Raw genomic sequence first — 1,000,000 nt, forward strand, 5'->3', positions numbered from 1 at the left:
TGCCGCTTTGTTTCGCGTCACGCGGGTGACAGCCAAACGTCGCAAATGAGGAGAAGAGAGGAGAGAAACGATCGGGTCTGATTGGTGAATGAATAGGGTTTGGTTTTGCACTGTGTGAGTGTAAGCAAGTTTGACAACATAACATCTGGATTGTTTTAATGTAAATACGTGAACACGTGCATCTGAATGCAGGGTATGAATCGAGATCGTGATTCCTTTTTCGATAGACACAAGCAATAATACATACCCAGATCATCCGATCTGGAGATGTTCTTTTCACGATACCACTGTACCGCGAGGGCGACTGAGGTACACTGCAGGACCCCTCGCAGGGAGCTTTATTGATCTGACCAATACAATCATACTTCGCCATCCGCCATTTGCGAACGGTTGGAAACACGTCCTTGTTGATACTTGGAAAGGAAGGAAAATGCATCTCTTTGTCATCTAACGTGCCGCCCGGTGTGGCCCTGTTGCGCGGGGACGGCGATTGTGGTTCCGTCCCGGGTTACCATGGTGACGGCTGTGAGATACCCCCTCCCCCCTATTTTTTTACGTATCTGCATGATTCACGTAGGTCACATTTTCAGGTCGGATAATCCGGAATTCCGGATTAATCCGGAAGAATCACATCCCTGATTTTTGTAATACGAGATAGTATGTTAAATGCATTTCAGTTCATATTCATGACATCTCAAAATAACACAGATAAGGACACCTATGTTTTTAAGATTATCTTAAGTACTAAAAAAATTGCCTTCTGCATTTTTGTTTTGCTTTTCCCTCCATTGTACCGAAATTTAATCGAACCGTGACGCCTGAACCGAGGTACGAACCGAACCGTGACTTCTGTGTACCGTTCCACCCCTACTAGGAAAGCACTGTAACTAACTGTGACTTCTAGTTAAACACTCTCACCGCACTGTGACTGCTACTTAAACACTTTCACCACACTTGACTGCTAGTAAAACACTGTCACTGACTCTGACTGCTAGTAAAACTCACTAACTGTGACTTCTTGTTAAACACTGTCACCGCACTGTGCAGCTAATTAAACAATCTCTTCGCACTGTGCTGCTAATTAAACAATCTCACCGCATTGTGACTGATAGTAAAACACTGTGACTAACTCTGACTTCTAGTTAAACACTGTCACCTTACTGTGTCTGATAGTTGAACACCGTCACTGTACTGTGTCTGATAGTAAAACACTGTCACCATACTGTGTCTGCTATTTGAACACTGTTACCACACTGTGTCTGCTAGTTGAACAGTGTCACTGCACTGTGACCTCTAATTAAATACTGTCACTAACTGTGACTACTAGTTAAACACTTTGACTGCAATATGTCTGCTAGTTTATCACTGTCACCGCACTGTGACTGCTAATAAAACACTGTCATTAACTGTGACTACTAGTTAAACACTGTCACCATACTGTGCCTGCTAGTTAAACACTGTCACCATACTGTGTCTGCTAATAAAACACTGTCACTAACTGTGACTTCTAGTTAAACACTGTCACCATACTGTGACTGCTAATTAAACACTGTCACTAACTGTGACTGCGAGTAAAACACTTTGACTGCAATATGTCTGCTAGTAAAACACTGTCACCACACTGTGACTGCTAATTAAATACTGTCACTAACTGTGACTGTTAGTAAAACACTTTGACTGCAATATGTCTGCTAGTTTAACACTGTCACCGCACTGTGACTGCTAATAAAACACTGTCATTAACTCTTTCCCCGCCATTGACGAGATATCTCGTCAATTAAGAGAAAACGCTTCCCCGCCAATGACGAGATTTTCCGTCTTTCCGCAATACCGCTATTATCCACCAGGTGGCGCCCTTCCGCAACTTTTTAAAACCGGAAGTATTGCCCTATGGCAAGCAGCTGCATGTCCGTGTCGGTTTTAAAGATCGCGCTGAATGGGATCTCTATGAAAAGTCTGTCATAAAAATGGAATTATATCAGCTTTTTGCTCATAATATGGTGTTTTTGCAAAAACCTACCCATATTCAAATGCTGATTGCAAAAGAACCACTAAAGGTAGGATGAAACGTTTTTTTTTGTTTGAAAGCAGAGGGTCTGTTCTTTCATTTGGTATATTGTATGTTTATATATTTAAAGAAGAACATTTTCTGGAAGGCATTAAACTTTGGTGAAAATCATGAAAAATGCTGGCGCTGGCTGGCAACTTTTTTTTAAAAACGCTGGCGGTGAAAGAGTTAACTATGACTTCTAGTTTAACACTGTCACCATACTGTGACTGCTAGTTAAACACTGTCACTATACTGTGTCTGCTAGGTAAACACTGTCCCGCACTGTGACTACTAGGAAAGCACTGTAACTAACTGTGACTACTACTTAAACACTGACACCATACTGTGTCTTCTAGTTTAACACTGTCACCGTACTGTGTCTGCTAGTTTAACACTGTCACTGTACTGTGTCTGATAGTTAAACACTGTCACCGCACTGTGACTGCTAATTAAACACTTTCACCGCACTGTGTCTGCTAGTTAAACACTGTCACTGCAATGTGTCTGCTAGTTGAACACTGTCACCGCACTGTGTCTGCTAGTTGAACACTGTCACCGCACTGTGTCTGCTAGTTGAACACTGTCACCGCACTGTGTCTGCTAGTTGAACACTGTCACCGCACTGTGTCTGCTAGTTGAACACTGTCACCGCACTGTGTCTGCTAGTTGAACACTGTCACCACACTGTGTCTGCTAGTTGAACACTGTCACCACACTGTGTCTGCTAATTAAACACTGTCACTAACTGTGACTGCGAGTAAAACACTTTGACTGCAATATGTCTGCTAGTTAAACACTGTCACCACACTGTGACTGCTTTTAAACACTGTCACTTACTGTGACTGCTAGTAAAACACTTTAACTGCAATATGTCTGCTAGTTAAACAATCTCACTGCATTGTGACTGATAGTAAAACACTGTGACTAACTATGACTTCTAGTTAAACACTGTCACCTTACTGTGTCTGATAGTTGAACACCATCACCGTACTGTGTCTGATAGTTAAACACTGTCACCATACTGTGTCTGCTAATAAAACACTGTCACTAACTGTGACTTCTAGTTAAACACTGTCACCATACTGTGACTGCTAATTAAACACTGTCACTAACTGTGACTGCTAGTAAAACACTTTGACTGCAATATGTCTGCTAGTTATACACTGTCACCACACTGTGACTGCTAATTAAATACTGTCACTAACTGTGACTGCTAGTAAAACACTTTGACTGCAATATGTCTTCTAGTTTATCACTGTCACCGCACTGTGACTGCTAATAAAACACTGTTATTAACTGTGACTACTAGTTAAACACTGTCACCATACTGTGCCTGCTAGTTAAACACTGTCACCATACTGTGTCTGCTATTTAAACACTGTCACCACACTGTGACTGCTAATAAAACACTGTCACTAACTGTGACTTCTAGTTAAACACTGTCACCATACTGTGACTGCTAATTAAACACTGTCACTAACTGTGACTGCTAGTAAAACACTTTGACTGCAATATGTCTGCTAGTAAAACACTGTCACCACACTGTGACTGCTAATTAAATACTGTCACTAACTGTGACTGTTAGTAAAACACTTTGACTGCAATATGTCTGCTAGTTTAACACTGTCACCGCACTGTGACTGCTAATAAAACACTGTCATTAACTATGACTTCTAGTTAAACACTGTCACTATACTTTGACTTGTAGTTAAACACTGTCACCATACTGTGTCTGCTAGTTTAACACTGTCACCACGCTAGTCTGTGACTGCTAATAAAACACTTTGACTGCAATATGTCTGCTAGTTAAACACTGTCACCGCACTGTGACTGCTAATAAAACACTGTCATTAACTATGACTTCTAGTTAAACACTGTCACCATACTTTGACTTCTAGTTAAACACTGTCACTCTACTGTGTCTGCTAGGTAAACATTGTCCCGCACCTTGACTACTAGGAAAGCACTGTAACTAACTGTGACTACTACTTAAACACTGACACCATACTGTGTCTTTTAGTTAAACACTGTCACCATACTGTGTCTGCTAGTTGAACACTGTCACCGCACTGTGTCTGCTAGTTGAACACTGTCACCGCACTGTGTCTGCTAGTTGAACACTGTCACCGCACTTTGTCTGCTAGTTGAACACTGTCACCGCACTGTGTCTGCTAGTTGAACACTGTCACCGCACTGTGTCTGCTAGTTGAACACTGTCACCGCACTGTGTCTGCTAGTTGAACAGTGTCACCACACTGTGTCTGCTAGTTGAACACTCACTATATTGTGACTGCAGTGCTGACTAAACACTGGCAGGCTAAAGTTCAGTGTTGAGTTCAGTGTTTCTCTAACTACATTCAGAATGGACCAGGGTTTTGTGCTCATACGTCCTCAAAATTACTGATTGTGTCTTACTTTTCACCGTGGGGGATTGGCAGCAGTTCAGAGTTTCTCTAACTACATTCAGAATGTACCATGGTTTTGTGTTTGTATGTCCATGTATTTACTGATGATGTCTTACTGTACACTCTGGGGGATGGGCAGCAGTTCAGTGTTTCTCTAACTACACTCAGAATAGACCATGGTTTTGTGTTTGTACGTCCTCGTAATTACTCATGGTGTCTTACTGTACACTCTGGGGGATGTTCAGCAGTTCAGTGTTTCTCTAACTACACTCAGAATGGACCAGGGTTTTGTGTTTGTACGTCCTCGTAATTACTAATGGTGTCTTACTGTACACTCCGGGGGATGTTCAGCAGTTCAGTGTTTCTCTAACTACATTGAGAATGGACCAGAGTTTTGTGCTCATACGTCCTCATAATTACTGATTGTGTTTTACTTTTCACCGTGGAGGATTGGCAGCAGTTCAGAGTTTCTCTAACTACATTCAGAATGTACCATGGTTTTGTGTTTGAACGTCCTCGTAATTACTGATGGTGTCTTACTGTACACTCTGGGGGATAGGTAGCAGTACACTTAGAATAGATCATGGTTTTGTGTTTGTATGTCCATGTAATTACTTATGGTGTCTTACTGTACACTCTGAGGGAAGGGCAGCAGTTCAGTGTTTCTCTAACTACACTCAGAATCGACCATGGTTTTGTGTTTGTACGTCCTCGTATTTACTGATGGTGTCTTACTGTACACTCTGGGGGATGGGTAACAGTACACTTAGAATAAATCATGATTTTGTGTTTGTATGTCCTCGTAATTACTGATGGTGTATTACTGTACAATCTGGGGGACAGGCAGCAGTTCAGTGTTTCTCTAACTACACTCAGAATAGACCATGGTTTTGTGTTTGTATGTCCTCGTAATTACTCATGGTGTCTTACTGTACACTCTGGGGGATGTTCAGCAGTTCAGTGTTTCTCTAACTACATTCAGAATGGACCAGGTTTTTGTGCTCATACGTCCTCATAATTACTGATTGTGTTTTACTTTTCACCGTGGGGGATTGGCAGCAGTTCAGAGTTTCTCTAACTACATTCAGAATGTACCATGGTTTTGTGTTTGTACGTCCTCGTAATTACTGATGGTGTCTTACTGTACACTCTGGGGGATAGGTAGCAGTACACTTAGAATAGATCATGGTTTTGTGTTTGTATGTCCATGTAATTACTGATGGTGTCTTACTGTACACTCTGGGAGATGGGCAGCAGTTCAGTGTTTCTCTAACTACACTCAGAATAGACCATGGTTTTGTGTTGGTACGTCCTTGTAATTACTCATGGTGTCTTACTGTACACTCTGGGGGATGTTCAGCAGTTCAGTGTTTCTCTAACTACACTCAGAATGGACCATGGTTTTGTGTTTGTACGTCCTCGTAATTACTGATGGTGTCTTACTGTACACTCTGGGGGATGGGTAGCAGTACACTTAGAATAGATCATGGTTTTGTGTTTGTATGTCAATGTAATTACTGATGGTGTCTTACTGTACACTCTGGGGGATGTTCAGCAGTTCAGTGTTTCTCTAACTACATTCAGAATGGACCAGGTTTTTGTGCTCATACGTCCTCATAATTACTGATTGTGTCTTACTTTTCACCGTGGGGGATTGGCAGCAGTTCAGAGTTTCTCTAACTACATTCAGAATGTACCATGGTTTTGTGTTTGTACGTCCTCGTAATTACTGATGGTGTCTTACTGTACACTCTGGGGGATGGGTAGCAGTACACTCAGAATAGACCATGGTTTTGTGTTTGTACGTCCTTGTAATTACTGATGGTGTATTACTGTACACTCCGGGGGATGTTCAGCAGTTCAGTGTTTCTCTAACTACACTCAGAATGGACCATGGTTTTGTGTTTGTACGTCCTCGTAATTACTAATGGTGTCTTACTGTACACTCTGGGGGATGGGTAGCAGTACACTCAGAATGAACCATGGTTTTGTGTTTGTAATTCTTTGTATGCAACAACTTTGTAATGTTTTATTGTTTAAATGCTATTTGATACGTACAGAGTGAATTACATCCATATGTTTATTATATAGACCCCTTAATCGCCCACGTCACTGTAACGTCACCGCTCTAGCTGGAGGCAAAAAATAAGTAGGAACTCATAGCCGGCGCGCTAAAAGTTTGAGTTTTTGACTTTAAAATGTCATCTTGTTGTGTTTTTTGCTGCCAGATTAAAAGGAACAGCACTTTTGGTTCAAAAATAAAGTTTTACCGGATCCCAGCAGACATTGCTTCACAGAAATCAAGAAGACAATTGTGGTTGAATGCAATACGGCGTACAGACTAGACGGAGACTATCATAAATAATGCTTGTGTTTGCAGTGCACACTTCATATCAGGTAAAATAATCTATGCATATTTACTGTTGTGTTGGTTTTATCTATTACAAATCAGCAAGTTTCTGTTTTATAGGTGAAAAGTCGCCAACCGCGCTATTGTTTAGCTTAAATGTTAAACAAACATACAGCGATAGATGTGTATGCCATCGTTTGAATAGTCTCATAAAATAATCAATAGTTAGCCCAGCGATAGGTAACATAAGACAGTAAGCCTAGACAAAATTACCCAAACCACCTGAAAGTAATTCATATGTTGTCTAGGAAATATCTAAAACCTTAAAATCGCAAGAGTTAATTTACAAAAATACGTGTCACGGTCCCGCGGTCCTGACAGTGTTTGCATCCATGTTTAATAAATCCCTCCTAAAACGTGCTATCTTAAGCTTGTCAGCATTGCCTCTGCGGCTCTTTTTGCCTCCAGCTAAGCCCCGCCCACACAAATACGTCACAATGTTTACCAACTGTAAAAGGGTCTATACCCTGGCTGCGTCTGAAACCGCATACTGTACAGCACGTACTGAATGAGAGTACCTACTTACAGTATGAATCCTGGTAATATAAATACCATTCAGACATACTACATCCGCCATGTTGATACGTCACATATGTCGTCATTACATCATGTCATACCAGTGCGAATACAGCCTCATTGTCGTTTCTGACATTTCCTAATATGACGACGCCTCTTCTTCAGTGGATAACTCCACTCCCGGGGCATCATGGGATAGAGAAGTGTCAGTCATATGCACACTGAAAAATCTAACCGGAAGTTGTAGGTCATCCAGGTACATTTCGCATACTGTTTTTTTAATACTATGTATTCGGACATACTACTCACCTCGCCTACTGTTTTTTGCCCAAAATATGGTATGGAAGAAGGCAGTTTCGGACGCAGCACCTGTATAGTGTGTCATGGCCCTACCTTCCTGTAATAGTCTTTGTCCTTTGTGGCAGGATTATAACAGGAAAAAAACAGAAAAAGATCTGCATACTGTAAAAAGTCCCTTTTATTTCAAAAGTTAAAAAAGCTAAGTTTTGGTCGAAGACCTTCGTCTGGCAAACCAGTGTTTCCCAGACGAAGGTCTTCGACTGAAACTTTGCTTTCTTAACTTTTGAAATAAAAGGGACTTTTTACAGTGTGCAGAACTTTTTCTGTTTTTTTTATTTATCTTTTGATCTTGCACCTGGTCAAGACTTTTTTGGATGTGCGTATCCTGTTTTCTCTTCAGGATTATAACAGGCCCAAATCTTTTTTGAGGTAGCACAAGGCCTTTGTTTATACTGTAGCTGTTTCTCAATGTCAAGGATACTTCCTTGGCAGGACTGGTCCTTACAAGTCACTTCCTTCAGAGGCCATGCGATGCTCCTCTTTAGCATTCAGTGTTTCCCACAGAATTTTGAGAGACTGTGGCGGTGATGACGTGACACGCCTATTAGCATATATGTGACGTCATATATTAAATTTAGAAAAATTAGAGAATACACTGTTGCTATGTTACGACTATAGAACACGTGCACAAGCATACTGTATCATAGGGGAGGGAGAGAGCTTGCACACAGACTCAGACCAAGAAAACGGGTATGTGTGGGAAACACTACTGCTAACCTTTCGTTAAGTCATGATGAACTCGATCAGGTGTCTTCTCTGTCAGTAACAGCCGTGACTGTTGACGTTTGCGCAAAAAAGAAAGTACACGGAGGAACGCGGAGTTAAACATTGAGAATCACCTCCTGTGTGCTTCCTTGTCTTATTTCCTTACCCTGACCCCCGTCTCCTCGTTAATTATCTTATTATTGTTTCATGATTGCCCTCTTGATTTGCTCATTATTTAATGCCCTTTTGTTTGCTTGTGCCGGTTAGTTTTGTACTCTGTGCCAAGTAAGTCCTAGTGTTTAAGTCTAATCTAAGTCTAGTTAAGTCATTGTCAAGTTTATTGTTTGTTTTACCTAGTCTGTTTATTGTTGTTTACTGGTTCCGTGTTGTTTTTACTTCTTGCGGGTCTTTTTTCTTTTACATGTTTTTCTATTTAAATAGTGTTGTGTTTCATCAGTCTGGTCCTGTATTCTGTGTTCCCTGAGAATCATGACATAGTGTGCTTCTACTTGTGCCACACACACACGCTATGATTAAATTGTGAAGTCTAGTGCTGTCGCACTAGTGCCCGTGCACGTGTTCTGAAGTCTGTGTAACAACAACAACAGTGTATTCTCTTATATTTCTGAATTTGCACCGAATTATCTGCGCTATATCACTCGCATTTAAAATAAAAAAATGGCTCAAAACACAACAACAATTATGATTATTAATTATAATTAAGAGCAACAGCAGTAAAGCTACAATGTGAATGTATGGTGATTTTGTCAGACAATGTTGCATATCTAAATCAGGATTTTAGCAGCAGTTAAAGGAACAGCTGGTTGGATTAAACACGAGGTGTAATGGGTCGTGTTTAGTCACTATTTTATAGGCTACTCGTTTTATGTCTGACAACAGAACAGATAATATGTAAAATAGCATTGAGTTGTGTTAAAATGCAATATAATGTGATAGATCAAAGAGTAGAAGTGAAACTGTTCATTTTTCTGTTAAGCCACTACTTTGCACTGGAATTTTACATTGTAATTGGGACAGGATTTGAAAAACTTTTTAAAAAGCGGCTGTTATCTGGGGGTAAGATGGGAGAGTAGAGCATGGAGAAAAGGTGGCAATTGCATCAAGGGGAGTTACATTAAGTAAATAAGTACAACACACACACACAGATTGGCAAGTTGGATAGTGATGCCAAGAGTAGCAGCTAAAGTGGCACCAGAATTCCCTGAATCACAGTATGATCCGATAGATGACAGTGCAGGTTAACTTCCTTATAAGTTTGAGCCGTTAGACCATCATGTGCATACAGGAGAACGTGAATATGAACCTAATGAAGCGTATATAGAAGTAATAACTATAAAAAATAACTATTCAAAGTTTATCTTGCATATAAATGCTGACGTATTGAAAACACTTATAATACTAAACAGTGTATTAATACAAACTAACCTGTATGGTGTCTTTAAAAGATGAAGATAAGTGGAACTGGATTGCACTCAATACCAATTAGGGATGCACCGAATATTCGGCCACCGAAAATTTTCGGCCGAAAATAGCCCAAAAGAGCATTTTCGGCTTTCGGCCGAAAGACTTTTATCACCGAAACAATACGGCCGAAATGTTGTGATGACGCAAACAGAAACCGCGCCCTGCACGTGCTTGTCTGAAGCAACATGTATGCGGCGTGGATGTATTTAACCGCAAAAAGGCGCTAAAGTACGCACAGAGGCACATGCGGTTGTGTCCGGTCCAGACGTGATCATCACAGTGAGTACGCCCTTCATAGATCAGAACTCTTGATGTGTAAACTTTAGAGAGAGTCGCGCAAATGTGTCTCATACTGTATAGTCCATTAACATACATGTGCCGAATAAAGCAATGAAAAACGTAACGTTTTTATGCTGCGCTGTTTGGGATTCGCCTTCGTTCTCTGTGTGCGCGCGCGCTTTTAAGTGCCCTCAATAGTGCACACACGAGTGAGACGCAAACAAGCGAACGTAAAATCTTTCTGTTATTGACAGGGCACATATAAACAAAATTGTCTCCAAAGTATTCTTTTTCTAATAAAAACATTTGTTTATGTCTTAAGTGTATGTATAGATTACAGTCATAAACCAGTCTCTGCTTATTTAAAGAGACACCTCAATTACTTAAGTCTAACAAAGAGACAAATAGCTCTAAAAATAATAATATATTTAATTTATACAATAAAGACAGTGTTATGACTCATTTAATTCGATTTCTGTACCTAATGTTAATGTTAGCCCTTATTAATGTGCAGCTTTGTTCTTTTTTATAAATGTTTGTAATTTCTTTATTTGTTATTAGATTTTCCCCACCCTCTTTTTGCTGATCTGAAAAATAATCCGATCCGTGCCTCAAAAACTGTAATGTGATCTGAACCGTGAGTTCTGTGATCTGTCACACACCCCTAGTAAAGGTAGTACACAGTGATAGCCATAAATGCATTTGTACTAATAATTGGCATAATAATTTATTTCGGTGTTTCGGTTTCGGTTTTTCGGCCTTGGTTTCCTCATTTTCGGTTTTCGGTTTCGGCCAAGAATTTTCATTTCGGTGCATCCCTAATACCAATTCACAAAACTGTCTGGTAAAGAAATGTTCCTTACAAGCATATTTTCTGTGTATGTTTGTAGGCCACCACAAACCAGCAGCATGCACCCAAACTTCACGTTGTGACATGGCTTTAACTTAACTTTTCAAACAGGATAAACAATATGGCCTCAATAAATGCAAAAATAACTAGTTTCCACTTTGTAATATCATTTGTGACAGCTATTATTGTTTTAAGTGATTTGCAACACATATACAACTTTTAGCGCATCATAACATCATTAATGACCTTCATCACCCTTTAAGAAGTTTCTTGCAATACAGTCCATTTTAAATCCCCCCACAGGACCTCAATAGGTTTTAGGATCTGGGATTTTCACTTTGCCAGTTTGCAGCCAGTCCTTGGTGGATTTGTTATGTTTTGGGTCATTGTCATGTTCCAAGGTCCAGTTCCACTTCAGGTAAAACATTTTTGACAGGTGGTCTCACTTGTTCTTCAAGCAACTTCTGATACAATGTAGAATTTACTTTAGATTTTATCGTGTTAAAGGGCAGCTCATCTAAAGACGTTCAGTGTCATCGCTTATTTTGTGTCGCTTACTGGAGTGAAACTCGATGAATTTTTCTAACAGTATGATTCCAGACACACCAGACAGGATACTTTTTTTCCCAGTACAAATGTCACATGTTTCGGATCCAGCATATTCAGCTTGTGGTTTAGTCCTCAGTTTCTCCACCACTTCACTCAGCACCGCGTTTTTACCTAAAACAGGTCTTGTGGTGAAGGTCTGTCTGCATTGAGGGAACCTGTAGACTTTAATGTCATCATTCTGATCCCAGCAGCCTGTAATACAGCTCGTACAATAAGTTCTTTATGAGCTTTGAACCTAATAGTTGTGTTACATATCTTCATTTGTGTTCTGAAGATGAATGAAGGTGTTATGGGTGTGGAATGGTATGAGGGAGAGTAATTAATGACAACATTTACATTTTGTAGTGAACTAACTCTTTAAAAGATGTAGTCTGTCAATCAGACTGATCCTGTCAAACACCTGAAGTGGGTGGTTACACTGAAGTCTTAAGGTGAAAACAGAAATACCCTTTCCAGTGGCGGCTTTTCCATCATATATGTGGCTTGTCATGTCAAAATACGTGTTCTGTGCGTCATGTGAACCTATGTGCATCGCATCACATAAGGGTTTATGATAAAAGAGACACTTGCGTTTACTAAATACTCACTTAATATAATTTGTAATCAGAGTTAAGTGTGTTACAGTCCCGTTTTGTCAGCCTGCCTGTTTTCCTTTGTTTTCCCAGTTATCTCTCTAAGAACTCAATTTCCCATCATCCTCCACTCTCCCTCACTTGATCATCATCTTCAATCCTCTTCACCTGACCAGTCATCACACTCATCACTCCATTGTGTATATATACCCTGTTGTTTTTTAGTCATTGTCCTTTCTCGTTTAAGTTGCGTTATTGTGATGTAGATTTATTGTTTATTTCATAGGGAATGTATATTGAAGTTCTTGTTTATATTTATCCTCATCTTCTTCGTCATCATCCACCACTAAACCGTAACAGAACAGACCTTATAAAATTGATTCTCCAGAGGACTACTTGCTTCTTCACCTTCAGCAAAATGGATTGCCTCTGGAGGAATATGTAGCTGAGATCATGGAGTTGGCTCATCTGGAAAGCTGGGGTGATGCCATCCCTAATGCGTGTTTTAAGGTGGGGCTGGATGATCATATATTCATGATGATTTCTCCCCATCTATGCAATTTATCTCTTAAGCGCTCATTCTCCTGGCTTCCCTGAACTCAGCCCAGCACTCACTGTCTACCCCAAACTTAGCCCAGCACCCTCAGAACTGGATCCTGAAGTCGTTGTGGCAGCTGTGATGACGCTGGCCACGGTATATATCTTCTTCACCTGACAGTCATCACCCTCATCACTCCATTGTATATATATTGTATATGAGGAAAATAAGTATTTATGGAGTAAATCATGGAGGGGTCTGAAATTGTCCAAAAGCATGATAATACCACCCCCGTGCTTCACAGTAGGGATGGTGTTCTTGGGATGGTACTCATCATTCTTCTTCCTTCAAACACGTTTAGTGGAATTATGACCAAAAAGTTCTATTTTGGTCTCATCTGACCACATGACTTTCTCCCATGTCTCCTCTGGATCATCCAAATGGTCATTGGCAAACTTAAGACGGGCCTTTGACATATGCTGGTTTAAGCAGGGGAACCTTCCGTGCCATGCATGATTTCAAACCATGATGTCTTAGTGTATTACCAACAGTAACCTTGGAAATGGTGGTCTCAGCTCTTTTCAGGTCATTGACCAGCTCCTCCCATGTAGTTCTGGGCTGATTTCTCACCTTAGGATCATTGAGACCCCACAAGGTGAGATCTTGCATGGAGCCCCAGTCCGAGGGAGATTAACAGTCATGTTTAGCTTCTTCCATTTTCTAATGATTGCTCCAACAGTGGACCTTTTTTTACCAAGCAGCTTGGCAATTTCCCCGTTGCCCTTTCCAGTACAATTTTGTCTCTGTCTTTGGAAAGCTCTTTGGTCTTGGCCATGTTAGTAGTTGGATTCTTACTGATTGTATGGGGTGGACAGGTGTCTTTATGCAGCTAACAGGTGCATCTAATTTAGGATAATAAATGGAGTGGAGGTGGACATTTTAAAGCCAGACTAACAGGTCTTTGAGGGTCAGAATTCTTGTTTAAATAAGCCCAAAAGACATAAAACAAAATAGCTAACGGAATAAAATAGAATAAATGAAAACATGTAAAACCTATTAAAACTCAAATATACATAAAATCACAATATACTGTATAAGATGAGCGGTACAACATGTTTCTTGTGTGACATTGTCACACTTGAACACATATTTTGCCATTTCTATCACTAGAAACAGGGTGCAAAAGGTCATAAATTACTTAATTTTGCACGTTTTCTATGCAAAAACTGTAGTAACATAAAAACTTGGTGAACATAAAAAATTAAAAGCCCATATGTCATGAACCTTTTATTGTGGTTTTAACAGTGTTTACTGCTGTTTTTTACTGTATGTTTATGAAAGGTTATAATGTTAATGTTACTGTGTGCTGAGTCTAATGTCCTTATAGATCAGTTGTGTCCCTTTAATACACACTGCTATCACTTTTGTGTTTGTGTTTAATCGATTGTCCTTATAACTCAGTTGTGTCCCTTTAATACACACTGCCATCACTTTTGTGTTTGTGTTTAATCGATTGTCCTTATAACTCAGTTGTGTCCCTTTAATACACACTGCCATCACTTTTGTGTTTGTGTTTAATCGATTGTCCTTATAACTTAGTTGTGTCCCTTTAATACACACTGCCATCACTTTTGTGTTTGTGTTTAATCTATTGTCCTTATAACTCAGTTGTGTCCCTTTAATACACACTGCCATCACTTTTGTGTTTGTGTTTAATCGATTGTCCTTATAACTCAGTTGTGTCCCTTTAATACACACTGCCATCACTTTTGTGTTTGTGTTTAATCATTTGTCCTTATAAATCAGTTGTGTCCCTTTAATGCACACTCCCATCACTTTTGTGTTTGTGTTTAATCATTTGTCCTTGTAAATCAGTTGTGTCCCTTTAATGCACACTGCCATCACTTTTGTGTTTGTGTTAAGCTATGTCCCATTAATTCACGTTGGACCCTGTAATACACTTTAAAGTCATGTGTGTGTGTGTTCATAATCACTGTCCTCATAATAACGTTTGTCATGGGTGGGGCTTCCATCTAATTATCAAATGTCCTCATAAATTAGTATTTTGTCTGGTTGCTATATTATACATTGTGTTGTGTGTAAACAAACTTTGAAGTGAAATCTGTGTTGTATGGCTCAAAATAAAATTTTTGATATCCTCCACATCACTGTAGAGCAAGTGGAAAGGGGTGTCCCCCTAATTCAGCAAAAAACTGGTTTGGGCTGAAGTGTCCTTGTAAATCACAAAAACCAGTATGTGTGTGTGTGTGTGTGTGTGTGTGTGTGTGTTCATGACTTGCAGTGTGTGTGTTCACTACTCACTAGGACGGGTTAAATGCAGAGGTCGCATTTCAAATATGTGCTGCATAGTTGACAAACATGTCACACTTTCACTCTGTTAGGGGATTTGTGTACACTTGAAAATTAAAAAACTAAAACAACCTTGAGATCAAAAAGTATTTGCAAAAATAACCAAGAAATGGGAAGTTTGATCAAGCCGCATTGGTTTGCACATGCCATTTGTTTGATATATTGTTGTCCAAGGCAATTGACATTCATACATATTTAAGTGTGACCAAGCATTCAAATACTGGCACCACTGGCCGCGTATTTTTTATTTATGAGCGCTGGAAGGGTTTGCCGTTCTGGCGGGTTTACATCTTGAGCTCCGAGTACAGCTGAATGCGACCTGATTGGGCAATTTAAATAACACCTGTGACATTTAACACCTTTATTGAGTAAAGTGTGGTTGAAATGTGTTAGGCATTTAATGATGACATTTCCAGCAATCAAATTAAGAAAAATTAGGAAGAAGCAAAGCTGTTTTCTCAGGATGGTGAGAGGACTTGTTGCTACGCAGAAAAGGTTTAAATCTTTCAGATCTGGGTCATTGGGTCCTGAGAAAGAGCTGTGAGCATCCTTCATCTCCAGGGGTTTGGCTTTCCCTCCCTCCTTCCTCCCTTTTAAGTGTTTACCATCATCATAGCATCAATGCATTTCTGAAGAATTGATATTTGCTCTACTTTAGTATATTGTTTGAGTTCATCTGCCTGTTGCCTCATGTTTACCGCATTTCTAATAGAGTCTTCGGAGAATAACATCCATGTTTTTCTGTGTTTCCGAGTGAATTCACACCGAGCATGTTATAATGCCATTGGAGTGCAATTATTCAGTCTTCCAAAACCTTAATTAGTTTAGATCTACATTAAAATTCATGTATTTCGTAATATACTGCATTTCAATGTGGCATAAATCATCAGACTTATTTTTCTTCTCTCCAAGATGTTAATAAGCTTATTAGGCGATGTTTTACAGGCAAATGCGAGCCATCAAAAGAGACATCTTTTCCTCTCTCATGCGTATCTCCTGACTTTGCCCTGAATTTTGGGTCTCGAGAGACAATGCAATACGGGTCATTAGGTAGTCTGCACATTTTTATGAACATCAGTTAATCATACGAGTCTACAAATTCCAACAAAACATTTAAAAGATTTCCAGAGGTTTTAGTAACCTAAGACAGGCAGGTTTCGTGGTGGGTAACTTTGACAATTTTTGTAAAAATTATTACATTTTAGGAATACCAACATATGAAGAGTTTGGTTGCAAAACGCAATAAATCCATTTGGATTAATTTCTATTAAAATGTGTTTTCTATACCAAGAAAGTGACAAGATGAAAACCACTATTTTCTGTTACAAACGTTCACATAGCATCTTTAGGTTATAATTACATAAAAAATTCAAATCCATAATTTGATTTTCAAAGATTTATTATAAAAACTGATTATTTGTCCGCAAAATGCAATAATTAATTGAATTAATATATAAATGTGCATTCATCTTTGCCATGTTATATTCATTTAGTTGACTAGTGGTATAATAAAAAATAAACATTAATGTCATTAATCAAAACACTCACTTTGTCATATTAAGAACACTGTCATTGCTGCTGTTATCCTTGGGACGTCGACGCTGAACTTTTTTTCACAACGATCAGCTGTAAAATGTTATGGTCCTCCTCGATTTTCATTGACTTCATGTAAAATAATGGAAAGTTTTTCAAAAGACCCCTGGGGTCAATGTGTTAGCATGACAGAAGCTTGATGTTGCCGTGTGAGAACAAGCAACAGCTGGCGTTTTTTCTTCACCCATAATGTAAATTATTTGATTTTGATGGCTTACGTTTCTTCTCCGCCACAGAAATTCTGTGTATATTTAAAGGGCCGCCCTTATTGTTTACAGTGTGTGAAATGGTGCGCTGTGATTTGTTGAGCAGATTTATTGCATTCTGCAGAGAAGGAGGACTGCCGTTTGTCACAGTTTGGAAAAAAGGGAGAAAAGATGACAGAATATATCCGGATATCGGATTTTGCATAAAATTAAGAATTTACTTTTTAGTACTGAACAGATACAATGCTGATTTTGGTGGTAGGGCTGCACGATTAATCGAAAAAGAATCACAATCTCGGTTCATACATAAATGCGATCTTCATTTTAAATGACGGCGATTCACTTGCATATACAGTATTTCCATGTATTCAGATGCTGCATTCACGTGTTCACGTATTTACATTTCAATCCAAGATGCTATAATATCAGTCAAACTTGCTAACACACACTCATACAGGGTAAAACCAAACCCTATTCATTCACCAATCAGACCCGATGGTTTCTCTCCTCTTTCGTCTGATTTGCGGCATTCCGCTGTCATAGGTGTAACAAGGCGGCAGACTAAAACACAGTCCTTTACTTGGTGGATTTGGAGCGGCAGTTTTCACAAAAAAGAGGATAAACGTGCATCATTGTGGAAAAACCTGGTGGCGATGGAGAAAGTGACGATGCAACAACATTTGTTCCGAAAGAAGACAAGGAAATTAGTTACCTTCGTACGTTTCTAAATCGTAAGGCTGCAGCCTCCGGAGGTCGCATATGCAGGCTGCATAAGCCTGGTTCCCTTTCAGTCGGTCACTACGACGTCACGTCGTGACCGACGAATTGGGAACCGCTTCGCGGGTGACCTATCTGCTTCGAGAAACCTTTAAAACGCCAATGAACTTGGCATGCAGATAATTGCATCTGCCGGCGCCGCCCCGCCGCGCAGGTATTTAATGAGCGGCAGGTGCAGTTATCAAATCAGCTTTTTTAGCTTCGAAAGCTGGCAGTGACACTGCTCACGAGAAGCTGCTCTCTCTGAAGGAATAGATCTCGGCGTGCTAGTTGGTTGGGCGAAGGCACCACAGCGGGGCTCGCGAGTGTTTCCACCTCTCTATCTTTTTGTGATCTCTTTCACATTTTTTAGTTGAGTGTGTGCGTTCTCCTCCCTGTGTGCTTCATCAACTACACAGCTAAAAGAGTGATTTCCCCTAAAAGAGCTGCAGTTGAACTTGCGTCTTTTTAAAGACAGCCGTTCACTGCTCACGGGCGTTAAGCGTCTTTTTAAAGATGTCTTTTCGTCCGTGTTCGACTCCTGGATGCGATAAATATATGATTCCTCGTGATGGACACGATCGCTGTCTCTCGTGTTTGGGTCTCCAGCACGCTGAGGCGGCTTTCGTGGGAGGGACATGCTCCGCTTGCGAGAGCTTGACTCTTGCGGATCTGCGGGGTCGTGTGGCGTTTCTCCGGGAACGCCGCCCTCCGTTGCTGATCGCCCCTAAGAAGGCGGCTGTGAAGCTACGGAGAGACGACCTCCGCCTCACGGTGCTGAATCAGCGAGCTGGTCCGTCCAGCAGCCCTCAGCCACCGGATCCGCAACCATCCGAGGTCCCGATGGAGACGGAGAGCGCGCGTTCTGCGTCGCTTTCTACCTCTGCCGGGCCTCCCGAGGATTCGATATCTATCGTAGCATCGGAGGGGGGGCCGTCATTTTCGGACGTTGATCCGGATCCTCTCCCTCCTTCGGGAAGGGTTGCGGTTCCCGATCTCGATCCGGAGATGACTGCCATGCTCGCTCGGGCCGCGGAGACGGTCGGGTTGGAGTGGAGAGCTCCTCCCCCTCCCGTACCCTCCCGCCTAGATGATTGGTACTTTGGGGCTGCACGGGCTTCACAGTCTTCCCCTCCAGTACCTTTCTTTCCCGAGGTGCATGATGAGCTGACTCGGTCGTGGAAAACCCCGTTTTCCTCCCGGAACCGGCCGCATCAGCCATCACCCCTCACCTCCCTCGATGGCGGGGCTGCTAAAGGGTATGCCGGTATCCCGACAGTGGAGCGTTCGGTAGCGATGCAGTTGTGTCCTGCCGGCGTTTCCTACTGGAAGGACCGTCCGACCCTTCCCTCACAGGCCTGCAGACATTCGTCAGCTCTGACGGAGTCTGCATACCGGGCTTGTGGGGAGGCAGCCTCAGCCATACATGCCATGGCTTTGTTGCAGGTTCATCAGGCTAAGGCTCTGAAGGACCTGCACGAGGGAGGTCACGATTCGGCGGTCTTTAAAGACCTACGTGCGGCTACGGATCTGGCGCTACGTGCGACTAAGACCACCGCACAGGCTGTCGGTCGTGCTATGTCCACTTTGGTGGTCCAGGAGCGCCACCTCTGGCTGTGTCTGGCGGACATGAGAGACGCCGATAAAACCCGGCTCTTGAATGCTCCGGTGTCCCAGACCGGCCTGTTCGGCGAGGCAGTAGAAGACTTCGCACAACAAGTCTCAGCCACCCAGAAGCAGACTGAGGCCCTTGCCAACATCATGCCGCGTCGGAAGAGACCAACACCTGCCCCGTCGACGTCGGCACCTCAGTCTGCCCCTCGCCGAGGGCGTCCTGCAGCGGCGGCCGCCTCCGTTCCTCATCGGGGCCCTCCTAGGAAGCGAGGAACCGGCCGTCAGCAGCCCGCCCCGCCCTCTCAGCCCGCTAAGCCTGGTGGAAAGCGTAAATCCAAGCGGCCCTGAGACGGGCGACCTGGAGGGGGAGGGGATCGCTCTTCGGGAGATGGTGAACGCACCACTCCCCCCCCCGGAGGAGGACCGGGTGGGGAATCCTTGGTTTTCTTTAATTTCCGTTCCGCCGGCTTTTCAGCCGGCACCCACAAAACCACAAAAAGAGCGAATTCCTCTTCCTCCTCCAGGTCTTCAGAGGCAGCCGGGGGTGACGGATGGGCTCATAACCCTACGTCCTCCCTCTCCTCTTTCGCCAGCGGATGTGTCGAGTGCACCGAGACATCTTCATCAGGGTCTTCTCCGCGCAGCCATCCATCAGCGGAGTCTGGTGAGTGCTCATTTACACAATATACATATCAACGCAGCCCAAGAGAGCGCGTCATCGAGCACCCCTGTTCCGCTCGCCGCGGGTACTACGATCGTGCCGTTAATTCCCCTTGCTCGGTATCTGGAAGCTTGGCAACAACTTCCCAGCCCGTCGCGTTGGCTTTTACGCACGATCCGTCTCGGCTATGCAGTACAATTCGCCCGGCGACCTCCCAAATTTACGAGCATTCGTTTCACTTTAGTGAAACCCGCCGATGCGCACGTACTACGTGCAGAGATTGCCGTCCTATTGGCGAAGGATGCGATCGAGCCGGTTCCTCCAGCCGAGATGAGGTCAGGGTTTTACAGCCCTTACTTTATTGTACCCAAGAAAAGCGGCGGGTTGCGACCGATCCTGGATCTGCGCGTTCTGAATCGAGCACTTCACAAGATGCCGTTCAAAATGCTTACGCAGAAAAACATATTTCAATGCATTCGCCCACAGGATTGGTTTGCAGCCATCGACCTGAAGGACGCGTACTTTCATGTCTCAATACTTCCCCGACACAGGCCGTTTCTTCGCTTTGCGTTCGAGGGTCAGGCATACCAGTACAAAGTCTTACCGTTCGGGCTCTCTCTCTCTCCCCGCGTCTTCACGAAAGTCGCAGAGGGGGCTTTAAAGCCCCTCAGAGAGAGCGGTGTTCGCATCCTGGCATACCTCGACGATTGGCTTATTATAGCACAGTCGCGTCAGATGCTTTGCACCCATCTGGATCGGGTGCTCAAACACCTCGCCCGTCTCGGTCTTCAGGTCAACCGAGAAAAGAGCAAACTGTGTCCTACACAGAAGATCTCTTTTCTCGGCATGGAGTTGGATTCGGTCAATCTTACAGCACGTCTCACGGAGGCGCGCGTTCAGTCGATTCTGGCTTGCTTGAATACATTTTCGGGCAGGACTGCGGTCCCTCTGAAACAATTTCAGAAACTCCTGGGGCATATGGCAGCAGCCGCAGCTGTTACACCGCTCGGTTTGCTACATATGAGACCGCTTCAGCATTGGCTTCACGACCGAGTCCCGAGGAGAGCGTGGCTCACCGGCTTTCACCGTGTCACGATCACACCGAAATGCCGTCTCACTTTCACCCCGTGGCCAGACCCAGCCTTTCTCAGGGCGGGGGTGCCACTGAGGCAGGTCTCCAGACATGCAATAGTATGCACAGATGCCTCCAACACGGGGTGGGGAGCCACGTACGGCGAGCTTGCAGCTTCAGGAGTGTGGACATCACCCCAGCTGCATTGGCACATAAATTGCAGAGAACTGTGGGCTGTATATCTTGCGCTCGTCCGCTTCAGCAGCGAGTTGAGAGGCAAAGATGTATTAGTTCGCACAGACAACATTGCGACTGTTGCGTATATCAATCGCCAAGGCGGAGTGCGCTCTCGTCACATGTCGCATCTCGCCCGCCATCTCCTCTTTTGGAGTCAGAAGAATCTGAGGTCTCTTCGTGCCATTCACATCCCGGGGTCGCTCAACGCAGCGGCAGACGCGCTTTCTCGAGCAGCGCGCCCCGGCGAGTGGCGACTCCACCCTCAGTCGGTCCAGCTGATTTGGAGACGTTTCGGCAGAGCGCAGATAGATCTGTTTGCATCTCCAGAAACAACCCACTGTCGCCTATTCTATTCACTGAACGAGGGAACACTCGGCGTGGATGCATTGGCACACAGCTGGCCGAGAGGTCTTCGCAAATACGCATTTCCCCCAGTGAGCCTCATTGCGCAAACATTGTGCAAAGTCAGGGAGGACGAGGAGAAAATTATTTTAGTTGCTCCATATTGGGCCACCAGGAGTTGGTTTCCAGAGCTCACTCTCCTCGCGACAGCCCCTCCCTGGAGGATTCCCCTGAAGAGGGACCTTCTGTCTCAAGAAGGGGGCACATTATGGCACCCCCGTCCCGATCTGTGGAACCTCCATGTGTGGTCTCTGGACGGGGCGCGGAGGTTCTAGGTGATTTACCCCAGGCGGTATCTAACACCATAGCTGCAGCGCGAGCGCCGTCTACGAGACAGGCGTATACGCTGAAATGGAACCTGTTTGTTGTGTGGTGTACTTCTCAACGAGAGGACCCCCGAGAATGCTCGATCAGTATTGTGCTTTCATATCTCCAGCACCGCTTGGAGAAGAGGCTGTCACCATCTACTATTAAAGTAGATATCGCGGCAATATCCGCGCATCACGCACCCATAGACGGTAGATCTGTAGGTCAGCACGATCTGGTCATTAGGTTTTTAAGAGGTGCGCGGAGGCTGAATCCTTCACGCCCTCCCTCTATTCCTCCGTGGGACTTGTCCATGGTGCTGAAAGCCCTTCAGCACTGCCCTTTCGAGCCTCTGCTCACGGTGAGCGTCAAGTTTCTCACTATGAAGACTTTGACGCTCCTCGCATTGGCTTCTATTAAAAGGATAGGGGATCTTCATGCATTTTCGGTCAACGATTCGTGCCTTCAGTTCGGGCCGGCTGAATCCAGCGTTACACTGAGACCCCGGCCGGGCTACGTGCCTAAAATTCCCACCACTCCCTTTAGAGATCAGGTGGTGAATTTACAAGCGCTGCCTTTGGAGCAGGCAGACCCAGCCATGGCTTTGTTATGTCCTGTTCGTGCACTACGTGTGTATGTGTATCGTACTCAAAGCTTTCGGACCTCAGAACAGCTCTTTGTCTGCTACGGTGGTCAGCAGAAAGGGAAAGCTGTCACTAAACAGAGGATGTCTCATTGGATTGTAGACACAATCGCCCTGGCGTATGAGAAACAGGGCATTCCTTGCCCCTTTGGTTTGAGAGCCCATTCAACTAGAAGCGTGGCTTCATCTTGGGCTTTGGCTCGTGGTTCCTCACTTGCAGATATTTGTAGAGCTGCTGGCTGGGCGACACCTAATACGTTCACTAGATTTTACAGTGTTCGTGTTGAGCCGGTATCCTCTCGAGTTCTCTCGTCAGATCAGTGAGAGCATCGAGGGACGGCTCCTGTGTCGGCTTGGTGCCTTTCTTTTCGGTGCTGCACGACCGCACCATTATGGAAGGCAGTTAAGGCAAAAACGTTACAAAAAACTGTTTTTTGTCTCCTCCACCGCTTGGTGGCCGATGTTGCGGAGCATCGGCTGCCAGCCTCTCACTGGATGTATCCTTAAGAACCTGGGTGAGGCTAGCGTCCACAATGCGCCCCCTAGTGGTTTCTTTGTGAGTATTCCGTGGAAACTTCTGATTTACCACGTTTCCCTTAGTGGAGTTCATTCCACGCCTCTCTAGTGTACTAAGAGAGAGTATTTTTTATAGACCTCGTGTCTTTTTTTATCCATCACCTTAGTGGTAGACCCCTAGAGGGTTTTCTTTCCGCAGCGATCTTAGTCCCGCCTGACGAGTTCGCTTCCCAGTTCGCCTAGTCACTATCGTGGGTTAAGGAACAAGTAGTGACCAGCCTCTGCTTCAACCCCATTTCCGTTCCCTGAATAGGGAGAGTCGGAGGGTTTACGCAGGCACTGGAAGGGTCAGCTTCAGTGGCGCTTTGGTAGGGATTCCCAATTCGTCGGTCACGACGTGACGTCGTAGTGACCGACTGAAAGGGAACGTCTCGGTTACATATGTAACCCTCGTTCCCTGAAGGAAGGGAACGGAGACGTCACGTCCCGTCGCCACAGTTTGCTGTTCCACTGCTGATATCGGCCGGACCCTTTCCTTCTGTCCAGCTTTCTCAGCAAAAAAATAGCTGATTTGATAACTGCACCTGCCGCTCATTAAATACCTGCGCGGCGGGGCGGCGCCGGCAGATGCAATTATCTGCATGCCAAGTTCATTGGCGTTTTAAAGGTTTCTCGAAGCAGATAGGTCACCCGAGAAGCGGTTCCCAATTCGTCGGTCACGACGTGACGTCTCCGTTCCCTTCCTTCAGGGAACGAGGGTTACATATGTAACCGAGACGTTCATTTGAGTTAAAGGAGCATTATATTCGCAAGTCATTAACATACTACAACGATTTATGATGAACTAAAAATAGTAGTCAACTTTATAATGTTAATTGTTAATATTTTGAAATTAGACAGTCTTTATGATGCGCAGCTTAGAAATGCGACATCCAGAGGTTGCAGCCTTCAGATTGAGAAACGGCCTCTGTGTCACCGCCATAAGTTCCCCATTAGAAAAGTTTTTTAGCACAAGGGGAACATTATAACATGTCTGCGTTTCTCTCTGATGCCTCAAAATGTTGATCGTTTAGTATTTTAAAGGTTTAGTGTTTTTAAGGTTGGCCAGTTTGATAGTACAAAAAGCACATGTGCTATTTAACTCTTTCCCCGCCATTGACGAGTTATCTCGTCAATCTGCAATACCGCTATTATCAATTATAGGCTCTTCCGCAACTTATAAAAAACGGAAGTATTGCCCTAGGGCAAACAGCTGTATGTCCGTGTATGTTTTAAAGATCGCTCTGCATCTGATCTCTTTCAAAAGTCCTTCACAAAAATGGAATTATCTCAGCTTTTTGCTCCAAAATTTCAGCTTTTTGCTCCAATTTGGTGTTTTTGATGAAACCTACAAATATTTGAGAGGTGATAAAAACAGAACACATGAAGGTAGGATGAAACAGATTTTTTTGTTTGAAAGCAGAGGGTCTGTTCTTTTATTTCATATATTGTATGTTTATATATTTAAAAAGGAGCATTTTCTGGAAGGCATTAAACTTTTGTGAAAATCATGAAAAATTCTGGCGTTGAAAGAGTTAACAGCTAACAAATTTTAAATTACTCTAAATTTTAATGGGTCTAAAATAAGGAAAATAGACTTTTAAGACACGTTATTATAACTAAAAGTCATGTAGCACATTTTTTTAAGTGCATAATAAATGTTTTTGTAAAAAAATAAAAAATCGGGTGAGAGAATTGGGATCTCAATTCCCATGGATTCACATTTTATGAATCGTGTAGCCCTATTTGGTGTTAACAATTAAAAAAAGGCATTTATCGCGTTTTAGAACCAAACGTTTCATATTCACATACAGTTCCCAATTGTGATTAATGATCAAATAATGTATTTAATGTGTAATTTACGCAAACAATTTTATACATTTGTGAATGACACTTTTAGCAAAATAATATAGACTGTAAAATTAGTTATAGAAACACATTTTGGGTGTGATATCAGTGATGTACCGTACCTCTTGATGTTTAGCGATGTTGCTGTAGCAGTATTATAGAAAAAAGTTTGTGAATACTGAATTAAACACTGAATCACTGCTTCTCATCATCATCTCCTCATTCATTTAACACTTGTTTGAAGCTGTCTATATGCATACAGGTGTTAAAATATGATCAGCAAATTGCTCAGAGGATAACAAGAGAGCCTGTGTTTCTTTATGCTGACAGCACTGTGATTGTTTGCTTGTGTTAGAAGAGGTGTCACAGGTAGAAAGTTCTGTAATCTGCCCAACTCACCGCTACACTCCTAAAAATAAAGGTGCTGCATGATGGCATAGAAGAAACATTTTTGGCTTTATGCTTTTCACAAAAGACTTTTTGTTATTCAAAATGACTGTGAAAAGAAACAACATTTTAACTGTATGGTTAAGTGGGGAACTAAAAATGGTCCTCCTATGGTATTCCTATGAAGAGCCTTTTTGTTTTGTAGCACCTTTATTTTTAGGAGTGTAAGTCAGCTAAACTATCTCTGCAGCTGTGCGACATTCTCAGTCCTGGCAGGACATCTCGTCGGTCACAGCTGGACCGCATTGCCTCTCTCTCTCTCTCTCTCTCTCTCTCTCTCTCTCTCTCTCTCTCTCTCTGTTGCAGCCTGTGCATCTCACTTCTTCGTTTTATGGGACAACTAAATGACACTCCACACGTGTGATTAATTGGTTCCACTGGAGCAGAGTAATTATTCACATTTCCACCCTCTGCATATCTGAGGACTTAATAATCAAAATCAAAGCATCGACCTTTTCCCCATATGCCCATATCGTGTCTCCATAGTCTTTTCAGTAAAGTTGTTTAAAGAGTTTAATTGTACAGCAGAATAAATTCTTGTTATTATCTTTGTGCCACAACAGCGTCTGTTTCTATCCTGAGTCACTCGCACACACCGCCACCTGGCTCTCTTACTATGAACGTGTGTGCCGAATGTGACATTGATTGCAGATGTGCCACATTTAAAAACCGATAAAAGATTTATCCTTCTGCTTTATGTAGCTTAACATGGTTTAAATCAGTTTCACATTGCAAGACTTCTCCTAAATTACGTTCTGCACAGCTTTGTGAAATCTGTCACATCAATCATTTGTGTGTGTTCCACATTCAGATTTGCCGACGACTGGAATGAAAGTGTAAAAATGTGATCTTTTCAAGATCTCAGTTGTTTCTCATAGGCACCAATCACATTACATTTGGAGACCCAACAATAAAAATGACTAAATGAACAATGTGGTGGCAAGAGTAATACGTCCAATGTTTTCTGCATGAATAAAAAAGCCAAATTACCATTTGAATTTGAGGTTCACTTCTGAATATGCCCCCTATTTATTCATAAAAGGTTGAGAACATTGAAATGCTGAAGGACCACATTACTACAATGCTGATATGCAGCTGCGGATGGTGATAGTGTCATTTGCTGCAACGTTCAGCCAGCTCTTCGTGGCCAAGCGTGTAATTAAACCCCTAAAAATGTCAAACGTTCAAAGCGACAGGTAATATGAGCCTTATCTGTGTACCTCCAGGGGTGCGTGTTTGCGCTTGCCTGGGCGTTAGGTGGCAAACGATGGGTTAAAAAGAACTGCATGCCTTTCAATAGGAGTTTTATGTCAGGTTAAGCACATATGGCGCAATTCACAACAATTGGGCACTTGAGTTCAGTCAGTCAATATGTGTGTTTCCATGCATGATTTATAGAATTGTACAACCAAAAATAATGTTTGACTTTTCTTGTTATCTTCTTGTCTGAGAGCTTGTGAAGGTTTACCTCTTAAAAGGATTCTTAGATGTGGGGGATAGCCCACCGCTTATGTCAGGGTTTGGCATTTAAATGTCTCAGCAACCAAAGCTTTTTAGACCTTTTGGATTAAATCTGAACTCTGTCAAGTAAAAAATGATTCGGTTTATGAGTCCGATTTGATATGGCTTTCTCAGAGAAATCCATTTTTGGAATTAAGTCAGAAGACTTAAACGTTCTCACACTGTCATAAAAAATGGTCAATAAATGGTCCCTTGCACTCACCTTTTCAAAAAGTACCTCTTTGGACCTATAGAGTTATTACCTGGTACCAAATATATACATAGATCTGTTCCTAAATGGTACATATTAGGAGCTTTTTAAAGGGTCCTGCACAGGCCCGTAATGGCTATAGGGAGGACCGGGACAATTCCCGGTGGGCCGGTCTGTTTTTTGGCTACGGGGGCTGGTGTTGAAGGTTGCTGTCCCTAGACTGCCAGTACTTATTAAGCCCCACTCGCGTAATTTGTGGGTGATATATGATAATGATATTATTTTAATATAGTCAGTCATAAACTCATAAGCTGTAAATGAGTCCCACTCCGGCCCTGGTACTGCCCCAATGACAGCTTGGGACCATTTTTTTTCTGACAGTGCAGTTATATTTCTTTAAAATATTAATTGAAGCCTCATGTTGTGTTTTTCCTACAATTGCTTACATGTAGGTAAAATAAAAATAGGCAAATATGAGACATAGAAGTGTTGACCCACACATTACAGCTATTAAGTTTGCCTTATTTGCATACTGTAGCTCAGGTAAATATTGTAGGTCTTTATTGACTTTTGGTAGTTTGGTATGTGTGATATCTTCGCAAAATCGAATAAAACTCTAGAGGAGAGACACATGATGTTACTATGGTCTGTTTCACATGGGAAAAATCAGACAAGCAGAAGACTTTAGCACAAGTCTGTGATTTCTGTTACCTTTCTGTGTGTTGAACCAAACAGAGAAATGTCTGAAATCTCTTGAGCTATGAAGGGAAACCTATTGAGCAATAAAATGTTCTTATAGGTAGCATCACTTTAAAGAGATTATATTACATGCCGGTAAAAGAAGCAAAAGGTTCATATAATTTTAAAGATGTGCATGATTATTGTTATTTAGCTTCTGTGACTAAAGGATAGGGTGCTGTTAAAGCAAATTTAGAGATTAAGCACCCCACCCAATAACAGTATTTTCTCATCCAGCATGATCTCACAAAGTGAGAAATTATTTTGGGTTAAGTCATCATTTTGTGCTGCTGTTACACCCCAGAAGAGACAACCTGATCTGACGAATTTCCGTGGTATAGTCACGGAATATTTTGCTAATTTATCTGTCTTTGTCACCGATCTCTGCATTTTTCCGTGGCCATACCACAGACTTTCTTTTCCGTGTCATTTTCACGGATTGGTTACTCAACTTCTTTTTCCAACTTTCAAACCATTGTCGCTTCGGTTTAGGGTTAGATTTGGTGTTTGCGTTAGGATGTCACTTTAAGTATTGGTTTCTACAAGTTTTTTTTTCTTCAGATTTTTAAACCATTGTGGCCTGGCATGAGGGTTAGGCTATGTTTACACGTGGGCGGTTATTTTCATAAACGGACATTTCAACCTCTCCGGTTTCAAAAATAATCTCCACTCTGGCCGGAGTTCTTAGAAACAATCGGTTTCAGAGGCGAGTTCTCCGTTTGCGTGTAAACGAGGGGCACAAACGAAGGTAAATCTCTCAGTTAAAATAACCATGTATGTGTAAACAGAGCCTTAAGGCCGCGGTATACTTTTTTTCCGCGTCCGCGTCCGGCTCGCGCGCGCACGCGTCCGCGCAGCTTTTCGAGTATACTCCCCGCGGCTACACGCGGATGGCCGCGTTCGACACTATACGCAATACAAATGATTTCTTATTCAAATTATTAGTCTAACTGGCTGTCAGGGCAGCACTGATTTGGCGACATTTACAGTACATTAAAACATTAGGATAGGAGAAGAAAAGTAACTCATCCACCATTGCAAACACAGTTTAGAACAAACAAGAAGACAACAAAGAACAGGAATCAAACAAACATGCTCCAGAGCTTTCTGTTCTTGGAAGAAGTAAAAGTTAAAGAAGAAAAACGATAGTGTGTGTGCAAATGCTGTCTATTTCCTTTGTATAATTGTTTATAGTGGAGTGCACTGTCTAAATATTTTCACGCGCATGCGCTGTTGTACGCGGACTGTACGCGCACTGTCCGCGCGGTCTCAAATTTTGGGCTGCACGCGGACGGTCCGCGCGGCCGGCCGCGGACCCTCTTGATGACGAAAATGACGTCATGCGGACGGCGCGCATACGCGGACGTCCCTAGTATACTTTCGGCTTTAGAGTTGGGTTTGGGTAAGGACAGTGGTGTAGTGCAGGGTATACGCAGGTATACGGAGTATACCCACCTCTTTATTTGATGGCAGGGGGTATACCCACTTCTACTGGGGGCATACATTAAGAGTATACCCACTTCTACTGGGGCATAAATTAAGAGTATACCCACTTCTCCAGACACCACTACACCACTGGGTAAGGATGTCATTTTATGTAAATCTAACCCTAAACTGAAGCGACAATGGTTTGAAAATAGGAAAAAGCAGATAAGTAACCAATCCGTGACAATGACACAGAAAAGAAAGTCTGTGGTACGGCCACGGAAAAATGCGGAGATCCGTGACAATGACACGGATAAATTAGCAAAATATTCTGTGACTATACCACGGAAATTCGTGAGATCAGGTTGTCTCATCTGGGGCGAAACAGCAGCACAAAATGACGACATAACCCAACAATGATACATTTTCAGAGAAAAATGTATAAAACTGTATGTTTTGTGCCTTTACAGGTATACTTACCATAAAACAATGTTGTACCTTTTTGAGAGCATTACTGTACCTTAAGGATCTTTAAAATTTAACTGGTACAAAATTGTTCCTTAAGGTACACAATAGGTTCCTAGGGTATAATATTGCCCCCCCCCCAAATGTACAACATTTCAATGTTGTTTACCCATAAAGGTACAAAAATTAACCTTTGACGGTACCACCCCAGCTACAGAAAGGTACCATTGTGTACCTTTTTCTGTGTACTTTCATGAGGACATAAACCGTCCGTAGCAGGTGAACCTGGATCTTGGGTGTTGATATATTTTTAAAGTTTGAAGAATAAAATTATAGATGATAATGGTCAGAAATAGCTGTGCAGTGGTGACTCCAAAGGACATCAACCGTGACCTAAAGTTGTTGTTGTTTTGAGATAAAGTTTAAACCCACCTTAACAAATGCACTTTGAATGTTTAAGAGCCTGAGGGTCTTTTGTGAAAGTGCTTTCGTGACGGATCACTCCCGTGATCTTGCGTTTAGTGATTACCGGCTACACTTGACAGAGCCGCATAACTATAGTGCCAAAGCGTCCTTTCAACATCGGGAAAGCTATGTGTCAGTCTGTTAAATATCAAAGCATAGTCAGCGTTGGTTTCATCAAAGAGGCTAGAAGAGAAACAGACGGTTAAAAATAAAGCCCGGATACCTTAGGATAGTTAGGGTGTGACGGTTTGAAATTGCTGGGTTTGCTGTCCCAAATTTAAATCTGACTTTGTCTGTGGCCATCCAGCCCAAACTACTCTTTAACAGCTCCATAGCTTTTGCACTGAACATAACCCTCAATGTCAGCTTTTAAGTAGTATTGTTTTCGTAACTAGCCTGCAATTGTGGCTGCCTAACCTAAACAAGTTTAATACACTTCAAGCCAAGCCCTCCATCAATTTTGTCCAGTTGGGTTGGCTGGCAAAGCGTGGGAGAAATGAAGGTTTTGTATTCTTATTTTCTTCTCTTTTTGATGAATATCAACTTGTGCAAACAGATATGCATTTAAGAGTTTAAGATCAGCGACGGGCTGTCCGGTTGACTGATGTTGTTCATTCAGATGAGCAGTCTATTCGAATGGTATTGGGTTAACCGTTTGAGAGAGCGTTGGACCTGAAAACAGCATTAGATTTGAGATGGAAATGGTTCTGTCTGGCTGAGAAAAATATCTGTAGATGATAAGGAGGCTGTTAGCGGAAAATTTCAGTTTCGCCTTGAGAAACAGTTAATGTTTACAGACTGACATAGTGAACTGTTTTGTGTTAGTTATTTGCTCAAAGCTTCGAATCACTTCACTTTTATGCTTTTTTGATGCTCAGTCTTGCCTCTGGTGACGGTTCAGAGTTGTAAGGAAACATCAAAGTGGGATTCAATAGTGGGAAAATGGGAACACAAAGTATTAAATGGAAATGTTTGTATTTGTTGTAGTATACTGCCTGGCTCGGAAAACATTTATGACAGTATTGACTTGCATACCGGTACTCTCTAAAATACAAAACAGATTTCAGTTATCTTTTTAATCACTCCTGATTCACATTATTTGCATAGTATTCAAATGGCATGCCATCTAACCACAAACTATATATGAACTGTTTCTTAAAGTTGCTAGGATCAATCTGATTGGCTGTCTTGGATTCAGTTTTTCAGGCGTCAGGGCGGTTCTACATGTATTAGTTCACTTCGAAACAATGTGATCTTGACAAGTTTTGTTTGAAAAATTAGCTACAATAAGTGTCACCAGTGAAGAAACATTCACTGGAATTGGAAATTTGTGAGGTGATTGAAATAAAATATACAAAATATTCAAAATTGTGTTTTCTGTGATAAAGTAGCAGGATGTCCTTGAGCACACTATGTTCTGTGTTGTTCTTAGGGTTACACTATTATAGGAAACCAGGAATAGTTGTCACATTTCAGTGATTGTCACCCACGTGAAAAACATGAAAACACGGCTTAAATCTTTTTTGTTGTTGTTGTTTTACTATTTTCCGCATAATAATGTAAAGAACATTATGTGAAAATATAGCCTTCTTATCTTTAATATTGACTGAGTAAGACCATGTCAAAGATTGAAATAAATATAAAATCAAATCTTTGATGACTTAAAGGTGCAGTGTGTAAATTTTAAAAGTTTTATTTTGACAGCAATGCAATAAAATATAAATAACTATGGTGTAAAAATACCTTATATAATGAACTTTATTGTTTTTATCACCTTAGAATAAGCTGTTTTTATCTACATACACTGTGGGTCCCCTTACATAGAAGCCGCCATTTTGCACCATTATGTTTCTACAGTAGCCTTAAAGGACAAACTGTTATACAGAGGCTTTTGCCTCTACATTGTCTCAGACGATGACATGTTTTTCTGTGACAGCTACCGAAGCTTCTCTATGTGCTCCGAAAGGGAGGGGTGCATTTCGCAAATGTACCACTAGATGCCGCCAGAATCTACACACTGCGCCTTTAAAGAGCACCAATTATCTGATTCACAATTTTACATTTCCTTTGGTGTGTAAGTGTGTATTAGTACATGTTAACGATATGCAAAAGGTACAAACCCTAAAGTAAACAATGGCGCAAATTATCGTCTCCAACGTAAATCTCTTTTCTTGGACTACAACAAAAACACGGATTGTAGGCAACAGTTTACTTCCTGGAATTGGTGATGTAGACAAGAACGACATTATCATAATTCCTCCCGCTTCGGACTCACAGCCTATAAGTTAACTCCTGTTTGCATTGCATTGTGAGCGAATCTTTCAAACATGGTAAGGAGCGTCACATTTCCGGCCGATGTCAGGGGTAATTCAGGCCAATCACGACGTACAGATTAGCTGGCCAATCAGGGACACAGCGCTTTTCAAATTCAATGAGTTTTGTACAAAATCTGTGCATTTCAGTAACCGTACATTCACACGGGGCGTAAGCGTTAACGCTTAATGGAAGGCTTGTCTGAAGCGTGGCCAACAGCCAATCACTGTGGCCGCAACACAAGCTCCGGTCTTCCATAAACGTAATTGGATGGCTCTGCCTAGGTTATTTGCATAAGGCGATATGATTGGCTGACGCACGCGTTGCCGCTTGAAAAGTTGAGAAATGTTCAACTTCTGCCGCGAGCAACGGAATTCAGTTCGCCAACGCTTGACGTCACCCATTAAAAGTGAATGGGAAGCATCAACGTTTACGCCCCGTGTGAATGCGGCGTAAGAGAGTAAAATCTGGAGCTACAGAAATGTACAGTATGTGGACAATAATGTGTTTTAACCATAAACAATGCGAACACATTGTATTATACCAAATACACAAAATAACGTTGTTTTTTAGCAATGAAATGGGTGCACTTTAATGTCATAAATGATTCGCTTATAAGATTTCAGTGTGGATTTCACAAAAAAGTTCACTATTATAATCGGTTATAGTTAATTTTATTGTGTCCAGTGATTTTATATATTTAAATACTGAGTGATATTAATTATCACATTGCACCAGACAAAAACAGGAGCCACTGGTTTTTATAAGACAAAACATGCAGCAAGTGCCACGTAAGAATGAACTTCACTTTTATAATCACTTTAAAAATCTATCTGAATTTATTATAGTAAAAGTGAGGTGACCATGTTTTTTGACCTATTACCATTTGAATAACCATAGTTTTACTAAAGATACCATGGTTATTATGGTGAGACCATAGTGAATTTTTGAATATGGTTTAAATACAAAAGACTGTGATAACTAGTCAAACCAAAGTTCAGTTTTGTATGGATTGCACATATCAAGTCTTCTTAAGTAATATCTGAAAGGTAAACTTTGTGAAATGCCAGCTGTTCCCAGGCTGTGTTGAACTTTATTTTAACTCCTTCCATTCTTTAACATCACACAGTTTGCATTCACAACATTTTCTAAAAAATTTTTTTTTGATTAACTCCCTTTTCAACACTGAAACCCTTTTTTTCTCTGTTAGTTTAAAAAATGTCACCAAACATTTTCTGGGTATCATGATCATACCTCAGCCATATATATAGATATATTAATATATGTGTATACTGTAGTAACAACATAAACAAACGGCTTTCGTAAGGGCAACAACACAGATGCACCCAATGAAACTGTTTATATGTAGGTGCATATGTATATATGATTGGGGGTGGGCTCAGGTAGGTTTATTTTATATTCTGTGTAAAATTATAGTAAATGTACATATATATATATATACATTAACTGTATGATTTATGTGACAACTTTTACACATAGCCGGGTATTTAGAGAAACAAATATTTCCCCGTCTCCGTTTTCAATAATAACAACCCGCATAAATACGCCGTTGAGTGTCATTATAACTATGCCAAACCTATGGGCGGCAGTGTAGTGATAGGAATACAGCCATGCAAGCCAATCAAAATCCTCAGAATCGACACCAACGAATAACACGAGAGACTTCCTGTTCCTTTCATAGGGCGCTCACATGACGTTAAGCATTTTCTGGCGCATAATGTGACGTTTCAGAACCTAAAACCTCGTTTCTCCCAGCTGACATGTCAACATATATCCGGGGTTATCAGACATCTCCGCTTTGGCCGGAGGTTTTAGAAATAATCTTTTTCTGTGAAAAAAAACGGGGTTTTCATGATAATGAGAGCCCAAACTGCAGGTATATATATGCGTCTTTCCTTTGTGTAAACGGGGCATAAGCCTATTCTCCCCTATAGTATGTACAGCGTATAAAAAAAGCAAACCTGTGGTTGGTCATGCTGGTAGTATGGCCCCTTTCTGTCTGAATCGATGGTTCATGGCAAAAATAGGCGATGTGAAACATGCTTTTAGACCAAAGTCTGGCTACATGAGTACATTCTTAGTAATAAGTAACTTGTCTGGATGTCCACTGTAAAAAATTTGTTTTTTGGCAAATAGACATATATTTATGTAACAAATTAAGTTGTTTTTCTAAGTTATATCAACGTATCACAGGTCAAAACTTTTTGCTGAATTTTTTTTACAGTAGTGGTACAAGCCACATCAACCAGTGTGATAATGAAAATCCTAACACTGCTGGGCCAATTGAGATATTTTTGCAGTTGGAGAACAATGATTCAGACAGCACAACCGAGCCTTATTCAGTCCTCCAGAGCTTATATAAACATGTCCTTTAATTATGCATTATGTGTATTAATGCCTGGAGTCTTCCTGAACCAGACAACCTGTGCTTTTTGTTCTCTGGACTTGACCAGATGTTGCTAATGCTTTCTCAGTCCACTTGCCTCAAGGGTTTTGGTGGAAATATCCATATTAGTGGAGACATCAAGAACAGCAGAGTTAAAAGCAGAGACTGGAAGGACTGAAATTGATCTACAGGAAACAAAAACGCTCTCTGTGACTGTCTGCGCTGGTTTGTGTTTCTTTCCTGTCAATCTCTGGTAAACCTACCTTCCTCATCTCGTACCGTTATTGGTTTTTCTCTGGATGAAGTCTGGGGTTTTACAGCATGTGTCTTATCTGGTATGAAAGAGGAAGATGTATCCTCAGTATGAGGTTTTGAAAGCTGTCTGTGCAAACTTGGAAGGATTTGACACAAGCAGATAAAATACATGGGCTGTAGTACCATACAGTTTCATTTCAAGTGTATTAGATGAGCTCTTATACGACAGCTGTATTGCTAAATGACCTTAACATTGTTTTGTTGACCGGCCTTTAAAGCGTTTTGAAATATCTCGTCCTGTTTTCTTTTTAGCTATGACCATATTTTCTGGTTTGTATATGCATCCCGACATAAGCAGAATTATTTATACGGTATATTGCTATAGAGCGCAGTTCAACGCTGAATGTTTTTTCAATATTTTACTAATGTAAAGACTGCAGTGGGAGAATGTAATATGGGATGGATCTGATGTTATTGCCGAAATAATTAGATCATATTGACCAATGTACTCGCCCATTACTTTTCCTATATTAGGAGAGGACAGTTTAACAGGCTGAGGCAGGAAGAAGCCACTCAGTCTGCACTGTATGCATTGAGAGAGAGAGAAATTGGGTGGCAATGGGTTTCTGCATGTAGCCTGTAGTACTGTTAAAATGCTTCATCACTGTCATATACATCATTATTTCCTCTTTGACAGACACCGAACCATAGCAGCAATATTTCATTTAGTCATATGTGCAACTATGATTAAATGAAAACTCCCGGCTTGTGTCCTCTGTTTGTATGAAACACTAATGACCAGACACTCTGTTGTTCTTGTGATAATTGGTTAAGCTTGGGGGGGGGGTATATCCTTAATTTGGTAGATATGAATTTCAGGAAATCACTAAATGCAAGCCAGATTCGAAAATGCGTGGTCCACGTGAGCACAACAACTCAATGTGTTAGGCCAGCTTATATTTCCTGAGGCCTGTTAGACAACAGCTGACTCTCATGAGACCAGAAACATATCAGTTAACACAAAACAATGCTAAGAGATACGTGTTTAGAGCTCTAGCTACGATACAAAATGTTTTATGGATAACTACTATTTAATTTTAAAAAAGGGTCCCTATTTACTTACTGTACTCTAGCTGTTGTTTCAACCTTACATGCTTTTTTAACTGTGCTTGTTAAAATAACAGCATATAGGTTTGGATCAACTATATAAAGGCACATTTTTCTTTTCTTTTTTCAAAATAGTATATTAAAGGGACATTCCACTTAAAAAAAATATGCACATTTTCCAGCTCCCCTAGAGTGAAACATTTGATTCTTACTGTTTTGGAATCCATAAAGATGATCTCCGGGTCTGGCGCTAGCACTTTTAGCATAGCTTAGCACAATCCATTAAATCTGTTTAGACCATTAGCATCACGGTAAAAAATAACCAAAGAGTTTCGATATTTTTCCTATTTAAAACTTGACTCTTCTGTAGTTACATCGTGTACCAAGACTGACGGAAAATTAAAAGTTGCGATTTTCTAGGCAGATATGGCTAGGAACTATACTCTCAAACTGGAGTAATAATCAAGGACTTTGCTGCTGTAACATGGCTGCAGCAGGCGTAGTGATATTACGCAGTGCCTGAAAATAGTCCCATTGGTTACTTTCAACTTTTAACTTTAGTTTGTAAATATTCAGACAGTACATGACTAAATGTACTTTTTGGTAAACAAGAAGGTTGTATTTATTAACATTAGTAAATACATTAACTAACATAAATTAACAATGGCCGAAAAAGTTTTTTAGTTTTTATTAATCTTTTTTTATATATTAGTTAAAGCTAACACAATTTTTCATGTTGGTGCATGATGTTAACAGTTAATCTAGGGCTGTCAAGCGATGCATTGGGATTAATCGCATACAAAATAAAAGTTTGTGTTGACTTAATTTATAGGACGGTATGAAAATTTCATATCATGATTATAGTGACCAGTTATCACGGTTTCAATATTATCATGGTTTTGTTAAAATGAGATGGAAATGTTCAAAAAGAACTGATACATACACTGAAAACATTTGAGCAAGTTTTTTTTTTGAAAATCACAATTTAATATTTCATGTCCCTGAAATGATTTCTGTGATAAAAAAAACATTATATGTTTATATATTAGGGGTCTCAAAAGATTAATCGTGATTAATCGAATACAAAATAAATGTTTGTGTTTGCATAATATATTTGCCCTTGTATTGTGTGTAATTATTATGTATCTAGGAACACACACATACATTTAAGAAATTTAAGAAACATGCTATTTATGTATATATTTTAAAATTTATAGATAAAATAAAATAAATCAAAATCTAAATAAATATATACAGTATATATAAATGTAAATGTTTCTCAAATACATACATGCATGTGTGTGTATTTATATATACAAAATAATTACACACAGTGCACACACATATATTATGCCAAAAAAATGTATTTTGTATGCAATTAATTGCGATTTATTATATGTCGCCTCAAGCGTGTCTTTGCCCAAGTTAAAAATATTCAACTCGAGCGAAAAATTCGTATGAAACGACGTTAAATCACGCAAGTAATCTAGAGCGAGGAATGCGATGCTCCGCGTTTGGTGTGTACGTAGCATTAGGCCACCATCACCAGCTTTGTTGTTTTAGCAAAGTTTTAATGTCCATCCATATTTATTTTTCAATGACGCGAATGGGTGGCACGTTTTTCCCGAAAACACGTGCTATTCGCCTCAAACTTGTCTTCGCCCAAGTTGAAAATATTCAACTCGAGCGAAAAAATTCGCATGAAACGAAGTTAAATCCCGCGAGTAATCTAGAGCGAGGAATGCGATGCTCCGCGTTTGGTGTGTACGTAGCATTAGGCCACCATCACCAGCTTTGTTGTTTTAGCAAAGTTTTAATGTCCATCCATATTTATTTTTGAATGACGCGAATGGGTGGCACGTTTTCTCCGAAAACACGCGCTATTCACCTCAAACGCGTCTTCGCCCAAGTTGAAAATATTCAACTCGAGCGAAAAATCCGCATGAAACGAAGTTAAATCCCGCGAGTAATCTAGAGCGAGGAACGCAATGCCCCGTGTTTGGTGTGTACGTAGCATTAGGCCACCATCACCAGCTTTGTTGTTTTAGCAAAGTTTTAATGTCCAGCCATATTTATTATTCATTTTTTTCACAAACAGAAAATACAGGAAATATGTACACAAAATTAAGAACAAAACAATTTTAGAACTAAAAGTCTTCTTCAGGCATCAGTCAGTATTTAGTGTGACCTCGCTTGGCACAAAATCCATTTTTTGAGGAGACTGAAGTCCTGAAGTCATTCGATTAGAATTAGAAATTAGGATTTAATTTCATTTAGGTTTAAGAGATCCTGCAGTTTCCTGCTATTGCTCAAGTGGAAGTGGAGTTTACCCTAAATATTTGACACGTCAGCTTATACTTTTATACTGTTTTTAATACTACATACACATTTCCTGTTTTTGTCTGGTTGTATTCTAATAAAGAGACTGATAATTAATTATGTATGATCACTATACAATTGCAAAAACAACAAATCTAATGGTAGCATGATGGCCTAAGGACTTTTGCAGAGTACTGTATACATGATTTTTTCATTTATACATTATAATTGCATAATAAATGCAAAAAAAAAATTGTGATTAATCACTTGACAGCCCTAGTTACAAATTTTAATTTACAAAATCTATTAGTAAGTTCTGAAATAATCATAAACTAAGATGTATAAATGCTGCAGAAGTATTGTTCAGTGTTAGTTTGTTAACTAATGCATTATCTAATGTTAACAAGTACAACCTTATTGTAAAGTGATACCAGTCATTTTTGGAAATTTGATATTTATTTTGCATTAATATTTGCATGGGGGTTTACAGGTGTAGAAAGACAGTAAGTGGGTTTTGACTCTATTCCATGCCCGCCATGTGCTAACAAAACGCTACACATAAATTCAGCGAGACTAATGCATGATCCGGCCTACAGACGTGCATCTCCAAAAGCATCAGCACCATCAGGCAATTCAAACCAGCGCTGTCATTTACTGAAAGTCCCTGTGGTATCTGCTGATGAGGGCAACTTAGGCGTAATCGAGTTCTGTACCGGCCTTTTAGACCCTGACTCAATTCTATCTCTCATACTGTTGAGTGGCTATCCTAAGAAAGAACAAGATAGAGAGATATTGCGATTGACAGGCTCTAGTAAACCAGTGATACAGGTGCTTGGCATGAACATGGTGAGATCGTGCTTAAAAATCCATCAGGTAGACCTGCAATCAGATGCTGAAGAGTTCATGCGCATCAGGCCATTATAAACTTAATCTATAACCACAATTTAAGTATCTCATGAGAGCAAAGCTTCACTGGAGTTTTACTACATGTGAATGCAGTGTGAAGGGCGCTTGCGGTATGCTCTCTGATGGTGTATGCCATTTCAGAAGTGCAAGAGGACCGCATCTGTGCTGATTCATGGAAGAAAGGTCAAAGATGAGAAAATGTGAAGACCTCAACAGCTGCATTTTCTTTATCGGGCTACACGCTGCGCTTGACACTCATTTACTCATGTCTTATTCTGTATGGTGACCCCTCTCGCCCTTCACTCCTTTCATAACATGAAAAAAAATTCTGGGTGGAAACAATAATAAAAACCTCTTGCTTACCTCAATAACGATATGTTATCAATGTACATGCATACTATAGGACATAAGCAATTACTGAAGTCACATGACAGACATGGGTATGGTATTTGGAGCTAAGATTTCCAATTGCATTTATATTTGTCTGGTATGTGGCTGTGTGATCTCTTTTAATAGCTTGTTGACTTATATGCATGTCACTCTTTTCATGTGAATGAATATCAATCATTTTACACATACTTGCTCATTTTGTATCTTTTCAAGCATAACATAACACGTAATACTGCTGTATAATGAATTTACTCTTAAAAAATTATGCTGGGATATTTCAACCCAAGGTTGGGTCAAATATTTACAAACCCAATTGTTGGGTTAAAATCTATATTTTGTGTATATATTTTGTTAGTATTGTATTAATTGCCTTGCCCTTACTCTATGCCGTCTTTGTCAATACTCGTAAAAGCTGCTTAACAGTCTTTCTTTCAGGGTTCCCGCGGGGTCTTAAAAAGCCTTAAAAGCATTGAATTTATGAATTTGGAAATAATACCTTAAAAAGACTTAAAAAAGTCTTAAATTTTGATGTCTGGGTCTTAAAAATTGTGCTGTATGTAACTTCTCCATATTGTATTTTTCCTTAAAAGTTTCTTTGTCAACCACATTTTGATTAAATCAGGGATGCAAACACATCGCTTTTCAGCGCCTGCGCCCTTTTTATTATTAATGGCATTTTGGTTGCGAGCACATCGTGTCTCTCCCGATGAGTCTGCTGTACGTTCACATGCTCTCTGTTTCTCGATGAATTGGGTGCGACATGAAGCGAGTTCAGCGTAACATGTTTCTGAACTTGAGCAGAGTTGTATGCATAGAGGTTTTCACGGAGGACCGGGTCCGATTAACATTATGTGTAAAACCCGAGTCGATAGGAAAACGGCCGTGATCAGAGTCAGTCAGCGCTAATGTTCACGTGCAGTTTCAAGCTGCGTGCCTCCGTTTCTATTGCGATAACAACTGGCTTGGTTTGAAAGTCACGACCACGAGCTGCACTTTCTTTCTCCGTCCCTTTGTTTAATAATATTCTTATTAATGAACCATCTTTTTATATCTAAAAAGTTTGCTCAAAGATCACAAAGATGGTAGCAAAAAAGCAATGTGAATGTTAATTAAGCCCATTGCACGAGCAAAGCTCAAGCTGACTCTAGATATAAAAAACGCAAAGCTCTAATATAAAGTCACCAGTCACTGGGACAGCAAGTAGACTTTTGAATCTAAAATAATAAGTGGATTAAGCTCTTTTAATCTGCAAGAGAGGAATTAATACAGAATCAGAATCAGAATGAGTTTTATTTGCCAGGTGTGCACAAGCACACAAGGAATTTGTTGTGGTTTTCAGGAGCTCTTGGTACATAAAAGAGGCACTTTTACTGCTTCTGCTCTATCTAAAAAAGGAAAGAAAACTACATAAACCATAACACACCGATTACATTTATAATCTCTAGACCTGCACTTTCTATCATTAATATACTATACATATTATTGTATTCAAAAGAGCTTGATAAAAGGGGTCATCTACACAAGTATTGCTTCATATGTCAGTGCAAAAACAGTAAAGTGTTTTGTGATGCTTTGACAAACATTGTCAGCTTTGTTCATTTATGGTTGGATTTATGAAATATAATGTGAAATTAATATAAATGAATGCAGCCAGATGGAAGGCCCTGGATATGTTGCAGGAGGTGGCCAGGAAGAAGAGGAAGAAGGAGTAAAGCAAGAAGAAGTGCTAGATAGTTCAATAAGAGTTTTGGTTTAACATAAAAAATGAAATTGAATATTCCAAATTAATGTCGGCGTCTTTTGATTTTCGAATTTCATTTTTCTCTATATACCTAGGTTGGTAGGGATGGCAGGGGTCTGTGGCAATGTAGCCTAAGTATCTGGATATTTGCCTGGGTGTGAGGGCTTAGATTACCTTTCTCTTTTTTGAACATACATGTGTTTGCATCTCTGTTTGTTTAATAAAGTAGTATAAATAAAGAGTGGCGGATCCAATAATTGAGAACGCAACACAGTCCCGGGTCACAGTACAAAATACTGCGAACACGTGATACCTTCAGTAAATGAAGATCACCACAATCATAGACTGCAACACAACACAGCAACAGGCAAAGGAGAAGCGGGAAAAATCAAAGAAAATCTCAGAAATTCCTTAACAACTTAACATTGTTTGGCAAACTTTCTTGTGGCCTACTGAAAAAAAATTTTCACACTTGCTTGGCTTATAATCTTTTTACCCATTTCACATCGGAAAAATAAATGAACACAAGTTTAAGTATTTTAGTTTTTCTTTGCTGGTAGGGACGTGAAATGGGTATTAATTTTTTATATAAATGGTCTTAAAAAGGTCTTAAAAAGACTTGAATTTAACTTGAAGAAACCTGTAGGAACCCTGTTCTTTGTTTTTGTGTTTTGTCAAAAGATTAATCGGGATTAATCGCCAGAGATGGGGGACTCGAGTCATATGACTTGACTCGAGTCAGACTTAAGTCGCAAATTTGAGACTTGAGACTTGCTTGACAAATATTAAAAAAAGACTCGACTTGACTTTGACTTGACATTCATGACTCGAGACTTGACTCGGACTTGAGTTAAATGACTCGAAATAACTTGTTTTTTTACCGAAAAAATCTGTTTTGAATGCACGCAAGAGCGTAATCTAACCACGTGACGCAGCAGGCAAGCAGAGGGAGAGCGCGCAATATATCCGATACAACCAGCACCACATCGAATTTCATTCGACACTACAAATCACACAAAACACTGTAAGTAACAAAGTCTGTTCAATTGTTTTCAGCTAACGTCTTAGCCATGTTAAAAGTCGATAAAAATAATCCAATAATCCAAGGCACTCAAATGTTATTGAGAAAAAAATGTATGTATTCTACCGGTAGGTATGATAAGCTGGTAGAAATGTGTCAACCAGCAGAGATTTTGGACTATAGTCTCTATCGAGATTAAGCGCCTACGTCACTTGCTGTGCGCATGCATTAAAACTTAACATTTGTTCACATATTTAAGCACCGCACGCTGTTTCTGTGTGAAAGGAGCGTGCAAGTCGCGCATCCGCTGCTCATTAAGCTCGTGAGTATTTTTTGCCGCTTATTGGCCCTATATACACATATGCATCAAAATTCCCACCTTTGCAAGTATCCTCATAAATATGGCCATTTAGGTCTTAAGAGAAAGTAAACCGCTAAAAGAGAAAATGCATGTGTAACAGTAGCTGTGTCCCAATTCAAGGGCTGCGACCTTCTAAGCATTAGACCTTGAAAGTTGAGCACTCTGTCTTTCAAGGTGGCAGCCTGAGAAGTTCGCGAAGAGATAATGGACACTGTCTAACCTTCGGAGGACCCATAATTGGCGTCACCTGCTGCACGTGCCCAACGCGCCTGTCAGCAGGACACAGCGGAGACGTTTCTGACTTATTCAAATAAATATGGAATCAGAAAAATATCAATTTATTTAAAAAAATATATGACACTTTGATGTAGATTTAACTATTTAACAGTATATCAAATTAATCAACCTTAGAAATATACGCAACATAAACAGAATAATATTAACATAAAACATAACTTATAGTACTAAAACAGTGACAAGAAAAAAAATTTTTCTGATAAATTGACACTTTTATTTAATAAAGGTTTTTATTGCTTATTTTAGAATATTCAGCCATTATACAGTCGTTGCAGGCGTGCACCTTTTAATATTTTTTTGTTGCAAATAAAACTCTCATAGTCCATAATTACTGTAGATTTAACTTTGTTTAATATATACATGTAGTTAAATCATCAAACATCTGTATGACTTGTCAGTGACTTGCTTGACTCAAGCTACAACTTGACTTGAATTGCTTGACATAAAGCAGTGACTTGACTTGACTTGACTCGACTCTCACAAAAAATGACTCGGACTTGCTTGAGACTTGAAGGTTAAGACTTGAGACTTACTTGTGACTTGCACATGTGTGACTTACTCCCACCTCTGTTAATCGCATACAAAATAAAAGTTTGTGTTTGCATAATATATTTGCGTGTGTATTGTGTGTAATTATTATGTGTACATATAAACACACACATACATTTAAGACATTTAAGAAACATGTTATTTATGTATATATTTTTTAATTTATATATATAAAATAAAATATATAAAAATCTAAATAAATAAATATAAAATAATGTTTCTTAATTACATACATGCATGTGTGTGTATTAGTATATACAAAATAATTAAACACAGTGCACACAAACTTTTATTTTGTATGCGATTAATCGCGATTAATCTTTTGACAGCCCTAAACCCATATCTGTGTCAAATATGAATATTCTCTGTCTAGGTCACTTTTTCCCAACACTTTTTTTTGGGTTGGTCCATATTTTACCCAATCATAGGTTGAAATTACCCAGCATTTTTGGTTTTGAAGTTAAATACAGTGCCACCACTGAAATCTACAAACCTTGTCATACTCATTCAGTCATTCTCTCTCACTTTCTCTCCCCTTGTAGTGTCCAGTGACAGATACCCAGTGCCCTATGCCCCTACAGTATTGAGCAGAGTCCCGGACCCCCATGGCTCCCCCTGCAGAGGGAACACCCCTGGCCCGCTGCCTCGTCCTGGTCCACAGCCTTCTGCTGCTGTTCCCCAGAGGAGTGCCCTGCCGGGGGGCCACACGGGCCCCTGAGTCCCCCTGCCACAAAGCGGAACACCCACTCATCTCACACACAGGTCAGCATCTCTCTCTCTCTCTCTCTCTCTCTCTTATGCAAATTTGTTAGCACAGACCAAACTGCCCAAGAGCTTTAAGTCAGCAACGCCAGCTTTTAAACTGGGTAACGCACATCATGTAATTGATATTTGTCTGACACTGTGTGAATAGGCCATTATAGTTTTTTGAATGACAACAGCTATATATTTCTGCTGAATATTGTTTTTGGCACAAAATCAAAGAGGTGCAATTGCACTGATAAACTCAGTCACCTTCCCCGTAGCTTAAATGACGAAACTCCCTTGCCTGGAGAATGTGCATTGTAATCGATGTAAATTTAGGAGGCGGATTTCAATAAGCAATTGTGCAGCTGTATGTCAAAGCCAAAGGGGTTCTGTCAGGGCTAATGGAGTGGAATGGCAAGGTAATTGTTTTTGCCAAGTGATCAAGTTCGACTGTAACTAAACTCAAGGAGAATTAAGCTGTCCATAATCGTGGTCCAGTGAATAGTAACACGGACTTGTAGCTAATTAAGTCATTGATTTTTAAAATGGAGTGACAGAGTCCATGTTCATGTGCCAAACACAGGTCTATGCTTTGAAACAGGAGGTACACAAAAAAAAATGCTGGGTTATATTCAACCCACCATTAGGGGCAAAAAGGGACAACCCTAGCCCATTGGGTTGTAATTGAACTTATTCTGGGTTGTTTTAACATAATGTTGGGTCAAATATAAACATTTTCCGGGTTAATTTAACCCAATAACTAGGCTTGTCCCTTTTTGAACCAATTCTGGGTTTTAAATAACAGTCAAGCTACACATTTTATCAGTATGTATTTTCATTGGAAACAAACCCATGAGCATTGTTCTTCTAATGCATGCTTTAGCCATTGAGCTACATGAACACTATAAATGCATTTAAGCATATTTACACTTTTAGGATTTTGTGTCCTCTTTAGGGAGGACACACCACTAGACAGCCATGTTTGCAAAGCCTCCAAGCAGTTATCTTAGTCATGCAAGACTAAAGTCCTATCTACTTGAATGGGGAATATACAGATATCATTATTAAATGTACCTAAGCTTTTTTTTTCTTAAGCTCAAATGGGGGGGGCTGATTTTTCGACATTGTTTAAGCTATTTCGCATGTGCACTGGTTTGCCCGTCCCCCTGGGGATTGTCAGTCTTTATTGATTGATGATTGGTTCTTTTAACTGGAAGGCGGGACTTCCATCACCAGAATGGCCATATTGAGTGTTGCATTTTCCCCTATTCATCATAGTAATAGCGGTGATAAATCTTATTATATCCAATAATCTTTGTTAAAACAAGAAACATTATTGACATGGGACAATTCAAATCCACTAAGTTGACAAGTCTTTAACAATCTTATTATTTATTCTTGTAAGAAAACTTTGTAGAGTTTGCAAAATTGTAAATGTAGCCTTATTGTACTGTGTTTATTGTTGGCTCATAAGGTAAAAGGCAAAATGTTTTAACACAAACCTTTTAATTAGCACCACATTTATCATATATTTACACTACCCAGTGAGGGTAGTGTTAATGGTATGCATGCAGTGACTTGAAGGTCTGCCACACATAGACAAACACTCACACCTTCTGATATCTTTTCTTTACAAACCTATGCAGCTCATTGGGTACGATATTAAAGGAAAATATTTTACTATGTTCTTACCTCAACTTAGATGAATTAATACATACCTATCTTTTTTCAATGCATGAATTATTAATCTTTGTAAAGTGCTTCTTAAATGTGTTAGCATTTAGCCTAGCCCCATTCATTCCTATGGCTCCAAACTAGTGCTGGGCAAAGATTAATCGCGATTAATCGCATACAAAATAAAAGTGATTTTTGGCATAATATATGAGTATGTGCTGTGTGTAATTATTATGTATAAATAAATACACACACATTCATGTATGTATTAAAGAAACATTTACATGTTTATATATATTTATTGATATTTTTATATATTCTATATTAAAAATAAATTTAAAAAAATTATATAAGTAAAACAATTCTGAAATGAATATATGAATGTGTGTGTGTGGTTAAATATACACAATAATTAGACACAGTACACACACATATATTATGCAAAAAATCACTTTTATTTTGTATGCGATTAATCGCGATTAATCTTTGCCCAGCACTACTCCAAACAAAAGTTTTATTTTGTGCCACCATACTTACTCGTGTAACTACTCATATAATGGTCTTTAAAAAGCGAAAACATGAAAGTGTTTGGTGGCTTCTAAATTTATCCCTGTTTGGAGCCATAGTAATGTATGGGGCTAGGCTAAATGCTAACACATTCACAACGCACTGTACAAAGATTAAAAGTGCACGCATTGAAAAATGATAGTTATGTATTAATTCATCTAAGATCATGTAAGAACATAGTAAAATATTGAAAAAATGTGGTGTGTTCCTTTAAAAATGCTATTTATACCTGCACACATCAGCACTGTGATCAGTTGATTTGATGCACGCCTATTTGGGTTTTCTTGTATGCATTGGTTAAACTACTCTGTTAAGACATGTAAAATAAATTTTAAATTCCTACTGCCTTCATGTCCCCACTTTTCATCTGGAGTTGAGATAATGCTATGTATGTGTAAGACATTGATGTCCATTGCAAAGCCCAACCATAAGGACAAACAGTCTTCATATAGTACAGTTACTTTTTATACAGCTGTTGCCACTGGGACATTTTCATACATTCCACAAGTTTTTTTTTTATTTGTTTTATTGTCTGAAAATGTATTTATAGTTTATAGTTATTTGTATTAATAGTGTATTAACAATACAAACTCAATGGAAGAGCATTTTTAAAAGAAAAAAATTGGCAGTGTCTGCCATCATCATCTTGGCAGCGGGTCACCGCTCGTCACTCACACATGCTGACCTAGCTCGACTTTAGTGACAGCAGAAGCAGTTTACCTGTCACTCAAGTGGCCAGGCCACGCCCCTAATTATGCACAACTTTAAGGCTTAATATGATTTAAACGGATGAGTTAAAAAAATATTCACCCCTCCCACAGTTGAACCCAATTACAGATAAACGAAATTTCATTTTGGATTATAGTTTCTTCCAAATGCATGAAGTAAATACTTGCCTGTCGCAAACACATCGAAAGGGTTTATGACAAAAGAGACGCTCACGTTTACAAAATACTTGCAAGACACTAACTTAACACTACTAAACTCTGATAACACATGAGATCTGGCAAACGTAAGCGTCTCTTTTATCATAAACCCTTTCGAAGCGTCTGCAGCATGCTGGTATTTTGACATGATGATCGTGTGATGCACATAGGTTAACATGATGCGGCAAACGCATATTTTGACATGACAAGCCACACACATGACGGGCTAAATACATGTTGTGACAAGCTTCTCATCGTGCGCCCTCGAAAAAAGAAATCCCTGGGCGCCACTGAAGCACCAATGCATTAGGTTCTGTCATCTGGTCTGAAACTCTCAAACTAACGCACAGAATGCAATTATCAAATCTTGTTACAAAATCACTCCAGTTCACCATTCAGGATTTCCTGAACCTTTTTAAACCTAAAATTAATACAGTACTGCCTTAATAAATACCCTTGCACAATCTGCTCACTGAATTTTTTACTTTGCGCCACAGCTTCCTCTGTAATTATAGCCGACTACACAGTTAGTGTCGAGTTTATCCTGACAAAGGCTAGGAGTGATTGAGGGTCCAGCTTTTTTATCTAAACCTTTCAGACCACCTAGCAAGCCAAGTGGACCGGATTGAAGGATGAGAGAATCATTTTGCTCTTTAAATGTACTGAATTAAGCCTGCAGTCTGCATAGTTGAGAATGTTCCTAGCAGAGCCTGAAAAAATCAATAAAAAGGTCGAGGCGCAGAGATGCGTGTGTTGATCCTGACCAAAAGAGACATTGGCAGTGAGACAAAGGTTTCCTAAATGGAACACCTCGAGAGTTGTGCTGACATATTTCTCCATGGACCACATAATCCTTGTCTATATGGGATCAAAACGTGGGAAGGGCACAATTGACGGCCGGCTTTCTGCTGCAAATACTATAAAGAAGATAAACACACGTCCCCACAGCCACGCTAGAAACCCAGCTGTGCTCCAATGGTAGATCTCTGTTATAAAGACTGACATTGGTTGACTGTAAAAAAGTAAATGCTAATCTGAGTCATGGAGCCATAGTGCTCCACACAGCTCATAAGTGGGTGTTTGTACTATAATGTTCTAGACAGATCATGTAAATCTAGATTGATGTTGTACGTTCATGTGAGTGAGTGAGCTTCGCGTGTTGTTTTGGTCAGACTCCAGAGAGTTATATATCTTTCTGTGTGAAGGAGGGAAAACACAAGGCTTTTCTTTTGTTGTAAATGACAGGCTTTAAGAACCAGATGGTTCCCTACAGGTATATATTTTATGATTGGTACGAGTTTCTGTACAGGCTTGCCGCTGAGGGAATAAAGCTTTCGACATCATTTGGTTTTAAATCTGAACTTTTCAAAGTTCTGATCAGTGAACAATAAGTAAGCTGTCCTTAGTTAAGTTTATATTGATTTACGTATACAGATCAATCAAAGACTACTATTGTAAGTGTCTGTTGACCTACAGTAGTTCATTGCTGTACCTACTGTAGGTTTTGGGATTATGCTGTTTGTTGGCTTATAATGTTGAATGTTCCCTCATTTGTCAAAGTCACTAAAAGTAAAATTAGAGCAAAAGTTATTAGTGGTAAATAAATGTATTTTAAATTGTATTTTAAGTTGCAAATTGTGCACAAACATATTCTTACATAATAACTGTCTTTATTTAAAACATGGTAATGTATTTTTCAGTCACAGACTTTTAAACTGCATCATCTAATGTGATGCACGATTCCATCTGGATTTATAAATGTAATTTTGTTTTCTTAACACTGAATATATTTACACTCTGTCAAACATATTTGTGTATTTGAGTGTTTAATGCATATGAGAAAAAATGTTCTTCGTATGCTATAAAAATAAATTTTCTCAGCATTTAAATATAAACACTTTCTATGTAAAGTAGTTTTGTCTCATTTTATTTACAAGCATGCTTTGGGCTCCACCTCTGTAATTTGGGTTAGTATAATTTTAGATCAAACTAGTACAAAGACCCCAGCTGTATTGTGCGGATATTCCTTCCTATACTCAAAAATCTTTCAAATGGCGAAGACGTATTAATGTTTATTGAAAGAAATAAGCGCAGATTGTTCAATGACTCCAATATACATTTTATGACTTCTAAAACTTGAGTCATTATTTAAACAAATATTTTGCACTTAACCTGACAGTAGCAAATGGTAGAAAACATAGTAAAGTTAAGAATAAGTCCTTTGTATATTCTTTATGAAGATGGCTAAGACTTTCTGGCAAAAAGTTGCTTCCTAATCGGTCAAAGCTTAAAGGCCGAAGTATGATCCATTTTTTACATGTACCCGATGGTCCACATACACAATTTTTGTCATCAAAAGAGTGTGTGCATATAGTACTATGATTTTTGAAACCCGGCGTACATTGTATCCATAAGTCGCACATACAGGGGAATGTATGATTTAGCCCAGGAGATGCATTGCATTGCATTTTGGTGCATGTCTCTGCATACAAGTATGAGTCAAATAAACTATACTTTGCAAAGTTGTGTATTTGACCTTGCGCGTGCGGTCATATACACGTAAAAATAGACTCTAGTCTTTAAGGCAAACCAACATTAATGCCCATTAAGCCTGAAGTATATTTCCGTTTTATACGTGCGCGAGGATACATTTCGTCCTCAGAATAGAAAGCGGCTACGCGCGTTCTGTTCGCATACCGCCTGCTTTTTGTAACCGTGCGTACTTTGTACGTGTAGGTCACGCATGCTCGTACAGGAGCATGTAGTATGTAGCCCAGGAGAGGTATTGCAATTTGTCGCATTGCGCATGCATCAAACGTCTTTCCCGCATACAGTACGAGTCAAATAAACTATGCTTTGCAAAGTTGTGCATTCGACCGTGTGGCTGCGTTCATGTACACGTAAAAATACACTCTGGGCTTAAAGGCCAACCAACATGAATGCCCATTAAGCCTGTTTCCATTTTTATATGTACGCGAGGGTCAGCATACAATGCCTGAGATGTAAATTCGTCTTCAGAATAGTAAGCGACTACGCGCATACTGCTCGCACACCGTCTGATTTTTGTAACCGTGCGTACTTTGTACGCGTAGGCCACGCATGCTCGTACAGGAGCATGTAGTATGTAGCCCAGGGGAGGTATTGCAATTTGTTGCAATGCGCATGCGTCAAACGTCTGTGTCCGCATACAAGTCAAATAAACTATACTTTGCAAAGTTGTGCATTCGACCGTGTGCGTGCGTTCATGTACACGTAAAAATACACTCTGGGCTTAAAGGCCAACCAACATGAATGCCCATTAAGCCTGTTTCCGTTTTTATATGTACGCGAGGGTCAGCATACAATGTCTGTGACGTAAATTCGTCTTCACAATAGTAAGCGGCTACGCGCGTACTACTCGCATACCGCCTGATTTTTGTAACCGTGTGTACTTTGTACGCATAGGTCACGCATGCTCGTACAGTAGCATGTAGTATGTAGCCCAGGAGAGGTATGCAATTTGTTGCAATGCGCATGCGTCAAACGTCTGTGTCCGCATACAAGTCAAATAAACTATACTTTGCAAAGCTGTGCATTCGACCGTGTGCGTGCGTTCATGTACACGTAAAAATACACTCTGGGCTTAAAGGCCAACCAACATGAATGCCCATTAAGCCTGTTTCCATTTTTATATGTACGCGAGGGTCAGCATACAATGCCTGAGATGTAAATTCGTCTTCAGAATAGTAAGCGACTACGCGCATACTGCTCGCACACCGTCTGATTTTTGTAACCAAGCGTACTTTGTATGCATAGGTCACGCATGCTCTTACAGGAGCATGTAGTATGTAGCCCAGGAGAGGTATTGCAATTTGTCGCAATGCGCATGCGTCAAACGTCTGTGTCCGCATACGAGTCAAATAAACTATACTTTGCAAAGCTGTGCATTTGACCGTGTGCGTGCGTTCATGTACACGTAAAAACACACTCTGGGTTTTAAGGCTAACCAACATGAATGCCCATTAAGCCTGTTTCCATCTTTATATGTACGTGAGGGTCAGCGTACAATGTCTGTGACGTACATTCATCTTCAGAATAGTAAACGGCTACACGCGTACTGCTCGCATACCGCCTGTTTTTTGTAACCGTGTGTACTTTGTACGCATAGGTCACGCATGCTCGTACAGGAGCATGTAGTATGTAGCCCAGGAGAGGTATTGCAATTTCTTGCAATGCGCATCCGTCAAACGTCTGTGTACGTATACAAGTCAAATAAACTATACTTTGCAAAGTTGTGCATTTGACCGTGTGCGTGCGTTCATGTACACGTAAAAATACACTCTGGGCTTAAAGGCCAACCATCATGAATGCCCATTAAGCCTGTTTCCGTTTTTATATGTACGCGAGGGTCAGCATACAATGCCTGAGATGTAAATTCGTCTTCAGAATAGTAAGCGGCTACGCGTGTACTCCTCGCACACCGCCTGATTTTTGTAACCGTGTGTACTTTGTACGCGTAGGCCACTCATGCTCGTACATGAGAATTTAGTATGTAGCCTAGGAGACATTTTGCAATTTGTCGCAATGAGCATGCTCCAAATGTTTGTGTTCGCATACGAGTCAAATGAACTATACTTTGCATGGTACCCATAAAATGTCATACTCCAGGATTTAGCTAACATAAGTGAACTACTACAGTACACAGTTTTAGCCTCTTAAGTCATGCAGTCCTATGAGAATGAATTTACATCGTCATGGTATTAAAATGCAAAGAGACTGCAGGGTCTCCACATTCACTTAAGAGATCCATTCGCAGGGAAGTTAGGGTTATCCCATAGAGACATGCAAGATTTATGGAGGAACAGTGTGGTAACTGATGTTGTGGATCATTAGGGAATTCTGGGTTCCTTTTGTATGCTTTGAGACTTCTCCAGAAGAAAAACAGCCATTTGTTTATCTGTACAGTAGCTGTTAAATTGATTATTGAAAGAAAAGAACAAAAATGGTGGTTATTTTTATAATCATATGTTTTATTCTATATGTATTGTTTGTTGCATAAAACAAATCAATAAAGTAAGGAAACTACATATGAAATCCATGCTAAAGTATCATAAACTAATTATGAGATTATGAGCATCAAAGTTTGATTTTAATCTTTGACATGGCCCTACACGGCCAATATTAAAGATATCAAAGTTATTTTTTACAGAATGTTCTTTAAATTATGTAGGATCATCATATAAAATGACTTTAGTTGGATTTTCACAGATTGGGTCACATACTGTACTGAATACTATAGGATGAATGAAACTTATAAGAAATGCAATAAGTAAATGGCTTTAGGGTTACTTATAATAAATGCAATAAGTAAATGGCTTTAAAGTGTTACAAACCCATGCTTTTTGAACTTTAGAAACAGAAATATGAGTTCATCTAAAACTGCATTCCATAGCCAGAAAGTCGCAATGATGTTACTTGGAAAATTAGCATAACGGGACCACCAAACCCAGTAGCTATCACATTACACAGTGGCAGGTAGGGCAACAAAGATGTTTCATAGGGTAAGACTCAGGCTTTGATGCCAGGGGCAGAGGTTAATATGAAAGGCGCCACAGTGAGAGTATTTGCAATGCATACTACACACCCGCACACAAACAAACACACACAGCCCGGCGCCCGCAAATTCACTATGAATAAATTGTTTCTCCCTGAGGTACGGTACATAAAACAAATGTGTGTGTGCTAACTTGTGTCCTCTCCCCTGCTGCAGAAATCGAGCCGTGGATCCACCGGTTCAAAGCTGAGGGCACGGTCGATTATTCACAGCTGACCTTTGACCCCGGGCAGAACGAACTGATCGTAGGCGCCAGGTAATGTTGGTTTCCTTTATCGCTCTGTGAAATTTAAGTACGTGTATGTGGTAAAGTGTAAAAATACAATGGTAGTGTCTCGGTTATCGAAGTTTGGGGAAATGTGTCTGCTTATACACTTCACATTTTATTTTTAGCAACACTTAACGGACACCCGCTGTGAATGTCATAAGGCCACAGCTTCCAAGTTTCCCATGATTTGCACAAAAGCGATATATAGTCCAACTCTCTGCAAAACTGCACATTTAAACCAGTGGCGACACACAAAGACTATACTGTAGATCTTTCTCACTGACAGATACTGTTATAAAAATGTGAGTATAGGAAAGGTTTCCTTCTGTCCGGCTGTAATTAATGAGCATGATGATTTCCACCCAGACTTTCACACTGTCCTCCTGAACATCTTCAGCCAAATTAATCTCATATTCCCGATCTGTCAGTGGCTTGGAAGGTCTCCAAGCAATTATTTTGTGACATCCACAGAAATGGTTTAAAATGAAGCACTGTTACAGTTCATGCACCCACAGTGCTATAAATGGTAAAATAATTACTTTTTCACAGAGATTACCATACACTCGACTAGTGACTCATTGTAGCAGTAGAAAATACCACGTTTTTAACACACAAGTAAAAGGAAAGAACGTGCTAGTTAGCTGTCAGAATTTGTCAGTTGTTAACAAATCTGACTGCTCAAATATCTGTTGTTGTGAGCAGGTGTTGAAAAGAAATAAAGCAAAACATTTCTATAAAACTTTTCAACTTAATTATGTGTGTGTCCGAGAGATGCCAAGACCATTTTGGAGACTATCCTCGATTAATAACGACCCATATGTCATTTGTGCAAGTAGCTTGTTACCGCATACATCAGGGGTCTCCAACCTTTTTGTGAACAAGGGCTACCACAATGAATAAAACAATCTGGTGTGCTACTTTTTGATATAGTCTACTCAAAACATTTTATTTTACTTGTTGAATGTTTTATCATTGTTTAAACTGAGACTAAAATATGATTTGGTGGGCACCTCACACACTCTGTGCGGGCAACCTGCAGCAGGCGTAGTGATATTATGCACTGCCCAAAAATAGTCCCCTTGGTTACTTTCAATAGCAGGGGACTATTTTCGGGCACTGTGTAATATCATTGTGCCTGCTGCAGCCATGTTACAGCAGCAAAGTCCTTGATTATTACGCCAGAATGAGAGTATAGTTCCTAGCCATATCTGCCTAGAAAATCCACAACTTTTAATTTTCCTTCCGTCTTAGTACACGATGTAACTACAGAAGAGTCAAGTTTTAAATAGCTAAGCTATGCTAAAATTGGTACCACCAGACCCGGAGATCAGCTGAATGGATTCCAAAACAATCAAATATTTAAAGGGATAGTTTACCCCAAAATGAAAATTATGCCATCCTTTCTCACCCTAATGTTATTACAAATCACATTAACTTATTTGTTCTGCTGAATATAAAGGAAGAAATTTTCAGCAATGTTTGTAACCAGACCGTATTTTTTCCTACTATGGAAGATAATGGTGCTTCTGTTTCTTGCTTTAATACAAATATCTCCCTTTATACTATGGGTCCGTTGAATGCTTGAATCTGATTGGCTGATGAATGTTCTGAGGTGTGCAATTATTTTCTGGGAAACGCAAGGCGAACGTAGTTCCAGGCAGCTTCTATTGTCCGCATTACAGTTCCATATCACTTCGCATAGTTAACTTTAATAACAGACTAAAGAAAACAACATGACAGACGATTTTCTGAGGCAATAACAGCGCTGTTTAGAGACGCACAGAGGTAGCCTCGTTCACGCAATCTCTCTCACGCTCGCCCTCTCTCTCTCACTCTCTCATTCTTTCTCTCTCTGTGTTTCCATCGCTCTTGCTCTCTTTCTAATAACTTCATTAATAACTGCATTTGAATGCTATCAATGGCTCCAGCCTCCATTGCCAGCTTTAAAATTATGTTTTGGAACAAGCAAAAGAGCCGTTGGATGAGACGATTTAAGTACAATAACTGGATTAATCCCTTTAAATATATCATTTGATTGATGTCTTGAGGTGTGGTAACCGTAGTATAAGCAGAATAATTGACTCTGGGCAGTTGAAGTATTGAAAAATACATGCATTATTTTTCTAATTATTCAACAGCCCGTCGTCAATTATTCCTTACTTATTACACGGCTCTCTGGAATGCTTGATTCTGATTGGTCAGTTGAGACATTTGCAGGTTCGTTCTTTTCAAATAATAACCGCTCCAAAGTAATAACGCATAGCCGGTACTACTTGTACGAGTAAAATCGCTCCGCACCAATAAAGATTACTGTTTGGCGCCATCTTGTGACAAACACTGGACAACCACAATTAAGAATGGAAAATTTTGACATTAATTTTAACATATACGGAAAAAACAAAACATTTAAACAGTGGATAGAAGAACGAACAACGACAAGACACAGAGAGCTTACTGAGACTGAACTTGACATAATAGAGCATGACAGCTACGAAGCCAACACCAAAAAAAAAAAAACAGAATGAGCATTAACACTTCTGAAAGACTGGTTAAAACAGAAAAAAATGGAGACAGACAAGTATGAAGCAGAGGATCTTAATAAGGTATTACGATCATTTTATGCATCTGTGGAAAGTTTCGCGGAAGGATAAAAATGGTAATTTAAAACAAATATGCCAATAAAATGTTTCAAATTCATATTCATGTCCAGTTTTTTTTCTTATGTGGCAAGTAGCCGTGTAATAGGCGGGATAATGTAGAGGCAGCCAGTAGTTATCGCGAAATAAGGCCCTTCAGTGTGATACAAGACCCTCTTCACGTCGCGTCCTGATCACACTGTCGGGGCTTATTTCCCGATAACTACCGGCTGCCTCTACATTATCCCTTACTTAATGCATTCCAATCATTGCAAAATTATACCCCAATACCTAATTTCATACCCCAATATATTGAGTTTGATCTGCTACCAATAGAGGCGCTCATTTAGTAAATGCTTCTCTTGGTCGTATTTAGGGGAGTGGAAAGATGACTTAAAAGTTTGTATGGGATGCAGTAGGTTGCCATTTTGACAGTTCGATAACACATATGTAACATCTGGCTGGACGTCAACTAGAGGTCCTTTCAGTCTGGGTCGTTAACGGTTTCATGCTGTGACCCTAGATTGAGTTTTGTCACCAGGTCTGCTCGGACACTTTCATCAGAAGATCCTAATCTCCTGATAACACACATTTCCAGACCTATTGACTGTCTCTGGCTGTTTTAGTTTGCCAATCTAAGCAAATTAACACCTCAAAGCAAACTTCAAACCGTGAGCAGAGACGAAGCAGCCATGACACAAAAATGTGTCTGTCTAAGATCACAGCTAAGACCAAAATAAATTGGTTTAAATTGTATATATTATATATCCTTGTATTGCATGTTTGTATCTGTAATGAACCACTTTCTTGTAACACTATAGGGATGCTTTGTTCATTTTAGCATGTCTCATAATTCACATTCATGAGATTACTATTTGATGTGTGTTTCAAACCATACCTTGTTTACACTCTTAATAATCCCCTTTTCCTTTCCTGATCAATGATGTGCATCATCATACCATAACTGATATCAAACTTGTTAAATATTAATCAAAATTATTATTTAACAAAATCTTTAGCATAGTCCATCTATGCAAATGGGTCTGGTAAAACAAAGACAAAGTTTTCCTACTCTATCAACACCCTTTTGGATTGGTCATCTGAACTTCAAGGGGTTGGTCTAAACTCAGGTTAAGAGGCCTGCACCCCAATTCATCGAAGCTCACAGCACACAGCTCACGCACAGCACGCCAAACGGCTACTCAACAGCGAGGCCACGGCGCCCAGCCGGGCTCGCTGTGAGACCTGTCCCTCTCTCGGATAGTTTCACGGGCACCCTGACACTTGGACAAACTGGACAAATTAATCGCCACAGATTAACCAGACCGACGGATTAACCCAAAAAGGAACAACTCCTACGGACACCTCAGGACTCCGTCACGTGACCACAAACTCAGGAACTCTCTTCCTCGCATACGCGCACATACAGCTGGACGTACACACGTGCCTCACAAAAGCCAAACGCAAGTATCGCTTGTTCATTCGCTGTAAAAGTTATTGCCCCTTTTAATTAAGGTGATTCTTAGAGTTCTGATGATTTGTGCAGAAGTTAAGTCTATAGTGATATTGCCCTTCTTTTACTCTCTCTCTCTCTTAATTTTCCATTCTTTCTCTTTCATGTTTCTTGTTTGTTGTTTGTATGTATAGTTAGTCTTGTGTGTTTTTGTAGTGTAACGTAGTTTAATAAACCGGTTTTGCATTTCACAATTGAATTGTTTCTGTGTTCAATGCTCATGAAATAAATGTCACTTAATCTGCCGTTAAGATCTTAAAGCTACATGCTTAAAAATACTTTATAGCAGTAAGAATGTTATTTTCTAAAGGCCACAGAATTAACTTCTTAAATGAACAATTATGAGTATTTGCTGGACAAATACATTAATTAATTGTTATTATTATTCTGCTAAATCAGTTTAAAATCTTAATAATTTGTATAATTAATTAGTTAATTGTACTTATTATTCCATTTGAGCTAAATATGGGAATTACCCCAAATTCCCTTCAATTCCCGTAGTGTTTCGGTCGGAGGTTTATGGTGTTTTAAATAACGCCGTTCTCCTCCTCCCGCTGATTCGCTACATATTAATGGTGGAGAATGCGCGGGCAGATTTAAACATTATTTCTGAGCAAAAACAGTTAACAAGTCAAATGTGTTTTGCATTGTGTGAATGAAAAGAACTATCAGCTATAACTGTGTCCGTTCTTATATTGGTATGAATGAAAATGTAATTTCCTGTATCATTTTCAGGACATAACAGACTCGCGCCCCTGTTATGTATAGTTAACTGCAGTCTTTAAGGTAACCGTATTAAAAACCCTTTGATACGCTGCATTACCGTCTAATTCCGCCTAATAAAGAGTAGAATTCCTTTATTTAGAGTGAAGCGGTGGTCGAGTGAGTACTCCCATCTGATAAGGCCTTTTTGTTATCTCCAGGAAATTATTTACAATTAGAGAAGCTGTCTATTGTATTTTTCCATTTTATTCACGTACGTGGATTTTTTTTAATTGTAAGCACCGAGGGTAAGACTTTTCAATTTTAAAGGAGATAAACCTTGATCAAGTAACTTATGTCAACGGAGAAGAAAGCCCGTTAGACTTTTATTTATTGTGTGTCCCGGTAACGTAAGCCAAAACTGGCACCGGACGAACACAGCTCAAATTACATCCGTCGTCTTAGCAACGCAGCGGTCGCCGATGTAATTATTGTATTGAAGCGAATCTTTGTCAGTTTAAAGCGTACCACCTAGTTCTAACACTAGATGTCAGTCTTGAGTGTCTAACACTTCTCCTTCTCTCTCACTTTACGCCTGACTTCCGCTTTCTTTGTTTGTTGGGCGAAATATCGCCATCTGGTGGGGAAAGCTCGTTTAGTCCTCTCATAAACTCTTTTGGGAGTGTATGACAGGAGTCAAACTGGGATTTTTGACCTTACTTTGATGACTAGGTTATTCTACTACTTTGTAGTTTTATTTCCTACATATTGAATGTTATGGTCTTAAATTATAAATAATAATTAATATTGCTATGCCTTTATTAAGTTATTATTTCTTTATTTAATTTTTATTTTGATTTATTTTATTTCATTTTTGCTGTTCTCTCCCGCTCCTTACTTTCCTATTCTCTTTTCTATTGTAGAGATTGTATTTTAATTAAGTTTAAATTTAAATTTAATGCAGTTTGATTTATTTTAAATTTTAATTGAATTAATTCTTTACTGTGAATAGAATCTAGCCCCATAAGTCCCATTCTCAGTGAATTCATTTATGTTTTAACTGGTGCAATAGGATAAGCCCCCTGTCCCTCGCAAGTTGGGCCTAGCCCAGCCACTCTAGCTAAGCCACTCCCCTAGCTCGCATGACTTCATAGTGCCCTCTCCCTGTAAGGCCCTGTCATTAAATCTAGGGTAGAGAACCTGCTAAGCTAAAACAGGGACTTCCTTCTCATAACTATTTTCATCTCTTATCCTTTTCATTTCTCAGCCTTTTGACTTTGTCTGTTTGGCTATCTTATTTTATTATCAGTTTATTTATTTATTTATTTTTAATCTCTTTTTTTATCCATTTTATTTTATTTGTTTTATTTTCAGTAATTTATCTTTCTCACCTTCTATTTGCTTTTTATTTAATTTAATTTTATCATTATAATTAATTAACTTTAATTATTTTGATCTTATTTTATTTTGGGCTGAAAAACCATATCTGCACAAACCATGAGAAAATGTATTAGTAATGCGAACAATTAACCAAATGTCTGAAGCGACCAATAGGTTAAAACACATCGTCCATTCACTAAACTTTTTCCCTTTTTACCCACACTAATTATCTGCGCCACCGAAGCAAGGCCCCGATAATAGTTTTTATTTGTGCCACTAGCTGATCACATCAGTTAGACCCACATAGCCCGTATTTTTATTTATTTTAGCTCGTTAAAATTCTGCGGACTTGTATTGGCTCTTTGTGTTTTGTCACCCACCAGTGCGCCAACGTGTTCAGATCACCCAGCCCTGCCAACCACTGTGACCAGCTGGAGGCATGGCTCAACGATCCGACATCTGACCTCCTGCCCAATGTCGCCAACGATCTGCAGCGCCGAGACCGAGAGCAACGGGATGGCAACCTGGACGAGATCATAGCCCGTGATTCAACACAGAGCTACAGCCACAAGGAGATGGCAAGGATCACAGGTGCCATCGCTCACAACCTCATCATCCAGCTAAAGCGGGACGAAAGGAACGTCACGCACCTGGAACAGGATGCAGCAACGCTAAAGCTCCATGCAAAGGAAGCCTGGAGGAATCAGGAGGACGCGCAGACTCGTCTAGATCGGCTGACACAGGAATCCAAGGATCAGCAGCAGCCGATTGAGGAGGAACACAAGAGGAAAAAGCATGAGGCGAGACAACTTCACAAGGCCATCTCACAACTCCACACAGACACAGAGCACAGAGAGCAGCAGGAAAAGACCGCCAAAGAGGAGCTGGGAAAGCTCCTGCAGGCCAAAAGTCTTCTGGTAAGAGCCAAGGCAGAACAGAAAGAACGTGATGCCAAGTCCAAGGCCTACGAAAACCGCCTGCAAGCTGCTCAAGCTGAAATTCAAGTTCTTGTTCAGCAACATCACCAACCTAAGGACGAACGTGATTCCGTCCAAAAAGAACTTTTATATGGTTTCAGAATGCAAGCTGAACCATTGAGAGAGAAAGCATCATTCTCCTCTCATCCAACCAGTGTCTCTGCACTCCCCCACCAAAGTTTCCTGCTGAAAAAGAGGGGGGTGAGAGCCCACTGTTAAGAACTTTGCCAGCCAGCGTCCACAACCCTCTCACAAGAACACAAGGGGGGTGGGGCCAACACCTTTCCCAATGATGTCTACAGACACATGGCGTGGCCCAAAGACCTTGACAAGCTGGCTAGAAACAGTCCAACATTTAGTCCAAACACTGCAGGTGTCCATGACATCCACGCTTACCTGCAAAACATTGACTTTTATGTGCACACGCTGCCGAATGTAACCACGAGAGACCAGCTGTATCTGCTATGGATTACTTCCAGCCATTAGGTGAGGAGCTTCCTGGACCGGCAGTCAGAAAGTGTCAAGTTGGATTATAAGGAGCTGCAAATGGCCTTGATAGAAGAGTTTTCAGATCCAGAATCACGATGAGGACTAATCGCTGCAATGGACTTAAAACAAAGCAGAAATGAAACTCCACAGGCCTACTACTACAACTGACTTTCAGTCTACTCCAGCTCACAAAACGAGCCAAGAATGGAGGAAACATCAAGATCCTCCCCCTGCAAAGCTTTATTTTACCGTAATGCAACACTTAGGATTTATGGCCTACCCTCACCTGACGACAACCAGACAGCTGCAGGACTTCGTCCATAAAGCCTACGGTAAACAAAAGCCACCTCTGAAAAGACTGTCATCCTTTCTTTCTCTGAAAATTACCCAAAACGGCCACTGGAGGGCGAACAACAGCGCCACAGTGAAGGACATTTCAGCAGAGAGCCAAGAGGATCGAAGGACTTCACAGCCAAGATCATCAGACAGCCAGAGGACAGCGTCCATGGAAACCATCCTGCACCTGTCAGAATGAGAAGTCCAAACAGTCAACAGATGGACCAGGTTCGACACACAGTGAACAAAGCTAAGTCTGAACTGTCACAAAAGCAAAGCGACACATACACATCTGAGTCAGCAGAGATTTTGAAAATAGTGAAGAAGTCAAATCCAAAAGGAGGCCTCACAAGGAGAACCGCGAGGATGAACCGAACTATTTATCACTAGCAGCAGCACTGGAATACAGCAAGAACTTTCCAGAAAACCCTCCTGCAAGCAACACTTAAATCTCTGCCACTCATCACGTTACCATCGATCCAGTCATCGCAAAAATCAGAGACTTTGGCACACAAACTGTATTTCAAACATCAACCAGTCAGATTCAGCAGGTACCAGAAAAGTGCTGTGTTAGACATCTGTTTCCCTACAGAATCACTGAAGACCAGCCTTAACTGCCTTCCAGTTACCACACAAAACCTGGTACTAAGGCCCTGGGAAACCTGAATTAGAGAGGAGTAGCTAAAAGACTCCATTTAGCAACCACCACGAAAAACACAAGGTCAGATTGGAAACCCTCGCCAACACTGGAGCTGATCTAATGCTGATGTCATTCCAGCTTTTCACAAGACTCCAGAACAAAGATGAAGCACAAAATCTGACCCTCAACCCACAAAGGTGTATGCTGAATATGCAGTCTCACAGCCAAACTGCAACAGGTGCTTTCCATCCACCTGACCATCGGTCCTATGAGACTTCTACACCCTGTGTAAATCTCACCAGTGGACACATATCCTCTTTTCATTGGCAAAGACTTGTTAGATAGTTTTGAGCTTTTAACAGACTTTAAAAAGTAAAAATTTGGTCTCAGGTGAGAGAACTTCTACATTTTCACTCAGAAAATCACCTGAAGTACATTGCCAAGTCACAAAGTTATGGATTACCAAGCAGCCAGTCGCGAAACATCGTCTCAGACCAAAAGTTCAAGTTCACTGTTGTGCACATTACAAACAACCCACCCACCCCCCCAACTGTGATTGCACTGACCTGCGGCCAACACACGCCCACCACCACAGTGCCCATCACATAGCCACTTACACTGGCTCCACATATCTCAAACAGTGACATAGCTGCATTACATGCCTCCGACACCACCATACAAGCTATGTCAACCACCTCTCAGACCCCTCCACCTGCCCTATCATGAACTCTGACCTCATTGCTACACCAGCCCTTAAATGTCTTAACGACATGTAACACCTGCTGCATATACAACATCACATCCTCTTATATGTCCCTGACGACCGCACTACACCAAAGCATGTGGTTCTTCATTGACATAGGGGGGTCCTACAGATGTATGCGCATGACACAGCATGTGCCAGACACCAAGTCGCAAGAGCCACGTACAAACCACTGAAACAGGTGGCATACTGGCCCTGGATGCAGCAGGACTTAGCAGAATGCATCAAAGGATGCCTGGTTTGCTGCTAACTACAATCGGCTAACCCAAACCACAGAGCACCACTGCAAAGAACAGGTGCTAATTTTGGTCAGACTTTAAGACTTTAAGGCTGGGTAAACTGCTACCCAGGTCGACGAGGGGCAACAAACATTTTCTCATGGTCATTTGCCAATTCACACAGTGGGTCGAGCCTCCCAGCACCCAACGACACTGCTCAAAACACAGCACCTCTACACATGATCCACATCTTCGCCAGGTTCGAACTGCCACTGAGAGTCAACTCAGATAGAGGTACCCATTTCACCGCTGAAATTATTAAAGATGTGTGGAAACCCCTAGGCGCGCACGCCCAACTCCACATCAGCATCATCCCTCCTCATCGGACCAAGTGAAAGAACCAAGCAGACTGTGGCTAGCATGTCAAAGAAAATGTGTCTCAGCAAATCAGATGGACTGGGATCGGAAACTCCCCTTTAGTGTTATGGCTATCAGATCGACCCCAAATTAATTTACTGGTATGTCTCCCTTCAAACCATTGACGGGACGGCAGATGACACTGCCAGTACACCTGTTGTACCAACCTTGAGATTCCAATCTCATCACAGCCAACACCACTCACCAGAATCCCAATGAACTTCACAGGCATCTGGAACCCTTTGCTTCCGCCCAGGAACAGCTACAGAAGATGGCTGAGGGCTAGAAGGCATACTACGACTGGAAGTCATCATGAGAGGAACTGGACGTGGATGACGATGTTTGGTACAACAGCTTCGCACAGCCACTTCACACAACTCACCAGTGACTGTCGAAGGAAGTTCTGCCATGCTGGACAGGACCCCATCAGATTGTGGACAAAATCTCTGCTGTTGCATACCAGACCAGGATGGACAGGGAGGAGAAAGAAACAATCTTCAGATGGGTCCATCATAACACAACCAACACACTAAACATTGAGGCATAACAGAAAAGGTGGGGACTAGTTCCAACTAGACCAAACCGCCTCCTTACTGCCTCACCACCAAACAAGCAGCTGCATCTTGCATCAAACCTGCGCAGGTGCAGCCGCACTAAAGACATTCACCATCTCTGCCCAAGCATTCCTTTTTATTTTTAAGGACAACACTGATGACATCTATGGGCTGCAGCCCATGAAGATCGACTCCCAGTGTTCCGCTTCGGTTAAACCACTAGCCGATGCCACTAACACTCGTAGGTGACTGATGGCTGTTCAACACCCCAGCCTACACAAACACGTTAACCTACAAACCACCCACATCAGTCTGCACAACCAAAGGATGTGATTCTCCACATTGATGACCTGGCACTTGATCACCTTCCCAGTGAGTAGTACCACATCAAACTGGCAATCTCAACTTTCTTCAGGGACCACCACTTCATCGTAAACCCTGAACTGGAAATGAGGATTGCGTAAGGGAGGACCCAAACTAATTGATGTCACAGACTTCAACACTGTCCTCCAGAGACTCGCTCAGAGGCCCACTACAGACAGCCTTTGTGTTGTCTGATCTTGGACTGCCACTGACACGGTACTGTGCCTCTCCGCAGGAATAGGATACATCCTTACTCTCAGCCTAACCTTCATCCCATAATGAAGAGTCAACGGGATGCAAGAATTCAGCGAACAGGTGCACAACTGTCCTCCTGTTGGACTTTCAAATGGAACCGTGGAAGGCAGCACACCCAGGCAGAGCCAGAGCCCAATCTCATTCAAATCACCCTTTGCCTGTTTGACAGAACGCTGCAGACAATTAAGAAACACCTGCCATCCAGACTTCATGACCTGCCTGATCATCGCCTGCCAAAGTCTACCTGGACTTTAATGGGCGTGAAGGGGGGAATATGTAACATCTGGCTGGACGTCAACTAGAGGTCCTTTCAGTCTGGGTCGTTAACGGTTTCATGCTGTGACCCTAGATTGAGTTTTGTCACCAGGTCTGCTCGGACACTTTCATCAGAAGATCCTAATCTCCTGATAACACACATTTCCAGACCTATTGACTGTCTCTGGCTGTTTTAGTTTGCCAATCTAAGCAAATTAACACCTCAAAGCAAACTTCAAACCGTGAGCAGAGACGAAGCAGCCATGACACAAAAATGTGTCTGTCTAAGATCACAGCTAAGACCAAAATAAATTGGTTTAAATTGTATATATTATATATCCTTGTATTGCATGTTTGTATCTGTAATGAACCACTTTCTTGTAACACTATAGGGATGCTTTGTTCATTTTAGCATGTCTCATAATTCACATTCATGAGATTACTATTTGATGTGTGTTTCAAACCATACCTTGTTTACACTCTTAATAATCCCCTTTTCCTTTCCTGATCAATGATGTGCATCATCATACCATAACTGATATCAAACTTGTTAAATATTAATCAAAATTATTATTTAACAAAATCTTTAGCATAGTCCATCTATGCAAATGGGTCTGGTAAAACAAAGACAAAGTTTTCCTACTCTATCAACACCCTTTTGGATTGGTCATCTGAACTTCAAGGGGTTGGTCTAAACTCAGGTTAAGAGGCCTGCACCCCAATTCATCGAAGCTCACAGCACACAGCTCACGCACAGCACGCCAAACGGCTACTCAACAGCGAGGCCACGGCGCCCAGCCGGGCTCGCTGTGAGACCTGTCCCTCTCTCGGATAGTTTCACGGGCACCCTGACACTTGGACAAACTGGACAAATTAATCGCCACAGATTAACCAGACCGACGGATTAACCCAAAAAGGAACAACTCCTACGGACACCTCAGGACTCCGTCACGTGACCACAAACTCAGGAACTCTCTTCCTCGCATACGCGCACATACAGCTGGACGTACACACGTGCCTCACAAAAGCCAAACGCAAGTATCGCTTGTTCATTCGCTGTAAAAGTTATTGCCCCTTTTAATTAAGGTGATTCTTAGAGTTCTGATGATTTGTGCAGAAGTTAAGTCTATAGTGATATTGCCCTTCTTTTACTCTCTCTCTCTCTTAATTTTCCATTCTTTCTCTTTCATGTTTCTTGTTTGTTGTTTGTATGTATAGTTAGTCTTGTGTGTTTTTGTAGTGTAACGTAGTTTAATAAACCGGTTTTGCATTTCACAATTGAATTGTTTCTGTGTTCAATGCTCATGAAATAAATGTCACTTAATCTGCCGTTAAGATCTTAAAGCTACATGCTTAAAAATACTTTATAGCAGTAAGAATGTTATTTTCTAAAGGCCACAGAATTAACTTCTTAAATGAACAATTATGAGTATTTGCTGGACAAATACATTAATTAATTGTTATTATTATTCTGCTAAATCAGTTTAAAATCTTAATAATTTGTATAATTAATTAGTTAATTGTACTTATTATTCCATTTGAGCTAAATATGGGAATTACCCCAAATTCCCTTCAATTCCCGTAGTGTTTCGGTCGGAGGTTTATGGTGTTTTAAATAACGCCGTTCTCCTCCTCCCGCTGATTCGCTACACATAACACAATGACATTTTTAGTTTAGTTTTATCAAATCTTTTTCTTTCTTTCTTTACACCATTCCAGCATCAATGGCTATATTCATTGCAAGAACCGGTTAATCCATACACAAGTTTATTCACACAAGTAATTAATCCAGACACAGGTTGGGGGAGGAACAGTTTGGCATCTCTAATTTGCCTAACTTGCATGTTTTTGGCCTGTTGGAGAAAACCGGAGTATCTGGAGTAAACCCACGCTGACACAGGGAGAACATGCAAACTCCACACAGAAAGACCACCTGACCTAGCCAGGGCTAAAATCTGGGATCTTCTTGCTGTGAGGCAACAGTGTTACCTAAACTTTTTCTTTTTGAGGACAAACTAAATTGGTTTCTCTTGGACTCCAGACATAAAACAGTTCATCTTAGCATTGAAATAACCATAAAACTCAGTATTGTGTTCTGGTTATTTTCCTAGAAGAAGAAAGCCTGCCTAGTTTCTGCTAATGGCTTGGGCTGTCGATAGACGTCTGATTCTCAGATGTTTGGCACGGCCCTGGAGTCAGTCAGTCCCACAAATAAGACAAATAGAAACAACTGCAGCTGAGGGAATCCAGTAAAGCACTTTAGATGGAGACTGGAAACTACAACAATCATTTCCAGCAACTTGTACCGATTAAAATATGCACCACTATGGATAGCATGATATAGTCAGGCCTATACACTCTCCGCCTGGAGCGTTTTCTGTTCCACACTCGCCTGCCTCTAATTTTAAAGTAATCTTCAAAGCTTTTGATTCGTTTGCTCAGGTGTTTGATTAAGGTTAGAGCTAAACTCTCAAGTATGATGGCCCTCCAGGAGCAGATTTAAATAGCTCTGATATATAGGATGTGGATTAATGTTGTTCAGATCGGAGGAAAACTTAAGTCTTATGGAGCTCTGTGAGGATTTCAGTTTGATTGGTTATCCCTGGAGGAGATATTCTGGCTGGGTTGTCAATGGCCAGGTCCAAAAACCGATGGTGTGGAAGTGCCGATCAAGGTCACTGAATAACATTGTTTTCATGAAGATACCCAGGACCTCTGGCAAAATTTTGCCAATTACCAAGACAAACCTGAGCAGACCTGTCAAAAGTTTAGGATATTCAATTGGGATGAATTTAGCTATGCCTCTACCCAACTGATTTTTAAACCACTTTCAGTACATATGCATTGCATAACCTATGTCTGCATCATATGATTTTTCTAAGTAGGACGTGTTACAGGATCACCAAACTTGTTTGACATGGAATAACATTACTGTCAAGTATTCAGATTTTAAAAGTAGACTAAGGTGACATTCTTGAAAAACAATGTATACTTTTTTCTGCTTTTTGGGATACTGTACTACACAATGTTCCCATGAGAGATGCAACCCACCCATTAAAATTCCCCACTGGCAATAAGATTATTAATGATACCTGAACATCTCACCAAACAGCCTGATCTCAAGAATTTCCATGTTTTACATTTTTTCATTTATCCATGGGTTACTCAATTGTTTTTCCTATTTTCTTACCATTTTCGCTTGGGTTTGGGGTTAGAACGACTTTCTGTTTCATAAAATGACATCCTAACCCAAACCTCAAATCTAACCCCAAACCCAAGCGACAATGGTAAGAAAATATGAAAAACAATTGAGTAACCAATAGACCCCTTCAAGGTTTGTAAACATTGAATGACTATCGGGTGCGTGCGCAGCATGGGGTCAAACTGTTCATACAATCGAGGCTTTAAAATTTAATCTAACAGGGCTGAAAAATGATGACTTACCTCAAATGAAGTGAGCACTACAATCACAAGCCTCTTTGATATTTGTATTGTTCCAGTCTGCACGTTAATAGCTTGCAGCCGCAGATGTTGTATTTTTTTGTTTTTGAGATTCTGCATGAATCGCGGAAACTTAACGGAAGACCTGGCGTGATTTTCAGAGCCCACGACGTAAGTAGGCATTTTTACGATGCCGAATAACATGCAACTCAATCTGCTGTAATTACTTTTCTGACCCCGACATGCGCAGTGGGAACCGCCTGTGACGTGAACCGTGAAGGGGTCTATACGTGAAACTGACACGGAAAAGAAAGTCCGTGGTACGGAGATCCGTGACAATGACACGGATAATGGGCAAAATATTCTGTGACTATACCACGGAAATTTGTGAGATCAGGTTGCACCAAACTACGTTCACAAATAAACTACAAATATTGCAGATATGAATAACTTGGAATCAGTCAACTAAATCTGTATTGTGAGTGTAACTGTATGTGACAAAGGTAATAAGCCCAGTGGCCTGTGCAAAAAAGCCTATGATTATAAGAAACTCAAAAGACTTTGGCATTAGAAACACAATCAATACAATGCAATGTCAATTCAGTAAATAGCAAACTGATTTATAATGTGTTGTCTTATGCATTAATACAAGCTTTATTGTTATATTATATGCCATATTATTTTTATAGAAAGTGTGTGTGTAATCACATCAGACAGATTGATTTGCCGATTCCCCCATAGTATTAAATTTATCAATATTGTTGGCGTAGCTGTTCTTACCCCTACACTAAATCCAAGACGACACATTTTGTATTTCACTCAGGGATAAAAATACAAGAGAGTTTTGCTTCCTGGATTTAAAATGCAGTCAGCATTTACAGGCCTGTGCCGTTTTAAACAAGCACCTTATCCTGAGGCAAGGTCCCGCACCAGCTCATTAAAGTGACAGTGGGCTATACTTTGCATAAGAGGGTTTTCACTCCAGCACACATTTACTGTAGCCTACAGCCAAGTATTCCAATCATATATATATTTTTTAATAAAACAAAAAATTAAGAAGTACACCAGGTCGTTCACATTATAACAGGGTGTATATAGGGACCACATGAATATGATTTATTCAGTAATTGTTTTATTTAGTAATTTAGTTACATAACCTACTATTAAATTGATAGACTTGTTTATTTCTGATTAAGTTACTCTCTCATTTCATGATTGCTATTCTGAATGAAATCAACCCCCCAATTTATGTCTCCAAAGCCCACCCACCGTCTGAGACAAAATCTTGCTCAGATGCTTGAAAATAATCGGTTCCTTTTTGTCTTTTCTTTCAATCTTTCAGAAATCATCTCTTCAGGCTACATTTAGAGGATCTTTCGTTGATCCAGGTGGGTGAAAATTTTGTGTCTGTCTCCTCTTTTTGTTTGCTCCTATACCTAGAATTGCTCAGACACCTTGAAAACCCAGGATGAGGCTAACAGGTGTTGCTGCTGTTATGTGTGAATGCTAGCCTGGTTAGCCAGACCTACATCAAGATGTAAGGTCTGGCAACTCTTCACACAAACGGCTCAATGCAAGGGGCGGGATATAAGGTTGTCCCTCAAAATGCCTCTGCACGCAATAGGATAGCGCTATGACGGATCAGAGCAACGAAGAAGGTGACGTAGTTACCGTAACCAGTCGGCAAAACTCCAAACACATCTTTCTTGCTTAAAAAGGACTTCAGTAGGGTTTATTTGCTCTTCTCTCAAAGAAAAACATAAGTCTAAGTCCTCCAGAGTCGCGGCCAAAGCCGCTTCAAAAGATAGCTGTTCGCCAGCAGCAGCAGCCATTCTCTGTTTTTTTTTAAGTAGGAACCGTTGCAGCTCTGTCGTCATCATGTTAAGCCCGCCCCACAGACGCTACACACGATTTGATTGGCCTGACCAAATTTTGGTTTTTGGACCGGTTAAGTGTATTGTGAGTGCCTAGACTAAACCCTGGCAGCAAATATATTTTGCGGCCCCTAGGGTGCGTCTAGATTTCTAGGCTATGTGAATGCCAATTACAGCGACTTCATAAGCTGAGGAAGAAGATTTCTGCCAATTTAAAAGCTGTCGATTTAGTTTCGGCACAAAACAATTGCACACCATGGGTTGAAGCTTCCTGTTAAAGTCATACGTAAACCTTATTTAGGCTTGCATTTATTTTAAACATGTAGGTCGGTTGCATAAACATAGCAAGTTAAGACGGCATCTTAAAGCGATACTTCAGGCAAAAATCTAAATTACCCCATGATGTATTCACCCTCAAGCAATCCGAGATACACATGTCCATCATCTTTCAGACAAACTCATTTGGATTTTAATAAATGTCATTGCTTTTCCAAGCTTATTATGAGAGAAAATAGGGATCAGGGAACAACGCCTGACTTTAAACCTCAAAAAAGTGCATTCATCCTATAAAGAAGTGATCCACATGGCTCCAAGGGGTTAAAGGGATAGTTCACCGAAAAATGATAATAATATCATTAATGACTCACCCTCATGTTGTTCCAAACTCGTAAGACCTCCGTTTATCTTCGGAACACAGTTTAAGATGTTTTATATTTAGTCCAAGAGCTTGTTGACCCTTCATTGAAAATGTACGTACGGTATACTGCCCATGTCCAGAAAGGTAATAAAAACATGATCAAAGAAGTCCATGTGACATCAGTGGGTTAGTTAGAATGTGTTGAAGCATCGAAAATACATTTTGATTCAAAATAACAAAAATTATGACTTTATTTAGCATTGTCTTCTTTTCCGCGTCTGTTGTAAAGCGTATTGTTGAGACTAAAGTGACGTGACTGCAGTGACGCGGATGACGCGTGACGTTGCTGACGTGTTATCTGGTGCGCCCCAGCTGTTTTTTTGTGCGCCCGGACTGCGTTAACAGTCTGAGGGAGACGCACACTGTAAGTTTGAAAAAAACGTTCGCAAACATGTCTGAGGATTACACGTCATCCGCGTCACTGCAGTCACGTGAGTAGTCTCACGCATGCGCTTCACAACAGACACGGAAGACAATGCTGAATAAAGTCGTAATTTTTGTTATTTTTGGACCAAAATGTATTTTCGATGCTTCAACACATTCTAACTGACCCACTGATGTCACATGGATTTATTTGATCATGTTTTTATTACCTTTCTGGACATGGAAACCGTACATAGATTTTCAAAGAAGGGTCAACAAGCTCTCGGACTAAATATAAAACATCTTAAACTGTGTTCTGAAGATAAACGGAGGTCTTACGAGTTTGGAACGACATGAGGGTGAGTCATTAATGACATTATTTTCATTTTTGGGTGAACTATCCCTTTAATAAATGTCTTTTGTGGGTAATCGACGCAATATTGTAAGAAAAATATACATGATCGAGTGAGTCTAGGAGGGCACCGTTTTTAAAAGCTAGTTATTACAGTTTATAAAGTTTGAAATATGGATATTTTTCCCTATACAATCGCATCGATTAGCCGCAGAAGACATTCATTAACCCATCACAACCATGTGGATTACTTCTGTGAAGGATGAATCCACTTTTTTTGGGTTTAAAGTCAGATGTTGTTTCCTGATCCCTGTTTTCTACCGTTATAAACTTTGAAGAGCAAGGACATTTACTAAAATAACTCCAAATGTGTTGGTCTGAAAGATGTATCTCGTTTGCTTGAGGGTGAGTAACAGTCTCGAACCTTTGATATGTTTGATATTGGCTTTGATTTGCACTACTAAATGTGTTAAAGGCAATGAAGTATATAGATACTATTTTTCAGAGTAATTCTGGACTATAGCCAGAGCCATTAAATCCAGTTTAGCCCAGTTTTAAGGGCAAATGGACCTGAAATGCTAGACCTAAACTTACACCCTATTTTATTGATGTCCTTTTGAAATTTTCAAGCATAATTACCCAAATGTTACTGCTGTACTAGCATTGCAGAAGCAAGTTGCTTTCCTCCTCCCATTGCTCTTAAAATCTTATAACCCTGTAAATACCTATTCAACCGTTTGGGAATGTCTTTTAAACATTTCCCAGTGTAAAGAAGTGGCTTCTCTAAGCCCTCCAAAAGGCCAATCACTGTCTGTTTAACAACTTACACATCACAGGGTCTCCTCAAAAAGTGTGACCTCCTGGGGATAAAGAGCAAACAGACCAGTCCCAACTTTTGTAGCCTTTTGTTCAGACCCGAACACAGGAAACCAACATCACAAAGATGAGCCCGGCCATTCCTCTCCGGCCAATCGTTTCTTTCTAAATAGATTTTTTCACTTTCTTCACAGCATGGTGTCTTGTGTGTACTCTATTTTTTGGTCTTTTATATCCTTTTGTCATTGCAATACTGACTTCGCTCAGGGTTTTCCTGAAAAAGAAAATGTTTTGATGAGATGTTGTTGGGAAAGATTGCCAATTTTGCTTGACCTAAAGCCCACTGTAGCTTATGTATACTTGTACGTGCATAAAGCATTTACATTCCACGTCTGGCTTTAATCCAAAGCAGTTTTCAGTACTGTACGTTGAAGTATAATAATGTTTATTTACTAGGAAGTTACCCAGGACCTTGGCCTTTCTAGCACCCTTCTCTAGCAGTTAAACGCATGGCATGTTATTGAATTCAAGACTATAAAGTCATTTACAATGCACTCCCTCATCTTCTATATTGTATCGCTTTGCTGCATGATTCATATTTAATTTTTTGATTTTTTGACTTATATATTTTTGAAGGCTGAAGCGCATTTAATAAAATAAAAAATACTTTTTTAAGTGTGAATCACAGTTGAGTCATTGAAAGAGTTCATGATACATTTTTTCAATATCTAGCAACTTTTAGAAAAAGTACCATTATCTTTATTTATTATATGACTTCTTCCGGTCCGGTCTCAGGCTGGTGACATTATAAGCATACCACTGAGGGTATCATTTGAATTATGCTGGCAATACCGTGCAATAAGCAGGAAGTCCAGAAAATGAAATGTTCTTGGAAACGGCTGCTTTTATCCATCATTGATCTCACAGAATTTAACTTTCAGTAGCAATGACGCATCAGGAATAGAAAAAATAAACCCACTGAATGACCCGCGATGTTCCTGTAGCACCTCAGCTGGTGTTTAAAAGCACATGATTGAAATACATTAAAAGGCTTTTAATGGCAGGATATATGCTGCAGCTCTATAACGGTATTTCACTACAGTATTATGCATACGTAGTCACTGATGTACATCAGTTTCAGTATAATTTATTATTTTAAAGTTAAAGCTCTAAAAATAATAATATATTGGTGTTAACCTGGAATAGTATCTTCTGTTTTCATTTCTGCAGTGGTGTCAAATGAAACTGTAGACTGAAGTATGTTTTTAAGGATAAAGGTTACCTTTCATTGATCCAGTCTGTAACATAAATTACTAAGACTGCCCAACAGTTTCTCTGCAGGCGCTTTAGCAAAATGAAAACCAGAAGTTTGGATCAGCCACAGAAGAAAGAGTTTGTTGAAGCAGACCTCTTTGGAAAGTGGGACAGGTTGGATATATTTTAATTAAAAGTGAATGTGTCGGGCTTATGGTTTTTTAAGAATCTTTATAATAATAAATGAAAGAGGGGTAGTTTGTCAATGGAAAGTCACATACTCTATTTAGACACACTTGCTAGCACACTTGCTGACAGGTCCAGATGATGTCTCCTAATTCTCATCCTCTGTGTGTCGTTGATGTTCTGTCAGGCTGTCATCCAAATTAGAGTTGAGGAAACATGGCTTTCAGATACAATTTCACAGTGCAAATCTGTTTGTTGAGAGACAAACTTCAGTTTGACACTGAAGTGTGTCTTAGGGTGCATACAAAGACATAGCTGAAATAGACATAGACACACAGAATCAAGTCCAAGGCGTACAACAAACCCGTTGTCTTTATTCATTTTTTGCTTCTGTTTAACCCTCTAAGGCTTTTCTTTTTTTTCACTCTAACTTTATTTTTAGATTTTGTTATCATTTCGATTAAGTGTAGTTGATATTACCAAAATCGCAGTAATTGGCAAGATATGTGACCTTTCCTTGTAAAAAAACAGCTTTTATTATTGTATATTTTATGTATCATGATTTATTTATTTGTTCACTTATTTATTTATTTATTTAAATTTCTAAAAATACACTTTATTTTATTTAAAATGCCTTTTTTATTTATGCAACGAAAATACACAAAAAAACTTTGGTTTAGTAAAATATATTAAATTAATTCTAATAATTTTTACATAGTAATGATAACATTTATTGAGAACTAGATTTTCCTAAGTAAAATTATAAACAAATATACAATTAATTAATGTACAAAATGAGCTGTGTGGGATTAGTAAGTTTTATTGTATATTTTCTTGTTTTTATTTAACTTTAATAGTTTAATAGTCGCTGCACATTACATTTTCATCAAAAACTTCAAGTCTGCTTGATGTTGTAAGGAATACTAGGGCTCCAGACTGCCCCCAATTGGTCGCGTTTTGCCACCAAAATTTGAGAGAGTGCCACTGAATTTTACATCCACTCGCACATGTGTGACCAGTAAATCTGACCTTTTTTGTGATGTGACACTGAATTTGAAACATCACATTGTACTTTCTTCATCTGTCATTAAAGTATTTATTAGTAATACAGTATTTGGTTAGCATGTTGATTTTTGGTGTGTGCCCCTAAATTTTCTGGTTGCGCTCCTAAAATGTTCAGTGAAAAAAGTTAGTCTGGAGCCCTGAATACCCATTAATCCTTTGTGCCTGAATATTTTGATTATTTTGTTTTTTTCACAGAATAAGAACTGATAAAAACTTTAACTACTTAAATATTTGTTAATAAAATGTCATAGATGTTTAAGCTGTAAGTTGTTTTGTTGTAAATGATAATTTTGTGAAGTCACCAATTAGGTGATCAGTATTTACATGAATCCTGTTCAAAACATTTTATTGTATTTCTTTCCACAGTGCTGACAATGCATGTCAAAAACGCATGCAGTTTTGTGTGTGTTTCTGTGGCGAATCAAAGTTTATTCAATTTTTTGTGTTGTAATGTAATTATAAGTCCATAGAACAATTTAAAGAAAATAACAAAGTAAAGTAAATACAATCTACCTTACAGTTTCAGAAAAAATGTGTTTAGGACAGCAATGCTTCCTACTGAAATCCCAAATTATCGTATGTATTTTTTGTATTCGTCATCCTAAAAACTATCGCATCCTTATTAATTAATTAATTGCAAAAAATGTGTTATTGTTAAAATGGTTATTGTATAGCGAAAAATGTATTCTGGATTTTGACGTTTACTTGCAAGGGGCTCTGAATTGTCAAAACAGCTCTCAAAATGCTTGCTACGCATGTGAAAAACCTAGAAACTAAACCCAATTTGAATTTTTTATGATGGACGAAAGTTTTGTAGGCAGTGCGTAAACGTGATTAACACAACGTTAGTTCATATTTATTTTTTAATTTGCGAAGAAATCATACAAGAATTTCAGACTCAGTGTGCAAACTTTATTAAAATAATGCTTTATAGAAAATATTTGGTTAAGTTATGTTTAAAGCCGCAGTAAAAAAAAATATGCGGTTGCACACCTGTGTCACATGGCACATCATCAAACCAAGCTGCACAGTTGCTCAACAACGTTCCAAAACGAAATCATTCCCATATTTATTTAGACAGGACTAAAATTTCCATCAGCTGTAGTTGCTGGACTGTTTCTGTACACGTACAATCTGAAGCCTATGAAGCTTTCTGAATGGTCAAACAGTAGAGGTGTCAGAGAGGGAGCAACTATTGTTAAGCCTTATGGTTTTACTCTACAGCAATCCATTACACTATGCTCAGCCGATTTTCCCTGTCAAGTCCGCTCTCCCTTGAGCATTTTGCATATTGTACAGTAGCAGCACTCCTAGCATCATTGATTAATTGCCTAAATAAATCTGCATTGTAGTCATTTCATTGTATTTCAAGCTTGACAAATGAACACCTGAGCTTGTTTCCCCAGTATGCTTCTTTTCAGAAGATTAGTGAGGGTAAATTTAAATCTGTTGTTAATATGCAACGTGAACAACTGAGAAATTACAGTCACTTCCCTAATGCATATGTATAAGCTTAACACTGGCATTAAATAATTGAGGTATTCATTTTTATTGAATAGGGTCAAGTCAAGGCTTTACACTTCTTAGCAAAGCAGCTTGTTGACCAATCATCTGAAAATAAATGCGTATGACTTCTCAAACAATTAAACCTGCTGTGTCAGTTCAGCAGTCGTCCGCTCAAAATGCAATGTAGCACTGCAGCGGGTGTCTTATTTTAGATGTACCCATCTGGAACTGCCTTTTACATTCATCCCCACTTCAGATATGGTAATCATTGTGATTTAAACCTGTGTTTAGCAGTTTGCTCCAAGGTGCTATGCCCATGAGCACATTTCGACTCTCGCCGTATCTACTACACACATGCAACGGTGCATTTTGTTCAGCAAAAATAGAGCCATTACCGTGATCGATGATTGTATCATGTCAGGTGGTTGTGCTGAGATTTCGTTCTGCCGTGTCTCCTTGTTTCGTTTTTGAATTATGGATCTTTGTTTCGTTTTATCTTGTTTATATTTCAGCCAGTGGCGCAGAAGATTGAGCTAATGAATATTTATTTGCGCATGCTGCTGACGTTGGGGGGCAATATTGCTAGACTGTTTAGGTACGTTATACCTAATTAATATTAATAAGCCACATCTTTGCCTTGGTATTATTCATGACCTGCTTCATAAATGTCTTGATGTGCTTTAGTTGTTTGGCCTTGGAGATGTTGCATGCTATTTTGCCATTGAGATGAAATATTAAGTTATAGTTAGTGCCGTCGTAAAGTTTTTCTGCTTCTGGCCTTATGCATATCCTCTACACCGTAGGTATCAGTTTTTATTTATGCTTCTGCGCCGTTCTTTGTGTGGACATGCAATTGCATGCAGAGTCCTCACTGGCATGTTACCGGTGTAACCTACAATATCAAGGCAAAGCCGAAGATGCAACAGCTTGTTTTGTACGCTGTTGGAAAATAAGGGTGTCACGATTTTGAAGTTTCGAAGTTGATCGAAATTAAGTCACAACCTCGAACTTGGAAATGGAATGGGAAAAAAACACGTGTTGATTGCTGCGAGTCAACCTCCTCTAAGTTAGCTAGCTACAGCCAGTTAAAAGATAGCATGGCAGATGCAGGAGACACCACGTGAGCTGCTCTTTACATGGATAACAAAAAACAGCAAGCGCTTCCCGCCTTCAGCTGATCTCAATCAGAGCACGCACGCATGCACAACAGAATGGCGTCTGTGCCAGGACCAGTCGTTTCTCTGAACTGAGATCTATTTAAGTTTCACAACAACTTAATTCAGTTGCTTAAGATTTATGCATACAGCATTTAAATATGACTTATTGGGGTATAGTCTCACAATCTCATCTGACGGTAATAAAAGCAAGTTTTTAAGGTGCAAAGTACTGACAGGAATGTTCATCTGACAGGAAGTTTCGTTTTATCAGGTATATGCGGGTACCATATTTTTCCACGGGCAGCACGACTAAGATGGCAGGGCATCTCATAAAAGTCTAGTCTAAAAATGGCATAGCATTTTTTGTGCTTTCAAAAAAAAAAAATTCGAGAATCAAATCGAATCGTGACCTTACATTCGAAAATGTAATTGAATTGAGGATTTGGAGAATCGTGACACCCCTATTAGAAAAGCATCAGCGAAAAAGCAATGAAATAGACTTCTTTTGCAGCTTGAGTTGTTAAATATCGTTCTTCAATTTGGTCCATTTTTGTTTTGTGTAAGGAAATGTGTATGAGGAAATTCAACATTGATTTTTTTTACCTATGGGCGGGGTTCTAGCAAACCAATCACAGCGCTTGTAGTCCGCATAGATTGACGCATTATAAAATTTTTAAGAGGTGCTCGTCGGCCTATGCACAGCCCACTGTGTAGCTACAGCGTAGCTCAAAAGTATAAATTAGCCTTTAAATACATTTCAGTGCCATGTGTTTTCTGGTTTCCTATTTGAGCTGTTACGTAATCCCACAAATGTAGTCGATTGAACTTAACTTGTATTTCTTCCTTGTACCCTTTCTTTATGGTAATGGAGTAGGTCAACGCATTGAAGCTCTAATCAGACATTTACTTTTCTCTTGCATGGCCAAACAGATCAGTTGTCGTTAATTTCAATAAATTATAGCCCATCAGAAATGTACCTTTACTTTAGACCAGCAGTTTTAATATCCATAATATAATGTGTTGTTTTAAAGCACTTTGCTGCAATGCTCGACGTTACATTATTAACTTTACCTTTACATGCAATTTAAAGCACAAGTGAAAGTGACAGATTATCAGTCATGTGTGTTATTAACCTCTCTTACTCACCGTCACTAAAACAATTACATGCACTGATCAACAGAACACTTGTGGTAATGTCTGAGGTCTGCTGGTCGTGTTGCTGCCAGTAACTCAGCCATTAAAATTCAGGAAAAAATGAGCATATGAGCTCCCCTTCAGCAGTCCATACACTGTAACTTCATCATCAGATGTCTGATTAACATGAGACTAGGCTTGGATTGCAGTCCAATGTGGCAATTACAGTCCGATAATAGCTACTTAGCAACAAACCCAGTTAAAGCTGCCGGGACTTTTTTCCCATTTACATATATAATGAGCGGAGATGTATTGGGTTTTGGTAAAAGATCACTTTTGGCTAGAATTGAGGTAATAGATGAGTTTCCTACAGTTGCAGTGCAAGATGGCTTCGCTATTGAGGGACCTTTAGATTTCACACTTCGGTGCACCATAATTATGAAAATACAGAATTAATCCAATTGGGGAAAAAAATGTAACTTTTACAATGAGCCAGATGCAATCGTTTGTCTGTGAACTGTAGCTGAGATATCGAAAGGAGCAGAATTCATAAAATAGTCAGAGCGTTCCTGTGGTTACATTCTTCAGACAATATCATCTCAGACAATACAAGCATGCACAGCAGAAATACTTACAGTCCTCTGTGCATATTTTGTCTTGGCATTGTGAAATATGGTAAATTCCAGAAGGAATTCTGAAAGTGCCGCATGGTGGGCGACTCAGCCCACACTCTGCTGACTGGGTCTCTCTGGCCCACCTGTTCTTCACAATGACTGCTTAGTTCTGGGGTCTGCAACAGCCCGTCTGGAACAACGGATTGAGTCTGTCCATGCAAAAAGGGTCAAACTGTAAAAACAAGTGTTTTCAGCATATTTTACGCATTGAATTGTTGTTGTTGTGCTATATACGGTGAACGTTATGTAAGTGCTTGTACAAATAAGGCCTCAGCAACATTTGAAAAACTGAACAAATTGAAGCAAACAACAGTTAAAAAACATGTACTTATAACAGTAATGGGCGTTTAACGTGGTACCCAGTAGCCGTGAATGTCTAGTTCATTTTCAACAGGAGACGTGCGGAAAGTGGCAAAATGGGGGTGGTTAAGGAGGTGAAGCAGAGTCAAAATTCTGCCCCTTCCGCAGACATGGTTCTTCATGGCAGGCGTCATTGAAGATAAAAATATTTGCACTAAATGCTGCACAAAATGCTTTCACTTTCAGTGGTGATTTCCAGCTTGCCACGTATCATGTGGCACGTCCCAATACTAGTAAATTATGCATAATTATATGCAACTAACCCTGAACCAAACCCTAACCCTAAATACATATTGTTAAAGAGCTCCTATGTTCCGATTCACAATTTTACATTTCCTTTGGTGTGTAAGTGTGTATTAGTACATGTTAACGAAATGCAAAAGGTACAAACCCCAAGGTAAACGATGACGCGAATTATCGTCTCCAACGTAGATCTATTTTCTTGGACTACAACAAACACACGGATTGTAGGCAACAGTTTACTTTCTGGGATTGGTGATGTAGACAAGACCGACATTATCATTATTCCTCCCGCTTCGGACTCTTTTTGTTAACTCATGTTAGCATTGCATTGTGACTGAATTTTTTAAACATGGTAACAAACGTCACATTTCTGGCTGATGTCAGAGGGATTCAGGCCAATCACAACGTACAGATTAGCTGGCCAATCAGAAACACAGCGCTTTTCAAACCGATGAGTTTTGTACAAAATCAATGGGTTTCAGGAAGTCAGTATATCTGGAGCTACAAAAATTTGCAGTATGAGGACAATAATGTGTTTTTTAACCATAAACCACACGAACACATTGTATTATACCAAATACACAAAATAGCGTTGTTTTTAAGCATTGAAATAGGTGCACTTTAATTCATTTTACTCAGTACTTAAATATATAATTACAACAGGACACATTAAAGGTCACGTTCTTCCTGATACCATTTTTTAAACCCCAGTTAGTGTGTAATGTTGCTATAATATCATAAATAATACCTGTAAATTGATAAAGCTCAAAGTTCACTGCCAGGCAATATATTTTCTTCAATAGAATTCCTCTTTAAAGCCTACAACGAACGGCCGGTTTGGACTACACAGCCCTCTATTTCCTGCTTTAATGACGTCAGTAAAACAGTTCAGTGACTAAACTCCGCCCACATGAATACGTCAGTCACCAGCTTTGGCTCAAACGGCTCTGCTAAGCTAAGCTGCTGTCGAATCACAGCACACTTAACAAACTACACACTCAGAAATTGTTACGCATTTCTGAAGGAGGGACTTCACATAACAAGGAAGACATCAGCCTGTTTTGAGGACAGTGAAAACAGCGGTATAGAGATAAGTAAATTGTGTGAAAAATACCGCGTTTTTTTAAACGTGAAACATGAACACATGTTATATTGACCACTATAAACACAATCAAAGCTTCAAAATCACAGACAGAACGGGAGCTTTAAAATAAAGTGTAACTGCATGTGGAAATATTTTCTGTTACAGTAGGTTTATTATTATTTAGATTTGAAATACTTAAAATGCACATATATATATAATTTATTTGGATGTTTAACAATTTCACTTTCCTTCACAGCAAAACCCACTAAGGACATGCATTTTTAAAAAAAAGTACATTTCCATTTAAATACTAAATAATTCTCCAGGCACTCGTTACTGTCCTTTCTGAATAAAAAAATTTGGTAAAAATCCTAATATATCCAGGTAAATAAAACTCTCGCACCGTCTTATGCACTTACAGCTATAAATATATATGCAAGACGCAGTTTTGCATCTGAACTTTCAATTATACAGTGTTTTTAATTTTTTATATTTTTTAATTTTAATTATACCTATTAGTTTCTTCTGCCTCATTAAGCTGATCAAAATGACAATCACAATGGGATCGTTTCCAATGTAGTGTGAGCTGAATTATAAAAGCAGAAAAGGAGAGCATGATCTGGTGTCTAGCTGTCATTTCTCGTGTGATTCATTTAAAAAAGGAGATTTATTTAAAGTTGCTGCAGTGAGCAGATAACACTGAAGTTGTTAATGGTTCGGCTTCATTACATCAGTAATGAGCTCGACTGATGAATGACACCGATCAAATAATGAAATTGTTCAGATTATCTGGAAATTCATAATGCGATTTTCCAAAGCACAATTTAACCGGATTTGTCAAGATAATGGTTTTACTGTAGTAATTACTCTTAATTCACCTCTCACTCCGTTTTTGCTGACCTAAACTCAACACTTCGAGTGGGCAACGACTTCCTCAATGGAATTTGTGCTAGCGTGCACTAAAACCGCTTTAACACAGCCGAATGCTGCTCATGCACTCTGGGTCGCTCTGCTGATGTGCAGTTTGTTTTTTATGAGCGACTGCCCTCAAAATAGCTGGTTTCTTGCCTGGGATATAAGTAGAATGACTGTTCTTTGTGACTAAGGTTTTACAAAGTTCATGAGATCCACTGTTATAACTCTGGTGTTGTGCCTCAACTCAGCTGCATGGCTATAATTATGGTTTATGACAATACGTATACTTTACTGCCATCTTTGAAGCATGAAAAAGTATAGTGGTTCCCTTAGCAAATACTAGATTTCTTTCTTTGCCCATTCCCACTGTTGTGTAAGTGCTATATCAGTCCTCAATGGTTATTTTGACACATTAAATCATTTTTCATTTCACCCAGGATGTGAAGGAGTTTCCCTGATGCCTATATCCCTCAATGCATGATGAGCCCATTTCGTCACCCTGCCATGGTGATTTGGCATGAATCGGACTGGTGGGGAAACTCATTTACCAACATGACTGGGCAAAACAACAGCTTTTCAATCCTCCATTTGCACATTCACACCCTGCTGTCTGCTAAGTGTCATTGGAAAGATTCCCTATTGGCTGGAGGGAATGAAAAGTCGGAATTTCTTTAATATTAGTGTTTGCAAAGGGTCATGCATCAAGGGATGATTGCACGATTTCCCCGATCAGCCTCTGGTCTGGTTGACACAAGAATCCCATCTCCTAACTCTGTAATAAAAGATTCTTCAACATGCTTCTGGAAATAAGTCAAAGTAACATCAGCCACAGGGGTTCTTGCCTACTATATCACTTCAAAATGAGGTTACTGTCTAGCCAGTTCTGGCTTTTTTAGTGGAATGGTAATTTCTTATTAATTTTTCAGTTCCCCAGAAAGATTAAACGGTTGTTGTGCCATGAAAACATTTTCTTTAATAGTTTTTTAATAGTTAGTTGCCTGTTTCCACTTGGCAAGCTTAAGTTGGGATCTCTGCCAGCGAAAGCACGGTCAATAAATGCAAAGAGGTCATTTGAACTCAGATTCCATTTGGACGTGGTTTACGGACATCAAACTTGGCATTATCTAGCAGTTCAGTGCCAGTGGTGAAATGTGAATGGTGGCCTATCTACGCAGTTATTGTCTCCTTGATGCTCATTTTAATTTTTTTGTAAAGCATGACAGACGTTCTGAAAAGCTTGTTGTTTTTTCTAGAATGCAGTTGTGTTGAATGCAAGTGATTATCATTCGAGATCTGCCTGCTTTCCATGGCCAAGTTCATTTATCTTTAGCAATCAATAATACCTGGCTAGCGAGAGTGGATTCAATTTTTTCGCCACTACATCCTGTTTCTTACTAAACTTTTCTTGTGTAGCAGATATAGATTTGTTTTTTCAGTTTATTAATGACTAAAACACACCAGTGCTCGATCTATGACTGCGTTAGACTCGATCTAGCAGAAAATCATTTGGGGATAAATTTCTGTGTCTGTTTACAGGAGGCAGAATGGCATTGTGATGAGTTTACCAAAGGAGCGTGTTTCAGTCGGGGGAAATCAGAGGTGAGTATCTACCTTAATGATTAATTATAAGGGACATTTTATTGTCATTACACATTGCTACTTATACATATGTATACCCAGTGCTATGAAATATCATTCACTTTAGTGAATTTTATTTAAATGAGAAGTTTGTTTTGGGCTTTGGCAGTAGTAATTGAAGATGGAGAATATTATATTATATTATATATTTTTATTTTAAAGGGACCGTTTTTGTTCCTGGATCTCAGTGGTGATGTACACTAAAATCCAGAGTCTGCAGAAAGGAAATTGTAATATGCATATAAATATAATAAAAAATAATTTTATGGACATGAGACTTCTATATGAGACTTCAATTCATTTATACTAAATTCCCACCTCAATATTTTGTACTCTTTGTTACAATGAAAGTTGTTTTTATTACATGTATGTACCTAAGAAAGTAATCACCCTTCAGCCTAAAATAGCTAGCCCACTGTGCAAGAGGCATTCCCATGATTCATTTACTTTCCTATAGAGCTGTTTCCATGGCATTAAAGTATCTACTCCCTTGTGTTTTGATGGCTGACTGAATTGTGCTATAGACTGTTTCTTAAGCCTCCTTAATATTTCACTTACTTTAGATCTGTCAAATGTGAGACAAAGGATCCCCTTTGTTTTTTAGTATGGTATGCTAAATTAATCCAGGTATGGGACTCTGGGAGTGAGTTTGGGATCAGGCTGCCATCCTTACAGCCTTGCCTGAACCCCAATAGTGGCCCATTGAGGTTTAAGTCTGCGTGAATGTCCCCATGACTCTCTTTTAATTTACTTGTAAAACATGGGCAGAGGATCATAATAAATTACTCTGACCAGTCTGGCCAATTACTCTTTCCCATGGGATGGCTGTCACTCTCAAAAAAAAAGGTACAAAAGGTGTCACTGTGATGAAACACTTTTAAAAAGTCTTAATATGTACCAATTATATGATAATAGCGGTATTGCAGAAAGACGGAAAATCTCGTCATTGGTGGGGAAGCGTTTTCTCTTAATTGACGAGATATCTCGTCAATGGCGGTGAAGGAGTTAATATTAGAGTGGTTCAGCCTCCAATGACGACATGATTTAAAAATATATATATAAAACATAATGCTCCGACATCACATTGTGTAAACTGTTGTTGTTTTTTATTAACTAAACAGAAGCAGTGTCATCAGTTAAATAAATTAAATAAATTCATATATGTTAAATTATTTTAAATTCAATAATAGTTAAATAATTCATTCACAAAATGTACTACTAACGGGTTTGTCAGCATTATCTTTACTGAAATACAAATATCTGAGGGACCCCCTAAGTATAATTTTAACATCTTATGGGGGGTCCCGGATCCCCCCCAACCTCCCCCCAAGCACTGCATAAGGGTCATTTTATTGATATTGATACATTATCTGAATAAATAAGCTTTTCATAGATGTATGGTTTGTTAGGATAGGCCTATTTTTGGCTAGATACAACTATTTGAAAATCTGAAATTTGGGGGTGTTAAGAAATAAAAATATTCGAAAAGTCCCTAGCAACTACATCCACTCACAAAAATAAAGTTTTTATATATTTACTGTAGGAAATTTACAAAATATTTTCATGAAACATGATCTTTACATAGTATCCTAATAATTTTGACACAAAAGAAAAATCGATAATTTGACCCATACTAGGGATGCACCGATACCACTTTTTTGGAATACGAGTACAAGTACTTGCATTTCAGTACTTGCCGATACCGATACCGAGTACTTAATAAAAAACATTATTTAAATTTACAGGTAACAGCTTTAGTCATATAATTTAACAAAAAAACAAGGGACTAGTTTTCCAGTTTGTTGTAAACTCTGCCTCTTTGGACAACACAAGAGGCTTTAACACCTTACACGCCGCTCAAACATAGACATTTCTCAGACCGTGGTATCGATCCCTGGTATCGGGGGAGTTTAAACGAGTACGAGTACTTTAGAAAATGTGGTATCAAGGCCGATCCCAGTATCGGTATCGGTGCATCCCTAACCCATACAGTGTATTATTGGCATTTGCTACAAATGTATCCTGGTGAAGGGTCACATGCAAACTCTTTAGGTTCAAATGTAGAATTTCCACTGATCGTTTTTGTATCTTTTATTTTGAGGGTGTATTTTTATTTATTATTAGCGTTCTTAATTTACCACCGCATTACATCCACATTTGGGACAGGTAAGCCCTTTGGAAAAAGTTGCTTTTTAAAATCACCATTTCTATAGCCAGACACATTAAAACGAACGTCTTCAGTTTTCGTGTTTTTGTTAGGCATCAAAAACAACTTTCAGGAATGCACCTTGAGACACATCACAAAGCAATATGCAAATATTTTTAAAACAGCCTGTTTAAATGAAACCTGTGAGTTATTGTCTCCTTCAACTCCTGCATCTGGCCCAAGTCTGTTGCTTGGAGAACAAAGGGAAAAGTTCGGAATGCGTGGCGTTGTATTGACTTTGCTTTGTTTATAATGCTAACAGTGCATAATAGCCAGTATATTACGCTATGCAATACGGCCATCTGTCAGGGGTTTTCATAAACGCGTCACATCATGATGCGTCGGGCATATTAAATCTCGGTTTATTTACCCGTAAACCAAAGCGCTGCCCGCCGGCCAAATTGCATTAGCAATTGTAAATCACGCTTTTCGGTACTTTGCTTAGTGCAGAGAAATAAATGGCTTTACAAGTTAACAGCTATTGTGATGAGGGAATAAAGCATAGCCCCTCCAGCAATGCTATGAAACACCTTTAAATCAACAGAGAGAGAGAGAGAGAGAGAGAGTGACAAGATTTCAAGTGCTTGAGACAAGTGTTATTTACTGTCTTCCCTTAATTTTCAAAAACCCTTGTAACACACTGAACTGAGGCAATACTGTTTTAAATAAGTAGCAACTGGTATAACACAGAAATAATGTTGTTTGGAGGAGAACCGTAACCCAGCACATGCGCTGTATACAGTAGTCTTCACATTTTTAATGGTTGACCAAAATCCCTTCAAGGCAAGTCTTGTTTAGTAGCTCCTACTGTATATACTTTAGTAGGTAATGACCTCTCCTTAAATAACCAAATTGATAATAAAATCTGACAACAATGCTATCATAAATGTTGTTTCTTTAGATCAGAGCACTTAAAAACCACACTTTTATGTGCAAGCATGCACTAACGCATCTGCCCTAATGTCTTTTCACAGGAGGAGTGCCAGAATTACATCCGCGTCCTACTGGTCAATGGAGACAGGCTGTTTACCTGCGGCACAAATGCATTCACTCCCATTTGCACCAATCGCACGGTACAGTAAATGCATTAATATGCTCAGTGTAATGAAAGAGATTCTGTGGCCTGATGTTAAACAAGATTGTCCCGAGCATTGACCTTTTCTACACTGCGTGGGTTGTGTAGCATAGCATGTGGTATTTCCACCAAAGTCTGTGGTTTATTTCAATAAAAGAGTTTTGTTGACTGAATAGTGCTCGGAAGAAGCTTTCTTGAGGTCTAGTGGGTACATCTTGTCCTTAGTAAAAAGTTCACACTTGTTATGCAGGTATTGTGCGAGGGTTTGCACTTTATCATTGACAAATTTACCCAATGCACGGCTTGCGGCATGGTCGCTAGCTATCGCAATAAATGCCACTCAGCGAGGTTGATTGAGAGATAAGCATCTTTTAACGACATTCCCCCTTCACAATCTCTTAGGTTCTATTCATGCATTTATGTCCCCAATCTGTGAATTTAAATGACCGCCTATATCCTTTCTTTAAACGTGATAATGAGGTTCGGCTCGTATCGGATGTCAGTCGTCTCCTCAGATGCTCTTTAAGGAATGGCAGGAATTATTGACTCAAAGCTGAATCACCCTTGGGATTTACCGTCCTGAGTACCTGGTGCCAGCGGAAAAAGCTTCGAGCCAGGAAGCCACGTGCAAACCGTCTTACCCCTTTGTGTCTTCGCGTTACTGCCAGTAGGGCTTGATCTTCAAACAAACAGCTATCGAGGCTGTTAAGTTGCTCAGTGTGTAGCACAACCACAGCTGTCCGTGTCCTCCACAAGGCTCTTTCAATCCTCTCCATTAATGTGCATTATGGGTAGCGTGTCCACATCTACTGTGACTTCCGAGTGCCATTTATCCGAAGGTGTTCCATCAATAAACGCCGTTCATCTTTCTTTGCGCCCAGAAAGGCACATCCTTCAGGCGTTGGCTCGGACAGAAGTATCTGCCTGGCACTGCCACTTCAAAAGGCCGCCTCGTCTTGCCAAACATGCAAATTGACTCGACTTTACTGCCAGCTAAAGAGGCTGCAGGTCCTGAAGGAAGCAGAGAGACTTACAGGCGATGGTTTTCTCCGAGCCAAGATCAAGGATAATCCTTCTTTACATTGATTACACAGGGCAAGTGTTGTGGTCGTCAGCTGCTTGTAAGATAAAAGCATTCAAGTGAGGCCACACAGGATCTAAGCTGCCTTCAGGATAGACTGATACGCTTCTACTCAACAAAATATGTAAGACTTCCTAGTACAAATAAAGTATAAATAAGCCAGTCACTATTGAGGTAGGACATCTTTAACAACATACATATATTATTTAATGCTGCTTGGGGTAAAGTCAATCTTGAAAATTGTTTCTAAACACATTATAAATGTTAGAAATGTATTGCTGAAAAACAAGACTGTGAACTGTGTAGTACTGCATTGCAGTATGTGAAACACAGTGGTGGCCGGTGACTTCTTTTTTTGAGGGCGCACAATGCAAAGTTCGTCACAACATGTAGCTCGTCATTTTAAAATATGTGTTTGGTGCATCATGTTCATCGCGTGTTTTGTCAAAATAAGTGCCTGCTGCAGATGCGTCTAAAGGGTTTATGATAAAAAAAGATGCTCGTGTTTGCCAGATACTCTCATAATCTCATGCGTAATCAGAGTTTACTGTTAAGGGAGTGTCTTGCGTGTATTTTGTAAACGTGTGCGTCTCTTTTATCATAAACGGTTTAGATGCGTGTGCAGCAGGCACTTATTTTGACAAAACACGTGATGCACATGGTTCACATGACGCAACAAATACATATTTTGAAAACACGAGCAACACTCATGACACTTATTTTGAATATGCGCCCCTCGGAAGAGCAGTCACCAGCCGCCACTGGTGAAACAGTTTTTCACCATTTCTGTGTTTAGGATTATTGGGGCGGGGCTAAAACGGTGACTCGATGATGCACGGAAGCAACTGTGCATGGCCCTTACGCAATTGCGAGCATCCATTCAGGTTGTAGTGGTATTTGACAATTGAGAGAGATGGCAAAAATTCACTCAAAAATGGGAGGGGCTTCTGAGACTCCGCTCACTTCCTGTAATCACGTCACTATCAGAGCAAGCTCCTGATTGGTTAACGCGGCACATTTTTCTGCCAAAGTTCAGATTTTTCAACTTCGCAAACTAGACGCACAATTGAGGTGGAAATGCGACCTCCAGACGCGCGTCAACGCATCTTTACATTGATTTAACATTGAAATCACTCACACTTGACAACTCTACCGTGGCTGGTGTGAACGCAGCATGAGGTGCACCATTGCTTTGTCTGGTCTAGTTATAACAATAATTCAATTTTTCAGAATCTACAGTCAGTCTACTGAGATGGTAAAGGATTTAAAGTCCAAACAAGTGCACTGTCAGCCAGTTTTGATCATGTTGTTAAATATGATGTACAGGATTTGGCTGTGCTCTCAAAAGACCCAATGCTGACTGCTCTTTAAATCGCTTCCTTTGAGAAATCAAAACCCCCTTGAAACCAGTGCGGCCCGCTGATGACTTCGCCAGCAGTGCAGATACATAACTGTCCGGGTATTTCTTAGGCCAGTTTCAGTGCCAAACTCAAATATCCAATAGAAAAATGGGCTAGCCTGAAACGTCCCAACTGTTTGAATTTCTGTGTTGGGATATATCCCTTGTGCTTAATGTATACAACTGTAAATTACCTTCCTGTCATGGTAGCTTTCCTTTTGCCGGCTAAATGTCACGCTAAGAAAGAATCAGAGTTTTGCTGTATTGCATCTTAGGATGGAACGGGTGTGTTGCAAACGATTAGCATTTAACCATTGCAGCCGCCACTCGGCGTGACAACCAAGTAATGAGATAAACATTTTTGCCATCTTGCAAAATAGCACACGACACGGCTGGAAGTAGGACAGCATCTCGGCAACATTAAATGATTTGTACAGTGAAAAACATAAGCTACATCAGCTCTCCTGTGCTGTTTCTCAAAATAAACAAAGCTACATCTTCGACATTTATGTCAAATATATAATGGATTCTTTCTCTTCTTAATCTCAAAGTAAACAAGTACTTCATACAGTATTATTTTGGTCTAGGACAGGATTTTTTGTTTTCAATTGCCTCTCAAGAACAGCTAAAAATTATATGCATACTAGAAGATAATAATGACACAATTTTTTCCTGAACACATAAATGTCCACTACATCTCAAATTAGTTGATACTTAATGATACATAAAAAGTTAAATTTATACAAAAAAATTCAAATAATCTATGAAGGCATGATAAATAGTTTCCAAAGCAGTTTAGTGCAGTATTTATCAACCAAGGGGCCTCAATTCACCTCCCTGGGGGCCTCAAGATGACTTCTTTGAATTTTTACATATAAAACAAGCATCAAAAAAATCTAAAACATTCTTTGAGCCTGTTTAATTTAGTAGCAAATATACATCTGTCTAGTTTCCAAGCTCTAGTTTATTTGGTAGAAATTGTAAGTGGCGAGAGGGCCTTCAAATATTGTTGTGGACAATGTGGGGACTTTGAAGTAAAAAATTTTTAGGGTTCAGGGTAAGTCTACATGAAAAGGATGTCCTAAAACAAAAACAAAAAATTTCCTTTTTTGTGTACAGACAAAATTGTTGTTAAAATCACACAAATCCATGAAAACAATTCAAATTGTTGTATTATGCATGCCAGCCCAGTAGCTGGCGATTTCATGTGATATCACTATTTTCCCAATTTTTACTAGTTTACACGGAGACGATAACTTAAAGAGCACCTATTGTCCGATTCACGTTTTTACATTTTCGTGTATTAGTACATGTTAACTAAATGCAAAAGGCACATTCCCCTAAATTAAACGATGACATGAATTATCGTCTCCAGTGTAAATCTCTTTTCTTGGACTACAACAAACACACGGATTGTAGGCAACAGTTTACTTCCTGGGATTGGCGAGGTAGACAAGACCGACATTATCATAATTCCTCCCACTTTGGACTCACATCCTGTAAGTTAACTCCTGTTAATCTTTCAAACATGGTAAGGAGCGTCACAATTCTGGCTGATGTCAGAGGTATTCAGGCCAATCACAACGTACAGATTAGTTTGCCAATCAGGGACACAGAGCTTTTCAAATCCATGCATTTCAGAAGACAGGTGAAATCTTGAGCTGCAAAAATGTACGGTATGTGGAAAATAATGTGTTTTTTAACCATAAACCACGCAAAATCATTGTATTATACCAAATACACAAAATAACATTGTTTTTTAGAAATAAAAAGGTGCTCTTTAACGTTTTCCAAAACTGCCCTTTGAATCTCGTTTTCAAAAGTTTGTGTTTTTAGTTCCCCAAAATGCTGATGTTATGTACAGCCAAAATGAATATGTTTTCTGTTTTTAGTTAAAATGGTGTTGTGTTAATTTAACCTTTTATTTGTTAAACAAAACTGCAACACAAAGTGCTTTGAAGAAACATACATATTTTTAAGCTTTTCATGTATATGTAAGGATTCAGTGTTGATGTTTCTGAATTCCTGCTCTTTTTCTCTGCAACATCACAGCTGACCAACCTGACCGAGATTCACGATCAGATCAGTGGAATGGCCCGTTGCCCCTATAACCCCCTGCATAATTCAACCGCCCTCATCACATCCAGTGGGGAGTTATATGCCGCCACAGCTATGGACTTTTCCGGCAGAGACCCAGCTATCTACCGAAGCCTTGGAGGACTCCCTCCTTTGCGCACCGCCCAGTACAACTCCAAATGGCTCAATGGTACGCCTGAGAAGAAGAGATATGATTTAATGTGAATTACATCTATTGCACTATTAAATTGTCATTTAATAGCATAATGATCACTTAACTGTGAATTTCATGAAAACGCTAAAACCCTAACCCTTGAAAACCCATTATAAATTTGGAACAATAGATGAATGGTATCATTTTTGAGCCACAATGGAAATGCAAAAAAATATCTCTCAAACAACTTTAGTCAGTAAATAGATAGCCCAGCTCCGAACACATGCCATTTGTTGGCTAGTCACGGTGCTCAGACAAACAGAGCAATGTTTTTGATAATGTCACAGAGACACAATGTTTACTTTTTTTCATAGGAATTAACCTTTGAATGGCTTACCTACAGTATAGTTATCTCTGCATATTTAAATTAAAAAAGTTTTTTTGCATAAAAATGTGTGTTTCTGTCTAGATGCAGATGTGTGACATTTACATTCAGCACAGGAACAAAACAGACCTCTTTAACTGCACAATCTCTTTCCTCCATTTTAAACATCTACTTCCACAAAGAAATGTCTAACTGATGTGTTAAGAAGAATTAGTGCGAACGTAATCAAAGAATCTTGACAGAAACTTATTTTACAAGATTTACGTTCAAAGAAAATTGAAAAAATAACTTTTTTCCAATTTCGTTCCTCCTCGCTTCATGTTGTGCTAATGTGCTAAGCCTCTCACCGCAAAAGAAAATTAAACTACTGTCAGTCACACCCGCTTCGAATGTAATAAAGTCGGTCGTGACAGTTGATCTTTGTGCCTTTGAGAAACTCATTTGATCATCAGTTTTGAATGGAGAATAATAATTAAATGTGTACGCTTGCTTTTGATAATTTCTCACCGTAACCTTTCTCCTCGCCTGTGACAGATGAGTTTGTCCATTACCTACGCAAAAGACTAATAAATGCATCTTTTCTATGCTACAAATGATGGGCAGAGAGCACCTGTTATTGATCACTCATCATGAGTCTTTCTCACATCTCTCATTGCTGTCAAACTCAGAACCCAACTTCGTTTCTTCCTATGACATCGGGAACTTCACCTACTTCTTCTTTCGCGAGAACGCGGTGGAGCATGACTGCGGCAGGACGGTGTTCTCCCGAGCCGCCCGTGTCTGCAAGAACGACATTGGGGGACGTTTTCTTCTGGAGGACACGTGGACCACCTTTATGAAGGCCAGGCTGAATTGCTCACGGCCGGGCGAGATTCCCTTCAACTACAATGAGCTGCAGGGAACTTTTTTCCTGCCGGAGCTGGAGCTGCTGTATGGAATCTTCACCACTAATGTGTAAGTAAAGCACTGTCTGATCCACCATGATCCATTCATTTTCAGTGGTATAGCTTTGCGTTAGAAGCACCGAAGGTTCATGGGTTTAAACCCAATAAACTCAGATGTTGATAAACAATGTATACCTTGTTACTGTCACTTTGAATTAAAGTGTCTGCCAAATGCATAAATATAAATGTTTAGCCATTAACCAAGTTAACCATGGATGATAATATAAATAAAAAAACACATTGAATCAATTGAAAGCTTTATGATGAAAACCATATTTTAAGTGGGTCGATTGGCATGGCATTTCTTTGATCAGTGAATCATTCATTTGATTCAGTGAACCATTTATTTACATGAAGCATGTGAATGAACCGATTCTCTAAAATAAATCAGACTTTAAACCGTTTAAATAAAATATAAAGAAAATACAGAGATGTAAAATTCTTTGCTGCCTTAAATTTTTAAATTTCATCAACTCAATTTTTCAAGTAATTTTAATTTACTATTATTTTCTAAAGATGAGTTGCTCAACTTATAAAATGACCTGTTAAAACAACCTATCTGTAGTCAAGATAAATAATAGTAAATTTAAATGACTTGTAAAATTTTAGCTGAATAAACTTCAAACTTTATGGCAGCAAATAATTTTTTACAATGTTGTAACTGGAAAAGTTTTCTCTAAAGGTACATTCACATTATAAGCGACTCTGTCGCAGAGTGTCGCTCGTCTCTTTCAAAAGAGGTGTTTCTAAATCTGGTTGTCATAAACAAATGAGTACCGTCCACCCCAGTAACTGACAAGAGACAGATGACGTGAACTCCACTGCTTCCTTCTCATTGGTAGTCGCTCTTGAAAGTCGCTCATAATTTGCATAAAGTTAAACATTTCTCAACTTTGTCACGTGACTGGACATGCCATATACAGTTGCCAATGGTCACTGTCGCTCATGTCGCCAGAAGTTGCCAAGCTTCCATTGAAATCAATGAGATTGCGTAGCTATGCTACTGCTAGTTGCTGCTAGTCTGAATGCAGCTTAAGACATCTAAATTAGTCAAGCTGTAGTTACTTTTTAGCATTGCTACATTTAGTTACCTTCCAGCACTGCAGGTCATAAGACACAGGGTCAAACTATTGGTCAGTTTAAAGATATCTGCTGTGATACCAATATCTTAGAGGTCAGCTCATGGCCCATTAGTTCTAGCAGCACTATAAATTTTTCCAAAGTGCAAGCGATGCAGTGTCAGCAAAGGGCTTTTATTAATTGCATATTGTTTTGTTGTGTGGTAAATGGGGATACTATAATTTTACACCATGCATTTGCCTTTTAGAGATTTCACTGTAGCCTACTCTCTTTTATCCCTCACGATGCTGTATCACAGTCAGCAATAGACAGATCCATTTTTTACATTATCACCCACTATGCTTTAATGATGGGCTGGGTAAAATCTGTCAAATGCGAGTGTGTCTGTCGTCTGCTCACATCTCCGACTGTGTTCTCAGGAACAGCATTGCTGCATCGGCAGTGTGCGCCTTCAATCTGAGCGCTGTTACCCAAGTGTTCAGCGGCCCTTTTAAGTACCAGGAGAACTCGCGCTCCGCATGGCTGCCCTATCCCAATCCCAACCCTGACTTTCAGGTAAGCACCCAGCAAATGACAGGTACTAAGATTACTTTGTGCAGTGTCCCCAACTGCTTTAACCTCTTAGACTCTGCAGAAATCAATGTGGTTAAAATGTCCGTGTAACATTGCTTGTATATGTATCATTTTCTGCAGAAGTGCACCGTGTTGGCATTGATGGGGAGCTTTTGAAATTTAGTATGACAAATTCAGAAGAGAATCCAAACCAACTGCAGACTGTAAGGGGTTAATGGGTGGTTTCCCGGACAGGGTTTATCATAGTGCCAGCCTAAATGCATGACTTCATTTATTAACACCATGTCATGACATACTGTATTTTAACACACAATATATTGCCAAAAGTTTTAGGACACCACTTCAAATCATTGAATTTAGGTCATCCAGTCACTTCCATGGCCTCAGGAACTCTTAGTGCTTCATCATACCAAGACATTTTGGACAATTTCATGCTCCCAACTTTTGGGGAACAGTTTGGAGATGGCCCCTTCCTGTTCCAACATGACTGTGTACAAAGCAAGACTTGGATGAGCGAGTTTGGTGTCCTGACCTCAACCCAATAGAGCATCTTTGGGATGAATTAGAGCGAAGACTGCAAGCAAGGCCTTCTCGTAAAACATCAGTGTCTGACCTTACAAAAGTGCTTTTAGAGGAACAGTCAAAAATTCCCATAAACACATTCCTAAACCTTGTAGAGGTTTAAGTCTTTCAAGAAGAGTTGAAGCTGTTATAGCTGCAAAGGGTGGGCCAACTCAATATTTGTCATGACACAGTAGGGAAGTAGGACGCAAACGCAAAGATCGAAAATAAATAACATTTAATGATAAAACACGAGGGATAACACGGTGAACACAGTGAACACAGGAACATCCAAATACAGGGAACAGACGGGGTAGCAATGACAATAATCCGGCCCAGGCTGACGGAACAAAGGCATATAAATACAAACACAATCAAACATACAACAGGTGTGGTGTGTTGGCGTAATTAGTCCATGAGAGTCCAGGTGAAACGGATAAGTGCGACACACAAAACTTGACTTGACACTTGACTTCACTCTTGACACTTGACTTGACTCTTGACCCTTGACTTGACACTTGACTTGACACTTGACTTGACTCTTGACTCTTGACTTGACCCTTGACTTGACCCTTGACTTGACACTTGACTTGACTTTTGACACTTGACTTGACTCTTGACACTTGACTTGACTCTTGACTTGACCCTTGACTCTTGACCCGACCCTTGACTCTTGACTTGACACTTGACTTGACTCTTGACACTTGACTTGACTCTTGACACTTGACTTGACTTGACTTGACTTGACTTGACTTGACACTAGACTAGACTAGACTAGACTAGACTAGACTAGACTAGACTAGACTAGACTAGACTAGACTAGACTTCAACAGGCAAATACAAAACGAACAAGCACAGGACAAGAAACACAAGGGCATTAAATAAGATCAAGAGCAAATCAAGAGGGGAACAGGTGATGAGGATCAAACGATAAAGACCAATGTGGATGACAAGGGAGCGGGGTAAAAGAGACGAGACAAGGAAAACATGTGGCCTGTTATCAACACACCATGGCCACATGTTCCCACACAGAACATGGTACTGTCAGAACCCTGTCAAATTGAACTAGACATTAAAACAAGACAAGATTCTGACAGAATCCTGACACCCTATGGATTAAGAATGGCATGTCATTCAGGTTCAAGTGCATATAAAGGCACTTTTGGCAATATAATATATATCCGTACATTGTTTTGTCCCAAAATGCACACCAGTATTGTTTTTTGTAAGGTTTGTTTGTTTCAATATCCTAATTAAACTAAGGCCTAGTCCTTGATTAATCTAAACCTTGTCTGGGAAACCGACCCTAAAAGGTTAGGGCTTTTACCGTTGACAACACTATATGATGTTTATATGCATATACATGTATATGGTGTGTATTCGTAATTAAAATGAGATGCTTGATTGTTTTTGCCTGGTTGTTTCTTAGCTCAACTGGTAAAGCATTGGGCTTGCAACACCCGGAACATAGGTTTGAATCTGATGGTGACACATACAGTAACGGATGAAATTAGCTTTGAATTCACTGTAAGTTTCTTTATATAAATGCATATGCAAAATGCATAAACGTTAATCTACGAAAAGCCTGATATTTCCTCAAGCTTTTCTTATGGCTGGTAATTTCCTTTCATTTCCATGCCTTTGTAACGCCCATTATATTATTGATAAAATTGCCAGCTTATAAAAATGTTGGCAGGACAATTACAGTGATAAGAGCTAATAAAGTTTTTATTCATCTCCTGAGGAGTATTGCCATTTCAAATACTTCACGGCGAGTTTAAATAGCTTTACGTTTTTTATAGACCTGATTAAAAAAACCTATGCTCATAGAGAAACTCCAGGAGCCGTTATGTTTAAATAACAATACTAAGAAATGTAGATGTGTCTAAAGTCACTTTACCTTAAGTGTCTGGCAATGGTTTTATAGCTGGGAAGGTAATTGAGGGCAGTTAAGTGTATGTTAAATATTGGCTTAATGAAAGACATTTTCTCTGCTGATTTTGGGGAATTATGCAGAGTGCAGTGTGTTAAGTGTCTGAAGACCCCACGAAGAGATAAAGCTTTTTGCGTTATTCTGTTTCCTCAAAGTCCACACGACTGGATTAAAGTCTCGTGTTTCCCTCAAAGAGAAGTTTTTCATGGTCTGCAGGAGCCACACTTTATCTAGTTCCCAGTGACATCTTCATCAAGCATTTGTCCATGTTTTAGGATCCAGATTTACGAGCCTCAACATTCATGGCTTACAGCGTTGATGGAAAATGGCTCGCCATATATTTCGTCCCTGAAAGACCAACACACGCCCAAGCCATTTAAGTAGAATTATGCCGAAACTGATCTTCAGTGGATTGATGTTGATTATATGTGAGCCAGGATAAAGTGCAAGTTTCATATTCTCCACATGAGCTCTTATTCAAGAAGGAAAACTAGTAATTTAGGGGAGCTGAAGTCATCTTACTGCAACTGCTTGCTACTGTTTCTGTTTTCCTATTGCACGCAAGCTGTATCATGGGCAACATCTGACAATTTTACAATCCTGAATCTAATCTATGATGGTCATTGTCACAGATGGTCTATGGTCATTTGCAATTTGAATGAATAGGGCATATGTCGGGATGTGAGATCAGAATCAGACCTACAGTACTCTCCATCTTCACATAATTGAGTCTTTGCTGAGGCCAGAGACCCATTCCAGACTGAGTCTGTGAAAACCAAGCTAAAGTCATATTTTGTGATTTACTGTTTTCTGCATTGATTATTCATGAAGCATTCAGTGAAAATATAACCTTGTATCTTTTATATTGACTGAGTAAGGCCATGTCAAAGATTGAAGTGATTGTGAATCTGAATCAGGATCAGGGTGCTTTTCATTATGATATCACATAAAACGGTTTGATTTAAAAACTCCACTGTTTCTGCTCTTGTATAATCAGTCATATATCTTTATCTCTCTCTATCTCTCTTTTCAGTGTGGCACTATAGATTACGGCTCCTATGTGAATCTAACAGAGAGAAACCTTCAGGACGCTCAGAAGTTTATTTTGATGCATGAGGTGGTACAGCCCATCGTTCCTGTGCCGTATTTCATGGAGGACAACGTACGCTTCTCCCATGTAGCTGTGGATGTAGTGCAGGGGAAAGACATGCTCTACCACATCATTTATCTGGCCACAGGTATAGTACCACATCACCTCTGTATAGAGAGCAAGTGTATATTAACAAATACAGAGCCAAAGAGCTATAAGATATACCTTAGATATAGATATACATATAGATGTAGATATACCTTACTTATTACAGAGCTCGTTGGAATGCTTAATTCTGATTGGCCAGTCGCGACACTTTCAGGGGGTGCGTTTCCCAAAAGCATCGTTGGCCAACTATTGTCGTAAGTTTCGTCGTTACTGACAAAGTTCAACGATTTGGTGTTTCCCGAAACCATAGTTCAAACGAACATTCGCAACGCAAACTTGTGTGGTTTGAACGACAGCACTTCACCTGTCGTTTGAAGCTTAGTTCCTTGTTATTATAATAAGTAGACGTTGATCATGCTTTTGAATAAAATAAGCAAAAAACATGTACAGTAGTACATTCTATATCCATCATTCTAAATATATACAAATTTTATTTTACGTCTTTAAGTTTGTAAATAGAATTAAAGCTCTGCATTTGAAAACTGCGTTGTGCGCAGTCCTACAAGCTTTAAGACCCTGGGGAATTGAACGTCTCCGAAAATAAACAGGTTTTCCTCCCAGAAGGTCATTGTATTCGTTAAAAATGAGCTGATAAAATATTTCAAATCAATATTTAATGTTCCTTACCTTACTTGTGAGGTAAATAGCCGTGTAATAAGCGGGATATATGTACAGGCAGCCGATACAAGATCACACTGTTGGGGCTTATTTCTGCAATAACAACCGGCTGCCTATACATTATCCCTTACTTACTGTATGAAGGTTAATAGAGTTGAAGTATAAGTCAGTAGAGCACAATGGTAATGTCTCAAGAGTAAAAATTCCAGTCATTGTCTCTATACAGAATTAAATGTTTAATAATAACATAAAAAGCTGTCAAGACAGACCTTTGATGAGCCGTGACACTGTTAAGCAGTGGTATGTGCTTCTATAGATGTTTTATCATTTTTATTGTTAAATAGTGTTCTTGTAACTCACTTGGTAGAGCATTGTGTTAGCAATGCAAAGGTCATGGGTTCAACCCCACACTCACACTGATTAAAAATGTATAGCTTGAATGCACTGTAAGTCGCTATAAAAGTGTGTCTCCCAAATGCATAAAAGTAAAATAGATGAATTTTCAGTGAATAATAACACTAACCTTAGCCCAAAAAAGATTCCTGTGTATTTTCAGATACTTTTTGAAGTTTGTAATGTTGTGAGTCGATTGGTTTGGTTAATGGCGTAGAACTCTTTATTGAGAAATCTTCATAGAAAAAATGGGTAGGACAGAGTCCCTTCGATTCCAAGGACGTTGAGAAAAGAAAGATGGTCATTGCCACACTCCATTGGCCAAATACAAACGTGTACCAAAAAACAGTAGGTGTTTTATCACTCTACTGTTGCACTTGCGCTACTAATAATACTTGCTGCAGACTTGCTGGTTTGAAGGTCAATGGTAGGTGAGGGTGAAAGAGGCAACAATGAAGGTGGTCCAATACTTTAACGTAGTACATGACATGATCGGAAATCCGATCTGTGATCTAAAGTGTAAACACAAAAACCTGTTCTTTGAAATCTTATACATGCATGGTCTGGATCTGATACGGAGGCGTGTGCCATTATATGCTTTTGTGAATGCACCCATATGGGATCTCTTCACACTAAAGACAAATGTGGGTCACCTGCAAAGCAGATCGGAAGTTAAATCTGAGCGTTAAAGCTCGTAATATGAAAGTAGGCCTTGAGTCCCATGTGGCCAGCCTCTCATTAAATCCACAGCTTATTAGTATGTTACTTTAACCATCGAAACTTTGCAGAGTAAAGATGTCTGCATTTCCGTAAGAGGAAGCGCATGGGAAAACTGGCTCAAGTAATTGGTGGTCCATTTGAATCATTGGCCTTTGAAGCAAGCAACAGTTGGTCACCAGGGTAAATAAAGTCATTAGACACATAGCTGCGCTGAAACATCAAAGGCAGAATGTTCTTATATTGGGACGAGTAAGCTCCCATTTGTTCTCCAGATGCACATCAGAGACCTGGAAAGCTCTGAGTCTGGATACTACACTGATGAAAAACACAAACGTCTAGCTACCTGTCAAACGGGTGGAGACACTTGTTGAAAAAGAATTGTGCAAGATGAACTTGTTAACTGTTCGAAAATTTGGTGAAAATACGTACTTTGGCTGTCACTGGGGCAGTACCCTTTTAAAGCGCAATTCACATTTAGCGTCTTTTGCGTGCTCAAGTTCGTTATTTCATATGCACGCGGTGCGAAGCGCTAGTTTTTTCTAGGCGCTTCCGCAGCACATCAAGTACAAATATTTTTACTTTCTACTACTAGAATGATGCAAGTGCACTGCAGGTCATGCTACAAGAACCAACCAACAGTCGCGTTTTTCATGCGGATTTATACACAAAATGTGAACCGTCCCTAAAACGTCCTAATATTTATATGCGGCGTAGCAACCACTTTAAAAGTGATGTGACCCAAAGCTGATGTTCATAATAATAAATTCTAAATAGAATACTAATTGGCAGTTTACAGAACACTTGTGACAATTATGGGAACATGCCATGATAGCTTTCATTTTCTCATTGAAAATGAATGACTTCCGGCCACTTTGATGCTCCTGCCGGTGGCAGTGTGAACGCAAGTGCGAGGGACGTGTCCCCCCCGGTTGCTACGCCCCTGTGTATTTGTATACATTTGGTATGCATCTTTGAGGTACATATTTTGAGCTCTGTCTGGTACCACTGTGTACCTCTGAGGTACTAAAATGAACTCTTTAGGTGCAAAGGTGTATTTATTTGAAAGAGTACTGCCCCCGCTGGGGTACATATTTTAATCAGTTTTTCAACGCTTCATGCAAATAGCAGTGTTTTATTGCCAGTCCACTCCCAAAATTCAATTATTGCTTAAAATGAATTGCATTAAAGTCATACAGTATAGATCAAAAGATTTCAAATTCTGTATGAATCCCCTGTAATGGCACACACTCGTCTGTTGGACTGTGTTTATGGACTCGATTCAATTCATACCAGACAAGAATAGTTTGAAGTGTGAGGATCGTAGCTGGAATTTCACAGCTGAATGGAATGAAATAGATCACCGAGGCCTGATTTGACAAGGGCAATGGCCTAATCAGTGACTGTTGTAGTATCTAAAAGTTCATTGCCCCATGTTGTATTGCTCCTATAAAGCATGCGAAAGACCACGTTGAAGTGCAGAGAAGATTAACAGCAAACACTCAGTGGATAAAAGAAATATTATATAGGTTATCAGCCCAATACTGTTTGCACTTTAAGCCATGGGACCCGTGAATGCCCTCTATGAATTCCACAAACCACATGCTCCGCGGAGGGTGCGTGTTACTTTCCAAAAGGTGATTCAGACGATAATTCTTCCTTCCATTCAGCTACACAAAAACCTTTCGGAGAAGATAATGAATCTTCCCTGGAGAGTTGCCGAGCCCGTTTGCCCTTTCTGATCTAAATAGCACATCCATATTTAACTTGACAGCCCAGGTTTTTTGGATTTTCGTGTGATTGGAGAGATCTGAGGTCAGTCTTCTCCGCTGTCCCCTGACATCATTTCCTTTTAATCTTACTAGGTCATCAGAGTCACCGACTTGATCAACCAAACTGATTCCATGTGTTCTCTTGTCCTATTTCCATCACAGTTGTTCTCAAATTTCTTCTTTTTACTTGCCAGATTATGGCACCATTAAGAAGGTGCTGTCTCCACTGAACCAGACCATGGGCAGCTGTTTGCTGGATGAGATCGAGCTCTCAACCTCCAAGAAGAGGCAGCCGATTCGCAGTCTGCTCATTCTTCACAGTCGCAGTGAGCTGTTTGTGGGAGTCAGGGACCAAGTCATCAAAATCCCCCTCATGCGTTGCAACTTCCATAAGTCTAGAGAGTGAGTACTCCTTACCTTCTTATCATGTAGATATGCAATGATGCAACATCTAATCAAGATGTTCCCAAGATGTTGCAGAGCTGGTAGGGCATTGCATTAGCATTGCAAGAAGTTGTTGGATCAATTCCCAGGGATCACACATGCTGAACATTTTTTTAATATTACCTGTGAAAACCTGTGTTTTAAATCATCCTACATAATGTACAGAACATTCAGTGAAAATATAACCTTGATATCGCATATTGACTAAGTGAGATCATCAATTCAGTGTGAAATTAATTATTGATCTCTCAGATTATGAAACTTTAGCATGGATTTCACAGTCATGGTCACGACTCACAATTATGTATTTTAAATGCAATGTTAATCGCTTTGGATAAAAGTGCCTGCTAAATGCACACATGTAAACCTATGCAAAGTTTTACGGTAGCATTCATAGCTACTTACTTAAAATATTTTTGATACCAGGACCATATTTCTTTGAATAACCATATTTCAGGGAGTTCATGACACAATTTTCATACTGCTCTTCTAAACAAGTGAACGGTGACCTCGGCTGTCAAAACAGATTTCCGGTGAATAATGACTTTAATTTTAGGCTGGTTCAAGCTTTTATGTAGCTTAAAGTGACTATAAATATAGTGTATGTGTCATATGGACTTTTATGATGCTTTGTCCATTTTAGAGCTTGATAAATGCTGGTCAACATTTTTTTGTATTTTATGGAAGAGAGCTATGTGATCTCCTTTAAAAGATCTCCGGGTCTTATTGCAAAGGTTTCGTCAGTGCACGATGTTGTAATGCAAAGTCTTCACCTCTGACAGCTTTTCTTTTCTGCTCACATTATAAAGAGCATTTGAAGAGCTCAGATGCAAAAGCCGCTAAACAGCATCTCCGTCAAAAATGAGAATGTATCTTCAAATACTTTTGCTTCAAATCTGATTAATCCCAGCCTCAGGCCTTTCAGAAATACCGGTTTGTTGGCAGAATCTGTTAATGCCAAAATTATTTTTCAGCAAAGCCCTCTAAGTGTTGGGGTGTTTAACCTGTATTCAGAAAGGTCATTGAAGAGTGACTTTTGTAAATGTTTGCATCTACTTAGAGGATTTTGCACCAAAAGACTATCAAATCTGTTAGAGGGACTCTCCACTTTTTTTGAAAATATGCTAATTTTCCAGCTGCCCTAGAGTTAAACATGTGATTTTTACCGTTTTGGAATCCATTCAGCTGATCTCCGGGTCTGGCGGTACCACTTTTAGCATAGCTTAGCATAATCCATTGAATCTGATTAGACCATTAGCATCCCGCTCAAAAATGACCAAAGAGTTTTGATATTTTTCCTATTTAAAACTTGACTCTTCTGTAGTTACATTGTGTACTTAGACCGACAGAAAATTAAAAGTTGTGATTTTCTAGGCAGATATGGCAAGGACCTCCCATTCTGGCTTAATGATCAAGGACTTTGGTGCCATAACATGGCTGCTGCAGGTGAAATGATATTACGCAGCAGCCGAAAATAGCCCCCTATTTTAGTAACTTTCAATAGCATGGGACTATTTTCAGGCAGTACATCATTGCGCCTCCTGCAACCATGGTACGGCAGCAAAGTTTAATTTTTTAATTTTTTATTTAAGTTTAATTTTAATTTCCTGTCGGTCTTAGTACACGATGTAACTACAGATGACTCAAGTTTTAAATAGGAAAAATATTGAAACTCTTTGGTTATTTTTGTGCACGATGCTAATGGTCTAATCGGATTCAATGGATTATGCTAAGCTATGCTTAAAGTGGTTGCACCAGACCCCGAGATCGGCTAAATGGATTCCAAAACGGTACAAATCAAACGTCAACTCTAGAGGAAATTGAATTTTTATTTATTTATTTATTTATTTATTTTTTCAAAAAAAGTGGAGTGTCCCTTTACAAAACCAATGAAATGACTAAAGTGACATTTGTGAAAATAAGGCATTTCAATTACTGACTATTGCCAATAAAGTAAAATTACTGAACCTAAACATAAGATCCTGAGAAAAATGTTCACTCAAATGTGCACTTAGTTTTGCATCTGAGCTCTTCATGTGTCCTTAAATAATGTACATCATATGTAAACATTTCTTCACCTTACTTTAGGAGTTTATTGTTACCGTGAATGTTCTGTTGCACTCGTAAGTACTTCAAATGAAAATAAACCCTCTGCAAATGCCTTTTCATGTTGTCTTTAATAATACTTAAACGTAGATTATAGGCACGATAAATGATACCGCTAATCTTACTGTTGCTCGCCTGCAGCTTCATTTTTCACCAGAGCAGAATAACCGTGATGTCTGAAAGATCCTTTACCACAGGGCAACAAAGAACAATCAACGTGTTTGACATAATGCCTCAAGGCCCCAATATCAAGTTCGCTTCTCTAATCTCAGCTCGTAAAGGGAGATAGCAACATGTTCATCATTACTCCATTTGCATTTCAATGAAAAGAGCTGAGCTAAGTGAATATGGGCTGAAGTTTTTCCTGATGAGGGTTTTATATCCCGTTAAGTGTTTTCGGAGGTGGGAGAAGTCAATTTCACACACCTCTGTGCTTTTGCGACACAAAGGAGGAGAGCACATACACGTTTTTTTTTGGACATAAACGCCCACTTGCCGTAATGGAGCCCTTTAGAAGTGCCTGCCTTGTTGGCGTTCACATTATAGGACTGATCATAATTTTGTGTTACTGTACTTTAGACGTTACATCGCTGCATCTTTATCTTCCTGCTATTCTAGCTGTTTGGTTTATCTCAAGGCCATGAGTGTGATTGTAGTCAAGTTAACAAGACTTGGTGAAAAAATTGCTTGATTAGGTCATGAGCAAGCAGCATTTATAATGAAATGCATGCATTTTCCGTAGGGCGCCATGGTCAGATCGCTTTATTATTTTTCCCTAAAGTCCACTTTTAATGTTAGTCAAGATTATTGCATTTACATTCATGCATTTTGCACACGCTTTCATCCAAAGCAAATTGCAGTTCATTTCAAGGTATACGTCTTTTATCAGTATGTAAATGCTAATGCGATACCACTGAGCTATATACTGTAGGAGCCAGTTTAAAATTTAGTTGAAATGACCAAAAAAGGTGTTCGAAAAGCAGGTTTTTGTTACTGTGTCCAAGACCTCGGTAAACTCTTTGTGTATGAAATGAAAAACCGTTCCTATGCTTCTGTGCTCGGGAGATATGTTTCTTTTCATTTTTCTCATCTCGTCCCCTATTCCCTTTTCTCCCCTCTTCTCTTCCTATCCCTTCCGTCATTAATTTTGTCATAAACTTTGGTATCTTGTTTAGCATCTGCTCTTTCTCTCTCTCTCTCTCTCAGTGCCTGTGTGGGGGCCAGAGATCCGTACTGCGGCTGGGATCTGATGCTTAAAAAATGCACCACCCTGGAAGAGAGCGTCAGCATGAGCCAATGGGAGCAGAGCATCACAAAGTGTCCTGTGAGTTCCCAGAATGCACCACAATCATTCACAGGGCTGCTCAGCGTTCTGAGCCAAGTGTTTTTTCTTACTAAGGCTTTCAGTGCTGATCCGGTCTGCCGGTGAAGAACAATGACAAATGTGTCTGTCACTACTTGAACATCAGTCCTGCAGGATCAGATTTGTCTCATAACAGCAGCCACTCTTAGAAGAGTTTTATAACAATGTTGAGATGTTGAGGACACATCACAGGTGATGTAAGGACAGCTCTGACAGATGACAAATGACAATGCAGATCTAATATGCTGCTTATTTCACAGTAAATAAATAAAAATCTTCCCGTTTCTGTATACAGAAGGAGATTTATGCACCTGTTTCTGTCTTAGAAGGCTTCTATGCCTGTTCACTTCATGTTCCTCGCTGACTTTTTTAGATATATAAATTCTGAGTGAAGTTCGCAGTTTTCACAGTAACTGAAAAGAATAACTTTGACATTTTGATAATAACTCCACAGGAAAAAGTCACAGGTAGGTGCCAACGGTACTTTTTTTGTTTGTTTACAAGAATTGATCTGCAAAAGGTGTGATGCGATTGGATAGACTATATTTAGACATTCGCAAACACTATTCTACAGAAAAATTGTACAAAAGCTGTCACTGATACGGTGCCCTTTAAAAATGTCCTAATATGTAGCATTTAGCTATATATTTGTACTTCTGCAGTTCTAATATGTACCTTTGGCGTACAAATATGCACCCTTTGGGCACTTTTGAAAGATTACCGCCCATGTGACAGCGTTTGTACTATTTTTTCAACAAATGAACAGGTATTTTTCAAAGGAGCATTAAAAATTCACATGGCTGGCTCAGGAATAGGCACTGTACTGTTAGCTTTATTTGGGCAGGATGCTTCTGGTAAAGGTTACTTAGAAATCCAATTCCCACAGATTATATATACTGTAGCCAGCTGGGTAAGAAATAGAGAAGCCGCATGTGTGTAAGGAAACAAAATTTGCCATCAGCAATTATTCTGTTGTAAAACATTAGGTTTATTTTCCCATACTCCATTGTTTTGACGTGTGCTCCTGCCTCAGGCCGACCAGCCTGTAGATCAACAACAGACTCCAGCTCTCTCTCTCTCTCTCTTATTTATATCATTAACACCGCACTTCTACTGACCTTTCACAGATTTTGTATAACATCTGTATTGATTTTGCTTTTGTACACTAGTGTCTTTCTCACAACAGTTTTTGAATATTGATGATCGGGTCATGACATCATTTTACATTTTAAAGGTTACATGTGGCATATTGAGAAATTATTCTAATGTACAAATATATACACACACACATCTACAAAGACTGTATGTATGTCTCAGGCAGGCAGGCAGTGTGACAGACTCACAAGGTCTTAAGGTAAAAGACCTTGCAGCTTGTAGCTGTATCTGAGAAATGACATTTTGTGTAATAGCGAGTCAGCTCCCACGCTGCATGAATAACACAGAAAAGCAGCATGGGCTTGTAAAACACACAGGGAAGTGTTAAAGTGTGGGAGGCTTAGATCTTAGAGTCACTAGAATGCATGCTTTTGTATTGATGTCCAATTCGCACATTGTTTACGCATATTTCTTACATATGCAATGTCCTTTTTTATGGAAACTACATTCAGAAATCGCTATAATGTCAAAGCTATACTAAAATCTTGCCTGACTCGTATCCTGATCTCATTCATCTTTATAACCAGCTCAATAGCGTTATTTTTTACATTTATTTTTTATTTACTTCATGCATACCATTATTTGTATGTATCTTTATAAGCATGCTTTTCTTAATTACAGGATATATGCATATCTTTATCGTAATGGAAAATTAAATGATTTAAGTCAATGTGAGCAGAAAATGGCAGTGAATCTATTGCATTGCTAAAAAACAATGTTGTTTTGTGTACTTGGTATAATTCAATGTGTCCACGTCGTTTATGGTAAAAAAAAAACCACATTATTTTCCACATACCGTACATTCTTGTAGCTCCAGATTTAAATATCTTCCTGAAACGCACAGATTTGAAAAGCGCTGTGTCCCTGATTGGCCAGATAATCTGTACATTGTGATTGGTCTGAACACCTCTGAAGTCAGCAGGAAATGTGACGCTCCTTACTATGTTTAAAAGATTTTGTTCCTAACAGGAGTTAACTTACAGGTTGCGAGTCCAAAGCGGGAGGATTTATTAATACATCACCAATCCCAGGAAGTAAATTATTGCCTACAATCTGTGTGTTTGTTGTAGTCCAAAAAAAAAGAGATTTACATTGGAGACGATAACTCGCGTCATTGTTTGCTTTGGGGTTTGTACCTTTTGCATATCGTTAACACTTATACACAATTACACACCATAGGAAATTTAAAAGCGTGAATCGGACAATAGGTGCTCTTTAAATAGGTCCTAATAGGTACCATTTAGGTACAGCTACTATATGTATAGACCCCTTGCACGTGACGTCACGCTCTACTCGCGCGAATTATGGACGCCATGACGGACGGCGGAAGTGCTATGTTGTAGACAAGCCGAACAAGTACGTGTTTGTGTTCGTTAGGGTCATAAAATGGTTATTTCGTGTTGCTATGATGCGCCTACCATTAGAGAAAAGTGGCATAAATACATTATTTTTACATGAATGTTATTGTTTAATGCTGCAGTGACACCATAAATCATAGCTGCTAACTCCCACGCATCGCAATTGACCCCATTCTCACGCCACACATCCATTTTCACGATGTAAGTAGTTAAACCAGTGCTCGCAGTACTGACACTTTTAAATTTTAGCGTACCTTCACTGTCTTTTGCGTGCCACCACGTCTCATGTTGCTGGTACTTTGCTGCAAAGAGTCAAAGAGCATTTCACTTTATGTGGCGCTGCGCAGGAAGTTCGGCAACGAGGACATCAGAGTACCGCGAGAGCAAGTCGAAATGTTACAAAAGGGTCCGCCTTTACCTTTGCTCTCGCGTTACTCTGATGTCATACGCCGATCAGTCAGCTCCGCACCAGTCGAACACACAAAGCGTCAAGGTCTGGATGAAAAGCAGAGACCTGCCCGGATTCCACGCACGCAGATACCCTCAGAAAACAGCAATTTTAATCAACCATCACTCGCGTGTGCATGTTTGCAAGCAGTACAAGCCTGCGTGATGTTTGCGGTGACAGGTTTTAATAAAAGAGAAAAAAGTCAATTGATATTTGACATCTATAAACAATAATATTTACGAAATATAATTATATGGTCTTCACATACACATTATCTGTTGCTTTAGTTTAATATAAACTACTCATTTGGTTTATTTGATTGTGACAGTCCCTCTTAGCCTAGAAATCTAGACGCACCCTAGCGGCCGCAAAATATATTTGCTGCCAGGGTTTAGTCTAGGCACTCACAATTAGGGATGGGTACCGAAACCCGGTATTAAACTGGCCCCGGGGCTAAATTATGAAAGACCGTAGTATCAGTAAGATCTGACGCTATCGGTTCTGCTATCGGTCCTGGAGAAAAAAATAAAAATAAATGTACTATGTATTCTTGCTTAATAATGTTTTCGTGCACATTTTATCTCACCAAACATTTCTAATTTGCAATTAAGACGTTTGTCTGTGAGACCTGCGAGATCTCTCATGCGCGCCGCGGAGGCTGGCTGTCTGTCAAACACAACCACAACAACGAGCGCGGCGCACGCACACGCATGACAGCACGAAAACTACCGCTTAATACAAAGAGTGACGATGGCGGATAGAGCAAAACATTCAAAAGTGTGGTTATACTTCACTACAGTTGATGCAGACAGGTAAGTGCAACAAGATGTTTGCATGTAAGGGCGGAAACACAAGCAATCTGTCAAAGCATCTTTCAAAAGTGTATTACGTGCAGAAAGAAGCTGTGTCCCAATTCAAGGGCTGCGACTTTCTAAGCATACAACCTTAAAAGGGGAGCACTCTGTCTTTCAAGGTGGCAGCCTCAACTGAAATGAGACAGTCTAACCCTCGGAGGACCTATAATTTGCGTCACCTGTTGCACGCGCCCACCGCGCCTGTCAGCAGGACACAGCGGAGACGTTTCTGACTTATTTAAATAAATATGGAATCAGAAAAATATTCATTTATTTTAGAAAATATGACACGTTGATGTAGATTAAACTATTCAACAGTATATAAAACTAATCAACCTTAGAAATACGCAACATAAACAGAATAATATTAACACAAGTCACAGCCTCAAGTCGCGCTGCTGTGACGCAATCGGTCTTAAAATACGTCCTTAGAAGGTCGCAGCCTGCAAAATTCAACCATCATCTCTGGTGGTTGCCGCATCAACGTCAGGCATGTATGCTAAAACCATGTTGAATCAACATTGTTCACGTCATTTAAAATAAATGTACAATCTCCCTAATTGGTTTGCTTACCTTACGTTGAAATTCTGTTGATTTCTTTTGGGAGAAATGCTGAACGTTATGCATTCAACATATTTTCTACTTCTTTTTAAAATCCCAAATAAAGAAAAATCAGCATGTAAACATTTATTTAGCCTAAATATCCTATTTAGAGTATTTTTTCTGCAGCTTTCACGCTGGTGCATTAACAAATATATGTATAATATTTAGAAATGATATTCAGAAATTAATTTGTAATAATGAAATGCAGACACATAATTAACTTAATCATGTGAACATAGGTGCGTGATCAAATGTTAAAGTGACACCATGTAATTTTTCAACCTTCATAATACATTTTCAAGACCCTTGTGATAGTACATCGACTTTAAATAGGTTGAATGACATGTCTACCATAGCCTGACGGGGTCTGTATCACTTTTACTCGTATTTTAAAACTTAGGGTTTGTGGTAGTAACCAGAGCACAAAAAAAACTACAAAATTCGACTGCTTTACGGCATACGTCACTTCCTTTACACAATTTGTTTTTAACGTGAATTTTGCTGGAGGCTACTTAAGGAGTGTAGAGAGCAGTTTCTAATATGTGACTCTGTGGCACAGTCTTTAGTGTCACGGACCTATGACACGGGCGACCCGGGTTCGATTCCCCTTTAAGGCAATTTTTTATATAAACTGTTGATTCATACATAAATGCGATGTTCTTTATAAATTACGGCGATTATATTGCATATAGTTCCCTGTATTCAGATGCTGTGTTCACGTATTTACCTTTCTTTTTACTGTGTCTATGATATTTACATTACAATCCAGGATGCTATAGCACTCAAACTTGCTCACAGTGTAAAACCAAACCCTATTCATTCACCAATCAGATCCGAGCGTTTCTCTCTTCTCTCTTCCTCATTTGCTGCGTTCCGCTGTCACTCGCGTGACGTATTACAAAGCGGCAGACCTAAACGCATCGGTTTACTTGGATTTGGAGCGATTTTCACACAAAAAAGAGGAATAACGAGCGCCATTGCGGAAAATCCTGGTGGCGAGGGAGAGAGAAAGGATGCAACAATATTTGTTTGGAAAAAGGCAAGGAAATACGTCTGGTCGTTTCTGAATTGGAAGGCTGCAGCCTCCGGAGGTCAAATATGCAGGCTGCACACGTCATCAAGCCTGGGTTATTAAGGTAAACTGAGCATTACATTCGCAAGTCATAAGCATACTGCAACAATTTACGATTAACTAAGTATAATAGTCAACTTTGTAATTGTTAATATTGTGAAATAAGACAGTCTTGATGACGTATTAGAAATACGACATCCGGAGGCTGCAACCTTCAGATTGAGAAATGGCTTCTGCCACGACGAGTTCCTCATCAGAAAGTTGTAACATGACTGCGTTTCTCCCTGTTGTCTCAAAATGTTGATCGTTTAGCATTTTAAATGTTTAGTTTTTAGTTTAGTTTTAAGGTTGGCCAGTTCCTTTCCTTTGCGACAGTGCTGCGGCGCTTGTGTGCTCTAGGGGCGCTAGAAGTGAAAAATTCGTGTCTAGCACCCCCTAGTGGCCAAAAGTTTCATGGTGTCCCTTTAACATTGGCCAAAGTACCGATAAGAATACCGTTAAAGCACCGGACCGTTAAGCAGTACCGGTAAGAGTAGTAATACCGTTAAAACCTTAACGATACCCATCCCTACTCACAATACACTTAACCGGTCCAAAAACCAAAATTTGGTCAGGCCAATCACATCGTGTGTAGCGTCTGTGGGGCGGGCTTAACATGATGACGACAGAGCTGCAACGGTTCCTACTTGAAAACAGAGAATGGCTGCTGCTGCTGGCGAACAGCTATCTTTTGAAGCGGCTTTGGCCGCGACTCTGGAGGACTTAGACTTATGTTTTTCTTTGAGAGAAGAGCAAATAAACCTTACTGAAGTCCTTTTTAAGCAAGAAAGATGTGTTTGGAGTTTTGCCGACTGGTTACGGTAACTACGTCACCTTCTTCGTTGCTCTGATCCGTCATAGCGCTATCCTATTGCGTGCAGAGGCATTTTGAGGGACAACCTTATATCCCGCCCCTTGCATTGAGCCGTTTGTGTGAAGAGTTGCCAGACCTTACATCTTGATGTAGGTCTGGCTAACCAGGCTAAGTCCCTCTATCACCAATCACAAATCATCACTTTACGCTTCTCTTTCTCAGTGGATAAACTGAATAAAACTGCAGTTATCTGCGGTTATACATTTTACAGAGACCAGTATTCATTAGATTTTAAGAACTTTTTTGGCACTTTTATCAGAAGGAAAGCATAATAGAAGTGTATAAAGTAATAGTAAAGACTCTAATCTCAGGCATTTAAACTCAGTAAAAGCTTTATTCAATTTAATTTCTAAAATATGATTCGATTTGTATTGTGAACCATTTTAACGCAGTCTTTTTCAACTATTTAACACAGAAATAGCTAAAATCCACACTATTATCAATTGGCAAATGGTTAGGACTTAAATAAAAAATTATTACCACAAACCCCCACCCCCCAAAAAAAATCTCACTCCAAGCTGAACTCAGAAGTTGGCAGCTCTGCAGACTTTTAAGGCGGGGGTACACGGTGCGATTTTTGCTGTCGTAGGGGCTCGCATGCGATTTTTTTCCTCGGGAGCAAATCGTTCATGCTCGTATGGTCGCGGCTCGCACCGTGTGAGAGGAATTACGAGCCGAGCAGGTTACGAGCACCTTACGACCTCCCGATAATTTTTAAACATGTCAAAAAAGTTCGGGAGCTGTCGGTATAAATTCGTAGTGTTGGTGCGGGTGTACGAGACGATCTGGCAAAGCACTTGAATTTGACCAATCAGAATGTACAAAAAGCAGAAGAAGAAAGACAAATGTAGCACTGCTACCTCAAATATTGATGACTACTCTATAGCTGGCTATGTTTCGCGCACACACACACTCCGGTTACCGGACATCATGACAAATATGACAGGTCCTTTCAGTGACGACCTCTTGATCAGCTTATTTGCCTGAAAAAACTTGTCATACGTGTTTTTGTGATGTCGGGTCACAGCTTTGGATGTGTGTGGAAACAGGAGAGAGTGTAGTTGTTTTAGGCTATACCGCTGTTCTGATAAGTGCTACCATAAAGCATTAAACGAGGCTTTTTGATATTAAAACTTTTTTGTTTTACTTGTTGATTTTTCTTTACTTGTTAATATGTTTTATCATTATTTACAATGTAAACATAAAATAAGCCAACTAAATTATGTAATAAATAAATATAAAAATTATTAGACTCCGTGCAGAGACCACTGGTTTAAACAGTACAGGATGTACAAAGAATGTCGCAATTTTTGTGTAATCCAAGTGCCAAAGTTGCTGTAGTTTTATAAATGATTGGATATTAAAAGGGCTGTCGCGACAGAAAAAAGCAACGGAATGTCCATGTTTAATAGGCTAAGATATGCATTTATTGAGAGAGTACATAAACATGATGATCATATGCGGAGACGATGTTTCCCATCTTATTATGGAGCTTCTGCTTTAACAAGTGAGCTTGTTCGGTATTTTTACACACATATATATATATTTTTTTTACATATTTTCGACCAAAGAAACAAATGATATAGCCCAGTGTAAGTTATATGGTAGCCTTAGCTTGTTTTGAAATGATGAGAACATTTAAATGACTAAAAATGTAGGCTATCTCTGAAACTTTATTTAAATAATGATTAATTTGTTTTCATACTATATTTGTATTGCTATGTATTAATTTACATAGGCCTACTGTGAAAATGCCCTATATTAATATGCAATGCCTTCTGTATGGCATTTATTTTGTGCAGTTACAGGAGCATAAATGCTGCGGTCTCACTTTTACTTCAAGACACCGCATTGACCGAACATTTGCACATAACAAGCCTAGACAGTGTGCTTATATTAAATTAAATTATTTTCGTTTTACAAATTAATATTTGGCTATAGATGTGTTGTCTTAATAATTTAATTATAAAGGGAAAGACATAACGTTAGCTTGCGTTTTACCTCATTGCTCCTCATTCTGCATTTACAAATAAATAAATAGGCCCACTGAATGTGTTTTTTGAACGGTCATATTTATAAAAAAGCAACAATATATGTAACATTAATAATAGCAATATAGATATTTACTTGGCACTAAAAACATGATATATTAAGACGGTAAAACCGCATATGCGCTAGCACGAACAATCACTGCCAGAGAAATTCCTTCACCGCCACAGCACTAGACCTATATTGCAATTTCGGAATGCATAAATAGAAATTCTAAAGAACAGAAATTACAGGCTGTTTTATATACTAAGCCAATATCTTTACCCTATTATTTTTTTTTTCTTTTGTACATTCTGCCACAACGAAAGGTAGCCTACTTCATCCTCACAGGTGTGAAAATGCCTACGTCAGAACTCGTCAAGTCGTACAGTAAAATCTTGTCGTGTGTGACTGCGTCCGAATTATTTTCGTATAAACTCAATCGTGTCGTGTGCGAGAGCTCACGACGTTCCGACCGTCAGAATTCGCACCGTGTACGCCCAGCTTAAATAGCGCTTTTTGTGAGGACCTACCAAATGCCCTACCTCGACCGATAACGGCACAACAACTTCCTTAATATAAGAAGCCATGTATTTTAGTGTAATATATATTTAAACTGTTTAAAACTAATCAAAAATCCCGCTCGTCTATTACTAATCAACCTAGTGCGTCAGTGATTTTGCCGTCCAGCATGGCGTCGTCACGTGTTTGCAAAGGGTCTATACATTTGGTACTAATATGTATCTCTGAGTTGCTAATATCCTCTCTTTATATAAAAAGAATCTCCCAATGACTGCTTCTGTACCATTATGTCTGGCACTGTATGATATTTTAATAGAATTCTTTCGACATATGGAAAGTTTGTCATTATATTTTACGAAAATGTATGAAAAGCATACGAAACCAACATTAATATAAATAATGCATCTTCTTGAATTTTAGTAGCAGCTGTACAGTAGTATGCGGCACCAGTTGGTTGAAAATAATTGACAGGTCCTGAATGTAGACACGCATCATTCACTAAACCCATCTGGAGCCTGACAGTATGGAAATAAACCCGAGAACCAAGTTTGTCTTTATATGATGAAAAAATATATCAACTCACTGTGTCATCCCTACCTTTAAACTGTTATAAACCACATCTGTATTTGAACAGAAAGTCAGGACCTTGAATATTCTGTTTGTTTTACATTTACACCAAATAGGAAATGTAACTCGTGTTTGGTATATACAGAGAGCAAAAACAATTTCTATCCACACAGACGGTCATTTATTCAGCCCTATTCATAATACATTCGCAATCTTTTCCACAGAAGCCGTTGTGTTTCATTGGCTAGACAACATCACCATCTCCTTTTGTTCGCAAAATATGTTGTCCTGTATCTGATACTTCAGATGTTAATAACCAGAGTGCAATAACAATATTACATTAGCTTTTCATTTGTACGCTCTCACATAATGACTCAAACGAAAGTACTGGCTCATTGTAAAGCGTGTTCATTTTCTGAAACATGATGCCTGTGCCGTTTTCAACTATCGCAAATCTAATATTCCGAACGCTGTTTTAGTTTGGATTCATTTCATAACAAGCAAATGTGATCTTATCTACAGTAATGATCTTTTTGCAGTCACATTTAGCTTACTTTCAGCTCCCGTTTATTATTCATATGCTGTGTGTGTCGTTTGTGTACTGTGTGCATCTAGGTGAGAAACGTGACTGTGGATGGACACTTTGGCAGCTGGTCGGGATGGAAAACTTGTAGTCATAGCGATGGAAGCAGCGTCGGCTCGTGCCAGTGTCGGACCCGAGCATGTGACAGTCCGAGCCCTCAGTGTGGAGGACAACCTTGCCAGGGAATTAGTGTCGAGGTGGCAAACTGCTCCAGGTATATGATGTCCTAGAAATGTGTCAGAAAAAAATGGTCAAAATATGTACACCAGCTGTCACTGAGGTGGTACTCGTTCACCTAAAGAGTATTGGTAGTAGTACCTCAGAGGTATACGTGTGAATCTTAAAGTACATATTAGGACTGCCCAGTTATAGCTGTATATATTTTGACAAATTTTTTCTGATCATTTTAGTCTTTGTTAGTCGCTTTGTATAAAAGTGTCTGCTAAATGCCTAAATGTAATGTAAATGTAACAGTGATGGCTTAGATTACAAACAAACATTAAAGGGACACTTGACTTTTTTTAAAAAATAGGCTAATTTTCCAGCTCCCCTAGAGTTAAACATTTGATTTTTACCGTTTTGGAATCCATTCATCTGATCTCCGAGCCTGGCGGTACCACTTTTAGCATAGCTTAGCATAATTCATTCAATTTAATTAGACCATTAGCATCACGCAAAAAATAACCATAGAGTTTCGATATTTTTCCTATTTAAAACTTGACTCTTCTGTAGTTACATCGTGTACTAAGACAGACGGAAAATTAAAAGTTTGCGATTTTCTAGGCAGATATGGCTAGGAACTATACTCTCATCATTCTGGCGTAATAATCAAGGACTTTGCTGCCATAACATGGCTGCAGCAGGCGCAATGTATTACCCAGTGCACGACTATTTTTTATTTTTTTATTTTCCGTCTGTCTTAGTACACGATGTAACTACAGAAGAGTCAAGTTTAAAATAGGAAAAATATAGAAACTTTTTGGTAATTTTTGCGCCGGATGCTAATGGTCTAATCAGATTCAATGGATTATGCTAAGCTATTCTAAAAGTGGTACCGTCAGACCCGGACATTAGCTGAATGGATTCCAAAATGGTAAAAATCAAATGTTTCACTGAAAGTGGAGCTGGAAAATGAGCCTATTTTCAAAAAAGTGGAGTGTCCCTTTAACAGGTGTTGCTTGACCCATAGCCCAACTTCTGAAATAATTTCTGCCCCTCTATAGTTGCATGAAGCCCAAGTCTGCTATCAAATCCAAATTTCCTAAAACACAATATATGAGCTATATTGTAATTAAATAACTTCATGTCAATAATTAAGACTAATTCATTTATTTATTTAGACTATTTTCTACTAAGATAATGAGAATTTATGAACAACATCTGTCAGAAAAATGATACAGGTAAAGTGTCTTTTTTAGATGATTTAAAAAATATTTACCCATATGCCATATTCTACTACTAAAAATAACAATTGGTTGAGTTCCTCAAAATGTGTAAATACTTTGTTTGGGCATCCAGTCGAATTGATTGACAAACAACAGAGAACCGCTTAAGAACTGTTGTTGTTTTTGCGATTGCATTTGATGATTGTAGTCACGGAAATAAAACCTTAAACCCTAACTGAAGCTCACCTGAGAATAAAAGAGCAATTGCTGGTGGCAGCTTCTTTCTTTGACTTGTAGATTTTTATTTAGACCAAAGTGTTTGTCAAGTTTCCTTGCAACGCAGCATTGTAAATAAGCTTAGATCGGTCTTAACAGAGATCCTCAGCTACCAGACTTAAGGTCAAATTAAAGCAACCAGCTGTGCTGCTGTTTGGTTAGTGATTAAATCTGTGATATATCTGTCATCAGGAACGGTGCCTGGACGCCGTGGACGGCCTGGGCTCCTTGCAGCACCAGCTGTGGAATCGGATTCCAGGTCCGACAACGTTCCTGCAGCAACCCCACGCCCCGACACGGAGGACGAGTTTGTGTGGGGCAGAACCGTGAGGAGAGGTGAGAAAAAGCAGACGTGATTGACGTCAGAAAAAAACTTTCTTTTATATATAGTTGTCGTGATTGCGTGAGCTGTATGTATGTATTTTAGTGCGCTGGTATTACTTGTTCTCATATGGAACATTTGTCTCCAGAAATCTTGTTAACGCTACCATCACACAAACCAAACGCTTGAAGGTGCGAGGGTGAGAGAGAGGGTCTTCTTTATCTGGCTTGTAATTTGTGTGACTGACATCCAATTAAAAGTAAACATACTAAGGCTTCATAATTACAGAGTTCGCACCCACAGACTCAGGCATTGTGGATATGATGCTGTGGCACCTAATCATAGTGGAATTATGTGTAAACTGCTCTGCGCTGTGAATGTGTGAGGTTTCTAAGCAACAGGGTAGTGCAGCTGAAAAATTTGATCCTGAAGTGGGGGAATAAAAGGAAAGCATCTGGTAGAAACAGTTGTGCTCCCTGGGCAGAGTTTTGACTTGTTTGGAGGTGCCAGCCTTCTCCTAAACATCAGTTTACAGAATGTACTCACACTTGACTTTAGTTTTTTTCATGTTTATTTATAAAGTCACCTTAGTGAGAGTTAATAATAATTTATGACACTGCCGTGCTTATTATATGGAAGTCAGCGCTATCTCTAATAGAGGTGAAGAGGAGACGGGAATGAAAAATCAGTAATGAGATCTAATTTTTATATCGGTTGTTTTGTACCCCAGGCAACAGTAAGAAGAAATGGACGGCACATTTTGAAGGAATCTTACATTTTAAAAAGCAGTGTGACAAACATTGCTTGATTTCTGTTATTTCTTTTCTTTTTTATACTGTCGGCTTGATTTTCCTCATAAGTTGTTGGAAACAACTTATAAAATGTTGTTTAATATTTCAAGTCAGTACACTGTACAAAAAATGAAGGTACAGGTAAAGCTAGGCTTTCATTTTGGTTAATGTAGGCTAAACATTTAAAAAAAAAAAACTTTATAAAACTGTTCTGCTATTCACATCATACCTGTCAACATTTGTATTCCAAAATTTGTGAGATCTCTGAACGGGCTGGGGGGGCAAGCATTCGTTTTAATAACACGAACATTATATCATTCAAATATTATAGCATATATGTAAAACAATAATTAACAACATAAGGATTATTTGAGGATTTATTTGAGGGAAACCCTTCTCTACTTTTAGCAACCTCCCAATGTCTCCTCATATGTTTCAGCAAACTACATAAGAGGACCTGTTTAACTCTTTCCCCACAATTGACAAGTTATCTTGTCAATTAAGAAAAACATTTGCATGAAAAAAAAACTTGTCCTAGATAAGGTTTTATGTCAATCTGTACTACCCCGATTATCCTCTTTATAAAATAAAATATAAAGCAAAAAAAGTAAAAATTTTGAACTCTGTGTATGTTTTGATAATCGTTCTGAGTCTGATCTTTAACAAAATTCCTTCACAAAAATGCAATAACTTCAGCTTTTTGCTATAAAGTTTGTATTTTTAAGACAAATTTTTAATATTTTTTAATATTGAAGACTTTATAAGCAGAGAAAAAATAAAGATAGGATAAAACTTTTTTCCATTTTGTTTGCTTGTTTGTTTGTTTGAAAGCAGAGGGTCTGTTCTTTCATTTGATATATTTGTATGTTTATATATATATAACAAAAAAATATCCTAGAAACATTTTGTGAAACTTTTGTGAAAATCACAAAATATGCTGCCGGGTAACTTTTCAAAAAAAGGCTGGCGGGTAATGAGTTAATATAGCCTAACTCTAAAGGGGATCGCACACCGGCCGCGCCGCCAGGTGGCGCCTGTCCGCACCGCCCAGCTGTGACTCAGGAAGTTGCTCAAATCCCTGTCGCGCCACTCACATAGTTTAACATTAAATAACATCATATTTGTCCCAAATCATTAACGATTAACATTGGCTGCTAACGTATATTTTGCATTTTGAAATAGACGCTATCTGACGAAGCTTGCGCTATTTAATGTGCACTTCTGGTTTAAAATACCTCCTAGATGCGACTCGGCGCGATGCTGAGCTGCGCGGCCGGTGTGCGATCCCCTTGATACTTGTTACAATTTTATATAAAAAAAAACATGTAAACATTGTTAATTCTCATTAAGTATCAACATTCATAGCTAAATAGCAAGATCTCTAGCTTTTAATAGTCTGCCTTCAGTTGCCAAACTGCACACGACGGAGCCACAATTTTTAGATAAACGGAGAAGTTGCCACCACTAATATGGCGGCGCCGTTAACCCACAATCAAGCATCCAGCGCCGCGAAATCTAGTTATTTCTTTGATGTCTATGCTCTGTGCCTATAGTGATTTATTGTGCTGCGCCACGTTTTTCCCACCGTGTCTAATATTAAATTTCCTCCTTAAAGTGATGCTTGATTTAACTTCCCCTGTCTACCTGCGCATATATCAACAGCGCGACCGAGTTGTAGGTTGCCAGGTTGCAGTCAAAATGGGTTTAACATTGTATGATGTGTCTATTGTGTGAGTAAGATCAGTTTCATACAAGATCTGGCAACTGGACAACCTTGGAATAATAAATTAATGTGATAGTGCTGGGAAAAGATTAATCGCGATTAATCGCATACAAAATAAAAGTGCATTTTTGCCCAATATATGTGTCTGTACTATGTGTAATTATTATGTATATTTAAACACACATACACACACACACACACACATATATACATTTCAGAACATTTTTATTTATATATCCATTTTTATTGTTAATATATAATATATCAAAACATAAATAAACATATATACACATGTAAATGTTTCTTAAAAATATACATGAATGTGTGTGTATTTACATATACATAATAATTACACAGCGCACATATATTATGCCAAAAATCACTTTTATTTTGTATGCGATTAATCGCGATTAATCTTTTCCCAGCACTAGTGATTATTTATATAATTAAATAGGGCTGTTTAAATTACGAGAGTTTTCCAAGAGAAATGACAAAACGGGAGGGGGCGGGAGATAGGTGTGAAATACGGGAGACTACCAGGGAAAACGAGAGTGTTGACAGGTGTGATTCACATTAATATTGTAGCTTAATAGTATATTGCAGCTATATACACTTGTACTGTACTGTTACTTCATGCCAGTCTCATTTGTTTCTATTTATGTTTATCCTAAGGATTTCTTTAGGAAAAACATCTGAGATACTTTATACTCAAAGATATAGTTCACCCAAAAATGAAAATGTTGTCATCATTTTCACTCCAATAGTATTTCCCCCCTACTCCCTCAATGGAGCTTCTCCTCCCTGATTAAAAACAGGGGTGCATCACTAATCAATTGGAGCTCGAATTATTTAAATCTAGCCTTGAATGTTTTTGGCCTGGAACAGTTTTAAGGGAAATATGAGTTTAGGGGGAAATATGATTATACCCTTGCAAACCCCCATCCCGAAGAGGTCTGCGCATTGAACTTTTTGCAGGTGCCTGTGAAACAGAGCCTTTCTGCCGCTTCTTGCATTTTCCTTCTTCTGTCCCCAGCTTAGACCTTTTATCCAAGGTGTCAGGACATTCAATGCCCTGAGGTATCTGAGCATAAAGACTGTGAATAATCAGCAAAAAAGTTGTTTGTCTTCAGTCTTGCTAATCTCAAAGCCCTCGCGAGTTTTTCACGCCACTCGTTCACATTAATGCAACACCAGGCCAGCGGTGCATAATGGTTGTGAAAACATATCTGGGGTGCGCTGCAGTTCACGTTGAATGCAGACTAGGGCTGCGTTAATGCCACCGATGTGCTTTGTCAGTTCCCTCAGTAGGGCTGACAGCGAATTCCTGTTTTTGTTTGCGTTGTGTGCTTGGTCTTTTGTCTGTAAATGAAGCCTGGATTCACTTGTTAGTTCTGCGGGAAACTTTATCTCTTTGTCTCTAACTTAGCCACTGGGCATTTGTTCAAAGGTATTCGGCTCTTATGTACAGTCACACTTTATTCCCTGTCGGCTGTACTCCTGCCAGCTCCTCTGTGGGTCAGCCGTCGCTGGTGATGTCTTCTGTGTGGGTTAGAAAAAGAGATAGATTGACAGTTAAAGCCTTCCAGAGCACAAGATAAATTTCATTTTAAAGATACCACGTGTTTAAGCCTGTCCTTCACTTTAACATTTTTGAATATGCATAATTGTAAGGTGTTCTGCAAGGTCCAAAGAAATAATCTATAAACGCCCATCCTTTTGTGCCTAGAAAGTCTCCAAAAAGGCTGCAGGCAAAATAACTGTTGTTGCAATACTCGAGTACTTTGTTCAGCCTGAAATCCATCTGACAAATGAATGTGTTTTTTGAACGCTCTCTCTTTGTTTCATGCACCATCTCAAATGTGCGCGTGCTATTAATTACCACTTTTTCTTCTCTTCACCAGAGCAGGGCAAACTTGTTAAACTTGGCAAATCTGTTTTGAATATACTCTATTTGCATATGCAAATTGACAATGGATTTCCCTCGGCTATAAATCTTTCCTATATGGATTTCTTGACTTTTTTATTGCATGCTACATCACAACAAGTTGCTGTAATCATTGGTCCCCTAATGGAATCTATACTACAAAAACTTTGTTTTTCTCATATGAATCTGATACTGTTCTCCGTTCTGTAATTTGCACACATCCACTTTCTTCATTGGACATCTGTGGATTCTTTCTTTGGCCATATTGTATGAGTGGTTGCAGACGCAGGGAAATAAAAATTCATCTTGTGTTCTTCCCCGAAGACGTCCTCCCTCATCAATTCGGCATTTATATATTTCAATTCTGCAGATTAATGTTGCTCCTGGTCACCAGCATATGTTGTTGGATGTTGATTCCCAGCATGAAATACTAGTTTCGAAAGTGGTTTCTAACTAGCACAACCAACTAGACCTCCTTGGGCTTGTGTTCCTGTACATCAACTGCATTTACACGCTTTTTTCCTTCAAGGTATACATTTTTATCAATATGTGTGTTCCCTAGGTTCGAACCGATGATCTTTTGCGCACCTGACACAGCATTGTGTTAACAATTAAAAAGTTGTGAGTTAGAGGGGACACACATACTGATAAACAAACTGTATATCATAGTCAATTTGGATAACAGCATCTGCCAAATGCATATAAATGTATCTGAAAGGTTAACCTGCTTTACTTAGGGTGACCATACGTGCCATTCTTCCCGGACGCATCCCGTCCAGGATTTCGGTGCGTCTTCTGGAAGTCGTATTTGTTGACCGCATACGCCATTCAGTTAAAAACATAAGATATACAATCGTAGTTTCATTCTTACCTTAAAATGTAACGATTGATTTTCTGTAATAATAATAATAATCCTCTATGACGTATGCAGTCGACAAATACGACTCATGGAAGACGCACCGAAATCCTGGACAGGATGCGTCCGGGAAGAATGGCACGTATGGTCACCCTAGCTTTACTAGTTCTTAGTTTCACAAGTCTGTTATGCTATGCTAGCCACCTACTAGCTAGACCAATTCTTTGCTAATTCTTTGGTGGCCTCATATCCGTAATGTTTTTATATCTATGACATGTGCAGAGGCATCTTGCCATGTAGTAAGGTCACACGTTTGCTGATTTAATTTGTGCAATATGATATTTCACAATTGCTTTTATGAGTGTCTTAATGTAAGAGGCTTTGGCCGTCTGAGGTCAATTTTGATTCATTTCAGAGCCTTTGTTCTTAATATGAGCATCTTCAAAAGGAAACTGACTTCATTTACAATTCATTTACTTTCTTTTGAAGATCATCCGTTGCACTGAGACCTCAGAACAGCTGGAATGGCTGACTGTGTGTGTCCGATCACTCTATTTTATACCAATTACCACTTCTTGTACTGCCCACATGTCTGGCTTTACAAGTGGACAGACAGGCACAGAAAGCCCCACTCACTGTGCCTACAGACCTCATTTAGATAAGACATTGCTCAATCAGGCCTCATTACACTGATGTTTACTTGGGCATTTTCTGTCCTTGGGGACAGCCGGTCATTACCACATGTTTGCCGTTTCAGCCTGTTGAGTTAAATAAAGTTTTAGCTTGGTCTATTACAGAACCATTTATTTTTTACACTTTATTGATTTTAAAGTGTTAATATAAAGATAGATTTTTTTTATTTAGTAATACAAGTTATTTTGATTTGTACCAGGATTTGTTGAGTAAATAAGAAATGGGTTCATAATTTTTTTTTTTTTTGACAAATGTCTGTTTTAATCTTTCTTAGATACTGCAACGAGCACCTGCCCTGTCCCCCGCATGTCTATTGGTCAGCATGGTCTCCATGGGAACGCTGCACGGTTCCATGTGGTGGTGGGATCCAGTCTCGACGCCGAACGTGTGAGAATGGAAACGAGTGTCCTGGATGCAGTGCAGTACGTCACACACCTCACTACTCACACTTCCATTCTCCTGAACTGGAATCTTATCTGTTTACCTTTTAGTGCTTAAAATGACACAGATTATACCGTAAAGTTTATGGGCCCTATCATACACCCACCACAATGCGGCGCAATGCAAGTGTGTGTTCTGGTCTGAAAACGAGGTGTGTTAAAGGTAGGGTAACACATTTGATCCTGAAACATTTTTAGTAGGGCTGTCAAAAGATTAATCGCGATTAATCGCATCTAAAATAAAAGTTTGTGTTTACATAACATATGTGTGTGTACTGTGTATAATTATTATTTATATATAAAAACACACCCAATCATGTATATATTTAAGAAAAAATTGTTATATTTATATATAAAATATTTATATTTATATATAATATAAATTATAGAAATGTATATACAGTATTTAAATGCAAATATTTCTTAAATATATACATGAATGTGTGTGTATTTATATATACATAATATTTATACACAGTACACACACATATGCTATGTAAACACAAACTTTTATGTTGGATGCGATTAATCGCGATTAATCTTTTGACAGCCCTAATTTTTAGTTATGCTGGTTAAAAGTCTCCTCACATCCTGATAGCAATCACTGTGCTAAGTTGTTTAAATGTATTTGTAGAAATGTATGTTATCTGTTAAAGGCGAAGGACCAAAAAATGTTCAACCACTCATAGATTTCGGTCCGAACGGACGTTTCCTTTTTTGTCCCTCAAACGTAAGCGTAATTTGAATGCCCACCGCGCAATGTTCCCTCTAAGCTGCGCGCGTGCGCGGCCGCGCAGGCCAGCCAAAGTGGCCGCGCAATAGATTTGTCAGACCGCGCACATTTTTCAGACCGCACATAAACATTGATGCATTTGCTGTTGTAAAAGAATTAAGAGAGAGAGAAGGCGAGTGTTCTAGAAGGAGAAGAAACTTTCAACCAATCGCTGATCTTGCTACGGTGACAGACACTTTTATGAGCCAATGGTAGCAGCGCATTCAGTTCACACAGTGACGCTGCCAGCACGGACGAGCACAGAGTGAGAGCGAGCCAGATGAGCAGCTGCACGGGTCGATCTCAAGAAACTAAAATATTTATTAAGAGGAAAAAGTTCAGATTCAAAACAGTGATTTAAAACAAATTATTGGATTCCTGAAGTGATGCGATAACTTGGAAAAGCTGTCGCTAGAGTGAGGAGAGAGCAAAATAGAGAATTAGAACGGAGGCAGATGCAGAATCACAGAGCATCAAAACACTGCGAATGAACTTCTTCTTTTAAATAAGAAGTTAAAATGTATGCTTTGGTGAGTTATATTCTAAATATTAACTTGACATTGTGGCATAAGTGTTGCAAATTTGGCAGCAAACTATGAGTTTTATTAGTTTGTTTACATTGGCCGTTGGTATATAACGAACGAGCTGAAGCTATTTACATTTGAAAGTTAACAGTCAAGTAACGTAAATGTGATTAAAAAATAAAATTTTAAGTGTCAATATGTTCAATAAGTGTTGAAACCCTGAGTTAGGTTGTTATTTGAAATGTTTACATGATGCTTATTGATAAATCTGTTGAACTGAAGATTAATTACTGTTCTGCCTTGTGTTTTTACAAGGCTGGGTTTTTTTGTGAGAATTTCGAACATCTGTAAAGTTCTCCTGCTCCATCTTGGACACGCGAGACAATTAAGTGAAGGTGTATACAAAAAGGCGAGCCAACCAGAGCTGTGCTTTGAATTCATCAGAACTGGTAGGAGGGTATTTTTCCTTTTTGTTTCGGACAACTACTAGGACGTGAATTCGCTGAAACTTCATTTTCCGTATTTTCTTGGATTTTCTTTAAAGGACAGGACACTGACTTTGAACTGAACTATTTGAACTATATAAAGGAACAAACGGTCCTTTGAACCGAATCAATTGATTCATGAATTCAACCCAACAGAGTCATTTAAGTGAATCATGAATTTGGATTACAAACAAAATGAAACAGTGTTACACTTTTACAAGTATTTTATTTATTTATTTATTTGCACTGTAGTATATGAGAACTGATTTTCAGCTTGAGGTGAACGGTTCAATCTGCTAAACCCAGGTACCTGGTAAATTCAAAGAGAGTGTTAATTACATGTATTGGGATTTATACACAGGCCCACATTGAACATTATACGTGTGTATACACTAAACCCCGTTACACGCTACACTGTCATCTCTTTGAATCTCCTATGGTTAACGCAGGCTCGTGTTCATTTTCGGCAGGTCGTGTGGTTGCGAATTCCTCACAGTACTGAAATGTGTGCTCAGAAAAAAAATTATTTGCTCAGTGCTGAAAAAAATTAGAGGGAACATTGCCACCGCGCAGCGAGTCCATGCAGACACCACACGTCATCGGCGCGTTCACGTGAGCTCACCTCCTGTCTGTAAACAGCAAGAATGGCAAACTTTTCTGCTGAATTGATAACCTGTACAGGAGCCACAAAACGAAAGACATCTTTTATAACAACAACAGCAAAAACTGCGTGGATCAGCGAGAGCAAAAACCCAAATTAACATCGTTAACTTAACTGCTTTACCACGAGATGCAAACAGCTGCAGGAGGCAAAGGGTCTGATAGGGTCGTTGCACTGTTTATTTTGGTAAGGTAGGTACGCGATATGTTTGTATTGAGATGGGTTCAGATATTCTACTTCGATTAAACATTGTGTTGCTTATGAAATTTGTGTTCGTTTACGGATAAGCGTAACGATAAAGTTACTACGTCTCCACAACCGAAATTTAATTAATTCTGATGTAAACCAGTTGTTGATGTTGGTTATTTTGGAAATGTTATTCACTTTGTACTGCAATGTTTTCTCACTGGTGAATGAGACATGAGACGTGACCGTCTGATCTTCATTGCTAGGCGGCTACCATTAGCATTTTTCAAAATGTGACACCCTACCTTTAAGGAGCATTGTTGGCTCGTTGCTATTTTGAGGCAACTAAACTTTTCTTGCATATTTGTAAATTATTCTTTGAGATTACACTGATCATGTAGGCTATCCATACATTTACAGCAATTAAAAGCCTGCTATTTTTCAATGACTGAAAGAAAATGAATTTTAAAAAGAACCAAAGGTTTTAATACAAAAAAATAACAATTTCAATACAAATAAAAACAATGCAATTTTTTATATCAATCATTTAACTGGTGGTCTTCTTCCTCCGCTTAGTTTTTCATGGCGCACGTGCAGCTGGCTTTTAAAGGGAATGGGAGATGAGACTCTAATTGGTTTATTGCACGTTACGACCAAAACACACCCATTACTCATTACCAGAATAGGAACAACCCTTTGCACTAGGCGCACAAACCATTTTTCCTGTCATTAACTTAGCAAAAGTGGATTTGGACACGTACTTTTAGACTGATGGCTGTGCACTTTAGACCATGAGCTTAGATTGTTAAAATAGGGCCCTTTATGTGTATGAAAAGTTCGGATGCAAAAGCCGCTAAATGTCACTTCCGTCAAAAATGAGGTAATGATTTTGACCGAATGCTCTCTGCGCATATTATCATCAAGTTCAATGAAATGACTAAAATGAAAATTAGACATTTCAAATACTGACTAATAACCTTTTGGTTGCTATTAAAGTGAAATTACTGAACCTAAATTTAAGAGCCTGATAAAAAAATGCTAATTTACAAGAAAACACACATTGATACAAACTCTTAATATACTCTCAGAAAAAAAAGATACAAAAGTTGGGGTGGGGTCACTGGGGTGGTACCTTTTCAAAAAGTGCACGTTTTTACAACCTAAAAGGTGCATATTGGTACCTCAAAGTTATACATTGGTACCTTAGAAGTAGGGATGCACCGATAGGATTTTTTGGGCCAATATGGATACCGATTTAAACAGACAACTTCTGGCCGATGCCGATACCGATATTAAACACTTGTATACAATACTATACAGTTGGTCTTTTAGCTAGTTTATTTCTGCATCAAATTATTTTTACTGAACATGTATTTTATCTTATTAACATTCAACTGACCAAAATAATAAGAGAGGCACAAATTAAGCTAAAACAAATATAAGACGACACAGCATGACAACCTTCAAAGGTGGTTTTTGCTATTCAGAATTTATTTTATTAACAACATTAACTCATTTTTTACATATAATGGATTTCTTTATGCAGTTAATTAATAAACAATCGGTATCGGCCTTTCTCGTGCTATTGCCGATATGCAGATGGTTTCAAATTCATCAAAAATCGGCCGATAAATATTGATATTGCCCATATGCCGATGGTTTCAAATTCATCAAAAATTGGCCGATAAATATCGGCGGCCGATACATCGGTGCATCACTACTCAGAGGTACACACTGGTACGAAATGGCATCAAGATGATATACATTAGGACCTTTCTAATGCTGCGTTTACACCAGCGCCTATGATGTACATGTTAATTTAATGCACAGACGCGATTACACGTGGATTATTATCCTGCGACGCGGTAAGCACGGAATGCGCAGAAGGCGCAGCACGGATGGCACATTCTGCACAAATTGAGGGTTGACGCATGAAACGCGCACGTTGAAAAATCTGAACTTCGGCGGATTTCCGCGCCGCATTAACCAATCAGGACCTTGCTGTAGTAGTGACGTGATAACAAGAAGCGAGCGTAGTGGGGGAATCTCAGTGGAGTTGGAAGCCCCTCCCAAGATGTGAATTTCCGCATGAATTTCTTGAATGACTAGAATTTCACGTGCGGCTTTCACAGGCAGATGAAACGAGTGAACTCAAATGTTCAAGCGTCCAACTACACGCGAATAGCGCGTTTTTGCCGCCTTTACCGCGGCTGGTGTAAACGCAACATAAAAGGTACCGTCCCAGTGAAAACTTTTGTACCTTTTTTTCCTGAGTGTATTTTCACTTTAGTGCTTACATATACAGTAGTGGCCAGAAGTGATGTTTAGAGGGCAAATTTGTACAATATTTGCTGTTAATGCCCCCTTAGGTTAGATTAAACCATAAAAGTATGAGGTGTAGAGTTAATGTATTTGTTTTACAATTTTTGGCCAAAACATCCAAACTATATATGAGTTTTTATTGTAATATTCAAATGAAATAAAATACATGGCTACATGAAATAAAGCATATATTGACTGCATCACAGCAGTTTTATATTTTGTTGGTATTCCCTTACAGTATTTTTTTTTATTAAAAAAGTAATTCTGCTGGGCCTTGATTCAATAAATCTAGCATGTACATTGTGTGTGATTTTTAACGACAAGCGCTACACAATTTGCATACAAAATTTTCTAGTACTGTACATGTTGAATAATATGTGACCCTGTCTGAATAATCCATTATGTAGGATGATTTTATGTAGAAAACACACAAAGCAAATCACATATTTAATTTATTTAAATAAAAGGCAAAGACGTCAAGTTTCCAAGTCATTACTGAAGATGCTACAGCTACACCGGCCTCATGCAATTCATGCTTATAGTCTATTTTCGCAGACTTGTTCAATGCGATCATACTATTTATAGCTCTGTCATCAGCATTCACAATACCAAAATGCAAATCCCCTCTGAAAAGATGGCAGGGATCGGAAAGCATGTAGCCTTCGTAGAGTAAGCCTGGATTTTCCAAGCATGAGCTACTGTAGCTGTGATATTCTGTCTCTAAATTTAAACCCACTGCCAGTTTAGAATAAGTCCAGCTCACGTGACCACGTTTCATTTCTCATGCCATATGTGGAAATGATTTAGGAAGCAGCCCTGAACAGTTCATTTGCTATTCAAACTGAGTTACAAGCAAAAATAACAACTTTTAATTTAGAATACAGGGCTGTCAACGATTCCGATCTTTCTCGGTTGATCAATGGCACTTTCGGGACACAATGGCTCAGGAGAAAGTTCAGACGCGAATTTCCCATGAGTCCTAACGGTGACGCTCTGTCATCTTGTACAAGTGTGTTTACCCACAAAGCCAGATGTTTTCAAACGGTCACCATGCTGACACACCAAAAACACCAACTTACCAAAGCATCCTAGGAATGCCACAGAAGCTGAGAGGGCAGGACCGTCATTTCGATGTGTATAATTATATTATGGTTTTGCATGTGGGTGCTATGTTCCCTGGCCCTTTCTGTGCTATTTTAGGCCTTTCTAGGAACTTGCTGTATGTATTTTGTGAAGAGGTAAAAGAGGTAAAACTTTAAAGTGACACTCCACTTTTTTTTAAAAAATGCTCATTTTCCAGCTCTCCTAGAGTTAAACATTTGAATCTTACCGTTTTGGAATCCATTCAGCTGATCTCCAGGTCTGGTGCTAGCACTTTACGCATAGCTTAGCACAATCCATTGAATCTGATTAGACCATTAGCAATGCGCTAAAAAATAACCAAAGAGCTTGGATATTTTTCCTATTTAAAACTTAACTCTTCTGTAGTTACATCGTGTACTAAGACAGACAGAAAATTAAAAGCTGTGATTTTCTACGCAAATATGGCTAGGAACTATACTCTCATTATGGCGTAATAATCAAGGACTTTGCTGCTGTAACATGGCTGCAGCAGGCGTAGTGATATTACGCACTGCCCGAAAATAGTCCCTTGCTATTGAAAGTAACCAAGGGGACTATTTTTTGGCAGTGCATAATATCACTACTCCTGCCGAAGCCATGTTACATCAGCAAAGTCACTGATTATTACTCCTGAATGAGAGTATAGTCCTAGCCAAATCTGCCTAGAAAATCGCAGCTTTTAATTTTCCGTCGTTCTTAGTACACGATGTAACTACAGAAGAGTCCAGTTTTAAATAGGAAAAATATTGAAACTCTTTGGTTATTTTTAGTGCAATGCTAATGGTCTAATCAGATTCAACGGATTGTGCTAAGCTATGCTAAAAGTGCTAGCGCCAGACCCAGAGATCGGCAGAATGGATTCCAAAACGGTAAAAATCAAATGTTTAACTCTAGTGGAGCTGGAAAATGAGCATATCTTCAAAAAGAGGAGATTTAATATGTAAGCTTCATATTGCTTTTTTATTTTCTGTAACTGATGGTTGCCAGACACTGGCATGGTCTGTCATACAGCTGTTATTATTTTATGAAACACTCCCCTTTGAAATACTAGTTGGTGGTCTGACACAATAAGAACAATGAATAAAGATGTGTGACAGGACTTGAGTAGTTGAGTAGTTCAAAGAGGTCAGATGGGTGAAAAGTTATTTTAATGAAAAAAAAAAAGATTTCTATAGAATATGCAGTGATTCATTTTAAGAAAGTACACAGGGTCATTTTTTATTTTATTTTATATATAAATACTCAGACTCTGTATTAACCTTGACATAACTTGAACTGACAAGAGAAAGGGATGGTGTATGAAGCTGTAGTACATACGTTTACATTAATATCTGCTATAACTCCCCTGTGTGCGCACAAGTTGTGTAAATTTTCTGAATTTTTATGAGAGCAATTTGGCAGCCTTTTTAATTCTTAAAAATATATTTCAAGCATAAAACTATCAACAGACTAACATGCACCATAAACACACCAAATCCAATTTCTCCACAGTGACTGTGGCACAGTCTGGGTATTAATTTAACCGACGCTGAGGTCATAGACGCGTTCTCCGGGGAATTTGAACATTCCCAAATGACAGCATTTTTCACCACCGTTACGGATTGAGTACTTTGCGCCGTCTGACCGATTGTGTACTTTGCTGTACTAATAATTGAGACTATTTGTCTTGGTGGGCTATTGTGGAACGGCCAGCCGGTGTCTCAGGTGAACCGCTGGTAATGAATGCAATCTGTGACACCTGTGTAATGGATTGCAGTTTGCTGTTTTCTTTGAAACATTTCGGTAGCTGTAGTAGAGCTCCGAGGAGCGTCTGGTGTCCAAGATGTTGTGTGTGAGGTTTGAAACGCCCAATTACAACCATACTTGCTGATACACTGAATCTTTGTGTGCGGACAAAGGTTGTTTGGGAGAGCTTGTGCCTGTGTGTGGGTATCAAAGAGAGCTTGAGGAAGAACTTGGCCCCGTAGGTCTTGGTGATATAAATGGCGCTGCGGATGTAATGATGTTAAAAAGCCTTGGAGAGCACGGGCAGGATTACTCATTAGTCAGCAGATGTCTGGAGACCAAGCAGAGACCAGCAATGGGCATCCCCTAATCCCAGCTTCCACTAGCCATAATGCACTGGCAACGGGTAGAAATTTTAAGTAATATCCAGAGGAAGAAAAACACACTCAGGGATGGTGAGTGGGAAAGCGGTCTGAAAAAGATGGAGAGATAGTGAAATAATGAATAGTCGGGGAGAAAAACAAAAATGAAACAATAGAGAATTAAAGAAAGGAAGTGAGGGACAAAGTGAGATTGATGGAGAATTATATGAATGAAAAATGTGCATGAGATGAGTAATGATACAGACGACAGAAATAGCGGGAAAGAGAGCAAAGAATACTGGAGTCTGTAGTATTCACACATAACATCATTATCTGCAAGAAAACATGATTGATGTGCTCGGTTTGGGTCATGTCAAATTTCCGTGGAGCCGGTGCAAAAGTTTCAGGCTGCCGGGACACATCTATGGGCATTAAATCACCATTATGTTTTGCTGCCCATATGTAGGCAGTTGGCCAGCTGGTGAGTATTTTGGAAAATAACTGCCTGATTGAATCCAATGTAGCGTCACCATCACAGCCCATGTGTTTGAGTGCGTTCTGCTGCATTATCACTTTCAGTTAATACCCTCAGAGATTTTACAGTGCCGCTTTGGCGTAATTTTATTTTATACATATTCCGACAGCTACTTAAAAGATGTTTTATTGGAAGCCATAATTTAAAGTATATGTAATCCTGACAAGATGTGACAGTGTGTCTTATAAGCTTTATTAATATTACACACATACAGTATAAGTTTTAAATGTCACATATTACTTGAGCATATCAGGGCACAAGAATACCATAAAGATGACTTGGACCTGTAAGTAATGATTTATTATAAATCTAGTTATGATTATATTTGTGTCTCGCAGTGATCATTTAAAATTAAATAAAACTAAATAATAGACTGCAGTGAAATTTTAGTGGACTGCTTATCTAACAAAATAGCATTAGTGTGACAGCTTAGTTTATTTGTATAGACTTCCAAAAGTTGTGTGCATAAAAACTTTATATGTTAATCATTATAATAAGTTTATAAGTATTGAGTAACACATTTTTCTTTCATTCTCAGATAAAGACAGATTAATAATATAATGAAGAATTACACCATGCTTTTGTTTTAGGTTCAGTTGCACAGCTAGTTTGATTTCACCCTACTACCCTTATATTTACTACAGTACCATTAAAGGGATAGTTCACTTTAAAATGAAAATTCTGTCAAAATTTACTCTTCTTTATGTTGTTCTAAACCTGTATGAATTTCTTTTTTCTGATAAACACAAAAGAAGATATTTTGAAAAAATGATGGTAAACACACAGCAGTAAGTGACCATTGACTTCCATAGTAGGAAAAAATATTTTGGAAGTATTGTGATAAATGACTATGAAAATGTTTTGATAAATGATGGTAAGCACACAGTTGACGGTACCCATTAAATTCCATCATATTTTTTTATTCCTACTATGGAAGTCTATGGTCACTTACTGCTGTGTGTTTACCATCATTTCTCAAAATATCTTCTTTTGTGTTCATCAGAAAGAAGAAATTCATACAGATTTAGAATAACATGAGGACGAGTAAATGATGACAGAATTTTCATTTTAAAGTGAACTATCCCTTTAAATATTACTAAAAATGAATTTTGAAACGATAGATAGAAACAAAACAAACAAGACGGTCGAGCCAAATGTTGAGCAATGCCTTAGGTTTCCCGTGTCTTTAACCTTGGCTTTCCGCTCCCTGTCTTCACGAAAAGAGATGTGGGGAGAGACGGACACTTAAGCGTTTGACATCAGCGGTCTTCATCTGACAGATTGACAGATGAAAAAAGTCTTTTATCTTATTTCGCCAAGGTCTGGCAGCTATTCAAGGTCTATTAAGAATAAATAAATGCAGAGAGAATGGAAACAGCTTTCAACTCCACCAAATAAAGACGTGAATTACATGAAATATATAACTTTTTAAAATTTATAAAGGTGTCAAGATATGAATTTGACTGAGTCTGTGCTAGACATGAGTATTAGATGACACACCACATTATCATAAATCGAAAGATTGAAAGCTCAGACAGTGTGGATGTCGTATCAATCTAAGAAATTAAATAAAACAAACAGAAATTTGTGAGGGTAGACGAAACGCTCTCTAGATTCTTTCCATAACACTATTTCATCTGAACGATGTGAATTTTGGTCTTTTGTCAATACTTCAAGCCTTCAGTCAAATCCAAATGTCATTTTAACTTGTGCAGGACGGCCATATTTGTGTCTTTATTTATTTCTTCATATTTCACAGCCTTTTCTACTCAAGGCAATAAATTCAACTTGATCAATGACCTTTTCTGCCTGACTTGTTTGCCATGTTCAGCAAAGTACGCAATTGAAATATTTCATGGGCGCCGGCAAAAAGGCAAAAAGACAGCAATAGGACATTTTCTGCATGAATTCTGTCAAATCTAAAAATAAAATATTGAGTAAGGGTCTTATTTTAAAGAGTATGAACTACTGTATGGGGGTTTGTTTTACGTCTTTTTGTGCCTCCTACAATGTCAGAAATAAAGATACAAGAGCTGGGACAGCACCCTTTTAAAATGTCCTAATATGTACCATTTAGGTACAGATATCTTTGAGATACCAATATCTGAGGTAGTAATTTGCACCCTTTAGGTACAAAGGCATGGGCGTAGATTTAGGGTGGGACGCTAGGGACATGTCCCTAGCAATATTCAGGGAAGACTGATTTGTCCCTAGCAATAATTTCGACCAAACAATTAATCTGTATTTATATATAACCACTAATGTCCGTCTTATTCTTGTGTTTTATATTTTTTACTTTACTTTTTTAATTATATATTTTTTCAGGAATCATTTAAATGAGATTAAAAATCTTTTGCAATCCCGTTCTGTAAAAATGACGCTCTATGTGGTACACAAACGGTTAACAGCTTTCGTTCTCTGCAATGCCCGCCTCCGTAACTCACATCGCTATTATGATTGGCTTTGCATTTCTTTAGTCCCGCCTCTCTACTCACATTGCTAATATGATTGGATTAGCATTTCTTGAGTCCCGCCGCTTTAAATCACATCACTTTATGGACTTGTCTTTACTCGCTACGTGTGATAGGATGGTTTCACTTTGTACAACGCGCCAAAGTTCACTCAACAAGACGCGCGTGATTATTCGGGCTACAGGTAAGTGAGGAAGAAAGTATTATTATACCCACTGTAACTGTTTCATGCACAAAATACGGAACAAGTTGTGTCACATAATGATTCAAGGACAGTGTTTTCACCAATACACGACAATCCCATGTTAACCTGAGGAGTTGCAAACTTTTGTCAACCTTTTATAAATGGGGTAGCAAGGTTATTTAGGGGGTCCCTAATCCATGAAAGAAAATAACCCCAACATGGTAAAAACAGGAAACAGCATGATATACAAACCAACTTCAACATTGGGATTTTTTTGGCAAAATTACATTAAGAATTAAATATTAATTGCATATTCTTCATTGTTATAAAGTAAATATGGATTCATATATGTTACAATGTGATTTTCTTTTTTTTTTTGACAAAGACTTAAACAGTTACTGTTTATTAGGCTCTAGGACATAACGAATTGTTATTGTTTATTATAGTACATTAAATTTGGGATGGCACCGGGGGTGACGAGTCAGATGTCACTGAGTAAAGTGCATACTGAGTTGTCTGTTGTTTATGTCAAGTAAACGGTGATAAACAGTTTTTGCAATGCGGCCATTTTATTTATGTCCCCACCAATGCCAGAATCAAACCTACGCCCTTGTACAAAGGTGTATTTTTAGAAAGGGTTCTGCCCCAGTGTACCTTCTCTTCTAAGAGTATGTAGCAGGTGGTGGCCAAACCTTAAAGGATTAGTCAATTTTCTTAAAAAAATCCAGATAATTTACTCACCACCATGTCATCCAAAATGTTGATGGATTTTTTTGTTCAGTCGAAAAGAAATTATGTTTTTTGAGGAAAACATTCCAGGATTTTTCTTATTTAAATGGATTTTAATGGACCCCAACACTTAACACGTAACTCAACACTTAACAGTTTATTTCAACGGAGTTTCAAAGGACTCTAAACGATCCCAAACGAGGCATAAGGGTCTTATCTAGCGAACCGATTGTCATTTTTGACAAGAAAAAAAAATATGCACTTTTAAACCACAACTTCTCGTCTATCTCCGGTCCTGTGACACGCCAGATGTATGCAAAACTAGGCCCAGTGTTTACAAGTCTGGAGAAAGAGGACCGTTCTGACGTTGTTGTATGTGGAATGATACTAATTAATGTCTTTGTGTCAGTTTATTGTTTAAAATGGTCTGCAAATGTGTGTTTCATATATGTAACACGTGACCTTTCGACGCCATTACGCAATTAAGCAAGGTCGTGCTGGCGCGTCACAGGACTGAAGATAGACAAGAAGTTGTGGTTTAAAAGTGCATATTTTTTATTGCCAAAAATGACAATCGTTTCGCTAGATAAGGCCCTTATGCCTCGTTTGGGATCGTTTAGCGTCCATTGAAACTGCAATTTTAAACTGCATTAAAACTGTTACGTGTTGGGGTCCATTAAAGTCCATAAAAAATCCTGGAATGTTTTTCTTAAAAAACATAATTTCTTCTCGACTGAACAAAGAAAGACATCAACATTTTGGATGACATGGTGGTGAGTAAATTATCTGGATATTTTTATAAAGAAAATTGACTAATCCTTTAACTATTAAACTTATTTTTATAAACAGACTTATATTATTGAGTTAGGCCTATTGTGATTTTAAATGATTTGCTTTGCTTACCTTCTTAAACAGGTTATTGAATTTCTTTTACTATATACGACGTTTGAGGAGGTTTTTAGGGTGAGTCAGACCCCAAAACATATTCATAATTCATTATTTTGTTTTAAATAGGAATTCCAATCCTGTAATACCCTCCCTTGCCCGGATCTAAAGAAGACTACTCCCTGGACACCGTGGACACCAGTGAATATCTCGGACAATGGCGGCCACTACGAGCAGAGGTTTAGATACACCTGTAAGGCGCGTGTACCCGAGCCCAGTCTGCTGGAGGTGGGGAGGCAACGTATCGAGATGCGCTACTGCTCCAGTGACGGCTCCACCGGCTGCTCTACTGACGGTGAGATCTCATTTAATCACACCATTCTTCATTTTTCTATTGGCTTTTCCACTATTTTCCTGGCTCTCATCTTGGCGTCTTTGATGAAGTGAGTCTGACTTTGAGGCACGTCACTTGATCTATTTGTCCATCAGTGAAAAAACAACATGATGTGCTTTAGTACCGTTCTTGCTCTCTTTTTCTCTCTCTCTCTTATTTCTCTTGCTCATCTTCATCGGTTTTGGAGTGACGTCTTATCTGAGTGCTCTTAGCCACGTTTTTTTTAACCACCGTGCTAATGAAGTCAAATCAGAGAATGTGATCTTCTCTCTGTGCTTTGGGCTTCCTATCTGGCAAAGTGCACTTAATTTCAATTGTTTACCTCCATGCATGTGTACAACTGCCTTCAGTTTCACAGCTGCAAGTTAGCTGTAAACACTTGGTGGTTTGTAAACAAGCTGTTAACTGGGATGTTATGAGGGTGCAAACGGTATATTAGATGGATAAACAGCGGAAATGCAATGAAAGGTCTGGCTCCAGCTGAACCATAAAGGTTGTTTGTGAGGGATGTTTACATGGACTCTACAGCGTGGCTCTGATCTCCAACAGCCATTTACTGAAGTATTATTACCGTACGATCACAAGAAAAGAACCACACACATCTAATGACAAACCGGAGCTCTTTTATGCTCGTGTTATTTTCATTCGCTTTCCATCTCACTCATTTCCATTTCGTTTTACGGGAAAGTCAACTACAATGAAAAAGACATTCGGAGATGTACACAGAGCAGCACAAAAGCATTTGTTTTGCCTGTTCGTGGAAGTCTTTTGTTGTACTAATTGTACTTTTCTATTTGAATGCTGAAATGAAAGAAAACGTGGATTTGTTTTAAAGTTGTATTGGGTCTTAATTGTAAGATGAGATGCATTAAAGAAAGCACAGCTGTGGCACAGTTGATTTTGACTTAGTTAAATGAGTCTGCTTAACATTTTTTCTGAATACATCATAACTGTCATGATTACTGTAAGAGATTTTTTTTTAAAAAAGCTGTCAGGGGGGCAGTACCATTTAAAAAAGTTACTAAAATGTACCATTTAGGTACAAAAATGTATACATTTGGTACCAGTATGCACCTCTGAGGTACTAATATGCACTTTTAAGGCACAGAGTTGTACTTTTTGAAAGGGTACTGCCCCAGTGATAGCTTTTTGTACTAAAAACAAACAAAAAATGTAACCCTTTTTTTAAGTTTCGCATACAATAACAATGTTGTCGAAACAATGCATGTTTATCCGCAAAATCAACTAAAAATGCTGTATAATGCTTGCCAAAACAGATTTCGGCTGTGGCGGGTAAGACAGCCAATCCCACTAGCCACTTTGGCAGGTTGAATATAATTTTTTAATTGTAGTTTTCTTAAAAGTTATGCAAAATAATAAACAATGCGACACTAGGAAACTACAACTCCCATGAGCACTCTGCACCCAGCGCAACGCACAGAGACCGTTCGTTGAGACGCGCACACGATCATCGAAGCGTTTTGCTGACCAAAGCGCCACCTTCCAGAGAGCGAGAGCTGATGGATTTGCGAATGCACAAGAGGACGCAGTCTGAGCACATACACACTTCGGGAAAGATAAAACAATTGCATGGAAGTGATTGAAGAGATATGAATTGCGTGCACGCTCTCAGGGCAAGAGCGGAGAGAAATTCAGCGCATACCTGAATGCACATGAAATCAAAGTAAACTTGCCAGTTGAGGTAACTTTGCGCATCATTTTAATGTAGGCTACTTTGGGCAACAGTAATGCCCTTTCAACATTTGTCATTAAAAGTCTTAAATCACTTTTAATAGAAACCATGATCAAGCTTATAAAATACAATCTGCATAAACAAGTTGACAGTGAAATTCATGTACATTTCTTGACAGTATTTACTGCTGTTGTTAATAAATAAGTGGTAGTCGAGGGGATTTGTGTTTATCTTTTCAGCTTATCTTCTACACCCCTGCTCCACTTTTAATTTATTCATTCAAAGTTAATCTATTTATGCCTTATTAGCATGTTTTTTCATGCACCTAAATATATGATTTATACTGATATTACCAGCTAATAAATGTTGTCTTAATTTTGGTGGTCAGCATTTGATATTCAATCTGCATCTAATTTAGCTAAGCCAAGTAAATTTGCTCGAATTAAAGTCATTTTAGGATGCCAAAGTCAAGTTTAATCATATATAAGTTAAAGGCAAGCCATGCACACACGTAATACTCATGCGTCACCAATTTCACAGTCACGTTTTTTTTTAAAGCTTACACAGAAATGATAATGATATCATTTGCAAAAATGTGCACTTTCAAACCCATTTTCAGAATTTCGAAATTTTGGCCCCCAAAACAGTGATGTTGTCTAAATGAATAGCCAAATTTGAATAAAACGTTTTCCATTCTTAGTTAAAAAAGATGACATTTAAACAACCCCTTAACTCATTCCCCACCATTGACAAGTTATCTTGTCAATTAAGTGAAAACATTTGGATTAAAAACATGTACCTGGTGAGTTTTTTTGGTAATCTGTAATCTAGTGATTATCCACTACATGGTGCTCTTACAAATTTATAAAAAAAACTGAAGCAATTTTTTTATTTTACACTCTGTGTATGTTTTGATAATCGTTCTGAATCTGATCTCTAACAAAATCCCTTCACAAAAAATGCAATTATTTCAACTTTTTGCAAAAAAATATTTTTTTAAAAAAAATACCCATATTTCAGAGTTTATAAACAAAGAAAAAAATAAAGATAGGATGAAACGTTATTTCCCGTTCTGTTTGTTTGTTTATTGTTTGTTTGAAAGCAGAGGGTCTGTTATTTCATTGGATATATTTGTATGTTTATATATTTTTAGAATAAAATTTTTAAGGCATTTTGTGAAACTTTTTGTGAAAATCACAAAAAATGCAGGCGGGCAACTTTAAAAAAAATTCTGGCAGGAATGAGTTAAATGTTTTATTGAAAAAAAGACAGTTTTTTCAGTCTTTAACACATTTGTCGCAAATCATCTTTAATCCAAGCAGAACTATAATTTATTTTACATTTTTTACATTATTTGTAGCATTTTGACAAATTTGATAGTGAAAATTAGGGTTGTTTGAATGCTTTTTTTTATTAATAAAAAATACTTGGTAATTGTCATTGCCACCATTACATAGGACCTGTGCAAAGTTTCAAATCAGTTTCAAACCACCTAAAATTTTAAGCAGTGATGCTGCTTCTGGCTTTTAAACAATTTGTCTTATAAAATAAACTGTCACAGGTTGCCTTGACCTCACAAATCCATATATCCCTAGAAGGTATATTTCTCAAGTCTACTTCACATTACAAGGTAAATTTCATTGGTGTGCTTGGCCCTAATTGCAGCTTGCAGCTATATTATTTGAGATGGGTATTGCCAGTGATCTGTATTACCCTGACACGCCTCTCCCATGATTTATCAGCGCTGCGTCCGTGTAATTCATAAATACAAAATGCCCTACAAGGAAATGAATAATTTCTGCATTTTAACTATTATTTAACTTGAATCACCCAGCTATAACCCTTTATGCACCATCATGACAGATATGTCTCCTAAAGGATTCCTGTCGCATGCGGTGCAGAAGCCCAGTGCCATAATCACCTCCACACTAAAGATGTGTGTTGATATCATTGAAGCCACGAGGGAAGATGAGTTCTGAAATGAATGGGCTGCCACTTGGCCAAGATTTAGCCTCTCATCTCGGCTTGCCCAGATCGATTTGAATCTGTAAGAATCTGTAATCCTCGCTTGTGTGAAGAAAGGGTGATAAAATATGGAGTCTCAGAGCACAGAGTTTGTGTGCTGGAGCTGTGCAATGAGTTAGTAAACTGCAATGCTGTGTCAGGCATGTTGCAAAGACACTAAGATTTCTGTACTGAAGGTATAGGATTTTAAAGGATTTTTTGATTCTATAGCTCGGTTGGTAGATCATTGCATTAGCAACTCCAAGGTAATTGGTTCAATAGCTTGAATACACTGTTGGTTGCTTTGGATAAAAACATCTGCCAAATGCGTGAATTAAGTCTTTTTTTGTGAATGCAATCTATTGCTTTGAAAGTCTTGATATGATCTTCCTCTTTAACTGTCTTATGTCTTATTTACCACCTGCTTGATTTAACCAGCTGCTTAATGCCATAAAAAGCACTGTGCTATACTTTAAAGAACTATCCAGGACTTATTCACAAAACTGTTTGTCCAATGCAAGCAACTTTTCTTTCCTACGGCCTGTGGAAAGCGGACATCAACATATTTTTATTAGTGATGCACCGATGTATCGGCCGCCGATATTTATCGGCCGATTTTTGATGAATTTGAAACCATCGGCATATCGGCAACAGCACGAGAAAGGCCGATACCAATTGTTTATTAATTAACCGCATAAAGGCATGAGTTGCATGTCTGTTGCATAATCCAGCATTTTTAACAATAATTATCAAAATAATTAAATACTTCCCAAAACAAAATAAGTTGTATAAATTATAGTTTGTCAGACGTGCGATGAGGGAAAAAATAATAAATCATGTAGTTAATCACGCGAGATTACTCATTCACGTAACCATGCGGTCTAGAGTATTTCGGGAAAATGTCTGCGGTCTGGGCTTTCTTCAAAATCTTGGATAAAGATCAAAAATTCGCCATTTGCAACTAGTGTTCTGCAGAAATTTCAAGAGGAGGTAGTATTGTATACATGTGTTTAATATCGGTATCGGCCAGAAGTTGTCTGTTTAAATCGGTATCGGCCCAAAAAAATCCTATCGGTGCATCCCTAATTTTTATTTAAAGGGATAGTTCACCCAAAAATAAAAATTCTGTCATCATTTACTCACCCTTGTGTTGCCCTAAACCTGTATGAGTTTCCTTCTTTTGAACAAGAACCATTCTCGTACCCAACCCTATCAGCGTATGTCCAATTATGCGAACTTCGTAGCTATTTGCTGATTGAAATGAGGAGACAAGTGTGGCATTATACTGTATAGCATCTCTGTTAACTAAGATGTGATATTTAGCTCTCTGTTGGTAAAGTTAACAGGACTATGGAGGTCACTTGTGAAACATAAGATATGTAAATATTGCTATTTTGTCCAGCCTTTAAGCTCTCTTTTATCTGCCTAATGCCAACATTATAAAAGAAACAAGATCAGGAGAATCAGCGCCGGCTGACATTTCCAGATTGGAAATGCATTTGAAGTCAAATCTGTTAGTAGGTGAATTTAAATTGGTTTTGGGGCAGATACGGTTCTTTAATTTCTCAGCGGTCATTTTTCAGGGGCATATGAAAGAAATCCTCAGTGGCCACCATAGCCGGTTGCAGTTTATGAACAGATTCAGCGGCTTGCTTAGTGAGCTATATTTATATAAAACTACACTTTTTGCTTTCATTGACACATGAGTGTCATCATATTTGCAAAAACCTTGCGTAATGATGAGTTAATTGACCGATTAATGTGTACAGATATGGTTTATGAATGAGCATTGAGACTATGGAGTGTAAAATTGTGGGCAATTTTTTTTCAGGAGGCTCTGTGGCTTTCTTTGCAGTACGATGCCATTTTTCTTTTAGATAGTGCAAGTGGTAGTCTTTAGTGCTTAACCTTCGGTACAATAAAAATCAATACATGCACCATTACGCCTATTTGTTTGCTGGAGTAATGGTGGTGACTGTAGAGAAAATGCGGCCTAACAGTCGGGCCACTTATCTTAAAACCTTGAGTTTCTTTTGCAGCGTAAGCCAGAGGCTATAACCGATAACGTCTCAGGTTTGTAATTTGGCTATGAGTGATGCCTTCATTTATTTCAGAAACAATAGCACATCACTTTAACGTGTGACTTTAGCATTATTTTCTCAACTAAATAGCGCACTGCAAGGACAGCTCTCTCTGTAACTTGCTTTCTCTCCATATCTCCTTGATATCTCCAAGGCTGTTTACTATCATCTTTACACCGGTCGGTCATCCATTAGAAATTCACTCAGTGTCAGATTCTGCAGACTGCTGGCAAATGTCTGTGTGTGGTGCATTGCACACATGTTCGTCTACACTAAGAATCTCACTGTCTGTAAATCTGGCCTATAATACAGTAGAGACTGAAAGTCTGAATAAAACTGTTTTGCTTTGACTTTGTAGCTTTAAAAGACTGGTTTGAGATCTCAGTAACTTGAAGAGTTTAAGTTTAAGAGTTTTTAAAATTCTTTAGGTGAAATAAAATCAGAAACAAACGAGGCAATTGCTTGCATACAATAACAAAACACTCTTATAAAGGTGCTTCACGATGCCATAATGAACCTATTTTGGTTGAATGGTTCCATAGACAATTTTTATTTCCAGAAAAGGTTGTTTAGATTATAAAAAGTTTTAAAGAAATGGTTCAGAACCTTTGACTGACCTTTGAAGATTGCTGTGAAGAACCTTTTAAAGGGATTGTTTACCGAAAAATGAAAAATCATCATTTACTTACCCTTAAGTTGTTCCAGACTTGTATTTATTTCTTTGTTCTGCTAAATACAAAGAAAAATATTTTGGAGAATGTTTGTAGCCAAGCAGATCAGGGGCACGCCTGGCTTCCAGAGTATATAAATATAATATATATATAATATATATAAAATAATCCTGCCCCAGGTTTGATTGGTTATTAAAATTTTTTTTTAAATATCTTTATTTGTGTTCAGCAGAACAAAGACGTTCATACAGGTTTATAACAACTTGACAGTGAGGAAATGATAACAAAATTTTCATATTTTTGTGAACTATCACTTTAAGCACCTTCATACACCTTCAGAGTGGGGTAAGTTGTCACACTTTTCACTGTCTAACTAAATCACTGAGCACCATACATCACCATGGTATAAATCTTATACCGAATGAAAGAAGGAAAGTCTTGGGCACACGTGTTGTATTCATTACATTTTCGTATCTTATCTCATTACGGAGTTGTAGACTATTGAATAGAAGTTGAATGTTTATTTTTGCCAATTTGCCCAATCGGCGGGTAAATTGTCACACTAGATTATCTTAAAATAAAAACACAACTTAATTGTGAAAATTGATTTTAATATTTAAATTTAAACTCTTGGCAGTGGTTGTCAATCCTGGTCCTCGAGGAACCCCTCTCAAAAAGTTTTAGATATTTCCTTACTCATCATCAGATTATTAGGAAGAGATGTTTACCATTTTGGAAGGAGGCTGATGAGTTGAATCAGGTGTTTTAAGTAAGGAAACATCTAAAACGTTTTGGAAGGAGGTCCTTGAGGACAAGAATTGGGAAGCACTGCTCTAGGGCTTTTCACACTGTGCATTTTCGTTCTAAACCCCGCTTTTAAAACTGGGTTAAGGATCGTTGCACATTTGTAATTTAGAAGCGGGATTATCACTGAAATATAAAGTGATTTTTTTTAAAGCAAAAAAAATAAGAATATTGTCAGATCTTGACCACATGAACACAAAGTTGACTATAGAAGTCGTCTTCACACAAAGTAACTATTTGATTTTTGAGATAGTGCCGCTTGTGTTGGAGTTATGAACTGTGTGACAACTTACCCCGCTCACCCCTACTTGGCATAACCTAGATTTTGAGAAGATCTGAGCATCTGTTCTCATTCTTCTGGACCCCAACCTAAATGAGCAACTCACGGTTTGATTGACATTTTGTTTTTCAGATACCACTAGCGATGTTGCTAGCTCTGTCTCATGCTAATTATATGTGTATGCGGAGGCGTTAACCACCCACTACAGAAACACATCAGGGAGTCAATTCTAATTGCCCACCCTCTAACTTTTAATAAGCATTGGTGACCGCTAGACAGTTTAAGACCTCTCTAGGGAAGACTGTAAAAGCCACATTGTTAATCCAGAAAAGCTATTTGTTTTCTTGAACGTGCCCGCCCCTCTAGTTCCTCATATCGTCTTACGCTATATATAAGATGGGATGGTTAAAATTACCCGAGCATATGAATCATCACTGCCTGTTTCCAAGTACTTCACTTTAATTTATCCATCTAATGTGAGTTTAACAACCGGCAAGCATTACAAGGTCAAAAAATCTAATTCAACCATGCGACTTTATACTTCTGTAAAAAATCGATGTGGTCAGTCATTCCTCGGTTAAAGTCACCGAACGCGGCACGTTTTGTTTACCTGCGGCTCCAGAGCGCGCTGACACCTCGGTTCCCATTAGCCATCAGAGCCTGGCACAGCGCTTAGAGGTGTGAGTAGATTATGAAGTAGTCTATTACCTTTGAGAGGTCTGTGTGCTGTGGTGCTGGAGAGACAGACCATAGTTCAACCCATGTAGCGCTGCCATCTCGACGTTGCCTGCTCTGAATGGATAAATGGCTGTGGCTCGGAGGGACTGTCACGGTTAGATCTCCCTCAAGGTAAGGAGAAACACAGAGGTCAGACTGCAGACAGACATGCAGTTAGTCCGGAGAACAAATGCAGAGTTTTATGTCTGAATGCTAAGATGAATCAGAAGCTCAGCCGGAAGAGCATGCCAATTTCTAAGGCAAAAGAAGATGGGGTTGATAACCAGGAAGCGCACATGATGCCAACAAGCAGTATAAACTTTATATACAGTACGCTGGATGCCAAATTAATAAATGTTGTTTTATAGAAATGCATAGGATACTAATCATAAATAACAGGATCTTAAACTGTTTATAGATGACAGAAAACATTTAGCTTATAGGGCAAGTGCAAGCATGAATTATAAAGTGGCCTTGTTGGACATTTTGTAATGCATTATGAGTGGTAATGCAGGATTGAATGTTATTTCTTTCCCTGTTATCTCCTGTTTTGCTACATTGTCCTGTTTTGGCAAATGTACTACATATATAAAAATATTTAATATTTTCTGTCTGCTTTGATACACTGCTGGGTTGTTTCAACCCATGGTTGAATAAAATATTAACATTTTGTAGTTTAATTTAAACCAGACGTTGGGTCCATATTTTACCCAACTGTAGGTTGAAACAACCTAGCATTTTCAGTGTATAAATAATGAATCATAGTATAAAAAATATAAATATAAACAAGACGCAGTTCTGCTGAATGCTGCGCTAAATAAAGCATACAGGACATGGGTGCCAATTGGAATGACTTTCTCTTAAAGGACTGTCACACATCAATCATATAGTCTGTTTTTTATTTATGACAACGTGTCAGACTTAACACCCCTGCAGTAAATCTATGACAGAAGAGGTCAGTACTGACTGACACCGTGTGTGTGTTTGTTCTTGTTTTAGGAGATTTGCTGCGCTCCGGCCGTATCACCGGAATGACAGTAAATGGAGGTTGGTCCGCCTGGGGGCCCTGGAGCCAGTGCAGCCGGGACTGCAGTTCAGGAGTACGAAACCGAAAACGCACCTGCTCGAACCCCAAACCCAAATACGGAGGTATTACCTGCCTCGGGCCCGCCCAGGAGTTTCAAGAGTGTAACTCTACCCCATGTCCAGGTAAATGCTCATGCATGCACAAATGACTCAAAACAGCTTGAAATTCTGATATATTTGATATATATATATATATATATATATATATATATATATATATAGATAGATAGATAGATAGATAGATAGATAGATAGATATATAGATAGCGCTTTTTGTTGTTTTGCATTGTTGTAAATAAAAAGCCTGACGTATAAAAGCATATAGTGGGGAGAGCTGAAAAAGACCTGTTCCATTTCTCATTAATGCAATTATCTAATCAACCAATCACAAGGCAGTTGCTTCAATGCATTTAGGAGTGTGGTCCTGGTCAAAACAATCTCCTGAACTCCAAACTGAATGTAGAATGGGAAAGAAAGGTGATTTAAGCACTTTGACTAAAACACTCATTACAACCAAGGTATGCAGCAAAGCATTTGTGAAGCCACAACACGCACAACCTTGAGGCAATGGGCTACAACAGCAGAAGACCCCACCGGGTACCACTCATCTCCACTACAAATAGGAAAAAGAGGCTACGCTTTGCCAGAGCTCACCAAAATTGGACAGTTGAAGACTGGAAAAATGTTGCCTGGTCTGATGAGTCTCGATTTCTGTTAGGACATTGAGATGATAGACTCAGAATTTGGTGTAAACAGAATGATAACATGGATACATCATCCCTTGTTACCACTGTGCAGGCTGCTGATGGTGGTGTAATGGTGTGGGGGATGTTTTCTGGCACACTTTAGGCCCCTTAGTGCCAATTGGGCATCGTTTAAATGCCACGGCCTACCTGAGCATTGTTTCTGCCCATGTCCATCCCTTTATGACCACCATGTACCCATCTTCTGATGGCTATTTCCAGCAGGATAATGCACCATGGCACAAAGCTCGAATCATTTCAAATTGGTTTCTTGAACATGACAATGAGTTCACTGAACTAAAATGGCCCCCACAGTCACCAGATCTCAACCCAATAGAGCATCTTTGAGATGTGGTGGAACGGAGCTTCGTGCCCTGGATGTGCATCCCACAAATCTCCATCAACTGCAAGATGCTATCTTATCAATATGGGCCAACATTTCTAAAGAATGCTTTCAGCACCTTGTTGAATCAATGCCATGTAGAATTAAGGCAGTTCTGAAGGCGAAAGGGGGTCAAACACCGTATTAGTATGGTGTTCCTAATAATCCTTTAGGTGAGTGTATGTTGTATTCATTACATTTTCATATCTTATCTCATTACGGAGTTGTAGACTGTTGAATAGAGAATGTTCCCTTGTGACAATTTGCCCCATCGGGCATATTTTTTGCCAAAATATTTGTCGATTGATGATTATGTAAACAGTCTTTTAGTCAGGGAATAGAGAAGGTCACCCAACATCAACATGTGAAAGTTTCAAAACCATTTTCTAGTCCCACATTTAAAAAAAGAAAATCTCCCCGTTTTAAGGTGCGAAGACCCCAATTTGCTGGCGGAAATGGAGAGAAATCTCAGTGGCATCGTTGTGTGTAATCACATTTCAGGCTAATTATAGCGCAAGTGATGGGAAGGCAGGATTCAGTCATTAAAAGCTTCACCACAAAGGCGTACCCGCGCTCCAAAGTCAAAAAAGAAGAAAACGCTGGCTAATTAAATGAGTGCTCATGGTTTCGTGGGGTGGAAACGGGCTGTCTAAATGGAAATCTGCTACTGGGGTATTTTATGATACCTATCATTGAACAAGACACAATCAGGCGATGCAGAATTTGTTTTACAATCATAATTAATCAATGGCCTGTTTTCGGAAATAAATGTCCCCTAAACCTTCAAGGCAACACATACGGTCCTTTATGGCACCTATCACTCCCTTCTTATGATATGCCACGTACCTAATTGCTCCCTAAGCCAACAGTAAAGTTGTAATTTAACAGCAGCTGGTTTATAACTAGAAATCACATATTTGCTATGAAGTGACAGTGCTGGGGCCGGTGGGATTGATTCATTAACAAAGACCTCCGGGGTCTGTTAGCCCTGATTAACTCTTATTGATGTTTTTCTCTACTCAAGTATTTGCAAACATATCGGGTATCCGGGAGAAGATTTCATAAAAGCCAGGATGACAAGATTGTTCAACAAACTAAAAGTGCAATCTGCAGACAGGCAGAAAGTTAATTCTGTCCTTCTCTACTTCCAATGAAATGGCTTAGTGGCACTTAGATGCAATTGCTCCTTGATACAGACTACGACAGAATAATATAGATGACTTTCATCAAACGTGTCCCAGCAGGAAGCTTGAAACCAACACATCAAATTGCTCTACATCCCCATAAGTGTTTTTGAATCACAGCATCCCTGTGATCATTGCTCTCACTGTGTCTTTTATTGGTTCCTTACCTCTACAGTACCTCCTCCCAAAGCTAAATCTTTACACTTTGCGTCAGACCTTTAAAATGTAATATTTTGTTTAAGACAGTGAAACAGTGACTTGATGTAAGTAAACATATTTATTAATGTTTAGTATGAAGTTTACCATCTCCATTCATTTTTGAACATACCATAAAATAACTGCATTGCCGGGATGTCATTTGTGTACTTTGCAAATGTTTTACATTCACATTTTAACTACTATGCAATTCTACTCAGTTGCTGTTTCAATGCAGTTTGATTATTTTTTGGTGTGCGTTTGTAGCGCTAATGTCAGTGACATAGGCACCTAACCATGTTTCACTGACCTGTCAGGCTATGAATGCAAATGTAAAATAAGACTCCATCTGCTTGTTTCCTTTAATTGGTGCTAAGACAGCGTTAGTGTTTGTAAGTTTGTTCTGGGGGTGATGAACGTGAGTTTGCACTCACTGGAGAGAAAGGGAGAGCGAGAGAGAAAGAGATAGAGAGAGAGAGAGAGAGTATTGATGCTTCGTTTAGCCTCATTAATTAGAGCAAAGGGCAGGGTTAGCACATAAGGGAGATACGGGGCTCATATACAGATTGTGTGAAACAGCCTCGCTTTCCATGTCGACCCGCCTTTATTCCCAGGGTTTTCTGCATCTGGCTTGATCTTGTTTTGACACATGAACGCACATTCTTTCATTGTAGTAACTTTATGAGATGGAAGTAGAGGGATTTATTCATGAATTTATGCATGATGTGGGCTTACGTTTAAAGCAGGGTTATATTGTTAACTAAAACTATTCAAATAATGTCTTTTAATTGGCATTAAATAAAATATAGGCCTTTGTATTACTTGAAAAACTTCTCTTGTGTTCCCTTTGCTATAAACTGAAATTTTGTAAGTTTTAGTTACGGCACTAAAATTATGAACTGAAACAAAAACTTAAATGAAATACATTTAACCTGGCGAAATTAGTTAATTAGTTAGTTAGTAAATAATCTAATATAAAAACTAATACAATGACAAATACTTGTAGTATTTGTCATTGTATTGCATTTGTAAAAGTACTGTAAATTTAATCAAATCATGTAACATATAAACTACATAAAAAAATAAATAAAGCTAATATTATCAAATATTAATTTTAAATAAATTAAAATAACTCTGATTTAAACTAGATACATATTCTACATTTGTAGCATTTATATGCTCCTTTTGACCATTAGAGGTTAAGGTAGGCAGTTATGGGGAGGCTCGCAATACTAAGCTACTTTAAAGGCACAAGATCCCACCCACGCTTCAAAGTGCTCTCCAAAGCCTCTCCAAAAACCTTGGACTTAACAACTGATGACAAGAAATTGGTCACACAAGTAGGTATGCAAATACATAGTTTGACGGGCAAGTAGGACACCCAAATATTGTGTTCGGCAATGACTGGACGGCTGTACCTTTCACAGAAGATATATATTTATATAAATAATATATAAGAGCAGTTTACTTAATGATCGTTTTTGGATCAACGTTGGATTTTGACGTCGGATCAACGTTGGATTTTGACGCCGGATCAATGTTGGGTCCTGATGTCAGATCAACGTTGGATTTTGACGCCGGATCAATGTTGGGTCCTGACGTCAGTCAACGTTGGATTTTGATGTCGGATCAACGTTGGGTCCTGACGTCGGTCAACGTTGGATTTTGATGTCGGATCAACGATGGATTTTGACGTCAGATCAATGTTGGATCAACGTTAGATTTTGACATCGGATCAACGTTGGGTCTTGACGTCGCATCAATGTTGGATTTTGACGTCGGATCAACGTTGGATTTTGACATCGGATCAACGTTGGGTCTTGACGTCGGATCAATGTTGGATTTTGACGTCGGATCAACGTTGGATTTTTACGTTAAATCAACGTTGGGTTTTGACGTCAAATCAATGTTAAATCCTGACGTGGGGTACTATTTTGAACCATGTCAGCAACTCCTAGATACTTATACAGTAGCTGGGATTGAAAACATTTTTATACAACAGGGTTAGTTGTCAGACAATGGTATAATTGAGCCTCAGGTATACAATGATAATAAAATGAAACGTAAATACTATTCATCAAAATGGTGATAACTGTTAATACAATATCAGGGAAAATAACTGACAATTATGGGTTTTTTGTCTTAATTGTGCAGTCCTTTAAAAAAATCTATTTATATGCATTGATGCATAATTCAAGGATGGTTATATGAAGGATCATGGATGGATTAATTTGTGGATATTTATCTATTATAGGCAGATATATAAACAATATTCACCTTTAGTATATAGATTTTATGTAATTATTTCTATTTAAAACAAAATTTTCTAGCAGGTGTTACAACAAACCCTCTGTTTGTTACAATTAACCCCACCTATGGGGTAAGTTGTAACGTTTGCACTCCTGTTACTTTCAGTGTAATTGTACAATAAACGGTAGGGCACACAAGCAAACTTTAAGTGTTCATTTGTAGCCGAGATGTGTGTGTTGATTGTGTAAAAAAATTATTAATCTAATTTAAATATTTTTTGAATAATAGCCAAAAAGCGTTAGGTTGTGCTCCACTCTGCCAGCCTATCATAAAACATAATTACAATAATTTGGACCCTTTGGTTACTGTTGCATTCCCCATAAAAAAGTTGAAACTTTTTGTCCTACACTTCGTCCTACATGTCAGACTCTCATCCCAAGATACTTCATGATACAAACAGCAGTAATAACTTTTGCATTTTTCCCACATCTTTCAGTGGACGGAAGCTGGTCATGCTGGTCACCTTGGTCCAAATGCTCGGTGACATGCGGCGGAGGCCACTACATGCGCACACGCAGCTGTAACAACCCTCCACCTGCCTACGGTGGTGATATCTGCCTGGGTTTGCATACTGAAGAGGCCCTCTGTAACATCCAACCCTGCCCTGGTACGCCCTCACACACACGTTATCAAGTGCATTAACTCCTGTGCGAGGAAATTACAGACCTTTCACCGAATAAGACCTTTCACCTTTTGTCTTATACTTGCTTTCCGCCCCACGTGTCTCATGTATTAAGCGACCCATGGGTGACGAAAGAGGCGGAAATCAAAATGTCACGCTTCAGACAAAAGCAAACGGTAAAGCCGCGTTTGTGATTTGAAGATAATATGTGCCAACCCGAGCAGGAAGGGTGCGAGGGGAGGGCAAAATAAGACGAATGATGGCCAAGTCAAACTTTGCACATTGATCTGCCGAAAGGTGAACGGAAGAGGAGAGCCTGTATTCAAATGTCAGTCCATCCATTAGTGAAAAGTGTGTTGGGGTTACCGAGTGACCTTTTATTAGCTGCGTTCAGGTCTCTCTGTCACTTCATTCATTACAGGCATGCGTGTATCTTAAGTATGCTGTCAGGGGACAGGTGGAGGTGAGAGGAATGCTAAATAGGAGAACATTGCGTAGAAAGTCAGCATTGTAGAGTCACTTACTTTAAATTAGCTGTGGGGTTATCCTGATGCAGCTAATGGATTATTTTCCCATGATTTTTATATTTACTGTAACAGTATAAATATCATTAAAACAGTATACTTACCTTAGAGGCAAAATATGACCTTGCCTGTGAAAAACTGAGCTAATGTATTTTTTGTGATTTACTGTTTTGTAAAGAACATTCAGTACAAATATAACCTTGATATCTTTATATATCAACATGAAATCAAACTTTGATGCTACTGATCTCATATTTAGATTATGACATAACATAATATTTATTGTTTTCAGACGATAATGTTTAAGTTTCTAGCCTATATCCTCCCTGGTTTACTGTGTATCTGATGTGAGTTGTTGTCATGTACAGAGAGCTGGTCTGATTGGTCCGAATGGTCTCCCTGCGACTCATCAGGTTCCCAAGTTCGACTGCGGCACTGTGAAGTCTTGTTTCCCACCGGAAACCAGTGCTCGGGCAACAGCAGTGAAACCCGCGCCTGTCTGCCCATCTCAAACTTCATCCCAGGTGGGCGCACACACACATGCTTAACACTTCCAATATCGATCCCTGGACAAACAAGGGCCTTCCCTTATTGACAAGAAGTAATGCGAGACACACCAAACCATTGATTTCTTCAGCGTAGGGATAATTAGCCTCTCATCCCCTGCCTTGTCTAAGTGGCACGATCGAACAAATGCATTACATTGATACGTTTCGTCTTGCATTTGCATTTATGAACTCACAGAACTTGAGACACTGCAGCTGTAAAACAGAAAGATCTACAGGTATCAGAAACAGGAGCTATTAGATATTAAAGGCGGGGTGCATGATTTAAAAAAAACACTTTGGAAAAGGGAGTCGGGCCGAGTTCCAAAACACACTTGTAGCCAAACAGCAGTAAGGGGCGTGTCTATTAACCGTATGTGTGGGGCGGGTCTATCAAAAGAAGGTCCAGATTATATAAGGGTTGGGGTGTGTTTGTTTAGGTGATATCAAATATCAACATTAGCTTTCAGAGATCATGCACACCGCCTTTAAAGGGATAGTTCAGCCAAAAACGATATTAAACCCATGATTTACTCACCCCCAAGCTGTCCGAGTTGCATATGTCCATCGTTTTTCAGACAAACACATTTTCGGATATTTTAGAAAATATTTTAGATCTTTCTGTTGATTAAATGTAATGTTACGGGGTCCACCCATAGTCCACGACCTTCAAGTCCAAAAAAAGTGCGTCCATCCTTCACAAATTAAATCCAAACGGCTCCAGGATGACAAACAAAGGTCTTCTGAGGGTAATCCGTGCGGTGTTGTTGTAGAAATATCCATATTTAAAACTTTATTAACGAAAATAAATACCTTTCGGTAGCGCCACCATCTTAGTCACGTCCGCATTCAGGATAAGAGCTTACGCAGCCATGGAGGCTACTCTGCTGCTGCTCTGTGCCCCGCCCTCCGAATTTGTCATACGTCACTAAGAAAAGTGCGTACACTACGCTAATACTCTCTCCTGAATACAGAGTCGTCTAAGATGGCGGCGCTACCGGAAGCTAGTTATTTTTAATAAAGTTTTAAATATGGATATTTCTACAACAACACCGCGCGGATTACCCTCAGAAGACCTTTGTTTATCATCCTGGAGCCGTTTGGAAGGTCGTGGACTTGAAGGTCGTGGACTATGGGTGGACCACGTAACATTACATTTAATCAACTGAAAGATCTAAAATATTTTCTAAAATATCCGAAAATGTGTTTGTCTGAAAAACGATGGACAAATGCAACTCGGACAGCTTTGGGATGAGTAAATCATGGGTTTAATATCGTTTTTGGCCGAACTATCCATTTAACATAGAGTATTCCCTTTGATAATGTCAATAGACCAATTTAGAGTAGACGTCACAGTTACGTCACTGCAAGCTGCGCGCGCAATGCGGTTGCAGAAAAACAGTGGAAATGAATTAGACACGAGTGAAAAGAGCAAGATAACTCACTGGAAAATGTCCGGTTGTGCTGTTAAGTGTCAGAATAAGAATGCCAAAAAAGATGGCTTTCATTTTTATAGAATACCATCGTCGAAGACATCATTTGAAGATAAACGTAGGTGTTTATGATTACAATAAGCCCTTAAACGGACAGAATGGAGCGAGGAAATCATCTGGAAATCTTTTAATAATTAGAATAGAAAATAAGTAGAGAAGATGTCCGGTGTTCTGTTGAAGTCTGTTCCCTCCATGTGTTTCTTATAGCGTTTTTATCACATTACAATTATAATTTATTAAGGAAGAAATAATAGAAAACAGGAAAATTATGAAATATTTAATAAACGCTATTATATATAATACATGATAGTATTGCTTTTACATGTACTTTAGCGATTCAGACTGTAAAAATATTTGATTTAGCAAAAAAGAACAATACATATACATTACATACATGCATATCAGTAGCCAAGCCATTTAAACTTTTTATCTATCTAAAAAAATAAACGTAACGTGATTAAAACGCTATAAGAAACATGTATTAAAGGGAAACATATAGGAATCAGACTTCGACAGAACACCGGATCCATAAAAATCACGGTTTAATGCTAAAACACTTCACAACCCTACTGCGGAGCAGTCACTTTCAGCAACCAGTTTGGCTCCGCCCACAAAAAACGTCATCTCTGTTTGCAAACACGAAATTGGTCTATAAATATAAAAAGTGTTTGGGAACTGGAATCACATTTACATCTAAATAATCATTAATTTACACACAACAGATCCCAGACCTCAGTGTGTAACTCCTTCAATCACCTGGATTCAACTTTTGGATATTGGATAACTTACCAAGCCAGACAGATGTATTTTTCATTTTTTATACAATGGGTTTGTGCCATTATTTTATGTTGTCTCATAAATGTTCCTGTTGGAAAAGGAAATGGTTTTAAAATAAGAAAATGTGTAAGTAAAATGTCTAGTATGGCATAAAATCTGTGCTAGCAGGTTTGATAACTTTCTTAAATGTATCTGAAATCTGAAGTGCCTCTTTAAAAGATATGTGGCAACAATGAGTTATATTGTACAAACATAAAGTAGTTTATTGTAAAGACCATGTACTGCTCTCCTCACTGACAATGAGTTAAGATGTAAACAATAACATCTTTTATTAAACACGTCTTAAAATGGATTAATATCTAAACATACAGTCGTCAGGGGAGTTATTACCTCTCTTCCACTTACGATGTAGCACAGGGAGTGAATTTTTTAAAACCGTTCTGTAAATCTTGTCTAAATATTGCCTACCCTACAGAACCCTCTTGTCTTCGCAGAGTAACATTTCATTACAGCTCATTAGAAAGTTTTATACCTCATTTACTTCCATTACCGATCATATAAATGCACTGCAGGTGCCACTTTCCTCATCCGGCGCTTTGAATTTCACCATAATTGGTTGAGTTTGAAACTTTGCCGGTATAATGTCTTACAATTTGGAAAGATCTCATTTATCAGACTGATAGATTCATATTTCATTTTTTCCCAGAAACTTCTGTTGCACGCTCAAGTCAAGAAGAAAGATGGTGCGGAGGTACGTGCAATATGCAGACTTATAAACTCTAAATGCTTAAATGCCTGTTTCATGGCTATTTACCAAATGAGTTAATAAATTATCATGAAGTATTGATATCAAATATAAATAATTTTATGTAAGAAGAAATAGACTGAAATCAAATGACAGGATTTTAGCACAGCTTTATTGTGCACTTGAGCAATTCCAGCATTATGGATGTGACATTTTTAGTCAAAAATTTAAATGAAATATCTCATGATTACCAATATATTGAACCATCTGTTTATATTTCCCTAGACCACTGATAATAGATATCAGTCTGTTTTTTATTTTAGATAAGGGAAATAAATGAGTTATGGATGTGACACAAGTTTTTGGGAGACAACAAACTTTGCTGTGAATTAAAATGCACAAACCAAAAGCAATAATACCGAACAAACAAAGAAGGCATGGCTCTTCAAAGAACAAATTATTTAAATTTTTGTGTATATTTTGTATGCATTTATGAGGAAGAGCCAACGTTATGGATGTGACAAATCTAAAAGCTGCACTTACCTATGGAAAAAAATTTGGAGAAAAGTTTAAAAACATAAACAGAGACCTCACACCAAATACTGTCATCTGAGATATTAGTCTGGTTAAATGTTTGGTAAAAACTAGATTTTTTCAGGTTAAGGTTGACATTTGCATGGAATTGCTCACTTTTGATGTTGTGCAAAGCCGACACAAAAATCTTGGAAAATGCTGGAGATTTCTTGAATTAGTGATAAATGAACGGACAGTGATTCAGTTGGAGTCAATCCAAATATTCATTGATTTCACTGAGCACTGAAGCTGTTAGGAAAACTGTGCGAAAATCCGAAGCTGTAATTAATTCGCGAGAGGATCGTATTCCCAAACAGTCTGTCGATATGAAGTTTACAGCGACACATGAAGTCCACAGAGGCTTTCTGTTATTATTTTTCTGTCTTTTTTATGATATCCACAATCTGTATTATATTGTTGTATAAATAGCAACACTGCTCTATGGTGGATGCATAATCTTGAAAGATTTTTTCTGGAACCATTAAACAAAAAGCATTCACAATGGTTTTACGTCTAGAAAGGATTCCTGGAAAGCAATTATTGCCTGTTCATGCATTAATACGCAGGCAAGTGTAGTTTTAATTGGCTCAGGTAATGGATAATTGATATCCACTGACAGCAAAATCAATGCAGTCATCATGCTTGCATGCAATAGTAATTGTCGTTTTCTTCTGTTGCCAGACTTCAATGTGTTTCACATGATTGCCGTAGGCCTGAGCAGCTCTATACTGGGCTGTCTGGTGACCTTGCTGGTGTACACTTATTGTCAGAGATACCAGCAGCAATCCCATGATGCCACAGTCATCCACCCTATCTCTGCTGCCCCACTTAACACCAGCATCACCAATCACATCAACAAACTGGACAAGTATGATTCGGTTGAAGCCATTAAGGTCAGTACTATCCCCTAAAATTTTCTAAAAATAAAAACAGGATCTAGTTTGTGTGTTATTGTGTGCCATTGCGTCTAAATCAGTTCATACCTTCATACACTGCTTTCTCATAAGTGTTTAACTTTATATTCGGACTGTGTACTCAGTGTTTGTATGTAATGTGTTTACAAGAAGTCAGAAAAGTATTGGGAATGTTATTTCAGAGGTTGCTTTTTACAGCCAAGGGGACCAAATGGAGATGTGTCAGTGTTAGCATTGATTGCAAATGTTTCTTCAATAAAATTGAGACAGTTGTAGGCACACATTTAGTGGATATAGCTTCAAATCCGTATGTATGGTAAAGGGAATTTGTTAAAGGAAAACATCACAGTTTTTCAATATTTTACTATGTTCTTACCTCAGCTTAGACGAATTACTACATACCTCTCTTTTTTCAATGTGTGCACTTAATTTTTGTACAGCGCGTTGTGAATGTATTAGCATTTAGCCTAGCCCCATTCATTCCATAGGATCCAAACAGGGAGGAATTTAAAAGTCACCAAACGCTTCCATGATTTCCCCATTTAAAGACTCTTACATGAGTAGTAACATGAGTAAGTATGGTGGCAAAAAATGAGAACTATATCGTCAAGGTCGAAGTGCTGCAAACTAAGTGCTCTTCCGCCATACAATATAGTTCTCATTTTTTATCTGCTTAAAAAATCACCACATTTTATTTTGTGCCACCATACTTACTCGTGTAACTACTCATGTAACAGTCTTTAAATAGGGTAAACATTGTGTTTAGTGGTTTCTAAATTCATCCCTGTTTGGATCCTAAGGAATGAATGGGGCTAGGCTAAATGCTAACACATGCACAACGTGCTGTACAAAGATGAAGTGCACGCATTGAAAAAAGATAGGGATGTATTATTTCATCTAAGTTGAGTTAAGAACATAGTAAAATGTTAAAGAACGGTGGTGCTTTCCTTTAAAAAAGGTTTTACTTTTATCAAAAAGATCTCTTTCTTCAGAGTAAAATGTGAGATTCAGCAGAATTTACTGCGAGAAGCAAAAACTCGATATTTGTTCTCCATTTAATCTCATTGCTGTCGAGAACAAACAATTGTCACATTAAAGTGATGTTTCCCCCATAGGTTGCGCTTGTAGGTTACTAGAATAAAGTTATCCAGGAAAAGTGCCTCATGTAGGCCTACATTTACTGTAGTGCTTGATCTGTGCTGCATTATACGGTGCTTTAAAATTATGCAATGCATTAGGAGACTTGGACGCATGGATCATTTTGTCATAAGCACAGTAAAATTAAAGCTCGGGCTCATTTTTCAAGTCTAGTCAGAATAAGAGTTAGGGTTCATTAGACTTGAATCTAAAAGACTCATGACTAATTACCGAAAGTGCTTCCCGGTTATTGCTTGTTCAGACATTTTTGTGAAGTTGTGTATTTCAACTGCAATATGTAGTTGTATGCAGTACAATCACATCACTTACACAACATTCCATGCATAGAAGGGTAAAATAGCAAATGACTTTGTGTTTTTACTGTACTGGCACTTTATTACAGTAGCTCCACAGCTTAGATTCATCTCGCCCGGATTGAATAAAAATCAGACTAGTAAATGCGATGATATTGTCATGCACAACTTTTACATTCTTTATATTTACTTTTTCGCAGTTTGAAGTATACCATGTAACATGCATGAATCATATATAAATCATAGGTAGCCGTATTTCCTTCCTAATACACATTCATGGTCTTATTGTGCACTATATGTAAGTGCACAATATCCAGAAAAATGTTTTTTATTGTAGCCTTTCTAAATTCTTTTCAGTATTTATTACAGTAATATACTGTAGGTTAACTTTATTGTAATAAAGGAATATCAGTATGTGACCATGGACCACAAAAAAGGGTAAATTTTTTGTAACAATGTATGTCAATGTCAATTTATTTCTACAGCACAACTACACACAACACCAGTTGACTAGTGTGCTTTACATCAATGCAAAATACAATAAAATATCAATAATAAATAAAAAAAAACATAGAAAACACAAACACACAATACAGTACAATATATTTCATCCTGGACCATATAGACGGTTTCATCTGATGCACGTGATACACGTCTGGATCCGAACCTTACTTCCGGTTTCGTTTTGACTAGTTGCTAAACTGATCTCTTGAACAAATGCCTCGTCGAAAATAACACATGTTTTGGTTTCCTATGTAATCTATGTGTTGTTTTTTTGCTTGTTATATAAATAAACTACGTTTAAAGTACTTTGTTGTTATGTATTATTAGCGGAGTTTACCGGAAGTTACGTGCGGACCGCGACAGCCGCTTGTTTATGTTATTATTGCTGAAACCGTCTATACTAATTCAAAAAGGTATGTTCTGAATAAGCATATGTATGGTCCCACATGGAAAAAAATATATTTATAAAATATAATATATTTATAAAAAAAATACTTCAAAATATACAAAAATGGCCAAAAAATATATATTTGCTGAAATATATTTTGGAATATGTTTACAAAAATATATTTTTCAGAGATATATTTTTTGACCATTTTATGTATATTTTAAAATATATTTTTAAAAGTAAATACATTTTAAAGCATTAAAAATATATTTAGCCCACCATATATTTGAATCCAATGAAATACATTTAAGCTGTATTTGAAGAAAAACTTTGTTACAAACCTGTTTTAAACCTGTTTTAGTTTAAAAAAAGTTAAAGTTAAATATATTTTCAACTTCAAAAATATACTTTATAAAATAAAATAACTTGTATTTAGCATATATTATAAATATATTTTGGCCAGAGAAATTTATTTTCTGCTGTATGGGGTTTGTTAGCATAAAGGGGTGTGCACACAAAAGCTTAGAAAAGCAGTTTTCTTCCGCGCTGAAAACCGGCGCTCAACCTTTTTTTGCGCTCTGTGCTTAGCGTCAAGAGCTGAAAGAGATTGAACTTTGGGTAAAAAGCTCCGCTCGTCAATGTCAGTTCTCACACGGCCGTCCAATCACAGTGGAGGAGGGGTGGGACATTACCACAGCAACCAACCAGCTCACAGCTGAAGTATCAGAGCTACCAAAGCGCTCAGCTAAAGAAAGCTGCCACTCAGCTGAGAAACAGCTGACACTCGGCAATATTGAGGCGTTTTTAGGCACGTTTAACAGTTTTGTGTGCACAACCCCTAAGACAATATTTGGCCGAGATACAACTAGAAAATTTGAGGGTGCAAAAAAATCTAAATATTGAAACAATCGCCTTTAAAGTTGTCCAAATGAAGTTCTTAGCAACACATATTACTAGTGATAATTGTTTATGTATTTATGGTAGGAAATTAACAAATTATATTCATAGAACATAATCTTTACTTAATATCTTGATGATTTTTGGATCATTTTAATCAACACAATGTATTGTTGGCTTTTGCTACAAATATACCCGTTCTACTTAGGACTGGTTTTGTGGTCAGGGTCACATATAAATAATAACAAAAAAAAACATTGGGCTAAATTGAGATGTTTTTGACCTCCTTAAAACTGAATGTCTGCATATTTCTGGAGGTGAGAAGTCCTGATGGATAAAATAAACCCCTTTTCCCATCGAATACTCTCTTCCAATGCATTACAGACAAAAAATACAACTGCAAATGCCATTCCATGTTGACTTTATTGATAGCTTCACATATATAGCATCAAATACAACCGTGGTCTTTTCTTACCACATCATTGTCAAAAGCATCTCCTGCTACCCTGAGGATGATTCTGCTCCCTTCCTCTTACAGCCTGACGTTTCCATTCTCTTGCCTTTGGACGAACACCACATTTGCCAGCCTTTGTCTTCTAACACTGGTGTAGCGCGAGGCCTGGAGATTTTCTACTAACTCTCGACCGGCATAACCATCCTCTCCTCTGACTCTCAGACCTCTCGCGAACCCCCTCTCCTTCCCCTGACCCTCGTGTACGTCACAGGTGTGCTCGCCCATTCGTTTCTGTCTGTCATGTGTCATCGCCATTTCCCATCATCCCCTAAGAGCAGGAGCTTGTGAGAAGGCAGTGTAATTTTCCCACATTTGGTGTCGTGTCATTTTGCTGCATGCAGTTTTTTCAGCATCACCTCGAAAATCGGATTAATCTTTTCGTTTTGGGTTATTATTCTTTTGTCTGTTTGTTATTGCCACCCATGATTAACCTTTTCTATTTATGGAGATTAACTTCGGTGTTTTGGTTCTTTGCTTATCTAATTGAATTTACAATAGGTGTAGAGACCATAAGGGTGGCAAAAACAACTAAAAAATCATTTCTGTTACTGTTTGATTTTGCTTGGAAAAATCTTTGCCATTTTCATCCTAAAGCAGATTCTTTATTGAACGTCATAAACATGTCTGTTTTATATCATTGTTAATAACACCAACTTCTCTGATAATTTATAAAGTTAATAACATACTACACTATAGTCAACCAAGCAGATAAGCCTTCATGGTTTGGCCATCATTGAGTTTCAAAGCCGATTTTTGTTGAATTTGTTTCCCTGCCTGGATTCACAACCCCGAGACATCCAGCTTTAAATATGACTTTCTTTGTGAATGCTGTGATGGAAAATGTTACTGAAAATATTTTTCTCTCATCCACAGGCTTTCAATAAGAATAACTTGATGCTGGAGGAAAGAAATAAATATTTCAACCCTCAGCTAGCAGGAAAAACATACACCAATGCCTACTTCACTGACGTTAATACCTATGACGACTTTTAAAATGGATTTATGTTTCCAGTCATCTTCACTTTGGAGGACTTCAAGCACCTATTGATTTTTGGCCTTTTTTGCTTTGTGGTTCGCCTAGAAAAAAAAAAAATATGTGGAACAATTTACTGTCAAATACTAATAGAGCTGTACAGAACCGTTTTTACCGTTAACAAAGACATCATGCTCACGAGATGTGTGGAGATCGCTAATGAACATGAACTTGCCCATGGTGGACAATAAAAGCAGGCTTCATTGAGATGTGAAATCCAAAAAAAGAAAAACTCTGTGAAAGACCTACCGTTAAAGAGATGGCACATGGACGCTTTGCATGATTTTCATCGTGTTTTCCTTTATTGTTGCTTCATTTATTTGCATGGTTATTGCATTCCAGTGTTGTTTGTGGGCGGGGCCTTTATCTATATGGGTGGAGCCTTTCTTGGACTGATTTGTCTCCTGTGCCTATAAAAGGACCTATTGTGGTCGCCGGTGCGTATTTGCCTGGCCTAAAAAGAAACTCACAACACATACAATCGATGTAGATACGAAGGTCTCTGAAAATGTGTTCATGTATCTTAAAATTTGGGGCCCTTGTCAAGTCAAGCTCTTAACAATGGTTGGAATCTCTGTGATTTTGTTGTACAATACACTTTTCATGAAGCATATGTCAGTGTAGCTTTTATAGACGAGCCTATTCTAAAAACATAACCCTATTCAGCCACCTGCAGAAGAATACTATTAAGAAAACTCTTATTAACAACATTTGTCTTTGTGGTGTAAAGTCTGCAAAAAAGAGAGAGAATGTGAACCCCAATGGGACCTTTTTTGTATTCCGTTGATTATTTGAATAATATCAGCATATTTCTATATTTGTTTAGTTTAGTTGTTCACGAGGAGATTCGTATTAATGAACACGAACTGTGCATCTGAATGAATTACTTATTCATTTAACCATCCGTTCATTATGGACAGGTGTGTTTAGTGCTCATTTCAATTTCTACTAATTCTTTTCTACTTGTAAAACTTTTTTTGCTTGTTTAAATGTGCATAAATTAAAATTGCTTCATATACTTTACCGTGTTCGATCTGTTGAATATTAGTAAAGCCATCGAAAGGAAATTTGTATTGCTTGTAGGTTTCTCTTTCATACTATGTGTTTTATAGTATGGAGCTGTTCAATTAATGTACAGTAGATTTTATAGGTACAATAATCTAGCTTTGTGTAAATTTGATCATAAATGCTTAATATCATATTGAAACCTTTAATAATATTTTGTTGCAGATTTTGTGAATCTGAGTGACATTGTTGAGATCACACCTGAAGACATCTGTGAAATTTCTGTATTTTTTTCACATAAGAAATATCTGTGACGCATATTAAAGGGAGAAAAAATGTGACCCTGGACTACAAAACCATGTGTTAGTCTCACACGGGTATATTTGTAGAAATAGCCAACAATACATTGTTTGGGTCAAAATTTTCTTTTATTTTCACCCCAAAAGGCTTTAGGATGTTCAATGAAGATATTTTGTAAATTTACTATAAATATATAAAAAAATTATTTATCATTATGTTGCGTTCACACCAAACGCGAATAGAGCGTCTGGCACGAATGATTTCAATGTTAAGTCAATGTAAAGATGCGTTTATGCACGTCTGGAGGCCTCACGGAGGAATGAGCCATTTAGTGCGGCGCGGTAGACGCAAATTCACCTTGACACGCGAATGATGCGAATTCGCCTCGACGCGCGAATGACGCAAATTTGCTTCTGACACCCAAGTTGAAAAATGTGAACTTTAGCGGCAATTTACGCCGCGTTAACCAATCAGGAGCCTGCTTGCTGCTGTGGCTGGTGGCCCGCCTGGAGTCACTTCTTGCCCCTCCCACAAGAAGTAGATTTCGCCTCGAACGTGCATCAATTTTGGTTCAACTGCTTGCTTTTTACGCGCGTCTATTTTGCTCTGGACGCGCAAATGCATTCAAAATGTTCAATTGGCAAACTAGACGCGATAGGCACAAATTTGACGCTTAATTCGCGTTTGGTGTGAACGTAGCTTTAGAGTAATATGTGTTGATAAGGACTTCATTTGGACAACTTTAAAGATGATTTTCTCAATATTTAGATTTTTTATCTTAATTTAATTGACCCTTAATACTGGTTTTGTGGTCCAGGGTCACAAATTAATAAAAAAAAAAAGATTTTAATGAGCAGGGGCTTTGCTTAAATTCATTGTTCCTGGTCTTAGTGTTACTTGAAGACCACAGTAGCTGCACATGGCTGTTTCTCAAAAAATCATTTCTCTCTGTTGATTCTTTAACCTGCGAGGCCATTAGTGTGAGAAGGTAATTGAGTGTCATAGATAAATCTTCTCCTGCGCTCCTGAAATCTCAGATTCCCAGCTGACTTCAATGCTCCCAGAATCAATCACAGTTACTTTGACTCATGATCAAACTTGTTTAGATTACTAGCCTGCTCCTGCGTGCTCCCAGGGTGTTTAGGTAAGTGTATATGAGCCATTCGTTTCTTAAAGTGACATGCCCGATCTGCTTCATTCAGCCGTTTTCTCGTTTGCACACGTCCTTTGCTCTGACTAATGTGCCACGGTTTTGTCTGACCCAGAGCTCCTGTCAACATATTCGGTGTAGGTTTAACAAACTTTTATCTGTACATTTAGATACACGGTTGCGTGTACAACAATAACATGCTTGAAGATTGTTTAGTGCTGATGTTTGAACATTATTTATCACCTGCCACATTCTTTAAATGGCCTTAAATTTTCTCAACTGTATAAAAACATGTGCTGACTCGAGTTTTGATTTACGCCCATAGTTTTTTTGTGACCCAAAAAGGGTTAATGTCACCACAGATAGAGGCCTTAAAAAGAATTTGGAAACATAAGATATAAGACTATGGTGGAGCAGCCCAACAGGTCATGGGTTCAATCCCACACATACTGATATAAATGATTGCACTGTCAAATGACTTTTGAAACATAATCTCACAGAAAGTCGTGTTATGGTCACAAACATTATTATTAATTTATTTGTGTCCATGGTATGAAATTCAGCTTTTTGCATGCCTTGAGCACGAATGTCTTTTTCGTGTCACTTTCACAAATTTCTGTAAATAGTTTTTCGTGTCCGTGGCACGACTTTATTTATTGGGTCATTTTATGTATTGTTTTCACTTTTTTTCTATTTTTAAATCATTGTCGCTTGGCATTGGGGTTAGATTTTGTGTTTGGGTTAGGATGTACTTTTATGTACTGGTTTCTAAGTGTTTTTCTTCTGCTTTTAAAACTATTCTCGCTTGAAGTTGGGGTTGGAGTTGGGGTTTGGGTTAGGATGTCTAAAAATGTAACAGAAAATGATTCTAACCCCAATCCCAAGCAACAATGGAAAGAAAATAGGAAAAAATATGAGAAAACAATACAATAAAATAAAATGAAAAATAAAGTCGAGCAACAGACACGAAAAACTATTTATAGAAATTTGTGCAAGTGACACGAAAAAGACATTCGTGCACAAGGCACAAAAAAAGCTGAATTAATAAAAAATTTTGTGGCTATAACAAGACTTTTCGTGAGATCAGTCTGTCATTTTGTGTCTGCCAAATGCATAAATGTATAGTAAGCATTCATGTTGTATGCATTTAGGCTTGGCATTTGTTTTAAAGAAATATACTCTACCACAAATTCACATTAAAAAGTGACTTAAGCGTCCAAATATGTTTCAGGGCTGTTTCATAAGTGTGGCGCATCAGCCGTCCCGCCAGATTTACAAAATTTCTGTAAAATTGCAAGAATGCAAGTGCTTTACTTTTGGTGTATGTTTAGGAATACAATGATACACTGTAAAAAATTATATCAAATTAACATATATTTCTATGTTACTTTAAATAATAAATGAATATAAACTATTTCAACTTGTTTTTTTAAGTTATGTCAATTTTTACAAGTCAAAACTTAAAATAGTAGGTTAAATTGACTTGCAAAACCTGTTTTAACTTATGCTGCTTTATTTTTTACATTGTAGTTTTACCATTTTAACAAGCAGTGAAAACTAGGCTGTAAAAATCAATGATGGTATTCAGTAAAGAAGTGGAGAAAACGTTACACAAGGATATAGATACCTGAATCAGTCAATGCCTGCTGTAAGTTCTCTGTCAGCCTGAATTTTAGTATATCACATTACAAAACACATCACTAGTAATCAAATACATATAACTCTCACACAAACGTGATGTAATGTTAGTCAGGCAGCAACTAAATGTGATCCTGTCTGTAAAATCCAGGCTAAAGTCTCATAATCTCATTTTGAGATTAGGAGCATCCGAGTTTGATTTCATATTGATTTTAATCTTTTACATTGCCTAAGTCAATATTAAACATATCAGGATTATATTTTCTCAGAATGTTCTTTACATAAAAAAAAAATACTTCAGGTGGGTTTTTACAAACTTGGTCACAATTTTGAAATAAAGCAAAATGGTCGGATCCCAGAGGTTTAATATCAGATTTCTTTCATAGCCTAAATATGCAGTGACTTTAATAAAAACAAAACATGTAAGTGCTGGGTTTGATTTTCTCATAAGCAATGTCTTGCTGTGATTCTACTCAATATTACTTTGGTTAAGATACTTGTGTCTTATTCATTGGGTTGTGTGGGTCAAGAGGACTGGTTTATTTAAATTTAAACTAAACCAGCATCCTGCAGCCTTTTGTTTATAAAATAACATGAATAATCAATAGCTTTTCTTTTGCAGTATGTGAAGCTATTGATTATTTATAAAAAAATTTAACTCAAATTTTAAATTCACTGCTGCACTTCCTTTCAGCTTGTGTGTCATTTATTTTGTGAGTTTGTCAAATATGTATTCAAAAATTGTATTACAGAAGTATTTAAAAAATGTTTTTTAGACGGCACAGTAATCTGCTTTCACTGAACCTTGGTTTGCTCCCATTCTTTCTTCAAAACCTTTAGCTCAGATTTTTGTCTTTTTATGATGTTTAAAAGAAAGAATAAACTCACTGCCCAAAAAAACCCTTCTGTGTTGAAACTCACCATGACCCTCTTGTACTGCCTCCAAGTCATTTGGTATTTTTGCTTCTATCTGCCCCGTTCTTTAATAACATACATTGATTTAATTCGCCATTTAGCTTTTTTCCATTTATCCGTTTCAGCTTTTAATTACAAAGGTTAAGACCTCAATTACAACAGCTGCTTTTGAGAACAAATGTGACTTTCAACTTTTAACAGTGGCTAATTTGTTAACTCTCTTTCTACTCACATACTTCCTTTGTGTCATGTTGCTTTATTATTTAATAAAAGAGGCTGCAAAATTACTGTTGTCTTTCATTTGCTTCACACGTTTCAATGTCACTCACAAATCAATTTAAATTACAGGTCAGTAAATTCGTAACATTGTTGTGTTACTTCGTATAGAAAACTGCAAGGTTAAACTCTTTTTCGTTTTCTTTAAAGTAAACCACGCTTCTCCTTGAAGCCATCTTAGTGCAAAAATTATGATTTCTCTCAAAGGGAAATAATTCAACTTCTGTACTAAATACTCCAGCAATTTACAGCCCATGTCATGTGTGCACAGCTCATGGATGTTAGGACTCGTGGTAAAAGTGCATCTGTCATGCTGTTCTTGACCTCCTGATCTTCTCCTAGGTGATCTCTAGTGCACTACACTTGCTGCAAGTCTCTGTGGGAATGTCCATCAGTCATTCTTAGTAAAAATGATCATTAATAGTGTTGTAATACTGTAGTACCGGTCTTGGTCTTGTCTCGGTCTCAACCACATTTGGACTAGGTCTTTTCTTTGGGCCTCATTCTTAAAGCGTACGCAAAAAATCCACGGAAAATTCCATATTTAAACTGTCTTTGACGTGGAAAAGTGCTTTGCGCCACATCAGGGTCTGAGCAGACATATGCCCTTTTGCTTGTCCGATTGCTGCAGGTTTTAAAGCCATTCTTGCTGCTCGAAAGGGTTTGACAAGCGCTCTTTTATATGTCAATGACATTAATTAGGCATTGTTTAAAGGCGGAGATCAGAAACTGCTCAGCTGCGAACAAGTACGTACATTTTCACACGCAGCATTTTATAAATAAGGCCATCAGAAAGGTCTCTGGATTTTATTTGAAAAAGGTCTATCAATAAATGCAAAAATAAAAAATAAAGACAGCTATTTTCATATAAACGTGATTGCAAATGTGATATTTATTTTATACAACATTTAACTTAATGAGAAGTTAATATTAAATTTAATTTTTATTAAGTTTTTGCTTTATTTTGGCATTCAAATTGTTCCAAACAAATCCATAGTGTTTTGATCGTGACGTCAGCGCAGCCGCAGACGTCATCAGCGTCTGAGCGCGCTCACGAGCTTTGTTGTTGTTGCTGCTGCATTTTTTATCTGAGGAATTAAAACGTGTAAGAAACGCTAAAAACATTTCGAAACCCCAGTTCGGTAATGTGCAGTTAGCCTCTGTGTAGAAAATGTATGGTTTAAAATGTGACCGTCTCGACGTTATATTAGTAGAGATTTCTAGATTAATCTTGCTACAACGCCAAAGTTCACCAGAGTTCACGGGGGCGTGGATCACACATGCTCACATGAGGTAAAATTTAATGCATTCCTTTAATAATTATATCTAAACATATTTTTTAAGTCATTATTGAACATTAAAAATCAATCACGTGGCTATAGCTTATGTCATTTGCGTTGTTTATATACTTAATGGATTTAAAATTACATTAATTTTATAGAATAATGCAGATGTTGTGCAAAATGCATTAATGACACAATTAAACAAGTCATTAAACAAAACATAAATATGCCGTTTCAGATGTAAATATGATGCCAATATGTCATTATTCCGATTGAATATTTGACTTGAAAGTTAGTCAACACTTTTATCTTGAGGTTTTTGTATGAAAGGCGTGTTCAGATTGTTGAAATGTAACTGTTAAGTGCAATGGAAACGACTGAAAGCTCTATAATATTTCGTTTGATGTCTGTGTATGCACAAATTTCTGTGAGCTGTGCACTCTTAAAAAATGGTGCATGATGCCCCTGAAAGGTTCTAATACTGTATGTGCCATTATAAAACAATTATGTACATTTGGCATTGATATATGTGCCTTTGAGGTGCTAATGTGAACTCTTTAGGTACAAAGGTGTACTTTTTGAAAGGATACCACCCCAGTGACACCATTTGTACCTTTGCGTGTGCGTACTGTATGTGAAATTAACTAGGTCTTGCCCTGGCCGTGACTGAACATAGAGAAAATTAAATTTATATGAAATGATAAAAATATTTAATTTAGTTGAAAAAGGAAAAACGAATATTCAAGAAAAAATAATAATAGTGCAAAATCTGATGTTATCCACTGGGATATGATTAGAAATCAACATGTCAGATTATAATATTATTGGTTAATTTTGCATGCAGACTTGGTTATGTCAGCAGAAAAGTCATTCCCGAGATGAAGAAAGTTATTACATTTTGATGTAAGATTATAGAAACTGTGATAATATTTTTTTTTTTTAAGTGTCATAGAAAGTATGAGAGGAAGATGAATCACTCATAGTAAAATGAATTAGAAAAATCACAATGTCAGTAGCTGTGGGAATTTTATTTCTAACTTTCAGTTACAAGATGCAATCACCTTAATGGTAAAGGATTTTTCCCTCTTTTTTTCTCAGTAACACATTATTTTATCAATAACACGCATGCATATTTGAAGCTGTCAGAAAAAAGTTGTCAAAATATGTACCCCAGCTGTCAAATATGTACCCCAGCTGTGTACGCACAGCTTTGCACCTAAAGAGTTCATATATTAGTATCTCATAGGTACACATGAGTACCAAATATATACAAATTCTACCTAATATTAGTACCTTTTCAAGAGTACTGCCCCAATGACAGCTGGGGTACATATTTGACCATTTCTTTCTAACAGTGTATAAGATGGGTTCTCAAGATGGCCTTTTAAGTATAATGATTTTAAATTTTAAAATAAGTATCAGTTTTATTTTCCTGTTGTTTTTCACAACCTCCAACTATAAAGACAAATACTCTTTACCTCCTACCCAGCCCTGACCCAGCTTGTGCTAAGGTAAGGCCGAAGAAGTGATTTTCTCTGCAGTTCTTGGGATGTGTGAGGTTGCTGATGTCACCACTATTGTTGTCACCTACTGAGAAACACAAAGCAATTTCTCAAGAACACAAACACACTGTGAAGTGCACGATGTGAAGCTTAACGTGTCGTGAGATGGGATTTGTCAAATACAATTCGCAACACGAAAAGCCGAATAAGAGATTTCAGCCACAGTGATGCTGGTCCCTAGCTGGCGACCGCGCTTTAAATATACGTGATAACACACAATAAGCAGCATTGTCAGCCAGCGGGGGATAAAAATGCACAGCACCATATGCAATTTATGTCATGACTTTTTTATAAAGTCTTGCAGACACTGCTTGCATTCAAACATTTCCATTAAGATCTTCCTTAACACTCATTTCGAATAAACAGGAGCCAATGCTGCAGAGAAAAACACTTATTGCTGAAGTGCATGATGAGAATACTAATAAAGATTAGGTATCTCTAAACCAGTGATAGACAGATGATGTTAGTCCCCGCAGACCTCCGCACCAGACATCTGGACCCACAGGTGGCTAAACAAGCCCATGATTCAGCTGCAAGAAGCCTTGGTCCAAATCCCCAAAGCTTCCTTCCACCCTCAGCCCAACCTGCTTGCCAATCTCATTTAAAGCACTGACATTTTTTATCACCAGCTGCAGTGTCCATTTCCTTCTCATCTATTTGGCTTTGTTAAAAGGTGAATCAGAACAGTTGTGCTGTGCCTCTGCTGACACTTTGGCAAGCTACAGCAGCGTCTGTGAACTCAGGCTCAGTCGCTTCCTTTTTCTGAAATGCTATCAATAGACATTTTATGAGACGGCCTTTCGGTTGCCATTGAAAGCAATCTATGTCTGCGAGATATTTACCCGAAAACTGAAAATGTTGTGGTTTTTAAATTGATGTATGTAAAAAAAAATTACTGTTAAGAAATTAGGTTGACAAAAATTTAGACGTATCTTTGAACAGATCTTCCTATAAACGTATAGTACCTGCATGTTTTTTCAAACCCGAATTTATTTTCGGCCTCTCAGTCTCACAGTTTATTTTGTCATTTTAGCTGCGTTCCCATTGCTCAGTCTGACCAGATTCCAGCTGTGGTGTTATTATACCAAGCAAAACACAGTGGAGATTGACTGCTTCATAACATCATTGTCGTTATTAAAAAACCTTGAGATAGAGACCACTGGAAACTCATATCTACTTGTGAAAACAATACAGCATAAAGCATACACAATGCAACATATTATTAAACAACAATATGAAATGAAAAATAAGAGTAATGGTAAATGACAAAATTAATATGTAAAATAAAATGAATATATGTTCAAAAAACTTCATTCAAAAAACAACTAAAAACTTATCTTTTCCAAATATATTTGAGAAAATTAATATTGATTCTCTTAAAAATCAAATAAAAATAAATTAACTAACTCTCTTTCTCTTCTCCTTTCAGACAATACATGCACACACACGCAAACATAGGCACGCACGCACGCACACATACGCACGCACACACGCACGCACGCACACACGCGCACACACACACACACACACACATAATCTACCTAAATGAGGACATAGACTTGTTGCTTTTAGTCCATTGAACTTCATTATAGGTCTTAGGGCAACTTTTTAGGTACAAAAGTGTAAAAATATTTTAACAAAAAAACTTTGAAATAAGGTCAGTTGTTTGTTCAACATTAAAACAACGGTGAATGGTAAATGGTTGCAAAAGGTTAATAAAATGCTTAAAAATCAACATTGAAATTTTATTGAAATAATGTCAGTGTAGTTCAACGTTGAATATATTTGCAAAATCAAAAGGTAATTCAACATGGATTCAACCTTGTCCCAATAAAAGGACTGATTCAATAAGGACACTGTTAAATCCTATGTTGCATGTATCCTCAACATGTTGAAAATGAAAACCATCTAACCACCTCTGAGATGAAATGTAAAACAACACTTACAGAAGTTAAATGTGACTTCAGCTCAAGATGCTGTTATCAGTGAAAGAGACCACCTGTGTCCCACTGTCAGATTCAAAACAAAACTAATGAGTTATCCATCACGCCTTTGGATCCCAGACGACACGTTTGTATCTGTGTCAGCATTGATGTTGATCTCTAAAAATGAGCGTTGACAATTCAAGCGAGGCACACGGCTTTCATCACTATTATACTATTACATTACTATTACATCTTGATGATCAAACCTGCTTTGATAACTGTTACAAACAGTGACAAAAAACAATTGGGGTTTTCTTATATCTTGAGTAGACACGTGATAACACTGATAGCACAGATCAGGGTTGTTTAGAAAAAGTCTATCCGATCCAGTCATGTGATGCTTTCATTTTGGTTTTGTAATATATGTCAGTGTTCCATTAAAGGCACAATGTGTAACTTAAAGTAGGATCTCTTGACAGAAATGCAATATACACTTACCTAAAGGATTATTAGGAACACCATACTAATACTGTGTTTGACCCCCTTTCGTCTTCAGAACTGCCTTAATTCTACGTGACATTGATTGAACAAGGTGCTGAAAGCATACTTTAGAAATGTTGTCCCATATTGATAGGATAGCATCTTGCAGTTGATGGCAATTTGTGGGATGCACATCCAAGGCACAAAGCTCCCGTTCCACATCCCAAAGATGCTCTATTAGGTTGAGATCTGGTGACTGTGTTGGGGCCATTTTAGTACAGTGAACTCATTGTAATGTAAAGAAACCAATTTGAAATTATTCAAGCTTTCTGACATGGTGCATTATCCTGCTAGAAGAAGCCATCAGAGGATGGTAACATGGTGGTCCTAAAGGTATGGACATGGTCAGAAACAATGCTCAAGTAGGCTGTGGCATTTAAATGATCCCCAATTGGCACTAAGGGACCTAAAGTGTGCCAAGAAAACATCCCCCACACCATTACATCATTGCATTAATGAGAAATTGAACACGTGTTCCTAATAATCCTTTAGGTGATTGTGATATACATACCTATATTATCAGTGGTGTATAAAGAACTGTATTGTTTTTATTACCTTAGAATGAGCCGTTTTTATCTATGTACACCGCTGGTTGCGCCGCCATGGAGCCCTTAATGGACAACTAGATCCCGTTTTGTTACCACATTGTTTCAGACGATGACTTTTGTCCTGTGGCAGCTAGCGTAGCTTCACTATGCGTTTCGAAAAGGAGGGGTGAGCTGTGGACTGAGCCGTTGGTTGCAATTTACAATTTCACTGCAAGATTCCATTAAATGCACCTTTAACTGTAAATTTCTGAGCAGCGCATTCAGAAAGTAATGGACACATCTTGCAGCAATTCCCAGTGTGAGGCTGTTTATCTGTGTCTGGTGATATCATTCACTTTCTGGGTAATTTATGGAGATGATTGTTTTCTTTCATGCACAGAAATTTACCTGTCATGTTAGGTAGCCTATATAAACAGTGTTTGGTCTAGACATGCTTTGTTTGTGCTACAAAAGTGGAGATGGGTCAGGATGTGTGTTTCTTTTGTCTGTTTCAGATGTGACGCAGTTCAATCCCTATATTAATCATGGGGGATCTGTAGACAAAACCAGGCTTAGTATTGAGTTTAATGGTGAAAGAGTGGTAACATGAAGAAATCTTGTTGCAATGAGTGCCACACAAAGGGAATCAGATCAGTTTCAGTCTGGCCTCTATATTATCCTAAATGCATTTCTTTCGCATGCTGTAACTGCTGTTGGTTAGATTGGAGCTTGAATTTCATCTCATGCAATATCGTGCAGGTATTTGTTGACTGAATGAGCAATTAGCTTCTTGGTTCAAATTAGATCTGCTTTGAATTGTACCATAGTGAATACAACATAATTAGAGGTTGTGTGGATTCACGTCTAAATCGTTTGAGATGCAAGCGAGTAACCATAAATAAAGGTGAAGAGGGAGGCAAGTGGAATTCTCATTGCTTATTGCTCACATCAAGTGCGAAATGGATCCAGTGATCAGCAGGGCATATATATCCACTGGTTTTAACATCCATCCATTCAACCGCTGCACTACTGTTACCTGTGTGCTGTAAAACCTTTATGCATTTGTCGGTCACATTTATTCATATACACTGCAAAAAAGATGTGATCAGTACTGTAGTGATTACATTACTTTAGTAAACAGCAGCACTGTGGAATGCTTGATTTTGATTGGTTAGTAGCAACATTTCAAGATTTGTTGTTCCCAGATAACAATTGTCTGAAACTAATAACCCAGCCTCATTCAGGAACTGCGAGTCCTCCTGACTGGTGCAATACTTTTAATGAAATTTATTCGAGAGGAGCATGGTCATGTAATCAAACCAATCAGTGCAAAGAGTTCTCTATATAGAGAGAATGATGCGATGGGGTGGAGGAGGGATGCTGCAAAAAAATGGAGGTCACGGGATATAGGTAAGGGACGGCAATGTAAAGAGACCTCTTCCAGTGGCGGCTCGTGACTGCTCTTCCGATGGGCGCAAATTCGAAAGAAGTGTTCGGAGTGTCATGTGTGTTGCTCGTGTTTTTAAAATATGTGTTTGTTGCGTCATGTGAACCATGTGCATCATGTGTTTTTTTTTTGTCAAAATAAGTGCCTGCTGCACATGCGTCAAAACTGTGTATAATAAAAGAAACACTCACAAAATACACGCAAGACACTCCTTTAACAGTAAACTTTGATTATGCACGAGATTATGCAAGTATCTAGCAAATGCGAGCGTCTCTTTTATCATAAACCCTTTAGACGCATCTGCAGTAGGCACTTATTTTGACAAGATCTCCCGACGTGCCAAACACATATTTTGAAATTCCAAACCACACACATGATGGGCTAAATACATGTTGTAACAAACTTCGCATTGTGCGCCCTCGAAAAAAGAAGTCACCGGAAGCCACTGACCTCTTCGCAATGATTGGTTAGATTACATGACCATGCTCTTCCCAAACTTAGTTAAAGGAAAACACCACCTTTTTCAATATTTCACTATGTTCTTACCTCAACTTAGACAAATTAATGCATACCTCTCTTTATACAATGCGTGCACTTAATCTTTGTACAGTGAGTCGTTAATGTGTTAGCATTTAGCCTAGCCCCATTCATTCCTTAGGATCCAAACAGGGATGAATTGGAAGCCACCAAAAACGTCTATGTTTTCCAGAGGTCGATGTGCCGCGAACGTTTTAATTTGTATCCGCTTAAAATTCTTGTTTAACTACTCATGTAACAGTCTTTAAATATGGAAAACATAAAAATAATAATGTGGTGCTTAATGTAATAAAGTAAAAAAATTGAAAAACAGAAAAATAATGATTTAAAAGTAGGCTACCTACAGTATAGGCAGAAACAATTCAGAGTAAGAACTTGACCTACTGTATAAAACAGGGGTGGGGAACCCTGGTCCTGGTCTGTCCTGCAGAGTTTTGTTCCAACCCTAATTAAACACACCTGAAAAATCAAATTAAAGTCGTCAGGATTACTTGGAAATGAAATTCATGTGTGTTTGATTATGGTTGGAACTAAACTCTGCAGGACAGTGGCCCTCCAGGACCCAGGGTTCCCCACTCCTGGTATAAAACAAGTATCTGGAAGGCATGGAGTGGAATGAAACTTTTAGCTTTACCTTTTCGTCACTTGGTGGTTATTTACAATTATTTACAATTTAAGGGTTTTAGATATTCAGTAATGTTGTACTATGGCTCCTACAGACTTGTTTCAAGTACTGAGTGAATGCACTGACAGTCTACACTATGACATTTCCAGCTTAAGTGCTTGAAAGAAAATTGAGAACTTGAAAGAGAGTGGGAAAATTAAAATGATCCAGCATCTGGCTCATCCTGCAAGAATAACAGCTCAGATAAGTCATCGTTGCATATGGTTTGACTAAACACTGTTAAATGAATGCGTGCTTTAACAACTGCTGACAAGCTGCAATACAACGTCTTTCTTCCCTCTCTGCCAAACGGCAAAGTCATCTACATATAATTGTTGTACCATATGCAGCCTGGTTTAGATTTAGAAAAGAAGTGCAAAATCGCTCGTCTCTAAATTTTAATTTTCAGGCCGAGTTCTTTTATTAGTTGCAGACACATATACATCTTTGATATTGCTTAGGTTTCAGAAAGCGTGTGGGAAAGCTGTAGCTGTAGTATACAGTACGGGTTACACTTTATTTTGAAGGCCACCATTTTACATCTTATTGCGTATAAGTACTCTAAAGCTAAATTGTATAAAAAATGGTACAGAAGCTGGGGCCGGTGCACTTTAGAAAGTTTAACTTTGTACACACTGTAAAAAAGTTGGTTCAACCTAAAGTACTTGGTTGCCCTAATATGTTGAGTTCATTTAACTTAAAAATATTAGTTGACAGAACAATTTTTACACAACTTTTACACAATGTACATATTAGTACATCAAAGGTACATACTGGTACCAAATGTATACATATCTGTACCTAAATGATCCATATTAGGACCTTTTTAAAGGATACTCCCCAAGTGACAGCTTTTGTACCATATTTTCTTAAAGTGTGTACCTACGTGTGAACAAACTGTCATTAGAGTATTAGTATTAGGGTTGGGTATTAGTCTTTTCAGGGTTTTTAGTTAATAAGAGTTAGTGTATATGTATCAAAATAAAGTGATACCAGTATGTATACTGTATCTGTATGATCTCTGTATTAACCGTATTGGGACGTATCTGAATGACTTTGACACTCTGAAATCAATTTTAATTTTCCACTTTGTCCCCCGACTGATAATAAAATTTATCTTAACCCCAGTGTAGTGCAGAAACTGATATAATTTCTCTGGATAAATGTTTTCCCTTAAAGTCTTCAATTAAATCCATGAGTGTATTAAATGAGCTTTAGGGCGAGTTATTGATTGCTCACACTCTTCAAGAAATCATTATAACAAACTAGCTTAAAGTTTAGTAAGAAAACATAGCAAGGCACCGAATTAGCCAAATATTACCCAGAATGCCCCTCAAATAACATGCAAATGAAGGTCACGGTGAAGTGCAGGGACCTGGTTGTTAATATTCTCAGCTATGGTCCCATGAATGCAGAAAAACCCCTTATGATCCATCAGACATCCATTTTGAGAAATGGCTTCACTCTGCATTCATTAGAGATAAAGATCATAAGATGCAGAAACATGGGGGGAATAGCTGCAATATCGTTCAGGAGCCCCATTAACCTCATCTGCTGGTATTTATCTTTATTATCATCAAGAGAATTATAATTTGTCAACACAGTGCTAATGCCAGTAAACACAGCATTTAACCTTAAAATGTTACAGGTGATCAAGTATCATCTTGAGTGCAAGGACTTTTTTCAGGAGTGAAAACAAAAAAGATAAATGGTATGAAATAAGTTCTGGGACTCTTAGTCGGAGAAATCCATAGTGTTATGTATGAATGATGACAGTACAAATATAAAGGCCCCAAGGATTTTTTTCAGTGAGATAAGGCCAACAAAATTCTCTTTCATTTCCTCATTTCTTTCTTCAAAAGTGAGCAATTGTGTCTTAATAATACTAACATTTATTTTTTCATTCAAGGTTTCTGTGTTTTGAATGTTTTCAGTTTTAGTCTTAATTGTTCAAGAATTAATATCATACTAATGTAACATATTTAAAGGCACAATATATACACTGTAAAAAATTACTTGTTGGTTTAACTTAAAAAAGTAAGTAACCTGGTTGCCTTAAAGTTCTGAGTTAATTAAAGGAAAACACCACCGTTTTTCAATATTTTACTATGTTCTTACTTCAACCTAGACAAATTAACATATTTTTTTTTAATACGTACACTTTTAATCTTTGTACAGCACGTCGTGAATGTGTTAGCATTTAGCCTAGCCCCATTCATTCCTTAGGATCCAAACAGGGATGAATTTAGAAGCCACCAAACACTTCCATGTTTTCCCTATAATGTTACATGAGTAGTTACACAAGTAAGTATGGTGGCATAAAATAAAACTTTTGTTTGGAGCCATAGGAATGAATGGGGCTAGGCTAAATGCTAACACATTCAAGAGGTGCTGTACAAAGATTAAAAGTGCACGCATTGAAAAAAGAGAGGTATGTATTCATTCATTTAAGTTGAGGTAAGAACATAGTAAAATATTGAAAAATTGTGCTGTTTTCCTTTAAACTTAAAAATAGTAATTGAATAAAAAAAATTGAGTAAAAATTGTGTCAACTAATATTTTTAAGTTAAATTAACTTAAAATTTTAAGGCAACCAAGTAACTTACATTTTAGGCGACCCACTTTTTTTACAGTGTAGGATTTCACCACTAAATGTCAAAATTTCAAAACAACAACAAAGGTGAAGCATAATGACATTTTAAAGGAAATAGGGGAATGATGGGAGATGTTGTTTTCACCACCAAAAGATGTATGGAATTTGCTAATCATGTGATCAATGTTTGATTACTTTATTTTATGTCATCGTAATGAATGGCAATATTGGTAATATTGCGATTATACTTTAACTCATGTAAACACATTACTTCGATAAAAATATTGCCATTAAGCTCATAATTGCAGGAAGTACAGTACTGTGCAAAAGTCTTAGGCCACCATGCTAACATTAGATTTGTTTGTTTTTTCAATTGTATAGTGATCATATATAATTATTTCTCAGTCTCTTTATTATAATACAACCAGAAAATACAGGAAATGTGTATGTAGTATTAAAAACTGTATAAAAGTATAAGCTAAAGTGTCAAGCACTTCAAGCCCTGACGAAAGCCTTGTTGGCTAAAACGCGTAGGCATGTTTTTATTTTACTAGATTAGCCATGGATTAATAAAGGCTTTTTAATCTTCATCCTCCTGAGTGCCCCAGACCCTTATTTCAAGATATTAAATGTCAAGTGTTTAGGGTAAACTGCCCTTCAACTTAAAATTGGAATAAAAAAAATATTGATTTAAACATTTATGAAAAAAGTAAATTTATTTAAAAAATGTCTTATTCCGTTGGCAGATTTTTTTTTTTTTTTTTGCTTGTTTTAAGTATTAATTTAATTAAAGTTTAAATTTTTTGTTCAAACAAAAACTTATTTTCCTAGGTCATTTTGCTCATCAAAAAAAAAAAACATCTTAATTTAAGATTTGTTTTTACTGAAAACAAGACAAAAATACTGCATAAGAAAGTCATTTTTTGCAGTGTGGATTTACAAATCCTTGGGAACTTCTGGCATAAGCAAACAACCGCATAAAATATATCACACTGTGCAAGTGGTTTTTGGATATTTTATTACAAAACTTGCATATATTGTGGCTTCAAAGACAAAGTTAAGCTGTTCAAACATAGTTCACATAGCTCAGGGGTAAAAATAAAAAATTTACTAATAATAAATTGTGATAGCGCTTTTTATACGCAGGTGTCACCTGATTCGTATCATGCAATTTGTACATTTGCAAACTATTAATATAGCTGTAGGATAATTTGCTTAGTTACAATACATAAAAACGATGTGTTTGCAAAAAACAACTTCACAAGCCAATTTTTTTTTTTGTTATGCTGGTTTGACGGTGGTTACTACGTAAAACACAGACCCAGTTGTGCATTAGTGAATTCAGTCTGGCTTCACATAACATCCGGTCCAACGAATCTTACCTTCTTCATACCCACATTCCCACACTTCTTTTTTTACACACTAATGGCTTTCAGTTTTGTCCTCAAAAAAGTCTCCTCTGGGGTCTCTGGACCGGAGAGTATATTTGACACCTTTCAGAGAAAATTGAGATGCTCTCTCAGCAGTAAAACTCTCTTCTCTTAGGAAATACATGCAGCTTACTCCACCATTATATCCATATGATGATTAACAATGGATTTTTATTTAGCTGTATATTATTTTATACTATGTGCAGCTGAGAGGAGTGTGCTGCTGACCACAGATCAGTAAAGAGTATATACTTTGAGAATATATGCAGTGACGCAGGTGGTAGAAAGTAGAGTCTGATTGACAGTCTCCCTGGTGGGTTGACAACATGATGAAAAACTTGAAAAAATAAACAGTCCTCAGAGCTCAACCCGAGTTATATACACCACCGAGACTAATAGACATCAGTCATTCATCATTGCATTGACTTTAGATTTGGTCATGTTGTAGTGAACAGCCACAGTGAAGTTTCAGGAGATGAATTGACTTAATTGTTGTTTTTGTCAGGTATGTTCAAATATTTGCCTTCAACTCAAAACCCCTTTTTTCTTTGTGCAAATTTTTTTGGACATTGGTCAGGTTGGTGATATATTATTGTTTTTCCATTCTGGAAAGTAATGTATGTTTGAATTGTTTTTGAAACACCGCCAATCTGGATCTGGTTGTGCAGTTGTTTTATGTGAGCTATATCTTTATAGGACTCGATCGGTCCTAGCAATGCCAAGTTCATGCGATTTAATTCACAGAAAACTAAAAGCACTATAAGATGTAAGCATCTGCCAGATTCATCAATGTACATGAATATATATGAATATATATGAATTCAAACATATATATTTTGGCTGCATGTTTTTAAGCTTCTGTTTATTTGCATCTATTTGTCCTCATTTTCTAGCACCTGTCAAAGTTTTGACACCACTGAAGGTGTCTGGGTCATATACTTTGCGTCAGGGGAAGATACATCTTGTATATAATAAAATGCCATACAAATGAAAACAGATTGTGAGGCCAACCATGCAACACCTTGGGCCTCCATTACTGGCTCGGCTTACTGCATATAGAAGACGGATGAGACCATTCATTTTGGTGCCGAACAGCCTTACTGCGTAAGTGGAGCATGCAGAAAAGGCATGCAGTTGAACACAGTCCCAACATCAGCTGGTTTAAATGAAATTTAGTGCTGTAATAAGTGTTAAAATAGATGGTTTGTGAAAGTAGTGTTACCATTTGGAATTGCAGAAATAATGATTTTTAAATCATGCCCCCTCTCTCATTGACTGGACAAATAAATGACCTTGACTCTGAATCATGCCATTATTTGAGCAAATGTTGCTGTGTTGGACTAGCTACAAAGAAAAATGTTGTTATTGTGCAGCTGAATCAACGAAACTACCAATCATAAATGTACTTACTGAACTCAGTCAAATCATATTTTTTGTACAGCACTTTTTTACAATGTTTAATTGCTTCAAACAGCTTTACAAAAAAGGTGAAAAATGAGAAATTATTATGTAGTATTTATAATTGAATATGGGCTTATAGTATTATTGCACATTTTATTGTCCTATAAATTAATTATAATGTAATGAAACTGTGTACTTATATAAACTCTAAAACATCATATCACCAAAAGATTTTGCTTTTCTTTTAATTTAACAAAGCAAGGTAAATAATTTTAACTTGTTTATATCCTTAAATGTCAAAACCCAACGCTGGACTGAGGTCAAAACCCAATGTCAGAATCAAATTTAAAACAGATTTTCTAAGCAGCTTTCTTCTATGTAAACTTTTTGCATACAATGAAAGTGAATGGTCACCACAGCTGATTTCAGTTTAAGATTTTCAGTGAATAATAAGTTATATTTAAATATTTATCTATCACAAATTTTTCCTTCATCCTTTGACGTCAAAACCCAACGCCGACCCAACTCCGGGTTGCACAAGTCATACGGACTGCTTAAATAACACTGCCTTTCAGAAACCAACGTCAGCCCAACGTCAAAACCTGGCCTGACATCATCCTTACCCTATAATGTCAAAAACCAATGTCGTCCTGACATGAAACGAACCCCAATGTGTGTACTATTTTTGTACAGATGTGTACCTCTAAGATACCAGTGTGTACCTTTTATATACCAATATGCACCGGTACAAATGTGTACTTTTTGAAAAGGTACTGCCAAAACTTTTGTACTTTCTTGTACCTTTATTTCTGACAGTGAATAGTATACAATGTACTAATCAAATATGTAGTCAATTACTATGATAAATAACAGGCTAGAACTAGACTATTAAACTAGAAATGCCTAAATGATTCTTTAAAGAAAAAATATATATAAAAGCAGGGGTTTGACATTAGATACAAAATTTGCAATAATACCATGAGCTAGTTGAAAGTATTTCATAACTTCTATGTCAGTTTATAAAGCAGTGGGTGCACCTAACTAGAAAATATTTTAAATCGAAAACCTTTTATGCATTTTGTTTTTAGCATTTTTGCGGCCTGAAAACTTTTCTAGTTATTTTTGAGGATGTATGTAAATTGGATTGATTCGAGAATGTTGTTGTCTACACGTAAACTTTTCATAAATGCAATGGAAAAACGTCTCAGTTTTTAGTGCATAGACATCATGTAAACGTGCCCTTAGATATTTGGTAGATGTCAAAAATAAAAAACAATTGAATTAAAACCTCTTGGTTGTTCTTGGTGTTTTTAAATAATATGCCTTGCCACTTTGTCTTCAAAGATTCTTCAAAAACATTTTCTCAGTTTACTGTAATTCATCTCAACTAATTTGATATGCTGTGGAGTGTCAGCTATATTGTACACCTTTTGTAGATGTTTGATTTAATTTCTCATGGCTTAATTTCTCTAATTGGTAGTCTTAAATGAAATGGACATGATTTCATTTTTCAAACTAAATATACATTTCAAAGAATCAGCTTCTACTTTTAGAACTTGTTTTCACTTATAATTAATTCACAGTTTGATTTAAGCAAGGTTGGTGGTGTTATGTGCATCTTTTTTTGCAAAAATAAACATTAAATGTTTTCAGTGCAATGATTTTTAAACTTTTTGAAATGATGAAATGTCTATGTGTTCAAAACTGAGAGGAAGACATAATCAAAAAAATGTTACCTAAAAGGTCCTACTGTAGGCCCTATGTAACATTTGTTACCCATAGTACCTTTGAGGTACCAGTATTAATCTCTTAGTACTAATGTGGGTACTCTAGATACTAAAGTACTAATCTGTATAAGGTACCTTTAAGATATGTACAAAAGTGTACTTTTTAAAATGTTATTTCCCAGTGACAACTTTCATTCCTTCTTGTAAGTTTTTCATTACTTATATAGCTTTGTTGTGATGTTTGCTCCTTGACCTTTCTTTGGACAGACATGAAGAATTTTTATTCAATATTTATTACAACCATAAATGCATTTGTCATGGAACAATGCACGTTCACAACCCAGGCACCTGAGAATTATTCTTTCCACTTACCCTAGATATAAAACATAATTTACTCTCTTTGTCCCCGGTAATAAAACCTTAATTTTATGGGCTATAATTTGTCATGCAATGATTAACAGCCCTGATCGAAATGGGCTGTCCATAAAGAGCAAGCCAGTGGATGCATACAGTAAGTCAGGTGTATATCAGACGTGTGACAGCTTTGAGAATTTTCCTCTTTCTTCTTAAAAATAATGTCAATAATTTTATAGAGACTGAGCTTCTATTCATTTATAGTCAAATCAGTCAGCTTCAACTTGCACTGTTCTCATTATGTCAATATGTCCTCTCAACTTTGAGCAGTTGCTATTATAAGCTGAATATGGTAATGTTTAAAGACTTTAATGGTAGAATGACAAAAAATGCATGTAAAATAAATGATGCTGTAACTTAAGTGCATATTGTATTTTTGCAAAGGAATCTGTGTGTAAGCGTGCAATGCATCTTTTAGTACTTGAGAGTCTTACAATTAAATAAATGTAAAAATAAGTGAATTTGATCCCCCATGGACTGACCCACTGCTGTGATTATGCTATAGAGACATTTTTCATTAGGGTCTTATTATGAGTTCGAAAACAAACATGATTCAATTTAAAATCTGCATGTGGATTGTAATTATAACGTATGCTCCTTTGTTAACCTGATTGAGTCAAGGACTTTGATAATGGGACCTTGAAATATCCTTCTGCTTTACTTTGAAAACAAGTTTAAATCACAGTTTAAAAAAAAACTTTTTTGCGCTTGAATGTGCAATGAAGGTGTTTTAACGAAAATCATTATTATTTATTATTATTTTATTTATTTGTATCTTTTTTCAGAATAAAAAAGAGGATATATGCAACTGTAAAGAAAACTATTGAAAAAAAATAGTCCCACATTGGTTTTAGTCCAATAGTAGTCCCACATATTCGTCTATATTGGAGATGCACCATATCGGCCAATAATTGGTTTTTGGTTTTTTATTTTTTACAATTTCTTACATTATCTGTGGATAGTTTAAAAACAGGCAGTCATGGCCGATAAAACAGTAAAATGCATTGAATTTATACTCTGTGGATAGAAAACGTAAAGAAACATCACTTTTTTAATGTTCATTATTACAATATTTATGGTCATGATATAAATGAATAACATTCAGAAAATGTTATCTTCAGAATTAAGTTAATGCACTATATAAAAAAACTTGGTTTTGCAACTCAATTTACTATTTTAAGTTTTGACCTGTGATAAGTTGATAACTTTTAAAAACAAGTTGAAATTGTTTAACTTAATTTGTTAAGTTAAAGTAAAATAAAAAATAAATGTAGATTTTATAAAATTCCTGCATTTGTTTACAGTGTGCAAGTTAATATAACCACCAAACAATTGGTATCGGCATTGGCTAATATCAATATGAATTATCGGCTATCTTTATCAGTGCAATGGGGATTTCGCTCCCTCCGTCCAAATCACATACTGTGATGGCACTGAATTGTACAAAGTATCCACCACTTGACCATTATAACATTATGTTTTATATAGTATGTGGGTACAGTATGACACATTTTGGACACACTACACCTGCCATGTCTGTTTTGTCTTGTGAACCACATGTTCATTCGCATATGATGTACTTACAACAACCGTTGCCAAGAACAATTTAACCATGAAGAAAATGTCTTGGTACCTATATTACCTACAATTGAAAAGAGCCACCTGGCTTCTAAATTTGATGGCACCTCAGCTCCCGTGCACTGTTTGAAAAAATGTACCATTGTACCCAGTGTCTATTTTGATGCATACTGAAAAATCTCAGCATGAGCAGAACCATCCTGATATTTCTTACCTATTGTTATTTCCAGTAAAATTTTTCCAATAAGGTTTCCGACTCTCCATAATTCAGATTTGTTTTGTGATGATGGTATCGTATGGTGTTTAGAAGAAAGTAGCTTTTTCTAGTTCACCATCTAAGAAAGACAAAGTCAGTCAAATTAGATGGAAGCAGCAGAATAAATAGCTCAATAAAAAATTGAAGATTCAGGAGATAAAACACATTAATTTTCTTTATAGAGAAACTGAGACAAGATATAAACTTTCAAAGACCTATCTACCCAGAGCTATGAAGTTATGAAGCAATAGTATATCACGTTATCAGTCCTTGTGAACTCTTTTAAAGGAGTTTAATTGCCAAATTCCTAGTAACGTATAGTAAGTCCTTACTGTGAGAAAAACAAGGGAGTTCTCAATAAAACCCTATAGAAAAAGCATTTCCATTCAGTTCATTGGCAGTTGCTTAGCTGGCACACAACATGAACTATGCACGCTACTCTACTGAGATTTGGGCACATGGGTTTTTAAGGCTGTACATGTCATATATGATCAATCTTGGTATGTGTTTAGTATATTTATCATTACTTCATTACTCTGTTTGATATCTCTCTAATGGAGATTAACTGTTCACCCCCGTCAAACCAAAAATACTTTGCTTTAGTAAAATTACCAGGTGATTTATTAAACTGCTGTTGACCACTTTGGGTGTAGATGACATTCATTAATCCAATTAGTGATGAGCTACTAGAGCTTGCAGGACCTCAGAACAGGTCTGATCATTAAAGATGATTAAATAACATTTCTCTTACATTTATCAGTGATTAATAAGGGACTAGATAAGTTGTAAATTGTTTCAAAGCAATGGTTAATGGAATGTCGCTGAAAAATAGAGCTGAAAGATAGAGCTGGTTAAATGATTTTATGCATCATGTGAACCACTTGTTTTTTACTGTTATGTTATGGTATCATGGGAACTTACTAATATACTGTAAAAAATGATGGTAAATCAACTTATAGACGGTTTCAGCAGTAACAACATAAACAAGCGGCTTCATGGTCAACACATAACTTCCGGTAAACTCCGCTAAGAATAAATAACAAGAAAGTACTTTAAAAACGTATTTTATTTATATAACAAGCTAAATAAACAACAAGTAGATTACATGGGAAACCAAAAAATGTGTTATTTTCGACAAGGTATTTGTTCAAGAGTTCAGATATGAAAACAAAAATGAAACCGGAAGTAAAGTTCGGACCAGACTCGTATAGCATCACCGCACGTGCATCCGATGAAAGGACTATATGTTACTTTAACCTAACAAATTAAGTTAAACAATTTCGACTTTTTTATCAGTAGCATCAACTTATCACACGTCAGAACTTAAAATAGTAAGTTGCAAAACCAAGTTGTTTTAATTTCATGTTGCATATTTTTATATTTAACAAATAGTTTCCTAATATATGTGCAGGCAGTTGAGAGTCAATCACAGTCACTCAAAGGTATGCTAATATTGTGTACAATAAAATGATATTGTGATGTTCAATGTAATATTTCTGTCATAAGACTTTGTGTCCACCAAACACCGTCTGCAGGGGCTTGGTTGTGTTTCTAGCTAAGCACTTTGGTCGCTTCTGTTTAGTTTATCAATCGTTGTATGATGCACTTGTTGGTTGGTGTGGTATTTGTCCCACCCTTCCTAGGCTGTGATTGGACGGCTTAGTGAAAAGCAACATTGACGAACCCAGTGTTTTTAAACCTTTATGCTGGAATGGGTAAATACACTTTGGTGGTACCCAAATACAAAATTAAGCCTGATCTCACAAAATACGTGTAGTCACACATTATTTCGCTCAGTTTTGCGAGACAATGTCACGTATTTCCACTATTTTACGTGCCCCTGCCCCGACTTTCTTTTCCGTGACGTATTGGTTACACAACTGGTTCCAATTTTCTTACAATTATCGCTTCGGTTTGGGGTTAGAACAACTTTCTGTTACATAAAATGACATCCTTCCCCAAACCCAACTCAAACCCTAACGTCAGGCGACAATAGTTTAAAAAGCATACGAAAAAATACTATAAACCAATATGTAAAGTGACATCCTGACACAAACAACAAATCTAACCCTAAACCGAAGCGACAATTGTTTAAAAATAGGAAAAACAGTTGAGTAACCAATAAGTGAAACTGTCATGGAAAAGAAAGTTGTGGCAGGGGCACTTAAAATGGTGGAAATATGTGACAATGTCACGCAAAACTGAGTAAAATAATGCGTCACTATTTCATGGAAATTTGTGAGATCAGGTTGACAAAATTGTATTATCAGACTAAAGAGACACATCAGAGTGGAGCTGTTTAATAATTTTATATAGTATGGTAAGCACACATATATTAAGTTAATAAATTATGGTTCTTTAAATATCATTTTGGGGACCCATTCGTATATTCTTATATTAGAAATGATCCTAAACCATTAGGTAGCTGTTTTCTTGTTTGTTTTGCTGGTACTGACGTGAGCCAGAAGTTTCTACAGTCAGCGTGAGATTTGGGGTCTAGTTCAGGTGAAGGTGGGCTATAGCCCATGGATGGCAGCAGGTCACAGCCAGTAATTAAAGAACTTGTAATCTGTAATGGCTTGACTGGCTGCTGTGTCTATGGCGTTTCAGCCTGGTCTTGTTTCTTTATATAGTAATTTGTCTGTCATATGGGGGGTCAGAGATATGAACAGGTGAGGTAAGGTTAATGCGCTCACCTCTAAATGGCATGGGGTGTTAAATCAAAGGTACATACTATACATTTATCGCAAGGCTACGCAGCACCTGCACGTATATTAAAATATTAAAATATACTATACTGTTCAAGTCTCAGGCCACCACCACCAGACTTGTTGTTTTAGAAGTTTTAATGTCCATCCATATTTATTTTCGATCTATTTTCTTAAGATACAAACACAAAATACTAGAAATATATACAAAACAATAAAAAAATTTTTTTAGGACTAAATGTCTTATTTAGGCATCGTTGGTGTTAGTCGGTGACTTGTCTTGGCACTAAACACATCTTGAGTGTTTTTGAACAGAATGAAGTAAAAAGACTAATTTCTTTAAAATTATAAATTAGGATTTAATTTTATTTAGGTTTAAGAGATCATGCAGTTTCCTGCTATTGCTCAAGTGGAAGGGGAGTTTACCCTAAAAACTTCACACATCAGATTACATTTTTATACGGTTTTTAATACTACATTTTAATACACATTTCTTGTATTTTCTGGTTGTATTCTATTAAAGGGTCTGAGAAACAATTATATAGATCACTATAACATTGCAAAAACAACAAATGTAATTGTTGCATGGTGGCATAAGACTTTTGCATAGTCCTTTACCTCAAAAGTACGATACCTTTTTAAAAAGTACCGTCCCAGTGACAACTTTTGTACCTTTTTTCTAAGAGGGAACCCATAATGCATTGCAATGCATACAGTGAATCAATACTATTTACAATGTTATAAAATTTCACTGCAAATGGTAACATTATAGTGCATCACAATAATGAATAATTCAATAGTCATGGTGAAATTGTTGATTGAACAAATTCCTAACATTTTCTCAAACAACAAATATGTAATGGATGCATTACTGTGCATTGTGAAATTACCATCTGTATTTCATGTTACACCGTTATTTCTAGATAGATTATAATGCTGAAGTACCAGTTTCATGCAAACAAAATTATGTAGATTAGCATAAAAGATAAAGTTAGCAAACAATGAGTTTTATAAGGCAAAACTGGTAACTTCCTGTCTTTTCATATCTTGCAATAAATAGTTTTGCAATTCTATCACAATTTCATTATCATACAACTTTACTGATTTACTCAGGGACACAATAAAGACTGCATTCGCTCCCGATCTCTCCCTCCCCTTCCCGGTACGATCAACAAGGACAACATTCACCCAGACCCTAATTAAAGCTGTTTGTTTTGTTTTCATCAAATTCCATCATTATGCAGTGAGCAGAAATAAAACGGGCACAAAAATGAAGGGAGATTATTATGCAGGGCCACGTCACTGCTAACACAATTGGCTCACACGGGAGTGTCTGCAAACTTTAAATCTAACCCGATAATAGACGGAACGGCTTTAATTGCTACCGCTTTGCTTTGATGTAATTCAGTCCTCAATTAAGTCAGGAAGCAGAAAAGCAATCTGTGATTATCAATCAAATATAAAAGTTCATTATTTCATATCAGATTTTATAGGCTTGATAAAGTCCATATGTTTCAAATTACTGCCGTGTTTAACCATAATTTGTCTTTTTGAATAATTCGAAAAGTTTAATATTCTCGAGCTGACTTCATTTGAATGTTATTGCTTCAATTATACTCTGTGATGTTGTGTTAAATATACCGTAACGTGATGTTTTTCTTTCTTGTTTTGTGCCAGCAAGGTATGAGAAATGTAACCTGTTTAGATGACTGACAGCAGTGATTGATGCAAGTTACAGACGTCTTCACAAAATGACCTCAACCTTCATGTACATTTAAAATTCTTACCAGAAGAACAAAAAAAGACATTTTAACAGCATCTGAGTTATGCATTATGACTTTTTCCAGTCGTATACTACAGAACTAAAACATCAACACTGCCCTTTCAAAAAAAAAATCAAAGTGATCATCGACTGTGAAGTCTGCTTGGGTTATTTAAAAAACAAAAACACCGGTCAAGATTTGAACCTGGGTTCTCTTTGCATGCTAAACAAAAACTAAACCACCGGGATATCAAGTCTTAGACGTAGCCTGAAGAGCATGAGAGATTTTCCACAATGATGTGCCGACCCAACAGGTCACATCTTACCCGCTGTACAGACTCGCTGTGATCAAATAAATCTAGCTTTTATCAGTGCTAAGAGAGGAGTTCTTCTCAAACATCTGTCTGCATAATGAGGTGTCGGAGACAGAGTTCATCATGGCCCAGTTTTTGCCCAGCCTGCCTGCTTAATGACTTACAGAGACATGAAAAGGGAATAAAGAAAATAACATGGAAATGGACAGTTGAGCCTCCCACATTCCTTCAGGCGTGCATTTGAAATATCTGGGAAAAAATCAGACGTTGCGCTTTCATTTGGTAGGAAGTGTATTATAATTTAACGGCACCTTTCACTTAGAAAAATAGCTGCTCTTGCACAAATAATATCCTTGGTATATTACATTTTACATGCAAATGGACATTTAATAGCTTGTTGTATAATGTGCGACACTGCAGATTTCTACAGAAGAGATTGCCAACGTGCACATATGGTCTAACTTGGTAGGCCTAATTTGAGGTAACAAAACCCCTCAATGAACCAATCAGTGCTCAGCTCACTGCCAATGTAACAAAATAGAAATATTTCCCACTAATTTAATTTCGAAGTTAATACTTAAGGGACAAAATGTCTAATGTCGGAAAATACATGTTTAACCTTGTGTCACCTTTGTGTAATCTATTTATTGTTAAGCATAAATTACTATTTAAAATGTTAACAAAGTAAATAATAATAATTACAAAATATAACCACTCTATTCACAATTTAACATTTCTTAAGCTCTAATGCACCTTTTGGTCTTTAAATCTACTTAATACGGTGTTGTGGTATTAAATTATTTTAATTAGCTCCTGATATGTGGTCTATTAATCTTTTTCACTTCACAATAAGCATGCTTCACAATTCACTCTATTGGCTCTCTACTGACATTATATTTGCATAATCTTAGAGGCCTTCTAATAATGTTTTCACGATGCGCTTAATAATGAAAAATATGTTTAACAAAGCTGATCCTTAAAAATATTTTCATATTTTTTTTGTAAATGTTAAGCAACAGGTGATGCAAAGTTAACAGCACACATAATGATTTTTTATCAATTATACATATTAACTGCCAATCTTTACTGTATTAGTAGGCTATCTGCTTAACTGCTATATTATCTGCTAACACTTTATTGTGATGGTTCCCTATAACATGCTGATCAGTGTTTGGGAAAGTTACTTTTAAAAGTAATGCATTACAATATTAAGTTACTCCCCAAAAATGTAACTAATTGCATTACTTAGTTACTTTTCATGAAAAGTAATGCTTATGTTACTTTTTAGTTACTTTTGCGTTACTTTTTCTTGGATGAGGCTTGATCTCTTTCAGGCCTTGCAGGTGTTTTTTATGACCGAAAAGTTCTGCATTCAGAAATTGCATATTTCATCACAAAAATGTTGAGCTCTGGCCTGCCATCTCAGTTTCTGACTCAAACTGTTCCCACACATGCGTGTACGCATAGAGTGCATAATGTGATTACGTTTAGTTTAATTCAGTACATAATTTTTTTAAATCAAATTAATTAAACTAAATAAGTAACTTGCATTACTTTTTAAAAAAAGTAACTAAAATATTAATGTGTGCATTTAAAAAGTAATGCGTTACTTTAATCGTTACTTCAGAAAAGTAATATTATTACATAATGCATGTTACTTGTAATGTGTTACCCCAACACTGGTATAAGCATCTTTGCAATTAAGTACATCAACTTATTCCACTAACCCCTTAACTTCTTCCCTAACCTTACCCCTTACAGTCTAATAATACTCTAATGAGGGGTAGTTTACATTTAGTTGCAAATTAATGAGAGTTAGTTGACATTAAGATATTTATAGTTAGTATGTCAAAAGTGGACTATTAAAATAAAGTGTAACCTTTTTATTTTGCAGTGGTTTGCAAATCAGTGGAAGCTAATTATTGTCTTTATACAGTATGAAGGATCTTTTCAGTGTAATGTGAAAAGTTGGAGGCCAATATAGAGGGCTACATTTTATCATTTTGAAATGACTCTATTAACCTGCAGAAAGACCAAGTCAGTGAGACGTAAAATTTATCTCCGATTATGTAGGTCAGGTTGTCCGCTGAGACAAAGAGAAGTTACTTTTTTTTTTTTTTACAGACTGTAGATGATGTACACATACTATACTAGTCAACATTTGAAGTGGATCAAAAAAGTTTATCAAAGTTGTCCTAAGACAAGAATGGGTATTAGGGATTGGTTTTATGTTAAATTTTTTGAATGGTTTTGATCCACTTCGAATGTTGACTAGTGTATAAAAGGTGTATATTTCAATGCAATCTGATATTTTGATATCCATATTAATAAAAGCAGTATATCTTCGACCCGATGAACTGCATGTTTTTTTTTCTGCTTCCATACATAACCAGTGTTGGGGGTAACGCATTACAAGTAACGTGCATTACATAATAATATTACTTTTCTGAAGTAACGAGTAAAGTACGCATTACTTTATAAATGTACACATTAATATTTGAGTTACTTTTAAAAAAAAAGTAATGCGAGTTACTTTTCAGTTTAATTAATTCAATTTAAAAAATAAAATAATTAAACTGAACATATTAACATAGAATTACGCAATCTATGGGCGCCTCAGCGGGAACAGTTTGAGTCAGAAACGGAGATGGCAGGCCAGAGCTTGACCTATTTGCGATCATAAAAAACACCTTGCAAGGCCTGAAATCAAGCCTCAGCCAAGTAAGAAAAAGTAACGCAAAAGTAACGCAAAAGTAATGTAAGAATTACTTTCCATGAAAAGTAACTAAGTAACGCAATTAGTTACTTTTTTGGGGAGTAACTTAATATTGTAACGCATTACTTTTAAAAGTAACTTTCCCCAACACTGTACATAACATGACGCAATCAGTCACGACAGCCAATAGCGCTTCACATTCTTAGTAGGGCTGTAATGATTAATCGTGCAAATGCGCGTTTTCTCAAGGAATGAATATTAATGAATTACTGTGAAATCCCGGCACATCCATTAGCCAGAGGGCGCTCTTGTGCAGGAACTCAATTTATGCCGCAGAAGAAGTACAATTACAAACGCTATTCCAGGAAATGTCTATAAGAATTTATATCGCCATTCTTCACATTTTTCAGGTATTTTCATGATAATAAATAATATTTTGAATTATTTGGTTTAACAAGTGTTCCTTTTTTTTAAATGCACGTTATAAACGACTCAAACTCATAGTGATTTTAGATGGTAAGGACTTCTTACTGACCAAAACAACGTAGTACACGCACAAGCTGCGCATGAAACACAGAATCGCAGCCTTGCGATTCAAATTCGATTTCAGACAGATATTTTTATTGGGCCACGCGATTTATCGTCACAGCCCTAATTCTTAGCTAACGTAATGATGCAATCGGTCACAAGCCAATGCTATTTCACAATCAAAGATGACGTATCAGGCTTGTTCGACTTCATGTTCCGCAAGAGTGATTTAAAAGCAAACTCCTCTGTATGATTTAGCGTATCGCTCTCGCGGTACTTTGACGTCATCCGGCTGTCGATTCTTGTGGGGCGCATGAAGTCGAACAAGCCTATCATCTCTTCTTCTGGTGGCAGTTTTTAAATCAATAAATGTACAGTGGACTGTCATCACTTTTGCATCTTTATATAAACGGATCGTTTGACCTCTGAACACTGTTTTGTATGATGTGTTTTATATCATATAATAATTGAATGGGCAGTGTTGGGAAAGTTCACTTTTTACATGAACTAGTTCAGTTCACAGTTCACAAATTTTAAAATGAACTAATTCAGTTCATAGTTCATGTTTCAAAATTTTTAACTAGGTCACAGTTCCAAAAATGAACTAATTTAGAGTTATTTTTCCCCATATTATTTTTTTTTTAATTATACCACCGACAGCAATTATTTTATCAGTTTTAACACTGAAGCTAAATGCTTTCGTTCAATGAACTCGTTCAGGCACAACACTGTAAATGGGTGTGTTATTTCCCCTAAAATTGAAAATCGTATGTTATTATTACAAAAATATACCCCAATATATAATTTCATGCCATAATATAAGTTTCACTTGCTGCCAGAAGAGGCTCTTATTTAGTAAATGCATATGTTGGTCATATTTGGGGAAATGGACAAAAAACCTAAACAATTATATGGGTTGGAGGATACCGTAGGTTGGAAATCCTTCTCATAGTCAGGGCCGGCTATCTCCATTTTAGTGTCCTTCGATGATTTAATTTGACCTCATCTGCTGAGATGACAGTGTCCTTGCATGAGGGAATGATTGGTCAATCCATCTTATTTCGACCGAATGATGACCAATGAATGATGGTGAAACTGATATTATTACAAAATGGGCATGCAGGGATGGGCCGAACGTTAGCAATTACAGCGTTATCATCACCTGCCCAGACGGGATAAGGACTTATGGCCTTAATCACATGGTTGCTTTAAGTGGGTTTTAACCAAAGGTTATTTTCCACCCTTCTTCACCAAAGACTTTATAACCAGATTTGACAATGAATTGTTCAAGCTCGGGTCTAATGATTGCATGCTTGGAGACAGGGGAGATTGAATATTTTCATTACTTTTTCCTCATTTTGGAATATGAGAACTTTCCGTGGAACTGGGCTACCTACAGTTTAAGCTGTGTTTACACTCCAATGCTGTACCCCAGAGATTTTTTTTTAAATGGTTGCGTAGGCATCCATTGTCCGGTGAGATTTTCAGATGGACGGGATTTTGAAATTCACTTCAAACTTGATTTTAAACTGATCACACAAATAACCTCACCATGTCAAAATGACAGCCAGTCAACATATATTATATACAGTTATGCAAAGTGTACCAATGAGATTCTACAGTGGGCGTGGCTAACCATAGCAACAAAGCTGAGATAGAAAGCAAGCAACTGAAAATGGGACTTTTTCGCAATATGGTTGGTGTTTGAGACTTCAACAAAGATTTTCAACACCATCCATTTAAGCAGTTTGAAAAAAATGTTCATTGTTGCTACAAAAAAAAGTGTTGCTCATAAAAAGCAAATAGGAGGTCTTCATAAACAAATGCATACACTCTGAATGCATACTGCAATTTACATTGCACAACCATCTCTTTATTACAGTACAGGCGCACATAGAGACAAAAATAAACAGTAACTCTGCAAAGTCAATAATTACATTTCTAGCACTTGCAGTATAAAACGTAAAGTCCATCATTATTATATATACATAAATTCAGAGTATCTCTAGCCTCTGAGCATCAGACCCAGCATCAACAACCAATTAAACAGAATTTCAGTCTCAATCTTTGGCCTCTCTCCACGGGAATGGATGTTTATCTCTGCTTTTAATCCTCTCGCATACACATCATTAAAGACATTAAATGCACAGAAGATGCCGATATAATTCAGGCCTGGTCTCTGCAAATGATGTGTGAGGGAGAGGTTTGGTCCCAGCTCATGTGGATTGGTCAGAATATGTGTCAGACAAGATGAAAACTGGCGACTGAGCGCAAACATGCAACTAAATGGCAGGATTAGAGGCAAATGGAAAGGCTCTGTGTCGTAAATCACAGTCGGGCTGATGGAGTGCCGCTGCGCCGAGACAGGAATAATGTGGGTTTTGCATGCATGTGCAACAAAGCCTGTGGATTAAAGCTTGAGCGCTGTACCTGTTTCAATTCACACAAGTCACACAACCAGCTGCACAGTCACACTGCAAACACAATTGTTAAAAGACTGAATGTTCATTTTCTGAACCCACTGATTTGTGGCACCGAAACTACAACTAATACTTAAAGTAAATCACGGCTTAATATTCTATTTGATAAAACGAAGTTTGATAAGGTGATTTTAGGATACATTAACAAATGTTTCTGTGTTAGTTTATTGCAATGTGTCATCTCAAGCTAAATCGATAAATTTTTGGCTGTAAAAAATATTTATTGGTTTAACTTAAAAAGTAAGTATATGTGCTCCCTTAAAATTTTTTGTTAATTTAACTTAAAAATATTAGATGACATAAAATTTTTATACAACTTTTTTTTTAGAATTTTTAAGTTGAATTAACTCAAACTTAGGGCAGCATGAACACTTCCTTTTTCAACTAACAAATCTTTTTTATACAGTGTATACAATGCTTAATTGTTACTTAATTTTGTAATTAATCAATTAAATAGACCACCTGTCTATTTATCTCAAAGACCATCCAGTATCGTGAAGTTATTTAATATTAAAAAAAGTTCTGGGTTTTCAGCATTTCAAACGAGAAAAATGTCTAATTAAATATTTCCAAATTTGAGTTAGCACATTCAACTGTCAGAGGTCAAAAATGAATCAAGCATAACATTTAACCATTAAAACTTAGTTTTCTATTAAGGACTGCAAGTAGATAACTGTAATTGGGCATCTGAATAAAAATAATAAAGAGCCTTTCTTGTAAAACAGTAAATTTGTGAAGATTAATAAATAACAACACTGTAAAAAAATTCCGTAGAAATTGCAGCTGGGTTGCCGGTAACTTACCGTAGATTTACATTTATGTTTTTTACTTGCAACATTTTGTTCAAAGTTAAATGAACATTAAACATTTACAAGTATTCATCTTTACAGAGTAAAACTATCCATCCATCCTAAAACTAAAAAAACAGCATCCAGCAAAACATTCTGGGAAACAAAATCTGGAGCAAAAACAGAAAAAGGTTGATGATGATTTCTGGTTCCCAGAATGCTTTGCATGAGGCTGTTATTGTATAGTTCTGTAAAGATAAAGACTTGTTAATATTTCAAATGTATTTAACTTTGAACAAACTCTTGCCAGTAAATAACATAAATTAAAATCTACCGGCAACCCAGCTGCAATAACATTGTAAATACTACGGAATTTTTTTACAGTGAAGTATTATATTTAAGCATTAGAAATACTACAGTGACTAAAGAGCTTACTGCTGGATTGATCATTACAGAAACATAAAACAATTATTTTGGTAATCACCATTAGACCATTTAAGGTTTGTGTCACAGCTGCTCTAAACTACCAGTATTGGTGATTCAACAATACGGTTAGTTTAGAGCAGCTGTGACACAAACCCATTTTGGTGGTGGTCTAATAAATTTGTTAAGCACTGTATGGTGGAATATAATTATTCCAGATATCATAAAGTAGCACAGGAATATTTGTAGCAATAGCCAACCTTGTATGGGTCAAGATTATACATTTTTTATATCAAAAATCATTAGGATATTAAGTAAAGATCATATTTTGTCAAATATATTTAGTAAATTTCCTACCAAACTTTGGACTTTAAAGGCCATTTCCTCAATATTTTTGCACCCTCAGATTCCAGATTTTCAAATAGATATACCTTGGCCAAATATTAACAAATACATCAATGGAAAACTTATTTAGATAATGTGTAATTCTTAATTTAAAAAAATGACCCTCGTCAGAACCTGTAGATCTAAAGATGCCACTTTTACTGTTTTTTAATCTTGTTTTATCCTGCAATAAAAAACATGGTCTATAAGCAATTTGGGAAGATAAAAACAAACCTGGCTTAAACTGCTGGAAGGTGGATAAATGGAGGCACGTTTAGTATTAGGCTGCTGGTTAATGTAAAGAATAGCGCTAGTAGAATTTTGTGACACAAACCATTAGCAACACTTAGTAAAATGTTGGTAGATTTAGATTAGAAGTGAATGTTAAATTGGTAGCATGGGTTGAGTGAAATATTAATGGTAGTGATTTCCTCTTTATATTTTTGAAAATATTTTTTCCTTTTATACCTTATTAAGACTAGAATAGAGATTGAGGGAATCCCACTGTAGCAGACTAAAGAAAAACAATATAAAAAGGCCCTTGCACAGCTTAACATTTTTTTCCATCAGTAAATCCAACAAATCCAATTATATAAATCTTGTTGCCCTAGCTCTAGTGATACATCAATAAAAAGGCTCCGTTTTTAGACTAACTCTATTGTATATGTATCAAGTGAAAACTAGGTTACAACTCTGGGAAGACAGAAAGTGTCTCAGGAGTGCATTTGTTTACATGACATGGCCTAGCTTCAAACTGCAAATTTAAACGTTTTAAGTTTTTTTTTTTTAAATTAAGAAGCAAGGACAATTGTTTTTAAATGAATGAACAGGCTAAAACAGACTTCAAAGTAAAATAAAATGGGTGGGCTTTCATGTACTTCAAACTCATCGACTTTAGGCTTTACACGGTTCTCATACACACACACACACACGCACACATTTAAAACTATCTAAGATGCTTACGCCGGATTTCCACCAACTGCGGAGGGGCTGGAGATCAGCTCCGCTGTGTTACGGCACCGCACTCCGCCGTCCGCCAATACCCACCAGTTCCGTATTTGTTGCAGAGCGGCTGCGTGCTGAAGTGACGAGGACCGAGGTCTCGCAAATTCATTTGATGATCGCGCAATACCTAGTTCTGTCTCTGCCCATTATGCCATTGAATTATGCGTTTTTACAAACCAGCACAGATCACAACACGAGATCTCGTGAGAGAGAGCAGTACATCAAATCCATCCAAAATTCAAAAAAATAAGAAGGTTGCTAAAACCATTTATTCATGCTCTATCTTAAATGTATTTATTTGAAACTCCCCCTGGCTCTGTTCTTGTCTATTATTTGTTGTTTCTGTATTAATGACTTTATTTGTGTGTGTTTGTAATGTTTGAATTGCAAAGATTTAATAAAAAAACACGAGTTCTCGAGAATTCAGGTATGATCACGTGATAAAGTCATGGCTCCGCCCTGCGGAGTTGTCCGGCATCCGTCAAAAATAGAAGCTCTGCGTATTTGTGCCGGAGCTGTGACGGATTCGGAGCGCAGTCTATGGAAATACACACATTGACTTGAATGGAAACCGACTGAGTTCCGCAGCTGATCCGCAGCCTTTCCACAGTCGGTGGAAATTGGGGGTTAGAGATGGATGTATGGATGGATGGATAGATAGAGATGGCTGGATAGAGATGGATGGATGGATGGATGGATAGAGATTGATGGATGGATGGATGGATGGATGGATAGAGATTGATGGATGAATGGACAGAGAAGGATGGATGGATGGATAGAGATTGATGTGTAGAGATGGATGGATGGTTGGATGGATAGAGATGGATAGAGATGGATGGGGATGTCAATTTATGCCATTTCCCATATTCGATGATCATTTAAATGATCAATCAATCGAATAATCGTTAACAGTAATAGTGCAATAAGCCTTCACTGCAGTGGCATATAGCCAATGACATAAAAGTGTGCATAAATCGACAGCTTCCTCCCGCGAATTAAAAGATTTTATTTTGTCTAAATAACATGCTAGTGGGATTGTAAAATGAGTCAATGTAGTTGTTGTTTTGATAAAATCATCAATTTAAACTTATCTCGTAATGAAATATAATGACTAATAGACACAGTGTATAACTCCGCCTCACATGGGCACTCTGCAACAGACGCATGAAAGTCCATGTCAAAATAACAGTTTTATTATCATCAAGTGTTATTTATCAAGTTGTTTACCTCGCTTTCCAAGTCGTTGATACACTGCTTGTAATTATATCCAAGAAGCACACGAAGGGCACTTTTCTCGTCGTCACCTCAGCTTAGACGTACTTTCAGCAAAGATGCTTATATTACAGAGATGGCAACCTTCCATTAGAAAACACGCAGCGCCTCAGCCAGTCAATAATGATGAATACTTTCAGTATCCTAAACGTATTTGCATTTTCTGCATCGGACCCTCTCAGATCCACTGCGGATGTCATTTCGTTGCGTTGGCAGCCAGCCAGCCAGCCTCGTCTCGCATGACGTTAAAAAGCACATGCGTGTGTTTGGCATCGAGCATCGTTGTGATCATAGCTAGTAGTTTAACTTTTGCGCGCTCGCTTAATTTTTTTTTCTCCGACTGTATGTGTTTTGCGCAGGCGCCGCACACACGTGCATGATCTTGCTTTTCAACAATCGTTAAGTTTTATTGAGTAAATTCTTATCGACAATTAATCGAAGATCGATTAATTGTTAACATCCCTAATAGAGATGGATGGATGGATAGAGATGGATAGAGATTGATTGATGGATGGATGGATGGATGGATAGAGATGGATGGATAGAGATAGATGGATGGATAGATAGAGACTGATGGATAGAGATGGACGGATAGAGATGGACAGATGGATAGAGATGGATGGATGGATGGAGATGGATGGATAGATATGGATGGATAGAGATGGATGTATGGATAGAGATTGATGGATGGATAGAGATGGATGAATAGATGGATAAAGATGGATGGATGGATAGAGATAGATGGATAAATGTATAGAGATGGATAAATATGGATGGAGAGAGATGGATGGATGCATGGATAGAGATGGATGAATAGATTGATAAAGATGGATGAATGGAGATGGAAAGATATGGATGCATAGAGATGGATGGATGCATGGATAAAGATGGATGGATGGATAGAGATGAATAGAGATGGATAAATAAGAGATAGATGAATAAAAGATGGATAAATAGAGATGAATGGATAATGGTTGGATGGATAAAAATATATGGATGGATAGAGAGAGAGAGATAGAGAAAGATGGATGAATAGGGTTGGATGGTTAGATAGCGATGGATGGATTGAGATGGATGGATAGACATGGCAGATGTACTGTATAGATGGATTTCAGTCATGTGACCTTTTACGTCATGCTGCCATCTTGAGTACCTACCGAGTACCAGTAGGCTATTGACAAGCATTAGCTACCTTGCTACGATTTACGGATTTCTTATCTTTTACTGTCTATGATTCTTACGGATACAGTAAAGGGCTACGAAAGACAACATGTCGCATCTCGACTGTCATGAAAAGAAACGCTACTTAAAAAATATATCTTGGTTAGGGTGTGATGCCTACTCGATCCCTGATGCGTTCTTCCAGCCACTGTCCGCTGCTACCGAACTACCACTATTTTACAACATAAGAAGGCGCGACACAAAATGAAACTTTGCTCGAAGTATCACCTGGCTCTCTACACATGAACGCGAGCATTGAGAACATTGTTTGTGTACACAGAGTTTACTAAAAAGAAAGGTTTTGTACAACTGACTTTGGCTGTTATGGTGTCCGCTCGTCATCTCTGCCAGACGTCAATAATCGATTTACGAATGTGAATGAATGAATCTCATATGAGGCTCCTAGAAGGTCAATATTGTTTTTCACTTGCGACAAAACAACGAATTATCCGTAAATTTTTATGGAACTATGCTTTAGGAGATATCAATCTTTACTCTCCTCCCTCCTTACGTCGCAATTGGAGATCGATACATCTTGACTGGGAAGACGGGGGCGAGCGGACGCCAAATCATCCAAAGTCAGTTGTTCAAAACCTTATTTTTTGTTAACTCTGTGTTCACAAACAATGTTCTCAATGCTCGAGTTCACGTGTAGAGACACAGGCGATACTTCGAGCAAAATATCATGTTGTGCTGACCCTTCTTAGTGTTGTTTAAATAGCGATTTTGATGCTCACAGCCTATTGAAGGCATAGCTTCTAGTTTTTTTGCGACCACTTCAGGTCCTCAAAATGGCGGAAGACAAGTGAGTGACGTCAGCTGATATTCATGTATAGGGATGGATGATAGAGATGGATGGATAGAGACTGATGGATGGATGGTTAAAGATGGATGGATAGAGATGGATGGATGGATGATAAATGAATAGAGATGGATAGATATGGATGGATAGAAATAGATGGATGGATGGATAGAGATTAATACATATGGATAAATAAGAGATGGATGAATAGAGATGGATAAATAACGATGAATGGATAGTGATGGATGGATAGAAATGAATGGATAGTGATGGATGGATAGAAATGAATGGATAGGGTTGGATGGATGGATAGATAGAGATGGACGGATGGATGGATAGAGAGATTGATAAAGATAAATGGATGGATGAATAGAGATTAATGGATAAAGATCGATGGATAGGGTTGGATGGATGGATAGATAGAGATGGACGGATGTATAGGGATGGATGGATGTATAGGGATGGATGGATAGGAATGGATGGATAGAGATGGAGGGCTAGAGATGGAATTTTTAATCCCCAGTGGGGAAATTGTTTTGCATGAGCAGTCACACATAATCCAACAATACAAATACTAATAAGGACATAGCAGACGCCAAAAGTTTTATAGAAAACAGATTTAGTTTAATTACATTTGGTGTTATCGAATGTTGTAAAATGTAGCAAGAAATGAAAATGTTAGTACAATCTCTAACACTACACCAACAAGCACATTGTGGCCACAGAAAAATATGTTTAGTCTCACCTTTGATTTAACTCAAGCTGGGAAGGGGGGTGGTGAAGAGCAGATAGCACTGCAGTGATTATGTGTGTTATGAACTAAGTCTGCCAATAAATGTTTATGTGTCACAGTGGAGTCTTTATCAGATTCAACTACATGCGCTGCATAACTGAGTCTCCAAGTTGCAATCTTCTATTACAGAATCACAGATTTAGCCCATAGTAATAATGTCAATAAGTCACATTTTCAGCGAAACTATATTGCCCAGACTACTTTATGTGCCACAGCAGCTTCACTGTGAAAATACTTGCTGCCTTAAATTTTAAACTTAATGTTTTAAATCTTCACTAGTGATGAGTTGCTAGAACTTAGTTACATAAAAAGTAGACATTGCTTAACTTATTTTGATGAGTTAAAGTCATGCAAAAACACATGTCGTCGTGACTTTTTGATAACATCATTTTTTCCAGCATCTGACTTGTTTTTATTAAGCCATAACATTATTCAGTTCCATATACTTTTGGAAATACTGTGTAAATCTTGCTCTGACAATTTAGATACCGAGAAAATTTTTCTATGTTCACTTTGTGGCATAAAATCATTGCAAAGCTATTGGAAAAGTCTGACGGTTATTCAGCTGAAAGTCTGATTTTAAAAAATTATGAAACAGAGAACATTAACCCAAGACCCCCACACTATCACCACAACCCACCCCCACAAAACATTTTGGCCCATTGGTTGCTTTATTTGAAGCCTGCACCTCGTATTTCAGGATCATTACCAGAACTCATTAGATGGAAAATCAATTAGCTTTGTACCGAAGGCCTTTTAGTAATTATGAGAACTAATTAACTCCCCTATCGCCCCTTTTTTACACTGCAGTACCTGATATGGCTGTGTATGTTTCATGCACTAAAAATACAAAAATGACCAAGACTCCAAATTTGCTTTGAGGCTGCTTCCCTTTGATGAGCAACTTTAAAAAGTCAGTAGGTGTTCTTTGTGTTTAAAAATGCATGTATTATTGTGAATTAAATGTAATCTATCTGAAACTAAATCTAAAAAAATTGTTGTTTGGACAAACACGTCATTGTGTGAGACTAAAAGTTACACAATGCATCTTTTTTACCAAACATAGAAACTAACAGCTAACAGGTGAGGCACAACCTTGTCTTTGTAAAGTATTAGGACATTCTCGTTGGAAATAAACAGGTGATCTTCATTTGCCTTTCTTCAATGCATTACAACTTAATTACAATTATTAGGTAGCCTATAGCTCTGTGAAGTGTGTAACCTCTATTTAAAAGTGTTGTGGCGGTCTATGAGATCATGAAAGTCCTTTTCAGCACATCCATACTTGATGATGTCATTAGCCTTTCCCCTTGTGATGGCAGTAAAATAACAAACCCAACAATAATATTGGTCAACTATCGTGGACAAACACTGTGCAAGGCTGATGCAGGCGAAAGCCTCTCTAATGATAATCATTAGCCCCAGTACACATCTTTCTGCATCATTTAAGCCATTCTTTACAAGGGATATATCATAACTTGAGCTCTGCACATTCATGGCCTTGCTGATTTATTTAGATTGCCATTTCACTTGCACCCCAGTCATAAAGGCACCTTGAACCTTTTTAATTAAGAGCTTCTAATTTAGAAGTAAAGCCATCATTAATGCACCACATTCATTATGGGTTTCATTTAAGTGCCATTGCTGCAATGTCCTGAAAATCACCCGCTGCAACAGAGATGCAAATAATGTAAACAGGCAGAGAGATTCACTGAAAAGAAGAAGAAAGGGTTTTGTCTCCTTTTTAACAGGGTCAACATGATAAAAATCAACAACAGGATACAACACTCGCAGAAAAAAAAGGTCTGTCAAGTACCGTTTCTAAAAGTACAGCTTCCATATTAGTATAGTAGTACCAAAAACATGCACATCTGAACCTAAATTGTACATATTAGGACCTTATAAAAGGATACCGTCCCAGTGACAGCTTTTGTATGTTTTTCTGAGAGTGTAGATGGGTCAATGACTTGATGTTAATTAATTTGTTAAAATGTCAAAATAAATTTGCAGATTACTTGCATAAATTCTCTTTTTTGAGGACTAAAAATGTTTAGTTTTATTTCATTTTGAAAGAATATTTGGGGGATAATTGCAAAAATGTCAATGTGGTGTAACCGGTCTGTGTCAATTGGTGTAACTAGTATTTTTTTAAATGAAAATATAAATATATTCATAAAAATGTGGAATCAAACATAATCATCTAGTTTAGTGTAATGTGATTTTTTTACATGCATTTTTACATCCAAAGATTATTTATAAAACAGAGCTGTTTTCAGCATATGACTGGACAAATATTTAAAAAACGCATTAAAATTTACATTTAGAAATAACTAAAAAAAATTATATTTTAATTTTTTATGATTATGCATTACATACTTAAGGTGTGTAAAATATTTAATATTTCTCATTCTTTGGCACAATTGGTGGTTACACCATTTGACATTTTCAGCAGGTCCATTCAGTCTTATAAAAATGGTGCAAATGTATTTTTTAACTGCACAAAATGTATATAAATACACTGTGTATAGAAATAAACCTGATGCATGCTTCTAAAACAAGTTTTTATTTTTTAAGATTTTTGCATTTCTCATCTTGTTTTTGTCACTGACCCAAATACAAAATACGACACAGACAGAAAGTTGAAGAGGTATCTTTTAAAATAGTCATTTTTATTTTGTTGGCCAATTTAAGACTGAAAAAAGTTGTCACTGGGACGGCACCTTTAAAATAAAGGTCCTAATATGTACCATTTAGGTACCTTTGAGCATAGGGGACGCTGGGGACATGTCCCCACCACTTTTTGAAATGGCTAATTTTGTCCCCACCACTTTTTAAAAGCATTTGTTTAAAATGTTCTGAAAATTCAAGCGAAACAAGACATGTTAAAGGTTTATTTGCACAAAATAAAACATGCAATGCCGTTTAGATACAGAAAGAAACAATGTACATTATCCAAAAAAAGTAACTTAAACAAAATAAACTATTACTGATTCTAAATGACCAAAAAAATGCATGCACAAATTGAACAAATTCTTGACACAGTTACACATGTAATGAATTTCATTGAGGGTTTTTTTCCTGAGTATTTTCGTGTTGTTGACTTTCTCACTAAGTATTTTTGTCTTGTTTTCAGTAAAAATATCTAAAAATTCTTAAATTAAGATGTGTTTTCTTGATGAGCAAAATGACCTAGGAAAATAAGTCTAGTTTTTAGACAAAAAATATAAACTTTAAGTAAATTAGTGCTTAAAACAAGCAAAAAATCTGCCAATGGAATAAGAACATTTTCTTGAAATAAGTTTACTTTTTTCATAACCACTTAATTTAAGAAATTATTTCTTATTCCATTGGCAGATTGTTTTGCTTGTTTTAAGCACAAATTCGCTTACATTTTACATTTTTTGTCTAAACTAAAATTAGGACATTTTGCTTATCAAGAAAACACATCTTAATTTTAGAATTGTTAGATATTTTTACTGAAAACAAGACAAAAATACTAAGTAAGAAAGTTACTTTTTGCAGTGTGGCCTAAGCTATGCCCATTTTTGATGTGCCGTTATTCAATATCTTTGTAATGTTTTTTCATCTGATCTTTTGTCCCCACCACTTCTCAACACAAACTGACGCCCCTGCCTTTAAGGTACCAGTATGTACCTCTAAGGTACCAATATGCATCTTTTATGTACAAAAGTGTACTTTTGGAAAAAGTACCACCCCTTCTTGTACCTTTTTTTCTGAGAGTTACTATTTTGGCAGGTAAGCCACACTTAATAAAAATGCATCTGCATTATATTGACAAAATTTAAATTAAGTTTTTTTACTGGCACACTAATGCACATTTTCTGCCTGTAAAACTGGAATATATCTATAGATAAATGTTGAATACAGTGAGTGAACAGAAAAAAACTTTATACTGAACATTAAGTTACACTGGCACCAGCTAAACATAGCTATTGCAAGAAAAGTTGGTCATGGCTTTAGTCTTCAAATACTTTTAAAACGAGACATCAGGTCATTTAACAACCCTGGCACTGTTTGCACAATTTTTTATTCCACTTAATCCTAATGTCTTTTTTGTTTTCCCCAGTCCATCTTTCACTCCATCTAATCAAAGAGGATTTAATAGCGCACATAAAATGTCAAGTGCATGCTTTAAATCTTGAACAGCACACTTAATACCTAATAAAATCCTGACCGTCCATAATCACAGTGCTACCGTAACTCATGCTGCTTATACTGGAAACTCAGTGACAACATTTACATATGGGAATGTTTGTGTTCGTTAACTCCGTAACCTGACTCTGATTCTGTTATTTATTCATAATAAAAGAGTCTCATTAGTCTCCTGACCCTCAAGACTGTTGACGTGAATCATCGTCTTTAAGGGTCCTCATGCGCAATCAGTCTTTCCAGACATTCGTGACAAACAGAAAACTCTCGAGTCTGTTCTTTAAGCAATAACACTCGAGACAAGAGTGGTCTGGGATTCATGTAAAGAAAGGTCACAAAGATTATGAATTAAGCCACTATCGAGGGTATAAATATATAATAAAGAAAGACGAAGCTGAGAACAAGTCAAATGTCATTTAACTGATTATGTTTAATAATAAAGTAATAGAGAAAATATATGACAGACAAAGATTCTGTCTTCATATACTCACCCTCATGTCATTACAAGCATGTTTGCTGTTATTTCTTCAGTGAAACTTGAAGTAAAACTGTCTGCAAATTCATTTTGAATCTTGAAGTATATGTGAACTTGACAGGAGGTAAAGATTGCTGTGAATATACGCTTCAATTATGGATCTCCAAGCACACAAGTTTACTTCTTCAGTATGGTACATACTCCTATTGTGCTTTTATGATATTTTTTGTGATTTTCAAAGCTTGCCAGTCCTTGGTCACGCTGACCGATCATATGACAGTAACTACATTTTGATTCTTCAAAAAGGTCTACTTGGTTCCAAAGAGAAAATAACAACATGTTTGAAACGAGGATGCAGATATAATAAAATAAGAGCATTTTTCACACTATCAGCCGTTAGTTTAAAAACAGCCGACGGTCATGGCTGATATATCCTCTCAATCAAAAGAGAAGAGGAAAATGCAATAAATTTGAACTCTATGTATAGAAAATGTAGTGTTTGTTCAATATCAATGTTCATCAGGGCTTGACATTAACTTTTTGCTCACCAGCCACAGTGGCCAGTGGTTTTCTTAAGTTACTAGCCACTCCGCATTTTCGCTGGCCACAATTTTGTTGTTGGAAAATGCATTTTATGAGATTAAAATAGACTTTGGCATGCTAAAATTACTTTTTAAAGATTGACACCCAAATTGAGACTACATATACAGGGCTCCAGACTAACTTTTTTCACTAGGAGCACAGTGGCCCCCAACTGAAAATTTTAGGGGCGCAACCAGAAAATTTAGGGGCCCACACCATAAATCAACATGCTAACCAAATATTCACATTTCTACTAATTTCCACTGTATTACTAATAAATACTTTAATGATAGATGCAGAAAGTACAATGTGCTGTTTTAAATTCAGTGACACATTTTATTGTGCACTTTTGGAAAAAAAGGTCAAATTTACTGGTTGCACATGTGCGACTGGATGTAAAATTCAGTGGCACACTCTCAAATTTTAGGGGCAAAATGCCACCATTTGGGGGCAGTCTGGAGCCCTGATATATCAGCTGGTATATACAATTAATACAGAATCATATCATATTTTTAGCTGCATAAAAAAACAATCTGCCACTTGGGTAAGAAAATTTTTTTTTTCTTAAACACTTAATTCAAGAAAAATTTGCTTACCATATTGACAGATTTTTTGCTTGTTTTAAGCACAAATTAAATTGTACATGTTTTGTCTAATAATTAGACTTACTTTTTTAGGGTTATTTTGCTCATCAAGAAAATACATCTAGATATTTATACTAAACAAGAAAGTAATTTTTTTTCAGTGCAGTAAGGCATAAATAGCTTCTAGTGAATATAATAAAAGCGGTTGCAGGGGTGTGATTAACTATAGTTAATTTATTAACTACAGCGCTGCTCAGTCAGAACATGACTTTTACTGTCAAATTGTTTATGCAGATTGTATTTTATAAGCTTGATTATGGTTTCTGTTAAAAGTGATTTAAGACTTCATTTAAAGTGCTAATTTACTGACAAATGTCGAGAGGGCATGCTGGGTAAAAGTAGAAAAGCACAGTATGATGCGTGAGCGCGTATCCCTCCATAAGGGGTTTTATTTGCCATTTTACAAAACTCGACGTGTACCCTTATCTGCCCAGATGTCCATGAATTTCTATCCGCTCTCGCTCAAAGAGTGTGCACACCCCTTAAATGTCTTTAATGCAATCACATTTAAATTGCAATCGCATTAAATCTTGCGCAAAGTGTGTGTGTATCAGACTTCGTCTCGCATGTTCACAAATCCATCAGCGCTGGAGCTCTCCATGGTAAAAACCCCTTGAACTTGGTGCTTGGAGTGTTCATGTGAATTGTAGCGTCGCACCGCAGATTGTTTATTATTTCACATGGCTTTAAAGAAAATACAATTAAAAAATTACATTCAACCCGCCAAAGTGGCTAGTGGGAGTGGCTGTCTTACCTGCCACAGGTGAAATGTACCCGCATTTGGCAAAGTGTTAATCAGTGGCGGCCAGTGACTTCTTTTTTCAAGGGCCCACGATGCGAAGTTCGTCACAACATGTATGTAGCCCGTCATGTGTGTGGTTCCTTTTTTCAAAATATGTGTTCGGCGCGTTGAGTGAACCTATATGCATCACGTGTCTTGTCAAAGTGGCTGCTGCGGACACGTCTAAAGGGTTTATAATAAAAGAGACGCTCACGTTTGCCAGATACTCACATAATCTCATGCGTAATCACAGTTTACTGTTTAGGGAGTGTCTTGCGTGTGTTTTGTGAACGTGAGCATCTCTTTTATTATAAACTGTTTTGACGTGTGTGCAGCAGACACTTATTTTGACAAAACACGTGATGCACATGGTTCACATGACGCAACAAACACACATTTTGAATTAGTCATTTATGTGTATCATGCCTTGTGCATAGAACATTATGTTGCTCGAACCTACATGGATTCATCCCTCCGACTGCCATTTCTCCACATCGAAAGTCTTCAAAACAATTCCCCACATGTAATGATCAAATAATAGCAGTGGGCATACTTCCAAGTCTTCAATGTGGCCCACCCATCAAACAGAGCGTTTCTCGAGCCAGCCTCAAAACCAGGGTACAAAATATGCTATTACTTATTACTTTTGATGCTTTTTAAATGTAAAAACCATGTGAACATCACAATTAGACCTCAGACAATCGTATAAAACAATTAAAAAATGCCTGATTCACCGCAACTTTAATATTGGTGCATCTACAAATAAAAGTATATAAAAAGATTCTCATTTATAATAATACAAATATTCTTAATTTTGTGATTGTGAATTATTCATTTAATAAAAGCACTTTGCTTTTTTGGTATGCATTTTATTGTTTAACCCTTTAAGTACAGATGTAGTGTAAAGACAATTACTTTCTGCTTGACAGGTGTGACAAAGTACTGGGGTGCCACACTTGACTCACCGCAAACTAACATTATTGTTACAGGCACCTAAGATCAATTTAAAAGTAAAATACATTTTTTTGAGAGACAGGAGTCTCTGATCTTTCTGCACTTATTAAAAACTGTTAAAATTCAAAAACACAACGATGCTGATGATTCTGGGTTTGGCAGATGCTGACGGTTTTCTCATCCAGTCTGTCATATTTTGGTTTCTCGTGTCTAGCAGGCAGTGCTTCAACCTGTAAAACCATCTCATATCCAACTCTGAATGAATTATGCATATTTTACAGTATTTTCCCCCTGCGAGCAATTTCTAAACTTAACAGGAACGTTCCTTAAAGAACGAAACCGTGATGCGGGTCTCTTCTTTAATAATTGGATAAAGGGCACAGTTAAAATACCTCGACCAAACATATCTAACTCTACTGTCAGATAATGCCCTATAATATGTGAGAAGCAGAAAAAAAATGGAAACGGGATACCCTTGGGACTTGTTAAGGCAGTTGAAAGGCAGTTAATGAGTTCTCCTATCACTCAATGACACCTGTGGTGCACATTTGAACTGGAAGGGCAGAGAAGTCATTTGCTCATCTATGTCTGTGAATAAGATGCCAGGGTTCGCTCTCTCAGCTCCAGATGTCCTGTAGATATCGTTTCTCCTCACGGAGTCCTGCTACCGTCTTCATAGTCTCCAGCTTATCGAGTTGAAGCTCGTTTCCTATGATCTCCAGTAATGTGTCATTCACATCCTTTGCCATGTTCTTTGCATCCCTGCAGAATCAATGAGGTTTTTACTGGTGAGCAAAACGTTGCATAATTCAGTGATAAAACAATAAAGTCCAGCCAGCTATGTGGAGTATGTAATTTCTCTTTAATATTAAACATTGATTGCATTTGGCATGCATTTATCTGTGCAAAACTAAATATTCATAAGGAAATATCGTAGGGTGGGATTTCATCTATTAATATTTAATTGGATAGTAAAAAATGAGCACCTGAAATAACAACCCAGGCTCACATGCCTACTTTTCTGCATAACCTAAAATGCATTTTACCAGAAACATATCACTGCATCTTTCGATGGATTATTCACTAGAGGCGTTTGGTTTCTGTCCCGTTTTGAAGAAGTTACAAAGCAGAAACAATGCAAAGTACTTTGTGCCGTCTGTACACTGTAAAAATACCTTGTTTCACAAGTTTGGTCAATTTAAATGTACAATTTGTTTAAACTCTTTTACTAGTGATAAGTTTTCATAAATTATAAAAATAAATTTGAAATAACTTAAGGGCCGTTCACATTATAACAACAACTAAAAATATTTTACATTAAAGAGAATAGCAGAGTTCACACTACAACTATAACGATAAAGATACAATGAACGATATCGTTGGGATCACTTTCTGGGCGATTTTTTTCCCACCTGATGAACGATAAACCATTGACAGCCAATCACATGTATTTTAACTTCAAGTGCACGCGCACTTGAAATGCCAGTGAAGCTCATTGCTGATGTCTTCGACATAAAATCACCTCAGGTATCCAGCGCTGATGCAGTTGCTGTAAAATTTAGTACATAATGCTTTTAAGGGCGTTTTCACATTAGCACTTTTGGTGCGCACCCGGGTTCGATTGACATCAGAGTTCGGTACATTTGGATGATGTGAACGCTGTCTTCCGATCCCGGGTGCGCACCCGCGAAACGTACTCGAGTCCGCTTAAAAAGGGTGGTCTGGGGTCCGGTTCATGTGAACTCCAGATCGGTTCGCTGCTAATGTGAGCGCAATCGTACCAAATCGCGGAAGTGAACCACTGTTAATTACGTATTATATGGAGTTTCCCACCAAAACAGACGTGTGTTTGTGTGCGTGCACTTACCTTGACAACAAAATGCATAGAATGCTTGCTTGACTTTTGTTCTTATTTTTTTAAACCTTTGGTTTTGTTTTCAAAGAAATAATACAGAAACGCACTTGCGTCTGTCTGCCCCAAACATACTAAAGTCGTTTCGATGACAACGGGCTGTCCACCGACGTCAATTTTTGCGGAGGCATTCAGAAATCATCGCTGCGTCCCAAATCGCCTACTTCCATACTATATAGTAGGCAAAGAGTACGAGAAGTAGTGCTTTTCGCCTACTATATAGTATTGAAGTATGCGGTTTGGGACGCAGCCCATCTCTTGTCGTCTTCTCGTTTACAGCGGTTACCAAGCAACATGAGAACGCGCCGGCTGCAGCTTGATGATGCAAGCGTACCGCGGTTCGGATGCAAAAATAATATGTGAACACAGTCCATGGGGGGCATGGGGAGGGGGGAGCAATCGAACTCGGGTTCGGACCAGGCAATCGCACCAAATGTGAAACCGTCCTTATTCTACTACATTAACTACACAAAAAGGTAAGAGATTACACAAACTATTAGATTCACTGTTTAGTGTTACGCGAAATGCAGCGTGTTGAGGACATATGCTGGTTACCTGCTGTGTAAATGCAACACGAACAGCATTTATACATATTCAGTGACATGTAAACAATTGCAAAAGTTTTTATTACAAGAAATATCCAATATTAAAAGGCAAGTGATTTGCGCGAGTGCCATGAACGTGAGTGAATAAGCATAAATGTATCGTTATCGTTCGGTGATGTGGATGCTAATATAGTTATCGTTATAGTTAACATGTGAACGACCCTTTAAGCTAGTTCAACTTTATTTTTTTAATAATTTATAGCAACTCCTCACTAGTCAAGAAAGTTTAAACAAACTGTAAATTTTAATTGACCAAACGTAAAAATTTAAGTGCAACAAGGAATTTTTTTTACAGTGTACTACTTATTTATGGTTATATGTGCGCATATATGTGCATGCTTACGGTGCGTTCACAACAGACACGGAAGAGGTGGCAAAAACGCGCTATTTGCGTAGTTGGACGTTGAACATTTTGAGCATACTCGCTTCAGTGGCGCTAGTCATTTGAGACATTCACGCGTAAATTTGCATAAAGGGAGGGGCTTATATAGCTCAAATTGAGTAAACTTACCAGATTGTTCAAGCTCATCACTCACTTTCTTCCAAACAAAATCAATTTAATTCCTGAATAAGTATGAAGATGTCTCATATAGCGATAATGATTGTCCTTCATGGTTGTTATGTTTTTCTGACTTCGCTCGCTTCCTGTTATCACGTCACTGCTAGAGCAATCTCCCGATTGGTTAACGTGGCGCGAAAAATCCGGCAAAGTTAAAACATTTTAACACATGTGGATCACGCATCTACGCTCAATTCGCGCGAATCGCACCTACCGCGCCACAGGATGCCTATTCGCGTCTTTGCATTGACTTAACATGAACATCACTCGCGCTTGCCACCTCTTCCGCGTCTGGTGTGAACGCACCATTAAGGTTTCAAAAATCCGGTGGTGCAATCTGCTGATGACAAAAATCGCATTAAAACCATACTTAGGACTATTCTTTGGGCTTCAAAAACATATCACAACATTTTTCCACAACAGTCACATAAGCATGAGCTGAAGAATATACTGTTCAGCATTGTCTGCTGTGTAACCTTGAATGAACACACATCAAAACGGAAAAAAGTGCCTCTAGTGGACACTCCAACCAATATGTACCAAGAGAAACATATTTCAGGTTATGCAGAAATGTAGGGGTGCATAACTCTAATAAGCCTAGTAGTGAAATAAAGTATAATACTTTAAATATCATTTTTATCCACCTACACATTTTTGGTTTTATTAAAAAATACAAATCATCTCAAGAGTGGAGAAAGTTGCAATATTTAGATGTGGAATTATAAAAACAATCTTCTTTTGAATTACATGCGCTGATGAATCATAGACACAAGACTCGTACGACACCTAACAAGTCTAACAAAACAAAAATTAACAACACTGGTGTGAAACCACAGCATGCATCTGTTCTTACAATCCAAGACCTCTGGTAAAAAAAACAGCAAAACTGTAACTAGAGTATGAATTGCTTGACTTACCCACAAACATAGAGATAACCTTTGTCTTTAAGGAGCATGCTGGCAACACTTTTAGCATGAAGAAGCAAATTATGCTGGACATATCTCGCTCTCTTAACCTTTTCCCCTGCATCAGTCTCGTCATCTCGGGAAAAGCACACGATCAGATGGCTCAGGGTTCCATTTTGCACAAATCTCTCCACCTCCTCTCTGGAAACAAAGCGTTAATGCGCACATTACAGTATTTTGTCCTTTATTTCATCAGTCCAAGATCATTTTTGTGACTATTAAACTATAAGCAGACGGATGAAACATAACCTCAACAATTGTAAAATTAGCTTCTGTCAGGTTTAAGGCACAATAAAGTAACAATGAATCTCATTATTGTGTGCTCTATTTAAACCTAAAATTTTTATCTCTCTCATCCATCTGGCAAGAAAAGTGATAAAACCCTCGAGGCTGCTGTTGTGACTTGCTACTGTAATGTAGTTTCAGCTTATTTAATATCTTAACAGATGTTTGTGTGCTGCTTTAACAAAAATGAAAAACGTGAACAGGGTCAAGCTCAACGTTCAACGTCTTTTTGCAATCGATTGCACTGCTTATCTGTTATCGAGCTTTTAGAGAGAACGCTCCTTGGCCAAAACCAGCCACATTGTCTTTTTCATTAGATGCCTTAAGCAAAAAAAAAAGAAAATCACTAAAACTCACAACTTTTCAGGCATTTGCTATAAATTTCCATTGAAGCCCTAGAGAAGAGGAAGTGGATTGAGTGGAATTGAAGTAGATTGATAGTCTAATGTTTGCACACAGACGACGGACTATTGACACTTTAGAAAAATTAATCACCACGTAAACAGAGTTTCCAATTACCTTAACCAACAAAAGGTCTTTTGTAGAAACACTTCAAAACTGAACTTAAAGACTAGACACTTTATGAAAAAACTCAGTGGTTCTTTCCTATGCCAACCCTGAAGATACCCTAACAGTCCCATAAAAGAATAGTTAACCCAAAAATTAAAATGCTGTCGTCTTTTACTCACCCTTATGTTGTTACAAACCTGTATAAATGTATTTGTTCTGATGAACACAAATGAAGATATTTTGAGGAATGCTTGTAACCAAAGCGATCAGAAGCACTACTGACATTCATAGTAGGAAAAAAATACTACTATAGAAATGAATGTAGCTTCTGATTGGTGTGGGACAAACGTTCCTCAAAATATCTTCCTTTGATGATTTGGACTATTTCAAATGTAGTCCTGTTACTGGATACACCTTAATCAAAATGTAACAATATTTAGCGATGAAACAGAAAGATTGCTAGCCCACAATTACACCCAATTACACTTAGCAAAGCCAATAATTCAGCTTTTAAATTATTCAATATGTTGTCATTACCAGTCAGATCTATTTATACGACCAGGCTCAAATATTTATTTTTTGTATGTGATTTCTGGAAGTCAAGCTGTGCAAGCCCCTCATGGTCACAGATATTGAATGTTTACAAAGAAAACCAACTTGGCTGTTCATTTGTCAATTTCCTAAAATCTCAACAGCCCACCCATCTTATTCTTTCCCACCCTTATGTAATTTAATCCCATAAAAACACTCATTGGGGGCCCCCCTAATAGTAGTGTTGTATATTTCAACAGCACTGATTAAGGGTAATTTCACACTTTTAACACTCATATGTGTTATCTTGATTAGAAATGATTACAGGCTATGTTTTCTTTTCAGTCTAGCTTAACAGCCATCCTATTTCACTTTGACGCGTGTTGAGTTTTGCGAGCCAAGTTTAGCAGCTTTCTCAGATCAGATGTCATTAGAGATTTGCGGTTGCCTTGGCTTGTTGAAGTTTGCCGTCAGTGAGGGTGTTATGCCAAACAGTACAAAACAGGTTTCATTGATCGGCTTAATCAATGGAGAGACAAGTGATAAATGGAAACCTAATGTAAACAAATACGTAGAAGAGGGCAGATTTGAATGGGAAAATCTCGGGTGCAAATGTACCCCTTCCAAATTAAATAAAAAACTGGTAAATACAATGCAGAGAATTGCCGGTAAACAGTAACTCTGTGAGGAACTGTAATGTTATACATGCACCATTAAATATAAAAGGTGCTACAAAAGGGTCTTTACGGTAAAGCTGTAGAAGAACCATTTTTAGTTTCCTATTGTTATAGAATGTTAAAGGTTTTTTATGAAACCATACAGCCAAAAATGCTTCTTTTAAAGGTAAGCACCACTGTTTTGCTATATTTTACTATGTTCTTACTTCAACTTTTTTTTCAATGTGTGCACTTAATCTATGTACAGCACCTTGTGAATGTGTTAGCATTTAGCCTAGCCCTATTCATTCCTTAGGATTCAAACAAGGATGAATTTAGAAGCCACCAAACACTTCCATGTTTTCCCTATTTAAAGACTGTTACATGAGCAGTTACAACACAAGTAAATATTGTGGCACGACATTTTTTTAAGTGGATAAAAATGAGAACTATATTTGTATGGCGTAAGAGCACTTAGTTTGCAGAACTTTAACTTCGGGTGCAGTAATATTGACGAAGTTTGAGCGAGAGGGGGAAAAGTCAGGAGTGATGATGTTACCGCGCGCCGAGGTCGAAGTGCTGCTGATTCGAGAGGGAATTGCAAAATTTGATGAAAACAATTCATTACAAATAAATCATAAAAACTGTTTATTTACATTTTAATTAAAAATTAAATTAAATAAAAATAATTTATTAAAATATTAACATTTAAATATATTAAAATAAAATGGAGTTAAAGCAACACTATGTAGTTTTTTTACCTTTAAATAATGTCTCTAAAATTATTCCAGTGATAGAACAACTTTTAACTGGACAAATTGTACTGTTGCTGCAACCTGAGGAGCCTCCTAGCTGCTACAAGCACACTCTGAAAGTGGCGGTGGAGGGTAGGAAACACAGCCCCGCCCCTCCCCCTGCCTGCAAAAGAGTGTCTGATATCAGGCACTGTTGCACTTTTCAACCACATGGGGGAGCTGTAAGTCATTTTTACATGGAAACTACATAGTGTTGCTTTAAATATGACATATTTAATTATTATTATTATTATTATTATCAGTGACGGCCGGTGACTTGTTTTTCGAGGGCCCACGAAGGAAAGCTTGTCACAACATGTATTTAGCCTGACGTGTGTTGCTCATCATTTCAAAATGTGTCATGTAAACTTATGTACATCACGTGTCATGTAAAAATACGTGTCTGCTGCAGACGTTTCTAATATGTTTATGATAAAAGAGACGCTCACGTTACTCATTTTACTCATTAAGCCAGATACTCGCTTAATCTCATGTGAGTTTAGTGATATGTTAGTGTCTTGCAAGTATTTTGTGAATGTGAGCGTCTCTTTTATCATAAACGCTTTCGAGGCGTGTGCAGCAGGCGCTTATTTTGACATCACGGATGATGCACATGTTCACATGACGCAACGAACACATATTCTAAATTTACGCTCCTGGGAAGAGAAGTTACCGCCACAGATTATTATTATTATAATATTTTTAAAAAGTATTAAATTATATTAATATATTAAAAATATAAATGACATTAAAAATATATAAAAAAATTTAATTAAAACATATTTTAATATTTACATATTTCATTCCTTACCATGTTTGAAAGATTCGATCACAATGCAATGCTAATAGGAGTTAACTTACAGGCTGCGAGTCTGAAGCGGGAGGAATTATGATAATTTCGGTCTTTACTACATCACCAATCCCAGGAAGTAAACTGTTGCATACAATCTGTGTGTTTGTTGCAGTCCAGGAAGAGAGATTTACGTTGGAGACGATAACTCGCATCATTGTTTACTTCGGGTATGAACCTTTTACATATCGTAAACATGTACTTATAAAATCGTGAACCGGACCATCGATGCTCTTTAAGTAAAACATTTAAATGTAAAGAAGAGAGTAAATAAAGAAATAAAAATGTACCATTTAAAGTTTTTCTAGTATGACTTTAAAGTTTGGAGGAACCAAACATGTATGTGGCTACATATATGAGGAATAAACCTCATAGAATGAAAATGTTGAAAACGAAAAAATCTAGTATATTCCCTATGCCACATGTCTTTGAGCTGGAGACTCAGCTTATATGATGTTGTCAATGCAAAAGACCTGTGCTGTCTGTCACTAACATGCAAGGAAAAACAGCCAAATAAATCAAATCATCATAAAAATGCAAATTTTAATTAAAGCAAATGGCCAGGAATAAAAATTTGCAGATGGTAAATTTGCGCAGTTCACTTGACACCGGCATGTGGCAGAGAAGTTAATTTTGGGCCCTGAGGGAATCCTTTAATGTTTGTGACCACTAAATGCAAAGACAGATTTAAACAGCATGTCAGGACCTTGACTTTGTATCCCAGCGTTTGCCTCTCTACTGACACAAGAGCTAATAAAAATAAGATTCAATGTTGTGCGGCGCCCCTAGTCACAACACGCACACACTTAATGCTCACAGATCCCAGCACCAATGTCATTACTCTGGACCTTGTGTGTGAGTTATGACTGTGTCCCTATGGGACAGCCAGACCCCAATCATCTTATGTAATGTCTCATATCATACTCTCAGTGGGAGCACTTTAATTTCATTGCTTTCCAATCATTGTACTCCAGGACAAAGCAACAGGTGCCTTTGGCTGATATCAGCCAGAAGTCCAAGGGCCTGAATGTGGTTTTACGGTTCCACTGCGAAACTTCTGAATTGATTTTCTATGTAAACATGCAAAGGGGTTTATAGTAGTGACCGTTTATTATTTACATGATATATCTCAAGTGCCCTGCATTCTGAGCTGAGCTTTATTTACCATTTTAAAAAATCCTCTCAGTTTATGTAGTTAATGTATAATCAGCTTACACTGTGTTGTATGTGTCTGTTCATGTGGCTTATACACATACCTGAAAAGAAAGTCTTTCTCTTTATAGCGACAGCCAAAAAAGAGCCACGTCTCTCCAAAAGTGACTTCCTGGTTGACCTCACGCTCCTTTTCTCTGTCAGGCCAAAACAATATTGCAGTATTAAATTTAATCTCAGTTTAAAATGAAGTGGTGTAACATAAACTTTAAAAATAAAATAAAATCACACTGAAGCACATGAAAGAAATGTAAAAGCTTTTAAAATCATTTCGATATACTGTATCTAAGCCTATGACTATTACAATATTATAAAAACGTAATTAAAGTAAAGTAAATCAATTAAATTGTATTAATGTAAATAAAAATTTGATCCATAAAGTATTGGGACACTTTTCGGCACTTTAAGCCATGTATATTAGTTTTTTTACGTATACGTGAACGTACGCAAACAGTCGAATGCACACCCTTGCAAAGCATAGGGTTTTTTACTCTGTATGTATACACATTGCAATAAAATGTTTACCCTGTGCTGGGCTGCATACTACATAGGGGTGCATGATTATAAGAAACAAAATGTATACACACTGCAATAAAATGTTTACCCTGTGCTGGGCTGCATACTACATAGGGATGCATGATTATAAGAAATGAAATGTTTCGCAAGATTACATGTGTCTCGCGAGATTTCTTGTGGAGGTGAAATGCTGGCCGTTTCTTAAATAAAAGACTGCATCCTTCGGAGGTCGCATTTTTAAACTGAATTTACTTCATCACTGTCTTATTAAAACTATTAACAATTATAAAGTTTACTAATTATTTAGTTAATCGCAAATTGTTATAATATGCTCACGACTTGCAAATTTAATGCTCAGTTAATGATCTGAAATAAACCTTGATGACGTATGCAGCCTGCATTTGCGACCTCCGAAGGATGCAGCTTTCTGTTTGACACTTTTATGGTGCATGCATTATATTCTGTCTTTTACTGCGTTTGCTTTTTTGTTTAGGTTTCCAGTAATGTTCGTTTGGGAGCTCGTGTTAAGTCTGAGACGCATTGCGTTTGTCTGTTGATCAGTGTCAGATGGGAAGTCTCAGCAGATTATACCCTCACCGAGAGTTTACATGATTTAATGTCTGCATGTTCTTGCTCAAAAAATGACAGTGTCTGTATCATTTCTAGTGTAAAGAAATGGACATATATTAAATATTAATATGGATTTAAACATTGTTTGACTAAAAATAAGCGTTTCTCTCCGTCTAAAGTGAAAGTGATGACAGCGTCCGCAAAACGAGTCCTCTATCGCCCCCTGCAGGCATTTGTTATAATACATACATAATGCTTTTTATTTATAGGGCACAAATGTAATGTGTTTGTTAATGTTGTTTAATGTAACTTGGTTTTAATACTTTATTTGAACCAATTTTTATTGCATCTTCGTTATTATGTCATTTTAAATGCTACTGCTCACTTGGGTCTATTTTTATTACCCCAAAATAACAAATTACTTCATTATCAGTTAGCAAAATAATTGTTAGGGCCAGTCCTTCATTAGTTAAAACATTTAAAAATAATGTGATTTCAGTTTCTTATTCATTTATTGAATCATTGAGGGTTTCTTAAAAAGTGTAAAAATATCGTCTCGTCTCGTGAACCCAATCTCGTGTTTCGTCTTGTCTCGTGGATTAAGTGTCTCGTCACACCCCTATAAATGTAAATAACAACTGGTGTTATGTTGTTAGTTAAAAAATCCAAAACGATTGGCTAAAAGAACCCATCAACTTATCAATTTTAAAATCTCTGATTTACCATTGTATTTGGAGCCCAAACATACTGCTGAAATGCATATAACTTTGGAGTACAAGTCACATCAGTCAAAAATGCGTTTTGAAGAGGAAAACACATAAATAAGTCGCGTTTATTTAGAAAATTATTTCACAAAATCCAGGCCCAAGAACAGACATTTAATCTGAAAAGGCAAGTTATTCAACTAAACAATAGCACAGAACAACAGGCTGAATAGGTGTCCATACATGTTAAAGTAACATAAACATTAATTTACACAATACACAATAGCATACAGAACATACCTAAGAGGCTAAATAGGGTAAATTAACACGATAAGCCAAATTAAGTTAAAAAAGGTCCCGAAGTCGTTCCACATCACTGAATCCATTGAATTACATAAATACAGGAGCAACATAGAGCGGACTCTCGGGGCTGTAGACGGTAATGGTTTCTCTTTGTTCATATGAAATAATTTTGACGTATAAGTCGCATCTGACTTTAAGTTCCAGGACCCGCTAAACTATGAAAGAAGTGCGACTTATTGTCCTTAAAATACAGTACTTTCTGATGACAAAATATGCTCCATGCAAATTTATATTATATATAAATGCCAGCTAGTTATATAGTTAAATCCCTTTCATGCATTTATAAGTGTGACCAAAGTTCCAAGTCCACAGTATAAATGATCCAAATTATTTAAATGCTGATTAAACTATAAATTATCATTTGACATTGCATTATACTCTTTCCTTTAAGACCAAGTCCTCCAAAAGATCTGGCAGCATTCCCAGAATTCCCTACAGTAAGGTGACATACAGGCACTGGGCACTATCTACACACTGCACCTGCTATGGGTTGACTGACTTCTCTATACAGATAAGAGAAAATGCTTAAAAAAAAAACACAATACAAACATTCTTCAGCAGATTGTCTACACGGCTGCATCTCTACTCTTAATGTATTAGTTAAAGAAATCTTCCAGAGTAAATCCACTCCGATTTAGTCCTCTCAGATACCCCAAAAGAAGTGTCCAGAATCAAATTTCTGAACTTGCAAAGCATTTAACACAAGTTCTTTACAAGTTTCCTTAAAGACATGATGTCATCCACCATGTTGATATCACTCGCTGCAGTGAGCAGAGGTTTATCCACTATGCTCTTTCCATCTGCTAAAAGTACAGTTTCATAGCGATTACAATGCTAATGAGCTCCATTGTGGATGAGATGACCACAGGAAAACAAAACAAGCTTTTCTTCAAACTTATACAATCTGTTCTCTATCATTTCATGGTGTTGCTTCGGCGACTCATCACATGCGATGCAAAAATGGCAAGCAAAGCAAAGACGCAGTTGTTATTTTGATGCCTTCATGTTCAATTTAGCGGCATGTTAAGCAACAGCCAAGCGATAGAATACTAATGATATGTTTACAGAATATGTTAATGACTAATCTTGCATCTTTTCATACTCAAGGTATTTGAATGTTGTAGGAGTTATGTGACATTAGTAAACAACCTGGGGTCTCATTTATAAAGCATGCGTACGCAGAAAACAGGGCTGGAAACGTGCGTACGGCAGTTCCCGCGAAAGGTTGTGATCTAAAAAAAACTAACTTGCAGGGTGGGATCTGAGGATGATTCATGTACGCACACTTGCAGGTAATCTGTGATTTATAAAGGGAACATTGCTTTGTTTTATAAGTCTTAAGAATTTTTGCCGTATGCCATTTTTGCCTTTTGTGCGTACGTAGACTTTTGGTAAGGATCCTATTATTATTAATATTAATATTAATAAATATTGAAAAACTGTGGTGTTTTCCTTTAAGATTATGTTATGATATCTATCTCAGAAATGTTCCTCAAATACTTCTTAAAAATAATTTTCGGCTGATCCAGCTAATGCCCATGCACATGTACAGTTAATAAACGCAAGGTGATTGTATCTTTTAACAAAGGCAGGACTTCCATTCAATCAGTCGGCATACTGAGTGGTACCATTTCTCCCATTCAAGTTTCTAAAAGTGATCTATCTCCTACCTTTTCCTGTATTAGTATGTGTCACTGATAAGCAGATACAAAAACAGAGAATGCTTTTAGTTATTTAGTTATTATTGTCATGACAAGAATTTTAAATAATAATCATAACAGTACACAGTCGGTCAAATCTATTTATCCCCACCGTCCCGCTCTGCAGGAAATTTAGTTTTAAGCGTTTCAGATTATTCTTTTGGTCCCGCGGCACGCCCACCCGCTCAAAGCAAAGCTCAACTGGGTTTGGCATTTCAACAAACAGAGTGTCCACAGCAGGGCCATTAGCATCTGGGAGTTCAATATCCAATCTGGAAATGGGCTTCAATAAACTAGCTTTAGTGGGGCTTTATGCTGCCCAGAGGGACCAGTACCAATATGAAAAACCTGGAATCCATTTTGTAACACCATGCAGACCAGCTCTCATCCTGAATACAAATCAACTGCAACAGAGGACGCAAGATCCTACCCCCTCCCACAAAAAAAATTACAGCATGCAGTTGGTTAAAATAGGAGCTGTAGGTACAGCTGGTACATTTTCAGATGTGTAATGAAAGTGAGTCATTGGAACATTCTGAACATTCACTTTAATAAATAAGTAGATGATACAATGCACCTCTTTTTAGTTTTACTACATTCCTTTCAGAATATGTTCTGCATTGTGATGGTAAAGGACATGGTGAGCTTTTTGTAGTCGAACTGACCATGCACAAAAAAAAACTAATATTTTACAGACTTTACTTCCCTCAAATAGCGGTATGTTTTGAATGTATTAAAGGGGACATTTTACAAGACTTTTTTTAAGATGTCAAATAAATCTGTGGTGTCCCCAGAGTACACATGTGAAGTTCTAGCTCAAAATACCATATAGATAATTTATTATTATAGCATGTTATAATTGCCACAAAAATTTGGTGTTTTGGAATGTGTCCTTTTAAATCCAAATGAGCTGATCTCTGCACTAAATGGCAGTGTCGTGGTTGGATAGTGCAGATTAAGGGGCGGTATTATACCCTTCTGACGTCACAAGGGGAGCCAAATTTCAATTACCTATTTTTTCACATGCTTGCAGAAAATGGTTTACCATAACTAAGTTACCGGGTTGTTCTTTTTTATATTTTCTACATTGATATAAGCACTGGGGACCCAATTATAGCACTTAAACATGGAAAAAGTCGGATTTTCATGATATGTCCACTTTAATTCATGTCCACCGTGTAAAACTTTTACAAAAAAAGGGGTTTATTTAAATCTCAAACTTGCCTAAAGGCTGATTTATACTTCTGCGTCAGTCCTATGTAGGGTGGCCATTCGTGCCAGTTCCGCCGGACACGTCCCGAACATGTTTTCGGGTTCGTTCTCCGCAAGTCGCGGGTCGATACGTCATCAAGGTTTAATATTTCGGGTTTAATTTCAGAAAAGCAACCGTTACATTTCAAGGTACGAATGAAATTACAATGATTGTATGTCTTAAAAGAAATAAATCTTAATTTTCTAATGTATTTTTACTGAAATGTGAGAACCTCGATGACGTATGCGGTCGAGCAACGCGATTTCCGTAGAACGAACCCGAAAACATGTTCGGGACGTGTCCGGCGGAACTGACATGAATGGCCACCCTAGTCCTACGCCATAGTGTTGTGAGTAGCACCACATAGTCTGACGCGCATCTCTCCAAAATTTTAACTCTTTCGCCGGCATTGACGAGATATCTCGTCAATCAAGAGAAAACGCTTCCCTGCCAATGACGAGTATTTCCGGCTTTCCGCAATACCGCTATTATCCACCAGGTGGGGCCCTTCCGCAACTTTTTAAACCCGGAAGTATTGCCCTATGGCAAGCGGCTGCATGTCCATGTCTGTTTTAAAGATCGCTCTGAATGGGATGTCTATGAAAAGTCAGTCACAAATTTTTCCTCAAAATGTGGTGTTTTTGCAGAAACCAACCCATATTCAAAATCTGATTACAAAAGAACTACTCATGGTAGGATGAAACGTGTTTTTTTGTTTGTAAGCAGAGAGTCTGTTCTTTTATTTGATATATTGTATGTTTATATATTTAAAGAAGAACATTTTCTGGAAGGCATTAAACTTTTGTGAAAATCATGAAAACGCTGGCGCTGGCTGGCAACTTTTTTCAAAAATGCTGGCGGCGAAAGAGTTAACAATGCTCAATTCTATGCAGACCAAATGCTGCTAGAACCCCTTCCGTCAGGTAAAAAAAATCTGCATCGCATTTCCTCATACGCATTTCCGCTTGCGACGATAAAAATATTTAACAACTCAATCTGGAACAGAAGTTGCAGTCTATTTACCGCCATTACTGCTGCTTCTTCACTAATAACATACACAACAATCTGCTTCTTTTTTGGCTTTTGCAGTGATACTGTATGTTACACCAGTTACATGCCCAAGGACAATCCCTACTAGTGGTCTGCATGTGTAATTGCACGTAGACGGAGACAACAAGCTATTGCATAGGTCAGACACAGAAGTATAAATCAGCCTTAAGCATAAGCAATATTAAAGGTGTAGCGGAGGATTTTAAAAAAGAACCGCCTTCTTCACTTTTTAAAAAAATGCAATTGCGCAACACTCCTGATTGACAACTAGGAGGACCAATAGTCTTGATGATCCACCCGGAAATAAAAAATCCTTCGCAATACCTTTAACAGTGATGCTTAACTTTACCTTAAAATAAATATTCCTAAAATTTGTCTTTTGTCTTAATTTTGTTCAAGTAATTATAAAGTCATGAAGTGTCAAGTCAAGCTCATTGGCAGCCTGCAAACGGTTTAATTGGCTTTGACCTTTCATCAGATTCTTCCCCAGTCCCTCACTTTCCACACAACACACTGCATTTCCTCCTGCCATTGATTTACAGATGAGGAAATCGAAGCATCCCATGCTGTTTGTTCCTAAAGAGGAAACGCTGAGCATTGTGACACAAACAATGTCCTGCTGACAGAACGGTGATGGTTATCTTTAATTGACGGCTGGCAACAGGGGTGGCTGTTTTTAAAGAAATCTCATGTTCTGTTCAAATCTTCGGAGAAACATAGTTATTTTAATTTGGTGAGACAATGTGACATAATGCATTAGCATTACGGTTTCCTTCACAATTTGGATGATAGTTTTCTTACAGTACAAGTTGCAAACGATGGCTTTAGTAACGGAGAACAGAAATGTGTAAAATTACTGTCATAAGTATCTTAAGAGTTAGCAGGGGTTAAATGTGATTGTAATTAACTTTGTCTTACTGATTTTCTAGGTTTCATTTTGACAGATATTGAACATGAATTAAGAGGTACCGGAGGTAATGTACTTCTTCGATACAACTAACGCACAAAGACATTTGAAGAAAATCTAACAAAACAAATCTATTATCGATCAATGGCCCGAAGTCAAACCAAACATTCACGGATGCTTGCCACAACCTTGGCGCTGTAAAAGGCGATGTGGTACAACTGTGAGGACAACTTTTGTCATTTATCATTAATGTCTCATCCCACGTTTCCACACCCTCACTGCGTCCCAGACACATCGGAGACATTTATCAATCGTATTTGACGAGGACCCCTAGCCCCTGTGATTACCTGTGGCCCTTGTATCACTTTACTATTTGTACACACACACACACACACACACACACCAACCATCACATTGCCGACCAACCCTGCACCAAACCAGACGCCTTCATTCATATGTAGTCTTGGTGTGTCACTCTTCATAGGCCCTCGGCACGGAGAATAAATCACACACTTTGCGATGACAGGCCGCCGTGAGACACCTTTACAGCCAGCTACCAAATTTATGCCCTTCTTCATTTTAGCACCAGGGTCTTTAGAGACACTCTTAGACTTTACAGATCATGTGGGAGGGAGCAGGTCAATAGCACATTTACACTTTCTCTTTTTGAGATGTATCTTTATTGCTTCAGAGGTGTTTTTGTGGTACTTTTACACATGAGGATCAATAAACTTTCCTTCTGTTTTTTAAAACATCATTGAGACTTAATGTTCTTTGGAGTGTGGTGCAGTTGTGCAAATAACGATAGTTTGACGAGTGCATTTGGTTTTTTGTTTGTTGTTCATTGATATTGGCCATAATATGGACATAAGATGTAGGGTTTGGTCGATATGTGTTTTTCAGGGACGATAACGGTTGCTACAGATCAAGTAGACCGATAACCAATCATTTTAACCAATATATGTGGCTGATGTAAAAATGAAAATTAAATTCAATATAAAATGATCACTGACAAAAACTCTTTAACTCTTTCCCCAGTAAACTCAAAATGCTTCCCTGCCAACGACACATTTTTCCGGCAATCCGTATTTCCGCTTTAATCCACCAGGTGGCGCTCCTATCCAACTTATAAAACTCAGAAGTATTCCTTACGGCACACGGTTCAAACTCTGTCTATGTTTTAATGGTCCCTCTGAATCTGATCTCTATCATAAGTCCTTCACAAAAACGCAATTATCTCAGTTTTTTGCTAAAAGTTTGGTATTTTTGAAGAAACCTACCCATTTTTCAAAAGAGAACAAATAAAAATAGGAAGAAACTATTTTTTTGAAAGAGTCCTTTCATTTGATACTGTATGTTTATATATTCAAAGAAGAACATTTTCTGGAAGGCATTAAACTTTTGTGAAAATCATAAAAAGTTATGGCGCTGGCTGGGGGAAGAGTTAAAGGCTTTTAACATATGAAGAGCTCAGATGCAAAAACCTTCTAAGTGCGTCTAACATGTTTTATTGTAAATTAGCATTTTTATAAGTCTCTTAATGGATTCTGTCAACAAACTGGTATTTCTAAATGACCTGAGGCCAGGATTAAGCAGATTTTAAGCAGAAGTATTTGATTAACGTATAGTTCATGCCAAGAGCCTGTAATATTTAAAGGTTTTTAACATCTGAGCTCCTCATATCTTCAACTCTGAAAACTGTTCATAAAAACATTAATGTTAAAGGGACACTCCACTTTTTTTGAAAAGATTCTTATTTTCCGGCTTCCCTTGAAATAACCATTAGATTTTTATCGTTTTGAGATCCATTCAGCCGATCTATGGGTCTGGCGCTACAACTTTTAGCATAGCTTAGCATAATCCATTAAATCTTATTAGACCATTAGCATCGCGCTCAAATAACCAAAGAGTTTCAATATTTTTCCTATTTAAAACTTGACTCTTCTGTAGTTACATCGTGTACTAAGACTGACAGAAAATAAAACTTTTCTAGGCAGATATGGCTAGGAACTATAGTCTCATTCTGGCATAATAATCAAGGACTTTGCTGCCGTAACATGAAAGTTACTAATGGGCCTATTTTCGGCTGCTGCGTAATATCTTTGCGCCTGCTGCTGCCATGTTACAGCAGCAAAATCCAGAATGAGAGTATAGTTCCTAGCCATATCTGCCTAGAAAATCTCAACATTTAATTTTCCCTCAGTCTTAGTAGAGAATATAACTACAGAAGAGTTAAGTTTTAAATAGGAAAAATATCAAAACTCTTTGGTTATTTTTGAGAGCGATGCTAATGGTCTAATCAGATTCAATGGATTATGCTAGGCTATGCTAAAAGTGCTAGCGCCAGACCTGGAGATCATCTGAATGGATTCCAAAACGGTAAAAATCAAATGTTTAACTCTAGAGGACCTGGAAAATTGGCATATTTTTTTTAAAAAGCGTCCCTTTAATGTTTATATAAATACAAAAAGTGCAACAATGACAGCAAATGACAGTGTACAGAAGACAGTGGCAGGCCACGACATACAACATAAAGTGATCAAAATAAATATTCCAGTATCAGCACAAATGTAAAGACTGTAAGAAACACAGTAATGCAACTACTAAATATACCTTTGCTGCAGAAAGCCAATAAAGGGGGCAACTCCTGTCCCAGGGCCCACCATCACTATGGGAACAGAGGGGTCAGCAGGCAAATGAAAGGTACTGCTGGGACGAGGTCTGACGTATACCTGCACATGACATTTTGAGGCAATCAATTCTAAGCGGTGATGGAATTACTATAGTACCTGTAATCCCCAACTTATGACATCTGCAGTACTGTGCAAAAGTCTAAGGCCACCATGTCACCATTAGATGAGTTACTTTTGCACTTGTATAGTGACCATATAGTCTCTTTATTAAAATACAACCTGAAATAACAGAAAATTTTTATGCAAATAAAAAAAATGAATAAAATTATAAGTGTCAAATTTTAAGTGTGACCTGCAGGATCTCTTTAACCTAAATTAAATGAAATCCAAAATGACTTCAGTCGCCTCCAGAGAGTTCAAAATGTACTAAGTGCCAAAAGATGTCACACTTAATACTGACTTTTACCTAAAAAAGCCATTTTGTTTTGAAAATAGTGGGGTTTCTTTCTTAATAAAGAGGGTGTCAGATAAATATGAATGCTCATTAAAACTTTGCTAAAACAACAAAGCTGGTGGTAGCCTAAGACTTTTGCACAATACTGTATGTAATTATAACAAACCCAATACAATACATTTTAGTAGATACCAAATCAAAAGCTTTAATTCTAGTGCACCTGCTCCAGAGCTTATTTCTGCTTTTACCTCAAACAAACAACCCGATTTAAACTAAACCTCCGGGGAGCCTGAAAAGCTCATTTTAAGGTGAACAGGACTGTTAATGCGTAGTGCTAACCTTCGGTAGGGCGGAAGTGTCAAGACACTCTGAAGCTGTTAGCATCCCAGTGGGAACCATGATTGAAGAGACATGATCAGCCAGCCATCCCGTGCACAACCCCGTCCTCGCTGAATGCTCTGGACACGCGGGGAACTCCACAACATTGAACACGAAATGAACTTTCCCAGGATGCTGAAGGCTAGAGCTGAGAAACGAGACAAAAACCTTAAGTGCTAACAATCTTGAGCCTGCCCTGTACATGAGCATGCTTTTGGACCTCATTAGCTTTCAACTAATGGCCTGCCTGCGTCTGGCCCCTGGGGACCCCTGCTGACCGGACTTTAATATTTCAGAGCCCTAATGCATCTGTGTATTTGAAAATTCGACGAGCGTCAACACATTCAGCGTCAGACATTAGTCCAGACGCTAGATCACTTACTAGCCAAAGGAGACGGGCAGAAAACAAATAAAAGCGGTTTGAAAAGGCACATCCTCTCTGCGTCCAATCTTTGACTTTGATCACAACAAATGAAGCCTCATCAGGATAACACAGCAAATTCATCTCTGCCTGTAATGGGCTTTGCAACATCAAAGGAGGATGGAGACAGAAATAATGACCTAAAACCTGGATATGTCTTTTGCTTTCATTTTTAACTCCAAATATAAAGCACAGGTGTTTCAAACAAGGTCTTCTTACCTGGCAGCCGAATAGGCTCTGGACTGAAGCTTTGGTAAGTGCTCTGTAATGAAGTAGAGGAGAGATCAGAGATAAAATGTCATTGTGACCTTGAGTCTATTCAACTGTGTCTTCTTTGTCTCTTTTAGCGTGCCCTCTCTCGTAATGTCACCTAAAACTACAGAGCAAGCAAAGGCCAATTCGGAATAGCTCAATACCTAACACAACGTTTCATTTTAACTGTTTGAAGGGCAGCCTTAATGTTAAAGGGATAGTACACCTTGACATTGCTTGGTCCTTAAAGGAAAACGCAACCGTTTTTCAATATTTTACTATGTTCTTACCTCAACTTAGATGAAGTAATACATCCCTAACTTGCACTTAATCTTTGTACTGCGCTTCTGAATTTGTTAGCATTTAGCCTAGCCCCATTCATTCCTTAGGATCCTAACAGGGATGAATTTAGAAGCCACCAAACACTTGCATGTTTTCTCTATTTAAAGACTGTTACACAAGTAAGTATGGTGGCACAAAATAAAACGTGGCGTTTTTTTTAAGTGGATAAAAATGAGAACTTTATCGTATGCTGACTACTCCCCGTCTCGCTCAAACTTCTGTCAATATTACTGTGCCTGAGGTCGAAGTGCTGCAAACTAAGTGCTATTCCGCCATACAATATAGTTCTCATTTTTATCCGCTTAAAAAAATCACCACGTTTTGTTTTGTAAATAGGGAAGTGTTTGGTGGCTTCTAAATTCATCCCTGTTTGGATCCTAAGGAAAGAATGGGGCTAGGCTAAATGCTAACAAATTCACAACTTGCTGTACAAAGATTAAGTGCACGCATTGAAAAAGATAGGTAAAAACATGGTAAAACATTGAAAAACTGTGGTGTTTTCCTTTAAAGGGATAGTTCACAGAAAAATGAAAATTCTGTCATCGTTTACTCAAACTCAAGTTGTCTCAAACCTGTATTAATTGTTTTGCTGAACACAAATTAGCATTTTGAAAAATGCTAATAACCAGACAGATCTGGGGCACCATTGACTTCCATAGTTTTGGTGCCCCAGATCTGCTTGGTTAAAAACATTCTTCTGTGTTCAGCATAACAAAGACATTTATACAAGCTGGAACAACTTGAAAGTGAGTACATGATGACAGAATTTAAATTTTTCTGTTAACTATATACAGTTTAATCGGACGTACGCGCGTTGTCGTGGTTACGCACCTTAACCGAAGTGAACTTCCAGTCTGTATTTATTTATCGGCCTGGCTAGTGGCTAAACTGATCTCTGATACAAATACCTTGTCGAAAATAAAACATTTTGGTTTGCTAAAGACGAGGGCAAATGATGAGTATGCGTGAAGAGGTTTGGCAGCCAGGCAAAAATCCAATGATCCGCTCCTTGTAAGCTAACATTGCATACGTTAATTTTACACAATAACATTAGCTCAGTGTAATAGTTGATATACGTTTGATATATGAACAAATTTACTTGTCATTTATTTCCCTTGCTATTAAAAATAAATATTGTAAAATGACTCCATTGTTATTGATTCTATGAGAAAGTCTACAGGAAGTTGCGTTTAGTCCCCAAAAGCAGTTTGTTTATGTTGTTGCTGCTGAAACATACCTTTAAGAAGGAAGTAATGATTTTTTCATGTTTTTATTAATGTTCAAAATGCTTTTCAAATCACGGTATCACATAAAACATATGGACCGGTTATATGGTGCTTTGTGCTTTTTTCTGGAGCTTGACAGTCCCCAGACACGTTTCTCCAAGCGCAAATTTGTTCACAATTCACCTTTATCAGTCAACGAGTGCCAAGCCCTACCATCTCTACAATGATGAATCTATTTCAAACACACCATATGTGGACGCTGAAGGTCCTCAATGGTATCAATTAATTACAATCATACATTTGATATAATGAGCAGCTGCTGCAATTAAATCTGCTCTTCAGCTCAAACAAATGCATTAAAGAGGCGATAGGGTATTGATGGGAAAAACGCTTCTTCTTCTTCTGTATCTAGGAAATACTTTCTAAGAAAGTCAGAGGATGTAATTCTTTGACTGATTGCAATGACCTTACTGTCAGAAGAACACACCAGCGCAGAGCGACTTTTATGAATAAAATGAATGTGCTGTCAAACTCCGCTGAGGCAGCATATCTCTGTCGATTTGCACCGTGGAAGATCGCCATGTTAATCCTTAATTCGCTAAAGAAGCAGTTATATTTGCATGTATTAAAACTTTAGTATACGCATTTAATGTAACAATCATTGAGGGGCAGCATAAATCAGCGAGGGTCATTGGATTATGATTACCTTGCAGTATCTGATGCATTAATAATTTCAAGCTATACCAGCTGTTCCTCAAAATAAGTGAGACAGCATTTCTCTTACCCTAGGAAAAGAACTTGAGGGACAATTTTACATTTCCCAGGCTTGTAGGACAAGAAATATCCTTAACATACTCTTTTGGAAAACTCAATGTCAAGGATACCTACCAACCAAATACAATTGAAAGAATAAAAACAATTAATTTACCATGGCAAAGTGTCAATATGTGAATTGTCTGCATTGTATTGCATTGTACTGTATTGTAATTTAAGTCTCATTTGATATAGATTATATGATTCAATATCCACGGGCATTATTACTTCGTAATGAAATAAAGCTTGAGATGGACCTGTGATCTGATGTTGTGTTACTGCCACCTAGTGATAGCACCACTATAAACCCTTTCTAAACTTTAGACACATTACTGTGAAAACCAAAAGGAAAACAGTTTTGATGGTTAGTGGGGTCCCCTGCTGGTGAATGCTGGTACTACACCATAACAAATTCTCTATTAAAGGGATAGGTCACCCAAAAATGAAACTTATGTCATTATTTACTAACCATCAAGTTGTTACAAACCTGTATGAGGAAGTAATTTTGAAACCAAACCATTTTTGAGCACTATTGACTTGCATTATATTTTTCTACCCTGGAAGTCAATGGTGCTTTTGCTTCCTGCTTGATAACAAATATCTTCCTTGGTGTTCAGAAAAACAAGACATTTATACAGGGTTGGAACAACTTGAGAATTAGTAAGTAATGATTGAATTTTAATATTTGGATGAAAATGTTACGTTTTTTGGGTGAGAACAAATGTTCATTTTTGTTTTTAAATTTTTTTTAAAAAACACTTTGGAAGAGGGAGTCGGGCAGAGTACCAAAACACACTTGTAGCCAATCAGCAGTAAGGGGCATGTCTACATCATTGCCTGGATTGCGTATGGGGTGGGTCTTTCAAAAAAAGGTCCTGCCCTGCGTTCCAGTTCGTTTTTTTATGAACTTCCCTCGCTAACTTCCCTCAGCCTCGTTCACTCGGATGTACGTCATTGCTTACGTTGTACGAGTGCCCACTACTGCTAGAACACTTGAAGTGGGTTCAAATGGATCGCCCTAAGCCCTTGATCACATGGAAAGTGGAGACCGCCCCCTCCATGTGCAAAGCGCGAGTTGCTGAAGTGACGTCACAATCGTGTTGGATTGTGGGATATGAAGCTGCATGAAGTGTACATATGAAGCAGACTCGCTCCCTCGGTCAAAATCGAGGGAGCGAGGGTCTGTCCATACAAACTTCCCTCGTCCACTTGACGAAGTGGAACGCACTTCAAAATGGCGACAGGGATTCCCCCGAGGGGAAGTGCTTAGGGAAGTTCGCGAGTGTGTGTCTAAAACTGGAGTGGAACGCACCCCAGATTATATTGGGGTAGGGGCGTGTTTGTTTAGGTGATTTCAAATGTCACCACTGGCTTTCAAAGTTCGTGCACCCCGCCTTTAAGAATAACAAATACATTTTTGCAATTAAGTAATAATTGTACTTATTTTTTACACATACAATAATATGTTTTATCGATGCTTAATTTATTTGAGGACTTTAGCTTATAATAAATATTGTATTTTCTCTGTCTCCTGCTTTTCATGTTTTTTGTGGTACCATAAGCCCATCAGCATTATCATCATGACATCATTTTCCTGTAGTTTCACAGCAACTGGTCACATGACACACCCGCATCAAAACAAATTTATCAAAGATAAAACAAATGTCATATTGTATCAAAGACACACATTAATGCAATATGAAAAAGTAAAAACCCCAGTTAAGTCAAAGGAGATAACAAGTTTTTACTGACCAAAGAGGAGGTTAAGGGGAGGTAGGCAGGAAGGAAAGGCTCTGAGGAGATCCAGCAAGCATACATTGGCGTCCCTAACAAAGCCATTGTAGTCCGCCGAGCCTTGTTTGCTGCATAACTCCAGAAGCCTTCGTTTCTCTGAACTGTCCTGAGTGACGTCTGCCAACGCCCGAATAAACGCCTGCAAACATGAGACAACAGCTTACAGGGACTGTCCAGGGATTCAGACTGTCGTCCCTAGAAATCCCAATAAACAAGTACACTAAAAGCACGGTTATGTTCAGAGTAGTGCTCTAAATGTACACAGTACTACACACAGCAACTATATTAAATAGGGTAAACACGGATTTACCTTTTTTGGAATGCTCCTTATCTCCACACACCAGGTAAGAATAAACTGCAGAGAGGTTCCCTGAGGGATGTGAAGTGGAACCTTTGCTGCTGTAAAATAAAAACAACTTCTTTGCCTTTCGGTTTTGTTTAGTCTTAATCTTTTGCTTTCTAAATCTAATTCCCTGGTTGTCATACCTTTCTTACTGGTGTTTTCAAGCAGGTGAATCTGAACGGCATAATTGTTTCGCATTTGTAGCCCCAATCTCAAAAGTAACTCTTCAACTTCACTCGCTCTATTCGGGCAAAGAACATCAAAGGAGTCCCCAGGCTGGTAAGCCATGTTTTGCTCCTAAAGTGACACAGAAAACACAACACAGATTTTGTTTACATTCCTATTTGACTGAACCAAAATTAAATCTTTGATGCATAACTGTTGATTATTTTGTGTTTTACATTTCTGCATCGCCAAGACTGAAAAGTATTTTATTCAAATAAACATGGACTTACTGATACATCAAGCTCCAGTAAAATGGCGGTTTTTACTGAATCATCTCTTGTTAACTGAACTGCTTTTGTAACAGGCACTTCGTGATACCCTTCTTTATCAGCTGGGACCATCTCCTAAAAAAATAGAAAAACTATTTTAACAAGCAGAACTACAGAATTCAATTTCATGAAACAGGACCCCTGTATTTAGGTTTACAAACTTGTGTTGATTGTCCAAGAAAACCATACCTCTTTCACTGATTGGTTCTCCAAAATGACCTCCAGATATGAAGGGGGCAGTGCAGGAACATTAAGGACCGACTCTGATAATGGTGCTACTGAATGTTTCAGAGATGCAACCAAAGGGATGAGAGTCTCTGTTTGACTGCAGTCTGGTGTACTTTCTCTAGGCAAGTCTGTTTCACTCAGCTTCAAAAGATTAAGATCGACCTCTAGATTTGAACTATTTTTTTCCTGGCCGGATGGAGATTTTAAAAAACTGTCACTGTGGGCAGCACCCTGTTGATCTGCGGCAGACATATTGGCAAATGTTTTTTTCAGAGCTTCCCAAAGTCCCTCAATCCAAGGATCAACCACTACTTCAAGTCTGCAGAGACAAGAATTTGACAGGACAATAAATCAGAAAGCAGACAGCACATCATCTTCATTATTTATAGTTTCCTATATGTTTGGTGCTCACCCAGTGCCATCATCTGCGTGCCCAGTGGCATAGAAATGTTTGGCACCAAGTTGCTGCAGACGTCTGTCAATAGTCTTTCCACAGTTGCAGAAATTTGCATAGTTTGTGTCTCCTAAAGCTGCATGAATAAGTGCACGTAAAATTGCTTTAGGTTCAAAGGTGGAGCTCTGACTTAAAGGTGCAGTGTGTAATTTTTAGAAAGATCTCTTGACAGAAATGCAAAATAATATACAAAACTATATTATCAGGGGTGTATAAAGACCTTTTTATTATGTTTTTATTACCTTAGAATGAGATGTTTTTATCTACATACACAGAGGGTCCCCTTACATGGAAGTCGCCATTTTGTGCCAACATGTTGTGCCGACATGAAGCCCTTAATTTATAAACTTTGTTTACGAAGTTGTTTCCATCAAAGACATGTTTTTCTGGTGGCGGCTGTCGTAGCTTCTCTGTGCGTTTCAAAAGCGAGGGGTTAGCAGTGGACTGAGCCATTGGTTGCAATTTGCAACCTTACCACTAGATGCCGCTAAAATTTACACACTGCACCTTTAACCATCAATGTTACACAACAATAAGCCATTTAAACTTACCTAACAGTGCATAACACAGATTGGCAAAGCTGTCATGTGGCAGTGATTTATTCTTAATCTTTTTCACAAACTTCTGGGCTGTGTCTGGAGGGTCACCATCACCGGTTGTGGAAACCACAAAAACTATTGGACGAGTTTCACTGTCAACGTTATACTGTGGATATATATGGGCATGAAGTCAAGTCAACAGAATAAATCAAAGCTATTGATTGCATCATGTCAATCTGACATGCAATACTGAAATGGGATTTCAGATAAAAAACAAAAACTAGTGTCTGATTCCGTATATATATATATATATATATATATATATATATATATATATATATATATATATATATATATATATATATATATTGTTTGACATGCATTTTACATGACAACATACCTTTTTCACATCGCTCAGACAAAAGATATCAGCTGTAAATCCATGTTCAGTCGCTTGTTCACAAATTTCTTCAGCTATGGATTGAGCCTGACCGCGCTGAGATCCGTACAGTATCAAGAACCGATCGGTCACTTCACACGGCATATTATGAATGCTGAAACGAAGTTAATGTCCATACAACATAAAGCCAAAATGACTTAACACGTTGAATATGTCTGTGTGCTTTCTGAACAAGTTTAAGTAACTTACTGAATTGTTGTTCTTCTAACGTTACATTATTAAACAGATTTAGTAAACAAAATGAAGTCAATTTGGTCAAAGTTGAAAAGATCATTCATAACTTAAAATATTTATAAAATCAGTACTTTTTCAAATGAGGCGTTTTGAATGACAAAAACCTTACCGTGATCTTGCAAATGACAGACGCTTCTTTTGCCTGCAAACATATTGAATAACACTTCTTTGGCATGCTTTAACAAGCATGTGCTACCGGGTACTACGTAAACGCAGACTTGTCAAATGAGCGAGCTTTAAACGCTAAGCCTTAACTAATCTATGTTTGGTGGTCAATCTGTATGAGATATAAATCTATGGCTAAAATCGCGCTGAGTAGTGGTGTTATCGCGAGAGTGGAATAAACCATTATCGTTGCTTCAGTTTAAAAGTGTACAAAGTAACGCTTTTATAACCCTTCTTCGTCCTTATTCACTTTTAGCCGTTTTAAATTATATCGTGAATAATTTAATTTCTTGTGACATACGTTATCGTGATTGTTTCAACTGACTCCATTTGGTTCGGCCCATCCCACCCCGAGATTCTTCCAGAACCTAGCCGGCAGATCCGCGCGGCGAGGTGCACAGCTACAGCGTTGAATTATAGGCATTAAAATCATTCGTACATAGCTGTGCATTTCACAGTGGTTCAGATCCACAATGTCAGCTATGGGGAGTCTCGCCTTCGATGAATATGGAAGGCCTTTCCTCATCTTAAAGGACCAAGACAAGAAATCTCGCTTGAGTGGCCTGGCAGCTCTGAAGGTACAAAGCCAATGTGCTAACGGGCTCTCTGCGTTGTTTGACGGTGTACTAGATTACACATACAACCCAAAGCCACGCTTTAATTATTAAGTGTTTTATATTGTGGGTTTGTAATCTCATCTGAAGTAAATGGATTGTGGTGTTTTACATTTGTATTGTCTGAAGCTATCATTAATGTGTCGCATGTCAGCTTGCGGATGGTCCATGTGCTTCCGCTGCAGCAGGCTTTTGAGTCATGATGCAGAGTCAAATATGGAGATTTAAGGAAATATAACATGCCGACTGTACAGTTCGGTTAGAAATGCTTTGATTTTAAACCTGCTAAGGATGGATGCCCGAATAAAGTAATACAGTAAAGTGTATTTAGTATAATAAACTGTAGTTTAATGATACAGGAATGATAGGATAGTATAATTACTAGTATTCTGTAATATTACTATGGTAAATTAATAAACAGTCGTAAATACTGAAGTATACTTTATTATTTAATTATAGCATGTAGGAATTATTTACTATAGTTAAATATAGTAAATATTATAGTATAATATTTCACTTTTTTAAGTTAAATGCCGTTTTTTTCCATATATCAGTGCATAACAATCTTCGTTGTTTTTATGTACTTCACTGTCTTGACGGTTAACATGTAAAAAAATTATCTGTAATATTAATGCTGTAAAATTACAATTTTGTCTATTTCAGTCACACATCATGGCAGCGAAGGCCGTTGCAAACACCCTGAAGACGTCACTGGGGCCCAATGGTGAGTAGTCAATTAATAAAAAAAAAAACACATTCTGCATAGAGTATTACAGGTCCAACCCACCACTTTTTAATTTAAATCAATGATGTTTCAGGGCTTGACAAAATGATGGTTGATAAGGACGGTGAGGTGACTGTGACCAACGATGGTGCAACAATTCTCGCTATGATGGATGTTGATCACCAGATTGCCAAGCTCATGGTTGAGCTCTCCAAGTCTCAAGATGATGAAATTGGAGATGGAACCACCGGTGTTGTTGGTGGGTGCATTTGCCTCTTATCACCAACAGTGGCGGCCGGTGATTTCTTCTTTTAACGCGTTTTATCTACTGGCTATCCTCAAGACCGTGACGGATGTCTTTCTCTCATTTCGCCCGTGTGGCGTGCGTGCACGCTCGCATGTGAAGCGCTTCCGCGCTAAGCTCCGAGATGTTTTATCACCTTGCTAGTTATCCTCCAGACAGTGACAGACCACGTCTTCCTCTCATTTGGCCGTGTGGCGCGCATGCCCGCCCGCGGTGTGAAGCGCGTCTGCGCTATTCTTCGAGCACTTGGCGGCTTTTTTATGCAGAAAAATTATTTTTTTTTTGGACGACCTAGTTAAGGCGGTAGGCTTTTCCAGCTTAGGCGGGCCGCCCGAACTGCAAAGTGCTGCAGGAAACCCTGTGTCTTGCAAGTATTTTGTGAACATGAGCGTCTATTTTATAAAAAAAAAACTTTTGACACGTGTGCAGCAGGCACATATGATGCACACAGGTTCACGTGATTTTGACATGGCGAGCCACACACGACACTCCAAACACACATTTTAAATTTGCACCTCTCGGAAGTGAAGTTACCAGCTGCCACTGATCACCAATAACTTAGCATGCCTGTCATTTATTAAATATGACAACCATGAGTATTTTGCTAAAATGCTCAAATTAGACTTTTGGTTTAATGCATTTGTGTATTACTGTAGTGTTGGCAGGAGCTCTTCTGGAGCAGGCTGAGCAGCTGTTAGACAGAGGCATTCACCCTATCAGGATCACTGATGGCTATGACCAGGCTGCAAAGATTGCCATCGAACATCTCGACAAAATTGGCGACAGCTTCCCAGTGGATCCCAACAACACAGAGTCTCTCGTTCAGACAGCCATGACCACGCTAGGATCTAAAGTGTGAGTGTCTCTGTTATGGATTATTTGCTTAGCTTATAAATGACACTCTTGTGGAAATTATCATCAAATCAATCTCTTTATTCATAGGATCAACCGGTGTCATAGACAGATGGCAGAAATAGCCGTCAATGCCATCTTAACAGTGGCTGATATGGAGAGGAAGGATGTTGACTTTGAACTTATTAAAGTGGAAGGAAAGGTTGGCGGTAAACTAGAAGACACTCAACTCATCAAAGGCGTCATTGTGGATAAAGAATTCAGTCACCCTCAGATGCCAAAGGTTTGTGCATGCATACTTATACATCTACTGCATTTGGTACTAAACCCATGACCTTTGCGTTGCTAACACAATGCTCTACCAATTAAACTACAGGAACTCTGAAATATACATTATGGGATCACAACTAAGGACGTTATGTTTTGTGTGCATTCCCCCAGGTACTGAAAGACACAAAGATTGCCATCCTCACCTGCCCATTTGAGCCACCCAAGCCCAAAACCAAGCATAAGCTTGATGTGACATCAGTGGAGGACTACAGAGCTCTGCAGAAATATGAGAAGGAGAAGTTTGAAGAGATGATTCGACAGGTTTGTTAAATATTACTACCAATATAAATCTATACCTATAATATTTATCACTGATAATTCACTTTCATACTTTTGTCTCTACAAAAGATCAAGGACACTGGAGCTAATCTTGCCATTTGCCAGTGGGGGTTTGATGATGAAGCCAATCACTTACTGCTGCAAAATGAGCTTCCTGCTATCCGCTGGGTTGGTGGACCTGAGATTGAGGTTTGTACAAACTACCAACATGTGCTTATTGATCGTTCACTAAGGTGTGGTAAAGATTGAAACTTAAAAATGTTTTTTAAACATCTCCAGCTCATTGCCATCGCTACCGGAGGCCGTATTGTACCCAGATTCTGCGAGCTGACAGCAGAAAAGTTGGGCACCGCTGGGCTGGTCAAGGAAATTTGCTTTGGGACCACTAAAGACAGAATGCTGGTTATTGAGGAGTGCAAAAATTCGAGAGCAGTGACCATCTTTATCCGTGGTGGAAACAAAATGGTAAAGAATTTCGTGCTAAATTGAAACATATGTATTTTTTGCGTATTATGGCATCATATGTTCTTATTTTTCTTCTTTCCTTTATTTTGTATTCATCAAACTGAAGATTATTGAGGAGGCTAAGAGAGCTCTTCACGATGCTCTATGTGTCATCCGTAATCTTGTGCGTGATCACCGCATCGTGTATGGAGGCGGTGCTTCAGAGATCTCCTGTGCTCTTGCTGTCAATGAGGCTGCTGATAAGGTACTGCACTTCCGTAAGCTAAAGTAGGCCTGGGCGATATTGACCAAATTTATATCTCTGTAATTTTGGGGTTAATGTCAATATGCAAGCATATCTCTACAACGTGGAATAAATGTTTACATGCAAAACAAAGCCTGATAGGAAATGTCAAAATCAGCTATACTTAAAGATACAATTTGCAATTATGCGCCGCAAGATGGCGCCAGATCAAACAAAAACAATGATGTTGTTTACCGACGCTCTGAAGCAGCGTGGAATTATGGGATTTGTAGTCTTTAACTCAACCGCTGATGGCCATCAATCAGACGAGAACGAGAAATCAAATTGATGGATAAGGTAATCCTTATACATTTTTATAAATGTTTTTATAAAGTCTTATAAATGTTGCTATGATGACATCGTTTATTTCATTATGTAAGTTTATATGTGATGTTCAAAACGAAATTGTTAGTCATAGATGTCACAGTATTAGTCCAAATTCGATGGTAAACACAGCACAGAATTAAGTTTTCAACTTACAATCTACAATGATTTTTGACATAATGTATTGACAGTACAAATCTTATTGTGAAGTGTCTTAAAATGACCATTTATATTGCTGTACAATACCTTTTGATGTGCATATCGTCCGCGGGAAGACGCGCTGATTACAGTCTACACACTAATGTTGTGATCAATATAATAGCATACGTTTTTTGAAGGGTTACGAATCAAAACAACTCACCCATCGCGTAAAACACAAGCAGGATCATAATATCGGTCTAGTTAAATGTTGTGGTGAAGCTCTCTCCATCCAGATAATGCAACAACAAATTGTCAACAAAAATCAGCATTTGTCCACGACACTGGCTCGCTGCGTCCGAAAACTCAAGGCAGTGAGGACTTGTTGCCTCGCTGCCTCTTGAGGAAATGACTTCGGCCTCGGAGGCCTGAAGGCCGCTCAGAGAAAGGCTTTCCGACGCACTTCAAAGGCAGCGTGTTTGAAATATAAACCGAGAGCGCCTTTGTGATAACTAATCACATATTTGAAAACTTCAATACTAATTTCTCGCTAGAAATGCAATTAAAATGCTTAAAAAGTGAAAATATACGTTTATTTACACTAAATTTGTGCTCCAGCCGCTTCCTTGGCCGCCATTTTATTTTTTCGAGCTCGACCACTGTTGTCATGTGGTTTACGTCAGTAAAGGCGGTGACAAAGGGTCACATGGATATTAACGTCATTGATAAGAGACTGCACTGCCCCGTGTCAATGTTTTGAATGGAAATTTTCTCACGAATTACAAGTAGTTGAAAACATTACAGATATTGATAGTAATCAGCTGGACAAAATATATAACACTGGCCTAGTGGTTTTTGGAGATTTTACTGCAAATATCTTACAAATTGCACCTTTAAACAGCGTATGATGAAAATAAAATCCAAAGTTTCATCTCCGTTTCTGGCATAGCTTCTGTTGCAACGGAGGTTCATGGTAGATGGTATTGTCTTATACCATAGAAGAAAACTATACATTAAAAAGAAGAATGTTTCAGCCATAAACTGAAGTCTTGGATTCTGTGATATTCTGAGTTTTTTTTATACTTGAGCAAATATTTAAAACTCATTGTTTTTTGCAGTGTCCCTCACTGGAACAGTATGCCATGAGGGCTTTTGCTGATGCTTTGGAGGTCGTTCCTATGGCTCTTGCAGAGAACAGTGGATTGAATCCTATTCGGACAATGGCAGAGGTCAGAGCTAAACAAGTCAAGGAAGGCAACCCGGCACTTGGAATTGACTGCTTAAACTTGGGAACAAATGGTATGGATTTCTTTATTATACAGTGTGTACAGTAATTAAAACAAAATCTACAATGGAAAATGTAGAAAAACTGTTAGTAAACGGTTTAAAGGTATGAGTAGTTATGTAAAAGAAAAGAAGCATTAGTGGTCAAAACATGCAGCCTTTTTTTTTTTAGTTTTTTTAACACTTGCTTTGTTATATCTGATTATGAATGATTACTTAAAACATATGAAATTAAACTTTTTTTTAATCTTTGCAGACATGAAGCAACAACATGTAATCGAGACCCTTATTGGAAAGAAACAGCAGATTTCTTTGGCCACTCAAGTAGTGAAGATGATCCTGAAGATCGATGACATCAGAGGCCCTGGCGAATCTGAAGACTAAACCTTGTGTAGCTGTTAAAGTGAACGGTCTACAGCACTTCTAAAGGAATGTGTCAGAACCTTCGTACAGTTATTTATCATTTGATACAGTTCTCTGTCAATGTAGTACTGAAGTGATCATTAAAATTTTGTTTTCAGATTTGAGTCTCCAATAGTTGTCCTTTCCTCAAAAGTTTTTCTCCATCATCCAATAAAACAGAACTGCATAACTTTTAATTGCATATAAACATTATGCCACCTTAGTGTGATGATCTTTATTATTTTAAACCAATGCTTTATAGACCCCACAGCTTAAATGTACTTATTTAACCAGTTTATCATATCTTTCCTGGCTTCTTCAATGTAGGGTTTATCATCTGGGTTAATGTCTGCTCTCTTCCGATGGACAAACCCATGAGTCTGATTCGGGAAGATTTTCACTTGAAAGTCAGCTGTGCACTTTTCCTTCAGTCTTGTTTCTAGTGTAGTCACCTTTATTAAAAAAGAACAATAATAAACAGACTGTACAATGATGGTCTATGCAAAATTTAGGTCCCAGCTAATAAATCTTTTCTGATACATAAAGTTCTTTTAAAGTCACACCACTAATGCGAATTAAAAGATATAAACCAAGCAATAATACTCAACAAATGAAGAAAGGATGGCTCTTAAAAAAAATTTTATTTTATTTTTGTATGCACGTTTATGATGAAGAAACAATGTTGTGGACGTGACAATTTGGAAAATTCCACTTAAGTATGGAAAATAATTAAAAGCAAATGCTTTAAAGACTTTAACAGACTTTAAATGGGTATTTAAACAGCCAAATACTGACATCTCAGATTCCAGTATGGTTAAAAACCCTGGATAAACCTTCACTTTTCATAAAAAAGATTGACATGTGCATGGAATTGTCCATATAAAGGCATATAAATTGCAATATCTTTAAATAGAAGATAATATTTAAGTTGGGCTGTTTGGCCTGCAAGCAAATTTCTTTGGTACAACAAACACGTGTTCGATACAACAAATAAAGCGATTCATCCTTATTGTAGCAGCAAGATATAGGGTTGCTTTTTTCAGCAGCTGAACCGTTAACATAAAGGATAAAAAAATCTGTGAAACTTCACGCCAACTAAAGATTTTATAGATTTGCCAGCAGAACCAAGACTTGATACAGCATGACAAAAATCTATAAAGGAAAGTCTTTGTTTAAAAGACAAATGGGTGGTTTCCTGGTCAGGGATTAGACTACTCCTAGACTAAAAGAAAAATGTAAGAGCTGTCCAAACTGAAAACAACTTGCACTGACTTCTTAAAACTGGTTCTCAAAAAAACTGGGGGCCATATGGTGCCAGAGGGGCCCCAGTTTTATGACATTTTATAAAATGCATTAATTTATCATGAATGTAGTGTGATGAAACCTAAAAAAAAAAAATAAGGCTACTAACCAAAAGGGTGATTCTCTCAGTTGTTTACATTTACTAGAGGATCATTATCAAAAATTATCATTACCGCAACATGATATTACATTAAATATATGCATTTACAAACTCATGTTTCGGTAATGAGAACTGTCTAGGTACTATGACAAACAAAATTTCAACTTTTATCTGGAGAGAAAAAATAAGGACTGCTTATCTGGTAGCCATCTTGAGTGTCACAGTCAATTATGTCCCTTCCAAAACATTTTTTTTGTGTGTGAAAATTTTAGTTCCTTGAGGGCTTAAACAATGATTAAAAATTGTTGCGGAGGATGAGAAAATTTTTCTTGGACACATTTATATTCCTTATTATTGTCTCTACATTTACCAATGATCATCAAATACCACATGTTTCTTTACTGTAAATGTTTATAGTATAACATGCACTGAAGCTTTTTATTTTTTTGATTTTTTAATTATAAATATTTCCATGTCAAAGAACCCAAATTCAGGCATGGACATGTTGCGGTAATGAAAATTTTCCCCTTAAATGTGGATAAAACAACAAAATTGGTTTGTATGATGTCATTTGAAATCATGTGCAAAATAGTACAAAAAGAGATGTTTGTAACTGTATGCTTCTTATTTTGATAGCATTTACTTTTTTTATCAAAACATTTCATGACACCTCATAAGTCTAATTTTGCGAGAATCACCCAAAAGCACTACTTTGTATAATTTAATGGTTTTTTTTATTAAAATGTTGAGTTTTAGCACTGTTTTTTGTCATAAATTTTTTTTTGGGGGGGCGTGTAGGAATGCGCCGTACACAAGGGGGGCCACACACTGAAAAAGTGTGAGAACCTCTGTCTTAAAATACATCAGTACCCATTGCTTTGCCTCCAAATGCACACAAGTAATGTTTTTAGTAAGGCTTGTTTGTTAAAACTAAATATATTTCCTAATTAAACTAAGGCTTAGTCCTGGTTTAAGCTAATCCCTGTCCAGGAAACATTGTAAAATGTGTGCATGAATGATAATTTACCTAAATAGGAAAGCTTAAATATAAAAAAAAATCACAGACCACTTGGTTCAAAAATCTGTTCTTCAGCTAGGCTTACCTGATCAAGAGGAATAACTGCATCATTTTCTGCAAAGATGAAGAGGGTTGGAGCTTTAAGATCAAATCGGTCTTCTCTCTCTCGAACAATACCTGGGTTAAAAGATTACAGACATTTTGACACACACATTCTCTTCTACACGCTTGACTGTTCAGGAAAAAACATACATTACCATAAACCGAGACTCCAGCTTTGATTTCTTGATATTGGAGAGCAATATAGTGGGTTGCAACCCCACCCCAGCAGAAGCCCACAACACCTATATCATTTGCCCCACACTGCTCCTTCAAGTACTTCAATACAACATCCACTTCCCTAGTAGTTAAATAAGATGTTTGTTAAGGTTTATCTAGAATGTGGCAAAATATATGAGGGGAAAACGTTCATTGAACTTTACTTTTTGATGTCTGTAGGTTTTTTGTCCTCTAGCCATTGTTGAAATGTTGACCAATCATGAGATGGGCTCCATGGCTCTTTTCCAACAAAAAAATCTGGACATATAGTACTACAATAGCAAAACAATTAGGTGACTACAGAGACTTCTGGAACCATTTCAATATAAAAAAAAACATAAGCAGATATTTACATGTATCCATTTGCTGAGAGCATGTCGGCCATGTATCTGGTATTTGGAAGCTGCCAACCATAAATGTCTTGAATTACAATAATTGCCTTTTTTGAAGTTGCATGTTTGACCAGATAGGCTTTAATGTGTTCAATCTGAACTTCTTCTCCGAGACCCCCATATTCAATCTTGTCCCCTATATCACATGGACAGGGCTTTGCTTCATTTGCCATCTATTTATAAAAGGGAAACGTACAACTTGACTGGTTTACGCTGATTCATTATTTTTTAAAGAAATGGGTGAAAGGCGATCATGTGATAACGTTACATTTCTGTAACATCAAACACGCGCTCAAATGCTAATGCTAAACTTAAAATAATCGATTAAATTCACTTACCCTACAACCAAAGCCTCAGATTTATTTCGCTGTGAGGTAAAGTAAAGCTGAAAAACGCGTTTTTATGTAACTTCAGTCAAACACAGACTGCAGGAATCAGGGTTCGTTTCCTTTTAGCAACGCCCACCGTACAAAGAATCGTATGCTGTTTTTTATCATGATGATTTGGCAAATCATTTCAGATTATATGAATTTATAGTAAATTGCAGATATGATTTAACGTGGGATTTATGCGTATTTTTTTAAGACTTTTCAGTTTAGAAATGTTTAAAAATCATGCAAAGTGGGTAGTTTTAAATATTGATATAATTTATTTAGCATCAATATTTTAAGTTTATTAATAAGTATAAATCTATAAAATGGACGCATAAAATACGAAACATTAAAAAATGAGTCTATTTGCATTGCATTCACAGACTGTAAAAAATAGATTCGACATTAACATTGCCAGTAGAGGGCAATGATTAACTGAATTTTATAAGAGTCAACTTCAGAAAATTGGCACTGCAATGCAGTTGTGACTTGCCAAAGCAACAAATAAAAGTATAGAAATAGCAAAAGTGGTACTTTGAAGAACAGATTATCTTCATTAAATTATAGCAGTGAGATTATTTCTATTCTATAGATAATATAAATGCAATATTTAGTTATAGTACAGACGTTGTATCGCGTATATGTAAAATAGTATGACTCCCCAATAGGCACCGCTGGGATTCGAACCCAGGATCTCCTGTTTACTAGACAGGCGCTTTAACCATCTAAGCCACGGCGCCACGTGCGCACTCGTTTTACTGCGGGACTTTTAACGGAACTGGAAATCGACATATATTTGCCTGCGATCATCAGCAAAATCACTGCTTTTAATTGTCCAAAAGGAGAACTGAATACAAGCTCTTACAAACCTGTTTCCTTATACACTATAGATTGCTCATCGATTTAAAAAAATTTCATGAGGAAACGTGCATTTAATTAATTTACTTGTCATCACATATTCAATTTATAATTAATCTCTCTTTAGAGCTCATAAAAAGCTCATATTTTGAATCCAGCAAGTTTTTCTGATGCACAATTAACATGCATAAGATTAATATGACATAAGATTTCAGTACTCAATATGAATGCCAAGGCATTGCCTGTAGAAAATATTCACAAATTCATCAAATCTAAAATTACCCGAAAGTACATTACAACAAAATACAAAATTAAAAAGTCACACAACCCAGACGCTGTGTGTTTTGGCTGAAAGGGGTCACATTTTCAAACAGCTGTCTCTATTACAGATTTGTACAGATTGGAGTGAATCTCTACTAAACCGGGGGCCAGAAGCCATAAGGTAACACCGGTAACACTTTACTAAAAAAAATCTTGAGATCTAGGTTTGGCGCAAAGCATATTCAATCTGTGCTAAAATAAAATCTAAAATAGTAGTATGTAAGTAGTAAAACTGGGAATTTAGGGAGTTTGTATGGTAGTTCTTGTTTGATGGGTGTCATTGTTTTTTTTTATGGATTGTGCATTTATTATAAATTATTCATTTATTTTCCACAAATATATATTCTGCCACATTATTGATTATGCTCTGATTATAAATATATATTCTGTCTTATTATTGATAAGGTAGTTATTATGCATTGTTTCCACATATTTATTATGTCTCACAACAAGCACTGCAGGAAGGCCAAGGCCAATTGAAGCAATAAACAAAGTACGTCATTTTAGATTTGAGAAGAAGTCCGGCTGTACTACGCTACATTAACAATAAGGTAGCTGTACTAGGTAGGCCAAGAAAACCAATAAGCAGAGTATGTCATTTTAGACATGAGAGAGAGTTAAACAGCACTTTTGCTACATCAAACAAATAAGTTAATTGTGGCAGGGTGAGACCAATGAGAAGAGTGTACGTCATCTCAGATAAGAAGTGTTTGATCTTACTGTATAAAAATGAAGTCAGGTGTTGGGTGGGCAGATGATCTTTGAGCATCTCTTTGAGGGTTTTTATTGATTGTCTCACTTTGTTGGCTCGAGCGAATAAAGTAATCTTTGTTTGGCACCTGGAACCTTTGCCTCTGAGTTTTTCTTATAGAGATTCAAGCTTTTTCTTATAAAAATTCAAGACTTTTTGCCACTATATTTGTCTCTAAATATCTATAAAAAAAACTTAATCATCGAATTTGATCATTATTTAAAAAGAGAAAAAACATTTACATGGGTTTTGTCCAAAGCAACTTACAGTGCATTACAAGGTATACATTTTATCAGTATGTGTAGCCTACTCTCTGGGATCAAACCCCATGACCTTTGCATTGCTAATGCTAACACAATCCACTACCAATTAAAGGAACACGCCCACATTTGGGGAATGTAGCTTATTTACCATATGCCCCAGAGTTAGATAAGTCCATACATACCTTTCTCATCTCTGTGCGTGCTGTAACTCTGTCTGACGCAGCCCACGCTAGCTTAGCTTAGCACAGAGACTGGAAGTGAATGGCTCCGGCTAGCAAACTGCTCCCAATAAGTGACAAAATAACGTGAACATTTTCCTATTTATATGTTGTGATCTGTATAGTCACAGAGTGTACAAATAACAAGGTCATATGAGACACAGCCATCTTTTAACAGTATACACACTATATTCTCAGAAGGCAAAGCACTGCTACTTGGGCACGACTCTCATATAACCTTGTTATTTGTACACGCTGTGAAAAAAATTGTACACGCTGTGACTATACAAATCACAACATATAAATAGGAAAATGTTCATTTTGTCACTTATTGGGAACAGTATGCTAGCTGGAGCCATTCACTTCCAGTCTCTGTGCTAAGCTAAGCTAGCGGGGGCTGCGTCAGACAGAGGTACAGCATGCACGGAGATGAAAAAGGTATGTATGGACTTAAATAACTCTGGGGAATATTGTGAATAAGCTAAATTCCCAAAATGTGGGCGTGTTCCTTTAAGCTACAGAAACACTTGAGAAAACTAGTTTCATGATACCCAAAATATAAAAAATAAAAAGGTTAGCACAGAACAAGAATCAGTTTTCTTGCTTTTCTGTCAGATACAGTGACAAATAAGCTTTAGAAAAGGCTTAGGATGGCAGTGCATTCTCGTGGATCCTCTTACAAAGATAAACCCACAAGATAAGTGTGGCTCAAACACACATCAAATCCAAGCATAGCAGCACACAATGGTCCAACGAAACACTTCTTGTTTTTAATTAGAAAAAAACTAAGAGCTGGACAGTATGAACATTTATTTTTGGAAATTAATTACAAAGTCTCCAAATACCAATGAACCACCAGATAATGGTAAACATGTTAGCAATCCTCTCAATAAGTTACAGGGCTATGGATAATTATTATAAATAGTGGAATATCTGTCTGTTATCCTGTTAAAGAAAAACCAGACAAGGTTAAAATCTACTGTGCATCTCATTACATCTTGACCCTCACAAACCAGTTTGGCATCTATATGTACATGACATAGGACACAAAAATATGCTTGACACACAAAAGACAGATACATAAGGTCATAAAGTTAGTGTTTGAGGAAGTAACTAACAAACGGAATCTGTAGTAACACACGAGGGGAAAAGTAGACTTATACAGTGACAAATCCTTTCACCAAAGCTTAATCCATCTTAACTGTAACTAATATTAATAATACAGAGATGAATGAGCCTCTATTCCAGTACAATGCATCAAAAACAGCTTAATTGGACATTAAACAGACAATGCATATGTGCTTTAGCCCTTTCGCTTGTTTAACAAAATGAAAGACACACACACAAAAAGTAGCTCATTACATTATACTGATTGGATCAAGGCAAGGCTTTGCCGTTTTAATAAATAACTTAAAATAATAAGCATAAGCACAACTAATAAAGGTTGGAGAACTACAATGTCCCCTAATCTCTGCTTTCTCTCTTTACAGTCAACTGTGGAGGGCCGGTGTTATTGTAGAGCTGTAACATATGCCCTTGTTTGAGTGCAATGCTTGTCAACATCATCATTAGAATTATATATTAATTACAATCATAGTCATTATCTTTATTCCACGACAGTACTACAACTAGTATCAGCACAAATGCGTTCTTAGTAAATGTGAAAGAAAAAATGCAGGGAACTGTATTGTTGTACAATCTCTACTCAACATTAGTTTTCATTTCATTTCTAATTCCTTCTAGATACGGATTTCTGTGTCGGGGAATATGTACGCATAAAACATGACTTCCTCCGAAACGCCAGAATGAGGGAATATAGTGACATCACAGAAGACAGTGTAGTGAATAGTATGCGCTCTACAGGATAATTATGATTACAATGCAGATAAACTTATGACTGACAAAGGTTGTATTTATTGGTTTGAATATGACCTCTTCCTTTCTACAATGAAAGCCTAAAAAGGAGTTTTGTTCTTAAATAAGCACTGGCCTACAGTTTAAAAGCTTTAACAGTATTAGTATTACTTCCCACACCTGTAAACGTTTTCTCCCGAAAGTTACAAAGACAGCCTCAGCTGCAGCGTCTCACGTGTTCCAGAACATATTCTGGAAAGTGCAAACTACACACTTGTAGTCCATCCAGCTTGCAAGGCATTCTGGGATACTCGTCCTCTTTCCATTTATTTTCCTCGGGGTCAAAAGTAAGGATAGAGTCGCTGTAATGACCGTTGTAGCAAAGTCCCCCGAGCACCATGATCTGTTTGTCTAACACTGCCACTCCATGCCCGCTACGACCAATAGGCATGGAGGCGAGAATAGTCCACTCGTCTGTCTCAGGGTCGTATACCTCTGTCGAAGGACAACCTTGTGACTCGAATGACGCGCGTAGTATCACGCATACGCCACCGAACACATACAGCTTCCCATTGTGGGAGATCATCTTATGGAAGCAACGGGCGTAGTTCATCTTTGACTTGTTCTCCCAGCAGCTGGTTAGGATTGGTGTGCGTCGTGTGCGGTGGTCGGATGTCCCTTCCCGTCCTGGATCGAAAACGCATACTTGTTTTGAGGTGGAAGAGGAGGTGATACCACCAGTGATATATAGCTTCCCATTTAGGACTGTGCCTTCGTGCCCATACTTATTTACGGGGTATGGGTCTACAAACTCCCACTTGTCCTCAACAATATCATAACGCTCCGTAGAATAAAACGTCTCGTCTCGAGTGCGGCCTGCGACGGCATAAATATACTTCCCGATGACGCCGACGGCGAATTCCGATCTTGGCACAGACATGTCAGCCATACGTAGCCAGGAGTTCTGTCTGGGATCATACCGGTAAACTTTGGAAGAAGCGTGAAACTCGCCATCCGGACCCAGCTCTTCACCACCCAGCAAGAAAGAAAAATTGTTGACGATGGCCAGGCAATCGGGGCGGAGAGGGACTTGGGGGCCTTCCAGTTCCCACCACACCTTGGGCCGATGCAAAAGGAGGATCTTACTATTGACCATGCTGTGGCCTATCATTCCACGAAATACGGCAGTCTGAGGTCTTACGGATCTGATGCGGTTGGACTTGGTCTCAGCCAACGGCTGTTCATTCACCTGATGAAAGTAGCTCAGCGCCTGGTCAACTTCTAACCTCAGTTGGCGGGAATATCGATAGAACTCTGATGTCTTTACCTATGTGAGGAATAACAAGAAACATTCACATACCAACGCACCAAAATCATTAGCTTTTCACGATTTCAAGTAAACATCTGTACCTTTTCAAAGATGTTAGTGGGGGTCATGAGGGAAAAGCGCAGATTCTGCACCACAGCATCCGTATGCCTCCAGCGACGCCGGTCGTGCCTCAACCAGGCCTGCACTGCCTCGTACAGCTCAATTTCTGGAAACCGACTCAGTTGGTCACTGTCCAAGTATGCCATCAGCTTCTCCAAACTCAAATACGACAAGAAGTCTGGTCGAGCCATCAGCGGCACGAAGTTCTCCAGCAGAAAAGCGTCAAGCTGCTCCTGCACGCCTTCTACGCCGACGCTGAAGTCTTCCAGCAACCGCATGACCTCGGCGCAGTTCTCCAAACATATCTTGGCCAGCAGGAAGGAGCAGCAGAACTCCACGGCCTCCGTGAGTTGCACGTACATAGCCGCCTGTAGGATCTCCTGTACCGTGACCATGCTCAACTCCAAGGAACCGTAGTACATGAAGCGAAGGACGTGACCAAAGCCAGCCGCCGTCAACCCCTTCATGTGAATCTTATCCTGGTCGCGTTCACGCATGTCAGCCGTAAACATGACCCGAAAGTAGTCGCTTTGCGTTGCTAACAGGGCCTTGTGCGCCTGGAAGTGGTGCTCCTCGATGAGCAGCGTGACGTCAAGCAACAGCCGCTCCTCGTACAAGGCTCGGAAGCCTGAGGACACACTGCCATCATGCACTTGGGAAAGGTAGACCTCCACATCCCCTGCCATTAGGCACCTGCAGAGACAGACGTTGTAATAAATAACGTCAAGAGTCAATGCACTCCAATTCAGCTGGTCATGCCTGCAAGGTTGGGAAGACTGTAATAGAGAGATATGGGCATTTAACATCATCTCATGGTAACATGGTATATGTGGGAAATTAATTACACTGATTTTTCTGTTGTCACAGAGCTTCAAAATAGTAATTTTTTGTCAAACGCATAACCTCGCAAAGCAAAGAAACTTCTACAAAGGCAAGAGAAGCATACAATACCTTTCCTGGCCTGCAGGGGTCAGTAAGGAGCAGTTAAGTAGATCAAATGATTTTAAATTTTTAATGACCTATTTTTTCACATACTTGCAAAGAATGGTTTACCAAACGAAGTTATTGGGTTGTTGTTGTTTTTAGCACTTAAACATGGAAAAAGTATTTTTCAAGATTTTCATGATATGTCCCCTTTAAGATGGAGGCTGATTCTTATGAATCAATAAGATGATGAAAGAGAGAAACAAGTAAAATTATTTAACAACCTAAAAGTGTTAATGATTTGTAGTTTAGTGAGTATTAGATGGTAAAAAACATGCCAGTCTTTTTATTAAAAATCACACCTCAGCAATTCAGTTTTTGCTGTTGAAAGCCAAACTTGATCAGGGAGCATCCCTACACTCCCCCGCTAGTGCACACACACAGCACACTCACCTCTGATTGGCCACGGGCATGTCACAGGGGGGTGTCCGAGCCAATCAGAGGCCAGTACCTCTTGTGTCCGTAGGAAATTAAATTCTGAAGATGCCTAAATGACAAATTGAACAAGCCCCATTCATTAAAACAATTTGAAAATTACTGATATGGTGAAGACGCTGCAAAAACTAAATGTCCCACTGTGTTCAAACAGGACATTGAAAGATTTATTGATGTGTTAAATATAAAAAGAGCTAAAAAAAACTTGACAAACGATATTTTGTTACCTTTTAGAGGCCTCCTGACCAACCGTCGGCTTCACTGCACTAAAGGGCCGTTCACATTTCCTCTGCTTGTACTTGCCCTGCTCTAAAAACAGGTAACATCCAAATAGTTAGTGAATGCATACAAGTTTTAATATAATATATTAAATGTTATAATTCCAGAAGTCTGAGCAACATGTAAATTATTTTAAAATAGTTTATTTTTGCAGGGCTGAGAAAAGAATAGAGGCAACATAGTCCACAGGTACAAAAGCCAATCCTTTTAAAATATTTTAAATGTTTTGATAAATTTGTCAATTTAAATTGGATTAGATTAAAATGGCACATGGTTTCCACCTTTCATTTAACTCAACATGGTATTTTTAAATCCTTTGAACTTGGGTTGACCTCTTGTTACAATCAACCCATATTTAATAAAACATCCTCAGTAAATATGACAGAATATCCACACTTAACTAATTCAAATAGAAATACATACTATGGACTCCTGGTAGACAGTAAAATATATATGCAGAGGACATTTTATTGTTTGTTTTTTTTGTGTCTGTAATTTAATAGACTTTATTAATAGTAGCTGTCTGTCAAAACTATGTGAGCTGCCAACATAGCAGTTATTGGCATCATACCCGCGTTTGATGTCTAAACTTGCTGTCTAGATATTAGGGAGCTCGCTAGGTGTTAAGACACAGCCAGTAAATAAACCTGATTCGCCACACTGACTGCCAAGTTCACCCATAAAGTATGAAAGACAATACTGGTGTTTTCTATTCCATTGAATTAAAGTGACTTATATATTAGGCGGAATAAGGTTGTGTGTGAAATAAAATGATTATAGCAGGGTTTTACCTCGGCGATGCGACTCCACGCAACCCCGCTTCGACCAGGGAGCCCGAGGTCCTTCGGACATGGAGTGCTAGTGTAGGACAAAGACCAGATAAATTAAATATGAAATATCATGATCCACCACGACACGCTGCCCATAAGCGTCTTTCAATGACAATAAGCCAGTGTTATTTGGACTGAATAGCTATACGTTGTTTATCTATAGCCTCTACAGCGATCGTAGACGCCATATTTTGTCTGCACTGACGTCATTTCCCGGACAGTTCTCGGTCGAACGGAAATGTTGGAGTTTGTCTGTTAATATTTTTAGCCTAAACGACCACAAATTATAGATATATTTCACCAATTATATAACTACATAAATAATGCAATTTAGTATGATTTTAGTTATGCCTTTCTTATGACTTAAGCCTACTTTTTCAGGCCTGCAATAGTGCATGTGCTGGGGATAACCGTGGGAACCTCCTGAGAGCCCAAAGGGACATGCAGAATAATTTATTTTTTTACAATTTAATTTGTATTATGTAAATAGATTAGTTGTGAAAATATCTTATTTGTTAGGCTTATTTGTTTAATAATGCCATTAGTACAGTATGTCAAATTATTAAATTACATTTCACTTTACTACGTTACATGATAGGATTATGTTTAGATTTATGACATAAAGCATTATTTATAAGACGTGTGAACTGACTGACACATGAGCAGTAATCCAGAGTACAGGTGAACTTTAAGAAAGTTATCTGAAAATAAATACTAGTTCTTACTTTTCTTACTTACAACATTACATATCCAACTCTAAGAATTGTGATTTCACATGTGCAGTTAGTGTCACAATACTACTAAAATAAAAAAAGTGTCTTACACTGATCAGTTATCAGTCAAAAACACAGTAAAAATGACCATTCAATTTGCTGCACGACTCGGAGCACAAAAACTACAAAATGCATGACGTCATAGGCTAAAGACGGACCCAGGTTTCATCCGCATTCAGTCAACGTGTATACAAATGTATTCCTTTGTATATATTTGGTTCATTTTTGTGTTATTATAATGTTGGTATTGTGATTGCTCATATTAAAGAATCACTGGCTATAATGCATTTGTTTGGATATCTAGCTTTTTTGAAGTTTTTGCCTTGATTGCATCATCTCCGTGCCTACAGGACGAATTTAATCATACGTTCATATTTAACTTATTTTATTTACATAAACAACGTGTGATAGGCTTACACATGACGTTATCTTTACGTAAATATCCAACCCTTAAACGTGTGATAAACATTTATGATTTAGAAACATAAATAAGTTTGTAAAAATGTTCAGGCACTCGTTTGGTCATACTTTCATTCCTTTTCTTTCAAGATGGCGGGTGACGAGTCTGGAACAACGTTGGGTCAGCCTCATCTTTCCAAACAAGACCTTAGTACATTAGTAAGTCTGTTTGTTTTGCTTATTTGTGTCATGTTATATGATTTCTATTTTCGTGTTCTATCGCCGGTTCGAGTTGACTGATTTTACGGACCTGATGACGGGAGGCATGCTTGTTAGCCGTACCGGTGAAAGCTTACCACATGATTCATTCGGGGATGGAGAAGGACCCCGTGTAGAAAATATGTCAAAATGTTGTGAACCCACAGCTGTTTGCCACAGCACAAATGTCATCGTGTTTAATATAGTTTTAGCTGTGTAAACTGTCATGAATTAGTAGTCTTTATATACTGGTTGTATGTAGAATGTGATGGCAAAAGACTAATCCGATTCTTATCATTATACAGTTTCTAAGCAAAGTGATACTTCATTCAGCTCTATAGCAGTTCAGTCTACTGTAGACACTGTTTTTTATGGTTAAAGTTAACAGATCTGTTCTGCTTTATAGGATGTGAGCAAACTGACTCCTCTCTCCCCAGAGATCATCAGTAGACAAGCCACAATAAATATAGGTGAGGTTTAATATATTGATGGACTTTTAGATTTGACTGCTTATTTAATTCAGTTTCGATTCAAATGTATTTCTATATAACTTTTTGCAATTTTCCATAAGCAGTGCTATGTCACAATCTGGTTTCCAATGCAGGTTTTTATGAGGTTTGCTAAACTATTGCATTATCTGTAGGAACTATTGGTCATGTAGCCCATGGAAAATCAACAGTGGTGAAAGCGATTTCCGGAGTTCACACTGTCAGATTCAAAAATGAGTTGGAGAGAAACATTACAATCAAGTTGGGTTATGCTAATGCAAAGGTACGAAGATTTTTATCGTTCATGTCATTTTATCAAACTACATTTAAAAACTAGAAATTGTACTTATTTGACAAAGTTGTGTTGTAGATTTTATCGCTACTGATATTTTTGATGTTGGTGTTTTTTTGCTTGAGTGACACGCATTTCATTTTTATTTCTAGGTGTATAAATTGGATGATCCAAGTTGTCCACGCCCAGAGTGTTATAGGTCTTGTGGCAGCAGCACACCGGATGAGTTTCCCACAGACATTCCCAGCACCAAAGGCAACTTTAAATTAGTCAGGTACACTCGCAATGCTTTTAACATTTTGCATACTTATTTGTGCCTCTCATTGTTTATTAAATTTACAAGCATAAGTTTTCCCACTCATTCTTTTTTTATTATTAGACATGTCTCATTTGTGGATTGCCCGGGTCACGACATCTTGATGGCCACCATGTTAAACGGTGCTGCTGTAATGGATGCAGCACTACTCCTAATCGGTAAGTATTTATCTCACTACCGGTTGCTATGGCAACCCTTATCTTGCAAGTACCAACGTCTAGCATCATGAATGAAAAAAGATTGCTAATAAATACCACACATTTTTCACTCTTACAGCTGGCAATGAATCATGCCCTCAACCACAGACATCCGAGCATTTGGCGGCCATTGAGATCATGAAGCTGAAGCACATACTCATACTACAAAATAAAATCGACTTGGTGAAGGAAAGTCAGGCCAAAGAGCAGTATGAACAGATCCTGGCTTTTGTGCAGGGTAAGGGACACTCTTTACATAACAGATTATTAAGTAGGAGCAACGATAGATACCACAATAATGTTTGGCATAGACAAAAACAACTTGCAGCAGGGTTTACCTGTGGCTTTAAAAAAAATATTGAAAAAGGTTGTGAAAATGTGTGTAGGCCGTAATGTGTTTGTGACACTGACAAATGGGCAACTAAGGTTGGATTTACACTGCAAATCTTAATGCCCAATTTCGATTTGTATCCGATTTTAATGACAACCCGCTTTCATAATCTTTTAAATACGACTTGCTTTAACACTATACTATTCAAGTTAGACAAACTAACCCGGAACAGCTTAAACTTCAGAGGAAGTAAAATGTTGTGATATGCAATAAAAAAAGACAAAATGATTATACAAGATAATTGAGCTTTATTTCTGTAACAAGACATAAATCTTCACTAAGCGTAGTAAAAATTTAGGCAGTGTAAATGGGGCCAATATTGGTTTAGGTTTATAATTTTTGGATACGGAGCTGCACGCAAAGCCTATGCTTGACCATGGATGCACAAAAAAATGCTGTGAGCACCTCCCCGTGAAGTTGGGTCTTGCATACTCTGCATGCACAACCGGTTATTTTGCGATGACATTTTCGCACACCAACAGTAGATGCGTCAAGTATAAACCAGGGTTCAAAATCGGAGCGGGCATTATTATTATTTTAATTTTGAAGTTTTCTTTGTTGTCTGCTTGTTTAAATTTCTGGCATGACTTTATGAATGCATTTTTGAGAAAGTGGTTTTACTCTTTCACAGGCACGGTAGCAGAGGGAGCACCAATAATCCCAATCTCTGCCCAGCTGAAGTACAACATCGAGGTCGTTTGCGAGTACATTGTAAATAAGATCCCTGTGCCTGTCCGTGACTTCACATCTGAGCCTCGCCTTATTGGTAAGAGATGTTTGCTTTTAAGTACCCTTGACAAAAATAAAGGAATCAATTGTGCTCCGTGTTAAACTTGGCAGTCGAGATGAGTGATTGTGTGGTGTTGTTTCACAGTAATCAGATCATTTGATGTCAATAAGCCCGGCTGTGAAGTAGATGATCTGAAAGGTGGTGTTGCTGGTGGAAGTATCCTCAGAGGAGTACTGAAGGTATTTTTGACACACTATTCCTTAATCAATTACTTTTTTATTCTAGTTTCTCTTTTAATGCTCTTCCCCTGTTTATTTTTGTTCAAGGTTGGACAGGAGCTTGAGGTCAGACCAGGTATTGTTTCTAAGGACCACGAAGGGAAACTAATGTGCAAGCCCATCTTCTCCAAAATTGTCTCGCTGTTTGCTGAACACAATGATCTCCAGTACGCTGCACCTGGTGGCCTTATTGGTGAGGAGACCTCACATGCATTTCTCAAAGTAATTTTGATCCAAGGTACTGAAGTAAATTACATTATGCAAATTCTCTGTTCCAGGTGTTGGCACCAAGATCGACCCTACACTGTGCAGAGCGGATCGTATGGTGGGGCAGGTCCTCGGTGCTGTGGGGGCTTTACCCGAAATCTTCACAGAGCTTGAGATCTCCTACTTTCTTCTAAGAAGGCTGCTCGGTGTGCGCACTGAGGGTGACAAGAAGGCAGCCAAGGTGATGTATTTATTATAAATCAAGCATATTATACGATTTTAATTGTAGCCAATGATGTCTATAGCCTTTTTAATATATTTTCACCATGAACTATTTTGTGTGTAGTTTTTTGAATGCTTTTTTTATATGAACTACAGGTTCAGAAGTTGTCAAAGAATGAGGTGCTGATGGTCAACATTGGCTCACTGTCGACAGGAGGTCGCGTGAGTGCCGTAAAAGCTGATTTGGCTAAGATTGTGCTCACCAACCCTGTCTGCACAGAAGTGGGGGAGAAGATCGCCTTGAGTCGCAGAGTGGAGAAACATTGGCGGTGAGCATTACTCATCTGGGTTAACAGGGACCCTGTAATATTCATTTAAAAAGACAATGAATTTTTAAGATTTTGTATATTTATTAATTGATTAAATCATTTCTCTTTCATTGGTAGTTTGATTGGCTGGGGACAGATTAGGAGAGGTGTGACCATCACACCTACAGTTGATGATGATTGAGGATCGACCACAACCTGTCAACGGCTTGCAGCGTCGCTCCGACGGACATAATAATTAAACCATTTTCACACATACCCCGTGCACCGGCCAGCGTTTTTCGCGGTCAGCGCAGAGTGAGGAGAAATGATCTTTTTGAATGGGAATGCACTGGCCCTGTATTTTAAGATGTTCACCATCTTTTGTGGAAGGATTGGTGTCATTTATATATGAGAAATGCAATGAAAACATAATTCCTTGGCTTGACAAAGCAGTTGTCAACAACTTGTGATGACTAATAAAACAATTTTGGATCAAACTATTTGTGTGAGGATGTGCTCTGTTTTGTACGTTTTTGCAAATGTGACATTACTTGTTTGTCATATCACTTTCAACTCTCAAATATCATGATGTAAATATGAAAGCTGATGCCAATTATGGATCAGTGTGTCAAATACAAACCCAGCCATTGCCCGAGGTGATACATTTAAAACTATGTATTTTAATATTACATGCATGGTTTACTTGTCTCTAAACATTTGAAAAGCATGTGACCAGGGATTTTTTTCTAAAGATACTTCAAAGGTGTCCACCCATATTATATGTTAGTTTCAACAAGGGTCCGAACTTTATTGGGCTTTCAATATTATAAATATTATGAAGGCATTTTTAACTAAACACATTCAAGGGTCTATTTTACACCAGTTTGAATATTTGGGGTACAATTTTGACACCCAGCAATGGTTAATTTTTAACAATGCTTTATAGTATTACATTGATCTGAACTATAAATGTTTAGATAAGAACATACAGTCATGTTATTATGGCTATTTATAATCATGTAGTTACAAGTCCTTTAAGGTTTTAAATGGGCATACGTGCTAAACATTTACAGAGACCTTATGTTAATTGTAGTGTTTAATAAAGAAAATTATCCTAAACACAATGATTAAATTTGGGGTATGTTTTCCAAAAGCTTTGTTAACTAACTATGGTAGTTATTGAACTCTTAGTAATGACAGAACTTGGGATCATAGGCGCTTTTGGGAAACGTACCACTGTTCAGTGTACCCACATGAAAAATACAGTAACTTATATACTGTAGATTTACTATAATAAAGTATAGTGACATTCCTTAGTATTTTAGATACTTTATTATAGTATAATTAAGTATACTATACCGTAGTGTAATTATTAAAATACACTAACGTTACAGTATAACAATATTGTGGTAATGTTAACTTACTACAGTATTTTTCGTCTTACTGTTATAACGTGTTTAAAACTACTAAAACAAGTAAATGACTACTCGGCCAATATTTCCAAAACGATCAGTTTGAATACAACATAACGGGCTAACCGGTTATGGAATATTCCTACCCTACGTATAAATCCATAACTGGCTAACGTATCGACTTCGCTAATCATTCTGCGTTCGCAACGAACAAATCAAACGTCCAAATACTTCCATTCCAACACGCAAAATAAAACAAAGTTATTTATCTCAGTGGGTACAATATCGCCAAACGTCAAATCGCCCGAGAAAAATTCAATTCGCGGCCCTGCCAGAAGAGAAACGCATCGGCCACTTGTCTGAGACTCCTTCCGCATTTTCCTGCGGCTCTGCGGCAGTGACGTGCGCCTCGGAAGGCGGCGTAAGCGCCGGCGAAGCTGGAGGCTGCAGCGCCTCGGAGCGCATCGGCCCCTCCCCTCCGCGCTCTGCGGCGGCCCGCCCTACTCACACAAGAAGCCCGTATGCGCTCTGCCCGAGTCTGGGGGTGGGAGAAAGAAAGCCGTACGGCCTTGGAAACCAAACAGAAAAAAATAATACGACAGGTAGGCCGCTGTATTGAACCAAATGCGAAGTGGAAAGCTTTACGCTTGTACTGCTTCAATCTGAAGCGATATTTTGCGTGTGTGTAAGTATAACGTATTTGTGGGATTGTGAGATTATCGCGGTTGTAGTGTTGCGTAGGCCTTTGTTAGCAGTGAGCCGCGGCCTTCCGAGGCCTAAACTAGGCCGCGGAAACGGGGCTCTCGATGATTATATGACTTATTCATAATGAATTACACATTGTATTTATTTTTAAACGTTTAAACATATTGTAGAAAACATTTAATGTACAATTTTGGGCGTTTAAGTATGTATTTATGCGATATAATGGATTATTTTAAATCATCCAAAATGGCGCTGGTTTGGGAGAGGGGCGTGTCGAGTGTGTTTTCTAAAAGTGGGCGGGGCTCAGTTATGACATAAGCGAGCGCAAGTCTTTAGAAGGGAACGCCTTTTCATTATCATGCTGTAAACAGATGGGAGTAGCAAGGTCTGTAAATTAAATGCATTTTGTCAGATTACGGGATCAGTGGTAGCCTGTTTATCTACAGTTGCATGCTTTAAAACATAAGTTAGACAATAAATATAAGAAAATATTTGAAACATCATATTCACTTCTGCTCTGTGATGTCTGATCTTAAGTTATTTATTTCCTCTTATGTGATACCAAAATATCTTGGTATCTAATATATCATCAAATATTTCTGAAAACAATTATGACATGTAGCAAGACATAAAAACAGTCTGCCATTTGTTTTACACTCTTTAAAATTTCATATTAATAATATATATGTATATTCATCTCCTTTTGACATTTTGTGCCTGTAGGACTTATATTATGCAGATGACAAGTGGAGACAATGGATGAAGATGATGTGTCAGCATTCTCTCTCCATTCCCATGAGCCCAAAATCATTTTCCATGGGACAGGTAAATAAACCATCTATGCCAATAGGAAAGTCTGTGAAAATCAATCCTTTATGGTTATGTTAAAACATTCATATTTATTTGTTCTCCATGGGAAAGGTGATGGAGATGAAGATGAGGTGGTGGTAGAACTGCAGGAGTCTGTTCTCGTGTCTGACGTGGAGGGTGAGAAGATAACGGTCCATGGACTGGCCCCGGAGGAGCTGGTCATCCAGGAAGCTATTGAGGATGTGGTCACTGAATACGTGCCTTGCTCAGAAGACGACGAAGGGCTTGGCACTATTGCCGTGGAAACCTGTGTGATGTCACCTGATGATGTGGGTCTGGAGGAGGAAGGACTGCAGGTTGATGTAATGACTGATGCTCAGGTACAGGAGGATCCTGATCCCTGTGGAGACTACCTCATGATCTCTTGTGAGTGGGATTAGCCAATGAGAATAGAATTTTGCCTTAATGTTTTAATAAAAAAAGTTGACTTATTTTAAATCAATACTCTTTGTATAAAGGCATTTGGCAGATGTTTTTATCCAAAGCAAAACAAGCTATACATTTTATCATTTCACTGGGATCAAACCCATGATGACCTTTGGCTTTATCAGTTAAGCTGCAGGAACACATAGCAATCTCAGTAAATGCATTGACTTGTTTGCCACCTTGGGTTTATTTTCAGTGGATGAGACCGGAAAGGTGGTTTCTGATGACGATGCTAAGGTCATAGTTGAAGGCAGTTTAGACGATTCGGAAGATGTGGAGAAGGATGACGAAGGTCAGGAGGTCATCAAAGTTTACATCATCAAGGCTCACCCTGGGGAGGAGGACTTGGGTATGTTACAATTCCAAAATACAATCTTTTTTTATTTGATGTGCATTTTGTAATTAATATTGTTGCGTATTTGCAGGGGGCACCGTTGACATAGGTGACACTGAGCTCGATGTAGATGACACAGTGGAGCTTGTGGATCCTTCTGGAATGCCTATAGGAGAGAAGATGGTGTACATGTCAATAGATGAAGCTAATCAAAGCCAGGATGACATAAGTAAGTCTTGTTAACATCAGTTGATGATAGTCACACGAATGCCTCTGTTGACAGCGTGTTTTTCCATAAAACAGATGTGGCTAAAATCACAGATGAGGTCTACATGGAAGTGGTGGTAGGCAATGAGGACCCTGGAAATGCTCAGAGGACACTCGATAGCGCATCACTCAGCAAAGACTTTATGCCTGTGGCCTGGGCAGCAGCTTATGGTTAGTGAGATGTATATTTATAGTTTTTATATAATGCAAATCTTTAATTTAAGCATAAAACACTTGTAAATATGATGTTATGTGAATCAGGTGAAGAGGAGAATGAAAGCTGCGAGAATAGAAACGGAGCAGCTAGTGCTCTGCTGCACGTGGATGAGTCCGATGTGATCGAAAGACTCGGCCGTCAACGGAGCAAGAACAAGAACAAAAAACGCTCCGAACTTCGCCACATTCAGACAGGTACTTCTAATTCAACTAATTCATTTATTAACATTTCCTTTTTCTTTTTAATTTACTTATATTCTTTCCTTAGCGATCATCATCGGACCTTATGGCCAACCTCTCACCGTGTACCCTTGTATGCTGTGTGGCAAGAAGTTCAAATCCCGTGGTTTCCTCAAGCGCCACACTAAGAATCAGCACCAGGACGTGGTAACCCGAAAGAAATATCAATGCACTGACTGTGATTTCACTACTAACAAAAAAGTAAGTCTCCATAACCACATGGAGGTCCATACCCTGAGCAGCAAAGCTCCATTTGAATGTGAGGTGTGTGGAAAAGAGTTCCATCAGCAGACGGCGCTGTTTTCCCATCGACTTCAACACCACCACAGAGAATCCAAGCTTCAAATCCCACCGCCCGCTACCAAAATGCACAATTGTAAATTTTGTGAATACGAGACTGCGGAGCAAGGTCTGCTCAACAGACATCTACTGGCCGTTCATAGCAAAAATTTCCCTCACATCTGTGTGGAATGTGGGAAGGGTTTCCGGCATCCTTCCGAGTTAAAAAAACACATGAGGACCCACACCGGTGAGAAGCCGTACTCTTGCCTTTACTGCGATTATAAATCGGCAGACTCTTCTAACTTAAAGACGCACGTAAAGACCAAGCATAGCAAGGAGATGCCTTACAAGTGCGACCGTTGTTTCCAGACGTTCACGGAGCCTGATGAGTTGCTACAGCATGCGTTGACTCACGAGGAGGCCAAAACTCACCAGTGCACCCATTGCGATCATAAAAGCTCTAATTCCAGCGACTTAAAGCGTCACGTAATTTCCGTTCACACCAAAGACTATCCGCATAAATGCGAGGTCTGTGGAAAGGGCTTTCACCGGCCTTCTGAGCTCAAGAAGCACTCTGCGGCGCACAAGGCTAAAAAGTTGCACCAGTGCAGGCATTGCAACTTTAAAATCGCAGATCCGTTCGTTCTCAGTCGGCATATTTTGTCCGTGCACACCAAGGAGCAGCAAGCCTTCCCTGACAAAAAGGGTCTTAAGAAGCCATTTGGACTTGGAGCTCATGGTGGTAAGAAAATTTTGGGCGGCGGCGGTATATCTAAGGGTCACAGGGAACGACGTGTATATCAATGCCAGTATTGCGACTACAACACCGGGGATGCATCCGGCTTCAAGAGACATGTGATCTCCATCCACACCAAAGACTATCCCCATCGCTGCGATTACTGCTCGAAAGGCTTTCGCAGGCCGTCGGAGAAGAATCAGCACATCATGCGACATCACAAAGACCTAATGCCTGCCATGTGAGCTTTATTACCGCAAGCAAGGAACAGGAACAGGTCCATCCTGGATGTTGGGATGTCTGTGTTGTCTACAGAGCCAAAGCTGATCGCTGGAAAGCCAGCTGGATCACAGATGTGATGGTATAGGTGGGGAAAGGTGCAAATGAAAAGCAAAAAGGCTACTCCGTGATCTTTGTGTTTTGAAGATTGTCGTGTTGTCAGAGTCCGCTTCACCGATTTTTATGTTTGTGTTCCCAGCACGTGTAAATTATAATGTTAAATCGTCCATTCATGATGGTAAATGTTATGTTTGAGCATCGAATTATGACTCCTGTAATGCACCATTTTACTTTACACAAACCATAATTAGGTTGCTTTGCTAACACGTGTTTACAAGTACAGATTCGGTTACGGCCCAAGAAAGAGTCAGTTTTTGGTTAACTACGGTGCTAATCTTTTGACTGGATTCATAGCTACAGATAAACAGAATGTCAGATTAAAATGAATTGAAAAATCTAAACTAAGTCTATGCTCTGTTTCCTAAAGACATTAATATCTTGAGTGACAGTTTTAATTCAAACAATAGCAAATAGCTTGTAAAGAGGATTTGCTGTGAAAATTAGCAAGACCCGTGAGTCCAGATAGGCTCTCAGAAGACTCATCTTTTATTCATAAGATACAGGAGATCCAATCAAACATTACAATAATGTACTAATAATGAAGAAATGACTAAGCTACAATACAGGATGGATATTTCTGCTAATATTTATAAGTTAGGAGCAAAAAAGATCTTATCAAGAGTCAGGCTGAATGACTGATGATCTGTGTTAGTTTTAATAAAGACACAAGTATGTTTATGTACAGTATATCTGAAATGCGGACATTTGGGTGTGGTCTGTTTGATGTAAAACTCACTGTCAATTTATCAAAGATCCTTAGGGTAAATTTTATTTTTACACAGATACTGAAAATCTATAATTTGGAATAAATATATTCTAAAAAGATGTGATGTGTATATTGAAATATTTGTAAATACAGAAGTAATAAACAGTATTTTGTGTCCAAACTGTTTTTGGTGTTTTTATAATGTAAGATAATTGACAAATAAAAGATTTGCCATCTTTAAAAGTTTAATTTGACAGCACAAAACCAATAAAAAAACAAATCTAAACATTATTTATACAAAAAAAACACTTTTTAGGTCATATTCACTGTATAAAGTGAAAGTTGGATGAACTTAAAATACTTTAATTCTGGTAACATGTTTTTTTAGGAATTTTTATTTTTTAAGTTAATCCAACTTTTCATTTTTACAGTGTTGGTGATAATGTGACAGGAATGACACAACAACATTGTCTAATAAAGATTTTTTTATTTTGTCTTATTTGGACAAAGTAAATCATCTCTCCTGATCTTAAAATATCTGTTTCTGCAAAATCCTGCCATGGCCCCTCGAGACTTATTTAGGAAAATCATTGATTTTCTAATCAATTTGTTATCTATATAAACACGACACAAATGCATTACAAAGCACAAAGACTCTTATTTCAATACAAAGTCAAAGAGACTAAAACCAAGCAGAAATGAGGCCTGCAATCCAGGTCTGTATTTTGAAGTGAAATAATTGGACCATCTTTGGGTGATGAGAAATTTACGCCTCATTTGTGCATTCGCCTACAAAAAATAATATCAAATTAGTCTCATATTCTTCAAAGCTGCATAATATTCCTATGTCAATGCATATGAGAATTTAATATTTAAAAATGTACCATTGGATGGCAGTATGGCTATGTTCTCCTCCAGGATGCCAGTGTCTTTGGAGAATGTCCTGAACTTTTCTGTCAGTTCTTCAGTTACTGTTGTGTTACGACCTGTGAACATAAAACGTTAAGAGGCTATTTTATAATATATATTTTTTTTTGTGAACACCCACTGTGCAATATGGACAAAGTGAGTCGAACACTTACTGTAGAGTTTGTTGAGAACATCGGACACATCATCTTTGGTCTTGATGTTGTAAACGATAGCATATTCATCATAGCTGGCCTCAACCACACGCATATCATTATCATTGTCCCAACCTGATAGATTAAGGAGACAATATGATGAAAACCTTAGCCCGTAATAGGATTGTCAAATATTTGGATAAAAAACAAAACATACGCTGGTTGTGGAAGACAAAGCGTCCTGGAGTTTCGGTCTTTTTGGCAAGAATATTCATCCTCCAGCAGGTACCATCTTCACTAAGAAACAAATAAATTCATTATTTATTAATTATAAAAACAGTGTCTTTAACCCAATCAGATGCATGCTTTAACAAAGTAAATAACTTAATGTGAAACGGTTAAAAACTTACTTCAGAGTAGAGTGGCTTATGTCAAGGTCTCCATCCTCAGTAGGCACTATCATTGCAGTGCCCATCTTCATGTCGGCCTTTCTACTGACAAACCATTCTGCATTTGTAGCAAAGCCAATGAGATACCACTTTCCTCCCATCTGAAGCACAAATAAGAAAGTTTAAATGACTGACTTAACACAAATAGCCAACACATCAAATTATTCTGATGAAAAAAACATTTCTATATTAACCATTGTTATATTGCATAATAATAGATTAAGCCCTAGTAACATAACATGGTAATATTAAAACATTCATTTTTACCTTCTCCAGGTCAAAGTCAGGCATAGGTGTAACTTCAGCAGAGGCAAACACTGCATAAAGCAGAACGCACGCCAATTTCAATACAACACTTGTCATGGTTGCAGAAGTGAAGGCTTCTCTCTGTGTGCAGTCTGAAGCAAAGCTGGCTGTGTTGTAAGAGGAATGTTGAACCCTGTTTTATCCTTCAGTGTGAAGCCCCAAATCCTCCCCTCCTGACCCTTGGTCCCTCCCACAACCACATTCACAGCTGGAATGCTAATAGCTTTCGTTATGTAACTTGCACCTGGGAATTCTTCCAGTTCTGTGTGATTGAGGACATTTTAATGCTTTGTTCAGATTAAAGACTACAATATGCATAAGAAAAATGTTGAAGGTCTCAATCAAAAAGTAGTTTATTCAATCGAAGCAGTAGCAAAGTACATGACGCACTCAGGGTTCATCGGAGTTGGAGTGAACCCTGAACAAAGTCAGTCTTAACATTTTATAATGCTAATGCTTTACCCTTTGAGATGTAAAGCAAGAATACCCATGTATGTGGCCATTCTCACTCTTTGTACTCATTTTCAAATGCTAATGCTGTAAATGTCTCAATTCCTGACAGTCACATAAGGAGTACTTAATCAAATGGTCGAATTGATCTGAATGCTTACCCAAGTGATTGGATGATGTGTAAACAGATGTCTTTAATTATCATAGACCCCCTTTGACCTGTGTTGGTTCTTTTAGGGGGATGAGCTTGTTTTAACATTTAAGTTGGAGTAATCTGTTTAGAGGCAGTCTGTAATTCTTTCAATATTTTTTTATATATATATGAAGTACTATGTATATAGATTATTTAATGCAGCAGTTAGGTATGTGTACATTTTAGACTTGTTTATACCTGTTTTATTTCCTTATGTCTCTTTATGTAACACCATGGTCCTGAGAGACACGACATTTCATTCCATTGTGTGTTCCTACATGTAGTGGAATGACAATAAAGCTTACATGAACGTGAACTTGCTGACATTTACAAATGAACAACAAAGCTTTCAGATTGTAGCAGAGTATGCTGTCTAAAAATCATTTTATTTCAATTAAGATTCAAGTATTTTCCTAAGCGTAGCTTGGTTAAAGGTCTCTGTCCTTGGTAGCCACCAGCATTGCAGTACCCATGGTCGTGTCTGCTTTGCCATTTGCATACCATTTTGCATCTGTAGCAAAGATGATACTTTTCTGTCATCTAAAGAGAATAGTTAAACATATTAAAAGGCATAATTTACACACTATGGGGCAGTTTCCCGGACAGGGATCAGACTAGTCCTAGACTAAAATAAATGTAAGAGCTGTCCAAACTGAAAACAACTTGCACTGACATGTCTTAAAACACATCAGTGCTCTTTGTTTTGCACACAAGTAATGTTTTTATAAAGCATGTTTGTTAAATTGAATAATTAAACTAAGGGCTAGTCCTGGTTTAAGCTAATCCCTGTATGGGGAAACCACCCCAATAGCACAAAAACATGTTCTTATGAATTTTTATTAAATTAAAATTCACTGATAAATATTTGTGCTGGAGGCATCAGTCATAGTTAACTTATTTTTTACAACTGCATGGTACATATAGTAAATATATAAGCTAATATAGGATATAGGCAAAGTGAAATAGCATATTTCTCCTATTTTATTTTTAAAACCTTTACTACATCAAAGTCAGTCTCAGCTAAGGCAAATAGCGCACAACCCACGCTACCTCCAAAACTCACCATCACTGAAGAAGTGTGGGTTCTCTCTGTGTATGCATTGTGAAATTTGTGAAAATTTGTGCAAATCTGTATTCCCCTTATACATAACCACAGCTAGAATGCTACATAGCCCAACATGCAAACAGCCATGGACATTTTACAGGACTGTGTGATACAGTTAGGGGAGATTTTAATGCTTTATTTTGGCCTTCAGAAACATGACTTTAAAACAAAGACAAGGATATTGAATCACACGTTGTCTGAATTGAGCACAAGACATTGTTGTGGTATAATAAGTGAAAAAAAAGCAATGATGTCATTTTTGAACACCAGAAAGGATAGAATCCAAACTCAAATTTTTATAGAAACTTGCTCGTGCAAATTTGATGTTCTGCAGTAACTAACAGATTCATTGTATTTTCAATTAGTTCATAAAGTTGATTTCTGTTTAAAACAGATGTTTTTCATGACATAATGATTTCCTTCTGCATACTGGATATGTAACATGTTTACTCTTTCAGTTGTGTAATTTGGAAAGGGTGGGCAGGCAAAGTCTCGTTTAAAGAGTTGCATCACAAGCCAGAATAAGCTTAACAATAGCCTTGTTTTGTAAGTAAACTTTTAAGATAAAGATATTTTATCTTACTTAATGAGATTAACTTAAGTAAGACTTTACTAAAATATATTGTCTTTGTAATTTGCGCCTTGTAATGACAAAACATACCTTTACCACCTTAAAACTGCAATAAAAAAACACACACACACACAAAACTTTGAAATTACACAATAAATTTATTATTTCAATTATTTGCATGCCTGACCAGAATATTTTCTCTGCGGTTTGAATATGCAGTGAGTGCTTGTATCTTTCAATCTGAATTTATGCAATAAGATGGAGGTCAGTCTTAGGGTATTTCTAGAGGACAAAGAAAAATACAAAGTTAGATTGAAAAGTTGAGGGTAACAAGATATTTTGGGGTGTATAGACATGATATAAGCCTATGCAGCAATGCAAAGATTTATTATTATGTTAGAAAAACTTCTGTTGTGTTTTTTTTCTTTGTTACAAAACCTTTTGTGTTACAAAACACACTGACAGAAAACGTGATGCTAACATAAGTGTTGCACAAGTATTAGCTGGAGGTTGGATTGGCTTCTTGTAACATTTCTGTCAGCCAATCAGTAAATGTTACCCTACACCAAGCAACGACACAGCCAGACCATTCAGAGTCAGATTTGATTAGGTGAATCGGTTCGTTCAAATGATTCGTTACAACGAACTGATTTGAAAAAAAAAAACGATTTACTGATATTTTCCTGTAGTGCTGTAGTTTTTAATACTTCACACTAACTTATTGTGGTGTAACTGTCTACTCTTTAATGTATCACATGCATCAGCACGTTAGCCTCCCTGAGAATCGGATAAACCGAATGATTCAAAAGTACGATTCTTTCGCGAATCAAGTGAACAGCCAGGCGCAGTAAAGATTTACATGCAGTTACTTAATGATGTATAATGTAAATGAGGTAAAAGTAAAATAATAATAATAATAATAATTAGATCTTACCCAGCACTTTATCTACGGACTCGCAAAAACCTGTAAAAGAGTCTCGAGTTAAACACTTCTTCATATTATATTTAGTACAATTTCAAATGTATAGATTTCTGCATTGAGGTAAATCAACTTTACAGTAAATACATACATAGTACATGCATATTAAAAAGAGGCCTAGAAAATATAAATAATACTGGTAATATTTCAAAATACAAAAATCATAATAATGGCAAAGTATTTGTCTCACCGTAGTGTGGAAACTGGAAAACAAGATCCAATCCTAAATCAAATGTCTTTGCACGATCCTCAAATGCATCCAATACTTTATCAGGCATAATACCCTTGCGTCCTTTAAAAGAAACAACAGTTTGCTTGAAAGTTTGTACTTTATGAACTACAGTCTTCTATTAAACTATCTATAAAACAAACTATGTCAGAATATGTTAGAACCATGAGCTGTTTATCATTAAAAACCATTACAAAATTCCTTCATGTAGTGTGTTTTAGGGTTCCACTGGAATCCACTGGAATTTATTGGTGCTCTCTTAGTTCTCACCTGCCAGATAACATTTCACCAACAAAACTCAACATATTACCAGTACAGACCCACAAAGACCATTACAGCTTCCATTATAACCAATACAACATCAAATAAAATGTATGTGATGGTTTTTATTGTATTTATTAGCATGGATTATGCAGTAACACCAAGATAGTCAAGTGTTATGTTATTAAAGGAAAGGGGTGATGAGTTTATTTGGAAACTAGATGCCTACCGTATAGTTTTATGGTAATGTTCCCCGTTCTCTTGAAAACCAACACAGCATAGGAGCTATAGTCTGTATCAACCACAAATATATCCACATTCTCACTGGGTGTCCTACCTATGATAGAGGGTAAGATATAGTGTTAGTGTTTCAATGTGCAGATTTAAAGAAATATCCTGCATGTGGTGGTTTAAACACAATATAAAAGTGTTTGTTTTAATGCTTGTCTAAACGTGTTTTTTATTCTCAGAATTATTTTGACAGATTATGCAAGTACTGGCATCTCCTACTAGCTGATGATCAGATGAAGCCAAGGACCGATTTACAACTTGGATCAACTTAAAAAAACACTTTAATTGGCAGCACCTAAAAATTGTTTGTTTTTTCAACTTACATTTTGCATTTAAAAATGTAAGTTAAAAAAAAACAATTCACTTTTACGAGGCACTTTAGATAATTTTGTAAGACATCTTTAATGCTTTTTTAAAACCATTAGTCTGCTGGTCAGTGGTGGTTTGTTTGGATCAGACCCTCACCTTTGAGAAAAAGATGTCCAGGGGTCTTGGTGGTCTTAAAGTTTTGCTTGATCTCCCAACACTCATAATTTCTAACAAACACACAATGGATGAACAAATGGAGAGACATTTGTTTTAAGTGAAACACATGATATTAAATAAATCTGACATGGATATTGTAACAGGTTTGTTTTTGCTTGCAGCTCCTGGTCTTGTAATTATGTGATGTCATCAGTTGGGAGAATTTTTTTCTTTTAATGTTATGTAATAATTCATTGGTTGTCTGTGCAAATTACTAATAAAATATTATATAATATTAACAGAATGGAATTCTTCTCGTTAATTAAAAAAATAACTCTGATTAAAGATTAAATTATTACTATTTTACCATGTGAAAATAATTGCAATTCCTTCTTCAAAGCGCAACAAGTAAATTATGACACATTTGAAAAATATTTGCTCAACAGAAAAGCAATCAATTTTGGGAGGCACAAAAAACACAACTTTTTAAAAATAAGTAAACAATATTGCACAAGTTACAAACCATGAGATGGGTGGCTAAGAAATTATATATATTTTGGTAAAAGAACATGAGAGGTTTAGATCAAATAAAGTTAAAGTTCAGTTGGCAGCGCTTGAATTTACAGAGCAACCTGAAGTTCTCCCCCTTGTGGAGTTACTCACAGTTTGGTTATAGTGCCTATAGACACCGTGTCACCATTGACATTCAAGTTTATGGTAGTGCTCTCCAATTTGAAGCCCTTCTGTAGAAGACTCTTACACCTTGATGCCACGGAAATCAGGTGCCATTTCCCACTCATCTAGAGAGAAAATTCTGTTTGTAAGTTTCTCATAGGCTTCTGTTCAATAACTTTTCTAATGAAACAATTACAGTATGCATAACTGTCAATATTAATTATGTTTATCCATTAAAGGATGCTCATTTTAAAATGTATTGTGACAAAATGATTACATTTGATTTGCTATTACAGATTAATGTTGGGATTTACCTGATCAATGTTGATGTTTTGACCTGGAGCTAGATTCTCAATAGCTTTATCTTTCTCGGTTTGTTTTGGCTTCGGTGGTGGTGTTGGTTTGAACCGGGTTCTTCGTGTCTCAGCAGATTCCCAAAGACTGAGCCATACCAGAACAAACACCAAACATATCCAAAGTCGATTCATCGCGGCTTTAAATCACTTCTTTTCGTTTTTGTTTTTGTTTTGTTAAATAGCTTGGTTAGTTTTAGTAATAACTCCTTTCTAACAGCTGTTGGTTAACTGTCCAGTGTCCACACACAGATTAGGATGATGACCCTATGATCAGGGTTTATCATTAACTCTTAACAAACCCACACAAAATTGCCTGTACACACAAAATCAGGCATATTCACATACACACTTCATTTTGTATGTCTCTTAAGATATTCACATCTGTTGTTTATGAATAAAAGAGTCATTTTTGTTAAGTTATTTTATTTTAATGTACAAAAACAAATACAAGTTAGATAAGGAATAACGCAGTGCACACATGCACAGAAGAGGAATTAATTCTTTTTAGGGTGGTCGATCTGAAGTGTTAAAATAATCACAGCAACTTTCGTATATGCATTTTTTCAAGATTAAAATTTTAGTGTAACTCAAAGCATACACCACAATAGATCACTTGTTATTCAAATGCCATAGGTTGACTTTATTTGCACTGAATAACTACAATACTGTCCAGTGACGTAACGTCTGGTTTACATTTATCTTGGCTTGAAGTTTAGAGCAACGCTGTTTATGCAGAATCGCTGACCAGTTGGATCTGGACCATCATCAAAGACATGTCCAAGATGAGCAGCACACTGTACAAACAAAATCACATGTTATAACAGTATGATGTGCTATTACATCATTTAAATAAATCTAAAGGCTATCAGGAGAGATTTCTATTTTATGAGTGGAATTACTGCTGTTGCAATGTATAATAGGTAAGAGCACAACACATTGTTTAACATCACTGTCCCCTATACTTACATGTTTACAGATAACCTCTGTCCCTGTGCTACCAAGTGAGTTGTCAGGACGACGGACAATGTTGGCATGACTTTCATCCTTTTCCCATGTACCATGAGCCTCATAGAATGATGGCCACCCAGCTCCTGCATCATATTTCGCTTCTGAGCTGTTTGAGGCAAAAGCAGAATTGTAATTATTATTATTATTTTGTTATGTGTATTAGCTTACAAGCAATATAAGTTTTCCTTTAATATTTTTTCTATTTAAATATTGCTAAACACATTAAACGTAGAAGTTAAAAATCTTAAGTTAGAAATATCAAAGCATCTATTATTTAAAAAAATGTAATGAGCATGAGAATTTTTTTTAACTGTAATTTATATATTGTTTGGTCAGCAGGCACTGTCTTTAATTGAATAGAAGCTTACCTAAAAAGTGGGGAGTCACAACATACACAATGGTACATGCCCACCTCATTGTGGTTCAGGTAGATGCCACTGAATGGCTATAAAATAGAAATTATAATAGGGGTTCTATAAATGGTGTTCTTTCTTTAAAAATACATAATAATGTATTATTTATTTAAATAAGTCAGACCAACACACTGTTTTATTAGTATACTTTATTTTCATGCAACTTACCACCTCTGTGCCTTTTTCTCTGGTTACAACATACTGTTCTGGAGTCAACTTTCTTTGCCAGTCTGTGGACTGATCATATCTCGTCAAAGACAGCAAACCTGTATGGAATGTTTTTTTGGTCTTTTTTAAATTAATTAATTAAATTATAAAATAATTAATTAAATTATAAAATAAAAAATAAAATCGCAAAATATGTCCCAAATTTGAAAATTAAATGCTAAAATAAAAATTAAAACATTATTTCATTTTCATTTTTAACGTGATGAAGCATCATTCCGGCCAAATTAAAAAATAAAATTAAATTGATGATTTGACATTTCATTTTCAATATAATCTTGAGTCAAGACTGACAATATTAAAATAAAAAGGCAAGCTTGAAAAGGAATCTGTAAATATTTTTTTTAAAGGCTTTTTATTCATGCCCAAGCAATAATAGGGACAAAATTAAAATGTAAAGTTCAGTTTTAATTTTATGTTCTGTTTAAATTATTTGTTTTCATTTTCTTTTTCGTTTTCATTTTCATTTTCAACTTGTATGCAAATTCAATGTTAATCAATGGGTGGCGTTTACTTGCTTAAAAAAAAGGGGATTGGCTGAAGCAGCGTTGCCAACTCAGCGACTGTGTTGCTAAAATAGCGACTTTATTGCTACATCTAGCGACTTTTAGGCCCATTTAGACAAACTTAGCGAATGTTTGGATGAATCTTAGCTTCACATCTGTACAGATAGGCTACTGTGTCGCTTGTACTGGCCCACGAGTGCCGGGTGGCGCTGTCCCGGTGAAATGTGCGTCTGTTGTCTCTGTGCATGGAGCTGGGCAGTGTAGGAGCTGACGCGTGGATGGGATTCGTGTACATTGTTTACATTTCAAAGGAGGAACAAACAATAAAAAGTGGCTGGTCCGCTGTTATATATGTGCGTATTTTCACACATCTGGTCCGGTGAGGCGTCAGTTTAACGAGCTGATACACCGACCAGTCACTTGCTTTTAAATGAACATTATCTGTTTATTTAGCCTATGTGTTGTCTGTACAAGTATCAGAACTTGCGTCCTCTGTGAAATGCGAGTCTCTCGGAGTCTTCTGTGTACACTGCACTGGACACAACATACAGTTCTTCTGACCATAGCTGAAGCGTGGAAGACGAGCTACGCACATAAGGGCTGTGACGATATCACAGTAATACTGCATCACTGCTGTAATAAGATGCCAGCTGCGGTGATGTCACGGCCGCAACCTTATAAAGCGCGTCATGCCCAAGTGCTCTGATTTCTTGAACTGTACCAACTCACTCCCTGGTTTTAAACCCCTGCGCGAATAACAACATCTCTGCAAGAAAATGTCAGAGCCATGCCCATGAAATTTCATGTGAAGGAGTCCGAGCCACGCGCATATTAAGCTTTCTCATTCAAGGAGAAGCACTGTGCTGGTGATGATAATGACAGCATAATAATAATTTAAAACTATAATGGGCAAACATGACAACTATCGTTATGAAGGCAGGAGCGCGTATACTGACAGCACAACTCGATGTTTGGTATAATGCTGTGCTTATATCTGGAGCTACTGTAAGCGAATTTCTGAAAGCAATGATTGGAGTATCCATAAGTTTTGCGCAGTTATTTACGTAATGATGCAATTGTCGATTTCGTTTTGTATTCACTTTGAGAAAATCTAATTAAACATACTAACAATAATAACATTAAATAATATTTATTTTCTATATCTTTTGAGTTTAATATCAATTATGGAACAGTTTTTGTCATTGTTTGTAACCCATTTTTTGTACAATAAATTATTAAAAGTTGCAACATGTTTGGAGAAGTGTGTTTCTATTCACGGAGAGTTTACCGAAAATGAATGTCTAAAGAAATAGGAATCAGGTTTTGCACAACTCATCAGAAACAATCTTAAACTCTGCATGTTCTTTCTGCAGGTTTTCAGGTTGTTATTCTATGAAATGTATTGTATAAAATGGGTTATAAACGATGACATAAAAGGTCTATAAATCATTGTATATTCAAAAGATATAAAAAACAAAAGTTAACATATAGAAATACATATTATTTCACATTGTTATTGCTAATATAATTTGTTGTTTTAATAATATGGGGTGGGTTGTTGTGCTAACAGTCTAACCGCGTGATTCTGTTGCTTCTTCACTACGGTAAAATAAAATCCCGTACGGTCACAGCCCTACTCACAAATCAGCGTTACAAATGAGGACCACTTACAAATACCACAAAGGCTGAAGGTCTGCTCTGCCAGTGTGCCCGCTGCAAAAGTAAGTGACTGTTCACTGTATGTCCATTTTCATGAAATGCATACAAATAACACGCAGTGTGATTATAGTGCTATATATACGCCAATTTTGCAAGCATATGAGGCTGTTTACACTTGGCATTAACATGCGTTTTCGTCGATCGGATCACAAGTGGACGACGTTAATGCCAGGTGTAAACGGTGTTCAAAACGTTTTGAGCTCGTCCACTTTTGACCACTTTCAACCACATTCAGAGGTAGTCGAAACCACTTTCGATCGGATCGCTTTGGAGTTGTGGAACGCATATGTGGTTGAATGCGTTCGAACCGCCACACGCGACCGCCTTCTCTCCGCCCATTTATCTGATCTGAGGTATTAAACACAAGTTTTACGTCTTTTTTTTTACTTCTGGCGTAAACATACGGTGAACAGCGCTATTTTTAGCCTTTCATTGATACAACTAAAGCGGCTGATCTCCGTAGTTTCGTTTTGAAAGCGTGTGAAAGTTGCGCGATCCTATTTCATCAATTGCGCTGAAAATTCAGAGAAAGCTCCAACATATAAACGTACAAAACACTATGCAGCATGTATACTTGCTAAACAAGCAGTGGACTCCGACATAATATTAGTTTGCGTCCATATAAACTCATAATTACTCCCGCTCGGGTTTGAATGACAGCAGAGAGACTCGCCCACCGTCTCACAGACCACCCCCTTACAGTATTCAGGACAGATGCGGTCGAAAGTGGACAAGAGACGGATTTAAATACCAGGTGTAAATGTAATGTGTCTCTCTCGTCCACTTGTGATCCGATCGATGAAAACGCATGTTAATGCCAAGTGTAAACAGCCTATATGATACTCCAGTCCTTAACGGATTTTGGCATAATTATGTATTGCACGATAATCACACTGTGCTATGTGTATACATTTGATGAGAATGGCTGACGCCTCACCGGATCAGATGTGTGAAAATACGCACATATATAACAGCGGACCAGCCACTTTTTATTGTTTGTTCCTCCTTTCAAATGTAAACAATGAACGCGAATCTCATCCACGCGTCAGCTCCTACACTGCCCAGCTTCATGCACAGAGACACCAGACGCACATTTCACCGGGACAGCGCCACCCGGCACTCGTTGGCCTGTACAAGCGACACAGTAGCCTATCTGTACAGATGTGAAGCTAAGATTCATCCAAACATTCGCTAAGTTTGTCTAAATGGGCCTAAAAGTCGCTAGATGTAGCAGTAAAGTCCCTATTTTAGCAACACAGTCGCTGAGTTGGCAACGCAGCGTTAGCCAATCCCCTTTTTTGAGCAAGTAAATAAACACCACCCACTGATTAACATTAAATTTGCATACAAGTTGAAAATGAAAATGAAAACGAAAAAGAAAATGAAAACAAATAATTTAAAGAGAACATAAAATTATAACTGAACTTTACATTTTAATTTTGTCCCAATTATTGCTTGGGTATAAATAAAAACCCTTTTAAAAATGTTTTTACAGATTCCTTTTCAAGCTTGACTTTTTATTTTAATATTGTCAGTCTTGACTCAAGATTATATTGAAAATGAAATGTCAAATCATCAATTTAATTTTCTTTTTTAATTTGGCCGGAATGATGCTTCATCACATTAAAAATGAAAATGAAATAATTTAATATAATGTTTTAATTTTTATTTTAGCATTTAATTTTCAAATTTGGGACATATTTTGCGATTTTATTTTTTATTTTATAATTTAATTAATTATTTTATAATTTAATTAATTAATTTAAAAAAGACCAAAAAAACCTTCCATAAACCTGCACACAAATAAACAAACAAACACATACACACATACATACATACACAATAAACAAAACACAATCAAGTTTCATTAAGTTGTTCGAGCGAATGACGCCGGTGGTAACCTAGTAACCAACAGTAAACAAAAGGCACGCTTGGAAAACGGAGACAGGACTGCATAGTCACGACGGGGCAAGCTATTAATTATTAGCAGTGCAGCTTGTAATTGCCAAACTGAATGCTGGGCACAGCACAGACAAATCAATTCTGATTTTTTGATGAAGGCACTACGAAGTACGAACAAGGACATTGCGACGACGTCGAGCCCCGACAATTAACGACCGCGGAAACAGCTAGACGGGTCAGTCCCGTGCTACGTCAGAATTACTTCGGCAAATGCATTTACATCTCCCATTATTCGCATTTACTCTTTTTCGCATAAAACAAAAACCGCCTTAAGCGAGTGTAAAAACTTTTAGCAAATGAAGGGATTTTTAATCGTTTCCATCACTCGTTTTGACCCGATACTTCAAAATGCGCATAAAATCATGGAGATGGAAACATGGAAAGAGCCTCAAGATGAATTATCAGATAAATAAATTGTTGTTAACTAATTTCATTTGCTTTCTGAGATCACGTGACGCAGATGTGTTCAACCTCCTGGAATATGGAATGTATGACGTTACAAATAACGTCATAATAAATGCGCATCACTTTTCTCTAGGGATTATTTCGATCATTTATGTGAGTTGGTACTTCCTTTTCTTAAATAACCATAAAATCATTCATCGCGTGCGACGTTAAGGGTAAAATGGGTAGGACTTTGTACCGACACATAGCAGAATTTAAAGTAATACTTTAGCATTTGGGGGGGGGGGGATTATTGACAGCCTTATGATTCCCTAAATGAAAACTTGTTTTTTTTCTTGCAAACCATTTTTTATTAAAGGTACCCTACTACCCTTAACCTTATAAGGGATTTCTTAGCTAAAGGACTTTCATGGCCCTGCTAAAAAAAAACAATAGACACCATCACAGAAATTCTATTGGTTTTATTGGGAATTTTATTGGTTCTAATGGAATATGGCCCAAAACACAGTGAAGTGGTTTTAAAAGTAAATGCTAATGGTTCCTATTGGTATTTTAATGGCAACCATTAGAATTTTCTGTAGGTTATTGTTTTTTTCAGCAGGGGCAAACGTGCATATGTTTTTAAACATTGCAGAACTATTCTTAGATTTAAAAAAAAGTGGTACTCGATAAACTACTTTCTACAAACCTATTCGTAACCAATTAGCTTAGGGGAATTTTAGATTTCACTGGCATTTTCTAATCTAGACGAAATTTCACCTGCTCTCACATGAGTCACATCACGTCGTAAAGATTAAAACTAAAAAACGTGACAGATGTGTGTTTATGACGTCGTGAAATATGGAATTTATGACGTTACAAATAACGTCCGCCCGTGCATGCAAACCAAAAAGCAAAGACGTTCATTATAGCGCCACCTAGTGTTCAACACATGTGTGTTAATGCGCCTGAGTATCAGGTGGGATTTTGGATCAAGTTGGGGTCGCTACGACGTACAGTTTGTCTCGAGAAGCAGAGACAGCGATGTGGTCGATGTGGTGAGACATTTACACAAGATATTAGGTTTACACTTGACAAAGAACACGCATATTGTATTTTTTAAAAAAGTACATTAAAACACAAATAATATAGCTTCTTTGTTTAAATACTTTTTTGTTATATACTTTTTGTTTAAATAACAACAGAGTTTGAGAACATGAGCTACATGTCTGGCCTATTACTGTCTTAAAAGTGTGTGACTAAATAATTTCCACAAGAAGCTTACAAAAATAAAAGTTAGTTTATTTTATTTATTGATTCATGTTTGTTATTTGGTTGGTCTCAATTATTTAACTTGTTCTAAGTATCAGACAGGTTTTCTGGTAAAATAGTGTATTTTCCTAGTGCACAGGCTAGATGTTAATTTAAGACATGACGTTTCCAAGTAAAAACCACGTGCAATCTGTTTATTTTGGGGGCCTTTCTCGAAAGCCCACACCATGAAAAACAATGAGTAATCAGGTCACGCATGATCTGAACTACATGACTAGAATAACTGTACTCTCTATTGACAATTTAATATTGCGCATGCTTGGCACAGAATTAAAAATATTCAAAAAATATCAAAAATACAAATATGTAACAGAGTCACATAATTACAATTGTAATATAGATCGAAAAAAATGAACATCCCCATACCCGCTTGCTCTGTAGAAATCTGCCGAATTCCTACAAACATCCTCTTCTTTGGTGATATTGATTTGACAGCTCCATTGGAAAACACTGAAGAGAAACGAACTAAAATGCGTGACATACTTCTCGATATATTAGTTTATGCACTGGTGTAAATTTGTCGACTCTCAAGCTACTTTTACATAGACTAAAGCTGCTGAATTGAGCTGTGTTGTCTTCATGCCCTCCCACAAAAGCAGCAGAAACTGGTCACAACTGACACACGTATGGGTCACGCTCGTCCGGATCAAACCTTGCACGTGCCGTCACTCGAGTAACTGGATGTAAAAAAAATATATTTACAAAAAACAACAAATCAATTTTTGTTGCTTATTTTTGTTGTCTTATCGGATAGTTCTCGCGCTTATCGTCCAAACCTAAATTGTATCGACTTTGACCTTCACAGGAAAAAATGTGACGGTTTAACCAATGTACTAAATATATTTGACCTGAACTGTAAAGTTTATGCAAAAAACGAGAGGCAACATAAATGTATTTGCTTTACTTTTAATGAGTATAATAAAAATATGATATTGTATTTTGCATTGATTTTGTAGTGTGTAATTTTTTGTCAAAATCTTTTATTATAATTTTGTTAACTCAACCCCTAAACAGAAAACTGTATGCCAGTTTGAGGGGACATTTGGCTGTATTTGGTAAACACACACAAAAAAAAATGTGTAATGGAAATAAAATAAAATAAAAAATCAGTTAAATACACATTTGAAGTACAGTAAGTTCCCTTAAATGCTTTGATATGCTTGAGCTGCTGGTGAGTTGCTTTTCATGAGGTTGCCAGGTTGGTGCATGAGATCTATGATGTAGCTCTCAGGCTGAGCGTAACCACAAGGTTTCTTTCCACCTTTGACAAGAAGGATTTCGTTCCAGGCACGATTGTATTGCCCTCTCACAAGACTGCAGCTCAGTCCAATTCTATCAGCAAGAATCTAAAATAATTAGCAAATTATTTTGTTATACACAAATTGGGTGATATACATTTCAAATATGATAATAACAGCAACAGCACCAGTTTTCATGAATAATGCAATGTAGGAAATATGGGAGTAAGAATATATGCATAAGTGAATTACATTCTGAGCTCATACTGTGATGTGGTCCAAACCGAATCATATGAAAGTGTCTATAGATAGACACGCTATGTGTAATCATCTTATTCACTTTACACTCATACACACACAAGCATACAGCATCTCTGCAGCACCTTGAAAAGCAGTGCTCTGTGGTAGTAAGTGCCCTTTTTAATCTTGCCAATTGGAATGATGTTGGACTGGACTTCAAGCTTCAGCTCACTTATGTGAAGTTCCCACAGAAAGTCATGCTGTTTCCCTGGCTCAACCTGTCCACCCATCGCATCACACACCAACCTATGAAAAATCATGTAAATCATGTGGATGCAGGTGAAACAGGAGGAGAAAAATGACACAAGTTTTGGTTTAGGCTTACACAGCTAAAGCGCTATACATCTTAACCTCATCTTGAAGAGGCAAGACAGACTTGGTTGCCTCTTGGACAAGGTTATGAAACTCAGCATCGTATGGTAGCTTCCACGTTTCCTCCAGAACCACATCCGGCTGGGGCTTAAAATCATCTTCATCCTTCTTTTCCTCTTTTTGACCTTTTCCCTTCATTTTACTTAAGAAAAAGAGATTTTACATCAAACAGCAAGACACTAACAATCCCAATGTGGGTTTTATACGTGAACTGATCTGATTTGGTTTATGTATGGTTTGTACAAACGTGTTTGAGAAATATAACGAAAACACACATTGGTGTTTTACTGCTTCGCTTGCTGCTCATAACTGATGAGGTGCCGGTTTCTGTTGGACTGTCCTGTTTACGTTCATCTGTTCCTTTAGCAATCGGCCTGAGAGAAGGAACATAAACATTTAAACCTTAACATACTTAATGCAGTAAACAGTAAAACCACATGACAAAATTAACTTTTTTGCAGGCTGTGGAAATGCGTCTCACTCAAATGACCTTTGAACAGATTTGGATAATAAAACTGAGAGATCGGTGCATCAAAACAAACTCGTAACGCTTTTATATAGCGATAAATTAATGTAATGTTTGTAATAAATTTAAGTGTCTGAGATCATTCAACATCGGTGGTTCAGTGGCAGAATTCCCATTTCTCCTGTGGGAGCTCTGGGTCAGATTCCAAGCCAATGAATGCAAAAGAATTTTCCCCTGGGGAGACGTTAATCTATCTACATCTATCTGTTGTGCAACGGAGAGGTATTTAATATTCAAGTGACAGTGTGCTGCTTTAGACCTAATGGTGTGGAAGAGGACGGACTGTGAAAGTCTTTATTCTCCACATAGAGCTTTTCCCCTTTAAAGTGAGAAGTTAAAGTGCAATTTTTTTGTAGGTCCTGGAAGTTTAGTGTGATAAAGGTTCCCCTTAATATTAAAATGACACAAAAAGTAAATACAGCTGCATGTGACAGTCTGGTGTAGATCAAAGCATAGCATAAGATGTTGCAAAAACATGACCCTTGGCCTTGACATACTCATCTGGCGTTTTTCCATTAACTGCAATGATGGCTCGATGTTGGTTGACAACCTGTTTTGATAGATCTTCTAAAGTAGAAACCCGTTGACCCGATCTTATCTGGTGAAGATAAAAGAGAAAGCAAGTGCAGGAGATTAAAAAAAATTGTCCAACCTTAATAATTAATTAAGGATACATTTGTGTCCCTGAAAGATTTCCGTTTGTACCTGTCCAGGGTCATAGAAGCCATCAGTGGCTATATCAGTGGGTGACAGGTGTCCTGTCAGACTATATTTCAATGATAGATTGTTGTCTAGAAGTTTTTGCAGTGCTACCTCACTTAATTTGCTTTTACGGTGAGATGACAGATTGATTTCTTGGAGTACCTCTAGAGCTCTGTAAGATTGGTAACAACAAAAAACAAATGACTAAATAAAGCATGAAGGTAAAACATTGTGTATTATATAGTTTAGTTAGAATCAATAGTATAAATAACGGTAATTACAGTCAAATATTGTGTTTGTTATAGTCAAAATATAGTAAAATTCTCATATTTTCTCTTTATTTCGGGGTGGAATGTGTGACATTTATTTAAAGCTTGAATCTACTCAATAAATAAATAAACAAATAAATAATAATAATAATTCGAAAAATGGAGTTTTACTGACATCTACTGGTTCTACGCTAAGTTAACAATATGTGTGCTTGTCCTCTTTAAAAGGGTTTTAAAGTTTACATTTCCCAAGACTTTCTTTAAGATGTCAAATAAGTCGTTGGTCTCCCCAGAGTATATATGTGAAGTTCTAGCTCCAAATACCATATAGATAATTTATTATAACATGTTAAAATTGCCACTTTGTGGGTGCGAGCAAAAATGTGCCATTTTGGGGTGTGTCCTTTTATATGCAAATGAGCTGATATCTGCACCAAATGGCAGTGTTGTGGTTGGATAGTGCAGATTAAGGGTTTAGTATTATCCCCTTCTGACATCATAAGGGGAGCCAAATTTCAATGCCCTATTTTTTCACATGCTTGCAGAGAATGGTTTACCAAACCTAAGTTACTGAGTTGATCTTTTTCACATTTTCTAGGTGGATAGAAGCACTGGAGACCCAATTACAGCACTTAAACATAGAAAAAGTCAGATTTTTGTGATATGTCCCTATAAATGTGATATCAAAATGTGATTTTAATGTGAGGGTATTGTGTAAGTCATCATTTGATAGCAGTGCAAAGGTCATATGTTAAATCCAAGAGTACACACATACTGATCAAATGTAAACTTTAGCTTGAATGTACTGTAAGTCACTTAGGATAAAAGCGTCTGCCAAATGCATAAAATGTAAAATGCTCACCCTTCATTGCACAACTTTATGGCAGTTATTTCATCATCTGCACACACACTAACTGCCCAGCAGGCATTCTTCCGAACCTCAGCATTGATCGATCTGAGCAGTCTGATTAAATGTGACAGACCTTCAACATTCCTCAGCTGCACGAAAAAAAGGAATTAAATCACACATATATCACACTCTTTTAGTGTCCTTCACACCCCTGACCAAGAGAAATAAATAGTGCCATTTGCTTTTCCTACACACTGCATTGAACTGATAACTGTGAGACCTTTAAAATTGACCTTTGTGACAATACCTCCAACCTGGCCTCAGCATCACAGGCTAGTGCAGCCACAGCCTGCGTAGCACTTATAAGTATGTGGTTGTCAGTGGATTGTAGCAGTCCCACCAAGGCTGGCATAGCTCCATGGGCCAGAATGCACATGCGCAGGTCCTCCTGCGATGCCATGTTTGTCAAGGCCGCTGCCGAGTGCACAGCTGCTCCTGCGCAGCTGCCTCGCAGCTGTTGCACCAGAAGCTTGTCGCCCTCTGCATCGTACACCGCACTGGATGTAGGACAAAGTTAAAATAAGCTGCTGTCAATACTGTAAGCCAGAATTTTGTAGACAACCAATTATTATTTAGTGACTTTAATATTTAAGTTAGTTTTAGTTCCATGGTGAATTTATTATCACATGGTCAAAGATATGGCAGGACTCACTATGCATTAAGCTTGCTGCTATGAGTCAAACTGGATAGGGCCTCTGCTGCGCCCGTTCTTAAATCACTTCGCTCACTGTTCAGCAGTTGTACGATGAGCTTGATCGCATCTGAGAAATACAGACCTTCATCATTAGCTGAAATCCCACTCAACACCAAAAAACAACAATAATAATTTAAACAAAAATGATGTCTGAATTAAAGGAAGAAGGTTATTGCACTTCTTTTGATGCTTGATTTTACTTTAGATTACCCAAACATCTGAAAGTCTCTCTGCTGGACAGGTTCTTGCTCACGGTGGCAATAGCTTGGCACGTAGCTGTGCGGATGTTGTCATTCTCCTCCACAAGAAGGTCAGTGAGGGCCTTTTCTACATTTTGTTCATGTAGGATTTTTCTGTTCTCACCTTGTTGGAATATAGAAAGAATATACATCTGAAATGTTCTGCACTGTAAACATGTCTGTCAAGTAACTTTGGTAAAATATCTGTCAATATGACATTTTTAAAGGTGCCAAAGAATGCATTGAAATAATCTGTTAAATTGTTCTCTGATATCTTCATATAAGGTATGTGGCTTTATAAAGTGCAAAAATTATCCAGAGACGGTTTACATGTCCATTTACAACCCTAGGATTTGCCCTTAGAATAAAATGGTCTATTATTACCTTATTTGGAAGGGTCATGAATAATAAAGTTGAGCTCTGCTCTGATTGGCTGTTTCACAAAGCAGCTCCTTCAGTAGCTCTGTATGTGTGTGTGTGTGTGTGTGTGTGTGTGTGTGTGTGTGTGTGTGTGTGTGTGTGTGTGTGTGTGTGTGTGTGTGTGTGTGTGTGTGTGTGTGTAAACAGACCTTATGTTTGAGCCTGTACAAATTTTGAGGAATAATCAATTGTTAATTGACGTTTCAAGGTGGTAAGTTTGTGTTTTTTCAGTATGGAGCTGCAAAACGTGACTGTAAAGTAGGGTGACCATACGTGCCATTCTTCTTTTGGGTCCGTTTTCCGGTCGACCGCATATGTCATAGAGGGTTATTATTATTATTATTACAGAAAAGCAACTGTTACATTTTAAGGTAAGAATGAAACTATGATTGTATGTCTTATGTTATTAACTGAATGGCGAATGCGGTCAACAAATACAACTTCCAGAAGACGCACCGAAATCCTTGACAGGACGCGTCCGGGAAGAATGGCACGTATGGTCACCCTACTGTAAAGACAATAGTAGAACTTTAGCCTAAACGTTAGCATATAGCATTAACTAGCATATAGCGCTAACTCCGGAGTCACAACTTTGTTTTAAGCATTGTAACAACATTGTACTTAACTGAATGTGTAAAGGTATTTCTGATTGAAATGACTTGTGGAATAAAAAAAGTGGGTGGGACTTGATTTCGTTCTTTGGGAATTGATTGGCTCAATTAGAATTAGAAGTCTGGCCATTGGAGAGTAAATAGCCCTGCCCTCCGGCTGAGACATATATCATTATTGAAAAGGATGTCATTTTAAAGGGGAGTGGAAGTTAATGATTTTGATTAAAGATTATGAGGACACATAAATATTTTTTTTTTTTGATCTGCACAGATAAATAATTTACAATAAACAATGTAATATTCATTAAATGAAACAAAAATTTTTTTTGGGCTATACCAGCAAAAGTAATATTTTGGTCTCAGATATTGTGGGTTCTCAAACAAAAAAGGGCTTTGAATTGACAATTTCTTTATTACCTATTTTTTTTTTTTTTTTTTTTTTTTTGACTGCAGAACCTTTATCTACAACTATTATAAGAAATACACTGCAAAAAATGACTTCTTAGTATTTTTGTCTTGTTTTTAGTACAAATATCTAAAAATTGTAAAAAAACAAGATGCATTTTGTAGATGAGCAAAATGATCTAAGAAAATAAATCTAGTTTTTAGACAAAAAATATAAAATTTAAGTGAATTTGTGCTTAAAACAAGCAAAAATATCTGCCAATGGTTGTGAGAATTTTGTTCTTGAATTAGGAGTTAAAGAAAAAAAGTTAACCTATTTCAAGATTTTTTTCTTACCCCATTTGCAGATTTTTTGATAGTTTTAAGCACAAATTCACTTAAATTGTATATTTTTTTGTCTAAAAAACTACATTTATTTTATTAGGTCATTTCCAAGAAAATACATCTTGATTTTATTATTCTTGTCTTGTAAGAAAAGTAAGAAAGTTATTTTGTGTATAATATAATGCTTTGTGGTTTATATTAGTTTCTGCATTATACAGTACATAGCACAAACAAAAAGAAAAACATAATGGTTTTTGATCTCGATTAATGTGTGTTTTCATATACCGTTGTGTGCCATCCTGGCTATGGCTTTGACTGCATTAGCCTGCACCTCAGGCATTGTGGGTGTGACAACAAACTGCAGCAGTTGCTCTAGGCCGCCCATCTCTTGAAAAAGCTGCATGGACTCGCTGTCTTCCAAACAGTTTGAGATAACCCTAAAAGCCACCTCATGCAGGTCGCTAAACTTCTGTATGAAGATAACAAATTTGTTGCTCAATTATGATGCAGATTGCTTGACGTTGCCAGTAAGACAGAAGTAGTAAAAATAGTAAAATAATAGTAATAGTAGTTTCAATTCTGCTTTGCATACAGGAAGATGCTCAAAGATTAAAATCTTACATCTCTCTAATGCCCATACACTCTAAAAACAAACACTGCTAAATAGCAATACAAGTGGTTCACTGGTGTGTAATCATAAGGGAACCATTTTGAGTACCTGTGTTGAACTATATTGTGATATAGAACCATATCTGGTGCTATAGTGGTGCTCTATCACCCCTGGATAGTTCTTCATAGGTGCTTTATGGGTGCTATTTAGCACTAAAAATGGTTCCCCTATAATTTAGTGCTATTTAGCACCATTTTTTATCTTGTGTATCTTTAAACTCCAGACTGCATGTAATATAGAAGACTAAGATCTGGTGTCAAAGTGCTTATAAATAATTCAGATGACAATAATTGGCCTACTTTGGTTGCGAGGACCTCCTGGATTCTGTTGAGACCCTGTGCGTTCCTAAAAGCAACATGACTCTCACTGTCACTGGTGATGGTCTCTATGGTGCGTAGGGCAAGCTGCTGAATAACAGGGAACTCTGAGCGAAGCAGATCCAGAAGCGGGGGGAACCCATTTAGTACGTGCATGGCCGCTCGATTCTGAAAGTCCTAAATGTGCACAAAGCAACAAAGCGTACAGATCAAACGTTTTAACTGTATCCTTCTGGAATTCAAAGATCATGCTTTGAAAGCCTATCAAATGACAAAACATACATAAAATACTAAGTATTTCAAACTCAATTTAGCTGTTTCCTTTTAGTGTAATTTGCAACAGATCTTCTGGCTCTCTCTTACTTGTACAAGATTAAAGATGCACTCCACTGAATTCTTCTTCACATCAGCATCTGGGTTGGGCAAGAGCTGAATTAAAGGTTCAAGTCCTTTATGGTCAAATATCTGCACCTTGAATGAGAAGTCCACAGACAGGGACGCCAAACACAAAGTGCCAAACTCAAGGACCACAATGTCCTCTGTGACAAAGGTTAAAAAGAGAAAAGAAAACATATATAAGGTTAAAAAATTTTTTTATATTATAATTATATTTTATATATTATATATGAATTGATATATTTTATATTTCTACATCTCCATTCCGTTGTACCGTCAGATAACTTGCTGATAACTGCAGGTATCACATCCAGTGTCTTCAAAGCTTTTCTAACTTCACCTGTTTAAATCAAGTAAAGGAAAATCATGTGGCCAAACATTCTTTAATTCTCTTTTTGCCTGTTTTTTTGTTTTTTGTTGCTGTGCTTACTGTTTGAAGCCATAACCCCCAGGGCCATGACAGCTTTCCTCTGCACAACCTTGTCCTCGTGAGATATAAGACGAGAGAGCGGTTCAACTGCCCCCAAACCCATCAGAGAAGTCTTATTCTCATCACCTAAAAATATCATTACAACAACAAAACACACACATGGGGTCAACAAAACAGCATTGCAGCAGAACACAGTGCATGCATGCTCACATGCAAAAGTATCTGGGAAACACAAGGTCATTACCTTTCTCTGCAAATTTAAGGATGGCTTCACAAGCTTTTGCCAACACGTCTTCTTCAGGGGAACTAAGCATGAGGACTGCTGTTGCTGCATTCTTGCTCTCGATAGACAGAGGGTCAAACTAAAAGAATCATACTTCATATTTAATAAGAATTTTATGCTAAATCACAATAGTAAAGAAAGAAAACATGTTCTCACCACATCTTTAGCAAAGGACTCAGACTCTTTCTTGACTTTTTTACCCATTCAGAGGTCAGGTAATTCAACCTACATGCACATTTAGGTTCACTGAACTAAAACAAAACGACAACAGAACAAGTGAACGATGTAAAAGAAACAAACTGATATAGCTCTCGTTAATTATAAAATAAGTGTATGAAAAGGAAGTAATTTATTCAAAGTACCTGCTAAACAAAAAGCGGTATGGTCGAGACTGTTTAGCTTGCTGCTGTTGCTAGGAAACTGATGTTATTTGTCGTCTCGCCTGAAGGTGGCGCAAGTATCCCGCTAATCTGAAATCACACAGCTTTTACTTTTAAATATATGTTTGTCGTAAACATAATCATGTTTTTTAAATTATGTAGGTCTCCTCATTAGAAGTTCCGACAGATGAAAAGAAAGAAAATGGTAAAGAATATAAAAAAGACCACTAAAGATCATTATCGAAAAAAATATATAATTAAAAAGGTATAAATCACTAAAATAATAGATCTTTAGTAGGTCTAGTACCAACAATGCACAATTAATGTCATTTTTCCAAAATAATAGTGCATCATACAGTCTGTCTATTCCGGTGTGAATGTTAAATAAGATTTTTATCTAATCTGAAAATTATTTAGTATTAGGCCTATATTTTGTGATAATGTTGTTTTAAACATAAAGTATGGGTATTTTACACAGCAGTCATTAATTCTGCATGGTGTTGAAAGATGAGAGATTATCAGCATCATCTCACTTTTTCTATTGAATTCTTGATTACGTGTTAGATTGTATAGTTTTATAATATTTCAAGACACAATTTACTCGTTCGTCTATTTATTTAGGTCAGTGTTTCTAAACCAGACAGTCGGGACCCACTAGGGGGCCTTAACAGGTCTCCAAGTGCTTTAAAATTATTTACAATAAGACAAAACAAGCATTAAAATAATCTAAAATTAAGACATTTCGTAATGTTTGGTTATTGGATCAAATATATATTTTGTCTTGCTATTTTAAGCTATATATTTCAGTGAGTAAACATTGTGTGGGGAGAGCCTTGAAATATTGTTGTGGACATGGGGGGGCCTAAAAGTAAAAAAGGTTGAGATCCTCTGATTTAGGTTCACGTCAACGAATATAGATTGTAGTGATAAATCCTAGTGTTTGTGTTACTGTTTGTGTGTACGAGGCGCTGTCGACCTCCTCCCACTCTCTCACTGTGCGCGCGATCGCGTGTGTGTGTGGGGAACTGTCAGTCCGTCATTTGGGCAGTGCGAAGCTGAGCCGGATACGTCAACTTCAAGCAATATATCTGACAAAATTCACTCCGAATTTAGGCTTTGACACCTTCAACAATCGGAATACTGGCTTTCTTTGGGAATTATATTTTTTTGGGGGGCGGACAAGCGACAAAGAAAGAAAGTGGGAGTGGGATTTTGCACGAGACATATTTGAAGGGTTGTTGGCTTAGCCTGACTGGGGTGAGTTAGCATGCTAATGGAGGAGCGCCGCAGTGGATGTCTGTTTTTCCGCTTTTATATGTAAATTAGTCTGACGTCGTAAAATTAATTTTTTACTCTTCATATTCTCCGATATCCGTCCATAATATTCTGTTTTACAAAAAGTGTAGTGTTTATAAAAGGGCTTGAGAAAAGCTTGCTTGGCATGTTAGCTAGTTAGCAAGTAGGGGAGGCTTACAAATGAAGTCTTAAGGAGCTTTTCCCGTTTACGGATAAGAATTTAAAAATAACAGCGCATTTTGTTCGTAACTTTAATGGTGTATGTAACAACTGTGTGTTTTATCGCATTTGGGTGAGATATTCATCTGTGTAACACGCTAATAGTTGAGTTGGTACAGTTAGCTGGCTGGGGTTAGCTAACTGAACGTTATGCCAAATGATATTTTACTAAGAGACAGTTAGGACGCCACTAGCTTACTTAAAGCACTTGTCACTGTGTGATAGTTACTTTATTGTTATACAACAAACCATGGCATCGGCTGTTAACGCTGTCTCATCGTTTGCGAGCAAAAAAACTAAGAAGAAACATTTCGTGGCTCAGAAATTGAAGCTGTTTCGTGCCAGCGACCCTCTGCTCAGTGTTCTTATGTGGGGAATTAACCATTCGGTAAGTCAAAATTGCATTCATTTCTTTATGATTGTTTTAATGCATTACATATCTTATTGTGTATTATTGGAAAGGGAAGTTCAGTATGTCTTGCAAACAGCAGTTGCTCTCTCTATGCAGTTGTAAACTAGACACCATCTGTTGGGTTCATACAATTCATGTTCTTCAGTTGTGGATAGGTTTTGGCTCCTTCAAAGCTTTCCTTCAAAGCTTTTGCAGTTGCACATTCCCTTGTTCCCAAAACAAAACAGCATGTCAGCAAAAAATTGTTAACTTTTAAGGCTGTTGCCATCATTCAACAAGTACTGACCACTTGATGATGGAGTGTAGTTTGAAACTTTTGTACAGTTACCATAATTGTCATGCATATGTGTCCTTATTTGTGCATGCAAAAGAGGTTGCAAAATAATATCTGTATCATTGGTGAGGAGTGTGGGTGAGTAATCATTTCCTGTTGGAAGTTGGTTGCAAGATAAGCTTGTACGCCTGTTGAAGCGAGAGATCAGCTGACTAACTGTTTTAAAAATACAATACATGATGATATTCACATATTCACGTCTTTGTGGGCAGCAGGTCATACCATAGCTTGAGTGTTAGACATTGTGAAAAATGATGACATTTGTGAGAAAAGCAAAAAGTCTTTTGTAAATATAAGGGAAGGAAAGATTTGATATTTTTGGGATTCGTTTTTTTAAATGTACTTGTGTATGTATAGTGGATAAATGCAGAATGCAAGGATTATGCATTTGACAGATTCTTTTATCCAAAGTCATTTACAGTGCATTACAAGGTATACATTTTTAATCAGTATGTGTGTTCCCTGGGTTCCCATGACCTTTTGCGCTTCTAACGCAATACCCGAAACACTGAGCAATACAGGAGCACATGGATGGTTAGTTGACATTTGAAAGAAGCTCCTTGTAAAGCCAAAATCAGAGAATAATAATAAACACCGTGGGTCTCATTTATGAAATGAGCGTATGACAGATAACTGGGCATATGGTTGTTTTACCCAAGACTTATATGGACGTGACATGAGCGGTGGCTACGATCAAATCTTACATCAGGGTTCACCTTGTTTTTGTTAGCTTTGAAGTTTTGAGTTAGCGTGAAAATGATTGTTTTACCCATGTGATATTTGAAAAGGAATAATGAGCTAACATTTGAAATAGTGTTTTCTTTAACGGAAAACAACATTTCTGCTCAAATTTTCCTACAGAAAAAATACTTTAGTATTTACTACTACAGTAAAACTTGTAGATATTACTGAGTTAGCGCTCTCTGGCATAGCGTCAATATATTTCTTCAGAACTTCATCAGTAATGTTATCCAATGCCTTCTGCAATCCATGCCAAAGGCTTTACTTTGAATGTACAAGTGCAGTTTATTTTCCAACTACCAAATTTGCTTGGGGTTGAGGTCTGGACTTTGAGAGGGGTCAGTAAGGAAAATAACCCACACTTTCTTATGATGACTCTGTGGTTTATAGAGCAAAATGATGACTTTGTAGATACAGTCGTGGCCATCATTGTTTCTTAATCCTGACCTCAGGTCATTCAGAAATGCTGGTTTGTTGGCAGAATTTATTAAACGCCACGTCAGTTTTTCAGCAAATTCCACGGAAGATGAATGTGAAGTGACTGTGGTGTGGATCACATTTAAACTTACAACCTGAATGTGGCAGGCACATGCATCACAGCACACAAATGTGTGGTTTAGTTTCTTCAGTTTTACCTTTTGAATTCTGACCCCTCATTTTCAATGTTTTTTAGTTACATCTTTTGTGATTTTGCAATTGTTTACTATCTTGTCCAAAGATTTTTTTTTTTTTACTGAAAACTTTGCATGATCTTAGAGGGTTTTGAAGTAAAAGACTAATTTCATGTGACTAAAGTGACGTTTGTGAAATTAAGGCATTTCAATAACTGACTAATAACCTTTTTATTGCCATTAAAGTGAAATTACTGAACCTAAACATATGAGCCTGATAAAAATGAAGCTTAAAACGTCAGGGTTTTGCACCTGAGCTCTTCATATTTTCCTGTATAGTTTTTTTAATACTGTTTAGGATTAGTGTACTACGGCATGACTGTTTAGATTAGATTATGTTAGATTTATCCCAGATAAATATAGATTTATAACTGTTCAGTTTAGGGCTGCACGATTACAGGAAAAATTATGATCACGATTGTTTTGCTCAAACTTTCGATCACGATTAAAAATACGATCATTCTTTTACTGAAGAACTTTTATTTACTTCAGTATTTTTATTACTTTACAGCCATGTATAAAATATTATATACATTTTATAGGCCTATATTACAAAATATTTTATTGTTTCGTAATATCCGGAGCTCCCATTCTCTTAGATCTTTTTAAAACATTTAAAATAATTCTGCAAAATTCCACATAGATTTTGCAAAAGAAATCCGCAGAAATAACAAAAATAACTCCTTACACAGATTCCTTACAGCTGTACTACTATTGCAGCACTAAAGCAGTTCAGTTTTAACTGTCAAAATTATAAAATCTTATATTATATATTATCTTTTATTTATTTTAGAGCCTTTTTTGTTTGTTAAATTAAGGTTTTTGATAATGGCCAAGCGGTTAGCGGCCGACAGCTAACGTCATGTTGACGAGTTGTTTGATCAAAAGAGCCTCTCAAATCAACCTTTCACTTGCCTACAATAACATCTATATAAAATATATATTTTCAGCAAATAACAATGTTAGTTTAAATGTTTATTATCAACACACTATTTTTAAAAAAGCGAGGGAGGCTGCTCTGTTGCTCGCGGTCGGGGCGGGGTGCAGAAAAATAATGAAAAATAATGAATAAAAAAAACGAAATAAACATGAAACGAAATAAACATGCAGGTTGCCTTACCTTACACATTCGCTATGCATCAGTCTTTTATAGAGTATGCGCAGTATTTAAGGTTTTAATTCAGTTCTCCATATTCCCCGATGCGCTGAATGTCCTGTCTCTGGCGTAGACGCTAAACACCGTTGCAACAGGTGCATTGTGAATGTGCGTAGTGGACTCGTGCGAAGGTTAAATGTCTTTCTTTTACAATTTATCAATGTCTCAACATTTCTTTTAATTAAATTAAAATATAAAAAGGTGGAGAAGCCTAAAAATCCAGAGGCCTGTGATGTTAAAATTGGTCCGAAACACGACCCGAGGGAAGTAAAAAGGCTGAAATGCAGGGCTCTAATATACATTTATATCAAATTAGAATTAAACTGAAATAAAAACAAAAAATTTTGAATAAAAAATGCCTATGATATGCCTTTTATGTAGCAACATTTTTTTTAAACCCCTTGCTGCTCACGGTGCTTATTGGACACATATCCTTGGCTAACTTACATGATATGCGATTCGTTATTGTTGTCTGTGTCATGGATGTCGGGGATTTTTTATGGTTGCGGCTTGTGTCTTCAGCTTTTGAAACTCTTGATATTTCACGCTTGGACGGAACAGGAGCACAGTTTGCACAAGACTTGTAACTTTCCTGATCAACATCACTTTCCTCAAATCCGACCCTTTTTGGGAATTAAACATACATATATCTGCACTTTCTCCTTGTTGCTCTGCCATTATGTTCGTTCAAGGTGAATGACTGTAAATCTCATGATGCTAAAGTATTTCTACCATGACACAGACTGCGCTTGCAAAGAAACACTCCGTTTACTCTGACTCTGCCCATAAAAAACACATTGCTTGATTCTAGACCATCTGCTTTGTGCTTGGTCTTTGCACATTAATCGCGACGATTGTCATGAATTAATCGTGGGGCACGCATATCGTTATCATGATAAAAATACGATTAATCGTGCAGCCCTAGTTCAGTTTCCTAAGTTATTTGTCACATGTGACAAAATATCTGCAGTTATCTTGGAGGACTGAAATGATCATGTTTCGTTGTAAAAACATCTTGTTAAATATCTATTAAACCAATGCTAACAATATCTGAGGTTGTTTTGCACCACATAGACTTGTGGTGTGAGAGTGCTATGTGTCCTGGTCAAAGAGGAGGTCAGGTCTTGGTCTTGCAGGGCTGGAATGAAATTAGACAGACGGGGAATCCAAAAATCACAAGATAGACATTCTGTAGAAGCAAAAACATTCGTCCTTATCTGTGAAAGCTCTATCAGTTAAATTCATTGATCTTCACTGATTGGTGCCAATCTATGTAAATAGGCCCAAAAGCTTAAAGCTGGGTCGTTTGGATCTTAGGCCCTGTTTACATTAGAGCATTTGCGTTTTAAAACGGCATTTTAAAATGAAAACGATCCTCGTTTATACTGGCATTTTAAAAAGAATCTTCATCCACACTATACACGACCATAAACGCATGAAACATGACCAATCACATAACTGGGCATGCGCATAAAAGTGTAAAATAACTTATTACTCTAATAATAGCTTACTTTTGCACATCTAGGGGTGTGCGATATTGACAAAAATTCATACCTGGATCCTTGCCGGCAACTACAACAGACACTATTTTTGAACCTATAAAAATGTGTTTGGGAAAGTCTTATATTGTTCTAGCTCCCCCCACAACATATTAATATGATTAATAGGTTAATGTTGATGTTATAAACCAAACAGAAAGGTCTTTATGATTTAAAAAGGAAGCATTCAAGTGAACAGTACTAAACAGTAGCGAACTTGAAGCAAAAATAAATTTCAGCAAAGGCTTATTGCTTATTGCTTTAATGTAGGGAGTTCCTCTTCAGCCATTTCACGCTGTTATATTTATAATAGCCTAGTTCATACAGTTCATATTTATGATCTTATAGTCCATTTGAAAATTTTCGTACAAACTGACTGTATTGGTGTTTTTCTGACTGTATTCAGAAAAACACCAAATAACTTAACTTCCCTTACATGTTGCTGTTTAGTGTGCGATCAATTAATAAAAAATTAATATGACATAAATTTTTTAAAGTGTGCGAGGTCCGTGCACGTCCTCTAGCAAGACAGAAATAGCAAAAAGCGCAATCGGCTAAACGAGCATTAAATATTAATATGACGTTGATTGTATTGTTTTTATTAATTTATATTCACAAAACTTATCAACAAAACATCGATTAAAATTAAGAGACAAATTATATGAAACGAAATTTATTTTAAATTAGCAAACAAAACTTAAATTAAACTCGAAAATAATGTCTGACCCATTACAATTCTCCCTTCATATTGGCCTTTACAACGCCCTGTATGGCGTTTAAAATTACAGTCTATCTTTTGTAATAAGTCAACAAAATTTAAACAAAACATAAACAACATTACAACAATATTCAAACCCAACAATACTCAAACATAAATATAAAACAGACATTATCTATAAGGACACATGTTAAAACAATCTGATATAGCATTTATAATAGCTGGTTGGTAGATGTTTACTATTTTTGGCAAAACCTCCGTTGCAAACCTCCATTTACCGGAATAAAAATAATTTTTACTTGAAAATGATGCGCTGTCACGTTAACATCAGCTGTTCATTTACATAAGACTCCGTCTATGTTCATTTTCACTGCAGCGCAACGTCTGAGTTCTCAAACTAAAACAGGGTCTGCAGCGTTTGCGAACGAATTTGTTTATGAGTGTCGAAAACGGTGGTGTAGTGTAAATGAAAGGCGTAAACGTTGCAAAAGTAACGCATTTTAAAGGATAAACGCATTAATGTAAACATAGCCTTAGGCAGCCATGCAAACTGTATGACCATGTGGTCAAGAAGTTAAGGGTGGAGTTGTTGGTGCAGCTCTCTCTGGTGCTTACATTGTTAATGAATCATGCATGCAGCTGCAGGCCCTCACTGAGCTCAGACTACTAAACAGAAAGTGGCTCTTGACCACTAAGGACCACGATTGTGCTTGAATTTCATTAGCAAACTATTGAAAGCGCAAATATAATGTAACCTGTTTCTCTGTTGGAGCATATTGGCTTTTGTGTTTTCAAGTTGTCTGTTTTGTGCGTCTACTTAAGACTGATTTTGTATTTGCATTGATATTGATAAGTGAATACATTTTAATAAGAAGGATTATTGAATCAAACACAGTGGAAAGCTTTCATTTTAGTCCAGCAAATTTTTGGGTTGCTGCCTATCTATCCTCCCATTTCTGCTTACCATGCTCAAGTCTTTACTCTCTTTTAATCCATTTCATCTTTTACTTTTGTCTTTACTAAGCCTTTCATGATTCCAAGACTGTCCTGCCCCGACCAAGAGCTGCTCAGTCTGTCTCTGGATTGCATAAGGAGTTTCTAAAAATACTTGAGATACAGCAGCCGATCTGTGGCACTGGGAAAATAGACGCGCTATTTTATTTTTACACAGCCTGAGGCAAATGATGATGATGAGCATCAAAGTCCTTAAGGCGCAATCAGAAATGTTTCATCTTTAAATTGTTAAGATGAGCTCTTTTCAAAACGATGCAATTTTGTTGAACTAGCTAATGCTATTTCTGAATATTTGCGTTGTATGCATATCATGCTTAACCAAAAGCATTTTGCCAATTGCAATGCCACTTCTATCCCATGTAGTCTTAGTTAAATGGGCAGATTGTCTGAATGACTAGTCCTTAGAGCAATGGTGAGCCTTTTATGGAAATGCAGACAATTATTTAAAGCTAGTAAAATTACTCATATTCAGTTAGCTAGCTGCAATTTTAATAAGTTTGGCATGGTCCTGTAGTGCTTGTCTTCTGTGCACATTGTAAAGGATTTTGTTAAATGAAAAACCAACACAGGGTTGAACAAACACCAAAGAGCACGTAATGCTGTGTACTTTGAGTGTGCCTCGCTTATATTGAGGGCAGAAAAGATGATTAATAACCAGTGTAACTGATTTAATATATCACAAAAATTATCTTTGTACTTTATCCCTAATCTTTTAGGGATTACATTTGCGTGTTTTTCACCTTCTATTATGATGCCTTTGCAACTAACACAAACTGTTAACCGCTTATTTTTAGAAAGTAACCTATTTTTAATACAGTTGGCTATTTTAGTTGCTGTTGCTGTGAGTTTGCTGACTGACACAGTGTGTGTAAGCAAATAGCAAGATTGTTTTTAAACACTGTTGTTATATGCTCACTATCTCTGCCAGCTTTCACAGTTTATGTACTAGAGCTTTTGTACAATGGCTTATATCTGGGATTTTAAATGCATAGACAAACTATAAATAGACTCATATGTGACCTTAATGGCTTTTCTTTGGCCTTTTACCAGGAGCCATTAGGTTAGATAAATGCTCTCCTTCCTAGTTTCCAGAACACTCGCTTCTTTAAATGTAAGTTATGTGTTTTTAAGTGTATTTCCGTTTAAAAGTGTAATTTAATCAGCGACACTTTGCAAACTTTAAGATTATGTTAGTTATACATCTAGTGCATTAAAGTTTATTGCAGCTTCTGTTTATAGATTCATAAGCTCATACGCAATAAATGAAGGCATTGTTGGATCAAGAATGGTAAGGAGGCTGAAATGCCAAACCCCCACTTTCTTTGAATGACTGAAAGATATGACTGCACAGTGTTTAAACAAAGAGCTTTATAAACATCTGGTAGGAATATGAGCTTTCTCTCAGCTAGTCTTCCTGCATTGATGGAGTGCAAGCTTGTCAGCGCTGTAGCGGAAAACCTGACTTTGCTACCATAGAGACAAACAGGAAGTGGTGGTGTGAAACTTGGCCCAGTGAGACAGTGTGCACAGAGATAAGTGCTGATCTACAATGGTTGTTGAACAAATTTACTTTTGCTTCAGTTTGTTATACACCTGTAATATGGCCTTAACATGAGACATTTAGGGTTACTTAATAGTAATCTTTGATTCAAGTATTATAGAACTAGTTTGGTGGTGATGAGCTTTTAGATCCTGTGCATCTGGGCCCTGTTGCATAAAAATCCTGAAGTGAGGGGGAAAGAAAAGATTTCTTTTAAAGCGCTGCAACAAACTTCTAAGCTGTCATCCTTACTCGCGTGTTTTGTCTCTGTCAAAACACGGCAATGAAGAAGGGGTTGTTATATTAAAAAACAATATTACAAAATCACAGCGTAAACAAATCAGCGGACACAGCTCAACCGACGGTGGATTTGGGTACATTGAAGAAATGTACAATTTTATTTTGATTGTTAGAAATATGCCTCTGTACTTCCTCTCTTTTAAAGGGATAGTTCGGCCAAAAACGATATTAAACCCATGATTTACTCACCCCCAAGCTGTCCGAGTTGCATATGTCCATCGTTTTTCAGACAAACACATTTTCGGATATTTTAGAAAATATTTTAGATCTTTCTGTTGATTAAATGTAATATTACGGGGTCCAGCAATAGTCCACGACCTTCAAGTCCAAAAAAGTGCATCCATCCTTCACAAATTAAATCCAAACGGCTCCAGGATGATAAACAAAGGTCTTCTGAGGGTAATCCGTGCGGTGGTGTTGTAGAAATATCCATATTTAAAATGTTATTAACGTAATTAACTACCTTCCGGTTTCGCCGCCATCTTAGACTCAGGAGAGAGTATTAGCGTAGTGTACGCACTTTTCTTAGTGACGTATGACAAATTCGGAGGGCGGGGGACAGAGCAGCAACAGAGAAAACGCTGTATGCTGCGTAAGCGCTCATCCTGAATGCGGATGACTCTTAAGATGGCGGCGAAACCGAAAGGTAGTTAATTACGTTAATAACATTTTAAATATGGATATTTCTACAACAACACCGCACGGATTACCCTCAGAAGACCTTTGTTTATCATCCTGGAGCCGTTTGGATTTAATTTGTGAAGGATGGACACACTTTTTTTGGACTTGAAGGTCGTGGACTATTGCTGGACCCCGTAACATTACATTTAATCAACTGAAAGATCTAAAATATTTTCTAAAATATCCGAAAATGTGTTTGTCTGAAAAACGATGGACATATGCAACTCGGACAGCTTGGGGGTGAGTAAATCATGGGTTTAATATCGTTTTTGGCCGAACTATCCCTTTAATAAAATTAATATCAGCCATGACTTTGATGTTAAGGGACATGGTCCCTTAATTATTATGTTTTTTAATAAAATTTATATCAGCCATGGCTTTCCCTTTAAGGGACATTTCCCTTAATTATTATGTTTTTTAGGGGGTGTGCACGCCAAAGCTTTCAAACGCGGCTGAAAACTTCAGGCAGCCACCGACTGCCAGCATTTTTTGCAGACTGGCAACTTTTTTCAGCTAAGTGCTTTGGTTGCTATGATACTTCTGCTTTGTTTATCAGTTGTTGAATGATGCGCCGGTTGGTTGTTGTGATGTTTATCCTGACCCTCCTTCACTGTGATTGGACGGCTGTGTGAGAACTGAAATTGATGAGCTGAGCCTTTCACCCAAAGTTTAATATTTTTTAACTTTCGACGCTCAGGGCTGAGCACGGAAAAACACAGAGTGCCGGCTTTCAGCGCAAAAAAGCCAGCTGCTGGCTTTTTGAAAAGCACCACGCTTCTATTGGAAACAACTGAAAACATATGCCGGTTGCCGGAGTAAACGCTTTGGTGTGCACGCTACCTTAAGGTGGGTACTAAGGTACAGTGGGCTTTATAGCAACGCATAACAAAACTTAAGGGAACACTTTAGCATTTAAGGGTAAATACTTAGTCAATTATTGTTGAAGTGAATCCTTAGGTTTTGTCTTGCATCCCGTGTTTCATCAAGGGTACCCATAACCTCATAGATAATGGTTTACTTAACTTAAGTTTTTTTTATGCAGCCAGGCCCTGGTCTACTTTGTTAAACATTTTAGGCCAGTATCCTTTAATTCCGAAAGGATGTAGTACGTAGGTTGAAACTGGGATGTTAAAGTGTGTTTGCGTAGTGTAGTGCGTTTTTTTTCTGAAAAGGCTCACTGTCTAAATAAGGTACAATTTATTGGATCTATCTAGGTTACCAACTCTAAAGGCTCACTGCTTTTTAGTCTGCTAAAAGGCTCATTTCTTCTAGACCAAGTTCAAACATGAGCAATACACTTACATACACTTAAGCTTTACCAAAGCACAGTCTCATCGCGCCATGTATCTAAAAATCAAACACATTATTTTCAATGAATGTGCACACACCGGCAGCGTCTGATGGCGGCTGTCCACTGTGACTCTGGACGTTGCTCTACAGTTTAAAACAGTAAAAAAGACTAAATGATGCCAACCAAGGCAAGGGTTTTTTATTTAGTGAAATGATCGCCATTTTCGGCAAGTAAACATATTTACTTTTAAACCACAACTTCTTTTCTTCCACTGAACTGAAGTGACCTTCCGATATGTATTTATTTATTGGCCTGGCTAGTGGCTAAACTGAACTCTGAAACAAATACATTGTCAAAAATAAAATGTTTTAGTTTGCTAAAGGCGAGGGGAGACGACGAGCATAGATCACAACTGTCCATAAAGGTTTGACAGCCAGAGGTATAACGTTGGCTCAGTGTAATAGTTGAAAATTAATTAAATTGTCAAATTTAAGATTTTTTTTCTTCATTTTTTGTGTTATGACATGATTTTGTGTTAAAAGAAGTTGTGTTAAAAGTAGCACAAAATGTGTTGTTCCAATTAATAATTTAGAGATGTGTCTATTTTGGGACACCGCATTTAGTGTGTTGTTCCAAAACGAACACTGATTGTGTTGTTTTTATTGTGTAGACAAAATTCACAGTAGATTTACTATAGTGGCATTTTTTGCATTCCACATTTTTATAGCAGGCAAATTTTGGTCCTGTTTTTTTTACTATATGTTCCACTTATTTGCCTATCAGAGCCCTTAGAAGGCATAGGGTTGCTTTCTGTAGCTACTGAGAGACATTGAGGAGGTCCCCTGCTGTAGATGACGTGGGGTCACTGTATTCATCAGGCTCCAGGGAGCAGTTTCCCTCAGCGTTGCCTGTTGCTTCACTGTTGCCAGAAGACCGGGATAGTCCACTATTAAGCAAATCTCATTCCTCATCCTGCTCACACATGTTTCTGCAAGAACCTGTTGCTTGTGAATTTCTCACTGCTTAACCTTAAATTCAGATAAACAGCATTACTCTTACCCTGCAGTAAGCAATTGGTATTTTTCTGCATCGCTATTCTTACATTTTATATGCTATTAGAACAAACATAGGCAGATGATGTTAAAATGGTGTATATTTTAATCACCAGGGGCCGGATTCACAAAACATTCTTAAGAAGAAAAATCTTCTTAACTGCCATTTTTATCTTAAATTCAAGTTTAAGAAAAAAGTTAAGAATATTTTGTATTCTCAAAAAAGCTTCTTAAGAAAGTTCTTATTTTTTTCCTTAAGTATGTTCTTAAGAAAAAACTTAAGAAGAATTCCAATTCTCGAAAAATAAACTGTCTTAAATAACATCTTAAATTTAGGATAACCTTACAGTAGTCTTAAATCTCAAAATATAAGATGTTTTATAAGTTAATGTGATTGTTTAAATGTGACATGTTGTATTTTGTAGTCTGAAATGACAATTTAATCAGTTAACTTCACATAGATTAGTTTAAAGAGGAATTCCACACTCATATAATGAAGTTTAATGGCTTACTCAGTAATATGTCATGAAACACAAATAAGTATTAGTGATAATATTAGCAAACATTTAACTTCCTCCGTAATAGCCTACATTCATTGTGAAATTACTTAACAGCTAAATGTCGCTCTAAGCGGGAGGCGAACCGGTAATCGCTCCGTCATGTGAGTCGAGGGCTCTGAAACCGTGGGCACGCTTCACCCTCCGCGTCCGTCTCTTGACGCGTGAGCGCGGGTCGCAGGAGACGAAGCCCTGGGCACGGAGAGTGAAGCACGCACACCCAGAGCGCTCGGCCCGCATGACGGACAACAGCGAATAACTTCCTGTAGTAGTCTTAATGCATCACTCGTTTGTATCGCGTTAATGATCGCAAGTAGTCAAAAGATTAATGGATAAGTGTATTGTTACCCCATTAGCAGGGTATCTTAATTAATTTAAAAGCTTGTCATTTTATTCTTAAGACACAAATTTAAGATATTCTTAAGAAAAAAATTGAGAACTTCTTAAGAAATGTTTGAGAATTGCACTTAGGAACATTCTTACGCACTTCTTATAATTTATCTTAAGAACTTTCTTATTTTTTGTCTTAAGAATGTTTTCGTGAATCCGGCCCCAGTTTCTTTAAGTAGCACTAACAATGGTATGTGGCCGATTATCTGAATACTTGTATGTCATCTTCAGCAGCTCTTCTTGTAGCTATTTGGTAAATGGTCCCTACAGGAGCTTGGCAGAGGCACAGAGCAGTTACATCTTCTGGTCAGACAGCCCATCAATAATTTGAAAGGATAAACAGTGTGTCAGCACAAAACAAACAGTGTCAGCAGCACTAACTTTCTTGAAATTGGCTTATTTGTTAGATGTTGTTTTGGTTTTCTCTTATGACACTGAAATTCCTTGACTTCTTTCATCATATTTGTTCTTCCAATTGAGTATCTGCCTTGGATTGCTCCTATTCTTGTTGTTTGGCATTCTCTCAAATAAAAATGAACTGCTTATACATTTTGCTCAGCGTAACCTAATTTCTGCTAACACCTGCTTTTGTCAGGACCAAGATGGTTTAAGGGTTTCAAGGGACCTTCTTTAAAATGCCTGAATGGCTTCATTCCCTAAAGTTTCAGTAATCCAAAACCTCTTTGGAGTGTCCCATGGGTGATTCCTGTTAGATCTCCACCCATATAGTTTTTGTCAAAAATGGTGCCAAACATTTACATTTTTTCAAATGTTGCTTCAGTAGGACCTAAATGCATATACAGCAAGTAATACAATATAGTGGCTGTGGCTGTTATATTTCGTTGAACTATCCCTTTAAGCTTTTTGTAAATCTTGAAATACTGATAAATATTTCACAGGTCTAAAATTGTTTTGCAGCATGATTTATGTTAGGACAGGATAAAATATTAAAGCGTTTTCCAAACACTGTAAAATTACTTCTGGATGGATGATTTGCCATATAGTTCTCAAAATTAAAGTACAAATGAGGTATAATCTCATTTTCTCAGACTAAAAAAGCCGTTCTGCCTTCTATAGGAAGCACTACTTACCCACCCACAGTGCACTGGGTTTTGAGACACCCCTCAATCCACAGGTTGACATTTGGCTAGAAAAGTCTCCTGAGACCTTACTGCTCACCATTATCTGAGAGGTCACATCGCAGTAGGTCGATGCAGTACCCCTCCAGGTCTTAAAAGACAACCCTAACTTCCTGTTTCCACCTGCCTATAAGCAAAAAAAAGTTAAACGCTTTGACTGACAAGCAAGGTTACACAAAGTGACTGCAGATAAAGTAACTTCTTCAACTTAGACTATTTTCATTTTGCAAGGAAGTTAACAGTTAACTATAACTCACTTCATTTTAAGATCCTCCATATCAGGGGTGTCAAACATACGGCCCGCGGGCCGCATACGGCCCACAAAGGTGTCCAATCTGGCCCGCATGATGATTTATACTGTTTTATTAAATATGAAATACATATTTTAAAAACCCTTTCAGGCGGGCATCTAGTTAGTTTTTAATATGAGAGACTTGCGTAAAGCAGCAAAACGCGGAACATAGACTAAACACGGTGCCCAAAAATCTTGCTGTTTTATTGTTTCCGCTAAAGATCCACTGATTCCTGTAATCCACTTCGTGTTTTCCCGCCCGCTCCGCAGCATCTCTGTGCACTCTCTGCCTGGAGAGCGAAGACGACAGTTTCCGAAGTTCGTTGCATTAACAGGTAGATTCCTTACATTAAATCAGTTGGTAAACAGCAGAATTAGTAATTTGGAAGTTTGTTTATGTATTTCTTCCGGTAATGATTTGCTGTCTGTGTTCTAAAAGTGCTAACAACTTAGCAAGCAAACAACAACAACAAAATAGCCTCATTCTTAGTATTAACGTTATAATACTTGTCTAATCGATTTAATCTTCCCGATCAGATCTTAATTAATATAAACACTAAATTTGCTGTTGTTGGCACACTTTTTAGACAAAAACACCAATGCCTTGACAAAATAACGACAGAGAACAGAAAGGGAGGCTCCTAAAGGCAGTTCAACATTGCAAACATGGATTCAAAGCTCCATCAAGCCAGCAGGTAAATCATATTTGAATATTTAGCAGATTGTCACACTTTATTCTTGTTATTATATTTCCCATTATAATCACATGATGCTAGTAATACAACACATCATATTTATAATATTTAATAAAACCATAATAATAGTATCACCCCCATTAGTGCCCTTTTTGGTTTGGGCCACTGCCCAATCTAGCATTTTCATTTTCTAAATGACTGTGTTCTCATTACAAATATATTCCAAAGAAAAGTGAATGGTTTATAAATAATTTTGGCATTAAGGAATAATGCAAAATAAGTTAAATTAAGGCTTTTCAACCTAAGGCCAGTGGATTTTGTACAGATGTAAATTGTGTATAGTATGTGTAGTATGAGTGTGACCTTATGAAATGTAGTTTTCACAGAGCTGTGTGTTTCTCTAGTTTTCTTGCTGAACAAACTAATTGATTGGTTTGTTTAGTTAATATTAACACAATTATCAGCACACTAAGGTTTAAAAAAATTATCCGGCCCACACATCATGCCGTTATTTACCATCCGGCCCTCAGCCTAAAATGGGTTTGACACCCCTGCTCCATATACTTATTTATACTGATTGGATTCTGAACAACTCAAAGGTGTGTGTTACACCAAAGACATTTTTCATACATGGCATATCACAATTTATATTGCGTTATATTTATGCATCTGACTTGTGCATTTTTATCCAAATTGGCTTGTAGTGCATCCCAGCTATACTTTTTATCAATATGTGTGATCTCTGTGATCAAACCCATTATCTTTTTGTTGCTACCACAATGCTCTACCAAATGAGCTACAGAGTCTCAAAATATTAGCAATAATCAGATATTTGTTTATTAAATGATTTTATGAAAGCAACAAAAATAATCTTTATATTTTATACTGTTTGTTATTATTGCCTAGTGACTGTTCTGCGAATCATCTGTTTCTAAAAGTGTCAGACCTCAGATGTTATCTCTGATCTCCCATGGTGCTTCATGTCTATTTGATTGAGTATAATTAGTCCGGTCCATGCACATCCTCAAACAAACAAATATATCACAGTAATTAGAGCCTTCTGCAGCCCTCTTGAGTTTAGTTAGCAGTATTGTGCTTTATTTATTTATTTATTTTTTAATCGAAGGGAAAGAATCTATGAGTCACCAGACCTTATTGTTGGAATGAACCTTTACAATGTTTTCCACGGCACTTTTAAATTCCCACTTCTCACAGCAGAAATGTCAGCTATTACGCTTAATTACAGAAGTGTTGCTTTTACATGAGCAAACTGTGCAAAGCAGGAACTGAGGACTGTTGAATGTATTGCATTGTTTCAGTTCCTGAGCTGAGCAAAGCAGCGCATTGTGTCACAGAGATATCGCCCTCTGATGAGGCAGATCACATCACTCACATTGCCATTTCTGTGCCCAGCACATCTCAGCACCTTGTGCCAGTGTTTTGGTGTGCACTGGTTGTTAAAATGTCACATGCATCATAATTGCGAAGCGTGCTGAACTGTTTTGGGTTTAACACAAGTTGGTAGTGAGGGCTTTGGGTGTTAGATTGTTATAATTGTGTTGTAATCTTTCTGCACAGTTGTAATAAACAATAACCATGCCTGCTTGGTTGATGTACGTAGGAGTTTCCTCTTAGTTCTAACATTAAAACGACATTCTTGTCAATTGGCGTTTTAAATTTTAAAATGTTTTTTAGTGAATTTAGCGTAATTACTTTAACAGACTTGGATGCCTCAGTGGCCTTATTTACATCTGGAATAAAGATGCATTTTGGTCGACTCTACGACTATAAATAAAGGTGTAAATGGGGTGTGACGTCTTGAACTTGTCCACTTTTGACCACATTCAGAAGTAGTCGTAAACACATTTGAACGGATTGCTTTTGTGGTGTGGATGTTCATGTGGTTGAATGTGTTCAAACAGCCTCAAAAGCCTGCCTACTCTCTGCCTGTGAAATCAAATGTGTAATGTACGGGCACAATGTTTTTCCATCTGTCCTGAATTCTAGCACGAACCCACTGTGTTTGGCTTGGTCTTAGGCGATCATTGATAAAACTAAGGCGGCTGCTCTCTGCTTCTTTTATTATTTTGAGAGCATGTGAAAATTGCAATAGCTTATTTTATCAGTTGCTTAGAAATATCTGAGAAAGCTCGTACATAAACTACACTCTAAAAAAACAAACGGTGCTATATAGCACCAAAACAGTTGCTTTGGATCGTAACGATAGAAGAACCATTTTAGTGCCATATAGAACCAGTGAAGCACCAGTGAAGCACCAGTGAAGCACCAGTGAAGCACCAGTGTAGAACCTTATAGGGGCCATATAGCACCACATATGGTTCTACATAGCACTATATGGTTCTACACAGGTGCTTCACTGGTGCTTCACTGGTTCTTCACCGGTGCTATATGGCACTAAAAATGGTTCTTCTATCGTTACGATCCAAAGCAACTGTTTTGGTGCTATATAGCACCGTTTGTTTTTTAGAGTGTAGGGCTGTCAAAATTTACGCGTTAATGCAAGTTCATTTTAACGCCACTTATTTTAATAACACAACACGCAATTTCATTTTGACCCTTGGTCTAGCCCACAGCTGGATGAATTGAGACGCAGAAAGTGACCCGCGCTGTCTAGATGAGTCGGAGGTTTTCAAAAAAATAAGAACATTTAAACTCTCGTCTAGCGAATCCAATGCTCTAAATGGTCATTAAACATCTAAAATGATCTTTATCTGTACGTTTCCTGAGAGGTGTAGCGTCCCAAATCCATAATCTAAAGCAAAGATGCATCTTCATTCACTTTTTGCTTTTGTTTTTAAAGCATGCAGAAATGATAGAAAATAGACTGCAGGACTTGCTTGATGTTAAAATAATTATTAAGAGAGATAAAGTTGGGGACCTGATTGATGTTAAAATAGTTATTAAGAGTGACCAGACTCAAAAGCAATCTTCCTGACATGCACACAAACACAGAGTGCGCGACCACCATATATTTACACATCTAAACAAAATTAATATATTGTATGGTGGAAGAGCACTTACAATAGTTTGCAGCACTTCGTCCTCGCGCTGAGGTCGAAGTGCTGCACATTAAGTGCTCTTCCACCATACAACATAGTTCTCAGTGTGCGTTAACTTAAATCCGTCTTTTCTCCCCCTCATGGTTTAATGACTTGCCTATAGACCCCCCTCGAAGTAATCAGGACAGAAGCAGTCGAAAGTGGACAAAACTTGTAATCCAATTGAACATTTGGTTCAATTGGATTACAAGTTTTGTCCACTTTCGACTGCATTTTAAAGGGACCATTTAACATGTCCGCCCCAAAAAAAAATCAATTCATACTCCACACTCCAAACAGACGGGGGCAGTATACCTCCAGAAAAGTGAGTTGGTCTATTTTAATTTAGCAGCTGCAAATTTAGCAGCATATATCAAGTTTGATTTACATTAGCAACTAAGTTATCATTAGTCACAAAAAAAACATTCGGTCTCATTAAAATTGCAATGTTTTCCGCTACGTTTCGTGCGTCCATTTGGTGTTCATTATAATCGAAGACATTTCAAGCTTCTTAGCTAATGTTACATTTTAGCCTCACTTTGGTAGATAACGGGTGAAAACCGGATCGGATCCGTGGGTAGAGCTAACTATTAAACGCTAACAGCTAAGGATGCGCGATAATTTGCATGCGATAGTCATTGCGCTTCTCGTCAGTGAAGCCGGTTTCTTGATTAAAAGTGAAACGCCATCAGCTGCTTTCAGATGGAGCCACATTTACTGCACAAAGCCGTAGTTCATGTACAAGCTAAGCATAGGTTATCGCAATGCCTATTATAAGTGAACTTCTAGCGAAATACTAACAGCATCTTACTTACCAATCGAAAAGAAATGTTGTCATTTCGGAGTCGAACCTCATTTCTTTCATGTCCATTAGTTGTCTCCAGCGATGAAAAGCAGTGCCAGTATTTACTCTGGTTCGGTTACTTTATTTATCATATTTTATTTGTGATTCCGAGCGCGTTGTTCCCTGCAGCAAATGTTTGTGGTAGTGGTAAATGTCTGTTGCTTTAGCCATTCTTCCGCTCTCTTCCCTGAACTGAAATACGTCCGAAACCCCTATTGCAAGGCAGGAAGGCATCAAGGCATGTCCGAATCCATGGCTGTCCGAATTGCATTTCTCTGAGCTGCTTTCATGAATCTTAAGCCAACAAGTCAGCTGCCTTAGTTTTCGGACGCAGCGGTAGGAGTAGAGGGCTGTACTCCCACACATGCGACTTATTCGTGTATTGCAGTTTGGCTGGCGGTTATGTGCGTGGCCCGCATACCGCCTCCCATGGTCGAAACTGGTATTACAACACCAGTCGGGCTGTAGCTAGTAATTTAGCATGCTAATTCAGATTGATATTTCTGCAGCACTATAACTTGTCATTTTTTTAATGACACCTTTGCCCTTATTTCTTCTCATTCTTTTGATGCGTGTAGCTAATTTTTTAAAATCTTTTACCTCAATTATTACAAATGGCACCTTTAAAGTGTAAATGTGCTCATTGTTATTCTGTATTATGTATATGGATCACATTATATCAGCCATGATGAGACTCCATTTTTGACCCTATCTGTTATATTCTACTAATATGACTCCGATTTAAAACCCAAAGCCTGAAGTTGCTAATAAACTCTTATCTTTTCTGCATCTTTTCTAGATAAATGAGTTGAGCCATGTTCAGATCCCCATCATGCTAATGCCTGATGACTTCAAGGCCTATTCTAAGATCAAAGTGGACAACCATCTTTTCAACAAGTGAGATCCGTTTAAATCCTTTTTCATTCACATTCTTAACATTTAATTCAGCAGATTGTATTTTTTAATATTGCATTATTATTGAAATGTTTCTTTTGTTTTCTTTCTATTGTCTCTTTGCCACATTGCTTTTCAGAGAGAATATGCCAAGCCATTTTAAGTTCAAAGAGTATTGCCCTCTTGTTTTCCGTAATTTAAGAGAGAGGTTCAGCATCGATGACCAGGACTTCCAGGTAAGCTCCGTGATACAAGGTGTCGAATTCAATCTGAATATGTAGGTGCTAAAAAACACAAAACAAATTTCAGTATATACTCGCTTTTAAACAATGCAAAACAAATTCAAGTCTTGATGAGAAAAGCCCATGATTAACAAGAGGTAATTTAGTCATTAACTACTCAATTTGCTGTCGTAATGAAGACCATTATTCCCTATAATAACACAGAGCTGTCTTTGGATCCTTCTGCCTCCCACATACAAATGCTCCTAATTGCCCTCATATTCCTTTCCTTATTTCCCCTTTCGTGAAAAAATACCCTTTTTAGGAAGAATAACTGCAATCAATGTGTATTACACAGAAAGGCATTTCTCAACACTTAAGCTAATGAGGAAGTTATGCTTTTGCTGTTCCCTGTAATCAGTAACAGCCAACAGTCTTTGTTGGGTGTCGATATGTCTCCTGTGAATTTAAAAGGCATTACGTTTACATGACTGTAATACTGACACAAAACATCAGTTTCCAAGAATGTGCTGCCTAATTTAGAGTCTTGGTTAAAGATATTCAGTTCAAGTTAGGGGTCAGCCTTTAATACTGGAGGTTTATTATGTTTCCTACACTATGTTACCCCTTGTAACAGCTTGAAATCATATTGCACTTGACGAACCTTTAGGGACAGTTTCCCGGACAGGGTTTAAAGTAGTCCAGGTCTTGGCCTAAGTTATTTTAGGACATTTAAGTAGTTTTTACTAGAGGTCGACCGATTTATCGGGCGGGCCGATTAATTGGCCGATTTTTGGCATATTTAAAAAAATCGGGCCAATTTAAAATTAGGCCGATTAATAGGCAGGCGCATCTGCGGGCACCTAAGCGTTGTTCTAGAACTTGTGACGCTGTCTCTTACTGCAAGCAGATCGCCCGTGTGTGTGCAGCTGTGCCTTGTTCACAAACAGCTTTAGTAAACGATGGCGGGATCGCCAATTAAGCAGCCAGTACAACTGCGCGACGGGCTTATGTCTCGCGGTGCACTGTCCGTGCAAAGATTAGGCTCATTTCATGTGATTAATGAGTGATGATGATCTTTGTTTGCGTGACAGAGAGAGTAGAGCCGCGTGCGCACGCTTTCTGTCTTTAAACTGTCTCCCTGCTTTTATTACTCAAAACAAAACTGACTCGATGGCGAAAGGTCGGAAGACCAAATCATATCCACCGAGGAAATTTTTTTCGTGTTGTTACAATAACACTTTGTTTACAGTTTTGCGCTGCTCAGCCTGGGTTAGCATACAATGCGTCCGATTCGCAAACTGACGGATTGTTTGAATGAACGGTTGAAACAACAGATCGGTCCCAACACTAAACTCACAAGACGTCACTGTCAGCACAATCAGTCACTTATAGCGCCTCAGAAATGAGAATGTAAATTTGTTTAGAAAGATTTGCCCTAAATAACAGTCTCAACTAAAAACATAGACATTTACTATGTTAACTTTATGATGAATAAATAATTTATCAGGTCTACCAAATAAGGATTTTATCCTTCAAAGCAATAAAAGCCATGGTAAAAAACTGATCAAAGATGATGACAGCAGAGTGTCAGGTAATATCTGTGTCTGATAAATGCATGGTGCAGAGGAGGTTGTAAAACTCTTCAGAAAGACCAGACATAATTTTTTTAAATACTTTGACTTAAATAGTGACATTTTTACATTTAAAATATCTGCTAATGATGAGAACATTTTGATTATTATGTACATAGAGAAAATCGGCCAAACATACACTCTAAAAAAACAAACGGTGCTATATAGCACCAAAACTGTTGCTTTGGATCGTAACCATAGAAGAACCGTTTGCTTTGGATCGTAACTAGGGCTGTGACGATAACCGCGTCACCGCATCACCGCAGTAATGAGATGCCAACCGCGGTGCTGAGTTCATCATCGTCATCACCGCACTTTTTTATATTTTCTTTATTTTGCTGGTGAAAGTTACAGAAGTCATATGGTGTATGATATGAACTATACACAAAAGTCATTGTTAATCATAATTTACTGTCTTCCATCCTGTGTTCAAGGGTTCTAGAGAAAAAACTGCTTTCCGCACAAGGGGGAGGGACGGTGCATTAAACATACATAGGGGTTTATTATGTGCGCATGTCTTATAATTGTTATTTAATTACTTAGTTTCAGTACTTAAATACACACAATAGCCTACTGTCACGGGCGCAATCTTCTTAAACATGAAGCCATTAATTTAAGCGCGTCATGCCCAGGTGCTCTGATATTTATTGCATGCCATGGAACTGTACCAACTCACTCACTGCGCGAATAACAAAATCTCAAGTGCAAGGAAATCTCACAGCCACGTGCATTACATTATTCAGGTGCAAGAAGGTCACCGGGCAGCACGAAATGCGCGTTGGTACTGATAATAATAGCATAATTATTTAAAACTATAATGGTCAAACATGCCAACTATAGTTATGAAGGCTAGCGCGGTCGGCTGTAGACCTATATGTCTGACTATCGTAGCGAGGAAATGCCACTATCTAAAATCACATCTTGTGATGATTAACTATCATGTGGCGTTTGTCGGACTTGGGAGCACCAAACATACCTTTAGTAAAGCATAAAACTTCAGCCCAGCAACGACAGTTGGAAATCTCCAAGACTTTTGCGAGAGGAGCAAAGTACCATAGTGACATCAGTCAGGCAGGTGAGGGCTTACTGACCGCGTGACCCGTTAATGCTGTAAACTAATTTCTCCAGCTCGGGATCAAAAAAGTTTTATTACCTTTTTGATTATGTAAATGGACAGCAGAAATTTAAAGCATTGATTGGGGTATCCATAAGTTTTGCGCAGTTATTTACGGGATGATGCAATACGTTATTTCGTTTCGTATCTGCTTTGATTTGTATCTTGCTATATTAACATGAAATAGTATTTATTTTCGTTTCTTTTGAGTTTAATATGAATTATGGAACAGTTTTTGTCATTGTTTGTAACCCATTTTATTGTGCAATAAATTATTTAACGTTCAACCCGTTGCGTTTGGAGGAGTGCGTTATATCCACGGAGTGTTACCCGAAAAACACTCTAAAAATGTCTAAAGAAATTGGAATCAAGGTTTTGCTTACAAGAAACAATGTTAAGCTCGGCATGTTCTTTCTAGTTTTTTTCAGGTTGCTATTGTATGAAATGTATTGTACAAAATGGGTTATAAACGATGACAAAAAATTATATAATTATTATATATATTATATATAAAAATATATATATGTATTGCTATATATATATATTATACCTATGGAAATAAATATTATTTTATGTTGTTATTGCTAATATAATTTGTTGTTTTAATAATAAATAAGAAGACGTTTCCGATGCTTTGCGGGGGTGGGGGGTTGTGCTTTTGGGCTTTGGGGGTTACTGTTGTGCGGTTAACCGCATAACCGCATGATTTTTTTTATGCTTCACCGCGGTGAGAAAATATCCTAACCGTCACAGCCCTAATCGTAACAATAGAAAAACCATTTTTAGTGCCATATAGCACCGGTGAAGCACCAGTGTAGAACCATAAAGTGCTGTGTAGAACCATATTTGGTGCTATAGTGGTGCTATATGGCCCCTATATGGTTCTACACAGGTGCTACACAGGTGCTTCACCGGTGCTATATGGCACTAAAAATGGTTCTTCTATTGTTACGATCCAAAGCAACAGTTTTGGTGCTATATAGCACCGTTTGTTTTTTTAGAGTGTATCGGCCATCGGCTGCCCTGATTTCTAAATATCGGCATCGGCCAGAAAAAAAGCCATATTGGTCAACTTCTAGTTTTTACAAACATACCTTACTATAAATATTACTGGTGTGCATCTTGAGACAAAACAGAGAAATATGTTATAAGACAGCTCAAATATGCATTTTAGTCTGCGACCGGACCTTCACTGCAAAAAATGACTTTCTTACTTAGTATTTTTGTCTTGTTTTCAGTAGAAATATCTAAAAATTCTTAAATCAAGATGTATTTTCTTGATGAGCAAAATGACGTAAGAAATTAAATCTAGTTATTAGACAAAAATATACAATTTAAGTGAATTTGTGCTTAAAAATTATCTGACAATGGGGTGAGAAAATTTAGCTTAAAGTAAGTGTTTAAAAAAAAGAAATCTTATTTTTTAGATTTTTTCCCCCCATTGGCAGATATTTTTGCTTGTTTAAGCATAAATTAACTTAAATTGTATAATTTTTTGTCTAAAAAGTAGACTTATTTTCTTAGGTCATTTTGTTTCATCTACTGAAAACAAGACAAAAATACTAAGAAAAAAGTCATTTTTGCAGTGTAATGCTGTGTTTACACCAACCGCGTTTCAGGCGTCGACATCGCTGCTACCAGAACTTGTGTCGTATAGCTCCGGGTGACTGCTCACGGACAATATCAAGCATTCATGCTAAATGAGGGACTCTGGGCGGGGCTGCCACCACAGCAGCAAGCAGGCTCCTGATTGGTTAATGCGGCGCGAAATTCCGCCAAAGTTCAAATTTTTCAACTTGGGCGTCAGACAATTTCGCGTCAAGCACAAAAAGCACCATTCGCGCTTGACTCTGATCAAGTCAAAACACATTTTCTGCTGTTTTTGTAATGGATACTGCCATTGTCTTTTCACACGTGTCTGTTATTAAAGTATAATCTATTTAGAATAAACAAGTTGATTTTGGGTGTGACTACGTACGTGACTACAAAGGTGTCCTATATTTCAGATCTAATGTAAACTCACTGTGACTCAATGTTGTGGTTTCTCAGTCTACATTGAGTCCCCTGACAGCTGTCGGCCTTATCGTCACTATTTTCAGCCCATCTGTGTACACGCTTCCCTGTGGAACAACCAGTCAGCTGAATGGCTACAAGCCCTCACCCTGACTCAGCCTGGGAAGATCTTTAGCTTTCGAAATCTCATATCCTGCTTTTGGTTTTGGGGAATAACTTGATGAGTACTGCTTAATGAGTATACAGAAGGGGAAATCCAAGGTTTAAGGAACAGAGATATAGAGAAATATAGAGTATCTTAAAAAATGTAAATTGGGTGCGTATAGTTTTTATTGAAAGTTTTAGACCTTGGGGATCTATGTAGAGTGGTCTGCGCTGCCAACTCTTTGCAGCTGTGTCTGTCACTCACGCTCACTAAACAGAGACCGCAACCTTCCAGTCTTTTCAAGTGCATTATGTGTCCACATTTTTTTATGAAACAAGTGCATACCACTTTAGTGTCAGAAAGAAACACTTTTATGTCTGCAACTGCAAGTGGGCAGATGTCTGTGGGACAACAACATTTACAAATAATGAGGTGCACACGCTATTAAAAATTATTATACTAGGCATTAGTAAGAAACCAACAGTTTTTACAACTTCTTCAAATTACTGTCCGCCATTACCTCTGTTTATAAATGAAAGTGCACATTTTATATGTGGAAGTGATAATGACTGGCTCACTTTCTCTACAGTGTGAATGATCTATCCCAGTGTTAACAAGTCTCTTTCCCACGTGTGTTGGCAGAACTCTTTGACCCGCAGCGCACCCCTCGTCAGTGAAGCTCAGGGCCGTAGCGGTGCTCGCTTTCACACCTCTTACGACAAGAGGTATGTCGTCAAGACCATTAGCAGCGAGGACGTGGCCGAGATGCACAACATCCTCAAAAAGTACCATCAGGTGCGAACTCGCATACATTCCTGTATAAAGGATGAAACCATATATGGTTTAAAGAATGAGCCATTTGTTGTATGCCCTGGTAGCATATGCCTATAGGAGATTCTGCAAATCTTCACTAGCATTTCTAATAATATTTTTAATGAATTTTCAAAAACCATTGGATTATATATTTTATTTTATTTTTTGTACTGCAGTATATCGTGGAATGTCATGGTACCACACTGCTACCGCAGTTCCTCGGCATGTACCGCCTCACCGTTGACGGAGATGAGACTTATATGATTGTCACACGCAATGTGTTTAGCCATCGGTTGTCTGTGTATAAGAAATATGACCTGAAGGTGAGTATTGTGAGAAATGACTACCAAGGTCAAATTTGCTGATTTACAGGATTTGACAAGTGTCGTTTTTATTCTCTCTAGGGATCTACCGTTGCCAGAGAGGCAAGTGACAAAGAAAAGGTCAGTTTAAACTTTAAACAAAATCTCTTGAGCGATATTTTGATGCAAGGTTCTGAGAAATTTTCACTGAAATTGCTTTTTTATTATATATATTTTTGTTAAATCACTGATGCATAACTGCATGAGTGATTTGAAGTGATTACTTAAATGAATAGCACACAGATAACACACACTCAGTTTTAAATGGTTAACAAATGGTAACACTTTACAATAAGGTTGTAAGTGATGAAATTAGTTAACAAACTAACATGAACAATAAACATTTTAACGCCATTCATTAATGTTTGTTAAAACAATTACAATAGAGTCCCACATGGATGACGTATATTTGTAGGCCATGCCGGAAGTTAACAGAACATTGGTTCCCTCAACAAAATTTCTTTTTCCCATAAACCTTTGAATGATCGCAAAAAATGAGCTCTGTGTTTATCAAAAGTTTATGATGTGAACACGTTTTGATAGTCTTTACAGATGAACACAACTTTTATGATGTTTTTTTAAGTCTAAATGTGTTTACTAGAAATAAAAAGCTAACTTTAGGCTACAAGTTAACTACACCAGCTGTCTATGAGATCAACATCATCACCATCAAGCATCTGACAGCTCTTTCACTTTATTTAACACATTTAAATACATGTTCCCTGATAAGCAAATACTCTGACGATGAATGTTTCTTGGGAATTGTGCCCATGTTGTGTTGTTTTTCTTTCATGCCTGATGAAGTTTAAAGACCCAGACAAAGTTTGTAGTCCAATGTAGCAACTTATATTTATAGCTTTAAAAAGTCACAAGCATAGACTGTAAAAAAAGATGGACGACGCCTGTTCGCTTCCTTCCATTGGTGAAAAGTGAAGCCGCCAGAGTCCCGATATGGCGCTGACATCTTGGGTCTTGAGTCTGCGCAGTAGCGATTCCGGGACCAGTCATGCGCAGTAGTGAGCAGGAAGTGAACCCGTGAAATCAAAACCCCGCCCTCGCTCTCGCAGAATGCACATATCACACGATATCACAGCTGTCAATCATGACGTGACACCACCGTTTTTATATCATTAAATAACTAACTGAACACAAACTTATTTTAAAAACAAACATTTGAAATAGGGCTGCACGATTCAAGCTAAAATGTGAATCCCGATTTTTTCCATGGGAATTGAGATCCCGATTCTCTCACCCGATTCTCTTTATTTTAACAAAAACATTTATTATGCACTTAACTAAAAAATGTGCTACAGGACTTTCAGTTATAATAACGTTTCTTAAAAGTCTCTTTTTCATATTTTAGACCCCTTAAAATTTAGAATAATTTAAAATTTGTTAGCTGTTAAATTGCACCTGTGCTTTTTGTACTATCAAACTGGCCAACCTTAAAACTTTAAAAACACTAACGTTAAACCTTTAAAAGACTAAAAGATCAACATTTTGAGGCATCAGAGAGAAACGCAGACATGTAACAATGTTCCCCTCGTGCGAAAAACCCTTTCTAATGGGGAACGCAAAGAGGCTGTTTCTCAATGTGAAGGCTGCAGCCTCTCTGGAGGTCGCATTTCTAAACTGCGCATCATAAAGACTGTCTAATTTCAGAATATTAACAATTAACGTTATAAAGATGACTAATATTTTTAGTTAATAATAAATTGTTGAAGTATGTTAATGACTTGCGAATGTAATGCTCCGTTAACTCAAATGAACCAGGCTTGATGACGTAAAGCCTGCATGCGACCTCCGGAGGTTGCAGCCTTCCGATTTAGAAACGTCCGGAGCCTGAGGTAAATAATTTCCTTGCCTTCTTTCGAAACCAATGTTGTTGCATCTTCACTTTCTCCGTCGCCACCAGGATTTTCCACAGTGACACTCGTTTATCGTCTCTTTTTTGTGAAAATTGCCGCTCCAGATCCACCAAGTAAACGACTGTGTTTAGGTCTGCCGCCTTGTTATACGTCACGCGAGTGACAGCAGAACACAGCAAATGAGATGAGAGAGAGGAGAGAAACGATCGGGTCTGATTGGTGAATGAATAGGGTTTGGTTTTACCCTGTATGAGTGTGTGTTAGCAAGTTTGACTGATATTCTTGGGTTGTTGTAATGTAAATACGTGAACACTTGAACGCAGAAACTGAATACAGGGAAATACTGTAAATGCAAGTGAATCGCCGTCATTTAAAATGAAGATCGCCTATATGTATGAATCGAGATCGTGATTCTTTTTCGATTAATCGTGCAGCCCTAATTTGAAATTGCATCAGTGTGATAAAAACTACAATAAATGACAGAAACTAGGTTCGGAAAAAAGATAATTGAAGTGTAATTAATTTTTTTAGTTGGTCTCAAGTCCCATTGAATAACATGGGGAGGCGGGGTTTATGACCTATACTGGGACCAGTCACTGGGGGGCGATCGAGACGTTTTGGCTTCACTTTTAAGGGCTTGTGCGGCACGCTTTGTCACGAGTGAGTTAGGGTATTACTGGTGTGTTTTATGTCGTAAAATAAAACGTGTGAATATATTGGACTGATGCTAACCCAATATTTTATTTGAGGAGTTTAACTGAACCCCCATTCAAAAAACACCATTGAATTTAGGATGGTGTTAAAATTCTACCTCGTTTTAGGGGGTTTTGCCATCAAAAATTTGTAATCCTTGCTGCACTCTTATTGTTCATTGTTCATTCATTGTGCATTAAAGGAATATTCCATTTTCTTAAAAGAAAAATCCAGATAATTTACTCACCACCATGTCATCCAAAATGTTGATGTCTTTCTTTGATCAGTCGAGAAGAAATTATGTTTTTTGAGGAAAAAATTGCAGGATTTTTCTCATTTTGATGGACTTTAATGGACACCACCACTTAACACTCAACTCAACACTCAACAGTTTTTTCAACGGAGTTTCAAAGGACTCTAAATGATCCCAAACGAGGCATAAGGGTCTTATCTAGCAAAACGATTGTCATTTTTGACAATAAAAATAACAAATATCCACTTTAAAAACACAACTTCTCGTTTAGATTTGGTCGTCATGCGCTAGCGTGACCCGACGCAATACGTCATCACGTCAAGAGGTCACAGAGGACGAACGCGAAACTCCGCCCCAGTGTTTACAAATGTGGTGAAAGAGGACCGTTCCTACGTTGTTGTATGTCAACTGATACTAATTAATGTCTTTGTGTCAGTTTATTGTTTAAAATGGTCCGCAAATGTGCGTTTTATATATGTAACACGTGACCTCCCTACGTCACTACACATTTACGTTAGGTCGCGCTGGACCGGACCTAAACGAAAAGTTGTGGTTTAAAAGTGTATATTTGTTATTTTTCTTGTCAAAAATGACAATCGTTTTGCTAGACAAGACCCTTATGCCTCGTTTGGGATCATTTAGAGTCCTTTGAAACTCCGTTGAAAAAAACTGTTAAGTGTTGAATTAAGTGTTAATTGTTGGTGTCCATTAAAGTCCATTAAAATGAGAAAATCCTGCATTGTTTTCCTCAAAAAACATAATTTCATCTCGACTGAACAAAGAAAGACATCAACATTTTGGATGACATTGTGGTGAGTAAATTATCTGGATTTTTCTTTTAAGAAAATGGAATATTCCTTTAAGGTCCACCTGTACTCTGATAATTTTATCAGTTTAAACGCATCTTTGAGCATCATAATAGTGTATGTAAAGTTTTTCCTGTGACAGTAATTTCTGCATGCTTTGAAACAACCCGAATGTAACTCTACACCCTTGCTATATTTAGTATACGTGGATTTATTACTATTTGAATTAGCCCCCGCCTTCACACCTATATGTAAATAGAAACTACATTCGGCAATTTTAGACACATAACTGCTAAGTCTGGTTTCACACAATGCATACATGAACTAAGCGTTTGTAGCTTTAATTTTTTTAGCGCTGATGTTAACAGGTTAGATCATTCACACTACATGTGTGAGCAGCACATCACAGGAGTAGAGCCGAAGCAGCAGCGGCATCCATACATACTGTATCTATGGCTCGAACTACTGATCCAATCATTCAACTGTGATTATGTGATTGGTTACATGTGTGTGATGTAGGAAACCGAGGTGATTTAAAACCGCGGTTTTAAGGCTGTTTTTGGAAAACTCTAATTTTATGGAAAAATACTGAACAATGATGTTGAATTCTGAATTTGCACATGGTTTGTCTTAAAGGTATAGCGGAAGATTTTCGTTTTCCGGGTGGATCACCACTGTTATTGGTCATCCCAGATGTCAATCATTCTGATTATATGTTGACGTATAACCGTCGTACGTGCTCGCCTCTACGTTCGCTTTCTGCACATGCGCACTTTCACGTGTATGTGTGTTGTGCTACGGTTTCAACAATTCATTGAAGGTCGCGTTCTCACTGTGTTTTTTTCAAAATGTCTGAGGGTCGCAAGAGAAAAAGTGTCTACGAATTGTATGACAAGAAAAGAAAGGACTATAAATAAAGAAACAAGACCAGAATGTTTATGGGAGACTATTTCACACGCTGGCGTGAGCTAAAAGGACAGGTTGGGCTTCCCACGCGAAGTTTCTACTGGAAAGGTACATTTTGTCATGCTATTTGGAGAAATCCATTTAAAATCACTGCTAGTAAAAGTTGATGTAAGCTATGATTTGCGATGCTAGCCCTGGCACAAGTCACGAACCGCACAGACACGGTAAACATGCCGACAGAAACTTGTAAACAGAGCGAAGAGAAGAACTGAGCTCCTGCATGCTCTCTCTCTGTCGCGTGCACGCGTTTAAAAGGTGTTCCCTCTCGGGAGCATTTTTTAAAAAATATCGAGGGGCGGCAGTGTTTCCCACAGGATTTTGAGAGACTGTGGTGGTGATGACGCCACCCACTAATTAGCATATATGTGACGTCATCATGTCGTGTTTCATTTGATCTCGTGTTGGCACCTGAAATATGTTTCACTTCTACTCTTTGATCTGTATCTGTTTTTGATCTGTATTATATGTCAAATTATATTTTAAGCCGAATTAAGCTGTTTTAAATAGTGAAATAAAAATGTAAATGGGAATCATGAAAATTCTATTTGTGGGGGCCAGTGTTGATTCTGTGGTGGGCCACCACAAATAAATCAATGTATGGGAAACACTGGGCGGTTCTTTTAAATAATTCGGGAAAATCTTCCGCTATACCTTTAAAGGATATTAAAAACACAACATAGACATATTAACAACAATAAAATGTAGATTTTTATCACAAGGGGACTTTTACTGATGTAAACAAACAAAATTTTTGATTTGTAAATGTATCTGTTAATAAATGTGGAAATTATCATTAACTCTTTCCCTGACAGCGTTTTCAAAAAAGTTGCCAGCGCCGGCATTTTTTGTGATATTCACAAAAGTTTAATGCCTTTCAGAAAAGGTTCTTATTAATACATAAACGTACAATAAATGAAAGAACAGACCCTCTGCTTTAAAACAAACAAAAAATTTAATCCTACCTTCATTTGTTCTCTTTTTATGACCTCTCAAATATGGGTAGGTTTCTTCAAAAATACAAATTTTTGAGCAAAAAGCTGAGATAATTCCATTTTTGTGAAGGACTTGATTGAGACCAGATTCAGAGCGATCATAAAAACACAGAGTTTGAACAGTTTGCCCTAAGGGGATACTTCCAGATTTTAAAAGTTGGGTAAGAATGCCACCTGGTGGATTATATCTGAAATACAGATTGCATGAAAAACTCGTTAATGGCGGGGAAAGAGTAAAGATTAACAAAAGTTGCAGAAATATCATTCATTGTAAGTTTGTGTTAGCTAATATAATTAATGTAAACAATAGTTTCTCTCTTTATCTGTCACACCATGCAAAAATAGCCCATTTGGGCTGTTAAGTTGCATGAGAGTGAGGCGCAGTGATATTAGAGCGTCTGTGTGATTATTGGGTGCACAGATATATCCCATACTTAGTGTGTCAATGTAAAGCAGAGTCCATGGTGCTTTTTTAAGCTTTGGAGCTTAAAGCAAGATGCCGTGGTACAACACTGGTGCAGCTTTATGGACAAAGCTTGTGGTGTTTTTGTCATTGTAAGGTTAACTAGTACGTCACACTAAAGAAACATTTTGGATTAGATGGATTATGAAAGGCTATTTCAGCTTGTTATGTCAGGTGTCTGTCTATTGTTGGATATTATTAGCCTATAGTTGAGTCTATTTTAATTTCCAGCTGAAATCGTTTCACATGCACACTACATGCATTTTACATTTTCCTAGAAGCACATAAATGTTAAACGCACACACAGTTTTCTGAGATACATGAGGCTGTTAAAGTGGCTTCACATCTGCCCAAGAATTAGCATTTTCTGAAATATGTTAAATGTGGCAAATACTACATGGATTGTCAGTAGCTTTTCATTTTTTTCTTCAGTATTTTCTGTACAAGTCCAGGCTCACATGCCTGTGGATTGATGGTTCACTGGTGGTCAGTGATGACAAGTTAGCGGCCGATCACACCAAACCCTTAAAAAAGCGACTATTTAAGTGACTTCAGAATAAAGCAGTGCGCTGTCGTTTTTTCTATATTGCAAGGCAACCACCGAGGCAGCTTTCCTGTCAATCAAATATTGAAGCGTGAGCACTCTTTTGCTGTTAACGGTCATATTAGCAGAAACTTCAAAAAGATGGCGCTTGCTATGACCTTGATCGAGGGTGAGAGGTGCACAAACACGCAGGAGAGAGTGAGTGAGCGCATGCAATTGTAAACTTCTGTCACTACAACGAAATGCCCGCCCCTCCCCTCATTCGATTGGATAATAGGAAAAATGCAAATGATGCCTAGTGCTTATACGCTCAGAGCGCTCCTGCAAAAACTTGTGGCGTAGGAGGCTGCCAAAACCGCAGAACGCTCACTGTCCATAGAAAACCATTCAAAAAAGGCACCTGCCACTGCCATAAATGTGTTCTGTATGATCCGCCCCTTACCCTTTTTAATCCTTTTATCCTTCTGGCATAGGGTTGTAGATCCAAATCCATGGCATTTCCTTGTATACTTTCTAGAGGTGCAAAGCATAGACTGTAAAAAAAGATGGACAACGCCCGTTCGCTCTCTTCCATTGGTAAAAAGTGAAGTAGCCAGTATCCCTATATGGCGCTGACATCTTGGGTCTTGGTGATTTCAGGACCAGTCCTGCGCAGTAGTGAGCGGGAAGTAAAGCCGCGAAATCAAGGCCCCGCCCTCGCTCTCGCAGAATGCGCATATCACAGCTGTCAATCATGACGTGACATCACTGTTTTTATAGCAACTAACTAAAAACAAACTTATTTTAAAAACAAACATTTGAATTTACATCAGCATGATAAAAACTACAGTAAATGACAGAAACCAGATTCGGAAAAAAGATATTCGAAGTGTAATTAAATTGTTTAGTTGGTCTCAAGTCCCATTGAATAACATGGGGAGGCGGGGTTTATGACCTATACTGGGACCAGTCACTGGGCGGCAATCGAGACATTTCGTATTCACTTTTTAGGGTTTGTGCAGCAGGCTTGGTGCAAAGCCCCCCTATTTTCAAAATCAGTTTTGGAGGGAAATGAAAGAAGATAACCATTCTCATTTCTCTTTCATTCACAGCTGCACACAGAACAAGAACTGTGCCACCAGCTCTAAACTTCACCCATGCTCTTTTATGTTAAGATCTTTTGGAAACCGTCGTGAATTCATTTTTGATGACCAAGTTGAAATATTCTCTCTCTTCACTCACATAAAATTAGATGTGCAGTCCTTTTCACAGATATATTTTGTGCTGCACTAGCAAGTTGTAACTGATTTATGTCTATGCACTTTTATTCAAAGCAACTTTCAGTACCTTCTTGGTATACATTATACATATGCATAGTTTTTAGAGCTATGCTCTACCAGTTGAGCTACATAATATTTAGTTTTACCTTTTAATTCTTGAAAATCTGCTGCTGTGCTATTGTTTGCCAAAGGCAGTTTTATACAGAGCTGTTGAAATTGTGCCAATTTTAGGTAACTTCTTAAGAGCGATACTGACCATCCATCCGTGGTCCATAAATGTAGGATATAAAGCTTCATCCCCATGAAAAGGCAAATGCTCAAAGGACTCACTGTTTTAGCAGCCATTAAGTTGCTTGATGGCTGGGCAGATCATGAAGAAAAGTAGAAATGGTCAGTTTTATTCTGAGGGTCTGTTTGTTTTATAAGAATAGCTTTGTGCTTGAACTTGTTTGTGCAAATCTGGACTTTGTGAAGCAAATGTTTGTGCTCTGGTTTTGCTCAAATGCACGTTTTTACTATTCACACAATTGCATCATGAAGATACTTCACTTGGATTTACTCTTCTGTACTGGCCCTGAAAAGTATTTCCCACATAAAAGTTAAGCGAAACAGGCTTGGGTTATTTCTCCCTACTCATATATCAAATAATCCTGCGTTGGAGGTTTTGTCTCAAGCCAGACTGTGTTTGCATAGACTGTGTGTATCAGTCCTGCAGCTTATTGAAGGTTTTCACTGTTTGCTCTCTGTAACCTTATGACAGTATAGTTTTTTATTATTCTAATTTGAGTGGGACTTGATTTTAGTTTAAGGTTTGTGATGGGATCGTGAATAGTTGTCTTCATGTGAGCTTTATGCTTTTTGAGGCTCTGGTATTAAGGTGCATTTTGGTCGATCGGATCACAAGTGGCCAACGCTGTATACAGGTGTAAATGGGGTCTAAAACGTTTTGAGCTCATCCACATCCACCACATTCAGAGGTAGTTGAAAACGCATTCTACCCTATTGCGTGTAGACACACGTGGTTGAATGTGAGTTGCAAAAGATCACCTACTCTCCACCTATTACCTAATGTGTAATGTACCAAGCACAATGTTTTTACATCGGACATGAACCAACAGTGTTCAGTGCGATCTTTAGGCTTTCATTGATAAAACTGAAGCGGCTGCTCTCTGCCTCTTACATATTTGTTTCATTTTGTTAGCGTGTGAATGTAGCGCGACCTTATTTTATCGATTGCTCTGAAATATGATGGAAGGCTCTTACATATACATGTTATGTACAAAACATTGTGCAATATACATTCACCTAAAGGATTATTAGGAACACCATACTAATACTGTGTTGGACCCCCTTTCGCCTTCAGAACTGTCTTGATTCTACGTGGCATTGATTCAACAAGGTGCTGAAAGCATTCTTCAGAAATGTTGGCCCATATTGATAGGATAGCATCTTGCAGTTTATGGAGATTTGTGGGATGCACATCCAGGGCACGAAGCTCCCGTTCCACCACATCCCAAAGATGCTCTATTGGGTTGAGATCTGGTAACTGTGGGGGCCATTTTAGTACAGTGAACTCATTGTCATGTTCAAGAAACCAATTTGAAATGATTTGAGCTTTGTGACATGGTGCATTATCCTGCTAGAAGTAGCCATCAGAGGATGGGTTCATGGTGGTCATAAAGGGATGGACATGGTCAGAAACAATGCTCAGGTAGGCCGTGGCATTTAAACGATGCCCAATTGGCACTAAGGGGCCTTAAGTGTGCCAAGAAAACATCCCCCACACCATGACACAACCACCATCAGCCTGCACAGTGGTAACAAGGCATGATGGATCCATGTTCTCATTCTGTTTAGCCCAAAATGAATGTCTCATCAGACCAGGCAACATTTTTCCAGTCTTCAACTGTTCAATTTTGGTGAGCTTGTGCAAATTGTAGACTCTTTTTCCTATTTGTAGTGGAGATAAGTGGTACTCGGTGGGGTCTTCTGCTGTTGTAGCCCATCCGCCTCAAGGTTGTGTGTGTTGTGGCTTCACAAATGCTTTGCTGCATACCTCGGTTGTAACGAGTGGTTATTTCAGTCAAAGTTGCTCTTCTATCAGCTTGAATCAGTCTGCCCATTCTCCTCTGACCTCTAGCATCAACAAGGCATTTTCGCCCACAGGACTGCCGCATTCTGGATGTTTTTCCCTTTTTACACCATTCTTTGTAAACCCTAAAAATGATTGTGTGTGAAAATCCCAGTAACTGAGCAGATTGTGAAATACTCAGATTCCGTCTGGCATCAACAACCATGCCACGCTCAAAATTGCTTAAATCACCTTTCTTTTCCATTCTGAGAAGATTGTCTTGACCGGGAATACACCCCTAAATGCATTGAAGCAACTGCCATGTGATTGGTTTATTAGATAATTGCATTAATGAGAAATTGAACAGGTGTTCCTAATAATCCTTTAGGTGAATGTATGTTTAATAGCAACAAAATCAGCGGACTCTCACATGTCACGTTGACGTGCAGTTACACTTGCAGATCGCTAGTAGGCAATGCCCACGGGCATGTTAAAGTATTATGGCAAAGGCCGAAAAAGAGCCAGCTTGTTGTGTACATTGTTGGAGAAGCATCAGCAGTGATGGAGTTAATATACAGCGCATTTGTTGCCGCTTAAGTTGTTAAATTTAGCTTTTAAGCTCACTCCATCTTTGTTTTTATCGTTGCAAGCAGAAACGGATGCTGATTTGTTTATTTTTTTACCACATTTTACAACATCCCAGTGCTTGCGGTCCACGTAGAACTGACGCATTGTTACAATTTTGGAGAGGTGCGTGTCAGACTACGCCGTAGGTTTAGCGCTTATGCATAGGCTATGCCGCACAAACGACACAGAAGTATAAATTGGGCTTTAGGCTCTTTAATGTACTCCGTACCAAAGCCCAAAGGTGAATGTAAAAACAGATGTCATCAGTGCTCTCAGATGGATGTTTATTGACTTGTAGTTTTATCTGATGTAGGACATGCTTTCACCAGCTGTGGTTTTCAATGACCTAGATTTCACAACAATACGATAGGTGTATATTTGCTTTAGGATGTTGGGAAATCTGCAAATGGCAGAGTCCATTAATAAGGTTTTTACTGGAGTCTAGAGTAAAAGTGGCTCCGGCTACCCAAATGAGATGATTATAAAATATTGCTGGAGTGCATTTATTTTGGAGGTTTATATCACCCCAGAGAATATTTTTTCATCTGGATTTATTTCTATAGTTCGACAAACCATTAAAGGTTATTACTTAATTATTAACTAGCATGTAATTGTTTGCAGCTGGGCATTGCTATGTTGATAGATATTAGGTTGTAACATTTTTGTAAAGGCTTGTGTAGGTTATTTTATTACTATAGTCTATGCATTGGACAGTTTAGACCAAATTATCACTGAATTTATCTCATGTGAACACAAAGCTCCCCCTGTTGTCCTGCATGATATTTCACAATATGACACATTAAGACCTGAATTTATATTAATGTTACTCTTCCTCGGTTCTGCCAGGCTAAGGAACTCCCCACATACAAGGATAATGACTTTATTAATGACGGACAAAAAATATACATCGATGAAGAGAGTAAGAAAATCTTCCTTGATAAGCTTCGAAAGGATGTGGAGGTAAAACGGATACAGTTGTTTTGCAAACCTTTTTGTCTCCCTCTACTGTCAGTTTTATTAATTGTCATTATTTTCTCCCTCATCTAGTTTCTGGCCTTACTGAAGTTGATGGATTACAGTCTTCTGGTTGGCATTCACGATGTGGAGAGGGCAGAACAAGAAGAGGTGGAGAGTGAGGATAATGAAGGAGAAGAGGAAGGAGAAAGTGATGGAGGGATGGTTGGCACTCCTCCCGACAGTCCCAGTAACACCCTGGACAGCGCTAAACCACTCTCACCGGGAGACTTCGACCCCAGTATTGACGTCTATGCCATCAAAAGCCATGACAGTGAGTGCTGTAGGAAATACCAGCTTGTGTGGAGTGACATTTTGAAATGTGCAATGGTTTCGTTTGTATTATTTACTCAGACCTATGTTTCTGGAATAAAGATGTTTTTATGTTTTAGATCCTGAAGAGTTTATTTTTCTTCCCTTAGATTCCCCTAGAAAGGAGGTTTACTTTATGGCTGTTATTGACATTCTGCAGCATTATGATGCCAAGAAAAAAGCAGCTCATGCCGCCAAGACAGTAAAGCATGGGGTGAGTGCTTCCAATAGAAAATTCTTTACAGTTCAATATTTATTTGTATATCAGTTTCTTTTTAAATTAACATTCAGTGTATATGCATGATTAAAAGACATTCTTTGCTTTAATAGTCTAAGACTGTAAAAAAATTAGTTTTGGGCCATTAAAGATGTTTTTGTTGTTAAAGGAATATTCCATTTTCTTAAAAGAAAAATCCAGATAATTTACTCACCACCATGTCATCCAAAATGTTGATGTCTTTCTTTGTTCGGTCGAGAAGAATTTATGTTTTTTGAGGAAAACATTGCAGGATTTTTCTCATTTTAATGGACTTTAATAGACACCAACAATTAACACTTAAATCAACAGGTAACAGTTTTTTTCAACGGAGTTTCAAAGGACTATAAACGATCCCAAACGAGGCATAAGTGTCTTATCTAGCAAAACGATTGTCATTTTTGACAATAAAAATAACAAATATACACTTTTAAAGCACAACTTCTCACCTGGTGGATAATAGCGGTATTGCGGAAAGACGGAAAATCTCGTGGCGGGGAAGCGTTTTCTCTTAATTGACGAGATATCTCGTCAATGGCGGTGAAAGCGTTAAACTGCATTAAAACTGTTAAGTGTTGGGGTCCATTAAAGTCCATTAAAATGAGAAAAATCCTGGAATGTTTTCCTCAAAAGACATAATTTCTTCTCGACTGAACAAAGACAGACAATAACATTTTGGGTGACATGGTGGTGGGTACATTTTCTGGATTTTTTTTTAAGAAAATGGACTAATGCTTTAAGTAAAAAAAGTACATTTTCTACCGTAAATATAGAAAAAATATAAAGTTTTCATTTGTAATGTGTGTTACTAAGGACTACTTTAAAGGCGATTTTCTCAATATTTGGATTTTTGCACCCACATATTCCAGTTGTATCTCTGTCAATCTTAACAAACCATACATCAATGGAAAGTTTATTTGTTCAGCTTTCAGATGATGTATAAATTTTAATAAAAAAAAAAACAGACCCTTATCAGGGCTCAACCCAAATGTTTTTTTATACTGGCCCAGTCGGGCCAGTAGTTTAGGTTTTCACTGGCCCCACCAAAAAAAAAAAAAAGATTTAAGTGTCACATATTTAAAATAATATTTAAAATAATATTTAGAATAATATTTTAATAATATGTCCTTTATGTTGAGCCCTGCTTATGACTGGGTTTGTGGTCCAGATTCACATTTATGGTCTTAAGCGTATGCATCACCTTATAGTTTTTAAAAAGGCATCAATCTCAGACATACGTTTTTTTGTCTCAGGCTGGTGCGGAGATTTCCACCGTGAACCCGGAGCAGTACTCGAAAAGATTCTATGAATTCATCACTACCATTCTGCCCTAGTCCGAGGCAACTGATCTCAGTCCAGTGGGATAAAGAGGGACGCCAGCAGAGGGGTGCAGAACACTCAAATACCTGCTCTGCCACGGGGGGCACCATTACAGCAGCTACAACCACCATTCGTTTACATTTTGATTTTCAGTTATTTGTTCTTTGTTTTGTGGGACCATCAGAGTGATGAAAAAAGGACAACAGTTTTTTTTTGGGGGGGGGAGGGCGGGTGGGGCTTTTTACTGCTTTCTAATTGCATGTCCCTTATTCTTGTTTGTTCAATTTGTTATTTTTCCTGCCTTTTAACACGGAAGAAGACAGAGTGGAAAGAGTGTGACGGTCTGTGGTTGGTTTCTGGAAATCGAGGCTCCTTCGATGCCATTCTAGAACTGCTCAATTGGAAATTCACAGAACCATTTGTCACCAGTCCCTGCCCAAACTCACATAACTTGACCCCTGGCTGTCCATATTGCTTTATGTCCAACAAGGTTATTTGCTTCTTTTAATATTCGCAGAGACTCAGAGGCACCTGAAGCACTTGACACCAACTCTCTGCACAGTCCACTTCCTGCTCTGCACAGAGACCATTAACGCCCTTTGAGCCATTTACAAAAGGAGGACCTGATGCTCCCACTTGCCTTGTGTTGACAAACAGCCGAGTTTTGCATGTTCCTTCAGTGTTTTCCGAGGCAAATACGGAGTAATTTGGAGATGGAGGCAGTCATTTTTTTATTGTTTTTTTTTTTTTGCAGCGACTTGACAGAAGAGAGAATGAAGACACTGAAGCAGCATTATCAGTGGTTTCTCTTCAGTCATCAGAGAATTCTGTTACATTAGTGATTCAGTTGCCATCAGCACCTTAAACTGTTGCACTTTTTATTAGGATCACTCGGTCTGTAAACGAGCTGCAACGAACGCACTATGAGGCACCGTTAAATGCAGCCTTGCAATTTCACGTGTTCTCACGCATACGCTTGTTCTCAGCAGACAAAACATAGTTTACCTCTTGCATCGTACCAGGACACACCCATTTGTGTTGTGTTTCAGTATTTCATGGAGGTTTGGGGAAGGGGTGCTTTGTAAAGTTTTTTTTTCTTCTTGGTTTTCTTTGAATAGTTTATATGTCTCGTAAGTTTTGTTTTGATTGGCAGCAAAAACGATAAAACGTTGTATTTTTTTGCACATGATGAACGGAACCAAAATGTTGTTCACATAATCCTGTTGGTTCAGCAGTGGTATTTACAAGGGAAACATTTTACCTGTTAACAGAGACAAATGCGTTTGTAAAGTAGAAACAGGTGATATGACTTATAGAGATTAACATTGTTTCTAATTCAAAGAAGCCTTCTCATCTTACGTTGGTTTAGATTTCTTGCACATATTTTTACATTTTACAATTTTAATCCAGACATTTAAATGCATTTTAAAGCACCACTCTGTGATTCGGGAAAAGTGTTCTGATAAATGAAGAATGTTACTGTTTTAAATTGTTTAACACGAGTACTGTCTACAAAAGAAAGGAAAAAGGATGCATGTTGCATTTATTATTTTTCATGTTCAATCTGGTTCAGTCCAGAGATGTATATTTCATGCATTTCTCTTTTTTTTACATTTTTTCTGTGCACAGACACCCCCACCCCAGGTCTCTTATTTTTAAATATGGTCCCATATCTGCTTTATACTGTGTTTTCAATGTATACACTGTGCAAGAGTCGTGCCTTTTTACAAAATTATTTAATTCTGTCTTTTCAATTTTTTCAAGCAGAAATGAAATGTTATTTTCTAATATTAGGGTGGTTGTTGGAAAAAAAAACATTTTTCAGTGTTTATTTTGCTTTTTTATCTCATAATATGCTGTTACTTACAAGATGTTACTTTCTGTTCACAACACCACCACAAAAAGGTCACTATTTCTCCTTGACCGGCTAATTCTATGTGCAAGCCTTTTGGACAAGAGTGTGCATTGTGAATTTGTTGATATGAGTAGGTGTGGCTCTTGTTATAGTGTTAATTGTAAATTGTGTTCAGGCTTTCTCAGAGCATTTTATCTGGAAGTATTACCTGGCACCCATGTTACACAGCGTCTTTGGTTAGTGTTTCATTTTCTTATTAAACTAAGCGCTGCTTGTGCCCATTGAGCAGTGGTAAAAGATGATTTTTTTATTGTGCCCTCATTGGGAAAGAAAACAAACCCTGGTCTTCTTGGATGTAATAATATTCACATAAACATGGGCATGACAAAGAAGCTGTCACATAGCAGCAGACTTTAATAGTGTCTTCATCATCCTCATCAGTGCATTGCTTCTGATATATGTGTGAATTTCACTAAATGTGAAAAGTGCTAAAGTGAGATACATCTTCACGCCTTCTTGAGAGCCCTTCACCCTGTTCTTCATTTGCCAAAAGCGTTATTGCTCAATGTGTTCATTTATGGATAACTCATCACTTGGAAAGCTTTGGAAAAAACTGTAAGCAATTGGATTTTTATTTTCTGGAACGGATACATTTTATTTGAATATACAGGTTTACACGCTTACTGAAAGTAAATGAAACCCCTAGTTTGTGACTGTTCATGTCGTTTTCTAATCTAGATAGTGAAGGAAATAGCAGTGATTGGGGAATCTGGTTTAATGTGCATCACACTCACAGACGAGTCTAAAATCTGCTTTAAGAATAACCAAAAGCAAGTCCTGTCTCATGTGTTATGATGTAAACCGATATAATACACTCCATTCCATAAGCATTGCTCAAAACAATAAAGCACTTTGTCTGCATTTTACGGCGCAAAGTCTCGTCCTGTTTTGTGATATAATTTAAATTATACTTATGCATTATATTTACTTGTCAACATTTGAAGTGGACCAAAAAAAGTCAAGAATGGGTATTAAGGATTGGTTTTATGTAAACTTTTATTAAAGGTTTTGATCCACTTCGAATGCTGACTAGTGTATGTTACGCAAAGAAAGGATGGTGTGAAAATAAGTAATTCATTATTAAACGTGAATCTAAACATTTTCTGGCAATAATAAAATTATATAATAATAATAATATATTTATTATAATAGTAAAGCGTGTTGAAAATAGTTTATTATGTCATAAAGCGCCAATGCTTTTTTTCATAGCGTTGCTATCTATTCAAAGGTGAATATTTGTTGCCAAACCGTTTGGCGATTGAAAATAAAAGGTCCTCGCTAGCACCCAACTTCAGTACTTGTAGAAATCTGAGCTGATAGCCCCAAGAAGCAGACAGTCAGCTGAATTGTTTCGTCAACAGGTCTAAATAAACTAAGCAATCCAAATAATTACATTTAAATCTAAATAAATAATCTTAGAAGAAAACTGCATGCATGGACACAACCAGTGAGTGGTGTGTGTTATGAGGGGAACAACTAATTTTATTGTCTTGTTTATTGTGTGTAACAGAGAACAGAAACAAACAATTAAAAAGATAAACTAAATTAGACACAGGATTTTTTTTTACTTTTTTAAATTTGCGTACGGATTTCAAAATCTCAATCTATTTTAAGTAAGGCCCTATGGGTCAAAAAGTCACATAAAAGTAATTCATTTTAATATGAGTTTATTGTGAGATATCTCTACGTAGCTCTTAAACAATTATAAATAAATTTGCTTACACCGCTATCCTTGCGCAGGGACAAGTTTAATAAAACAGTTGTAGGTGCCCTGTTACCCCGTTACTTTTGCGGCCTATTTGTCACAATCCCCCGTATTTATATTTCATTTAAAAAGAGCAGTAAATATGAGAGCGCACGTAACTGTGCAAACGTTCAGTATTTTAATTACAGGAAGACAACCTATTTTTAAGTATTTAAAGTGACCATTTACAAAATGAGTGACCTTCTGTTCTGATAATAATAAAAAAAAAAATTCAGATTTGTGAACATTCAGCTGTTAAAACACGTTAATTTGACGGATCGTTGTTTGATAAAATAATCACTAAAAGACACGTAGGCTATTTTGCTCATGCTCTGATTTTTTAACTTAAATGTTTTTGCGAGCAGATATAGGCTACTAACCTTATTTGGTTGCCTGTATTTATAGACAACGTATTAGCCCGTCCAACATAATTGTATTTTGTGTAAGCTACCGTCTGATACTTGTAGTCTATATGTGTATAATATCAATATATGGTAACATATCTGCTTTATACGGTGTTTTTAATATATAGGCTACACTGTGCAAGAGTCGTGCCTTTTCACAAAATTATTCTTTAGGGTAATGCGAATATTTGTGCCTTTGAATAAAATGTTATGTGGAGCTTTTATAAGAACTGAAATGTTTATTTGTATATCATTGTAAAAAAAATCATGCGACTCCTCGACAAAAGCCAATAATGATACCTGTAAGGTGAGTAACAGGCCTACATGGCATTAAAAGCCTCTTCAAAATGAAGTCGCATTCATTTATTAAGATTTTTTTATTGCGTCAGATGTTTTAATCTGTGGGTTCTCCCTCCTCATAAGAGACTCTGGAAATCGTCTCATTACACTGCGAAAACTGGATATGGCAAAGTGTATATAGAACATGACCTGTGTAGATTTAAATATCATCTTCACAAAAACATTTATAGTGTATCTCAATCTTGATGCCCATGTTGAACTTTCCTCTCCTTTCATGTGATTGTCTCCTGCATATACATTTTCTCCGTGCTATTGGGAGAACTGTTATGTTAAAAAAAAAGAAAAGCGACCTTTATCACAGCATGTTTTACTCAAGTTTCGGCAGAACCGCATCCCTTTACGTATCTTGCTAGAGTCGCACATCTGATGACAAAGGTGTTACGTCTTTATTGATTGCTAGGAATGCGTCATTCTTTACATGTTATGCATTAGGCAGACGCTTAAATTCAAAACGACTTGCATTAAACAGTGCATAGCTTCATTATAATGCCATGATCAGCATATGCCTTAATTTCTTGGGATTAAACCCATGACCTTTTGTGCTGTTGTCGCATTTCTCTACTAATTAAATTATAGTGGCATGCATGGCAAAAACAGATTTGCGTATTATTCATTGAAATACAGGCATTAATGCTTATTCTGCCCCCCCCCCAAAAAAAACTAAACTATTTCCTAATGTTATCAGTATGTAAAGCAGGCATTTTTGACACAGGGTGTCAGATTAACGCATTTTTTAATCAACATAGTCATATATTGTAATAATTATAATAATATAATGCAAACTAAGAGTTGTTTATAAACTTTACCGATGAACGCAAGCGCATATTTCCTAGCATTAACGTGCAGCCTTTCAAAATCCTAGTTTCATCATTAAAATAACATATAGGCTATTATGCTTCTGAATATACAAACACATGTACAATCTTTGTTCAATGAATAAGAGTGTTTATAGAGTGGCATGATCGCTGATCGTTATTTGTTCATTCCACCTTAAATCCTTCTGTCCTCCCCTTTAAGAGAATTTTCTTTAACCGTTCTCGGCCGAGTGGGGGCGCCAACAGCACGCGCAATGCCACTACGATTGTGCGCCAAATTTTTCCAACGAGCTGTCACTTATGCCTCTGTTCTTACTCAAACGTATCGAGAAATTGTCGATATTCAATAATTTGTGTCGTTTATAGCATGCGACGCAAATTTTGGAATGTTTTGGTGTGAATATGTGAGGATTTGCTATATTTGCTCATTCCCTACCATTTGACGCACCATTTCTTCGTTTTTTTTCGGTATCGACATTATTCCTAACGTGACCTTATAAGCTTACCTGTTTACTCAATAATAGCTGCATACGTTGCTTAACACTTAAATGAAAAAGGGGAGGGTGAGGATTAGACTGAACAATATTAAAGAATGCGTTTATGTATGACCTGATGTTTTACCCGAGAAAACCACAGACCTTCCCGCTCCGATATTTTCGTTCATTGCTGCTCTCTCGTATTTCAAATATAGTGTCGGGAATTATAGTGGTCCGTTTTAACATTAGCTTTCATAAAAAATATGAACAAATCAATCGCCTAATAAAAAAACTCGCAGGACGCATTTCAGGTTTTATAGAGACGAATCGTTGTGTTAGGATTAACATTTAATCAAGCCAAAACTCATTTTCACATTTTGCGAAGGAATATTTGCCCCAAGATATATCTAGACCAATGAATTCAACGCAATGCTGGGCTATTTCACTGTAGCCGTGCATTAAATGACTCGATTGTGTAGCCTCCAAAGGTTTATCTCGTTTTGGATCATTTTAAACAAAAAATAACTAGGCTGCGTTCTGTATGTAAGTGTCAAAAATATCTTAAATGCGACTGTTTAATTGCTAAATTTATTTCACATTGCATATATAATGGACAGGTGACTAAAGGGGAACTCAAATTGCTTACTTCGTAGCTTTTCGGTCTTATAAGATTTGTGTTTTCGTCTTGAGCTCTTCTTTCAAATAAACTCCCCAAACAAGCTAAATCCTAGCACTCAACGTCATTGTTTAAATCTTATTCAGACGGATTGTTTTAACAGATCTGGTTAATTCATACTGGAGATTAGGTACATTCTGAAGTGTGCGTTGAATGTGTGTTTGTGTGCTCAAACCTTACGAGGTTAAATTGCTTTGTGTGTCTCACGCACAGCAGAATTTATCACTGACCCACAGGACATTTCTCATTAGTGCTATGAAAGGCTTATGTCATCTAGTAGGACAGTTACCTTCAGGGGAGCTTGTTGCTGTGGATCAGTGAAATGTTTTTACAAGTGTTTCTGAAATAAACGTAACTTGATAGAAGTAGGGTTAGTGACTGGTTTAAATGCAGACTAATTTACTCTTGATTTTGGCACGTGAATTAACAATTAGTAGTTAGAATCCACTATGTCTTAAGTAAGACGTTGACAGCTTTAAAAAGCAAAAAATAATCCAATCAAACAACTGTTTGGAACAATTGAAATGACCAAGGGTTTAAGAACACTATCCTTATTAGAACATGATGAACTAATAACGAATAAGTCAGATCAATTAGTTTCACTCTCTCCAAGTATTTTCTCAAACTTTAAAACAATTAACTTAAAATTAACCATTTGCAGTGAACGTTTTTTTTTTTTACCCAACTACTTATACAATTTTGTCTAATGTGAAGAGACTTGTTCAAAGGGAAAATGTATTTTGTAAAAATCTATTTTTATCTCTTTTTTAATCGAAATGTTGCAAACTGATAAATGACTAAAACTGACTAAAACAGGATGATTAAGATAACTTTTTTAACTATTTACAAACTTTATCCACACACACACACACACACACACACACACACACACACACACACACACACAGGTTGTGCAGTTCTGCCTCTTTCAAGGTAATTTGTGTAAGGCTCGATAGTTCTTTAATCAACCCTCAAGATTTTAAATATTTTTTAAAAAGAACATTTAGGGTCAGAAAAATATGTAATTTATTCCTCGTGGATTAGGGATTTATGGTAAGGGTCACAGGGTCAATACACATTTGTATGAAAATTGTTTAGAAATCTGCTGTTCTTATAACAATTGCATGTAATAGTTAATGAAAACATCTAATGACTATGGTGAAAATATTATTTAATGTGGTCAAAATAGATTAGAAACCCCATCTGTTGAGCCAGTTAGGGTTTGTCTCACGAAAATTCTGAGAATAAAACAAGCAAATCGGAGGCCCTAAATACTTTAACCAATAATGAAATATAATGAAGTGAGTTTTGTTGTCTTTGTCTAGAGCTATCTTCTTTTTTGGGATTGTGTAAGGTTAGCTCTGTACATACGCGTTCAAGTGTATGCAGAAATCTAAAGAACCATTTTCCACCAGGTCGATGAAGACCTCAGTAAAAAAGTAAACCCTTTCCGAGTTCTCCCTGTTAACTTAGCTGGTTACTCTGATAGCTAGTTTGGAATAATGGCTATTAATGCTAGAGAATAACACATCGTATCGTTTAGGCTGATAGCCAGTTTAGTTTTTTAGGATTAGTTACTTCACATTATAGCCTATTTAGCTGTCAGAAAATAAGGGTAACAATGTCATAATGTAATAGCTGGGGTTGTATGAAAAAAGCCTTACAATAAAAATGTCCTAATGATATTTTATGACAGTGTTCTACTAACTACAAATTAAACTGAACATCTAATAATTGTAAAACTTTATTTCAGAATGACCCATACACAGCCTGTTTTCTTCTGATAAGAAACACTAATCACTTACTGTAATTGTTTCACAAGGCTCTAAATGTAATTAAATTTTTTCATTAAATTATAAAAAATTATCAGTCAAATCAATAGAACCGATGTGCTTTATTAACACCATTTTAACAACAGATTTTCACTTTTACATGTTTAATGACTGGACTTCCTTGAAATTAGAAGTATTAGAAAGCTCGAACGCTCAAGATAATGTTTCTGTTGGTTTAACACAACGATGAGTTTTTGCCGATCATGTAACAGCATTATTTTCCTCCAGCAAGTCCTGATCCCAGAAAGATCGAAGCTTTTTTGAGAACACTTATAAATGTTGTTTAAACCACGTGTCCACATAAGGACAGCGGTTCTTATAACACGATGTTTAACTGAAGGTTTAGACACTTTTATGTATTATATTTAAGGAGCTACAGTTTTAGTGCTAACCTCGACCTACGTTTTTTAATAACTTGCGTCGGCAATTCGGGTAGGTTTCACTTGGGTGATTTACAGTCCGCAGATAAAACACAGATTTACAGTATATTGGTAAATTAACTTATGTACAAATAAGTCGTTGTATGGCATATACAATAGCCGACAATATCCTATTTGAAATGAATTAAGCTGACACTCTACATTTTACAGCTTGTATGTTCTTCGCAGGTTAGTCGTTCGATCGAAATATCAACGACAGGTTGAGCATAAACGTGTTAAGAGATTTGAAATATCTTACTGAAAACACTAATGGTAGCCTGTTGAGTTCTGTGAATGATTAAGCCTGGAGTTCGTTCGATAAAGTCAGGCCTCCTAGAAGTCAGGCCTGAAAATTAAGCAGCCTGTGTGTTTAGCTGCTTGTGCAAAATCCGTCTCGCTGTGCAGTGAGTATACCATTGTCAATTACCAATTCTAATTTCTAGGATGTGTGTTAAAACGACATGTGTTAAATCTTGGGTTGAAGCAAACACCAACTGTGCATTATACCGGTGTATTTTATACTAACACATATTTTTCTTTAAAAGTTTGAACATGTTATTGTTCTGTTTGTCAGTGTATGGTTTTTTTGTCAGTGCGCTTTAGCCATGTGACCTATTGCAATGAATTAAAGAAATCTTATTGTTGTTATTGTAGTATCTTTGCATGTGCGTTCATACTGTGTCACATAACTTAAAAATATTGCTGTAGCGCTATGTGTATTTTCATTCACTTATTGCCTTCAGTGCAGTGGCTGGTTTCTAATTGTTTGTAGATCTCTTATGTATGCAAACATGAACAGAACAAATCTATTGTCAAAAATAATTTAAGTATTGCCGGCATTTTCATTCTTTATTATTTTAATATTATAGGATATTCAAAAACGTATTCATCCGGAGTTATACATTTTGGCCTAATTTAGTTAGTGATATTTACACAGGGGCAAACTAATTATTTTGAGACGTTAATATTAATAAATAAATAATAGTGTTATATGGATGCTGGATAAACCCTCTCTGTCTACACTGACCTCTGGAACCATACTGATCTCTGTAAAACAACCGAGCACTGCTGTTGGTGTGGCATAACTGCTAAAAGTGTTTTGTTTTGTTATTTCGTCTCCTGCGTGTCTGGGGAGCTACGGTTAATGAGCGAATCAAGAGCTGTGATACATCTATGGATGTTATACTTTCTTTCTCCTTGTCTTGAATCGAGGAAGTCCGAAAAAAGCTTACTTTGAACCAGTTATACTGATCGTAATAACCTTCAGATTTGAGTGTGTGTATATCACGTGTATATGAGAGATGATGTGTGTGTTTACTAGGTGCATTATTGCATGAAAATGCAATTGAAATTGTCTACTTTAAAATTAATTATGCTTCCTCAATTTTTTCAGTTACACACACACACACACACACACACTCTCTCTCCCTCTCTCTCTCACACACACACGCACACGACACACACCATTATAAAATTAATGTGACGTGGTACTGTAACTAGATCTTATCTCTTAAACACCACACATTTGAAAATGGGTTCTTCGTATCATGCAGACGTACTTGCTTTTCCTGTTTCCTTTCCATGATTAGAGTAACCTATAGCCTATACGCGCGCAGTTATAGGCTCATGCTAGTGCTCGAGCTCTTGTATAGAAGGGCACGAGACCACCGGTTTCCAACCCCCTCCCCCACACCAACACTTTTCTTTACAATAAACAACTTACCCGGTGTTTGATTTCCCATTTGTATGTTATTTAAAGGCTATGTTGTCATTATTAAATTAAGGGACAAACTATACAAATCCTAAAAAATATTAAGATAATAAAAGCTGAAAATGAACGGTAATCTCACATCACACTCAAGATGTATTTAATGTACAGCTTAACCAGAAAAGAAAAAGTGCTTCAAATCCATTTTCAAGTTTTCATTTCGAGTGCATTTATCCTACACAACAATGGTATGTAAAAAAAGAAAACAAGAGAATCACAAAAATAAATATGCATTTTATAAACAACCAGTGACTTCAGCTTAAAAAAATGTCCATGTCAAAATCTGACCTCAAGTATAGTAGCAAAAGCAGAAGGATAAAAACAGTCAGTCCTGATCATGTATATCATATGTTACAATGTTTACAGTAAGTCACCGCCCATTTCTGTTCTTTTTGGAGATCTTTAAATTGTTAAACTGGGGGGGGGGGGGGGTGTATCTGCGCTATACATTCAGTTTAATTTGGCTAGTTTTGAAATAATTTCTCTGAAGTTGAGTCGACATAGAGCTTCTCTGTTAGACACACGACGGAACAAAACTGCTGTCTTTGTAAGCTCGAAGGAGCGGACAAATAAAAATCCGTCTTAAAAAAATACATAACTATTATATTTTAATCGTCCACCTGTCTTTTTTTCGCTCTATGTCGCGTATTAGAACATTTACAAAGCAATGTAATTTCACTTCACACAATACCCTTAACGTCTCAATGCCTTAATGCAGTTAAGGTCGGTTACGTTTTTTATCAGAATGATGTGAGTTCAGTAGTCTCACTTTTGCCAACTCTGCATAGTCTATTCTTATTCGGTTATAACTCAATCGATGTGTATTCATTTTGTGCATAAAACTGTGATTCAAGTGAGTTTTTTGGATCACGAAAGCAGTTGGGTATCTGATTTTAAGCTCTTGGCAATCAAAAAAAAAAAAAGTTCACTGGCGGTGATCTAATCACAGAAACGTTTTACTTTAAAGGCCTGTTTCGAAGGCAGTCTGCTTTTGCTGAAGTAAACAAATATGGTACGTCACAGTACATTCATCACAAGGCATTTCTACGGGGCAGGGTACTCTAGAGAACACCAAGTACTTTAATGTTTTCCCCGATATTTGAGGTTACGATTTTAGTTCATCCATACATTCTATGGAAAATAGGCATATAAAGGGCAATACAATCAAAACACCACACAAAAAGACAAAGCTACTTTAGTCAAAGAGAAATACACATTTACCAAATATACCCTGACCAGAATGTGTGAATATTCCACAAAGCACCGAGGTCTTTTCTTTGACGTCACGTAGGCCTATGCAAAACACCGTTGTTTGCAGTAGGCATGTAGGTCGCTGCGTTTAAATCTCAAACATTTACAAATAAGAACGACTAACAAACCTTTCTCTCAAAGGCAAACTACCGTTGTAGAAATAGCACCAAATGAATTTACTCATTTAAAAAGGTTTTTGGGTTACCTGTGATGGCTTTTTCTAAAAAAAAAAAAAAAAAAAAAAAACAGCAGTAATTCACCTTATTGTGCATTAGCAAAGTGCAATGCATGGTAAATGTGTGCTCTAGCCGTTATGTACCTTAAGTTATGAATGTGCTATAGAAGGACTTCGATTTGGTGTTTTCCCTCTATGAATTCGTGCAAATCAAAAAGCTCTTGATTGTCAGTTAGAGGGCCATTGTGTTGGGCCTACCGTGAAAGTTATTGTGTGCTGCCTGTGAGTGAACACAGCCATGCGCCAACAATTGAGGAACACCCTTAAAATTAATAAATAACAAGGGTATATATGATACGCTTACTGTAATTTTAAAATACAGCTTTTTGGGGACATGCAATTTTAAAAGGAAATGACTCGCCCGAACTATAGATACAGTCAGATGTCTTAATGATAAATTCAACTGTTTCGTTGACATAGACCTGACTATCACTATTATGCCAAAACGAGAGATTGTTAACCCTGCCTGCAAAACGAGTCAACATTTGCTCCATGAGAGTCCAAACCACCGGGTCATAACCACAGCGGCAACAACAACAAAAAAAAACCCAACAACAACTCCACAATGTAAATAATGTTATTTTGACTGTAAAAAACTGACACATCAGCGTTTAATAAATACCTCTGTATATTCCAGAGTCTCAACCTCGATAAACCAGCCTGTGCTACATGAGGACGAGGTTTGCTACATAACAACAGGCCAGTATATTCATTTAAAACAACAATGAAATAATAAAACTAACGCGTAATAGTGCCAGTAACAGTTTTAAAACATTTCCCCCGAGCTCAAAACAACAGTTCAAGGGATAACAGAGGCTTTTCTAAATTTGTGGCTGGGAGGGGGAGGAACAACTGAATGACCAAGCTGCCATCTCCACACCGGGTGAGAACGATGAGGCAGCTGGTTACTTTGAAAAGAGTTCAAGGAATAAGCGGGACTCAGATCTCCATCGCTGCCAATAACGAGTGACGGCGGAGAGGGAAAATTCGCCATGAAACTGAAGGGCTTTTTCAGAGATGCTACATTGGTGCTCGTTCGCTTCCGCTTGCTCGCGCCAGCACATTCTTCATTTGACCCCCCAAATTTTCCTGCAAGACGGGGGCTCCTGTCAACTTTTGCACTTGATCTAGATGATGTCCTTTCGCTTTTTCTAACCAGAAGCATTGTTCTAAAGTTTCTTCTGCCCTTTGCTACAATTTTACAATCTCCTTCGTCGGAACAAGGAGTGTTTAAAGTGCTTCTTGATTCCTCGTTATAGGCCGGATGTTTTTGAACAGAGCTTTCTGTGGTTTTAATCGTGTCTTTGCAGTGGTCGCTTTCCTTAAAATAGTTTCTGATGGTCTTGCCGTCAGCATCGTTATCCTTGCATTGATTTACATATTCGTATTCGTCAAAGGTATCCTCAACTTTAATTTTCACATTACTAAGTAAGAAAGGTGGCGTTTTTGTCGCCGCGTTTCCCTCATTGTTTGAACCTGAGGTCGAGACGGGCTCCTCTGTCTCTGCTTTGATAGATTTTAGAGGTGAGGGCAGTTTGAGGGAAGTTTTTGCTTCTCTCTTGGCATTTGCTGCTAATGAAAGTTTGCTGTCAGAAGACCTACAAACCGTTATCCCTTTGTCCGGAGCACAGTGTGATACCAAGGCTTGGGGGCATTTGTTTGGTATTCTTTGTTGGGGAAACGCCTTATTTCCATTTGCAATAGGTGTAAGGCCATTTTCTTTAATTCTGCTAGAGTCTGATGTCTTTGGATCGCTTGAAAACTCAAGGTGTGACACTCGTTCAGAAACCCTGTTTTCTCTCACATCGGGGAAACAGGCCACCACCGGGCAGAACTTTTGGACATTTGCACCGTCACTATCCTTGCGGCTATCCTTGAAGTCCGGTTTTTGTGTTTTGTCACCTCGTTGACAATCCAGAATAGTCGTTCCTCCTTGGTTTGTAGATATGTGTTGTAAATTAGGCCTGTAGTGAAAAGTAGGCTGTAAGACTAGCGGTGCTTTTGTGTTGAGGCTTGAGAACCGTGCACGCCTGAACCGAATACTCTGCACAGAAACTTGACTGGACACAGAGCTCGAGTCAGACTGCGATGAGCTCTCGTCATCGCTACTGACATCTGAAGAATCCGAGAGGGAGTCATCCTCCTCTTCGTCTGATGTACCGGAGTTGCTGCTTGTGGAGAAACTCGATCCAAAATCCGAGTCGTTGTTTATCCGTTCTGAAATGGAACTCGCGTCCGTATCACTGCTGCAGCTTTCCTGAAAATGTCCAGTATGCCGAGGGTCGACGTACAATCCATGCTCGAGGTGGTGAAACTGGGTTAAAGATCCGTTTGGTTTACAGCACTTGGGGACGACCAAAACCGGGCAGCTGCGTCTGCTCCTCGACCAAAACTGCCTCGCGCTGTTCTCGCGCTTCCTCTTCCTTTTGTAAAGTAGGTCTGCGTTGCCTTGGTGCTTTGACTGCGCTGCAATGGCGGACTGGTAGAGCAGCGGCTGCCGGTTCACGACGTGCCGAATAAACGCGTGTTTCTGATTAAAAGCCACACAGTTTTCGTGTATTTGTGCAGTTTCATAGTTTTTAAAGGGTTTGGATGCCGACTTTGTGACCGGTGGAAAGTCACGGACGAAAGACTTACTGTAAACTTGAGGTAGATTTGAGTGAGGGCGAGGGGCAGTCTCTTGTCGAACAGCTTTCTTTTTGAATGAGAAGGTCTGTGGGACGCTATGCAAACTTAACCAAACTTTCTCTCTCCAAAAGTCACTTTTGGCAGCGGTGTGGTTTTTGTCTTCGCACAATTTCTCGGAATTTTTTGTCTTTTCTCTTCTTTTGTTTGATTTCAGGACGCGCTCGGTTTTACATGAAAAATACAGTGCTTCAACGTCCTCCCTTGAAATCAGTGTACATTTTGCTGCATGGAAAGCTATAGAATTTATTGCTTTCAGTTTTCGCAATTCCTCTAAATCACAGTGATGCTTCTTCACGTTTAAATGGTCCATTCGTTTGTGTACAGTAGTCCGCGGAATATTTTTCAAGAGGTCGGTGAAGACTTGAGAAAGGGCAAACATTTGTTTACCTTTGATAACCAAATAGCCAAGCTTTACACCCTGCATTTCCTCAAAACCGGATTCCAAGTCTTCCATTTTCTTCATTGCATTAATTCCAACATTGAGCGCGACGGACGTCCTTAAAGTAGCTTTACTGCTGCTGATTTATTTCAAGGCATTCTGCTGACCAGTCCAGCATAGGCTGTGACATGTCCACACTGGGTGATGAACAAAAAGTTTTACATTGAAAAATAAAAATGAAATGTTCTGTTTGAATTAAAACAATCAATCCATTGACCTGAGCACGGCATGATCGATGGAATGTGTGTGATGTTGCCGACAGGCTGGCTGCTGCCTGTCTGAGCTCCTGTATACCTGCGCTCTCTCAGCTCTCTTCCCATTTGGCCATGAGGAAAAGAGGAAGGTGAACACTACTGCCAGTGAGAAGAATAAAAAGCGAAGAGAGTAGGGAAGGGAGAGAGGGGGTGAGCGACAGAGAGAGAGAGAAAGAGAGGGAGACAGAGAGAAATACAGCCCAAATGCAGCTGCTATTCCCGTTGCTGGTATAGTCTGAAATAAAATGACAGTGGGAACTGAGCAAGGCCGGAGACACCTTCATCAATTAATGCCCCCAAAGTCGACGCTGATTGGACGTCACTGACAGGTGATGCAATAAAAATGGATATTCCACCCATGGCCACCCCCACCCCAAGCTAATTACCATACTGCTGTAATCCCACCTCTCTTAAATAGAGCAAATAATTCGCTAGTGACAAGTTCATATTAATTTTAGTGAATTAGTGCTTTGTCAACGAAAATTATTACAACCTTGTATTGTGGTTGTTTAAAAAAAATTACGCTAACAGATTTTCCTGTTTTGACTGCATATGGTAATAAAGACACGTTATCATGTTGTCCAATATAGTATTTGTTTACATGCGTTTTATACATTTTGAAAGCATTTTGCAGACTCTTTAAAATTGTATGTAATTATTATTTGTGATTTATCTTATTTCGGTGAGATATTAAATTTTTAACTTGGACATGGAATATAAAAATTTAATTAAGTTTAAAGCCGTGAAAAATCAAAGAATTGAATTAAAGATCGTTACAAATAGTGGGTTTATATATTTGTATTTAATTTATATAGGATATTTATTTCATATTTAAAAGCATGACATAATTCTTATGTTTTCAACGGATGCTTGCTATCATTTCTGGAGTGTGCCTATGTGTGTACAGTGCGTGCACGCGCGTACCAATGTGTGTGTTACCTACATGTAAAGACTAACTTGATATATGCTTTAAAACATCTCTATATCTGTTTCTTCTATTTATTTATTTATTTTTTTAAAGTTAAGAATCGATAGATTTTTCTTACATTAGAAGTGGTCAATCAAATATATGGAGCCAACAATTTAAGGAACGCGTGTTACAAAAAGTAAACAAATACCTAAATGAATGCATGTACGAGTTAGGACTGTTTTTGCAAGCTGTGATGATGTCATTTTATCTTTGGAATGGAATTTGAAAATAATATTCTTGTCTATATTGTGAAAATTTATGTTTTAATAAATATTTTCAGAAAAGTAAACAAAGAGAATCAGTGCAGTTGTTCTGTTTTGGATTAGGCTTGCAAGTGTATAAGCTAAGTGAGAACGATATAATATTCATATTTTTGTGCGGTCGAACATTGCCCATTTACAGATCATGCAAACCTCCATCCCACTTCCTCCCAACGTGAAAGAAAAAATAACAGGTCTTCACGAGCAAAGACGACCCCCTCCCCCGTTTGCGTCTGTGTAGGCTACAGACATTTGCCGTTTTTTACAGAGGAAAGAGAATACCGAAAAGCAATGTAATGGAATAAAGATAAACGCGGTTATTCCATAAAAATACTCCGTCTTAACCGCACTCTATAGGCTATTATGGTAATTTTGTATTATCATGTTTTTTTTAAATGCAGCAACTGTATGCAAAGTCCTGGTTTTCAGGTGTTTTTTTTAAACAAGCCATCCCTGCTTTTCTGCGTTTATGGCTGTATTATGAATATAATTAATTACGGTAAATCGTAAATAAATACTAACGATTCACAATGAGCAAGCCTATCATGGGTTGGAACTTTGCTGACGCCTATCAATCGTGCAAGCTGTACTTTTTCAAACAATGTTCAAACCGTATCAATCAATTTAGATATAGTTTTAATCGACATAATTTTTATGTAATCTCATCGTGTTCCATATTGCCTAATATAGTGCATATTTCATAATTTGTCAAAAATGATTATACAACATTCACTAATATTTTTGTTTACTTTAATTTTGACAGTGGTAGTTCGTTGTATCATCATTTTTGACAAATTATGAAATATGCAATATATTATATGCAACACAATGAGATTACGTAAAAATTATGACGATAAAGACTAAATTGATTCATACGGTTTGAACTTTGTTTGAAAAAGTATTTTTCAGAACATAAACATGGTGTGAGATCAATTTAACCCATCAATTGCTACCCACTGACATTAATAAAAAGCTAGCCATGTTTATCTGATGATGGTGTACACATGGAGGATATAATGTAGGCTTTGTGGTAGAAGTGATCCGTGTTAATCACCACAGCCGCCAAATTTGTTGCCAAATGCATGATTTGCATTTGTTATAATCTCTCCAACCGCGGGCAGGAACACAAGTAAACTTGCTTAGTTCTTAAAGATCTTACAGGGAAATAGGCAGTATTACACTATACTCCATGCTACCTTTTCAACAAATAAGTTGTCGTCCTATTGAAAAGCAACACAAGAATCGGTCTCGTGTTGAACACCTTGACTGTTTAAACTTAGTGAAGGTCCTTATTACTGTATAGTTCATGCAACTGGCCACTTCAAAAAAGATGACAAACAGGATGTTTGTTGTGTGTTTAAGCATATTTGAATAATCCCACTTCACGTTTTAAACGTCCACATATTCGTAGGTCGAAGGTATAATACACTTTTGTCTCAAATTTATATACTCATTTCGTGACTTGCTCGTAGACATTTTCACACAAGGCTTAGTGGCTATTTAGTAGCTTCACTATTAATGCATTTTTTTCTACCATAAACCAGCCAAATGTCTAAAGTAACAATAATATACATTTTACATTTTATTACCTATTATAATATTTAGCACAGTTGTTTGCAGTGTAGACTTATATTTAAAATGTCAGCTTTATAGCACTTATAATACAATGTTAATAATCCATTTTTCCAGCGTCTGTTAAACTCTCTCTAACTTTTATTCAAAGGGCACAGATCATTTGAAAGACAACATGCAGGTCCTGCTCCTTTGATTTTGAAACCTCACAGCTTGAACAGCCCTCAATTGTGACATGAGTGATAATGATTGATCTTCGACCCACTGTGCATCGTCTTGGGTGAAGAGTTGAAAGTTCTGCCTCTAGAATTGTTTGCCCTGCTTTGAGAATTATTTTACTTTTGCAACTTTAAGTTGGAAAACTATCATTTAATTTGCACATTCATCAAAAAAAAAGAAATAGAGAAAAGAGTGAAGACTATAGGAATTTGGCGCAATTTAATGGAACTAAAACGTGATTATAGCATATCGTAAGAATAAATAATTTATTATTATGTAAATTTTGACTCAATTTGGCAATATAGCCTATTTTAATGTAAAACTTCTATAAAGCTATTTGGTCCACTATTTGAAAATATCACAATCTAAAAACTTAAAAGTTATGTTATGCCTTGGGTCAATTCAAAGTTAATTCTGCAAGAAAATTGGAAAATGAATTATCCTTGCGTATTTATATGAAGGTGTTCCACTACATCCAGGTTCAAATCTTGTACTTTTTGTACACAATGTATATTTTTTCTAATTACAAAGATAATCATGTTGGGGCAGTTGGGAGCTTTCTTGCAGGAAAATCAGGAAGGGCCCTGATCCTCAGACGTGACTGACTCACTAAGTGGGGGGCTACCTCCCTACAACGTGCGCGAGTCTCAAACAGCATGGAAAAACACGTCGGGTGACAAATGAAAAAGCGCAGTGTACCTATTATTATGAAGTTAGAAATATTGTTAAACATGCGCTTACTTTTCGCTAAGGACCGCGAGCTTAAAGTTTGATGAAGAAGATTCTCACATTAGAGAGCGTGTGAGGTAAGAGGACGTTTGTTCGTCGCGCTTTACCAAACAATAGAACAAAGAACACGTTTAGACCAAAGTTGTCCTGCAATTTTATAGAGGGGCAGCTCAAGTTTTTTAGGTTTCATCGAATGTGGTGTTTTATTTACGGTAATGGCACATTTAGCTTGTTTTGTTTTTCTATGTATTCAGAAATCTATCGGTATAACTAAGTCACATAGGAAGTAGAGAGATAAACATCTCGTTAAAGTTCAAGCACAATCAAAACATTGCGTGACTCCACAAGTTACAGTTGTCGAAAAGTTTTTTTAAACGATGTTTGTTAAGCGACCTCCGGTATGATGACAAACGAACTGCTCATGGGACAAATCAAATCTAAATCTAACGATCTATATATCTTTCTCTGATTCAAACACGCGTAAAGACGTGTTTCTGTAGTGCCTGCACGAGACACAAACAGAACTCCTTCCCCTTGATAAACACCAAAATCTGTAAGCAAGAATGACTATTAATTTGTTATTTATAACAGAAATATGTCAAGTTTGATATTTCCCATATCAAATAATTATTATTTACGAACCCACGAGTTACCGACAATTTAAACATAAATTTACAGAGTTAGCTGGGGGGTAGGCTGAAATAACCTTTAACCCTGTCGTGTCGTATCTGCGTGTGTGTAAACGTTACCCACAAGTCTTTGCGTTAAATATCGTGCTACAGTCAAAATCTTCCCATTTCTTATTTATCAAACCCCCCCTGCTTGTGGAGCACCTCATAAAAAAAAAAACAATTCGCTTATTTCACCTTCTTTGTTTAAGCTTATATATCCCATGATTTACAAACCTTACAACAGCTTCGAAACCCCATTCTGTGCCCCATTCATGAGAAAAGACAATCATATTTTTTTACGAAAATATATTTCCAAATTTGCTATATGTGCTATAACTGGCTGTTTACCTCATGTAAGTAAAGTAATTATTAGACACAAATAACGCAAATGCACGACACGAATTAGTAACAAGTTGTTGGATATGACTGTAGTACAAGACTGGTCAATTGTGGATTAAGCCTACTGCAATATAGAGTAGCCTACAACGGATTAATGAAACTTTTTTTCTAACTTATTATTAGTATTTTAAGTTGGAGAAACTTATTTTAAAAGGACACAGGATTTGCAAACGTATATTAAAATCCAGCTTATAGCATGATAAACGTCATGAAAATAGAATTGTATTACAATCAAATAACATGTAAACATTTTAACACCATTCAAAGGTTAATATTATATATTTACACACAAAGGTCTTTAAATGGTCATAACAACACATTGTTGCGCAATGTAGTTACAATAATGTAACATTTGCCAAATTCTGATGTGGTGAATAAATTATCGGCGGACCCCTCGTGTTGTTTTTGTAAATGGGCTCAAATCAACAATCAACATGACATTTTTCCGACAGCTAAGGCAACCTCTGGTCTTGTATAGGCCTGGGTAGAGGTAAAAAAGTGAGGTCCATGCCAATAGCTACATATAAAGGAAAAGCCTAACTTCTGTTTAGCACCAAAATATGATAATTAAACTTACTTTAGATGATTGGAACTTTGTTTACCCAGTTCTGATGGACATCTTTGTTTTGGGACATGACTGGACAATTATACGTCGTAGCCCATTTACACTATGCGCCACTTGAAAGTTGCAACAGATGTAGCTATCTTTGGGTGAATAAACACAATAAAACACAGATAGCAAGACGCTGTTCACTCCGATTTTCACTCTGCCAATGACATCGTTGTTAACGCAGCTCTAAAACCGAAACCTGCTCTTATCTAAAAAGAAATGCATGGACCGCAAAATAGGTAATGGTAGACCACAACATCGTAAGATTATCGTCATCCCTAATTAACCCGATTCAACCGTGAGAAAAATAAAGGCAATGCAGAGGTTGGCATTTTCTACGGTTAATGACATTTGTCTATCAAAAGACATAGGGGAGATTTTTTCATTACTACTACTATTATTACTACTACTACTACTACTACTACTAATAATAATAATAATCATCATCATAAATTATTATTATTATTATTATTATTATTATTATTATTATTATTGCTTTTGTTGAGTGGTCTCGTTGTTTTGAAGTTATTGTTTTATTGTAGGCAAATTTTTTGCTGGTTCAAAGAAGAAAGTTAAATGTGAAAACAAATCACATACAAAACCACACCAGCCTGTTCATTAACATAAACGGCTCAGGATTAACCCTAATTTGCACAACCTGGTAAGATAGTATTTTTGACATTACAGGTAGCCTACGGCACGTTTACAAACTTTAGGTTTAAGTGGGGTATAAAATAAGCGCGTTATGTTTTCTTCCAGATATATTAAACTGCACTGATGTCATGCTTTTAAATCGCAATTTTAGTAGTATTTGATGCGCCTGAGCAGTTGTTCACCTCAGAGGTAAAGTTGCCATATATAGCCTAGCACTAAACCTATCTGCAAGTGATGAGAGCTCCAACCTCGGTAAACTTCACAGCATACAAAGTGACAATAGATCACCAATATTGTCTATAGCACCAATATTAGGCTATAGAAAAAAAAATCGCAGTATACACTAACCTAATAAAATTAATAAAGGGGAAAACTTGAAAACAATCCACACGTGAACCAAGGGGATTTTGTAGGAATGCGTAATTACCAGAGTAAACTCTACACACTGGAGATTTATTTAGGACTTTATCCTAAATATCTGACTTTATTATACGCTCTGCAAGTAATGTTTTTACACTTAGAGACTCAGTTTAGTAACCTCATATGTCATCTTATTTTAGGAATAAATTGAAAGAAATAAAATCATAATTGAATATGCATTAGTGTAAATTATTTTGGTATTTCATTTAGTTTTTATTTCTATTTAAATAAATATATAATACAAACATATCCTTTATTTAAATAAATGTGTATAGCCTATATATAGTTGGAAAATAAGTAGGTTATAATTGTATGTGTTCTTCGGGGGTTAAACTGGTAATTAATTCTGACAAGTTATTTCGCACCTTAATGAAACAGCATGTGTAACCGGAATCTGCATAAAGCAGAACTGTAATTACTAGTCACACTCATTTCTTTACGCGGAAGCTCCACGTGCTCTCCAGTAAGGTAACTTACATTCACCACCATACGCTGTCACTTCAACGCAAAACAAAACTCCCAAATCTTGCTTGTAGCGAGAAGTGCAGTCAGTGCACCGCAATCCGCCCCCACTCGCGGAAAAAATCAATGGCGCTCGTCGCGTGCATCAAACAACCCCACGAGGCCTGTTCCAGTGCACGCGTTCTCTTCTTTCAGCTCGTTCAGCGCATGCGCACACGCGCCTCCACATCCCGAGAGCCTTCAGTACTGGGTTTGTGTGTTGAGCCCAAAAAATACCGCCTTCAACACCAATGCGACTGAAATATGGCTTTTCGTCGAAATGGGACCTAAAATTCGACTTTCAGGCAAGATAGCGATTCGTGAGACAAACGCCCGATCGCCCTTTTTTTGGTCTTTGTGTGGTGGTAGATGGTATCCAGCGAGTTGTATCTGGCAGAGGAAGACGACGACTCGGCGAGTACTATGAAGGAGATGATCGGTGGTTGCTGTGTGTGCTCAGATGAGAGAGGCTGGGCCGAAAACCCTCTTGTCTACTGCGACGGTCACGGTTGTAATGTTGCTGTCCACCAAGGTAAATATAAACAGCCTTAACATGCTTTGTGTCCATTTGTAGTTTCCGTTTTATATACGGAAGGCCTATTTGAGGCGAATGTTTTGATAAGTTCCCTGCTGTTGAGGATTAGCCTAGCTTAGCCTAGCTCAAACGACCGCTCAGGATGACCAAAGTTTAATGTGACGCTCGGCCGCGTACCCTTTTATTATGGTATTTGGACGATAGTTAAGGCATTGTAATTTTTAAATGGTCGGTTTGTTGTATTCTGTAACGCTTGTTGGTTTCTGCGAGGGAAGTTCGGACTGTGCTAATGTTTGTGGTTAGCATGAGCACTAACAGCATGTCGTTAGTGGCTGTTCATTATCACCACTGTTTCAGTACCAACAACGTGTCAGCCACAGCTATGAAAACAAGAGATGAGTCAGACAAGCTGTCTAGGTCACTACAGCTAGCCTTATAACACTTATTTTATGACCAGTTACCCAAGCTGTCAAATATTCGTAAATAGACGACAGATGAAACTGTCAAAAGTCGGTTGAATCTTGGCTTCAGGAAAATCGTAGTAAACGAGTGGATTCTGTATTGGTAAGTTAAATGGAACAATTGTTGTTATAAGATGTGATCTGTCAGGCAAAAAAAATGTACTATGTTTAGTCATATTTCTGTTTTTTTCTTGCTGTTCATGTGTTTTGGGCCCACGATACTGTCAATAGTTTTGCTTTGACATAATAACCTAAATTAATAGGAACTATATGGTATGTTATTGACAGACGAATTGTTTGTATAGCAGTTTGTTCAGGTCACACATTTAGGCATAAAATATTAGAATTGGGCTTAGAGCAGTGATTTAATATTGTCCCATTCATGTAGTAATGTCAACTCTAAACCTGTTGTCAGGACTGTTTCTGTGGAATTAAGATGTCTTTTGTATTTTCAATCTATGTGACTGTAAGTTATGTTGTTCCAGTTAGCAATTTGAAGGTGTAAACTGGTCTTTTCTTACTTTTGGTTAGCATTTGTGACCCTTCTTTTGAAATCTAGGCTAAAGTAATCCTAATTTTAAGATTACAAGTATCAAAGTTTGACTTAATTTTAATTTCAACGTTTGACATTTCTTTACTCTATCAATATTAGAGATATCATGGTTATATTTTTACAGAATATTCAATATGTTATGGAGGATGAAAATTACTTCAGCTGGGTTTTCATTTGCAGGATAACATTTGTTGAATAGGGATGTTGCTTTTATATCAGCTGTTTATTTGTCACATGTTCAGATTCTGGTAAACATATTCAGGTGTTTTCTGATACATTGTAGTCTTTGTAATTCAGTCAGTTCATCCACAGCAGAACATTTTGTTGTCTGTTGTTGTATCATGTGTGATAGTGAAGACATACAATGTGCATGCTTTGCTGGAAAGAGTTAGTAAATAAATAAATAAATACAAATAATTAAATAACATTCCCCCAAGTTCCTTAAAATTATTGCTTACATATCAAGTTCAAATACTGACAGGAAAAGATCTCTTCATATCATCTGTCCTTTTATATTTGTGTTGTTTCAGCCTGCTATGGAATTGTCCAAGTCCCCACAGGCCCCTGGTTCTGCAGGAAATGTGAATCACAGGAGCGAGCTGCCAGGGTGGTGAGTTTCCTTACCTTTAATCTTTCTTTTTTGTCTGGACCTCTTTTGCTGGTTTTGTGTGTTGGGTTTGTTTGCAGAATATATTTGGAAGTTGCTAAGATATTTATTATTGATGCTTTGGACTGGTAATGTTATCCTTGAGGTGTTTCTGTAGTTGCTAGAGCAAAGCATGGCAACACGAGCATGGATTACTAGAAACAAATATAGTGATAAAATGTATACTTATAATGCACATTAAAGTAGGGATGCTCCCATCAGGATTTTTGCAGCCGATGCAGTTTTCTTGTTGTCATGATCGGCCAATACTGATTCATATGTAGGGCTGCGCAATATATCGGTTCAGCATCGACACCGCAATGTGCACATCTGCAATAGTCACATCGCAGAAAATCCAGAGCAAAAGTTTGGTAGTATATAAGAACAGCAGAGACACATCAAAAATGTATCTGATAAAAATCTATGAGTTATACAAGAAATACCAGGCAGAAGTTAAATCCTCTCAGACAGAGCTTTTCAAGTAATCTAATAAAGTCAAACAGTATTTTTCACATTGCAGGGAAAACGTTTGTCCATCATCTTTTAGACAAACACAATTTGAGTTATTCTAGTAAATGTCCTGGACCTTTTAAGCTTGTTAACTGTAGAAAACAGGGTCCAAGACTTGTAAACTTTGGTAGCTGAAATAAGGGTCAAATCAGAAGACGGTTACGTGCAAAGCTTAGTACCTCTGTGATCAGACGGCATTTTTTAATCAGGTCACATTGTATTTAGGTCAGGTGTTTGACTGGAATTGTTTCTGGCCTACATTGCAGTGCATTTTTTATTGTCACTGAGGGACAAATCCACCTGTTTTTAGTTTTTGTGTTAGCATAAGTATTGTACTGCATTATAATAGTAATTGATAATGCTAAAAAGCATTTGTTTGTATTGTATGCACTCATAGGCTTGTTTGCAAAATCTTAAAAGCGAAAAATTGGTATTAATGGGAACAAGAGTACAGTGACTCTAGGCATCACTAAACATGATGGTATACTGTTGTTCGATGGAGCTGAATAGGTTACTTGTTTACTCAAGAAGACCGGATTAAATTAAAGGATTGTTATCATGTTTAAAATGTGAATGGTAGCAGTTATATTCATCTCCCTTATGAACAATTTATTACAGTATAGCTACAATCCATGTATACTTTGCCCATCAATTATAGGTTTTTTATTTTATGATAACCCAGTGGTTCTCAAACTTTTTCTGCATGCACCCCCCCCCCTCCTATATTTAGCCTGAGGTTAAATACACAGAATTTATGATAGATGAATGTATTTTATAAAATGTAATTAAACTGGGGGCCCCCTGGCACCATCACAGTTTCAGAACCACTGGTTTAACCTGTTAAGCTGACCGATCCACGTGGACAAGCCTGACGTGTTTTTGTGTAGTTTGTGCACTATGGTGAAGGCAAACGGACTGTGATCCTTTAAGAATCTCTCTAGTAGTATCCACCATGTAAATATTGGTTTGTTTGTTTTTATCAATTCTAAAGGCTATATAATTATATTGTAATATGTGTGGTACATTTGTTAAACCTTTGGCTTTGAGACCATTGCTGTTTTGGGCTGCTGTGGGACATCTATAATTTTTTGTGTGAAACAGAAATATATTTTTTGCATAACATTTCAGTCTCATTATTTTTAAACTCTTTTCTTTTTAACTTATCTTGATTCTTAAATTTGGATAAAAAAGTCCCAAGTGTCTTCACAATTGTGTCTATTGGTCAAATAGTTTAGGAGCTGCAATCATTTTAGTGTGGGCATACCATTTACATGGGTTTTGTGCTGAAATAGTTGGGAGGGTTGGGTTTAACATTTCCATATATATTTATATATATATATATTTAAGGTTTTTGAAACACTGGTTTTATTTTATTGGTTGATGTTCATTTTGACTAGGCTTGAAAGCTTATTCATTTTTTAAAGACAGCTCCACTACATCATTAGGGCTGCAACAACGAATCGATTAAATCGATAAAAATCGATTACTAAAAGAGTTGGCCACGAATTTCATAATCAATTCGTTGTGTCGTGTGACGCAGAGACGTTAAAAAAGAAAAGAAAAACTTCAGTAAAGCGCGGAGCGGAGTGAACACACTCGCACTGCGTCCCCAACCGCCTTATTCCTTACTATATAGTAGGCAAAGAGTACGAGAAGTAGTGCTTTTCACCTACTATATAGTATGGAAGTATGCGGTTTGCGACGCAGCATCGGTGTCTCTCGTGCAGTGTTGCTTGCAGAGTTCGGTGCCTCATTGGCAGGGCGGAGAAAAGATAAAAAACAACAAATGTAGAGGAAAACCACATGTCACCTGGAAGTTAGCCGGCAAAGAGGTAAACAAACAAAGAAGACACGCTTATGCTTTATGGGGCGATGACAGCGGGTAAAAAAAGTTTCTAGAACAAATAAAAAACTCCAATGACAAAATCCAATGATATTAAACAAAGAAATAAAAACTTTAAACAAAGAAATAAAACTTTGAGAGAGTTGTATGAACGCTTTTCCCCGTCATGGACCTGTATGTTAACTCATCGCGCCGTCACTCTCCTGCTATTCTGTACTGTGCGCTCCAGCTCATGCCAAGCAAGGAGACCCACGTGTCCGGCCCAACATACAGTACAATATACAATAAGTGCCACCTTTCTTGCATAAACTTTTGTCTTAAATTACTTAAGGCGAAGTAATGAATGGTGTATTTGCATTTAGGGCGGGAGTAGAAGACGCATTTTTCATTTTCACAAGACGCATTTGTGTGGCCAAATGTAAAGGGAACAGTTTTAACAAATGAGATAGCTATCCAATCAGAGAAAACACATAAAGGCACAAAGCTGTCACTGGCACAGTGTAAAAGGTCCTAATATGTACCATTTAGGTACAAATATGTATCTTTGAACTGCCAATATGTACTTTTGAAGTACTAATATGCACTTTTTGGGTACAAAGGTATACCTTTTTGAAAGGGGACTGTCCAGTGACAACTTTTGTACCTTTATTTCTGAGAGTGTACTCTCATACTATCTTTTTGATCCCATCCCAAGAGAGGCTTCTTGATGGGAAATGCATCATAAAAAAGTACCGTAAAACTTCAAATAATAGCCCGGGCTTTTATTTTCCCAAACCTATCATCACACCAGGCGTCTAAAAGAGACAGGCGTCTATATGAGACAGGCTTTTAATTTAATTGTTCCAGCATGACAGCAGGAGGTTACCACATATTACGTTTTATTTATAATTTGAATGTGTTTAACAAATTAGTTTGTGTAATAACATACAGTTTGTGTTTCTTAAATTATTGGCAGTATAAATAAAGCAAACAAGGATATGTTTTTTTTGGTTGTTGTGTGAAATCTTACCCAGATACAACAGTGCTATTTTCTGATTGGCTATTGTGTAGCCTCTTTCTCTTTTTTTTTTTTTTTGTATTGGCTCGCTCAACTAGAACTCTAGGGAAGACGGGCTTGATAGTGAGAGAGAGCAGTGCGGCCAGATACATTTTGGGCGCTGCAGCATATTAAATATGATAAATAGTGTTTCCGCGCGAGAAATACAATGTGTGGCGGGAGTGCATGCATGACAAAAGACTGAAAGCCCGGCTATTATCAGCGGCCTCAAAACACTACCGGCCCACCGGGAAAAGTCCCGACTCTCCCGATTGCCACTTCGCTACTGTCTTCATCACCTCAATCCTGGCGACGAAGCTTGTTGTGTTGTCATAGTGATGAGTAACGGAACGACTGCGTCTGTCACGTGACATCTACCGGTAATCAAAAAAAACTTTAGCGTGTTCAATCTGCACCATAGAACTGTCTTAAACAGACTATCTGACGGGTTTTAGAAGATTAAATACAACCCGAAACTAAAAAACAGAGCAGGCCTTTATTCGAGACAGGTGTTTATTTACCCAAACCTGTCGTCACACCAGGCGTCTATTTGGGACTCGGCTATTATTTGAAGTTTTACGGTATATATATTTGGCAGATGTAAAGCATACATGTGTATTTTTTTGTGTTAGTCCATTTTTATTTTATTTTATTTATTATTATTGTAACAGCTCAGGTATGTTCAAGGAGCAACATGTTTGTGCAATTTCTAAAGATTTTAGTTCTGTTTTGAATAAGGGGTTGGAAATGAATGCTTTTTTTGTTTTTATCAGATTCATCGATTAATCTGTCGATAATTTTTTCGATTAATAGATTATTAAAATAATCGTTAGTTGCAGCCCTATCCATCATTGTCACATTGATACCCACCAAGACAGTTAAAGTAATCTGTACAAAACTATACAAAGTAATTCATGATTTAGGTTCTTTGGGGATATATTTGAAATTTTCATGGTTGGTTGTTTTCAGTTATTATTTTTAAGTGTCTTTTCTATATTTTAGTGTTTAAAGAGCAACTATCATCAGTTTGCAATTTTACATTTCCTTTGGTTTGTAGGTTTGTATTCGCACATGTTAAAGTTATGCAAAAGGTACAAACCCCGAGGTAAACGATGACGCGAGTAAATCTCTTTTTTTTTACACTACAACAAACACATGGATTGTAGGCAACAGTTTACTTTCTGGGCCTGTTGACGTGGACATGAGCGACATTATCATAATTCCTCCCGCTTTAATTCACAGTCTGTAAATTTACTCCTGTCAAGCATTGCATTGTGAGCGAATTTTTCAAACATGGTAAGAAGCGTCACATTTCCGGCTGATGTTAGAGGTATTCAGGCTAATCACAACGTACAGATTAGCTGGCCAATCATGGACACGGCACATTTCAGATCGATTACTTTTATACAAAATCAATGCGTTTGAGGAAGGCGGGATATCTGGAGCTACAAAAATGTACGGTATGTGGAAAATCCTTTTTTTTAACTAGGGATGGGCATTCGATTAAGTTTTCTTTGTCGATCGTCGGGAGAATTAACGATCGACTATCGATTAATCATTAATATTTTTATAATAAAATTTGTTATTTAACTTTTATACTTAAAAAATGCAATGAATACAAATATACAGCGTGTTTTTCCTCGATGAGACCTTTATTACAAAATCAACTTGTGGCAGACAGTTAAACTGTTTCAAACATATATGTGCGTGCATGTGCGGTGCTCTAAAGCAGTGGAACCTGCAGCTGCGAGCCAGCGTTCTTAAACCGAGACCTCATTATTTCCAAAATAAATAAAAAAAACAGATTCATGTTTAACATTAAAATAAACAAAAAACATAATACTTAGATCTGAAAGGTTTTGTCAAAATGTAACTCAAAATTATTCAAGCCAGAAGAAAGTGCAAGATATTAGCCTATAACAAATTAGGCTACTTAAAGCCTCGTGAAAAATAACTAACTTAAGAACTGGCATAAAACTTCTGCACCAGTCTACTGATTTTTTTTGAGAAATAAAAGCATTTTTTGGGGTCAGACGCGACCGCAACCCATGGTGACCGTCAGTCCAGCCGCCGCCGAAAACAGCCGCTCCGAGGAGACTGACCGGGATGCACAGGTACCTCAGCGCTAACTTGGCTTATTCCGCATACAGAGTATGTGTGAAACAGCGTGGGTTTTGTGAGCCCCATTCACCATTGTTTAATTATACTAACATAGTCTTTTAGTTTTTATTTGTTGTAAAACAACAGTAGACACATTTACTCTCCAACTCCACAATATACCATAACCATGGTATTTGTAGTAAAATTGCGGAAATACAAATCGTTTTAATCTGCAAAAAAAAAAAAACATTTTCACAATGATAAAATCATGGCTAATTTTCCTAAGGTAGTAATTACAAAATTATATATGTTTGAAAGACGGAGATGCGCACCTGTCAATCTATTACATAACAGAGCGAGGCCAGAGACAAACGTGCTCGGGAGTAATATGGAATAATGTGTGCATCTTTGAATAACTGTAAGTATACATTTCTTTTAAATATATTTTGTCATATAAAGTTTTGAGACATCGCCTAATAATGCTTTTTTCACTTTAATTGCTCATTTAGACTTATTGTGCGGGTAACAGCGTTTTTGACGCATTTACCTCAGAGATTATTTTAGCAATATTGCTTTTTTTCCGGTAATAATAATACAATTTATATTTCAATCCTGTTTCATTGTCTGTTTGTTCATTTCATTATGCTGTTATGTTAATGTGAGGATATTTATTTGCCATATGAAACGTGCCGTTATATGAATACTTTTGTATAATATTCAAATATATGCGGAATAATGTGTGCGTCTTTGAATAACTGTATGAATACAGTTGCTTACTTTTGTCATAAAGTTTTGAGAAATAATAATATTGTGAGGATTTATTTCCATATGAGACGCTTTTTTTCGTTGAATACTCTCGTTTATTATTTGGAAATCATATACATATACATAGTAGGAAATATATAATGTGGAAGGCTAGACTTGCAAAGTTACTCTGCTTATTTTTATTTATGATATATGTGGAGATAAATAAAGCATTGCAAAACTGCTGATTTGATCCATTCAGATCCTGACCACCAGGCTAGAGATTTTAAACATCCTTAATCCACATTTACTAGTCTGTCAAATAATATCTAAAATATATTGTTTTGTGAAAAAAAAATGATGCTTTGTTCTATTGTTTATGCGGAAAAGTGTTCACAGAAAGTGTCAATCACATGAACGTTTTATATGCAGATTAAGCGGTCAGCAGCGCACTGCAACGGGTGCTTGACGGATTCGCCGCACACATACGCAAACGCACTGCATACGGAGTATTTGTGAAACAGGAGTAAGATAAAAAAAATGCATTCAATTAATTGATAACAAATTAACGTGATCGACGAAATTCTTAACAATCAATTATCGATCGTCGATTAATTATGCCCATCCCTATTTTTAACCATAAATCCCGCGAACATATTGTATTATACCAAATACACAAAATAACATTGTTTTTTAGCAATGAAATAGGTGAACTTTAAAACTTTAGGCCTGTATGTATAAAGCGTGTTAATGCTTTATTGGGTGTAGGTCAACATAATTTCCAAATTCAAAATGACTTCTGAATTATAACAAGAATAATCTTAAGTAACTCATGTTAAGGGATATTTCTTTGACACCACTAGCTTACAGTTTCAGATCAAGTTTCAAAATTAAACTTTACTAAATTATTTGTTCTCTTTTTTTGGCATATGATTTTATAACTGGTATTCACAGGGAAAGTCTTGAATAAGCACCCATCATAAATTCTAGATGATAAACACCCTTCAGTTATCTGTGCACAGAAGATAGTGGTTGAGTAAAGGAAACGATAGACACAAGTTGCATTGGCAGTTAAAGCAGTTTCCTTTGAAAGTTCAGCAGCTATGAGACCACCGAGCTGTGTGTGTGACATGTAAGATGTCAGGTGGCCATGAAATGAAAGTGGCAGTTTAAACCAGAAGAATAATGTGTCACAAGAAGGGGAAACCTGTTACACAACCCATTATGTGGGCATTTTTGTTGAAAGGTCTGGATTTATGCCAGAACATAGTGTCCCACATCCCGCCATAAAGCTCAGAGACCATATTTAATGCCTCCTGCTCTTGTTCTGAAATAAAACAGGATTTATCTCTCCTACTCAATATCTACAGGTGGGTCGAGTGGTAATATTTTTGTTGCCTTTTGTTGCAAATCTAACCATTCATACCCCATAGATATGTGAAAATTATAGCTTGCTCTACCAAAATGAGCTCTTACTGGAGACTTTTATAAGCAAAAATTATAATTATGAAACCAAATTTCTGCCATTTATTCCTCCAATTACTAAAAATGAGCCAATTTTTGCCTTGCTTTGCCACTTTCAAAGATTAAAGGGTGGAGGGGGAGAAAGCCGAGCTGGCAGACCTCTGAAGGAGGAGGACTGTCCACCACCTGTAACAAAGAGGAGGAGGACAGCCGACTGAGCAGAAGTTTAAAAACTTTGAACATAGTGGTATGTGGCACATTATGGCATGGTTACAAGCATACTGTTTTGCCCCAGTATCTAATCCTGTTCAAAACTTTATTGGGTAAAAGACTAAAGATGAGTAGATGAGTGAAATATCATAGTGTTCATGCATGAGTACTCTTTCAACAATCTGCTTTGTTTTTGATTACTTTCTGCCTCCATCATGGTAGTTATCCTTACTTATTAATTTGGAAGACTACTCAACCTATTTTAAAGGGGTTTATTCTATTTTTATTTGTCACACAAAATGGTTCAACTGGACTTGTCTTTTTCGCTTTTAGCTCTAAACATCATGTTTTATCCTTTAATGTAGAAATAGCTCTTTTGGTTGAAGAAGTGGATGTTTCCCAGCTTCAGTCATCTATCAAAGTCTCTTGTCTACAGTATTATTGATCAATTTGCCGGGATGCTCTCTTCTCTAGTTTAAAGGAAGAAAATATGTCTAACCCTAAAACTTTGTTGCCCAGAGTTCCTGAAAGGCATCAGAGCTGTGTCTGGCCTGCTGATAGTTGAAAGGAGCATGGCTTCATGTTATTTCTCTTCTCATTTCAGAGATGTGAGCTGTGTCCCCACAAAGATGGAGCCCTGAAACGAACAGATAATGGAGGTAGGACCTCTTCCACCATATTTTTCCAATGCTTAGGTGCAGTTTCCTGTACAGGGTTTAGATTAATCTAGGAATAGGCCTTAGATATTGGGACATTTAAGTAGTTCTTACAAACGTAACAATAATGGTGTTAATCTTGGTTCATGGTTCTTGGTTCAGTACGGTTCTTGTTGTTATTTTTTCTTTACATTTTTAACACTCCAGAAATGTATTATCTTATTAATGTATTAATTATCCATAATTTAGGATACAGTATTAAAAAAAAGTTATATCATGTAATCATGCACAAACTGAATTTGACTTTAAGCACATTATTGGGACCATCTCTGAGGAAAGCCAGATGAGATTTTGATAGAGCAAGAGGGAAGACATTGATGATTTCAACATGCTTTTCATTTATTTGGCAAAAAAGAGAATGTGTATTGCCATCTACATGAACTTTATGTGCATTTTTAGCACACAAAGATAACTTGCATTTATTAAAATGCCAACTTCAGTGTAGCTCTTAGATTTATCACTGAGAGGCTGCTTTAATACTGAGAGTATATGAGGACGAGAGAGAAACATAACCTTTACACCTGTAATTTTTAAATCCGTCTCTTTTGTCCACTTTTGACAACTTCTGTCCTGATTACTTTGAGGGGCAATTTCTGAAATAAGATCGCGCAACTTTCACACGCTAGCAAAATGAAACTACGCGGAAATCAGCCGCTTTAATTTTATCAATGAAAGGCTAAAAATAGCGCTAAAGACGTAAAACATTGTGTTCAGTACCTCCACACCTCATACATGTTGCTTCAGACAAGCACGTGCAGGTCGCTGTTTCTGTTTGCATCATCACAACATTTCGGCCGTATTGTTTCGGTGATAAATGTCTTTCGGCTGAAAACCGAAAATTAGGTGCATCCCTAACGATTGTGGGACGTGTATCCCGGGCTTAAGTCTGGGACTGGGATAAGACCTGTCCGGGAAACTGCCCCTTAATATTTTTCTTTATTGTACTTCACACTTGCTGATGAAAAACCATTAACATTACTACTTGAATTTAGTGGGTCAGTGGCTAAATATTGGCCTATATAAAAAAAAGGACCCATTGGTGTTTTATTTATGGAGTTTTGTGTTTCATGCTTATGTGCATGTGCCTTATTTTGCGCTGCAGTTTTTGATTGTGAACAGTTGATGGATTAACAGTTTTTAGAGGGATTTTTATTTACAAACGCAAACATCACATTGGTTAAGTCTTTTGAATCATTAAAAGGAAGTTGTTTTAAAAACTTTCACACTTTCTTGTGATGGTAAAATAATGTAAGGTCTTAAGAAAAAATGCATTCTTTGCAGAGGATAGCACAGTTTTGTTTTATACCTCTAATAAATGTCAACATAAAATTGACTAACTAATTAGAGAAATATGGTATTTATTTATTATGGAGATTTCACACATTCTCTTGGTTTTTAATGATCACAGATCATGCTGGTGTTAAATGATATTGTCGAAATTGTTGTTTAAATTTCATATAAAACAGATGTTGCATATGTCTGCATATAAGCCGTTAATTAAACAATAATATTTTGCAGTTCCAAAATAGTTTACCCTAATTTAGACTTAACATGGATGTTACATTAAATAAATTCCTTTTACTTTCTGGTGTTTTTTTATTTATTTATCTAAAATCCCTTGAAATCCATCAGGTGTGTTTGATTTAGTCTTGGTTTAAAAAGTTCTTGCATATTTTATTTGCTTTTTCTAAATCATCGAGAAGAGAGGGGTCAAGACGTGTGTTTATCTATCTCACCTTATTTTTATGACTGGGCGGTCTCAGCAGGGTCATTGTGGGGCTGAGAGGGGACTTCTGTTCTTCATGCTCTTCATGCTCAGGGTTCACGGTGAGGGCAGCTCTGAGACTGTAAACATGGCATGGGACACAGCTGCAGGACCATGCCCCATCCTTTAGGGGTAGTGGGCTGTTTAACAGCCATGAGGGAAACATCATTCCAGACTTACGGTTGAACAGTTTCAAATCATGCTGATATCGTCTCGTCTAAAATCCGAAAGCATATTGACATTCTTCCGAAATTTTGTTATTTATTAAAGGTTATTATCAGTGGTAAGCGATGCTTGACCTACTTTTTTACTGGATGTCGTATTTAATGCTTATTTGACTACGCTAAATAGTTTGTTTTAACTAGCAGGGCTCTCAAAAGTTTGTTTTTCTAAGAGTGGAGGTGTGTACAGCTTGTGTTTCTTTTCTATGATTGGTCAATGAAGAGTGCAATTTGTTTCTGTATTTCCTCCCCAGGGTAGCACATGGTTTTTACAGGCATTGCCACTGTTATATAAACACAAAATATTCCCAAATGAAAACTTTGGAGTTTGGGTTAATATTTAATCTAATAACATGCTAAAACATAAGGATAAGAAAAAGAAGGATAACAGTACGTTTCTGTCTCTTTCACATTTTTGTGTCTTCCTGCTAAATTCTGTCGTTGTTGATTCTTTCTAAAAGGCTCATTTATTATGTTCAGCAAGAATAAAAAAAAAAACAAGATTAGTATTGTGTACTTGTAGTTGAGAACATCATGTGCAAATTGTTCTTTTCAAGAAAGCCACCCTTCTGTTTGAGGGGGTTTAAAGTTCATTGGGGTGTGCTTGGGTTTTTTTATTGCCTGGTTTATAGGCTTCTGCCGGATTCTTGGAGTGACTTCAAAACAACAAAACCCACCTCCTTGTCCCTTCAGGCGGGGGTCAAAGACAGTTCATAGGTTCACCTTTAAGTTTAGGCCTGCCGCTGAGTCTTGATACTGGATAAACAGAAGTCAGTGCGTTTGCACCCGCTTGCAAAATATGGTCATTATATCAGAATCATCCATAGTAGTGGGTTTGTGGTTAAACGACAGCTTATGTGAAGAAAAGCTGTGATGGTGGGAGACTGTAATTATGATATAATATTTATGTAGCGTGCATGTGGTTGACACCCTATGGTTCCACACTTAGTCTAGACTGTAGACCGAAGAGAATAGGCTGTCTGATTTAACCAATCCTGGTGCTTTATCTTTATGTGGTCTCACTCATCCCACACACTTTAATAAGTGTTTTTCACACGGTAAAGGAAGCCAGACGTGCCACATAGGCGTGACTATAAGCAAACAATTCACCATGGTCTCTATATAAATAGATATTAGAACCTGCCTGTATTAGATTTTTCTGCTCTTAAGCTTATATTTTATCATACCTTTCTGGTGTGAAATGTATTTGAAGACTTCGTTTTTGAGTCTCTGTTATTATAGATCATAATTTATGCCTTTATAAAACATGCATATTAACAAAAAAATACATTAACAAAATTTAAGGTTTTGACCTGGCCCTATTTAAACATGCCTATTAGCAAACTTTGTGTTAGCTTTCTTTATTGATTTACAAAGTAGTCAAACGTGAACTACCACAAAGGGATTTATGTAGGTTTTATTCGAATGGTGTTACATAACGTTATGTGTGGCGGAGATTACTCCCATGGGTGTGCTTGTATAATTTGCCATATTAACTCAAAAGTAATTTTTTACTTCTCACCATCTATATGAAACTTCTTCTGATCATATGTGGTGTTGTGTTGTTCAGGTTGGGCCCATGTGGTTTGTGCTCTATATATCCCAGAAGTGGAGTTTGCCAATGTATCCACCATGGAGCCCATCGTGCTTCAATCTGTCCCTCACGAACGTTATAATAAGGTAAGTCTCATAACCTCAGAGTGACCACTTTATACAACACATGCGTAATTGTGTTACACGTGTTGCTATTGCAATGAGGTGCTGATATCAATTGGAAAGCTAAGTCTTAACATAAGGACCTCATAAATCAGCTCAGCAGTGTAAACAGTATGTGAGAAAGGAGTTTTAGGCCTATGCTGTGAACATGTTTTCTTAAGGCACCGAGTGCTACATTTATCAGTCTTGAATAAACACAGAACGTTGCCATTAATGCCCCTCGCTAGGCTGCAATTCACATTGTGGAAAAATTAACAGTGATGGTGTAAATGAAATAACAATACTCACTGAATTTTCCATTGTTTTTTTCACTGTTATCTTTAATATTGACTGAGTAAGGCTATCAATGATTAAAATCACACTTCATTCAATTTCATAACTTTAGCCTGAATTTCACAGGCAGAGTGGGTCACAAATAGTAATTTTATGTATTGCTTGTGTTCTTATTGCATTGGATCGTGTAATATTAAAGTAATTGCAAAGTTCAAATGTTTAGAAATAGGCCTAAAACTTTTTTGGTCACCCTTGAGACTAAAGAAAACGATGTAAGCTCAGGTACTAATGGGATATGAAGCCGCCTCCTTCATTTTTCATTTGAAAACATAATTACGTTCTGTTTTCTATGGATGCCCTTCAATGCAATAGATAACTACAGTACAATCAGTTAGTGTTATAAGATTTGGATTCAATACACTGTGTCTGATGACTTGCAGTTTAATGTCATGCTTGAAATAGTGGGTTTAAAATCTGGTATAAAATAGATTCAGGTCTGATGGTAATTGAGTCCTCACTGTGAGCCAATTTAAAATGGCATGGTTATCACTTGCCTAATAATCGAGGCGTTGGGAGGAACAGCCTCTGAGAGACTTGTTAAATTGGGAAAGCTTTCACGCTAAACAAGCTGAGAGTCACGCAGCAATGCGTTATGTATATTGTAATAACTGTTTTCAAGAATTGTGTTTGAAGAATCAGTTTGGTGACTTTGGTTTTTCTGTAGACTTGCTACATCTGTGAGGAACAAGGCCGTGAAAGTAAAGCTGCTACTGGAGCCTGCATGACATGTAACAAACATGGTTGCCGACAGGCCTTTCACGTCACATGGTGAGTCGTGGAAACCTGATTTGTTTTATATCTTATACATGTTAATGTCTTTAATAAAGCCATGTTACGCAGTTTATTTCCTTTAAAAACTTTTGATTCAGGGATGCGGTTATGTTTCTAAGATATATAAACACAGAGAAGATTTTTAATCAATTATTCAATTTTATATGGCATGCAAAAAAGCTCTTTCAAATGATGAGTTCAATAGTCATCCTTAAAATAATTCATAATATCTTTTCAAAATTGTATATAGTGAGCCTTGTCTCCATACCATGTTTGTGGCTAGTTCATGCCACAAAAAGAGAAAAGCTTTGGTAAAGTGTGTATTGGGGAAATGGGTCCCACCAGTAGGGCTGCTTGATTAATGGTTAAATCATAAACATGATTATTAATATTTGTATTTATTTTAAATCATAGTCATGATTATTTTGGTATAATTTTTTTTTTTACATAATCTCAATTATTTACCAGGATTACTCAGTGACTTTGAAAACATGCATTTATTTAACCTTATTATTACGTAAGTGTGTGGTGCCTTCAAATTTATATTTTAATTGCACAATCATTGTTTTACCTCAATTATCTTGTTTTTGTAAATGTTTGAATAAAACATTACATTTGAAAATCAAAAATGACTAATTTCACAGTCCTACCCACCACCAGTGTTTCACTGACTATAAGAAACACCCTAAATCCAGTTTTTTGTGAGTCAAAGGCATACACTATTTAAGCTTATCCTAAGGAAATGAGGCATATACTCACCTTTTTATTGACCACCTCAGTGTCTGTGTCTCAGTTTTTTTCCTCATAGCTTAAAATTTGTCCATGACTCTTGAGATAGGCAATGCTGCCAGCGTGCAGTGAAGGGAACATTACATCAACCCTGAAAATGTCAATGGCAAAATGCCAAAATCAAAGTACTTGTAATGTACCACACAAGTTATGTGATAGGGTTACATTTTGTCTTTGGTTTTCGAAATTTAGCTGAAATGTGTGCAGTTGCACTGTATTGCCTCCTCTATAATCTAAAATATATATTATATATTATTTAAATATATTAATATATATATTTTTTGTGTGAAAATTTTAGGGTATTAAACCTTGAATGTGAATGTATTTTATATATATATATATATATATATATATATATATATATATATATATATATATATATATATATATATATATATATATATATAATTTTTATAAAATATATATAACATTTGAAGGTATTAAAACTGAAACAAAAGTTTTATATATATATATATATATATATATATAACTTTTGTTTCAGTTTTAATACCTTCAAATTTTCAGCATAAATTAAAAACGCTCTCAAATTCAACTTAATATTTAAAAATCTTTACAAGTTAAAGTAATGTAAAACCATGAATTATTGTCATTAAATTATTGATCACATAATTTTTTTTTTACAGGTAATTAGTTTAAACATCACTATTATTTGTACAGTTTAATGCATCTGTTTTTCCTCTATCTTTGAATTTAGTGCTCAATTTGCTGGGTTGTTGTGTGAAGAACAGGGCTCAGATGCTGATAATGTGAAATACTGTGGATACTGCAAATACCATTACAGCAAACTGGTAAGAATCAGCTTTTCTCATTCCTATATAAGTATATAACACATTTTTGCACAAAGCGCCACCACTGAAAAACCACAGCATTGATGTTCTTTGATATTAAATTCTGTCATTTTAAAGTAATAAAACTTGACTTTGGAGCAATTCACAACCAGCCTGGTGATAAATAAAAAGAAAATAGTACCTAAAATGTATATAGAGCCTGTATGTAAAGTATATCTCTAAACAACAGTAGATGCATATAAATGCAGTTTTTTCCTTTAATGATGTGTTTTATGTTTTTCTTTGTATTTGTAAAGGCTTGCATATTTTTTTAATGGTTTTAATGTAAACCATTCACATGGTGGCTCATGTTCAGCATTCAATCTGCTCTGTTACTTATATTGTTATATATTTGGCTGTACACGGATCATGTTAAGCACATATTGATCATGTCATAGTGCGGTTATTGCACATCCAGAATAGCATGTGAATGCACCGTGCCTTTGAAAGACTCTGCCTCATCTGGAATAGCTCTTATTTCGTGAATGTCTAGCACTCCTGGTCCAATTACAGCTGCTGAAAGCTAAGCTGTGGCATAATCCACACCCCTCTACCCCCAACGGCCCCTGCCGTCCCCATCTCAATCCCCCTCAAACCCTTTAACCCCTTAATCTCGTTGACAATCAGCAGCAACTCACTGGACCCTTGTCCACAGCTCTCTTTTCCTTTCCTCACCCCCCATTTCTTTCCTGCGTTTCCCCCTTCCTAATACCCCTCTCAGAAAAAGACGGCTAGGGTTACAGAGACACAGGGACAGCTCAGTGATGGCCTGTGATTTCCAGTCCAGTTTCGCTCGACCCTTACCGTGCACGTGGACTTTGCGTTTGTGTGTGTGGTGGGGGGGGTTTGCTCGCTTTAGCTCTAAAGCCACAGACCCCTGCTGCTTCTCAGATTTGTGCTGTACGTGTGTGTGTGTGTGTGTGTGTGTGTGTGTGTGTGTGTGTGTGTGTGTGTGTGTGTGTGTGTGTGTGTGTCTATCCTCCCTCCCAACAAAAGGCTTCTTACATACGGCTAGTCCTCTACAGGTCTTCTGAGTGACAGGCTGGAGGCGGGGCCAATGCTTTGTGATGTTCCCATAGGGGATTGTAATGAATCAGGATGGAGGAATTGCAGTGTTTATTATTTGTTTGTGGGTTTTATATTATTCATGCATTTGTGAATAATGTGGTTGCTGAAAAGTTTAAGTGTTTAATTAACCTTTTTAGGCTTGTGATTTAGGCGTTCATTCATATTTTTCATACTTTTTGTAAGGAATACTAGCAATCCTAAAAGATTTTTGTTGTTCTCCTAATTTTTTCTTTTTTGTCAGCGCAGTCAAACACAGTTTTCCTTGATTTGTATATCATCCATTGTAGTTATTTCCTATTTGTAAATCAAAGCTTGATCTCTCTGCAGGTTGTACCATGTCTCAGTGTTAATGGATTGACACCATCAGTGCTGTTTCTTGGATTAATAGTTCAATAGCTGGCTACTAACCCCTGACTTTTCTATGGAGGCCTTTGTTTAAGGCTGCCGCTTGTCAACAAAGAGCATTTTGTGACTTCAGCTTTTTTATGTGGCAGATGACAATTGTATCTTTTAAGCCTGTTGTACACCTGACAAGAAGCGTCACATTGCACTTCATCTAGGGTATCACCGGAGTCACAGCAGAGTGAGGCGGACAAACGGTGCTGTTGTGCGTACAATAATAGAAAATAATGTGTTCACATTTCATTCATAGTTTTCAGTCACGTGGTCCTCCAGTGCTGTTGGAGGGCAAGAAAGTGTCAGTTTACATTGGGATGTCCATAAAGAGGCAGCATAAAACAGTCCATTTTTCATCCGTTTCAAGCCACGGATATTTAAATCGCCTCTCAATTGAAGAAAATTTTATACAGCACCCGATTCTGTATTTTATAGTGCCTAAAACCGCCAGATTCCTGCCAGACCTCACTATGGGGCATATCTCCCAACACTAGTTCAGACTGAACGCATGTTTAATACTCTAACCCCCGATTTTACAGACAAGGCTTAAGGCTAATCCTAGACTAAGACACATGTTTGAGCAGTCTCAACTGAAAATAACTTGAACTGACAGATCTTAAAATATGCAAGTGATATTAATTTGTCTCGAGATACACAACAGTAACATCTTTCTCTAAGGCATGTTTATAAATGATGCTTAAACATCTTAAGGTCTAGTTTTGACTTTAGCTAAGCATTGTCTGTGAAACCAGGCCTTAGTACAACAAATGATCTAATAAAGATGGAAAAGGATTTGCAAATATTTCATCACTTTTGCATTTTTACATGATGTTTAGCCAATTTTAGCAGTTAGTGTAACTAATCACTGTACTTGGTTGCCTCAACAATCCAGGTAAGAAAATTACGCAAATATGAGATTTATGGCTTAAAATACAATGATTAATATATCCAGGGTTTACGTGAGGTTACCTTTGATGAAGTGGTCACGGTAAATACCAGTGTATATTGATGGCTGCCGTTGTTTTCCCTCACTAGGGACTAGTGATGCAACAATACACTTAGTTCACGGTTCAATACAATTTTCGATTCTTGTCCACGGTTTTCGGTTTGGTTTCGGTTCTGATGCCTTGGCCTATTAAAGTGTTTTTTTTTAAATTATTCTATGCTTGGGTAACAGGAACAGTGAGATGTTAAGAAGAAAAAATACTGGTTTTAATTGCATTTCTCTTTATTTTATGTAAATGCAAAAATCATCTTACATATTTCTATTGATACAATAATATAAGATATAATTAAATAAAGACATATGAAAATGATATTCTATTCAAACTGGGGAACATGTGAATTCATTACATTACATAAATTGGCCTTTTTATATACCTGTACTTAGTAAATTAAACTTTACATTGTAAATGAAGGCTATATTTTACTGCACTACTGTTAAATCCAACATCATGCTGTCTGTGTAGAAACCAAAAATGCGTTCCTCAATCAAGATTATTGGTGGGATTTATTTTAGCATCAGGCGTATTCTCTTCTTCAGTTTAACTTTTTCAACTTGCGCGGAAGACGTGTTTGAGGCACATAACGCGCATTTGCATCAATAGCAAGCCCAATTTGCGTCATTCGCATTGCCCCACGCGAATTTGCATCTTACATTGATGATGTATGTAATCTACATTAGTCCACACCTCAGATTTAAAAGACAGTCGTGCTGCATCTTTTTGTTGTCGTACTTCTGTTGGGTGTGTGTGCACGCGAATGAAATCTGACCCCAGCATTGCAAGCAGAGTCACTGGATATCAACTCGCTGTGGCGTTTATAAGTGTGCTGATCAAGCGGACGCGCACATTAACAAAAGTGCAGGGAATATAAAACGGACTGTTTTGGAAAAAAAAAAACGCAATTCACATGCGCGTATTGGACCGTGGGGGTCGAACCGAACGGTTCAATAATGTATTGAGAATTGTTGCATCCCTACTGGGGACAGATGCATGTGTGTTTGTCACAAAATTTATATTTATAAAATTCATAGCATAGCCCAAGCTTGTCTCGTCATTGGTTAGTGCATTTTATTGCACAACAACTATTCAGTATTTGGGCTAAACAAAAGAAATCAATCACTTTTTAACTTGCGGCCAACGGCAGATAGCTCTCTCTTGCCCTCCACCAGGTCATTCCCCTAAGTGCGTGACATCACATGAAAACTATCAATGGTTAGTTGTGAGGAAAAACGTAATGGTTGATCAGCTTAGGTGTCGAGTTCTTTAAAAACTGTAGTTGATGTTGGTCCGAAGATAACCATGTTATTTTGCTGTTGTTGTCGTGAGAAAACACAGTTGGAAATGTAAAGCTACCTTTGTTTCTCCAAGCTATTTAACCTTAGGTCGACTTGTTCAGCTCATAAGTTGGAAATTTGATAGAGTAGCAGCTCAGCATACAAAATACCATGATTGGTTTTTATGACTATGTCTCTTTTTTCCTCCGTAATTGTCAACTTATTGTTTCCTTTGTCTGAGTAAGGGCTTTTTTCTTTGTTCCTAAAAGAAAGAGAAGTGAGAAATAGGTAATTGGACAGACTTGAAATGGTAACTCGAAGTTCCTCTTTCACCTTTTAGAGAAGGAGCAAATGCCGTGGTAGTAGGGCTCAAAGCTTAAGTGATTCTTCCACTCACTCTTTGGATAAGCACCATGACAAGGAAAAGAAGGTAAGGCAGCCTCCAGATCTACCTTACTTCCTGCCACGTGTGATTGACGCCCCCTCCTCACGGTTTCAAACTATGAGGTAAACCTATAAAAACAAAACATATATGCACCGTTGGCTTTAGTTTTGTTTAAATTACACGGGTCTCCGTCACCTTGAGCCACCCCCTGCACTTACGCTTTTCATATTCCACAAAGCTTTTAAAGCCGCAGGAGGGAAAACGGTGCCTTTTATCACGCAAAGTGATTAGTATTTTGGTGCTGTCACAAATTATCAACGTAAAGAGTACTGTATTCATAGAAAAGCATTCGTCATGGCCATTAGTTCCACCAAGTACATTTAATCAGTATTGATAGGTAGTGTAGTTATTTGTTCCACTAATTTTCTTTGAGATTTGCTATACGCAGTCATACCGAATGAAACATGCAGCATCATTAGCCCTACTCGCCTTCCAATCTGATTCAATTAAGCATAGGCTGTGTAACATGGCCTCGTATCAATAAATGCGTTCATGACGACAGAAGATGCAAAAATCTAACCGAAACCTTAATTTGATTCTGTCTTTGTCTGGATCTTTCTTCCCTTGTACTGTAATGATGGTGGTATATGAAATGCTAATCCAGCAGTAACGCCAGACCTCATAGTGTGAAATGTGTGGAGGAGCTCATCACATCTATCAATCGTCATTGATAATTTTCTGCCAGTTTCCAGCAGTTTGCATTGGCCACATATTTCAAACACACTCAGACTCTGCAGCCATTTTAATCAGAGATCACTTGCCTGATTCCCTCTATTCACACAGGGTCATTAAAATGGCTCTTAGTGTTGATTTCATTTACAATACAGGGCTCAACGAAAATAATTTTTTATACTGACCCGATCGGGCCAGTGGTTCAGGTTTTCACTTGCCCTGCCAAAATTTTCATTGCCCCAATAAAAAATGTCAGTGTCACATATTTAAAAATAATAATTTAAAAGTCAAATATAAAGGTATACATATACAACAGACATGTTCCAACAAAAAAATGTCCCAACTTTTCTGCTGAACCTGTAAACTGACAGCAAACTGTGCAAAATATTGCATTGTTTTTTTCGTCATGTTTTACCCAAGTAAATGTCTGCTTCCAAGATGTTAAATAATTTACATTGATGAAAATATATTTTAGTGACTGAGGGAGAAGCACTGGCCCGATCGGACAAGTGACAATACTTTTTACTTGCCCGAACATCTCTCACGCTTGCCCCGGGCCACATGGCAGTCCTTTATGTTGAGCCCTGCAATATTAAAGGTCAATTTTTTTATAGCCTGAATTTTTTGCTATGATAATTTAATAGGTTCATTCTTTCTGCTTCGTAATTGTTTTTTATTGTGCTGGGCAAAGATTAATCGCGATTAATCACATACAAAATAAAAGTAAATTTTTGCATAATATATGTGTGTGTGCGGTGTGTAATTATAATTTATATTTGAACACACTTACATACATATACATTTAAGAGTTTTTTATTTGTATATAATTATTATTAAAATGTATGTACAATATTGAATATATAAAATATAAATAAAAATTTATACACATGTAAATGTTTCTTAAATACATACATACACGTGTGTGTGTGTGTGTGTGTGTGTGTGTGTGTGTGTGTGTGTGTGTGTGTGTGTGTGTATTTATATATACATAATAATTGCACACAGCAAACACTTGTATATTATGCAAAAAAAATCACCTTTATTTTGTATGCGATTAATCGCGATTAGTCTTTGCCTACCACTAGTATTTTTATCTAAATAAATGTAATGTTGTTATTATTTCATTACATTTTATCCCTTGAAATGTTGTCGTAACATTACATTAATTTAAATGCTAGTGAAAATGAAAATTGTGCACTTATCAACCTACATACGTTTAAATTGTTAAGTGAATGCAAAATGTTACAAACCATGCAGTTTTCTTTTTTCTTTTTTTTGATTACTGATAAAATATGTGACCCTGGGCCACAAAACCAGTCAAATAAGTGTCTATCATTTGACATTGAGATTGATATATAATCTGAAATGAATAAATAAGCTTTCTATTTATATGTGGTTTGTAAGGATAGGACAATATTTGGCTGAGATACAGCTACACTAGTCACCATTTGAAGTGGATCAGAACCTTTAATAAAAGTACCCAATACCCGTTTTTGTCTTAGGAAAACTTTGATAAACTTTTTTGATCCACTTCAAATGTTGACTAGTATATTTAAAAATCAGGAATCTTGAGGGTGCAAAAAATCAAAATATTGAGAAAATCGTCTTTAAAGTTGTCCAAATCAATTCCTTAGCAGCACATAATACTAATGATAAATATATTTTTAAATATATATACGGTTGTAAATTTGCTAAATATCTTTATGCATGATCTTTGGCAATAATTTTGACCCATACAATGTTTTGTTGGCTAAATATACTCGTGCTGTTTTGTGGTCCAGGGCCACATTTAATACAATTTTTTTTTTTTTTTTTTGCATCATTCTAAATCATTTAGTCATTGCAATAAAGCATTCATGTACTTGAGTAAGTATTTGAAGCAACATGTTCAACCGTACAAATAAAGCCATTGTTCTTGTGTACAGCAGGGAGTGGAGGTTGGACAGTGAGGCTGTTGGTTATTTGATATAGATTCGCTAATTATTTGAATTGGTTTAAATAAGTTTGCATTGGATATGCATATCAAAATGGACTAGATGCTGATCTGTCAACCCGCTCGAAAACAGACTGTGTGATCTAGGTCAACGAAAGCTTAAATATGAGATGCCATTTAAAGCAGTTTGTCCCAGAATTATTTTGATATTTAACTTCTGTGCCTTTTCTGCATTGAGAGGGGTTGACATGAACAATGATTCGGGTTGGAGTTGTATTCTTGAGGATCTTGTTGTGAAGTAGTCTGTGCTTTGCCATGGCTATTGTTACAAGGCCTGATTTGCATTAGCAAAGGGGTCCCATCCCCCGTATTCCACATTCCCAGGTCAAAGGTCGGTGGGCTCAGATGTATACCTAGCTAATTCCAAACCCTAGGGCCAAACAACAATAGAGGCTAAAAGCTTCTGAAATTGCAGCTAGTTCAGATGCGCTCGCAGAGGCAGTTGAGACTTGTGTATTTGAATAAAACGATGTTTGCAATCGCTCTTCCTCATCCTGCCACGCATATCTTAAATTCTGATTCATTTGGGGATTTTTGTTTTGTTTTCTGAAAAATTTGAGTGCGTTTTTTGTGAGGAATAACTTTTTTAATAACCAAGTAACTGGAATGACTGATGTATTATTTTATTTATTCATTACGTGCTGTAGTTGAATTGTAATGTAAGCCTGAAACGTCCAGAGTATTTTCTTTGTTCATCCTGAAAGAGATTGTCTACATTTTTACCGATCTGCTGGAGGCATTGATGAATTGTGATAAATGTCTTGGCTTCTTGTGCTTTTCTCTTTGCAGCCAACTCTGCTTAAACTATTAATCTTGGGATAATTAAACGCGCTGTCATTTTATATCAAGCTCCTGATAGGTGTTTAACTCTGAATATTACCAAAACAAGTAATAGTAAATGTCTGCTTTTATGAATTTTTGTGAAAGAGTTTGAAGAGATTTTTATTTTAATTCACAAACACAATAAACCCAAGATGTAATGTTGTTGTTTTTTTAGATATTTGATTTCAGTAAATTTATACTAATATTTATTTTAGCATTTGTATCATTTAACTTAAATTTTATGATCACTAGCATATGGAAATATTTTTAAGCAGAATTTTAGTAAGTCGCATGGTTTAAGTGTGTATATTATGAAGTTTACAATACAACTGCAATATTTTCCAGACACACACACACAAAATCCCAGGGTACCTTTTCAAAACCGTTTTAAGTGTGCACGGTTTTCCCTTTTTTTTAATAAATCGGCATTTAAAATGGTATATTCATAAAATTGGTAAATGGCATCAAGGAAGTGCATGCGCATTTTCATTAAAAAACTTATGCCTGAGGGCCTCTGAAATTGTCACCGCCACTTGCACAATGAAGTAGCATAAAACATTATCATGTTCAGAGTAATTGTCAATTCTAACTAATACAATGGTTTGGACGATAACCGAAAGGGGCAGGATACAAGATAGACATTTGTATGCCGCTTCAGTCGGGAATGTGTAAATATTCCTTCAGAATGGTTTAGGATCACTGCATATTTTTACAGCAGTGCTCTTAAGATCTGAAATAGAGAGCTTTGAGGTGTTCGATTGGAGTGCGGGGTGTAAATTTGTTTGCGCTTGTGTTTCTCGGGCGTAAATGGAGCTATATGGAGCTTGGCACTAGACGGGGGTGTAAATTAAGACACTGGTTAGGCCTGCAATGTGATACCTTTCCTATTCAGAGAGGAAGATCTTTTCTTCAGAGTCTTTATGGTAGATCTTCGTGGAGAGGTCCCCATCTTCCTCTGTGCAAAGGATTGATGTGTTCAGAATGAGTTTTTAATCTCTCAGTTTCTTTGTTTCCAGAAATTGCAGTTAAGGCTCCCAAGCAGTACTTGCAGAGTCAAAACCTTTGCTTGCACCCTATTCATTAACACACTTTTTTTTTATCACAGAAACATAAAGAAAGAGACCGACATAAACCAAGGCACAAGAAATCTTTGGAGCTCTCGCCTTCCCTTGTACCAGCTTTGATGGTGAGCTCTGAGAAGGTAAGACTAAATCTCTTGTATAACGGGGGTTGGACAGAACTTACTTTTTCTTTTCTTAATACCATGTTATTTAAAGGTTAAGTCCATTTTCTTAAAAAAAATCCAGATAATTTACTCACCACCATGTCATCCAAAATTTTGATGTCTTTATTTGTTCATTCGGAAGAAATTATGTTTTTTTGAGGAAAACATTCCAGGATTTTTCTCATTTTAATGGACTTTAATGGACCCCAACACTTAACAGTTTTATTGCAGTTTAAAATTGCAGTTTCAACGCAGCTTCAAAGGACTCTAAACGATCCCAAACGAACCAAAAGGTTCTTATCTAGCGAAACATCTGTCATTTTTGACAAGAAAAACAAAAAATATGCCCTTTTAAACCAAAACTTATGGAGCGAATTTTGTGCCAAAATTTTACAAACAAATACAGCATTTTGCAAACAAACTCAATCTGCTTTGCAAAGGGAAAACTTGACTCGCAAACAAACAGAAAACGCTTTGCAAATAATAAAGGCAATTTGAGAGAAAATGCAGATGTGTTACAAATATGTACTGTGTTTTGTAAATGTGACCATGATTTTTTCACAAATGTGACCATGATTTTTTCACAAATGTGACCATGATTTTCTCACAAATGGGACCATGATTTTCTCACAAATGGGACCATGATTTTCTCACAAATGGGACCATGATTTTCTCACAAATGGGACCATGCAATCCAGAACAGCAGATGGCGCTGTTTCAACTTTTTCAGGCATTGGAAAAAAGCCCAGGGGAAAAGCCCTGAATTTTAACATACATATCACCCCTGACAGTGGCAGCAACTGAATAAAGACATTTCATTTGTCGGGCTTCATTCTGTTAATCTCACTGATTTTATTGTAAGTGTTAATAATAATAAATGTTTGTTAATAGTAAACAAATTCTGTGTGTCAAGACAATGAATTCAACTTACAATGCTTATCAAAAGATGCAGGATAATAAATGAAACTCTTTGGAGAAAGAGTGTGGTAGGGACATAATAAACCCAACATCGGCTGTCTGGACAGAGTGGCCAGTTCAAGCAACAGTAACCAACCAACCAGGATCATAGTCATTTGAGCACTCTGAACAAGATAAACTTCTACAAAATGTTAATCCTTTTAAAGTTGGTCTTATCTTGTCAGGCTAGGAGGACCAGTTTAAACCAGCTTATTTCACAATAGCCAAGCTGGCAAAGCTTCCAGCCTAGTCAAGCTGGTTTGGGCTGGTGTGATCAGCCTGACCAGCTACAGTATAAAGGCAAAAATCCTTCTAATACTAGCTTAAGCTAAAACCAGGCTGGAACACCATCTTAACACTCTGGGGTCGGCTGCGGCGCGGGCGCCGCAAACTCTTTATTTTTCAATCACTCCCCAAAGAGACTTAGATAACTCTGCTGATTTTGGACATACAGATATGATTTATACATCATTTAAAACGTTAAAGTGTCTAGTTTTTTTCTGTCCACTCCCAATAAAAACAGAATGTTGTGCTTTTCGCAAAATTAAGAAAATAAAAATGATGCGCATTTTGTTCTCTCTCCCTATGTGAATTCCTTTCAGAAACACGTCAGAAAAATGAACTGTAACTTAATGAATACTTGTCATACAAACAAAAGATAAATGTCTACATAATGCTTCGAATGTCTGCTTTTAAATGATGTAAGTGAAATCGAAAACAAATATTGTAATTCGTTGTTAACTGTATTAGAAGAGAGAGATGTACCGTCTTTCTTCTGTTGCTTCATTATCTATAATGAGCCACGCCCCGCTCCCTTGAAGAGAAGAGCAGAGATCATCCATATTCATTAATCAACCCCACAGTCAATGGACATTCCGTCTCTGCAGCCATTCACTGCTGTGTTGAGTTTTAATCCGAGTGCTGGAAACATGACATCTACTTGTTTACTAGTGACTGTAACTAAAGTTATCTCCAGATGCGAGTGTGACTCGATCGACGTCCAAACGCACACACAAACACACAATGCCTCATATTTGAAGCGCTTTGTGGTATCATTATAAAAGATGCGATTGCACACACCACATAACTGTTTACTCGCGCCTAATTCTCCAGACAGACGCGAGTGTGTGTGCATCGTCAGTGTGATGGGATCGATGTTCAAACTCACACACGATGCCTCATTTTTGACGCGCCTTGTGGTATTCTTAAGATGCAAGTGTGTGTGCTTCGTCTGTGTGACGCGATGTCCAAATGCACACACAAACACACGATGCTTCATATTTGACGCACTTTGTGGTGTTCTTATAAAAGATGCAAGTGTGTGTGCTTCGTCTGTGTGACGCGATGTCCAAACTCACACACAAACATACGATGCCTCATATTTGACGCACTTTGTGGTGTTCTTATAAAAGATGCAAGTGTGTGTGCTTCGACGGTGTGACGCGATGTACAAATGCACACACAAAGACACGATGCCTCATTTGACGCGCTTTTTGGTATTCTTATAAAAGACGATTGCAAACATCACATCTACTTGGTTACTCTCGCCTAGTAAATAAAAGTTATCTCCATGCGCTTATGTTTTCTTTGTGCTTCCGTCAGACGTGATCAACGGCCAAACGCATACACAAACACACAATCATATTTGACGCACTTTGTATTAAGACGCATCTAAACACATCTAAAACCCAGTTTATTCGCGTATATCTCTGCACAGTAAGTTTATTTAATGCAGGATCATGCATGTGAAGGCATTTCTTTTGTCTTGCTTTCACAAACAAACACTTAACAATAATGGCATATTCACATTCCTGCCTAAAGGCTCATTATGCAGCTCATTATGCAAGTGTATTGTTCTTCAGCAGTGTATTGTCAATCACAGATTATTCAAGAGCTTCCAGCCTCCTTGCATATTGCCTTCCTAACCAAAAAGTGACTTTGAAATTGTAAATCAATATATTGTGTTATGTGAAGGAGTAAGCAGAATGATTTTCACATCATTTTAAAGAAAAAACTCTAGACTACTAGATCCTGCTAGAGGTCTTCTCGGGTCTAAAGAAATGTACCCGACCCGAAGTGACCCGAATAAATTTTTACCCGAACCCGACGTGCATAATAATTATTTTTTTTAAGAAAGACCCGACCCGAGACAAACCCGAAAAAAATAGACCCGAGTCCGACCCGACAGGTTGGCAAAATTTTTTTTACCCGACTGGACCCGAATGTTGCACATACACACACGCGCACACCAATGCAGCACTGCAGGTGCACGCACCAGTCAGACAGAAAAAAACTCCGCAACCATTTGTTCGGCTGCTTCATTTAATCTCCGTTTTATAAACTTATTTTTATCTTATTGCCTGCCTGATGCACACCTGTCTTACAACTCGATAGGTCAAAAAAAAAAAAACTGATAGGGCAATAAACCGCAACTCTAAACAGAAAAACCCCGAATAAACACGCAATGGAGTTTCCTGATTAGTCTCACAGCTAAAATACCTTATTTTGTATGTGTGAAGTTGCTGTCACTGTTGCGTTTCCTTAAAAATAATTTTATGGTCATTAAAGTGCTAAAAAGTCGATCACTCATTACGCCTTACTTATAACTTGTGGGCTGTGTTAAAAATGTTATGTACCTGACTATTAGTATATTTTTAAAATATTCAAATATATTTATTCAAATAATAAAATATTGTTGAATTTTTAGTTCGCTTCTTTCCATGGATATTTACCATTAAATGACAGGAAAATACTTGGCACACTACATTCTTTTGTATTTTTATTTTGTAAATCGGCATTTTCTTATTAACTTGAACAGTACAAATATTCAATTTCAAACATTCGATCAAATATAGACATATACACACATATCCATTTACACAAAAGTGCTTGTTCATATTGAAAGATAAATAAATACATGTAAAACAGTATCAGTTTTCTAAAACTGTATTTTTTTTTAATTCATAGAATTATAGAACATGGCCCTGCATAATATTGTCTTTTGTATAATTGTGTTTCGAAATGTTTTGTCTTATAGAACGAACAGGGTATTTTTTATTAATAATAACACCATTTAAAGCATTTGAATTCTAAAGTAACATTTAAAACACTTAAAACGCATATCCTATCAGTCTTTCAAAACAATCACTTTAAAACATAGAATAACAGATTATGATCCTATACATTTCATTCTAACTATTACGTTTTCAGTTCATCTTTTAAAAAACTTTTAAAACTTTTAAAACCATAACCTTAAATATTATATTGTCTTGTTTAACAATTACTGTAGAACAGAACAGAGAACATCATATTTAACATACTGGATTATAAAAGGCATTTAGGCTGAAATAAGGTCAGATGTTCATGTAGTTCAATGTTACACATAGAGTATACTTATCTGAATCTACTTGTCATTGCTGTTAAGGAAAAGCAAAGCGTTGACACTTGCTGTACCAAGAGAGGTACGTCGATTCTCAAGTGCACGTCCAGACACACTAAAAGCACACTCACAGCTAACGCTGGATGCGGGAACACACAAAATTTTCCGTGCAAGGGTTGCCATTTTTGGATAGAGGTGTTCTGTGTTTTTCCATACACCTAAAATGTCTCTGTCACTGTCGTGCATGATAATTTTTTTATTCAAGTACACGTTCAACTCATCCACTGTGATGTCCCTTTCATCTACATCCTCCCACTGGCTGAATTTCACAGATGGACCAGCCACGGCGACACATTCTGTGTCTGGGATGGTATTACCTGAGACCGCAGGGGTATTTTCTGTCGTACTGGGAGCGTCTGGAAAGCTCTGCAACTCGCTGCGGGCGTTTTGGTATATTTTATCTCTCTCCTCGTTCGTGAACATGCGGAGTTGTTTAAACTTTGGCCACAAGAGCACACCAAGCTTCGCATAATCGTCGAGTACAATGCGGTCACTCAGAAGATCTTTGGCTCTGCGTTTTAGAATCTCCAGTGATTTAGGGTCGGTTGGTGTTACCACACAGTGCTCGAGCAGTGTAGATTTCCATAAAGCCAGCAGATGAACTGTAGGATAGGTAGACCCGCTCAATTCGTCACTTGCCTTTTTAAATGGGGTTAAAAACTGAACAAGCATTTGGAGAATTTCTTTTGAGATGTGGCTCATTTTGTGTATCTCTCCTTTTGTCATGAGAATTCTTTGAACATCATCGAAAGCATAGAGTACTGATTCCACCATTTCTAATTTAGTGTTCCAGCGGGTCTCGCATTCTTGTTTTAGAGTGCGTTTCAGCTGGAGCTGCAAACCAGAATGTTTAAAATACGTTGTCAGTGACTTACACTGATTAATACATGCTCTCACAGGCTGTAATGATTCTTCCTCCTCATCATCACTTCCCTTCTTAAAAGTGTGCTTCAACACAGTGTTAAGGACATGGGCGTTGCAGCTTCTGTGTTTCCAGCTGCTGAGAGCAGCCTGTACATTCGCCCCTTGATCGCTCACAAACACAAGTTTTTCTATTTCAGTTTGTGACAGTCCGAATTCATGCAACTGCTTCAGCAGTTCTGTTTTTATGTTTGCGGCTGTTTTTGATTCATACGGGAAAGCACACGTGCATATCACCCGGCTCTGAAACACCCAGTCTTCGTCTATGAAGTGCAGAGTGATGCACATGTAGCTGACTTTTCGATAGTCATCAGTCCACAAATCAGTAGATGCTCCACAAGCAAACCCCTTATCGATTGACTGCCTGACTTTGGGTAAGAGCTCTTCCTTCAATCTAATGCACCTGTCCAAAGTAGCTCGGGAAACAGTAACACCACTGGGAAGAAGGTCTTTCACATCACAGTGGCCATGTGTAGCTCCAATTTCAACCAAGTTCTGTGCTAGCTGGCAAAATGCACTCGTTTCAAACATTCGATATGGTCTCAGATCTTTGGCACAAACACGAACGCAACTGTCGAGAATTTTCTTTTTATACGGGGCAGGTATCGCACTTGTCCTTACAAACGAACGAATGCAGCTTTGCATTGGTTTCTTGTGCCGACATGTTCTCTGGTGCTTCAGCAAATGGGATGTGCCAGTTTTGGCTGAATCAAATTTTAATAATGTGTTACAGTCTATGCATTTAGCAGCACCGATCTTTTTCCCCTCCTTGTCAACAATTAACACAAATGTTGCCCAGACCGATGATGATCCTGGATGTTTTACCTCAGTATATTCGTTGTCCTTCAGCTTTTTAGCGATGTCAGATATTGCCTCCATGCTTATCTGATTCTGACGACGACTGCACAAGCCGCTACAGCGCGGGTTTTAAAATTGATTGACAGACAGGTCTCTTTCAACGGAAATTAGCTTACCGCCAGCCACACGATGTCGCAAGCGGTCTTGGCAAACTGAGGAGAGGTTGGAAAAGGACTCAAGACGAAACACACACGCGAGATACAGCAGTTCAGACAACCACGCAATGTCGCAAGCGCTCTTGGCAAACAGATGAGAGGTTTGAAAAGGACATTGACGCACACAGGCGAGAGAGTTCGGGTCTTCTCGGGTCCGTTCAGAAAAAACACATTCATTTTTAAATTACCCGAGACCCGATGCCGCTATTATTGTACCCGACCCGTGTCCGAGGCACATGTGAAACTTTTAGACCCGAACCCGATCGGGTCTCGGGTCGGACCTCGGGTTTTCGGATCTAAGTGGACCCGTGAAGACCTCTAGATCCTGCTTTGAAAAGTTTTAGGAAAACATGTTTAGAATGAGTTGTGTGGACTTATATCAGTCACTTAATTTTTTTTCTTTTTCAAAAACCACGCATAAACATTTTTCTCTCAAAAATACAAACATGTACATTAGGGCTGGGACAACGCGTCGACGTAATCGACGACGTCGACGCAAAAAATACGTCGACGCAAAATATGCGCGTCGATTCGTCAGACCCAAAAAGGCGGCGCAGTAGTAGCAACGCAATTGGCTTCAGTCCACACCGGTTTCACACAGCAAGGGTGAGCAGTGCCTGCGGCCGCGCGGCGCGTGGTTTTTTCAGCGCCCATGTTAACAAGCATGCACCCCGCCGCATGAGCAGCGCGAGCTCGCGGCTCGAAACGGATATAAACGGAGGTCGGAGCCAGCTGCAAATACTTGGGCGGCTCTGTAGCAACAGTGCTGCAATTGTTTCTGCGTGGTTCTGCTGCGCTGCTCACGCTCAATTAAAGTGAAAGTGCTTTGTTTATGGTTTAAATGCTCGTGGATTTACGCGAAAAAGTGTCATTTTACCATAAAATCATGAATGTGATGCCAAGTGTGTTTTAAACAGTCATTTGAGCAATTTAACAGAAAGCAATGAAATATGTCACTGTTGCCAGAAGACTGCGCTTTCATTCACTCTCTGTCCAGCAGTAAATGAGTCCTCATCTATCTTAATAAACTTAAGAGAAAGAGATTTAATAATATATGTGCTTCTTAAAATAATTGTGTTTATATCTGTCATTAAATGGACAGAAAAACAATGTGGATTAAACAAATCTAGTTATAAAAATTACACAGAGCATCAAAAGGCACATTGAAGAGGTTTTGCTCATAAATGCATGTAAAATAAAGTAATTTGAACTTGAGATTTTTATACGGTTACTTAACTGCACAGTATGTACAGTACAAATGCTTTTTTGAATGCTACCTCTGTCTAAGAATGCATTATTTTGCACTTGTATAGTCTTTTTTTATTTTAAAATTTTAAGAGCAATAAAGATATATTGAAATGTTTACATTCAGATATGTAAATCAACATGTATAACTTGCTATTAGTTAATTAATGGGGAGATAATCGAGAATCGAATCGAATCGAAGTCGAATCGGACTGACAAAATGAATCGTTAGATTAATCGATGCATCGAAAAAATAATCGCTAGATTAATCGTTAAAAAAATAATCGTTTATCCCAGCCCTAATGTACATACATGTTAATCATATAATATAGTAGCCCAGTTTGTGCTGAATGCAGTGTTATAAGACTTTTGCCATTATTATGTTTTTAAGCAACTGAAAAAAGCACAAATGTCAGTGCAGATCAAAACTTCTCCAGGGCCCTAAAAACCCCTTAGACCCCAGAGGGTTAAACCAGTCAACCAGCATAGGCTGGTATTAGCTGTTATTTTTCTGCAGGGGATATAATAAATTTTATTTATAATGCACTTTCTAAAACTCAAAGCACCATAATATATGAGATTCTCAGGAACATACACATACAAAAGTAAACAAGTTAGTAATAATCATTTTGCAATAGTAAGCTATTTTAAAAGGATAAGTCTTTAAGGATCACTTAAAACAGTCCAGTGATGGTGAGTTTCTTATCACCAAAAGAAGAGAATTTAGAGAATCAGACGGGGTATAGGGATTGACAATTGCAAATGTATAGAATTCAGATGGAATTCAATGTCTTTACACACAGAATGTGTTTACTATTAACAGACATTAATTATTATCAACACTTTCAATAAATCCAGAGATTAACAACATGAACCACGAAAAATTAATTTAGTCTTCATTCAGTTGCTGGCACTGTCCGGGGTGATATGTAAGTTAAAATTCAGGGCTTTTCAGGGAGACTAGTTGAAAATGCCTAATAAGGTTGAAACAGCGCCATCTGCTGTTTTGGATTGCATGGTCACATTTGTGAGAAAATCATGGTCCCGTTTGTGAGAAAATCATGGTCCCATTTGTGAGAAAATCATGGTCCCATTTGTGAGAAAATCATGGTCACATTTGTGAGAAAATCATGGTCACATTTGTGAGAAAATCATGGTCCCATTTGTGAGAAAATCATGGTCACATTTGTGAAAAAATCATGGTCATATTTACAAAACACAGTACATATTTGTAACACCTCTGCATTTTCTCTCAAATTGCCTTTATTATTTGCAAAGTTTTTTCTGTTAGTTTGCGAGTCAAGTTTTCCCTTTGCAAAGCAGATTGAGTTTGTTTGCAAAATGCCAAATTTGTTTGTAAAATTATGGCACAAAATTCGCTCCATAAAAACTTCTCCTCTATCTCCGGTTTTGTGACGCGCCAGCGCGACCTCACGTGATTGCGTAATGCCGTGGAAAGTTCACGTGTTAAATATATGAAATGCACATTTGCGGACCACTTTAAACAATAAACTGACACAAAGACATTAATTAGTATCATTTGACATACAACAACGTCGGAACGGTCCTCTTTCTCCACACTTGTAAACACTGGGGCGGGGTTTCGCGTATGTCATCCATGACCTCTTGACGTGATGACGTATTGCGTGAGGTCGCGCTGGCGCGTCACACAGCCAGAGGAAGACGCTAGTTGTTTCACTAGATAAGACCCGTAAGCCTCGTTTGAGATCGTTTAGAGTCCTTTGAAACTGCAATTTTAAACTTCATTAAAACTGTTAAGTGTTGGGCTCCATTAAAGTCCATTAAAAAAAGAAAAATCTCAAAAAAAAAAAATTTTTTTCAAATGAACAAAGAAAGACATCAACATTTTGGATGAGTAAATTATCTGGATTTTTTTTTTTTAAGAAAATTGACTTATCCTTTAAAAAACATCTCTGAGCTATTTACAATAAATTAAACCGTTTTTAGTTTTTTTCTCAACATTGCCCTAGAGAGGGAATATGTCATTTAAACTTGACAATTACTTGGAAGTTATTCAAGATTGCCACACCTATGAATGTAGCACTGTAGTAAGTTATAACTTAATGGCACTCCAAGCATTTTTGCACATGTGAGTGTTTTCCTCTTGGCAGAGCTACAACAGCAGTAGCGGAGGAAGCGTCTCCTCTATATCCTCCACTCAAAAGCGACTGGATGACAGCGGAGGCCGTTTCACCAATGCCAACTTCCAGGAAGTTCCATCTCACTCCAGTTCCAGCTCGAAAGACGGCGGGTCCTCGGATGGCAAGAGCTCAGAGGGCAAGAGCAAGAAGTCCAGCAGTCACGGCACCTCAAGCTCTGGGTCCAGAGGCCGCAAGTCCATTCCTGGCAAACCCCACGCCCCTGTGGTCACCACTGCGACTTCCTCAACGGCCCCCTCCTCGTCCAGTCCGTTTCAGCAAGGTAAGATACCTCAGCCTTGCTTCACGCAGAACTGAATTAATAAGCACCCTCTCTAGGCTCTCTGCACTCTTCGGGTTCCTAAATTAAAACAAACAGCCAGATTCATGTCTTGTGTCAACTTCCTGTATGTGACACTTGAGTGAGTGTGTTGTGACAGGGCTGGATGGAAGCCAGAAGCTGCACGAATGGGGTGTGTGTGCGATAAGACTGTCGTCTGGCTGGCTGCCGCTGGCTCTGTAATGTGGAGCGTGGAGTCTCTCAGAGATGGCTGTGCTGTTGGTGGTGTCTCCAGTGTGTGTGTGTGTGTGTGTGTGTGTGTGTGCGCATGAATGAGGGAGGTTTGGGAGTCAGAGCAGAAACATGTTTCCCTTGCCTTCTTCTATCAAGCCGTGATGGAAGGATTGAAGCAGAGGTCACGTCTGGAAAATTCAGACTAATCATTAATGTGTCAGGCAGCGGTGAGGGCCTCCTTGTTGGAGATACATACAAACTTCGAGGAAGCCTGAAAGAAGAAACAGCACAGTGTTTTTAGAGCAGAGCGCAAAGAGATCAAAAGATGTTGGAGATTAACTATGGAATCTGATCTGAGGATGTCATAGCGCTAGAGCTGTTATGACAAAACCTGACACAGATCCATGGTCTGCCTGCTTTGTCGTTGAGCCACGTAACCGGTCTGTTCGGGAGCCCTGATGTAATATTCCAAGTATGTGAGAGATGACAATATCAGAAATCTTTTATTACATTGAGCCCTTTGTGTTTGGCAATAACAGAGAAGCATGGTAATACTTTGCAGGTCTTTTTTTATTTGCAAAGTCTAGATAAAGTAATATTTTTTGAGGTTGGGTTGAAGTTGTACCATCACTGTCTTGTTCCTCAGAGATTTAATGTTTGTGTGCGTAGTAAAATTAAGAAGTAAAGCTCCAACAGCTCTCTGCCATGGCAGTAAAAACATGAATGTAGGTGCTGTTACTCTGACTTTGGTTAAAGGATGAGTCCTTGCCTAAGGGAGGAAGGGCATGTATGAAAACCAAGATCTGGGTCACCTGCCTAGTTGTTTGGCCGACTGCAAGTGACCGGCCCACCTTGCAGTGGGAGATGGAAGGGATGCATGTCCTTTTGCTTTGTATCTTCATCATTTTTTTTCTCTCTCAGGTCTTTTATTAGGCAGCAGCGGCAGCAGTAAATCATCCTCTAGTGGATCTGTGGTCCAACCCACCTCTGACTTCATCAGCTTCTCGGAAGCAAACCTGAGGGCCGGCGAGTCCTACACAACTTCTTCCTTTGGCCGTTGCCACGTGAAGGCTGGTTCAGAGGGCGGAGCTTCTGAGGGCATGGTGGGTCTCAACACCTTCAGCATGTTGTCTCATCCTTCAAGCTCCAGCTCCGGCAAGCATTACGAAAACTGTCACCCAGCTGGAGAGCTCGGCGCTCTGGCTTCAGCTGGCTACAAACGCCCCCAACCTTCCTCCTCGTCTTCCTCTGCAACATCATCTTCCTCCACCGGTGAGGATGGTGTAAAGAAGAAAAAGCGAGGGAACTGGAGGAATCGTTATGGACCGTGCTTCAACCAGGATGTTAAAACCACAGACACGGGAGAACACGGCGCCACCATGCCCTCATCCACGTCCCCCTCGTCGTCCTCCATGAGCACAATGGTCTCCCGTGGGAGCGCTGTCAGCAGTAGTGGAGGTGTAGGAGCAGGGGGTGCTGGTAGCAGCAGTCTGGGGGTTCAAAAGTCCCCGTCTCTCCTCAGGAATGGAAGCTTGCAGAGTATGACTGTCAGCACCCCACCAGCTGGACCAGGTGAGCAACAGATCTTAATCGCTGTAGCTGTATTTAATTTGTTGTTAATAGAAAAGTGATTGTGAGAGATTACTGTGCAAAAGTCTAGGCCACTGCACAAGTAGATTAGTTGTTTTTGCAGTGGTATAAAGACCATATGAAGAGTTCATATGCAAAACCTTAAAGGGGACCTGTTATGCAAAATCCACTTTTACAAGGTGTTTGGACATAAATGTGTGTTGGCAGTGTGTGAACACAACCACTGTACAAAGAAAAAAATCCACCTACTCCTTCCTTTTATTTTCTTGTAAATGTGACATCACACTGATAAAGGTCCACCCACAGCCACTAACCGACTGTTCTGAATTACCATAGTTTCCGCCCTCAGCGAGTTGTACTGTAGTGAGATACTACTGTCCCTTTTGGTAAGTGAGTGAGGAGCAGTAACTCATTTGAATTCAAAGGAACAAACATGAAAAAAGTGTGTTTTGGCTTCCACCCAATCAGGGGAAGTTTGGACATGCTTTAAGAAGTATGGGGTATTTAAGATGAAATTTTACAGACACTTTCTGGGTACACCTGAGATGTATATCACGTATCTTGTAAAAATATATAAATAATAGGTCCCATTTAATGGTTTCTGCCAACAAACCGGTATTTCTGAATGACTTGGGCTGGGATTAAGTGGAGATATATATATATATATATATATATATATATAAAGTTGTGCTTAGAGAGGTCACACTACCTTCTAACGTTTGCCAGAAGCCATTTTGTTTTTAAAATAGTTTTTTTTTACAGTTTGTAAACATATTTCCTGTAATTCTGTTTCTATCTTAATAAATAGAATAACAAGTATGTATGAATGGTCATTAAAACAGTTTAAACAACAAAGCTGGGGACCAAATTGTGTTCTTATTACACTACTTGAAACTTGTTTCTGGTCTTATTGTGGATGATTAATCTGTTATTCATTTGTTATAATGTTTTCATAGTCTTTCATCAAAATAACTTGCTCTTCTTTTTGAAATGTTTTTTCCCTTTCGGCTGATGTCATCAAGCCCTCTTATTTTTCCACAAGCTCTTATTAATAAGCACATGTGCATGTCAACAAACACGTGGGTAATGATAAATTGGTGCCTGTTTTGGTAGATCCTAACTCGCTATTTTTATCAAAACTAGTCCCCTGTTTAGCCAGTGGTCTCTGAAAACTGAAATTACTGGTGGAGGGTAATTTTTTAAATAGCGCATTCCCAGTTCAGAGTTTTCAAATTATATCTAACACAGGGTAATTCATTTTTAAGAAAAATCCATTTGAGGTGAGCTCTCCTGCAAGAGTCCTGGGAACCAGCGTGATGTTGTTTTGGTCTGTGCTGAAGCTCATTAGGGTGAAAGTGGATGGAGGTGCTCTCTAAAGTGCTTCCTCATTCCTACCTGATTGAGAGCTCAGAGTGGCCCGCTGGATCTCCATAGAGATGCACATTAACCTGTTGTGCCCGAGGGAGCCGGAGGAGGAAAGGAGCCCATAATAGGCAATTAGTTAAAATTTTATTTGTTCCTCCCTAACGCTTTCCTTGCTCGGGATCCGGAGCAGAGCAGCTCAACATAGTGTGTAGAAATGCCCTGACCCCTACTGGCCTTACTGATCATTGAGCTTGATCCAGGCGACTGGACTTGACTGGTCTCGGTACTGGTTTTATCCCTTGCATACACAGACATGGTTCTTATTTGCAGGCTCTTTGTCTCTGTTTTCCACATTGACACAAGTGCTCCCCGTACGCACACTTGCACTAACTTTTAAGGGTCTGATCCGCAGTGCCGTTTTGTTGCTTGGCAACCATTTGGGAGTTTTGTTCTGATTAAATCTAAGGGTGCATTCCAGTTGCACTGTAGTGCCCTGTTTAGTGAACATCGCAGGGCTTTCAGGCATATTTGGTCAGATTCCAAACTGTAGGGCATGCTGATGCACACTTTTAAGGACATTGGCAATAGCGAAAAGTCGTCATTGCGCAAAACCAAGTAATGCATGAAGACTCTGGCTATGGAGTGGTTTGTAAGTGTTTTTGCTGACGTATTAGTGCACAAGTTTTGTATAACTCAAGTCATTATTATGTCTAGCACTATACTATAAATACTGAGTGGCCATTTAAAATATAATTTAATTAGTTTCTAAATAGTCTATACTTCATTAAAACCCTAATCAGCCAAGTAAGTGTCTTTGTGATGATGTTTTAAGAAATTACTACTTAACTAATAACTAACTTACTTTTGTAAACGTCTATGGATTTCCCTTGCTGAGCTTGTTATAAGCAGTGAGCGCTATGTACGGACCTTACGAGTCGACACGCAACCAGTGCCAGGGCTCCAGACTGCCACCAAATGGTGGCATTTTGCCACCAAAATTTAAGAGTGTGCCACTGAAGTTTACATCCAGTCGCACATGTGCGACCAGTAAATTTGAACTTTTTTTTGTGATGTGACACTGAATTTGAAACAGCACATTGTACTTTTTGCATCTATCATCAAAGTATTTGTTAGTAATACAGTGTAAAATGTAGAAATGTGAATTTTTGGTTAACACGTTGATTTACAGTATGTGCCCCTAAATTTTCTGGTTGTGCCCCTAAAATTTTCATTTGGGGGCCACTGTGCTCCTAGTGAAAAAAGTTAGTCTGGAGCCCTGAGTGTGTCTTTATTTTGTTCACATGCTTTTTTCTTTCACTATCACCCTGTCCTCTCTCTCAAGGCCATCTGGGCATTTGTGTTTGTTTGGGGCTTGATCTCCCACCCCTCCCATCCCTCACCTGTTCCCGGCCTTTGGCTGGACTGTAAATATTTAGCCATGGCTAATGCAGGACTACAGCAGAGTGCTCAGTCTCATCTATCTATCTCACCCTCCCTCAACGGATCCCAGACTATTTTTTTGATGGATGACTGGTTTATCAGGGGGAGCACTAGGGGCCATTATTAAATGCAAACATCCATCTCGGGCCCAGTCGGGTGTAGGACTTTATGGGGTGCTATTTGGAAAGCGGAAAAGATTCTGGTTGGTTAATCGGTTAGCCTAAAATGAGAAGTGGGTGAGAGAGACGAGCACAGTGTTTATTTGTAGAAAAACTCATAAGCATTGCATGCATTTGCTACACTGTAGCTTATTCTTAAATAGACATGCATTCGAGATGCAAAGACGACTTCGCTAAGGCCGTTTTCATTTGATCGAATAGTTAGCATATCTTAAGCTTGCAACACAACTTTACAAGGCATTGTTCACTTCTCACAATACTACAGTTAAATACGTCAAAGGCCCAAATCTGCTCTGTAGGACAGTACCTCCGTTATTTTCTTCACTGTCCGTAAAAAAAGTGCAGAAGATCCTTATCAGGACCTGAGCCGTGTCATTAACCTCCCTCTGAACTCGCATGGATTTTCTGCTGAGAGAGGGAGGCATGGGTTTGACTTGAAACGCTGGCAAATCTAATTTGAAATTTCCCCTCTCTCCCCTGATTTGATAAGGGGGATTCAGGAGGAGATGTTAAGTCCTGATCGATCGGCCCGTTCGATCACCACCAGATAACAGGATCTTTGTCCTTGCTTTGTTTGGCTGCTTATGTCTTGTAACCTCAAATCAAACGCTCTGCTGGTTGACCTATACTGAAATGTTAATCATTAACCAGATCAACATGATTTTTTTTCTCAATCATTAATGCATTGAGTAGGCCACGTCTTCAAGAATTCCCCATTCAAATAGTTTTTGGTAATATTGGATTACACAGACATATGTCTAAGGCCTATGGTATTGTAATAAGTTTATATCCACACATGCATTCACTGTTGAATGTATCCGATGTGGAATTCGGAGCTTGGTACTGTAAATGGTTGACGTGGTACCTTTACGCCCAACAATGTTGCCTTGTTTCAGCATTGAATGTAGACTGCCGCAAGCCATTCATTCCTTTGTGTGGCGATGGGGCCTCTTTCGTTCCTGCAAGGGTCAGCCTGGGCCATCAGCTGGGTGTATTTGAGATGGTGGCAGGGGAGGAGGGAGTAAGAGCAGAAAAAAATCAATATAACAGCAGCAGCAACAAACAGCGTGCATGTCATGAACCGGCACATAAATATGAATGGGATGGGCTCCTCCCCAGCATTTCGGCCCCACCTGAAAAGCCCTCGGTTATTTTTACAGAAGACATAGTGAGTCATCAGATTCAGAGAGCCGTTTTATGGGTCAATGGGAGGCCGGTTCAGTGTGCATGTTGAGAGGACTCCGAAATGCTTTATGCGCTGTCTTGATGTCTGCTGTGATGAGGGTCTGGTCACACAAGGCCATTCAAAGTCCACAAAGTTCATCTCAGGGGCAGCGAGAAAGACAGAGACGAGTGAGATAGATGAATAACCAGTGAAGTTATATTGGAGGACAGAGGTTGCCCTTACAACTATTAAAACTTTGCTTTTACCACTAAATTACAGGTCATACCCTAAATTGATTGATCTTAAATTCCCCAGTTGCAGTGCTAGATCTTCGGCTGATAAACAAGACATTGAGTGTGCTAATATTATTTATGACTCTGTGGAAATCAACAAATTGTCCCTTCATGTGTCGTTTAAACTTTTTGTGTTTTAAAAGCGTTTTTTTTTTACTCATCCATTTAGGCTTGTACCACAGCAGTAGCGATGTAGCTTGCCCTCTTCCCAACACAGTGCTTGGAGGGTCTCTGTCAGGATCCAACTCGGAGGTACCGTCTCATCAGTCGGTGGTCACTTCCATGCCCACTCTCACCTCACTGCCCCCGGCTGCCTCGTTCACCACCACCTCATCCACACATGTGAGTATATGACATTATAGTTCATGGTATCCGATCTAACTTGGATCTGTATTTGTATTGAACAGTACCAGCTATTTTTGGGTGCTAATATATGTGTCTTGGTCACAAAACAAAAAAAGGTTGGAAACAATTGTAGTCTGCACAATGATCCATTTGTATAAGTTTTAATTTAATATACATATCTCCTTCGAGATATCGTTTCCGTTACAGCCCCAAAATGTGCTAAATTTGTTTTTTTTATGTTGGTGATTTTGGTTCTTGAAGCATTTTAGGTTCATTTTATTTTGTTTCAAACAGATAAAAATAAATGATGTTTTTCAGCACATGAGTCCTTCACTGTTTTGCCATTTATAGTTTTACTATTCCTAGTAAAAAAAAATTTAACCAATAGCTATATAGCGTGTATTTCATCTGGATAAGTTTGCAAATGGACATCTTTTAAATAAGACAACATAAGCCTGCCTCAAAAAAAGGGACGCCCGTGACACAAAGTAGGGTAGAACCAGGGCGATAGTAACACAGGACGAAAGTAACAAAACTATTTTTTCAAACACTGATTACATTTTTATTTCAAAATGACAGCATCTTTTGCACGCAACCCTTGACCGTGCTGACAAAAATCGCATTATTTCATCACCGTTTTGCGCGTCTATGTCCAGAAAGCTGTTTTCAACCATGATAAGTATTCCTAAAGCAGTCATTTTTTCTTATAACGCGTTGTGTTTCTCGTTTCATGTTTCAATCTACAAGTTATTTTGTGATCTAATACATCATGAAGTTTTTCAAAATAAAAGTAAATTGTGTTTAAATGTCAGGAGATCCTGTCGGGATGAAAGTAACACTTGTTACTTTTTTCCCGCTGCTAAAACTGTTGCATTATGTTAAAAATTTATTTTTTTGTTTAAACTGTAAAAAATGTTTTATTCTCGACAATTCACGTTTGTACTGTCGGGTTACTTTTGTCCCAGCTGCGTTAAAAAGTAACAATGCGCTACTTGTGTTCAAAGTGAAATTATAGTAAAGTAGTTTTACATTTGTTCAAAAGTCCACCTGGTATTGATAGACCACACTTGTGAGTTATTGACCACAGCAAAAATATATATTTGTCTAAAATATTATCTTAAAAAATTTAGTTTTTTTGAAAAATGGTACTTTCGCCCCTGCTCTCCTCTAATACGATAAATCTTAGTGAGCTTTCAGCTAACACGACCACGTATAAGCATCATTTCTCACTAAATTAACCAATTAAGTAATATTAATATTAGCTTCAGTTTTATCAAGATAAATTGTATGTGTGTACATTTATTTCACAAATAGTAATAAACTTCTACAAGTCACGGAGGTTGTGCTATTTGGGTATCTTGTGTTAAGTAGCCCATTTTTTGCGACATTGAAAAACCTTTTTATTACACAGTAAATGAATTCATTTCACAAGATCCCCGGTTTGTGCCAAAGCAATATTTATGTGGTTGAAACTGTATATTAACAATAGGAGGGAGGCCGTCTTAAGTGTTCCTGACTACATAACATGTCTGTGTGAGAATTACAGTTGGTGTCATTTCAGACCTAATTTTTCATCTCATGGAGACAGCGTTTTGAGTCATTTAGGGTATTTATGACCCGGCTGCATTATGGTCTTAGTGGATGAATGTCGGGGTGTACGTGATTGTTTACATTAGCTAGTCATAGCGCTACAATAGATTGAATGTGTGATTAGGTAAACAAGACGTTTGGTGTCAGGAAGAGAAATGTCTTTCTATAGTCGACCTCACTTACTCTGAATAAAATTTAGATTTACAGATTTTAGACTTCAGAATTACCCCTGCTTACGATTAGCCCACGCTGTGGGTTTAGATCGCAATTATAAAGAAAAGTCATTCTTACGGGACCCCCGAACTGCTCCGAATGGGCCCTTTGGAAATGCACCAGAGACCGAGAACCGTCTCTACTGCTCTCCTGAGCATCTTTGTCCTGACTTGCGCTGCTGTAGCAACCACCCGTCTCCAAGCAACAGGGCTTTGTTTGCGCAGATCTGCCCTCTCTACAGGCAGGGTGGCCTTACATTAAGAGATGAAGTAGACCCACTGATGGCCCTAATGCTGCAGGGCTCTCAGCCCCTCCTAACGCACGCTTGCAAATATCTCCCATTAGTTCTAAGCTGTATGGCATAGCAGCTTTAAAACGATGGAGGGAGGAGGGGGTGTTCCAGGTTGTAGTTAGCTTATCCGTAAACAGGTGATGTTTTTGAATGCATGTCTGTGTTGATAATTTAACTGATAAAAGCAAAATAAACGCATATTTTACGTTTTATTCCTTTGTCCTCTGAAAATGGTGAACAACATTTTTTGGTGGTTGCAAGCAGGGCAGTGCTGACCTTCAACCCCAGCACATACCCCTTAGGCTTGCCTCTAGCCCACTCTTCGTTAACCTACACAATGGTGCTGAGAGCCCTAAGCCTTAAAGAATCTGGCTGTTCCTCTTTTGCCTGTGCGGGCACATTGAGCTCTGCTCACTGATGGGATTGGAGCTGACAGGCTGGACAGAGAGCTGTGTTAGTGGGATGAGGGGTTTTCCACACAGTCTGAATGAGAAAAATCTCAGAGGAGTGGGGAGGGCCCTCCGACTTTTAGAGAGTGCAGGATATTATAATAGTTTTTTATCCAACATATAAAAAATGGAATGACTTAAAGGTGACAGAGAATGAAAATGAAACGTTTTTACCTTGTCTTAGTTGAATAACGGTAGTCTACCCGCATTCACAAACATAGGAAAAGTGCTAAACTTTATGAACATCTCAGTGTCATAGAAATTCCTCTTTTAGAAATGACCGCCAGAAAATGTCCCAATCTGAACAACGGATACATGTTACGTAAAATGCATCTCACCCCCCCATTCTCATTCAAAATAATTTGCATACACCTGGCCTTTCGCCTCCAACGGGAAGTAAATTGCAGCAGTGTTGGCGAAGTTCAAGGTCTGTCCGTGTTCTGAAGACGGCGTTACATTCTTTTGACTGGCAGCAAAGGCAGCCAATCAGCGTCAAGTGCTTGCATTTCATAATGAGGTTTTCAGTTAAGCCGCAAGGGACGCCAAATAGGTGCAAAACTACGCCTTTAAAATCCCCCACCCTAATATAGCTTTCTGAGCGAGGTTTTTAGGCAGCGTCTAAAGCATTACTGACCCAACCAAAATTTGTTTGTCTACGTCACATCAGAGAACAAGTATAAATACCCCGTTCCCATACCCCGGGAGTCATGCTTGTCAAAAATGGTTTAATTTTTGTTTGTGTGTGTGCATGTGTACAATATTTGTATTTATACCACAGGGCTGTCGGATGCTTTATTCTGATTGGTTGAGAAATGGTATTCCATAGGTATTCATTATTTTTCAATAAACGCACACCTGACCTGTCAAATGTCTTAAAATAACCACCAGATTGAGGTCTTGGCAATGTCTGTGGTAACCGTGGTGTAAGCGGAATAATTGACTTCGGTCATTCGAATAATTAGAAAATAATGCATGCTCCTCTTCACGTCGTGCCGCATTAACACCTTGGGTGTGCATTATTTTCAAATAATTTAACGGCCTGTCATCAATTATTCCTTAAATATAGACGGTTTCAGCAGTAACAACAGAAACAAACTGCTTTCGTGGAAATGCGCAACTTCCGGTAAACTCTGCTAAAGCCCGAATTATAGTCGTAGGTTATCCGTAGCTCTGCGTAGCCTGAAATTTTTAACAGCGCGTCAAACGCTGTGAGTGGTCCACCAGAACCCGTCAAGTAAAAAAGTGACGTTGCAAAAGTATAAATGAAAACCGATGCGTAATCTATGCCGTAGGACCTACGCACAACTATAACAAGCCCTTAGTAATAAAAAATCAGTTTAAAGTAGTTTATTAATATATAGAGCAAAATAAACAACACATAGATTACCTAGGAAACCAAAACATTTGTTATTTTCGACGAGGTATTTGTTTAAGAGTTCAATTTCAGCAACTAGTCAGACTATTTAACAAAACTGAAACCGTAAGTAAAGTTCGAACCAGACGTGTAATCGTATTTTTAAGCAGTTTTTCTATATAAAATTCTTCAAAACACAAATAATTATTTTTTTTATTATTACAAATTTGTGCTTATTGCATTTTTTCTGTTCAACCAAATAAAAATATTATAATTAATGTAATGTGTTATCAAATAAAATATAAAAATGTGTTATTATATTTTACAGGAATAATTTTTAAATGCGTTTAAAAGTTTTAAGCTAAAATGTAAACGAGCAAAGAAAAGTTTACGATCACAATTGTGTGACAAACATATTTTAACTTCAGACCGTGATAACAGATGAATTCTGTTGTATGAAGTGTTATATAAATAATTATTTGAACATGTGCTTCCTTTCAACCATGCACCACGACTAATCTTAGCCCTTATTAGGGAAATAGCTTAATTGGATTAAATAATTAGCTGCCGAAACACATGGTCTGTGGTGTTCAGGGCTGTTGCGGGCTCAGCCGGTTCCTCTGGCTCACAGGAACTACAGCTGACATGGTGTTTTATTATGCAGCTCTATAGCCAACAGTCACACGCATTCATGCACACACGCACGTTCAAGTGTGAACATGTACTCGCACATCCAGAATAATAGGAGGTTGACAGTTATTGATTCTGAACTTCTTTCTTATGTGTGTTTCTTCTGTAGTCAAACTCACTTCCAGGATTCAACTTGGCGCCCTCTCACATGTTCGGAAACAGGTTAAACCCGAACTCGGCCATGGCTGCCATGATCGCCCAATCCGAGAGCTCCCCAGCAGGTGAGGCGCACAATGTACAACTGGTCCCTCCTGCTGATGCAAATTCTTCCTTCTTTCTCTTCTTCCATTACTCCTCATCTTCCAGTCTTTCTCCACACCCCTGTGCTTATGGAATGTGTGGTCAGCTGTATCCCCCTCCCTCCTCCGGTCGCAGAGAGAGGGAGACACAGAGAACAAAACTCCCCGGGACCGAGAGTTGAAAGTGTGCATACCTGTTAAATGAAGCATGATACCACTCAAACATTTCATTAATCTGCACAATGACCGCAGTGATGACACAGAGGGGATTGCCTGGGGTTTTGGAGGCAGGCATACCCAAGACCCAGCTTCTCCTTCCCTCCCTCCATCCCAGCCCACTCAACGCTTTTCCTGGACCCTGCCTAAAGCCTGGGGGTCCCAGGGCTGAGCAAAGGGCTTGCGGAACCTTGACGTAGGGGTGGAGGGGGGAGCTGGGACCAGTTAAAAGAGCGGGCAGGAAAGGAAAAAGAGGAACATAGCCTTTGAGGAATAATGGATCAGTCATGCCCTCCTCCTCAAACGGAGGTCAGGGGGTCATTTGACTAACAATAGGAGAAAGAACACCCTTCCTTGAAGAGACCACCGTTTAAGCTTGTGCACTCTTGCCTTGTGCCCATTTTAGCTCGGCATGTAAAGTATGCATAGGCCGATACATTGATACCAATATGGTGATTATACTTGACGGAAACCATATGCTGGTTTATACTTTGTAATTTGTGGCACAAAAAAGCCAAACTGATAAATTGGCTCATATTTGGCCAGTTTGAGGTTGTTGGGCCAAAAATTGTGTTAGTTTCAAACTGTATGTATAGCCTTTTTAGTCAAATAAATTTATATTAAAACTTTTGAAGGTCAGCCTTATGTCAGCCCCATTGACTTCTCCAAACGTAGTGTCCATTTTCTTGCATCTTTCTTTCATTCTTTTTCTTCTTTCTTTTTCTCTCTCTCGCTCGTTCTTTCTTTCCTTACATTTTGTAAAGTGATACCTGGTGCTTTTGGGTCCATTCTGCGCTGCAGCCCCAGGGCTGATCCAGGGTCAGGCAAAGGGTCAGCGCCATAATAAGTCAGACCAGACCTAGAGCTGGTCGAACCGACGGGCCCTTGCCCCCACAAGAGCCAGCCTGCCGCAGCCTGTGCTCGAGGTGGTAGTGGGCTGGAAAGTGTTAAAAGAACAAGGGGGGAAAGGAAAGGAAGGAAGGGGGAAAAAGAGAAAAATGGGATTGGCTAAATGTGACTGAAGGGGGGTGGGGAAAAACGGCAAGAGAGAGAGAATAGAGGGGAGGGGGTTGTGCCCGGTGAGGCGCATATGTGATTCATTACTTTCACTGCAGAAAATGAAAAGCAGTGTCTGGCATGAGGCCTAGAGGCAGGGCAATAGGAGCCTCCACAGGGAAGAAAAGCAGGGGTGAGGGGAAGAATGGACAGCTTGTGAAAGGGAGGGAGGGCGAGAGAGAGAGAGTGCATATGAGAGAGAGAGAGAGGTGACTCGGTGACACACTCGGTAGTGTCAGTATGCAAGCTGAGCTACAAGAGAGAACTCTTCAGTCCTAAGATGGATTTCTTTAAGAGATATCTGATGGCTGCCGAACACAGCGTGGATGCATATGCCGGTCGTTGCTTTTCCCAGACTCCTCTGGCACGAAGGCTCCTTATCGACTGCTTTCTATTTACCTTTCAGATCAGGAGCTGGGAGACGGAGCTCTCGGCTTCTCCAGAAGAGGAAACTCACCAAAGGCAAACCTCTCCCCTCGGTAAGTCCTATTTACATTCCTGAGTTTGTGTTCCCCTCCTCCAGGCTCAGAGATTTCTCCCACCCCCCACCTTTCCCCCAATTCCCGTTCCCACTCATTCACTCGCTTCGTTCCTCCCTCGCGCACTCGCCTTTCAAACAGCAGGCAGTTTTAAAACTCAGCTGTTTCCCGTATTAGAGCTGCAGACTGGTTTCTGAGTCTTTAACATCAGTATGCCGAAAAATTGTTTGCTTTTTTGCTTAGCTGGCCCCATGACTGAAAAATAAGATGGATTTTTACTGTTGCGCATCTTTTGCGTGATTTCCTGTTTGTTCAAACGGGATGTAATATTTTATATTGTTGTAGAGGTATGCCGTTTTTCTCTATTATAAGGTTTTCAGTTAGATGTAATCAGTTTCATATTAATTGTGTGATATTTGCATGGTTGTAAAAATTTCGCTATGTTGGATTTTGTGTAATCTTTTATTGCGCACAGTATCACTTTACATTGCTCCATTCATGGTATCCATAACGAAAATGATATTGCCTGCTTGTGCATGTCAACAAATCTGATTTAGCTAAATTTGTCAGTGAATGACAAATTCAACATATTTTGAAACTTCGTTAAAATTCATCTTTGACGTTTCACACCGGAGCAGGCGCTCTGGGAATTTTGACTATTATACTAGTGAGATTTATTGTCTTGTGTGGCCGAAGTCAGCCCATCTGTAATGACACCAGAGATAGATTCATGTTCATCGAGTATCCCATGATGTAGAGCCTAAAGCTGGATGATGCATTCATAATAACATAGATCGCTGTCTGTCTTAACAAGATCACGCTAAGATTTATGGTGTCAGATACTTGCGCAGACCCATGCTTTCTCACCGGCCGTTTGCAGGAGAACTGTGAACTCTGTTTGTCTTTGCTAAGCAGCGTGTCTCCCTCTGAGGGCATGACGCCAGACCAGGAGTTCAAAAATTGTTGTTGTCTAGTGAGTGTTAGGCAAGAACTGACTATTTATAGCACGGGAAAAACTGCACTTTTATAAGGCTCTGCTGAATGCATTTTCAATGCTTTTCAATTCTGTTTAACACATTATACATTTACACTGATGCTTTAGGCAGACGCTTAGGTAAAGCGTCTTACAGTGCATTTAAAATAATATATTTTATCACTCTATGCATTCCCTTGGAATCAAAACCATCATACGCTGTTAGTAGTGTTGAGCTACAGGAAATCGTGGATGGATCTTGTCTCACTTGTTGTCTGTAAATTACTTTAGGTCCCCGCTAAGTGGTCTGCACATCCGGTATGATTCGTCAGGACCGTTGGTACCGGGGCTCGGCTCCGGTACGGATTCACTGCCCCCTGTGGCCACCAGCATCGACCAGCTGCTCGAAAGGCAATGGAATGAAGGACAACAGTTCCTCCTACAACAGGGTTCACAGGGAGATGGTTTGTGCAATCATTTTTAACACACAAGTGTTTACACGTATGTATACACAATGCATATTGCTTTCATACATTCGTGTACAGAGGTGTTTGGACCTGTCTGGTTGTCATTATGTTAATCTTGCTGTGAATTATGTTGAGCAATGCAGTTGGAGAGTGCTTTATGAGGGTAAATGCTACTTCTGTGTTTCTGGTCATAAAGATGCAGATGATTGTAGGTATTAGCTATATGAAATTACTGTTTGGCTGCATCCAAAATTTCATACTGTGAGAATAGGCACTGAATTAGAATATGAATATGGATTGTATGAATGAATTTGGATGTACAATATCCACCATGTTTATACGTCACGTTATATACGTCGTCATAACAAGAAGTTCGTTGTTAACTGGAATGACATTAAACTACAGCAATTTAACCCCAAGGGATAGCTGTTTCATATTGGCATCTGAATAGAGACGCGTTACCACATTTGGACATTTTTTTTTAATGAAACGCCTCTCCTTCTTCTTTGTTGGATAACTGCTTTCCCGGGGGCTCATGGGATAGTAAAGTGTCCATTTATTGAACACATTGGTATGTTGCCGGAAGTAGTAGGTCATCTGGGTACTTTTCGCCTACTGTTTTTGGAATACTATGAATTCAGACATACAACTCAATACCACTTTGACTCGTAGCCTATAAATTAACTCCTGTTATCATTGCATTGTGAGCGAATCCTTCAAACATGGTAAGGAGCGTCACATTTCCTGCTGACGTCAGAGGTATTCAGGCCAATCACAATGTACAGATTAGCTGGCCAGTCAGGGATACAGAGCTTTTCAGATCAATGAGTTTTGTTCAAAATCAATGAGTTTGAGGAAGGCGGGATATCTGGAGCTACAATAATGTGCGGTATGTGGAAAATAATGTGGTTTTTAACCATAAACCATGCAAACACATTGTATTATCAAATAGATAGCAAGTAGATTCTGAAGATTACATTTTCTGAATGTTATTTATTCTTATAATGACCTTTATTAATGAACATTATTTTGTTTCTTTAAATTATTTATACACAGAGCTCAAATTCATTGCATTTTCCAGTTCTCTTTTGATTGAGAGGATATATCGGCGATCACTATTGGCTGTTTTTTAAACTATCAGCCGATAGTGTAAAAATTGCTTTTATTGACCAATACCAATTATTGGCCGATATATCTGTGCATCTCTACTATTTATTCAAAAACATTTAAAAGCAAGCATCTCTAAATTGCTATTTCTCCTACTTAGGATTTGAGATACCGGTATGAATATTGCATCAGATTTGCACAGGTGCTGGTTTCATTTTCTTCAAAAAGTGTACAATGTCATTATTAAGTCCTGTTATAAATTTATAGTCTAGAATCTAGATGAAAGGGTTTACAGATTATCTCAAGGTATTTCAGGGGAAAAGGAAATGTCAAATTTTTTTATTAAAATTGTTTAAATATGGTCATTATAAATCACAAAATAAAAGCATATTAAACTGCATGTCAATCAAATACTATGCCTAAAGTTTGAAGTCTGTAATTATGTAACTGATTAATTAATTATTTGTATTTACCACAGTAATAGCAAGCCCTCCAGTTTTGTCTGTGTATAGGTGCTGTGTAAAACTAGTGCAGCGATTCAGTTATCAACTATAAGTAACGCTAGTCTAGAAATAGTAGCGAGTTTCAGTAGCAGCAGTATCGTCAGGATTGTGTGAATGAGCAGCAGCTGTTTCTGTTGTGATAAAGGTTTTTTGAAAAGGGGGGAAGTCTGACAAACGCACGGCCTGAACAGGAAGTGGTGCAGCGGTTGTGTTTTGCGGGTGTGGAGAGAACTTTCTGTTTGCCACTGATAGGAGACCAGTCTCGTGGTTTCGGTGATGGTGCATCTGGTTCGCATTTTAGCGGGGGTTGCTGGCCCCCGATCAGTGCTTAAATGCATGTTATTAAACTGACACGGGAAAGAGAGGAAGTCTGCAGTTGTAGTTCCTTCTGGAGGTCTTGATCTGCATGTCTGCAAACGTACAGATGTAGATGTAGGTTTACAGCTTTACTGCTGTTATGTAACCAAGCGAGCTGATAGGTTCAGTCAAATGTGATGATAATATTCTGCCAAATGCATAAATGTAAAGATTGTAATGTGTGTTTTTGCATCCAGTCCTAGGAATGCTGAAATCCCTGCACCAGCTGCAGGTGGAAAACAGACGCCTGGAAGAACAGATCCGAACTCTGACCATGAAGAAGGAAAGACTGCAGCTCTTGAGCGCTCAGCTCGCCGTGCCTTTCACCCCCACGAGCACCACAGCCACAACTGCCTCCTCTCCTCTATACCCCAGCAACACTCACACAGGTCAGACACACACGTCACCTCTGCTACTTTCTGCCTCCTGTTTACCCATACAGTACTGACACAGCACAGTAACATCATACATACAAGCTCAACAACACGAGCGTCACAGTCTAATCCCAACTCTAAACACCCCCGATCTAGTAATTCACACATGCGTCGTCTAACCCATGAGCCCGTCTCTCGCCTCACTCCCTAAAGCCCCAAGTATGTTTCGGCCGACCGGCGCCGGGTACGTCTCGCGTGCAGTACAAGGGCATCTGACGATAAAGCGAACAAAGGCTGCGCGCGAGACGTAGCGGCACACCAAAGCATAGCCCAGCCTTTACACGCACACACCCGTTCGACCACCCTCCTCCCCTCTATTCTGCTCACGGATCTCCTCTCCCAACTCTAGCTAATCTGGTCTCCACATTCATGTCAAGTTGCAAAATCTCTCTCTCCTCCAGACATGCTGCACAGCAAGAACATTCAGCTAGGCAGCAGTGTTTTAACAGACTCCTCTCAACCCTTGCCCACTCAGGTAACTTCCTCTACCCCTGCTCTGCAGATGCCATCTGCTGGGACTGAGCACCTGTTTAGTTGAGTCAAGTGTTATATTATGTATACTATCTGTATGTAGTGTTTGTATTAGTGTAATATGTAGTTACAGCATATCTTTAATGTTAAATGACTTAATCGCATTTATGGGACAGGTAAACACGGCTTTTCACGTGATCTCTTTCACTCTCACGCTCTTGTGCTTTCTCTCTTTCTCTGTCTCTCAGGATCACCTGTCTGGTGGCCATAGTAGTGGAAGTAGCACGTCCTCTCTCTCCACCCCTCCTTCTGCGGCACACAGTCCCCCCCAGCAGCAGGTCAACGGAGTCGGCATGGCCGGGGTGGCCATCCAGCCTGGCAATGCCAACTCATCCCTGCCTGGCATCGCTGGGGTGACCGGTCTGATCGGCGCTCTACAGGGGAACCACCTGGCCATGAGCGGTATCGTGGGTGCCCTGAATGGAGTGATTCAGACCTCCCCCAACCTGACCCAAAACACCAGCCCAATGACCTCTCATCCCTCAGCAGCTACCAGCGCTTCTCTGCCCAGCTCCAGTCTCAATAACAGGTACACGATCACTTTCGCATGTATTTAGGCATTTGAATTAGTGATTTTCATAGTATATATGTGCTTCAGTCTACATGTGAAAATCCTTGTATTGATCATTTTTGTCTTAGTGCCTGTAATGGTCTTACTTTTCTGTGTACAATATACATATTGAAGAATAGCTCAGATGCAAAACCCTCCAAGGGCATCTGACATGTTTAAATTATCCTTTTTATCAGACTCTTAATGTATTCTGCAAAAAAAGTGTTTTTGAATATCCAGGATTAAGCCGATTTGAAGTGAAAGTATTTGATGAATGTATTTTATGCGTGCCGAGAGCATTCAGTTTATATCATTATGTCATTTTTGATTGAGAGAGGGCATTTAGTGGCTTTTGCATCTGAGCTCCTCATATGTAGGTTAATGTAAGATTAAAATTTGGCCTTGCATGTTGGTTTGTGTTATGTAACACACATGCCTATTTTTCTTCATTTCTTTCTCTGTTGCTTACGCTTTGGGGATTCATCAGCGTGACCTCTGTGAAAACCAGGTGAGGATTTGTGTGCTTCGCATCTATCCATCTTATTTGTCTCATTTTGCATCTTTGTATGTTGCTTTTGTTTGGCATTTCTAAAATGCACCTTGTATTGAAAATAACATCTTAACTCTTTCACCGCCAGCGTTTTTAAAAAAAGTTGCCCGCCAGCGTTTTTCATGATTTTCACAATAGTTTAATGTCTTCCAGAAAATGTTCTTCTTCAAATATATAAACATACAATATACCAAATGAAAGAACAGACCCTCTGCTTTCAAAAAAAAAAAAAACGTTTCATCCTACCTTCAGTAGTGTTTTGTAATCAGCTTTTGAATATGGGTAGGTTTCTGCAAAAACACCACATTTTGAGCATTTTGACTTTTCATAGAGTTCCCATTCAGAGCGATCTTTTTAAACAGACACGGACATTAGGGCTGTCACTTTTTATTCGATATTCGAATATGCATTCGAACATGACGTGAAATATCCGTATTCGAACTATAAATAAACCATCCGGTTTTTTAAATGCCATGTGTAGCGCATTTTTTACAGTAACACCTCAGGAAAGAGGCTGAGGGCAACTGTGCGCAAGAGAGGGAATCAAATGGGACCAAAATGAACCTCATGTGCATGTCAAGATAGAATTATAGTTTGTATATAAAATGACACATTGTTTATAGTGTTAAATATTATAGCAGAATAAAAAGCTTGTGTTAATACGTTCACATTATGAAATTAGCATGTATGAAGATAATTTCATCATGTTTACAACGCAATGTAAACTTTATATTAAACAACAACAGCATTTGTCTTGTAAACGGATTTGAAATGATCATGTGCTGACTGTTGCGCGTCACATTGACGACAAGTGAGATCTGCTTAAAGCGGTAAGTTTAATTTCATCTCAAGTATCAAAGGGTTTGTGCTCTCTATCATTGAAAACGGGCAAGCAAACAGCACGCGCAGGGTTAATGTACTTGTGAATGACGGCTCACAAACGCGCGGGATAGGCTTTGTATGTGTGGTTGTTGTCAATGACAGTTCTGGTCACAAACACGCTCAAGCGCGGGATATGTGTGCTTGTCAATGACGGGCATTAAATCCGCGGATTTCCGTGGAGTTTTCTGCCGAAATCTGCGGGCGCGAATTCCGTTTGCGTCTGCCTATATACTCCTGCTGCTATTTAAGTTGTCACGTTATTGTTTGTAACTGTTCTGAATCATTTTTTTATATATATAAGTTTGTTATTCATAAGTTGATAACCTGCTGTTTCAAACATTAGGTAAAAAGGTAATCCAGACAACCCTGTGTATGACTGTCACTGTTAATAATTTTGTGATTGAACCTCCATTACGGTGGGGTTTTTGATGCGCGTGGGGGGGCGGCGCCTAGATATTCGAATATATTCAGATACATTGCATGATATTCGAAATCCGTTCGAATTTGATTTTTCTCAAAAGTGACAGCCCTAACGGACATGCAGCAGCTTGCCATAGGGCAATACTTCCGGGTTTAAAAAGTTGCGGAAAGACGGAAAAACTCGTCATTGGCGGGGAAGCGTTTTCTCTTGATTGACGAGATATCTCGTCAATGGCGGGGAAAGAGTTAAGTTCAGTTTAGATAAGTTTAACTTTCCCTCAATCCAGAGCAGCAGCATCACCCTGCATAGTTGTTATTGGATCTTAAAGGGGTTGTAGCGTGAAAATATGAATTTTTCCATGTTTAAGTTCTATAATTGGGACCCCAGTGCTCCTATCAACCTAGAAAACATGAAAAAGAACAACCAAACTACTTTGTTTTGGTAAGCCGTTCTTTGCAAACATATGAAAAATTAGGTCGTTGAGATTTTTCCTGTTTTGTGAGGTAGGTAGCAAGGCCAATTACAATAATACTGCCCCTTAATGTGCACTATCTAACCACGGCACTGCCATTTAGTGCCGAGAGAAAGAAAGACAGCACACTTGAGACCACCATCATTGCGATCAGTGTTTGCATTTCATCAGCTCATTTGCATTTTAAAGGACACACCCAAAAACGGCAAATTTTTGCTCGGACCTACAAAGTGGCAGTTTTAACATGCTATAATAAATTATACGTGGAGTATTTTGAGCTAAATCTTCAAATACGCATTCTGGGGACACCAAAGATTTATTTAACAATGTAAATAAATTATATGACCCCTTTAAACCTTTTTTGTTTTTATTTGTTCTTGGTTTGTTTTTGTTTATTTTGTATTTGAACTCCTTTTTGTATCCCAATTCCTTTTTGATTTGTCTCAATAGGAAATTGCATTTTTCAAAGCAATGACGTGTGCTGCACATGTGGTTTGCGTTTTGTGTGTGATCGGTGACAGGAAATTTACTTTTTAATGCAATTTTGTGTTCGGTGCAACTTTAATGTGTTTGTGCAGCCATGGGAAATGATGCGTCTGTGCGGGATGTTTTCTGAAATGATGTTGTGAATGTAGTTCTCTTATGTGCGCTTTGCATTTGTGTTTGCAGTACGGCAAGACATTTGACAGAGCAGCACAGGCAGTTCCTGCTTCATCAGCACCATCAACACCAACTGCAGCAGCTCTTCAGCTCCCAGCAAGTCACGCCGGTATGATGAGCACCTACACACACGCAGTTTGGTTCAAAGCTTAGGGTTTTAAATGAATAATAAACTCATCACACGATCACAGACTATAGGCTAACACAAATTGAACAATGGGAATTGACAATGACTGAAGGAAATCCAAAAGACATTAAAAGTATGTTATATTTTAGCATATATCAGGTCGTTTTTTTTAAGTTTTACCTAGAGATGCACTGATCACGATTGAAAGACAGTCTTTTTGTTGCCAGTGGCGCAAGCAGTAATGTCACGGCTACAAGCACACTTGCAGTGGAAGCAACAACCAATCGTTATCCAACAGCATATATAATGTGAGAAAATTGCAATCGGTGCATCTCTAGTTTCACCCAGAGGTGCTTTTTAAACCATTATGGAGCAGTTCACATTTATTCTAAGTTCCTATTGGCTGCTTTTTCTTTATTATTTGGGCCAAGTGATCAATATCAAAAACATTTACTGAAATTTTAGTTTTTTTAGTGAGAGACATTAACATATTGACAGATGTAATTTAAAGCATTCAGACATTTGCCTACAGATCAAAACAGTAGCATATAAATGTATTGCAGCTGGGCAAGCTGTAACATTGCATTGTTGAGCGAGATATTGCACTATTTGTGTGTAATATGCATCAGATGGTCCATCTGAGGCTGAGTCTAGACATCTCATCACACTGTCTGTCCGTCTGTCTACAGGAGCAGCAGCAGGTTTTGCTCTATCAGTTAATGCAGCAACATCATCAACAGCAGCAGAATGACATGCAGCTGCCCAGCACCCAGCCGGCCATATCCAGCAACCCCTTCCTCGCCGTGCACGATAGCAACCCTCCCAAAACTGGAGTAAGTAGTGCACTTACTACTAGTTTACTGTTATGTTAAAGGATTAGTCAATTTTCTTTAAAAAAATCCAGATAATTTACTCACCACCATGTCATCCAAAATGTTGATTTCTTTCTTTGTTCAGTCCAGAAGAAATAATGTTTTTTGAGGAAAACATTCCAGGATTTTTCTCATTTTAATGGACTTTAATGGACCCCAACACGTAACAGTTTTAATGCAGTTTAAAAATGCAGTTTCAAAGGACTCTTAACGATCCCAAACGAGGCATAAGGGTCTCATCTAGCGAAACGATTGTCATTTTTGACAATAAAAATAACAAATATACACTTTTAAACCACAACTTCTCGTCATCACGTCAAGAGTTCACGGATGACGTTTCAAAACTAAGCCCCAGTGTTTACAAGTGTGGAGAAAGAGGACCGTTCCGACGTTGTTGTATGTTAAATGATAAATGACGAATTAATGTCTTTGTGTCAGTTTATTGTTTAAAATGTATGTAACACGTGACCTTTCCACGGCATTACGCAGTTACGTGAGGTCGCACTGGCACGTCACAGGACCCAAGATAGATGAGAAGTTGTGGTTTAAAAGGGCATATTTTTTATTTTTCTTGCCAAAAGTTGTTTCGCTAGATGAGACCCTTATGCCTCTTTGGGATCGTTCAGAGTCCTTTGAAACTGCGATTTTAAACTGCATTAAAACTGTTAAGTGTTGGGGTCCATTAAAGTCCATTAAAATGAGAAAAATCCTGGAATGTTTTCCTAAAAAAAAAAACATAATTCTTTTCGACTGAACAAAGAAAGACATCAACATTTTGGATGACATGGTGGCAAGTAAATTATCTGGGCTTTTTTAAGAAAATTGACTAATTCTGTAAATGTTTGATTTGATAAAGCACTGAATTAGCAGAACTAATGTCATATTGATTCCCAGGGAACACACACACATACTGATAAAAAATGTTTTTGAATGCACCAAAAATGTTAATATTTTACTTTATGTGGTGTATTGATGTATTCTCCCGTGATTATTTAGCGGCTAGGAGACAAGGCTGTATCTGCGACAGGGCAGGAGAAGACCTGATGCAGAAAACAAAACTGAGGAGGAGGAGCTCTGCCGTATGGATCTTTCTCATCTTCCTATCCCAAGAGGCCAACTATCTGAGCAGCAAGACCAGAATATTCACCCACCATACGAAACTCACACTAGCACCAGCCTTGATATGTACACACACACACACACACACACACACACTTGCCAGTTTGATGCCCATCTGGCAAAAAACATGTTGCACTGAGTTTGAGTAAATCACTTGCTGTAAATTTCATGGTCCCGTAGGGGCTTGCACACATATGTGCATGCACAAGCAGTCTCTCTCACCCTGACAGTGTGATAAAAATGACACTTTGGTGTGATTTGCTGTGGGTGGAGATCTTGGATGAGAACTGGAGTTGCCGGATGGTTCAAAAGTCGAGGAGGATTTATCTGCACATGCTTTGGGATCTGACCTCTCTGTTACCCCTTTAACAAGAAACGTGTCGCGATAATTTCAATAAAACCCCCTCGTATTTGTTTGTCTGTGGTCAAATGCTGAATCAATAGGACATTTGTGCACCGTGAAGGCCTTCTGCGTCCTGATCTTGAGCTTCCCCCGTTCCAAAGGTACACAAACTTTCTCACTGACCCTGCTGCACTCTTTGAAGAGAAACTACCTCTCAAGTCAGGTCACATAAACCAGGCCCTAAACCCAAGTGCCTGGCTCCATTCTCCAAGTTGTTAGCTGGCGCCACGCGCTAGAGACGCTGCCAGTCTCCTTGTTTTTTTTCTCTCTCTCTCTCTCCAGTTTTATCAAATGAATACAAATCAGCATCGCTCAGGCTGTTCAGAGAGTCCCAGACATCTCTGCCTGTACAGTGATTACACTGAAACCTGTCTGATTTCGAATGTTTGTGCTGCAAGCCAACTTTATGGTTTCTTTTTTATTTATTAGCATTCATTGCATGTTGGGCACAAGGTAATATATTTTAACGCCCAACTCGCGAAATGTTTTTATACTACTGTAAAAAAAGAAGTCTCAGCTCATTTTGATGAACGTGTCTGGTGTTTGAAGTTCAAAACAGAAAAAGAAAAACCCTACTTGACAATGACGTTTCTTGTGGTCTTGTACATACGCCTAGTTTCTCGTTTCGTTTCTATGTAAATTAACAGATGCATATTGGATTAAGAATAAGCTGTCCGAATAAATAAGATTTAGTTAGCACAGTTTTACCTCTTTTTTGTTGTAAATAAATATTTGTGATTCACTTAGTGGTGTGAAGGACTGTTTTAAAGCACTGTTAGTGAGTTCGAATCTTTTCCCAACAGGCTTTGACTGGTGACTGGATAAAGTATTAATTTATTTTTGTATGTGCAGGGACTTTTTCTTTCTTTTTTTGCACCATTTTATTGACGTGGTTTTATACTCCATTATAATAGTGGTTTGTGGTTTGTCCACGTTATCATGTATATGTACAGAAATTATGCAGATTCTCTAAAGTTTGTATTTAAAACATCAACGAAAAGTGAAATCCTGCTTCATATTCAGAAATTTTGAACACTGAGATTGTAGTGTTGACCTTTTTTCAGTGATAAGAAATTAAATCTGTTTATTACAATGCTTGAAGAGTCTTTGTAGTTTATATCACAGTTGTTTAACTACTAAGCAATATGTGACCCTGGACCACAAAACTATAGTAATAAGTCACACGGGTATATTTGAAGAGTTTCGTTTCAAAACAAGATAAATCCATTTTTTACATTTTTGTCAAAACATGTTTATTATTATGTTATCATGTTATTGTGTTGTTTTATGGTGCTACTTAGCTGTATTTTTTAAGTTATGAAGGTTTAAATCAAAACAAACCAACTGCAGTTGAACTGCTATTAATTGAAATGCACAACCAAAAAACGAGATTTCTGAACAATTAAAAAACGGATTTCTCGTTTTGCAACGAAACTCTTCATTTGTACCAATGGCCAAAAATACATTGTATGGATCAAAAATATTGCTTTTTAATGCCAAAAATCTTGTTCAAATCATGTTCCATGGAGATATTTTGTAAATGTCCTACTGTGAAATATATCAAAATGTGTTTATCATTAGTAATGTGTGTTAAAAAAAACTTCATTTTAAAAACTTTAACTGCGATTTTTTTTATTTTTATTTTTTGCACCCTCAGATTCCAGATTTTCAAAATAATTGTATTTCTGCAAATTATTGTCTGATCCTAAAAAAACCACACATCAACTGATCAGCTTTCACATTATGTATAACTCTTAAAAAATGGCCCTCTTTTTACATTAACTTCCATTTTTAAATTTTCCTTTCAAAAATTTGACAATAAATTGTACTAATATTACCATTTCTCTCTCTATATATATTATAGCATAAAAACTATCCGTAATACAGGCTCGCTAAGTTTTGCAATTCTGAAACACTTCAATATAATCTGCTACAATTAAATTAAAAGGCATTTAGTACAACCAAATGCTTTCAAATTGTAATTAAAATCATCTTTTATGATTTCACCCTTAACTAGTAGTATGAATATCACTGTTGTTGCCAAAAATGAAAGCTAAAATTGAGATCAAAAACACAGAGCCCCCCTTTCCTTTTTCTCCTAAACTCGAACCCCTTGTGTTTGCTATTTGGGTGAATGGAACCCATTTCTCAGCATGACCCCCGGGGCCCTGCCCACTGTTTCTGCCCAGCTCAGAGTGTCCCTGCTGTGGGAACAGCAGGCCCTTCTCTCCCCTCATCTTCATCAAGCTGTCCACACTACTGACCACCCACTGACCTCTGACCCCCCCCCACCCCAGCCAGATATACTCAGAACGGCATGCACACAATGGAGCCAATGACAGCATTCACACATCTGAAAAATCTTCACTTTATTTTAATCAGATGAATCCATTATTAGGAATTTGTAATATGTCACGTTCACCATTACCACTATGCTTTTTCCGTGATTAAAAACACAAACTAAATTTTCCTGAAAGCTGCTAATAATATTTTTACTCCATTAGCAGCACTACACTGATAAATTAAATGCTAAGTTCAGTAGCCCTCTCTCATCTAGTTAGTGATGCCTTTGTGTTAATACCCTGCTCGCAGAGAGCAGATGGGGTAATAGGAGGCTGGGTACTGAGCCTCTCCACCAGGTGCACTGAAGGAGGGGGATTCGAATAAAAAAAAAACCCAGAAGATCCTCAGGGACGCTTCATTTTCACTCCGCTGCCTGTAAGGAATGGATTCAGCTTACAGGTAGGTAAGAAAAGCTGCTAAGTGACAGAGCTGGAGGGGAGGTGATTTACGGCCTCCGCTTATTCTCACTGGAACTGTAAACCTGAATGGCCATATCAAATTGAAATGAAAGATTATTATTACACCACAATAAAAATGTGTGGTTTGACATAAAGTTGTTGAAAGGCCATTCAGATGATGCAGCTTTGGGCTCTATACAATTTTTATTTCATTCATCATTTGTTGTAGCTCAATTGGGAGATCGTTGTGTTTAAAGGTGGCGGGATCAATCCCAGGGAACACGTATACTGATAATAAGTATAGATTGTAATGCATTGTAAGTCACTTTGGATAAAGCATCTGCCAAATGTATCAAGGAATTAGACTTTGGCCCCAGCTAAAAAAAAATCTGCATCCTAAAAACTCATCCTCCTGTCTTTATTCCTCTTTATACTGAATAGGGTTCAAAGCACCATCAAGAGTCATCTTAAAAGTGCTGTTTTTCTGTTACTACCATAATCACACCCCGAGCAGATTTCTTGCCTTCTGCGCTCGATCCCCATCTAATGCATATCCTGTCATCTCTGTGCAAGGATCCCACAGCGCACCACCTCTCTTTACTCTTTCTTTCTTTCTCTCCCCACCCATCTTCAATTCTCCTCCCTTTTTCATTTATGCTGATGATTTCCAGCTGCTTGGGCACCATTCTGTTACATCTGTTTCTGCTTTAGTAATTAATAGCTCACTTTCTTTTCCCAGTCAGACTCAGAGTCCCCCCATACTCTTCTCTCTCCTGCCTTATCAGACCTGTCAATCATGTAGTGGTTGTTTAAACACGTCACGGCCAACCCCCCTCTCGGTTTATTTCTCACTTGCTCTCTATTTTTCTCTAAGGCTTGCTGTCTAACTTTCCCCTCTTTCATTTTCTTTCTTTCCCTCCTGCTTGTTCTATGCTTTATCTTTCTCCACTTCTCGGCTGCACCCCTCCTCCTATGCTTATTCATTCACATCTTGGGCATTTGGACACACCCCCTCTTAAGTCCCATCCCCCTTATTTCCAGCTGAACTCCTGTCCAACATCAACGGTTTCAATCAGTCTGCCAGGGGCCTATGGGGACAGCAGCCCTGGCTCTCCTGGGTAGCCAGTTAAGGACCACTTCTGTCCATCTGGATGCCTGAACAAAAATATTTTTTGTGACTGGTGCAAATGTATTGTGGTATTAAAAAAGAAAAAACTAATTTAATTTGAAATTATTAACTTTAATTAAAATTAAATTATTCAAGTCAAAATCTACAATTCATTGTTTATTATAACAAACAATGCATTTTAGGTTTTCATTTGAATTATTGGCAGATGTTTGTTTGATTGTCATTAATTTGAAAAATAAAATAAAAATTAATTATTTTTTCGTTATAAAATCATATAAATTTTATATATTTAATATTAGCTGAGTAAAGCTATTTTAAAATTAAAATTTAATAAATAATTGATGCCCAAAATGACGACCTCTGTGCCGCAAGCGCAATGCTCTGCCAGCTAACTGCAGGAAAACACTGTTTATAAATTAAATATTTCATAATTTTATAACAATTTTGCATAAATATTTTTAGAAAATGCCCTCTCTGCATATCTGATCGTCCCTGATCCGATTCTGAATTCCTCCTGTGCAGTATATGTAGTTCCGAGCACTTCCGGGGGGCACGAGGGGCCTTATCTTTACTCCTCATTTCTCTATCCTTACAGTACGAGTCCTCCCCTGCCATTGAGAAAGATTAGTACAGGGTACCGGGACTGCAGTCCTCCCCCAAAACTCATCACAGATCCCTCCCAGAGCTCGCGGTGGACCCCCACAGGTTTCCCTCCTGTTGGATGATGGTCCCAATGTGGCCCGGTGGGATTCAGCCTCTCTTCATACGCAGACAAGCTTATTCTTATACGAGGTAACGCCACACCCCATTCCTAAACCCCGTTTAACCGATGGTCAGACGCGACGAAGAAATAAACACAAATACAATAATAAGTTTAAAGAAACTGATAGCTAAAAATAGTTGAAAAAGACCGTGTTGGCTTTGTAACAAGGAATGGACAGTCGAAACAAAAAAGCGCGACGATAGGCCTAGCCTAGCTGCAGGAGTGTCCAAAAACGATGACCTGTAAGAAAAATGAACGTCTTTGCCCTTTGAATATTTTTGAAGTTGTATTAAAAATGTTGTATGCATGTCATGTAGTTGTGCTTGAAATGCTAGCTGAATCTCAACTTAAAACGAATTTATGCTTCGTAAAAATATTAGACTCGCAACAATGAGCAAAGCTTGTCCAGTAATGGCTTACTGTTTAAAAAGAAAGAGAGGATCCACAAAATGTTAAGAGGCTAACTGATAAAACTGTAATTAATGTATTTTTTTATTTTATTTTAGAAGCAAAACCATTTTGCTGATACGATGTTGCTTCTTTTCCAAATAATTTTGTTTTATAATTAAAGTTTAATGATGTCTACTACCATACACCTAATATTTTTATGGTTTAATGGTTTAAGAGTACCTTAATTGTGCGAATATTAAACACTAGACTATTGTATATAAAAGTTTTACTCTTTCATAGTCGAACCATTTTATATTCTTAACTGTACGTGCACCACTTGAAGTTCCCCAGCGGTTTAGTTCCAGGCGATTGGAGGCACAGTGAGAGCGAAGGGAAGTGACCTCTGCCGGGGGAAAGAGGGGACCGGGCCCCTGTGTGACATTAATCTGTAGTGTCGCCCTGTCTCTGGGCTCCCTGCCTATGACAATCCCACAACACATGGCACAGGAAGTATATCCGTCAAATCAATAGGTTTTATTTTATTTAGGCCTATTCTGCTTGTTTACTTTTTGTATAGGCTAAACATCACATGCACAAAAACATGCACTATATTATAATTACTAAAATTCTCGATTATACTTTGCATAAACAGCCTCTCTTTTCATTCTCTCTCACTTGCACACACACACGCGCCCGCGCGCACACGTACACACACAGTGGGCCTCTCAGCGGTGTGTGCTGATTTTCCCTGCCGACTCTGACTGCAGCTGCCTGCGCTGAACAGCAGTGAGGAATATGAGCCCAGCAAACCGCTGCACGCAAACTGACACACTTATTATTAGACATAAATGTCGAATGCACTGACAAAATTAAATATACAAAATTAAATTATAGGCTATACATTAAATAGACGTGCATTTTATATGTTTATATGCACAAGTAATGTAGCTATAAATAGTTTAGCTATTTTAACCAAGCGGGATTGATCGTCAAAATATTATAATTTGCGCTGTTAACAGCAAAACACTTTAAAAAAATGTATGTTATATATAATATTTAAAATAGGACGAATGCGAATAACACATAAATAAAATAGATGTTTTGTATAGCCATCTTATATTGCATTTAACTTTTTTAACAAGCAAAGCTAAATTTCTAATTAAATATAGTAAATAAGTATATTTTAAAACAAATACTTAAATATGGTTAGATAATATATACAAATATATAAAATTAATAAAAAGAGTTGGTTTAAATAAAAACCATCATCCTTAGCGCGGATAAATTAAAATTCCTGGAAACGTGTTTAATGTGACATGATATAGTGTTGAAACGTCATATATAATAATCGGGTAAAAATAGATATCAGTTCATTATCTGTAGAGTCCCTACAATAATTAATAAAACAGTCAAGGGGAGGGGTACTTTAAATAATTCTTATTCCCCATAATGGTCCAGAGAAGGAGTAAATTGCATATAATTTCTTGATACAAGAAGAGCTATTCATTTTGTTCAGGGTCAGGAGAGACATGCAGTGATAGGCTCACCTGCCGCCAGCTTGTTAATTATGGAAATGTGAGTTGGAATCAGCTGTCACCATTGTGAGTGTGTGTGTGCGTGCGTGCGTGCGTGCGTGTGTGTGTGTGTGTGTGTGTGCGCGCGCGCGCGTGTGTGTGTGTGTGTGTGTGTGTGTGTGTGTAAGCAGGCCTTTCATTTCAAGCCATGCAGTGAACATGCATGTCATGGACAGAGGCTGTTTTGGGCCACTGCACATCTCTGGAGACTTCATTCATTATTCAACCCGTTAACTTTCAGAGAGACATGATGCTGGTAACCCCAGCAGAAGACCATTACTGGTTACCTGACTGTATGCAGGGTGGAGGTGATGCGTTGCTATGACACCGGCGACAGAAAGAATTGTAGCTTTTTTTAAATGAGGAGGACGATAAGTTGATGTGAGAAGGAGGCATGTATATACTGTAGCCTATGTTAGTATAGGGGCAGCCTGGAGTGCGAGAGGAGGCCTGTCCCGTCTATTTGAGTCAGTCAGGGTTGAAGGAGAGATTGGTATTTTGATGAATCAGTGCCGAACGTAGTTTAGTTGAGCAAGGAGGACCTGACAAAACATTGACATTTGGGTTTTATGGTGAAAGAAACGCGTCAAGATCGTTTTCACCAGTTTGATTGTTTAAATAAGCCTTAATATTGAAATACTTGTAATGCTTTATTTTGTGTTTAATTGTCCTGGAGCTCATTGCCTTAGCATCGACAAAGGTTCGATAACGATAATGATGTTTGCCAAAAAAGTTGTAGTCGTAAAATAAACAGAAATAAAATTAGCACATCAATGTAAAACACATTACAAAAACAATATTAAAAAAAAATCTGTACAATAAATCGCCGATTAGTTTTAGACACGTAAAAGTTAGTACAAAAAATGTCGGGTAAAATAGTTTGGTGTAGGATCACGCGTTAAGTGAACATGTTGACAGCCTGCGTGTTGAGGCCTCACTCACCGTCTCTGTGTTTTTGTATGAAGGATGGGCTTTCAGTGTTTTGGGAACATGGGAATATCATTTGCTTTTAAACAAAGTTGTGCATTTTGTTTATTTTACTGACGATTTTAGGAGCAACACGTGATAAATTCTGTCATGATTTAGTTATAATTAATGAGTAAGGGCCAAAGTATTAATTTTAGTGTTTTCATAGTTTCAATTTTAAATATTGTGTTATATTAAACCTTACACGTGATTAAAAGACACAATACTCAAAAAGAATTTCAAAATAAAGGTGTGTGTCATCCAGAATTTGCATAAGAAAATTAGCAATGTTTAAAGTGATGGTATTGTAAATCGTAGTATTAATATATCCCTGGTAAAAAGAAAATGTGCCTTGTATGACAAATGCTCTGTTATTCCTGACCCCCTGTAAATTTCACAGCACTTTTCATTAAAAACTCTAACATGGTCAGCATAAGGTATTAAAAGGATGAGGTCATTGAATGCCAGGTGTGCATTTATCAATGTAATCTATGAAGCAGAGACCTCCCACAAATTCCTTGACCTATAACAGCACAGACAATTTAAAGCAGCAAATCAAGTTGTTAACAGAGCACCACTACAGTGCAATAAAAATACATATAAAACATGGATGCAAACCAAAGTCTCATCCCTTAAACTTAGTCTGGCTACAGCTTTTCCCAATCACAGTTACATCTGTAATAAAAAGGAAGTCTGATGAATAGCATTTCCTTTAAGTTTGTCGGCAAAACACATCTGTTGAGCCACATGGCCAGTATTTTAGCGGAAGTGAAGGACACTGGTTTGAAGGATGAGCTGAGTAATAAGTTCTCTGTGTCTTCCCTGGCATGTTTCATTGATTTTTGGGCCTGATAAGAAAGTTTGTAATGGTAAGTGTTGGACACATAACAGACAGCAACCAAATCTAGTCCATGTTGCCCGAGACCGAAGATAAGAACGTGATTTTACATTGAATTCATAGTGTTTGCACAGAGTGAAACTGTGCTCTTCTCAGGTTAAGGTAGAGGGGCTGTACGAACACTGGCAGCTACACAACACCCACAATTAGTTGTGTTTGCTGTGCTTTGTCTGCACCAAGCTGCAGCACAGGGCACATAATGGCCACTGTCAGGACGAGGAGAGAGATCGAGAGAAAGAAACGCCGCTTTTCAGTTTAGAAACAATGAGGCCCGGGCTGAAATGGGCTCTCCCCACAATATGTGAAAGGCCTATCTGTGATTGCATAACTTGTAATAGAAAATGACTTGGAGAAATACACCAGCCAAATCTTTGTCTTTAATGAACTAGATTCGGTCTGTTTTGAAACTGCGTACAATCATGTTAGGACAATTAATTTACTTTATACATTTTTACATGGATTAGACTGCTCCGGGGTTACCGTTAAATAACTCTTTACAATGACTATCATCATGGAGTTGGTAATGGGCCCTAGAAAATGTCTGTTTTGATTGGAACGTTTCCAAAGCTCAACTTCTTAAACAAAATAACCAATGTATTACCCGCACCATTTGGACTTTGGTCGTGAAGTACTTAAAATATTTTCCAAAATACAAATAAAGTGAATGCATTAAAAAAGTTATGCGCAAAGTGAATTAAAACCACTTTAGTTTTTTAAATGCTGAATAAATATCAAGCCAATCACAAAATAACACAATATAAAAAAATCAGCAGGTTTAAAGCAACTAATACAGTAACAAGATTTACTCATTCCAACTAATTAAACCAACTTGACAATTTTGTGCAGCCAAATTTAATTGTAGCTCAAATTAAAATTATGCATCATTTTCTCTCAATTAATCACAGTTTTTGGGACCTTTAGATTGAGGGGTTAGTGCCGAATCAAACCCGGACTACGGCAGCTTTTGTGGTCACTGGAAAGGGAGGGAAGTCTTTGTTCTGTCAAGGACTTCACAATCAGAATGTACAGTGTGTCAGGCACACACAGGCATATATCAACTTCAATCTCTTTTTAATGAGAAATTCTGCCCTCTTTAATATGTGCAAATTAACCTTCCCCCTCCTCTTCTGGAACCTCTGTATATGCACACTCTTTCTCTATCTGTTACCCTCTTTTTTTTTCTCTTTCACCTCCCTCCCTGATTTTCCCCCTAGGGGCAGAACCCTACGATGGACATAGTGCTAGATTAACCATCAGGCTGAACAGACGTAGAGAAGCTTTGAACACCATTCAGACCCAATGCCAGCTGCCTGCCTGTCCCTTATATTATTACCGTCATTATTCGTACTATTATCAATTTTATATTCAAGCCATGTTGATTATAATTTTTGAATTACAGCTAATAGGGAATTTTTAAAAACAGAGAGGGGCTCCAAGCTTGGCACGGCAGTGTGCCATAATTTAATAGATTTCCTGGTAAGGAATCCATTTCCCTACAGTGTACCCAGCGTGAGGTCCAGGGAGTTGCCAGCATCCTACTATTCCCCCCCCCACCCACTAAACTCTATATAGTTAATAGGAAGAAAATATGGTTTTAACGCCTCCGTTTTATAGCAAAGTTTCCAAAAAGATTTTGGCAAGTGCACTTGGTTAACACCAACCAAGTATTCACTTTGATATTTTTTTCTAAATGTGAAAGTGGTTAAAATTGAATTATAAAGTGAAAAATTTTTATAATATACAAAACAAACAAGATTCAAAAGACTTGTAAGTGAATATAATTTTCTTGCACAATTTAGTATTCAATTATTAGGTTAGTGCATTTATCCATTGTTATTTAAATGTTTTTAACATGTATATATCTACAGGATCTGACTATTTCCTGTCTTGTCCCTATTCTAATTCCTGTTCATTTTTTAGACAAAGCCCCTTTTCTCTCACTTCAAAGAATCTCTATATTTCTTTTATGCTGGTGGAAGATGTACATGCAAATTGAAGCCATCAACAGCCGGTGACGAAGTGAGAGTACATATTGTAAACAGTGTGTGCCGTTGCTATGGTACCCATTTTCACTTCAGAAGTAGGGAGGGAGAGAGTGTGCAGCGGGGAGACTGTCCATGCGTCGCCATAGTGATCAAGATGCCACGCAATCCTGCTATTCTCCACAGCAACTTCTGTCTCCTCGATCACACAAAGAAACTTTCGCTCTAGCACAAATGTATATGTATTTATATTAAATCAGAGATATATATAAACACTTTTAAAAAAATCTCATTTTTCAATTTTGAAAGAAATGGCAGTGCTTTGTTGCCGTTTGCACTAAATATGAAGTTCTATGAGATGCATTTTCTCCCCAAAAATAACAAATAAAAAAATAAATATTTCTAATTATATTCCACCAATTAAGTGAAAAGGTCTGTTGACCCAGTAGTCTAAGGACCGACCTGAATGTTCAAGGAACAGGCAATTAGGGGAAAAATGTAAACTTCTCCAGATCATCATTAGTCGATTCAGCCTCGGAGAAAATTGATTTTTTTTCCCTTTCAACCCTTCTTCTTTTCGAACTCCATTTAAAGCCTCTCTCCATTCTAATCTATAGGCCCTCAGAGCTGGCTGCCATCAGGACTGAATTTACAAGGACAGAAAGACATCTGAACAAGTCTCAGCATTTCCCTCTTATCCCCTCTAGTTAATGTTTTTCCCTCTCCTTTTTTAACTATCACACAAATTCCTGATAATGCTTTTACATACCAATTCTTTTAAATCACTCTTTTTCACACTCTCCCTGCACACAGGCTTGAGGATCAATGCTATATTGATTTTCCTATCAATAGACATTATCATAGATCAGGCATCTGCTAGCACTGGCCTCAATCCATGTACCGCCTGTTGCCACGGGGACAGAGAGATTTCATCACTCCTCATTCTCTGACAGACAGACAGAGGGGGAGAGAGACAGTGAGAGATGGCTTAAAATCAGTGGATGGCAGGGAAATGCATGCACACACGCAGGGTAGAGAATCAATACCTGAAGTGCAGAGGAAATAGAGTCAGAAGGGCTTTTACATTTGACTAAAAGAAAAAAATGTGTCTGTGGTCACCAAGCAAGAAAACAGTGATGTCCCGTGACCATGCAAGACAAATCAACTCAAATGTCTGGTTATAATATGATGATTAACTAACTCGCTCTTAGGGCTGTTTCACATTGAGATGAATACACATGCATTCTCATTTGACAATCCAGAAAATTTAAGTTTTTTATCCGTCTTCTGAGAGCACTGCCAACAATAAACAGACACTCATGGGAGAATGACAAAACACAAGTAATTCAGCCCACATCATCAAAACATAGAATGCCTTCTCTCAAACCAGCATGAAATCAACATTTTGAGTCAAATATGGTTAGAGAAGATAATTGCCTCATGTGTGTGTATGTTTGATCCTTTCTATCCCCAATGGAAGCGGAGAACCCTGAGGCCTAATGACCATTTCGGAGCTCGTTCTCGCTTAAACATGACATCCACTTTTCTTCTCTCACACCCCCCGGTACTTAAATTTGTGCAGTATGGCTTGAAAGCACAAGTGACACCTTGCAGATTGTGTGGGCTAAGTTTAAGCAAACAGAGAGAAGCCCTGGACACCTGAGGCTGTGAGGCAGGTAACCCTATTGAGGGAATAAAGCAGGGGATTAGTACAGGCACAGGCAGTAGGGGGAGGGTTAAGAACATATTTAACACCTACACATAGCCACATAGACATAAAAAATGCTTGTATAATTGCACAAGAATACATTTGTGGCATAATGTATTTTTTTAATTAAACATAAAGAAGTTTAACATTTAAAAAAAATCTGGTTAAGAAATTTTTAACTATGCTGTTGTTTTAACCCATGGCTGGACCAAATATGAAAAACCCAACCTAGAATTTCTAGGTTAATTTTAACCCAAAGTTTGGGTTTGTCCATATTTTTTCACAGTGTATTTAAATACAGTATTAACGTACTAGGTCAATTATAGTAAACTATTTATTCTAATAATATTTTTTTACATTTTAATTTTCCAAACACTTTTGATGTATTTCCAGAAATAAACCATTTTTTTGTTTCACTAAAAAATATAAACAAAAGAAAAACAAAAGCAGTAGTTTTGTGTGTTGTGAGTGGCACGTTTTGTTTAACAGGAGTTTGTTAGGTCAGGGGCATGCATGCAGTGGAGAGAAACACAAAGCATGGCCTGTCAATCAGAGCCCCAAACCCCTGGTGTAGCATTGGAGAGGCCTACTGAGAGAAGGGGAAGGAGAACAGCAATGCTACTTTATCTTTAGTAATAGGCGTTGTAAGATCGGGATTTAAACATATTGTGAATTGTAGAGAGAGAGAGAGTTATTGTCTATAATTTATTTCCATTCCATAATGTGTGTGCGTTTAATTTGTAACTCTATCGAGAAGTTAATAATGCTATTCAGTGCTTATGTAATATATGTAGGCTTACACAAAAATATATTTTCCTAATAATATATATATATAAACATTCTATATTATTTTTTAAGAAGAGCAGCTCATTCACATATATGTTTAAAAAAGATAAACTTTAAGAAAGGTCTAGAGAGGAGGGTAACAAAGAGATCGCCTTGCGTTAATGCGCGCATATGAAAGCCGATCCCAGCAGCTCGGACCTCCAGCAGCAGGAATTTGAGATCTCGTGGTCGCCGTGAGCCTGATTGTAAAATCCTTTCATTTGTATCGCATTAGCAGTAGAAAAAGCACAGCAACAATCAGAAAGTCTTTAGAAAAGGAAACTTATTTTTGTGGGTTTATTTTTGCATTTGACTTAATAAAAAAACTTGATAATAAAGCCTTTGATTTCCCCCCCCCCTCACAAACAACCACACACACACACACACACATTCTGGTTTCCATGTTTTGTGAGGACATTCCATAGACGTAATGGTTTAATACTGTACAGACTGTATATTATAGTCCCTTCCCCTAACCCCAACCATCACAGAAAACTTTCTGCTACTTCACATTTTCAAGAAACAGCATTTTGTTTGATTTATAAGCTTGTTTCCTCATGGGGACCTCAACATGTCCTCACAAGGTCACAAAAATACTGGTTTTGCTACAATTGTCCCCACAACGTGATAATTATCAGGTACACACACACACACACACACATATCTGCATGCTGTTTATTTAGTAGATTTTATAGTTAAACACAAGATGACAACAAAAACAGCACCCAGTCGGTGCTCATTCGAGTGATCGGTAAATATCCAATTTTCTCTTTGATATAGCCTCCCAAAATAATCTAAACGCACGCGCAAAAAATAAATAAAAATAAGGCGAGGTCTTGCTCAACCAGTTTTTAAACGTAACATTCCTATTAAATCATTTTAATCATAAATTGCTTTATTCAGTTTACACTCACTTTTTAAACTTCAAAGGTCATCTAAAAAAATCCACCCTTTTAAACAGACCATTTAACTTACATGGATTGTGGCCTCGTAACAGCAAACAAACAAATAATTAAGTAAAACAAATAAATGCATTTGAAAATGATCACTTTTTCGACAAGACACCTAATAACAGCACATCGCAACGTACCTCTGTCTATAAATAACATTACGGAGTGGCTTGGCTTAACTAAAACAATCACTATAAAATAATTTGTATAAATATAATTACTTTTCTTGGGAATTGCATATTGTGCTAATTAACTTTGATTATTTGAGGCGGTTTTTGACTGGGTAGCAGTTGGCTATAGACGGTTCTGCGGCAGACATATATTACGTCTCCATGCAATGACATTAAATGTAAAATTAAAAACTAATCAGTCTTTGATACGAAACCACATAGTTTAACTGTGAGGGCATCGCTGTATAACTCCTATTATAGGTTTGCTTGATAGTAACATCATTAGAGGGAATAACACTAGCTAGCTGACCCAAATGAACTTTGTTTGTGTTGATTTGACAGTTTCTAGATGAATGAAATGAAGGAAGGAAGAGCAAAACACTTCAAAATTAATAAAAGAGACACAATGGCGCCTGAATTCTCGTTCAGCCGGATGTAAAGGAACAGCGGGTTGTGTATTATTGTGTACTCGAGCGGCTGCTTTTCCCACTCGCACTCGCAGAAAAATTGCCACACACTCAGCCTTACAGGTCACATATGCAATAAAATCAGGTTGGAAAGCAGTATTGGCGTGGAACACAAAACGAAAACAAAAATACACACATTAAAATAACAATAATAATTAATATATGAATTTATTTAAATATTATTATTTTATTAAAACATATATTAAATACATTTAAACTAAACTAAATATTTAAATATATGAAACATAAAGTATAATAAAGATTTTTATGAAGCCCTCTAATTTTTATTTAAAGTTTTGTTAAATACTCATATTCATAACAAATAAATAATAAAATATTAACTGAATGCGTACCTAATTCTGCACTATACAAACAAATACATAAATTAACTAATATAATACAAAGTATAAATCACGGTATCAACACTGAGTAAAGCAGCTACAGCAACAAATAGTCAAGCTTCGAGGCGGCTTATCTAATCTATCCGTAATAAGGTACAGTGAATTGGTAACGATTAATGATCGTATAGCAAAACTGTTATTGTTTTGGACTTCAGCTTTAGTGTTTACTCTCAACTGGTTGTGAATTTAAGCCATATTTAAATTATCGACTGTCCCGCTGTTTGGTAAAACCATATCATTGATTTGTCTTTTTGTGACTCGAAGTGGTCTTCTGAACGCCCATATTACACCCCACCACTGCCATCATGCGGTCACCGGTGCGCCCCTCCTATTCCGTCATGCAAGATGATACAGTATGTGTGTTTGTTTCTTCTCTTGAAAGTGTAAAACATTTTTTTTAAATGTCTGTAAAAACTTAAGTCCCCTTATGATTAAAGAGACCAAGTTTGTTAAATGGATGTAGATAAATGTTTCACGCTGTTTATGTTGTTGTTATAAATATTTCCTCCTCTCAAACTTAGCATTAAGGTGTTTCATTTCAGTGACATGTGTAAAATAAAGTCAAACGACATAAAGACATTTACATTTATTTATTTAACTCGCAGAGACTTCAAGGTCAATGTTCCACTGACCATCAAACGTGTTTTTACATTTAAGTTTTAATTCTAGTGCATAACGTTTACACCAAGGTCGTAAAAAATTACATTTTTATTTCAGCAGTAAGGGCATCGTAAGGCCTTTATCAATACTTGTGTTTGGCGCAAATACAAAGAGAGTGCCTTTGTTCCTATAGGGGGCAGAATCAGTCTAAACCACATCCAGACCCAAACAACACCGACACAGCGAAGCACTTTCAGCCATGTCGTAGCTATGCTGTTTTTTATGCATTCTGGTCTAAATAGTCTAACAATCAAAATGCTACTTAAAGTACATTTTAGAGAAGCTACCTGTCGATTAAAGCTTAAAGCTGATAGATAATAGTAATCTATGTTTATTATTATGACGCTATATGTCTTAAAAGCGGAATTGGTCTTAAATTGTGGCTTCACGGAGATATAACACAACAAATCTCATCCAGCTCATGAGATGTTTACTAGATAACTTGACACAAACTGTAAAAGCAGACGGGAGGGGAGGAGACTCATCGCACCAACTTTTGGCACTGTCCCCTCCTTGAATGTAGTCGAGCAAGAGGTTGGCACGAAACCACTAATAAACTGCCCACATCTCACGGAATGAAGCAACACAGCGGTTTGTAAAATTAAGGGGACATCGGTTGGAAGTGAGTAAATGTGTATTTTATTATACTCCAGTCTCCTCACGTAAAGGAAATGAACATAGCCCCCACGAGCCAAACTGAAACGCTTTGCCAAAAACAAACAGGATTATTGTGAGCTGCGACTAAGCATATTTGCGGTGTTACGGTAAAATATGTGCTCCTCTTAGATGAAGGCAGTAGTCAGTGCACAACTGAATTCAGGTTTTCAAACAATACGATCGATGCTCTTGTTCAGAAAAGACACACATAATTAAATAATCCATATGCTGTAAGCAAGTATCACTTAACTAAACGAGGAAATTATATACAAATTATGATATAGGCTACTCACGCAATAAAAGAAAATGTTTTAAACACCACTGGAGAAGTCGAGCAGATAAATTCTAAATTGGCCGACAAAAGACAAAGTTTCCTCGGATATTCCGAGAAATTACATGTTAAGTAGGCTAAACACTTTATCATCTGCATTTTATTCCTGCATATGATACTGCTTGAGGCGTGATTTCCGTCGAGACAAATAACGAGACTTTCTCATCTTAGGAGTGACGTATCCATGAGTCATAACTCTGTCATTACCAGCAACTAACTTTCTTTTTACTACTGATGATTAAAACTGCTGATGTTAATCGACACTCGGGTCTCATAAGAGTCCTGACATATATTCTAACATAGGGAATGCTGGTTTTAAACCCCAAAGCAGTCTTTAAAGATAAAATATAACGAAAATGTTTAAAACAAGTGTTTCGATCTTAAGCGCAGTTTTATATAAGTGATTTATTTGGGTGGTAAATATAAATTTTCTGTATTTTTGTTGTGTTTCATATTATTATTATTATTATTATAATTATAATTATAATTATTTAGATAACATGAGTTTCTGCCTATTATTTTATTCCTTCTGTTTATTGTCTGTTCCTATAATTCATTATTATAAGTTACATGCATATTTTGTACCCTATTATATTCAGGAAATCGCTTAATTATGTTAAAGACTGATTTCCTCCTATGAATGCTAAATATCTAGATGAAAATTTTTAAGTCATATAAAATAATCTATTAATAAAATGAACATATGCGTATCAGATGAAGTTAAAAAAAAAATCCAGTTTAAAAATAGGAATTATATGCATGCTAACACGCAATACAAAAGTTTCTACGGAAAAGCCTTCCCTTTATCATAATATTAATTATTAAGTGTTTTATTGGAAGAAAAGAAACATTTCACTATTAACTTCAAACATTTTTACTGTTGTTGGTGAAATAAATTATTATGTTTGGGTATGTGTGAGACATTATCTCAAGTTTATCTACACGATTAATGTTAAAAGTTTTAGGGGGACACAGACAAAAAAGTTTCCAAAAGCACGTAACTATTGATATTTGTGAATTCTTATCACCTTTCAGATAAGATAGGCTGCATAAAATGTTGTTTACTCAAATAGAAGCCAATGCTTTTAAATTAAAATGATTTAATGAACAAAATTAATAAAAACTTAAATTTAAACATTTGATTAGCCAAGGTTGCAACTAATGGCAATCTTTTCACTTTCTTTAATAAAAAAAATCCCGTTAAATTGACATACAGTATAGGATCTTTCACAAATAATGAAACCAAGACAGATAGATTAGTTAGATTTAACGATATTTTTTTCTTTTCTTCATATATAGAATAACCACTCTTTACTAGTCCAAATATTCTCCTGAATACATGAAACTTTTTAAACGAATTGAAAGACATTGCTGACTTTTTGTTGGCTCTTTTGTTGACTCTAGAACTGCTGCAATATGCTGCGAAGATAATTACTAGTAATAAAATTGTTATTTTAACAAAACAGCCCATGACAATGGTGGCTATTAAATATCTCCTCCCCCTAATAAAAAACCTCTAGTGAAGCAAAAGGTTAATTTCAACATAGTTTCCCTATATCGTGCACCGCTGGACCATATAGCCTAATCAGTTTTAGTGTTGGTTGTTTGATCGGAAGTTTATTTCGCTGAAGCACTTGATAAGTCCACGTCACATCCATTTTGTTGAACATCCTCTTGTTCGGGCATAGCCCAAGATGGCCGCTGTTCTTTTTGAGGGTCCAAGTAAAATATACTTCCTTACACAAACGGGTTGTATATCATAGTCTTGATTGGCCTTATCTAAATTATTTTATCCACAATTTATCGGGTCTTTTGTGCCTGTTGCATTTTCCTCATTAGGTGGCTGAATGCATTTAACTCCTAGCGTATTGTGGTGAGTAACTTCCTTATGAGATATCAGACAGATATGCGCAAAGCAGTTTAAGCTAACAAAGTTTAGATTTAAAGATCTTAAACGTTTCCATTACGCCATCCGTCAGCGACCTAAATAAGACCGTTTCTTTATCTTTTGCACATTTGGTGTGATTCTTTAACTAAAACAAACAGGTATATATAGGTCACCATGCATATTCTATAGCCTATACCATTTGACTTGGGGTGGTAACCCAAATAATCTACGGTCGAACACTTGTGCATATTATAAAATCGAATTTTTTTTCTTTGCAGTGTATTGTATAATGTGTGTTGTATCTCAACGTAACAGTTTCCGATAAATAAATACCCAACCAAATAAATCATGCGAAAATAAATTTACAAACAGGTCTACATTTTCTTTTATAAAGGTTTGATTTCAGGCGCCGTAAATATTTTATAATATATTAGATAGAGACTGTATGTTGTTGTGCCAAATTTGATACATTTTATCCATAACCTGCGTGCTGTTCTTGAAAATAATCGATAAACTATAATCAAAAATAAATCATTATGATTTAAAAAAATATATATCTGGGTAATATTATTAATGAAGAGTATATTGCGAGAAGATGTCTACCTTTGTTAAACGGTATTTTGTGCACTCGGATATAAAGCTAAGCATTGGTGGTGAATTTAACAATAACAAATTAATGCATTAACGAATGAATGATGTAATTAACGAACGGATTAAGAAATAATTAGGGAAGTAAATAAAGTAGATGCATTGGAATGCACACAACAAAAATATATACTTTGGCAACAGTATCTGCTGTAAAAATGCAGCAACAGTGCTTTTTGTGAAAGAAATAGAAAATAGCCCTACACAGACAGCATTTACAATTTTATTTATTTTCCAACCTCTGTTGATATGATGCAACATGTAATAACACTGAATTACTAAAACAGAAAGATGAAAGACAGCAGTGCCCCAGCATCAAAGACCAACAGCTCAACAACGATGACAATTCTAAAACTTCTAACACCAATTAAACCTCCAAAATAAATTATTTTTTAGTAAAGTATCTGACCATCGATCGCAGCATTTGTTGTATTAATGTGCATCTGCAGTTTGTTGTTTACGTGTCATAATTTCTACAGTTTGTGGTTTCCATTTATTCAGTATATAAGCTTTCAGCTCATTAAAAGCACTGCTTCTGGTTCATTTTAATTCAAACGAATGAATAGACAATTTAAATTTTAACACACACCTTATTTGCTGACTGACCGCGGTATCTGTATTTCAAGGCATTTCTTTAATGGATCGAGTGATAGAAAAATCTCTTTTATACATAGCAAATTCATTTGTTCTCGTCTTATCATATACAAAAATTCTAACAAGTAAGCCATGACATTTAAAAAAAATTTAGACAACATTTGATAACACTACATTATGGTTATATTTGCATTAGTTAACATGTACTAACAATGAACAATACTGCAACAGCATTTATTAATCTTTTATAATTTCTGCATTTACTAGTACATTATAAAATCAAGCGTTGTAACTGTTAACATTAATTAATGCACCATGAACTAACATGAATGGCTGTATTGACATTAACTAATGTTAACAAGATTTAATACATGCAGAAAAAATATTGTTTATTGTTTTTCTATGTTAATAGGACATCAGATCTCACCATGTAGGCTACGCTTTATATGATACGCTTTATGACAAAATGCTAGTGGTGTATAATTTGGAAACAATTTGTCTAATGGCAACTATGAATTTGGAGACACATAGGTTCAAAATAAAAAATAAAATAATTGAATTATAAAACTGCTGTTTTAAAGCATTAACTAAAGATACCCAAGCTGTTCGCAGGCTCATTTTTTGCTTGTGCAAAATCAATTTGAGCATTACAAGTGAACAATACAAATATCTTGTGTTGTTTAACAAAATAAGACGTGCATAAAGTACAATAAATATGTTAGAATATATGTTAGCCTGTTATAATGCTTCTTTATTAGTAACCTTATTTTTGAATCTGGATCATAAAGACGTCGCACGCGGCCGTGGAAAACAGACGCATGTGAGGCCAGTTATAAACTGTCACAGTTAACGAGTAGGCGAGTGTTTTTACACTCCTGTTAAATCAGTGGCGATAACATAATCGACAACAACACGTATGTAGCTATATATCAACTATCAGGCTACTGGGTCTCTGTTAACAGACTACACAAGCCCTGAGATCAGCTGACACGCTCATGTGACTGAGGCTCAAAATGGAGTTGTCGGAATCAGTAACGAAGGGGCTTCAAACCCTGGCCGATCCAGTTCTGTTTGACCCGAAATCTTTTACGATATTCACAGAGATCGCATTCGATAGTCTGGTCGCATCTGGAGTCGAAACAGTTCTGGGTAAGATGGCTATGCCTTCTCTTTGTGCTACATTACTTCCGGTGCTTTCCGCGCATAGAGGAAGTCGGACAGGCTACGCTAAGGCTGTTGTTGCTGTTATTTTTCATCGTTGGCTCTGTAGCTTTTGTGGTAAAGCTATCGAGAGCTGTTTGCGGTCGTCCTTGTTCAGTTTCTTGCTTTCTATGCCAATGTAAAAGCGCCAATAAATAAACCTGCTTAGCCGTTGTGGCTATGCTATCTGGTGATAACATGCACACACAGGCTTTCCCCTTTAAAACAGAGGGAAATATAACAATCCTTGAATGCTTGAAAGATTCCAAAACATGAATCTAAAATAGATAAGTAATGACGGTAGCTTTGTTAGTAAGCGCGAAGCATCGTTGTGTATCTCTCTCTCTCTCTCTCTCTCTCTCTCTCTCTCTCTCAGCGTCTCTTGAGAATTTGTGTCATGTGTCACAGGTCACCCAGAATTGAAGCACATCGATCCTACTACCCTAAAGCACTGCCATACTGCCGCAACGACCTTCATTCTGGAAGGAGTTAAACAAAATGCGGATAAGTCAACAATTAGGTAAATTTATATTGTCCTGTTTGTATTCTTAATCTACTATTGTTCAGTTCTTATCTACAACCCCTGGCAAAAAGTATGGAATCACCCCTCTCAGATGATGTTCATTCAAATGTTTAATTGTGTAGAAAAAAAACAAGCACACAAATGACACTCAACAATCCAAACTTCTGGCTGTATAAAACACTTAAAAAAAAACAAAGATAATTATAGTCAATTACAACGGTTTTTACAGACCAATACAGGAAAAAAAGGAATCACACAAATCTGAAGAAAAATATGGAATCACCAAATAAAAACTACTAGTACTTTGTTGCACCACCTCTGGCTCTTATAACAGCTTGAATTCTCTGAGGCATGGATTTAACTAATGACAAACAGTATAATTCATCAATCTGTCTCCAGCTTTGTCTTATTGCAGTTGCCAGATCAGCTTTGCAGGTTGGAGCTTTGTCGTGGACCATTTTCTTTAATTTCCACCACAGATTTTCAAACTTGCATGGTTTTCTTCAGGCAGTTGTCTTTATAAATTTCATTGGAACGTCACCAAACAAAATTTCCAGCATCATCACCATGCCCAATGCAGATTCGTGATTCATCACTGAATATTACTCTCATTCAGTCTTCCACAGTCCAAGATTATCTTTCTTTAACACACTGAAACCTTGTTTTTCTCTGTTTAGATGTTAATGATGGTATTTTTGTATTTACATTTCTTTTAGGCAATTTCTTACAGTCCGGTCACAGACATTGACTCCACTTTCTGCCCATTTGTTCAGTAATGCATTTTCTGTTTTCAAGGCATATTGCTTTAAGTTTTCGGTCTTTGCGCTGTGATGTCTTTTTCTGTCTACCAGTACGCTTCCCTTTTACAACCTTTCCATTTGATTTGTACTTGGTCCAGATTTTAGACACAGCTGAGCTGACTGCGAACAACCAACATCTTTTGCAACATTCCGTGAAGATTTACCATCTCCGAGAAGTTTCATAATCCTCTCCTTTGTTTTAACTAACATCTCTCGTGTTGGAGCCATGAGTTTTGTCAGTCATCTTGGTTCAACACATCACTAATGTGTGCAAGCACTCTTTTTTTTAACTGCAGACTAATTAGCAGTTGTATTCAGATACAGGTGTTTGTTTTAGAAATGCAAAGAGCATGGTGATTCCATAATTGTCCTCAGCTTTGTGTGATTCCATATTTTTTTCTTTTGTTTGATCTGTAAAAACTGTTTTAATTGACTATAGTTATATTTATTTGTTTTTTTAAGTGTTTTATACAGCCAGAAGTGTGGATTGTTTTGTGGCATATTTGTTTTTTTTCTACACAATTAAAAATTTAAATGAACATCATCTCAGAGGGATGATTCCATACTTTCTGCCAGGGGTTGTACTTTGCATGAGCATTTTTTAAACTAACTGTACTCTTATAGCTCTTGCCTTGAAGATGTCCGGTTCCCCAGTGAAAGAGTGGAGGTATTTTATACCACATACCAGGTGATGTCTTGTATTTCTAATCATATGAATGCAATTAAGTCTTATTACAGTTTATTTTTTTAAAACAACGTGTCTCTTATTTTTTAGAAAAACAAAAGAAGTTTGGAATCTTTGCTGTCGAGGTAAGTAATTTTATAGCCTATATAATTCTGTAAAATAAGTTAATTTGTTAGGCTACTGAACGCACATTTGTATCTAAGACATTTATTCAGTCTACCAATGCATGTTTATCACACAAACGGTTTAGTTGTCTTTTATTATCAGAGTTTAATGAATCATACAAAATTGAAAGAGCGATGTGCAGCGATGAACGAAAGACTTGGCCTACTAAATTAAATTTTGAAATATCTTTGTCTTTCAGCATTGACCGATGTCCTCCTCATATAACTGATGCCTCATGGCGCCTTGAGTATTGTATAAAGGTAAGTTGTTACCTAACGTTAAATAATATTTCTTATACTTTATCATTGTCTTATAATCATTGTTTCTCTTGACAGAATAGTCATGTATATAAGGTCAATCAACCATCTTACCTGATTTCCTTCAACACTGAGGTATGCCATACTTCGAGATAAGAGTGTTGATTTTGTATGTATTTCTTGATATAAACTGTGGTTACGTTTGCAGACGAACGGCGATTCATCAGAAATCAATTTTTGTTGCACCATGGAACAACTTCAGGTATTTATTTTAAACGTGAGAATTGCAAGAACCTTAGTTTGCATCTAAGGAAAAGAGATGATTAATAATTAAAGAAAGTTAAAAGATTAACTAAAACGTACAATACATGATTATCTTCAGCCTGTCCGTTGATTACCATTTTGGGGAAGGCCTGGGTAAAATACATGCTGTTTAATTTTATTAATGAACCATATGCATAAGAGCTTTTTACAATGGTTATGGATAACCTTTTGTCGTGTAATGTTGAATTTCGTAGGCCTCTTCTAACAGAAAAATCCATGCCCTGAACCTGATTCGAACTAACATTTTAAAGCGCTAAATAAATATATCGACCGTTAATTAATAGCCTCATAATTGCACAGTATGGTAGTAGCCTACCTGAAACTTTCTACAGTGTTTGGTGTTTTGCCCCTGGAAAACTCCACTCAGGGATTTTATTATCCTAGTCATTACACAGATGCCTGTGTTTGTCGTTGGGGTGACACAAAGGTGAATTGAAGAAAATTAAGTCATAAAATTCTCGTGCACTCCATCATTGTCACATCTCTTGAACATCTAGAAATAATGTATGTGTTTGATTGACCCACATGTTTTAGCCGACTGAAACTGCCACAGGATAAAACTTTAATTAGAACAACAATATTTTTTTCTTTGTGTAGGTACGCAAATCTACAGCGTTATATAGGCTAGGCCCCATGCAATCCAGAAACATTTTCAACTTTTTATAATTGTTTCAGAGTCAGATCTTTGCTATTTGTTTTGATATTTTTATTTCATTCCTTAATAAACTAAGTAACTCCTTTACTTGATTTTGTCTGTCGGTTAGGTTTATGATGAGATAACGGTAATCGTTAAATTACGAAAGGCTGGCACTTTTAAAATTAACCATAGCATAATTAGCCAATTTGACCCTTGCGTGAACATTGTTGCAGCCCCGTAGTGTTATAGGAGATTTTTTATGGTAAAGTTTGGAATTAACATATGTCGTCTTTGACAAATGAACTGGATTGTTTGAACTGTGTTTAGGATTTGGTTGGGAAAATGAAGGACGCGGCAAAAAGTCTGGAGAGGGCAACCCAGTCTTGATTCCTGCATTCCAGGATTAACGGGAAAATATCTACCAGAGACCGTTCCCCTTCAATATTTTTTCATTATTTTTTTGCATGTCGACTAATATGTTTTGTCATTTCTCAGAAGATTTGTTTACAATAAAACAAACCATTTTGATAAAACAAACTTGCCTTTGTGTAATGATGTTTTAGAGCTCACTCAGCTGTCTTTACATTGATTTTTGTGCTAATAGACAATTGCCATTTTATAGCAACAATGTAAGGATGCTGGCATTATTGGATTCTGCACTCGAAAGAAACAACGCATTGTGTAGGCATTTAACGAATTTAATTCTGCAAAGGGTAATAATACATTAAGATTACATTCCAAATCAGTTTTTCATAGGAAAAGAGAAAGTTCATTCTTATATCAAGGAATGAAGTGGTTAACTTACGGTTGATGTTATTATTGAGGCCATGTACAAGGCTATTATTGGGAACTCCTGGACATGAACGTGAGTAGATTTCATATTCAAACGTACTGTGCCATGTCTGAGCAAGTGATTGACTAATACATGAAGTATTTATTTAACGTCTACGCACGATTTTTCCCCCGTCAATAAATAGATTATCTATATTTCAAGCGTTTTGTAATAAGTTAAAAATAATAAATCCCGATTTTCAAAAGCTTTTGACAGATAGCATATAGATTATTTAACATACAACAGTACACGGGCTGATATCCTCTTGTCGTTTGGACCTATACGAGCTAGACCACAATACGTTGAAATGTAATTCTTTGTTATGTGCAAAACGTGAGCAGGGCAAAATACACCGACACATATTCCCAGGCCACCCTTAAGGAATTAGATCACGTGACGCACGGGGCGGTCGAACTACAAGCCATTTTGGGGACGGTGTCAGTTTCCACTGAACCATCAGCGCAGCATTTTTCAAAGAGACGGCTGAAGGAGCTAGCGTAGAGAAAACGCACATCAGGCCGACCGTTTTACTTGCGGGAGAACCAAATACAAAGCATCTCACAAGTCGTCAACCGAGCACGGCACACACATCGAGAACCGGACCTTTTCTCTTTTTTCATTATTGAAATGCGCCCCGCACCACCGTTCTCTTATTGCAATTGACAGCGTCTGCAGCCCTATTCAAGATGGCCGCTTGGCTCGTATTCATTTTCTGCTGATCGACTTCTAACTTTCATTGTCTAACCACCTCCAGACTCGACCGTCTACCCCAGCTCAGTAAGGTATGTGTTCTTCGATATCATCCCTTACCAATGTGTGATTTCAGACCCGTTGTGCTAAATGTATTTGTGTTTTGTGAGCGTGAAATGGAGACGTGTTATAGTGGATGCGGGAACTGACAGGCTCGCGCACACAACATTGTCTCTGTCTCTCCGCGTGCTTGCAGATTTTAGTTATTTTATCTAAGAATATTCGGCCAGATCGATCGAATAAATCTTATTTGGTGGTATGATATTCAATTAACAGCATTACCATGTTTACTCGCTGTTCATGGTTAAATGTAACGATTTAGTTATTAATGAACCGTAGCGTGTGCGCAAAGTCGCAGACCAGACGGGTCGACTGTTCGTGTAAGGCTGTTTTCAAAAGGATTTTGTGTTTGTTGTATTATTGAGTACTTGTATAATTTTATAGATACACAATCCGTGTGGTGTTTACAACACGATTGAACAATTGTTGGGCTGAATGGCGTTTATTTGTGTGTTTTTTTAACTTAAGTTCAGATGGTGACTTAGCCCAGTCATTTTGTCGGAGGTACACGCAAAGCTTTCAGTTTTTCACAACAGACTTTCGCTTTACGGATTATGTGGGTCATAAACCAGTAGAAACGTATACACTTAAATAGAGGTGAACTTATTTCTACTGTCTTTTTGTGGTTAGTGTAGGCTTATTTATTTAACTTATAATGCCACTGTAAAGAGGTTTGTATGGACCTAAAGAAAATTAGTTGGATTTTGACAAACGCATTAATTAATGATTTTGTCTTTTAAAGTAAGAAAACTAACTAACATAAAACAATATATAAGATCAGTAACTAGTTTATAACACATTAAATGACCTGACAGTTCTTTGTTTTGTCACATGCAATTTATTTTAGTATTAGGTTTAGTCTGCGGTTCGCTCTGGCTTTCATGTTTTTTACTTACTGTACGACCTGTCGAATAATTTTGCCCATTGTACTTGCTGACTTAAGTTGTGTGAACGTCAAAGCAAAATCTGTATGTGACTTGATATGGAGTGATGACTTTGACCTTGTTTGTTAGCATATTGAGATTTCTTTGACCTGGTGGAATTTTAATGTGGTACCTAAATTGAATAAAATGCTTTGCTGACCAGACTCGTTTTATGTTGTATTTGCTCACTTGGCTTTTCCATTGCTTCGTATATCGTAAGTTTTATTAATAGAAGGCCCTTTGTCATATATCGATATATTTTCTATGTATAGGAGCGAGAGTTGCAATCTAGTTTGTCTAGCCCGTGTCTTGTTTAAGCCTATATAACCAACTAAAACGTTATTTGCAATGATAGGAACAAAGCCTTCTGTCAAATTTTGTGTCACGCCGTCCACACCCCGGCAACATTTAATGAGCGCAAAGAAATAGTACAATAATTATTTACTTGTTACTGGCGAATGCCCTTCTAAATAAATTCAAGATCATGAACTTCTTTACTGATACTTTATTTAATTGAATACTCAAGGGCAAAGGCCCACATTTTCTCTGCAGATTTTTGTTTAAAAGTTGTCTTGTTTATTGATTTATGATCTGTATGGATTTTGATAACCTCACAAAATACACTGCCTCTCCATTCTAGTAACATCAGAATTGTTAATCCAGATGCTTACAGCTGTCACTTAAATTATGTTGTCAGATGGCTTAATTTCTCTCTAAACTTCTTTAATGTAAGATTATCTTAGACAACAAGCAGCCGAATTACTTTTTACAAACTGATTTTATAACTTCAGTTTCAGCAGTAATCAATTGTTGGCACACATCCATCAGCCTTCTGTAAAGTGAATTTAACCTAAACCTAACTTTTTCGCTGTTTTTAAATAAAATAAAAAATCAGTAGCACCTGGTTCTTCTAACCGAGAATGTTCTGACGTAGGCTAATAAGGTGTTTCAGAATTCGGTTGCGAACAAAGGAAATAAATAAGGTTACATAGCATCGCATGACGCCAAACATGATGTCAAACGGGTGTCAGCGTAGTGCAGCATTTCATTTTTTTTTTAAAGCGAGGTCATGACACAGACTGTAATTTTGGAGGTCTCCTCTTACCTAACCGGAACGCAAATAAAATATCAGCAGTTGGCGAGATCGGCATTTTAAATTAAGATTTTACTGCTTTCAAAGTACACCTTATGTTCGTTAACAGTGCTCGGCGCGTTGCCATGTAACGCAGGTAGAGTTGCTATAGAAACCGTAAGACGTGTTAGTGGTTTTCCTAATAACTGAATTATGCATTTGGATATAATAGCTATGTTGCATCGTTTAACCAGGACCATTATTTCTTACACCCTCTGGTTAACTAAACATGTAGCCCATTAGATTTGTCACCTAAAGTCTTTGTTGATTGAGATTTACTCTGGCAGTTTTCAGTACAAAACTTTTCATCTGATCTTAATACTTCTGCAGGGTCTATTCCATCCCATGACAATGCATCGTACTACAAGGATCAAGATTACAGAGCTCAATCCCCATTTGATGTGTGTCTTATGTGGTGGATATTTCATAGATGCAACCACAATTATTGAATGCCTGCACTCATGTGAGTAAATTGAAGTTGGCTGCATCATTTTCTGTTATTACATCATGCATCATTTACAGTTTCTTATCCTGTGCCATTTCTCTGGTCCTCAGTTTGCAAAATGTGCATTGTTCGCTACTTGGAAACCAGTAAATACTGTCCAATATGTGATGTTCAGGTCCATAAAACAAAGCCACTTCTCAATATAAGGTAACTATTAAATCACTTTGTTCAAACTTTCCACTTGAAAATATCTGGGAAATAATAGTTTTTTTCTTAAAATTTTTAACTTTTTTAACAAAGGAGTGTGCATGTCTTTTAATATGTGAATATTAATGTAATATAATGGTTGAGTTGGTCACAACATGATAACCTGAATTGAACCTAACAATTATCAAAAATGTGCTGCTTCACAGATCTGACAAAACTCTACAGGACATTGTATACAAGTTGGTCCCTGGTCTTTTCAAAAGTATGTAAATTGTTGTTAAAGTAAAGCATAGTTTTTTTTTTTATTATATGAATGCACTAATGTGCAAATGTATTTATCTCTGTAGATGAGATGAAGCGTCGGAGAGATTTTTATGCTGAACACCCTTCAGTTGATGGTATTTTTAAACAATTCTTCAATAATTTAAATGTTATTAATTTTGACTTAGTTGTGCAACTAATCAGTCTAAATGTTTAGTTGATATTAGTTCAATTCAAGCCATGATTTATTATTTTGTTTTAATTTTTATTACAAAGCTGCAAATGGATCCAATGAAGATCGAGGGGAAGTTGCCGATGAGGATAAAAGAATCATCACAGATGATGAGATTATCAGTCTGTCAATTGAGTTTTTTGATCAAAGGTATAAATGTGTTTGCACATTTCTCTATATCTATTGTCAATAAATTTTTGAGTGAATTTTAACCTTTTCCCTCCTATTAAGACAGTATACATTTTAAGTGACACATAATGCATGTGTTGTGTAAAAAAGATTGTATTTACACATGAACGTTTAGTTGTACTTATTTTCCAACTCTTGTACTTGTTCAGAACACAGCACCAAGGCGGCACAGATGAGAGACAAAAAGAAGAGGTAATTGAGATTACTGCTGCTGAAAGCCTAATTTTTCCCTCCATGTGTTAAAGCTTAAAGAAATAATGCATTATTTTATTTATTTGCATACACAGGTTAATCATAAAAGATACTTGCAGTGCCCTGCTGCCATGACTGTGATGCATTTGAGAAAATTTCTGAGAAGCAAAATGGATATACCGCCTACCTTTCAGGTAATGTAATCTGTATAATTATGGATAGTTCAGTTGCAGATGCTAGAAAGCCCTTTCCCTTGATTATTTAGTAATTTATTTCCATTTCCTGGCAAATCAGTAAAGAACATAAGATTTTTATTTGCAAATGTGTGTTTCTTATCTTTCATAACAGTCTGGCATTTATGGAACGCTTGTTTTATATATTGTTTAAATATGTGTTCCAATAGGTTGAAGTTATGTATGAGGATGAGCCTTTGAAGGATTATTACACGTTAATGGACATTGCCTACATCTACACATGGAGAAGAGTATGTATTCATTCAAATGGTGTCAGTACTTAAATCATTACCTTTTAACATTTTTAAATGTTTATTTATCAAATGAATCTTAAAACCTAATGCTAATGAAAAATCCATATGTTATATTAAATTCCAGAGCGTCTAATGAAAAGTTTTTCACACATTTTATAGAACGGACCGCTGCCTCTAAAATATCGCGTGCGGCCCAGCTGTAAGAAGATGAAGATCAGCCACCCGCAAGATGGCGTAAACAGTACAATCCGCTCAGAAAGCGACTCCGCCAGCGATAAGGCCAGCAGCCCCGCTGGAGTTCCGTCCACATCTTCACCACTACCCAGTCCAAGTACACTGGTGCAGCCTTCACAAGCTCATTTTGCCCATATGCCCAATCCTGTTAACGGTTCCACGATGACAAGTCCGAACCGACAGTTCAGTTTTGGCAACAAAGTGCGAAAGACAGCGCTTAACGGATCTTCCACATCGTCGGGATGATAAGGGACTACACGTTGAAGCCAACGCCAGATAAAACCCAGCTATTCCCATGCCAACGTAGTGTCGTTTAGGTTCTTTTCTTTTATCATTATTATCACTATATTAAACATGTAACCTTTAACGTACTGAACGTGACGCACTTCATTCAATGCATTGCTGGAGTTTATACGATTGTGAAGACCATATAAGGAGTTGCAAAGGTTGTGGCCTTTTTTTTAGAAAAGCCACGAAAAAGTTTTGCAGACATGACTGAATTACAACTTTTATATACTTTTACTTTAGGCTGACATTTCTGAAACAAATGAGACGTTGTGTGTTGCTTGTATTTTACGTGTGTACTATACGTTCTTTGAAGCATAAAAACATGTACTTTTGATTTTTAGTTCGCCTTTCTTGGGTAGTTGCTAAACATTCCTGGTATAGTCAGCTGGCTTTTAAGAATGTATCAAAGAAAAAATGTATATGTACAAATTTAAAGGACAAAAAACTGTATTAGGCCCAGGTGTTCTGCGGGAGAAAGAAAAGAAGTGTTTCAGTTGTTTTGGGCGCAAAAAAATATTATTTGAAGTTTTTGGAAATTTGTAATTTAGTTTTTGCAGTTAAGTGAATTGCTTCAATGTGCAAGTTTGCCATGGTTATTTTTACAGACGAAACGGTTGGTTTGAAGTTCATTTTCTTGGTCGGTATAGCACGCACATACAGCTTTAAAATTTTAGAGCTTTTCAGGCTAGGTCATATACACATTCTCCAAAAAAAAAGACGAAAATCGCCCCACTTTTCATTCTGGACAACATTTTGATGTCGTCAGTGTTCATTTGTCTTATTGGTCGATTGTAGACTTTTGACAGCTATTGTATTGTGACTGTTGCACAGTATAAACATCTAAATAAAACATTTTACACTTTCTCATTGCCTGTTTGCTTTTTTAATATCTACATAGACAGATATTACATTTTATATTAAATTGCTGTATCCCAGCCACATGTATTATTCGACACTCTTGCCTTTAAACTTCCTTTTAACATTATAGCATTGAGGTGCAAAACGACTCGATACGGAATTTTAAAGATGGATCGTTTAACTTTATCTTTTCAGAAGCCTTGGTAAACTAAATTATTATAAAATAGTTATAACAACAATTAACACGTAGGCTAATTAGTTTTGGTGGTTTGGTAAAAAGACATTGTAGCACAGAAGATCTGATTGTGATGGGAAAACGGATTAAAAAATGTATAAAAATGTATTTCGCGTAAATACATCTCATTAGCGCGAACCATCTATTTAAGGCTTGGTATATACAGATTTATCGTAGCTTCGTGTACCATGGAAAGTAGACAAGGTATTTAAATATATAGAAATCAAAATTTGAATTTTTAGCTTTTGAATGAACAATATTAGAACATTTTATATGGGCTTTATACAATTTCTAGAGTTTGCATCTAAGGCAGGTTCTCACACTTGCACCGGTCTGGTAAGTCCCGCCTTTGCGTGTAGCTCATCCGGTTAACCTGTGACCCAGTCCATTTGATTTCATGTCAGATGCAGTATGTTGCAGGAAAGATATTATGATGCAGTTGCTACAAATATATAAATTGTGGCTTGTTTGACATCCACAACATTGTCTTGAATGTTTTAAATGTCAAGATATCACCACGGGGTAATGAATACTTTGAAGAGGTTTGCTGTAACATTTATGTTCAACACCGGTGCAGGGTGCGAAAATTCTCAAAATCTTAAAGCCTACAGTTGGTCTTTAGTAATGGAAAGTCTTTTGTTGAGGAAAGATCAAACTTGAAAAATTGCATTTAGCTTCAAAGGCGGTAACACTATTGTTTTGAAGGGATACGTGAATCTAAAATTAAATGAACACAATTTAATTAACAGTCTTGGTATTATTAATCATGGTCCTAGTGATCAATTCTTGTAACCTATAGGGAACTTTATCAGTCTGCACCAGTTTCAGTCACTGGTACTTCGTGTATGAATAAGTGTATTTTTTTAGACTGTGGCTGTGCGTTTTAGTAACAGCTTTATTTGTCTTAGTGAAACTGACAGTAGCCCAACCAGAGTAAATAGGCAATAGCCAATAATAATTCATTTTGGCACAGAAATACAAAATTGTTTCCAAGTTATTAAAACATTAGAGAATACAGAGGACAGATAAGCAAATGTCATTGCTTATTATTAGAATTATATAAGTGTACACGAACAAAGGCAGGTATGATTTCTTGGCATTCCAAATAATTAAATAAAAGAATAATTTTGCAACAGTTTGTTTGACCGATTTGTTCAATTAGATGTAAACCACAGAAGAGACAGTGCACACTTTGCCTTGCAAGGACTGGTGTGATGATAAATCTACAGGCTTATAAGAACATGCCTTTATCAGGGCTTACACTGAGGTTGTAAAATGCTGCTCAACACTGAGCTTGAAGCCCATTTATTAACAGCCAGCATATAAATACATGTCTAATAATGGCCTAAACTAAATGTAACAATCTTGTATTAAGAGGACCTTTCACCGTTTAAATACAGGTGTTATTAACGTTAAATATTCATATTACAAACCGAAATAGTCAAACTAGCGCTGTATACAAAGCAAAACGTGGCCAGTAATTGGCAAAAAAATATATATAATTTTTAACGTCTACTATTGTGTGGTTTCATGGGGCAGAAAGCGCTTGAACGGCCAAAGATATGCCTACCTGTCATCAGGAAATATGAAAGGCATTATATATTTTATGCGTAGACAACTCATATTAAATATTGAAACGTAGTAAATTAGATCATAAAACTTTTTCCGTTTGCACTCGCTGGTATCTTTTGTTCATTTCTTAAATGATAAAGCATTTTTTTGCGCACGAAAACAAAAAAATGTGACTGTTCATTTGTAAACCTCACTTCTGCAATGACTGCGGCGGTCTCTGCGCGGTAGAAAGGGGGCAGCTGTTCGCCCTGCAGCTGCTACTTTCCGATATTCAACATTCAGAGAAAGCTCGTGAATCCCGTTTAAATATCCGATGACAATGAGGGATTATTAGACCTACAGTCAATCTGGATATCAACTGAGTGCCGCATTAACAATGATTTAGGCAGAAATGCACGTTTAGGGCAGACCAAACAGCGAGACTGCGCGAATGCTGTTGCATATCACTTCCGGTTTGTTGCCAGGACAACAGTTTCACGCCGCCTCTAAACCCAAAGTCACAACAAACGCTGTTTCCTAATGGGAATACGTGTTCTTTTTTGTTACGCTTACATATCAATTTGTCTTTATTGTTTAAATTTGCGATACTGATATAAATATGAGTCAGCGGCAGGTTTTGCAAGGTAAGAAAGTATATTCAGCTGGAGATCGTTTTAAAATATTTAAAACATGTAATGACAAATCAATTGTTCCCAGTGTTTGAGCAGTACCAGAAGGCAAGAACACAATTTGTGCAAACTGTAGCAGATCTGGCAACAAGGCCACAGAATATCGAAACACTTCAACATGCTGGTGAGTAGAAACATTTATTAAAATGGACTTATAATTGATTTACAGCATCAAGTGTGGTATGACTTATGAGCTAATGAAATTCAAATGTGTATCCTACAGAACTATGAGAATAATTTCCAAATTTGTTATAACAACAAATATGCTTAGTTATTACATATAATTATGGATAGGTCATGTATAGCAATTAAGAAACATACTATAGTAATTGTATGAGAGGAATGATTATTTAACTTACATAAAATTACTTGCCTGTCTCACCCACATAAAACTTGTAAACTTACATTAAAATGTACTGTATAAATAGAAGCACAGTACTATAAGTTTTTATTGAAAAACTCAACACAGATGGGAAGATAAAGTCAGGGGCCAGCTTTTCTTTAAACCAATATCCTAATCCCAATCAGTTTAACTATAACAAATTTTTTTTTATTCAAATCACTTAAAGGAGACATCTAAATATTCCTCTGTTCTTCATTTACATTTCATTCACATATTTAAAAATTAAGGTTCCTAATGCATTCCTTTAAGGTCCACAGCACCTTTTTGTTGTACACAAGGTTCTTTGTAGTGGAAAGGGTTCTACAGAAAATGAAAAAGAAATTATTCATATAAGAAACTTGATTGAAAAATGAACACAATTATTATTCTATGGCATCTCTATAAAGAACCCCTTATAAAGAACCTAGTTTTTAAAGATTTTTTTTTTTAAATATATTTGAATCATGTCTACTTTCTTTCATCTGCGCTGAAGTGTCTTTCCACTCCTGTTTCTATCCCCTGCTCAAATGTGTTCACTCTCTTTGGCTTAGGTGTAATGTCCCTTTTGAGGCCTCTCCTCTTGGATGCGGTCCCAACTATTCAGCAGACAGCAGCTCTGGCTCTCGGAAGGCTTGCCAACTATAACGATGACCTGGCTGAGGCTGTAGTAAAAGGAGACATTCTTCCACAGCTTGTGTACTCCCTGGCTGAGCAAAACGTAAGGGCTTAGCTGAACCTCTGTAATCTGAATGAATAGGTTTCCCTTTAGGTGTCAAAATTTGAATACCAAAAATTGCATTGTGAAAATGCAGAAATGTTCCATTAACACTGTTAAACGTTTCAAGCAAACTATGTCTTAGCATTTTTTTTTTTTAATTTAAAGAGATTTATTTTTGGGAACTTATCTAAGTGCTTGATTCTTAATGTTTTGTGATTTTTATTTAGATGACAACCGTTTGTGAACTGTGTTTAATTCATTATATAGTCGTTCTGTTGCCATATCTATGATTTTATACTAAGTTTTTGTTAGATTAGCAGTGGGAAGTCCTGAAATTTGGTAGAACAATGGTAGTTCATTCACAGCAGCTGTCAGCTCAGCAGGTCTCAGCTACAGTCAAGGTGCTACAAAAGGTTCTTTACAGCGATGCAAGAGTAATTTTTGGTTCCCACAGAACCATTTATTTAAAGGTTCTTAAAAGAAGTCTTTACCGGTGGTTTTTAAACTGGGGTCCCCTAGAAAGTTCAAAGAGGCCCCCAGAAAATTGTAAAGAAAGACAAAGCACACAATTTAAAGTGTAGCCAGTTATTTAAGTTTAGAAACAATATGTTGTTTTTATTATATCATAATCAATTACTACACAACTTAAATGTTTTTACTTAAAAAAAAAAAAAAATATATATATATATATATATATATATATATATATATATATATATATATATATATATATAAGTTTGAAAACCCCTCATACACCATTTTCCATTCATTGAAGATAAGGTTTTGTCTTTAAAGTCATTACATTTGTAAATGTTGGATTGCTTTTATGCTTTCAGAGATGCTTATAAAATGTTTTTTGTTCTATGTGAATGGTTCAGAATGTGATATATGGACTTATTAAAGATGCGTTTCTGCTAATTCATCAAGCATTATAGTTTAATCTCAATTTCTTATTGTTTTTCTCCTCTGGAATACTGTGATTTGAAAAATGCAGCGATTCTACAAGAAAGCTGCTGCTTTCGTCCTTCGCGCTGTTGCTAAGCACTCCCCCGAGCTGGCCCAGGCAGTGGTGGACTGTGGAGCACTGGACGCTCTTGTCATTTCCCTGGAGGAGTTTGACCCTGGGGTCAAAGAGGCTGCTGCATGGGCACTGGGTTACATTGCCAGACACAATGAACGTAAGTTGGCATCAAAAAGCCCATTTTGCCTAATCCAAATATTCTAATTAAACAGATCCTGTCTGTTTCTGTTCATTTGTTCAAAAATGAGCAGAGCTGGCTCAGGCAGTGGTAGATGCTGGAGTTGCGCCTCTACTCGTGTTATGTATTCAGGAGCCTGAAATCGCCCTAAAGAGGGTTGCCGCCTCTTCTTTGAGTGACATAGCCAAGCACTCTCCTGAGCTGGCTCATACAGTGGTAGAGACAGGAGCCATCGCTCACTTAGCACAGATGATTTTAAACCCTGATTCCAAACTGAAGGTGGGTAACACTGAGACATTGAAATTAATCATATAAAAATGTATTTAAATAATGCACACGCCTATATTTTGTCACTCTGCATGATACAGAGACAGGTTTTCTCAGCTCTCGGCCAAATTGCCAAGCATTCTGTAGACCTAGCAGAGATGGTGGTGGAGGCCGAGATATTTCCCGCTGCACTGGCTTCCCTCAAGGACCCAGATGAATATGTTCGAAAGAATGTCACCACTCTTATTCGAGAAATCACCAAACACAGCCCTGAGGTACCTACCGCACACACAACATACCCGCTAAATGATTTCAAGATGCTCGGGTAACACTGGAATCTCCATTTTATCAGCTCTTTGACGCCCTCTGTTTAAATAACATGGTGAGAGGCGGCCGGTCTGTAAAGCATAGAGAATGTGGGCCTGTTATTTATCACCACTGCAGCACAGGAAACAGACAACTGGAAACCTCATCTAAACTCATTGCATCACTCTCTTTTTTACCTGCCTAAAAATGGTCTGTCTCTTTAAACTCTTGCCTAATTATTTGCCATTATGTCACTGTGGTTTGTCGGTGTGTTTCCTGCTCAGCTGGCCCAGATAATAGTGCATGTGGGGGGCGTAGCAGCTGTGATTGACTACCTTGGGGAATCCAAAGGGAATGTACGCCTCCCGGGGATCATGATGTTGGGCTATGTGGCTGCACATTCAGAGAATTTAGCCATGGCTGTGATTGTATCTAAGGTCTGTTAACACCTCTTGCTGTATGTAAAACTTGACAGTGTTATATTGATCTTTGCTTTCTTCAACTGCTCCGATTCTCTACCACCGTAGGGAGTGCCACAGTTGGCAATCTGCCTGGAGGAAGAACGGGAAGATCATATCAAGGCAGCCACGGCCTGGGCGTTTGGCCAGATCGGTCGCCACACACCTGAGCATGCACGAGCTGTTGCCGTGGCCAATGTGTTCCCCAAACTCCTGCATTTGTATTTGAACACTCAAAACTCTGAAGACCTGCAGGTCAAGGCAAGCAGCTTCACTAAAAACTGATGTACCGGTATGTCAGTTTTGCTTATGACATTGTCTATATTCTCTGCTTTGTTTACATACTTGAATCAGGCCAAGAAGGCCTTGAAGAGCATCCTTCAAAAGTGCACTTATCTGCCGGCACTAGAGCCTCTTCTCTATGAAGCTCCCAGCAACATTCTTAAACATGTCATATGTCAATTCAGCAAGGTAATGAGACATCCACAACAACCAACAACCACAAATGAAAGTCACATTTTTTAGTATTATATTGTTCTTCACATATTTTCGTTTGTAGGTTCTTCCTCATGACAGTAAGGCACGACGCTTGTTTGTTACCAGTGGGGGTCTGAAGAAAGTACAGGAGATCAAAGCAGAACCCGGTTCTGCAATTCAGGAATATATCGATGCAATTAACAGCTGCTACCCCGAGGAGATTGTCAGGTTCATGCATATGAGTAATAAAAGCACCATGCCAAAATATTTTTAAAGCCAACAAAATGCTTTAATAAAGCTGTTCACCCTTAGGTTTAGGTTTTTAATTAATGTTGTGTGGCATTTCCACTGATCTGCTCTTTTCCCACAGGTACTATTCCCCTGGTTACTCCGAGGCTTTGCTGGAAAGGATTGACAACTATCAACCAGTTTGATCCTGTGCAACCTTTTTTAAATGAGAACACTTATTGGAGCACTAATCATATCTGCAAAATCTATTATATTAAAGGTGTAATATTAAAATGAATGCATCATCATCATCTTGTACAGTCTAAATAATTCAATTTTGTTTATTTAGTTGATGTCTCAAAAGCAGCATAATTCAAATATCTGCTGAAATCTGATTCATTTTTATTTATTCATTATTATTATTATTTAAGAGCTACTATATAACAGACACTTTTTTTGATGCATATAAAATGTATCAGTCTATCTTGCTGTAATAAAAGCATAAGCCTACACTGTTAAATTAATGATTTGGTATTAACCTGCTGCCTCAGGTTTACCTGGTTTCTTGGCTTTCAAAAGCACTTGTTGCTAGTAAATTGAGCCATCCCATTTAAGAGGGTTATGATTATAAAGACATCGTGTCTGGCTTGGTCTTGCGTTTATTGTAGCATTTGCTGCCGGACATTTTGAAAAAGGTTTAATCCTTATATACTGATATAATCCAAAGGACCGCCTGAAGAGTAGGCTATACGATAACAGGCCTATAACTTTAGAGCAGTGGTTCTCAAACTTTTTGGCATTGTATGGTGCTTCCCTCCAATGAGAATTCATGACATTTGTGAATTAAACAAAACATATTAAATTATACAATGCAGTGCTGTTGGTTAGTAGCCAAATTTTTTGAAGTCTAATTACACAGAATGTTAGGCCTAAATTAATGTATTTTACAAGATGTCATAAAACTGGGGCCCCCTGGCACCATCTCGCCCCCCAGTTTGGGAACCACTGAGTACAGTGGTATTGACATAATGAGATTAATTCAAGGTCCTGTAAGGTAATACATTGCATTGCAGTATTTACACATTATGTGGACATTGTTGACATTCTATTATGCAATAAATGTAAAGTAAAATAGGCTATAACAATTTTAGCTCAGTTGACAATGATAGCTGCGCAAAGGTCATGGGTTCGAGGAACGCACACAATGATAAAAATGTATACACTAAATGCATTCACTCTGTGTAAAAGCGTTTGCCAAAGCATATGCAAATGCTTATTTAATTAATGTATGATAAACAACGTAGTTGCAACAAAACGACGTAGGCCTAATCGACATAGACAAATGTTATTGCTATTACCAACGATAGTACCCTCCCACCTTGGTACAGGCCCAGATTTTATTTGTAATTATGCATTCAAAGTTTATCGCCCCCTGTTGTCTGATCTGTGCATAAATGTATACATTACAGAACAGCTGTTAAACATATGGTAGCAGTTCTTTTTGTTTTGTTGGTTCCTGTTCTGGTGTCAGTCACTTTCTCAATTGACATTGTTTCGTTATGCTCTTCGTCTGCATCCCACAGTTTAATCCAAATGGCAACACTGATAATTGAGCCAGAATGCCATATCACTGAATGTTAAAACTTTGAGATGAAATATATAAATATATTATTAAATATATATGTTATCTTATCGGAAAAAAATACTTTTTGTCATGTAATTGTAAATTAAAAAGTATTAGATTTTATATTGTCTAAATGGTATTGTCTGTCAACCGTTATTTTCTCAAGCTATTTGTCATCTCAAACTGCAAGGTTTGAACAAACATTTCAGTTGTGGGATTACGCTTTCAACCACTGCCATGCGCAAGAATCGGAAGAAGCCTTGAAATAATTAGGCCATGAGCTTGAGGCTTTTAAGGCGACCCACAAACTTTTTGTGTACAACACACTACACGTTTTATGCAGTCAATAAAAACTAACAGTTATAACATACGTTTAAAAATACGTTTACCTTATGCATTTGGGACAATCTGACAATAAATGTCATCATATTATTTTCGCATCCTTTAGAATCTGTTTGAAATGCAGCATATTTTTACAAAAACATTTGAACTTTTGCATGCAAAAATAGATTAGTTAATTCATTTTTTGGAACAGTTTTATATTGCTGTCATTTTCCATAGGCTATTTAAATTTTTTTTAAACATGATATATTTTTGTCATGTTTGTTTATGTTTAATGATATGCAAAACTGTTAGGTTAACTTAATGGGATATTTCTGTGCTGTTTTGTGCTATAAAGAGTTTTAATTAAACAATAAATTAAAGGATGAGGTCCCAAATTTTGGAGAATAGGCCTTTAGATTTTTTTCTAACATTTTCTAATATTTAGGAAGAGAAGGGCAAGACACATTACCACGGATCATATTGCAGCATCTATATATATTGCTACATCAAACATGAATTGTACATTGTAATTTTGACTTTTACTGACTTCATAAAACAGCAATTTAACATTCAAATAATTTTTCTCTTGACTTTGTCGATTTGGCAGATATTGGCCGGCCGTCCGAACTAAATTACTAAGAGTAAAACACAAATGGGCGCGGTCTTGTTTCGTTCACTGGCACCCGACAAATCCAAACTCTGCATTTATTGCATATACATATGTTATAGAGTCCTATAGCATGAAGTCCAGAAAGTGAGAAGCATGTTACTCTTCGCACTCAATGAGAGCTATTTCATTTAACTTTGTCATCCATTTAACCATGTCATCCATTTTGCCCTTGGGCGTCTGTGTCCCCATGGCTGTCAAAGCTTTCATTCATCACTGTGGAACATAAATACATATAAAGAGTGTTTGAAGTGGCAGGTTGTGTTTTCTCAGGGGTATGTTGCCGTTGGCTGGGCCTGCAGTTGTCATCTTTGTTTGGGTCACTAACAAAGTGTTCATGCTTCACCTATAAATGTCTATTTCTCACTAATTCCGACCGCACTTCAACAAGCCTTTGAAGCCAGAAAACATCACTTGCATGTGATCAATCAGACGTTGTCAGAAGGCTGTACACATAGCTTTCACCTGAAACGTCTTACATCCTCTGTCTTGAAGAGAACAAAACCTCTGCATAAACAAACATGGGCTTTTCATTCAGAACACACAACAAATAACGAATACACAATTGCAAAAAGCTAGTTAGTGTTTCTCATCATGCAGAAAAAAACGTATTCAATTAATCTTTTGAAATAAAAAAGTCAAATATACGGTCATGTATTTTTCCTGCATCTGCTGCGTTTGTCTTTATTGAAAGTGTTTATCACTAATCAAAAAGTTTCATGAATTCCCCAGTTAAGTCTGTTTTGATATATATTTCCTTGTGTTAATAAAAGGAAAAAACTAAATTTGAATCTGAATTGCACTTGAAAATGCACATAAAATGTAAACACTGCCTTCCTAGCCTACAGAGAATGAGTTGTTTTTTCCAGCCGTTCTGCTTTAAATATAAGATTCACAGCAGGTGTCGTTTTGTTTCCTGGTTATTCTAAATGATATTTGAGTTATTGTTTCACACACTGATAAAAGGTTTTAGGTTTTCATCAAGAAGACCTCACTGGTGATCAGTCAAGAGTTATAACTTTTTACTGCATCAAGCCAATGAATAGGCTAGGCTATATTAAGCTTTCATATTCATAAATATCTAACATGTTCAGAATCGCAAAATTTGCATTTGTACTGCCCAAAGTCCTTTTACCCGATTAATCCGGGTAAAGCGAAAGAACCACAAATACTGTGGTACAATACAAATAATAATAAAATAAGGAATAATTAGTGATCTTTGCCGGGGGCACATACAATCGCTTCCATCAATGTCACCATTTGAGAGCACAAGTGTCAATCAAGAAGCCACGCCTACTATTCACCGTCACTTGTAAACAAGAGCCAGGAATTGCTGCACTAACGAAAACTTTTACAGTTGTTACGATGTTGACAAGACGTTCTGAATTGTGTTTTATTTTGCCACTCATTTTTGGTCTCAGACATATCTATGGAGAGGGGAATTTGGATAATGGTATGTATACTGATAAACAATATGATAAGGTCTTCTAATGAAACGCTTGAGACCAACAAATTCATTCAGTAGAGATTTATTCATAATATATAAACTTTTTACAGTTGTTCAGAGGAACCTTGGATTCAGCTCACTGGATTTATTGCAGTGTCAGGAAACTGACTCTCCACTATGCTCAAAACTGTATATGAATGAAGGGTATGAACGTTATGTTTTCTTTTTTATTAACATAGAGATTAAAATTAATTTATTTATTAAGGAAGTGTTGTTTGGTAACACTTTACAAATAGGTCTCATTCATTAACATTAGTTTATGCTAACATGAACTGAGAGTGAGTAATTTTTTTTCAGCATTTGTTTATGTTATTTTTTTCACGTGCTAAGTTTGATTAAATATATGTAGTAAATGTTAAAATTAACAGGTACTAAGATTAATAAACGTCTTAGAAGGACTGTTCATTGTTAGTTTATGTTACCTTTTTTCTTAGACTGTATTGATAATGTGATCAATTATGACAACAAATGTTTTTACATTACTTTAACTTATCAAAATAAATTAAGCAATTTTACCTTTTTATAAGTTATGCCTACAGCAACCTGTCACTTTTCAAGATATAAAATAATAAGCTGAAATGACTTTAAACTACAATTATAAACAATATATAAATGAAAGCAGCAAAATTTAGCAATTTTAAGAATACCAAACAGATTGTAAGCAAAGTCTGATTGCTGAGATTTTTTCTTTTTTTTTAAAGTTATGTATTAAAGATGTCTGGTCCATATGTATCTACCTGCAGATGCTCTTGCTCTGTGTGTGTTCCTCATGGCAATGAGACAAGCCGGCTGGCAGCGTACAGTGGCAGACGGCCTTCTGTTCATGAATCCACTGTATCTGTTTTGTCTGACATAGTGCAGATTGGAAAACCTCTTCTTCTGGAAGTTTCAGGTTATTCGACTGCTTTCTATACCAAGCCACATATTGTGGTGGGCTGCTGTAGTTTAATATGCATGTCATAGCAATTAACTGAATTCATTTTAATGTGACTGCAGACAGCTTAAAGGGATAGTGAACCCAAAAATGAAAATTCTGTCATCATTTACTCACCTTCAAGTTGTTACAAACCTGTATAAATTTCTTTGTTCTGCTAAACAGAAAGGCGGATATTTGTATTCATGCAGGAAACAGGAGCACCACTGACTTCCATAGACAAATACTATGGCAGTCAATGGTGCTTCAAAACAGTTTGGTTACAAATATTGCCCAAAACATCTTCCTTTGTGAGTAAATTATGTCAGAATTTTCATTTTTGGGTGAACTATCACTTTAAATAAATGCACAATTTTCTTTGTTCATTTAAAATTATCAATGCAATACAATGTAATCCTTGTATGCATATTGTTTCTTTCAGGCATTCTAATTTTAAGCAAAGAAACCCTTACAATGGTTTTCTTTAGGTTTGGTGGGAACTCTGGTCCTCAGTATTTGCATAATATCTCTGTTAAGGCCAGTGGATACTTTACCTGCTATATAAATGCAACATTACCTGCTGCTGGATTGTACTATTTAAGTATGTTTGCAAGACTATTTTTAATATCAGTAAACACGAAAAACAAATTTATAACCACCTTTTGTTTTTGCATTCTTTAAGATGTTACCATTACATCCAAGATTTACACGTATTCAACCAATTGGAAAATAACAGCATTTCCCTCTGGGCCTGAGTATTTGAATCTCAAGTTGTCCAAGTCAGATCAGGATATCCCTACCGATGCTGCTCTGCTCACAGAGGCAGATGACAGGCAACAAGAAGAAACCTCCACAGAATTCACCCACAGTCACAAGCAAGGTGTGATTCCCTCCCCTCTTTGCATTGAACAAAGCCACACTTACAAAGCTTTCACTATTTATATTCCTATTCTGTTTGCGTGATGTCTTTCCAGCTGTGTGGATCCACGCTGACAAACAAGTGTATGCAACAGAGGCAGATGTAACATTCGTTGCCATAACAGAAGAAGAACCAGAGCCGCTATATTTTCTTTGGGATTTTGGGGATGGACCTGAGATAAAGACAACATCCAGAACTTTCACTAAGAGATATCGTCTTCCAGACAAGTGCATTTTTTGTTACTTTTTAAATTTTTATCAAAGATATATACAAATTCAAAAACTTAATTTTGACTTACCTGTATATTTTTTAATAAAAACAAAAAAATTAAGAATATAGTGTGGTGGAAACAATAGAAGTAAATGGAGCCAGGCCTTATTTGTATGTAAACATTACACGTTAATGCAATTTTAGTGTGATAAAATTACTACCATAATGTGCATTAAGTAATGTGGGATTTTACTTGAAACACAGAAAGGAGGCAATTATATCTCACTTAAATTATGTTAATAAAACGTTTATATTTTGTGGATCTACTTTTGACATTTCAATTTTTTATATTTTTTAAATAATTTAAAATGTCCTGTGCTAATCCCAAAATCTTGTATTTACTTTTTTATTTTGCAGATACAATGTGACCGTCAGTGTATCTGATGGACTCACTTCTGTCGTCTCAGAAGTTTATCCTCTTGTGATTCAGAGAGCTGTTCAGCCCAACAGGCTTCTGTACAGACCCTCTGTTTTATTAAACAGCACTGTGAGCTTCACCTGCAGGATCAATTCAGGCACTGATGTCTCCTATCACTGGAAATTTGGAGATGGAACCGAGCGAGATGGACAAATCACTGAACATCACATCTTTAACAGGTAAAAGCAGTGTCCTCCTGAATTATCCTTGTTTTATCTTAAAAAGGACACATGAATAACAGACATGCAACTAAAGTCATAATGTGTTTATAAAATGTGTTTTGGTTTTAGAACTGGAGAATATGTAGTCGAGGTATTAATGTCCAACCTGGTGAGCTCTGCATCCTTAACAGGACACATCTTTGTAGTTGAAGAACCATGTCTGCCTCCTATGGTAAAAAATATGGGCCCAAACAAAATACAGGTACAACAGGCATTATGCCAAAGTATTTGGCATACAGTCCTAAAACTTAAATGGCTACACAATGCCATGAAAGAATATTTGTTTCTGTATAGCCATTCTGTTTTACAAAAGGTTTTTTGTTGTGGATTAAGGTACTTTAGACCATAAAAAAGTAAAAAAATGAGTGTTTTTTAAGGGCAGTAATTCTCAAACTGGGTTATCGATTTAATGACATTTTATCAAATAAATTAATTGATCATGTGTTATAAAAACTCAGATTTAAAATAAGGCTACTAGCACTTTATTGTATAATTCAATATGTTTTGTTTAATTAAGATAGTTTTGATTAATGTTTTGTCATATATATATATATATATATATATATATATATATATATATATATATATATATATATATATATATATATATATATATATATATATATGTTTTTTTTTTTTTTTGGGAGGGCATGTAGGGATACACAGTTCACAAGGGGGTCACACACTGAAAATATTTGAGAACCACTGATTTAGGGAACCAAAAATGGTTCTTCTATGACATTACTGTGAAGGACAGAGGGAGGCATTGCTATCAGATGGGATGTGGGCATAGCCCCCCGAGAACATGACCCCACAGACATTATTGTTTTAAAATTTTATTATTTAAAAAATATATTTTTTTTATTTACTATTATGATATAAAATTGTAATATTAACATAAAACAAGTAAAAGCATACTTATCTTTGGTCTTATCATGGTGGTTGTCTTATTAATTTATTTGTTTTTCTTTGTTTGTTCTCATTTCTGCCTGTCATTTTCCATGTTGATCAATCAACCCATACGTTTTTTTTTTTTTTTTTGCATTCCTACTTTTTAAATTCTGATATTTCTTTGCATTTTCTATACATTTTTTGTTGCCTGGCTGACTATTTCAACTTGGAAAAATGTTAGCTCAAAAAGTAAGATTGTGCATTTATAGGATATATTTATCATAGGCCTGAAGTTATTTTATTAATTTACATACATACTCATTGACAATGTAAGCTAAGTTATTAAGATTTTAAGTTGTTAAGAACTGAGAAATAATTTGATAATTTGGCGGAATTGTTGTTTTTATTTTAAGCTGACGTTCAATGACTTACTGTGTGTTGTAAACAGTGCCACCTGCAGGCCGGAACAGATACTGCACTGTTTAACAACACGACACGTAGCTTCACAGCTGCCTTTAACGGAATAAATCACGCGTAAAATAATCGCTGATCTACCACAAACAGACGAATTTGTATATAATGAAAACGCATTAGTTATAATAATAATAACAAAATCTGTTACATTTGTGAACTAAACCGTTTTCAATCCTCAAAGATCGGGGGCTTTTGGCCAAACATAAGGGGCTTAAGCCCCCCCTTCCGCATCGCCACTGGTAAAGAACCTTTTGTAGCAGCACCTTCCTTTTTTAGGACTGTACAGAGCATAATCTTTCACTATCATGGTATATATTTAAATAGCATGATCACCATCTAACAAATATATTGCTTGTGCTGTTTCTTTCATTTCCAGCTGTGGCGGAATCAGAATTTGCGTCTTGCTGTGACTTTTGAGGCCCAGATTCAGTGTAACGTCTCCAGGGGTCTTGTGTATAGATGGACTGTATATGACATGAGCGGACAGCCATTGCTCATCCCACACACAGAAACAGACAGGCAATATATTGAACTGCCAAAGTTTTCCTTGAATTATGGAACATATAAAGCTATAGCAAAGGTAAGGTAATTTTATCCACTTTGCTTTGTAATTCAAATTCTAGCAATATGTAATAGGCCTAATTGTTGTCTCCCATAAGGTCCAGGTGGTCGGTCATGTGGTCTACAGTAACTACAGTGTTGTTATTGAGGTGATGCTCAGTCATCCTGTCAGTGTCATTAATGAAGCCACAAACATTTTCATCAGTCGTCATAGTGGTACCGTCATTACACTGGAAGGAAGAAAATCATATGACCCAGATTACCCAAATAATACTTTAAGGTGCATAAGTAATGTAATACCATATGATACCACTTTATTATATTGTCAGTCATTTTTATAGCTGATTTATATTTTTTGTTTCTGTTTTAGTTACAGTTGGTCATGCCGACCTGTGAACACAAAGGAGAGTAGATGTTTCAAAAGAAACATTCTGACCACTTCAGCAATACTCAAGTTTCCCACAAATTCCTTGAAATCTGCCTCCGACCTGTTTCAATTCACTCTCACTGTGCACAGCGGGAATCGATCGTCTTTGTCTGAGATGTTCATCACTGTTACATCAAAAGAAGTCAGGTAAATGTAGAAGTTTTATATTACTTCAAACACATACAGCACATTACTGTATAAATAATAAATAAATAAGTACAGCATTTATTAATATGTATATTGTGATTTTCTTGATTTTTCTATCCAGCAACATTCACATGTCTTGTAAACAATGTCAAGGAAATTCAGTGAACTGGAATGAACAGTTTTCAATATCTGCTTTCGATAATGAGTGTGGTTTCCATCCCAAAAATGGCACCTATTACTGGAAACTTTACCTGGTTAATGCCTCAAGCAAAGTTAACACAGAGAGTAAGAATATAGTCATTTAATATTTACTACCAAGACAATTGTTTGGTTGGTGATTTGAAATAAATATTAATCTCTCTCTCTCTCCCTCCCTCTCTCTTAGTCCCATTCTTCAGCAGTGTGGATCTAGGTTTACCATTCAGAATGAAAGAAAGCCTAAATCTCTACCAACAGACTGTGACACCTTTCACTGAAGCCCCTTTAACTGAGCCCTCAGTTCCGGTGTCTCCTTATCTTTTATCTAACAGTGTTTTTTCAGCCCCAGTTACACATGATATCTTGACATCAGTGATTCATATAAAGCCACATGATATTACTATTAATACACATAGTCTTATTGAAAATCCCAATGCAGACATGTTCAAGCATCCATCTTTTCCTCCTTCACACCCATCCTTCCTTCTGCCCTTTCCTGAGGAAACTGAGTCCTCCGGGGGTCAATGGGAGTACCAGGGTTTTTTACCAGCCTCAGATACTGTGTCATTGACTGATGTGACTTCAGGTATGGTATTATCATGGATGCTGTTACAGTCGATGTTAACATTGTCTTGACGATTTGCTAATAGATGTGAAAATGTCATATTTTTAGGCTAGAAGGTTTTGCTTTGTTCATATTTTTCATCATTGTGCAATGAGTTTAGACGCCCCCTGGTGGTGGATTTGTTTTTGGAATTAAACATTGTTTTCTGTATAATCAATACCAGATATCTATTTATCATCATCAGTATACAAAACGGTTTGCATGATGTTTATACGAGTGTCATTGTTGTTTAGACTATGATTACTATGGTTCTGGAATTGAAGAGGCTGACGGTGTCCCAGTTGGCAGACCAACAGGTATGCATTGTTTCCCGTTCTCATAGCTAATATTTAAACAGCATGGTTTTAAACAAATGATTTAACAGTGTGTTTTGGTTTGCGCAAGGGATCGATTTAATGGGATTTAACTGGAATGGAGAGTTACACCCTCACGCACATGACAATAAGGGTGATAACCTAGTGGACCCCAGTCTGCTCGGACAAGTAGTATCCGAGAAGACCCTGCTGGATCTCCACAGACAGCTTATTCATCAGACTGTATTTGAGTCTTACACATTCACAGGTATGTCACACATTATGCTGACATGTGCTTTTGTAAAAAAAAGTAATGATTTAATCCCATTGTTCTTACATTTACCTTTTTTTTTCTTTAGGAGTTTCCTCTTCAGTTGTTACATTTAAACCTTTTATGCTTAAACCAAAGAGTCTTTATATGCTTCAGGTGTCTACAAGTAAGTTCAAATAATTCAGAGGGCATAATCATAATCAGCAATTCACAATCAATAATTATAAAAAATTACTAAAAGCAATAATATACAATAAAAGCTGCTCATGTTATAATAGATTGTCTTGTTTTGGCAAAAAGCTGTAAGCATTTTTATCATCTTAGGTTGTGAGGGTGGGCAGCAGGGTAAGAGCCAGCTGTTCTTCCATACGCATGCCGTTCCCGAGGGAATGAGCTGCCAAATTCAGCCAAGCACAGGCTTTGAAATCCACACTCATTTCAGCATCTTCTGCTCTTCTGGAAGAGAGGTCTACTGCATTTTCTAATATTCTTTAGAATTAGATTTTTTTGTTTGAATTTAAGAGTTTTTTCTTCAGTTTGATCTGATCATGTTTGTATTTCTGTGATAAGGATCTCGTGTTTGAGTACAGTTACAGTGTTGGAAATGGTCCGAGGAGACTCCTTTATGAGGGAAGAGATTTCCAACATTACTTTAATCTTCCTAGTGGGGATCCGAAACACGATTACAAAGGTACATTTGACAGAAGCCATTGCAACGTAGACAAAGTGCCAAACTTATATTTGGTTAATATCATTTCTCATGCCTATTCTCAGAATTATATATGTATATATATGTATATATATATATATACAGCAGTGGGCAAAAGTGATGTCTGTGATGGGAAATTCATATAATATTTGGTTTTAATGACCCCTCAAGTGCCATCACAATACACTGTAAAAAGTGAAAAGTTGGTTCAACTTAAAAAGTTTAAAAAAAATGTAAGTTTATTCAACTTTTAAAAAGCAAAACTTTAAGTTGAATAAACATTAACTTTTTTAGGTGTTACAAATTCATTTTTTAAATTGATCCAACTTTTTTCAAAATGCACAACAAAGTGGACAAAACACTACACAATAAGGTATTTTTAGACAGAATAAATTGAAAAAAAATATACACTGTGAAAAGAGTCAATTAAACTTAAAGGAAACATTTCACAAGACTTTTAAGATAAAAAATAAATCTTTGGTGTCCCTTGAGTACGTTTGTGAAGTTTTAGCTCAAAGTACCATAGAAAATTTATTATAATATGTTAAAATTGCCACTTTGTCTGTGTGATCAAAAATGTGCTGTTGTGGGTGTGTCCTTTTAAATGCAAATGAGCTGATCTCTGCACTAAATGGCAGTGCCGTGGTTGGATAGTACATATTAAGTGGCGGTATTATCCCCTTCTGACATCACTAGCGGAGGCAAATTATTAATAAAATTATTAACAAATTTTCTAGGTTGATAGAAGCACTGGGGACCCAATTATAGCACTTAAACATGAAAAAAGTCAGATTTTCATGATATGTCCCCTTTAAAAACAGTAGTTGACACAACAATTTTTTTATTAACTAATATTTTTAAGCTGAATTAACTCTAAATTTTTAGGCAAACCAGTTAACTTAACAAATCTTTTTAATACAGTGTACAACATTTAAAGAATCTTAGTTTTACTGGAATAAAAAAAATGCATAGAGAAAGCTCTCAGGTAATGAAACATACATTAAGCATAAGGTTCAATATGTTGTTAATATTTGTTTATCCTCTTTTGTGTATTTAGTTTGTTCTCCCGGGCTACAGTATCACTTTGCACATGTGTGTAATTTTTTGCCAAGCCTCCTTAAATTCTTCTCAAAGCTGAGCTTCAGTTTATACTCCAAACATCCCAATGCAGCATGCATTCAAAATCTTTAATGCATCTTTAAAAATATTATTTGTATAAACAGTGAAGATCCACTGTGAGTTGCCAATCACTTTTGGCCACTACTGTGCTTTTGTATTTCCATATATTTAAATTTTTTCGAAAATCTCTTCTTATTCTCCACAGTCACAGTATTTGTGAAAATACAGAATAGACTCGGAGCCGCAACCAAACATTCCCCTGTGACCGTCACCGTTTTGCCAAGCTTTCAGAAGAACTCCTCCTCTCATCTTAGCCCTGATCAAGAACTGTGCGGACACAAAGAAACCACTTTACACAGTAAGGTTTTAAATCTGCCTGTTTAGCAACTATTTCAACTGTGATTCTTTTTTTCCCAGGTATATATATGGAATAGGTAACTTAACCAGTCTAGTACGAATCGGCAGTGACAGAGACGTCATCAACTACGTTCATCTTTTGAGCACTGTGCTGAAGCGCCTGAGTCTGAACCAAGAGTCCTCCGCTGATCTTCTGACGCTCACACGCTCAGCTCTTATTTCAGCCATCTGTCAGCTGACCGTCACTGACCAGGTTTCTATATTAACTGGGTATTTTAGGATTTGCAAGCAAATGACATGAATTAAATATTATTGTGTTTTCTGTCTTAGGGACTTTTATGTGAAATCATTCACATGCTTACTGATTTAATACAAATCTATAGTCAGGTGAGTATCACCCAAGCTTAATTGTAAGATTTCATGGGGAAATTCAATAAGTTTATATTTTATACATTTTTATATTTGTTACAGGTGATGTTTGATAGTGCAAATCAAGTAATCCAGTATGTTCATAACATGTTGTCGATCAAACATGAGTCCAAAGCAATAGGACACAGACTGGATATTGAGGTGGTGAATGCATTGATTTCTCTCCTGTCTGTTGTACTGGACGCTCCTGTGCTTTCTTTCAGACCAGGACACCAACTTATAAACAAAATCCTTTATACCATCAATAATTTAGTACTGGTAAGAAACCTATGACATTCACTGAAGGCTCATTTCATTTATGCATTTGGCAGATGCTTTTTTTAAAGCGACTTACAGTGCATTCAATCTATTAAGTTCGATGTGGGATCTGTCTGTTGTTTATTATAACAAGACTGTTTAATAAAAATTATAGGGGTGGTTTCCCAGACAAGGGCTTATCCTAGTCCCAGATTAAAATGCTGCCTTAATTTAAAAATACCTTGTAATGAACCTTAAAATAATTTGTGCCATTTTTTGTCTCAATATGCACACCAGTATTGTTATTGTAAGGTTTGTTTGTAAAAAAAATTCAATTAAATTCAAATTTATTTATATAGCGCTTTTCACAATTGGTAATTGTTTCAACCTAGTCCCAGAAAAAAACTACTAATATGTCCTAATATAACTAAGGCCTAGTCCTGGATTAATCTGAACCTTCTCCGGGAAACCGCGCCATAGTCTGTCATTAGTTCAAAGTATAAAACACTAAGTTCATGTAAACGTAATGATGTTGTAAGTCATCATAAGGTAAGCCGTTCTGATTCCCAGGGACACACATACTGATAAATAACAGGAATGTGCTGTTGCTTCGGACAGTTGTGTCTGCCAAATGCTGAAAATGTAATTCAGTGACATAATATAGAGGTCACTGGAGAATCTAAGATTAACCCTCGCATGTTTTGTATTGCAGAGGTATATGCTGTCCAGCCATGTCCCACAGTACAATGTGAGCACTACTTCAATGAAAGCATTAGTCTGGAAGGTTGACCACTCTCACACTATGGTGAAACCATTCGACTTCACCACGTTCCACCTCAGTGACTTTCTGGAGATGCAATTTCAGCAGTGGAGTAGCAATTACCGAGACAAGCCCTGCTTTATTATCTGGATCACAGAGTACAGACAGAGCCCATACCACTGGGCTAAACCCTCCTCACAGGTACACTGCACTATAAATGCATGGCTAAACTTAAGAATACACATTGCCCATGACGCAAATTGCATTGTAATGTAATGCGACGTTGCAGCCCATTGGAAACGCAGCAGATATTCGACTCTACAACTGCACCACTAACAAAGAAATCAAAGTGCGACACCTGTTCACGCCTGTCACCATTGAGTTTCAGAGGAAAGAGGAGAGAAATGTAGATATTTGTTATTTGATTACAAATTAGGCCAAATAATATTCTTCTACTATTCGTTATCCTGAATTGTTCTGGTCTGTTTTCCCGCAGAGCAGACATGCAGCGTTCACTCTTCTTCGTAGTCAGGTGAACACCCATCAGTTCAACATCACACCAAAGATCCAGCAGAGAGCCATTCACATCACTGTGCGATTTAGCAGACCAGCTGAACGTCCTTTTCCAGTCCTATTACTGCTGAGGTAAGCATATCTCCATTTTATGACGTTTTTCTGTAAAGTCCAGTACATTTTTAATCTTAAAAATGGTTCTAAATGTTATAAATGTTAGAAATGTATAACATGACACAAAGACTGTAAACTTTGTAGTACTGTGAATTGCAGAATAAAATCGTTTTAGATGAGATTTTCAACATTTCTGAGCTAGGTTTATTGGCGGGACATGACGCTCTGAGGCCCCGCCCCTAACACAACCGCGATCACAGCGGGTTTGAAAGATGATAGAGGCCGTTTCTCAATCCGAAGGTTGCAGCCTACGGAGGTGGCATATGTAGGCTTCATACTTCATCAAGACTGCCTTATTTCAACAATTATAAAGTTGACTATTATTCTTAGTTAACCGTAAATTGTTGTAATATGCTTATGACTTGCGAACGTAATGCCCAGTTAACTTAAATAAACCAGGATTGATGACGTAAGCAATATGCATATGCAGTTTTCGTAATGAGACACGGCCAGAGACGGCGGCAGCTTTCCGCGAGTGGGCGTGGTTTCGGCGCCGACAGAGGACACGACCCCACCGCTTGAGAGAAGAGAATGCAAGCCTATTTTCCAAGATTTTGATAACTTTTATTTACTTGCCGTTTTTTCCATCATTCAAATTTGGTTGGGTGGTAAACACATTTTTGTGTGGTGTGACAAACTATTTTATAAAAATTTAATATCTGACTTTACTGGAACTTTAAGGTTTATTTCCAGTTAGGCACTTGAAATTTTCTTAAAAACAAAAACAAAACAAAAAACATGTAAAGCTAGATACGTATCTAAATGATGTCTTGTATAGGTCTCATACATTTAAATAACCAGATCAGTTTTGAATTTGTTTTGAAGTGCATCCACTCTTGATCTTATTATTTATTGGATAAAATTGTATTTACTTAAAAATTGTAAATCTGACCTCTGTTTACAGGATGTATCACAGGCCAACACCTAAACTTTACAATGAGCAGAAAATATATCAGTGGAAAGGGCAGACGGCACACATGTTTATCCCAGCATCCTCTCTGCATGGTTTGAATAATCCTCATACACAATTTTCGCTGAACGCAAAATAAACTACAAACTGTTGAATAAGTATGTATTATAAAAACCAAACTGTTTTTATTGACAGTTGCTGGCTCTGTCTACCTGATGATTCTCAATGCTGACTATAATCAAAGCCTAAGTAACAAGTACATTGCCAGAGCTGTAAACTACACACTTAACATTGAGTCTGTGGAGTGTTTGTCGTGGGATGGTGTGAGAGAGTGGAAGTCCAGTGGTTGTTTTACTCACAGTGGAGTTTCCCCAGACAAGATCAATTGCAGGTACTGTTTGAAGCCGAATAACATTTACATTTATGTGTCCGACAGATTGTTTTATCCAAAGCGACTTACACTGCACTCTGCTATACACTTGTTTTATCAGTATGTGTGTTCCCTGATGGTATCTAACCCGTGAACTTTGTGTTGCTAATGCAATGCACCGAGCCACAGGAACACTAATGCAAATGCATAAATGCTCCACCTGGTGGTAGAACAGAAAATGTTTAATGTATTTTTTATTTTGCCAAGTTATCTTAGACTTTACAGTTATGCCTCCAAACAAAGCAGTGTGATCAATATGCAGGTGCAGATAAGAAAGTCAAGGTTAAAAACAAGCTTTATGAATTGGATTAGGTCTATATCAAATAGCTGCGAAAACAAAAAAACGATGGAAAATAATAGATTTGTACTGGGACGATACCCTTTAAAAAGGTCCTAATATGTAATATTTAGTACATGTGTGTATACATTTGGTACCAATATGCACTCTTTAGGTACATACCTGTATCTTTTGTAAGGTTACTGTCCCAGTGAAACCTTTGAGAGTATACAATATTATGAATACAATATATTCTAAAGCTGATTGAAACTTTAAATGTTAATAAAAATAAAATTCTTATTAAAATAATAAAAAAATTTAAAGGAGACATTTCAAAAGACTTTGTCAAATAAATCTTTGGTGTCCCCAGAGTGCGTTTGTGAAGTTTTAGCTCAAAATATCAAATAGATAATTTATAATAGCATGATAAAATTACCACTTTGTAGGTGTGAGCAAAAATGTGCCGTTTCGGGTGTCTTTTTAAATGCAAATGAGTTGATATCTGCACTTAATGGCAGTGCTGTGGTTGGATAGTGCAGATTAAGGGGCGCCATTATCCCCTTCTGACATCACAAGGGGAGCCAAATTTCAATTACCTATTTTTTCACATGCTTGCAGAGAATGGTTTACCAAAACTAAGTTACTGGGTTGATCTTTTTCACATTTTCTAGGTTGATAGAAGCACACAATTATAGCACTTAAACATGAAAAAAGTTAATTTTTTATGATAGGTCCCCTTTAATAAATGATTTAAATTATAGGCCTATCTTTTCTATTAACTATTAGATATTTGTTTCTGTCTTATTTTTTCAGCTGCAAGCACCTGGCATCATTTGCCGTCTCGCATGAGAAAATCAGAAGCAGTTACAACTCAGCAGATGTTTCACAGTTTAACCAGTAAACCTCCAACCTCTTCACATTCATCAGATCTGACACGTTCTGTTTGCTTTTATCATTTACAGATGTTTTCCTTCTGTGTTACAGCTCTAATGCAAACTACACACTGATCATTGTGACGGTAATATTCCTGACCCTATATGTGGTGATGCTGGTCATCTGTAGGCGTACCGATGTTTCAATGCAGAAAACTACAGGCTTGTTCCTGTTACCGGAGAACAATCCCTCAGATCAGTTTCTATACGCTGTCACCATTAAAACGGGATTTCGATCTAGGACCACGATGACAGCACAGGTATGAATCAAATTGATAAGTGGCTTAAACTGCGATTGTGATTCATTGTGATATATGTATGCTTTTCTGGACAATGTTGTCAGGTCCACATTGTTCTGTATGGAGATGATGGTGTCTCACAAACCAGGGAGCTCAGCAGCCTCGACTCCAAACTTTTTACCTGCAACTCTAGGAATACCTTTATTCTTAGGTAGGTGTTTACAATTAATTTATTTATGCATTTGGTTGAACTTACAATCCATCCCAAACTGTACATTTTAACAATATGTGTGTTCCCTGGGACTGAACCCATAACCTTTTGAGCTTGCATTTTTTCACTTGCGCAAAGACACTTGAAATCTAACATAAGAAAAGTGTGTTACTGAAGAAGCATCTTACTTTCGCAAGTACATGTACATTGTAAGGATGTTTAGATATTTAGATATTATAAATGGAAAACAAGACAACAAAAATACAATTAAATGACTATTAACTTACGTTAAGAATTTAAATCATTGTCGATACTTTATTGTTCAACTGAACTTGTTGTTGTTGGCTCATAACTATACCTCTTTTCTGAATTGGCACCTTTTATTCACTATTTCTCATTCATGGTCCATTGTCAAGCACTCCAGAGAGTCTGGGTCGAGTATGGAAGGTGCATCTATGGCATAATAATGGAGGTTCGTCTCCCAGCTGGTATCTGAGTCACGTGGTGGTCCGAGACCTGGTGCAGGGATCCTGTTGGTTTTTTCTCGGCCAGTGCTGGCTGGCAGTGGACGAAGGAGATGGGAAGGTGGAGAGGAGCCTTACTTCTTCGAAATACGGCTTGACATTTAAACAGGTTAATTATGTTTTCTTGTCTCTATACAGCAAGAGACTAAGAATTAATTGCTTTGATACCAACAATAAAGGTTAATATAAATGTAATTGCATTGCACGTTTTAAAATAATTACATTCAAAATTGACCATTTACATACAAGCATCACAAAATTAAATAGAGATCTCTTATAGAATTATAATATAATAAAAAATATTAATTGGTGTTGTATTCCATTATCTAAATCTTGTGTCTTTATCAATTCTATGTTTTCGGAGAAGCTCCTATATTTAAAACTCACAGAGTACCTGAGGGACTTTCATCCATGGCTTTCAGTATACAGTTGTCCATCCTACAGCGCATACACACGTGTGCAGCGTTTAAATGTGTGTATGCTGCTTCTACTGGGTTACATGTGTGTCAGCACTATGTTCATACATATTTGGAAAGAACAGGTGATTAACACACATATATCATATGTGTTTGCTTTTATCCAAACTGGCTTGCAGTGCATTTAATCTTTGTGTTCCCCTAGGATTGAACCTATGTGTGTGTGTGGGCAAATTACTTCAACTGATTTGTATTGATGTTGTACTGATTTATTTTGTTGTAAGTTGCTTTGGATATAATTCTGCTACAGTACATGCAAATTTATTTCACATATTTGTTTTTTTACTGTACACAAATCCATAGCACTTCGTAGACATGGGCCTTATCGATGTTTCACCGGTCTCCATGGTAACAGGGCTTTGCAGTGTTCTTGCTGTGATGCCAGTCGGGAGTCTGGTATCTCTGGTGTTTCGTGTCAGCAAGGTGCTCATTTATTTCCCCCTGCCACATTTAAATATCTGATGCTGGATGCATTATGTACGCTAAATTCAGCTGATTAATCTTAATTACCCTGTGTATATTAGTCAAGCATTTAATTTGTATTTTAGGCAAGCATATCCAAAAGTTTATCAGAAGAGCAGTATAAGGTTAAAGTGCCTGATGTCTACTCTGTAGAAGGTACCTTTTTGCATTTGCCTCTTATTTTTATTATTTCAGTCTTAATAGTTTAATGCAAATTATCGCATACTTGTTTGTCGTAGATCACCATGATGCTCTTCTGATGAATGATTGCACATTTGAGCCTAATCTTTCCTCCCGATTACCTCAGAGAAAGGAACATAAGGTAAAACCTCTAAAGAGCTATCAGTTAGATATGCTTAAGCTTACAGTAAGATAAATATAATAAACACAATGGAAATCTGTGTCCTGCAGTATGGGACTCAGAATCACAAAGCATGGGATTCAACATCTGCATCAAAACTGCAGGAGGATCCTGATGCTATCGTTGAGATCGTGGATAAAAGTGGATCAGATTTCAACAACAGACCACATGGTAAAAGCAAATGGAATCAGTCGGATCTCAGATCATGCACCTCTGGAGGTTTTTACACTTATAAGATAGTAAAAATTATTTCTACCAATTCTTACTTATAATTTTGAATGTATTAATATATTATCCATTGTCTAAGATTCAGGGCCGTGCACAGACATTTTGAGGGGCAGTGGCCCAAACCAAAAAGGGGGCACAATTTATATGGTTTTAACAATATGATGTGTTATAGTATCAAATAATATAAGTGGTTATAATGGAAAATAGACTTTATAACAAGATTTAGAGTGTGACAAAACTTCTTAATATTCTATATGATTTACATGCTGAAGCTTGAATCCATGTTTGCAATTTTGAACAGCTTTTGCAGCCTCCCTTCCAACTCTGACTTTTTTTTTTAAAACATTGTTTTTTATTTTTTGTCGACAAAGTGTGCCAACAACAGCAAATTTGGTGATATTTATAGTAGTTCTCATCTCATCGGGTACATTACTCATTAGACAATCACTGTAATTCTAAAAATGTTTGCTAAGTTGTTAGCACTTTAAGACGACAGAGCAAATCATCCACAGAAATACAAAAACATAGGAAAGCCGAGAGAGGTCATCCATATTTTTATTTTTGCTGCTTGTTTTCTCATGATCTCGAGATAACAAAAGTTGTTTTATCCAGACATAATAATCCAAATTAGGGATGCTAAACAATTAATCGCGATTAATCGTTAGCAGAATAAAAGTTTTTGTTTACATCACATATGTGCGTAAACTGTGTATAATAAATATGTATATATATAAATATGAACACATTCATGTATAATTTTAAGAAAAAAAATGTATATATTAAGTATTTATATTTATATATAATATAAATTATACATAAATATTAAAATTTATATACACATGTAAACATTTCTAAAACATATACATGCCTGTGTGTACATTTATTTATACGAAGTTATTATACACAGTTCACACACATATATGATGTAAACAAAAACTTTTATTCTGCTAACGATTAATCGCGATTAATCGTTAAGCATCCCTAATCCAAATGCAATAATGTAATTTCCTGTCCATAATATTTCATTTATTTTGAAGTGGACTGCTCATCCAAGTCTTCGCCGTTACCACGCGTAGCTAATTGTCGATAGACTTAATAAATAAATAAAGTTTGATGTTCGTGAATTTAGGGACCATCTCTAAAGTGCACTGTACACGTTTCTATCTTCAATAGTATTTAACAGTTTATTTGAATAAATATAAAACATCTAAAAAAGTGTGCATTATAGTTGACAACCATGAACACTTTAAAGTTGGTTTTGTGACTGTTTGTTGACTTTAAGTTATTCCATTGTAATGCTGTTTAAAGTAGAAACGTATATAGAGTAATTTAAAGACGGTCCCTAAATTCACCGCGCTATCAAATGGTCAATTATTGGCAAATCTGTTTCATCTTGAGCGAATCCCTGATCTAAGTAAAATCTCATTTGTTCATCCATGCTAATTTGCTAAATATGCTTTTGCTGTCTAAAAATTATGTTCTATTGAGTACACGTATGCTTTAATCACATCACAAGAATACAACTTTTGTTATGTCGAGATCACGAGAAAACAAGCTGCTGTTTTCTTGAGATAACAAGAAAATTAAGTAGTGATCACTAGAACACAAGCAAGCAAAAATAAATATAGAACTCGGCTTCAAACTACCAAATTACTAATTGAGCATGCAGCTCAACAACTAAGGTAATGTATGAATCTACCTGTTAATACAACAAACTGTCGTCTTCGCCCTTCAAAGAGTGGACACAGAATGTGAGAGATGCTGCGGAGCGGGCGGGAAATCACGAAGTGGATTACCAGAAACAGTGGATCTTTAGACGAGCGGTAACAGAACACTTTGACTGGGGTTGGCGAGAGGGGCACCTCAGCCGATTAGGGCAGAAGGGCAGTTGCTCTAGCCACCGGGCCACCCCCCTGTGCACGGCCCTGCTAAGATTAATGATATATAGGCTACCTAAACAATACATTACATTAACGCATTTGGCAGACACTTTTATCCAAAGTGACATTACAAGGTATACGTTTTTCATCAGTACATGTGTTCCCTGGATTTGAACCAATTTTGCGCTGCTAATGTAATGTTATATGGAGCTATACAGGAAGGCAATACTATGAATATTTAATAGAGTAAAATGAATTCTTGTTTTCATTTTTTATTCACAAAGACCTGAAGAGCCATCAGGTTTGTGTTGGCAGAATCCGTCAAATCAGTAACCTTCAGTCCTGCTGTCATTATTTGGGTTGGACGCTGTGCATCTCCCTCTCTCTTATTTGTATCATCATCACTGCATCTTTAGGAATAAAGTGGGTCGCATTTTACTACTTAAATCTGTTGGATTTTTGAACTAAAAACATGTGTTTGTGTTTTACAAATTTGTGTTACAAATATATGAAAATTAGTATTTAAATTTGTTTCCGCTTCAGGTACAGCAGAACAAAAACTCTTCTGTGGATTCATTCGGTTTTCTTTTCGCTTGTCTGCTGTGGCTTTGTACTACACCCAGCAATGGTAAATCATCTTGTTACCACACATAATGCACACACTGTGCAGAATAATTGTATATGGTTTCAATTTAATACATAACCAAGGTTTTCACAGGGCCTTTGGATACAGTAAAAAAATACAGTAATTCACTCCAAATTTAAACTTTTTACTTTTTTTCTGGTGCAGATACTCATAATTGCTATCATTGTGTCTTTAATGCATCGAGAGAGACTGGACTGGTTTCACAGTCTAAGTGTTAAAGGCCCTGTCAATGAGTTAATAAGACACGGTGGACTAAAAACACACAATGACTTGTTTAACCCAAACCAACAAACACAGGGGAGGATAACACATTTTGAAAAGGTATAAAGCATATTAACATGTTAAGATAAACTGCGATATCTAATAAAGAATAATAACCTGGTTGAAAACTATAAACTAATACACTGCATTATGAACAGGTGCTTGCAGCCCGTCAGAGAGCCAGGTACCTCCGTCTGGTGCGCCCACCAAATCCAAGAGAGCTGAAGACAGTGAGGGGTCAGATTAAGAAAAGGACTTTCCTTCACAAAACTGCAAGGTCTTAATGTTTCATCCTTCTCAATCTTCCTGTTTAACCCTTAGGACCTTAAAATTAATGTTGTGCTTCCACAGGGATTTGATGTTACACCTCATCATGCTGTCACTGATTCTCTTTGTCACCTATGGAAAGTCTGACAATGACCTCAAGTACCGCTTGAATCAAGCTATTACAACTCACTTCACAAAGTAAACACCACATATGCCCAGATAACTACCTATACCATTGACAGAAATGTATTAAATTAACAATATTTTGTATCAACAGAGGCCCTCAAAATTCATTTCACTCTATTGAAAGACAAGATGATTGGTGGAACTGGACAGCATCTACATTCCTGGAGAAACTATTTCACAGCCATGATAAAGTAGACATTGAAGTAGGCTTTTTTAAATTATTTGTTGACTTTTAAAATACAGATTTAAGTGACTTTACAAATACTACTATTAATAATAATAATAATAATAATAAGTGTTGCTTTACATCTATAGAAAATGCCTTTAGGAGCTGCTTACTCTCTCATTGCAACTCCGGTTATTAGAAAGATTGACAGCACATCATCCCAGGTAAACCTTAACCCTTGTGGGTTGTTAAGGCCATTTTTGGCCATTTTTGTTTTTTTTATGTCTTAATTTGGCCACAACTTTCTCTGTGTTTCAGCAAATGGAATGATTTTTGGTGACAAATCTTATATTTACACATATTTTGAGAAAATGCTTTGAAATTTTAAAAAAACTCAACAATATATCGTGGGCAAATTTACTACCCTTTCGGGTTGTTCATGGACAAAAAAGGCCACTAAATTCCATAAATCTGTTAATCGCCCTCAGTACTGGTCAAAACTACCAAAATCTTTAAAAATTTCGATGATTTTAACTCTTTAATTGCCAAGTTCATAAGTGATGTCACTGATTTGATGGAAAAAAACACACAAAATTACAGATTTTCATTATAAAAAGTGATTGTGGACTGGATTTTTTTAACCTTTTTCACAGACTTGGGCTTGTCAAAGATTTGTAAAAACATTGGCTTTGATGCATTTTTAGCATTTGGTATGTTTGATCAGTACTGAGGTTGATTAACAGATTTATGGAAAACAAATTAATCTGATACATTTTTACAGCCATTAAATTCAGTTCAGTTCGAACAACCCGAAAGGGTAGTGAATGGGAACAACCCACAAGGGTTAACTGCAAAGTCTTACTGGTAAAGACATGCAGGCCTATTGTATCATATTTGACAAAAATTTATTTTCTCTGTGAACAGATGTTGAATTTGTTCGGAAAGAACACCATTAAAGACTCTATCACAAGCTCGAATGACCAATCTGTGATAGAGGGACACTCGCTGTGTGGACAGCTTGGATGTTATGAGGGAAAAGGAGTCAGTGTCAACCTGGGGAAAACACGGTCAGATATACGCTCCTGAATAACTAATACTGTATATAATGATTATGTAATTGTTTATGCTTGTGTGATATCTTAAATAATTGATATAGGTCTCAAGCAATGAAGGTCATTAAAAAGCTTCAGAGTACTGGCTGGATGATTCAGTTCACCCATGTTGTGATGATCCAGTTTCTTCTTCACAATGCACAGAGTAATCTCTTCACGTCGGTCACTATTCGAGTTGAGCAAACACCAATAGGAACCCTGAAAACTTCAGCCACTGTTCAGTCTACCAGACTTTATCATTTGCCACTAGCTCTTGACTATAGTATTATGGCCTGTGAGGTAAGATGATAACTCACTTGAACGTTGAGGTCAAATTAAATTGCAGTCTTTCTGTAATTTTACCATAATTTAACTGTATTTTGTTAAATATGTGAAATAAAACAATATTCCGTAAAATATTTTTTTTACAGTGTATATCACTTTTAACTGCTGAACTGAATGTGATTAACTCATAAGAAATAATGCTTACTGAAATAAATACCATCAGTCAGACGTTTTAATTTATTTAAATTATTTGTCATTCCAGCTTCTATTACTTTTAATGGTTCTGCTTCAAATGTATTGGCAAATGTATGCGATGACTCAAAGAGGGTGGCTTTACTGCAGAAACCCTTGGAGTTGGCTGGAGGTGACATTATACTTTGATATCAAAACATTAATATTTTATACTACGGTATATGACTTATTGATATCATTATGTTATACTAGATTTTGAAATCTTTACTTTACATTTTTACACAGGTGGCAGTTATCATCTGTTGTCTTTCACGATATGCTTGCTCTGTTTACCACTTCATGCTTAAAACAGAGATCATTGATTTCCTGCAGAGAATGGATTTTACATTTTATGTTGATTTAAGTCCCATCTTTCGTTGTGAGAAGGTAGGACAATATTTATAGTGTTATGATATTACTCATATCTCCATTGCAAATTACAAACTAATAAATTAGAGGTGATAAGAAAAGATAAAGATATGTTAAACAAGTGCACATTTCATAAAAAATATTAGATAATTGTCAACATTAATAAACATCATATATAATTCACAGATTTTTTTATCAGTCCATGGCATTGTTGTGAACTTGCTTCTCCTGAAGTGTGTCCTCTTCTTACGGCTAAACAAAACACTGGCAGGTGCCGTCTCCACTTTGAACCAAATCTTCTCCAGCCTGCTTTGGTTACTGGTATTGATTTACATGACACAGTATGTTAAAAATCTGTTCACCCTATTAGCCTAGTTAAAGACCTTTCAATTAAATTAAATTATTTTTGTTTAGGCACCCGGTGTTATTGTCACAGTGGCCTCCTTCTGTCTGTGGAACCTGATCTTGCATTCAATCCCATCTTCTAGCAACACAGGATTCGTTGGTCTATTTTTTTCTCGCTCATCTCTTATAGACCACTTTATGTATTTCCAAACCCAAGCAACACATTATTTTGGACTATTGTTGAAAGCTATGGTATAGAAGAAAAACATAATTGCACTTTTTATATACATTTTATTTGGTTGATATGATCTTGTTTTGACATTGCCTTTTTTTTCCAGTTAATTGGCAACCTTGCGATTATTGTGAAACAAACAAAAAGAACTTCAAAGAGGAAAGATATAATGACTGTCTTTGAGCTGATGTCTTACATGAAAAATAAAGCTTTATGTCTCATCAGCAAAGGCAGTCACAAGCCAACTTACCACCATGTCCATACAAATGTAAGTACAGCTTTTAGGAAAACTTCTACTAGTAAACTATAGGCTGTTTTACAGGTTTTATAAATTGTTCCCCTTCTAGAGTTTTTGTTTTGCAGAATTTGAGGATCTCATGGATGAGCTACTGTTTCATCTATGCACCATGTCAGAAAGTCTCAACACCCTTCAAGCAAAGCAAAATGTATATGAAACCCAAAGCAATTTCTCTTTCCCAATATCTCAGCATGATTGTGGCTCAGAGGTTATTATTTCACTTTTACACAGTCAATTCATTTAATGTTAGAATATAAATGGCATCAATAGTAAAATGATTTATTTTGTATAGAGTGCTGCTTTTGATGTGACGTGTGTGAGTAGCCAGTCAAACAAGTTTGGGAAGTTAAAACAAAGAGGAAGTTTGGACCCGAAGGGGTGTTTCATCACACAAAGAAAACACTTTAGGGTATTCTGGATGTTTGTTTTTTTAAGTAAAACAATGTAAGATAAACAATATTAGAAAATCTGAATGAATTCTAACATTAATTTTTTTCACCCACTTCAAATACCTCCATACATTGACAGAGGAGAAACCCAGGAGAGCCATTCAAAAGGGCCAAAGGAGTTCAGAAACCACCTGAAAGAACCTCATTCAAGCAAGCAGCTCAACAGTGCCCCAGCTGAGTGGATAGGCATAATGGCCTCTAATAAAAGACTCTCTGACCCAGCCAGGATAGGAGATAACCACAGTAGCGTTGAAAAAAGTGACTCTTTCACCCAAATGAAAAGACACACTGTTCACACCACTACATCTTGTGAAGTCATCAAAAGTCAGGCAACTTACAGCAATTCATATCAGCTTAATGTGTTGACTATTGAGGGAATGGTCAATTACTGTGTGGAAGAGCAAACAATTATTCCAGGGTACATTGAACACTGCATGTAATTCAATATGAAATAGATATTTGACATTTTTAATGAAAATTCCACATTTCAAAATAATTTGAAATAAAACACATGTATTAAAACGTATTTTTTACTTTGAAATGTATGAATAGCGTAAATGTTAATTTCAAGAATTTTAAATTAAAAGGAGTTGAACAAACAAACAAATTGCTTCACATAACTTGCTCCAAGTTATCGTTTCACTTCCGGCATTTCAACTCCTCCCTTTCACAATAAACTATCCAAGCAACTTGCAGCTCTCAGCAGACCACCAATTGCGGTTTCGAACGTGCGTGAGTTACGGACTTGAGTGGCGATCGATGATTGGCCACATTTTTCCTCAGACAGCCAATCGGAGCGTGGCAAGTCAGACAAGTTCAAGTGAAGGCGTGGGGAAGCAAAGTCAGAAAAATGCTTTTAGACAGAAAGCATGAGTTGTGTTGACGTGAGCCACATCGTTTAATGCAAACGGTCTCTTCAGTATTACTAATAGTAATAGTTTAAGTAGATTTGAAGTCCAATAACAGTGTATGAGGCTTGTGTAATTCGCTAAGCTAACGAAAAGAGGCAGAGATAATGAGGAAGATTACGCTTTTGTTGATAGTGCTGCTCGGTGTGACACACTTTATATTACCCGGCCGATGTGAAGATGATGCAAAAGATGGTAAGATTGTTATTGGCATATTTACAGCTGAAAAGTGTCTTGCAACGATTATATAGTTGCTAGCTTGCTAGCTTTTATAATAATGCAATGCTGCATGTTTCCTAGCAACAAAGAAATTAATATCAAACGTCTTTGCATCTCTGAAACAAATTGATGATAGGTGCATTATTTATTTGGTGTGCATTAAATTGACTTTAATTTCAGATTCAGTAGAAGCTCCTGGTGAGGAGGAAGAAGATGATGATGATGGTGATGATGACGACGATGATACAGATGACACTGAAGTTAAGGAGGAGAATGGGGTGCTGGTCTTGACAGATAAAAATTTTGACACCTTCATTGAGGGCAAAGACACAGTGCTGGTGGAGTTTTATGCACCATGGTAAGTTCAGTGCCTCCACATAAATGGGAGACCCATCACAGCCAGCTGCCAGGGATATTGATCGTGCAAACATGAAACTTTTTCAGGTGTGGCCACTGCAAACAGTTTGCTCCAGAGTATGAGAAGATCGCCCAGACGCTTAAAGAGAACGACCCGCCTATTCCAGTGGCAAAGGTTGATGCCACTCAGGCTACTGCTTTGGGCAGTAGGTTTGAGGTTTCTGGGTATCCCACCATCAAAATCTTGAAAAAGGGGGAACCGATAGACTATGATGGGGAACGAAGTGAGAAAGGTGAGTGAGCTTGAATGTTTGTGTGCCTTTACTTTCTGAAGTCATTTAGGTTGCCCTGAGGTTTCATTCAGTATGAACGTGACTTTCAATTTGCAGACATTTTGGAACGAGTTAAAGAAGTTGCCCAACCAGACTGGAAACCTCCACCAGAGGCCACCCTAGTCCTGACTAAGGATAATTTCGATGACGTTGTGAACAATGCTGACATCATCTTAGTGGAGTTCTATGCACCCTGGTTTGTATCAGAGTTATTTTGCATGTACCCTTGTATGTGTGTGCGCTTTGTCAGAATTTTTCTTTGTGTGCAGTTCTAATATTGTGTTTAAATATTCCAACAGGTGTGGCCACTGTAAAAGACTTGCACCTGAGTATGAAAAGGCTGCTAAGGAGCTTAGCAAACGCACTCCTCCTATTCCATTGGCTAAAGTTGATGCTACCGCAGAGAGCGATTTGGCAACCCGGTTTGGGGTTAGTGGCTACCCAACGCTTAAAATCTTCAGAAAGGGCAAAGCTTTTGACTATAATGGACCAAGGGAGAATTTTGGTAGGCTATTTACATTACATTCTATAAATACTATGTTTAAAAAAAAATTAGTGTATAAAAATCAAAGGATTATAATCTCTCATTCTTGTTTTTGTGTAGGTATTGTTGGTTACATGTCAGACCAAGCAGGTACTCCTTCAAAGCAAGTGCAGTCTCTCAAACAAGTTCAGGAGCTCCTCAAAGACGGAGATGATGTTGTGATTATTGGTGTTTTCTCCAGTGAAGAAGATGCTGAATATGAGATCTATCAAGAAGCATGTATGTTTTAAAATTATGCATTGCGTAAGATGTCACACATACTTTTGATACCAATAGCTTACTCTTCCTTTTTTTCCTGAAGGTAACTCTTTGCGGGATGACTACAAGTTTATACATGTGTTCAATGATGAAGTTGCAAAATTCCTCAAAGCTTCTCCAGGACAAGTTCTCATGCTTCACCCAGAGAAGTTTAGATCTAAATATGAGCCAGCATCTCATTCACTATCAATTAAAGTAAGTTTTGTATATGCAACACAATGTTAGAGATGCAATTATGGGTCCTTGACCTAAAGGATTGTTCACATTTTTTTTAAAGGATTCCACACTTGCTTCAGAATTGCAAGATTTCTTTAAGAAACACATACTACCTTTGGTCGGACATAGAAAACCGAGCAATGATGCCAAGAGATACACCAAACGACCTCTTGTGGTTGTGTATTATGGAGTAGACTTCAGCTTTGATTACAGAGTTGGTATGTATCATAACATCCTGAGGCTGTGGCTTTACTTTATACAAATTGTCAAGATGATACCTGTAGCTCACTATACAATTTCGATTTGTTCCCATTTGTGCATAACTAACTGCATTTGTTATCTATTCCACAATCCACAGCGACACAGTTTTGGAGAAGCAAAGTGCTTGAAGTAGCTAAGGACTTCCCTGAGTACACATTTGCCATTGCGGATGAGGAAGACTATGCTGATGAATTGAAAAGTCTTGGACTGAGTGAAAGTGGTGAAGAGGTGAATGTTGCCATTCTTGGTGACGGAGGAAAGAAATATGCCATGGAGCCAGAGGAATTTGATGTGGATGTGCTTCGAAGCTTTGTTAAAGCCTTTAAGAAAGGTAAATTGGTTTATCTATTTCGTATAAAACAAACATGTTTTTATTGATTATAAAAAAATTAAACATACTATTGATGTGTGTTATTGCATGTCATGTATTTAGTCCATTTAGTGAAAATATATTTTGTTATTTAAACCTACAGCTAAAAATGCAAATAAAATCAAATCAAAATTTGGATTATCTGTTTAATTAGGGCTTTGACAACAGGTCCTGTAACTACAAATAGTTAAAATCAATGCGTATTTCTTTTTGTCTCTAACAGGCAAAGTGAAACCCATTGTAAAGTCTCAACCTACTCCCAAAAGCAACAAAGGACCAGTGAAGGTTGTAGTTGGAAAAACGTTTGATGACATTGTGATGGACACTAAAAAAGACGTACTAATTGAGTTTTATGCACCGTGGTGTGGCCACTGTAAAAAGCTGGATCCAGATTACACTGCTCTCGGAAAGAAATACAAGAATGAGAAAAATCTTGTCATCGCCAAAATGGATGCCACTGCTAATGATGTGCCACATGAGCGTTATAAAGTAGAGGGTTTCCCTACAATCTACTTTGCTCCCAGTAACAGCAAGCAGAGCCCAATCAAATTTGAAGGTGGTAAAAGGGACATGGAGGAACTGAGCAAATTTGTGGAGAAGCACGCCACAAAATTATCACAAAAGAAGGATGAGCTCTAAGAGATTCAAAGAAACAATGAACTTTACATGAATGCAGTTGCCATAAAATGGTTGATGTCTGGAGGAATTTGGTCACCTTCAGAAAAAAAGAATGTTTTGATTTAGTTTCTGGTTTTGTATTTTTTGTTTCTGGGATCAAAACATTTAATATTTTCATTCCGAACCAAGCACTGTTTATTGGATTTCTTCTTCCAAGTCTTTTAAATAAAATAATGTAAAATGTAAATTGAGTGGCTGTCATGAATTGGTCAGAAGGTCATGTGTGAGGAATATCATGCTTCATGTTATTGACTGCATCAGGAGGTCTTTCTGTGTGGATTCTGCATTGCATGTTCTTGCTGTGTTAGCGTGGGTTTGGGGTCTGAACACAGTCCAAAGACACACAAGACTAGGTGAAGTGGACATGCTAAAAAGTCCGACCACCAAACTTGTGCCAACATTTATGAATATTATTATGAATATAGCAATAGATGCAGGAATGGTGTTAAAAAAAACATCTTACTGACCTAAAGTACCAAGGTTGAAACTCTAAATCAGGGGTCTCCAACCATTTTGTGGGCAAGGACTACAACAATAGATAAAACAACCTGGAGGTTTACTTTTTTAATAGTCTACTCAATTTTTATTGTTTCACTTGATTTTATTTTATTTGTTGATCTGTTTTATCATTGTTTAAAATGTTAAAATGCATAAAAGAAGCCAAGGAAATATTAAAAAATATGTAAAAAATATTAAAATTGCAGCTATTAATAGAATGTGCTCTGCCGGGCAACTCGCAGACTCTGTGCGGGCAATGGCACCATGTTGGAGACCACTACTCTAGATTATGTCTTTTTATGTTCTTGATTTTAATATTAAAATCGATCAACTATAATTTTTTACTGAAAATTACAACTTGAGAAATCTGTGCAGGATTTTGCTATTGATCTGTTTTTGGTTATTAACTTAATGTTTATAGCAAAGAGAGTGGGTTTACTTGCTGGTTTTAGTGTAGGTACAGGATGCTGGTGTATGCAAACATTTACGTCACTGGATTTATGTTAAGTAAGCAAAACTGCATTGGTCGGATTTGTTGTGTGCTGATGTCATAGCCCTCTTAAGAGATTCTCTATGAGTGGGTGGTACTAAATAAACCAGTTGACCCAAGTCCAAAGGAAATGGCACAGTTCAATGCTAAAACAGAATGACATGTTTACTGTATCGAGTTGCTGGCCATATGGATATGTTTACTTTCAGTATTTCCTCCAACCCTATGCGTGGTTAACCTCTGACCAGTTTACTAAAAGAAACAAGACCCTTATTCGCATTATACTTTGTAACGCAAACGCATTAGCAATCAGATGGCATGATAGTATTAAAAATCCGGGTACTGGCGCGCCGGTTTTTAGGTTTTACAAAAAGATGCATTCGTTCAAAATCAAGAACAAAGAGAACTTCTTCACATGGCCCCCACTCCTGGGCCCCCACTGCAGTCACGCATCCGATTGGTCGATTCCCGGATAGCGCCCGACCAATCAAACTCCGTGATATTGAGCATCTCGAACATGGCTGCTTCTGATTGGTTCATCTGTTTGGCGCTCGTTGATTCTGCAGTGCCCGAGGTGGGCGGCGAATTCTGAGTATAAACGACAGACTGAGCGGGTTTCAATACTTAAAGAAACGGAAATATTGAGATTTATAAACACAACGAATTTAATTTACATTCGGTTACGGTCTGCCTCCGCCAAAATAGATAAACCTCTGACAAAACTAATACTACAAGACACAGATGCAGAAGAGCGCTTGTCTTTTGTTTATCGAGGCTCGCCGGTACTGGTAACGCGGACGTGCGGAGGTTGAAACGACCCTCTGTTGCGAGCTAGCTGGGTTAGCTAGCCGACTTAACCGATCATCTTAACCCGGTGACAGCGCTGACAAACAGACGAAAAACTGACACGATTGAATGTGGACTGATCTCCACCTGCAGGTAAACATTGTAACGTTAAACAGTTAAGAAATAGTTATATCAGGATGTTAAGCATGTTGAGTCTTCGGTTGAGATAACCCAGCTAACCAGTTAGCGAGTTAATTTCAAATATAAACATTTTAAAGACATCAGTCGTGTCTGGGTAAATTATAGACAGTTTAGTATTCACGCGAGACATGTACTACTCTGCTGACAGGTAGTGATAAAGTTAATGTGATATAAGGAAGTAATGGTAAGTGTTGTGTCTGATTATTTGACCTGGTTATCATCCCCTTAACGAGCTGTTATTTAGTCTCATTGTCATTCAGTGTTTTGGTCAAACTTTTGCGGTATCTGCATTAATAACCAGCAGCTTAGTGGATAGATTGTCTTTATTGTTCTGTCAACATTGTAATGTAACAGATTGATGTTTGTGAATGACATTGTTACATTGAATTAAGCACGTGGATATATATTGTTCATTCGCGGGTTTTTCAAAATTAGCAGTATACCTTTCTATAATTTTACATGTTCATAATGAAAAACATTGGAACGAATACAATTACACCGAGATATCGATATTCATATTATATTTAATAAGTATTAATCCTCTATCGCATGTCTTAATGTTAATACATCATCTCAGTTCTATAAATTGTATTTCTTTAAAGTTTTATTATCGTATATTTGCATTTACTAGATCTGCTTTTGTTCTGTTTGTCTGAATTAACGGCTTTTTAACATGTTGCTAGGTTTAGTTTTAGTTAAATGTTGCCTCAGATTATAATATTACCAGTAGGGGTGCCAAAGAGCTCATGCACCTGTCATTTCAGTACCCAGATAACATAAATACCCCAAATCCACATAAAGATATAGCTAATAGTAATATAATTTATTGTACATCTTTTTTACTACTCCTTTGTTGGTTAATTTTAAAGGAGTCCTTGATTATAACACCACGACCCTCAAAAATTACAAAAACTAAACGCGCAACAAAGCGGGTGGTGCAATGTTGGGATGCTTTTATTTGTAGAAGGATGTAAAAATAGGTCCGTGATGTTTTGCGTCACTAGCCAGTTAGCTAAGTGCTGACAAACGCCTGCAAACTTCTTTTTAATCCCACCAGTGAACTTTGAATGTTGGTATTTTGTAATTTGTGTGATCAGTGTAAATTATTCTTTGATATGTAGTGTTACTCGCATGCACACTAAACATGGTTTTGTGTTTTGTTTGGTCAATGTAGTAAAGCCATGGTTTGTTTTCTTAACGGACTCGTAGTTTTGGCGATAGATATTTGGCTACACTCATTAAGACAAAACTAAAGGTGCTATACAGTCAGTAACGATTACTGTAGATAGTGAATCACAACACACTGGGCCAGCTAACCAATCAGAGTGTATTGTATATTTCTGTATAGCTCCTTTTTAGGAGAATGGAAATGGTGTATAATAAAGGTAAAATATGTGAAAAATAATGCGTTTTTGTACACAGTTCAACGCCCCATTAACACAATCAACCTTCAAAAATAGGGCTAGGCAAAAAAAATTGATTTTTCGATTAATCATGTTTTTTTTTACGTGGTCGATTCAGAATCGATTCTCAAAGAGCAGAATCGCCCCCCCCCCATATTTTTACTGCAAACATTGAACGTAAGATTAACGTTAATCAAATTACTAGTCTTCTTCACTAGATGTCACCCTCTTTTTTTGCCCTGCGCGATGTTGCCAAGGAGCCTGTCATTCTTTCATTGAGTGCTTAAAATGGCGGTTTTAGGCGCGCCATCGACGTTGATGCCACCTTCACATACAAAGTAAGAGGTGTGGAAGCGTTTTAGATTTCGCAAGCAAGACGACAACCATAGTGTTGTGGCTTTTAATTTCTTTTTCTTAATTACCCACTTGTAAACTTATGTTCACTGCTATTTTTTATTAATATAGTATTTGTATTAAATCTATATTCATTGAGTTGAATTGAAAATCGAGTATAAAAACCGACCCGAGAACCGGAATCGAAAATTGAACCGAAATCGAATCAATTTGATAGCTTGTGAATTGAAATTGAATAGATCTGGAACATCTGAATCGATACCCAGCCCTATTCAAAAACATCCACTTTACCACCCCTTTAAGAAAGAAAGCCTATCATGTAAGCTTTAGGTTGCTTACAGTGACTTTAAAAAAGAAAGAACTGATTTGAAATTAGGTTCTTGCTGCGAACCAGCACTTCTCGGTGGAAAAGGGGCTAATAAGGATCATGGAGCAATCACTGTATGAGGATCCTAGAGGAAAGACTGTAGGATGGTGTAAGACAAAAGTACAATCCTTTTCTGCTTCAATGAAAAATCTTATGCTTAAATTTGTCGTTTGGAGGTTTAATCTGTAAAATCCTGTGTTTACTGTGGTACAATACCAGTCACTTTTGAGAAAACTAGAGCCCGACCGATATGCATTTTTAGGGGCCGATGCCGATATTAACTCGAAAAGAGGTGATATATAAGCCAATATTTTGATTTAGAACATAAACTGTATTTTATCATTACAACCATGTTTGATTACTGTGATTTTGATAACTTACGGTAAATCCTGTCCAGCCAGAATCAGGCGTGCACATGCAACATCGTTTTTTTTGCACAATAAGGCATTTAAGGGATCATGTATTGCATTCATTCATGGTAAACTTATTAGACAGATTTATTTATTTATTTACCACAGAAATAATTTCAGGGACATGAAATAATAAATTGTGATTTTCAAAAATAAAACTGCAATGTTCAAATGTTTTCAGTGTGTGTATCAGTTCTTTTTGAACATTTTAATCTCATTTGAACAAAACCATTATAATATTGATAACCCTGATAACTTTGGTCACTATAATCATGATATGAAATTTTCATACCCTCCCATCCCTATATTAGACCAATTTCCTATAAACTGCACTTACACAACATTCAATAGCAAAATATCTGCCTGTTCTATGTATGTGGGCTGTAAAAACCATTTACCAGAAGGGATTATGTAAAAAAAGCCTTAGATTACAGCCTCAATGACTAAACAATTCATCAAAAGGATATATTTTTCAATAATCAAAAAACGGTCTGGTTTTAAACATTTAACACACTTACTTCCAGTTGAAGCTGGTTTTAACAGTCATTGTACTGTAAATAAATTATAATACCAAAGTTAAAGTAAAAGAGCTATACCAAACAAATTAAATAAAATAAGTTAAATGTATAATAAATAAATATAAAATAAATAATTAATACTAAAATATAATTAAAACAATGTAGAATGTTCTAATATACAACACACAGGCAAGAGGTTTTCCTCCTTCACTACTTTTTACAAATTATACTTTTAGACTTTGTCTTGCTCTGAACTTTAATATTTGAACAGTGTTTTGAAAAATGTCTTGAACAGGGTGCTCCTTAGTACTGCCAGTTGTTGCAGGTTGAAGTACAGAAAACCTTGGTATAACTGGCTTTTTGAGTGTATTGTACTACTTTGTTATGTATTGTTTGTTTTAAGTGTTTTCCTAATAGACCTTGAGTATGGAAATAAAGTTCATCAATTAAATTGAGTAATGTATGTAACTTTGCAAATTGAATGAACATGAGCTTAAAGCAATGCTAAGCAAACACCGGGAAAACTTACTGTAGGAGTGGAAGCCTGTGAACTTACAAATGACACTGTGTCACAGTCTAGCTTGCCACGTAATAACTCAGCTGCTCTGTTACATATTCATCCCACATATCTGCAAAATGTTAGATAACCTCAACAGATTATATTATAGAATTGTCAATCAGATCCAATCAGGTTCTACATTTATATCCCCATTATACCACAAAACACTCTGGGTTTGAATGCATTTTTGTTTAATAATCCAACATGAATATATAACTACACTTTATATGTCTATAGGGAAATCATGGGATTGACTGGGAGGAAATCAGAGAAAGGTCCGCTTTGCTGGAGGAGGCGAGTGAAGTCTGAGTACATGCGACTGCGGCAGCTCAAACGTTTCAGGAGGGCAGACGAAGTCAAGGTGATCCATGGGCTAATACATCAAAGCTGCACAATAAAACCCTGTTTGTCACTTTTTTCCTCACGTTTCCATAATTGTAATTCTGAAAAGGTTTTCCGTTTCTATGGATGACACTAGATGCCATAGAAAGCAGCCTGCCTGTCTTTATCATGTTTTCTCATTGAAATGTTTTTTTTTCTGTTGTGCAGAGCATGTTCAACTCCAACAGACAGAAGATCTTGGAGCGTACAGACATATTGAACCAGGAATGGAAACTGAGACGGATACAGCCTGTTCATATTATGACACCTGTAAGCTCCTTAAGAGGGACCAGAGAGGTTCGAATTAATCTGCTAATTCAGATACATTTGTGTTCATGTCCAGTGGCATGTAAACATACCTAATGTAAAACCAAGCTTTGATGCTCCTAATCTCATAATTAAAGGTCAAGTTCTTTCTGATCCCATTTTTAAACCCTAGTTTAGTGTGTAATGTTGCTATAATAACATAAATAATACCTGCAAAATACTAAAGCTCAAAGTTCACTGCCAGGCGATATATTTTTCGGACGGTTTAGACTGCAACCCTATTCTACTTCCTGCTTTAATGATGTCAGATGAACAGTTTTTAGACTAAACTCCGCCCACAGAAATACGTCAGTGGCCAGCTAAGCTAACGGCACGCTAAGCTGCTATCGAATCAAAACACACTAAACAAACTTCACAATCAGAACTCGAAACGTATTTTTGAAGGAGGGACTTAGTAGAACAAGCCTGTTTTGAGGACAGTGATGCAGCAGTATACAAATAAGTCAATTGTGTAAAAAATACAGCGGTTTTTTACACGTGAAACATGAACACATGTTACATTGCGCACTGTAAACACAACCAAAGCTTTAAAAACACAGAAAGAACAGGATCTTTAAAAGATGATACTTAAAAGTGTAACTCTGTGTAAGTATTGATGATTAAAATGTCTGTTACCATTTTGTGCCAACAGTCATAAGATGATTAAGATGTAACCGGTAGAATAGTTTTCCACATACTGGATATGTTCTGATGTACCTTTTTATTTTCTTATACCCTAATTGAAATCAAACACAACTTCTTCATTTCGCAGTGTACGGTTGACAGCGGCTTCTCCGAGTTCAACAGACAAGTCATTCCTCTCAAAACCCTGAACGCTGTGGCCTCCGTGCCAGTCATGTACTCATGGTCACCACTCCAGCAGAATTTTATGGTAAAATAAACTTAGATTTGTGTGTGTGTGTGTGTCTGAGAATTTCAAGTGATAAAGCCATTTGCCATAAATCTTGCATTCTGTTCAAGGTTGAAGATGAGACCGTATTGCACAACATCCCATACATGGGTGATGAAATCCTGGATCAAGATGGCACCTTTATTGAAGAGCTTATTAAAAACTATGATGGAAAAGTGCATGGTGATCAAGGTAAAATATTCTTGTTTAAAATGTATAAAAAGTAAAAGCAACTATTGCTTTTAAAAAGAGTTAACGTTTCTGCAGTTACTGTATTAAAGGAACAGTATGTAGGATTGTGGCCAAAACTGGTATTGCAAAATGACAACATAAACATCAGTTGAGGGCTGCAACTCCACTTTTTAAATGACAATATCCTGGCCAGACCACTGTTGTCAGTGATATAAGTATTTGAAATGAAAATTATTTCTTAATGTCTTGTGACATATCAGGGCCATTTTATGTTTAATTGATATACATTTCTTACATACTGTTCCTTTAAGTACAGGTTTTTGAGTAAAACCGTTTCTGTTATCTGTTCTGTATGCAGAGTGTGGATTTATAAATGATGAGATATTTGTGGAGCTGGTGAATGCACTCAATCAGTACAGTGACAATGATGATGATGATGATGAAGAGGAAGATCAGCACGACTGCAAATTGGAAAAGATGGACCTTTGTGATGGAAAAGATGACCCTGAGGATTCTCATAAGGACCAACCTAATTCTGAAAGTAAGATTGTTGGTATAAGCAGTGGCGGCTGGTGACACAAAATATGTGTTTGAAGTGTTGCATGTTACTCATCATGTCAAAATATGTGTTTGTTGCATCATGTGTGCCGCAAGCACGTATTTTGACAAGACGCATGATGCACATGGTTCACATGTTGATGGGTTTATAATAAGAGACGCTCACGTTCAATAAATTCTCGCAAGACAAAGTCTGTGGTAATTCGTAGTTCTGATACAAAAGCTATTAAAATGTGTTAAGATAACATTTTTTTTTAAAGACAAAGTGACTATTTAAAACTATGGCATGCTGAGTTTTATGAAATTCAAGACTTCAATTGCATAAAACAGGCTGTATTTTATACAATGTCTCGTTGTTCCATAATCTCGATCTGATCGCATCTCTGTTTCTTGTTTTCCCGTGCAACAGGTCACAACAGTGACGAATCAAAAAAATTCCCCACCGATAAAATCTTCGAAGCCATTTCATCCATGTTTCCTGATAAAGGCTCACCTGAAGAACTTAAAGAGAAGTATGTCAGATATATTCATGAAACAATCCCAGCAGACGTTTCTCAGAACTACAATATTCTGATTAGTGATGTCACTTCCTCTCTCTGCAGGTATAAGGAGCTCACTGAGCAGCAGCTCCCGGGAGCCCTCCCACCCGAGTGTACGCCCAACATCGATGGACCAAACGCCAAGTCTGTGCAGAGAGAGCAGAGTCTGCACTCCTTCCACACGCTTTTCTGCAGGCGTTGCTTCAAATACGACTGCTTTCTTCATCGTAAGCAAACGCCGCATTAAATGCTCTCCTTGAAACTTTGGCTTTATTTACTGAAACTTCTTTCATTGATTTACAGCTTTTCATGCAACCCCAAACACTTACAAGCGCAAGAACGTGGAAAGTCTGGAGGACGGCAAACCGTGTGGTATTTATTGCTACATGTATATGGTTCAGGCAAGTGTATTACAATGCTCACACATCTGAAATAAAGCCCTGAAGACAATCAGAAAACTTCATGAAGTATGAAAAAGTTGGTTTAAGGTTAGTAACATTTTTTATTAGTCTGTGATGTCATACTGAAAGTGGCATATGGCTCTTTTTAGGATGGTATGGTAAGGGAGTACCCGGCAGGTGTGGTTGCTGAGCGTCCTAAGACCCCGTCTAAGCGCACAGTGGGCAGACGCAGAGGCAGACTACCAAACAGCAGTAGCAGCAGCAGACCCAGCACCCCAACGGTTAACGCTGAGACTAAAGACACAGACAGCGATCGAGAGGGTGGGGCAGATGGGATTGACTGTAATGATAAAGATGACGATGACAAAAAGGATGAGACCACCAGTTCCTCAGGTAGACATTGAGGGGATAATATGAACTGTAACCACATGGTGAAATATCCATTTAATGGGCTGTTAAGCATTGCGTAAAGTGATGATGCTCGGTAATGATGGTTGTATTATGTGTGATGCATGTTTTACAGAGGCGAACTCTCGCTGTCAGACTCCGGTGAAGTTGAAGTTGAGCTCAGAGCCTCCTGAAAATGTGGACTGGAGCGGAGCAGAGGCGTCTCTTTTCAGAGTTCTGATCGGCACATACTATGACAACTTTTGCGCTATCGCCAAGCTCATCGGCACAAAGACCTGCAGACAGGTACATGGAATATTTTGTAATGTTCATGTTACTTTGTGTTTATGTATAGACATACAGATTAATACGCAATTAACAACATGTAAATAATAATGGTTTGCAAATATTTAATGCACTTGCAATTCAAAAGGTGTAGGGTCAGTTAACTGAAATATGTTTGATCTTAAAGGGATAGTTCCCTAAAATGTCTTTGTTCTGATTAACACAAAGGAAGATATTTTGAAGAATGTTTGTAACCAAACCAATCAGAGGCCCCATTGACTTCCAAAGTATCCTTTTCTTCCTACTATAGAACTCAATGGAGCCTCTGATTGGTTTGGTTACAAACACTCTTCAAAATGTCTTCCTTTGTGGTCATCAAAACCAAAAATATAAACATGAGACTGAGTAAATTATGAGAGTAAATGATTACAAAATGTTTTGGCATCTGTTAAGGTTTATGAATTCAGGGTAAAAGAATCCAGCATTATTGCACGTGCACCTGCAGTGGATGAAGATACTCCTCAAAGGAAGAAAAAGAGAAAACATAGGTATGCCATTTAAAGGACAACACCACCGTTTTTCAATATTTAACTATGTTCTTACCTCAACTTAGATTAATTAATACATACCGATATTTTTTTCAATGCATGCACTTAATCTTGTACAGTGCGTCGTGAATGTGTTAGCATTTAGCCTAGCCCTATTCATTCCTATGGATCCAAACAGGGATGAATTTAGGAGCCACCAACACTTCCATGTATTTCCTATATTAAGACTCGGCGCTACTCCCCCCCTCGCTCAAACTTCCATCAATATTACTGCGCCCGAGGTCGAAGTGCTGCAAACTAAGTGCTCTTTCGCCATACAATATAGTTCTAATTTTTTATCCGCTTAAAAATCGCCACGTTTTATTTTATGCCACCATACTTAATCGTGTAACTACTCATGTAACAGTCTTTAAATAAGAAAAACATGGTAGTGTATGGTGGCTTCTAAATTCATCCCTGTTTGGATCCTAAGGAATGAATGCGGCTAGGCTAAATGCTAACACATTCACTACGCGCTGTACAAAGATTAAGTGCATGCATTGAATAAAGATAGGTATGTATTAATTAATCTAAGTTGAGCTAAGAACATAGTAAAATATTGAAGAACGATGGTGTTTTTCTTTAAAGAACATTTTAGCAAATACATTATCATTGGAACAATTATATATATCATTTGAACTGTTTTGTCTTTGGGTTTATTCTAGGTTATGGGCCACACATTGTAGAAAAATACAATTAAAAAAAGGTTTGTACTTTAAAAGTCAAAAAGGCTACATCATATCATAAGATTGCATGCTGGTCTTAATCACAGACACAAGCACTTGTGATGATTTCTAAAGATACAAAAGTTTGCATTACATACATCAAATGTCTGCTTGCAGATGGCTCCTCCAATCATGTGTACAACTATCAACCATGTGACCACCCTCGCCAGCCATGTGACAGTTCTTGCCCCTGTGTCACTGCCCAAAACTTCTGCGAGAAATTTTGCCAGTGTAGCTCAGAATGTAAGTACACACGCCACATGCACACACACACACACACACACACACACATTCTGGTTTCCATGTTTTGTGGGGACATTCCATAGACGTAATGGATTTATACCATACAAACTGTACATTCTATTCCCCTTACCTACCCCATTCCCTAACCCCAACCATCACAGAAACCCTTTTACTACTTCACATTTTCAAGAAACATCATTTTGTTTGATTTATAAGCTTGTTTCCTCATGGGGACATCAAAATGTCCCCACAAGGTCACAAAAACACTGGTATTCCTATCTTTGTGGGGACAATTGGTCCCCACAATGGGTTAATTACCAGGTACACACACACACACACACACACACACACACACACACACACACACACACACACACACACACACACAAACAAACACACACACACCAGTCAGACAGTTTAAGCATGCTTTTTGATATCAAAACACAAAAAAATTATTTGTGCTTTGCGATTTGGACAAAACTGCCCCGCTTCGAAATTGTTCCTCATTATTTCAGGTTTAAAGTCAAGTTGTTTAAACACGTTTTTTTTTTTTTTTTTTTTTTGCAGGTCAGAATCGGTTTCCAGGTTGCCGTTGTAAGGCGCAATGTAACACCAAGCAGTGCCCTTGCTACCTGGCCGTACGGGAGTGTGACCCTGACCTATGCCTCACCTGTGGGGCAGCCGAACACTGGGACAGTAAAAACGTCTCGTGCAAGAACTGCAGCATCCAGAGAGGAGCAAAGAAGGTTTGTTTATTGTAGAATTAAGCAGTGGCGGCCGGTAACTTCTTTTTTCGAGGGCGCTCGATGCGAAGCTCGTCACAAGTTACAACATGTATGTAGCCCATCATGTGTGTCGTTCGTAATTTCAAAATATGTGTTCTGTGCATTGAGAGATCCTGTGTGCATCACGTGTCTTGTCAAAATAAGCACCTGCTGCAGACGCGTCTAAAGGGTTTATGATAAAAGAGACGCTCACATTTGCTAGATACTCACATAATCTCGTGCATAATCAGAGTTTAGTGTTAAGGGAGTGTCTTGGGTGTATTTTGTGAATGTGAGCGTCTCTTTTATCATAAACGGTTTGACGTGTGTGCAGCAGGCATTTATTTTGACAAAACACGTGATGCACATGGTTCACATGACGTAACAAATACATATTTTGAAAAATCTAAGCAACACACATGACACTCCGAACATTTATTTTGAATTAGCGCCCCTCTTATGAGCAGTCATGAGCTGCCACTGGAATTAAGATGAAAAACATTTAGCTTAGTATTTTCCTAAAATTATATTGAACTTTTCCCCAAAAAATTACATAATGAATGTTTAAAATTGTTGCCCAACAAGTATTTACAAACACAAAAAAATACATTCATGCATCTTGCATACACTTATCCAAAGCGACTTACAGTGCATTGCAAGGTATATATTTTTTATTATCGTGTGTTCCCTGGGTTTGAACCCATTACCTTTTGCGCTGTTAGCCCAATGCTCTACCACTGAGCTATACAAGATAACAACAATCTATAACATACATTACAGTATAATTTTAAATAATATTTTCTTTGGTTGTAATTAAATTAATAATATTGCTGAATTTAATTGAGGTTGTCCTTTTTCTGTGTTACTTACAATTTACTTTTGTTTTTAGCACTTGTTACTCGCACCTTCTGACGTGGCTGGGTGGGGCATCTTCATCAAAGAGCCTGTTCAGAAAAATGAGTTCATCTCCGAGTATTGCGGGGAGGTGAGAATTTTTATATTACACACATCAACAGGTTTCATCTCGCCAAACGATGCGTTTCCTCTAAAATGACACGTTTCTATTTTTTCACCGGTAGATCATCTCCCAAGATGAAGCAGACCGCAGAGGCAAGGTCTATGACAAATACATGTGCAGCTTCCTGTTTAATCTGAATAACGGTAACTCACCTCAGTCTGACAAACTTTCACTTTAACCGTGGCTGCTTTCCGACTGGCTAAAAACCTTCCAACTTTTACCCACAGACTTTGTCGTTGACGCAACTAGGAAAGGAAACAAGATCAGGTTTGCCAACCACTCTGTGAACCCCAACTGCTATGCAAAAGGTATATCATTCGAAATGCTCTGCAAATAAATCACAGGAAGGAGACCGTATATTCTGATCTCGTGGTTTGATCTTTTTTTTTTGCCTCTTACAGTCATGATGGTTAATGGGGATCACAGAATTGGCATATTTGCTAAGAGAGCCATACAGACTGGAGAGGAACTCTTCTTTGACTACAGGTAGAAAATCACACAGTAACCCATGCAATGTTAATCTACAAATGTGACTAAAAAAACAGGCTAAAGTCTCAATCTAATTCAAAGTTTATTTTCACATTGACATGACCTTACTCAGTCAATATTAAAGATATCAAGGTTACATTTTCAATGGTCTTTACATAATGTAGGATGATTTTATGTAGATTCAGCCAGGGTTCCCACAGGACCTTAAAATCCTTGAAAGTTTGTGAATCTGGGGGAAAAATTCAAGGCCCTGTGAAGTTTTTGAAAATATACATGCATAGATACAGGTTATTGCAGGTTTTATGCAATAGGTTTTCTGGAAAAAATCCATATTATTCCCTGTGTAGTGTAGGATAATATCATAAAAAGTCTAGACTTTTTAATAGGGGTTTCCTCGACTAAGGATTTACATATTCGAATCAGAATTTTCGAATCTTTCCATAGTCGATCGATAGTCGAATCATCTATGTTTGTGTGCATGGGTTGGGAGGGGGCCAGACCAGGTACAAATTGGTAACTTTTATTTTCTTTCACAAGCAGCACACATAAACAACTTTCTGTTAAAGTGACCAAAACTGTCTTTCAAGTGATGAACGAAGTCAAAACTGACGATGCATTTATATATTTATTTTTTTAAGGTAAAATATGTAAGGCAACATTTGTTTATTTATTCCTCATAACATTTTAAAGCCACGATCTACAGAACATCACACAAAAAAACATTTTGATAACTAAACCTAAAAAAATAACAAAGGTGATCCTGCCTTGGAAACCTCGGCTAATTCAGTGTTTTTATTTAATTTGGAGATATAGCGCGTCACAGCACTCATGACCAAAAAAAACCCGACAAATGAGAAATGACAAATAATTAATGATTGTGACTGTAAATGATAAAAACGTATCTTTATTTACAATTCATTAAACGTTAATTTATAATATAAAAACACTGAAATTAATGATTTTATAGACACTATGCGTTATTATTTAGCACAGAAATACCTGCTTGCTTGCTTTGACTTTGATCATCTCTGTATTAACTTTAGATACAGAAAGACCGGATGATATTATTTATTTCAGGAATCTCTTTGCTATCATTTGAAAGTGAACACCGACTGACCATAATATTAAATCACAAGAAAGACATTTGTGTCAGGCAGAAATAGGTTCGGTGCAGATAGTTTCCGTTTCATCACCGAAATTTAAAAAAACGGCTTACCTGTTTTGTAGTTTAACTTTTGACAAGATAACCAAAATGTATGATAAATACATTTTAAAAACTTATACTCGTCGAAAAACATCAGTTTTTTAATGTTTAGTTTGAACTCCTAAATATGAGACGCAGAGCACCTAGTCCGTTCGGCTAAATTACATGCGCAAGCATGACCAGCACGCAATAGCGCAACATCGAAAAGCTATCCAAAATTTACAGACTTAAATTAGATCAGAATTTACGTTTATAATAGATACATTTTTTTAATAAAATAAGGTCAGAAGTAACAAAGTGCAGAACAAATGTGCAAAATGCCTCAAGTGCACAGAAACTAAACACAAGCCAAATAGTTAAATCAGATAACCCAAAGTGATTTATAAATAAAATAAAATAAATTATTAAAAGAATAGAAAAGTATAGCCATAATATAATTGCCAGCTTTGTCTTTTAAATGTAGAAACAAAGAGGCAATGGTTTATTAACGAAGAAACCTCCGTGTAGCCCGGTCACAGGGGTTGTTGGATTTAACAACGCATTTTAAAAATATTTATTGAAAGCTGCTACTTCACATATTATTTGCAGCATTATCATAATATGCAGTATATTAATATACTGTGAGAAAGCTGTTATATGTGAAATCAGATAATGTGTGCACCCATATAAGGCCAAACTTGAATGATCCTCATTTCATAACACATCTGCGACGATTCGACTGTGAGATTGGTAGTCGAATCAGGCTTCTCCTATCGATGCATCGAATCTTCGACTATTCGGGGTCACCCCTACTTTTTAAGCACATGTGCTAAACTGTTCGCTTTAAATGCTTATATCTTCTGTATACAATTCATACCAAAATGCTTTTTTGCAAAGTTGTGTTTGACAAATGAAAACAGCTCTGTTTACGTATGTAACTGTTCTTCTCTGAGAAGGGAACGAGACGCTGCGTCTCCCTTGTCATACTTCCCGCACTGCAGTTATGCAGAGCAAGTTCCCTCGAAAGGGAACTGTAACCATGTATGTTTAATCGGTAACACAATGTAACTTTGCTCTCACTTGAAGAGTGACTTGTGTTCTCACTTGTGTTCCCATATGTAGTCCTTGAATTTGAGAGTATTGGACCCGGAAAGTCCTTGAAAGGTCCTTGAATTTGAAGTTAAAGGATTAGTTTATTTTCTTAAAAAAAATCCAGATAATTTACTCACCACCATGTCATCCAAAATGTTGATGTCTTTCTTTGTTCAGTCGAGAAGAAATTATGTTTTTTGAGAAAAAACATTCCAGGATTTTCTAATTTTTATGGACATTAATGGACCCCAACACTTAACAGTTTTAATGCGGTTTAAAATTGCAGTGTCAAGGGAGTTCAAAGGACTCTAAATGATCAAAAACAAGGCATAAGGTTCTTATCTAGAGAAACGATTGTAATTTTTGATAAGAAAAATAAAAAATATACACTTTAAAACCACAGATTCTCTTCTTCCTCCGGCTGTGTGACGCATTAGTGCGAGCTCACGTAATTGCGTAATGACGTGGAAAGGTCACATGTTACATGAAAAGCACATTTGCGGACCATTTAAACGATAAACTGACACAAAGACATTAATTAGTATCATTCCACATACAACAACGTCTGAACGGTCCTCTTTCAACACACTTGTAAACACTGGGGCGTAGTTTCGATACGTCATCCGTGACCTCTTGACGTGATGATGCAATTACGTGAGGTCGCGCTGGCTCGTAAAAGGACCGAAGGAAGAATGACCATCGTTTCGCGAGATAAGAACCTTATGCCTCGTTTGGGATCATTTAGAGTCCTTTGAAACTGCAATTTTAAACTGCATTAAAACTGTTACGTGTTGGGGTCCATTAAAGTCCATTAAAATGAGAAAAATCCTGGAATGTTTTCCTCAAAAAATATAATTTCTTCTTGACTGAACAAAGAAAGGCATCAACATTTGAAATGACATGGTGCTGAGTAAATTATCAGCATTTTTTTTTTAAGAAAATTGACTAATCCTTTAACTAAGGTGTGGGAAGCCTGTAGATTGCAAACCATATTTTAGTTGGGATTTCAGTTTTTTTAGTTCAATAGTTTTATTCACCATTTTATGCAATACGGCCTAAAATGGCTGTTATAGTTTCTATTTGTCTCAACCCAGAGGAGTCTTCTAACTTTGACTGTATTATATCTCTTTCAGATACAGCCAAGCTGATGCTCTGAAATACGTGGGCATTGAACGTGAAATGGAAATGCAATGAGTCTGTGAATCCATCTACCTCCTTAAAACAAATGCCTTACACTCTTCAGGAATTTTCTTTCCACATGCATTTCCAATACAGTTTAGATAAAGGATTTTATAGGACACGGGCATCTATTTGATAACTTTTTAACAGTGATGTTTTGGAGACTCTTTTTCCTGTCTTTTTTTTTTACTCGACCAACAGGTTTACTCTGGGATACACTTTTTTTTTATAACTTGAACATTCTGTCATGTTTACAGCTGCAGCGAACTATTCATAAAAAAGGCCATTGTATTAAATTCTGCATTGTATTTTTTTCTGTTGCTGTAAGTTATTTGAACAATTTCCACCTTTGGACCAAATTTTACATTGCTATACTGACTGTACGGTTACATAAACCCTGGCTTCTTTTCAAAGTTGTGGAAACCAAAGTCACTTTCATTTTCGCTTGTAATTAAGGGGTGCCAACGCACAGTTGCTGTAAAGATAAAAATGAAACCGCTTGGCTCAGTATCAGAATCTTGCAGTGCCTTGAAATGTTGAAAAACACTGAATAGTTTCTTGAATTAGATTTCCTGAAATGTTGTTGAACAGTATATCCATTGTATGCATGAACAAATGTTTCAGATGGCGTAGGAATCAGGTAACTCACCATTGTTTGCTGTTATTCTATACTGTTTTTGTAAAGTCTATCCAGACAAAGTCGCAGCTACGAGCTAGATGTCACTAAAGATAGGATAGGGTGATTAACTTGTCATGGTGCTTTTTGTCCCGTATTAAGTGGAAAAACAATCACTCATTCTGAATCTGGGATGTTTTTAAGAATCAAAGCAATAATACTGTGCTTGACTTATGAAAGCTTAAGGACTGTATTTATTTTATCAGCATAAATCAGTTTTGTATAATTTATTGATGCTATCCTTTGCTGTGATTAAGCAATTATGGTGTTACATCTTTCCTGACACATTCACTGTTCAACTATAAACCCAAACTCTTTCTAACCAAGGGTTTTTGACCACTCCATCTTTCCGCTTCTTATTACAAGGTGCTGTTTAATTGTTTACAGGGACAAACATTGAAATAAACGTTGAACATAATTCTTTGCTGTAATGTTCATTGACATGTTTAATGAGGAAAGCTGAAAAAGGTTTAAAGAAAATGAGATTTTGATTATACCCAAATGCTCTCAACACGTTTATCAAAAATGTTCATGTCAAATCCGCTTAAACCCGCCATTCAGAAATATTGGGTTTTAGTCAGAATCCATTACGGAAAAAATGCTAATTAAAAGGGACACTCCCCTTATTTTTGAAAATATGCTCATTTTCCAGCTCCCCTAGAGTTAAACATTTGATTTTTATAGTTTTGGAATCCATTCAGCCGATTTCCAGGTCTGGCGCTACCACTGTTAGCATAGCTTAGCTTAGCATAATCCATTGAATCTGATTAGACCATTTACAGGGACAAACATTGACATAAACATTGAACATAATTCTTTGCTGTAATGTTCATTGACATGTTTAATGAGGAAAGCTGAAAAAGGTTTAAAGAAAATTGTTTATTCATGATATTTATAAAATGAACCGCACTATACAAATGGCGTTCTCGTGGCAAGTAACAACCAAACAGCCAGTCAGACATGATTATACTCAAGAGTGCTGCTGAAAAGTGTCATTTTTATGTATTTGCATCTGCGTCCGACAGCCTTTTTGAAAAGCTGTCGTGCTTCCCAACGTCCTTTTAATTTATTACAATTAAATTAATCGGCGGATTTATTTTTCACGATAGGCAATAGCATGCAACCCTGTATCTGGGTCCCACTATGAGTATAGTTCAATGTCCATTATTTACACATTAAAAAGTAAATGGCAATCCTGAGCAGCTTAAAGACAAAGACTGGCCGCTTTAGCAGTCTGGTTTTTAAAGGGTATAGTCCAGTGTAGCACTGTCCAATGTGCCAGCAATGACTTCAGATCTTAAGTCTGTGTCCTCTGTAGATATTCCTCATATCAGGAATGATTTTAAGAGAAAAGAACTTTAAAGAAGATTTCTAAGCCAAGTAGCTGTAGGTGTCCTTTTCCCCATCAACACGCTCCAGATATTCCTTCTCTATCAAAATGTCGATGCATTTCTGAAAGAAAAACAAATGCTTTAAGTACAAAATATAACCGTGGCTCTTTTTAGGTACAATGCAGAGATTATGACTACAGTGTGAGCAAGCGCAGCTGCTGTTTTAACTAAATACATTTTAAAGCGGATACTGTCCGGTTACCTTGATGACCGGGACACGAGGTTTGAACCGTGAAGAAAGTTGGTTCAGCACTTCTGCCAAAAGCTGCTGGTGCTTCAACATCTTCCTCATCTTCATGATTCTCACAATAGCTGCCTGCACACGAGAGGAAAACACAAAAATGTAAAAAATGAGATTTTGATTGTACCCAAATGCTCTCAACACGTTTATCAAAAACGTTCATGTCAAATCCGCTTAAACCCGCCATTCAGAAATAGTGGGTTTTAGTCAGAGTCCATTATGAAAAAATGCAAATTAAAAGAACACTCCACTTTTTTTGAAAATATGCTCATTTTCCAGCTCCCCTAGAGTTAAACATTTAATTTTTATCGTTTTGGAACCCAAATAGCCGATTTCCGGGTCTGGTGCTACCACTTTTAGCATAGCTTAGCATAATCCATTGAATCTGATTAGACCATTAGCATCACACTCAAAAATAACCAGAGTTTCATATTTTTTCTATTTTAAATTTGACTCTTCTTGTAGTTACATTGTGTACTAAGACTGACGGAAAATTAAAAGTTGTGATTTTCTAGGCAGATATGGCTAGGACTATACTCTAATTCTGGCGTTATAATCAAGGACTTTGCTGCCGTAACATGGCTGCAGCAGGCGCAATGATATTACACAGCACCTGAAAGTTGTCCCCTTGGTGACTTTCAATAGCATTGGACTATTTTCAGGCACTGCGTAATATCATAAAATATCGAAACTCTTTGGTTATTTTTGAGCGTGATTCTAATGGTCTAATCAGATTGAATGGATTATGCTAAGCTATGCTAAAAGTGGTACCGCCAGACCCAGAGATCAGCTGAATGGATTCCCAAATTGGCAAAAATTTAATGTTTACTCTGGGGAGCTGGAAAATGAGCCTATTTAAAAAAAAAGTGGAGTGTCCCTTTAACAAGAAATTATGCCACACGCACTTCCTAGGTTTTGCATCCGAGCTCTTCAACACAACCAAAAAAATTAAAATGAACACATTGTTTAACATTACGAATTGAAAGCGTTATACCTGAATAAGGAGCTTCCGGTCTTCTTCGATATTCTTATGCGTCGTCTCTTGCTCTTGTTTTTGCTCGGTCTTCATTGGCACATTGATATTTACTCGCAACTTCTTACTAGAGACACACACAACAGTGCAGAGGTCCAGCTGATCAAGATGCTACATGCTTGTACTATATTAAACAATGATCCAAAATACCAAAATAAATCATGAATCAGAAGGGAGCCATTTACTTCTTATAGCCCAAGAAAAGTCTGATAGACGTATCAGGCTTGAAGTCCATTTCGTCTACGTTTGCGTTTTCATCCTCCAAGACCTGCAATGCAAAACAAAACAAAAATTTAATTACAGAAGTATAGACGGCCCAATCAAAATTTTATCAAAGCAGGTGCAAAAACTTACCAACAACTTTGATTTTAGTAGGATTTGCAGAACCTGAACCAAAATATCCTGGGAAAGAAAAAATTTATTTGAATTTTTACCAAATTATAGTGTTTTAAATGTACCATCCAAATGGTGGTTGACACAATTACTTAAAGGGGACATTTCACAAGACCTTTTTAAGATATCAAATACATCTTTGGTGTCCTCACAGTACGTATGTGAAGTTCTACCTCAAAATATCATATAGATAATTTTTTACATGTTAAAATTGCCACTTTGTAGGTGTGAGCAAAGGTGCCGTTTTGGGTGTGTCCTTTAAAATGCAAATGAGCGGATCTTTACTCTAAATGGCAGTATTATCCCCTTCTGACATCACAAGGGGAGCCAAAATTCAAATTTTTCACATGATTACAGAGAATGGTTTACCAAAACTAAGTTGCTTGTTTGATCTTTTTCTAGGTTGATAGAAGCACTGGGGACCCAATTATAGCACTTAAACATGAAAAAAGTCAGATTTTCATGATATGTCCCCTTTAAAACTTTAAAAGGAAACATCAGCATGCATAAAAGGAGACAGAGATTATATTATGGCTCACTATTTTAATCTGTGTGCTGTCTGTCAGTTGCTGGACGGAGTAGCTGTTCTCTGTGTTGAACTGTAGTAGAATGGCCATCTGGAAGGTTGAGGCCTGTGGGGACACGCAAGATAAACACATTGTGACGCACCTGCCAGCTGATCTTACAACCTTCTTCTTAATGAGTCCAGTAGGTCATATTACATGTTGTGTAACAACCGTGTATGCATTAAACAAACCTGCAGAGTGTATCTGTTTTTGAAGCAGTTGGTAACCAGCTCTCCTTTGGAGAGGTGATAAAGCCACGTTAACTTGCGCCCACTGTGTCTGCTTCCATAGAAAGCTGTGAATCTTTGGTAGCTCCGTTCCAACTGTGAAAAACAAAAACGTTCATAAACTATAATCAAGGGCGATGAACAGGATGTGTAATCACACTTTATTCTTAGCTCTTCCACGGGTGTGAAACTCTCTGAAAATTACAGGGTCGAGCGTCTGAGAGTCTCACCTCGGATGGTAAAGCAAACGTGCAGGATTGCTGGAACGGCCATGAGCCAGAGCTCAGAACCTGGATGCTGAAATCCACTGCGAGAGTAAAACAATAAATAATTCTCAATATAATATAATGACCACATGTATTATATATTATTAAACACAGCTCAAAAAAAAAAAATTCTGCGATAACAACTGGCTGTCTATACATTATCCCTTACATAACAAATGAGAATTAAATGCAAGGGTTGAGCACTTACAGTCCAATGGCTCTGAGTTGGTGAGGTGCTTTTTGAATTGCTCGTTCAAGTCTTTGCTGACACCAATGTCCTGGAACATGCGCTGTAGTTTGGATGTGTACTCAAATCCACATGCTTGCTGTACCGAACACAATCCAAAAAATGCTGTATTAAATATCCACAAGAATGTAAATGCAGTATTTATTAAGTAAGCCATCTGCATTACACAAGCGCACAGACCTTCAGTTTAGAGATCATGCTGGCTTCTGCATCATCGCTGGCACTGTTCTGGTGCACCAGTCTTTTGGCCAGCATCTTGGCATAAAACTTCTGAAACACGTCTTTGTCCTCAATATACTTGAAAACCACCATCTGATAAATGATAAACAAAGATTTGAATTCAGTTATTAGTATGTTGTAAATGTTTGGACGGGCACACTACCTTATTGCTCACTGAAGTATTTATATTGCTCACAGTTACACAACTCACATTTCATGGCATTTGTTTAATCAAATGCTCTTTGAATGAACGCAAATGTATGGGTGGATACATCTTTGGTGAAGAAAGGAGACTCACCACTTGGTTGAGAGTGTCTTCCAGCTCAGCCTCCTCTGGATTCTTCGAACTGAATAAAACATACATGCAGTTTATACATTAGCAGTATGTCAACAACAACAAATAACAAAAGTTATTTTTGAAAATAGGCTAATTTAGGCTAATAGCCTAATGCCTTCACTTCTAATCTGATAGGCTGAAGATGACAGTATGTACCTCTTCTTCAATAAAGAGTCACAGTATCTGGCAAGAAGCTCAGGGGATTTGCTGGAGGACTGCGCCATCCTTGTTACCGCATTGTTGTTAATGAATCTTCCACAGGCCTAATAAAAGCACATATTACAAAGTGAAAGTCACACCACAGCTATACTTAAGTAAACACCATAGATAAGCGCTTAATATATACAGTGGACCACAAACCTTATCAAGCGCTGCCACAAACCCGGCATCGTTATTGAATGCAGACATGACGAGAGCATTGTATTTCTTGTGCACATCCAGGATTGTTTGAACATAAATTTTGGGATCCTAGAAAACAAGTAGTGCCAATAAAGATGTGTAATTTAGTTTGAGAGGTTACAGGAACTGAAGGGAGAGAAGTTACCAGAAAAACAAACCAAATATATCTTAAAAACATTTCAAATATGAGCCAAGTCAGGGGTTTTCCAACTGTGGTCCGGGGACTCCTAGGGGTCCCCCCAGAAAGTTCAAAGGGGTCCACCAAAAAAGCACAAACCGTAAAAGTCTACTGTGTAGCCAATTATTTAAAGGGGACATATTACGAAAATCGGACTTTTTCCATGTTTAAGTGCTATAATTGGGTATACTTAAGAGCTAAAACTTCACATATGTACCATGGGGACACCAAAGATTATTTTGACATCTTAAAGTCTTGTGAAAATGTCCCCTTTAAGTCTGTAAACAATTTGCTGTATTTATAATATCACGTTCTTGAACTTGTGATATCACAGTATGACATCACAAGTTCAAGAAGTTCAGGTTCAGCCATGGTAGTGGCAGGTGATGTTTATAACCTTATTTCATTAACTTGTCAGGACAGGGCTTATCCAAATTTTCTGCCAATTATTTTTACATAGACATAGCAGAAGATGTTAAGTATTAAGTACTCCCATCAGCATTAAAACGTACAAAGTAAAAATAAATGTGTGAGCAACAAGTACAAACACTTGAGACCCAATCTCACTATAGCTTTTTGTTAAAACATCAGGGCTTACATTAAGAGCTGAATCTCCACATTTCTCAATAGCAGCCAATCCTTGATTATGAATGTGCGACTCCAAGAGTTTCTTTAGCTCTCCCAGCCCGTCTGTGATCCGGGAAACAAGGTTGTACATCCGTCCGAGATCTGTAAATATAAAGCGTATGTTAAACTCTGTATTAAATTAATTGTGTGTTTATAAATGAACCTAAATAGCGCTTCATTCTCAAACCTTCATTCTTATCGGCATCTAGCAGGTTTTGGAACTCTGTGTGGAAGATCTCCAGGTGTTTCTCAATGAGGACCTGCTCACATTTGCGAGCCAGCTCGTCTTGTGTGCTCTCATGGAGATAAACCTGCACCCGCCGCTGCTCCTCCAGTAACCGTGCCTCTGCCTGCACATACATGAAATATAAAACTTCAATGCTGCTTTAAAGTTCAGAGTACCTATAATGAAACTGATGACCACATATAACAAGTTATTTTATGCCATTTTTAACTACAGCAGTGCCAATGGGGAATGTGGTGGCACAATTTGAGAAGGAAGTTAAACACTACAATTCCTAAAATAATACAATAAGCCTCAAGTGGCCAAGCGTTTACCAGTGATTAAGAGGTACAGAATTGTTCAAATCTGGCTTAAAACCCTCTTAACCTTGGGAAACTTATAATAACTAAATTACAAAAAAAAATGTATTTATTATGTCCAATTCATCAATAATAATAATAATAATACACAGAAAAACATATTTAAACATTGTTAAGTCTTGAATCAGCTTTACCTTTTTCATGTATTCAGTAACAGGGTTTTGTTGGAGGAACTCTGTGCTTTCTCTTGTATAAAAGCGCTCCGTGTCGGCCAAAAACTGTGTCTCAAAGTACTCCTTGTACACTGATAATGTCGGGCCCTTCACAAACGCATCATCCTCATTCAAACCCAACTCGACTGAAAAACACCAAACAAATCACAACATATTTCTTTAAAAACTCTCCACTGAGTTTATGTTACCAACCTGAGTTTTTGGAGAATAACATCTCGTCCTTAAAGGAAAACACCACAGTTTTTCAATAGTTTACTATGTTCTTACCTCAACTTAGACAAATTAATACATACCTTTTTTTTTCAATGCACGCACTTAATCTTTGTACAGCGCATTGTGAATGTGTTAGCATTTAGCCTAGCCCCATTCATTCCTTAGGATCCAAGCAGGGATGAATTTAAAAGCCACCAAACACTTCCATGTTTTCCCTATTTAAAGACTGTTACATAAGTAGTTACCCGAGTAAGTATGGTGGCACAAAATAAAACGTGGAGATTTTTTAAATAAAAGATGAGAAAATTTCATCCCTATTTGGATCCTAAGGAATGAATGGGGATAAGCTAAATGCTAACACATTTACAACACGCTGTGCAAAGATGAAGTGCCCCCATTGAAAAAAGATAAGTATGCATTCATAAGTCTAAGTTGAGGTAAGAACATAGTAAAATTTTCCTTTAAACTGTAGCATGGTCGCTGAATAAACTGAAGATGGCAGTATAGATAAAATATGTGACCCTGGACTACAAAACCAGTCATAAGTAGAACATGTATATTTGTAGCAATAACCAACAAATCTTGCATCAGTCAAATTTATTGGTTTAACTTTAAAAAGTAAGTTACCTGGTTGCCTTAAAATTTGAGTTAATTTAACTTAAAATATTAGTTAACAAAACATTTTGTCATTTAATATTTTTAAATATTTTGAAATAACTCAATTAAGGCAACCATGTAACTTACTTTTTTAAGTTACCAAGTTTTCTTTTTACAGTGCAGATATTTTGTATATTTCTGACTGTAAATATATAAAAAATGTATTTATCATTAGTAATGTGTTGCTGACGACTTCATTTGGACAACATTAAAAGCAATTTTCTCAATATTTAGATTTTTTCACCCTCGGATTCCACATTTTTAAACAGTTGTATCTCAGCCAAATATGATCCTATCCCATACATCAGTGGAAAGCTTATTTACTCAGCTTTCAGGTGATGTATAAATCTCAATTTTTAAAAATGTGACCCTTATGACTAGTTTTGTGGTTCATGGTCACATATGGATGTAATGGTGTTCTCACCATAGGACTGCACTACTCCACTGATGAGTCTGGTGTTGATAGTCTCTCCATGTCTTTCCTTCTCGATGAGTTTTAACACGGCATTTGTAACCTATACAAAGAGAAGGAATATAAAGGGCAGTCTGAACTCTAAGGTTAAATTTTGTGCTAAAACTGATGAAACTTACAATTTAACGGTTGCATTATTATAAACTGCTAATAGACAGACGACTGACCTGCTTGTTTAGTGGTCTAAATAAACACTCTCTCCAAGTGACCAATGCAAGCTGTGAAGAGGACACATATTTAGCATGACTACAGATAAAAAAATAACAAAAAATTAAATAAGAGGCATTAATCAATTATTGGCCTACATGAATGTAACTCTGCCGGGGAAAACCCAGCTAAAGTCATATTTTTATTTACTGTTTCTATATCATCTAAGATCATAATGTAATGTAAAGGACATACTGTGAAAATATAACCTTGATATCTTTAATATTGACTAAGACATGTCAAACACTGAAATCAATCTTTGATTCTCCAAATCTGTGAATAAGATTATGAGACTTTAGCCTGGATTTCACAGACGGTTTTATCTACAAATTTAAGAAATTAATATATGATGATAAAAATATATGATCTATCCTTCAAAGGAAAATAAGCGATGAATTACAATATAGCACAATCATCCATCCAACTCTTCTGAACACAATATGTGGAAAACAGGAACCTATGACTCAGGCAGGGGCGTGTTCAGTTTCTCCTACCGAGTAGATTTCATAAATTCCTTTGCGTCCCTCATCGCACTCTCGGCGCACCCAGTGTCTGTTGAGGTAAGCGCAAATCCCGTTTAACACTTTACTGGAGAAGCGATAGTCCTCCCACTGCTGCGTGTAAAACTTCAGGACGCTCTCATCCATCAGGTCCTCTCCATCCTGCCAGACAGAGACAGATGGAAGAGAGAAAGTGTGGGAGATGTCTGGAGATGTGACAAGAACTCACACTGCTGTTTATTTTAGTGAGTCAAAATCAAAGCACCTTGCACAAAAACAAAGCAATCGATGTTATAAATCTATACAGTTTATTGTATTTTTTTTAATAACAGAAGTTATACTGTATATTGTTTCAGATTTCCCCAAATTCAAATAAGTCAAAAACCATGCAAAACCTCACAAATTTGGTCGTCGATACAGCATGCATTCTTACTAAAAAGGTCATTACCTTGAGAAGACTTGTTAGGTAGTTTCTCAGAAACTCTTTCTGTCTTTTGTAGAGTTCAAGCCCAACAAACTGAGCGCCCCCAGGTGCTGTAGATTTCTTGGAGGGTTTCGAAGGGGGGATGCCTGGACCCCTTGGCGGATTAGATTGATGCACGCTGGTACAGTAGTTATACACATGTCTTTTACAGTTAGTTAAAGTCATTAAGATGAGATAAATATGATGTACATTACAAACAACACAAGTTCAACAAATCTTTTTCATGTATACCATAATGATGATGTTTTTTAATTGCAATGGTGTTTTCTTTATCACTGTAGCTGTATTAAAGTTCGATTCACTTCTGTGAGTGCTTCTCAAACACATCAAGATCTTATCCAGGGCTCCAGACTGCCCCCAAATGGTGTTATTTTGCCCCTAAAATTTGAGAGTGTGCCACTGAATTTTACATCCAGTCGCACACATGTGCAACCAGTAAATTTGACCTTTTTTTTCCAAAAGTGCACAATAAAATGTGACACTGAATTTGAAACAGCACATTGTAATTTCTGCATCTTTCATCAAGTATTTATTAGTAATACAGTGGAAATTAGTAGAAATGTGAATATTTGGTTAGCATGTTGATTTACGGCGTGTGCCCCTAAATTTTCTGGTTGCGCCCCTAAAATTTTCAGTTCAGTTTCAGTTCAGGGTTTCCACTGTGCTCCTAGTGAAAAAAGTTAGTCTGGAGCCCTGTTATCTGAAAAGCAAGCGTTTTTGTGGAAACCCTAACCCTAAAAGAAGTTTGCTTGGGATGCTAGGATGCATGCAAATCAGAGCTCTTAAAAAAAACCAACAACACACATTTCTCTGACATGTTTCTATGGTCTGTCTGACATAGAAAATAATTGGATTTTTAGGTATGTGCCGGAGCAAAAAGTCACGTACTAACATGACTCATTCAAGACACTGTAGCCTCAGCAAAGACAAAACTGTCAAAACATATTTTTCAGTGCTCACAATTATATATATAATATAATCAAAAGATTATAAATTTGCAAAGTGATGGGCTCTACAATGTTAAAAGTCCTCTATACTGATGAGACTTTATAAGTCATAATAAGTTTTAATGCAGTTAAAGACTATACCACCTGAACTTTTGCATGCACAGGGTTTCATAAGGAGGAGGAGACAATCGTGTATGAGGAACACGATATGTTATTACCATGTACAGAACTCTTATATTTCCATCTATGCCTAGGAAAATACAATTTTACACTCGACGGCACCTTTAAAATAATTTCCTCTTGTGGATGTTAGAGAGCCAGGTACAATATTACACCTTTAACACAACTGTGAGCTCCAGTATGTTGTAATGCGCAGTACCGTAACATGATGTGCTGAGGCTCTCAGTTTCTCAACCTCACTAACTGAACCTGCAGAAACAGCAGAAAGCTGTATGAGTGTTTACAGGGCCACGCACAAACAAATATAACATAAAACTTCCTCTAAAATCCTCTGTTTGATGCCGCATTAGCAAAAAACCTGCAATTTTGACAGAATAATTATAATGTAGGGCCACTTCCCAGACACAAAACGTTTGTTGGGTCACATGACTGAAAACTATCAAATCCAACAAAGCCCTCAGATAAAACCCTCGGCACCTGCTCAAACCAAGTGTTCATCCAACAAATAGCTACAAAAAACATGTCTCAAACAGCGACTGGATATTTTGATTGGTTTGTTTGTACTATAAGCCAAAATCTTATGTTGCGAGCAAAAATATGTACGACCGTTTATATGACAGCGATCTCAATTAAAACTACATTTTGGGTAGGGATCGACCGATACAGATTTTTCAGTGCCGATGCCGATTTTTGTTTCATCAGCCTTAGCCGATGACAGATACAGCCTGCCGATTTTCTTGAGCCGATACTGCATTTGCTCACTCAATTTACATCATAAAAATTATGTAAAAAAATGGCATGTTGTTAAAAAGAGATATTATTAGTTTGAACAGTTCTTACATTTATTTTAGTCTAGGACTAGTCTAATCCCTGTGCGGGGAACTCCCCCATAGAAATGAGAAATAAAAACCCGCTTCGTTCAGCTATGATCAGCTGTTAGGCCGAGCTTTCGATGTTGTCTTGGAAAGGTTGGTTGTTTTTAGTCACATGATCTGCAATCGCTTGCGGCTTCCAGTACTGTCTGTAAATAATGCCGAAAAAAAAATCGGCAAACATGGAAGCCATGTATCGGCCGATGCCGATACACATAAATACAATATAGTTCCTCTTTTAGAATATCGGCCTATCACTAATTTTGGGTAATTCATACAGACTCTAACACAAACAAACATTAGCTTCCTTCTAACTCATCTTCATCCAGGTGCCACAATTCCCATATATTCGCCATGTTTTTCTATGGAAAGTTCAGTTAGTTAATTCAGTCTATAGGTGAGTTTATAAAAAAACATGGCAGCCTACAGGACTTTGTGCTGTTCAAGTTTATTAACACTTCTCTAACAAAGTTTACTAAATGTTACCGCTTTATAGTGCAGGTTCACTTGTAGTAATAAACCTACCTCACACTGTCTGTATAAACAAAACTACTCAATGCTTACCAACTTGCGTTGTTTATATTTATCATGCTGTAAAAGAATGCATATGTGCGCAGACGTATAGTGTTTCTTTACAAAGTAACATCGCCATCTACTGGCCTGGTACGCATAAAACATAATTTTTAGCTGTCCTCTTGGAACGATGTAAATGCATCATTTTTGACAACGTTGTTGCGTGTTTGCTAAAAAAAAAATGACAAGACAAAAAGTTTCAGTTTTATAGTGTAGCCTAAAGCCTTGACTATAGTCTGTTTTTTCACGTGTACGTACACGCATGGTTAGTTGAATGCAAAATATTACAAAGTATAGTTTATTTGACTCATACTTTTGCACAGACATACAACGCATGCCAACTGTGCCAAACTGCAATGCATCTCCGTGGCTAGCTACATACTATATTCTCCTGTAGGTGCATGCGTGACCTAGGGCTGTGTATCGCCAATAGGGATGCAGCGATTAACCGGTTTCACTATTAACCGCGCTTTAAAATGTCACGGTTAAGTAACCGTAAAGCCCCCGCTACACTGCGTGTTTTTGTTTCACGCACGCACAAACAAACCAGATCCACAAACCACCAAGAGGCGAGTGCGGCATGCGACATGCTTGTTAGTGCACTGTATGACAAAGCTCCGCGTTCAAAAGAATATGTGCACGTGACACGTCTCTTGGTTGTTCGTGCATCGGTGTGTGTGTGTGTGTGTTTGTGTGCGTGCGTGCCTGCACGGGTGCGTGAAAGATCAACACTCCAATCAGTCTGTGCAGCATTAAAAACCTCCTCCTCAGGGATCAAACCCGGGCGGGGCTCCTGGTGGTCTGACTGCATTTAATAACGTTGAATAATTTTAACGTGTTAATGATTTATGAATTAATAGCATGAGTTAACACGTTAATGCTGCCAGTCCAAAATGACTCGCAGTACCCAGTCCAGGATGACCCTATGTTATTATTCGTTTTGAGAGGCTCTTATCATTTTACTAATACTTTAAACAAATCAAAATAAAAACATTTATTCAGTTCAAATATAAAGTTACATTTATTCCAAAGATCATTAAAATGAATATCCTACAACAGGTTTCAAAAGGCACCTATACTGTTTAAGTCAAAGCCTGCTAGGTTATTATTATTATCATTTGTCCAAGAATTGGACAAAAAATACACAAACTGAAAATACAAAAGAATTTAGCAATTGTTCAAAAATTTATCCATGTGATATTTTACATTAATGTTGTAAAATAAATGAGTCCATAATAACCGTAATAACCGTACAACCGTGATTATTTATCAGACTATAACCGTACCATCAAAATCTATAATCGCTGCATCCCTAATCGCCAACAATTCCCCGATACGATACGTATCCCGATAAAAGGGCCCCGATATGATGTGCATCACGATACAAGACTATTTTGAATTACATTTTTGTTCAGAATTTAGTAACATTATTATTATAATTTTTTATATTATTTGTTTATTGTACATTGAATAAGCAGTGTTGTAACAGTTGTGTTTTTGCCATTCATTTATTAGCTATTAGAAATATTTAAAATCCCAGAGTTAGTACTTAAATTATGTTTTTTTTAAAGCAGTTTTACAAAGATGGTGCCTTACTCTTGTCTCTCATTATTCTACATCTATGAATATATCTATAAACATGCAGTCAGACTTAACACTATTTAATAGAAATCAGATTATTAATGTGACAGTTATAGTTTGAAGTAGCTCTGTATCTCTTCTCTAGACGTACACTTTTCACATGCAAATCTTTGTTGTGTTTCTTCTCAAATGCGTTAGTACTGTTTTATAAGAGGGTGGCTAAAAAAGCCCTTTGCAGTAGTATAGGCTAAGATATCTGCGCTTTCATACTGAACTCATTGACTTTAATGCGCGCGCGAGAGAGAGAGCGCGAGTACGTGGCTCACTATGCAGACACCTTTAACTCTACGTACTCTGCGGGACACATGCGTCCTTTCCATATGGACCACGGATCAACAGCAATTCGTCACGTTACTTTCAAAAGTACATCCGAATCGATACGGAAGGTGGTGTATCGATGCGCGCATCGTCAGGCGTCCATGACGATGTATCGTCGTATCGATATTTTGAACACAGCACTAGCGTGACCTACGCCTACAATGTACGCACGGTTTCAAAAATCCAGCGGTGCACTGACAGTATGTATGCATACTATGTATCTATACTTCTATCTTAAAATCACACAACGCTACACCTAACAAGACAAAGACTTTTACTGTGTTGCCCACATCAGCTCCCCATTAATCCCCATTCATCCTGTGATGCCTGATAGGATACGTGTAGAGTTCCATGTAGCGTGCCCTGGCCATGCTCTGGCGTGTATAGACCTGCTGTATTCCTGCTCTCAGGTCATCCCAGATCTGGTCCAGCCCAATCTGTTTGAGCCCATGGGTGTTCTGGGTTCTGTTGGATGACATTGTCTCTGTGCCGGTCTGATTCTGTCAGGTAAATCCTTTTGGTTTCTCTTCAGAATGCTGCTGCTTCACATGTAGTCCACCATGCTGGACGGCTTTCAGAGAGGATCAGTTTTGGGGATCAGTACCGCTCCACTTCACAGATGCTGCTGGTTGATCTACGGTTACTGCACCGCCTAACCGCTTCAGCAGGGTATCTGTGAGAGATAGAGAGCAAAAAAATAAAGCTTCAGTGTTTCCCACAGGATTTTCAGGAGACTGTGGTGGTGATGACGTCACTCGCTTATTAGAATATATGTGACGTCATCATGTTGTGTTTGAGTTTGATCTAGTGTTGGCACCTGAAATATGTTTCACTTCTACTCTTTGATCTGTATCTGTATTTGATCTGTATTATATATCAAATTATATTTTAAGCCGAATTAAGCTGTTTTAAATGGTGAAATAAAAATGTAAATGGGAATCATGAAAATTCTATTTGTGGGGGCCAGTGTTGATTCTGTGGTGGCCCACCACAAATAAATCAATGTATGGGAAACACTGAGCTTTAATGAATGTTGTATGTTGTACACCAAACTGCAAATAATGACTGAATAATGATGGGCTGAATAACAACAATGCACGTGATGTACCATGACACAAACCAATGATAAGCATTTCATGTAAAAAATAATAAGCAAGTACTAGTAATTAGCAAAAAAAGCAAGAACAGGTTAATCCATAAACTGGATTACTTTTAAGGGCAAACACAAGATGTACAAGAGAAGTACAGCTGGCGCAGGGAAGCTGTGTCATATCGAAGCTCATGTGTAGTCACAAACAGAGTCTGGATTATTTTTAGTCTAACATGTTGTGAACCCTAAGAATATGAATTTTGCATTGTTTACATGTTGTGATGTTCAAGATGTCCTAATGTAAGAGTCAAGAGTGACCGAAGTTTAGGGCATCGGCGCATGTGACCAGCAGGATTGGGTTTAGCTGGACTATTAATAGCATTTCCCACATTGGTCCTTCTTGTTTACAAGCGCTGACTCTACAACAAATACTAGACAATGATAGGTGAGCTATACAGTCACTGCAGAGGACTAGACCCCACTACTACAAGTTAATGTTCACCGTTCAGATGTGTTTTAGTTAAGCTTTTTAGTCTTAAACTCATAGACACATGAAACACCCATATACCCGTTACAATAAATGCTAGGACCGACAAATGAAACCAAACTATAGCATTTTTTTTTGTTCAGTGTAATGCAAATCAAGACATGCAAGAAAAATCAAAGTCCCATATTTGGCGAGGACCCAAGTCACCCAACCCTGCTCGATCACTGCATGATAGGTTTTATAGCAATGAAAATAAACAAGTGCAAGCGCGTAACATCTTTAGGATCAGCCTAACTTTACATGTACGAGAAACGACTACTGAAGACAGAGGACACAGATTTTTAACATTCACTCATTTAACACCCCAAACAGACACAGCACAGATCTGCCACCATTAAAACAAATCATTTAGTCTAATGTAGTGGCACAACTCTTAATAGTAATACTGGCTTAATAGCCTACTGACTTATTGAGGTTATGAGCGTCCTGCCAAATATTAAACTTAAGTGTCTCGTTTGAGCACTGTGGGAAAACACATCACCCTACCTAAGCCTGGTCAAATTTAATCTCATTAGTCCAGCTGAAGCAAGGCTAGACTCCCTGACCTAATAGCCTATATTTATTCGGGTGATACTTCCATTACATGAGGAGAGCAATGCCAAAATTTCATAATAAACACCGTTTACAGTGTTTATTGCTCGTACAGTGCTGTTGCTGTAAGAGGGGTAAAAAAAAGTTCAAAGCATGCAGGGACGACTCCTACCTTAACACATATGGGACATGCATTGAAATCTATAGCAATTATGTTTAAAAGGTTTCTATTTACACTACAGATAGGAAGTATGATAAAACAGTAACCTTTTTCCGGCTTGGCAAGACAAAAATAAGGTCACTAAAGCTAAAACAGGATCATATTTACATTAAATGATCCTCATTGTGGGGTGGAAAAAGCAAGTGCAATGACTCATTCACAACAAATGCTATTGAACGTCATTGCCTCAAGAGGATGCCAAGCAATCCGGTATTATATTTACTGAACTGTACACTAAATGTTATTTTCTCAGTATATACTATATACTGGTTTATCCATCCCTTTTAATCAAAACAATTCAAGCATACATCTGAGGATGATTTCTTTGCTAAAACAGCACAGGGCATTTTCTAGGAAACCTTTTTTTATACTACCACATAATAATATGTATAATGGAGGCACGTGACGTTAAGAAAACGTCTATATAAAACCAAATCTGACTCACTTCTGTCTGTGTCTCGAAAAGGACTTTCCAACCTAGACAGTATGGATGAAATGCACATTCAAACAAATTGCGTAGGTAGGTAGTAGGATGCTCACTAGGCTTATTTTCATGTTGATGTGTATAATATCTTAAACTTAATACGTGTAGATGTGTCTAATATGAGGCCATTTCATCATGACTGTTCTATAACTCAGCATTTAACGTTTATCTTTAGCTTTGCTTCTCCTTTTTTATTAATCAACTTTACCACAAGTAACTAGCATGGTCGCATAAAAAACAGTAGTAAATAAAACTAGTTATCAGTAAAACTAGAATCACAGTGTGTTAGAGTGAAGGCTAATATTATCACAGTACATTTCACAACAGTATCAATATTAGCAATGCTAGCTAGCTGCTGGCTAGATTCTTGTCTCTAGACAACTGACCGCTGAAACGCTAACACATATCAATGCGACATAAAACACCCACAAGACAAACTAAAACATATACAAATAACAAATATAATCCACCTATTCTTTTTTTTAAGGCGAAGGTATTCGTGTAAAATGGCCACCTAACGTTATTCAATAAGTCACAACAACGTTTGAACGTTTCCCTCTCGCTAGATGTACAAACATCTCCGTCATCACGATGTAAAGATGTTGATAGTTATTTAACGGTATGTGGTCTTACCTGTGTTTCTGTGATGTCGAGCTGTGTGAGTTGTGGGCCTGTGCTGTCGGTATCTGACTGGACTGAGAGAGATTAGTGGGAATTCCGTATTAGAATCAAAGAAGCGTCATACGCCACAGCACAGAGAAATACAGCGCCCCCTAGTGTTCACACATAAACGCAGCCAGTAATGTTCTCTACTGTACGTTACATGTTCACACTGTATCAATCAAAACTCCTAATATAACACAATACATTTTTCTCTTATATGCCTTATTACTTTACCATACATTTATTTATATTTATTTATTATACTGTTGATGTTCACACTCTATCAACCAAGACAACTAATCTAGCACATGTTTCTCTTATATACTTTATTCCTTTTTATTTATTTATTCTAGTGCCAGCGTTCACACCGTATCAACCGAGAATCCTAATATAGCACATATTGTCTACATATATTTATATTTCTTTATTTTGTTCTATACTGTCGATGTTTACACTGTATTAACCCCAAATATTATATTTTTCTCTTATATATTATTCATTTTCTTTTATTAAGGTTTTTTGTTACATTGTCCATTACTCTTAAAACTAAAAACCTTTAAAATCCGCAGAATATTTCTGTTTTATTCGATACGTCGTGCGATTCTGCGTGCCATGCTACTCAATGAATTATGGTGAAATGTCGCTACATCCAAAAGCCAGATGGCGCTCTGCTGCAAAAACTCAAAATGCGCCGCAGAAGAAGTACCATTACGCACGCAGCTCCAGGAAATGTTTATCGATGTTCTTCAAAAATGTACATGTATTTTTATGATAATAAAGAATATTTATAATGATTATATTTGACAAGTGTTGCTTTTTTAAATGCATGTTATAAACAGTGTTGGGGAAAGTTACGTTTAAAAGTACTGCATTACAATATTAAGTTACTCACCAAAAAAGTAACTTATTGCGTTACTTAGTTACATTTCATGGAAAGTAATGCTTATGTTACTTTTTCTTACTTTGCAGGTGTTTTTATGACTGAGAAGTTCTGCATTCAGAAATTGCATATTTCCATCGCAAAAATGTCAAGCTCTGGTCTGCCATCTCCATTTCTCACTGATACTGTTTACGCATAGTGTATGTAATTCTACATTAATATGCAAAAAATAACAAAAAATGCAGTACATTGTTTTTTTTACATCTAATTAATTAAACTGAAAAGTAACTTGCATTACTTTTTTAAAAAAGTAACTCAAATATTAATGTGTACATTTATAAAGTAATGCGTTACTTTACTCGTTACTTCAGAAAAGAAATATTATTATGTAATGCACGTTACTTGTAATGCATTACCCCCAACACTGGTTATAAACGACTCAAACTGTGATGTAAGATTGATAAGGACGTGTCAATAGCCGTAGTAGTAGGGCTACATGAAATAGTTGTGCATAATATAGCCCTTGTGTATTGCGAAATATGGTAATAATTAGGGTTGTAATGATAAGCACCCCACAGTAGCACATTCAAAGGACATTTTATACAGCATATTCACGTCACACGTCTGTCAGGTGACAGAACTTACACTTAATAAAAAAAAACTAGGTTGTGGCATATGTTAACCCATTTACCCCTTGAATTGAAAATGACCCCTGAATTCCAATTAAATTCTTGAATTTTAATTGATGTCAAAGACAGGATCTAGAATTACAATTCGAATTTGAATTAAACGAAGCAGAATTGCAATTCAATAGAAATTCAAAGAAATTCATATACATATTATACAGTAAGTGAAGTGTTAAACATGAAGCTTTCAGTATATGTCAGATATGATGGCATTACATAATCTATAAATTATCTTAGTTTGAACTACTTGTACAGATTACATTAACAGGAACTGTTTTCCCCAGCAATTAATTTTAAAAGCTCTAGTCACATAACAAATAATTAAGTTTGATTTTTTTTTGGAACACAATGGAACGGACTTCATTTCCCAGAATGCTTTACTTTAACCAAGTATTTAAAATGGTTGCCAAACAATTTTCCAAAGTAACTTTCCTAACACTGAATGTATGTGAGATTCTTTCTGTTGTGTGACTGTGGAATTTCTTTGAATTGCCATGAATTTAATTCCACTTCCTGTCTTCCCAATTCAACTTCCTGTAGGGTGGAGTCAATTAAATTCCAATTCCAATTCATGAATTGAATGGAGGCCAATTTTGAAATTCTGAATTGTGCACAAGCCTGATAAAAGCATCAGCTGTAACAGCAAGCATCTTTACCATTTACACTTTTTAATATTTAAAGGTGCAGTGTGTAACTTTTTGTGGCATCTAGTGGTGAGGTTGCGCATTGGCTTAGTCCACTGCTCACCCCGCACGTTTGAAACGCATAGAAAAGCTACGCTAGCCACCACAGGACAAACGTGTCATCATCGGACACAACTTAGTAAAAAAAGTTTGTCCGTTAAGGGCTTCTGTAGAAACATGGCTGCACAAAATGGTGACTTCCATGTAAGGGGACCCTCGGTGTATGTAGATAAAACATCTCATTCTAAGGTAATAAAAACATAACGGTTCATTATAAAAGGTCTTTATAAACCCCCGATCATATAGTTTTGTATATTATTTAGCATTTCTGTTAAGAGATCCTTCTAAAAATTACACACTGCACCTTTAAGTTCCAACCCAGCAATCACCCAGTTAAAGCCATAATCTAAATGTACTAGAACATCACATAAACTACACAAACACTATGACAAACATTTGATAGGCATGTTTTAATATAATTTTTTTTTAAATAGATAATTTAACAAAAATCTTATTTTACACAAATATTATATATTTTTTTCTTTCAATGAAACAAAAAAAATCTGGAATATTGTTGGTCTATTTTATTTACACCCGGTATGAATGGTCACATACATATTATAGAGAAACTTCCACTTCGGCCACTTCTGTCTTAATGTTCTTCTCGCATAGTTGGGAGTCATCCTGAAGCTTTTTCAAAAGAATACCATTTCTTTTACTCTTCTTCAGTTGTTCTTGCTTTAATACGCTTCCAAGATGTCTAATTTGGTGGAGTCTCCTTCTGATTGTGGACTCATGAACGTGAACTTTAGTCAAAGCAAGAGAAGCCTGCAGTTCTTTCAGTGTTATTTCAGGTTTTTCTGTAACTTCCTGGATGATTTTACATTGTACCTTTTGAGAAATTTTGGGAGGTCGACCACTCCTGGGTAGAGTCATCACTGTTCCAAATGTTTTCCATTTAGAGATTATAGATCTGACGGTGGACAGGTGAAGTCCCATAGTCTTTGAAATGGTTTTGTAACCCTTCCCCGACTGATGGTAAAAAATAACCCTTTCTTTGACATCATCTGGAATATCCTTTGACCGTGGCATTTTTTCTAAAACTTTGTGCCGGCAACTTCGAGCTGGTTTTAAAGGCAAGGATCAAAACCAGGTTTATTCTAAGCAGTGATTGTCCTGCAGAGATTAATATTCTCTTCTGCTAATTCAACAAAAAGTCATAATTTTTAAACATTATACCACTTGATGATGCTGATGATGATAGCCCTGTTAAAGAACAACACAAAATTAGGTTAAGAGTCCTATTTGTTCAGTCACAGTCTGTCTGTAATATTAGACTAGATCTGGGTTAAAGTCCCATTCACTGATATTTGAAACTTTTAAGTATGAACATTTTAAAAACTGGGATGCATAAGGGCTTTTAACTTCTGGTAAAGTATGAGCAATGTGAAACATGAAACAAATAACCCAGGATTTTGTTTACCTGGGACTTAATGAATAACCCAGGGTTAACCATTTAAGTGTTAAAAGCCCTAGATATAAACCAGTGTTTCTTAACCAGTGGCCGGTTGCATAAAACTTTAAGACTAGTCTTAAAAGTTAGTCATGATTTTTTTTCTTCAAGACTGATCATAACCGTTTTAAGTATGTTACATAGAAAGGTAGATTGGTCTAATTTAAATCCAAATAATAAGACTGATTAGCCCTGACTAATTGCTAGTTAGTTAGAATCATTCTTAAGACGCAGTCTTAACGTCACGGCTATGTTTATGCAACCGGCCACAGGGCCCTGGAACCTAAATAATCTTCCAAGGGGCCTTACAATGACTTAAATATTATTTGAGATAAAACTAAACACCTTTAAAGCTTAAAGAACAAAAAAATTGTCTCATGACAAATATAAATCTTTCTAGTTATGCCAAGCTGTATGACATTTTATTGCGTTGAATTTTTCAGTGGGGGCCTTCAAATACCAGCTCTTGAGACAGCTGAATTTATGTGGGCGTGCAGCACACATAGATACACCTTCCAGAATATGCCAACCACATTTTTAGTAAGTCGTTGTGACAGCACAAAAATTACTTTAAATCGACAAATGGACAATATATTCAAGTTACATGTCTTTCCCCAGGCTGACCTGTTAACAGGCATGTAAAAATGTTTATATATCTTACCTGTATGTGTATGTAACGTCCTGCTGTAAGAGTCAAGGCCCCGAGATGCCGCTGTAGATGACGATGTAGAACAGCGTCATCATACGTCACAGCTCAGCTCATAGATACAGCGACCCCTTGTGTTCACGCATAAATAAATACAGATAAATTTGCCAACTGCCCTCTACTGTCTGATAGACTGCTCTCTGGGGAATCTGATTATTTTTTAAATAAATAAATAATAAATAAATAAATAAATATAAAACACGCATGTAATTCTTTAAATCACAGAACATTATGTTGAGAAAACTTTAGCATAACCGGCTACCCGACTCGTTAATGCATTCAGCAACAGAAATAACTAATTAAACTCTTAAAACCTATATATTTAGGTTTCTAAACGATTGTGTATGCTCAGTCATTCAGTAAAGTAATTCATTTATTAACGTTTTACAATGTGACAAAAATGACAAAAATTTGTATTTATATTTTTTATTTTTTATTATTATATACCCTACTAAAAAATTCAGCAAAGACCAGCATAAGCTGGTATCTGGTTTTCAGGTGGCAGTAGCTGGTCTAAGCTGGTCCTCCCAGCCTGGCAAAGCTGGTGGGTCAGCTGGTCTTCCAGCCTGACCAGCTAAGTCCGTCTTAAAAAGTGACCAAATCACAGCTAGATCAGCTTGCTATACCAGCAATACCAGCTAAAACCAAGCTGGGAGACCAGCTCAACAGCTTATGCTGGTCTTAGCTGGATTTTTCAGTAGGGTGTGCATTATATATATATTTCAGATGGCCATATCGTTACTAAGCATTTTTTTTCGTAAAGGTGAGAAACCTGCACGTTTTGCAACTATTCACCACTAAGTGGCAATATTGAGTTGTAAATGTATAAAAAAAACCTTTAACAGTGTTCATGCCAGTGATGAAATTTAAAAACATTTCAAGAAATAAGGTCACTGTTTTGCACAATATTGTCAACAAAACTGTCAACAATAAACTGAGCTAGTTTACACTGTTAGTCACTGCTTACAGGACTGTTTTAAAATAAAGACAAATAACGTGCAAAAATCTGTAACAGTTGTTAGTTGAATTAAAATAAACTACATGACAAAGCATTTAATAGGTACTTTTTATTCCCTTTCCATAAGAATAGCCACATTGATGAGAAATTCTTTTATTTTGCAATTAGGCCTCACACAATAATGAGATGGATGAAAAGTGGTTAGTACAAATATTTAACGTTAAACAGCCAGTTAAGAACTGTGTTGCTCTAAATATATAAAAAGTATTGTACTATTCATTCCTGACTTTGTCAACATCATAACAAAAGGTAAAAAATATGCCCCAAGAGTAAATACAATTGTGATATTGTTTAAAGTACAGTATGTACAGTAAGTTCACATACAGTGGTCATGCTGCTGTTAAAAGAATACGTTTAATACACAAGCAGAATGCAATCTTATAGATACTGAAGAGTAAATATTCGGTTTACACTTATCACTCTTATATTTACTCATAAATAATACAAATGTCAGAACTTTTCTTGAACTGTTGTGCTCAAAAACTGGGATTTACAATTAATAAAAGGCCTATACATGTGCCATGTGAAAGGGAGCCAACTGTGAGTAAAAACATTACAAGAGACCTCAAATCATTAAAAACAAAAAATAAACTTAACTTTTACACAAAGGAATACTGATCAAGGTAAATGGAAAGGATGGTATGACAATTCATCAATGCCTTTCTGTCTCCAGCACAAGGAAACTTTCTAATACAACATTTTCTTTACAGATCCATAAAACATTTTTAATATTCAGGCTTGTAATACACATATAGATGAGACACAATGAAGGGCTTGGTCATCTACAAAATATCATCATAAAAATATATATTTCATTTATTGTGAATGTTAACTGACTAAACCTACAGTTATACAAAACAATATTTAAACTCTTAATGTAAATGAGGGATGAGAAATTGAATATTAAAATAGAAGTGTTCAAATCACTGCACCATTAAAACTTACATTACACCGAATTTGCAACTCCCTAAAAAGGTCAATTTGATTGAAATGTTTAGCTTAAAATAAATATTTAACAAAACTTCATGTTATAGTCTGTGAACAAAAGAAACCATTCGAAACCATTTAAGCATATATCTTTAAATATAAAACATTACTTTTTTAATTACACTGTTTATTCATAGATTCATGTATGCATATTTACCTTATGTCCGGTAAACTCATTCATGCCACAAGTGTTAACAAGTGCAAAAGATCATAACAAATCTAAACATTTCTTTTAGAAAGAATTAATGATATGTATGTCATGACAGAGATTTTATACCTCACCTCAAATAAACATCACTCAGTTTTCTGAAAGCCAGTCTGAGAAAATTCATCATCTGTATGTAAATTAACCTTTATTTGACATTTTATATTTAAAAAGAATTAATCATATACAAAAGCATAATGAAAAATATAGCAATTCGACAAAACGCATGCCTTTAACGTAAACACAAGTGTACATTTTCAATAAATGCTTCAAATATTGTAGCATGTATGTAAAATTAAACAACATTTGTATAACACCGCTGTTTCTGCTCTAAATCGTTCTACTCAGACATGTGTATCAAATAAATATCAGCCATTTGATTTATTGGGATTTTGTTTTGAATGGTATATACTAGATTAATAACTTTAAAACAAATACGAAGCTGATTGGCTGAATCCAAAAGGCACCTTGAATTAAGTCATTTGATTGGGTGTCAGTAGTCCCACCCTCTTCATCTGCCATGACAAACATTGGTGATGCATGCGTGTGTGTTCATTTGCCATACAGCTTGCATAAATGAATCACAGATATTGATGATCTCTCAAAACAACATCTTTATGCTATGATTTAAGCCTTCAGTGAAACAAATGCTTAAGACTGAGAGGTGTTTGGCATGAAAAACAAAACCTGAAGGCTTCCACAAGAAAAATAAATCAGCATAGTTGTGCAAATAGAGAGAGTTGATTTGACCAAATTCTTGGTGCATGCTTCAGTATTTCCAGCTTATACTGATGATATATATTGTAAAGTCATTTTAATTTTGTAATTTGTGCAATGAATCAAATAAACATTTTCATATAGAGCATTTAAAATTTACAGTCATTTCCCACACATATCAAAAGATGAACCATAAGAACACAAAAATGACTAAAACAAGTTAGGATTTTGGCAAATAATTAGATTTGTGTTAAAAATGAATGCATGGTGAAATAATTTATTAATGTAATCAAGAGATTTCCCACTTGAAAACACAATAAAAAGAGACCAGCCAGTCACTATATACAGAACAGTTTCTCAAACTGGATCATGAGCTTGATTTCAAAAACGTCAGATAATCAAAAAAAGATTCGTAAAGAGTTTATATACCCCAGCCCATCATTTAATTAGATGAACCATTCCTTCTTGCTTTCATCGATGGTCTCTGTGAAATTGGTGTCAGTGTTGATAATGGCCGCGTCGGCCGACTCGGACGACTCTCCCCCTTTGGCCTCATTGGTATGGTAGGTGCCTTTATGGCGAAACATGTAGCGGATCAGAAACACCAGGGTACACAGAATAGTGAAGATCACTACTGCAATGATTCCTGCAAAGTAAAGCATTCGCTAGAGTTAATATGTAAGGGCAAAGCCACTGTTTTTTATGAAAAACAAGCATTTTTCAAATATTGTGAAATAATGATACAAGTAAAATAAGAATTAGTCTCTTTATTTATAAAGCTAAATTAAATGTTGACCTCTGTCTCAAGTCTCATACCTTACCTCCTATTATAGCTGAATTCCTATTAACCCCATTTGGTATGACTCTTTCCTCATTGAAGGGGAAATCCGCACCTACAAGAGATATTTTTATAAGATTATTTCATAGCAGCGACTAGCGAAAGTACAAATAGCTCTTTAAAAAATTGAGAAATTAATTCCTGCAATCATATAAACATTTCTGCAGTTGTTACAGAGGACAAGAAATGAACAGATTTCAGTAATAGAGGTGAACTGAAGATGACAGCATAGAAATGCCAATGAATGACAAATTTGCATAAAATGTACAGTAATGTGCAAAAGTCTTAGGCCATCATGCCAGAATTAGATTTGTTGTTTTTCCAATGTTACAATGTTATAGTGATGAGCACATATAATTGTTTCTCAGTCTCTTTAGTAGAATACATTCAGAAAATACAGGAAATGTGTATGTAGTATTAAAAACTGTATAAAAATGTAAACCGATGTCTCAAGTATTTAGGGTAAACTCTTAGTCTTTTTACTTCATTCTGCTCAAAAACGTTGAAGATGTGTTTAGTGCCAAGAGAAGTCACACTAAACACAGACAATGCCTAAAGAAGACATTTAGTCCTGAAAATTAATTTTTTATTTTTTTGTACATATTTCCTATATTTTCTGTTTGTGTCAAAATAAAATAGATTGAAAAAAAATATGGATGGACATTAAAACATCTAAAACAACAAGTCTGGTAGTGGTGGTGTTGGCCTAAGACTTTTGCACAGTACAGTTTAGCCCTTTTCACACAGACATTCCGTAAAATACACGGGAAAGGCATACTGGATTTTTCCGGGATCATTCGATTTTTTGTTCATTCACACTGCCATGATTACCCGGCATCTGATGGTCCCGGAAAGACACGTGACCTGTTGAAAGTCCCGCCCTCTCTTCTGCGCAGCATACGAAGTTTGCAAATTATTTATTATTTCTCTCTCCAGACACCACTCTGCTTAAATACAGTTTTCAGACATTTCTTCTCGTGATTGTTTATATGCATTTAAAACCCACATTTTGAGGAGCTGAACTATATATCTTGTTGGGATGACGCGCAGGTATTTTCGTTTGTTATAGGTGGAAATCAGTTATGTGACCTTTTACGTCATGCCGCCATCTTGAGGACCTACCGAGTACCACCAAACCACTGACAAGCATTGGCTAGCTTGCTACGATTTACGGATTTCTTATCTTTTACTGTCTATGATTCTTACGGATACAGTAAAGGGCTACGAAAGACAACATGTCGCATCTCGACTGTCATGAAAAGAAACACTACTTTAAAAAATATTTCTTGGTTAGGGTGTGATGCTTACTCGATTCCTGAAGCGTTCTTCCAGCCGCTGTCCGCTGCTACCGAACTTCCACTATTTTACAACTTAAGAAGGCGCGACACAACATGAAACTTTGCTCGAAGTATCAGCTGGATCTCGACACATGAACGCGAGCACTGAGAACATTGTTTGTGTACACGGAGTTTACTAAAAATAAAGGTTTTGTACAACTGACTTTGGCTGTTATGTTGTCCGCTCGTCATCTCTGCCAAACGTAAATAATCGATTTCCGAATGTGAATGAATGAATCTCATATGAGGCTCCTAGAAGGTCAATATTGTTTTTCACTTTCGACAAAACAACGACTTATCCGTGCATTTATATGGAACTATGCTTTAGGAGATATCAATCTTTACAATCCTCCCTCCTTACGGTGCAATTGGAGATCGATACATCTTGACTGGGAAGAAGGCGGCGAGCGGACGCCAAATCATCCAAAGTCAGTTGTTCAAAACCTTCTTTTTAATTCACTCTGTGTTCACAAACAATATTCTCAATGCTCGAGTTCACGTGTAGAGACATAGGCGATACTTCGAGCAAAATATCATGTTGTGTTGAGCCTTCTTAGTGTTGTTAAAATAGCGATTTTGATGCTCACAGCATATTGAAGGCATAGCTTCTAGTTCTTTTGCGACCACTTCATGTCCTCAAAATGGCGGAAGACAAGTGAGTGACGTCAGCTGATATTCATGTATAGCTCAAATGAGCACGTTTATTATAGCTCACAAACGGTTTGACGCATGTGCAGCAGCCACTTATTTTGACACAACACGTGATGCACATGGTTCACATGACGCAACAAACACATATTTTAAAAACGCAAGCAACACACGACATTATTTTGAATTAGCGCCCCTTGGATGAGCAGTCACGAGCCACCACTGTATAGCGCACATTTAAAATGATTAAAATGCAGCATGTAAAACTAAAATAACTTTGCAAAATGATTCATTATCATTTACAACAGGCTTGCTTTTGATCATATAGGAAATTGACACGCCAAGGTATGCCGTTCAAATTTGTGCATTATTCCCAGAGTTTTCCACTAAATGTTTAATCATTCATGTTCTCGGTACTTAAAATTACAATATTTTTTACTCCACTTTAAGGCAGCATTGCTCTATAAATACTTCATGTCTACCTCAAATCAGCAATAGCAAGTACTAAAATAATATAACATTCACACACACACACTGGATCAACTTAAAAAATAACTTCCATTGGTAACAATTATAAAAACACTTATTACACGGCTCTCTGGAATGCTTGATTCTGATTGGTCAGTTGGGACATTTGCAGGTTCGTTCTTTTCAAATAATAACCGCTCCAAAATAATAACGCATAGCCGGACTACTTGCACGAGTAAAATCGCTCCGCGCCAATAAAGATCAATAAAGATTACTGTCTGTTTGGCGCCATCTTGTGACAAACACTCGACAACCACGACAAGACACAGACAGCTTACTGAGACTGAACTTGACAAAATAGAGCATGACAGCTACGAAGCCAACACACAAAAAAATACAGAATGGGCATTAAAACTTCTCAAAGACTGGCTAAAAGAGAAAAAATGGAGACAGACAAGTATGAAGCAGAGGATCTTAATAAGGTATTACGATCATTTTATGCATCTGTGCAAAGTTTCGCGGAAGGATAAAAATGTTAATTTAAAACAAATATGCCAATAAAATGTTTCAAATTCATATTCATGTCCAGTTTTTTTTCTTATTTGGCAAGTAGCCGTGTAATAAGCGGGATAATGTAGAGGCAGCCGGTAGTTATTGGGAAATAAGCCCCGACAGTGTGATCAGGACCCGACTGCCTCTACATTATCCCTTACTTATAACACTTATAAAAAAGTTTTTCAAGTTAAAATTTACCAATTGAAAGTTGATCCAACGCTTCACTTTTTACAGTGCAAGTGGACTCATTCTGAAGTTGCTGTGACTAAACCCCTCTCTTCTCAACACAACCCGCTCTCTCTCCCTCACACACCTATGATAATTCAATCTGCTGTACTATGGCAGTATGGCTTAAGTGTATTGTGCACTACAGAGGTCACTTTGTCCACTTAGTGGACATTGACCATTTCACAAAATGTTCTGCACTAGGTCTCACATTAAAGAAAATGAAAGGTCTGTTTATTCAGCCACGATTGTAGCAACGGGTCTAATGGGAGCGCGCCGGCAAAATCTAAGCAGTACTGTATTGCACTTTTATTCAGCATTTATGTAGCACCTTTAAATCAAACTGAAAGGAATCCAATAACCGTAGCAGTTAAGAGGTAGTTTTCTGCAAAGGGACTTACATGCCACAGATCCCTCTGTTCACTTTAAAGCTTTACTTTTAAAAAAGGGTGCTGAAATCAATAAGCTAGTTTTAGAAATGAAATGTCCATAGTGTTTCATTGCACTACAGGGAAATACTGCAGTGCTGATGTACGGCTGCCGCAGAAACAATACAAAGAAATCCCATGTGCTCTTTCAGAGCAAATCTAGTTTTGAAATACAATGTAATAAGGTGCCAGAAGAGGGTGATACGGTGTTTATTGCCTGAAAATTTGACCAAGCAGGTTTTTTTCTTCATGGTGGTTAGAGGATATTACATATTAATGTGTTTTAAAAGTTGTCCTGCTATAAAGCTGCATTAACCAACAAAAGATGCAACATCCATTAAAGTACACTTTAAAAAATGGTGGGTTGTTTTAACCTATGGTTGGGCTAAATATGGACAAACTCAACTACCGACTTCAATTATCCTAGGCAATGTCCATATTTGACACAACCATGGATTTAAACAACCAAGCATTTTATTTTTTTTAGTGTAGACATCTGGTGTATCTCGGTCGGTGCTCACCTCCTTCTAGGTGCCACGGGTCAGTTGCAGCGGACATGGGTGGGATCGTGAGGGGTGACGCTCCGCAGTTGGATTCCACCAGTTTACCCTGGTGTGTGACAGGTGCAGAACCACGGGACCTGAGTGCAGCTTTCAAAGGAGCGATGTCGTTGAACTGCACTCTAGACAGGCAGCCCACAAACCCCGGGGTGTTGTATTTTTCGATAATCACCGGGTCGATGTGACCGGTTTCTGTGGGAAGAAGCGAGACAAGCAGGCACCTAAAGTTAGAGCAATGCAAGAGTAAAATGCATGTAAATGTTTGCAAAGTCAGATAGATCAGCTAGAAATAGCAGATATGCAGAAAACTGATCCAAGTCTTGTTCCGGGAAATGTATTCTGTTTCATTGCAAGAAGAGGACAAGATCAATGCATGTTCATTTATAATGTACAAGAGATTTTGTGGGTTACAATAGTGTGCTGATATAAACCCTTTGGGGGGGTGCGGCGTATCATTTTCACTTGAATAATAAACATGCCGATGATTAAATCTTATCCTGTGAGTAATCCTGATGGATTCAGGCCTATTATACATCATTTTTGCTGTATTTGGAAATGCAATAAGACAAACAATAAGACATGGAGTCTCTTACCGTGGTTAAATCACAGATACAGTATAAAATAATCCTTCTGGAAGAATTATGTTTATTATTCAACTTATTACAACAGTATATATTTAAATCAGATCTTTAAACAACATATTTAAGTAGCACAGCATATAAGCTTAAAATACATTTTGCAGGTATTTTCATTAAACACACTATATTTTAATCCTTCCCTCCTCTTTTATTTTTCCAGACACACTGAGATATCCCAGTACTGATCCCAGACAAAAGAGTATGAGTGCTGCACATCACCGACTCAACCTTTGTTATATATCCAGCCTCTTTAAAGCATCTGCAGCGTGCTCTGTGCATGCAGCTAACTGCAGCATTCTCTCACCCCAGCCAGAGGTAAAGTACACAATTGGGTCTCTGCGGTAAAGCATTCCTAAAATACCACACTTTGATCAGAACAACAACAGAATGTAAAAAAAACAAAGAAAGTCTGTGGTGAATAAACACAAAGTTTTTAGATCCAAAACACTTGAGAATGGTGGTATGCCATAGATAACTACGCATGTAGCATTTGCAATGGATGGGCATCATTAGCTTTATCACTTAAATTCAGTTTCTAAATTAGAAATGGTTTTGAACAGGGTCAACAAAGTATATTTTAAAATAAAATGGTCGTACAATTAATCAAATTAAATACATTTTTGGAAGTATAGTTTTTAATATGCATATCATTTTGATGTTACACATGATATGATACACACATATGTCATTGCAAATGTTTTAAATACCTTCAACAGAAATTTGTATTTAATTTATACAAATTTCATTAAGACAATGGCATTTAAACAATAGACTCCGGTTTCACAGACAAGGCTTAAGGCTAATCCTAGACTAAGACACATGTTTAAGCTGTCTTAACTGAACATAACTTGAACAGATTTAAAATAAGCCAGAACCAGTGATTTGATACACACCAGCATGTTTCTAAAAGATGATTAAACATCTTAATTTAACTAAGGCCTAATCCTGGTTTTAGCTAAGCCTTGTCTGTGAAAACAGGCCTATGTCTTATGATAAAAAGTCTGCATGTCCAAATGTCCACATTTTAATGAACTATAAAAAAAGTAAAACAACTTGGTTTTGAAAGTCAATTCAAACTACTGTAAGTTTTGGCTTGTGAAAAGTTGACATAACTTATAAAATTGTAAAGTTAATATTGTTTAACTTAAAAAATAAAGTTAAAGTAACATAAAAATATATGTTGATTTGACAAAAATGCTGCATATTTTTTTACAGTGTAAGTTGACATAACTTATAAAAACAAGTTGAAACGGTCTAACTTATATTTTTTATGTTACTTTAACTTAACAAATGATGTTGATTTGACAAAATGCTGCATTTTTACAGTGTGAGGGTCCATTTTTACAATTCACAATATATTTATTTACACTTTTCACAAAATAATTGAACTTTAGTGTACAAAGTTCAGCATTTAAAGTTAATTTAAAGTCCCATAGTGGGAAGAATTCCTGAAAAAAGGAACATAAAAACATGCCTATAAAAGGTCACTAATTGTACCTGTTTTGCTGATTGTATCTTAAAGCAACACCAAAGAGTTTTTGCTCTTTGCTCCCCCTACAGGTTAGAAGCGTAATTGTCCATTACCCACTGTCATAAATACTGAGGCATAGCTGGCTCTGATTGGATTGTAGGTCTGCCGTAAAGCAAGTTTTTGTAGTATTCACTCGGACTACAGGACCGCTACCCGACGGTTGGAAACTTCTTTAGTGCGGTTTTGGCCGATAGAGGGCTGCAAAGCGAATGTGAAAGTGCTGTTCACCCTGTATAGAGTGGATGAACCACTGAAACTGTTTTGGAAGCGTTATTTTAAGGTAAAAAAAAACTCTTTGGTGTTGCTTTAAAAGCATTTACGTCATTCGAATCACAAGAATCTCAGCTTTCCAAAGATATGTGACATGTTTAACTTTTTGTTTTTGAGTTGTATTTCATGAAGTTTTCTGTCAAACAATGCAGTATTCCACCCACAGTAAATTGGAACTTTAAGGGGTTAAACAAAAAAAGGCAGCAAAGATTTTTTACAGTGTGTGCATATTCATGATTCAACACCATTGCTGAGTATACTGTAAAAAATATGCATCATTTTTCTCAAATCAACATATTTTTTATGTTACTTTAACTTGAAAAAAATAAGTTCAACAATTTCAACTTGATTTTTAAGTTATGTCAATTTTATACAGTGTAGTTTATCCATAATATTTGAGACAAAGTTGATATTAAAGCAACACCAAAGAGTTTTTTGGCACTTTCACATTCGCTTTGCAGCCCTCTATCGGCCAAAACCGCACTAAAGAAGTTTCCAACCGTCGGGTAGTGGTCCTGTAGTTCGAGTGAAAACTACAAAAACTTGCTTTACGGCAGACCTACAATCCAATCAGAGCCAGCTATGCTGCAGTATTTACGACAGTGCTAATGAACAATTACGCGTCTAACCTGTAGGGGGAGCAAAGAACAAAAACTCTTTAGTGTTGCTTTAAAGACAAAGTTCACATATGCATCTTGAAACTGGATTTGGCAATGTCTCAAACTACCAAAATAAACATCTATCTATGCGTTTGAATGGATGGAGGTGGAGACAAATTTGCTTATTTATAGATCCACAAATAATAAATGAGGGAATTACATACAAGCAGTTTTAAAGCATGTAGAAATTACTGTCATAGGAAACCCTTTTACGTGCTATATGATGCTCAAACATAAGTTTTAAGTGATACAATTATTGGCTACCGGGAGACTTGGATAATGGATATCCAACCTGAGCCAAACAACATGAGCAAAGTTTAACATTTGTTGTGCACATTTATAATGGCATAATGACAATGCTCTGGTTTTATTGCAATTCAGTCAGGTGCTTCTAGCATTTCACTTCAAATGCAAATATCAATATCCACAGGGATGTGGCCACTTCAGTTCAAATTTAAATGAACTGAAAGGAAGCCAGTTCTGAATTTTGTTCAAAATAGCTTTGGATTAAACAAAATATTTTCATATCCGCTTTTCTAACAATCTCAGGTCTTTGACTCTGAGCAATGTGGTGCCTCATGCTCTCCATCATGGCCGGACTTACCATTGGGCTTGAGTGGGCTTGAGCCCAGGGGCCTCGGCCAATAGGGGCCTCCGTGCCGGCTTGCGTTCGTTTGATTTGTTCAGTCGTTTTCATTTATTATTTTACAGCCTATTGGTTGGTGCGGAATTGTTTGGTGCTGCATTTAATTCGTTAATATATATATGTCAGTCATCTTGGTGCTGAATATGACGCCCTGCGTTTACTGCTTTTGAAACCCATAGATGCTAGTATAATAGCGAATACGCGAAATGAGAGTCATAAATAAGCTTTACAGATAACGAGAAAGAGCAACGCGAAAATGAAGCGCTCCGTATGAAAGATTACTAGAGTAGATCTTGTAACTCTGTTTTTTCTTGTTTGTTTGTAATCTAACGTGATACGCAGCAGGTATACGCAGTATCCACTAGTAATGGTCAAGGATTTCCGTATACCCATTTAAAAAAGCGTGAAAATACTTAACAGTGTGTGACAAACCCTTGACACTTTCATTCAGAAATTGACATCTGAATCACTCACCATTCAATCACTGCTCCACTTGCTACTTTGGCGGGTTGAACCTCATATACAGTCCGCTATTTGATATTTGGTACATTTAACTTCATGCGGCACTGCGCGATCCGATCATTATATGAAATCAAATTATCACGGCGCAAAAGTGATTGTAAAGCAGACGGGTGTATTCACGTGGTTCAACAACAGCCAAAAAATTACATCAGAGTACCGCGAGAGCTCACACGGAGAAGTCTGCTTTCTAATCGCTCTCGCGGTACTTCGACATCATCACCAAGCGGTCTGCGTAGCGCCAAATGAAATACAATCTGCTCGAAGTCTGCAGCTCACACGACCCTGTAACCAAACAGTTTCTGTGGAAAAGTGAACGAGTGGAGCAGGGCTACGAAACATAACAAAATCCGGAGAGTTAACAACGCACATATGATTATGTCAACATTTAAATCATCAGTCCAGTTTATTACTTCATCTGGAGGTGAGGATTCACTAAATCATGGCCATGTTGATGTCCTGATGCTTTTTGATATAATCCACTAGCTAGCTAGACTAACTTTCCTGTAGTTTCTCTTTCAGCATGTTTGCTAACAGAATCACAGTTTAAACTTCTGAAAAGTGTTCATTTTTATATCTACGTTCAAAGTATTAATGTATTACGTTCATATCAGACGCAAAATTAATTAATGATCATCTTCTCCACTTTGGTTTTTGGTGTCTAATATTACATGATGGTCTTGTCATAATTATTAAATTACATCCTAAAATATTTTCTTTTCACTGCACCACTTAGGCTATATGCACAAAATACACTTGTTGATTATGTTTATAACATTATGGGACAGTTTCCCAGAAAGGGATTAGCTTAATCCAGGACTAGGCCTTAGTTTAATTAGGAAATATAACTAGTTTTAACAAACATGCCTTACTAAAAATATTACCTTTGTGCAATTTGAGGCAAAACAAAGGGCCCTGATGTATTTAAAGATATGTCAGTGCAAGTTGTTTTCAGTTTGGACAGCTCTTAAAAATATTTTAGTCTAGGACTAGTCTAATCCCTGTCCGTGAAACCGCCCCTATATGGTGTGTAGTAAGGTGAATGTTAATCAAAACATATCATTCTCTTCTTAAGCTAAGACTAACACAATGATTTTAAATGTTGTTATGGGGTATTTTTTAATGTGCATGATTAATTTGGATTTGTGACATCCCTAAAATACATGATTTAATTTTAGACTGGGCTTATGTTCTGCTTTAGAGATATAGGGGCAGTTTCCTAGTCAGGTTTTATCCTAGTCCCAGACTAAAATGCATGTTTGATCTGTCTTAATTTAAACACATTTTGCACTGATATATCTTAACATATATCATTGCCATTGTTTTGTCTCAAGACGCACACCAGTGATGTTTTTGTAAGGTTTGTTTGTAAAAACTACTTGAATGCCCTAATATAACCTAGCAATAGGCCTAGTGCTGGATTAATCTAAACCCTGTCGGGAAACTTCCCTAAAATGTAGTTCTATGATATATTTTTTATTTTAGGTTGTTTACTGTATGTGCACTCTCAGAAGATAATTTACACAAACTGTCACTGGGGTGGTACCCTTTCAAATAGTACACCTTTGTACCTAAAGAGTGCATATAATGGGTAAAAATTTACCTATATCTGTACCTAAATGGTAAATATTAGGACCCATTTAAAGGGTACCGTCCCAGTGACAGCTTTTGTACCTTTTGTTCTGATAATGTAGGGCCCAAAATTTATTCAAGCCCAGGGGCCTCCACCCTGTTAAGTCCTGCCCTGCTCTCCATAATATAGACATTTCAGCAATAAGAAGTAGTTCTTGATTTATTTATGCTTGTTAAAGGCAATACACTTTCATCTATCCATCTCTCATTTAGACTAAACTGTCATGAGTGGTTGAGCCATGTCTGTGGAAACCTAAATAAATACAGTCTGTGATTGATGCCAACTTCACTACATGGCAGCTTAAACCACAGCACATTTTTCTCCTGGGCTACTATATGGCCAGCAAACTATTAGTCCCTGCACTCAACAAACAATCGCTGATAAACCCAGACAACCACAAACACCAACATATTTAGCATGCTAGACCTGTCAGGGCCAAAATATGATTTCTTTTTAAATGCATCAGATCATCCACAAAACGATACAGTCAATCTCCCTCATTAAAGCTCAGAAAGCAAACATTTGTGATTACATCCTCATAAATATGTCTTCATCTCACAGCCTCACAGGCACATAGACAGAACACTTGTTCATTTTCTAGTAAGATGCCCATGAATACCAAAACATAAAATCTGATCCGCCCCGTGGGTATCATCTGGTTTTGATATGAAGCAACTAAGGTGATAAAGAGCTAGAGCTGTATAGAGATTTGTTAAATCTGAGGTTCATTTTCTCAAATATTTGATATTACGTTATATCGCATTTTGTTTTAATGAATAAAATATTAAATCAGAAATGAATAACTTTAATGATAATATTCTTTATTTGCTGCAGCACCTGCATATCAACCTTTAAACATTCAGGTTCATGTGTGTTATATGCATGAAATACAACAATCTGTTGTGGTTCCACAGCCATGAAACGTGGCTGGAATATTCAATTGACTGATTATTGCTGTTAGAAATTCAGATGGAAAGCTCTTGAGATTTCTCCTTTGCCGAACCCTTCATGATGCACTGATTGCCATGGATGTACAGTTAGATTAGCACCACATTATCAGTTGTTTCGTGCAAAACAGGGTTTTCATTACAATGTTTTATGCCCTTTATAAAATGTGATATTAAATCAGCCAAACCTACTGCACTGCTTTTCTATTCCACCTCTACAGACAACATTAATATAAGCAGCACTGCAGATCTGTTGATGACTCGAGTCATAGTTATAATTTGGACTTAAAGTTCATTATGACCTGCATCTATAAAAACTAAATCCTGTTGTTTGTCGGAAGCCAAACTAAGAAAGCATGTGAATCAGTGTAGAATATACACTCACCTAAAGGATTATTAGGAACACCTGTTCAATTTCTCATTAATGCAATTATCTAATCAACCAATCACATGTCAGTTGCTTCAATGCATTTAGGGGTGTGGTCCTGGTAAAGACAATCTCCTGAACTCCAAACTGAACGTCAGAATGGGAAAGAAAGGTGATTTAAGCAATTTTGAGTGTGGCATGGTTGTTGGTGCCAGACGGCCCGGTCTGAGTATTTCACAATTTGCTCAGTTACTGGGATTTTCACGCACAACCATTTCTAGGGTTTACAAAGAATTGTGCGAAAAGGGAAAAACATCCAGTATGCGGCAGTCCTGTGGGAGAAAATGCCTTGTTGATGCTAGAGGTCAGAGGAGAATGGGCCGACTGTTTCAAGCTGATAGAAGAGCAACTTTGACTGAAATAACCACTCGTTAAACCGAGGTATGCAGCAAAGCATTTGTGAAGCCACAACACCACCAACCTTGAGGTGAATGGGCTACAGCAGCAGAAGACCCCACCGGTTACCACTCATCTCCACTACAAATAGGAAAAAGCGGCTATCATTTGCACGATCTCACAAAAATTGGACAGTCGAAGACTGGAAAAATGTTGCCTGGTCTGATGAGTCTCAATTTCTGTTGAGACATTCAGATGGTAGAGTCAGAATTTGGAGTAAACAGAATGAGAACATGGATCCATCATGCCTTGTTACCACTGTGCAAGCTGGTGATGCTATGGTGTAGGGGATGTTTTCTTGGCACACTTTAGTGCCACTTGGGCATCGTTTAAATGCCACGGCCTACCTGAGCATTGTTTCTGACCATGTCCATCCCTTTATAACCACCATGTACCCATCCTCTGATGGCTACTTCCATCAGGATAATGCACCATGTCACAAAGCTCGAATCATTTCAAATTGGTTTCTTGAACATGACAATGAGTACACTGTACTAAAATGGCCCCCACAGTCACCAGATCTCAACCCAATAGAGCATCTTTGGGATGTGGTGAAACAGAGCTTCGTTCCTTGGATGTGCATCCCACAAATCTTCACTGCAAGATGCTATCCTATCAATATGGGCCAACATTTCTAAAGAATGCTTTCAGCACCTGGTTGAATCAATGCCACGTAAAATTAAGGCAGTTCTGAAGGCGAAAGGGGGTCAAACACAGTACTAGTATGGTGTTCCTAATAATCCTTTAGGTGAGTGTATAGAAATGATAAACTGCAGATTATATCTTGCTTCCTGTCCTGTTGATCTTAGACAGCACGTGGTGCTTTTAGCATGGTAGTGCAATTGTATTCAATGCATTTACTGTAGATTCATGATGTCTGTCTGATATGAACAAAGGTCAGTGATAGTCTGACCTGCTAGTGGTCCGTATGTGCATTCCATTGTGCATTTCTTTGTGCCTGTTTTTGTGGCACATAGAAATGCACAAGCCTGGGAAAAAACAAAGCTATCCACAGCAAGCAATCATAAAGGATTTTGCATGCTGTAACTTAAATATATCATTATTTTGCGTTAATGTCATTGAGATTCCTTACAATTGCATGCCTTATTGCACATTAAATCCCTTACAGTAAGTTTAATGTACCACCAAAAGATAACTGCAATGCACCCACACCTGTAGCTCCCTGCTGTACACGCCTGCTCCTGTTTTATAACCTGGTAAGCTTAGGACCCCAATTCTGAATTTACGCTTGTAATGAATACCAACGTATCCAAAGTGAATCGTATGTTAAATCCTATATTATATATTAGCAAAATCATGCAAGTTCAGTACAGAGTTATTTAACACAAGTAACACTGCTATTTCAATAGCTTTAACAGCTCTTTTGTCTATGAGCTTCTGAAAAATCTGATGAATTATTCAGAAGCATAAAAGTAAACAATGCTATCCTGCTAGACACAATTATTGCTTGGGAGAGAGTGCAGGAAGCAAGCAGGGAAAGGGGGGAAAATTAAGGATTGAAGACGAATGGACTGGGAGATGAAATGAAGGGGAGGGATGAAAGAGGTTTCCATGGTAACAAATGGAATCTGATGTAGCAGGAGTGTGTGACAGAGGGAGGTGGGAGATACTGGATCGACCAGTAGAAAAAGTGATAATGTGAATTTCAATGACACGCTGACCACAAACACATCACTGGGCTGATGGATATATCTCCCTCTCCATGCGCTCCATCAGTGTCTGTCTTTCCTTACAGCATTCTTCACATGTATATCTTTCTTCATGCCCCCCTTTAGAAGGTCTATTGCTGTGGTCTTGCTGTAGTTTGGGTGTGATAGGGAGGAGGGGTCACCATCTTGGTGCATGATGCCCCATGTGCTAACAGATGTAGACAGAACAACACCTGTCGGTTTACATATCCTGCATGTAAAGTCCAACCAGGACCTCATTAGGAAACAGGACAAGAAGTATAACATAATTGGGAAAATAAGGAAAAATTTAAATGAGCAACTGCATTAGAAAAGATATGTAAAATGTTGAAAGTTCTCTTCTATATTTTTGCTTGCATTTATATTAGCCATAGTAAAAGGGGAAACACTATCTACATTACAAGCATCTTAAACAGGCTAAAACATTTGCTCCAAGCTAATAAACCCCAAACAAATTCACTAATATCCATACATACTGTCTGTTGTTAAGGTAATCTTCAGAATAAACAAGCACATAACATGCATTCTCTACCATAAAACACCAGCAACCTCAATGCTGCAGTACACAAATAAAAATTACCTTGCCAGGTAAATGTTTGCTCCTTCAAAATACAATTCGTCCACGTTGCAGATGCTCCTGCTCGTATGTATATATGTATGTGTCTGCAGCTGGGGCTGGTTGCTCACAGACTGCAGCTCCTCTGCTGTTCTGCACTCATTCATATCCTCAACACCTGGAAACTGGATCTCACCATTGCCTGGATCTGGATCGCTCTCAACTATTGCGCTGGGTATGCAAACCATGATGCAGTGCTGCTGGACGACTGTGCCCAGAGCTGCGTAATGTTCACAGAATAGCCTATGACATCATCCATTTGTAGACGGACTAAATCATGTATAATCATATCTGTTTTGTGTAATGCAACATACAATTTTGTTTGTGTTGCTGCTAGAGTCAAGATCCAAGATGCAATCCAAATAATTATTCTGCTACATATTTCAGAGAGACTTTGTGTAAGGGTGAATTGTAAAAATATTTTATTATGCAATATTTAATGCAAATTATTAACAATACATTCACCGATATAGGACACGTTCACTGTTAGTGCTGTCTACCTTCATAGTTTCATATACAGTATCTAATAAAAAACTGATTCCCTGGAGTCTGTTTTGCCACAAAGTCATTAAATATCAATTACGAGAAGCCCCTCAAATGCTGAAGATTAAAGCCGTGAATAACATACAGATTTATAGCTGACTATGCCCTCAGGGGACCAATTTACATTAGAAAGGCACATAAATATATTCATTTAGATGATTGATAGACTTATAATCTTCCCTGAGGATTAAACACATTTCAGTCTGTCTATCTTACATGTTTACTGGGTTCTCAGCTGCCGATGATGATAAGACTTCGATTCATATCACTGCTATATTTAAAACAGTGAAGCTTTTATTCAGATTTTTTTGCAAACATTTATTTAAGTGCTTTCATTAAATATATATATTTATTATAGAGTCATCACTGTTTGTATCCATGCACACACTGAGGTAGGAGTCGAGTTATTGACTTATTGACTGACTATAGACATTAGGCTACACTGATATTTCAAAGGCGGCCTTATGTCTCACATTAGACGAAAAGGATTAAGTAAGTAGGATATTCCAATGTGAACAACACAGATAATCAATACTAAACTAATTAATTGTGTAAAAAACACTGTTTAATTGTTGTTGGGAATTACAGTGGTAAATATCATCTAAACAAACTCTCAAGCAACAAAGAAACTAAACCTTTGTCTTGTTTTGAATATGGTGCCAAGATTTTAGCAAAAAGCGCTGAGATCCAGCAGAAGGAAAATAATATAAAAACTACACTCAATTCCTGGCAAACAGCCAGGGATAAAGCACATAACCTTCAGTGTTGCTTGATAAAAATAATGATTGGAGAAGTCTGGTTTCTTTGAAAAAGATAAGAGTCTGACTCCCACCTGCAAGGTTTGCTTAAAAAACAACCAGCATGAACCTTAAGCTCCTGCTGAATCATTGCCATCTCATATACTTGTGAATCATTCAGATACAATAACTATACAGGACAAACAGATACGAAAACCATGCGGGGTCAAGGAGAACTCTGGGTAATTTATCTGCTTGGTGGGGTGCACGGCACTTACTTGACATAAGAGTGGATGTAATGTGAGATGAAAGATTAAAACATGCAAACTTGCTGAATGCATTATATGTAAATCATTTTATCCCTGTGGAGCTTTCCGTTTGTTCTTCAACTCTTTTTGCTTCATTATCATGCAGTGTGAAGTTGTCAAAACTGATGAATAAACTTCAAAGGCGTCCTACATTCTTCTTGGTTTTCCATCTGAATATGTACTTGTAAAATCTACTGATAAAGCAGTCTGCAAACTCTTTATAAAACTAAAACTGTATATTTTACCAACATTTCAAGAAATCACCAAAGTTTGACAATTGTTGAGATTATCAACACATTTGGATCCCAGGAAAACAGTATGGAAAGTTTTAGGTCCTGTAGATGAGTGGTTCCCAACCATTTTCAATTCAAGGCCCCCCTAGTTGCCCACACCAATATTTGAAGGCCCCCCCACTCCGTTTGAAATGACTAGACAGATGTATTTTTGCTACTGAAATGGCCAAAAAATAAGAAACATCTTGATTTGTGCTTGCTTTAGCTTATTTTAACGCTTGTTTTGTCCAATTTTTTATAATTTTAAGTCATCATGAGGCCCCCTTGGAAATGGAAAACACTGCTGTAGATGACCAACTCTAACCCCATTCACACGGCACTATGGTCTCAGAAAATTTCTGTAAAATTGGCAGAGAGGCTTCTGTGTGGACAGAAACACGTCCTGTAAATTTCCTGGTATCGCTGCCGTAAAGAAGACCTAGTAACATTGCCGTTACATACACGGAAAGCATTCTGTGTGAACAAGATGCAGAAACAATGCGGTAAGGGGCGCGTGTGTCATCACAAGAAATTATGGTTCAGTTCTTTGACACAGGGATTTAAACGCAGATCGAAGCTGAGATCAGAGAGTTCGTCACTAATCCTGTTGAAACAGAGATCATTCACCAGCATGACAGAACAGAGCGTCACATGCTCCTTATGATCTCCTTATGATCACTCGTGTGGTTTTTCGAGAGTGAAATTACGGATAATTAGCAAATTTCAGACGCTATTAAAAAAACGAACTGTGCGTTCACACCAGACGCGGAAGAGGCGGCAAAAACGTGCTATTCGCGCGTACTTGGACGCTTGAACATTTTGAGTTTACTCGCTTCATTCGCACATGAAAGTCGTGAATTAAATTCTAGTAATTTGAGACATTCACGCGTAAATTCGTGTTATGGGAGGAGCTTATATAGCTCAAATTGAGTAAACTTACCAGATTGTTCTACCTCCTCACTCACTTTCTGCCAAACAAGATCTATTCGACAAAGTTCAGATTTTTCAACTCGTGCAGAGCGCCATCCGCCCCACGCCATTCGTGCTTACCGCGCTGCAGGATGCCTATTAACGTCTTTGCATTGACTTAACATGTTAATCACTCGCATATGCCTCCTCTTCCGCGTCTGTTGTAAACACACCATAACAAGTGCAGGACTTTAAATATATCATGTGTTTTTAAGGGATCTTTATTGTATGTGTGTGAATGCACTCACAACCAAAAATTGAACAATCTTGGACAAATCCCAGACACATTTTCCGTAAAGAATGAACTTTAGTCTGTGGCAGGTTGTCGATATGAACCATGAACATCAACAACATTTTAACAGAAATTGTAATTGATGGTTTTAAGTGCAATTGGGCACAGTGGCTCAGTGGGTCCCTGTGTCAGCATGGGTTTACTCTGGGTACTCTAGTTTCCTCCCACAAGCCAAAAACATGCAAGTTAGGTAAATTGTAGGGCTGGGCAAAATTTTTTATTTTTTGATTAATTGTTTTTTTACGTGGTCTATTCAAAATCGATTCTCAAAGAGCAGAATCGATTTTTTTTTCATTTTTATTTCCGCAAACATTGAACGTAAGATTAACGTTAATCTAATTACTAGTCTTCTTCACTAGATGTCATTCATGTATTCAGTGCTTAAAATGGTGGTTTCAGGTGCTTCGTCGACGTTGATGCCACCTTCACATAAAAAGTCAGAGGTATATGGAAGGATTTTAGATTTCGCAAGCAAGACGACGACGATAGTGTTGTGGCTTTTAATTTCTTTTTATTAATTACCCACTTGTAAGCTATTTACTGTTCTTTTTTATTAATATAGTATTTGTATTAAATCTATATTCATTAAGTGGAATCGAGAATCGAGTATAAAAACTGATCCGAGAACTGGAATTGAAGTTTTTTTTTACTGAGAATCGAAATCGAACTGATAGCGTGCGAATTGAAATCGAATCGATCTGGAACATCTGAATCGATACCCAGCCCTAGTGAATTGGAGATACAAAATTGCTCCTTCCCCAACCTATATATGGACGAACTTATGTGGATTAACTTGTGTATGGATTAACCAGTTTTCGCCATGAATATAGCAATACATGCTGGAATGGCATGAAGAATAAATAAATTAAATAAATTGGGCAAAAGCCATTTTGTTTCTCATTCAAATATCCCATTCTGTTTCCCTTCTCATGGATGAGCAAAGCCCATTTCACCTCACTCATTCACACATAAAATATTTGAGGAATATTCAGACAATCATTCTGCAACCAATAACTATAAACCTGGTGCAGTGGCACGCATAAAAAACAAAGAGCAGGAACATCAGCTATCTGGTCCACTAAGAAACCTCAGAGATACAAAGCTTCCCTACCCATCCAGCCTGTGAGATCACACTTAGACGAGGAGAGAATTTTGATAGCGGGGTGGGGCTGGATGCTGTGGTAGCACAGTGAATGCTGCACATCTCCCTCTCTGTTCGGGATTTAAAGTCGCCATGAAACGGAAGTAGCGATTGCCTTATTTTCCCAGTGGTGACGTATATCCGAATGAAACGGCTTTTGAGATGAAATAAGGCAGGGCTGGATTTGAATTTGTCCATCGAGATCTGATTGGATCGTTTGAAGTTGGGTCGTGTTGCCAATTGCTAATCACTGCGATCTTCTCCCGGACCCCGCCCACCTGCCATACTTTTGACCGGAAGTGAAGAGAGATCGTTTTGAGGAGGGGAGGAGATTTGCATTTTTGATTAAAGATTATGAGCACACACGAATTTTTTAAAAATAATGAAGCTCACAGATAAGTCATTTGTTAATAATACCACACTATTAAAAATACATATATAGTTTTTCATTTCAATTTCATTGCGACTTTAAGATCATCACAGCTAAGCAGAATATATACGGCTGGGGAGGAGTCACAAGACCACCTAGAAGTTCAATTCAGTCTTGAGGGTGTCTATAAAGCACATTGTCGTTTAGTAAGCTTTATATCTCTTGCAACTGATGCTAATTTACACAGCTTGATGCTTGTTGTGCTTATTAGGGCTTATTGACTGCCTGAAAAATAGGTTTATATCACAAATGGTGTGAGATGAGTAATGTGCTGAAATTGACAGCACATTTATTTGATTTAAATATTTAAATATTAAAATCTTGCCGAGACCATTGAGATAATGGTAAGCATAAGATTTAATTTTGATCAGATCAGTCTCTGGGATATATATATAGAGAGAGAGTGTGTGTGTGTGTGTGTGTGTGTGTGTGAGTGAGAGAGAGAGAGAGAGAGAGAGAGAGAGAGAGAGAGAGAGAGAGAGAGAGAGAGAGAGAGAGAGAGAGAGAGAGAGAGAGAGAGAGATTGCATGTGGTTTCTCGAATGCTCAAACTGCTGCATCACCAGCTTTTCTGCCAAAAGACTGACCAAAGTACTGCATGCAGTCTGTTGCGCTGACACACAGCCGATCGTTAATGCATTTGCAGTATTACTTACATTTTAATGTGTGTAATAAAAATACTTTGCAGATTATCACCATATTAGTGAAATACTATGATCTCCACAGCAATACAACAGCTAATATGCCATTCAACACACTTATTTACTGAAATACTTAAAGCGGTGTTGCTAATTTGGAAAATGCTAACTTTAACGTGATAGCATTAAAGGCATATGATCCTACCTACACTGCAAATAGCCATCCTAAAATCAGACTTTGATGCTCATTATCTCAGAATTTGATTTTGAAATTGTAGTATGGTTATTACAGACTGGGTCACATATAAAAAAAATGTTTTGTCATAATTGTGCTGCTTTTTCTCACATATTTAGACATTTGTATTTATAATTGAACTATTGTTAGAAAAGGGCTGGATGAATGAATACAGTGTGGATGTCACGGTCTTGTCAGACATCTGTGCTAGATGTAGGTCTGTGTGCATCTAACAGGACCGTGACAGTATTATGTTCTGTGTGGGGACATGTGGAATCACATTGTGTGTGTGGCTTCCACATGTTCCCGGTGTCTTGTTGCTGTCGTGATCTTGCCAGACCTTAGTATAGATTCAGGTCTATGTTCTGAGGGCAAGGTCAGGGCAGCATTGTGTTTATGTGGGAACACGTGTGTTTTCACATCATGTGTGTGTGTGTGACATGTGTTCCCAGTGTCTTGTCACTTTCACCCTATTCCCTTATGTACTCGTGTCTTACGTAATTAATTATGTTCACCTGTTCCCCATTGATGTCGTGTCTTTATAATGCCCTTTGGTTGTCTGTCGTGTGCGCGTTCATTGTCTACAGTTGTCCACAGTCAGGTTTTCATGTCATCCGTGTTCTGACTTATGATTCTGTGTTTATTTAGTTCCAGTGTTTTTTTCCGTGTTATCATCCGTGTTTATTTACCTGTTTTACCCCCACGTGGGTTTTTGTGTTTATGCTTTAAATAAACTTTTAGTTTATTTATTACTTAAGTCGTGTCTGCGTTTGGGTTCTGTCTTTTGTTAATTCCAGTCGTGACAGTGGATACCTGTCTATTATAGACAGATATATAAACACTATCCACTTCAAGTATATAGACAAAATAGTATTGAAATATTTGCCTGCAAACTAAATTTTTAGCAAGTGTTACAACTAACCCCCTGCCTGTTACAACTTACCCCACCTATGGGGTAAGTTGTAACGTTTGCACTTCTGTCACGTTTGGTGTAATTGTCCAAGAATGGTAAGTAATAGAAACAAACTTCAGATGTTCATTTATAGCAGAGATTTGTGTTGCTTGTCTTAAAATATAATGAATCAAACTAAAATATTTTTTGAATGATTGAGCCAAAACCAAAAAGCGTTAGGTTGTGTCCCGCTCTCCCCTACTATCATAACATTCAGATCGAATGCAATGATTGAACAAACAGTTTATGGTCCTACGGCTTCCATAGACAATATATATATTTTTTTTTTGGTTTTTAGCGACATCTAACCAACGATTCAGTCTACAGCTCACCTCTCCCTTTCGAAAAGCATAGTGAAGCTACGGTAGCCGCCACAGGACAAACACGTTATCGTCTGAGACAACAAAGTGACAAAACTCGCTCAATAGAGCAGTTTGTCCGCTTAGGGCTACTGTAGAAACATGATGGTGACTTCCATGTAAGGGGACCTGTGGTGTATGCAGATAAAACCGGCTCATACTAAGGTAATAAAAACAATATAGTTCATTATTTAAAGTCTTTATACACCACTGATAATATAGTTATGTATATTATATTGCATTTCTGTCAAGAGATCCTTCTTAAAGTTCCACAATGTACCTTCAAATAGGCTAGTACGATTAAAACAAACTGAATGTAGCCACGTATTTCTCATGTTCTTTCAATATCACTGGGGATACAACTACTATCAACACATACCAGGGTTCCCACACCTTAGTTAACTTCATTTTCAAGGACCTTTCAAGGACTTTCCAGGTGCAAATCCCCCTCAAATTCAAGGACTAAATGTGGGGACACATTTCAAATGAGAGCAAGGTTACATTGTGTTACCCTTTTAAGATATATTGTAACTGATATTTTTTGATATTTTGAGGGAACTTGCACTGCGTCACTGCAGTGACACTTTGGGGACGCCTCCAGGGGTAAGTGCATCTGAATGTGTATATCAAATTCAACCAATGGTGAGGCTTAACGGCAAAGACTGGGTGACGCGGGAGCCAGGAAGTATAACGCTATCTGAAATATTGCCAAAGACGGCATTACAGGGACGCAGGAAGTATGGCAAGGGAGACACAGCGTCTCGTTCCCTTCTCAGGGAACAACAGTTACATATGTAACTGGAGACGTTTTCATGTGTCAAACTCAACTATGCAAAAAAGCATTTTGGTATGAATCAACATTCGCATACAGAAGATATAAGCATTTAAAGCAAACATGATGATATCCTATTCCAGAAAACTTCTTGCAAAACTTTCCAAGGCCTTGAATTTTTTCCCCCAGATTCACAAACTGTTAAGGATTTCAAGGACCCGTGGGAACCCTGACATACAGAATAGAAACACAGTTGATATGTGATATATCACAGCCCACAGACACAGAGAGCAGCCCCAGCTTAATGTCTGAATTAGTCTGATTTTTTAAAACTGCACAGGCTCTGCATCAGTCAACAGAAGATGAAATCAGCAGTCCACATTATCCATCACACCACATTTACATTTATGTATTATCTGATGCTTTCATCCAAAGCGATATACAGTAGATTCAATGCAAACTTTTTATCAGTATCTTTGCTCTGTGGGGATCGAACCTATGATCCTTGCGCAGCTAATGCAATGCCCTACAAATTAAGCTTCAGTTCACACACAAATTTTCTTCCAGGTCTCCTGACGTGAAAGATTGAGGTTGCCAGTCCTTCTACCTACTCCCAATAACTGTAATGTTATTATATATTTAATTTATATTATTAACATACTGTAAAATCGGGACATTATGAGAAATAGGAAGCAGACGGATACTTGCTACATATCACTGGCCTGATGGGACTATGGCCATATCCTGTGCACGTAGCATAGTAAATATTCCCATAGCTAACAGGTATTGGTGCAGGTCAAGCGTGGACATTGCATCAGGCAGGGCATGCTGAAAGACTCTGGATTATTTATGGGACGGTGGTCTCTGGATATAAATCTTTGATCAGGCAGGTAGGGCGGTGGGGAGACATAACTCATCATTTCAACACAGAGAGGGATTATGAATTGGTGGTGCAGGGGCCCCAAAGAGTCTTTATATTCAGGTAAACCGAGTGATGGAGGCCAATGTTATTGCTCAGGGGATCATATACCTTAGCAGATGAGACTTCATGTAGTCTCAGCTATGTGTCACGTGAGATGCAGATCAGATAATTTGTCTCCATTTGATCTTTTTTTTACCTCACTTCTGTCTAGAATAAACAATTGAGGTTTTCAGGAGTGATTTGTTCGCCTCTGCCTATGGCAGTTTACATGATTTAGCTGTCAGTCATTGTTGCTTATTAAACTTGAAAGAGATTGTTAAACCAGGTATGCGCAATGTCTGAACTAAATCCTAATAAAATGCAAAATTAAAATTTTAATTAATATGAAGAATATTCAGCATTCAACACTGTCAGCTTTGGGTATGAGCCGACTGAAAGCAGGTGCTTGTGTGACAGGTGTAATTACCAGACTAACTGTCTCCTGCTATTGAAAAGAACAGCGGGTCACTTTGCTGTTTTTGGCATGTCAGCACGCAGAGGGGAATTGAATGTAATGGGGCTGGTTGGTGCCTCATTGATATTCATTGAGGGACGTGCAAAGAAAGTGCATCTCTGTTACATTGTCTCCAGGTAAGAGACCTTTCAGTGATTGTCCTAACAACACTGATATCTTTAGAGGACATCCAAGGACACAAATACAAGAAGGAATACAAAATGCAATATCTATCTATGATTAAAGGGTTAGGTTTTAAACATCTACTCTCCAGACCTCCTATACAAAGTCCTTTTAATGCTAGGACAACAGTTATAACAAATTAGACAGCACATGGTATTTATGTGTTTTACATTATGAAAATAAAAATTTAATAAATTGTATCTTTATATAGCAATTATATGTGTGTAACAAGAGTACCGAATAAGCCCGTAAATCATAGATTACGTGCAGACAGATTTTTTTTGTATTAAATCAGATGTGTGCACTCAAATTGCATTAAATTATTGCACAAAATTATTCATTAGCACCATCTAGTGTTTAAACAGCAGAAATACACAGCAATTTTTGTATTGATGCAGGGGCATGCAATTATCCGTTAGCATCATCTAGTGGTTAAACTGCAGAAATACACAATATTCAATATTTCTGCCAGAAAACATTTTTTTTTGGATAGCAAATTTCCATTTAACTACAAAAAAACTACAAAAAAATGAACAAAATTAACATTAAATTAGACAAAAACTACAACTCAATATCTATTAGCATTTTTATTAGGTAGAGGGTTTACTGATATTAAATTTGCTGATTCAATCAGAACTTGAGGTGAATCAAAGCCTATGGAGCAGAAGGAGGACTTACCAAAGACTTGTCCCAGGAAGAGAGACTTGACCAGGTTGAACTGTATGTCTGAGGCCTCAGGCAGGGTGTAACTGACTGGTGGATAATGATCCAGCTACAAAACACATACACAGGTTATAAGGACTGAAAACAGTAAAACACAGTATCATGTTTAATCCCATTCTCACATATTAAAAATGGTATTGGTGCCATCTACTGGATTGGATTGGAAAACTTAATTTATCCCTTTAAGGGGAAACTCATTAGCCACTGTTGCACAATACAAACACCACAAATAGACAAATAAACATTAAAAACAACAACAATCAGTACATACAAATATTACACAACTTCATTAAAAAACCTCACTGCTAAAAATACTTTATAAATCGTTCTGTAGGCATTAATAGTCTTCCACTAAATGAGCTTTTTAGTTAACAAAAAAAAAAAATATATATATGTAATGGATGGCATTTGTAACACAAAATGGAAAAACATTTAATCAACATCCTATCCATACAATTATGAAATCTCCACACCTGGGACTTTTATTTATTGCTGTTTAATACTTACGTATACAATTTGGAAATCATATATACATCGTAGGAAATATATAATGTGTTATACTGCAAAGTTACCATGCTAATTATTATTTATGATATCTGTGGAGATAAATAAAACTTCGCAAATCTGCTGATTTGATCCATTCATGTCCTGACCACCAGGCTAGAGATTTTTAAACATCCTTTATCCACACTTACTAGTCTATCAAATAATATCTCAAATATATTGTTTTGTGAAATAAAAGGATGCTTTGTTATATTGTTTATGCGATTATAACGAATCACACGATCATTTTATACGCAGCAGTCAGCAGCTGCAGCACACTCGGATCCGACCGCATACATACTGTAATAAACAGGCGTTCGGCGGCTTTTTACATCACGACAGACTATGCCATTTGAGGAGGAACCGCTCATTGATCACCGTATTTTTATAAATCCTGTACATGTTTGGACCTGCCGAACAGGTTGAGCACTTTCATATACTTTGTTGAGCAGAGAGGCTGCACTTTGACCAGCGGGCTGCGGGAACCGGCGCACATCACGCCGCCAGACGGTGTTGTTAACTCGAAATGTATAACTATTATCAGATCGATCCACCGGGAAAGTCCCGACTCTCTCGATTGCCATTCCGCTACTGGCTGTAAGAAAGTGAGTGCGTTTGGGTCGCTGGTCCCCGTGAACAGATGTGACGTGCCTCACTCACCTTCCTGGATTAGAGACATGCTGCCAAAACCGTTTGTGCTGAAGATCGCATAAAGTTACACCCATTTCAGGCAGGATCATGGACCCCCTCAAGCCAGCATGCACGAGTATGTTAATTGTTTGTTTACTTTCTACACGAAGATATGCTAACGTTATGCTATCTGGCTGTCTGCCTATCTCTCTATACTAGCCTATCCATCTGTCTGTCTGTCTGTCTGTCTGTCTGTCTATCTATCTATCTATCTATCTATCTATCTATTTATCTATAATCTGCGCTATCAGAACTGTACTTTACTCGTCTTTCTATAATCATTCTCAATGCTCTCAATGCGGCTTTGGTAAATTCTCTCCCCAGCGTGACGTCATACAGTGCGTTGTGGGGGAAAGGAGAATCATTGCAAACCGCTGTACTTTTTCATACTTTTTCGGGTTTTGTGATACCCAACAACATAAAATACAATGGATAACACTTTAAATGGTTATTACACACAAGCAAGTTGCACAAATTCGTAAAAAAAAGAACCTGCAACACACACTTTAAAACGTAACAAATATAATTACTTAAAAATTATATACCGTTACCCTTCATAAGTATTGGGACAGTAAAGAGACAATAGCCCAGTTTGCTCTGGATACTTTTGTAAGATGATTATTAGGCAAAAGTACAAAATATTTGATTATGTTTTAACACATACATGCTTTACTAACAAAGAACAACAACCTTTCATCCTGATGTATGTGTGTTGTCACTAAATGCAAGGCTTAGACCGCAGAAGCAAATGATAAAAACATACACAAGCCATTTTCAGATGGGAAAATAGAAATGATCTGAAGCAATAAAATGAAGTAACAGATCTCAAAGACTGCGGGAGATTGTTCCAATCAGAAGGGGCTTTACTGAAAAAAAGAAATTGTTCATGTCTTAGTGAGTAAGATTATGTATATGGAAACAAATACTGTTTTAAATATGAAGGACAACAGTGTCATCGGCATAAAGATGTATAGAACAATTTAAGCATATTTGAGATCATTAAAAAAAAAGTAATGGTCCCAAAGGGGAACCTTGCAGAACACCTTTATCAACAATCAAATAATCGGACTGAAAACCTTGCAATGCAACATACTGACACCTGTTATGCAAATAAGCATTAAAGCAAAGAAGGGCTTTTCTAGACTAACCAATAGAAGACAATTTATCAAGAAGAGGATAATGATTAACCATATCAAAAGCATTTGAAAGATCAATAAAAATAGCACCAGTAGCTTGGCCTTTGTCAAAGGATGAGAACACATAATTTGTAAATTTTAAAAGAGCAGTAGAAGTAGATCTGAAACCAGACTGAAATGGTGATAGAATATGCAGTGAACTCATATAGGAAGATAACTGATTAAATAGAAGTTTCTCCAAAATTTTCATAACAGAACAAACAATAGAAATCAGACAGTAATTGTTCATATCGGATGATTCACCACCTTTGACAGAGGGAAAACTCTAACACATTTCCATATAGAAGGAACAAAACACGTTGACAAAGACAAATTAAATAAATCAGCAAGATACATAAGTACATGAGCAGCAGATATAATTTTAACTTCATTATCCCAATACTTACAGAGGGGACTGTATGTGTTACTGCATACACAACTATAAGGTACAAAAGCTGGCACTGCACTGTAAAAAATTCTTAGCTGCCTTAATTTTTTGTTTAATCAACTCAGATTTAGTCATTTCAACTTAATATTATTTATTTTGACTAAAGAATAGAGTTCAAATAAGTCAACTTAATTTTATAAGTTGTAGCAACTTATCTCTTATCAAGTTAAATAATAGTAAGTTGAAATTTGTTTGAAATGAACAAACAAAAAAATTATGGCGGCAATACAATTTTTTTTTTACAAAGGGGTTCTCATATAAAAAAATACAGTTTTGTATATTGGTATCAAATGTGTACATATTTGTACCTAAATTGTACAATTCAGGACCTTTTTAAAGGGAACTGTCCCACTGACAACTTTTGTACCTTTCTTTCCTTTATAAAAGTGTTTAAACATTTTTATTTTGCAATTAATGCACCTTAATTCACCGTAAGTCGCTTTGGTAAAACCATCTGCCAAATGCATAAATATAATAATATGTAATATAATAAATATAAACATTAAGTAAATGTGCTTTTGTTATTCTGGTAGAGCACTGTGCTACCAATGCACAGGTCATGGGTTTAATTCCAGGAACACACATACTGGTATAAAAGTATAAATTAAATGGACTGTAAATCGCTTTGGATAGTGTCTGCCAAATGCATGAATGTAACGCTTTTAATTTCAAAGCAATGATACATACACACACACACACACACACACACATAGTTCAGTGACAGTTTTAATTACCCTGTTACTGTTGATTCACGTGAACTCCTAATAAGCATGAGGCATCTCAGCCGCTGTATTAAAAATAATTATTTCCGCCAAATTACTTTTTTGTGCTTGAAGACACGGCTGCTCATCAAGTCTCCTCTGTGTTGTGAAAGTGGCTCCCTCATCGCCACACAATGCCGTGAATACAAATGAGGCTAACAGAAAGAAACACAGGCTCAGACACAATAGCGTTCTTCTGACATATTTCAGCTCTAATTTGTTCCACTGATGTTGACGGACTGATACAAGCAGGCATGTTTATTCAGACGCCTCCCAGGTGCTCAAAAAAATTGTCCAGGGAAGCCCTCTTTCCATCGCGTAACACATCACTCTCCAGAAACCTTGTCCAATTGCATTTCTGAATCTCATATCTCATGCTCTTGTGTTTTTGCTGCTGCTAACAGGGGAGGGCGTGTTGCTGTTTATCAGTGGGATAATGTGACCAAATTAAATTGCTTGCAGCCTGTTTACCTTTATCTCTGGAAACTAATGGGCGGTAGGGATGTAGGTAAGACTCAATGAGAGAGAGAGAGTGAGAGAGAGAGAGAGAGAGAGAGAGAGAGAGAGAGAGAGAGAGAGAGAGAGAGAGAGAGAGAGAGAGAGAGAGAGGCTGTCCCCTGTGGTGATGTGGCCCCGGTTTGACGCGGTTAGCGCTAATGAGCCCTGCTGTGAGCCTATAATTAATTTCCATCCAACAAGCTGCCTATCTGACAGAAGCCTATCCTACACCGCGGCCACCCAGAGAGGGACACTCGGCCCGGGAGGCAACATCAGCTTTACAGGGGTGTCTGCTATTCTGTCAGCCTTGAATTATAGCTGCAACCCCATTGAGAGAACAATTCAGAGAAAAAGAGACAACAAACAAATGCAGAAGATATCAGACAATAAGAAGAAAATAAAACAATATTAATGAGAATTAGGCAGCTTAGTGCCTCTTAAATATCTGTAAAACATTAATTTATAAAAAAATGAATATTTTTATAAATATATCAGTTTTATTATTTTATAAAACTTTACAATAGGGGGCGATCTTTCAACCTCTTTTAGAATAGCTTGACTCTCATCATGACTAGCAGACAACTGCAACTATAAAAGCTCTGTCCCGGGGTCCTCCACATTACTTTGATAGCAAGCTGACCTGACACGATGGTAAAAAAAACCCTCAATGAATTTATTACTCTAAATGAATAATGTATTCCTAAATGAAATGGTGCTTTGCTATTTGCCTTGGGGTTTAAAAGCAACTAAAAGATCAAGTACAACGGTGATTGCTTTGTCTACATGGTTGTTGTTCTTTTAGTTATGTTTTGACCTTTCCCTGTCTGATTCAGAAAGGGTATGATGCTTCATTTATCATCAGGTGCGGGTGTGTGGAAAGGTCAGATGGATTGCTGTTATCAGCTCTCCTATCCCTTTTAAAGCAAACTATTCCTGAAAATGCACAGGTGATAAAAACCTCAGCAGTATTACAGAATCTGATTGGTCAGAATCTGGTATTTTTATAGCATTACGGTACATATTTGTATAGTGTTTATACATGGATTGACATTAAACTCATTACCCGTCAGCCTTTTTTTTTTTTTTTGAAGTTGCCTACCAGCATTTTTATGATTTTCACAAAAGTAAAAAAAACCTTCCAGGAAAATTTTCTTCTAAAAATATATAAACATACAAATATATCAAATGAAAGAACAAACCCTCTGCTTTCAAACAAACAATAAACAACAAACAAAATGGGAAAAAAACTTTCATCCTATCTATATTTTTTCTCTGCTGATAAACCTTTAAATATGGGTATTTTTCTTCAAAAAAATGGAATTTTGTTCAGAGATCAGATTCAGAATGATTATCATAACATACACATAGTTTAAAATTAATAAATAATGTTTTGTTTCAGTTTTTTTTAATAAATTGGGTAAGAACGACATTTAGTGGATAAACGCAATATTACAGATTACCTTAAAACCTCATCAGGAACATTTTCATGCAAATGTTTTTTCTTAATTGACGAGATAAATCGTCAATGGCGGGGAAAGAGTTAATTTCAAGCCAATAACGCTGTGCAATTCTTATATACAACATACATTTTTATGATAAAAATATGATAATGATAAAATTGATGAAGAGACTACATACAAAAAAAGACAGAAAGTGATAGCGTTTTAAATATGATTTAAAACTATTTTAGCCTTAACCCATTTACTCCTAAAACGCCTAAAACCTATGTTATTCTAGGATAAATACCCTTATCTACAGAGGGTTTTCAGAAAAAAAGACTAAGAATTGTCAACGTCTACCAAAAACGTAATATCGAAGCCTCTGTAGCACTTTAGAAACATGAAATAAAAGTAACCGGGGGTAGATGTTTCTCCATGCAGCATCAGGCGCAAATGGGTTAAGTTACAGAGTCTATCTATTAAAATATTAAGATCAGACAAATCAAATTTACATTTTATATTTCTATTTCATTAATAGCTCAAACAAAATCATAAGTGGCTTTGGTCTTGGGAGGCAGTGCCCCCCCTGTCCCCCGAACTCCACCTATGCAATGCAATAATCTAAAATTTGATTATGTTTGTTTTGAAAGCATACTTGGTAACTTCTCCTCTTGCAGTAGGCGTATAGCGCTTTGATGAATATATACAGTACTGTGCAAATGTTTTATGGTGCATTCAGACCAGCCGCGGTAGAGGCGTCAAGCGGGAGTGAATTCAATGTTAAGTCAATGTAAAGACGCATTGACGCGCATCTGGAGATCTCGCTGCGCGAATGAGGCGTTTAGCACGGAGCGGTAGACGCGTTTTCGCCTAATTCGCACGTCTAGTTCAAGGGTGCCGCGAATGGAGTGTTGCCGTGGGAAACGCGCAAGTTGAAAAATTGGAACTTTGGCCGAAAAACGTGCCCCGTTAACCAATCAGGAGCTTCTCTATTAGTTACGCGTTTACAGAAAGCGAACGGAGTTGCAGAAGCCCCTCCCATGACGTGAATTTCCGCGTGAATGTCTCGATAACTAGAATTTCAGGTGTAAATGAAGTGAATAAACCCTAAATGGATTTGCCTCAAACGCGGTTGGTGTGAACCCACGGGTGGCCACCACCACCAGATTTGTTGTTTCAGAAGTTTTAATGTCCATCCAAATGTATTTTTCAATGCATTTTATTAAGATACAAACGGAAAATACAGAAAATTTACAAAAAATTAAAAAAATTATTTTCAGTGACCTCTCTTCTCTTGACATTAAACAGATCTTGAGCATTTTTGAGCAGAATTAATTAAAAAGCCTAATTTCTTTGATGTTAGAAATTAGGATTTAATTTTATTTATTTAATTTTATTCTATTTTCCTTTTTCTTTATCTGTACATTCTTAAAAAAAAATGATTGTACCAACCAACCCTTGGCTATGTATACTGTGTTGGACTTGATGAGACTATTTCCATTTGTAAGTCGCTTTGGACAAATAAATGTAAATGTATTTAGGTTTAAGAGATCCTGCAGTTTCCTGCTATTTCTCAAGTGGAAGGGGTCAAATATATGGGTTAAAACACAACAATGGTCCAAAATAAAAGGCCCTTTCAGTTGAAATATACCAAAGTAAATGCTAAATTAAATATATCAAGTACGGACTTATCTTGTTTTGGAACAAAACTCTTCATAAATGTCCGTATTACATTAGGAGAGCAACCAATGAGATATCATCAATTTATAATGTCAATTGAAGTAGCGCTGTGAAAGCAACAGCATGTCCAATTTGAAAAAGCACCAAATTTAGGCATCATTTGTCCATTTGACCAGCAAATCGCCTGGTCATTCTTTTGTCATTTTTTCAAAATGTTAGAGACGTTGTGAATCTGAAAATGAATATGACAACTTTTTTAAAATACAATTTGCAGATTGTACCGGTGCTCCGTCCACAAAAGAGGCATTCACAACAGTGATACTAACATACCACTAGTGTCATGCACACATACACTGAAATCGCCATACCCGCATAGGTCAAGGTGTGAAAAATGTCTCTGGGTTTCTATTTGCTGCAATGTCAGCGTGCTTTTCGAGGGCTATAAAAACAGGGTAAACAGGCTATGGTCTCTCTTTCTATATGTGCCAGGCTTCTAGTGCTAGTCTGCAAGATCTCACACTTGGTAGAGTTTTGTCAGGAGAAGTGAAATAAAGCTGAATTAAAGAGAGCTACAGCCTTGCTATAAGACCCACAGGCTTATCTCAGCGTTGTGCCTCATGCTTTCAGACAGCGGGAATTTGATCATTTGATTTAAAAGACTGAAACAGAGAAGGCAGAGGGAATCAACAAGACAACAGAGCCTGCACATTTGCAGACAAGGTCACGGTATATCTGACATGCTATCTGCACATCTGTCGTTCATTATTGTTCTCCTGACGCATGTGTCATAGTGACGGTATAGAGGAGAAAGGTGATGCAGAGGATCAAACAGCTCCATCACCTGAGTATTTGCGCACATCCTACAGATCGGTGTGGTGGATCTCAAGTTTCCCGTGATCTTGATTACCCTGTTATCGCTCCATCTCGCCGATGCATCCTGCTTATCGATCACACGGGCCGCCGCTCGCCCCACCATTTAGGACATAATAAAAAGCTAACGTGTGCACTGATTCCAAGTTCAGGGATCAATATAGGCTTTCAATTATCCTGCTTCCGTACTGCAGATGGGAATGCATAATGGCTACAGCTTGCATCATGCATGTTTTAAACAAGTTCGCATTGGCATGTTATCAATATGGTAATATGATAATAGAGGAGGAGAGGGCCCTGAGCTTGGAATTTTAGCCCGAACTCTACCCTCTTCAACTGGGATAGATATATCATCAGAGAGTAATGTGATGGGGTGGAGGGGGGAAGCTTTGCCACGGGATCCGATATGCTTTGAGCTCAAATAAAAATGGATAAACAATCATATGCTTACAATGCCAATATAAGGTAGATAAATATTCTCTTTTGTCAAAATTTTACTTGCTCCATTCCAACGTGCTTGCCAGCATAATGGCAAAATCAAATGGAAAGATAAATGTAGAAGGTTGGGAACCACTACAACACAGTTTGGTGTTACCATGTTCCTTAGTTAACTACACAGACACCAGCCTGGAGCAGTAACCACTACACTGGTAATGTACAGTATGTTAATGTATGTAAGTGTGTTTTACCTGTATCTCAATGTCTCTCTCGACTCGAGATATGTTGATGGTGTGGGGCTGCCCGTTGGCCAGGTTCCTCTGGTCGATATCAATGGTGAAAGGATCTCTAAGACCACCCAAGTTATAACGCAGCTGTAGGGTGCCTGAGCAAATTTGGTTGAGACAGAGAATAAGAAAGAAATGAGAATAGGTTATGATCACATCGACCCGGTTCTTCTGGATCAGAGTCTAAAAAAAAGATAAATGTATGATATTTAATTGATGCGATTGGGAATAAGTATGTCTGCTCCTTGACATACAGTACTATAATTCCCCTACTGGACAGTTCTGCACAGTCATATACTGTACACACTAGAGGCCAACGGGCCACAGAACAGAACAGAGGCTCATTTGGGTTACAGCTCTGGCTCTTGAGATAAATCTGCTCACAGACTACAGAGATAAATTCATGGGATTGGGCAGCTTAACAAAAGCAATTAAGTACATTCAGTTTAGTGTCTGCTTTAAATTTTATGGAATGGTCTTCAGTGAAAACATTGCTCTACAAATTAAACAAGTTGTGCTTAAATCTGTGTTTAAAGTGAAAATGTGTCCCTGAATGGATTAAGGAGCTTTCCTTTAAATGCATCAAAGTGTCTTCCTTCTGCCAGCAAACAGGGATGGGATTTCCTGTGCTCCGTCATTTGACATATGGGTCATTCTACAAAAAAGGTGGAAATGCTTCTCCCTTGCTTTTGCAGACCCCTTAATCATTTAATTTGACCCAATAATCCCATAATGATATATATTTAATAAATATAGACTGTCCTTAAAATGATGAGAGTTTATTTATTTAATTTTCTTTTTTTTTACTTTTTTTAAATGTCTGGCCCTGAAAATTGCCCTGTCCCTTTGATCATACATGGAAGTTGAACTGTGTACTTATTATTTAAAACCAAGTTTTTTGTAAAACAAATCAAATTTACATTTAAAACGCCGCCATCTTAGACTCCTCTGTATTCAGGAGAGAGTATTAGCGTAGTGTATGCACTTTTCTTAGTGACGTATGAAAAATTAGGAGCAGCAGCAGAGTAGCCTCCGTAGGCTGCGTAAGCCCTCATCCTGAATGCGGACGTGACTAAGATGGTGGCGCTACCGGAAGGTAGTTATTTTCGTTAATAAAGTTTTAAATATGGATATTTCTACAACAACACCGCGCGGATTACCCTCAGAAGACCTTTCTTTATCATCCTGGAGCCGTTTGGATTTATTTTGTGAAGGATGTACGCACTTTTTTTGGACTTGAAGGTTGTGGACTATGGGTGGACCCCGTAACATTACATTTAATCAACTGAAAGATCTAAAACATTTTCTAAAATATCCAAAAATGTGTTTGTCTGAAAAACGATGGACATATGCAACTCAGACAGCGGGGGGGTGAGTACATCATGGGTTTAATATCATTTTTGGCCGAACTATCCCTTTCAGTGATGTAGAATGATGAGCCTGTGAACTAGATGCACGTTGCCTTGTTCTGTTCATTTAGCCTATACAGCCTTCCAGGTATGTTCAGTCTGCTATTGTGTATCGTGTAAATAACTGATAATGTTACGTTAATGTATAGACATCTATTCAGCCTGCTGTTCTGTGTGCTATTGTTTAGTTAAATAACTTAAATGTCTGTTCTTCGGCTTGGATTTTGTGAAATCATTTTCTAAATAAACTCGACGTGTAGTCCAGTGTGACTTATATATGTGTATTCGTCTTCATGACGCATTTTTGATTGAAGCGACTTATATTCTGGAAAATACGGTAATACTACAGTTGAATAGCCCTTTAACAGACAGACTGAATAAACTATACAGCAGCATATGGTTGAAGAGAATACAAAAGCAAAGAAACTACACATTTATTCTCTACAAAGCATACGGAAAAATCATCAACACATTTTACCGTTGTGACGAAGCACCACAGCCATATAGTCCTGCGTTTTAGAGCTGACATAAACCAGGACGCTGGGAGATGTGGAGGTACTAAAGCTGAAGGTGAGGTCTTCACGTGTGAAGTTGCTCTCTGTTGTACTGATCTGTGTTATGCTCTTGTCTTCCAGGCCGGAGGCTGCAGCCACCACGTCTGGTGTGAGGTTATATCTGACCAGTGTTCCTGCCTCAAAAAACCCTCCAACATCTGGAAAAACAGACGAAGATGTTTCCTCAGTGGTTTTATTGTATATTGAATACACTTGATTTTGGCAGTTTGAAAAAGCTACGGTGTCCCAACCATCCAACCAACAAACCAATCCTTAAAAATCAATCAATCAATCAACCCATACATCAATAATTCAATTCGATTTCCTGTTCTCTCAGAAAAAAGGTACAAATGTTGTCACTGGGACGGTGCCTTTTAAAAAATTCCTAATATTTACCAGTAATGCGCATATTGATCCAATATGAGTCATTTCCAAAAATACTTTTAGTGATATTCGGGTCGTGGTCGGTCGGGTCGTTTGCAATTTATATAGTTTACAATAATATAAAGAACACCCTATAGCAACTAGATCCTACATCTATGGCCCAATGACGCTACGATGAGCTACATTTAAAAAAAATGCGGGCCAGGAAGCGGGTCGGGTACAATATTAAATTTTTTTGCGGTCCAAGTTGCGGGAAGGTTAGTTAAAAAAATCGTCGGTCGGGTGTGAGTTGTTTATACATTGACCTGCCCATCACTGATATGTACCATTTTGGTAAAGTGTGTACCTTTGAACTACCAATATGCACCTTTTAGGTACAAAGGTGTACTTTTTATAAAGGTACCGCCCAAGTGACCGCCCAACCTTTGTACCTTCTTGTACCTTTTTTCTCTGAATCTCTGGTCCATTGGGGTCGGGAGTTACAAGACTAAATAAAAAATATTAAAAACAAATAAATGACAAAACTTATGAACAATTAATTCACAATTTAGTCAGTCTTTAATGATGAACTGTATGAGTATGAACTCTTTTCATGTTTTTCCACTTATAACAGAATAATGTAATTCACGATTATCTGTCAGTGTTTGTATTTGTTTGGTCTAACATGCTTGTGAATGGCTGACTTCATTTAGGTTCATTAGATAATGTTACTGTTAATTTCAATAAAAGATTAAAACCAAAATCTAATAAAAATATGCTTTGTAAATCATTTACATTTTATATTCATGCATTCGACTAAGGCTTTTTTTAAAATCGATTTACACTGATTATTTTTATTTTATTTAACAGGCTATGACATTTGTGTTGCTAATGCAATGCCCCACCAAATGAGCTAAAGAAACAAACATGACTTAAGATTTAGGGGGTTAGGATGTATGCAATTTTTGTTGACTGCCACCTGAAACTGTTTGAGAAGCACTATAGTGTTAAGACTTGGTAAGACTTGGGTTATAAATGGTAAATGGACGGCATTTATATAGCGCTTTCATAGCCACATTGCCATCCAAAGCGCCTTACATATTGCCTCACATTCACCCACATATTGACGGCAGTCAGCCATGCAAGGCGCCATCCAGCTCGTCAGGAGCAGCTGGGGTTAGATGTCTTGCTCAAGGACACGTCGACACTTGGTCAGGTGGAACTGGGGTTTGAACCACCAACCTTCCGATTTGTAGACCCGCTGCTGCCCCACAGCATTTAGGACTATAAATGTTGTTCCCTGATCAAAAATCATGGTCACCATTTGATAAACAGTGCATCTTGAGTGATGAACTGATATCTATCCTGGGCATCTGCAGTAAAGGACAGGAGACTGACATTATCCTCACGTTTTGTATTCATGAGGGGCTTCGGCAAAAGCTATAAAACAGACAGGACACCTTCTTATTACCTTTTTACTTGAGGGGAGAACAAAGGTCCTTACATGGATCGTTTAACCTGCTACGAAGAGTGTGCAAGTGTGCATGGATTTGTCTAACACGAGCAGTATCAACAACACAGGATTTGCTGCATATGGGGTGGAACAGAGAGAACCATGGGAAATCAAGATGGGTAATGAAGTAAATATACACAAGGGTAAAAAGAGAGCGAACGAACGTGACAAAGCCTACCCGTGCTGAATATCTCATGTACGCAGAGGACAAGGTGGATTTATCTGCTATTCACCGCATTCGTATTCTTCTATTTAGCCATGTAACCCACGGGATCAGGCAAATGAGCTTCGCAAAAACGCCGTATTGGGAGACGAAGAGAAAATCAGTGCCGAGACTGCAGAGTGGTTTAATTATTCGCTGTGAAGCCCTTGAGCATTCTGCACTATTTTATAAGGCTGCGCTGTGGGGTTCAAGAACAACAGAATTAAATTCCTTTTACATTTTTTAGATATTGAGTACAAAGTCAACTTTGGTGAATCATTTTGAAAATTTAAATCAACAAACTTTCAGCCCCAGGAGTGAATTATGTAGCTACTGTACCACACAGTACTGTACACTTCTGTCTATAATGATCACAGTGCAGTGTATGCTGTTTTATATAAGCATCGCTGTAGCTCAGATGTTGGAGCATTACGCTAACAGCTCAATTGCGCAAAAGTCATGTATTCGATCCCAAAGAAATGCACATATTGATAAATATATACTGTGTATAATATAATTACTGGTGTATAAAGGCCTTACAAAACAAACTGTATTGTTTTTATTACTTTAAAATGAGCCGTTTTAATCTACAGTATATACACCGCGGGTCATGTTTCATGGAAGTCGCATCATGTTTCTACAGTAGCCCTAAACGGACCAACTCTATAGAGCGCGTTTGTCAATACGTTGATGATATGTTTGTCGTTTGCCTGCTACCGTAGCTTCTCTATGCATTTCGAAAGGGAGGGGTGAGCTTTGGACTGAGCCATTGGTTGCAATTCACCGCTAAAAATTGAAAAAGCGGACCTTTAATTTATTAAAAAATATCCTAAATAAGATACAGATGCGGACAGCATTGAAACACATTCATGAGGAAGAAGTGAGAAAGTCTCAGTCTTTCTGGAGTGAAGGTGATGTGCATTATCGAGCGGCAGACATAAGGCAGCCTGTGGGAGAGACTGCACTGACCCAAGGCCACTGTATCTTAGAGAATTCATTATTGACTGCAATACCCAATACAGCACAAGTAAATATGTGTTAAATGGAAATGTGAGCTAAAACCTTGCAATTACAAGGCTGTTCATGCATATTTCAAGCAGAAGGAAATGGAGAAAGCTGAGGGCAAAGATGAAGGCTGTCACTCTCAGGGAATCACCATTTTTAACAAAAACCTTGAAGAGCAGTTGATGGAAAATGTGTGGTTTTCTGATGCCTTTAATGTTATCAGCATATTTAAATAAGTGGGTGGGGCTAGAAAGAGGTCAGGGTTTCAACTAGCACACATTACATGACATGACACGATGAAAGTTTAGGAAATTAGTTGTTTAGCGTCACATGATTTTAACATACTCGACAAGAAGTTAAAGGGAAACTCATTTTTTTTTTGAAAAAAAAAAATGCTAATTTTCCAGCTTGTCTAGAGTTAAACATTTGATTTTTACCATTTTGGAATCCTTTCAGCTGATCTCTGGGTCTGGCGATAGCACTTTTAGCATAGCTTAGCATAATCCATTGAATCTGATTAGACCATTAAGGGGATCGCACACCGGCCGCGCAGCTCAGCGCCGCACAGCGCCGCATCGCGTCGCCCCTAGCAGAACTCGGAGGTATTGTAAACCGGAAGTGCACATTAAATAACGCGAGCTTCGTCAGATAGCGTCTACTTCAAAATGCAAAATATACGTTAGCAGCCAATGTTAATCGTTAATGATTTGGGACAAATATGATGTTATTTAATGTTAAACTATGTGAGTGGCGCTGTGTGGCGCGACAGGGATTTGAGCAACTTCCTGAGTCACAGTTGGGCGGCGCGGACAGGCGCCGGTGTGCGTATACTCATAGAAAACAATGTGTTCAGTTGATTTAGAACGGCGCGGCGCTGAGCGGCGCAGCCGGTGTGCGATCCCCTTTAGCATCATGCTCAAAAATAATGATAATGATACTACGCAGTGCCCAAAAATAGTCCACTTGGTAACTTTCAATAGCAGGGGACTATTTTCAGGCGCTGCGTAATATCATTGCGCCTGATGCAGCCATGTTACAGCAGCAAAGTCCTTGATTATTGCGCCAGTTTGAGAGTATAGTTCCTAGCCATATCTGCCTAGAAAAGTGCAACTTTAAATTTTCTGTCAGTCTTAGTACACGATGTAACTACAGAAGAGTCAAGTTTTAAATAGGAAACATATCAAAACTCTTTGGTTATTTTTGAGCGCGATGCTAATGGTCTAATCAGATTCAATGGATTATGCTAAGCTATGCTAAAAGTGGTACCGCCAGATCCAGAGATCAGCTGAATTGATTCCAAAACAGTAAAAATCTAATGTTTAACTCTATCGGAGCTGGAAAATCAGCATATTTTCAAAAAAAAGTGGAGTGTCCCTTTAAGTTTTCTCAGTTGTGTATTTCCTATTTAAACAGGAAGTTAGGGTGAAACATATCAAACTGCTTTTTCTCTACAATAACCAATGGTTTTGTTTTTATTAAGTCATAGCGTTGCTACTCACTGCTAGTCAGCAGTAAGTGATATTGCAGGGAGGGAGCATTTTATTAGAAAACTGAAGGAGCAGATTGTGAGTTATTCCTATTTATACGTTTCATATTTCAAGTGCAAAAACTTTACAAAAATCTTGACACTCTAATTTGCATTCTGCACATTGAATTGTGAAGGTGGACTGTGGTTCACTGCATCTGATTTATAGAGTGTGAGGCATATAGAGTATGTTGGATACTGACCTTTAGAACAAAAAGGTCCATCATACGCTGTGGAGGTGCAGTCACAGGAATAGCCGTTGTATTTCTCCACACACTTGCCCCCATTACGGCAATACATCCCAAAACTGGTGCAGTGACCCGAGCACCCGGGCTTCACTCCAGGGGTGACGTTTGCTCTCTCCTCCAGGTCAAGGGTCACCCCGTTCATCTTGAGAGATCGGATGCATCCGAGAAATCCTCTTTGACCTCCGGATGCACCTGGATGAGAAATTTATGCATTTACTAGTCGATATTTTACTCGGCTAATAAACGCATAATTACACACAGTTGGCAGTGTACAAAATTACTTGATCAGTCATTTTCAGCGGAGGTCCGACAATAAGCTTGAAAACAAGGTTTGATGAGACTCATTAAGTGTTTTGTTTTATTCATTATTGTGTGTACCATTTAATAAAGCAGACCTTAGAGAAATTACACTGCTAGTAGATTTTCACTTCTGGGAGAAAATAAACTCTCACCAATTTTTAATGTCATGTTTAGACACCCATTTATTACAATATTTTGTCCATTTTCCAACCTAAACATAATCCTATACATAAAACACACACTCATTTGCTAAATTGAGAGGATAATGTACATCCAGGGCCTAAACTAACTGTTTGCCAGAGACTTGCGGAAGTTTTTCCTCCTTTTTTTAAACTACATCTGCATTACCTAAATATATTTAAGCAACACTATGCAATAATGTACTAACATTAGTTAGCTACTCCCTATTTATTCATCTTGGTAGATTTTAATAACATTAATCTAAACATTTTCAACTTCAAACATAACATACTGGGATGAATTGAAAGTGTGCGATCCCCAGCGCAGGCGAGAAAGGTCACTCGCCTCCGAAACTCCACCCTCCCGTAATGCGTCCTGCCATCGTCGACGTGTCGAAATTGCATAGGTACAGAGCTTGCCTATGCCAAGTTGTCAACCCTAACCCTAGTTTTAAGCCCACGTGTAATTTATCCCTTCGTCCTGTTTGTGGCCTACCCATTTTGGAAAATATATTGGTTTAATGAGGGAATGGGACAGCTCCCGTACAGGCCCGCTTGGTGGTACTTCTACAAAATCACAGAAACTGGTATTTCACGGGCCTGATAAACTGACTTGAACCGACAATGATCGCCTAACATTACCAAAGGTTAATAAATGCTGTAAAAATGTACTGTTCATTGAAAATGTATGCCTTTCGGTCTATTTTTTACAGCCATTCCTATTTAACATTACCCTTCTCACGTGTCTGTATCACATCTCTCTAATTTAATGTCATTGAAAAGCCGAGCATCATGTTTCAGTTTTGGTGGAGATTGTCTTCCTGCAGCGCAGAGCATAGCGACTAGATTATGCCGTCAAAGTATCGCGGGAGCGATTCATAAGAACTGTTTTCGACTATTTCTCCCTATACCTTGATCTCATAATCACCTGTGGTCTGCCGACAATACCCATAAGTGCTATGCCTAAAATGTATAAAAATGTCACCAGCCAAATGGCGATTGACACTATTTCATATACTCGCCAGTGCTTTTACTTGCATTTGGCGCTTGGCAATGGTTAATTCTAGGCCCTGTGTGTCAGGAATGGTGGTGGATGAACCCAAGTGCAGACAGCTCTCAACTCAAAAAGACTTTTACTATAGAACAAAAAATCCCTCAAGGGGGTAAACAAGGCAAGACTGAAATAATAGCAAACATGACAAAACTAAAAAGACTCCTGACGATGACGTATACAAACACATACAATGATACCACAAAGACAAGAGACACAATGGCATTTAAATAGGGGAACTAATTAGGGGACAATAACAAACAGGTGAGGAAACTAATCATACAGTACATAATAAGGAAACAGGAGGGTAAGGTTAAGACTAAAGACAGGAGAGCACGTGCCACACATAACACATAGGTCACGTGACTCTCCAGGCAAACATAGAACACTTATATGAGGGTGTCAGGATCCTGGTACTAGAAACAAGACTAAACACATATAATGACATTCAGGATCCTGACACTGTGTACATGCATTTAGTTGTTATCAGATGCAAAACGAACCCCGGCTGGTATGCAAAGCATCACAACACTTAAAAAACACAAACAGCAAATTGGAGAAGCAGTATTGTGAAAGTCTTCTACTGTACACTCAATTGATTTTAATTAAGCCGATGACCTGGAGACAAATTCTCTGATATAGTCACTGAAATAAAGTTATGCAGAGCCTTTCTGGTCAGCTGTAAAGGGGATTTATTTGAATGGATACTTTTGATATTATAAAAGTAAAGAAACAATATTTTATGCACACTATAATAAACTAAATAAAAATAACTTTCCAGTTAAATTTGATGTCATGGTTTATTTATTTTATTTATTTCGTAATGCAATTCCAATATTGGCTATTCATGGCCACACAAGTTGGGGAAGAACAATTTGGCATGTAAAATAAATCTACATATGTGAAGTTTTAGCTCAAAATACCCAATAGATAATTTAGTATAGAATGTTAAAATTGACAATTTGTAGGCGTGAGCAAAAATGTGCCATTTTGGGTGGGTCCTTTAAAATGCAAAAGAGCTGATCTCTGCACTAAATGGCACTCCCTTGGTTGAATAGTGCAGATTAAGGGGCGGTATTCTCTTCTGACATCACAAGGGGAGCCAAATGTATTTTTTTTCCTGCTAGCAGAGAATGGTTTACCAAAACTAAGATACTGGGTTGATCTTTTTCACATTTTCTAGGTTGATAGAAGCACTTGGGGGTGGACCCAATTATAGCACTTAAAAATGGAAAAGTCAGATTTTCATCATGTCTTTGGACTGTAGGAGGAAACTGGAGACACCGGAGTAAACCCACATTGACACAGGGAAAACATGCAAACTTCACACAGGCAAAAGTGCTGATTTGATGTCATATATTTCTTCTGCCTTTGTGTGTTAATTAAGAATAAACTTCACAAAGCTATGATGTGTCTTATTTAAAGTGTTTCTTCTTTTAAAAACTTTTCATAGTTAACCGTGAATTGAGTAAACTAGAGGGAATGAAAGCAAAGAGTCTGTTAAGACCTTTTAAAGTTCACTGCCTCCATATCTGATGAGCCCTGCATGGGAAATTATTCTCTAATGAAACTGTAATGAATTAGCATATTACATTTATTAGACCATCCTGCCCAGTGGAATCATTTCCTCTGCTTTTACCCTGCAGTGCGCAGGATGATTTTGGCCTTATACTGCAATGGATGATAATATCTCATGTATAGATATAGACAGTCAAATAGATATTCATTAATTCCTAGGTTACACTACTGTATATTACTTGTTGGGTACAATGTACAAAAAAGTTACCTACTGTCCTGACAAGCCCACGATGCTGGCTTCCCTGTGGAGAACCAATACAGGCGTGCAAGCGAGATGACAGAAAAAGAAAAACAACACGAGCAAAATAAATAAATAAATAAATAATAAGAAAAAACATGCAATGCTGCGAATACTTAACAGTGCATAACAAATACCTCTGAACAGACGGTAATAAAAGAACAGTAAAAAGAAAATATAACTGAGAGATGAAACAACAATGAAAGGAACATGCAAACCTGCTGAAATGGGTTTGTGACTCTTAAATCAAAAAGTCTGGTTGTTATTTGATATGAAGTCAATTAAGAATTTGCATGAATTTAAATAAAAAAAATAAAAAATAAACGTTTGACAGGTCTGGACATCTCCAGCTCTGCTCTCTCAGCAGATACAAACCAATTAGTTTTCCCACTGAGGGTCAGAGACCAAAGACAGAGAGTTGCTCATAGCGGACAATCATTGCAAGAGTTTACAATATTTTGACTGAAATGAAATCCAACCTCTTTTAGATGTAAGGTCAAAAAGCAATTACATTTTTACTGCTTCGTGGACAACATGTAAATGAGGTTTACTGTGAATCAAATCTATCCACAATTGTGGTTAGAAAACACTGCTTAACAAAATCAAGCAGTAATGTTAGGGAATTTAAAACAAAAAGCTCATTCATGGGAAAAAGGAAATTTCCTTGATGTCTATTTTTTTAAATGGCCGACCTTAAAGCCCCAAGAGAGCCACATTGGCGAATGATGTTCCCACTTTCTGTTAATGAGCATCAAAGTCATTTGTTGCAAAGAATAAGTCAAAGAACAAAACAGCACAATGAAAGCCCAAAGCAATGGTGTTTTATAGATAATTGCCTGATGAGTGATATGACACTTTAAAAGCTATAAATAACTATTGCTAATGTTAATATTGCACACACCATTAAAAAACACCTGCTGTGCCAAACCATTTTTTTAGCTGTATTCAGTTAAACCCAATTTTCTATTCTAGCAGTGGATTTTTCTTAAAGGAATATTACATTTTCTTAAAAGAAAAATCCAGATAATTTACTCACCACCATGTCATCCAAAATGTTGATGTCTTTCTTTGTTCAGTCGAGAAGAAATTATGTTTTTTGAGGAAAACATTGTAGGATTTTTCTCATTTTAATGGACTTTAATAGAGCCCAACATTTAATACTTAACTCAACACTTAACAGTTTTTTTCAACGGAGTTTCAAAGGACTCTAAACGATCCCAAACGAGGCATAAGGGTCTTATCTAGCAAAACGATTGTCATTTTTGACAAGAAAAATAAAAAATATGCTCTTTTAAACCACAACTTTTCGTCTAGGTCCGGTCCAGCGTGACCTAACGTAAATGCGTAGTGACGTAGGGAGGTCACGTGTTACATATATAAAACGCACATTTGCGGACCATTGTAAATAATAAACTGACACAAAGACATTCATTAGTATCAGTTGACATACAACAGCGTAGGAACGGTCCTCTTTCAACACACTTGTAAACACTGGGGCGGAGTTTCGCGTTCGTCCTCTGTGACCTTTTGACATCATGACGTAGTGAGTGGGGTCACGCTGGCTCATCACGACCGGATCTAGACGAGAAGTTGTGGTTTAAAAGAGCATATTTGTTATTTTTATTGTCAAAAATGACAATCGTTTCGCTAGATAAGACCCTTTTGCCTCGTTTGGGATCGTTTAGAGTCTTTTGAAACTCTGTTGAAAAAAACTGTTAAGTGTTGAGTTAAGTATTAAATGTTGGGCTCTATTAAAGTCCATTAAAATGAGAAAAATCCTGCAATGTTTTCATAATTTCTTCTCGACTGAACAAAGAAAGACATCAACATTTTGGATGACATGGTGGTGAGTAAATTATCTGGATTTTTCTTTTAAGAAAATTGACTATTCCTTAAAAGGTGAGGTGAATGGGGCATTTCTGGGTCCTGTTTCGTTAAATACAGTACAGGTTTAAATAGATACACATGCATTTATATTGGTGACTATAAATACATTTCCCCCGGCATATACGGTAGGCCACTGTGCTCATGTACTTTCAAAGACTGATTTTTCTGGCAGAAAAAAGCAAGAGAGCGAGAGTACAGAATAACAAATACATAAAGTAGACAAAAGATTGAGAAAGAAATAAGGAGTGATATTGTCTTTTTTGAGTATATGCTAATGAGGACAAATCCTTCATCACCCTCCAGATCACGCCTCTGTAAAATAACACTTCTAGAAAATATGTGTGTGTATGCTTGCTGTTGCACGTCTGGTTTAGTGAACATACCCATATTGTTCGTGACAGGTGTCACACATGTGTAAAAAAAAGAGAGTGCTGTCTTGCGTTGTATCATTGTATGTGTAATACATACTAGTGGCACCAGAAATCCATATTTGTGGATATGTGTGTGGTTCTTACCCACATAGAGTTGGCTGTAGAGCTCTAGACGCGTGTGTCCTTGTGTAGGAGCAGGTCGAACCTCCTTGTATTTCTGGTCTAGGGTCAGAATGGCCTCTTTCGTATTCCTCTCGGCACTCACTTTGTGCCACTGGTCGTCATTCAGCGGGGCAGGAGAGTGAACGTTGAGCTCCACAGGCCCATTTCCCACGTCGAACGAGAACGACACCACCGTAGATGCTACGGGGAAAGTCAAACATATTGAATTCAGTGCATTGCTTTGGGGCGAAGACTGTACGTTGGGTGACTGATGAGAGGCCTGTACACAAGGACAAATGACCACACAGTTAGATGCAGCTAAATGTGTTTAACATTGAAATGGATTTCATTGGCTATTCAATAAAAGTTAGGTAAAAGTCACGTAAAGGTTTGAAATTAGTATGAGTAAAGATAGATGTATAGGCAATTATAGCACATTACATTCCTAAATACACTTGGCATTTGTTACATTAGTTGGTTCTGCATACTTTGGCAATTTAATGAAATGGTTTCTTTTATGCTCTGATTTTATTTTTCCAACCCTAATGTTGTTTTCAGAACAAAAATGCAGTGTTTTAAAAAATGTCCAATTACCAAACCTGTTGAAGCTCAGGTACATCATTAAAACAGCCCTTAAAGTACACCATGTTCACCCTGCTGAATTTATTCCAGCTTTTTATTAGTTGTTGCTTATTCTTCTGCATAAACAGCGAAGATTGACAGCTGCACTACTGGAGGATGAGACGGTATTTATAGCGAGAGGAAAAGTATGTTTGCGCCACAACTTCCCATGTCATTTTTGGCCCCAGTAGGCGAGGACTCTTGGGGTTCATACTTTGGAAATCGTAAATTAAATTCAGTCCCGGAGACACGTCAACTGTGCCATCCTTTACCCACGATGCACAACTCCTCTCTAACAAATGCCAAAGTTTTATAGCACCTTAATTTATAATTAAAAATGTGACACAGACTCAAAAATATGCACATTACATAAAAGCCAAGAAAAACACAATCATTTAATTTGCACAGTGCGGAGAAGTCATTTTAAAGGATAAACCTGGCTTATAGTCAAACATATCTCTGAATTCATTGGACCGATCGGCTCTATTTGAAGGGGGTTACTATGGTTGCACAGCTGAAGCTATATTGGATCTGCTTTGTGCTGGCAAAGCGATGAGCATGGAGTGATAATTGGACGCTGCTTTTGTCACCAGTTTATGAAGTTAAAGGGCCGTGATATGATGCAAATCTGTGAGGCAGGTGCAGACACATCTTATCAGTTATGAACTCAAGCGTACTGCAGTATCTGCAACGCACTGGAGAATCAACCTGTGTGCCTTTTACTAGGTTTTATATCCTGCTTATTGCAAATAACCAAGCCCTTTCATGACAGAACAGCTGGACACCCAGATGCAGATACACACGCAAAACGCCTACAGAAAGAGCACACCTGAAATTTATCAGTCTGATTGGTAATTCAATTCAATTTATTTATATAGCGCTTTTCACAATTGGTAATTGATTCAAAGAAGCTTTACATTAATAGAAGCAGTAAAAAGCACAGAAAAACGACAGATGGCACAACATAATACACGATAGCATAAGCAGCTAAATTTTCTGCGGCTATGAATCAACATTATAAGCGAGCGTATTACTAATGTAACGTATAGAAGAGGGTGCTAAGTTAAGCCCAAGAAGGCTGCCTCCCCGGGTTGAAAACCCCCCTAGGAGAAAAAACCCCACAGACATTTTAGCCAGGGAAATAAAAAAGTCCTAGGAGGGAAAAACCCATGGGAGATATATATATATATATATACACATGTAAACGGATAAGGAGATTAAGTGGAGATTAAGCGGGTTCTGCCGGGGGTCGTTGGTCAGGCATCAGCTGGGCATCCCGTTGAAGGACGGACAGTAGATCAAAGGTGTGCCGGCCTTCACATTTACCTGAACTGGGTCTGTTTGTCTCATTGTCCTCGGGGTCGAGGACGAGACAGGGAGAGAGAAACAAAATCCTATTAGCATAGGGGCCGTTCACATGTAATGCAAGTGTCACACAGTTATGTGGTTTAAATCAGCTTGGTTCCAGACAGGCTAACTATTGCGGCATAAGTATGTTACCCACAGTTGAGTATTTAGCAAATTGGGGGCCCAATGCGAAGGTATCTATGGTAACTATGGGTCCCCATCAGGTCTTTAAAAGAAAATGAAACATTGGTAACACTGAAAGGGGTTAAACAGTGTCAATATTTTAATTTAAATTGTATTTTTTTACTTACTCCATTGCAGCATCTACAGGTATATGCCTATATTCAAGTTATATATATTTATGTTGATCTATAAAAGTTGTGCAAGGACAATTTGGCATCGCCCATCAGAAAAAAATGTTTCCTAGCTGTCATTGCACCTAAAGAGTTCATATTAGTACCTCAGAGGTATATATAAACCCTTTATCCAAAGCAATTTACATATAACATCTTACAGTTATATAATGCGGGACGAAAGTAACAAAGCAATTTTCTACGACCCCTTATAACATTTTCATCCCAAACTATGACAGCATTAACACACAAACCCTTGACAGACCTGACAAATATCACGTTATTTACTCAACGTTTTTCACGTGTAGATCGAGAAAGGTGTTTTCAACCATGATAAGTAAATCCCTAAACCGGTCATTTTTTCTTATACCGCGTTGTGTTTCTGGTTTCATTAACATACTGATCAATCAGGTTATTTGGTGCTCTGAAGTTTGACTTCTCAGAGTTTTTCAAAATAAAAGTAATTCGGTTTAAATGTCAGGAGTTTATGTCGTGACAAAGTAACACTTGTTACTTTTGTCCCGCCGCTAATACTGTTGTATATGTTGACAATTAATATTATTCTAATTTGATTTAATTTAATTTTCATATTATTCAACCTGAATTTTTTTTTATTCTCAACAATTTAAGTTTGTACTGTCGGTTGCTTTTGAAACATTTGATAAAACTGAAATTTAAAATGAAAATGTAATTTCATTATTTTTTACAAAGATAGATTACAAAATATGTTTGCAGTTACATATCAACAAGCTCATAGTCAGGTATATTTTACTAAAAACAAGTGTAACACAAAAATCTTGTTTTGTTGTGTTACTTTTGACCCACCTGTGTGTTCCTTTCGTCACTGCTGACAGGGTCAAAAGTAACAATGCGCTCCCTGTCAAAGTAAAATTATACTGAAGTCGTTTTACATTTGTTCAAAATCTCACCTGGTATTGATAGACCACCCAGCAAAAATATATCTCTGTCTAAAACATTATCTTTTAAAATTAAGTTAAGTTTTTTCTGAAAATTTTTACGCTTCCCCTGCTCTCCCACAGCCTTTTGCGCTGCTAATGCAAAAGGTTCAAGCAATGCAGTACTTGCTTTAGAGACAGTGACTACATGAAATCTGATAGATATAGCTGTCTGCTGAGTCTGCTGAGTTCATTTGTAACCCTAAGGCACAGATGAAACACAAAACACTTATCCACTCTTATTTCCAGAACTTCCAACCATGATGACATTTTAATATCTCCTATTCTGATCCATATATCTTTACAGTCACTCGTTATGTACTCATTATGTGTTCCTGCTGCTGTCACTAGGGGGTGCTGTTTTACTGTTCATCAGATGCAGGTGCAAACAGAAAGAATTAGGAGTGAAGGACGGCGTTTCAGTATCATTCATAGAGCCACCTGTTCAGCACACATTCTGAAGAGGAGGGTAACAATGGCACGGTCAGCCAGCGCTCGTAACCTGTGGCACAGCGCCATGAGACTGCTGTCTCATGGCAGAACAGTTGTACCCAGCAGAACAGTTGTACCCAGTTTTAGCTGAGTTACCAAGACACATGCTTGCATAAATGCACATATGTTATGTATTCGAACACATTTGTATTATAATGATAGTGTCAGGTGTAAAAATAACAATGGCGGCTCACTAATTCAAGTGTTCGGAGTGTCAAGTGTGTGGTTCCCTTTTCCAAAATTTGTGTTCTGCGTTTCCAAAGATACTTTGTGCATCACGTGTCATGCCAAAATAAGTGCCTGCTGCAGACGTGTCAAAGCCGTTTATGATAAAAGAGACGCTGACGTTCACAAAATACACGAAGACCCTCCCTTAACAGTAAACTCTGATTAGGCATGAGATTGTGCGAGTATCTGGCAAATGCCGAGCGTCTCTTTTATCAGGATCTCTCAAAGTGCAGAACACTTTGTTATTTTGAAAAAAGGGACCACACACATGACGGGCTACATACATGTACTTTGCATCGAGCGCCCTCGAAAAAAGAAGTCACCGGCCACCACTGGAAAATAATGCCCCAATAATTTGGTTTACTTAGCGTTTGCTCTCTGTTGACCACAAAAGGTGACATTTAGAAAAATTTCCAGCCATTTTCTACGCAATTACAGGTAATAGAAAGTGGAGCTTCAAAACAAGTGCAAAAACAGCATCGAATTACCATATGAGGCCATATGATATATGCTTTTTGTAAGGAGCAGACTGAGATTTAACTCGTCATTAAGCTGAAATGGACTCATAAGGTTTCCAAGTTCAACCCACTGATTCGCTTGCAGCAATTACCAACTCACTGGAAGGAAAAATCAGTGAATAACAACTTAATCTGAAAAGTGATCACGATTTTTGTGGTGCCTTTGTGTCCTTTTTGAACCCTGAGAGCTCCAGGCCCTCTGGGAGCTTAAGTGCCCTTTAAAAAAGACCTAATATGTATCACCTAATATGACGCGCAGCACACATTTTGAAATTACGAACCACACACATGATGGCAATCAAAATCTGTGCAGTTAGTGCTGTCCTGGCTGCGTCCACGTCCTGCACCCCCTTGGTTATTTTACATTTTTGATGTGTTCATTGTTTAGTCCTTTCATTTATCTGTCATGTTTTCTTGGTCTTGTGTGTTCCCTTAAGAGAGGGGTACTGTCAGGATCCGGCCATAGTATCCGGTTTAATATTATGTCTTGTCCCATGTCTTATGTGAAGGCTTATGATCTTGTGTTTCGAGTCATGTGCCTTCGGTGTCTCGTCTCTTGACCCCGCCCTCTTGTTCTCCCTGTTAATTGTTTAATCATTAGTTTATTCCCATCACCTGTTCTTCCCTTGTTATCTTGTTTAGTTTTTGCTATTTAATCCCTTTGTGTCCTTGGTCCTCTGCTGGTTCATTTTGTTCTGTTCTCGTGTTTCGTGTGGTAGTTCAAACCAAATATCTTGTCAAGTTTAGTGTATCTGTTTAGTGTTTCATGTTGTGTACCCCCTCGTGGGTTTTTGTTTAATAAAGTGTTTTCTGTTTTCCCTGACATCTTGTGCTTTTGGGTTCATCTGTCCCGCAAATTCAAAATATGTGTTGTTGCATCATGTTAACCATGTGCATCACATGTTTTGTAAAAATAAGTGCCTGCTGCATACGCATCAAAACCGTTTATGATAGAAGAGATGTTCACAAAATACACGCAAGACACTGCCACTGATTACACATGAGATTATGTGAGTATCTGTCAAACGTGAGCGTCTCTTTTATCATAAACCCTTTAGATGGGTCTGCAGCAGGCACTTATATAGACAAGACACGTGATGCACATAGGATCACTCGACGCACAGAACACATTTTGAAATTACGAACCACACACATAATGGGCAACATACATGTTGTGACGAACTTCGCATCGTGCGCCCTCGGAAAAAGAAGTCACCGGCCGCCACTGCCTCTGAGATACTAATATGTATCAATTTTTCTTACAGTGCAGAAAATGACACTCAGGATTTCATTGAGGGTGAGTAAATTATGTTTTTAATTAATTTTTTGACAGTATTATGTCTTATATATTAAGACATAGAAAACAAGTTCTCTTTGAGAGTGGTGTAAATTTTGTGCGACCTAGAGAGCAAATGATATAGAAAGAAAGGGGAAAATGGAAGAAGGGGGCAGACCTGGCAGGTGTGTGGTTCAGACTAGGGCTGCGCCACCATTCTCAGACCTCTGATCCTTGTAATTGGATTTACTGCACTTGGACAGTCTCAACATGTCACTGTTCTTGTGGAGTGAATTCGTTTATGTGCACGCATGCTTGTGTTATATGTGCGGACCGCTCCTCTGTCCACAACTGTGGGCATTCACCCAACCTCTGCTCTTACATTTAACAGGAAAAACAAACAAAATCAACCAGCCAAACGGCAAAAGGGGTTTGTTGTTATATGGGCATTTTTGATAGTCTGCCAAACTGGCTGAGAGCATCAATGAAGCAAACCTGTTAATGATACCACATGATCGGCTTTCATAAACAGTACCAATGCAAAATTGTAATAGAGAATATTTTCATATCCAGACGTGAATGCTAATTAACTATTTAATGCAAAAACGTTAATGCGACAGAATTATCTTTTTCTTTCTGCTTTCTAAGGAAGTTTAAGAAAATATAGACAACAATACTTCAGCTTAATCCTAGACTTAGGCCAATCAGTAATAGCACTTTGTTGGCAGAATCCAACAGAATTAAACATCATACTGATTTTACAGCAAAGTCCTCTAAATGCTTGTGTATGGTGTGCATACACAGTTTTTTCCCGATTTTGTTGAGGTTTTAACACCAAGTTATTAGAATAATGACTGATTTTTTGAGCCTTTATTCAGAAAGGCCAGTGAATCGTGACTTGAGACTTTTTAAAAAGCAGAGATTTTTGCTTTTTACTTAGAGGAATTTGCAGCGAAAAACAGTCAAATTTGTGAAATACAACCAAAATGACTAAAGTGACATTTGTGAAAATAAGGCATTTCAATTACTGACTAATAACATTTTCATTGCCATTAAAGTGAAATTACTGAACCTAAAAAAATAAGAGCGTGATAAAAGCCTTAATTACAAGAAAACATGCAAGACGCACTTTTTGCATCTGAACTCTTCAATTGTATTTTTTTTAAAGCATAATATGTTGTGCATCTTTCCTAACTCCAACTCGAATCCCATTATTAACTCTTTCCCCACCATTGACGAGTTAACACGTCAATTAAGAAAAAAAGCTTCCCTGCCAAAGACGTGTATTTCCTGCTTTCTGCAATACTGCTTTTATCCACCAGGTAGGCTCTTCCGCAACTTATAAAACCCGGAAGTATCGCCCTAGGGCAAGCAGCTGTATGTCCGTGTAAGTTTTGAAAATCGCTCTGGATCTGATCTCTATCAAAAGTCATTCACAAAAATGGAATTATCTCAAAATTTGGTGTTTTTAAAGAAACCTACCCATATTTGAGAGGTGATAAAAGAGGACTAATGAAGGAAGAATGAAGGTTGAAAGTTTCTTTTAGTTGATATATTGTATGTTTATATATTTTAAGAAGAACATTTTCTGAAAGGCATTAAACTTTTGTGAAAATCATGAAAAATGCTGCCGCTGGCTGTCAACTTTTTTTTAAATGCTGACGTGGAAAGAGTTGAAATGCATTGGTAGACTACAATAATTGTTAGCTTGTTGGCAAAATGTTTAACAATCTCTCAACTGTAAGTCGCTTTGGATAAAAGCATCTGCCGAATGAATAAATGTAAATGCATAAAGAGAACAAATACTGGAGGAGTCAATGCAAGCTCCAGTGATTTGTGTTATGAAAGCAAAAGGGAGACATACCTCTTAGGTATATTCTTAGGTTATTAAACGCCATCCATCCATTAGAAAATATAGTCCTGACATGTTAACAGTCTCAGTAGGTTGCTAGATACATAACAATAAGCTGTAGGTGCTGTGCAGTGATGGAAAAGTAGCTTGGTCCAGAGGTCATACGTTATTGTATAAATCACATCTATTGACAAATCAGCACCAAGGACAGAAACTATCCATTTTATAATCAGTTTACCTGTAATTTGAAGACAATAACTGGTTTTGATAACAATCTCAAGCTGATGTTACACAGAGACTAAAAGAGCGAGTAATAAATATTGAAACAGATCAGAGAGGGAGAGAAAGATGTCAGATAGAAAGAGTGCTATTCTGATCTATGAGGCAGATGGCTTTGTATTTCTGTTTCTTGCTTGCTTTTTAATACGAAACAAAAGGATATTTCAGGGGTCTGAACCCCATCAAAGGCTAATGGTTTTTACATCTATTTGTCGATGTATTACTCGAAAGCTCTCGACTTTCGTGCAAACGCTAAGGTGCTCTGTGCTCTGAAGAGTCATGTTGCCATTTCTCAATCCAGGCCCCCTTAGATCCTCCAGTTCATTAAACATGCATCAAAGAGACACTAAGGCTTTTTCTCCATCTAAGTCCACAGAGGACCTGAGCCATCTCCACATTCATCTAGCTGCACAAACAGACTGAAGAAAAGAGCATTGCATTGAAAAAACAAAACTGTTGGGAAGATCTGAGTCTAAAGTCCATGCCCAAAAAATGTGATTTAAAGGGACACTCCACTTTTTTTGAAAATATGCTTATTTTACAGCTCCCATAAAGTTAAACATTAGATTTTTACAATTTTGGAATCCATTCAGCTGATCTCCGGGTCTGGTGGTGCCACTTTTAACATGGCTAAGCATAATCCATTGAATCTGATTATACAGTACCATTAGCATCGCGCTAAAAAATAACCAAAGAGTTTGGATATTTTTCCTATTTAAAACTTGACTCTTCTGTAGTTACATCGTGTACTAAGATAGACAGAAAATTAAAAGTTTTGATTTTCTAGGCTGATATGGCTATGAACTATACTCTCAAACTGGCGCAATAATCAAGGACTTTGCTGCCGTAACATGGCAGCAGGAGGCGCAATGATATTTTAAGTGTTTAAAAATGCAAGGGATCCATCCATGATTTATAATAAGCACTAGTGCATAAGAATCTTAGAAAGGCATATTAATTGGCTTGGTAATTTGTTATAAAAATAACACGTTTGTTGTTAGTCTGATTGAAATTGTTGCAATGTTTTGTTAGAAAAGTATATTCCCTTCAAAGACAAGAAATATCATTAATTTGAAATTGAACATAAAAGAAACTTCTGCAATTAAACATCAGTCTGCTTTGGAAAAACTTTAGACACAAAGAGACATACAGTATGAGTAAATCTGACTGAAGCCTGAAAATTCATCTGCATGACAGAAAGTATAAAGCATGAATTGGTGAAGGCTTATAAATAAGCTTTAGAGATAAAGAGAGAGATATTAAAGGAACAGTGAACACAAAAATAAAATAAAAAATACTGTTATGGTACTTTTAGCAAGAATTTTTGTCTGAGTTTGACACCTCATGGTCATCATTCACTTTTACTGTATGGAAAAATCTAATTTTACTATCCACAAAAAAGGGCTGAATGATTTGAGTCAACACAATGCAAATGCAGAGCTTCAATTGCAAAAAAATGAGGGTCATATCAGACCATACTATTTAAACGGTATTGTCTCATCCTATATCCGGCTGGGAAAAGGTACAAACTCCTCCAAGCCCTAGCATAAATTAATTGCTCACTCATCGCTAAGGGGGCACCGGAAATGAGAATGGAAAGAGAGATGTTAGAGATTAGCATGCATGGTTCTTCATGGGATCATTGGTGAAGACCAATAGCGAATCTTAAGTGTGGCATGTGTTCAGACCTCATTTGCAGTCAGCACTACATATGTGACATTTTTATTATGCTTTAAGAGGGCGTTCCAGGTAGATAAAGATCTGTTTTTTTCTCTTAGGAGAGAGAATTCATGGGATAAGAAAAGGTTTGACACACGCTGTGAGATAGTGGCATGGTCATTTTAACTTTTATTTGTAATTTTCAAACTTTTCAATTACTGTGAAGGTCAAAAACTTTACAGATGCCCACTCAAGACATTTACAGTGAAGGGAATTCCTGAAAAAAATACTGTATAAAACATAAAAATGCTGACTTTTAATTCAAGCCAGAATAGAGAGGGCAGCCGGTCTACATAACCGAAATGACAGCCCCTCTCATACCTCTTCTGATGCCCTCCACTCATTTCATGCCTCGGTTTTGAGTCGTTACTGAAGAAAACCAGGCTGACCAAAATAAGGAAGTAGGATTAGGAGTCAAGGCATAAATCGATGAAACATAATGGAAGGCTAGAAAAAAGCCAGAGAGCTTCAATTTCACAATCTGCACCTCTGCCCACACACACACACACACACACACATACATGAGTGGCCTGAATACAATCCTTAATCTCACACCCAGGCCTGCAGCCAGGGCTGATTACTCTTCTTTTCAGGAAAGATTCATGCAGAAGGTGAATATCCAGCTTTAAAGAAAAGCTCTTGAGTGTTTACGCCAGGTCCAGCGGTCAGATGATGACCTACTGGTGTGGTCCACAAGCTTAGACATCGAGACTTAAATCAGACACTCATACAAACAACAAACGTGATCTTTGAACTTTTGTCTTTACTGTGTCAATCTCTCTGTTTCACTATGAAACCGTAACGTATTTAAGACATCAAAGCAACATTCCATATTAGACCTATAAGGAACGTGGCTCGTCCCGGCTACATGTTGATTTACAACTTGTCCATAAATGGTTGCACTGTTGTGCCATCTTGTACAGTCAAGAACCTAGGTGTGATGTTCGACAGCAATCAATTTTTCCAATAGTCATATCTCCAAAGTCTGCGGCACAGAATTTTTCCATTTTAGAAATATCTAAAAAATACGCCATATGCTGCAGATGCAGAGAAGCTTATATACGCTTTTATGGCATCAAGAATAGACTATTGTAACTCGCTACTCGGGGGGTGTCACGCATAACAGGTAAACAAGCTTCAGCTGGTTTAAAACGCAGCAGCAAGTGCTTGCTCAATCTTAGAAGTATGATCACATAAGCCCAATTCTGGCATCTTTACACTGACTACCAGTTAAATATCGCATACATTTTAAAATATTGCTAATCAAAGACGCAGTGTTTTCAGATCTTGAATCCTCCAAAGAAAACTATTTTAGTTTTTAAACAACACAATGCTAATGTTTTTACATGTTTATAGAAACAACTTAAAAACGAAAATAAGATTTTAATCTGACGTTATATTTAGTTTTTAGAATTAAATAATACATTATAGTTAAACAAAACAAATGTGTTTACATCTAATATTCACTTTAATAAAATTTTTTTACAAACTTAACTACGGAAACTGAAATAAAAACACAATTAAAAATATTACTCAGAGTGTCACTTTTCCTTTCCCTTATTTTCATTTAAGGAACCAAGACTGCTTCTCATTTTCCTTTGCTGAAGTTGGCAACCCTAAGTACAGAACTGTTAAATATGTGGACAGTATAGGTCAGCAGGGACGTGCACAGACATTTTGAGGGGCAGGGGCTCAAGTGAAATAAAGGGCACTTCTCATAATTATGTATATTTTTTCTTTTTTTTTAACAAAAAGTATATATATTAACGCAATTCTGACTTCCTTTTTTTTTAAAAATATTTAAAAAGTTAATTAATTTTATCTTCCTCAAACTCAAGCAATTGTTTAATTTTCAAAAGATGTCTACAAAATAATCAGTTCACACAGGTCTCCTTAGTAGTCTAGGTTTATAGAGCACCAAAGGAAGCCATTACACAATGTGCATGTTTTGAAAACTTTAAATTACACATTAATTACAAATTTGTTAAAATGCTAAAAACAAAGTTGTGACTGCTGAGTTAGCGCTACATGCCAATAAATGCTATATCATATGCTAGCGTTTAGCTGATTAGTTGTTAGTTGTTACTCAAAATGTATTTTTGTCTGATAAGGGCTCAAAATATAAGGTCTGTTTACTTATGTGAGCTTCTGGCATGAGCCTCAGAGCAGAGCTCAACATTATTATTTATGACCCTTTCAAATAGGGCAAAAATAGACCATTTCATTCAAATGACAAATTCTAGGGTTGTAAATAGACATGTAAAAACGTTTCTGGATAATTTTTGCATAATAATTGGTTTGTTAAGTTAATTTTAACACAATTATCAGCACACTAAGGTTTAAAAAAATTATCCGGCCCGCATTTTCAAGAACATTTTCTGGAAGGCATTAAACTTTGGTGCAAATCATGAAAAACGCTGGCGCTGGCTGGCAACTTTTTTAAAAAACGCTGGCGGTGAAAGAGTTAAATGTTAGGTTTCTTCAAAAATACCTAATTTTAGGGCTGGGAAAATGTATCTTGCAAATGCTTGTTTTCTCACTGAATTAATTTGAATGAATTACGGTGAAATGCCGCCAAATCCAAAAGCCAGAGGGCGCTCTCGTGCAGAAACGCCAACTGTGCCACAGAAGAAGTAACATTACAAACGCTTTTCCAGGAAATATCTAGAGGCATATTTATATCCCTGTTCTTCAAATTGTTTCAGGTACACTGTAAAAAATCCAACTTTAAAATGTTCATTCAACAAAGAACATTAAGTAACTTGAACAAAGATTTCTTTGTTGAAGGGCGTCAATTGATTATTTTGTGTTCACTGAATGAAAAGAGCATAATCATTCAGCTAACAAATATTATTTTGTTGACTGGACTTAGATGTAAAAGTTTTTGTCCAATTCGTTCACCCAACTTGCCAAACTGAGTAATCTGAACAAGCAATTTAAAAAAAAACAATGGTCGGAATGGTTCCCAGCATGCATTGTGACATGTTCACTTCTTTGGTTAATATTTACTAAAAAAGATGACTGTTTTAATGTTTGCTGGATTTATTTATGATGTTAAGTTGTTAATGTTAGTTATATGTTGTATTTAGAGTAATTTTTAAAGAATTATGTTTGTTCATTGTTACCATGATTGAGAAGTGTGTGTTCAGTGTAGAGGGCAGCACAATGAGTTAGTGTGCATCATTGTTGCCTCACAGCAAAAAGGTCTCTGGTTTAAGTCAGACAAAGACTTTGTTTATGAGACATTTCTGTGTACAGTCCAAAACATGTAGATTAGATAAATTTGGATATACTAAATTACTCTTTACCCAACTTAGTCACTAGTTGAGTAAACATAGAAATTTGCTTATTACCTAATCAGTTTGAGTTGGTTAAACTTTTTGGTGTAAGTTGACATTACTCAGTAAATTGAGTTAGGTGAACTACATCATCCAAGAGTTGAGTAAACTCAAAAAAGCTGTGCAGCAAGTTGCCTTGAAAATTTAAGTTAAGTCAACTTTTTATTTTTTACAGTGTTATTTTCATGATAATAAAGAATATTTTGAATGATTGTGTTTGACGAGTGTTGCTTATAAATGCACATTATAAACGACTCATAATGATTTTAAATGGTAATGGTAAATGGACTGCATTTTATATAGTGCTTTCATAGACCCATGGCCATCCAAAGTGCTTTACAATTTGCCTCACATTCACCCATTCATTCATACACCGACGGCAGTGTCACAAGCTGTGCATGAAACACAGAATCTGAGACTCTCGATTCAGAATCGATTTCAGACAGATATTTTAAATAGGGAACGCGATGCATTGATGCACAGACCTACCTAATTTTGAGAAAAAAGCTGAAATAATTGCATTTTTGTAAAGGAATTTTTTAGAGATTAGATTCAGAACGATTATCAAAACATACACAAAGTGAAAATTTGTAAATTTAGTTTTAGAATTAAAGGACAAGTTCGGTATTTTAGACTTAAAGCCCTGTTTTCAGATTGTTTATGGTCAAATAGAATGGTTTTGACTGAAATTTCGACATTTTCGGCTGCCCTGAGAATTTTCGCTTGTTTGTGTTCCAGCTCAGACCTCTACAATGGCTTTATAGGTGCACTGGAACAATCCTTCCTAAAATGCATTCAACTTTCGTTTACAAAGACGTGAAACTCACCGAGTGGTCAGGGGTGTTCACTGGTATGCTCACACAAAAATCGCTCCAAAAGACGCATTCCAACAGGTTTTATCGTAGTTTTTACCAACTCCATTGACTGTATTAGACGTCCTGTGAGGTACGGTATTACTCCGCGCCGGGAACTTTGTTTCTATTCTTGCAATTGGCAAAGGCGGATTAGCGCCACCTCCTGGGCTGGAGTGTTTATTATTCAAGCTCTAAGCGGAAGAATGTACGGGTGTGAGGCGTTTGGGGAAATAGGTCCACAAGTTAACAACGAATGGTAAAACAGCTGTTGGAAAGCATCTTTTGACGCGATTTTTGTGTGAGCATATCAGTGAACACCCCTGACCACTTGGTGAGTTTCTCGTCTTTGTAAACGAAAGTTTAATGCATTTTAGGAAGGATTGTTCCAGTGCACCTATAAAGCCATTGTAGAGGTCTGAGCTGAAACACAAACAAGCGAAAATTCTCAGGGCAGCCGAAAATGTCGAAATTTCAGTCAAAACCATTCTATTTGACCATAAACAATCTGAAAACAGGGCTTTAAGTCTAAAAATACCGAACTTGTCCTTTAAAGATTACCATAAAAACTTCAGGAAAGTGTCATTGACAGGGAAATGTTTATCTTAATTGACGAAATAACTCGTCAATGGCGGAGAAAGAGTTAAAAGGTTTGTTTTCAACAAATTCATCTAATTCACTTTATTCACAACAAAAAAAGAAAACATGGCGCACACTTCACTACGGCAAGCAGCAGGTGTCCGACTTGACGGCTCCGTCTTTAACTCCTCCCTCGAGTTCAAGTGGCAAACCTTGCCGATCAGTCTGCACAGGACCGCATATACACGAACACACTTATAGGGCTCTATTTTAACGATCTGAAACGCAAGTGCGAAGCGCAACGCGCAAGTGAGTTTGTGGGCGGATCTTGGGCGCTGTTGCTATTTTCCCGGCGTGAGAAATAACTCTTGCGCCGGGCGCAAATCAATAAGGGGTTGGTCTGAAGTAGGTTCATTATTCATAGGTGTGGTTTGGGCGTAACGTCAAATAAACCAATCAGAACGCTAGCCAACATTCCCTTTAAACGCAAGGGCGCAAGTTCCATGGCGGGTTGCTATTATTATGACGGATTTACCAGGCGCACGCCAGGAGCGGTTCACAGCCGAGGAGACCGACGTCCTTGTACGGGGGAATCCCACGCTTGCCAGCATAAATCGGGCACGCCGTGTAACGGGAGGTGGATCTGCCTCAGGACTTGACGCCAGCAGAGGACATCGCTGCGTCCACCCTCACCGCTGAAAGGGTTTGGGGGCTTTGAAATCGGACCCAAGAAACGCAAGCAAGGTCCAACCCCAAAGTACTCTTACAAATCAAGTTCATATACATTAAGGTTTCTTATGAAAACATTTGAACTATTATTTACATAAAATAAACGTAATACAGCCACAGCCACACAACAAAGTTATGAAAATATTTTAATCGTTATTTGCATGAGAATAAATAAAAACTATCACCACAATGCTCACCACTATGATTCCCCTTATCTCGTGTATTAATATTTTTAAGTGTAACAATTTATGATTTGCAAAAATAACTGTTGCATCTGTGTAGATTAGATAAGCAAAGTGTATGCGCGTTGTGCACGCTATACATTATGGTCAAGCATGCGCCCTTAAAATAGCATAATGAACCACGCGCAACGCGCCACTGACTTTAGACTAGTTTTTTTTGGTTAGTAGCGCAATTGTTTTTTGAAACTGCAAAATAGCATAAGAGATGGTTTGCGCCGCAACACGCCTCCTTTTTGCGCTGAACCGCCCAGGGAGCGCAAGTTCATTCCCTAGTTTGCTGACGTGCATCTGTGGAGGGAAAAACCCTGCTGTGCGCCGGCGCAAAATACGAATGATACATGCGTCACTGACAAAGTCAATTGCGCTGGGTGCAAGATAGGGCCCATAGTCTACAAAGCCTTTCTTTTTTCTTTCTCTCTCTCTCTGAAAAATTATTGAGACATTACCAAGATTTTTTCCCCACCTATGTGCAGTGTGCCTCTCACTCAAAAGCAGAAACCGTAGCTGAGCAGAAACCCTCAGTGAGAAAGCTGAATATGAAAAGTGAGCACATCTGTCATGTTAAAACCCTTCCTTCACGGATACCAATAACCTTCTGCTCTCTGGAAGACGGCGGTACTGCTGGGGCAAAGTGAGCAGCAATAAGCACTAATAGCTTCCTGTTCCCCATATTTTCATCATGCCAGGCTCATTCAGGACCACTTTGTATGCATCCATGCCCTGCTAGCGGCACAAACACTCAAAGCCGAGAGTGACGACTTCTCCACAGATGGGCCTGTAGACTTTACATGTGCTGTATGCATAATGCCCAGTTGGCCGTCCTTTCCAGCGTTCCTGCATCGAGTGATTGATGCCTTGCTGTCACCCGCCTCTGAGAAATCACTAAGCGAGTCGCTGTTCTCACCTTAAGCTTTTTCTATTTTTGTTTAAAAAAAGGAGAGGGAGGAGAACGAAATTCACTTCTCCTCTCAGAGCAAAGCAAGGGTAAAGCAGCAGGGTGTAAAAATAATGAGTTTGCACTGATTCGGGAGCATATTTGTAAATCCAAGCGTAGTGGATGTGACTTCCTTACGCTAACCCGAATGTTTGTGCTCTCGTCTCGTGCCCCTGAGTTAAGGACAGGGTGACTGCAGGAGGTGCGGTCTCGATAAATGGAGCCAGTAAGCTGATTTCTTTCCCTCCATGTGCTTCTTCAGAGCCCTTGAGAGATACACCACTGCCTGAAGAGATACAGCCGGCTAAAGGACACATTTCTGGCTCAGGGTTGCGTGTGAGGGGGAGTGCCGGTGCATGTGAAGAGCAGAGAGGGTATGATTTTCTGCTTTTAGATAATATGTTTTATAGAGGAGGATTTTTGAAATATGGCTATATAATTTAAACCAAGAGTTCACTTAAAAATGAAACCTTACATACAGTGAAAAAGTAAGGAAAGGGAATCTGGGATAAAATCGATTGAGTGTCGGAAATTATAATAAGAGAACCATAACAGTATGATATTACATTGTATATATTTAGGCTTTAAAACTGAGTAAATAATAATAGATTTGAGACCCTGCCTGTGAAAACCCGGCTAGAGTCATTTTTGGTGATTCACAGTTTTCTTCATTCTGTGAAAATATAACCTTGATATCTTTAATAACAACTGAGTAAGGACATGTCAAAGACTGAAAAATATATTGACATATGTTTAACATGTTTAATACTGATGACAGCAAAGCCACTGGTGTGTTTCAATGACATTCTGGACCTCTGATAGGATTTGATAAGTTTCAGCTTTAAAGCTGTCCCAGAGGTTGAACCCAAATATTTTAAAAAGAGCATCTGAATTTTAAATGATGCAAATCTATGAGTTTGACACCCTATATCCATTTGTTCCACATGTCATTATGCACAATTGATCAAACTTGAAAAGAATCAACCTCCTTGAATAATTCTAGGCATAATATGCCCAAAAAGACTCAATTAACAAGAAAAGGTACAACACACAGTACTGTATCATCAACATGTCTTATAAATTAGCCATAGAGATTCCCTATGCTGGTCAGCAGCTAAAACAATCATATAGTTAGGTTTGATTTGTGTAATCAAAATACATTATTTTATTAAACTATACAATGAGTTATATCCAGTGTTATCCAGTTAACATACTGTAATTAAACGAGTGACATACATACTTTAATCCTTTACAAATTTCAAGTCTTCTATAAAGTTTTCTCGACGTGGGCACCATTCTTACCCCTCTCTTTCTCTCTCTCTCTCATGTCAAATTATCCTGCGCGAGAGCGCGTTCTTGAAGTTCAAAGGGAAAAGCGAGTGTTTTCGCGGCAATTGCGTCGCCCAATTCACGTCATTCACGTGTGGATGCGTCTTAGCATTGACTTTGTATGTAATCTGCTCGCGCAAATCCTTTATCTTGTTCCCTTGCTTCACGTTTTTTCCCCTTTATTCTGCCCCAGACGGATAGCTTTGTTTTAAAGCAATGGTGGGCATATAATATGCGCATCGGTACCACATCACTCTTCTGCGTCATGCACGCGGCCGTTTCTAAATTTGAAGGCTGCAACCTCCGGATGTCGCATATGCGCGCTGCATACGTCATCAAGCCTGATTTATTTAAGTTAAATAAGCATTTCAATTGCAAGTCATACGCATAATATTACAATTAACCATTAACTAAGAATAATAGTCAACATTATAATTGTTAATATTCTGAAATACGTTTTTATGACGCATATGCAGCCTACAAATGTGACCTCTGAAGGCTGCAGCCTTCGGATTGAGAAACTGCCTGCATGTTGTCTGAGTACATATCAGTGATTTAAGAAATCATTAAGTATTTTTAAAAACCCGCATAAATTCGGAAGTTTGCAAGTTATTTAAATTATAGTGTCTTGTTTTCATTAAACATAATAATAATTTTTATTTGGTATAATGGTTTTAAATAATTCTGAGATCAAGGGGGCCCCCTAGTGGTGCGGGGCCCTATGCAAATTGCGTAATTTGTCTATCAAAAGAAGGTCCAGACTCTATTGGGGTAGGGGGCGTGTTTGTTTAGGTGATTTCAAATGACTTTGTAGGTGTGAGCAAAAATATGCTGTTTGGGGTGCAAAATGCAAATGAGCTGATCTCTGCACTAAAAGGCAGTGCTGTGGTTGGATAGTGAAGATTAAGGGGCGGTATTATCCCCTTCTGACATCAAAAGGGGAGCCGAATTTCAATGACCTATTTTTTCACATGCTTGCAGAGAATGGTTTACCAAAAATAAGTTACTGGGTTGATCCTTTTCATATTTTCTAGGTTGATAAAAGCAATGGGGACCCAATTATAGCACTTAAACATGAAAAAAGTCAAATTTTCATGATATGCCCCCTTTAAGATATGTCAATAAAAGGTGTTTTTAAATTAAGGAAGCTTAAACATAAGGATAAGACCTGTTGGGGAAACCTTGAAGTCCCAAATCTGTGCCATTAGCTATATTACGAATGCTGAATATGTGCTTTGCTTATCCTTTATTTCGGTTCAGGTGGAACTGGAGGAATTCGGTTGATTTAGAAATGAGAGACAATGCGCATAACAACAGCATTCAAAGATTTACACGGACATTTGGGTAAAACATTACAAAGCGAAAAAATCATTCTGCAACAATGAGCCACTTCAGAAAACGTGAAACGCTGCATGAAACACAGGATTTATCTGCGCTGGTGTATTATTGAGTTCGGGATTGCCTATTGTGCAGTAAACAGTGTGAAAGAAACACGCAGCACGGCTCATGGGGCGCAAATGCAATCTGCATAAAAGAAATCTCCCCCTTTTCTCGCGCAATTTTATTCATTCTAGGTCTGTACAAATAACTTATACACCCATTTAAATGCTGCCAGATCTATAATCTAGCCATGTTTGAGAAAAAAGGCTGATTTTAGAAATTTACAGAGCCTGTTTTAAGCCTCCATGTCTTTCTTTTCTTCAAGCCTTGATTTATATTCAACAGAAGACATCTGAAGCAAATCTGAGGTGAATGTATTGTAATCAAGGCTACAAATAGAGACCTAATCACAATAGTCAGACGGACGAGTCCACCAGCAAAGGAGATAAGGACAGAGGACATGGGCAATGAGTGCATTTCAGAAGTGATTCTGGTAGCACTAAAGTGCCATATCAGCATTTCCTCTTTTACAACTTATCATTCGCCTGCAGTAAGTGCAGAAACCTGGGATTCATAAGAACAGCCAGAGAAAAAAGACGTGGGGGGTCAAGGAAATGAAAGGAAGACGGATATACAGTGAGAAGAATACAATAAAAATAGATGATGGGCGCTTACATTTCAACTCCAGACGAATGAAATCCGTGTTCCCTAAGTTCTCCAGGAAGACGCCGTAGGGAGCAGAGGTCTTGAAGTAAAAGGAGATGTCAGCACTTGTTTCTCCTTGAAAAGTGGAGAAGTGCAGATATGAGGATGGGGTGTTGAAGGACGCTGCGTTCCAGTAGCTTCCTATAATAAAAGAGACCAGACAGAAGATTAAATAATTCTGTTACAGAAGTCTGAGTTCCTCTGGTGGTCTGACTGGTTCAAATCGTGGAAAGGTAAAGTAAGACTATATAATATCTATACTCAGTGAAAGCTGGTGATTGCTCTTCCGAGGGACGCAAATTCAAAATAAGTGTTCGGAGTGTCACGTGTGTTGCTTTTGTTTTCAAAATATGTGTGGGTCATGTGAACCATGTGCATCATGTGTTTTGTCAAAATAAGTGCCTGCTGCACTCACGTCAAAACTGTTTATGATAAAAGAGACGCTCACGTTCACAAAATACACGCAAGACACTCCTTTAACAGTAAACTATGATTACACATTAGATTATGCGAGTATCTGGCAAACGCGAGCGTCTTTTTAAATCATTAACCCTTTAGACGCATATGCTGCAGGCATGTTTTGACAAGACATGTGATGCACATAGGTTCACTCGACACGCCTAACACATATTTTGAAATGATGAACCACACACATGGTGGGTCACATACATGTTGTGACGAACTTCGCATCGTGCGCCCTCGAAAAATGAAGTCACCGGCCGCCACTGTCTAACAAACTGTATGCAAAAGTGGTTTTAAAGGTGCAGTATGTAAATTTTAGGAGGATCTTTAGACAGCAATGCAATATTAAATAGATAACTGTGTTTTCAGTGGTGTATAAAGACCTTACAAAATGAACTGTATTGTTTTTATTACCTTAAAATTAGCAGTTATTTATCTACACACACTGCGGGTCCTCTTACATGGAAGTCTCTCTACAGTAGCCGTAAACGGACAAACTTTTCTATAGAGCGTTTGTCACTACGTTGTCTCAGACGATGACATGTTTGTCCTGTGCGGCTACGATAGCTTTTCTTAGTGTTTCAAGAGGAGGGGGTGCACTATGCAACCTCACCACTAGATGCCGCTAAAATCTACACACTGCACCTTTAAAACGGCCGGTTTCCCTCTAATTCGGTTAGTTGTGATCTGCAATTTGTTTTATACTGTACTATAAAAGTGGCCTGTCTCTGCATTAATCTATTTCATTTATAATTCATGTTTTTTTTATTTTATTACCCTACTATATTCAATAAATATGAATTTAACCTTACACTGTATTACACTACACGTAATACTGAGGTTATGCATGGGCAACTAAGGTTTGCACGTTTAAGCATAAAATTCATAAAATCAAAGCTTTATCTGACACAAAAGACAATGCAATGGCTGTCTCACAACAGTGACCACTCTTCAGAAGGATAAAAACAGGACAGCACTTAGGAAAACGGCACCAAACAAGATTCATCAGCTGAAAAGTCGACTGTTTTCAAAAATCTTAGTGGAAAAGCACCATTCAATACTTCAGCTGGTTCCTACCATTACTGTTGTTTTTAAATGTTCTGTGTGTGTCTCGCTCAGGTCATTTCATTGCCAGCTTGCCAATATCTCTCTCTTCCAATAGCTTTCACAGTTTGACCCCCACCCACCTTGTAATAGAGGTGCATCAAATCCCCACTTAGTCGAGTGGAAGAGACCAAAATAGGTGTCATGTGTCTGAACATGATGAGTGGTGCACGTTTCAGGCTCAGGGGGTATTTGGGTGGGATAAAAAGAGACTACACAAAATCAAAACGTTCAGATGAGAAGAACTCGCTTCTCTGTTTTTGGACATCCTTGGCTACCACTAATAAAAAAATATTGTTTTCCTCAATTTCATGCATTGTATGGACAATTAACAAGAAACAATAGTGTAAGATTGGAATCCAAATTACCACATTAATACTATAAATGTGTCCAAATGACAATTTTTTTTTGAAAATTGTATGAAATTTTACTGTGTATGTAAGAATTACCAAATGTTTAGTACTTTAAACTGTACATAAACTCAACCAGGCCTTTACTGCAGTGTAAACTGCTGTAACTGGAATGCATTTTCTCATTATATAGTAAAGCATACACAAAACTGTACTTGTTATTGCATAGGTTACATTATTACTCATACTGTAGTTCATTAATGTGTAGGTGGATGCATGTAAGAAAACAAAACATGTGGACAGCACTGAAATAAAATATCTCCTTGTGCAATAAAAACAACATTGCTTCTGGTGTGTACTGTTGAAGAGGCACTTTCTTTGAAAACGCAGTACTGTTGAAATAAATAAATGGAAGAGCGTCTGACTGAAATGATATGGTGCTTTTGTTGAGACGCTGGCTAAAATGCAAACAGAGCGTGATAGACACACTTTGCAAACTCGCAAACATGTAGACTGACGCCTGTGAGTAATGACTCATGTGGCAGACAGATCAGATTTATTTCTAGACTTTTACTGAGGCTCCTGCGCTTTAAATCAGGGGCCTAAATAATGTTGCCTCACTCGGCAGTAATGTCATGCATAAAACAAGTGTGTGAGGAGGAAGAGAGCAGATGAGAAAGAATAAAAGAGCTCAGGAGGGAGAAGAATTGAATGTGATGGAGAGGAACACTGTCACAACGGGAGGGAAAGATATTAAAGGATGGTGTCATACGAGGACACAGAAAGAGAAAGAAGGGGGGATGAGAGAGAAAGAGAAAGATTACTGTACTGTTTTATTCTAATTACAACTTTAGATGTCAACATAAAGGGCCCTATTTTAACGATCTGAAACGCAAGTGCGAAGCGCAACGCGCAAGTGAGTTTGTGGGCGGATCTTGGGCGCTGTTGCTATTTTCCCGGCGTGAGAAATAACTCTTGCGCCGGGCGCAAATCAATAAGGGGTTGGTCTGAAGTAGGTTCATTATTCATAGGTGTGGTTTGGGCGTAACGTCAAATAAACCAATCAGAACGCTATCCAACATTCCCTTTAAACGCAAGGGCGCAAGTTCCATGGCGGGTTGCTATTATTATGACGGATTTACCAGGCGCACGCCAGGGGCGGTTCACAGCCGAGGAGACCGACGTCCTTGTACGGGGGAATCCCACGCTTGCCAGCATAAATCGGGCACGCCGTGTAACGGGAGGTGGATCTGCCTCAGGACTTGACGCCAGCAGAGGACATCGCTGCGTCCACCCTCACCGCTGAAAGGGTTTGGGGGCTTTGAAATCGGACCCAAGAAACGCAAGCAAGGTCCAACCCCAAAGTAATCTTACAAATCAAGTTCATATACATTAAGGTTTCTTATGAAAACATTTTAATTATTATTTACATAAAATAAACGTAATACAGCCACACAACAAAGTTATGAAAATATTTTAATCGTTATTTGCATGAGAATAAATAAAAACTATCACCACAATGCTCACCACTATGATTCCCCTTATCTCGTGTATTAATATTTTTAAGTGTAACAATTTATGATTTGCAAAAATATCTGTTGCATCTGTGTAGATTAGATAAGCAAAGTGTATGCGCGTTGTGCATCCTATACATTATGGTCAAGCATGCGCCCTTAAAATAGCATAATGAACAACGCGCAACGCGCCACTGACTTTAAACTTTTTTTTTCTGGTCAGTGGCGCAATTGTTTTTTGAAACTGCAAAATAGCATCAGGGATGGTTTGCGCTGGAACACGCCTCTTTTTTTGCGCTGAACCACCCAGGGAGCGCAAGTTCATTCCCTAGTTTGCCGACGTGCTTCTGTGACGGGAAAAACCCGCTGTGCGCCGGGGCAAAATACGAATGATACATGCGTCACGGACAAAGTCAATTGCGCTGGGTGCAAGATAAAGCCCAAAATGTATGAATATGTAGGTTTATCTTGTTTGATAGATAGCAATGGACTCCGACAAAGTCTGCAGCTCTGCATTTGACTGACACTTTTCTCCAAAGTGACTTGCTTTGCATTAAAGGTTAACATTTAGTACGTGTGTTCAATGGGAATCAAACCCACAACCTTTGTGATGCTAACACTTTGCTCTACCAGGTAAGCTACAGGTACTGTTTTCAATGGAGTTCTTTAATACCTAAATAAAGTTTTTTAGTAATATTGCCCTAGCAAAACGATCATCATTTTCGCCAATAAAATAAAAAAGTACTTAACCACAACTTAAAGCCAGCTTGACAACGTATTACGTAATCATGTCCAAAAATCCTGGAATGTTTTTCTAAAAAAAAAAGATTTTTTTTCGACTGAACAAAGAAATACATAAACATTTTGGTATACATGGGGGTGAGTAAATTATCAGATTTTTTATATGAAAGTGGAGAAACCCTTTAAGTATAAACACGTCTGTTTGTACTGTAAACAGATCTCCCAGCAACAACATGTTTTTATGGCAACCATCCCCTACTGCAGGGATTCCCAAAGTGTGGTACGCGCACCCCCAGGGGTACGCGAGCTGCCACCAGGGGGTGCGCGAGAGGAAAAATGTAATGGCGGTCTGTTTCTTTAAGTGGGATTTTTCCATACAATAAATAAATAAAAAAATGAACAGTAAACATTTCCTTTGTAATCGCTTTTATTTTAAATAAAAAACTATAATTTATTAGTTTTTTGATAGAAACGTAGAAGACAGCTGCTGTCTTTTTCTACGCACTGCTCTTCTGTTATACACTGCAGCCGCTATATGCGTGCCAACTCGTTTCATTCATTCCATATATATTATAAATATGCTTAACTGACTGAAATCAGGGAAACTGTCATGTGGGACGTCTTATGATAAAGTTGTTAGTCACGAAGGAGGAGAGGGACCAAGAGAGAGAGACTTTTTTATGGCAAAAATAGAAATAATGAAATGTGACGAGACATGGGCACAGGATACGCGAGCAATGTGTTTTCATGCATGGTAAAGAGACCGCCAATGAATTATATAATAAAATACATAAATACTTACTGTAGAGAACTTATTAAAAGCTTTCATTTAATTTTGTTTGAAACTTGAGCTGTTATAATGAATCTGCAAACTATTATACACCTTTTGTGCGAACAGTAAAGGCTTTCGTTAATGTGTTTGATGGGTCTGCACGTGACGCACTGGTAAACATGAGGAAACCTCTCATATGTCATCTATTAGCTGACGGCAGTAAGTGTATGTTTTTTACCATAGTAAACTCGAATGGCGTCTAAATATCACAGTGGTTAAACGCATACACGGGGGCGCGCATCATCTACGCTGAGCGTAGTTTCAGATGGTGCAATAGGCGTAAATATTTTTCACAATGTTGGACGTAGCTTAGCCCGACGTAGGACTATTACACCCAACTTCTTAACGTCCGGCTAGTGCAACCGGCCCTTGGTTATTTGCGCATGATTAAACATGAGTATTTATGGTGAGAAAATAAAGCTTTTTTGGATTTTTTTTAAAAATGGGGATTAGGGGTGCGCCAACCCGGTTGGGACATAGAAGGGGGTGCGCAGGAAAAAAAGTTTGGAAACCCCTGCCCTACTGTACTGGTGGGAAGAGAACAGGAAAGGACCACAAGGCCATGAGGGAGGTCCAGGCTTATCACAGCAGCACAGGAATATGTCTGCATCAAGATTATATTCAAGCTCGCTGAATGAAAGCTTGCTCTTCGGTCTGTCCTTTAACACCCAATGTTCCGCTATGTATTCGCTCATCATACATCGAATTTGTACAATTTTCAATGGGTGATGTTTTTGGTATAAAGCCGAGAAACATGGCTGATGGAGGCTGATTGAATATGGCTCCTGCTTAAACAAGATTCAGATGAACAACGCTTGGTTCATGTTGTAATGCTGACCCAGATCAAAGGACTTAAATGTTTCGTTTGAAATGAAACGTTCCACTGATCATCTCAAAGCATCTCAATTTCACGCATGTCACTTCTGGTTAGTATTTTTGAGGAACGGTGTCCAGATGTGCTTTTTTTGAACTGATTCAATAAAATTTGCTCTGTTCTTCAGCCGAATTTCGCTATAATACAGCCAAGGACAACGCGAGCAGACCTGTTCGGCTGTAAAGATCCTGTTATCTTGAATACTTCAAGAAGCAAAGCAATCTGGTTTACACTGATGCCTTACACCGAAGAATAAAGTATGTTTCATTCAAGGAAGCCAACATAGTTGACTCTTTATATTCAGCAAACCTCTTGCCAATTACAAAAACTACTTTCAACAGCACTCAACATTAAGGGATGCCATGTTTCATTTTTGGGTAAACTATCCCTCTGAGTGGCTTAGCCACTATATGGTCAGTCCGTTAGTGGAAACTAAATATTTGGAAATGTATCTCTTTTAGTCAAGAAATATTTGTTTTTACACAAGATCTTCATTACGATTCGGGGCTTTTCACACTAAAGAAAGATGAAATGAAGCAAGTGGTCTCTGATGAGCACAATGTGGCTCAGGTGAGGTGATAAAAGTAAACATGTGAGTGAAATCTCATTTATCAGCAGCACAGATGCTGTTTACTTTACTCAGACCCCAAGAGTGTGATGGGTCTGAAGTGTGTTAACAGGTGCCAGATGAGGGGTCCAAATGTGTACTGCATTCAAAAGTCACAGAAAAGTCAGATGTGAAGTGTCCATGAAGCGATTAAAGTCAAGAAGAGGCTACAGCTATAAAATATTGGGCATCACTTAGATCTGGTTGCTTATCAATAAAAAAATAATTTTCTTACAATATGGTCTATTCACTCTCACATAAAAATGTACAAAAGCTGTCACTGGGACGGCAAAGCACTCCCCTACCTAGAGATTGCATATTAGCACCTTTAGGTACATATTGTTACCAAATGTGCACACAGTATCTGTTCCTAAATGTTGCAAATTAGGACCAATTTTTAAAGGGTACTACACCAGTGACAGCTTGAGAGTGTAAGGTAATGCAAATCTAATGCCAATCTCAAAATTTTGGCCCCACTGTATGTCTGAGACTCCACACTGTGTATGTTTACATGTTTAGAGTGATGTTTAGTCACAACACATATCAACTTTAACTGTGAAGAATATTTACTTGCAGTATTTGCACAGTCTGCGTTTGAGCGTGCACGGCACTGCAGTCATGCCAAACGCTCAGTATGGGGTAAAGCAAAACACGCACTAGACTCTGATTATTTGGCCCTCTTTCATAATTGCAATCGTGTTGATGCAACAGTGTTGAGTGTGTCAACATTAGACCACCCCTGTGCTGACTGAATGATCACAAACTCTCCTGAGCCTCTATTAAACAGTGGACTACTGGGACCAAGCACAAGGCAAGTCTACTTCACACATGCTTTTATTTGACATTTACAAAGCACTATAGCTTATTCTTTAAAGATGTCTCTCTCTTTCTTTCTCTCTCTCTACTACAATTCCATGTTAAGCTTAAGTGCATTCAGCCATTGAAGTGAAAAGGGGACATTCTTAAAAATGTTTTGCTGGTTAAATAAACATTTATTAATAGTTAACTTTCAAAAAGTACATCTTTGCACGTAAAGAGTTCATATTAGTACCTCAAAGGTACACACTGGTACCAAATGTATACATATTTGTATGGTACATATTAGGACCTTTTTAAGGGTACTGCCCCAGGGATAGGGATGGGTATCGTTAAGGTTTTAACGGTATTACTACTCTTACCGATACTGCTTAACGGTCCGGTGCTTTAACGGTATTCTTATCGGTACTTTGGCCAATGTTAACATTTGATCACGCACCTATGTTCACATGATTAAGTTAATTATGTGTCTGCATTTCATTATTACAAATTAATTTCTGGATATCATTTCTAAATATTATACATATATTTATTAATGCACCAGCGTGAAAGCTGCAGAAAAAATACTCTAAATAGGATATTTAGTCTAAATAAATGTTAACATGCTGATTTTTCTTTATTTGGGATTTTAAAAAGAAGTAGAAAATATATTCTCCCAAAAGAAATCAACAGAATTTCAACGTAAGGTAAGCAAACCAATTAGGGAGATTGTACATTTATTTTAAATGACGTGAACAATGTTGATTCAACATGATTTTAGCATACATGCCTGACGTTGATGCGGCAACCACCATATGGAAGGTTTTTTTGGTCTTTTTTAAATTAATTAATTAAATTATAAAATAATTAATTAAATTATAAAATAAAAAATAAAATCGCAAAATATGTCCCAAATTTGAAAATGAAATGCTAAAATAAAAATTAAAACATTATATTAAATTATTTCATTTTCATTTTTAACGTGATGAAGCATCATTCCGGCCAAATTAAAAAAGAAAATTAAATTGATGATTTGACATTTCATTTTCAATATAATCTTGAGTCAAGACTGACAATATTAAAATAAAAAGTCAAGCTTGAAAAGGAATCTGTAAATACAAAGGGTTTTTATTCATGCCCAAGCAATAATAGGGACAAAATTAAAATGTAAAGTTCAGTTTTAATTTTATGTTCTCTTTAAATTATTTGTTTTCATTTTCTTTTTCGTTTTCATTTTCATTTTCAACTTGTATGCAAATTTAATGTTAATCAGTGGGTGGCGTTTATTTACTTGCTCAAAAAAGGGGATTGGCTAACGCTGCGTTGCCAACTCAGCGACTGTGTTGCTAAAATAGCGACTTTATTGCTACATCTAGCGACTTTTAGGCCCATTTAGACAAACTTAGCGAATGTTTGGATGAATCTTAGCTTCACATCTGTACAGATAGGCTACTGTGTCGCTTGTACTGGCCCACGAGTGCCGGGTGGCGCTGTCCCGGTGAAATGTGCGTCTGGTGTCTCGATGCATGAAGCTGGGCAGTGTAGGAGCTGATGACGCGTGGATGAGATTCGCGTTCATTTTTTACATTTCAAAGGAGGAACAAACAATAAAAAGTGGCTGGTCCGCTGTTATATATGTGCGTATTTTCACACATCTGATCCGGTGAGGCGTCAGCCATTCTCATCAAATGCATACACATAGCACAGTGTGATTATCGTGCAATACATAATTATGCCAAAATCCGTGAAGGACTGGAGTATCATATGCTCGCAAAATTGGCGTATATATAGCACTATAATCACACTGCGTGTTATTTGTATGCATTTCATGAAAATGGACATGAGTGACCAGTCACTTACTTTTGCAGCGGGCACACTGGCAGAGCAGACCTTCAGCCTTTGTGGCATATTTGTAAGTGGTCCTCATTTGTAACGCTGATTTGTGAGTAGGGCTGTGACCGTACGGGATTTTATTTTACCGTGGTGAAGAAGCAACAGAATCACGCGGTTAGACTGTTAGCACAACAACCCACCCCATATTATTAAAACATCAAATTATATTAGCATTAACAATGTGAAATAATATGTATTTCTATATGTTAACTTTTGTTTTTTTATATCTTTTGAATATACTATGATTTATAGACCTTTTATGTCATCGTTTATAACCCATTTTATACAATACATTTCATAGAATAACAACCTGAAAACCTGCAGAAAGAACATGCAGAGTTTAAGATTGTTTCTGATGAGTTGTGCAAAACCTGATTCCTATTTCTTTAGACATTCATTTTCGGTAAACTCTCCGTGAATAGAAACACACTTCTCCAAACATGTTGAAACTCTTAATAATTTATTGTACAAAAAATGGGTTACAAACAATGACAGAAACTGTTCCATAATTGATATTAAACTCAAAAGATATCGAAAATAAATATTATTTAATGTTATTATTGTTAGTATGTTTAATAGGATTTTCTCAAAGTGGATACAAAACGAAATCGACAATTGCATCATTACGTAAATAACTGCGCAAAACTTATGGATACTCCAATCATTGCTTTCAGAAATTCGCTTACAGTAGCTCCAGATATAAGCACAGCATTCAACCAAATAACGAGTTGTGCTGTCAGTATACGCGCTCCTGCCTTCATAACGATAGTTGTCATGTTTGCCCATTATAGTTTTAAATTATTATTATGCTATCATTATCATCACCAGCAGTGCTTCTCCTTGAATGAGAAAGCTTAATATGCGCGTGGCTCGGACTCCTTGCACATGAACTTTCATGGGCATGGCTCTGACATTTCCTTGCAGAGATGTTGTTATTCGAGCAGGGGTTTAAAACCAGGGAGTGAGTTGGTACAGTTCAAGAAATCAGAGCACTTGGGCATGACGCGCTTTATAAGGTTGCGGCCGTGACATCACTGCAGCTGGCATCTTATTACAGCAGTGATGCAGTATTACTGTGATATTGTCACAGCCCTTATGTGCGTAGCTCGTCTTCCACGCTTCAGCTATGGTCAGAAGAACTGTATGTTGTGTCCAGTGCAGTGTACACAGAAGACTCCGAGAGACTCGCATTTCACAGAGGACGCAAGTTCTGATAATTGTACAGACAACACATAGGCTAAATAAACAGATAATGTTCATTTAAAAGTAAGTGACTGGTCGGTGTATCAGCTCGTTAAACTGACGCCTCACCGGACCAGATGTGTGAAAATACGCACATATATAACAGCGGACCAGCCACTTTTTATTGTTTGTTCCTCCTTTGAAATGTAAACAATGTACGCGAATCCCATCCACGCGTCAGCTCCTACACTGCCCAGCTCCATGCACAGAGACACCAGACGCACATTTCACCGGGACAGCGCCACCCGGCACTCGTGGGCCAGTACAAGCGACACAGTAGCCTATCTGTACAGATGTGAAGCTAAGATTCATCCAAACATTCGCTAAGTTTGTCTAAATGGGCCTAAAAGTCGCTAGATGTAGCAATAAAGTCGCTATTTTAGCAACACAGTCGCTGAGTTGGCAACGCTGCTTCAGCCAATCCCCTTTTTTTAAGCAAGTAAACGCCACCCATTCATTAACATTGAATTTGCATACAAGTTGAAAATGAAAATGAAAACGAAAAAGAAAATGAAAACAAATAATTTAAACAGAACATAAAATTAAAACTGAACTTTACATTTTAATTTTGTCCCTATTATTGCTTGGGCATGAATAAAAAGCCTTTTAAAAAAATGTATTTACAGATTCCTTTTCAAGCTTGCCTTTTTATTTTAATATTGTCAGTCTTGACTCAAGATTATATTGAAAATGAAATGTCAAATCATCAATTTAATTTTCTTTTTTAATTTGGCCGGAATGATGCTTCATCACGTTAAAAATGAAAATGAAATACTGTTTAAATTTTTATTTTAGCATTTAATTTTCAAATTTGGGACATATTTTGCAATTTTATTTTTATTTTATAATTTAATTAATTATTTTATAATTTAATTAATTAATTTAAAAAAGACCAAAAAAACATTCCATACCACCAGAGATGATGGTTGAATTTTGCAGGCTGCGACCTTCTAAGGACGTATTTTAAGACCGATTGCGTCACAGCAGCGCGACTTGAGGCTGTGACTTGTGTTAATATTATTCTGTTTATGTTGCGTATTTCTAAGGTTGATTAATTTTATATACTGTTGAATAGTTTAATCTACATCAACGTGTCATATTTTCTAAACTAAATGAATATTTTTCTGATTCCATATTTATTTAAATAAGTCAGAAACGTCTCCGCTGTGTCCTGCTGACAGGCGCGGTGGGCGCGTGCAACAGGTGATGCAAATTATAGGTCCTCCGAGGGTTAGACTGTCTCATTTCAGTTCTCTTCGCGGACTTCTGAGGCTGCCACCTTGAAAGACAGAGTGCTCCCCTTTTAAGGTTGTATGCTTAGAAGGTCGCAGCCCTTGAATTGGGACACAGCTTCTTTCTGCACGTAATACACTTTTGAAAGATGCTTTGACAGATTGCTTGTGTTTCCGCCCTTACATGCAAACATCTTGTTGCACTTACCTGTATGACAACGAGCGTTGTCTGCATCAACTCTAGTGAAGTATAACCACACTTTTGAATGTTTTGCTCTATCCGCCATCGTCACTCTTTGTATTAAGCGGTAGTTTTCGTGCTGTTATGCGTGTGCGTGCGCCGCGCTCGTTGTTGTGTTGTGTTTGACAGACAGCCAGCCTCCGCGGCGCGCATGAGAGATCTCGCAGGTCTCACAGACAAACGTCTTAATCGCAAATTAGAAATGTTTGGTGAGATAAAATGTGCACGAAAACATTATTAAGCAAGAATACATAGTACATTTATTTTTATTTTTTTCTCCAGGACCGATAGCAGAACCGATAGCGTCAGATCTTACTGATACTACGGTCTTTCATAATTTAGCCCCGGGGCCAGTTTAATACCGGGTTTCGGTACCCATCCCTACCCAGGGACAGCTTGGAACCATTTTTTGAGAATTTCTTTTCAGAATAGTGTACTATTAATAAAGAGTTTGTTTTTTATTAGTTACCGTCAAAATTAGTATTGTATCAGGGTTAGGGTTAGGGTTCTGGGTCACTGTAAAAAATACTTTTCTGCCTTAAATTTTTTGTTAAAACAAGTCATGTCAACACAGATGAGTTGTCACAACTTATAAAATATAGTTGAGAAAAGTCAACTAAATTTTATAAGTTATAACAACTTACCTGTAGTTATAACAACTCATCTGCAGCAAAGTATTATTTACAGTGTAGTTTTAAAAAGTAGAGTCTTCATTTTACGCAAAATCCGATATCCGCCGTATTATTCTGTCATCTTTTCTCCCTTTTTCCCAAAACGTGATGAACGCCAGTCCTCCTTCTCTGCAGAATGCAATAAATCTGCTTAACAAATCACTGCGCACCATTCCACGCATTGTAAACAATAATGGCAGTGTGTTGAATACACACAGAATCCTAATTTTCCTCATCTACTTTGTACTTCGTCATCAACAAACAAACAAAAACAAAATAAGACTTTGATGGCATTGATAAACCTGTGGTGGTTTTATGTGGCGGCGAAGAAACGTAAGCCATCAAAATCGAATAATTAACATGAGAGGCACTTGGGAGACCGAAAAATGCCGGCTGTTGCTTGTTCTCCCAACAACATCTAGGTTCTGTCATGCTAACACATTGACCCCAGAGGATTTGATGAAAAACGTTCCATTATTTTACTCAAAGTCAATGAAAATCGAGCAGGACCAAAACATTTGACATCTGATCGCTGTCAAAAAAGTTCAGCGACGACGTCCCAAAGATGACAGCAGCAATGACAGCATTCTTAATATGACAAAGTAAGTGTTTTAATTAATGACATAAATGGATTTTTTTTTTAAATCATTGTATACCACTAGTCAACTAAATGAATATAACATGGCAAAGATAAATGCACATTTATATATTGATTCAATAGATGAAAAGCATTTAAAAAAAAAACTTGTCATAGATTTATTGCATTTTGCGGAAAAAATTATCAGTTTTAATATATCTTTGAAAATCAAATTATGGATTTGAATTTTTAACGTTATTATAACCTAAAGATGCTATGTGAAAATTTGAAACAGATAATAGTGGTTTTCATCTTGTCACTTTCTTGGTATAAAAAACACATTTTTTACCGAAATTAGTAAAATTAGATTTTTTTGCGTTTTGGAACCAAACTCTTCAAATATAATTACCATGATATTTAAAAATAAGATTACTAGGTAACAATGTTTAGCAGATCATAAGTTTAAATGATAGAAGTTAATAAAACTGCCATACAATAAACAAATGAAGAGTAGGATTTGTTTAACTGGTTGTAAATCCTGGCTCTGAAGAACACAAACATGGCAACTCCTGAAACAACCAAAGCACATTGTTTATCATAAACATTGAACAATATTATTTCTAAAAATAAAAGTGCTCTCGGTTTCCAGGCAGACAAAACTAACTAATTTTGTACTTAGACCTTACAGATGTTACAAGCATGGGTCATATCCTGACGGTCAAGAGGCATTAGAGTCAGTTATACTGGATTACATGGTGTTAGTGCTCTGACATCTGATTGACAGATCAGTACGCAGGCCTGTTATTGACTCTGTCTGCTGTTACCGGCTGTCAATCTTTATGATATACCTGTATGGGGACCATTTCAAAAGGGTAGCTTTTCTAGTTTGTTCACAATGTCAAATGTCTGCGAAAAATAGGGTGACTTGTAGTTCAAAGGATTCAATATCAATTTTTTTCTCGAATGTGGCACAGATCGGATACTATATAACCCATTTGTTTAAGCAGGAAAAACACAAAAAGATTCTGATATTCTCAGATCAGACACATGCATTCACATCTGCAATGTCAGCAGATGGATCGGATATTCCAGCCTGATCTCACGAAATATTTTTAACATATTTTACAAATTGGCAAATTAGTTTCAAAATAATAAGTAGTGAATCATGCAAAAAAATTAAGATTCTCATTAAAATGTGACCAGTCACGGAAAGTAGGGACACAAGTCGGATCTGGGCATTTTGAGTTATTCACAGATTCTGAAAGTGCAGTTTCTAAGCTTTCCAACAATGTGTAACACATGGAAATCTGATAAGATTTGGAGAAGTTGTGGCCATTTGAATATAGGAACTCAGAAATACTCAAACCGAGAAAATCGAGACGAAAGGGACTCTTCTTTTCAGCTGGGGGAGACAATAGGGCTCATTTACATCTCATTTAGCTAAGCCATGCCCCCTGTGAAACCCTTTTTGAGATGTTCTAGCATCATATGTAGTATTTTATGACCAAATTACAACCCGCAAAAATAAACATGACTCTTTTACCTTTGTGGGGATCACAAGTCGAATCCAGTCTTTTTCAGATTATCCAATGACCATTATTTGTCCACAAATGCGTATAATCCGTGAAATATAGATTGTTTACATCAGATTTCGCATGAATGTCTGGTAATACAATATAATATATAATCTGAAGACTATTTAAATCGTAACATGTAAGGGTATATGAGCTTACACCCCGTTAAACACATGAACCCACCTTCAAAGTTTGTATTTAAAATAGGGAAGTAGTATAATAGATCATCCAAACAGCGCCGTCGAAAACGTGACATCCTTTGGAGAGGTTACCAATGGCTCGCTCGTTCCTCCATCAGCCAATGACTTCATGGAAAATATTGATAGACAAAACATGTAGCCAATTATATGAAGAATACAACTATATCTGTGTAACTTCTGTGTGTTTGGACTCATGCCGCGCTGCAAGAACTGACATACAGATGACGTCAAAGTACCGCGAGAGCGAGTCGAAATTAAACTACTCCGTAAGATTTCTTGAAGTGCTCTCGCGGTACTTTGACGTCATCCGACTGCGGCGCCGCATAAAGTCAGTGACGCGGCTGACGTACGATGCGGCTGACTGTTATTTGTTCCGCCCCAGCTTCTTTTATTTTTCTTTTGTTTTGTGCGCCCGAGCTTTACAGTCTAAGGAGACGCAGGCTATAAGTTTGAAAAAAAAAAAAAAACTAAGCAAACATGTCTGAGGAACAGGGCAGCGCGTCACTACAGTCACGTGACTTCACGCTCGAGCCGGAAGAGAAGACAATGCTGAATAAAGTCGTAATTCTGCTATTTTTGGACCAAACTGTATTTTCGATGCATCAACACAATCTTACTGACCCACTGATGTCACATGGACTACTTTGATGATGTTTTTATTAACTTTCTGGACATGGAAACCATACATAGATTTTCAATGAAGGGGAAAGCTCTCGGACTAAATCTAACGATAAAACATCTTAAACTGTGTTCCGAAGATGAACGGAGGTCTTCCGAGTTTAGAACGACATAAGGGTGAGTCATTAATTACATTATTTTCATTTTTGGGCGAACTATCCTTATTTAGTAGTCACGCTGTTCCCTTTGGGGGCGGAGGCGAAAACACAAGCTTATACAGTATGTAAATATACACACAGACAATGACGCCCCCCGCTGCACGCTAGAATCTCCGGAAAAACAAGCCTATTTTAACCGCAAAATGTACGCTTTTAAATATACAAAAACTGCTATCTCAAACATGGAGAGGCTTCTTCGTGATCTTAACTAACAGATTCTGCAATAAAACGAAAATCACAAATTTCGAAAAAAAAACTTTGTTTCTCATTTTCTCGAAACTTGTGCTGCCGACTTGAGTCCCTGGTTTCCGTGACGGGTCACAAATACAAAAACAAAACCCAACCCCAACATCACAAGGGTCAAGGCAAATCGTACAAAAATGTAACAATGTAGTCGTATGAATTAATAAGAATTAGCCAACTTGTAAAATATGTACGAATTCTCGTGAAATAGTGTCGGATATTCCCTTGTCAAGATGTGTCGTATGTCATTGAAAAAGTGACGTTGGCAAATAATATCAACTCATGTGGACACCATCCACAATCACATGACTTAACTCTTTCAACGCCATTGACGAGATATCTCGTCAATTAAGAGAAAACGCTTCCCCGCCAATGACGAGATTTTCCGTCTTTCCGCAATACCGCAACTTATACAACCCGGAAGTAGCGCCTCACGTGAAAGAGAAAGAACTCCGTGTATGTTTTAAAGATCACTTTGCATCTGATCTCTATCAAAAGTCCTTCGCAAAAATGGAATTATCTCAGCTTTTTGCTCAAAATTGGGTGAAACCTACCCATGTTTGAGAGGTGATAACAAGAGAACTAATGAAGGTAGGATGAAACTTTTTTTTTTTTTTTGAAAGCAGAGGGTCTGTTCTTTCATCTGATATATTGTTTGTTTATATATTTAAAGAAGAACATTTTCTGGAAGGCATTAAACTTTTGTGAAAATCATGAAAAATGCTGGCGCTGGCTGGCAACTTTTTTTTTAAATGCTGGCGGGGAAATAGTTAATGGAAGATGACGACTTCACTTAGTGTCCATTGCATATTGCAATGTTTTACTTCGTGGGTGGTTTAAGCTGTTCCGGGTCAGTATGTCTACCTTGAATTGTTTTGCCAAGAGTTTAGTTTAAATGCCGATAAAAAAATTAATTGTATATAGTCAACATATCAGAATCGGGAATTAAGATATGCAGTGTAAATCCACCCAAAGTGTCTCAAACTAATCCTTAGTCATACTTTTGAGATCAACAACAGTCTTGGAAATAAAAGGGTAAAATTTAAAAGAATGATCTAGAATCTTACAATAATATGTCACCTCTTAAGATTTGTGTGGATTTTAGCGAATCCGAGTTATTTCCATAGTTCACGCAAAGCATCATGGGACAAAAGAATCATACATGGTGTCTGAGTGTATAAAGTCAACACAAGAAAGCAGGGCAACAGCAACAGCTATGGTGTCTCAGCTACAGTGATTATACTGAAAATGTAGTGAAACCTGCAACCTTCACATCAAAGCCACTTCTCCACAGTGAGCCAAAATCACTCTGCTTCTCCTTGCTTCCCAGAAGCACTGACCCTGAAGTGAGAAATAGAAATACTGGGTTTTGAAGGTGTGAATAGTGCAGTGTGTGTTTTATGGAGGGGTTTGGATTCTGTGATTCTCAGTCTTTTGAATATGGTGCTTTTCATGGTCATTCATGTGAAGACAAAGAAAATCTTCTCTTTATTGTCTAACTCTGTTGGTGGCGTGGTGAGAAAGAAAGTTGTCACAAAGAAAAATCTTATGTTAATCTGTATTCGGTGACGTGCTATATTATTTGTGATCCACATGCTGTTTAGCATTCAGGGCTGACTTGGCATTTGCCTTCAAAGAGCACCAATGGTCAGATTCATAATTTTACATTTCCATTGATGTGTAAGTGTGTATTAGTATGTTAACGATATGCTAAAGGTACAAATCCCAAAGTAAATGATAACGCGAGTTATCGTCTCCAACGTAAATCTCTTTTCTTGGACTACAACAATCAGACGGATTGTAGGCAACAGTTTACTTCCTGGTACTGGTGATGTGGACAAGACCTACATTATCATAATTCCTCCTACTTCGGACTCACAGCCTATGGGCTCTATCTTACACCTGGCGCAATGCAACGCAATGCATGACACGCAAGTGTATTTTGCTAGTTTTCTGCGCAATTATCATTTTCACGTTTAGCGCCACGTTGTTTAAATAGCAAATGCATTTGCGCCCCCTTTTGCGCCCATGGGGGTTCTGGTCTGAAAACAAGTGTGTTCAGGCGCATTGTTGGCGGGTTGCTATTTTGAGGCAACTCAAATAGACTACGCCATTGACCAACAAAAACCTGCTCTAAAGTCTAAAGTCAATGGCGCAATATGTTTTTTGTTATTTAAAGAGCGCATTAGTAATATGCGCCTATAAACGGGACGACAACGCGGGTTTGCTTATCAAATACATGAATGCGCAGCAGCACAAAAACGCTTTTAAATATGAAAGATTAAAGTACTGAATGTAAAAGATTATTATTGAGTCTGTTGGACATAAATGAGGACTAATTATGAGACGTTAGAAGGCACAAAGAGCTGCTTCACCTGCAGCCTGGTAAGTAAATAAATGCTTTGCTTTAAACAAATGCCTGTTTTTAAATGTTTTTTTTTTTAAATGTTACCTCACGGGTTTATTGTATATGATGACTCTGTACCTGTGGATATGGTGAGATGAGAAACATTTTTAAGTAATGCGTTTGTAAATTGTTTATCTCCTGTTTGTTACAAATAAAGTATTTTTAAAGTACAAACCTTATCTTACATACTTGTAAATTATTTTTTGATGATATTGGATAGCCATACATTTAAAGCAATTAAAAGCCTGCTTTTTACGTCCATGACTAAAAGAAAACGGGTTTTAAAGGTTTTAATAAAAAAATAACAATTTCAATACAAGTAAAAAAACAACACAATTATTTAACATTAATCTTAAACTGGTGGTATTCTTCCTCCGCTTAGTTTTTCAGTTTACAAAGTCCGTCATCTAAATAGGGATTAGACATAGCGCCAGCGCAACTGGCTTTTAAAGGGGATGAGAGCTGAGACTCTCATTGGTTTATTGCACATAACGCCCAAAATACTCCCATTACTCATAAAAAAGGACCAAACCTTTTCAACCATGCGCTCGGCGCACAAACCATTTATCCCGTCGTTAAATTAGCAAAAGTGGATTTGGACACGCCCATTTAGACGTTGCGCTGTGCGCTTTAGACAATGCGTTAGATCGTTAAAATAGGGCCCTATAAGATAACTCCTGTTAGCAACCGAATCCGTTTCAGGAAGAAAGAGACATCTGGAGCGACAAAAATGTACGGTATATGAAAAATAATGTTTTTTTAACCATAAACCATGCAAACAACTTGTATTATACCACATACACAAAATAACATTGTTTTTAGCAATGAAAAAGGTGCTCTTTAAGCAAACATAAAGGGTGTGATAAAGAGAAGAGTTCACACAAAAATGAAATGTAATCACTGTAGTGCATGAATTTCTCCTTTGTGCAACAATAAAATGAAATGCTTCCTAACAAAAGCATAAAGTGACCAGGGGCTTTAAAAATGCCTCATACGACTCCAAAGTCTCACCACAGCCTTGTACAAAGAAACGACAGCAATTTCTTATATTAATACTGCAGTAATACTTAAAATTTGACAGGGCTACCTATGAGGCAAGATTATAATTATAAATCAGCCATGGCTGACTAAGCTGCTTGTTAGTCGAGACTTATGTTTTAAGCTTCATTAAAACACGCATTACTCACTAAATACTTTAAAGTGCTTGTCCATCTGCTTGTCCCAATGATCATGACTGCCCCAACCCTGCACTTACAGTCCTCAAATCCAGCTAAACCCTCTTCACATTTTTCTGGTCGCCCAAGATTTGTCGCAGTGCGAGTTCACCAGATGGTACCTTTACAAAAGGCCGCTGGAATGGAGGTCATTAAAAAGTGTTTACTAGTGACACAGTGATGAATCGAGCAGAACGATGTCAGATTTTTACACACGTCTCATTAACTATAATAGTTAACCTGTGTCTGGGTCGAGGGCAGGGGTACAGAAACCAGTTGTCTAAATTTCCCCCTGAGCTCATTAATGTGAATAAAAACTGTTGGCGCACAAGCGCAAAAAACTGGAACGGATATGTATTTCGACGAAGTTTGGGTAGAGCTCAAGAGACAAACACTGTCGGTTACCAGACTGCTGATATGATGTTTGCAGCATAAAGGAGATGAACCCCTGCTGTTAACGCTCTATGCATTATGATTCATTTTTCTTTTCATAAATTATGAAGCTGTCATTTTTTTGTTATAAATTACAAATCTGTCATATCTCATAAATTACGAAGCTGTCATTATTACAAAAGCTAATGTCACATTTTTTTTTGCAGCTGTGCTTCTGTATTGTTTGCTAGCAAAAGAAGCTCTCAGTGTCAAGAGCATTGTAGAGATTTTCTTACAATTCTGGGTTGAATGTAATTTTATATTACTGACAGATATTGATGAAATTTGGGTTTTCAAACTAGGATGCACTATTTTGTGGCCAGTGAAGAAAATATTTTCTCATACATGTTGAAAAATTAATTAAAACTTGTGAACATGCTGGACCTGGGTTTGATTACCAGTGATTTTTTTTTTGCTTAAACTTGATGACTGGGTAGACATAATACATGATATTTTTATAATGGAGAAGCTAACCTAAGCTTTAAGAATTAAGACTTAGTTGTTTATGGAAAGATTGAATTGAATACATTTGTGTTAACTGTGTTCTTTAATTTAATTGTAATATTTTTTCTATTTTTTTAATTTAAATTTTTCCTGTTTGATTATTTTATGTTTTACTCTCATATAGGGTTATATATAATGTATAATATATATATATATATATATATATATATATATATATATATATATATATATATATATATATATATATATATATATATATATATATATATATATTTATATTTATATTTATATTTATATTTATATATATATTAGGGCTGTCAATAGATTAAAGTATTTAATCTAGATTAATCGCATGATTTCATGAGTTAACTCGCGATTAATCGCAAATTAATCTAAAATATTTATCTGTTTACCTAAATTTAACACTTTTCAAGTTTTTAATGTTCTAATCAACATGGATTTGGCCAAATATATATTTAATAATTGATTAATAATTTTTTTACATTCTCTATTAAAAAACCTCAAAACAGTGCATGATTTGTTGGAATCTGACAAAACATGACAGAACTACACCTGTTTACGCAAAGCAAAAAAAATATCAATATATGTTAAATATATGTTTTTCTTTTATTGTTTAATTTTTACATTGAGACGGACCGCTTTAAGATACTGTAGGCTAATGCAAGGGTTTAATATAATGTTACACAACAGTTTCCTCAACAGTTAACCAAACATTCACTTCATATATAACAGATTATAGGTCATACCTGCGTGTGCATGCGATTCAGACGTCAGCATCGGGAAAATCGCTTTTGAGTCTTGTCACTCTTAATAACTCTTTTAACATCAATCAGGTCCCGAACTTTATCTCTCTTAATAATTATTTTAATCAAGCAAGTCCTGCGGTCTGTTTTCTATAATTTCTGCATGCTTTAAAAACGAAACCAAAATACGGGCAATTGATGAAGACGCATCTTAGGTTTAGATTATGGATTTGGGATGGTACACCTCTCAGGAAACGTACAGATAAAGATCATTTTAGATGTTTAATGACCATTTAGAGGATTGGATTCGCTAGAAGAGAGCTTAATGTTCTTATTTTTATGAAAACTTCCGACTCATCTAGACAGCGCGGGTCACTTGCTGCGTCTCAAGTCATCCAGCTAAGTGTTAGACCAAGGGTCAAACAGTAATTGCGTTTTGCGTTAATAAAATTAGTGGCGTTAAAATGAATTTGCATTAACGCGTTATTAAGGAGACATATAAAACTTTTTGGGAGTGGGTCCTTGAGGACCAGGATCGGAAAGCACTGATAAAGGCCAATCTAATGACACTTACCATCTTACTGGTAAAATCATGAGTAATATAAATATCTTAATTAAAACAACCACAAACATACATATTTATATATGTTAATAAAACATAAACATAGTCATATTAAGTTAGCTTTTTTAGGTAAAAGCAGCTCAAACTGATGTCGATTATTAAGAGACTCTCCTGCTAATGAACATTCGAATATGGTTTCCTGATAATGACACCATAAACAGCATGCCGCTTTTTCAGCTGCAGACAAAGAGACCTTTAACAGTAATTCACTTTAAGTGTCTAATAGGCCCGAGGCTCATGGTGATATTTATAGATTTCACAGGCATTGTAAAACTGACATATGCATAGAGATTGAATGGCAAGCTGAACACTTCTTCCTGACTTTAATGGATGTAATACAGTTAAAGTCGGGTACTTTCCGGGAACTTGGCCATGTGACACCCATAAGAGCCTGAATTAGTCCAAAGTTGGTCTTCAGGTTCAAGCCAATCACGAATGCATGAGCATAAACAGCAAGGAGAACATCACCACAGTCCAATGACTCAGTAACTAAGCAACACTGAACATTCTCATCCCTGGTGATAATTTACTGACCTATCTAGTTGGCATACGTGCAACTATTTCTGAATAATCTTTTCATTCTTCTGCCCTAATCACCATGCTCTCTCTCGGTTAAAAAAGCAAGCAAGCAATGTGATATTGCTACCCAGTCTCACAAAGTTTCGTGATATAGTCACGTATTTTTTTGATTCTTTTTTCGTGCTATTATCACGAAATTTCGTGTTTTTTCGTGATCGTATAACGAATTCCTGTTTTCGTGTGATTATCATGTATTGGTTACTCAACTGCTTTTTCCTATTTTTAAACCATTGTCGCTTCGGTTTAGGGTTAGATTTGGTGCTTGCATTAGAATGTCACTTTATATATTGGTTTATACTATTTTTTCTGATTTATTTTTTTATATGTCGCCTGGCGTTAGGGTTAGAGTTGGGTTTGGTTAGGGATGTCATTTTATGTAAATCTAACCCTAAACCGAAGCGACAATGGTAAGAAAATAGGACAAAACAGTTGAGTAACCAATACGTGATAATCACACGAAAACAGGAATTCGTTATACGATCACGAAAAAACACGAAATTTCGTGATAATAGCACGAAAAAAGAATAAAAAAAATACGTGACTATATAACGAAATTTCGTGAGACTGGGCTGGATATTTGGGAATTCTATCACATTATATAGTATTTCGTGATCAGGAAGTTGGAAATTGGGTGGACGTAAGTGCACAGCAAGCCCTTTCATCCAATAATTAAGACACCTTGGTAAAGTTTTTAATAACAGCCAGGTCAAAAATGCTGCACACATCAGGAAACTTTGGCATATGCAAGGAATTTACAGGACATTTCCTAATGATGAGTCATTTATCATTAAATCATTAAAAACCCAAACAGTCGATGCTGCAACCATGGCCCCAATTGCACTGTGCTGAACTAAATTTGAAACAGTAGCCATGTAAAATTTCATTCAATTTCGCTGTAGTCGGAGCATGACCAATCGATCGGACTTCAGCCCGACCCCGAATTTAAGTTTTTGCAACATTTTTGCAATGATGATGGAACCAGCTTTCAGCAATGTAGCTCAGTTAGCCATGAAATGTCTTGATACAAACCAATTGCGGGACGGTTATTCGTGAGCCACATAATTTTATGCAGAGGATAAGTCTTATCAATCAAAATGGAAACTGTTCGGATGTAAAATGCCTAATGCATCGTAATGAGACGTATGCAATCTTTTCACATCTCACCAAATAACCACCGCTCTGGATTCAGCACACTAATTTATAATTTCTACCCACTGCTTAGTTAATAACACAAGACGGGAGTATCATATTCCTCTGTTACTGACAGGTTATCTATCTCAATTAATTTGCAAACCAGCCAGTGATCTGATTCTGGCAGTCTGAAGCAACAGTACATCATAGCCTTGCATCATTAAATCATCATTTTGTTTGTTATTGTTTTTTCTTACTGTTATTAATGAGTATTAATTATGCTTCCTGCCTCAAGATGATGGTGTTCATCCCTTTGGCACAGCAGTAGAGACTCTTTTTTTGTTATAAATGAGAAATCCAACTTTATCTGAAGTTTTAAGGACAAACGTAATGCGTAAATGCACTAAAGATTAATATTCAAAAATATGCCAAGGTAAAGTATATAGCACAGCTGTTCATTTGACTGGTGTATCAATAACAGTTTTATATTAAATATACTGTAAATATAAAATAAAGAACGAAATCTTATGCATAATAAATTCTAAACCTAAGGAAATGGTACAGTTGCATTTCAAATTTTATGTATTGCAAAGCTTTATTGCTGACTTGGTTTCTTTCATTATTCTCTAATTAGGGTTTTGATAGCCCCATTCACATTCAGTACACCATTATGCATTCAATTACCAAATTTTGAGACTTTGCAGTAAATAAATAATGAGTGCAAAAAGTCTTTAGGGGACTGCTGGACCCATGCTAGGAGGCGTTTGTCGATTTAAACAGAAACCCGACAAAAGCAAGATCACCATTATGTGCTGGTGCTTGCTGCATGCCCGGAGGGGCTTGCCGGGTGGGTTGTTGAGTATCCAGAGGCCTATAACTTTCTTCCTGTGCTGATACAGGCAGCTAAGAGCAACATTTATATGCCGCATTACCATAGCGAGGCTAGCGTGCTGCATTAATGCGTGACTGGTCGGTTCCCTTCCTTCCTCGGCTTCATAAATAAATGAGGAAATGAATAAATAATAGCAGTTTCTGTCCTGTGTGGTGGGCACTAGCCGTGATTTGTGGGACCCCCTGATGAACATTGATTATGTTGCCAGTAAAGGAAGTGCAGCGTTTTATAAGTGGCTCCATGCAGATTTTGGCTTCTGATTGGCCATGACAACTGTGCAACTAAAGTGCACATTTAGAAAAAGGGTTATTTAGCGGAGAATTTGATTTGAAAATGATTTTTTGCAGAATTATTACTAGTTTTGTTCCCCAGGTATAATTTATCCGTGCCTTAATCAAAGAGAGGAATTCAATAAATGTTGGTTTGCGGTTTAAAACCTCTGCTGTTTTCTACATCATTATGTCAAAGTGTTGACCGAGTGGAATAAGTAGTCCGAGCAGGTGTGATTTCGTGGAGGCAGGGAGTACTTTGCAGGTTCATGGTTTCACATATATTAAATGAGGCAAGGGTGTAGAGTTACATTCAAGCTATTTAAATGCACAAATAAACCATTTATATAGGTAAAAATGTTTTAATGTGTCATCATGATGATCATAGATTAATTTTAAATAAATTTTCATGAAAATCTGACAAAAATTCAGTTACTTTCTACCAGGATAACAGCTGATAGCCTTTTAAACCATCAAACATAGACGGGGGTAAGCATAAAGGGGCCATGGCACAAGACTTTTTTAAGATGTCAAATGAATCTTTGGTGTCCCCAGAGCACATATGTGAAGTTTAAGCTCAAAATACCATATAGATAATTTTTTATAGCATGTTAAAATGGACACGTTGTAGGTATGGGCAAAAATATGCCGTTTTGTGTGTGTCCTTTAAAATGCAAATGAGCGGACGAAGTGCAAACACTTATCACAATAATGGTGGTTTGTTGCAATTGAAACTCAATTGTAAATAATTTTTTTCTCTCTCTTTTTCTCTGCACTAAATGGCTGTGCTGTGATTGGATAATGCAGATTAAGCGACGGTATTATTCTAATAAGAGCTCCTTATGACATCATAAGGAGAGCCACATTTCAACAACCTATTTTTGTGCTTGTAGAGAATGGTTTACCAACACTAAGTTACTAGGTTGATATTTTTCACATTTTCTAGGTTTATAAAAGCACTGGGGACCCAATTATAGCACTTAAACATGGAAAAAGTCAAATTTTCATGCCATGGCTCCTTTAATATAATTGTTGTGATGTGAAGATACATGGCTTAACTTGCACCTTAAGTGTATTTTTGAGAATAACAAACTGGCCTGGTTTGTAGTCTTGGATGCATGTGGGTCTATTTTTTCATAAGTGCAGAGCTTCAATAAAACTATAACTTTTTTTTATTTGGTATTCTGTACACATGTGACTGCTAGCTAAGCAAGCAACTGTAATTTGCTTTTCAATTTGATTTTTTTTACCACATTGTCATTACCAAGGTCCCATGGAATCCATAATTTTAATCCCTTAAAGGGGACATTTCACAATACTTTTTTAAGATGTAAAATAAATCTTTGTTTTCATATATGTGAAGTTTTAGCTCAAAATACCATAAAGATAATTTATAATAGCATGTTAAAATTGCTACTTCGTAGGTGTGAGCAAAAATGTGCCATTGTGTCCCTTTAAATGCAAATGAGCTGATGAAATGCAAACACTGATCGCAACAATGGTGGTTTGTTGAAATTGAAACTCAATTGCGCTGTCAATTATTTTTTCTATCTCTCTGCACTAAATGGCTGTGCCGTGGTTGGACAATAAATATTAAGGGGCGGTATTATTATAATAAGATCCCTTTCTGACATCACAAGGTGAGCTAAATTTCAATGACCTATTTTTTCATATGCTTGAATTGAATGGTTTACCAAAGCTATGTTACTGGGTTGTTCTTTTTCACATTTTCTAGGTTGTTAGAAGCACTGGGGACCCAATTATAGCACTTAAACATGGAAAAAGTCAGATTTCATAAAATGTCCCCTTAACTCTTTCACCGCCAGTATTTTAAAAAAAAGTTGCCAGCCAGCGCCAGCGTTTTTCATGACCCTCTGCTTTCAAACAAGAAAACCCGTTTCATCCTACCTTCAGTGGTTCTTTTGTAATCAGCTTTTGAATATGGGTAGGTTTCTGCAAAAACACCACATTTAAAACAAAAAGCAGAGATAATTCAATTTTTGTGACGGACTTTTCATAGAGATCCCATTCAGAGCGATCTTTAAAACAGACACGGACATACAGCCGCTGGTGGATAATAGCGGTATTGCGGAAAGACGGAAAATCTCGTCATTGGCGGGGAAGCGTTTTCTCTTAATTGACGAGATATCTCGTCAATGGCGGGGAAAGAGTTAAAAATTCATATATGATCATCAAAATGACACATTAAAAAAAATCCTATGAAAATAATTATTTATGGATTTAAATAGCTTGAATATAACTCTAAACCCTTGCCTCAATTTTTAATGTGGAACCATGAACCTGAAAGTACTCCCTGCCTCCACAAAATCCCACCTGCTAGGACTACCTATTCCACTCGGTCAACACTTTGACGTGATGATGTAGAAAACAGCCATTGTTTTAAACCCCAAACCGATATTAAAACACCACATAGGCATACACACATCATTATAAACTTGATTTTCACCACAGGGGGATTTTAAGAGACTAAAAGTCATTCTATTTTGTGGTTATAAGCTGACATTTTGGGTGGCACTTGCGCAACCTGGCTGGCACACCCGTATGCCGGTGTGGAAAAGAATGGAGTTATAGGACAAAGTCACTTTTCCAGCCACAGGTGTGCTGGGACAAAACACAGGAGCTGACGTTGTCAAACAGGTGAGTGTAATCAATTGCACCTCACCTAAGTAATAAGCCAGATGCAATTAACAAGAATAATGAGGCATAAAAATGCATCATTTCACATGGTGATGATTGTAGGGGATGACTGCATACTTTACCCTTGGGTTCTTTGACTCGGTCTGGTGGAAGTTGGGTGTTTGTAATTGCACCTGGCTTACTAAAAATGACATTGCTAATAATTTACTGTATCATATATGAATGTGCCTTCAGTACAGCTCATAACTGCAGAGAGAAATATAAATCACCAGGATGTATCTTCTTTGTATCACAATGACATGCCGGCTGTTAAGACTGATTAAAAAAGTTTGCGGCAGTAAACTTCAGTGGTATACAAAGCTTTTATAAATTAATTTTAAATATAAATTAAGTTTATTTACTTAAAAAAAGATTCATTTTCAAAGCAGATTACGCTATATATAGTATGGATGGATATAATGTGAATTGCATTGACATAATGCAAATATTAAAAAACAGTGCTTGCTGTAAAAAGTATGCAAACAACGTGTTACTGTTAACAACTTAATCAAGCTTTAAGCAATTCGACATTCAGTTATTTGTGTGCTATTGCACAAGCTGTAATGTTTTGTGCCTAAGCTGAACATCCTTTAAAAAAGAAACAGACTTACGGTCTCCATGGCAACGGAGAGGTCCCACAGTCAGCTTGGCCTCTGAACCGGGTCGATTTGTGTCCCCAACAGCCACTTGGCTCACCGGTAAGTGATCTTTATACACAAGAAGCCCAGAATCGTCCCTCCTACCAAACAACATTATTTTTGATCAATACAAACCAACACAAAAACATCTCCTTAAATATATATTTTTGTATATACGTGCATGCTCGCAACCATTTATGTGTTCCATCAAAAAAATGCCATTAAGTGTTATTGTAAACATATTAATACATGTAATTTATTATCTATAAATTGTCAACCAACATCATGATTTTATTAACTTGTTTTGCTTATTTTTTAATAAAAATACACTGACATACTGTATAATTATGCGAAATCTTAACTCAATGTCTCGTTGACATGTTTTTTTTTTTTTGATAGATCTTATTAATAGAACTCATTAAAGTATTTTAATAAAATAAGTGGTTTTATTTCCTAACAGCATCTCTCTGACATTTATGGTTAGCTGTTTAATGACAGCGATTCATTTTGTTTAATGGAAACTAGAAACACTTGTATTTTCCAAAACTCATGCACACACACATACAGTACACACACAATGAAAGCCCACAAGTACAGGCAGGCAACAGGGCAATACATGCATTATTTTAATACTATCATCTATTAAAGTGCCGGAATGACTGCAAAAGTCATTTAAAAAACAATTATGTATTGCAAACCTGTTGGGAGAAAAACAACATCAACAATGTGTTTGGGAATGAAACCTGCCGCTTTGAAATCCAGTGCTCTAATTTATATCCATTATGCATGGTGGGTAGGTTTGCTTGGGGTTTATGACAAGTGGCGAGAGTATCACAATAACACACTGTCCATCTGTGCACGGGCCATTAACACGCATACTGTGTGCTCAGCTTAACCAGTTACTGGAGGGGCAAATCCAGCTCTCTGTTTCTGTGCTGACCAACACTATGTTTACCGTAGGAAAACAGCTTTAATGGATGATTTCAAACCTTTTTAGAATAATAATTCATGTGCAAACGAAAGCAACATTATATTTATTTTGCATTCACACAAAGACAATGATCCTTGGCTAACACATTCAGAAAAGCTTGTTTGGTATTATAATACACCTGTGCGATTAATCGTAATTTATTTCGTAATTTTCATTTATTGTTTTGCATTCAGTGTCTGTCACTGTGTTAAAAACATCCAATGTGTCATAAGAGTCATTTAATAAGCTCTATTGCTCTGCATTCAAAGTGGCAAAATTATAACTTGTGTTTAAAATCAACGAAGCGTGTGACGCTAAAGCGATGTCGTTGCACTTGACGCGCTGCTTGCTCATGATAAAGTTACTTTATAAAATTATTACAGTATATTAATTTACAAGGAAATCCATGGATAGCATTTGGTTAAAGCTGCAATCTGTAAAAAAATATTCAGTTAAAAGTGAACAAAAATCAGTTATTGAATACGTAGGAAAAAAATCGATGTTTCCTTACATTGCCCAAAATCACAATGGTAAGCTTATTACAATGTTTTATAATTTGAGCTGTCGAATCGGTTTCCCAGAAAAAAAGTTTGAAAAACATAATTCGTCTTTGCATGATGACGTCACGCCCATAAACAAAGAAGAGGAGCCGCCCACTTCATCGCAAGTGCTCCGGATGGGAGTGTGTAGCTTGTGTAGAAAAGAGATACTTAGAGGTTAAACGTGTTTAATTTGCGTTTAATTTGTACAGTTTCAAAAGTTGATCATCCGGAAACGGCATGTAAATATTTCAGTTTAATTGCTCTTAATGTGGGTTCACTCCAGCCGCGTTTGAGGCATCAAATTCGTGTCTACCTAGTTTCCGCTTGAACATTTTGAGTTTACTCGCTTCATTCACGGGTGAAATTCTAGTCACCGAGACATACATGCGGAAATTCGCGTCATTGGAGGGGCTTCTGCGACTCGCTTTTTGTAATCACGTTACCACTAGAGCAAGCTCCTGATTGGTTAACGCGACGCGTTTTTCCGCCAAAGTTCAAATTTTTTAACTCGCACGTTTCCTGCGGCAATGCTCAATTCGTTCCAATGAGACGAAATCGCGTCTACCGCGCTAAATGCCTCATTCATGCCGCAAGACCTCCAGATGCGCATCAACGCGTCTTCACATTGACTTAACATTGAAATCCCTCGCGCTTGATGCCTCTACCGCGGCTGGTCTGAACGCAGCATTACATCTAGGGAATCATCTGTTGAAACAGTGAAAGCTCAAACTGCGAGCTCTTGCTAAAACAATAGTTAATATCAGCCAGGCTTTTCAACATCTGAAGGGATTAAATGGGTTTAGATGTGTCGTTTTCGAATGCGGATGTACTAGGGTGTACTTCTGTCATGTGGATGTATAATGACAGATCCGCTCTGATGCGGTGATCACAGACATCAGATTCATCCGTGCAGAGTAGCAGAGCGAAGCACAATGCATGCACTGAATTATATTACAATCAAAGATGACGATATAGAGGCCAGAGTTACGGACTTGCAGCTTTAAAAAAAATTTAATACATTAAATGCATTTTGATTTCAATGTTTTAATGTTAAATAGCTTTTTGATTATGATTTTTTAGCATAACCAAGCAGCTCTACCAGTCTGATTCAACTCACTTCATGTGGAGCTCCTGTGTCCACTAATGACTCAATCTTGCTCTATGTTTATATTTTTATTACATTTTACAAAACTGTGGACATCAGCAGGGAGGATAAAGATGTGTTAGATGTACAAAGATGCGAAGGATTAGATCTTTAACGGCAGGGTTGTATCAAAAACCGTGTGTAAAGACTCATCAGAAAAGTTGTAAATAAATCTCAAAGCATCACACACCCACTGTTACAAAGAGGACATGCGACAAATGACCCTGTTCCCCACTGCAATGTATTCCAGAGTTATTTTTAGGCACAAACCCATCAATCGCAGCACATGCAGCTTTGTGGATGGCTTTGTACACGTCTGTCTATCAGCACAATCTGTTTGCCATTTGCACAAGCACTGAGGTCGAGACAACTATGTCGCATGGCAGACGCTGTCCAATGATACAGATAGGAACACGAGATGATTGTCTCTCATGAGTTTGATTGGTGGGCTAAGAAGGTCAGAAACTCACAAATAGCATCTTTCTCGAAAGCCCATAATTAGCTGCAGACTCTGGAGATTGCCATGGGAACTGCATGCTGCCGCTTGTCCATACAGATACAGTAATGTGATGACTTACCACGGCTTTTGGTCGGCATCACAGTTGCAGTAATATTTGGAGTCGGTGCAGTTGCGCTCGATGCCGCACGAACATTTTTGAATGCCGGGTGCGGAGCCGCCCCAGTAAAAGTGCTTCTCGTTGCCTCGGCCCACCCACCACGTGTAAGGCGTTCCATCTGCAAACATTGAAAAGAGATATTTATTACAAAGTTTTATAAAACATCATATAGATAAATGAAACTGTATATGTCTGTTTTCATACAAACACAGTATGTTGTTATTCCAAGGGGTCAACGGTTGTAATACAGTATGTTCAATGTAGTCTATATTCACAATAAATGGAAATGTCAAAACTATTCAAATGATCATGAATAGTTTAAAAAAAAGCAACAAACCTAATTATTTTATGAATAATTTTTTTTCAAAGTTGGAAAATAAGCAATCAAAGACAACTCCTCAAACTGATCTATTTTTTTGTCAAATACCTGCCAGGAAAATAATGTTTGCACACATGGAGAATGTAACTGTCCTTGTATCTTGTCTATCAGGAGTGAATCTCTGAACAGATGTTTGACAGATGCTTATAAAATCCAGACAAAGTAATTACAGTGCTTGAGATTTGAAGAGTACTCTACACACAGAGCGAATCAGTACTTGTATCTGTACGATACTCTATAAAGGAAGAACACGCACAATAGGATTAACACTTTGCTCTTTGCGAGAGCCTGCTGAACTGCCATTCATAAGCACTGATGTCCATACAAATTCCCCCATCTGAATGTACGGGAGAACACAGTGAAAAACTGTGAAGTGCGCTAGAAGTATACATACAGTACAAGTACGCCCACACAAACAAGGTAGTTATTTCAGTCAGGCAAGACTAAAGTCCTATCTATTTGAATGAGTTAAGAATTTTTTCTCTAAAATCATGTGCTAAAATCACAATTAAACTACATATTTTCAATAAGCAATTAAACCTAACATTAAAGCCGGAAAAGATCGCAGTGATTAGCAATTAGCAACACGGCCCAACTTCAAACAATCCAATCAGTTCTCAATGGACAAATTCAAGTCCAGCCCTACCTTATTTAATTTCAGAAGCCGATTTCACTCTGATATACGTCACTGCAGGAAAAATAAGACAATCACTACTTTCATGGCAACTTTAACTGTACCTTTTGTTTCTTAAGTTCAAATTGCATTAAAACACATTTTCAAGGTTGTTTTAGCTCCTTCACATGCTTATAGATTTGCAGGCACCTCACGTAATTCTGTACAGATGCCATCCCCCAGAGAATCATCAGTCTTATTGATTGATGATTGCTTCTTTTAACTGTAAGGTGGGACTTATATCGCCAGAGCGGCCACATTGAGCATGCACTGTCCCCTATTCAAAGTAATAGTAATATAAGGTCTTGTTATATCCTAAACTTTTGGTGTACTCCCTGACATTTTCTCTCATGAAGAAAGGTCACGTTGCAAATAGTGAGGAGACACCCAACAACAGAAGAGATTTCAATTTATATGCTGCCAATGGATTTGATTTCATATATCATTCCTGTTTTGGTTAATGTTCGTTTTCTTTCACACACATGTCTGTTTGGTTCAGAAGACATGTATTAACTCTTTCCCCGCCATTGACGAGTTATCTCGTCAATTAAGAGAAAACGCTTCCCTGCCAATGATGAGAATTTCCGGCTTTCCGCAAGTTATACAACCCGGAAGTAACGCCTCACGTGAAAGAGAAAGAACTCTGTGTATGTTTTAAAGATCGCTCTGCATCTGATCTCTATCAAAAGTCCTCAGCTTTTTGCTCAAAATTTGGTGTTTTTGAAGAAACCTAACCATATTTGAGAGGTGATAAAAAGAGAACTAATGAAGGTAGGATGAAACGCTTTTTTTGTTTGAAAGCAGAGGGTCTGTTCTTTCATTTGATATATTGTATGTATATATATTTAAAGAAAACAATTAAACTTTTGTGAAAATCATAAAAAATGCTAGCGCTGGCTGGCAACTTAAAAAAAAAAAAACGCTGGTGGTGAAAGAGTTAAAGAAATATTTCACTTTAAAATAAAAATTCTGTCATCATTTACTCATCCTCGTGTTGTTCTAAACCTGTATGAATTTATTTTTTCTGATGAACACAAAAGAAGATATTTTGAGAAATGATGGTAAACACACAGCAGATAGTGACCACTGACTTCCATAGTAGGAATAAAAAAATAAGATGGAATTTATTGGGTACCGTCAACTGTGTGTTTACCATCATTTCTCAAAATATCTTCTTTTGTGTTCATCAGCAAAAAGAAATTCATACAGGTTTAGAACAACATGAGGATGAGTACATTTTCATTTTAAAGTGAACTATCCCTTTAAAGGAATAGTCTACGTAAGGGATAATGTAGAGGCAGCCGGTAGTTATCGGGAAATAAGCCCCGACAGTGTGATCAGGACCCGACGCGAAGCGGAGGGTCTTGTATCACACTGAAGGGGCTTATTTCCCGATAACTACCGGCTGACTCTACATTATCCCGCTTATTACACGGCTACTTGTCACATAAGAAAAAAACTGGACATGAATATGAATTTGAAACATTTTATTGGCATATTTGTTTTAAATTAACATTTTTATCCTTCCGCGAAACTTTGCACAGATGCATAAAATGATCATAATACCTTATTAAGATCCTCTGCTTCATACTTGTCTGTCTCCATTTTTTTCCTCTTTTAGCCAGTCTTTGAGAAGTTTTAATGCCCATTCTGTATTTTTTTGTGTGTTGGCTTCGTAGCTGTCATGCTCTATTTTGTCAAGTTCAGTCTCAGTAAGCTCTCTGTGTCTTGTCGTGGTTGTCCAGTGTTTGTCACAAGATGGCGCCAAACAAACAGTAATCTTTATTGGCGCGGAGCGATCTTACTCGTAAAAGTAGTCCGGCTATGCGTTATTATTTTGGAGCGGTTATTATTTGAAAAGAACGAACCTGCAAATGTCTCAACTGACCAATCAGAATCAAGCATTCCAGAGAGCCGTGTAATAATAATTTTTAATATTAAAATATGTTATTACCTTAACTAAGAAGAGTTGATACATCCCTCTATCATCTTAGTGCGTGCACGTAAGCGCTGGGGCGCGCTGCGACACTTCGATAGCATTTAGCTTAGCCCCATTCATTCAATGGTACCACTCAGAGATAAAGTTAGAAGTGACCAAACACATCAACGTTTTTCCTATTTAAGACGAGTAGTTATACGAGCAAGTTTGGTGGTACAAAATAAAACGTAGCGCTTTTCTAAGCGGATTTAAAAGAGGAACTATATTGTATGGCGGAACAGCACCTTTGGGAGTACTTCGACTTGGCGCAGTCACACGCTCCCTCTACCATTATGAGAGGGAGAAGGGGAGCGGATTTTTCAGGCGAGTCGAAGTACTCCCAAAAGTGCTGTTCCGCCATACAATATAGTTCCTCTATTAAATCAAGAGAGAGAGCAAATGATGAAATAATTTTTTGGATGAACTATTCCCCCAATGGTTGTAGGTCATTTTTAGTATAATTAACTTTAATTGTATTTTCTACTTGTGTAAACCAGCTAATTTAGATTTGAACATTTTATGTTATATGTCATAAAAAGTTTTACATGCGTGACTGGGACTAATTTGGCTCACAATCACATTTGTTTTAATGGAATACATTACATTCCTATTTTCTACATTTAGTTCACTTAATATTAATAACAGATACATGAAAACTCATTGCGAATCATTAAAACTTCACCATCATTCCGAGTTAAAAAACGTAATTACAACGGATGACACACTCTTGGCTGCTATCAGTACATCTGCAAGTGTCTAATTGCTTAAAACAAGCTCTGTTGCACAAGGTTGCTCCAGGGAAAATAGATGAAAAGTATGCTTTGTGATAATGCTCCATGTAAAATGTTTGACTACATCTCCAGAGTTCTGCCTCCATGATCCAGTTAAACAGAAATGGTGTTTCAATATGGGGTAATTTCATGCGCCTCAGGCCTCCATGGATTTCAAGGAAAAAATTCCAAAATTATCAAGCAACAAAATTCAGCCACTCCTCAAGCAGACAGTCGATCGGCTCAAGGACTACATCACCACCATACTTAATTAACAATGAAGATTCCTGCTATTTCACATTGGAGGCTGGAATGAAGACCTGCACATCGTGTGCGACAGCGCTGATAGATACAGCAGGGACCCGGCACATGGTGGCTGCAGGCAGGAAACAGACAGGCAGGCTGGGAGCCAGAAAACCCTACCATCTCCCCCCCAATCCAGTGACTGATGAGAAGCCAAGCTGGAAACGGCAGTCCGACAGAAAATGCACAAATGACGAGAAAAAAAAAAACAACCGAGAAAAAAACTGTGGTGATGGACAGATATTGTAACAGATGGTGAGTGGTCTCTGACACGCTCCGTAGAGTTGGGACTTAGAAAGACGTGGACCCAGAATGCCGGGATAGATGCAGGTGCGTAACAATTAAACACGCCTCATGGACACGTACACACGCTTATGGCTTCTGAAGATAGAAGAGGGACACAGCGGGGGTCTATGGTGATTTGCGAAAGAAAGTCCATGCCTCATTAAACTCCAGGGCCAATAGAGTTTGCTCCACCAGTGTTATCTGCATGGGCTACTTCCTGTTTCCCCCACCTCAGTTCACACCAGGCTCAATCAATAACTTCATTCAGTCCTGGCTGGAAACAGAGCCGCTGAGCCAAGCTAATTTAAGAGGAAGATGGAGCCCTTCTGGAACACCTGCTGAGTTTGAGTCTAAGTTGATCACACCCTTGTAACCGAAACCTAGTGTTGTTATGCAGGTGTAAACAAGAACAGAAATCAACTATGTGAATGACTAATGGGTTGATGATGGGACGTTTTGACAATGTGAGATGTTGAAACTTTCTTTGTAAAAACAGCGTCTCATCCATGTGATAACATTCATCAAATACGTCTAAATGAAGACCTTGATTTGGTATGTGTGAAAATGTGATTTCTGTGTGCGACGGTAATATTGTATGACAGGAATGAAGTATTTTGACACCTTTTCTTTAAGAAAAAGAAATAAAAAATTTTCTGAAAATAAAGTTCTTTTATGTGGACTGGTTATACTGACATCCAATAAAATACAAAAACTCTCTCAAATCCTGATGTGCAAATGAATAACACATTTGATTTTCAAGCAGTCCATTTGCCACCCTGCCTCATTTCCATAATAACAAAAAAGTTTTTTTTTTTTACTTAAAATAAACACAATTGTTCTTTAACTCTTTGGCCGCCATTGACGAGATATCTCGTCAATCAAGAGAAAACGCTTCCCTGCCAATGACGAGATTTTCCGTCTTTCCGCAATACCGCTATTATCCACCAAGTGGCGCCCTTCCGCAACTTTTTAAACCCGGAAGTATTGCCCTATGGCAAGCTGCTGCATGTCCCTGTCTGTTTAAAGATCGCTCTGAATGGGATCTCTATGAAAAGTTTGTCACAAAAATGGAATTATCTCTGCTTTTTGCTCAAAATGTGGTGTTTTTGCAGAAACCTACCCATATTCAAAAGCTGATTACAAAAGAACCACTGAAGGTAGGATGAAACGTGTTTTTTTTTGTTTATAAGCAGAGGGTCTGTTCTTTCATTTGGTATATTGTATGTTTATTTATTTAAAGAAGAACATTTTCTGGAAGGCATTAAACTTTGGTGAAAATCATGAAAAACGCTGGCGCTGGCTGGCAACTTTTTTTTTTAAACGCTGGCGGTGAAAGAGTTAAAAGCTAGTTTAACAAGCAGGAATACACTGTCTTTTTACCACTGTTTACATAATCATTCTTTAAGCTTTTTTCTATGTTTTTAATTTTAATTTATTTGCAAACACCTATTTGCTTACATTTACACTCACCCTATTCTGTTCATCTGTTTACATTTGCATTTGAACATATTCTGTAGGGGAGAGCGGGGTAAGTTGTCACATGGGTAAGTTGTTACACTTTTTATGACTCCAACAATAGAGGCGCTATCTCAGAAATCAAATAGCCACTTTGTGTGACGACGACTTAGTCAACTTTGTGTTCACACGTGGTCAAGATCACTCTAATCTGACGTCAGCACAATTTTCTTATTTTTTGACTTAAAAAGTAAAAAATGTGCACTTTAAATTTTATGCAATATACGGAGCCCCTAAAGGGACATGGGGCAAAAATTAAATAAAGTTTAGTTTTGCGTTTGCACGTAAAACTATCGAGTTTAGTTTTGCGTGCTCACGTGAAACTATCGCGTGCTCACGTGAAACTATCGCGTGCTCACGTGAAACTATCGCGTGCTCACGTGAAACTATCGCGTGCTCACGTGAAACTATCGCGTGCTCACGTGAAACTATCACGTGCTCACATAAAACTATCGCATGCTCACGTGAAACTTTCGCTTTCTACTAACTTAAAAAAATTCTGCACATAAAGGTTTCGCGTGAGCACATGAAAGTTTTACGAGAGCAAATGAAACTAAACTTTACTTTTTTTTACTCCAATGTCACCTTAGGGGCTCGGTAGCAATACAAATTTGTTAGGTATGAATTATTATTTTGTACAAAATAGACGAGACAATAAAGTGTCCTTTAATACTTACAGGTAAAATTTGTAAGATATTTGCAGTAAAATATCCAAAAACCACTAGTCCAGTGTTATATATTTTGTCCAACTGATTACTAACAATATCTCTAATGTTTTCAACTACTTGTAAATTATGAGAAAATTGCCATTCTAAACAGTGACACGGGGCAGTCCAGTCGCATGTAAATGACGTTAATCTCCACGTTACCCTTTGTTACTGCCTTTACTGACGTTAAAACCACACGACAACAGTGTCGTGAACAAATGCGAGAGTAGCATCTGTCGGGTCACTCGCTTGTTTATGGTAAGGTTGTTAATCTGAACACTTATTTCTGTGCTGTGTTAACACACCATCGCATTGGACTAATACTGTAACGTCTATGACTAACAATTGAGTTTTGAACATTACATGAAAACTTACATAATGAAATAAAACGATGTCATCAAACACAACATTTATAAAACTTGATTACTTTACCTCATCCAGTAACATGACTTATCGTTCCCGTCTGATTGATAGCCATCAGCGTTTGAGTTAAAGACAACAAATCCCATCCTTCCACACTGCTTCAGAGCATCATTAATCTACGTTATTGTTTTGATCTGGCGCCCTCCAGCGGCGTGGATTATCCAAATTAAGCTGACGTGCTATGTTGAGCTAACCATGAGATTTAGCGTATTTTCCAGACTATAAGTCGCTTCGGAGTATAAGTCGCATCATTCAAAAATCATGTCACACATGTTAGTTTGGGGCAAGTTGTCTTAATGACTTTGGGGTAAATCGTAACATGTTTTTCACACTGGAAATAGTTAACCCCTGGTTATTCTAAACCTCGGGATAACTTAATCCAATTTTTCTATGTGTATATGTACGTGCATGTGTGCACTTTTAAATGAGAGAGCTAAAATTTTGTTAGATGTACAATGAAAATAAAGGCATTGCTTTGCATATCCTATAATAATATCCTATAATAATTAGTGCAATGGACATAAGTTTTGGGGACAATGAAAAAGTACAAAAAGTAGACATAAATAACAAAATAATGAAATTTTCAGACTGAAAATTTAGTTTTGGGGAATGTTAAAATGTATATTTTTTATTTAAAGAATACAGTTTGCACTTTAAAAAATAATGTAAAGTCATTTTAACTTACTGTTATTTATCTTGACTAGGGATGAGTTGTTATAATTTATAAAATATAGTTGAAATGAGTTGTAGCAACAAATTTCCTGTCAAGATAAATAATAATAAGTTGAAAATACTTTGAAAAGTTGATTTTTTTCAGTGTGTGGGTGTATAGTCTATAGTTCACCTTTCATAAAACATTTGGTAAATAGATTACATCACCACCTTCATAATGAGAAGCTGGAGGTAATTTTTTGGTGACAAAAGACACCCTGAACACACAATAAAAACAAAAAAGCATTAAAATAATTGGTCTCGTGCTGTATGTGCATGCATGGCTCCCCAAAGAGCACAAAGTACCCTGAGAGCCATTTTATAAATTAAACTTCAAATTCTATTTTAAGCACCACATTTCTTATTCTTTATCCATTTTTCTTTTTGTCTCTACACAGTATGCCACCCTCCAACCTACAGAATCCTGGTGCAAATATTTCAATTCTGTTGTGAAAAATCGATCGTCTAGACACAAAACTCATTTCCATCGTACCAGGTCCTTCCTTGCCGGGAACCCACATTACACTGCCCCTTTTAAATGTTCACATTCTGTCACTTTAAAGGACTCATTCCTCTATCTTTATCAGTCCTGTCTCCTCCAAGGTTCCCTCACGGCTCGACCAATTTGATCAAAGTGATGTAAAAAAGAATGACATCTCCTTTCCTCTCTGTCCTGTGAGAAGGAAAGTCTTGTCACCACATGTAAATGGAAAGATGTTGGCTCTACACATCAAGACTTTGAACGACAACTTCATCATCCCGTCAGGGGCACTACAGACAGCTTTTCAGAACCAAAACGTCTGACCGTTTACTCTGCTGTCCATCGCGACATGCTTGTCTGCATCTCTCCAGCATTCCTCGAGGGGAAAATCTGACACAAAAGCCAAAAAGAGAGGCTCATCAGATCGGCCCAAATTGGGGAGCAATGCTTTCGTCCTGGAGAAAAATATCATCCCCGCAATGGAACGAGGTACTGATCGAAAATTCATCTCATCATCAGTATGGCACTGAAGATTTTCCCTGGAGGCAAGGATGCCTCTTTTCACATATTGGGGGGGTTACTGTTGCATAATGATTGCCTGACAGTAGAACACACTGTGTGGATTGTTACCCAGTGGGAGCCTTGTATTGATCGACACTCTCTTTCTTTAAATGGAGAATGGCTTGATAAATGGGCCTTATCCAGCTTATCTGTTACGGTAGGTATGGAGTGGCACGCTGATGGATGCTTCGCAATGAAATATGGAGGAATTAGTAGAGCATAGAGCAAAACGCTTGCTTGTTTGCAAGCACATCTCTGATGACTTAATGGCCTGAATTGGCATCACAACAACCCGTGCTGAACCTGATACGGCTGATAACATTTGACGAGTTCAAATGCAAAATCAAACTCTTCCCCCAAGTAAACATTCGTCTGACATGATTACTTGTAAATTAGCTTTTTTCCTTAGACTCTTATGTTTGGGTTCAGTAATTTCACATTTATGACAATGAAAAAGTTATTAGTCAGTTGGTATTTAAAGCCCCCCCCCAACCTAGAAAATGCACTTTTGAATGTGTTTCTAGCTGAAAATGAGTCGCCAGTGTGTGTGCAGAAACATCATGTTTATTATACAAATTCATCTACTGTATGCTTCTTTGTGAAATCTCCTTTAAACTGCAACAGTTACACAAAACAGGCTGCTGGGGATCCCCTATCAATGTGATGTCACACTGATTACACCCCACTTATGACCGCTTATAATATGTACTTCAATCTTCTGCCAGAGACACATTTTTTGATGTAGTCCAAAGCACATATGTAAGCCATACCCCTTACTTTGCATACGGAGAGGTGAACAGAAGCTTTCTTTGCATTTAAAGAGACACACACAAAACAGTGCGTTTTTCATTGCAGCCACAAATATAACAGATCTGGGGTGTATTTGAAGAGTTTGGTTCCAAAACGCAATAAATCCATTTGAACTAATTTGGGTAAAAATGTGTTTTCTATACCAAGAAAGTGACAAAATGAAAACCACTATTTTCTGTTACAAACTTTCACATAGCATCTTTAGGTTATAAAAACATAAAAAAATCTAATCCATAATTTGATTTTCAAAGATTTGTTATAAGAAATAAATCCAAGTTTTTTTTTCAAAATGCTATAAATCTATTGAATAAATATATAAATGTGCATTAAAGTCGCCATGAAACGGAAGTAGCGATTGCCTTATTTTCCCCGTGGTGACGTATATCCGAATGAAACGGCTTTTGAGATTAAATAAGGCAGGGCTGGATTTGAATTTGTCCATCGAGATCTGATTGGATCGTTTGAAGTTGGGTCGTGTTGCTAATTGCTAATAGCTGCGATCTTCTCCCTGACCCCGCCCACCTGCCATACTTTTGACCGGAAGTGAGAAGAGATCGTTTTGAGGAGGGGAGGAGATTTGCATTTTTGATTAAAGATTATGAGGACACACAATTTTTTTTAAAATAATGAAGCTCACAAATAAGTCATTTGTTAATAATACCACAATATTAAAAATATATATATAGTTTTTCATTTCAATTTCATTGCGACTTTAATCTTTGCCATGTTATATTCATTTAGTTGACTATACACTGATTAAACATTACTGACATTAATCAAAACACGTACTTTGTCATATTAAGAACACTGTCATTGCTGCGGTTATACTTGGGACGTCGTCGCTGAACTTTTTTGACACCGATCAGCTGTATGTTTTGGTCCTGCTAGATTTTCATTGGCTTTACGTAAAATAATGGAAAGTTTTTTATAAGATCCCCTGGGGTCAATGTGTTAGCATGACAGAAGCTTGATGCTGTCGGGAGAACAAGCAACCGTAATTTTTCCATCTCCCGAGTGCCTCTCGTGTAAATTATTAGATGTTGGCTTACGTTTTTTTCCCGTCACAGAAAACCACCACAGGTTTATCAATGCCATCAAAAGTATTATTTTGTTTGTCTGTTGATCACGAAGTACAATATGAGGAAAACTAGGATTCCTTGTATTCAACATGCCACCATAGTTGTTTACCGTGTGTGAAATGGTGCGCTGTGATTTGTTGAGTAGATTTATTGCATTCTGCAGAAAAGGAGAAGTGGCGTTTATCGTGTATTGGGAAAAAGGGAGAAAAGATGACAGAATAACACGGCGGATATTGGATTTTGCGTAAAATTAAGAATTTACTTTTAAATACTGACCTGATACAATACTGATTTTGGTGGTAACTCTTTTTTTTTTTTTTTGCATTTATCATGTTTTGGAACCAAATTCTTCATTTTGATCTAACTTTACAGACACATTCTGGGAATACCAGAAACTGAAAATGCCTACATTAGGGGCCCTTTGACAAATTGAACTGTCTTTAGCTGCAAAAAAGGGCCTGCACTCCACTTCTAAAAATGTAACACTTCTTTGGATAAGACATAGTAAACAGTTGCAAACCTCCTAAAGATGCAACTATATGTGATCCACAGTAGTTTTCCAATCCCACATTTTCTCAAGTCACTAGTACTCAAAATTATTTGATAAACGTGTACTACATGCCGAGAGCATTCTGCAAATATTATATTTCATTTTTGATAGAGGTGGCATTTAGTGGCTTTTGCCACTGAGTTGTTCTAGGTAAACTCAATTCCCCCTAGGTGCTCATACAGGTTAAATCTGACTTGTGACGTGTCCTAATTCTTTACCCTTCTGTGTATCACTTCATGTTATATATAGACTTCTCTTATCAATAAAGTGGTAAGAAAGCCCCAAAAATAACAGAAAAGAGAAGATAACCACACTGTAAAAAATACTTTGCTGCCTTAAAATTTTTTGTTGAATCAACTCAGATTTACAAGTCATGTCAACAGAGATGAGTTGTCACAACTTATAAAATATAGTTGAGAAAAGTCAACTTAATTTTATACGTTATAACAACTCACCTGCAGTTATAACAACTCATCTCTAGTCAAGATAAATAATAGTAAGTTGAAGTGACTTGTAAATCCAAGTTGATTCAACAAAAAATTTTAAGGCAGCAAAGTATTTTTTACAGTGCATCTATTCAGAAAGTCGTTATGGAGCCAATTACCATTTCATTGCTATTGTTCAAGAGACCTTTGCCAAAGTGCTTAATATTGCAGCGCATGTTCAGCCAAATATTCTGCAGTCTGCTCTGCTGTTTGTTGCCAGGCTACCCTGAGGTATTTGTCTACCTTCTTACTTTTATCACAGAAGTGAGATGCTGTTCTGTCAGACGAAACTCCCTTAACAATATCTCTATTGATCCACCCAACAATCTTATGCCATTTCTGTTTGACTTTGTCCAGACTTAATGTGATACCGTGATTTACACCTTATTCGTTTACTCACTTATAAGGATTTAATTCGACTTAATCCAGAGACAGGTAATGCAGAAGATACACCATTATAAGCCTTTGTGTTTTCCTCTAGATAAAACAAAATCTCCAGCAGTCATTAAAAATCCTCTTGGCTGATATGGCGGACAGGAGATTACAGTGCAGATGTTTTATGAATGTGCCGAAGAATACAGAGAAAAAAAGAGCAGAGAGGAGTTCGGTCAGTCATTCACAACCCTATGCAGTGTAAATCTGGCAGATATCAAAGAGAAAAAAACAGCGGCAAACGCAGAAATGTCCTGTGTGTTATAACAGAAACATACAGTAAAGCAATGCATAGTCTATACAGTATGTGATATAAAGCAGCACAACGCAATAAAACGAGCAAAGCAAAGAAAATATGAAAATTAGGAATTAGCCCGAAAGCAAAATGAAGTTAAACCACAACGCAAAGGAAACAAGACACACAGTGGTCTTTACTAATTTTGTTGTGTTGTGCCCTGCGGGCAAGCGCAGAGCAATGTTGCCAGATCTCGTTAGAAAGATAAGCAGCCTGGTCTGACAAAACAAACCTTTTGCCTTAACAAAATAGGTCTAAATTAGTAGACCCAGCGCTTTGGTTCTTCTGGGGGTTAAATCACATTTATGTATCATTGTGCGAGGGGCTGCGGGGTCAGTAAAAGGCAGAAACAAAGAGAAAAGTAAACAAACTATACTAACTACAGTAATAATGATGTGTTACTGTATGTGTGGGAACAGCAGATGAGGATATTTGACATCTGCTATTAGTTGTGGGTCATACCAAAGATATTGGAAGTAACTAAAGCACTGCTGTTAATATAAATTGGGGACAATGCTACGCTTAATATGGTCAAAATTTACATAGTTTATATTACCAATTAACAATCGATAAAGACTGACAATTTTCTGGGGAAGGGGCTCTGTAGTCACATGAGGTGCTAACCAGCGCAGTAGATGGAATGACCTCGAACAAAGGGTGATGTCCGGTTGTTGATTAATTGTCTTAATTGTGATTTTAGAGATATTTTTCTTCCCCATTCAAGTAGATAGGACTTTTGTCTTGCATGACTGAAAAACAGCCCAGAGGCATTGCAAATATGGCCACCTGGTGGCATCACTGTCCTAAAGGGACTTTGGTCATATGCTATTATCTTATAGGGACCAAGCTCAAATATACAAGTGTGTTTATTTCTGCAGCTCACTGGTTAGAGATTCACGCTAGTAGTGCAAAGGTCATGGGTTCGACTTTTAGTGAACACACATACTGATAAGAGAACCAGTTAATCCATACACAAGTTTTATTCAGACAAGTTGATCCATACACAGGTTGGAGGAGGCATCTGGCATCTCCAATTTGCCTAACTTGCATGTTTTTGGCCTGTGGGGGGAAACTGGAATAACTGGAGTAAACCCATGCTGACACAGGGAGAACATGCAAACTCCACACAGAAAGGCCACCTGCCCTAGCCAGGGCTCGAACCGGGGCCTTCTTGCTGTGAGGCAACAGTGCTACCCACTGTGCCACCCCGATAAAATGTATAATTTGAATTAGGGATGCACCGAAATGAAAATTCTTGGCAGAAACCAAAAAACAAAAAAAGAAAACCAAGGCCGAAAACCAAAACCGAAACACCGAAAGAAATTATTATACCAATTATTAGTACAATTGCATTTATGGCTATCACTGTGTACTAACTTTACTAGGGGTGTGTGACGGATCAAAAAACTCACAGTTCGAATCACATTACAGTTTTTGAAGCACAGATCAGATTATTTTTCGGATCAGAAAAAAGCGGGTGGGAAAAATCTTACAAACAATAAAGAAATTGCAAACATTTATAAAAAAGAACAAAGTTGTAAATAAATAAGATCTGAAATTAGCATTAGGTACAGAAATCAAATTAAATCAATCATAACACAATAAATTAAATATATTATTATTTTTAGAGGTATTTGTCTCTTTGTCACGTGTTGTTTGATTAAAATTAATGACACAGACTTAAGTAGGTTAATCTTTAAGACTGGTTTATGACTGTAATCTATACATACGCTTAAGACATAAACAAATGTTTTTATTAGAAAAAGAATACTGTGGAGATAATTTTGTTTATATGTGCCCTGTCAATAACAGAGAGATTTTATGTTTGCTTGTTTTTTTTTAAACGCGTCTCTCTCCTATGTGCACTATTGAGGGCACTTAAACGCGCACGCACACAGAGACCGAGGGTGAATCCCAAATAGCGCAACAGTCGCTCCACATAAAAACGTTACGTTGTTTTTCATTGCTTTATTCGCCAAATGTATGTTAATGGATTACAGTATGAGACACATTAGCGCGACTCTCTCTAAAGTTTACACATCAAGACATGCTTAATCTTTGCAGACGCGTGCAAACAGCTCGACCGTGAGTGAAACCTGCTTGAGCACGGAGGGGAGAGGTGGTCGTGGGTGACGACTGATCACCGTGAGTGAAACCCAAGCACTAGCGCACAGATGGGAGGGGCGCGGTTGACATTCATTTTCAGTTGACATTTTCGGCTGGATTTTATATTTCGGCCCGAAACCGATAATGCCATTTCCGCCCGAAATTTTCGGCGACCGAATTTTCGGCGACCGAATTTTCGGTGCACTCCTAATTTGAATGCACTGCAAGTCGTTTCGGATAAAATGTCTGCCAAATGCATAAATGTAAATGCATTAAAAAAAAGCACAATAATTCAATACAAATCGGTCTTGTTATATAAGATACTTCATAAACAGATCTTATGTCACTTATAATACAGTAGGTGGACATGACAACACTGCAAAATCTATATTATCCAACATTTTTGTTACTGTATGTATAGAATACAATAAAGCCGTTCCTACTGCAAAAATATAAATAGTCTTTTCCCAAAGATACCAGTTTAAAAAATGTGACAGTTTCTCATAGTTATTCAAGATTCAGAGGATTTATTGTGAAACCTTTTTGCAGGCAGTTTTTCCCATCAGTGATTTAACAGATTTAAATACCTGCACGGGTTTTAGAATTCCATTAGCGCTTTACACTTTCAGCCGAAGGGAATAAGCTCCTTTTCCAGCCTGATTCTCCACGACTAAAAAATTGCTCTTTAAATGCATACCATCACATGTGGAAAGTTTAATACGCCTGAATTACACAGCTCTGAAGGGGAACATGATCAAATGTCACCAAAAATAACAACAAACGGGAAAAAGCTTTATTTTGCAAGGTATTTTCTAAAATGCCACATTTAAATAAAAGTATACAGTCTTTGTTGCACAACTCAGTGTTTGTGCATCCAAAAGTGTGACTGACATTTACTTTAAGCCCCGCCCACTGTTTTCTCTTTGAATAACTTCCTACTTTTGCAGCCCTGAGTTCATTTCTTTCCTTAATGAACCACCATACAAATACATCCTGTTGTTTTCTCCAGCTTTGTTGGCCTTGAGACAGGTGTGTCACCACAATTTATAATCCCTCATAAGTATTCAAAGTCCATGACTACAGGATTCACTGATCCAGTTCTGTTTCAGCTCAACAGTCGAGCCCTCATGCATATCTGAGTAATAACGTCGCCCTGTCCGTAGGCTGGCAAAATATGACGATAGGTTTGCAATGTTCTCGTAAATGAAAACGATGAATGTTTATTAAATGAGAATTAATTGTGGTTTGGTAATTGGCTCTTTAACCTGAAAAGGACACAGTACATTATCTTCCAGGATTCATTACAATCTGCATCCATGTGTGTGGGTACGTCCTGACTGAGTCATCTTTTTTCGCACAGGCTGCTTTTCCGGACACTAAGTGCATCAAAATCATTGATTGGACGGATTGTTACTGCAGGTCATCTCAATAACATACACTGTGTTGAATGCAAATGACTGTAATATGAATGTAATATGAAGGCTGAGCTAGTTGGCCAATGTGAATAAACCTATCAGAAGTAAAGTTTTGACGAGCATCTGCGCTAGTTATCAAGGACAAAACTAAAGGCTGAATAAGGCATAATCACACCATGAAAGACAACAATTAATGTAATTATAAAAAAAAAATATTTTGAATGTCGTCATAATTTAAAAGAATAGTGGTGACCACAACACTGCTACACTGCGTACATAATTATTATGCAAGTCATTGTTTTGCACAACAAAGCATCTTTGACCAATTTCAAACCTCATTAATCCTAATACCTTCCACTAATATTGTACATAATCATTTATAAGTGATATTTTATTGTTAGTGATGGCTGGAAGAGAAACACACCTTATATTCAGGTGTGCATAATTATTACGCAGGTTTTCTTTTACAGGTAAAATGCGCCAATAAAGGTTTAACTCACACTAAAAAAATATTATTAAAATGCCCATGAGAAAAATGCAATGCTACAGAATTTGCAAAAAAGAAGTGTGACTATTAGACAAAAAATGCTAATTGGAGCCCCAGGTTTTACAAAAACTAGGATGAAAAAACTATATTAAGATTTTTGGTAACACTTTACTTGATGGGGTGTTCATAACACTGACATGACACCTTTATAATAATGACATGACACGTGCCATGCACATGAAGGAGATTTTATGCATATTTATGATAACTGTCATTAAGTGTCATTTGTTCAATTATGTCATTTTTAATGCAAAGATGACATTGTTTGAGATGTCTTTGTTATGACAACTTTACATTACCAAAACAACATAACTGACCACTTTTTACCAGTGATATTTAAGTGTTAATACTTTGTCGTATAGTTTTATTACAGCGTCATTAATATTTTTCTTGACCTCAACTACAGTGGTACAAATATAATTTGTCATTAAAATGTCATTAAGTGTTAATACTCCGTCAAATAATTTTAAAACAGCGTCATAAATATTCAGCTTATAATGTTTTTTCCTCCAGGTGTTTAAGAAATACAATCAGTCATTGAATAATAATAATATTAATAATAATTAAAATTGATACAATTATATTTTATTGCATTTGGAGACCGTTTCACCTAAAATGAAATGAAAATTTAGCACAATGGTGGGTTAAGCCATGTAGCATTAGGTCCATATCGCTGGAAAACAGTAAATTACATTATATCAATTAATTTAATTAAATGTTTTGTTCATTTTTCCTTCTATGTCAGTAAATGTCAGAACTCTCTGTATGAGAAAGAACAAGTTCTGTTAGTTGACAGTTTTTTATGTATTGTGCACACACACATAACGTTAAGTATAATCTTTTGACATGTCTGTTACATTTTGTTAAGGAATTACAATTTTTTTACATAGTATTAACACTTATTAACATTTCAATTTGTACCACTATAGTTGAGGTCAAGAAAAATATTCATAATGCTGTTATAAAACTATTTGACAAAGTATTTACACATTATATTATTTTAATGTAATGTTAACCCATAAAGCTAGGATGTTTTCCTAAGTTTAGATTTATCCTGCTATGTCATGTGTATGACAGAATTATGACACTTTATGATGTATTGGTTTATGTCAAGTTGTCATAACAAAGACATCTCAAACAATGACATCTCTGTATTAAAAATGACATAATTGAACGGATGACACAAGTAAAGTGTTTTGTGTGAAACAAGATAAAGGATTAGTTGTGAAATCATCATAAATACTTTAGTCTCCAGTGCCACTGTTTTGCAAAACTGACCTGGAGTCTCCAGAGGTAGAAGATATTTTGCTAAGGTAAGGAATCCCCCAATTTAATGGAAAAATAATCAGCAATGGTGTCGAATAATACATTTGCACACAGTTTGTCTTAAAGCATATTATAGGCACCAAATAAACCACAAAAACTTTCTTTTCAACACAGGGGGACTTTAACAGTATGTCCCAGATGAAATAAATTGTGTTGGGTAGCCCCGCCCAGACAACAATTTAATGGACCAAAATCCAGCTCTTCACATATAATAAAAATCAAACAATAAGTGATTGATCATGGAAGTTGAGAAACATTAAATATGAAACACTGTGAAACAAAGAGAGAGAGAGAGAGAGAGAGAGAGAGAGAGAGAGAGAGAGAGAGAGAGAGAGAGAGAGAGAGAGAGAGAGAGAGAGAGAGAGAGCTCTGTATGGTTGTGAGGTTTGGGCTCCACAATGCCTAACAGATTACTCCAAATGGGACAAACATCCAATGGAATCCCTGCATGCTGAATTCTGTAGAAATATTTTAAGAGTTCAGAGAAGAACACCTACTAATGCATGCAGGGCTGAATTAGGCAGATACCCCCTAATAATACACATCCAAAAACGCTCCCTTAAATTCTGGTCACACTTAAACTCAAGTCCCCCGAACACACTTCAGTATGAAGCCCTTAAAACCCAAGAGAAGAGACCTAAAACCAGTCCCATCTGTCAACTGGCTCTAAAACTTCAGACCAGCACTAATGAACGCAAACAAACCACAATAAACCAAATCATTAAAGAAAGTCAAACTTTATATTTGGATCATTGGGATAATGAAAGTAAAAACCAAAGTAAACTAGAATGTTATCGGGCACTAAACAGAAAATACAGTCTGTCAGAATATCTCTCCACAGTTAGAGATGTAAAGCAGAGACGAATCCTCACTAAATACAGACTCAGTGATCACAGTCTGGCAATAGAGAAAGGCCGACATAGACAAACATGGCTCCCAAAAGAAGAGCGAATCTGTGTCCATTGTGACAGTGACGAGATCGAGACAGAGACACACTTTCTTCTTTACTGTGGTAAATATAAAGAGCTTAGAGAAAAACACTTTGACAAAATCTCAAAGCTCATACCAGAGTTTCATAGCTCTTCAGATTCAGATCAAATGAAGATGTTACTGGGGGAAGACAGACACCCATCAGCTGCTGCTAAATTCATTTATCAGTTACACACCATCAGAAATAATCCACAGCCCTGATCTTGTACAGTATTTTTATTTTACCTCTCATCTGCCCCCATAAATGTACATTTGTATACTTCATATGTTTATATTTCAAAGTCAACTTTATATTGTAAATATCCTCTGATTCTATTTTATTTTGCAGTAGTACTTCATCCATCACCCAGCACCTTAGCTTAATTGCACCTTAATGTTTGTTAATATTGTGTTATTGTATGTTTCTTGTTTTATGTATAATGCTTTGGCAATATTGTAAGTGACACAATCATGCCAATAAAGTTCTTTAAATTGAAAATTGAATTGAGAGAGAGAGAGAGAGAGAGAGAGAGAGAGAGAGAGAGAGAGAGAGAGAGAGAGAGAGAGAGAGAGAGATTTAATATTTTGCTGTACTTTTCAGAGTGCAAATGTCCATGTTTGCTCAGACATTCACAAACCAAGTCTTGATTTTCTTACATGTTTAACAATTAACTACCTAAACCTCCGGGCAAAGCCACATAGAGAACAAATTAATAATTTTGTATTAAAATGCCACCTGTATGCTAAAAGTAGCTTTAAAACTCTTTCACCAGTCGAAGATCTGCAATTGAAACTGCACTCCAGATCAATTATATGACAACAGATTTACCACATAAAAGTCTCTGCTTGTAGAAATGTCAGACTTCGATTTTTTCCCCCGAAGGTTTGTTTTTATAGGTGTTTGAATGAATGACAATTTAGCCTTGAAGCTTTAACGCAATATCAACTATTTCAAATGGATGTGGGATGCAGTATTGCTGGAACTCTTTCACATTGGTCGCAGCATGTTTAGTCACTCACTGTCTGTCAAATAATCCAGTCAGATGACAGACGTAAAGGATGCACTTCAAGAAACCAAATCACCTCTGAGCCACCCGAAACAACTACAGCCTCTCCACTGTGTTTTAACTACAATAGAGGAGAGCTCAGGCCAGATCCACACATGCAAGTAAACCAATCACTGCAAACCAAATTCCTAGAGGATAAATGTTGAGTGAACTGTGGAAAACCTGTTAGCACATTGTTCTTGTCTGACCAATACTCGCTCCCCTTCTGGACTGCTGAAATGTAGTTTGCCCTTGGTCAAAAAGAGCCCTGTCTGTGGTTTGGGGAAAGCTGTGACTGCTTTGAACTGCAGCAACTTTCTCTGCAAATCAATAATTCAAACTGAACCTTCCAGAAAGAGATAGAGGGAGATATGGGAGAGATCGAAATTCAGCTTTTCTTTCTTACACAGACTCAACAAATACATGTTGGAAAGTCAGATAATTATTTTTTTGAAAAACACTCCTCTACAACGCATGTCACTTAAAAAATTTCAACGCTATCAACTGTACATCACTGCCTTTGACCACAAACAAACTCACAGCGATACATATGAAGAGTTTGGTTCCAAAACGCGCTAAATGCCATTTAAAAAAAATTAGTTACCACCAAAATCAGGACAGTATAAGGTCAGTATTAAAAAGTAAATTCTTAATTTCATGCAAAATCGAATATCCGCCGTGTTATTCTGGTATCTTTTCTCCCTTTTTTTTCCAAAACGTGATGAATGCCAGTCCTCCTTCTCTGCAGAATGCAATAAATCCGCTCAACAAATCATAGTGCAACATTCCACGCATTGTAAACAATAAGGGTTGTGCATTGAATACACACAGAATCCTCATCTACTTTGTACTTCGTGATTAACAAACAAACAAGAACAAAATAATACTTTTGATGCCATTGATAAACCTGTGGTGGTTTTCTGTGATGGGGAAGAAACATAAGCCGTCGAATAATTTACATGAGAGGCACTCGGGAGACTATATGTCGGCTGTTGCTTGTTCTCCCAACAGCATCAAGCTTCTGTCATGCTAACCCATGACCCCAGGGGATCTTATGAAAAACTTTGCATTATTTTACTTGAAGCCAAAGAAAATCGAGCAGACCAAAACATTTTACAGCTGATCGCTGAAAAAGTTCTGCGACGACGTCCCAAGGATGACAGCAGCAATGACAGCGTTCTTAATATGACAAAGTAAGTGTTTTAATGAATGACATTATTGGTTATTTTTTCTATCAGTGTATACCACTATTCAACTAAATGAATACAACATGGCAAAGATGAATGCACATTTATATATTGATTCAATAGATTTATAGCATTTTGAAAAAAAAATTGTCATGGATTTATTGCATTTTCTGGAAAAAAAATCAGTTTTTATAATAAATTCAAATTGTATTAGGAATAAATTGTATTTTAATCATATTAGGAATTTTTATTTTATTATAACCTAAAGATGCTATGTGAAAGTTTTTAACAGAAAATAGTGGTTTTCATCTTGTCACTTTCTTGGTATAGAAAACACATTTTTACCCAAATTAGTCAAAATGGATTTATTGCGTTTTGGAATTCCCATAACTGAGAATTGGCATAGTAAAAGGTAAAGAGTTTGTTCCTCTGCACTCTTAGTCATAACTATTCAGTGAGACAAATAAATAAAGCCAGCATAGCACTACAGTAAATTAAAAAGTTGACATTTGCTGACACTGACATTAACACATTGTCAGTTCTTAGTAGAAACACATCATTTACACTTATAGTAATATCATGAAAATCTTGTTCATAAGACTGACATGTGAAACTATTTTCCAAAGTTATTCTTCATCCTTGTCAGAAGAGGTTAGTGATGGCATCGTTGAACTTAATTGATAAAATAATAATAAAAAAGTTATTTTTAATATTTTAGGAGTCTTACAATCTTTTTTATTTCTCTGTAATAATTTTGGCAACGCTTTAAAGCACTTTTTTAAGAACAGAAGTTAATTTTTTAAAATCTTAATGTATTGCTTTGCACTGGAAATGTAAAAGGTCTCATTTGTTTTTTCGAAACATGATCATTGTTTTCATAAAAACTCTAACCCAGAGTATTAAGCTTCAATGTTTGATGTTAAAAAGTAGGGAGTTGGAAACAATTACAGTTAAATTTTTTGTTACACTTTCTGTTAAAATGAGTAGGCTACATTTTACCAAGTCTTATCAATCTGCGTATACATAACGCGACTTTCCGAAAGTTGTGGAATGTATGCACCAAAGGCCTTTGTTGCGTGCATATGATACGCCAGTCCTTCCCATTCACTACGGTGGAGAGCAGGTGCGTGCAAATACCATGAATCTTTTCATTTTATGTATTGTTTTTTTTTCTTTTTTTCCCTATTTTTAAACCCTTGGGGTTAGATTTGGGGCTTGGGTTAGGATGTCATTTTATGTAAATTAAGGTTTCTCAAGGGTTAACCTAAAAAGTTTTTAAAGAGTTTTTTTCTATTTTAAAAACATTGTCCCTTGGGGATAGATTTGGGGCTTGTAACAGAAAGTTGTTCTAACCAAACTCCAAGTGACAATGGTAAATAAACCGAAAAGAAAATAAACTCAAAAAAGATTTATAAAATATAGCTTCTCCTGATATTGATTTTCTTCAGCGTTTTTTGAGGGCTCCTTTGGTAAAGCCACATTCATCCAAAACACTAAGAAGGTCATAGAACACTTCATATGACCTACAGGCATTCTCAACAGGAACTAATCCATTTAGTGAATCATGTAAATGCCTCTTTATTACTTTGTCACACAAAGGTGCTTTAAAGAGAAAAATGAAAATCATGTACTCACCCTCATGTTGTTCTAAACCTGTATAACTTTCTATATTCTGTTGAACACAAACCCAAGGAACCGCCACCTCCGTAAAAATGAGAAAATGATATTGACTGAATGCTCCCTGCATGTATTATATGCTTATCAAATACTTTCCCTTCAAATCTGCTTAATCCCAGCCTCAGGCCATTCAGAAATAGCCGTTTGTAGGCAGAATCATGATAAAAAGTCTGATAAAAAATGCTTATTTACAAGAAAATGTCAGATGCAGCTCTTCATATTTTGATAAATAATGGTAACTAACCACACAACTACTGTGCTAACTTTCATAATATTTGTTTTTCCTACTATGGTAGTCAATATGTGCCGCCAACTGTGTAATTACCATCATGTATCAAAAAGAAACTCATCCAAGTTTAGAACAACATGAGAATGAGTAAACAATGACAAAATTTTAATTTTTGGGTGAATTATCCTTTAATAATCCTTTATAAAGACTCCGTACACAACTAACTAATCAGAACAAACTGATTTAAATGGAAGAAGTCTGGAGATCACCGGACAAAGTTTCACACTCTGCTTGCCAAACAGCATACAACTCTCATCACCCATTAACCATGTTATCACATACAAACATGACAAAGCCTTGGCCCGGCACAAATCCCATCGGTTTCAACCCTTTCAGTTGCAAGCACAAGGCTAAAATGGAATTTATCACCAGTTTCATAAGCTTCTCCAGCTCCACTGCATCACAACAAACATTTACAAAGAAAACACTGCTTTTTGATAGTAGTTACATCTGCCAATCTACCAAAATCGTAACCTTGAGATGGAAATCATCGGTAGACTGCTGTCAGTCAACACATGGGGAGGGAGCACGACTGATATAATTCGATCTGATCTCAGCCTTGGCGTGAAGAAATCTACCTTTTCCCACATGGAAAGTTTTATTTAGAAGCTTGGTTTTGTGAAACAAAATCTGAAGGCTTGTCACTGGGAACTTTTAAACTACTACACGAAATTACAAAACGCAAATTGGAACAGGAAAACTGCATTCAACTGAATCTAACCAAAAAGTATGTGCAAACACGCTATGTGCTATTTATGACTGTCAAGATTAAGGATAAAATGTTATTAAATTGAATTTCTCAAATCTCTTCAAGAAATAAATGAAAAATAACACAACAACAAAGAATGATTAAATAAGTAAAAAAATAAAAAATAAAACATGAAAACAGCTACAGCTAGCATTCCCGTAAGGTAAACCTGTCATATTTCAATTTGGACCGTATTTCCCCACGCCCGCCTCCGAAACCTAATTTTCCTCTCAGTAAAAATCTAATTTATTTAGTCGTTTTCTTATTAGTGCATGCATATGTGTCATTTCAACTTGTAAAGCCAGTTGACTACCACGTTCGACACTCCGATGCACAGTCTGTGCATTACAGCACATGCAAGGCTAACACATTCATAGTGAAGACAGGTGATAAAAGTAATGGTGCAGACACCTAATATTATCCAGGAATAGCATCAACAACACCTCTCTATCTGACTTACAAGTCACCCGCTTTTACTGCAAGGACACGGCATTTCCATACTGCTAAAGATTGTGGTGAAATTATATTCCACTGTCTCTGGACATCTTCAATCCGCCTTTCGGAGCTTGTTACCGAGAATAACCTTGTCACAATAGCATTGAGTGACTTTGGAGGCGTATATTCAGTTATCCCAAGCAGGAGACAAAGAGCCTTGACGCACAAGGTCATGCATAAACATTAGTAATATTTGGGTGTAATAAGAAAAAGGCTTTAGACTGATGGACTTTATATCCTAAGGGATAGAGTTTATTCCCAACTGAATACATTGTCCTTTCTGTTCATATCACTCATGACGGCTATGAAGGTGACATTGGACAAGAAGGAGAAAGTATGAGGATTATTGTCTCTCTTTGACATGTAAAGGTAAAGGCCAGAGACTTTCCAAGAGGTAAATAGTCATTGGAACCAGCTTGTAAGGAGTGAGATGGTTGAGTTTGGTGTTATGGGGTAAACGCCTGAGGATAAAAACGCTTTCTGGTCGGGTAATGTGCCAAGCACTACACTTCTGACAATATGAATCATGACCCTCTTTCTGGACTGACATCTCGGCTATTTCCCTCTGCTCCAGAAAAGAATGAAATGAAGAGACCTTGCTTATTGAGATGAAGTATAGGCCTTCTGGGTTACAGCGATGGTAAATGGTCTGTGCCAGCTTGCAGCAAGAAAATGCATTTATTCTGACCTCACGCCTCCAACCGGACTTTGAATACCACCTCCTACTTCAAAAAAAAAAAAAGAAGATTGAAGTCTTTCATCTGAAATGCTCTCAAGAATGGACTTCTTTCTTGAAGACATTAAAAGAATTTATGAGGGCTTATAAATCTGTGAATGTCATATGCTCTTCATCTTTGCAATGAATTCGGCATTAATTCATTGGCTCCACTGAAGTCTTCGGTTCATGCATAGTTCAAAAGCTTTATACCGAGTGTTTGTCTTAAAACAACGAATTCACTTTTGAATGACAGGTTTATGATTAAATTTATTTTTGGGAAATCATAGTGATAAAAAACAACTCTCAAAAATCTGGCAGTATCACTTAATCAAAAAGAGACCAGAAAAGATTGTAATAATCTGTTGTGAGGTTTGTAAAGACGCCACGTGTGATAAATGCACCATCATAACACATGCCGCACCGCTGTGGACGCTGAAGCATCAAAAGCCGCAGTGAAAATTAGTTTTCCTTCAGCGCTCCATATTCATTTTAACACGTTACATCCCATCACCTGCTCTGACAGGATGTATAACACTTCTGCAAATGTCACGTGATTTTTAATGTGAAGTGGATGAAATGCAGTAGAAATGTTGTTTAGAAAAGAAAATGAATCATATTGAACTGTATGAAACACAAAGCTGTGATTTTATTCCTAAAAATGTGCTAAGGCTTTTCATTATACTGTTTGTGGGAGTTGTGCTGTTTTCATACAACAAATACTTAGATTGCTTTACGCTTATTAGATTTTCCAAGAGTTTCCTAGCTTTCCTCCTAGACGGTAATAACGCTAATGAAGTTGCGGTGTAAGACATTTTAAATATACACTTGTGAACCAGATTTGTTTTCGCAGTAAATATACACTCCCAGACGACTGGGAGAGAACCTTTCTGTCAAATTATAATAATACAGCGTACGGTTGAAACAGACAAACAAACCATCACACGCCTCGAATATAACCACTGAAGAGGTGCTATCAAAAACGAACAGTGTGAAAACACTTCTGTCTTTATTTGCTTGTTGAGATCGACATAAATAGCTACTAATACTTTGATATCTTACTTTACTGTGGTAACAGATGTCCTCCTCAAGTTTTCAGCAATGCCGCATGGAATGAATAAGCGAATAACAGGGTTATTCATATTTGCTGTCACTCTCAGTTATTTGTTGTGTTGTTTGTACTCATCTTTACTTAATGCATCATTTTTCTTCACTCTTACTGGGGGCTGTGTGCTAAACATTCAACTACTAAGCATCATCATGTCAAAAGCAGCAAGCTACTGATTTATGAAGCACCTTGCAGGACTCATCCTGTCATGTCAGACCCAAAGTGTCCTCCCATATCACTTACACGACAGGCCAGCCCTCATCCTCCGTCAACCTTCCCATAACCTTCCAGTTTGAAGATACAAACCATCAACAGCTAATAAACATGCAGGGCACTAGACGCTTCCTCGTTTAAGTAATTTATATCCATGTAAAGCTTTTAACCACAATCTAAAGTCTTACATTACAGTGCGTTCTGACTTCAAGGCACGTCTCAGGAAGAACCCAAAGTACAAGATAGGGCACTCTCCGGTTCCTCTGAGAACCACACAAAAGAGCAAAGTTTCTATGGTCCCATTATCCGGCAGCCATGCCTGAGGCCAGCTCCATTAAACTGCTGTAAAAGTCATCCCAGAGCCAATAACACTACAATCTTTCAGTTGTATGAAGTACATAGTAAAATGATCTGGGACCAAAGCATAGAGATAAATGGATCCTTAAAGGAATCAGATGTGGTCCAGATTCATCAAGGCGCTTTCAGCTTTAAAGAGTGATACTGTAGGTGCGTGTGACATTTAAATTCTAATGCACCTGTGCAATCTGCATTTCCATTGCTTATAGACTTTGATACAGCAATATTATTATTAGTGGTGTGCGAGGCAAAAACTAATGTGGGGTTAGTTGTAACACGGACTGTTTACATTGTTGCACAAGGTTGAAAATTTTGCTTTTCCGGTATTTTTCACATTGCCAAAAGACGATCTCCCACAAATTATTGGAAATGTATAATGTTTTCCAGAGAGTTATTGATGAACGAGTGTTTTGGTGGCATGTAAGAACATTTTTTCAACATTTTTGGTTTCTAAGCTGAGTGTGTAAGATACCAAATCCAATGCTATGGAAAAACCAAGAAACAGAACACAAACAAAACAAAGCAATGGTTTTAATTTTATCAGCACAGCTTATCTGGGGCACATACAATAACCTTGCGATAGGTCATTGATCTTAAGTGCAAAAAACAGAATTAAAGGCACTTGAAATTTCATACAGATTTGTCTTACAGTACACTTTTTTGAATGAACAAATCAACATCATAACTGCAGCCATCAATCAAATGGGGACTGCAATCTGTTTTGAATGACAACCGTTTTGCATACTTAGAAGACAGGCGCTCTTGAGAAAAGCTTTCTTTCTCTTTGACTGTGCGTGGACACAGACTCAAACTCCCAGGTGTGTTCATGCAGCACAGACTCCTCTTACTTGCTGGTACAGCTGCATGAATGCATGAGGTTTCAAATCTGCATGAGCAATATATTCAAAATCTTTTACGAGCCTCATCAAATTCTCTGAAGACTGAGCCAAAGGACGTAACAATGCAAATCTGTTTTAGTGAAGGTTTGGGCATGCTGTCGCTCTGAGGCTAAAGTGATTCTGTTTGGATACATTGAATTTTTAACTTTGTTATCCACTATTTTGAATTAAAGACCACTTATTTAATTGCTAAAAACAACATTATTTTGTGTATTTGTTATAATAAAATGTGTTTGTGTGGTTTACGGTTAAAAAACACGTTATTTTCCACATACTGTACATTTTTGTAGCTTTAGATTTCACTCTCAATCACCTGACCTAACCCATAGAAAATCTGTGGAGAGAACTTAAGATCAATGTTCATAAAAGAGGCCAAAGGAACCAAGATTTAAAGACCATTTGTGTGGAAGAATGGGCCAGAATCACTCCTAAGCAATGCAGACGACTGGTCTCTCCATACAAGAGGCGTCTAGTAGCTGTAATCACCAACAAAGGCTTTCCTACAAAGTATTAAATAATGCGTGTTCAATACTTATTCCCTGTGTCATTTCACTTTATTTATTATGACTCAACTTGTATACTTAAATGTTCTTATTTTTATGAATTCAATACTTGGCTTGATAGCTACATCTGGTGGAAATTTTGTGTCAATAGCCCACTTAGAAATCCCTTTACTGAAAAAAATGCTGATGTGTCAAATACTTATTTTCCCCGCTGTATTAAAAAGGATTAAGTTAAGACAAAGTTGATAATTTTCCTGGTTCACTGTTTGAAAAAATTGTCAAAATGTATACCCCAACTGTCACTGGGGCGGTACTCTTTAAAAAGGTCCATTAGGTACAGATATGTATATATTTGGTTCCAATACTGTGAATACCTTTGAGGAACTAATATGAACTCTAAGTACAAATGTGTACTTTTTGAAAGGGTATGGCCCAGTGACCGTGTTAGGGAAACCTTTGTTTGCATCATTAAGAACTGTAAAGAAATTGAAATGTGAAAACAATTGCACATAGGTTTTTCAAACAGGGTCAAAGGCATTAATCAATACTTCCACATGCAGGTCTGTTATAGTCGATCTATAAAATGGCAGCAAGCCATTATTACAGACTGAATAGGTCAGAGAGCCGTGGTGTGATCAGTGACACAGGCAAACCAGAGCTGCTCTCCTTACAACACCGAGCATCACCACCATCTGTCGCTCATCCCATCGCCCACTCACCATCATGACACGAATGAGACACCCATTCACGCAGCGCTGCCTTTCTCTCTCTATCTCGCTCTCTCTCTCTGGGAAAAGGTATAAACTATCCAACATTTTCCACATCACAGGACCCGTTGACCTGTGACTGCAATGTCAATCCGTCTGCTGCCATAGCAAACCTGTATTGGAAATGATCACTCGGACAGTGAGGGGTCAGGCTCAATGTCCATAATGCATCAGCGGCTTGAGTGAAGATCAGCAAAGTAATAGGGAGGGGTAAATAGCTGCAGTACACTAGTGGTACTTGCCATCCAGAAGTTTTCGGTATGCCGGTTTCACTTAGCTGAAGTGTCATATCATAAACACTGCATTCATCAAACAGAATCCAGGAACAGAATTTGTAAAATATGTGGGTCATGTGATGCAAACCAATTGTGCCGCACAAGCCCTGAAAAGTGAAGCCAAAAGCCAGTCTCGATCACCCCCCAGTGACTGGTCCTAGTATAGGTCATAAACCCCGCCTCCCCCATGTTATTCAATGGGACTTGAGACTACAACTAAACAATTTAATTACACTTCAAATATCTTTTTTTCCGAAGCTGGTTTCAGTGATTTACTAGTAGTTTTTATCACGCTGATGTAAATTTAAGTGTTTGTTTTTCAAATAAGTTTTTTTTTTTGTTAGTTATTTAATGCTATAAAACGGTGGAGTGACATCATGATTGACAGCTGTGATATGCGCATTCTGCGAGGGCGGGGCCTTGATTTTGCGGCTTTTTCTTCCTGCTCTCTATTGCGCAGGACTGGTCCCGAAATCGCTACTGTGCAGACTCACGACCCAAGATGTCAGTGCCATATCGGGACACTGGCGGCTTCACTTTTCACCAATGGATGTCAGATTAGCAACTCAGATTTATCATAAAACCTCTTTTTTTTCTGGATTTATGAATAAAGGTCCTGTATAGGTCAGTGGCAGAGCATTGTGTCAGCAGGAAAAAAGGTAATGGGTTCAAACCCAGGGAATACACATGCTGATGAAAATGTATACCTTGTTGCTTTGGATAAAAGTGTTTTCTGCTATACACCTGACAACTGATCGTTTTTTATTACAGTAAAATTGCATCAAAAATGTAAGGAATTCAATGGCATTTTCATAAACCTACTAAAGAGAGCCTACTGGTCAAACATCATGTTTTTGAATCTTTTTCCTGGTCCTATATTTTGTTGCCGCTGTGATTTCCAGCTGAGAAGTGTTTGGCAAAATACTTTTGCTTTACAGTTGCAACAATGTGCATTACAGGTGGCAGATGGATTTGACAAATGAGATCCTTGGCATGAGTGTGCGTTTGTGTCCACACGTGTGTATGAGATGAAGATTGAAAGTGTGTGTGTGTGTGTTTGTGTGTGTGTGTGTGTGTCTGCACATAATATGTGTGTTTGAGAGAGAGATGAAGTATGTGCATCTGTGAAACATATTGAAGAAATATGAAAGCAGCCCACCATACAAATTGTCCAGGAAAGTGAATTTACTTTGACTTACAATGTGTTGCACAAACACATTTCACAAAGTGCAGTATCTATTCTCCTCACATGTTTGCAGTGGAAATCAAACAGGCATACACCCGAAAATGTGCGCATACACCGGAGTAGTTTGGTAAGCTAATAAGCTAAAGATGTACTTCAACATACAATCTTCAGTAAAACATAAGATTGCTGGAGCAATTTCTTCCCATCAAACCGAACGTTTCTTTTCTCTCAGCACTTTATATCCTGGGGTAAGTGTGGAGGCACACAGACCTGTTTGAAATACGCAGGGAGTCAGATAGTCATTTGTTCGGTGCAGACATGTGTAGTCTTTTTGAGCTGTTTCACACTTTTACTTTCATACAGTCAGTGTTACAAGAGAACATTTTATTTGAGTTTTGTTTCGTAAAAAATGTCGTGAATAACAGCCGGTGTTGTGTGTAATGCATTACTTAAATACTTTAAAACTAAACTTCTTTATTTTTAAGAAATATAATTACCACTACTTATGTACTTGCTTACATACTGTGTACACCCAGCAAGCATCTTTGCTTTTAAAGGACGTCTAATAGCCGTCCACAGGCAAAATTTGGGCTGTCTGTGAAAATTTAATCTAAGACGTCTATAAAATAATAAAACAGTTTGTCCGTTTAGGGCTACTGAAGAAACATGATGGCACAGAATGGGGACTTCCATTGTAAGGGGACCGCAGTGGATGTAGATCAAAATGGCTCATTCTAAGGTAATAAAAACTACTTTAAAAAATACTTTAAAGGGGACATTTCACATAAATTTTTTAAGATGTCAAATAAATCTTTGGTGTCCCAGAGTATTTAAGTGAAGTTTTAGCTCAAAATATCATAGATCATTTATTAGAACATGTTAAAATTGTCACTTTGTAGGTGTGTGCAAAAATGTGCCGTTTTTGGGTGTGTCCTTTAACATGCGAATGAGCTGATCTCTGCTAAAGGGCCGTGGTTGGATAGTGCAGATTAAGGGGCGGTATTATCCCCTTTTGACATGACCAGGGGAGCCAAATTTCAATGACCTATTTTTTCAAATGCTTGCAGAGAATGGTTTACCAAAACTAAGTTACTGGGTTGATCTTATTCACTTTTTCTAGGTTGATAAAAGCACTGGGGACCCAATTATAACACTAAAACATGGAAAAAGTCACATTTTCATGGTATATCCCCTTTAATGACCTAATATAACTAAGGGATAACCCTGGCTTAATCTAAACTGTGTATGAGAAACAGCTTTTGTTTGGATCCAAAGGAATGAATGGATCTAGGCTAAATGCTAACACATTCAAGAAGCGCTGTACAAAGATTAAAAGTGCATGCATTGAAAAATGATAGGTACACTCTAAAAACCGTTGGGTTATTTGTTTTACCCAATAGGTGGGTTAAACGTATTGGGTTGTTCTGTTGGGTTATTCCTAGCTTGTATTGGGTTATTTCCATAACAACCCAGAGAGTTGGGTTAAAATCGGGCTCACGTCACCCATTTTGAATTTCAACGGTTGACCGGTGCCACTGCTGAGTGCGGACAGACACGAGAGGTACGTTTTAATATATATATCTCTGTGTAATGTTTTATTTTGCTACAAAGTGTCTTTAAGCTCTAACACACAGTAAACTATCAGTCACGTTTAAATAAGTGTACAAAAACGCTGTTGTCTAGTTTTTGTCCGTTACACCTGTTCCATTCATTAACTGTTATCGATGCCAAACGCGTTTTTAAGCAATCATAAACGTAGAGAGACATCGCAATTTATTTTAATACTAAACAGCACCAACAGCATGAGCCCTTACGAAAATGAATCATTTCTTCTTTTAGTAGTATAACGTTAGTTTCATGGCGTATTGATTGTCATATTGCTTTAACCATGCTTTCTGTAACAGACAATGTTATTTTGTTTAAAGTGTAGTAAAAAACGTTTTTTAACTTTTGTAAGGGATGCAACCGGCTGTTTTTTGCTCCAAATATTTTTTTAGCCGGTCTGTGTTATAGACACAGAGCTGTAATATAAATGTGATTCTGAATGTAAATGTCTTAAGAAATGACTCGATGGCATTTTATTGTCGTCTTACTTCAGTATAATCCCTGATAAAGCGCTGCACGTCTACTACTGTATTCACCTTATTTTTCACGACAACAAGGGCGGCGCCATTGCGCTCATTTTGTCAACGTTCTTCCGGCCGCATAGACGATGAGCAGCTGAGGCAGTGACTGAAGGCGACGTGTTAAGCTTAAAAAGCTCACTCGAGCGCCTTTATGTTTCTTTCTTACCAATTTTAAGCCAACTGAGGAACACCCTTATCCCAAGTAATGGTTCGACTACGATGTTCCGGTAACTTTAAACCACGCCTGGTGTTGGAAAGGTGGCCAGTTTCAGGTAAGCTATCTTAGCTAACTTTGTGCTCGTTCGCCTAAAATTAGATTTGTGATGTCCGTTCTACAAATACACTTAAGATCAGTAACGTTAGTTTATAAAATGCAACTATTTGAATGGTTTTAATTGTCCACCTATATTTTTATATTTACGATAGTACAACAGTATATTATAGTACATTGCATTCTTACAGTAGCCCATGTGATTCCTACAAGTTACTGAGATTTCAGATGCTAGAATGTCAGTTCATTTCTCATTCAGATATTGATAATGACCTTTTAAACAACGTATTATTTAACACTGAAGTTAAAGGTTGTGTGTATAATGTTTCTGTCTCTTTTTAATGCATCTCTCTCTTACACACTGTTCTGTTTAAGTATGGGTGCCATTTATATATTAATTCTCATGATGCAAGTTTATTTTAAATACTAATATAAAACTGTTTATGGTTATATTATTTTCACAGATGCATTGATGTGTAGTGATGCAATGGACAACTGTGAGGATGATACAATCAACATGTTCCTAAACTGTGATGCAGAAACACAATGGGAGCATCTATCCGTCTCTGAACACAACTACAAAATCACAACTCAACCTGAAGCAACATACATCTGATATGGGAAAACAATGGTGCGGTTTCCCGGACAGGGCTTATCCTGGTCCCAGGCTAAAATGCATATTTGAGCTACAATAATTTAAAAACACCTTTTACTGACATACCTCAACATATATGAGTGCCATTGTTTTGTCACAAGATGCGCACCAGTCTTGTTTTTTTGTAGGATTTGTTTGTAAAAACTAAAATGTCCTAATATAATTAAGGCCTAGTCCTGTAAACCCTGTCCGAGAAACTGCTTCAATGTGTTGAGCTGGCACAAATGTACATAACTCTACTGAGAAACAACCATCTTTGGTTCAGCTTTACACAGGGTTGATATTGCATCCATTACACAGTCGCCAAGCACTTTACCAGTACATACACCAACAGCTTCCAGATATACGCTTGGGATCAGCTCCTGATGAATCCGATAAAGCTGTGTCTTAATTTATTGCAGGGTGGTCTTGCTTTACCTGTTGTAAAGTTACATTAAACCTTCATATGTGATCAGATGTCATGCAGTGATATTAAACATTTACAGTGTGATCAGATGTTGTGCATTTATATTAAATCTTTACAATGTGATCAGCTGTTACCTGTCATGCAGTTATATTAAACATTTACTATGTGATCAGATGTAACCTGCCATGCAGTTATATAAACCTTTACAGTGTGATCAGTTATTATCTGTAAGGAATTTCTTAAACCATATGTGAGCTTTGTAGATTCCACTTAAAAGGATTTAAGTCTCATGATTTGAAGGAATAAGTGTTGGCAAGTTTGCAAATGAATTCTATCATGGTACCACATAAAAACGAAATGGTTATTGGACTGGCTAAGGTGCACATTTGCTATAAAAAAGACGAAATCACTGTGTAAATATTGGTAGACATACTTTTAATAATTTTCAATGCTGCTCCATCAACTCCTGACAGGACGAGGTAACAGTTAATAAAATATGTCCAATAGGTTACTTGCCGCGGCTGCTTCATATCGTCTAACCACGAGACGATTGATGGGACAATATAAGACTATCCAATCGTCGTATGAAGTTTTAACCGTGCTCTTAATTTAAAACATTTATAGCAGTAGCGATATTTGTCATTTCACTAAAGTTGTAGTGAACTACAAACAATCTTCTAACCACCAAACTAACCACCGAATGCACTGTGCCATATTAGCAGCGGAAGTCGGTTGACAAAATGCGGAAGAGCGAAGAATTAAAAAGGGGCGTGGCGGAATAAGGTGAATACTGTAACCCCGGTAACGGTTGAATTTGCAATTCAGCGCCATCTACTGTCAAAGTAGAGTATTTATTCAGCGTGCCAGATGTGTTTGCTTTGAGATTTAATTAATTATTCTTTTCTTTAAATGTAGACATTCTTGGAGATGTTGCATTAAAAACCTTACAAAATGGCCAGCAAGATGGTTCAGCCTTCCTACAGTACCAAGAGGCAAAGCAAACATTTATTAATTTGCAACCTGTAAGTATCATTTATGACACTTGTTTTTTTTAACCTGTTTATGTGTGCATATTTACATTGTGAAAATTCTGTCTTAAGGTCAGAAAACAAACATAATTCAGTATTTGGAGGAGGAGGTATGACGAAGAAGACCCCATGTCCTCCTATGGGATGAATTCGACTAATCACAAGCCTTTGTTATCGTGGGGAGGCATGGCCCTGGAGCAAGACCAGCAGTTGACATGTGCTTTAATATTTTTTTTTACATTTTATACAGAGTATCCCAAGCCTTTCACTACTGTTAAGTAGTTTCTGTAACACACAATACATTTTGTACCATGTGATGTTTCCTGAACACACTGTCACCTGCTTAAAGGGACAGTTCCCCCAAAAATGAAAATTGTCATAATTTTCTTCCTCTCCTGTCGTTACAAACCTGTACACATTTTTTTGTTCTGATGACCACAAAGGAAGATATTTTGAGTAATGTTTGAAACCAAACAGATCATGAGCCCCATTGACTGTCATAGTAGGAAAAAAGAATACTATGAAAATGAATGGGGCTCATGATCGGTTTTATTTTTTAAACATTCTTTGAAATATACCTTTGTGGTTATCAAAGTAAAGACTTATACAGGTTTATAACAACATGAGAGGGAGAAAATGATGACAAAATGTGTGAACTATGCTTTTAAGCAGTTTTTAGTTGGATAAGATTGAGTAGATTTGTTTTGTTCTTATGTTTTTGTTTATTTATGTAAGTATATATGTATGTATGTGTGTATGTATTTATGCTTCTATACATGTATGTATTTATACATTTAAATGCAGGTGCAAATGACTAAATGAAATTAAAGCATTATAAATGTATTTGTAAGTTTTGAATTATTTATTTATAAAGCAAATAATAGTAATAAATAATAATAATAATAATAATAATGGGGTTAAAACAGCATTGCAAAAATAACCCAACAAATTGGTTATTTCATAACCCAACTAATTGGGTAAAACTTTCTACCCAATGCATTGGGTTAAAATAACCCAACAATGGGTCGGTGCTATAGTAACCCACCATTGGGTTATTTATTGGGTTATTTTTAACCCAACTGTTTTTAGTGAGTATGTATTAATTCATCTAAGTTGAGGTAAGAACATAGTAAAATATTGAAAAACGGTGTTGCTTTCCTTTAAAGATAAAATAAGATGTTATGATGTATTTTCTGAACATTTCTGAACATCTTACCATTCTTTACCAAGAAACTGATGCTTTGGGTTCTTAAAGACTCCCTATGCCTGTGTATTAAAGTAAGTGTTTCTCTTGATAAGACTTTTTTACTTTTTGGAACAGCAAAAAGTAGACCTATTATCTTATCAAATACTCTGAATTGTGTTGGGTTAAGGGTTATCGTTTATCATTTCCTAGTGTTGTGCCGTTCGGCAAATAGACAGTATTATTGTCAGAAAGATAAATCATGGATACACAAGACTGCTCAAAGAGAGCTACAGTACTGTAACTCTGTTCTGACGTTGCCTTTAGTAAGATTGATAGATGTGGGATGCATATATGGGAAGGTTTTGTCGAAGCTGAGAATGCATTACTCTGAGTCATGGGCTGAGTGTTAAGCAAATGAGAGACCTAACAGATCATTCAAACTTTGTGTGATTCTCAGAGTATCTTTCAGAGTTACTGTATACTTTACTTTATTGCCACCGAATTAAAAATCGCTCAGTCGTGGCAGAATGTTAGAGGTCAGATGATGATAAACCCCTGCCAGACAAAGTTTATTAGGAAGCAATACATGTACACAATTTCCTGGTTGTTAGAATTCCCCATTGTAAATGTATTAATCCTGTTGTGCTGTTAAATACCATCATTATATGTTTCATCATTCATTTTAGGTATCTTAAATATCCTAAGTGAACTGGTAATAAGACCTTTACCACTGAAGAATATATTGCATTAAAAAGTGGTCTATTGCAACATCTACATGTTGAAATGATGAAACACGACGAGAAAATGTTAAAATTTGTAACAGCCCCAAATATCTCTTTTAAAAATAAAGCAAGCATTTGACCTGCTGTTCAAGGCTACAAAAAACCCAATGCAGCATTTCATTTAAATATTTTAAAGTATGCGAAAAGCGTGGATGTAAAAGCTAAAAACAGAACAGGCTTTCTAAGATCACACAGTTGTAGAGCATTTTGCATCTCTCAGGAACTCTGGATCATGATGGGATGCCGACAGGATGTGAAGATGTCTACAGATGCACAAAAAATGCTAGCGTGTCAACCTAAATTTTTCAAGAACGTGAAAAAACTGGCAAAATTCATTTTTATCACCTGACTCTACAGGATGGAAATGTTGTTTTCAAAGCAGAGAAAGCGGAGTCTTGCTAAAGTGCCTTTGATTCTTCTCAATACTGATGGGAGAAACAGCCACCATATGAATATATATCAGAATATATTGTGCTTCAGGTGCCAATGCATGGAAAAGGATAGATTTTCTTTAAAAAACTAAATAAAGGTACATAACGAGAAAAAGTTTGAAAACATTTGCACAATATTAACCTTTGGCCACCCTGCACTATGCAGTAGTTATTCCTATTGGTGTTTAAAAATCACTCAACCACAAAACTTTACAGCACATATTCTGACAAATGAATGCTATGCAATGAATCGCTATCCAGACGGACAATGAATGAAAAACTGGACTTTCATCAGAGACGGAGATGAAAAAGGTAGCCGCTATTTTTCCGGAATGCGCTCCTAATTTAAACCATAAGTGAACCATGAATCCCTCATGCCAGCAGCCACAAGCAGGACTGACCATGTTGATAATGAAGCAGCTTGTGTTGTCCTGAACCATCTGGAGCACATGAGGCAAACTGTGGCATGACTGCCCAGCGCAATTAGCTGCGCCTTCCTCTTGGACTCTGCTATTGCTGCCATGGGAGACTGAATGCATCCTGAGTAAAGTCCATCCTATTGTCATGACAAAATTTTAATTTCTGCTCACAGACATAACGGTGCAGACGTCTGTCACCTAACCGTGGGCAGCGTGATACTCAGGTGTTTTGCCTGATATTTGAGTTTGGAAAAAGAGTGATAGCTTGACTGTCTAATATCCATCACCCGACTAATTTTTCATTTACTTCAATATTAAAACCGGGCATGACAATTTAAGACGTTCCACTTGTGCACCAAAGCAGGTTGAGTAATGACATACGATGTTGTCAATAAAACATACGACAACATTATTGAATTTAATGATGCATTAATATATGCAAATGATAATGTGTTTTTCACGGAGTAAATGATTGGATGAAGATGTTAGTTTGTTGCCTGATCATTAACTCACAGTAAGACATGCAGATCTCCATATAAGGAGCCACAGAACCCTTCAGGCATCTAATATGCTCATATCAGAGAGTGATATATCTTAAATCTGATACTGTACAGCAAGCATGCAAATGAGACTTCAAACATCATGTCCTTAATTGTAACATCAATGCAGCTCGTATCAACTTAACAGAAGGAAATGTGGAGATACCTTGCATAGTTTAACATCACACAGAATACACCCATGGACTTTAGTAAGAGGAGACGGCATATTTAATTTGACAGGATTGTAGTTCAGGGATAGCAGATCAGTCCCCAGTTTCATTTCATACATCAGGTATCTAGGATTTCTGCTGACAAAACATAGAAAATATGTCTTGAAAATATTCCCAGTGGTTAAATTGTAAAGCGAAGAAAAATAACAAATATGATAGTGTTCATCTCAATTGTTTTTTCTAGACAGCACTGAGAATACACTAAGAACAAATGAGTTCAAAGGAGTCTTTAAGAGTTTCAAAGAATAGAATCTAACTGTCTGTCTGTCTTCCCGTCCATCCGTCCGTCTGTCTGTCTGTCTGTCAATCTGTCTGTCTGTCTGTCTGTCTATCTATCCATCCTATCCTGCGGCCTGTGTATGTTTGTGTATATGAGCTGTAGGTAGATATGAGGTGTACGTGTATGTAAAGAAGAATTGTGTTGAATTGTTTGGTATTTATCTAACTGATAAAAGGAGAGAAAGGGGGTGGGATTAGAAAAGTTTGTTTATGAACTTCTTCCTACTCCTTTTGAACATGGGAATTTCTTTCATGAGCTAATTATTTAGTATTTATAATAATTATATATAAAACGAACACAGGGTTAGGTGTAACACGGACTGTTTACATTGTTGCACAAGGTTGAGCGTTTTATTTTTCCGGTATTTTTTCACGCTGCCAAAAGACGATCTCCCGCAAATTATTGGAAATGTATAATGTTTTTCCAGAGAGTTATTGATGAACGAGAAAATTTTTCATCATATGTTTTTTCGGTTTCTAAGTTGGGTGTGTAAGATACCAAATCCAATGCTATGTCATATTAATCAGTGTCTTGTTGACTAAAACATAGCATCGTTTTGAAATATATCTGCAGCTCTTAGCAACTTTCTTGGTGGGCTTGAAAATATTTTGACTCAGCGGGGTTCATTGTAACGCTGTGTTACAACTAACCCCTCAGCACTTACGATATGAAAACTGTTAACGCGTAATTCTTGCCGTTGTTTTATTTAAATAGGCCACACAAATGATTGCTGGCTGCCAACAAAATAAATGTGCCTGTCTTATCAAAAATCGTGTGTCAAATTTATTTTTGTTCATATCTTTAATATTGATTAAATAAACTCACATCAAAGATTAAAATCATTATGAAATGAATGTCTAAAATCAGACTTTGATGCTCATTATCTCAAAATTTGATTTTGAAACTGTAGCATGATTATTACAGACTGGGTCACATATAAAAAAATGTTAGAAAAGGGCTGGTTGAATGAATACAGTGTGGATACCTGTCTATTATAGACAGATAAACAATATCCACTTCAAGTATATAGACAAAATAGTATTGAAATATTTGCCTGCAAACTTAATTTTTAGCAAGTGTTACAACTAACCCCCTGACTGTTAAAAAGAAACCCCACCTATGGGGTAAGTTTATGTTTATTTTAAGCCAAAAAATATATATGTGGGTGGGTTCAAAGCATTTACTGGAGTAGATGCCTTGTTTTTTGTATTGTGGTGCCTTTAATTAAACAATTGCTTTTTTAGCCTAAAAGCTTTTCTTTTCTTGTTGTGTCACGGGAGTACAATTGGCGAAAGTAGCAAAATGGAGTAATTTATATGGATGAGCCAAGCGGAATGGATTTGAGGAAGCAGCAGCGTGGAAGTTAAGGCTGTAGCTAAAACTTTATTAAGGCATTCCTCTGGTGAAAGGGATTCGCCTTATGGCGCTCTGACAAGTAAAGAGACATATAAGCTAAATTAGACAAAAAGTGAGTGGGTCCAATATCATTGGAAAAGTCTTAAAAAAGTAGGTGAGTCTTGTCCCACCCACATATAATGGTTCCGGCACCCATGGTTTATTTTAAGTTTATATACTGTACAGGTTAGACCGGCCATTCCCAAACTGTGGTCCGTGAAAAGGCAAAATAAGAATATGTATATTTTAATATACAAACTCGTTCATATTTTGGGCGAACGTGTACTGCTGCCTAATAAACGTTACTGTGAACTCATTCATTCTGGTGCCTGTGAACGGCACGCTCTCTCAGTTTAACCGAGTTGTCATACACGCAATGCCTCGCAGCGCTTCTCGCCCGGGGTCAACCCCCACACAGCTAGCCTTTCAAGGTATGTGTAAGCAAATACAAAAATTAAAAGACAGTCAATGCTAATGTAAACCCTGGTTGGATAAGGATTTAAAGTTGGACATGAAGATGAAATCTGCATTTAGCTTCAGTGTTAAAACTGATCAAATAATTGCTGTCTGTGGTTCTATATGGGCTATAATGGCAATCATTTAAAAAAAATAATGTGGGAAAAAATAACTATAAATTAGTTCATTTTTGGATATGAACTATGAACTGAACTACCCAGTCTCACAAAGTTTCGTGATATAGTCACGTATTTTTTTGATTCTTTTTTCGTGCTATTATCACGAAATTTCGTGTTTTTTCGTGATCGTATAACGAATTCCTGTTTTCGTGTGATTATCACGTATTGGTTACTCAACTGTTTTTTCCTATTTTCAAACCATTGTCGCTTCGGTTTAGGGTTAGATTTGGTGCTTGCATTAGAATGTCACTTTATATATTGGTTTATACTATTTTTTCTGATTTATTTTTTTATATGTCCCCTGGCGTTGGGGTTAGAGTTGGGTTTGGTTAGGGATGTCATTTTATGTAAATCTAACCCTAAACCGAAGCGACAATGGTAAGAAAATAGGACAAAACAGTTGAGTAACCAATACGTGATAATCACACGAAAACAGGAATTCGTTATACGATCACGAAAAAACACGAAATTTCGTGATAATAGCACGAAAAAAGAATAAAAAAAATACGTGACTATATAACGAAATTTCGTGAGACTGGGCTGGAACTGAACTAGTTCATGTAGAAAGTGAACTTTCCCAACACTAAGAATATGTATATAAATAATTATGATATAAGGTTAAGAAACCTGTTGTACTGTGATGACCAGTTATAGTTTTAGTGCTAGTAAGACTATTTAGATGTGCAGATTAATTCAGGACTTTGTGTAGACATATTTTATAATAAGTATTATGAGGTGGTCCGCGAAAATTCTTGATTACAAATAGTCCTCACACACAAAAAGTTTGAAAACCCCTGGGTTAGACGATGTTTATTTAACATTACTGGCAATTCATTATCTCCAAAGCATTAAAAAAACAATTAATTTCCCTCTGCAAAGGCTCCAAAAAAATGTGGATTTCAAAAATTAGACGTGAGATTTGAAAACCTCATTTCATTTAAGAGGAATTTGATTTTATTATTTGTTGGATCTAAAGTTCTGTCATACTTAGCAGCAAACAACACCAGAGACTTTCCTTCACACAACTGACAGAAAAGGTGAATTTGCCACGCCCCTGAGGATCCCTTCCCTAATTAAACTTCAGCAACTATCATTGTGTCCCATGTGGGAAAAGGGCATTTTAGAAATGCTAAATGTATTTGCATAGTACCAATGAAAAGGTGCATCCAATAGAACATGTACTATTGACTCCTCTCTACTTAGGTTCGCTGCACAACAAAACAAACAGCTCAGATCTAGTTAACATTTGCTGAAGGTTGCACCCGAACAATGTGACCTGAAAGAAAATACATGGGTCTGTTTTGGGAAATGAAGTTTAATCAGAGTCTTTCTGTCATTCCAAGTGCAAATATCAGATTATTGGTGTCATGTAAATGGCGATAGCAAAATTTCACAGCTTGTGAAGATTCACAACTTCCCCGGAATTGTTAAGAACAAGGAAAAGCATGTGTGTAATAGTGATGGAGCTTTTTATCCCATAGAAATAACTTACATTCTCACAGACATTATTTTAAAGACCAATACATATAGTGGCTCCAAAATTTGAACACTTACTGTACAGTAGACCACCATTGAATGAATAGCTATCAATACATTAAATAGGCAAATACTTTATTAAAGCAACTGTCAGTTCCTGTAAAGTTTAGTAAAGTGTACTACACAGTCAAAAAAGGTCCCTAGCACTGGGGCGGTACCCCTTCAAAAAGTATGCATTTGCACCTAAAGAGTTTAGATTAGTACCTCAGAAATACATATTGGTACCAAAGAGTTCATATCAGTACCCCAAACCTTCATAATGGTAACAAATTTATACATATCTGTACCTAAATGGTACATGTTAGGACCTTTTTAAAGGGCACTGCCCCAGAAACAGCTTGGGACCACCTTTTTTTGTTTCATGTTTTGTTTGAAAAGTTATATTCAGACATTTTTTGTGTCCAAACACTTTAAAAAGCTATTGTGGGTGATTCCACAGAAATAAACGATAAGAAACATAATTCAGAAAAAATAAGCGTTCATTGCGAGACTCTTATGAGAGTGTTTATACATAATATTTCCTCTGACATTTAGAAATATCCAAGTTCATACCATTATAATTTCACCCGCGGTTCAAACTATAATTATACACACAGCTAAACCATTTCTGACCAAGAGAAACATTTTGCATCACTGTAGTTTTTTAGAGCTGTGCACATCTCTTCTCACTTTGACTAAGTTTTTGACTCAACCCCTTATATTGCATCTCATTATGCATTTTAGCTCATTCTCTGCATTTTGTCTCAGTATGAATAGTCTGGCGGTCAAAGAACGAATGGTTGGGTTCATGTAGACGTAAACCAAACGGCGACAAGTTCAGTTTAAGAGTGGGCCTAATAATAATTTTAGGACCACTAAGGAGCATCTGCATTTTAATGTGGGTTTATTTTTCTTTAAATTGTGCGGCATAGGCATGCTCCTATTATTCAGATGGGACATTTATCCGAAATAATTTATCTTTATATACTCCATACAAAGACCAACACGCACATAAGAGCACAATATTGAGGGTTAAAGTATTACCCTTATGCAGACAAGCACACAAACCAAAGGTTAACAGCAAAATAAACATGATTAATTCACTAATAACAGAAGCCATTCATTCTGATAGCAACATAAAGCAGTTATTAATGAATTATGCAGTGTTATAGTTTACTATCATTTTCTATCATAGCACTCAAATCATTTTCAAGGCCAGTTAACATTATTCTAGTCACTAAAAGCTGTTTTAACTTAGAGTTAAGTAAGGATATTAAGGATACTAAAATATTCAACCAAGGTATCTATTCAAACATAAAAACATTGGTTAGAATGCAACCTATCCTCATACCCACTATTTAAGGTTGTTGGTCCATCCCCTCATAAATACGACCCACAAATGCTTTTACTAAATAAGTGCCTCTACTGCAGCAGGAAAAAAATTATATAGTGGGGTATAAAATTATATGGGGTAAAATTTTGCAATGATGAAATTTACTGGGAAATGATTTTCAGTTGTTTTTCTACATTATAATTGAAGAACAGTCACACAAAGAATTGCTTTTAAGGACAATAAAGTTTAAGTAAGTAAGTGAGTCTCTTAGAGTGGGTTGAAGTGTCTTCTACTGTATGCAAAACATTTTTATTACCATAATGGCATTACAATATTAATGTACATTTTACAGCCATTACATAATGCAGCTCAAAATATAAACCTGTCTGATTTTTGCAAAGAATCCATTTTAAACAAGACATAAATATTTTTGTATAATGCTATGTTTAAGTTTGTGTGCCGGGAAAATAATCCTTATTGCTGAGCACTGATGCATCTTTATTACAGTTAATATTATTAACTGCTCAAACTGCTTATATCCTGAAAACATTATGTCACTTTGATCCAATCAGACTTTGAGCTTCATTATTCTGAGATGTGAGAAAAGTTGACTAAGCTGTAAATTTAGATGTGACTGCTTTTGCTTTACACCAGCGGTTAGTGGTAGAGTTAAAGAGAAAACAATTGCAAGTGCGATTTTTCTTTGGAAAAAATACAGAAATAGATGAGTGTAGAAGTCTTCAGTCAACCCATCCTCCCAGCCTTCGCTCCAAAGACTATCTTGTAAATCATACTGAGGGTTGGCCATTGTGGTTTCCAACATTACATACGGCTATAAAATCTTTATGTCCTAAAAGAGATCTACAGTCAAAAAGACAAGAATACAACAGCCTAGGATCTACTGAGTTTATGTTCAATGAATATGTATGTTTTAACCTTCCTGTGTTTATCATTTCTTTTCCCATATTTCTATACAGTTTTTTCTCCATAGATATGTATAAAGGCTAGATGTGTTACTGGCGGCCATCTTACCACAGGCAGCTCGCTCACTCGTAGCATTGAGTTTTAATGGTACGGGTACTTTTAAATGACCATAACTTGCTCAATTTTCTACCAATTTTCAAACGGTTTGGTTTCTTACAAACTTTATCAACGTGGCTATAATTCTGGATGCTTAAACAGGTTTCATGAATTTTTTTTGTATAAGTATGCAGTGTCATAGGTACATCTTTGATGTTTATAACAAACCAACACGTTTGAAAATCCACGTAGAAAATTAAGCACGTTATGGTCATTTAAAAGTACCTGCACCATTAAAACTCAATGCTACGAGTGAGCGAGTTGCCTGTGGTAAGATAGCCGCCAAATACGGATGTTCCACTCAATTGGCCAGCAGCCCGGGCGAGACATCTAGCCTTTATACATATCTATGGTTTTCTCTACTGTTATCTCTAAAATGTATTTTCTGGATAGCTACTTTTCGACAATGAAAAGTAAATAAAACCACTGTAGAAATAAAAATGAATTGAAAAATGTATACAGAATATCAGGATCATCGAAACTCGAAGGACACTACCTACACACTTAATACCAAGATTTCTAATGAATAAATATTAATGAGACAAATGCGTATTTTAGCCATTACGTTATTTTGAATCCAAATTTTTTTTCAAACCACAAAAAAAGACAAAAATGGACAACAAAAGCAGCATTTAAAGTACAGTATATCAGAAAATAATTTGCTTTGTTAACAACACAAAGCCACTGCACCACTTTAGAAGAGTAATATGAAAAACATATACAGTACACTATTGGTGGTTTTGGATGCTGGTCACTATGAACAGTTGTTATATGGAAATGTTCGAATTTAAAATTCTCCCTTTGCTCAACAAAATAAACAACACCACATGAGCTTGAAAAGAATAGGTAAGTCAATAATGGCAAATGGTGCATTTTTGGATCGAAATTACTTATTTATTTGCCTTAGACTGTGCATTTATGGATCCTCATCTTCATTATTGCTCACCAAAGCAGCCAACAGAAGATCAGGATAAACAAATACATAATCTACAAATACCTCAGTGTGCCCATTTTATCTCTAAATGATACCCGCTTATGTTCCCTAACTGGCCTATGGGTTGCCTGTTAGAATAATGTCTTCACACTAACACTATTTACCAGGATGAACCTATTTATTTAAAGCTCCCATAACACAAGCTGTTTCTGCATTTCTGATGTTAATCTGAAGTACCTATAGAGTAGTTTTACATCCTTTATATCTCAGAAGAGTCTTCAGTTTAATCAGATAAATAAAAGGCAGATAAGCTTTAACGATTCTTTCCGATAACGTATGAAAAAATTAAGAAGGAGGAGTTACTACCGTGGGAGGAGTGAGTACGAGTCATGCAACACTATACAACACTGTTTAACTTATTATTCACTACATGTTCGTGTCGTTTATATAGTACTGTATGCATTAACTCACCTTTTTCCAAAATAACACAAAAGTCTTACTTATCGCATGCAACTCAGGAGAAATCCAGCGTTAAACAAACACACGCGCAAAACTCCACTGCTACCCCAGATAAACAAACTATATCCATTGTTTCCATAATGCTGGCTGTCTTCTACTTACATACAAAAACACACTTTTTGATTCATGCCATTGTTGAGACTTGATAATAAAGAAAGCTGTCGCGTGAAGTGATGTTTGTAAGTTCTAGCGTCTCCCGCTGATTGATGGGTGGGCGGGGTTTTCCGGGGAAGTGCCCATAAAAATAAGTGATGCGTATAGAAACTCCCGAATCCGATTGTACGAACCCTGCCAAAGTGCATTCGGCAAAGAAGTACTCTGTAACACGTCCAACTGCTTTTATGACACTTTACCTATGTTTAGCATGAGGAAACAACTCTTAAAGGTGCAGTGTGTAAATTTTAGCGGCATCTGGTGAGGTTGCAAATTGCAACCAATGGCTCAGTTTACTGCTCTCCCTCGCTTTTAAAACCCCCAGAGAAGCTACGGTAGCCGCCACCGGACAAACATGTTATCGTCGGAGACAACTTAGTAAAAAAGTTTGTCCGTTAAGGGCTTCTGCAAAAACATGGCGGCACAAAATGGCACCTTCCATGTTAGGGGGCCCTCTGTGTATGTAGATAAAAAAGTCTCATTCTAAAGTAATAAAAACATAACGGTTCATTATGAAAGGTCTTTATACACCACTGATATCATAGTTTTGTATATTATTTTCATTTCTGTCAAGAGACCCTCATAAAAATTACACACTGCACCTTTAAATTGTGTTACTAAGTCAGAATGCATGAAATACCATTGAACCACCCATTTAAAAAGTGCAGTACTGTCACACCACAGGCACGAAGCCGTACCAGATGTTTATGATGTGTTTTAAAAGATTAGGTTAGATGAATAATACCTGAGTTTGAAATTCATCAGTCATCTTTCAGATAAGAAATGTATTTAATGGTGTGGATATTCACACTAACACACACACATACACAGACCGCCACGACTCAATGTCTGGCCTGTTTACATAATCAGCCCCAGTTTCCTGCTGACAGCGCGCTGTCTGTTTATATTGACCGGCCAAAAATGAAAACACTTTTCTCAATTCATCACTATCAAATATAATTTCCTTTGTATGACAGCAGAGGTCTAATCATAGTGGAAACTTGTTAATTTAGCTGTAAGGAGGACAATTTAAATACAAATGGACCCCTGGTGCCTCCGAAGGAGACGCGGAGTAAACAAAACGCCACTGCTGATTGTGGTATAATGGGACGAGATGACAAATGGACATGTACAGCAGGAATCTCTCAACTCTGTCCTCCGCGCCCATCTAATGGAGGTCAAAAGGCGCTGGGGAACGGCGGAGACGATAAGAGACACGAGGGACTGGAATATAACAACCTGATGGCTCATCCATGTGAGGGCTGAAGGCATCAAGGAATTACAACAATTATAGTTTAACTTCCCAATTACCAAACTTAATGCACCCTGGATGCATTTCTGATTTAACGCTTCATTTGATTGCAGAATGCCAGCCCTCCTCATAATTTAATGAAACCTGACAGTCAATTTAGGAAGCATATTTTAAGAAGTAGTTTTTCTCTTGGTATGAGACTGCTTTCAACTTAGCTATAAATTAGCTTAAGTTATTTTAACACTTCAAGAAAGTTGAAATTAAGTGTACTTGGACTTTATTTGTTTGCTGAGTATAAACCTTCTAAACAAATAATTTAAGGGATAGTTTACTTAAAATAAAGACAAAGTCTCATTATTTTTCCTCGTCCAAAGTTTTTTTTTAAACCAATATAACTTTATTTTTCTGTGATGCTTAAAAGGATGTGTTATGCAGAATGTCTGTAACTGACAGCACCAGTTTATGCATTTTGCAGACACTAGCCAAAATGACTTACAGTGCATTGAAGCTGCACATTTTTTATCAGTAGGCTTTGTGTGTTCCCTGAGAATCAAACCCACAGCGTTTTGCACTGCAGATACACTCACCTAAAGGATTATTAGGAACACCTGTTCAATTTCTCATTTATGCAATTATCTGATCAACCAATCATATGGCAGTTGCTTCAATGCATTTAGGGGTGTGGTCCTGGTCAAGACAATCTCCTGAACTCCAAACTGAATGTCAGAATGGGAAAGAAAGGTGATTTAAGCAATTCTGAGCGTGGCATAGTTGTTGGAGCAAGAGAGGCCGGTCTGAGTATTTTACAATCTGCTCAGTTACTGGGTTTTCATGCACAACCATTTCTAGGGTTTACAAAGAATGGGGTGAAAAGGGAAAAACATCCAGTATGCGGCAGTCCTGTGGGCGAAAATGCCTTGTTGATGAAAGAGGTCAGAGGAGAATGGGTCGACTGACTCAAACTGATAGAAAAGCAACTTTGACTGAAATAACCACTCGTTACAACCGAGGTATGCAGCAAAGCATTTGTGAAGCCACAACACACACAACCTTGAGGCGGATGGGCTACAACAGCAGAAGACCCCACCGAGTACCACTCATCTCCACTACAAATAGGGAAAAAAAAGGCTACAATTTGCACCGAAAATTGGACAGTTTAAGACTGGAAAAAAGTCTTGGCACACTTTTAAATGACACGGCCTACCTGAGCATTGTTTCTGACCATGTCCATCCCTTTATGACCACCATGTACCCATCCTCTGATGGCTACTTCCAGCAGGATAATGCACCATGTCACAAAGCTCAAATCATTTTAAATTGGTTTCTTGAACATGACAATGAGTTCACTGTAGTAAAATGGCCCCCACAGTCACCAGATCTCAACCCAATAGAGCATCTTTGGGATGTGGTGGAATGGGAGTTTCGTGGCCTGTATGTGCATCCCACAAATCTCAATCAACTGCAAGATACTATCCTATCAATATGGGCCAACATTTCTAAAGTATGCTTTCAGCACCTTGTTGAATCAATGCCACGTAGAATTAAGGCAGTTCTGAAGGTGAAAGGGGGTCAAACAAAGTTTAGTATGGTGTTCCTAATAATCCTTTAGGTGAGTGTATGTATTTCTGGGTGAACTATCCCATTAAACTGCAAATATTTTATTCTTTACCATGTGAATTGTGCACATCACTTACATCAGTGAGGGTCAGATTAAACTTTTTACATTTGTATTTTATTTCACTTAGGCATTATGCAGTTCCTAATAAAGTTATTTGCCAAGGTGGGGGTTTATCTTATACTTGCATTAGACATTTTCTAAATATTTATTATTTACCCTAACAACAACTGACAAGCATGTTAAAAGCAAAGATACGAATAACCAATAGTTTTCTACTGACCATATGCTCTGTCAATCTAGGCCGAATACAGTGACTGGCCAAACACTTTTCTATTTAACTGCGATTACCGAACACTTACAGTGAAAGAGTGTCCGGCCAATAAAAACCTCAAAACCTCAAATAAACCGTTAAATCATTCAAAACTAAAAATAATTCTGTCACGCATGAACACACACAAGGGAGACCACAGACACATCAGAAGACAGCGTCCATTCTGCAAGCTAACGCTCTTGTTTGACAACACAGCACATAACTATGACATCTGCTCTGATTGTCCTTCACCGAGGATTAATGAAGAACAGAGGACAGAGCTGTGGAGAGACAACCTAATGGACCGCTGCATATCATCAGCTACCATTCACTATCCACAGCTCATGCATGTGACTTATGAATAATTACCATACTTAAAGGAAAGTAAAAAAAAAAAAACATTCATCCAAGATAAATCTTTTTCCATATAAAGGAATTTCTTAGATATATACTCCAAAAATTATTGTTTATTTTTAAACCAATATGGGTAAATATTGGACAGAACACATGCTGGGTTAAAATGACAATGTTGGGTTGATGTTTTGCAACTATGCGGTATAATAACCCAATAGTCGGGTTAAAACAATCCAGCATTGGGTCATTTTTAACCCAGCGGTGTGTTCTGTCCAATATTTACCCATTATGGATGAGGACTTTGCTGTCGTACCATGGCTGCAGCAGGCGCAATGATATTACGCAGCACATGAAAGTAGTCCCCTTGGTAACTTTGAATAGCAGGGGACTATTTTTTGGCAGTGTGTAATATCATTGCGCCTGCTGCAGCCATGGTATGGCAGCAAAGTCCTTGATTATTACGCCAGAATTTTCTGTTGATCTTAGTACACAATGTATCTACAGAAGAGTCAAGTTATAAAAAGGAAAAATATCAAACTCTTTTTGGTTATTTTTTAGCGCAATGCTAATGGTCTAATCAGATTCAATGGATTATGCTAAGCTATGCTAAAAGTGGTAGCGCCAGACCTGGAGATCGGCTGAATGGATTCCAAAACGGTAAAAATCAAATGTTTAGTTCTATGGGAGCTGGAAAATGAGCATATTTTCAAAAAAATTGGAGTGTCCCTTAAACTGACACCCTTACAGACAGAGAAGGATTTTACTCAGGCCTTATTAAACACAGATGATATAAGAACTATGTAAAGTAAGCAAAAAAAGACAGAGTTAAAAGGGAAGATCATAAGAGCCCCAGTAGGAAGACTTCACAATAAGAATAGATGCGATTTGCAAAGTCAGATTAGGAATGTGAACATGCACAACCGCTTGCACTGTGCTGCATGCTCATTAATAGATTAACATCAGCACCCAATGACATTGTTATTGCTGACTGTAATCAGAAACTGGGTCGCTGGATTGCCAGGGGATAGTGGCAAAGAGCATTGAAGTGCGAGGTAAATGACCACGGTTGTAGACTTTGATAAAAGAAGAGATTAAAAAGTAATCTGGCTAATGTATATGAATGAAAATGCATGCTGTTGTTATTCTACTAATTTTGTGCTTTTACTCCATAGAAAAAAACTTCCTAAAGGTTATAGTTTCCAAAAACAGTTTGGCAGTTTCGTAGATTGTTAATTAAAATTTACAGCATACAATAAACTATCAACAAGTGAAACCAACGCCTACCCTCTTATCCAAGAGAAACATTTTGTAACAGTAGTTATACTCAGTCTCTAAGAAGGGTTATTTAACCAGATTCGCAACACTTCAGCATTTTCAACATTCGCCTACATTTAGCAATAATTACTTTTGAAGCACAGCTGTTGGCACACACATACAGTACGCAGAGCCTTAAACTGAGTCATTATATAGTGGTTTAAAGTCTGTTCTGGACGCATTCTTTCAGAGCTGGGCGATGAGCCAAAAAGAAAAGCAGGATTTACACACGGAGCAAAGTGGGAGTGTGTCAAAGACTGGAAGGGTATTCCACAATCAGTTTACCCCGTAACCAAGACACTTGACCTTCAATTGTTCTGGTGGGAACTAGTGCAACTACTGGATAAAATTACATTATTTTGAAACTTTCAGTTTCAGATAACCTTTTAACACCCGTAAAATACTAGCATCCAAACTTTGCAAAGCAAGAACTTACAGCCATCTCTTCATACCTGGTGTGTTGAGCAGTCGTGACATTCGGCATGCATAAGCTATGTGCTGTTCGCAGTGTTCGGCACTGTTGGTTATAGCGGTGACCTGCTCCATAGAGGCACTGTAGTTGAGCTGCAGTACAGTCCTTCTGTCCCGACTTGAGCCTGTAACTGGTGTCTGTGCCGGCAGGTTATTCACCACAGTTGTCCACACTTTGTCCTCTGGAACACAGATACCGTCATTTAAAAAGTTGAAATGACTTATTATGGTAAGTAGTTCACAGATACTGTTGGTACAAAAAATTGTAAAAATAAGAACCATTTTTGGTTCCCCAAAGAAGCAATCAGTCGAAGGTTCTTAAAATAATCATTTTCATAATCTAAAGAACCATTTTTACCAATAAGGACCTTTATTGAAACAGAAAGGTTCCTCTGAGGCTCTTATGGAACCATTTAGCCAAATATGGTTCTTCTATGGCAGGGGTTCTCAAAATCCGGACTCTGGTCCGGATCCGGACCCGACGGGAACTTGATCCGGACCCGCGTCCACTTCATATTACAAGTGCATTAATTTCTATGTGATTGATTAAATGTGTGCATTTGCTACTTTACAAATGCAGATTAAACTTGTAAACCATTTGTTTAGTTTTTTTTCTTTTCAGATTTAAGAGTATTCCTGGTCCGAAAATAAAACGAGTTATTAAAAAATTTCCTGTGTGACGCTGTAGCCATCACACCCAGATATTATGCACAGCTACTTCATGTACTACGGCTTTTGATCAGTAAGTCCTTATCAATCTGAAATCACTGTTGGTTTGAGTCGTTTAAAACATGCATTTGAAAAAGCAACACTCGTCAAACATAATCTTTATACATATTCTTTATTATCATGAAAATACCTGAAAAGGTTTGAAGAACAGCAATATAAATATATCCTTAAGACATTTCCTGAAGCTGCGTGTGTCTGGTTCTTCGTCTGCAGCGCATATTAGCGCCTCCTGGCTTTTGGATGTAGCGGCATTTCACCGTAATTCATTGAGAAGCATAGCAAGCATCATCAGCCAATTTATAGGTGCACCCCTAATTTTGGTCAGTGTCTTTGCATACCAACCCCACTTTTTTTGCCATGGTTTATGCATCTGATGGAGAACAAACTGTGCCATTTCTCTAATTAGGTTGCTCTGTATTTTGCACCGGTTACTTTTGGCATATTTCCTGTGTTTTGTTTTAAAAAAATTTTTAACTTTAAATGCAAAATACACTTATGTTTTTTCCAAACTATTTGTTTTGATTTGTTATATAAAGAAATTATTTACATAAAGTTTTTCCGGACCTATGAAAATGATGAGAATTCAGATTTGGACCTTTGAATGTAAACTTTGAGAACCCCTGTTCTATGGCATCACGTAGCACTTTTATTTTAAACTGTGTATATGTAAAGATCTTTTCATTGCTATACTTAATTCAGTTTTATATTCAGTAATCAAAATCCTCTGCATCCTCCAACCATAATCCTCTCTTCCCACCTTAATCACAAAATGTACCCAATGCTGTCAAACAAGCATTTCTTTATTTTGACAGACACTTCCCTTTCAGATGGATTTTAGCTCTCAACCATGTCAGCAATAAATAGAGTGGCTGTCATGAAATATATATTTTTGCTTCCAAAGAGCTTTGATTGGTTGTTGCTTGATTATCTTGGGAACAAATGGTTCGAGATGTTTAAGTAATTGGTTCTGTGGAAGCCATGGTGCGTTTTGGGAATTGAAGGTTGTCTAAAGCATGTAATCCAGAGTAAAGGCCTTGTTTTATTAATGCGTGGTGCATGGGACCGTTCTCTTAAAGCACTTTCTGATAGTGCAGGGGTACACCACAAAAAAGAAAAAAAGAAATTCACACTTTACCCGTCATGTTGCAGATGACTTTGAAGGGACCTAAAGGTCCGCTTCCATCTGGGTCAATCCAGTAGGCATCTGATGATCTGCCCAAGTGCTTGTAGGCCTCGCATGACTGCTCATAAACAGCTATAAAAAAATAAAGAAAACATTTATAATGACTTACAGTGCAATACAAGATACACATTTTTATCAGTATGTATGCCCCTCTGGGTTCGAACGTTATCGACGGGTTATCTGCTACATGCAATAGTACATAATGAAAAGGACATTGTGGGAAAATATAACCTTGATATTTAGATGAAAAGCATAATATAAACCTCTTAATGTAATAAAAGCTGAGTGACTGAACCTGCACTTTCTGCATTTAAAATACAAATACATGGAGCTCAAAATAAATATAGTTTGTTTTAGCCTGAGAATCTTCTATTGTTTGTACTTCTATTGCATATTGATGTATGTGTAACCAGACCCGCTGTATCTTTCTACTCTCTTGTATTCTTTAACTTCAGGGGTCACAAAAAGTTTCTCTCTGCACTTCCATCACAGCTCTCAGAAGTGATTCCAAAAAGACTTTACAGGGAATACAAAAGCCCCTTTCTATGAATCGATATGTATAAACAAACAAACAGATAACAGGAGACAGAAACCTGTGGAGATCTAAATAAGTTATACTGACTGCGGGGCAATGATTGTCGGATAAACAGATAAACTCTTCATTACAATATAAATTGCCTTTTGCCTTCGGGTTTCTTATAACACATGCCACACTTTTATAGACAGAACATGTACAGTGAGATCCAAAAGCTTTGATTTAGCCAAAGAAACATTATGAAATAAAATGCTGGGTTATTTTCAACCCAGTGTTGGGTCAAAAATTACCCAAATGGGTACTTTACTCTTCCTGTATGCTGGGTTGTTTCAACACACAATGATTGGTTGGGTCAATATAAACATTTTCTTGGTTAATTTAACCTAATGTCATAACATCACACAGACTTACATGTATGACAGGTGGCTCCAGTATACCCCGTCCCATCACAGGTGCATGTGAAGCCGTCCCAGGTCTGACTGCATCGTCCTGAATGCTCACAGTGGTTTGGCATACATCTAAAAAATGATGAATTATATAAGAGCAGAGTTAAATTACAATCTTTATAACACATACAGTATATATATAAAATAAATTTTTATAACACATTGGATATGAGCTCTCATTGAAACACATTGTCAGCACAAAACTGTGAGGATGTGTTGGATTGACAATAAGTCATTTACATCAAAATCACAATTTATGATAATTCAGTGTATGTTAACAAATGTAAAAAAGTATCCATCTCTATTTGCTACAGCTGGATTAAATAACTGGATTTGGGAAAAGTAACAGCAACAAAATGAACAAAGAACATAAAAATAACAAATATTGCACATAATATAATGCTTACAGTATGTTTAGGGATTTAATATTCTGTTTATATGTTGATATAAATATTAAGGGATTTAATAATAAATATACAACAAATTAGTACGCTGATCATATAAAACTGTACACTGCAAAAAATGCAGCCTAAAGTTAAAACAAATTGGTTATTCAAGTCAATTTAAAGTACTATTTTAAGTTTTGACTCATGATAAATTGACATAACTAATAAAAACAAGTTGAAATTGTTTAACTTAATTTGTTAACAGTGTCACAAAAAGTAATAAAATGTCTATTACATATCACAGACTTTTCATTGTTCAAGAAACCCTACAACCATTCTACAAAACCCTGTACCTTTTTAAGATAATCTGGCTAGTTGTCATAAGATAATTTATCTATTTAATATCAATTTAATAGGTGTTACTGTAGCTCATTAGAGAATTAAGTTAGCAGCATAGTGATTCTTGGTTCGATCTCCAAAAAACACACACAAAAAATGTATACTTTGAATCCACTGTAAGTTGCTATGGATAAAAGAGTCTGCCAATGCATAAATAAATATGAAATCGACTTTATTTTCCTTGAACACGTGGACAACCCCCCCCCCCCCCCCACAAAAAATGTATTCCCACAATGCAAAAACATAGTACACACATGCAAACAGAGATTTTTAATCCACTCATATTTGCCGAGATCTTTCATCTTAGTCTAAGATGAAATCCTAATTAAAACTCCAAAGTTAAAACAATTAATGGCTTCACTGACTTTCTCCTTAACTTAATTAAAAAACAGTCTTTTCTTCAAAGGTGCTTTCAATTGGCCAAGGACAGAAACTCAAATCTGGTGATGCAATGAATGTTCCAAGCAAGATGTAAGCTGTCAATTTCCTGCGCTCCTTATACAGTATTGCCAACTGCATGTCAAATTCATTAACATGGTGAAATGCGGTATAAAATGAAATTAGGGAACAATCCCCTTGGAGCTAATACTCATTAGGCCGGGTACTCATAGGAGAAACTGTGACAAAGCCGCTACCAATGAACCCTAAGTCTGACAAGTTCTGCTGCAGTGCTATTGTTGTACTTTTTTGGGGGTAGTGCTGTCAGACTGTAGTTTTCCAATAGGATGACATGCCTAGATTAATTGGGTTACCTTATTGGCCATCTGTGCTTGGAGGAGATACGTACCATGAGACAGTTTATGCTGTTCATTAATCAAAGTCCCACTATAAAACAGTCCCTGGAAATCTATGCAGGCACTGATGACACAGTTCAATGATAAAACTTCACTCAGAGTCAACAGCAGCATGCCACCGTGAGATAAGACATACGCTATTTTGCTAAAAGTTTGTGAAAACATGAACACCATGTGCATGTGCTGAGATTTGCTTTTAAAGGAAAATTAAAGGCCAGCTTTAACATGTTCTGCCAACAAAAGGAAACTTGAACAAAGACTTTTGAATAGGATCATTCTTTTTTGCATATAATAAATAAGATTAGCCTAAATGTGTTTCTAACAAAGACTATTTGATGACTGGACAAACAATGTTACATGAACTTATTCCCCGACACCCATTTTTTGAAAAGTTGGCCGCCAGCATTTTTTGTGATTTTCACAAAAGTTTCACAAAATGCCTTCCAGGACAATTGTCTTCTAAAAGTATATATAAACATACAAATATATCAAATGAAAGAACAGACCCTCTGCTTTCAAACAAACAAACAAACCAACAAAACTGAAAAAAAAAACTTTCAATACTATCTATATTTTTTCTCTGCTTGTAAATTATTAAATATGGTTATTTTATTTTTTTATATTTTCTTTAGCAAAAAGCTGAAATATTTGCATTTTTGTGAAGAAATTTTGTTAAAGATCAGATTCAAAACGATTATCAAAACATACACAGAGTTTAAAATTAGTAAATAACGTTTGGCTTTAGTTTTTTTTATTAATTGGGTAAGTGCATCTAGTGGATAATCGTGGTATTGCAGATTAACATAAAAATTCATCAGGAAAATTTTTTTATGCAAATGCTCTCATTTAATTGACGAGATAACTCGTCAAAGGCGGGGAAAGAGTTAAACAAGGGATCACTTTCAATAGAATTCATTTCACATTGCATCAGAAGTTGACAATATAAGGAAAACTTCTGTTTTGCCAACCACTGTCTGATTGGTTAACTTGCAGTCATTTGAATGAAAAATGGCATTTTAGCCAATCAGAATGGGCGGGGCTAATGCCTATATAGTAGAGGTCTTCTTGTGTACAAAGAAATGTACCCAACTCGAAATGACCCGAATCACTTAGTTTATATCCGAACCCGACTTGCATAATTTTTTTAAGAAAGACCCGACCCGAGACAAACCCGAGAAAATTAGACCCGAGTACAGCCCGAACCAGTGGCAATTTTTTTAACCCGACTGGACCCAAATGTTTACTTTGTTATCTGACGCCGACACCAATGTAACCGCTAATATGTACAATTAAAATTGACTGACATTTCTGTCTCAATGAAATTTAACCTACTGCCTGCCACAAAATGTTGCAAGAGCTCTTGGCAAACAGAGGAGTGGTTGGAAAAGGTCTTCGGTCCGTTCGGCAAAAACACATTTATTTTAAATTACCCGAGACCCCGATGGCGCTAATAATATACCCGACCCATGTCCGAGGTACACATTAAACTTTTAGACCCGAACCCGATCAGGTCTCGGGTCGGACTTCGGGTTTTCGGATCTAAGTGGACCAGTGAAGACCTCTACTATATATACGATTTCATCGGATGCACATATGATGCACATTTTCAAATTTATCAGCATGAATGAACAATTATAAGTTGGCAACACGTAAAAAAATGGCAACCTAAAAATCTTACTGCATCAGGTTGCCTCATTTTTTACAGTTCTGATGTGAGGTGACTGGGACTTGCTGTTCCAATTCTTTCCCAAAGGTGTTAAATGGGGTTCAGGTCTGGACTTTGTGCGGGCAAGTAAAGCTCTTTAGTGTCTTTATAGCCCTGTTATATACTCTAGCGCACAGGGATGAAGTACAAAGGCCCTCTCTACAGCACTCAAAAAAGTTTAGCAGTACAAAGTTTAGAGTTGCCTACAATGTCACTGTCTGCCAAAGCATATACTTGTCTTCACTGTTAATTAAAACTAGCTGTCAACATTCATTAAACCATGTATTGCATCTTGGTAAAGCTCGCCTCTTACATGCTGTTCAAGATTGCAGAGTTCATAATCAAGGAGGCCGGAGATTGCAGTGCATTGAGCCCAAACGATCATTTTCATGAGTGTGGTCACTTGGCGATTACCATCGCAATTAGATACACAGTGCAAAATTAAACGTTTGAACGTTCGCATTTACGTTTAGGAAATGTCTTATTAAATGCAGGAAGCATTGTTTTTTTCCAACTCTGGGTGTTAACACCCCTAGCTGCATTATCGTAACAGAAAGTGACAGTTTTCTAATGCGGCCATTATGAGCGGCACAAACACGTAGCTCTAAATGCCTCCGTCAGATTAGACTCGTCGGGGTGCGACATCAATCTGCTTCTTTTCTGAGATGAGCTCCTCTCTTCGCCCCCGTCTCACCCCCCGCGACATGACATTACGTCAAACCCCTGCATGGCTATTTAGGATGAGTCACGTTGTAAAAAGGCCCCTAGAACTTCGTCAGAACAACTTATGCGTGAAATAGTTTGATGCGAGTGCAATAGATGTCTGTGAAATACTGTGGGGGTGAGAAAAACCCAGGAGAAGGAACTCGAGCAGTAACTAAGAGCAAGGTCGTGCTCTTTAGCGTCTGCCGGTGGGAGGACGTGGAATATTCTTTTACACGTCAAACACAGGGACGCGTTCGGTAAAGAAGATTGATAGCACATCAATCGCCTGATGAAAGCCAACATAAAATCAATGGTGTGGCGAGCGAGTAGCCCCCCCTCCGATCCCTAGTAATGAGTTTGCTCCTCGCCGCGCCAGAACTGTGGAACTTTGCCAGCGAAGCATCATTAGACTGAGGGAAAAAACACACAGAGAGAGCGTTCAACAGTCTCCTGCCTGCTCTGTTATTACAGCGAGCTTCGTTCTGAGCGAAGGGAGGCGGAGGACGTCTGTATCTGGCCTGACCTAATAAAGGAAAAGATTTTCCTCTGGGGACCCAGAACTAACTGTATCACGGTACAGTAAAGCATCATCTCAATGGCATAAATAAACACAATGATAAAGCGGCGGAGACAGAAACTGTCATCCGAGAAACAACTGTCAGGCAGAGGGATGTAAATTTGAACAGCTGAAAGTCATCGGTGACATGCAAAATGAATTGGGCTCGTGTTTAAATCAGGATGAGAACGTACTCAGCCCCAGACTATAAGTCTAATGAGACACATTAGCGCAGAATGAATCTTTACACACAATTAAAGTGAAGCTGATTCTAACTGAGCTGTAAGGAATCTAATGGAATGTAAACAATGGCATTGTGTGGGACTTTATCTTAGTGGAAAGTCAGTGGTGACATAAATAGGCTACAAATATAAATGTATAAAAGAGCAAATGACCATAAACCGAACATAGCTGTTCTTATTAAATAACTTAAAGGGCATCCATGTAAATGCCAATGTACCAGTGAAACAATTCTGCTTGCTGATATACAAATTATACAACAAATGATATGAATACTGTATCTATATGATAAATCCTTAAATCCTCTTCATCTACGGTACATAGAATGATACTGTACCAATTTTTTTTTTTTTAGCAACATCCAGTGCACCCCTAGATGTGCAATACGGCTTTTAATTCAATGAACAGATGACTCAATTGAACTATCTGAAGGGTCAGGTGGATATTAAATTACTATAGATAATCTGATTAGTCGTGATGAAGTACAAGCAAAACTGACCCTTCATTTTCTGCCATTTGGAGGCAAATTACTGTTTGCACAATGGATGAACACATTCGCCCTCACATCTGTGTGGAAATACTCTGAATTTTTAACAAAATGAAAGCTTTCCCCATCAGCTAAATTATGTATTAATATACAAAATCATCATGATTCATAACAATAAATCAACCATATATTTTATTGAAACTATCCTCCATACCCTCTAGCTGTACAATATAGATGATTTTATTGGACACATGTGCGTTTTAGCGGTTAAGCGTCAGGGTGGAACTTTACTTCCGGGCCGTTTCTCAATATGCGTTGTTGTCTGTACATGTGTTCTTGTTTAATGTCATCAGTCGAGGCCCAAGTACTGTTTAAATTCAAAGGTCACATTAAGCCAATTTCACTTGATCCGCGCATTTTATCGAGGATGCATCAGAAGGGCGGCTTGTGTGGAGTTATGACAGCCAAGTTTCCCATGCATTTCGTGTCAACGGCAATGAAGCTTAAAACCTTCACAATATTCGAAATATTACTCTTTTTGTGCCATAAAATGTAGTTTTAAAAGCTATTTAGTCGAGAATATAGATTAATAAACTTCAAATTTGTGGTCAGATAGTAAAGATAGCACCTATATTAACTCTTTTCCCGCCATTGACGAGATATCTCGTCAATCTGCAATACCGCTATTATCCACCAGGTCTTCAGCAACTTATAAAAACCGGAAGTATTGCCTTAGGGCAAACAGCTGTATGTCCGTGTATGTTTTAAAGATCGCTCTGCATCTGATCTTTATCAAAAGTCCTTCACAAAAATGGAATTATTTCAGCTTTTTGCTCAAAATTTCAGGTAATAAAAACAGAACACAAGAAGGTAGAATGAAACGTATTTTTTTGTTTGAAAGCAGAGGGTCTGTTCTTTTATTTCATATATTGTATGTTTATATATTTTAAAAAGGAGCATTTTCTGCAAGGCATTAAACTTTTGTGAAAATCATGAAAAATGCTGGCGGTGAAAGAGTTAAAATTTCACAACAAAAACAAGTAGGATTTTTGCTTTTATATATTTAGTTAATTGTAAAATACATTAAAATAAGAATATCCCGGGCTGCACATAATATATCCCTACTTTCCGTGACTGGTTAGACTGAATGACGACCTCAAATACATTGGTGTTCCAATTGCAAAATAACCGGACTTGCGTCCTCCCGTCCTCAGAAGTTCGTTCTTCTGAGTCCGAAATTGCAGGTCCAAACTACGAAGGACACAAGTCCGAACTTGGCATTCTTGCCATTGAGAAACGTCCCTGGTGGCTAAACTGAATTCTGGAAGAAAAACCTCGTCGAAAATAACAAAAGTTTTGGTTTCATAAAGACGAGAGGAGACATGTGATTTGTTGTTAACATTGTATACGTTGTATAGTACACATTTTAAACAGAACGTTAGCTCAGTTTAGTTTTTTATGCTTTAGCTATGATTTGAACTAAGGCAATCTACTTCTTGTTTATTTAGCTTGTTATCAGAAAAGGATTCTATTGTTATTGATTCTTTGCGAAGTTTACGAAAGTTACGCTTGTTCGAAGAAAGCCGTTTGTTTATGTTGTTACTACTGAAACCGTCTATAAGTCATTTGTCACTACAATAAACTTTTTTACATGTGTTTATGAGCATTTATTAAATATTTCGGCAGCAGATGTCACATAAAATTTAATTGTAATAATTAGGAATTCCCGTAGCTTAACTGGTCATGGGTTCAATCACACGGACTTCACATAGTAATGAAATGTATGTGTAACGTGTAATCTGGAATGCATTGTGAGGTGCTTAGCCAAAGCATCTAACAATGCATAAGCAAATTTTGCTAATTGAAGAGTGAAAAGATTGAAAAGCCAAGGTACCATGTAAGAAGTGACAGTTAGGGGGGGCACACACCGGACACGCATTGTTTTCTATGAGTATACGCACACCGGCACCAACAGGTGGCACCTGTCTGCAGCGCCCAGATCAGGAAGTGGCTCAAATCCCTGTCGTGCCACAGAGCGCCACTCACATAGTTTAACATTAAATAACATCATATTTGTCCCAAATCATTAACGATTAACATTGGCTGCTAACATATATTTTGCATTTTGAAGTAGACGTTATCTGACTAAGCTTGTGCTATTTATTGTGCACTTCTGGTGTACGATACCTCTGAGTTGTCCTAGACGCTAAGCTGCGCGTCCGGTGTGCGACCCCCTTTAGAGTCATGTAATGACGGCATTGCCGCTTTTAAGCTATTTAGAGGGCACTTAACTTCAAAACGGAACTATACACTATAAATAAGGGGCTATTTTCACCCCTACATTGGGCCAAAAAGGGATGAAGCCAGTCTGTAACGGTTATTTAACCTATGCTTGATTGTTTCAACCCAAAATGCTGGGTTGTTTTAACTCATTGTTGGGTGAAATAAAACATTTTCTGGGTTCATTTAAACCAATGGCTGGGCTCGAACCTTTGTGACCCAACCCTAAATTGAAAATAATCCAGCATTTTTTTTATAGTGTAGGTGATAATAAGCTACTTTTTTGAAAAACAGGGTCATTTCACTGCAAAGCATGAATTTCCATTCATCTGCATGTTGTAGAAGACAAATGACAACAAAATCAGTTGTAACGTACACTAAACCATAGACAGCAAGAATATGTAAAATCAAATATGGAGATAATAAGCAACAGCTCCTTTCCTGTCTATGCGTCTACAAATTCAATAACAATCAATAAATGAATGGCAGACTTAGCAAAGCACCTTCTCACTGATTCAACTGGAACTTGAGGTACAAGGGATCCAGATGAAGGTCAGCTCCAGGGTGCAGAGGCAGACTGTGACAGATCCTGCCCCCGAGACAGGTGCTGCCAGTGGGGATAAAGCCACTGTCTCAGTCTGCTGCACCTGATAATCACTGTCTCAGTCAGTGTTTGTTTAATGGCAGAGCAGGAGAGGAGGGCTGGCTCTAACCTGTCAATGATGGCACACATGTCCAGGCTGACGTTCTCGAAGGCGCCGGTTCTTCCCTGCTCCACCGCGGCCAGGTCGGCCAGCTGATCGTCCACATGAATGAGCTGCATGCAACCCTGGAACGAGCGCTGAGATGGGGATGCTCTGGTTATTAAGAAATAACCTAAACAAACAGAAAAGACAACAAATGTGAGATCCTTTATATTGTTACTACTGTATTATGACATTGTCAAAGACACCATAAGGGTAATAGACATTAGCTTAACATTAAAGGTAATTTTATGAAATTTATGAATAGTCAAATGTCATAGGTCACCAGGTCCTACAGGAAAAGTGTTTTGGAAATGAATCAATGGGTCTCATTCACTAAGCATACGTACGCACAAATTTGTACTTTTTTTATCAAAATGTCTTCTAAATGTACACAAAAAGAAAACCTAAAACCACTCGTATGCAATAATCATGTACGCTATAATCAAATACTAGGCTATAATTATAATGTTTATAATAATGTTGATATATAAAATCTACATAATTATATTTTATATTATAATATTTTCTGTATTTTATATTATTATACATGATCTATATTATTATTATATACATTATATTATAAACTAGATATTAAAGTTTGAGGACAAACTTTATGTTGGCTTGAAAAAGCGTAGCCTGAACATTTAAAATGGTTTGACAGAAGTTTATTTTAGTAGGCTATCTGGCTGTTAGCATGATTAGCATGAAGTTAGCATGATTAGCATGAAGCTAGCATGATTAGCATGAAGCTAGCATGATGTTAGCATGATCAGTATGAAGCTAGCATGAAGCTAACATTATTAGCATGAAGCTAACATGAAGCTAACATGATTAGCATGAAGCTAGCATGATGCTAGCATGATTAGCATGAAGCTAGCATGAAGCTAACATGATTAGCATGAAGCTAGAATGAAGCTAACATTTATTCCGTTGCTAGGGTACTAAGTTTGGTTGCTAGGGAGAAAATTGGCATCCCATAATGATCAACCTTCAAGCCACAAGTAAAACGGTCCAACCCCCGTGTCTCTATGATGTTCTGAAGCGGAGATATAAGGCTTTGTTTATTCCGTTGCTAGGGTACTAAGTTTGGTTGCTAGGGAGAAAATTGGCATCCCATAATGATCAACCTTCAAGCCACAAGTAAAACGGTCCAACCCCCATGTCTCTATGATGTTCTGAAGCGGAGATATAAGGCTTTGTTTATTCCGTTGCTAGGGTACTAAGTTTGGTTGCTAGGGAGAAAATTGGCATCCCATAATGATCAACCTTCAAGCCACAAGTAAAACGGTCCAACCCCCGTGTCTCTATGATGTTCTGAAGCGGAGATATAAGGCTTTGTTTATTCCGTTGCTAGGGTACTAAGTTTGGTTGCTAGGGAGAAAATTGGCATCCCATAATGATCAACCTTCAAGCCACAAGTAAAACGGTCAAACCCCCGTGTCTCTAAGATGTTCTGAAGCGGAGATAAAAGGCTTTGTTTATTCCGTTGCTAGGGTACTAAGTTTGGTTGCTAGGGAGAAAATTGGCATCCCATAATGATCAACCTTCAAGCCACAAGTAAAACGGTCCAACCCCCATGTCTCTATGATGTTCTGAAGCGGAGATATAAGGCTTTGTTTATTCCGTTGCTAGGGTACTAAGTTTGGTTGCTAGGGAGAAAATTGGCATCCCATAATGATTAACCTTCAAGCCACAAGTAAAACGGTCCAACCCCCGTGTCTCTATGATGTTCTGAAGCGGAGATATAAGGCTTTGTTTATTCCGTTGCTAGGGTACTAAGTTTGGTTGCTAGGGAGAAAAATGGCATCCCATAATGATCACACTTAAAGCCACAAGTAAAACGGTCCAACCCCCGTGTCTCTACAATGTTCTGATGCTGAGATATAAGGCTTTGTTTATTCCGTTGCTAGGGTACTAAGTTTGGTTGCTAGGGAGGAAATTGGCATCCCATAATAATCAACCTTCAAGCCACAAGTAAAACGGTCCAACCCCCGTGTCTCTAAGATGTTCTGAAGCGGAGAAATAAGGCTTTGTTTATTCCGTTGCTAGGGTACTAAGTTTGGTTGCTAGGGAGAAAAATGGCATCCCATAATGATCAACCTTCAAGCCACAAGTAAAACGGTCCAACCCCCGTGTCTCTATGATGTTCTGAATCGGAGATATAAGGCTTTGTTTATTCCGTTGCTAGGGTACTAAGTTTGGTTGCTAGGGAGAAAAATGGCATCCCATAATGATCACACTTAAAGCCACAAGTAAAACGGTCCAACCCCCGTGTCTCTACAATGTTCTGATGCTGAGATATAAGGCTTTGTTTATTCCGTTGCTAGGGTACTAAGTTTGGTTGCTAGGGAGGAAATTGGCATCCCATAATAATCAACCTTCAAGCCACAAGTAAAACGGTCCAACCCCCGTGTCTCTAAGATGTTCTGAAGCGGAGAAATAAGGCTTTGTTTATTCCGTTTGTAGGGTACTAAGTTTGGTTGCTAGGGAGAAAAATGGCATCCCATAATGATCAACCTTCAAGCCACAAGTAAAACGGTCCAACCCCCGTGTCTCTATGATGTTCTGAAGCGGAGATATAAGGCTTTGTTTATTCCGTTGCTAGGGTACTAAGTTTGGTTGCTAGGGAGGAAATTGGCATCCCATAATAATCAACCTTCAAGCCACAAGTAAAACGGTCCAACCCCCGTGTCTCTATGATGTTCTGAATCGGAGATATAAGGCTTTATTTATTCCGTTGCTAGGGTACTAAGTTTGGTTGCTAGGGAGAAAAATGGCATCCCATAATGATCAACCTTCAAGCCACAAGTAAAACGGTCCAACCCCCGTGTCTCTATGATGTTCTGAAGCGGAGATATAAGGCTTTGTTTATTCCGTTGCTAGGGTACTAAGTTTGGTTGCTAGGGAGAAAATTGGCATCCCATAATGATCACACTTCAAGCCACAAGTTAAACGGTCCAACCCCCTTGTCTCTATGATGTTCTGAAGCGGAGATATAAGGCTTTGTTATTCCGTTGCTAGGGTACTAAGTTTGGTTGCTAGGGAGAAAATTGGCATCCCATAATGATCAACCTTCAAGCCACAAGTAAAACGGTCCAACCCCCGTGTCTCTATGATGTTCTGAAGCGGAGATATAAGGCTTTGTTTATTCCGTTGCTAGGGTACTAAGTTTGGTTGCTAGGGAGAAAATTGGCATCCCATAATGATCACACTTCAAGCCACAAGTTAAACGGTCCAACCCCCTTGTCTCTATGATGTTCTGAAGCGGAGATATAAGGCTTTGTTATTCCGTTGCTAGGGTACTAAGTTTGGTTGCTAGGGAGAAAATTGGCATCCCATAATGATCAACCTTCAAGCCACAAGTAAAACGGTCCAACCCCCGTGTCTCTACGACACTCTAAAGTGAAGATATTCCATCTGGGACGCTTTTATTCCCTTATATGGGCGTGTTTCCTGCCCCATTATAAGTCAATGGGAAATTTTGGGGGCCTCTTACACCCCAGGGGTACAGCTTACACCCCATTGTGATGTATGTTCTTACAGAGCCTGTCAGCCTCCTTAAATGTGGTAACCCACAAGTTTCTACAAGTTTCTCACTCGCAGCTATGACTCGTCAAAGTTTGTCTCAATGTTAAGTCAATGGAAATTTTGGGGTGTTTGAGCCCCCCGTTTAGGAATTCGGAAGGTCCCATCAGTTAGAAAAGTCATAGCATAAATCTACGGACCAGTCTTAAAAGTTTTGTAAAGTTTTGTGGGTGTAGCTTGAAAGCTCTAGGAGGAGTTACAGTCAGAAAAAGTAGGGATCAGAAGAAGAATAATAATAATAACTAGATATTAAAGTTTGAGGACAAACTTTATGTTGGCTTGAAAAAGCGTAGCCTGAACATTTAAAATGGTTTGACAGAAGTTTATTTTAGTAGGCTATCTGGCTGTTAGCATGATTAGCATGAAGTTAGCATGATTAGCATGAAGCTAGCATGATTAGCATGAAGCTAGCATGATGTTAGCATGATCAGTATGAAGCTAGCATGAAGCTAACATGATTAGCATGAAGCTAACATGAAGCTAACATGATTAGCATGAAGCTAGCATGATGTTAGCATGATTAGCATGAAGCTAGCATGAAGCTAACATGATTAGCATGAAGCTAGAATGAAGCTAACATTTATTCCGTTGCTAGGGTACTAAGTTTGGTTGCTAGGGAGAAAATTGGCATCCCATAATGATCAACCTTCAAGCCACAAGTAAAACGGTCCAACCCCCGTGTCTCCATGATGTTCTGAAGCGGAGATATAAGGCTTTGTTTATTCCGTTGCTAGGGTACTAAGTTTGGTTGCTAGGGAGAAAATTGGCATCCCATAATGATCAACCTTCAAGCCACAAGTAAAACGGTCCAACCCCCGTGTCTCTATGATGTTCTGAAGCGGAGATATAAGGCTTTGTTTATTCCGTTGCTAGGGTACTAAGTTTGGTTGCTAGGGAGAAAAATTGCATCCCATAATGATCACACTTAAAGCCACAAGTAAAACGGTCCAACCCCCGTGTCTCTAAGATGTTCTGAAGCGGAGAAATAAGGCTTTGTTTATTCCGTTGCTAGGGTACTAAGTTTGGTTGCTAGGGAGAAAAATGGCATCCCATAATGATCAACCTTCAAGCCACAAGTAAAACGGTCCAACCCCCGTGTCTCTATGATGTTCTGAAGCGGAGATATAAGGCTTTGTTTATTCCGTTGCTAGGGTACTTAGTTTGGTTGCTAGGGAGAAAATTGGCATCCCATAATGATCAACCTTCAAGCCACAAGTAAAACGGTCCAACCCCCGTGTCTCTATGATGTTCTGAAGCGGAGATATAAGGCTTTGTTTATTCCGTTGCTAGGGTACTAAGTTTGGTTGCTAGGGAGAAAATTGGCATCCCATAATGATCAACCTTCAAGCCACAAGTAAAACGGTCCAACCCCCGTGTCTCTACAATGTTCTGATGCTGAGATATAAGGCTTTGTTTATTCCGTTGCTAGGGTACTAAGTTTGGTTGCTAGGGAGGAAATTGGCATCCCATAATGATCAACCTTCAAGCCACAAGTAAAACGGTCCAACCCCCGTGTCTCTAAGATGTTCTGAAGCGGAGAAATAAGGCTTTGTTTATTCTGTTGCTAGGGTACTAAGTTTGGTTGCTAGGAAGAAAAATGGCATCCCATAATGATCAACCTTCAAGCCACAAGTAAAACGGTCCAACCCCCGTGTCTCTATGATGTTCTGAAGCGGAGATATAAGGCTTTGTTTATTCCGTTGCTAGGGTACTAAGTTTGGTTGCTAGGGAGAAAATTGGCATCCCATAATGATCAACCTTCAAGCCCCAAGTAAAACAGTCCAACCCCCGTGTCTCTATGATGTTCTAAAGCGGAGAGATAAGGCTTTGTTTATTCCGTTGCTAGGGTACTAAGTTTGGTTGCTAGGGAGAAAATTGGCATCCCATAATGATCAACCTTCAAGCCACAAGTAAAACGGTCCAACCCCCGTGTCTCTATGATGTTCTGAAGCGGAGATATAAGGCTTTGTTTATTCCGTTGCTAGGGTACTAAGTTTGGTTGCTAGGGAGAAAAATGGCATCCCATAATGATCACACTTAAAGCCACAAGTAAAACGGTCCAACCCCCCGTGTCTCTATGATGTTCTGAAGCGGAGATATAAGGCTTTGTTTATTCCGTTGCTAGGGTACTAAGTTTGGTTGCTAGGGAGGAAATTGGCATCCCATAATAATCAACCTTCAAGCCACAAGTAAAACGGTCCAACCCCCGTGTCTCTAACATGTTCTGAAGCTGAGAAATAAGGCTTTGTTTATTCCGTTGCTAGGGTACTAAGTTTGGTTGCTAGGGAGAAAAATGGCATCCCATAATGATCAACCTTCAAGCCACAAGTAAAACGGTCCAACCCCCGTGTCTCTAAGATGTTCTGAAGCTGAGAAATAAGGCTTTGTTTATTCCGTTGCTAGGGTACTAAGTTTGGTTGCTAGGGAGAAAAATGGCATCCCATAATGATCAACCTTCAAGCCACAAGTAAAACGGTCCAACCCCCGTGTCTCTAAGATGTTCTGAAGCTGAGAAATAAGGCTTTGTTTATTCCGTTGCTAGGGTACTAAGTTTGGTTGCTAGGGAGAAAAATGGCATCCCATAATGATCAACCTTCAAGCCACAAGTAAAACGGTCCAACCCCCGTGTCTCTAAGATGTTCTGAAGCTGAGAAATAAGGCTTTGTTTATTCCGTTGCTAGGGTACTAAGTTTGGTTGCTAGGGAGAAAAATGGCATCCCATAATGATCAACCTTCAAGCCACAAGTAAAACGGTCCAACCCCCGTGTCTCTAAGATGTTCTGAAGCTGAGAAATAAGGCTTTGTTTATTCCGTTGCTAGGGTACTAAGTTTGGTTGCTAGGGAGAAAAATGGCATCCCATAATGATCAACCTTCAAGCCACAAGTAAAACGGTCCAACCCCCGTGTCTCTAAGATGTTCTGAAGCTGAGAAATAAGGCTTTGTTTATTCCGTTGCTAGGGTACTAAGTTTGGTTGCTAGGGAGAAAAATGGCATCCCATAATGATCAACCTTCAAGCCACAAGTAAAACGGTCCAACCCCCATGTCTCTATGACACTCTAAAGTGAAGATATTCCATCTGGGACGCTTTTATTCCTTTATATGGGCATGTTTCCTGCCCCATTATAAGTCAATGGGAAATTTTGGGGGCCTCTTACACCCCAGGGGTACAGCTTACACCCCATTGTGATGTATGTTCTTACAGAGCCTGTCAGCCTCCTTAAATGTGGTAACCCACAAGTTTCTACAAGTTTCTCACTCGCAGCTATGACTCGTCAAAGTTTGTCTCAATGTTAAGTCAATGGAAATTTTGGGGTGTTTGAGCCCCCCGTTTAGGAATTCGGAAGGTCCCATCAGTTAGAAAAGTCATAGCATAAATCTACGGACCAGTCTTAAAAGTTTTGTAAAGTTTTGTGGGTGTAGCTTGAAAGCTCTAGGAGGAGTTACAGTCAGAAAAAGTGGGGGAGCATAAGAATAATAACTAGATAGGTACATTTCCTGAAGAAAATGTGAGTGGTGCTTGCCGTGGCAAAATTCTGGGGAACATATATGATTATACTCCAAGCCAAAAGTAAAACGATCCAACTCCTGTGTCTCTACGATGTTCTGATGCGAAGATATTAGGCTTTGTTTACTCTGTTGCTAGGGTACTGTATTTGGTTGCTAGGGAAAAAATTGGCATCCCATAGTGATTACACTCTGAGTCACGAGTCAAACGGTCCAACCCCCGTGTCTCTACGATGTTCTGATGCTGAGATATAAGGCTTTGTTTACTCTGTTGCTAGGGTACTGTATTTGGTTGCTAGGGAAAAAAATGGCATCCCATAATGATTACACTCTGAGTCACAGGTCAAACGGTCCAACCCCCGTGTCTCTACGATGTTCTGATGCTGAGATTTAAGGCTTTGTTTACTCTGTTGCTAGGGTACTGTATTTGGTTGCTAGGGAAAAATTGGCATCCCATAATGATTACACTCTGAGTCACGAATCAAACGGTCCAACCCCTGTGTCTCTACGATGTTCTGATGCTGAGATATAAGGCTTTGTTTACTCTGTTGCTAGGGTACTGTATTTGGTTGCTAGGGAAAAAATTGGCATCCCATAGTGAATACACTCTGAGTCACGAGTCAAACGGTCCAACCCCCGTGTCTCTACAATGTTCTGATGCGGAGATATAAGGCTTTGTTTTCTCTGTTGCTAGGGTCCTGCATTTGGTTGCTAGGGAAAAAATGGCATCCACTAGTGATTACGCTCCGAGTCACGAGTCAAACGGTCCAAACCCCGTGTCTCTACGATGTTCTGATGCGGAGATATAAGGCTTTGTGTATTCGGTTGCTAGGGTAGTGTATTTGGTTGCTAGGGAGAAAATTGGCATCCCATAATGATCATACTCCAAGCCACAAGTAAAACGGGCCAACCCCTGTGTCTCTACGTTGTTCTGATGCGGAGATATAAGGCTTTGTTTACTCTGTTGCTAGGGTACTGTATTTGGTTGCTAGGGGCGTGGCTTGGGAGTGGCCAATGATGTGCCCAGTGATTACACTCCGAGTCACAAGTAAAATGGTCCAACCCCCGTGTCTCTACGATGTTCTGATGCGGAGATATAAGGCTTTGTTTATTCGGTTGCTAGGGTGCTCAAATTTGGTTGCTAGGGGCGTGGCTTAGTAAGTCTGTAAGGATCCTGAGAGACTGATTGGATGCCTGAGTAAAATGAGCCCACCCCCATGTCTCTATGACACTGTGGTGCAAAGATATCCATCCGGGCATTTTATAATGGCAGTCTATGGTATAGGTTGCTAGGGTGCCCAAAATGGTTGCTATGGTAACCTTACACCCCATTGTGGGGGACGTCCTGACAGAGTCTAGCACCCTCTTCAAATTTAGTAACCCACATGTTTCTATGAAATCCTGGCTCGGACCTATGACCCGTCAAAATTTTTGCAATGGTAAGTCTATGGGATTTTGCCCCATTGACTTTTCATTGGGGCACTTTTGGGCACCTCTTACACCCCAGGGGTACAACTTACACCCCATTGTGATCCATGTTCTTACAGAGCCTACCACCCTCTTCAAATGTTGTAACCCACATGTTTCTACAAAATCCTCGAGCGGAGCTATGACTCGTCAAAGTTGGGCGCAATGTTAAGTCAATGGGATTTTTTGGGTGGTTTTTCGCCCCCCTTTCGGAAATCCTGCACCCGATCGCTTATAAAAGTCATAGCACACCTCTCCTCAATAAGCCGGTCGATTTGAGCCCTAATTTATGGGTCTACGACAAACCGTGTGGGACGAGTTACGCGCCGAAAAAGTGTGCAGACATAAGAATAATAAGATATAATAATAATAATAATAATAAGTATGAGCAATAATAATAGTGATGCCTTGCATAAATGCAAGCACCACTAATAATAATAAGTTTAGATACAACAACAGTATGTTGGCTTTGTCAAGCCAACATAATAATAATAATAATAAGATTAAGATGAAGAACAGTATGTTGGCTTTTTCAAGCCAACATAATTATTATAGGCTACTTTTTTCTATACATATAAAGAAGATCCACATAATGACAAATCTTCACGCTTTCCTTCCTCACTTTTTAAATCTCGAAATAAAAGTGTCTGCTTAATGCCTAATGTAAACAACGTCATGTAAATGTAATGAGAAGTCCAAATGTCAATTATTTGATCTCCTGTCTGTTTTATTTTAGATACAGATGTGCGTCTCTGTCATATTAATTAAATGTCATATAATAATAATAATAATAATAATAATATGTTTAATTTTTATAGCGCCTTTTCCCAAGCTCAAGGACGCTTCACAAGTTACAGAATTTCAAAAAAATTCAACAATACAGATACATATTCGTCGGACATTTGCCCAGGACGAGAGTCTCATGCAGCTGCATGAGAGAATAATATTTGAAACATATTATTTAACATATTTGTTAACGCATCCAATACTTATTTAATGTTACTCCGGTTGGTGGACAGCACTGGCTTCCTCCAACGGCAGCAAAACCTCCCAAATAAAAAATGCAAAGCAAAATGTAACTTTACTGATAATAAATATCATCATGGATTTCTTTTTGAGCTCTTTTGCTTCTATGAAAAACTGCTCTAAAATTTTCTGTGGACCAGCTCTGCGCTGCAAAAAGCCCTTATATGGAGCTGGTTTGGGCGTGTTTTATGCAAATTACCAACATCGTGCATGCAGCCGCTCAAGTAGAACACTCCTTCACTAACGTAAGTTCAGAGGTGGAAAGTAACGAATTACACTTACTCACGTTAGTGTAATTGAGTAGTTTTTTTGTGTATTTTTACTTTTTTGAGTAGTTTTTAAAATCTTTACTTTTACTTTTACTTAAGTATGTTTTGTTTAAAGTATTGTACTTCGCTACATTTTAAATCATATCCGTTACGGAGTAAAAAAATATTTTAAAAAGCAAGGTGATAAAGACGCGCAACGAATGTAAATGGGCGGGGCACGGGGGAACGCGCAAAAAGAACCATGGAGACGGACGAGACAGGCGCGCGCTAATGCAGACCCGCCTCAGTTCAAATCTTATGAAAAAAAACCCTGGTCATATTTAAGCGACCACTTTCCACTGACGCGAAGCGAGTGTTTCATTTCTATGAAAGGTAGGATTCATGCTCTTAAGTACGAAATTGCACGACGCGTTTTTAATAGCATGCGCATTATCTTCCGAGGTCTAGCAGCTTCGTGTCAAGTCAAACACAACTTCAAAACGTCCTCGAGAATGCGCAGGTGAGAGAGAGAGAGAGAGAGAGAGAGAGAGAGAGAGAGGAATAAAGGTCATCAGGTACCCAGGTCAGGGAAGTAAGAAGATAATAAACGTGTCAAATGTATATAGACATGCACTCATCTCATTATATGCTTATTTAAACTATATATAGTTTAATAAAATAATGTATGTTACCAGCAATACATCAATTACAACCTTATTAAATTGATTGTATTTTCTAGCTGCTGACCACCTTCAAAAGTGCATAACTCACATGTAAAAATCATTAAACAATTCCATAAATGTTTCTTACTTTAAAAAAGCTTTTTATTTTATTAACTTTTTGTTATTGCACTTTAATTGTAAAGATGTTCCTACAATTAAAAACAACTAGTTTGAGATGTATATTCCCTTGTCGTTTTTGAACTATACTAGAATCCTCCACCTCTTCCCGCTTTAAAAAAGATACTAATTCAGATACTAATATGTTGTGTATTACTCATATAGTACGAATTCAAACAAAATCACTACCTTATAAAATAGATTTTAGGTTTTCTGCGAGTTCAAGTTGGATAAAACACATTCCTGTTAACTATTTAACTATTTTGCAGTGCAACTATTAAGGTTTAATGGGGATGGTATACAGTTATAGGTGACCCTAAGCTAGAGAGAACCATTATGCCTTTGAGCCAAAGTTAGACTCCAGATTGGGGTGTACGGTAAATCGTTTTGGATAAAAAAGGTCACGATTCGCTAAGTGCGATCTCATGACATGTCTAGTGTCACAGGTGCGAAAGCTGGACATAAGGACCCTTAACTGAGATAAAACTTATCAAACTAACCTCATTAACAATGTGATATCTGCGCCACCACAAAAGGTCATGCACATACCAAACAACAAGCTATATTGAACTCAAACTCATGCTACTAATGAGACTGCAGAAAAAACTGCAAAACACAAAATCATTAAAATCATTTTTATACATGCACTCAACCACACCAAACTGGATATATCCAGTAACTCGATAATGCTCTTCTTCATCATTTCATAAATTACTAAAAACATACTAAAATGATAAGACGCATATCTCTACATGGACCACTCATGCAGTTGTCCATATTTCAGGAAAAATACAGAAACCACAAAACCTAACAAATCTGTTAAATCTACAGGGTTGTTCATGCTAGTTTTATAGGTATAAGATCTTCTTTTCTTATGCTGATCATCTATTGAGATGTACCCCTGACATTAATCTACAAATATCTAGTGGAAACAGCAATTGCTTGGAGCTCCTCAAATACGTACTAGAGGAAAAACAAAGTTTTGCAAGTTTGCCGAACCATCTGTCTTGTCTGCTTCCTGCACCTGTCCAGAAGTCTATATGCCTGAGCAGTCAACAGAAGATGAGGAAAGGGGCTCTGGAAGGGGTGTGGTGGGCGATCGAGCTATTCGAAGATGTGATGAGGGAAATGTGTCCCGCTATAGACGAACAACTGTGAAAAACAAGCAATTCAGGCAGGTCTGTGGTGGCATCTTAATGATTGCCAGGATTTGTGGGTAACTGGGAAGCTGCCAGGAGCCATGGGTGATCAACAAGGGACGCATGACTGGCAGGTTTTTGTCACCCACGCTTGGATGAGACTTATCTGTGACTGCTTTCTTTCCATTCTGGTGTGGTAATTAATTGAGGAGAGTTACTTTTCTGACAAGATAACATTCTAAGTTATGGAAAGAAGACTAAAGTGCAATTCAAGGTGCGTGCACGAGTGCGCATATGCGCCGCCGATAACAATGCAGATATTGGAGAATATCTACTGTACGATAAATGAGTGTTTATGTGCTTCCATTATAATTCGTGACCAGCAAATGGAATTTAGAGAAGTCTAAAGGGAACCCACCATTTTTTTCCCTGAAAAGCCTGGTGCATTTGGTGGACCATTTTGTTTACTCTGCCATGAATGTTCATAATGCATCTACCGTTTCAAAGGGACACTTTAGGCCATTTTTTGATTTCGCTCAATTACAAAGTTATTAAAACAAAAGCTGACCTCCTACAGGTTGATGGCTTTTGTAATCCGCTAGCCCGCTACAGAGGAACTCCGAGACCCTTCTATGTTTAATGGTGTCGTCTTTATTGCAAAATCCAATCTACTGGCATTTCCCATCAGAAATGCATTAATTTGGTGAGGTCTGCCACAAATGTGCAGAACAATCATCTGTAAAATAGGTTTTGGGTCTGGGAAATGGTATCCAACCAGGGGGAAAGTCAGAACAGCGGCAGCTCTCGAGTCAAAAACAAAGACTTATTCTTACTGTTCCATTGGAAACAGCTAAATACATGTGAGGCACTATTCTGGAGATTTTCTCTGTACCAGATTATCCCACAAGGTCTTAAATGATCAAATATGTGCTGAAGCTAATAATCTTTTGTTCACATGAGCCTGATACGAGCATCTTGAGTTTTTTGTTAAATCAAGGGAAGGCAAGAAATGTGTAAGATCATAACTTTGATTTAAAAATGGAATTCATTGTAATATTTATTGCACATGAAAGTCCCAAGGACAGGTTTGGAAAACAATGAATGAGACTGCTTGTATTTGCTTTAAAGCGGGGGTTATAAAAATAACCTGAACAAGCTAAAGTGTCAAGTATTATTGTAGTATGAGCTCCTCTTACACTTAAGCCATAGCAGGACCTGACGGCTCTGCTTTTGCTCAAGTGTAAGGGGAGCTCATACTAAATTCTTGACACTTTAGATTATAAAAGCTGTTTTATGATTTTTCTGTTTTTAAATTCTGAAATGCAGTAAAAAAAATATTCATCTAATGAATTGAGGACTTCAGTTTTCTTAAAAGACTTCAAGATGTGAGGGCACACTTTTACTTGAAAAAAAATTGTGTGTTGTAATTATTGACATATTATTCATATGTCCAACCTCCGCAGCTCTGGGGAATACCAGAATGTCTACCAGTATGAGGGCAATATGTGTGACCAGTGTTGGGGTAACGCATTACAAGTAATGTCCATTATGTAATAATATTACTTTTCTGAAGTAACGAGTAAAGTAACGCATTACTTTCTAAATAATAAAACTTTTTAAAAAAAAGTAATACAAGTTACTTTTTCGTTTAATTAATTTAAGTAAAAAAATCATAAAAAGCACCTGCAAGGCCTGAAAGAGAATCAATCTTAAGCCGACTAAGAAAAAGTAATCCAAAAGTAACTTAAAAGTAAAGTAAGTATTACTTTTCATGAAAAGTAACTAAGTAACGTAATAAGTAACTTTTTTGGGGAGTAACTTAATATTGTAATGCATTACTTTCCCTATAATGAGGACCTTATCGTGCACGAACACACATTACTGTCTTTAGAGTTTAGAGTCATTATATCATAGCTGATAAGAGCAATAACCGACCTTAAGAGACAAGAAGTTTAGTTTTCAATCTGCAAAATGCAAACTCTTTCACTCATCTACATATTACTAGGGCTTTGCGAGAAAAAAACAATAACAAAATTCTCCTTGCATGGTATAGTCAGGGTTCCCACACCTTAGTTAACTTCAAATTCAAGAACATTTCAAGGACTTTCCAGGTCCAATACCCTTAAATTCAAGGACTAAATGTGGGGACACATTTTAAGTGATAGCAAGGTTACATCGTGTTATCTTTTAAGATACATTGTTACAGTTCCCTTTCAAGGGAACTTGCGTTGAGTCACTTCACTGACACTTTGGGGACGCCTCCAGGGGTAAATGCATCTGAATGTGAATATCAAATTGAACCACTGGTGAGACTTAACATCAAAAACAGGGTGATGCGGGAGCCAGAAAGTATTTCGCTATCTGAAATATTACCAAAGACTACGTTACGTGGAAGTATGGCAAGGGAGACGCAGCGTCTCGTTCCCTTCTCAGAGAACAACAGTTACATACGTAACCCAAGACGTTTTCATGTGTCAAACACAACATGCAAAAAAGCATTTTGTATGAATCAACATTCGCAGACAGAAGATATAACGTAAGCATTTAAAGCGAAGAGTTTAGCACGTGTGCTTAAAAAGTCTATTCCCCCCCAGAATCCCCCCCCCATATTCATAAACTTTCAAGGATTTCAAGGACCCGTGGGAACCCTGGATAGTATGCCACTTAAGGGATCAGAAAAACAACGACTTAAATGCTACTATAGTACCATGAGGGACTTCTTTAACATCCTATTTAAACATTAAGGGGCTGCTTCCTGAACAGAGAAAAATCCAATTTCCGGATTTAGTTTCTTCATTCATATTGATGTTGAGAAGAAAGCTCTCAGTCATACAATAGGCCAGAAAAACAAGCGGCAGGTCCATGCAGAAGACAGAAATATGACAGAAATAAGGAAGATTACTATACTGTGTCAATCTGTCAACCTGATAATGTATGTTCATGTTAATGCAATGCGCTACAGTTTCCTGAGTAAGGAGAATGGGATATATATGACTTACCATGGGAACTACTTTTTATGGGCTGCCATTGGAAATTCAATCTGGTCTAGCAATTTCTTATTGTGCTGCTGACCTTGCCACCATTTGCACTGACTGATCAGACTCTGTCTTTGTTGACTATAACAAGTTACATTTACAGGGGTCATATGATGCGATTTCATTCCTTTGTCTGTGGAGTGTTAAAAGCTGTTCATTCATATAGAAAATCCGTAAAGAGAGATTCTTGTTAAAAGTAGAGGCCTTTTTAAAAATGTCTCATTCAAGCATGCCTCCACATTGTAAATAAATCACCATTGTCCCTGCTGTTTTGAAAAAAAAAAAAAAAATCAACTATCTGCCAATGGTTAGCCATATAAACCCAAAGGCTATATAACACGACTTTTAAAATCTGAGCCATTTATAAAATAACACTAAATTACCAGACCAGAGTCAATAGTAACAGAAGCCTCCTACTGTATGGCTGCTCACTGCATGACATACAGTGTACACAGAATTCAAAGTCATGCAGCATCAAACATCAGATTTATTTTAAAGATGACGGTTGAATTTTCTGACTAGCTGAAATCAGTCAGAGACTAAAAACATCTGCACTGTGTGACTTTCTGTGAAATCAGTGGGGATGTTTAAACTAATAAAGCAATTTTTTGATAGTGACGTATTTTTTTTTTTTCAAGGGAAACCTACAAATATCTTGCTTATAGTCAGGCAGGGATAGAAAGTATTTTAAAATAATAAAATAAATCACATAATTTTTACACGTACATTTATGCATTTGGCAGATGCTTTAATCCAAAGAGACTTACAGTGCATTTAAAGGGATAGTTCACACAAAAATGATAATTCGACCACAAAGGAAAATATTTTGAGGAATGTTTGAAACCAAACTGAAAAGAACACGTGACTTTATGCACAAGTAAACTAGTGAACAAGTAAAAATATCTGCCAAATTATCTTAAATTTATTAAATTAAGTTGACACTTGGAAACTTTTTTTTTTTTGAAAACAACACTTAATGTCTTACTGTGCGTTCACACCAGCCGTGGTAGAGGCGGCAAAAATGCGCTATTTATGCGTAGTTGGAAACTTGAACATTTTGAGTTTACTTGCTTCATTCGAAATCCCTGTGTGCAATTCTAGTCATTCAAGACATTCAAGCAGAAATTCCCATCATGGGAGGGGCTTCTGCGGCTCCACTCGCTCCCTGTAATCACGTCACAACTAGAACAAGCTCCTGAATAGTTAATTTGCGGCACGAAAATCCACCAAAGTTCAGATTTCTCAACCTTTGCACCACGACATTCACACCGTGCCTATTCGCATCTATCCATTGACTTACTGTAACATGTAAATCACTCGCGTTTGCCGCCTCTTCTGCGTCTGGTGTGAATGACACATTAGGGTTTTTTAACAAAAGAGAAGGCTCCGCACACCAAGAAGGTCCCTTTCACATTATTTATTGGAGTGACGTTTGGGTCTCTACGATCCTTCCTCAGACTCCCAAAACGTCACTCCAATAAATAATGTGAAAGGGAGCTTCTTGGTGTGTGGATCCTTCTCTTGTGTTACTTTTATATTTATTTGATCCTGCACCCGTATTTCATTTGGATGTGCGTGATTCTATCTTTTTGCCTTTTTACATTAGGGTTTATTGCCTCTCAAGTAAGTAAAGCTTAATTAAAAAATGTGATTTTTATTCTGTAAAAAGCAATAATGTACGAGAGGATGTGCTGTATCGTGAATAAGTAAAGGCTGAAGGGCGTTGTTAGGCACGACGCAAAGCGGACACACCTATTGACCAATCAGAATCAAGGATTGGAACCGTTTTATAAATGTTTTTATAGTGTATGTTTACACTACTCCAACCCAAATTTTTAAATGTTACATAACAGGTCCATGTATAATTTTTTGTGCTGTAAAATCTCCAATCACTAGTAAACAAATAAGACAGGTGCAGATTTATCACTTCCCTGAAAAATACTAGTGATGGATGGAGCAGTATGATTGATAATAATAGCAGCGTGCAGGTAAACCAACAGAAGCGCAGGGAGAAGCGAAGCTTTTGATCTCATTTTAAGGGCTGTCATGTGTAAATGCGCTGTCGGCAGAGCCAGACCTAGAGTCAAGGGACTGCAGTTCTTACCTCATTTAGCTCTTTTTGAAGATGTGCGAGTCTGATAAAGCTATCAGCCGTGCAATCCCTTACCCTAAACAGTCAGTCAGGTTGATAGCTCCAGACACTGCTGTCTTTTCAAACTGCTGGTCTTCTTTTGCATACTTGCCTCTCTGTGCTGCTGCTGCCCACTTTCTTATCTATGACTTTCTGCCCATGGTCTGATTGGACAGATGGTGTGGCTGATGAGGGCACCGGGTGGGTATGTTTCTATTAGAGTGGGGAAATAAGCTTGTGTGGTGACATGTTACTTTGGATCTAACACTTTAAAAGGAGGTAAAAAGGTCACTGTGTGCTCCGTGTCTAATAGAATGAAAAGATGTGTGCTTTAAAAAGTTCTGATTGTTCTTTTAGAGCCAAGTCATAAAAAAGAGAAAGAAGCACTCCTGCCGAAATGTTGGCTTTTCAGAAACTTTAATCCAAACAAATCAAGTTGAAATCTTTGTACTGACCAAAACCAAGACAACTTGTGACATCTACTGAAGTTTTTGATTGTCAGCTTCAGACTGTGAGAAGCCTTTGGTTTATCTTCGACTCAGTCAAACCATGTGGCTCAAAGTTTTTTTCTAAAAGGTACAGTTATAGCTTTGAGTGAATTTTAAATAAATAATATGTCTGGTACATGTTTTATTTATTCGTACATTAAATCTACACTGACTTTCCGGCCATCATAAGAGTTTGAAGACAATGGAAGCACAGCCTAAAACATTTACAGTACACTAATTAGGTCAACCAATTATTTCTTCCTTTAAGCAGATCATCCCTTTGTTAACTGAAACAAGATAAAAGATAAAAACATATCAGGATTTTTAATATCCATTATGCTTTGTTTAAAAAGTCATGTTTATACATAAACAGGTATCCCCCCAGACCAGAGCCAATTATGCTTTTGTCTAAGCTATTATATCAATAGTTATATAATCATTTATATTGTATTTGTTTAAATCTGTGGAATGAGTTACTTGAATAGCTTTAATTAATTTTAAAACTATGAAGCCGCACTCCCTCGCTAATCTCAACGTATTGTATTACCCTTGTTTGCCTCTAGGTGCCCCCCGAGCAAAAACACGAAACTCCGCTTATGTGAACAGAGCAGATAATTCTCAGATACTTTCTATCGGAGACTTTGAGACTTCTCGAAACAGAAGTAAATTCAAAGGCACTAAGATTAGCTTCCAAACCAGCAAAGTTGACAAGATCAGTAATCTATACGCATGACTCTTTGTGTTGAGCCAGTCATTGACCCCCAAATGTAATTGTGTTGGGCAGTAACATCTCTACAGTGACATTACTAGTTTAACTACATTTCTCAGTACCGTGGTGGTAGCATTGCTGTTTTCTTCAAATAGCTGAACAATAAGGCCTGCCTATCTGTTTGACTGACAGATTTTGGGCCCTATCATACACCCGGCGCAATGCAGCGCAGTGCGCGACGCAAGTGTCTTTTGCTAGTCTCAACCCGACTCAAGGATCATTTTCACTTTTAGCACCACGTTATTTAAATAGCAAATGCATCTGCGCCCAATTGTGCGCCCATGGGTGTTCTGGTCTGAAAATGAGGTGTGTTCAGGCGCATTGTTGGCGCGATGCTATTTTGAGGCAACTAAAATAGACTACGCCATTGACCAACAAAAACCTGCTCTAAGGTCTAAAGTCAATGACGCAATATTGTTTTTGTTATTTAATGAGCGCGTTCGTTACATACGGGACGACAATGTGCGTTTGCTAATTACACACATGGATGCGCAGCAGAACCTAACCCTTTTTATAATATAAAAAATGTAAGGATTAAAATGTAAACGATTATTATTGAGTCTCTTGGACATAAATGAGGACCGAGACTTTAGAAGGTGTAAAGAGCTGCTTCACCTGTAACCTAGTAATTCAATGCTTTGCTTTAAACAAATGCATCTGGTTTTAAATGTTTTTTTTAATGCTACCCCACGTATTTATTGTATATGATGACTCTGTATCTGTGGATATGGTGAGATGAAATTTTTTTTAAAGTAATGATTTAAAAAAAACTAATGATGCTGTCCGAGTGCTGAAACGGCTCTCCGCACGTTTGTAAATTCTTTATCTCCTGTTTGTTACAAATACAGTATTTTTACAGTACAAACCTTTTCTTACATACTTGGAAATTATTTTTTATGATATTGGAAAGCCATACATTTACAGCAATTAAAAGCCTGCTATTTTTACTTCCATGACTAAAAGAAAAAGGCTTTAAAAGGTTTTAACTCACAGCATTTTCCAAGTAGCTTGGCAAACACTGTGTAATGAGATGAATGTATTTCAAAACTCGCCTCCAAAATGATATGTGCTTCCTGTTGTGATCTGGACAGGTGAGTTGCTTCTCACAGCCGATGCTTCATCGCCATCAATGGTCAGTATGGCAAAGTTCTCCTTGGCCAGGAAACGAACATCATGCCATTCTCCATCATTTAGATCAGAACCTACAACAAAAGAAAAATGAACATGGAAAATCGATAATCATGCATGAAATTGCATTTTCATTTTTATGTATGCCAGACGCTTCTATGTGGATTTTATTGTCTCTGGCATCAAACCCATCCACTTTGGTGTTTCTAGCACAGTGCTGTCATACTTAAATTTTATGAACTACAACCAAGATGACACACATTTTAAAATCTAAATCTTATATTGACCTCACAACCATTTAGCCACACAAGTACGACATCAATTTTCTACATTCTGCCCTTCTTTCTCTCTGATTATCCTTCATTCAACTTGGCCATCACCTAGTCCATATAAAGATGAATTAGGTTGCTAGCATCAAATAATACATCTGTGGTTATACACGGAGCTCATTCAAGGCAAGGGCGGTCCAGGTTAACAAACCCGCAACAACTACTGAAGATTGATAAATCAGAGAGCTGTTATTTACTCTGATGCCATCATGAAGGGCAAAAGTCATCTGAACATAATAACCATGTTGGTGCTTGCTCAGAAGAATGAATTCTCCTCCACCATTAATCATGAACTGCTGGAAAGACATTAGCACATTGAAAGCCCCTAGTGACCAGTTTACCTATCTGTCACACACCACAAAACATCGAACAACTGGTCTCTCCTTCCCACCCGCTCTTACTCGCCCTTTCTCTCTCATGGCACTTGGCACAAACAAGGCCAAAATACCTTACATGCCATTACCTCTGCTGTATTTGTTTCGCAAATGTAAGGGGCGTTTCTTTCTACATGTTGCGCTTATGCAGGTGTATGAAGCATTTTTTGGAAGAACGGCATGACAAACAGCTGGACGTGCCAGTCATGGGCAGATCCGTTGGACAATTGGAAAAGCAGATGGTTTTTGTCTGTAAAACAAATTATGTTAAGTGACATAATGTGACCACACAACGTCAAAAGAATGTTAGTGCCTTATTTGAGAATTGGGCATACAAAGCTGATGAGGTTAAGGTGTAAACTGTCTGCGATTTAAAACAACAACAACAACAGGCTGACAGAAGACCAGCTGTTCATGGTTAAAAGAATAAGCAATTATCTGACTGAAAATCTGCAGCTTTCACTGTAGGAAGCTAGTTCTACTTCAGTTGATTTTTTAAATGGACTTTTACTGGTGTAACTTAGTGCACGCTGATGCAAGCAGCTTAAAACTGAGAGCTGATTACACTATGGGCCAGAATGACTAAACATGGCAAATTAGCGAGATGTTAAAGAACACAGGCGCAAAAATCTTATTTCCATAATGACCAACGTAATCTATCAAGAGCAATGCAAATTAGCATAGGGTTTAAGATGTGTTTTATTTAGGTGCGCATACCAGTACATTTACAAATGCAAACCTTAGTAAATCGCACTGTGTGGTTCATTTAAATAATTTCCTTCATTTAAGTAAAACTCCTACAAATGCATATGCAATAAGGTCACAAAAACAACTGTGTCCATGCCTTTTCAGCACTAATTTTTCACTGCTTGGCTTCAGTAAATCCTGACAGTAGTTTTTTACGGCAAAAGAGGCATTTGCTCTAATAACACAGTCTCACCCCATTTCGTCAATTTTTGACGACACTTGACCATTCGTCATATGTTGACGTGAAGGGTATACCTTTCGCGTCATTTTTTGACGAACTGGGGACTTCAATACTATTACGTCCGTTGCATTCTCTTTCCTATTTTATTACCATTTGCGCGTCGGTTTAGGGTTAGATTACGCAAAATTAAACAGTGTACGCGAAATTAAACAGTGTACGCGAAATTAAACAGTTGTCACCTGGCGTTGGGGTTAGAAACAGTTGTCACCTGGCGTTGGGGTTAGAGTTAGGTTTGGGTAGGGATGTCATTATGTAAATCTAACCCTAAACCGACGCGCAAATGGTAATAAAATAGGAAAGAGAATGCAACGGACGTAATAGTATTGAAGTCCCCAGTTCGTCAAAAAATGACGCGAAAGGTATACCCTTCACGTCAACATATGACGAATGGTCAAGTGTCGTCAAATATTGACGAAATGGGGTGAGACTGGGTTGGCTCTAACGCAAGCTGTTGGTAAATTTGGCCCTATATACTGTATCTATCCAGATTTGCATTAGAAGCAAGTTGATATAGTTGCGACTATTTAGGTTCAAACCTCGAATTTTAACAGAATAAAAGTTTAACAGAATAAAAACAAGATGCTGCCACTTTGCAGCTGACATAACAGAGAAGGATGGTGTTGATTCACTTGTGTTACCATTGGTGATAAAAACTTTTCTTGCAGACAGTACAGGTGTACAGGTGAGATGAATAAACACATACCACCTGTTTCATAGACAAGGCTTAAGGCTAGACCTAGACTAAAACACGTTTGAGGTGTCTCAACCTGCACTGATAGACCTTAAAATGTGCCAGTGCCGTTAATTTGTCTCAAGATACACACCAGTAACTAGGCCTGTCACGGTAGCTACTTTTCATAGGTCGGTTGATTGTCCCAGAAATAATGGCGTTAGTATAGTCTTTTTAAGACTATTTTATGTCACTGATTAGATATGACATAAAATAGCATAATAATGCAAGAACATAATTTCTAAGAACACAACTTTGATTTTTAAGAATATTTAGATAGAAGATATGAAATAATAATATGAAATTGGAATGTAAGAAAAAAAAAATCTAAATATTTAAAACATAAATAAATATGATAAAATATGCATTTCAATTTTAATCAGCTAATAGATCGTTCAGCTTCACAGGGTAAATGTCTTTAGAAGAGTGTTTACTCTGATCACATCTGTTAGAATGCGCCATTACGCGCGCTGACGTTTATAATCGCTACACCTAAGATCTAAACTAGATGTTATTTTTAAGTTTCAGATGACTTTTAATTTGAAAAATCCAATTCTAGTCAGATGTATTCTTTCAAACTGTATGTATTCACCATAAAACATGAAATTTCAGCTTGAGTAGCTTTCTCTTCGCCTGTCAATGTCCTCTCCCTCTCTCTCTCTCTCTCTCTCTCTCTCTCTCTCTCTCTCTCTCTCTCTCTCTCTCTCTCTCTCTCTCTCTCTCTCTCTGTATGTTCACGAGGGGTTCAGGGTTCACATGTGTGCGCACGTGCGTCCATTCTTCCGGGACTGACAGCACTCAAAAATAACAGAGGCGATGTTCATTTTTTTGCAAACAAATACACATGTAAACACTTTATGGTAATTTATTGCCTCTAAAAAAACTACCGACGTCATGTTAACCTATTGCTCGATAAGTCAATAGAGTCATTATCGCGACAGGCCTACCGGTAAAATCATTTTCGATTTTTTTTCCGTAATTTAACTAAGGCCTAGTCCTGGTTCAGCTAAGCATTGTCTGTAAAACCAGGCCATAATGTGCTTAAATAAAAACTCAGCAGTGGTGACCCTGCCTGTGAAAACCCAGCTAATGTCATTTTTGTGATTAAGGGGGCGTGCACACCAAAGCTTTTACGCCTGCGGCCGGCACATGTTTTCAATTGTTTCCAATGGAAGCTCTGTGTTTAAAAAAAAAACAGCAGCTAGGGTTTTTCTTCTGCGCTGAAAACCGGCACTCTGCGTTTTTTTTTCGTGCTCATCGCTGAGCGCCGATAGTTGAAAAATATTCAACTTTGGGTGAAAAGCTCAACTCGTTAATATCAGGGCTGCGTTCAGCCCCGACAAAATGTTTAATAAACAGAAACAGTGATGAGAAGCCATTCTTTGTGTTATTTTTTAAATGTTTCTGGAGCCTGAAGAAATCGTTATAAATACGTGTATTTGTAAAATACGTTCGATGTTACAGTCACTGCCCTTGCCGTCCAGAATGAAAGAGAACATTCCAACTTAAACCCATTGTGCGAGCTGTCTCTTTAGTACCGCGTGGTTTATTTACATGTTGCTGCTGATTGGACTGCAGTTCTGACACACCCACCAAACAAGAGAAAATGTATCGCAAACCCTGTTGCACACCGGTGCACAGCGTTTCCAAGAAACATGTCGTTCAACCCGGAAACCGTAGCCAAACGTTACGCACAGTTTTGAACTTGAACGTGCCCTAGTTCTCACACAGCCGTCCAATCACAGTGGAGGAGGGGTGGGACATTACCACAGCGACCAACCGGCTTACAGCTGAAGTATCACAGCTACCAAAGCGCTTAAAAAACAGCTGGCATTCGGCGTCCTCCAGGCGTTTTCAGACGCTCACTTACTGTTTTCTACAAAAACTTTTCTACATAAACATTCTGTGTAAATATAACCTTGATATCTTTAATATGACAGTCTAAGGCCACATTAAAGACTGAAATCTATGTAAAATCAATTAATGATGCTAATCTCCTAATTAGATTGTAATGCTCTATCCTGGATTTTACAGACAAGGTCACACATCTGTGATCATACAGCTCAGGTGGTTAAGCTGGTCCATAGTGGTCTAAGCCATTTTAAGTTCAGCTGAACGATACAGGTAACTGTGTTCACAATCATGTGACCACTTGCAACACTGTTCACATGCACTTTTTCAACAAACCAGTTATGACGACTGGGTGAGCGTTATATCACCTAATGAATATTAATGACCTAGGCTAATAAGGTTTTAACAGTTTTCTCCTCCAGTTTTCAGAGTCCTCACATGATCTGTAATTAGGTCAGAATGTGAGTTCATCTTGATGTACATTCTGCAGGCTTTACTTACTGCCACATATTAATTAAGAGAGGAAGAAACCCTCTGTTAACATTGTGTGGGTACATGCTTAATCAACTTTCCCATGATGACTTTCAGCTCCTCAGCATCTCACACACACTTTTGTCTCTGACCTAAACAGACTCCACCGAAAGTGTTGCTAGACTCGATTGAGGGGGGCTTCAGCTCTCCTGCCTGACATCTCAGCCCCCCTACACCTGCGGTTAACCGAGCTGTCAGAACCCATCTCTCTTTACATAAGTCGAAAAACAGCAGTTGCAAACAGATATTTCGGCATTTTTACTCTGCAATCCTTCACTTTCCAGGTAAGAAAAAAATGTACATTTCATTTTCTAGCAACTGTGACAGAAACATTTATCACCTAATTGCTTTCAGCCTCATTGAAACCACAAAATTATAAACGCAACCAAATGCATGACCATTTATGATTCTTTATACATCTGCTAACACATAGTAGATTTTAATTGGTTCATTAAAAACCTCTCACTCAAGCAAGATCCAAACCCACAACTTTTCACATTAAGCAAAGTTATCTACTTTTGATGATACATCATCTCATGTTTGAGCCTTCCCCACAGCTTCAATTCTGGATTTACCCCTGGACTGCGTGTAACAGGTACAGAAGATGATCACAGGCAGCTTTCAAGAGACTCAGTACAAGATTAAAAGGATAACCAACTTACCTAATCCTGCCATCACCAACCAAACGGTCTATGATAAATGCCTGGTGGATTTCCGGCAGACAAGTCCATTAAAGTTTGAATGACATTTGAAGGATTCGGTGCCCTTTAAAAAGCAGGTGCATCCTCATATGAGGTTCAAAGGCAGTGATGCAATTACCGGGATACACAGCCCCTAGCTCTATTTGTCATCATGGCAAGTCTGATATTTGAGTATTCGGGTCTGGGTAAAGCTGGAAAAGGCTCTCTTCAACTCAAGCCAAGAAGCCACAGATGCAATAATGTCATCAAAAAGGATTGCTTGGAAAGTTTCCTCTTCCTCACTTTTCATAGACACCAGACCATGATTAATGCTGGCCTGTGCCAGCAAAGAGTGCTCTTCGGAGACCAGGAAGATTTTGCGTTTCCATGATGTTTGAAAGTGTCTTCTTCACTGGCACAATAGAAATGCATCTACTTTTCTGAGTAAAAACCTAATGATAATAATTTAAGCACATTTTAAGAGCGAATACTGTTTAATTCATACCTAAAGGCTGAACTGGACCAAAGCTACAGTTTGCTTTTCCTCTTGACTTTGGCCTGTTAAGGTCTATTTCTCGAGGCGCAGCCTGTGGGCTCCTGGGGACGGAGCTTAGACTTGCCATTATTGTTCGCAGAGGCTTTTGTGAGGGATGTAAAATACACAAAACCACTCGGTGGCCTTCACACATTCATTCTCAACAAATCATAAATAGTGCCAGCTATTGCTGTGTGAAAAGCAACTGGCTGCATTTCTCAATTGCTCTAAAAGGCCTGAACAAAGAAGCAGTGATTAATGTGTTACTTTCAAGTATAATTCAAAATGAAAGGTAATGACATATTTAAAAAATAGAAATGTGATATCATATCCTGCCTGTGAAGAAACTGGCGCAATGCTCCACCAATGTGTTGTAGTTTTCTTTACAGGGTAAAATAAAATATTTTATAACAGTAAGTAATGAAATGCATTTAATTATACATGCAATAACTTTTATGAGCCCCAAACACGCTATTGGTTAAACCAACATTGATGTGTTGGTCTGGTTGGAGTGCTTTGATAAAGCCGCAGGGTTTACACTTGTAAAACAACTTACAATTAGTTGTCTCTGCATACTATTAAGCTGGGCAAGGTGAACATTTAAAGAAAATACACACTTGCACATTCTTTCCTTTACCTTTATCCTTGCCAAGTAATTCATATTAAAGGAAAGCAAAAGTTAAAAGAGTGTGTCAAAGGATGTGTGGTACTGTGCCGAGAACATCGGATATTTCAGCCAAAGCCGGAGGGATAAAACTGATATTCTCTGCTCGCAGTCACCTCCAGATATCACATTGATTTTTGAATTCATCGCTATCCCTGAAGGGAACAGAAAAGCACGAGAGGAACTCCGCTTATTTCCGACTGATAAAATTTAACCAGTGCCGTGGCTCTGAAATAGACAAACTTACTGTTTTTCAACCGTAAACTGGAGAGGGTTAAGCGAGGTCAAAGCTTCTGAGCATTACTGATCTTTTCTTGATCTTAGCCAATAAGAAATAGCAAACAGAATAGACAATAAACCAAAGTAAACTGTTACCATCACATAACAGACACTATGAACGTGAGAAGCTGAGATAACTGCAATTTATGAATCTAACATAGGAAACAGTGAAAATAGGAACAAGACAAAACCACATCTGATTGTGCTATGCATCTTGTATGAGCCAAACAAAATGACTGATCTTAAAGCTTTCCTAAGACATCTGTTTATTTTAGCTGAACACGGAGGGATGCAAACAGGAACCGGGAGTTATTTACGTAAAGAAGCTGTTGAGAAACAAACAGTGTGGCTTTTGAGTTTGCTGTGAACAAACATCACTGAAAAAAATCAATGGATTATTGCACAACATCCATCATGATCTTTCACTAACTTTAAATTCAGAACATGAAATTTTTTTTTGCAGTGTATAAGGAAATTAACATCACCTCTCCTGAACGACATACCGTAAGGAATGCACATACTGTAAGTTTGCCAGTCTACGCACGATCTCTACCTGGATACACTATGTATACAATACAGTATGTTTCTGAAACTAATCTACATAAAACCAGGTTTTAAGAGTTTTCAGAGGAGAAAACACATACAGTATCAGATTGCATCTACTACTGTACACCTTGAGCTCAAGTCCAGAGAAATGATGCAGATGATGCAAAAATAATATCAAACAACGTGTTCTCTAAAAATGCTGGGCTGATCCCATGGTTTGGTACAATATGGACAAACCCAGCAATTGGGTTTAAATTAACCTTGAAAATGTTCATATTCTACCCAACCATGGGTTGAAACAATTCAACATTACTCACAAAGCAAAGAAATGGCTCTCCGAAGTCAACTCAAGCTACACACACATGGTTGGATTAGTATTCAATGAAAGGGAAAATTTTAATTAAGGGAATATTATTTTTTATACTGTACAGTATGCTTGGGAAAAATCCAACCTTTAAAAGCTTGTATGGTCAAAAACTCGCTCTTGTGCATGCTAGGCTTATTACTGTGTATTATAGATTAGAGAATGGTTTGACTGTACTTAGAACTGATGACACGCTTATTTTTGGGATGAATTTTCTCAACGCCAACAACTGATATTTCAGGGTTTTTTTGACATGAAAAATCCCATATATATCAACGATAATAGTTACTATCACCACAGGCAAACTGTAAATCAAGAATTTATAAAAGAGGCTTTAAGGTTGTTTAAACTGATACACAAACATCAATTTTGTGTGTCATTTCACCAGGGTAATAAATAGTGAGTAATATATCCAATTGTTTGTTCACCTTAACTTTCTTGGTAAAGTTTAATATTGAATCGAAAAGAACTGCAATAATGGAATCCCCCCAGGGAATGATAGGAAAAACACTACCGTATACCTTACTATGATTATAATGTTTTATTGTCCCAGTTTATGAGGTTGAAAAATTGCCTTCTGCTTGGATTGAAAAGGCTCACAATTTACCTTGGAGGGCCAAATATTTAAGACCAGAGCACATAGTGAACTCAAATTCGTAAGCGCCAGAGGGCTTCATAAATTTCAAAGAAAACAGATTCACTTAAACAAGCGGGATCGATATATGATAGAATACTATGTGAGGCAACTGGCGTACTTCTTACTCTTTAGAGTCTTCTGAGATCACATGCCTTGAGGAAATCAGACCTTGGCTGGAGTCGGAGACGAAGAACAGCTGAATGCATATAAGGAGCACAACAAAAGCCACCAAGCATGACAATTTGAAGGTTTTTCCAAATTATCCCATTAACACAATGGAGCAGGTCTGTGATCGGTGCGATTCATCAAACTGTCACCGACACAACTTGTCAGTGTTGTTCTACAGGCGTACATTTCATGAGTGGAAAATCACTGGCAATTTTCAGTCACCCTGTCAATTTTGCTTGTAACTGAAGGTGCGGCAATGCTCTGAATACCCATTAGTTTAGCTTAGAGCACATAACAGCACTAGCGACGACGGAGAAAACAAATGTTTAAAATCAAGAAACTTTTTATACCAGCACACAAGAAAAATTTAGCATCATATTGCCAAAAAATAACATCCATTTCCTCTGAGAGTATCATTATGATGATTAACAATTGTACTGTAAACATCAGCATTTGACTAACTCGAGCTAGCTCCATTAGCAAATAAGCGCAAAAACAAACAAAACATTATGATAAAACGTTTTCACTCAAAACATTTCCTCAAAAAAGCACACTAGATTACCAGTAAAACTTTACAATTTTAAGTAATTATCTGAAAAGTAATCAGGAAAGTAATCAGTTCTTACCATTGGCAGAAGATTAAACAGTGAAAAATACACAAAATTACAAGCAAGGAAGTTGATACGATATTCATAGTTCAGCTGTTGTGTCTAAAGTTTAAATGTAAATGCAATTTTTTTTACTTTTAGATATAAAATTACACAATTGAATTCATAAGTGTATATACCCTTTGCAAATATGCAAAATGTTGTCATTTTTAAAAAAACAAGAGGGATTATACGAATTGCAATTTTTACGAGTTAATAAATCGTATGAATTTGTACGAAGTTAATCGTGCAAAAACGTACACATATAATAAAAAAACCTTACCCCAATGTCACATGGGTCAAGGCAAATCGTATCAAAATGTATGAATGTGGTAGTGCAAATTAGCCAACCTCGTGAAATATGCACAAATTGCCTTGACTTTGCGAGTCTCTTTGATCTGACCCATAATACTGTCCACTGGTCTTTTGAAAAATCCTCCAGGTCCTGAATATTCCTTGTATTTCTTGCATCATTCCTTGCATATTTGACTCCATTCCAACAGTAACTTTATAATGTTGAGATTCATCTTTTCACACTGAGGACAACTGAGAGACTGAGAGAAACTATTACTAAGGATACATGCATTAAATGAAGCTGAAAAAGGGGTACAGTATGTAAACTATTGAACACGTTGATTGGTGTCTGTTATTAAAGCAATAAGCCCTGCGAAGCAGTGGGTTACCAATGCATTTTATAACAGTTAAGGGGCGTTGTTAGGCACGACACGAAGCGGAGTAAAATGCACTGTAACACCACTGCTTCGCGGGGCTTATTGCTTGTATAAAACGGTTACTTCATATGCATAACAGGGTTTCATAAAATAAAACACAAATAAGTTGTAATTATATTAGTACAAATATTAAAGTGTATAAAAAAAGTTAGTAAAAAGTTAGTTTCTTTTACTTCGGTTTAAGATGTTAACGAGCATATCCACTGGACATTGGTTATTCTTGTCTTTGGTAGCACCTGATAGCTTCATGTATGAAAACCATTTCAGCATCAAGCATACAGAACTGGAAGCAATCTATGTTTAACAGGAACACGGAAGTAAGTTGTTCATATACCCTATTGATATAACTGCTTTTAAAATGGAATCAATAAAATCATAAATGCATATTTGCAAGATTACAGCTAAAAAAATATATTCCTCAAAGATATAGTACTGTATGGTTGTGCATGTCAAAATATGGAGGTGTGCTTATTAATTATATTCACAACGTGCACAAATTGTAATTGAAATCTAAATCAACTATCAGCAGAATTTACTCTTCATACCACACAGTGATTGGCTGCTGCCCAACTTTTCTTAACTCTCATTTGCTGTTTAGTATTGGTCAATTTACAGCACACCCACTGCTTACTCTGCTAAACTGTCAATCCTACAATCTCCTGCGCTAGCCTGTCACTCATCACCTGCAAATTCCCCCTCATCGCTGCGCCTACGAAAACGTACTGTACTTAACACATTTGAACACTTCTCTGAATATTTCAGACGTGTTTTTGTTGGACTCAAAAGCAACAGAGGTTCTCAGTGGGGAAGATCTATTCCCTAAATGACTACTATTCCCACCCATTACAAATGAATCCTCCACACTGAAGTCAAAGATGTAATTGACTCCAGATTTAATTCCTGTGTCAATTAATATATAACGTGTCTGCCATTAATCTTCTGTGATTAAAGCAAAATATGAAGAAAATTCGTTTCAACGGATTTAAATCTCTAAGCTGACAATACACTGAACTGGTAATATAATAAGTACAATCAGAAAGCTGTGGCAATTACATATGCGTCCCCTTTGGAATTTGACTTAACTGCAGCCTATTACCAAGACTATGCTCACTTTTCATTAATTTACTTTCCGTACACCTTCCCAAAGCCAATTTACAGCTCAATACATCCAGAATGGACCTTTAACCTAGATGAAGAAAAGGAGCCAAGAGGCATATGGGCTGAGCTGTGAACAAATTAACACTCAACATATCACAAATTTAAACTGTGGTGACCCTTGCTTAGATGATCTCTGGAAGATTCTTGTGTTGTGCTTCATTAGGGAAGACATTAGATATCAACTCCAATTCAATATGAAGGTATTTGACCAATAATTGACAAGTTGTGATCAGTAAGACAGGTCTGTTTTGGGGGTTATCGAGATGGCACACCACCTTAACTAGCTTCAAACAAGCTTGACCAGGATGGTAAAAAATGCTGCTATGTAAAGTAGCAAAGTTCAACAAGTTTCTTTGGTTCTCTGCATGTTTATAACCACTATAAGTTAATACAAATTCCAGCTTTAAAAAGGTTGACAAGGTTTCTCACAGCCTTGTTACCACTGTGCAGGTTGGTGGTGGTGGTGTAAAGAAGGCGAAAGGGGGTCAAACACAGTATTAGTATGGTGTTCCTAATAATCCTTAAGGTGGGTGTATATTTGGTTGCAATATGTACCTTTGAGGTACTAATATTCAGTCTTTATTGCCAATGTGTACCTATAAGGTCAGTCTGTTCAGCTTTTTGAGGTCAGTATTGTTTAAGATTTTGCTTACAAATTCTGCAAGGTCTATGTAATAAAGGTACACAATAACTGAATAAGCATGCTTTCAGCAAGCCTTCTTCATGACTCCATGAGACCTTCATGACTAAGCATGACTAAGGCAATGATTTATTCATTTCTAATACCTCTTCAACTAATGAGCCTCCGCAGATGGATAAAACCCCAAAGCTCTAAAAAAGAAGACCATCTGCATTCTAATATCCTCAGTTTGATTGACAAAAGAAGCCCCGTCGTGCAACCACATGTATAAACCTCTTTAATGTTCTATTGACAAAAATATGCTTCAAAGATGAGCTTTTCTCAGAGGATTTCTAAGAAAGGGGAACATCTGGTGGTAAACATGTAGTAAAAAAAAATGAAAAATAGGATTTATAAAATGACGAAGAAATAAACCGTATCCATCAAAACCACTGTATCCTACTATACTGGATATCCACCAGAAAATATGTGGAATTCCATCACTTTAATTCAGTTTTTGGGAGTCGATTGTGTAGTGGTCCGACATATGGTGGAGGTGTGCTTTCGATGACCCAATTTCGATTTCCAGTTAGCAGTGGCAGCCGGTGACTTCTTTTTTCGAGGGCGTTCGATGCGAAGTTCATTACAACATGTATGTAGCCCGTCATGTGTGTGGTTCCTTTTTTCAAAATATGTGTTCGGCCTAACGAGAGATCTTGTGTGCATCACGTGTCTTGTCAAAATAAGTGCCTGCTGCAGACGCGTCTAAAGGGTTTATGATAAAAGAGACGCTCGCGTTTATCAGATACTCGCATAATCTCATGTGTAATCAGAGTTTACTGTTAAGGGAGTGTCTTGCGTGTATTTTGTGAATGTGAGCGTCTCTTTTATCATAAACGGTTATGACGCGTGTGCAGCAGGCACTTATTTTGACAAAACACGTGATACACATGGTTCACATGACGCAACAAACGCATATTTTGAAAACGCAAGCAACACACATGAAACTCCAAACACATTTTTTGATTTAGCGCCCCACCGGATGAGCAGTCACAAGACGCCTTATATACTTTTGCCCATAAAGAACTTTAAATAGAGGAATTAATCAGATTGGGATCAAGAACAGAGGTTTTCATCTGTAGATTGATTTATTTATCAAACACAAACAGACCCATGGTAGTTTATTTATAAAGTTATTGCTTTGTGATGCAGAAGAATCAGTAGCACACCCATAGTACCAATTCTTCCACTCCTGATACAATTTACAATTGATCCAGTAAATCCAATAACATTCTGAACTGTAAAACAGGATCAAAAGTTGACCTATTAGTAAACCACAATCCAGAGTTCATTAATCTCATAGCCTTTGCAGAGTGCTTACTATGCATGGAAGTCCATCAAGTTACCTGACTCTTCCATGCTGAAGTTCAATGCGGAGTCAATTTGCTTTTCTTAAAAGATATAAAGGATTCCCAACAGCTGGAGCCCAATTAGCCTTTGGGTTAACAATGTAAGAGTAACTACCCTTCCTCTTAATAGCCTATTAGCACAGGGGTTTGACAAGTGTGCCCTTAATGTCTAAAGGTGGGATGAAGCTCTCTTCATCACTATACATAGTCTATACAAAATGTAATTTTTTCATTCAAAGATACAAACACAACATGTGACCCTTCCTGTAAAAACCCAGCTACATAAAATCATCCTACATGATGTAAAGAACATTCTGTGAAAATATAACCTTGATATCTTTAATATTGACTGAGTAAGGTCATGTCAAAAAACTGAAATCATAGTGAAATGGATGAAAATTTGATGCTAGTTTTCCCAGAATTTGAGACTTTAGACTGGTTTTCACAGACAGGGTCACATATATTTGTTTGTTAGCTGTTAGATGTCTTAGGATTTATAAGAGAGAGAGAGAGAGAGAGAGAGAGAGAGAGAGAGAGAGAGAGAGAGAGAGAGAGAGAGAGAGAGAGAGAGAGAGAGAGAGAGAGAGAGAGAGAGAGAGAGAGAGAGAGCATATACTAAGAGAGAACATCTGGTGCTCAATATTTGCGTAGGAATACTATTCTGTATTGTTTCCGTCAAATAAAACTAATAAATAAATAAATCTTAGTTGCTTTTTTCTGGACAATAATGATATTCAATAGACAATCACAGCAAACAAGAGTCAGTAAAAATTGACAAAGTAACAGCGGTTCATAATTTCTCTTTAAATTCCTCCAAGACCAAATTATCTGAGCTATGCTATCAACGTGAATTTTATCTCTGTAAACTCAATAACTGTCTCGTCTGTTTATATTATTATTTCATCAAAGAAAATCTAGGATAAACAAGGACTCCATTAAGCTATGAAAGAGCAATAACATTTACATCTAGAACATTATGTGACTTCAACAACTGCATTATGCTCCATTGAAATAAGTACAAATCATTTATAGTATTGGATAAGTTTTATGTCCACACAAAATTGTATAACATTTAAACATTAACTATAGGTTATTAGGCAAGAGAGACAACAATCTGATGAAACCTGATGAGATGTCCACGTAGGAAGTCATAAATAAGCATGTGGGTGCAAGAACGTGGGCTCACCTGATGCAACGTCGACGAGCATGTTTTTCTGTTGGGTGACGTTGATGTGCGCTGTGACTTTTCCACCATTCAGAGCCAATTCCAGCATCCCATCTGCCAGAGAGCTAAACAGAAGCAGGCCGCTGGGATTCCAAGTTCGGAACTGGAAACCTACAGACACCATATTGTGGTCCCTCCTGCCAGGCAACTGCAGGAAGCTGGTGCCATTGAAAAACACGGGGAATGTGTGCGTTTCCACACAGGAGAACGTCAGGTTTCGCTGAAAATGAGACAGAGTTCTCATTACACTTCAAATGCATTTATGTAAAAGGGTTAGAGGGCATGCTGTTGTTCACCATGTAGACCTCGTGGGATGGTTAAGTGATTCTTCGCTGTGAATTGAACATGATTTCCCTGCCGAATTAAGGCTTAAAGTGGTTGGCTGCTCAGCGGGGTTTTCACATAATGTGGTTGTAATCATCGAATTTAAATTTCAAGTAGAATTTATACACACAACATACTGTATGAGACCTTGCAAAAACATTTTATGACATTAACAATCAGTGACTGAAATTACATTCATTTGCATCTTCATATTTTTATTATTTAATAAATGTCTAACTTTCTCTTTATGCCACATATAGTAGGAAAATTTCATTTCAAACATTTAATTTGAACATGGGGTGTGGTCTATTCTAACTCCTTCTTGTGAATTAAAAGGGTGCCAGTTTTTAGATTCTGGACCTAACCTTGGTGACTAGAAACTAAATAAAAGTCTGAAATAGCTGAAGACCTCTCATGTGAAACGTAAGCTTATAGAAAGATCTCTCAAACTGCTGTTACAGCATGTTCAAATCACGCCATAGATTTCTGAACCTTAAGCTCTTAAAGGGTCTCATGAATGCAAAGAAGAGGGTTTTTATTCCGAACTCTTCAATTCTACACTCCTCTAAATGGTAATTTCGGGCACCAAATGCACTTCATCCTCATTTCAACTATAGAGAACTTAATCAGTCCCATCACAATGAAAAGTGCACTCAGCCTTTCTCAGCACCTTATAATAGAACAACCCCCATGTTCAGTGTTTTATCAATATAATCCGAAATATTAACTGGGTGTGTGTATGGTGGACACGTGTCAAATTTTGACAGGAGGAGAGCTGTGTGATTTTCCTATTATCAGACAAGCAACTGGGGACCCTGTCACAGCTAGTATAGTACTTTCTCTCATTATTTTCATTAAAAGTGGTTTTCCCTTCCGAAAACAGCACAAGCATGATTGTATATTTGTCAAAATCAATAATACTGGACTAAACATAAGAATTAAATTAATTAAAATGATTTATAAAACGTAAGTCCAGGTCAACACTGCATAAAAGCTCAGAGGAGAAAGACACAAAGTCGTTTTATTTGCAGATATTTCTTGGCTGACTGTAATAGACTGTGTTTGTTGGGATAGCTTTAGCACAATATGATGATAAAATAATTCAAATCAATATTTATATCAGTGGCGGCTGGTACACATTTTTTGGGGAGGGTGCAAAAACCTGAAAATCATTTAGTGGGACTAAAATGCTTTTAAAATCAAACAACAGTAAATATTAAGGCATACTACAGTATTTTCTACAGTTTACCAACTCATACCTTCTATAATACTACTGAATTTAACAGTTCATTTACTATAGCAAACAGTTAATAAATACAGTGAATACAGTTTCCAGACACCTATTTGTTGGGCACCCTGCACTATATATCAGAGAAATTAACCAAATGCAATTCCTAGTAATAATAATACAAATCTTAGCAATTACAAATAGGTTTGAGCACTTAATGCTTAAACCCCTAATAATACTTTAAATAAATGCTAACAAAACTACCATGTGGATAGTGAATAAATCTTAAAAATTTCAAAAAAGTAATACATACTTTCCTGTTTTAAACTTGCTTAAAGAGCACCAATTATCCGATTCACAATTTTACATTTGCTTTGGTGTGTAAGTGTGTATAAGTACATGTCATCGATATGCAAAAGGTACAAATCCCAAAGTAAACGATGCCGCAAGTTTGTAAATCCCTTTTCATAGACTACAACAAACACATAGATTGTAGGGGTGTAGCGGTTTTCGGTAAAAAATCAAATCGTCCCGTTATCCTCCCACGGTTCGGGATGGACGTGCACTGCGTTTGATTCGACAACGCATTTCTTATATAGTTTGTGAAGAAAACAGCGCATAAAATCGCTAATGTATGGTTCTGAATAAGCTCTGCGTGTGTTTAGGTGAGAGTACCTGTCCAATCAACTCAAGTATGTAAATTGGTTGCCAACCTCACAGTTCCTCCTCACGTGTTGGTGTGTGCGCGGACTGTTTAGCGCGGCATGAAGGAGAAAAGACGCTAATAGAGGCACCGCCAGCTTCATTTAAAGCAACACTATGTAGTTTCCATGTAAAAATGACTTACAGCTCCCCCATGTGGTTGAAAAGCGCAACAGTGCCTGGTATCAGGCAGGGGGAGGGGCGGGGCTGTGTGCTCTACCATCCACCGCCACTTTCAGAGTGTGCTTGTAGCAGCTAGGAGGCTGCTCAAGTTGCAGCAACAGTACAATTTGTCCAGTTAAAAGTTGTTCTATCACTGAAATAATTTTAGAGACATTATTTAAAGGAAAAAAAAACTACATAGTGTTGCTTTAAGGCAATACATCTAATATGACGAGTCGCTTATTACCCCGTCATCACCAGGGTGTTGTTGATAGCACGTGATCGCAGGTGAGACAGAAACAGCACGCATTGCCTCCTGTGTTTAAATGTTAACAAACTGATCTTCTTGCGAAAAAACTTTAAGATAGTGGCATAGAATATAATAAGTATTGTGACCTTAGCTATTTTGTGTTTATTTTTAAGTGCATAGTAAAGTTGGTACATATAGTTTAATAATACAAGTGCTTAAAGTGAAAAGGTTGATTTTTACAGAGGTTAAAAACGGCTTAGGTTTTTATTTTTGTAAAGAAGCCTGTTGTGACCAAAGTGTACCAAAAGTACCAAAACCGTGATAGGCACTGAACCGTGGGTAATTTGAACCGTTACACCTCCAATGGACTGTAGGGAACATTATAGGTCATTATCATAATTCAGCCCACTTCTGACAAACAGCCTGTTAGTAATTTATGTTTTCATATTTACTACTGACTAAATCACGACTCAAATGCAAGTTTTTATCAGTGAAGATTAGCATTTGCTGTTTGGTTTTAATTTTTTAATATCCTTTATGTCCTACTCAAGCCACACTGGCAAAGTTGATAGTTAAATTTTATAATCTGCATTTTCAGATTCGGCTCTATGATACGATATTAACTCCTGTCAGTATTGAATTGTGAGCGAATCTTTCAAACATGGTAAGGAGCGTCACATTTCCGGTTGACGTCAGAAGTATTCAGGCCAATCACAACATACTGGTTACCAATCCGACGACACGGCTCTTTTCAGAACGATGAGCTTTGTACAAAATCAGAGCGTTTCAGGAAGACAGGAATTGATGGAGCAACAAAAATGTACGGTATGTTGAAAATAATGTGTTTTTGAACCATAAACCACGCAACACGTATTATACCAAATACACAAAATAATGTTGTTTTTAGCAATTTAATAGGTGCTCTTCCTGAAAAAGTGATCGTCCCCTGGTGGCTGGTTGCAGCTTATGTCATAAACCCCGCCCTCTCCATGTAAACGAATGGGATGGGAACCAAACTTTAACATTAAAATTTTCCTTTTGTGCAGGCTCCAAAATCATTACATCATATCAATATTTTACATACTTTTACGTCTTTTTTTACAATGAAAGTCTATGGAGACATGTCGTCCATCGTTTTTATAGTCTATGATTCACATCAGTCATGTAAGACACATTGGGCCCTATCTTGCACCCAGTGCAATTGCCTTTGTCAGTGACGCATCTATCATTCGTATTTTGCACCGGCGCACAGCAGGTTTTTCCCTCCACAAACGCACGTCGGCAAACTAGGGAATAAACTTGGGCTCCCTGGGCAGTTCAGCGCAAAAAAAGAGGCGTGTTCCGGCACAAACCATCCCTGATGCTATTTTGCAGTTTCAAAAAACAATTGCGCCACTGACCAGAAAAAAAAAGTTTAAGGTCAGTGGCGCGTTGCGCGTGGTTCATTATGCTATTTTAAGGGCGCATGCCCATAATGTATAGCGTGCACAACGCGCACACACTTTGCATCTAATCTACACAGATGCAAAAGTTATTTTTCCAAATCATAAATTGTTACACTAAAAAATATTAATACACGAGATAAGGGAAATCATAGTGGTGAGCATTGTGGTGATAGTTTTTATTGATTGTGTGGCTGCGTTAAAAAATTCTCATGCAAATAATGATTAAAATATTTTCATAAGTTAATAATAATGAGTTTGTTTTGTGGTTGTATAACGTTTATTTTATGTAAATAATAATTAAAATGTTTTCACAAGAAACCTTAATGTATGTGAACTTGATTTGTAAGTGTACTTTGGGGTTGGACCTTGCTTGCGTTTCTTCGGTCCGATTTCAAAGCCCCCAAACCCTTTCAGCGGTGAGGGTGGACGCAGGGATGTCCTCTGCTGGCGTCAGGTCCTGAGGCAGATCCACCTCCCGTTACACGGCGTGCCCGATTTATGCTGGCAAGCTTGGGATTCCCCCGTCTCCTGACATCATTGTAGCGCTTGGCGCAACTATGGGGATGCCAGCTGATGAGACAATTGTGGCTATTTCCTCTCACGCCTGTTTAACCTACGCTGATTTGGGCGGGTTTTCTCCTATCCCCATACAAAATAACTTCTCTGTCTTTGACTGCTCTTAAAAGAATGTCGGTCTCCTCAGCTGTGAACCGCTCCTGGCGTGCGCCTGGTAAATCCGTCATAATAATAGCAACCCGCCATGGAACTTGCGCCCTTGCGTTTAAAGGCAATGTTGGATGACGTTCTGATTGGTTTATTTGACGTTACGCCCAAACCACACCTATGAATAATGAACCTACTTCAGACCAACCCCTTATTGATTTGCCCCCGGCGCAAGAGTTATTTCTCACGCCGGGAAAATAGCAACAGCGCCCAAGATCCGCCCACAAACTCACTTGCGCGTTGCGCTTCACACTTGCGTTTCAGATCGTTAAAATAGGGCCCATAATCATTATCATTGCTAATAAATAAGATTTCACATACCTAACGCTTGCTTGATGACCTGACACTAAAGTGTAAAAGGTATGGCAGAGATAAGATTGTATTTTACTTCTTATCATAAATAAATAATTGCCTGTCTTTATGTTTACGGTCCTATCAATATAATATAATGCATTGTTTTAATATCCTTGCCGGCGGAAATTAGATTATTATCAGTGCTGACACCAGTCATCAAATCTGTGCAGATGATTAACATCATGCTGGAACAAATGGAACAGATTTATGCAGAATAGACATGATGTTTAAAATGCAAGCTCGATCAATATCACGTCTCAACCAATGCAGATGAAACGCACTCTACATTTTCAGCTGTCAACCTTGCACAGCTTGCGCAATATGCCAGCACTTCATGGTCATACACCTCCACAAAGCCCTCCAGGCAAAACAACCCACAAAAACATGTTAAATATGCGCAGAACTGTCATAGCTGGGAAAAGTTATGTAGCCAAAAACCAAACTCTGATTACTTCTCTCTGATACGATTTTTACGGTACATAAAAAAAATGGAAATCGACTCACAAAGCTAGAGGTGTCCAGTTTCTTTCGTCTGGCTAGGTCAGTGATGTTCTCTCCATTGTAGTTGATGCTCTCCATGCATCCTTTGAAGTTCCGTCTGCCTCCGGAGATTGGCTTCCCAGAATAAGGCATTCCTCCGAAACTAAGCTATATGCACAAATCACAGCATCGCAGAGATCTGAATAGAGTCATTACAATGGAGTACTGTCATGTAAAACAACACACACAATGGCCTGGCTTCATAGACAAGGCTTAGCTGACTATCAGAGATAATTCTTACCAAGGTATCCTGATAAAAAGACATACATTATTAGTAGATGTGATCCCATAACAATAACGTTTTATGTAAATCATGCACTAAAATTTCAAGTGATGAGAAACAAAAATTCCTGATATCCCATGCCTTTCAATGTCTGAAATAAACCTTTTGATATTCCAGAAATTGTGAACCCTGAGTAATGCTCTACCAGTTGAGTTACATGAACACAAAGGCCTGTAAGAAGCACTGGTGTCTAAACACACAACAGTCGATAAATGCAATTGTTTGTAAATTCAGTGCATGCACCAGCAGCAAATGACTCAATGGTTTAGATCTTTCTCAGCTCAATTAATCAGACACTTTCCCTTTAATTGGGGTCAATTTGTCCTAGACCAACCGAGCTGTTACAAGCCCTTTAACATCCAACTACAATTTAGCTCAACTGAACAGAAAAGTGTTTGTACTCCGACTATATTCTTTATGTCGCTGAAAATCAACTTCCCATACATTCCACCACAGTGCGTATTAATATGCATTTATTCTGTTTGATAAGTTAACATCCTGCTGCACATTATTAGCTTGGATTAATGTAGTGCGGAGAAGCGAATGTAATTTCCAAAGCTGTGTGCTGAAATGAATGACAAGGGATGAAAACCCCAAAAGCAAATAGAGTTTATCACAGCTCGTCCCTTCCTAGGACAAAGTGTCTGGGTGTGACATCATGGTTTTTTAACAAGCATTAGCTCATTCTATTGGGATTGTGTGAAGGTTTTGTGACTGAAATCCTCCAGATATCCTTTAGGATTCAGAGATAATTACAGGATATCTATTTTGAATCTTTTCACAGTGTGAGAATGAAAGGAGATTCAATTAGTAAAACCAGATATATTTTAACAATCTTCCATGCTTAGTGTCACATACTCCATACTTTTATAATTTTAAGATGTAAATTTATTTAAAACAATTTAAAAAATAGTTCCTCCAAATATTTACATTTAATCTTTATGTATGCTCTCTTATTTTGTTTCCAACCCATGTGATGTCATTATTGATTCCTTTAACTTCACTTCAACACTGTAAAAAATGCTGAATTCCTCCAGTCACTTTTTTATCTTTAGCATCCCATAATTCTCCCGCTCGTTCAATGAAGTTCAAAGCAATAAATCATTCATTTTCTCAGTCGTACCTCATAATCCAGGTCAAGGTGGTCAAATTCCCCGTTGGTGCGAAAGTGCTGAGTATGCTGATCGAGAGTAAAATTGACGTTTCTCCTGTAGCGTTCAATTACTACGGAATGCCAATGATGGTCGTCCAGAAGACTGCCGCTGGTCACGGATGTATGGCCCAGGATGGAGTCATACTGATTACTGCCTGCAGTTTATTACACAGAGAAGATGATCATCAATATCAAACACATGATGGCTTCTCCTTCACGGTATGAGGACACTTATGGATGCCAACAACTTTTGAAACATACATTTATCTTGAGCCGGCCCATCACTGCAATTCAGTTATTTATGACCTTCATAAAGTTTTTAAAAATATGTTGGGTTTGCAAATATTTTCGGTTGATGTATGTTTCTTTTTGGCTTGATCTTTGGGGGCCTTTTGACACCAGGACACTTCATTCGTTTTTTCTGATCGGATAAATATCTGATTTATTTAAACTGTTCCATATACATTTGGTCACATAAATGTGTCTTGGCTGAAAGGATATCAATTAGATTTTTTATTACCGCGCAAAATGCAAATGCACTATTCATTGCTTCGCCTTAAAAAACTTAAGACAAAGCGTATACAACAAAAACACTTACTGTATTTTGGGCAAGGGCACGAGCCGGAGCAAGCTGTTTAGAGCCGTAGGAGGTGAGACGGCACGATGATTTACAGGTCCATGACGGGGGAAGCGCTAAAATGCTTTCTCAATATAAATAATCATTGAGTTTGTCATTGGACTATTTTATTCAACATGATTTCACAGAAAGTCGTGTTATATTTATGAAAATTATTAATTTATTCTTGTCCATGGCACCAAATTCAGCTTTATTTCATGCCTTGAGCACATATGTCTTTTTTGTGTCACTCGCAACAAATATCTATAAATAGTTTTTCATGTCTGTGGCAAAAGTTTCTTTTTCGTGTCATTTTATGTATCGTTTCCAATTTTTTTCCAATTTTCTTACCATTGTGGCTTGAGGTTGGGGTTAGATTTGGGGTTTGGATGTACTTTTATGTATTGGTTTCTACATGTTTTTTTTTTTCTCCGCTTCTAAAACTATTCTCACCTGGACTCGGGGTTAGAGTTTGGGTGTCTAAAAATATAACAGAAAGTGATTCTAACCCCAACCCAAGCGACAATGAGAAAACAATATATAAAATGAAACGAAAAAGAAAGAAAGTTGTGCAACGGACATGAAAAACTATTAATAGAAATTTGTGCTCAAGGCACAAAAAAGCTGAATTTCGTGCCGTGGACACAAAAAAATTAATAAAATTTTTCATGGCTATATATATTTCTGTGATATCAGTCTGATTTTATTGGTTCTAGAAAGTTTTTTTACCCACTGTCGTTGCTCCAAAAATGCAACGAGCGTGTCATCTTTGTTTTTTTGCCTCTCTCCCCTGGCTTAGTTTTGGGAGGAATAAAGCGCTGACATATGTGGCTTATCAACCAAATGTATTTAAGTTCCAGTTTAGGCGGAAATCCATCCCAGACCACCTCCTGAAGTGGTTTGAGTGATCGGATTTAAATACGTCTCAAAAACATTTCATAAGGACATTAAAACTAGATCTTTTTACGATCGGATAGCTATCCAATCAGAGAAAACGCATGAAATGACCAAGTGTATGAAGATTCTGATATATCACTGTATTTTGTTTATGAAGATCCAGCAGTCAATAAGATAAGACTTATTCATAACTTAAGGATACCCTTGTCTATTTACAGTAACAAAATTATCAGAGATGATTCTTACCAAGGTATCCTGATGAAAAGACATATATTATTAGTAGATGTGGTCCCATAGCAATAAAGTTTTATGTAAATCATGCATTAGATTTGAATGTTAAAAGGGAAATCTTAATTGGTCATCCAGCTTTACAATATTATTACATTTATAATAATAAATAATATGCTTTAATCCCAAGTTATAAAATACAATGCACCGATTAATCTTAAGGATGCAATAAGCCAGTGGTTCTCAAACTGGGGGCCGCTTGATGGTGCCAGGGGGGCACCATCTAACCTAACCCTAAGTTTTATGACATTTATCATGAATTCTGTGTAATTAAACCTAAAAAAAAATTAAAATACTAACCAACAGCAATACTTTGTATAATTTAATATGTTTTATTTACTTAAAATTTTGCGGTTTACAACACATTTGTCATACATTTTCTATGGCGGGGGCCGCAAAGGAATGCACTGTACACAAGGGGAGCCACACGTTGAAAAGTTTGAGAACCACTGCAATAAGCAATATGAATCAAAATATGAATCAATTTTTAGATCAGGTGAATGTCATTTTTTTTTTTTGCTGTGTGCTACATACAGAACACACAGATATTATGCTGAATAGTATGGCCATATTGCTAAACCAGTTGGACCAGCATAAACCAGCCTGGAAACTCATACTGCTTTGATCAGCAGAGTAAACAAATACTGACACACACATGCACTATGAACACAAACATATTTTTCTCAAGCACACATACATTTCTTAAGGGAAATTACCAAGGTTTATCTGAAGCAGAAGTCTGCCTCTCCTTAACTCCAGAGTGATGTAGTCGCCCTGTTGACCCTCGCCGTGCAAAATCACCCCTTCACTCTCTGACGTTTTAAACTTCAGGGCAATCACGTCCTTCAAAATCTTCATCTTCTTCATTTTGAAGCGGTAAGAGATCACCCCCTGCCCATCAAAATTAATCACATCTGCCCCTGTTGACAACCACAAGACAGAAAAGAAGAACGAATATCAGCATCCCAGAGGTGACTGGGTGTCATGCTCATTTTTGGTTAAATGATGGTTTGAGCGACTGTTCTCCAGATTGCTTAGACGAAAGCATAGAAGTTCACAGATAAACTGCAGCTGGGATCAGGTGATAAACTACAAGGAGGGGGCAGAAAATTGCAGCTGGCTATTACCTGCTGACAAAGCCTTTCTGTTTATTGCACAGAGTGGAAGGATTTTAGATCCCTGAATGCTACATACCGGAAGTTATGAATGTAAATTTATTGTCGTGGTTTCATCTCTATCTCTGACACTGTATAACCTTTGGATATATCATGCAAACTCACAGTTCACCCGAGGGCTTTCGAGCGCCTCGCAAATCGTCAGACCATTTATTCTTTGCATTAGCAGGTAATTATACGAAAAGATCTACAGCTGGGAAATAAAAAATACGGACGTCATTAGGTTTCTTTCAGCTAATATGTTTCTATGTGTTTATTCTCTTGGTTTATTTTAAGATTAATGCTGTTTCATCTGAGCTTAATTAAAACGTAAATGATGATGTTGATTTTGCATTAAGTGGAATCCAGACTGTGTGAACTTTTAACAAAAGGTGATTGGTATAAGAGCAATAAAAGAACATCATTAAAATAAATTATTTAAATATAAAATATAAAAAATGCTTTGTGAAACTAATAAAACATAACATTCATCTAAGCTCTGAGGTCTACAAAAACACAGCAGCATTAGTTCAACCTTTCAACCTGTTACGATATTAGGCTTTTCACTATACGGTTATTGTAAAAAAAAAAAAAAAAGGCCCACCACTACAATATATTTTGTGATATAGCAATTTTATTAGTTTTTTCTGATCCTTTGCACTGTTGAGAATACACTCGATTTTGTTGCAGATGTTACAATGACAATAAAAAATGTATTTATTCGTATCTATTGCAATTTTTTTTAAATAAACAATATATGCATCAAATTCATCTTAAGTATTGATTATTTTGTTTCATTCTTTTTTGGCAAGACAAGAGTATGGTACCGAGCCCCTAAGTTGACATTGGAGTAAAAAAAGTTTAGTTTCATGTGCTCACATGATAGATTCACGTGCGCACGCGAAACTAAACTTTATTTAATTTTTGCTCCATGTCTCCTTAGGGGCTCAGTAGTATGGAGGTATGAAGAGAGTTTGTAACCATTGTGGCACTTCTTAGGGGCAGTTCACATTTTCACTTTCCTCCTTTTTCCAACGTGCTTTCCAAAACGTTTCCATTCCGTAAAGTATTTAACTATTTAACTATTTCCTGGCTGCGGCACCGACATGCCTGGTGTCAAGGCCACATCCCTCTCTATTTGAGTGAGCTTGCCGTGCATCTACATTCAAATTAAAGTAGTTGTGCGTGTAAAAGACGCGAAATGTGAACCACCTCTGGGTTCACACCAGACGCGAGTTCAACGATTTGCATGAGTCGATTACATACAAAGTCAATGCAAAGACGCGATCAGAAGTGTCCTCGCGTTGGGCGATGTGAATGACGCGATATGGGTGGCGCGTTTGTGGCGAAAACATGCGCCATTAGCCACAAATGTGTCTTTGACAATATTTGAGCGAAAAAATTTGCATGACACAAAGTTAAATCACGCAAGTAATCTAGAGCGAGTAACGCGATGCCCGGCGTTTGGTGTGTATGTACACTGTAAAAAAAATTCCGTAGAAATTGCAGCTGGGTTGCCGGTCACTTACCGTAGATTTAAATTTATGTGTTTTACTTGCAACATTTTGTTCAAAGTTAAATGAACATTAAACATTTACAAGTCTTTGTCTTTACAGAGCAAAACAAAAAAAACAGCATCAAGCAAAACATTCTGGGAAACAAAATCTGAAGCAAAAAACAGAAAAAGGTTGATGATGATTTCTGGTTCCCAGAATGCTTTGCATGAGGCTGTTATTGTATAGTTTTATTCTGTAAAGATAAAGACTTGTTAATATTTAAAATTAATTTAACTTTAAACAAACTCTTGCCAGTAAATAACATAAATTTAAATCTACGGTAAATTACCGGCAACCCAGCTGCAATAACATTGTTATTTTTACGGAATTTTTTTACAGTGTAGCATTAAGGCAGTTTTAACAATACCGGTACAGTGTGACCCACCACTGTCACTAATTTGGTGTTAATTATATAGACCCACAACTTGAATGACGACACAAACAGCGTAATTGTTCTACGAGTACAATGTGTGTAAGAGTACAATTTGACATGTGCAACATCACCAAGGGACCCCCGTAATACTGTATGTAGCCCAGCTGTGCATGTGTGTTTTTGTCTAGAGTACTGTCTGCATATAAAATTAATTCTATTCTCTCCATGCACTCTGCTGGGGACTGATTACTACACTAATGCATGAGATTGTGTGCTGTGTCTGGCCACTCGCTCCACCAGTCCTCTACCGTCTCTCTCTCTCTCTCTCCTTCCATTGCCAATCCCCTTCACCTCCATCACGAATGCATTCATCCGTTCTCGCCCGATCAACAAGGTCAGAGCACTGCATCCATTTTCATTCTGCGCTTCATCTCTACTGCAGGTCTTGCTTATCTAACTCCTATTCTTTCCCTCTCTGCTGCTGGAGAAGGGCTTTCGGTTCCTTCAGTGCACATCTTATTTATTTTTGCTCGGAGTCAGTACATTTCCTTGTATGAATAGGAAAACGGTTGTGGGAAAAATGCCAAAAAAGCATGTTGTTATTGTTTAATATCTACCCTGCTGGAAATTCCAGCACGTGGCTTTGATTTTAAACATGGTACACTCTTAAAAATAAAAGCGTTCTTCTTAAAAATGTCATAGAAGAACCTTTTTTTGGTTCCTCAAAGAACCATGTCCTTCATACATTTAATAATCAGAAGAACTTTTTCACCTTAAAGAACCTTTTTTGCAACAGAAAAGTTCTTCAGATGTTAAAGGTGCTTTAAAGAACCGTTTGGACAGAAAAGGTTCTTCTATGGCATCGTATGGCACCTTTATTTCTAAGTGTGTAGCTGGATTAGAGCTGTTCCATGATGGGCATTAGATGGTTCATGCCGGATAATAGGTCATCTTTGTTTATTCAGAGCATAGACAGTATGCTTAATGAGTGTCTGTGTATTGCATACGAAACCTGAAAGTACTTTCTAGATCTAGCTTTATTAGCTGTCTAAACTGTAAAAGATTGCAGCCTTAATTTTTAGGCTGTGCAAGTTCTTTTTAAACTTACTTTTTAAATTCTAACCAGTTATGAGTTGCCATCACTTATAAAAAAATGTTGAAATTGCTTAATTTCATATTAAAGATGCAATTTGTAATTATGCGCCGCTAGATGGTGCCAGATCAAATCAATAACAATGATGTTGTTTAATGGCGCTCTGAAGCAGCGTAGAGTTACTGTATGGGATTTGTAGTCTGTAGCCTCTTATGGAACGGCTGAAATTCCACAAGGGGGCGCATTTGTTCCTCAGACGTTGCACAATAAACATGACATCCGAATATATTCATTATAAATCATGAATGAAAAGTGAGATTCGAACGAATGTCTGTTAGTGAACTTATTGTATACACTATTTATATCGTAATTCGGTCAGAAACGTCAAGATTGTGAGATGAACAAATCGTTTTGGATTAAAAGGCTTGGATATTCCATTTCCTTGGACTTTTGGGGATTTATGAACAATTTGTTTTGGACAATTTCACCGAAGCGGATAAAGGAAAGATTTTGAAGGTAAGTAAATATCCTAAATCGGCGCCGCCCGGTTCAGGTAACTAACAACTAGATTACAGTTTTATGACTGCTAAAAATCATATTATGCTTTCTGTGTGCCCTTAATGGAATCCCGAAAGTCTAAGCTTTACAACGATGTGCCGCATGACCGTATATTTTGAAGATTTAATGCTTCAAAGTTACAATGACGTAATGCAGCCTCACGTGCAGGGGGGGGGGGGGTGTGCCGTGTACGGCACAGTGTTCCTTATCAGGTAACTCAACCGCTGATGGGCATCAATCAGACCCGAACGAGAAATCACGTTGATGGATAAGGTAATCAAGTCTTATAAATGTTGCGTTTGATGACATCGTTTATTTCATTATGTAAGTTTATATGTGATGTTCAAAACGAAATTGTTAGTCATAGTATTAGTCCAAATTCGATGGTTAACACAGCACAGAATAAAGTTTTCAACTTACAATCTACAATGATTTTTCACATAATGTATTGACAGTACAAATCTTATTTTAAGATTAAGTGTCTTAAACTTCTTTAACTCTGTGGACCCTGTACCGGGTCCAGAATTATCTTATTTTGACTTAATATAAAATATTCCTTTAATTTTTAATGGTCTGTCATGGACCCAGTACCACATATGATATACTGTTTGAAAGCTTGGAGTCTCTACTTTCTGCAGATATGCATCACTTTGAGATATGTTTTACTGTAAGAAAGTTATTTACACTTAATTTACACTATCACCCCCCGACAATTTATTATATGATTTAATATTCACATATTTCATATTTTTCAAGTATGACAAACATGGGCAAGTCTTATATCAAATGAAAGCTCTCATTCTCAGGAATACATCGTTATTTTTGCTCTATTATTAACACATATCCAACAATCCTCGAATGAATAATAAGGTAAAAAATTGTCTTTTATAAACATATGGGAAACTTGAGTGTGAACTGCCTCAGATAGCACATATAGCCACAAATGATACACCATCTTTTATCTTAGGTCCTACTCTAAACAATGAGTCCATTCACAGCATTTTCTTTGGTTGTGTGCATAATTAATCCCTTGCTATTTTTTATATGTGCAAAACAAAAAATTTATATTTATATGAAAAATGTATTTTCGCACCCTTCAGTAAAATAAGAATATCTTTTGAATGCGACATGCTAAAGAGTTCATTCTTTTTTTGGGTGTTTACTGTCTGCTGCTGGTAACAACCAGAACTGTCTGCAGTCAGCTAGAGCACACAGAACCAGAGTTATACACTATCAAAGAAGTATTTACAACATAAAAAGGAAAATTTGGTGTTTTATCATATGAAAAACAACATAAATAACAATATTTGTCACAAACAGCAGCTTTTTATGTAACTTCAAAGGGTTTTCTGCAAAATGATATAAAGATATTGCATTTATTCCACTGTATGTGGTTATGGGAGCACTTCAAATGTTTTTAGGCAGAAATTTTATACAAAAAGGGTATTATTCCTCCCATCAGTTGGAGTAAAATAACTTTTGCATTTATTATGATAGAGAAAAAATTCCTTTTTCCCCTGTAAGCTGGCAATTGCTGGAATCAAACAAAACTGTCTGCAGGTTTCGTTACCACTCAGGGCCAGAGTTATACACTTTTAAATACAGACTTTAGAAAAAAAAACATCAAAAAGCGCCTATTTATTTTTGTGTTTATTAGAGGACTGACAACACATACAACCATGTTGAGCACTTTTAACAGTGTTTTATGTAATTTCAAAGGGTTTCCTGTAAAATGATACCAAACTTTTGTATGTGCATGATAAGCTTTTGAAATTGGGTAGGCCAAATCCAGGTGGAAATCCCCAAAATAGCTTCAGAGTGTAAGAGTTTAAATGACCATTTATATTGCTGTACAATACCTTTTGATGTGCATATCGTCCGCGGGAAGACGCACTGATTACAATCTACACACTAATGTTGTGATCAATATAATAGCATACGTTTTTTGAAGGGTTACGAATCAAAACAACTCACCCATCGCGTAAAACACAAGCAGGATCAGAATCTCGGTCTAGTTAAATGTTGTCGTGAAGCTCTCTGCATCCAGATAATGCAACAACAAATTGATCCTCTCTCGTTTTGTTCCAAACTCTTCTTGGGTCGTTTGGTTGGCCCGTATGCTTACGGGAGCTGTCTTTGCAGACACAATGAGCGGCAGACGGTAAAAAGTAATCCATAAGTCCATAAGCAAGCGCGTAGCCCGACAGGCGCTAACGCATAGTTCCGCATTTGTCCAGGACACTGGCTCGCTGCGTCCGAAAACTCAAGGCAGTGACTTGTTGCCTCGCTGCCTCATGAGGCCATGACTTTGGAGGCATGAACGCAGCTCAGAGAAAGGCTTTCAGACGCACTTCAAAGGCAGCGTGTTTGAAATATAAACAGAGAGCGCCTTTGTGATAACTAATCACATATTTGAAAACTACAATACTAATTTCTCGCTAGAAATTCAATTAAAATGTGTAAAAAGTGAAAATATACATTTATTTACACTAAATTGGTGCTCCAGTCGCTTCCTTGGCCGCCCTTTGATTTTTTTGAAATCGACCACTGTTGTCATGTGGTTTTACGTCAGTAAAGGCGGTGACAAAGGGTCACATGGATATTAACGTCATTGACAGGAGACTACACTGCCCTGTGTCAATGTTTTGAATGGCAATTTTCTCACGATTTACAAGTAGTTGAAAACATTACAGATATTGATAGTAATCAGCTGGACAAAATATATAACACTGGCCTAGTGGTTTTTGGACATTTTACTGCAAATATTTTACAAATTGCACCTTTAAAGAGATAGTTTACCCAAACATTATGTCATAATTTAAAAACCATCATGTTGTTGAACACAAAAGAAGATATTTTAATAAATGATGGTCAGCACACAGTAGAAAGACTTTCACAGTATTTGTTTATCCTACTATGGGAGTCAATGGGTACCGTGAAATTATCATTTATCAAAATATCTGCTTCTGTGTTCAACGAAAGAACGAAACTCATACATTTTTGGGTGAACTATACCTTTAAAGTAACATAAAAACATATGTTGATATAACTTATTGATCACATAATTTTTTTACATTGCATATTTATTGTATTATTATTATTTATATTTAGTGCTGGGCAAAGATTAATCGCGATTAATCGCATACAAAATAAAAGTGCATTTTTGCCTAATATATGTGTGTTTACTGTGTGTAATTATTATGTATATTTAAACACATACATAATTGCAGAACATTTTTATTTATATATCCATTTTTATTGTTAATATATAATTTAGAATATATAAAAATATAAATAAATAAATAAATATAAATATAAATATACAAATATATATATGTATTTATATATACATAATAATTACAAACAGCAAAGACTCATTATGCAAAAAATCACTTTAATTTTGTATGCGAATAATCACGATTAATCATTGCCAAGCACTATTATTATTATTATTATTATTATTATCATCATTAGTAGTAGTAGTAGTAGTTTTGCAGGAAGTTAACTTAATATTCATGAGCAGCACTGTATACTTTACTTGAGTTAAGTCTGTGAAATTGTTTGTACTTATTACTTTTGGGTGAGCTGAAATCCTGAGCCCATAAACATTTTCTACAGTCTATTATTAAAATATAATGCCGGAAAAACACACGTAAATAAGCTCAAAGATAACTTCTATGGTCACTTTACACATCAGTCTCCTCCTCATCTAAGTAGGGCAGACCAGCTTGACCACCCTTGGTTAATTGCTGGTTCAAAATTTTCAGCAGGGTGTACAAGCACTGTTTATCAATTCCTCCCTAAGCTCTTTAAATCAACAGTTTGGAGGATGTGTTTGATCTTTATCACCCTCGCTGATCACCAGCACAAGATGAGTATGGGATATGAGCCCTGAGGAAATGTAGATGAGACCCTTTCTGACAGGAAAATCAGCACAGTCAATTTCCACAGCCTGCTTAGCTCTTTCCTCTGAAGATAATAGTTTAAGAAATAACACATATCTACAGCTAAAAGGCTTTATTCATAAATGTCACAAACACATTTGGTAGAGATAGAGGGAGGTATATTTACATTATCACTTTAACTGCAGTATAAAATCTCAAGGAACATCATGGTTAAATAGAAAATTGATACAATATGCACATATAAGGACTGGAACATTTTAAAATGAGAAAATAAATGAATTAGCACAGGCAATTCTTTCAGACTTGTAATTTAATTACATAACTGTAATTAGAAAACTCGGTGTGATGCTCCTCAACCAAATGTATGAGGATGTTAATTGAAATTTGTTGTCAAGATTAATTTTGCAACACTTCATATGAGGAAAATGATGAATGCGTCATTGGAAGCAAAAATAGAAGATGTTGATATTTTATAAATGTCATTATTTCATTTCTAGTAAATTTATAATATAATCAAAGGCTTAGACTGAAATTAAAAATGATACAAATTATTCCACTGGTGGAATGGCTAATGTTATTAATTAATAAATGTTTCCTATAGGTGACGCTCATCTTATCAGCCACATTCACATTACGTGATGTTTTTTAACTCACTGCAGACATCTTCATCAAAAAGCAATGTTGTTTAAATCTATAATTAGCAAAAACTGATTCCTGACACAGTACAAACACTGTCAGAAAAATGGTTCCTAGATAAAAAAAGGTCCTAATATGTACCTTTGAGGTATTAATATGCATTATTTGGTACCGATATGTACCCCTAATGTACTAATGTGAATGTTTAGCTGCAAATGTGTACTTTTTGAAAAATAATGGTTGCACTAAACGTGGTTCACTGGCTCGTAAGTGCCATATACAGTAGCACCTTTGTAGCACTTGTGTAGAACCATATTGTGCACTGTAGAACCATAAGTGGTCCTAGTGGTGCTATATTACCACTTATGGTTCTTCATAGGTACTATATAGGTGCTATATAGCATTAACTCTTTCCCCGCCATTGACGAGTTAACTCGTCAATTAAAGGCGGAGTGCACAATGTTTGAAAGCCAATGTTGATATTTGAAATCACCCAAACATGCCCCTACCCCAAAATAATCTGGACCTTCTTTTGATAGACCCGCCCCACACATACGCAACCCCAGCAAGGATGTCGTTTAGTAGACATTAGGGCTGGGTATCGATTCAGATTTTCCAGATCGATTCAATTTTGATTCACAAACTGTCAAATCGATTCGATTTCGATTCTCGATTCAATTTTCGATTCCAAGTGGGTAATTATTAAAATCGATGAAACACCTGAAACCGCCATTTTAAGCACTGAATTAATGAATGACAGGCTTGCCTCTCGCTCCTTGGTAACCTCGCGCAAAGCAAAAAATAGGGTGACATCTAGTGAAGAAGACTAGTAATTCGATTAACGTTAATCTTTCGTTCAATGTTTGCAGAAATAAATATGAAAGAAAAAAATCGATTCTGCTCTTTGAGATTAATCGAAAAATCGAAAATTTGCCCAGCCCTAGTAGACACGCCCCTTACTGCTGATTGGCTACAAGTGTGTTTTGGTAGTCGGCCCGGCTCCCTTTCCCAAAGAGTTTTTCAAACATTGTGCACTCCACCTTTAAGAGAAAACGCTTCCCTGCCAATGACGAGTTTTTACAGCAAACCATATTTCCGCTATTATCCACCAGGTGGTGCTCTTACCCAACTTATAAAACCAGGAATTAACCCCTTAGGCCAAAATAGTAAAAAAACTCTGTGTATGTTTTGATGATCGATCTGAATCTGATCCCTTGCAAAAGTCCTTCACAAAAATGCAATTATCTTAGCTTTTTGCTTAGTTTGGAATTTTTGAAGAAACCTACCCAAATTTGAGAGGTGATATAAAGAGAACAAATGAAGATACTGTAGGATGAAATGTTTTTGTTGTTGTTTTAAAGCATTGGGTATGGCAACTTTTTCAAAAAACGCTGGCAGGAAAAGCGTTAAAAAGGTTCCCCTATGATTAGGAGCTTTTAGCTATTTTTAGCACAATTTTTTTGTGAATGATACCATCCCAGGAACAGCGAGGGATCAAATTCTGACAATTTTTATGTGTACTGTATGAAAATCTTTAAACAACATGGCTGAACCTGTGACTGTATCATCAGCTCTGGGAAAAATTACCATGCATGTGTAACAACCATCCCACATTAATCCTACATACTGGCTGCAGCAGCATTATGTATAATACATGATTTTACACTACATAGCTCTCGCTCTTTGCTCATTACCCAGAACAGCATGCTGGCATACTAGTGGATATCTGTGAAAATCATGAAAACTTGGATTGCTGTGTATATGAAATTGATAGCTGACCTTGATTTTCAAAATAGGTTGAGTCAGCCAATTTCTTTTAATTGTACTGGGAACCTTTTGAATATATATATTGCAATCTTGTGGAGCATATAAATCAACCGGTGATACTAAAAAGCCTAGAATCGCTTTCCCTCTGTATGACAATATACTCTGGAAAGATAAAACTGTCGATTTTTATAGTGAGGTTAGGAAATGTGCCAGCTATAATAAAGACCAGCCTACATTAAATGTTGAACTGCGCAGTTGTTAAGATGCAAATCATCAGATGCCAAGATCATATAAACTGCCTCTAAACAGCAGATGATGTTTATCTCATAAAATAAGTGTTGTTGGATGGTTTCTATCAGGAATGTGGGGGTGCAGAAGTGAACTTACAGTAAGGGCATCCGTAGATCTCGAACCTGAGGCCGATCCGACCCTCCTCGCTCCAGTCTAAAGGAATGATGCGCAGGTATCGGGCCACAATAGGGTTTTGCATGTCATGCCGAACCACGCTCTCTGTATTGGAGTTACCTGTAAATGCCTGCATGACAGGTGCAAAAAAAATGCATCAAATGTCATTGTTTATGTTATCTCATAACGTCCTCTATGAAAAATGTATTGTGCATTAGGGCTGCACAAAATAAATTCTAGGGCTGGGATGATGAATCATGTTTCATGCTTATAATGCCTGTGTGATATCGATTCTGAATCCCAAAGGCGACAGTTTTTTCGTTTATTATGGCTCTTTGATCAGTAGGAAGTCCTATATTCTTTATTATCATGAAAATACCTGAAAAGGTTTAATGAACAGCGATAACAATATGCTTTTAGGCATTTCACAGCACTGCGTGTTTAAATGATACTTCTTCTGTGGCGCATATTAACTTTCTGCACAAGAGCGCCCCCCTGACTTTTGGATGTAGCAGCATTTCACCGTAATTCATTGAGACGGATAGCAAGCAGAATCGCATGATTTATCGTCCCAGCCCTATGAAAAACCAATTGGGATTACAATTACAGGTGAAAAAATTACATAATTACCAAAAGTTTAAATTACAGTTGTACATTTGTGGTAATTTCTGTGCATTTCCGCAGTATGTTTGGGCACCAAGTTGACGTATCCTGTAGCCATTCGTTTTGGAATTTTACTAACAACATAACTCCCATAATTATTTGTTATGTAGATTATTTTAATTAATTTTGGATGTTTAGAATTAACCAAGGCCAAGCAGCTGCTTCACAGAAAGGTATAAAACTTTTCAAAACTACAATGTAAAGTCTATTTATCATCAATAATAACCACAATAACAATATCAAGTTAAATAATAATCAATTATGTTTTTTTGTAATAATTGTGCAGCCTTATTGTGCTTAAATAACTGATTAATACAAAACAATTCTGGTTCTTTAATTTCATTGGACGAACAGCACACACTGCTGATATTTCTTACAGCAGCACTGGACAGTAATACACAGTGCAATGTAGTACAGGGGTTTTCAAACTTTTTGTGTGTGTGGACCACTATTTGTAATCAAGAATTTTCACGGACCACCTCATAATACTCATAATAAAATATGTCTACACAAAGTCCTGAATTTATCTGCACTTCTAAATAGGCTTACTAGCACTTAAACTATAACTGGTCATCACATCAGTACAACAGATTCTTAAAACATATTCTTAAAAAATATATATTTTTTAATAAAATATATTCTTTTATATTTTATTTTGCCTTTACACGGACCACCTGCAGTACCCTCACGGACCACAGTTTGGGAATGGCCGATGTAGTACATTACAGCTCAGTACAATATAACAGCATGATAATAGCTTAAATATTGTTTTAAGTATTAATAAATTATGTACTTTGCATTAACAGCATATGCATTTTGCAGAAATTTTAATACAGAGTAATTTATAATGCATTCACGCTATACATTTTATAAATATATGTGTATTCCCAGGAAACCAACCCACAACCTCTGAGTTGCTAGCGCTCTACTACTTTACAAATCGAGCTATATAAACAATTGTATTTAATACTCTTGTTTCTTTTGTACAGTATGCTATAATGTTCTGGATTGGTCAGATTAAATCTTGTATCTGAACAAGCGCGGGTTCAAGAGATCTAAGACCTCTCCAGTGCTCCATCTCAGAAGCAGTAGAGCATAATATTGATATAAAAAAGGAAGCTGGACTCAGATTCCATGGACCTATGGTTTACATTCTGGTGTCACACAGAGCAAGAAATTGATGCAGTCTCATTCAACGGTGGACAACCTCAGTTACAAGAGAGACCATGTGGGATTGGAGATAAGAAGCTCAAGACCACCAAGCTGAAATGATGCGGATTACTCAACCCCCCCCCCTCCAAAAAAACACAACACTATTAGATGGACTTTATTGTATAACTGTTTTTTTTTTTTTGTTGAGAAGAACACGGTGAACATGTCAATACTTGACGTCGTGTATGGTGGTCTTAATGTTTTAAGTGCTGATTACTGTTCTCTGTAGTGGCTGACTGGGGAGAGTTCAGTGAATATTGTACAGAGAAACAATGAGTTATTTTGAGGTTTCAAGTGACAGTGCAGAGGGAAGTTGCTAAAATTCATGGGGCTGTGGATATAGTCCCTCTCCTGGGCACAATGCATGGCTCCACCTTAGAGCTACCCAGGGGTACTTAAACAGCTTGAAGGAGAACCTGCTTGGAAAGATTTTGATTTCTGTAATTCAAAGTAATAAAAAAGTGTGAGTGAAGTCAAATGTATGTGGATGACACTAATGTGTTTGCATACAGTACATACATTTTTTACTTATAGGATATACATTGGACGAGCTCAGATGCAAAAGCTGCTAAATGCCACCTTCCTGTCAAAAATGAGATAATGATGTTTACCGAACAAGCTTGACATGTATTATTTCATTAAATATCATCAAATACTTTCGATTTAAATCCACGTAATCCTGGCCTTAATCAGCAGTCCTGTACGTGCACAAAGAAAAATGAAATGAACAGTGGTAAGTGTACATCATGGGGATTTTTTAATAGACGGTTTACAGAATATATTAGGATATTGACATTGTTTTGTGCCTTTAGTGTCTGAGTAATTTTTTAGAAGAGGGTTTTGTAGCAAAAGACATTTTTGTCAATTTAATTAAATATAATTGAAATAAATAACGTGACATTTGGGAAAAAATGCATGGCATTTAAATTACTAAAATGATTTTTCTCATTTTAATGGACTTTAATGGACCCCAATACTTAACAGTTTTAATGCAGTTTAAAATTGCAGTTTCAAAAGACTCTAAACGATCCCAAACGAGGCATAAGGGTCTTATCTAGCGGAACCATTGTCATTTTTGGCAAGAAAAATAAAAAATAAGCACTTTTATACCACAATTTCTCTTCTTCCTCCAGTCCTGTGATGCGCCAGCGCGACCTCATGTAATACATCACGTCAAGCGGTCACGGATGACGTATACAAACTACGCCCCAGTGTTTACAAGTGTAGAGAAAGAGGACCGTTCCGATGTTTTTGTATGCGGAATGATACTAATTAATGTCTTTGTGTCAGTTTATTGTTCAAAATGGTCTGCAAATGTGCATTTTATATACGTGACCTTTCGATGTCATTACCCAATTATGTGAGGTCGCGCTGGCGTGTCACATTTCTTGCCAAAAATGACAACAGTTGGCTAGTTAAGACCCTTATGCCTCGTTTGAGATCGTTTAGAGTTCTTTGAAACTGAAATTTTAAACTGCATTAAAACTGATAAAGGTAGGGTAACACATTTTGAAAAATGCTAACGGTAGCCGCCTAGCAATGAAATCCCGATCCCACCCTCAAGTCAAATCGCTCTCCAAAGTCACGCCTCTTTCCAAACACATGAACACGCACAGATCAGACGGTCACGTCTCATGTCTCATTCACCAGTGAGAGAACTTTGCCGTACAAAGTGAATAACACTTCCAAAATAACCAACATAAACAACTGGTTTACATCAGAATTAGTTTAAGCACACGTTCGGTTTTGTAGACGTAGTAACTATATCGTTATGCTCAATACAAACATATCGCGTAACTACCTTACCAAAATAAACAGTGCAACGACCCTTTCAGACTCCTTGCCTCCTGCAGCTGTTTGCATCTCATGGTAAAGCAGTAAAGTTACCGATGTTAATTTGGATTTTTGCTCTTGCTGATCCAAGCAGTTTTTGCTGTTGTTGTTATAAAAGATGCATTTAGTTTTGTTGCTCCTGTGTAGGTTGTCAATTCAGCAGAAAAGTTTGCTGTTCTAGCTGTTTACAGACAGAACGCACGTGAACGCGCCGATGACGTATGGTGTCTGCGTGGACTCGCTGCGCAGTGGGAATTCAAATTACACTTACGTATGAGGGACATAAAAGGAAACGTCCGTTCGGACCGAAATCTATGATTTGTTGAACATTTTTTGGTCCTACGCCTTTCACAGATGACATAAATTTTTACAGATACATTTAAACAACTTAACACAGTGATTGCTATCAGGATGTGAGGAGACTTTTAACCAGAATAACTAAAAATGTTTCAGGATCAAATCTGTTACCCTACCTTTAAGTGTTGGAGTCCATTAAAATGAGAAAAATCCTGAAATGTTTTCCTCAAAAACACATATCAACATATTGGATGACATGGTGCTGAGTAAATTATCTGGATTTTTTTTAAAGAAAATGGACCAATTCCTTAACAGCAAAAGAGCGCACATGCTACAATATTTGATTGACAGGACAGCTTCCTTTGTGGTTGCCTAGCAATATAAAAAGCACACTGCTGTTAATCAAAGTGACCATAAAAGGCAGTGTGGCGCCACTTGAGTTTCCAAGCATTTCAAATGCGTCTGGTGTGATTGGCCGCTTAAAGCGGCCATTCCCAAACTGTGGTCCGCGGACCACTAGTGGTCCGTGAGGGTACTGCATGTGGTCCGTGTAAAGGCAAAATAAGAATAAGTATATTTTAAGAATATGTATATAGACCGTTTCAGCAGAAACAACATAAACAAGCGGCTGTCGCGGTCCGCACGTAACTTCCGGTAAACTCCGTTAAGAATAAATAACAACAAAGTTCTTTAAACATAGTTTATTTATATAACAAGCAAAAAAAACAACACATAGATTACCTAGGAAACCAAAACATTTGTTATTTTCGACGAGGCATTCGTTCAAGAGATCAGTTTAGTAACTAGTCAGACCATTAAAAAAACGAAACCGGAAGTAAGGTTCGGATCCAGACGTGTATCACGTGCGTCTGATGAAACCGTCTATAAATAATATTGATATAAATTTTAAATTAAATTGTCAAGTTATTGTGTGATTACCAAAATAGGCCAGTGGCGCTCGGCCGTGACATTCAAGTTCAGTGCCGTACAAAATGGATCGGTGTATGAATATGTGGCAGCCGTTTTGTGCAGTAAACTTTCTTTTAATAAACCTGTTGTACTGATGTGATGATCAGTTATAGTTTTAGTGCTAGTAAGCCTATTTAGAGGTGCATATTAATTCAGGATTTTGTATAGACATATTTTATAATGAGTATTATGAGGTGGTCCGCGAAAATTCCTAATTACAAATAGTGGTCCACACACACAAAAAGTTTGAAAACCCCTGGCTTAGAGGGTTTTGCACCTGAGCTGTTCATTTTATTTATGTAAATCTGAGTAATAAATACACATTTTTGGATTGGTAGTTTAGGTGTACTGATGGGACCAAATAGAATAATCACCCTTATTGGACCCGTTATCAAAGGACCCAAAACATTTACATTCGTCCTTCTACGACAACAGGGCTGACTATGTTTTAGTCTTCACAAAATGTATTTGGCCTCAAAGATGATATAATTAACATCTTAATTGTCAGTTGACCCAATTTTTACATCCATCCTGTTCAGAAAAGCTGATTAATATGCATAAATCTGCCTTTCTTCCCCCCGACCTCTTTCAGGCGAAAAGTTCTGAATTCACCACTGGATGACTCAATTCTGTCACAGTTAATTTCAGCTTCACACCTTAAACAGTCAGCGAGTGTGTAATTAGTTGGCCAAATGTGAAGTCACCCTGAGAGCTTTGTTGCCTGGCATGTTGTTTAATCAAGCACCTTCACAATTTAAAGCACAAAGGCCTGACGGAGATAGAGGAGCTTTTTTCATTAGCCGAAGAGTCTGGGTTTAGGCAGGAAGCCAGCTGTAACTATCATAAGCTCCACATTCACCGCTTTCCCGTGGTATAATTAAAGTTGCTTTTACTTATTTCGTGACGAAGCTCAAGAGACTCCTGGGTCTCTTCTCTCTTCAATAACTTTGACCCACCATTCGCCCTCTGAACATTTCTAACCATGTGAAGCTTGAACTTTTCTGTAGGAGATATCAGCCTAGGAAACAAACAGCCGGGACAACAAATTAAGGTACAAGAACAACGCATAGGCAACTCAACGTAGCAGTGGTTGACCTTGAATCAGCAATCAACTACCCAAGAGCTCTAACCATCATAAAAGTGCTGTGTGAAACATGCTGATGATTGTTTTTCATGCCTGGTTGAAAACCGCTTGTCCACACTAGAACTTTTAGAGCGACAATTGTGTGTGGGTAGCAATACTTCAAACCAAACACTAGTAAATTGTTGGATGCGTGCAGAAATAAACAAACAAAGCAGACTATTGTGCATCGCATGCTTTTATCATTATCTTTAGTTTAACGGCCGTCTTCCAGGACAATTTAAAATATTGCCTTTGTATAAGAGGAGATACGCCGTAGATGCCTGCCGAATAAAACATTAAGCTCTTGTAGCTGTTGCTTTAGCTGTTTTATGGGGCCATCCTTTTGCTCTTTCCCGAACTCTAGTGCTTATGTAATATTTGACTGTAAGGATGGGGAACCTGAAAATATTTCCTGGTGCAATTTCATATAGAAAATCTTCTGAGCAATCCATTAAAGCAAAGAACACGACCAAAGCAATCTGAGAAGGTCCTAAATCAAAATTAAAGTGAGTCATGCAGCTGTCGCACATTGTGATCCAACGCATTAATCTGTCCGAGGTTCATATTACATTTTGGATGTCTAATTATTATGCAAATACATGCGCAGAATTTGTTGCGGCCTCAACTGACAAATTAACTTTGGTCAAGTTGTAATAAATAAATAAATACCATGCCAGAATGTGTAACGGGACAGAATTGTAGCAGGATTGAAAACTGACCATAAATATTTTAAAATTAGGAATGTGCACAAATGATTGAATATTCAATCTGCAATAATAATTAATAGAAAAAAAATGTATGCTCATTTAATGCTTTTTCCCTTCACCTGTACTGTCTTTTAAAGACTTTAATGTAAAATATACCTGAAAATAAATAACATACTGTATGGCAACAGCAAACAGCATTTGTGCCTTGAATGCTTAAAAAAACATCCACATTTCTGAAATGTACTAAATATATCTGCTGCTTTTAACAGTTTATGGTTTCTTTTACAAGTACTTTCAACATCATGCGGTGAACCAGTATGACTGGTTAAAAACCACATTTCACTTACAGTAAGTGCAGAGTAAGTACTGAGTTTTTTCAAAGTGAACATTCGAGATTCATTGTAAAGACAGAAACATTTAGAAGGGCTGCATAATTGCAGCTTTGCCTAAATGATTTATAGACATTTAAATGCTCTTTTCTGTAGAGTCACAACCGCATTTCATGGCATAATCGACGGGAGATAGACCGATGGAACACGATGCAAACCGAGTGAAGGCAAAATGCGATCTAGTATTTAAGAAACCATTATCCTCCAACTGAGAGCATTTGGCACCTTCTTACTTTCCCCGCCACTTGGGACCTTCTTTGACGGATGAGGTGAAGACAGCTTCTCTCTCTGAGGCCGAGAGCAGAGCTGAATCAGTCAAAATGGCAGCGGTACTCATATGTGTGAAGGGTCGACAGGGGCAGCCAATTCAATGACACTCCGAATCTTCGTACTTTGGCGACAAGAGACTCATTCAAGGGTAGAGTTAAAGGACGTCTGAGGGGAAAACCTGACAAGTGGAAATAAGCCTTCTTCATTTCACAGTGTAAGCAGGGTAAAGCTTTGCTAAAGAGGGAACTAAGAGTGGACAAGATGGAAAATTGGAAAGGAAAGCCTGGTGTTGGTCACTGTGTGTTACATATTTAACACATATTTAGAGCTATGTAAGAAGCTACTATTTAAAAGAGATATGCACACTAAAAATGCTAGGTGGTTTTAACCCATTGCTGGGTCAAATATAAACCTAATGGCTGGGTTTGTCTCTTTTTGACCTAACGCTGGGTTGAAATAAAAAACAGCACTTTTTTAAAAAGTTGGACAACGTGTTCACGGTAGAGCATTGGGTTAGCAACGCATAGTTATGGGTTTCAAATCCCTGGAGTACAAATGGTACAGGATAGCTTCAATGCACTGTAAGTTGCTTTGAATACATTTGTCTACCAAATGCATAAAAGTTTAAAGGCAGGCACTGTTTAATTTTTGGTAGCCCGAAATGAATATAAGTAGCCCCAATAAAAAATACATTGTTAAATGTAGAATATCCATGTAAGCCAACTATTCCTGCCCATCCCCAGCTAACAATATTTAGCTAACACTCAAACATATTTTCCTTCTCACATATTTAAGTTACTAACTGAAGAAAGAAACGCTAAAACAATGTTAGTCTATGAGGTAAAAACAAAATGAAGTTATTTTTTAAATGACTTGAGTTCGCTTTTTTGCTGAGCAGTGAGCACAAGAGCAAGCAGGTGCTCATGAAGAGCGAAGCCGGGAGAAGCGCGTGCAGAGGGTCGCGCGCATATCAGACGTGCACATTAAAGGATGGGTTTAATTATGCTTTCACTTCTTTTCCTGACAGTTTCACTTGTTACGTGAGGATAATGACTGACAAGAGGACGCTGAATTACATACATATAATTACCTAACTAAATCTGAGACAATGCAAAAACATTAAAATATTATTTTCTCCCAAAGGTAGCCCGACGGGCAGGATAGAGATACATTTAAGTAGCCGACAGGAATTCACAATAGCCCCGGGACGTCTGGCTAGCGATTTTGCGAGCCCTGAATATGCTTATTTTCCATCTCCCCTAGAGTTAAACATTTGATTTTTATAGTTTTGGAATACATTCAGCCGATCTCCGGGTATGGCGGTACAACTTTTAGCATAGCTTAGCATAATCCATTGAATCTGATTAGACCATTAGCATCGCGCTGCAGGATGCAGCAGTCGAAATAGTCCCCTTAGTATCTTTCAATAGCAGGGGACAGTTTTTGGCACTGTGTAATATCATTGCGCCTCCTGCAGCCATGGTACGTCAGCAAAGTCCTTGATTATTATGCCAGATTGAGAGTAAAGTTCCTAGCCATATGTGCCTAGAAAATCGCAACTTTTCATTTTCCGTCTGTCTAAGTACACGATGTAACTACAGAAGGGTCAAGTTTTAAATAGGAAAATATCGAAACTCTTTGGTTATTTTTGAGCGCGATGCTAATGGTCTAATCAGATTAAATGGATTATGCTAAGCTATGCTAAAAGTGGTACCGCCAGACCCAAAGATCGGCTGAATGGATTCCAAAACGGTAAAAATCTAATGTTTCACTCTAGGGGAGCTGGAAAATTAGCATATTTTTAAGTAAAGAAAAAAGAAAAACAGATGATTTTTTGTAGACAGCTGCTTGTATTGCACTATTCGGAATTATTTAGACTAATGTTCCCTGATGAGATCAGATGAATTTGTGTTTTATAGATGTACCATTTCAGTTGAACACATCTGGTTTTCTAAAGAGAAACTGCCTACTGTTTATCGTCTAATAAGGGGCCTGAGAAATCTAATTTATCTGGATAGACCACTACCTGTGGTCCAAGTCTGTGTTTTTTTCTTTTCCCTAGTGCTTCTCATTTATTTTGACCTTTGCCAAATACCATAACTAAAAGCTAACTTTTCATTGTGCTACCTGGCACACCTTCATTATCAATTTCGACCTTTTAACCAACTTCCTGGATTAAACTCCTGTATAACCCAGGAGTAGAGAATTTTGTTAGCAGCACAAAATGTCAATGTCACATACAGTACTGAAAAAATAATGTATACCTCCCAAAGTCACTTTGGGTAATTCATTCTAATGTGTTTGATGATTTATGCATTTAGATCACATAATCTTCTGAGACTCCCACATTTAGACACAGACATGCACATCATGATTATCCCATCCACAGTCATCATTACTGAAATGACAGACCCAGCAGGGCAACAGGATATTTGGTACTAAGGATGGAAACCGTTTTGACGGCTTTGATCTCAGGTGGCCCGGCTCATGATTAATCACCACAATACCCAAGTAGATCAACGGGGTTCGATCCGGCCTGTCACAAGCGCTTACCTTCACAAGAATAGGAGCAGCGGCCTGTTTAGCCATAAATATTTCACCTTGCTAATCAAAATCCAAAGTAACTCAAAGTATACTGTTGATATTTTGAGAGAATACAATAGTGAATAGATCTTCACAGTATCTCATTATAGGAAAGCCATTGAAGTTTTCAAAGCTGAAATACTACAAAATGAATTAAAGGGGGAAAGAGGCTTTATCTGAAATAAATTTGTTATATACAGTAATGTAGGTAAAAATATTTCCTGAAAAGTGGATTTAAAAAACACTTTCAGTTTGGGAAGTTTGTTTGGTAGTAACCTAACAGTTAACTCAACTCAAACCATTTAAGTAAACCGGTTGCATTAGACCATTTAAGTTTTAAAACACATACATTTAAGTACTGTGAACTTGAGTCATGTGCAATTACTCACTATATTTAAGTAGTGTGAACTTAAATATAAGTGCATAACTGCATATGACTCAATTTGTTTAAGTTCACAGTACTCAAATGTATGTGTTTTAAAACTAATGCAACCGGTTTACTTAAATGGTTTGAGTTAAGTTAACTTTTAGATTTTACAGTGCATCAAGCATAATGGTTGTAGACCATTATGACATCTTCATTGATGAAAGCAGTGGAGAGCATTGTGTGAGGCGGTTGAGTCTGTCTGCATTGTCTTTCCCAATATCACTCACTGCTTTTAACAGCTTGTCTAGACTTGTAACAATCGTATCAAGGATGGACACTGTAAAAATATCCTAGAGTGCTGTGATAAAGGAGAATCTACAGTCCGCCTTTTCTCTTCATGAATCTTGAAACAATGCCTCTTAAGCATCAACATAAAATAAAACAATTGAAGCATAAAATAATAAAATGCCCAGCAGTCAAAAAGAGATCTGTAATGTGCGAAGACTCCATTTGGGTAAAACAACTAAAAGTCTTTCACTCCCCAGCAAGAGGTGCGGTTGCTGTAGAGCCATGTTTCAGCACATTAATTGACAAAGAGATGTCTCCACCATTATGAGCCGCACATAGAGCCGTGGTTACTATAGAGGCGTGAGAGTGGAAACGTACAAATTCTGCCAGCCTTCATGCAGGGCTTGAGAAATGGTATCGTAATGTATAACCCTCCGAAAGGACCCATTCATATTCCATTCTCAAAAAGGTACTTGTGCAGGAAAAAAACTGTGTAGGTTGCACTCAGAGTGGGCGTCCAGGAAAGGGCTAGAATAGAAAAAGGTGAAACGTAAAAACATCTCATGCGAAACATGACAGGCTTTAATAGGGTTATCTTGCATCTGCATGAAAATGATGTTGTTGATGTATAGTGATCAACCAGATGCTAACCGTACTCCTCAACATAACACCATTCTTAGATAAGGCAACACAGCCCACTACAGCATTACCGGAAAGACAAAAGCACTCCGTTTTATGATTCATCGTGGGAATCTGGTGTGCAAAACAAAACAAACGCTGAGATATAAAAGATATATATTTTACAGGCATTTGGTACATTTTAAATGATTCCTAACCAGGCAGAACAAAAGTCACTCAATGCGAAAGTTTTGTAACTTGTATAACTGGGGTTAGTTGTAACACGGACTGTTTACATTGTTGCACAAGGTTAAGCAGTTTATTTTTCCGGTATTTTTTTCATGCTACCAAAAGACAATCTCCCGCAAATGATTGGAAGTGTATAATGTTTTTCCAGAGAGTTATTGATGAAGGAGTGTTTTGGTGGCATGTAAGTAATTTTTTTCACCATATGTTTTTGTAAGATACCAAATCCAATGCTATGTCATATTAATCAGTGTCTTGTTGACTAAAACATAGCATCATTTTGAAATATGTCTGCAACTTTTTTGGTGGACTTGAAAATATTTTGACCCAGCAGGGTTAATTGTAACACTGTGTTACAACTAACCCCTCAACACTTACAATATGAAATACATGTTAGCGTAATTCTTGCTGTTTTAAATAGGCTACACATGAATGATTGCTGGCTGCCAACAAAATAAATGTGCCTGTCTTTTTAAAAAATTATGTGTCATATTTATTTTTGTTCATATCTTTAATATTAATTGAATAAGGTCACGTCAAAGATTGGAATCATAATGAAATTAATGGCTAAAATCAGACTTTGATGCCCATTATCTCAGAATTTGATTTTGAAACTGTAGTATGATTATTACAGACTGGGTCACATATAAACAGTGTTGTGTGTAACGCGTTACAGTAACGTAACTACTTTTTTGAGAAAAAAGTAGTGTAACGCGTTACTACTGAAAATTTGGTAACATTTTCCAATTCAGCGCAACGTTACTTTTGGTTAGATTTGACAGCGAAACTGCCATCTGCGCGTATGCGCAATAGTCACAAGGTCCACACACATGACAGACGCTCGTATCAGTCTGCAAAGAAATCATGGCAAGCAAGAAGCAGCTGACGCTAACTTTTGAGGGATGGAGGCATCTTAATTTTAATCAATGTTTTATCAACCAATTGCCTGATTTTAATAAATAAGAAATAAATTAAAGCAAACGATTGAGCTTCATATTTATGTTTAAATGAAATAATTTTTTAAAACATAAATATAAAACTAAATTGTTTTCTTTTATTTATTTCTTATTTATTAAATAAATTCAAGCAATTGGTTGATAAAACATTGATTGAAATAAAGATACAATTAATACAAAACGAAATTCACTTTAGAGAAAGGTTTCTACGAAAACAAACTTAATAAAGTGGTCAAAATCATGTCTACCCACTCCGTTTGAAGTGAATTTCGTTTTGTATTAATTGTATCTTAGCATAGTATCTCGGAAGATCGTGCTTGTTAAATAGCTCTGTGGCTATACTGCACTGAAGCGGCAGTTTAAAATATAAACCCAGAATTCAGCGAACGTCAAGAACAAGAAAACGGAAACAACAATCAGACAGAGACGCGGAATTTACATAATGTTACACAGACCATGTTTAAATTTCAATGTTTCTGCACAGAAATACCAACTTGTTCACTTTGTTTGGTATTAATAAGCTGCGCATTGGAGTACTGGCCGCGGTGCTGAAGACGCGCTCGGACGGAGTACTGGTGGCAGCACAGATATTTACGTGCAACCTATTGGAAACTATTATTCGTTATTATATATTCGTTATTTTACTTTATTACTTCCCCTTGAGAAGAGTTCTGCACTTTTAAACTTAAAAAAAATATATCTCTTTACAAAAAAAAACTTTTTTTCTTCTATTTAAAAGCTGTAATTTCGTTATTTTACTAACCCAACTAATGACTTCTCCACTTTCCAATAGATTGCACGTAGATATCTGTGTATATGTGCCATCACGCGTCTTCAGCACCGCGGGGAGCAGCCAGCACTCCAATGTGCAGCTTATTAATACCAGACAAAGTTGGTATTTCTGTCCAGAAACATTGAAATTTATACATGGTCCGTGTAACGTAATTTAAATCCCGCGTCTTGGCCTTGTTGTTTTTTTCTTGTTCTTAACGTTCGCTGAATTCTGGGTTTATATTTTAAACTGCCGCTCCAGTGTAGTATAGCCACAAAGCTATTTAACAATGAGCACAATCTCCCGAGACACTACAACATGCTACTAATAATTCATTAATAAGAGCTGTTTTCTTGTACACAATTAAATATTTTAAGTTAAATGTACAGTGTTAAAACATGTAAAAAAGACAAGATTTTAACAATGTCAAGATCAAATGCCTGAGTAACAGGGTATTGTGTGTATGTGTTCGTGTGTTTGTGTGTGTTTCCAAAATATTTTCAAAATAAAGAAAAACAAGACAATGCTGTGCAGTTTGTTTCTGTGTAAGTTATGAACAAAATGATTGGAACACAATTGTGATTCTGTGATTCTAAAGGGCACCAGGTGAAATCTTGCCTAGGGCAGCAAATTGGCCACGGCCGGCCCTGCACCATCCAGTGCACTAGTGGAAAGGCTGTTCAGCCTGGTAGGTCTTGTGCTTACCCCCAGAAGAAACAGACTTTCAGATAAATTTATTTTGAGACATATGACTCATTTTGAGGTTACCATGTTGTTCCTAAGGAACTTATTGATACTTTTTTACAATAAAGAGCACAAAAGAAATACCTGTTATGTCCTCCATAGTATAACTTTATTTAGGCCTACACATTTAGAAACAGATATTGGGTTCTGCCCAATGTCAGGCAACATAAAAGTAACATAAAAGTAACGAGTAACGTAAAAAGTTACTTTCCAAAGGCGGTAACTAAGTAAAGTAATGGATTACTTTTTTTAAAAGTAACGAGTAACGAGCAAACACTACTTTTTTAAAGTAACTTCCCCAACACTGCATATAAAAAATGTTTTTGTTATAATTGTGCTGCTGTTTCTCACATATTTAGACATTTGTATCTATTTATAATTGTTAAAAAAGGGCTGAATGAAGGAATACAGTGTGGATACCTGTCTATTATAGACAGATATATAAACAATATCCACTTCAAGTATATAGACAAAATAGTATTGAAAGATTTGCCTGCAAACTTAATTTTTAGCAATTGTTACAACTAACCCCCTGTCTGTTACAATGAACCCCACCTATGGGGTAAGTTGTAACGTTTGCACTTCTGTCACGTTTAGTGTAATTGTCCAAGAATGGTAAGTACTAAAACAAACTTCAGATGTTCATTTGAAGCAGAGATGTTTGTGTTGCTTGCGAAAAAATATAATTAATCAAACTCAAATATTTTTTGAATGATCGAGCCAAATCCAAAAGGGGTTAGGTTGTGTTATATTTTGTTAGCAACATAATGGAATACATAGTCTCCTATTCAACTTAAGATAAAACTGCCTGACAAGTGGGATTTTAAAATTGGTTTATGCATTTTGAGTGTTATTAAGTGTATGCATTACACATTGTCCAAATGATCTTCATATGAATTTAAAGGAAAAGCTGATACATTTAAATCTTTTTCATTCTTTAGCTGTCTTTATATTCAAAGTGTATGTGTATTTCTTTGAAACATGGAAGATGCAGTATAAAAATGATTGTTGAGACACTGATCGACAGACTGGGAGATAATTGGTGTGGAGGTGTTGGATGAAAAAAAATCATCTAGCTACATGGAGACTTATGTGAAACAATAACTGACACAAATTGGTCACACGTTACATGCAGAACTCATTGTAGCGGATGCTAGGATGTTCTGAATGGGTAAAATGCAGGTGACCTGTGTGTAAATCGGACAGTTCATTACGATTCCCTGCCAGCAATGTGATACTTGTAGATAGATCAAACACTTATTCGATGCAATCATGATTAAATCGGATTTATTTATCAATATTTTTATATTATGTGTCTAGTTAAGGAGTTACATTTGTAATAACTTACAAATGCAAGCAAAATATATAACATGAATGTTTAATTAAACGCTTTAAAAATAGCACAATCTCTGTCCCAAGTTGAACATTTACAACAAAAAACCAAAGAAAAATGAATAATGAGAGGTAAAATGTCATATAAAAATCAAGTCTTTCAGTATTTTGTGCAAAAATGTGGAATAGTGACAATCACTGAGGTAGTTGTAGAATTTTTTTATTATTATAAAATAAATTAATATAAAAAATAAAGCTGTTAAACTTAAGCATTTGACCTGTCTCACAACTTCAGCTCTTAAAATCAAACAAGTGCTGCAGTGGTCTCTTTCGAGAGATTTTTGTGTTTTGCATGGACAATATCACTTGCTGTGCTAAACACATGCTCATTTTCTCTTTCTTTCACTGTGTTTTCGCTGCTACAACTGCTTTGTTGCTGCATTGCATTCATTTGCTGGCCTTAGCAGACAAAAATAAACAAAAATGCGCACATTGGCGGAAATACGTAGATGGACATTCTGTCAAGTAATGAGAGTGTCAAAATAAAGGTACCTCATATATTTTATGTGTTGCATCAATGCATCGTATAGTTAGAAATATAATCAAGGTATCGATATACTCCTAGTGTTTACAATGACGTTGTTTGGTTGTTGCTAAAGTGTTTTAAGTGAATTTACCTGTACATATATCCAAACATCTCCACACCAATTACACCCGATAATTTTACAATAAGGGTCATTTTTTAGAAATCGAGATTTATACATCATGTGGTATGGTTTGTTAGCCTGGGTTTCCCCATGCTGTCTTGCACGGAAATGTATTCACGCTGCAAGTCTAGCATGGAAACCATGGACCATTTTGTCCCCTCAAATAGGGAACCAATCACAGAACGGGGAGGCAGCAAGACGATGATGACGTCTATGCGACACACCAAAGCAGTTCTCTATGACAGTGGTTTTCAAACTGGGGGCCGCGAGATGGTGCCAGGGGGGCCCCAGTTTTATGACATTTTATGAAAACATTAATTTATCATGAATTCTGTGTAATTAAACCTAAAAAAAATAAGGCTTCTAACCAAAAGCACTACTTTTTGTATAATTTAATGTTTTTTTTAATTAAAATGATGAGTTTTAAAACAGTTTTTTGTCACAAATTTATTTGGGGGGCCGCGAAGGAATGCACCGTTCACAAGGGGGGCCACATGCTGAAAAAGTTTGGGAACCACTGCTCTATGAGACTGGTCTGGTGTTAGCCAGGCTAATGGTTTTTTAGGACAGGACAACATTTGGCCGACATACGATTTGAAAATCTAGATTCTGAGGGTTCAAAAACATCAATATATTGAGAAAATTGCATTTTATGTTGCCCAAATAAAGTTCTTAGTAACTGCAAAAATAAAGTTTTAATATATTTACGGTAGGAAATGTAAAACTATAACTGTACAGGATGGAACATTAATGATATTTGTCATAAAATAAAAATCGATAATTTTGTCCCATACAGTGTATTTTTTACTTTTGCTACAAATACCCGTGCTATTCAGGTAGACTGGGACACTTTGACATTGAAATGATTGGCAAAAGTGTCCCAGTTCACAAGAATTCACCCCATATATAGTATATATACAATACAAAGTGTATTCTCACCGAAATAAACTGTGGGTCAAGGTGCACTTTCCCTGATGATGTGAACTTAACATCATGTTAAAGGCTAAGGATATCATGTCACCGAAATTCATGGCAAACTGTCACTTTGAGATAAATGCCACGCGAGTATTAAGCCATAAGCCAAAGTTATTTAGCGAGCTTGTACACACTCCTATCTCCACCTAGCAGTGTCATAACCACAGGCTGAATTGACATTTAACCTTGCAGGAAAGATGAAATAATGTGAAAATAACAGAATAACGATATTGCCTTGTTCACTGAGCTGACACTTTGATTAAAAAAGCTGCAACGCTTAAAGATCACATAAATTTCCTTTTAAACAAGGAACCAGAATAAAATGCTAAATAATTGTTAAAACCCACAGCAACTAGCCATTATTCATCACTGACACAAAAGAGCTTAATTAATATTCAAGCGTATAACCCCGTCAAAAAAAATAAAAAAAAAAATAAAAATACAGATGATTCAGGAGCGAAAATGATCAGGTCCAAAACTGAACTGCATATAAATCAATTGCACTCTGGATGTTGGGAAAAACATTTGATTGCATCTTTAATATTGAGTCCATGATTGGTAGACCGGTTACCCACGAGTGGTGAATTCTTTCAAGAGGGGGAATGCAATCAGACTACTGTATTTCAGATGAAAAACATATGTCCTGCAATCAAGCTATTTACTAGAACTATAATGAAGAGCTTTTCAAGTCTTATAGGCTCCAGCTCACTGCTGTTGCGCTGTAAGGCAGACACTGCTATAGCAACTGAAACCATACGTAATACATTGCATTAAACAATAATGCACAGTGACCTATAAATGTTACAGGATTCTCCTGAAAAGGCACTTCAACTCACAGAGCGTCCACCCAACACGAGCTAAAAACCTGTAGTTTAATAAACCCGGTGAGTTTTCACTGTCTTATAAGTGCAATAATTCAGTTGTGATAAAATTGGCAGTTTGCTGAAGCTTTGACAGAATCGTCTGACCCGAGGTGGGAATGTAATAAAAGCTGTCCTAATGACATAGAAACTGTGTGGATCACTGGTTGGTTCAGTAATAATTTCACTCCCCTCTGCCGTAGGTACTGAACCCAGCGGTACATCAGCTGCTAATCCTGAAATCAGTCTGCAAACCGTCTTTCTCTGGATCTAAGTGCTTCCTTGATTGCTTACTGTTGATTAAAGCACCCAGGAAGAAATCAAGGCATCCTCTTGACTCATTGATCTTCAGCTGTCCTTGGTAAACACAGCATGTGTTAAAGGTGTCCTGCTATCACAACCACCATGACTTAATGTGTCAATTACCAATAGAACAGAGCATGTCTTGAATCTCGATTTCGTTTTAGGAATCATGTAATGTTAACAACTGGGATTGTTAAACAACCATTAAACTGAATTATTTGACATATGTAAGAGCATATTTGTGACCCTGTGTGTGAAAACCAGACGAAAGTCTCTATTCTAATTATGAGATTACGAGGATCAAAGTTTGAATTCGCCCATTAATTTTACATTAACTTTAATCTTTGACATGACCTTACTCAGTCAAATTTAAAGATATCAAGGTTACATTTCCACAGAATTTTCTTAAGATGAGGTTTCACAGGCAGGGAGGCCTGATCTCATGAGAATTCGTATTTTACAAGTGGCTAAATCATATGAATTTGTGCAAAAATGTACGATTATCATAAAAAAACAATAATGACACCCCACCCCTAACTCCCCTAAACCCAATGTCACAGGGGCAATGGCTAAAAATGTATGAATGTGGTCTTACAAATTAATAATAGAATTAGCCACCATGTAAAATCTGTTTAAATTGCCATGATATAGTGTTGGGCACTGTCACATTTTGTAACTTTTGACAGTACACAGGACTTTTTTTACTTTTTATAAGTAAAAAGGCAAAAATGTTTGCTCCATTCTTTTTTTTAATTATATTTCTATTAATGACAACAAAATAAAATTTGGTCTCAAACTGGCAAGCCCCTACTGAGTGATAAATGCGCAACCCTGTTACCCATCCAGCAAGGTTTTATTTTTTCACTGTTGTTGGGTTGTTGCTAAAGTGTTTTAAGTGAATTTACCTGTACATATATCCAAACATCTCCACCCCATTCATACCCAATAAGTTGACAATAAGGGTACATTTTTTGAAATCGAGATTTATACATCATGTTGTATGGTTTGTAAGGACAGGACAATATTTGGCCGAGATACAACTATTTTGAAATCTTGATTCTGTGGGTGCAAAAAAAATAAATAAAAAATCAATAATAAATTTCAACTGCATCCATTCACAAAAATAAAGTTTTGATATATTTACGATAGGTAAAATACAAAAAATCTGTACAGGATGGAACATTTTTACATAATATCCTACACTGTAAAAAATATGCAGCATTTTTGTCAAATCAACATGTATTTTTATGTTACTTTAACTGACAAAATGAACTTGATTTTATAAGTTATGTCAACTTTCCACAAGCTAAAACATAAAATAGTAGGTTGAATTAACTTGCAAAACCACGTTGTTTACAGTGTAATCATAAAAAAACAATAACGACACCCCACCCCAGCTCTGCCCCTAACCCCAACGTCGCAACCCTGTTACCCATCCAGCAAGGTTTTATTTTTTCACTGTTAAAAATCTCTATAATACTTAATGTGCTTATTTAATGTCTATTTTAAAGTCCCCCTGTGGTGAAAATCGAGTATTAATGTTATGTGTATGTCTATGTTGTGTTTTTAATATGTTTTATCCTCCTAAGCCCTGGTGTGTCCACATACGTGGACATCATATTTTTTTGTTGTTTGCACCACAATACTTAATTCTGTGTAACTGGAACCTGTTGTACACAAACGTGCAATCACACTGCTTCATGTTCAAAGAAAAATATTTGGTTATTATATTTATTGGTTCCTCCTGACCCCAAATAGCTGGAAAAAATCTAAAATGCAAGCCAAACCAAAGCTCGGGTCTTAAGAGGTTAAGACAAACCATGTGCAATTTCATTACCATTGATTTTGAGTGCAGTATTTTCTTCATATAACCAGTTTACCAAAGACAGTCTCAAAACGTGATTTGTAATCGCTCCTGTTTTCTAGGTCACAAGCATGTTGTAACCAATCCTGTCAACATATTGACTAAGTGGATCAGGTTATCCAAATTGGTGTGACTGAGTGGGGTGCAATTTGCATATTCATGGTTCTACAAATAGTATTAAATATAGAGTCAATATATTAATTTCACATAAAAATAAAATTAAATATATCATCTACATATTTAAAATATACATATCACGAAAATCTAACTTTTTCCAAGTGCTATAATTGGGTCCTCAGTGCTTTTAGCAACCTAGAAAATGTGAAAAACATCAACCCAGAACCTTAGTTTAGGTAAACCATTCTCTGCAAGCGTGTGAAAAAATAGGTCACAAAAATTTGGCTCCCCCTGTGATGTCAGAAGGGGATAATACCGCCCCTTAGTCTGCACTATCCAACCACAGCACTGCCATGTAGTGCAGAGTTAAGCTCATTTGCATTTTAAAGGACACACCCAAAAGGCAAATTTTTGATCACACCGACAAAGTGGCGATTTTAACATTGTTATAATAAATTATCTACATACAGTAAAAATTTGAGCTAGACCTTCACATGTACTCTGGGGACACCAAATATTTATTTTACATCTTAAAAAGCCTCGTGAAATGTCCCCTTTAAGGGAGTTTTAAAGAATACAATTTTCGACTACAGGGGGATTTGTACAAAATGGTATTTGTTTTGAAAATGGTCAAAAATGTACATTTTGTTATTGTCAAAGGCACTTGAAATTCTTGCAAATTGTATTTGTCTAATTCAATTTAAAAAAGTACACGATTTTGGTGACAGTTTTAGTGACAGGCTTGAATTTTTTTTTAAGAATCCTAATATGGTACTCACCCAGATGTTGCCATCTTGATGGTATGGTTTCCAGTTCCTGGTTGTGTCACTGTACAGAAGTCGGTAGCGTGTTGTCCAATCAGAGCTGCTATATCGACCCTGTGTGGCAACAGCTGTGACCTGTTTCCTGCTTCCCAGGTCAACCTGCAGCCACTGATAATGATCACTGTCCAGTGGAGACCAGCCTCCAGCGCCTGGAGAAAACACACGATACTCCATTGCTTGTTATATTGATCTAAAATCTGTTTGCGTTTGGTTCACACACAGACCAGAGAAAAACAGAACAGGAACAAATCTTGTTGGTTTTCTGTAAATGTTAGGTATGCTTTTGTGTTCTTAGGGGTACAAACTGAGAATTTAACAAAGTCAGCATTTATAGATTTATCTGCTGCTGTGCACTGCACCTGCTCTATTTAAGCCGATCTTCGTATGCGGCATCTCTGAAAACAATCTGTCTCGTAGTCGTCTTAGAGAACAGACTCCCATACAGATGCTTTATTTGTGACTCTAGCTGGAGGCTCTTAGACATTTATAACAGGGACATTTAAAGGAACGATACATGCCGTAAATTCAACCTGTAATATTCAAGAATTACAAGATATTTAATTAACTGACCGCCTGGAGACTTCAGTGACAACCGTGATTAAAATAGAACAAAAATATAGTGGTGTGAATTAAAAAGCCTTGTACATAGATTGTATATAATGTATTAATATTAGTAAATGCATTGGCTAACATAATTGTTTTGGGTTTTCTTGTTATTATAGAAGTGGCTCTTCAAACTTTAGGGAGTTATTTGTTTAACACTTTTGGGTCATTATTGAAACTTGAAGAGTTTTCTGGGTACTAGGAGTGGATGGGGACTGCCTCATGGAAGTCCCGCCTCCTAGTTAAAAGAACCACTCATCAATTGATAAAGACTGACAGTTCAGTGTGGGAGGGGCTCTGTACAGTTTTTACTTTCACTTATAGGTTCCTGAAACAAATGATATAAGAACCTTTATAAGGATCAAAGTAAAATTTTTAGGTATTAAGAAGCCAAGTTTAGGATTTTTTTGCCAGACAATAAAGCATGGTGTCAATAAAATAATGAATTTCAGAAATGTTCAGGTTATAATAAAAGTTTAAGTAATGTATATCAAAGGCTTAGTTTTAAATCTGTCATTTACAGCAATAATCACAAATTACATATTTTGTCATTTTTATGGTCTTGACGACTTTGGCGCTGTTAATCATAAAATTAGATTATGCGACTTTAGTGGGGGTTTTACTGGCACATATCTTTCACCATTCAAGTAGATAGGACTTTAGCCATGCATGGCTGACATAACAGCCCGGAGGCATTGCAAACATGGCCGTCTAGTGGCGCAACTTCCGTAAACGGACTATGGTGTGGATTCTGATGAACAAAGAAAGACATTGGGGCATCAAACGAAATAAGGGTGAGAAAAAAATAACTAAGTTTTGGTTTTTGGGTGAACTCTTTAATGTTAAAAACTTTAATGTTTAAAAATGTACAACATGATCTCACGGCAAGTCGTGTTAAAGTCTATAGAGTATAAAATTAGATCAATTTATTTGTGTCCATGGCACAAAATTCAGCTTTTTTCGTGCGTTGAGCACAAATTAATGTTGGTGTTACTCCGAATTTCTGTAAATAGTTTTTCATGTCCATGGCACGACTTTATTTTTCGTTTTATTTTATGTATTGTTTTCACATTGTTTTTTCCAATTTTCTTACCATTGTCGCTTGGGGTAGGATCACTTTTGTTACATTTTTAGACATCCTAACCCAAACACAACTCTAACCCCAACTCCAGACAAGAACAGTTTTAAAAGCGGAAGAAAAACATGTAGAAACCACTAAAAGTACATACTAACGCAAACCTCTAATCTAACCCAAACCCCAAGCGACAAATGATAAAAAATAGAAGAAAATATGAGAAAACAATACATAAAATGAAATGAAAAAGAAAGTCTATTTATAGAAATTCATTCTCTGTGACACGAAATAGACATTTGTGCTCAAGGTGCAAAAAATCTGAATTGCGTACCATGGACACAAATACATTAATCAAATTTTCGAGACTATAACACAACTTTCTGTGAGATCAGTCTGAAAATGTATTAGTACGTTCTGAACTTAACATGAACTGACATGAACTAGAAGTATTCTTCATTGTAAGTTCATGATATCTATTGCATTGAAAAAGTAGTTGCATTGTTTGTTTTCACATATAATACAAAAAACACTATTAGAAGAGTGGTTGGACCTTAAACTGGGGCTCTGCCTGTGAAAACTCAGCTAAGGCTTTTTTGTGATTTACTGTTTTCTACATAGTGTAAAGAACATTCTGTGAAAATATAACCTTGATATCTTTGCTATTGACTTAGACCATGTGAAATCAAACTTTGATGCTCATTTCATAATTACATTATTAGACCTTAGCCTGGTTTCACAGACAGGGTCACAAATGCAACGCCTATATTTAGAAACAATTCCACTCCCTTTATATCACCAATTACATGCATGGTAGAAATAAGGCAGAATGCCGCACTGAATACAGCCAGAGAGAGAGAAACAGAGAAACATAAACAGGGGGTCAGTAGATTAGCTTGTCCAGGGATCAGTGCAAGGCGGCAGCTTAAGAGACTGCGAGGGAGTCAGGGGACGTCCACTTCACTGCCACCTGCATGCTGCCACCAAGGCAGATGTTCAGATGTGATAAAGAGAGCAAAGGAAAGGGCACTAGAAGGACACCAGCCACCGAGACAGAGAAAAAAAACATGCTCCCCAAGACAACACAGCACATTGAGTTTTAGAGCCATGGTCAGTTAAAAAAAAATAAAAAAATAATAATAATAATAAAAACAATCCCAGATGCCGCTGATAAAACAAGGAAATCAAATGGCTAAGAATTGCAATGCATTTTTTTGTCTAAATGCTGCCTGTGGGATCTCTATGCAACTTTATAGATGTAAACAGGACTTTGTGATGATAACACAATATGCAGTCCTTCCAGAAAAACGCTGAGTTTTTTTTTTTTTAATTGTTGCGGGCAAAAATCCTTGATCTTACGGCATGTATTCTTAAAAAATGCGATGGAATATGTGAGATAATTATGCAATTTTATGTAATGAAATTACGGGAACTCGAAAAAATTGCGGGAACTTGCAAAAACTGTTTGCAGCTTTGGTGGCTTTTCAATGATGTTCATGTCACATAATCACATCACTTCATAATAATCCCAATGGCAACAGGGGACATGGCTGCACTTGTGTGAGGTAAATGCAAAATTTTTCAACTTTCTGCTAAGCTATATGTGATTTTTGCTACAAAATGCGCGGATTATGAAATCTAAATTTATGCTGCGAAAGTGCGGCGTATTTGAAAAAATGCACCTAAATATACGGACTTTGGCTGATTATGCTTTAAATCAAGCGATCGCATATTCACGTTTTTCTGGAAGGACTGAATATAGAGATGATAAATTATACTTTTTTGGTGTAGGTGTTTGCCCTTTGCCTATAAATTTTCCATTAAAGTGAGAAAGGTCAGCAAATGTTTATGTCACTGATAACAGATTTGTTATGCCTATTCATATATTATTTTCCCTTAATCCATTTTTAATAAGCTATATTCAGATTTATTTGCATATAGATGATGGAAATATTAACATTTGCAGGGTAATATCGTTGTTAGTTCCTAATACATGTGATATGAGATACAGAAAGCCGCAGGCATAGACCAACCCGGTAAGGTCCAATATTGATGGGAGTACATTGCATATGAATCAAAGAGTAATATGTTTGACCTCGTGATTAAAATGCTGTTACTGCAGTTGCTTGAAGTTTGGCCCCAGTTAAACATTTTATGTCGGGGGAGAAACATACATTATTAAAACTTGTCCATCAAGCTTAGATTAAACATTCATCTAAATTTAATTTTATCTGCATGACATCACAGAGCAAAAAAAAGTGCAAAGTCAATATAAAACTTTCAGGAGAAGTCAGTCAGCTTTTTTGAAGAAGTGAACCTAGACCAGGTAAATATTAAAATACATCAAGCTTTTGACAGCATAGTGCAATCTGTACTTTCGTTGGATGAAAAATAGCTTAAAATAGAAAGCATGATCCTTTTGTGCTCCACAAAATAACAGCATGTTTTTTTTTGTAATGACAGAATGGTCAATTTTGTTGAATCCTAATGTGATTTAGTTACACTTTTAGTAAAAATGATCCCTATCTGTCACTGGGGCAGTACACTTTCAAAAGTACGCCTTTGTTCCTATAGACCCTTTTACTGTTTGTACACAATGATGACGTGGCAGCGTATGCGCGCGCATTTAGGCAACGGAAGTATCGTAAGAATCAAAAGTGAAGCAACACAAACAGTAAGTTATTTTAAAAAAGTTGACTTTATGCACATTTTCAACACAGCTACCAGATCCGTGTACTATAGGGGAGTGGATAGAAGACGTTAGCAGATGGCCAAAAATAAAGTTGCCAGATACATATATACATATATTAGTATATTATATTTGTGCAACCAAACGCAACAACCAGACAATTTGATGCTGGGAAACCGTTTTAATAAACTTTCTGAGTTGCTACCACGTTAGAACCAATGGGGAATAACACCACTTCCGTTGCCCAAATGCGCGCGCAGGCTATTTGAACACGTGAGCTGTAAAAGGGTCTATAGAGTTTATACATACAGTACTGTTCCCAAATAATGCATATTAATACAAAAAGGTACATATTGGTACCAAAATGTATACATATCTGTACCTAAATGATATATACTAGGATTTTTAAAGGGGACATATCATGAAAATCCAACTTTTTCCATGTTTAACTCTTTCCTCGCCATTGACGAGTTATCTTGTCAATTAAGAGAAAAAGGGACTTCCCTGCCAATGAAGAGAATTTCAGTCTTTCCGCAACTTATGCAACCCGTAGGTAACCCTTCACGTGAAAGAGAAAGAACTCTGGGTATGTTTTAAGGATCGCCCTACATCTGATCTCTTTCAGAAGTCTTTTACAAAAATTTAATTATCTCAGCTTTTTTTGCTGAAAATTTTGTGTTTTTGAAGAGGTGTTAAAAAGAGAACTAATGAATGTAGAATGAAAGGTTTTTTTCAAAACAGAGGGTCTGTTATTTTATTTGATATATTGTATGTTTAGATATTTAAAGAAGAAAAGTTAAGGCAACTTTTGTGAAAATTGGCACTGGCACTGGCTGGCACCTTAAAAAAAAAATGCTGGCGGGGAAAGAGTTAAGTGCTATAACTGGGTCCCCTGTGCTTCTATCAACCTAAAAATGTAAAACAAAAGATCAACTAAGTAACTTAGTTTTGGTAAACCACTCTCTGCAAGCATGTGAAAAAAAATGGTAATTGACGTTTGGCTCCACTGTGATGTCACACTTAATCGGCACTATCCACCCACAGCATTCACATTTAGTCCAGAGTTCACCTCATTTGCATTTAAAAGAACACCCAAAAACGGCACATTTTTGCTCACACATACAAAGTGGCAATTTTAACATGCTATAATAAATTATCTCTTTGATATTTTGACCTAAAACATACATACTCTAGGGTACTTTAAAAGTCTTGTGAAATGTCCCCTTTAAAGGGTACTGCTCCAGTGACAGCTAGCTAATTTTTTCTAACAGTGTATATTAAAATATACTTTTCTTTTTTTAATGTAACAGTTTTCTTAAAAGGTTACCTAACAAAACATTTTTACAGTATAAGCCTGTGTAGTAAATATCTTACGGACAAAGAGTAAGATAATCCTAGAAACAAATGTCTACTTGAATGTAAAGTTAAGAGGAACTAAAAGACATGGATCACTGCTCACATCTCTCTCCCCTTTGTCATTCACCTCAGTTTCTCACATCCCTCCCTCTCATTAGTTTCCAACAGGACATTTTGTTTCCCCACATACCAGCTGTGAGGGGCAAACAGGTTTCTGCGGAAGGGAGATTTGACCTTTTCCTCTGACTCATCTCACAGATGAACAGCTGCTAAATAGACGACCCTCCAGCCGAATGAGAGTCGACCACGGCACGGCAGCTTCACATAGATGATGTACTGGGAGGATCAGCAGAGGTCTGGTGATATGATATTACTGTAAATTGAGTCTGGTAATTGAGTTTGGATTTTGGTTATATGGAAATAATTGAGTGTGCGTTGACCTAATGCTGCAGTTCATTTTGTCTTTTAGACTTGGTCAGTTCTCGTTTTCCTAATATACTCCAATACCTTATAGTATACTGTATGTTTTAATCACACTGTCAAAAAAAATGGTCACCCCAGATGTACCCTTTTAAGAAGTGCTGTTGAGATTTGCACCTAATGAGTATCTCAAAGGTACATATTGATGCCAAATTTATACATATCTGTTCCTAATGATACATATTAGGACCATTTTAATTGGTACTGCCCCAGTGACAGCTGTAGTACACAGTGCATATGAATGATTTTACAAAACTGTTCATTCTTGGAAAATACCTTAAAGGGATACACTCTAAAAAAACAAACGGTGCTATATAGCACCAAAACAGTTGCTTTGGATCGTAACAATAGAAGAACCATTTTAGTGCCATATAGCACCGGTGAAGAACCAGTGAAGCACCAGTGAAGCACCAGTGTAGAACCATATAGGGGCCATATAGCACCACATATGGTTCTACATAGCACTATATGGTTCTACACAGGTGCTTCACTGGTGCTTCACTGGTGCTTCACTGGTTCTTCACCGGTGCTATATGGCACTAAAAATGGTTCTTCTATCGTTACGATCCAAAGCAACTGTTTTGGTGCTATATAGCACCGTTTGTTTTTTAGAGTGTACCTTTTCAGCTCCCTTAGAGTTAAACATTAGATTTTTACCGTTTTGGAATTCATTCAGCTGATCTCCGGGGCTGGCGCTACCACTTTTAGCATAGCTTAGTATAATCTATTGATTCTGATTAGACCATTAGTATTGTTTTAATATTTTTCCTATTTAAAACTTGACTCTTATGTAGTTACATTGTGTACTAAGACAGACGAAAAAATTAAAAAAATTTCTAGGCAGATATGGCTAGGAACTATACTCTCATTCCGGCGTAATAATTAAGGATTTTGCTGCTGTAACATGGCTGCAGCAGGCGTAGTGATATTACACAGTACCTGAAAATAGTCCCCTGCTATTGAAAGTTACTAAGGGTCTTTTTTCGGGCAGTGGTAAATATCACTACGTCCTTAACTCTTTCGCGGCCAACGCCTCCCTGCCAATGACGAGATTTTCCGTCTTTCCGCAATACCGCTATTATCCACCAGGCGTTCCGCAACTTTTTAAACCCAGAAGTATTGCCCTATGGCAAGTGGCTGCATTTCCGTGTCTGTTTTAAAGATCACTCAGAATGGGATCTCTATGAAAAGTCCGTCACAAAAATGGAATTATCTCTGCTTTTTGCTCAAAATGTGGTGTTTTTGCAAAAACCTAACCATATTCAAAAGCTGATTAGAAAAGAACCACTGAAGGTAGGATGAAACGTTTTTTTTTTTTTTGAAAGCAGAGGGTCTGTTCTTTCATTTGGTATATAGTATGTTTATATATTTAAAGAAGAACATTTTCTTGAAGGCATTAAACTTTAGTGAAAATCATGAAAAACGCTGGCGTTGGCTGGCAACTTTTTTTTTAAAACTCTGGCGGTGAAAGAGTTAATTATTACGCCAGAATGAGAGTATAGTTCCTAGCCATATCTGCCTAGAAAATCACAACTTTTAATTGTCTGTCAGTCTTAGTACACGATGTAACTACAGAAGAGTCCAGTTTTAAAAAATATCAAAACTCTTTGATTATTTTTTGTGCGATTCTAATGGTCTCAGATTCAATGGATTATGCTAAGCTATGCTAAACAGTGTTGGGCAAGTTACTTCCAAAGTGTAATACATTATATATTACAAATTACTGTCATTTGAAAGTAATTAGTAACATTATAATATTCCTGACTCTGAACTGTAATGAGTTACACTACTTTTGCATTACTTTTGAGTTACTTTCATCAAGATAACAGAAGTATGACTAGGCATTATAAAATGTTAAAATGTAGTTTATGGATGCTTATAAATCTAGAAGTTATGTGTTGGCCCTCGAGCTTTGAATAGGCACAGTGAAGACTTATGGCAAAAAACAGTAACAATGACTGTCAGAGTCATAAACATGGACAAAATGATCTGGTAAAAGTCTGGTAAATGATGGTAGACATACCAAACACAATAAAGCTAGAGCCCACTATAATGCAACCTATAGACTAATAACATGGCAAGACACGCAACCTCTTTTCATTTCTATTCTTTAATTCACTTTTAATTCAGATTCACAGCACAAACCTGGCATGCACTGGGTTGACACAACTTATCAAAAAGGGCTATTGGAGGATCAGGCCTCAAGGAATACAGCTCATTTCAGTACAATATAAGGATTACATGTAGGTTAACATATAATTGCTTAATAAAACACAGACAAACAGAGGAACACTGCTTTTTGCCAAACAATGAATATAGGTTCCCATACAAAGGCTGGTAAAAACTTTAACCAGTGATGTTTAAATGTACTATTTAAATATTCATGTTTAAGTCTACATTAATGTTATGTTGTAGTTTAGGTTTCTCTTTGTAATAAAACTGTAGATAGCATAGGAATAGCCTAGCAATCTATTATGTATATGGCCTGAACCATAGCAACGTTAGCTTACCTTGTTATGCTGGTGTGGTGAAATGGATTTTACTGGCAAGATTTCGAAAAGTCTCTTTAATTCTGAGGTTCAAGCAGCACAGGAGACCGATAGAAACTTTCTGCTGCTTTTACTTAGTGCTCTCATTAACAGAATTTTGCGTATGCGGCGCTACCGAACCTGATTGCGACCACTTTAGTCAATGCTTATACAGCCGCGGACTTCCCTCGGCTCTTTAAGAAACACGTCAAATACAAAATTAAAGACAAAATGAACATGCTGCATACAGCACCTGGAAACAGACACACGCTACGTCCCAAACCGCCTACCTCCATTCTATATAGTAGGCAAAGAGTACGAGAAGTAGTGCTTTTAGCCTACAATATAGTATGGAAGTATGCTGTTTGGGACGCAGCCATTACTATTTTAACCGCAGCTTTTTCCTGTGCTGTGTGGATGCTGGTCGCGCGCATTGGTCAAAAATAAAAAAAATAAAATAACACGTCTATTTTTGAAATGCATTGTTGTAACGCGCTCGTTACTAAGACTGTAACGAATAAAATATTACCAACATTTTATTAGTAATGCGTTATATTACTGCATTACAGCAAAAACTAATATATTACTGTAATATATTATATTTTGTAATGCGTTACTCCCAACACTGATGCTAAAAGTGGTACCGCCAGACCCGGAGATCAGCAAAATGGATTTCAAAATGGTAAAAATCAAATGTTTAACTTTAGGGAAGCTGGAAACTTAGCATATTTTCAAAAAAGTGGAGTGTGGATCTAAACATGAACTTGTGATAACTTATGTATCGCATGCTTCAGTGGTTAACACCAAAATGATATACTTATACAGGTGCCTCTAATGTGGCGTGTGAGACGTTTTGGAATAAACAGATATTTTCTTATCAGTGGAAAATATTTACATAAATGCATCAGTCTATTATATGCCATGAAGCCTTTGATCTGGAGTGTATCTCACTACAATGAGAGGTGGAGATCAGGCAATATTATCTCAGATAAGGGACTGTTAATATCATTCAGATTGATGCCTCTGAAAGCCACATTAAAGCAGCATGTTGCATCAGGGATACTTAATGATTTGGTCACGACAACTTGAACTTAGACAGTCTCTCATTCAACCGCTTTTTTCATCTTTCGGCTGTGCAATATTTTTACAGAATTACGTTACTTATGTTTTAGTACAGAGATAAAAGTGTTCCTTTTACAGACATCAGTTTATTTTATAATACAGTTTGCTGAGATTATTTGACTCACATTTGGGTGAATCTCACGAAATCCAGATTTAGAAGGTGTCCAGCTTCAGAATTTTTAAAAAGCCCTTGAAGCCAATTTTTTTGCACATATAAGATTAAGGTCTGAACTTACTATAACCATTATTTTTTGAGGATTTAAAAATATTTCCTATAGAATTATTTAAATTTTTAGATTATCATTATCAAAAATGATCATTACCACAACCTGATATTACATTAAATATATGCATTTACAAACTCATGTTTCGGTAATGAGAACTTAAAAGTTAACAAAAACAAATACTAAACAAAATTTCAACTTTTATCTGGAGGGAAACAATAAAAACTGTTAACCATCTTGAGTGTCACAGTCAATTATGTCCCTTCGAACAATTGTTTTTTTTGTGTGTGAAAATGTTAGTTTCTTGAGGGCTTAAACAATGATTGAAAATTGTTGCAGAATGAGAAAGTTGGTCTTGCACACATTTATATTCCTTATCATTGTCTTTACATTTACCAATGATCACCAAATACCACATGTTTCTTTACTGTAAATGTTTATAATATAACATGCACTGAAGCTTTTTATTAGATTTTTAAATTATAAATATTTCCATGTCAAAGAACTCTAATCCAGTCATGGGCATGTTGCGGTAATAAAAATGTTCCCCTTAAATGTGGAAAAAACTACAAAATTGGTTTGTATGATGTCATTTAAAATCATGTGCAAAATAGTACATGAAGAGATGTTTGTAACTGTATGCTTCTTATTTTGATACTCTTACTTTGCAGTTACTTTTTTATTAAAATGTATCATGACACCTCATAAGTCTAATTTCGCGAGAATCACCCCTTTATGTCAAAATATATACAGTAAGAAAATGACCAATCAAACAAAAACTAGCCAAATTTAAATGATAGAAAAATGGCAAGTAAATAAAATAAGATTCCCTGCTCTCAAATGCTGGGGCGAGTCAGCGCTAAAACCATGCCCACTGACCGGAAAACCTGAGCCGTTTCTCAATATGCGTTCTTGTCTGTACTTGTGTTCTTGTGGACTTGTGAAACGTCATCAGTCGCGGCCCAAGTACTGTTCCAAATCAAAGTTCGCATCAAGCCCAAGTTCACATAAAATCCCCTGATGTGTTCTTGATCCGCCCATTTTATCGAGGATGCATCAGAGGAGACTTGTGTGGACTTATGACAGCGAAGTTTCCCAGAATGCATTTCGCGTCAGGAGTTCGTTCTTCTGAGTCTGAACTTGCAAGTTTGACACAAGTCCGAGTTCGGCGTACTTGGTTTTGAGAAACGGCTCGCCTGTCTTTTTTAACTTGTAAATACAGCTACAACCTGAATGGATGCTCGCGATTGTGTTAGGGGCGGGGCCATGCTCGTGGGTTTCACTGCATCATCGAGCCATCATTAGGCACGCCTAAAAAATCCTTAAAACAGAAAAATGGAAAAACTGTTTGACGGTCTAACCCCACAATTCAGTATTACATAGTTCACATTCTTTTTAATATATTTCAGCATTTCTAACATTTATAATGCGTCTAAGGATTTAAGAGTCCTACTATATGTAATACCCCCCCCCCTTTCTCTCTCTATCTCTCTGTATATATTTGTATATACCTTAAAATAATGTTAAAATCTATATGGAGTTTCATTCATAGAAGCATCCATTACGAAGAAGGATATCACAACCGGCTGACAACCATCAAAGCAGATAAATACAATCCCAGCTTTGTATTGATTTTGTGCTTTCTCTGTTCTATTTTCAGCCTGGAGATCTTTAAAATACATTAGTAAGGCTAAATAACGCATCATTGGTGAAGACAGAAAGTTGGACCTGGCATACAGGCAGCCGAATCTCCTATTAACTACAACAGTCCTTGATGCTGCCCATTGAACTAAAACCAGTGAGCTTTCCTTTTACCTCACCACTGGTTTGGCCATCACGGTGTCATGCCAACACCCCGGAGCCACGAGATCCAGGCTAAACCTGACAGTTTGGCATGTCCAAGAGAAAATCCTATGCTAACATCCTGTCACAGCTAACATTTCTTGGCCCACCCGTACAGTAAAATTAGAAGCGGGCAGCTCAGAGTGATTGTTTTGGAGCTAATTATCTTTAAAAAAAACTGACAATGTGATTTCCTTGGATTATGGGCTGTTCGGATGTGGATTTCATTGGAAGCTCCCAAGTGACATTGCTATTCATAATATGCAGTAGAAAATTATTCAGTCCATCAAATATAAAAATGTCACATTTCAACGAAAGTCCAAAGTTTGCATCGCAGTCCTAATGATTAAATAAAAATGTGAGATCCATGACAACTACATGTCTGCATGGAAATAACATCTGGTCCAGAATGGCATACTGGACAGGAATACCTCTCCTCCATAAAGCATCATTAATATGCATGATCAAATAATGACTATACCGTACATTCCAACATTCTCCCATAGCTACGGCCCTGTTATAATGCATTATGGTCTTATTACAGTAATGAGAAACCAATCTTCAATAACACTTTTTACTTTTTTCTACATAAAAAACGTATAAAACATTCTGTGAAAATATAACCTTGATATCTTTAACACCCTGAAGCTATTTTGGGGATTTTCGCCTGAATTTGGCCTACCCAATTTCAAAAGCTTCCCATACCCACATGCAGAGGTTTACATACAAAGGTTTGGTATCATTTTACAGGAAACCCTTTGAAATTACATAAAACACTGTTGAAAGTGCTAAACATGGTTGTATGTGATATCAGTCCTCTAATAAACACAAAAATAAATAGGCGCTTTTTGGATGTTTTTTTTTCTAAAGTTTTTATTTGAAAGTATATAACTCTGGCCCTGGGTATCTCAGCTCCCTGCAGACAGTTTTGTTTGATTCCAGAAATTGCCAGCTTACAGAGGAAAAAGGTTTTTTTTTCTCTATGATAATCTATGCAAAAGTTATTTTACTCCAACTGAAGGGAGGAATAATACCCTTTTTGTATACAATTTCTGCCTAAAAACAGTTGAAGTGTCCCCATAACCACATACAGTGGAATAAATGCAATTTCTTTATATCATTTTAAAGAAAACCCTTTGAAGTTACATAAAAAGCTGCTGTTTGTGACAAATATTGTTATTTATGTTGTTTTTCATATGATTAAACACCAAATTTTATTTTTTATGTTGTAAATACTGTCTTTGATAGTGTATAACTCTGGTTCTGTGTGCTCTAGCAGACTGCAGACAGTTCTGGTTGTTAGCAGCAGCAGACAGTAAACACCCAAAAAAACTCAGCATGTCTCATTCAAAAGTTATTCTCATTTTACTGAAGGGTGTGAAAATACATTTTTCATATAAATATTAATTTTTTGTTTTGCACATATAATAAATAGCAAGGGATTATATATGCACACAACCAAAGAAAATGCTGTGAATGGACTCATTGTTTAGAGAACGACCTAAAATAAAAGATGGTGTATCATGGCTATATGTGCTATCTGAGGCAGTTCACACTCAAGTTTCACATACACATTTACAAAAGACCATTTTTTACCATATTATTCATTCGATGATTGATGGATATGTGTTTATAATAGAACAAAAAAAAAACACTGTAGCCTTATTTCTGAGAATGAGAGCTTTCATTTGATATAAGACTTGCCCATGTTTGTCATATTTGAAAAATATGAAATATGTGAATATTAAATGATATAAAAAAAATATTGGGGGGTGATTGTGTAAATTAAGTGTAAATAACTTTCTTACAGTAAAACATATCTCAAAGTGATGCATATCTGCAGAAAGTAGAGACTCTACGCTTTCAAACAGTATCTCATATGTGTTACTGGGGTCCATGACGGAGCATTAAAGATTAAAAGAATCTTTTATATTAAGTCAAAATAAGATAATTCTGGACCCGGGTCAGGGTCCTCAGGGTTGAAGAGATATTGAATGAGTAAGGCCATGTCAAAGATTGAAGTCAACTTCCTGACTACTTTGATGCTATTTAGATTTAAATTTCTTCAAACACTTCTCCCTATAAGCATCTCCAAAGATAGCAAGTACTGTAGAGAAAAGGCTGGCAGACTAGCAGGTAGGTGAACATGTTCATTGGCCACTTACAGTACCTGTATGTGCCCCCTCAGGCCAAGTGCAGCTTTAGAGTAACAGAGATCCCTGTGTCACTATTGTGACTGACTGCTGATGTAGGCAGTGCCAGAGGACATATCCCATTGCTTATTCTCACAAAACCCAATGGCCCTCAGTGAGAAGGGGGCTGAATTGAAATGCCGTCCTTACATGTTCCAGGAAGCTGCATTCGGCACAGCCACCTGTCAACTTTGTGTGTCTTTGTACTGTCAGAATCTTCACTTTTGGCATTAAATCAAAGGCTCTCTACCTTGGGGTCACAACGGTTCGTGGGTCAGCAGAGGTGCTGGAATCCTGGACCATTAAAAATATGTCACGGACCAGAAGTGAAAAGTGGCTTTACTTAGTCAGTTTTAAGGATATCAAAGGTATATTTTCACAGAATGTTCTTTACATTAAGTAGGATGATTTTATGTAAATAACAAATGAATTACTTTAGCTGGGTTTTCGTTCTACACCAGTTTATACGTATATGTTTATAGTTGGGCGCATGCTGTGCATTGACGCTTAAAGCAGCATGTGTAATAGTTGGCGTAATTACAGCAACAATTAATACAGCAGTATTTTGTGTACATAATAGAGCTCAGCGTGCTTGGAAATAACATATAATTTAGATGCTTTAAAATGAGACGCACTGCCTCTACAAAAACCCCCACGGAGAGACCTCTATATAAAAGATCCATTATGAGCTGAACCTTCTCTCCCCTGAGAGCCTACTTTTGCAAACAGCATGCACAATGTTTCAGATGTGTAGTCGAGTTTTGTATAGGGCCTTATTCAAATACAGTACATTCAATAATAATATTGCTTGCATTTCAGAATTGACCAGGATAAACCTATAAGAAAGACATCACAAACAGTTCTAGCATTATGTTGCCATGTGGAAGACTAAGCAGCAGCAGACAGCACAATTAAAACCATAGTAAAAAAAAACAAAGTAGAAGTAAACTCAAAAGAAGTTTTTGACTTAAAATGTCCTCTAAAATTTTACTAAACATGCAGCAAAGTGCATTTATCCACAGAACAAGTGAATAATACATACGGATAAAGAATATCACTCTTGGTTTATTTAAAGATTTAGTATACTTAAAAAGTTAAGAGTTTGTGATTCACTTTAATCTACATTTTCAACCCAAAATGCTGGGTTATTTTCAATCCATTGTTGGGTCAACTATAAACAGTTTCTTGGTTAATTTAACCCAATGGCTGTGATTGTCCCTTTATGGCTCAATGCTGAGTTAAAAAATATAGAATGTACAATAATCTACACTGCAAAAAAAATGACTTTCTTACTTAGTATTTTTGTGTTGTTTTCAGTACAAATATCTAAAAAATCTTAAATCAAGATGTATTTTCTTGATGAGCAAAATGACCTAAAAAAATAAGTCTAGTTTTTAGACAAAATATATACAATTTAAGTAAAATTTTGGTTAAAACAAGCAAAAATATCTGCCAATGAGGTGAGACATTTTTTCTTGAATTAAGTGTTTAAGAAAAAAGTTAACTTATTTCAAGATTTTTTTTCTCACCACACAGGTAGATATTTTTTCTTGTTTTAACCACAATTTCACTTAAATTGTCAACATATCCTCCAACCCATACGATTGCTTTGGTCGTTTGTCCATTTTACCAAATACGACCAATAGATGCATTTAGTAAATTAGCGCCTCTGACGGCAGCAGATGAAACTCAATATATTAGGGTATAAAATTATATTTTGGGGTATAATTTTGCACAGGGATAACATTTTTAATTTAAACCGCCAAGATTAAATGTATTTTACATTACATTTACATTACACTATTCAGGCATTTAGGGCAAATAACATACCCATTTATTTATTATATGATATAAACACAGCATACAAAACAGTCACAACTGTGACTTTGCTGTTTTAATAAAAATGTATTAAAAATATACCAAGTGTACTAAGGTCAAACGATCGATTTATTTGAAGAAAAGATGCAAAAGTGATGACAATCCGCTGTAAGTATCAGATCCGGATGTACACGGATTTAAAAACTGCCGCGATGCTACGTCATCTATGATTTTGAAACGGCATTGGCTTTCATGTGTCACGTGACCAATCGCATCATTACGTCAACTAAGAATGTGAAGTAGGGATGGGCATTCGATTAAGTTTTCTTTGTCGATCGTCGGGAGAATTAACGATCGACTATCGATTAATCATTAATATTTTTATAATACAATTTGTTATTTAACTTTTATACTTAAAAAATGCAATGAATACAAATATACAGCGTGTTTTTCCTCGATGAGACCTTTATTACAAGATCAACTTGTGGCAGACAGTTAAACTATGTTTCAAACATATGTGCGTGCATGTGCGGTGCTCTAAAGCAGCGGAACCTGCAGCTGCGAGCCAGCGTTCGTTGTGGTTCTTAAACAGAGACCTCATTATTTCCAAAATAAATAAAAAAACAGATTCATGTTTAACATTAAATTAAACAAAAAACATAATACTTAGATCTGAAAGGTTTTGTCAAAATGTAACCCAAAATTATTCAAGCCAGAAGAAAGTGTAAGATATTAGCCTTCCTAACATTAGGCTATAACAAATTAGGCTACTTAAAGCCTCGTGAAAAATAACTAACTTAAGTAACTCGCCTAAAACTTCTGCACCAGTCTACTGATTTTTTTTGAGAAATAAAAGCATTTTTGGGGGTCAGACGCGACCGCAACCCATGGTGACTGTCAGTCCAGCCGCCGCCGAAAACAGCCTCTCAGAGGAGACTGACCGGGATGCACAGGTACCTCAGCGCTAACTTGGCTTATTCCGCATACAGAGTATGTGTGAAACAGCGTGCGTTTTGTGAGCCCCATTCACCATTGTTTAATTATACTAACATAGTCTTTTAGTTTTTATTTGTTGTAAAACAACAGTAGACACAAATTTACTATGGTCTCCAACTCCACAATATACCATAACCATGGTATTTGTAGTAAAATTGCGGAAATACAAATCTTTTTAATCTGCAAAAAAAAACCATTTTCACAATGATAAAATCATGGCTAATTTTCCTAAGGTAGTAATTACAAAATTATATATGTTTGAAAGACGGAGATGCGCACCTGTCAATCTATTACATAACAGAGCGAGGCCAGAGACAAACGTGCTCATAAACGGGAGTAATATGGAATAATGTGTGCATCTTTGAATAACTGTAAGTATACATTTCTTTTAAATATATTTTGTCATATAAAGTTTTGAGACATGGTCTAATAATGCTTTATTCACTTTTATTGCTCATTTAGACTTATTGTGCGGGTAACAGCGTTTTTGACGCATTTACCTCAGAGATTATTTTAGCAATATTGCTTTTTTTCCGGTAATAATAATACAATTTATATTTCAATCCTGTTTCATTGTCTGTTTATTCATTTCATTGTGCTGTTATGTTAATGTGAGGATATTTATTTGCCATATGAGACGTGCCATTATATGAATACTTTTGTATAATATTCAAATATATGCGGAATAATGTGTGCGTCTTTGAATAACTGTATGAATACAGTTGCTTATTTTTGTCATAAAGTTTTGAGAAATAATAATATTGTGAGGATTTATTTCCATATGAGACGTTTTTTGTCGTTGAATACTCTCGTTTATTATTTGGAAATCATATACATACATAGTAGGAAATATATAATGTGGAAGGGTAGACTTGCAAAGTTACTCTGCTTATTTTTATTTATGATATATGTGGAGATAAATAAAGCATTGCAAAACTGCTGATTTGATCCATTCAGATCCTGACCACCAGGCTAGAGATTTTAAACATCCTTAATCCACATTTACTAGTCTGTCAAATAATATCTAAAATATATTGTTTTGTGAAAAAGAAATGATGCTTTGTTCTATTGTTTATGCGGAAAAGTGTTCACAGAAAGTGTCAATCACATGAACGTTTTATATGCAGAATAAGAGGTCAGCAGCGCGCTGCAACGGGTGCTTGACGGATTCGCCCCACACATACGCAAACGCACTGCATACGGAGTATTTGTGAAACAGGAGTTAGATAAAAAAAAATGCATTCAATTAATTGATAACAAATTAACGTCATCGACGAAATTCTTAACAATCAATTATCGATCGTCGATTAATTATGCCCATCCCTAATGTGAAGCGCTATTGGCTCTTGTGACCGACTACGTCATGTTGATTTATGTTTGAATGAGATCTGAATGTGCGTTTTGATCAAAGAGTTCTTTATATAAAGTAATTGTATGGCTTTAGTTCGCACGGTTTGCAACGGAAATGGTTTGTAATACTTTTATACTGTTTTATGCAATAAATATATGACTGTACTTTTACTTGCATGTTGTGTTTAATGCTTGAGAAGTGGTTGGGTTAGATGATCCAAAATATCTTTAAAACCATAAATGTTTATGAAACCGTTTCTACATTTTCAAATTCATTAAATGTCTAATCTGATGTATAAGGCAAAAACCTTTCTAAAGTTACCAGCCAATCAGCATTTCCACTAGCCAAATTTCTTCCGGTGAAAATAAGAGAAATTATGAGTGCCACTGAATGCAACAATTAGTTTTTTCTTTCGCGTGCATGCGACTGAATCCTGACAAAGCATGACAAAATTTTTGTGATGAAACATAAGCTTTCTTCATTTCTTTGTCGATAGACATAAAGCTTTACTGGGGCACAGGCCTCCCATTTTTTGCTGACTTTTTTTGAAAGCCTGCTGTGTGCAAGAAGTGTGCAACACTTCTATACAATGTCCTTTACTTAAATACAGAACAGTATAACACATACATCTGTTGATTTTCTCAGCAACAATGCAATCCTATAGACTTGACAAGAGGGTTTCCTGAGATTTTTCCTCTGATGTTTGAGACCTGACAGGGTGAGGATGTACTTTGTCTTACTCCCTTAAACTCATCATCTCTCCTTTCTGCTTCCCTTTCCCTGCTTTGCACAAAACATTTCTGATGTCCATCTACAGAAGCCAATAATGATCGAGTCAAAATAAGATTAGCATCATTATTTAGAAACTTACTTCTCGTCATGTTTTCATAATTACTCATTCGCGTGGCGTCACCTTTTGGATGCAGTTGCGCGCGCGGAGGAACGCAAAGACGCGCGTGGACATGGATACATGCGTGCACGCTTCAGTGCGACTGCTTCGTCGCTTTACAAGCGTAAATTGGGTAACTGCATTGCATATAGATCTGTTTTTGCCGCTATTATCTTTGTAAAGGAATACACTAACGTTAACTGCTAAAATTTAAACTTGAGATTTACACCTGGGCACAAAAGATTTACACTGGATCACATACCCCAGTAAAGGGGTGTGGCGACACCGCTCTCTTTTAGTCTATCCTCTCTGCTCTGCCCGTTCGTTCTCCTTCTTCCTTTTGTTTTCTGGTGGACGTGCTCCACTCGTTTCCATGGTTTCTCGCGCTGGTTTCGCTGCAAACTGCGCGCAGCCAATTGGCGTATAAACATCATCACGTTTCATTGCGGCACAGTGTTCATGGGAAATGTAGGAAGTACCGCCAGAGGGATAAATGTCCGAGAACGAAGCTTTATGTATCTTGCATGCAATGCCTCATGCATCACCGGCCAAACTGGCCAGTAAGTTTTTATTAACACCCGCCAAAATGAATTTTAACCCGCACTTGGCAGGTTGGCGGGTGTTAATTTAGAACCCTGAATATAGTTCCTCTTTTAAATCCGCTTAGAAAAGTGCTACGTTTTATTTTGTACCACCAAACTTGCTCTTATAACTACTCGTCTTAAATAGGAAAAACGTTGATGTGTTTGGTCACTTCTAACTTTATCTCTGAGCGGTACCATTGAATGAATGGGGCTAAGCTAAATGCTATCGAAGTGTAGCAGCGCGCTCCAGCGCTTACGTGCACGCACTAAGATGATAGAGGGATGTATCAACTCTTCTTAGTTAAGGTAATAACATTTTAATATTGAAAATGAGTAGACTATTCCTTTAAAAAGTAACAACAGATTGTATTTATAAGCTACTGCCGCTAGAGGACACTTATGCCTTAATACATCACTTTAAATCGTAATAAGGTGCTTGCACAAATGACTTAAGAGGTCGTTATTTTTTGGAGGACAGTCTCTAAATTCTGTATTGTTTTGTCTAAAAAGTAGACTTATTTTCTTAGGTCATTTTGCTCATAAATACATCTTGCTTTAAGAATTTTTAGATATTTGTACTGAAAACAAGACCAAATACTAAGTAAGAAAGTCATTTTTTGCAGTGTAAGCGCAGAATTCCTTGGATGCATGGCTCATTGAGCCCCACTGAGATTGTGCCTTAAAGGAAGGGTATCGCAGATATCCATATCATTAATTTAATGGAGCAAAGATCGATGTTCATTGGACAAGAGGAACTTAACACATCAATTTGTGTCCCGTCAGGGCACTGTGGTTAAAAGAAGTTGAACTTAGAAAAGCATGTCCTGAGACTACTCCATTCTGTTGTGTATAGTGGTTGCAGAAACATTAAGATGTATTCCTGAAAAAAATACACTTTCAAAAAAATGGTCCCTAGCTGCCACTAGGGCAGTACTCTTCCAAAATAAGTTCAAATTAGTACCTCAAAGGTACATATTGGTACCAAATACAAACATATATGTAGATAAATGGCACATGTTAGGACCTTTCCGAAGGGTACTGCCCCAGTGACAGCGTTAGACAATTTTTTCTAAATTCAAGAGGATGTGATTAATGGTGGACAATTTTTATTTAATTATTTTGTCATATAATTAATCACACAACATTAACATGCCAAATTGGCAGCCTACTGTAATTCGTTTAGCTTTTTCCTAAATATCATTCTGTTACAGACACTTGTGAGAACTTGCTGTTTAATTAAATTACATTTGCAATGAGAAAGTCACAAGAAAAAATAAAGCAAAAAAATATCCAATTATGTCCAAATCACAGAGATAGATTACCATGTTGTCACATCTGTTGTCGATTTTCGCCCAATTAATCTTAAGAACGTGTTTTTTTCTGAAAGCGCGAGTTTGGTGTAATGGAATGAGCTTTTGTAATTTGCACAATAACTCACGGCTGGAGTTATTGTTGTGATGAACTAAACGGTGCAATATAGCGCACAAATGTGTACTGAACTGACAAGAAACTATATCAAGCCTGTGCACCTGTGAAATTGAAGTTTGTATTATATTGTTTGCATTAAAAACAACAGCTTAAGAGTGTTTGTGAGGGTATTGTAATGAAACAATAGAGTCTGTTCCTACTGCAAGTCAAATTATCACTTTTCTGGGCGTGCATCTCAGTGAGAGGGAAATGTTTTTACCTCCTCTCTTGTTTAACTTGGCATATCCAGGTGCATAGCCGCTGGTGAACACAGAGGAGCTGGTAAAAGCATTATGCGGGAGTGGTGTGACCAGGGCTTCATCACATTTTTCTGTAAAAGAAGGAAGATTGGAAACATTATGATCACACAAAATGACAACATAAATCACTGAAGCAGCACTTCAATTTCAAATCTATCTGTTTTGGTACAGTCAAAATGTCTTTGCCACAAGCTAAGTACAGGAGAAATGAGCGAGTCCGGTGTTTACTGACAGTCTTGCTGACTTTAGACTCATTTGGAGGATGGAGTCTGTGGTCCACCGGTCATTACTCAGGTCTGAGGGTTTCACAGATAAAAAATTACTGTAAATACCCAAATCCCAACACAGGTATTTTGTTTTCAAATAGATGCAGGTAAATTAGCACTGAATTTAGTCATTGACTTCACACAGATTTCAAGAGATGACAAACACACACACACGATTTTGGCTAGATATGTGTCAAACAATGGTCGTATCTCTTCAGGTGTAAATTGGAATTCACACTGACAGTATTTTGTAGCAACAAAGTGTCATTTCCCACTTTTATCCACAAAAGTCATTAATTTTAAGTAGAGCTAGCAATTTGGGAAACGTGAGTGACAACAGCTGTTGAGCAGAAAGATGCGTTTATGCAAATGAGCAGGGAGCGATTTGGCCTCAACCAATGGAAGTGCAGACAGTAAGGTTGATGTGAAGCAAAACACAAAGAGGTACGATACTGCAGATGAGACTGAACATTAACAACCAACGGTTTAGCGACTAGTCGACCTTAACATGCATAATTGCTGTCTTTGTGAATGCACCTTAATACTGTGTTAGACTGAAAATGACGATAAGTCTTACTTTAATTAGATGAGGAAAAGTGTCAGGGAAAGCTGCAGCATGTGTTAATACCCGAAACAACACGTACAACAAATAAATACATATCACATTGTGCACATCAGGTACAGTCACTGTGTTCATTGATTATAAAGTGATATTAAATCCTCAAATTTTGTTCTCTTTCACGCATTTCTCTTGGTGTCAACTTTACATAAACAACAGTTATCTGGTATCCAAAGTCCCTCTAAGAGAAGTTTTTACACTTTGCGGCCAAATTTGCAATGCCTTTCAGTCACATGAGACCAAATCCTATTTTCTTAAAGGGACACTTTTTTTTATACGCTCATTTTTGGCAGTACCACTTTTAGCATAGCTTAGCACAATCCATTGAATCTGATTAGACCATTAGCATTACGCAAAAAAATAAAACTTTACTCTTCTGTAGTTACATCGTGTACTAAGACCGTGGAAAAAAATAAAAATTAAGTTGAGATTTTCTAGGCAGATATGACTAGGAACTATACTCTCATTCCGGCATAATAATCAAGACTTTGCTGCCGTACCATGGCTGCAGCAGGCGTAGTGATATTACGCAGTGCCTGAAAGTAGTCCCCTGCTATTGAAAGTTACCAAGGGGACTAGTGATGCACCGATGTATCGGCCACCGATATTAATCGGCCGATTTTTGATGAATTTGAAACCATCGGCATATAGGCAATAGCACGAGAAATGCCGATACCGATTGTTTATTAATTAACTGCATAAAGAAATACATTATATGTAAAAAATTTGTTAATGTTGTTAATAAAATAAATGCTGAATATCAAAAACCACCTTTGAAGGTTGTCATGCTGTCTTATTATATTTGTTTTAGCTTGATTTGTGCCTCTCTTATTATGTTGGTCAGTTGAATTTTAATCAGATCCAATCCATGTTCAGTAAAAATAATTTGATGCAGAAATAAACTAGCTAATAGACCAACTGTAGTATTGTATTCAAGTGTTTAATATCGGTATCGGCATCGGCCAGAAGTTGTCTGTTTAAATCGGTATCGGCCCAAAAAAATCCTATCGGTGCATCCCTAAAGGGGACTATTTTTAAGCGCTGCGTAATTTTCCATCAGTCTCAGTACACAATGTAACTACAGAAGAGTCAAGTTTTAAATAGGAAAAAGATCACAACTCTTTGGTTATTTTTTAGCGCAATGCTAATGGTCTAATCAGATTCAATGGATTATGCTAAGCTATGCTAAAAGTGGTACAGGCAGATCCAGAGATCAGCTGTATGGATTCCAAAACTGTAAAAATCAAATGTTTAATTCTAGGGGAGCTGAAAAATGAGCCTATTTAAAAAAAAAAGTGGAGTGTCTCTTGAAGACGGAAATCTCTAAAATGGCTCGCTAAGGTCACAATAAACAACAGATTTCTGACCCCAAATTTTTTTGTTTTTATAAATTGTGTCTAATAAATTTATATTGCAAATTATTTCAGGTTGCTTTATTGACTGCATATGAGCATATACCACAAATACTTTACAATGCTTTTTAAGCAGCACCTCCCCCATAAAATCATTTGTTTTTAACATTGTTTTTTGACGAAGTCAAAACGTCTGTTTCTATAGTGTCCGAAATAGCCCCATAAACCCACATTCACTATTCCCTAAATTAGTTCCCTAATATAGTGCACTTGAATGAGTAAATGAAAACAAGTGAGTGAATTCGGACACTAAGTGCCAGAAGCGCTACGAATGCCGTCTTTTGTCGAGACACGTTCATTGGCATGCGCCTCACAGTAACGGGATACTGTAACTGGTAGCCGTTGGGTGTACATCGGTTGTACACTCATTACCGGTTGCATTATGGGATTAAATAAATGCACTCGATAATGTCCACTATAATTTCGTACACATACAAAATGTCTGTTCCCTCAAATATGCACTATTTCAGACACAGCCATTGATTGTAGGGTAACACTTTATTTAACAGTGCCTTTGTTTCATATGGTACATACACTTACTATAGTAAATTATATATTGTATAACTACACACAACTAACCTTAAACCCAACACCAATTCCAACCCTAAGTACATGGTGTTAATTATTATTAATCTGTTCTTAATTATACAAATTACTTAAAAATAAAGTGTATGTGAATGTTGCATTTATAGTAACAGAAATATGGCATATTGTTAATATACTGTATAGTCTTTCTTGTGTATCATTTCATTTTTATTTCAAATGGGCTAAAAATAGCATTCAAGATTTTCTGCTATGCCAACAGAAAAAAAGTTTTCATTGGAACATGGAAGGAAAACAGGATACACTAAATTGCACATACATTTCGAAAACAGCTACTCTATGCTGAATGCAAAGACAACAATCCCAGAGCAGCCACGGCAGAAGTGACTGATAACGGCAGTTTGGTGTATTCAACATGAAAGCACAAACAACACATCCTCTATATTTGCCTTCAGCTGTAGCGCGGTACATTCAATCACTATCCCTGGAAGGACAGGAGCTGTTGATATGTTAGGGGGTAGAGAGACTAGAGACGGCTGCTGCCTACTGCCTGTTCTAATGAGTACCTGCCATGTTCAAGCATTATTTGTCTCCAAATCCCAAGTCAGATTGGCCTTTATACCAGGACCGTGAAACAGAAATGCATTTGACACGCATACAGCCATCCTCACTAAGAGCTGTATTTTTTATCATTCTCATTCGCAACAGACGATCCTTATTGCCCAAAGGACACGTGGAAATGGCTCGCTCTGTCATGTGAACCTTCTCAACCTGTTGGCGGAGAGCAGAAGTGCCCAATTACAGTTGACATTATAGTGTCAAGAGAGAGTAATTACCGTAATCTGCATGGTGTAACTGTGGCAGTCGGAGATCGAAAACAAACAATTAAATGATTTAAAAACTCAATAGCATTTTGGGATTTCTCTCACGAGCCAGGAAAGATAATGCAAAAAATGTGTAGACCTTTTTCAATGAGTGAATCGATCGAGCATAGCCATGAAAACAGTGGTATCTAAAGTCCACTATAGCAAGGAACTGTCAAGGGTGCCATAAAATCTTGTATTAAACTGAAGGCTGTTTCTTTCAGTGAGAGAAAGTTTGAAATTAGGAAAGCGATAAAAGAAATCAGAGAAAATTCAATAAATAAATGCCATTTTTCAGACTCAGGCTCAGACTACAAATTTGTGGAATGGTCATAACAAGTTTTCATGTACACATTATACAAGCATTTTTGTTGTTTTATACTTCCACAAATAGTTCAACTATCTGGGTACTTCCCAAAACCATCATTCCAATTACTTATTTGCAATATTGTGTGGTTGGAACTAGGGATGTCAATTTATGCAATTTCCCATATTCGATAATTGTTTAATTTAACGATCAATCAATTCAATAATCGTTAACTGCAATAGTGCAATAAAGCCAGATTTATAGTCGTGCGTAGGTTCTACGGCGTGCGTAGCTCTGTGTAGCCTGATGTGCATCTCACAAACATTTTTACAGCGCGTTAGATCTACGCGGACCGCAAGCGCTGTGATTGGTCCACCAGAACCCCTCCCGTCAGGTAAAAAAACTGCGTCATATGTATTTCCGTTTGTGATGGTGAAAACAAAGAATGGCCAAGTTGAGGAGTGATTTACCTCAAACTGCAACAAAAGTCACTGTTTATTTACTTCCATCATTGCTGGTCTTCTCAAATCATACACAACAAGTTGCTGTTTCTTCTTCGTTTGTGGGTTAACTTGCTAAGTTTCTTCTTCTCTGATGTTCGTGCTGCTACTGTGGTTACACGCCTGCGGTCTGCGCGTGTGATTGCATGTCGACGCGGACAACGACGCAAAAGTATAAATGAAAACCGACATGGAACTGTCTCGAATTAAAGATTTTATTTTGACTAATTACGTTTTTTTGTATCGGACCCTATTAGATCCACTGCGGATGCCATTTCGTTGCGTTAGCAGCCAGCCTCGTCTCGCATGATGTTAAAAAGCCCAGGTGGGGGTTGGCATCGAGCATCATTGTGATCATGGCTAGTTTAACTTCTGCACTCTTGTTTCACTTTTTTTCACCAGCTGTGTGTGCTTTGCGCAGGCGCTTCACACACGTGCTTGGTTTTTCAAAAATCGTTCAGTTTTATCGATTTTATTCTTATCGACAATTAATTGAAGATCATGCTACACTGTAAAAAACAACCTATAGAATTTACTCAAAAAAATTGTTGTAACAATTTGCACTCACTTTGTTTGAGTAAATTATATCCTATATATTTGATTAAAAAGTACCTACATTTAATTACTATGATAAAGTAAAAAAAATTAGGTAAGGTCTACCTATTTTTTCATAACTAATTACTTATAAAAAAATGAATAACATTAACCCTATTGGTATTAAGGCACAGATCTATTAAATTATTATTAATAATGATAAGCCATTAAGAAACATTACATATTACTTATTCAGAGAGGGTTGAATAAGAAAATAGTCATGCACAAGATTGCATAAATTGCTTGCTTTATTGACCAAATAACATTCTGTAAACATTTAAAACTAATTATTGGACGTATAATAACCCCAATACATTTCAAGTGAAATACAACATATCATAGTTTTACATAAAGCTTCTTGAACATATTATTTCATAAAACAAAATAAACCAAGGCTTCATGAGATGTTAAAAAACCATTAAAAGCAAGATTCCTAAATACTGTTCTTCACGTTATCATTAGAAAATTAAAGAAGACAATAATATGAGAGGAAAAACTGATCTCATTTACCTCAGTAGACTAGCATGCTATATCGATACAAACAAACATTTCAACTTCATTTAAAACTTATTAAGTGCAAAAATACAACTTCATATTATGCTATAACTCACAGTACACGTGCATAAAACATTGAACACTAACAAGAAGTACTTACATTCAATTTTAAGTGATTCAACTTCATATACAAGTCTCATATATAACATATGAACTCCGAAATACTTTTTTGAACAGACATTAAAAAGCGAAAGGCAACGTTAAGTATATATCCGTAAATGATAATAATAATAATAATAATAAAATGGCTTCATAAATGGATCCCTTCTAAAACAAAACTCAATATATTAACAGATAAATGCAAGAAAACTTTTACAGTAATTATCTAGCATCGACAGCTTTACCGTTGTTTGTTTGTCTGCTCGACGCCCTCCCGTCTGTATCGTACATCAACCGTCCGCTGCTCTCTCTCGTCACGTGGCTTGCTCAAGTTCAACCACTCATATTGAGCAGCTCCGCTGTTCACGAGATTCAGACATGTAAATAATAATAATGGAAGTTAATATTTTAATCATAAATATGGATATTTATTCGTATTCGCAGGTGCAAGAACTGGGCGATGTTTCATTCAAAGCTAACCTGAATGACATATTCTAACCTATCAATCTGTCAACAACAGAGACAGAGAAGCACGCAAATGACTAAACTTCTGGTAGATTTTACAGTTAACCAACTTAACATTTCCATTCATGATGATATCAACAAGTTAAATAAAAACTTACCTGTCAACAAACCGCAGTTCTCCCGCCGATATGATATGAAAAAATGGTGACTCGAGTCCCGCCTGGATGTTGATTCATGCGCACTTTGCGGTGCTAAGGCCAATATTTTGGGGTATATGTTACTTATTTTTTTAGTATTGCAGTTATTACTGTTAAAAATTGGATAGTGAAGGTAGAATATACCCATTATTTTTTATTTTACTTGCTAGCTTATATACTTAATTAAATTATAACTAATTTTCATGGGTTAAATTTAACACCCTCCAGAGTAATTTTTTACAGTGTAAGGTGGCTAAGCAACAAGTTGTTTTATGGGAAACAAAACCCAGTACAGCAAAGTTCTGCTATTGACCTCTGTCCCTCAGTGACTACTGTGAAAGTAGTCATCCTGATAAAAAGCCTAAACGTCAAACATGATACAATCATGCTTATAATAGTCTGCAAGAAGATTAGGAGGATGAAGATTTGATCTGTAAACTCATCACATTACCAGTTAATCTGGGCTGAACATCAGGACCGACTAAGGTACAACATTTTCTCTCAGGCAAAGATCTGGGATAAATCGCTCAAAAACCCCTGTAGTCTCAGATTGCAACAGAAATAGCACTGCAACATTATTAAAATTAAGTAACTGTCATTTTTTTTAATTATTGCAAGCACACCTTCTAATCAGGCAAAAAAATGTACAACTTTATGATATTTGATGTTGCCTAGTTTTTAAATGGTTGGACACGTAACCAATGACAAAGCTTGACCTAAGCAAAGCACTTAACCCCAGGTCTCCAGGAGGACTGACCCTTTAATAAGATGCTTTGTATTTAAGTCTTAGTTACAGTAAATTAAAAAGCAAGAGACAGCAATAGAGATGCAAGAGATCAGTCATCCATACTTCGTACTGTACGACAACAAAAACAGCACACACCTGATTTGTACTTTTTTATTCAATTATTTTAAAGTAAGTCTTTCATATACTTTGAAAAAGTCCGAGAATGACTCATGGTGAGATGATTCACTGGTGTGTCATTAATAATAGCTGGTATTTCAGAGTAAATCATTTTGGAATAAGACGTGGAAAAACTTTGGCAAAGCTATTTAGATAATTTATGAATCTGCCTTCATCAGCAAATGTTACTATCTAGTTGTTACTGAGTAAATTTAAAAAACAATTAAAGCTGCAGGCAGTGATGAAAGGGCCAACGCACTTAAGGCCACCATCAGCCAATGGCCTTAGGAAAGCAGTGAACAGTGGGGATATGCATTTAAGTGGGTAAATATAGGAGGAATATGGCAATGGTATTTTGATGTACTGAATAGTGTACATAAATTCCTTCATAGAGTCTTAATAAACATTAATTAGAGCACAGAGTCTGAGGAAAGTTTCGTGACTTTTCGAGCATGTTTAGGCCATCTAAAGTCCCACAGAATGTGGAGAATAATAATAATAATAATAACAACAACAATAATAGTAGTAATAATAACTCTTTGAAGAAAAATAGGATCCACACATCTAGGGCCCTAACAATAGTCGTTACATCATCATAATCTGGAAGTTTGTTTTAGAAGTTTTCACTGATTTTTTGTTCTGTAGCAAAAAAAAAAAACAAGTGTGAAATAGCTGTTCAAACACAGCCCAGATATCTAGGCTAAAACGAGTTGAAATTTGGGCTGTCAGTAAAAATGAAACAGCCAAAAAAAACAGAAAAATAAATAAAAACCAAACACCTTAATCAAATCTTTAATCAGTGTTGACTGCTTACATGATGGAATCTTATATTTCGCAAGTTATTTTGGCAAAAACAACATGCAACCAAATTTTGATTTTAGGTTCCTCAAAGCCAGACAGATATTGAGTCTATAGTTAACCTAGACCGTAAAATGACGTCTATGCATGCTGGGTTTGTCTCTGTTGGTGGTTTTTGTACACAGTACAAAATTTTTCTGAAACTCTAGAGAAGATCCGCCTCAGTCAGACTGGGCAAACAAACGTTGATTTTCCAGGGTATTTGTGGAAAGCTGAAACAGTGGAAATCAGATGGATCATCTATCAGGATCACGGTGAGACGCATTACAAAGAGACCTGCATTTCACTGTTCAATCCTAAAACAAATTTCATCGTGTTCCAGAGAGAAAGACAAAGGAGAAGCCTGCCACAAAAATAGATTTACTCGTCCATGTGACATTTTCGACTGAACAAATACTTCAGCCCTTGGCAAATAGCACGCTGTCTCTCTGATGCTCACTAGCGGAGTGACCATAATGATGAGCTGCTCATTCTCTCATCTGTGCACCGTGCGTCAGACAGTATTACTATCTGAAATACCATCAATTAAGACCGGCTCGTTTTTTAAAGCACAAACCTGAAGATGTAATTATCCTAAAAATGTAAATAGCAAGTATTGGTACAAAACATCCTCATGAAAAGGCCACTTGGAGATTATAAAATACCTTTAAATTTGCATGTTTTTAATGTTCACTTCTGACACAAATTCTGAAAACATTATTGCTGCAGCTGTGCTATTTTACAACATCATTCAAATACCGAATCATGAGTCCTTGAGCTTTCAAATGATACAGCCGTTGTCAAGATGAATATTTAGTGCAAGAATTAAATGCGAATAAATACCAAATGGCTCACTGGTGAACCACCTGTCTTTAAAAAGCCACAAGGCTACAATTCATTTTCTTTTAATCCAAACATTGCATGGTTTTATTTATCTGCATAATACTTTTTCTCCAAATACCAAATATGTAAAGCCAAATTGGCATACAAAGCGTAAGCTATATAGCCAACAAAGGAACAGAGACAAGGGGACATTGCGCACTCTGAAATACACAGCACTGTAAATAACACAAGTTAAGCTCATTATCTTTGTTTTGCATAGGTCAGCATGTAGGAGTGTTTAAATTTGTCTCTGTGTTGCTTTATTTCTATTTTTTAAAACTACAGTATGTACACGATAATAATAATAGACACACAAGCCTTTGCACTATGGGGAAAGATTACTGGTTGTTATTGGAGGGTTATGAGTGTGATTCACCTTGCCCGAGGTAAACACATCACATACCCAGCATGATCATTATGGTATGATGGTTAACTCCCTCCCTTCAGCATTCTGCCAAGAATTACTTTTCTCTAAAAGCAGTAAAGTCAGTGTTATGTATAAAATTATTTTCTCACAGTATGCGGGCCATGATAATGAAAAAGCAGCAATTCAATGCTTTTCACGTAATTGAAAACTTGGAAATGGAAATCCATGCAATCCTTATTTAAAATCGATTTCGTATATTCGCAAAGATTTCAACATCAACAAATGATGATTGAATAAAGAATTTGATTCTTTCATTACTTTCAGCATTTTTAAGAACTGCATCACTTTTTGGATGATGTGATGCTGAACAGATCACGGCAGTCTGACGCATCCTTCACGATCTCTCAAAACCAACTTCTTTGGGGAATTGTGCCACACAAATTACATTCGGCAGAATTTGTGCAGGGGATGTTTGCTTTGTTACCTGATTTGCATGATTCCTTTAGTGAAGGTGCTAAAACACCCCAGGTTCCCCAATGAGTTTTTACAAGTCACTACTCGCAAGCCATTTTAAGATGAAATAAATGTGGATCACTGAGATTATTAAAATGACACTGATGTTAGCTTCTGTTTAATGCTGATGTGTTCAGTCTTGTCTATGAGGAGCAGGGGACTAGAATATCAACATTAACTTTACCTAGCCAATATCTCGAGGTTTGTAATCACTTACGGCACTTTGACAAAGTACTTTTGCTTCAGGTGTTTTGCTATTATGATGCTCTTCATTTCTATCTTACTTTGCGCAAAAAAAAAAAAAGTGTAATGAATGAAACATCCATAAACAAGGTATTGCTATAACAACTATATATATATATGGAACATTGACATTGTAGTCAATGCCAGCAGCAAAAACATACAATCAACAAAAATCAAAAGGGACTTAACTAGCTCTCTTTTGTCTCCTATCTTTATGTGCACCTGTGCTTGATGAGCACATCTTGTCCTGTTGGCTGCTGACTGTCACCTGGGTGTTTCCTGAAAGCTGATGGGGGCATTTTAATCATAGTCAGGTCTCGACTGAAGTAAACCTGAGTGATCAGACTCTATGCAAGATCAAATTCTGTTTTTCCTCCATCCAATTCTGTGAGCATCTGTCAGGTCTGATTTGCCAGAGCCCCCAGGTACATTTGATTATGTGTGCGTGTGTGTGTGTTGGTAGTGACTGAGGTGAAGATGATGGATACACTTGTAAAGGATTAAAAGCATTTTGAAAAATGTAGCTGTCAAATGAAAGCATGAAGTGTGCTAGAATCAAGTTTATGAGAATAATTACAACATTTTTAGCTCTAAGTAATGGGCCCTTTTGATTTCAACAATAGATTATCATCTTATCAGTTCATAATTCATCTCACCCCAGTAATGAAAACTTACATCTGACTGTTGAGAATTGATTATAGAAAAGATAAAAATGAAAGCGAAAGATAAAATGAAAAGTGGGTAACTTTTTGAAGATGATTATGAAGCAAGATAAAAAGACAAATCATGCGGGGATTTTATATACGTTATATACGGGGGTGTAAAAGTTTAAGACTACTAGTAAAAAATAATTTATTTTGCACATAATTTCATTTAACACAAATTTTTCCTCACAAATTAAATTAAGAAAGAGACAAAGAAGAACTGTAAGTGAAGTAAAAGTGCCGTAATGACCAATGTAACACAAACTTGAAATGTGCCGTTTGCTTTTAACTCATTCCCTGCCGGGCAGCATTTTTTGTGATTTTTATAAAAGTTTCACAAAATGTCTTCCAGGAAAATTTTCTTCTAGAAATATATAAACATACAAATATATCAAATTAAAAAGAACAGACCCTCTGCTTTCAAACAAACAAACAAAACAGGGAAAAAACGTCTTATCCTATCTTCATTTGTTAAACCTCTTAAATATGGTTGGGTTTCTTCAAAAATAAAAAATGTTGAACAAAAAGCTAAAATATTGCATTTTTGTAAAGGACATTTGTTTGAGATCAGATTCAGAATGATGATCAAAACATACACAGAGTTTGAAATGTTGTTAAATTATTTTTTGCTTCAGTTTTTTATAAATTGGGTAATCTACACTGTAAAAAAATTCCTTAGAAATTGCAGCTGGGTTGCCGGTAACTTACCGCTGTTTTAAATTTATGTTATTTATTGGCAAGAATTTGTTCAAAGTTAAATACATTTTAAATATTAACAAGTCTTTATCTTTACAGAATAAAACTTTACAATAACAGCCTCATGCAAAGCATTCTGGGAACCAGAAATCATCATCAACCTTTTTCTGTTTTTTGCTTCAGGTTTTGTTTCCCAGAATGTTTTGCTTGATGCTGTTTTTTAGTTTTACTCTGTAAAGACAAAGACTTGTAAATGTTTAATGTTCATTTAACTTTGAACAAAATTTTGCCAGTAAATAACATGAATTTAAATCTACGGTAAGTTACCGGCAACCCAGCTGCAATATCACTATAATTTCTACTGAATTTTTTTTACAGTATAGTGGATAACAGAATTACATATTACCGTAAAACTCAGGTAAGTGTTATTGGCAGGGAAATATTTTCTCTTGGTGGGGAAAGAGTTAACCCATCCAGTGAGTCATGAACACACACAAACAAACCTGGAGCTGCGGGCATCTATCACCGCGGCAACTGGGGACCACGAGATTCGAACCTACAACTTTCAGATTTCAAGCATGACTCTACCCTTACCGTGGGTTCACACCATCTGCGTTTGAGGCGTCAAATTTGCATGTACCGTGCCTAATTTGCCACTTGAACAGTTTGAGTTTACTCGCTTCATTCGTGCATGAAAGGCCCACGTGAAATTGTAGTCATCGAGACATTCACGCGAAAATTCAAGTCATGGGAGGGGCTTCTGCGACTTCACTCACTTTCTGTAATCATGTCACTACTAGAGCAAGCTCCTGATTGGTTATTGTTTTGCGTTTTTCCGCCAAAGTTCAAATTTTTCAACTCGCGTGTTTGCAGCGGCATCTTTCAATTTGCGCCATTCATACAAACTAGACATGCGAATGAGACGGAATCGCCGCGAGACTTCCAGGCGCCCGTCAATGCGTCTTCACATTGACTTAACATTGAAATCACTCGCTCTTGACGCATCTACCGCAGCTGGTGTGAACGCAGCATTAGGCCACGAGTGGCCAATCGATTGCCCAAAGTTGTCTTGCACACTACTATAGCAACCAATTTACAATTTCAATTGAGGAGTGCAGATGCAAAAGCCACTAAATGCCACCTCCATCAAAAATGAGTTAATGATATTAACAGAGTGCTCTCTGCACATATTATAAGTCCATCAAATATGTTTACTTCAAATCCACTTTATCCCGGCCTCAGACCATTCAGAAATATCAGTTTGTTGGCAGAATCCATTAAGAGTCTGATAAAAAATGCTAATGTACAAGAAAACATGTCAGACAGACTTAGAAAGTTTTGCATCTAAGCCCTTCAATTTTTGCAAGGCATTTCTAAAGGGCAGTTTTTTGTATGTGTATGTACTATCAAAACTGGCATGGACCTCTTAAAATTGTGCAAAACCTAATGAGCCATGTTAACTCAGCGTGATTTAATAATGCTCCAAAAATTGTCTTGTGTGCTTTAATGTAAGCAAGAAAATCTAACCTTTTAGCTTATTTGATTAATAACTTTCAGTTTATTTTCAGGCTTGAAATAAATGTCTTTTGAAAGACACAGCATTTTATTCATTTAATAAAAAAAATCATCCAATTAACTGATAATCAAGATAGTTGTTGTTGACGACATTAATTTTTACATATATTTGTTTATAAATATATATTTTTTGTATAGACATACAGTACACAGTATGATTGTGGACTGTCGTACCATATAAACAAGCTGATTGATTTCCATTAATAATTTATTAAAAAATATAAAAGAAAAAAATATGTGAGCTGTCAAGTAGATCTGTTTTTATAGATAGCTCGATTTCAGTTTGTTAGATAAATGCGTTTGGGCTCGTTCCTGTGTTTTTAATATAGCATTTCAATAAGCATTTAATATTTGGGAAATAGCAATCTTTCAGACTCTAAATCTTCCCATGAATATGAAATTGCATCCTATTTTGCTCATCCCGAATTCTGCATTCCCATTTTGCAAACACACAACATTCACACGCTGTTTGGCATGAGATCTCATGTGTGAAATTGTTCATGGTCACTGTGAATATGATCTGCAGAGATGAAATTAAAAACATCAGAGAAGCAGCGTACAGGCGGAGGAGGAAAGATACAGCAGCCCGGCCCAGTTTTCTCATGCGGTCTGTTTGTGAAGGGATTGATGCCATCCACCATTAACAGCTCAATGCAATCAAAAGATACAAAAAGAGAGAAAGTCCAAAAGAAAAGCTTATCAACAAATGACAGCCACACATGCATGCTACAACCGGAGTCGAAAAATTTTCCAGTACTTAAAATGCTCAAAATGACAAATGCATCATTGGATGATTTCATTGCCCGAATAAACGATGTGGGCAGTGATGACTTCTTACAACCTCTGCACTATTAAAACAACATGCGTTGACTTGGTGACATAACGATCAACACAATGTGGCACATTGTTGTTGAATTAACCAGGTATGACTGGAAATGAATCAATGAATCAGTAGGGACAGCGGAGGACATAAATCACTTCTCTGTACCATACCAATGCACCGCTATCACCAACAGCACACACCATCAAAATGATACTGGATCTGTGGTTTACGAGAGAGATACAGTAATGTGTGTGAAGCATAGCTGTTATAAAAATAAAGCACATCTACAGTATGTTAAACTGTGCATTCCTAAGTACCATCTTTACATATATTGATTAATATAGAAAGAGGCTGGAAAATGTATAAATAATGTGAATTTTATCCGCCTTTCATCATATCTAAATATGAGATGTGTGTGAAATGATATCAATAGTTAAATGCCCTAGTTTAAATAGAGAGTCACATATACATTAACCAAATACACTCACCTAAAGGATTATTAGGAACACCTGTTCAATTTCTCATGAATGCAATTATCTTATCAACCAGTTGCATCAATACATTTAAGGGTGTGGTCCTGGTCAAGGCGATCTCCTGAACTCCAAAATGAATGTCAGAATGGGAAAGAAAGGTGATTTAAGCAATTTTGAGCGTGGCATGGTTGTTGGTGCCAGATGGGCCGGTCTGAGTTTTTCACAATCTACTCAGTTACTGGGATTTTCACACACCACCATTTCTGGGGTTTACAAAGAATGGTGTGAAAAGGGAAAAACATCCCAGTATGCGGCAGTTCTGTGTGCGAAAATGCCTTGTTGATGCTAGAGGTCAGAGGAGAATGGGCCGACTGATTCAAGCTGATAGAAGAGCAACTGTGACTGAAATAACCACTCGTTACAACCGAGGTATGCAGCAAAGCATTTGTGAAATCACAACACGCCCAACCTTGAGGCGGATGGGCTATAACAGCTGAAGACCCTACCAGGTACCACTCATCTCCACTACCAATAGGAAAAAGAGGCTACAATTTGCACGAGCTCACCAAAATTGGACAGTTGAAGACTGGAAAAATGTTGCCTGGTCTGATGAGTCTCGATTTCTGTTGAGACATTCAGATGGTAGAGTCAGAATTTGGCGTAAACAGAATGAGAACATGGATCCATCATGCCTTGTTACCACTGTGTAGGCTGCTGGTGGTGGTGTTATGGTGTGGGGGATTTTTTCTTGGCACACTTTAGGCCCCTTAGTGCCAATTGGGCATCGTTTAAATGCCACAGCCTACCTGAGCATTGTTTCTGACCATGTCCATCCCTTTATGGCCACCATGTACCCATCTTCTGATGGCTTCTTCCAGCAGGATAATGCACCATGTCACAAAGCTTGAATCATTTCAAACTGGTTTCTTGAACATGACAATGAGTTCACTGTAGTAAAATGGCCCCCACAGGCACCAAATCTCAACCTAATAGAGAATATTTGAGATGTGGTGGAACGGGAGCTTCGTACCCTGGATGTGCATCCCACAAATCTCCATAAACTGCAAGATGCTATCCTATCAATATGGGCCAACATTTCTAAAGAATGCTTTCAGCACCTTGTTGAATCAATGCCACGTAGAAATAAGACAGTTCTGAAGGCGAAAGGGGGTCAAACACAGTATTAGTATGGTGTTCCTAATAATCCTTTAGGTGAGTGTATAGGTCCACATGCCTTCTAAGAAATGAGCTGTTTTACAAAATACTTCAGCTTATTTATATACATTATATAGACATAAATGTATATACATAAATCATCATATATAATGTAAAGGACATTCTGTGAAAATATAACCCTGATATATTTAATTTTGACTGAGAAAGGTCATGCAAATATTGAAATGAAAGTGAAATCAATGCCTGTAATCAAACTTTGATGCAAATCTCATTAGATCATGGGACGTTAGCCTGGATTTCACAGAGAGGGTCACAAATTTTATAGCCTGTGTTTGGCTGAATGACTGAAAATCATAAATTTAGGACAAACAAAACATGAACAAATGGGAGTATAAAAATTTTCTAATGAGGGCATGCAAATGACTATCTATAGCATCATCTGGTGGACAATCGGCCCTCTAATGCCACAGACCTCATTTTATCCCCAGCGATACACGAGATCGACTTCAATAGGCCTATCAGATTCGACTAGAGCGATAAACAGGTGGTCAGATAATTACATTTCAACTTTTGAACAGATTTCTATCACCCCAACATATTAAACCCCTGCATCCATTCATCCAAAGCTCACGTTGAAGGTAATTAAGGGCAAACTCTATTTTCTGGCAACCCTCCTCATTCTGACCCCAGCTCGAGCTGATATATTATGGGATAGCGTTACCAAGGAGCACGGTTCACGCAGGTTAATGGAAGCCCGGGGCTGGTGAAGCTAACACACTAACATGTCGAGCGCCAAAGGGTTTACAGCTTTGTTGGCGTGTCAGCCACCAGTCTCTAATTACAGCAACAACTTTGAACAAACACCAGCGTAATTTACTCATACTGTACACACAAGCACAAGATCATACACGAGTACCTAATGTTTCATAAAGCCAGGGACAGAAGTCCAGTGGTTGAGCCTGCTAATAGGTTTGCGGTGCATTAGCTTTTTCTTACTCGTTCTGAAGGTTATTAGCAATGGATTAATTGGACCGGAGACCCATTTTCCTCTTGAAAATTCACATCTTCAAAATTTCATGAAAATAATTGCTGTGTACATAATGACCCTAATTACACTTCAAAGGGAGAGCAAATGTGAAATATGATGTGTAGCCGGCTAATAATAAGACCCGCTTCTTATTAAAATCCTTGACATTGCTTGAGTATCAAGCAACAAAGTAACAATTAATTTCACTATAAAACTAATGTTTCTTGAAGCTTTGCCCAGATTGGATTTTTCTTATACATCAATGTCACACAAACTACTATTATACTGTAGCTTGCATCCACAGAATTACACAAATCTAAATTAAAACTATCTATTAAAGTCCCCACAGTTTCAAAACTGACAATTATTATTTTTTAATGGAATATTGCAATGTTAATTATAAACTATTTATTAGTGTATAAAATGTTTTAATCAAAATCTTAAAAAAATAATTTTCTGATGATGTCAGATGAACTGCTTAGGCAGAGCATCCGGCCCCCTTCAAACTGTCTGATTTAAAGGTGAACCAATTTAAGCGAATTGCAATAAACAACTATAGACCATATAAACCATAGGGAAGTTACAGTATGATGGCTGACACAAGACAAAGAAACTATATTTACTTAAAGGTGCTCTAAGCGAATTTACACATTTTAAGCCATAAAACATTTTTGTTTCATGCAGTAAACATCTCCTTACTATCTGCTAGCTGCCTGTCCCCTTAATACAAAAATGTGGTCTCTGTAGACAGCCCATGCTTCACAAACTGCAACAAAAACAAAGTGGTAAAACCTACCACCACGAAACATAACAAAGTGTTCCAGCCAAAAAATAATAAGAAGGATCTGAGTTGGGTTTGGGCACGTTCATGACTCTTTCAGAAAGCATGGAGGGGAGCTGTAAGCTACGCTCCGTTTTGTTTGACAACACTTTGAACGTCAACAAAAAGTGATGTAACACAGATTCGCTTACTGTAGAGCACCTTTAATTATTCAATAAAACAATAAATTGTTGCAGATATTATTGTTACTTCATTGAACTTCATTGTTCATCTATGTGTCAGTGTTTAGTTTGCTAACTTTAACTAGCCTTCATGATCAACCATCATCATCATCACTACTCCCCGTCTCACTCAATCTTCCGTCAATATTACAGCGCCCGAGGTCGAAGTGTTGCAAACTAAGTGCTTTTCCGCCATGCAATATAGTTCTCATTATTTATCCGCTTAAAAATTGCCACGTTTTATTTTGTGCCACCATACTTACTCGTGTAACTACTCATGTAAGAGTCTTTAAATAGGGAAAACATGGAAGTGTTTGGTGGCTTCTAAATTCATCCCTGTTTGGATCCTAAGGAATGAATGGGGCTAGGCTAAATGCTAACACATTCACAACGCACTATACAATGCGTAAGTGCATGCATTGAATAAAGATAGGTATGTATTCATTTGTCTAAGCTGAGGTAAAAACATAGTAAAATATTGAAAAACTGTGGTGTTTTCCTTTAAATATGGGATCCTGAGCTTCTAGCTACAGTATCTATCAAAAGTTTTATGTTCACCATACCGGTATGTAGTAAAATCTGGATCTCCAAGCTTATTGAGCTCTAAAAAAAATAAATAAAAAGTAAAAAATAAAATAAAAACAAATTCTAGTATATATCATTTGTATTTTGGATCGTGTCTCCCAAGGCACATGTTTTATTTGAATTTCTTTTTATCATACAGTACAAGCGCAGGGAGTCATTTTCCTACCTTCCTGTTTTCCCAAAAAAATGATGGTAAGACAAACCCACATTACCGCAATTGTCTGTACTCTTTCTTCTTTTACTGTTAATGGAATGACAATGGGAGGCAGTGATTTACTGTCTGTTTGCTGTCTGCTTCAGGCTTCTGTATTAGTAATGATGTGTAAAGTTGCCTCTACAGTTGCCTCTAAGTTAATGAAGAGGGATACGGACTCGCTGGGACATCCTTCACTTCCTTTAATGTAAACAAATGTCATAAACAATTTGCCTTAGGACAAAGAGAGTGCGTTTCCTGATAAGTGTTTCTCACAGGTGCAGCACGTCTAAGGAATCATAACTTTCTCACGAGGCCCTTGAGTCTAAATTAACTTTGTGATCCATTGGTTTGTTATTTCCTGCTTCACCTTTCTCTTCCACAGAGAAAATAAAAACCTGCGAGACATAACAGCATTCAAAGTAGGCATATATGTCTGAAAGTAATTAATTCCCTGTTGTTATGTACAATGTTCAGTCAAGGCTTTTGTAAGATGGGAAGATATGTAAAGTAATGAAAACATATGGGGTGAGATGTGAAATACCATGTTATGAATGACTTATATAATGCATATTTATATATTTTTATGTATAAAGAAAAGTTTAGAATGTGTTAGAGGAATAATAGGTGTGATTTTACACGGACAAAAAAAATATTGTTTATCAAAATTAAATTAATTGGCTCCCTTAGGAGTAAAGCTGAATGTAAAAACCTGAGAAGCATTTTCAATTCAGATTTATTAATATTGCAGCAATCTTGTTTCATAGTGGTTTTACCCAAAATATTACCTTACAAACTCCAGTGAGTGAGATAAATGGCACTGTAGTAAACATATATATATATATATATATATATATATATATATATATATATATATATATATATATATATATATATATATATATATATATATATATATTTTAAATATAAACAATTATTGTATGTTTGTAGCAAGAAAGGTAAGTTAAACACTTGAACACTAAAAAAATGAAATAATAATGTTTAGACCAGTGGTCTCCAACAAGTGTGACCGCATGTAGTCTGTGAGTTGCCCGCCAAAGCACATTCTATTAATAGCCTCAATTTTATTATTTATTTATTAAATATTTTTTATATTGGCTTGGCTTCTTTTAATGTATGTTAACATTTGAAACAATGATAAAACTTAAGTAAAAGAAAAGAAAAGAAAAGAAAAAGTAGACTACATCAAAAAAGTATCCATCCAGATTGTTTTATCCATTGTGGTAGCCCTTGCTCACAATGAGGTTGGAGACCCCTGATTTAGATTATTAAAGCCAAAATTGTGTCTTTTTTACCCTTGTCTTTTGCCCTTGTTTTTTTGGACCTTCAGTAGGCCTCAAGGGATCCCTAGGCCCAGTTTGAAAACCCTTACCATTGGACCATCTAGAGGTCTATAGGGGTCACCAGACCCCATTTTGAAAACCCCTTCCTTAGGACCTTCTGGAAGCCCCCCAAGGGTTCCCCAGACCTTATTTTGAAAATGCTTGCCCTAGGACCATCTGGAAGCACCCAGGGGTTCCCCAGACCTTATTTTGAAAATGCCTGCCCTAGGACCTTCTGAATGACCCTAGCAGTTCCCATACCCCAGTTTGAAAACCCCTGCCTTAGGATCTTCTGGAAGCCCCCAGGGGTTCCCCAGACCTTATTTTGAAAACGCCTGCCCTAGGACCTTCTGGATGACCCTAGCGGTCCCCATACCCCAGTTTGAAAACCCCTGCCTTAGGATCTTCTGGAAGCCCCCAGGGGTTCCCCAGACCTTATTTTGAAAACGCCTGCCCTAGGACCATCTACATTACCATAAAACAAAATAAAAACAAACAAACAAACAAACAAACAAACCGTAGCGGTCCCCATACCCCAGTTTGAAAATGCCTGCCTTAGAAACTTTTGGAATCCCCTTGAGGTTCCCTGGACCCCTATTTTGAGAACCTTTACCCTTGGACCTTCTGGAGGCCTCTAGGGGAATCAGACCCAGGTTAAAAACCCCAGCTTCAGATTTAAGACAGGGTTCCTAGGCGCCATAATGCCATGTCCAATTATAACAAATTAAGGCATGCTTTCGATTCAACCAAACAACATTTTATCATTTCATTACAGTGATTATTTTAAACATAAATGTGTGAATTTATTTATTTATTTCCACCGCTCCATTAAATTTTTATTTTATTTTGTCCATAAAAAGCTAAACTACATATGATATCACAGACAGCTAAGGATACAGCAATGTCCTCTTTAAAAACTGACCAGATAAAAGCACCTACACTTGAGTGAATCTGATGCAAACTTTAGATTTGTGTACACTCTCTCCATGACCTTCACTGTAGAGTCAGTGCATATGTTTACATCTTCATTTAAAGTTGGTATGTGTGTGTATGCTACAGCATGTCAGATAAGAGTGACAGTCGAGCAGAGCTCCCGGATATCCGAGCTCTCCAGAGGTTTCAACTGGAGTCGACCCAGCCACACTCTGCTCTGATTGGCTGCCCTATTGTTTCCTTCTGCAGCTGTCCAGTGATTGATGGGGCTGCAGATCAACAATGCACCAGTCTGTCCATGCAAGACTGGACAATATACTGATGTGCTTACAGTCAGATACAAAGAGTCTGTCCTTATTCAAGGGCTAATGAAAAAATTCTCATTTAAACTTATGCTAGAGTCACCAAAATACTAAGAAGTGTTTTAAAAAAATATATTAAAACAACAAACTCTGTATTATTTACTTTTTATTTTATTATATTGATGTAATAATATGTTTGTGGAATGTGAACATTGACAGCATTTTATAGACTAAATGGCTAGAAAAGTAAAGACTAGAATGGCTAAAAAAGACACTGATTGGATTTAAACATTAGGGTTTTAATAGTCAAATTGAAAAATTAAACTTTAAATTGATGCCTTTTAAAATCATCCATAACCTGTCTTGAGTGGCGGACCGGGTGGCGGACCGAGTGGCGGACCGAGTGGCGGACCGAGTGGCGAACCGAGTGGCTCAGCACTTCCTGTTCCTGACAAGGTATTTGATCCAGAGATCAGTTTATTCGCTAGCCAGACCAATAAACACACACAAACCCGAAGATAACTCAGGGCCAGGCGAGCAACCATGGCAACGATTTCAGCAGTAAATAAACAAACGACTTTTGTGGAACAAACATACCTTCCTGTAATCTCTGTAAGGAATCAATAACAAGTCCTTTTAGAGTAGTTTATTTCTGATAACAATTATGGCTGTGACGATGCATCACATTCCCCATTTAAAAATACCTGTCTGACATCAATTCTGAATCGCAAGGCTCCAATTCATGTCTCTTATTTTGAAGTCCTGTCATTGTTTGCCATGTTTGTAGTCTCTAGTAGTTTTTTTTGTCCACTTTTGTTTCTCAGGTGTGTCTTGTTATCCTGTTCACCCATGTGTGTGTATATAATGCTGCGTTCCAGGCAACCTGTAACCCGTAAATCACGACTTCAAAACCACGACTTCAAAACCACGACTCACGACTCTGAACTGGGAGTACATCGATCTAGTACGAGTTCACGGGTGGGAAGTGACGGGTTTGACTGCCGTTCCAGTGCACTTTCACAGGTAGAAGGTTGGAAAAACACGGGTTACAGGCTGCCTGGAACGCATAGAGTCGTGAGTCGTGGTTTTGAAGTCGTAATTCACGGGCTCAAAAACCTGCCTGGAACGCAGCATAAGTCCAGTGTTTCAGTTGTCTTGTCAGTCGTTGTATGTAGATTATCAGGTTTGGTTCCTTGTTTTGTTTTCTGTTTTAACCATACAGTATTATCATTGTATCACTTCATTTATTATGTTGTTTAAAGAGCACTTGCGTTTGCGACTTGCCTGCCTTTGTTACACATTATTTAAAATTTCAGTTTGTTTTTATTTATGCCGCTCAACAACTCAATATAACTCAAAATAGGCCCAACTATTGCTTTACGTCATTTACAGATCTCACCTCACCACACTGAACAATAGAGGTTTTTTTCTGTAAATCAGTTTCCATTGACCTGGTCAAATGCAAGAGAATGAGAGAGATATTGACATGATAATGATTTTGAGAGAAAGTACTCTGAAGTTGTTAAGCCTGTAATAACTGTTAAACATTACAGTGGACTTGTAGGTCAAGCATTAAATGTCATTTCTCTTGACTCAGCCGCTGAAGTAAACAAGCGGGAATAAATCTGCAGTCTAAAGATATCCATCTCAAAGAAGGGGTGCAATGTTTGATGTGTGTGTGATCCAGAGTAAATGCCCTTGATTACAGCAAGGGCAGCAATATTAAGAGTTGTAAACTACTGTACATGCTTTTGTGAGGGAAGATATTCGGCCAAATGTTTACAAATCATTTTAAACATTACATTTATGGAGTTACTGTATATTGAATAACATTAAATGACCCATCACAGTAAACCTATTATACTTAGAACTTTAATGATACTTAAAATCAGCCAAACAGACAGTGCAAATGACCTGACTTTTATTCCTCCCATCTACATTTAAATTATAACAGAATGTGGTGTCTACAGTTTTTTAGCTATTTACTGCTAAATGAGAGTCCCACTATGGGAATGTGTCTGAGATATGCTCCAAATTCTTGCACCTTTGGATCTCTAGTGTGCATACATGAAAAAGGGTTTACAAATTAGATTCTGTCAGTAGTTCTATATTGTATATTTTATACCAAATGTTCACATACAAGTGCATGAAGAACTACAAAAAATACATGATCCTCTACACACACACACGCGCGCACACACACATGCCCAGGGACACCCAGGCTGTCAAACAGACATCTGTCCAGAGTGTTTATCTGGACAAGAGTCTTAGATCAGCATCCAATGCAGCGCGCTGGAACTGAAAACGTGTCTGGACTGAAAGAAGGTGACACTGTGAGATCAGACATCTATCAGTCACTGGGCATTCATAATCATTTAATAATCAGCTAGGCTGTCAGGTAACTGCAGGTTACTGGCAGGAGAGCTTCAAAAGCCTAGAAAAGCTTTGAATTTAGCTTTTGGTCTAAAGCTGCGTTTACACCAACTGTGGTGCGAGTGATTTCAATGTTAAGTCAATGTGAAGACGCATTGATGCACGTCTGGAGGTCCCGCGGAAGAGGCGTTTGGCGCGGAAGACGCGTTTCCGGCTCATTTGCGCATCTAGCTCGTGCGAAAGGCGCAAATTGAGAGTTGTGCACGTTACCTCGAATGGTGCTTTTTGTGCATTTTGCGGTTGACGCGAATTTGCGGCTGACACCCGAGTTGAAAAATTTTAACTTTGGCGGAATTTCGCGCCGCGTTAACCAATCAGGAGCCTGCTTGCTGCTGTGGCGGCAGCCCCACCCGGAGTCACTCATTCAACCAACGCTTGATATTGTCCGTAAGCAGTCACCTGGAGCTATACGACACAAGTTCCTATTTCTATAGAGGAGACAGGAATAAAAAGGAACTCGCTTGGAAGAGTGTCAGTGAGGACATTGGGCAACCTGGTAAGTTGTAATACACACTTCACTTTTGAGTCACGTGACGTTTATCGACCCGCGCCATTTATTTTCCCCCTATGGTAAGGTTACCAAATACAAACTGGTAACAATCTTGATAAATGCACAATCAACATAAGTCATCTTGCAAACAGCCAACTGCATAGCACTTGCCCCTCCCACAAGAAGCGGATTTTGCCTCTGACGCGCGTCAAATGCTTGCTTTTTCCGCGCGTCTACTTCGCTCTACACGCGCGAATGCATTCAAACTGTTCAAGCGGCAAACTAGGCGCGGTAGACGCGATTTTGCCGCCTGAAACGCGGTTGGTGTAAACACACCATAACAGATGTTCTGCATTCATTAAAAAGACAGTGGTCAGCTCAGTCCAAAGAGTAGTCTTTACAAGTTCATTCTTCAGGACATAGACACCAGTGGACCACTTGCATTTTCATCCTCGCTATAAAAAGCTAAAACCAGCCTTAGTTTGTGTTCTGGTCTCAACTGTATAATGCAGGTCTGGTTGACTTTCCAAGCTTTTTTTCAGTCTAACCAGCTTCTAAAACCAGACCAGTCTGGGAGACTTACTGTGCATTCAGACCGCCACCGGCGAGAGCGTCAATAAAAGCTCTGGCTGCCCTGACAACGACGCTAAAGAAAAGTTGTAATGGACGCTCTGACGCTCGAATGCATTCTCTGAACTCCTCTCAGGCGGAGGTTTCTGCCTTCCGATTGGTTGCCGGTGAACATATCCGCCTTCCGATTGGTTGCCGCCGAACCGCGTCATATCACATTACCATAAAGTTGAGCTGATTTCAACTCTCCTCGACGCTCACGCTGTACATGACGCGCCGTGCCGCTGGCTTTCATTGAAAATGAATGACTTCTGGCCACTTTGACTCTCTCGCCGGTGGCGGTCTGAATGCACAGTTAAGTTTAAGTGTTTCCACTCATCCCATCACCAAGGGGCACCCTCTCCCAATCAGGACTATGGACACACTACATCCACTTCCTGTTTGTTAAATATATAGGCCGTTTCTCAATAGAGGGTATGCAATGACATTACTTTTCCAAGTGACCATGCAGAAGCTCGCACTGTTGAATGGCAAAACATTTAGCAAAATGGCTGGCTGTTCTAGCGGTGGCCGCAAAAATGTCAGTATAACAGTGGACGTTGACATGGACGATCCAATAACTTCTCCTTTCAGTGTTTTTGGCAGAATTCTTGTTAAATCTGTTAGTACAGTCTAACGCACAACAGCCTTTTCCCATTTAGATGCGTTTCCCCGTGTATTTGCTGATTTCACACTGTACACAATTCTGCCGCTTTGTCTTTTGCCACTCAGTGGGCGTAACCGCAGTCACTTTGGCCGAGGGTGACATCACATGCATACCCTCTGTTCGAAGGCCGCATTCGTAGTCTGCATACGTCATCAAGCCTGTCTTATTTCAAAATATTAACAATTATAAAGTTGACTATTATTCTTAGTTAATCATAAACTGTTGTAAGATGCTTATGACTTGCGAATGTAATGCTCAGTTAACTTAAATAACCCAGGCTTGATGACGTATGCAGCCTGCGCAGTTACCTGCGTACCGAGCATTCATACAGTAGTCATTGCCATTGTTCAATGTCCATGTTTTACGTTATGACAATTGTGCCTGTTTACCGAATTACTATTTTTTTGGATTAACCTTTTGTCTTGTTGTGTGGTTGGACTATCTTTTTTATTAACCCGCCCTCCCTTGACTACATTATCTTGCCTGCTAATTTGGATTTCAGTCGTTACAGTTGTGCATTTCAATGGGGAAAATTCCTACAAGAAGAAACAAGTGACATCTGTTTGTTTCACTAAAAATGATGATTGAGAGGTGTGATGCAAACATACATATTAAAAGAAAAAATGCAACACCTATATAATTATTACAACAGTTGTGCTGTGCAGGTTTAAACAAAGTCTAAGATGAATTGCTGTGCGAAATGGGAGAAGATTCTTATATATAAGTAGGCTGCACAGTGGGTGAAGATCGTTTGTGCAAACATCACATATATAGACACACACAGAAAAGAAAGTAAAAAAGAGAAATCAATGTGTATGGATCACTGTAGGTACATGCAAGAAGAGACTAAAACGGGTGCAAACAAGGGCATTTATGCAATGGTGAACAACTGCATAAATGATGACAATGCTATCTCATTTCTCATTCTGTACTAGATTTCATTGAAGACCTTCTTGTATCAATCAATGGATGTAATCAAACACCCTTTAAAACAAAAAGTCCCAGGTACAACAGAAACAATATGTAGTTTCTCTAATAGCAAACAAACACTCCAGTGTAGGTTTATAATACTTGAATAAACAATATATTGAATATTAGCTTCCACTTTATAAACCTTTTTGCAATTTATGGCCCACCAATAATTGTTTAACAACATTCAGATGACCATCTTTCCAAATATGAATGCAGAATAACCGAACATTGAAAGTGTCCTCAGACTTTTGAACCACACTGTACAGTATATACTCACATATTTTTGTTGACACTAGCAGCTGAGGACTATGAGATATGATAATGGTTTCTATATTAACCTAACTCTAATGTTGCAAGCCTAAGGCAACATCATATCAGAAATCCTCCATTATAGTAGATTTATGGAGCGTGTGCTGAGTACATTACACAGTGTGAGTCGGCTGAAAATCCTTTATAGTGAAGATCAGCAGGAAACATCACACGATGAAATATGTCATTTCTTATTATGAGCTTGTTATTTAATTCACCTGGTCATTAAATGGTAATAAGGCTTAAGTGGGAAAGTAGATTAAATATAATTATGTTAAAATGTGAAGTGGCATGTCACGTCTAATGTTTATAACAGACTCAAGCCTGACCTCGCGGGAATTCATAACTAATTTACGAGATGGCTAATTGATATGAATTGTACAATGTGAATCGTACAATTATTAAGGAAAAAAGCAATAATAAAGCCACACCCCTTAAAACCCAACACAATTGAGGAGAATAGAGGATCATATTAAAACAAATTATATGATTTATAAGCGTAAAATAGTTGCCATGAAATTGTGTTGGATGTTCTGCTTTTTCTTTTTTGTAAAAAGTACCCCAAATAAATCAGTGACAATAACACCACAAAACAAAGCACAAATAAATATCTACACTACATGTATGGAGAAATATGAAATATGGCACTGGCAATCTGATTTCGGTCTATTGAAAAATAAAAACTGCTGCTTATTTGTGATTGTTTATAAATCTCTTCTCATATTATCTATGGTACACACACACACTTCTGAATAAAACAATGTGCAATGTTTGGTTAGCCCAGAAGCTGCACTGTTTAAAATGCCTTAAATGGTTTCTTTTGAAAAACTAGATTGATTGACCCACTTCCTTTTGTTTAAGCTTAAGGCTATTTTTTAGAAGACAAACTGCTTGGAGAGATAATTATTCTTTCCAAGTTCTTCCCTGATTTTCCATGAAAATTTAAGGAATGTGCATATTTATTTTTCTTTGTTTGTTTCACAGTGCGCAGTGAAGTTATTTAACATAACTGAATAAACACAGTGTTCCCCACAGATGGTAAGAGAAAGACAAAGCGAGTCCCAGATCTGATCATTTTCCGTAAAGCAGATCCCTGTCGTGGTGCATTCCTTATTCAGATAAGCCCAGATGTGAGAAGGATGAGTGAACGCTGAGATTGACATCCATCAACTGCCTCCTCTTGCATCAAATGCACCGTTTTGAAAGCAACACATGGAAATTGTTTTCGGCAAATGCTGGAATTTGTGGTGAAATAAAGGCCTGCTGCGCATTGAATCCAAAGGTGAAAACCACAAGGGCAAATCTTTAGTATCTAAAACTGAAATATTTTTGAAGGTTTATGTTATCCAACAAAATACTCATTGCAGAATTTGAAGGATTAGGATTAAAAAAATCCAGATAATCTACTCACCACCATGTCATCAAAAATGTGGATGTCTTTCTTTGTTCAGTCGAGAAGAAATTATGTTTTTTAAGGAAAACATTCCAGGATTTTTCTCATTTTAATGGACTTTAATGGACCCCAACGCTTAACAGTTTTAATGCAGTTTCAAATTGCAGTTTCAAAGAACTCTAAACGATCCCAAACGAGGCATAAGGGTCTTATCTAGTGAAACGATTGTTATTTTTGGCAAGAAAAAAAATGCACTTTTAATCCATGACTTCTCTTCTTCCTCCGGCTGTGTGACGAGCCAGGGCGACCTCAAGTAATTGCGAGATGACGTGGAAAGGTCATGTGTTACATATATGAAACGCACATTTGCTGACCATTTTAAACAATAAACTGACACAAAGGCATTAATTAGATTCATTCGACATACAACAACATCGGAACGGTCCTCTTTCTCCACACTTGTAAACACTGGGGCGGAGTTTCGCATACGTCATCCGTGACCTCTTGACATGATGACGAATTACGTGAAGCCGCGCTGGCGCGTCACAGGACCGGAGATAGACAAGAAGTTGTTGTTTCCAAAAATGACAATAATTTTGCTACATAAGACCCTTATGCCTCATTTGGGATTGTTTAGAGTCCTTTGAAACTGCAATTTTAAACTGCATTAAAACTGTTAAGTATTGGGGTCCATTAAAAACAATTTCTTCTCGACCGAACAAAGAAGGACATCAACATTTTGGATGACATTCTGGTGAGTAAATTATCTGGATTTTTCTTTTAAAGAAAATGGACTAATCCTGTAATGCTTTAAAAAGCTTCTACCTTTAGATACTGTATGTGCAGCATATTGCACAGCTTTTATCTCCCAAAAGTTTGGATATAACATGGCAGGCCAATTTTCAGTATTGTTATGCTAATGGTTTCAAAATCTCTGCTGGGTTGACACTTGCCGTCTGTGTGATGAAGGATAGCCATTAGCGAAACACACCTGGGCATATTTCTCGGAGATCTCCAGATGATAAGCAGGCGCTGGGTTAATCGACAAAGTAATAGATCAGGCCAGCATGTTTTAATTGTTTTATCAAGCTAACCGCATCGTGATATCACACGTTTGGGATTTCTGAATTGCTATGCAAAGAGTTAATATTCAACTTATTTTAATTTGAGTGCACTGAGTTATTCTCATCTACAGGTCAAAAAGAAATCTTTTGAGAAAGCATTTAAACAGTCATTCACTGTGACTCAAGCAGATAATTGAGCATTCAGAATGTTTCAAAGGCTCGCAGCTGACAGTTTAATGAAACTGTTTATTTACGTCGCTTTTTTACATTGCAGCTAGCGATTAACTGTTGAATCGGAAATTCTCAGGCTTTAATGAGCATCATAAAATTATTACACTCAAATACAAATTATTCAAGTTATGTGCCAAAATGACATCACAGACCATTTGCTGCTGATTATATAAGAATAAGTGAAAGGGCACAAAAACAGACATTATTAAAACCGCTCATGCGTGTAATAAAGCAAATACTTCTTGTAGAGACAGACAAATAGCGTTCAGATAGAAAAGCGAGTTCGAATTAAAGTATCCACACATCAAGGTGGGTGCTAAGAGACACAAGCTTAAAAATTCACAGCATCAAAACATGCCTTTTATAATGCGATCAGTATTTGGAAATTTGTCAATAAGTTTGAACATCTCTATGATGCTACTGTAACATACAGAAATGTGATCCTGAATCCAGAAAAGTCTTTAGCCCTATGGGATTGAGGTGGGGTAAAGCAATTTTTATTAGAGCTTTTCAGCAGGCACGTGCAGAGGGGGGGGCGGCGGGTGCCCAAGCACCTGCCCCTTTACCCCTGGATGACCAAAGTGCCCTTTTTGTCAAGGCATTTTTTTGTAATTAAATGCCCTTTTGTGAAGGCCTGCCCAATCTAACTATTAATAAAATTAATAAAAAATAATTTAGACGCAAATAAAATTAGTCACATGATGACGTTTTGACCTTTCATTGGACAATCTCTTTAGGGACGATCATCACTAGCTAGCTCACAGCGCTGGCAGCGCCCACACGTGCACGACGCGGTGCGCAGGACAGGGAGGATCCCCCTCGAGCCGGCATTGAACCGAAGCGATATGCTTGTTATATTATTATTATTTTACAAGAACAACGTGAGGAGAGCATGCACAGCTTTTGTTTATTGCTGTCTGTGTGTATTAACATCTAACGTTAGATGCAAACAGGGCTCTCAAGTCTCACGCATTCGGCGGGAGACACACGCACTTCAGCCAGTTTACACGCCAGTGACGCCACACCTTGCATTTCTCACGCTGAAAATAAAACATTCTTCCCATATAAAAACAATGGATGAGGCAAAGGCAGGGACGTTCTCTGCCGGGAGTTCATACAGGTAGCTGTCTCGAGTTTTTAGGTGTGCTCAACTTCACAGCAATGCAAGGACCGAAACGCACATGACATCAAAGTACCGCGAGAAATATTCGGGAAATCATACGGAGGAGTTTGATTTCAAATCGCTCTCGCGCTGTTCTAATGTCATCCACCTGTCACGCGGAGTTTGTTGGAGGAGCAAGATCCGATGAATACGGTAAAAAAAACTCGTTTAATTTTTGTATCATATTGAATTTACGATTCCTGGACTCGCCTTTGATTAAAGACAATGGGAGCTGATGTTGGGTAATTTAGCTATACTCGTGCTAAATTATTAACTCGGTCAAAAACTCTCCAGCTTTGTAACCAGTTTTAGTTTACCTGAAAATAAAGAAAGTACTAGAGGCTTCATAAAATGAATGAAAGGAGAGATGAATGTCATTATTTTATTGCCGTGTCATCAAGGCATCAAAGTGTGCAAAAACACAACACAAACACGATTCAAAACTATAGGCTACTCTCTTTGTATGCAAATTTCGAACAGGATTAGAATAGAATAGAATAATATTTTAAATATGACAAAAAAACACAAGACTGTAAACGTAATAATATCTTAATGTCACAATGCAATAATATCATATAATTTCAAAACTGCATATACTGTTGACACACACAAACACAAAATGAAATGCACTGTAAGTCGTTTTGGATAAAAGTGGCTGCCAAATGCATAAATATATAGATATAAAACTCAGTCTATATAGATTTTTCTCTCTCACTCTATTTGCAAGGAAAATAAAGGAAAACGTTAGACTTAAAATCATCTTTCTATTCTGTGTTACTTTATTATTTGTTTTAGTTGTGTGCTTGCGTGTCAGCGAGCAAAGTGCCCTTTTTATTTTTTGAGCACCTGCCCCTCCAATTGTCTCTGCACGGCCCTGCTTTTCAGTGATTTTAGTCCTGTCTGAATGCTCCATGTTAGGGGAGGGCGATATGACCAAAAATCCTGAGTCTCTGGCATCCAGAAGTCTCTTGAACCATGCGCAAGTAACTGCCGCCAAATAAAAGGAGTTCCCGCACAAAACGCTGTTAATTGTTATAAAGTTTTCTGAACTTTAAGCAAGCTAAGCCAAAACTCGCTTTATATCAGTGAGTTTTGTACAGCTGGATCAATTTTTGTGGAGCTATGCAGTTTGAAGCCACATTTGCTCATAGTAAACACATCTGAAAATTGAAATTTTTTGTTGACCCATTAATTAAAAAGAAAGCAAAGTAATGTGCACCGGACGACGAGGAAGGGGATGGCACGGAGTAATCCAATTGACCATCAATTTTACAGATGTCCCATTTTTCACATTATATCAACTTGATACAATTCATTTCAACTTTCTTGACTAGTGAGGAGTTGCAATAAATTATAAAAATAAAGTTGAATTAGCTTAAGTTATGTGTGCAACAAGAAAATTTTACAGTGTAGGTTAATTTATAACAACAGTTGAGTTTGTCCTTACCCAATCATGGGTTGAAACAACCGGCATGTTTAAGAGTGAAGCTAAGATCCTTAGGGGGTGTGCACACCAAAGCTTTTAAAAGCGTCTGAAACGCCAGACAATCACAAAACAATTGTAAAACATTTGCCGCCGTCGGCGTAAAAGCTTTGGGGTGCACGCACGCCCCCTTTAAATTTTTCTGCATTAAACCCAAGCAAGATTATCCAAACACTGTTGTTTAATCACTGAACTCTATTATCACTATAAATGCATCCTCTTACAATATGAAACGAAAGCTCCACAGAGTACAATGTAAAAGCACGCCCTATGCAAAAAATAAAAGGAGAACGTCCTTGCTTTCAAATCTGAGCACAATCAGTAGACATTTCTGCCTGAATAAATCACTCCCACCACTCCACTGGGGCTGCATCAGCCGGCTGCCGTGTAACCATCCATGAGTGCGGATGATATATCAGTGCCAAAAGAAACGTTTCTCTACCGCTGGATGGTGGAGATCACCCAGCACGAAGAGCTCCGGCTGTCACTTTGCATGTGTCCCGACACCACCGTCACAGTGAGGTGGCATTTCTGCTGGTTCTGTAGTCTGGTGAAAACAGATGTTGCATGCTGGTCTCCGAGCTACGCTGTGAAGAATGGCTCAAATCTCAAACGCATTAGGGCAGCTGTTTTACAGACTTTCTATATGCATTCTTCACTCTTAGACTAAACTTTCTCGCCAGCGTTTCTAAATCATTAAGCAATGTCAGACGAGTAAGAGTGCTGCGGTTCTGAATATCAGCATAGCTTAAAGTCAGTTGTGGATGATTACAGCCATGCTAATATTCAGTATGACTGCAAGGTTGGTTTTAAATCTAGACAGTAAAGATTTCAGATTGGCAGGTGGAAGATATATATATATATATATATATATATATATATATATATATATATATATATATTTTGTCCTGCTTTGCCATGCTTACAAATACAGAGCGCTGTGGGGCCACAACAATTAAAGCATTTCAGATCCATTCCAGGTTTTCTGTTTCCAATTCTGTTTATATTCCATTACAAACCATAATCCGAGGCAAAATAACACAATTCCATGCATTCCTCCATCTATTAGTTTGGTCTACACAAATAACCAGAGTGCAACAAATGCCATAACGCTTTCACTAAATACAAAATATGGATCACTGCCTGGGTAATTGAATTAGAGGACCAGAACTAAGTGAATAAAATAAAATATAGAATCTCATTAACTAATAATAATAGCACAACAACAACAGTGAAACCCATAAATACAAATAATATATATATATATATATATATATATATATTTTTTTTATGAGTTTCACTGATGTTGTTGTGCTATTATTATTAGTTAATGAGATTCTATATTTATTATATATATTTTTATATATTATATATGTATATATATATATATATATATATATATATCCTAACACAAAAAAACTGTGTATAATGGGTTTAACGCTCCACTTCAAATAACCGCAAATTCCAGTTCTGTGAATATCATGGAGTTCGGACTTGAATCTATTGCGTTACGCACGGGCTCAGCCGTGTGAGTTGGTTTTTCAATGAGGAAAGGTACCATGGAAATGAGACTTTACTCAATATATAGATTTTTTCATTGCGGACTGAAAAATCATTTTCAGCAATTACCGTGGTTGAATTTTCCTCATATATTGAAGAGGTCAGCCATAGCTATGGCATTTCACAGATGTGTATTTATCTATTACCTTTGAGGCCATAAAAATAAGTACATTAAATCCTATAATACAAAACAGATACCCACCCTACCCTCACAAACCAAACAGTGTGTACTTCCAAAAAGCATCAACAGACGGTGTGAAGGATGCAGCTCTATAAAATGTTTCTATTCAAGGTTTCCTACACATTTAAAAAAAAAAAGGTATATATATTTGAGATACCAATACGTACCATTTGAAGTACCAATATGCACCTTTAAGGTACAAAGGTGTTATTTTTGAAAGGGTACTGCCCCACTGACAGCTTTTGTACACGTTCTCACTTTGTAACCATTCGCAAATTTACAAACACACTACCAAATGACTAATTTTTTTGAGCATTTTTTTTGCAAAACCTACACAAAACACACTTACAAATCACACAACCAGGCATTCTCATGTTATCTTTTACTTGGTGCAGTATTGTAGTGTTTACGGTTTGACAGTCTGTCATGGTTTGTATGTGTACGGTTATCATATCAGAAACATTCACTTATCTACAGTATTAAAAAAAAATTCACATGAGCATACAGTACGCAACTGTATTCTTTCCACTTGGCTGCTCACGTGCTAAACTTGCATATACAGTGCACACATGTGCAGTGGAGAAAATGACAGTGACTGAGGCTGTTATATATAAGGTGGATGCAAAAGGAAGAAATACACTGAACTGATTTTTTTTCATATTCAAAAACACCATCCGTCCTTATGTCGTGTTTATAACATATGGCTGAATGATTTTCGCCATCCAGAGGGAATCCTGGTACAGATGCGACGTGGCATGTGCAACGCATAGATTTATAGATGGAAAATGAAAAGTTGAGTATGTGTCTGTCAAAATTAAAATGTAAAAAGACATTATATAAATATTAGTCTGCTTGTCTCTGCATGTTTCTAAATTAATGAGCGGTGCCGTTTCGTTGACTACATTCTGAAGTACGGATGGCGCTCGTGGTTTGTTTTCAGCATCTGCATAAACGTTTGAACATCTCCAGAGCTGCTCTGAGATAAACTTTATATTTTATGAATTAAAAAAAACCACTGCTAAATAGACTCTCAAACTTACAGTCCTACACTACAACTCATCAAAATAAACGTTTGATTTAACTTCAAAAAATGATGACAGAAAAATATTATTATTATTATTATTATTAGTTTTATTATTATTAAATAAATAATAATAATAATAATAAGTACTGTCAAAAGATTAATCATGATTAATCGCATACAAAATAAAAGTTTGTGTTTGCATAATATATGTGTCTACACTGTGTGTAATTATTTGTATATATAAATACACATACATGGATGCATGTATTTTAGAAACATTTACATGTGTACATAGATTTTGATATAATTTATATTAATATAACTTTTTTTAATATACATAATATTTACACACAGCACACGCAAAAATATTATGCAAACACAAACTTTTTTGTATGCGATTAACCATGATTAATCTTTTGACAGCCCTAATAATAATAATTAAAAAACTATTTAAAAATTAGTAAAAATAAAAATAAAAATTCAGAAGGATAACTATATAATTTCTTAAAAATTAGTTCAAATTTGCTTGCAATAAAGCTTTAGTTCAGTCAAATTGTTCAGTTTTTATTCATATACAGTAAGGGTCATTGTAATTGAATAATGTGAAACCGCAATGTTTTCTGGGATGATTACCATACTGTGAAAATCTATGGTAACATACATGTTTGTGATTTTTTCTTGTGTTCTTCGAGGTTCACAGGCTCATCTGATTTTTTTTTCATCTTTTGTTTTCCACAAACCTCTGGGGGAAAAATTGCTCTCATCACCCAGTGTGCCCAGGGCCTGACAGCAGTATGTCAATTGTTTTCTCTCAGCAGAAAGCGAAAGTGTAGCATCTCTCGCTCCATCATACTGACAGCCGAAAGGGAGAATATTAAGAAAAAAATGAAATAGGTGAAACCAGACAACTAAGGCTATCAAAGAAAAAGACACAGAGTAGGAATCTACACCCAGTATTTTTTCTCTACAACGTTGCTTTGCCAAAAATAAATAAATATTACGTTAAAGTTGAAAAGCATTGTGGTTTTCAATCCAATGAATAGTGAGAGGGTGAACTTTCTGTTGTCTGAGTGACAGGTCGTGAAAGAATGAAAGGTGAGGTGTATTGAAGAGTCTGCCTGTGGGAGTACTTGCCACTAAGTGCAACCCGATCATACTGCTAAAAAACCTGAATGAAACAATGTAAAGATGCCAGCACTGTGCAATTTGAAAGGCCTTGTGTAGACAAACTTAAGTTTTGTGACTTTAAGTCCATATCTGAGTCAGTGTTCCTGCAGCTTAATTGGTAACACATTACATTAGCAATGCAAATGTCATGATCCAAGGTATAAGCACTTTAAATAAAAGCTTAAATGTTCATTTAAAATGTAAATGTCTGCTAGCTTTGAAAACATCTACAGTATACAAAATTTTTGTGTTTGCTGCACAACTTTCTTTTTCGTTTCATTTTATGTATTGTTCTCTCATAATTTTTCCTATTTTCTTACCATTGTCGCTTGGGGTTGGGGTTAGAATCACTTTCTGTTACATTTTAGACATCCTTACCTAAACCCCAACTCTAACCCCAATTCCAGACAAGAATAGTTATAAAAGCAGAAGAAATACATGTAGAAACCAACAAATAAAAGTACATCCTAACCCCAAGCGAAGCGACAATGATTTAAAAATAGGAAAAAAGAATACAAAAAATGACACAAAAAGTAAGTCTATTTATAGAAATTTGTGCGAGTGACACGACAAAGACATTCGTGCTCAAGGCATAAAAAAGCTGCATTTCGTGCCATGGACACAAATAAATTAATAAAATTTTTCATGACTAAAACACGACTTTCCGTGAGATCATGTTGTCCTAAGAGCTGACTAAATGGACTTTTTAAAACAGTTATCGGCATATAACCAGTCTCTGTTAAAATTAAGAGACAGGAACACAGACATCATACTGTAGGTCATGGGTCAGATGTGAGATGTGACCCCTGTCAGCAAGGGAGTAGGTCACCCTCACTTTGATGTGTCTCTCTGGTGACTAACATGCCCTGGACTGTCTTAAAAGAGTAAAGACAAAAAAAGACATTAAAACAACTAAAACTGGCTTTTACTGATGGCCTGATGCTGTATAGTGCTATATTACCAGCACTATATTTATATTGAGCTAACATATTAACCACTGATTTGTTTACTGTATATTGTGTTTATATACTGTTAGGCTGTCTCTGCAGTATTCGTAAGTGTAATAAGAGATCAATGTGCAATCTTTTGTCCTGGTACATAAGCAAGTACTAACTATACAATAGTAAAGCTTAGACATCTCAAGTTGAAATTCAATATACAACTCTGTTTGGGCTAATAAACGAAAAGTCACTGCACTGGTTTATATTTAACTCTTAGTAAAGCACTTATATGTTTTCAGAATTAAAAAACTGTCTGTCAGACAAAACAGCGATGCTGATACAATTACATGCTCCCCGAGACAAATTAATTTCATTAGCTTTTTTATAGCGTATATGCATATCTCCTGGCATTTTGAAAGAACAGCAATCATCCGTCTCTTTGAAACACTATTGAATCTCATTTAATTAAACCATCACTTTAATAAACTTTGGTGACCTGAGTAAATGAAATATTGCGTTTGGCATATCAACAAACATTTACCAACCCTTCAGTATTTAACGCAGTTAGAGCTGATGGACCGAACTACCAGGGGAAATAAAAAATCTACGGTAAACTGGTGGAATACTGAAAAATGACTATAGTGTATAAGGGTAATGGGATCATAACTCTGGCTAGAATCAAACCCACGTATCTTTTGTGAGCGTTGCAGCTCGATGTGACCTGAGCACATGCTAGGTCACAACTTCGTCACAGCTTCGGACTTGAATTTGATTGAGTATATTTTTCAATTGATCTCACGTGGCCAGCGAGAAACCTCTGAGAACTGTGTTGAGATGAAAAGTACCCATGTTTCACCATTCAAATAGTTAATACATAAAAGACAATTTGATGTTCGGCCAAAGTCACCCCAGTCATGAAAACGAAAGATTTTTAATCTGCGGAAAAACCAGCATGATAATTGCACACCAAACTCTATATCACAGACTTCCTAATTGTATCCATGGGGATAAGCCAGAGCTCAGCTGATAGTAACGAGGATGTGGTGAAGAAGGAATGTGATTCATAGATTGTGGATTTGTTTAAACTTCCAAATATTTGTACATTTCTAGACCTTCAGTTGTACTTGAAGCTAAATTAAAGTATTTCCCATATTTGTGGCCAAAGACTTTTACCTCTATTTAAGAATTACCACTTAACATACAGAGTATGAGAGTCCTGCACGGGTCCATTTTTGGAGACCCGCTCCCGCCCGTACCCGCAAAGTTCACCATAGATCCGACCCGTCACCTGTGATAATATCAAAATTAAATCCACACCCGCCCAGACCCGTTAATATTTGGCCCATTACCCGACCCGTACCCGCACACACATAAATCACACGCGCTAAAATCATTCCAATTAAAGTGCTTATTTTTTATCTCAAACCTCTTTCAACATCACAACAGCGTCATGAATGGGCTAATGAAACAGGCTTAAGTGTGCTTTGTATTGCGCCATTCAAGTAGCCTACCATCGGCACCTAAATAGGTAGGGCCCTATAATTTCCGCGATCACGGAATCGCGGACGGAATCGCGGAATTGGCTAATTAACACGGAATCTAGTATTAACGCGGAATTTCGAGGAATTTTACATATTTTGAATAAAATTATGTTTTTGTGTGGGAGACGAACGTATGTCTGGGGGAAATGCAGACCGGGGGAAGTAAATCTGGGCGACACGCCCCCTCCCGTCGTTTCAGACCAACTCCAAAACACTGAAACCATGGCGAAGCGGCTCTCCACGACTCTGCTTTCGTCAGCGAAACAATTAAGAAATTCGACGCTAAGCACTTAGTTCCGAGCAGTTCTCACATGACTTTTATGTGACCGGAGAACTGTTATTTTGTAAGTTTTGTCAACACTCTGTTCACGGTGAGCGCAAAGATACATGCACTCTCTCATCCACGTCTGTCTCACTGCACCTCTCACACGTGCACGCGCATCTGTCTGAAGTGCGAACAGCCTCCTGCAACAACACTAAACAATGCATTGAATTGAGTTGAGTTGTGTGTGTGCGTGTGTATCTGCGTGTGTAAATGCATCTTTTATAGTCATTAAGTAATCCTGTTTTCCAGTTTTTCCCCAAATCATTTACATTTTAATCATTAACATTAAAGGCACACTCTTTTTTTGACTAAAATAACAGTAAAGGGTAAAAAATATAATTTCTAAAAATTAAAACGGATAAAATGAAATTTGTAAAAATTTAAACGGGGAAAACGGAATTTGGGAAAAAATAAAACGGAATTTGGGAAAAAATAAAACGGATTTTATAGGGCCCTAAATAGGCTATGGAACCTGATAACTATACACAAAAAGTCCTACAGTATTAATGAAATAAAGAACAAGAAAAAATACAACCTACGTACACAACCCCTGCTGTGCTCCTACAAGTCTCATCTCGAAATGCTTTTTAAGAGAAGACGTTACCAGCTTCTGGCTATCAACTGCAAAACTTTATGCAATTCCTGCAACGCTCGCTCCAACTAGGCTACGAAAAGCATCAACAAAGGTTGCGCACTGTCGCAGTGGTGGTGACGTGATTTTTAGGAATGTCACAATCCATCCGTTTTAGACCCTTTTTGCGGGTATCCGCGGGTACCCGCCTGCACAGAGATAATTATCCGCCCGCATCCCCGCCTGTGAATTTTAGAAATGTCACAATTCACCTGTTTTAGACACTTTTGTGCGGGTATCCGCAGGTACCTGACCCATTACAGGACTCTGTACAGTACTTTAACCTGTTAATTTGCAGGGTAACTGATGTCCCTTTTACTGTATATTTTTTATTACATTTACAGCATTTAATGTGTAAATACATTATGTGAAACCCATTATAATTAGTCCAATTTCAGTGCTATCTCACTTCCCGTGCACTTAGATAACAATGGTTATTACTGGCCTCTGCGCACCAATGCTTTTGCTGTTCAGAAAAACTATTAGCTGTTAATTCAGCCAGTGAAATCATTAGTGTCACCGGTTTAAGTCCCCCTAGTTACTGTTTAATACTCTAGTGGAGTGCATTTCTCCCCTGAGACCTTAGTGACACACTTAAAGTGCTGAGACTAGGCATGTGCTACAGTAAATACAATTCTGAAGTAATTTGTATTTATAATAATAAGTAGCAAAGAAATCAGTTTACTCTTATATGTACCATATAGGTACCATTTACAGTAAAGATGTGTAACTTTGAGGTACTAATGGCACTTTTCCATTGCATAGTACCCCAAGGTTTGGTTAGGGTCAGGTCAGCTCACCTCACTTTGGCATGGTTAGCTTTTCTATTGAGTTTAGTAAAAATTTCAGAGTGGGAGGGATTATAGGCGTGTCGTTATATTTGTGCTGCCTACTGCTGTGACATCATACAAGTGAGAGCGTCATCGTGCATTCCCATACATTCATTTATTTCTCAGTCCGCCACAAAATTAAAATTAGCCACCACAAATAGATGTTTGCACATCCCGTTTATCACTACCTCATCAAACTATTGATTCAAAAAAGCTCTTCACAAACCTATGGGTGACAGCACGGACACTACATCTATATTTTTTACAGTCTATGTGTACAGTTTATGTCCTCTCAAGATTTACTAACACACAACATCTCCTATACATCTAAATATTTTTTTTTATGTGGACACCTGATATTTATCTACATATTGACTTTATCTACATTTGCCATATCATGGCTTGGCACGCATTCAAGTGTTATGCAGTTATCTGTGATGTCCTCTGTAAAATGAAGAATGAGATCCCGGCAGAATCTGGCCGAGTAACAGCTGCTAATGACTGAATCTATAGAGTCTCTTTACAGCGGCGTAGCAGAGGAATGCCACAAACAACAATGGCATTGCTCGCTATTGATTTAGCTGTATCACCTCTCCTGCCTCCCACATTATCGCTCTGTTCCTCTCTCGCTTTCCTTTTGCGAGCATTAAACAGAGATTAGTACCCTGCAGATAAAAGAGCCGAACCTTTCGCTTTTTCTTCAGAATCCATTATGACTGTGATAATACTGTAAAATGCTCTTAATTTTTTTGTTCTCTCAGAAGGGAGATCAGTGTTGAAACTAACACCTTCGAAAAGTAGCTTCCCAGGAAGCTTTTAATGGTTCAAAAGAATAGGGTTAGCGATGAAAAGACCTATCTGTGATGAGATCATCTCTGTGTTTTCCTGCATGAACAGTATACATTTGTGACCCTGTCTGTGAAAACCCAGCTAAAGTATTTTTTGTTTTATACTGTCTTAAAGGAAGTTTCCGTGTAGTCAAGAATTTAATCAGTTAAAACTCATCTTTGAGCATCATAATAGCATAGAAAAAGTTTTACATTTTCCTTAATGCTTTAAACAGCTTGAATGTAACTTTGAAGCCCTAAGGGAGCCCTGTGCTGATCTTACTGGATCTATCTGCCACTTTTGACACGGTCAATTACCGCATCCTCCAGTTGACCCTTATGTCTATGGGTGTCTCTGACACAGCGCTTCTATGGTTCAAGTCCTCTCTCAGGTTGGTCATTTCGGGTATCCTGGAGAGGTGACGTCTCTGAACCCCAACGTCTCGATACCGGGGTGCCTCAAGGCTCTGTGCTTGGACCGCTGCTCTTTTCGATATACATGACATCCCTGGGCTCTGTCATTCGAAAACATGGCTTTTCCTACCACTGCTATCAGACGATCCTCAACTCCACTTGATGATCCCACGGTTTCTGCCCGCATCTCGGCATGCCTGAGGGACATGAACTGCTTGTCACAGCATCTGAACCAAAGATCCAGCACAACCTTTCCATTCAGCTAGGTTCCTTGACCATCACTCCTTCCAGGACGGCCAAGTGGTCATTGATGATCGGCTTAGCTTCACAGAGCATGTTGCCAGCACTGCTCGCTCTTATAGATTCATCCTCTACAATATTAGGAAAATTAGACCTTTCCTAAATGAGCACACTACGCAGGTCCTGGTCCAAGCTCTTGTCCTGTCCAGGCTGGACTACTGCAATGCGCTACTGGCAGGGCTTCCAGCCTGCACGACCAAACCCCTACAGATGATTCAGAACGCTGCGGCAAGAGTGGTCTTCAATGAGCCAAAGAAGGCGCACGTCACTCCTCTCATCAAGTTACACTGGCTTCCCATAGCAGCTTGCATCAAATTTAAGGCTCTGATCCTGGCCTTTAAAACCACCACTGGGTCAGCACCCCCTTACCTTCGCTTACTTATAGAGCCTTATGTACCCTCTAGATCCCTGCGCTCTGCCACCGAGCGATGGCTTGTGGTGCCATCTCAAAAAGGGAAAAAAACACTAGCGCGTACCTTCTCAGGAGCTGTTCCACAACTGTGGAATGATCTGCCGGTCGTGACACGATCTGCTAACACTGTAGCTGACTTTAAGACTCGGCTAAAAACCCATCTCTTCCGCCATTACCTCACTTCCTAGTAACGGACTTACTATCTATCTCTATTTACCTTTCTCTTTATCTCTTTCTCTATTTACCTTTCTCTTTATCTCTACATTTCCTTATAGTACCATAGATATAGGTAACACTTTATTTCGATAGTCCACTTTAGACATTTTACTAATTATAAGTAACTTTGCAACTACATATCAACTACCAATCTTTAGAGAATTAGTAGACTGTCTGCTTAATATCTACTAACACTTTATTCCGATGATATCTCAACAGACATTCAACTGACTATAAGTATCTTTTCAGGTGCATGTCAACTTATTCCACTAACCCAAACCTTTTCCCTAACCCCAACCCTTACAGTCTACTAATACTCTAATGACAGTTAGTTGACGTATAGTTGCAATTTATTGAAAGGTAGTTGGCATGTAGTTGCAAAGTTATTTATAGTTAGTAAAATGTCTAAAGTGGACTATCAAAATAAAGTGTAACCTAGATATATATATAGATATATATATACAGTAAACAGAAGCTACATTCTGCAGTTTCAGACAAATAACTGCTAAGTCCAGTTTCATAAAATGCACAAGTGAACTGTACGTTTGTACCACTAATCTCTAAGTGCTGATGTTAACAGGTAACAGCACTTACCCTGCATGTGTGAGCAGCACAGACATTTATTTTTATAAAATCACATTTGTTTTCTTTTAATTGTTATTCTAAATTCTCATGTACAGTATCATGTATGTTTTCTCATTTCGATGTAAAGCACTTTGAATTACCTAAAATGTGCTAAACAAATAAACTTGCCTTGCATTGCCAAAAGGATAGCTGGACTCTTCATTAAGCACTGTGTTAAATTACGGATAAAATGGAATTGCTTCAGGGACTAAAATTCCAATTTAAAAAATAAGTGCAAATAGGGCAGTTTATATTGAGCAGTCTCTGAATTTCACATAAACACGATTAAATTATATTTCTGTTCATAAAGGCATAATTGAAGTCTTATTTCAACCTGCTTATTTGGTCCACAAGGACTCCAAAATGCCACTCTGCAAATTATCAATATCATCCTGACTGGTGTTCAGTAATCACAAATAGAAAGGAGAAAAAGATACCATAGATAAATGAAACTAGATATAAACTCTCTCTGAACCCATATTGGGCACCATTAAATGCCTGTGAACCGGAAGTCGTTATTGACTTTGTGACATACTTTTACAAGAAACAGAATATTACATGAGGAAAATAGTGGGCGTGGCTTATGTTTTCTACTGTGCTTTGATTAGAAATAAAAAAGTAGGCGTTTCATAAATAGAACTGGCAGCAGACTGACAGTAAGAGGGGGCGGAGTTAACCGTCTAATTGACGTCATCTGAGACTGATCGCAATAAGAAGGCGAAAGTTCATTTGCAGATTTATGAGGGCACACAAAAATAATGACTTACACGGATAAATTGTTTATAATAAATGCTGCAATATTACATTAAAAAAATAAGAATTGCAAGTTATGATTTCATTGGAACTTTAAAGCAAAACCATCCAAAAAAAAAAATTCTGGGTTGGAAAAAAACACACCCTGGCTCTCAAACCGACACCTCCCCGGTGATGATGTATGTAATTTGCTCATTTGCTAATGATTACAGCCTGCTGTCAGCTCGCATTGTTTTCAGAGTGTCATGGCTAATGAGTTTGCATCTGCGATGTGAGCAGGATGCTGGTGGAGCCTGGAAAAGTCTCGGTGCCTTAACCTCCCCCAGACCGTTCAATGTGCCAGTTGGAAAAGGTCACCAGCCCGGCAAAAGAAAGCATGCTAGCAAGCCTGCCAAACAGGCATGTGTGCGTGCATGTGTTTTACTGAGCCAAGTCGATTAGGCAGCGGGTGTTGCCCGCCTATACACGCTGTCATCCTCATCGATAACAATACAAATTTCCGGGAGGAAATTTATCTCATTATTTGATGTGCATATAACTTCTTCTCAATTTAGCAAACCCCCTCTGCCCTTTTCCAAAAGCAACCCTAGCTCTAAGCTTTTGTACTGACATTTGTACATACATTTTGTACTGACATCAACTATGTGTCTTTATGACTAACTTGTTTTTACACCTTCTCTGACATGTCTCAGAACAATGGCCGTCTCTGATCTTTAGCCTACACATTTTAAAAATCGACTACTTGCATGACTTGTCAACTAATTGGTCTTAACTAGAAGAGTTACAAAACAGTGCTAGATGCCAACAGCCAGAAGGGATGAATTTAAAAGTTTCTTTTTTGTAAAAAATAAATAAAGAGGATTTTCTGTGTAAATTTTTAGCAGCCGAAGGCACCTCTCCTAAAATGAACGTCAAACCTTTGACTGCTTGTTGGATGGGAGTGTTCAAGTAGCTAGTTAGCGAAGTAGAAGCCATGCGTTTGATTTCCAGGGAACAAACATACTCGTAAAATAAATACCTTAAATTCAATGTGAGCTGCTTTGGAGAAAACATCTGCCAAATGAGTACAGTACATGCAAAATGGACAACTAGACAGTTGTTGGACGACTAGCCAACCATCTAGTTTAAGGTAGGAAAATCATGACCTTTCTGCATGCTTTGTATGCTTGACATTGTTTAGATTTGTAAAGTAATCCAATAATGCTTTATTCAGTTTCACTATGAAACTTTTCAAGTCTCAACATTAACATTCTGACAGTTGTGGGAACCCTTGGGGACACATATGTTACACACAGCAGTGCATCTGTTATACTGATGCTGCACGTTGATGCCTGCTCGGTTTTCTCCTCACCCTGGTGAAGAACAACAAATAATGGTATAATGTAAAAATTAATTTGCCTCATTTGTGAGCTGTGCAGAGCATTATATCAAAGAATTGTTCTGACTGAGAGTTTCCGATTTCATATGGCGTGTGCACATTGTGCAGCTGTAACTGCTTAATGAATGTACCGCAGAACTTCAAGGAAAAGTTTACCCAAACGAAAACTGTGTCATTATTTACTTGCTGTCATGTTGTTCCAACCCCATATGCTGTCTTTTCCAAGAAACACAAAAAGTTCTCAAAAAAGACAAAAATGACTTGGATCAGAATTCATCGGTGCTCAAGTGTCTTGAAAATGTGATGACATGAAGTTCACACCAGAGGTGTAATATTTGATTTAAGGGCTGATGCAGAGAAATAAATTTCATTCTGGTTATTACGTTAAAAAAATGAAGCTTTCAAAAGACTTGCATGGAATTTAAAGTCGACTACTTTTAAACTGCTCTTTGTCAAAAAAAAAGAAAACCTGAATAATGTATTTAAAGCACATGCACTAACTGTACGTTCACACCACCGACGGCGAAAATATCAAAAAACGCTCTGGCTACCCTGCCAACTACACTATAAAAAGTATAGTGGACGGTCAAATGCATTCTCTGGAATCTTCTCAAGCGGAGGTTCCCCCTTCCGATTGGTTGCCACTGAACGTTTCCACCTTCTGATTGGTTGCCGCCAAGTCACGTCATAGCTCATTACCATAAAGCTGGGCTGATTTCAACTCTACTCGACGCTCACACTGTCTAAGATTTGCCATGCCACCCACTGCTTGCCGGAGCTCGCCGACGACTTTAATTGAAAATGAATGACTTCTGGCCACTTTGACGCACTCGCCATTGGTGGTGTGAACGCACAGTTAGAGGGTTTTGCAGTGAAAGGGTAAAAATTGTTAAAGCAACACTATGTTGTTCTCCATGTATGATTGGCTTACAGCTCCCCCATGTGGTTGAAAAGCACAACAGTGAATTCCCAGTAGAATTCGTCCAGTTAAAAGTTGTATTTTAGAGACATTATGTAATGGTCGAAAAGTTACATAGTGTTGCTTTAAACACCAATGAAATAACTATGTCAACCATTACTGAACTAATAATCTTTACACCTTTTAGTTTAAAGTGAAAATACTCCCAAACATGAGAGCCTGATAACAAAAAGCTCATTTACAAGAAAACATTTCAGATGCACTTAGGGGGCGTATACACCAAAATGTTTAAGCCTAGGGGCAACCTTCCGATCTCTGATGAAGCCAATGCGGAAGTGACTTACAGTAAACTGCAATTCATTGACTGGCCGCTGGAGGCAGGCTCCAAAGGAGAGTCAATTCCATAAACCTCCATGTTAAAATGGCCATCTTTAGGGCGGAAAGAAATATGTTTACAGTCTGATACAAAAATTGTTTTTGGTCTGTATAGCTTATTTTGCCCTTCATGACAACTGTGAGGCAGGTTAATTTTTTGTAACTCATACGTTTAAATTATATTAAAGCGCTCTAAGCGAATCTGTGCGACGTCCCTTCTTGTTGATGTTTGAACTGTTTTCAAACAAACGGAGCGTAGCTAACTCCCCCCTCCCCCTCCCTTCCGTGCTTGCATGAACGCGCCCAACCCCCACCCCCGAATCCTTCTTGTCGTTTATTGGCTGAAACGCTTTGTTATGTTTCGTTGTGCTAGGTTTGGCCATTGTTTTGTTATTGCTGTTTGTGGAGCCTGGGCTGTCTACAGAGATCGCGTTTTTTTACAGTTTGATCAGCGGTCAGGTAGCAAGCAGATAGTGAGGAGATGTTTGCAGTATGTAACAAAAAATGTTTTACGGTCTAAAACGCGTGAATTCGCTTAGAGCACCTTAAGCCTTAAAGTTCTGCAAAATTAAGGGTGTGGCCACTTGATTGACAGGTGAACAGCCACGACTGTCCCTAGAGTCGAGCTAGGCGGGTGTGGTTTCAGCAACCAGCCACCTCAGCTTCACCAACATCCCGCCTTCTTACCCATTTTCGGATATCCGCGAGTGACGCATACTATTGGCTTCAAAAATGATCTTCAGAAATCTATGGGTGACGTCAAAGACATTACGTCTATCTTTTTTAAAGTCTATGGTTTAAAATACCAGGCGGACGCCGGTTGTGGCCGCTTTCAAGCGTTTTTTAGCTAAGTGCTTCTGTTGCTATGATACTTCTGCTTTGTTGTTCAGCCGTTGAACGATGCATTGGTTGGTTGTTGTGATATTTGTCCTGCCCCCCTCCACTATGATTGGACAGGTGATTGAAAAGTGACACTGACGAGCTGAGCATGTCACCTGAAGTGGAACATATTTCAACCACAGGCATGCAGCGCTTGAACGCGTACAAAACTTGTTTGCTGCTAACGTTTTTGAAAAATGCTGCGCTTCCATTGGAAACAATTGAAAACATAACCGCCAGTGTAATCTTGGTGTGCACGCCCCCATGGAGGGTTTTGCATCTAAACCCCTTATTTGTTATTGGAATAAAAAAGTATATGTTTGAAAAATCTCTCTTTACTAATGATTATAAATAATTATATTTGAAACTGTCTAATACGATTTCACAGATAATTTTAAAGTAAATTCATCCGTTAATGAAAATTAACAAAACTGTAAAGAAAAAAGTGTGGACGACGTTGGAAGAAACATTACTTTACTTGTCGGCAGCAACACGCTTTAACAAGCTATTAAATCATGCTTTAGGTGTCTTGCAATATGCTCATCAAGCATATCAGAGCAGAGGATTACAGAGCTTTCATTTCAGGGCCTTGGGTTTATCCACTGTGAACTGATAAGAATGCTGAGCCGGTTATAGTCCTTAGCTTTCAAAAAACAAACAACATTGCTCATTAAACCCTCTTTTGCTGCTGTGCATGTTGATTAAAACAAAAGCATTATTTTAGAGAGAGAGATCGATTTAATGAAATGGAAGGCTAAACCTCCAGTATAGATTGGTAACTATGTCATATTAGACTGAGCATGGTTGGAAATTGCAATATTTACATTTATAAGAATGCATTTCTGCAGATGCTTTCATTTAAAATGTTGAAGGTATGGTACATATGAATCAAACCCATTAACTTGGCATTGCGGGTACAATTCTTTACTAGCTTAAGGAACATGTTTATAGAGTGAAAAAAAAACTGAAAATGAATGACCTTAATTAAACATGTAATGTAAAAACCCTCTGGCTGAAACACGCCTGATTCATTTTGCCCTCGAGATAACGCAGAAAAACACGAGAACAAAGAGACAAACGCTTGCCACAAACAGAGCACATACATAAAAGGCTGATTGGATGGCTGATATATCAGAATTATTTTAGGAACTGTATTCGACAATATTTGCACACACTTAATAAGGAAGTAAACAGGGGCTTACCTGTTCATTTTGAAGATAGACACAGCGGGCAAGCAGAAATGGAAAAAGAAAACAGTATTAATATACGGTATCATAAGATGCATTCAAGAAGTTGATTTGATTGTGTTTGTTAGAAACTGCTTGTTTGCCTTTTCTATTGTCTTTTAATACATACTGTGTGATAAATGATAAACTTGATGATCCCTACGATCAGTTTGGACAATGCTGTTGACTCTGAACCTACGGTATGCACATACACATATGTAAAACAAGTGAATTATCTGTGTAATTACAGTATTTACATCAATTGCATAAAACAGATGGTCATATGAGGACATGCTTTATTTTAAATGGATCAGCTTTTTTACATTTACACAGACTTCCCCAAGTTGACTTTCACAAGTGCATTTAAGTTGCATATTTATGAGCCTATGCATTGTCTGGTAATTGAATCCATGACTTGCTTGATAACACCATAATCTACCAGATAAGCTACAGCAGCACTGCAGAACTTCAAAAGAATCTCTTGTAACACCGTGTCCTAACCAGACGGATGATTTCAGCCATTTGTCTGTACATACTGAATGCAAAAAAGCACAATAAATCACAATCAATCAATCTCAAAATGAAATCGATCACAAAACACAGCCAATCAGAATCAGTTTTTCTCTGTTTGTGCGGAGATGAGGCTGGCTCCAAAAAAAGAGTTGATTCCCATAGCCCCCTATGTTAAAATGCCCAACTTTACAGCAGAAAATAATTTGTTACAGTCACAAAAGTGATTTTGGTCTATATAGCTAATTTCATGACAACTGTGAGGGGGGTAAATTTTTGTGTAACGTTTAAATTATATAAATCCTTAAAGTTCTGCATAATTAAGGGGCGTGGCAACTTAAGTGACGGGTGAACCGCCACAGCTGTCACTAGAATCAAGCATTTTTTATAGTCTATGAGGCACACAAATTTAAATGTATTATTTATTTATTTATTTAAGTCCGAAACGTCTCCGCTGTGTCCCGCTGACATGCGCAGTGGGCGCGTACAGCAGGTGACGCAACGGTTACTTCAATTGTCGCATTCTTGAAAGCTTTGAATTGGGACACAGCTATTATTTCCATAAGTATTGCTATCCAAATTCACAAAAACTAAATTTTAACTTTACATTTTAATTTTAAAAAAGCATAATATCTTGATTTGACGTTGAATTTCTTAATAATCTGCTGTGTAGCTCAAACTTACTGAACTAATGTCGTAGCGCACATCATATCATAACGCACATCAAGTTATAACGTGGATAATAGCGTGGATAAATGTTGGATAAAACCCGTTCATATATATTACTTAAAATTGTACAGGTTCTGTGCTGTTCACGTGCTTGTACAGAAACATCTATGTGGGAAATGTAGCTTACTTACAAAAGATTATTGTTTTATTATATAGAAAATGTTACCTTTAATCAAGATTACAATCGTTTTGCAGTTTAAATATTTTTTTATTTTGAGAATCACATGAGTCACTACTTACCGCTTACCACACTAAGATGACTTTCATGAGACACACCCAACACAACAGGCAGCCAATAGAAATTGTAATCCAGCCAAAAGAAATCAACGATCATCCCTTCCTGTCCAATCATCTTTAAGTGCGATAACTCATCTATCCTATGACAGTTAGAGACGCAAAGCCTGTCTAGGGATAAGTAAATAGAAAATAATGAAACCTAAAGGATTTTCATTACATTTTTTATGTATCTGTTAGCATACAATACAGTTTCAATTAGTTATCTTTTTAAAGGTTAATTTTTAAACCTTGCCATAAATATCAAAAATAAACTAATCTACGGAGCCCCTACTGGAACATGGAGAAAAAATTAAATAAAGTTTAGTTAAACTATCGCAAAAAATTTTCACTTTCACGCGCAAGCGATAGTTTCACGTGCGCACCCGAAACTAAACTTCTTAAAAAAATTTTGCACATGAAGGTTTCGCTTTAGCACATGAAAGTTTCATGTGAGAAGCGAAAGTTTCAGGTGAGTACATGAAACTAAACTTTAGATTTTTTTTACTCCATTGTCACCTTAGAGGCTTGGTACAAATCAGATCTAAGGGGGCAATGCCCCCTGCCCCATCATGGTGCCTGGCATGAGGTGAGGAGGGCACACACATAGAGACCCATCCCTCCGACGTTGCGTCTCGTGTACAGTAATTAGGACATGGTGTAAGTGTACATCATTAATCATACTCATCTTGAAAGAACTACGTATTTCTCCGTTTAATAATTATTTCTTTACCAAAACAACTAAATGCTAAATAAAAATCGAAAATACAATGTCATATATAAAAAAGAGAAACGTCAAAAACATACTATAATAACGTTAAAACCAGAAAAGCTTCCAAAAGGACATTGCATCCAACAGGTGCCTTCTTGATATCTACCTGCATTAGGAAAGCTAAATAATGATTCTCCTGGAATCAGGAGCTGTGACATTCAGACAGAGGCGATAAGATAGGGCAGATTCAAAGAACAGACATCAAAGAGGTCGAATCTGTCAAATGCAAGTTTGCATCCAGTTAATCTTTAAAGAGAACCACATGCTTACTACTCCTCCAAAAGCATTTTTCATCCCAGACAGCTAGAATTGTAAAACTCCTGTACAGTCTTATGAAAGAAAAAGAATTGGCATGTGATGCAACATCTCCAGCCTGATCTCTCTAGAATTTGTACGTATTTTACGAGTTTGCTCATTGATTCGTACTAAGTGAATCATACAAAATGATTATCGAACGTACAGCCATCATAAAAAAAGAATAATCCAATAAATCCAACCCCTTACCCCAACTTCATAGGGGCGAAGGCAAATCGTATAAAAACGTACAAAGACTTGCCATAAGATCCTGATAAATTTAAATGAAATTCAGATTCAACATTTGCTGTCTGTCTGCATTAACATTAATAGCCGTCATTCTGCCCTTAAGATAGCCAGACAAGTAGTAGCATAAGTTGGGAGTTACAGTGCATAGTAGCAGAGAGTACACCCCTGAAAAAGATAACTGCTGAGACAAAATGTATTTTTTTAATAGAATTCAGTAAAGCTCATAAAAATCGCAACAGAGGAAGAAGACACATGTGAAAGCAGACCTGAGCAGGGCAGCTGTGAGGATCTCAGACATCGGCAAGATGTGAGGCGTACTACAAATACCACAACAATACTGACGCAACAACAGAAAAGGGCATAGATTAAAAGATCAGTCTTAGGATTTTATGCATTGATTTTGAATCTCCCAGACGAAGATAGCTATTTATCAGAAAATCAATATTTCTACTCAAGCCCACACCCAGGACTATTTTTCCAAACTTTTGCTTTTCGGTTTGTAATTCTCTATTTATATTTCATCATCTTAAGATAAAAAAACCGAGTGTGTTAAACTATAATAATCTAATAGTCAATGGCTGCTTCAAAAGTCTGACTTTAAACAATGCATGCCCAAGTATCAGAAAGAGCGACGGAGGCTCAATAATGCGTTCACGAACATTCTTCTCATTAATGCCTGTTCTGCTTCATTACGCTCTGGGCTGCTGCCAATGAGATCGTCCATCATGCACACATACTCAGTCTCAATGACGTCTAAAGAGACTCCACACATACACACACATCACATCACAGTGGATTCACGTAATTCCACACATCATTTGCAATTGACATATTACTTCATTTTGAGGACCAAATTATGTATCAATCTTTCTATCTCTCCAGCCAACCGACTCTCTTAAATGAATTTCTATAACGCACGTACAATCGGACGATCAATTAAAGAACTTTTCAGTTGGAGGGCTTAATTACTTCTCATGTTCTCATAGCCATCTGGCAGGTCCTCTCAACTGGAGCGAACTGATTGATACCCAGTGTGATGAAGATCCCCTCTTGCCATCTTTCTGCTTTGAAACAGGCAAATCTCAGAGGAAACATGCAAACAAGAAATTTCCTGTGCTTATTAGTTCCCAACTCTGTGCAATATCCTGTTTCACACAATAATGTTACAACTGCAGATTAATGCCGAATAATGCCGGGTCCTAACCATAGACTGTAAAAAACATAGACGTAGTGTCCATAGGGCTGTGAAGAGATTTTTTGAAGCCAATAGATAAATAACTGAAAAAAGGTGGAAGAGATATGGGTGGAGCTAAGGTGCCTGCTTGCTCAACCCATGCCCACCTAGATCATCTGTCCCTTAAGTCGCCCTTAATTATGCAGAACTTTAAGGCTTAATATAATTTAATCGGTTAAGATACAAAAAAATCACCCCCTCACAGTTGTCATGAAGGGCAAAATTAGCTATTTAGACCAAAACAACTTTCTGTACCAGGCTTTAAACACATTTATTTCTGCTGTAAAGTTGGGCATTTTAACATGGGGGTATATGAGATTGACTCACTTTTGAAGCCTGTCTCTAGTGGACAGTCGCTGAATTACAGTTTAAATCACTTCCTTGTTGGCTTGATGAAAGTGAAGACCGGAAGGTTGCCCCTTGGTCCTAACTATGGCCCTGTCCCAAATGGCCCACTTCATGTGGACTTTTGGTCTCATGGCCTTAAATTGCGTTTGCTCGCTTAGTCTACGAGTCCGTAAGGACATCTGTCATTTTTACGCTTTGAAGTGTGCTCATCAGCGCCTCCTTTACCCCCTTGATGCGGTCTTCGGTAAAGCCCGCACTGCAGCAGGCTTAGTGCACTTTCCCAACCCAGAAGTCCTTGCGAAAGAGCAATCAGGCCAATCAGACGACAGAAGGGAGGAGTTCACACTGATGGGCAACTTCTCTTCCTATTTCTGGCGTGACGCTCGAGACTGTCCCAAAATACGACTCCGGTGCACCCATGTGGAATCGCATCAAGGGTCCCTAAAGTCTGCACTACATGATGTCATCAAAGTGTGGACTCTGAGGAGGACCACAAGTCCGGAGTGTGCCATTTGGGACAGGGCCTATATTGTCGATAAGTGTTGTGTTGGACAGCCCCGCCCATAATTAGGATTCACTATAGACCACTACCACTCCTAAGGTATATTAAACTTAACCGTTTCCCCGCCATTGACAAGTTATCTCATCAATTGAGAAACAAACATTTCCCTGCCAATGATGCTTCACTGATGAGTTTTTACGGTAATCTGTAATTCCGCTATTATCCACTAGATGGCACTTTTAACCAATTTATAAAAAAACTGAAGCAAAAACTAATTTAACAACATTTTGAACTCCGTGTATATTTTTATCATCGTTCTGAGTCTGATCTCTAACAAAATTCCTTCACAAAAATGCAATTATATCAGTTTTTTCCTCAAAATTTTGTATTTTTGAAGAAAACGTCTCGGGTTACGAATGTAACCATTGTTCCCCGAGAAGGGAACGAGACGCTGCGTCGCCGAAGCTACGCTATGGGAACGCCCTCTGCGTGATTGCGTCTGAAGCACGTATGTCAAATCAGTCCAATGGTCAAGTGACACGTCATAGGCGGGTGACGTGGGAACCAGGAAGCTATAAAAAGAGCACCCAGCAAGCCAACTTCAGCTAAATTGTGCCGAAGCAAGGCGAGACAGGGATGCAGGGAGTATGGCAGGGAGACGCAGCGTCTCGTTCCCTTCTCGGGGAACAATGGTTACATTCGTAACCCGAGACGTTCCCCTTCGAGGGAACTCGAGCTGCGTCGCCGAAGCTACGCTATGGGAACGATGTACCAAAACACCATACTACCAAATGCCTGTCTGTGTGTAAAAACGCGCACAGCTTAAGACATGAGCACCTGGGCTCCAGGCGTAGCACCAACATCTAACTCGTAAAACCGAACGAATGTGAGCGGAGAGGACCAGCCTGCCGCATCACAGACATCCTGCATTGAAGCCCCTAGCCACAAGGCCTTAGAGGCTGCCATACCCCGGGTAGAATGAGCCCTGACGGCGATAGGTGAAGGCCGTCCAGTGGTCTCATAAGCCAGAGAGATAGTCTCAACTATCCACTTACTGAGTGTCTGCTTGGTCGCCGGCAGGCCTTTCTTGGGCGAGCCAAAGCACACAAACAGTTGCTCAGACCTCCTCCACAAAGAAGATCTGTGAACATAGGCATCCAGTGCTCGCACTGGACACACCAAGTTAAGCTTTTCCTGATTCCTATCCCTAAATGGGGGAGGACAGAGGGCCTGAAGTACGACAGGTCGTGGCACATTAGTCGGTACCTTAGGCACATAGCTGGGCCTTGGGTACAAGAAAGCCTTAACCATCCCCGGTGCGAATTCAAGGCACGTAGGGGAAACCGACAGGGCCTGAAGGTCACCCACTCTCCTCAGAGAAGTGACTGCCAACAGAAGTACTGTCTTAAGTGCCACAAACTTGACTGGAACGGTCTCAATGGGCTCAAACGGAGCCATGGACAGACCTTCCAGCACAACGGCCAGGTCCCAAGCTGGGACCCTGGGTCGGACTACAGGCCTCAGCCTCCGAGTGCCACGAAGGAAGCGAACCACCAGCGGGTCTCTCCCAAGGGATTGCCCGACCAAAGGAACATGGTAAGCCGAGATGGCCGCCACATACACCTTCAGTGTAGAAGGAGATAACCCTGCGGTGAACTTTTCCTGCAGAAACTCCAAGACTGTACCAATTGGGCAGTTCACAGGGTCATGCAGGTGTTTGCTGCACCAGGAAGTAAAGACTCTCCATTTAAAGGCATAAAGCTTCCTCGTGGAGGGAGCTCTGGAGTGAAGAATGGTCTCAGCAGCCTCAGCTGAGAGACCAGATTCTATGAGTCTGGCCCCCTCAGTGGCCAGACCCACAGTTTCCATAACTCTGGGCGGGGGTGAAGAATCGAGCCACCCGCCAGAGAGAGGAGATCCCTCCTGACGGGTATTTCCCAAGGTGAGCCGTCGAGGAGGGACACCAGGTCCGAGAACCATATTCGGTTCGGCCAGAGTGGGGCAACCAACAACAAGCGGACGTTGTTGCGACGAACCCTCTCCAGAACTCCCGGGAGCAGAGCGATCGGGGGAAAAGCGTACAGCCGTAGCCTCGGCCACGGCTGAACCATGGCATCCAGTCCCAGCGGTGCTGGAAGTGTGAGAGAAAACCATAGCGGACAGTGTGTCGTCTCTCTGGACGCAAACAGATCCACTTCCGCCTGGTAAAATCTCGCCCAGATGGACTCCACCACCTGAGGGTGGAGCCTCCACTCCCCGGGCCTCAGCCCCTGTCTCGACAGGACGTCTGCTCCCTGATTCAGACACCCGGGAATGTACACTGCTCTGAGGGACAGCAACTTCCCCTGTGTCCACAGAAGGATATGGCGCGCCAATTTGTACAAAGGGCGTGAACGCAAACCCCCCTGGTGGTTGATGTACGCGACTACCGACGTATTGTCTGTCCGGACTAACACGTGATGGCCCCGCAGGTGAGGGATGAAACATCTCAGGGCGTAGAACACTGCCATCATCTCTAGGCAATTTATATGCCAGCTGAGCTGCCTGGCCCCCCATAATCCATGAGCCAGATGGCTCCCCATAGTGGCTCCCCAGCCTGTGAGGGAAGCATCCGTTGTCATCGTAACTCGACGGAACTGAGCCCCCAACATCAGTCCTTGGGAGAGAAACCATGGTCTCTTCCAAAGATCTAAGGCACGAAGACATCTGCGCGTGACCTTGATCAGACGGAACGGGTTGCCCCTCGGGGAAAACCCTTTGGTTTTGAGCCACCACTGTAGCGGTCTCATGTGAAGCAGCCCAAGGGGTATCACATTGGACGCTGCTGCCATGAGCCCCAACAATCTCTGAAATTGTTTTACAGTGTGTGACTGGCCTAACTTCACTCTGCCTACAGCCAAAAGAATGGATTCCACACGAGCAGGGGACAGATGTGCCTGCATTGTCGTTGAATCCCATATAACGCCAAGAAAAGCTGTCCTCTGTACTGGAGAGAGCATGCTTTTCTTTGCATTTAGCCTTAACCCCAGTTCTCTCATGTGGGTCAGCACAGCATCTCGATGCTGCGCTGCCATACTCTCTGATTGGGCTAAAATTAGCCAATCGTCTATGTAGTTTAAGACACGGATGCCCCGGAGTCGTAATGGAGCCAGCGCTGCATCCATGCACTTTGTAAATGTACGGGGTGACAGAGATAGACCGAAAGGGAGAACCCGATATTGGTAAGCCACGCCCCCGAAGGCGAACCTCAGGAATCTCCTGTGTTGCGGGAGGATAGATATGTGAAAATACGCGTCTTTTAGATCTATCGTCACAAACCAGTCCTCGGATCTGATTTGTGTGACGATCTGCTTTATAGTTAACATCTTGAACTTTAGTTTTGCAACAGACCGGTTCAGATGACGTAGATCTAAAATCGGACGTAACCCCCCGTCTTTCTTTGGAACTATGAAATAGCGGCTGTAAAACCCTGACTCCCTGTTGTGAGGAGGAACACATTCTATGGCTTCCTTGCACAAGAGAGTTTTTACTTCTTGTTCCATTGTTAGAGTCTGCCCAGCACCCACTATGGTAGATAACACGCCGTTGAATTGGGGTGGCTGGTTGCAAAACTGAATTTTGTAGCCCTTTTCTATTATTTGCAGAACCCACTGAGACACGTTTGGCAGGAGTTTCCACGCTGCCAAATTTTCTATAAGGGGGACCAGCCTCTCGAGACTGGCTTTTTGTGTACTGCTTAAACTTTTCCCGGTGCCCTGAACCAAACTGGCAGGGTTCAACCTGGGTGATATTAATGCCTCCCTCCTCGGAGAGAGGTGTTGCGTGCCCCGCGCACGAGTCACACAAGAATATGAAGCCGCTGTGCCCCGAAACACACACCGCGGCGGGGTTAACACACTGGCATCCCGAGGGCATCGAGGAGAGACGGGCACCGTGTTGTGAGGTGACTGCCGGCTCTCCCCGATTGGGGGCTGCCCTCGGAAATATGACACTACGTCCCTCAGGACTTCTTTTTAGCCGACGCCTTCCTCGCCATAATAACAGCCCTCAGGTCTGTTTTCTGCTTGGATGATGTCTGAGCGCGACCGCCCGAACCCCAGTTTTTTTGAGGGGGACCACGAGTGGCAACACTATGCTTTTGCGATGCTCTATATGATGTCGATGGCTGCTCCCGCCCAGCAGCCCTATAATCAAGAGCACGGCGGGGGAGATAGCGTTCGAACGCCGCCGACTGCTTACGAGCCTCCGCAAATCTCTCGACGACAGTATTAACGGCATCGCCGAAGAGACTGGAGGGCGCAACGGGCGCGTCTAAGAGAAAAGCCCTATCTGAGGTTTTAAGCTCGGACAGATTAAGCCATAAATGGCGTTCCGTGGCTACGAGAGCTCCCATCGACCTACCCACGGCTTTCGCAGTTTCTTTAATCGCCCTGAGTGACACATCAGTGACTCGACGAAGCTCTTTAAATAAATCAGATGTACCCCCCGCCTCGGCATCTAAATCTTTAAGCAGTTCTGCTTGGTACGCCTGTAAGACAGCTAAGGTATGCAGTGAAGCCCCAGCCTGCCCTGCAGACTTATAAGCTTTACCCACTAAAGATGAGGTTAACCTAACCGGTTTCGTGGGAAGCGAAGGCGATTTTAATGATGACGCCGCAGCGGGGGAGAGATAGCTCGCAAGCGTCTGCTCCACCCGGGGCATCGTTAAATATCCGTGCTCACCCATCCCCACAATGTTGGAATACATGGTGGCGTGAGGGGTATGAACACGGGCTGAATACGGAGCTTTCCATGATCTCGACAGCTCGCTGTGGAGATCAGGAAAGAAAGGCATGTTGCGCCGCGAAGGTTGAGGTTTCTGTTTTAAAAAGCGCTCATCTAACATACTCTGAGGACGCGCGCTCTGAGTCTCCGCCGGCCAGTCTAATTTTAAGCGAGCCACGGCATTAGTAACAACCTCCATCAAATCATCGAACGCGGGGGACGAATGAGAAGGCTCCTCAGCGTCCACCACGTCGACAGACATAATATCGACTTCCTCGGACGACGATAAATGCAAATCTGGGCTCCCACCCTGGGCGGAAGAAACCGCAGCGCGTGCTTCCGAATCCAGAGACGGGGCACTAGATCCCGCGGGTGAAGGCTGAGAAAGGGGGAGACCCGTCTCAAGCTCGTCCGCGAGATCTAGTTGTGATCCCCACGATCGCAGCTTCCGCTCTGCCTCGGCAGCAGCGGGGCCAGAACCGTGGGGAACACGCGGCTCCCCACCCTCCTCGAAGAGTGCGAGCCGCGAGCGCAACGTACGGAGCGGCATCCTATCACAATGTGCACAACCACCCCTCTCAAGAGATGATCGTGCGTGTTGTGCCCCGAGGCACATAACACAGAGATGATGCGAGTCCTCGCTCGTAATGAAACGAGGACACGGGGAAGCACACTCCTTAAAACTTTGTTTGGACTTAGACATGATAATGACACACACTCGCTTGCTGAGGCACAAAGAGCTGAAGTTGGCTTGCTGGGTGCTCTTTTTATAGCTTCCTGGTTCCCACGTCACCCGCCTATGACGTGTCACTTGACCATTGGACTGATTTGACATACGTGCTTCAGACGCAATCACGCAGAGGGCGTTCCCATAGCGTAGCTTCGGCGACGCAGCTCGAGTTCCCTCGAAGGGGAACTACCCATATTTGAGAGGTTATAAAAAGAGAACAAATGAAGATAGGATAAAAGATTTGTTGCTTATTTTTTTTATTGTTGTTTGAAAGCAGAGGGTCTTTCCTTTTATTTGATATATGTACGTTTATATATTTATAGAAGAAAAGTTTCCTGGAATATAGATATCTTAGGTCTATACCCAACAGCAACAATATTACTAATCCTTACCAATAGTTGTGCTTGTCTTAAACTCTTTGGTCTGTTTAGTGTGTAAAAATGCAAAACAGAGTGAAAACACAGAACTCAACTTTAACTTGATCAAGTTACGCTACATTTTCCCTTTCAGTGAGGATGAATTGCTTGTCGCTGGAAACAAGTTGTGCATGATTAGGAAACAATATAAGTGAGTTCAGTTGTGTCAGTAAGATCTAAGTCAAGACGCCTGTAGTAAAAGAAATTGGTTACAATTCAGTTGCAGTGAGTTCAAAAAGGTCATTGTGTAGTTTAAGCCCTTTTCTTTAAAGATTTGTTGGTGAAATAAAAAACGGAAAGGAGTTCAGAGTTTTCCCGTTGTACGGCTATCAAGGGACAAAGCAATAATGGATTTCTAAGACGCCCATTAGTGTTCAAGTAGACACAATTCGGTTTCCTAAGGGATTCTGTAAGCAGTTGTCTAATCGGATGTGTTTTCAGCCAATATCCAAACCCGGTGCCACCTCAGTCTGCAGCAAGCCCATGGGTCTTTGTTTCTGCCATTTTTAAGCTGATGCAGAGAACAAGCAGATACGTGTGGTTGGAAGAAAGACAGAGAGCGGAAAACTCCTGTGAGAGCCGTAGCTGTGTCAGCAGCCTATGCATCAGAGCGCAGACTGATCAGACGCATCAAACCACAGCAAAGGTCAATTAGATCAGCTGTCACTGTCACAAACCATTGGCTTCTACCACTGCAGCCATCTTTAAACTAAAGTTAACTAAAAGTGTGTGGACAAAACCGTCTAATCCTACACCAGCGTTTGGTAAAAAAATGACAAACCCAGCTGTTGGGTTAAATTAATCCAGTATATGTTTGTATTTGACCTAACAACGGGTTAAAACAACCTAGCAAATCGCCATGAAAATAAAATGAAAAACTGTCATATGTTTTGGAATATTTTGGTATTTTTTACAAATTATTTATCTGTGAGCTTCATTCTAAAAAAAAAAAAATGAATGTGCCCTCCTCAAAACGATCTCTCTTTACCTCCGGACATATGGTATGGCAGGTGAGCGGGGTCCAAGAGAAGATCGCTGCGATTAGCAATCAGCAACATAACTTCAAATTCAAATCCAGCCCTGCCTTATTTCATTTTAGAAGCCGGTTTCACTCGGATATACACTCACCTACAAATAATGGTGTGAAAAACATCCAGTATGCGGCAGTCCTGTGGGCGAAAATGCCTTGTTGATGCTAAAGGTCAGAGGACAATGGAGCGACTGATTCAAGCTGATAGAAGAGCAACTTTGACTAAAATACAACCGAGGTATGCAGCAAAGCATTTGTGAAGCCACAACACGCACAACCTTAAGGCGGATGGGCTACAACAGCAGAAGACACCACTAGGTACCACTCATCTTCACTACAAATAGGAAAAAGAGGCTACAATTTGCACAAGCTTACCAAAATTGGACAGTTGAAGACTGGAAAATGTTCCATGGTCTGATAATTCTTGATTTCTGTTGAGACATTCAGATGGTAGAGTCAGAATTTGGCGTAAACAGAATGAGAACATGGATCCATTATGCCTTGTTACCACTGTGCAGGCTGGTGGTGGTGGTGCAATGGTGTGGGAGATGTTTTCTTGGCACACTTTAGGCCCCTTAGTGCCAATTGGGCATCTTTAAATGCCACGGCCTACCTGAGCATTGTTTCTGACCATGTCCATCCCTTTATGACCACCATGTACCCATCCTCTGATGGCTACATCCAGCAGGATAATGCACCATGTCACAAAGCTCGAATAATTTCAAATTGGTTTCTTGAACATGACAATGAGTTCACTGAACTAAAATGGCCCCCACAGTCACCAGATCTCAACCCAATAGAGCATCTTTGGGATGTGGTGGAACGGGAGCTTCGTGCCCTGGATGTGCATCCCACAAATGTCCATCAACTGCAAGATGCTATCCTATCAATATGGGCCAACATTTCTAAAGAATGCTTTCAGCACATTGTTGAATCAATGCCACGTAGAATTAAGGCAGTTCTGAAGGCGAAAAGGGGGTCAAACACAGAATTTTTATGGTGTTTTATTTAGTCTTTTAATATAAATATGTTAGCCTAAAGGATATCTATAAACTAGTGCGCTCCAAAACACTGACAAAATCTGCATTTAGAAGACATAAACATTCAAAACTTAGGGTCTGTCACTTACAACAATATGGATCAAAACTTTACACTATTGGCTATCTTAATACTCAATGTGCACCGCCCAAATTTCCTGTTTTAGTGAAAATTCTGTCAATGCATCAAAAAAGCTAATTTTTCAATCCACTTAGTGGATCCATCTTTTTAATGCTATGGCATACTAAGACTTTCTAGCGAAGTCTTCCAGCATGTTAGAGCCACTGTGCACAAAGCAGTCGATAAGATGGTTTACTGAGTGTGAAAGAATAAAAAGTCCAACCCAGACAAGACCCCGACATCAGTACATCGCCTTACTATTGCTCTTGTGATTAAATTGCAAAAAATCCCTATAGCTATATTCCAACATTTAGAACAGGGGTGGGTATTCCTGGTCCTGGATGGCCACTGTCTTGCAAAGTTTAGCTCCAACCCTAATCAAACACCTAAAAAAAATCTAATCAAAGGCTGCATGATTACTTGGACATGACATTTTGTGTTTTCTTAGGGTTGGAGCTAAACTTTGCAGGACAGTGGCCCTCCTTGAGGAGGAATGCCAACCCATGAACTAGCAGAACCCCATCCCAATACATTTACACATCTGGCAGATGCTTTAATCCAAAGTGACTTACAGTGCATTACAAGGGATACATTTTTTATTAGCATGTGTGTTCCTGGTTTGAAGCCATGACATTTGGCACTGCTAACCTAATGCTCTACCACTGAGCTATACAGGAGCGCTAAACTGTTATAAAAGAAACATATGTAAACTCAATGGGGCAGTTTCCCCGACAAGGTTTAGATTACAAACATACCTTAAAAAAACAATACTGGTGTGCATCCTGAGACAAAATAATAGCACTGATATAAGATGTGTCAGTGAAATTGTGTCATTTTGAAATTAAGGCAAGTTAAACATGCATTTTAGTCTGGGACTAGGACAAGCCCTAGGTTTAGGCCCATATTTCTAGCCATGTACTGTAGTGTAGTGTATTGGTGTGCACATCAAAGATGAGTTAAGCATCTTTGCTTTTTAAAGTGCTGGCCAGACCTTTTATATGCTTTCTCTGTCCTAACAATTCCCTGACCTTCATGAACAGACGATCAGCTGTTAAACATCTACACCATAGAAATGTCACCTTTTCCGAAGAAGAAAAGCTGGCTGTCTTTCTAAAAGGTAACACAAGAAGATAAAAGCGCATCGATGGCATTAACAAACATCCCACTTAAACAAAAAGGATGCAACTTCCTTTCTTAAAGGAAATCGTTAGGACGTCACCCATTCCAGAGCAGAGTGTGTTTAAAATCCAGAACGCTCCGGTCTCAGCTAAGCTCTGACTCTTCCTTTGGCAGCGGGGTCACGTAATCAATCGCATGCTTCTCCTGTGGATGCTATCATTGTGTTCTACACAAAAAAGCCAGCATGACCGCAATGAAGTTCTCATACACGGGCACCCACGAACAACTATACTTTCCCCCATGAGGCTCTGCTTCTCTCTTTATCTTATCAAATCTTTAATATGGATCCAGCAACTCCCCGGAGATGGATTACATTACCTATTTCACTCGCACATTCTGCCTGACATTTACACAGCTGGATTTCAGAAGGCAGATACGGTCTGAATCGGGAACAAGGCAATTCATGGGAATAAAGCGGAGAATGAAAGAGGGAGGAGAGAGGGAGAATGAGAACAAGAAATAAGAAAGAGAGATCATAGCAAAGCGCCCCATAGGGGTGGCTTTACCACACAGTGCATGCCAACCATATGAAAATTAGCCGTAGTTTAGCCATGGTTTTGTAGTAAAACTATAGATTTTAAAAATTAGGGAGAAGGGAGGTGAATACATGTAATTTTTACTTGCAAACACATTGGCATATCAAGCTAATTGTGAAAACAATGTACCAGCAAAGCCTCATTAATAAGCAGACAATAAAGTTAAACTGGTTGTGCAGTCCTATCATAATTAATGCTCTATCCCTGCCAATTAATTGAATTATTTTCCGCGGGCACTCATACCCCAAAGAAAGATGTCAAGCCAAAGAAGCGAAAATACATTTCCATAACATGAAACTACAAGCATTCATTGTTTAGACGGATCATTTAGTATAACATATGTTCCCAGAATATCATGCTAATGGAAATTAATTAGCAACCCAGCAATGGAAAACACATGCAGCTACACAAATAAAGATGGTGGGCTGGAAAGATACCTTTGTGCGACGAACATTTGAAAAACAACACAATGGTGGGATTTCCTGGGTACAATCAGTTTAACCTCAGGGTCTTATTCAAATTAAAATGATTCTGTTGTTGTTAAACTGGTTTATTCCCTCCAGAAAACCACTAAATGTTTTTCCAGATCTCATTAATATCTGCTTTTTGTCAGACAGATGAGGGCTCCTCTTAAAACAATCACCATATCCCAATCCAGTTAAGTTTTAAACGTGAACAAATTCAACATAATAAACATTCCTTACTTGAATGACATTTACAGACTGGCTCTTACGGCGCATTCACACGGGGAGTAAGCGTTGACGCTTCCCATTCACTTTTAATGGGTGGCGTCAAGCGTCGGCGAACTGAATTGTGGATCCGTCGGCGCCGCGTCAGTGCCGTTGCTTGTGGCAGAAGTTGAACATTTCTCAACTTTTCAAGCGGCAACACGTGCGTCAGCCCATAATATCGCCTTATGCAAATAACCTAGGCAGAGCCAGCCAATTACGTTTATGGAAGACCGGAGCTTATGTTGCGGCCACAGTGATTGGCTGTTGGCCACACTTCAGACAAGCCTTCCGTTAAGCGTTAACGCTTACGCCCCGTGTGAATGTATCGTTAAAGGGATAGTTCACCCAAAACTGAAAATTGCGCATCATTTACTCAAACTCAGGTTGTTACAGACCTGTATAAATAAGATATTTTAAGGGCGATGTTTGTTACCAAACTGTTTCTGAGCACCATTGACTTATATAGTATTTGTTTTTCCTACTATGAAAGTCAATTGTGGTCCTATTTTCTGCTTTATTACAAATATTTTCCTTTGTGTTCGGCAGAGCAAAGAAATTTATTTAGTATAGGTTTGTAAAAACTTGAAGAGTAATTAATGAAGACAGAATTTTCATTTGTGGGTGAACTATCCCTTTAAGTCCACAAAAAAACATCTTAATAATAAAGTCAAATAAATAATCTTTCAATGAATGATGTTTGTAAAAGAGCAGTTTAAAGGGATAGCTCACCCCAAAATAAAAAATCTAATCGACATTTATTCACCCTCTTGATGTTCAAAACCTAGACGTGATATTTTGAGAAATAATTCTTTGGATTTATTTCATAAAATGAAAGTTGCTGACACTAGCAGATGAAAATAAACAAAAATGCACACTTTGGCAGAAATGCGCAGATGGACATTACATCAAGGAATGAGGACGTTGAGAGTGTCAAAATCTCAAACCGTTTTCTTACGTGTGGCACTGATGCATCGGATCGTTAGAAATAAAAATGATGTACCGATCCATATCGATATATTGTTACACCCCTACCAATAACAAATAAACAAAATATGTTTAATTCCTAACCTGTATGGCTGTAACGATTAATCGTGCAAATGTGCGATTTCTCAATTAATGAATTTTAATGAATTACGGTGAAATCCCGGCACATCCCAAAGCCAGGGGGCGCTCTTGTGCAGAAACTCCCTTTGTGCCACAGAAGTAGCAGCATTACAAACACTATTCCAGGAAATGTCTGCAGGAATATTTATATCGCCGTTCTTCAAATAGTTTCAGGTATTTTCATGATAATAAAGAATATTTTGAATGTTTTTCTTTAACGAGTATTACTTTTTTTTAAATGCATGATATAAACGACTCCGACTTATAATGATTTAAGATTGATATGGACTTCCCACTGACCAAATGCCATAGTATTCGCACAAGCTGTGCATGAAACACAGAATCACAGCCTTGCGATTCAGAATTTGTAATGGGACACACAATTAATCGTTACCGCCCTTCTAAATTGCAAAAAAAAAAAAACTTGCTGAAACAGTTAAAAGGTTTAAAGTCCACTAAAAAGCAGAGGGCTTGGCAACACATGCACAGCATCTCTCGTCGAGTTCACTCTTGGATAAATGTACAAATCCAAAGTTGAGTTGGAGAAAGTTGTTTTTAAGAAGTTATTGGATATAGTCAAAGAAAACACACTTTTCGAAAAGGCACAATGCTATTTTATTGCTTTATGTAATGTTATGAAAGACATTAACACTGCAGAAAGTACAGCGTGTGACCCTATTACCTTAATGATATGTGTTGCCATTGCCTTGCTATTTGCATGTTTCTGCCTTGCTATTTGCATGTTTCTGTTCGAGAATCACGTGATATGTAAATAAGAGTTAATTATAAGACGTAAACCTAATTCTTCTGCGCTTGTGCACAAGGTAGTTTTGCATCTGAGTGAGAAAATGCTATGATTCACGCGTTTACATGCATACTTTTCTCCTGCTGATCGGATAACAGACCAGACTACACCACCCCTTTCAATATGACATTTGCATCCTATCAACTTCAATCGTATTGATTAAGGTGTTTACAAGAAGGCTTTTAATCCGATTGAGCCATCAATATGATTACTAACAGATTATTTGGTTGCATGTAAACATACTGCCACAACAATATAAATTACGCAAGGCCAGCTAACTATTCATCATTTGGTTTATCTAATTCTCACTATCTATCCAAATCCATTTAGGTTTTAAGTCAAAAGAAAATCTTGTACAAGCAATGCCACGGGTACAAAGCTCTCTAAAAAATGTGCAAGGAAATTGTTTAATTAATTTTCTTAGCAAATGATCTCATTCATTGAAATGAATGCAAATAGTTTGCATACTAAATCCTGGTCATATTCATCTATGGCTGACAAAGCTGCAAATCAAGTATATCATGCATAAATACAGTAAAAATTGATTTTCAATATTTTCTAAGTACAGGAAATTTCAGTTCATACTGTATAAACGTTTACATTGCACAATCTCTCCAGGCCACGCATAGTCAGTTTTTTCACAAGTAATTTTCTTCTCCTAAACCTGACAATTTCCATTTTCGCAGCAAGCAGTGGAGAGGCCTTTATAGTACCTGCAAAAAATACCAGCCTGATACTAACTGCATTAGCATTGCGGGAATATAATATTCCGGCAGTCGGGTGTTCAGAGCAGATTACTAAATGAGCTTATTTGTAAAAGTGGTGGGGACCACCGGGAACCGCTGTGTGCACTTTTCACACAAGCTGATAAACGCCTTGCCCGTTGCGTTTGCAACCAGGATGTCTGTAACGTATTGCTAGTGATTTTGCCAACGCACAATTGCAGCCAGTTGATGATAATCACAGACTCACCAAAAGACTGTGGAGCGGCTGCTGGTCGGGTCATTTGTAACTGTGACAAGCATTAATCAGCATGGGTTTGGAAAATGTCACAATTACCCAAAAAGTCCCCTTGTGTCCTGTGGTCACATCGATGTTGAAAAAAACAACCCAAGCAGATTAGCATTGTGCAAAAACAAAGCAAGACAGACACTTACTTTCCGTTTGACCTATGACAGTCTTTTGACATTTCGGATATGCACTCGCTCACCTTTGTTATGCCTCCTGTCAAGCTGTGCATTAAATAAAGAAGGATGGGGGGGGGGGTTGGAATGAAGTTGGGATGATAACCTTGGGCGCAGATATGGGGTGTCAGAGAGAGCGAGCGAGTTCGGAGATGGCAACCAGTCAGGTGTGACAAAGCGCTGGTCTGGTCTTTATCCTGGCAAGATGGAAATGTCACGCCCGGCCTAATATGCCAGCTGATACTTGTTGCACAGAAAGCAGTCACTGATTCAGATGAATTCAGAGAGTTGATATGTTCAGACCTAGACACAACAACAGGTGAAGCCACAAAGGGCAGTGACCTGCCAATTTAATAATTCAACAGCAAAAAAATTATGTTAATTCACCCTCAAGTTGAATGTTGTTATTTGGTGAAAACAAAAAAGGGAAAATTCTGAAGAATCTGTCTTTGTTTAGTGACTTCAGAGGAGTTTTAATATGCCATGTAATTTGTGTGGATTTTTTTAATGGTGCATTAGTGCTTTTAATTGGTTTACCATTTTGAAAGCTTGACAATCATGACTACGAGTTTTGTCATTGTATAGGAAATACAACTGATAAAATTCTTAACAGGCAAAAATAACACCACATTCTTAAAAATAAATGTGCTTAAAGTTCACAGCAATGCCAAAGAGCTGTTCAGTTAAAGATTCTTTAAAGAACCATTTAAAGAGTTTAGATGCCAAAGCCGCCTCCATCCAAAATGAGATAATGATATTAACCGAATGCTCTTGGCACACAGTGTATGTTCATTAACACTTCGCTTCAAATCCGCTTTGGAGTAATACCAGTTTGTTGGCAGAATCCGTTAAACGTCATTTTCAGCAAAGTCCTCTAAGAGGCTGTTTACACTTGGCATTAAAATGCGTTTTTGTCGAACGGATCACAAGTGGACAACATTAATGCCAGGTGTAAACAGTGTTCAAAACGTTTTGAGCTCGTCCACTTTTGACCACTTTCAACCACATTCAGAGGTAGTCGAAAACCCTTTAGATCGGATTGCTTTTGTATGGTAAACGCACATGTGGTTGAATGTGTTCGAACAGCCACAGAAGACCGCCTTCTCTCTGCCCATTTATCTAATCTGAGGTACTGAGCACAATGTTTACGTCTTTTCTGACTTGAACACACGGTGTACAGCGCTATTATTAGCCTTTCATTGATAAAACTAAAGCGGCGCCGTTTTGCAAGCGTGTGAAAGTTGCATGATATTTTTTCATCAATTGCGCTGAAAATTCAGAAAAAGCTCTAACATACACATGTACAAAACACTGTGCAGCATGTTTACTTACAACACAAGCAGCGGACTCCGACATAATATTAGTTTGCATCCATATAAACTCATAATTACTCCCGCTCGCCTTTGAATGACAGCGGAGAGACTCGCCCACAGTCTCGATCTGAACACCCCTCACAGTATTCAGGATAGAAGAGGTCGAAAGTGGACAAAAGAGACGGATTTGAATACCAGGTGTAAACGTGATGTGTCTCTCTCGTCCACTTGTGATCCGATCGATAAAAACACATCTTAATACCAAGTGTAAACAGCCCCTAAGTGCACCAAAGAAGGATTGGATGAACGACGAGATGTCAAGATTCAACAGTGTTTAACCCGGTTAAAGGAGGTTTAGCGAATATATTAGGATACTGACCACATTTTTGAGTCTTAAAGTGACTGAAGACTTTTTAGAGCTAAAAATCTTTAAGGGCCCTATTTTAACGATCTGAAACGCAAGTGCGAAGCGCAATGCGCAAGTGAGTTTGTGGGCGGATCTTGGGCGCTGTTGCTATTTTCCCGGCGGGAAAAAAAACTCTTGCGCCAGGCGCAAATCAATAAGGGGTTGGTCTGAAGTAGGTTCATTATTCATAGGTGTGGTTTGGGCGTAACGTCAAATAAACCAATCAGAACACTATCCAACATTCCCTTTAAACACAAGGGCGCAAGTTCCATGGCGGGTTGCTATTATTATGACGGATTTACCAGGCGCACACCAGGAGCGGTTCACAGCCGAGGAGAGCGACGTTCTTGTAAGAGCAGTCAAAGACAGAGAAGTTGTTTTGTGTGGGGATAGGAGAAACCCGCCCAAATCAGCGTAGGTTAAACAGGCGTGAGAGGAAATAGCCACAATTGTCTCATCAGCTGGCATCCCCAGGACGTTGCGCCAAGCGCTACAATGATGTCAGGAGACGGGGGAATCCCAAGCTTGCCAGCATAAATCGGGCACGCCGTGTAACGGGAGGTGGATCTGCCTCTACACAGATCTGTGTCCACCCTCACCGCTGAAAGGGTTTGGGGGCTTTGAAATCGGACCCAAGAAACGCAAGCAAGGTCCAACCCCAAAGTACACTTACAAATCAAGTTCATATACATTAAGGTTTCATATGAAAACATTTTAACTATTATTTACATAAAATAAACGTAATACAGCCACACAAAAACTTATGAAAATATTTTAATCGTTATTTGCATGATACTTTTTTAACGCAGCCACACAATAAATAAAAATAACCACAATGCTCACCACAATGATTCCCCTTATCTCATGTGTTAATATTTTTTATTGTAACAATTATGATTTTCAAAAATAACTGTTGCATCTGTGTAGATTAGATAAGCAAAGTGTGTGCGCGTTGTGCACGCTATACATTATGGTCAAGCGTGCGCCCTTAAAATAGCAAAAAAACGCGCAACTGACTTTAGACTAGATTTTTTTGGCCAGTGGCGCAATTGTTTTTTGAAACTGCAAAATAGCATCAGGGATGGTTTGCGCCGCAACACGCCTCCTTTTTTGCGCTGAACCGCCCAGGGAGCGCAAGTTCATTCCCTAGTTTGCCGACGTGCGTCTGTGGAGGGAAAAACCCGCTGTGCGCCGGTGCAAAATACGAATGATACATGCGTCACTGACCAAGTCAATTGCGCTGGGTGCAAGATAGGGCCCTAAATCTTTTTTTTTTGCCATCTTTTAGTTTTGCAAGGAAAGACAGTCAAATATGTTAACTATCAATGAAATTACTAAAATGTACAAATAAGGCATTTTTAGTTATTAACTAAAAACCCTTTTTATTGCCATTAGAGTGAAATTACTGAACCTAAACATAAGTGAAATAAGAAAATAAATGCTTATTTACAAGAAAACATGGCAGACGCACTTGGACGGTTTTGCATCTAATCTCTTAATTTATTTTTTACCTTTTTTATAATCGAAATAACCTTTTTTTTACCATAAAGAACCATTGGTAAAGCCGAAAGGTTGTTCAGACTTTAAAAGGGACGCTGACTATGAAGACTTTAATATTTTATATTTGCCTTAAACTAATAAAAATCATTGATAGAAACAAAATTAAATATTTGTATTACTTCAAAATACCCCAACATGTAAATGGATTGCATTTGTATAGCGGTTTCCACAGACCCATGGCCATCCAAAGCACTTTACAATTTGCCTCACACTCACCTATTCACACACTTATTCATACACCGACAGTGGTGTCAGCCATGCAAGGTGCCATCCAGCTCGTCGGGAGCAGCTGAGGTTAGATGTCTTGCTCAAGGACACATCGAAACTTGGTCAGGTGGAGCCGGGGATTGAACCACCAACCTTCAGGTTTGTAGACAACCTACATGAACCACTGAGCCATCTAATACTCATTTTAACCTATGGTGGCCGCTATTATGTTTTGCATTCTGAAATTGATGACGAGTAAGGTTGTATAAATATTACAACAGTTTACTATAACAAATATTAGGATATCATGTGAGATTTTTTTTTATTTCACACTCTGTCTTTTATAAATCTGATAACACTAATGACATTTGTAGGCCTACTGTTTTTATTTTCAAATTCATATTGACAATCCCAGTGTTAATCTATTAAACTCTACATGTGTTTATAACCAGGGTGCCTTTTAAAGTATCTTTACGAAACCATTTACCTCAAAATGGTTCTTGTGTGGCATCATGAGGCACTTTTATTTTTAGGAGTGCACATGGGTTTGGAAAAAAGATCACGGTGAGTAAATATTTGCCTGGCTGAGTAAGTATAAATATATGAAGTGCTAAAAATGACAAATGTGATGCAATGCAATGCTAAAAATGCGATGCGATGTCTTTATAAACACCCCAGGCTTTTAAGGCATGACAGTTAGACACATTACCTGAACCACAGTTCAAGATAATACAATCTTTAAAAACAAGGTGTTGTTTGCAACATAATGAATTTGTCTTTTCTCATACACAGTAAATCTGTTTCATTTAGCGCAACTGAGATGCTCGTAAAGCCAATGTGTGCATCCCCAAAGCACATTTCATAAGATGGAAAAGAAGTAACCCTTAACTGAAAGTATTATAAACAGAATAAAGCAAAAGATTCCCCTACAGAACTCCTGGGAGTAAAAGCCTGCAACGTATCAAAACAATAAGATCAAAGACGAGCCTTTAAGATGCACTCAAATTAGGCTTATTTTCTAAACTCCATTAAATGTAGAATCCAAAAGCAGGAGGCTTCATTATCGTCTGCATCGCTTACAGAGAAAACAAGAGATTAATTGGAGTGGTACATCTCACTGTGAGAGAAGTTGCGGGATGACATGTCTACTCTTCTTGGGATAAAGTCAATGAAACAATGTACTGGGACCATCTAATTACACTATATTATGTAAAGATTTCACAGCTCTCACAGATAGGAGAACTCATTCAAGTCACTTGCTATGGTATTAGAATGTAAGGATTAGTGGTTCATAGCCCAGAGGACTCTTTTGAAGCTTGGCAACTTTATAATTAGCACACAAGTTTTGATCCTATAGTCTGCTAGCAAACATTACAATAGATACTTTCGTACTTATAGAAATCACTTTGATCCATCTAACTCTTAAATGAACTAGATTATAAAGATATATATGATGAAATACCTTCAAGTCTTACAAGTTTGAAAAAGAAGAAACTTTGATCTGGAAACCACTAAACTTAAAGACTTGTTTCGTGCACAGCGAAACTAAAAAATGTTAAAAAGTTCAAAAGATTGGGACATAGGGTCACCATTCAGTATCTAAATGAGATATCCATTACCAATTCTTATTAAATGCAAGAATTTAAATTCAATTTGAATAAAGATAGAAAAAATGTTACATTCAAATCTAAGGAAATGTATAAATTTGGTGTAATTTTGTAAATTAATGATCAATGTTAAATATTAAACGATGATGGAAAAAAACTTTGTTTAAAAGTTTAGAAGTGCAAAGATTTTATTAGAAAAGATAAGCCGTTCTGTTTAAAATGTAACCTATACAAATTTGTATTTAAAGGGGACATACCGTTACACTGTAAAACCAAACAGTAAAACTAACTTATAATAGAAAGTACCTGGTACTCAAAATGTGCCAAAAGGTTTAGCTAACTATTATTTTTTAGTTCATTCAACATCTATCATAGATTTAAGTTAACAGTAAATCTTTTTTTGAGTTTTTACAACTACACCAAAGGTTAAGAGTTTAGGGAACTTGAAAAGTAGATTCAACCATAATTAAATATTTTAAGTCAAAAGCCCTCTGGTGGCGGTTTTTACCAAAAAGTGACACTCAGACGTGTTTTAAACGGATGAATTTGCTCTTGGATGCAAATAATTACAAACGTTTGGTGGTTGTGATGAGTTCAATTTGCCAGGTAAGCTAAGAAAGAGTCTGTCACTGCAAATTTACTTCATTTTAAAGTTAAATCAACACCATTGGTTTAGGAGGTTCAGTTCCCAGCATGCTTTGCATGAGCCCGCAAAATGAGAGCATTTTTTGAAATTAAGTGATATTTTATGTGGTTTTTAGTAAACAAAAAGACTCAGTAGTGTTAAACATTTATTTATGTTGGAGATTTAGAAAAGTTTGCTATTTTTTTAGTTTTGTGCTTACCATTGTTCAGAAGTGTAGTGCCTGTGCTTAGGCTTTAGGTCAATAATGTGTTGCTTTATAATATAAACAATACCTATGTGAAAGTCAACACTGAGTTCTGTCTTAACACACTTTCAATGGTATCAAATTTTCATGAGTCACATGATATGTTTCTGTGATTTGTGAACAAAATTAAATGGTAGTTAGTTTACTTGAATATTTTGAGTACTCTGAACTTGTCAGGTTTTACAGTGTTCTGTTAAGTTGTAAAATGTAGATCTTTGAGTAAAGGAAACTTAAGAAAAACAAGGCAATTAGTTGCCACAAAATATTTAAGTAAAACAACTACTACCATTTAAGTTACATAAATAATATAATTTAATTTATATAAGACTTTATCTAAGTTTAGATAAATAAATTTTTTTTATTTGAATTGAAGTTGTCAGTACTCAAAACTTTTAATTTGGCAAACTTAGAAAAATAGAGGCAATCAGTTGCCTAAAATTTTTTGAGTTAGTAGAACTTATCCGGGTTTACAGCGTAAACATTTCCGTGTTTAATTGCTATGATTGGGTCCCCAGTGCTTCTATTAATGTAGAAAATGTGGAAAAGAATTTCAACTTCAACTTTATTCATTCATATAGCACATTTTACTGCAATTTCAATTGCCCAAAGTGCTTCACAGTATTTCGCAGACATTAAGCAAAATATCAAACGATGAATAAAAAGAAAAGAAAAACAGAATAAAAGATAAGAATAAAATTCCATAAAAGAGAAACCGGTCAGAAATAAAATGAAATAAAATATATAAAAGCATCAAGAAACTATCTCCAAACAAGGTCTATTCTCAACGAACGCTAAATTAAAAAGAAACGTTTTTAACTGAGACTTAAAACCTTCTAAATTTGGGACCTGCCAAATGCGCAAAGGGAGGCTGTTCCACAGTTTTGGGGCGATGACCACCAAGGCTCTTTCACCCCTTGAATTTTTTTGAGGAACGGGGAACTGCTAACAGAAGTTTATCTCCTGATCTCATAAGAACACCCCAGTAACTTAGTTTTGGTAAACCATTCACTGCAAGCATGTAAAAATTTAGTTCATTAAAATTTGGCTCCTTGTGATATCAGAAGGGGATCTTATTATAATAATACCACCCCTTAAAGGCGGGGTCCATGATCTCTGAAAGCCAATGTTGACATTTGAAATCACCTAAACATACACGCCCATACCCCAATAGAATTTGGACCTTCTTTTGATAGACCCGCCCCACACAAATGCAACCCAGGCAACGATGGTTAGTAGACACGTCCCTTACTACTGATTGGCTACAAGTGTGTTTTGGCATTCGGCACGACTCCCTTTTCCAGTAAGTGTTAAGTGTTTTAAAAAATCATGGACCTTGCCTTTAATCTGCACTCTCTAACCACAGCACTGCCATTTAGTGCAGAGAGAAATAAATAATTGAAAATACAATTGAGTTTCAATTTCAACAAATCATTGTGATCAGTGTTTGCATTTCATCAGCTCATTTGCATGTTAAAGGACACACCCAAAATGGCACATTTTTGCTAGCACCTCCAAAGTGGCAATTTTAACATGCTATAATAAATGATCTATATGTTATTTTGAGCTAAAACTTCACATACATACTCTGGGGACACCAAAGATTTATTTGACATCTTAAGTCTAATGGTATTTCATGCATTCTGACTTATTCACACAGTAAAGAGTTGGAATTATCATGCTAAACATTGGCAAAGCTTCAAAAAAAGCAGTTGGACGCATGACAGAGTATTTTTGAGTCAAACACACTCATCCTCTTTCCTACAAGTTTTTTTCGACTTCTGAACAGAGCGCTCCGGTAGAGTGGAAGTCCTTATATGGGCACTTTAACCGGAATAGCGCACGCACACACCAATCAAGAGCTGACACGAAATCGAGTCACCGAAGTAGTGTGTTGTTCTTTGTGGGTGAAATATAATCTTGTTCAACTTCCCAATAAACCCAGACTTATGAAAACAATGGATATGGTTTGTTTATCCGGGGTAGTAGCGGAGTTGTGCTCTTACCACAACAAATACATACTGTATGCATAAAGTGCATACCCAAAGCACATGTACAACGACAACATCATAAACCATACAAAGGTCCTTATTACCGCAAAGCAATTTGGTAAAGATTGTTCTCGGGCAATTAGTTTTGGCAAAGAATTATCACCACCCAGCACAATTAAAGGCAGGTTCAAGCCGACTGAGACTCAATCTGGGGTTGGAGAGTAAATCAAATGTGAAGCTTCATCCTCTGGGTCCCTCCCGTTTTTCTGTGTAGTCTGAATTGTAATGTATAATAAATGAAGGAAACACATTCCAGGCTTTGATCTCATAATAAGCCCGACTAAATGTGTGTTTTGGATAAAGCTAGCCTTACATATATTAAAAGCTCTATTCAGAATACTTTCATTTGTTGTATATGAGAATTTTTACAGTTTCATAGGATTTTGTAACTAATGAGAGGGACTGAACGCAAAATGTGAAGGACAAGTTGAGTCACATTGAGATATGCGTCATACAAAAGCCCTTAACGCAAGTTAGAGCTAATGCACAGCAAATTACAAACATCAAGAAAGCCTTACAGAAATAAAAAGTGCAAATGTCAAAGTCAAGGAACAGAAGTAGTGGAGCAGCAGATCATTATAAGCACCATATGCTTTTCCAGAGGATGGGATAATATAAGAGAACAACAAACCCATAATGCAAAAGCTGAGATGTTGCCAATGTGTGTTGTGCTTGGCATTCTTCCTAGACGGCGACTAAAATATGCTAGTTTATCTCGGATGTAGGTCTGATATGAAATTCATCACATTGAGGTTGATCCAAGGATTTGTTGGAGGGCGGCTCTGGAAGAAACTGACACAAGCCTTATGTTTTCTGTTAGATGGGAAAAGTCGGTGAAGATATGTCCATTAAACTGCCACACTTCAGAGTACACTATTAAATGTAATGGGTTCTATCAGTGTTGTATGTTCTAGTGAGTTTCTGCTGACTTCGATAGTAATCAATCAAAACCTCTCGTAGGTTAAGATGTTAAAAGCTCTCTTATGCACTGGAGGCAGTTTCACGGGCAGGGAAATGCACAAGTGATTTTCTGCAGTCTCTTTTACAACAAAGGTGCCTTGAAACTTTCCCCTTAACTGTAGTTTTGTGCACACAGAAGTTAGCTTTGTCAGTTTAGTGTTTCTACAGGCAGAGCTACAGGCAACACGCTGGGAGGGCAACCGTAAGGCCAGCGGATTACAGTAGCCTGCAGCAAACGTTCAGTATTTGTGAATATACTGTACTGTAACTGTCCAACTCGCCCCCATGCCGAGGACCCTTAATGCATGTGGTAAATCTTGTTTATCATTTCTATCCATCAATAAATCAATTCATTTTCACATTTGTCAACAACTGACCTATTGTCTAAGTGTGACCCTGGAACACAAAACTAGTCCTAAGGGCGTTATTTGAAATTGAGATTTATACATCATCCAAAAGCTGAATAAATCAGCTTTCCATTGATGTATGGTTTGTTAGGATAGGACAATATTTGGACGAGACACAACTATAAAATCTGGAATCTGAGGGTGCAAAAAATTGAGAATATCGCATTTAAAGTTCAAAGTCTAAATGAAGTCCTTAGCAACACGTTATTAATGTTAAAGGTGCCCTTCCTCTGTCGTTTTTATTGCTTTATACTGTTGTCTGAGGTCTACTCATGACGTTTGCATGGTTTTTACATCCAAAAACATCAAAAGCACTAAGTAATAGGCCATTTTGTACCCTGATTTTGAGGCTGGTTAGAGAAATGATCCGTTTTAATGGGCGGGCTGCATTGACGACTTGGAAGTAAACGCCCACTGCTATGATTGGATAACAGTTTTTCGTTTAAACTAACTTTCAATTTAATCTCATGTGTAATCAGTTTAATGTTAAGTGAGTGTCTTAAGACACAGTGTCTTTCTTACACACATAATCATAAACCCTTTTGACACACACACACGTGTCTTTTATCGTCAGTTTAATGTTAAGTGAGTGTCTTAAGACACAGTGGCTGCGTCCCAAACAGCATACTTCCATACTATTTAGTAGGCAAAAAGCACTACTTCTCGTACTCTTTGCCTACTATATAGTATGGAAGTAGGCGTTTTGGGACGCAGCGAGTGTCTTTCTTACACACATTATCATAAACCCTTTTGACACACACACGCGTGTCTTTTATCGTAAACCCACGCACAAAAACACACACACACACACACAAGCGTCTTTTACATACACCCTTCGATGCGCATATAACGAACGCACAAACTTTTATTACATTCGATGCGTGTGCATCATGAATTCGCGTGAATCGCGTCCCTCTGAAGAGAAATCCTGGCCGCAACTGATAACACATAGTACTAAAGTGTTTTAGTTTTACTCACACAAACACGCGTGTCTTTTATCATAAACCCTTTCAAAGCGTGTGCAGCATGAACTTATTTTTACAAAACACGTGATGCACATGATTCACATCTGCGATCGTGACGACCATAACATTAGAGGAAGCTTCTTCCGCTTGCATTGTGATTTGTAAACCCTTCCAAATTAGTCTTCTTTCCCACCATATTTATTTTAAAATCTTTATAATAATATCCCTCTGTGGCATATTTAAGTCCCTCTTGAATGGGACTTTCTCGATGACAGGTGATCCAAAATATATCAAAAACACCCTGGGACAAGGTTTTAAGCTGACAGCTCTCATTGTAAGACAGCTAGCAACCATTTGTTTGTCTTAGCTGGGAATAGTAACCAAAGGGGGCGGAGCTTAGCAAAAGGTCAATTGTAAGCTTTTACATGAAACCAAACATGAACGGAAAATCCCCAAAAAGCAGGTAGCAACGAGTAAAGTTTGTAGACGAAGTTTGTAGGCCAATTTTGTTATACGTTTACGAAAATAATAATAATAATTTAAGGAATGAAATGTACAAAATATTTTCATGAAACATGATCTTTACATAATATACTAATGAATTTTGGCAAAAAGCACTGTATTTTTGGTATGCGACTTACAACTGGTTTTGTGGTGACAAAGTCTCAAGTTCTCAAAACAAACTGCCATAGCTCTGTGTAACCTGAGTATTATGTGTGATCGTCAGACGTGTTAGTAAACACTTCACATGCAAACAAACATTATTGAATAGCAATTAAAGTGTCTCCTATGACTGACCAAAACAATCAGAAATTCCTTTCAGTCCAATGAGAGCTTTCAGAATCCCAATCTAATTGAACTGAATGATAAAATGGCTTTCTGTTTTGGATGCACTAAAGTGACACAAGCTTTTGACAGAAATAGATTCAAGAATTGCAAAAAAGCGCCTTGGTGCTTTTAAAAATGTGACAAATATTTCGTACAGTAAAGCCGTATAATTCAGCTGTCTTGTACTGACGTCCCACCTCGTATCTCACAGCATCTATTTCACACCACTGAGACTTCATCGTTTCTTTCTTCTCTTTTCTTCACGGCTCTTGTTTTTCTCTCCTCTTTTCTTCACGGCTCTTGTTTTATTCTCTCCTCTTTTCTTTGTGGCTCTTGTTTTTCTCTCCTCTGTTACTACATGCCTTCGCACCTTTTGCTGTGTCAATGCTTTTATGCCTTGTGAATCACAGTGATATCATAGCCCTTAGGCTGTTGGTTCACATTCAATCAAACCTCTGCGTGTGAATGGAATGCTACAAAATAATCATATTGAGGTAAAGGAGAACTATCCTTAAACATATGTTTCAGCATGTGCATGCCCACCCAGCAGAGGACACCCGGACAGATCCGCACAGGATCCATACCCGAGCTGCTTACTTCATCTGCTGTGTGGGTGTAAAGTCAAGGCACTCCTTTGGTATCTTATATAATAATGAATGAAGGGACCACATTGGATGTACAAGAGTCTGTGAAGCAAGCTGAGATCTACACAGAAGACAGTATTTTTTCATACATTGTATGTGAATGCGTATAGATGTGTGTGAGATTAACAACTCAACGTTGTTGGGCCAGATCAAATATTTTCATTTTCATGTTGTTAAGTATTTTGTTTTTGTATGAGATTAAAAAAAGTACCTATTTATCCATATTCATGATCATGAGATGATTTAAAATATTAATAAAGGCCCACTTGTGCTTGCTAAGAGGACCTTTGTATCGTTTCAACTATATTTAATTCCAGCCTTCAAAATCTGCACCAAACTCTAGGGCCCGGTTTCACAGACAAGGTTTAGATTAAGCAAGGGTTATGCCATTTTAAGTCATTTTTATAGATGGTTTCGGCAGTAACAACATAAAGGAAAGCTTTCGTGGAAAACACGTAACTTTCGATAAACCCTGTTTGGAGCCATAGGAATGAATGGGGCTAGGCTAAATGCTAACACATTCACGAAATGCTGTACAAAGATTACAAGTGCACGCATTGAAAAAGATAGTTGTGTATTAATTCATCTAAGTTAAGGTAAGAACATAGTAAAATATTGAAAAAACGGTGGTGTTTTCATTTAAGCCTTGTCTGTGAAACCAGGCATAGATGTTATAAACATTAGACAGTTTTGTTTAATTAAAACAAAGCGATATGATTGGTTCCTGCTATGACTGACAGGAATCAAATTAGGATACAGACCTGTAAAGTCAAGTTGCTCATTTTGACTTCATTTGTAAAGCCATCAGTTGACTGTGGACCATGTGATAACTTAATATCTGTAATTCATACAAATAGACACACAGCAGTAAACATAATTACCACTAAGTGCCAAATTTTACTGTGTATCTTACCAAATTGTTAAAATTAGGAAACGCCACAAACATTTGGCAAGTCTTTAGGCAATCTTTAATGGCTGTTAATAATGTTAGCCAATGAAATGTAGAAACAGTGTCTGACTTGAGTCCTGCAGTAGTGTCCTGATGCATGCATTCCCTCATGAAATATTCCCATTCATGATTAATTATTACAAATTTACATATTTACTTTAGGCACGATTATAATATGATAGCAGAGGCTCCCTCCCACTATCAGTATAGTAAAGCTAAAATATTTATGACATTGCATTATGAATAGCTACAGTAGATTTTTCCTAGGACGTATCAGAGAGATACTTTTCAAATAATGCAGTCTTAGCTTTCAATCGAAAAAAGGCATCAATATCTTCTGCAGTAATGAGCCTTTTGAACAAGAAAAACGAAATACAATGAAAGAAATGAGCATGGCTAGGAACTCGCTGCCAAACCGTACTGGAGAAAGACGAGTGAGAAGACCTCAATAAAATCCCATGGCTTTTGCACTCAAACTCATCAACATCTCATCCTTCAGAAGCCATCAAATATTCTGTCCTGTTCACATACCAGAAAGACAAAAAAACTAAGGTGAGGAGCAGAAGCTTGGGAGACATACATCCAATATTGTGTGCTTTTTAATATGGCTGTAGTACAATTTTTCAGATTACAATGTCTCTTTAGACATAAAGTGGCTACTTTTTTGTAATAAAATACTTCTGTACTTAAATCATTGGCAGCTATCAAGGTTAACAAGGTTCAGTGGGAAAAAAACGATACTAAACTGTTCAAAACCTATGTACTACAATACGTAGCTATTTTTATTCAAATACAAGTATAAACATTTATTGTTGGCTTAATTAACATTCATTAACACTAAAACATTGCTGTCGACTCACTGACAACAATGTCTTGAGGTGAAACTAAATAGATGAGATTTAAAGGGATAGTTCACCCAAAAATGACAATTCCAATATTATTTATTCTTTGTTGTTCTAAACCTGTATGAGTTTTTTTTCTTTTGTTGAACACAAAAGTAGATATTTTGATAAATGATGGTAAGCACACAGTTGATGTTACCAATTGACTTCCACAGTATTTATTTTTTATGCTTTTTATTTTTGGTTGAACTATAATAATAATAGCCTAAAGAAAGACTAAAATTTAATAGACATAATACACTGTATAATAAACATAAAAGTCTATTTTAATATATCAATTTTAATATATCAATTAAAACCTAACCTAAAAAAATTAGCTTTAAGCTGAAATTTAAAAATACCAAAAGATTTTTAATCTCAATCGGCAAAGAATTCCAAAGTTTTGGAGCTAATAAAGAAAAAGCCGTCTCCCATTAATCGTAAACGACTTGAGGGAACAGTTAAAAGACGAGTTTCCGAAGAACGAAGATCATGTTTTGGAGTATATGGAGTTAAAAGCTCAGTCAAATATTGAGGTGCCAACCCATTTAATGCCTTATAAGTAGGCATCAACATTTTGAAGTCCACCCTAAACCTTATGGAAAGCCAGTGCAAAGACTCCAACTTTGGAGTAATATGGTCTCGTATACAAGTTCTAGTAAGAATTCTGGCAGTCGAATTTTGCAAAACTTGCATTCTGTTTAAGGTAGCTTTGACATTCCAGCTAACAAGGCATTACGGTAATCAATACAGGAAAACACAAAAGTGTGTATCAATCTCTCAGCAATAATAACGACAGTTTTGGACGCAATCTTGAAATATTTCTAAGATGGAAGAATGAAATTTTAACAGTATTCAAAACATGAGGCTCAAACGTTAGATTGGCATCAAAAATTATTCCTAGATTCCTCAATTCTGTTTGAAACTCCACATTTGACCCATCAAAAGTTAGAGTGACTGTCTTTTAACTGATAAGGCAAAGAAAATTATCTGACATCCATTCTTTCATCTTAGAAATACACTCAGAAAGAAAATTAACAGGCACAATTTAATTACATCTAAAATTAATGTAGATCTGGGTATCATCTGCATAGAAGTGAAATTTTAGATCAAGTGATCTCAAAAGCTGGCCAAGAGGATAAAAATAATTATTAAAAAGAAGAGGGCCTAAAACTGACCCCTGGGGGATGCCAGACTGCACAACATCAGCTCTAAATCCACCCATGGCAAAAAACTGCTTACGATCAAAAAGGTAGGACTTAAACCAATTAAGAACAGTATTTGAATCCACAGAAACAGTTTCAAGATGAGTAATTAAAATTGAGTGATTTATCACTTTAAACTTTTCATCTAAAAATGTTTTAGAAAATTTGATAAGCAGATATCTATAACAGATATTTAGCAATATTTCAACAACCTTTATAAGTCAAAGTCTATTTACTCGTTTTCTTGTCTAAGCAATTAACAGATTTAATGGAGTTCAGTAATTACACAAAATTCAGCCAGTGAGCGCACCGAGTCTTTCATGTTTAGATGATCACAAAACTTTTAATCTTTGAGGCGAGAATTTGCTCCACCACTGATGCAAGAGACTTTAACAAGAGAGAGATCAGAGTAGTTTCTGTTGCTTATTCTAATCTATACACATATTAAAGCCCACAGCGTAAGATTAGGCTTTGTCTCTGGCCAAACTTCATGTTATACCCAATTTTGCTGTTATTTCATGAATGCAATGATCCTTATTACTAACGAAAGCAAACTATGTATATTTTGACACAACTGCAGTGTATTAATATAGGCCATTTAACTTATTTGCGTGCACAAAGAGCTGTTGGACTCGGACTGATTTACAAACACTCTTAAATATAGCTCGGTAGATTCAAGGTCTTTTTGCCGTATTGTTACCGGTAGAATTTGCCTAAAGGTGAAATGTTGTGAATATTTCCTAGTAATGCACCCCAGCCAACCCTCTCCAAAGATGTCGATCCATTCTCTTTGAGGTGGCTTTTCAAAGCACTTCACTGAAACACATGAGACCCCTGTCAAAAGCATTTCAGTATTCATGTATTCTGGCTGAGAAATAGTAACGGGTGAAGAGGCTGTTATTAAATGGAAGTTGCGTGGCAGTATATCCATTTTTTGACTTCTCCGCCTGGGTCAGCGAGACAAGGTCTTTCAATGTATTGCGGGGAGGGTTCAAAGGGGCAGATGCAGACCTTGTGATGGATTGTAAAAGCTGGATAGCAAATGCCAACAAAATGCCACAGCTCAAGTTGGCAGCCTTGGCGCAAACAGTAAAGGTTTTATTGTGACGCACATGTTTGCCTGAGGAGGAATAAGATAAAACAATGAAATCAAGGCCTTTGTATATGAATTGTAGATGCAGGCCTTTGGTTCTTCTGTATTTTGGCGTGAAGTGAATAGCCTTATGTTTTGCATTGTGTGCAAGCTTTGCTTGAGTGACTTTGCTTATCTAATGATTCTTTTGTGAGGCAAACTTTTCTAGCTGAAATCCTTTCACAGCATATCTTACTTCAGTAAGAACGTCCTTAAAGTTAATTGCAAACAGTCCATGTGTCACTGATAGTCAATAGCACTGAAAGTATGTGAGATTTACATAAAATAAAAATTCCTCTTTCTTCTACTGTATGGGGTTGTCAGCAGTTTTCTTGATTTTTCAATGAAGCTAAGTAATGTTAAGCCTTAATGATGACCTTCTGAAGAAAACTTTACTTAAACATTACTGCAGGAATACATACAGTAGGGCTTTTCACACGGCACTTAACCCCTGGTTATCTTCATTTTAAACCCCACTTTCAGCCATGTTTCACACAATTTAGAAGCAGGATTATCCCCACATTTTACCTGGGTTATTAGCTCCGCTTTTGCAATGTTAACCCCAAAGTCCTTAAGGGGTTGTGTACACCAAAACTTTTATGCTTTCATGTTTTCAATTGTTTCCAATGGAAGCTCGGCATTTTTTCAAATAAGCCAGCAGCTAGCGGTTTTCTTCCGCGCTGAAAAAAGGCACCCAGCGGTTTTTCCGTGCTCAGCACTGAGCACCGAGAGTTGAAAATTTTTCAACTTTGGATGAAAAGCTCCGCTCGTCAATGTCAGTTCTCACGCAGCCGTCCAATCACAGTGGAGGTGGGCGGGACAAGTATCACAGCAACCAACCGTCTCACAGCTGACGTATCAGAGCTACCAAAGCGCTTAGCTGAAGAAAGCTGGCACTCAGCTAAAAACAGCTGGCATTCGGCGTTGTCCAGGCGTTTTCAGCCGCGTTTAAAAGTTTTGGTGTGTCCAGCCCCTAAATGGAAGTTGCGTCACTGTGCCACCAAATTTGCTCTTTGGACTAGAGAGGCCATACTGACCATTGCGATCTCGCTCATTCAAATCAGTACCAGTAACTCATCTTGTTAATAATAACGCTTTCCCCGCCATTGACGAGTTATCTCCACTTTTCCCGTTAATAGCGCTAATATCTTCCGCAACTTACAAAACCACTAGGGCAGCGTTTCTCAAAGTGTGGGGCGGGCCCCACTGGTGGGGAATAGGAACATTACAAGTGGGGCGTGACAAATGGGAGGAAATTTGGTCATTTTTGTGCCCATCAATATTAATCAGCAACATCAGACTGTGAAGAAAATGTCACCCGGAACCATAGTCTACAAGAATGAATTAAAAGTCTGAATTGAAGTGGAAAAAAACTTTAATGTGGAGAGGCGGTATAGGCGGTAGTGGGTATAAAAGTTAACAATGGATACGTTTGTGACAAGGAATGCAAACTGAAGATTCTGTACTAGCAGAGAAAACCAAGACAGACAGTCGACCCAATCAACCAAAACGCCAGCCGAAAAGAAAGTATGATGACTTTTGTCAGAGACAAAATGCAAACACAGTTGCAAAAGTTTTTTTCGCATTTCTCTATTGAAAGTGTTTAATGCTGTTATGTTTTAAAATATGATGGGATTAAACAAATTTCAGCAGTTAAAATTAAAGCCTACTTGATACCATTTTGTCAGGGCAATTGGGGACAGGTGGGGCTTGGAACCCTTCCCTACCTCCAAAGTGGGCAATGGCAGAAAAACTTTGAGAAACACTGCACTAGGGCAAACAGCTGTATGTCCGTCTAAGTTTTGAGGATCGCTCTGTAAAAAAAGAACTAATGAAGGTAGGATGAAAAGTTTTTTTTTTTTTTTTAAGCAGAGGGTCTGTTCTTTCATTTGGTATATTGTATGTTTAGATATTTAAAGAAGAAAATGTTCTGGAAGGCATTAAACTTTTGATTTTGGTTGACATTGCTTTTTATTCAATAAAAAAATGTAAATAAAAACGTGGGGGAATGCACAGTGTGAATCCTAAACTTATGAATACCCAGGGTTATATCTTAGACCCTGGTTAATATATACAGTGTGAAACAGATAACCCATGATTCTGTTAACCTGGGGGTTTAGAATAACCAGGGGATAACTTTTTTCACAGTGAAAAGCCCTAGGGAGAGACAAGTGTGATATTTTTTAAGTCTTCAAATTCTCTCCATTCCTTTTTGGCAAAACAACTGAGAAACAGCTGAGATATCAACAGGATTTTGTTTATGATTTCTTTCCTATACCCCTGCGACCATAAAACCAGCCGAGCTGTGGCCCTACAACAGAAGCTTGCTGACTCATTTGCATCACAAATTTCTCTTTGCCTGGCATGACAGTCAAAATGGCAGGATGTTAATGCCAGTCACGATGCTATCTGGATCAGCAAGCACTGCACTAGAGGTTCTTATACCTTTTGAGACGGTCAGCACACAAGTGTTATTCAATAACACGGGGGGAAATGGTCACACATGATGCAATTAATGCGGCATACAGACCAGCAGCGAAAAAGTGAATCCAAAATTGTCTCTCTCTAATTCAACCACTCTATCATTTAAAGCAAGAATCATTGAAATTAAACTGCAACCCCCAACTAGCTATTTCCTATCAGTTTTAGCTGACTTTACACACAAGGAAAAGGCACCATTGACATATACAGACAATAATGATTAGATGAGGCTTGCTCTGCAGAATAAAAAGAAAATTACATTAGTCTAAACTTCTGAGTGCATTACTGCGGTGCTGATTTGCTTGCCTTTGCCAAAATTACTGGCTTGGTTACAAACCCCATTCACACAAGACAGAGCATCGAATTAAATAGTTGGAAGTGGCAAAATATTTACAAAATGTAATCTGTCCAAAAAATGACCTAATGATGGACTCGCGTCTCGGCACATAAAGTACATGATGTCTAAATGGTAAATTACTTCAAATCATGTTATAGCAGATATTAATTATAAATGCATTAAGTATGTTAAATTGAAATGTCTATCAGGAGATCACGCATGCATGAAACCTCATTTAAGGAGTGGCATTTCCACAGAAGGATATTAATGACATCACTAGTAGCACCAAATATGACCAGCGTACACACACCAGCATGTAAGGATTTGGGGAAGTCATTACAAGCAGCAGAGAGTTTTGTGTCCCCACACACGCACACATACAGTAAGCAAACAGGCAAGGGGTCCACTGGCTCTGTTAATAAGGCCTGTCCTTTGGGAAATCCTTGAAGAAGTCTTCAGCTTCAAGGCACCGAGTGTTTAAGAGGGTGTAAAAGCGACAGAGAGAGAGAGAAGGACCCAGCTGCTGATCTTTAATCATCGGCTAAGTTTTGCGGTGTAGTTCAGTTCTGCTGTTTTTTTGTGGATGAGAGTTGCTATTTTAGGAATTGACTGTAAATCTGGGCATCCCTGTGGGTTTTCGTTCGATGCCATGGAGCCACCTATCCCAGTCTATCCAAAAATATCAGGAAATAAACAACAGTCATTATGCGAGCACAGGGGAGTCAATTTAAACGTCAGAGGAATGAATGAACCACAGTCAGGGTAGATGCCATAATTCATTTTATGTAATCGAAAACAAAGCTGCGAGGGAAAGATGCATGTTCAATAGGTTATACGGTCTTAATGTCACTTGTAACTGATTTGTATTTCGATTTTTCAACCAATTTTCTTTTCAAAAAAGGTATTTTCAGCATTGTTTTTGCTGAACAACAGACAGCAAAATAAAATAAAATACAGGTGTTCACATACAGTAGACTGCCATGTCAATGTCATATAAATATATATATATATATATATATATATATATATATATATATATATATATATATATATATATAGAGAGAGAGAGAGAGAGATTTTTAGGAACACCTGTTCAATTTCTCATTAATGCAATTATCTAATCAACCAATCACATGACAGTTGCTTCAATGCATTTAGGGGTGTGGTCCTGGTCAAGACAATCTTCTGAACTCCCAACTGAATGTCAGCATGGGAAAGAAAGGTGATTTAAGCAATTTTGAGCGTGGCATGGTTGTTGGTGCCAGACAGGCTGGTCTGAGTATTTCACAATCTGCTCAGTTACTGGGATTTTCAATCCCAACCATTTCTAGGGTTTACAAAGAATGGTGTGAAAAGGGAAAAACATCCAGTATGCGGCAGTCCTGTGAGTGAAAATACCTTGTTGATGCTAGAGGTCAAAGGAGAATGGGCCGACTGATTCAAGCTGATAGAAGAGCAACTTTGACTGAAATAACCACTCGTTACAGCCGAGGTACGCAGCAAAGCATTTGTGAAGCCACAACACGCACAACGGCGGATGGGCTACAACAGCAGAAGACCCCACCGGGTACAACTCATCTCCACTACAAATAGGGAAAAGAGGCTACAATGTGCACAAGCCCACCAAAATTGGACAGTTTAAGACTGGAAAATGTTGCCTGGTCTGATAATTCTCGATTTCTGTTGAGACATTCAGATGTCAGAATTTGGAGTTAACAGAATGAGAACATGGATCCATCATGCCTTGTTACCACTGTGCAGGCTGCTGATGGTGGTGTAATGGTGTGGGGGATGTTTTCTTGGCACACTTAAGGCCCCTTAGTGCCAATTGGGCATCGTTTAAATGCCACAGCCTACCTGAGCATTGTTTCTGACCATGTCCATCCCTTTATGACCACCATGTTCACATTCTCTGATGGCTACTTCCAGCAGGATAATGCACCATGTCACAAAGCTCAAATTATTTCAAATTGGTTTCTTGAACATGACAATGAGTTCACTGTACTAAAATGTCCCCCACAGTCACCAGATCTCAACCCAATAGAACATCTTTGGGATGTGGTGGAACGGGAGCTTCGTGCCCTAGATGTGCATCCCACGAATCTCCATTAACTGCCATCCTATCAATATGGGCCAACATTTCTAAAGAATGCTTTCAGAACCTTGTTAAATCAATGCCAGATAGAATTAAGACAGTTCTGAAGGCGAAAGGGGGTAGTATTAGTATTAATATGGTGTTCCTAATAATCCTTTAGGTGAGTGTGTGTGTGTGTGTGTGTGTGTGTGTGTGTGTGTGTGTGTGTGTGTGTGTGTGTGTGTGTGTGTGTGTGTGTGTGTGTGTGTGTGCGTGCGTGCGTGCGTGCGTGCGTGTGTGTGTGCGTGCGTGCGTGCGTGCGTGTGTGTGTGCGTGCGCGTGCATGTATGTATATATATATATATATATATATATTAGCGCTATAGGTTAAAAAACAAATAAATTGCTTTCGCTTGACTTACATGTCATTCAGATGGTATCTTCCAGTTTAAGCAAATAAGCAAGCGCTATGGACAAGACTTCATGACATTTAGTTAAAGGTCTGGCTTTGCAAGACTACATCTGCTCAACTCAAATGCCAACTGGACGCACTGCCGAATGAATATAGTTACATCAATGAACCAATCAGAATCTAACGGCATTCAACATCTGTTATGTATTTTGTGACAGCTGTACTAAAGCGTCACCACAGCCTAGCTATGCTGGCATTGCTCACTGTTACAAACTATATCCACCATTCATAATCATGTATCACTTCTTGTAAACACCTATCACCATCCATCAAGCTCACAGTTGAGCAACACATCACTCTCACACCCTGACAGGGACACAACATTCAATCTCAGTACACTAAAATTCCATCTGCTGGGTTGCAAACAGCATGTCAGACTGTGGATCTATGCAGGTGTTCGTGTGTTCATATGAGTAAAGTGTGTTTTAGCTTCTGTTGTTGTAGTTTTAAAGGGGACATATCATGAAAATGTGACTTTTTCTATGTTTAATTGCTTTAACTGGGTCTCCAGTACTTCTATCAACCTAGAAAATGTGGTAATGTGGTTTTGGTAAAGCATTTTCTGCAAGCATGTGAAAAAATAGGTCATTGAAATGTGGCTATTATTGTAATAATACATGGCTGCACTGGCACTGGTGTATATGGATTCACTTGCGTGTATCAATATGTGTATTGATTAACCAGTTCTCGACATGAATAAAGCCATAGATGTTGGAATGGCGTGAAGAATTAGGAAAGAAAGAAAGAAACCCTGCACGCAATATTTTACGTTTAAAAGACGTCTTATTGATGTCCAAACACAACGTAGATATCCAGACTAGACAAGGCAAGATTTGGGCTTTCACTGAAAATTTAACCATAGCCCAAAAATTAATGAAATAAAATAAATAACAACACCTTGTCATCACTGTTGACCCTTTTTTGGTGTATACCTGTAGGCAGAGGTAAGTCATAAATTCTGAATATTGTCATCATATACCAGCCCAGTCACACAAAATTAGGTATAGTCACGTAATTTTCATGATCGTATCACGAATTTCTGTTTATGTGTCATCGTCACTTATTGGTTACTCAACTGTTTTGTCCTATTTTCTTACCATTGTTGCTTTGGTTTAATTTAATTTGTTACATTTATATAGTGCTTTTCTCAGTACTCAAAGAGCTTTACATATGAACGGGGGAATCTCCTCGACCACCACCAATGTGCAGCATCCACCTAGATGATGCGACGGCAGCCATATTGCGCCAGAACACCCACCACACACCAGCTTATTAGTGGAGAGGAGACCGAGTGATATAGCCAATTAGTAGATATGGGGATGATTAGTAGGCCAATGGGCAAGTTTGGCCAGGATGCCAGGGCACACCCCTACTCTTTTTCGAATGACATCCTGAGAGAGTCAGGACCTCGGTTTAACGTCTCATCCGAAAGACGGTGCTTTTTGACAGTATAGTGTCCCCGTCACTATACTGGGGTGTTAGGACCCACACAGACCACAGGGTGAGCACCCCCTACTGGTCTCACTAACACCTCTACCAGCAGCAACCTGTTTTTCCCAGGTGGTCTCCCATCCAAGTACTGACCAGGCTCAACCCTGCTTAGCTTCAGTGGGCAGGCTGTCTTGGGCTACAGGGTGATATGGCTGCTGGCTAGGGTTAGATTTACATGAAATGGCATCCTTACCCAAACCCAACTCTAAAGGGGATCGCACACCGGCCGCGCAGCTCAGCGTCGCGCCACGCCATGTCGAGTCGCGTCTAGGACAACTCGGAGGTATTGTAAACCGGAAGTGCACATTAAATAGCGTGAGCTTCGTCAGATAGCGTCTACTTCAAAATGCAAAATATACGTTAGCAGCCAATGTTAATCGTTAATGATTTGGGACAAATAGGATGTTATTTAATGTTAAACAAAATACATGATACGATCACGAAAAACCACAAAATTTATGACAGTATCACAAAAAAGAATAAAGAATATAGGTACATAATTTTGTCAGACTGGGTAGCATAAACCTGGGAAATAGAGGGCTGTAGTCCAAACTAGCTGTTCTCTATAGTCAATTCTCTTAAAGAAAATATATCGATTGGCATTAAACTTTGAGCTTTTTAAATTTGCAGGTATTATTTGTGCTCTAACAGCAACATTTCACACTATCTACAGTTACAAAAATGTGATCAGAAAAACGGCACCTTTAAAATATACATTGACCTCAACAGGGGGGCAGGTTAAATATTTCAAAAGGGATTCGCTGAAAGGTTTCTCCTGAGAGTAGGAACTGAGTGACTGAGAGGGCCTGAAATTCAAATGAAACAGAAGGGAGAAGTGTCATTTCAAAATGATGAGAAGAGACACAGGACAAGTGAGGAGATAGCCCTTGTCTCCTCTCCTCATCTGTACCGATCTCTCTCCTGTCTCTAACCTGTGTTGGCTGTCCCCCTGAAGGGTCTCGGTGCATCTCTAGTCTAGCAGATGGAGTGTCATATCCACTGGACTGTGATGCTTAACTGCACATGCTATGAAGACGGCGGTGTCACAAACCAGTTAACCCACCGTATCAGTGGAAGCAATCGATTTTCAGGGCAGCTCCCTTCTCATCTCGTTCCTCTAGCTATAAAGTAAAAATTTGCTGATGCAGCAGCTCGATCATTGGAGGAATGGGGAAAAATATATGGAGAAAGCACAGTGAATGATCGTCTGCGAGCAGATGCTGAAGATCCTTCATAGTGTTTTATCCAATATCGAACCATACCATATGGGAAATAGTCCCTCCCCTCCAGCATTTCCCTATCTCTGTCTCTCTTGAGAGATGGGAATAGAAGCTGTTAAAGGCCATAAGGTCTTAGCTTATTCATCAGCCTCCTGCTTTGAAGCCAATTCCCAGGTGTATCTACTGTAGAAGCTGCGTAGGCACTGATGCTTACTAGTCAAATGGGTTACTGAGGACTATACTGTATAAAACACGCGACCATCAAGTAACCTTGGCTTTATTTAAAGCATGCAAAATCAACAAAAACAGAACTGTACTGTAAATTCGACAATGAAGTGAAAGTGCCCATCAGTGGGCCATAAAAGTATAATGCAATCAGTTCCTGGGCTTAAAAAAATACCATCAATCTCAGACAAGTCAAGATGAGAAATTTTAATACTGTTCAAACAAGTCCCGAAGTACTGGAAACCCATTCTGCTGCCCTGGAGAAGCTCAGTGGTGATCTCGAAAATGAAAATGGTGTGCAGAGCCACAAATCAAATTTGCCATGTTATTCCAGCTTTTCCATATTTCACTTCAGCATTCCATAAGGATTTAGACCCTTATCCTCTCCTGGCAATCCAGTGAACGTATTTTTATTCTAGCTGTGTAATTATCACTTAAATGGATTGATTAGAAAGCACTTTACATCAAGTACAGGTAAAGAATGTATACCCCGTACTTATGTGGTGCTGATTGTAGTGGAAATTATCAGAAAATGAATGCATTACTGCAAGACTTCAAAACCTCTTTTTCTGTGTGGAGTATTAAGCTCTGTTTCGCTTTTGTCCTTAAGTTCCTTTGGGCTTTATAATACCTTTGAGCTCTTTATTTCTTACATTTACTTTTTTGAATCAGTTTTTTCGCACTTTCTCAGGAGGGAAGCTTTTCTATGACCTTTGTTTCAGAACTAAGAGAACTTTAGAACTTTTTAACTCATTAAGAACCATTGGACGTTAATTCAAAAGTTATCACTGCACCCCACTGATATTCTTCCTATTCGTAGTTCTGAAACAACCCCTTCCATGCAGAGAGGAACAAATATTCTTATAAAGAAATGTGAAGCTATTCTACCATAGGCAAGATTTAGTGACAATATAATGCAACATGTCACACCAAAGAGAATTTCGGATGTAGAGAGGATTAGGCGTGGCCTTAGGGCAATCCCTGCTCTTTCTGAGTGATACAAATGATGCAATAACTGTGCAAATATTTGTTTGTATGCCCCAATTTCACCCCTCAAACCCCTACTCTCTGACAGCAGTCCTGCTGTAGCACCATGTTCTTTAAAGACATTAGGTTCTACCTATATAGTGAGCTCTCTATTTCCATGTGAATCATCTACAGTACATATACAGATAATGAGAAACAATATAAGGAAACAAATGCTGCCAATATTGGTTCTCTTGTTGGTCACTAGTTTTAGTGTTTCAGAGGGAAATACAGCACTGCATGCATTCTCGTGCATGTGTATGTGAGGGTTGGTATATGTGGTTTACGGGAATAAATAGTTAGCTAGATACTTTATTTATCCAGGTGGGAAATGCTACAAACATGGTTTACGGGGACACAGCAGGTTTTTGTGACATTGGGGTTAGGGACTGGAGTTAGGGGAATAGAATATAGCAGTTTGTACAGTATAAATTGCATTGCGTCTATGGAATTGTCCCCACATATGCCAATGTGTGTCGGGGTGTGTGTGTTTTAATATATTTGTACACATTTTGGAATAATAGTAAACTCAAAAAATAAAGTATACTATGGAATAAATTAGAACTTAACATACATACTCTGAGGAGACCAAAGATTTATTTAAAAACTTAAAAAAGTCTTGTGAAATGTCCCCTATAAGACCTCTTTAAAGAATACCATCCCAGTGACAGATTTTTCCCTTTTCTTCAGACAGTGTGGGCTCTATTAACTGTTTTTTTCTTCATTATTTGGTCAAGTTCCTCCATTAAAAAATGACTGTAATTAAATAAATTAATATGTTGGTACAATTTGTTTTATTAAATCAAAACTATGTTATATTTTTAGCATCTTCAAAGTACAGTAGCAACACTATGCCTAGAAATTGCTAAAATGTTCTTCTGACTAATTTCTGTGTTTTTATTGATTGTTATTAAATAAATTAATATGTTGGTACAATAAAAAATTCAAACATTTAAGCATAGTTATGATACGGCACAAGCTTTTATTACCTTATTGCATTCATAAATCCACACAATATAAATAACAGAGCAAAAATATATATCAATGCAACTTTCAAGAATTAAATTTACTCAACAACACAAGTGAGTACACTTGAGTTTCACAGGAACACAAGAGTTTCTGATTACATGCTGGTGCCAGCTTTGCTGTCCATCTCCTGCCAAAGACTGTTTACAGTCAAATTGAAGTCTCTCCTTCACCTGCTTGGCAAAGCTGCCACGGCCGCCAAGCTGAATGAGAGCCCCGTCACGGACCTTGTGCAACATCTGTGAATGGACAACCTGTCAACCAGATGCCCTGGCCTACTCCTACCCTGCTCATAAACTCGATCCCAAAGCACTCAACAGCTCCAGGCACAGAGAACTACAGGGAGCTGGCCTCTGTCTGTCTCCACTCAGAAATAATGTACAAAAGGACACGAACTCTCCACGCCTGCCTCTCCGGTGGCTCCAAACATGACCTACATGAAATAGTAGCACTCAACAACTCTGGAGGAGTTTTCACATCGGCTTATACATTGACAAGGCTTTTAGATATTCACACGGTGTCGCTTCATGTTCAGGCCTGAATTCTATTTGATTTACTAAATTACAAGAACAGTGCCGTTGGGAATAAACGACTTAACTCCATCAAACATCTACCTTTGCTTTAATTACCTTCAAAAATGAAACATTAATCAAAATAAAACAAGTTTGCAGTCATTTCCCTGGATGCATTTGGCCTGATACCTGCAGGAGAGTGACCGGGCATCTTTCATGTCAAGCTTGATTTTAACCAGCTTTCTTTTACAGGGTTCTCAAACCTTAGTTAACTTCAAATCCAAGGACCTTTCAAGGACTTTCCAGGTCCAATACCCTCAAATTCAAGGACTAAATGTGGGGACACTTTTTAAGTGAGATCAAGGTTACATTGCGTTACCTTTTAAGATAAATGTTACAGTTACCTTTTGAGGGAACATGCGCTGCGTCACTGCGGTGATACTTTGGGGACGCCTCCAGGGGTAAGTGCGTCTGAATGTGTATATCAAATTCAACCAATGGTGAGACTTAACCACAAAGACAGGGTGATGTGGGAGCCAGGAAGTATATCGCTATCTGAAATATTGACAAAGGCGTTACAGCGACGCAGGAAGTATGGCAAGGGAGACGCCATGTCTCGTTCCCTTCTCAGGGAAAAAACTTTTTTATGTGTCAAACACAACTATGCAAAAAAGCATTTTGGTATGAATCAACATTCGCATACAGAAGATATAAGCATTTAAAGCGAACAGTTTAGCATGTGTGCTTAAAAGGCTAGAAATTGTATGATATTATCCTACACTACACAGGGAATATGGATTTTTTTTCCAGAAAACTTCTTGCATAAAATAGATTCAAGCACTTTTTATGACCTGTATCTATATGTATGTATATTTTCAAAAACTTCCCAGGGCCTTGAATTATTTTCAAGGATTTCAAGGACCCGTGGGAAGCCTGTTTTTAAAATGAAGAGTATGGAAACTACGCCACCTCAAGTAGGGATGGCTTTCACTAGTCTGTCAAAATAGAAACCCACTGCGAAGTCCACTGTGTATCTGAGATGTACAAAGTGCAGCTGAAAGCCAAACCATATAGTGCATATGGTGCTCAAGATAAACTATACTGTATGTGCAAACCTTTTTTAATGATAGACATCATTAAATCCAAAAAACAACAACAACCAGTGTTTACATGTTTGGGGCAATGGCATAACATACATATAAGGATCTGCTGTCCATGGTGCTGAAATGAGATGCAAGTCGTGAACACACACACACACACCAGGAGCAGTAGGAAGCTATCCCAGTGGAGTATCCCGGGGAGTAAACCAGCAACTCTCGGATTACAAGCCAAACTCTCTTACCAATAGGCTTTATGCCCAGCTGCACTACTTCCTGAACTTCAGCCAGCTCCTTGTTTCCTGTCTGCCATTATTGGACAAACTGATTAATCCAGGTGTGCCTGACCTCAGCAGTTACAACAACAATAATCAGACACACCTGGATTAATCAGTTTGTCCAATAATGGCAGACAGGAAACAAGGAGCTGGCTGAAGTTCAGGAAGTAGTGGAGCTGGGCATAAACCCTATAGGCTGCTACAACTCATGTTAGTTTGCTCATCCTTAACTAGTCACCCAGCTGGTTTCTTTCTGGTTTTAAAGGGTTGAGACATCCAGAAGGAGACACCTTAAGCTGAACCGATTTTTGACCAGACAAAGCATTTTAAGACTAAGACTAGATTGGTCAGGCTGAGAGACCTGAGGTTTACCATCTCAGACCAGCTTAGACTGGAGTAAAGCCATCTATTACTTTTAAACAATGTTGGAGGAGCTAAGCAACATTTTGTGTTGACATGGTATATAAACAAATCTTTTCCTCCATGCAGACACAGCTTGAAAAGGAACAAGAATGAAAACCAAACAGTCTGTTCCCATAAAATGTCATCCACTTCGAAAGCACACTCAGAACAGACAATGAGTACAGAGAGGCTGTTTCTTAATTTGAATGTTCTGAATTTATTTCCCATTGATTTCAAAATATTTTTGGCTTACTTCTCTCATCTATTCAAATTGAAGAGTCCTATAGGAATAATTCCCTGTGAGTTTAAAGGGGGGCAGTCGACCGTCAAATTAAATCTGCGCTCTTCACTTCCAGCTGTCTATCATGACAGATGGATTTATGAAACCTCTGCAGTTCATAAACATTCTCAGCGGTGCTCGTATTTATTTTTTTGCTTACCTACGGGGGGTGGAAAATAATGGAAACAACAAACTCTACTAATATTAAGGAGCACACTTTGTCTTTACTTTCAGTCATTTCATAAAATGTTCAATGATGTGACTAGAGAAGTCAAATCATTTGACTTCATCTGGGAATTCATCCAGAAGCTCTTTAATTTGTTTAGCATTGTGTAGGCGGGCATTATCTTTCAGAATAATGAGAGAACATTAGACACAGCAATTGCGGCTCTTTACTGATGCACTCTGTCAACATTCGAGGCTTCAATGGTTCAACGTCCCTCTTGAAATCTTTATATTCACATGCACGGTGACAGTAAAAATGCTTTTCATTTTACCAGCGCTCCCAAGGGCTGTGAAATGGCATAACAACTGAAAGAAACTACATTTAAGACTTGAAATTATATATATATATAATAAATAAAAATGATGGTAACCAAACAGTTGAAGGTTCAGTTGACTTCCATAGTAGAAAAAACATATACTATGGAGGTCATTATTTATCAAAATATCTTTTTCTGTGTTAAACAGAATAAAGAGCAACTGCATGCATGCCAAGAGCATTCGGTTAATATCATAACCTAATTTTAGAAAGAGCTGGCATTTAGCAGCTTTTGCATATGAGCTCTTTATATAATAGTAGGTATTAATGACCTCCTGCGGGCGAAGTGTTTAAGTATATTATGTCAATAAAGCTGTCAAATATGTACATTTTGTCAATAGGCGATCCTGATGGCTTGAGGAAAGAAACTTCTCATGGGGAAAATTGACCTGTTTATCATAATACATGAAACAAATCAGCAAAAACAGTGCATGATGTATCTATCAGTTTGAGGAGACCTGCATGGCAGATTTTCATTACTGGCTTGTCTAAGCTACTGTTTGCATGAAACATCAATTCCACACCCCATAAATCATTGAAACAACATGGTGTCTGATTTACTTTCTACTTTACTTTTACTTTCAACTTTGTAAAGTGGGAAACTCTCTTCAGTTAATTGTTGACTCAGTCAACTAGCTGCACACCACAAAGAGACAACCTGGACAACAATCAATTGTGCTTTATGTATAGAGAGAGGTGAATTCATTCATATGGGTAGATCATGACTGTGCACCACCTTTCCCCCATACATGCACTTCGCCATGTAATTGTGAAAGGAAGATAAATTGCTTGCAATCGACAGTTTAAACATGTAATCAATTTACCCCATTGCCTTGACAGAAAGTTTAGAGTCTGGTGTGAGTGGCCACACTAATCAAACTTGCTCAGGGCTGTAAAAATACAAATCTGGCAAGCAAAATGGCCTTAGAGATGTAATGGATGTGAATGAGTGAGATTTTGGGTTTTGGATGTGTTATGCATATACCAATACTCTCTGTTGTTAACACTAATAATTTACACAGTCACTGTCAAGTCAGTGAGAGGTCATTGTGGTATAGTGGGTGTTTGTCTATAATGGATGGGTACACATCTGCACAGACAAGCAAATGTGAGTAATGTGTTTCTGAGAGTGACCGTGAGCTTTGTTTCAATCTGACGAGCTACCCCACTGATTGGTGCCTAGATAAGCATCCAAGCAATCATAAAACCTCATAAGTATGCAATATAGAACGCTCTACATAGACACGTCTTACAAATAATATGCAAAGTGCACAAGAAACTTGATTTTTTAAGAGAATTGGTTTTATAACAGGTAACATGAGATGAACAACCCAACACTCTAGTAAGGGAATAAGTAAGACTTTCGAATATTTGTCGAATTTAAAAAATAAATGCACATTTGAACGTAAAACTGTGCATTCAAATTTTACGTGTGCCAGGACGCTCATGCGACATAATGATGTATATATATTTTTTTTTTCAATTAAGGAACACACAGGATATATTTTAAGTTGTTGTTGATTTAAGCTTTTTATGAAATGATGACAGAATCTAAGTGACTAAAAACGACATCTCAAGCTTAAATTATCCTAAATAATAATTCATTCGTTTTCAAACTTTATAAATACACAATAATTTATCTACTAATATATTATTGAAATGCCCTTAACACGAATTGCCTTCTGTATTGCATTCGTTTTGTACATTTACAGGTGCATAAATACTGGAATTTAATTTCAATAAAACTTGTTTAACAAAACATATGCGGTGCTGGATTTGTTTATATTATTGAGCCGTTGTGCTGCGTCCTCTTGTGGGCTCCAAGATAAAGTAGGTCTTTATAATTCAAATATAATTCGAATATTATTATTTTTGAAATAATTATCGAAATTCAAATGTATTTTTTTCAGCCATTTTGACAGCCCTATAATGCTTTTTGAAATGTGTTTCTTTATAAAGCAGTGTCAGTAGCCACATATGATGCCTTAAAATGCCCTTCAGTACACTGTATAATTTTAATTAAAGGGCCCATGGCATGAAAATCTGACTTTTCCATGTTTAAGTGCTATAATTGGGTTCCCAGTGCTTCTGTCAACCTAGAAAATGTGAAAAAGATCAACCCAGTAACTTAGTTTTGGTTAACCTTTCTCTACAAGCATGTAAAAAATAGGTCATAGAAATTTGGCTCTCCTTATGATGTCATAAGGAGCTCTTAATATAACTCTTTCGCCGCCATTGACAAGATATCTCGTCAATCAAGAGAAAACGCTTCCCTGCCAATGACGAGATTTTCCGTCTTTCCGCAATACCGCTATTATCCACCAGGTGGTGCCCTTCCGCAACTTTTTAAACCTGGAAGTATTGCCCTATGGCAAGCGGCTGCATGTCCGTGTCTGTTTTAAAGATCGCTCTGAATGGGATCTCTATGAAAAGTCCGTCACAAAAATGGAATTATCTCTGCTTTATGCTCAAAATGTGGTGCTTTTGCAGATACCCATATTCAAAAGCTGATTACAAAAGAACCACTGAAGGTAGGATGAAACGTTTTTTTTGTTTGAAAGCAGAGGGTCTGTTCTTTCATTTGGTATATTGTATGTTTATATATTTAAAGAAGAACATTTTCTGGAAGGCATTAAACTTTGGTGAAAATCATGAAAAACGCTGGCGCTGGCTGGCAACTTTTTTAAAAAAACGCTGGCGGTGAAAGAGATAATAATACCGCCCTTTAATCTGCACTATCCAACCACATCACTGCCATTAAGTTCAGAGAGAAAGAGAGAGAAAATAATTGACAGCACAACTGAGTTTGAATTGCATCAAACCACCAGCATTCCGATCAGTGTTTGAATTTCATCAGCTCATTTGCATTTTAAAGGACACACCCAAAATGGCACATTTTTGCACACACCTACAAAGTGACAATTTTAACATGCTATAATAAATTATATATATGGTATTTTGAGCTAAAACTTCACATATGTGACCAGTCACGGAAAGTAGGGACACAAGTCGGATCTGGGCATTTTGAGTTATTCACAGATTCTGAAAGTGCAGTTTCTAAGCTTTCCAACGATGTGTAACACATGGAAATCTGATAAGATTTGGAGAAGTTGTGGCCATTTGAATATAGGAACTCAGAAATACTCAAACCGAGAAAATCGAGACGAAAGGGACTCTTCTTTTCAGCTGGGGGAGACAATAGGGCTCATTTACATCTCATTTAGCTAAGCCATGCCCCCTGTAAAACCCTTTTTGAGATGTTCTAGCATCATATGTAGTATTTTATGACCAAATGACAACCCGCAAAAATAAACATGACTCTTTTACCTTCGTGGGGATCACAAGTCGAATCCAGTCTGTTTCAGATTATCCAATGACCATATTTGTCCACAAATGCGTATAATCCGTGAAATATAGATTGTTTACATCAGATTTCGCATGAATGTCTGGTAATACAATATAATATATAATCTGAAGACTATTTAAATCGTAACATGTAAGGGTATATGAGCTTTCACTCCGTTAAACACATGAACCCGCCTTCAAAGTTTGTATTTAAAATAGGGAAGTAGTATAATAGATCATCCAAACAGCGCCGTCGAAAACGTGACATCCTTTAGAGATGTTACCAATGGCTCGCTCGTTCCTCCATCAGCCAATGACTTCATGGAAAATATTGATAGACAAAACATGTAGCCAATTATATGAAGAATACAACGATATCTGTGTAACTTCTGTGTGTTTGGACTCATGCTGCGCTGCAAGAACTGACATACAGATGACGTCAAAGTACCGCGAGAGCGAGTCGAAATTAAACTACTCCGTAAGATTTCTTGAAGAGCTCTCGCGGTACTTTGACCTCATCCGACTGCGGCGCCGCATAAAGTCAGTGACGCGGCTGACGTACGATGCGGCTGACTGTTATTTGTTCCGCCCCAGCTTCTTTTATTTTTCTTTTGTTTTGTGCGCCCGAGCTTTACAGTCTGGGGAGACGCAGGCTATAAGTTTGAAAAAAAATAAAAACTTAGCAAACATGTCTGAGGAACAGGGCAGCGCGTCACTACAGTCACGTGACTTCACGCTCGAGCCGGAAGAGAAGACAATGCTGAATAAAGTCGTAATTCTGCTATTTTTGGACCAAACTGTATTTTCGATGCATCAACACAATCTTACTGACCCACTGATGTCACATGGACTACTTTGATGATGTTTTTATTACCTTTCTGGACATGGAACCGTACATAGATTTTCAATGGAGGAGACATAAAGCTCTCGGGACTAAATCTAACGTTAAAACATCTTAAACTGTGTTCCGAAGATGAACGGAGGTCTTCCGAGTTTAGAACGACATAAGGGTGAGTCATTAATTACATTATTTTCATTTTTGGGCGAACTATCCTTATTTAGTAGTCACGCTGTTCCCTTTGGGGGCGGAGGCGAAAACACAAGCTTATACAGTATGTAAATATACACACAGACAATGACGCCCCCCGCTGCACGCTAGAATCTCCGGAAAAACAAGCCTATTTTAACCGCAAAATGTACGCTTTTAAATATACAAAAACTGCTATCTCAAACATGGAGAGGCTTCTTCGTGATCTCAACTAACAGATTCTGCAATAAAACGAAAATCACAAATTTCGAAAAAAAAACTTTGTTTCTCATTTTCTCGAAACTTGTGCTGCCGACTTGAGTCCCTGGTTTCCGTGACGGGTCACATATGTGCTCTGGGGACACCAAAGATTTATTTGACATCTTAAAAAATTATTGTGACATGTCCCCTTTAAATGTAAGTTAATGTAACACTTGAATTTGAAAGTTTAAGCAACTTTAATTAACAAGTAATTTAAACTTTCTTGACTAGCAAGGAGTTGGTATAATACTAAAATTAAGTTAAATAGGCTTAAGTTCTTAAAACTTTATTGTATAATTTATAGCAACTGCTAACTAGTCAAAAAGTTGAAATGACTTATTAATTCAAGTTGTTTGAACTTAAACATTTAAGCGCAACAAGGTATTTTCACAATGTAGGTACTATGTAGGGTTTGGAACAAAGCAAAAGACTGATGCAGGTAGGATAGCCAAAGACTAGATCAGGCCTAGAGAGAGGTGTGGCTAGATGGTGTACTGATAGCATTCAGACAGCCACTAGCGACTGATTTATAACTCATTAGCCTAGAGGAATTAAACTCACTTTGCCTTTGCAACTCGCATAAATTACGGTCCCTTTCCAAAACAATGCCCGCTCTGCCTAATTTCACCTCTAATGACAATAGGTGCCATTGTGCTGCTTTTATTAAAGACATAAAACTTCCAATGCATAGAAACTAGGCACACCACTTAGGCCCCAGGCCAGCATGATAAATAATTTATCAACACGGGTCATTAGGACGTTGTCCAAAAGTACTCCATGTCATTTCTCTTAAACTTTTAATTTTAAATGAGAAGTTAATCAGAAAGTCAAACTTTTGTCTGATTTCATTAAACAGCTCAAATGTAAAACAGCATTGCTTCATCAGAAATATTTGTGACCTTGTCTGTGAAATCCACTCTAGAGACTCACAATCTAATTATTTCACAATGATTTCTGCACGAAATGTTATTTATATTACGCAGGATGATTTTTATGTAGAAAACAGTAAATGCCATACAGTGAACTGAATTGTCTCATCTATATCTATATAAGCTTCAGACAGTAGGTGTTATTGCACAAGCCAAAGGATCACATGCACTGATGAGATGTTCATGAGATGACATGACTGAACTTCTTCTGAACTCATAGCAGTGCCATGAAATGGCTGTCCTTGTATAGTTCAATGAACATCTCATGAAGTTAATTGCCAGACCACTTTGTAAATCGAAAAATGCTGATGCATTATAATGCAGCTATTTGCATAATGTGCCAATTTCTCTTTGGAAATTGTAAAAGCTGATTTGCAATCTCCCATGAGCTTCTGTCAAAGCTTCTGCATCTCCGGTCAAAAACACTGAAACGCACACAGAGACTGCAATGCGTTGTCACTGCAAAACAATCTCATCCCATCCCCACCAATGTGTAAATGTCTTAGACAGACCATACAAGATTCATTTTATTCTGCCATAATTTATATTAAGTGAGAAAGATGGAGAATTCAAGTCAACAAACTTTAAAATGCAACAGCTCACAGGCAATAAAACAGAAATTCCCACCACTAAAGGGTCAAACAATATCTACCTTATCACAGCTCCCGCTGTGTAAAGTACTGAACAATGAGAATTAATCACAGAAGTATTTCATATGTGCCTCTACCAAACCACACATCTCTCTGCTCAACTGCCAGCTCAAACAAAACACAACATCGCTCTTTACGAACAGATAGGAGCCATTAAAGAAGAAGAAAGAACGAAGATGGCAATATGACTGCCAAGTCCACCGAGATGGAAAAACCTGTCTGCGGCACTGATAGTGGGGCTTGTTTTATGACTATTAAAAACGATTATTACGACAGACGTGACGTGTCAATGTCGCATTGCACAACTTATGATCTCATGTTTTACTAAATGCAACACATTTTTTTCAGTTTATAATTTTTACCCTATGGCATCAATGCATTAATCATAGCATAAACCAAACAGATTTTATTATTTTCACCACAGTTGTAACCAGGGCTAGACATTAACTTTTTTGCTCACCAGCCAAAGTGGCTAGTTGTTTCCAAAGTTACTAGCCACTCAGCATTTTCACTCTCCACATTTTTGTTGTTAGTAAAATAAATTGTATATGATTAAACTTGACTTTGGCATTCTAAAATGACTTTAATTAAGAGTAGATTTACTTGATTTAGCTAGATTAGATTTTAAACCCTTTCAAATGCAGATTGACCACCCAAATTAAGACTGGTATAGTATATCAGTACAGATCATATCATGTATTTATTTAGCTGCATGCTAAAACATGCTAATAAGGCATTCATAGATTAACTTCTAATAAATATATTATGGGGTGTAGAAGATTAACTAAAAAGATAAACACAAAAACCCTCGGCAAACACTTTAAATATTTATTAAAAACAGCAGTAAATAGTGTCAAGACATGTAGATGAATTTTACTGTCAACTTGTTTATGCAGATTGAATCTTATAAGCTTGATCATGGTTTCTATTAAAAGTGATTTAAGATTTCAAGGCTGATTTTTTAAAATGACAAATGTTGAGAGGGCATTATTGTTGCACAAAGTATCCTACTGTACATTAATTATGTGCGAACCTGCTCCCGGGTTTCCTCGGACAAAACTGGGATGTGTGCATTCAGCTATGCGCTATGAATTTCTCTCCGCTCTTGCTCCAGAGATTGTGCACACAATTTAAATCTCTTCAATCACTTCCATGCAATTGTTTAATCGGTAACACTTTAGTATAGGGACCAATTCTCACTTTTAAGTATCTTATTAGCTTACATATGGGATGTTTATTACTTTATATAAAGGACATATTAATGCCTTATTCTGCATGACCATATTGTACATCCCTTAACCAAATCCAATCCCTAAACCTAACTGCTACAACAACTTACTTATTAGCAATTAAGTAGCAGAAAAAAAGGGAAGTTTACTGAGGCAAAAGTCATAATTAATAATCAATAAGTGTTCCCCATACTTAAGTGTTACCGTTTAATCTTTTCCGAAGTGTGTATTCGCTTCTCTATGATAAATGAAAAATCGTCTCTATGATTAATGAAAGCAGCACTGATGCTTGCATGCACGAGAAGGGCGCAGAAAAAAAAACTCAACCTCTACTGTAGGCCTGCCTACGTTGCGCTACGTTTATTAAAAAATTTAACTGCCAAAGTGGCTAGTGTGATTGCCCCGAAATATACCCAGATTTGTTGGGTTGGCGGGGTTATTGTCAATATATATATATATATATATATATATATATATATATATATATATATATATATATATATATATATATATATATATATATATATTAGGGGTGACCCCGACTAGTCGAAGATTCGATGCATCGATAGGAGAGCCTGATTCGACTACCAATCTCACAGTCGAATCGTCGCAGATGTGTTATGAAATGAGGATCATTCAATTTTGGCCGTATATGTGCACACATTATCTGATTTCACATATAACAGCTTTCTCACAATATATTAATATACTGCATATTATGATAATGCTGCAAATAATATGTGAAGTAGCAGCTTTCAATAAATATTTTTAAAATGCGTTAATAAATCCAACAACCCCTGTGACCGGGCTACACGTCCAAGAGGTTTCTATGTTAATAAACCATTGCCTCTTTGTTTCTACATTTAAAAGACATAGATGGCAAATGATATTATGCCTTTCGTTCTTTTCATAATTTCTATATTTTATTTTTTTTATTTATAAATCACTTTGGGTTATCTGATTTAACTATTTGGCTTGTGTTTTGTTTCCGTGCACTTGAGGCATTTTGCATATTTGTTCTGCACTTTGTTACTTCTGACCTTATTTTATTAAAAAAATTGTATTTATTATAAACGTATATTCTGATCTAATTTAAGTATGTACATTTTGGATAGCTTTTCGTTGTATCGATGTTGCGCTATTGCGTGCTGGCCATGCTTGCACATGTAATTTAGCCGAACGGTCTAGGTGCTCTGCATGCGTCTCATATTTAGGAGTTCATCAAACTAAACATTAAAAAACGGATGTTTTTCGACGAGTATAAGTTTTTAAAATGTATTTAAAACAGAGTGGTTATATTGTCTATCTTAAAGTTAAACTACAAAACAGGTAAGCCGTTTTTTTATTTCGGTGATGAAACGGAAGTATCTGCACCGAACCTATTTCTGCCTGACACGAATGTCTTTCTTGTGATTTAATATTATGGTGGGTCGGTGTTCACTTTCAAATGATAGCAAAGAGATTCCTGAAATAAATAATGTCATCCGGTCTTTCTGTATCTAAAGTGAATACAGAGATTATCAAAGTCAAAGCAAGCAAGCAGGTATTTCTGTGCCAAATAATAACGCGTAGTGTCTATAAAATCATTAATTTCAGTGTTTTTCTTGTTATAAATTAACGTTTAATGAATTGTATATAAATATTAGTTTTTATCATTTACAGTCACAATCACAAATTATTTGTCATTTCTCATTTGTCGGGTTTTTTTTGGTCATGACTGCTTTGACGCGCTATCTCCAAATTAAATAAAAAGACTGAATTGTAGCCGGAGTTTCCAAGGCAGGATCACCATTTTTTTAGGTTTAGTTATCAAAATGTATTTTTGTGTGATGTTCTGTAGATCGTGGCTTTAAAATGTTATGAGGAATAATTAATCAAATGTTGCCTTACATTTGACCTTAAAAAAAAATATATATATATATATATATATATATATATATATATATATAAATGCATCGTCAGTTTTGTCTTCGTTTATTACTTGAAAGACAGTTTTGGTCACTTTATCAAAAAGTTGTTGTGCTGCTTGTGAAAGAAAATAAAAGTTACCAATTTGTACCTGGTCTGGCCCCCTCCCAACCCATGCACACAAACATAGATGATTCGACTATCGGTCGACTATGGAAAGATTCGACAATTCTGATTCGAATATGTAAATCCTTAGTCGAGGACACCCCTAATATATATATATATATATACAGGACTTTAACGCGTTAATTAAGATTAATTAATTACACAAAAAAAAAACACGTTAAACATTTTTAACGCATTTTAATCGCACTTATTTTTGCACCGCGGAACATTTCTCATTGGATGAGTTTCGGCGGATCGATTATACTGGAGCACCAACTTGCGTTCATGACTTCACACAACAACAAACCACAGTGAACATGAACGAAGAAGCTGATGAGATCGCTTTGGTTGGCCCTGTGGATGGGAAATTATTTTATAAAAAACGAACAGATGGAAGCGTCGATAAGAGCATGGTTGTGTGTAAGCTATGCAACAAGGAATTCACATATCACCGCAGCACATCGAGCCTCAAGTATCATCTCAATGCAAAACATATAGCAGCTAGTGTGGACATTAGCCCGACTCCGGGTACAACCACTTGGTTGAAAAAAATAAACAATACTTGGTTGCTTAAGCTTATGTATTCAGTCATTATTCATGGTATACTAAAAATCCATGTGAAAAAATAACTTCTCAATGTTCTCAGGTCAAATATTTATATGTGATTAAAATGTGATTAATTTCGATTAATTAATTACAAAGCCTCTAATTAATTAGATTAATTTTTTTAATCGAGTCCCGGCCCTAATATATATACATACATACATACACACATATACATTTATACATATACATATATGAAAAAAACATTCTGCTAAATCAGATTTTCAATAAACATCATTCTGTTTGATTTATAAGCTTGTTTCCTCATGGTGACCTCAAAATGTCCCCACAAGATCACAAAAATACTGGTATTCCTATATTTGTGGGGACAATTGGTCTCCACAATGTGATAATTACCAGGTACACATACACATTACACACACACACACACATAACATAAAACCAGAAATATACATATAACCAAGACATGTTATTAAAATCAGTAGGTACTGGAATCTTATTAAAAGGAATCTAAAATGCAACTATATTTTTCCCTTAGCTCTTTGTTGTCCAGGCAACAGCTACCGACGTCTACTTATTCAACATACTCAAGACTCAACTCATAATAAATTAGATTTCACTGTCTGATGAGAATCCATATTTGAGTAGCATTACAGTTAATGCATAGTCAATATCAAATTCCATCTTTCACTGATTCTAAATGTCAATGACATTACTCAAAATTGAAATATTATGAATGTCCAATTTAACATGAAGATGAACTCCTGTACAGGTGCAGATGTGCTCCTGTATCCCACCCATTAAACATGACAGAATCTCGAAAATATGTGTGAGGCCAACATTTCTTCGAGATGGGACAGGTACCTCATGTTGCTGTAGGCTCAAGGGGGTTGATTTAAGTTTTTGTCTCCTTTCCGGCGAGGTGGATTACAGTGAGGCTGGAACCTTTCCAAAGCTAGATGGAAGGGGCAATGTGCCAGGTGCCACGAATGACCATACATTGACACAGTGAGAAAGATAGAGCGAGAATAAAAGAGTTTATTACACACTGCCTCAGCCTTATTTCGATTCTCTTCGACAACCTGCTGGAGTTAGACTGAAGCTCACGTCAATGAGGACCACACACACCCCTTTCCAAAAAAAAAACCATTTACCCTAATGCTCCTAATCCAGCATGGATATGCCCGCTGGTCCCTGTGCAAACACGGAGTGTCGTACGGTGCTGTGCCACAGCAGGAAGTAAATTCGATAACAGAGGGAGGGGTTGGGCCCTTTCAACTTATTGATTAGCCTTTTCATCAGATTCAATTATGAATAATTAGTCTACCCACATCTAATTCAATACCCGGTCCCTGGTTCATTCAAAGCGCCATTTAGTCAGATGTGAACATTCATCAAATGACGTTTACGGCTAAGATGGGTTTGAATGGCGCTCCCCGGAAAGATTTAATCAAATAATATATGTTTTTCATTTACATACAAGAATGGCACGCCATCTGTGCATTTAAAAGTGCAGGAATGGGTTTTCCACTCCGTTCTGCTATCGATTTGGATTTTAAGCCGTATTGAAAGAAATGACTCAGCCTAAGATGAGGCTTTTGGCATCTCCAGGAATTTCATTAGGGTTGTTTGTGTATTTCTGTGTAATAGTATTAGAGCTCCATATTGGCAGCACTGCTCGGTACCAGGAAAAACGACGCAGGAAATAAAAAGAAGTGCGACCTTGCCGATCTAAGACCCCAGACTCTAAATTGCTTCGGGACGTTTTTTTTTTAAATCTGACTTAGTGTGGCCTGGTGGGGAGTGCAGATACAGTACATGATACATTACATTACATTACAACATCTGATGTGTACTTTTGTGTGTGTGTGTGGAGGAGTGCAGGTGTCTGCGTTTTTACATATGGATGGAAAATTTATTTTCTCCGTAGTGTTAATGCACATGAAAGGAAAGTAATCATCCATAATGTAATGGCTGCAAGAAGTAATTTTTTGTATATGTATGGGAAAAAATATCTTCTGCTTGTTCTAGTTCTTACACATATACGCATGGATACACATGTTCATCTGAGATTTATGCTCAGTGGTGCTTGAAGAAATCTCTCCTGTATACAAACATGAAATTCCTTCACATGCCATCAATACAATGTGCGTGTAATAAAAATACAGAAAAACATCCCTGTAAAGTCACATCTTTCTTTCAAGCAGAGGCAGCGTGTGTCAAATCAGACAGAATGAAAGAAGTGTATTGCTGAAATGGTTTTGTTCATTTATTTGTTTTAGTTTACCCCAGGATGTTTTCAGTTTTGTTTTGTTAAGGCAAATATAATGCCTAAGAAACTGAGTGGGTGCAGCAACAGTCATATCTGTTTGATTTACATTTACAGTATGCATTTGGTAGACACTTGCGACTTACATTACAAAGCATCAATTTTTATCAGTGTGTTTTCAATGGGATCGATAATTACACAATGCTCTACCACTGAGACACTGGAACATGCATAAGATGATGTTTTGGAGAGTAAACATACTCATAAAGTACCTGAAGGTAACAATGTACTCTTCTGAAGATCTGGTCAATGGATCATTTAATGTTCATGATTATTATTGCATAAAATATTTAAGAGTTATGTTTTATATTTAAAGAGAGAGAGAGCACAAAGTAAACAATATGTCTTAATTTGGCTACCTAATTAAATAGTTATATCCATAAGACTATCTATTGTGACAACAAAGTCCTTGTTGTTCATTTGGTAGACATTAGCAATCTTTTATTTTTGCACCATTAATTTAATGTAAATGAGAAGCCATGTCGCAAGTCAGACAGTTCTTGCTTGTTAAGACCCTTACTGCTATTTCTGGCCATAACTGGCTAATTGACCTCCAATACAAATCTGAGATCAGTTTCTTAGTTTCTTTTTTAATTCCAATATAAGTACAAAAACAAAATCTAGTGTAGCTGTAATAGTGAGTTTGCGAGAGAAGAGGAACTAATGATGCCATTTAAAGTCATGCAGGGTATCTAAAAGTGTTATGTTTTTGTGTATGTCTATATTTGTTTTCTTTATTGTTTTATATACTTTTAAACTTAAAAAAGTTGTATTTTCATGTACAGTATAAATATTAAGAATGCATACTAATGTGACACTAAAAAATATGCATAATAAAAAATTTTCCTCAAATTAACAACAACAACAACAACAACTTAATTTATATAGCACAATTAATTTACGACTTGCATCGACCAATGTGCTTTCCAGGAGGTCATAAAAACAAAACATAGGTAAATACATAATACATAAAAACAGACAGACAAACAGAGTTTTAAGATAATACAAATAACCTAGCAGCCATAAGCTTTAGAAAATAGAAATGTCTTTAGCCTGGACTTAAAAATGTTAAGAGAGGTGGCTTGTCTAATGGACAAAGGCAAGGCATTCCAAAGCCTTGGGGCAGCAATAGAGAAAGCACGATCACCCCTACACTTCAGTCTCGACTTAGGAGTGACCAACAGTTCCTGGTTGGAAGACCGAAGGGACCTAGTAGGTTGATATTCAATCAGTAACTCCCCAAGATAAGGGGGGGCCAAACCATTCAGAGATTTGTAGACAAGGAGCAAAACCTTAAAATCGACTCTAAAACAAACAGGTAACCAATGGAGTGAACATAAAACAGGGGTAATATGCTCCCTTTTTTTGACCCCACACAAGAGTCTAGCCGCCGCATTTTGGACAAGCTGCAAGCGGGATAAAGCTGTCTGGCTAATCCCAATATAAAGTGAGTTGCAGTAGTCCAATCTAGATGAAATAAAAACATGAATGACTTTCTCAAAGTCTTTAAAGGAAAGAAAAGGCTTAGCTTTGGATAGCAAGCGCAACTGAAAAAAACAGGCCTTAACAACTGAATTTATTTGTCTGTCAAGCTTTAAGCCATCATCAAAAATGAAGCCAAGATTTTTTACCCAGGGTTTCAGACATCTCAACAAATTAACAAATATTTTGTTACTTCAACTTAAAAAAAAATGAGTGAAACAATTTTACCTTGACTTAAGTTGTGTCAACTATTCCCAAGCCAAAACTTTTAAAGTTTCAAGTTGCTTTAACTTCGATCTGCATTTTTTTTTTACAGTGTACTTAATATAAGAAGCAATTACTTATACAGGACGCATGAAGCCCAGTGTCAATGAGGAAAGTGGGCATTATGTTAAATGTGCAATTTGTAACTTTTAGAAGGATCTCTTGACAGAAATGCAATATAATATACATAACTATAGTTTCAGTGGTGTATTAACTCTTTCACCGCCAGCGTTTTAAAAAAAAGTTGCCAGCCAGCGCCAGTGTTTTTCATGATTTTCACCAAAGTTTAATGCCTTCCAGAAAATGTTCTTCTTTAAATATATAAACATACAATATACCAAATGAAATAACAGACTCTCTGCTTTCAAACAAAAAAAAAACGTTTCATCCTACCTTCAGTGGTTCTTTTGTAATCAGCTTTGGAATATGGGTAGGTTTCTGCAAAAACACAACATTTTGAGCAAAAATCTGAGATAATTCCATTTTTGTGACGGACTTTTCATAGAGATCCCATTCAGAGCGATCTTTAAAACAGACACGGACATGCAGCCGCTTGCCATAGGGCAATACTTCCGGTTTTAAAAAGTTGCGGAAGGGTGCCACCTGGTGGACAATAGCGGTCTTGTGGAAAGACGGAAAATCTCGTCATTGGCGGGGAAGCGTTTTCTCTTAATTGACGAGATATCTCGTCAATGGCGGGGAAAGAGTTAAGACGTTAAATAATTACCTTAGAATGAGCTATTATTATCTGCATACAGCGTGGATCCCCTTACAGTCACCATCATGTTTCTACAGTAGCCCCCAAAGTTGTCCCGCAATGACCTTTAATTTGGCCCGTTATGCCATTTGAGATAAGGAAAACGATAACTCTCATTGACGCAAATGTTCATATTTCAAATTAAACATTTTCTAAAACATTTTTGTTTTATTTTTTACATTACAAAAATGTAAATTGACATTAAATGCAAGGGATTAAAGTGATTTTTTTAGCATGCATCACGAAACTCAATGAACTCGGGTATAGGCTAATAATGTTTGCTTAATTTTTTTTAAATATTAGAAAATTATAAATTGGGAAAATCAGGGCAACTTAAAAGGCACACTTCCCCTTTTTATAAAAAAAATACGCTAATTTTCCAGCTCCTCTAGAGTTAAACAATTGATTTTGACCTTTTTGGAATCCATTCAGCCGATCTCCGGGTCTGGCGGTACAACTTTTATCATAGCTTAGCATAATCCACTGAATCTGATTAGACCATTAGCATCGTGCTCAAAAATAAAACTCGACTCTTCTGTAGTTACATCGTGTACTAAGACCGAGGGAAAATTAAAATTAAGTTGAGTTTTTCTAGGCCGGCTAGGGACTATACTCTTATTCCGGCATAATGATCAAGGACTTTGCTGCCGTACCATGGCTGCATCAGGCGTAGTGATACTACACATACTACACATTCAATGGATTATGTTAAGCTATGCTAAAAGTGGTACCACCAGACCCGGAGATCAGCTGAATGGATTGCAAAATTGTAAAAATCAAATGTTTAACTCTGAAAAATGAGCCTATTTTCAAAAAAGTGGAATGTCCCTTTAAGTTTAATATAACACAGCAACATTCTCTTTAGGACCATGGCCCTCAGTCAGGTTTGATTTTTGGCCCTTGAAAGGAAATAGTTAGGGCACCACTGCCCTAAACGAACAAACTATTTAACAGTGCGCGTTTCGTCCCTACGTTGTCTTAGGGCGGTTTCACATTTGGTGCGATTGCCTGGTCCAAACCCGAGTTTGATTGCTCCCCCCTCCCCATGCCCCCCATGGACTGTGTTCACATATTATTTTTGCATCCGAACCGCGGTACGCTTGCATCATCAAGCTGCAGCCGGCGCATTCTCATGTTGCTTGGCAACCGCTGTAAACGAGAAGACGACAAGCATGATTGACGAACTGCAAGCAGAGAGATGATTTCTGAATGCCTCCGCAAAAATTGTCGTCGGCGACAGACCGTTGTCATCGAAACGACTTTAGTATGTTAGGGCGCAAGTGCGTTTCTGTATTATTTCTTTGAAAACAAAACCAAAGGTTTAAAAAAATAAGAACAAAAGTCAAGCAAGCATTCTATGCATTTTATTGTCAAGGTAAGTGCACGCACACAAACACACACGTCTGTTTTGGTGGGACATTCCATATAATACGTAATTAACAATGGTTCACTTCCACGATTTGATACGATTGCACTCACATTAGCAGCAAACCGATCTGGAGTTCACATTAACCGGACCCCAGACCACACTTTTTAAGCGGACTCGAGTACGTTTTGCGGGTGCGCACCCGAATTCGGAAGACAGCGTTCACATCATCCAAATGAACGGAACTCTGATGTCAATCGAACCCGGGTGCGCACCAAAAGTGCTAATGTGAAAATGCCCTTAGACAACTATGTTTGTCCTGTGGCAGCTACCGTAGCTTCTCATTGCGTTTCGAAATTGAGGTTGGTTGTAATTCGCAATCTCACGGGTAAGAAACCCACATTACACCTTTAAATCTATTTTTCATTTGAAATATTTACAAGAATTGTGATTTGTACAGTTTGTGTGAACAAAATGTCAAACAAAAAATACTGCATTGCAGAATAAAGAGTAACTATTGCTGTGTGTCTCTGCAGTTAAACCGCCATTTCGTTCCTTTGTGTAAAATTGTTTCATACTATATTCATGAGTGTGTCAGGCTCCCAGGCACTTTTTCTCAAAATAAATAAAAGAAAGTGAGGAATACCAACGTCGTGCTGAATTACTTTGTAATTGAGACACTTTACGACTGTAAACATATGAAAGAGAAACTACTCGGTCTTGCATGGATTCTGCAACTGTTTCTCTTCATGTCAGGCAGATGAGTAAACCAATGATCAAATCACTTATTCAAACAGACCGACTACATTTATACAAACAACACACAATAATATAGTTACCTTTCATTGGAAATTCCAATATAAATATGAATCAAGTCAAATCATTTTGGTTTCTAAACTGTGGATACATTACATATCCATCACAATTTTCTCTCTCTACTATAAAGATTCCGCTTACACCCATTGTTTTAAAAAACCTGAAAGTAAAAAAGACCCACATATCTTAAAATGAACACATAATGAGACATTTCCAAAAGTAACTCTACTTAGCTTCCATTTCAAAACCAGCCAGATATTTAACAAAGATGTACTGCAGAGGCCCAATTTGTAAAGAGAGCCAAATGTTATCTTGAACAAGAGCCAGAGAGCTCATTACAAAAGCTAATGCAATCTACTGACATCACTGTGCTCATCGGATTGTCAAGCAGTTGCTCTCAAAAGCTCTTCTGCTCGATTTAAAAAAATAAAATAATAATCGAATGCATAAAACAATACATGCATCCAAACTAGAGCAAAACCTCAGGCAAGGAAATGATTTAGCAGTTGAGACTCAAAAAGAGGCGTAAAACTTATAACAAAACAAATTATATAATTCAATAACTACTCAATCAGAATAAACTACAGTACAAGACTTCAGTCACCTTGACAACACTAAATCAGCCTCTCAAGAGGTTTCCATATGTAACAATTACCACGATGCATAAGATGCTATATCGAAGCTAGCAAGCAGGTTTCTTTCTCTCTGTCAGCATGTGGATGAATAAGATCTGGTGTAGGCAACTTATCAAGAGGTTATGTAGATCTTATGTACAGTAATGCATGCCACCATGGTGTCTAAGTGAGAAAAGGCAAGTCAGCGAGGGTTTATTATCCTGGGCAGTGGGCTCTGAGGAGCCAGATGGTGACAGGCAGAGGAAAGTCGGGGCTTTCACGTGTGATCATATCTCAAGCACATGAAACCAAACAAAAACATGAGATTGTAACTGGAGTTCAGCGAGAGGACAGCTGCACCGGCAGCGTAGGTATTAAAAATCTTGATTTGAGTCCAGAAATACAAAATCACACGAGGTGGGAAAACACTAAGGCAGCTGTTGCTGCCAGACCATGTTGTGTGTTTAGCTTATTGCAGCCAAGTAGAAAACGTGAGTGTAATAAATCAAACTGTGGCCACAGAGCAAATGAAATGCAAGGCATGTGGATACAGGAGTCGGAGACCACAATAAACATATGGGATTTAAAATTGAATATGGAAATTAACAGATCATTATAGGGCAGTGGTTCTCAAACTGGGGGGCGAGATGGTGCCAGGGGGGCCCCGGTTTTATGACATTTTATAAAATACATACATTTTTCATAAATTATGTGTAATGAAACCTCAGAAAAATAAGGCTAATATAAGTTTTGATTAATTAAAATGATTAAGTTTTAGTGTTTTATGTCGTACATTTTCTTTTGGGGGGCCGCGAAGGGATGCATCGTACCCAAACACGCCGAAAAAGTTTGAGAACCACTGTTATAGAGAAGAAGAAAAAAAACACAAAAACATATCTTTTGAATCTGCAGTATTTTTACAGAACAGGTAAATTGTTCAATTACATTGAAAAAAGGTTTTGCAAAAACTTCTCAAGTTCAAGTCAGATCGAGTGCATGCTGTCAGAATAACAAAAAAATTAAGCTTATAATAAAATGTAAAAGTAGTACTTGATTGCCTATAGAGATGCGCGGTTGGCGGTTACAGCCGCGGACTCCGCGGATAAACCGCGGATCGGGCGGATGACGTGACGAAAAATAACCCTGTCTGCAGAGGCGTCATGCCCATTCAAACTGAGGGGGCACGTGCCCCTTTGTTTTTTTTTTTGAGCCAAATGGATTTTGCATGCAACCTCAAAATCAAAGAAGCGTCCATTAATCTGTCATTTGTCTTTGAATCTGTTTAATATGCACAATATTATCAATTCTGTGCTGCATCCTTGTCACTTTTCGGAGATTCTCACATATGAGGTAAAATTTGATGCAATAATGCATTCCTCTAATAATTGTATCTAAACACATTTTTTAAATCATTATTGAAAATTAAAGTCAATCACGTGGCTATAGCTCATGTCATTTTTGTTGTTTATATACTTTATGGATTTAAAATTACATTAATTTTCTAGGATAATGCAGTTGTTGTGCAAAATGCATTAAAGACGCAATTAAACAAGTCATTTATTAAAACTTAAAATAAAACATGTCGTTTCAGATGTAAATATGATACCAATATGTCATTATTCCGATTGAATAGTATTTGATATGAAAGTTAGTCAACGCTTTTATTTTGGAGGTTTTTGCATGAAGGGAGGGGCGCTCAGATTGTTAGAAATGTAGGTGGCATGGAAAAGACTGAAAGCTCAATAATATTTCGTTTGATGTCTGTGTATGCACAAATTTCTGTGAGCTGTCAACACTGTGCCCCCTTAAGTAAATTGGTGCATGACGCCCCTGCCTGTCTGTTATATTCAGGCTAAAGTCTCAATATATTTATGAAATTAGTAGCATTAAAGTTTGATTTCACTCATTGATTTCAACCTTTGACATGACCACTTAGTCAATATTAAAGATATCAAAGTTATATTTTCACAGAATGTGCTTTACATTATGTATAGGATGATTTTATGTACATCAAAAATGACCTTAGCGTGGTTATCACAGACTGGGTCACATATGTCTCATTTACTCTGTTGCTGATGCTGGACTCTACTCCATGATAAGAAATGTTGAATAACCCCGCTTCAAGTTGTATGTCTGTGGGTCAGTTAATGTCACACAAAGAGAAAAGTGTATGGTTGGGCTTTCAACCTCAACGCTTAATTAAAACATTAATGCAAACACTTGATTTGCCCTTCTGTCAGAAAGCCCGAGACCAAAGATGAAAGACAGGCTGATCTGTCGAGCCCAGAGGGACAAGCTTACTGTCAGACACAGTCTGAACCTAACACCTGCTGGTCTCAAGCCCTCTGTTACATACTAAACCCCAACCTTTAAACAGAAGAAAGAAAGAAAGAAAAAAGAAAGAAAGAAAGAATAAGAGCAGGATTTGTCTTCACCACGAAAGCAATACAACAATGCAATTTCATGTCCTGTAACAAATTTGTCTAATTCATTGTTTAAATTATTTTAAAAATTGTTTGCCAATTGTTTGGTAACTATAACAGGGTATCAATTATAGTAAATTTAAAAAAGGGATAAACTTATCTTCATGTTATATTCTATATAGTCTATTCTTGTAACATAAATAAAACATTAATTGCAAATTGTCATAAGAAAATGATAACCTCAAGATCATGACTTAAAGGCCAAAGGTATTTAAACTGCTGGCAATTGAATTGAAACCCATTTCAAAGGCCTGCGTTTCAAATCTCTTTTGAAGTAAATGAGATCGGTTACACTTGTTGAAAGTGTTCACCAAATCAAATGCCTAAAGTGGATCAACATCAGACATGGATTGATGACTTCAAAATTCCAAATGAAACCAAAATGAAACCTTTTTTCAATCCAGGACCCACCTAGACAGGTATAATCTCAAGAGTAGTTTTTATTTTCCTTGCATTTTCTTTAAATCAATTTTCCTTTAACCCTGGATAACCCAGGAGAATCCAAAAACCCATTTCTTCTATTGTAAATTTTGACCCCATGGGTTCTCCAGGGTTAAAGAAACTTCCTAAGTTGTTAATTTTAATAAAGTTTGCAAATAAAGTAAAGCAAACTTGTATTTGCAGTTTAAAGATGGACAGTTACCACACATGTGGCCAGTATGAACACACTACTTGCGCATACGTGAAAGCAAAGCACAATGAATGCAACAACGTGAGCTTTATCCACGCCGCTTGTGCATCTGTGAAAGCAAAGCACAATGAACGCAACAACGTGAGCTTTATCCACGCCGCTTGTGCTACTATATAAGCAAGGCACAATGAGCATGTCAACACAAGCTTCATGCACGCCGCTTGTGTATCCGTGAAAGCAAAACACAATGAACGCAACAACGCAAACTTCATCTGCGCTGCTTGTGGATCCATGAAAGCAAAGCACAATGAACGCGACAACGCAATTTAAAGATGCAGTGTGTAACTTTTAGAAGGATCTCTTGACAGAAATGTAATATAATATACAAAACTATATTATCAGTAGACCTTTCATAATGAACCGTTATGTTTGTATTACCTTAGAATAAGATGTTTTAATCTTACAGAGGGTCCCCTTACATGGAAGTTGCCATTTTGTGCTGCCATGTTTCTACAGAAGCCCATTAGGGACTTTTTTATTAGGTTCTCTCTGACAATGACATGTTTGTCCTGTGGCGGCTTCCGTAGCTTCTCTATGCGTTTCGGTGAACGGTGGACTGAGCCGTTGGGGGCAATTCACAATCTCACTGCTAGATGCTGCTGAAATTTACACACTGCACCTTTAACGAACAGCCGGATCGTTATAATTTAGGAAGGAGATCTTGTGAGAGTTTGAATCCAGATCTTTTTTCCGATTAATCGTGCAGCCCTTCCTTAGAGTTATTAATATAAACTCCTTAGGGGCAAAGGAGTAATTTTTCGTGTGAGAGTAGCGTCCCCTTTTTTCTGACAGTGTAGGTTAGCCTTCTCATGCATATGAATATGTGGTGGAAATGTAAATCTCTACCACTTTCACTGCTTTACTTTTCTTAACGTCTTTGAGTTGCTGCTCCTACAATCTAATGACATAAATATTGGATTTTATGGGGAGTGCTTTTACATTAACTTCTACAAATGAAGAAACAACGGTAAAAGTCCAATGTACGATGTGTATGTTGACAGGTATGGATTGTGTTTGTTGTATGTGATGTGAGTTTCTACTTTGAAGTTCCATCTATTGGTTAGGTGAATATAATAAGTGCAGTGTACAGCGTGTGATTCAGAGCAACTATTTCGAGCATCATAAAAGCAAAACCTTTGCTCTTTCAGTAGACTCTTGGTTTTCTCACAATGTCCATTTTGATTTAAAAACACAGTTCTGATGTGTATAAAAACATTTACACTCTATGTCAAGAGAAACTAATGGAACATGGAAGTTTTTCAGTGCTTTCAGATCAAAAGATAAAATGGCCATCTGTAGCCAGTTTCACACTATTTTGTTGGTGCACTGTGATTAGGTTTTGTTGCAAGCGCGCAGGAGGACTTTCAATAAATTTCTATTCATTGAATGTTAAGAGTTTGCCAGTCTAACAGACCTGGGCTGAAGTCATTTAAATTTACCGTCTTGAGACCCCAAGCACACGTCTTCAGACTCATAAAATGAACTAAGACCCTTTATAAATATCAAACAGAAATACATTTAGGTCAATGTGACCAAAGTTGCTTTACTGAAAATACCACAGGGTAAGAGTGGACAAAAGGTCAAATATTTGCTCTAATTAGAATGTAACTTTTCCGGCGCACACCGCGGCCTTTAACTTGATTGGCGCATTGGTTAAAGGTACTGTTCACCCAAATATTAAAATTCCCTTATAATTTATTCATCGTCATGCCATCACAGATGCATATGACTTCCTTTCTTCAGCTAATCACAAACTAATAATTTTCTATTAAAATGCCATTATTTTCTTACAGAGGCAACAAGCTCTATAAGGCGCATTCATCAATCACAAAAAAAGAACTAAATGACTCCAGTGGGTTAATATGTCTTAAACATAACATGATATGTCTGTAAGATCATTCAGCTTATTTAGCAAATGATACATCACATATCCATAGAAACAAAAAAGTTCAACATGGCGGCACCTTGATAATGTTGATTTTCACATGTCTCATGACTAGTTGTTACAGTATATGCATGTTTCATCATGTAACACTCAACAACCAATGAAATATAACTATAAATGTGCCGCCTTATTTACATTTACCATGCTGATCTCTATGTTGCTATGGATACATATTCAATAAGTTCCAAGCATTCATAATTTTTCTTAAAAGCATATTGTGGTTGCGCTTTATTTAACAGTACGTGTACTTACCTTGTACATATATTAGGGATGCTCATATCAGTTAATTTTCCCGACCGACAACCGTAGCTTCTAAACCGAACATTAACCGTTAACTTATAAGATTTTAATATGAAATTGTCATTGAGTAAAAATACAGTTGACGGTTGTCTGTGAACTTGTAAAAACAAAAGATTTAATTTGAACGTGCAAACAGCAGCGACAGATCAACAACAGAACCAGGATTCATACATTATCAGATATTTACGCAACATTACCTTATTAAAAAGCACGCGATCGGTCCAGAGGATTAATATCCAAAAAGGGCAGATTGTCTCCGTTTCTTCTACCACAGTGGTCATTTCTAAAGCAGGATGCTTTTCAGAAAGTTTTGCTTTTGCGTCGTCTTTCTCCGTTTGTGCAAAAAGAGAGATGTTTATGTTCAGGGTCAGAGGCCATCACCGAACGTCTGTCCGGTTGTGCGCGAGACGGAACGCGTCATCTTGCGCGGACACGCGCGCGTCTCCGTTCAGCTTCCAAACACGCATACAAATGATTTCTCATACAAATTATTACTTTATCAGACCGTCAGGGCAGCAATAATTTGTGTCATTTACAGGACATTCACAAATTACAGATAGAAAAGTGGCTAAATGTCTGTCGGCTCATGACTACACGCACCATGTATTAACAAATATTTTTTTATTTTAACTGATAATGTTAACCGGTCATAAATTCTTACCTTCGGTTAACGGTTAAACGGTCAATGTGAGCATCCCTAACATATATGGTAAATATGTTGTACTTACAGACAAATGTGTGATGTGTGAAACACTACTGAACTTATAAATGAATGTGCAATATAAGTATTTAGTACTTAAAGGCAACTGTGGGTTTATGGGGTGGTGATGGCGCAGTGGAAAAAACACTTGCCTTTGGTGTGAGAGACCCGGGTTCGAATCCACTGTGACACACCATTGTGTCCCTGAGCAAGACACTTAACCACTAGTTGCTCCAGAAGCGTGCGACCTCTGACATATATAGCAATTGTTAGTAATTGTAAGTCGCTTTGGACAATAAATGTAAATGTAAATGTAATGACAGGTACTTACAGTATAGTGTACCTATATGATAACTAATAACAAACACTACTGTATTTACAAATTGTAAGTACAGGGTAGGTGTATAATATATACTGGCCAGTGTACGTTAATGACCAGCACATATAGGGCCCTATCTTGCACCCAGCGCAATTTACTTTGTCAGTGACGCATGTATCATTCGTATTTTGCACCGGCGCCCAGCGGGTTTTTCCCTCCACAGACGCACGTCGGCAAACTAGGGAATGAACTTGCGCTCCCTGGGCGGTTCAGCGCAAAAAAGGAGGCGTGTTGCGGCGCAAACCATGCCTGATGCTATTTTGCAGTTTCAAAAAACAATTGCGCCACTGACCAGAAAAAAAAAGTTTAAAGTCAGTGGCGCGTTGCGCATTGTTCATTATATGCTATTTTAAGGGCGCATGCTTGACCATAATGTATAGCGTGCACAACGCGCATACACTTGGCATCTAATCTACACAGATGCTACAGTTATTTTTGCAAATCATAAATTGTTACACTTAAAAATATTAATACACGAGATAAGGGGAATCATAGTGGTGAGCATTGTGGTTTTTATTTATTGTGTGGCTGCGTTAAAAAATTCTCATGCAAATAACGATTAAAATATTTTCATAAGTTAATAATAATAAGTTTGTTTTGTGGCCGTATAAAGTTTATTTTATGTAAATAATAATTAAAATGTTTTCACAAGAAACCTTAATGTATGTGAACTTGATTTGTAAGAGTCCTTTGGGGTTGGACCTTGCTTGCGTTTCTTGGGTATGATTTCAAAGCCCCCAAACCCTTTCAGCAGTGAGGGTGGACGCAGCGATGTCCTCTGCTGGCGTCAGGTCCTGAGGCAGATCCACCTCCCGTTACACGGCGTGCCCGATTTATGCTGGCAAGCTTGGGATTCCCCCGTCTCCTGACATCATTGTAGCGCTTGGCGCAACGATATGCCAGCTGATGAGACTGTGGCTATTTCCTCTCACGCCTGTTTAACCTACGCTGATTTGGGCGGGTTTCTCCTATCCCCATACAAAATAACTTCTCTGTCTTTGACTGCTCTTACAAGAACGTCGGTCTCCTCGGCTGTGAACCGCTCCTGGCGTACGCCTGGTAAATCCGTCATAATAATAGCAACCCGCCATGGAACTTGCGCCCTTGCGTTTAAAGGGAATGTTGGATAGCGTTCTGATTGGTTTATTTGACGTTACGCCCAAACCACACCTATGAATAATGAACCTACTTCAGACCAACCTCTTATTGATTTGCGCCCGGCGCAAGAGTTATTTTTCACGCTGGGAAAATAGCAACAGCGCCCAAAATCCGCCCACAAACTCACTTGCGCGTTGCGCTTCGCACTTGCGTTTCAGATCGTTAAAATAGGGCCCATAGTGTATGTATACTGTAACTTACGAGAAACACTACTGTGCTTATAAATTGTATAGTATATACTGTACATGGTAGATATATGATAACTAATAGACCCTTTTACAGCTCACGTGATCAAATAGCCTGCGCGCGCATTTTGGCAACAGAAGTGGTGTTATTGCCCATTGGTTCTAACGTGTTACCAACTCAGAAAGTTTATTAAAACGGTTTCCCAGCATCAAAATGTCTGGTTGTTGCATTTGGTTGCACTAATATAATTTACTAATATACGTATATATGTATCAGGCAACTTTATTTTTGGCCATCTGCTAACGTCTTCTATCTACTCCACTATAGTACACAGATCTGGTAGCTGTGTTGAAATTGTTGATAAAGTCAACTTTTTAAAATAACTTTCTCTGTCTTCACTGTTGATTCTTACCATACTTCCGTTGCCAAAATGCGTGTGCATACACTTCCATGTCATCATTGTGTACAAACAGTAAAAGGGTCTATAACAACCATCAAATCAAACCAGTCTTAAGTCGCACGGGTATATTTTTAGCAATAGTCGACAATACATTGTACGGATCAAAATCATACATTTTTCATTTATACCAAAAAATCATTAGGATATTGTGTAAAGATCATGTTTCATGAAGATATTTTGTAAATTTCCTACCATAAATATATCAAACTTTATTTTTGTAAGTGGATGGTGTTGCACCCATGCCATGTTGGGGAAATATTGGACAGAACACACTGCTGGGTTAAAATTGACCCAATGCTGAGTTGTTTTAACCCAACTGCTTGGTTATTAAAACACATGGTTGCATGACAACAACCCAACATTGGGTCCAATCTTTATCCATTATGGGTTAAAAATAACCCAGACATTTTTAGTGTGCTAAAGACTTTATTTGGACAACCATTTTTAAGGAGATTTTCTCAACAAAAAAAACATTATTGGACAAATATTGTCCTAACAAACCATACATCAAAGCTTATTTATTCAACTTTCAGATGATGCAATTTAAAAAACTACCCTTATGACTGGTTTTGTGGTCCAGGGTCACATATAAGATAATGCATTCTCATGTAAAACTTTTTTAGTTTGTGTTTAACTGATAAAAAGGAAGTTGTGTGAGTCTGAAAGGGCACAGGAGTTAATAAATTACTAGAGAAGTATCATATTTTGGTAAACTATTCCCTTAAAAGCACACTGGCAACAGGTAATAATTGTGAGAGATACACTAACACAAAAAATGTATGAGGGCCTGAACCTAATACATGCTTCAACATAAACTAATAACCCTGTCACACTATGTCAACAACATTTTTTGATGCATCTCAGAGTGCAAATCCACACAGGTTCCACTGCCATCCATCACTGAAGTAATCCTTGACCAAACAGCCCAGTCAGCACAACACATTTTTGAGAGCCTGAGCTTCGTAGTTACACAGAGAAAGCGAGAGCGCGGGGAAGTGAGCGTGATCAGTGGTCAACCTTGACACCAACAGTACGTCAACACAAGATGAATGGACTGCGTGCAGACAGAGCACATCACGGATAGTGGGGCCAAAAACATGCAGTGGTGTGGGAATATTAGGGGAACGAAGCCTGCCAGTAACGATTTGGAGAAGCCAGCAGGAGCCCTGCAGGAGGCTAAATACCACTAGCGCTAAACCCAGCTAATAGCTCATTATTTAGTCCACACATGTAAAAAGACTGACAGTAACAGCAAATTTCGCTAAGCAATCGGCCAGGTGGTCATGGAGAATTTACAACTGATGACTTAAAGATCTTTACAGTTTTTTAAAGATAAAGGGTGCAATTTTTGTGCCACTAGTGGTGATAAACGGAATTGAAAAATGTCAAACTTGTTTCTTAAAGCTACTATAGAGTGCTGCAGGGATTACTTATTTTTGTAGGCCAACCCAGAGGTTAGCAGGACACTGGTTTCCTCACACGTATGTGTGGGGCGGGATTATCAAAATAAGGTCCAGATTCCATTGGGGTAGGGGTGTGTTTGTTTATGTGATTTCAAATGTCAATATTAGCTTTCCGAGATCATGCACCCCGCCTTTAAACACAGTGCTTATTTTTTGTGATAATCTAAAAGTCTATGTAAAAAATGAATGGGCTTTTTTGCGAGGGAACCAGTATCCCGTTAACTTTAGGGTTAGCATACAAAAATATGTCATCCTTGCAGCACTCTATTTTTTTCCTCTCTATCGCCATCTCAGTTTAAAACATAAAATTACAGGTTGCTTCCAAACTCACATAAATAAAAAAACAGGTGACATTTTCCACAAAATCCCATCCAACAGCTCCACTTATTAGTCATAATTATAAGCTTATGGTGGTGAATTGTGTTAAGAAGACAGTTTTGAACCCAAATTGTTATCAGACCCTCCAGAAAAAAAGTGATTATGGGATTGCATGATTTAACGCATAATCAGCCAAAGTCTGGATATTTATGCGGGCGACGCATTTTTTCAAATACGCCGCACTTTCGCAGCATAAATTTCCGATTTCTGTGTGCAAAATATGAGGGGATGCATGATTTCATAATCCCTGCATTTTCGTAGCAAAAATCACATACATCTTAGCAGAAAGTTGAAAAATGTTGCGAGTCATGTCCCCTGTTGCCATGGGTACATTATGAAGATTACGTGATTATGTGACATGAACATAATTGAAAAGCTGCAAAAGCTGAAAACAGTCTTTGCAAGTTCCCACAGTTTTTTGCAAGTTCTCGCAATTTTTGCAAGTTCCCGCAATTTTTGCAAGTTCCCGTAATTTTTTAAAGTTCACGCAATTCTTGCAAGTTCCTGCAATTTCATCGCTTAACATTGCATAAATATCCCACATATTTTATCGCATTTTTTAAGGAAACGTGCTGCAAGATCAAGGATTTTTGCCTACAACAATCACAAAAAAGTTGTGTTTTTCTGGAGGGACTGTGTTATGTACTTGCTCATTAAAAAAATCTCGTTATTTTTAACCAAACAGTTATGTAATGCAGCTTTTAACACTCACACACACATGCTGAAAAGAATAGTCCTGATAGAAATGTGTCTTAACATTCAGTCGAACATACCAATAACAAAAAATGGGACATTAAAGGCAGGATTTTGAGTCATAAAAAAACCCTATTTCCACCATTCTCCTTTCCTTTATTCAGCCTGCAAATGCACCCTGCAACAGGCAATAACCCTCAACATTAAAATCAATTTGCAATTATAGTCTCACTTGATTTAACTAGCATCTCTATCAGCCTTCATTAGAGTCTTAGTAAGCATGCTTGTACCACTTTAATCAGACATATTGCCAACCCGAAACACTTCTACCAAACAATGCCCGTCTTCCCTAGCACTCCCAAAGGATCCTACAAGTGTCTATGCTCAGAGAAAATGGGAGATGTCCAAAAACAGAACTGGAAAAGGAGACTGACCACTTGTAGGTAAATGAATGTGAAAGGTAAATTCAGGTAAATTAAATGAGACAATCACTTTTTGTTTACTCCTGAATGAGCGCATTAACAGAAAGAGTTTGCACTTAAGCATTAGCTTTAAGGGTCATTCCACTTTTTTTTTTAAATAAGCTCATTTTCCAGCTCCCCTAGAGTTAAACAGTTAGTTACATCGTGTACTAAGACAGACAGAAAATTAAAAGCTGTGATTTTCTAGGCAGATATGGTTAGGAACTATACTCTCAAATTGGCGTAATAATCAGTGACTTTGCTGATGTAACATGGCTGCATCAGGCGTAGTGATATTACACTGTAAAAAATCCAATTAATGAAATGTTGGAAGGGCAAAAATATATAAGTTAAACCAATTTTCTTGTTTGGGCTTAGTTGAGTAGACATATTATTTTAAGTCTAGATAAATCTGTGTTTAAAACATTAAGTGAATGGTTATTTCCAAATTCAGTCAACATCAAGAATGGCTATGTTGACTGAACTAATTAAGACAAATCTGGTCAATATGTGGACTTATGACAGCTATGTTTCCTGACAACAAAATGCTCACAATATTACTGTTATTTGGTAACAAAATGTAATTTGAAGAGTTGTTCAGGCGTGAATGTATGTGCTTTAAGTTTAAATATGCGGTCGGTTAATATAGATAGCGTCTATTTAAAAATGTGCTCGGACACTTTCGGACGGAGAAGAGCTCCAGATGAGCTCCAGAAAATCACAGACACTTAAGCGCTCACACCCCGCCCAGCGCAGCCTCGCCTCGGCAAGCCCATCAGAAACCGACTGCTGGCTCTGATATCTCTGTGGCGTTTAAACATGAGATTTAATTCATTTTAATTTCTTATACTTAATAATAAAAGGTTTACCGGTATGTTTTAAATCATATTTTAGGATTGCACTTAAATGATATCGCTGTTGAATGATATTTCATATCTTTCACATTTGTTATAACTGGGCTGCGTACTGCCTGCGATTTTGAACTTCAGAGCTGAAGGTGCGAGTGGAGAAATAGTCCCAATATCATAACAATCTTAAAACTTCTAAATATACCCGTGTGTGTACCCGTGTGCGTGCGTGTGTGCGCGCGCGCGTGAACGCGTGTGTATGTATGTATGCGCGTGCGTCTGTGTATTTTGAATTTAAAATGTTTTAACTCGGAAGGATCTGGATCACAGGTCATTTCATCTGAGATCAATCCGCACGCAACAGCTGGAATCACTTACTGATTCACACAAGGGAGGACACAAGTCAGCCGTTTCCTGAAGTTCACGTCAGGTAAGTGTTTGTAATTAAATGTTAATTTTAGAATATATTAATTGGCAAAGACGCAAATACTCGACGTTTTTGTAATGATATTTTTGTAAAGATACATTAGAAGTGTGTTATGTTACGTGACCGAAGTAAAGTGGAGCTATTTTAGTTAAGGTAAAAAGCCTGGATATAGGGTTGGTTTACCGGACAAAGTTTAGAACTCGGTCTTTATTATAATTGGGACATTTTTACAAACAAACCTTATATAATACAATACTGGCATGCATTTTGAGACAAAACAATAGCACTCATATTTTAAGAGATGTCAGTAAGTTATTTTAGTCAGTGAAAAGCCCTGTCCGAGAAAACCGCCCAATAGTGTTTAATTATGTGTGATGTCTGAGGGAAATTTGGCCTAACATTAACGTTATTTAGGGAATAAAGTCTTTCACCGTCAAACTTTATTATATTAAACATGTTATTTATGTATGTGTGTGTGTGTTTATATTGCTCTGTTTATCAAACCAGAGCGGAGATGATGTGAGGGGCAGACCAGAAGGATACATAGCGAGACAGTCTCCGCTTGGACTGGCTGAAGAAAGTCTCCTAAATGGCCCTGGAGATGTTCTGACTTACTTTGGAGGCTTTTTGGACTGTTTTATGCCCTCTATTTAAAGAAGACTTAATTCTGTATGTTCAGTCTGTATGATAAGTGAATAAAAAGCTTTTGTTTTTATGTGACTGAAGTTAATTATTTTGTTTACAACACCAGCATAAATTATTTGATAAATAATTTAAAAATGTTATTAAAAAAATCCCAAATAATAAATATTAATTGAAGTAACACATAAAACATTGAGTGAATACTTAAATTTTAATTGACAGAGTCTTTGCTGTAAGTTTTTAAAGATTCAACTGATTAAAGAGCACCTATTATGGGATACACGTTTTTTAACATCCTTTTGTGTGTAAGTGTGCATTAGTACATGCTAACGATATTCAAAAAGTACATACCTCAAAGAAAACGATGACGCGAGTTATCGTCTCTAACGTTCGAGGACTACAAAAAACACTCGGATTGTAGGCAACAGTTTACTTCCTGGGATTAGTGACGTAGATAAGACCAACATTATCATAGTTCAGCCCTCTCTGCTTTGCTTGGGTACGCCCTCAAAGACGAGGGTGGGGTGGGGAGCGCCGAGTCAGAAGAGAGCTAAAATGGCGGAGGTTGGGAGTCCCTGCTTTGACTCTGTTTGCAAACTCTTGTTTCATTGTTTAAGCGATTAAATCTCTCGAGTAGACGCTGTCTCTTTAGATGCGAGGGCAAAATAGCACTTTATGGACTTCCACAGAGGACATCATGTTTAATACGGTTCCGGAAAAATCCAGTCAGAAGTTGTTCACGGAGTTTTCACAATAACTGCTTCTCATGAACCGAAGCTGGATTTGAGCGACGTCTCCTCTTGAAAGTTGGATTACTGTGCACTTCTGGATCACAGACTGTAAGTATTCATGTTTATTATTTGCCTTTTACTGTACATTACGTAACCGGTAACCGGAGATTAACATAATGTGCGTGTAGAGCTAAGCTTGCAAGCTAATTGTTTTGTGTTGCAATACTGTATTTCATAAACAACGTACCATATTTACACACGTGTATGTTGAATTATGCAGGCTTTCGTTTTTTTTATCGATGTTGGTTTAGACATGTTTACAAACTTGCTAAGTTGCTAAGATAAATACAAATACAAATGCCAGCTAAACTGTTACCAGTAAAATTTGTTCTCATGATCAAACTCAAGAAACTCTAAGTACAGATGATTTGTTTAAAGTTATATGTATTTTACTGTTGTATTTACTTGAAGCTTTCTTAGATTTTGAAACGAAGTAAACACATAATGTATGTTGCTAATGTTGGGCCATGTAATATGTAATACATTTACGTTTTAATGAATAGTCTAACGATTTATAGTTGTTGTACTCTATTGTTATAATATTTCTTTTTGACTGAATACATGTTTGTTTTATTTGTCTATATCCTAGATTCGCAGCTGTACACATCCTTCTACACTGTATGCAAACATGCAACATCATTACACACAGTACAAGGAGTCAGACTGGCATATGAGGAGCAAAGGTGTTTAACAAATATTATGTATTTACCTAGTGAAACCACTACCAGTCTTAAATGTATAACTGATGATGACAAAGTTTTTTTTCTCTGCATAATCATAGGAACCCAGACAGTAGCATCGTTTCACAATGTTTCCATCATCATCAGTGGATGCCTTTGCCGTCCGTAGCCTGAGATTTCAGATTTGCAGCAAAAAAAAAATGATTTTCTCATTTATTGGAATGCTGTGCAGGTATTTAAGTATTTTAGTAACTGTGTTAAATAAAGTAGTATTTACTTTTACAATAAATTAATTGCTTGTTTATATTTTACAGGTATTTGTACCTTGCAGCCATCCATTACAATGTCACCAAGCCGTAACAAAAGCAGGAGAGGGAAAGTACAAGGCTATGTTCCCAAAACACAAATGACATACCGTAAGCAGTAATGTTTTATTTCAAATACATTCATAATTAAAAACTTAATGTATGAAGCAGGGAAATAAATTATCAAAACAAAAGATTTATTGACTGCAATATTTCTACAGTTATGTGGAGGATGTGATCAGGCTTGTGTTTGATGAGGTATTTGAAGATAAGCTGAAGGAAACCCCGATTCCAATGGACCTGGCATCACAGTTTGAGAGACCTTCAAAGGAGGACGTGATTGCATGCCATCTTCAGTGCAGGGGTCGTCGAAAGCCAAAATTGTGCAGGGGTTGTCGAAAGCCAAAATTGTGACCGATCTGATCAGGAAGCTCCAAGCGCATCTGGAGAACAACACACGACAGGATGATAACCTTATAGTGTCGTCTTAGATAGCACCAGCTGACAAAGCTTTGATATGCCATTTATCTGAATAGATAGCTGTAAGAAATGAATAGAACAATTTTTGAAACAAGAGCACAATATGGTTACTAAAGTATGTTTATTTGTATATTGTTTAACATTTAAATATATATTTGTAATAAATAAAAAAAACTTTTGACTGACTATTATATTTTCTTTAAAGTTACATCTTTTGTTCTTTTGGGTACTTTGTTACTATAATGATACTTTAGTGTTATTGGTTTAAAAATGTAATAAAACTTACTCTAGTCCTGCACCTCAAAGGCTTATAGTCGGTACAATAAATGTTCTGTGTGTAGGGATTTAGACAATTTGTGCAAAACCTGGATGATGAATCACGCAGGTAAGAGGCCCTGGAACATGTTGCATTCTCCTTAAAACCTAATAAGTAAAAACATAGCACTTATAAGTAAGCAGTTTTTCATAATAAACTTTACCATAGTGAAATAATGTAGAACATTCATTTCAATTAATACTTTCTTTGTGCTACATTTGGTGTTTCCATATAGTTTGCACAGTAATATAGTATGTAACAGTCTTTTATAATAAAGTTTACAATAGTAAAATAATGTTAATAAGTGAAATAGTTTTATAATCATTTCAACAAATACTTTCTATGTGCTACATTTGGTGTTTCCATATAGTTTGCACAGTAATATAGTATGTAAGCAGTCTTTTATAAACATTTTACTACAGTAAAAAAATGTTAACAAGTGAAATAGTTTTATAATCATTTCAACAAAAACTTTCTATGTGCTACATTTGGTGTTTCCATATAGTTATGTAGTACGTTATAATTACCTTTTGGATTTTCGTCTTCGTTTAGCATTCTGGCAGAGCTAAGGACACCTAAAAAAGTTAAATCCAATCCATTCATTGACGGAGATCGTTTATATCGTAACGGCCGTCTGAACTCTCTGGATCGAGCTTGAAGTGGTAAGGCAGTACAGACACCATCGTTTATAGAGAAATATAGCGCTTGTTTACGTTGCCTGTGACTCTCAGTCAGAACCGGAAAATCCACGCGTAGTCAGGGGCGTAACCTTTCAAACACACGCCGAAACCAGTTGACCAATAACAGTTGAGTAGTCATCTGACCAATCCGAATACACTAGACATTTTGGGAGGCGGAGACAGGAACTAAACCGAGCGTTTTCCAGACATGCAGAAATCGGTGAGGTATGTAAGCAATTTATAAGACTCACAGTGCATTAGTTCAAGTTTAATAACATGTATGTACTATGGGATATTACAATAACGTGCTAACTTGCTAATTTATTAGCATAATTGGTGCTCTTTAAAACATTTTAGTTGAATGAACTATAAAGCTAATTGAGCCAACATACTTTTTTATATTTGAGTCAAATTTGGGCCAACTAAAAAACATCAATCCAGGTAACACTTTGGAGACAGAAATTGAGTGAACGTAAAATTTCTGTGGAACTAGTTACTAAAAAATAATTCATTGAGCCAACAATTTATTTTTTACAGTGTATGCATTGCCAGAAAATAGTCTCCTTGGTAACTTTCAATGGCAGGGGACCATTTTTGGGCAGTGCGTAATATCACTACGCCCGCTGCAGCCACGTTACATCAGCAAAGATATTGATTATTATGCCAGAATGAAAGTATAGTCCTAGCCATATCTGCCTAACTTTTAATTTTACGTCGGTCTTGGTACACGATGTAAATACAGAAGAGTCAAGTTTTAAATAGGAAAAATATTTAAACTCTTAAGTTATTTTTGAGCGTAATGCTAATGGTCTAATCAGATTCTATGGATTATGCTAAGCTATGCTAAAAGTGCTAGCGCCAGACCCGGAGATCAGCTGAATGGATTCCAAAAGTTAAGAATCAAATGTTTCACTTATGGGAGCTGGAAAATGAGCATATTGTTTTTTAAAAAAGTGGAATGTCCCTTTAAATCTTGAATCTTTTTATGTGCTTTGTTTTCTCTTTGGGCTAAACCAAAACCATAGTAAGACTTTATTGCCTGCCCCTGACACATACTGCTGAAAAAGACTTTTTGACCTTTCCCCATTCTGCAAAGTAAGAGTAGGAGTTATAGCTGTTAGCCTATTACTTGCATAAAAAATACATTTTATTCCCACATAATCAGTTCTAAAATTCATAGTTTGTTATGAATCTGCAAAATTCAATGGTTGTATTGCTATACAAATCTGGCAGTAATTTCTCAAATAAACTCGTTAATCCATACAAGTTCAAGTTAAGTAGTGACTCTACAAGATAAGTTTGATTTGGGTGAAGTAGACATGAACCTCCAGGCATCTTTGCAGGGGAAATAAATCTCCTGAGGACCTGGAAGTGAGGTCAGAGACGCACTGACACCCACCAACACGCTGAACCGGATGACCTCAGAGAACAGCAGAAGGGATCATCGCTCATCTCCATACTCATGAATCATTCATCTTTCAGCACTGCCATGCACACTTTATCACTCACACACATTTATATCTCTCTCTTGCGCACACACACACACACACACACACACACACACACACACACACACATTCTGGTTTACATGTTTTGTGGGGACATTCCATAGACGTAATGCATTTTATACCATACAAACTGTATATTCTATTCCCCTTACCTGCCCCATTCCCTAACCCCAACCATCACAGAAACCATTCAGCTACTTCACATTTTCAAGAAACATCATTCTGTTTGATTTATAAGCTTGTTTCCTCATGGGGACATCAAAATGTCCCCACAAGGTCACAAAAACACTGGTATTCCTATCTTTGTGGGGACAATTGGTCCCCTCAACGTGATAATTACCAGGTACACACACACACACACACACACACACACACACACACACACACACACTTGCATAACCTCAAACTTTAAGTTTTGTATCTCATCTAGGTTGGCCTGTAAACGAATTAAAAATACACTTTGAATCTGACACAAAAAGAGACATTTTAAAATGATACAGACAGTTGTCAGGATTTACAGCAGCATTGGTCTAACAAGTTGAAAGCTTTATTGGATGTGTGAATGCCACAATTGCACACACACTTACTGGCACAGTCTTTAACACTTTCCACTAAGCTTTTATAAGCACGGAACTTGATTCCCATGAGTCCATGTACAGTGAAAACAAGAAAAATAATTGCAATTCAGACAAATGTTTAGTCACTCTAAACCAGTGTTACTTTTAGACAATAAGCATGGCAAAGATTGCGACTAATAAGTTTGCTGGGGTCCCGAAGTCCTAGGAAAATTTTAATGATGACAGCGTGATGATAATGATGAAATACACACCTGGCACCCGGCTGTGATGAATGGATTACAATTAGAGTGCTAAGAAAAATTTCTCCAGGGTCTGTAGTAAGTGACAGGCATGGTAGGAAGAATACATGAACTGCCTGCATGGCACTGCACAATGTGATCAATGATGCACTGGTTTCACTGTATCTTCTGTATCTCAACATTTAAATGTTGCACTCGGGTATAAAGTAAAAATGACAGTTTTCAGATTGCTTTGAAAATGGTCAGGGTCATGCTAGAAACAACTCGAAACAACTAGAAATAGCTCACTATAAAATAAATAGCCAGAGTTATATAACATAATATCCTGGTCACATTTGTAGGCTGCATACGTCATCATGACTGTCTTCAGAATATTACAAATTAAAAATTTGACTATTATTCTTAATTAATCATAAATTGTTGAATGTAATGCATGTGCCATTTCACTTGATTCTTCGTCTTCTCCATCCTCGAAAGGATAGGAAGTGAGGAAAGGAAACGAGGATGCACAAGAGAGAACTGAGAAGCACCCAGGGACCATCGATGCTAACTGGTTTTTGCATTGCATTGTGGGAATTTTTAGGGAACAACCTTTCCATTGCATTAGAAGGATTTGCAGATTGAAACAAGGCTTAAAATGGCCGACTCACTGATCAGTGCCCTGACTACTGAACAAGGAAGCTGACTGAGACGCAGCCTATGATACAAGGAATGACTACAAAATTATAAAGCAACTTCAAATAAAAGCATGAACACAAAAAAATAGAACCCTAACACATACAGTATACACATTGAACTGTATAAGGTTGAGTAAAATATTGGCTAATTTTCATTTTGGGGGGAACTACTACTTTTAAAGTACTTCTTAAAGGAATATTCCATTTTCTTAAAAGAAAAATCCAGATAATTTACTCACCACCATGTCATCCAAAATGTTGATGTCTTTCTTTGTTCAGTCGAGAAGAAATTATGTTTTTTGAGGAAAACATTGCAGGATTTTTCTTATTTTAATGGACTTTAATAGAGCCCAACATTTAAAACTTAACTCAACACTTAACAGTTTTTTTCAACGGAGTTTCTAAGGAATCTAAACGATCCCAAACGAGGCATAAGGGTCTTATCTAGAAAAACGATTGTCATTTTTGACAATAAAAATAACAAATATACACTTTTAAAGCCAACTTCTCGTCTAAATCCGGTCCAGCGTGACCTAACGTAAATGCGTAGTGACGTAGGGAGGTCACGTGTTCCATATATAAAACGCACATTTGCGGACCATTGTAAACAATAAACTGACACAAAGACATTAATTAGTATCAGTTGACATACAACAACGTAGGAACGGTCCTCGTTCTCAACACTTGTAAACACTGGGGCGGAGTTTGGCGTTCGTCCTCTGTGACCTCTTGACGTCATGACGTATTGCGTGGGGTCACGTTGGCGCATCACGACCAGATTTAAACGAGAAGTTGTGGTTTATTTAAACTCACCACGCCACTAAAAGCAGTACTAAGCCAGATAAATGCAGCAATAAATAAAGTTGTCGATAACAAAAAAATCGAATCTAAAATCAGTCTTTGATGCTTAATTGTATGGAAAACACAGTGATCAACCAATATTGAGGCCTAAAGTGTTTCTACAACCCATTAAAGCAGACAAGATTTCTATCCCTTTGAGCAAAACATCAACTTCAAATGCTTTAGATGTTGCAAAACCTCTGCACATCCATTTCCCCCTCAAGGTAAAGCTAACACAGACACCAGGGTCAGATTATCAGGCTACTGTATGTGTAAATGTAGTGGTTCATCCAGCACAACATCCACAGGCTGCATTTAGCATCAGAGATTCATGTTACCAGACAAGCCAGACTCAATAAGTAGGCTGATGAATCTGGTTACAGAAAACGTTGCATCTTGGCTAGAACCTGGACGTTATCAGCCAGAACAGCTTAATAACATTCAGTTCGAGGCTGTTTAACCAAGACATCTGAGCAAGCAGGACTGGATGCACCGCTTGATTTACATTGCACCCCCTCACACTGCATGCACTGAACACGTAACGCTTTAAAAAAAATTCTCACAGCTACAAATGCCTTAACATACAGACTCTAAGACTTTGGATTTTATCCACTGTCAATGCAAGGTTGCAATTTTATCAGATGACGTTTGGAGGACATAAAGCATTTGTTGCTTGTACATTAGATTCAAATGAAGACCAAATGATATTATGCTCTCGGCACATATTATACGTTTATTAAATACCTTTGTTCAAATCTGCTTAATCCCGACTTTAGGGCATTCAGAAATACAGGTTTGTTTGCAAAATCCATTAAACACCACTTTTCGAATTTTTGATCAAAATATTTAAAGTGCACGGACGACAAATGTGTAACAACCATGGATCACATTCAAACTTGTGTCCCCTGTACTTGAATGCACCTTGTGAAAGTCACATGCATCACAGCGTCCACTAATGTGTGGTTCAGTTTCCTAATTAAATTTTTTTAATCTTGACTTATTATTTGCAATGTTGCATCTTTAGCGATTGTGCAACTGTTTACTATGTCTTGTCAAACGAAGTGAATTTTTTTCAAGTGGTGTTTTGTGCCAATAAACCTTGCATGCACTTGGAGGGTTTTGCTGTGAAAGTGATATTTGTAAAGGCATTTCATTTACTAAATAATAACCTTTTCATTGCCACTAAGGTGAACTTATTGAACCTAAACATAATCGCCTCACTCTGAGGGTTTGGCATCAACAAAGAAATAAAATCTCAGCGATCAGATTGATACCCTAATTTGTTTAGCAAGGATTAAAATTGGTTTTACACTGATATAAAACTCTACCCACTGTTCTCTCTACATTACAATAGAAAATTGATGTCCTGCACTCCATCATCCTGTACTATTTTGGCTCTATATATTTTTAGTAGTTAAAAAGCCGAGCTGAGCATGCAGTCATTTTCATCGTGTCACTTCCTGGCCTCCCATTGTGCTATTTTATAACTGCTGCATTTTCATTTTGGGGTAAATTCAAGGCGTTAACAGTAAAGTATCGTACTGATTATTTTAGGGAAGTTTGGGTTAAGGCTTCATGCGGGACCTCAAGGCACACTGCAATCCAATTAAACTGTCGGCATGTGACTCAAAGCTTTTTCTTGGGGGGGTTTCAAAGCCCAAAGAGTCCAAAAGGGTTACAGCTGGGTTTCCTTTGAGATACAGTAGCTCTCGTGGTGTTAATGACTAACAGCAATACCTCCGAGAGATGAGAAGGTAGCATGCTGTGATTTTGCTTTAATAATACAAAATGGCAAGGGTCCCTTTTTAAGAATAAAATAAAAATTTTATGCTTTATAGACAAAAGGAGGAGGAAAAAATTTGTGAGAGAGCTTAAAAAAACAATAATCTAATGGAAAGAAACCTGTTCACACAGATTCTGGCAATGTGTGGAAGATGAAGTAATGACCTGATATGTCTGTGATATAAATATAGGCATGCCAGAAGGTGAAGAATTTTTTATTTTTGTTCAAATATTCTGTGCTTTTAAGAAAGAAAGACAGAAAGAAATAACCACCACCCACCAACAGTAAATACAGAGATTTACAGGCATTTTTTTCTTTTTTATTTAAAAAATACTAATACTGAATAATGGTTGAAAGGTGCTCTCATTAAACCTCAAGCTATTTTAATTGCTGTTCAGTTGCAGATATCACATCTGTACACAGACTTCTCTAGCTAAACGTGCTGACGCATCCATTTGACGTGATTGGAAGCTTGATGTGTAAAAGATTTTTATTAAAGGACAAGTTCGGTATTTTACACTTAAAGCCCTGTTTTCAGATTGTTTATGATGAAATAGTTTTACTCAGTTTTGACTGAAATTTGAACATATGATGCTGGCCTGAGAATTTTCGGGTGTTTCTTGTATCACCTCCCACCTCTAGAATGGGTTTATAGGTGCACAGGAACAATCCTTCCTAAAATGCATTAAACTTTCATTTACAAAGACATGAAACTCACCAAATGGTCAGGGGTGTTCACTGATATGCTCACACAAAAATCGCTGCAAAATACGCATTCCAACAGGTTTTATCGTAGTTTTGTCCAACTCCATTGACTTGTATTAGATGTGCTGTGAGGTACGCTATTACTCCGCGCCGGGAACTTTGTTTCTATTCTTGCAATTGGCAAAGGCGGATTATCGCCACCAACTGGGCTAGAGTCTCTATTATTCAGGCTCTAAACGGAAGAATGTACGGGTGTGAGGCGTTTGGAAAAATAGGTCCACAAGTTTACAACAAATGCTTAAACACCTGTTGGAAAGCATCTTTTGCAGCTATTTTTGTGTGAGCATATCAGTGAACACCCCTGACCACTCGGTGAGTTTCACGTCTTTGTAAACGAAAGTTTAATGCATTTTAGGAAGGATTGTTCCAGTGCACCTACCCATTGTAGAGATGGGAGGTGAAAAACAAACACCCGGAAATTCTAGGGGCAGCCGCATGTGTCGAAATTTCAGTCAAAACCGTTCTGTTTCATCATAAACAATCTGAAAACAGGGCTTTCAGTGTAAAATACCAAACTTGTCCTTTAAACAAATAGATTTTGTATTCACATATAAACTGGACAACACAAAAAAATTCTAAATCTTATTAAATAGGACACTTTTATATTGTGTTTTATTGATATATACAGTGTATTTGTAGTACATAAGCCATGTATATAAATGTATAGATAAATGTGTGAACTATTCCTTATAGTGAGTCTGTTTTACAGCAATAAAATCTGAAACGCAGACTTTTGCTTCATCTGCTGTTGAGGAGAAATAACTGAGATAATAAATAGATCTCATTTCTGATTTTCTTTTCCTATGAGAAAACTTGAAAGTGCCACGTACTTGTGCAGCGTGCGCTTGTAAACCAAAGTAATTTTCTTGCTGCACAATTTCCTACACTCTTAATAATGACATAGCTCAGGAAGAGCCTCTCATATTTCTGGATAAAAACAGGGAGATTTGAGTCAAATAACTACACCTGATTGATTAAGTGTACAAATGGATAGATATGCAAAAGAGTGCTGAGTCAGTTCCTCTTCTTGTGCTGAAGAGGGAAAATGTGCCCGCAGTCCTACGGGGTCAATACTAAATCCATAAATGCCTTGTAGTGCACTTTGCGCACAGTACATTCGTGAATGGAATCGAAAAGAAGCATTCGCCTCATACTGCTTGATTCCTTACTGTAGTAATGTTAATGAAACATTCAATTTTAGCACCTTTGATGAATAATGACTAAACAAACATACACTGGGTTATTTATAGACGTTTCATCTGACGCACGTGCGTTGTCGCGGCTACACGTCTGGTCGGAACTTTACTTCCGGTTTCTGTTTGTTCAATGGTCTGGCTAGTGGCTAAAATGAATTCTGAAACATATACCTGGTCAAAAATAACAAATGTTTTGGTTTCCTAAAGATGGACAGGGAGACGGCAATCATGAATCACCCCTATGTAAAGAGAGATTTGGCAGCCGATTTGTAGTTAACACTGTATACATTAGCCTAGGGATCGACCGATATGTTTTTTTGTTTCATCAGCCTTAGCTGATGACCGATACAGGTTTTCTTGAGCCGATATTTGGAGCCGATACAGCTTGCTCACTCAATTTACATCATAAAAATGACATGATGATGCCAAATGTTACAAGTCTCAATTTAAAAAAGTAACATTTATTGAACTTAAAAAAAACTATATTTAACAAATATATTGATCAGCTGTTAGGCCGAGCTTTCGATGTTGTCATGGAAAGATTGTTTTTTTTGTCACATGACCTGCAATCGCTTGCGGCTTCCAGCACTCTGCCTGTAAATAATGCCGGGAAAAATCTGTGAACACAACAGCCACATATCGGCCGATGCCGATACACATAAAACTAGCAAAAATCGGTCGATATATCACTACATTAGACTACACTGCAACGTTAACTCAGTGTCATTTTTTATTCGCTTTAGCTATGAAATATGAACTATGATAATCTACTTGTTTTTTATTTTGCTTGTTATCAGAAAAAAACTACTCTAAAGGGACTTTATGTTGTTATTGAATCTTGGCGGAGTTTACCGGAATTTCTGTGTGTTCCATGAAATGTATCTTTATGTTAAAGCCGGTGTTGGGACGAACCCAGCCATTGGGTTATTTTATTCAGAAAATGCTGATATTTGACCCAACAAAAGCTAGCATTTTGAGTTTAAACAACCCATCATATTATAAAATTACATTCCAATGAGTAATGTTCTTCTCTTTATGACACAATGCTGGGTTGGAAACATAAAAAATATGGACATAGTGTGCGTGACGTCACCCATAGGTTTATGAAGAGCTTTTTTTAAGTCAATAGTTGGCGGAGCCTGCAGTCGCCATCTTTGCATCGTGTCACACGTGGAAAAACGAAAATGGGTAAAGAGGCGGGACGTGGATGAAGCAAAGGTGGCTGGTTGCTAAACCACGCCCGCCTAGCTCTACGGTAGTGACAACAGTGGCAGTTCACCTGTCACTCAAGTGGCCACGCCCTTAATTATGCAGAACTTTAAGGATTAATATAATTTAAACGGATATGTTACAAAAAATTGTCACAATTGTCATGAAGGGCAAAATTTGCTTTATAGACCAAAATCACTTTTTGTACCAGGCTGTAACATATTATGTTCTGCTGTAAACTTGGGCATTTTAACATGGAGGTCTATAGGAATTGCAATTTAAGTCACTTCCATATTGGCTTCATCAGAGAGATCGGAAGGTTGCCCCTCGGTTGGAAATAACACAGCATTTTTATAGAGTAAAGGCCAAATAAAACAAGTCATTCACAATGCCCTGTTTAAAACAACTTGGCAAATTGTTATAAAGTTACGATCAGAAAAATTGTATCCAAGTATAAATGATAACTGATGCGTAGCCTACAGCATAGAGGCTATGGCGTAGGTCAGACGCAGAAGTATAAATCAGCAGTAAAAGTCCTTAGGGAAAAATCTGTGGTTAAATGCCAGATTCAAGGTTACACCGAAACCCACAAGTTCATGAATCACCAGTCCTAGGTCTCGAACAAGCAACTTTCGGGTCACTATCCCAGATCTGTATCCACAAAACTGCCCCAACCTCAACCATCAACAAGATGATGCATTGCGTGGGGATGTTGATTTATGCCGCTGAGCTCTGCGGATGACAGTCTGACCGCCCTGCAGGTTAACAGATGAGCTGCAGGAGGATTAAAAAACTAGACAGACAAAACTGTTCTACAACTGCCTGCATGGCCGTGTAACCACAAGGGTCAAGGGTAACACACCCACTGGGATCTTTAATTTGAAAAAAAGTAGCTGGGATTCGCTCATTTTCCTTACAACTTTTGTCACCAGTGAGCTAAACTCATGTGATCAACACATCAAAGTACACAACAGATGCGGGATCAGAGAGATTTGTCGTAGAAAAATGTCCTCCTCTTTTCTGTGCTCACCTTGGAGGATGCATTTCTCTCCAACTCCTGTGGGAACAGCAGAGCTGCACCAGCTACACTTTTACTGGGTTTATGTGTTTCTGTGTCAGAGGTTTCTACGCTACAATGGAATTGAGAGAGAGAGAGAGAGGGAAAAGAAGACAGAGTATTCGAACTCTTTATGTGACCCAGTAAATAAAGGGATTATAGTTCTCTCGATTAAACCGAGCTTAATCTGCCTTTGCGTGTATACCATTCATCAGCAAGGAGAGAGTAAAACCCAGGGAGCACAGCAGGGTGTGTTTCTGTTTGTAGTCAGGGGCTGACAGCTGGCTGTAGTAACTATAAAAAATAAGGCAACATAAAATTTTCATGTGAATTCGTGTGTGACAGGGGCCATAAGAATGATCTGTTGAAGGGAAATGTTATAGAACCCAAGTATACACATGTGCAACCATATTCGGGAAATGTTTTAAGGTTTAAGACTTTTATGGCACTTCATTTTTCTGTATTCTATTTGCTTATACTTATTTTGATGGTCCTCTTTAGACATGCTGTTGAATGTAAGTAATGCTGCATCTACAATAGGGGTGTGCGAGGCCAAAACAAACGTGGGGTTAGTTGTAACACGGACTGTTTACATTGTTGCACAAGGTTGAGCGTTTTATTTTGAGCGAGGTATTTTTTTCACGCTGCCAAAAGACAATCTCCCGCAAATTATTGGAAATGTATAATGTTTTTCCAGAAAGTTTTTGATGAACGAGTGTTTTGGTGTCATGTTAGTAAATTATTTTCATCATATGTTTTTTTTAGTTTCTTAGTTGGGTGTGTAAGATACCAAATCCATTGCTATGTTATATTAATCAGTGTCTTGTTGACTAAAACATAGCATTGTTTTGAAATATGCCTGCTCTTAGCAACTTTTTGGTGGGCTTGAAAATATTTTGACCCAGCGGGGTTAATTGTAACACTGTGTTACAACTAACCCCTCAGCACTTACGATATGACAACCGCTAACGTTAGCGTAATTCTTGCCGTTGTTTTAAATAGGCTACACATGAATGATTGCTGGCTGCCAACAAAATAAATGTGCCTGTCTTATAAAAAAACCATGTGCCAAATTTATTTTTGTTCATATCTTTAATATTGATTGAATAAGGTCACGTCAAAGATTAAATCATAATGAAATGAATGGCTAAAATCAAACTTTGATGCTCATTATCTCAGAATTTGATATTGAAACTGTAGTATGGTTATTACAGACTGGGTCATATATAAAAAAAATAATTTGTCATACTTGTGCTGCTTTTTCTCATCATATTTAGACATTTGTATACATTTATAATTGAACTATTGCTAGAAAAGGGCTGGATGAATGAATACAGTGTGGATATCTATTATAGACACATAAACAATATGCACTTCAAGTATATAGACAAAATAGTATTGAAATATTTGCCTGCAAACTAAATTTTTAGCAAGTGTTACAACTAACCCCCTGCCTGTTACAATTAACACCACCTATGGGGTAAGTTGTAACGTTTGCACTCTGTCACGTTTGGTGTAATTGTCCAATAATGGTAAGTACTAGAAACAAACTTCAAATGTTCATTTGTAGCAGAGATGTTTGTGTTGCTTGTGTAAAAATATAATTAATCAAACTCAAATATTGTTTGAATGATTGAGCCAAAACCAAAAAGCGTTAGGTTGTGCCCCGCTCAAGTCAATGCTGCTGAAAAACTGTTTGGTTACAAACATTACTGAAAATATTTTCCCTACAATCCATGTGTTTGTTGTAGTCCAAGAAAAGAGAATTACGTTGGAGATGATAACTCATAGTTTACTTTGGGGTATGTACCTTTTGCATATCCTTCAAAAATTATGACTGAATTTACTTTTAACATTCGAACTGACATGTGAGTGAAGGAAAGTTAAAAGAAACATCACTTTAAACAGAGAAATAAAATGACTCATGGACCAGTGTCAAAAATTGAAATACAACTACTTTGCCTTAACACAATCTGACAGCTGCTGACATTCTCCATCAAAGTCCAAGTGGTGTGAAATGCTGAGGCAATTTTCCCATGTCTCCCTAGACATCATGTGTTGAGCAGTTGAGTAATATAATGTAAACACATTGAGTTGAATTAGGGGGATAATTCAGTGTAGACTACAGATAGAGACATGCAGCAAAGCTTAAACACTAAACACAGCTGTTTAGGTAAGACAGGCATGACACAGCGGAGCGATTATGCATGGGCCGCCAGCGGTACGCGATTATCTTTTTTTTGTTATTCTACTCGCATGACCGCTGGATTAATGCCACTGATTGCTTTCCTCCCCCATTGCTTTTCTCCGCTGGTACATACTAGCAGCCGGCGGCACAGATTCATTCTCTAAGCACCTGATTCACCCTCGAGCACCAGGGGCACCGACCTTCGTGTAGAAACTTATCTGAACGGATAACATTTCAACATTCGGCTAAATGGGAGATCCACAACAGCATGCAAGTTTAAAAACCCTACACAGTTCTGGTTGAATTTTCCAACTCGCTGTTGCTGACCAGAGACCAGCATGACCTTACTACTACCTCTCCACAGCAGATCAACATTAGGACCTCCTGATGCACCCGGCACAGTAAAACTCTTTAGACCGACATCGATGACTGTGTGTGTTTTAAACATCTGATCTCCAGTCCACACATACAGTTCAACTTCATAGTAAACAGAATTTACACCAAGCACAGCTGTATTTTCTCAAACACATCTTCATACCATAATCAAATCTTGTTAAAATAGATTATAGCACAAATAAAAACCTTGGTTGTTTATCAAATATTTTTAAAGACAGAATTTCATTTGACAACCAATAATGGATATTGTTTTGAAACGTGACCTGAAAAAACTTCAGCTAATTTATTTGAAATGAAAAGGTTTTTGAGAAAAGCAAAGCTAATAACACAGCCATCATATTCGAAGGCAATTTCACACAGCAGCTAACTACACAGCAATAATCTATTGGGCTGTAATATTCCACTTTAAACATCCCCAACCCAGCTTGCAATTATTATAAATATAACACTGAATCATAAGAAATAAGATGTTTACTAATTCCAAACAAGTACAAGTGTATTAAAAAGCAATCTATCAAACAGCCTTTGCAAAGCTGTTCAGTGATATTTCAGTAAATTAGATGGAGCATTGAAAATAATGCCACTTGCCACCCCAGTGACACTCTTAACAAGCCTCATTAACATAAAATACCTCTGGAGAGCTACAGCTCCACCGAACAATATGTGCGTTTATTATTTCCCCTATATGAAAAGGAAGGGTGTTTAAATGACTTGTGAATACAGATCACGGATGCTAAGTAACAAAAAGTGGTGGAGATCTGGTTTCTGTTAAGCCACCATAATGTTTAATTCCTGTTCTTTGGTTTCTTCTTGTTTGTACTAAACTTTGTTTGCAATGGTGGATCCGCTACTTTTCTTCGCCTATCCTAAATTTGTAATTGTAAATGTCGCAAATCAGTGCTGCCGTGACGGCCTGGTAGAATAATAATGTGAATAAGAAATCATTTGTATTGCGTATCTGCACGTTGCCGCACTAAGTATACTTTAAAAGCTGCGTGGACGTGTGCACGCGAGAGCAGGACGCGGAAAAAAGTATACCAGGCCCTTTATACATCAAAGCAAGCTTGCTGAATCCCGGATTCACCTAGTCTCAGCCTCAGACGTCACAGATTGTTGGCTAAACATCTGATGTTTTTCGTACACTTTTCTGGAAACCCTGTGGGAATGTCGAAGTCGTCTTTGATTGGTTGAAATAAACCGGATTTTGCGAGTGTCGTGATTAGTTTCGGTCTCTGGAAAGCAAAGCTCTGACGTTCCATTGAGGAAGAGAATCAGTCGTGTTCACATGGATAATAATGACCAGTTATCATGATCAGCTAAACATTGGATTCTCAAAAACATGCACCATAGACTCTCTAAAAGACGTCCAAGAGTTTTAATTGAGGCAGTTAGTGGAGTCAAAAAGTTTGGTTCTCCTGAATTGCTTGTAGGTGTTAAAAAGTGGAGTGATATGCTTCAAACAGACGTTTAACGGGAGCGTATCATTGGTGTGGCTGTTGATGAAGTGCACAACGATGTTCTAATGTGAGTAATGTTGTTTATTTAGATGCTATTCGGTTGGCTGGTTATTTCAATAACTGACTTGTTGCCAGCCGGCTCGTTATTGTGGGGAGTCCGAAACGTGACGCTAGACGAAACAAACTGTGATTGGTTGTTTGACATGTCGGTCCGCTCGTGGGCGGGCTTTGTCCAGAAAAAGCACGAAGAAACACCAGACCTTCAGTGTTGAAGGTCTGGCTACGCGAGACTAGGCTTTACCTGACTGCCATCAGTTTTTGTGATTTTAAGTTGTTTAATTTTGTCCCAAACAAAAGATGTGAATGTACAACTGGGAACAAATTTCATTTAAACTAGGTAAATAAACACTGAGATTTGGGATTTTGAAAAATGTATTAAAAAGTCAGAATATTCCATTGAAGAAAATGTTTAGGTTTCTGCACTAGGTCTAAAAATAAATATATGCAAGTTGTGACATTGATTGAAATTTCTAAGTTGCAGGACTATTGTAGATAAAACAAAAAAGGCAAGAATGCATGTCTACAGTAACATCACTCCAAGAAAGGCCTTTGTTTTAAACAAGAGCATTTTCTCATCATCTACCTACTGTAAGTAATTGTCTCTCCAAACTCCAAGGACTTTTATCTGTGAAAGAAAATGTCAAAGCTTTTATAATACAAAGTGCTGTGATTATCTGTCAAGATCAGTATTTTGTTTTGTATACGTAGGCAATAAGGTACAAGATTGTGGTTGTGCGCTATTGTAGAATAAGTCAGGGCTAAAGAGTGTTATTAGACATGACAGGAAGCGGAGCGCCTGCAACCCCTTCAGCAGCGACTCATTCACGATACAGCACAGCCTCTCGTACCTCATTACTTTTGTAAAATGGTTACCATCCAAAACAAATACTGAAGCAAAAATATGTATCAACACAACTTTCATGAAGTAAAAATCACTAAGCTTTCCATCCGCCAGAGAAATAGTCCATGACCAACTGTGAACAGCAACAGAATGTATTAGATGTGTTTACGTTGCTAAGGGTGGTTGCTAAGGGTGCAGTGATACACAGAATCGTTGGTGCAGCGGTCATAGCTGTGTTTTATCGTAAACACAACACAGTTATTGACCAATCAGAGTCAAGGGCGGACACATTAGGTCTGGATTGGAAACCAGCTCGCTCATGCTATACAAATGCATGAAATTGCTGGTCTTTTTTTAAAGATCCAACCCTGTCAACGTTTGTTTATGGATTACGTACCATAAAAGAGAGGTGAGGGGTTGTTTTTAATGACTTGCAGTTCTTCAGTACCAGAAAATATTTGTACTCAGGTCTTGTATGTACAACTGCCATAGCAACAGTTCGCAATGGTCCTCAGCGGGCTGTGAGAGCACCCGAGCACATCAGAGTGGGCTGTGTGCCTTTGAAGAGCTGCAGAGGGCAAGTCAGGACGGAGATTCAGAGCAAATACACACCTCTAGTATTTACTGTACAGCGAGCACCTGGGTTGTTTATTTGTATGTTAGTTTGTAGTTCTCACAAATAAAACAGAATCATTTACTATGGTAAAAATGTTGATTTACTTTATTCAATTTAGGCAGAGCTGTTGTAAAAATTGAATATGCTAACTTTCAAATACGAATTTAGCATGAATGGCCCTTTAAGTCCCTTGTAGCTCATAAAAATCCCATTTGAAAGTAACTTGGTAGTTTGGTTATGAGACAACAAAGAATCAATATAGTTTTGCATTACTGACATCCAATCTTGGCAACATCTTTATGCACCATGTTTAAATGGACGCAATCTTGAGATTTCCATATTGTGCAAGCATTTCCATGAAAAATGACTTCCATACCGGTTTCTTTCGCACATAAAGCTGTGGGTTGAATTCAATGGACTTGGACTATAGCCCATAAATCATCTGTGGTTCTTTTATGGTATTTTTATACAGCATTCTGAGTGGAGTATCAAAATAAGCAACATAAGCTTTCTTCTCAAAATCATTCCCTGCAAGCAATTTTACAGTTAAAAGATGTCTTATAGACCTTTTGCGTATAGACGTCACAAATACGTCACTGCAAGTTGTGCGCGCAACGTGGTGGCAGAAAAACAGTGGAAATGAATTATACATGAGCAAGAAAACTCACTAGAAAATGTCTTGTTGTGCTTTTGAGTGTCAAAATAGGAATGCCAAAAAATTATGGCCTTGAATTTTATAGAATACAGTTGTCGAAGACACCATTTGAAGATAATCGTAAGAGTATATGGTTGCAATAAGCCCGTAAACGGACAGACTGGAGTGATGAAATCATCTGAAAATCTGAAGATGATAAAGTCTGTTCCCTCTATGTTTTTCTTATAGCGTTTTCATCATATTACATTCACAATTTATTTGGAAAGATTAAAGATTTGAATATGTTAAACTGAAAAAGCAATAATATCACCATTTATTAAATATTTCATAATATTTCCGTTTTCTATTATTTTTTTTACCTTTTATCTTATGGTGCATTCCCAAAAGCCGCGGTAACGGCGGTAAAAAACACGCTATGTGCGGGGAGTTGGATGCTTGAACATTTGAGTTCACTCGCTTCATTCACTTTTGAAATTCTAGTCATTTGAGACATTCACACGGAAATTCGCAAAATGGGAGGGGCTTCTGTGACTCTGCCACTCCGCTCGCTTCCTGTAATCACATCACTACTACAGCAAGGTCCTGATTGGTTAACACAGCAAGGAAATCCGCCGAAGTTCAGATTTTTCAACTTGCGCGTTTCCCGCGGCAACCCTTATCGGGTCTTTGCATTGACTTAACTTGTAAATCACTAGCGCTTGCCGCGTCTACCGCATCTGGTGTAAACCCTGCATTAGCCTTATATGCACTGAAAAAAATGATTTATTCAATATACTCAATTTTTTTTTAAGTGGTTGCAATCAATTTATTTAAGCTACATTTAAACAAAAAGATTAGTAGAGTGAAATAAAATAAAAAAAACTTTTGTTTAAATGTAGCTTAAATAAATTGATTGCAACCATTTACCTTAAAAAAATTAGTAAATTGAATGAATCATTTTTTTCAGTGTGTTTTCTTCCTGTTTGTTCTAAAATTATTATGTTATTATGTTATGTCCTGCTTACATAATTAATAAATATATAAATATAGCACACACACATGATGTAAAGTGTTATTAATATATAAACAGGCCTATGCATATTAATTTGTATGTAAACATAATAGTTTAATAATAGTTTTAGAACAAACACGTAGGCTATAAATATAAGGAAGAAATAATAGAAAACAGGAAAATGATTAAATATTTAATAAATGGTATCATATAGAATACATGATAGTAATATTGCTTTTATATGGGCTTTAGCGATTCATACCGTAAAAATAATTGATTTACCAATAAAGAACAATACATATACATTACATATATGCACACATTTCAGTAGCCAAGCCATTTAAACTAAAAAATAAACGCAACATGATGAAACGCCATAAGAAACATTACACGAAAGGGAAACATAGGGGAAACAGACTTCGACAGAACACCGGATCTATAAAAATCACAGTTTAACGCTAAAACAATTCACACCGCTCCTACAGAGCTGACACTTTCTGACACCAGTTGGGCTCCACCCACAAAAAACGTCATCTCTGTTTGCAAACACACAAAAGGTCTATAGCTGCGCAAATACATCTGTAGGCTAAAGCAAGGCCAAATTTGGCCTGCCAGTGAAAATTTAATAGATGTCTAACCATGGCCCACCAATAAAATAAAATAAAATAAAATAAAATAAAATTAAATTAAATTAAATAAAATTAAATTAAAAATAATAATTATAAAAAATAAACACCCTGTAATGACTGTTGTTTAGACGTCTGTTTTAGAGAGACATAGCGAGGGAGGAATAAATGACGACAAAATGTTTTTAATAAACAAACCTTCTAACAAGGCTCATGGTGGATTTTACAGACAATAAAGAAAAAACATCTATATGTTGAAATGTATGGCCAAAATATGACCTTTAACTCACTTTGAGGTGGTGTAAAGTACCACCTCACCGCAGGCACTATTAATACCAGGAGAGCGATGCAGAACCGGCCGTGCGTTAAGAGGAAAATACATTTTGAAGAAAAGCCACCAATCCGTAAATATTCATAGTTTTATGTTTGCTCAGAGCAGGTGGAAGGCAGTCATAATGTGACCTACTTGAAGCTAAACTTCTATAACTTGATGATTTGTTTGAGGTAAAATACACAAAGTACAACTTAGCGAGACAAGAAAAACAAAGAAATGCTTATGAAAAATGTTAGTCGTTTGATACGGTGTTGGTTCACCCACACACTGACTCGCTAACACGCAAAATATAATCTTACTGTAGTCATTTTTCATAGCATGAAGAATACCCAAATGGGAAATAGAAAATTGTATTCACTTTTTTCTAGATACATTACAATATCGTGGCTAGTAGTAAGCATCTCTTTTATATTAAATTGTTGTACATACCATCTTACATGCTGCAAAATCAATTATTATTCTAAGGTAATGTATCCTTCGTTCTAAAGACTTCCTTAATATCTCACAGCTGCCAACATTCTTGAATGAGAAGCAGACTTTGTCTTACATGCTAATGCCATTGGACGTTAAAGTTGAACAGGGTTTCATATGCCACTCTGAGTCTATCAAATGGAAGTCGGCATCTGTTAAGTCCTACTGATGAATAATGGATAGGACTGAAGAGAAGCTTTAGGCTTGATCCATTCACAATGGGGGGCTGGGGGGGGGTACGGCAGCCCAAGTGTACTAGATCCTACACTTTTCACTCTCACTACATGAACCGCCAGTGACAGCCACACCAGGGATCATGCAAACCCTTTGACTGGAGGAGGAATTGGTGGCAGGAGTCATTTTAATGAGAGAAGTCTCGTGGCAACTTTGAAAACTGCACAAAAGTCTCAGGTTTCCCAACTTCCAAGTTTCATTATTTTAAGAAATCACACAGTATTATTGTCAAATTTTAATTGAAGAAAGACTCAAACAAATTAGCGTCGCACACCTGAAGTAGATAGGTGCGTAGGATAAGAAGACATGAGTTGCCTGAGGAAGATCGTAAGATCGAAACGTTGCAACGCAACGATTATTAAAAACTTTTTCAGCAAGCAGATAGTGTGCGGGAATTGAAGAAAGACGAAAGTGCTTGGTGGGCCCCACTGGAAGCATAATGTTTGTATCAACCATGTACGACTGTTGTAGGTTAAAGATTTTGTCCAAAGTTCTGTGGCTAAATTCACACACTCAAATTTGGTCAGTCCAATCGAGTAAATGTTCATCAATAACATCAAATCACATTGGTTCTTGTGTATCTCTTCATAAAAACATGCATATGACAACTAGTCATGAGACATATATGAGCCAGTGAGACACACAAAATATTACAGGGTCATTCCACCCAATCGATGCCATTTGCATGTTGTAACTTGTTATTTTTTTAACAATAAATCTAATAAAACACGTTTTACTTTTCAAAATGAGTATTGGTCAATCTCAGGTAACTAGTTTATTTTTTAATATGTTTTCTTAATGGTTTTAAGCATAGATTTAGCAAATAGATTAAATATAGCTGCAGTACATATGTGCTAATAGCATAAAGACAATTAGCAAATTCTAGTGATTTACCAAAATGTTTTATTTTTATTTTAACATCAAAGAAATAATATAGGTAACATGACTGAACATTAAGATTGACATTCATGTCATAGCATCAATATCATAAAATATACAGAAAAGAAAATGAGAAAAGTGAGTTTTGGTCTTCACATGACCTTCAGAAGATCCAGATGATGTCACTTCCTCTTGAAAATGTGACTTGCGGGATATTCTTACATTGAACGTGGGATGAACGTGTTGGGTAATAGGACCAGTGTTGGGAACGTTACTTAAAAAAAGTAATTAGTTATAGTTACTCACTACTTGTTCCAAAAAGTAACTGAGTTAGTAACTGAATTACTCTATAATAAAAGTAACTCGTTACCAGGGAAAGTAACTATTTGCGTTACGTTTAAAAAAAAGTTGCTATATGTCAAAGAATTTGTATTTTTTTAGCAGTTTTCACATGTCAGTTGAAATGAGTAGAACAGACAGGTGTTCATACATAACTTTCCATATTTATTGCACGTCAACAGACAGCAAGAGTTTTATCCTACACTTCAAGTATTATCTTTGTAAGAAAAGTAAACAAGTTACACCATATAAAGTGCATTTAACTTCAGCAAACTAAATTAAATCAAACTCTCTCAACCTGAGACAACTGGTCAAGTAAACAACCTGTACTTCCAAGTGTTTTGTTCACAAAAAGTTAACTTTTAAACAACAAAAAGTGTGTTTGCTCTGTAGTCGTATTCTTAATTAAATAAATCAAACTCCCAATGTCAGACAACTGGTCTGGTAGACATTCTGTACTTCAGGTATTTTCTTCAAAAGTAAACAGTTAAATAATATAAAGTGTGTTTGCAATAACTGTAGCAAATTAAATAAATCAAACTGAGATAAATAGTCTGGAAGACATAGGCTGCCGTATTCCGTTTTCTTCATTAAAAAAGTAAACAGTTTAACAATATGATTCATTAAATTAGAGTTGCTTACAACGGATGTCGACAAAGTCTTCGCTCCCGGACATAATGTACACATTACATGCACGTTCTTGCTTTGACCACAATGAATTTGAAGTAGTGCTTATATCTCCACCTTGAAAATGCCAACTTTTCATCGGATTGCTCCTCCTGACTCGCCATCTCTTCTGCTGCCGCGAATCTCTGTTTAGCTGTTCGGTGTGTGTGGGTAAATCCAAATGCCGTTTGTGCGCCCTTGAAGGGCACTTAGCGAAGGGGATGTAAAATACAAATAAACAGAAAAAGACGCTGTATTTTATCACCAAGTGTATTTTAATTAGCCACACTATCAGACAACATTGCGCAACTTTATCTAGAGTTTATACATCAAGAGATTTGATCTTCGAAGGGAATAGGGCATAGTGATCATCACTTTCGATTGGAATTCGCCCTGTGTGTGTGTCGCCGCAGGCGCGTGCGCTGGCATGTGTATAACAACACTGGCTCTGATTGGCTACCATGAAACACATTACTCTGCCTTAGCCAATCATAATCGCTTATCTCGTTATTAACCTACCTCCTCACTAGCTGTGTGAGCCAGGGTTGCGTTTGGATCACACAGGTTCAGTCAGTGCATAGTAATGCACCGCATTTAACGTCCGGTAACGTTAACGGCGTTGTAACGGCGGGAAAAGTAATTAATTAGATTAGCCCGTTACTGAAAAATGAACGTCGTTACGTAACGCCGTTCTTTTAAACGGCGTTATTCCAAACACTGAATAGGACTGAGTGAAATCCTGGGGACATAACTAAAATGTGCATTTATCTAAAATATTTTTAAGTTTTCAATAGTAAAAAGTAAAGATGGGATATGGACCCACACAATAATTGCAAAAAAATTAAAGATATCTAAAGAATTGTTTGCTTTATATTTAAAGGTATAGAGATAAAGAGCAGGGACAGAATTGTTTTATTTTTCAGTGTTATGTGTAGTTTTTATTATTGTTTTAAAATATTTAGTTTAAATTTGGTGTTAGATTAACATGCAGGACACTTTGCTTAATAATTAAATTCATTTTAGAGTTAGTTTTCTTGCATTTTTATACATATAATGACATGGGGACAGAAATCGCACCGATTCGGTGGAATGACCCTAACAACATACAGTAACAAGCACTCTCTCATATCTTGTTTCACCTGAGAAGGCATTTATTAACCCTCTAGAGTCATTTGGATTATTTAAACTCTTTCCTGATATATTGTATGTTTATATATTTTAAGACGAACATTTTAAGAAGAACATTTTAAGAAGAACATTTCCTGGAAGGCATTAAACTTTTGTGAAAATCATGAAAAATGCTGGTGCTGGCTGGCAATTTTTTTTATGCTGGCGGCGAAAGAGTTAATGATGCATGTATGCTCTTTTTAGGGCTTCGCCATGTCAAAACCCCTTTTATAAGATAGCATGTTGCCATTTTAATTAAAAATAACTAGAGATGTTCCGATACCATTTTTCTCTTCCCAATTCCGATACCTGGGCTCACGGTATCAGCCGATACCGAGTACCGATCCGATACCTGGGTATGTATCTGTATAATATACAGCTGTACTACTAGCCCTGTATGAATGGATATAACTTTTTTATGGTGTGCTTCAGACTTTTCTGTATAAAACATGAACAAATACATACAGTGAGCTAGAGTAGGCTACTTTTATTTTAGGACATTTTACAGTAATATTTATTTTCCTAAGAGAAAACTAGCCACAAATCTAACACTGAAAGGGTATTTTAGTTTTAGAATAATTGGAAAAATCTTCGGAATTCTGTGGGATGATTTTAAATGTTTTTAGAAGAAATTTGAGAATTTAAGCTATTTAATATTACAAAATTGCATCTAAAATAATTACTTTTTAAAGGCTTACAATTAAAATGAATCCTCTGCATTAAATCCGCTGACTTCTCTGCGGAAATCTGCGGGCATGGATTCCGTTGAGACATGTTGATGTTTTATTAGTCTGAAATACTAACAAACAGCGGACATACGGTTGCATGCTTTCATTCCTTCCCTGCTCTAAGTAAACAGTGGTTGGGTCACGCGTGGTAACTTCCTGCCGTTTGCATTCAGAGCAGTGAAGAAGAAATGAGTTTCGCTTTGCAGCATTAGCTATAACGGGCATAACTAGGTTTATTAAGAAAATGGTATCGGATTGGTACATGGGTTCAAGTACTCGCCGATTCCGATGCCAGAATTTTTTGTGGTATCGGCCGCATTTCCGCATATCGGAATCAGAACAACTCTAAAAATAACTATTTTTTGTGAGTGAAAATGTATCACTGACTGGCATATATATATATATACACACACACACAATAGGGCTGCTGAATGCTTTATTTTGATTGGTTGAAAAATGTTCCACAGGTATGCATTATTTTTTTAATGCACACCAAACCTGACAAATGTCTAAAAAAACACCATCGCAATGTCTTAGCAATGTCTGTTGTAATCGTAGTATAACTGACTCCAGTCTTTTGAATTATTTGAATATAATGTAAAGCCCTCTGTAACGGCATAACACAAAGGTGTGCATTATTTTTATAATTTAATAGCCCGTTGAGAATTATTCCTTACATGTATACTGTTAAATATGTTACATTGGAGTATGAACCCAAGATCCTTGTAGGCCAAACAAAAAGTATACCACTAGACGAACACGTATTATTCTTGAACAACAGACTGCTGTCATTTCTTAAAAAATATATAGATTTTTTCTTTGGTCATGTCTTATATTGCCTTAGGCACCATGTGAGCCAGGACCATAACTGTTGGCCCACAAAAAGATCAAAGTGTATGAAGCTCCTGGATCTTATATGCAAGCTTGTGTGTTTTCAACTTCTCTGTTCCCACGCTTCTGAGGCGTGTTTGCCTATTCTGAAAAGGATTAATCAAAAAATGCGACGACAGCTAGGCGGTGAATGACCCAACAGCAGGGTAAAGCAATGCAGTTATGTGACAACAATTCAAATGCAATGTGGCATATCAACATCCATCCGCATTATACTTTTACCCACCGATTTCCATCTGCGCCACGTAAATAAATAACTCACCTTCCTTTATTCATGACTGTAGTATAGCACTAAAGTGTAGTGCTAAGACAGAAAACATCTCTTTAAAACAGAGAAAGGGCATCAAAACTCATTTAACTATGTATACAGCTGTGAGATGTATTAGGCTACATTTCTTTCTAATCTAATTTTACTTTCTAATCCAGAAGTCTGTTAATAAAGCATATTAACTTTGAATGAACAGGAAAATTGAATTCCTGCAGACAGCTTTTCACTTCTCTAAGTATAAGATGACAGTGTTTAGTATATATATGGACTTCTGGCAGCTCTGATTAAGTTTTATAAGATTTACCTTTACAGGTAATATAACCAAACATAATTAAGGGGGAAAGCCCTGGGGTGTTAAATAGATTGAAACGACAGAGTTTTATATATAATGGGATAAGATGCCTAATTCATTTTCTCATAAGAAGGACAGTTCATTATTAGTTACCTAATTCAAATTTCTAAGGGGGGCATAACACTTTCAATTTCAACTTATTGATTAATTACCGAGTTGACCTTACTGTTTAAATTAAACCTGCATTATCGGTGCAGTGCAAACAAGCATCTCTCTTTGGCCATGAGCTGAAACTGGCATCAGTAAATTTACTTTGCTGTAATCCCCAAAATACAATCAAGGGGTATTAAGACACTTTAAACAGGCACAGATGGAACAACACACAGGGTCACCTTGAGTTTCATTTCAATTACATTACTAGAGACACATTAAACAATGTTTCAGCAACAACTTAAGTAAATGTGCATGCCTAACAGCTATTTGTGTGTTTTCCATTAGAATTTGATGGTATATAGACAAAACACAGGAGCTAATGCCACACAACATTGCTAATAACAGGGTTCTCAAACCTTAATTTACTTCAAATTCAAGGACTGTTCAAGAACTTTCCAAGTCCACTACCCTCAAATTCAAGGACTAAATGTGGGGACACATTTCAAGTGAGAGCAAAGTTAAATTGTGTTACCTTTTAAGATACATTGTTACAGTTCCCTTTCGAGGGAACTCGCGCTGCGTCACTGCAGTGACACTTTGGGGACGCCTCCAGGGGTAAGTGCATCTGAATGTGTATATCAAATTCAACCAATGGTGAGGCTTAACGACAAAGATAGGGTGACACAAGAGCCAGGAAGTATATCGCTATCTGAAATATTGACAAAGTCGGCCTTACTTACTTCTCAGGGAACAACAGTTACATATGTAACCAGAGACGTTTTTATGTGTCAAACACAACTATGCAAAAAAGCATTTTGGTATGAATCAATATTCGCATACAGAAGATATAAGCATTTAAAGTGAACAGTTTAGCATGTGTGCTTAAAAAGTTTGAATTTTTATGATATTATACTACACTATACAGGGAATAATATAGTTTTTTTTCCCAGAAAACTTCTTGCATAAAATAGATTCAAGCACTTTCAATGACCTGTATATTTTCAAAAACTTCCCATGGCCTTGAATTTTTCCCCCAGATTCACAAACTTTCAAGTATTTCAAGGACCCGTGGGAACCCTGTAATAAGGTGGAAATATTTTTAGGGGTCCACAAGAATTTCACTGGCCTGGTTTGACCTGGAATAAGTTTATGGCTCGACATCCATAAATTAAAGTTGATTACATAGTCAGAAACGGCTTCTTGCTCTACTATTAAAGAGTAACTAAACCCCCTGGTCAGAGCCTGACTCCACCCACTGCAATATTTGAAAAATGCAAGAAAAGTGGGCAGATCCCAACGGAGATAGAGGGGACGAACTAAGTGTGTGGTGAGATCGTAACAAGGGCGTGGTAAGCTTGAACCTGCTTACGTCACGAGTTATTTCTTGGACCCAACATCCAATAGGAAAATTCAACTGCAGTAGCCACCGTTCAACCTGAAGAGGGCAGCACTCAGACGTTTTAACATCATATATTGTAGTATTGAAACACTTTATATCCAAATGTCAAAAAACTTACTAAAATCAATGAACAGCACTAATAAAGCATCATTCTTGCAGATCATTAACTAAAAAAAGTTGGTTTAGGGTTTAGTTACTCTTTAAAATAAGCAGCAATATATAATATCTAACAAGCTGCATTTGAGTCAGACCCACACAGGGGGTCCACATATGTACCCAAATTAAGTGTGTTAATTTATGCTTGCTAGTGAAGGGTGAAGAAATTCCCTTGAGAGAAATAGGTAATGATGTATCTGAATAATAATGCACAACTCATATACATTTGAGGTACTAACATTAACTCTTTAGGAGCAAAAGTGTACTTTTTGAAAGGGTACTACTTACCCAGCTAGGGATAACTTTTGACAATTTTTTCTGACAGTGCAGAGCCACCTGAATGACATGGAAAGTAACCAATCACAGTCGTTGTGCTGCTTAGGTGTGGGTTCATCTGAAGAATATTACAAACACTTTGAAAATTTGTTTCCATGCCAAAAACCAATCAAACAACCATTCAGATTAAAGCTTGCCAGATCAAGAAAAAACATTCTAGTTTTGTATGCACAAGACTATCAGTGAACAGACTCTGGGCGGTTTATGGGCGTATCGTCTGAGTTTGATTAAATCCATGCAAATTTAGGAAGACCTTAAAAGACATAAGAACTGGGTTATACTTTATTTCGCTAGTACACTCTAGATATTCTACAAACACTATAAGTAAATTTGCAACTAAATTTTAACTAATTCTCATTAATGTGTAACTTCATGTCAACTAACTCCAGCCTGATCTCATGAGAATTTGTACATATTTTACAAGTAAAAAATGATGAACCCCCCCCCCAACATTACAAGGCTAAAGCAAAATCATACAACATTGCACAAATGTGGTTGTACAAATTAATACAAATTAATCACCTTGTAAAATCTGTACGAATTGCCATGAGACAACGTTCCTAACTCTCATGAGAATATTAGTAGACTGTTAAGTCCATAGTCCTGTTTAGTTTATAGTCGTGCGTAAGGTCTACGCCGTAGCTATGCTGTAGGTTATCCGCAGGGCTTGACATTAACTTTTTTGCTCACCAGCCAAAGTGGCTAGTTGTTTTCCAAACTTACTAGCCACTCAGCATTTTCACGGGCCACAATTTTGTTGCTGGTAAAATAAATTGTATATGATTAAACTGCATTATTGTTGCCCAAAGTAGCCTATATATTAAAATGATGCGTGAGAACCTCTCATCTGGCGGGTTTCCTTTGATTTTGTGGGCATTCAGGTATGCGCTGAATTTCTCTCCGCTTTTGCCCTGAGAGTGTGCACGCAATTTATATCTCTAAAATCCCTTCCTTGCAAATGTTATATCTTTACCGAAGTGTGTATGCACTCAGACTGCGTCCTCTTGAGCATTCGCAAATCCATCAGCTCTCGCGCGCTCTCTGGAAGGTGGCGCTTTGGTACGCAACGCTCTGCTGATCACGCGCTTCTCATGGTCTGGGTGCAGAGTGCTCATGGTAGTTGTAGTTTCCAGTGTTGCATTGCACATTGTTTATCATTTCGCATAACTTTTAAGAAAACTACAATTAAATAATATTCAACCTGCCAAAGTGGCTAGTGGGATTGGCTGTCTTACCCACCACAGCCGAAATCTACCCGCATTTGGCGGGTGTTAATGTCAAGCCCCGGTTATCTGTATCCTGTGTAGCCTAACCTCGCCAAATTTTTAACAGTGTGTCAGTTTTAAGCGGACCGCAAGCACCGTGATTGGGTCCACTGGAACCCCCCTGTCAGTTAAAAAAAACTGCTAATAGGTATTTCCGATTGTGACGGCCAGAACAAAGACGGGCCAAGTTGAGGAGTGATTTAGATGAAACTGCAACAAAAGTCGCTGTTTATTTACTTCAATCACTGCTGGTCTTTTCAAATCATACACAACAAACTGCTGCTTTTTCTTTGTATGTGGGTTAAACTGGCCAAGCTGCTTCTTCATTGACTATGCAGAAGTATATATGCAAACCGACGCCTATCCTACACCGTCCCGGCTACGCCAGAGGACATACACACAACTAATGAGCCTTTTAGGGGTGGGGTAAGAAAAGGCATTAGGGTAAACAGAATAAATTGGCATCCAGTATAGTAGCAAAGTTACTTATAGGGCCCTATTTTAACGATCTGAAACGCAAGTGCGAAGCGCAAAGCGCAAGTGACTTTGTGGGCGGATCTTGGGCGCTGTTGCCATTTTCCCGGCGGGAGAAATAACTCTTGCATCAGGCGCAAATCAATAAGGGGTTGGTCTAAAGTAGGTTCATTATTCATAGGTGTGGTCTGGGCGTAACGTCAAATAAACCAATCAGAACGTCATCCAACATTCCCTTTAAACGCAAGTGCGCAAGGTCCATGGAGGGTTGCTATTATTATGACGGATTTACCAGGTGCACGCCAGGAGCGGTTAACAGCCGAGGAGACCAACGTTCTTGTAAGAGCAGTCAAAGACAGAGAAGTTGTTTTGAATGGGGATGGGAGAAACCTGCCAATATCAGCGTAGGTTAAACAGGCATGGGAGGAAATAGCCACAATTGTCTCAACAGCTGGCATCCCCAGGACGTTTAGCCGCAAGTGCTACAATGATGTCAGGAGACGGGGGAATCCCAAGCTTGCCAGCATAAATCGGCCACGCCGTGTAACGGGAGGTGAATCTGCCTCTACACAGGACCTGACGCCAGCAGAGGACATCGCTGCGTCCACCCTCCAGCTGAAAGCCAAGAAACGCAAGCAGTCCAACCCCAAAGTACACTTACAAATCAAGTTCACGCCTCCTTTTTTGCGCTGAACCGCCCAGGGAGCGCAAGCTCATTCCCTAGTTTGCCGACGTGCGTCTGTGGAGGGAAAAACCCGCTGTGCGCCGGTGCAAAATACGAATGATACATGCGTCACTGACAAAGTCAATTGCGCTGGGTGCAAGATAGGGCCCATAGTCTGCATTGGAATCATCAAAATAAAGTTTTAGTATATATTATGCAGACAGTCTAGTAATACTATTTTGATTAGTAGTTGACAAGAAATTACTTATAGAAGCGGTTTTCCGGAAAGGGCTTATCCTAGTCCCAGACTAAAATACATGTTTGAGCTGCCTTAAAGGGCCCCTAACATACTGTAGGTGTTTTCAGTATCCCCAGAATGTGTCTGTAAAGTTTCAGCTCAAAATACAGATCTTTCATTACACGATGTTAAACATGGCCATTTGTGGCTGCAATGAAAAATGTGCTGTTTTTGTGTGTGTGTTTCTTTAAATGCAAAGAAAGCCTCTGTTCCCCTCCCCGTATGCAAAGTAGGGGGTAGAGCACTTACACATGTGCTTTGGAGAACATAAATACACCTGGTGAACTAAGCGCTCATAAGGCGGAGTCTGTGAGCATTCTTGGGTGGAACGTAATCAATGTGACATCACATTGATAGGGGATCACCAACAGCCTGTTTGTGTGACTAAATGTACAAATGTCCTTCTAACATTTCTCACGTCAAAACTAGTAGGTAAAATTACCATTCTGTATAAATCCACAACACCAAACTATGAAACCAGCACCTCACAACACTTAAGCATAATACGGTAATAATCATCAAAGCGCTCAGTGGACACTTAACAGCTTGCTGAATGCAAATTACACATCTTAATTATAATCTTGAGGTGTAGTGTTAATTATCAGGGCTTGAAAGGGCCTAGTATGCCATAAACAGTGTGCATGCATGCCTTCAAAGGCTGCTTGTTCAGTGCCGGGCAGGTTAGCGGGACATCCAGCATCTGCCAATAGAGCTGTTGTCAGAATTAGGGCTTTGGTCGCACGGTTAACTACACCCTACACACACACTCTGTCAGGCTACATGTAACACATGGCACATTTGTAGCCCACTATCAGCCTCTTCATCTCCCATTACAGCTCATGGCTCTAACCGGCACATGCAATTCGCCAACTCACACATGTCTAAAAATACTCACCAACAATCGGAGTTCGCACGGGATACAGACTTTCACATTTTGAACTGTGAAATAAACAGGCAAGGGAGCACTGTTTACTTGGCAAATTACTTCGCATGCTAATGGGCAGTAACCCTGCAACCGATATAAACCCTTAAGTGGCTCTCAAAGCATTCGAGTGAGGGAAAGTAAAAGTCCTTGGAGAAATCATCAAGTTTGTATGATGAATGAGCATGATGACTTTAGATGTACTGCTCACAGCATGTCTGAAAGTAAGTGCCATAAACTTTCTCTGACAATTTAAACACACTGTAAAAAGATCACAAGTTTAATCGCACATGTTTCTTTTCCAAATGGAGCCATTTGCAGCTCACATCTATAGGGGGAGGATAATTTCCTGGTTTACCTGAGAGGCAGGAGAGTGCACAGACTGACACTGGAGGCAAAAAATAGAAACGTTCTCTTACACGAGAACCTGCGCCTCTACTTAGAGATGCAATCTGCAGGAGCATATAGTGGCGATATCTCTCCACGGCCGCATGTCTGGGCCAGTCCACTGCACTTTGGGTTTATTATAGGGACCACAATGCAAGGGGGAGGGAGGTGTGACCCCACCGCAGCCAATCATAGGAAGTGACAGCGCGGCTTCGAAACATACAAGCAGCACTTTTGTTTTATTATGCCCTGCTGGCTTTGATTTGCGGAGGTGTGAGTGCTTGGGCGAGTTGGTTTGTATATAGACACTGACATTTAACTGAAGAATCGCAAGGATCCCAAATCTCTGCACAGCAAAGTGCATTCGTAATTATCAAGAGGATTATTTCACAAGCCTGAGGAGAATTCACAAAGTAGACTGAGGGATAAACTTGGGTGCCATTTGTCTAACAAATGCATGTTACTGAATGTAATGAGGAATGCGGAGAACATGGAGCTTGTATGTTCTCCCTGTGTCAGTGTGCGTTTACTCCGGTTACTCCGGTTTCCTCCTACAAGCCAAAAACATACAAGTTAGGCAAATTGGATATGCCAGATTGTTCCTACCCCAACCTGTGTCTGGATTAACCTGTGTATAAATTAACCAGTTCTTGCCATTAATATAGCCATGGATGCTAGAATGGCCTAAAGAATAAATAAAGAAATGAGGAACAGATTCAGACATGAAAGTGTAGTTGAAGATATGAGAGCAAACACAAATTTGTTGAGAAGATTATAAGCATTTCTGCAGGGAATCAATAAAAAACATTCAAATATTTAAAAAGCAAAAATTACAAAATAGCCTATCTGCCATTAATTTAATCATGTCATTGGACTTTTTGTACATTCAGGCAACATTTACGAAATGAAGCGAATTGGTTGCGCCCTCAAAGAAGAAAAGTTTTCCTTTGATGAAAAATTCAATTACAAATAAGCTGTGATAAGAGGAAATTTGATTTCATGTTTGATCCAATTAGATCTCATGTCCTGCTCTCTAAGTGCTTACTTGAGCATTCTGTTCAACTTAAAAAGTTTGAAGTGTTACATTTTTTGCTCACATATGCACAAGATACGAACGTAAGATACAGATAAAGCATTAGGCATTAAAGCCATGCTTATCTAGCATTCTTCTAAAAGTTATTCACTGAATCCCAATTATTTTTTCCCAAAGTCATTTCTGTAGGTTTCCTCATAATATGCAGAGAAAAAGCTGGTCAACCAGTCTATGTTAGAAAAAAGCCAAACACCCTTAGGATTTTACACAGTTAATGCTTTCATTATTTCTTGTTTCATGTTGGTTTTTGTGTATTGTTAACCACAATGAGGTTTATACTCCCTAGAGATAGCAATATATTAGTATTCCCATTCATCTGAATAGATTTGCAGAAAAACATTATTTTAAATCTGCTGATTTAAATCTACAGAGGACAATCGCAATGCAGCCATGTGACAAACACTGATGTCACAAGAAAATTATGTAATTGCAATGCTGATTGGCTAATGGTCCAGCACTTTGCAATGTCCCAAAACCTTCACTGCCAACTTATGTGATGTCAAAAGCAGCAGACAGTAACGAAAAAAGTAAATAGCACACTGATAAATTATCTATAGTGACATATTATTCATATATAAGGGTGCGCGGGGAAAAAACTAACACTGGGTTAGTTGTAACACGAACTGTTTACATTGTTGCACAAGGTTGAGCGTTTTGTATTTCCAGTATTTTTTCACACTGCCAAAAGACGATCTCCCGCAAATTATTGGGAATGTATATGTGTGTTTTTCCAGAGAGTTATGGATGAACAAGTGTTTTGGTGGCATGTAAGTACATTTTTTCATCATATTTTTTTTCGGTTTCCAAGTTGGGTGTGTAAGATACCAAATCCAATGTTATGTTATATAAATCAAATCAGTGTCTTGTTGACTAAAACATAGCATTGTTTTGAAATATGTCTGCAACTCTTAGCAACTTTTTTGGTGGGCTTGAAAATATTTTGACCCAGTGGGGTTAATTGTAACACTGTGTTACAACTAAACCCTCAACACTTACGATATGAAAACGCTAATGTTAGCGTAATTCTTGCCGTTGTTTTAAATAGGCTACACACTAATGATTGCTGGATGCCAAAAAAATAAATGTGCCTGTCTTATCAAAAACCATGTGTCAAATTTTTTTGTTCATATCTTTAATATTGATTGAATAAGTTCACGTCAAATCATAATGAAATGAATGGCTAAAATCAGACTTTGATGCTCATTATCTCAGAATTTGATATTGAAACTGTAGTATGGTTTTTTCAGACTGGGTCATATATAAAAAAAATGTTTTGTCATAATTGTGCTGCTTTTTCTTACATATTTAGACATTTGTATCCATTTATAATTGAACTATTGTTAGAAAAGGGCTGGATGAATGAATACAGTGTGGATACCTGTCTATTATAGACAGATATATAAACAACATCCACTTCAAGTATACAGACAAAATAGTATTGAAATATTTGCCTGCAAACTTAATTTTTAGGAAGTGTTACAACTAACCCCCTGCCTGTTACAATTAACCCCACCAATCAGGTAAGTTGTAACGTTTGCACTTCTGTCACGTTTGGTGTAATTGTCCAAGAATGATACTAGAAGTACTAGAAACAAACTTCAAATGTTCATTTGTAGCAGAGATGTGTGTTTTGCTTGTGTAAAAATATAATTAATCAAACTCAAATATTTAGCCAAAACCAAAAAGCGTTAGGTTGTGCCCCGCTCTCCCCTACTGTATACTGCTTGCAGAAATCTTTCATCATACACACCCGTGTATTAAAATCAATTGCTACATTTAAAAAGAAAGAAAACTGAGAAAGATGCTAAAGTATTTGAAAACAGATGGCGTAGTTACAGCATTCACCAGCAGGGACTTACTGAGCCATGCTAAACAGCCAAACCTAGAATAAGATCATGAAAGACTATAAATGCAAATCACTTAATCATATGCCTATGCAACGTTTAGGTTTTAGTTGTCTTAGCCTTGACATTGTTTCATATGTTATGGATTCAATGATACACAGTCCTTAGCTGGATGTTCAGACACAATGATATGAATAAGCTCCTGCTAAACACCCAGATTATTATTGTGGAAATGAGGCTGCATATTTCCCAGAGGTATAGCAATGTGTTTCCTGAGTGAGGGAAGCTATAACATGACAAATTCCCCACTAAGGATGCAACTGTTCAGAAAGCCTCTCAACTGGTTACTTTTTCCTAAAAAACACACATTCTCTCATACTCTCTGAGATTTGCTCCAATTCCCATCATCAACATTTCGGACCACAACAATCCAGGGGAATTATTAGAGTGCAGACCATAAAACCCCGTTGAAACACCATAGTGGATGTTGTGATGGTGAATTCAGCTAAAACGGACAGCACTTTTCGGACATGATTTGACCCGCATGCCTGTGGCAAAATAAATCCTGCAGAAACAATAGCCAGACAGCACAAAAGCTGCGTGGTCATGCCCTGCCTGTGGGTATAAAACCATTCCTATAAGCACGCTGTAAAAATACCTGACTTTTATGATAATTCTAACAACTTGAGAGCCTTAAAACAGCTGTCAATTTTTATACACTTTATTGGACACTATTTATTTTCTAGCATGAGTTAAGAATATTTAAAGAAGCTCAAGGCAGCCCCAAATATTCCCTTCACATTTTAATACGTTGATATTTCTTTGGCTCTCAAAGTCTAGTTGTTTGTGGCCTAAGGGTCCCTAAATATAAATGTCTCTGTTTCTTTAACCATCTATTTTGTCTAACAGCTATTTCCATTTGAAACGTTTCCATATGAATGTTGATTTTAGTGTCAGTATTCAAAAGGGTTACCAGTCTCTACACTTTAAAAAAATTGGGTTGTTTTAACCCAGGGCTGGGTAACTATAGGACAGAACACATTTCTGGGTTAAAATGACCCAAAAAATGGGTTGGTTTAACCCAACTGCTGGGTTGTTGTTAATCATCCCATGTTAAAACAACCCAGCAGTTGGGTTAAAACAACCCATTATTTGGGTCATTTTAACTCAGAAATGTGGTCTGTCCTATAGTTACCCAGCCCTGGGTTAAAAACAACCCAATATAATATAATAATATTTTAGAGTATTTTGAATATATAAAGTGCATGCAAACATTTTTGCAAGTTTGGATAGACTCTAAACTAAACAATATTGAAGAATTGACAGCATCTGCAATGTAAAGCCTTTTTCGTATGTAATTTAGAAATCTTTATGAATCCTTTGTTGACTGGTCATTAGTGTTGTAGTTTCTCGAGACCGGTCTCAAAAGGTCTTGGTCTCGTCTTGGAATCGCCCGCTTTTAACTCAGTCTCGTCTCGGTCTAAGACAAAGAGGACTCGGAAATTTATTTCAAGACCGGTCAAGACCACGACTGATGGCACATCACAGATTTATTTTTTATCATTAATTTAATGCAGTTTATTCAGGTTTGGCATATGATGTTGGCATTTTTAAGCATTGTTTAAGTTTCTCCCAATGACAATTTTTCACATTTTATTACTAAAAACACCTGAATTGTGTTAAGTGGATGGCAAGCCGTGGAAAGACAGTTCAGAATAAATGGTTAAGTTGATTTCAGCTCTTTAGTGTTTGTTCACTTTTATTTGCTTATAGACAAAGATAAATTCCCACATATCTGCAATGTCTTTGATTATTTTATCAATTTCTATGATGGCACACACACACACATGCACGCACACACAGACAAGAAGTGCCTAATCATATGCATATTCCACATTTTATCATAAGTGTTTTAATGCAGTGACTTGCACTGGTCTTGGTCTTGACTTGGTCTCAACCATTTAAAGTCTTGGTCTTGTCTCGGTCACGGCCTTTCCTGGTCTTGGTCATGATTTGATCTCGGTTTAGGTGGTTTTTAAATTTACACCTTACATGCACATAAAATTACTAATTAAATTACACTATACATATGATGCTTAGCAAAAGTTTACAATTGCCTTTATATTAATTAAAATTAATATTTTCCTCATTTTTGTGTTAAATGGTTTTCGTACTTGTATTAAACTTATAGTTTTATCTACACACGAACCAGGATAAAAAAACATTTGTGACATACAACTTTGTGACCTCATAATTAAAGCTGCAATGAAATTAAAATGAAAAACTGTAATTTGTTTTGGAATATTGTGGTATTTTTTTTTACAAATGACTTATCTATGACATCATTATTCCTTAACTCTTTCACCGCCAGCGTTTTTAAAAAAAGTTGCCAGCCAGCGCCAGCGTTTTTCATGATTTTCCCCAAAGTTTAATGCCTTCCAGAAAATGTTCTACTTTAAATAAATAAACATACAATATACCAAATGAAAGAACAGACCCTCTGCTTTCAAAAAAAAAAACATTTCATCCTACCTTCAGTGGTTCTTTTGTAATCAGCTTTTAAATATGGGTAGGTTTCTGCAAAAACACCACATTTTGAGCAAAAAGCAGAGATAATTCCATTTTTGTGACGGACTTTTCATAGAGATCCCATTCAGAGCGATCTTTAAAACAGACACAGACATGCAGCAGCTTGCCATAGGGCAATACTTCCGGGTTAAAAAAGTTGTTGAAGGGTAATAGCGGATAATAGCGGTATTGCGGAAAGACGGAAAATCTCGTCATTGGCAGGGAAGCGTTTTCTCTTGATTGACGAGATATCTCGTCAATGACGGTGAAAGAGTTAAAAATTAATGTGCCCGCATAATCTTTAATGAAAAATGCAAATCTCTCTTTACATCCTTGTTTACGTCATATGCATAGACCGTAAAAAATATGGACGTAGTGTCCGTGACGTCACCCATTGGCTTGTGAAGATCGTTTTTGAAGCTTAAAGTAGGCATTGCCTGCCGTCGCCATCTTGGCCGCGCGTCACCGTGAATCACTCGCAGAAAACCGAAAATGGGTAAAGAGGCGGGACATGTGTGAAGCTGGGGTGAAACCACGCCCGCCTAGCGCAAGTCTAGAGACAGCAGTGGATGTTCAACCGTCACTCAAGCGGCCACGCCCTTAATTATGCAGAAGTTTAAGGCTTAATATAATTTAAACAGATGAGTTACAAAAAAAATTCACGCCCCCACAGTTGTCATGAAGGGCAAAATTAGCTATATAGACCAAAAGCACTTTTTGTACCAGGCTGTAAACATCATATTTTCTACTGTAAAGTTGGGCATTTTTAACACGGGAGTCTATGGGAATTGACTCCCTTTTCGAGCCAGCCTCAAGAGGCCAGTCAATGAATTACAGTTTAGGTCACTTCCGTATTGGCTTCATTAGAGCGATCGGAAGGTTGCCCCTCGGTCATATGGTATGGCAGGTGGGCGGGGTCCAGAAAAAGATTTCAGCGATTAGCAAATAGCAACATGACCCAACTTCAAACGATCCAATCAATTAATGGACGAATTCAAGTCCAGCCCTACGGTTTGTGTGTTTTTTCATTTCAGAAGCCGTTTCACTTGGATTTGCGTCACCACGGGTAAAATAGGACAATTGCTACTTCCGTTTTATGACAACTTTAAAGTTATTTTCCGGGGAAAACTTTAATTTTTAAAGGAATACTTTTACAACGTACCAAAGGAATGTAGCATGAGATCATGAATAAATAATGCAGACCATGATGTAATTGCAACTATTTGAACATCTATTGCTTAGGTTATTAAAACGTTGTTGGGTGAGACCCGATTAATAATGCATTTTTAATAAACATGCCACGTGAATCAAACACAACAGGGTGTGTTTAAAACAAGCACCAGACATTCAGGAGAAATCAATCTAGGATAAACTCATAGCGCTTATACATAAACAAAACCAACTAACAACACATTATTAAAGCTTACTCGCACTGAAATATTGACACTGGATTAATAATGTATTTGTTGCAAATAAAACAGTGACTTCATGGGACTGTTTTTAATTTTGGTGGTGGATGTATTGGTATACACAGTGGTATGGCCATGAGTAGAGAAGTGCTTTCTCTTTATTACTGGTCTGCTTTAAGAGACCACTGCAAGAGCACTCAAAGTACAGCAGCCACTGGGCTATTAGATGAAAAGCTCACTTTTGTGTCTAGGGCCTATAGTCATAACAGCGTCTCCCCTGCCTGGAGAAACGAGAGAGAAATTGTGTACGTATGTGTGTGTGTTTGAATGCATGTATATGTGCGGGTGCAGATGTGTGGGTTTGAGGCAGAGAGAAAAATAGTACTGTATGCGTGTGTATATAATAGACAGTCAGGCGGCGAACAAGAGGAAAATAGAGCACAGCAAGATCTGAGTGTGTGTCATTCAAGGTATTTTAGTCTGGGAAGTAGTTTTTGTCTTTGCTTTTTGTTCGATCAGACAAAGCATGGGTCGGGTAAAGGAAATATTTTCAACTTGACATATGCATATTAAAATACCCCCTATTGGGATTGAAGGGGGTCTGTAAAATGCAACTGTTAAATAAATATAATATTAATATACTGCAACCAAAGCTAAAGAATAAATGTATGTAATGTACGCCTATGTGAAGACATTCATATTTTACTGTATGCATCGTAATATAACTCAGATTTTCTTTTAACACGTACATAATATGAAACCACTCCATCTCTCTCTATCTTTAAAGGGTCCTTGACCTGCCTCGTCTACACAAAAACGGCTTTTTATTGACCCAAATGATAACTCATTAGTATGTTTAGTCTTTAAACATACTGTGATTAACAGTTAGCGGGATTCTCAAAGGAAAAGTCAGCATGAATGCACCATATTACATCCAATACCCAAAAACATAATTTTATCTATCACCAAAGATTCTCTTATTATCATCAGTCCCCATAAACCAGGCAATTTATCAGATATTGAACGCTACAGATATAGTACAATGCAAACGCAAAATGAAAGCTGCAGTTTAATTCAGCTGATAGCAGCAACTGCAGATACAGAGAGAAAAGTGGGTGGTTGATAACCGATGACATGACATACGGTGGCGTTTCGCTGGGGACATTAATCAAAGAAAGCTAATTTAAGCGTTGCCTTGACTGTTCAGTAAACCGCCTCACGTATGCTAACATCTTCTCTGATCATTCTTTTGTAAAGCATGATTGTTGTAATATCCAAAAGGTCTCATTATACTGCCCTTGCTTACTCTGAGGCAAACATAGCAACCAAACAAACCATATACTACTGAGAACGTTAAAAGGTCAGTTTGACCTTCTGGCCCTGTGTACAAAACTTGTAACGGATTGGCTCGAAAACACATCCTCTTTCTTTTAAACAATCATATTTAAAAAAAAAAAATGGGACGTGATTAGGAAGATTTGAAGAATCTCTGCACCCTCGCTATAAGACAAATGTCGTCATTACAACCCAGCGCTGTGTTTCAGTCATTGTGTGGGTCCCCTAATACCCAATTTACTTACAGAAATTAAGTGAATTAATCTTTCAGGAACTACCTGCACAGAACAACATCTGCAATCATTTGTTTTTAAGTGGTATTGGAATGACACACCCAAACAAAAACACCTCTTATCACTAAATGGGTCATCTTTTTTTTTTTGTGATTACTAACGATGCATTTACAGACCGGCTGATGCATTACATTTAACTGAGCGAGCAGTCTAGCACACAGACTCGCTCCATCAATGTGTTTCGTAAGGACAAGCAAATTGGCTTGAACTCAGGTGACCAAGCATTTCATCCTGAGACAGCAGTCTTGTTTTTCCATGGGGTGTGCTACTAAGGAACTAAACTAGACGAGTGGCTTTAATTTCAGTGTTTTCCTAGTATTGCGTTGCAGCGTAGTGGTCCACGTCTTAATTGCTATGCCTTTTTGCAAATCCTTTGTTTCGATCTCCCAAATAGTAGAGCAATTTTGTTGATTATGAATAACAATAGACTTTAGCTCTAAGTAATTGCTGCTTAATTTTGGAACAGAAGTGTTGCCGCAAAGTGCAGGGTAAATGCATCTGCTAGTGTGATTTTAGACTTGTTTCTGAAAAAACAACCAAATATGTTCACATTCATGTTTTAATGCAATCTCGAAACACGTTCTAATCCCTTGGCAGCCTCTAATGGGAGTCTCGACTGAGCAAAATCCACAATGGCACATTCACATTCCACTAAAATAACATTGCTTTCGACCAGGTCATTGAGCTGTCACTTCAACTCTCTATGCATGCTATGGAGAACACAAGATTTCAAGGCAAGCCTCGAGTCGATGGTCATGTGGATGACATGAAAAAAATTATAAATGCATACTTCTGCACCTAAAGATTTCATATTACTATCTCAAAGGTGCATATTGGTACCAAAGAGTACACATTACTACCTCAAATATACATATTGGCACCAAATGTATGCATCAAATGGTACACATATATATATATATATATAGTATTAGGACCTTTTTAAAGGGTACTGCCCCGGAGATAGCTTGAAACTATTTTTTTATATTTTTTCTGACAGTGTTATTATGATATAAATGATTGTTCTTTACATCCTTGTGAACACTGTATTGAACTGCCATTGAGATGTATTTATATGTTTAAATAAAAGTCATTTCAACTTAAATGTAAGATTTACATACTGTATATCTTTGTTTCAGCAACTGTGTCTAGCCCGTACGAATTAAGCTTTCATTCTAATCAGACTCAGAAGAACTTGTAAGAAGATGGATGTCACATCAAATGCTCCAGTGGTCTTGGCTAACAATTAACATTCACAACTTTATCTTAAAGCTCCATCCATCTGTTAGACTCCTAACAATTTAGCAATCTAAACGACTCAGATTCTCTCATTCATACAGTCACACAGCACTGTCTATAAGGAAACAATCTGTTGATTAAATGTTGTTTGGCATTTTTTTACACTTTTAGTTCTAGCGGTTTCTTATTTTGGCTCATTAAACAAGTGACTACTCCAGGCTCCTATTTATTCCTGTCTACCTTTAATCTGTATGACAAGTGCAACTACTCGGTTCACTAACTGCACTTGCATGAATGCAACAACATTTATACAATTAATATATTAGTCATTCATATTTTTTTTTAAATGTCATGCTTCGGGTGTTGATGCAGTACAAACATGGATTTCATATTATAAGACCCTCAGTACCTCCCAATTATAAGAGCCAATCTATCATTGACTCTATATTGATTTTTCCATATTAACTCTCTGCAAGGCAATTAGCCAAGTAATTAAATTATGTAACATTAAAGTAGTTGGTGCTCTGGGGTATATGAAGTGTTTTCTAAAACATTTTAAACTTCTTTTTTCTATAAAAATATGTTTTCTAACAGCCTTATTGTTACAGTATAACAAACTAAATTGCTGACCAACAAATAACCTAAATAAACAAGAGAATACGTTTTAAAATTGTGTTAATGCGCATGGCTTCATATTAAGGTCCGTAGCAATATAATCAAAATTTTGAAAAGGTCACAATCATGTTTATTAATAAACAAACAATTTATTAATAAAACAAACAGTTTATTAATAAACGTCAATATAAAATGTATTGTAAATTAGCCCTTAAGTTGGCGCCACACTACCACGGACAGAGTTATCCTAAACAGATCTCCTCCGCAAAAACAAACCGCTCTGTGTATCAGCATGCCATAAAACATTTCACCATAAGACAAACAGCCACCTGTTTAAGAGCTAAACATACGGCGGGCTGAATCTTCATTACTAAGCGCAGTTTGCAGAAAAGCCAGCGGCTCCGTTCCAGCTCTATCTCTTAACAAATAATCCATACATGCGCGACCACTAAACTTCGCAGCTGTTTGAGAGCATAAATCGTCGACATTCATTTCCAAATTATTGGTGATATATCTTCATATTCGTGTTTTGAGTTTTACATAATGCATACAGACGCTCGAATAAATGCTTTTTGGGAATCGTCTTTCCTTTTGATTGTGTCTGGGTTAAAATTTCATGTAGCCTAAACCACCGAAGTTACGCGGGCTAAAATTGCTGTCAGTCCTTGCCTGTCAGTTATCGTGTTAAAGCATTACAAAGGGGATGCATTAAACACAAAGCATAAACTAAAATAATTTCAAGTTCCTAAACTGACACATGAGTAGGGTACATTATCCACACCAGCGTGACAGCTCTGATATCGTGGCACTTCATTTATTTGGCTTTTATGCAAAGCGACTGAATTTGCATTCAAGCTATACATTTTACCTGAGACGGAACTTAAGGGCTGCTAATGCAACGCTTTACCAACTGAGTGAGCTACGTAACGCGCGGCAATGTATCACCAGCAACTTACGGAGTGATGGAGAAGCTGCCCGAGAGATGCTGATGTAGCTAAAAATCCACAGCAAGAGCTTCAATCCGGTGCCGGCGGGTGAATGCATCTTCATGTAAATCTCGTCGTTGGGATGTAAGCGGAGACGCGCGCGTCTTGACAGTTACTTTTCCTTCTCTTGCCACAGCCAGCGAGCGTGCGCCGTCCGGAAGCGCAGTTCCAAAGAGCGAAGCCTGTGAATGAGGGAGACTCCGCACTAAACAACGCTTCTCGGCAGTGGTGATGTCTGTCAGCGCTTTCAAACCACAAAATACTTCACGCTTCACTTTAACGCAGTATTTCAAGCCATGTCGTTGCCTCGGGAGAAGCGTGCAGCGCGTATATCAATATCTACCGCGCGTTCCGCGGAGGTCGCTGTCCAGGTGCTGAAGTTACTACATACGGCGCTCGCTTGTCCCACAGTCATGCCCATATAAATAAGACAACCCCCTCCTTTTACATTGGTACAGTCCGCGAAACAGTGGAGCAACCCTCGCGGGACAGGGGCCCATTGCTTTGAGCGCCTTCTAGAGAACAGATGAGAGCTCTTACGCATAAAATACTGTATTATACTTTAGTATTTACTATAGTACACTGTGATAAATTGCATAGATGCTATAGTATTTCTGAACCTTACCATTGTAAATATTAAAGTATACACAGTATTTACTGTAGTTGATCAATTCAGTACAGTTAATATTAGAGAAAACTATAGTATATATTAATTAGGTGTATAACTATACACTATATTGTCCTATAATAACAACAATTTACTGTAGTAAATACAAAAATATACTACAGTATTTTTTCATACAGTAATAAGCTGTTTTTAAAGAGATGATAAAAACTGGCATGATTACACGGTTTGACATTCAGGATGTCTTAGTGATTATACTATTAAAACAATTTAATAAATAGCTAATACATTTGCTATTAAGCTAATAACAGGTTCTTATTCTAGATGAGAATGAAACTTGAACAAGTCCTCACAATGCATGTTCAATAACTACCTTTTTACCTGGTGGTAATGTGGTAATGTCTTTGTTATTAAATTATGAAGGCATGCGCTATAAAGTGAATAAAAATAAACCTACCCTAAGAAATATTCACTGGAGTAAAAAGTGTGGTAACCAGTGGCGGCCGGTGACTTCTCTTCCAAAACGCACAAATTCAAAATATGTGTTCGGAGTGTCATGCATGTGTTGCTCTTCATTTCAAAATATGTGTTCATTGTGTCATGTGAATCATGTGCATTATGCATCTTGTCAAAATACGTAGCTGCTGCACACACGTCGAAGGGGGTTTATGATAAAAAACACGCTCACATTCGCAAAATACTCGCAAAACACTCACTTAACACTAAAATCTGATTACACAGGAGATTAAACGAGTATCTGGCAAACGTGAGCGTCTCTTCAAAGCATCTGCAGCAGGCTAGTAAGGCTCGACGCATGATGCACATAAATTTACATGACCCGCCACACATGACGGGCTACATACATGTTGTGACAAGCTTCACAACGTGCGCCCTCAAAAAAGAAGTCACCGGCCGCCACTGGTCCCCAATCTAGCCCCAATCTCTCCTATACTCACTGTGCTAGAGTACAAAATACAATGCACATATCTGATCATGTTCATCTTATGCATTTTTAAGTTAAGTTTTGACTGTGTAATTGCTTTATGTATAAATATTCAACCCTGTATCACGAAATTATATACCTATAGTCACGTAAATTTGTGTGTCTTAAGCGTGACACTGACACGGTTTTCCGCCTTTTTGCGTAAACATGTCACACATTTCTGTTTACGTTTCACTGTCACGTATTTGTTACTCAACTGTTTTGTCCTATTTTCAAACCATTAACGCTTTGGGTTAGATTTGGTGTTTGCATTAGGATGTCACTTTAAGTATTGGTTTATACTTTTTTTCATCTTTTATTTCTTATATTTTATGATTTTTTGGCATTAGGGTTAGAGTTGGGTTCGGGTAAGGATGTCATTTTATGTAAATCTAACCCTAAACCGAAGCGACAATGGTAAGAAAATAGGACAAAACAGTTAAGTTACAAATACGTGACAGTGATGTGTAAACAGAAATGTGTGATATGTGGCAGAAAACCGTGTTAATGTCATGCTTAAGACTCACAAATTTACGAGACTATAGGTAGGTACGTAATTTCGTGATACTGAATTGAAATATTGCACCTTTCCAATACTGCACCTAATGCATTTGCAAAACTGGAACAAAAGTTGATGCTTTGATTTTTTTTGTGATATTTACCCACCTGTTTAAGAGGCAAAATCTCATCTCAGCAGAGTATGGGAGAAACACCATCTGTGCAAAGCGAGACGGGGACAGCTACTTCCACTTCTTCAGGTTCTCCCCTATCAAAAAACAGAAGTGGGGATAAACAGCACGTCTAATTCTGTGATGTTCCTCTGTCGCCAAGCAGGTGTTTTCTGTAATAACTTGAGGATGGAAATAAACATTTGCTTTGCACAACATAAACAAGCAAAATAAAGCAAGCAAGCCTATGCCATACAAACATCACACATTATATGTTTTGTAATAAAGCTATTTTGTACTTTCAAAAACTGTATTACATATCCATGGATGATTAATACAATGATTAGAGATATAACAAAAGACAGTGTCAGGTCAGAAAATAGGTCAATAAATAAGTTCCAGAATCAGATCCTTCCATGTGTAGCACAAGCAGTGGAGAATGAGTTGAGTAATGTTATTAATCTTGTGTTGCAAAGCACAACACCCAACTTGCACATATGTTATGTTAGAATTATGTATATGAAAATAACTAATGCATCTGTTGGGTAGAAGACTCACATCAAACAGCATGCCATAACATCCCAGTTAGTGCATGTTACATCAAGGATTACAATATGAACCCTTGGAAACATAATGCCATATTGATATTAATATCATTAGGAACGAGCTTAAGAAATATAGCAGTGTGGTTTATTTAATAGGCTGGGTTCTTTTGATCTCTGTTTACAGCTCTTTTTGCATTGCACTGCTTATATAAATCTATCACTTCTTAATGAACATCTGATAATCAAATTCCTGCATTTTTCTGTTTTATTCATAATCCATTACACTTTAAAAGCCTGCTGTTCATTGTATTCAAATGAGGGGAGTTGAGAATGAAATCATATTTCAAGGGTAGAAATGCTAATGTCATGGAATTATAAATCGTGAATAGACTGACTCTTTGTGACCTAAGTGCTGTACATAATGTCTCAGAAAAATGGAAGTACCTGAATTGCTGCGGTGAGCGTATTCTTTCACCAGGCTGAGAGAATAATTGGTTCCTGAAATATTGCATAAGCATAATTAACTAAGGAGGTCGTTGAAAGAAGACATGTTAGGTGATAGGCATCATAATACCTCATCTCAGAGCCCAATAGTCTTTCAGCAAATGTATTATGTCTTTAAGAACTGCAGAACAGACTTAACATTATAAAATCAACATTGATTTGAGTTAATGGCGTATACAGCTTATGGCATCCCACAGTAGCACACAGCTATTGTTTACATAATTTTCAGTGTAATACAGCAATGGGCACAACAACATAATGGTAAATTGTTCCATGTGCTTAATGAACATAATGTACCAGACTCCAGACATAATAAACATAATGTAGCCAGACTTCGATTGATTTGAATGACATCAGGGTGTTGTGAGGTTATGTACATTTTTCCTTTGATTTCAGGTCAAGATTCTCACCTCTGCTGTTCAGAGTCTCAGAGATGTGAAGGCCATCACAGCTGAAATGAAAGATCTTCTTTTTAAAGTCGTGACTTCTTTAACAGGTTTTTCTCGTCTTCAAAGAGATCACACATAAGTAGCCCAGTCCAAGTTAAACTTGTGAGAGTTCACTTTGAAGTTGTATTTTCCCACACCAGGTAATACATTTTTTAGCTATGCCATATACTGCACCTTACCATAAACTTCTTGAGTGTAAATGTGGTGGTGCTGAGAGTGTGTTAGTGAATAAACAAAAATGAAGATTTACGGTTACAATTCAAGCTAATAAAAATTTACAGCCGCATTTTGGATCATTGCGATCACCGACAGGCGGTTGATATCAAAATACCTTTCGAATCGCTCTCGCGATACTTTGATGTTATCGGCCGGTCGGTTCTGCACCGCGTGCTATGACCGCGTGAAGTAGTTTAGAACTCACGTGACACTGACAACATAACAACAATTGTCACTTCCGAGATTTTAAAGCAAAATATGTAGGCTAGTAAAAACATATGAAAATAGAAGCTGCATCCACGGTATATGCTTCTTTATTAAATTTATTAAAAACGTAATTCTTTTACTATATTATCATAGAATATATTTTGATTGTGTTTGGCTCCAGATTTTTTGCTATTTCCATTGACATTATTTAAAAAAAGACTATAAGAATACATTTCAATTTGATCAACTAATATATAATTTAGAATTATATTATATATTATTCGTTAAACAAAAAAAAAAAAATTAATTAATTAAGATAAAATAAAATAAAGAATACTGGGGCACGTTCAAGTTCAAACCGGTGTGCAAAAAAAACTATAAAAATAAAGTTCAATTTCAATATGATAAACTAATATATAATTTATAATTATATTATATATAATTTTTAAACAAAAATAATAAAGTAAATAAATAAAAAAATTAAATAAAATAAGAAATCCTGGGGCACGTTCAAGTGCGCAACCATTTGCTACGGTTTCCGGGTTGAACAACATGTTTCCAAGAGTAACCTTTTTAAGTACACATTTGCATAGATATGTACTCTAGGGCTGCGTCCGAAAACTCAAGGCAGTGACTCGTTGCCTCGCTGCCTCTTGAGGAAATGACTTCGGAGGCATGAAGGCAGCTCAGAGAAAGACTTTCGGACACACTTCAAAGGCAGCGTGTTTGAAATATAAACAGAGAGCGCCTTTGTGATAACTAATCACATATTTGAAAACTACAATACTAATTTCTTGCTAGAAATGCAATCAAAAGATGTAAAAAGTGAACATCTACCTTTATTTACACTAAATTTGTGCTCCAGGCGCTTCCTTGGCCGCCATTTTATTTTTTCGAACTCGACCAGGCTCGACCAATCACCTTCTTATTGTACGCCCACGCATAGGTATCTCAGGAGACAGGAAGTAAACCTAACATTGAATTCGGACATGCCTTGATGCCTTCCTGCCTTGGAATATAGAGTTTTCGGACGGAGCCTCGATGCCGCCTTGGCTACGGCAGTTCATTGTAACAAATTCATAAAATGGAGCCGCCAACTTGAAACAGGGGAGCCCTGCATCAGCGTCATTGTTGGCAAAGGAGTAACTGAAATAAAATCACAATGCATTGTCATGAATGCGATTTTCTAGGGTTTTTTTTTTTTTTCGTTCCAATGGTCAGACATGTATTAAGCAGAGAAAATTTAAAGTTTTGATATTAAGAAAATCTACTTTTTCTAAATGTAATGCATAGTGCTAGTAGGCCTAACATCCATACGCAGCGCAAAAGTCCGGGATTGTCCATGATTTTGAAGTACAGGTTGAGATAGTAGCATTAACTAGCTACTTCCTATGACAAGACCCCTGTTCCAAGATGGCGGAGGTTTTGATGCATGCTTATGCTGCGTTCCAGAGCCCATCCAAACCAGTGGGACGTGGGACTTATCCTTCCTGAAGTGTCCTAGCTCCTACTTCAAAGCGTTCCAGGCATTTGAAGTGGAACGTAAACAGAAAACATGGACGACCGATAGGGTGGCCATTCGTGCCAGTTCCGCCGGACACGTCCCGAACATGTTTTCGGGTTCGTTCTTCGGAAGTCGCGTTGCTCGACCGCATACGTCATTGAGGTTCTCACATTTCAGTTAAAATACATTAGAAAATTAATATTTATTTATTTTAAGACATACAATCATTCTAGTTTCATTCTTACCTTGAAATGTAACGGTTGCTTTTTTTAAATTAAACCCGAAATATTAAACCTTGATGACGTATGCGGTCGACCAATGCGACTTCCGGAGAACGAACCCGAAAACATGTTCGGGACGTGTCCGGCGGAACTGGCACGAATGGCCACCCTAACGACCGACTGGTCTTCTTAAGGCTCGTACAGACTACATGACTTTTAAACATCGGTCCGAACTGTGCAGTTCACACTATAGTAAAACATCAAGTTAAACATCTTTACAAAGTGTTCTGGAGCCATTATATAAAAGCGCTGCATGTCGCTTAAGTAACTTGGTATAATTTGACCATATCTTCATGCTAACAGATAATAACGACATAATTTCACGCCATAATATAAAAAACAAGCTGCATTAAAATTGCAGTGTCTAAAACAACCCTACAAGCAGAGAAGTACAATTTAGAGTCTATGCCTTGAAGTTTTCCTCTCACGACGCAAGACTCTATGGGCGCCGCCATTGTCCTCCGACTTATTTTGCTGAAGTCGAGGTAGGTCGAACTCCCCCGAGTTCGCCGGTAGGAGGTTCCACTTCGACAGGCATTCCAGTGCACTTTTCCTAGTTGGAGGTTGGATAAGTCCTACATCCCACTGGTTTGGATGGGCTCTGGAATGCAGCATTAGAACCCCAAGGCGACATCTATTGTATATATCTATGACACATTTGTATCTCAAAGGTATCTACTTCACATTGGAACCTCACAGGTAACTGTACCTAACATTTTTAGTGTTAAAAACCCACAACAATAAAAAGTTTAACAAATTCAAAAAGGTTTTTTTGCATGTCTTTTAATTAATAAACAATAACAAATCAGATTTCAGTGATATTTTGACCATTGAACTATGTCCCCGTTTGTCATTTAAAAAATCTGGTCAGATTATTTTATTGGGTCCCAGTGACAGCCTTTTGTGCCTTTTTCTGAGAGTGTAGGAGCAATGTTATGTGTGCCAACCACAAGTGTCACTGTGTGTCGCTGTATTAATTGTTAATTGTAAAAGTCAAAAAACAAATGACACAAAAGTGTAAAACAAGACGCACCAACATAAAATTAGCCAGCCATCATTTTGTATTGTTATGAAATGCTTTGTCTCATGCAGAAATTCAATTTTTTACTCACAATGTAATAAGGTGTTATTTCATCTCCACGGCAATCTCTCCAAGAATGTTTTATCTCTTGAGCTGCTGTGCTCTTGTTTTGGTTGTTTACATCTTATTACATTGGGTTCAGAGGAGAGGGCAAGCATATTTGTCTTTGAAATGAGAGGTTTCAAAAGGCATTTGAGTGGAACAGCATTTCCCAAAAAGGCAGCGATCTGATTGGAGCGTGGTGCATGCCAGGCTTCATTCTTGGCCTTTAAATACCACACTAGCGAGTGCCACGCTTGTTATTTCCACGCCTCTGATGCTAGCAATCTTCTCAAGGTTGTTCCACTAGTGCCTTGATACACATGAAAAAGCATACAGATATCCAGCTCATTAGAAAACCATCTATGATAGCTCATTCTGTCTTATTTAGGGTCATGCAGAAGAACACAGCTCCCATTCATTACATTCCTGTTTATTTGTGTGTTGTCATTTTTGTTGTTGTAATGATCAGATCAAATCACTGAATATTTATTATAATAAGTATAGTGGTACTGGTGGTCAGTAAATTTGTGGAATTTAAGCTGGTTTCCAACTAGACAAATTAGTTTGCTAGCTTGTCCTAGCTGAACTATGTTTCAAAGGCCAGCTTGACCACTTTAAATCGATACTCCAGCGAAATATCAAAATTTCCCGATGATTTACTCACCCTCATCCAATCCGAGAAACACATCATCTTTCAGACGAACACATTTGGAGTTATTTTAGTAAATGTCCTTGCTTTTCCAAGTTTATAATAGTAGAAAACAGGGAACAACTTCTGACTTTGAAGGCCAAAAAGTGCATCCATCCTTCACAGAAGTAATCTACACGGCTTCAAGGGGTTAATAAAGGTCTTTTAAGAGTTATCGATGCAATACATATCCATATTTTAACCTTTTCATGCAAGTGATAATACATTTGCGCATTTGTTGAAAGTGTTTAATGCTTTAATGTTTTAAAATATGATGTGATTGAATAAATTTCAACAGTTAAACGTAAAGCCTAGTTGATTACCATTTTGTTGGGGACAAATGGGGCTTTTATATATATTAATATATCCCTAACTCCAAAGTGGGCTTTTTAAACACCAACTGGTTTGTTACAGGCCCCAGAGTGTGTTTGGAAGCATAGACAAGTTGGAAACATGTTTAAAATAGAACTACCAAGATTTATTGAGTTTTTGACAAGTCTATCACAGCATAGATCCAATTATTATTATCACATTAGACAAATTTGTTTTTTATGTTATTTTATTTGAGCTGTTATTTAATTACTTGTTCATATTCAAAGTGAGAGTGACATGATTGTTAAGTACATTACTCAGAACATGCCCCCCACACGGACCCCCAAATTGTTTTTGCCAGTTTAACTTTTTACTAAACATATAACTCAATACCAATAACACAATAGCAGCATCACAGTATAAAACTTAAAAACACTAAAAAATGATTAAACATGGACTTACCTGCAAGTGATCCACAGGCATCATCTCGCAGTTTCTTCTTCTTTTTTTTCTCAGATCCTGACTCCTACTGTCTTTTCGGGGCCATTTCCATAAAAGTTCCCTATTGTCTGTCAAACTTCGCCAGGTGCCCGCACGATCAACTGGCGCAGACCATCCAAGGTGAGGGGGACATACTTTTTAGACTAGAGCAATTCAATTATCTTTACCCTTTTTTGTTACATATACATGGCTAAAAAGTTCCTAATAATATTTCTATAGGCTAATGAAATAATATCGGCATTATAATTCTTTTCATTAGGCAATTTTTGGTGCCCCCTCAGCACTTTGTGCCCTACGCACAGTGCATGGTGCGCGTGGTGGGAGCAGCGGCACTGGTTAAGAGTTAAAGTAAAAAACTTATTTTCAAAAGCTACTTTTGAAGCTGTTGTGTTTAAATGTTGGCAAAAGAGTTGCCAAAAAGCAACAGGATGAAAGTGATGTAAGCAGGGATTTCACTTCGGATCATATTAGTGTGGACCAAAAGCCCAGTCAAAATCTCTACAGAGCAAAGCTTAACTGTGGCCTATTGCGGTCCCTGGAGCGTCATGTTTTCATTTTCTTTTTTGTTGTTGTCAGAGCACTTTTCCTGTTTACAGAGAGCTTTTGTCATTAATCTGGATTTAAAGAGGCAAATGTGCTCACATTCAGTAATTCTTATGCTCTTGGCATAGTTTGTTTGTGAGTCTTTTATATCTGTGTGTAAGCCTTGGTATTTACTAGAATTTGCCTCTTACTTGAGAACGTGTGATTCAGTCTGAGTCGACGGTACTGACTTTTGGTCTGTGTTTAATCATTTATATCACCTTTGAAGTGTCTTGTTTTGCTCATTTAAAATGTAAAATCAAAATGGCTAAGTAAAAATTTGACCTTTATACTACAAAAACATCTAACAGCTCATACCTGATTTTACTGGCAGGTTACTTAGGTTATGCTTAGTCATGTTCATCAAACAAACAAATAAGGCAAACGTTTATAGATAAATATAGCTTATCAGTTCAGAACTGCCAAAGAATGAATAAGTTAGCATGTCTCTGCTAACCGTATTGAAAGTGGGAGGCGACCGTTCCTCATCCATCATTTTCTGCTGTGACACAATTACAAAAGATCTTTTCTACCCTTCACTGTCAGCTATACAACTAAACACCAACAAATATATTCATCACTTTTGCAATTAAAGGAACAAGTTTGCTTTACTGCACTTTCTAAACCAATAAGAGGCAATGTGTGACTGGTGGGCTGCTCATTTGCAGTCATATATTGATTCGTCTCTATATTGTTCTCGAAAAGGGAGTTAAATTAGTGATATCTCATAGCTCACATTGCTTTAATATTGATCGTATATCAGCTATCACATAGGTCGTAAATAACTCTCACTGTAGCTGGTTCTGCAAACAGGAGCGATTCGAAACGTAATTTTAGCAGTTTCAGTCCAATGAGTCGATCATACCGTCTCTCGACAGAAGTGCTGTCTGTTTCCGGTGATAAAATCTTAGATTGATGTCGAGTTTTGTGGCACTCCACAATAAACAAAAATAGAGTGATGTAATGGGAGTCATATATTGGGAAAAGAACTCAAGTTGGAATGAAAAACATTTTTTATTATTGGTTTTTACTTGTTGAGCATCCGCCCTTGTTTTCTATCAACATGAGAGAAAATGCTAGAAATATTTTGCACTTAACAGAAACAGGCTGCTGTTTCCGTTTATTTGTAAACATGAACACATCTGTTTTTGATAGTTTCATATACAGTATTTCCTCATAAAGACAGTGCTTATGAATATCTGAGCCTTACGATTCAAACACATATTTCTCACTTGCCTGGAGAATGGACAGATGGACCAGAGGCAGATGTTCCAGTTTTATTGCATCAGTGAATAAGCTTGACAACTAAGACAATAAAAATATAAAACTTGAAAGAAGAATCGTAGCTATATCACCAGTGTCTTGACTGTTTTAAACTACAGGTGAAAAACAATATTAACCTTGAGTTAAGTAACATTTTACACTTGTAGTTTTAAAAAGAGGGTTAGCTCTGCTTTTAACCCTGAGTTTTTCTGGTGCTACAGACAACAGACAACCAATCATAAATAATTTGTTGCTTACAGATACGCATTTGGTAGATGGTTTTTTTAAAGCGACTTGTAGGTAGGCATGGGCCGGTATGAGATTTTGCCGGTATGATAACCTTAAGCAAAAATACCACGATTTCACGGTATTGCGGTTTTGCCATTGCAATACTAAAATGTGTTTTTCAGACGTATACAAACAAACACTTTTTAATTGGACACAATACATTTTATTTTTAAGCAACATACAACATGTATGCCGAGTGAAAATAAATCCTTTAAATTATAATTTTCTTTCAAAAAAATTTTTTGTAATTATATTATTTAAATTAAATTACTTAATGATTTATTTGTGTAAACCCAGCTCATACACAGCAAATTCAACAGTGTTAAATGTACACTCCTGGTGTATATATGTGTACCTTGCAAAAGGTATTACAGAAAATGTTAGTGGTTTTGAAACCTTGACTGTTTATATCCTTGGTATACCTTGAAACCGGTATCCGGCCCATGCCTACTTGTAGGTTAAGAGATCTGAGTTTCTTAAATTTGACCTTTTTTGTGACGTGACACTGAATTAAACAGCACATTGTACTTTCTGCATCTATCATCAAAGTATTTATTAGTATTCCAGTGTATTACTAGAAATGTGAACATTTGGTTAGCATGTTGATTTACGATATGTGCCCCTAAGTTTTCTGGTTGCGCCCCTAAAATTTTCAGTTGGTGGCCACTGTGCTCCTAGTGAAAAAAGTTAGTCTGGAGCCCTGTATTAGTTATATATTATATATTAATTTCATTCTACTTATTATCAAAGTCTCTTTAGGAAAGTTGCACCAATCGTTGGCAATTTTTGCAATGCCTCTGTGCAGTTATTTCAATCATGCAGGAATAAAGTCCTATCTACTAGAATGGGGAAAGATAGATATCCGTAAAATCATGTGCTAAAATCACATAAAAACAGCTACTGCGCATGCGCACAGGTTGGCAAGTGCCTTTCCAACGTCTTCTGTGCACTTACAAGACTTTGGTGAAATATGGATGAAGCGTTTAATGCAACATGATCTCACGGAAAGTCGTGTTCATTAAAAATTTGATCAATTTATTAGTTTCCATGGCACGAAATTCAGCTTTTTTCGTGCCTTGAGCACAAATGTCTTTTTCGTGTCATTCACACAAATTTCTATACATAGTTTTTTTTGTGTCATTTTATGTATATTGTTTTCTCGTTTTTTCTATTTTTAAATCATTGTCACTTGGGGTTGGAGTTAGATTTGGGGTTTGGGTTAGTATGGACTTTTATGTATTGGTTTTTACACGTTTTTCTTCAACTTTTAAAACTATTCTCGTCTGGAGTTGGGGTTAGAGTTGGGGTTAGGATGTCTAAAAATGTAATGCTGGGTATACACCAACAGATAATCTGGCTGATTTCCCCCCTTCTGACAATCCTACCTATGTCCTGATAATCTTGATGGTTATACAGATTATTTTAACAGATTTTCCCTTGGTGTGTGGTGTGTTAAGAGTGTCCGAACCTGATCGGAAGAACGTCTAAGGGCGCCCCGATCGCGAATCAGAAATCCTGATCTGTGTGGGGAACCCTGAGGACAAACACGCGCACGCTCTTGAGATTATCATGTGAAACGAAACAATATCCAATCAGACAGCGAGATGATGGAAGACAGAAGCAGTCATGGCGCAGTACAAAGTTGATGCAAAGTGAACTTGTACAGACCATGTTCCCGCTGTCTCCATGAATTCACCCAAATCCTTTTAATTTTTTCCCTTGAATTTTCTGTGAAAATCATTCCAAACACTATCATTGAAATTTCATTCTGCATATTGTCCGCCATGCTTATTCTGAAGTTTTGCGAAATTTCCTGTGTTTACAGTCGAGACTCTGAAAATCTGTTCATGTGTGGTGTGCTGTCTTTGACACATTATGGCACTGCACCACACACTATAGGTGCAAAACGGTTAAATCTAGGATTTTTTATCCTCATGTTTGTGGTCCATCACACTTTGAAATTCTGGTAAGATGTAAAAAATCTTTTGGTGTGTACCCAGCATAACAGAAAGTGATTTGATTTAAACCCCAATCCCAAGGGACAATGGTAAGAAAATAGGAAAAAACTAATAGAAAACAATACATAAAATGACACAAAAAGAAAGTTGTGCCACAGACACAAAAAACTATTTATAGAAAAATGTGCGAGCGACACGAAAAAGACATTCGTGCTCAAGGCACAAAAAAGCTGAATTTCGTGCTATGGACACTGTAACGGTTTTGTCTTGTGTTGTGTGTTTTGTACTTTTATTTTGATATCCTGTTCTGGCTTTTATTTTGAAATCATGCCATGTCACACTTCACTATTCACTTCCTGTTTGTTTTGTATAAAGCCACTTCCTATCTGATCACTCGCCGCAAAGTATTGTATGTATATCTCTTCTGCATTACCAAGCGTTTATCCTATTACCTGTTCTGTTTATCTGTTCCTGTTTTTGACCCGTGCCTGTTTCTTTGGATTTTGCTTGTTTGCTGCCTGCCTTGACCTCTTGCCTGCATATGTGGATTACTCTTTTGGATTGCCCTTTACTGAATTTGTTTGCCTGCCCTTCGGGGATTTTTACAATAAACCTCCTTGCATATGGATTCATCTCTCTCATGCTTTGTAAAAGCAGCCAATGTTACAGACACAAATAAATGTATGCAATGTTTTGTAACTATGATTTTCCGTGAGATAAGTCTGGTTAAATCGATTCTGCCAACAAACCGTTATTTCTAAATGGCCTGATGCCAGGACCAAGTGAACATAAAGCTCTACTAATTGAGCAACAGCTCCTTTAAAGACCAAATATGTGCGTTTTCCGAGAGACTCGGTTCATACTTAAATTGTCAACAAATCTGATTTGCATGGGTGCAGTACAACTTACTCATAATAAACTACAAACAGTGTGAAAAATGATTCTGAGTGTGCAAAGCCCTCAAGAATTGACACTCTTCAATACACAGCAGAAATATGATCATAGCAACACCGAGCAATAGAATAGGTACTGTGTAAAGGTTCTCCACTTTATCTCTTCCAAGAATTGTTACGTTGATGGGCCATGTATAATTTTCCGACAAGCAATATTCAGCATCAAGTATGTTGTGTTTACTCTGCGGTGTCAGATGAGGGCCGTGTTTCTTTCCCTTATATACTGATAGATTGAAAAATGATTAATATGTTTCCTCGATATGTGATAAACCGAGCTCTATTCACTGCTGTAAAATTTTCAGTGCGTATAGGAACCACAAAGGGATTAAATACAACCAGTGAGTTGTAAGGGGCAGAAATCAAACATCTGCATCATTACCATCTGTTAAATCGTGCACGTGAAACTGCATAATCTTGAGGGATTTACTGTCATTGCTGATCCTTATGATTATGCATAATGTACGTAATTTGACCCCATTTAATCTTGTTCATCCTGTTCAAACATATTAAAATGCATTGTTACAGGCATAGATAATGGTATCTCAGGATATTACTCATGCTGTAATTGTGTGTGACAGCTTGGTGCGAAAGTATTCCCTCCAATCGGAATCTGATTAGAGATGTTTTAACAGGAAATCCAACAAGCAGAGAAGATTTTAAACAGAGTTGCTAAAAGACAAATTATTTTGTAACTTTTAATATAACATTAGATTCAGGAAAAGCCAGGCCATTGTATAAAATTAAGACAAGGAAACGGCAGGTGACGTGTATAGATCACATGGAGTGTCTCTACTTTATCGATCATGAAGAAACGTGACAAGCATGTGACATTAAAGGCTCGTCCATGATTTTTAAACGTCGCCCCCAACTGTGGTGTTCACACTATGTGACTGTTGTTCACAGCACACGACACAATGTAAATCTGACTCATACTGTATCTTTCTTTTCAGTATTGCAGAAAGCTGCGATACAAAGAAAGCAGGTGTTGAAAATGAAATGCCAAACCAGGCTAATCGTCATAATAAAGTCTGGATTCATGCTTGGTCCTTCTGCATGATCATCTAAAATAAGATCATATATGAGTTCCACCTAAGCTAACAGGCTCAAGAATTGGTCTCACAGCCTAATAACTGTATGATTATGACCTCTGGGCCCGTAGTTCCACTATATATGAAAAGTAAGCTGACATAAGCCGAAATATATGGATTTATTCATCAATTCAAAAGTAGGTTGATTTAGTGAATGCATGCTGTGATAATGAGGACCATTTTAAATCTTGACCAAACAATTGTATTGCCATTAGGGACCCTGATAAAGAGAGCAGAAGACAGCATCATCCAGCACTTAAACATTACTGAGCTTGTGGGAACAATTAAGTCCTATTAAATATACTTCAATGAGTATTGAGCCCAGCATGCTCCATTCATCCTTTACCACAAGAGAGATTTATTTAGAGTGACTTCATCACTACCCATACCAGTTTTGCTGCTGTGCACCGCATAGTACTCTACTATTTTCAGTAAATAACTACTTGCACTTTGTTTTGTTCTTCATTGAAAGCAATTGTACTGTATGGCTTTTAAACTGCAGTGCCATGCCAGATTTCTTAAATTGTTCATATGTGTTTTGCAGATAAACTACAGTAAGCACATGAGTGTGAATGAAACAAATGCTGTATTTGTATTATTTTATTATCTTACTGTAAAAGACAACTGGTTAAGGACAGAGAAGGAGTCAAGTACGACGGAAGAAAAATCCATTTCTAAATGCTCCACGGTAACAAGGTGCGCTGGCCATCACCCAGAGGTCCTCATTACAGGCATCAGTGAGCTTGGGTATTTAATAACTGTCTAGTCCAGCAGATCTTCACAATTACATAGAGTGGAGGTAAATAGAAACTGACAGTTTATAGTAAGAATCCTTGGCATATCTGTCATGAGAGACCTCTCAAGAGGTTCAGCTTTAATTGTTGTGGCTTTTTCCCTGTATTAATTAAAATAATCATTAAGAAGTATAATTTAATTATTTTTTATTTTGCAAGTTTTTGCAAAAATATTTTTCAAGTAAATTTCACACATATTAAAATCAGGTAAATAAAAAAAATACTCTGGAAAACATTTGATATTTATTAAAATATTTTGGTTACAATATTATTTATAATATTAAGTACTTTTTTAAGTACTTTTTAAGACTCCTTTGATGGAATCTTCCTGATTTAATCACATATAATTAAAGATTAAACACTAAGAAATATTTTTCCTTTAGATAAGAACAAATGAAATAGTGTTTAATTGTACTCTCCAAATGCAGTTCCATACCAAGCATTCTGGGAACTACAAGCCCACGTATGTCTACCAAAATCATTAATGTAGTTTCAACAAAAAATATTAAGCTAAATTACTTTCTTACAAATTCAAGTGGATTATGCATGATAAAATTAAGTTGAATTTACTCAGTAATGTGTTTATTTAGAATTAGTTCAATTGCTCACATTTTTAACTCAATTTTTGTAAAAACAAAACAAAACAAGAATTCAATTTTCTTATATAGTTTACTCATTAGCTTACGATATAGTACGTGTCCATCGAATGCACTCTTCAATATGTTACCTTTTGGTGTATCCCTACAAATGCTAAACATCCTTGAACCCTATTCCTCTGGACTCACACACATACAGGGGCGGTTTCGCGGACAGGATTAGACTTTCAGTGGCAGTTGGTGACTGCTCTTCCGAGGGGCACAAATTCAAAATATGTGTTCGGAGTGTCATGTGTGATGCTCGTGTTTTCCAAATATGTGTTTGTTGCATCATGTGAACCATGTGCATCACGTGTTTTGTCAAAATAAGTGACTCCTCTCCACTAATAAGCTGGTGTGTGGTGAGCGTTCTGGCGCAATATGGCTGCCGTCGCATCATCCAGGTGGATGCTGCACATTGGTGGTGGTTGAGGAGATTCCCCCGTTCATATGTAAAGCGCTTTGAGTACTGAGAAAAGCGCTATATAAATGTAAGGAATTATTATTATTATTATTATTACTGCACACGCGTCAAAACCACGCAAGACACTCCCTTAACACTAAACTTACGCATGCAGAGATTATAGGAGTATGTGGAAAACGCAAACGTCTTTTTTATCATAAACCCTTCAGACGCGTCTGCAGCAGACACTTATTTTGACAAAACACGTTATGCACACAGGTTCACACATATTTTGTGACGAACCACACGCATGACCGGCTACATATGTTGTGACAAACTTCGCATTGTGCGCCCTCAAAAAAGAAGTCACCGGCCACCACTGATTAGACTAGTCCTAGACTAAAATAAACGTAAGAGCTGTCCAAACTGAAAACAACTTGCACTGAAAGTAACAGAAACAAATAAGACATCTGAGACAGAACTGCACAGTTAATGTACACTGTAAATTATATCAAATCAACACATTTTTATGCTACTTTAACTTAACAAATAAAGGTAAGCAATTTCAACTTGTTTTTATAAGTAATTTCAATTTATCACAAGTCAAAACATAAAATTATAGGCTTCCTTTTTTACTGTGAATGGATAAAATAATCTGGATGTACATGTCAGTTTGTAACATTGTTGAGATCTCAAGACATTTGTGAGATTCCTTTCTCTTTTCTCATGAGAATCATCTGAGACACATGAGACTTAAGCAAAAGTTTTTTATTTGCTCTCCATCTCATTAATGTCTGAGAAATAATTGAGATATTAAAGAGATCTCATCTGTTATCTTTTTTCTTATGGTACATGCCAAGAAATCTCTTTTACAAAAGTACTTGGCTGCACTCAAAAAATGAAATGTTAGATTTACTCAACAGGTTCCACTCAATTTATTTAAGTAATCTTAACCAACGATAATTAAGTTCATTTTACAAAAGTTCAAGTAAACTTAACAAACCTTAGCAGTGTCAACAAATAACAATTTAGTTAATTGTACATGAAAAATGTAATTAATGACAAAATTTGAATAATGATATTATAAAACTCCACCCCCTTTAACTCTTTCGCCGCCATTGACAAGATATCTCGAGAAAACGCTTCCCCGCCAATGACGAGATTTTCCGTCTTTCCGCAATACCGCTATTATCCACCAGGTGGCGCACTTCCGCAACTTATACAACCCGGAAGTAGCGCCTCACGTGAAAGAGAAAGAACTCCGTGTATGATTTAAAGATCGCTCTGCATCTGATCTCTATCAAAAGTCCTTCACAAAAATGGAATTATCTCAGTTTTTTGCTCAAAATTGGGTGTTTTTGAAGAAACCTACCCATGTTTGAGAGGTGATTACAAGAGAACTAATGAAGGTAGGATGAAACAGTTTTTTTTTGCTTGAAAGCAGAGGGTCTGTTCTTTCATCTAATATATTGTTTGATAATATATTTAAAGAAGAAAATTTTCTGGAAGGCATTAAACTTTTGTGAAAATCATGAAAAATGCTGGTGCTGGCTGGCAACTTTTTTAAAAAAGCTGGCAGGGAAAGAGTTAATTAGGATCACCTATTTAATAACTCCATAACACTCAATCGATCATTCATAATGCAGCTTTTCAATAAATCATATAGATCTTTAATTACAGCTTATCAAATACATCACAAACATTTGAAATTAAATGTTAAATTTCAAACCATTCATTTGTCTGTTTGTTTGTTTTTGTTCTAAAAACATATCAGAATTCGAAGTTTATTGACTGATTCTAGCCATTACTCACGTATATTAAATGGTGCTACATTTCTGCAAGAGGGTGCCAGAACAACTTCCCCCGTAAATTACCCATAATACACTGAAACATCATCAGCCAATAAGATGCCAGTCGTTATTTGTTTTATAAATCTGTTAATTTTACGCAACAATGTTATGTTGGCAAAAATGACACACTTTTTTGTTGAACTAACTCAATTAAACTAAGTTCGCATTGTTAAATAATTTTTTACAAATCGGTTAAAGAGCCGCTTGTAGAAATTACAATGAGATTTTCCTGTTCCATAAATAGAGAATGGCAGAGATCTAGAATGAATAGCAATTACCCAATCCCATTATTTGTAAATGCCAAACATATTATTCATATGCACACTCACGTTATGCATTTAAGCATCTGTGTACAAAATCAAAAAAAAAAATACTGTGGGATTAAACTTTGTTATTGAGTCCAAAAAGATGCATCCCTTACAAATATGATAACAGCAGCCATAAGCCAGTATCCTTTGCACCTGTGACTGATGGGGCATAGAGGAGCTATGAGATTGGCAGACAGTTAAAATTTGCTGAACTAAAATGGTTCAAAGGCCACATCCAGTTATCTCCACAGGACAGGGCCTGCAGCATCCTCGCTCTGCCCTTGTTCTCATAGAGAGCAGCTGACGTGGAAGCAGTACAGAGTCACATTACACTGGCACTTTTCCAGTCTGTTTGGAGCGAGGGCAGGATGGGACTGACTGCGGGGAAAAAATATAAAAAATGTAAAGCACAGCAAGGCAAGTGACAGTAAGCTAGTTTCTAACACTCAGATGTAATGTTGATCAAATCTTTAAAAAACACTTTATTAAGAAATATATGCAGCGAAGTACAATGTATCAGATGTAAAATTGTGCCGTAATAAAAAATTTAGTTTGACTGACAGGAGCTACACACTAAGCATACATTTTAAAATGCTTCATGAAGTAAGAAAAGCACTTTGTAAGCTTTTCACTTAAGCACAATAAACTGGAAATTGACAGCATTTGTCTGAGGAGCAGCAGTGTTTCTTCACATTGCCAGAATTGCCCGTAGATACGTAACCCTGATAACCTTATTCATTGATTTTTAAGACCTACTTTTACTCTACCAAACTAGACTACAAAATGTTTTTATTAAAGCTATAACACAGTACAAAGTTTTATCAAGGGAAAAGGTAAAATAATATTTTATTTATTACAGTGTAATTTGATTAAAAGTTTCCATAAAAACACCAAAAGTAGGTCAACTAAGGCAAGCTCCAATATTCAGATTATGATTAATATGTAAGCAGCATTTCTTCGTCAAATGGTGACTGGCCCGTGAGCCTGTTTAATTTAACCAAAAGCGCTGGCCTGGATGTTGCACACCGCTGGAGCGATAAGTTGAAATGACTCTGTTTATGCAGAGGGGATGAGAAATGTTCCCAGGATGCCGTATGACAGCATACTGCTCCTGAGATCACCTCAACCATGCATCCACCAAGCATTGAAAGTATTTGAGGGGCAAAGCAATCCAATTCACACAAGCCAACTCAATAAACACCATGAAATGTGATTAAACTTTAAAAAAGACAAGTCTTTATTATATTTTATACATAAACAGACAATGACAGCTAGGGAATGCAAGGTACCATCTAAATGTGACATTCAGGTGAAATGCACAGGTAGAATAATCCTAATGTTTTTCATCATGTAGCAGGATTTAAACTAAATAAATCATAAGTGTCCCAATGTGTAGTTAGTCGGCGTCCTTACCAGTGCCCGAATCCGTGTTCACAACCAAGGAAACTACGGATCTTACTATGGAGTCACACGCGGTAAATATTAAACACTTCCTTCCTGTCTTGTATAGTCATGGATAGTACAATGAAGCAGCTATGAATGAAGTTCTTCTACCCACACAATACACTATAATACATTTATTATCAATTAGACATTTGTTTTCACAAATATCTAGCCACCCTAAAAAGACAGAATGGTAACCATGGTGACCAGACTCTAAATTTCATTCCATGAAGAGACACAGAGACTTGACCATCTCAAGCTTTGGGCTATGGTGAATTATACAAGCACATGCTGTACAATACAGAACATTTGAAAGAATACAACACATGTTTCATTTGAACCATTTGTATGTATAATAGCCATAATTTTATGTCTGGGGAAACATAAATAAATATTTATCATTAAATGTCATCTCATAATATTAATGCATTTTTCACATAATATTAGAGCGAGATTGATTATCTTCATAAATCAGATCTCTTAACACATATGCTATATTACGTATAAGCAGAGCCGAGTAAAATATTGAATTGAAGAATTGACCATGGCTCAGAAGATGATAAACTGGAATTTAACATAAAACAAAGACATTTCAGATAATCATAATCTATCTTTTAAATATGCCCTAAATATAGTTGTTTGACTCCATTTTGGGAACTTATACTGTATTAGAATGTTTGAAAATATTTGTTTTAACATCTTGGTCAATTTATTTAATATTATTGAATGTTTAGGTCACACATCTGGTACTTTATTATGTAGACTTTAACTGTAGTTGGTAGTTTTGGTACGTTCCCGTTTCCTCTACCTGATCAGCTGCGCCTTCTTGTTACTTTCATTAACCCTCATGTACTTTGTTTACGAACATGGTGAGTTTTCATGGATGTACATTGCTTCTCATCACATTTAGAAAAATATTCTTCTTATTGAACTCCACTTGGATGATATCTCTTGCTTGTCTGCAAATCCTTGTGTGACAAAAATACACAAGTGATATTTTAAAAATTAATAGGCCTTACACAGGAAATTTGCCAGAGTAAAATTTACTCAATTTGAAGAAAATTTTACTCTATAACAGATAACATTTGGTCCCTCTCTAAAAAGAGTAAAAGTTACTCTTTTGATAGAGTTGTTTTTTTAGAGTTAATTATGCTCAATGTAGTGTAAATATTTTACTCTGTCATGTGATATTTGACTCTATGTAGTGTTTTTTAAAAACAACTCTAGTACCATTTTACTCGGTTCAGAGCTAAAAGAAATTGACTCCGTTACAATTTAACCCTATTAAGAGTAATTTCAGATTTACTCTGCCACAATTTAATTCCCCTCCTGAGTTGTTTTTCATCAATTATGAGTGAACTACAAAAAATAACCAACTCTGTCCAGAGTTATTCTTCTGAATTACAAAATTCACGTTTTACCATCAAACAGCTTGAAAATGAAAAACATCAGTCTGAAGCAAACCTGTAATTTCAGTAAAATTTTATTATCATTGCACAGTATCCCACGGTTTGGTTTGGGTCAGGTACGGTCAGCTGACCTCACTTTGGCTTGTTTAGCTTTTCCATCAAGTTCAGTAACACTTCGGAGTAGGAGGGATTATAGGCGTGTTGTTATATTTGCGCTGCCTACTGCTGTGACATCATACAAGTGAGAGCGTCATCATGCATTCCCATACATTCATTTATTTCTCAGTCCACCACAAATTAAAAATTGACCACCACAAATAGATGTTGTCTCACATGGCAGTTTCTGTACAAACAACGTGGCGTCAGTCAACGCGCTCTGCTGAGCCTCATTTAACTTGCATTTAAGCAGATATGCGGTCATGCGCATTACGTGTGACAATGTGCCGCCACAAACTCCAAGTCTGGAAAAATTGGTATGGCGTTCCTGATTCTCATCCTGTGGATGTTTTTCATCGCTAAAAGGGAGTTTGGAAACTTATAGCAGAGCACAGATGACAACATGTTTCCTCGAGAGAGCGCAAGCTAGCAGGAAGGTAAAGCCAATCTGTTACATTATAGCGATAATGGTGGTAGTGACGATTCTCTCAGACCAATCAGTGATCTACGGTGTTTTTGCGTCACGTTTTGGTATCCGCTCAGGTTGTTTGGAACCCCGACCGAGGTGGTACTGAAAAGTATCGGGTACTTTGTACTGCAACCAGTGGAAAAGCTCAGAAAGTAAGCTGACCCAAACCAAATCGTGTGGTACTATGCAATGGAAAAGCGGCATTAGTATCTTACAATAGCAGGGGACTATTTTCGGGCACTGCGTAATATAATTGCGCCTCTTGTTTCAAAAAAGTGGAGTGTCTTAAACAGACTAACACTGATATTTAAGTTCCAGTTAAACATAATATTAAGTTGATGCAATTATTATCATTATTATGTCAGTTCAACTCAATAAAAAATTGAATCAATAATGTATAATTTTTAACTTGCACAAATGCATTAAATTTAGTAGTGGCAACATGTCCCATGTATTAATATTTTAGAGTGTGCCTGTAATTTTTTAGCACTTAAATTTTTATAAAGTCATTTCAACTTTTATTTTTTTATCTTGACTAGTAATGAATTGTAAAAATAAAGTTTAAATAAATTAAGCTAATTTAACTTTATTTTATAAGTTACAGCAACTCATCACTAGTCAAGCTAAAAAATGAAAGTTAAAATGACTTTGTATTGATGATTTTTACCTCCTTATCACTGCACTTCATAATTTATGTTCAAAACTATCAGTGTCTGTCTTCTGAGACGAGGGTGAGAAGTGAGCAGCTAGCACTAAATTCAATAAAACCAAGATCAATATTCCCCTCTCTTGTAGTGTATTGTATTGTTGTTTTATAGTTCAGTGTCTGTATGTAGCATTGGAAACATTGTCTCGTACATTTCACTATGTACAACACTTCTATATTTGGTTAAAATGAAAATAAAGCAACTTAACTTGATCAATAAATAACCAAAAAAGTTGTTGCATGATGATTATGGCAAAAAAAAAAATTTACCAAACTATTGTTCAAATATCAAATTGTGAAAAAATTCCAACTCGAACATTGGAAAAAATTCATCACATATCTGATCACATTTCTTTCTTGATATTCTTATGCAAAACTCTCCTTCATCTGAAGATACATTGCAACATTTTGTAACAGATCTACTCTAAATTATTTTCAGGTAGTCTACTTAAATATAACTCTAAGGATGGTGGGAAATTCTCCATGCATGAGAAGAATTGCTTTGATCTTTAAGGGCTACACACTCACACACACACACACACGCACACACACACAAATACTGAACTTCTTTAACAGCCTTATCAATACTTAAAAGTCTGCATTCTGTGTCAGATCATCGCGACAGTAACGCGCAGTTACAAAAATGTTATAAAAATTGCTCAAATTAATAGAAGAAGCTTATTTATTTTACACCAAAGTGTGTCACATAATGTCTGCTCGGATTATTTTAAAGCACACTGCTTTTCACAAGGTGACAGGTGGTATTGATTTCTCATTTCTGGCACATCAAAACAGCTAAAGTGTGAAGCACTGCTCAATAAATGAGATCAAAAGAAACACTTCCATAAGTCTGCAGAGCTGCTTTGGATCCTTTTCTGGGAATCTTTCAATTCAATTGCATTACTGGGAGTTTCATAAAATGGTTTATTTATAAACTATCGCTTAGTGCGGTCAAGAGCTCTGATAAGCTTGGATTATCCCACAGCTGTTCTTTGTGTTCCACAATATAATTTGCACTAAAATGAAAAGCTATTCTTCAGTCAATATCTTTCTTTTTTAGAACAGACAAGAGATCTCCTGCGTGCATTTAATATTGAGCTATGCTGGAAACATTTGTCCTATGCAAATGCGTGATTTTAAAAGTGTATTGGTGTGGCGGTGCAACCCCCTGCATTCTGGATTAAAATTGACAGCAGTTCATTAATTTTGATGCACCTCAGCATGTGTGGATGTATTACTTTAGTGTCGCAGTACTGTAGGTACTCCAAAATTTTAAAACTTATGCACATCACAAGAGCAAGCAAAGGAGCTTAAGGCAAATATGATATAACATCAGTTTCAAAAACATTGTGATTAATATCACTGACCTTCAGATGAAGTTTTGCTTACATAAATTTAATGGAGTATCAGATACAATGCAGGGGCAAACTTCATCATTTTAAACTTTATCTGTACTCTAACAAAGTACAAAGCACAGCAAAAATTATTTATAACAAAATGTATAAAGGACGTTGTATACGTGACCATGTAACTCCAGGTTAAAATCTTATACCAATATGTTAGGAGCATCAAAGTTTGATTTCACCCATTAATTACATTAGTCCCTTTCACACATACAGTCTTTACTGGTAATTTACTGGTAAATTGCAGTTAACATGTCATGTGTGAACAGAACCTTTCCGGTAAATCAGTGCTCCCAATTTACCTAAGACAGGTTGTAAGATTACCAGTAATTTACCGGTAAGCGGTATGTGTGAACGAAAAATATAGGATTACCGGCATTTAGAATGGATGACGTCAGACCTCCACACAGGTCTGTGCAGAGTTATCACTGGAGACGCAAGTGGCAGCACGCTTGTTTCGTCGCTCCGAGAGATTGTTTGAATGAATGAGTGAGTTTGCGGATGTTTGGCATCACTTTTACAAATTAAACTCTCCTTTTTAATTCATATTGAACCCCTTTGAATGACGATTCTGGGGTTCATTGGACTGTTTAACTGGCTGTTAAACTAATTTTGTATGCTTTCCGGCGATCAGCTAACGCTGCAGGCACGTTCGGCTTAACGCAAGTGTGCAGTTAAGTCTAAACATTGTGTGGCTGTGTGCATCCCGGGAGTTATTTTCTACTCACTCAATCTGCGTCATGTGAACTTTTTTCTGGATTGACGCAGGGAAAAGCAACTTCGACGTAAATTTCCATCTTTGTACTGCTGTGATAGCGGGTGGTGTCGCGGTGGAGAAGTGGTGATCTGTTCCGGTCGTGGTGGATCCATGGACAGTATTATATTGGGATAAACATTGTTGTCGCATTTTCTCTGCATTGTTTATCCGTGGAGGATATTTTGTTTGGTTTTGCTTCCTGCTTCACGGCATTGGCGCCTTGAAGGGGGCGGGGCTGTGGTGAAATCACTCTAATCGAAAAAGAGACTTGACTTGATTTTTATTTTATATACTTATTTATTTATGATATTGATTAATCTCCTGAATCAAAAATGGATTTAAAGCAGCGGATGTTTCTTCCTGTGCTATATTTAATAGCAATGTGTGCCTCCATTGGATTCTCCCTTTGTTGCCAAGGGGATGCGTTGCACTCATTCTCGGATTGTTTATTCGGTGGAAGGAGTGAAACAAACCATCAGTTGGCTGCGGTCATTCAACCCCAGCCTTTGCTCTTCACCTCTGACACACTAGAAGTGCAACGTTTAAGTTCTATTATGACTCTGCAAAATTATTTGGGGTGTAATGGAGCAGCTCTTTCAAACTTGGCAGTATTTCAAAACCACCATCATCGTAATCTGCCTAAACAGAGACTTTTGCTTATTTTGTTGCTATTAATGTCAGGAAATGTCCATCCAAATCCAGGCCCGGAGCAAAATATGTCATATGACACGCCTGAAAGTTTTAAGGATAGAAAGGGCCTGGGTTTCTGTCATTTGAATGTTCGTAGTCTGGTTGGCAAAATAGACATGGTTCGTATTTGGGCACTTTCAACCAATGTTGATGTTTTTGTTTTAAGTGAAACTTGGCTCAACAAATCTATTTCTGATAAAGATGTGACTATAGATGGGTACAATTTATTTAGAACAGACCGACCTAAAAAGGGTGGAGGTGTTGTAATATATGTGAAAAAGTCATTTGTTGTGAATGTAATTGTCTCAAAGTCAAAAAGTAGACAATGTGAATTGTTGGCCCTTGACTTAGAAGTTTCTAAAAGTCTTCACATCACAGTTGTTGGTTGTTATAGACCCCCCTCAGCTGACAGTAGTACTCTTTCTTCTTTGAGAGAGCTTATAACAAGTTTAAATTATAATGAAATTGTCTTTTTAGGAGATCTTAATTGGAACTGGCTTTTGCCAGTGTCTGATCATTTTAAATCATTTTGTGATTCTGTTAATCTTTTCCAGATTGTGAATAGCCCCACCAGACCAAATATAAAACATCCAGAAAAATCATCTCTAATTGATCTAATTCTTAGAAATGCCCCTCTGTTTTTGCAAATGATATAAGTGATCATTGTCTTATAGCATCTGTAAGGGACACAAAAATTCCAAAAACAAGGCCGCGCATAGTTTTTAAGAGAGCAATGAAGCATTTCTCAATGCAGGGCTTTTTACATGATTTGTATGATTTTGATTGGGAAAGAATAGGTCTTATTGATGATGTTGAAAATGCTTGGACATTTTTTATGATGGTTTTACAAGCCTGGTAAATAAGCACGCCCCACTCAAGAGACATAGAGTGAAAGGGCGAAATAATACTTGGTTTAACAATGAACTGTCTGATCTTCTTCTACAGCGAAACCAAGCTTGGGCTCAAGCCAGAAAGTCAAAGCTTGAGTCTGATTGGATGAAATTTCGGCGTTTACGTAATTTATGTACTGTAAAAATTCGTAACGCCAAATCCACTTACTTCCTTTCTGAAACATCGAAAAACTTAAATAATCCTTTAAAGTTCTGGAAAACAATCAAATTAATGAAGGAATCAAAAACAGGTATAGAAGTACCATCTTATATTGTTGTTGAGGACAAAAAAATTATGGACAAAAATGAAATTTTAAATAGTTTTAATGATCATTTTATTGCTGCTAGCTCTCTCTATGAAACACAACATAACCCAATTTCTAGTTCTTCCACTGCATGTCCTGTTCATCAGTTACCGGTAGCTCAACAATTTTATTTTAAGGCGGTAACCGTAGCAGAAGTAAGGAAGGCCCTGAAGGATCTAGATCAAAAGAAATCATCAGGTCCAGACAAACTGGAACCATATTTTCTAAAAATAGCTGCAGACTTGATAGCAAATCCAGTTGCATATCTAATTAATCTTTCTTTAGCTACAAATCAAGTTCCAGCTATCTGGAAATCTGCCAATGTCTTCCCCCTTCATAAAGGTGGTGATCCGGCTAACATAAATAATTATAGGCCTATTTCTAAATTGTCAGTATTAGCCAAACTAATGGAATCATTTGTTAGCATGCAGTTGAAAGATTATTTAATTGATAATAATATTCTGAATGAATTTCAATCTGGTTTCAGGAAAAAACATAGTACAATAACAGCTGTCTCAAAAGTTGTTAATGACCTGGTTACGTTCTTGGACAATAAACAGTGCTGTGCAGCACTGTTTGTTGATTTGTCAAAAGCTTTTGACACAGTGGACCATAAAATACTCCTTCATAGACTCGCCTCTATTGGACTATCTGAACAAGCAGTGGGATGGTTAAACAGTTATCTATTAGGGAGAACACAATGTGTGCAAGTAGACGGCCTTACATCTGCCTCTCTAAATATTTTAAAAGGGGTGCCTCAAGGCTCAATCCTTGGGCCTCTTCTTTTTATTATTTATACAAACAATCTCTGCCATAATATAAATAACATAAACTATCATTATTATGCTGATGACACTGTTCTCTATTGTTCTGGATCTACAGTAGTTCAAGCTATCACAAATTTACAAACTGCTTTTAACATTTTGCAACAAAATCTGGCTATTTTAAAACTGGTATTAAATGTTAAAAAAACTAAAGTTATGACTTTCACTCGTGGACAATTAATTGAAAACAATGTTCCAGCCATTTATACATTTTCTGGAACAGAAATTGAAGAAGTGTCACATTACAGATACTTGGGTATAACTATTGATCAATCACTGTCTTTTAAATTGCATATCCAAGATTTGGTTAAAAAACTGAGATTGAAATTAGGTTTCTTTTTTAGAATTAAGTCTTGTTTATCTTTTGATGCAAGAAAACAACTTGTAAATGCAACATTCCTATCTGTCTTGGATTATGGTGATATTTTATATATGCATTCATCCTCCCAGTGTCTGCATGCTTTGGACACGGCATTTCATCTAAAATCTCATACTCATCACTGTTTGTTATATTCTCGGGTCGAGTGGTTCTCCCTGTCCATTCGGCGTTGGATGCATTGGCATCTTTTTATTTATAAAGCAGTTTTAGGATTACTTCCTGCTTATCTGAACACTTATATTCTCCCGAGATATGCTGGGTCATACCATCTGCGTTCACATGATCTGTTTTTATTGATAGTCCCTAAAGCCTGCACTGATTTTGGCAAAAAGGCGTTTAGTTATGCAGCTGCATCTGCTTGGAATCAGCTTCAGAATCAGTTACATTTGAAAGAGTTGGTTTCACTAAATTCTTTTAAGGGTTTTTTAAAGGATCTTGCAGAGAGGCAGTCTGTCTGTCATTGTTTTAAATTGAATTAGGTCCCAGGAATTTTTTGATGACATTGCTGTTTGTGTATGATGAGTGAAAGTGTGTTTATGTATTTACCTGTAAATGTTTTTGTATTTATTTGTAACCACGTTGCTGCCACTTGCCAGGACACTCTTGTAAAAGAGATTTTTAATCTCAAGGAGTTTTTTATCCTGGTTAAATAAAGGTTTGAATGAATGAATGAAAAAGACCGCGCTGACAGCTCGGGCCAATCAGAAAGTTTTTTATACAGATGACGCGTTTACCCCCGCACTGTTTACGTTCGTTTCCACAGACATGCTGCTTAAAATTCGAGCACAACTGAAGTTAACATCCACATTTCTTCACCAAAGTTGTTTAAAACAGCTTACCATCTATTTGCTATATTGCCGACGTCCTTAGCACACCATCTGTGAAGCCTAATGTCCAAACGCAGGTTCCGTTTGATGCCGCCTAACGCAATTTGTTTTGTCACGAGCAACTTCGCGACCGTTTGCCACAGATGTGAAAACAACAAAATACGGACCGTGGATATTAAGTCATAACTCGCCATTGTTTACAAATACGACACGGACGGAGCTCGGCGGCCACCCGCCACAGGTACTTCCGCTTTCTCTCCGAGTTTACCGGTATTTTCATACTGATGTGTGAATGATGTCTTACTGGTAAAAAGACGGAACGTCACTGCATGTGTGAACAGCACATTTTTGTATTTACTGGTAAATTCATTCTGGTAAATTTATGGTATTTTACCAAAACTACTGTGTGAAAGAGGCTATTGACATGCTCTAAAGTGACCTTCAATTAAAAACAATGTAAAAAATATATTATTAGTAAATATATTTTAATAAATATGTTTTATAATTACTTTATCTCAAAGGGGACATTTTACAAGACTTTTTAAGGATGAGAAATAAATCGTTGGTGTCCCCAGAGTACATATGTGAAGTAGCTAGTAGCTCAAAGTACCATATAGATAAATAATTATTTAAGGAATTATTGACGAATTATAAGAAATTATTACACGGCTCTCTGGAATGCTTGATTCTGATTGGTCAGTTGAGACATTTGCAGGTTCGTTCTTTTCAAATAATAACCGCTCCAAAGTAATAACGCATAGCCGGTACTACTTGTACGAGTAAAATCGCTCCGCGCCAATAAAGATCAATAAAGATTATTGTTTGGCGCCATCTTGTGACAAACACTGGACAACCACGACAAGACACAGACAGCTACTGAGACTGAACTTGACAAAATAGAGCATGACAGCTACGAAGCCAACACACAAAAAAATACAGAATGGGCATTAAAACTTCTCAAAGACTGGCTAAAAGAGAAAAAATGGAGACAGACAAGTATGAAGCAGAGGATCTTAATAAGGTATTACGATCATTTTATGCATCTGTGCAAAGTTTCGCGGAAGGATAAACATGTTAATTTAAAACAAATATTCCAATAAAATGTTTCAAATTCATATTCATGTCCGGTTTTTTCTTATGTGACAAGTAGCCGTGTAATAAGCGGGATAATGTAGAGGCAGCCGGTAGTTATCGGGAAAGAAGCCCCTTCAGTGTGATACAAGACCCTCCGCTTCGCGTCGGGTCCTGATCACACTGCTGGGGCTTATTTCCCGCAGTCCGCGCAGCCAGAGCCGGAGCCCGCGCAGTCCGCGCAGCCAGAGCCGGAGCCCGCGCAGTCCGCGCAGCCAGAGCCGGAGCCCGCGCAGTCCGCGCAGCAGGATCCCACGCAGTCCGCGCAGCCAGAGCCGGAGCCCGCGCAGTCCGCGCAGCCGGAGCCCACGCAGTCCGCGCAGCCAGAGCCGGAGCCCGCGCAGTCCGCGCAGCCAGAGCCGGAGCCCGCGCAGTCCGCGCAGCCAGAGCCGGAGCCCGCGCAGTCCGCGCAGCCAGAGCCGGAGCCCGCGCAGTCCGCGCAGCCAGAGCCGGAGCCTGCGCAGTCCCAGCTGCGTCCTCCCCCCAAACCCCCATGGACTGTCTTGTATTAGTATTTTGTGGACTTCAGTGTGTTTGATAAGTTTCGTTTTGCACCTTTTGTTATTTTATTGTCTGATGTGTTGATAGTCTTGTCATGTTTATTATCGGTCATGTTTTCTTGTCTTGTGTGTTCCCTTTTTGGACGCCAGGTGGCGTCCTTTGAGGGAGGGCTACTGTCAGGACTCTGCCTTGAGGTCTTGTTATATTTGTCTTTTGTCATGGTGGCAGAGTTCTGGCAGTCCCTGGCCTTGTGTGGAGGTTCATGCCTTGTTTTTGTGTTTGGCATGTGCCTCCGGTGTCTTGTCCTGTGACCCCGCCTCCCTTGTTCGCCTGCTTATTGTTAATTAGTATTTATTCCCATCACCTGTTCCCCGCTCGTTATCCTGTTTGGTTTATTCTATTTAATGTCAGTGTATCTTTAGTTCTGTGCAGGATCATTGTGTTATGTTGTGTCGAGTTCTCTTGTTCCATGTATATTTAGAGTCTCGTTACCCAGTCTAGTTGTAGTGTTATCTGTCAAGTATTTCGTGTTTCATGTTTCATACCCCCTCGTGGGTCTTTGTGTTTCTTGTTAAAATAAAAGTGTTTTCTGTTTTTCCCCGACATCGTCTGCGTTTGGGTTCATCCGTCCAGCAATCCCTCACAGTTCAGGTACAATCAGGCGTTAAATATTTTTAGCCAGTACCTCTAAAAGCACCACTTAGTAATCTTATTCAGGCAGAAATGAGGAAATTATGGGAAATTAGTTAACATACAAAAGGTAGTATTAGGAAACAAAACGAAATGTGCAATGTTTCCACAGAGCCTCCCAGACGAGCAATAGATGAAACTGAACAGGATCAAGCTCTATTTATAAAAGCAGAATGTCTGTTTAGCAGGACACAAATATGACAAGCATTCACTGACCCTCTCCACAGCAGCTCAACTCAGCCTGAGGAGGAAAGTGCGGGCACACAAAGAAAAAAGTGGTGCTTTTAGAGGGGGAAAACAGAGTAGGTATAGGCTTTCTCTGTAGCTTGCTCAGTACATGTTATGAATTATTGAGAAAGAAAAATGTGTGTTGGCTGGATGGAATGGGAGATGTGTAGTATTAGTATTTCGCCCTATTTTTCCTCTGGCTTGTTACAAGCAATTGTCCGACCAATTTGTCATTCTGCCCAAAACGTCTCCTACAGCAAATGTTGACGAGAAATATAGAGGCAAGAGGTGTGAAGATGAATCTTCTCCTGAACTTCCTGCCCAAACCTCACATTTCATTTAACAAATGATAAACAAAGCAAAACAAACTTGACTCGGTATTGAGCTCCAAATGCTCAAATTCCCGGCAATGATGAGAAAAGACCACACTCAATTGATTTACCTTTGCGCATTATAGACTTTGTTCACACTGCATGGAAATCTGATTTGGTTTTCAAATCTTCAAGCATATATATATAAATAATGAAAACGGGTCCGTTTGGTCAGATAGTACTATGTTCACATAGTCTTATTCAAATAAATTCAATCAGAATTCAGATTATGAAAGTACTGTTAATCATTGCAAATTGATTCAAATATTTATTTATACATGTACATTAAAAATATTCTGAATAAAACTTTTGCTCTTTTATTTCTCCTTTAATAAAGAAAGTTACAAAGTCAAGATTGGTTTCATATTGTGAAAGAACACATAAGCCCTGCCAAAACTGCAGTAAAATATCCTATTCCCTAAATAATGGATGTGTTACCATTTCCTTGTAAATTATAAATTGTACTTCACAGGTTCTCGACTGAGAAAATACTCAGATTTAAGCATTTAGGGGGAGTTTTTTCCTGGACAGGGATTAGACTAGTCCTAGACTAAAATAAATGTAAGAGCTGTCAAAACGGAAAACAACTTGCACTGATATATCTTAAAGGAGTTGTCCACCCTAAAAATGTGGCCCATTGACTTTTCAAAGTAGGAAAAAAATTACTATTGGGACCATTTTTGGATGAACTACTCCTTTAATACATTAGTGCTCTTTGTTTTGCCTCAAACTGCACACAAGTAATGTTTTTATAAGGCATGTTTGTTAATTATATTTTTATTTATAGTTAGTTATATTTTTACTAATTAAACTAAGGCCTAGTCCTGGTTTAAGATAATCCCTCTCCAGGAAACCACCCCTTATAGTACATGCTTAATTTTTCCTATTGACCTGATTTACAGGTTTACACGACTCATTTAAAATCAATCAAAATGTTATTTGCATCAAGCTCAATTGGAACGTTCAGGTGTTTACATGATGGCTTTCACACTGTAAAAAAAGTTGGAAATTTAATTAAAACAATTAAACAATTTAAACAAAATTATTTGAGCCAACTAATATTTTTAGGTTGAATGAACTCCAAATATTAAGGCAACCAGGTTACTTACTTAACTTCAACCACCAATTCTTAGCGGTTGTCAATAGCCCTATTCGCAAAGGATTAGTTTTATTAGTTTTGTAGATGATGTAATGTAATTTTACCACAGGACGTCTGTAATGTTAATTCGCATGGGATTAATCTCAGTGAAACATTCAAAAGTGGGAGGGGTAACTCGATTACAAAGCAGCTAACTTCTCTCGTCTTCACTTGCACATTACCTTCTTCCTAATATCAGATGTGCAAACAACATAACAGATGAAAAAAACTCGAAACACTGTGTTTAAGGGTGTTTTCACACCTAGTTCGTTTGAGCCCTCCAAACGCTCTCAGAACAGTTCAGGGTGTATATAACCCCATTCACACAGACCTCTGGTCCCAGAAAATACCCGTAAAATTGCCAGACAAGCGTCTGTGTGAACAAAAACTCATTCCGTTAATCTTCTGGGATCGTTGCTGGAAAGAGGACCTAGTAAGATACGCGGGTAACCCTCTGTGTGAACAAGAAGCTGCAAGAATGCCCTAAAGGGCATGTCGAAGTGAGGACGCGCGCGTCATCATCACAACACAAGTTATGGTTCAGCTCCTTACAATGAGAGATAACATGCATATAAACATTCACCACGAGAAATGTTGCAAACTAGATTGAAGCAGTTATCAGGAAATGATATATGAGACGCATAAACAATGACGCACGTGCCGTAGTGAGGACGCGCGTGTCATGGCATCATGAAGTTGGTTCAAGTCTTTAAAATGAGGGTTTTACAACATTCACTACGAGAAATGTCAGCAAACTGGACTGAAGCAGATATCAGGTAAGTTAGCTCGTTACTTATTGTGTTGAAACAGAGATCATTCAGCAGCGTAAAAGAATATCGTGTCACGTGCTCTTTTGAGCTTTAATAAACGAAAATACCCGCATGTCAAATATCCACTCTGAAGCTGAGATCATTCACCAGCATAGAACTGTGCGTTCACGCGCTCCTTTGTAGTCTTATCATAAACAAAAATGCACGCGAGTTGTTTCTGGAGAGAGAAATAATATATAATATGCAAACTTCTCCCCCCTTTACTCCCTTGCTCGTCCGGATTTTAATAAAGCTCGGTGGGTATAGATTTGTGGTGTTAAGCCCACTAGTCGGGGGCGGGACTTTAGTCCTTAAAAGGGCATCACTGCATCCATTTCCTAAAACATTCGGTGTCCCCTGCATTTTTCTCGTTCTCCCTAAACCAAACTGTGCAGAGTCTGTCACTGGGATGACGTATCTTCAATACGTATATGTATGTTTGTGTGTATGTATGTGTATGTATGTATGTATGTATATGTATATATGTATATATATATATATATATATATATATATGTATATATATATATATATATATATATATATATATATATATATGTATGTATGTATGTATGTTTGTGTATATGTACATGTGTATACATATGAATGGCCCCTACGCTAATTGGGTTTTGTTTTTCTTTCTTCATGTCTCGTCCTTGTCTCCGAGGACACTTGAGACAAACAGACCCAGTTCCGGTAAATGTGAAAGTCGGAACACCTCTGACTCACCGGCAGACCGTCAACGTGATGCCCAGCTGATGCATGACCAACGACCACCAGCAGAACCCGCTTTACCTCCGCCTAATCTCCTTAATCGTTTCAATGTATATATAAATATATCTCCCAAGGGTTTTTCCCTCCTAAGACTTTTTTTTACTTCCCCTGCTGAGTCTGGGGTTTTTTTTCTCATAGGGGGTTTTTCAACCCGGGGAGGCAGCCTTCTTGGGCTTAACTTAGCACCCTCTTCTTTACGTTACATTAGCAATACGCACGCTTATAATGTTGATTCATAGCCGCAGCAAATTTAGCTGCTTTTGCTATCGTGTATTATGTTATGCTATCTGTCGTTTTTCTATGCTTTCCACTGCTTCTATTATTGTAAAGCTGCTTTGAAACAATCACAAATTGTGAAAAGCGCTATATAAATAAAATTGAATTGAATTGAACTTCAGACGCTGCGTAGAAGAGAGGGCAGGACTTTCAATAGGTCGGGTGTCTTTCCGGGACGTCACATGCCGGGTAAACTTGGCAGTGTGAATGTAAAAAAATCTAACTATTCCGGAAAAATCCAGGATGCAAATCCCGTGTATTTTACGGAATTTCTGTGTGAAAAGGGCTTATGTGAACAAACCAAGTGATCCCAGACCCCCCCTAAAAGGACTCAAAAGTGAACCGAACTCAGACCATGTCTGGAGGTGGTCTGAGTACGGTTCGCTTTTGGTTTTTTATGGTTCGATTTCTTTTTGATATGTGAAATCAATGAGGTCCCGGTCCGCTTTGCGTGTCGTTTTGATACTGTATCAAAATCAACTGCTACACAGAAAGCTGGGGTCTGAGTTCTTATGAAGTTATAATGTGAACAAGAAAGGGTTTGAGATTACTTCAGTTCTGAAGATGACCAAAAAGAGAACTGGGTCCACTTTTGAGTCCACTATGTTGTGAACACCAAAAGGACTGAGGTCACATTCGGCTAGTTCATTTTCTGGTTCACTATAAGTGAACTGGGTTTGGTTCTTTTAAAATGAACCATATGTAAAAACACACTAATTTCAGTTTGGGGAGAATGTCAGTTTCAAAAACAGCTCTGTGTCTCGGAAAAGTGATTTTGCCTTTTTTTTAAGTCTGTGCCGTGGTATTCAGGAACTGACTTGCCACTGACTTGTTTTTCCGCCTAGAACACAAGGAAATGCTTCTTAAAGCGCTTTTATATTTGAAAGAAACCCACAAAATAACAGGAATTTACTAAATTACGTGTATATTTACAGCTGTTCTATTCGCACCGGATTAGTATTACTTGAGGTAATTTCTCCGGACCTTTTTACAGAAAGTTAAAGTCATCGTAATCTTTACTAACATTGTCCGTAATGATTACTGATATGGAGCATCGGCCAGAACTAAAATTACTGAGAAGCTTTGCTAAAAATTTGTTTTTTTCTCACCTCCCTATGTAAAATGAATCACCTCCGCATAGTACTAATCACAGTGTTGAACTAACCAGGTGACTGAGTATAAATCTAAACCATTTTAACACTCTTGCATACACACTCTTTAGAGAAAAGGTACAAAAGCTGTCCATGGGATGGCACCTTTAAAAAAGGATCTAATATGTACTATTTAAGAAATGTACAGTATGTTTGGTACAAATATGTACTGTACCTCTGAGGTAGGCCTACTAATATAAGTATATAAATTATATATACAAGTTAATTTAAAGAAAAATCCCAAAATATTTCTGTGAGGCACAAATTTTTGTTACATCATATCTTTGTTTGAATACTAATTCTAAGGCCCCTATTTTAACGATCTAAGCGCATTGTCTAAAGCACACAGCGCAACGTCTAAATGGGCATGTCTGAACCCACTTTTGCTAATTTAATGACGGGAAAAATGGTTTGTGCGCCGAGCGCATGGTCGAAAAGGATTGGTCCTTTTTTTTAATGAGTAATTGGAGTATTTTGGGCGTAACGTGCAATAAACCAATGAGAGTCTCAGCTCGCATCCCCTTTAAAAGCCAGTTGCACTGCCGCTATGTCTAATCCCTATTTAGATGATGGACTTTGTAAACTGAAAAACTAAGCGGAGGAAGAAGATCCCCAGTTTAAGATTATTGTTAAAAAAGTGTGTTGTTGTTCACTTGTATTGAAATAAAAAAAATTGATTAAAACCTTTAAAACCCGTTTTCTTTTAGTCATGGAAGTAAAAAAGCAGGCTTTTAATTGCTTTAAATGTATCCAATATCATCAAAAAATAATTTACAAGTATATAAGAAAAGGTTTGTACTTTATTTAAAGCTGCGGTCGGCAAATTTTGATCATATTTTTTGATCATATTCACTGAAACCAACACTATGCTCCGATAGAACAACATAAATTAGACTGTTTAAGAAAAAACCCCGCGCTTCTAGCTCCACCTAGAGCCTGTTATTTGTTTTGCAAAAATCCACCGCTCCCGGTTCATTTGGTCCAATCAGCGCAGGCTGGTTCATTTGGTCCAATCAGCGCAGGGCTGTGTAAAATCTGCCTGTCAATCACAGTACCTGCACGCGCCACAGATCCCCCCTCCCCCTCGCGTGCGTTACAATATCACGTGCATCCGTCTGAAGTTCACAAGCGTGTTGGATTAAACGCAGCGTAATGGCGAAGAGAACTTTCACTAATAAAGTTCTGATTCCTCAGTTAACAACCAGAGCTAGGAAAACAACCAATGAAAAGAAGGAAACAAACATAGAAAGCGACCGTGATCGTAATAAAACTAGGATCAATATCGGACCAGCATTTGAAAGGTGGAGGAATCTACGAGATTTTAAAGCTGGATGCAGAGCTTGTCACATTTCTTCTCTACAGGTAATTGTGCTTTATAAACCATCTCTTGTATTTCAGAGTGTTATGTAAGTAATCGAAGTATTCTTGCTAAGTATGCGTTCACAATGATACTGGTGCACACGCGCTGACGAGAACGGCTTGAGGGGAGGTTGCTCGATGGTAGTGGGGGAGGGACATGAAATTGTAAACATTTGGAAACTGCTCAATCCTCCAGAGTTGCCGACGGCAGCTTTAACAAACAGGAGATAAAGAATTTACAAACGGCTCTCCGCAAGGTTCAGCACTTGGACAGGGTCAGTTTTTTTAAGCATTACTTAAAAATGTTTCTCATCTCACCATATCCACAGGTACAGAGTCATCATATACAATAAATCCGTGAGGTAGCATTTTAAAAAAACATTTAAAAACATTTGTTTAAAGCAAAGCATTTATTTACTTACCAGGCTACAGGCTCTTTACGCCTTCTAACGTCTCATAATTATTCCTCATTTATGTCCAAGACACTCAATAATAATCTTTTACATTCAATCCTTTAATCTTTCATATTTAAAAGCGTTTTTGTGCTGCTGCGCATTCATGTATGTGATAAGCAAACCCGCGTTGTCGTCCAGTTAATAGGCGCATATTACTAATGCGCTCTTTAAATAACAAAAAAACCTATTGCGCCATTGACTTTAGACTTTAGACCAGGTTTTTGTTGGTCAATGGCGTAGTCTATTTTAGTTGCCTCAAAATAGCAACGCGCCAACAATGCACCTGAACACCTCGTTTTCAGACCAGAAAGCCCATGGGCACAAAAGGGGGCGCAAATGCATTTGCTATTTAAACAACGTGGCGCTAAATGTGAAAATGATAATTGCGCAGGGTGGAAACTAGCAAAAGACACTTGCGTTGCGCATTGCGCTGCATTGCGCCGGGTGTAAAATAGAGCCCTTAATCTAGACAAACCAAATCAGAGCTAAAGCTTTAGATTACCAACTTTGCACTTCAGGCGACACTTGTTTTATTTCCTGCTGTTATAGCATCTGATATGTAAAGTTATAAAAAGTCATTATTAACAGCACTGAACAACAATGTAAGTGTGAATTACGCACATCTCAGCAGTTTGCTATGGAGCGATCTTGGAAAGCTGTCATATTTCAACTTTTATGGAGCTGACATGACAGGGTGTATATTGTACACATGTGGGTCACACATATCATGATGCCAAAGCACACTGTCTGTTCTGAAATTAACTTATGCTCAGATCAGAAAGCAAACAAGCCTTGAACCAAGAGACTCATTAATACATACTAAATAAAGTTTTATCCTTAGTTGCACACTGGTGTCTTTAAATAAGACACTTAGCCCCAGGTATCTCCAGTGGGAATGTTTGTATATGTGTACTGCAGTCGCTTTAGCATATAAAATGGAGGACTCATGACTTTTAATACGCAGCTATACACATGAATCAAGTTAAAGCTGCATCGAGGAAGCTGTTAAGAGTTAAATATATGCATGTAGCCTAGTTCCCAGGAAACACATGTACTAAAAAAATGTATGCACTGTAAGTCACTTTGAATAAAGTATCATAATGCCAAATCCATAAATGTAAATGTAATTCCATATGTAAATATGGTGATGTCGTCATCACTGTCAATTACCTCGACGTCCATTCTAGACAGTTTTTCAACTACAACTTTATCATATATTTCTTTAAAACACAAAATTTTTGATTCGCATCATCAACAGCTGTAGTCATTGGTCCACAAAATCAAAAGGAGCATAGCAATGGGTTTGTCCCCATGTTGAGCAACCTTCCTTTATATTCCACTGCAAAGGGCCATTGTCCATTTCAAAGACGGATGTCTAAAGAAAAACATTATAATGAGATTTTTTTCGAGCTTCAGGCCGTGAGCTGTTGGCTGATCAGTGGGAATCAGCAGAAGCTGATGCATTACTGTTATTTTCCTTTGATTTGCAGGGAATTTGATCATACAAGCGTTATAAATCTCTGGGTTGCAGTCTGTGTTGCAATCACGTCATCGTAGAGCTTCTATTGTATGAGTAAGAAAAAACAGATTATAATGGTCACATATTATATCTATATGAATGTGTTTTTACCAAGCTCCAGGGGTGGAGGTAACTGCGATAATGGACGTTTATTTAATGTATAGCACGGTGACATCACAGCAATATTTCTGTAAGGAGTGTGGATTTTATTGAGAATTATTTCAATCCGTAGCAATCTGACAAAGTACATAGTGCTTCAACACAGTTTGCAGTCTCTTGCTTTTGGGTATTGCATCTGAACTCTACAAAAACTACTGCTAATATTACAAAGTCTTAACAACATTTGCCAGACACTTTTGGGTGATTCTCACAAAATTAGACTTATGAGGTGTCATGAAACATTTTGATAATAAAAGTAAATGCAAAGTAAGAGTATCAAAATAAAAACAAACATCTCTTCATGTACTATTTTGCACATGATTTCAAATGACATCATACAAACCAATTTTGTTGTTTTTTCCACATTTAAGGGGAAAATTGTCATTGCCGCAACGTGTCCATGAATGGATTTGGGTTCTTTGACATGGAAATATTTATAATTAAAAATAAAATAAAATAAAAAGCTTCAGTGCATGTTATACTATAAACATTTATAGTAAAGAAACATGTGGTATTTGGTGATCATTGGTAAAAGTAGAAACAATAATAAGGAATTAAAAAAAAAACAATTGTTCTCTCCAGATAAAAGTTAAAATTTTGTTTGTCATTGTACCTAGACAACTTTTTAGTTTTCATTAGCGAAACATGAGTTTGTAAATGCGTTTATTTAATGTAATATCATGTTGCGGTAATGATAATTTTTGGTAATGATAATCTAAAAAAAGTAAATAATTCTATAGGAAATATTTTTTAAATCCTTTAAAAATAATGGTTAGAGTTCAGACCTTAATCTTATATGTGCAAAAAAATTGGGGTTTAGGGCTTTTTTTATCTGATGCTGGACACCTTTTAAGTCTGTATTTCGTGAGAATCACCCTCTTATCTACGACCTACAGTGCATTACTTTACATTACTAAACCTATAAATTTAAGCGGTAGGTGTCTTTTCTGGGATCAAACCTATGACCTTTGCACTGCTAACGCAATGCTTTTCCAACTAAGCTACAGGAACCGCATACAACTGTATTCCATGTTATTTTAATTTAATGACATGTTGCAGTTCTCAATAACACCCTATGTACCATTCATTTCTAATGAACTTTCATAGCGCTCCGACAGACTGCTGCACTTACAGGTTTGAAGCCAAATGTCATTTCTCTCAGCAACAGTTTGCTGCCGAACCCACTTATTAAATCAAAAGGATGAGACATCTCATTTCTAGGAGCTAGCAGCGTTCGGTATTCAAATGTTATTGCTTATCACAAGCAATAAACAGATCAAAGCAAAGGCGACTGGTTAATTCAAGTGAGCTCTGCTAATGCATTACTACGGTATAGTTACCCTTGTATGAGATAAAGTTATACGTTGAGACAGATTAGGTTAAACACGCATGTTGTTTAGAGAAGCTGCTTGAATGCTAGCAGGAAATGTTATTGGCAGCGCAGGCTCGCGTAGGTCTGTCGACATGTGAGGGTAATTATAAGGTAGTTCAGTTGACGTTGTGACAGATCCATAATGACTGAGTCGGACAACTCTTAGAGGAACTGAAGTCAGACTGATTGCCTTTTTCCTCTCCATCAGAGCCCTGTTAGGTAAAGATCTGCCAAATAGCCAATCACAGCTGTCAGGGTTTTAACTTTATCTAAGATCTAAAATCTAGGATTTAGCAACCGAAAGGAAAATGTTATAGAGAAGGATTGTTGGAGATATACTATCAATGGACTGGCCATCTATCCAGGGTGTACCCTGCATATGGTCTCAGATGATGGAAGAGGACAAGTGGGTTTGGAGAATAGATTGATGGATGTTAGAGATAGCTTTAAAGATGTGAAAGTCATTTGTGAGCCAGTCTAGATAAAGCAATTTTTGTGACTTACTGTTTTCTACATAAAATAATCTTATATATTGTTAAAAATATATATTTAATATTGACTGAGTAAGGCCATTTCAAACTTATAAGTCAATGTTTAGAAAGCCAGCTTCCAGTAGTTGTGTGCAGAATAAAAAATGTACTGTCAAATAAATAATTCATTTTATGAAAATTCGAGTACTGTGTCTCAAAATATAATTTAAGGCAATAAACACACATTAGCTTTTTTTGTCAATTTTACTTCATGCTTCTAATCTCACAATTAAATTTGAGAGACTTTCGACTGGATTTCACAGACAGGGTCACATTTTTTATCTAATTGGGGGCTTGGTTTGGATCACCCAAGGGCTCAGATAAGCCTTCATGAGATAACTGTAAAAAACGTATTCGTCACTGAGAAAAATGCACTCTATTGTGGTTTTAAAGGATTTTAAGATGGTAATTTATCATGTTCTACAAAATGCAATATGAAAAATGCAATGTGCTCTACTTTGTGAGTCACTGGGGTTCTGAAGATAAAATGTAATTTCTGTTTACACATTCCCCTGTCTCTTGGATATAGTGAAATGCCACTGAATATGGCCAAAATGTGAAATTTTATAAAAGAGATACTGTTGGCAATTTTTTTTCTTCTTCATATTATATCTTTATAATGAATTCTCTATGAGCATCCATTCATAATGTTGTTTACTTTGCTCTAATGTAATGAGCATACTGAAATATTTACAACATATTAAAGTAATCCTAGAAACTTTGTTTGTGCCGATAAACTGCAAAAAATAAATAAATCTGAAAAGACAGAGAAAAGCTTATTCACTGAATATATCAAATAAAGATATTCAACACAGATTCTTTGCTCAAGTAAGCACAAGACCAGCTACTAGCTAAATTTTTTTTTTTTTTACATTTTTACATTCATCTCACCATTTTAATAAAGCAGGTGTTTCCCACCCCTTTTTGTTTTTATGAGCACAACCCAAGGCACAAGTATCCTATCAACATCAAACCAGATATGCACTGTATTGCTTTAAACTTTTGTTATACTAAATAGTTTAGCATTATCATTAATGTAATTCAATTGTCAAATACTGAATGTGATTCTGTGGTTGAGAAGCCACCAAATAGTTTGCACAAATGTATGTTCACTTTATTTCATATAATCATATCTTCTTTATATATTTTTAGGCTTTAAAGAAGTTTTTGCTATTGAAATGTTATTAATTTTATGAGATACCCTAACCCATGATAAATTAAAATGTAGGTGTCTTTTCAGCTTTGTCATAATTCTTAATATCTGAAAAAGAATGCATAGGAAATTACAAGTGTAGTCCCGTATTATATTTCAATATTAATGTTCAACTTCATGTCTTATACAGTAAATGCTATCAGTTGTATTATGTGCATAACTGGTGCAATAGCTCAGACTTATTTGACTAGACAAATAACCTTCTCATAACCTGTTTTAACATTGTCCAGTGACCCGTCTTTGCTCATTGTCAAAATTAAAGATTTTTTTTTAGAAAGCAATGAAGCCTCATGTATTATGTATAATTTTTTTAACCACCCTTCAAATGTTCCCCGCTATACCGTACGTACATATTGTTCTTTTATAATGGAAGAGCTCATGAATGGTCTTTCATTTTCTGCCAAGCTGAGGGTTACATGCAGCATGGCCTGATTCAGGTACTGTAATTGTACGACATCTAAATGCAAATTTTATGTCTTTAATGTGCAAAGGGCTCTGAGATTTTTAAACAAAGATCCTTCTAGTTAGTCCGAGATAAATGAAAGAAAATGGTCAATAAAAATGAACCCGGATAGTTTCTTTTATGCATGTAATTTCATTTCATTATTAAAATCATCAAAATATTTAAAACAACTATTCTTCTGATGTAACAATGTGGGTGGAGAAACAGCCACACTGTAAAAAGTGAAATTTGGATTTAATTTTAGAAAAATACTTTAATTGGTAACACCTTAAAAAATTTAAGTAGAAAATAAGTTGAAAAGCGTAATTTTTTAACAGGTATTAACTTTCGAAGTAATTTTTTTACAAAAAAAATGCCTTAAATTTCTCCCTTAAAGGATTAGTTCACTTTTTTCTAAAAGAAAAAACCAGATAATTTACTCACCACCATGTCATCCAAAATGTTGATGTTTTTCTTTGTTCAGTCCAGAAGAAATTATGTTTTTTGAGGAAAACGTTGCAGGATTTTTCTCATTTTAATAGACTTTAATAGAGCCCAATACTTAACTCAACACATAACAGTTTTTTCAACGGAGTTTCAAAGGTCTATAAACAATCCCAAATGAGGCATAAGGGTCTGATCTAGCAATACAATTGTCATTTTTGACAAGAAAAATAACAAATATATACTTTTATTCCACAACTTCTCATCATGTAGATCCGGTTGTGATGCACCAGCTGACCCCACGCAATACGTCATGACGTCAAGAGGTCACAGAGGACGAACGCAAAACTCCTCCCCAGTGTTTACAAGTGTTGAGAAAGAGAACCGTTCCTACGTTGTTGTATGTCAACTGATACTAATTAATGTCTTTGTGTCAGTTTATTGTTTAAAATGGTCCGCAAATGTGCGTTTTATATATGTAACACGTGACCTCCCTACGTCACTATGCATTTACGTTAGGTCGCGCTGGACCGGACCTACACGAAAAGTTGTGGTTTAAAAGTACTTTTTTTTTTTTCTTGTCAAAAATGACAATTGTATTGCTAGATAAGACCCTTATGCCTCGTTTGGGATCGTTTAGAGTCCTTTGAAACTCTGTTGAAAAAACTGTTAAGTGTTGAGTTAAGTATTAAATGTTGGGCTCTATTAAAGTCTATTAAAATGAGAAAAATCCTGCAATGTTTTCCTCAAAAAACATAATTTCTTCTGGACTGAACAAAGAAAGACATCAACATTTTGGATGACATGGTGGTGAGTAAATTATCTGGATTTTTCTTTTAAGAAAATGGACTAATCCTTTAAAGTGATTTTTTAGGTATATCTGACTTTCCCTTTATACAGTGCATGAAATAATTGTCTGTTTAATGTTTTGTTATAATAATTTATTTTCGTTTCTAATATGGTTTTGTGTTGTTTTTAAAGCCCTTGCTGTTGGTGCGTGCTTGTGTTGCAGGACCATTACAATTGATGATGATTTTGAAGGTTTATCATTTTTTATGGTTACTGTTTTCTTGACTGTATCTGTGCTGAAGCAGCACACCGTAAAGGCACTTCACACTCTTAAGAGAGGCTTTCTGAACCATTGCTATTACAGAATGAAACAGGGTTTGCTGAGACATTAAATGTTCTTCACCACAAAAATGGAAAAACATTTAAATTACAGTGAAGATGATCACAAATTTACCATAAAAATACATTTCTGAACAATTTTCAGCTCTACTTACGATCTGAGACCTTAATGTTTCATCTCCATATGCCTTCAATCTCGTGAGATACTTTAATCTGTGTGTGTTCTGATTCAGTAATATCAGTTACTCGCAGGCAGGATCCATTAAAAAGTGTCTGATGCAGACTGAACACACACCAATAAGCTTTATTGACTTGCTGAGAGCTTTAGCATGTGAAAGTAACTGTGCATGGTGTTCAAACTTTTTTAAATTTCCAAGTTAAGGCTTCCTAATGAAGCTGCCTATATGAAGATGCCTCCTTATTAAATATTAGCTTTATATTTTAGAAATCCTAATATTTTAATATTACTTATTTTTTATAAGGACTGCATGCATGAGTTGGCTGATAAGTGTAGTTAAATGGTTAAATTATACAATATGGAGCTAGAGTATTTTTTTCGTGTAAGCGAACGTGCGCAGTCGAACGCACAGCCTTGCAAAGTAGGCCTATAGTTCATTTGATTCATACGTGTACACAGACATTTGACGCATGCGCATTGCGACAAAATGCAATGCATCTC

The 1,000,000-nt window shown here is 37.5% G+C and overlaps 21 protein-coding genes, 3 long non-coding RNA genes, 1 other non-coding gene and 1 pseudogene across 42 annotated transcripts in view; 14 read left to right on the forward strand and 12 right to left on the reverse strand.

Annotated features, from left to right (window-relative positions):
* The window catches only part of sema5a (sema domain, seven thrombospondin repeats (type 1 and type 1-like), transmembrane domain (TM) and short cytoplasmic domain, (semaphorin) 5A), a 205,846-nt gene extending 41,700 nt beyond the window's left edge, over window positions 1-164,146 (forward strand). The window contains exons 2-22 of one of the 2 annotated variants that reach the window (XM_073813106.1): window positions 44,502-44,721; window positions 53,623-53,722; window positions 70,016-70,061; window positions 83,890-83,952; window positions 87,172-87,270; window positions 91,805-92,018; window positions 93,036-93,321; window positions 94,811-94,946; window positions 98,492-98,696; window positions 102,411-102,618; window positions 105,973-106,090; window positions 116,265-116,446; window positions 118,086-118,229; window positions 124,477-124,624; window positions 137,735-137,960; window positions 147,249-147,458; window positions 152,585-152,755; window positions 153,663-153,818; window positions 156,816-156,860; window positions 158,109-158,320; window positions 162,969-164,146. In XM_073813106.1, coding sequence (XP_073669207.1) covers window positions 44,565-44,721; window positions 53,623-53,722; window positions 70,016-70,061; window positions 83,890-83,952; window positions 87,172-87,270; window positions 91,805-92,018; window positions 93,036-93,321; window positions 94,811-94,946; window positions 98,492-98,696; window positions 102,411-102,618; window positions 105,973-106,090; window positions 116,265-116,446; window positions 118,086-118,229; window positions 124,477-124,624; window positions 137,735-137,960; window positions 147,249-147,458; window positions 152,585-152,755; window positions 153,663-153,818; window positions 156,816-156,860; window positions 158,109-158,320; window positions 162,969-163,088 — 3,246 coding nt within the window. In that variant the 5' untranslated portion in view covers window positions 44,502-44,564 and the 3' untranslated portion in view covers window positions 163,089-164,146. The remainder of the gene's footprint in view (window positions 1-44,501; window positions 44,722-53,622; window positions 53,723-70,015; window positions 70,062-83,889; window positions 83,953-87,171; window positions 87,271-91,804; window positions 92,019-93,035; window positions 93,322-94,810; window positions 94,947-98,491; window positions 98,697-102,410; window positions 102,619-105,972; window positions 106,091-116,264; window positions 116,447-118,085; window positions 118,230-124,476; window positions 124,625-137,734; window positions 137,961-147,248; window positions 147,459-152,584; window positions 152,756-153,662; window positions 153,819-156,815; window positions 156,861-158,108; window positions 158,321-162,968) is intronic. The other variant, XM_073813107.1, reaches the window with a different exon arrangement.
* LOC135740046 (uncharacterized) lies at window positions 125,405-126,348 on the forward strand. The gene is made up of 2 exons (XR_010529152.1): window positions 125,405-125,944; window positions 126,254-126,348. It is a non-coding gene; the product is annotated as an uncharacterized lncRNA (long non-coding RNA).
* Window positions 164,147-210,913: 46,767 nt separating the features above from the next.
* On the reverse strand, window positions 210,914-238,365 carry mtrr (5-methyltetrahydrofolate-homocysteine methyltransferase reductase). 3 transcript variants are annotated; one of them, XM_065258039.2, is made up of 16 exons: window positions 238,214-238,319; window positions 238,060-238,074; window positions 237,811-237,964; window positions 237,423-237,576; window positions 236,830-236,947; window positions 236,379-236,736; window positions 236,151-236,264; window positions 235,839-235,992; window positions 235,663-235,748; window positions 235,311-235,491; window positions 231,145-231,187; window positions 230,466-230,652; window positions 229,653-229,771; window positions 220,022-220,114; window positions 215,092-215,280; window positions 210,914-211,860 (listed from the first exon to the last, which is right to left on the reverse strand). In XM_065258039.2, the coding sequence occupies exons 1-16, from the start codon at window positions 238,291-238,293 to the stop codon at window positions 211,716-211,718; spliced, it is 2,190 nt and encodes a 729-aa protein (XP_065114111.1). In that variant the 5' UTR covers window positions 238,294-238,319; the 3' UTR covers window positions 210,914-211,715. The 3 variants fall into 3 exon arrangements, with proteins under 3 accessions (XP_065114111.1, XP_065114109.1, XP_065114112.1); XM_065258037.2 differs by having other exon boundaries at window positions 210,918-211,860; window positions 235,663-235,751; window positions 238,214-238,318; XM_065258040.2 differs by lacking the exon at window positions 238,060-238,074 and having other exon boundaries at window positions 210,920-211,860; window positions 235,663-235,751; window positions 238,214-238,365.
* A 246-nt stretch (window positions 238,366-238,611) lies between these two features.
* Window positions 238,612-244,388, forward strand: cct5 (chaperonin containing TCP1, subunit 5 (epsilon)). Its single transcript, XM_065258047.1, has 11 exons — window positions 238,612-238,847; window positions 239,547-239,607; window positions 239,702-239,866; window positions 240,568-240,766; window positions 240,854-241,046; window positions 241,205-241,354; window positions 241,442-241,561; window positions 241,652-241,837; window positions 241,944-242,081; window positions 243,701-243,881; window positions 244,123-244,388. The coding sequence occupies exons 1-11, from the start codon at window positions 238,743-238,745 to the stop codon at window positions 244,248-244,250; spliced, it is 1,626 nt and encodes a 541-aa protein (XP_065114119.1). The 5' UTR covers window positions 238,612-238,742; the 3' UTR covers window positions 244,251-244,388.
* Window positions 244,389-244,539: 151 nt separating this feature from the next.
* cmbl (carboxymethylenebutenolidase homolog (Pseudomonas)) lies at window positions 244,540-247,863 on the reverse strand. The gene is made up of 6 exons (XM_065258048.2): window positions 247,737-247,863; window positions 247,360-247,571; window positions 247,171-247,278; window positions 246,946-247,088; window positions 246,774-246,865; window positions 244,540-244,720 (listed from the first exon to the last, which is right to left on the reverse strand). The coding sequence occupies exons 2-6, from the start codon at window positions 247,569-247,571 to the stop codon at window positions 244,541-244,543; spliced, it is 735 nt and encodes a 244-aa protein (XP_065114120.1). The 5' UTR covers window positions 247,737-247,863; the 3' UTR covers window position 244,540.
* Window positions 247,864-248,435: 572 nt separating this feature from the next.
* trnat-agu (transfer RNA threonine (anticodon AGU)) lies at window positions 248,436-248,509 on the reverse strand. Its single transcript has one exon. It is a non-coding gene; the product is annotated as a tRNA-Thr (tRNA).
* A 2,466-nt stretch (window positions 248,510-250,975) lies between these two features.
* Window positions 250,976-256,197, reverse strand: klhl15 (kelch-like family member 15). Of its 5 annotated transcripts, none has more exons than XM_065258042.1 (5): window positions 255,953-256,008; window positions 255,110-255,191; window positions 254,841-254,934; window positions 253,445-254,156; window positions 250,976-253,361 (listed from the first exon to the last, which is right to left on the reverse strand). In XM_065258042.1, exons 3-5 carry the CDS (start codon window positions 254,858-254,860, stop codon window positions 252,252-252,254), a joined length of 1,842 nt encoding a protein of 613 aa, XP_065114114.1. In that variant the 5' UTR covers window positions 254,861-254,934; window positions 255,110-255,191; window positions 255,953-256,008; the 3' UTR covers window positions 250,976-252,251. The 5 variants fall into 5 exon arrangements, with proteins under 5 accessions (XP_065114114.1, XP_065114116.1, XP_065114113.1 ...); XM_065258044.1 differs by having other exon boundaries at window positions 253,445-254,239; XM_065258041.2 differs by lacking the exon at window positions 254,841-254,934 and having other exon boundaries at window positions 255,953-256,197.
* A 1,090-nt stretch (window positions 256,198-257,287) lies between these two features.
* eif2s3 (eukaryotic translation initiation factor 2, subunit 3 gamma) lies at window positions 257,288-261,347 on the forward strand. The gene is made up of 12 exons (XM_065258049.2): window positions 257,288-257,382; window positions 257,828-257,891; window positions 258,065-258,192; window positions 258,354-258,475; window positions 258,581-258,675; window positions 258,794-258,952; window positions 259,737-259,871; window positions 259,980-260,074; window positions 260,162-260,306; window positions 260,392-260,561; window positions 260,699-260,871; window positions 260,989-261,347. Exons 1-12 carry the CDS (start codon window positions 257,314-257,316, stop codon window positions 261,050-261,052), a joined length of 1,419 nt encoding a protein of 472 aa, XP_065114121.1. The 5' UTR covers window positions 257,288-257,313; the 3' UTR covers window positions 261,053-261,347.
* Window positions 261,348-262,459: 1,112 nt separating this feature from the next.
* zfx (zinc finger protein X-linked) lies at window positions 262,460-268,109 on the forward strand. 2 transcript variants are annotated; one of them, XM_065258053.2, is made up of 8 exons: window positions 262,460-262,947; window positions 263,691-263,792; window positions 263,889-264,203; window positions 264,460-264,612; window positions 264,689-264,826; window positions 264,901-265,035; window positions 265,126-265,275; window positions 265,349-268,109. In XM_065258053.2, the coding sequence occupies exons 2-8, from the start codon at window positions 263,723-263,725 to the stop codon at window positions 266,581-266,583; spliced, it is 2,196 nt and encodes a 731-aa protein (XP_065114125.1). In that variant the 5' UTR covers window positions 262,460-262,947; window positions 263,691-263,722; the 3' UTR covers window positions 266,584-268,109. The 2 variants fall into 2 exon arrangements, with proteins under 2 accessions (XP_065114125.1, XP_065114124.1); XM_065258052.2 differs by having other exon boundaries at window positions 262,461-262,864.
* LOC135740057 (lipocalin-like) lies at window positions 267,911-269,381 on the reverse strand. Its single transcript, XM_065258055.1, has 6 exons — window positions 269,221-269,381; window positions 268,915-269,054; window positions 268,722-268,801; window positions 268,526-268,639; window positions 268,328-268,429; window positions 267,911-268,232 (listed from the first exon to the last, which is right to left on the reverse strand). Exons 1-6 carry the CDS (start codon window positions 269,314-269,316, stop codon window positions 268,210-268,212), a joined length of 555 nt encoding a protein of 184 aa, XP_065114127.1. The 5' UTR covers window positions 269,317-269,381; the 3' UTR covers window positions 267,911-268,209.
* A 2,335-nt stretch (window positions 269,382-271,716) lies between these two features.
* c8g (complement component 8, gamma polypeptide) lies at window positions 271,717-274,967 on the reverse strand. Its single transcript, XM_065258054.2, has 7 exons — window positions 274,793-274,967; window positions 274,467-274,603; window positions 273,804-273,874; window positions 273,277-273,384; window positions 272,748-272,849; window positions 272,513-272,542; window positions 271,717-271,860 (listed from the first exon to the last, which is right to left on the reverse strand). The coding sequence occupies exons 1-7, from the start codon at window positions 274,964-274,966 to the stop codon at window positions 271,850-271,852; spliced, it is 633 nt and encodes a 210-aa protein (XP_065114126.1). The 5' UTR covers window position 274,967; the 3' UTR covers window positions 271,717-271,849.
* Window positions 274,968-274,997: 30 nt separating this feature from the next.
* msrb2 (methionine sulfoxide reductase B2) lies at window positions 274,998-283,004 on the reverse strand. Of its 2 annotated transcripts, none has more exons than XM_065258057.2 (5): window positions 282,750-283,004; window positions 276,424-276,521; window positions 276,211-276,287; window positions 275,801-275,948; window positions 274,998-275,628 (listed from the first exon to the last, which is right to left on the reverse strand). In XM_065258057.2, exons 1-5 carry the CDS (start codon window positions 282,862-282,864, stop codon window positions 275,530-275,532), a joined length of 537 nt encoding a protein of 178 aa, XP_065114129.1. In that variant the 5' UTR covers window positions 282,865-283,004; the 3' UTR covers window positions 274,998-275,529. The 2 variants fall into 2 exon arrangements, with proteins under 2 accessions (XP_065114129.1, XP_065114128.1); XM_065258056.2 differs by lacking the exon at window positions 282,750-283,004 and adding an exon at window positions 280,499-282,731.
* A 177-nt stretch (window positions 283,005-283,181) lies between these two features.
* armc3 (armadillo repeat containing 3) lies at window positions 283,182-291,742 on the reverse strand. The gene is made up of 17 exons (XM_065258050.2): window positions 291,646-291,742; window positions 291,451-291,568; window positions 291,207-291,332; window positions 291,051-291,116; window positions 290,744-290,919; window positions 290,363-290,557; window positions 289,679-289,862; window positions 287,605-287,757; window positions 287,353-287,461; window positions 286,948-287,197; window positions 286,653-286,789; window positions 285,525-285,693; window positions 285,317-285,417; window positions 284,569-284,667; window positions 284,247-284,435; window positions 284,005-284,167; window positions 283,182-283,729 (listed from the first exon to the last, which is right to left on the reverse strand). Exons 1-17 carry the CDS (start codon window positions 291,691-291,693, stop codon window positions 283,526-283,528), a joined length of 2,487 nt encoding a protein of 828 aa, XP_065114122.1. The 5' UTR covers window positions 291,694-291,742; the 3' UTR covers window positions 283,182-283,525.
* A 1,106-nt stretch (window positions 291,743-292,848) lies between these two features.
* pip4k2aa (phosphatidylinositol-5-phosphate 4-kinase, type II, alpha a) lies at window positions 292,849-335,229 on the forward strand. The gene is made up of 10 exons (XM_065258058.2): window positions 292,849-293,772; window positions 312,608-312,705; window positions 312,842-312,938; window positions 318,472-318,624; window positions 318,819-318,965; window positions 319,047-319,085; window positions 330,393-330,506; window positions 330,594-330,834; window positions 330,983-331,086; window positions 332,382-335,229. Exons 1-10 carry the CDS (start codon window positions 293,635-293,637, stop codon window positions 332,460-332,462), a joined length of 1,212 nt encoding a protein of 403 aa, XP_065114130.1. The 5' UTR covers window positions 292,849-293,634; the 3' UTR covers window positions 332,463-335,229.
* Window positions 335,230-342,620: 7,391 nt separating this feature from the next.
* Window positions 342,621-349,555, reverse strand: skida1 (SKI/DACH domain containing 1). The gene has a single exon (XM_065258059.2). It carries the CDS (start codon window positions 347,492-347,494, stop codon window positions 345,143-345,145), a length of 2,352 nt encoding a protein of 783 aa, XP_065114131.1. The 5' UTR covers window positions 347,495-349,555; the 3' UTR covers window positions 342,621-345,142.
* A 1,601-nt stretch (window positions 349,556-351,156) lies between these two features.
* On the forward strand, window positions 351,157-415,615 carry mllt10 (MLLT10 histone lysine methyltransferase DOT1L cofactor). 6 transcript variants are annotated; one of them, XM_065258060.2, is made up of 23 exons: window positions 351,157-351,551; window positions 355,099-355,261; window positions 356,809-356,888; window positions 364,743-364,868; window positions 365,436-365,490; window positions 369,104-369,213; window positions 370,247-370,350; window positions 371,858-371,951; window positions 376,073-376,162; window positions 380,770-380,865; window positions 390,597-390,906; window positions 392,059-392,709; window positions 397,339-397,511; window positions 402,212-402,323; window positions 404,020-404,092; window positions 405,357-405,529; window positions 407,697-407,888; window positions 408,335-408,408; window positions 408,653-408,993; window positions 409,502-409,522; window positions 412,009-412,108; window positions 412,816-412,959; window positions 413,995-415,615. In XM_065258060.2, exons 2-23 carry the CDS (start codon window positions 355,099-355,101, stop codon window positions 414,040-414,042), a joined length of 3,330 nt encoding a protein of 1,109 aa, XP_065114132.1. In that variant the 5' UTR covers window positions 351,157-351,551; the 3' UTR covers window positions 414,043-415,615. The 6 variants fall into 6 exon arrangements, with proteins under 6 accessions (XP_065114132.1, XP_065114138.1, XP_065114133.1 ...); XM_065258061.2 differs by lacking the exons at window positions 351,157-351,551; window positions 409,502-409,522 and having other exon boundaries at window positions 354,495-355,261; XM_065258062.2 differs by lacking the exons at window positions 351,157-351,551; window positions 376,073-376,162 and having other exon boundaries at window positions 354,513-355,261.
* Window positions 415,616-435,028: 19,413 nt separating this feature from the next.
* On the forward strand, window positions 435,029-445,946 carry bmi1a (bmi1 polycomb ring finger oncogene 1a). Of its 2 annotated transcripts, XM_065258068.2 has the most exons (14): window positions 435,029-435,408; window positions 435,868-435,979; window positions 437,407-437,470; window positions 437,558-437,592; window positions 438,098-438,152; window positions 442,881-443,010; window positions 443,103-443,199; window positions 443,406-443,461; window positions 443,547-443,597; window positions 443,737-443,842; window positions 444,031-444,073; window positions 444,169-444,267; window positions 444,477-444,557; window positions 444,720-445,946. In XM_065258068.2, exons 1-14 carry the CDS (start codon window positions 435,273-435,275, stop codon window positions 445,038-445,040), a joined length of 1,386 nt encoding a protein of 461 aa, XP_065114140.1. In that variant the 5' UTR covers window positions 435,029-435,272; the 3' UTR covers window positions 445,041-445,946. The 2 variants fall into 2 exon arrangements, with proteins under 2 accessions (XP_065114140.1, XP_065114139.1); XM_065258067.2 differs by lacking the exons at window positions 435,029-435,408; window positions 435,868-435,979; window positions 437,407-437,470; window positions 437,558-437,592; window positions 438,098-438,152 and adding an exon at window positions 440,102-440,464 and having other exon boundaries at window positions 442,878-443,010.
* Window positions 445,947-448,220: 2,274 nt separating this feature from the next.
* On the forward strand, window positions 448,221-453,436 carry spag6 (sperm associated antigen 6). Of its 2 annotated transcripts, none has more exons than XM_065259005.1 (11): window positions 448,221-448,370; window positions 448,444-448,539; window positions 449,349-449,515; window positions 450,510-450,693; window positions 450,788-450,993; window positions 451,083-451,256; window positions 451,572-451,724; window positions 451,815-452,006; window positions 452,100-452,216; window positions 452,305-452,464; window positions 452,593-453,436. In XM_065259005.1, exons 1-11 carry the CDS (start codon window positions 448,346-448,348, stop codon window positions 452,745-452,747), a joined length of 1,629 nt encoding a protein of 542 aa, XP_065115077.1. In that variant the 5' UTR covers window positions 448,221-448,345; the 3' UTR covers window positions 452,748-453,436. The 2 variants fall into 2 exon arrangements, with proteins under 2 accessions (XP_065115077.1, XP_065115078.1); XM_065259006.2 differs by having other exon boundaries at window positions 452,305-452,450.
* Window positions 453,437-457,286: 3,850 nt separating this feature from the next.
* On the forward strand, window positions 457,287-479,725 carry LOC135740612 (polycystin-1-like protein 1). Its single transcript, XM_073813125.1, has 50 exons — window positions 457,287-457,464; window positions 458,168-458,365; window positions 458,460-458,631; window positions 459,032-459,271; window positions 459,383-459,515; window positions 461,055-461,258; window positions 461,338-461,519; window positions 461,610-461,813; window positions 461,935-462,098; window positions 462,451-462,597; window positions 462,870-462,932; window positions 463,021-463,197; window positions 463,289-463,366; window positions 463,525-463,667; window positions 463,771-463,891; window positions 465,234-465,357; window positions 465,446-465,638; window positions 465,716-465,772; window positions 465,857-466,072; window positions 466,764-467,012; window positions 467,101-467,217; window positions 467,308-467,456; window positions 468,403-468,503; window positions 468,604-468,799; window positions 469,929-470,012; window positions 470,100-470,307; window positions 470,391-470,497; window positions 470,914-471,130; window positions 471,389-471,562; window positions 471,801-471,920; window positions 472,046-472,115; window positions 472,199-472,281; window positions 472,371-472,491; window positions 474,713-474,851; window positions 474,972-475,056; window positions 475,219-475,395; window positions 475,494-475,612; window positions 475,687-475,800; window positions 475,880-475,991; window positions 476,104-476,178; window positions 476,879-477,021; window positions 477,111-477,345; window positions 477,593-477,694; window positions 477,808-477,948; window positions 478,117-478,251; window positions 478,345-478,527; window positions 478,614-478,775; window positions 478,855-479,013; window positions 479,098-479,214; window positions 479,334-479,725. Exons 1-50 carry the CDS (start codon window positions 457,287-457,289, stop codon window positions 479,430-479,432), a joined length of 7,287 nt encoding a protein of 2,428 aa, XP_073669226.1. The 3' UTR covers window positions 479,433-479,725.
* A 326-nt stretch (window positions 479,726-480,051) lies between these two features.
* Window positions 480,052-483,584, forward strand: pdia4 (protein disulfide isomerase family A, member 4). Its single transcript, XM_065258069.2, has 10 exons — window positions 480,052-480,357; window positions 480,562-480,739; window positions 480,826-481,031; window positions 481,128-481,266; window positions 481,370-481,575; window positions 481,675-481,833; window positions 481,916-482,067; window positions 482,150-482,306; window positions 482,447-482,680; window positions 482,943-483,584. The coding sequence occupies exons 1-10, from the start codon at window positions 480,270-480,272 to the stop codon at window positions 483,356-483,358; spliced, it is 1,935 nt and encodes a 644-aa protein (XP_065114141.1). The 5' UTR covers window positions 480,052-480,269; the 3' UTR covers window positions 483,359-483,584.
* Window positions 483,585-484,943: 1,359 nt separating this feature from the next.
* On the forward strand, window positions 484,944-501,316 carry ezh2 (enhancer of zeste 2 polycomb repressive complex 2 subunit). 2 transcript variants are annotated; one of them, XM_065258072.2, is made up of 20 exons: window positions 484,944-485,324; window positions 489,221-489,344; window positions 489,533-489,634; window positions 490,443-490,562; window positions 490,652-490,772; window positions 491,131-491,313; window positions 491,740-491,842; window positions 491,933-492,096; window positions 492,173-492,270; window positions 492,420-492,663; window positions 492,794-492,963; window positions 493,396-493,490; window positions 494,195-494,235; window positions 494,372-494,497; window positions 495,065-495,243; window positions 496,151-496,246; window positions 496,341-496,422; window positions 496,507-496,587; window positions 496,681-496,765; window positions 500,177-501,316. In XM_065258072.2, exons 2-20 carry the CDS (start codon window positions 489,228-489,230, stop codon window positions 500,235-500,237), a joined length of 2,268 nt encoding a protein of 755 aa, XP_065114144.1. In that variant the 5' UTR covers window positions 484,944-485,324; window positions 489,221-489,227; the 3' UTR covers window positions 500,238-501,316. The 2 variants fall into 2 exon arrangements, with proteins under 2 accessions (XP_065114144.1, XP_065114143.1); XM_065258071.2 differs by having other exon boundaries at window positions 484,945-485,324; window positions 489,533-489,661.
* Window positions 501,317-501,758: 442 nt separating this feature from the next.
* cul1b (cullin 1b) lies at window positions 501,759-518,495 on the reverse strand. Its single transcript, XM_065258070.2, has 22 exons — window positions 518,368-518,495; window positions 515,202-515,535; window positions 510,296-510,473; window positions 509,842-510,009; window positions 509,308-509,358; window positions 509,093-509,183; window positions 507,760-507,923; window positions 507,210-507,372; window positions 506,994-507,124; window positions 506,179-506,286; window positions 505,975-506,081; window positions 505,780-505,828; window positions 505,443-505,574; window positions 505,224-505,341; window positions 504,980-505,056; window positions 504,714-504,845; window positions 504,496-504,588; window positions 503,918-503,965; window positions 503,749-503,831; window positions 503,525-503,630; window positions 502,492-502,605; window positions 501,759-502,350 (listed from the first exon to the last, which is right to left on the reverse strand). Exons 2-22 carry the CDS (start codon window positions 515,339-515,341, stop codon window positions 502,270-502,272), a joined length of 2,334 nt encoding a protein of 777 aa, XP_065114142.1. The 5' UTR covers window positions 515,342-515,535; window positions 518,368-518,495; the 3' UTR covers window positions 501,759-502,269.
* Window positions 518,496-523,960: 5,465 nt separating this feature from the next.
* cntnap2a (contactin associated protein 2a) lies at window positions 523,961-955,026 on the reverse strand. Its single transcript, XM_065258074.1, has 24 exons — window positions 954,618-955,026; window positions 782,706-782,816; window positions 761,228-761,421; window positions 740,236-740,383; window positions 729,523-729,726; window positions 726,976-727,160; window positions 725,534-725,677; window positions 719,803-720,061; window positions 705,301-705,450; window positions 685,983-686,145; window positions 677,683-677,789; window positions 676,689-676,808; window positions 674,806-675,006; window positions 623,285-623,441; window positions 620,024-620,151; window positions 591,923-592,093; window positions 572,207-572,425; window positions 566,414-566,650; window positions 561,527-561,760; window positions 559,604-559,737; window positions 550,766-550,859; window positions 530,813-531,043; window positions 526,614-526,685; window positions 523,961-526,438 (listed from the first exon to the last, which is right to left on the reverse strand). Exons 1-24 carry the CDS (start codon window positions 954,709-954,711, stop codon window positions 526,239-526,241), a joined length of 3,957 nt encoding a protein of 1,318 aa, XP_065114146.1. The 5' UTR covers window positions 954,712-955,026; the 3' UTR covers window positions 523,961-526,238.
* Window positions 655,722-657,227, forward strand: LOC135740069 (uncharacterized). The gene is made up of 2 exons (XR_010529153.2): window positions 655,722-655,986; window positions 656,450-657,227. It is a non-coding gene; the product is annotated as an uncharacterized lncRNA (long non-coding RNA).
* LOC135740641 (5S ribosomal RNA) lies at window positions 872,528-872,644 on the reverse strand (annotated as a pseudogene).
* On the forward strand, window positions 910,314-912,167 carry LOC135740554 (uncharacterized). The gene is made up of 5 exons (XR_010529204.2): window positions 910,314-910,850; window positions 911,392-911,485; window positions 911,584-911,714; window positions 911,797-911,898; window positions 912,009-912,167. It is a non-coding gene; the product is annotated as an uncharacterized lncRNA (long non-coding RNA).
* Window positions 955,027-1,000,000: the final 44,974 nt, after the last annotated feature.

Source organism: Paramisgurnus dabryanus, chromosome 22 (assembly GCF_030506205.2).
Source record: "Paramisgurnus dabryanus chromosome 22, PD_genome_1.1, whole genome shotgun sequence".
In the NCBI taxonomy this organism is placed as follows: Eukaryota; Metazoa; Chordata; class Actinopteri; order Cypriniformes; family Cobitidae; genus Paramisgurnus; species Paramisgurnus dabryanus.

Excerpts from the sequence above, each read along its gene's own strand:
- LOC135740057 (XM_065258055.1), bottom strand. The coding sequence starts at position 269,316 with ATGACAAGTGTTGTATTGAAATTGGCGTGCGTTCTGCTTTATGCAGTG. Across the intron at positions 268,430-268,525 it reads TGTTCTCAACAAACTCTACA|GTCGTAACACAACAGTAACT; the intron begins GTAAGTGTTCGA and ends TTATGTTCACAG. Across the intron at positions 268,233-268,327 it reads AGCCATACTGCCATCCAATG|GCGAATGCACAAATGAGGCG; the intron begins GTACATTTTTAA and ends TATTTTTTGTAG.
- pip4k2aa (XM_065258058.2), top strand. The coding sequence starts at position 293,635 with ATGGCATCGGCTGTTAACGCTGTCTCATCGTTTGCGAGCAAAAAAACT. Across the intron at positions 312,939-318,471 it reads TCGATGACCAGGACTTCCAG|AACTCTTTGACCCGCAGCGC; the intron begins GTAAGCTCCGTG and ends GTGTGTTGGCAG. Across the intron at positions 319,086-330,392 it reads AGGCAAGTGACAAAGAAAAG|GCTAAGGAACTCCCCACATA; the intron begins GTCAGTTTAAAC and ends CGGTTCTGCCAG.
- cmbl (XM_065258048.2), bottom strand. The coding sequence starts at position 247,571 with ATGGCAAATGAAGCAAAGCCCTGTCCATGTGATATAGGGGACAAGATT. Across the intron at positions 247,279-247,359 it reads CTCTCAGCAAATGGATACAT|TACTATATGTCCAGATTTTT; the intron begins GTAAATATCTGC and ends TTGCTATTGTAG. Across the intron at positions 244,721-246,773 it reads CAGTTATTCCTCTTGATCAG|GTGACTACACTAGAAACAAG; the intron begins GTAAGCCTAGCT and ends TTTTTAATAAAG.
- mllt10 (XM_065258060.2), top strand. The coding sequence starts at position 355,099 with ATGGTATCCAGCGAGTTGTATCTGGCAGAGGAAGACGACGACTCGGCG. Across the intron at positions 371,952-376,072 it reads AATACCATTACAGCAAACTG|AGAAGGAGCAAATGCCGTGG; the intron begins GTAAGAATCAGC and ends TTCACCTTTTAG. Across the intron at positions 407,889-408,334 it reads CCCCAGCAACACTCACACAG|ACATGCTGCACAGCAAGAAC; the intron begins GTCAGACACACA and ends TCTCTCCTCCAG.
- eif2s3 (XM_065258049.2), top strand. The coding sequence starts at position 257,314 with ATGGCGGGTGACGAGTCTGGAACAACGTTGGGTCAGCCTCATCTTTCC. Across the intron at positions 258,476-258,580 it reads GGCAACTTTAAATTAGTCAG|ACATGTCTCATTTGTGGATT; the intron begins GTACACTCGCAA and ends TTTTATTATTAG. Across the intron at positions 258,676-258,793 it reads TGCAGCACTACTCCTAATCG|CTGGCAATGAATCATGCCCT; the intron begins GTAAGTATTTAT and ends TCACTCTTACAG.
- cct5 (XM_065258047.1), top strand. The coding sequence starts at position 238,743 with ATGTCAGCTATGGGGAGTCTCGCCTTCGATGAATATGGAAGGCCTTTC. Across the intron at positions 239,867-240,567 it reads TGGAACCACCGGTGTTGTTG|TGTTGGCAGGAGCTCTTCTG; the intron begins GTGGGTGCATTT and ends GTATTACTGTAG. Across the intron at positions 240,767-240,853 it reads ACCACGCTAGGATCTAAAGT|GATCAACCGGTGTCATAGAC; the intron begins GTGAGTGTCTCT and ends CTTTATTCATAG.
- armc3 (XM_065258050.2), bottom strand. The coding sequence starts at position 291,693 with ATGGGTAAAAAAGTCAAGAAAGAGTCTGAGTCCTTTGCTAAAGATGTG. Across the intron at positions 287,462-287,604 it reads AGAGACTTTCAGATGTTTGG|ATGCGATCAAGCTCATCGTA; the intron begins GTAATCTAAAGT and ends TGTATTTCTCAG. Across the intron at positions 283,730-284,004 it reads ACAGAGCACTGCTTTTCAAG|ATTCTTGCTGATAGAATTGG; the intron begins GTGCTGCAGAGA and ends TAATTATTTTAG.
- zfx (XM_065258053.2), top strand. The coding sequence starts at position 263,723 with ATGGATGAAGATGATGTGTCAGCATTCTCTCTCCATTCCCATGAGCCC. Across the intron at positions 264,613-264,688 it reads CCCTGGGGAGGAGGACTTGG|GGGGCACCGTTGACATAGGT; the intron begins GTATGTTACAAT and ends GCGTATTTGCAG. Across the intron at positions 265,276-265,348 it reads ACTTCGCCACATTCAGACAG|CGATCATCATCGGACCTTAT; the intron begins GTACTTCTAATT and ends TTCTTTCCTTAG.
- bmi1a (XM_065258068.2), top strand. The coding sequence starts at position 435,273 with ATGGAGTTGTCGGAATCAGTAACGAAGGGGCTTCAAACCCTGGCCGAT. Across the intron at positions 435,409-435,867 it reads TGGAGTCGAAACAGTTCTGG|GTCACCCAGAATTGAAGCAC; the intron begins GTAAGATGGCTA and ends CATGTGTCACAG. Across the intron at positions 438,153-442,880 it reads CACCATGGAACAACTTCAGG|CTATTCCATCCCATGACAAT; the intron begins TATTTATTTTAA and ends CTTCTGCAGGGT.
- msrb2 (XM_065258057.2), bottom strand. The coding sequence starts at position 282,864 with ATGTCACGCATTTTAGTTCGTTTCTCTTCAGTGTTTTCCAATGGAGCT. Across the intron at positions 275,949-276,210 it reads TGTGACTCCCCACTTTTTAG|CTCAGAAGCGAAATATGATG; the intron begins GTAAGCTTCTAT and ends TGCCTCAAACAG. Across the intron at positions 275,629-275,800 it reads CAGAGGTTATCTGTAAACAT|TGTGCTGCTCATCTTGGACA; the intron begins GTAAGTATAGGG and ends TTGTTTGTACAG.
- ezh2 (XM_065258071.2), top strand. The coding sequence starts at position 489,228 with ATGGGATTGACTGGGAGGAAATCAGAGAAAGGTCCGCTTTGCTGGAGG. Across the intron at positions 491,314-491,739 it reads GGACCAACCTAATTCTGAAA|GTCACAACAGTGACGAATCA; the intron begins GTAAGATTGTTG and ends CCCGTGCAACAG. Across the intron at positions 492,097-492,172 it reads ATACGACTGCTTTCTTCATC|CTTTTCATGCAACCCCAAAC; the intron begins GTAAGCAAACGC and ends ATTGATTTACAG.
- skida1 (XM_065258059.2), bottom strand. The coding sequence starts at position 347,494 with ATGAAGAAAATGGAAGACTTGGAATCCGGTTTTGAGGAAATGCAGGGT.
- mtrr (XM_065258037.2), bottom strand. The coding sequence starts at position 238,293 with ATGCTTGTTAAAGCATGCCAAAGAAGTGTTATTCAATATGTTTGCAGG. Across the intron at positions 236,265-236,378 it reads AGAACCAATCAGTGAAAGAG|GAGATGGTCCCAGCTGATAA; the intron begins GTATGGTTTTCT and ends CTATTTTTTTAG. Across the intron at positions 235,993-236,150 it reads TACTGGAGCTTGATGTATCA|GAGCAAAACATGGCTTACCA; the intron begins GTAAGTCCATGT and ends GTGTCACTTTAG.
- LOC135740612 (XM_073813125.1), top strand. The coding sequence starts at position 457,287 with ATGTCTGGTCCATATGTATCTACCTGCAGATGCTCTTGCTCTGTGTGT. Across the intron at positions 465,639-465,715 it reads AGCTGACCGTCACTGACCAG|GGACTTTTATGTGAAATCAT; the intron begins GTTTCTATATTA and ends TTTCTGTCTTAG. Across the intron at positions 467,457-468,402 it reads CCAGTCCTATTACTGCTGAG|GATGTATCACAGGCCAACAC; the intron begins GTAAGCATATCT and ends CTCTGTTTACAG.
- cul1b (XM_065258070.2), bottom strand. The coding sequence starts at position 515,341 with ATGTCATCCAACAGAACCCAGAACACCCATGGGCTCAAACAGATTGGG. Across the intron at positions 507,125-507,209 it reads AGATGCCGATAAGAATGAAG|ATCTCGGACGGATGTACAAC; the intron begins GTTTGAGAATGA and ends TTATATTTACAG. Across the intron at positions 505,057-505,223 it reads CAACTCAGAGCCATTGGACT|TGGATTTCAGCATCCAGGTT; the intron begins GTAAGTGCTCAA and ends TTACTCTCGCAG.
- cntnap2a (XM_065258074.1), bottom strand. The coding sequence starts at position 954,711 with ATGAAGATGCATTCACCCGCCGGCACCGGATTGAAGCTCTTGCTGTGG. Across the intron at positions 572,426-591,922 it reads CATTCGTCTGGAGTTGAAAT|CATCTACGGTGGTGTCGTTC; the intron begins GTAAGCGCCCAT and ends CTTTCCCCGTAG. Across the intron at positions 561,761-566,413 it reads TGGACCTTTTTGTTCTAAAG|ATGTTGGAGGGTTTTTTGAG; the intron begins GTCAGTATCCAA and ends CTGTTTTTCCAG.
- pdia4 (XM_065258069.2), top strand. The coding sequence starts at position 480,270 with ATGAGGAAGATTACGCTTTTGTTGATAGTGCTGCTCGGTGTGACACAC. Across the intron at positions 480,740-480,825 it reads GTGGAGTTTTATGCACCATG|GTGTGGCCACTGCAAACAGT; the intron begins GTAAGTTCAGTG and ends AAACTTTTTCAG. Across the intron at positions 481,834-481,915 it reads TGAGATCTATCAAGAAGCAT|GTAACTCTTTGCGGGATGAC; the intron begins GTATGTTTTAAA and ends TTTTTCCTGAAG.
- spag6 (XM_065259005.1), top strand. The coding sequence starts at position 448,346 with ATGAGTCAGCGGCAGGTTTTGCAAG. Across the intron at positions 449,516-450,509 it reads ACTCCCTGGCTGAGCAAAAC|CGATTCTACAAGAAAGCTGC; the intron begins GTAAGGGCTTAG and ends TGAAAAATGCAG. Across the intron at positions 450,694-450,787 it reads CATTGCCAGACACAATGAAC|AGCTGGCTCAGGCAGTGGTA; the intron begins GTAAGTTGGCAT and ends AAAAATGAGCAG.
- klhl15 (XM_065258041.2), bottom strand. The coding sequence starts at position 256,013 with ATGTCCGAAGGACCTCGGGCTCCCTGGTCGAAGCGGGGTTGCGTGGAG. Across the intron at positions 255,192-255,952 it reads CGTGGAGTCGCATCGCCGAG|AGCAGGGCAAGTACAAGCAG; the intron begins GTAAAACCCTGC and ends ACCTGTTTTTAG. Across the intron at positions 254,157-255,109 it reads GGTCAGGAGGCCTCTAAAAG|GTGCCTAATGGCAGGGGATG; the intron begins GTAACAAAATAT and ends CTGTCTCTGCAG.
- c8g (XM_065258054.2), bottom strand. The coding sequence starts at position 274,966 with ATGAATCGACTTTGGATATGTTTGGTGTTTGTTCTGGTATGGCTCAGT. Across the intron at positions 274,604-274,792 it reads AAAACATCAACATTGATCAG|ATGAGTGGGAAATGGCACCT; the intron begins GTAAATCCCAAC and ends TTTTCTCTCTAG. Across the intron at positions 272,543-272,747 it reads TTTCCAGTTTCCACACTACG|GTTTTTGCGAGTCCGTAGAT; the intron begins GTGAGACAAATA and ends ACTCTTTTACAG.